The 1067083-nt window shown below is 39.5% G+C and overlaps 3 protein-coding genes across 6 annotated transcripts; 2 read left to right on the top strand and 1 right to left on the bottom strand.

Annotated features, from left to right (window-relative positions):
- Positions 1-163673: 163673 nt before the first annotated feature.
- Positions 163674-173110, top strand: LOC145714576 (uncharacterized). 3 transcript variants are annotated; one of them, XM_081794175.1, is made up of 4 exons: positions 167499-170732; positions 170796-171376; positions 171962-172470; positions 172580-173110. In XM_081794175.1, the coding sequence occupies exons 1-2, from the start codon at positions 168826-168828 to the stop codon at positions 171364-171366; spliced, it is 2478 nt and encodes an 825-aa protein (XP_081650301.1). In that variant the 5' UTR covers positions 167499-168825; the 3' UTR covers positions 171367-171376; positions 171962-172470; positions 172580-173110. The 3 variants fall into 3 exon arrangements, 1 of the variants encoding a protein (XP_081650301.1); XR_014136904.1 differs by lacking the exons at positions 167499-170732; positions 170796-171376 and adding an exon at positions 163674-164082; XR_014136905.1 differs by lacking the exons at positions 167499-170732; positions 170796-171376 and adding an exon at positions 164092-167414.
- Positions 173111-183523: 10413 nt separating this feature from the next.
- Positions 183524-204944, top strand: SH2D1A (SH2 domain containing 1A). Of its 2 annotated transcripts, XM_081793550.1 has the most exons (5): positions 183524-183861; positions 185198-185272; positions 197535-197598; positions 202324-202468; positions 203739-204944. In XM_081793550.1, exons 1-5 carry the CDS (start codon positions 183725-183727, stop codon positions 203777-203779), a joined length of 462 nt encoding a protein of 153 aa, XP_081649676.1. In that variant the 5' UTR covers positions 183524-183724; the 3' UTR covers positions 203780-204944. The 2 variants fall into 2 exon arrangements, with proteins under 2 accessions (XP_081649676.1, XP_081649677.1); XM_081793551.1 differs by lacking the exon at positions 185198-185272 and having other exon boundaries at positions 183533-183861.
- Positions 204945-209653: 4709 nt separating this feature from the next.
- Positions 209654-1000521, bottom strand: TENM1 (teneurin transmembrane protein 1). Its single transcript, XM_081792970.1, has 34 exons — positions 999939-1000521; positions 982376-982442; positions 770573-770853; positions 702128-702388; positions 700389-700445; positions 558132-558372; positions 527933-528171; positions 495549-495701; positions 475428-475627; positions 473994-474204; positions 468807-468908; positions 467064-467258; positions 463760-463960; positions 396724-396909; positions 395139-395162; positions 393040-393186; positions 381955-382171; positions 363831-363950; positions 357301-357562; positions 354539-354806; positions 338226-338369; positions 329989-330238; positions 321728-321748; positions 316592-316824; positions 282589-282743; positions 254362-254728; positions 252420-252930; positions 239404-239576; positions 238074-238309; positions 225410-225706; positions 218486-218873; positions 216433-217653; positions 215483-215625; positions 209654-214058 (listed from the first exon to the last, which is right to left on the bottom strand). Exons 3-34 carry the CDS (start codon positions 770787-770789, stop codon positions 213300-213302), a joined length of 8199 nt encoding a protein of 2732 aa, XP_081649096.1. The 5' UTR covers positions 770790-770853; positions 982376-982442; positions 999939-1000521; the 3' UTR covers positions 209654-213299.
- Between the last annotated feature and the right edge of the window lie 66562 nt (positions 1000522-1067083).

Raw genomic sequence — 1067083 nt, 5'->3', positions numbered from 1 at the left:
TGGTCCATGGGTTTGAGCCCTGCATCAGGCTCTGTGCTAACAGTGTGGAGCCTGCTTGGGATTCTCTCTCTCCTTCTCTCTCTGCCCTATCCCCACTCACCCTTCTCCAAATAAATAAAAATAAACTAAAAAAAATCCCAAAGCCAAAACTATACAAAAATATATATTTAGAGAAGCCTCACTCCTACCTGATTCCTTCTTTTTGTTTAAAAAAATTTTTAATGTTTATTTATTTTTGAGAGAGAATAAGCAAGGGAGGGGCAGAGACAGGGGGACAGAGGATCTGAAGCAGGCTCTGTGCTGACCTCAGAGAGCCCGATGTGGTGCTCGAAGCCATGAACCGTGAGATCATGACCTGAGCTGAAGTTGGACACTCTACTGACTGAGCCATCCAGGCATCCCACCCCTGATGCCCTTTATCCTAATTTCCATCCACCATTCTTTCCATCTTTTTCCCACTCACCCCCTGTAGATAACCAGTTTCTTTGGTTTCGGGTTAATATTTCTTACGTTTCTTTTTACAAAATAAGCGGATACATGGATATTTTATTTTCCTTTATTACTCTTTTGCATTCTTTTTTTTTTTTTTTTTACTTAATACTTCCACTGTATGTTAATTAACAATACTGGAATTAAAAAAAATAGACCAAAAAAACCACAGTATTTCCTAGAAATCACTCCAAATCATTTATAGATTCTCATTCTTTCTTGTGGTTACATAATACTCCATTGTGTGGGTATACTATAGTTTAACCACTTTCCTATGTAGGAGCATTCAGGTTGTTTCCATTGTTTTGCAATCACAGAAATATGGTACAATAAATAACTGTATGTATGTATTTTTGTACTGTTGAAGGTTTATCTTCAGAATAAATTCCTAGCAGTGGAAATATTGGTTCAAATGGTGCGTGCCTGTGTATTTTTGTTAAATATTGCCAAATTCCCTCTCCACAAGGCTGTATCAATTTGCATTCCCACCAGCATACGGTACTGAATGTACAAGTGCCTGTTTCTCCACAACCTCACCAACTGACTGTCTTGTCTTACTTTTTAAGTTTTTCCCATCTGATCACTGAGGAATGGTATCACAGTGTGGTTTCAATGTACACTTCTATTATTTAAGTTAAGTTGAACAGTTTTATTGTTTAAAGGCCATTTTTACATCTTTTTTGTGAATTGTCTGTTCATGTCTTTTGCTTATGTTTTATCAGGTTTTTCTGGGTTTTTCACTTAATTAATTTTTTTTCAATGTTTATTTATTTTTGAGAGAGAGAGAATGTGAGCAAGGGAGGGGCAGAGAGAGGGACACACAAAATCCAAAGCAGGCTCCGGGCTCTGAGCTGTCATCACAGAGCCTGACGCAGGGCTTGAACTCACGAGCCGTGAGATCATGACCTGAGCTGAAGTCAGACCCTTAACAGACTGAGCTACCCAGGCACCCCTCCACTTAATTTTAAAGAAGTCTTTAGATATTAGAATTATTTGCCCTTTATCAGTGATATGTGTTACAAGTATTTTCTCTCAGTTTGTCATTTATCTTTTTTTTTTTTTTCATAAGCTCTATGCCCAGTGTGGGACTTGAACATACAACCGTGTGATCAAGAGTGGCATACTCTACTAGCTGAGCCAGCCAAGCACATTGTCGTTTGTCTTTGGCTTTTTGCTTATGCGTCGGATTGATTCTTTTTGCCATGCAAAAGTTTTTACAACTTGTATGTGGTCAAATGTATCAATCTTTTATTGCATCTGGATTTTGAGTCATAGTTAGAAAACCATTCCCTACACAGAGCATGTATAGGAATTCAGTAAAATTTTCTTCCAGGACTTATGTGATTCAATGTATTTATTCAGCTCTCTGATCCATTTGAGATTTATTCTTGTGTGTAGTGTGAGGTGTGACCCTAATTTTATGTTTCCCCAAATGGCTATCCTGCACTGTTTATTAAAAGTTCATCTTTGCTCTAGTGATTGTATTTTATTTTATTTTATTATTTTATTTTTCCCTAGTGATTTTAGATGCCACTTTTATCATACACCACATTTCTCTGTGTACTTGGTTTATATTTCTGGACTTCCTATTCTGTATCGCTGGTCTATTTATGTGAACAGAACCACACTGTTTTATTTATAAAGGCTTTATAGTATGCTTTAACATCCCATATGTGGTTTCCTTTTCAGTGTTTTCCTAACTATTGTTGCATGTTTATTTTTCCCTTTAGATAGCATCAACTTGTCTAGCTCCATAAAAAATCCTTTTAGTTTTTTATTGGGCTTCTGTTAAATTTAAAGACTAACTTGAGGACAGCTGATATCTTTATGATGCTAAGTTGTTCTATTCAAGAACAGGAAATACCTTCCCATTTGTTCATCTCTATTTTGTGTCTTTCAGGAGTATTTAAAATTTCCCTCACATAGGATTGGCACATTTTTTGTTAGGTCTGTTTCTAAGATCTTTATCTTCATTATTGTGATTTGAATGGAACTTTTCTCTACTATTATCTTCCCTGGTTATTTCTTGCATATATAAAGGCTATTGGTTTCTGTATCTTAATTTTATTTCATTTATTTTTTAAAATTGTTTGTTTATTTTGAGAGAGAGTGTGACTGAGTGGGGGGGGGGGGGCACGGGGCAGAGAGAGCATCCCAAGCAGACTCCACACTGTCTGCCCAGAGCCCGATGTGGGGCTCGATCTCCTGAATCGCAAGATCATGACCGGAGCCAAAATCAAGAGTCAGACGCTAAACAGACTGAGGCACTCAGGTGCCCTTGATTTCTGTGTCTTAATTTTATATTCTCTTCCCTACTGGATAAATATAGTGTTGGAACAACTGGACGACCATATGAAAAAAAATTAACCTCAACCCCTATCTCACACTATGTACAAAATCAATCTGAGATGGATTCTAGATCTAAAGCTTCTATAAGAAAACATTGGGGGAATATCTTCATGATTTGGCAGTAGGCAAAAGTTTCTTAAGCCACAGATAATATCTATCAAAGACAAAGTTGATAAAATAGACCATCAAAATGTAAAACTTCTGCTAATGAGATGACACCATTGAGGAGCTATGTAGGCAAGCCATAGATTGGGAGAAAGTATTCATAAAACGTGCATCTGAAAAAAGACTGGGACCCAGGATAAGTAAACTCCAGGGGCACCTGGCTGGCAGTTGGTGGAGCACGCAGCTCTTATTCTCGGGGTCATGAGTTTGAGCCCCATGTTGAGTGTAGAGATTATTTAAAAAAAAGAAAAGAAACCCAAACTCCTGACAACTCAATGAAATAAATACCTAATGAAAATGGGCAAAAGATTTGAACACACACTTTACAATGAAAGATAGGTGGACAGAAAAGAAAGCCATGAAAAGCGTTCTATAGTACTCATCAGAAGGGGAAAGCAAATTAAAATAACAGTAAGATACCACCACACACCTACCAGAATGGCTACAATCAAAAAAGCTGAAGACACGAAATATTGGCAAGGATGTGGAGGAAGTGAAACTCTTAATATTTCATTGTGGGTAAAGGTCTAGCAGTTTCTTAGGAAACTAAACATACACATACCTTATGATCCAGCAATTCCACTCATAGCTACTCACCCAAAAGTAGTGAAAGTAAATGTCTATAAAAAGACTTGACCAAGCATGTTCACAGTAGCTTTATGGGTGACGGCCCCAAACTGGAAAGAGCCCAAGTTCCATCAACAGGAGAATGGATAAGTAAACCAAGGTATATTTATACAATGGAATATGACTCAGCAATAAAAAGGAATAGTGGGAAAAATCCTAACGTGTTTGCCTTTGGTGTGTAGATTCCAGAATTGACTGGAAAGTGATACAAGCTTTGTCCTGGGTAACCCAAACCTTTAGATTTAAGATTTGTGCATTTCATATTATTTATATTTTACCTAATAACAAACACCATAAACAAATATTTAACTCTAATACTTATACTGAAGTATTTAGGTGTGAAATATACTGCTATCTTTTTTAAATTAAAAACGTTTTTAAATGTGTATTTATTTTTGAGAGAGACCGCACAGAATCTAAAGCAGGCTCCAGACTCCCAGCTGTTAGCAAAGAGCCCGACGCAGGGCTCGAATCCAGGAACTGTGAGATCATGACCTGAGCCAAAGTCGGACGCTTAACCGACTGAGCCACGCAGGCGCCCCTGTACTGCTATCTTAAACTTATTTCAAAATGTTATCAAAATAGGATCAATTTATGGATGAGATGGGTAGATGAATCGATACGTGTAGTTAAAATATTAGACTCCAGGTGGTGGGTATATGAGTGTTCACTCTGGAAAACTTTCTTCTGTGTTTGAAAATCTCCAGAACAAACTGTTGAAAAGGAAGGAATGAGGAGAGAGAAAAGAATCACTTATCCCTAGCTTCTAAGCAACAGGGATGTAGTCTTTGGAAACAGGGAATGCTAACAACGTGTTCCTAGTACCAGATAAACAGACTCTGAGACAGTTAACTGATCATACACAGACAGTACACGGTTTGGGAAGACAGCTTAATTTACCATTGTTTAAAAAGTATGTACAGTTGCAATTAAAGAGCTTGGCCAACAACAGCAAGAACACCACTGCTGGCTACTCACTTCCCCTACGGCAGAACTCCTCAAACTTAAATCGACGCAACCTGTTTAAATAAGATTTTGTCTTGTCAGATAATTGGTAGTGTGGCTGCATTCAAAAAGCTATTTAATTTTGGGGACTTATCGTAGAGTGGCAGAACTGGAAAGAACCTCAGGAATTTCTAATCGAACTCACTTCATTCTACACGGACGGAAGAACAAACAGGGACTAACAAAGCAGGTTAAAGGCAAACCCAAGTTTTTTGACTACCTGTCTCTAATTTTCCTCACTCCCAGGGGTTGTCCCACATTTTAGCAGATCTATTTTGTGAAGTGAAACAGTACACAGAACTGTTTTTTATATGCAAAATATAAAAATAGTAAATGAGTTCCACAGAACTCTTTGTTTCAAAGAATAGCAGTGGTGACTGTTGCACAACTCTGAATATACTCAAAAACACTGAACTGTACATTTTAAATAGGTGAATTTTATAGTATGCAAATTATGTCTCAAATTTAAAAAAGCAGTTATGTGGGGCCAAATCAATTCAGTCCAAGGATACAGTTTTCTTGTATTCAGGGATACACTTTTATCCAGGGATACGTTTTCTTTCTTTCTTTCTTTTTGTTCATAGGCTCTATGTACAGCGTGGGGCTTGAACTCACAACCCCGAGATCAAGAGTCGCATGCTCTACTGACTGAGCCACCTAGGTGCCCCCAGGGATAAATTGTCGACGAGAGAAATGGATAGACTTCGTAGTCTTCAGGCAATCCTCCATAAATTTGATTTCTCTCAGCTGAGCTTTTGATAAGTTCAACAACTGTGGGTTTGAGGGTATGCTGTCTGGCAAGTCCTTAGAGCACAACTAGTCTGTGTTTGCCAAAGTACAGAGCTATGTGTGTTAAAAGTCAACCCAAGTGAAAGATGAGTCAAACAAGAATCCATCCTGGAATAGAAAGCAACTGCCCTTCTGCGTGGAGACAGGCCAAGGGAATACTCACTGTCAGGGCCAATATAACTCTCGAGAAGGAAGTTGTGGTCTGCTTTAGCACATAGATGAACCAGACCCCCAAATTCTACACTAGACAGCATCACTGTAGTAATTTTAGGTTGGAAAAAACCTAAAGCCGTAACCAAATCTCAGTCATGAAAATGAATGTCAGGAAAGATTTAGCTCCGAACGATAATTCCTGATGAACCAGCCACCGGAGAAACTAGCTGTAAAATGTATGCCTAGGTAACCAAACGAATTGACTTGCTGAAAAGGATCATTAGCACTGCACTTGATAAATGTTGAGGAATGTCTACCAAGAATGGTGACTTTGATTTTCTAAGGGTATGTTTGAAACCTCTCTTTATTATTGTCATTCCTAGTTTGTGATAATAAAACCTGCATATGGGAATACAGAAAGCATCTTTCTTCTTAGTTCAAACTGACAATAAATTATGAGGGTACACCTAAAATTGAGGAAGAGCCAGAACATATGCCTGTTGGATGAATCAGAAAATTTACCGAAGGTTACATGAAATACTCCTCGTGGTTCTGATGTTCTTGTTTAATTGGTGACTGTCGGTGCACTGAATTACATTTGAGCATCCTGCTAAGTGACTAGGTGTTAAAATCAATATTTACCTGAAGCCAAGGCCAAAACGAAATAACACTACCATAGAAAAAAGTTCTGGAATATAAGAATAAATCCAAAATCCTATTGAAAAATTATCACGATTTTTGTGAAAAATGAGGTTTTCACATTGAAAAGATTTTTTTCACATTTAAAATATTGACATTACATTGCAGGGACACTCATTTCTCAGCACTGCCAGTTTTGTGTACTGCTTGAAGAAAATGCTTTGTGAATCTTTTAAAAATAGATTTTGTATTTTATTATTTATTTATTTATTTATTTATTTATTTTTAACGTTTATTTATTTTTCAGACAGAGAGAGACACAGCATGAACAGGGGAGGGGCAGAGAGAGAGGGAAACACAGAATCGGAAGCAGGCTCCAGGCTCTGAGCCATCAGCCCAGAGCCCGACGCGGGGCTCGAACCCGCGGACCGCGAGATTGTGACCTGAGCCGAAGTCGGACGCTTAACCGACTGAGCCACCCAGGCGCCCCTAGATTTTGTATTTTAGAGTAGTTTTAGCTTCATAGCAAAACCGAGCGGAAAGGGGCGTCTGGGTGGCTCAGTCAGTTAAGCGTTGGACTTTGGCTCAGGTCATGATCTTGTGGTTTGTGAGTTCAAGCCCTGCATCGGGCTCTGGGCTGACAGCTCAGAGACTGAAACCTGCTTCAGATTCTGTCTCTCCCTCTCTCTCTGCCCCTTCCCCGCTCGTACTCTGTCTCTCTCAAAAATAAACGTTAAAACAATTTTTTAAAAACTGAGTGGAAGGTACAGAGATTTTCCATATACCTCCTGTTCCCTCACATGCATAGTCTCCCCCATTATCCACACCCCGTACCACAGTGGAACATTTGTTACAATCAAAGAACCTATATCAGTGTATCATTGTCATCTGAAGTCTGTAGTTTACATTAGAGTTCACTCTTGGTGTTGTACATTCTATGGATTTGAACAAATATATGATGATGTGTTCATCAATATACTATCATAAAGAGTAGTTTCATTGCCCTAAAACTCCTCTGTGCCCTTCCTATTCATCCCTCCCCCTTGTCCCCAACCCATGGCAATCACTGAACTTTTTGCTGTCTCCATAGTTTTCTTTTTTCCAGAAATGTCATGTAGTTGGAAACATTGACTAGGTAGCATTTTCAGATTGGCTTCTTTCACTTAGTAACATGCACTTAAGATTCCTCCATATCTTTTCATGCCTGGATAGCTCAAGTTTTAAGTGCCTAATTGTCTAGATGTACCAGTTTGTTTATTCATTCATCTACTGAAGGGATATCTTGGTTCCTTCCAACTTTGGCAATTACGAATAAAGCTGCTATAAACACGTATGTGTAGGGGCACCTGTGTGACTCAGTGGGTTAAGCATCCAACTCTTGATTTCAGCTCAGGTCACGATCTCGCAGTTTGCGAGTTTAAGCCCCGCATCGGGCTCTGTGCTGACAGCACGGAGCCTGCTTGGGATTCTCTCTCCCTCTCTCTCTGTGTCCCTCCTCTGCTTTCTGTCTCTGTCTCTGAATAAATAAATAAATAAATAAATAAATAAATAAATAAATAAACAAACTAACTAACTAACTAAAAAAAAAAAAAACCACGTGTCTGTGGAGGTTTTTGTTTGGGCATAAGTTTTCCTCTCCTTTAGGTAAATACCAAGGAGCATGATTGCTGACTTGTATTATAAGAGTATATTTAATTTTGTAAGAAACCACCCAACCGTGTTCCAAAGTAGCTGTACCATTTTGCATCCCCATCCAGCAATGAATAAGATTTCCTGTTGCTCCCCATCTTCACCAGTATTTTGTGTTGTCAGTGCTCTGGATTTTGGCCATTCTAATAGGTGTGAAGTGGTATCTCGCTGTTATTTTAACTTGCGTTTCCCTGATGACATGTGATGGGGAGCGTCTTTTCATATGTTTATTTGCCATCCGTATATCTTTTTTGGTGAGGTGACTGTAAAGGTCTTTGGCCCATTTTTTTAATCGGGTTGTTTGTTTTCTTATTATCGAGTTTTAAGAGGTCTCTGTATAGTTTGCAAATATTTCTCCCAGTCTGTGGCTTGTGTTTTCATTCCTTTAAGAGTGTCTTTTGCAGACAAGAGAAAACTTAATTTTAATGAAGTCCAGTTTATTAATCCTTCCTTTCATGGATTGTGCCTTTAGTGTTGTATCTAAAAAGCCATCTTCAAATCCAAGGTTACCTAGATTTTCTCCTATGTGACATTATAGGAGTTTTCTAGTTTTACATTCTACATTTAGATCTGTGATCCATTTTGAGCTAATTTTTTGAAGTGTGTAAGGTCTATATCTAGATTTATTTATTTATTTTTCGCACATGGATGTCCATTTGTTTCTGCACCATTTGTTGAAAAGACTATTTTTTCTCCATTGTACTGCTTTTGCTCCCTTGTCAAAGACCAGCTGACTATGTTTATGTGGATCTATTTTGGGCTCTCTATTCTATTCTATTGATCTATTTGTCTATTCTTTCACCAATACCACGCTGTCTTGACTGCTGTAACTTTATAAGTCTGGAAGTCGGGTAAGGTCAGTCCTCCAATTTTGTTCTTCTCCTTCAATACCGTATTGGCAATTCTGGGTCTTTTCCCTCTCCATGTAAACTTTAGAACCAGTCTGTTGATGTCCACAAAATAACTTGCTAGAATTTTAATTGGGATTACATTGAATCTACAGATCAAGATGGGAAGAACTGACATCTTGATAATATCGAGTCTTCCTATCCGTGAACATGGCATATCTTTCCATTTATTTAGTTGATTCCTTTAACCAGAATTTTGTAGATTTCCTTCTACATATCTTGTTCATATGTTAAAATGTGGATGAGGGACAGTGTTCTCCGACTGAGAAGGCACTTTGAGACCAAAAAATGTTGCAAGTCACCCCATCTTGTTTATACAGAGTTCTGTTCGGGGTAACTTACTAGCGGGGGGGTTGGGCACACCAACAATCCAGACCCAGCCGTTCTCCGCCCAGTTCGAACATGAATCCATAACTTTTATAGAGGCACTGTGGTGAGGTCAAAGGGTAATTAACCAAAGTGGTGCCACCTGTACACCACTTTAGGGTAGATCAGAACAAGCCTTCTCACATTCCAGTCAGGACATACATTAACCTCCAGTAGTCCCGGAACATGCAGCCTCCTGGGAGGTAAGCACACAGGCAAAAATAAGATTGAGGGCCCAAAGATGGAGTCGGTCTGGTTAGAACTCCTACACATACTTACTGTTAGATTTATACCTTAGATTTTCATTTTTTGGTGTGCTAATATAAGTGACATTACATTTTTGATGTAAAATTTCATTTATTCATTGCTGGAATATAGGAACGCAGTTGACCTGTATCACTGTTTATGAGTTCCAATCTTTTTTTTGGTTTATTCCTTTGGATAGTCTACATAGACAAGCACATCATCTGCAAACAAAGACAGTTTTATTTCTTCCTTCCCACTGTATACCTATTTTTTTCCTTTTCTTGTCTTACTGTATTTTTAGGCCTTCCATTTTGATGTTAGCAGAGATGAGAAGGGACATCGTGCTTGTTGATGTTCTTAGTGGGAAAGCTTTGAGCCTCTCACCATTAAGTATGATATTAGCTATTGCTTATTGGTAGATATTTCTTTTTTAAAACGGTTTTATTTATTTTTGAGAGAGCGAGTGCGAGTGGGGGAGGAGCAGAGAGAGAGGGGGACAGAGGATCCGAAGTGGGCTCTGTGTTGACAGCAAGGAGCCTGATGAGGGGCTCAAACTCACAGACCGTGAGATCATAAACTGAGCTGAAGTCAAGATGCTCAACCGACTGAGCCACATAGGTGCCCCTGTAGATGTTATTTCTTAAGTTGAGAAAGTTCCCCTCTATTCTTAGTTTACTGAGAGTTTTTATCATACGTCAGTGTTGGATTTTGTCAAATGCTTTTTCTGCATCTGTTGATATGATCATGTTATTTTTCTTCTTTAGCCTATTGATGTGATGAATTAAATAATCAGTTTTCAAATGTTGAGCTAGCTTTACATACCTGGGATAAATCCCACTTGATTGTGGTGTATAATTCTTTTAATGCATTGTTAGATTCAATTTGCTAATATTTTGTTGAAGATTTTTGCATTTATGCTCATGAGAGATACTGGTCTGTAGTTTTCTTGTAATGTCTTTTGTTTGGTTTTGGTATTAGGGTATGCTGGCTTCATAGAATGAGTTACCTCTGCTTCTATCTTCCAAGAGATTGTGGAGAATTGCCATAATTTCTTCCTTAAATGTTTGGTAAAATTCATCTGGGCCTGTTGCTTTGTTTTAAAAGATTATTAATTATTGGTTCAATTTTATTGATGATATGGGCCTATTCAGATTGTCTATTGCTACTTGTGTGGGCTTTGGCAGATTGTATCTTTCAAGGAATTGGTCCATTTCATCTAGATTATCAAATTTGTGGGCATAGGGTTATCAATAGTATGCTTTATTAGCCTTTTAATGTCTATGGGATCTGTAGTGATGTCTTTTCTTTCATTCTAGAAACAAGCATATCTTAGAGATATTGAGGGTTTGGTTCCAGACCACTACAATATAGCAAATATCACAATAAAGTGAGTCAAATTAATTTTTTGGTTTCCCAGAGCATATAAAAGTTGTATTTACACTGTCCTGTAGTCTATTAAGTATGCAATAGCATTATGTCTGAGAAAACAATTTCTGTATCTTAATTTAAAAATACTTAATTGCTTGGGCACCTGGCTGGCTCAGTTGGTCAAACGTCTGACTCTTGATTTTGGCTTAGGTCATGATCCCAGCATCATGGGATCCAGCCCCATGTTGGGCTCTGCACTGAGCATGGAGCCTGCTTAAGATTCTCTCTCTCTCCCTCTGCCCCTCTCCCCTGCTCTCGCTCTAAAATAAAAAAAAAAAATTTTTTTAAACTTAACATAATTGCTAAAAAATGCTAACCATCATCTGAGCTTTCAGTAAGTCATAATCATTGATCATAGATCATCATGACAAATATAATAATAATGAAAAGGTTTGAAATGTTGTGAGAATTTCCCAAATGTGACACAGAGACACAAAGTGAGCAAATGCTGTTGCAAAAATGGCACCAATAGACCTGCTCAACACAGTGTTGCCACAAACCTTAAATGTGTAAAAAATGTAATATTTGTGAAGTGCAATAAAGAAAAGAATGAGCAAACAAGGTATGCCTGCATTAGTAAATTGTGTTTTCTCTCTTTTTTTCCTTAATTAGCCTGCCTATAGACTATCACTTTCATTGATATTTTCAGAGAATCAGCATTTGGTTTCAGTGATTTTGTCTATTGATTTCCTTTTTTCAACTTCATTGATTTCTGCTCTAATTCTTTTTTTTTTAAGTTTTTATTTTAATTCCAGTTAGTTAAAATACAGTGTTATATTAGTTTCAGATGTACAAGATAATGATTCAACACTTCCGTACTCCATCCTGTGCTCATCACAAATGCACTCCTTAATCCCCATCACCCATTTCACTCATCCTTCCACCCACCTCTCCCTGGTAACCGTAAGTTCTCTATAGTTTAGAGTCTCTTTCTTGCTTTGTCTCTCTCTCTCTGCTTCCCTTTGCTCATTTGTTTCTTAAATTCCACATATCAGCTCTAATTTTTATTATTTCTTGTCTTCTGCTTAGTTTGGACCTAATTTGCTTTTCTTTTTCGAGTTTCCTGAGGTGGACATTTAGATTATTCATTTGAGATCTTTCTCTTTTTTTAATATATGCATTCAATACTAGAATTTTCCCTCTAACCACTGCTTTCACTGCATTTCACTGGGTTTATTAAGTTGTGTTTTCATTTTAATTTAGTTCAAATATTTAAAAATTTCTCTTGAGGGGCGCCTGGGTGGCTCAGTCGGTTGAGCGTCCGACTTCAGCTCAGGTCACGATCTCGCGGTTTGTGGGTTTGAGCCCCGCATCGGGCTCTGTGCTGACAGCTCAGAGCCTGGAGCCTGCTTCGGATTCTGTGTCTCCCTCTTTCTCTGCCCCTCCCCTGCTCATGCTCTGTCTCTCTCTGTCTCAAAAATAAATAAAACACAAAACATTAAAAAAATTAAAAAAAAATCTCAAGAGAAATTAAAAAAAATTTTTTAATGTTTTTATTTATAAAAATAAATAAAATTTATAAAATTTTATTTATAAAATAAATAAAATATAAATTTATAAAATAAATTATAAAAAAATTTAATAAAAATTTAATAAAATTTTTATAAAATTTTTTAATAAAAAAATTTATAAAATTTATAAAATTTTATTTATAAAATAAATAAAAAACAAAACATTAAAAAATTAAAAAAAGAAATCTCAAGAGAAATTAAAAAATTAAAAAATTAAACATTTTTAATGTTTTTATTTATTTTTGAGACAGAGAGAGAGCATGAGCAGGGGAGGGGCAGAGAAAGAGGGAGGCACAGAATCCGAAGCAGGCTCCAGGCTCTGAGCTGTCAGCACAGAGCCCGACGCGGGGCTCAAACCCACGAACCCGCGAGATCATGACCTGAGCCGAAGTCAGACGCTTAACCGACTGAGCCACCCAGGCGCCCCTATCTCTTGAGATTTCTTATTTGGCCCATGTGTTATTTGGAAATGAGTTGTTTAATCTCAAAGTATTTGGGGATTTTCCAGCTCTCTTTTTGTTATTGTTTTCTAGTTTAATTTTATTGTGGTCTGAGAGCATACATTGTATGATTTCCGTTCTTTTAAATTTGTTAAGGTGTGGTTTTTGGCCCAGAATGCGGTCTATCTTGGTGAATGTTCCATGTGGGCTTGAGAAGAATGAGTATTCTGCTATTGCTGGATGAAATAGTCTATAGCTGTCCATTATGTCCAGTTGATTGATGCTGTTGTTGAGTTCAACTTTGTCTTTACTGATTTTCTGCCTACTGGATCTATCCATTCCTGATACAGGAGTATTGATGTCTCCAAGTATAATAGTGGATACATCTATATCTCCTTGCATTTCTATCAGTTTTTACCTCGTGTGGTTTGATGCTCTGTTAAGAACATGCCCATCAAGGATTGTTGTCTTCTTGGAGAATTGACCCCTTTATCATTATGTAATGCCCTTCTTTATCCCTGGTAACTTGTCCTTGTCTGAAGTCTGCTCTGTCTGAAATTAATATAGCTACTCCTGCTTCTTTTGATTCATTTTAGCATGGTATATCCTTCTCTATGCATTTGCTTTTAAACTATATGTATCTTTATATATAAAGTGGGTTTCTTGTAGATAACCTATAATTGGGCCTTGTTTTTTGATCCACTCTGACAATCTCTTTTAATTGGTGTATGTGGACCCTTGATGTTCAAAATGATTATAGATATAGTTGAACTACCATGTTTGTTACTGTTTTTTTATTTGTTGTCCTTGTTCTTTGTTCCTATTTTTGTTTTCCACTCCTTTTTCTGCCTTTTGTGGTTTTAACTGAGCATTTTATGTAATGCCATTTTCTTTCCTTTTTTTTTATTAACATATCAGTTATATATTTTTTTAACTTTTTTGTTTTTTGGGGTTTTTTTTGTTTTTTTTTTTTTTAATGTTTATTTATTTTTGACAGAGAGAGACAGAGCATGAACAGGGGAGGGGCAGAGAGAGAGGGAGACACAGAATCTGAAACAGGCTCCAGGCTCTGAGCTGTCAGCACAGAGCCCAATGCGGGGCTTGAACTCACGGACCGTGAGATCATGACCTGAGCCGAAGTCGGACGCTTAACTGACCGAGCCACCCAGGCGCCCCCTTTTTAACTTTTTTTTAGTGGTTGCCCTAAAGTTTGTAATAAACATTTACAACTAATCCAAGCCCACTTTAAAATAAGACTATACAGCTTCAAAGATAGTGCAACTATCTTATAATAACAAAACAATCATAACATATCCCTCCTGTCCTTTGTATCTTTTCTGTCTTTTATTTCACTTATACAATAAGCATACATGAGCACACACACATGGGCATACATGGTCGAATACAGCGTTGCTATTAATATTTTGAATAGACTTTTGTGAGATCAATTAAGAATAAAAGATTAAAAATTTAATGTTACCTTCAACTATTCCTTTTGCAGTGTTCTTCCTTTCTTTATGTAGGCTGAATTTCTTTTCTTTTTTAAAGTTTATTTATTTTGAGAGAGACAGAGACAGCACAAGTTGGGGAGGGGCAGAGAGGGAGGGAGAGAGAGAATCCCAAGCAAATTTTACACTCCCAGCTCAGAGCCCAACATGAGGCTCAAACCCACGAAACCATGAGGTCATGACCTGAGCCAAAACCAAGAGTCAGATGCTTAACCGACTGAGCCACCCAGGCGCCCCATGTTGACTGAATTTCTGACCTATATAATTTTTTCTTCTCTTTAAATAACTTTTAAAAACATTTCTTGCCAGGCAGGTGTATTGGCAACAAATTCCTTCAATTTTTGTTTGGGAAATTCTATTTCTATTTTGATTTTGAAGGATTCTTTTGTGGAGTATAGAATTTTAGATTGGTGGTGGTTTTTTTCCTCTCAACACTAAATATTTCACTCCGTTCTCTCTTTGCTTTATGAGAAGTTGGGTATAAACCTTATCCTTGCTCCTCTACGGGTAAGGTTGTTTTTTCCTTTAATTTCTTTCAAGAACTTTTCTCTAATTTTCTGTAATTTGAAAATCATATGCTTAGGTGTAGGTTTTTTGGGCATTTATTTTGGTTGGTGTCCTCTAAGCTTCCTGGGTCAGTTTGGTGTCTGACATTAATTTGGAGGAAATTCTCAGTAATTATTGTTTCAAATATTTCTTCCATTACTTTCTTTGTTCTCCTTCTGGTGTTCCCATTATGTATGTTACACCTTTTGAACTTGTCCCACAGCTCTTGGATATTGTGGAATTTTTTTCCAGTCTTTTTTTCTGTTTATTTCTCAGTTTTGGAGGTTCCTATTGAGATGTCCTCAAGCTCAGAGGTTCTTTTCTCAGCCATGTCCAGTCTACTAATAAACATTCTGCATTCTTGTTACAGTGTTTTTGATCTGCAGCATTTCTTTTTGGTTCTTTCTTAGAATTTCTATCTCATTGTTTACATTGCCTATCTCTTTTTGCATGCTGTCTACTTTGTCCATTTGAGCCCTTAGCATAGTAATCATGATTGTTTTAAATTTCTGGCCTGATAATTCCTATATCCCTGCCATATCAGAGTTTGATTCAGATTCTTTATTTCTTCAAACTGTTTTTTGCCCATGAGTATGTCTTGTAATTTTTTCTTCACAGGTAGGCATGATGTACTGGGTAAAAGGAACTGCTGTAAATAGGTCTTTAGTGATATAGTAATAAGGTGTGGGGGAAGGGGAAGCAGTCTATAGTCTTAAATTAGGTCTTAGATTTTAGTGAGCCTGTCCCTCTGGAATGTGAACTTCACATGCGCTTCTCAGGTTTTTTTCTCCCTCCTCAGGTGGTATTGGATGGCTTGACTGGGGTTGTGTTGGGTGTTTTCCTTCTCCCAAGTGGAAGGCTACAACTGGCTGGATTTGAGTACTTCCTTCCTCAGGCCAGTTAGGTTCTGATAAACCCCCAGCAGGCTGGGTTCTGGTTAAATAGTTTCTCCTGAGGGCAGACCTTGTTAAGGAGAACAGAATGCTCTGGCGTATTTCAACATAGTTCCTTTTCCCCTCTCCTTGCCAGAAGCAGGAGGGGATTGTTCTCTGATACTGTGAGAATCTGGTAGAAATCCAGGAGGTAAAACTCACAAAAGCGTGGGGAACCCCTGATGGCTGGGTCCCTTTAGAGTTTTTGACTCTCAGACTTGCCCACACTGAGCCTTCAGTGATTCATCAATTGCAGTTCAGGTTTCCCTAACCCAGCATTGGTTTCCTCAGAGGATTCTGCTTGGGTAAGTTGTGATTCTCTATATTCACCTGTCAGTCCCTTTTGTGAGCACTGGTTTGTTCTTTGACCTCACTTTATTTTTTTTAACCTCACATCTCTTACAGATCTAAAGAGAGTTGTTGATTTTTCAATGTGTTCAGCCTTTTACTCGTTGTTAGCCTGGAGAGGCGACTTCCAAGCTCTTTACGTGCTAGACTGGAAACTAGACCTATATTATTTAGTAATCTCTGAAAGCCTTGAGGTCAGAAACTGTGTCTTGAACTTTGTCATAAATTCAGCAACTTACATAATTCCTGGCGCATGATAGGTGCTCAGCTAATATTTGTTAAGTGCGAGAATAAGTTATTGAAAGAATGAGTGTTGGCAAACCAATTTACAGATGTTTTCAGCTAGGCCTCCAACAGCTTTCGAGACTCCCCCTGAACTCCCTAGGTTCTTTGCCCAAATGCATAGTATCCAATATGGGGAAATAACTATTTTCTCTCCTAGTGGTGCTTACAAGGTTCTTTCATGCTGGACTGGAAACTGGAAACCCCATTTTCTAAGTTTTTTCAGATGTGGTTTTAAGATTGTTGCCCCCATTCAACGCTTTTACCTCTGATACCTTGTGTGAACTTGGTGGGGTTTTTTTTCCCCTTTAGGTTTTTATTTTAGATTGTATTTATCTCATTTTTATTCTATTTCTCAGTTTAACATACAGTAAAATTGACCTTTTTTTTGGTGTACACTTCTATAAGGACCTCATGAACTATTTTATAGAGTCGTTTTCTGAGCTCTTCTCTCTCCGCCATCTCCCTGCTACTTTCTGATTCCTGGGGCTTCCCTAGTCAGTCCTCTGGCCAGAAAGCTGGGACTTCAGTACCCTGTTCCGCTGTGCACTTCTGGCGACTGTGCTCATGTCTGGGAGGAAAAAAGCAATGGTGATGTGCTCTACCCTTTGGTACTGCATTTTCCTGAAGAGGAAGGTTTCCCCGCCTCTGAGTTTTAGACCCTGTGGGTCCCTGCTCCTGATGCTGTCGGTGCCGCTGCCTGTGTTACCGTGGGTGCCGATTTGTTGCCACTTTGAATTCTTGTCTTCTTTTCCAAGATCTCTGCTACCACTTAGTTTGCAGAATCCTCAAATAGCCGCCCCATGCATTCCATCCAGGTTTTACAGCTGCATTCGGTGAGGAAGACAGAATGGAATGTGCTTCTCTATCTCAGCAGGGACAGAAACAAGCCCTTGCCGTTGTACAAACTCATTGGTGAAAAATGTGCCTTTCACTTGTGCATCTAGAAATGTGACAATGGAGCAATGTAACAGACTCCAGACTTTAAAATTAGCTATGATTTTTCACCTCTGTCTTGGTATTTATTGCACGTATACATCCAGTCAACACCCAGAAGCAGATTAACTGAGCTGACACACAGCTGCCCGCAGGCACATGAAGGCTGTACCCAGAGCTGGCCAGCTGAGCCCAGACTAAATTGCCAACCTGAAGAATCGTGAGCCGAATAACTGGTTGTTATATTAAGTCAAGGAGTTTTGGGGTAGCTGTTTTTATGTAGCAATAGCGAAGTGATACTGTAAGCAAGTAAAACAAAAGCATTAACCCATTGTGGTATTTGATTTAAAAAAAAAAAAAGATTTCTGGGTGTTTCTGCATGTCCAAGTGTACAAGGCACAAAATAAAAAAGTAGTACATCTCATAGTATCACTAATCATTTTGTGCCCGGAATATGATTCACAGAAAATGTTTTCCAGTAATTTCATTTCTAGAAGGAACTTTGTAGCTAGGAATTATCACTTGAGCAAATCTCAAAAATCCTTCAATTTCAACTACTGAGAGTGGTTGGCAGTCCATAAGCATCACTTCGACAAATTTCGTTTAGGTTTTTTAACGCCATAGACCTAGAACAGGAGGAAGTGCCTTAAAAATATTTCTTAAAGTCTGTTTTAAAGTTTGGTTGGTGAGAATCAAACTTTGGCTATTTCACTTGTCTCGAAGACTTTCTTCCCTTTATTCTCGTTACATTCATTATTATGTTTGGATGGAGCATGATTTATCGTAGATGTACATGATTTGGGAGTTTTTCCTTCTTACGAAATTTCAAGGTGGAAAAGTTGACATTTAGCTTTTATTTCATCCTCATAAGCTGTGGAAAGATTTTTAAATAAGATCTCTTAAAACATGCATGGTCTTTTTGTAATTAAAAACGAAAAATTAAGTGCAGTTCTTAAACGTGATTTTGTTTATTGTTTCGAATGCTAATACAAAAAACAATTCTACAAAGATTAGAATTCTATATTTTTTAAATTTTTACCTTATATTTAAATAAAAAATTATTGGCTCAAAAGAATGCTCTTAAGTTTATTTGTTCACTGCATGTTTTAAAGTAGGCTCTAAGCCCAATGTGGAGCCCAAACTCAGGATCCTGAGATCAAGAGTTGCATACTCTACTGACCGAGTCAACCAGTCACCCCACTGCATGTTTTCTTAATGTTTGTATTGACTTTATCCATTTCCCTATTTAACTGTAAGTTCCTAAAAATTATGTTCGTACATAAAGTTAAAAGCTTTCACAATCATCGTTAAGAACCAGGATTTTACTCCTGCCATAATAAATATGTATTTATATGTCAATGACCGGAAGATTTCAACAAAGAAAGAACACAGGGAGATTTCCAGTGTAATTGTCATCTACAGTGCTTACCTATATTTGAAAACAAATGTTCAGGTTGATGGGGGGTGGGAGGGAGGGCAGGGTGGGTGATGGGTATTGAGGAGGGCACCTTTTGGGGTGAGCCCTGGGTGTTGTATGGAAACCAATTTGACAGTAAATTTCATATATTAAAAAATAAAAAAAATAAAAAAAATAAAAAAAATAAAAAAAATAAAAAAAAAAAGAAAACAAATGTTCAGATGTTAAAAATAAGTCTGATGTTCTTTGTTCATATTACTGACATTTTCATGCTGATTATATATTATGGTAACATACATAATTACATTCTGCCCACGTTCTGCGATGGCAGAAATGATGTTGAGGTAGACATTCGCCCTTCTAAAGGGTGAGGCCATATGTGAGAGAAGATTTTTGGCCCAAAACTTCAGAGCATCCCTACGGTTGATGCTTATTTATTTCTCTGCTCCAGAACTTTTGTGGCTAATGTGACTTGGTAAAGTGCTGGGATGATTATAATCCATCGCAGCACACAGAGGCACATCACAAAATCCTGCTTCGTTCTGCTTCATTTGCACGTGGCATCTTGTGTTTTCACTCACAGCCCACACCTGCCCTACAAGACATAAATCTCTTCTATTTGCCCTTTTACAGTGAATAGCATGGGGGCGCCCGGGTGGCTCAGTCGGTTAAGTGTCCGTCTTTGACTCAGGTCATGATCTCACGGTTCCTGGGTTCGAGCCCCATGTCGGGCTCTGCTGACAGCTCAGAGCTTGGGGCCTGCTTCGGATTCTGTGTCTCCTTCCTTCTGCCCCTCCACCTCTCATTTTCTCTCTCTCTCAAATATAAATAAACATAAAAATTGTTTGAAAAAAAGATGAATAGCATGGACAAGTAAGTGGACAGTGCACCTGTAGTGGGGAAGAGATACCAGTGAAAAAAAAGACCGTGAGTAGGAGATGAGTTATGAAAGGAACGAAAGAGGACAGTGGTCTTCTTCAGAGAAGGCCATAGGAGTAGAAGTAGAGCATCATTTGAATGCTTGTTGGAAGTTACTCATTGTTTCTAATGGGTGTGAAGATTGTAAGTTTTAAGGAAAACGCTCTTTGATTGAATAAATCACATTGAATGTTGGACAAAGTTGCTGAGGCAGGATGTCAGGCATGAGGAGGAACAAGAAGCAATGGAATGATGATATTCTCTGAAACCAACAAACATACTCACTAGGTGGACTTTCCAGTTGGATGCCTTCATGGTTTTGTACAAAGTGAGACTCAAAGGGTGTCTTGACCAAGAGAAGGGTTGCCCTCAAGCTCCCGGTTGTCTATTGAGGATTAAAAGGAAGGACTGCTAAATGCAATGCAGTATCCTGGATTGGATCCTGGAACAGAAAAAAACAAAACAACAACAACAAAACAAACAACTACCATTGGAAAAACTGTTGAAATCTTAGCCTGGAGTTCTGAAGTGGAGTCAATAGTCACGTATCAATGTTGGTTTCTTGGTTTTGACAAATGTACCATAGTCATATAAGAGGTTGACACTGGGGAAAATGGGGGGGGGGAGATACATGGAAATTTTCTGTACTATCCTTGTAAGTTTTATGTAAATCTAAAATTACTTCAGGGGCGTCTGGGTGGATCAGTTGGTTAAGCATCTGACTTTGGCTCAGGTCATGATCTCGCGGTTCGTAAGTTTGAGCCTCATGTTGGGCTCTCTGCTGTCATTGCAGAGCCTGCTTCAGACCCTCTGTGCCCCTCCCTTTCTGCCCCTCTCCCGCGTGCTGTCTCTCAAAAGTAAAATAAACATTCAAAAAGAAATAAAAATAAAATTACTCCAAAAATATTTTAAAATAACTAAAGCTGGGGGGCAAAAAAGTGCTCTAATTTGAAAGTAGGATACTGATTTTGGTAGAGAGGTGTTGCCCTTGGTGCAAGGCACACCCAATAGAGAATGTCAGATTAGAAGGATGTAAGGACTGCTCCAGATAAGGAGTAAAAAGTAAGGTAATGGAACACAAGCAAGGAAAAGAAGTCTGCAGCTAGACTTGCATCAGAGTACTTAGTGTAAATCTTGAGGAAAATCTCTCAATAGTAATAATGCATATTGCAGTGAAATACTAATGGTTGGTTTAATACAAGCTCATTCTCTAACATAGGTTATCCTTTAGTCTTTAACCAGTGTTCAATTCACATGGAATTAATATTTGCCACCTTTGGTTAGAGTCGTGGGAAATCAGAGGTATTTCTTCCCTTCTTCCTTATAGACATGAGCTGCAGTTAAACCCTAGGTTTTGAGTGAGACGGCTCCAGTTTTGTTCTTCTTTGCATGTTGTTTCATTGTGTCAAATCCTGCATTTAAAAAAATGAAACAGCTTCAAAAATTATTATAAACCACATCCACCTTTGTTCCTTAAAATCTTTTTTTAATATTTATTTATTTTGAGAGAGAGAGTGCAAGCGTGCCACAGAGGAGGGTAGAGAGATGGGGAGACAGAGAATCCCAAGCAGGCTCCGCGATATCAGCACAGAGCCCTATATGGGGCTCGATCTCGTGAACTGTGAGGTCATGACCTGAGCCTAAATCGAGAGTCAGACCTTGAACCGACTGAGACCCCCAGGTGCCCCAGCCCTCTTTTTCTTTTTTGGCCATGTCATACAACAGGCATGCTTTGGTCATGCTACTAGGCATTCTTCATGTCCTCCGAGTCTGTATATGGTGGCTGGGCCTTAGATCACCACTTTTTGGATTTCTGAATTGTTACTACATGTGTAACAAGTCACAGGCCATCCCACCACCTAGCCTGCTCTACAATGCCACCTATGCAAGTTGTGTCAGCTAACCAGTCTGGTAGCTTCACTCCCCTTTGGTCGATTTTTGGATAATGGAGTGGATTCGGTAAGATTCTGGTTTTAAGTAGTAAACTGTATCTCAAGCCAGCTTAAGCAAAAAGATATAAATGGTCATTCACAAAAAGGAAATGGTGGAGGTCTCGTGGTATCTGCAGGCCGGAATGTAGCTGGACCTCTAGAGGAAACCAGAACTAGGAGCCAGAAAGTCAGCACAGGAGCCCAGAAAGCATATTCTCTTTTGGTCTCTCATCTTTGCTTTTCTCCCTTTGTAGAATGACTTTCTGGGCTTCTCTGTCAACACAGAGACTGACTGGCTGACTCTATGCCCTATGAAAAATTCCCAGGAGGAAGACTCTTATTCGTTAACTTCTTGGCAGGCACTACCCCTAATCTAATCAACTGCAATCGTGCGGGCAGAGTCACACATTGTAAACCTGACTTCCTGTCCATATAGGTAGAAAAGTAGTACTGAGAGAAGCAAGAAGTACTGTGAGCTATGTAGACACCTCAGAAGCTGTTTACTATAAGAAATGGGCATAACCATAATGGAGAGAAGAAAAAGGAGATCTGATAGTTGTATGAAACACATACAACTACACAAACTATGTGACATTGAACATTCTATTCTCTTAGGGTCAAGAATCAAGTGTTGCTTCAATTCCTCAAAAAATATTGAATATTTGTGCATGGGTTTGGCTAAGTACCATTGGCACAAATTATCAGGTATGGTCTCGTGTCCTCAGTTGAGTTAGGGAGAGGTGTCTATGAGAAAATAAACCCTTATTCTTCCTTCCCTTTCTCAAATTCCAAATATGAGTGAAGTCATGATATCTTTCTCTGACTTATTTCACTTAGCATAATATACTCTAGTTCCATCCATGTTGAGGGAGGCAAACCATAAGAGACTCTTAAATACAGACAACAAACTGAGGGGTGCTGGAGGGGAGGAGGGTGGGGGATAGGCTAGATGGGCGATGGGCATTAAGGAGGGCACTTTTTGAGATGAGCACTGGGCATCGTACGTAAGTGATGAATCACTGGGTTCTACTTCTGAAGCCAAGACTCCACTGTATGCTAACGAATGTGAATTTAAATTAAGAAAATAAAATAAGATTATTTTATATCTTTAAAACAAAAGAAAATAAACCCACAGTACAAGAAAGTATAACATTAAATAACAAGTAATACAGATGTTAAGTTCTATTTGGGTTTATGTCTATAATGAAAATGTATCGTTTATCTTTTTAAGGTCCAATTTACTAATGGTACAAATGCATACTCGTGTTCATTTTATTTTATATTTGTATGAAGACCGTAGGGACTGTGGAGAAGCCCAATGACTGTGTCTCAACAAGGAAGTTGCTTGAAGAAATTTGTGCAGGGGCACCTGGGTGGCTCAGTCAATTGAGCATCCGACTTTGGCTCAGGTCATGATCTCACAGTCTGTGAGTTCAAGCCCTGTGTCGGGCTCTGTGCTGACAGCTCAGAGCCTGGGGCCTGCTTCGGATTCTGTGTCTCCCTCTCTCTCTGCCCCTCCCCCCCTCACGCTCTGTCTCTGAAAAATGAATAAATCTTAAAAAAAATTAAAAAAAAAGAAATTTGTGCAACAGTGATCTAATTAAGCCCAACGCCTCCAGGGCCTGCCCCACCCATTGTGTATTGGGCCGAAATACACAATGTCGTCTCTCCTGGTCATTTTTGTGGACACTGCCCCACAAATTCCTTTTGTAAAACCATATGTCTTCTAGAGTACCCTGTTTGAGTGCAAACTGTGCTTTGCAATACTGTATGATCAAGCATTTGTAACTTAGCATGATTGGTTTAGAGACTGGTAAACTTAGATGAGAAATCCAAAAAGATCTTGAGTACAGAGCAGAGGCAATAGCCCCTTCGGGGACTTTGGAAGTGAACGATGAGATGTGGAACGAGATGGTGAGGGGCCACTGGAAATTGAGTCACTTAGTTCAGGTTACTGCCAAGAATTCCAAAGGCTGCCTTACAAATTTCCATTCCTGGTAAAGCTACCATAAAAATCTTAATGGCAAGGATTAGGTGTCCTGTTTTCTCTTTAACCTCCTATAAAGGTTTAGGGGCCCCTAGGTGGCTCAGTTGGTTAAGCATCTGACTTCAGCTCAGATCACGATCTCACGGTTCATGAGTTCGAGCCCCACGTCAGGCTCTCTGCTGTCAGCACAGAGCCTGCTTCAGATCCTCTGTCCTCCCCACCTCTCAAAAATAAATGAACATTAAAAAACTAAACTCTTACCAGGTTTATACTCCTACTGACTTTCCTTATTCTTATAGAATCCTGTGAATAAATCTTCAGTTGACTGAAGGATCAGAGTTAGGGAATATACTGAAGAAAATAGGAGCCTCAACACTCTGATTCCATCAGAGGAGCCAGTCTTCTGTGTAGCCTCCTGTTCCTGCCCCAAAATAGCTCTCTGGCTGAACTGATGCCAGGAAATTTCCTATTAGAGTCCTTGCTTATATATAGGTTCTTTGGATATTATTAACTAAGCCCGACACGTAGATGGTGTTCAATAGTATTTGTCCTAAGATATGGTGATGACATCAGGGATTAGCATGAATGTCTTTCAGTTTAATGAGATCAGCTTACCCATATAAAAGCTGTTGGGTAGAGGAAGGTTGGAAAGATATAAATCATGGTGCTATTTATGCTGTGACAGCACAACATAGCACGCTTAAGAAGACCAAGGTAGAAAATACAAACAGGCTATGAGCACCATGTCACAGAGAGGTTTACCCCTACCACATCACACCGCTTCCCCTCTCTTCCATGATATCCTAGCCACGTGCCGATTTACGTCTGCCGATAAGGCCATGTGGGCTGAACTGCTCTGCCAGGGTGAAGTATACAAAGCCACTGCTCATCCCTCCTCAACTGCTCCAAACAAATCGTCAGAGGGTGAAAATAACTCAGTGACTAGATTTCCTGGTTTGACTTTGTTCACAGCAATTTATCTAGATAAGCCTTCCTTTTTTCTCCATTATGCTGGGGAGATACAGTCAGAAAAGATCATGCAAAGTAAATATACTGGGTTTTAAGGAAAATGTATATATTCCGCTTCTAAGAAATATGTTTAAGGGGAACAAAAGGAATTATGGAGTTTTTGTTGCCGGTTTTGACACGAATCAGCTGCGTCTTCATCACCCGGTAACCACCTCACCCTTTTTGTTTCTATAAAATTAGACAGTGGCTGGAAATGGTGAAAAAGTATGCTGGTAAATCAAGAGGAAAAATTTTATAGTGAAAAACAGAGATTAAAAAAATCGCACCAAGAACTTGGGGAACAATTTGACAGATTTTGAGCCAACCTGTGTCATTTATAGTACAATTGAGTCCAAGGACTGTGTGTATAAAACAGATTAAAATGACTGGTCCCTGGAGAAAAGGGATTTGAATACATAAGTGCTTTTCTATGTCAGCTATGTTTTTAGTAAAATTTTGAGAACACTGCAAAGCTCACATTTGCTACTAACATTTTTACTTTTTAGAAATGTAGTTCATGTAGATAAAGGTTTCCTGGACCCAAATGAAAATTATTCTATGGGAGAAACTGTCTCCAGTTTAAAAACTATGCCATAGAGTGCCTATCGGGGTAAGAAAATAGTTCAATTATTTTTTAATATTTGTCCAATCAAAGCAGCACCATATCTGACTAATTCCATTATTATAATTTGAATACTCTATTACAGTATTGATATCCTGCTGCTTTTATGGTATGTCTTGCTTTACACAAACAATGAACTCAGGAAAATGCTTATGGAGATAGAATCCTATTACCCTCCACTGTGTCTAATATGGTTCTGCTGTTTTAAGGACACTCCTTTTCCTCTCCCCCCTTGTCCCTCTTCTGTCTCCATCCTCACCCCCGCCCAGTTCAGTGAAGTGCACTAGGCCAGCGGGATAGGGAGGCAAGGGGTGATATACTGGTCAGAGTAAACCTTTTTCTTGAAAAACCACTGACTGTCAGCCACCCCAGTATGGCGTAAGAACACTTAACAACGGAAACACCAGATTGATTTGAATTAAGCTTTTCATGCAACAAACGCAGCTGAACGTTGGTGTACTGGTTGTTTCCGGCATTGGAGACACAAATATGAATAAGATAGTTTCTGACTCTATTAAGTGAAGAACATCACTTGAAAGAGGAGGGAGGAGTGACAGTTTACAGTGTGGCTGGGTTTTAAAGGATTGGATAGGAATTTGCCAGGTGGGCAAGGAAGAGAAGGGCTCCTGGGCGAAAGGCATAGCAAGGGCATGGCAAGACGATATGAAATGACAAGACGTTTTGGGGGCTTCTAAGCAAATGGTGAGGGGAGGAGAGGATGGAAAGTGGCCAGGGATGGTGTTGCAAAGGGACAAGAGCTGGATGGCAAAGGGCTTTGTAGACCACGGATTGTTAGAGAGGCGTTCTCTCTTGTTGGGTGGGGGTAGTACCTATGGCCTGGATGAACTGGCCCCAAACCTTGTATTTCTTTTGATTCTCATTTCATGCTTACTAAGTTGTTTTCTGGCTGGATCTTAGAGATACCTTCGGATCAGGAAAGGAACACTGAGAGCACTAAGCAGAAATAAAATGGTAAGTGGAGAAATAGAACTCCATTTAAGATGAATCAAGTAGACAGAAAATTCAGAAACAGACCCAACTCTCTTTGGAGATTAATTATATGCTAAAACTAGCATTTCAAACCAATATAGAAATGGTGGGCTTTTCAGGAAATGATGTTGGGACAATTGGTTAGCCTCTTGGGGAAAAAAAATTAAGCTTGATTCTCCCCTCATCAAAAAGCAACTTGACCCCTACCTCGTTCCTCATACCAGATAAATTCCAAATGGAGCAACGATTTAAATATTAAAACAAAAATACTAGGAGAAAATATAGGCAAACATTTCAATAATCCTAAGGCGAGGAAGATATTTTAAAGTATGATCCGAAACTCAGGAATCACAGAAAGATTGAGAAATTTGACTACGTAAAAAGGTATAGCTTCCTAAATAGCAAATGAACATTGAAAATAAAAACAATGAACCGTGGAAATGATTTACATTTATGATAAATGGCAAATTTACTTAATATATAAAGAGATTTTTTGAATAAAAAAAAAAAACCCTCAACACCAGAATTAGGAAAATAGCCAATGGATGCTGATAACCTAATCAGTCTCTCCAAAATCAAAGTAACTTTAAATTATGTATTCTAAATGTTAAAAAATTCAACTAAAAATTCTTTAATGCCTTATTTCTTTCATCTTTGTTTCTTTGGACAAAGACTGACTCTCTTTCTTCTCAAATATGTATAACTGAAGAATATTTTGCCTTCTTTATTTTGACTGCCCTTGTTTTCAAAATGTGTACTTGAAAACTGCTTTTCAAATGTATATTAACCGTTTGAAATATGTCTATTTTTGAGCTTACCTTCCTGGTGAATCCCAAAACAATACCTGAAAAGATATGGGGGTAGATCTTTGTAACCACTTAAAAAGAAATGTAGAGGTGCCTGAGTGGCTCAGTCGGTTAAGTGTCCGACTTTGGCTCAGGTCACGGTCTCGCGGTTCCTGGGTTGAGCCCCATGTCGGGCTTTATGCTGACAGAGTGGAGCCTGCTTCAGATTCTGTGTCTCCCTCTCTCTCTGCCCCTCCCCCACTCGTTCTCTCTCTCTCTCTCTCTCTCTCTCTCTCTCTCTCTCTCAAAAATAAATAAACATTAAAAAAAGTTAAAAAAGAAACAAAAATAAACATGAAAAGGTAAGAACAAAAAGAAATGTAAAACTGGTATGCTGAAATCTGAGGATGTACTAGTTTCTGGATTCTGGCTGGGGCTCAGTCCGTCTCATTGCTTCATGCACACTGATGTTTTGTAGCTTTCAGTACACAATTCTTTGACCTCCTTGGTTTAATTTATTCTTAGGTATTTTCTTCTTTTGGATGCTGTGGTAAATGCAAATGTTTTCTTAATTTCCTTTTTGGATTGTTCGTTGCTCGTGTATAGAAATGCAATTGATTTTTGTATGTTGATCTTGTATTCTGTAAATTTACTGCATTCATTTATTAGCTTATGTAGATTTTTCTGGAGGCTTTATAATTTTCTGCTTATAAGATCATGTCATCTGTGAATAAATTTCAGCTCTTCCTCTCCAATTTGGATGTCTTTTCTTTCTTTTTCTTGCCTAATTGACCTGGCTAGAACATCCAGTACGTTGTTGAATAGCAGTGAAGAAAATGACATCCTTGTGTTGTTCCTGAACTTAGGAATGTGGGAGGAAAGCTTCCAGTCTTTCACTGTTGAATATGATGTCAGCTATAGGTTTTTCATAAATGCCTTTTATCAGGTTGAGAAAATTCCCTTCTTTTCCTAGTTTTCTGAATGTTTTTATCCTAAAATGGTGTTAGATTTTGTCTAATGCCTTTTCTTCATTAATCAAGATGATCGTGTGGATTTTTTCTGTCATTCTATTAATGTGGAGTATTATTACATTGACTGATTTTCTTATGTTGAACTACCCTTGCACTTGTGGGACAAATCCCACTTGATCCTGGTTTATAATCCTTTTAATATGCTGCAGAATTTGGTTTGGTAGTATTTTCTTGAGGATTTCTTTTTTAATTTTAGAAAGAGAGAGAACGTGTGCAAATGGAGGAGAGGGGCAGAGGGGGAGAGAGAGAGAGACAATCTGAAGCAGGCTCCATGCTAAGCTCGATCCCATGTCCCTGGGATCATGACCGGAGCTGAAATCAAGAGTCAGATGCTCAACCGACTGAGCCACCCAGGCACCCCAAGGATTTTTGTATCTATATTCATAAAGGATATTGGTCTGTAGTTTTTTTTTTTTTTTTTTTTGTTATATCTTTGTCTGGCTTTGGTGTCAGGGTAATGCTAGCCTCAAGAATGAGTTAGGAAGGAAGTATTTTCTCTACTAATGCTTTTTGGAAGAGTTTGAGAAGGGTTAGTGTTTATTATTATTAAGATTTTATTTTAAGTAGTCTCCACACCCAACATGGGGTTCGAACCCACAACACTGAGATCAAGAGTTGCATGCTCTACCAACTGACCCAGCCAGGTGCCCCTAGTGTTAATTATTTTTAAATGTTTGGTAGAATTCACCAGTATAGACATCTGGTCCTATGCTTTTCTGATTACTAACTCATCCTCTTGTTTTCGATCTGGTCAGATTTTTTATTTCTTCTTTGGTCAGTTTCAGTAATTTTTGTCATTTATTTTTTAAAAATGTTTTCAGCATATGCATGAAATCTGCTTTTTGTCTCTGATCCTATCTTGGTTATTTATGTCTTCTCTCTTTCTTTCATATTAAATAATCCCACCAAAAGTTTGCCAATTTTACTAATAAATCTTTTCAAAAAAATTGGATTTGTTGATTTTCTTTACTTTATATATGGTCTCTATGTAATTAGTCTCTTTGTTTTTTGTTTTCTTCTTCACTTTAGTTTTTGTTTTAACTCATTGATTTTCATACATTGATTATGTATATGTGAAATATTAGTTTGGGGTATATAAAATAGTCTTTTTTTATGGGAAACTAATGATCAATATGGGCAAGTTAATGCAGTTCATCCTAATATTTAAAGCTAAAAACATTTGCTGTAAGCAATATTTTTTACAAGGTAGAAAAATGATATTACAGAGATTTTATTGTTTATGAGTACATTTATTTCTTTTTTTTTAATTTTTAAAAATTTATTTATTTTTTGAGAAACATAGAACAAGTTGGGGAGGGGCAGAGAGAGAAGGAGACACAGAATCTGAAGCAGGCTCCAGGCTCCGAGCTGTCAGCACAGAGCCTGATGCAGGGCTCGAACTCACAAACCGTGAGATTATGACCTGAGCCGAAGTCGGACGCTCAATCGACTGAGCCACACAGGCGCCCCTGAGTGCATTTATCTCGAGTAAAAGTGCAAATCATACAAGGGAAAGATATACAACAATTTCGAGATAGTAGTTACCTTAGGGAAGGAAAGCAGGTGAAGGGATTTATGTGTAAAATTTAATTCTTACAAAGAAAATATTAAAAATATAAATAAAGATGTAGAGCAAATGAGGCAAAATACCAACAACTGTTTTATTTTGTTGGTGGGGAAATCCCACAAAACTTGATAATTAGAATTTTTGTTATCATCCTGTTTAGATGTTAACAGTTAGTGCATCCAGGTAAGTACTATATGAAACACTTATATAAACAAGAACAATAATACCGTTTTTATAAATTGTGTATTTCATTGATGATTTCTCTGTTTACAATGCGCTATTGACTTTGTTGGTTATTTCTACTGATTCTTGCTCCTGGAGTCTAGTTTCTTTCCATGCTTGCTCATCTTTGTGTGTTCCTTGTTGTATTTAAATTTTTTTTGTAAGAATAATTTGAGATCAGGGATAAAGGTATCTTCTTCCAAAAAGGATATGTATTTTTTTCTGTCAGGCACTTGGGGCACCAAGTGCTTTAAGTGTAGTTGAAAGCTTGAGGTTCTCTGAGGGGGGCCTGTGTGGCTCAATTAAATGTCCGGCTCTTGGTTTCGGCTCAGGTCACGGTCTCACGGTTTGTGGGTTTGAGCCCCACATCGGGCTCTGTGCTGACAGTGTGGAGCCTGCTTGGGATTCTCTCTCTGTCTCTCTCTCTCTCTCTTTCTCTCTCTCTGCCCCTCCCCTGCTCACTCTCTCTCTCAAAAGAAATAAAGTAAAAAATAAAATAAAAAACAAAGCTTGAGGTTCTCTGAATAACCCAGAGAATTGGACTTAGGCTGTGATCCCATGTAAAGACTGTCCCAATTCTGGGTGACGCACTCTCAGGACTTTGGGGCCCTGACTTCTGGGTCCTGCCTGTGGGAAGTTCTCCCGTTTGTGAGGCCTCTGGGTTTTACTTCTGTCCTGCTGCCACTCATTCTGTGAGTCTTCAGAATGAAAATTCACAAATTGGAGGGATTGTCAAGAACCCTCAGAGAAGAAAGTTGCTTTTGTTCTTATTCATCTCCCTGGTGAATATTTTCCTGTTAATTTTGGCCTCGTAATTCCCTACTGTCGTGTTGGGTCTTTTACGCTTTTAAGGTGGTAATTTTTCTATTTTATCTAGCTTTTTCACTTGTTTTCAGCAGGAGGGTTGTCCAAACAATCTAGCCCTCGATTATCAGAATCAGGAAGCTAGCATTTAATTCAGTTCCGTCTTATCTTCTCTCTCTCTTCTTAAGGTGAAAGTCGTCCCTGTAGGTTGTTTCAGGCGCGATTCCTCACCTCCCGCGTGTGATCATTCAAACAGGAGAAGACATATTTCCGCAAGAGTGAGCAGTGATCATAAGGCCGAGGACAGTCCCCCAGGGCAAAAGAAATCTGCACATGAGGTGACTCTAGTTCACCCAGCAATTTTTACAACCATTTATATTATCAAACAGAACTCGGTTTATCAGTCTAACAATATCTTCATTTGGGATGCGTCAGAGTTTCTTTCGAGAACGAAGCATCATGACTTACTCTGCACGTCTGGAACTGAAGGGCCCATCCAAGGGTTCTCCCCAGCTGCTCCCCCAAAAGCAGCAGCTTGAACTAAAGACGAATTCACATTTCTAGTCGTCAAGTTCTGTACTTGAATTTTTTTTTTTTTAATTTTGAAAGCGAGAGTGTGAGCAGGGGAAGGGCAGAGAGAGAGGGACAGAGAATCCAAAGTGGGCTCTGTGAGCCCGATGTGGGGTTCGAAGTCACGAACCTTGAGGTCGTGACCTGAGCCAGAGTCCGACGCTCAACCGACTGAGCCACCCAGGTGCCACATGTGCTCGTATTTTTTAAATAACGGCTACCTCGACCTTTACCCACCAATATGTTTTAAAAGTTCCTAGGGCCTCACAATTCATCATAACAGGCAGACTCCACCGGACTCCTTCCTCCATCTTCCCCCTTCTTATCTTTGGATAGTTTAAAGGGAACAAGGTTGGTGACCCACAATGCTGCCTTTCATAGAAGCCGCCTGCTGCTATAGGTCTTGTCAACACATTCGCTTATAAAAACAGGCGCCTCTGTGGCAATATTTCATTCCAGTGATGCTTTTTCCATTCCACCAGTACGTTCCAGAAACGCAATCGTTCTGGTCGATGGCCCTTAGTGCAGTGGAGCCAATGTGCAGCTTTACATTTTTTGGTCTTGTGTTTTGACTGGCTGAGAACCCCAAGCCGAGGTGTCTGAACACATCACAGTGATGCTGAATTTTATGAATAAGGAAGAAGCTGGTACACGAAGGGGACTCTCTATTGGTTTTTCAATTTGAAAATTAGTGCTCATTGTTCAGCAAGTTTTTATTTCTTATCTGATAGAAGTAGAGGCTGTTTCAAAGAGGCATCTTAAGATGCTGCATTTTAGAACAATTTGTTTGAACCCGAGGAAGTTTGTATTTTGGGTGTAGGTGGGAGATGGACTGAGCCGGGCTGCATATAATGGAAAGCACATCGGAAAGGAAGGATGAAGGGAGGGAGGGAGACCACGGCTTCTGAGGCAGAGGAGAAGAATGGATGATGTGGTCAAAGCTGGCCGCCTGCCTTCTCCGGTGCTTCCGTGTTTGTAGGGACAATCAGCGGAGGATATACCAGGTTATGATATAGTAGCAAATGGTCACAAGGTAGTGCTTTAAGGCAACAAAGGTTCATTTGTCCCTCATATCCAGTGTGGGTCTGAGGGGCTTTCTAGCACAACTGGACCTCTATATGGCAACTAGACCATCCAGGCTGATGGGGGCTTTACCATCTATTAATTGCCCCATCTTGAACATATGACTGTTTTACATTGACTGATGTAGCATGAGAAGAGAGGCTGAGGGTGTTGCACAAGCAGTTAAGTACTCTGTTCCAGAAATGCTATGTGCCACTCCAGCCTATGACCCGTGGGCCGAACTTGCCACGCGGCCCTAACCAACTTCATGACAGATGGAGAAGTGCACTTCCTTGTGTGTCTGGAGGAGAACCAGACGTTAACGGACAGAAGTCTCTGCCACAGAGGTGCGTGCCTGATGCCTTTCCACCTTGCAAGTTATGTGTCATAAAAAGAAGCAGAACTGTATGGTTCTTAGCCACAGAATACAAGCCTCAAATGTATGGCTGTGGCATACTGTGGAGAGAAAGGAGCCATTTGTCTTTAGAAAAAGTCCTTCCCACTCCTGAAGGGCGTACATGTAGAATAACACTCCATTCTTTTGGGTTTTCACAGACCACCACCACAACGTGGTGAAATGAAAAACAGTTTGATGGGGCGCCTGGGTGGCTCAGTCGGTTCAGCGGCCGACTTCGGCTCAGGTCACGATCTCGCGGTCCGTGAGTTCGAGCCCTGCGTCGGGCTCTGTGCTGACCGCTCAGAGCCTGGAGCCCGTTTCAGATTCTGTGTCTCCCTCTCTCTGACCCTCCCCCATTCATGCTCTGTCTCTCTCTGTCTCAAAAATAAATAAACATAAAAGAAAAAAAAAGAAAAACAGTTTGATGGTTGATTTTATGTGTGAACCCGGCTAGACGATGATACCTAGCTGTTTCATCAAACGCTAGTCTGGATGTTGCCATGAAGATATTTTTTAGATGTGAATAACATTTAGAATCAGTCGACCTTAAGTAAAGCAGATTGCTCTCTATAATATGTGCCATGGGTAGGCCTCATCCAATCATTTGAAGGCCTTAAGAGCTGAGACTGAAGTTTCCTGAAGAAGTGAATTCTGCCTCAAGACTATAACATAGGAATTCTGCCAGAGTTTCCAGCCTGCTGGCCTGCCCTGGAGATGTCAGACTCAAGACTGCAACATCAACTCTTACCTCAATTTCCAAACTGTTGGCTAGCCCTACAAATTTCAAATTTGTTGGCCCCCACAATCACGTAAACCAATTCCTTACAAGAAACCTTTCTCGCCCTCTACACACACATATACACCACCCCCGTATACACACCCTGTTGGTTCTGTCTCTTGGGAAGACCCTAATAAAAACAGAATCTATTACGTTTTCATCTACAGAAGGCCCCGGTAGAATCCTGTAATGAATAGCCATGCTTTGATGGAATTAAACAAATTGCTAAAATTCATTCTTAGCCGAACATCCTCTCCAGGTTCTCTGGAATAGCTTCAGCAGGACTCATGGGAAGAAACCCTTAAAATCTTGGTAGGGATTTCTTGGTAGGGAGACGGAGTGTAATGAAATATTATTGTTAAGACATTTCAAAAGGCTATTTGTAAGGGACGGTGATCACATGAATTTGAGTAGAGTCACAAAGTTTGTCTAGTGAAAGATTAAGGGCCTACCACTCTGCTGAGACTGTAACTTTCTTTCTTTCTCTAACAGATCATGTGACATGTAATTCTGTCTATCACGGGGGCTGTTTCTTCATCAAAATGTATCTCTGAAGGCGCCTGGCTGGCTCAGTCGGAAGAACATGCAATTCTTGGTCTCAGGGTCGTGAGTTTGAGCCCCATGTTGGGTGTGATTACCTGAATAAATAAAACTTAAACAAAAAAGGAATGTCTTCTTAGTAAGGCACACATATTTTGTGTGATTCCATGACCTCCGAGTCTCTTCTCTGTAACGCCTATCATAAGTTCATGTGTGAAAGTGATTTTGCCTTACACACACATTTTTGTTTATTGCAAGTAAACAACTTGATTTGAGGGGGGCGGGGAAGCGCCTCAAAGTCAGTGTTTACAGAGGGTCCCCTCTGAGAAATGTTTATGCCCCTAGACCAGTGCTTCTCAGACTTTAATGTGCACAGAGAGCGCTGGGGAGCTCGCCAAAGTGAGGGTTTGTGTTCAGTAGGTCTGGAGCGGGGTTGGAGATTCTGCATTTCGAACAAGCTCCCAAGTGATGCCTACACTGCTGGTCACTGCCCCGCACTCTGAGTAGTAAGGCTAGGCGGTTTCATCTATGAATACGGTTCCAGTCACCACTTTTGCTGGTAACCCCCGAATCTCTGTCTTCCACTGAGGTCTCCCTCATTTCTAACACCCCGCTCCCCCTGCCTGGTAAACGGCAGCACCCAGTGCTCAAGTCAGAGACCCGAAAATCCTGTGTGACCTTTCTTCCCCTCTCCTTATCTAATCAATGACCAATGTCAAGTCTACTTTGAAAACACCTCTCAAATTCAACTTCTCTTGTTCTTCACTGTGACATCTATTACCCTCTCCCAGGTCACCATCCCGTTTCTTGCTTGGGCCACCAAACATTGCCCTCTAACTGGGCTCCCTCCTTTCCCTCTTGCCCTCTGGCCATCCCTTCTCCTCTATGCAACCAGGCTTATCTCTCTGCTGCAAACCTGTTCGGGCCACTCTCCTGCTTAAAACTCCTACTGCCATTAGGATAAAGTCCAAATTTTGATCCCACGGTTTGCAAGGCTCTGCGGTACCTGTTCCTTGATGATCTCTCTAGCTTCACTTCCTGTCAGTCTCCCATTGCACTCTTGCACTCTGAGATGCCGCTATGCGGTCTTGGTCTAGCTCTCCAATCGAGTCTTTTACCTCCGTGCTTTTGCACAAACTGTTCACTTTGCCCGGGGCCACTCTTTCTCCACCTCTTCATCAGGCAAACGCCTATTCATCCTTCAGGCCTCAGCTTAGACATCACTGGAATCTCTCCCTGAGTCACCTAAGTCCTGCTGAGGGCCCTCCTCTGTGCCCCCTCTCTGTGTTCCCCTGTATTCCCCACCCTCATAGCATTATAATTAACAGCTTTCAGTTGACCTTTGAACAACACAGGTTTGAACTGTGCAAATCCACTTATGTGTGGATTTTTCTTTGATAACCACAGTAGAGTACTATAAATGTATTTTCTCTTCCTTATGATTTTCTTGGTAACATTTTCTCTTCTCCAGCTTACTTTATTGTAAGAATACAGTATATAGTGCATACAACATACAAAATATGTATTAATCGACCGTTAAGGTTATGTAAGGCTCTGGTCAATAGGCTATTAGTAGCTACGTTTCTGGGGAGTGAAAAGTTATTTGTAGATTTTTGACTGCATGGGGGGTCGGCGCCCCTAACCCCCAAATTGTTCAAGGTCAACTGTGCTAGTTTCCCTCACCAGGGTGTGAGCTCCACACGGGCAGGGACCACGTCCATCTTGTCCAATGCCTAGCACACAGCTTAGCAATTGGTGGGTGTTCATAAGCATTTGCAAATGAAGGACTAAGTAAGGGAATGAGTGAATGTCAGACATTCTGTATCTCCTGGTGTCAGGATTCTACTGGTGTCTCAGCCTTCAGTAAATTTCTGGTTTTCCTGGGAAGGAGCTCTCACCAATTTTCTTGTTTGATTTGCTCCAGGCATGCAGTGCAATCTTCCAGATACACTCAGGGCAAAGCAGCCAAGTGCAAGGGGTTGGAGGATGGGACAGTAGGGTAGGGGTGGTGCTCATGTACCTGGTGAGTTAGTGGTGTTGCTTGTGTCGCTGAAGGCTGTGTTTTCATGCTTGCAATTACAAATTTTGTTAATATCAGGTCTGTCTTTTTCAAGTGGAATGTCAAGTCTGTGAGGACTGGTGCCCAGTTTCTAATACTTTTGAAGGCCTTCAACTTTGCTGGCCCAGTGCTTACCCCTTGATGAGCAGGAGCCCCAGGAAAGTTTGTGTGCAGGGAGAGTGGATGTTTTGTTTTGGTTTGTTTAGCTCACCTTGCCAGAGGTGGCCAAGTTTGGCTGTGCATTGGTCGCTAATGAGTTTGAGAGTCATCGGCAAAGATAACCAGACTAGAAGTGTGCTCTTGCCCTTGTTGTACAGAGGTGTGGGGTATCCTCTTGAGTGAAGGCATTGCCATATGCTAATACCGAGTTATTGTCATAACAGCTTTGCTGTGGGAATAAAGTGTCTTCCCAGGTCTTTGTTATTCATTTTAATGTGTAAACATATCAACCGCTGAGTTTCCTTGGAGATCCCACCAACCACTTCTGAAAAGAAAAAGGGGCGCTTTACATGTGGGCGTAGAGATTGCTCTTGTCCTACCCTTGTGAATTTCTTATTCTGTATATATAACTGATGTCACAGTTTTTATTTCACTTCGCCTTTTAGTCTTCTCCCCGGGTTTGGTTAACAAGGGACCCTTTACAATTCACCCCAGAGAACCTGTGGATTAATTTATATGTTGTGTCAGAAACACCGAGGTAGGCAACACAACACACGGTAAAAATTCAAAAGTATGTGAAAAAAGTTAACCTAAGGTTCAACACAAGGGTTACAGAATTCTTTAGAAAATGATCTATAAATAAACATTTAGATGTGTTAGAGAAATTCTGAACTGAATCCTTTTGTTACCTATAATTCATGCACTGTGAATATATAACCCACATTTGAGCTGGTTTAATAATTTGCATTTTCATATTGTATTCTTCTGAGATCGGGTACAATAATACTGAGAGATCACCTACCTATGTCATTTTGTGTGTGTGTGAGCCTCAACCACCCATTCTCTGATATGTACAGTTATAAACCAATGTTGTAAACGTTAGTGCTATTAACCAAGTTTTTCTGGTTCTCTTTGGCATATGGTAGGATTTCACTTCCTGGTCTCTTTGAAGTTGGGTGGGGCCTGTGATTTGTGAGTAATTGCTGTACCCTGGATGTTTGCGTGCCCTCAAAGTTCATCTTAAAGCCCTAATCTCCAATGTGATAGCATTTGGAAGTGGGGTCTTTGGGAGGTAATTGGGTCATGAAGGTAGAGCCTTCAGGAATGGGATTAGTGCCCTTATGGGAAGAGACACACAAAAATAATAAAGAATAAAGTAAAGATAACCAGGAGGAGGAGGGGGAGGAGGAGGAGGAGGAGGAGGGGGAGGAGGAGGAAATAAGAGACACAAGAGAGATGCATCTTGGCTAGCACCTTAATCACAGACTTCCCAGTGAGAAATAAATTCCTGTTAAGACACACAGTCCATGGTATTTTGTTATAGCAGCCCAAGCTGATAAGACAGTGGCAGTGACATGTCACTTTTAAACCAGAGCACTTAGTTACCAATGGGAGACTCTCTGGAGCTTTCTCTTTCCTTCAGGCTGAGTCCATGCATGATCATAATGAACGGAGACCCTTGCCAACTCGTGACAGACACGAAGCATGAATGAGATATAAATATTTGTTATTTTAAGCCACTGAGATTTGAGGATTGTTACTCCAGCAAATCCTAGCCTATCCTGATTGATACACCCAGGCGTAGCATGGGCCTTGCTTCTATACAGAGGCGGCATCAGGGATGTTAATCTTAGAGGAGCCATCTGCCCAACTGTAGTACCCCTTTTAGGTTATTTTGTGGCTTCATCTAATCATCTAACTGGGAAGGACTTGTGCCCCCTCAGCCCTGTAACAATTGGAGTCCTGAAAGGTAACCTGTAAGTTGATACCATTCCTTTCCAGAAACCTTCCAATCTTGTCTCTTCCAGACCAAAGATACCCTGAACTACAATACAGAATTTGGGAAACAAAAATTTGAGGGCTATCGAGAGTCATGATTTCTTCAGTGACTATTCTGCTCCTAACAGATCCCGTACCTTTGGTCAAAGGGTGGCCACCTGACCCAAAGTGGGCTAATCAGAATTTTCCCCCAGAATTTTTATACTCATACAGGATACAAGCTATAAACATAGAAGCCCAGATCTGTTTAAAGCATTTTTCCCCGCCTCATGTAGAAAATCCAATGGGAGCAGGTAGAAAAGGAAACGTTCCAAGAGGAGCAGCAATGAGAAATAGAGAAGTGGAAATCTACAGATAGTGAGAGCAAGCTAATGGTATTTGCGTTCCTTTATCCAGTCATCACCGAAGCTACCTCCTTCTCTGCCATTGACACATTTTTGGTTCTTGAGTCAATGAATGTACTCGTCCACCCCCACTGCTTATTCACCTTCAACTAGTTGTAGTTGATCCACTTACAACTAAGTCTTGATTAAATAAAGTGGTTTAAGCAACTCTCTTCCTTTTTCTTCTTATATTAATGTGATTTCCCAACTCTTTTATATCATGACACACTTGTGATGACATTCGTATGACACCTGGGGGCAAACTATGGGGTGTGTTTATGAGACTCACTGACAACATCCATTACTTTTTCATGTCATATAATTATAAGAAAAATAAAAACAAAATGTTAAAGAAAATATTAAACATGTATGTCAAACTTATACATAACATATTTTCAAAAATGTTTAATGAAAAACATGAGCTTCCTTCCTTCAATATAACTTTTTAAATCAGGTGTTGTGCTTGAAGTGATTGTACACCATTCCCTATCAGGATTTTGGTGATGAGTCTTTGAATTCTTCGTGGTCCCCACTGACAAGAAACTTTGTTGCCAGAAGTAGATGATAAAGACAATTTAAACCTGAGGCGCCTGGCTGGCTCAGCCCATAGAGTATGTGATTCTAGATCCCGGGGTTGAGTCCCATGTCGGGCATAGAGATTACGTAAAAGATTAAAAAAAATGTTTTTTAATCTTTATTTACTTTTGAGAGAGAGAGAGCAAGCAGGGAGGGACACAGAGAGAGGGAGGCACAGAACCTGAATCAGGCTCCAGCTCTGAGCTGTCAGCACAGAGCCTGACGCGGGACTCGAACTCACAAGCTGTGAGATCATGACCTGAGCCGAAGTTGGACGCCCAACCGACTGAGCCACCTAGGCGCCCCTAAAAATTTTTTTTAAATAAAAATTTTAAAATGTATTTGAGAGAGAGAGAGAGAACACGCATGCATGCATGCGATGGGGAGGGGCAGAGGGAGAGAGAATCTCAAGCAGGCTCCGAGCTCAGCACGGAGCCTGATGTGAGGCTCGATCTCATGACCCTGGAATCATGACCTGAGCCAAAATCAAGAGTTGGATGCTCAACCAACTGAGCCACCCAGGCACCTCTAAAAAAAGACGATTTAAACCTCATTTGACAATAATTCCAAAATTTATAAGAGTTGAAGTATATTTGAAGAGTCATTTTCTGTTATTGACAAATACTATGATGAAATATCTTTTGATAACACAAATGGATTTCAAATCTAGTCAAACTTTCTCATGTCAAGCCTACTGATATTTTGAAATAGTGATGCTACAATCTGCAGAACGCACATGTAGTCACCATGTGGCTAACATGGGTGCAACTCAAAGGGCATAGGAAACGGATTCTAAGTATGGGACATGTGAAGATACAGACTTGAGTCTGGTACCCGGAGCTGCACCCCGTACCCAGCAGTTTCCCATCTCACTCTCTCCCCTGGTCTCCCTCAAAGCGATGTCCTGGTGGTGGAGAACCTCCTCGATACGCTCAGCATGAAGCAGTGGAACAGTGAGTGTGGGAAGCGCCCTTCGTGCTGGCTGCCTGTGAAGACTGCAGGGAAAATTCCAGATTCTGCTCTACAGGGTCTGTCTTCTGAAGAAAAAACAAAGCATCTCAGCTGCTAGCAGCTGGTGGCAACTGGCCTGGGGGCTCTGGTTCCCCTAAGCTCTGCCTGATTGTCCCAAACACTGAGAAGATCAATACTTTGCCCACTTCTAATCCACGGACAGCACTCCAGTGTGTCAGGGCCCATCATTTGGGGAGCTCTGCTTTATCTATTAACGCTTTCACTCGAATTCTATAAGGAGATGGCAGGAAGTCTCGCCGTTGTAGGCCCTCAGAAGGGGGATGCCTCACTGGCACTCTCACTCACTCTCTCTCAACCTCTCTCTCTCTCTCAAGTCTCCCCAGTATTTGTTCTACAGCCCGTCCAGCATTCCCACCCTCTTCCTTGGGAAACTATACTCGTCTCCTCAAGGGCAAGAGTTCCAGCGTGTTTTGATTTCTTCACGTGAGTGCAGATGGAGGCTTGCTGCTACCCAGGTCTGCCGGGCTCTGAGGCAGAGACCTATGTGTGAGGTGACCTGCCCACAGCTGAGTATAACATGCCTCCCGTTACTACCCCCGATATCTAGAGAAGCTTCTGTGCCAGTGCATGCCTCAACCACCATGCCACCCAGGATGGGGTTGGGCTGCTGGACTCCTAGCAATGCTGTGTTTTAGCAACAGTGGCAACAGCTGAAGAAAACATCTCCTAGGTGGACTGAGCGGGCTTCCAGCTTTCTTTTCTCAAGGCAACAGAAGCCAGTACTGCCCCTTTGAAATGAGTGCACACTCCTGAGATTTCACAGAACTCTTGTGAAGGGGGCACCCTGGAGAGTGAAGAAACATATTCCAGTAATAGGTAAGATGAGAGGCTAGGGATAACTTAATTAGAAAAGTAATAGAAATTTAATTATTTTACTTCAAGCTAGAGAAGCGGTATGTATATACATATATATGTATATATATATATATATATATATATATAAATATATATATATATATATTACACTTTAAATGTGTTCTTTTTCAAAACATAATTGCCTTAAGCTATTATTGGCTTCTAGCACAACTGGTCTTAAGAGGGATGTGATGACACATTAAAGGAGTGGAACAAGCGGGCTGCCCTCTCTGTTAATCATGCCTGTTGTGGACTTGAAGTCTCCCCACAAACCTCACTTTCTTCAGGGCAACTAATCCCTGTTCTGTCAGCTTCTTTAATCCTGGGTGTCCTTGGAAGAGTAGAGCTAAACTTGTGCATTTTCATATTTGTTAGTCATTCACATTTATAGGATTTAACCTACCAGTTGATCACTCAGCTTATTGAAGTGCTCCCTCCCCTGGTCTGGCCCCCCCCGGGGAGCATGAAGAAAAGAGCCAAGTAGAAAGGAATGTTGGAACCAGAGTCAAGGTCCAGGGAGTTGTCTTCTTTTCTTCTCCCTGGAATTATGAATACCATGCAGGTCACGAAATTGCTACCTGGGTTAACAGCCAAGTCTCTGCCCTCAGCTGGGCTGGTAGATCAGCTCGCCAATCTTGCTATTTGTTTCTTGTTACCTCTCCTCCTCTTCTTGTTACCTTTCTTGTTACCTCTTCCTCCTCTAGGCCCACCTAAGCAATTAGGGCGCTTCCCTCCACAGCACCACCACTCCATCTACTTCTGTGTCTTTGCCACTGTACTGAAAACCCAACGAGGTCGGATCCTACGTCAGCCTTGTTTTTCACTGTACTTCCATCACCTGGCACAGGGTCTGCCTGGCATAGAGTCAGCATTCAATAAATATGCGTTGCGTGAATTGAACCAAACTATTTGCTTTTGTAACCTGAGCAAATGTATTCCTTTCTCAAATCCTTGGTCTTCCTATGTGTAAAATGACGGCTATGGGCTATTCTCCAAGGTCCTTTTCAGTTCTTGACACGTCATGGTTTGCTTTCCTCAAACCTCAGTCTCACTCACTGATAACTTCACCTTCCATTTTGATAGTACCAATTGTCCAGAGGGAGCTCTTGCAGCATATTATTTCAAAATTATTTTGCATAAACACCCTTTCTCCCTTCTATCACCTCTTGTTTCAAGGAAGAGAACTTTCTCCTCTCATCCAAAGCCCACTCCTCCATAGTCTCCACCCCACCCTACCTTTCTTCTCTGGGATCTCACTTTCATCTGTTCGTTCAACAGACATTTGTTGAGCATCTACTATGTGCCAGACACCATACTAGTCACTGAGGATAGAACTGTAAGTGTCTGATCTGTACTTTCAAAGAGCTTAAAGTCTTCCCCTATCGTATCTCTGTAAGTTTTCTCAAATCTTTACCTTCAGCCTGGATACTTTCCCAAAGCTGCTAACTCTGATATTCCAAATTTCTTTTGGGACCCTCCATATGGACATCCTACCAGCCTCTCGTATCACAGGGAACATATCCCAAAATAAACTCTTCTCCCCCAAACTGTTTTCTCTTCTTGTGGATATTCTTACTTTGGTCAGTTTTTCTATCATGATCTGAGTCATGCAGACTTGAAGCCTGAATGATAGTTGCCTTCCTTCTTTTTGCTATCTGTGATAGGCAAATAATGGCTCCCCACAAGATATCCACATCCTAATCCCTGCAACCCATGCCCTTGTATGGCAAAGGGACTTTGCAGATGTGATTAAGATACTGAAATAAGATAACTCAACACCGAAACAAATCCCATTAAAATTGGGCAGAAGAGGGGCACCTATATGGCTCAGTCGGTTGAGCATCTGACTCTTGATTTTGGCTCAGGTCATGATCTCATAGTCTGTGCATGGAGCCTGCTTGGGCTTCTCTCTCTCTGCCCCTCCCCTACTCGCACACATGGTCATGTGCACTCTATCCCTCAAAATAAATAAATAAACATGAAAAAAACTGAGCAGAAGACATGAATAAATGTTTTCCCAAAGATGACATACACGTAGCCAACAGACACATGAAAAGACACTCAACATCACTCATCATCAGGGCAATGCAAATCAAAACCACAATGAGTTATCATCTCACACCTGTCAGAATGGCTAAAATCAAAAACACAAGAAAGAGCAAGTGTTGGTGAGGATGTGGAGAAAGGGGAACACCTGTGTGCTGCTGGTGGGAAGGCAAACTGGTGCAGCCACTGGAAAACAATATGGATGTTTCTCAAGAAATTCAAACTAGAATTACCATATGATCCAGTAATTCCACTACTGGGTACTTACCCAAAGAATACGATAACACTAATCCAAAAAGGTACATGCACCCCTATGTTTACTGCAGCATTATTTACAATAAGGCAAGCTATGGAAGGAACCCAAATGCCTATCCATGGATGAATAGATAAAGAAGAGGTAAAAGAAAAAAAAAAGAGAAGATGTGGTATAGATATACAATGGAATAATACTCAGCCATAAGAAAGGACAAAATCTTGTCACTTGCAGCAACATGGATGGAGCTAGAAGTATCATGCTAAGTGAAGTAAGTCAGACAGAGAAAGACAAATACCATATGATTTCACTCATATGTGGAATTTATGAAACAAAGCAAATGAACAAAGAAAAAAGAAACAAAAAACAGACTCTTCAGTACGGAGAACAAACTGGTAGTTGCCAGAGGGGAGGAGGGTGGGGGATGGGTGAAATAGTTGAAGGGGATTAAGAAGACATTTATTGTGATGAGCACTGAGTAATGAATAGAATTACTGAATCACTATATTGTACACCTGAAATTCATATAACACTGTATGTTAATTTTACTTGAACAAAAAGCATCTAAAAAGAAAAAAAAAATCCTTCCCCAATGCACAGCCTACTTTTTTGAGGTTTGATCATATATATATATATATATATATATATATATATATATATATATTTGATATTCAAATATAGGTAGCTAATGGGTTTTACAAATAGTTTTCAAAAGAACCTTATTCTTTTTTTTATAACTTTTAAAAAAGTTTATTTAAGTAACCTCTACACTCAACATGGGGCTCGAACTCATGATCCCGAGATCGTGAGTCGCATGCTCTTCCGACTGAGTCAGCCAGGTGCCCCAAAAGAACTTTATTCTTTAAAAATATTAATCAAGCCTGATATTTAATGAAAAAAAAGGGTTGCTATTCTTTTCTATTTCATGAAGGTATGGAGCCCTTGGATGACGGTGTCTGTAACACGAGTAAGTTGTTTATTAGTTGTCCTCACAAGAAAGTTGAGAAAATTAACAACTGAATGCTTATAAACTTTTTTTCTTGATTGAAAAAAACAAGAATCTTGAAATAGGAAGATTATCCTGGATTATGTGGTTGAGTCTGATATAATCGTAAGTGTCCTTAAGAGACAGGCTGAGGGAGATTTAACATGGAAGAGGAGAGGGCATTGTGACCACGGAGGCAGACTGGGGTGACACAGACACAAGGCAAGGAATGCCAGCAGCCACCAGAAGTGGAAAGAGACAAGGAACAGATTCTCCTCTGGAATCTCCAGAAAGAACCAGCCCTGCCCATGCCTTGATTTATGTAAGATTCGTTTTGGACGTCTGGCCTCCAGAACTGTAAGAGACTACATTTCCGTTGTTTCCACCCACTGAATTGGTGGCACTTTGTTACAGCCACCATAGGAAATGAATACACCCTCCTACCTCAAATCAGCTGCTAGTTTACCTCCACCTGTGTCCCAAATCCATCCCCCCCCCCATCTCCACCACCAGTGCCCTCATTCCCATTCTCATTATCTTTACCCCACGTGGCTAAAAAAGCTTTCTAGTGAGTCTCCATTTCTTCAGTCTCACCTCTTCCAATTCATCTACTGGAGTGACTGTCCTAAAAACAGTGTGGATCCTCCCTGGTATTTCAGACCTTCCACGGGCTGGCCATAAGCCTCTGCGCGAACACATCCAGAGCTGAAGAGCTTCCTGGTTTATGATGTATGACTCAGGATTGCAACTATTAGTTGACTCAGGTTGTTTGAGAATTATTCCTATAACTTCGATTAGGCCTATGTCTACCCATCATGCCGCTCCTGGTTCCCAGCCTCTACCTCTGTCCTCTCTGGGCAGTTAACTTGGCTAGGCTGAACTACATTCCCCAGAATTTCCTTTCCTGTTTCCCATGATGGTGAGCCACAGGAGAGATTCTTGGGCGAGGTCTGAAAGGCAGAAATGAGGCAGCAGCCATGTTGTAGCTCATACATGTTGCCGGTCCGTTAACTCACCTCGTTCGCGTGAGGCGATGGCTCCACCTGCTCCTGGATCTCCCTTCGGCTTCTCCAAGTCCTGCGACGGTTGTGTGTGGCTAGCAGCACACCATATTACCAAAGTCAGAGGCAACAAGAACTGACATGAGTTTTGGTCTACCCTTGTCGGCTCTAGCGTGTGCTTGCGGGTTTCAGCGTGTCTTTGTTCTTCTGCACCATACGCTCATCTTCCCTTGCCTGCCCTGTGGACTTCAAGCTGTAACATCAGACACAAAGACAATAGCCTTATGGGCATGCAGAGCCTACTTTACCAGCTCCCACGATTCTGCCAATTGCACGCTCAGTTCCAGACCACTGCAATAAAGTGAATTATCACAATAAAGAGTTGAATGGGTTTTTTGGTTTCCCAGTGTATACAAAAGTTATGTTTACGCTATATTGTAGTCTGTTAAGTGTGCAATAGCGTTAGGTCTAAGAAAACAATGTACATACCTTAGTTGAAAAATACTTGATGGCTAAAAAATGCTAACCTTTATCTGAGCTTTCATAATCACCGTAACAAATATAAGTTTTTTTAAAGTTTGTTTATTTTTGAGAGAGAGAAAGTGTGAGTCAGGGAGGGGCAGAGATAGGGAAGAGAGAGAGTCCCAAGCAGGCTCCAAGCTGTCAGCGTAGAGCCTGATGCGGGGCCCAAACCCACAAACCATGGGATCATGACTTGAGCCAAAGTCGGACGCTTAACCGACTGAGCCACCCGGGTGCCCCCAAAAAACTTTGAAATATTGCCAGAATTATCAAAACGGGACATGGAGACATGAAGTGAGCAAACTCTGTTGGAAGAATGGCGCCAATAGATTGCTCCATGCAGGGTTGCCACAAACCTTCAATTTATAAAAGAAAAGCAGTATCTGCAAAGCACAGTAAAGTGAAGCCCACTTCACTTTATTTTCAATAAAACGAGGTCTGCCTATAATGTCACATCTCTGTAACAAACCCATATAGCATATATAGACAGGCTCCGAGAAGTTAATGCAACTCCTAGTGGTCCTGCTTCTCCCCTGACTCATGCACTCCTCCGGTTGGGACCATTTACTGGAGAATCATCCAGTCGCTCAGCTACAACCTCAGCTCTGTCCCAGGCTCTAAGGATGTACCCTGACCACAGGCCAGAGGGAAGTCAGTGGTTGTAGCTGGTCTTCTGAGACTCTTCCTCAGTCAGGTCACTTCTGTTGCCAAGCCGACTCTGAGCTCAGGTTCTCGGGTCACCCACCCACCTTCGTGTTTAAGGAGGTGGGGGCGAGTGATTGGCAGTACAAGGGGATCATGAAAGGTGCGGGGGAAGCGGGTGCTGGGTGGACAAAGGGGAGATGTTCACCACAAGCCTGCCAGCTTAGCTTGTCCCCAGTACCTTCAGCTCCACCAAGAAGTTCACTTTTCCTCAATTATTTCCATCCCATCACAGGAGGCCTAGCAAATTCCCTACTGTATAGCCCTTCACAGTGGACCATGTGAAGGTCTTTGTGGACCATGTTTGCCACACTCTCAAGGTATGAATTATTCTGTCTTTTGGAATAGTGTAGAACAAGTCAATTTCTCTTCTATATAGCATTCCTTTCAAGCGTTTAAAACAAGCCTTAGACTCTACTTGGCCTCTTCCCTCCCCTCAACCTTGGAGTCATCTCTTTTTCAGGCTAAACATACTTCCCACTGCCTTCAGCCCTTCCATGTTCCACTTGAGTCACCTTTTTGAGAGTAGGAACTGTACCTTAAGGTCTGGCACGAAGTAGGTGCGTAGTAATTGACTCATTCACACGGTTTTACACTGATGACTCTCCCGGTCAGTCTTCTGGATGCAGTCAGATTGGCATTGGCTTCAATCGTGCACAGACTGGTGCAGAAGATTGGGGGGGGGGGTGATCACTTCTTTGGATGCACTGCTTATCTGAGTTCAGTGTGGTGAGCTCAGACCACATTTGGGAATGTGGTAGCGATTGTTCCATGATGGCCTTTGGGTTCACTTCTACCCCAAGCCTCACAGACACCACAAAGTCCAGAGGCTTGTTCAACTGAGTTTTCTTGAAGCTGCTTGGGGGAGGGGGTGGATGCATTGGCAACAAACAAGTTGTAGCTGTGGAGTAGAATTCAAAGCCCCCATGGGCACGTCTGCACTGCTATGCTACCCGGGAATGTTAATTATAGAGAAATAAGGACCGATGAGCAAAAAGAAGAGAAGAAAGACCCATGATTCCACTCTCCAGAGGCAACCACTGTTAACACCGCACACCAGAGTTTGTATCCTTCCAAGTCAACATTGTGACCCTTCCAGTGCTTTGGGGCTTTGGCCAAGTTTTCAACTTCTCCTGGCTTCAATTTCCTCATCTGAAAAACAGATGCTAATGCCAATCTAGCAGAGATGTTGTGAAAATCTGATGAGATAATTTATGTAAAGCACCTAATGCATAGTTACTCTTAACTTTGTGGCTATTAATTGTTTTATTAGTTCATTCCAATTCCAAATAACAGCCTTAACCACTGATCTGATGTTCCTTGTGATGCTTTTCTTCTTCAAAAAAAAAAAAAAAAAAAAGAATGGGACTATAGCTGGAACAAAATTGGCCACAAGTTGATGACTATTGAGAATGTGGGTTCATTGTGCTCTTCTCTCTACTTCTGTATATGTGTAAATTTTCCATACCGAGGATTTTTTAAAAGACAAAAAAAAGTAAGAAGTCCTGAATGCAGCCATCGCCTCACTCTTATTACCAAGTCATTTCGTATAGTTTAGGAGCCAGCAGGAAGAAACTTTGCAAGTTGGGGCTGGCAGGTGTGAACTGGGGCCCATAGCTAAGGGTATTTCTAAATGTAACAGTGTGGTCACAGGCACTAATTTTGGATTGCATGGTTTGTGCATATTGAGGTGAATGAGTGACCATTCCCCTAAGGGTCATAAAAGCCTATGACAAGTAGTTGAAGTGATAAAGAGGTCTGCATCGAGAGGCTAATGTGGTGGTGACATGACAATATCTTCGAGTAGTTCTTGCCATGGAGACCGGTATCGCCGAGTTGAAGGCCTGCTGCCTCCCTTCCATCCTGTGAATTTCTCCCTATCAGCTCTGAGGACCATCGTTAACTTTTCAGGAATTTTGTGAGCCAGACGATGTCCCACTGGTAGCTCGGAATAGGCAGGCCATGGTAGGAGTATTTATTTGATGGGAATAAGTAAACGCCACAACTCAGATTTTTTGTCGTCGTCGCTGTTCTGAAGAGCTGGTTGTTAAACGTGTACCAGGGCACCACTGACCATACCATGTCAGGAAATTCTTCTTTCACTCAGATTGGCCAGAGTTGGATTCTGCCACCCCTCTCCCTAGCTTTCTCCATGTAAAACCATTGGTCACAAAGGACACCTTGAAGAGAGAGAACAGCCTGTTACTGCTGCTGCTGCTGCTAAGCGCTGAACACGGCATGGGACTCTTTTAAAGTCAAGGACTCCACAGATACCGATAAAGTACTTAATTTCCTCTTCTGATTGTCACACAGCTTTTGGGGGAATTCTAAGTGACAGGCACCAGCACTGGAGACCTCACGGGAGGCAAAACTGCCACAGCCTCTTTCTGAACACCTCCGACTCAATACACTCCATGGTCTATAACATTCACTCAGATGGAGAACACCATGAGCTGCGACTGATCTCTGGCATGTTTCTCACCTTTAGTGGTTCATTGATTGCAATGTCATTTCAGGTTTTCTCTCTGGTTTGGGAATCCAATCTTCCTACCGCATTAAGGATACTTGGGTCGTATATGTGACTGTCACTAACTGGCTGTCAACGTGGGCAAATCTCCTCTCTTGAGGTTGCAATCTGTAAGTTTACTCGTGTCTCTGGCATCCTCTAACTATGCTTGTTGTTGCCAGAGAAATGGGACCACCACTGATTCCCCACGCCAGTCTGCTTTAGTGTTGTTTAAACACTTATCTTAAATAAGGTTTAAAATCAGATGATTCTTTTAGTGAGATGGATTCACTCCTGTTGTAAAGGTTCAAGTAACATAGAGTTACATATAGTAAAATGTGAGAGTTCTTTATTCCTTCCCCATTCCCCCTTTCTTCTTCTAGCAGTAGCTATGGTTATTAGTTTGTATGTTTCCATCTGGTTCTTTTAAAATGCACTCACAAGGGCGCCTGGGTGGCTCAGTCAGTTGAGCGTCTGACTCTCGGTTTTGGCTGGGGTCGTGATCTCACGATTCGTGGGACTGAGTCCCAGGCCAGGCTCTGCACTGACAGTGCTGAGCCTGCTTGAGATTCTCTTTCTCCTTCTCTCTCTGCCCCTTCCCTGTTTGTTTATCTCTCAAAATACATAAATACACTTAAAAAAAAAAAACAACCATACCCTGGTACCCTTCCCCATTCCCAAGCTTGGCAGAGGCCTTGAAGACAACAGGCCACACTCCTCATACAAGCACCCAGTAGGGAAGGAGTAGAACAGACTTTATTCTTAAAGGATTGTGGCTAATTTTTGGACCTGTCTGACATCCCCCAGGAGGATTAGCTCAAAGGACTTGCCTTTATTTTACCTAACTTGGAACTCCCTCAGAGCTGAGGTGGGGCTATTTGCTGAAAATACTGAAAGGTAAATGTTTTAACTGCTGCTTACCTGGGGCGATAGATAACAGTAGTGGCAAATAGAAAACTGAAAAGCTTGGGAGGAGAGGCTGGAAAATGAATTGCTTTGGGGGAAAAGGACTTCCAAAAAGCTCCTATAGATTCCAGGGAATCTATAAGGTGACTGCGTATAGCTGAGATGGTGTGCATGCCCGGGAAAGCCCTGAGAAGGCCATGAGCTCTTCCGTATGGCTCACGTGGAGTCCTTGTGTGAGCAGGTAGTGAAGGCCCAGGCAGAGCTGTTAACTACCTAAGTGTTGATGGCATACCACAACACAACCCCTCAGCAAAGACTCAGGGACTGGGGATTTGTTGTTGTCATTCCAGGCATCAAAGGGATTCTCTGTTAAATCACTGGCTGATCACTGAGTGTATGGAACGAGGAATTCAGTGGCAACAAGGAATATAGACCCTACAACATTAATTCAGAAAAGTCACGGAAGAAGGAAAGGAACAACCCTCCTCAAACTCTTCCAAAATATAAAACAGTAGGGAACACTTCTTAATTCCTTCAATGAGGCTGGTATTACTCTGATAGCAAAGCCAGACAAAGACCCTCAGAAAAGAAAAGTACAGACCAATATCTCTTAGGCATATAGATGCAAAAATCATCAACAAAATACTAACAAACTGAATCTTGCAGCATATTAAAAGGATTATATACCATGACCATGTGGAATCTATGCAAGGTATGCAAAGGTGGTTTTAACATATAAAAAATTATACGATGTAATACACCATATTGGAGAATATTCTTTAATTAATATTCTTATATTAATAGAATGAAGGGTAAAACCCCACAAATTCATCTCAGATGATACAGTAAAAGCATTTGACAAAATCCAATATCCTTTCATAAGAAAAACACTCAGAAAACAAAGGATAACAAGGAACTTTCTTAATATGATAAAATGTATAAGTATTCAATGAAAAACCCATAGCCAACATCATAGTTAATCGTGAAAGATTGAAAACTTGCTCCTAAAATCAGACAGAAGACAAGAATGTTTGCTTTCTCCATCGCTATTCAACATTGTACTGGAAGTTCTAGCCAAAACTATAGGCAAGAAAAAAGTCACCCAAATTGGAAAGGAATAAGTAAAAGTATTCTTATTTGTAGATGACATGATCTTATATGTGGTAACCTTGAAGAATCCACAAAGTAATTATTAGAGCTAATAAATTTCAGCAAATTTGCAGAGTACAAGAACAATGTACAAAACTCAACTTTACTTCTATATACTAGCAATGAATGATCTGAAAATAAAATTAAGAAAAAAATTCCACTTACAATAGGATCAAAAAAATACTTAGGAATAAATTTAACCAAGGAGGTTCAAGACGTACTGGAAACTAAAAAAGGTGGCTGAATTTAAAGAAGACCTCATAAAAAGACATCCGTTGTTTATGGACTATTAAATCTTTCGATTTAATATTGTTAGGATAGCAATGCTACCCAGAGTGATTTACAGGTTCAATGCAATCTCTATCAGAATCCCAATGGCATTTTTTTTTTTTTTTGCAGAAATAGAGAAATCAGTCCTAAAATTTGTATGGAATTACAAGGGACTCCAAATGGCCAAAACAATCTTGAAAAAGAAGACCAATATTGGAGGACTTACATGTTCTGATTTTAAAACTTAATACAAAGCTACTGTAATCATAGCAATGTGGTACTGGCATAAAAATACACATACAGACCAAAGAAATAGAATTGAAAATCCAGAAATAAACCCGTACATTATGGGCAATTGATTTTTGACAAGTGAACAAAGACCATTCAATGGGAAATAAATTGTCTTCAATAAATAGTGCTGGGACAACTGGACATCCACACACAAAAGGATGAAGTTGGACCTCTCTACCTTATATCATATACAAAAATTGACTTCAAATGGATCAAAGAACTGAATGTAAGAGCTATAAAACTTTTAGAAAGAAACATAGGTGTAGATCTTTGTGACCTTGAATTAGGCAATGATTATTTAAACATGGTACCAAAAGCACAAACAATGAAAGGAAAAAAATAGATAAATTGGACTTCATAAAAATTAAAAACTTTCATGCTTCAATGGATACAATCAAGGAAGTGAAAAGACAACCAGTAGAAGGAGAGAAAATATTTGGAAATCATGTATCTGTTAAGGGTCTACTATCCAGAATATATAAAAACTCTTGAGGGGCACCTGGGTGGCTCAGTTGGTTGTCTGACTGTTGGTTTTGGCTCAGGTCATGATCTCATAGTTCATGGGTTCAAGCCCCGCATCAGGCTCTGCACTGACAACATGGAGCCTGCTTGGGATTCTGTCTCCCTCTCTCTGCCTCTCCACTGCTCGTGCTCTGTCTCTCGCTCTCAAAAATAAACATTAAAAAAAAGCCTCTTGCAACTCAACAACAAAAAGAACAGTCCAATTAAAATGAGCAAAGGAATTGACGTTTTCCAAAGAATATATACAAATGGCCAATCAGCACATAAACAGATGCTAAACATCATTAGTTACTGGGAGAATGGAAATCAAAAGCACAATGAGATACTACTTCATATCCACTAGGATGGCTATAATAAACAACGACAATAGAAAACAACAAGATGTAGCAACGATGTGGAGAAATAGGAACCCTCAAACACTGTTGGTGGGAATGTAAAATGGTGCAGCTTCTCTTAAAAACAGTTTGTCAGTTCTTCAGTAAATTAAACATAGAATTGCCAGATGACCCAGCAATTCTATTTTTAGGTACATGTATATTTAGGAGAATTAGAAAAATATGTTCACATAAAAACTTTTATACAAATAGCAGCATTATTCATGGTACCTGAAAAGTGGAAACAACTCGAATGCCCATCAAGTTATGAATGGATAAAAAATGTGGTATATCCATACACTGAAATATTATTCAGGCATAAAAATTAAAGATGTACTGATACATGATACAGTGTGAATGAACCTTAAAAATATTATGCTAAGTGAAAGTAGCCAGACACATGAAGTCACATATGATTCCATTTACATGAAATGTCCAGAATAGGTAAATTCATAGATTTATGTAGATTTTAGATTTATGTAGAATGTAGACTAATGGGTACCAGGGGCTTAAGGGAGGAGGGAATGTGAATGACTGCTTAATATGTATAGCTTACTTTTGAGGATGATGAAATGTTCTGAAATTTATATAGTGGTGATGGTGGCAAAACATTGTGAATGTGTTGAAAACCCTTTAATAAAATGAATTGCCTGTTTATATCCTTTGTTTATATTTCTGTTGTATAATTGGTGTTTTATTAATTTGTGGAAACTCTTTATATTTGGTGCCTATTAATTCCTCGTTTTATATGCTGCAAATATTTTCTCCCAGTCTGTTACTCATCTATCAAATTTGTGTTATCTTTTGCTATACAGAATTTGAAAATTTTTACATAGTATGATTGTGAACCGTTTCCATTATGGCTTCTGAGTTTGAAACTTAAGATATTTTCCATTCCCAAACTGTAAAAATGTTTTCAACATTTCCTTCTAATGCCGTTGAGCTATTTTTTAAATGTAGGTTTCAAAAGAGTCTGGAATTTTTATGTTTGGCATAAAGTGGATTTTAACTTTATTTTTTCCAAATGGCTTCATACAATTCATTGAATAATTCATGCTTTCCTCACTAATTTGAAGTGTTCCCTGTACCTATTTTGATAATAACATTGAAAATGTAGTAGTCTTCCACACTTAGGTCTTTCAGATATTCCGATGTAACAATTGATGGTCAGTGTAGTTTATTTGAATTATAGACACACAAAAATAATATTTACACCTATGCAGTTAGTTTAACCATTTATCACCACAAGGCATTTTTGTATCTCTTAAATTATTTGCTTGTCTTAACAGTTTTTTATGGTGGATGTATTTGTCTGCTTGGACTGCCAAAACAAAATACCATAGACTTCATGGTTTAAACAACAGAAGTTTGTTTTATCACAGTTATGTAGACTGGAAATCCAAGATCAAGGTGCCAGTGAGGTTGCCGGCTGGTATGGACTCTTCCTTTGGGTTGCAGATGGCTACCTTCTCAATGTGTACTCACATGGCCTTTCCTTGATGTGTGTGCATGGAGAGAGAGAAAGAGAGGGGTGGGGAAGGAGAGACTCTGGTGTCTCTTCTTTTTTTTTTTTTTTTTTTTGTTGTTTATTTATTGTTGAGAGTGAGAGAGAAAGAGAGCAAGGGAGGGGCAAAGAGAAAGGGAGAGACAGAGAATCCAAAGCAGGCTCTGCACTGTCAGTGTGGAGCCCAATGTGGAGTTCAAACCCATGAACCATGAGATCATGACCTGAGCTGAAACCAAGAGTTGGAAGCTTAACCCACTGAGCCATCCATGTGCCCCTCTGGTGCCTCTTCTTATAAGGACACTAATCCTATCAGATCAAGGCCCCACTCTTATAACCTTATTTAACCTTAATTACTTCCTTAGAGACTCTATTTCCAAATACAGCCAATGTGGGTTAGACTTCAACAAATGAATTTGTAGGATGCAAACATTCCATCTATAATATTCCAGTCCTGGTCCCCCCCCCGCCAAATGCATGTCCTTTTCACATACAAAGCACATTCATTCCACCCCAACAGTGCCAAAGTCTGAGCTTATTCCAGCATCAACTCTAAAGTCAAAAGTCCAAAGTCTCATCCAAATTTCATCTAAATCAGATATGGGTAAGACTGGAGGTATGATTCATCCGGAAGCTAAGTCCTCTCCAGCTGTGAACCTGTGAAACCAGACAAGTTATGTGCTTCCAAAATACATCAGTGGGACAGGCATAGGATAGACATTCCCATTCCGAAAGGGAGAAATCAGAAGGAAACAAAGAGAGACATGTCTATTATGCTAAGAGAAATCAGTCAGTCAGAGAAAGACAAATACCATATGATTTCACTCATACGTGGAATCCAAGAAACAAAACAAACGAATGTGTGAGAAAAAAAGAGAGGCAAACCATAAAACAGACTCTTAACTATAGAGAACAAACTGAGGGTTGCTGGAGGGGAGGTGGGCAAGGGGATGGGTTAAATGGGTGATGGGCATTAAGGAAGGCACTTGTGGTGAGGACTGGGTGTTGTATGTAAGTGATGAATCAATAAATTCTACCCCTGAAACTAATATTGCACCATATGTTAACTAAATGGAATTTACTTATTCATTTATTTAATTTTTTGGAGAGAGAGAGGGTAAGAGGGGCAGAGGGGGTGGAGAGAAAGAGAGAGAGAGAAAATATCCCAAGTGGGCTCAACGCAGAGCAGGATCCCATGACCCTGGGATCATGACCTGAGCTGAAATCAGGAGTCAGGTGCTTAACCATCTGGGCCACCCAGGCGCCACCCCTCCCCCATTTTTTGCCTTATGGACAGGGTGTGAATTTTCCAAATCTTCAAGTTCTGCTTCCTTTTTGCTTAACAACTCCTTCAATTTAACTCTCTCCTCTTGCATTTTTCTATAAGCATCAGGAAGGCCCTCCAATATTTTGCTTAGAAATCTCATCAAATACCCAATTTCATTATTCATAAGTTCTGTCACAAAGCACCAGAGAACAATTCAGCCAAATTCCTTACCACTTTATAACAGGGATCACCTGTCTTCCAGTTTTCAATCACCCACTCCTCATTTCTGTCTGAGACCTCAACACAACGGATTTTGACATCCATATTTCTACCAACATTCTGTTCACTGTTATTTACGTATTCTTTAAGAAGGGAGAGGCTTTCTCTGCAGCTCTCCTCATTTTCTTTCTGAGCTCTCACCAGAATCACCTTTAGCATCCATATTTCTGCCATGAGTCCCTTTATGGCAATCTAGGGTTTTTCTAGCCTGTAACTCAAAACTCCTCAAAACCCATCGCCCAGTTGCAACACCATTTCCATATTTTTAGTTAGTTGTTACGGTAGCACTCCTCTTCTCAGTACCAAAATTTGTATTGGTCAGGGCTCTCTGGACAAACAGAAACAAATTGCCCTCCCGAATGTGGGTGGCCCTCACCCAATCAGTCGAAGGCTTGCATAGCACAAAAAGGTTGACTTTTCTGTAAAAGGTGGAACTGCTGCTTGACTGCCTTTGAACTGGGACATCTGTGTTTTTCCTGCCTTTGAACTCAAACTGAAACATTGGTTTTTCCTGGGTTTTGAGCATACTGACATTCAGACTGAAACTACACCTTTGACTCTCCTGGGTCTCTAGCTGGCCAACTGTAGATCTTGGGACTTCTTAGCCTCCCTAATTGTGTAAGCCAATTTCTTATAATAAAACTCTTTGCACACACACACACACCCTATTGGTTCTATTCTGTTTCTCTGGAGCACCAGAATATAGTGGGTGAAGCAAGTGTTATTAACCCCATTTTGTTGATGGGTAAGTTGAAGCCTGAGAGTGATTTGTGCTAAATAAAGATCATTAAGTAAGTTACAGACTATGACAGGGTTTTCCAGATTGTGCCCTCTTGTCTACTGTCCATCTCTCCTGAGAATGCACATGGTTAGGCTCATTGTTACCTGTCCGCTTTTTATACTTTGTCAACTCTTCTGAACAAACTAGACCTCCTCACAGGTCCTTGCATTATATTAATAGTGAATAGACAAGGCTCTCTCACTTTAATACCCCCTTGAAAGTAATGTCCATGTTCTAGAATCTATGATTTGTGTCCTGTGGGGCATCCCGAGCCCAACCTCTAAGGCAATACCTTAAAATATTAGTAATTTTTTTATACTAAGTACTTTCTTCCTAAGTACTTTCTTACGTAGCTTTTAGAAAAACACTCCATTCCTTTCTCCTTCCTTCCTTTCCTGCATCCGTTCTACCTCCTGTTGGCAATAGCACCCCAATTTCATTTTGGCAAATTCTCCGTATACATACTGGATAAAGATTGGTAGGAATTTTAATTAAGACTCCCTGTCCTCTCCTAGCTCAGGAGCAGTGATGTGGCCCCAATCTAGGTCAATTAGAAACTTCCTCTTGAATTTGATTCATGAGTGGAATGATAAAAAGACTGGATGAAGCGTCAAGCAGTTCTTGCTGGACACCTTCTGGAGTTGTCCAATTTCTGAAGATCTGGGATATCCAGGCTTTTCTTAAACCTTTTTGATCCCCTGTATCCTGCAAATAATTCCTCTTTGTCCCAAGTTAGTGAGAATTGAATTTTATTATTCATAACCAAAAAGCCCCCAGCTCATATAAAGGTTATTCATTCATTCAGCAAATATTTATTAAGTCTTTACTATTTGCCAAGCACTGTGCTAGTCACTGGGGAGGTTTCTAAGTGCTTAAATAGGCTGGTCTCTTTTTGTCAATAAGAAGGAAAACTGGAGGTTAACACTACAAGCCTTGATTATAAGTGCCAGGAGAAAAAATGAGACTCTATGAAGCTCTCAGTGCTTTGCAAGAGAATAATTAACTATCATTAAATAAAGTTTAATAGAAACAATAAAAACATGAATGTTGGAATTGTGATAATTTTCTCTAATTGAAATAATTAATTCAGAGCTGTAATAATTTTCAACTTTGTAACAAGTTTCTTTAGAGGTCTGGAGCACGTTTGAGTAGATCCCTGTCGCTAATCACTCAGGAACACGGTACATGGTGTTGCGCATATGAGAAGCAGCCCATCAGAGAGCAACGCTGATTATTTGAGGCATCTGTGCTTGTGATTTATTAATAGCCATGGGGGTGGTGAAGATACTCGGTATTCCGGGCACTTAAAAGATGAAGGGGTAGTTTGAGGGGAACAAGTGGTTTGGGGGAGTTACATACTGATTCCTCTCTACTGCACTCTGCTGAAATATACAGTTTAAGCTCTGATATCATCTTAAAGATCTTGGAATTCTGGACGCTGTTCCATTAATAATGATTTTAGCAACCTCGGAGGCTTAGTAATTGGCTCCAACATGACCTTTTCATTGGAACATTTAGGCTCTCCTTTCAGATTCCAGACAGAGAATTGGTGTAGATTCTTTGGCGTCATTGATTTGGAGCTCAAATTTAAAAGCACTATTTTCTCTTGCAGAAGCATCTGAATTCATAGCTCACATATCTTCTGACCCGCAGCCAAATGTCTCTTTGAACTGGACTTTGGTTTCAACTGCCTGTGAAAGAGCATCGGTCTCTTGATCTCGCACCAAACATTCTTCTCATCGCACGTTCATTTGCCCTTGGAACAGCCTGTCTTTCTGACTGGCCCTCACATGGGTGTGCCTTGCGAACTGTTCCCTCTCTCTCAAAATTCTCATTTAAAAATGTTCTTGGTGATGTGAAACTCCTATGTATTCAAAACCTTTGAGGTAAATGTAAACTGGGGGGCATTTCATCGCTTTGTGTTCCGAGACAAGGAACAATAAGAATTAACGATTTTGAAAAATAACCAGTTTATTCATAATTTTTGAAGGTCCTCTTCCTCCAGGACAGTTAAAAAATTTCATAAAGTGTAAATCTCTTAACTCATACACATCTTGAAAATGATGGGCCACACAACACATAATACGAAAGGAAAAAAAATAACCAAGGTGCCCGGTAGCGCGTCCGAAGTTAACCGTGTCGATGTAACGTATTCTAAGTCACACCACTCAGACATAGCCTCCAAATCTGATGAAAATCTGTGCGGCTATTTCCATACCATGGAGAAACTGACAAAACTGGATGTTAATCACATAAGTAATCTGTCCAGTCAGTAATGACCCTGGCCTTCTTCCTTGACTCCTGCTACTCATTAGAACCTCCACCAGAGGGCAGGCAGTAAAAGAGAAAGGAAAGGAGAGAAAAGGCTGGGAGGCCCTCAAAACACGAAGAATGAAGAACTCAGAAGCTACCCAAACTCATCTTAGAACCCATTCCCCCTAGTCCTGGTGGGTCTACCTTATTGGAATGAAGACATTTTCCCAGATAGGGGAACTGGATCCAAATCACTGTTCGGCAGGCAGTCAAGAACTATTTATTGAGTGTCTGCTATATGTGAGGGCCTGTTCTAGATGCCCTGTTCTAGACGCTGGGGATACAGCAGTATACGAGACAGACAAAACAGTAGCTTGGGGACCTAACATTCTAATATTGTATTTTCATAATCCCTGTGAGCCTCGGTTCCCTTATCTTTACCATGGGGGCAGTAATACTAGAGTTTTCGTGAGCAATCAGATGAGATACTTAAGCATCTAATGAAGTTTCTGGATTTATTATAATTTACAGTTCATACACAGTTTTTATATAAGGTCTACAAAATTGCATATTCTAGTTTGTTCAATTTCATAAACACTTTCCTATGAGTATTTTACTCAGTGGATTAGCAGTTATGTAACATTTCCTTTTGTCAATTTATCGTAAAACTTAAACATCACTCTGTTCTAGTATATATTTTGTTCATAGTAGGTTCTCGGGAAATATTTGTTGAAAGAATGTATGAATATCTCACATTTATATGATGTGCATCTTTTCAATTTTGCAAATAACACTCTTTATCTTTTGAATAAATTTCTGGGGAAAGTTCTAAAAGTAAGACAATTGTATCAAAGCGTAGGACACAAGGCATGAGTATTTTCATGATCGTTAAATAGATATTGCCATCATGCTGCCATAAAGACTGGCACTAATTTATTCTTTTTATTATTTTTTAATGTTTATTTTTGAGAGAGAGAGAGAGAGAGACAGAGTGTGAGCAGGGGAGGGGAGAGAGAGAGGGAGACACACACATACAGAATCCGAAGCAGGCTCCAGGCTCTGAGCTGTCAGCACAGAGCCCGACGTGGGGCTCGAACCCATGAACTGTGAGATCGTGACCTGAGCCGAAGTCGGACGCTTAACTGACTGAGCCACCCAGGTGCCCCAGACTGGCACTAATTGAAAATAAGCCTACCACATTGTGATTTAATTTGTATTCTTTAATTATTTGTATTGTTAAATTTCATTCATATAGTTACTTACTATTTGGCTATCCCTGTCATACATCTCACATGTTTGGAGGGAAGACAGGAAAGGCCCTCCACGTAGGATGCTAACTGAGGAGGGTAAGACTCAAAATCCACCCCCCACCCCCAGCCTTAGCCATCAGGGCATCAGGAGCAGGGAACGCGGTGACAGAAGGAAGAATGGGGCAGAAAATGAATTAGAAGGACAACGAAGGGAGATGTTCGAGTTTTGCCAAAGACTAACAGATGACAGATAAAGACTATCACCACAAAGGAGTACCTCTGTGTCGCATCACATCAGGGGCGGAGCTGTTTTGTGCAATGAACACCTGCAGCCCTGGAAGGGTAGCCTGCAACCCTGCCTTCTTGGTCGGACTTGAGAGAGCTGATGTAGCACTGGGCATGGAAATGTTGATGAATTAGTATGAATCAGGGCCTGGCTGGCAGTGTGATTTGCATACCTGTGGTTTGGGGTTAGGCATTCTGTATCTCTGCCTCTTTGCCTTGAAGAATCGACTTGGTTGAGTGGTTGAAATTAAGCAATGAGACTTTGATCTGAAATGATTTGGTAACATAAGCAATTGTGTGGTTTTGAAAAATAGTGTATTTTGAAATAATTTCAAACTTGCAGAAAAGCCAAGTGCAGCACAGAGAACTTCCATGTCCCTTTCACCCAGTTTCCTAACTGTTAACAGATCACTGCACGTGGGCTTGCCTGCCATTCTTTCCAGTCCCCAGAGCTCATTAAAAATGGTGCCGACTGCCCCAACAGTGTTTCTTTTCCCTGTCCGGTCCAGGATTCCATGCAGGAACATGGGTTCGCATGCAGTCGTTTAATCTCTTCAGGCTCTTCAACCTGAAATAATTCTGTAGTCTTTCTCGACCTTTCACGTCCTCGGCAGTTTTAGAAACTACTGGTTTTACATTTTGTAGGATGACCCACGTGCGTTTCCTCAGGACTAGACTCAGGCCACATTTTCTTGGCAGGAATACCCCAGAAATACTGCCATGCTCTTCTCAGCACCTCACATCCGAGGGCACAGGACACCAACCTCTCTTCTCACTGGAATGTCAACCTTGATCACGTGGTCATGTTGGTGGCTGCTGGTTTCTCCACCCTAAAGACACCATGTTTTTTCTCTACAAGTAGTATTTTATGGGGAGATATTGCCAACGTGCTGTTCCTCATCAATCCTCTAGCCACCACCCTTAGGCTCCTGAATCAACCACTACTGTCATGGTGCCCAGAGTGATTTTCTCTTTCCATCAATCAGTCTGCCGACATTTTATTAGCTGCCATTCTCCTATAAGGAAGAGAAGGGATTCTCCCATGCTCCAGCTCTCTATTGCTGTGTATCAAACCATTTTTATTAAACTTAGTGGGTTAAAACAACAACATTTCTCTAGCTCACGAATCTGCATCTGGGCAAGGTGATGTGTCAGCTGGGGCTGGGGGATACAGTTCCTATGTGGTTCACTCACATGGCTGACAAGTTGGTGCTGGCTTTTAGTTGGGACCCCGGCTTAGGGACGTCAACCAGACCCCCTCCATAAGGCCTGTCTATGTGGCTGCTTGATTTTATTCTAGGATTGTGGCTGAAGCTCAATAGCAGGCATCTCAAGAGAGTGAGGTGGAAACACACGGCCCTTTTCTGATGCTCTCTCAGAAGTCACGTAGCTTCACTTTCATTGTATTCTGTGGTTGAGGTGGTCACAAGTACGCACCCAGGTTCAAGGGAAGGGGACATAGTTCTCAACCCGCAGTGGGGGAAGGGGACATAACCCTCACCCCTCAGTGGGAAAATTACATTGTTAACATTTCTTTGTAAGAACAGTATGTAGCATAGAATACACTGTGGTGGGTATCTTCGTGAAATATAGTCTGCCCATCCCCCATTTGTTTATTCATTTATTTGTTTATGCCAACGTGGACTCATGGATTCCTATTTTATATAATTGGTTATAATCCACTGTTATCATTATATGGTCATGTTGGTGGCTGCTGGTTTCTCCACCCTAAAGACACCATGTTTTTTCTCTACAAGTAGTATTTTATGGGGAGATATTGCCAACGTGCTGTTCCTCATCAATCCTCTAGCCACCACCCTTAGGCTCCTGAATCAACCAGACAATGCTCAAATTGTCCCAGACTCGACAGTTGGGAATCCCTTTCCAGGTGGCATCTGTGTTCTTTTGGCATATTCCCATGATTCTTTGAGCACTTCCTTTAGTGGAGGGTAGTATAGAAAAACCATGACCTGGACACTTGGGTGCTCATTACCAATGGGCTGTCATTGCTTCTAGGCCCTCTTGTAAACAGAGCTAATCTGTAAGAGTGCCTGCAACACACACACACACACACACACACACACACACACACGCACCCCTATAACTATTTCTCCATTTCTCTAAGTATAAGTGTGTATGTTTAAAAAGCATGGGTTCATATAAAAACCTCCAATTTCAAGTTAGAATCTTGGGGTTCAGTCTGGTCTGGCTCCTTTCCATGTTTCTGCGATCTTCTCCAACGGTGAGAAGCATGGCACTTATAATCCTCCCTTGTTTGCTCAGTTAATGTGACCAATCTCCAAAGCACATTAGTTTTCTCCTCCACCTGCCTTGCACCTTGTCACCAGCACTCTGCATTCTCACAAAGCAGCAGACACATTGCCAATGACCTTCCATGTGACATCTTACACCGCTTCAGCACCCCATGTCTTTGGGCACCAACAGACACACTCCCAACGTGTCTCTATGCAGCCTTGGTGTCAATGGGCATGCGCCTCCTGTCCCCCTCCCTAGCAGTCTATGTCCTCAGGCAGGAATGCCACTGATGTGTCTCCGTGAGGCAGCCCCCTTCACTGCCACTGACTCCTCCAAGCTTGGAACGGGAGACGAAAGGGAAGGTAAGCAATTGTATTTCAGCATGATCAAAAGTGTCCGACACATGGTTCAGAGCCCTCTGTCTGTGAACATCCACACTAGTTCCTTTATAATCATCTTTTTCGTTTTGTTTTTAATTTTTTGAGAGAGACAGAGGGAGTAAGTGAACAAAGAGAAAGAGAGGGAAATAGAATCCCATGAAGGGCAGAGAGAGAGGGAGGGGGAGAGAGAGAGAGAGAGAGAGAGAGAGAGAGAGAAATGGGGCTCACCCAAAGCTGAGTTCGTGCTTACCTGCAGCGGGGCACAAGCTCACCCAATGCGGGACTGGAACTCACAAACCATGTGATCATGACCCGAGCTGAAGTCAGATGCTGAACCGACTGAGCCACCCAGGCACCCTATAATCATCTTTTTAGAAATGCAAACTTGATCTCGTTTTTCTCTTACTTAAAACCTTTGGATGACTCTCTGGCTCTTCCACTAAAATCGCCAAACCCTATAAGACCCTACATCTGACACTCTGCCTATTTTTCCAGTATCACCTCTGCTTTATTTCTCTGGGTTCAGTCAGTTTCGGATTCAGAGGAGAATCTTCCAATTTCTTGCTTGGAGTGTGTAAACCTGGCTGTCAGTATTTTGGGAACTGAGCCAAGGGAAGGGCTGGAGGTCTCAGTGTTCAGAATGCAGACTTCAGTTTAGTCTGTTTTCAGCATGGCATATCGGTGGGCCCTCAGCTGTGCTTGGCTGAAGTGTTCAGTCTTTTGCCAGGATCAAGGAAGGGGTCTGGGGATTAATTGTTCCTTGTAAAAATGTTCAATCAATCATCCCGATTCCAACTCCATGCCAAAACTCCCACTTTCAGAGATACCTGGTACCTTCAATTCCTGAGCCTTTTGGGGTTTGCAGTACAAACATCTTCCTTAGGTTTCAAGCCTTCTCTAGCCTGCTAAGGCAGTTACTGCTCATTTATCCATTGGCTAGTTTCCACATTTTGTAGGAGGTGGGCCGGGGTCTGTTGTCTTGCCTGTTGTAGGCTTTCCTCCTGTTTCCTTTGTCCTCATGGTGTTTGGCCTAATTCCTTAATGTCTTTTTTGTGGGGTCTCAGGAAAGAGCTATGTGCGTGTATTCAATTTGCCAGATTTAACTGGAAGTGGGATTCTTTTAAATAGCAGTCAGTTGGGCGGCCCACTCTTGATTTCGGCTCAGGTCATGATCTCATGGTTCGTGGGTTCGAGTCCTGCATCGAGCTTTGCACTGACAGCAGGGTGCACATGCTCTCTTTCTCAAAATAATAAACTGTATTTTTTATTAAAATTTTTTTTAGTTTATTTATTTTGAGAGAGAGAGAGAGAGAGAGAGAGAGAGAGAGAGAGAAAGCAGGGGAGGGACAGAGAGAGAGAGAGAATACCAAGCAGGCTCCGCACTGTCAATGCAGAGCCTGATGTGGGGCTCGAACACACAAACCATGAGATCATGACCTGAGCCAAAGTCAAGAGTCAGACGCTTTAACCAACAGAGCCACTCAGGTGCCCCAAAATACTAAACATTAAAAAAAAAATAGGAAACACCCTGGTTCCTTTTAAAGCAGCTCCTGTGAACAAAAATTGGATTTCATAGAATCATGAAATATTTTAACTAGAAATAGTCATCCAGTCCAGTGGTTCTTGTCTTTTTCTTTTAAAGACTTTGTTTAATGGAGCAGTTTCAGGTTTACAACACAACTGAGAGGAAGCTACAGAGATTTCCTACATACTCCCTGCTCCGACACACACGTATAACTCCTCCATTATCAACATCTCCTCCACCAGAGTGGCTCATTTGTTACAAAGGATGAATCTACATCGACGCATCATCACCCAGAGGCCATAGCTTACGTTAGGGCTCACTCTTGGTGTTGCACATATAATCATCGTTATTAGATCGTAGAGTGCGTTTTTGCTGCTCCAAGAATCCTCTGTTCTCTGCCTATTCATCTGTCTCCCCCACGCGTACACCTGTGAACCACTTATCTTTTTATTGTTTCCATAGTTTTGCCTTTTCCAGAATGTCATAGAGTTGGAATTATATAGCATGTAGCCTTTTCAGATTGGCTTCTTTCACTCAGTGACCTGCATTTAAAGTTCCTCCATGTATTTTCGTGGTTTCCTAAGCCCATTTTGGGGGGCACTGAATAATAATCCACTGTCTGAATGTATTATTGCCCCCGCTCCCCCAAATCCCCATATTTGAAAAGATTTAGACTTCAAAAACTCAGTTTGGGAAACTTTGGTCTAGTCGGTGCCTCATTTTACAGGTGAGGAGACTGAAGCTCAGAGAAGAGAGGTGGCTGCCAAAATCTCACAACTAATGAGGGTCCAAGTTGGGCTGTGAACCCAGGTATCCTGCCTTCTCCTCTAGTGCTCCTTTTAGATCTAGGATTTGGGATGTCTGCCCTAAAACTGACGGGCAGATGAGGGAAATCTGTCCTGATTTTCCTGCTGTGGTTTTACTCAGAAATATCATCAGTGGCATTGAAATATCACTTTTTTTGGTGCGTAGGAAGAAAATGCCTCCCTCCCATCTTGAGGGCCACAGAGGGCTGAACATACTGGGCCTCACTGGTGCTTTCTAGGGCTCCAGGGGAACTGTTTGTTTGAAATGTAATAAAGGTCCCTCTACATCAAACATGGAGAAAACGGCAATGCTGGGAACACTTCAGAGTCAGTGCGGGAGATCTTGTCTATCCTAGGCCACCAACCAATCAGCAAGGAGAGACTAGACTCCTACTGTGAGCTTTTGTGTTCCTGAAGTTACCAAGGATACACTGCCTTTGCCCTGAAGGGGTTTATGATCAAATTGCAGAGACAGAACATCTCATCAACCAGCTTGTAACCTCTCTAAAGGCATGGCCTTTGCCTTCCCATTTCTTGTGGGCCTCAGTGCATCTGGCCTCCTTCTGGAGATACGTTCCTTATCTATGGTTTGATTAAAGCTTCTTTGTTGCATTATTTCGTCTCACCAAAGGGGAAATAAGGAGCGCCGAGTTGATGCAACCGTGTAGCCCTGTTCCCGGAGGTAAAGTGACTACACACATTTCCTCTGGAAACTCACGGCTTTCTGCAGACCCCTTTCACACTGGTAAAGGTTAAATTTTGCTATTCTCCTGGATCTTTTGAAAATATCTCCTACAAATGAAGAGGCTAACAATAAAACCCCTACTGTTTGTATAGGCTTTGTGGTTTACCGTGATCTCATTTAATCTCCTTTCTTGTCTCTTTCCTCAGTGCTTTGTACACAAATGTTATTGATTCCCTCCAGAGGCAGCAGTGTGAGGTGGAATAAACGGCAGGAGGCTGGAATCTGATGCACCCACCTCCTCACTGAGCTGTCTGAGTGTTATCGAGCACGTTGCCTCCCTGCCTGGGCCTCGATTTACCCACCTGCGGGAGGAAGACAGGGTTTGCATTCCACAGAATCTGCGTCTCCTTCCACTTTCTGATTGGAGCGCGCTGCCATTGTGTGGTTTGTGCTGTGGGCGGGGCTGTTCCAAACCAAAGGGCAGGGACAGGATGCAGTCGGCTGATCGGGGACACAGGAGGAGTGGCTGAGCTGCTCTGCACACTGGGGGTGCCTCACGCCCCGTCCGCAGATTTCCCAGGCTGTTTAAGTTCACGATCCTAGGGCACGGCCCGTCCAACCCCCGGCCTCCCGTCACCCACCCGGTGCCATTCAGGGTTTCTTTCCCAGGGTCGGCTGCAAAGCCAGCGGAAGGTTTTCAGAGGTCTCGGATCTTCTTGTTTCTTGCCCTCTTGACATCTGAGGCCTGAAAAGAACTTGCGTTGCCAGCCTAGGCAGGCTTCCGGAGGCCGCTGCCTTCTGTCTTCCGGGGCTGGGGGCAGGAGGGTGCCCGAGCCAGCGCCGGCAGCCATTGTTTGGGTATTGACTCAAAGGAGCAGGAGCCACAATGCACAGGAAAAAGGATGAGCTCACGACGGCTAAATGAAAAGATTCTTATCTTGGAAACAGCGGTTTCTTATGCAAAACAGGGGGCGGCAATGTGATTGTGCCCCACGGAGTGCATTCAACAACAGGGATTTCAAATGAAGAAGCTATTTTGCATACCTATGGGAGCAGCAACGGGCCAGATTGTTCATTAATTAAAAAGGGGGGGGGGGGGCACCGAAAAACTCACGCTCACGCTCGCTGCTGAACCGAAATAATTCATTTGCCCTCCTCTCCGTCCCAGTCGATCAGCTGGGAGACAAATGTTTTTTCAACCAGAGCCCCCTCCGGAGAAGGGAGGGGAGGGGAGAAGAGGAGAGAGGACGAGACGGGAGGCGGGGAGGGCAGGGGTGGCACAGATAACCAGAACACAGATAACGGTGATCTCTCAACCATTTCTGTTTGGCGTTCAAATGTGTTGTACGGAGGTGGTGGGGTTTTGTTGCCCTTCCCCCCACCCCCACCCAGGAGCTTAACCTTCCAGTTCTGTTTGATTTCATATGAAAGAAGTCTGAGCAAATCCCCAATGATGAGGTGGGGAGGAAAGAGAAATCAAGACCGTGGGTGTGGGAGAGGCTTGGAATGTGTCCTCTAACTACAGTGCTCCTCCTATTTCCCCGGCTCTGACAAGTGGTGCCCTGAACGGATGGACTAGAACAGTGGCTGTCCTGGAAATTCCGGAATGTAGGTCACGTACCGAATGGGTAATGCCACAAGTGGAGAGTTGAATGTGGTTGCAGGTGGAGGCACCACCGATGCCTCCCACGCATCTTTCCTACCAGCCAGACTGCTCTCCTTCTACCCCACATAATCTTTTGATTTAGGAATAAGAATGGTTATCATTTATCAAGCACTTTCATACACATTACTTCCTACGCTCTCTCTCATCGCTGTGTTATACATGTGTCCCAGGCGCGTTCGCTTGTGTTAGTGTACGAGAGCTTCTCACGTAGGCTGGGCGATGACTGAGTCCTGTTGCCCCGGTCTCAGAAGTGAGGAAACTGAAGATCACAGACATTAAGCGGGTTACCCGAGGTCACACAACTTGGATAGAGCAAAGCTAGGATTTGAACTCACGTTAGTCTGATGTCAAAACCTGGGTCCTAAATCTAATGTAACACTGTATGTTAACTATACTGGAATTAAAATTAAAAACTTAATTAAAAAAAAAAAAAAAAAACACCCGAAACCTGTGCCCTAGACAACTGTGCAATGCTGACTCTCTTCCCTTCCCCCATTCTTCCCTAACTGTATTTGCCCAGCTGTTACCGAATTGCCAGGGTTAGGGGTGCCTGGGTGGCTCAGTATGCTAAGCTTCCAACTCTTGGTTTCGGCTCAGATCCTGATCTCATGGTTAGTGAGTTCAAGCCCCGCATGGGGTTTGTGCTCATAGCTCGGAGCCTGCTTGGGATTCTCTCTCTCTCTCCCTCTCTCTGCCCCTCTCCTGCTCACTTATCTCTCTCTCAAAATAAGTAAATAGACTTTAAAAAATTGCCAGGGCTGGCATTCTGGCAAGCAGGCCAATGAAGGAAGCCTTTTCTGAATGGGAGACACTTCCCCTAGCCATGCGTACCCTTCCGTATGGAAACAAGCAGGAGCCGGCATCCATTTTGCCAGTTCAGATGGAAGAAGGAACACGACAGGTCACGTCACCCCCAGGTATGGCTGGACTGCCCAAGGAACATGTAGGCCTAGGCTCAAGAGATAGGAATGCTTGCTTATCATTCAAACGAAACTGTAAGACAAGTAGTTAATCAACACTACCCTAGAGATATAATCACATGTACCTAATGAAATCTCTAATGTAAAAAATAAAGTTATTTTTTAGAGTCTAAGTCTCTTGAGAGGGAAAAGACCTCCAGAGGCCCAGACGAAGTAGGGCCAGAACACCTGCTTGCATAACCTCATGGGCCTCCAATCGACTGCATCCACCTTCTGAGAAGATTCCCGTCCCAAATTTTGCCCTTAAAACCCTCATTTGCAAGCCATTGGGGAGGTCAGGACTTCTGAGCATTAGCTACACCGATAAATCACCTATCTTTCTTCACCGCAAAAGCTCTGTGTCAGTTTTTATTGGTCTTCTGCGCACTGAGTGGACAAACTCTCATTTGGTTCAGTTAGAAAGCTAAGCAAGCAAGCCTGATAGATCCTTTCTCTACCACAGGCTCACTAGTATGATTCATGTTCTTTTCAAAAATGTTTATTTATTTTGCGAGAGAGAGAGCAAGAGCATGTGTGAGCAGGGGGAGGGGCAGAGAGAGAGAGAGAGAGAATCTGAAGCAAGCTCCCACTGTCAGTGAGGAGCCCCCCACGGGGCTCAACCTCACGAACCGTGAGATCATGACCTCAGTCGAAATCAAGAGTTGGACACAACCGACTGAGCCACCCAGGCACTCCTCATTTGTGTTTTTTAAAGTCAGGTTTATTGTGGCATAATTTTCATGCAGTAAAATTCTCCTTTTTCAAGTGTACAAGATCAATGAATTTCAACAAAGGTATATTGTTGTGTTACCACCAACACAATCAAGATATGGAATATTTTCATTACCCCAAAAAGTTCTCTTGTGCCCCTTTGCAGTCAGTCCTTTCTCCTTATATCCAACCTCTGGCAACCACTGATCTATTTTCTATTCCCATAGTTTTTACTTTTCCAGTAGGTTATATAAATGGAATCATACAATATGTAGGATTTTGGGTTTGATTTCTTTTGGTTAGCATAATACTTTTGAGATTCATCTATGTTTTAGTTCATCCCTTTTTAATTGCCACATAACAGTCCATCGTATGGACGTACTATAATTTGTTTGCACTTTCACCAGTTGATAGATATTTGAGTTTTTCCCAGCCTTGAGTGATAATTAATAAAGCTGCTGTGAATATTTATGTACAGTTTTGCATGAACATATATCTTTATTTCTCTTGCGTAAATACCTGGGAGTTGGATTGCTGGCTCATAGGGTAAGTGTATACCTAACTTTATAAAAAAAGACTCTGCCAAACTTTTTCCAAAATGGCTGTCTCTTTGTGAATTTCCACCAGCAATGCATAAAAGTCCTAGTTTCTCTGCATCCTTTCAAATACGTGCAAAAGGTCAATCTTTTCAATTTAAGGGTCCTAACAGAGGTGTATTTTTTCTCATTGTGGTTGACATTGCATTTTTCTAATGACTAATAATGTCAAGTGTCCTTTCATGTTGTTGGGGAGGAAACATTTTCCTACTCCCTTTCTAAGTTCTTTGGCTGATCTAATAATTAAATTGACAAAGGACAGATTAACAGGAGAAAAACAAATTTAATTTCATATGTACAGAAACCCCACAAAGACACAAGAGGTTCAAAGACAGGCAGTTGAGGCTTATACGCCGACTCGAGCTAAGAGATGGGATAAGCGCCTAGGGCTTCAAAGGGGAGGAGGGTGATTCACAGGACAATAATTAGAGCAGATGTATGGTGATTAAATGCTTGTCCCGCCATCCAGATAGGTCATCCAGATAGAAATTATCTCTGGAAATAGCTCTCTCTCTGAGCCTGTATCTAACTTTTTTTAGATAGTTAAAGGAGAAGGAAAAGGTTTTCTTGAATCTGCTAGGTCTTGATTGCCTTCTGATCAAAATAATCCACATGCCAAAGTGGCATATGTTGGGGTCATACAATTTGCTCCCCTTCAGTGTGCTTATTTGCCACCTATGTCTCTTCTTTGGTTAAGTGTCTATTTAAGTATTTTTACTTAATAGTTATTTATTTAATAATTTATTTAATTATTATTATAATTTATTTATTTAATAATTAGTTGGGTTGTTTGTTTTCTGGATTGAGTTTTGAGCTATCTAGTCTGGATACAAGTCCTTTATCAGATATGTGCTTTGCAAGTATTTTCTCCCAGTCTGTGGCTTACCTTTTTATTTTCTAACCCTGTCTTTCGAAGAGCAGAAGTTTGTAATTTGGATGAAGCTCAGTCTATTGGTTTTCTTCATACACTGTTCATTCTTTTTTTGGTCATATATAAGAAATCTTTGCCTGGGGCACCTGGGTGGCTCAGTTGGTTAAGTGTCCAACTTCAGCTCAGGTCATGATCTCACAGTCTGTGAGTTCAAGCCCCACGTCAGGCTCTGTGCTGACAGCTCAGAGCCTGGAGCCTGCTTTGGATTCTGTGCTTGCCTCTCTCTCTGCCCCTCCCCACCCCCCACACACTCACACTCTGTATCTCTCTCCCTCTCAAAAATAAATAAACATTAAAAAAAAAAAAAAAAAAGAAATCTTTGCCTAACCAGAGGTCACAAAGAGTTTTCTCTTGGGTTTTATTCTAGAAGTTTTATATTTCAGCTTTATGTCCATGATCCATTTTGAGTTAATTTTTATATATGATATGAGGTTCTTTTTTTTTTTTTTTTACATATAGATGTCACATTGTCCCACTACCATTTGTTGAAAACACTGTCCTCTCTTCACTGTATTGTCTTTGCCTTTTTGTCAAAAATCAACTGACTACACATGTGTAGGATTACTTATAGATTTTCTAATCTGTTCTATTGACTTATATATGCAGCCTTGTGCCAATGCCACACTGTTTTGTTTACTGTAGATTCATAGTCTTGAAATCAGGTAGTGTAGGTCCTCCAAATTTGTTCTTTTTAAAATATGGTTTTGGCTCTTTGATGTCCTTTGCTTTTCTTTCTTTCTGTCTTTTTTTTTCTCCTTTGCTTTTCTATACAAATTTTAGAATCAACTGGTCAGTTCCTACAAAGAAGCCTGCTGGGATTTTGACTGAGATTGTGTTGAATCTATAGACCGCTTTGGGGAGAATTGACATCTTAACTCTATTGAGTCTTCTGATCCATGAACACAGTATGCCTCTCCATTTATTTAGGTCTCCTTTAATTTATTTCATCAGTGTTTTCGTAGTTTTCAGCATAGAAATCTTGTACCTATTTTGTTAGATTTATCCCTGAGTACTTCATTTTTATTATGCTATTGTAAATTGTCCTGTTTGTTAAATTTCAATTTTCAATTGATATACAGTTGATTTTTGTTTATTGACCTTGTGTCCTATAATTTTGCTAAACTCTTGTGAGTTCTAGTAACTTTTTGGTACACTGTGTGGGATTCTCTAGGTAGATGACCATGATGTCTCTAAATAAATAGGGTCTTAATTTTTCTATTTTAAATGTTTTTATTTATTTTTGATAGAGAGCGTGTACACACGAATGGAGGAAGGGCAGAGAGAGAGGGAGACAGAGGATCTGAAGCAGGCTCTGTGCTGAAAGCAGACAGCCCAATGCAGGGCTCAAAGTCACGAACCGTGAGATCACGACCTGAGCCGAAGTCCGACACTTAATTGACTGAGTCAGCCAGGCGTCCCTTAATTTGTCCTTTTTAATCTTTGTGTCTTTTATTTCTTTTTTCTTGCTTAATTGCCCTGGCTAGACCCTCCAGTGCAATGTTGAATAGAAGTGGCAAGAGCAGACATCTTTGTTTTGCTTCTGCTCTTAGGGGGAAAACATTCAGTCTTTTACCATTAAGTGTGATGTCAGGTGTGGGTAAATTTTGTAGATGCCATTTGTCGGGTTGAGGATGTTCCCTTCTATACCTGGTTTCCTGAAAGTTTTTATCATGAATGGATCTGCATTTTGTCAAATGCCTTTCTGCATGAATTGATATGATCACAGGGTTTTTATTTTTCATCCTTCTGATATGATAAATTACATTGATTGATGTTCAAACGTTTACCGAACAAATGTTCGCTTCTCTTGCATTCCTGAGATAAACCTTACTTAGTCATAAGGTATTATCCTTTTTATGTGTTGCTGAATTCGATTTGCCGATATTCTGCTGAGGATTTTTTTGGTCTATTTTCATGAGGGATATTGGGCTGTAGTTTTCTGATAATGTCTTTGTCTGGTTTGGTATTTATTGGATTCTGAATTGAAGTTGTTTTTCAAGTAGAAAGGCTGAATTTAGAGTTGGTCTGAGGCAACAGTGTTAAAAGAAGGGCAGGTTTCTCTGAGGCACTCGCTTTGCCTTCCTGTACTCCGCGGAGCCACACTGCTGACCTTTCTTCCCGCAACTGCAGATGGCACTGGACTCAAATAGTCCCTCTGCTGCTCGGGCTCTGAGATTTTCTGTCTCCCTTCTCCGCTTCGCTTCCAAAACTAACAACACAATGCGCAAAACAACAGAGACCTGCTCCCTGTATGGAATAGGTACCTAATCAGACGCACTGAACGTCAGGGACCCAAGAGACCCGTATTCATACCTCTGTCTATGCTTAAGGTGACCCGAACGAACTCAAGGGGCACCTGCACACGTGGTCACCAGAGTACATGGGATGCCGACGGAAGAGTGCATCCAGCTTGTGAATGGGAGCACTTTCAAATTGTCACCTGCACTTAGCAAAGGTTTGAGAGTTCTCTGTAGTATCTTGAGTATTTAACAAGCATTCTGATGCTGAGTGATGATTACAGCTGTACATAAAATAGAAAGATTAGACTCTCAGTTGCCTGCTTAATATGTAGATGTATCCCGTTATGTGCGTGTGCTTCTAATGAAGTAACTTGTACTTCTGTTTCCTACATTGAGAGTGATTGATGAAAAATAAACACTATAACCCCATCAGAAATTAGCAGCCAGCAGGCCCTTTGAAGGGACTCTGTGGTGCTGCCTGGCCTGCGGCTAGGAGGCAGTAGGACTGGGTTTTAGTCGGGGCTTCATAATTGATTTCCACTTCTCTGGGCTATAGGAAGGCAAAAGAAAGTAGACTTCCTTATATCCAGCTGAGCTCAGAGAGTTGTTGATGATGGACTGTGAAATAACTTCACTTACCTGTTTACTTTGGATTGGTTCTCATTCAACATACAGGTATGGATAAAAACAGCCGCTTCCAGGCACTGTGCTCCTCAAACCTAGCAGATTTGTGTTTGGGCTAATCTAGTGCTTTGCTTACATTATTTTCTTCAATCATCACACCAGTCTTGGAAGATAGGAATGACTATACTCCCATTCTATAGATAGAGACACTGAGGCTCAGAGAAGGTAAGTTCTTGACCTAATCTCACCCTGTAAGTTAACGGCTAGGCTGAGATTCAAATTCAGATCTCCATGGCTACACCTCCCTGTCTCTCCCACTGCCGAGGACGGTAACGTGGGCCAGAATTGTCTCACATATCTGTAACTGGATGCGCCTGGAAAGAGGAGGAATATTCTGTGTGTCTTTGATGAGGTACTAGGTCCAGAGAGTGACTAGGGTTCAGCACTTTCTCTAGCACCTTAGCACATACACACTGTTCTCAGGCTTTCACGACGAGGGAAATGATTTGAATCGCATCTCTTCTAAAGTCTGCTGTAGGAAGAGCATAGAACTTCCACTCGCTATCTCTGCACCAGTAAAGGGGCTCTCTTCTGTTGCAGACCCCTCAGAGCAGCTGAGGGACTGTGTTCTATGGAGCGTCTCGAACTGGGGAAAAAAAAAATTATAGCCCTTATTATACATCAGACGCTTTCCATACATTAACTCGTATAATCCTCACAACAGTTCTGTGAGGACCCTTATTATTGCCATTTCACAGATGAATAAACTAAGCCACAGAGAGGTGAGGTGATTTTCCAAGGTCTCCCCGCCAACAAGAGGTAGAGCTGGGATTCGAACCCAGAGAGTGTGGTAACTCCAAGACCTGTGCTGGTCCATATGGTGGACACTAGCCACATGTGGCTATTTAAATTTAAATGAATTAAAATGAAATGAAATTAAAAATTAATTTTCTCAGTCATACCAGCCACACTTCAAGCGCTTAATAGCCACGTGTGGCTGGTGGCCACCCCGTGGGATGGTGCATTTATAGAACATTTCCATCATCACAGAGAGTTACGTTGTATACCGCTGGGTTAGAGTCTGTGTATTTAATAGGTTAAAAGGCATTTAGATGGTACCGCCGTCTCAGAGGACGATCTGAATGCAAGTCCCTGTGTTCCTGGGTGGGTCTCCATTTATCTTTGTCTCCAATTTCCTGTCCATTCCCCTTTTTAGCTTGATTGGTGAACAGGATAGCACTTTCAGCCCTTTTTAAATCTGGCTTTAAACTCTGACCTAAGCCTCTTCTGCTGACTACCACCCACGCCCACACTCCTCCAGCCCCACCTGACCTCAGGCTCCTACCGATGCTTTGATGTTTCAAGAGCTGCAGACTCTGCTCAGGACTTTGTGTTAGGCCTGCAGACCCCTTCCGGAAGCCCCGAGTCACGGCAGGGAGAGGAAAGATGCCAAGGCGGTATTTGGCTTGTAGCCCCTTGCTGCTTCTGTCTCCAGACCTTGGTCCTTACCAAATCAGTCTGATGTGTTGTTTACAGGGGAAGAAAAACATAAAGGAGCTTCCAAATAAGAGCCACAGAATAGGACTCCGCGGCAGCCCTCCTCTGTGATACTGATTAACAGGCATTCCCACAAAATCCCCCAGGGCTGGGGCCAGCTGCCAAGTGATTGACAGTGATTACCAAAGGAGATTGTTGCGGGTTTTCAGAGGCCTAACAAAGTAGGGTCCTCCTTACTGGCAGATGGCTGCTATAGGGAGATTGACAAGGCTCCGTGCCCTGCCACCCCTAAAATAAATTTCCCTCTGGAACTTGCAGCCAGCCTGTGATGCCTCCTCCCCTTCAGAGCGAGTGTGCTGTTCACTTGTTGGCCCATATGTCACATCAGCGGGGCAGGGTACCGAAAGGAGTGTGGGGTGGGGACATTTTGATGGGTGGGGAGTAATTTGCAGAAAAGTCGCAGACGTGCCAGACACACTTCGCTTAGTTGTCTGTTTAGCCCGTGGCCCTTTCTGTAGGTTCAAACTCAGGAAGGAAGAGAGGTTTGCTAAGACTATCGACACACTGCCTCCCATCAGTGGATGGTTCTCTGCGCATGCCAGGACCAGGATTTTGAGAATAATACTGACAAGCTTTTAAAAAGAAAGGGGAGGCCGCTGAGTGATTATGTGTGGTTAGGTCTTGGCATCGGTGGTCAATACAGCAGGTGCTTTGCTGCCATATTGATAGGGTCGGGCGAGGGTGGTGGCGAGGGTGGTGGCAGAGGCTTTTTATCCCACCAAGCACCCAGGCCCTGGGTGAGAGGGGACTTGGAGAACCCATGTCTGAGTCAGTATTGTCCCCTCTCTTTGCTCCTATGCCTGGAAGCAACCTATTGCCCTCATTTGTATTGCTCTAAAACCTCTTCGAGTGGCGCCTGGGTGGCTCAGTCGGTTGAGTGTCCGACTTCGGCTCAGGTCACGATCTCGCGGTCCGTGGGTTCGAGCCCCGCGTCGGGCTCTGGGCTGATGGCTCGGAGCCTGCTTCCGATTCTGTGTCTCCTTCTCTCTCTGCCCCTCCAACGTTCATGCTTTGTCTCTCTCTGTCTCAAAAATAAATAAACGTTAAAAAAAATTTTTTTTAAACCTCTTTGACATGCCCTGCAGGGCCCATCAGAATGGTAATAACAAACCTTCATACCGGAATGGCTGCCTACAGCTTATAGAGCATTCTCTTTGGTCTCTCTTCACTCTCACCTGTTGTCTCTGAAGAGAGAGGGGTGGCAGTATCCTCTCCATTTTGTGGTGAGGAGATGGAGGCCGAGAGAAGCCTCGAGGTTTCTCTGCAAGGTAGTGTTTGAGTGGCACCTGACTGAAATCCCACACACCTGGCCTTTAGGAGAGGGTAGAGAAGTTCGGTTTCTAGGAAGGGCAGGTATCACAGCTGCCAAGATGTGCCTCATGGGCTCTCTTCTGCCTCACATTTGTTCTTCCGCTCTTCCCTTTTGAGCTCAGTCTCTTTCATTTTTCTGGAGTCAGGAAGCCCCTCCGGCACTATTATGATTTTTTTGCCACTGTCCAAGGTCCAGTGATGACAGTGCAGACACAGGAATCGGAGGAATGTTCTGTCTTCTAACTTTACAAGATGATGTCCGGCATGCCTTGCTGACTGACAGTACTCCTGGGGATAAAGCCGTCCTTTGAGGACTACGGAGCACTTGAAATGGCAGGTTAACAAGTTTGGGCTTTGTCTTGTAGGCAGAGGTTAGCCATGGAAGGGTTGGTGTGCTGGGGGGCGGGCACAAGGCAACTCTTGGAAACAGGTTTACTCTGGGAGGTTGTCGGACAAGCGGCACAGGAGCGGCTCTGCAGGGGTAAAGGAGGTGAAGGGATCACTTCAGAAATGCGATCCCGGGAAGACTTCATGCCAATTAATTGCCAATTTCTGGCTCCTCACCTCCCAGCAAATGGTTACATTAAGCTGGTCACAGCCTTCAGGTGTCTTGTAATTGTCTGTTTACCTGTCTCCTTTCCCTGCTTTTCTATGAGCTTTGAGAGCAAAGGGATCTACTCTTATTCCCCAGTTCCCCTAGCACAGGGCAAGACCTGGAGTAAGTGCTCAGTAAATCCTTGTTTGAATGGTGGGAATTTCATACCTTTGTTCACAGATACTGGCAACAAATTCCCATCAAGAACTGCCAATCCTTAGCGGACTCTTTCCTGCTTATATATGAGGCACCAGGTTGGAGCCACTGGGGTCCTGTTTAATGGGCTGAAGCGGGTCTTGACTAACTAGAGAATAGTTGGCTAAATGGAGCCTTGGTGTCTGGTGGAGGCAGTTTTTTCCTTTAAGGACTTGTTAAAGAAAAATTATTCTGACACCTGTTAAAATGGTAAAGCAGACTTTCTTCAACACTATTGCAGTAGGGGAGAAAGACAGAGAGAGACAGAGAGACTGAACTCAACTCCTAATGTAACAACCACAAGTGGGGATTTATAGCCAATGAGCAGAGTGAGGGGGTCTGTGGATACAAAATTACTTCGAGGGATTTGAGTAGGCGTTATTTTGGAGTGAATGTTTGTGTCTGCTTCCTTATTCATATGTTGAAGCCTTAACCCTCTTATGATGGTATTTGGAGATGGGGCTTTTGGGAGGTGATTACTTAGATGAGGTCATAAGGGTGAGCCCCCCCCCCCCCCCATGAAGGGATGAGTTTCGCTATAAGGGGAAGAGACACCAGCATTCTCTCCCTCCCCTTCTCCCGCACTCTCCTATATGATGAGGCAGCGGGAAGGTGGCTTGCAGCCAGCCAGGATTCTCACCAGGGACTGAATCTGCCAACTTCCTGATCTTGGACATGCCAGTCTCCAGAACAGTAAGAAATGAATGCTATTTGAGCCATCCAATCTATGGTAGTTTGTTACAGCAGCCCAAGCTGACTAAGACAGACATCGAGGGTGAGGGAATTCTTGCTAAACTGGGATAACAGGATTTTTGCCAAAGGCAAGCCAAGGACTTAGAAGTCAAGGCGAGGGGACGGGGCACTTGACCAGATAGCAAGTGTGATCAGATATCTCTGGCGGTGGCAGGGGGGTTTGCTAAACTGACTTAGCAGGATTCTTTGCTAAAGACAGGCCAAAGTCAGGGCCTAGTTGAATGGGGGTCTGGGGGCTTAGAAGAGGCTGACTAAACTTCAGTGAAAGAGGGAGTCTTTTTCAGGCTTAATCAGCTGGAGCACAGTTTTGCTTCTGTTGGCCATTTGCTGCCCCACTGTAGCCTCCCTTTACCCGGGCAGCTACGCCTGGTGGGGAACCTGGCTGACCAGTGGCTGCCCACTGCAGCGATCCACTACAGTTTCCTGGGGAGTAGCTTTAAAAATACGGCTGCCCGGGGCACCTGTTTATAGCACAGTGAAAACTGGGGGCGCCTGGGTGGCTCAGTTGGTTAAGTGTCCGACTCTTGATTTCGGCTCGGGTCATGATCTCGTGGTTCATGGGATCGAGCCCTGTGTTGGGCTCTGCGCTCATGGTGTGGAGCCAGCTTGGGATTCTCTCTCTCCCTCTCCCTCTGTCTCATAAATAAATAAATAAAGATTAAAAGAAAAACCCTCTGCCTAGGCCCCATCCCCTACTTACTAAATCTGGATTGATGAGATTATACACCCGTATATTTAACAAGCTTTCCTGGGGATTCTCAGTATCAGCCACGTCGTGGACAGGAGTGAGAACTGGTTGTTGGAGAGGGGGGATCCGATATCTACTTTGCTCCCTTTTCCACAGACATGGGTCCCTTTCACCCCTGGAGAGTGCCAGGACTTGTGTACTCAGCAAAATGGCAGAATAAGCGAATATTGTTTGTAATATCTGCCACCTTTGCGTTTCAGGCCCTTTTTCTCAACATGGGGCTTGAACCTATGACCCCAAGATCAAAAGTAGCAAGCTCTGCTGACTGAGCCAGTCAGGAGCCGCCCCTCTCAGGATTTTCTTTCTTTTTTTTTTTAAACCCTTTCAGGGTCTCTATTGCCCTTCAAACATCTGGTCCCCTTCTCTCTACTTTCTTCGTTTTGAAAGAGGCTGGTTAGGTACTGCTCTCTTAGGTTTATATTTTTGATGTGGCAGACTGGCATTTTTAAAAAGTGGACAAATCCAGAAGTTAAAGGACTGGATGTTCCCAAAGTAGGAGATTCAGACATCTGAGGGGGGCAGCAAGGGTGCATGCCTGTGTGTGTGTCTGGAGGTGTTCTGGGTAAAGGCTCTCTCGTATGCCCACAAATTACACACAATTGCTTTCTTTGCCTGTGCCTAAAAGCGCCTCAGATACATTGTCTATGCCCCAGATTCCTAGGACTTTCTGGGAGATCTTAGGCAGAATCCTATCTTTTTCCTAAAAGGACAGGAAAATGAAAGGTTTAAAGCTAAACCCGGACCCTCAGGTAAGACGCAACCCTTACTGAAATAGCACTGTGTCAGCAGAACGTGGTCTCATTGCCTCATTATCAGGTGAGGTCAGGACTTTATTTCTGGCAGCTTCTGAAAGCCACAGCCTGTTAGAAAAAAGTCTTCCTGAAGGTTTAATACAGCTTGCTCTTTCTCAGGAGCACAGCACGCTTGTGCGTCCTCTCTCTCTCTCTCTCTCTTCTTGGGCTTCCTTTGAAAATGCTAATGAAATTTGCTTGATCCACTGCCCCGCCCCAGCTAATTTTAGAGATCAAGAAAGAGAGCTTGATATCTATAAAAGATGTGTCTGTCTTTCCACCTGAGCTACCTTTGTATTTCATTCTGTTTTATTACAGGAAATTGTGTCAGGGGCCCTAAACACTAACATACATAACATTGATTGTATCTGCATAACAAATTGGATTAGGATAATTACCACACAGATGTTAAAAAACCCAGAATGCAAATCAATGCAATTAGTCATGACTTAATATACTATAATTCACACATTGGAATGTCTTATTGTGATTATACTATTTTAGAACAAAACGCTTTCACAAAAAAAAAGGAGGAAAAGAATTCTTTTACTCTGTCGCTGCACGTGCTCTGAACAAGAAATTGTTTTATGCTAATTTGGAATTTGACTACTCAGAATTCTTATTAACTAATCAGATCCTTCAATTTCTCTTGCCCCCTTTTATATAGAGAAAGCTGCTTCTTTAGCAAGACAATTTCATGCGCAATTCAACTTGAATGCCACCATTATGAACAAAGGAATTTGCACACGGGTGCTTTTGACAAACATGGCTTTAGAAAAGCGAGCCTTGGGTAGTGGGGGGTAGGGGCCCCCTCATTGATGGCCAGGACCCTGAAACAAAGCAGACAAGTGTAAGCAATTGGAAGGGGCCCAAGTTAGCCAGCACATAGGCAGACAAAATGGCTCAGAGCTGCTACAAAGCATCGAATGGGGGCTCAACTCTAGCCTGGGGTCCGTGCTCCAAGTTCTGCAGTCAGGTGACCCACGGAAAGAGCACCTTTTTCTAATTCACACCAATGTGACTTGTGGCCACGAGGCAGGAGTTTGGTCAGAGAGTGAAGAAAACAAAACAAAACAACCAAGTCTCATCGCCAGAAACTACAGCAGCGCTAGGACCCCTGGAGTCTGAACTGTGAATTCAAATCCAATTCCCACATTCTTTTCAGGTTTATCCTACAGCTCTTCCCGCCCCACCCCGCCCCGCCCGACCCACAGTGCTCTGAGCTTGCTTAGAATTCCCCTGAGATCTAAGTTTCACACTCTCAAGTACACAGTTCTTTGTGATTGTTCTCTATTTATGTCAAAGCTTTGCACGCCCAAGTGATCTGGGGGTGGGGGAATCTTGAGGGTGTAGTGGAGGATAAATTGTTTTCCCTCTACCCTTTTAGATTCTTGGCCAAGACCCCCTGCAACAAAAAAGATTAACAGGAGAAAACAGACAGATTTAATAACACGTATACCTCGTGTATACATGGGAGAGACCCAGGAAAACTCCCAGCAATGGCTCAAGCCAACACCTTAATCTCAGGGAAAGCCAACACCTCATCTCCAGGGAAAGACGAGAGATGTTGGGGGAGAGGGGAGCCAGTTATGGGAAGCTATCTGGAAAAGCACAATAAACAAGGGTATGATTGTTATGCAGATTTATGTCCTGGCCTCCACTATTGATGAGTTTCTGGAGATTTAGAGTCCTTCTCTTCAGGGTACTGAGGGGGAAACACCCTTACAAATGGAGATTTCTCTTATACATGTAAATGTCTCTTACAAAAGGGTAACTTCTCAGTTTTCAGAGCTTTCCCTGTGTCTGTTCTTAAACATAATTGGCCTAAAGGAATCCCCCATGCCAAATAAAAATACGGGATGCCCAGTTAATTTGAACTCCAGATATGCCTTGACTTCCAGATACACGATTGCTTCTATACACGTATCACAGGCAATATTTTGCACATACTTCCATTAAAATTAGTGTTGTTTATCTGCAATTCAAATTTAACTTGGCATTCTGTGTTTTATCTGGCAGCCCCACCCCAGCACGAAGCACAGAGCTTGTTGATTAAAATAGATCTAGGCCATTGGTAATCACATTCGAGCCTGCATCAGGATCACCTGGAGGTGATTAAGACACAGATGGCTGGTCCCCACCCCCAGAGTTTCCGGTTCAGCAAGTCTGGGGAGGTGCCTGGAAATTTGCATTTCTAACAGGTTCCCAGGTGATGCTGCTGCTGGCCTGGGGACCACACACTGGCGCAACCTCAATAAATAGATCCGATGGGAGCGAAGTTCTTGTTGCCAACAAGCAGGCAGAAAGCCTCCCTGACCTCTTGCCCCAGGGTCTGTGGGCTCCCTTCTAGGGCCCCTTCAACGAGTGTGTGAACCTGTGTTGCTCTCAGCTTTCTAGGGAGAAATCCCTCGAAATAATAACCCCTCTTATTATTACTTACTGCCTTAGGTCGGTGATCCACGAGATTGTAGTGTGGATTTGTTGCTTCTAGTCTTGTTCTTGCATCAACTTTCACTACTCTGCTTCCTCCCTTCTTCTAGGTGCCCGTGTCTCTCCATCCCCTGACCAGGGACGGCAAATCTGTGTTGTGGGTCCCTTATTTCCTAAGCAGGGGGGCTACCATATACCATATGGAGGTCACCGGCAGTTTTTAGTGAACACGTTGATTCCCTTTGAGGCTTTCTTCCTTTCTTCTAGGCAGCTTGCAGAAATGGCCTTTGAGTTACAAAAATATAAAGCACGCTATGCCCGTCGACCTAGGACACCAACAGCTGTCAGGAGGGAACGAGGGGAATTTGCATAAGGGCACATTTCCAGGGGCTTGTATTTGAGACTGGGGTTAAAGTCCTGAATTTCTGACTGAGATCCTGACCCAAGGCCCCTATTCAAGGCCCAAAGTTAGTGTAACGTGTTGGGTTGGACTAGGGTGGTCCTGGCTCATTCTAGGGATTGGGAAAGGGCAGCGAAGCTCCTGAGATAAAAAGCACCATGAGTGTAGGAGACAGGACCAGGTGGCTGGCCTGGGCCCTTGGGGATCTGCGGTGAAGAGGTTAGGAGATGTTGCTGCCAAGTCTTTGAAGCCCCAGATACAGAATCTGCCTCAACACAGCCCCTCTTGGGGGCAAGTTTCAGCCACAAGCAAAGATCGTGGGACGTGCAAGAGTTGGAAGAGTCTGGGTCTCTTTCATCTTGGTTTTCTCTGGGGCAAGTAGGTTCCGTTGTCCCTGTGGCACATAATCCAGTCCAGCAGCCAAGCCTGTCCAGTGGTCTCAGGGAGTGTATTGGACACTGTGTATTCGAAGGGACCTCAAGATAAAGGCTGGATTTCCTGTCAACATGGGCGTATAAAACCTCAGCCAGAATTTAAACAGTGAAGGCAATTCAAATTTGTATTTTGAGTTGATGAAGGGGGATGTACTTCTTATACTTTATGTTTCTGCTCTCCCCCTTTTGCTCTCATGGTAGATACTTATTTGATCACAGCCTTCCTTCTCATTGAGCCCGGGGGTGCCTTTGGATCCCTCAGTTATGAATTAGGGCATTCTTGGTTGCAAGTGGCAGAAGGAAACTTTTAAATAAATCTTTCTGTAGCATTTACTATATACCAGGTAGCATTCTAAAGGCTTTATAAATTTACAAGTTTATAGACTCTTTTATTTTTATTCTTTAAAGTTATTTGTCTTGAGAGAGAGAGAGAGAGAGAGAGAGAGAGAGAGCAAAAGCAGGGGAGTGGCAGAGAGAGAGAGGGAGAGACAGAATCCCAAGCAGGCTCTGCACTGCCAGTGTGGAGCCCTACATGGGTCTTGAACTCACATGCTGTGACATCATGACCTGAGAGGAAATCAAGAGTCAGACACTCAACCAACTGAGCCACCCAGGTGCCCCCAGACTCTTTTAAATCAACCATAGAAGGCAGTGCTATTCTCCCAATTTTACAGATTAAACAAAAAGGAGATTTTTTTTTTTTTTGGTATGGATTCAGGGGTGTCTCACAAAACCCAAGTTTCTGAATGTAAGTGATCTTCAGAGATGAACTGGGACTATGGGAGAAGTCGTATGTAGATTCTCTACCACTTGCTTCTGTACGTCTTTGTATCTGTGTTTCATTCTTCTTCCTTTAGATCAGCTTTCTCTTTCTAGACCATATGGAGGAAAATATGGGGTCTAATACCACCCAAGTTTCCCATGTGATGAAACTAACCATCCAGAGCGAGAAGCTGATCTCTCTCTGAATTAAAAAAAAAATCCCACTGGAAGGAATTTATTAGCTCAGTTTGGGTTAGATGTCCAGTCCTGGACTCAGTCTCCTGGGGGTCAACTTTCGCTAACCAGATGTAATTCATAAAAGAGGGCTTTAACAAAACCACGGACAGAGGGCAGCAAGTCCCATTGCAGGAACATGGGGTCCCCACTGGTATCATGTGGCTAGAGGAAGGGGAGGGAAAAGTCCTAGAAATGAAGCATTGGGAAGACAAGAGCTGTCTGCAGAACCTTGACTCCACTCTGCACTTTGCTTGTACCAAGTGATAAGAACGGGCACGTGGTACTATTTGTTGTCTCTGCTCTGACCTGTTCCCTCCATCAGTATGGGGTAATGGATGTCGTAGCCTCATGGACACTCGTTGCAGCGGTCCGAAGGGAGGATCTTCACATCTGTCCCAATTGCCCCCTGTTCCCTGCCCCAGTAGCCCTCTCCTGCTCCTATTCAACACTGCTTCACCTCATCCTGCAGGTGAGCTCAGTCAACTGAACACACTGCCAGTGACCTTGTCCTAGGCATGGTGACAGAGCTGTTACAGACCAGGAAGTTAGCCCTGAGAGGATGTGGCAATTAGGGGAGTGAGGCAAGGTAGAGGAGTCATTAAGAACGTTTGTCTGAAAAAAACAGAAAAAAAGGAAGTTTGTCTGTCTAGCAATTTAGTCAGGTACTAACTAGTTAGGCCCAGAAACTTTGTCAGAGCTAGAGGTCAGTAATCTCATGGGGCCGGACTCCTGCTAACCAAATCTAAACCGCAAGGGATCGCGATACAAAGCCTGAATTCTATTTGGTTTGTTTTTCAGGGGGTACAGATAACTGGTAATCAGACTGGGGTTGGCATGTCAGCTGGTAAGGCCAGACTTGAAAGGGAAAGTTAATAATAGAAGAAGGTTGTTTGGGGAGCAAGGAATGAGAAGTAGGGGATTCCTTGGATCATCTTTACAAACTTTTCTTAGTTGACATACAATGTTACATTAGTGTCAGGTGTATAACATAGTGATTCGACAAGTCTCTATGTCACGCCATGCTCACCACAAGGGTAGCTACCACCTGTCCCCATACAATGTCATTACTATACCATTGTCTATGTTCCCCATGCCGTGCATTTTATTCCCATGATGTATTCATTCCATTCTGGGATTATCTGAATGGCATTGGCCATCCACCTATGATAGCCCCACCCTACAGATAGGCCAGAGAGCAGGTACTAACTACTTTGATTTGTATGTGAGAATGAGCTTTCCTGGGCCAGTTGAGCAACGTGTTGAGAGTTTCTTGTTCTTTGACTCAGTGCTGTCTAGATCTCAACGCTAAAGTCTCCTTTGGTTAACACGTTTATCTTCCGCTTCAGTCCAGTTACTGCGTGATTCCTGATCAACAGCATCACCTCAAACCAGTGTTCTGAGAAAGGAACGTTGTTCTGCAAGATGATAATTGATGGTTGCAACGCAACATTTTTTCAACACTGAGTTAGACTTAGATAGGTTTCTTTTTCAAAGGACTTCTTGGAATCTTTAGTGAACCAATGTGCCCCGTGAATTTCCGAAAGAAGGCTAGAGACCATAAATTGATCTGATGACTTACTTGTATTATTCAAAAGAAGTCATGATGGCAAGTGTATTAGTTTCCTATTGTTGCTGTAGCAAATTATCTGTTATCTTACAGTTTTGTAGTTCAGAAGTCCTAAGATCAAGGTGTCGGCTGGGCCATGTTCCTCCTCTAGGGGAGGATCTGTCCTCTTGCTTTTTTTAGCTTCTAGAGGCCATCTGTATATTCCTCCTCTGTCTTCAAAGTCAGCATCATCATAAGCATCTTATTATTTTTTTTTTTATTTTGAGAAAGAGAGAGACAGCACGCAGGGGAGGGGAAGAGAGAAGGAGAGCGAGAATCCCAAGCAGGCTCTGTGCTGTCAGCACAGAGCCCAATGCAGGGCTCCATCTCACGAACCGTGAGATCATGACGTGAGCAGAAATCAAGAGTCAGGTGCTTAGCTGACTGAGCCACCCAGGTGCCCTGCGTCTTTAACTCTCTCTCCGTTTCCTTCTCTCCACTATTGTCCTCACATCTTCTGACTCTGATGCTCCTGCCTCACTCTTATAAGGACTCTTGTGATTACACTGGACCTACCCAGATAATCCAGGGTAATCTTCTCAAGACATTTAACTTAATCACATCCGCAAAGTCCTTTTTGCTGTGTAATGTAACATGTTCCCTAGATTTGGGGGACTAGGATATGGACATCTTTGGGGGGTCATTATTTTACTTACCACAGGGAACAATGGGAAGCACTGGACTGTGGTATTAAGCATTCTCATACAATCCTACTATTCTGAGACTATGCTGAGGTCAAACTTCATTGGATTTGGGGAGTTCCTGACATTTCTCAGCTAAATTTTTAGAGGTTAGAATGGGCTCCTCTAGATCTCACAGAATTCTCAGAGGCCACTTATTACCTACAAGATCTATTGCTTTCTACTTGGGCAGTGGCAAAAGCTCCTGGATGGAGGAAGAGAAAGGGCTTGTGTGCTGAAGAAGGGGACTTTCCTCAAGACTCCTTCCCAGAAACATCTTATTCTCAGACACCAAAGTCATGCAGAAGAAGTCCGTGTCAATGGGTTAGTTACTTGTTTAATCAAAAGTAGAGATAACCTATTGTTTGAAATGGAAATTAGGGCTCCAGAATATCTTAAATGAGAGTGTTGCTACCCTGGGAAACCCCCTGTTGACTGGTGAGCAAGAAAGTAAGGCTTCAAGCAGTTGACCTTTTCATAGTACCCGATGTATTTGTGACAGGTGCTATGTTGTGTTTAAAGAAATTGACACCCCCAATTCTTCACTTTCCTGCAGAGAAAACTTGATACCTTCTTTCTCTAAGGATACTTTAACCTTGTTTCACGGATGATGGTAATAACTCTTGACTTTGAACTAGTTTCTGTTGGGTGTGGGGGTCCCCAAAGCTGATGATGTCACCAGAAACCAAACTGAAGACAGAGTTACTGAGATTCCATTAATGCTACATTAAGAATTGTAATTTCAGCTCGAGCACCCGATTGCACCAAAGATTCCATTGCAGAGGATGAGTAACTTAAATTGTTGAGAGGTAATTCCTCCTGAGGCTTTGGGGCTGCTTGGGAAAATATGTACCAGAGGTCCCCAGGTAGCTTTTTCTCACCAAACCTCAATAGCCTTTTCTTCCCTCCTATTTTTTTCTCTTCTCCCCATGGACACTGACTACCTTAGCTTATTAAATTTTTAAAAAATATTTTGGCTTCTATGATCCTTATGTGAGCCTTATGCTTCTTGTTCCTCTCTCCCATTGACCACATCTCTCTCGTATTTCCTGGTTTTCTCTTTTCTTCACCTTCACTATGGATTCTCTTGAAGACACAGTCATTGACCCTCTCCTCTTTTCTTTGTATACTCTTTCATCCATCCGTCACACATTTTTTTTTAACGTTTAAATATTTGTGTTTGGAGACCTATACTGTACTCTGGGGATACAGAAAGGTATTAGACACAGTCCTTGTCTTCTGGGAACTCAAAAGCTAGGGAAAGAGACAGACAGGAAATCAATGAATGAAATCAATGAATAATTCATATCTGAAGTGTAAATGAAATATTTTTATGGAAACCCATGGCAGAGATATCTACGTGTATTTCCAGTTGGGATGCTTTCAGCTGCAAGTAACCAAAAACTCAAGATGATTTAAACAGTGAGGACAAATACTATTTCTTAAAACAAGATATCTAAAGATAGGGGGATCCAGTGGTTCGAGAAGCTCATTAAGAACCTGGGTGTTTTCCGTCTTTTTACATGCCATCTTTAGCATATTCCTGCAAGACGGTTTCCGGCAGTGCATTTATGAGTAAGAGAAACCTACCTTCTATGCCCTCTCCCAACTTCTCTTCAGGACTCATGGGCTAAGATGACCTAAATCAATCACTGACAAGGGGAATGAAATTCCCATGATTGGCCTAGACCAGTGGATCTCAATTTTGGCTGGACATGAAAACCACCTGGAGGGGGCTTTTAAAAAGCCCATACCCAGGGGCATCCTAGAGCAATTAAATCAGAATCTCCGACTGTGGGACCCGGGCACCAGTATCTTTAAAGTTCCTCAGGTGATTCCTCTGTGCAACCAAGGCTGAGAACCAGTGGTCTAGACCAGTCCCTCCGATCTTCCCCTCTGGAGCATGAGAGCTCCCAGCCTCCCTTAAGAACAGGAGTGTCCGCTCTAGGAAAAGAATTGGGATTCTGTAAGCAAGGAAGAAGTGAGGAACAGCTTTCTGGTAGGCAAATCACAATGCCTGCCACAGTAACTAATCAATATGCATGCTTTCAACTAGCACTTGTGTGTGGAGACGGCCGCTTCTGGCCCTGACCTCATCTGAGCTCCTGACCTATTTCTTCAACTGTCTCCTGGCATTTCTACTTGGATTTTTTTTGGTCCACACCTCAATCTCAATTTGTTCCAAACCAAGTGTTCCAGCCTGCTTCCCTTCCTGATGACATTATTTCCATCACGTGGTACTAGCATTCTCCGGGTATTTCAGGCTCAAATTCTGGGAATCTTTTTTTATCCATCTCCTTTACCCCTATTTTTAAAGTCACCTCACCCTGTTTTTTTTTTTTTTTTTTTTCTTCCTGAGATATTTTAATTCTACTCCACTATATTCCCTTCTCTCCTGGGTTAGGCTGCCCTGCAGCCTTGCGTGCCCGCCTTCTGTAACCGCTCACAGCTGCTTTCCCGATTCTAGTCTTTCACTCTCTTAGATCCTCTTGCACATCACGCCAGACTCCTATTCCTAACACGCCGCCTTCATTATGTGACTCTGCACAGTACCTTTTGATGGCTACCACATTCTCATCTGTTTTTTTCAAGGTCCTTCAAGGTTCAAGCTCTTCTCATCTTTGAAGGCCCGGTTCAGGCCCTAGTGCCTCCAAGGAGGCGTTTCTGCTTACTCCAGTGCTCTTGGATTCCGACAGATCGTGGTTGAACTCCTGACTCTGCCACTTACCACCTATGTTTCCTTGGCAGTTTGCATAACCTTTGTGAGTTTCGGCTTCCTCATCTGTAAAGTGGGAATAATACTGGTTTCTAACTCCTAGGGTTATTTAGGGTTTTAAAAGTTCCTTTTCTCCCTGCCTCTTTTCTGACCTTTTATGTCACCTCTTTTACGGTATAGCTTAGCCTTTTATTATCTAATGCCCTCTACTCTGGCCTGATTGTTTCATGAATATAAGTACCTTTTCTCCCCAACTTGATAGTAAAGCTCTCTTTTTAATTTTTTTTTTTAATTTTGGAGAGAGCAAAAGCAGGGGAGGGGCAGAGAGGGGGTGGGGCACAGAGGATCTGAAACGGGCTCTGTGCTGACAGCAGAGAGCTCCACGTGGGGCTTGAACTCCCAAACCGTGAGATCACGACCCGAACTCCATCGACTGAGCCACCCGGGAGCCCCAATAGTAAAGGTCTTTTAAGTGCAGACACTGGACTTCCCATTTTCTTCTCTTGTGCCCTTCTGAATTTTTTTGTGCACTGAGCCAGTATAGAAGGCACTGCATGGATGCTTGCCAATTTTGTAAGTCTATAGCATGAGCTACAAGTACTACAGGAGCTGGGAGGAAGGAACTGTTTGCAGCTTAAAGAGCTGGAACGTCGATGAAGAGGAACTCCGTGGCAGTCAGCAGCTCCCATGCTTGGTTCCTGGAGCAGAGGTGCAGGTGATCTTATTTGGAGAGAAGTCTCTCCCCACCAATTTCTATTGCTTCGACTCTGGGGGCCGGCGGGGAGGCTTGACTTGCTGCAGCTCTGGGTTTGCATTCAGTGGCCTGTTCGTCACACTGGTAAAGGCCAAATGGCTTGGGCTTCCGGTATGGTGGGGTGCTTGTGTAGTGGTGGAGGTATGATTTTTCCACTTGAATCTCTATTTGGCTGTTCTCTCTGAATGCTACCAAAGTTGTTGCACGGAGATTTTGCAAATGGAGATGAAGAAAAGTGTGAAAAGTGGAGAAAAACGTATCGTGTATTTTTCTCTGTGGCTTCACACTATTTTGGTTTCTTTTGTTTAATCGTTTGGTTCTTTATCTCAGTTGTGATGTTGTCATTGGCTGGAACACATTTGAACCTGAATATATATAGCTAGGAATTCACTCGAAAAAAAGCCTTGGCCAGAGAATTAGAAGACCTCAGGCTGTGTGTGCCTTTAGCCAAGTTATTCCTTTTCACTGTGCCTCAGTTTTGCCATCTGTGAAATAGGAATAATGCCTGCCTTACCTACCTCACGTTAGTGTGGAAGGAATAAATGATTAGCCAGGTGAGCGTGCTGAGGAAAGTGAAAAGCCTTTGCAAATGTAAGGATGTATCCTTTTAAATGGAATTTAAACACAATCTGGCTTCAAGGAAACATTCTTTCACCAGTGGGAATTAGTAAATTTGCTTCTCTGATTAAGCGTTCACCTTCTATTATTGCCTAAAGGTATCCCGCTCCTGGCAGTGTTCGTGGCTTTGCAGGTGCGGTGGCGGGCTTCTGAAGCCCGTATTCCATATGATTTTCCTCTGCTGGGTGAAACCTATGTGATTTATTCGGAAATTCTCCTAATCACCCCCTCCCATTCCACTGTTCTTGTGTACGTTAGCGAGTCCTAATTAAATTCATTGTGAAATTTAATAACATTCTTTGAACACATACCGTGTATTATAAACTGGCCTTAATCAATTTGGTTGTATCCATGTGCTTACCCCTTTGGAGATAATGGTGGCTGGCAACGAAGTAGGAGTTGGAGATGGGTGCGGTTTATTTACCTTTTCACAATATCCCTATGGGGTTATAATGAAGCCAAGTCTTGGACTGAATTTTGTCATACACATTAACATTTATTAAATGAACGTTCATTAATGGCAGTGACAAAAGAGTTCACACGACCTGCTCTGTAAGCTTGATAATATCTCAGCAATCTGTCATTTAAAAGGTTTTGACCACAGGGTGCCCGGGTGGCTTAGTAGGCTAAGTGTCTGACTCTTGGTCTCAGCTCAGGTCATGATCTCCTGGTTTGTGAGTTCGAGCCCCACATTGGGTTCTGTGCTGACTGTGGAGCCTGCTTGGGATTTTCTCTCTCCCTCTTTCTCTGCCCCTCCCCCATTTTCACTCTGTCTCTCTCATGATAAGCAAATAAAACTTAAAAAAATCAATCTTTATTGTAAATAAATAAATAAGTAAACAAATAAAAGGTTTTGACCACAACATGCCTATAATAGGCTCACAGGAGGAAGGCACAACCACATTTCAGTAGCAGAATTTTTAAAAATTATTCTCTTTATTGAGGTAAAGTTCATATAAAATGGACCGTTAATCATTTTAAAGTGTACAATTTGGTGGCATTTAGGGCATTTACAATACCGTGTAAGCATCACTACTATCTAATTCCAGAACATTTCATCACCTTCAAAGAGAACCTTACACCCATTAAACAGTCATTCCCCACTCATTTTCTCCCTATCTGCTCTTTTGGCCCCTGGAATCCACTAATCTACTTCACTCTCTTTGGCTATACCTATTCTGGAAGATTCATATAAATGGAATAATAGAATATGTGACCTTTTGTGTCTGGCTTTTATTTTATTTTATTTTTTTAATGTTTATTTATTTTTGAGAGAGACAGAGTGCGAGTGGGTTAGGGGCAGAGAGTGAGAGAGACATAGAATCTGAAGCAGGCTCCAGGCTCTGAGCTGTCAGCACAGAGCCTGAGGTAGGGCTCGAAATCATGAACCGTGAGATCATGATGTGAGCTGAAGTTGGATGCTTAATGGACTGAGCCACCCTGGCGCCCCTTGTGTCTGGTGTTTAAAAAAATTTTTATTTTGAGAGTGAGCAAGCACAAGTGGGGGAGGGGCAGAGAGAGAGGGAGGGAGGGAGGGAGGAGAATCCCAGGCAGGCTCCGTGCTGTCAGCATAGATACCAGTGTGGGGCTCAAGCTCATGAACTGTGAGATTATGACCTGAGCCAAAATCAAGAGTTGGATGTTTAATGGACTGAGCCACCTAGGTGCCCTTGGCGTCTTTTCTTAGTATAATGTTTTAAAAGTTCATCCATGTTGTAGCAGGTATCAATATGTCATTCCTTTTTATGGCTGAATAATATTTTACCATATAGGTATGCCACATTTTTTATCCATTGATGGCCACTTAGGTTGTTTCTACATTTGGCTATTGTGAATAGTGCTCCTGTGAACATTCATGTGCAAGTGTTTGATCGAGTACCTGTTTTCAGTTCTTTGGGGTATATACCTAGGAGTGGAGTTTCTGGGTCACAGTGGTAATTCTGTTTAAGTTTTGAGGAACTGCTGAATTGTTTTCCACTGAACGGCAACATTTTACATGCCCACCAGCAATATACGAGGGTTTCCATTTCTCCACATTCTTACCAACACTTGCCATTTTCTTTCTTTCTTTTTTATTATAGCCATCCTAGTAGGAATGAAGCGGTATCTCATTGTGGTTTTAATCGTCTTTGCCTAACGTTGAATGACATTGAGCATCTCCTCGTGTGCTGGTTGGGCATTTGTGACTTCTCGTTTGCTTTTTGGCCATTTATGACTGAGCCACCCAGGCGCCCCTGCCAGCTTTTATACTTGGTGATGTAGCTACCTTGACTGTTGTTCATTTCTTCATATATCTTCAGGTTATTGTCTAGGGTGCTTTGATTGCATCCTGTGGGATTCTCTTTAACATGTCTTATGTGGCATGTGATGAACTCCCTCAATTTTTGATTCCCTGGGAATTCCTTAAGTTTTCCTTGATTTTTTGAGGACTGATTTTTGCTAGACAGAGAATTATCACTTTATGTTACTTTTTTTCAGAATTTTAAATATGTTCTTCTACCCCTTCTATGGCTCCCGAAGAGAAGTTGGCTGTTGAGCTTATTGAGGATCCCTCGTATCTTCTGGGGAGCTTCCCTCTTCTCTCAAGATTCTTTTGTCCTTTGACAATTTAGCTATTGTGTCTTGGTGTGGAGATTTTTGGATTTATCATGACTGGGTTTTGTTGTGCTTCTTGGATGTGAAGATTCTTATTTTCATCCAACTTGGGAGGTTTTTGGCCAACACTTCTTCCAATATTTTTTATACTTCTTTCTGTCTCTCCTCTTCCTCTAGGAATCTGTTTATATACATTGTCACGCATTGGATGGTGCCCCATAGGTCTTAGGCTCTGTTCATTTTTCTTCACTCTTTCCACTTTCTTCTCCTCTGACTGAATAATCTCAACTGACCTATCTTTATATTTGCTGATTCTTTCTTCTGCAGATTCTTTTGCTTCCTCAGTTGCTAAATCCCTCTAGTAATTTTTTCATTTTAGTTCCTATATTTTTAAATATTTTCTATCCCTTCATTGATATACTCTATTTGTTGAGGCATCGTTCTGTTTCCTTTAGTTCTCTGTCCATCGTTTCCTTTAGGTTTTGAGCATATTTGGCAGTTCACTTAAGGTCTTTGTCTACAAGTTGAACACTTGGCCTTCCTAAGGAATTGTTTCAATTAATTTTTTCCCTATAGATGGATCATACTTTCCTGTATCTTTGCATTCCTAGATTTTTTAACGTTTATGTTTGAGAGAGCGTGCAAGCGGGGGAGGGGCAGAGAGTGAGGGAGACACAGAATCTGAAGCAGGCTCCAGGCTCCGAGCTGTCAGCACAGAGCCCGACGTGGGGCTTAAACTCACAAACTGTGAGATCATGACTTGAGCTAAAGTCGGACGCTTGACCAACTGAGCCATTCAGGTGCCCCAACTTTCTTAGTAATTTTTTGTTGTTGAAAACTGGATGTTTTGAATATTGCCATGTGGCAATTCTGGAAATCAGATTCTCCACCCTACCCAGAATTGGTTGCTGTTGTCTGGTGTGGGCTTTTCTAAACTATTTTTGTAAAGTCTGTATTCTTTATCACATGTGGCTCCTAAAGTCTCTGTTCTACTAGCTTAGCGGTCAGCCGGTATTTTGACAGTTACCTTAAATGACTACAGCCAACAAAAGATAAAGAGAAGAGAAAAAAAGGAGAAAAAGAACTATTTTCCTTGTCTTTGCAGACTGGTTCTGTGCTGAGGGACTCCTTCAATGCTTAGCTATTTACAACTCTTAGTCTTTATTTCCTACTTGTGCAGAGCCTGAAGGCTAGCCAGAGGTTAAAGTTTAGGGTCTTCTCATTTTTTGAGTATGCATCCCACATAGGGCATGTGTCTGCATTCCTCCAGTCCCTGGTATGCACAGGAGCTTTTAAAAGCCCTTATTTCCACATGTAGCTCCTTTTCTACTCTCTTCTTTTCCGGGCTTCTTGGTCTATATCTTATCCCAAATGTTGCTCCTTTCCCCAGACTGCTACAGCCAGTACCTGTACCTTTTGGAGTGCTTTTGCCTAGGAAGCAGTCCTAGCACCGGGAACTCTGAGTTGGGCAAAACAAGGGGTAGCCTTTGCTCTGGTCCTTGAAGGAAGTGCCAGACAGGTTAAGACCCAACTTTTTGAGAATAAGGTCCATATTGCTTCCCCTGGCGCTGGAAATCTGCATCAAGGGCGCAGGCTGTGGTTCACATAGCCACTGCCAATCTGTGGGGTGGGGGTGGTGGGTGGGCAATTTAGAATAACAGAGTGTTCTGTTACTATAAAACAGCCTCTTCTTTCTTCAAGTCTTCCCCTGGTTACTGTCAGTTTTTGATTTTTTTGTGTTCAAAAGTTCTTCAGAAGTTGAATCGGGCAGTTTTTGCCAAATCATTAGTTACTTTCAGGGAGGAGCCCTCTAGTTTCTAGTGACATCCCTCCTACACGTAGGATTCTTGTGCCTTACAGTAGACGTTGGACAAGAGAAATTTTTAAGCTTGAAAATTAATACGTAGAGTCCTATTCCAGCAGCTGGGGGTGTCTGGGAGGATCTAGTGATGGCTTTAGGGCTTATGTGATCATGGGATGACCCAGGAATTAGACTTGAGCCTCCCTTTCTTTTTTCCTTCTACCCTGCCACTGGAGTATAGTGGTACCTGCTCCGAATTTCAGTTCCCCTTGCCTGTCAAGACCTGAGGAGCAAACACAAGATGAAATGCCCTTACATTTGATAGATGTGGATAAGGGCAGTCTTTTAGGACTGACTACTAGTGATTGATGACTGGAAATAGGAACATGAACTCAGTCTTGCCTTTAAAGTATGAGACAGGTATCTGCTCTCACCGTGGTTTTCTGGACAGACTTCACTGACTGTGGAGAGCATATTCAGTTTTCTAGCAACATCTTCAAGGTAATCCCAACAGAGTTAGCTTTAAGAAGTGGCAGAAGATGTGGTCATCTACAGAATGATGTTTGGGGGAGGAGCTGGAAGCACATTACTTACCCCTTCCCCACCACAGTGGGGTCACAGTGCCAGTCATTACCTCGTTTCTAAATTAATTTGTGCCTTCAGAAATCTCCTAGAAAAACACCGTATTTAGTAGAGATTCTGCTAACGTCCTTTCAGAGTAGAACTCCCTTCTGAAAAGTGACTTCCTTTTCATCAACTTTTGGAGGGCAGACAACAGCATGGGGACCATCAAACTTACACTGGGGGAAATGAGGATGTCAGGAATTTTCCAGATGGCTTGAAATGAATGCAGGTGTGCCTGGAACTCTGCCATTGCTCCTCATCCTGAAATGGTAGTCAGTAAATGCACTTTTGGTAAACAATTCCAATTTTAAACGTGCCAGTGGAATATGCTAGCTAAAGAAACCCAGCTCTGAATGTCTGTTCAGCAAATAAGTGTCCCTGTTTCTGAAGTTTGCATTTTTATTGGGGTTCCTCAGATTCTTAAAGTGATTCCAGAATCATTGTCACAAAAGATAGTTAAAGCAGGTAGAAAAGCTTATTTATATATATGCACACACACACACCAGTGAGTTGTGTGTGTGTATGTAGACAAAGGAGGAGAGAAGAGGAAAGATTTATATTGATAGGTTATGGGGTGTGTGTGTGTGTGTGTGTGTGTGTGTGTTTGGGCAGGGAGAGGTAACTAATATGTTTACTATGTGCCCAGCACTGAGCTAAGTGTCTTTCATGAGTTACTTTATTTCTCATGTCAGTTCTGAGGTAGGTACTATTATTCTCCTTTTATTGCTTTAGAGAGGTCACAGAGAGATTCGATTCTAGATAGCAGGAGACCCAGACCGAGATCTAGCTCTGTGACCTTAGGCAAGTCCTTCTTGCTGGGCTTGTGTTTCCTCACCTATATCATGAAAGATTATTTTTGAAGGACTTCTGGCTGTGACAGTCTATGATTTTGTGTCTGTGCTTCCTCCCATTGTCCTCTAAGTGTTGCTTCCTAAGGAGATAAAGGCCAGAAGTCCAGGATGACCGACTTACAAGCAGGGCTATTTACGAATGGAGCCATATCACAACACCGAGCTCATGTCAGAGACAGCAGGTTATCATGGACCATACATTTGTTTTGTCATTATTAGTGGTGGTTTTTCATTATGTTGATAAGTCCTTGACACTATTAGCACACTTTGTTCTCACCATTAACTTTTGTTTTCAGAACGACTGATATTCAGAACATTTATAATAATTTTTTCTTGATTAAATTTGGATTCTTTTAGTGTTTGTTACCCTGAAGTGCTGTCCCTGTTGGCTGGGATCCTACAGTTCCCTTCATTCTACCACACACATTTATTGAGGATCTGCCATGTGCAAAAGATTTTTCCAGGTACGGGAGATATATCAATGAACCAAAGAAATCTGCATTTCTGCCCTCATGGAGATCATATTTTGGTGGACTGGGCAGACAATGAACAAACTATAGTAGTTCAGGGGCACCTAGGTGGCTCAGTTGGTTGAGTGTCAGGCTCTCGGTTTTGGCTCAGGTCATGATCTCACAGTTCGTGGGATTGAGCCCCGCTGTGGTGCTCTGTGCTGATGGCGTGGAGCCTGCTTGGGATTCCCTCTCTCCCTCTCTCTCTGCTCCTCCCCTCTTTGTGCTTCCCCTCCCTCTCAAAATAAGTATAAAAAATAAAAAAAAATATCGTAGTTCAAAGCATATATAATATGTTAAATGATGATAAATTCAATGGCAGGAAATAAAGCAAGAAGGGGTTTTGGAGTTCTGAGTACAATTGCTTACTATCTCCCTGGGAAAATCAGTAGTAGTTCTCATCAGAGCTTAGGTAATGGCCAATTCCTTACCTAGGCAATTAAGCATGGACTTTGGAGTCAGTAAACCTATTTTAATTTACAGCTCTGCTCCCAGCTTTGTGACCTTGGGCACATAATCTTACTTCACTGAAACTTGAATCAGTCAGTATTGAATTAGAGAGGCAGAACCATTAGGAGTATATAAAACAAAGGATTTATTTTGGGGATTTGACCTTGCAATTGTGGGAGCTGATTAAACAGTTCACATCAGACTGTTGCTTCTGCGTCTGATGTTGGACTTGAAGTCGGCAGGACATACTGGGAAAGATGAACGTGAAGTAGGAGAGAGCTAGGTCGAGCTAGAACTTATGAGGACCAGCTGGAATGCAGGAGAACAAAGTCTCTACGCCTCTAGCTTCAAAGATGGGAGTGTCCTGCAGGGGAAGGTGGTGCCCTTCATTATGGAGCTAAACACACACGAGTCAGAGAAGCTGAAGAAGGAGATCTCATTGGAAGGGAGGAGTTGTGGCTTGTGCGTGTTGCCCATAAATTCAGAGCAGGTGAAGGAGGAAGCTTAGTGGTTGCTGGGGGCTCAGACACTGCCAAAACGCCAAAAACAAGAGCCAGGATGTTTTTTTTTTTAAGATAATATGACTAAGTTGGAATAGCACCTGTTGTCCTTCACCTATCATCTGGGTATAAAAAAAAAATGATGGCCACTACTTCACTTCTACCTCTCAAATTTCATGTAAAATCTCTCTCCTGGCCCATGCTAAATCTCAACTATTTGGAATAGAGGTGGGGATTCTAGAGACCCTAGTTCTAGCTTAGCTAAGTTGACAGAATACAGATCCACCACAAACCTGTTTCTTAATGGGGGTAATAATACCCAACTCCTAGGATTCTTGTAAATAATAAATGAGATAAAATCCATGTAAAGTATCTAGCACATAGTGGATAGTCAACAAATATTATCTTTCGACTACCCTTTGGCCAAGGAATAGCAGGCTTTCTGGCCTCAAGGCCTGCGGAGAAGATTTTATTGTTTTTGATTTTTTGAGGCGGGTGTCAGGAGGCTGTGAGGAGCCCTTTTGATCACAGATAACTATATCAGATTGCAAGCTGTTATGCCTACATTTGAGGTTGGCTTTGTTTGAGGACGCAGAATAGAAACTGCCTGCCCTAGACCACAGAAGACCTATCTAGCCTACATACATACACACAATAAAAACACATTGGAAAGGATCCCATAACGTGTGTGTGTGGGGGGGGGAACAAAATGTATTAAGTCACAGGGTAAAAGAATGTTGGTGCTGGTAGGGAATTAAGAGATCAACTAGTCCAACCCCTATTTTTCACAGATGGGGAAACTGAGTCTCAGAGTAAGGCAGTTAATTTGCTTAAATCACACTTGTTTGACCCAGGAACATTTTTATTTGCAGGATTTTTTTTTTTTTTTTTAGAACCCTGCAGAACTAATTAAACCTATTGTAAGGCTGTTGTTGAAGACTTCATTCATTTTATCGTTCAGTGTCCTCTCTATGACATCCCCATGTGAGAAATTTCAGAATTGAGTACTAGGAAACACTTTGTTTATCCTGAGGAGCGGGTATGCTTTTATTCCTCATGGACAATACAAATCTGGTAAACGGTCATGTGGAAACATGATCATTTTGCTTTGGCTGCCAGGATGTTCAGAGCCAAATTTGCAGCTCCAACTTTATTAACCGTGTAGGACTCTCTGGCTTGAATATATGTGTCTTCCTCTTCCCTCTGGCTTTGTTGATTTTTTTTTTTTTTTTTTCCCCTGGTCTTGATTTGTAGTTAATACTATTTCTATATGCAATTTATTGTATATATTATTGTAAGTTGTCTCAAATCCTTGGTGGTATGAGGAAGGCTATAAACCTATAAATAGAAGAATCCTATATTGTTTGACCTCTGTGGTACGGTGAAAAAGCGCTGGCTTTGGAATAGCTTCTAGTCCAAGCTCTGTCATTTTAATAGACTTCTTAGACCTTCAGTGTTCTCAGCTTGGATATTGTCACATCTGGCAGGGTTCAGAAGATAGCCTTGATTTCAGAGCAGAGGCCTCTGGAACGTATGTGATGATTGTCCCAGATTTCTAAACCGTGTTTTGGGTAACGTGACTCTAAGACATTCAGGGTGACTGGAAAGAAACATTTTACTCAGCTCTGGATAGGAAACAAGGATTAGAGTAAGTTTTAAGATTAGTGAAAAAGAACTGCATAAAGTAGTTTGTTCATGTATTTGCTTTGATATGTTCTTTTAAGTTTTAAAATTAGCTGCAGTAGAATCGTCTTTGGGGAAGTGTACAGTTCTCTGAATTTTAACACGTGTGGATTCGTGTAATCATCTCCCCAGAAAACTCCCGGATGCTATCACACTCTCCTCCTACCCACGTGCCTTGGTTTTATTTTGAAACGTCCTCCCCAATATTTAAAGAGAATAGATTAAGAAGATCAATTTGATTCATCCGCTCACTCTCGTGTTCCTACCGTATGCTCCCCACCGTGGCAGGTTCTATGGGCCGCCTAAGGAGGGGCTTCAAGGATGTTGCAATATGGTTGGCAAGATGGTCTTAATACATCAGAAGCAATCAGAGCACCAGAGAAGTCACGGTACAAGCAAGTGCTAAATTGGCACAGAGCAGGGGATGGGGAAACATCTGTCTGGGCTAGAGTGTAGGCTTCTGCAACCGAATGACAAATGACACACTACTTGTATGTGTATATACTTTTCTGTGTGAGGACAGATTGGAGTGTATTTAGAACTGTAAAGAGTTAAGTTTCACCTCTGGAAGTGATAGATTGGTCTAAACAGATGAAAGGGAGTCACATGCTGGTGAGAATATTTACAAAAGTCTTCGGAATCTACAGTGAAGGAAGTCTACCTAAGTACAAAAATTATTATTTTACTCTTTATAAGACCTGGGGAGACACACGACTGCCAAATGGCTTTGCGCTGTGTCCAGAGAAATGTAACGAAGTTGACATCCAGATATCTATTGCAGAAGTCTGACTGGATTTTTCCGTTGTGAATACAGTACATGTAAATTCTGAACATATGGCTCCCATCAGTGATCTATGAGGAGGTGATGGAATGTAGGTTGGGGAAGACAAGAGGAAGGCCAAGTCTCTGACTCTGAAGTGAGAGGCAGCTGGACACCATATGTGTGCGTTCAGACTTGGAGCCAGCTTTATGTCGAGGGAGTAGGCATTCACCCAAGCCTCGTGATTTGTAGGGTGTGGGGAAAGGATCTGCTTTTGCCAAATTCTTCCCCTACAGGCAGGCCCCAAGGCCTGAACCTTCCATTAGAAAAAGAAACAAAAAATGTGTGTTCTGGAGCCTATCTTTAAAGTATAGGGAGCTGGATGGGGAGCGACACTGACACATTAAGCTGGAACTGTTATCAGAGCCTTGCTGCAAAGCAGTTTATCTAATTGGCCTAGCAGAACTGGACGGCAGTGTAGGACCCACGGGATAGGGTAGGGATGTGTGTGTGTGTGTGTGTGTGTGTGTGTGTGTGTGTGTGTATCTGTCTGCCCATCTGTCCATCTGTGTGTGGGAGTTGTGTGTTTGCACAAAGCTGGCCCCATACAGATTAGCATGGCCGTATTTAGTGCACATGTGCTGTTTGGCTTCTCTCTCATATCCTCTAATTTACAGGTTGACCACAGAGGTTTGCTAAGAATCAATCAAGAAGATGATCCTCCGAGGCATCCTTGGCCTGAACATCTCAAATGGCTTCCTTAAACACCCCAGCTGGTCCCCACAGAAAGTGGGGGCAAAGTCAGGAGTGTGAAGCGTATGACGTGAATGGAGAGATTAGCCGTTAGAAAAGTTGTCACGTCTCTAGAAATAACCGAGATATGTAGGTTAGAAGCAGAATGGTCTAGTGTGCGATGAGAGCCGGAAGCACCATCCTTTGCAAGCGAATAAAGTGATCTGGAAAGCAAAGCTTCCTGATCGCGTTCTCTGTACTCTGTGTCCTAGGTGTGGTCCTGTCTTGCATCCTGAAAACGGACCTTACTTCTCAAAACAAAATTGCCTCTTGAGTCCTATTTCCAAGCTATCTTTCGCAATCTGCTAAACCCCTCACCAAGTATTTAGTTCTTTTTTCTTGTGAAACTGAGGGCAATCTACTCTAAGAAGCTGTGAAGATGGGTGGGATCTCAATAAATGTAGGGCTCCACTATTTGAAATGTAGAAGTAAAATCGGTCCAGAGGCTTAGCTAACCCTCAGAATATAGAAGGAGCATTGGACCTACAGAGTATCCCAGAACTCAAAATCTAGGGCCAAAACTAATGCTGTGTTGCTCATTGATACCTCTTTGACACAAAATAGTTAATTTTATGTCACAATCCCATCTCACTTTGATATTTCTGCAACTGGGCCTCTTGTATTCAGAAAGAAATGTACTTTTTAGATTGCTTTGGGGTAAAAAAAAAAAAATTAACAAAACCCCATGTGGGTGTGGGTGTTGGCTTTTCTGAGTTCAGTGTTGGATGGAAAATTCAGATTACTTCGCAGCTTGAGTCATCTGAAAAAAATTGGATTTGCTCATTTGCAGGTGGAAAATTTAATGTGCCCATTAATCTCTTCAGATGATGACATTTAAAGGTGAAAGTGGTAATGGTACTGGGAAGGTGTACCTGGGGATCATGATCTTCATGGTGCCGGGGCAGAGCGCTAGCATTGTGGTTGTGTGAATTAGCCTTGTCAAAGGCAGAAGCCAGAGTCCTGGTATGGTTTCCCTGTAGATTGATAAGGGAAATTTCCCATCACAGCTGGTGGGCATATGATGTAGTGGAGATTCATAAATAGAATACTTGGGACCTGAGATCTGCTTTGTGCTGGACAAATGGATATTTTCTAACTTTTGGCTGGTATCTAGGGATGGGGACCCCACCAGCTTTCTTAGTAACTCGTTCCGTTTCCCGGGAGGTCAAGAAACTTTATTTCCAACTATGTCTCTTTTGCTTGAATTTTGCCCATTTCTCCTTGGTCAGTGTTCCACTTACATTGAAGAGAACTTCTCAGCCTTGTCCTCCTCAAATCCATTCATGGACTATTGGACCATACTCTTCAAGTCTTCTCTAGATAAAATAGCTTTCTGCAGAGACAGTGTAGGCCTTTGTCAATTCACTCCAGAAGAAATGGGTTTTTTGGTTTCTTGCTTTTAGAATAACAATGATAATAATAATAGCTAATCATTTTTTTTTTAAAAGCTGACATTTACTGAGTGCCTAGTAATTGCCAGGCAGTGTGCTAAGGACTTTACATTAGTTATTTTATCTTCCTGATAATCCAGTGGGGATAGAAATTATTATTTCGCCATTTTAAAGATTAGGGAACTGATGCTGAGAGTTAATTTGCCCAGGTTTGCACTGTTAATTTAACCCATATTTTTCCGTGATGCTCTATAGCTTCTCTAATCATTACACTTGCTCTGGTATTCACATGTTATTTTTCAAAAATATTTATTTGTGTGTACGTATATGTATACATATATATACATCCACGCATATACATATATACACGCACACATAAACATATACATATATGTACACACATGTACATGATAATGATGCAGGTAAATATGCTAAATGTGTGCCATGTTCCTTTGTGCCACGCTGCGATATTAACACTTTTTTAAAGGAAAGACTAGCTGACCTTCATCTGTACTGAAATTATTCCCTTAGGAATATTCCATTTCTCTTTTCCATTAATAAGCTGCCTTGAAGAACAAATTAGTTCTATGAAGGATGCTACATTAAGTTTCAAAGTGCTAAAGCCAAAGGAATTTTAATATTTTCACCTTTATTCTATCCACATATGTCATAGATGATAAAATTTTGTAGTAGTTCCTACTCTGTGCATTGCCTCCCAGTCCTAGGGGCTGTTCGAGGGTAACTAAGAGGAACCATTGCATGCCCCCAATGCATGGACCATAGGCCACTTTGCAGCCCTTCATGGTCTGGTAGGAGGAATAAGCAGAAGCAAACGCCGTAGGTGAAAACCCATCACGTTGCACATGCTGTTGTGCACTAAGTACATTTCCAGAGTTGCTCCTGGTCCCACGAGGATTGAGGATTGCAGACGGTAAAGTATACATTTTCAGGGGATTTATTAGTGTCTGGGAAGTCAGGGCGCCAGGATAAGGCATTTGGTTTAAGATTTGAAGGCCAGGACCCAAAGAGGAGTGGAGGAGTTCCTGAAGGGGAAGTCAATAGTTCTGTGTTGGAATTGAGCTGCTGGTCCCAGGAGGGCACTTCTCTGTTCCCTGTGAGGCTGGAGGCTGAAGACACAGCAACGCTTGTATCCCAAGCCTGGCTTTGCCACTCTGTAGGTGTTCAACCTTGGGCAAGTGAAGTCTTCCCTCTGGGCCTCGGTTTCCTCACTTAGAAAGGAAGAGTATGAGATGAGGGGTGCCTGGGTGGCTCAGTGGATTAAGTATCTGACTTTGGCTCAGGTCACGATCTCGTGCTTCATAAGTTCAAGCTCCGCACTGGGCTCTGTGCTGACAGTGCGAAATGTGCTTGGGATTCTCTCTCTCCCTTTCTCTGCCCCTCCCCCTCCCTCCCTCCCCCCCCCCTCCTCCCTCTCTCAAAATAAATAAATAAGCTTAAAAAAAAAAAAAGAAAGTGGAGATGAGACTATACTTACCTCATAGGTAAACAGGTTAGGAAGCAGGAGACTGTTTTAAGTCTACAGAAAGCATTAGAAATGTTAGCAATTAGTAATATGTTTTAGATGTGTTGTAGTCTATATAAAATTTTTTGCTTATTAGCTTTTCTCAGAGATAAGTCTGTTACTTTTCCAAGTATGTCTCTTAGTATGGAATTGAAAATATTGTTTTAAAGGGCGCCTGGATGGCTCACTTGGTTAAGCGTCCGACGTCGGCTCAGGTCGTGATCTTGTGGTTCGTGCGTTCGAGTCCTGCGTCGGGCTCTGTGCTGACAGCTCGGACCCTGGAGCCTGCCTTGGAGTCTGTGTCTCCCTCTCTCTTTGCCCCTCGCCTGCTTGTACTCTGTTTCTCTCTCTCAAAAAGGAAACAAATGTTAAAAATTAAAAAAAAAAAAGAAAATATTGTTTTCAGCACTTGTAGCATCAAGTTTAGCCACTGACCCTATTTTGTCTTAGCCGCTCCGTCAGCCCACTTCTGAGCAGACCTAGGATGGCCTTCCCCTGGTCGAGACACTGTGGGAGCTTCTGAATTCTTAGTGAAATGTTCTCCCTACCACCCCCCTACTCAGTTGGCTTCAGAGTTCATGGCTTACACTTAATTAGTAACCGAGGCCAGTGGTCTCCAAAGTGGTAGATGTATAGACCCGTAGAGGGTGTGCAGGATGATCTATTTGGGTGTGGGGAAAACGTTACAATATACACTTATTTTTTACCTAAAAAACCAAAGAAATTAAGCCTTACTAATGTTTAACCTGTCGATTGACACTGCCTACTCATTTGGATCTCTGGGTTAGAGGTGTCACATATGTCCATCAACACCATGGAGGAAGAATGTTTCACAATTCAGAGTGATTCTCGGTAGTGGCCTCACTCGTTTTGCTTTCAGTATATCACAACATACTGTGGTTTACCTGTGCAGGGAGAAGGTGATGGCTTATATCTAAATCATAGAATTGTTTGAATTTTTTTGTAAGGAGAGTGACCATGGAAATCTTTTGTACCACCCAGAGGGTTCCCTAGTTATCTTGGCGAAAAGACTTTAAAAGTTGTTGAACTTAAAGATACCTCTTTGTTTAAACAAAGATTGAGTTCCAAATTTGCTGACTTTTACTTGCTGAGTAATTGGCAATTGTATGATACCCAGAAGATATTAGATAGAAGAAAAAAAAAAAGACTTAATCTATCCCTTCAAGGTGAATTTTAACGAGTGAAAAGTACTGTTTTCAAAAAAAATGTATTTTAAAAATGGATACTGTAAGTTAACTAACTGGAATTAAAAACTTTCAATGAGTTAAAAAGTAATACATGGAAACTGGAAAATGTTTCTACTTTTTATGTGATTTTATTGTTTTGTCACTTAAGAATTGCCAAACTTCCAATTTTAAAAATTGGGAAAGATCTTTCTAACCTCTTTAAAACTTTTTCAAGTGAAGAATTTTAGTAAAATTTGAACCCATTTCTTCAAACTATTGAGCTATCACACCTGCTGATTAGTTGGCAGGCATAACTGGCTGACACTGGGAAATACAGAGATTTACTAGACAAATTACAATAAAAACCTTTGAATGATTGGAGTATGAAATTCTTAAAAATGCACTCATGATGTATATATTAAGCATAGACAATGGTACACTTCTTCTGTTTGTTTCTATGTGTCTTTGTGACCCCTTTTTTCAACCAAGATATCCATTAGTACCTAGTATGGAAATAACCTGAATTTAGAACCAGTCCTTCAAATGGATGTATCATAAGATTTCAAAAATCAAAGAACCATGTTAAGTCATACTATTCTCATTTGATAAATTATGCTGAAGCATACTTTTAAGTGAGGACAAAATTATTTTTGTGCCATTAATACACAATAGTCTGTTTTAAATACTATTGATTTAATTTTTCTCATCTTTTAAAATTCATGTTTTTGTATGTTGATATCATAATGTATGCAACATATTGGTATAGTTGTATGTATATATAATTTTTAAATTTATATTTACTTTTATTTGGAGTATGTGCTTTTCTGTGCTTTAACTGATTGAGTTAAAAATTTGGTAGGCCCCTGAACTAGACCACCTACTTGCTTCAGATGCTTGATAGTGAACATAAGCTTGAATTATCTGCCCCAACTCTCATCAAGGGCCTGGCTTAGAGAACGGATGTTTTAGGTAAGGGACATGCTATCCCCCTTGCCCAACTTCTATGACTATTATATGTTACACCCTTGGCTCAAGGTAGACCACTGAAAGGCTACACATCTAGGAGGTCTTAAAGGTAGGTCAAGGTGAAGGAGTAGAGGTGGAAAGGCACTGGAGAATGAGTGTAGGTCAATAACTGGAGAGGGAGAAATGAATCCTGGTATGGAGGGATTGAAATTTTGTAGACTCTCTATCTCTGACTTGACCCACCTTTAGTTCTCAGAGAGATCATTTCAAGATAATACCCTATAGCACATTTCACTCCCCTCATGAACCTGCCTTCAGTCACACAAAGCACACAGGATCACAGAGAGGAATGAGAAGTGCTGAGTGGTTTGATCTGGTATTGTTCCTTAATTGTTTTATGCATGTAAGCCCTGGGTAATGGGGTAGTAGTTAAAAGCAAAGGTATCAGACAGACCTTCATTAGAATCTTAGTTCCACTGGTTGCTTGCTGACTCTGTAACCCAGGGCAAGTAATTTCAGCATCGTTCTGTTAATTTAATCTTTTTTGAATTTTAGTTCCTTCATCCACAAAATGAAGATGCTAATACCTACCTCTCAGGGTGGTTGAGAGCATTAAATTCGTGTAAATTCATGGAAAGCATTTAGCAAGGAATCTAGCATTTGGCAGGTACTCAATAATAATAGCATTATCTACCAGTCTGTTACCTCCTGCTAGGTAGGAGGGACCGAGCTAGGTGCCTGATGCTTCTTTCCTATGCCTGCAGTGCCTGACAGGTAAGTATATCCTAGATGCTCAGTTCATACTTGTTGAACTGAATATAAACAGTGAGAAAGACCTATCAGGACAAGGTTGATTTAGGAATCTAGTTGCAACCTGAGATTAGATACTTTAAATCGATTTATTTCCTTCTTCCCTGTTGCCATAGCTTATTTTGGAAAGGCATTCTGATTTTGTTCTAGCCTCAAATCTTGTTGCAATAGCTCTTTTCATATACTGAAACAAGTTTCACCTTCCCATCGGTGGTAGCTCCAGTCAGATGGGTCTTCCCATTGGGCCCTAAGCATGATGCACAACTCCAAATCTTGTCTTTTCCTTTTGCTATGTTAGGAACTCCTATTACCATTGCCCGGCTACTGAACGCCCTGTTGAATTCTTCTGCAATACTAACTATATTGGTCATTTGGAGTCTTAGCTGTCCTATGTATATATTTGACCCCCACAAATGAGATTTGAACCACTTGAAGGTGGGAAGAGTCCCCCACAGAGTCATGTATTCTACACTGCACATATTAAGTGATTAATTAAGGTGAAAGAACCATGAAAGTGCTTTGTAAACATAAATACGAGGGATTATCGTAATTCATTCACTCCTATTTACTGAATATGTGCTGTGCTGGATAACTAGGATGGGTCTAAGGAATGTGTAAGTATCCTTTAGGGACTCTCAAAAATTCTCAAGGAGAGGAATTTGGTAAAAGACTAGATTTTCTGTGGTTATGTGGGATGAATGCTCAGATTTGGTCACTAAAAAGTTGTGTGACGTCAAAGACCTGTGAAATCAGAGATATTTAGGTTGTAGCTGTACTGACGTAATTGAAGACAGACTGTACCCATCAGAAGGGATTTGTTAATATCTGTCTTGCTCACACCACATCTCAGTGCCTAGAACACAGTCTGGCACACAGAAGGTTCTTGATGCACGCTGTTAAATGAATACTGGGAAGACTTTGGAGATCGCATTTACTCTGGGTACGCCGACAAGGTAAGGCTCCTGAAATCCTGCAGCAGAAGGTCAGACGATCGTAAGTTCACTAAGTTGCTTGCTGTTACCCCAAAAGTGTTCTTGGAAAACACCCAGCCAGCCTTCTGAAGAGCCCCCAATGTGTCCTTTTCTATTCGAAAACTTACCTAAAAGCACCTTTTGGCAGTCGTGATACCTTTTCCCCTTCTCTGAAAGCTAAAGTAACTTTATGCATTTTTCATACATGATTAACATGCAGGATCTTCGTTTATCTTCTTTTCCATATCTGGCCTACATTCACTGTGTTACATTTTGTAAATACCACTCTGAAACAACCTACATTAGTCAGTCTGCCTCTCTTACTTGTGGTATTTGACACTCAAGTTTTCAGTTGGCCGCCGCCTTCACTTTTAGCAACTTCATAGTAAACCACACCAAACTATGAGAAAACAGTTGATCATTCTGTTACCTCAGAAAGCAGGTAATTGGGGGAGTCTTTTCAAAAATAAATGTAAAAGGCTCAAACTCAAGATGAGCTTAAGAGCAATTTGAGGACTGATCGCTGTCACTGTTTCTGCCGCCCAGTCTAGGGAGGGGAAAGTTCCCCGAATGATTGGAGAATCATTTTTATTCTACTCCTTGGAGCCAAATCATCTGGTTTGTGTGCTGAGGCCAAAAAACACTGCTGCATTTTTTCCCCAAGGAGCAAGCCAGGGAGAGGGAATCTGAAAGATCACAGTAGGTTTGAGGTGAGAACTTCCAGAACTTCCTTGAAAATAAAGGCTGTATGTGATAAAAGTGCTGTTCTCCAGCCATTGCCTCTGTGTTTTCTCTCTTGTATTAAATGGCAGTCGAGGTCAAATGCCATTTGCTTTTCTGTTCCTTCGGGACCTATTTTTGGAACCATTTCCATCGCTTCAGCCTTGGAGGCTGTTGTCCTCCAGTGGAAAGAGAGCAATGTGTGAGTTTGTACATCTTGGGGGTCATGGGACACTTGTGCCAGGCCGCGCGAGCGCTGATCCTGTTACTGACTCTAGGCCTCTTTGTGGCCTGTGTTCTGCCTGGATCCATCTTGGCATGTTGAACTGGTAGCTCTTCATTCTTCAGCTTATATAGTACTTCTTCAGAGGAGCCTACCTTGAGCATCCCATCTAATGCAGCCAGCATCGCCCCAGGCCATTCACTGTCTGTGTCCTAGTCCTGTGCCATCTTTCATAGTAACTCACTGCTCTCTGAAACAATCTAGGTTATTTACTTGTTTACTTTTTCCCCTCTTCTCTCCCCACTAGAATGTAACCTCTATGTAGGCGGCGACTGTATTGGCCTCGTGCAGCTTTAGTACATACCCAGTGCTGAGCACGGTGCCTGGTGCATTCTCGGTGGTCAGGATCTGTGTGTTGAATAATGAATGAGGAGGATAGAGGGCAATGTAGGACTGCCACAACATTCCTTCAGCCAGGATTGGCTGAGCTCACTGACCTCTATCCGTACCTGCTGATTCATGTGGGAATAAATGATATAGTCAAAAGAGACCGAATTGGCTCTTTAGTGATTCTAAAGTTGGACGTAAAACTTGAGAGGCTTGGAGCACAGGTAACATTTTATGATTTTATTTTTAAGTGATCTCTGCACCCAACGTGGGACTCAAACTCACAGCCCCGAGATCAAGAGTCTTGTGCTCTACTATTGGGCCAGCCAGGTGCTCCTGGAGTACATGTAGCATTTTAATTTCTTTCATGGGATAAACGGGATGACTTGGGCAGAGAAGATGGAAATTAACAGTTGACCACATTCATAATGCTGAGAAGGGCTTGGACTGTGGCTCATGGTAGTAGAACAATGGGTTGCTGGTTAGGAATGAAATGTATCTTGTGAAGACAGAAAAAAAGATATTTGTCAGGAGACTCACCAACCTCGCCAGGAGTGTAGCGTTGCCAGATTTAACAGAAATGAACAGACAAAAATCCCAGGATGTCTAGTTAAATTTGAATTTTGAATTTTTTATAAGCAATGAATAATTTTTTAATCTATGTGTGTTCCGTGCAATATTTGCTATCCTGGATTTTATCTGGCAGCCCTACAGGAATGTTTTTATCCACTTCTCAGTGCTCTGTATTATTCACAAGGGTATTATGGGAACTTTATCAGATGCCTTGCTGATTTCTGCATATATGTGCCTGTGGCAACATTTCCTAAACTGTGTTCCATGAAACCAATGGGTCCCACAGGAGAGGAATATACTTTGATAAATGGTCAGATAATGTTCGCCGAATAAACTATCTTCTTTCTTAGACAGTCACAGTGCATCTTAGGATGTTAAAGATGCTGAGAAGTCCTATAGTAAAGACATGCACCCACATACTCTCCCCCTAATGTGCTTCCATTTTGAGGCTCCATACTCTCGAGCTGAACGACCTCTCCTTTGGATGTCTGCCCTCACCTCACACGACCAGCCTTGCTGGTTTGGCTCTGTCACTGGACTCAGTTCTATAGTGGCTTATTTTTACCCTTCTCCCGAGGCAGGGGGCAGGGGAAGAACACAGAGACTTGAGATTTGGGCCCTGAAGAACAATTTCATAGCCTTGCTGAGGGCCTCACTGCTTTCCTCAGCTGTGTGAACAAGGAGCCCACTGAGGTTTTGTGGCCCTGCCTACATATATGCCCAGCTTAGAAGAAACCCCATAATGGGACTCATTCATTGTTTGTTTTTTTTTTAAAATTTTTTTTTTAACGTTTTTTTTTTTTTTTTTTTAATTAATTAATTTATTTTTGGGACAGAGAGAGACAGAGCATGAACGGGGGAGGGGCAGAGAGAGAGGGAGACACAGAATCGGAAACAGGCTCCAGGCTCCGAGCCATCAGCCCAGAGCCTGACGCGGGGCTCGAACTCACGGACCGCGAGATCGTGACCTGGCTGAAGTCGGACGCTTAACCGACTGCGCCACCCAGGCGCCCCACGTTTATTTATTTTTGAGACAGAGAGAGACAGAGCATGAACAGGGGAGGAGCAGAGAGAGAGGGAGACACAGAATCTGAAACAGGCTCCAGGCTCTGAGCTGTCAGCACAGAGCCTGACGCGGGGCTCGAACTCACGGACCGTGAGATCATGACCTGAGCCGAAGTCGGACGCTTAACCAACGAGCCACCCAGGCGCCCCTCATTCATTGTTTTAGATAGATTTTGTTGTGATGGTTTTTCAAGTAGACAATCTAGAATCTGTTAGTGGACACTAACAATCTTCACGCGGGAAGAAACAAGTTTATCATAGACATTAATTTGTGCATAATTTTCTAGGTAAAGTCAAGAATGCATCTTCTGCAAAGTAAACTTAATGACATTTGTTTCATAAATACCATCATTCTTCACTGTCAGTCCTCTGTGAATGCTCTGGCCTCTGACATTCAGTAGAGCAATAAAGAAATCAAACATGCCTATCTAACCTTTATGAAAATATTTAATATTATGATTTAATTTTTAATCTCCCATGGCAGCAATAAAATAAGATAGGAGTCTCAACGGAACGGACTACCTGCTTCACAATAACACTTAGGGTATGGCCCAATCAAGATTTCCTCTTAATCATGAAACAATGTGGTAAGGGCTTGGCAAAGTGGGGGGTGGTAGGTGTAGACACTTTGCATTTCCTACGGGCCTGCTTATGTAATTGTCTTGCACAGTGGGTGGAGAGGGGAGAGGCAGTTTTGACATGTCCTGTGTTAAGAGTTTAGGTTTTCTTTTTCTAAACATCTTATTTCTTAAGCAATTTCTATACCCAACGTGGGGCTCAAACTCACAACCCTGAGATCAAGAGTCACGTGCTCTGCTGACTGAGCCAGCCAGGCACCCCTATAGTTTAGGTTTTCATATAATGCCTTCTCCCTTGCCATTGAATTTTTTTCTTTTTACATTTTTATTTAAATTCTAGTTTGGAGTACCCGGGTGGCTCGGTTGGTTAAGCATCTGACTCTTGATTTCAGCTCAGGTAGTGATCTCATGGTTGAGATCCAGCCCTGGGTGGGGCTCCGTGCTGAGCATGGAGCCTGTTTAAAATTCTCTCCCTCTGCCCCTCCCCCCCACGTACCCTCCCTCCCTCTCTCCCTCTCTCTCTCTCTCTCTCTCTCAAAAAATAAAAAATAAAAAACAAATTCTAATTAGTTAACATACAGTGCAATATTGGTTCCGGGAGTAGAATACAGTGATTCATCACTTACCTATAACACCCAGTGCTCATCGTAACAAGTGCCCTCCTAATACTCATCACCCATCTAGCCCATCCCCCATGCCAACCTCCCCTCCAGCCAGCCTCAGTTTGTTCTCTATCGTTGAAAGTCTCTTATGGTTTCTCTCTTTCTCTTTTTTCCACTTCCCATATGTTCATCTATTTTATTCCTTAAATTCTACATATGAGGGAAATCATATGGTATTGGTCTTTCTTTGACTTATTTAGCTTAGCATAATATACTCTATGTCCATCTACATTGTTGCAAGTGGCAAGATTTTATTCTTTTTTATGGCTGAGTAATATTCCATTGTATATGTATACCAATTCTTCTTTCTCCATTCATCAGTTGATGGACACTTGGGCTCTTTCCACAGATTGGCTACTATTGATAATGCTGCTATTAACATTGGGGTGCACGTACCCTTTCATATCTATATTTTTGTATCCTTTGGGTAAATACCTAGTAGTGCAATTGCTGGGTCATAGGGTAGTTCGATTTTTAACTTTCTGAGGAACCTCTGTACTATTTTCTAGAGTGGCTGCACCACTCTGTATTCCCACCAACAAACAGTGCAAGAGGGTTTCCCTTTCTCCACAGCCTCACCAGCACCTGTGTTTTCTTGTGTTATAAATTTTAGCCATTCTGACAGATGTGAGGTGGTATCTCATTGTGGTTTTGATTTGTATTTCCCTGATGATTAGTGATATTGAGCATCTTTTCAGGTGTCTGTTAGCCATCTGGATGTCTTCTTTGGGAAAGTGTCTATTCATGTCTTCTGCCCATTTCTTCACTGGATTATTTGTTTTTTGGGTGTTGAGTTTGATAAGTTTTTTATAGATTTTGGGTACTAACCCTTTATCAGACATGTCATTTGCAAATATCTTTTCCCATTCTGTAGACTGCCTTTTAGTTTTGTTGATTGTTTCCTTTGCTGTGCAGAAGATTTTTATCTTGATGAGGTCCCAATAGTTCATTTTTGTTTTCGTTTCCCTTGCCTCTGGTGATGTGTCTAGTAAGAAATTGTTCCGGCTGTAGTCAAAGAGGCTGCTGCCTGTGTTCTCCTGGGATTTTGATGTTTCCCTGTCTTTCATCCATTTTGAATTTCTTTTTTGTGTATGGTTTAAGAAGGTAGCCCAGTTCCATTCTTCTGCATGTTGCTGTCCAGTTTTCCCAGCACCATTTGTTGAAGACTGTCTTTTTTCCATTGCATATTCTTTTTCCTGCTTTGTTGAAGATGAGTTGACCATGTAGTTGTGGGTCCATTTCTGGGTTTTCTATTGCCACTGAATTTCTCCCCTTTTCATTAAGTAAGCAAACAAACAAACACTCAAAACACAAGACAGCTACCACAACAAGATTAAGACAAGAAAGGGCATGGTTTTTCCAGTTTTTTAACAGAAATGAAAGAATCAGTCTAAAAAGATGAGATTTAAGGTTTATAAAGTCCATTGTGAACTCTTACACAAATAGCTGAGGCCTGGAGCACTAAGTCACAGAAACGTGAGTTCACAAATTTAGGGATGCCAAATTAAATAACATGGTTTATTGTGTTGAGATGGTAACTGACACAATATACTGCAGATGTAGTAACTAGTTTCTCAGTGTTTCCCCAATTTAAAAAGCTAGCATCAAAAACCTCACATCCCTAGGAAGTACATTTGTTAGCATTATAACATCTCATGTATAATATATATTATACAAATAAATGGCTTTATATGAAACTTGGGTTGTGAATACTTTGAGACAGGCCAGAGTCTATCCGATAAATAGGTGCTCAGTACACGTATGTCAAATGCCTGAATGTTTTATACAACTGCAGTTTCAAGAGAGTCAAAGTGATCCGACCTAGGAACATGTGTCTATCCTGTCAAATCTCTCTGGAACCTCTGGCAAGTCAGCTGATCTCAGATTAAACTGACAGAGTTTTTTAACCTTGTCATTATTAACATCTTGGGCTAGATAATTCCATTAAAAAAAATATTTTTCATTCTTTCTTTTCCCACTTGGACCAGACAATTCTTTACTGTGGGTTCTGTTCTTTGAACTGTAGAATGTTTAAGTGCATTTCTGGCCTCTACCCACTAGATGCTGGTAGTGCACCCCCAGTTGTAAAGATCAAAAATACTTCCAGACATTGCCAAATGTCCCCAGCGTGGCAGAGGGTGTGTGGTGAAATTGCCCCTACTTGAGAAATCACTGGTTTAAAAGGTGGTACAGGCTCAGGTCCAGAGTTCCTATAAGTTGACTCTAGTTCCTTACAGAGGACTCCACCCAAAAGTCCATTAATGGGTGAATGGATAAACAAAATGTGATACATCTATACAATGAAATGGTATTAATCCGTAAGAATGAAATAGTGATACATGCTAGAGAGTAGATAAATTTCAGAAACATTACACTATGTGAAAAAAGCCAGACACAAAAATCACATATAGGATATTCCATTTATACGAAATATCTAGAATAGATAAATCCATAGAGACAGAAAGTAGCTTGGTGGTTGCCAGGCCTGGGAAGATGGGGAACTGTTTAATGGGTATGGGGTTTCCTTTTGGAGTGTTGGAAAAGTTTTGGAACTAGATAGAGAAGATGGTTGTACAACATTGTGAATGTACTCAACGCCACTGAATTGTTCACTTTGAAATGTTTAATTTTATGTTACATAAATTTTAACTTAATAAATTAAAGAGAGGCCAAACAGACCCAACTGGGCTTAACCAAGGGAGAAGGGAGCAGGCTGGGTGAAGTGGGATTGTCCAGCTTCTAAAACTGTGTCTCATAGAGTGCTGAGGGTTCTGAGGAACTTCACTGGGGTCACAGGGCAAGGGATGGAAAGCAGATGGGGCCCTACTCTCCCATCCTCCCCTGCATTCATCAAAGATAGCTATAACTAGTGATCATTAGAGACTTTTGGAGCTGTTTGGGCTGGGCAGCAGGTCTGGGAGGAGTGCTCAAAGACTGAGAAAACATGGTTCTTGTCTCACTAACGTAGCTGTGTGTGACCTGAGTGAATAATTCAATGTTTTGGTTCCTCAGTCCCCCCATCTGTCAAATGGGCGGCTAAAAGCACAATTTCTTTCACAAAATTGTTCGAAAACTCAGATGAGATAATACATTCAAAGTCGCTAGCACATAGAAAGGGTTTAATAAATGGTGGCTGTTCTGGAGTTTCTGGTCTCCACAGGTAGGCATCTTCCTCTCTTATTGGATTCTCCCCCCTCCCCCATGTAAAGACAGGAGCTCATTTAGGCTCTGCCAGCGATGCCCCCTCTTCTTTCATTGGGTAAGTTAGAATATATTTTTAGTTCTTGGGTTTATATCAAAAGCTGTCATGCCTCAGACCGTGGTACGTAAAGCCTCACCTTCAAGGCCAGTGGAAGGTCAGACCTGAGCAATGACACCCACAATCGCGTGGAACTAACTGGACCGAGGAAGTGACCAGTCAAATGAGGAAGTGCTTCAGTGCCCTGGGCCTGGGAGGGGTGTTCAAAGAAGAGACTTGTTCCTCTTTTAGTGAGGATTTGGAAGGGACCTGGAAACAAGTGAAAAACACAAGTAGCTCAAGACTGAAACTTAGTACTCCCGTCTCCACTCCTTGGTAATACAATCTTGACAACTTTTCCCTTTCACGAGATGTTTCTTAGAGGGAATTATGCCAAAATACTGCATGTATTACTTACATGTGGAGTCTAAAAAAAAAAGCCAAATATATAGAAACAGAGTAGAAAAGTGGTTGCCAGGGACTGGGGAGCAGGGGAAATAGGGAGACGTTGGGCAAAGGGGACAAATTTTCAGCTGTAAGATGAATAAGGTCTGAAGATCTAGTGTTTAACATGGTGACCATAGCTGATAACCTTGTATTGTATAATTGAAATCTTCTGAGGGTAGAAATTAAATTTTTATATATAATGTGTGTGTGTATATATATATTATATATATATAAATAAATATTAGTGATATGTTAATTAACTAGATGGGAGAAATCCTTCACAATGTACCCCTATATCAAATCGTCACAATGTGCACTTTAACATTTTAAAATATTTTTTAATTTTATTTTTTAGAGGGGGGAGGGACAGAGGGATTGAGAGAGAGAGAGAGAGAGAGAGAGAGAGAGAGAGAGAATCTCAAGCAGGCTTGACCCTCAGTGTGGAGCCTGATGTGGGGCTTGATGCCACCACTGTGGGATCACAACCTGAGCCAAAATCAAGAGACCGAACCACCCAGGCACCCCCACAATGTACACTTTAAATATCTTATAATTTTATTTGTCAATTATACCTCAATAAAGCTGAAAAAATATGATCTTTAAAAAAAATGTTTTGTTTATTTTGAAAGAGAGAGAGAGACAGAGTGTGAGTGTGGGAGGTATAGAGAGAGAGGGAGACACAGAATCTGAAGAAGGCTCCAGGCTCCGAGCTGTCAGCACAGAGCCTGACGCGGGGCCTACGAACTGCGAGATCATGACCTGAGCCGAAGTCAGACACTCGATTTACTGAGCCATCCAGGCGCCCCGAAAAAAAAAATCTTGATAACCTTTCTCTCTCATGACACACTTCTTAGAGGGAACTGGGAGAATGTGTGGGTGTATAGAGGGACATGAAGAAATGTGCCTGTGAAGAGAAAAACGAGCTGAAGGGGCTTTGGAATGAAACGTGTTCTGTGTGGTCTCATATGCTGTGCCTGGAATTTAGGTGGCTTTTCAGCTCTTGAAGGGAACAAAGAAGGCTTTGGCATACAGGTAGCATTTCCATTAGTATTAGACCAAGTTATTTTATGTAAGTAAGAAATAGAAAGCAAATGGCTGCTTTCTGCTTTGGAGATGGAGTTATATTTTTCTCCTTCTAATGCCGTCTGTCTTCCCAGCAGATTGAGTAGTTAGAAGGAGAGGTCAGGTAGGATTTTAGATGTATAGAATCACACACAAATGCATACTTGACCCACTGCTGTCCCTCAGACTTCCTCTTTCTTTGTTTCTCCCAAGCGGTATTGAAAAGTATCGGCTTTGTATCAGATTCAGAAAGAGTGGGAGGGAGCTGAACACAGACTTTAAAAAATCACCTGATGAAAATATAATTCCGTCTGTTAGGAGATCTAAAATTGAATACAGATAAACATCTCTTATTGTTTCCAGTTGAACATCCCATCTCATCGGTAAATAGTGTGCGCTTTGTTATTCCAGTGATGGATGTCTGCTCAGAATAAACTCCCAGTGATTGGTTTTTCCTTTTTTCAGTTCTGAGGAGAAGGACTCCTAGAGTTTTTGGGCATATGTCTTTGCAGCAAAGCACTGGCTCCTTTTGAGAGGAGGGTTGGTTCTTTGGGCTGTTCAATCTGGGGTACTCTACCTTGCCGCTGGGCCTGTCCTGGTCTACTGGAGAGTTGAGCTGGTTACAAAACATGGCCACCAGTGACATATGCTCTTGTATCTCTAAATAGACCAGAGATCAGGAAATCAGGCCCCGTTCAAGCAAACGGCAGGCAGGCATTGTGAACACAACAGTGAGTCATAAGCAAAATTCCGATAGGGTTTCTTGTCCCTGAGAGAAGAGAAGCTCTCTCTGTTTCCAACACCTTTGTGGTGTCAGAGGCCATAACAGTTGAGAGGCAGAGCCCTGAAGGGAAAGGGTCAGAGCTTCTAACTCTTCTCTAGTTCCAGCAAAATCAGTAAGAATGATTTTTCAGGAAGGAACCATGTGTAAAAGAGGGCTCCTGGACCCCAGAAGGCGACAAGGGGAGAAGAGAGGAAACAGATGTTTGAATAATAGAAAAATGACCCAGAAGGCTGTTATGCTGTGTCAATGATGTAATACTCAATTGAAATGACTCCTAACTAGAGATGTGCGGGCTGTCCCTTGCTCTGGGAGTGAAGAGTGTTCCCATGCAGGTGCACATACCTGAGTCCCAGACAGCAACTCACAAATAAACTTGAGCTTGCTCCAATCTGCGTACGTCATTTTGGCCCCGTCTGGGCCTTAATGCTTGGCTGCTGATTACTCTGGGGCTAGAGACTGGAAAAAGCTTTGCAGTGTGACTCAGGAAGAGCCAATGAACCATGGCCAGAGAAGGGGGGGTGACAGAGTTGAGTAGCGTGTTTCTCCCTCTCCCAGGCTTGTGCTTTCCTAAACTGCTTTCCTTGGACTGAAGTCCTCCTTTGACAATACCCCGGAACTTTATCCTTGGTGGACTTCTTCTGGAAATCCCTGATTGCGTACAGAGCCTCTCTCTGGGCTGGACTACGCACGTTATTCAATCCCACCTGTATGGTGAGAACTGGCAGATTCCAGGGAGGTTTACAAAAAAAAAAAAAAAACTAGTGGAAAACCTATCACTTCCTTGCTTTAAACCTTCCGGTGGTACCCTCACTTGCTGTGCTCTTGTCTTCCTGGCTTTCTGTCAGTTTTTAGAGCATTCCAGAGTTTACCTCACCATGAGGATGTAGCAATAGCTCCTTTCTCTGCTTGGAAAGCTTTCCCCTAGGATCCCTGATGGCTGGCTCCTACCCATTCTTCAGTTGTCAGGGCACAGCCTGTCCCCAGTGCGTACTTGACACCAAGGAAACCCTGAATGGGAGCAGACTGTAGTGAGGCCACGGTCTTATTTTCAGCTTGCTGGAAGGAAGGGGCTCCTGAAGGTTGGTAGGGAGTCCAGGTTTGGGGGTGAGGATGAAAATAAAAGTAGGGGGACGTCAGGCTGGCTCATGTGGTGGAGGGTCAGACTCTTGATCTCGGCTCAGGTCATGATCTCATGGATCATGAGATCCGCTTTGGGCTCTGCACGGACAGTGCTGAGTCCGGGATTCTCTCTCCCCCCCCCCCCGCCCCTCCCCTGCTTGCTTGTTTATTGTTCTCTCTCTCAAAATAAGTAAATAAACATTAAAAAAATAAAAGTGGGGATGGGAGATCTTTTGGAGCTGGAGGGAGTGAATGTAGTGTAGAGCAAGTAGGATGTGGGAAGTGGGTGACCCTTGTGTTTCTTCTGTGAGCTAACAGGCAAAGCTGAGACACGTGGCTGGGCCCATGCTGGGAATTCACGAATAGGTGCTGCTGTAACTTGAACCCAGGAAAAAAACACGTGGTCAAACTCATGTATTGACATACTCTGAGAAAGCCAAAAGCAGCCCCTGGTATTGCTAGGGAGGATTTCATTGACACTTTAATTAAGGGGCTGATTATTAAACAATCATCTTTTCCTGGAGCCTGCTTCGGATTCTGTGTCTCCCTCTCCCTCTGCCCCGCTCACACTCTGTCTCTCCCCGTCTCTCAAAAATAAATGCTGGGAAAAAAATTAAATAATCATCTCTTCTTGGCTTATCTCCATGTTTGAGAGAGAGAATCTTCCAAACTCCTTCCCACTGCTTGCCCGAACACGTGTACCTCCTCCACATGTTCACACGACTCGGCTGCTCCCCGTCAAGACTCTTAGATCCGTGTACTGTGCTCGGCAGGTGGGAGTCTCTCTTCTCCAACTGGTTGTGACCTTGGCGAGGGCGGGGTCTATATCACTAGCAGGTGCCTGGCAAGCGCTAGGGGTTTGTCGTGGGATGGACACTTCAAACCGTTTCTGACCCTCAGTATAGCTGCCGCTGTCTTACTGCGCGCACTCCCTACACAGGCGGAAAAAACCCCTTCTCTTCTCACAGCGCATTCGCTGTCTAGTGGAGGACACGTATAAGCTAACAAGTTCTCGCCGGGCAGAGTGGTGAGTGCTAAGAGAGAGAACGTCAGAGGTGCTCTGGGCGGGGGGGGGGGGGGGGGCACACAGGGGGCTGCAGGGCGTTCCACGGCACGTGCGAGGGCCTAGAGAGAAGATAAGAAGGAGCAATTGGAGAAACCTTCAGTTTGGCTGGAGCAGATAGAAGTCTACCCTTTCTAGATCTTCTGCCAGCCAGAGCCTGGGGCCTCAGAAGCTGTCTTTTGAGGTAGCTATCACCCCGGGCGAGTGAAACATGTCCTCTGACCACCGCGCCCGCAGACTATATCCTGAAAAAGCCCGCAGAGGCTACATGTACTTGCTTCTCACCCAGTCCTACACCAAAAACCAAAACCTTACCGTAAACAAAGTGAAAAGACAAGTATTAGTATCCAGAGTATATTGAGAACTCCTATAAATCAAGAAGAAAAAGCAAGCAACCCATAAGAAAAATGAGCAAAGGAGAGGGGATTTATAAAGTAGGAAACATGAATGGCCGATAAATATGAGAAAAAAATGTGCAGCTGCGCTAGCAACCAGGGAAATGAAAATTAATCACAATGAGATGTCATTTTACACCCATCAGGCTGACGGAAATCAACAGGCTGACAGGGGCACCGGAGTGGCTCTGTCCGTTTAGCGTCCGCCTTCAGCTCAGGTCATGATCTCATGGTTCATGAGTTCGAACCTTGCACTGGGCTCTGTGCTGACAGGTCAGAGCCTGGAGCCTGCTTCGGATTCTGTGTCCCCCCTCTCTCTCTGCTCCTCCCCTGCTCGTGCTCTGTCTCTGTCTCTCAAAAATAAATGTTTAAAAAAATTAAAAACAAAATCTGACGGTACCAAATCTTGGCTAGAAAATGGAGCAAAGAGCATTCTCAATGACTCCTGTTAAGGAGAAGCAAAAATTGTTTTTGCACACTTGAGAGAGGAATTTGACAATCTCTACTAAACTGACAACATGCATATAACCCAGCAATTATATTTCCACATATAAACCCAGATAAACTTGTGTACATATAGACAAGGACCATTCATTCTAGCATTGTTTCCAATAGCAAAGCATTGGAAACAACCTAGGTATTCACCAATAGAAGCATGTATGGATAAAATAAGGTATGTTCATAGGATAGACTTCTAAATAGTAGATAAAAAGAACAATCTAAATCTATTTGCAACAAAATGTTGAGTGAAAAATGCAAGTTGCAGTATACGTGCATTTTAAAATACCAAGACTATCCTCTGCTGTTCATGGGTGCACGTGAATACATTTAAGGTATAGAGTATGTTCTGGAGTACTGCACACCAAATTAATGACGGCGATTGCTTCCGATGAGGGGGAAGGATTATGGGATTGAGAGTGTGGGTCCATGATGAGCTAAATTTACCTGTAAGCTTTTCTCTTTTATATATGAGCAGTAGTGTGCTGATAAATGTTTAACAACCAGCTCTCCTGGAATTTAAAAAAAAACACCCTGATTTACAGCATTTGTGGATTTCTGCAGTGCAACATTCTGTGTGTGTGCGTGTGCGTGCGTGTCTAAAAACCGGAAGCATTGATGACAGTATTAACAATCCTCAGTTCTGTATGATGAAAATATATGTATTTGTTATCTTCTAAAGTTTTATGTACATTTTGAATTTCTTGAAAAGAGACAATTCTATAAGAATCAGAATGGGTAAAAAATACCTGGCAGTTTAAATTATAATTGGAAGTGGAGTAAAGCAGGGCTTTATCTTAGGTGCCCTTCTCCATACCTCCCACTTAAATGACTTGATAATTGTTGACTATATTGAATAAATACACATTAAATCAAGCATTAAATCTGCTGCTGACATGGTTTGATGATCCAGGAGGAGCCTTCAGAAATAGCAATGGTTTACAGTCATATTAAAAGAAACAAAACAAAACTGGGCACCTGGGTGGCTCGGTCAGTTAAGTATCTGACTTCAGCTCAGGTCATGATCTCATGGTTCATGATTTCGAGCCCTGCTTCGGGTGAGCCCCGCTTGTCTCTCTGTCTCCCAGCCCTTCATGGGATTCTCTGTCTCTCTCTCTCTTTCTCCCTCTCTCTCTGCCCCCGCTCACTTGCACCACCCTCTCGCTCAAAAACAACAACAACAACAACAACAACAACAACAACAAAACCTTGTAAGAAAACCCCCCAGCCAACTGAACAGAATGGTGTAAATGATTCCCAAGTATCCCTCATGGGGTCTGACACTTTGTTGATATGCTATCAGAATATGTCTCACTCTGTGGATGCACCACAAAAACACAGTTGCTGGATCATTTGGACAACATATTTTTTAATGAGCTTCGAAATCTTAGAGAAGTGATGATATATTATCCTGCTGTATTTTGACTGTTACTGCTTTCGGTTAGCGCAAATGGAAAGAGGCTCAACTGTAAGTGTGGAGAGAAAGGAGCAGTTCAATGTAGTAGCGGGAGGCTCAGTTCCCCGTTCATCTGCTATTTATTGAGTCCCTACAATGAATTGAGTTCCTCTGCCTTTAAAACAGTTGTGAGCTTATCAGGCGTGCGCTTCTCGGAAGCACGCACAGCAAGGAAGCTCTTCTATGCTTAGGGATTGAATCTTTCCTTTGGTTTCTGGAGTTCAAAATGGGACACCAGGAATCCAGAAAGAAAGGCCTCAGAATGCCTCTTTTCTCCCTCTTCTAGTAACAATTTATAATTGATTTTAGAAGTTATATTCAGAAATCTATTCTATAAATAAGCTACAGGATATCTATATTGGGAACTGTATATTTACAAAATTAATATTTTATAAACAAATTCTGTTTATATTATAAATCATATTTATAAAAATTACAAATTTATAAATTAAGAATAAATGTAGATTTATAAAATATACATTTTATAAATGATTCGTAGTTCGATAATATATATATGAATTTTCTATGTTCTCTAAAAAAATTCTATTTTTACAAATAAACTCTGGGGTGAATTAGATATTAATAAAGAACAGTTGTGTTTTGGCGTTAGCTATAAAAAGAATTATTACTTGCTATGACAATTTAATATTAAACATTTGTGTGAAATCAAATGCCCTAGGGGGGGCGCCTGGGTGGCTCAGTCGGTTGAGTATCCGACTTCAGCTCAGGTCATGACCTTGCGGTTTGTGAGTTCAAGCCCCACACTGGGCTCTGTGCTGACAGCTCAGATCCTGGAGTCTGCTTCGCATTCTGTGTCTCCCTTTCTCTGCCCCTCCCCTGCTCACACTCTTTCTCTCTGTCTCAAAAATAAATAAACATTAAAAAAAAATCAAATACCCTAGGTAAAACTTTTCCACAAAGATGCCAATAAGTTGGATATTCTTGACCATTTCCAGCCTATATAGCATGCTTTTTAGGCAGATGATGCTTCACAGAACCAGGATCATTGTTTTATGCCTAAAAAAAAATCTGCAGTCTCAATACCCAGGAATTATCCTTCTAAACTTTGACATATTTTTCTTCCAACCTTTTATGTATATCTAACATATATATTGTACAATATATTCATAGTCTTTGACCTTCACTGCATATTAAAATCACTAGGGGAAGGTTTTTAAAAATACCAGTGCCAGGATCCCACACCCAGAACATTTGAATCAATCTCTGGGCGAGAGATCCAGGCATAGGTATTTTTAGAAGCTCCTTGGGTAAATTTAATGTGCAGTTCAGGTTGAATGCTAGTATAATGTATTTATATCATTTTGGATATTTTTGGTGGCAAGTAACAGAAACACCATTGAAAACTGACTTAAAAAATAAATTTTTTTGGGTGCCTGGGTGGCTCAGTTGATTGAGAGTCCAACTCTTGATTTCAGTTCAGGTCATGAACCCAGGGTCATGATCAAGCCCTGCATCTGGCTCTGCACTGAACGTGGAGCCTGCTTGAGATTCTCTCTCTCTCTCTCTCTCTCTCTCTCTCTGCCCCTCTTTCCTGCTCATGTGCAAACACTCTCTGAAGTGAAATATAATTTATAAATAAATAAACAAACAAACAAATAAATAAATATTTTGGTTCCTGTTAATTGAAAAGTCTAGACATAATGAAGGCTTCTAGCATTGTGTGATCAGACTCCACCTAAGTTTCTCTGAAAGCCTCTTGGCTGCTCTCATTAATGTGCCAGTTTCCCTCATGGTTCAAATCTTGAGGGAAAAGGACCATAGCTTCTGCGGACTCATAGCAAGCTTTGAATGAAAGTCCTAAGTTCTCCTCTGATTAAACTAATATGAATTAAGAACTGTGGCCTGACGACCACTGTGGGCTGTTGCCGTAGGCTTAGTAGTGCCCAGCGAGGAGCAGACATTGCCAAAGGGAGAACGGAAATGGGATGCTTTTTAGGAAGGGAACAAGGGGGTTAGGTGTTGAATGGGCAATCAACAAATGTTTGCATTCTACTCCATAAAGGTGTTGAGCCATTTGTTTTTTTCAAATTGTTCAGGATATATTTATGTTAATTTTCCTATTAACAGTGAAAGTAACAAGCAGCACTAATATATAGATTCATAACAAAAATAAGATATATGACATCATATTAACTGTTTCATTGAGATCTGAACATATGGAACATAAGGAAACAGTGCTCCATATAGTCACTTTTTTTTAATGTTTTATTTATTTAAGGAGTCTCTATACCCAACTTGGGGCTTGAACTCACAGTCTTGAGACAAAGAGTTGCATGCTCTGCTGACTGAGCCAGCCAGGAGTCCCTAGCCACTTTGCATCATATTAGGTATAGCTTATTATCCTAATTTAAAAATACACACAGTATTATATTTAAATGCATTTTGAAACATGAGTTTTAATTAGCTACATAATAGCCTATCATATGAACTATTATTTAACCTTTGCCCTTTCTTTGTACATTTTAAGCGTCATAACAAAAATAAGATTGCTCTAATGGAGCAATCACTGGCTTTAAACTATTTATGACCATATGGCCCAATTTGCCTGGGACTATCACTGTTAATGCCTATTGTCCTGGAACGATTGTTAACAATGCCCTATTTAACTCTCAAAAATATCCTAGTTTGGAGGAAAAATTATATCATCCGAATTTAAACATAAATATCTAGTATGTGTCCATTTATCTGATCATTTCCTTAAGACAGATTCTTGGAAAAGGAATTTCTGGGCCAAAGAACAGAAACATTTTTAAAGATTCTTGATACATATTGATAAGTTGTTTTTCAGAAATTACACCATATGGTACTCTAACCAGTAGTGAATGAGATAGACTGTCTCCTAAAACTCTTATCAGCACTGAATTTTACCTTTTTCTTCCCCTCCTTTTTTTTACATTTGCCAATTTGATAGGAGAAAAAAGAATAATAATAATCTGATTAGTTCTTTGATTATTGATAAGTCTGAATATTATTTCCACATGCTGAGTGTCCATTTGTATATCTTATTTTGTGGCTTGTTTATGTTCTTTGATCATTAAGAGTCTTTTGTATATGAATACTTTATCCACAATGTTTATTGAAATTTTTCCTGTTTGCACTTTGTTGATTGTCTCTTTTCTGACCTTACAGGCTTTAACTTGATGTTTAAATATCAATACTTTCCTTTTTTCCTCCATTGTTTTTTTATTTGAGGGGGGGGGAAGGGGCAGAGGGAGAGAGAGAGAATCGCAAGTAGGGATGTGATGTGGGGCTCGAGCCCATGACCCAAGGATCATGACTTGAGCCCAAATCCAGAGCTGGACACTCAACCGACTGAGTCACCCAGGTGCCCCTCCCCATTGCTTTTATTTTGGAAAAGTCCTTTATCATTCTGACAGCAGATATTTATATTTACAATCTACCTTAAATACCCTTATACTTTTTTTTTTTTAAGAAATTAACTCTTGAATACACTTGGAATTCATTTTGGTATAAACTTTGAAGAAATGTTCTTACCTTATTTTGCTTTTCCAATAAAACAATTTCTCCTCTATTTGATTGGAATTGTGTTAGAGATATAACTTAGGGAAGAACTGACATCTTTATGATTATCAGCCTTATGCTTATAATCCAGGTACATTATACATCTCTCCATGTATTCTAGCCTTTTTTATCTTTTGGTGTATTCATAGAGTTTTCTTCTAATAGGTCTTGTATACCTCTTAGTGAGATTATTTCTAATTATTTCACATAATATATTTTCTCATAGGTTATTACTGTTATCTGGGAAGGCTGTTTATATTGTATATTTATTATTTGTATGCAGCCACTTATTCTCTTAGATTTTCAGTTGATTGATATATTGACATTTCTAAGAAGATAAGCATATATTCAAAAAGAATTATAATTATGTGTCCTTTTTAAAATTTTTAAAAAATGTTTATTTATTTTTGACAGAGAGAGAGAGAGAGAGAGAGAGAGAGAGAGAGAGAGACAGAGCATGAATGGGGGAGGGGCAGAGAGAGAGGGAGACACAGAATCCGAAGCAGGCTCCAGGCTCTGAGCTGTCAGCTCAGAGCCCGACGTGGGGCTCAAACTCACAGACTGCGAGATCATGACCTGAGCTGAAGTCGGACGCTCAACCGACTGAGCCACCCAGGTGACCCAGTTATGTGTCCTTTTTAATAGTTACTTTCCTATTTAATTTTTCATGGTTTACTGATAGTATTTCTAGAAAATGTTCTTTTTTTCCCCGTATTTGAGTCTATTTATGCTTTTTTTCCTTTTTTTTATTAACTTGTTTTATTTTTTATTTTTTAAAAATTTACATCCAAATTAGTAAGCATATAGTGCAACAATGATTTCAGGAGTAGATTCCTTAATGCCCCTTACCCATTTAGCCCATCCCCTCTCCCATAACCCCTCCTGTAACCCTCATTTTGTTCTCCATATTTATGAGTCTCTTCTGTTTTGTCCCCCTCCCTGTTTCTATATTATTTTTGTTTCCCTTCCCTTATATTCATCTGTTTTGTCTCTTAAAGTCCTCATATGAGTGAAGTCATATGATTTTTGTCTTTCTCTGACTAATTTCACTTAGCATAATACCCTCCAGTTCCATCCACGCAGTTGCAAATGGCAAGATTTCATTCTTTTTGAGTGCCGAGTAATACTCCGTTGTATATATATACCACATCTTCTTTATCCATCCATCCATCCATCAATGGACATTTGGGCTCTTTCCATACTTTGGCTATTGTTGATAGTGCTGCTATAAACATGGGGGTGCATGTGTCCCTTCGAAATAGCACACCTGTATCCCTTGGATAAATGCCCAGTAGTGCAATTGCTGGGTCGTAGGGTAGTTCTGTTTTTAGTTTTTTGAGGAACCTCTTTACTGTTTTCCAGAGTGGCTGCACCAGCTTGCATTCCCATCTAGAAAGTGTTCTTAATGCTGATTTTAGAGGGAGTTCTTGTTTTGTCTCTGAATTTAAACGGTATATATATATATATATATATATATATATATATATATATACACACACACACACACACACACATATTCATTTTAATCACCTGGTGTTCATCATGACAAGAATACTCCTTATCCCCATCATCTATTTCACCCATCCTCCCCACACACTCTCCCCTCTGGTAACCATCTGTTTGTTCTCTACAGTTAAGAGTCTGTTTCTTGGTCTGTCTGTCTGTCTGTCTGTCTCTTTCTCTCTTTTTCCCCCTTTGCTCATTTGTTTTGTTTTTTAAATAATACATATGAGTGAAATCATGTATTAATTGTCTTTCTCTGACTGACTTATTTACTTAGCATTATAGGCTCTAGTTCCATCTATGTCATTGCAAATGGCAAGATTTCATTCTTTTCTATGGCTGAGTAATATTCCATTGTGTATCTGTGTATACACACACACACACACACACACACACACACTCCACATCTTCTTTATCCATCCATTAATCAATGGACACTTGGGCTGCTTCCATATCTTGGCTATTGTAAATAATGCTGCTATAAACATAGGGGTGCATATATCCTTTTGAATTAGTGTTTTTGTACCCTTTGGGTAAACACCCAAAACTGATTGCTGAAACATAGGGTAGTTCTATTTTTAACTTTCTGAGGCAACTCCATATTGTTTTCCAGAGTGGCTCCATCAGTTTGCCTTCCCACCAATAGTGTAATAGGATTCCTTTTTCTTCATATCCATGCCAACACCTGTTGTTTCTTGTGTTGTTGATTTTAGTCATTCTGACAAGTGTGAGGTGATATCTCGTTGTAGTTTTGATTTGCATTTCCCTGATGGTCAGTGATGTTGAGCAGCTTTGCATGTCTCTGTTGGCCATCTGTATGTTTTCTTTGGAGAAATGTCTGTTCATGTCTTCTGCCCTTTTTTAATTGCATTACTTGTTTTTTGGGGGGTTCAGTTGTATCAATTCTTTATATATTTTGGATACTAACCCTTTATCGGATATGTCATTTGCAAATCTTTTCTCCCATTCCATAGGTTGTCTTTTAGTTTTGTTGATTGTTTCCTTTGCTGTGCAGAAGCTTTTTATCTTGATGTAGTCCCAGTAGTTTATTTTTGCTTTTGATTCATTTGCCTCAGGGTAACTATCTAGAAAAAAGTTGCTATGGCCGATGTCAGGCAAATTATTACCTGTGCTCTCTTCATGGATTTTTATGGTTTCAGGTCTTACATTTATGTCTTTAATCCATTTTGAATTTCTTTTTGTGTATGGTGTAAGATAGTGGTCTAGTTTCATTCTGCAGGTTGCTGTCTAGTTTTCCCAGCACCATTTGTTGAAGAGAGTGTCTTTTTCCCATTGGATATTCTTTCTTGCTTTGTCAAAGATTAATTGACCATAAAATTGTGGGGTTATTTCTGAGTTTTCTATTTTGTTCTATTCATCTATGTGCCTATTTTGTGTCAGTACCGTACTGTTTTGATCTCTACAACTTTGTAATATAACTTGATGTCTGAAATTATGATGCCTCCAGCTTTGCTTTTCATGTTCAAGATTCCTATGGCTTTTTAGGGTCTTTTGTGGTTCCATACAATTTTTAGAATTGTTTTTTCTTGTTCTGTGAAAAATGCTGTTGGTATTTTGATAGGGATTGCATTAAATGTGTAGATTGTTTTGTGTAGAATAGACATTTTAACAATATTTGTTCTTCTAATCCATGAGTATGGAATGTCTTTCCATTTCTTTGTGTCATCTTTAATTTCTTTCATCAGGATTTTATAGTTTTCAGAGTACAGGTCTTTCACCTATTTGGTTAGGTTTATTTCTAGGTATTTTATTAGTTTTGGTGCAATTGTAAATGAGACTGTTTTCTTAATTTTGCTTTCTGCTGCTTCATTATTGGTGTGTAGAAATGTAACAGATTTCTATACATTAATTTTGTATCCTACAGCTTTACTGAATTCATTTATCAGTTCTAGTAGTTTTTTGGTGGAGTCTTTAGGGTTTATTATATACAGGATCATGTCATCTGCAAATAGTGATAGTTTTACTTATTTTTTGCTGATTGGATGCCTTTTATTTATTTATGTTGTCTGATTACTGTGGCTAGGACTTCCAGTGCTATGCTGAATAGAAGTGGACATCCTTGTCTTGTTCCTGACCTTAGAAGAAAGGTGCTAAGTTTTTCCCCATTCAGTAAGACGTTAGCTGTAGGTTTTTCATACATAGCTGTAGGTTTTTCAAACCTACTTTGTGGAGAGTTTTTATCATAAATGGATGTTGTACTTTGTGAAATGCTTTTTTCCATATATTAAAAATGATCATATGGTTCTTCCCTTTCTCTTCTTGGTGTGATGTATCACGTTGATTGATTTGTGAATATTTTTTAAAGTTTATTTATTTATTTTGGAAGAGACAGAGACAGTGCAAGTGGAGGAGGGACAGAGAGAGGGAGAGAGAGAATCCCAAGTGGGCTCTATGCTGCTAGCTCAGAGCCTGACATGGGGCTTGAACTCACAAAACTGTGAGATCGTGACCTGAGCAAAAACCAAGAGTCAAATGCTTAACCAACTGAGCCACCTAGGAGCCCTGATTTGTGACTATTGAACCACCCTTGCAACTCAGGAATAAATCCTACTTCATGGTGGTGAATTATTTTTTTAAAATATTGTTGGATTTGGTTTGCTAGTGTTCTGTTGAGGATTTTTGCATCCATGTTCATTACAGATATTGGCCCATGGTTATCTTTTTTTTGTGGTGTCTTTATCTGGTTTTGGTATCAGGGTAATGCTGGCCTGACAGAATGAATTTGGAAGTTTTCCTTCCATTTGTATATTTTGGAATAGCTTAAGAAGAATTAAGTGTTACCTCTTCTTTAAAAAATTTTTTAATGGTAATTCATTTTTGAGAGACAGAGACAGAGTGCAAGTGGGGGAGGGGCAGAGAGAAAGGGAGACACAGAATCTGAAGCAGGCTCCAGGCTCTGAGCTGTCAGCACAGGGCCCGACGCGGGGCTCGAACCCACGAACTGTGAAATCATGACCTGAGCCGGAGTCGGATGCTTAACTGACTGAGCCACCCAGGTGCCCCTTACCTCTTTCTTTAAATGTTTGGTAGAATTTGCCTGTGAAGCTATCTGGTCCTGGACCTAAGAAACATTTTTATCTTAATAAAGAAACATCCTTCTAGTTCAAGTTTATTAAGAGATTTTTAATTGTGTTTTTTAAAATTGAATTTAGCCAAAAGTCCCTCTGTTATTTGTGTTTATAAACACAATATTTTCTTCCTTTGCTGTATTGATGTGATCAATAATGTGGTTAGGTTTAATTATATTGAACTATCCTTCTATTCTTAAAATAAACCACATTTCATATAATTCATATTATTATTTTTATATGATGTTGGATTCACTTTGCTGGTAATTTATATGTAATTTTTGCACATATACTCACAAATAAAAGTGGTCTTATGTTTGTGTGTGTGTATGTGTGTGTGCACGTGCTACCTTTATCAGCTTGGAATAAGGATTATGGTTATTTAAAAAAAATAAATGGAAAGGTTTCTATTTGTGTCCTTGGTTTTAAATTTCATAGCTGTCCTTTTGATTTCTTCTTTTCTTCATTTTCCTTTCTTAACCTTTGCTTTGCATTTCTGTTTTATCCCACCTTCAAAGTAACTGTTACCTGGTACCTTTTCACTTGACCATGAGCTCTAAGAGGGTAGGGACAGGGTCTGTATTTTCTCTTCATTCTATCCCCAGATCCTCGGAGCAGAGATGTAAGAAGATGGATGTGGAAACGATCTATTCTGTAACCCAGAGAACTTTGGTGATGGGCTTTACATATTAGAATCATTTCTTCCTTTATGTTTCACCACCCTCTCTCACTTGCTTCTCCTATTTATTAACCTCCCCTTTACTCCTTAACCTCTTGTGGTCTTTCCACCATTCCCAGTGCTCTGTTGAAACCACTCAAGTCTGCTCTCACCAGTGACCTTTTAATTGCCCAAGTGACCTTTCCTTGTTTCTCATTTTCCTTGCTTTCTCTGTGATAATGGACACTGTCGATACCTTTAAATTCTCTCTTGTCTTGGCATCTGGTGCTGTGCACGACTTCTTCTTGCTCTTCCACCTCTAACCACTCCTGTCTGACGTTCACTCAATTCTCATCTTTTCTAAAACTCTTACAATGTGCACGTTCTTTCCACCAGATTCTGTCTTCAACTTTTGCTCTCGCCTGTATACACCCTCAGTCATTGAATTCACTTCTGTGTCATGAACTATGCAGGTGACATGTGTGAAAGTTCCTAGTACAGTAACTATCATATGGTAGATGGTCAAGAAATGTTACCTCAATTTGGACTTCAAATCTCTATGTCTAGGCTTGACCACTCCTAAACCCCAGTTTTTTTCTGAACCCCAATTCTGAGTTTCCAGCTGGTTATCAAATCTTTTCAGTGGGGCATCCTTTTAACCCTTCAAATTCACTATGTGTACAAATAAACTCACCAATTTCCCTACTCCCATTCTCTTCTCTTCAATTTTTGAATTTCTATGTCTTGTAATAATTTGGCCATAACTTAATAGTTCCGTTCCTGAGACAGCTCATGTTATAAAAAAAAGTCTCATTGCACAAAACAAGTTTTCCAATGAGAAAACGGAAGTAGGGTGGGCTAGAGCAGAGGTATCTAACTCAAATGTCTACAAGCAATAGAAAGATAATACAGATTGGATGAAATTAGTCCGGTGTAAGACAATGTGGGATCAGTGGAGAATGGAGAGTACATGCTTTGTATAATGTGGATGGTGCATGAACAAATTATGGTCATGCAAAAATGTTGGCCTAATATTGCAAAATGTCAAGGTTTTTCAGGAGAAGCTGGACATTTAAAAAAACGTTAACGTCAAATTCCAAATGTTGGCAACTAATTCAGTTAAAAAATATTTGAGTCCAAACAAAATACATCTGTGGGCTGCTGGTTTGTGATCTCTGCACTAGAGTGTTTTCAGACTCATAATTACAATGCTGTAGGGATTTTTAATAATCAGCTTTATTGAAGGATAATTTGCATATAGTAAAATGCATCTGGTTTAGATGTATAGGTCAGTGAGGTGGTTTTGTTGTTGTTCTTAAAGCTTTTTTTAAATGTTTTTATTTATTTTTGAGAGAGAGAGCGTGAGTGGGACAGAGGTCCGAAGCAGGCTCTGAGCTGATAGCAATGAGCCCATGTGGGGCTCGAACTCATGAACTGCGAGATCATGACCTGAGCCAAAGATGGACACTCAACTTTGCCACCAGGCACCCCTGTTGTTGTTTTTAACAAATGTATACACGGGTATAACCACTACCCAAGTCAGAATGAATAACATTTCCTTGCACCTGTCTAGTAAATCCTTCCCAACCCACAGCTGCTGTTCTGATTTATGCTACCATAGTTTAGTTTTGCCTGTTATAAAACTTCATTTATTTTTATTATTTAAAAATTTTTTAATGTTTATTTTTGAGAGAGAGAGAAAGACAAAGTGAGCATGAGTGGGGGAGGGGCAGAGAGAGAGAAGGAGATGCAGAATGTGAAGCAGGCTCCAGGCTCCGAGCTGTCAGGACAGAGTCTGACATGGCGATCGAACCCATAAACTGTGAGATCATGACTTGAGCCAAAGTCTGATGCTTAACCAACTGAGCCACCCAGGCGCCCCTAGAACTTCGTTTAAATGGCATCAAACAGTATGTACTCTTCTATGTCTGGATTCTTTCACTGGACATAATGTTTTGAGATCCATTCATGTTCTCTTGCATATCAATAGTTCATTCTTTTTATTGAGATGTGGTATTTCATTTTATAAATATACAACAATTTGTTTATCCATTTTCCTGTTGTCAATCTATTTTCCTGGATGTTTTTGGGTTGTTTCCTATAGGAATTTTAAGTAAAAGTAGAGTTTAAAAAAATAACATGGGGATCCTGGGTGGTTCAGTCAGTTGAGTGTCTGACTTCAGCACAGGTTATGATCTCACAGTTTGTGAGCTAGAGCCCTGCATCAGGCTAGCTGCTGTCAGCATGGAGCCTGCTTTGGATCCTTTGTCCCCCCCCCCCAATCCTGTTCACACATACGTACACTCTCTCTCTCAAAAATAAATAAACATTAAAAAAATAATAATGATAAATGTTTACCTACAAAACCTAGACATCACTGAGTCAATCCAGGGTTAAAAAAATTATTTTTTTTACTTGAGAGAGGGAGGGGGAGGGGCAGAGGGCGAGAGAATCCCAAGCAGGGCTGAGCATGGAGCCCAACGTCAAGCTAAATCCCATGACTCTGGGATCAGGACCTGAGCCAAAATCAAGAGTCGTTTGCTCAACCAACTGAGCCACCCAGGCGCCCCTCCAATTTTTTATTATAGTCAACATTTGTTTAAGAGTAAGTTGCCTTTCTGTCCCTCTCACTTCCATTGTCTTTAGCTTGGATTTCTTCCACATCCCTGTCACTTTTATCATGCAGCATCGATTGTCAACTATAAACAAACCACCAGCGTGCAATGCGTGCAGAGATGTGACCCTAGCAATAACTGCTTCCTCGCTTGAGATACTTGTTCCTGATGACAGTGCTCACTATTTAGTTATAGCTTTTATAGGTCTATATGATGCACATCATATATCCTAATTAATTAATTGTGTTTGGAAACCTTACTGGTAGGAGAAATGCCTGTTTGCCACTCCTGGATATTCAGCCTAGAAACTTTGATGTGTAAACAGAAGGACAGTGGCTGAATTTATTACTGCTCTTATGTTAGTTAGCCTTGAATAATTAGCCATTGAATCTTTGTGAATCTAAACCTTGAGATAAAACTGAAAAAATATCAAATATCAGAATATTTGATGTGTACACTTATGAATTCATTCCACAAATATTTAATTTTGTTTGTTCTGATTTTTTAGAAAATAAATACAGTTGAAGCATCTTCTATACCCTTCCAAGGTCTCAGTGCCCTCTCTCCTTCTCTCCCCAGTGATAACCACTATCCTGAACTTGATATTTAACATTTCCATGCATATGTGTATAGTTTTAATGGATATATATCCATAAATGATATTTAGTATTGCTTTCCCTTTTTAAAACTACACAAGCAGCAGCATCTCATATTTAGCACTTTGCAACTTGTAACTTTTTATTCAATGTTATGTTTGTGAGATTTTCCACGTTGATCCACAAAGCTCTAGTTCATTCCCAGTAACTTCTCTGTAGTGTTCAACCGAATGAATGTGTCACAGTGCATTCATTCCTCCATTCTCCTGCTGATGGTCATTTAGATGGCTCTTAAATTCTGTTACCATAAGTACAGCAATGAGCATTCCTACACTAGTCTCCTTATGTGCATATGTGGAAGAGATTCTCTAGGGCTTTAGAAATGGTATTGCTGGGTCCCTCTTCTCCCCATCAAATGCTTCAGTAGCTCCTTCACAATTACTAACTGTACTTTCTCTCGGAATTTCTCCGAGATTTTTCAACTTTATGATGGCACTACAGCCATATGCATTCAGTAGAAACTGCACTTCAAGATTTGAATTTTGATCTTTTCCTGGGCCGGTGATACGCAGTAAGATACTGTCCTGATGCTGGGCGGTGGCAGCGAGCTGCAGCTGCCAGGCAGCCACGTGATTGTGAGGGTCAACAACTGATACACTGACAACATTCCACGCCCATACAACCATTCTGTTTTTCACTTTCAGTACAGTGTTTGGCGAATTACATGAAATATTCAAAACTTCATTATCAAATAGGCTTTGTATTAGATGATTTTGCCCAAGTAAGTGTTCTGAACACATTGAAGGTAGGCGAGGCTAAGCTATGATGTTCGGTAGGTTAGATGTTATAACGTGCATTTCAACTTACAATATTTTCAACTTAGGATGAGTTTGTCAAGACCCAAACCCCATTGGAAATTGAGGAAGATACGTACTAGAACATTTACGCAGACTTAAGATTCATGCATGTTTTTTTTAGAAAAATTTGTAAGTTTATTTATTTATTTTGAAAGTGTGTGTGTGTGTGTGTGTGTGTGTGTGAGAGAGAGAGAGAGAGAGAGAGCGAGAGAGAGAGAGAGAGCGCAGGAACAGGGGAGGGGCAGAGAAACAGGGAGACCCAGAATCTGAAGCAGGCTCTAGGCTCTGAGCTGTCAGCACAGAGCCCGACATAGGGCTCGAACCCATGAACCGTGAGATCGTGACCTGAGCTGAAATCGGATGCTTAAGGGACTCAGCCACCCAGGTGCCCCAGATTCACCCATATTTGTATATTTCATTTACTGTATTTACTAGAATTGTTTAATTAACTTGTTTAACTTTTCAGTGCTTGCTAGGGACATTTAAAGTCTTTAAAAAGAAAATTAAATATATTTGAAAATGCAGTTTGAATAGTTAAGGGAATTTAATTAATTAAGTTATAAATTGGACTGGTTAATAAATAGAATAGCTTTGTAAATTGAAATGAAAAAAATCAAGAAAAACCTGTTTTAAATGTTCTAACTTTAATCAATTGAAATTAAACCCACTTAATAGTAGCCTTTTTTTTGCATAAAAGTCACATTCAATCATACCAAGAACCTAGCATTGCAACTTTCTTTTAATTCTATTTAACTTTGTAATAACTGAATTTTTTCCAAATTTTTCCTTATACCATTCATTAAATTGAGGCCACATTTTTTTCCTGCCATTCCCATTTTACTGCTCTGATCTAGACTGGTTGTTCTCAAGGCCTGTTGCACAGCCATTAGCACTGAACTTTCTTCTCCTTCCTTTCTTTCTCTATCCTTACCCCTCCATCCTGTTGCTTGGAACATGGATGCATGTGATGGTGCACCAGCTGGGACCATGCATGTGAGATAAGCACCCAGGGAAAGATGAAGCAACAAGATAAAAGAAGCCCAGATCTCTGACTAGGATTCTTGGTTGCTTTTCCATATTGTTTAATTTAAATATTTTAAAATTACTCTTTTTGAAATAATTTCTGACTTAAAAAAATGGAACAGTAGTGCAAAGAATTCTTATATTTATGTAAATGCCCTGCATACCAGTAGTATGATGATCAAAATCAGGAAATTAATTATGATAAAATAGGGGCACCTGGGTGGGTCGGTCGGTTGAGCGTCCGATTTCAGCCTAGGTCATGATCTCACGGTTCGTGGGTTCGAGCCCCACATCGGGTTCTCTGCTGTTAGCACAGAGCACGCTTTGAAACCTCTGTCCCTCTCTCTCTGCCCCTCCCCAACATGTGCTCTTTCTTAAAATAAACTTTAAAAAATAATGATAAAATAATCTCATTGACATAATTCATTCAAATTTCATCAGTTACTCACTAATGCCGTTTTTTTCCAGGTCCAGGATACAATCCAGGAGCACATGAAGTGTTAAGCCTCCTTAGTCCCCTTTAATCTGTGACAGTTCCTCAGTCTTTTTGTGCCTTCCATGATCTGACACTTTTTAAAAACTGAGATATAATTGACATTAGCATTTAGCATTATATTAGTTTCAGCTGTACAACAGAGTGACTCAGTATTTGTATATATTGTGAAATGATCACCACAGTAGGTCTAGTTAACACCTATCACACATAGTTACAAAAATTTTTTTCTTGTAATAAGAACTTTTAAGACTAATGCTCAACAACTTTCAAATATATAATACAATATTACTAACTATAGTTACCATGCTGTACGTTACATCCCATGACTTTTTAAAAAGTTTATTTATTTTGAGCGAGGAGAGGGAGAGACAGAGAGAGAAGGAGAGAGAGAGAATCCCAAACGGTCTGTACTGTCACCGGAGCCCAACTCAGGGCTGTATCTCACGACTTACAGGATCGTGACCTGAGTGGAAACCAAGAGTTGGATGCTTAACCGACTGAACCACCCAGGCGCCTTCCCGTGACTTTTTCTTAAACAGACATTTAAAAATTACACAAGTAAGCATATACTTGTAACCCGTGATCAGTGCTATGATGGAATAGTTGAGTCCTGTTATTTGCACTCTCTATACACTCTATAAAGTCACCGCTGACACTGAATTAGTGGATCCTGAACCATTGCTCCTGGGAAATACAGGGTTAATCCCTGTGAGCCTCTGGTCACAATATTTTCATCAATTGATCAATATATAACCTTGTTTTATTCGTGTCTCTGTTCAAAGACACTTTAATATACATTATTGATTCATTACATTGAACTCACGGCTGACAGTACTATAACTCATGCCTGAATGAAGCTTATCTAGCACACGTAGAACTTATTTATTTTAAAACTGGGAGTTTGTACCTATTGACTTCCTACACCCATTTTGCCTACCCCCTCACCTTGCCTCTGGCAACTCCCAATTTATTCTCTACATCTATGAGCTTGGGTTTTTTTTTTTTTCTTAGATTCCACATAGAAGAGAGATCATACAGTATTCATCTTTCTCTGTCTGAGTTATTGCATTTGGCATAATACCCTCAATGTCCATCTATGCCATCTCAAATGGCAAGATTTCCCTTTTTATGCCTGAGTAATATTCCAGTGTGTGTGTGTGTGTGTGTGTGTGTGTGTGTGTGTGTATACAAGATTTTTTAAAGTTTATTTATTTTGAGAGAGCGAGAGAGAGCATGAGCAGCGGAGGAGCAGAGAGAAAGGGAGGGAGTGAATCCCAAGCAGGCTCCACACTGTCAGCTCAGAAGCCTGGAGGGGCTTGAACCCACAAACCATGAGATCATGACCTGAGCCCAAATCAAGAGTTGGACACTTAACCGACTAAGCCACCCAGGTGCCACCACATACCACACCTTTATCCGTTCATTGATGGTCAAGGTCTTTCATATCTTGACTAGTGTAAATAATGTTGCAGTAAACATAGGGTACAAGTTAGTGTCTTAATTTCCTTTGGATAAATACCCAGAAGTGGAATTGATGGATCATATAATAGTTCTATTTTTAATTTTTTGAGGGTGACCCGATACTTTCTAAGAGGATCTGCCGGGTATTTTATAGATTTTCTCTCAATTTTCGTTTGTCTGATATTTCCTTATGATTAAATTCACGTTATGCATTTTTGGTGGAAATAGCACAGAAATGATGTTGCGTCCTCAGTGCATTGTATCAGGGGGCACATGATGTTCTGTCCCATTATTAGTAATGTTAGGGTTTTTTTTGTTTTAAAAACTTTTTATGAAAATGTAACACACAGAGAAAAAGCAAAATGATTATACATTCATCACAAAATTAACATACCCACAGAACTACCACCAGGCTAAAAAAATAAAACATTACTAACATTCCAAATGTTTCTATCGTATCTCTTCCCTATTTTTACTCCTCATCTTCCTCCAAAATAACCACTGTCCTGACTCCTAACATTGAAATTATTTTACTTATTCTTGAACTTCATAAATAAAATCATACAGATTGTATTCTTTTGTGTCTGGCTTCTTATACTCAAACATGTTTGTGCAGTCCATCGAATGGTTGTGAATGCCTATATATTTTCATTTCTATGTTGTATCCGTGGTAATATTAGTTTTGATCAGTTGGTTAAGTTGCCCATTTGTTGTTTCTCTTATTGTGGTAAGAATACACTTGACATAAAATTTACCATTTGCTTATATAACCTGTTGCTATTTAGTACCTTTACAATGTTGTGTCACTACCACTGCTATCTAGTCCTAGAATATTTTTGGTTTTTTGCCAAAAGGAAAACTCATACCGTTAACCAGTAACAAGGCATTCCCCCTACCCCCAACCTCAGGCGAATACTAATCTGTTTTCTGTCTCTGCGGATTTGCCTATTCTAGATATTTCGCATAAGTGGAATCCTATATATGGGACCTTATGTATCAGGCTTCTTTCTCTCAGCATTTGATTCTAAAATTCATCCATGTTGTAACATGTATTGGGGCTTCATTTCTATTGGTGGTTGAAGAATATTTCCTGGTATGGTATTGTTTATGCGGTCATCAGTTGATGGACATTTAAGTTGTTTCCACCTTTTGGCTGTCATGAATAATGCTGCTGTGAAGATTAGTTATAAGTTTTGGCGTGAACATGTGTTTTCAGTTCTTTTGGGTATATTCTTAGGAGGGCAATTGCTGGGTCATAGAGTAATTTAATGTTTAACATCAGTGAGGAATTATCAAACTGTTTTCCATACTGGCTGCACGATTTTCATTCCCATCAGAAATGTGTGAGGGTGCTAATCTCCGTATATATTTGCTACAACTTGCTATTTTCTCTGTTTTGATTATAGCCATCCTAGTGGGTGTGAAGCGATAGCTCATGGTTTTGATTTGCATTTCCCTAATGACTACTAACGTTGAGCATCTTTTCTGTATGGATGGTAGGTAGGAGTGTTCCTATTTTCATTTCTGATTTTAGTAATTTCCATCTTCTCTCTTTCTCCTTAGTTTAGCTAAAGGTTTATCCATTTTATTGATCTTTTCAAAGAACCACATTTTTAAATAAATATTTTATTTTTTGAAGTAATCTCTACACCCAGAGTGGCTCAAACTTATAACCCTGAGATCAAGAGTTGCATGCTCTTCTGACTGAGCCAGCCAGGCAACCCTCAAAGAACCAACTTTTGATTTCATTGATTTACTCCATTGTTTTTATATTCTGTATTTCGTTTATATCTGCTGTGAAACTTATTATTTTATTCCCTCTGCTAGCTTTGGGTTTAGTTCTCTTTTTTCCTTGTTCCTTAAGGTGGAAACTTGGTTATTAATTTGAGAACTTCCTTCTTTTTTTTTAAGTTTATTTATTTATTTTTGAGAGGGAGAGAGCGAGGGTGGGAGGAGCAGAGAGAGAAGGAAACAGAGAATCCTAAGCAGGCTCTGTGCCATTAGTGCAGAGCCCGACACAGGACTCAAACTCACAAACTGTGAGATCATGACCTGAGTCAAAATCAAGAGACAGACACTTAACTGACTGAGCCACCCAGGCGCCCTTTCCTTCTTTTTTTAATGCAGGTGTTTACATATTTCCCACTGAACACTCCTTTAACTGCATCTTATGGTATGTTTCTCCTTCATTTCCATTCATCTTAAAATATTTTCCAATTTTTTGTGTGATTCCTTCTCTGACCCATGGGTTATTTGAAGGTGTGTTGTTTCATTTCCACATCTGTGTACATTTCCCCATGTTCCTTCTGCTATTAATTTCTAGGTTCATTTTATTGTAGAGAAGATATTTTATACGATTTCGGTCTTTTCAAATTTATTAAGACTTATTTTGTGGCCTAACATATGGTTTATCTGGGAGAATATTCCATGTGTACTTGGGAAGAATAAATATTCTGCTCTTTTTGCATTGAATGTTCTGTATGCATCTGTTAGGTCTGGTTGGTTTATAATGTTGTCCTCTATTTCCTTATTGATCTTTTGTCTAGCTGTTCTAGTCATACTTGAAAAGGGGGTATTGAAGATTTCAACTATCATTGTAGCACTAGTCTTAATTCCTATCAAGTTTTGCTTCATATATTTTGGGGCTCTAATGTTAGATATGTCCAAGTGGTTTTTTTTAATGTTTATTTTATTTATTCTTGAGAAGGAGAGAGAGAGAGAGAACAGGGCGGGGGGGGGGGGAGGGACAAAGGGTCCAACGTGGGGTCCACGTTGACAGCAGAGAGCCCAATGTGGGGCTCGAACTCACGAACCCATGGGATCATGACCTGAGCTGAAATTGGATGCTTAACTGACTGAGCCACCCAGGTGCCCCAGATATGTCTTTGTTTTTAATTGTTGTATCTTCTTTAAAAAAAATTTTTTTTTAACATTTATTCGTTTTTAAGAGACGGAGAGACAGAGCGTGAGCGGGGGAGGGGCAGAGAGAGAGGGAGACACAGAATCTGAAGCAGGCTCCAGGCTCTGAGCTGTCAGCACAGAGCCCGACGCAGGGCTCGAACTCGCGGACTGTGAGAACATGACCTGAGCTGAAGTCGGGCGCTCAACCGACTGAGCCACCCAGACACCCCATTGTTGTATCTTCTTGATGGATTGACCCTTTTATCAATGTATAGAGTTCTTTGTCTCGTAAAAAATTTTGACTTAGACTCTTTTGTCTGATATTTGCATAGCCACCTCAGCTCTCTCTTGGTTACTATTTTCATGGAGTAACTTTTTTCAACCTTTTAATCTTAAATCAATTGTGTCTTGAGTTCTAAAGTCTTCCATAGACTACATTTAGTTGGGCCATCCATCTGCCAACCTGTTTTTTAATTGCTGAGTTTACTTCTTTTGTTTTAATGCAATTATTGAATGGGAGGAACTTCTGCCATGTTACTACTTGTTTTCTATAATTTACCTCTTCTTTTGCTCCTTGGTTCCTCCATTACTGCTTTCTTTTGTGCTTAATTGATTTTTTTAGTGTGCATTTTGATTCCTTTCTCATTTCTTTTTCAATATATATTTTTTGGTTATTTTCTTAGTGGTTACACGTTAAATGTGTAACAAACAAATGTAAATTAATACTAACTTGGCTTTGGGGCGCCTGGGTGGCTCAGTCAGTTAACCATCAAATTTCAGCTCAGGTCACGATCTCATGGTTTGCCAGTTTGAGCCCTGGATCAGCCTGTCTGCTGTTAGCATAAGCCCACTTCAGACCCTCTGTCTCCCTCTCTCTCTGCCCCTCCCCTGCTTGTGCCCTCCCTTTCCTTCTCTGAAAAATAAATATTTTTTAAAAGAACTTTAAAAAAAGAAAAAAATTACTAACTTGGCTTCAATTATATAAAGAAATTGTATATAAAACTCTGATCCTATACAGTTCTGTTCCCCCTTAATGTTGATATGGTAACAAATTAAATCTTATACATTGTGTGCACATTAACGTAGATTTATGCATTTTGCCTTTTATTATTTTTATTTTATTTTTTTCACCATGATAAGTGTACTCTTTAATTCCCATCACCTATTTCCCGAAACCTCCCGCCCCCCTCCCCTCTGGTAACCATTAGATTGTTCTCTACAGTTAAGAGTCTGTTTCTTGGTTTGTCTCTTTCTTTTCCCTTTGTTCATTTGTTTTGTTTCTTAAATTCCACATATGAGTGAGACCATGTGGTATTTGTCTTGGTCTTATTTTGCTTAGCATTATACTCTTTAGCTCCATCCATGTCTTTGCAAATGGCAAGATTTCCTTCTCTTCTATGGCTGAATAATATTCCATTGTATATATATCACATCTTCTTTATCCATTCATCTATCAATGGACACTTGGGCTGCTTCCATAGTTTGGCTATTGTAAATAATGCTCCTATAGACATAGGGTTGCATGTATCCCTTTGAATTAACGTTTTCATATATTTTGGGTAGATACCCAGTAGTGCAATTCATAGGGTAAGTTTTATTTTTAGTTTTTTGAGGAACCTCTGTACTGTTTTCCAAAATGGCTGCACCAATTTGCATTTCCAGCAACAGTGAAACAGGGTTTCTTTTTCTCCACATCCTTGCCAATACCTGCTGTTTCTTGTGTTACTGATTTTAGCCCTTCTGACACGTGTGAGGTGATATCTATCTCATTGTAGTTTTGGTTTGCATTTCCTTGATGGTCAGTGATGTTGAGCATCTTTGTATGTGTCTCTTAGCCAACTGTATGTCTCCTTTGGAGAAATGTCTGTTCATGTCTTCTGCCCATTTTTAATTGGATTATTTATTTTTGGGTGTTGAGTTGTATCAGTTATTTATATATTTTGGATACTAACCCTTTATTGGATATGTCATTTGCAAGTACCTTCTCCCATTCCATAGGTTGCCTTTTAGTTTTGTTGATTGTTTTCTTCACTGTGCAGAAACTTTTTATTTTCACGTAGTCCCAATAGTTTGTTTCATTTTCGCTTTTGTTTCCCTTGCCTCTGGAAACATATCTAGGAAAATGTTGCTACGCTGTTGTCAGACAGATTACTACCTGTGCTCTCTTCGAGGATTTTTATGGTTTCAGGTCTCACATTTATGTCTTTAATCCATTTTGAATTTATTTTTTGCATGGTGTAAGAAAGTGGTCCAGTTTCATTCGTTTGCATGTTGCTGTCCAGTTTTCCCAACACCATTTGTTGAAGAGACTGTCTTTTTCCCATTGGATGTTCTTTCCTGCTTTGTCAAAGATTAGTTGACCATATAATTGTGGGTTTATTTCTGGGTTTTCTGTTCGATTGCGTTGATCTATAGGCCTACTTTTGTGTCAGTACCATACCGTTTTGATTACTACAACTTTGTAATATAACTTGAAATCGGGAATTGTGATACTTCTGGTTTTGTTTTTTTCTTTCTCAGTTTCTCTGTCTGTTCTTTTTCTGGGACTCATGTTATGCCTATTTGGTATATTTGATGATATCCTACATGTTCCTTAGGCTGTGTTCATTTTTCTTCATTCCTTTTCTTTCTGCCCCTCAGACTGGATCATTTCAATTCACTTATCTTTTTTTTTTTTTTAATTTTATTTAATTTTATTTTTTTTCAATATATGAAATTTATTGTCAAAATGGTTTCCATACAACACCCAGTGCTCATCCCAAAAGGTGCCCTCCCCAATACCCATTACCCACCCTCCCCTCCCTCCCACCCCCCATCAACCCTCAGTTTGTTCTCAGTTTTTAAGAGTCTCTCATGCTTTGGCTCTCTCCCACTCTAACCTTTTTTTTTTTTTCCTTCCCCTCCCCCATGGGTTTCTGTCAAGTTTCTCAGGATCCACATAAGAGTGAAACCATACGGTATCTGTGTTTCTCTGTATGGCTTATTTCACTTAGCGTCACACTCTCCAGTTCCATCCACGTTGCTACAAAGGGCCATATTTCCTTCTTTCTCATTGCCCTGTAGTACTCCATTGTGTATATAAACCACAATTTCTTTATCCATTCATCAGTTGATGGACATTTAGGCTCTTTCCATAATTTGGCTATTGTTGAGAGTGCTGCTATAAACATTGGGGTACAAGTGCCCCTATGCATCAGTACTCCTGTATCCCTTGGGTAAATTCCTAGCAGTGCTATTGCTGGGTCATAGGGTAGGTCTATTTTTAATTTTCTGAGGAACCTCCACACTGTTTTCCAGAGTGGCTGCACCAATTTGCATTCCCACCAACAGTGCAAGAGGGTTCCTGTTTCTCCACATCCTCTCCAGCATCTATAGTCTCCTGATTTGTTCATTTTGGCCACTCTGACTGGCGTGAGGTGATATCTGAGTGTGGTTTTGATTTGTATTTCCCTGATGAGGAGCGACGTTGAGCATCTTTTCATGTGCCTGTTCGCCATCCGGATGTCTTCTTTAGAGAAGTGTCTATTCATGTTTTCTGCCCATTTCTTCACTGGGTTATTTGTTTTTCGGGTGTGGAGTTTGGTGAGCTCTTTATAGATTTTGGATACTAGCCCTTTGTCCGATATGTCATTTGCAAATATCTTTTCCCATTCCGTTGGTTGCCTTTTAGTTTTGTTGGTTGTTTCCTTTGCTGTGCAGAAGCTTTTTATCTTCATAAGGTCCCAGTAATTCACTTTTGCTTTTAATTCCCTTGCCTTTGGGGATGTGTCGAGTAAGAGATTGCTACGGCTGAGGTCAGAGAGGTCTTTTCCTGCTTTCTCCTCTAGGGTTTTGATGGTTTCCTGTCTCACATTCAGGTCCTTTATCCATTTTGAGTTTATTTTTGTGAATGGTGTGAGAAAGTGGTCTAGTTTCAACCTTCTGCATGTTGCTGTCCAGTTCTCCCAGCACCATTTGTTAAATAGACTGTCTTTTTTCCATTGGATGTTCTTTCCTGCTTTGTCAAAGATGAGTTGGCCATACGTTTGTGGGTCTAGTTCTGGGGTTTCTATTCTATTCCATTGGTCTATGTGTCTGTTTTTGTGCCATCAATTCACTTATCTTTAAGTTCTCTCATTTCTTCTTCTGCCTGCTGAAATCTACTGTTGAATTGCTCTAGCGAATTTTTTGTTTTACTTATTGTACCTTTAAGTTCCAGAATTTCTATTTTGTTTTGTTTCTTTTTTATAATTTTTTTTCTTTTTTGCCTTATTGGATATTGTCGATCTGATGACACTGGTTTCTTGGTCTCCTTTCATTCTCTTTCCATGGTTTTCTTTAGCTTTTTTTGAGCACATTTAAGCTACTTGATTGTAAGTCTTTGTTTAGTAAGTCCACATCTGGGCTCCCTCAGGGACAATTTCTATTGATTTTAACTTTTCCTGGGAATGGGCCACACGTTCTTATTTCTTTGCATGCCTTGAAATTTTTTGTTGAAAACTTTGAAAGCATTTTGAATATTAATGTGGTATATGTAGAGATCAGATTCTCCCCCTGCCCCCTGCCCAGGTTTTTGTTACTACTTAAGTTTTGAGTTATAGTTGTTTGTTAAGTGATTTTTCTAAACTATTTTTGTAAGGACTCTATTCTTTGTCGTGTATGGCCAATGAAGTCTATGGTATATGAGCTAGGAGGCCAGCTAGTGTTTTGACAGACTTTCCTTACGTGCCTGGGACCAGAGAAAGAGAAAAAATCCTTTGCCATTCTTGAAACATCGGCTTTGTCGTGGGCACCCCTTCAAAGTTTAGCCACATTGTTTATCATTCTGCCTCGGTTTTCACTTTCTGCTTATGCAGAACCTGAAGGTGAGGCAGAAGTGCAAGCTTACGGCCTTCAATAACATTTTCTGTGTATGCACCCAGCACTGAGTACGTGCGTGGTTTTGTCAATTCCCTGGAGTAGTTGGGAGCTTTAAAAAAATCCATTACACCCACACATAGCTCCTTTTATAACCCCTCCCTTCCCGTAAGTCTTGGCCTGTCTGTTACTTGTCCTGACTGTTGTCCCTTGCCCTAGTCTGCCGTGGCAATGCTTGGGCCTTTCATGTTTTTGGCTAATTCCACTTAAACAGTTGTTCCAGTGCTGGGAATGCACTGAGTCACGTGAAACAAAGGCAAATCCTCGCACCTATCTCCAGGGGGCCACCAGACAGATGGAAATGGACAACCACAGGTCTTTGAGAGTAAGTTCTGTTGTTGCCTCTGTTACTAATATTCTGTTCCAGGTGTGTGGACTGCCATCCTCAGACCCACTGCCAATCTGGAGATTGGGAGATGACAGGCAGGCAATTTGAAATGCCACGTCTATCTCTTACCACACAGTAGCTACCTCTTTCTTCGTCCGGGCCTTCCCTGGATGTTTTATATCTTTGAGTAGATTCCAGAGTTCTGCAGAAGTTGATTCTGTTTTTGCCAGCCCATCAGTTGCTTTTGTGGAGGGATGGAGCACTGTATTCCCTATTCTGCCATTTGTGGTGCTGTCACTATCCTGTCCATTTGTTTTTAAAGAAAAATTACCGGGGCGCCTGGGTGGCTCAGTCGGTTAAGCGGCCGACTTCGGCTCAGGTCACGATCTCGCGGTCCGTGAGTTCGAGCCCCGCGTCGGGCTCTGTGCTGACTGCTCAGAGCCTGGAGCCTGTTTCAGATTCTGTGTCTCCCTCTCTCTCTGACCCTCCCCCGTTCATGCTCTGTCTCTCTCTGTCTCAAAAATAAATAAACGTTAAAAAAAATTAAAAAAAAAAAAGAAAGAAAAATTACTGAGTAACTGATGTGAGTGTTCCCTTTGCCGTTTTGCAAAGCGGATCTGTTTTCTGGATAAAGAAGGTCCGTTTTCCAGGTACTTCTCTCCTCTACTGGCTGGCTGAGAATTCTGACAGGGAGGTCTTTATGAAGGCAGGGCAGGAGGGACAGGTTGCTTGGCAAGGTTTGTTTTAGGGTTGGGTAGGCCGGGAACTGGCTGTCTGGCTATGAGCCCGCTGAATGCCCAGTGAGAAGGGTATTTCTCTGAGAAGCCAATATCCAAACTAAAAGTCTTAACTTTCCCCAGGGCATTCCATGGTTTGTTTTTTTGGTGAAAAGCCCTCTAATTTTTTGTTTTCAAAATGTCTTTTGCTCACTGGCAAATGCCAGTAACTAGTACTCTGGGCAAAGGATTTGAGGACGAATATGGTGGTGGAGACTGATGCAGCTGTTCTGTCTTACGAATCTTCAATTGATTCCCCCGTTTAGATCCCCGCCTCTCATTTTTGCTCCCTTCTGCACTTGCTGACTCAGAGCCCAGAGTATCTCCAGGGTCCTGCCAGGCGGGCTGGCTTCCATCTCCTCTGTAGGTTCCTCATAACATATTCTAGACTGTGCTCTCATCCATCTGTTTCACCTGCCAGCTTGCTCACATCCACTTCCCCTGTCACAGAAATGTGTTGGAATCTCTTTTGTTGGCCATACCTTCCCCTTTACCTCATTCTTTTTCCTGTTAGAGGTTTATTCTGTTATATACTGCTGCACTTTTTACTTGACTGCACTCTAGGAGGGATTGTGAGGATGCGCCTGGTCCAACATCTTGAACTGGAGTCAACAGAGAGCTTCGGGCACCTTCTCGGTCCTGGGTACTATGCTAGGTGCTAATGGTGGACAAATGAGTGAAACTTATTTCCTGGTGCCAAGAAGCTCGTAGTCTCCTTATGGATACGGTTCTATGCAACAGATATTAAGATGAGGCTTTTCCCCTTTCAGTTTTGGGTGAGAATTCAGAGCTGAAAACAAAAGGGGCACATATTCTAGAGAGAAGTGACATACCTTCTGTATAGAATTTGCTAAAGGATGATTTCCAAAATATGATCTGTTGCCCCTGAGGCTATTATTTGCCCCAAAGGTATATAACGAGAAGTTCGGGGACTGATATTGAGAGGAAGGTGAGAACGCCTTGGAGTTTCTGCTCGCGGGAGAGTGAAGGAGACACTTTCCACTCACTTAAGTGGAAATGGGGCTACAAGAGAACACCTCCAAGGGCTTGATGTGTATTCCCTGGGGATTGACGTTTGCAGGGACTGGCAACTGAGTCACATCTGAAAACAGAGTCTTAAGGTGAGAGAGGCTCCGGCTATAGCAGCCTGTGACAACGGAGGGGAGAGAGAGGGCTGCATATATGGGGAGCTATACTTCTACCAACACACGGGCAAAGCTATCTGTCTGCCAGGGGCCAGAAGGAGTCGCCTTGGTGGGAAGTTAGAGTCGGGTCATCTTATAAGGGATATACTCTAGGAAGATTGCTCAGAGGTGTGAAGTGACCCTAAGAGAGGAAGAGACCGATAGAAACCAGGGACAGGCATTGAAAGAGGACAGCCGGCGTAGGTATTGCCCAAGTCAAGGAAACTGCAGGTGAGCGGTCCCCAGTGACGGGAGAGTCCCAAGTAACGCTCCAGCGACAGTGTCAGCTTCGGACATCTGTGGCACTTTCTGGTCCCGGGTGAAAAGAGGACCAGTAAAGGAAAGCTTCTTTTGAGTCTTCTTTCTGGTCTTTTCTGGGGCTTTGGCCCTAGAGGCAGGGTTTGAGGCAGCACGGTGATCGGCGAAGGAAAGAATAGAAGAGAAAATGGATGAGGGGGAAGCCAACCACTCTCCTTACCCTTCCCACACTGTGAGTCTCCTCGCCGAGCTGAGGGAGGGGAGAGGCTTGGAAATAGGTAATGGATTAAAGCTGTGATATATTAGACTGGACCCGGAATTTTTAATGCCTAAAAAACAAAACCGTTTTTTAATATCTGGGAGTGACTGAAAAAGGTATGAGTTCTGTCTGAAATTTCATGCAGGGGTGGGGAAAAACGATTCCGCAGAGCTTCTGGTGCGAAGCACTCGTGTGAAAGAATTATATTGCTTTCTGCTTACACCCTACTGTGTCTAGCTCATTCAACAAACTAGTTGATATAAGTGCCACACTGTACGTATAGGCAAGGTTCAGTGAGTAGCATCACATAGGAGAAAGTAATAAACTCTTCCCAGGGAGGCCGGGAAAGCCCGGACACCTTCTCTCAGAGGAGTTAGTGCTTGAGCTGGATTTTAAAAACCAAGAAGAAATTTGCCAGGTAAGGATGGGGGTGGGAGGACATTCCAGGAAAAGGGAACAGTGTGTGCAAAGGTAGGTGTTATATGAGCAAGTGAATGTACTTTGGTGATTTGGATAAGGGAGGGAGGTGGGATAACATTTAGGAAAGCAGGGATGGGCAGCTATGAGTCTTTTAGTACAAAACCATGTAAGGACTTATAGGGGCCAAGGCAGGCAGCCCCAGGATGGGCCACTTCGGCATATTGATTGTTTTAAATAAAAGTTACTTAACGTTAGAGGCAGTTAGTTAGGTTCTAACAGGATACCTGGAGGCCAGCAAAGAGGAAGTCAAGGCCAGCTATGGGGAAAGTAAGGGGGCTATCCTGGCAGCACCTCACAAGAAGCTGGATCCAACCAGACAGGCTCAAGACGGCAGGTGTCATGACAGGAAGCCCTTGACCAAATAAGGAGAAAAGGCCGAAACCCTGCTTCCAAGAAATCCCTGCCCCAAGTAATGCATATTCTACCCTCTAGTTAACCACAGGCAATAAAAGATGGAAACCCAAACCCCACTGCTAGCAGCTCTCTCTTGAGCTCACCTGCTCTCACATCTCAAGAGTGTACTTTTGCTTTAATAAACTCCCCCGCTTGTGTTGCTCATCTACTGTGTTGTGTCCATCCCTGAATTCTTCCTCATGACGAAACCAAGAACCTTCAGCGACATCTTTGGGATGGGCTGGGTCACGGCCCCAGGGACTGGGGTCTCCCCAGTTCACCTGGCAACATTAAGAGACAGCCTGTTGAAGAAGGACTCACAGACCCTCCTCTGTCCCCCTGAAAGCAGGAAATAAATCAATGTGAAAGGTCCCCTTTCTGAGCCAGAGATAAAGACATCCTTATTACCAGAGAGGGGAAATTTAGAGCCAAAAAGGCTGTAGAAAGAATCCTTGATATTTGTTTTACTAATTTACTAACCTAGCCCAAATTCTGCTTAGAATTCCTTACCAGTTGAAGCTCCCAGTTTTCTTTGTCCTGTCAATTCCTCACAATATATTATCTCTTTGTCTGGAAAGTATAAAAATTGTCTGCCTTGGTCATTTTTTTTAATTAAAAAAATTTTAATGTTTATTTATGAGAGAGCGAGCGAGCACACGAGTGAGCAGAGGAGGGGCCGAGAGAGAGGGAGACACGGAATCCGAAGCAGGCTCCAGGCTCTGAGCTGTCAACACAGAGCCCAACATGGGGCTCGAACTTGTGAACCGCGAGATCATGACCTGAGCTGAAGCTGGACACTTAACTGACTGAGCCACCCAGGTGCCCCTTGGTCATTTCTTTAGGTCTCAATTTCCTAATTGGGCTTCTGTGCACGTGTAATAAACCTTTGTGTGTTTTTTTTTCCTCCTGTTAACCTGTCTCCTGTTAATTGAATTCTTATTCCAGTTGGAAGACCTTGAGGGTAAAGAAGAATTTTTCCTTCCCTTCAGACTCCTTAAAGAGAACTTCTTCTAAGGCAATGATTTTTTTTTTTTTCGGTTAGTAAGTTCTATGCCCAGTGTGGGGCTTGAACTCACGACCCTGAGATCAAGAGTGGAATACTCTACCAACTGAGCCAGCGAGGAGCCTTACGGCAGTGATTCTTAACCTGGCATTCACAAACAAAATTCATGGGCGTCTGTGAACTTGGAAGGGCAAACAGCTATATCTCTGCAATTTCGCATTCCTCCCAATTATAAATATAGGAAACAAACCACAATGGTAGTAGCAATGTCTGTGACCCTGTCATGGATAGAAATCACGGATATTTTTGTATCACATTGCAATTTTATTCAGATGTCTCAAAATATTATTTACCTGTTCACTATTTGAATTATTGTGGCGTTAGACTTGCTGCCTGATCGTTTATTTAGTGTGTTAATAAAAAGCAGCCATATTACCATGTAAAATTTGTGTTAAAAGTCGTTTGATAACTTATTTCAATGTAATTGGTTTCCTTTGTAATCTGATGCATTTTATTTTATACATTTAAGAACATTATTCTGGGAAAGGGTTCATGGAGTTCAACAGACTGCCAAAGGCATACATGGCACACAAAAAGGTCAAGAGCTCCTGCTTAAGGAAAAGAGAATCACTCAAATTTGTGTCCTTGTCCATTTACATGTGAGACTGAGTAGCATAGGGGTGGAAAAATAACCCTTCTAGGTTCTTCGCTGAGGCTCCACTGTAGTAAAAGACAGGTTAACAGGAGAAAAACAAACATTAAGTTTAATAATATATGTATTATATCTATCTATCTATCTATCTATCTATCTATCTATCTATCTATCATCTATCTATCTAATCTTGCATACATGGGACATACCCAGGAATATCGACTAACTCCCTGAAACGGCCCAAGCCAACATTTTACTAATTTTTATTTTTATTTTTTTCAGGTGAACATTTTAAATGTTTAAAAAGCTAAAGACAAAAGTAGATGTTGGGGGTTGTTGGGGAGACCAGTTTTGGGAGGTTACCAGGAAGATCACAGTAAATGAGGGTCTGGTTGGTTTGCACATTTAAGTCTTTGCCTTCTCCACTGATCGGAGGAGTTTCTAGAATTGAGTAATCCTCCTCTTGCTGGTACAGAGAGGGAGACGGTTTTACAACGAAAGATTTCCTTTATAAATGTAAAGTTCCCTCACAAAATGGTAATTTCTACTCGGTTTTCAGAGTTTCTCCTGTGTCTATTTCTTAAAAATAACCAGGTGAAAATAATCCTTATGCCAAAGATGCATGTTTTGTTTTCTTTTCTTTTTTAAATATACATGTAGTTAGTTTATTTTGTTTGTTTTTTTTTAATTACAAGGGACATTCTATTTTATTTTTTTCTTCCAAGATTTTATTTAAATTCAAGTTAGTTAACATATCATGTAGCATTGGTTTCAGGAATAGAATTTAGTGATTCATCACTTACATAGAACACCCAGTGCTCATCCCAACAAGTGCCCTCCTTAATGCCTATCACCCATTTAGCCCATCCCCCCACCTCCTCTCCAGCAACCTTCAGTTTGTTCTCTATAGTTAAGACTTTCTTATGGTTTGCCTCCCTCTCTGTTTTTATCTTCTTTTATTTTTCCTTCCTTGCCCCTGTGTTCATCTGTTTTGTTTCTTAAGTTCCACATATGAGTGAAATAATATGGTATTTGTCTTTCTCCGACTGACTTATTTTGCCTAGCGTAATACACTCTGGTTCCATCCATGTCATTACAAATGGCAAGATTTTATTCTTTTTGATGGCTGAGTAACATTCCATTGTGTGTGTGTGTGTGTGTGTGTGTGTGTGTGTGTGTGTGTGTGTGTTACCACATTTTCTTTATCCATTCATCAGTCAATAGACATTTAGGGTCTTTCCATGGTTCGCCTATTGTTGATAGTGCTGCTTTAAACATTGGGGTGCATGTGCCCAGATTTGAATCAGTATTTTTGTAACCTTTGGATAAATACCTAGTAGTGCAATTGCTGGGCAATAGGATAGTTCTATTTTTAATTTTTTGAGGAAACTCTGTATTGTTTTCCAGAGTGGTTGTACCATTTTGCATTCCCACCAACAGTGTAAGAGGGTTCCCCTTTGTCTGCATCCTCGCCAACATGTTGTTTCCTGAGTTGTTAATTTTGGCCATTCTGACAGGGGTGAGGCGGTATCTCATTGTGGTTTTGATTTGTATTTCCCTGATGATGAATGATGTGGAGCATTTTTTCATTTGTCTGTTAGCCATTTGTATCCCTTCTTTGTAGAAATGTCTGTTCATGTCTTCTACCCATTTCTTTAAAAAAAAATTTTAATGTTTATTTGTTTTTGAGAGAGAGACAGAGTGCACGTGGGGGAGGGGCAGAGGGAGAGGGAGACCCAGAATCCGAAGCAGGCTCCAGGCTCTGAGCTGTCAGCACCAAGCCCGACGCAGGGCTCGAACCCACAAACCATGAGATCATGACCTGAGCTAAAGTTCGGCACTTAACCAACTGAGGCTCCCATGCACCCCTCTACCCGTTTCTTAACTGGATTATTTATTTTTGGTGTTCAGTAAGTTCTTTATAGATTTTGGCTACTAGCCCTTTATCTGATACGTCATTTGCAAATATCTTCTCCCATTCTACAGATTGCCTTTTAGTTTTGTTGATTGTTTCCTTCGCTGTGCAGAAACTTTTATCTTGAGGAAGTCCCAGTAGTTCATTTTTACTTTTGTTTCCCTTGCAAAAAGGCATATTTTGGAGTGGCAAATTCTGCTCTCTTCCAGTAGTCTATGATGAAAGTGATATCTGCATGCTCCCAATAAGAATGATGAGGCTTTAGGGGCGCCTGTGTGGCTCAGTCAGTTAAGCATCCAACTTTGGCTCAGGTCTTGGTCTTGTGGTTCGTGAGTTTGAGCTCTGCATCAGGCTTTGTGCTGACAGCTCAGAGCCTGGAGCCTGCTTCGGATTCTGGGTCTCCCTCTCTCTCTGCCCCTGTCCCGCTCGCACTCTGTCTCTCTGTCTCTCTCAAAATAATAAATAAATGTTAAAAAATTAAAAGAAAAGAATGAGACTTTAGTTCACTTATACTACCCATGCTTCCATGTTTCACTAAAAAAGATAATAGCAGCCTCCTTCCCCATTTGTCCTGAGAGCACCCTACAGAGCAGACACCTCGAGGTTTCAGTGCTTTAACTTCAGTGATACATTGAGGAGTCCGGTGGTGTAGCTGGGGCTCTGGGGTGCAAGAGCATCTGGCTCCAGGGGTCCTAAACAAACCAGACCTGACCACTCCAAAATCCAAAGGCCGAGAGACCAGTGGTGGGGAAACAAGAAAGGAATTTATTTCAGAGAGGCCAACACTGGGAAGACAGCAGACTAACATCTCAAAGACTGTCTCCAAAGTGCTGAAAATACTTCCAGGTTTATATAAGGAAAATATGGGACAGAGGTCGGTGGGTATGTGTAGGTGGGCAGGAAAGGTCAGGTCGATCATTGTCTTGGGGTCAGTCACTCGAGATCTTGCTGGCTCAGGGCAGCCCTCATTGCTTGAGGGGGTAGTTTTGGTTCCAATCAGGGGATGCTTTGCCTGCAGGGTTTTGTTGTTGTTGTTGTTGTTGTTGTTGTTTGCCTGAATTAAAAGATAAGCTGGAAAGAACTTAATCAGGACAAACTGAGGTCCAAATGGAGGTAGCTGAAGTCCTCTTTCAGTAGGTAATAGCAGAAGATGCCTGGTGGAGGACAGTGGTGCCTGGCTGATGCCATGATGCCCAGCAGAGAGAGTGGGCAGGGGAGGTGGAAATAGAAGTCATTTGTGCTCACAGGTCATATCCACTCCCCAGGAGCACCTAGAAACACTCTGGAGGGCCCTCAATCAAGGAAACTGGGGTTGGGGTGCACTGAATGGAAGAACCAGAAAAATGTGGTGTTTATCTTTAACAGGACCTCCAGTATCCACAGGCTAGAGAGACCTGAAGAAATTTGGGTTCCAAAGCAATTTGTTGTGGGAGAGAGAGCCATCATATTGGCTTTTTTTTATTAGTTGTTAATATAAAAGATAAGAAACCAAGTGAATTCTCCTTCTTGTGTTCAGTATCCCATCAGCTGAACATCCTCTACATGTGTTTACAGAAATATTTTATGACCTGCGAATAACTTCAAAGGCTGAGAGCATATTTCCCCCAGCATTTGCTTTAGAGCTCATCAGAGTAATCAGTTCCCAGCTTCTAGAACAAATCTTAGTTTTCTTGGACAGCAGTATCATCCGTCACTCACTGGTGTATTTTTGAATGGAAAAAGTGCCAGGTGTTTCGACTTCGTCCCCAACAGGTTTACAATCAAGTTTACAAATAGCCCACTGTTGGTTTAGAAGGTTTGTTTTTATTTATTTTGGTTTGTTTGTTTTATGCATATCAAAGGAATTCTATAACCCCTTGGGTGGAGATGTGCCACTGTAAATGTTGCTACCCTGTGACAAAAAATGCCGTTTACCATCAGCTGTGTCCACTGAGATTTATCAACCGTAAATTGAGGATCCTTGCATTAAAAATGCAGCGTATTCTTTAAAGTAGGCCATGGTATTAAGTGAAAAGATATGTGACAAGTGCTTAGAACGGTATTTAGTGATGCAGAGCAAGTGCTTGATAAATGTTAGCCATTGTCATCACCGCCACCACCACCATCATCGTCCCGCCCAATGAGTGTGGATTGAATAGTACTCCTTAGGCTGCTGTCCTGTATGGAGCATGTATGTGAGCAGAGGGGCAGAGGAAAGGAGGAATTAGGCAAAGAAAGTCTTCTCGCCTAGATGCATGCTTGCACATATGGTCACATTTCAATGGAAAAGGAGATACGCTGAGGGTTCCGTTAGGTATGGGCTTCATTGGTTTAGGAGGACATTTCCCAAAACTTTTTCTGTGGAAAATTAGTCCTGCAAGATCCCTTGGAGGGTTGCAATGTCCTTTAGCACATTTAAGTGAGTAAGAAGTCCCTCTGAAAAAAAAGCAATTTAATCTTTGAAACTCAGTTTGACAAAGGTCCTTGGCTACATAACTCCTCTTTCTTGTAACACTTATTAATATCCCCAGGCACTAGTGTTCTGTATGTAGTAGGGTGTTGTGAGATAATTGTACTTTTTCCTCTTTAGAGAAATGACCTGTCAGTCACTCTCCACGCGGGCCGTCGGAAGGGCTTCCTGGAGCAGGTCTTCAAGAGGCCGTGTCAGTCATGAAGATGTTCACCAGACAGAAAGTCTGGAGCAGAAGTCCAAGGAGGAAACAGACTTACATGTCCAACCCCTTTGTCCTGAGATTTGGAGTCAGGAGGATCTATCGAGGTAGAGAAGAGTGGCCCTCTTCAAGGCCTAATGCCAGGAAAGGATAATTGGACTCATAAAATAAAGTTACCAACAATTTAATTTTTTTAATGTTTATTTTTTTTTGAGAGACAGAGAGAGAGAGAGAGCAAGCGAGCGAGCGCATGAGCAGGGGAGGGGCAGAGAGAGAGGGAGACGCAGAATCCAAAGCAGTCTCCAGGCTTCCAGCTGCCAACACAGAGCCTGACGCAGGGCTCGAACTCTTGAACCGTGAGATCATGACCTGAGCTGAAGTCGGACACTCAACCGACTGAGCCACCCAGGCACCCCTAAAGTTACCAACAATTTTAAGAGAGGGTGGTCTGGTGGCCTGGTCCTGGCACTAAGAGGAACAAACAGGATGGTCAGCAACCAGTGTAAAATGAGCATGCAGGGCCCCTCGTTCAAAAATGATTAAGGGTTTAAAGACAACAACAGCACAGCGTGAAACCAAGGGTGGGGCCCGCCTAAGCATGGGCCCCTGTGCAACTGCTCAGCTCATACACCCGTGAAGCCAGCTCTGGACGGTGGTCTCGGTTTTCAGAGTCTGTGCACAAGAGAACTGTTCTTGCCCTGGCTCTTCTAGGGCTGTCTTACTCCCTGAGGAAGTCACTGGGTGTGAAATGAGATTGCTGGTCACTAAGAGCTGTAAAGAGATCCATCCAGATCAGTTTCTTTATTTTCTACGGCTGCTCTAACAAGTTATACGGACTCAGTGGCTGAAAACCACACCAATTTATTACCAGAAGTTTGAAAGTGGTCTCGCAGGGCTCACATCAAGGTATTGGCAGGGCCAGTTCTTCCTGAAGCCTGTAGGAGGGGATCCATGTCCTTGCCTTTCCCGGCTTCTAGAGGTTGCCTGTCTTCCTTAGCTTGTGGTTCCCTTCCTCCTCCATCTCGAATGCCAGAGATGGTGCATTTTTCTGATCATCGTTCTGTAGTCATCTGTCCCTCCGACTCTACTCTTCTGCCTCCTGTTTCCACTTTTAAGCACATGAGGCTCACCTGGATAATCCAGGATAATCGCCCTATCTGCTGATTAGCAACCTTAATTTCATCTGCAACATGAATTGCCCCTTTCCAGGTAATCTATCATATTCCCTATTAGGTTTCAAGGATTAGGACGTCTTTGGTGGATGGGATGAAGGCTGTCATATGCTCTTTCTCAATCAGTATCCACCCACCAGAGATAACCAGTAATCTGACGTCCAGCACTGTATCAGTTTTATCTATTACAAACCACTCTAAAACACAGTGGCTTCAAATAGCAACCATTTTATTTGCTCATAATTCTGTGGGTCAGGAATTTAGGCTGAGCTCAGCTGGGCAATTCTGCTCATCTCACCTGTGATCACTCGTGTGATTACAGTCATTTGGCAGCTTGACTGGGGCTGGATGGTCCAGGATAGTTTCATACATATGTCTGGGGGTTGGTGCTGGCTGTCAGCTGGGCCCCTCTCTCTCCATCTGGGTATTTAATCCTCTAAGAGGTAAGACTGGGCTCTTTACATGGACCTCTCAGGGCAGCAAGAAGGCCACAGCAAATTGTCCAGAAGTTGCACAATGTCACTTCCACTGCATTCTTTGGTCCAAGCGAGTCACAAGGCCATCCTAGATTCCAGAAGTGGAGAAATAAACTCTGCCTACTGATGGCAGGAGCTGCAAAACAAAACAAAACAAAACAAAACAAAACAAAACAAAACTTGTGGCCATTTTCCACCGCATTACCATCTGTTAATTTGGCCTGTTCTTGAACTTCATATAAATATGAAAGTACTCTTATTTCTGGCTTCTTTTGCTCAACATTTTGTATGAGAAATTCAACCATGCTTTTGTGGGTGGCAGTAGATTGTTCTTTTTTATTGCTGCTGTTGATATTCTATTGTATGAACATACCACAACTTATTTATTCATTCTACCATTGGTGCATATTTGACTTGTTTCTAGTTTCCGGCTGTTATAAATAATGCTGCTATTCTTGTGGATGTCTTTTATTTTTTAAATTTTTAAAAAAATTTATTTATTTTGAGAGAGAGAGAGAGAGAGAGACGGAGGATGAGTGGGGGAGGGGCAGAGAGAGAGGGAGACACAGAATCCGAAGCAGGCTCCAGGCTTTGAGCCATTGGCACAGAGCCAGACATGGGGCTTGAACCCATGAACCATGAGATCGTGACCTGAGCTGAAGTCGGAGGCTTAACTAACTGAGCCACTGGGGAGTCCATCTTGTGCATGTCTTTTAAAGAACATATGTACTCAATTATCTTGGGTATGTATCTAGGAATAGAATTGCTGGGTCAGAGGGTAGGCTGGTATTAAGCTTTAGAAGATACTGCCAAATGGTTTCCAGAAGTGATTGCACTGATTTACACACCCATAAGCATTGAAGATTCATAACATGGTAAGGAATTACCGTGTCAAAAATGAAGGGAAAATGGTAAAGAGCATGAAGCTCACTATTAACAGACAATATAGAATTTAAGGTAAAATCATTATTAGAGATGAAAAAGAAATCTTCATACAAATAAAATTTTCTTTTTTTTTATAAATAAATGTTTCAATTCACCAAGAGATATAACAATTAAAAATGTTTATGCTCCTAATAACATAGCCTCAAAATTTAAAAATTTTTAAGTGTTTATTTACTTTTGAAAGAGAGAGAGAGAGAGAGAGAGACAGAGCATGAGTGGGAGAGGGGAAGAAGGCGAGAAATCCAGACACAGGATCCGAAGCAGGCTTCAGGCTCTGAGCTGTCAGCACAGAGCCCGATGTGGTGCTTGAACTCATGAACTATGCGATCATGACTTGAGCTGAAGTCAGACTCTCAGCCAGCTGAGCCTCCAGGCGCCCCAAGCCTCAAAATTTAAAAGCAAACACTAAGAGTACTACAAGGAGAATCAAACCCACAATCATAGTGGTAGATTTCAACCTATTTCTCTCAATAATTGACAAAACAGGCAGAACAAAACCCCTTTCTCTCTTTATCTCTCTGTGCATGTATATATATATTTATAAATATGATTTGGACAGAGCAATGAATAAATGTGTCTTTAGTAAAATTTTAATTGTGGAATAAGTTTAAATATATTAAAAAGTTGCCAAGATAGGACAGAGAGTTCTCATATCCTCTTCATCAAGGTACCCCTAATATGAACGTCTTTTTTTTTTTTTTTTTTTTTGAGAGAGAGGGCACAAGTGAATGAGAGGCGGAGAGAGAGCGCGCAAATCCCACATGGGGCAGAGAGAGAGAGAGAGAGAGAAGCAGGGTTCACCTAAAGTGGGGCTCAAGCTCACCCATAGCGGAACTCGACCTCATTAACCATAAGATCATGATCTGAGCCGAAGTCAGACGCTTAACCGACTGAGCCACCCAGGTGCCCAATATGAACATTTTAACTAACCACAGTACATTTGTAAAGACTAAGAAATTAACATTGGTACATTACTGTTAACGTGCAGAATTTAAGATTTCACTAAGCTTTCCACTAATGTCCTTTTTCATTTGCAGTATCCAGTCTAGAATAACACATTACATTTAGCTGTCATATCTCCTTAGTCTCCTCCAATATGTCACAATTTGTCAGTCTTTGTATTTCATGACCTTGCTAATTTTGAACAATCAGGTATTTTGTAGAATGTCCCTCAATCTGAGTTTGTTTGATGTGATGTTTTCTCATGATTGAAAACTCGATTTCTCTGGGGTTATGAGTTTTTGGAAAGAATAGCATCGAAGTGAAGTACACATCTCATTGCATCATATCAGAGGGTGTGTGATTTCACTATGACTTATCTCTGGTGATGTTAATTCTGATTAGTTTGTTAAATTACTCTCTTCTGGGTCTTTTCACTGTGAAGTTACTATTTTCCCCTTTCCACACTCTATTCTTTGGAATTGAGCCATTAAGTCAAAGCCCACATTCAAGCAGTGGGGAATTATGCCCTCCCTCCTTTAGGGTAGAATTATCTACATAATGTATTTCAAAATCTTTTACGTGGGAGATTTGTCCCTTCTCCCCCATTTATATATTTATTCAATAATTTATTTATATCAGTATGGACTCATGCAAAGTGGAAAATGCAAGTTTGAAAAGAGGTGATACTATTTACTGCAGAGATAATACTATATTGTTTGTGAATAAATACATATTTATAAATGCATCCATAAGAACATATACACGAATCTCGGGTTACTTCTGGAAACAGAAAGAGGAAGCAAAACAGGGAGAAAATGTGATAGAGGAGAGCTTTAAAAATTTCTTAAATGTCTTCAAAGGATCTAAAGCAGGTATGCAAGGTGTTCACAAAAGTTTTAAATTGACCACTTCCTAGTTGTGTGAGCTTGGGCCAATTACTTAAATTTAGGAGCCCCAGTATCTTCATTTGTAAAAGGGGATAATAATTATAATTCATGGAGTTGTTTTGAGGATTAAATGAGGTAATACAGGGGCATCTGGGTGGCTCAGTTAGTCTGACTTTGGCTCGGGTCATGATCTCACGACTTGTGAGTTTGAGCCCCAAATCAGTCTCTGTGCTAACAGCTCAGAGCCTGGAGCCTGCTTCAGATTCTGTGTCTCCCTCTCTCTCTGCCCCACCCCCACTCACGCTGTGTGTGTGTGTGTGTCTGTCTCAAAAATAAATGAACATTAAATTTTTAAAAATTTAAATGAGGTAATACATATAATTTGTTTTTGCATAGTCACCATGTGAACATTCCTTAAAACACGTCTATTATTCTGACTGACCAGCAAGAAAGTATCAAAAGCATTGTTCAGCTGTGGGTGAGTAGGCACAAATGGAAACAGGTGCATTCCAGAGATAGGACATATGGCACTTCAAAGCAGTAGCACCCGTAGGGGCCCAGGGCAGACTGCCCCAAAATGTGCCACATGACATATTGACTATTTTGAATTAAGGCTACTTTTTAAATAACTTTTCGAATGTCTATTTTTGAGAGACAGAGCATGAGTAGGGGAGGGGCAGAGAGAGGGAGACACAGAATCTGAAACAGGCTCCGAATTCTGAACTGTCAGCACAGAGCCTGACACGGGGGCTTGAACTCACAAACCGTGAGATCATGACATGAGCTGAAGTTGGACGCTGAACCGACTGAGCCACCCAGGCGCCCCTGAATTAAGGCTACTTAAAAAATAGCCTACACAAGAACGACACTCAGAACCTCCTCTTTCTCCTTGAAAGCGGGACATAAATCTCTCAGGTAACAGGTCCCCTCCCGACACCAGGAAGTAGAGACTTTTTTTTTTTTTATGTAATTTATTGTCAAGTTAGCTAACGTACAGTGTATACAGTGTCCTCTTGGCTTCGGGAATAGATTGCCATGATTCATCGCTTACATGTAACACCCAGTGCGCATCCCAACAAGTGCCCTCTGCAATGCCCATCACCCATTTTCCCCTCCTCCCCCCACCCCGCACCCTCCATTAACCCTCAGTTTGTTCTCTGTATTTAAGAGTCTCTTAAGGTTTATCACCAGAGGGAGGGAATCTAGAGTGGAGAAGTCTATATAAACAAATCTTGTTACTTTTTACTAATTTGCTACTTTAGCCCACATTCCATTTAAAATTCATTACTCATTGAAGCTCCTGAACACACGTCTTCTCTGTCCTGTCAATTCGTCACAGATTTAATGTCTCTTTGTCTAAAATGGATAAAACCTTCCTGCCTTGGTCATTTCTTTGGGTCTCAATTCTTTGGGTGTCAATTTCATTGTTGGGTCTCCATGCACATGTAATGAAACTTTGCTTTTTTTTCTCCTGTTGATCTGTCTCATGTCAGTTTAATTCTTAGTCCAGCTAGAAGAAGCATAGACAGAGGAACATTCCTCCCCTTCACATCTCTGATGAGGGCACAGTCTGAGCACGCCCTTGGGCAGAGAGAACAGGGGAGCAATGTCTTCTCAGTGTGCTGCTCTGTTGGGTACAGGGTCTGTTTCCCCTGCAGGGTTTGTATGACTCTGTGCTTACGAGGGTGGTTTGCAATGAGCGGCCTCACCTAGCGCAAGGCACTGTACGATCTAGCTTCTTCTAAACTCTGGTCCCAAATTTTCAGAGAATGGGGTGACACCTCCGGAGGGCGGTCAGTTGTCTTCTTCTTCGCCACTGCCTTGTGAGAACAGGACAACAGTGGGGTGTGGAACCCAGGCGTTGGCAGGCTTTGTGAAGAAATCACCCTTCTCTCTTCTCAGCCTTGAGGCAAGTCTGGAAGGATAACTGATTTCTCTATCAGTGGCTTTACAGGACTGTCCTTTTCAAGTTAGGAAGACTTGCATAAAGTCCTACTCGCTTTCCCTGTTCCTTTCTAATAGCAAAATGTAGTCAACTGAGCAAGGCTAAAAAAGATTATGGAAAAATCACAGGGATGCCTTAAGTGACATTTCAAAAAGAGGCTGTGGGATGGTGTGGGCTTGGGCTCATCCATACCACCCTCGCTGGTGAAAAACAGAAGTTGACCTTACCTCTTCCTGTTTATTCAATCATCAGCTATCACCTGTTGGCCTTTAGGTATCCAGCGCCCTTGAAAGTCTCCTCCTTGCCATCAGATCAAAACCAGAACAGTAGTCATTTTACACTGTGGCCTACATGCACTTATATTAATGATATACACGTATTTTGGAGGTGGTGGTATCGGTAAGCTATTTCTAAGAACTGCTGGGGCAAAAGGACCTATCAATTTCCTCCAAGTGTAGTCCAGTGATTTTTCTCAAAGGCAGTGTCCCCATTCTCTCTGTACCAGTCAGTCTATGCCTGACCCGAGGGAGACAGCTGCTCACAGATCTGCCACCCTGTTGGTTCTTCCCCTTCTGCTTCAGCCCCTACCTTCTGCCCCACTTTCAGACTCTCAGGTCCTAGGGGATTAAGAGTCCATCGTCTTCATTTCACACCAAGCCACTTGGCTGATGACTCACCTGTCCTCGCCCTCCCTTCCAAGTGTGGTGATGCAAGCATGACTTGCCAGCCAGTTAGTCCCCTGGGGCTCAATGTCCCAGAGTCCCCATCCCTCCCTTGAGTTTTCCGGGGCACCCTGGAATGCGAGCAGATGTAAGAGCTCGTGTGTATGCGTGTGTTTGTAATGGAAGTGGGGGTGGAAGGACTTAAAGTTGCGAATGACTCCAGTGAAAATGTTCAGCGGTGATGTTACTTACAGGTACTTGAGAACGAACAAGAAGAAAGGAAATACAAAAATCCAGTTTGTCTGCATAGAATACATTTATGAGATCTGCTTACTCTTCATGGCTAATTTTACCATACGTACAGTAATAACTACGAAATGTCAATATGAGTTAGATAAAATTGTAAGTTAGAATTACTTGCAGTGTGACACTGTGTTCAGCTATGCTCACACTGTGTTGATTATCTCCTATGGTTTCCTACCCCTGTATTCTGCTCATGTGGGAAAAAAAAAATTCAGGAAATGTCTCTAGTATTTCTGAGGTTAACTGCCCAGGTGCCTCCTCTTTTCCCTTTTGGCATCTGCTGGGCAGCTATATTGCAGAGGTCACTGTGGGTACAAAGTGGCAGGAAAGAAAGCAAATGTAATAAAAGGTGTAAATTTTCCTAAAGCAGTATAAAACCGTTCCTCAGTACTCAGCACATATAGCTTATATTTACTGTATATGCTTTTTCTCTATTCTATTTACCACCTTTGATTCTTAGGAGATTAAATCTGCACAAGCGTAGATACATACTAATATGATGAATTTTAAATGTTATTTTCCTTCCTTTATCATCAATGATTATCATTTAGAGTTGTTATGAAGCCTTTGTGACAGAGGTTATACTAAAATTGAAAGTATATGAACTTACTGAAAATCATGTAAAAATTAGCTATGTTTTTAATGTGGTTTCTCAGATTGATTAATTTATGCAATTGAATTGTTCTACTCTCTTGTAAACATATATTCACACTTTGCAAACTTGCACACCTGCAAAGTAAAGTGTGGTGGCATTTGCGATATTATCATTGTTTCATCAAGGATGATAGGTTACTTTTTTTTTATTTTAGAGAGAGTGAGAGAGTGCTTGTGCGAGCAGGGGAGAGGCAGAGGGAGAAAGAGAGAGAAAAAGGATCTTAAGCAGGCTCCATGCTCAGTGTCGAGCGTGATGTGGGGCTCGATCCCACGATCCTGGGACTACGACTTGAGCCAAAACCGAGACTTGGATGCTCAACCAACTGAGCCACCCAGGTGCCCCTCACGTTAATTTTCAAATCTCACTTTATAAGCTATTATATATCATCTTCCCATTTTAATACAGTGGAAATTGATTCCACGAAGGTCTTGAAGATCCAAAGTATCTTAAATTTAATAATAATAATTTCAAAACAACTTGGCATGTATGAAGTGTTGTTGCGTTAATTTAAAAATAGTTCCAAGTTGTTATAAAGTTTAACATTGTATGAAAGCACTTCCTCAAAACATAGCTGTTTTGGAGATGGTGAATTTTTTTCCCTTAGGGATATGTGTGTCTCTTAAAAAAATTACTCTTCTTTGGATTGAAACCATGGCAAGGATCTCGCCTTATAGGTTTCAGTCTGCATTTTAATCAGGATTGTACGAATCATGGACTAGTTTCTGTTTCTCCCACTTTCTTTCCTTCTCCCCTATCTTTCAGGATTCCGTTGTCCCCTCCCTTTGGCATTTATAAGCACTAGTATGTACCTGGAACCATGTTAAGTGCTAGGAGTTCAGAAATGAAAGCATACAGTCTTTGTTCTCAAGGAACTGTCTAGTTGGTGAGAAAGAAGAATAAAAAAACTAATTACAGAATTGGTTCTGGAGTGGTCAGGTAAGTCTTCCTGGAGGAGGTAATGGTTGCATGATGATGAATGAGAGATGACAAGGAGATGAAACTAATCTTACTTGGAATATTCATGTTTTTTGGGCTATGATAGCATTCTTTATTAAAAAAAAAATGGGAGAGTAGAAAATTCCAAGGCTCCATCCCTCCATCAACGAGCTGGCAAAAACGGTCAGCATCAACTTTTATAGAACTCTGGAGTCTAGTTGAAAATTTCCAACAACCGGGGCAAAACCTAATGAAAGAAGCAGGTGCATTGCAGCAAGAGAGTTTGCTGATGTTTTAAATGATCTACTTCCCCTTCTCCGCATACCAGCCCGGAGGTGGCCATGAAGACAGCAGCCTGTACTTCTGGTGCAGGTTGCCAAGTGCCTGAGGGAGCAATACAGACCTTATTCCCACCGAACTGTGATTGTGGATTTCCATCTGTCTGGTGACTCCCTGAAGAACTGGCGCACGAGGGGATTGCCTTTGTTTGCCCGACACAGAGTGTTTCCAGCTCTGGGGCAGCTTCCCAGATGGCATTTGGCAAAAAGCACTTAAAGGCAAAAGAATTGGCCATAGCAGCCCGGGGAAAGGGATCGCAGTCAGGACAAGCAAGAGACAGATCAAAAAGGCTGGGAAGAGAGTGGGAAAGGGGGCATGCGGGGAAATGGGGGCTTTTTTTGAGAGAGAGAGAGAGAGGGAGAAAGAGAGAGTGAAAGAGCAAGCATGAGTGGGGGAGGAGCAGAGGGAGGGAGACAGAGAGGCCTAAGCAGGCTCCGCCCTCAGCCCAGAGCCCCATCTCACATCCTTGAGGTCATGACCTGAGCCGAAATCAAGAGTCAGACCCTTTACCGACTGAGCCAGCCATGTGACCAATACTGGATGCCTACTCAGAAAGGGCCTAATCCTCAGAGAAGATCCCAAACTTTCACCTCCAGCTGACCTTCAGGCTCTGTACAAGTGGAAAGTAAGGGTGAAGGCAGTGTTGTAAAGGGCCTGGCTAAGCATGGAAGGAGTGTTGCAACACAGAGGCAATCTGCAAAGAGTGGGGGAGCTTTTAAACTTCTGTAAAAAGATATTTTGGGGCTTCAGGTGTTTATAGATACTCTGTCAATACATTAGCTTACCGCTGAGCTAAAGGAACACAGACCTCAGTGGCCATGTAACAGAAAGAAAAAGAAACTTCTAGAAAAGTAACTAAAACAACTTCAAACAAGTAGCCACAACAAACAAAACAAAGAAAACTGGAGTCAATTTTTGTATATGGGCTGAGGTAATAGTCTACCTTCATTCTCTCACATGTGGACATCCAGTTATATCAGAGCAACTTGTTGGAGACTTATTGCCTCCTCATTGAATGGTTTTGGCACCTTGTCAAAAATCAGTTGACCCTAGATGCATGGGTTTATTTCTGAACTCTCAATTCTATCACAGTATGCCAGTACCACTCTGTTTTGATCCTCTAACCTTGTGTAGTAAGTTTTGAAATCAGGAAAAAAGGAATTCTCCAACTTTATGTATTTATGTATTTATTTAAAGTTTATTTATTTATTTTGAGAGAGAGACAGAGAGAGAGCTCAAGCCAGGGAGGGGCAGAGAGAAAGGGAGAGAGAGAATCCTATGTAGGTTCCATGCTGACAGCACGGAGCCTGACGCAGGGCTCGATCCCATGAACCGTGAGACCATGACATGAGCCGAGAACAAGAGTCAGACACTTAACCAGCTGAGTCACCCAGGTGCCCCTAATTTTCTTTTCAAAGATTATCTTGGCTGTTAGGGCCTCTTGCCCATGTTATTTTGGGGTCAGCTTTGACATTTCTGCAAAAGAAAAAGGCAGGGGTTTTAATGGGGATTTCATTGAATCTGTAGATCAGTTTGGAGAGTGTTGCTATCTTAATAGTATGACATCTTCCAATTTGTGAGCACAAGACATCTTTCTATGTATTTAGGTTTTCTTCAACTAATTAAAACTTTTTTAACGTTTATTTGTTTTCGAGAGCTAGAGACAAAGAGTGAGTGGGGGAGGGGCAGAATCCGAAGCAGGCTCCAGGCTCTGGGCTGTCAGCACAGAGCCCGATGCGGGGCTTGAACCCACCACACGTGAGATCATGACGTGAGCTGAAGTCAGATGCTTAACTGACTGAGCCACCCAGGGACCCCCTTTTAACTACTTTCAATGATGTTTTGCAGTTTTCAGGGTATATGTCTTGTACCTCTTTGGTTGAATGCATTCCTAAGTATTTTAGTGTTTTGATGCTATTGAAAATGGACTTATTTTCTTAATTTTTCTGGAGATGGAATTGCTAGTATACAGAAATACCGCTAATTGTTATATGTTGATCCAGTATGCTACTACTTTGCTGAATTTATTAGTTTTGGTAACTTTCTGGTGGATTATTGGGGAATTTTCATATAGAAGATCATGCCCTCTATAAAGAGAGAGAGTTTTACTCATTCCTTTCTAATTTGGATGTGTTTTAGTTCTTTTTCTTGACTAATTGCTCTGGCTAGAAGTTCCAGGACAATGTTGAACAGCAGTGGTGAAAGTGGCATTCTTGTCTGCTCCTGATCTTAGTGGGGAAGTTTGAGTCTTTCACCCTTAAGTGTAACGTTAGCTATTGATTTTTCATAAATGCCCTTTTTCAGGTTGAGGAACTTCCTATCTATTTTGCTTTTTGAGACATTTTTCTCGTGAAAATCTGTTGCATTTTTTTAAATGCTTTTTTGTGTATCTATTAGTTGATCACATGGGGTTTTTCCTTCATTCTAGTAATGTAGTGTATTACATTGATTGATTTTCACTTATTGAGCCACCTTTGTTTTCCAGAGATAAATCTCATTTGGGGGATTGACCATTTTGAAACATAGGATATATCCTTTTTTATGTTTTAACAGTTTTTGTCTTAAAGTCTTTGTCTGATGTTTGGAGAGCCACTCTAGCTCTCAGTTGGTTACTGTTTGCATGGAATAGCCTTTTCCATCTTTTTACTATCAAGCCAGTTTGTATCTTTGAGTCTAAAATGAATCTCTTGTATCCTGTTTAAAAAAATATTATCTCTTCTGTCAATCTCTGCCTGTTAATTACACACTATTTGCATTTATTATAATTACTGATAAGGAAGGACTTCTGGCATTTTGCCATTTGTTTTCTTTCTTTCTTTCTTTTGAAAGAAAGGGTGAGCAGGGGAGGGGTAGAGAGAGAGGGAAAGAGAGAGAATCTCAAGCAGGCTCAGCACTGTCAGCCCGGAGCCCAATGCAGGGCTCGAACTCATAAACCTCGAGATCGTGACCTGAGCCGCAATCAAGTCGGACACTGAACCAACTGAGCCACCCAGGTGCCCTTTGCCATTTTTTTCTAATATGTCTTATAGCTCCCTCTACCCCAATTCCTGCACTACTGCCTTCTTTTATGTTTCATTGATTCCTTTTTTTGTAAGAATTTTTATTTCCTTCTCATTTCCTTTTCTGCATATTGTTTATTTTCTTGGTGTCTGCTCTGGGATTGCAATTAAGATGTTAATTTATACCAGTATATTTTAGATTAAATACAAACTTAATTTCAAGTAGTATACAAAATCTTTCATTCTAGCTTATATTGTTATTGCCACAAATCACATCTTTGCAGATTTGTATTGTTTTATGCAGTCATCTCTTTCTGAACTTTTGTTTTGAGAGAGCGTGCCCACGCACACAGGCGCCCGAGTTGGGGAGGGGAAGAGGACGAGGGAGAGAGAGAATCCCAAGCAGGTTCCGTGCTGTCGGTGCAGAGCCCAACCCCGGGCTCGGGGCTGGATCTCATGACTGTGTATCATCATCTGAGCTGAAATCAAGAGTTCCGCGCTTGGCGGACTGAGCCGCCCAGACACCCTACGCGGTCATCTTTAAAATCCTGTATTTTAAAAAAGAGTTTCAAAATGCATGAATACTATTTTTGTACTTAGTTACTTTTAGCACGTGCTTTATTTCTGTGTGTGGGTTCCAGTTATCACTCGGTGCAGCTTAAGGCACTTCTTCGGCATTTCTTGTAGGGAAGACCCAGATTATGAGGGGAACATTTACTCTAAAAGTGGAAGACAGACACTCTCCGAGAACCGTCCATCAGGTGAACACGAGAGTGAATTTATAGGGCAAATTCAGAGCATTCATGGCTCAATCGCTGGATTTTCTTGAGGACAGGGACTCTAAGTTCATCGTTCAGAATGACGAGGGAAGTGTACAGTGTGACTGACCGTCGAAGGTTTGAAGGAGTACCGAAGAGTTATGGGCCAGAGAACCGAGGTAAGAATAGAACGGCGCCCATCGAGGCAACCCTGCCACCCGACTAGGAATTCATTCCACGATGCTGGGTATCGTCCCGAGGTTCTTAGAAACAAATTCTAACCCAGGCTCACGGCAGCGCCCCGTGCAGCCATCCAGCCTATTCGCCCTCTACGGGGCGCTCTTCAGAGGGAGGCGGCTCCCAGCAGGCCTTGCAGGGTGACTCAGGCGTCATCTCTGTGACGTGTAACACCCTCGCCGGGTGGGGCTGGCGCGGTGAGGGCGTCCGCTTTACTCTCTGTGAGGAAAGTGAGGCGGTGAGGGAGGAGAGGCTGAGGAGGAGGCCAGGACTGGAAAAGGACTGCGGTAGAACCGACTGGGGACGTGAGGGGTGGGCCTTTACGGGCGGCGGCAGGGGCAGCATTGCCTGCGAGACGGTTAGACGGTTATCTAGGCTCGCGGCCGTCAGTTAACTAGGCCGCAGCAGCCATGGCGGTCGACTTTGGGGACCACGCCAGCGGGTTCCGCCACACCGAGGTGATCAGGTTCATCAACGACGAAGTCCTCATGAACGGCGGTGGGCCGGATTTCTACGCGGCCTTGCGCTCGCGGCCCTGGGACGAGGTAGAGGAGCGGCTTCGGACGGTCCTGGCCGACCCGCAGGTGCCGCGTGCCACGAAGAGGGCCTGTGCGTGGAGCGCGCTCGCCCTGAGCGTGCGCGTGGGAGCCAGGCAGCGGGAGCAGCAGGAGCGCCAGGCCCGGCGGCTGCAGAGCCAAGTGGAGGAGCGCGAGACGGCTGCCTGGGCCCTGGCCTCCGAGCTGCAGCGGCTGCGCGGGGAGCGCGAGTGGGCGGTCGCACAGCTGCGCTCCACACAGGCTGCGCTGCGGCAGACTCTGGTCGAGTGTGACGCGCTTCGCGGGCGGCTGCTCCAGGTGGAGAGGGCCTCCCGGGTCGTGCCGCTGGCCCGCGAGAGAGTGCCTGGGCCTCCGGCCGAGCAACTTGAGGCCATAGCATGGCCCCGGAATGCAGATGTGGTGGCCAGGGGGCTGCGCAGCAGGCTGTATTTTGAGGCCCGGGTGCCGGCCCCGGTGGCTGTTCTCTACGTGCCGGGACCCCCGAGTCCCTGGGCTCAGGCCGTACAGCCCGCTCTGCCAGTGCCCGTGCGGTACTTGCTTCCGTTCCGTGCCCCGTTCCCCGTGGGATTCCCCGTCTCGCCACCTCTGCCGCCAGTAGTAGTCATGGATGCAGAAGCTGCAGTAGTTCCACATCAGATGCCTCCTCTGGGGATCGGGCCACCTGGTCCACGTGCTGCAGTGGGCTACCAAGAGGGGATGGTCCCACGGTGGGACCCGAGGAGCTGCAGCCAGGCGGAAGGTCCTGCGATCCTCCAGAGTGCAGTCCCCCTGAGGGACGTCAGAAGCCTTAGCCAAGAAGGTCCGCAGCGGCCTCAGGGGATGGTTCCTGTCAGAGATAGCTGGAGCCAGAGCCAGAGCCAGGAAGAAGATCCAGAGAACACTCAAAAAGTGGTCCCCCTTGGGGATAGCTGGAGCCACAGCCAGCAAGAAGATCCCGAGAGAGCCCAGGGGACGGTTCCTGTCGGGGAGAGCAGGAGCCACAACCAGGAGGAAGGTCCAGAGAGGGCCCAGGGGGTGGTTCCTGCTGGGGACAGCCGGAGCCGGAGCCAGGAAGAAGGTCCGGGGTGGGCCAAAGGAATGGCCACCCTTGGGGATGGCTGGCGCCAGAGCCAGGAAGACCGTGCAAAGAGGGCCTGGGGGATGGTTCCCGTCGGGGAGAGCTGGAGCCACAGCCAGCAAGAAGATCAAGAGGTGCTCCAGGGGGTGGTCCCCCTTGGGGAGAGCTGGACCCAGAGTCAGCGAGAAGGTCCAGAGAACCCCCAAGGAATGGTCACCCTTTGGGGTAGCTGGAGCCAGAGCCGGGAAGAAGGGCCAGGGTGGGCCCAAGGAATGGTTCCTGTTGGGGATAGCTGGAGCCACAGCCAAGAAGAAGATCGAGAGATGCCCCAGGGGGTGGTACTTCTTAGGGATAGTTGGAGCCTCAGCCAGGAGGATGATCTAGGGAGGCCTCAGGGGATGGTCTCCTTTGGGGATAGCTGGAGCCAGAGCTGGAAAGAGGGTTCGGAGAGGCCTCGGGGGATGGTACTCCTTAAAGATAACCAGGGCCAGAGCCAGGAAGAAGGTCCAGAGAATCCTCAGGAGATGGTTCCCTTTGGGGATAGTTGGAGTCTCAGCCAGGAAGAAGGGCCAGCAAAGGCCCAGGGGATGGTCCCCTTTGGGGGTAGCTGGGGCCTCAGCCAGGAAGAAGGTTCGGGGCGATCCCAGGAGATGGTTACCTTTGGTGCCAGCAAGATGAATAGCCGGGAAGAAGATCCAGAGAGGCCCTGGGAGATGGTACCTCTGGGGGCCAGTGGGAGACACAACCAGGAAGAAGATCCAAAGAGGCCTCAGGTGATGGTGCCCCTGGGGGCCAGTAGGGACCACAGCCAGGAAGAAGGTCCAAAAAGACCCCAAGGGATGGCCCCCCTTGTTGCCAGCAGAAGCAGTAGCCACGAAGAAGATCCAGAGAGGCCTCAGGAGATGCTCTCCTTGGGGGCCAGCGGGAACTACAGCCAAGTAGAAGGTCCAAGAAGACCCCAGGGGACGGGGGACAGAAGACGCCATAGCCAGGAAGAAAGTCCAAAGAGGTACCCCCCGGGGTTTAGGAGGAGCCACAGCCTGGAAGAAGGTCTACAGAGGCCCCAGGCGCCCCCCCAGGGGGACAGCCGGAGCTGTGGTGTGAGGGAAAGCCCAATGAAACAGCAGCCTCAGGGGCAGAAGGCCAAGCAACCAAAAGGGAAAAAAGCTCTGCGTCTCCTGCACCAGGAGAAGTCTGCCTCAGGCTGCGGCCCAGAGAGTTGGGAGTGCCCACGGTGTAAAGCCATGAATTTTTCATGGCGCAAGGCCTGCTATAAATGCAAGGAAGTCTGTGTGGACGTTGAGAGTAGAGGCCTGGACCCAGGACCAACTCACTGATTTAAGAAAGGTAAGTAAGAATGAAAACGAAAGAAAAGACCGATTTCATAAGCCCAAAGAAAAACCAATTTCATAAGACCCTCTTCTGACCAAAAAGTAACTTATGTACCTCACAGATTTGCAAACCAAAATTGGTGTAGAGAGAATTAAAACAATCCGTTATTCTATTACCCAAAGTAACAACTTTTTATCGTTGTGGGTACTACATACACACATAAATGCAAATGTATTTATATACTTTTTAAAATTTACTTGAACAAAGACTGCTTTTGAGGATCATATTCTTTAAAAAGGAACTTCTCTTAATTGCACTGACATTCACAGGTGGTGGATTCTGAATGGCTGATGCCGATTGGTGGACACCCCGGAGAAGCTGAAGTCTTGGAGCCTTCCCCCGCCCTCCCCTCCACTCTCTTCTGTTTTCTTATTCACGTCCTTTTTTCTGAAAGTGCTGTGTCTTTGGCTGGGAACAGCCATGTCTTTTTCGAGTTATAACTATACTGAGTTTCAGGAGCACTGCTTTTCCTGGGAAATGCTATTGTTCCTTTGTACATGGCTACAGTGTTCATGTTTGCTCCTGGTTTTTATTTTATAGGTGAGGGCCTGTTTTTGTGTCTCCGAGCCCCACAGAAATTGTTTGTTGCTGAAGAAGCTGAACCTGTCCCATTAGAAGATCTTCTAAGAGTTTACAGAAATCACACTTGATTCCTGCTGACCTGCACCTCATCGAGACCCCCGTTGGCTGGAGCGGAGAGGAGTGAGAGGAAGTCGGGGAAGAGGAGATGCTTTGGCGCTCGTTAAGGCGGAAAGGAGGGCAAAATGATTTCGTTAGAATTTAATTTCTCTGTTGGGACAAGGAATTAATTTGGAAGAGTTGGGTGTTGTGGTGTTAAATTCTGTGATAGCAAATTTGATAGATAACATTTAATTCATTACACAAATCGTTATTGTCTGGTATGTGTTAAGAGCTAGACTTATATGTTAATATCTGGTGCACACATTATAACTTGATTTGATGAGTTTGGTTAGATACCAGGAGAGAGCCTAACTTGGGATACAAATTACATGAGGACTTCTTTGCCTTGCATAGAGCGTGGCTTTCAGGTAAGCCCAACTGACATAATTTCCAGATATTTTTGTAGTTCTGGGGGTAACAGCAGAGACTTTCATGACAGGACTTGAGTCACCAAATTGCTCATCTCATTGTTCCCAGGTGAGACAAGTGAGCAGCGGCCAAGATCAGGAAAGTGGCTTCATGAAAGTATGGGCAGGACATTTCTGATAACTGTGCTGGTTTCTTCCTTTGAGAGGAACAGCTATCCTTCTGGTTGCCTGAAAGACGGCTGAGTCACTTAGAGAAAGACAGTGCCTGGGGGAGTGTCGGCTACACACTCAGGCCCTCAGCTTTGGGCCACCACCATCCCAAGCCCCTTTCCAGTCAAGAGTGGATGAAGAACAAAATGGATTCCGAGGGCAGACGTCGTGCCATGGACGGTGCTTCTCTCGGGAAGGCTAACTGGATTAAAAAAGAACTGCACCAACATTTTTGGGAACGCCCCCGGGCCCCTTCTCTTCCATTGGCTGTCCGCTCCCCTGAGGTGGGGGGAGCCCCGGGGGGTGGGAAGTTCCACCGTCTCCAGTCTGAACAAAAGGTGTTCTTGAGTTCCCCCGGGAAATCCCGGCCCACCAAGCTCAAACTCTTGTCAGAGGTTTCTGATCGTAACAATAAAGAGCGTGCACCGGCTTGCCGTGTCTCCTGGGTGCTGTGTCTCCTCGGGGCAGGCAGTTGAAACCTGCATCTTCCCACGGTCCCACCGAAGTGAGGGAAAGTTCGATCCCACAGACTATTAGGGGGCCTCTCCTCTTCCGGCCGGTCACCCAAGAATGGGAGGAGGAGGAACGTCCCTGAGGCCTTCAGTCCACTGTGATCGTCCCTGCGCCTCTCACTGTCCGCGTCCTCTCACAGTCCCCTGAAGGCGGGCCTCTCTGCTGCTCCTGGGCCCGTGGGGCACTAGAGGTGAGGTGGAGAGGGGGCTTCTGTCTAGGCCGGGAGCCCGAATGCCTGTGTCCAGGCTCCCCGTGTGCACCAAGAAGCCATTTCCCCGAGGCCCCGTCTCCTAGACGTCCAACGAGCAGAAATTTCCCTTCTGCGTTTCTGTCCCGCAAGGCACTGTCCCCTCCCTCCTATGCATAATCCCATCGAGGTGCTCAGATTCCGGAAAACAGCCAGGTTCTGGCAGAAATGTTCCCAGAGGCAAACGGAGTGGAGCCTGGCTGCCTGCTTGGTATAGGGACAGGGAAGGGGCAGAGAACTGATCCTACCCCACCAGCTTTTTCTCTCCCCTCAGTCCTGATAACCGGCAGGCCTTGCTTACTAGAAGGGGGCCCTAGGGAGGAAGAGAACCATCAAGGACGTCGACCCAGAGCTAGGTTTTCTGGGTTACGGGCTGGTTTTGTGATACTCTTGTGTGTGCTCATAGCTCCCTGGGATTTGGGGAGGATGGGACACAGGTGGGACTTGGGAGTTTTCCAGAATAATCCATTTTGATGTAATCGGTTATTCCAGATGTCACTACAGTTGCTTCGTTTACGGTTTCAAATGGACTCTGTTGGCATGCCTTTAGGTCTGCATGAAAGCAAACTCACCCTGTGCATAGCTTTTACATAGTTTAATATTATCACAGTCTTTCAGTGTTGACTTTTTCCAAAACAACCTGAATCATTAACGTTGTCAAATCACTACTTTTTTCTGGGCTGGGTACACACACAAAAAAGGTAGCAGGTTTCTGAGGCCAGAACCTGGGCTTTGGAGTTGGAGAGACCCGAGTTCAGATACTTGCTCTGCTATTCACTAGCTGTGTGATGTTAAACAAGTTACTGGACTTCTCTGAGCCCTCAACAAGTGGTTGTTCCTTTCCTTACCCTCAGGGTTCTGCTCTGGATGCTGTGGTAACGAGTACAAGAGATTATTAATGATGCCAAGAGCTACCACTGAGTACTTCCTATGTGCCAGACACTCTAAGCACATTACCCCTTTTAGTGACTGTAAGGTATGAATAGGTACCCATATTGATAGTTCTTCAAGGAGCACCTGGGTGGCTCAGTTGGCTAAGCGTCTGACTTCGGCTCAGGTCATGATCTCACAGTCTGTGGGCTGGAGCCCCACGTTGGGCTCTGTGCTGACAGCTCGGAGCCTGGACCCTGCTTCGGATTCTGTGTCTCCTTCTCTTTCTGCCCCTCCCCTGCTCACACTCTGTCTCTCTCTCAAAAATAAGTAAGCATTAAAAAAAAATAGTTCTTCAAAGTGAGTAGTATTACCCCCATTTTACAGATATGGCAACTCCATACCCAAATTTGGGATTTTGTGAAGCCTGGCTTCAAAATGAAATTTTACTTGTTCTAATGTCTGTGTTTTTCCCATTATTGTACCCTAACATTTTACTCTGATATATTTGCACGTTAGCCTGGATCGTCAATGCCTAAATCCAATGAAATGATGGTAATGGAGAGACTCGGAAGCATAGTGGCAGTCTGGTGGTCATGGCCAAGCTGTTCTTTTGGAATTTCTCAAGCTTTGTGATGTGACCGCCTAGGCTGCTGCCAGTGAGTAGGACCACTTATTATCTCATGACTGCAAGACAGAGAGGGGGTGGTGGTGGTAACTTAGGTAGTGGAAGCGATTTGTATTTGATTCAGCAGACCAGCCTCATGAAAAGTTTGTATAGAGCCGAGTTCAATACTGTTAAGATAGAGCCCATCTTGACTGCTTATCTGAAGTCTGTCTGAATTCCTTAGTTTTTGTTTTAAGTGGGTAAGGTGCCAGCCGTAACAGTCTAATATATATGCATGTATACTTTTCAGCGACGAAGTAGGGGGAAAGGAGACTTCAAAAGCTTCAGATTTGTGTTGCAAAACGGAGAATAGAATGGATGTGTTCTAGACCGTGGTACCAAATCTATGACAGAGTGGCAAAGAAATACATAATTTCCTTACCCCATGCTTTGTAAAGTCTCAACGCCGAATGGCAGTGGGTTCGTAGTCTGTGGTGCAGTGTGTTTCTCACTTCTAGCATGTGATAGAGTGAGTGCGTCCACTGGAACTAAGCCTCACATAAACTTAAGGATACCGAAACAATCCTGGCCTAGGACCGTGTGAGGTTGCTGTTGAACAGATTTTTCTCATGGACTGTGTTTGTTCTTTGGCACTTAAGGCTGGTGTCCAAGACCACAATGAAATAGGCAGAGGAAGTGCTGCCATACCGGGTACCCATACCCCCGAGGGACCTAGTACAATTCCTTGAGTACAACTTCCTATATGGTTCACACTAGATGCACTCAATGAACCGAAGAATCCCTCCAGTAAGGTCAGATCCTGGCCCATCTAGCCCAACTTCTCTGGGGCATAAAATGATTGTGAAAAAAAGCATCCTACCCTCCCTACTGTCAACTCTAGAGGCAAGAAATGCCAGTAGGAATCCCTAGCTGCTTTTTCTTACTTTATACATCAAGCAAACAGTGCGCATGCAGAGAACGCTTCCTGTGCACTGGGCACAGCGTTAGGCAACGTGGAAGTCCTTATTACTGCCCTCTACAATCTCCTGTTCTATTAGAAGAAATGAGACAAATCTACACCAAACAGTAGTTATCAGCCTTTTCATCAATTGTTACATCATATTTTCTGACCTGGAGATGTCAGTTTTTAAAAGGTTCTGTGTATCAAACAGCACTATTTAACAAATGATTATTTTCTCACTTAAAATTAAGAAAGCACGTATCTTGGGGCGCCTGGGTGGCTTGGTCGGTTAAGCGTCCGACTTTGGGACTTCGGCTCAGGTCATGATCTCACGGCCCGTGAGTTCGAGCCCCGCGTCGGGCTCTGTGCTGACCGCTCAGAGCCTGTAGCCTGTTTCAGATTCTGTGTCTCCCTCTGTCTCTGCCCCTCCCCTGTTCATGCTCTGTCTCTCTCTGTCTCAAAAATAAATAAACGTTGAAAAAAAAGTTAAAAAAAAAAAAGAAAGCACGTATCTCTCTAAGGTTCCCTCGCACAAACTTGATACAATTCCAAATAAGTGGTCATTTGTCACTTACGTTTAGGATTTTTGTGAGGATTCAGTGAATATTACTATTACCATTATTATTACATGCAGCCTGCTCATGGGTGAATGGACCATTTTACTAGGCTCTCTCTAATCCTGACAATACCTCAGAACCCATTCATTACTACCTTCTTAAGCTTCTGTGAACTCTATCACGTGCTTCTGTGAGCGCACATTAGGAACAATCTGTGTAGAAAGCTAGTAGTTTTAATACATGTTAAATACCGGTAAGTGTTAAAGGATTTTTAAAAAAAAATACAAGTTGAGTGTGTATCATTTTGGGTTACAGACCTTCCAGGGTAGCTGGATGGTTTCAAATTGTCCCCCCAGTCAACAGAAACAGTTGCTGAGAAAGTTAACTTTGTTTTACTTGGAAATAATATGCAGTGTTCCAGCTCTACTTGTGACATTTGCTAGCTCTTCATCTTTTACGTTTATACCTCCTATTTTAGGTTTGATTCTTCATTCTACACTACCTTACAAAAATTATTGCACACAGGGCAGAAACCTGTGATTACTTTTGTGGGGGGTAGCGTTTAACTTTACCCCAGTGTTTATAAGATGATGGCAAACAGATCTCTGAGGGTTTTGCCTGTAAGTAGAAGTTTTAGGATATTTAGTCCCATTTATTTTTTGCTTGATATATATTTACTTCGATAATTTCAGTGGCCATATTGGTTCCAGGAAAGAAAAGGACAGAGCAAGTATTGAAAATTTCATACCTTGGAGCGCCTGGCCGGCTCAGTCAGTGGAGCTTGTGACTCTTGATCTCAGGGTTGTGAGTTTAAGCCCCACATTGGGTGTAGAGATTACTTAAAAATAAAATCTTAAAAAAAAAGAAAATTTCATAACTTTACCACTACAATTCCTGATATTGTCCAGTTTTGAAACTTCAGAACATATATGACATGCTTTGGAAAAGACTCCTACTATTGAACTCCCCACTGATCGATGTTTCTAGCATTTTTTCATGAAATATTTATTCCTGGGAAGGAAAAGAAAAATGATGCCAGTGTTGCATCTGTAACTACAAAATGCATTCAGAAATCGACCATTAGCTGTTTGGCTTACTGGGTTATGATATTTCCTTCGCCAAATTTTGGTGTTCGTGGTGGATAGATCAAAGTGGTCGTCCATGTTTCAAAAACATCAGCGGTTTCTTTAAAAATGTTTAAAAAAATGTATAGGCAAAACAACAGTCTCTTGTACTTTAACCTTTAGGTTTAAGCTCCTGTGGCAGAACTTTATTTTTGAGCTTCCAAGAAAGAGAACAGATTTTTAGAAGAAAAGCTGGAGCCTCCTTTACAATGAAGTGATATTTTCTTGCATTGCTATCATACCCAGAGTGCTCCCACTCAGGATGAAGGGAGGTAGAAAGAAGATTCAGTCATGATCCAAACGCAACTGGGTTGATGAAACCAGAAGGGCTACATGATGATTTTTTTTTTTTTTTGGTCTGTCAAGTGCCAAGATGTGTGATGTGAAGTGGTGTTTCTATAAAGCAAAACGAGGCAGACCACAGGATAGATGTTGGTAAGCAATGGATGTGAAAGAAGGCAGTGTCAGAAATGATGTACTCCTTTGAGAAAGCAAGAAACCACACTCTCTGCAGAGGGTCCTCTCCACGAAGGGAAAGAGGAGAGGGGAAACGAAGGTGCTAAGTAGGTCAGGCACTCTGTCAGGATCTGGATGGACCAGGAGGAATATACCATTGTAGGTTCTAGTCACATCACATACGTTATTTCATTTTATCTTCATGGGGAAAGATAATTAATGCCTGGCAAAGAGTGGCCTTCATTTGGTTGAGTAAAAGGAGAAAAAGGCAAATTGGGCAATGAGACCTTACACGTGCATCCAGGCCCGCCCAGGATAGAAGACGCCCAGGCCACTCAGTGTTCTCTTGCTTTACTTTCATTTTTTAAAGTTCTTGTTTAAAAAATTTTTTTTAATGTTTAGTATTTATTTTTGAGAGTGAGAGAGACAGAGCATAAGCGGCAGAGGGGCAGAGAGAGAGGGAGACACAGAATCTGAAGCAGGTTCCAGGCTCTGAGCTGTGAGCACAGAGCCCGACGTGGGGCTTGAACCCACGAACCGTGAGATCATGATCCGAGCCAAAGTCAGACACTAACCGACTGAGCCACCCAGGCACCACTAAGTTTTTATTTCAATTCCAGTATAGTTAACACACAGTGCTATGTTAGTTTTGGGTGTGCAATATAGTGATTCAGTGTTCTGTTACTTTATATGAGTAAGCTGATGATCTAGACAGGCCCGGACGGATAGACCTTGACTCTGTAAGAGCCTTTCAAAACATACTAATCAATGAGGCCCAGGCTAAAACAGTGTACCTGATCTCATAAAGCATATAGATGGACAGAGACATGCTACAAGTCAGGGCATGAGAACAGTTGACACTTGAGAGGTATAAGAATATTCTAGGAGTCGGGGCACCTAGGTGGCTCAGTTGGTTAAGCGTCTGACTCTTGATTTCAGCTCAGGTCATGATCTCACGGTTTGTGAGATCCAGCCCCACAATGGGCTTTGTGCTGACAGTGTGGAGTCTGCTTGGGATTCTCTGTCTCTCTTCTCCCTCTGCCCCTCCCTCCCTCTCAAAATAAATAAATAAACATTTAAAAAAAAAAGAATATTCTAGAAGTCAAATACAGTTGCTAGATAGGAGAACAAAGCCCGACCAATTCAGTGCAATGACCTCAGAATTAAGGTTGGGAGGCAGAAGAGGATATCGGTGAAACACACAAGCTCAGAAGTCAGCAGCCTGTATTCAATTCTCAGGCCCGACAATGACCAGTTCTTTGTGCCACATTGAGCAAGCTACCTAGGCTCTTGAGTTTTGGCTTCTCCGTTGGTAAAATGGAGGTAATAATTAAGAATAATAATACTTAATTTGCTTCATAGGGCTGTTGATAGAAATAAATGAGATAATGCATGCAAAGTGCTTAGCAGGAATGCCTAGAATGTAGTATGCGGTTAGCAAATCTTAGCTATTAATCCAAGAATGAGACCTCAGAAGCAGGCAAGAATTTCAGCTTGAATTAGGAAGCATCCTCTAAGTCACGAAGGAGGTAAAAGTAGGACACGTACAAGGAAGCATACATAGCAGACAGAAAGATCAAGAACTTGCTGTCTCAAGTAGGTTGTGCAGGTTTAGCATATAAGTGGAGTTCGATGCCCCACTGTTGTTCCCCTAGAGCCCCCTCCTTTCCTCCTATTACAGCTCTTCTCTCTAACCTAAATACCTACCACGGTGTCTGTCACACAGTAAATGGCCATGATGCTGGTTGAAAGAATAAACATACTTAAAATAGGCTTAAACACACCCACCCCTGTCTCTGGCTTCTCACTTACAAAACAAAAGGGCATTTGAAAAATTAGCCTCGTAGATAAACTCAGATATTATCAAAAGGAGGTGCTCTTTGCAAGACATTTTTTTTTTCTCTTTCTCATTTTTGTAAAGGAAGTGAATTTTAGTAAGTGCAGAGAGAATGTGTAAACTCACCACAGGTGCCAAATCATAACACTGTCACAGGAGAATTCACACCTATAGATGAGCTAGTTGAAGAACAAAGTTAGTTTTGAAAGGTTAGAGAAGAAGATTTTGAAATGTCATATCCACTCTATAAAACTGACCACCCTTGGCATCATCCTTTTCATCTACCTGGGTTTGAGAAAAGCCCAGGACATTTGAAATGAAGACAATTAGCACCTCAGACAGGGCATCCACATGCAAAATCCTGTCACCTCTCAGAGACCTCAGGAGGTGACAAGTTTAGATACAAGACACTTTCAACCTTGGCTGACAGTTTGTCAATGCTCTTATGTTTGACTTAAATGGCATCTATATTTTAAAAGGTGGTAGTTTGCTTTAAACTGTGAAGCTCTCTTCCTCTACCTCATGATTTTTATTTCTTAGGTCGTTGCAAAAACAACAAGAACAAAAATCTTTCCTCTGTTGGGTGAGATCTGAGGAAATAGCTCTTGCTTCTTGCACACAAATGAGCTCAGTCCATTTCCCTTCGGTTTCTCTCTCAAAAGTACTCTTGGCTTTTGTTAAAAACACAGAATGTGAAAGCTGGAAGTGGCCCTAAGGGTCATCTGGTTCAAGTCCATTTGACAAATGGAGAAAGTGAGGTTCAGAAAGAGAAAAGTGATTTAGCGGTAAAACATGGAGTATAATTTGTCTTTCATAGCTGCTGGATTAATCCTCCTTGCAACTTATTTTGCCGTTCCAAAGGTGGGCCAGAGGCACGTACAACCAAGTGTGTGTGTGTGTGTGTGTGTGTGTATTTCTCTCTTATTTTCTTGAGAGCACTAATTTCATTCATTCACTCACTCAACAAATATATTTAAGTATCTAAAATGTTCTCGATGGCGGGAGGAGGGGTTCCTGGCTGGCTCAGTCGGTAGAACATGCAATTCCTCATCTCAGGGTTGTGAGATTGAGCCCCATATTGGGCATAGAGTTTAATTTAAAAATAAATAAATAAATAAATAAATAAATAAAACAGATTAAAAACATAAAAAATAAAGTGTTCCAGACAGAGGATACAGTGGTGGTGAATAAGGTACACAAAATCCTGCCATCACGGACCCTACATTCTAGCTCAGGAGATAGGCAACAAGAAATTAATCAGAAAATTCTGCTTCTAAGTGGATTAAGCTTGTATTTGGGGCCCATTCATCCTCACTCTTTCTCTGTTGGTGCCTCCACGATCTCCATTGCTCCCCTCTGTCATTCCCCCCTCCCCTTCCTCTCTCGTGGGTATGGTGAGAGAGAGAGAAAGAAGAGAGCCATTTAAGACCCTCCTTCTCTACACTTTCAAGCTCTCAGCGTGAAGTTCGGAATTTGCTAAAGTCAGGTTCAGTAATGGTGTAGCACTAGAGTGAAGATGTCAGTATTTTTCATCAACACTGCAATAGTGGGCTGGCCCAGCTGTCAGCTTGCCGGCGAGATGACAACGAGGTACTGGATGTGAGAGTTGTATTATTACCTTATAATTTATCTGTTCTTTTTTTATATGATTTTAGTTGTGCTGAACCCCATCGTACCTGGCTGCTTTGACAGGTGTGCTATTTTAGCAACACGGAACAAAACAGAGAACGAAAAGAAGGATGCATGGTATGCTTTTGCTGTCAGATCCAGGTTGCTCTGTTCCTAAGTTTGTGGATGATTTGTTCAGGGTTGTTCAGAGACAAAACAAAGCAAAACTTGGGTTTCATTTTTACCCGTGTGACACCACGTTAGCACAGTTCACCTCACAGGTGGGCTGCTGGCCATATGGACTCAATGAGGGCCTGGCTCCCCTTTCCTATGTCCTCCTTTCGTGTTCAAAATTCCACCATTGTGATGAACTCTGAACTAATCATTTGCCAGCTCAAAATACAAAGAGTTCAGGGTGGGTTAACTTCTCGAGGCCTTAACATTGGTGTATGCGTTCACTTATTAGATCGATTTCTTCCTTGACCCGAAGCATGAAGAAGGGTGAGAAGTGGACTTGACCATAAACAAGTGAGGCAGAAAGATGAGGAGCCAATCCTGGCTCAATACCCCAGAGCTATCCCCAAATATCATGTTGAATGCTGTTTTATTTTCTTTGTTTATTCTTGGTGTTGTAAGAGGCTTATGCTTACACTTCATCTACTAAGGTTGATGGATTCTAAGGTTGGGTATGCTCCAATCAAGGAGAGTCACGAGGTGCTTGGCTGGCTCAGTCGCTAGGACATGCGACTCTTGATCTCAGGTCGTGAGTTTGAGCCCCATGTCGGTGGGTAGAGCTTACTTAAAAAAAAAAAAAAAAGAAAAAGAAAAGAAAAAGCTGAGTCACTACTAGCTGCCACTGAAATCTCAGACGATTGTTCTCAAACCTAGCGGGCGGCAGACAAAAGTCTGGCTTTGGTACAAGGCAGCCCCATGCACCTGATCCATTAGTAGGGCATGTGAGGATTTAAAAATTGTTCTCTCAACCTTGAGCTCACGGCCTCGCCACGTTCACAAGGAACTAGGAGCTGAAGTTGTGGAAGAGATACAACAGACACATGACTTCAGTTATTTAAATTCCAACTTTACAAGTATTTTACATAATCAAAAGGAAGAATGGAGAAGGCCATCCAGTTTCAAGCATTAAACAAAGTCTTATCCCAGTGAAAGAGGAGGAAGTTTGGGGGAAATATTACTTAACAGCTTGTTTTAAAATAGAAGCGATGCCTTATTTCAGAGAAGGAAATTCTCTGAAAGGTTGAAAGGTTTTAAGAAATGAATGATAGTTTAGCATCAACTGAGGAAAAAACATACTCTGTTGACAACAGAGGATACAATAATAAACACTTGCAATACGATTTAAAACAAGCTCTATGCCCTGAATGCTGAAAGGTGGGCCCTGTATGTCAAAGGGCATATACGAGTCCACATAAAGACAAAGCACCAAATGAAATGATTCATTCTCACATCGAAGTCTCATCAGATCAAAAAATCTGGAACACCTTCGGACATAGGCTGATTTTTGTTTCTCCATCAGCACTCTGGGATCTCAGACAAGAAAGGAGGAAAAATCAGTATTTGCTCAAGATCAGTATCACTCGAGAGGAGTAGGAAGACTCGAAAAGGAGACTTGCCCCACGTTGGCTTTTCACCTACTACTTGTGACTGTGGAACAGCCTCCTGGCTGTGCTCGGTAGTGACTGCACACCGATAGCACTGCTAGTTTCTGTGCTTTGGTCTGAGAGCTTTTGGTTCTTTCATTCTCTGTCAGCATGTCTCCGCCTGGCATGAAGGCCATGTACAAGTTGCCTCTATCATCAATCTCTTTGAGGACTAGTTAAGCTAAGTCATCCCTGGTGGCCCCTGGGAAAAATGCAAGAACGGAAGCATTAGCAAGCATTCCTGCCTGTGTGCGAGGGTCCGCCTTGGTAGTCCACCCCCAAATCTTGCAAGGACCGTCTTCCAGCGGGCCTCCCCTGTCCTTCTGAACCCTGTGTTGGGGGGGGGGGGGTGGGGGCGGGGAGGGGGATCGAACATTGTGGCAATAACCAAGCTTCTAAATTGCTGAGCTGGTTTTCATTGAAGTGTGAGAAGGAGGTTTTAAGGCAGATAGACAACATCCTGTTGTTGGGGAGCTCCTCTCTCTTTTTCTGCACATCTGGCTGAACTGGGAGTCAGGTGGCTGACTCGCGCCCGGCTTGCAGCAGCGGTCGTGACATCTGCCTTGCACCGTCCGTCGCCTCAGCGGCCCGAGAGTCCCCCAGGCCATGGACGCGGTGGCCGTGTACCACGGCAAAATCAGCCGGGAGACGGGGGAGAAGCTCCTGCTGGCCACGGGTCTGGACGGCAGCTATCTGCTGAGGGACAGCGAGAGTGTCCCGGGCGTGTACTGCCTGTGTGTGCTGTGAGTAGGTCGCGGTGGCCTGGGTGGGGGGGGCGCCGGGCCCGAAGAGGGCACCTGCTTGGGGGCGCACGGGTGGTGTGGGCGGGAGGCGGTGGCAGGCGACATCCAGGCCTCCTCCACTGACCACATGATGGCCCCGAGGCCTTCCTCAGGTCCAGCCTAGGTCGGTGGCGGACCACACTTTGGCTTAGGCCCCTCACTGAGGATTTCACTCCCCCGGCCCTCACTCTCCAGAAGGGCCACCCCCTGGTCTTTTGTGGCAGCTGCTGAGAATGCCCTTTGGGGTGGGGAAACACAGCCTAGAATTTCCTTTGCTTCGAGAATGATCCAGGCTCCCGACTTCCCGTTTTGACCTCTAGTCGAGGCCTGCAAGGTGGAGCCCTGGGATGGTGGACTGGCCAGAATGGGGGCCACCAGCTCCTGGGAAAAGGAAAGGGCTCTCTCCAGACCTCCGTAAATGGAATTGGAGGCGTCCTCCCAAAGGAAGAGGACAGGGAGAGGAAGAAGACTAAGAAACAAAATCTTACTTTTAGAGTGCAATGCCTGTTGGGTCGCGGTGCTGAGAGGGGTGTGTTTGTAAGGAAAGCTCCCTCTCTGCATCTGCTTACTTAGCTTCCTTTAGAGGAGCTGTGTGTGGGGGCATGGGGTTCCAGAAGTAGGACCCTTCTTGAGAAAAAGCTAGGACTAACAGGAGTGGTAAAGGGCATGGAGGGAAAACACCCTTGTTATGATTCAGCTCTGCCCTTTACCTAGGCATGCCTTAGTCTAACACCCATTTTGAATCAAATGCACCTTCGTCTTGGCTCCAGGGCTCCGGGGTCAGGGTCAGGATCTAGCAATCCTGCGCTAGTCTGATGGTAGGCCTGTGACGGTGGCAAGTTAACCTCTCAGTGCCTCACTTTTCTTGTCCATAAAATGGGTATAATAATACTACCTACCTCCTAGCATAGGGAGGATCAAATGCGATAATGCCGGTGAAGAATTTAGCACTGGGCCTGACACATCATAAATGCTCGGGAAGTATAAGCTAGCGTTATTAGTTTTGTATTTGCTTTCAGTTGAGTTCTTTCAGTGCTCGTGGGGCATTTCTAAGGAAGGACCTAGCTCCATCACTTTTTTTGTCAGCAGAATAAAAACACCCATGAAAACACCTACGCTGCGTAGTAGGTTCTAGTCGGAAACAAAATGAAGGAACGGGCTTGGTAGTAATTTTGATACCTAATGAGACACTGCAAGATTGTGAAGTACTTTCTGGGTCAGTGAAGAGAGATCCTACTGAGGTGGTTATTAGACGATTTTCGCTGTTTATCGTTTTTTCTTTTTTCACGTGGTCAAGCCATGCATGTGGTAACTCTCGGGCCATGCTAAATACATTGATTCTACAGGCTTCAAGAGAAATACGTGGAAGCAGGTGAATCTCTTGGGCTCGGATATTTTTTTTTTTTTCCTTTTGAGATGCAGTTGACATACGATGTTCTATTAGTTTCGGGTGTAAAAGCATAGTGGTTTGACAATTCCGTGCATTACAAAATGCTCACCGCGATCCGTGTAGTCCCCATCCATCACCATACAAAGTTATTACGATATTGTTGGCTGTACTCCCTGTGCTGTGCTTTTTCATCTCCGTGACTTATTTATTTTATAACTGGAAATTTGTACCTCTTCATCCCCTTCACCTATTTTGCTCATCCCCCCCATCTCTCTCCCCTCTGGCAGCCACCAGCTTGTTCTTTGTGTTTAAGATTAGGTTTGTCTTGTCTTTTGGATTCCGCATATAAATGAAATCATACGGTATTTGTCTTTCTCTGCCTGACTTATTTCATTACCGTAATACCCTCTAGGTCCGTCCATGTTGTCACAAATGGCAAGATTTTATTCTGTATTTTATTCTGTTGATGGACACTTGGGTTGCTTCCATATCTTGGCGATTGTAAACACATTATTGTAAATAACGTAATAAACATAGGGGGCATATATATATTTTTTTTGAATGAGTGTTTTTGTTTTCTTTGGGTAAATACCCAGTAGTGGAATTACTGGATCGTGGTATTTCTATTCTGTTTTTGAGGAACCTCCATACTGTTTCCCATAGGAGCTGCACCGGTTTACATTCCTACCAACAGTGCAGGAGCGTTCCCTTCTCTCCACACCCTTGCCAACACTTGGTATTTATTGTCTTTTTGATACTAGTCTTGGGCTCAAATCTTTATGGTATGCTTACATTATTGTTTTTGCCCAGTGGAAACTGGGATAGGTAGGTCAGCGAAAGCCAACTAGTCTTCTTAGGCTCTTTTCTTATCAAAAGAATGTGGAGGAATGAGTGGGCAAACAAAAGGGGCTTCTTTAGAGAAGCTGACAAGGGAGGTAATGAACCCCTTAAACTAGAGGTTAAAAAAAAACTTAACTTGGCTCTGAGGAGCTCCACAGTGTGTTACTTTTTTTTTTAATTTTAGAGAGAGAGAGTGGGAATAGGGGCAGAGGGAGAGAACAAATCTTACGCCGGCTCCACACTCAGGATGGAGCCCCATGCAGGGCTTGATCCCACGACCCTGGGATCATGACCTTCCCCGAAATCAAAAGCCAAACGCTCAATCGACTGAACCACGCAGGTGCCCCTACAGCTTGTTACTTTTGCCTCTTGCCTCAGAGACCACTTCCTTGACCACCCTCTCTGTGCCTGTCATACCCTATCACTTTATTTTTCTCCAAGGAGCTTTAAACTATCTGCCATTTGCTTGTTTACTTCTGTATTGCTGTGTTCTTTCGCAAAAATGGAAACTGAGTGAAGGCAGGGACGTTGTCTCCCGCACCAGGAACACAACCTAGCACATAGTAGCCATTATGAGGCACATAATAGACACACGGTAGATATTTTTGAATCAACAAATGAATTGCCATGGCAAATAGTCTTCTTTACTGCAAAGAGCTTTGGGCTGATACTCAGGAGGCCAGGGTGTGGACTCTGGGGAAGTCACTCAACTTCTGTGGGTTTTGGTCTCCATAGCTGTTAAATAGGAATCGTAATGTGTGCCTACCTTCTGCATGAGAGCTGTTGGTAAAATTTGCAAAAGAGAGGACAACTTTAGCCCTTTGCCCATGTAGGCCAAGGCCGCGGAAGGAATTAATTTAGGCAGGGTGGGAAATTCTTAACCGTTTAAGTTTTTACCCAAAGTGAATCTTGCATAAATTCAGTTTTTACGACTCTTAGTTCTCCATGCAAACCTCCCTATGAAGTTGCAGAATAAAGTAGGCAAATTGGGAGTCCCCTAGCATGTCTTTTGATGGACACACTGGGGCCTCAAAGTCTTAGAGTGTGATTGCCAGACCGAGCTACAGAGGGAAGACACAAGGGTACATTGTCTTTTATGAAAGTTTCTCAATCTTTCTGAGCCAAGGGTCCCTTTTGATAAACATAAAAATTTCATGCCCCCATTTTAGTACTACGCCGTAGTAACAATCATCAAATTTTATCTTGAAATAAACCACGTACTCATTTCAAACCAAAACCTGTACGCTTATGATGTGCAGCAGAAATAACAATGTAAATGGTGTCATATACTCATGAACAACAAGATCTAGCTAACAAACATGAATTGATTGTGGAGTTCACTCAGAGTAGTTTTTCATTTTGTGTTTTGTTTTTTCCCATTATCCAAGAAGGTTTGGCTGAGTTTTAGTTTTTGTATTTCTATTGTAGAAATAACACATTACATGGGCCTTTCAAACTGTACTCTACACTTTCAAACAACGTTTGCTCCTTTCCCTGGTTCTGAGCCTTTTCCTAGGTTCAGTTTTGGAAAATTGAATCTTATAAAGTACTGAAGGTGTTTTCCATTGATAGAGTTGTTCACCTTCCTTTAAAGTGAGTTTTCCTTTTGGTTATTTTCAATAAATAAATCTAGTTTTTTGTATAATGAGTCTATTAAAAATAGATCCTAAAAAAAAAATTAAAAAAAAAAAAAAAAAAAAAAAAGGGGCGCCTGGGTGGCGCAGTCGGTTAAGCGTCCGACTTCAGCCAGGTCACGATCTCGCGGTCCGTGAGTTCGAGCCCCGCGTCGGGCTCTGGGCTGATGGCTCGGAGCCTGGAGCCTGTTTCCGATTCTGTGTCTCCCTCTCTCTCTGCCCCTCCCCTATTCATGCTCTGTCTCTCTCTGTCCCAAAAATAAATAAAAAACGTTGAAAAAAAAAAAAAATTAAAAAAAAAAAAAATAGATCCTAATACCTTTTCATATTATAGAAAATTTGAAAAATGTAGAGAATGGAAATGAGGGAAATCATCTGTAGTTTTATAAGCTACAGACAATTGTTGAAAATTAAGTGAATCTTCTTTCTTATTTTAATAAATTGCTCTGTAAACACACATGTGCTCTTACAGTATTGTATTCTACTGCATTTTCCATTTAACATGAAAAAAACCCCATTCATATGTAATGTTCTTACAAATGATTTTAAGACATTATTTTTAATGGTTGCATGATAGGTCAGCCAGTAAATGTACTATATTTTCCTTAACCAGTCATCTATTATTAGACATTTGGATCATTCCATTTTTATTTGCTGTTATGTCCTCATGATTCATGTTTCAGTCCATAAAGATTTCCTTGTATGTATGATTACTTCCTTATAGTGAATTTCAAGATACGTAATTTCTAGGTCAGGAAACATTAGCAGCTTAGGATTCTTGATATATGCATGATCACCAAATACTTTTTCCTAAATGGTTATGCAAGTTTATATATATGCTCACCAGTAATGCGTGAGAGTGTCCATTTCACCCTCCCCTCCCTAGAAATGGGTATTCTTGTTAACAGAAATTTTCCTTGAAACTTGGTGTCTTACTCTTTATTTCATATTTCTTTGTTTAGTGAGTGTCTTTTCTATGGTTGGTAAGCTGTTGTATTTCCTTGTTCATAAATTGGCTCTTTGTGTACCTTGCCATTTAACCATTTGGATCTTACTATTTTTCTTAACACATTATTAATTTTTATATACAAATCGTTGATGTGTTGCAAGTATCTTTCCTCAGTTTAGTGTTAGCCATCTCAAACAAGTTAACATTTAGTAGTTAAATCTGTTGCTCATTTTCTTTGTGTTTAGTGTCTTCCTTTGTTTCCCAGCCTAGAAAGTTCTTTCTCCTCCAGAGATGTCCTAAAACTTCACTTCAGTTTTTGTGTTCAATTTATGGTTTGGTTAGTTTACTCTTTGATTCCATGTGGAACTTCATTTTGATGTGGGGAAAGGATCTAATTTGAGTTTGTTTCAAAATAGCTAACAATTGTCACAATATAATTGTAAATAGAACTTCCATTCCCCATCAACTTCCTAGCCTACTTTACCATATATTAAACTCTGACATATAGCAGTTCTTGTTTCCCGACTATTTGGCTTAACTGATCTATTATTCTTGTATTGCTAACACTATAGTATGATAAAGTTTAATACATTTAAACAATTATTTGCTCTTATTTTTTTCCAAAGATTTTATTTTTAAGTAATTTCCACACCCAATGTGGGGCTCAAACTCACAACCCCGAGATCAAGAGTCACGAGCTCCACCGACTGAGCCAGCCAAGTGCCCCAATTATTTGCTGTTCTTACTTGTTGGTTCTTTGAGATGCAATCTAGAATAATTTTTTTTTAATTTAAAAAATCCCATTGGGATTACATTAAACTCATTTAATAAATTAAGGAGGAATTGTCATCTTTAAAGAATGTAGTCTTCCCATCAAGAAACCTGATACATCTCTCCACTTCTTAATTTAAAAAATTTGTATCTATCAATAAGGTTTTGTAGTTTTCTTTTTATAGGTCTTGCACATTTTTAAAAATGTATTTCTAATCATTGTGGGTATGAATGTGTGCGTCACGTTTTTTTTTTTTGTTTCTATCATAAATGGGATTTTCTTTTTCCACCATATTCTTCTGTTGCTTAAGAAAGTTACTGACTTGGCATATTTTTCTTATGTTCATCCGATATACTAAAAGTGCTCTTATTAATGTAAGTAGGTTTTATTTTATTTTAGGGTAGTTTTTTAAAGTTTATTTTTTTTATTTTGAGAGAGAGAGAAAGAACGAGCAGGGGAGGAGCCGAGGGAAGGAGAGACAGAATCCCAAGCAGGCTCTGTGCCATTGCAGAGCCTGATGTGGGGCTCAAACCCTGAACCGTGAGATTATGACCTGAGCCGAGATCAAGTGTTGGACGCTTAACCGACTGAATCACCCAGGTGCCCCTCTTTTAGTGTAGTTTAGTTTATTCTTTTTGGTTTTCCATGTATATTTTCTTTTCATTGAGGTATGTACACATGAACTCTCACAGTCCTTCTCTTCTTACCCTCAATGCAGACAGCCATGGGGAAAGTCCTAAATGCCCAGTGGGATAGTTTGATGGTGATAAGAGAAAAACCAGTTTAAGATATTTAAAATAATTAGTTTGCAGAAATGGTTTATTTCCATAAGTAGCATTCTTCTGTACATCCCTGACTTTGCTTGCTACCTATCTGATGGAAGATTTGGAAGCAGAAATGCTATTATATTCTTTACAAGGGCACATAATGAAGTCACTTGACATGTATGGCTTTGGATAAAAGGATAATTATCTTTTTGTCCTTTGAGATTAAAGGGATGATTGGGAATAAAGTGCCTATCAAACCACTGAACTGGAGAAACAGGGGAAGGAGCAGTGACGAAATCAAATTCCAGTTTACCAGTTGCAATAGAGGGGAACATTGTAGCAAAGAACTCAAAAGAATGAGAAATGATTACTTAATTTACAGTGAGTTTTTGAATACAGTTGGATATATGTGTTGGTGCCGCATTTATCTTCATGATAATTTAGGTCACCAGAGTTATTTTGGATGTTCTGAGTAAATCTATTAATGGCAGAGCAAGCCTGAAAGGCAGCCTAGGATTAAAGTTACATCCCCTACATCAATGGACATTTCATAGGCCAGCAAATCAAGTGCTGATTCTGGTTGACAATGCAAAATTGAAGTTGCAAGATTAATCTGAGGATGTCATTTGCCTAAGTGAAGGAGAAGTCTGGGTCAACCTTTTTTGGGCTCTCCTCAACTGGCCTTGTCCCTCCAGCCCCTTCTTTCGTTCTCCCCCTCAATGTTTGCCTCCGGCCCTGAGGCCAAGAAGGTTCCCTCCCTTTTTGAGACTTGTGCTTTTGGAATCATCTTAACACCAATGTATTAATTCATTCCCTCTGATATGAGAGGGGCAGCATAGATCTTTCAGCCAGACTCTGGGTATGCATCCCAACTTTGTAAAACTAGCTGTTTTACCTTGGGCAAGTTACTTAAACTTTCTGTATCTCAGGTTCCTTATCTGTGAAAAGGGAAATGGTAATAATAATAGTACTTACCTAATAGGGTTAATAATCCGCAGAGGATTATTACACAAGTTAATATTTATAAAGCTAACATGTAGTAGGTGTTTGTTACTATAAATAAAAGGTCTACAAATAATTGCAATACAAAGTTAGAACATCGTAGGAATACATAAATATGTATGTTATGTGGCAGTTAAGGGGAAGAAGACGTGATATTTATTGTCATGACTAATCGAAACTGGTTTTACATATTTTTCCCACCAGAGTTGAAGCTGAATGACTTGATGGTTCTGAAAATTCAAGTTCACTCTGAAAAAAATGAAGATTGAACCATAGGAAATTCAGAAATTTCTTGAATCAGAGTATAGTCTCAATAATGATGGCTTTCTATAGGATAACATTTTTCTGGGTATAAAAGTTCTGAAATATTTGTTAAAAAAATCAGTCACATTATAATTGTGCCTTGAATTTTGCACATAGCATTAAGCATTATTTTGTAAGCATGAAGGAGTCAGATGTAGCTAAACTTTTTCTTCTCTGTAGGCCTTGAAGTGGTATAAAGAAGGAATTGATGTGGTTTTGTTAGTTCTAAACCAAGGTCTGTCCCCAACGCTGACCCTTTGAGAAAATAAGTAATAAACCAGGTTGCTTTCTTCTCATTCATTTCTTTAAGTGATCTCTGCCCCCAACATAGGGCTTGAACTCATGACCCTGAGTTCAAGAGTCGGATACTCTACCGACTGAACCAACCAGGCACCCTCATTCATCTCTAACCAGGGCACTTTTTTAAGGGTTGGGACAACTTTTGACAAAATAAAGGCAAATTTTAATTTTGGCTGGGGCTGAATCAACACATGCTTTGTAGTCATTAAAATGCAAAGTATTTGTGAAGAAAATTAATGACAATAACAGCAACAAAAAAACCTCTGCTGTTGTCTACCAATTATTCGTTTTCTAGCTTTTTTTCTTCATGATAGATTTTGAATTCCAGGCTAATCAACAAGTCCGACAAAGATTTGGTGGAGCAAGGAGGTTAAAATTACACCACATTCTTAGTTTGTCTGTATCAATGGAAAGAGTCAGAAGAAAGATAATCCTAAAAGGGATATAACAGGGGCACCTGGGTGGCTCAGTAGGTTGGGCGTCCAACTTCGGCTCAGGTCATGATCTCACGGTTCGTGAGTTCGAGCCCTGCGTCGGGCTCTGTGCTGACAGCTCAGAGTCTGGAGCCTGCTTCAGATTCTGTGTCTCCCTCTCTCTCTGCTCCTCCCCCGCTCATGCTCTGTCTCTCTCTCTCTCCTTCAAAAATAAATAAAAACATTTAAAAAAATTGAAAAAAAGGGATGCAACAGTTTGAAAAAATAAATTATATTTTTCTGATTTGTAACTTGCTTAGACTAGGTTTCTAAAGCACGAAATCATAATTTTGCTAATTTTTCTTTAAACAATGTTATTAGTCATGGGTGCCTGGGTGGCTCAGTCGGTTAAGCGACTGACTTTGGCTCAGGTCATGATCTCGTGGTCTGTGAGTTCGAGCCCCAATGTCAGGCTCTGTGTTGATAGCTCAGAGCCCAGAGCCTGCTTCAGATTCTGTGTTTCCCTCTCTGCCCCCTCCTGCTCGTGTTCTGTCATTCTCTCTCTCAAGAATAAATAGACATTAAAAAATTTTTAAAAATGTTATTAGTCACATATAACTTTATAGGAAAAATTAATATGCAAGGATGCATTTATATGAGTTTAAATTTACTTCCAGTTTGTATACATACAGGAATGGGTCTGAATAGTTGTAATCGGAGTGGGGTCTCCATGGATCTCCATGGATCTTCTTTCACATACCATAATTTTATATTAACATAATCCATGTGCTTAACATTCTTTGAAAAATATAAGAGGGCTCTAATCCCTTTGAATTTTGGTATAATTTTGAATGGTTCTTTCTGTTACCATTTTCTTATTTTGAATAACATTCCTTATTTTGGGGTACTTAGGTTAATTCTATTTTTTTCACCATTAAAATAGAACTACTATGAAAATCTTTATGAAACTGCTTTGTCCCTTGATTCCTTGGAGTGTGTGAAGATAAGCAAGGTCGTTCAGTGGGTCGAAAATATGCACGGTTTTATAGCTCTTATTATAACTTTATTTCCTAGAACAGCAGTTTTTCAGTGGACAGGGAGAGAGTATGCATCGTTTGAAAAAAACATATTCAGTATTTTGGTTTAATTTTATGTTATAAAATGATCATTCCATAATTCAAGCTACAGAAAACAAAACCATGAAATTTTGTTGGAAAAGAAGAAGTCAGCGGTTCAGAAACACTGCTCTGTGGAGCCTTTTGAAACCATTGAAAAAGCTTCAGCTTATATTTATTTTTTTTCTTTTAAACAATTTATTTTGAAATTAAAAATTTTTCCTATTGAAGGTATAATTGACATGCAGTGTTATGTTAGTTTCAGGTGTACGATATAGTGATTCAACATTTCTGTACCTTACTCAGTGCTCATCACGGTAAGTGTCCTCTGAATTCTCTGCGCTCTTAAAGCGGAGACTGACTACGGAGGCGGTGGCACAGAAGTGCCCTCGGCGAGTGGAAAGAAGCCAGTTTGACTTTGCAGAAATTGCCATCAATAATCCCATAGGTGTGGGCATTCTCTTTGCATTTTAATCCGCCTGTAACTGGAACGTTCTTACAAATCACCTGGAGATCTTGTTAAAGTACAGATTCTGATTCGGCAGTTCTGGGGCAGGGCCTGAGGTCCTGCATCTCTAACAAGTTCCCAGGTGATGCTGATGTTATTACCCTGGGAATGTAATTTGGATGGCACTGTTTTAGAGCTCTTCCATCCACGACCTTAGGGTAACAAGAGTTGACACAGGGGATCTGGGTCAGTTCCCTCAGTGACATGAAAGTGGAAGAGATGAACTACTGGCTTATCTGAGAGGTGAACCGATTCTGCTCATTCAGAAATCTGAGCGGCGGGGGAGTAGGAAATTGTTAATATTAGGTGGGTTAATCACAAGAAGTCTTAGGTGCCACTGACATTAGGTTGTTCAGAGACTGAAGGAGGGAAGGGCTTTTGAAGTGGTACTCAGGTTCTTGCTGCTTAACTGAAAGTGAGATAAGATCAGATTCGTTAGGAAACAATTTTCAAAACAGACTCATTTATTTTGACTAAATGAAGATGAATGATAGTAGGGAGATAGATTCTTTGTATGTTTTAGAGGCTCACTGTTTTAGAAAGTGAAAACTGGTCACTTACAATTTTGCTTGCATTAGTGCTGAGATTTTAAATAATGCATTTCCATATCATCTTTAATGATACCGAATTACTGCCCTTAATCGTTTCCCATAGGAAAAATGGAACTAAGGACCTATGTTGTTTCTCTGCTTCTGTCTCCATTTTGCTCTGTGACTTTAAGAAAATCACTTAAAGCCCTATGTTTTGAGTTCCCATGGTGAAAAATGGAAATCAAAGCCCTCACCTTGTTCCCTGTAGAGTACTTACTGAAATTGGAGGGTTTCGAGGTGGATTTTATTGCTCAAAAAAACAAAAGACTTTAACAATGTAATATTTTATATTTACTTAGCATGTTTTTTATATATGCATATATCAAGCTATTTTATATGTGATCTAAAGATGCTGGCAAACCTTCATAATGAAAATGAAACATTTCCTGTAACCACACCAGCAATTAAATTGATTTTTTTGGTTTCACAAATCGGATGAAACGGGTTATAGTCTTTTAGAAGTATTTTTTTTTGTTCTTTAGGTAATCAGCACTGATGAATATTGATTAAAGATATAGTAATTTAATCCGCATATTTAAGGACTTTTAGTTCTAAAGGGAATTGATGGTAAGTGAGGTCAGTTATTCAAGGATGACCTTCTGTCTGGAATGCTTTAGAATCATCTGTTCTTTAAAGTTTAAATATATGTATGTATGTATGTAGAGTGTGAGCTGGGGAGAGGTGCCACGGGAGAGGGAGAGAGAGAATCTTAAGCAGGCTCCACACCCAGCATGGGGAGTAATGTGGGACTCGATCCTATAACCCTGGGATTGTGACCTGAGCCAAAATCAAGAGTCAGATGCTCAACCGACTGAGCCACCCAGGTGCCCCAAATACTATTTTTTCTTACCAGAGTGTAGCATGTATTCGAACCAATGATTTATATTGACCCAAACTTGTACCTAAGAGTAACAATCAGAAAACATATAAAATAAAATTCTGTTGACTCAGAGAATTGGATCCATATTAATATTCAAACTTTGAAATAATTCGGAACAAAGTTTACCCTACTTTTCTATGAAGTAAAGGTTTGTTAGGCAAATTAAACAGCATTATCATAGATACTAAAATATAATCAATAACCTACATCCATTATAGTATGGGGACCAAGAGCTGGGGCTCTAGAGTCAAACAGGCCTGATTCAAATCCCATCTTTGTTGCTTGGTCTCTAGTGTGGTTTTAGTTACTTAGCTTCTCAAAGTCTTGGTTCCCTCATCTATAAAATTAATTTCACAGTATAAAGGTCATAGGATTTTTGTGGTGTCCAAAAGAGATAATTCATGTTCTATGGACTGAATTGTATCCTTGTCAAATTCATATGTTAAAACCCTAACCCCCAATGTGGCTGCACTTGGAGATAAGCCTTTGGAATATAGTTAAGGTTAAATGAGGCCATACAGGTGGGGCTATAATCCAATAGCATTGGTAGCCTTATGAGAAGAAGAGGGGCGCTTGGGTGGCTCAGTCGGTTGGGTGTCTGACTCTTGATTTCAGCTCAGGTCATGATCCGGGGTGGTGGGATTAAGCCTCGCATCTGGCCCCACGCTGAATCTCTCCTTGAGATTCTCTTTCTCTCTCTGCCGCTCTTCCCTGCTTGCGTTCTCTCTCCAAAATAAAAATAAAATAAAATAAAACTCTTGGCATCAATTATACAGATATACAGTATGCTTACACACTCAGTGATGGGGGAGAATATTTACCCCATCTAAAGGACAAGCTGCTTTCAAGTACTTTAGCAGGACATTTTTTGAATTGAAATTACAATTCTTACTATGTTATATTGTAAAGTAGCCATAATAGTAATATTGTGGAAATACAGTATTATATTAATTATATTTATAATAATAATTATTATTACTATTAAGTGGACCTTGCACTACCTTATCCCAGTGAAATATTTTTCACCTTAAGGCTCCATATGTACTTAAAAATAATTTGATGACACCTTGTTAAATCTACTTAATAATTCATGATTTTTACCAATTACAACAGGTCTCTAGCTTCTTCTTGTCCAAAACGTCTCTCAACTAGACAAATCCTTAAGAGTATGAACTCCCACATTTTATTTTATTTTATTGCTTACAAAAAATTTTTTTAATGTTATTTATTTTTGAGAGAGGGAGAGACAGAGCATGAGCATGGAAGGGGCAGAGAGAGAGGGAGACACAGAATCCGAAGCAGGCTCCAGGCTCTGAGCTGTCAGCACAGAGCCTGACATGGGTCTTGAACTCACGAACTGTGAGATCATGACCTGAGCTGAAGTTACAGGCTTAACCAGCTGAGCCACCCGGGCACCCCTATTTTATGTTATGTTATGTTATGTTATGTTATGTTATGTTATGTTGTTATGTTATTAATAAAGAAGATTATTATGAGGCACCTGGGTGGCTCAGTCGGTTGAGCGTCCGACTTCGACTCAGGTCACGATCTCGAGGTCCGTGAGTTCGAGCCCCGCGTCGGGCTCTGGGCTGATGGCTCGGAGCCTGGAGCCTGCTTCCGATTCTGTGTCTCCCTCTCTCTCTGCCCCTCCCCCATTCATGCTCTGTCTCTCTCTGTCTCAAAAATAAATAAACGTTAAAAAATTTGATAAAGAAGATTATTTTATTTTATTTTATTTTATTTTATTTTATTTTTATTTGAGAGAGAGGGAGTATGTGAGCTGGGGATGGGCAGAGAGAGGAGAGATAATCTGAAGCAGGTTCCATGCTCAGCACAGAGCCCGATATGGAGCTCGAGCTCACAATCGTGAGATCATGACCTGAGCTGAAATCAAGAGTCAGACGCTTAACTAACTGAGCCACCCACGTGCCCTCTGAGCTCATGCATTTTAAAAAAAGGAAAAGATAAAGAAGGCTCTCTGGAAACTGTGATTAGCCAGATATAATATGCAAGCAAATCAGAGCCCCCAAGCTTTTCTTCCTACGAATGCAATGGTACCATATATGTGTGTCCCAATATATGTAACATTCATATGTAATCGTTAAGCTCAAATTTAGAGCATCTGTTGTTCTTTTGGAATTTTTCAGTAATGGAGGTTTATTCTTTCGCAGGTATCAAGGTTACATTTATACATACCGAGTGTCCCAGACAGAAACAGGTTCTTGGAGTGCTGAGGTATAGCTCTTTTATTTATTTTTTGCTTCTGGGGATATCAGGGAGGTGTTTGAAATTTAGGCTGGTTTTATAAAAGAGTTGTCAAATCCTACATTTCCCAAATATTCATGAAATTCAAATCACTAAAGCTCCAACCCAAAACTGTTCATGGATCATTAAGAAGGCTTTAGAGAATTTTTGTTCCAGTTCTGTTCAGCCACCATTGTATAGAATGGTCTCACTTTGCGGGAAAGATAAAAAAGTTGAAGGATTGTGTCAAAATTTTAGTGCCTAGGCAAAATTTTGGAAAGCATATACAAAATAAGCAATTATTTACCAAATGATACCAATATGTGTGTTGGTTCTATAGTGGATTAAACAAAGTGAACTCCTGTTTTCTAAGAGCCTATAATATGCTTAGGGAGATAGATACAACATGAATTAAATAACGATGTGAGAGCTCAGAGTTTGGTTTCAGCGATATCTGGGTTCCAGGTCTGGTCCCCCCCTCCTCCCTGACAGGTCTATGACCTTGGGCAGGTTACTTAACTTTTCTTTGAACAGATCTCTCCATCTGTGAAATGAGCCTAAAAATAGTTCCTTACTCATAGGGCTCATTTTGAAGATTAAATGAGATAATGCATATAAAGAAAGCTCTTAGCCACAGGACCTGCACAGTAAGCCCTAAAAAAACGTGACCTCACCCAAATTGCTGAACAACATAATTGTATATGTTTATTGCTATGTTATTTAGCATAGGGATTCAAAGAAGGGAGGATTTTTCAAGTATTAGTAATCAAGACTGCTGTATATGTGGAGGCCAGACTCCCAGCTGAGCCATGTGGGAAGGACATGGATAGGCAGAATGAAATTAGAGGGAACATTGCAATGGTTTTCAAGGTATGCTCCACAAAATTCTAAGGTTCTTCTACCTGGGTGCCTTGGGGTTGCCAGGGGGTGGGGGCCAGAGAGAGAGGAGGACATAAATGGGTATGCTTTTGGGTCGCTGATTCATCTTTGATCTGAGCAGGTCACTTTTGTTTTGCTTATCAACTGGGGCTCGAATACGATTTCCTGAGAAAAATGGGCTCTGATGGCTTTGAAAACATTTGAAAGTCACTATGCCATTACAAGTAATGCCTGCAGAATGAATCTATTTCCATGTACCAGGGTAGTATATCACATCTCACCGATGTAGAGGTCTCAGCAACTGAACCTTTTGACCTCAAATGCTTTCTCTGATTTCGGACTCCTTAGAAACAGTCTGTCCTTATAATGAAAGCACTTCATTGTGAGCGATTTGAAAACATTAATGGGAATATCTCCTGTTAATAATTCAATCTGCGTGTTTAAGAAATTCTAAAGTCTAGACTTAAATAGCTGCAACTTTACAAATTCATCAGTAAACTAGAAAGCCCAAGTTGCAGACGACAAATGTGTTGAACTACTGAGATGAAAATTGAGGGCAAGTTTTCAAACACATTGATGCTCTATATAGTAAAGAATTTATTGTTAATAATAATTACAATTAATACTTAATTTATTATTAATAATAATTACAATTAATACTTAAGTTATTATATCACAGATAATTAATACTATAATACTAATTAGAGGAAAAGCAGTACCATTTCTAATCAAAACTATACCTGTTTATATTTAAAAATTCTCTGTATCGCTGCAGAGATGATTGAATAAGAAATTAAATTTCATTTATTATGAAGCATAATTGTGTTGCTATGTACATATATATATATATATATATATATATATACAATCTGAGTAGAAAAAGCCCTTCTCCCTAGAGAAGTAGCCTTCAGCTGCTGAAGAATACTCTATGGAAAGGATCTTAAATTATTAGGGTTTAGCTAATCTTGTCTTTAAATTTGTTTTCTTCTATTTCGAGTATAACATCATATGCAGATTGTTACATGCTTATGATCATGTTAAGGGAGAAAGGGCTTATTGGACATAAATGTCCTTTCATCCTGTTGTCTGGTTTGACCCCGTTTATATAATAATATTGTAATTATCTGCACCAGGAGAGCAGAAGATTGGCATGTTTTCTCCAAAGGGGAAAACAGTTTTAAAAAATGCTTTAGACTTATTTTTGAAATGCATATTGCATTTTCTTCCCATCTACTAAATTTGCTTTCGTAGTTATGTTTTTGCTAAGGGAATATTAAACTAGTGTGTACTCTCAGAGCTCATATCACCTGACTGGAAGAAATTTCTCTAGAGCATATTGAAGACCAGCTGTGATCCAAAGCATGTTTCCATGGATAAGTAAAGAGATGACAGTATGGGAAAGGTGCAAATTTGAACAATAGCCAAGTTCAGTGGCAGAATGGGAGTTGTCAGTGGTACAATTCTTACGGCGAATGTGTTTTCAAAATTGGTTAAATGACAGATGTTTATACTGCTTTTTGGTGCAATGCTTTGGTTTGCCATACTGCAGGAAAAATCATGGCAGTAACACTCCATCCTCTGCGCAAAGATTGTGCTAGAAATCTAAGTAAGTCTGAGATTTGTTTCAAAGAGTGGAATGAAATTTGAACCCGGATCCACCGAATTATGAAAGCTACACATTGTGTAAATTCCTACTTTTAGAAAGACTTTTAGGTTTTATCATTGCTTAGTGTGTTAACTTATCTCTTGTGACTCAAGCTAAAATTTTGCTAAATGGTTAATATAGAGAATTCTACACACAATCAACTATCATTTATTGATATGTGCGTTGTCATCAGTACACTGTAAAAAAATGTACCAACCTCCCCCCGTGGACTTCAGTGCCTTTGGGCTTTTCTGGATATTTGATCATCAGTAGATGCTAAATAATTTTCCTTATTAACCTAAGCAAAACGCTATAAATTAGGGCAGTCATTTGCCAGCAAAACATTGCATCCCAAATTCAAATTACACATCCAGTGCTATTATTCCTTTCTGTTAGTGTGGGTAATCAAGTGTTAACTACATATAAGTCCCCATAAAAAAGATGCTTCTGTTGATAAATGGTTTTACAAGCCACAAGAACAGCTAAAATGATGTGTGGTTTGAAATATTTCCACACTGAGGGAGTGTATAGTTTCTCTTCTGGCTGGTGACTCAAACTTCTCTAGAAACTGTCTGGTCTCATCGTCTCTGTTGGTGAATTTGTTGTGGGTGTTGGCTTGAAAGACAAAAGACTAGGTTCTGGGATCCGGAGCCAATTCTACTTCTGGTTATGTGTGTGACCTTGGGCAAGCTGAATTATCCCTTTGTATTCGCATTTTCTTATCTGTCAGATGGGAATAACCAAATCAGCCAATCACTGCCAATGGGTGAGGAAATAGTGGAGGCAAATCACGGGAAAGTGCTTTGAAATGAAAAAGTGCTCTAAGGGGGATATAAGGAGGTATTTTGTGCCTGTGACCTGCCCGTGCAATTTAGAGATTCTGTCTAGGAGCCCACAAACTGTTTGGAGCCCTGGAAGAATGGCCGTGGTGATTTGGATGAGGTCTCAAGTCGAGTTCTGGGAAGGTGTTTTGACCCAAGGGGTGGAGCCGAGTGCGAGAGTGTTCTACATCTACTGAGGCTCCGAGCTGTGCGAGCCTGTGAGTGACACTAATTTAAGGCTGAAAAGAACTTTTTCGATGCTTTCAAAGAAAGATCCCTTACCCCAGTGGAGGAAATGAGGGAGTTACTATAGACGGCGTGCTGTCTTCAGCTTTTAGTGTAGTTGGGCTGAAGATTTCAGGCCAGCCTTCAGTTTTTTCTCATTAAATGCTAACAAACAAACAGCTCCCACCTCAAGAGCCTTGCAGATGGAATCGCTGGAAAACAGCTTTCTAAAAAAAACCTAGTCATTGTTCAATCGCTTATAGCAATACTGTTTTATTTTATGTAAAATGACAGTTTTGAGCTGATGCCTGAAGCTGGGCTCATCAGCTTTTACAGGAAATTGTTGTTGATTTCAGCCGTGCCTTTGCAAGTGAGTTGATGTCAGGAAAGGAACACATTTTAATAGTCACTTGCAAATAATGATCTCTTCAAAAGCAAACAAACAAATAAATAAAGGTGACCTTAGATAGTCTTTCATTTTCGTGTCAGAGAGAAAACCTTGTCACGGTGAAGTGTTGGCGGAGAGCAGTTTTGGGGAGGATAGGGAAGTTTCCCGAGGAGGAAAATATTTCCTGTGAAGGATGAAGCAGGACATATGGTGAGGGGAGAGAGAGAGAAGGACTAACTAGCTGTGCGTTGTGTGTATCCTTACAGTCAATTTTTAATTTCCTGTGTAGCATTTTATATTGTGGAATGATGACAGGGAGGATGGGTTGGTGGTGGTGGTGGTTGTTTGGTTTCTCAGGCTTTTTATTAATGACCTGTACGATCTGTGTTTTCTCTGTATTTAACTGCATCCTCTCTGTTGGTGCATTCATTGTGGGTAATGGCCTGTATAGCCTTAGAGGCTCGGGATGTATGATGGGTAGCAGGCAGGGAGGGCAGGGCGATGAGCAAGAGCTTGTACAAACTAATACCACCCCCGGGAGAACTGAAATGACAGCTCATTAGCTCCTCTTGCAGGGAAGTTCAGCCAACCAAAGTAAGCTCTTCTAGAAATGTTGTTGTTTCCTTTTTCCTGATGTTTTCAAATATTTGAACAGGTCACACAAATGTTACCTTTCTAAGCATCCCTCACGCATTTCGTAGGCCTACTGGTATCATTAGGAGGTACGTGAATAATTTGCTCGGCCTTTTATTTTCCAGACGGCCCCCGGGGTCCATAAAAGATTTTTCCGGAAAATAAAAAATCTCATTTCAGCATTTCAGAAGCCAGATCAAGGTATTGTAATACCTCTGCAGTATCCAGTTGAGAAGAAGTGCTCAGTTAGAAGCGCACAAGGTACTGCAGGTACGGTTTACTGTTAGTTTTCGACAGGGTTTGGAGGCTCGGGGTTAGAAGTTAACCTATTCACAAACACAGAGTTATGGGAAGTTCTGTAAGAAACATGCAGTGGGTATTGCCAGCCAATCAAGTGAGAGGGGGCTACTCACGTGCTATGGTTTCAATATGCTATACTGTACGCTCCTAATAAAACTCTGGGAAAGTATAACAAATTCTATGAGCCCACATGCAAACTCGTCCTTTCCTGTCTTATTCTCCGTAGTCCCTTTTGTCAAAACGGAAGTACCGTTTCCCTTCACTGATTCAGACACAAACAAATGTGAAAGATGGGACAGTTTGGAAAACACCCGGGCCGTCCTTTACCTTTGCTCAGTGAACTGTATTTTCCCTTCAGGGATGGAAAAGCTAATGTTAGCTTGGCCCACGCCATCCTAAGTTCTGAATTTGTGGTGCTTGAATTAATGAAATTTTATCATAGCAAAAGGAAATTGAATTAGTTCACTTTATGATGCCATAGGCACAAATTGTTACATCTCCTGAGCAAAGCTCTTTTAGTGTATATATCAAGCTACCGACAGAATACCGGACAATGTCTGCACTTAGCAGATATGTGATTGTTTACTCATCTGTTGAAAGGGGTTAATCACTTGTTTGGAGTAAGAGGATATGCCTTGATTGAAACAAGGCATATCTGTGATAAAAAAAATGAGTTGTTATGTCCTTTTTTGACAGGGACCAAGGCTTAGCCATAAACCGACAATTAGACTTAAGTGCTGAATTAAATTAATGAGTAGTTAGCCTTTGGAATAGAAATGTAAATAGAACTACAATTTACAAATTACAAACTACAGTTACAAACTATTCCTTTCTGCTCAGTATTCCATTCTTTATAAGTCAGTTTTTTTCTTTTCTTTTTTTTAATGTTTATTTATTTTGAGAGAGAGAGCGTGAGGGAGGGGCGGAGAGAGAGGGAGAGAGAATCCCAGGCAGGCTCTGCACAGTCAGCGTGGAGCTCAATGTGGCCGTTGATCCCATGAACTGTGAGATCATGACCTGAGCCAAAATCAAGGGCTGGACGCTTAACCGACTGAGCCACCCAAGCGCTCCTACAACTCAGTTTTAAGTACTGGTTGCTTGAGCTATACCACTGTGTTGTATCTTTGTGAGCTTTATGCCGTTGGAAATGTTATGATTGATTATAAGTTCAAGTTAACCCGCTCAAGTTTATAGCTTGTAAGTTTATCTTTTCTTGATTTTTGTTATTATTTTTCTTTAGGGAGAAGAGAAGATCCTGATGTCTTCCTGAAAGCACCATGAAGGAAAATAAAATACCTTTACTTTATTTTCTATAATTTAAATATATGCTAAGTCTTATATATTGTAGATAATACAGTTCAGTGAGTTACAAATGTATTTCTAAAACCATCATCGTCCTGTAATGGAAGTATCTAGCATGATGTAAAAGCTGAAATGGACTTTGCCGATAATGAGGAGCTTTGAAATGAGGACTGGGAAAAAAAAGAATTCCACAGGTTATTTTCAGTTGTTTTTACGAACGGGAAATGATTCAAAACACAGTGATACCTTATAAAAGATTAATGTCAATTCTTGCCAAATACAAATAAAAATAACCCTCAGTTTTTCTCAAAAGCACCATTTTTAGTGAAATATTATTCGACAACTACTGATTCTAAGATGTCTTGCTTGATTAGATGTCAGGAAGCTGGTTCGTGTCCCTTGTCTTTGTCGTGCGTGGTTCTAATTAGGTATTATGCTCTCCACTAGTTATGGTGGTGAAGACCCTTATGGGGAATTTCTGAAGTTGTGCACTGTGTGTTAAAACAAGTACTAGATAAAGAGTGAAGAATTTCTGTTTAATTCTGAAAGCAACCTTCTTGCCTAGTGTTCTGATATTGGATAGTAGAATCCACAGACCAATCTGGAGTTTAAAAATTCCATAATTTAAAATATGCCCTAAACGTTTGTTATAATTGAAATTACATTACAAATCCAATGAAATAGACTTTTTTTTTTTTTTTTTTTTTTTTTTACCATCTACCTCTGCCCCGGTTGTTGCTACTCCGTGTAAAACCTAATTTTGAGAGGAAGCTTCGGCATCTGGGCTCATGAGTAGCTGATTTACAAGTGCTCTCCCTATTAGCCCCACCAGAGCATTGGAAACCTTATGGTTATGTTATTTCTCAACAGTTCCAAGTGATGGCAACCTGAGAGCCAAGATTTTACACAGTGACAGATATTTATATTTTTTTGGCCACATTTATATTTTCATGACTTTTGTGATTTGATTATATATCAAGCTGTTTCAGGGCTCCTGGAATTCATTCACTCAACAAACAGAATAGGCACTGAGGTAGAGAAGTAAAAACCCCCAGTCCCTGTGCTTAGGCAGTGCACTGTCTAGTTGGACAAGAAAACAATAACGATTTTAAAAAGTAACACGAAAAGACAAAAAAAAAGACAATGAAAAGTGATAAGCACATGGTAAGTGAGGTTCCCAATGTGCAGGTAGATCTGTTGTTAGAGGCCAAATGAGTCAACATAAATACTCTGGTCCATGGTCTGTAGGAAAATGCTAAATTCTATTGTAAACTAATAAATCGGAATTCTGGCTTTTACATGAGTGGGGGTGAGCTTGATGAACTGCCGAGAGACAGAGCTACTCTCCGTGCATTGGCAAGATCTGGCTTCTGAGCATTTAGCATGGATGCAGTGGGAGTGCAAAGGTGGAGGTTGGCCGTGATCATGTATTGTGGGCAATTTACCATTTCTAGAAATAAAAGGATCACTTTAACTTGTAAAGGAATTCGGAAAGCTGACTTTCAAAACCAAATGTGTATGTTTAGATAATTTTTCCTTATTTGTGGCTTGGGTTTAAATTTTAATAGGCATAACTAATTTTTACTCTCTCTAACTTGTTCATTCTGGAATAATCCTAAATATATGAATTATGTTTGCATGTTTCTTTACCAGAGTCTTTTTTGAAAAAGCCTTTTTGAATCATGAATGGTCTTTCATATTTTAATAAAGTATTTGAAAGCTTTATTTACCTAATTTGTCTTAAAATATTTTTAAAAATATTGAGAGATAGATGCTATTAATATATGAAAGCGTTGATGAGGGCCATATTACTTATCTTATTGGACAGATTCCCTGAAAAAGGTAAGTGCTTTTCTGAGTTTGCTACTGTCAAATTTTCCAGTCCACTATCTTCTTGTGCTGGCCTTTTATTCATAATTTTTTTTCCACCTTTTCTCTCCCAGCATAAGCTTTCTTGCTATTTCCCAGTACATAATAGCTTGTGCCTTTACAGAAAGGTCATATCCTTGCCATATCTAAAATATTGCCATGCTAACATATACCTGTAAGATGCTGAGTCAAGATAGAAAAATGCACATATATTTCCAAGTGTACACCTTTCTTCAGAAAAAAAAAAACTGTGTCAGCAAGCCCACAAGAACATGACAGTTTATCAAATAGTCATTCATTTCCTCTGAAGTTTGTTCTTAAGAGATAAGGTCAGTAAGGGAGACAAGCTTAGGTAATTGTCAGTTTGGCTATTACAAGCAAGTAAGCTCTGTGGTAGTACATAGGTAGAATAAGTCTATAGAAGATGCTTCTGATTAAGACTTCTAGTGTAAATGAAGGGTTGGGTTTAAGATGTTATTTGCGGTAGAATGGATAGAGAATTAAAAATGTGAGAAAATAGCTTTAAAATCTGTTAAGGTTTAGACATCAGCTCACGTTTTATTTGATTCACTTTACTGAGTTCAGAATCCAGAGTCTATTAATAATAAAATCCTGATTTGCCCTTGAGCATCTCAAGGTTACAAGATGCCTAGTCTTCCTATGCGTGAGCTATAAATTCAACGTCGTCCCCTATGGTTGTCCTTGCAGTAAATGGGATCCCATTATTTGAGGGTTTGCAGCTAGGTGTGAAGTTAAACTACCTAGTTTGGACACTTATGTAATTTGGGGTCATTGGCCAAACTTGTAGTAAAACGCTGAATTTTCACCATTAGGCCATTTGCCTCTTAAATGAATATTCTTATGTAGAAAGATACAAGAAAACTGATTGGAGAGAGCCCATCAACATAAACTCGAGATCTGAATTTTTTTCAGCTCTGTCAGATTATTCGAGTGGTCTTAGGTAAGTCAGTCTGTTACCATTGTTGCGTTTGCCACATTGGAAAAATGAAGTCTCCCTCACCTCCCAGGATTACTCAGGTACTAGAATTATATAAATTTAAGGTAGTAATATTACTAAACATTTAAATAGCATTGATATTCGAAGATCTCTAAAAGTGAGGGTGAATAGGGAAGGAATATGGAGAAATCTATCTCCTTTAATAGTCTCAATGTAGGAGCTCTTGCCTCTTTTTTTTAAGTTTTTGTTCATTTATTTCGAGAGAGAGAGAGAAAGCACGAGAAAGGGAGGGGCAAACAGAGAGGAAAGAGCAAGAATCCCAAGCAGGCTCTGCACTGTCAGCGTGGAGCCTGATGTAGGGCTTGAAGCCATGAACCATGAGATCATGACCTGAGTGTAGATCGAGTCGGGTGCTTAACCGACTGAGCCACCCAGGCACCCCCTGCCTCTTTCTTTTTGTACTCTGAGGGTGGGTGGGATGGGTATTTAAAAAAAAATGACCAGGTGATACTAATATTCCCACCCCTCCACTGACACCATTGCGTTTTGCTGATTGGGTGTGTTGAAACAATAAGATTGTCTTCTGCTCCGTGACTCTTTTCACTGTATCTGTGTACAGTAGTCCCCAGATGCGGGGGGATGCATTCCAAGACCCCCATGGATGCCTGAAACCATGAATAGTACCAAATCTTATGTATACTATGTTTTTTCCTATATGTACATATATATCCGTGACAAAGTTTAATTCATAAATTAGGCACAGCGAGAGATTAGCAATAGCCAGTAACAAACGAGAACAATTATAACAATATACTGACATGAAAGTTACATGAATGTGGTCTCTCTCTCAAAATTTCTTACTGTACTCACTCTTCTTCTCGTGGTGATGTGAGATGATAAAACGCCTACGTGATGAGATGAAGCGAGGGGAATGACACAGGCTTGTGATAATAGCGTTAGGCTACTATTGACCTTCTGACAGTATGTCAGGAGGAGGATCTTCTGCTTCTGGACTGTAGGTTACCGCGGGTAGCTGAAAACTGTGGAAAGTGAAACCGCGACTAAGGGAAGACCGCTGTGTAAGGGGCGCCTGGGTACCTCAGTCAGTTAAGCATCTGACTTCGGCTCAGGTCATGACCTCCCATTTTGTGAGTTTGAGCTCCACATCGGGCTCTCTGTTGTCAGTGCACAGTCCCCTTCAGATCTTTTGTCTCTCTCTGTCCCTTCCTTGCTCGTGCTCGCTCTAGTTCAAAAAAAAAAAAAAAAAAAAAAAAGGCATTTAAAAAAAGGCAGCAGGGCATTTGTGACTGGTGTAAATTCCAGAATTCTAAGTTTTGGGAACAAGCAACTTGTTTGGACTATGGGTGTCCCATTACCATCAAGTTGAATTTTGCAAGATCTATCGGCCTTGCTTTCCCAGTGTCACTTGTAAATACCTTCTTGTGAAAAGTACCAAATGGCCATTGTAATGGCCCAGTATGTGAGAGCTGTTTTTTTTCGTTTTCTTTTTTTTTTCAGTCCCCCTCCGCCCCGCCCCCGACTGCCTTTCTTCCCCATTCACTTTTTTGCCAATGCATCTGGGTGCCCGGCTCTCCTAGCTCTCCCCAACCCGGCTTGCAATTCTTCATTTTCTTTCCATTGCTCAGAAAGGCATCAACAGGAGAAAGAAACCTTTTTCAAAGTAATAGCCTAGAGGCATTTAAACTTGCAACAGCTACTCTTCTTCTTCTTCTTTTTTTTTTTTTATTAAATGGGCATTTGTGACAGAGATCCTGTTTGTGTGAAAAATAAAAATGAAGAGACATCTGCTTAGGATTAGTGCCTTTCTGATTTCTGCACCTACATTTTCAAGATGATGCGGTTTTATTGTTCCCTGTTAGGGAGCTACTTTTCATATCTCAAGTGACCAGACATACTTGAGAATGCAGTTTGGCGCATGAATAACATGGGACACACCGTTCGTTTGCAATTTTATTTTTTAAAAATGAAATATTCAAAGTACTTTTTTTCTTTCAAATATCGACACATAATGTTTAACTTTAAATATTTACAGCATGTTGTTGTGATGCTCTTGTAGAAAAATGCATGCTTCTGGCCTGAAAGCCAGAGCAAAATGCAAAAGACCATTTAACTGCAGCCAGAGAACATGAACCTGTACAGTATCCAGTCACTTTTCAGCACAGGAGTGAGAGCAGGAATACAAAATTGGGACCTATTGTTTCCTAGCAACACGGCTCAGGCCATTATAACACAATTTTCAGTATGATTAGAACCTCTAACTGTTGTTATATAGAAACTGAAAATCTTGGCATACACTGTAAACATCTTTACTTTTCATGAGAAAGTAAGCAGCTAAAAAGAATATTTTTCTGACGGTAAAGGCTATACTTCTCTTTTTCACCTTCTTTCTTACCGATGCTTTTGCCAGAAGAATAGTAAAGATTTAGACATTGTCATGATTCATACAAGTAAAATATTTTTCAAGGACACAATCTGATATACTAACATTTATTTAAGAGGTTAAAGTCCACCACTAAATCTAAGGAAAGATTTTTAACTGCCAAACACATTTCCTTTGACAAATAATGTAAGATGACAACTGCCAAGACAAAATCCACAGCAAGTTTAACTAACTATTTTCAGTTACTGTTTAGGAAGTAATTTCTTCTTACACACAGTAGTAGGTTTGGTCCTTAATAGCTTTCACATGAAGGACACACTGAACTAACAGTCACTATTTTGTGTTTGAATTCTTTTTTGTTGTTTGTTGTTTTCTGTTTTTTTGTTTTTGTTTTTTTGTGTTTTTTTGTGTTTTTTATGTTTTTTTTGTGTTTTTTTTTGCTTTTTGTTTTGTTTTTTGTTTTTTTTCTTTCTTTTTTTTTTTTTTTTGTTTTTCCCTTTTGCAGAATAAAGAACCTTACAGAAGGCTGTGGAAGAGCAGTCTGAAATCTGAAGTACTAGTCAGGTCAGCTGTGTGTATGTGAGTTCCTCCAAGAAAACAAGAATGTTGTATCCAGTCTGTAGCCTTCTGTCCTTCCACAAGCTATAATACACTCCAGTCTTTCCAAAAGTTTCTTTCAATACTTGATTACTGTACTTTTGCTTCCATTGCAATTGCCCTTACAGGAACATATCTTTATAAATGCAAAAACTTTGTCCTGACTCTCTCAGGTGATATTACAGTGGGGCCTGGACTGGTGAAAACTATATTTTAAAAGGAGGAAAGAAAAGAAAAAAGAGTAGGAACAACATGATAGGATGCTTGACATGGTGTTGATCGCAATGAAAAAGAAAAATCGTAGAAAAAGTATCATTCAATTTTATACTTCTCTATGTGGTTAGCATGTGAATTCCAAATTATACATCGTCAAGTTTTTATACATTTGGCTATGTGGTATATATATTATATTCTATATATATAGTCTCTATATTATAGATCTTCTAGATAAATTGACAGTAAAGGACACGCTTATTTTACACAGCGTTTTGCTGGGTTAAAAATAAAACATATGCCTATTTATATGGAGAATGTTTTGCTAGAAATTAGTTTATGAATTGAGCTTTATTTCCCTTTCCTTCAGGAGTCATGCTTCTAATCAATAATGATTAGAATGGCAACTAAAAATAAATGTATTTAAATGTCTGCTAAACTGAACTTTGCAGTTCATTTGGATCTCTAGACTGTAGTGCAAGAGTAAAAACAGAACAGAATAGAACAAATAAAATGGGCCTAACTAGGAAAAAGAAACAACCACAGAGTATTCCCTGCCTCCGGCCCAGAATGTTCTTCATGAGAGCCCAACTAGAGTGCCCTCGTTCTAACTTGAATAGTGTGTGGCTGTCCAGTGTCAGCTGCCTGTGCCTGTGCTCTGGGTGTGAGAAATTCGTGTTTCTCTGTAAGATGCATTCACTTTCATCAGGGAATGCAAACAAAGTGTTCTTTCGCTAATTTAAACTTCAGAATTACAAATCAATGACGGCATTCTTTGTATTCAGCTGAACGATGTACCCCACGTCTCCACGTTCTTATTAAGAAATGCCAAAATGTTTCTCTTAGATTTACTGTGCATTAGCGCTAACCTTTTGGGTTTTTTTTTTTCCTCTTTCCTCCCACAAACTTCGGGAGAGGTAAAGAGAGCAATAATAGTTCAAGGCAGTATTAAAACCACAGCTATAAGTGATAAAAAGTGCATTTCCTGAATATAATACAAATGTAACTTTAAGAAACTAAAGGCACAAACTAAATAAATATGTATTACAAACTAGAAATGCACAGTTCAAGGTAATTACTATTAAGTAAAAGCCTCAAATATTTGTTTCTAATGGATATTTAAAGCAGTTTGAAAATGATACATCATCAGTGAATTGCAAAAAGTATAATAATCGCTTAAAATATAAGCAAAATAGACTCTAATATTGACATCTTGGATTAGTGATAAAATACATCATCACATTTATGAATGCACTCTCTATATACAGTTCACAAATTATTTTTCCATTGATTTAAAAGAACATCAGAGGTTCTAGGAACATAAGGTCCATTTTTAGGCTGGTGTGGAGGTATTCAAATTTTCAACAAGTTGGTTCAAAATTTTAGAATCCCATCCTGAATAAACAGTATACCACTAACACAGGCCTGATTCAGAAAAAAAAATAATGTGATTATAGTCTGGATTAGTAATCTCTTGAGCTGGTGTGCTTCCAATCAAAAAGAGAGAGGAGTTCATCATGAATTCTCTCTGGGTCTCTCTGTGTCTCTCAGAATACACACGTAAGAATGTGGTAACCCCAACCTGATGTTTTTGAAAATGAAATGTTTGGATACACCCTCCCCTACTGTCTGCGGGTCCTTGCCTTTTCCTCCCTCTACTTGGTGGAGTAAGGAGCCAGACTCTTTCCAAACCTTAACGTGAGCCCGGATTCTGACTTCGCATATTTTCAAAGGAAACCGTCATCACCAAGCGAGGCAATGACCCCACACTGCATTTAGGAAGCAGCTGGAAAGAATCCAAACTGTAACACTCCATCATAAATCCTCCTTCAGACATAGCAAATATCCAGACCCAGTGATGAAAGTGCTAAAGCTGGCTCAGGGGAATTTTCTGCGGGCCACATTGTGCTGTCATGTCTTTTCATTTGTGGTAACTTACAATTACGCAGCATTTTACAAACTGTCTCTTTGTCACTGGGCACAAATCTCCTAGCTCACCAAGGGGCTTCTTTTTGCTACAGGATTCATAAAGATTGAGGAACCGCAACTGATATTAACACTAATCCTGATTTTTTTCCAAAGTTTAAATGATCATGGAACAAAAATAACCCTTTCTGGAAAACAGTTATTTTCCTAGGCAGGACACATGATTAAATCAAAATAAACGGGTAAAGACAGAGAACTAAAATAACTCAAGTATCAATTGTTTTAGTAAAAAACAGTCTGCCTCTCTCTAATCAGTTGAAATGTTTTAGATTGGAAAGGGTTCACTTAATTAAATTTCCTGACTGTGGAGGGGAGATGTTCCATACAGAATTGTACATTTGAAAGATAAATCTAAGTGGTATGAATCAATGTGGCAGCAACTACTGTGATGTTCCCTTTGGTGCTTTCCTTTCGTCTTAGTACTAGGTCTATTTTTTTTTTTTTTTTTAAGGTTTTGGCTCTTCTGAATTTCTGCAGTAGTAGTGAATGTATTTATCAGCATCCCAGGCATGTATGCCTGATAAAACCTCTTGTTTTTTTTTTTTTTCTGTACCAGAATCATTTGTAGTAAATTACCTTTCATGTGCACAAAACCATTGGATTAGTGTATAAATATGGAATCACTAATGTGAAACTATGACCAAAACACACCCTATATATAGATGAGTAATTCCTACCCAGGTTAATAGAAGCTATGTTTACCTGACACCAATACAGCCAGACAATTTGGTGAAAAAATGGAGTCAAAACAGGTTGTGCAGGAGACGTTCCATTGGCCAGCTGCCTTGGTATCACGTACACATGAGCAAATAGTGGCATTTCAGTCTGTTACCACACCCACAGGGAAGCATGGTAGGCAGAATCCGGCCACCGCACGCCAAAACACAGCACAACAACATGGCATTTACTTTAACAAGCAAGGAGGAATAATCAGGGAGGAAGGGCAAATGGGTCGTGACTCTGGGAGATGGTGGCGGACGCCATTTTCCACTTGTTAAGTTTCCTATAACGGATCTGGAAAACGCGAAAGGGCCGGCAGTCTTTCGAAATGCAAGGTTCAGAATCCTATCGCACCACATTTTCAGATAGCTCGCAAGTTCTGCCAACAGTTAAACGTGAAACTTTCGCGTCACAGTAGAGATACGTAGAACCTTGGGTTCTTTATACTTGAACTCATGTGCATGGTTCGACAAATTTAAAGTGGTGCTTTCTGGAAACTTTTTTTTTTTTTTTTAGCTGTTTTACTTGTGTTATTTTGAATACTGCCACACAAGAACTAAAAATCTCTCATTTCTTAAAGAGTTTAGACAAACAATATTAAAATACCATCTTCCGTCACATTGAAAGGCAGTTGGATATGTTTTTCCTCCATATTTACATATACAGAGTTCTGATCTAGAAAACCAATACAACAAACCATTTTATGTTTTAAAAACAGGCAGTCTTTGGTGACGCAAAGGCAGAGATGTTTTTTGTTACCTCCTGCCTATTTCGCTCTGTCTCATAAAGTGAATATTGTTGGCGCTGTCAGAAAGTTCTAAATACTGCTCGACAGACAAAACAAAATACCCATCATAACCTTGTACCCTCCCAGTGCTCAAAAGCTGCTGCTTTTCCCCCTCTGTCCATGCCCGAATACCCTCCTCCCCTTCTTGCAGCCTTCTCTGTTCCTTAGTCCAGGCCTGGGCCACAGCGCGTTGTCTGGCAATCTCCAGCACGTGATTCTTCTCCTCTTCGACAGTTGTCCCATACCGGATGTTGAAGCACAGAGCCCCGTGCTGGAGCTGGATATCCGCAAACCGTCTAGTCCTCCCATTCAACACAGAGGTCATCTGGGACACAGTGACATTGACACCATTCTCTAGAATCCGCCTCCCCCCAGTGTTCCCGATGAGCACCAGGTCTTCCTCCAGAGACCCAAGCTTAATGAAGTAGTGAGTGTCCCTCCCCTCTATGGTAAAATGAAGGTTTTCCAGGTAATGAGCATTATTGAGAATGGCAGCAAGCCGCCTGCTATCTTCGTTGGCTACTCCTATAATATCGGCTGTTACTATGCCATCCTTGATGGCGAATTTTATACCTTTTCCAAAAACAGAAGGAACAGCAGCAAACCTCGGTTGCTTCCCTCCTTCAAGGCACCGTCCATCATTGTATCGGGGAGTCATAGGAAGTTGGTCCAGGGAAATGAAATTCCTGAGCTGTTTCTGGAGCTCACACTGAATACCTAGGATAGTCTAGGAGAGAAGAAAGGCACAGTGCAAAAATGCAGCACAGGGTCAGACACCTGTCATGCTTGGGGACTGTGGAGAGCACCTTCTTGCTTTACGGTGCTGGTGAGTGAGTTCAAAGCAAGATAAATTTGGACTCTCTTCATCAGAGATTTGGCAAAGACAAGACTAACGGGTTACTTGGCCACCTGGCTATGTTTCTTGATGTCTTGGTGAGTTAAACCTAAGGAAATGTACTAGAACCTTGGAGCCAAAAGTCGCTTCAAGGTACATGGGGCCAGCTCCCCCAAAACAAAGACCTTTCGTTTTCACCAATGTAACTAATACGATCTGTTACCGTACGTGGTGTAATACATTAGCCACAGTGAGGAGCAGAGATGGCTTAAGGCATTATTCTTGGCTTTAAACAGATTATGACCTTATAAATAACCACAGCAAAGCAGCAAGAAGATCTTATGAGGACTTAAAACCAAAACAAAACCAAAAACAACCCTTTCTATTGTGGACATTTTCAAACATACTAAGAAATAGAGAGAATGGTGAACCGCCAAGTATCCATAACAGGGCTTCAGCAATTTTCAACATTTTGATTAACTTTTTAAAAAAGGATTTTTAATTGCAAAAAGGACTTTTAATGACGTTTTAATTATAAAAAATTACTTTTACATATTATATGTATTTAGGGATAAGCCTATAGCACCCATTTAAAATTGCCTTTCCCTTATAATTTTTTACACTTAAATTTCAAGCCCTCCCACCCAAATATCAGTTTTATTCTGAAGTATTTTTTTTTCTTTTTGCAAACAGACACTCCTCTATTTCTTTCAATTGAAAGGAAAAGTTACTTCATGTTTCCATTTGTTCCTCATCCTCTTGATGAAATTACCTGTTAAACCGTGACTAGTCTGGCATTCCTTTTTCCCAGAGACTTTATCCCTATACTCTTTATTACTTTCACTTCACTGATCTTATGTACTTTTTCTTGGTCAGAATAATTTAATTCTGTTCTTCCCATGCTCTTAATGCACCACACCCTAAATTATTTTGCTGTTGGAAATCTGAAGATTTTACATCTGTCAGTGAACAGTTTTCTCTATACAGAGTCCATAATTGCCCTTGGTAGGCCGTTGCAGAATTTTAAAAGTTGACTTCGTCTTGTTTGTCTACTTCAGCAGGTCACCAAGTGCCATATTGGCCTTGTCTTTCCTAAAAGCTCTGATTCCCTGATCCTTTCCTCATGGAAGCTTTTTTCTGCCTCCTCATTAATCATGGACATTTTAGTGAATATTCAAGATGACTCAAAAATAAGGAAGGAAATACATGTTAATGCCATCTCGGGGTGTTGGATGCTCCTCTGGTTTTTTGTTTTGTTTTGTTTGTTTGTTTGTTCGTTTTTTCAGATACACAGAGACGGTAAAAGTTTTACTAACCTTTCCGGGATCCCACTCTGGAGTTTTTGTCTGAAGCTGGAGAAGCTCATAAGTTAACTCCAAATTTTCTAATTCTGGTTTGGGGAATCCAGGTAGAACATTGTGTAGCTGGAAACCAAATAGCTCCAGCCAACTTCCAATGTCTGTGAAGCACAGAATAGAAAAGGAAAACAAATGATGAAGCCCATAGTTTACAACCTTTGTGAAAAGCTTGAATGATGCCTCCCCTGCCTTCAGTATGTTCAGCCAGTGGGAAGTTAGGGATTGAACTCCCCCTTCTATCACCTGCTCCAAAGCCTATGATCCACTCTCTACTGGGAAACCTTTTGATTCGTGGAGAATCACAGAGATGGGTTCGGTTTACAGCATTGAAACTCTTAAAAAATTTTTTTTCTTAAATTTATTTTTTGAGAGAGAGCGAGCGAGCAAGCAGGGAGGAGCAGAGAGAGACAAAGGGAGGGAGAGAGAGAATCCCAAGCAGGTTCCACACTGTCAGCATGGAGCCCAACGTGGGGTTTGAACTCACGAACTGTGCGATCATGGCCTGAGCCAAAACCAAGAGTCGGATGGCCAACCGACTGAGCCACCCAGGCGCCCCACATTGAATCTCTTAATGTGGTGGTGGCACTGAGGCCACACAGATCGTAATATTAGGTTTATTTGATGGAACATAATTCTGAAGTTTTTAAATGAAACCATTCATATAAGCTTTGAAGAGTGAAAACTACAAACAGCAAGCTTAAAAGGAAAGAAACGATGCACTGGGATGAAAAAGCATCGTGTTCTGTGCCACCTGCACAGTTTTGCTTGCCCTAGAAAACTAAGGAAGAGAGTGACTGCATAATAACTTGTGGGCTAACTGGCAGGAAGAGGAAGCATATTTACAAAGGCACGGAGATTATGTGATAAACACCACCGAGTTATTTCAAGTTTAGTGTAAAGCTTTGTACCTGTGGTATACTTTGCAACATCTTCAATTTTGCCAACTGGGTAGTTATTTTCAAAGGAGTAGAGGTTGAATGGTTTAGGAAGGAGGTTCAACTGTTTCCATATGTGATGATTGGGCGTTGTCCACCTACCAGCAACAACATCATAATCCCTTTGCCCCAGGTGCACTAATTTAGTAAGCAAATCATAGAGTCCTCCATGAAAACCAATGATGACCTGAAAGTCAGGGTAAGTGTCATGGTAGATGTCTCCATAAGGCGTGTACAAGATCTCTTTTATCACCTGACCTCGGCTGCTGAACACAGCCAGTGGCGTGCCCGTATTATCACAGGCTACGTAATATTCTTCACCACTGCTTAGCTCCATGGCAATGAGGTGACCTTGGAGATCGTAATACAGGGATGTGATCTCTGAGCTCGTGTGGTTGTACAAATGAGTAATTCTTATGGGATTGGCAAGGTCTGCATAAAAGAACTGAAGGTGCTGCCCTAGGCTGGACTTACTGGCGACACGTCGCCCGAGCCCATCATAGTAATACTGCACAGTCCAGCCAGAAGCCTTATTGTAGGCTTTCTGCAGCAGACCATTAGAATTATATTCAAATATGTCATTTCCCCTCTGCCGCAGAAAGCCATCTTCATCCATTTTATACTGAATTTCTCCTAGTCTGGTGATGCGGTCTCGGAGGTCATATCGGAGGGGAGTAAGACGAGCACTATTCCCGTGGCTTAAGAGGTTGATGTTTCCATTCAGGTCATAACTGTAACGCCACTGGGTTTTGTCATTTACGGAAACAGTCTGCAGCTGCCCGTCAGCATCGTATTCGTAGAAGTATCTTGTTATGTTGGCATCCACTCCCACTCTTATATCGCATATCACCATACGCCCCATATTATCATACTGAATAGTCATCCAGTAGGCAATTGCCTTTAGGATTTCGTATTGGACTTCGATAACTTGTCCGCTGGCACTGAAGATCTTGGTATGCTTCATCACCGTAGTAGTTATGACCTGATTTAAATCGTAATTAATTACACTGAATTTTCCAAACTGCTCTGTTCTACCAGAAACATCAACATATCGGTACAGATCTATGGGCAAAGGGGTTTCATTGATCACAGCTTGCATGCTGGTGACGCGGAAGTTGTTGTAGCTGTAGTCAAACCGAGCATTCACCAGACCTTCTTCACTGAACCTGAAGATCTGGCGTCCAATAAGAGGTCCTGAGGAATCAAAATAAAAATAATGAGAACAGAGCTAGATGCGTAATGGTGAACAATCAGAAAGGTCTCGTGTTATTTTCCTTAGCAGCAATGCTTTTACGTTCAAAATAAGATATTAGAGGTTGACCTCTGATACCGAAAGCGTATCATCTCATAGATATGTACTCTCACAGTTGTGGTCATTAAATATGAAAAAATACTGTATGTTATAGAATAATTTAACTATAGGACCTACGTAAGTAATAACCCATCCGGTAGCCTGGGGTGAGGAAACTGATATTATAAACATGCTTTCTTGTTATAATCACTGACAAGAATGCTTTTAATTCATTTAACCCGTGCTACAAAATCAGCAGGTCAGATTTCCACGAAGCCCAGCATTAAAGTAACTGAATTTGGCATTTTCCAAGCTCAAGGGATGAAAGAGATTCAAAAGTTCTGACTTTTGAACATATTTTGCCATCAGCTGAGGCTTATAGAGGTCACATGGGGCTTGAGCTCGTTTCGGTGAGGCTCAAATCTTGCAGCTGCACCTTTGGGATGATTTGGTGGTGAGCTACAAATGAGCACACAGACTAGGTTCTCTGATCTCAACGTTTCTGAGAGCCAAGACAGGGACAAAGAGATGTATGGTGGTTTCCTAAGGAATCACCTTTCATGCAGTCTATAGCAGGTTTTTAATTTTCAAAGGAAGATAATTTAATAACTAAAGGGAACACGTGTTGGATTGAATGTCTACAGGATAATGATTCTATTTCACACTGTGGCCGGCAAAAATTTCATAGGAAAATACCGGTACGGTTGTACACATCCCCACCGTTTCACGACAAACCTGTTTGCCTATATCTGATTGTGCAAATGAAGCCGTCATGCATCAGGTGTATTGTCTTAATCACTCCAGAAGACTCTTCATAGGTTAATGTGACCTGAGTGGTATCATAGAGAATCTCAGACAGCCTTGCTTGCTTGGTGTATTTGTATAACACTCTGCGCCCGGTTCCCAGATGCAGGGTCTGTAGCAGTCGGCCATCTCGACTGTAGTCTTGGATAAAAGAGGTGCTACTGTCTGGTGGGGTGTAGATGTTCCGGTAGTAGCCCACTGAAAGCATGGTTTGTAAGCTGTGGCGCACCATACTAGGCATGGTGACCGAGAGCAGACAGTCTGATTGGTCATACTCAAAGATGTAACGCCTCTGGCTATGTAAGAGAAGCATCACAGACTGAAACGAGACAAAGGCGAAATAGCGTATTATGTACCACTGAAGTTGAGGAGAAGAAAGAAACGCATTCATCCATTCAACACAGATTTATCGAGCACTTACTATGTGCCAGGCACCGTGGTGGACCCTAGTGGATACAGTAGTGGGCAGTCACGGTGTCTAACCATATGGAGCTTACAGTTTAAGGGAGGAGGAAGACAAGCAACCAAGCAATTGCAATATAGTGTGAAACGTGTTATGACAGAGGAAGGACAGGGTGCCTAGCAGAGGAAGAATAGCTAACCCAGACTTAAGAGGTGAGGAAAGGCTTCCTGGAGGAAGTGACTTCTGAGTTGAGACCTAAAGAATGACCAAGGCTTGGCCGGGTGAAGGCAAGGAAACGGGGCGGGGGGCGCAGGGTAGGGAGAGAGTGCCCCTGACAAGAGCACAGCATTGTGAGGGGCTGGATAAGAGAGATGGCTTTTCAGAGGATGAGAGCAATTTCATGTGGCCAGAGCGTGGGTGTGTCAGAGGGGAGGGGATGGTGACTGGCAAGAGACAAGGCCAGTTAAGTAGGCTGGGTCCAGATTATGCTGGGCTTTCTAAGCCATGCTAGAGACCGGACTTAAACATGTTGGCCACAGGCAACCACTGAAAGCAAGTCAAAGGGCGGGGTGCTGGCAGAGCTGGGAGAAGCAATCGGTCAATGTTCCAGAAAGGTTACTGTTTGCGGAGAAGCATCCACGTGGCGATGGACTGGGGGGAGGTAAATGGAGGGTGAGGCGTGCCACATGTGGAGTTATGGTCACCAAAAAAGTATTCATTGACTTCACATAGTCGTAAATGTCTTCCTCAAAAGTTGTATGCAAAATGTTATTATTACTGCTTTGCAATTTGTGTTTTATTTGGTTTTTTATTTGAGTACCGTTGACATTTTTTCAAAATTTTATTTTTAAGTAATCTCTACGTCCAACGTGGGGCTCGAACTTACAACCCTGAGATCAAGAGTCGCATGTTCTACTGACTGAGCCCGCCGGGAGCCCCTATAGTTGACGTTTTAAAAATATTGGACTGTAGTTGACAAGCAATTCATATTTTAAACTATATTAGGGGAACATGCCATTAGAAGTGAAGAATTCTCTGGATATACAACCCCTTTCCTCCAAACTGATCCATATTTCAGAAAGTTATTTGTTGAGGTATAATGCCTCGCATGTAATTAGGTATTTCACTGATATTGGTTTTACCTTATTTTAACTTTAAATACAAACATAAAAGGAGCACTGTTTTACAGGGGACTCAATCCTATTTCTAACTGAAAAGCATTTAAATCTCATCTTTTAATAAAAATTTAAAAAACGCTCAGCCCCGGAGAGTCTCATGTAACACTCTAAGGACGCTTTTCCCTTCCCTTTTTGAAAATTACCTTATCAAGCGAAAGGATTTAGTTGAGCTTTATTTTCTGAAGTTTGTGTTATGTAAATGATAGGTATCTTTTCATTTTCTAAACATAAATTACATTAATATTTATGAATACCAATTGCATAAGCACACATAATGTACACTTAAACCTTCTAAACGTGAAACTAGATTCTAATATTAAATGTCTTTCTTGAAACTGCATATCCTCCCTGCCCTTCTGAGAATTATTGATTTGGAATCGCATGTCAGGACCGTGAAGTCAAAGTCAGCAGTTATTTTCTCCTTTGTTCATCCTGTTTTCCCCCACCAAGTACTCTGCCTCGCGGGTACAGAGCTGCGTGCGGAAACTCTGTCACCTTATCACCTGTGGACAACATGCAGCTCCAAAACAGAGGCACTCCCACTGAACAGAGAGGCAGGAGACTTGGCTTTTCCGTGTGGGCATGAGGACACGAAGGGAGAACCACGTCCTTGACCGAGGCAGAACCCACAGACCCGGGGGGCAGCTGGCGGAAGATGCCTTTGCATTACCCTATGCTCCCAGTCCGATTTCTTAGCTCCTTTCCACTCTGTTCTGTCAGTTTGCCACGAGCAAATGACATCTGTCACCTGCGATGCAGGCCAGGGACAATCACCATATGGCTCCCGCGCATTATCTCGTACCAGCCTGCCTGGGCCATGCCTTTCCCAGTCGCTGTATGCGCCCTGCCAAACATTTGTAGCACATCGCCACTGTCCCCCCCCCCCACCTCCCGCCTCATCCACTGCGCTGCAGTGAACCACTGCCTGACCCCGTTCCTAGGTGGTGCTGATGCCGTGCTCTCTCAAAAGCTCCCCGGTCTGTTTTAAAGCTTTCTGCCAGTGGCGAGAACGCGGATGATGCGATTAGAAATCTCGTGAATGTAACTGTGGTGTTGCCAGAATACCATTTAGCTCTCACTTGGCTGCCTTTTCACTTTGGGTGGGCATTATTATCAGTTTGTTCAGTAACAATGCCTATGAGTCCATCCAGTGCCCACAGTGCTGCTACGGCGGGATAAAAGGCCATTTCTTAGGAGTGCAAACAATAGAGTGGGAGACTTTGTATTTTTTTAATTGGTTGTGGGATCCTAAAAGAGAGCATTGTAAAGAAGAAAGAAAGAACAAGCACGGATATTCATTTGAACGAGACTAGCTAGAAATGAGAGATGGTAGAAATTTGAAAAGCTAAAGCATTTGAATAACCACCAGATGGCAGTGTGGGGCCACCTGGAAGCTCAAGCTACGTACAGTGTATTGTATCCCCCGAGGCAGCCTTTGGAAATTTCAGCCCCAAAGAGGCAATTTTGTGTAAATGTATCAGGCTAAAGCATCTTATTAAATGATTATAAAATATCTTTAAATGCATTTTAAAAATGAAGTCCTTAAGAACGATTTTAGGAAACCGAAAGATTTACATTTACTGTAATACAAAATTTTAGCCCCACAAGTCTTCAAAATATAATTAACTCAGAGAAGTCTCATAAATCAAGATAGAGAATTAATGACCACATAGAGAAAATTTAAGAAACAATAATTGATTTTTTTAATAGAGAAGAGATCCTTTAAGCAACCGCAGCTATTACCCAAATTATTTTTCTTCTAATGGCTTGGAGACCATTGTGCATGAAAATGATACATGTATCTTTCACCTGCTCTAGCGGAAGTCATGTAATTTGGACAAAATTTCTGCACGTTAAGGTGAACTATCTGCTGTTGTTTTGAATATAACATGGTATAGGGATGGCAAGCAAATTTACAGAGATAACACCAGATGGATTTTGAGATATAAAATGAGGTCTACGTTTTCAAGCTTGAGAATCCTTACTTTAAAAAAAAATTTTTTTTTAATGTTTTTATTTATTTTTGAGACACAGAGAGACAGAACATGAGCAGGGGAGCGGCAGAGAGAGAGGGAGACACAGAATCGGAAGCAGGTTCCGGGCTCTGAGCTGTCAGCACAGAACCCGACGCGGCGCTCCAATTCACGGACTGTGAGATCATGATCTGAGCCGAAGTCGGCCGCTTAACCGACTGAGCCACCCAGGCGCCCCGAGAATCCTTACTTTAAAATATACTATGAGAGCCAGTGTCTTTGTGTTTGCTCTGCCCCACACGTAGTGAAAGAACGTGCCAGCAAAGGCCATGTCACAGAGGACAGAAAAGAGCACAAGAAGACACAGAACCTCATCACCTCACTGGAAAAGCTACATGGAAGTTGGACTTCGGTACAATTCAGTATGCTTCCCCCCCTTTTCTTCTTTCTAGCATCACAATTTGAAAAATGCTTTAATTTTCTTTTTTTCTTCCTTCATTTTCCTTCCTCCTTTCTTTCCTTGTTTGAATTTACCTACCAGGAGCAGCAAGTAAGTGGCATTTGTTCTGGACTTAAAAAATAAATGCTATAATGCAAATGGAAATGGAAAGAAACTAACTTTTATTGAAAGATGTCCTGGGTGCTTTATATTAAGTTATTTCACTTAATCATCACATCTATTCATTGAATGCATTATTATTGCTGGTAATTATAATGTTAATAAACTCCATCTCATGATACATGATTTTTTGGAAAGTAAAGAGCCATTCCAAAATTGTGGGCTTTGCACGTTCTGAGTTTTGCATAATAGGATTGCTGAAGTCAGGAGCTACTTTTTAATTAGAGAACAAATTAAACGTGAACTCAAGAAAGGGACGAAAGTCAACTAAAAGGCACACGTGATTTGGGCTTGTCTCGCTGGTCAGTAAACTAGTCTCTGGAAGTCACTAGGGCTTCTCTTGATACGTGACACATCAGTCAGGTCTTATTTCTGTCCACTGCAGGATACAGTTGGGGTTTTTTGTTTGTTTTGCTTTTAAAGAGTTATTGCCAACTAAGTTTCTGTAGCGAAGAGAACTTATGTGAAGTTTACTTCACGTGATTCTTTGCTGAGGAAAGTTCGATGAAATAATCAGCTAATTCAGAAAAGAGAAACAATAAAATCGCTTCCGTGGTGTCAAAGAGGCTACACTCAGGGCTAAACATTAGGTTTTCAATAGGCTTTTTCGTTTGTGTACAGACAGCATAAAGGAAAAGTCTTAGAGACTCAGACGCAACTGTCCACAGGCAGTTGGAGCTCAGTGTGCAAACTACGCGCTAATGAAGCTGGGGTTAGGAGTTCAAACCCATGCGGCTCCTAGGGAGTGTTGGCCACTTCACTAGCCACATGTGCGACCTGCGGAGGGGTCAGTGCAAACGCGTCCTCATTCCTCGAAAAACAAATCAGCTTATAATCTAATAATCAGGGGCATCTTTTCAAAAAAAATTTACAATATGTTTATTTATTTTTGAGAGACAGAGAGAGAGACAGACAAAGCGAGAGAGAGACAAAGGAAGAACAAGCGGGCGTGGGGGGGCAGATAGAAGGAGAGACACAATCCCAAGCAGGCTCCACGCTGTCAGCGTAGAGCCCCATGTGGGGCTCAGACCCAAGAACCGAGAGATCAAGACCCGAGCCGAGATTAAGAGTTGAACGCTTAACCGACTGAGCCACCCAGGCAAGCCTGGCATCTTTTTTTCATATGAAGGTCGCTACATGCGTCTCCCATGTAATGGGATTCATTTAATTTTGTACCATGTTTAGCGCTTCGTAGGACATGAGCCATAGGATTTTGCAAATCATTCTTGTTACCAAAATTCAAGAGGAAAGACCTACTCTATAAGATTCAGATGTTCCCAGCATAGAGTACAGATTATAGATTTGATCTATTTCTTCAGCAGACGAGGGGTGGATATAGCAGAGGACTCCCTTCTTTACCCTGACTCCCAAGTAGAATTCTGTTTTATCTCCTAGGCATTTCCAATTTGGCAAATTCTCTAGCAACTGCTTCTGGGAAGTAGTTACAGTTTTATGGTGACATACAACCATTGGCACACTTTTTTTCCTTCAAAACTTTGGGGAGTGTATCAGAAAGGCTTGGCATTGGGGTGCCTGGGTGCTTCAGTCGGTTAAGTGTCCGACTTCGGCTCAGGTCATGATCTCACGGTTCATGGGTTCGAGCCCTGCGTCGGGCTCTGTGCTGACAGCTCAGAGCCTGGAGCCTGCTTCCGATTCTGTGTCTCCCTCTCTCTCTGCTCCTCCCCTGCTTGCACTCTGTCTCTCTTTCTCTCTCTCTCTCAAAAGTAAATAAACATTAAAAAACTAGAGAGAAAGGCTTGGCATTATTTGGTGCAAATAGTGAAAATCTGTCATGTGAGCTATGAGTTCCTATGACTTCTGTAAGAACTTTTAGGGGTTAACATGCTGTGATTACCCTTAAATCCTCAAGGGAAAGCATTTTTCAATTTTCCCAGAAATTAATTCAGGACTGATGAATCCAGTTGAACGGATAGATTTGGGAAACAAGAGACACCAACTTAGCACATCAGAAATTGAGATGGAGGGATAGAAATCAATTTCCCTTACTGTTCTCTGCTGCTGATGTGGCCAGAGACCATTTTGCAATGTGGTGGCTGTCTGATAAATGGTTCCGGTGGTGGGATTAAAATCATTGTCTATGTCTGCCAGACGGGAGGCCCCGGGCTCCCATTACAGGTGCTGCTGGAGACTCACTGTACACAAAGGACTGTCACCAATGAGGCCCCACTGCCACCATTTGCTCAGACTGATTACTTGTGAAAATTAGTCCTGAAATGTATACTACTAAAACTTCACCGATTATCCTAACAAAATCAGAATTCCTTATCCTCTGTGTAAGAGGTTCTTCTCCAGAGCTGAGACACATTAACACACAATTTTATAATTTTCCACTTATTTTACCTCAGTATGAGCTTTCATAATAATGAAGATACCTTTTCAAGAGCGGTAGCAAATACGCTCAAATAAGGAGAAAGCTAAGCCATTATCCTGACTTCAGTTTGAAAGAGTACCTGGCAGAGTGTGCGGTTGGGGAAAGTTTTCAGCTGAAAAACAGCTTCTCCGTATACATTCATTTTGTTGTTGTTGTTCCTTGAACAGAGCCGAACAGCGAGAACAGACTTTTTTCTCCTGTACGTCTCCTCGCCAAGATCGGTAACTAGGACCATTTGCAATATTCTCATTCAGAAACTCAGAAGTAGTTTCTTGTCCTTACATACTTACCTTTTCCAAGTAGGTATAGCTCCAAATTTTCCCATCAGCCCAAGTTCTTGAAATTATTTTTCCACTCTGGTCATATTCCATTTTTTCATTCCACGTCCCTCTTTGAATGAATGTCACCAATCCCGAAGGTGAATATGTGATGTTCACTTCATTGTATCTGCTTACGGGAGACCACAGAATAGGTCGTCCCGTCTGGTCGTAAAGAATTCGAAGGGTGAATTTCCGGTGGTCATCGTAGATCTTTCCCGTGCGAGTTATATGATCAAAATCTATGGACAGCAGGTTTCGGTTATGGGCCTACAAAACAGATATAAGATACCTTTTAAGCACTGCTTTGGTTCGTCTCATCAAGTGCGTTCACAATCGTGCAGCCAACACCTTAAATCCACCTGGAGCGAAAGACCAAAGAAGATGTTGGCGGTGGGGAGGAGGGAAGGCCAGATACGGGAGGTTTTCAGGCAAAGCACAGTAAACCAAGGTATGGTTTTTATGCAGATTTAAGTCCTCACCTTTCCCACTGTAAGAGTTTCTAAAGATTTAGGGCCATCCTCCTCTTCCTGGTACAGAGAGGGAGACGCCCTTACACATGGAGATTTCCCTTGTAAAAACAGCAAATGCCTCTTCCAAAAGGGTAACTTGTACTGGGTTTCAGAGCTTGTCCTGTATCTGCTGTTTCTTAAAATCAGTCCACAATAATCTTTATGCCAAAAAGGCATATTTTAGCGTGGCAAATTCTGCTGTCCTTCAAATGAAAAAGGAGAGACTTTGACAAGTGTCCGCAGCAGTGACCCAGGAGTCAGGAGCCATTTAATTAGCTGCTTGCCTGTACACCAAGTCATTTCTTCTATCAGGGGCTTAGTTTTCCTATCTGTGAAATGGGAGTGATATTACCACTGTATTATAAGACTACATATACAGATACCTGGAGAAATGTAAAAATATTATTAGCGATTGTTATTTTAAAAACATAATTACTTTTTTTCATTTAGGTTAGGCTTTTGAATGGGCCGTGTGTCAGATTCGAAGGTGACTGTAGTTTGGTGTACTAGATTTATATCTGTAGGAATTGCAGTGTGATCTGGAACAGCATGTTAAATATCTGGCTAATGAGGAAAGGAGAGAAACCGACAAGAGGGCTTGACTACATTAATCATAGTTGAACTAAGCTGATTCACTCACTACTCAGCTAAACTCTATGTTCATTTTTAACTTCTGTGGACAAGGATCCCTTTAAATACCTTAAAGCTATGTACCGCGCCCCCAGAAAAATGCACGTACACACAGGAATGTTTTACACGAAATCTCAAGAGGGGCTCTGAAACCCAGTCGTGAAACCTCTACCGGTCTCAAGAGTCCAATTTTCAAATCTCAGTTCAGAGTGAGATTTTTAAAAATTTTTTTACTTAAAAATTTTTATTTTCATTCTTTGAGATATAATTGACGTACAACATTAGTTTCAGGCGTACGGCACAACGACTCAGTATTTGCATATATTGTGAAGTGATCACCAGAATAAGTCTCATCAGCATTCATCTCCACACAGCTACACATTTTTTTTGTCTTGTGATGCGAACTTTTAAGATCTACTCTCTCAGCCGCTTTCAAATGTATGACACAGTCTTATTAACTGTAGTCACCATGTTGTGCGTTACATCCCCAGGAGTTATCTGTTTTATAACTGGAAGTTTATACTTTTGATCACCTTCACCCATTTCCCTTCCTGTCCCCCACCCCCTGTCCCACAACCACCAATTTATTCTCTGTATCTGAGTTCAGGTGTTTTTAGGATTCCACGTGGAAGTCGGATCCAAAGACAGTTTTTATCTTAGTGGCCAGATAACTGTGAAAGGGAGGAGAATATGCCACCCAAAACGTGCCACTTTGGCACGTGTATCATTTTGAGCTGAGGTCAGTGAAGACCCAGCAGGTTTAAGAAAAACTTTGATCCCTTCCTTAACTACCTTAAAGAATTCAGTTAGATAGGAGGCCTGGTTCAGGAAGAGAGCTATTACCCGAGATTATTTTTTATCGGAATGACCTATCTGTATGGCAGGACCAATGTGTAATTACTAAACGTCTGCTCTTATTCTCCTCCTCATCCTGTGAATTACCCTCCTCCCCGCCCTGGAGCCCCAGGCACCCTCTCTCATTTCTTAGTTCAGGATGGTCTAGAAGCCTCATATTGCTTGTCTTTGAGCCTCTTGTGTTTTTGTGGGGTTTCCCTAAGTGCAAAATTAAATTGGTTTTCCTCTTATTAATCTGTCTCACGTGAATTTTATTAGACCAACCAAAGAATCTAGAAAGGAAGAAGGGAACAATTTCCCGCCCCTACAACTGCAAAGCCAACATTCGCGTTTCTAAGTCCTGTGTTCCCTTGCTCACTTTGGTTGTCAAAATAATTTCCTCAAACCCCACGCTCCATCATAAAAGCGGTATTTTTTTTCATTGCAGAAACACTGGAAAATATAGAAATAGAAAAAGAAAGTAATTACCTGTCATCTCACCTTCTAATGCTAATCACTGCTAATACTTTGCTACATTCCATCCATCTCACTTTCTTGCATAATCTGTGTATATACTGAAAAATACAACTAAGGTTGTACTTGAAAGTTCTATGTCCTAATTTTTTAGCTAATGTTTTATTATGAGCATTCCTCATATTATTAAATATTCTTTTTTTTTTTTTTTTTTTTTTTTATTTTTTTTTTATTTTTTTATTTTTGGGACAGAGAGAGACAGAGCATGAACGGGGGAGGGACAGAGAGAGAGGGAGACACAGAATCGGAAACAGGCTCCAGGCTCCGAGCCATCAGCCCAGAGCCCGACGCGGGGCTCGAACTCACGGACCGTGAGATCGTGACCTGGCTGAAGTCGGACGCTTAACCGACTGCGCCACCCAGGCGCCCCTATTAAATATTCTTAAAATGTGAATTTTAACAGTTGCCTAGTATCTTCTTACATGATAATTATTTATTTATCCTTTTTCCTATTGTTAGAAATTAGAGTTTTTATTTTTTTGTTATTCTTTCATATTTAATATTTTGTTGAACTTTTTTGTAAATAAATATTTCCTTAGTACAGAATTCAATAGGTGTGAAATGAGAACATATCAAAGACTCGTAACGCGGGGTGCCTGGTTGGCTCAGTCAGTTAAGTGTCTGACTTCAGCTCAGGTCATGATCTCGCAGTTCACGAGTTCAAGTCCCGCATGGGGCCCTGTGCTGACAGCTCAGCCTGGAGCCTGCTTCGGGTTCTGTCTCCCTCTCTGCTTCTCTCCCACTCGCACTCTGTCTCTCTGTCGCTCTCAAAAATAAATAAACATTAAAAAAAGTTTAAAAAAATTTGCTAAGTAGTGAGGTTGAGTCTTTTTTTAATTTTTTTGGCCACATGTATGTCTTCTATGAATTGTCTATTCATGACGTTTGTCCTTTTACTACTGGGGTGTGGCATTTTGCTTTAAACCCTCTCTTTTGGTTCAGTTTCTTCATCAGTCAGCTGGGGCTAATGATATTTGCCTTTAATTTTGAGCTTCTGCAAACAAACAAACAAAAACAAACAAACAAAATTAGGACCTAGCAAATGTTCCACGCCATGAATTCTATCCAGAAGACTAGAGATGAGATCCCTAAATTATTTGAAAGGAAGTGCTGTTGGTCTCAGGGGTGGGTTTAATTCACGGAATAGAGCCACACACAGGTTGGGAATCAGGACTCTTTAAACCATCTGTAGCCAATGTGTGCAGCGCTGTAGTGCATAAATATACAGTAACCTGCTGTTATTCCTTAAAAGGTGATAGTGAAGCACATATTTTTTGTCTTTTGATACGCAGGGCTTGGAAACCTATACGTAACCAGGTGTTCTTTCTTCAACTACCTTTCCTGTGGTTTTATAGCCACATATCTCCAACTGTAATACCGCTCATTTACAATAGCTGTAAAATATCCGTGTAGTCCCAGAGACGGTTGTAACTGTTACAATTTATGTTATAATGATAGTTAAAGAGGCAAAGTAACAAGTGATTTCCAGTTCAACTAAATTTGTGGTTTTATTTGTCTGATAGAGTAAGTTCACTACTCAAGAACACATTTCTTAATAAAGTCGTTACCGTTACACAGGCAGGGATCACTGGTAAGTGGTACAAAGCGCAGGAAGACGGCCCAATGTTCCTTCTCTGCCTGTCAATACGTTGGCAACCATGCTTCTCTTTTTCCGGATAATGTACTCTGATATTCAGATGCTGCCAGAAAACTAGTTTCAAAGAGGTTTGGAAAGTGTGATATTGTGATTTGTAAGAAATATATATTTGGTGTTCCACCCAGTTCCCGGCACAAAGCTCCTAAAACCTTTGGAATCTCCTATGATAAGAGCGATAAAGCTGCCTTTTGTTATGTTAATGAAGTGACTTTTGGAGGGCCCTCTGGTAACCTACGAATGGGGACTGGTTGCCTGGGAAACCCACAGTGTGATTAGAGGGTTGGTACTTCTAGTACCTCCCTCCAAACCTCTGGAGAACGAGGGAGTGATTGGATGTTGAATCAGTTGCCAATAGCCAATGATTTAATCAATCTTTCCTAAGTAATGAAGTCTCCATAAAAACGCAAAGGAGGGGCGCCTGGGTGGCTCAGTCGGTAGAGCATCTGACTCTTGATTTCGGTTCAGGTCGTGATCCCAGGGTCATGGGATCGAGCCCCATGTCAGGCTCTGTGCTGAGTGTGGAGCCTGCTTAAGATTCTCTTTCCCTCTGCCCCTCTCCTGCTCATGCTCACTCTTTCTCCCCCCCCCCCCCCCAAACAAACAAACCCAAAGAATAGGTCGGCCAGCTCCTGGGCTGGTGAACAAGTGTAGAAGCTGGGAGAGTGGTGCACCTGGAGGGCACAGAAGCTCCACACCCTTCCCCATACCCTGCCCTCTGCATCAGTTCCATCCGGCTCTTCTTGAGTTCTAACCATTATAACAAACTGGTGATCTAGTAAGTAAAATATTTCTAAATCCTGTGAGCTGCTGTAGCAAATTAATCAAACCCAAGGAAAGGGTTGTGGGAACCTCTGGTTTATAGCCAGTCCGTCAGAAGCACTGGTAACAACTTAGACTTGGGACCGACTGGCGTCTAAGTAGTGGGCAGGGGGCAGTTTTGTAGGACTGAACCCTTAACCCGTGGAGTCTGATCCTATCTCTTGGTAGATAGTGTCAGAATTAAATTGACTTGTAGGACACTCAGCTGGTGTCCCAAGAATTGCTTGTTGGTGTGGGTTAATTCCACCTCCCACATTGGAATTGAGTCCAGGAACCCAAAAGAGAAGGTAGTGTAAAATTCAGCTAGAGGTGAAAGTGGATGAAGTTGAATAGAAGATGCCACAGAGTCCCCCCGAGTCTCCTGTGGAAACTAAGTGTGAGGAGGCTGGGAAGGAGAATGCTTTTCCGGGTGGGCTCTCCCACCCTCATCATGGAGAGCTTATATGCTCCGGCCATTTTGGCGGGAATCCAAACTTAAGCTGATTGCCAATGATTGTTGGGGTCTTGAGCAAAGTTGGGAAAGCTCCACGTTCATACAAACACTAGTTTGCCTGAAAGACAATAATCGCCTTTGACCTAGGTGCGGAGCATCCATCTTTATTTCCATGGGAAATAAATAATAAAATAATAGATAATAAATAATACATAAAATAATAAATAATACAAAAATTCTGCATGGGATAAGAATTTGCCACCACAAATTATGCCTCCTTGGCATATTTTAGGCTGATTATTTTTAAGAAGCAGACACAGGAGAAGCTCTTAAAAAAAACTGTGAAGTTGACCATTGGCATTTTTAAGGGGAATTTCCATTTGGAAGGGTGTCTCCCTGTATCAGAAAGTGGGGAATGACTAAATCTCTAGAAACTCTTAGCAATGGAGAAGGTGAGGATTTAAAATTACATAAACTACACCCTTGTTTATTGTTGTTTTCCTGGTAACCTCCCATAACTGACTCCTCACCTCCAATATCTTTTGTCTAGCTGGAGGTGTTACTTAAGGCATTGGCTTCAGCGAACTGGGGATCTACTCAGTTTTCCTGGGTCTCTCATGTACACAGGAGGTATACATGTTATTAAACTTAGGTCTGTGTTTTCTCATCTTCATCTGTTTTTATACCCATTTAAGTATTACACCAGCCAAAGAACTTAGAAGAGTGTAAGGAGATTGTTTTTCTCCCCAACATACTCTTCCTCTAGTCTACACCAATTCTTGGGTTGGAAAAGAGAGGGCAGAGAAAGGGTTGAAACTTGGTAATTGCCCCAAGTTAAAAGGGAGGTCTTTTTCGACGGGTTGCGCATTGAACGGGACCTCTGAGTTTGGCAACTGATGAGCTGAAAGCGGGACTTGGTAAACATTTTTCATAGGGGAAGAAGTATCTATGCTTTAGTTCATCCTCTGGTTGCCCTCAGATTTCTTTCCACTTTGCTAAGGAGAAATAAGGAGAAGGGCTTGCTTTTTGTTCCTAGTTGGACCAGAAAGGAAAGAGGGAAGCCAGTGGCCCAGGGAGCCATGGGTTGTGATTCCCGCAGAGATCAAAGTGCTTAAAAGGGTGGGTACAGGCCGAAGCTCCAAAGAAAGGTGTCCTTTGCCTGCACTCAGAGCCTTTCTTGCTCCTTCCTAGGAATTTATGTTTTAAGGGCTTAAGAGAAAGTCTTTTCAACCCTTCTGATTCAAGACTCATTCAATTAGCAGGATAAAGATATATGAAGTTGATGTATAGGTAGCTTGTTGATATTTGACTGTTTTGGGCCTACAAAAAGGGCAATTTGCTATGGTTCAGTTGAATATATTCTATATATATCCTATATATACAGAATACATGTATATAAAACACATACACAAAATGTGTTGAACTCAAGTAAGCTATGATTATGGCAATTGATTTCCTTTCTTCTACAGGGAAGAAAAGGCTGAATTTCCTGCTGTCTAGCATTTCAGCTCACAATGCGCCTGAATTAATCTGTTAATCTTTGCTGGAAAAGTCAGAAGGTGAATGAGGGACACAGGCGAAGCAATCACATCACAGTTTGGGAGATGCCCTGCATTTAATTTCTATGAATTTATGAGAATGGATAGAAAAGTCACAGATTTTAAATTAGTACATGCTACCCTGCACTCACTGGTTTGAAGGTAATTAGTACTTGATTTTTAGAAATCAATCAGGACAATGCTACAGATTTTATTTGTTATTGATAACTGCTAGGCTGACAATCAAAACCATACTTAGGCTTGCTTTTAATTCACAGATTTGTCTATAAATGAACAGGGCCTGTATTTCGTGTTAGCATCAGCTGCTACTATTCCATCTGGAGTTTCCTTTTATCTCTTTTCTTGTTTTTACTCACAAGATACTCTCCTTACCTCGCCAGCCCACAAAATCTTAGTGCTAGTAGCAATCTTGGGACATGGGCTATTGAGTTGATCCGCCTGGGTTCAAATCCTGGTATTGCCACTTACTAGTTATGTGTGACCTCTCTGTGCCTGTTTCTTAATCTGTAAAATGGGAATGATAATAATAGAAACCATCTGATAAAGTGTCATGCGTACTAAGTGAATTAATATATAGCAATACACATAGTAAGACCTCAGTGAATGTTAGCTGCTGTAATTATGACCAATTGTGATAATGCCGCTCTTGATGGAGATTGCACAGCCCATATCGCTCCTTTCATAGATGGGAAAAGGCGTGCAATATTATGGGCATACCACTTGTTCCTCAAAATCTTACTCATTCCGCTCACCTGACTTCTGCCATATCATTTAACTTAGATGCTTTTTGCATTATATTAATTTGCTCTCGTTTAAATGCTCTCCTGTTGGGGAATTCATTTGTGTAACCATACAACAGACAATGGAAATTTTTCATACCAAATCATTAATGCTTATATGCATGCGGAATAGTACGTGAAATACTTTCTTTCGAGTTCTCTTAGTGGGGTTGACTTAAGATTAACAAATGTAGTAGCTTCTGTGCTTGGAGGGCCCCAAGAATCCCCTGGCCCCAAAAAACCCAACTCGGCCCGGTTGCCTGGATGCCCGAAAGTTCCTGTCTCCAGGTGACTCCTTAGGGGTAGACGCACTGTTACCTGGGACTGAGAACGACAGATATATTTTGAAAATAGATTAACCTATCTGCAAGTAGGTTCCTTATCTAAATTTTCACAAAACGAATCCCTCCAGCAAACCCGGGGAGAAGGAAGTTAAAATAGCGTGAAGCAAATGTGAACTCCAACTCTGAGCAGCCTGTAGCCGAGTGCCCTGTCAGCAAAGGCATTTTCTGAGAAGGGAGGGAGATGCCGGAACCTTCTTGGCTGCCTCCCATATTCCCCATCATTTGTCAGCCTGGGACCCTGTGTTGCATCTGGGCTTGTTCCCCGTTTCAGAGCTCAGATCATGTATGAACGGTCACATGTTGCATTTAAAAACCAATCTACCTGGTGCTCAGTTATCTTTGAGTGGAGAGGGGACAAAAATCAATTGCGAGGGTTTTAGATAAGTCTTTGCTTCGTTTTGCTTGTAAACACATAATCATCTTACTTGATTTTATGACTTTGGTTTGAAGTGCTAAGCTTCCTGGACTTTTTTTTTTTTTTTTCCTTTTCATAAAGGAGGGTGTAGTGCTGGGGTTTTGCTGTAACCTCACATCTCAGTCTGCGAAATCTTGTAAAGAGCTCTGGGATCCAGTGCTGGGATAAGTCTCCTATGACGGGATTAGTATCCGTGCGTGTGGCGAGGTGCAATCTGGGTGAAGTTCCCAGACTGGTTCGCTGTGGGTGAATGTCCAATTCTTTTACCACTGCTTCCATTGTTATCTGCACTCTAATGTCTCCATTGTCCAGGGAAATGTATTTATGGGGACAGGCTGATGCAACAGATAAGATACATGGACTGGATGTAAAAGTACTTGGCAAGGAAGGTGATTCAAACACAATTCAGGTTGGGGTAGGGAATGGATTTTCGAAATAAAGGAAATTTCCGGATGTTAATGTGAGTTATTTCACTTAATGGAGTTGGCACAGGACATCCCAGAGGTTACAAATCCCTCGCCTGGCCAGGGTGAGCAGGATATCACGTTTCCCGAAAGCCTGCCTTGCTCGCCTTGAGGTGACTTTGTATGAAAAAAAAAATGCCATCAATCATTAGAGAAGATCAACTCTTGTTGCTTTATCTCTAAGAGATGTCTATCCTTGTCTGTTTTTCTTTGAGCTAGAAGGTCTAGGCTGGATGTGACAGGTAGCTTTTTGGAATGTCCATCATCTTCCCAAAGGGGTCTTTAAATGAACCTGTCATTTTGTGCCCAAACAAGTAGTGTTTTAGGACCTGCTGCCCAAGCACATTTAAAAATTACAACCACACCTTTGTGTGGTTTTTCAAAGAGGAGTCCTATTTCCCACAGTACAGCAGGAGTTTCTATGTTGTACGACTATCTGAACCTGGTATTCTGTCTCAAGAGCTCTGGTACCCCCAACTTGCCCTCGTTGTGGACTGGCTGCTCCATCCGGAGAAGTAAATGATTCAGTCTAGATGGATGGGTAAAGAAGACGAGGTATATTCCTACAATGGAATATTACTTGGTGATCAAAAAGAATGAAATCTTGCCATTCACAACAGCATGGATGGAACTGGAGGGTATTATGCTAAGTGAAATAAGTCAGTCCGAGAAAGACAGATATCATATGATTTCACTCATATATGGAACTTGAGAAACACAACAGATGAACACAGGGGAAGGGAAGGAAAATAAGATAAAAACAGAGAGAGGGAAGCAAATCACAAGGGACTCTAGTGACACAGAACAAACTGAGGGTTGCCGGTGGGGAGTGGGCAGGATGGAGGGCACTTGTTGGGATGAGCACTGGGTGTCATGTGTAGGTGATGAGTCACCGGGTCCTACTCCTGAAACCAATACTACACTGTATGTTAATTCACTTGAATTTCAATAAATAAATAAATAAATAAATACATAAATAAAATGATTCCGTCTAAGGCCTTGAGGTCCTCGAGGGCATCGGAAAAGCTTGTTCTGTACACGTATGCTTACAAATGGGACCCTGCATATCTGGCCCGGGAAGAGAGAACGTTCCATCTCGTGCCATCTGCTTGCTCCTTGAAAAGTGACCGGAAGTGAAGGGGTACCATCTCTGAAATAATAAACTCAGCAGGGGAAGAGAGCTTGCGTCGTCAAAATTGGATTCACACCTATGTTAAGGGAGCATATACATTCCGTTAAATCGGATTTGCCTCATCTGGGGAAACCGAGGCAGCGGTATAAACAAAAATGCGTAAGGATGGGGAGAGAAGGTAAGAATTAGCCAGTTAAGCAGCTTCCCTTCCCTTGCCTCTTCCACGCTCCTCCTGCCTGGAGGCCAGCCAGCTGTCCTGTACCACCCACACTCGCCAGTACATTAGAGTCGATTATTTGTCTCTTTTTGTCAGCATTGAAATGAGGAGTCAGGCCCTGCCAAGGTGGCTCCACTGAGTGGGGCAATGATTTATAGATTAATTATTTTAAGGAACAAGGCAGCACAGCATGATGAAGTGGAAAGAGTGGTGCGCTAGGCGAAGACCCACATTTTAGTGCTGGCTCTGATCCTTAATAGCTGTTTGACTTTGGGCAAATCACTTAACCTCTCTGGGCCTTAGTCTCCTTATCTGTAAGCTGGGAATAACAACAATTGACGGTGGTGGCGATCCAATAAAATCCTGGCTACGAAAGCATTTTGTTAACTCTAGGGCACGAAACGTATGTAAAGGATTGCTGTTAGGTTTCTAGGGACATGCACGGTGACACCACTCAGCTGCTGAGGGGCTCCACTGTGTCACAGGACCTCAGGAAGTACCCTAGAAGTCACATAGAAGAGAAAGTACTGAATCTGTTGCCCTTATAAGCAGTTCCACAAATCTGCTCAACTGTACGACAGGAAGGGAAATGGGTCAATTATAAATAGTGTTAACTAAATAATACTTCACTCCTTAACACTAAAGGGCCCCCAAATGCCCCAAATGTTTTATGAGCATTAACTTTTCAACATTAAGAACAATTTGGGATATGAGGTATAAGTTACAGTTTATAGTCTCTCCATTATCTGTGCATATGGAGGGGAGAAAATGGCGGGTTATCCTAGAAAGTGGAAAACCCCGAAGTCACATAGTATAGGATGGGGTTTCCTGACGAACGGGAAAACCCATAGTACCTGATATGGTTCATAATGTTTTCTTGAGGCTGTAAACCAGGGGAGGCACTAAGAGATCATTTATGTGATACAAGTATTCTGCGGGGAGTCCATGAGGTTGATAAGCCATATGTACAGAGTTCCTACTTGTCTTGAGCACGATACTTTCATTTCACAGGCGAAGAAAATAAAGGCATTTCTTAAGCCAGGTCATCTAACTTCCCCATCTACGGCTCTGCCCAGGAGATCTCATTTCTAGAATTCTGACTGCAACCCTCACTGCCTCCCACACAGAGAGGGGTGGACTCTTTGGACTGGTTTTACTTCTCAATTCAGGGGCGTATCAGCAGGAAATGTCCTGTTGGAGACCGGTGGTAGAATCAAAACAGACAATTGACTTGTGCCTGTAGACAGCTGTAGTGGCATTACAAAATCACTGAAGTCTGTGCCTGTGTGTCACCAACAGAACTGCCCGAAAAAGTGAGTGCTGGATTGTTTTGTCCACGTCACGCCTTTGGACTGGATCGACCGCTTCTTACTGGAATCCGGTGGTTGTTTGGCGTTGCATTTCCACAGCCTAAAGGTTACCACATTTTCACCGGGAGCGAATTTGTACCGGGAGTGAAGAAAGCGCGAGCATCCCGGGTATCCAGGCACTCAAGGCAGGCCCGGCCTCAATTGTGACTGATTGTTTCCCTCGGGCTGGCAGTTGCTCTGGGGCTGATATTGAATGTTACTATATTGGGAAAGTTGGTCACATCATCCTAACACGAAGAAGGGACAGGCAGACAGAGTGCCGTGGTGCTCGGAGGCTTTGCGTGTGGCAGGAAGGCAGGTTTGACAGAGATCTCTGGTTAACTGCGGGGAACTGTGCCTGGTAAGGACGTGAAAACCCTGCAACCTTTCATGTCCTCCGGACAGCTGTCTCTGAGCACCACCGGACACATCTGGGCGCTAGTCCTTTACCCCTCTAGCCCTTCATAGTGTATTCACGGCAATAGTATCACTCACCGATTCCTCCTTTGCACCTGCCTTTGCCCAGATGTTGCCTGTTGTCTCACGTCCTTGTGTGGGTGCCTGCCGGGTCCTTCCACGTAAAGTATAAACTACCCCCGGAGCAGGGAGCTGGGTCAAGTGTAGTGAGCCTGATGACCATCTCCCCAGCACGCTGGAAGGGATTCTGGAGGGCCTCCCTACTAAACCCATTTCTCCACCCAGACTTTCTTGGTGGCTGAAATTGCTACTATTAGAGCACTTCAGCTGGCTAATGACAAAGAATGCTCCTATTAGAGTGTTCATTTAAGGACACTGAACCATTATCAGCCGTTAGCACCCTCTCTCAAATTAGTGTATCCTATACGCTAGTCAGTCACCCAGAAAAGCTTTGTTGCGATGGGACTTCAGATCAGGGCGGCTGTGTGGTTTTCCAACCTAAACCGCCAGTTGCGGATCTTGCGCCGGGCCCCAAGCCTTACCCTCAGTCTCCTTTCAAACGCCGAAACGTTGCCTTTGTTTTGCTCCTTGCGCTGCCGCCACTCGATGAGGTTTGCATTGTGCTCTCCGGGCAGGGAGATGTTGCATTTGCCCAGGGTGGGGTTGACCGCCCCGGCCAAGATGTGCGGCTCCGAGCTGAGGCTGATCTCCATCCCGCTGGCGAAGGTGACGCGCAGAGAGCCGTCCGGACTCACACGATAGGTGCTCTGGGTATTTTCTGTAGACAGAGGAGCAAAGGAGGAAGAGGGGGAGAAAGGGAAGCACGGCAGGCAGAGAAGAGACCAGCGGAGCCTCAGGAGGCAAGTCTGGGGCGGGGTGAGCAGAGGGGCCGCTACGGGCCCAACTGCCTTCTGGGCTAGCCAACCCCTCTGACAGGCCGACGCGCTCTCTGTCCGTCTGGGTCTCGTTATTTTCATAGCTGGGGTACCTTGTTTCTTGGATCAAAGATTCCTAATACTGCAGGCTGTGTTTGGCTTTCTCTTTTTCAGTTTTAAAGAATTCCCTCACAGAATCCATCTGGGACCTGGCGGGTTGGCCTCCTCAGTTTGACACGCTGGGAGCTAGAAGGAGAAGACGAAGTTCAACTCTGCCTCCTTACTGCCTGGGGACACCGGCTGACCTAGCGACACGGTAACACTGACAGAGGTTGCTACCACCGATCCTTTCAGAGTGAACCTGAACTCTGGACACTTGGGCGTCTGGGCCCGTAACCTAACAACGGAATCAGTTCTTCATGGCTGGGCAGAGAGAAAACAAGACATTCCCTCCAAATGCAACCCTCCCTCCCTCCCTCCCTCCCTTCCGTTTTCTTCTGTTTTCTTCCCTCCCTCTCCCTCCTTCTCCCCTTCTGCCCCTTCTCCCCTCCCTCCCTCCAGGCTTCCTTTCCTTTTTCTTCCATTCTTACTTTTCTCTCTGACTAGAATGAGATTTTAATTCTCTCGTTTCACTTACATTCTTGCCTCACGTCAGCATTGATCTAGAATGCTAATCTCAGCTGGGGCACAGACTTCATTTCTTTAATATAACCCAATCAGAGCCCGAAAGAGCTTTACAAACAGCTGGGTGTTGGGAAATGACCTGAAGGAGGAGCGGATTTGGCAGGGATTTAACCTCACAGCTCCCACAGAGATGTGGCCCAATGTGGCAACGTGAACTTTGTGAAAGGTGTGGTTTCGTTTGGGTTTTAGCCTCTGTAGCTGGAAAATAGGGAGGAGAAGCCATCTCCTCAGCCAGGAGCGAATTCTATTTATTAATGGCGTGCAGAGGTTTGAAGGCAGAAGTTAAGATAGGCGAAGTGGGAAGTATCCTTACCTTGTTTTAAAATATATATGGTACTAGTTGCTGTCAGGTTGGTTGACATGAGGACATTTTCACGGTTGGAAGTATCTAGTTCCACTTTTGTCAGCTTCTCCAGGTCGCTGTGGAAGCTGCTGACCTCTCCAGTGGGAAACGTCGCATTGGTCAGATGTCCCTCGGGGTCATACCTGAGGAATGTAACCGATCCCGACTTTGAAGCCTCTTGGCAGTGATAACAGGCCTTTGCAAATAAAAATCACTTGGCAGCTAATACAGTTTAACTTTGAGTGATAACAAGTATTATTAACCTTGTTCAATAAGAAGAAAAAGGTCAGAGAGATGATTAATCAAACGAAGGTATTTCTTGCAGCTTCTGAATTCTTGATGACTTCCTTGAGCTGTGCTGTTTTACAGAAAAAATATATCTGGTAATGAATCACCAGGGTGGAAAACTGATTTATGAATCATGTCCTGCTGTGTGTAATGTTGCAGGGAGGCCTCCGTTTGCAATTTGGGTCGATCCCATTACATGTGATGGATAACAGACACCAGCAGAGGGTGCTGTTGGCAAAGGAAAAAAGGGCAAGAACCGCCCCAATGTCTGGAAGGGCAATAAACTGATTTTGCATTGTGATAGGAAAATTATATTTGCCGTTTAAGTTGCCAAATTTGAAATGAATGAATCATTCTTTCAACAAAATGAACAAGCACGGAGGGTAATGGAAACATGTTCATCAAAACGTTCTGGAGCCCCCTGATCCCAGTGTCACTTAATTTTTTTTTTTTTAATCTTTTTAGAGTATAGTACATAATGCGTTGTAATTTGCCTATATGAGTAAAAGACAAAAAAAATAATTACCTGGGATAATAGGCAATAACATATATCTGGAAATATAGTCTAGTGAGTTTACTTTTTTTTTTAAAAAATCGGAATGATTGGCAATCTCACTGTCCTCCAAATGGAAACCGCTTCCCTGAAGGCTTTTGATGTGGAGCTGTTCTTTTATTGCCAATAGAACCATGAAAAATAAACACTTCATTAAAAGTAAAGGCATGCACTTGGAAACCCATTACTGTTTTCTTTTCAAGTTGCAAATTACAAAATATTTAAGCACTTTTATTTGCTTTTAATATGTTAAACAATTATATTCTTTTTACCCAAAGTAAGCAGGGTACAGCCTGGACACGATGGCGAAGTCTGGCTTCACTATTTCCTCCCCCGACAATTATGCAAAATGGCACAGTGATTTAGTGTTAGTTCACTAGGTTTTAAAGAACTCAGCCTGGAGAGTCGCTCAAATGTTAAAACCTACACCAGCCTTTGGTAGGCTTGGGAGAGGGGGCTGGACCTTACCTTATCAGACGGAACTGAACTTGGGGCTATACACAGTGCCACCCCAAGCTCGGTGCCACGTGTATACGCGCACGCGCACACACACATGCTAATGGTTTAGACAGTCATGTATGCATATAAAAACAATCAGGTCATTTGATGTCACAGACATGCCAAGCCCAATCGTTTAATTGGGTGCATCCTTTGTTTAAGTGCATTTTAGTCCAAATGGTCATTGGTGTGTTGCTACTATGCAGCTAAGGCCTCATTAGCAAGCAAAGGCCGAAGGGTACTGTTTGTGCCTGGGGTTGATGGCAGAATCCTGGGCCCCGCTCAGCCTGTTTGCCCATGGTCTGCTCTGGGGCTCTGTGGCTGTAAATCCCAGGCCCCTGATGAGAAACAGGCACGGAAGGGCTTGAGTGCCCAGCACAGTCTCAAACCCGTCTGCCTGGTCTTCCTTCCAGGATAGGAAAACAACGTCTACCTTTAATCATCCCAGGGTGCCAAGCTGCTTTTCCCTGCGGCAAAGTGTTTCCAAGAAGCAGAGAGAAGGAAGCTGCCTTCCTCACAAGGGAGACTGGGGCCCCACAGCCGGGATTATGCAGACAGCTCCTCTCTGTTTCACATCCATTGACAGCAACTCTGCCTCATTGGATTACCCTTCCTGATTTCTAAGTGGTTTCCTCAAATCATGGCAAGGTCACTCATGGTCATTCCCCCAGGAAATCTGACTTAAGATGCTATGCATGCAAGTTCCCAACAGGCTTTCCAGCTTGGGGCAATTTCCTTCTTTCTCAGTCACACGGCCTCTTGTTTTAAAGCAAGATTTCATCTAAAGGGGAGGACAGTGGATGTGTCCACTCCTCAGGGCAAGACGACAACATCAGATGCCATCCGAGCCATCCATGAGCAGAGGTACAAGTGCCAGAAAGTCCAACGAGACTTAGCAGTGGCCAGTGGATAAGCCTGGTTTCCTAAACCCTTCTCCTCCAGACACCTTTTAAGCTCAGTCACTGGCGCTCTTTGTCTGAGATTATACATTTAAAAGCTTATTCCCAAGAGCACAGCCATGTTCCTACATATTCTGTTCCCATCCCCACTCTCCAAATTGACAGGAGGACATTTGGAGAGGAAAGATAAATAGTGCTGGATAAGACTGTAATTACCTGGAAAGATCTAGCTGGGAGGTGGCTGCCTGATCCTTTTCTGGTGAAAGAAACAATGGTGTTGGGGATCAGGTAGAATTTTCCATAGCCCTTCCCAGTTGCTGGGTAGTTCTAAAGTTATATTGCCTGATTTCCTTTCCATGGCTGGACATGCATCCTTCTTGAAAATGCATATTTGACTTTAAGTCTATCATAAACAAAGCACTGTACCTGGAGGGCGTAATGCTAAGTGAAATATGTCAGACAAAGCCAAATAGTGTATGATCTCACGTGTAGAATCTAAAACAAAAAAGAAACCGCACATACCAAACTCAGAAAATATCAGATTTGTGGTTACCAGAGGTGGGGTGGGTGGGGGAATCGAAGAAAGGTAGTCAAAAGGCACAAACTGCCAGTTAGAAGGTAAATAAATACTGGGGATGTAATGCACAACATGACGACTATAGCTCCCACTGATGTATGGTATATAGGAAAGCTGCTAAGAGAGCAGATTGTAAAAGTTCTCATCAGAAGGAGAAAACTGTTTCTCTCTCTCTCTTTATGAGATGATGGATGTTAACTAAACTCGTTTTGGTAATCATTTCTCAATATTAGAAGTCAAGTAATTAGGCTGTACACCTTAAGCTTCTACAGTGCTGTGTGTCAATTATATCTCAATAAAAATGAAGGAAAAATACCCCCAAAATAGCCCTGAAGCACTTTATCCAACACACTGACATACCCCAGTTCTGCCAGTCAGTCCTAGCAATCACATTTGGTGGTATCTTTCACGTGGTGTCTCTGTCATTTGTATGGTCCTAGGTCTAAACATATAGCCCACCTCTCTTCCGTGGGGTCACTTCCCAAGGAAGAGTGACAGCCGGAAGTACTCATCAGTGCATAATTCCCACAACTTTGGAAAGATTGCTCAAAAGTGGATAAGAAATAAAGGGAGCCTTTGATTTCCTATGGCTTACTTGAGGTTTTTCTCTCCGTCACAGGGGAATGCATGTTTCCAGACTGAATGTCAAAGATACAAGTTTAATCAAAACCTCTTATGTTGTGTGTTTCCCTTTGGTGCCTGCATCCTTTGGTGCGGGGTACAAGCCAATATGCTGCAACCCATCCCCTCAGGCCACAACATGGTAGCAAGCCCCTCCTTCTCGTGGCTCAGAGTAGCACTCGCTTAACGAGGCCTGCAAATGCTGGCTGGTGAATTGTGTGATCAGGTGATGACTGTAGTCTTCATAGTCATCAGAAGCGGGTCTAGTAAGAGGAGATTTGCCATCAGATCGTCCCTTCCTGTCGCGATTTTACAGAATTCCACTATTGAGGGTCTCGCGGGACACCAATCAGTGAAGAACTGAGTATAACTCCTGTTCTGCTCAGCACCTTGATAGACCATGTGCACCTGGATGTGTGTGCGTGTGTGTGTGCACGCGCATGCCCCCATTGGAGCAAAGAAGACATTTGTAAAGGAAGTTCAGAAGTCATTCTGGTCCTGGAGGCGCGTATAGTTTCGTTGGGGTAGGGTGATATTTACACATTATGAAAAATATATTTGGTCTGATATTTTCTCACAAGGGATAGCCTGCCCTGTTCCCTTGAGGACAATTTAAGCCAGAGCTAAACCATGCAGCGTAAAAACTAGAAGCTCCTCCACCTTGCTTTGAAGAAAATATTAAAGATTATAGAAGGAAATTCATTACTTATATTTTAAAGGAAAACAGGCCCTTTGCCCTTTTTTATGCCAGAAACCTAACCAACCTAATATAAGCATTCTGTGGAAAATGCTGGAGTCCCCTTCCTCACCAATAACTTCATTTGGCTTCCTTTGATTCGGCTCCAAGTCCATAATGCCCTTCTATCTCCACTTGTCCTTTATTCAATAAGTATCAGTCTCGTGTGAGGTACCAGAGGTACAGTGCTGAATGAAATTCAAAGCCTAGCGGGGCAGATAAGACATTCACACAAATCACTCTAATGCCAGAATATTGCCATGTGCTTCTGTAAACAAGCTATAGAAGCTCAGAGGAGGTAGAAGTCTTTCCAGCTGGGCTGAACAGAAAAGGAAGAGAAGGAGATGGTATTTAAATTCTAGAAGGTAGGTGAAGCTCAACTCTTGGTAGGTAGAGATGGGAGTGGAGAGGAAGGCATTCCAAAGAGAGGTGATGGTATGAAGAAAAGCATGCAGGTGGCTGGGATGTCCTTTAAGAGAACTGGGTTGGGGCACCTGTGTGGCTCAGTCAGTTAAGCGTCTGACTTCAGCTCAGGTCACGATCTTGTGGTTCGTGGGTTCGAGCCCCGCCTCGGGCTCTGTACTGACATTGTGAAGCTGGCTTGGGATTCTCTCCCTCTCTCTCTCTCTGCCCCATCCTGCTCTTTCGCTCAAAATAAACTTAAAAAAAAAAAAAAAAAGGAATGGCTTGCTGGGGCACAAGGTTCCTCTAGGAGGGTAGTGGGAGATAAGGTTGAGAGGCATGTTGGAGCCAGAGCAGAGGGGAACTGGGGTACCAGGCTCTGGAGGAAAGCAGGTAGTCAGTAGAGAGTGGAGAGACATACAAGCCTTTTAGGGAGAGAAGAGTGTGATGAAAGCAGTACTTTGGTGGCAGCAGATCTTAGAAGGGGATATGTGGAGCAGGAAGGCATGTTGAAAGGCTGCAGCCTTCGTCTGTGTAGGAAGATGGTGGCCTCTTGCCTTTATTCAGTGTACTGTGATGGCCCATCATTGGGATTTGTCTTCCTCACTAGTTTGTAAGCTCCTATCCATAGAGGGAGGGCACCCCTGTCTCATTCGTGCCTGTTTTCTCTGGCACAGAGTAGATTCTCACTACATCTACTTGTTGAGTGAGTGAAATAAAATGCTACCAGTGGAAACGGAAGGGATGGGTGGATACAAGAGCCAATGTGCTCACAGAAGAGACAGAGCCAGCTACGGTGGTACCGGGAGGCCAGGCTCTGCCTATGTAGATGTCCTATGCGCTGCAGCTAATCCTTCCTACCAGCCTCTGGAAGCTTTCCTACCGGCCTACTGGAGGCCGGTAGCCTCTCTTCCCTCTGTTCACTCCCTGTCGCTCTTGCAGTTCTCCCCAGCGTGACCCACGACAGTTCTGTCTGCTCATTCTTGATCCTTATCAAGGGCATAACGCACATACATGGAGAGGTGACTGAGCAAAGGTGTTGAGAGTCTCTGTCTCAGGAGACCTGAAGGGACGGTTGACAATTCTCTGTTCTTGTTTAACTGAAATCCTTCGCCTGCCTGGAGACAGGGGGCTGGACCACGTGGTGCTTTAGTTCCCTCTCTACTCTGAGACTCTAGAAAACACTGGAAACATTTTGATGTGTTTAGACTGATTATTCATTTACATAACCAGTTCTCCATGGGAATCACATCCTATGCCCAGGCAGGTGTATCCCCCAGAGGCATGGCTTGTTCGCTTTGCCCCTCCCCCCTACTTCTAATCTTACCAGGGAGGAGGGAGAATCCCTCATTAGCCACCTTCCATAAAATCGAGCATTTATAAAATAGCCTAGAAGGCACTCAGAGCTATTATGAGGGCCTTCCAATTTGTCAGTGGATGGCTTTTTTTGGGGGTGGCAGGGGGTTGTGCTAACAAGGGCCGGAAAGAGAGAGAATACAGTAGACCAGGGATCAAGAAATCATGTAAAGTCACAGTCTCGAGTGGACGGCTCTCACATGGTCAAGGGCCTGAGGAACTATCTGCTCAGCCTGGACCAGCAGCAGTGACACACTGAAGCTTTGGCCTCAGTCTGGGACCTTCCCAGTTTAGTATAGTAGAAGCCTCTGCCAGGGAAATGCTTGGGAAACAAGCAAGGGCATCCTGGCCGCTCTTGCAGGCTCCTGGGCAAAGAAGGCTTGCCTGCTGTGTGTTTGCTGGGCCCCTCCCGTGGGCCCCCGCTGTGGCAGGGTCATTGCAATTAGGAACCCGCCAGCCCCCTCGGGCCAGAATTGCCTCCTTTGGTCGGTATTCCTGCTTTGACAGTCACCTCTCCGTGAGCCATTTGTCTGTGGTCAGCTTTCCCCGTGACATTCAGGACGCGTAGGGGCAGTCAAGCATCAAGTACTAATACTTGGGGTGTGCAATTTTGAGCCTGGTCCAAGTCAAACGGAATTATGAAAATCAATGAACTATTTAAACAACATCACATTACCTAATACAAGCCCACATACTACCACTGCACAAGATGCATTTTAAAATCCCATTTGGATGACCCACTGTCCAGGGTCATCCGTGTCATTTCTTCTCCCCATCGCCACAGATAATCAGAAGCTGGATGGATTGCGGGCTTAGCTACCTGGACGCGGCAGTCCTCCGTCCTGCCAAATTTTGCTTCTGTTTCTGCTTCTCTGTCTCTCCTCTCAGAGCACAATTTCCATTTCCACCTTGGCAAACAGTCTGTCCCCTCTGGCCACAGAAGGCAGCCTCCTCACCTCGGAGAAACGCTCGAGTTCTGTCAGGAGGGCCTGGCAGCAGCGGCCCAGCCATACTCTAGCGACCTCGGCAGGGCTCTGACCCTGGACTAGAATAGTGGGTCCAATTCTGGGTTCCCCAGCTTCAGAAGGACAGAGAAAAACTCGAAGGAGTGTTCAGGACTGGCTTAACGCCTTGGAGGATAAAAGTGAAAGAAGTCAGACTCTGTACAGAGAAGACCGTAAGAAGAATCAGTTACGTCGTGCAGGGTGGGAAACTGCTCATGCGTTTCTGTGCGGGCAAGAAGGGACAGGGGCAGTGTCACATTGGGCACTGACGTTCGGTACCAGAATGGACTGCTTCAGGAGGAAGACGGGCTTTCTCTCCACAGATGCTTTTCAGTTAGGAGGGTTTCAGCATAATCCTGGCTGGAGTTAAGGTGGGAGGAGGAAGAAGTGGGTATTTAGCCCCCTTTCTCTCTCATGGTGCTATCACACTCCTCATTCCCTGCTCCTGGAGGGAAAGTCTAGCTCCTCAGACTTCCCATGGTCACTCTTAACAATCCCAGATCCTCCTCTTTTTTCTGGAAGGCAGTGAGGGTAGTAGTGGAAAGAACACTGAACTGGATGCTCAAAGACCTGACTCAAGGCTCAGCCAGTGAGCAACTGTGAAGAGGGGAGTGTGTCCCTATCTGGGCCTCAGTTTCCTCATTTGCAAAGTAACTTCTTTTAAAACATTTTTTTAAAGTTTTTATCTCTTTTGAGAGAGAGAGAGAGCGTGAGCAGGGGAGGGGCAGAGAGAGGGGGAGAGAGAATTAAAAGCAGGCTCCGTTCTGTCAGCGCAGAGCCCAACATGGGGCTCGGAGTCACCAACCGTGAGATCGTGACCTGAGCCGAAATCAAGAGTTGGACGCTTAACCGACTGAGCCATGCAAGGGCCCCTAAAATAACTTCTAATGTCACTTTGTGGCTGTAAAACTCCATAATTACCCCCATGTGAATGCCTGCATTTCTCACCTCTTAGAGGCTCAACATTGATTATTTGGCAACAGTGATGTTGATACCTTTCACTCACTGCCAGTCAAGTCCTGGTAACAGGCCTGGGCTCCACGCACCGTATCTTGCTTGCCACACGGTGCCTGCATCAACGTGTTGCCAGTGGAAACCAGGCGCACGACCTGATCTGACCACAATATTCTATTCTCTATCTGGCATTGTCAGCTTTTCCCCTCTCTATTGGATCATTTTCATCGGTATACAAATATACTGTTACGTTGCTCGTTAAGAACAAAACTCCTTCAGCCTACCCCATTCTCCCTACCCCTGCTCCAATTTCTCTGCTCCTCTTTACAGCAAAGCTTCTCAGAAGAGTTCTTTTCTTCTTACATGCATCACATAATTTATTGCAACCATATCAATGTCATCCTTTACCCTTGAAATCAAATCCAAAAAAAAAAAAAAAAAGTTACCACAGATCCATAAGTGGTGCCAATAGCTTTGATCCAAAGGTTAAATAACCTGGTGTTCCCTTCGAAGCTTCCCCCCCGAACACAGTTTGAAGAATATATCTTTTTTAGTTTTTAATAATTTTACTTTTTTTCATCATGGTAAGTATACTCTTTATATCCCCGTACTATATCCCCCCTCCTCTCTGGTAACTACCAGTTTGTTCTGTATAGTTAAGGGTCTGTTTCTTGATTTGTCTTTCTCTCTCTCTCTTTTTCCTTTGCTTTCCTTTGTTTCTTAAATTCCATCTATGAATGAGATCATATGGTAGTTGTCCTTCTCTGACTTATTTTGCTTACATTATACTCTCTAGCTCCACCCGTGTTGTTGTAAATGGCAAGATTTCATTCTTTTTTATGGCTGAGTAATATTCCATTGTATACACATACCGCATCTTTATCCTTTCATCCATCGATAGACACTTGGGCTGTTTCCATAGCTTGGGTATCGTAAACAATGCTGCTATAAACATAAGGATGCATATATCCTTTTGAGTTAGTGTTTCTGTATTCTTTGGGTAAATGTTCAGGAGTATTATTCCTGGATTATAGGGGTAGATCTATTTTTAATTTTTTTTTTGAGGAACCTCCGTACTGTTTCCCACAAGGGTTGCACCCCTAAGAAATCTTTACTCATTGTCTCCAATCTCCTTCCTCTCAGCCACTATCATCTTCTTCTTCTTGAGATATAATTCACATACCATAAAAGCCACCATTTTAAAGTTATACAATTTAAGGGCACCTGGGTGGGTCTGTAGGTTAAGCATCCGACTTTTGATTTCAGCTCAGGTCATGATCTCACATTGGTGAGATCGAGCCCCGCATCAGGCTCTGTGCTGACAGCCTGCTTGGGATTCTTTCTCTCCCTCTCTCTCTGCCCCTCTCCTGCTCGCACGTGCACTCTCTCTTTCTCAAGAAATAAACTTTAACGTATATAATTCAGTGGCTTCCAGTGCATTCACAATGTGTGCAATCATCACTACCACTTCTAGAACATTCCATCACCCCCGAAATAAACCCCATCCTCTTTATCAGCCAATTCCCATTCCCTTTCTCAGACCCAGGCAACCACCAATCACTTTCAGCCTGTATGAATTTGCCGTTTGTGGACACTTCATACAATATTTGTCCTTTGTGACTGGCTTCTTTCAGTTAGCATAATGTATTTGAGGTTTATCCATGTTGTAACATATGTCAGAACTTCATTCCTTTTTATGGATGAATAACATTCCATGGTATGGATGTACCCTATTTTGTTTGTGTGCTCGTGTCCTGATGGACAACGGTTCTTCACAATTCTTGGCTATTATGAGTAACACTGCTGTGAACATGTGTATATCCATTCTCTCTGAAACCAGCTCTGCTCAGGCTTCTGTCCCCCGTGGTGCCACGGCACCTGCCCTTCTCAAGGTGAACAATGACCTCTACGGTGCTAGATTGAACGGTCAATTCTCAGTCCTTATCTTACTTGACTTATCCAGAGTATCTAACACAGCTGAGCGCGCTTTCCTGTTTTACTTGGCTCCCAGGACATCCTCCTCTCCTGCTTTTCCTGCTACTTCACTGGGCTGTCCATCTGGTCGCTTGCCGGTTTCTCTTCATATCCTCTGCTCTAAACGTTGGTGTGCTCCAGGTCTAGTCATCATCTTTTCTTCTTATCCCATCTCATGGCTTGAATACACTCTAACCACTGGTGGGTACCAAATGTGGATCTCCCAATTTGAAATCTCCAGCCTTTCCCCTCAATTCTAGATGCATATAGCCAATTGTCTACTTGATATTTTCACTTGGATGTCTAAGGAAACTGATTATATCCCAAACTGAACTCCTGATCTCCTGCCCAGTATAATGTATTCCTTGCACACTCTTCCTCATGTTGATAAATAGTTCAACATCCCGTTGCTCAGGCCAAAACCTTTGGAGTTCTCTCTAACCCTCTTTCTCTTCACTCCACATCCAATCTATCAGTAAGTCCTGCTAAATCTACTGTTAAGATATACTTAGCATTTTACCACGTATTGCTGCCTTCAGTCCCTGGTCTAAGTTGTCATCTTTTGCCTGGAGTATTGCAGACCCCTCCTCTCTCCACCACCGGGCTCCCCTGTTTCCACCAGACGGTCTGATGTATTCAATACAGACTGATTCTTTACAAATTAAGTCACATTACATCATTCCTTTACTTCAACCTCTCCAGTGGTTCTACATCTCACTTCAGAATAAAAGTCAAAGTCTTTACAGAGTACTACATAAAGTAGGCCTGGCCACTTCACCGATTTTATCTCCCCACTATTCTTACTCCATTCCAGTCACACCGGCTGCCTTAGTATTCCTTGAACACATCAGGTTGGCTCCTGCTGCAGGGCCTTTGCACTTGCTATTCTCTCTGCCTGGAATGTTCTCTCTCTTCCCTCCTCCTAGATATCTATATGGCTTACTCCTTTATGTCCTACAGGGACTTACTGAAATGTCACCTTCTTAGTGAGGCCTTGTCTGACCACGCAGCCCAAAATAAAACCCCCTTCGGCCCCACTCTCTTGATCTCCCTTACCCCGCTTTAGTTTTCCACAGGACTTTATCACCATCTGAACTTCTGTACATTTTATTGTCTCCCTCCAGCGTAATGTAAGCTCTACAAAGGTAGAGATTTTTTAAAAAACATTTAAGTACGCTCCATGCCCAACGTGGGGTCAAACTCACAATCCTGAGATCAAGAGTTGCGTGCTCTATGGACTGAGCCAGCCAGGTGCCCCGAAGGTAGGAATTTTTATCTGTTTTGTTCACAGCTGTATCCCCAGCCCCAGGGGGATAGAGTACTTGATACTGACTGGCACTGATTAGGTGCTCCATAAATATTTGTTGAATAAACTGGTTACTTTTGTTTTTTCTCCCCTCTAGCTTTATGGAGGTATAATTGACAAAGAAATTGTATATACGTAAAGTGTACAATGTGATGAATCGATGACTCAGCGAATGAATGGTTGAGCTGCTATTTTGAAAAGTAGTTAATTCTTCAGCCATTTCTTGTTGCTTGACCGAAGTCAACCATTAGCTTTCGAAACAGTTGTTTAATTTCAGGTGCGGTGGGATGTTGCATGAACTTTTGAAAAAGACATTCTCATTAGAAACTTTATCTTTCTTCAGGGTAGTGTATTTACAAATTTGGGCTCTTGAGACAGACTGTTGGGAGTTTGAATCCTGGACATCTGTGTGAACCAGGACAAGTTAACCGTTCTGTGCCTCAGTTTCCTCATCCATAAAATAGGCATACCAGGAGCACCTATCCCATGTTGTTATTCTGGGGATCAAGTAAAATGATGCACGGAAATCACCTAGCCTACTACTTGGCACATAGTAAACGTTCAGTGAACAGGGGCTCTTATGACTCTTATTAAGATGTAAGAGAAATTTTTCAAAAAATAGAGTAAGACTTGCAACAGCAACAACTAAACACGTATTTCTCAGCGAAACTAAAACAGCTGTCCAGCTTTTTTGTATAAGTGGCATTTCTTTGGGAAACGATCCAAAATGTGAAGGCCAATTGTTTTGTCCCTTTCCTCTGGAGGCCTGCAGGAGATTGGACAAAGCGCCTTCACGATGCCTGCCTCCTCACAGAACAGTCACACCGGGAACCCCTCATACTTAACATTTCCACTTGTCACGCTTTTCGACTTTAATGCCATTGCGGACTCTGGGTTCAGATTCCATAGATTATCTTCACTCAGAGCACTGCTTAAAAATTCAGCAATTCCCCTTTGTGGAAAAGATGCTTGCCAAGGGCTGGCAGACTAGCCTTCTAAGTGAGTTGACCTGCAAACAAGGTTGTCCGTGCTTGAAAAGGCAAGGACAATGGTCTCTTTCCGTGTCGTGACACCTCCTAGAAGCTTGCTGTCAGACACACCCTGTGCTAATTCCCAGTTAAACAAAGCCATCCCAGGTCCAGTCTGTGAACGCTACAACATGCCAGATTCTCTGACTCGTGCAGGGAAACCGAGGAAGCCCAGACCTGTACAGGGGTGTCTGGCTCCACATTTCAAACAAGCAGGCAATGGAGTGCAGGCACTCCTGTTCAGCGTTTGCCCTACATATTTCACACTTGCTTTCCAGGGTCTAGTTCTTATATTCTGACTTCTATTACCTCCCACAGCAGCTTATACTGACTTGGGCTTGGCTGGGCTTGGCACACGTTCATTTATTCGTTCATGAAACCCCACAGGGATCAATAAACACTAGTGAAGCCACACTGCTTCTTTGTTGCTTTCGAACTATTTTCTTAGTTTTGTTATTTAAATGAAATTCTACCTTGTTTTCCCAGCTATGCTGTAAATTTCTTGAGTATATGGACTTCTATCTCATTCCTGTCTCCTGCCGTGCCACACCTGCTTCTTCATTCAATCTATGTTTTTACTATTATGCTCTGCAAAACTGCTCTGGAGAAATGGGTTTGAACCCTAGGAGTTAGGTAAAATTTTCTCCGTGACTTTTGATTTTTTTTTTTTTATTGTGGTTCTTACGAGAAAATAGCATGCAACCCCCGGCAATTACTAAGCCATTTCCCCACTATAATACCATTTCAAATAAAAGCTTAACAAAGCCTACGCTGAGAATGAGAAACTTACTCGTAAACGGTCGTCCATCCATTTTCATTACTTTTGGTGGCTAGAAGCCCCGTGTTTCCAGGATAGGTCATCACGGCCAGATTATAGCCTTGGGCTGACACTCTTTTCAGGACTCCATTGCTGCTTATGGTCAGCCAGTACACCTGCCCACCGGGCACCACAAGCCAAAGGGGGATCCCACCTGCGTCACGGCGAATGTGCACAGAATTGCCGTTGCTGCTGGTAACTGCACCTAAGTCACCTTCGGCATTGTAGGTGAAATTATATACATAGTCCCTTGTTATCAAGTTCAAGGTGTGCAGGTGGGTTCCATTGACAGTGAACTGGTAGAGCTCCTGGTCAGCAGGTGAAGCAATCTCATAAAGGTTCATGTCGTTCAGGTGGGCCTGGTTCCTGCTAATGGTACGAATTCGAACATTCCCAAGGTCTGCGACATAAAGGGTACCGTCGGGTGACACTGCTAAGGAGGAAGGGGCTTTCATCTTTGCATCTTTGGCATAGCCGCCATCACCTGTGAGAGAGAGACCGTGGTTTTAATAATCGTCATCGCAAGCATTTCTAAGAACACAGCCATAAAGAGAAATCTCTGTGCATCAGTAGTCATTTTAAAGGGAACAACCAGTGAACCAACACTCTCTGCACGCCCCTCCCTTGACAAATCTGAAACTTCCTCAGAATTCTTGAGTCAGTACCAGTGAAGACGAACAGTAAGATGCGATTATCTCAGTTAACACCGGTTTTGTGACATCCTCTACCCTGCCGTTCAGTGTCGTATCGCAAGATGCGAAAAAACAGCGGATGACGGGAGCCACGCGAAATCTGGCTGGAAGTCCAGGCGATTCATGCGTGTCAGTGCTTGTGGACCTGCCTCAGGACTTTGCAATTCTACTGTGCCTAGAGGACCCTTCTTTGGCTCATGCCCATGGTCACATTGTCAAAGTACACTAAGTCTGTAAGTGCAGCAATTATTCAGAACATCAAATTTGATAACTGGAATAAACATCAGATTTGCCCTGAATGAAAAATAGAAGTTAGCAAAATAACTATAAAACTAATTGTCCAGGAAAACATTGGAAATATTGATCCAAAGTCGTTACTGACCAAGTTGCTCACTCTTGATTCCTCTGGCCCAAGGAAAGGCAAAGGTTAAGAGAATGATTCGGGCCTGGGTGAGCAGTTTAACAGGACTGCAGGTAGCATGGAGGGATCGCCACATCCCAGCAATAAATGTATCGGTTGGCATTTAGAGGACTGTTTGCTCTCTGGAATATCTGCTCCATGTTTGGGGGAAAAGGCTCTTTTTGAAATATATTTCAGTTGGAAGTAAAGGGCACTACGGGTTAGGGAGAAAGGTTTGTTTTTTGGTTTGTTTGTTTTAAGCGATCAAAGTAGCAGAGTGATGTCCTGAGAAACATCCACTGTGGGAGTTTATTTTGCCCCTATGTCCTCCAAACAGCTTGTTCTAGTCTCTTTGGCTTTCAAATAGCAAACACGGTTAATTTGGAAACCAGTCACTTAGGGGAAATGAGTTTCGCCTTGGGTAAATCAGTAAATGCAGGTTTTACCTACTGTCCTTTTCTCCAAAGTACAAACAGTGTTATGATCTTACATTCATATAGTGATCTTAACTTAACCGTATCAAGATTTTGTTACACTAGTTTATCCTCAAGCCAGCAAGGTGATAAAACCGAGACAAGCGACCTCTTTAACAGATGAGGTAAGCGAGTCCCCAAGAGGTTTTGGGGCTTGCCCAGCATCACTCGGTCGGCTGGTTGCAGACCAACGACCAGACACTAGGCTTCGTAACCCCAACCCATCGCTTTCTCCACTCGCTTATCCCAGGGTCCACAGGCAACACTCTGTGTTTCCTTTTGACTCTTCTGATGCGCGTTTTTCTTTTGGAAACAGAGAGGGAGCTGGTGAATTGCTAAAAAGGTCATACCTGAGAAACAGTCACAGTTGGGGTCAATTTTGCAGTCACAGTCAGTGGGAGCACCGGCTATGATGGAGATCTCTCCATTGGTGGTGACCTGCTGAATGCGGTTCACTCTCCTCTCGTCCGTCTCGGCGATGAAAAGCAGCCCGCTGTGGGACACGCCGATGGCCCTAGCAGACTCCAGAGTGGAGTGAACTGCCACCTTGCTGACCAAGAAATGATCGATGCCTGGCACCTGGCAGTGAATGGGGCGCCCCGCGATGATCCGCACGCGCCTGTTCTCAGAGATTTGCAGCACAATGTTGTTATCCAAGACATACAATGAATTGTCCATGGGATTGACTGCAAGGTCTGTTGGCCACTCTAATCGCACCTGCGAAAAGAGCAGAACACACACCGTTAGGTTACAATTTCTTTCCAGGGGCAGTTTTACCTTAAAAGAAAAATTGGCTTATCGCTTCCCTATCTCGTGAATTTCAGCAACGTTGGTCTGGCAAAGCTGGGGGAGGATGGTTGATCACATTTTCTGGGGAAACCTATTTATCATTTTTACTATTTTCAGCATAATGTAAATTCATTTTCAATAATTCCGGAAGGATCCTCTAGAGTCGTGTTTTGCAGAATGTGGTCTCCGGACCAGCAGCAACGGCATCACCCGGGAACTTGTTAGAAATGTCAGTTCTCAGGCCCCAACCTAGACCTATCGAATGAGAAACTCTGGGGGTGGGAGCCCAGTCATCTGTGTTTTAGTAAGCCTTCCAGCATATTCTGCTGCACACTCAAGTTTGAGGACCAACGTTCTAGGGCTTCTGTGTCACTAGGATATACAGTTCTCTCTTACTATTCTGTAGATACACGGAAGAACAAAGTCATAGAGGCTTCTGGAAAACATGGTACTGGAGAAACTAGATTTTACTCTAACAGCAACCTTTGGGGACAGGACCTTCCGTCAGCACAGACATAGCATCCATCTTGTGGAACACTCAGGCACAACCTATCAGCTGGTGATATGGGATCCTAAGTTGTAATGTACTGCCATCTAGCTTGACCTGGTTCACTCCATCTGTCCCTTTTCTTGCAAACGGGTTGATCTGTTCTTTCATTGAGTACTACCTTCTTTGGGCTAAGTCTTGTGGTAGGCTTTGGGGATTCAGAAGAATACTATGACACATCCTCTGCCCTCAAATGACTCATGGTCTAGCAAAGCCCTTGGAAGGGTCATTAGGTATTGACTCTCCATGTTATGAGAAAGAAACAGCAGAGAGGGTATGAGAGCCCTTCACTCAGATTAGGAATCGGGAGGTGGGGAATTCCCAGAGAAAGTACTACCCGAAATGACCGGTAGGAGAGAAATGGGATGAAAATGGCGTGGGGTGGGGAGGGGGAAGTGTTGAAAGCCATCCAGGTAGAGGGAACAGCATGGACAAAGGTCCAGAATTTACAGACATGTGGCCCATCCAGGTGACTACAAATAATTTGGTAAGTCTAATATATGCTGAGCGTATGGGAGTAGTGAGCAATGAGAATCAGGCGGTAGACAGTGGCTAGGTACTATGGATTGAATTGTGTCCCCCTAAATTCATGTAACCCCTAATGTGACTGTATTGGGCAACAGGGCCTTTAAAGAGGTTATTACAGTTAAATTAGATCATAAGGGTGGGGCTTTAATATGGCAGGACCGGCGTCCCTATAAGAAGGGGAAGAGACACTAGGAGTGTGCAAGCGTAGAGAAAATGCCCATGTGAGGACACGTAGAAGGATGGTCATCTGCAAGCCAAGGAACGAGACCTCGGGAGAAACCAAAGCTGTCAACAACACCTCGATCTTGAACTTGTAGCCTCCAGAACTGTGAGAAAATAAATTTCTGTTATTAAAGCCATCCAGTGTGTGGTATTTTGTTATGGAAGCCCTAGCAGACTAATACACCAGGTAATGAAGGGATGTGCATGTGCAGCTTTATTCTCATGGCTGTGAGACATCACTAAAGGGCTTTAAACAAGAGTGTGACATAGCTGGGTCCTAGAGGAATCACACTGGCTGCTTTTGAGATCATATTGGAAGAGGAGGTGAGAGAAGAGGCAGGCCCATAATTAGGAGGCTCCTGCAGTGGTCTAGGTGGGGGGATGATAGTACCTGAAATAGAATGGTAACAGTGGGGGATGGACAGATGTCGATGGATTTAAGGCATGTTAATGGCAATGAGGGGCAAAAGGACTGGTGTGCGTGTGTGTGCGTGTGTGTGTGCACGCGCGTGTGCGTGCGTCCGTGTGTGTGCGTGTCGTGTGTCTTGTGTCTTGTGTCACGTGCTGTGTGCTAGGCTCTTGGGACACACAGGCCAACCAAACATGGCTCCACTCTAGTTCCTTCCTGGATACAGCAGTCAGCCCAATACTTGCTTTGACATCTCCTCGATAGCTCTTCGTCACTGGGCACTTCTCCAAGAACTGTGTTACAGCACTCTCTGCCCCACCACCCACTTACTCTATACTGTATGGCTCTTCTCTTGGGTTGGACAAAGGCAGACAAATCTGGCTCACTCCTGGCCAAAACAGTAACAGTAATGTGGCTACTCTTCTTACCTTGAGTGAAAGCCCAAGGAAGCTTTTGTTTTTCTCATTGAATCCAAAGGTCTGAAAAGAAGATATGGACTGCCACTGCACTGGGAGGCCCCCTCTCTCCCGGGCTGGAGGAGGCCTGACATTCAGTCAGAAATGAAGTGAACAAAGGTCAGTGTGAGATAAGGCCCTACCTCTAATCTTGTCTCTTAATGGAGGGCAACTGGTGATGTTGTAAAGACAAAGGTTGTCTTTGGCCTTCCCTCTCGTACCACTTGGGGCTCTCTGTCCCCGTTTCGGAGTGTCTCTCCCAGACACCCAGCAACCTCATTCTGCCGCATGTCTCTGCGTGCCCTCAACCTCCACATAGACTGGCCTTCCCTGGTCGGTACCATGTGCCTCTGGGCAGCTAGGAATTTGAATGCTAATGGAGTAGAAAGCTGAGTTGTGTTATGCATGTTCTACAGAGCCTTTCAGACTGAGGCCATTGGATAAACATTAAACACCGGCTTTAGCAGCTCCCGGAGCAGTTTGCTGTGATGTGTTCCTCAGCACGTCTGTCTGAGGCCCGTGCCTGTCAGCGCCCTGCCACTGAGAGGGAGAGTGAGAGCTTGCTGCTGTGGAGGGTGCCCACTCCTCTGCCGTGCGCCCCCTCTTTGGATCTCCATAAACACTATCGCTGTTGTACAGCAGCTGTCTGTGTGAGCTGGTCCTATGGAGCACGGTCCCCCAGGAAATAAGCTGGGGCTGGCTGAGGAAGAGGAAATGAATTCATTTCAGTATAGCACTCCTATTTTGATCAAGTCTGAAGTCAGTGACCCAGAAAAAACAAAGCTGGCAGAAATGACGTTCTAATTATCTCCGCTCTGAGAGCTGAGGCCAGGGCAGGGGCCGGGGATAGCACACACCTGGCAGGAGTCAGAGAAGGACATGTTTTGGACTCTGTTCTCTGCTGTCAAGGCTGCCTCTGAGATAAAGGCTGGTAGTTGGAAGATAAGCCGTTAAAGTCTCCAACTTGCCCAACCCGATTTGAGTCAATACTATCGGTGTCATGTTTATTAGATTTAATATCGCCTCAAAAATACACCAGCCATTGTGTCTGTTTGTTTTCCTTTCTGTCAAATAAGTCACCCTCTGGCAGTTTCCTGTGACTAAAGTGGCCTTTGTGCTTCTGAAATGGTTCTGAAACGCTTTCTGTACTAGCTACACAGAATCCCTTTAATTCCCATTTGATTTGGCTGCGCAGCTTGTCTATGAAATCTGCTCAAATGAAAGACGCGTGGCTACTTAGTAGTCCAAGGTCTGCCTGTTCACAAACTGGACCTTTTCACCTCTCTTAGGTTGTCAGTTCCTTTTATATCCTTCTCATGTCCAATACTCCCATTTCCAGGTAATTTTTCAAGGAGCTGGTGCTTTATACCCACACAACAGAAGCACTATGTTAACTACCGAGGCATTTCCATACCACACAACATATGGAACGGAGTCCTTGAGCAGGTTCTGGCAGTCAGAATCAGCATCTATCAGTTGCAGAGAGACCCTGGAATTCTGTGGTGCCAAGGTAGGGCTAAGGTTAATCCCTGAGGGTTGCTGACATTTGTCCAACTGGTTTCTGGGGAGAAGTAAACATTTCTTTTGGGAGGGGGGAGTAGAAAGGGATGTACGAGCAGCAGAGAAGCTCTGGAATCCCTGCCTAGTGACCCGGCCTGCAGGCAAACCATTTGGCCTAATTTGTGGTGGTTGCCCCACCTTGTAAAAATACATTAATTTGTCTGAAATGTCACAACATATTTATGCTAAACTAGCATTAAAGGTCATTGGCGTAGCCACCAGCTGGTGGAATGTGCCCATCTCCTGACCACGTTCCCTGAGAGGTATCCCTGAGCAGAAAGGAGCTCTTGGTCTGGATGTCAAGCCTTGACAGCACTGTGGCTTCCTCTGCTAATTGAAACTTTGCCTTGAAGGGACTTGACTCTCAGGTCAGCCAGTCCCGTGGTTGGTTTAAAGATCCAGCTAATTGTGAGCCCAGTTAACAGTATATAAAGCAGCAGAGTCCTAGAGGGGAAAAATCCGTATGTAAAATCAATATTTATTTATTTATTTTGAGAGAGAGAGAGACAGAGAGAGACAGAGAGAGAGAGACTGTGTGTGTGTGTGTGTGTGTGTGTGTGTGTGTGCACGCGCGCAAGCGGGAGAGGGGCAGAGAGAGAGAGGGAGAGAGACAGAGAATCCCAAGCAGGCTCTGCACTGACAGCACAGAGCCCGATGTGGGGCTTGAACCCACGAACCATGAGATCACGACCCGAGCTGAAATCAAGAGATGGACGCTTAACTGACTGAGCCACCCAGGCGCCTCTGTAAAAGCAGTATTAAATATGAGCCCTCAGTGAGACTAAAGTAGGAAATTCCTCAATTATAAGCTTAATCCGACGACGTTAGACACAGCGTTGTCTACTTGGGCTCACTGTACTGAAGATTGAAGGCCAGCTCCTTCCTGTACTCTGTGTAACCCTAGGCAAATGAGGTTCCCTCTAGGGGCCTCTGGTTTTGTTGTCTGCAACAAGGAAAAGAAGCTAACGACGGTGTCTCTGTGAGAGTTACTGCATGGATTAAATGAGATAGTGGTACTAGGTGCTCAGTGCAGTGCCTGGACAAAGTAAGGGATGGTAATTGGGATTAATATTAATACTGGTTTCAAAGTCATAGACCTTTAGAGCTAGAAGGAACCTAGTCCACGCGGCATTCAATGCAGTTCCCTTTCAGTTCTGTTTACCAGACTTCAGCTGCCCATATAACGTCTTTATGAATTTTGCCTCACCCATCCACCACTTGCACTATTATTGACTTAATACCTTTCTTTTTCTCCCCCAAATTTCTTTTTTTAATTTTTTTTAACGTTTATTTATTTTTGAGACAGAGAGAGAGCATGAACAGGGGACGGTCAGAGAAAGAGGGAGACACAGAATCTGAAGCAGGCTCCGGGCTCTGAGCTGTCAGCACAGAGCCCGACGCGGGGCTCGAACCCACGGACCGCGAGATCCTGAGCTGAGCCGAAGTCGGACGCTTAACCGACTGAGCCACCCAGGCGCCCCCCAAATTTCTTTATTTATTTTGAGAGAGACAGAGACAGCATGAGTGGGGGAGGGGCAGAGAGAGAGGGAGACAGAAAATCCCAAGTGGCTTTCGCGCCGATGGTGCAGGGCTCTAACCCACGAAACCATGAGGTCATGACCTGAGCCGAAACCAAGAGTCAGACGCTTAACTGATGAGCCACCCAACTGCCCCGACTTAATATTTTTCTTTAAATTGACTTATTTTTTAAGTATAAATAGGTGCTGCCCCTTCCTTTGAACTGATCCTAGTCGATAGCATCTACAAAATTACAGGCCCACTCATCTGAGCCTTTAATAAAAGTACTGTTTATCGAGTGCTTCCAATGTGTCAGGCTCTTTGTCCAGATAATTACTTTACATGCTTAGAGCAATCACTTGAGAAAGAAACTCGTGACATCCCCATTTTTAGATCTGTGTTCTTAGCCCCTATGTCATCTGATTCTTCACCTAGAAGAGTGGATGCACTTCTTCACGTTCTCCTCGCCAATTCTGGTTTCCCCTTTACCTCATTTGAATCAATCTAAGAGCTGTTCTCTTTGGCTGAGAAGGTCAAAGCTTATTAGAGGTTGAGTGATTGGTCTTTGTTTCTGTCATTTGTCATCTTTCGGTTCAATGCTTTGTGGGTGCCTACTCGGTGCCAGGTGCTATCAAAGAGGGAAAGAAAATAGGTCCCTGCTCCTCATTAGCTCACAGTCAAGTGAGGGAAGGCAGATCCAGAAACAGCTCATCTCAGTAAATGTGGTGAAGTGCCGTGCTACACACATGCCCAGAGTGACACGGGAACACTGAGGAGGGAGTCTGGGGCATTGACTCCCAGAAGAGAAAATCCGACGTCATCTAAGGTACGGAGGTGAAGCGACGTGGGAGGAGTGACTTCAGCAGAGGGAAAAGAGTGAACAAAAACAGGAGCAAGAAACCATACGGGAGTGGGAAAAATAACACGGGTCTGGGCTGCTAGAACATAAGGTAAGAGTACTGGTGGTAATGAAGTTTAAATGTTTGCCAGGGACTAGGTTTAAGTTTCTCCACTGAGGCACGATTGTCATTTGAGGCCAGATCATTCTTTGTGGGGATGTGGGGAGGCTGTCCTGTGCATCGCGGGTCTCTGGCCTTTATTCACTAGATGTCAGCAGCACCTTCCCTAGAACCGGGACAATCAAAAATATCTCCAGACATAGCCAAATGTGCCCTGAAGGGCAAAACTGTCCACTGTCGGGAGTCCCTGGACGAAGCCATGGAGGGCTGTCTACGCTGAGGACTGAGGACTTACACCGTTTGAGGAGTCTCTGAAGGTCCTGAAAGTTGGGGGGCTGACACAGTCAGGTCAGTCCTTTAGAAAGATCACTTAGGCTGCAGTTTGGAAGGCAGGCTGGAGGGAGACCAGACTAACGCAGGAGAGCCGATTTGGAGGCCAGCTAGTGAATTACATTCATGCGTTAATATAGCCATCCATCCAACCACCTGACAAACACCTGAGTGCCGACCTAGTCAGGCCTAGTCCCTGCCTTCGTGGTACTTAGAGTCTGGAACACTGCTTCTCGTTCTTTTTTTTTTTTTTAAACTTATAAAACTCTTTGAGAATCTGATGAAAGCTATGTACTCTCTTTGTAGGAAAAGGTTCAGATGCAGTGAAAGGAAGTGTTTCGGAGCTCAGGCTCTGGAGTTCAGACTTCCTGGGGTAAAATCCCGTCTGTTATTTGCTAGCTCTGTAATGCTGGAAAAACTCAGTTAACTTGCTTGAGCCTCAGTTTCCTCATCTAGAAATTGGGTAGAGTAATAATATCTTCTCAAACATTTATTATAGGCATTGAAAAAATCTCCATAGAGCACTTACTTAGCATAGTGCATGGCACACAGAAAGAGCTCTGTAAAGGCTAGCTATTTATTTATTCTTCTATGGAGATGCCTGTATTTCTTCTGGTCCCTAAGTGTCGCAGTGTTCTCTTGGTTATCTCATGAACTTTTGAGTGCAATCACATAGTAGTCACGGTCTTTCAAAGTTCCCCTGCTTCTATGTCACCAGCCATTTTCCCCCTGTTCATTTATTCCATTTCTTAAGAATCCTTCTAAGCTACGTGTCCTCCAAGAAATTTGGCTTATATCGGGGTATATTATTTCACATACACTTGTCAGCCAATTTCACAGCTAATATTTTAGCTTATTAGTTGGATTCCCCACTGTTATTTGTGACAGGATTCCTGGTACAATTCCAAGTGCGGAACATGCTACTTCAATTACTTCCCTCTCTTCTGCCAATGAATATCTATTTATCCCATTTTAGGCACTGTGCTAGGCACGAGGGAGCCAGTCTAACCAAGACGTGCTGGATCCTGCCCCCACGGAGTTTGCCAGCTCCGTTTCCTTTATTTTCTAGTGTCCGCAAGGGGTTGCAAGTGACATACAGTAGAAGACCATTTCTGTTCCATTCCATCCACTTCAAGAAATTAACTCTCATGGAAGAGCCTCAAAAAACATATGTCACGACTGTTACTCTACTTTACAGTTGGCAACGAATGCCAATAACTTCTTTTTCCGAAGTTTGCCCATGCTGCAGAAACCAGTTGTTTCCCAAAAGGCCCTGTCTCCCCACCCCACACACGACACCTCTACTCTCCGTCCTTTGCATGTTCAGCCTTATGGCTCATTTGAAAAACGACTCTGATTTTGATCTCTTAGGCCTCTTCAGGAGGAATTTCCGGGCAACGTATGATTATCTCTTCTGTAGTACACCAGCCCTGGGGAAGACACGGTGACGGGACTGACACCTCCAGATTGTTAGCATCACTTTTTGTCAGTTTTCAAATGGCCTTCTCGTTTCTTGACACTGATACTGTCTGAGCTTCTTCCAATTTATAAAAGAGTGAAAGAGCCGTCTGGACAAAGTTTGGTTTTCTGCAGTTGGAGAGCATGATGACACCTTTAAGAGTGACGGCTCTTATTGATCTGGCTTTTAAAAAGTGGAAATTATTAGAAGATGAAATACACCAGGATTACACGGACTTGTCAACTGGCAAATGATTTCCCATTTTCTCAGATCCGCACTCTTGTGTTTCTTTGAATAATAGCTGGGGAGTTGGAGGAACCTCTCAACCTTCGGTCAAATGCATTAGCATGGTCGGTCTTCATGGCTGCCCAATCTGAATAATGGACATTTAAGTCACATTATTCATTGCCCATGAATAGTCGGGATCCGTCTAATCAAGAGTTATGATTGGACTGAACTTGAGAATCATTCTGTCACAGAGCCTACAGATTAAATTACATCTACTCCAACGTTCTGAAAACATTCTGGTAGTGGAGGAACAAAGCAAAGAAAAACAAACAACAAAGAGCTTCAAAGTAGCCCTGGTGTATTTCATCTGCTAATAATTTCTACTTTTAAAAAGCAAGATCAATACGAGCCATCATTCTGAAAGATGTCATCTTGCTTTCCAACTCCAGAAAACCAAACTTTCTCTAGATGGCTTTGACAAATCTGAAGAAGTTCGGGCAGTATCAGGGTCGAAACAAAATGTTAAATTTATGGTTACTAAGATGCCTGTGGCAGACACTGCTGGTTCTAGGCCTACCCTGTCGCCCACTCTTTCCTCCTTAGTAGTAAGTCCCCATTCTTTAAACATCTGGGCACACTGCTGTCTACAACAGAAGGGATTCCGGCTCACTTGCAGTTCTGTGTAGCCGTGTGATAGAGTTCAAGGCAACAAGATGTAAGAGGAAGTGTGGAAGTATCCACATTTTTAAGGTGACGCTTTCGAAGGCTACTTAAGGAGAGCTGACCTGGTTGGAAGGAGGCTCTTTTTTGCCCTTCTTTGCATTCTGCAATATGAATATACGGGTTGCGAATTTTAGCAGATGTCTTAAGCCACGGGGTGGCCATGAAAACGGAAGCTATGTGCTAGGATGGCAGGGCGGAAGCAGAGGAGCCTGAGTCCCAAATGGCTCAGGGAGCTGCCATCCTAGTCGTGCACCAGACATCTAGTCTGGCTGCTTGTGTTGCTTAGGTCAGTGTTGTGTTGCAGGGGGTTTCTATTACTCTCAGCCTAATCTAATCACAATGAAGAAAACGTTCTCTTAGGTTTTGTTCTCGACTGGTGTTACGGACCACACCACTATGGTCAAACTGTTCTGACAGCTTTCGAGTTCTGTGTCTCTGGATAGATCACCGGTGTTCGCAAAATTAAATTGAATGGAAAGAAATTAATGTCTGAGAACGACTGACACATATGGCGAAGTCCACTAGGGCAGCTCTTTGTTAAGACGAGTAATTGCTTAAACTTAGTGATTAACCCGAGGCATTCTTGAATACCCAGTGCTCCATCTCTGGGTACTACAAGCTTCTTCCAGCTTCATGACTCATTCAGACCCAATGCTTCTTTAGTATACCATAAATACACGTTTGCCTTCCTATATCCTGCACTAGGTCTGTGAGTCCTCAAGGGCAAGGATGAGGTCTCATTCATTTTTGTATTCCCAGGATCTGGTATTACAGCTGGCAAATGTTTGTTGAATGAAAACATTACTGCCTCATCGACTGGACCATTTGAAGTTCACGAAAGCATTTAAAAAATTACAAAATTCAAGGGTGCCTGGGTGGCTCAGTCGGTTAAGCATCTGACTTCGGCCCGGGTCATGACCTCACCGTTTGTGAGTTCAAGCCCCGCGTCGGGCTCTGTGCTGACGGCTCAGAGCCTGGAGCCTGCTTCGGATTCTGTGTCTCCCTCTCTCTCAGCCCCTACCCCGCTTGCGCCCTGTCTCTATCTTTCTCTCGCTCTTAAAGATAAACATTAAAAAAAATTAAAAAGATTAAAAATAAATAAAAAATTATAAAATGCAAATCGGTTGTAAGAAAAACTATTTTTCATCAACACGTTTGAGTCAGTAACTCTGGGTTTCAAGAGACCCACTGAAGTTAGTGGGAATTGGCAAATTTCCTCAACCTTAAGAAGTGCATTTCCTACTTCCTCCATGTTTTAACTTTTCTGAAGTCAGAATGTGTCTTATTAATTAATGCATACATTTAATGGAACATTTCTCCCCTACCACCCAAAGTTGTCAAATTGATGCTATCTCTTACGATCCATGGTGTCTTAGAATTGAGGACATATGGTATTCCCGCTTTGGTCTGTGCACTTTGGGGATCTTTGGGACTCTTTCAAGGAGGTCTGTGAGGTCAAACTATTTTTTTTTAATAATACTATTTGCTTTTTATACTTTCTCATGAGTGTACAGTGGAGTTTTGCAGAGGGTGCCTGTGGCTAGCCTATCAAAACATTCATGATTTCAATTTTTTTTTTTTTTTAAGATTTAAGTAATTTCTACATCCAGGATGCGGGTTGAACTCAGAACCCAGAGATCGAGAGTCACGCGGTCCACAGACTGAGCCAGCCAGGTGCCACCACCGTTTTAATCTCTAATAAGGCAAATACGAATAGATAAAACCCACATACAGAAAAGTTCTTTGAGGTCCCCACCAATTTTTAGGAGTGCAAAGGGGTCCTGATGCCAACAATCTTGAGAGTGGTTATCCTACCGGCAAAGAAACAGCGAACGAAGCCATTCTGTTATATAAGAGTTTCATTCAAGCTCATTAAGGAAACAAGCATGCATCCCTTCCAAGATGGTTCCTGGGGCCATAAACTCTGTCCAAAAGCACACTGACAGAGTGGCTGAAAATCTGTACTTCCTCTAGAGACCCAAGGCCTGATGGGTGCTATAAAAGTTTGTTCTCACAGGCTCCCTCAGAGCAATCAGCACGTACACACTCTCTCTGAGTCTGCTGTGTAATTGCCACTACCTCATCTTAATAACAGGCATAATTGCTCTGAGTTTCCGTCGACCCTTTCTTGCATCTCCTCTCCGAAGCCTCAATTTTGGAAATGGCACTTGTGAATACACAGAATGTTTAACCACTTCCAGTTTTCAATTTACAGTCAAAGTCATCTATCAGCAGGAGATGAAGGCCCAGTGTGAAAACTACAGAATGTCCTTCAGACTCCACAGCTAATTTGTTTGTAAATTTGATTGTTATTGTAAGAAGAACATATTGTACATGATGCTACTTGCCGATTTACTGTTTGTGTCTCTCTGTATCTTGGGTTTTATCATTAGAGTCAAAGAACTTAACCCTTTTAGCACTTCTGTGGGGGGGGGGAGGAACATGAAAGCTTTACTGTCTTTTCCTTTTGAGGGTCTCTCTTGTTTTAATTTCACATGTATTTATGAAATACCTACTGTATATTCAGCACTGTGGGAGACATGCACCCAGAAGGCAAGACAACCAGAGGACGGTCCACGGTATCGCGAGATAAAATGTGGGGGCAGGTGATGAGACCCTACATTCTGAGTGAATTCAGTCAGGAGAGGGCCACCGTGGGTCTTCATGCAGTGGGAAGTGGGCATCTTGTTTTCCTAAGAGCCAAGGCTTTGCCTGAAAAGGAGCCAAGGACTTAGAAGAAGCTCCTGGAATCATTCTGCGGTTTCTTCCTGCTGAGAAGTTGCAGAAACTTGTCTTTTGCAGGTTGTTAATATCATAGTATTGGCTCGACAGAATAGACCGAGCTTCCAATTCCCTTTGGCATCTAAAGCAATTTACAGGCCAGAAGTATGACTGCACAGCTTTTATGAAATGGTCTGATTTCATTGATCAGCCACTCCAAGATTATGTTTTCATTTTCGTAGCTATGGCTAACCCTTCTTTCTAGTATAATATTCAGGAAAGAACTATTAAAAAATTTCACCACGGAGATGTTAAGATATAAGTGGGCTGGGTTCCGAAGGGGAAGAGAAATATCACAACTCACGATGGCTCTACTCAAAGTTCATTTCAAGTTAGACCAGAATTCCACAGATTGTCTCTCTTATCTTAACTCTGTAATGTTTCCAAATGATAAGGATACTAATAAGAGCAGATGGCCTAATGAACATTTAGAGGAAAGATTTAACTGGTCCTATTTTCATTAGGCCTCCAGTGTGCTTCTGGGTTTTGCCCACCACTTCCCTGTGTGTGATACAAAACAGCACGCACTCAACAGATGGCCCAGCTCAGGCTTCATGCTTCCAGAGCTCTGGAGACTGGCCACCTGACCACTTACCATGTGTACAGAATCATTTAAGGAAGCAGGCAGGCTACCGACTTGAGCCGGAACAAAAGCAAAAAATGGTGATGAATATTGAGTACCCAAGCTTCAACAAGAGGGGAGTCAGAATCACTCTCGCACACACGTCGAAGAGCTCTGGTTGAGGTTTTCCAATAACACCTCCTTATGGATTCAAGAATGACGAAATCCTCTGTGGCACCCGGTCCACTCCAATGAATGTTTCATCCAAACCGTAAGCACATCTGAGTGACTCCGCCAGCAACAATGACATGGAAGTCTAACACCTCATTGCACCGTGTGTTAGTTATTAAGCTATTGTCTCACAGCCCCAAACTCACCCCTTTGGAAGTTGCTTTGTGATGCTGGGGTTGGGACTCTGCTAACTCCATTTCTTTTTGGCCAGCTCGATTTCTGATAGGGCCTGACAATATGGGAAATAAAGCGATTCTGGAAAGCTAGAGGAGGGAGAAGGGACTTGCTCCTTCCTGCTTGCTTTCTGTTTCAGTCAGCACGGCTGCAACAGTAGCTCTTCATCTTGGCGGCAGGAGCCGCCTGCACGTTCCAGCTCCTATCTATACCCCGAGAATCAGTCTCGTCATGCCACCCCAGAGGCACCAAAAGCAGCTGGCTGGCCTCCTCTTCTCAGAGGAGAAGGTCCCACTTGGAGAGAGCAAATCCTTCTGGGTTGACAGCTCCAACCGCTTTCCTTTGCTTCCCCAGCCCCAGAGGTGGTGGCTGATACCTGCAGATATTATTTCAACCTTTTTTTTCAACTCTTGAAAACCCATGCAGCCCATTCCCTGTATTAAATTCTCTCTGTTCAAATAACTAATGTGATTTCTGGTTTTCTTTTTTTTTCTTTGAGAGAGAGAGTGAGAGAGAGAGAGCACAAAGGAGACGGGCAGAGGGAGAGAGAGAGTGAGAATCCCCAGCAGACTCCACGCATCAGTGTGGAGCCCAATGCAGGGATCGATCCCGTATCCTGGGATCATGACCTGAGCTGAAATCAAGAGTCGGATGCTCAACTGACCGAGTCACCCAGGCGTCCCTGACTTCTGTTTTTCTGACTGGATTTTGACTGATATTCACAGCATGAAGCCACTTTACAAGGACAGAGGAAGAACAGTACCCATTGTAAGCCAGTGGTTAACAGGAAACTAGTAAGGGTGAACAAGAACCGGCAAAGAACCAGAGAAGTCATTGGTCACTAGCATCCTCTGCCATATCTACTGGTCTGTGAAGCTGCCATGTCCAGAAAATACAAGTATAAGATAAATCCACCGTGCTTGGCCACTAGGGAGTTGGTTGTGATTGGCTTTAACCAGAGCTTCTCTGACTCTCTGGAACTGCCATATTGATGTCCTTATTCTCTAGAAACCTTTCACTCTTGTGATTTTTGAGGAAGATTTCATGACGGATCGTGCCACCTTCCCACATGCCTCTTTTGGAAACAGAGTGCTGTACTAAATGGTTTCGAAGGTCGGCCCATGACAACATTTCCTATGTGCTCGGAATTTACTTACAAATATTAATATTTACGTATAAGTAAAAATACATTTACTACTAAATATCCTTTCTATTCCTTCTTGCTGGTCTCCTTGTGAAACACTGGGATTGCTCCTGCAGAACCCTCTTCTCCTTGATTTGGAGTTGGAAGTGTATTCTGAGGTGGACCAAACATCTCCTCTTTTCATGTATCTCAAGATAAACACTTCTCAACAGATGTGGCCTCTTGGTAAATGTTTTATATATCCCCGTGTTCACTTTTCCAAATATACTAACTTCTGCATGGAAAGAGGACACTCCTGCTGACAGCCAGAAGAACTGTCTCTGAATTGTGTTTCCATTTAGTAAAGATGGGTTGGCACTGATTCATATACTTTCCCTTCTTGTAGTTAACGGAGACCGGGGCTCTGTTTAAAGGTATGGTCTGAAATATAGTTAGGCCAACTGGCTCACGTGAAGACTTAGCCTAGGATGTTGGCCACATAAGCCCTAACTGTTAACCACTGAATTTACCAACCAGATATTTTCCCATATCTGAGAGAGTTTCAGGTTTATTTCAGGTCATGGCGCCTGCCGAGCAAAATGTGTGGAAGACTGAGTGGTTCAGAAGTAGTTTGCAAGCTTTGCATCTTGTGACTGTCCCTGAACTTTGAAGATGCTTTTCCTCTGGTGCTTAATAGTTTTAATAAGAGCTAACGTGCCATTGTCCTTTGTGTGGAAAGAGGACACTGCTGAGGGAGTTTTATTTATGTGATAAATTATGTTTTCGATATAGCATTGAGCACGGTACTTGACTTTTATTTTAAGGCCCCTGACAACTCTGGCTATTTGCTTGTGTGCAGACATTTCAGCAGAATTTGGATGTGCTGGAGTTGAAGATGTTGGCCTGCTGTTCTCTACTTCTTATATAAACAACCCGAGCTGTCACTTTGGAGGGAGCAATGCAAATATCTCTGATAATAGGTTATTCCCTGATTGTGATTTTTCCTTAGAGGTGCAGGCCTGAAAAATGCAGTTAAAAAAAGAGTTTAAATGAATTTGGAGAAGGGAAATGATATTTAAAGGAACTCTGTGGATCATCTCATTGCAATGCTTTCCCCAGTGTATTATTCTGTTAAACTTGGGCTATTACATATCTGAATTTTTGAAAACTGATCGACATGCTTGGCACCTGAATATCTTAATAAAACAGAAGGGTCACTGGATACACAAAGCCACTCATACATTAAACTTGCTTCAAAAATCCTAGGATACTGCTTTCTTCTTATGAATATGTCAGCCTCATAACTTCTTTCTTTTTGATTTCCCACTTAGCTGGGAGCCTTTTGTTTTGTCTTGGGAGAGTCATAGTCTCCACATTGACCTAGATAAACTGTCTTCTTACTTACCTACTCCCATATTTATTTATTTATTTTCGTGAAATTGACCTACCTAGGATGGCTGCAGGCTACCTACAGAATGAGCTGTTCTTTTACCTTTTGATCTCAAAGTCATGGAAGATGACCTAAAATCTACACATATCAAACTCATACATGTATGGAACTCACGCGACATTCCAGCCTTAGCTCCACAGTCAGTATGACACTTCTTGAGAGTAGAAAGAGAATGAAGGATTTGGAGCACCATTCAACTGACTATAGTGAACATCCTGTAAGTGATCCAGACAGAGCTTCACATCAGCATTAGGCAGATGAAACCCTCTGTGAAGGTTACAGCAGGCTGAGACCAGTCTCTGGAGCACGTGATTGGTTGTAGCCCATCAAACTCATCTACGGGCATATGCATGCCTCTTTTGCAAAAGGTATACCGATATACCAAGGACAGAAGGGAAGATCCCACAATTCCTACAGCAGTCCCAAACTTCTTCTTGGTCCTTTTTATCTTGGTTTTGTAAATGATCGGTTCGATTTTCTGTTCTGTGGATGGAAGGTCAAATACCACTGCTGCTACTACTTGCTTATTGAGCACTTATGAGCCAGGCACTTTGCTAAGTGATTTATACATATTATCTTACTTAATCCTCACAACTTCCCCATAGCGGAACATGACATCATCATCCTCATTTACAGATAAAGAATTTTTCCCAGGGGCACACAGCTAGCAAGTAGTGGATCTGGGATTCAAACCTAGGTAGTCTCTGTTCCCAACCACCATGCTTTACTGACTTTTTATATTGGCTTCACGATGAAGGAGAGTCTACCCTAGAGGCCTGATTTTGTCTCTTGCACTCTCTGTTAGAGGATTAGAGAAGAGTCTGGCTCTCCTTTTCAATTCCAGAAAGTGTTCTCCTGCACTTGACTGAGCAAGGAGAGTAGGTTTGTACTGAATGAGCAACAAATAACATTATCCAGGAATGCATTTAAATTAGAGACTGACAACCACAGATAATACAAAATCAGAATAACCACCTTGTGGACTTATTTTGTTCTCGTGTCCTCCCGTTTTAGCAAGTGCATGATGAATTGACAGAAAATAGTTCCTGAAGATGCCAATTAACATCTTGCATCATCCCTTATATTTGTAAAGTGGCTCATACTTTTCCAAGTGCTTTCACATTAAAAAAAAGCGAGGACGCTTAATCAACAATTGGGTCATTTATTGAATTAGCCTTCATAAGGAGGAATAATTAACCAGCTCTAAAATTCTAGTGTTTGTTTTCCAAGTGTCGTGCTGAATCTGAAATTATAGAGAAATCTCTTTTGGGTCAACAAGTAGACAAAAATGATTTATTTTTTTCTATACTGCCATATTTCAGAGGAGGACAGAATAAATGATTCAAAAATAGATATTCTTTTTCTAGAATATAGAAATGGCAACAAAAAGTAGTGTTTATTTAGCATTATTATGTAATTTCAGGCATAAACGCTAACGGATCACTCATTCACAGGTGAGTAATGTGGACAGTCACTAGGGACTCTTAAAGAAAACTTTTATAAATGATTCTTGGTGCTGCTATCAAATCAGAGTCTGAACAACATTAACTGCCATCTTATGCTCTTGTGACGGCATAATTTGATTGCTACTTATATCGACATTTATGCCACCGTCTTTCCATATGCCACCCACCTAACTGGTGTGGCAGATGAACACATAAAAGCCAACGTTACATGTAATGCCATAGGACCTCTCTCCTCCGTTCTGATCAACACTAACAATGTACAGTTGCGAGTGTCTTTTGAAAACCAAAGTTCTTTCGTGTTTGTTTTCTTGTTTAGCTATCACAACAGCCTCAGGAGGCAATATGTGTTTTTATCCCACTTTATAGTGGTGAGGAAGCTCAGACCCAGAGACCTACAGTCGACGGAGGTCACACTGCTAATAAATGGCAGAATCTGGACTCACAGTCAGGATTCTCTTACGTTCTTTTTACTTGACTTGCTACATTGGTCAAAGGGAAATAGGTGATTAGGTCATTGGCCAGGGAACTTTAGGAAAATATGTCCCAGTAATCCTGAAGAAAAGAAAATATTCCAAGCTTATAAACGCATCTGGCAGGAAGTTTGCTCATTTTTAGTAGCCATCGCTTTCTATTTTAAACACTTTCACATTTAATGTTCCTGATAGATTGAGGTCTTTGAGAAGATGGCTACATTAGCAGTGCCACGGGTGATGCAGACTGAGCTCACTCTTTGCCTGGTAGAGACTGGCACCTGCCCCCACTCTCATTTCTGCATTTATAGGATGAGGCTTCAGATCAGCGGGAGGGACTGGCTGTGACCGATGGGGATTGACTGAGTGCATGTGGCTCAGATGAATAGAGCAGAACATCGCTGATTTAGGATGCTTACGTTGGGACTGCTGCAGCAACCAATCGCTGAGTAGGTAGACTGCTGTACAATTGATGTTGTCCAGGCATGAGAACAGTGAAAGGAAATGGGAATATCCATTGGAGGTTTGGTTTGTATGAATTTTTTATTGTTACTGTTGTGAAAAAACCACGTAAGATTACATCGATCATCTCAACCATTTTGAAGTGCACAGTTCGCTAGTGTTAAGTGCGTTCCTATTGTCTGCAGCAGATCTTTACGACTTTTTCATCTTGTGACACCGAAACTCTACCCATGAAACGTGAATTCCTTCTTCCCCCCATCCTTTGGTAATCACCTTTCTACTTCCTGTCTCTATGATTTTGACTAGATACTTCATATGAGTGCAATCATGCCATAGTTCTCTTTTTGTGGCTCATTTCACTTTGCATAATGTCCTCGAGGTTCATGTGTTGTAGTGCGTGACCAGATTTCCTTGTTTGAGGCCGTGTAATATTCCGTTGTACATTTATACCAGATTTTGTCTATCCTGGTACGAGTTTTAATGCCACCTGACCCGTTAGTTGGTGGTCACCATTGCAGTGGGTGCTTTAGTTGGTTAAACTAACCATGACCAAATAGGATAAAGTAAATGGCACAAGGGCTACCACTTAACTTTTTTGGTTTCATTTTCCTACTCCATGGGCCTTGTGAATCTGCTCTTTGAGCCATTCTGCACTCCTAATCTCTTATCCCTTTTGTCACCTTTCTTTTACCCCCACCTAGCTGTGTCCACTGGTATTGCTGGCCCCTGACAGAGGTGTTTCCAGGTATCTCAGATCAGTTGCTTTCATCTTCTCTGTCTTACTGTTAACCAGCAACTCCCTCCATCCTTCACGCCTTCCTTCAACCACATATCCCCCTCTATGGACGATCTGGAGTGTGGTCACAGACCTTTTCTTCGTGTTGACAGTGAGACAGGTTCCACAGTCACTGAAGCATTGGGAAGGGGTGGTGGGGGTGGAGGTGTGGAGATTGTCATCGCTGGTGGCAAGAACTTTAAAAATAAACTTTCTTTTTTTTTTCCCTGGGAGATCCCTTTATTCAAGCAAACTTATTATAATTCAGATTTTCTTGATTCCCTACAGAGCTTCACAAAATTTAGAAGTCTGTCCCTGCAGGGAATTTTACTTATAATGGCCTTCATTCGAAAGATCTAATTCTGTTCTCTTTCAGTGTGCACATGGGAGAGTGATGGAAGTGCACAAAGAAAATCAGGTAACCCCTGAAGAACTTGAGTTTCAATATCATCTGTATCGCTTGGGGTGATGGGCGGACATTCTGTAGACATGAAAGGGTTGGCAAGGGAGACAGGAGGAGACAATGAGAAACATCAGGCAAGAGTTTAAGAAGGGAAAAGAAGGTGCCTTTTTCTGTTCTAAAACTACTGTGTTTGGTTTATTTTCTTTTTTCCCCCTGATTGAGGTAGCTTTTCATGCCTGGATGTTATTATATATATATATTTCTGAAAACAACAGAAGATGCTAAATCCACTTGTATCAAGTTGAATTGACATGTAGAGTTTGAAAAGGGAGATTTGTATTTCTCCTTCTATTCAGTGGTGGTTAGTTTTATCTGAAACTTGCAAAAAATTTCAAGGACGCTAGAAAACGGCTTTTTCAGCTATGTGAAAAGCGGAAGACAAGCAAGCAAGGCAGAGGTGTGCTGCTTGGGGCAGGTGGCGTAATGCTGATGGATGAGAGAGGGGAAAGTCTGGTTTTCTCTGTTAAGAAGAATGACTGGAAGGAACACTGATTCAAAGTTACTAGAGTCCAGGATGAGTGAAGGGACTGTAACACACCACCTAACTTCTTCAAACTGAGTTCAAGTCTCCTGGCCAGGAAAAATGACCTCTTAGAGACAGCTTGCAAATGGGTTTTTAGAACAATTTTTTTCTTGTGATTGTTGAGAAACAGTGGGCAGTAGAGGATGCGCTGGAAGGTAAGAGGTGGGTAAACATAGTTCTGATCTCAAGAAGATTCAGAAGATGTGCCTCACAGATTTCATGGTGGAAACCTGATATCGATTTGGAAAAGATACTCAAATGCGTTAGTAAACCATTTTTTCTTAGTTCTTAGATGAGGAAATGGTGTTTATGGATACTATGACTGGAAATAAATTATGTTGAGGGATTCTTCTTCCCTATTTAAAAACAGTTTTTTAATGTTTACCTTTGAGAGAGACAGAGTGTGAGCAGGAGAGGGGCAGAGAGAGACACACACATACAGAATCCGAAGCAGGCTCCAGGCTCTGAACTGTCAGCACAGAGCCTGACGTGGGGCTTGAACTCACAACCCGTGAGATCATGACCTGAGCTGAAGTCGGATGCTTAACCAACTGACCACCCAGGAGCCCCTCTTACTTCCTTTTAAACAGAGTTACCAGCCTGGTAAGGTTTCTTTGTGGATAAGTTGAAGAAAATATAGGTGAGGCTAGTGACTTTCAAACTTGTTTTGACTGTGACCTTCAGTAAGATCTATATTTTACCCCATTATCTGAGATATACAATTGAAATAAAAGTTTCATGAAACATTACTTACTCATCCTTACTACACATGACACATTCTAAGGTTTTGTGTCCTATTTCTTTTTTTCTTAAAGCTGGTCATAGGTCAATATATTGGTTTCCGGATCCACTACAAATCGCAACCCATAGGTGATGGTTCAAACAGATGGGTTCAAAGTCTAACAGATGACTACTCTAATGGTGCCACAACTTCATCTTGGCCTATCTATCCATCAGTGTTATCATGGATGAGGACATGGAAGGCATTCATCAAATCCATAGGTGACACAAGGCTGGGAAGGACAGTGAAGATACTGGATAATGGCAGAAGAATGCCAAGATATGGATGGAATCTGATGAGATAGAATCGAATACAGACTAACGTAAGATCCTGCACTATGATGCAACCAACTGTTCAAGTACAAGATGAGGACACTGGGATGAGAGACATGTGCATTTTTAGCCCCCTGCAATCACATCATAGATCAAAAAATGTCCAAAAATCCAATTTAATTTTACCTGTGGTTTCTCAATCTGTGCTTTTTACTTCCTTGGCGTTTTCCAAAAAGGTCTTGGGGTCACCGTGTAAACTACCACTGGGTGGGACTGAGCCTGAATAGGGAAGGTTCTCGTATATCACTTCTTATTTGATCTGCTGTTTGCATCGGTTTTATAAACGGGGACTTACTTTATTTGAAAGAAATGTTCTTTGGCAAAAATCCTTTTGAAGACCGCCAGGCAAGATGAACCGAAACAGAGAATATAGAAAGAGGGTTGTGATAGTCTCCATTCTACCTTCGAGCTAGAGCATATGTGGATTGTTTCGTTCACGCCTGGAAACCTCACTCTCGAAGAGATATTAAATAAATGGGAACATGTTCAGAGAAGAGTGAGGAGAATGGCAAAGGAGCTCAAAACCATGGCAAGTGTGGGGCAGTTCAGTGGATCAGGGATGGGACTTAGAAGGCCTGACAGACTTGCTCACATACACCAAGCAGGCTGTCATGTGGAGGAGGCAGTTAGAAGAGCAGTTTGGTGAAAAGAATGTGGACTTTGCCCTCAAGTCGACCGGTTCAAGTTTCAACTCTGTCACTTATTGGTTGTGTGATCTTGACCAAGTTACTCAACTTCTTTGAACCTTGTTTTTCACGTTTGTTAAAAATAGGGAAACGATACACCGTACTCACCTTGAAGGGCGGTCATGAGGATAAATAAGATGCCACAGAGGAAGTACCCAGTATAGCTCATGGATCACTTAATACATTTATTTCATAGAAAACAGATTAAATTGATAACACAGGGCCTCAAGAGTCGCAATAAGACTAGATGGTGAAAGTTAAAAGACTATTAAAAAGTTAAAAAGTATCCCAGAAGAAGTTTCTATCAGGCGGAGGCATTCAAAGATGGAATGAGCTGCCTGGAGGAGGTAGTGAGTTTTCTGTTCATAAGAGGCATTTGAAGAGAGGCTGGTTATTATATGGTGAGAATATTCTGGAGCAAGGTCCAGCATCAACTGATTGGGAGGAGGACTGGGATTCATAGTAGACTCGCTGAACAGATTGAATGCGTGGGGCCAAAGTTTGCTCCTCCAAACAACCAGTTATGGCCTTCCTTCATGACCACAGATGATACTTCCCTCCACCTGTTAGGCCCATTTGACGAATGGGTGCTTTTGGGAACTACTCAGAGGCATACAGATGATCCAACGAGCATTTATAAAGGAGTGGTTATACGTCAGATCCTCTAGACAAACACCTCAAAGTGTGTGTCTTGTGGACAATGGGTCAACTGCATTGTCTATACACAGAAAAGGTCCATGTTTCTTGTGTATCTGCTATCAGGTTGATCTGGGGAGAGCATGAGGCTGGCTCTAAGGAGTAAGCCAGCTCTCAAATTTGCTATCACACCAAGAGACCTGGTCTAACTCCTAGTTCCATTCTAGTCAGGCACGAGATGGAAGTGAGTTACCAGAGCAGGATGGTTCAAAAGCAGCGACGGAAATAAAGAGCCCAATCTCTCCATAATCAACTCATCCCCTGAAGTGAAGGGCCTGGTTGTTTATAGCAGTGCTTACAAAGGGCAGTCATGCTTCAGAGTTTATACCGAGAATTCAGGTTCACATTTCAGTAAATCAAAAAAAGATATTGATTTGGAACAAATGGCTGATTTTATTGTCAAAGCAAATTTCATTTCTTGAGATGATTAGGTTTTATTAAACTATTTCCTAAGTGCCACTAAACACACATTCTGTGAATAAACAGCATATTCGTCAAATGGCATTTGTCATCCACTTAACTACAATGATACCTGGTCATCTCCAATTGTCATTGAAAATGTAGAAGTTGGAAAAATGCACACTGGGGGCCAGAAAACTTGTGCCTGAGTCACTTAATAACTCCACAGTCAAGGCACAATACATAATCCTTCTGACTACCAGTTTTCTCTGCTGTAGCTGGAGATAATTATAGGTACCTCTCAAGGGTGGTTGGGTTGTGGAGATAAAATGCAAGAGTGTGAATAAGACAGCATAGTTTCGGGCACATAGTACGCTCTCAATAAGTGGTAGCGGTTATTATTAGAATTACTATAGGGAGGCCATCATGATGTACTGAATATTAAGGCAGACTATCAAGGACGAATTCCTCCTGGGGTTCAGGTTTGCCTCAGAAAAGTGCAGAAGACGAAAACAAAGAAGAGAAAGAAGGATGTTCTCCACATCACTTCCCAGCTTCCAAAGGTACTCTGCTACCATGGATGGACCTTCCCTTGTTGGGACCTTTTGGTTTTGAAATGCAGGGAAAGTAACAAGGAACTTTAGGAACTGGGTTATATTTCTGAAGAGAAACCTTCAGAGTTGGAAGGGACCCTGAGAAAACAGTGGGTCGGTCTTCCTGAGTCCAGAGAGGCTTGTATTTCAAGCATTCATAGATTACTGTTATCCAACATTGCCTTTACAAGTTTCAGAACGCAGGGACTGTGTAAGGTCTTTTGATAATGCACGATGCTGCCACACAGTCTTAGAATCGGTAAGCTCTTCGTAGGTCTGATTCAAATCTTCGTGCCGCACAGGCCTCTATTTTCTCTCCTGTCTGTTTCTGTCAGCAGACTCTTTGTGCTCTCACTTAGACATGTGTCTCCACCCTCACCCATCAATGTATTTTGATTTACTGAAATAGGAAACCGAGCACTGTGTAAGCCCAGCTGGGTCACCGTAAGTACTACTACCAACACCGGGGGCTTTGCTCTTGGGAGGTGTTATGACGCTCCCTACTCAGCTTTCTTCCTTCCAGCGGAAGACAGCCCATGTTCTCCAGTACAGTCATGGAAAACACAGGTCCCCCATCTGCCACAGTTATCTAAACAGACAGCGGGAGCTCTGGCCACAGAGGCTGAGCGTCTGGGCAGCTGTGCCACACACTGGCTTCCTCCCGGGAGACACTATCCAGCCACCCAGCTGATTTCAGTGTTCCCCACCTGTCATGCACCTGTGCCCCACCTGGGTGCTGATCTGCACACACCTGGGAGCTGACTTGCTTTAATGCCAAAGCCTCCCCTTCCCAGCCAGGCATCTCAAAAAAGTGATCTATTTTCACTTTCTCCATTTCCTCACCTCCCACTCTACCACTGCAATCCTATTCCAATTAATTAGCACTCCACCAAAGGCATTCCTATCAGAGTCACGAATGCTGTCAAGCCAAATGGCTTCTTAAAAAAAAACAGCTTATTTTATGTGACCTCTAAAGCAGCAGCTGGCATTAACCATTCCCTTCCTTTTGAAAAGCTTGTTTCCCTTGGCTTTTTCACGGCACACGTTCCTGGTTTTCCTCCTACTTGTCAGGTGTTTCCCTCTCAGTCTCCTTTGTGGCCTCCTATCCATTCCTCAGCCTTCTCTTGAGTATTAATATCCTTGGAGTTTGGTCTTAAGCCTTCTCTTCTTTTGATGCCATGGGCGCCCCCTCCCCCCCCCCCCCCGGAAGACCCCATCCATTGTCCCATTTGTTGTTCCCATGTGTGGACTGATAATCCCAAGTCTAACCTCCTTTTCAGGCCTTGAGCTTTGGACCTATTTCCAGTTGCCTGCAAGACAACTGCAAGACTTGGCACCTCAAAGCCACCATGTCCTGAACTGAGCCCATCATTCAACCCTCACCCGCAACCCTGCTTCTCCTCTTCCTGGATTCCTTATCTCAGAGAATAGTGCCATCATACCTGTACTTCCTTAATCCTGCAATTAAGTCCAGTCAACGAGTTCTTTGCTTTTGGCACCAATGCTTCACTGACCTCTCCAGGTTCTTAACCCATACCGCTGATACTTTAGGCGTGGCCATTGTCATTGCTTGCCTGTGTAACCTGCATAAAGCTGAGCATCTTCACGTTCAGTGTCATCAGAGTTGTAACCCAAAGAAACGTCATCTATGCATCCCCAAAACATTGGAAAGCAATTTAATTTGTACAGAAGTCTTTTGACAAGGTGCTAGTCATTTATATATATCTTTTGTCTCCATCACACCTATATTACTTCAACAGCCTCTTAAGTGGTCTCCTTGCCTGTAACACTGTTTCCCTCCACTCAGTTCTCTATGCAATAGCTAGAGAGATCTTTAAAAAAATTTTTTCGTGTTTATTTTTGAGAGAGAGAAAGAGAGAGAGAGAGAGAGAGAGAGAGAGAGAGACAGAGTGCAAGTGGGGGAGGGGCAGAGAGAGAGGGAGACACAGAATCTGAAGCAAGCTCCGAGCTGTCAGCACAGAGACCCACGAGGGGCTCGAACTCACGAACCGCGAGATCATGACCTGAGCCAAAATCGGAAGCTTAAATGACTGAGCCAGCCAGGCGCCCCGCAGCCTTGCTAATTTCTAATAACCGCCTCCCACCCCACCTCACTCGACTCCCCATCTACTCCCCCAAATGACTGTTTTTCTAAAGCTGAAGCTGGATAAGGAAAAAGGAAGGGAGGGCATGAGGGAAACTGAGGCTTGGAATGAAATACCATAGGGGAAATGTGATTCTGCGTCCTGGTTACCAGGGCTCCTTCTCACTGGGCTGCGCTCTACATCCCCACCTGAAAGGGACGAGGTAGCTTTTATTGTGGCAATTATGGCTAGCAAATGGCATGTGAAAAAGAACCCTTCTCATGGTGATGAGGAGCATATGTTTGCTCTATTTAGACAAAGAATTCTCTTTTGAGCATAACTTTTCCACACAGAAACAGATAAGTTGTTTAGACTTGACTGATTGCAATACTAAGTGTCCTATTTTAAGTTAAAAATATCCCACAAGTGAATCATATACGTGCATCTTCTCTTTCGTCCCCCTCCTCCATGGAAACACATTCACACCCTTCCTTTCTGCCATAAATAATGCTCCTTTTCCTTGCCTTCCACAGGATTTTGCATCATGGAAAGTTAGGTTGCTCGACGACTCGACAGCCTGATCCACTCAAATCTCTCTTAAGAATGGTTCATTCATGGGGTCAGTTTTCCAGGCCTTTCCAGGGCCTTTTCAGGCCCATTTTATTTTTGTAGTGGACTATATCTGATTACTTTCTGCATTTCTGAGGCGAGGGAGGGGCACATAGAGAAGAAGAAATCCCCCAAATAGGCACATTTTTAGTGTTTTATAGAGATGTGTATGTTTGGAGGATGGAGACGGGAAGGGATAACAGAGCTAACGACTAAAGCAAGGTTTCCAGATGATGCTTTACTTGCCTTGTGGTGCTAGGTTCCAGGGGTACAAAGAACAAAGCGACATGAATGCCCTAACCCTGGCAGATATCGCTGGCTGCCTCCCCAGCAGCGATCCTTCATTCCTTGCCAAGAGAAGCCTGATTTTCATTTAAGAATTAGGTAGCAATATGCTTAGGGAAGGGAACCCAATTCCAGAGGGTTTGAATCCATTTTGGAGATCCCATTTCCCCTTTGCCAGTGTCCGGTGAAGGCAAGGGCACATGATTTGATTCTTGCCAGTGTGACTCAAGAAGGAAATCTACTGGCATCTTTCTTACCTCTGATCATCTCACTATGTGAATTCATGAGACCTTACAGTTTAAACTATTTTTATTTTTTTTTAGATTTTTTTAAAAAAATGTTTATTTTATTTTTGTTTTAGAGAGAGAGAGAGAGAGAGAGAATGAGAGAATGAGTGGGGAAGTCGGATGCTCAATCGACTGAGCCATCCAGGTGCCCCAAACTATTTTTATTTTTATTTTTTGAGAGAGAGAGAGAGAGAGAGAGAATGAGAGAGAATAACAGCGTGCACGCCCATGGGGGAGGAGCAGAGAGACAGGGAGAGAGAGAATCCCAAGCAGGCTCAGCACTATCAGGGTAGAGCCCAATGCGGGGCTCGAACCCACCAACCGTGAGATCATGACCTGAAGCGAGATCAAGAGTGGGATGCTTAACTGACAGAGCCACCCAGGTGCCCCTGAACTATTTTTAGATACATGTTTCATTATTTGCAGTCAAAATCACCCTCTCCGACACACTCACTAACCAATCCTAAAACTCTCAACATCTACTCTAATTCATTTGAAAAGATTAATAATCTACTTCATCGGAGTCTCGGGTTCTTGGACTGTTAGAGCTCAAAAGTCCCTTTGAGGACTGTCTAGTCTATTTCTCTCACACTGCAGACTGAGGAAGACACCCAGAGGATGCCGGAACTGTGCTGTATGCTCTATAATCTCTCTATATGTCCGATCCTGATTTTGTACAACTGTGGTAAAATCAGAATTTTTGACTCAGATGAAAGTTACACTGAATTTTCCCTTTTGTTCTGACAAAAAGCTTTCCTAAATAAATGTAAAATAGATCTCAGAGGGAATGTTGCCTCTACTTAAAACTTTCAAATGCCTTAAATACAGCTGTTTACATACACATGAATAACAAGTCATGCTTGTATATGCATTACAAAAGATTCCTTTTTAAACAATTTTTTAATGTATTTATTTTTGAAAGAGTGAGACGGTGTGGAGTGGGGGAGGGGCAGAGAGAGAGTGGGAGACACAGAATCCGAAGCAGACTCCAGGCTCATGAACCGCGAGACCATAATAGGGCACCTGGGTGGCTCAGTCGGTTGAGCCTCCGACTTCGGCTCAGGTCATGATCTCACAGTTCGTGAGTTCGAGCCCGGCATCAGGCTCTGTGCTGACAGCTCGGAGCCTGGAGCCTGCTTCGGATTCTGTGTCTCCCTCTCTCTCTCTGCCCCTCCCTCACTCACACTTTGTCTCTCACTGTCTCTGAAAAGTGAATAAACCTTAAAGAAAATTAAGAAAGATTTCTACAGACCTCAGTAGTCAGTGCTTTTCCAAATGTGCGTTACTGCATTATTTAAAAATAATAAAATTATGTAACTTGGAAAATACTCAATAAAAGACTGACCTTTACCCTCCAATTGATTCAAATTTGAGAGCCTTTATTCTTATTCTTTTCTTTTCTTTATTCTTATTCTTACGCCAACATTCCAGCGGGTAGTACTCCCAAGTGAGTTTATCTGAGGTGGAAAAAAGTAACTTGCAGAAAGAGAAACTTCTGCTACCTGATGTTATCACAGATACACCAGGCTTCCTTTCTACCTAATTTCTGTATGAGAAAATTGGTATCCATTTCCATGATGCCAAATGGCGGTAACGCTTGGAAACCAGCGGTGCCTACCTGAGTGATGTCCATTCCTGAGTCACAGCTCAGTGGCTGTGTGGAAGTCAGACCGTTTGAGCCGATTACAGTTGTGACCACAGCATTGTCATCAATTCTCCGAATCATGGTCCCATCCACAAAGTAAATGAATCCATGCCTATCAACTGTGATGCCTGGTGGGAAGAAGCAAATGAGCATTAGTAGTCTAGTGGGCCACATTTGCACCAAGATCAGTATTTTGAAAGAAGCCACAGAAACAGAAGAGCATTTTAAAGACATATGGATTCAATTTTGCTCAGCACAGCCAGGACAGTAATGGGAGAGGTTTGTTCAGACACACATTCGCTTCTTTGTGTATTGAGAAGAAATGATAAAACGTAACGGGGAAATAAAGCCAGGTCTAACCATTTTGTGTTGTGTAGTTTTACATTTCTGCCCCCTAATACTTGCTTACCCCCACAAACAGAAAAAAAAAAATCCCCTTTAAGATAAACGGGAAGAGACCGGGGAGGCAGCATATATTACACTTCTTTTAGCGTGCAGATGCGTAGGCCACCGCTTATTTTCATGGTTGCATTAGAAATAAGTGACTTGGAAGGTATTAAAGTTATTTTCATCAATTCACACTCAGCTCACAGAGAGCTTGTAATAATTCTGATAAACTGGACTGTGTTTTTTTCTCTATATTATCTGTTAAGAGGAGTTTGGAAAGCAAAATTATGGTGTCACAAAGGGAATGGTCAAACTGCTAGAAAAAATGAAAGCCGATAAAATTCTCACAGTAGTTTTTACACGTTGTGTTAATTACGGCCTGGTGTTTTGGAAAATATATAATAGTGGGTAGGAGGCTTGGGTTCTAATACTGATACATCACTTACAACTCCTACGTGACTTCGGTTGTCATTTGTCTCTCCAAATTTTAACCTCCTCTTTGGTAAAGTACGGAAAAGATAATCTGCTTGTGATATTGTGATTTATAATAGGAAATATGTATTTGGCCTTCTTCCCAGTTTGTAACACAGAGCTGCTAAAACTTCGCAAATTTCTAAAGTGGCGAGAGAGACAAAGGTGTCTTTTATTACGCTAACGAGGGGACGTTTGGACCGCATCTGAAGATGGGTTGGTTGCCAGGAGAACCATTCATGAATAGAGGGTTGGTACTTTGAGTCCCACCCCCAGACCTCTGGGGAGGGGAGAGGGGCTGGGGATTGAGGTCAGTCTCCAGTAGTCAATGATTTAATCAACCACACCTATGTAATAAAGCCTCTATTAAAAACCCCAAAGTTCAGGCTTTGCAGAGTTTCTAGGTTGGTGAACACACGGAGATTTGAGGAGAGTGGTGTGCCTGGAGAGGGCACAGAGGCTCCACACCCTTTCGCACACACCTTGCCCTATGCGTCTCTTCCATCTTGGCTGTTCCTGAGTTATATCCTTTTGTAATAAACCGGTGATCCCGTAAGTGAAATGTTTCTCTGAGTTCTGTGAGCCCCTCTGGCTCATTAATTGAACCCAAGGAGGGGATCAGTGGAACCTCTAATCTATAGCTGGTGACAACCTGGACTCTCGATTGGCATCCGAAGAGGGGGTGTACGTTGTGGGGGCAGTTTTGTGGGCCTGAGCCCCTCACCTGTGGGAATGGACTTTCTCTGGGTAGATAGCATCAGAATTGAGTGAAACTGTAGGATACTCAGCCGGTATCCGAGAACTGCTCTGCTGGTGCTGTGGGGGGACCCCCCCCCCAACACTGGAAATTGGTCTCAGAACGTTGATTACTGCCTTACCTAAGCAAAGGTGAGCAACTGTCTTAGTTTGGGATTGAGGCAGGGTTCAGTTTTAAAACTGGGACAGTCCTGGCCAAACTGGGATGAGTTGGTTACTCTTCGCCTAGGTTGTTATAAATATCATATGAAATAATACATTTAAAAAGTGTCAGACATATATAAAGAACATATGGTGTTCCTGCTTCCCTTGGTGCTTTTGACAGTGCTCTTGAAAATAACCACATGGCATTACTTTAACACTAGTCTACAATTTAGTCTTTTCTGATCTCTCCTTTATCCAGACCTTGTGAGACACAGAATGCATATTAAAGTTGGGAACATCTGTGACAACAAGCATGTCCTTTTAGTGTGTGTTCACGCACACACACACACACACACACACACACATTCACACACCCGATCATTTTCCGGGCCAAGAGTGAACTCACCTAAAGACAGTTTATAAACCCAACTTAATGAACTGCTTTTAGATGAACTAATTTGTTGGCAGGAGGTTAATGTTAGACTCGGCTTCATGGTGTACTTTGATTAATCCTGATGTTCCTCATGAAGTATTAATCCTTAGCATCTATAAAAGTTACAGATTCATTTTCACTTTCCCCGAATGCCTCTAAAGTCATGTATGTTTTTGGAGAGTTCTCCAAGGAAACCAGCATGTCCAAACAAGGGGAATTTCGTGTCAGTAAGTCCCCTTTTCAATTTTAGATGCATAAGGACCTTTCAGCAGGTTTCTAAAAGAGACTTTTAAGATTGAGCAGGTCAAAGGATGACACCACATGAACAGTTCTTCCATCTCCAGAACATGTGGACTAATGATGAACCAAGGCATACCTCTGCTTTTTATTTTTGTTTTTGTTCTGGCAAACTCAAAGCCTCCAATGCTTAGTGTTTGGTCTGCCCTGTGGCAGGCAGGCCTATGATTACCTTCTATGACCTCTGTATTAAATTATCAGTGAGTGTGAAATTTAAAATTTGGTTGTCAGAAGAAGATGGGCTGAAAGATCATGACTCAAGTCTGGAGAGAGAAAGGCTGAGAGCAGTTCAGCTTGAAGTGTCTGAAATCATGAATTATTTACCAAACACATACTGAATGTCACTCTGCCAAGTTCTGTGAAGGCCAAGGGACAAAGAATCCAGGTGCACAGAAACTAAGAGGAATACCGTGGAAGTGTTGCTCCAACGAGAAGGCAGTAAATTTGGAGATTCTAACCCTTTGAAAGTTGGAACAGATTCACAAAAGGTATAGAGAAAGAAATGAATTCCTACAGGGACTAGCGTATTTGGGGAGCTCTTTACATCTTGATGTGGACACCAGGGAGGATAGTTCTGTTCCTGTGACCACTACATTCCTCATCCTCATCAGAGGGTGAAGTTTGTGCCGATCCAGGGAGGATAATCCTGGACTTTACATGGTTTTCCACTTTTAGCTTTGGTTAACTTCTAAACACTGTGAACCGCTTTCTCTCTGTTCATGTCAGCTCAGTTCCACAGATGAGGCTTATTAAATACTCACTAGTGGCCTTCGGGGCTTATTTGGCTGACCGTTTGTAGGATATTTTTCCATATATTTGTGCAGCCGTTTCTTTTATCATGGTCCAAATTCCAAAAGACTCTGTTATCCTGGAGACTCTTTAATTACATTTGATTGGGTTATATTTACGTGTGGAGTTGAAAAAGAAGTAGTAGGAAGGTCTTCGAGGAGCTGTGTGATAGATGCTTTACTAGTGCATCAGGGTGCATTTTATATGTACATATTTTCCTTTCTTCTCACTTTCCTTCCCCAACCAACCAACACACACACACACAGACACACAGACACAGACACACACACGCAGAGATTCCCCAAACAACTAGTTTTAGAAACTCTTCACTGGTGAGGTTTAAGGGGCATTTAATTTGCACTGTGGTTAAAAACCAAACTGGAGATCCCAGGCAGGAAAAGGAATTATTTTTGCCATTACTTGGAAGGGGGTGGTCTCCCCTCCATAATGAGTATTGTTACAGCCCTGGGGTGTCAATGATGCAGTCAGCATGATCTATTACCATTTGTTAGGCTGAGTGGGAGAAGGTGGCACATGCCCAGTATATTTTAAGCTTTATTTTTTCAGAGACGGAGATGTGAATGATTTCGGAGCACATAAAGCCATCTGGGGCTAGCAAGATCTGCAGATTCAATTGACTTTCATATTTTGATATTGTTGTACCCAGATTTCCAAAATGTGGTACCTAATGTTGTGGGCAGAGTTCGTTCCAACGGCCACATCCATTGATGTGCTTACTGCCAGCATTTTCCTTACCACTGAAAACACAATGGAAGGCACAGTCTTTGTTTGGCTAAGAAAGGAATTAAACTGCATTGAGAGAACCACTTCCAGGGTTTAAAATTTTAACCACTATTCATTTCCACAGCAAGCAAAAAAAGATAGATCTTGGAGATCACCACAAGGTGAGGCAGTGGCTGGGAGTGGAGGCGGGAAGAGTACCACAGATAGCTTGAGTTCCCACCCCACCCTACCTCCAGCAAGGAAAACATCGGGCTCAGACACCCAGACAGCGTGTTTAGCTTGGAGCACATTTTTACATTTGTGAGAAAATAAATAAATCCTTGTAAATTAGTGCATATAATGAAAGCACTGACAGACCATAACCTGGAAGTGTGAATGGTGCTGTCTCCATTCATCAGCATTAAGCCCTAACAAGCTCTTTCTATGGAGGGACCTGCTCATAAATAAAGTGCATCTTGTAAAAAAATTATTCACAATGTCTTATGCAAAGTAGGGGACATTATATAATATCTGAACTGCAGGCTCTTTTCTCTGTGAAGCATAGCTCTGTATGAAACAGCTGCAAATTACAGGCGAAATTATTTGACTTCTTCCCTTGTCTTATTATCCTCCAATGAATAAATGCTATAATTCTTAAGAAGACAATTGCCTAAAGCTGGGGCAGCGTGGATAGTTACTAATAAATGTATCACCTGTTGGGGAAGAGGCACTGCTGATCAATACTGAAACAGCAGGGATTTCCTGATGTGAGGTCACTGGGAGCCCAGATGTGGAGGTTAATAGCCTGGAAATAGTAGCTAAAATCCCAAATTAGGTAACAGCAAAGATCAGAGTATTTGGCCGTGCAGAATGCCAATTTCAAACGTTGGCAGAAGGCATGTTTGTATTGAATTTATAAAAATTACAGCTGTTGAGGCCACCTACATTTGTATTATTTCTATCTTAAAAATGAACCTTCTCTCAAATATAAGCTATGGAAAGCAGTCATAAAATTCTCTCCATCTGCAGCCCTAGCAACCAGAAAACGGAAATACTAGTTTTTTCCCCCTTGACACAATGTGCTCTTTAATTTTATGATACAGAGATAAATGGTTAAAATAAACTTCCAGGAAATGTCCTAAATGTAGTATGGTGTCAGCTCAATCTCCATTACTGAGAGTGCTGAATTGTCTGACACTAGCTGTTGATCACAAAGTGCCCTTTAAATCAAAGAGAGATTAAAATATTTTGCTTGTTCATGTGCAATTCAATTCTCCGAAAATTGGTATCATGTGTTGGTCTATATGAAAATCCTCCACCAGGCAGAAAAGTCCATTCTCCAACTGATCTGTCTATTGTCCACTTAATTACCCGCTAGAATCAGAAAGGGTCAAGTTACTTCTGCACAGTGAGCCTGTTAAGTTCTCTTGCTAGGTAGCCCTTAAATGGAGCTTCTAGAACTCTACAAATATCTGTGTGTCACTAGGGTTGAAGGAGGCTGAGCTTAATGACCAGCTGAGATGACGTCACTGTGTGGTTAACAATGAGAACAGGATTTCTTCAGTAAGAGACTCTAATAAACCCACTGTAATATTCCATGACTAGTGAATGGTGTGACTTAATCCAATATTGTTGAATAAAAAAGTTACAGTATATTCTATACAGTAAAGGTCAATTTCCAAAGAATTTAAGTACAAATTAAAAATGATAAGCATTCAAATGAATATTCTACTGACTGGAATGTCCTTTCTTTCATGACTCAGAAGGTACTTTAAAGGGCTTCAGAGATATCATAAAGAACAATAGATGTTTAGGCCAGTTAACCAAGAAATTCCGGCTGAAAGAAATGGCCAGTTTTGAGCATGCGTCTTCTCGTTGGCTCCTTCTGATTCTCTCAGAGCGTTGACCAAGGCAGAGTGAATGAAAAGCTCTCCTACCTCCATCAGCCAGTATTTTTCTAAAAGTTTACTAGAGAAGCTCTTTCTCCTGATTTATTGATTCATTAGATTTATTTTGTGTCTATTACATGTCAGGTACAGTGCTAGGCACTAGGAGTACAGCAGAGTAGTATAAAACAGAGCTCAGCACTGGTTGGGGAGATGAACAAATAACCAGGCAATCACAATGCCTTGGGATAAGCATTAGTTTTGAGCAAGTCCAGGATGCCACGGGAACAACCCTGGGGAACGGGCTGGGGAAATGAAGGTCACAAGTGATCTCTCAGAGTGACAGGTAAGCCAAACCTGAATGACCATGTTGAATTCCTGATGAGCCCAGCGTGACATCCAGGGAAGCACCACTGAAAACCCATGAAGGCTGACTAGTATCACTAACTATAATAACCATTTTCATTTGCTGCGACTATGAGGCTATTTCAGGCATGGAGCTGGATCCTCTACAGACATTTTCTCATTTAATCCTCATAGCAGCTTTGTGGAGTAGGTATTACTATCATTTTCCAGATGAGGAAATAGAAGTTCAGAGGTTGAATGACTAATTCCAGGTTACCTACCTAGAAAATGCTAGACTTAGCTCATCTGAGTTCAATGTCCACAATCGCTCTCTTTTTAGTGTTTATTTTTGAGACAGAGAGAGTGTGAGCGGGGTAGGGGCAAAGAAAGGGAGATGCAGAATCCGAAGCAGGCTCCAGGCTCCCAGCTGTCAGCACAGAGCCTGACACGGGGCTCCAATCCCCGAAAGGCAAGATCGTGACCTGAGCCGAAGTTGGGCGCTTAACCGACTGAGCCACTCAGTCGCCCCTCAGTGTCCAGTCTCTTAATCTCCATCCCATGTAGCCTAAATGCGGCTACCAATCACTTTACCACAGGAGCGGTGTACAAACTGGTTTCAGGAACTTCATGAAATAATCTGCAAAGTGTTTTGTGTATGGGGAGATTTTGTCACGGGGAGATGGTCCATTGCTTTAGTTACATTGTCAAAGTGACTACCGAGCCCTCTCAAAAGATTAAGAATTCTTGTATTCCTGTAGATCACTTGGATTTCTTCAGGATTATCCTTCAAAGATATTCTGTGGCTTCATCCCCACAAAGGTGATGAGTTTTGGGGTGCCTGGGTGGCTCAGTTGGTTAAGTGGCCAACTTCGGCTCAGGTCATGATCTCACGGTTTGTGAGTTCAAGCCCCGCGCCAGGCTCTGTGCTGACAGCTCGGAGCCTGGAGCCTGCTTTGGATTTTGTGTCTCCCTCTCTATCTCTGCCCCTCCCCTGTTTGCACTCTGTGTCTCTCTCTCTCTCAAAAATAAACATGAAAAAAAATTTAAACAAAAAAGGTGGTGAGTTTTGAGAAAATACTCAGAGTTTCTATATGATGGGGATTTCGGTAACTGGACTATTGCCTTATGACCTACCACATAAAAAGGAGGCCCCGGGGCACCTGGGTGGCTCAGTCGGTTAAGCGTCTGACTTCGGCTCAGGTCATGATCTCGTTGTTCCTGAGTTCGAGCCCGGTTTCGGGCTCTGTGCTGACCGCTTAGAGCCTGGAGCCTGCTTTGGATTCTGTGTCTCCCTCTCTCTCTTCCCCTCCCCGCCTCTCAAAAATAAACATTAAAAATTTTTTTTTAAAAAAGAGGCCCCAGATACAGGGGTCACAAACTCCTATGTTGTTAAGGGCTGGGCAGGTGACATCAATCTGTAGGTTAGTGCCAGGTGAGGTTCTAGGGAAAGCTGAGGTTAACAAGAGAGAGCACATGCCACCTAAATGCATTCCATCTTTTTTTTTTTTTTAATAAATTGAGTGTGGCCAAATGAATTATATTTTTGAACTGGATTCATCCTCAAGTTGCCAATTTATGACGCTTGCTACAGGACAATCAGGAGGAATATATTGTCAGTGAAGACGCTGCTGTGAACAGAGAAGATCCATGAACTTGGAGTAAATCTAATAACCAGTGTAGCACTGCTGTTTAAAGTTGTGTCTTGCTACAGAGATTTCTCATATATTCCCAGCCCCCAGAGAAGCACAGCCTCCCCCACTATCAATATCCCCCACCAGGGAGGTACATTTGTTACAACTGATGAACCTACACTGACACGACATTATCACCCAAAGTCAACAGTTTACATTGGACCTCACTCTTGGTGTTGGACATTGTATTAGTCTGGACAAATGTATACCGACATGTATCTACCATTAGAGTAACATACAGGGTAGTTTCAACATATGAGGATTCTGCACAATTTTTCTGTGAACAAAACTACTCAAAAAATAAAGTCTATTAAAAAATTATGCTTTGGAGAAGCACTGTAAAACCAAAGATAATCAAATGTAATTGTAATTCTCATCACGGGAAAATGAAATAACCTGGATGGCGGATGATACAACACTGGCTATGAATGCAGCCTCTTTTGTTCTCACCAAGATCAAAGCTCAAAATCGGTGACAAATCTAGTTCATTCTGGTCTCTCTGTTTTCAACAAGTTTAGTCAAATCAAACCTGAAAAGTAGGTATCCAAGCTGAACTCAACTTTGCTTTTGCTCTGCCACCATTCTCTTCCTCATCCTTCCTTCAGAGAGCCCTCCCCCTTCAGTATGGCAGACACAATGCTATGTATTCAGGTCATCCTATCTATTTTTACTTCTGAGAAGAGAGCTAGGTTACATTTCCCAGCTTCCTCTGTACTTAGGTGTGGGCAGAAGTGATGTATGCTACTTCTAGGCTTGGCCCCTAACCTAACAAAACCTGTGTTGAGCTCCTCCATGGATCACCCTCATCCCCTGTAGGTTAGTCAGATACAGAGGCGTTGAGTAGTTACTAGATAGAAGGAGCCTGGTTCCCTGAGTCACCACCTGAAGCAGAGATTTTTCCCACCTCCCCAGGGGAACCCATTTGGACTCTGATGTGAACAAGAAAAAACTACTATTTTGTTGAGCGAGAGAGAGAGAGAGAGAGAGAGAGAGGGAGAGAGAGAGAGTTTTCATATAGTTGTTAGCTTGGCCTATTATATTTACCAACTCGAATCCTATTCATGTTTCCAGGCTTCTACAAGATGTTTGTCTTCCAGAAAGCCTTCCCTGCAAACTCTAGTTCATTCAGGTCTTTCTGTTTTCTAACCTACAGAAACCTGTTTTTTATTTTATTTTATTTTTTGTTTTAGAGAGAGAGAGAGAGAGACAGAGAGACAGAGAGAGAGAGAGAGAGAATCTTTAACAGGCTCCACACTCAGACAGAGCCCAACCCGGGCTTGAGCCCACCACCCTGGGATCACAACCTGAGCTGAAATCAAGAGTTGGACGTTCAACAAACTGAGCCACCCAGGCGCCCCTGTTTTGTTTCGTTTTGTTTTGTTTTTAATGTGAATTCTCTAATCATGCTTTGCCCAGGCAATAACTCCTTGAGGGCAAAAGTGGATTTTATTATGCTTTACTTTTATATCTTGACAAATCCAGTAGACCTGGGCACAGATGTTCAATAAAACTTGCTGAATTATAGACCTAATTGTCACACCCTTACAGATTTTTCTCAACTTGTGATGGGGTTATGTCCTGATGTACTCATTGTAAGTTGAAAATATCATTAAGTCAAAAATCATTTAATACACCTTACCTACTGAACATCATAGCTTAACTTAGAGCCTATCTTAAATGTGCTCAGAATACTTATGTTAGCCTATAGTTGGGCAAAATCATCTAACAAGAAGTGTTGAATATCTCATATAATTTATCAAATACTGTATGGAAAGAGAAAACTAGAGTGGTTGTGTCTGGTTCGTGATCATGGGGCTGGGAGGTGCAGTACAATACTCTCATGATACTGGGCGGTGGCATATTGATAGCCTGGAAAAATATCAAAATTCAAAATTCAGGGGGGTTCCGGAAGATGGCGGCGTAGGAGGACGCGGGGCTCACAGCGCGTCCTGCCGATCACTTAGATTCCACCTACACCTGCCTAAAGAACCCAGAAAACCGCCAGAGGATTAGCAGAAGGGAGTCTCCGGAGTCAAGCGCAGACGAGAGGCCCACGGAAGAGGGTAGGAAGGGCGGCGAGGCGGTGCGCGCTCCACGGACTGGCGGGAGGGAGCCGGGGCGGAGGGGCGGCTCGCCGGCCAAGCAGAGCCCCCGAGTCTGGCTGGCAAAAGCGGAGGGGCCGGACGGACTGTGTTCCGACAGCAAGCGCGACTTAGCGTCTGGGAGGTCATAAGTTAACAGCTCTGCTCGGAAAGCGGGAAGGCTGGAGGACAAAGGGAGGGAGAGCTGCTGAGCCCCCGGACGGCAGAGCTCAGCTTGGCGGGGAACAAAGGCGCCAGCGCCATCTCCCCCGCCCATCCCCCAGCCAAAATCCCAAAGGGAACCAGTTCCTGCCAGGGAACTTGCTCGCTCCGCGCAAACACCCAACTCTGTGCTTCTGCGGAGCCAAACCTCCAGCAGCGGATCTGACTCCCTCCCGCTGCCACAGGGCTCCTCCTGAAGTGGATCACCTAAGGAGAAGCGAGCTAAGCCTGCCCCTCCAGCCCCCCTGCACCTTGCCTACCCACCCCAGCTAATACGCCAGATCCCCAGCACCACAAGCCTGGCAGTGTGCAAGTAGCCCAGACGGGACACGCCACCCCACAGTGAATCCCGCCCCTAGGAGAGGGGAAGAGAAGGCACACACCAGTCTGACGGTGGCCCCAGCAGTGGGCTGGGGGCAGACATCGGGTCGGACTGCGGCCCCGCCCACTAACTCCAGTTATACACCACAGCACAGGGGAAGTGCCCTGCAGGTCCTCACCACGCCAGGGACTCTCCAAAATGACCAAACGGAAGAATTCCCCTCAGAAGAATCTCCAGGAAATAACAACAGCTAATGAACTGATCAAAAAGGATTTAAATAATATAACAGAAAGTGAATTTAGAATAATAGTCATAAAATTAATCGCTGGGCTTGAAAACAGTATACAGGACAGCAGAGAATCTCTTGCCACAAAGATCGAGGGACTAAGGAACAGTCACGAGGAGTTGAAAAACGCTTTAAACGAATTGCAAAACAAAATGGAATCCACGATGGCTCGGCTGGAAGAGGCAGAGGAGAGAATAGGTGAACTAGAAGATAAAGTTATGGAGAAAGAGGAAGCTGAAAGAAAGAGAGATAAAAAAATCCAGGAGTATGAGGGGAAAATTAGAGAACTAAGTGATACACTAAAAAAAAATAATATACGCATAATTGGTATCCCAGAGGAGGAAGAGAGAGGGAAAGGTGCTGAAGGGGTACTTGAACAAATTATAGTTGAGAACTTCCCTGAACTGGGGAAGGAAAAAGGCATTGAAATCCAAGAGGCATAGAGAACTCCCTTCAGACGTAACTTGAATCGATCTTCTGCACGACATATCATAGTGAAACTGGCAAAATACAAGGATAAAGAGAAAATTCTGAAAGCAGCAAGGGATAAACGTGCCCTCACATATAAAGGGAGACCTATAAGACTCGTGACTGATCTCTCCTTTGAAACTTGGCAGGCCAGAAAGGCTTGGCACGATATCTACAGTGTGCTAAACAGAAAAAATATGCAGCCGAGAATCCTTTATCCAGCAAGTCTGTCATTTAGAATAGAAGGAGAGATAAAGGTCTTCCCAAACAAACAAAAACTGAAGGAATTTGTCACCACGAAACCAGCCCTACAAGAGATCCTAAGGGGGATCCTGTGAGACAAAGTACCAGAGACATCACTACAAGCATAAAACATACAGACATCACAATGACTCTAAACCCATATCTTTCTATAATAACACTGAATGTAAATGGATTAAATGCGCCAACTAAAAGACATAGGGTATCAGAATGGATAAAAAAACAAGACCCATCTATTTGCTGTCTACAAGAGACTCATTTTAGATCTGAGGACACCTTTAGATTGAGAGTGAGGGGATGGAGAACTATTTATCATGCTCCTGGAAGCCAAAAGAAAGCTGGAGTAGCCATACTTATATCAGACAAACTAGACTTTAAATTAAAGGCTGTAACAAGAGATGAAGAAGGGCATTATATAATAATCACAGGGTCTATCCACCAGGAAGAGCTAACTATTATAAATGTCTATGCGCCAAATACCCGAGCCCCCAGATATATAAAACAATTACTCATAAACATAAGCAACCTTATTGATAAGAATGTGGTCATTGCAGGGGACTTTAACACCCCACTTACAGAAATGGATAGATCATCTAGACACATGGTCAATAAAGAAACAAGGGCCCTGAATGATACATTGGATCAGATGGACTTGACAGATATATTTAGAACTCTGCATCCCAAAGCAACAGAATATACTTTCTTCTCGAGTGCACATGGAACATTCTCCAAGATAGATCATATACTGGGTCACAAAACAGCCCTTCATAAGTTTACAAGAATTGAAATTATACCATGCATACTTTCAGACCACAATGCTATGAAGCTTGAAATCAACCACAGGAAAAAGTCTGGAAAACCTCCAAAAGCATGGAGGTTAAAGAACACCCTACTAACGAATGAGTGGGTCAACCAGGCAATTAGAGAAGAAATTAAAACATATATGGAAACAAACGAAAATGAAAATACAACAATCCAAATGCTTTGGGATGCAGCGAAGGCAGTCCTGAGAGGAAAATACATGGCAATCCAGGCCTATCTCAAGAAACAAGAAAAATCCCAAATACAAAATCTAACAGCACACCTAAAGGAAATCGAAGCAGAACAGCAAAGGCAGCCTAAACCCAGCAGAAGAAGAGAAATAATAAAGATCAGAGCAGAAATAAACAATATAGAATCTAAAAAAACTGTAGAGCAGATCAACGAAACCAAGAGTTGGTTTTTTGAAAAAATAAACAAAATTGACAAACCTCTAGCCAGGCTTCTCAAAAAGAAAAGGGAGATGACCCAAATAGATAAAATCATGAATGAAAATGGAATGATTACAACCAATCCCTCAGAGATACAAACAATTATCAGGGAATACTATGAAAAATTATATGCCAGCAAATTGGACAACCTGGAAGAAATGGACAAATTTCTAAACACCCACACTCTTCCAAAACTCAATCAGGAGGAAATAGAAAGCTTGAACAGACCCATAACCAGCGAAGAAATTGAATCGGTTATCAAAAATCTCCCAACAAATAAGAGTCCAGGACCAGATGGCTTCCCAGGGGAGTTCTACCAGACATTTAAAGCAGAGATAATACCTATCCTTCTCAAGCTATTCCAAGAAATAGAAAGGGAAGGAAAACTTCCAGACTCATTCTATGAAGCCAGTATTCCTTTGATTCCTAAACCAGACAGAGACCCAGTAAAAAAAGAGAACTACAGGCCAATATCCCTGATGAATATGGATGCAAAAACTCTTAATAAGATACTAGCAAATCGAATTCAACAGCATATAAAAAGAATTATTCACCATGATCAAGTGGGATTCATTCCTGGGATGCAGGGCTGGTTCAACATTCGCAAATCGATCAACGTGATACATCACATTAACAAAAAAAAAGAGAAGAACCATATGATCCTGTCAATCGATGCAGAAAAGGCCTTTGACAAAATCCAGCACCCTTTCTTAATAAAAACCCTTGAGAAAGTCGGGATAGAAGGAACATACTTAAAGATCATAAAGGCCATTTATGAAAAGCCCACAGCTAACATCATCCTCAACGGGGAAAAACTGAGAGCTTTTTCCCTGAGATCAGGAACACGACAGGGATGCCCACTGTCACCGCTGTTGTTTAATATAGTGCTGGAAGTTCTAGCATCAGCAATCAGACAACAAAAGGAAATCAAAGGCATCCAAATTGGCAAAGATGAAGTCAAGCTTTCGCTTTTTGCAGATGACATGCTATTATACATGGAAAATCCGATAGACTCCACCAAAAGTCTGCTAGAACTGATACATGAATTCAGCAAAGTTGCAGGATACAAAATCAATGTGCAGAAATCAGTTGCATTCTTATACACTAACAATGAAGCAACAGAAAGACAAATGAAGAAACTGATCCCATTCACAATTGCACCAAGAAGCATAAAATACCTAGGAATAAATCTAACCAAAGACGTAAAAGATCTGCATGCTGAAAACTATAGAAAGCTTATGCAGGTAATTGAAGAAGATAAAAAGAAATGGAAAGACATTCCCTGCTCATGGATTGGAAGAATAAATATTGTCAAAATGTCAATACTACCCAAAGCTATCTACACATTCAATGCAATCCCAATCAAAATTGCACCAGCATTCTTCTCGAAACTAGAACAAGCAATCCTAAAATTCATATGGAACCACAAAAGGCCCCGAATAGCCAAAGCAATTTTGAAGAAGACCAAAGCAGGAGGCATCACAATCCCAGACTTTAGCCTCTACTACAAAGCTGTCATCATCAAGACAGCATGGTATTGGCATAAAAACAGACACATAGACCAATGGAATAGAATAGAAATCCCAGAACTAGACCCACAAACGTATGGCCAACTCATCTTTGACAAAGCAGGAAAGAACATCCAATGAAAAAAAGACAGTCTCTTTAACAAATGGTGCTGGGAGAACTGGACAGCAACATGCAGAAGGTTGAAACTAGACCACTTTCTCACACCATTCACAAAAATAAACTCAAAATGGATAAAGGACCTGAATGTGAGACAGGAAACCATCAAAACCTTAGAGGAGAAAGCAGGAAAAGACCTCTCTGACCTCAGCCGTAGCAATCTCTTACTCGGCACATCCCCAAAGGCAAGGGAATTAAAAGCAAAAGTGAATTACTGGGACCTTATGAAGATAAAAAGCTTCTGCACAGCAAAGGAAACAACCAACAAAACTAAAAGGCAACCAACGGAATGGGAAAAGATATTTGCAAATGACACATCGGACAAAGGGCTAGTATCCAAAATCTATAAAGAGCTCATCAAACTCCACACCCGAAAAACAAAGAACCCAGTGAAGAAATGGGCAGAAAACATGAATAGACACTTCTCTAAAGAAGACATCCGGATGGCCAACAGGCACATGAAAAGATGTTCAACGTCGCTCCTTATCAGGGAAATACAAATCAAAACCACACTCAGATACCACCTCACGCCAGTCAGAGTGGCCAAAATGAAGAAATCAGGAGACTATAGATGCTGGAGAGGATGTGGAGAAACGGGAACCCTCTTGCACTGTTGGTGGGAATGCAAATTGGTGCAGCCGCTCTGGAAAGCAGTGTGGAGGTTCCTCAGAAAATTAAAAATAGACCTACCCTATGACCCAGCAATAGCACTGCTAGGAATTTATCCAAGGGATACAGGAGTACTGATGCATAGGGGCACCTGTACCCCAATGTTTATAGCGGCACTCTCAACAATAGCCAAATTATGGAAAGAGCCTAAATGTCCATCAACTGATGAATGGATAAAGAAATTGTGGTTTATATACACAATGGAATACTACGTGGCAATGAGAAAAAATGAAATATGGCCTTTTGTAGCAACATGGATGGAACTGGAGAGTGTGATGCTAAGTGAAATAAGCCATACAGAGAAAGACAGATACCATATGGTTTCACTCTTATGTGGATCCTGAGAAACATAACAGAAACCCATGGGGGAGGGGAAGGAAAAAAAAAAAAAAAAAAAAAAAGAGGTTAGAGTGGGAGAGAGCCAAAGCATAAGAGACTGTTAAAAACTGAGAACAAACTGAGGGTTGATGGGGGGTGGGAGGGAGGGCAGGGTGGGAGGGAGGGCAGGGTGGGTGATGGGTATTGAGGAGGGTACCTTTTGGGATGAGCACTGGGTGGTGTATGGAAACCAATTTGACAGTAAATTTCATATATTAAAAAATAAAAAAAAAAAAAAAAGAAAATAGGGACAGAAGGAACATAAAAAACAAAACAAAACAAAAAAAAAAAACAAAATTCAAAATTCAAAGTCCGTTTTCTACTGAATGCGTATTGCTTCTGTGCCATCGTGAAGTCAAAAAAAGTAGTAACTTGGGAACCGTTTGTACATTGAAATGCAAATAAAATCAAATAAAGCATGCCATGAGGTCAAGAGCTGCACATGAATTTCTCTAACAGTGAATTTAGAAAGGAGGTAATGGTAATTTTTCTCTCCAAAGATCTTTAAGGTGAGTACAGTCCCCTATCCATTAGTGATGATTACAATATGGGGGGAAGCGGGTTACCAACTAAGAACAAATAGAATAAGAACCATGGATCAAGTAGATCAAATTAACTGCACATAAATTTGATCCGTGTAGCTAGCTACAATGAATAGCTCAGACTCCCTCAAATCCACTTTGCTCTGTCAACAGCTTTGTGTTATGATCTTGTGATGTCTTCCAATCTTACCATCTCAGGAGTACTAAGGAAACAGAAATACCTCAAGATTTTGCCTTCACTATGGACCACGTAAGGAAAAGGAGAGGGAACAGTGGCTCCGGGGTCGTATCAGGGGATCTGGGTTTCAGGTTCGCCTCTGTTACAGTTTAGCTGTCGGCCGTTGAGTGAGGCACTTGACTACTCAGTGTCCTGATGGCCTAACCCATATCCTACCTACTATACAGGGTAAAATGGCATGAAGCTCACAAGAGCCAGTGAAATGAAAGCACTTCGAAAAGGATGAAGTGGTGCTAAGTGGTGTCCCAATTGCTCAGTCATTGCTATAATTCTCTCTGAAAGTGACTTTTTCTAAGCCTAGAATCATGGACAGACATTTCCACCTTGGCCCTGCTTCAACATTTTAGGCTTTTCCATGTTGGACAGACACAGTAGAAGACTTAAGTCCATAAAGCATTATGTAGCCCTTGTCAGTAGCTGAGCTGTCCTGTGCTAGATTCATCACAGACAAGGCAGTGGTTGAAACACTGTTGTCAGCTTTGGGGAAATGCCACACTATTGAGCTACTGGTATAAAAACTTTTGAGCTTGTAGCAGGTGGCTACAGTTTTCATGCCGAGAATCAAAAAAATGAAGCTCCACTCTATGCAATTGGCTCAGAGATCCTGGGTTAGGGGTGGTGGTGGTCTCTCAATATCTAACAGAAATACCAGACACTAATAATGGTAGGAATTATTTTTCCTCGTTTTCAAGATGTAGGTGTGTGTGTGTGTGTGAAGAGAGATTGGGATAAATAAGATGGTCCTAGTTCATGTTGAAATGCACAGCTCTTATTTTATTTTTGTGCTAGAGTTCTTGTTTAAAAGATGCCTGCAGGCTGAGATTTAAGGGGCCTCAGTACATATGGGCTCAGATAAATGAGGTTTACCAAGTGCAAGCTGAATATTTTATATTCCCTCCCCACCACCTTGAAAAATTCTTCAAACATCAAGCATCTATATCTGGGACACTACTCAGATACATTGTGAAGAGACGCCTCTGTCATCCTAAGGACACAAACCGCCTTACAAGAACATTATGTGAACAATTAGCCCGAGGAGGGGAAGTTCATTTATTGCCCATGGACCAGAAAAAACCTAACTGTAGTTGTTACACTCTAGGGAAAATGAGTCTCTCTCAAGGTATGTGAATGACCACGAGGTTCTCATAAAAAAGCAAACTAAGGAGAATACCTTGGCCTGAATACTCAACACAAGCAGGATATGAGGAATTAAGCCTGACAGTGCTTACTATTCACAGAAGTGGGCTAACTCAAGAAGAATTCAATTTTCTGTAGGACAATTATTTGCATGTGGTGCCCATTCAAAAACAACACGTTGTTGAAGGCCCGTTTAAAATTCCTCCAACATCTGGACATCTTTAGTAATGAAGCTAACGCTAGAGAAGAAGTTCACAAAGTCAAAAGTGGTCAACAGTCATGTGCAGGAGGTAAGGCAGGGTAACAAATACTGCATGAATATGATTTTTAAACCCCTTAAGTGGAACTTTAAGAGACATTTAGGGGACCGATTCGGGCTCAATCAATATACGATTACGCACGCACGCGCGCGCGCGACATCTGAGTAAAAGAAAAAATTAGTCAAAGCAGTTGCCTGATGAGACAAACAACTCTTTTGACTTTTTTCTCTTCCACAGCCTCACGTACAAGTTTGACAATCTGTATGCACAAGGTTTTGTTGAAAGGCATTGAAAAAAACGGGTGCCTTGTTCAAAGGGCCTGGTGACTTCTCTTGACCTGAGATAGGGGTTTCCAAGACCCTCCCCACACTTTTTTCTCTAAATTCAATCACCCAGACATCATCAAGACAGGTATGGGAGGAGGAGGACGAGTCTGGGGGTAGAGGCTGGGCCATCTGGTTAAGACGGACTGACTTTCCAGACCTTCCATAATCTCCCAGTGCTCAGGGTTTTTTGCCTTTGTCTACTAGTGAGAGTAAAAGCTGAGCTGCCCATGTCAGTGGATTATGGCAAAGATCAAATAAAATAACATCTATTCCGTCTGGGAAATCTTTCTGAAAGGTTAACACAAGTGATGCTCATATTTACGTTTTTGATTAACTGTTAGCTTTCCGGCATCATGCTGGGGTTTATCTGCTCCACGATTACCTGCTTCAGCACGGCTTGACTTAGAGGTCAGGAGCCTGATGTGTACTTCTGGCAGCATCTCTGGTACGCTGATGCTGATGATTAGTCTGTACGGGGTCCTGCGTTGCTTCTCCGGCCCAACTGGTCTCCGCACTGGGCTCTCAAACGTACCTTTCTTTTTGCCATCACGACCTATTTGCCCACGCTAGGTTCCCTGGGCCTGGAGAGGGCCCTTTCTTTCTCCTAGTATCCCAATCCTGCTCATCTTTCAAGACACAGTGCAAGTCTAGCCTCAATAGTTATAATATACCAACTGACTCCAAAGTCTTGCGAATATCTTGATGGAGGTATTTCCTTGTCAATTAAGTCAAATAACTTCATTGTTCTTTTGTGTTGGCAGAAGTCTTCTGAGCCTATTAGAGGACATGTATTTTACCAATTCAAGTGGGTAGGAATGAGGATCACAACAGATACAGTGCTGTTAGGTTGCAAATCTAACATCTGGCCTATAACCAAGAGCACACCGTGTTTGACTGGACTCCAGAATGCACTTTAGATACCAGTTCAGACCATTTTTAACAAATCCGTTTCGGGACCATCCTATCCTTCATAGGAAGGGCTGAGTTATTCACTTCCCATTTAGCATTGCCTTTTTGTTCTCCACTGCCCTACTTTCTCTTCTTTGCCTTGTTCTTTGATCTTACTCTTTTTTGAGTTCACTTAACCTTACCTATCAGGAATAGAGGTCAGAATCTAGTTTCCAGTTTTTCTTTCCCCGTGGGTCCGGCTCTTTCGTAGATTCTTTTCCTCCACACCTTTCCCCTTCTGCTCATTTTTCTCTGCCTTTTCCTCCAAATGTCATTCAGCTTCCCATTCTCTAAACCCTTAGAGTGCTTACAGTTTATATCACACAACCCAGTGTTAGGTTACAGGATTCCTGTCTTTTCTCCTCAGCCACATCACACTCCACTCACGGGCAGGGACTATGTGTCTTTTTAGTCCACTTATAATTTCCAAATTTTCAAATGCAGACCAGATTATTTGCTGCTTGAAAAGCTTAACAAAACAGTGGAGCTCAGTGAACGTGGTTCTTTTTCTAACAAGATCTACTGGGAGCATGATGTGGGTCTGACAGAGAGGCTAAAACCAGAGGGAGTCTTATAAGTAGTATAGTGGGTCACTGGCACTAATGTCTTATTGGTGACAACATTTAAGCCGTGTGCTCCTGCCACACACGAATGTTTTATATGTTCACAGAATAAATGACTAAGATCTATAGTAGAAAGAGAACAATTTGAGCAACTAGAAAAAAAAAAAAAACCAAATTAGTTAATAGTCAGGTGAGTCTTAAAAAGGAGGTAAAACACAAGGAAATGGAGGCATTTAAAAATATAGCCAGGGGCGCCTGAGTGGCTCAGTTGGTTAAGTGTCTGACTCTTAATCTCAGTTCAGGTCACCATCTCACGGTTCGTGAGATCGAGCCCCATGTTGGGCTTTGTGCTGACAGCATGGAGCCTGCTTGGGATTCTCTCTCTCTCCTCTCTCTCTGCCCCTCCCCCACTCATGTGCATGCTCTCTTTCTCTCTCTCTCTTTCAAAATAAATAAACTTAAAAATACATATGTATGCATATGTGTGTGTGTGTGTGTGTGTGTGTGTGTGTATCCAGATACCATTTTTGCAACATTGCAATGGTTCCTTAATTCAAAAATCTCAAGCATTTCCAGGAATTAGGAAGATATCAAATTTAGGGCCAATTCAGAAGGCAGTGGTTTTGTTTTTTGTTAATTGACAGTATTTTTTTAATGTTCAAGTAAAGTTGAATAAAGTCATGCTGTTAAAATTAGACCAGGCATACTTGGAAAATAAAATTGGGCCCAGCATTAGTTAAAACAAACAAAATAACAGAACAAGACAAAAATCACAACGAAGACTTTGAAGGTACTAAAGTGTTGATTTGTGGTTTCTCAAAAATTTCAAGCCTAACCGGCTAAAATCAGGAGATTTAAAAGTAGCCCTTCTTCAGTCCACTCTCCCCGGAAATGCCCCCAGTTTTACTCCTCTGGGAAAGGTGGGAAGGTGCCTTTTGAGAGACAAGTCCTAGAGAAGGGTTTGGGTAGCAGTAGTCTGCCTACAGTTCTGATTTTACTTTGCTTGAGAGAACACAGAGAAAAGATTATAGAAACCTAAGTAGGTAGTCTTGGCAGAAGCCATTTTGTGATGGGTTTGGCTCGGGGAGGGGCAAAGCAGACCTATCAATCCACCACTATGGCTTCAATTTCCTTGGGTTAGAGATCCTTCCAAAATGAGGAATGATTCCTGAGCTCTAAGGGAAACTACTGCTGTAATCAGCTTTCTTTCCTGAGTAAATACTGGTAAAATTGGGCACCTCCCCACCTTCCTTTTCCCAAAAACCTATTACACAGTCTAACAAGCTTTTTGAAAAACCAAAATGGAATAGCTAGTAAATGAAACTGGAAGAAAAATAGAGCAAATAACATTGGGGCTTCCTGGCCAGGCTTTGATATTTGGGGCTTGAAGATAACCTTACATTTGAGTTATTAAGCCTTTGATTCCTCAGGGAGAAACTTTAAATGGGCCAGGACTCACTCCCAAGGAAACAGCGACTTTCTTTGGGCAACAATAAAGCTGACTCATTCTATTGAGGCTCTTTAATATTGAGGAAGTTCACGGTCAGCTATTTAGGGAATTGCACGTGTGGACACATACTAGAGGTGTTGGTGAGGCTCTACAGCCTTGAATCCAATCAGAGCAGGAAATAATGGCTGAAAGCTGGCCTCAGTAGGACGGGGCCTTAAAGACTCTACTTCAGGGCCAAAGCTGCTGTGTGTTCTGTTACATAGGTACTTGGGACTCACAGGTTGTGAAATATTTTGAATATCACCTCTGTATGAGTGAAAGCCTTATTTAAAACAAACATATCACTTTTAAAACTGGAATTGTCAGGTATAAATTTGCAAGTTGTTTTCTACACCCTACTTCTGACTTAAACTTTTTTTAAGTTATGAAATATTTCAAATGGTAGACAGCTCAGAAAACAGTATTACATGCTGCCTTGCATCGACCACCCAAATTTCACAGACGTTGACATTTGCTTCACAGATCTCTTAAAAAAAAAAAAAAAAAAAAGGAAATGTTACGGCTACAGCCAAAACCCCATGTCCTTATCCCTATTCCCTTTTCCCTTCTCTCCCCAGAGGTAACCACTACCCTGCAGTTAGTGTGCATAATTCCCATACGTGTTTCCACACTTTCCATATATGTATGTGTCTACAAATTCTACAGTACGGTTTCTGTGCTTCAAAAATTGATGTAGGAGATGGAGGGTGGTGACGGCTGCACCACCAGGTGAGTATACTGAATGCTTCAGAATTGTTCCCTTAAAAATGGTCTCACGTATTTTACCACTATAATATGGTAATGATATCACACCCTCTATTCTCTGGCAACCTTCTCTATTATTCATGAAACCTTATGCGTTGTGGCCATTAATGTTTTACATGTAGATCCAGTTAATTTATTTTTGCTGTTATACAATATTCTATCATGTGACTAAGCCTCTACTGATGGATTGTTACGTTGTTTCCAATTTTTCTTACTGTAACGACATCCTATGTGCCTGTCTCCTTAGGCACATAGGTACTTGTGACTTTCCATAGCTGTTCCTTCCTTCAAGCTTCCACCAGTAACTCTCTCCAGATATTTTAAATACATGATTGCAATTTTTAAATTTTTAAAATTTAAAAATTTTTTAAATACATGATTGCAATTAAATTAGGGCCATGATATTCAATCGATGTAGTTTGACAGAAAAGAATTTGAATATAGTCAAACAATTTTGAAAGCAAAATGATTATTACTAGCCTTGAAGCCAATCCAGTTAATAACAGTTGTTAGTTTTAAAACTTATTTACTCATCCTCATTCTCATCTTCATACTTTATTCAGTACTTAATCCATGCCAGGAACTGGCTTAACCCAGAGCATGTCATTTCATCTTCTATAACCCTAGAAGGAAGGTAAGTGCATCATCTCCACTTTACTGATGAGAAAACAGTGACTCAAACACGTTAGTAATAGATTTGAACTCAGTTTTATCTGCCGGGCTCCAAAGTCTCTCGTTTTAAACTACTCTAAACACTTCCTGAGTTTTCCAAGTTTCATGGGGCCCAAAGGAGGAAGACACATAGTATGATTCAAGGGTTATTGAAAGCCCTGCCCATCTGCCTTAAAAATATGTTTAGTATAGGAAGGCACAAACGTCAGAGACCCTAAAGAAATATATTGCCAAATATGACCATATAGAATTATAAAACTTCTATATGGTTAAAAAAGGAGAAATTACAAACTTGGAAAATATTTGCTACACATATGAGGGACAAAGGATGCTTTTCTAATTGACAAAACATAAAAATCAACAGCTCGGTAGAAAAATTGGCAGAGTGAGTTTACTGAAAAAGAACTACAAATGGTCACAACAGATATGAAATGACACTCGACTTCATTTATAATCAAAGAAATACAAATTAAAGCTACATACAGGGTACAAGATACCGTTTCTTACTGATCAGATGGACATACATTAAAAGGTTTAATAAGAGGCGCCTGGGTGGCTCAGTCGGTTGAGTGTCCGACTCTTGATTTCAGCTCAGGTCATGATCTCATGGTTCGTGAGTTTGAGCCCCATACCGGGTTCGGGGGCTGTCAGCCTGTCAGTGCAGAGCCCAGTTCATATCCTCTATCTCCTTGTCTCTCTGTCCCTTCCCCGCTTAGGCGCTCTCTCTCAAAAAATAAATTAAATTGAAAAAAAACGTTGAGTGATACTCAGAGCAGCTAAAGGTATGGCAAAATGGGCACATTTATACACTGTTGATGTCAATGTGTTCAGTCTTTTGGGAGGACAATTTGGAAATATCTACTACTGCTAGAAATTAATCCTATGTATATATTTACAAAAGTGCTCCCATATATATGAACTATGTTGTTCAGCACAGCACTTTTGTGGTAAAAGATTTTTTAAAAAATGGCAACAACATATCCACCAAGAAGCAAATGGCTTAATCAATTATGGTATACCCATATGTTGTAATATTATATATCTCTTAAAAACAAAGAGGTAGGTATGCACATGCTTTTCTGGAAAGGTCTTCAAGATATTTTATTAAATGAAAGAAGCAGGGTGAAGAGTCATCTATATGGTGCAATTCCTTTCGTGTAAGGGAAAAAAATATAAAGGTCTCAAAGGAATCACAAACTGTTAACACTAGTTACTTTTAAAAGGAGGAACTGAGTTGTGTGCGTTTGTGGTGAAGAAGCCTGGCATTTGCTTTCTGTACCTTTGTATACAGTTCAAACTTTAAAACCATAGACATATATTACTTTTATATTTTTATGTTTAATATCAACAGGACTTAGCTAGATGGTAAGATTACAGGCCATTTTAATTTGTATTCTTTGTACATCTTTTTTTAAATGTTTATTTTTGAGAGAGAGAGACACAGCACGAGCAGGGGAGGGGCAGAGAGAGGGAGAGAGAGAATCCCAAGCTGGCCGCTCACTGTCAGTGCAGAGCCCGATGCAGGGCTTGAACCCACGTACCGTGAGATCATGACCTGAGCCAAAATCAAGAGTTGGATGCTTAACCGATTGAGCCTCCAGGCACCCCTATACTTCTTTTTCTTAAAAAATAATAAATGTAATTAAAATATCTTTTACTACTGGCCTGCCAGGATGCCTTCAAAGATTTCATTTAGGTTTCTTCCTTGACTTACGTTATTAACCCATCTGCAGGTCTCCAGTATCGTGCTCAGATCAGAGTACCCCACTGTCAACCATCAGTACTATGACACCCCTGCTGGAGAGCTGTCATCTATGAAAGCAAAGACACTTGAGTCCTCAGAGATTGGCCATAGGATAGGACCAGTGTGTGTGTGTGTGTTGTGTGTGTGTGTGTGTGTGCGCGCGCGCGCACGCGCACACACGCACGTGCACGTACATACATGTGTATGTATTTTAAAATAACATGTTTTGTCTCTTGTTGAACTATAAAAATAATACATGATCAGAAAACTAAGAAGAAAATAAAATCACTCAACATTCCTTATGCAGCAATTATTACTGCTAACATTTAGATAAACTTCCTTTTGCAGTTTTTCTCTGTATGTACACAGTACCCCTGTACCCTTACAGAAGTAGCAGCACACAGTTTATACAATTTGCATTCTGAACTTTCCAGTGAATACTACTTTGTGAGTATTTTCTTTATACCTGCCAGGGTGTGCCAAGGTTTGAGGGCTGTGGGAGTGGTCTGTCCCAGGTGCCGACAGTAAAGGGAGTGAATTTTCAGTAGAAACGGTAAAAACAGTAATGAAACTGATGAATAGCAGGTCTGTGTGTTTACTGTCACCATCCATAGGAAATTCTAAACAATGTCACGGATGAAATAAATATCCCTCCTGTTGTCCCATCCCCTTTTAGTATACCACTGTGGACTGCCTAGTTCTGATTAGAGGGTGGGAAGAGAACAGGGTGCATTTCTATGCAGGGGAGACAGGTTGAGGGTTGAAGCAAGGGCTCAGAGTTAGCCAGGGGAATCAGTGAACCAGGGAATACAGAGGAGACATTTCAAACATGTCCCACTTTATCAGTGTGCTGCTTAGGTTCATCTGGCTTGGATAACTAGAGAATCTGCTTGACTTAAACAACAACAAAAAAACAAACCTAGCAGCAGTCTTTCTTATGTGCATATAACTTAAGTCATTAGTGCCTTCAAAACACTGGTCTAAATGCCCTGTGTGGTGCCATCTATGATATTTGGGCTGGAGTGGCCAAAAAAAATGCAATCAACTCATCAATTATAAAAAGAAAAATGGGCTTCCTGGCTCCATTTCCAGCTGTGTTTTAGCTCTTGATGATGTTAAAATCGTGGGTTTCCAAAGACATCTGGGTTTGCTGCATGTTGTTGGGAGTTTCACACTCTATACGTGCATCCAGTATTGCTGGAGGACCAATGAAACTAAAAACGTCTTCTGATGACTCCTCTGTTGTGGAGTGAATGTTCTGGATTCCCTGGGAAGCCAACACATTGTAGATTTCAGATTCCTTCGAGAATCAGCAAAGCATGCTAGGCTCAGCAGGAAAGGACTTCCTCTTTTCTTTGATTTGATAGCTCCGTGCATTAGGTAAACTTGAAATTATTGAGCCATCTTGTATTGATGGTAGAGCAATATGGGGCCATGATCAAAGGTTTAGCTCTAATACAGTTTCATGTTTTAGAATCTCAAAAACAAACATTTTGCACTGAAAGAAATTTCCTAATTAACTTCTGAAGAATTTGTACATTAAAACATCTTACCCTGCTGGAGAAGACTGATAAAGCAAACGTACTACCTTCTGCTGAAGAGAAACTGTATTTAGAAGGAACTTGCAATTCTCATAAAACTTTTAATAGGAAGAAGTGAATCAAATTCCTTAATTACCATTTTATGGTTGGTAAAAGGGCAAATTACATGCCATCCATTTCTAAACTTCTAAATGTCTCTGGTGCTTTTAATTAAAGCTGCCATCTAGAAACTACTAAAGCAATTTTATGCAATTAGTTATTTATAGGTTACCATAATACACCACTCAAAATATGATTTAAGTGATTTGCAGTCTGTTAGTGTGTGATCTCTGCCGTTTTTGTTTGGTGGGAGGGGGTTCCTCTTTTTATCAGCTGAGGTGATTCTTAAGTGGACAGAAAAGAAAGATGTGGCACTGAGGGGCTGCGACAAGGAAGCAAAGTTATCTGGGCTAGTGATCTAAATAAAAAGAGGAAGAACCATAATTCCGTGCTATTTGGCTTGATATGTAGGGGTCTAGGTTTCATTTCAGACAATACCGAAGAGGAGAAGTCTATCATTGTTATTTCACCATCCCCCCCCCTCCTTTGCCACCATTCTGCTGGATACCTAGCATCACATTTCCCCATGCCGCCTAGACCAGCTCCCACCTTGGTTTGTCCCCCTTAGGTGATCTCACGTATTCAAACACATCCATCCTGTGCTCTATGCCCTTGAGGCCCCCATAAAGTGTTGTAATGAGGAATTAAGGTTTTGCTCTCCCAGGCAATACCCTGCACTAAGCATGGAAGTTCATATCTGAAGAAAACCCTTATGGAGTGAGTTTAATGGTGAAACGGTAGGCTCCTAAGGGAATTGCTTTGGTTAGGAGGGCCTCTGTGGGCTTCTCAAAATACAACATGTATAAGGAAGCAGCACTAGAATTACCGCATCTCAAGGTTGCGACAGATTAGTCAAATCACATACAATACCTGAATCCCACCCTACCTTGATTCTTGCTTCTTAGACATGATCAAGTCTCAGGCTGTCCTAGAAGGACATGGCAGCTGCCTCCTTCCAAAGTAACTTATTCCATGTTTGGGTGACTACTATAAGACATATTATTATTAGCAACAAAATAGCAAGCCTGATCATAACGGCAGGTGACATTTAATATGTACACACTACATTCTGGGCAGTGCACTTTATGATGCACTTCACATGTATTATTGAACACTGTTGTGTAGGCACTAGTATTCTCACTTCACTGATGAGGAATCCACAGCTCAGGGAATTTAGGTGACTTACTCAAGGTCACACACTTAATGAGCGGTGAATCTGGGATATGCATCTAGTTGTGTTGGACTCCAGAACTTGGGAACTCATTTCTCACAGTATTTGGCCTCTAAAATATTATTTCTGTGTTTGCTAGAATATTATGCATGCATGAAAATTAAAATAAATGCAGAAGAAAAAGTCATTTAATAATGCATTCGTAGCTTTATAAAACTTAAATGAACTTAATACAGGTTTCTCCGTATTAACCATTGATGTTTCCTGGACCCATTAGCCAAGGCTAAGCATTATGTGCCTTCCTTTTGCCTGACTTCTCCACACCAACAGCTGACGGCTTTAAGATTCTGACAGAATAGGCAGAAAGGTTCTCAAGTTCCAGCTGCTGACATAATATAAGGTCGAATCTTTTGACCAACATAAGCGGATGCATTAGAACAACTACTAGGAACACATTAAGCTCTCATTCTGGTTGCATATAGGCACTAAGTCCTCTGGCATAGCTACCGTAAACTCAGAGATCAAAAACATAGTTTAGGAAAGAAATCTCCAGAAGTGGACATAGCATGAAATCACCGAGCAGTAAGGAACAAATATTTTGCCTGAATTTTAAGGCTTTGTCAAACACATTTTTCTTAAGGCACCTCTGATTCTCAGACAAAGATGTGGGAAGAAAGTCCTCATGGAAAATGCCTTGAAGCTGAGCTGGGAATTCGGCCATGGGTGAGAGAATGCTGATCTTACCCGGAAAGGCTTCTTAACTAATTGTCCCTTCCAGATCTCTCCCATGTACCTTAAAGGCCTATCCTGACTTCTTCATTTTTAGTGGAATAGATCCAATTCTCAGAGGACACTGAGGCTATCAGAATGGAGTACCATCAACTTTCTAGCTCCTTCTACCTACAAACTTATCTTCGTCACCACACCCACCATTATTTTAGAATGGTCTCTCTAATCTCCCCTCCCTTTCAAGGCCTTCTCCCTCTCAGCTTCTCCAGACCTGGTTTCATCATTTATTCTCTACCCTTCTGTATCTTTCCATTTGCCTATAACCATTGCCATATCTCATAAAGATAAAGCCTCCTCTGAGTGCCCTGTCTTCTCACTACTTATCACTGTATCTCTCGCATCTGAATTTCTCGGAAGAGTGATCTTCACTAGAGGCATTTCCTTTCTCTCCTCTTGTTGGTTCATTAAATTACTGTGATTTGACTTCCATCCCTACTGCTACTCAAACCACTTATAGCAGGGTCACCAAGGAACCCCTCATTGCCTAATCCAATGGCTACAAATGTGTAACATTTCACACCTTCTTAAAACAAAGGATTCCTTTGGCTTCCTGGATACCAAGCTCTCTTTGTTCACTTATTCTGAAGGTTTCTTCTGTCTCCTTCATTAGATTCCCCTCCATTCTGTGTCCTATAGATATCAGTACGCTCTAGGATTTCTTTGCCCCAGCCCTACTCTGGTGCATGTACAACCCTGTCCCCAAAACAATGTATCAAAAATGCGTGCACTGGATGATTACGTCACTCTCTCACTTCAAATCCTTTGCCCACAGGATAAAATCAAAACTTCCTATTCATGCTCCCGCTCTTCCTATTACCCGTGGATATTTTTACTTCGACAATACTGATTTATTTGTAGTTTCTTACATATACCATTCATTATGCTCATGTTGTGGCTTGCCTGCCTGGAATTTTGGTGAGGGCTGGCCTTAGTGTCAATCCAGATGTTTATGCCACCATGATGGATCATGTACTAAAGGAATTTAGGAAAAATATTACTGCTCTCCATTGCATAGGAGAACCAAAGGAACATTCTTGTACCTGTTCATTCACTATATTCTGTCCCTCATAGACCCTGGTGACATCAGCAAGATGCTACCACTTAGAGTTTTAGCATTTTTCCCATTAGCCCCGAATTTAGAATATCATGTAGATGCTGGGGGAATCAGTAGAGCTTCAGGATGTACCTGCGATATGTCTGTGTAGGGACAAAATCAGATAATTTTATCTAGACTTTCTCATGCCCAGATTTCTTAATTGTTAATAAAGTTAAAGTGACTCCTGTATGATTAGTGTCATGAATACCCTGAAAGCACTTCTGGAAGCTGCTAAGATTTAAGGATCATTTCCCTCCTAGGGAATGTTCAGGAGCTGTTTGCACTCATCTGGATATTGCCGAAACCCCGCTGGGTTCTGAGGTCAGTTTGCTTAAAGATGCACATGGAAACAGAGATAGAATCCATGGTGAGGTCCAAGAGAACCAAATTAAGTCATCGATTAATGTCATCATGTCCAGCCACTCCTTCACCCTCTGTATCTACTTAAGAAAATAATTGTATTCAGCTTGTCACAAATTTTATTTTATATTTCCACCTAGTACCATTTCACATTCTGCTTAAGTACTTGGTCATCTATTACATGACTCATTAGTTTGAGTTCTCTGTAGAATTAAAGAAAGTTGCAGTAAAAATAATAAATGGAACCTAAGTTTCAACTACATCATCCAAGCATGTTTTAAAAGCATCTTTCAAAGTCAATTCAAACTTATATACAATGCCAGGGATTAGCATGCCATCAGCCTCTTTGCTAAACTTTTTCCCTTGCCCCATTACATTGAAGTATTGATGAGCAAAATGGCAAATGTTTCTCTTTGTTGGGATTCAACTCAAAGTGCATAAAACTGGATCAGATAAAGACTTATTCCCAGGAGAAGTACCCAGGGGCTATCTTATATGAAATTCTATTCAGGGAGACTTTCATTTTTCCTTTAAGTAAAATTTGTAGTTACCAGGTGCAATCAAGAAATTTAATAAAGTTAAGGTTTCCTGCCTCCATCCCTAAAGAACAAGTTGGTGAGGTTCTTAACTGCAGAATCTTCCAAAGAGATGTAACAAGGTTTCCTGAAGATTTACTTGAATAATTACTTTTATAGGGTATGTAAATGCTGTGTGGTGCACTGTGAGTGCAACACTAGGCCAGAAAAAAACCCCAGAGAAATAGTTTTAATAGGAAAAGGAAACTAGGCTGAAAGTCATTTATCTTGCAAATAAAAACATTTTATTCCTTTTGACTATGTATGTGTCATTAGGTTAAGAAGCACCTTCCAATATTTCCTACCCTCCCAGGGAAGCCAAAAGAGATCATGAATTTTAGCTGGAAGACAGGCAGTGAGATATAGTGGAGGCATCACAGGCTTCTTTTTTCTGTCATGGTTTTGAATTCCAGTGTTATCTGTAAACTGTGAACTCGGGCAAATTTCTTAACCTATCCGAGTCTCTGTTTCTTATCTATAACACTGGGGGTAATGTGATTTACCCTGTACATCATTGTGAAGACTAGAGATTGTAAAATATATGGCACAGTCTAAGTTATAGTTATGGCTATTTCAATGCATTAGAGATGGGAGGGAGATCATCCCACACCCTCAAGCTTACAGTTGAGGCATCTCAGCACCCAGTGTTTAAATGACTAGTCCAGTGTGACAGAACTAGTCAACGGCATCATCAGGTCTATTTTAGTGTTCAGGGAAATGAAACCACAGCGAGGCCCAGTGACTTACACAGGGTCATCCAGAGAAACACTGGCATTACATGCATTGAACAAGAAAGTGTAGCTTCCCTAACCTGGCATTCGTCACAGTTTGCTGCCATTTCTCGGAAAAAAAAAAAAAAAAAAATTCCCATGGCTTATGACCTTTTACCTTTTGCTGACTGGTTTTTAATCCCATTTCATAATTTATTCCGACGTTAGGACGAATGATCTCAAAAGCAAATTTCATTTCATCCTATTTTTAGAATAGATTCAGAAAATAAATGAGCTGTCTTGCAGATTAACATTTATTTGACTTACCTTGCATAATTAAGGACATGTTGGAGAGCCTGCCTATAATTGCAATATGTTGCTTGTTAAAGTCTTAGAGCAAGCTCTCTTTCCTAACCTAGAAATTGTACTCCCTAGATGTACATTTCCATTTTCTACTGATCTACAGCTTTTCTTTATTAGCTTCTAGGTAGAGAGAAAAATCAAACTTCTCCTTAAAGAAATCCATTAAACATTTGCTGTCTTCTATGGGGGAAGGAAGAAGGAGCTGGGGTGCATGGTAGTTATAAAGAAAAAAACAAACAAATTGGTCTTTCTTGAGAGATAAAGAACCTGCAGGAGAACCTCAAAGACATCATTAGCAATTAGCAATACTCTCCCCTCAATTTGCACACTGTGCTTTAATGACTTCTTGCATGATTTTTCCTTCTTCTACAGAAGTCTATGAAATTGCCCTGCAGCATTCCATATAATGAGAATCTCACTTCTGATTCACTGCCAATGGTGAGTGCTGTCTATATTCAGCAAGGAGATAGGTGCCCCAGCCAGGCATCTAAGTGTCCCGACCAGCAATTTCAAGAGCAACTGATGTCTGGGCACAGGTTCTGCCATCTGAGTGATTTTGAAGATCTCTAACAGGGTCTTCAGATACTGTTAACACGGCTGAAGAAGACATGGTGGATACTTAGTGTGAGCCACACAGTCCCCTCCTTTCAATATCCTCATTCACTCACTGGATCAGAGCAGAGGTTGTCAACATCAGCTTCAGCATGTTAGGCGAAAGCTGTCTCGGATGGATTAGACATTTAGCTCTCTGAAGCCTGAGCCAGATGTTCTTAGGGCCACTGCCCGCTTTGGGATGGATAAAGTGTACTGGATTATTATAAAGGCCACTCTTGGATAGAAAGACGAGTAAATCAAGCCACAGAAAAATGCACTACTAGCTACAAGAAGAAGAAAAACTTAGTTTAATATTATCTTTAATAGATATATAAATTTTGGCACTCTCATTACTGATGCTTTAAGAGTTCATGTAAATCTTGTTCATCAGGACTCTATTATTGCTGCTTTCCAAGCAAAGAAAAAAAAAACCCTGCAGTGAACCAATTATTTGTTCTATTTGAAAAAGCTGAGATATTCATCCTTTATGTGGCAGGTTGAATGTGGTAGGTGAGATGAGTGGTTTTTATTCAAGCAGCAACTCAGGAGGATGTCAATTTCAGGCACAATACAAGCTTGATTCCTCCCTGTTTCTTATGCAGAAATCCTTATAATATCTGCATGAGTTTTAAATCTGTGTAAAAGGTGGGACCCAGCCTGATATATTTCCTTGAAAGATGAGCTGATTATATGTTGCACCTGAGTTATGCATTCACTCATCAAGTATTTATTGTGGACCTACTATGTGTAAGGAATGAGAGCTGGCACAAGAGAAGAAAGAAATATTTTAAAAACACTTTACCATGATATTTGGGTGGGGGGCTTATATTCCCTTTGAGAAAAAGAGGCCATATTTTTAAAGCACAACTGAAATTCCTTTTGGGAATATTTGGTATAGATAAGAGCTACCTAACTGATCAATTACACGACGAGCACATATGTCGATCCCACACTGTAGAAGACATTGCTGAGGAAGTGGGGAAGATGCAAAAAAAAAAAAAAAAAATTAGATGTAGTTTCTCAGCTCTAGTAGTTTACCTCGGTAGTAAAAAACTTCCTATTCAAGAAAGAACTAGAAAGTAAAAGAAGGCAAAATATAATCAAGTGGTAATTGGGTAGTGTAGACACTGTTAGAAAAATTCAGATTTAATGGACTAGGGTTAGCCAGAGAGGCTTTATGAAAGACATCGGACTTGAATATGGCCTTGAAAAAAAGGGAAGGCTTTAAACTCTGATTATAGTTGGAATTTAATCCCCATATGGCAAATGTCAAATGGCTAAAGAGTAACCTCTTAAAATTTGAAATAATAAGCAACCATCTAACAAATGAAACACATTGACCTCACTATATTTTTTGGCATGGAAAGATGTTCATAATATATTAAGTGTGTGAAAAGAAGATTATAGAACAGCATTCTATACAATGAATCCATTACTACAAAATAAAATATGCATTTTCTATGATATGCCTAGAAAAAAGTCTAGAAGGATATATGCACGCGCGCACACACACACACACACACACACACCATTGTGGAGAAGGAACAGAGAATAATGATTAAATAATTAAGGAGATTGGGTGGATGATATAGGGTAACAGATTTAAAGGTGACTATCCTTCAGCTTAGTGGCCTAAGATGGAAATATGATCCAAGTGTATAAAATCATGATGCTGATTGAGAGAACGCAGATTTATTCACAAGTCTCAGGCAACAGAATTGAGGATTGGCTTTGGAAGACTGAGAAGTAAATTTAGGACAAATAAAAGTAAGGCCGAACTCCCACAGAAGGCAAAAAAAAAACAAAACAAAAACAACAACAACAAAAAAACAAAACGAAAGAAAGAAAGAAAGAAAGAAAGAAAGAAAGAAAGAAAAAAGAAAAGAGAAAAGAGAAATGAAAAAAACTGGAATTTGCTACCCTAGGGAGGACATAAAGTGAAAGTACAAATAGCTTTAAGAATGATTTAGATAAAGTAATGGAAGAAAGGTTCGTTAATTCTTAGTTAAGCAAGAGCCAGGAATGTCCAGACTCTGTGAAATACTCAACGTATTTCACAGGGGTAGAAAGAAGGTGAGCACAGACCTGATCCCAACCAGGACAGGCCAGGAGTTAACCCTTCAGTTTTTGGACTGCTGGGAATTTCCAGGAAGTAGTCTCTGGGGAGAGGGTGGGGCGTACAGGAGGCACTCAGAGGGCTCTGGGAAATAATTATTTATCAACCGGAAAAGAAGCATTTCAACATTTTAATAACACTAATGACAATACGAATGCTTATCAGCTAAAAATTAGTCCTGACCATGCCTGTCTTCTGGGATGGACTTCAGAGACCATGTGTGTCAGAGGCAATATTGAGATAGATGGACTATAGTATGGCAACAGTCTTAGGATTTTGTGAGATCAAATGAAATTGTTAGATGAACAAACGATTTTTTTTTTTTTTTTTTACCTCGAGGGCTGTTCAGTGAAGCTTCCGATGCTCTCCCGCCATCTCCACAGTGACTCTGGTCAAAGGGAAGGCACTGATCACCTGTCCCCGCCACCACTTCAAAATTCTTGGAAAGATCTTTTGTTTCCACAAGAGATTTTAACTTGTAGACTTTTCGAGTGTTGGTGTCCGATAGATAAAGTGATTCAGACACAGGGTCCATAGCCAGGTAGTATTTATGGGCAGGACTTGTGCTAAGGAAGAGAAAAGTAAAGTTATTCAAAGTAGTTTGTTCACTATACATCCCCTGGGGTCTGCCTTTTGTCACAGATGGAAAATTCTCTTAGGAGATGGCAAAAAAAAGACCCGAAACGGATCTTTCTCATGTACTGAGGGGATGGATGCTACTTTGTTTTTCTAGTAATGGGTCTGAGTATTTAACACCTCAGTGTGTACTGCCAACCTGTGATGAAGCTGGTATTTCAATACCATCTGTATGGGGGGCAGAGAAAGAAGCAGAAGAGAGAAAATCCCAGGAAATAATTTTTGTCATCAATGTCTTTCATACCCGGTTCTCCAATTACCTACTAGATGACTGCCCGGATGGCTCACAGTCACCTCAAACTCAACAAATCCCAAACAGAAGTTCTTGTCTTCCTGCCTTCCCCATCCTTCAGAATCTTACTTCTTCTCCAGGGTTCCTGCCTCACTGGGGGCCCCGCCGGCCTCCAGGCTCCTGTTGTAAACTGAAAGGCAGGTACAAAGATGGAGGAGTCTGGTGTGGGGAGGGCTGTGCTAGAGATAACATTCCCAAACTTTTCCATTCCGAGCTTCCATTTTTTAGCTGACCACCACACTTTTCTAATCCATTTTGTCTTATTTCAGGGCATAACAGAACTGATTATATATGACCTTTTTTTTTTTTCAGTTATAATCACAATCAGCCATACCTTTTAAAGGTGACACTAAAGTTACCTTGATCAGATTTTGGTATTCCTGAAACTCTTCAATTACATATTCGCATGGAATCTCTTGTGACATTTTTATCTGCATACATGGCTGAGCTCATTAATTAATTTTGATTCTTCCTAATCCCATTTTTTTAATGGCTGTAGCAACATTGGTTTGGGGGATATTTTCCTTGATCCTAACGTTTGTTGGGCCCCATCTTTAAGAACGTTAAAAGCTTTTTAACATTCCTTGGTGTGGTATGCAAGCCTTTCTTCACTTAGTAAATCCTCACGTGCCTTTTAAGGCTTTACTCAGGCATCATTTCCTGAAGAAAGCCTTCCCTAAATCTCCAGTCTGGGTTATCTGCATCGCACTTACCTCTGTTCTGGAGATTACGTATCGTATCAATTTTTGTATCTGTATCCCCCAACAAACCATGTGAGCTTGGAGGAAAGCAACCTGTCTTATCTCTGATGTGCTCACAGCCCAGAACTCTGCCCCACACCCAGCTGTCTAAGCCAGGTGTCATTCTTTACTCCTCCTGTCATTCTCCACATCCAGTAAAACATCCTGCGTTTAAAAATTCTACCTCCTAAACTCTTCTCCAATCCGCCCGCTTCTCTTTATCTCCATGGTCATTACTCTAAGCCTCTCGTATCTTCTCTGAACTCTTTGCTCAGTACCATTTCTGTATGATGTGGTCGTTCATTAATTAAGAAGTATTTATTAAGTACACTAATGTGCCTTGGAACTGTGCTATCGTCTGGAGACCTACTTGTGTGCATGACATAGTCCCTTTCATTGTGAAATTCATGGTCCAAGGGGGGAGTCAGATCGGTAAACCGGGAATGACTGTCAAGTGCGGCAACAGAAGTAAAGGCGGAAAGACGTGAGCAGAGAAAAGGTACGTGTGACCTAGCAGCACCTATCACATTCTATTAGCATTATTTTTATAGATAAACTGAAGTCCATACTTGATTCAGATTTCCTTAGTTTTTATCTAATGCCTTTTTGTGTGTTCCAGTATTCCATCTAGGATACCTAATCATATAGAGTCATCATGTCTCCTTAGGCTCCTCTGGGCTGTGACAGTTTCTCAGACTTTCCTTGTTTCTGATAACCTTAGCAGTTTTAAGGAGTATTGGCCAGGTATGTTGTAGGATGTCCTCTACTGGAACGTGTCTAATGTTTTTCTCCTGGTTAGACAGGGGTTATGGGTTTGGGGGACGAAGACCACAGGGGTAAAGTGCCATTCGCATGACTTGTGACTGTTGATGTTGACCTTGATCACCTGGCTGAGGTAGTGTAAAATTATTCTTTCTCTTCCACTTTCCATAGTGTGCTCTTTGGAAGGAAGTCACTCTGTGAAGGCAACACTTGAGGGGTAGGGAGTTACACTCCACCTCCTTGAAGGTGAAGTGTCTACATAAATGATTTGAAATTCTTCTGCACGAGAGCTTGATCTCTTCTCCTCTATTATGGATTCAACCGTTAATTTATATCAGTAGGGACACATGGATATTTGTTTTATACCGTGCATGAAAACTCCATGCTACTTTATTTTGTTGCTCAAATTGTTACGGCATTGGCCATTGTGAACTCTTCCTGTTGTCTCATGAGACCCTTTGACATATGTCCGTCAGTGTGGAGGAGTGTTTGTTTCTTGTGCTGTTTTAGCCTTTCTTTACCTTTTGGCACTACAAGATGCTCCAGGCTCATCTTTTATAGTCCCTTCCCCAGCACTGGAATCAATCATTTTGCTAAAGACCCTGGGTTCCTTCTATCGGAGAATGGTACTGGAAACCAAGATGTGAGTGCTGGGTGTAAGCACTATTTTTTTCACATCTCTTTTTCCAACTACACTGTAAGCTCTTTACGGGCGGGAACCATATTCATCCCTCTGTCTTCCGTGCCAACGGAGTGTCTGACGGGATTGATGTTCAGTTACTGCTGAACTAAAGTGTAGGACATGAAACTAACTAAAACATGCAAGTGTTCAGGTCTTGGCCACTTAGCCCAGCAAAACGGCAGGGAAAGGGCCATCAGAGTAATTAAGTTGCCCTTAAGGACTGGTACATTCCTGATTGTATTCGTAATTATACTTGCCCTCTAAGCATATTTATGTACGTTAATGATGGTAAAGGCTAGCAAATACTGATTTGAGACCCAGTTTATAGTTTTAATTGGAAAAAAATCAGATCCATTAGGAATACTTGATTTTTTTCTACTTACCTTCACTTCATCAAATAAGAGAATTCAGTAGATTCCAGGGACATCTTCCACCCTGGAACCACCATGACAGCTGCTGTAAATAAACTGTAAAGGGCCCCAACAGACTCCAGAATTGGTTTGGCAGTCATATCAGACAAGGCATCTCTGTAGCAAAGACTGCTTAGATAGGGGTTTGAGTAAAAGTTTTTACATATTTAGTTGAATGTTTGCCTTCAGAATAAAATTTCTCCAGTGCCCTTAGATCTTCCTAGGATAAAAAGGGGGTCGTAACCCTTCCTGAAACAGCCTTCAATATTTTGGTAGCCAGTTTGTGGAAGTTTCAACTGAGCCAGATTAATCATGTTTTGTTTAGGAAAAGTCCATAGGCTATTTTTCCAAGAGAAATGTTATTCGCATAAAAGCACTTTGGAATGCATTACATTCATTTATTATTGAATATCCCCAATGTGCCTGTGAGGGAAGTTAAAATTATCATTCTCCTCCAATCTCAGCTGGGGAAACCCAGACCCATAGAGGGCTTGCTCAGGGTCACTAACAAGCCCATGCTCTGACCAAGACTAGATTAGATCACATGTGACTGTGTGTACAAAGTGCCTTCAGAATACTTTAGTTCTGAAGGTGGTAAAAAAAAAAAAATATCTGTGCTCCTGTCTTCCTCTAACTGAGCAACATATCCTGTTTTGCTCAGCTAGGCTGTTCTAAAATTTTGTGCACTGGCCTTTAGAAAATGGAATAGCCCAACACACAAAATTCAAATCTGATTAATGTTATTTTCTTGACAGGCAACAGTCAGGGAGGTCTCCTATATAGATATGTAATTTCTTGCCATTTCATGCCATTTCCCAAGTGCACTTCAGCTCTTTTTAGATTGGTTTCTTTCCACTTTCTAAAAACATGCCATACCTGAGAAAGAAAACCACTGGACTACATTCCAATTTGTTCTAATCCCTTGTGTCTACGTGCATATTGCAATTTGAGATACGTGGAGATTTCTTTTATGACTTCAGCGTTAGACTTATTGTCACCTTCTGGTTAGTGTTACATTCGAGCAATGCCCTTCAACTTGGCAAAGATCACTTCATTCATGCTAGTTAAAATCGCAGATTGTTAAATGGGCAATTAATGCTTATAATTAATACTGTGCAACGCTTTACTAGTAAGCAATTTGACAACCAACTTAATTTGCTTAAAGAATCAGTTATGCCAAAGTAGCAAGGCTATCTTGTGCACTGGCATTTAGGAAGTGGCATCTCCCAAACGAAACCCAAATTAAAAACCCTATCAGTGCCATTTTGATGACAATTGGCATTCGGAAGTGAACAAATTCAATTTTCTCCTTTGCAATTTCAGGTAATTTAGAACAGTTTTGACAAGTGTAATGCATAAACAAATTGAAGAGAAATATTCATTATGATTAATTTCAGAGCTACGTGCCATTGTCGGTAAATGGTTGGTTTAAAGTTTTTCTATTATTTCCTTTTGGTGGGAAAAAACAGAAATCATGAGGTCACATAAAAGGAGAAAAGAAAAATCTTATTCAAGAAGGTCATCATGGTCACTGTCTCTTAATACACTTGTCAACTATATTTCTGGATCTGGGAAGATTGCTGTATTACCTCTCTTTCTACCTGCAACTTGAAAACATTGAATCCGTTTGAACTTACAGACTCATTTGTGATATCGCCTAAGGAAAACATAATGAGACTTAAGGCTTGCTTCCCCATGAAGTACTGAACTGCCAGTTCTCACTTATCTTGTTTTCTTTTCGATAGGGTCTGATCCTCCAGCAAATTCCCACTTAACGGAGCTCTCTTCTTTTGTAAGACTCTTACCCGAATCATAACTTCTAAATTCACTTTCACATCATTCCTTTAACCTCACTTGAAAAGTAAAATCTCCCTGTTACCACATTATTACGAGGTGGCCTCTTAGGCAAGAAGGGGCATTAGGTAGCTGCCCACGTGATTTACTCACCTATGTCTGGTATCTCTGTTTCTAGGGTGCACAAGGTTATCCGTGAGTGGCAAGTAAAAACAAATAGAGAGTCGTCAGTATCATTCAACAAGCCAAATCTAAGCAGACACACCTATTCCTAACCCAGTTTGTGGCTATTAGAGACTCCGTAGGGATCATTTCATCAGATGTGCATGGCAAAGCCTTCCTGGCTTCTCCTCTTAAGATGGTGTCAAGGCGAAGGAAGAGCCTGCTTGGTGGGTGGGCAAAGCTCTAAGGCAGTTTTTTCTCCCTGGACCATCTTCACCAGAATCACTTGGGTTCTTGCTACATGTGCAGTTTCCTGGGCTTCTCCCCACTTGTACTGAATCAGAACCTCGTGATGGACATGGGGCCTGGGCATTTCATTTTTAACAGACTCAGCTGGCGATTGTGATGCAGGGAAAGGTTTAAGAACCACTGGGCTAGCCTTTGAAGAAGCAGCCACTGCAAAGGGTCAGACCACTGCAGCCTCTGTTCTGAAAGCTACTTTGCCAAAATGGCAAATCAAGCCTTGTGTGCAATGGGCTTCCCAGATCTGGCCCAAAGCCACTTATATGATCTCAGAGATAAGACAGGGACATCTCTTGTGTACATTAGCACATTACTTAGCAGTATTAAAAGACCTGACAAATTAAAAGCGGAAAAGTTTTCTCTTAGACCGTGGCAGAATGTCCCTGGTAGCAAGACTGCTGCATCAAAATAGCATCACTAAAACATCATGTACATCAGCTACTAGGGCCTCGTGTCTTCCAATTATCTACACTCCAGCAGGGCAAGCGGGGTAGGCAAAACAGATCTGTCAGGTCAGAAGAAGCAAAACACTTTGGGAGACCCTTACTGGTAAGCCCCTTGGCACATGGTGCTGCCTAGGGTATTTCACTCTGGGACCTGGGATGAGCCTTCTCGCACAGGGGACGCGGTCTGAGTACAGGCCTGACTTTGGGTCACATCTGCCCAGAATTAAAAGGCTATAATCATCTGTGAAACACGGTCATTTTAATTTTAAAATCCTTTTAAACCTGGACCTTCATGTCATCTTAAAAAACATGAAGGTAACACATCTTTTTATCTAAACTAGAAAATGTTCTTCTTCTTTGCAATGTCAGGAAAGTGGGGAAGATACAAAATGATTTCATCTGAAGCTATCTGCTCCTACTGATTCAACTCTTTTCAAAGAAAATCTTTCTGGGAATTTCACTAGTTGGGCCACAGGTCAGGATGCACTGACTTTTCTGTTTCCCTGGCCCACCTCAAAAGGGTAGGTATCCTGTGGGTTGACACAAAAGGTCAACAGGTAAGGATGGAGCTCTGATTAGAAACCCAGCCTCGGGCATTTGGACCTCTTTGAGTTTCTTTGTCTCCAGACACTTGCTTGTTTCTGTGGCCTCTAAGCGAGCAGGTGAGTGTGCTCGAGGCTGGCTCTAATCACTTCCTGAAGGAAGTCAAGTTGTGAAAGTACTAGAAGGACCTCATTAAAACATGGCTTCATTGGCAACAGATTCTCATGGTACAGAACCACTCGTGTGGCTACAAAGCGTTTTGCAATGGTGATGGCAAGGGGTGGGGAGGAGAGTGGTTTGACTTTCTTGCAGCTGCTTCTGATCCTGCCAATAATGTCACTGGGAACGTGGAAAGATGTCGTGTGTTATGAAGAGCAGCGTCTCTCATTAACATCCCAGAAGGAGGAAGTGAAAATGATGGAATTTATTTCCAGTGTGTGACCCTGTTCTGTCTCGGCATTACTTTTAGTTAAGGATTTAGGATGGAGCTCCCACCAAAGTCAGTTCGCTGTGTAGCTAGCAACCGATGGCACGCTGAGGTGCCAGTGTGAGCTCTTCGCAAGTGCCCGGGCCCATCAGTGGGCACCGCCGCCTGGCAACTGACTGCCTTGAAGCTTGCCATGAGTTAGGAGGAGGAGAAAGGTGTAGAACTGCCATATCTTTTTGGACCAAGAAATGCTCCCGAGGGTAGGGTCTGTAACTTGATCTTGGATTTTCTCAGGACCGAGATGATTAAAAGGGCCATCTCTTCTTTTTTAATTAAAAAAAAGTTATTGAGATATAATTCACATACCATAAAATTCACCCTTCTAAAAAGTACAATTCAGCAGTTTCTAGTAAACTCAGAGAGTTGTGCCACCATTGCCGTCATCCATTCCCAGAACGTTTTCATCACCTCAGGGAGAAAGCCTGTACCCGTTAGCAGTCGATCCCTATTCCCGCCCTGCCCCAGGCCCAGGCTTTCTGTCTAATTTGCTTTCCATCTCTGTGGACTTGCCTATTCTGGGTGGTTCACAGAAATGGACCCAGAACATGTGCCTTTTTGTGTCTGGCTTCTTTCACTTAGCATAACGTTCGACCTCTTCTTTTTGTACATTAGCGAGGTGGGAGATGGAGAAAGAGAGACTATGCCAACTTGGGAGTTCCTGTCTACTGACCCGGCATCATGGGTTTGCCCGGCCTGCTTTGTGGTGGTTGTAGCACTTTCCTTGCTTTTCATGCTGTTCTCAGCTTCTTCCCTTACACTTAGCCAGAAATATTTGATGTCGAAAAGTGGACTTCCCTCCCTGCTCATGTTTCTGTGGTATCCTTCCTTTGAAGACTGAGTTCCCACTCCTGCCGTTTACTGACTTCTTAGAGCTTCCAACGCCAGCAACCCTCACCTCCCTCACGCTCTGGCTCTGTCCCTTGCCCTTATCACATCTTACCTGTTGTGTGTTTTAGGGCCCCGCTTTCAGCTAGCAGCTCCTTGGAAACCAATCCGACCAATGAATCCGTGCCCAAGGGCTAATGATGATTTTCGCTTGGTCATTCTAACAGAGGTTCTTGGGTCGGGGACTCTTAGAGATGCAGTGCCTCAACTCAAAGGACCACATTTCTTAGAGAGGGAATTTGGGCACCATGGAAGGGCAGCGAAGATGTTGCTGGGTGCAGTGGAGGGGGCCTACCGCTAATACACAAGCTCACCCTGGAGAGGTAACCACCTATTTCATCTACATGGAGTGTGTGTCTATTTGTTGCTCCAGTGCTTCTGCCAAAGGGATGGGTCTTGGTCATTTGTCAGATATTTTCAGAGCTCTCAAAGCCCAGGTTCCATTTGTTCCTTCAGCAGAGTGCTCTACAAGTTCTGCTGCCCCTCTGCACGCTACCCCCCCTAAATGGGTGCTATTCCAGTTCTACTCAATCCCTAGTCAGTGACAGGAGTCAAGTTCAGGACAATGGAGGAAATACTAACCAGTCACTGTAAAATAAACAGTAAAATCTCAAGAGAAATTTTCATGTCACAGTGACACTTGTTGAGTCCAAATTATCAAGGTACCGGGAAGCATTTGTCAGGCTCTTATTTTCTTCTTTCTTTCATCTTAAGGGAAGGACAAAATAAAGATCTGGAGAATATCAGCATCTTGAACAATAACAGCATGAGGTTTTTATAAAGAATAAATCATTCCCAGTCATGCTTAACAGGTTTTCTAATAGATTTGTGAAATGAGAAGATGAGAGGGGAGCAAGGGGGATATTCATATTTGAATTCTTGCAAAACACTTGATATGGTGCCTCCTAGTTTTACTCATGTAATTATCCGTTAGTTTTAGAAAACTGAAAAGTAGCCCTGAGGCCATAACCCAAGGAAAAAGAAAAGAAGTCACAATCGGTGAGAAACAGCTGAAGGACTCGAGGATGTTTAGACTGAAGAGAAAGCTCAGAAAGCTGGGATAGCTGTCTTCACACACGTGGAAGCATGTCAGGGAAGAGAGGGAAGAGCTTCCGTGCTGTCTCCAATGCTAGCATTTGCTGCTACTGACTGGATGTTTGATGAAGGTAGATTTCAGTTCGGTATAAGAAAGCATTCTCTAAAAGAGCTCTCCAAAGATGCAATGGGCTGTCTACGAGGGGTTGTTTAAGGTTCCTGTTACTGAAAGGGATCAAACAGAGTAGACACGATCAAATGTCATGCATGCATTGGGTGCCACGTTGCACCATATACTTCCATGGACTTTTCTGACACTAAGCTCACAGATCTGTGATGTCACTTTTGTGTTACCGAATGCAAGACGTGTACGTGTATGCAGTTTTAACCTGAGAAGCGAAGCCACAGAAATAACTAGACCTAAACTATTTCACATGGAAATGAATCTAACTTTAAAAAAATCTTCAGAGAATGTATTTTTGAGACTCTCTTAGATTTAATTACTTACATAATGATCTTATAATTTTCCCTTCTTTATCATCTTACCTCAATTTCCCACTGGAAGGGAACACTAAGATGTGTATGTATGGATGAAATCTGCAGGAAACAGGCAAAGGAGTATTACATACTTCAATAACAAGAAATAATATCGTTGCTCTTGCCATATTGCTAATGATAATGACACAACTGACTTTTCCTTACCCTCCCCGTTCAGCCAATGGGGGGGCCAGCTACAGAAAATAAATGATTGGCAACCAATGAAAATGAAATTATTTCTGAAGTCAGACGAAGGAAATTCGATTAGGGAGAGTTAGGATCAGCAGAGCTGAGGAAGGAAAAATCTATAGTCTCCCAATCTTTGCAACGTCAAGGGGCACCTGGAATTGTTCCAAGTGGCCCACTATGAGACAAGAGGATGGAAGAGAATGGAATCTAGAAGGGCATCCAGTAGGAGCAAGCAAAATGTCATCAAACTTTGGGCTGAGAACTGCACATCTGTAGATCTCAAAACAAGTTAAACTGTATAAGACATGTAAGAGGATGCTCAAATAATAACTTGGAAGTCAATTTTACAGGTAGAGAAGCAGAGAACAGAGTGGTTCAGTTATATAATGAATAACCTTGACAGATGGTGAAGATCTAAAATGTTCTCTATCCCTTTCTGTAATAACCTATTGACAACATTGCTCTTCCATTCACAGCTTTAAATGCAACCAATAACATAAAGACTATATTAGTCTGTGTTTCCAAGGAAACAGATGACTTAACCAAGTAAAATGACTAATATGCACTGGGGGGTGGTGGTGGTAGCAGCAATTAAATTAACTGATTTTAACAACAACAAAAAAACTGGTACAAAACGAACTTTCTATCTATGTACGATAGAATTCATTGACCATTATGGTTCTTAATGTAGCAAAGGCTTATTATATCAACTTATTTCTCCCCAGGAAGTTTAAATCTGGAAGTTATAAAGCAAATATATAAATTCACCAATTATACATCAAAGATGCAATGTACACAGTATAGGCTACTGATCATGACAGGTACTTTTTTATATTTTAATTTTATTTATTTACTTATTTATTTCTAACGTTACTTTAGAGAGAGAGACAGAGTGCAAGCAGGGGAGGAGCAGAGAGAGAGGGAGACCCAGAATCTGAAGCAGGCTCCAGGCCCCTAGCTGTCAGCACAGAGCCCGATGCGGGGCTCGAACTGTGAGATCGTGACCTGAGCCAAAGTCGGATGTTTAACTGACTGAGCCACCCAGGCGCCCCTTGGCAGATACTTTTTTTTTTTTTTTTAAAGGTGAATCTAATAAGAACTATATTCGTTTTTGAGTAAACATGATGGATAATGTTTGCTGACATAAACTGGTTTGATGGTTTTGACTCCAGTAAAATAAGGAGTTACCTGTCAATTAGGTCAAATGCTCATCTAAATTCAATCTGTTTATCTCTCTGACGGCCAATCACGGGAGTGTTAGAGAAGGGAAAACTATGTTTTTTTTCCCTTGAATCAAATGCAAGGGAGAACTACTTTCTTTTTGAACCTAAGCCTGGGAATCTTAACTGTGAGTCTATGAAGGGGGTAGGTTGCTGGCAGGTGGGGACATTCAGGGAGACAGGGAAAATATATGACCCCTGAAATCGCATGTACAATTTTGTGTGAATGTGTCTTTTTCTGGGGAGAAGGCCCACAGCCCTCAATAAATTCTGAAAGGGGCCTGAGAATTAAAAAAAAAAAAAGTAAGAAGAACTGCCGTAAAGGATGTGAGCTCGGAAGAGCTAGCTAGAGACTCAGGCTAAGTGAGAGAGCCTGGGTGTGTGAGCTCACGGTGTGTGCACGCCTATGTGTTTGAAGAGCTTTGACAATGTGAGAGAACAGTACTGTGGAGTCAGAATGAACAGAGGGATTGGACAATACTTCCCACTGCCAGAAACGAATTGTTCTTTATACTGAGAATATTGCTTTGCAGTTAGGGTCCAAGTTTTTCTATTTTATCCTTCAAATGACTTTGTGTTGAAGGTCATAAAGTACTTTGGACTAAAATGCAAATCTGTTAACTGTCAGGGATTCTTGAGCAAAGGAGAATCTCATCGATGAAAATTGCTGCACCTTAGGTACATTTGCATTGAAATCACAAAGGAAAATACTCAACTTAGCTGGGTGTTCTTAATAGTAGTATTATTAGTATTAGTATTTGTTTTTATAGCTAATCTTATGGTTTTTCCTTGGAGGAGTTACCTACATAGGGCTAGCCATGAGGCTTTATAAAGCCTAGAGGCTTTATAGGGTTAGCTATATAGATAGGTTCCCTAAGACAAAGTCTCTGTCTACCTGACAGCTAATATCTGCATGTCTAGAAACATTCAGATGGTGAATGAATTGTTCAGTGCTCCGTCAATGTTTGGCATCATGTAGACAGAACATCCCTAGGATTTTGAATATAATGTTGAATGTTATATAAATCGTTTCTAAATCCAGGAATATGAACATCTTGGCCTTCCTTGTTGACTTTCCAGTAAGTAGGTGCCCCAAGAGATATACTGCGGGACATGATAAGTCACCACGAAGTGTGACATCCTAAGGTACATAAACATTTGATTAGAGCAGGGTGCTGTGAACTAGTACCTCTCTAGTCTTTCTAGATGTGCTTTATCTTTACAAAAGTCTTAACTTTACAGTCTATTTTTTATCAGTCAAGGGATTTAACAGCTTTCTTATCCATGACAATGCTTGCAATGATAATTAAGAAATGTTTTAAAACTAGAATGAATTAATATGAAAAACGGATGGAGGCTTGGGACTGGAAGATGTCCACAGGTAGGTGTGAAGGACTAACTCAGTCTGAGAAAAAGCAGGTAGATTCCAGAGCAAGCATGAGAATCTGGAAAATTTCAAGGAATGTCTTCTTGCTTTCAATTTTCTATGCTTGTGTGAATATAGTGTTAAATGGAAATGACCCAAGACTTTTCATATGTTTTGACTGGCCTCGATGGTACTCTGTACATACAAGTTGCTCCGTTAATGTCTCTATTCTCCCAGGTCACTATTTTTGGTCACTATCTTTCAGGTCGATGAGGGGATGGCTGAAGCAACAACTGTTTTATGGACTAGTTTATAGGATGACAACAAAATCTTCTGGAACAGAGGGAAACTTTTGGCCTAAAGTTCCAAAGGCATGTGTCAGGGATAAAGCTGTCATAACCAATTGGAGGGAAGGCTCTATCAATTTACCCAGGAGGGAGGAAACAGGTCTATCCCCACTGGAATGGGAGGGGATGCTTTCCTTTTCTAGGACTCCATAGGGCATATATTTGTATCTTGTAGCCTCAGAAAGGGAGAAATAAGCTGATTAAGCCATAGTCTAGTTGTGATCCTTGCGTAACTTCAGAACATGGAATACCAGAAGGTATGAATTCCTTTCAAAAGGTGTCAAAATACTTTGTACTCTCCAGAAAATTCCTAGAACAGAGTGAGAAAGTCTAACGATGGACGCTTTAATCTTTTTTTGCCCCAAAGGAATAGAGCTTTCAAGCATTAAAAAAAAAAAAACAAAACTAGTTCTTCCTTCCTTATCAGGGCATACAAACACAGACTTCCATTTTCTTTTTTATCAAGTGACCACTTCAAAAAATTGAACCTGGAGAACTTAGAAAATTGAGCCTTTTGGATCTGGCATTACCTCTACCTGTGGAATAGATATTTTTGATCAGTCTTCGTTTTGACCAGCAGGGGCTGAGTGGCTTACCTGAGCGCTTGGAAGTACTGAGATCCATGTCGGTGATGGCAATGCCCACAGGGAAGGCCACACATACAGGGATGTCAACACTTCCTGGTTCTCCAAAGCAGTGCTCAAAAGTCCTTTAAGTAGGAGGTGTGGGCCTGTTGACCTATGTGTCCTTTGTCCCTATTCCTGCATCAGAGGTCAGGGCTACAATATGGGCTACTGCATTTTCTGCTCTTCCTTGCAATGCCTTTCTCTTCGTGTTATCGCATTCTTGCTTTTTCCTTATCCGCTAAACCAACAGAGATTAGAGGAGACTTACCTTAATTCCAAAATACTAACGGAGTTTCCTGAGGGAAATATTCGTCTTATGAAATTAAAGTCGCCAACATACACACTCCCATCAGGGCCAGAAGCTAAGGCAACAGGAGCAAAGAGCTTGTTGTTGTGAGCTGGGCCATTGCAGTTGGTGCAGGCTACGCTCCGCTGGTGTCCGTTACCCATGATGGTTGATATGACTGGGGGCTGCTGGGAAATGAACATATTTTCTCCATTCCCTTTATGTATGATTCCTAGATCCAAGAAAAAAAAAAAGAGAATAAAAAAATTACCTCACAGTATTCTCAGCAACATTTTAACTTCTCTCTTGTTGTTCAAAGCACCATGACGCTTTGGCCTGGCAGAAAAAATCTTGAGAGTGAAGCACACTGCATGGCCACAACAAACAGGAGCATGACACTTTGCCTCAGCTTGTCTATCTGTGATATGGGTTAATACACCCTTTAGTACTGATCCTAAATGCCTCAATGAAACCCATGATAAATAACTTTTAATGATCTCCTGTTCATTTTGGGCTCTGTGAATCATCTGTGGCTAATTTTTCATCTCTGGATGACTATCTCCTGATGCTTGGCACACACTTGTCTGACTTCAAATTACCCTCACTATGCAACTGACTGGTTCCTGAAAAGGAAATATCAGTCAATTTTAATATTAACCTTAGCAAAACACCATCAGGAAGGTAATTGACTTCTGTGAAAAAAAATCATGCTGTTAGAATGCACTTCAAAGATATAAGAAAGGGACTTGAATTTTCCACTCTTTTGGACCATATCTCACTATCATCAGTGCAGGAAATAGAGATACTGACTTATGAAAATGCTGGAAAATACTGTGCATTCTCTTTGGGCAATCTCTTCCAATCTCACGGCTTTAACTCGTATCTCTATACGCCAAAACTTTCTCCTGTCCAGAGTTGTCACCTGCCATGCAATTTCCTGCTCGATCTCCTCACCCAGATGCCCCAGAGGCACCTCAAACTCAACAAGTATAAAATGGAACTCACTGTCTTCCTCTCCCCCTGCCAAAGCCTGCTTTTCCTCCTGAGTTCCTTACTCATGAGTGGCATCACAGTGAGTGTATTTACCCAAGTTGGAAGTGTGGCCATGACCGGGCCTCTTATTTTCCTCATTCTCTAAACCTAACTCATTACGAAACCCACGTTGAGTCCATCTCCAAAATATGCCGAACCAGTTTTGTCATTTCTATTCCTACCACTAAGGCTTTAGTTCAGTTTTTCTTAACTTCTTGGTCTCCTGGCCTCCATGCATACCTATCTCCAAACCATCACCCCCACTCCTGCCATTGAGATCATTTCAGTATGTGGCTTAGAATCTTTCAACAGCTCTGTATCCTCTACAGGATAGGGGGTACATTCTCTATTAAGGTATACAAAGTCTTCATGACTTGACCCTTGCCTACTTCTTCAGTCTCCCCTGTCACCATCCTCTCATTTGGGACCTTGAGTTCCTGTGATAGTGAACTATTTATAATTACTTTCACATACTTCCATTCCTGTCTACACTGGTACATGCTATTCCCTCTCCATCTTGAAAGCCCTCCTCCTCTTGTCTGCTTGGGGAACTCTTATCTATCCTTCAAAGCTCAGCTCAATTCTCTCCGATGCTCTGTCCAGGCAGAATTAGTTACTCCCTCTTCCTTGTGCCCATGGTTTGTTTTCCATAGCTCCGTTATTATACCCACTAACTTGTATGATACGGTTTTCATCACTTCTCTATCTTTCCCACTAGAGCCTGGGCTCCATGAAGGCAGACCCTCTGTCTGACTCTTTTCTGCATTTTAGTGCCAATCCCCATGGCCAAATCATTAGAGGAGCTCAGCAAATGTTGAAAATAGGTTTTGAGTCTCTTGTAGTCTCCTTGTCCAAATCCCAATGATTTTGCAAACCTGCTGAGCCCGGGCAGAAAATCCAAGGAACAAGTACTGCTGTGCTCAAGTCTGCCCAGAATGAGCCTGGGCAGGTAAAACATCCATGTTGTGAGAAGGCATGCCAACGTGTCAGACTGAAGTAACTGACGGCAAATGAATGAATGCAGTAATCCTGTACAGTCTTATTTTTTCTCCCATGACCCCTGCTATCTATCTCCTTGGATTGCTTGTTACTCTCCCTAAACATTTCCTGAAATATCTTCCTCAGTTTTCTTCTGACTTTTGGTCCCACAGTCCTACAATAGAAGCCACTGATCACTCAGAAATAGGAACGTTGCTGGCAAAAATAAGTAAGAGGGTAACACATACACAATACCATAGTACCAAACATGTACTTGGAAGGGTCCTTCCAGGAAACAAATCCCATACATCATATAGCCTTCGGATTTCAAGTCTAGGTATTTTGGCTCTCCCTCCCAAGGTGATTTCTGGCTATTTTTTCAACATATGATCTGCAGGAACAGCTACGAGCTTATGCCCCAACAAATTGGTCTTTCATTGCAGAACTCGAGAGATGTCTCGAGGATCACTACTTTCTTATTAATTTTATTAATAACTTTATTCATCAGTAACAAAATTCTTAAGATTTAGAATAGTTAATTAAATAAGATTAATAGGACTGAATTTCATTTCCCAAAAACACTTAATTGCAGTGTGATCAACATTATAATTTAAATGAGTCAGGAGGAAGTGAATGAGAACTTGAATGACAGTCACACAACATCATCGAAAAGAAACCTCCTGATGATTGCTACCTGAATATCCTACCAATGAGACTATGATATGTTGTCTAACAAATGAGGAAACCAACTGTTTAGCATGTCTGTATTTCAGCAATGCATTACAAGGTATATCATTCAAAAATATGTCCAATTATTGGCTTGGAAATACCAGATTTGCTATTAACATCTATTTTCACAGGTAGATCTCCATTTTTTTTATATCAATATAACGGTGTAGTTAACAATTACCTTCAAAATGACATGTTATTACCAGGTTCCTGGCAATTTAAAAACTAAAGATGGCTATTCTAAACCATTCTTCTAAGCCTACAATTCTAAAACTCCCCTTTTCTATTAGAAAGCCCAGCACTCCATCAAAGAAGAAGAATGATTAAAGGAAATAAAACATAAGGCAATGTACTTTCTGATTACATCTCAACAATTGATGTCTTGCTTTCATGCGAGGTACTGAAGTGCCCGTGTACTGAAATTACCATTCCTGTTTAAAGCTGAAGCAATCAAAACAAAAATGGGCAAACCCCTTTTGTACTTCCCTGGAAAAATAGATCATTCTGAAGGGTGTTTTTGTTGTTTCAAGAATCTGTTTAACCTTCCATTACATAGAACCGGGGCATACCATCTAGCAACAATGATTTAACACCAATTCTTCTGCAAAACGTTTCTTTGAAAATATTTTGTTTATGTTCCTGGAAATCTTGATCAATTACTGCCGCCTCCCTTCCAGTTTATTCTGCCACACATGCTCATTTTGAAAACAGAATCAAATGATCCCAGGACAACGCGCATTATTTATATGAAGGCCAACTTCTCACCTAGGGTTGGGTGTCTTGTTTACAGTCAACAAAGAAACCCTACTGAATGGGGCTCACTGTGTGTGTTCTCCCCTAAGTTTCCCTTTTCTCCACCAAGATGCCAAAGTCGGTTGTGTAATAAGCTAAGCATGCTTTTAAACACACTGCTCATACCCTTCTGCTACCTTGCTCAGAACTTCCTTTGAAGCTTATAAATAAGTTTGAAATAAAAATTCCCCTTGGAAGCCAGTGGGTGGTGCTTTATGCTGATTTCAAAGAAGAAACCATTTTTCAGACTTATGAACAACGAGGGACACAATACATATTTCTCTTAGGACCTGACTGAGACGATATAAACACAAACTGGAAGATATGCCAGTGTGATCAATGGAAATTTACTTCCCCTCCCAGTAAAACCATTTGTCGACAAACTACTGGCCTATTTTGGAGCCTACGTTGAAAGAAATTCTTTATCCACTGCAGACAGATGACGATATCCAATTAGTACCCTGGATTGTTTTTTCTAATAATTTTTAACACTCAACTGGGAGGACACACAAGGGTATGTGTTTGATATAAAGATATACTACAACAAATAGCTTACCTCTGTAATAGACGACTCATGTACACATTTTTATTTCTTATAATTTTAAAGGGCCGATTTCTTTTAAAACATAAGACTATGTACTCTCTGTAATCACTAAGAAGATGTATTTTTGAAGGAATAATATCGAAAAACACAAGTACCTGGTGTTTTTTTGTTATCTTGGTGAAAGTAGAAACCATCTATATATATCAGGCATAATATTTGGAAGCAATTCTCCACAACCAATGGTTAATTGTCAGGTAAATATAATTGCTGCAACTAACATGACAAATGGTCTGAAAACACTGCCTTCTAGAAAGTACCCGCTGCATAATGATTTTTGGAACCAAAGAAAAACTAAAGAATTGAATGGCAGCAGGCATCCAATCTAATTACAGGTGTCTTTTTAACCAGTGAGAGGAAACTGGGGGAAGATAGATTCTTGTTTCTAATCTGCCATCTGTCTCAGATCAAAAAAGCAGGGTGCCTAAAGAGTTAGGCTTTTTCCAGAAAGAAGCGGAGTGGGGGAATTTGGAAAGACGGTCGCTCTTGCCTTAATCAGTCAGAAAAGACTGTCTGACCTGAGGGGGAAAGAGCATTGCTTTCTAAATTGGCCTTCTCAAGGCTGCTCCTTCACACTTATCATTTCTGCTTCTAAAAACTGCCTTTGTAGGTGGGATTTAGACTTCGAAAACATCCCACGAGAGGTGTTCGTGTCCAAGGTCAGGCTGAAAGGCAGTGGCAGAGCTGGCTTCAGATCTGTTTCCTGGCAAGTGTGACAAGTTCTTGGGTAGAAACACAATGTGCCTACAAATGAGATGATACAATGAACAAATGTTCCTTAAAAACAAAAAAAACCCCTATCTAACATAAGGTTTGTGTCTCAGAATAAAATTCTCAGAAAGAGGCCGAAAGCACGTTTAGTGGGGCTGGGGTGAGCACAAGAGATCCGTTGAGGGTGACAATATTCCAAAACTGTTGTGGTGCTCGGTGCACAACTCCACAATTTACTAACCATCACTGAAGTGTATGTTTAAGGTGGGTGAGTCGTATGGTATATCAATTGCAGTGCAAAAAAGGTGTTAAGAAGATTCTCAGAACCAACTTGGTACCTGTTATGGAAAACCTGACTACTGGTGAGGCAGGGGTGGAGAGAACACGTTGGTGGAAATCAGGGAGCCCCCAAAGCCAACTTTCTCAATGGCTCCCCTCTGCTCTGAATTTTTAAGGCTGTGTGAAGCAAATGGTAAGAGGACATGGGACTGGGAGCACACAGCCGGGGGCTGGTTCGATCGAGGTCATTTCCCACTTTGTGCTTAATGTCAATGACAGGCATTTGAAAGAGACAATCCATACAAGCCAATAAAAGTGAGTGGAAAAGAAATGGCTGCTTAAAATGTCAAACTCTTTCAAATCAAAACAAAAAACCTCATAACTTAATAAGTGGCATCTGCCCTTTCGTTTTTGTATTTTTAAAACTATGATTCCCCTTTTGACAACAGAAAAAAGTTGACATTTTATATCTGTGCCTGAATCTTTGCTCTTAAAAAAACCAACAATTTGAAACGGAGTTTAGAATATTCCTTGAAAGAGGGGGAGCAGGTATGATGAAGGCACACCACAATGGACTCATTTACCTTCGGCGTCCCACACTGGGACCATGGTGGGTGGTGTCATTCCACGGTTGAAGCAAACCTGCTTAGTTTTGCCAATCAAAATTTCCCAGCCTGTGTGGCTGCTTGGCTGGCCTGACCCAACTGTGGTGCAAACAAAGTAAGATCATAGGTGTGATTATAAAATGGATCTCTTAGCCTTGGTCAGTTCATGGCCTTACAAGATATCCTGACCGTAGCCAGCTGTTTCACGAAGGTAAGATGCATACAAGGATGCCTGGCTGGAAAAGCGTTAACTGTCTCAAGACATTCACATCCCCACTCCTGAAGAAATAACTCAAAGTACGTGTTCCACTGAAGGCTGCTCAAAATCTGCCTCTTTGGATGAAAAGGAATACGATTTCACAGGGCAAGCTTACCAGCAGATGTTCAAATGAAAGCTGGATGGGAGCACCAATGACCGACCTCCCAGTAGGATGCAAAACGAGGTGAAGGAACTTGGATGGAGCATTTTTAACCAGGGTAAGAGAGGTCAGTTTATCTGAGAGACACATGGGCTCCAGGGCCACCTGTGGTCCCTTCTCCTGATTTAGGTAACATTTAAATTACACACACTAGGAGAAAGTGACAGCAGGAAGAACAGTTCAAAGAAGCAAAGATGGAAGATGACCATGTCCTGGTTCTCTGCCTTTTCCCGAGTTCAGGATGTAGGAGACCTAAAACTAAGTGAAGTCAAGGACTGCTCTCTTTCCCCAGATTCTTTCACTTCTTCTGTCTTCCTCTACCTCTTCTCCTCTTTACCTATAACTGTCCCTTGACTCAATTCCTAGCTTCTTACTGGATCTACTGACATTTATGTGGATACGCGACTGTGGTGCAGAGAAGGAGCACACGGCACTCGCCATTTACTAATGGAGAAAGTCACATGATTCTCAGATTCTTGATCTTTTAAATGGGATTAATGCCACACTCCAGGGTTGTTGTACTTAAAGTGGGACAGAATTCAACAAAGCCCTTTGAAAACTGTATCATGTGGATGATTCATTGATCCTAAAGTGCACATTTTGCTTCACATTTTTAGCAGCTCTGAAAATAAGTATGTATCTTGCAATCAATGCATGTCATAGTTTAATTGGCAGCACTTGCCATAAAATAACAGTGTAATTGACGGAATCTTAGATTGTATAAAACACGGCAATTGTTATTCCACTTTTGAAAAGTTGGTTACAACGTCAGATACACTGGTTAATTACTTGCGATACAGCAATAATGATAGATGATTCTTAAAACCCAGTTTCATAGAAATTTGTGATGAAGAGGTCTCACTATGCTAGCACTAATTTGAAACCAGATTGTTGTGTCTGAAAAGAAATATACTAACATGGCCATCTCTAGGTGGTGGACTTACACCACCTTAATTTTACACTTAATTTTTTTCTTGCACTTTTCCAAGGTTTCTGCATCAAATAGGTGTTACATACATGTAATACATATACATAGCGTTGTGTGTGTGTGTATAGAGTATTAAAAAAAAGTATTAAAAACATTTTTAAAGAATTTTTTTAACGTTTTATTTATTTTTGAGACAGTGAGAGACAGAGCATGAACAGGGGAGGGTCAGAGAGAGGGAGACACAGAATCTGAAAACAGGCTCCAGGCTCTGAGCTGTCAGCACAGAGCCCGATGTGGGGCTCGAACTCACGGACCGAGAGATCATGACCTGAGCCGAAGTCGGCCGCTTAACCGACTGAGCCACCCAGGCGCCCCAGTATTAAAAAACATTTTAAAAGCCTCTTAAGTGCATAGAAATAGGCACTCTTGATCACGAAATGACAATTATTCTTGAGGGAAGCCTGGCAATGTGTATGAAAAGCCTTAAAAACATGTACGTCTCTCCCTTTGCATGAGATACCTAAACTAGGCAAATTCATAGAGACAGAAAGTATAATAGGGGGCTCAGGGAGGAGAAATAAGGAGTTGCTGTTTAATGGGTACAGATTTTCTCTTTGGGATGATGGAAACATTCTGGAAATGGACAATGGTGATGGTTGCACAACACTGTGAACGTACTTACTGCCACTGAATTGCACACTTACAGATGGTCAAAAGGTCAACTTCATTACGCATCTTTTACCACAATTAAAAAAAATTTTTTTAATGTTTATTTTTTTGGGGAGAGAGAGAGAGAGAGAGAGAGAGAGACAGAGTGCAAGCAGAGGAGGGGCAGAGAGAGAGAGGGAGACACAGAATCCGAAGCAGGCTACAGGCTCTGACCTGTTAGCACAGAGCCCAATGCAGGGCTCGAACCCACGGACCATGAGATCATGACCTGAGCCGAAGTCGGACACTTAACCGACTGAGCCACTCAGGCGCCCCTCTTTTACCACAATTTTCAAAAGTTCCATTGAATGACTGGAAACATCTATCAAACCATTCTCCTAGTATTGGACATTTAGGTCTTCCCCAAATTTGGAACAATTAAAAATAAGACTGTGATTTTAAAATTGTATATCCTTTGAAAATAAAAAAATGCTTACCACTTTGAGGATTCAAAATATGATGCTTATTCAATGACCAGCCTCCTAGGTTAGAAGCATCCATCTCAAAACCTTGTAAGATAACTGTCCTTTTCTCCCAGAGAATAAAGTCAGGACATGTTTCGTATTCGTATCCCACAGATACTGCAAACAAAAAGTTAATAACACGTTAGAAAATTTAAAAACATTTGCTTTGTTTTTACACAGGTTGATAATTCTGTGGATGTTGCATTTGCTATTGAATTCTGACTGGGGCTGAAATGCGCAAATGTCTTTAGCTAGCACAGTACAGCAGAACGTCTAGCATAGCACGGGGCGTCCAAGAGCGATCAGTCAGTGCCTACCGGATACATACATGGATGAGTGAGTGAATGAGTGCTGTCACTAGGTGTGTACCATATGTTTATGGACATTAAGCATTGGGCTTTTGGGTTGGCGGCCGTGTTGTAAAACTGAGGAAATAAGCTCTCTGAAGGCTTAAGCTCTGCTGATAACAATTTCTTTCTTTACCTTTCCAGGAGGGGTGCAGGGAGGGCTGCTTTCTTATCTCTCCAGAGTGCAAAATGCACTTAGGAAGCTGGTTTTGGAGTACTGGGTCACTTCTGCAACAACTGACGACACATGAGACTAATAAAATCGATTTGCCCCATTTATATTTTCTTTTGTGCTAACTGGCCTTTAGTTTGCCGAGAAGTCTTGAGTTTGCTTTGAGCGCTGCAAGTGTAAATTCCACCTTGTGCACATTATATTTTGGTTTCTGCATAGAGCTAACCAATGGGATATCACCCAACATTTGGCTTCAACTCTTAGGAAGCACAGATGTTGTGCATTAAACTTGGAACCCTGGAATGCCACTAAAATGGGAAGTGAGAAATGTGGTAGCAAGGATGCCTCTGCTCTGCTGCAATATGTCTAGCTCAAGTATACCAAATCCCAGCCATTTTCGCAGCTGGTAACCCTGCTTACCTGTTGCAACCCCAGATTTCTGATTCTTGAATTTAAAATGCTTTCTGTTCTTATAATGTTCTAAGCCTGAGAGTACTGGCTCATTACACTGCATACCCCGAAGCTGCTTCCCCCTTTCTGGCAGCTTAAAATATCCCTAGCTACTAGTCGACCATTGCTTTCCAGTTTCTGTCTCTACCTGACTCTTTAGATGCCCCTGGAGAACTCATTCCTTCTTTTGTCATTTAGTTATGAAAACTGGTAATGAAAGCATGTGCCAGAACCATAGGTCCTAAGATGAAAAACGAAAGCAAACTAGTTTTGGTTTTTGGAATTGGGTGAAGGGAAAAAATGGTAATTTTTGGTCAAACTGATTTATGTGTGTGTGTGTGTGTGTGTGTGTGTACGCGTGCATGTGCACGCGCGTGTATGTGAGCATAACACATAAGCCAAAAAGCCCTTATGATTATGAATATACAACTCTGTAACATTGTGGATCATCTGTGGCCAATTTTAAATCGTAGGCTGGTTTCTTTTTGTCCTTTTTGCCTTAATAGGGATCTTAAAGGGCCATCTTCAGAGGGTACGTGACCTATGCAGTCACACAGGGGCCCATGCTTTGAAGGGTCTCACACTTTGTTTAATGCTCTGCTGTCACTGTCTTGAAATCCTTAGTAATTTTTTAATACGAGACTCTGTATTTTCATTTAACAATGGGTCCTGTAAATTATGTAGCTGGTCCTGATAGGGATGCCCATCCACCAGCTGGTGAAGACTCACGGACTGCAAACTCATTTTATCGTTTGCCCTAACCAAGCATTATTAACAAGGGAGATCAATGGGGAGTGGGAAAGACTAATCATAAAACGGAAATAATTTCTAAATGGAAATTAGTTTGGGATCATCCTGTGTCAATGCTGCTCCCTATGAAGGTGGATGGAAACAGAATTTCAGTGATGAAAAGATCTCAAAGGCACTCTAGTTCAGGTTATAGTCATGGCACAAATCACTGCTCTCTACAATCTCCTCGATATCCTGTCATGGCCCCCAGAGCTTGCTAAAACAACTGTGGTAGAGTAGAAAGAGTTGGTTATGGAACTAGAGTCAGAAAAACTTTCAACTTTTGGGTCCGTCATTAACTAGCTGTTCGGTCTCAGGCAAGTTACTCTGCATCTCTGAGAGTCATTTTCTTCACTGGTCAAAGTCAGGGTGGAGGAGGATGGACTAGAACTGATGATTTTTTAGAACCTTTTGGGTCAGGGGGACTTTTATTATGAATTTGATAAAAGTTAAGAATCTTCTTCCTAGAAAAATTCAGATGCACACACAATTTTGTATATAATTCTAAGGCTTCACTGACCTCCTAAAATCCAAACAGAGATCTCACCTCAAAGACTTTTGCATCAGATAATTCTTATAGTGTCCCTGGAGCACTAACACTGTATGATTCCAAAGTGCATTCTTTCAAGATTGTGTTTGATCTGTTCAAGTTGGAGATTGCACCCAAAAGCCAAAGACAGCCCCGTATCTCATGATGGCAAAATCAGGTGGTGAGAAAGCACGCTTAGGGCCATGTTGGTGTGCGGAATAACACGGGTTCTGCTTCTCTTGCCAACATTTAAAAGTCTCGATTAATAAATAATCACAGCGACAATTACAAGTTCCCTGAAAGCCATCATCTCCTTCCCTACCATTGTCAGGATCTGCCTTTTGTACACTATAGGGTTGGTGAGCTCCCCTAGAATCCCTTCTCCAGAAGGTGACGATGCAGTTTGGCAAATAAGTAGCGTGCCCTGGTGACCTCCAATGGTGGTTTGCAGCCGGATTTTTCCCTCTCAGTGACAGTTAGAGATCCTCCTAACTCTGTGGCAGGAAATGCTTACATAAAGTATCAATTAAAGAGTTCTCAATGCAATGGTAATGAGACAGACTCTTTTTACCTCCTATCTGCTCTCCGAATTGCTCTCTAGTCCACAACAAAAAAGTGCATTGGCTGCCAACCCCGCAACGATATTACTTCCCCCCCCCCCCCCCAGTCATAGCAAATAGCAACAAGGCAGCTACTTAATAAGTTCTCTCTAATTTTTATTACATTTACTTTCTTGGGAGAAAGCTCTATGAGCTAATAAAGTTATAATTTATACTTAAGACTTGTCCAAAATTTCAACTAACTTTAATGAGATTGGCTGTGTGTCGGGGTATTTTTATACGTGGCTCCTTGCTCAGACTAACAAGGCAAGGTTTCCTTCTGACAGCAGCCCCCTTTAACATAATCCTGGAACTTGCAACCGGTTTATGAGAACACAGACATTCCACCCCACAGAGTCGAGTGACTCTCTAAACGCACGGGAAACTGGGAAATACAGTAGCAACCTGTCCTAGACTCGTCCCATCGAGGCAGACTGTGATACGCTAAATGCCTACTCTTTTTTATGGGATCAAATATAGGGGGAGAGAGGCTACTCAGGGACTGGCAATGGAAATGCTGAGCCCCGACATTACACTCTACCTGGTACTGTAACAGCTAGGTCTCAGCTCTAAGCAGAATGGACCACTGCCATTTCCCAGGGTAGCCTATTGCCTATCGCATCTGATCATCAACACAGCAGGGTACAGACCACCGATTTAGCATCTGGCACTCTGGAGCGGGGATTAGGAAGAACAGTGTAATAGAAAGGGCAAAATAATTATTCATCAATATTTCAGAGGAGCAGCAGAAGGCACACTGGTCTGCCAGTGAGCCAAGATAGGTGGAGAAGGGGGGCGCCTGGACCATACTTTCCAGGAGCTGCTAGAGTGGCCCCATGCTGGTATGTATGTATTGGGACGGCAGGTGAGGAAAGAGCCATTAATATAGCAGAATACTTTCTCTGAATGATGTGACCGCCTCCCTTGTGACACCCTTAATTCTGTCCGGATTTCTGTCTTTCTGTGTTCTGTCCCTCACCTCCACACAGAGATATTAATGGGATGTTTCTTAACCAAGAGTCATCGGTTGTCAAGATGGGACCGCTACTTTTGCAGCGGGCTCTGTCCTCTGGTCACAGGATTGCACCTTTGACTGCAATGTTTGTCATCTTGCAAATATTAAGACTGGCTGATAAAGAAAACTTTATTATACTGGTGTCTAAAGAGCGATTGCAGCTTGCCGCAAAGCCATTAGACATTGGAAAAAAGAACTGAAAGCTCATTCTACTTCTCCAAGCAGTAGCATATGTATGATGTGGGGACTGCAAGAGGGCTAAGGGCCCCTGTGCCCCTGACACCCAATTCAGTGACTGCGACATTCATCTATAAGGGCTGGGACGGGAGATTGACATTAAATAGGCAAGGCAAAAATGCTATGCAATGAAACTGATGTACAAAATATGACAAGATTAAGCAGATGATTTTCAACAGCTTCAGAAATCATAATGGCTGCATTTATAAAGGCGACACATAATTAAAAGTAGTCTGATAGTGGGAGAAACTCACATGTTCCCTCACAACCTCAGGGAACATCCTACAAAGAATTTCATGACATTTAAAAGGTAACTAATGGCAAGATAAAAACTTCCTTATCCAAAAGGAATCATTAACTACAACAATAAATATTTCCCATTCTTTTAAAATGGTAGATTAATGCAAGACAACAACAAAAACAACAAAGGACAAGAGACCTAAGGAACCAAATGAAAGCCACGGCAACAATAGACCAAGACTATACAGATACAGTGCTATCTATTGAGAACACATATGTGTTCTTAGAACTTCTACCTTTTCCTATCCTCTAGTGATTTATCATATGATAAGATGACCCCAGAAGCTCCTCAGTTTGACACATTGCCCAGTGGCCTGAAATGCTTTGTTGATCTATCTATTTTCCCTGGCTCACTAGGAGTGTCAGAATCAGGTGATGAATTTTTATCAACTGCTTTTTCAGCACTTATGGAAATATTCACATAGTTTTCTCTTGTAATCTATTAAGGTGGTGAATTATAGCAATAGACTTCCTACTGTTGAACCTTCTCTGTGGTCCTAAAAGAAACTCTATTTGGTTATAATGTATTATTTTTTAATGAATCACTGGATTTGCTTGGGTAATACTTAGGATCAGTATACCCTAGCAGTTTATAAAAAAATAGGGTTTAGACATGATAGTGTTAAAAGTGAGGTAGTTGAATACACAAAAATAAACTCAAAATGGATGAAAGACCCAGATGTGAGACAGGAAACCATCAAAATCCTAGAGGAGAAAATAGGCAACAACCTCTTCGACCTCAGTTGAGCAACTTCTTACTAGAGATGTCTCCGGAGGCAAGGGAAACAAAACCACAAATGAAGTATTGGGGCCTCATCAAGATAAAAATCTTCTGCACAGGGAAGGAAACAATCAGGAAAACTAAAAGGCAACTGACTGAATGGGAGAAGGTATTTGAAAATGACATATCAGATAAAGGGTTAGTATCCAAAATCTATAAAGAACCTATCAAACTCAACACCCAAAAACAAATAATGCAGTGAAGAAATGGGCAGAAGACAGGAATAGACACTGTTCCAAAGAAGACATCCAGATGGCTCATAGACACATGAAAAGATGCTCAACATCACTCATCATCAGGGAAATACAAATGAAAACTACAATGAGATACCACCTCACACCTGTCAGAATGGCTAAAATGAATAACTCAGAAACAACAGATGTTGGTGAGGATACAGAGAAAGGGGAACCCTTTTGCACTGCTGGTGGGAATGCAAACTGGTGCAGCCACTCTGGAAAATTATATGGAGGTTCCTCAAAAAAATAAAAATAGAACTACCCTACGACCCAGCAATTGCACTAACTAGATATTTATCCAAAGGATACAAAAATGCTGATTCGAAGAGGCACATGCACCCCGCTGTTTATAGCAGCACTTTCAACAATAGCCAAAGTATGGAAAGAACCCAAATGTCTATCAACCGATGAATGGATAAAGAAGATGTGGTATAATACAATGGAATACCACTCAGCGATCAAAACGAATGCAATCTGGCCATTTGCAACAATGTGGATGGAACTAGAGTGTATTGTGCTAAGTGAAATTAGTCAGGAAAAGACGAATACCACGTGATTTCACTCATATGTGGAATTTAAGAAACACGACAGATGAACGAAGGGGAAGGGAAGCAAAAGTAAGATAAAAACAGAGAAGGAGACAAACCATATGAAACTCAGATACACAGAACAAACTGAGGGCTGCTGACGGGGTGTTGGGTGGGGGGATGGAATCAATGGGTGATGGGCACTAGAGAGGACAGTTGTTGGGATGAGCACTGGGTGTTATATGTAAGTGATGAAGCACTAAATTCTACTACTGAAATCATTATTACACTACATGTTAACTAACTTGGATTTAAATTAAAAAAATAAAAATAAAAAAAATAAAAGTGAGGTATTTGGATGAATACAGGAGGAAAAGTAAAAAGCATCCAGCAGTGAGGCCGTCACACAACACTTTTGCCAAGAGGTCCTGTCCACTGAAATCTAATATTTGGAGATTTTTTTTTCCTGGCTGCTTTGTTCGAGCCTAGCTGTATACAAGTGAACCTGGAACCCGGATGACCTCAGTGCCTCCAAGGCAGGATGACATAGAGGCTCACACCCACATCTGCGAGTGCCTTTGTGCGCCCGGGCACTGCTCTCCTCTCCCTGGGCAGGCACGTCATCCCATTATACAGGCTAAGGGGTCTGCTTTAGTCTCTGTCCTTGTTCATTCGTTTGTTCAGTCATTCAACAAATATGCAATATTTAAAGGGTACCTCTCGTTGTCAGGAACTCAGGGTATGAGGATGAAGAAGACTGATTAAGACAGCACTTCCTCCTGCCCCTGGTCCCTCCCATGTGGAGCTCACATTCTAGTGGGAGGAAAAAATATAAAACAAGAATAACACACACAGACGCACACAGACACACACAGACACACAGACACACACACACACACACGGTGGTAAATGTTATGATGGGAAAATGAAGCGTATCAATAGTGAGCATAACAAGACAGTTTAAAGTAGAATGAAGAAGCAAGGAAAAGCCTCTTTATGCAGAAGGGGTTTCTCTTATGAAATACAGGGAAGAACATTCTAGAGAGACAGCAGTACGTGTGCAAGGCCTTGAGGCTTGGTATCTTTGGGGAGATTTAAAAAAGGCCAGGGTGGCTGGAGGGTTGGTTTCTCTGTAGCGCATCAAAAACAAATGAACAACCACCCCTTTCCCCCTCCCAGTGCAAAATAAAACAAAAGATTACTATCCTTTAGCAGTGCTTAGGCATTTTTCTTTGGAGAGGTTTTAGGAAATAGATTCACCTTGAAAATGGACTGGTTATCTTTTAAAACAACATGATTGATTAAAAGGGATACAATATTGTACTAGAAAGCAGGGGGCTGTTACTTAATGACTCAGCAAAGCTTCACTGAGCTGCTTGCTCTATGTGCCAGGCAGGTGATCTGCTAAGCACTGCAGACACAGTGGATATTATGCAGGGCAGGATAATCTGTCATGTGAGAGAGGCCAAACCCTGAAGGGCTCTGTACCTTTGGGAACTTTCATCCGTGGCCTCCTTAATAACCATCACAAAAATAATATCAACTTACATTTGCAGAGCACGCAACAGTTAAATACATTTTTGTGTAAATTACCTAATTTGACGACTCACAAAAACCTCTGAGGAAGATATATTTACTCCCATTTGATAGATGAGATGATAGAGTCAGAGAGGTAGAGTGACTAGTTCAAGGTCATCTGGCTAGTAAATGGCAGAACCAGAGCTAAACCCAGGGACTCATAAGCAAGTGCTCTTTCCTGCTATGCTAGATCACAGCTATTAAGGGAGAGACCCACAATTCAGAAGTGCTAAATAAATAACGTTTTATTTGCTCTGAATGAAAGAGATAAGGTTTTCAGGGAGGCCAGGGAGCAGCCTTGAAGGAGAAGTACCACGTATTCTGGTTGGCCAAAAACAGCACCCAGTTATGTTGTGGTCTTGATGTAATAATGAACAGCATTCCCTTTTACTCTCAGAAGTATCTTGGTTTCAATGATAAATTATACGGTCACACAATCTTGGAGAGATATCTCCGTAAATGCTCTGATATGGGTTGGTAGAGGGGGGTAGGAGGCAAGAATAATCATAAAGCCTGACTTGGAAAACAGGACAGATGGTTTGGAAAATCATTTAATTTTTCTGTCTCTTGACTATGTCCTCTTACCAATAGCTTTCAAATTCTTATGCCCGAAAGTCATTAAACTGTGACCCAGCATACACACGGGGAGATACACACACAGACATACACATACGTATAATCGAAACCAAGTCTTCCAAAATAATACTCTACTGAGAGCTTTACATTCTGATATTCTCTATTCTGCTCACTTTTGTTCTATTATAGTCCATTAAAAAATACTGGTTGACTCACCAAATGGATTTCACAATCTTACTAATGGGTGTGGCCAGCAGTTTGAAATGGGCACAGAGCACTTGGTTACCAGGGTATCTGGTCATTAAAAAACCCCGGTAGGCTCCGGGCACTCTTACTTTTGGAGGTCCTATCTCACATCTTATCAGCCATATTAAAATGGATACAACCGACAACGCATTCCCAGCATTAAAATATTTCATATGAAAGTGTGAAAACTGAGAAGCAGTTGACAAGCTGACACAATGTTTCATTTTGTAGACATTTATTTCAACATTTATTAATGCTGATTTTCTGGCTTTCTTTTCATATTTTGGTGCCAATATACTTATTTTTCAGGTTGCAAACATTTTTTGCAGGCCCTTGAAAAACTCATATCCTTGGTGCTACGCCTCTAAAGCTGAATGGATAAAACAGCCCTGCTCTCAGTTAACGATTATGAATTCATGAGTGGAGAGAGATGATGAAAGATTATTATCTCTGCTAGCTTCTTCGACAGAAAGCCACTGGGGCGTTGAATTGGGTACTCGGCAAGGTGGGTTGGTCAATTTAGTGAAGAGAGGCAGCAGTGAAAGGCATGCAGAACTCCGGACCGGGAGATCTGAGTTTGAGTCCCCACTCTGTGGAAGACTCTAGGCAAGTCACTTGCTCTTTTCCAACCTCAGTTTCCCCCTCTGTAAAACGAAGATCATATTCGTCGCGCCATGACGACCAGGCAGGAATGTTATAAGGATTAAAATGAGATAACGTATGTGAAAGTACTTCGCAAATTGTAAAGCACTACCCATTTATTATTAAAATATTCAGTGGATGCTATTTTTGTGGCTGTAGGTTTTACTGAAAGGAAATTTATGAACACTAAAGCATCGTTCTCAGGGATGTTTTGTGTGCACAAAGCAACCGTAGCTTAGCACCTATTACTATTAATGTTCCCTTGTTTGTCTCGAACACAATTTAGATGGACTCCTGTGCACCGTGAACCTTTAGGAAGTCTAGTTCTCCCTGAAACGCCACTCTTTCTTGGCAAACTACTGTACTAAATAATTATGCAATTGTTGTTGCCAATAGCCTTGAAAAAAAAATGGAATTGTTTATAGCAGTGCTACTAAAGGCGATGGCTGATTTCCTGAACTTCCAGGACTCCAAACCGCTACAATTTAATTTAATTAAAATGAAGACCACGCAGAATGCATTATTACATATTGATAATGTATGCGGACCCAGGCAGACATAGGGAATTATTTTGACAAAATTCATATAATGGATGCAGATCAGGGCCCCTGAACAAGCCAGTTTGTCAAATTAAATAAGCCATCTCTAGAATTTTAACAGCACTGTGAACTTAACAACAATGATTTTTTTTCATTGTTTTGCGAGCAGCAGAGTTGGGAAAGAAACTAAATAATATACGATGATTTCCAGACATCATACCTTATTTAGAGCTAGAGAATCAAGTACTAGGGCCAAATTATTTCAAATGCACAGATGGAGTTTTTTAGCAGGGGAGTCTTGTCTGTGGATCAGACAACAAAATCTTTAAGCCGGATGAACTAGTGATTCTGGTTTTTGTACTGCAACCCTGGGGGTGACTTTACTCTTCTTCGACTTGATCAATATTGTACTGGGATTAATCAATCTTATCAGTTGCCATTGATACTTCGCCAAGGAAATAGTTCACACAATCTCTGCTGGTAATTTATTCACTCTGGTATTATCCCCACTGCTTGCAAAATGGGTTTCATTGCAAAAAATGGTGGGATGCTCTAGGGTCTCAAGCACTCCTGTTCTCACTGTGGCTGTCCCTCAACCCTCTGTTCTTCTTTTGAGACACTCTGGCCCTGAGAGATGACACCGATTCCCTGCAGCTGAGCTATGTGGGAAACAAGAGTCCCACATTTCAAACTAGGCGGGCATTTCAATGTAGATACTGAGCATCCCTTCAAATTCGGCCTGTTTAAAGCTGATCTCCTCTTTCTCCATCACCCAGAAATGGGGGGAGGGAGGGAACAGAAGTTCATATTGAACTGGCATGAAGAGAAAGAAGGGTGGGAGAATCTTCTAGCCACAGTTTTAACCAAAATCCTTGCTAGAACTGGGACTGTATGAATATTGGTCAAGGTTTGTTTCCTATTACTAGTGTAACCAATTAGCATAAGCTTAAAGGCTTCAAACAAGACAAATTTCTTATCTCACAGTTAAGAAGGTAAGATGTCTGAAATGGTTCTCACTGAGCTAAAATCAGGGTGTCTGAAGTCTTCATTCATTCTGGAGGCTCTAAGGCAGAATCCATCACCCTGCCTCTTCTAGCTTCTAGAGGCCACCAATATTCTTTGTTTCTTGACTCCCTTTCCCCATCTTCAAAGCCAGCAATATTTCATCCTGCTGTGCCTTTCTTCTCTGGTTATACCTTCCCCTAACTCTGACCTCCCCTTCTGACTCCATCTTCCACTTTTGATTTTTTTTTTTATTTTTGAGAGACAGAGCAAGAGAGCAAGAGAGTGAGAGCGAGAGAGAGAGAGAACATTAGTGGGGGAGGGGTAGAGAGAGAGAGAGTCAGAGGATTTGAAGTAGGCTCTGTGCTGATAGCAGTGAGCCCGATGTGGGGCTTGAACTCACAAACCGCGAGATCATGACCTGAGCCAACGTCAGACGCTCAACTGACTGAGCCACCCAGGCGCCCCACGATCTTCCACTTTTAAGGACACTTGTGATGCCACTGGGCTCACCTGGATAATCCAGGATAATCATCTCATCTCAAGGTCAGCTGATAAGCAACCTTAATTCCATTTGTAACCTGAATTCTCTTTTGCCATGTAACAGAATATATTCACAGACTCCAGGGCTGAACGTCTTTGGGGGTGGTGGTCATTATTCTGCCTACCAAAAGACTGGACTAGGATCTCTAAATCCAAAGCAAATCCGAGAAGTGTCATATTAACCATATTAGCCATTGTTAGTATCCGGTGCAAAATTTAGTCCATTTCTTCTCACGTTAGTTAAGCGATTATAAAATTTGGGCAGGAGTACAACTAAACGTTTTCTTCGTTGTTTGTTTAGATTCAGTCATCTCTATTAAGGTATGAGCTCAGTGGTCACATACTTGATCACTTTGTCTCCATTCATATATGACCTGAACTGTTTATTGTCTGTTGTGTTCTTAAGGTGCTCACAATCTATCTGCAGAGAATCAAATTTCTCAAACTTCATTCTACCATCTGCTCTAATGTTTTTACCACTGTCAAGAAATTCTCTTAGTCTCCATGGACATGGAAATGGATACTAGGTAGGAAATAAAATCCCCTTAACCATTATCAGGGGCATTTCCTACAAGGTAAATAATCCATAGTCCATCTTACGCCCTACACTTGAAATTATTTTGACCATTTCTCTTGAGATCTTTGCCAGTTTTCTTTCTAAAAAATATGCTCTTTAAGTGCACATAAAATACCACGAGGAACACTTTTTTCCTCTCTCTTTGGATATTTCTGAGTCGATCAATTTTCTCTTGCTTTTATTACTTTTATTAGCCTTAAAAATGAACCAACAACATCTATTTGAGCATTTTAATTAAGGCCATTTTATAGCCACAATGCTTCAGGAAGCTTTGACCAGGAACAGGATTGCAGAAATAGAAAGTAAACCAACACCTGTCGGCAAACAGTAGGAATGGGATCTTCATCACTGCTGTGTATACTAGAAAGTCTCTGCTTTTCTTTGTGTTTTAGTTGTTTATTCAATAATCCATGGGCATACCAGAAGCTAAGTCATTAAGACTGCTTAACTCCAACAAGGAAGAAAATTGTAGAATCTTTAGCACTGGAGGTATTTAAAAGAACGAGAAGTAACACATTTTATGCATAAAGTAAGGTTGATAGAATGGTGCAGATACCGTAGAACACAGTTTGGTGGTTTCTCAACAAGTCAAACACGGAATTACCGTATGATTCAACAGTCTTACCCCTAGGTATATTCCCCAAAGAAATGAAAACAGATATTATATTTGAATGTGCATAGCAGCACAAGATGTGGTGTAGCCATGCAATGGAATATTACTCAGTCGTAGCAAAGAATGAAGTACTCACAGGCTTGGACGTGAATGAGCTTTGGAAACATTATGCCAAGAGAAAGAAGCCAGATGTGAAAGACTACATATCGTATGATTGCATTTGTTTGAAATGTTCAAAAGAGGTAGATACATAGACAGAAAGGAGATTGGTAGTTGCCAGGGCCTAGAAGGGAGAGTGACTGCTAGTTTGTGTGGGGTGCTACTTTGTGGGGCTGATGATGAAAATGTTCTGGAATTAGACATTGGTAATCGTTGTGCAACACTGCGAAAATACTAAAAGTCACTCAAATGTATACTTCACGTGGGTGAAGTTTGTGGTACGCGAATTACATCTTAATAAAACCGTTATTTAAAAGAGTAAGTTTAGGGGCGCCTGGATGGCGCAGTCAGTTAAGTGTCCAGCTCTTGATTTTGGCTCAGGTCATGATCTCACAGTTCCTGACTTCGAGCCCCGTATTGCTGACAGTGCAGAGACTGCTTGGGATTCTTTCTCTCTGCTCCTCCCCCACTCATGCGTGCATGTGCTCTCACTCTCTCAAAGTAAATAAATAAACTTTAAAAAAAAGAGAGAGAAAATTAAAAAGTAAGGTTGAACTGCATTTATGTGAACCCTGGCAAGAAATGACTGCTATATATTGTCCTGGTCAGCTCTTCATGAGTGAGTGTACTGGGTAAATTGCTAGGTATCACAACTTAAGAAGAAAGTAAAAACAAACAAAAAAGTCAATGACCTAGCAGGGGTTCTGTGGAAGGTAATAAGGAATGGGAAAACAAAGCCCTATGGAGAAAAGTTAGAGGAATTTTGGGTTATTCTAGAGAAGCAAAGGCTTTAGGATAGTATCCTCGAGAGAACATGAGGTTCAAGTATGCACTGGTCAAGGTCCCAGCAGGAATCACATATCACACTCAAGTGTTTGCGCAGAGAGTCAGATGAAGGCACTATTTACAGCTGCACAACGAGGAGCTGGGTTAAGGGAATCCATCAGGGATGCTGATCCACTCAGGGACTGACAACACTGAGAAGGCTTCTGGGTTTGCAGGGGCAAAGGGAGGGAATGGCGATACGGAAGACCAGAGGGCTTGGGGATGTGGAGGAGGGGCAACTGGATAGGAGCTGCCATCTTCTAGTTGCTGCCAGAATTGCAATGAGGCAGGGAGAAGGGTAAATACCCTGACCTCCTTCTTCCATTCTGCGGTCTCCAGATGGTACCACCTATTGACCAAATGGGAAGCCAGAGAGCAAAGGAGCCCAGGCAATGCGGTCCATAGAAGCCAGCTTCTCATAGCACAGAGAAGGGCAGGGAAGAGATTGTGTGCGTGCGTGTGTGTGTGTGTGTGTGTGTGTGTGTGTGTGGCAAGGAGGGAAACTGGAGAGTAACTGAGTGCTTGCCTGCTGTATACCCAGTTCCCTACTTAGAGAAGCCGAGACAGCAAGTACCTGCGTCGGCCCCATGCTTTATACCTTGCGATCCCAATACCCCGGCCACAGCAGAACTGAAAAGCCAATATCAGAGCAGAATATTTGTTGAGTGCTTACCATGTGTGAAGCATTTTACATTACTTATCTCATTTAATCCTCATATTATTATAACCTGTGAGTAGCAGTCACCTTATGATACTCATTTGATAGATGGAGAAACTCTGGCACCTGGAGATTAACTAATGGACCCAATGTTTCATAGCTAGTAAGTAGAGAACTGATGACTTGAACCCAGGGAAGGAGTCTGGCTCCAGACTTGTTCTCTTAATCACTACACTCACTGAAATAAGAATTAAGCAGGACTCCATAGCTGGCCAGCAATCGTGATGGTAGTTAGCCTAACGGTAGAGGTCTGCTTAGGGTGTTTGTTGTATGGTGACTGGCCGACACAATCTGATATTGTTTGTAAGAGGAGTCTGAATGCAAGATACAGAGCAAGTCAGTAGACTGTGGAGTTTGAAGAGCTGAAAGAAAGGGAGGGTAGTTAATATGGCAGGAGAAGTGATGAGCTCAGGCATCAGTATAGCTGAGTCACCAAGGAGGGAGGCAGTGGCCTCTTGCTACAGAGAGGGACAACTGGAGCTGTTTGACAAAACAGATGCTGGCTTTCTAGAACTACGATGTATCTTCAGCAAGGCTGCAGTTTGCTAGTGCTTTTTCTTGTTCTTTCTTACTTTCCCACGTCTTTACAGGAACTGCCCGCTGAGGAAATCTGAACCACTCTATGTTTCTTGCATTCTAATACGGTCCAACAGAGGGGAGTTAATTATTTAAGTATATGAGGTTCTCTTGGGCAAGGATTCCCCTCACCCCCGCTATTAGTTTTCCTCTGGAAAGAAAGGGAGGAAATTGATACACTATAGTCTAAAAGATGTATGGGAGTGGTTCTATGATAGACCCTTCCAAGGGAGGATATGAAAATATCTCCTCTGGAGAACTTTAAAAATAGTCTTCTCATCTGTCCAAGGGTGGTTTCCACGAGATATTGCCTGAAGACACAAGAATCAATGGCTCCCGACTGTGACTCCACAGACCTGTGTCAGGTTCCTTTAGGAAGTTTTCACTGTCTTCCTCAGAGTGAAAAATAAAGACATTGCTGTCTGTCTATCTCTCTCTCTCATCCCGAGCATCAGTATTAGACTGCTAACTGTCATTTTTAAAGATAGAATATTCCCTTTCTTGATGTTAAGATATCCCTCTCCTTTATGAAATTATGGTAGTGGTAGGTAGATTGTAGTGGCTTCTTTTCTTTCTTTTTAAAAATATTCTTGGGGCGCCTGGGTGGCTCAGTCGGTTGAGCGTCCGACTTCGGCTCAGGTCACGATCTCGCGGTCCGTGAGTTCGAGCCCCGCGTCGGGCTCTGAGCTGATGGCTCAGAGCCTGGAGCCTGCTTCCGATTCTGTGTCTCCCTCTCTCTCTGCCCCTCCCCCGTTCATGCTCTGTCTCTCTCTGTCTCAAAAATAAATAAATGTTAAAAAAAAATAAAAAAAAATACTCTTACTTGGCAAAATCAGAAGTTGGCAAATCTGTTTCAGTCTAATTTTTTCAAATGTTGTTCGTCCGACGGGTGCCTGGGTGGCTCAGTTGGTTAAGCGTCTGACTTCAGCTCAGGTCATGATCTCACAGTTCGTGAGTTTGAGCCCTGTGTCAGGCTCTGTGCTGACAGTTCAGAGCCTAGAGCCTGCTTCACGTTCTGTGTCTCCCTCTCTCTCTCTGCCCCTCCACTGCTCATGTTCTCTCTCTCTCTCTCTCTTTCTCATAAATAAATAAGCATTAAAAAAAAATGTCGTTTGTCCGAGAATTAAGTAGCTGAAAACCATAGGCTCAGAGGACCTCTTAAAGTCCCTACAAAATTCTAGGTTTTAAAGCCCTGAAATAGAAAATCAAAAGGACTAGGAAGGTAAGATGATTTTTTTTTAAATGTAACCTACTGAAGTAACAAGTTAATGGAGTCTAACTATCTTAGACATAAGAGACAATACGTGGAGATGCCTAGAAGTTAAAATTTTGTAGTTTCTAAGTGGAAATGACAGTCTAAATGTCAAATCCAAAAACATGGCCTAAAGAACGCCACACCAAAGGTCACAGTTAGAAGGCAATATTCAGCTCTGGAGACAGTTACAAGTCAGATAGTGTGTGATTCCACGGGTACATAAGCCATCAGGAAAGGAGAACTGAACTAGTTTTGAAGCAAAAATGTGTCAAAAGGGAACTCTAAATAGGCCCAAAGAGAGGGTTTGAGTGAAAAAAACGCTTTAGATCCTTTAAATAAAAGACAGTCGTCATTTGTCCATATATAATTATTCCACATGTAAATGAATACGCAACTAGTATTTACGGTGTTGTGCAACACAATGCTGCTATTCATACGGAATTAGTTCAACATACCCAAAGCCTCTGCCAGGCCCCAAACCTTCTGTCCGTAGATGTCGGTCTTGTTCCAGGCAAACGTGTAGATGAGATTAACTGCGGCAGGAAACCACTTCTGTGTGAGTCGCCCTTCCACGGCTACCGTGAGATGGACTTTTATCATTCCCACGGGAATGGTTGAATGTGTCAGAAGGATCCGAAGCAGGGTTTTATAGCCGGGGGTGCGGCTGCTCAGGTAACTCAGCCTCACAAAGCTGGAAGGAATGGGGATCTCCTCTTGCACCACCTGAGAGAAAAAAAGGCAGATTGGCTCCTGTCACTGGCCACAGGTAGACAAGGATGATTTCTTCTCTTGGAAACACACCAAAGGAGAGAGTTTAAAGGGATCTGTGGATGTCAAGGCAAGAATCTGTGAGGCCGTGTGACCACGGGTTTCGAATTTTGCACTGAGTCTGCGTGGGGACAAGACATCCAAGCAACCCTGACGACTGCTCTCCTTTTTTTCCCTGCCAGGAACGACTGTGATAAGAACAATTTTGGTTTTTCCACAGTGTTCCAAAAATTGCTTAGAAGGAGTTGGAAAAGATCACACTGCTGAATGTCAAGCATTTCAGTGCTGTGGGCTCCATTAAGGGGTCTTTTTCTTATATACACACACACACAAAATCTTGTTTGGTGTGTTAAGTCATATATCACAAAACCACTGCTGTAATCCTTATTCAGGCCAGGCTCTCTAGGAGGAAGGACTCCAGAAACAGGCTCAGCAAAGTGATATTTTATGACAGAGATTATGGTTTCCCCAGAATTAATCTTTACTGATGCCATCAAACTTGTCTTCTTTGGACCTTTGGAATGACCTTGAGGGCCAAATTTTTAATCAAATTTCGCTTACATATTTCTCTGTGCTTGGATATACCAAGAGCTGGGAACAAGTTTTTCAAAGTTGGCACCTATGACTGAGAAGCAAATAACTCCCATTACTCCTGTGCAAATTTTATACTAAACATTGGTCCCAGAATGAAAATAGCACTTGGCTTCTTTCATTAATTGCTATTACTTATTTGTTTATCAGCACAGATGGAGTTAAACAACCAAAAGTGGTCACTAAAACTCAATCTGGTGTTCTATGACTTTCAACTTTCAAAACCCAGTTGAAGAAAGAGCCTATTCGATACACTTAAGGTGACAAGAATTGTGTAGATATTTCTGTGCCCTCGTTCACGTTTAGCTCAGAACCTTGTCCCTTTTTCCTTTTCTAAACCAGTGCACATAGTAGACCTGGTTGTTAAACCCACGGTATCTCACATTGTCCAGGATTTCTGCTCATTCTTCCTCTGAGAACACAAACCCCTTTTGTCTATTCTTGGCCTGATTTTTCTTCCTCTACATTAGCTATTTGATACCAGAGCGGTCTAATGGCTCTGACTTCTTAGATGGTGGCAGAAGTACAATAGTGAAGGCTAGGGTGACGCTTACCACTTTAGCATTTCATTTCCCTATGGAAATGTGCAATCGTAGATCAATCTAAAAACTTTGGTGCTGAAAGAGACCCACGCTTCCTAATGACAAGTATACAGAAATTGGTGTACCAGTCCAATGCACTCATTGAATAGAGTCTTGTTGGGGCACCTGGGTGGTTCGGTCGGTCAAGTGTCTGAATTCACCTCAGGTCATGATCTCGTGGTTCGTGAGTTCAAGCCCCATGTCGTGCTCTCTGCTGTCAGCACAGAGCCTGCTTCGGATCCTCTGTCTCCCTCTTTCTCTGCCCCTCCCCTGCTTGTACTCTCTGTCTCTCTGAAAATAAATAAACTTAAAAAAATTAGAAAAAAAAAGAATATGGTGTTGTTTTTGCTTCCTTTCCAAGGGAAAAAAATGGAAAAGACAGGAGGGACAACTCACTGGACACCTTTTCCTGTACAGCAGTATTTTCTAGGAGCTTTTCACAAGTGGTATCCTCTGGGCACTGCTAATAGCTGCTGGGAATATTGTGATGGAAGAAAAACCAAGTCAACCTTGGAATGTCCATTTACTTCCTCTTGAGTATACTTCTTGAATTCTGGATCTGTATGACTTATGGGTCCATTTTGGGGGCTTCTGGATTTAACTATCATTATAATGTTTCTACAATGTGATGAGAAAACTATACTAGAGATGTTTGAATGGCTTACTATCGAGATGAAAACATGGAATACTCAATAAAGAAAAATTATCAGGTACTATAAAATATAAAGGTACAAGAATATGTCTCCCTCTGGGCTATAAAGCTTGAACACTCAAAAGCAAAGCTTTAAACAAAACCCACAAGCTTGAAAACTACCTTTACCAAACACAGCCAAACAAGAGGAGCTGTCATGACTATTAAGAACAATGGCAATGGATACAAACTGGACAATGGAAGAAAACTAGATTTCTTAAGGAGCTTTAATTTCAGAACCACAAACGGTCCTACCTCATTGATTATACCGTTGTCACTATTGAGCTATCCAGCTAGCTTTGTTCTTTAGAGCACAGTGTTCATTAGGTCAAGGTTTGGGGTTTAATTCTCACGACAGCTAGTTCACCTTGCTTTGTTCTATAGCCACAGATAGCACCCTGTAGTGCTGGCCAACCACCCTGCAAATGTGTGCCAGAGAGATTCCATTTGAAAGCTTCTCTTGACAAATGGAGGGCAGTTCATTACAGGGCTGGCCAGAGTACCAGGAAAAGGAATCTAGCCATTATATGTTGCTGACCACCCCACGATACTATGATTTTATACATTCGAAGGCCGATGTACCCACCTGCAGCTCAGGAACAATAGTTCCCCTCTCTGGACAGGACCCTCCAAATGATGTGAGTGGTGACGGAAGCACAATAGGGTTTGGGCTAATAAAGTTGGAGATGTCGCAGGATGGTGGGTCTGATACAACTCTCTGCATGATAACTTTCTCTACCACAATAAACTGATTCCAAGGCAGCCAGAGTGTCCTCTTCTCAGACAGGAAAGGTGAGCGGTCAAAGATTAAGATGACAGAAATACCTCCAACGGCTACGAGGTCAAAGCTGAGAAGGAAAAATATATGACAGTTTCAATCAAATGAACAACCAAAATAAAATTCAAGTTAAAATAATAAGTAATTTTAGTGCACTTTCCTTCCTTTGGGACTCAACTACATCCATTCGTATTTCTATTTTGTAAATTCCCTCTACCTAAATGTATGGATGGCTTCTTTTCACTATCTAGGAGATTTCTGAGAAAAAACTCCGTATCACCAGTTGATATTCACCCCAAATTTGTAAGCCAATTTTAATACTACCTGAGACAAAATCACTGCACGGATTTCTGCAAAGCCGTGTCTTACATCACTGCTCCCCCTTTGTGCTAGAGATAACAGAAAGATGACCATTTAACATCCAGCAGCATCTTTAATATGATGCATTATTCATCTTCAAGAAAAAAAATCCTATAATGTAACTCAGGAAAAGTAAAGAGCCAAAAGGTTAACGACCTTGTTCAGAGTCACAAACATAGTGTCAGAAATCTGGTGGTGTCTTTTGAGATGGCATTTACGAAACCTGTTCAGTAAAATTTGCTTGAACAATACCATGCCTGAACCCTCCACATCTGGCTACCCACTTCGGCTCCTGATTCTACTCGAACTCTACATTTAGGATTTCTGGTGCTGTCTAGAATGCCTCTTGGTTTCCTTTTGCAAGACAGCCTGTAATGGACCCTATCCATCTCCGCTGACAACACCTTCCATATCTCTGACAAAGCAAGACTACCTCTCCTGTAAGCCAATTCTGTCCATCACTTGATGTGGTATCTGACATTACTCTTGCATTGGAGCATAACAGACTCAGATTCCAGTTCATTCTGCACTAGATGATCCTACCTTACTTCTCTTGTAAGTATAATGATATCTTTGAGATAATGTACTTGGAAGCATTCGAAAAGCATAAAATACTCTGTAAAAGTAAGCTAATGATAAATTATTACCATTATCTCATAAAAATGGATAAAGGGCAATGAGTTGCTCCTTAATATTCAAAGCAACTTAAAACCACAGTAGAGAGATGTAAGCGATTCCCTGCATTAAAAAAGATCTTTCTGTAAAACATTTTTTCAATGATAGAATGCCCTGATAGGGACTCAGACTTAATTATGGATAGCTTACTACTCCCTTCATATGACATTTATTATATTTATTATAGCATTGCCAATCATGTCTTGTTGCAGAAATCTTCCAGATAAAGATAAATGGACAGTAACAAAGGATGGCTAATACTGTATTTTGTATTGTTACTATTTCAGTCGAGTAGCTGTAATACTGAGGCAGTTTCCAAAAAGAGGATTTGAAGAACTACAATAGCTATAGAAAATAATCTAGGTTTGAACTAAAAAAGGAAAACCAAAATGGCTTATGAGTTAAGACAGAGAGGCTGAATTCATAATACAGAAGCAGTTTAAGGCAAGTACAGTGGGGAAAATCCCACACTAGTGGTCAAGAGACCTTTCCTCTAGTTCACATTCTATGTTGATTTACCTCCATGTCCTTGGGCAACTTTGCTTTGCCCAAACCTTGGCTCTTGCATCTTTAAAACTAAAGTGGTTATTTATTTGAAAACAAAAACAAACGCAAACACACACACACACACACACACACACACACACACACACACAAATAAACATCCAAACAAAAACATGTGTACCTGAGAATTATTCTTTACTTCTAGAAAGATTAAGCAGACAGGGCAGGTTTCTTGTTTTGTAGAAATAATGAGGTTTTGGCTTCATACACACCTGGGTCTGAATCCCAGCTCTGCCATGTTAACTTTGTGTGTATGGACTAGTTATTTAACCTCCATGGATTTCTCTTTCTTCATTAGTAAAATGGGGCTGATATGATCTATCACCCAGCTACTACTGTAAACAAGTGAATAAGGTAAAGACTTAAGGGTCAAGCACACAGCAGAGACTCAACAAATGTTAACTTTCTTCTCAAATCAGATCCATTGCCTTATTACATTTACAGATGTTTTCTCTTTCAGTTCAAATGAACTCTAGGCCAGCTTTTGATTATTTCCATATGTGGATACTGATTTTTCTTAAAGTTTATTTATTTACTTTTGAGAGGGCGGGAAGGGACGGGGGGGGGGGGGGGGGTGGGGTGGGGTGGGGTGGGGTGTGGTCAGAGGATATGAAGTGGGCTCTGTGCTGACAGCAGAGAGCCAGATGCACGGCTCGATCTCACGAACCACGAGACCTTAGCCGAAGTCGGAAGCTTAACCAACTGAGCCACCCAGGTGCACTAGCAGATGCTGATTTTTAAGTTCTTCTGGGGACTTCCCCTAGGCTTCCTGTGATGGTTTAGTTTTATACGTCAAGTTGGGCAACAGCACCCACCTAATCAGACACTAATCTAGGTGTTGCTGTTGAGGTACTTTGTAGATGTGGTTAATATCTACACTTGGTTGACATTATGTAAAAGATATTACCCTTGATAATATGGGAGGGCCTCATCCAATTAGTTGAAAGACGTTTAGAGCAAAACTGAAGTTTCTCTGAGGAAGAAGGAGTTGTTTCAAGACTGCAGAGAAAGCGTCAACTCCTTCCCAAGAGATTTCAGCCTACCAGCCTACCCTACAGGTTCGAACTTGCCTATGCCCACAATCACATAAGCCAATTCCTTGAAATCTCTCTCTCTGATGTATATATTTATATGTATATATGTACACACACACACACACACACACACACACACACACACACAGGTTCTTTTTCTCTTGAGAACCCGGACTGGGTTTTCTTCTTACCACCTAGCTGGCACATACAGTAAACACTGTCTGATTGGCTCATTAACTGCCATGGAAGTGGAAGGTGGATCTGTGGCCAAAATTCCATCTAAATCATTCCAATGCCAAACAGCACGTTCCCTGAATAATTCTTTGAGATTTCCCCTATCACAAATGATCTCCACTGGCATGGGTCATTAAAAACAAGTCATCAAGGGGTGCCTGGGTGGCTCAGTTGGTTAAGCATCTGACCCTTGATTTTGGCTCAGGTCACGATCTCACGGTTCGTGAGATGGAGCCCCACGTCAGGCTCTGTGCTGACAGCATGGAACCTGCTTGGGATTCTCCCTCTCCCTCTCTCTCTGTGACCCTCCCCTTCAAGTGCTCTCTCAAAATATATAAACATTAAAAAAAAAGAACAGGTTATCAAGTCATATGACAGTATAAAAGACCCAAGGGAGAAAATGTATTTGTTTGGAGACTTCTCAATCTCTATAAGTCAGACCAGTCCTAAGCACAGATGGAAGACTTTGGAAGGCTATGTGAAATGCTTATCTCTGCCTTATGGTATCCATAAATCTACAAATTCTTGCCTTGAAGGGAATCAGAGGGAACTCTGTTCATTTTCCAAAGTTGTCCAAATAAAGTTCTTGAGACCTTTAATGTGTCTCAAGAATCTTCTAAGAAGTTCAGTGCTTACCTATTTTGCTTGTCAGTAGCTGAACTATAAATGAAACGTTCGTTCTCTTTCAAAACCTTACTGAGCACCTATTACATAATCTAGGTTGAAGGTGCCTAATCATAGAAGATAAGAGCCAGATTACTTGAGCTCAAAGTTTGGGCTTGACCCTTGTTAGCTGTGTTAATTTGGATAAGTTTTCTCATCTGCCAACTGGGGAGGATAATAATGCCTCCTCTCTCATAAAGTTGTTGTGAGGATGAAATAGATCAACATTTATGAAAATGCCTGGCACATAGTAGATACTCATTCATATTCATTTTTCCTTTAGAATTGCCTTTTTCTTCTATTCTGCTACTTTGGCCTCTCCCAATCTGCATGTCTAATCTCTTCTTACTTTGAGAGGGCTCTGTCTTCCACTCCCAACCTTCCTTCTGCTTTTTATACATCACTTTGGTCCCTTGACCTAGAGTTTTCCTGGTTCTCTAGGGAAAGTTGTCAATTAACTTGTGCCAGTGGATGATAATGGGGGTAATTAGTTCTACATCCCACATAACATATTTGCATTTAACAGGGACTTTTAGAGTCAACAGCTTAACCCAAAGCTCTGATACCATTGGTGGGAACTATAGGCAAAGTGGCAGGCAGGTTGGACTGAGATCTGGAGACAGAGGGCGCTTACAGCTTCTTACCTATCACACTCTGACTACTAGGTATTTAAATGCTAATCTCAGCCTTTCTATAATCCTTTTGCTCTCAGGTATAGTTTCCTTATGAGACTCTGCTTTTAAAATGTACTTACTCAGTCTGAGATAGCAACAAGCAGAGACATATAAATGGAAACGCCCATCACACTGTCACTTTATGTCTAAGAGATGACAGTGGGACAGTCTGCTTGGCATTTGGGGCACAGATTTTGAACAGTTACACCCTTTGCGGAGCCTGAGGGGAGAGTTATTGCCAGAGGGGACTCTGACTGTATCTGTCATCTACATAAACCTAGTTCTCACAGAGAGCTCAGCAGACCAGGGTCTTGGCATTTTACTTAAAACAAAATCCACAAAAATAACAACAAAAATTGTTCCTCTTTAATGTTTTCAGTAAACTGGAAACAGAAATTTTTAGATTTTTTAGACATTGTTTCTCTTAAGCTCTTTTGTAAATATCAAATAATTCACTGAAACCTTTATACACATGCTAAAAAAAACTAAGGGCCCACGAGTTCTCCAAGAGAACTCAAATGTCTCTGGGGACACATTCTATTTAAAGAAATAATCCATTTCTCAATTTCTGGCACATGGCTGAACATGTTGGCAAGGGAGAGGCCACTTTTGTGTACCAGTTGCTGGTGAATGAACTACCAAAATTTCATCATTTAATTCAATTGGGAGAAAGGTCCACTTGAATTAGTAGAGAGCTCCAATTATGGGTCATTTGAAAGAAAATGTACTTTTTATAGCTTATATGTATATAAGCAATGGGTGTGTGTGTGTGTGTGTGTGTGTGTGTGTGTATTCAGACTATCTGTACCCAGAGTAGTTTTGCTGAGCTTGTTCTAATAAATAGATGGCTAGTTAATAATTAGCAACTTAATTTACATGCGAATCATTTATATGATTTACTCAAGTCTTAAAAACAGTTTGTTTTCTTAAGTATGTTAAAACTCTTCCGTATCTTCTTTAACCAATCTTTATAAGCATTTTCTTGATAAGCAGTTGAAAAAATAAATCCAGCATATCCCAGGTTGAACAATTAACAATTCTGAAGTGGTCAGGACTAAGGTTTGATTGTTGGTTCTTGAAATCAGATTCTCACACTGTGATAAAGCTCCAGCCAACATCTCTTTATGTGACTACCAAAGCAGCTTGTTGTGAGCAGTTATTTTAAGGGTAGCCATCTGGAGACTAGGGCACCTCAAGGCCATTATTATGATGTTCCTGTGAGTCCTAAATAGGTACCTTTAAGCTGGACACATGGGCCTATTCTGAACAATATTGTCTGAACAAATGTCTATCTAAACGATAAACAAAAATGTTTTTGTGAGCAAATCCTTTTCTGGGATGAAAAAATTTTACTTAGTGGTCTTGCTTCCCAGGTCTCAGAGAACCTGAGAAGCCCTTAGAGTAGCTTGGTGGTTGATGTTGAAGTTAAATCACTATACTTATATAGACACCATTATATCTTAATGAGGATGAATTCTGTACTTTTGGAAGAAACCTTTTGGACATCTTCATTTCTTTTTTTTTTTAAACTCTTATTTTATTTTATTTTTGAGAGAGAGTGCAAGTGAGCAAGGGACAGAGAGAGAGAGAGAGAGAGAGAGAAAGAGCAAGAGAGAAAAGCGGGCTCACCCAATGTGGGGCTCAAGCTCACCTGAAGCGGGGCTTGAGCTCACCCGATGTAGGACTCGAACTCACAAACCATGAGATCATGACCTGAGCGAAAGTCAGATGCTTAACTGACTGAGCCACCCAGGTGCCCCTGGACATCTTCGTTTCTGAAATATTTTGAGGCTGCCATGGGAGAATAGCCTAAGTGTTCCACGGCTCCCTCTTTATCACCTGCATCATCTCACTGAATTTTGAAGCTGGATTGATTAATGGAATTGGATGAAGGGTAGAAAACTTTGCACATGGCCAAGGTTTCAAGAAGGCTTGAGTGATAGTGCATGGTTAGAAGGGAAATATGGTTTGATTTAGTTGGGGAATAGAGGAAATAAATATCACCAATGACTTTCCCAAATACAGCTCGAAGGAAGATGGGTTTATAAACACTGCATCAGCTGAGCCCTGGTTTGATTCACAGCTAGAAGTCAGTATTTGGCCCCCACAACGATTAGAAGCAATACTGACGTACCTTCCATCTTGCCGGCTGATGGTAAACCCATAATCACTGTGATGCAAGAAACTAACATTCACCCCTACTAGAGGGGTTCCATCTACAGCCACCACTTGGCCTCGAATCACACAAGCACGTCTGCAACACAAGATCAAAGGCAAATATAAAAGCATGTTACAACTAGATTCTAAAAGCCAAGATGGAGAAACTTTGGAAAACACAGTCAAGTAGAACAAAGAAAATAGTAATTTCACCAACCAGTAGTAACTACTAATAACATTTTGAGAATGGCATGTATATCTTTTTTACCCATCAAAATTGGGATTATACTCAGTATAGATTTGTATCCTGATATTTTTAAGTTAACAGTGTATTGTTAACATTGTCCAATATAATCAGAAATTCCTTAATATATCATTTGTTATTATACAATATAGCCTTAAAACAACATATTCTTTAACTTGTTTAATCCATCCTTTATTTTAGGACATTTAGTAGTTTCTTAACTTTTCCTGCATCGAATCTCTTATTATTTTCTTGGGAGATAGTCCCAGTTGTGGAAGAATATTTTTCTCTTATTAAAATTAAAATTGATTACATTAATTAATACATGAATCTATCGTACATATGACTCAAGTCTCTGCTCACCATCCCCCTCCCAGATCTTAGTCTTCTCCTCAGAGGTAATTAGCAATATCATTTTGTTGTGTGCATTTTTTATGCACTGACATATGTAGGTGTGAACATTTTTAAGGCTCTTGATACATATTGACAAATTGCCTTTTCAGGAAAAACAATTTTTTAATAAAGCAGACTTAGTTGAGTAAACTTTAAGAGTTAGTCTGTAAAAGAGACATGGTCCTTGGCTACAGCATTCCATTTCTCTTCCTGATTGAAATAAAATAGTTCAGGAGATTTTCCCTTTAAAGAAAGGAGTTTCACCCTTGCCAAAAAAAAAAAAAAAAAATAGAGTTTCATTAAATTAGCCCCTAAACAGGGCTAGCTCCCAGATATAATCCAGTAAAATGTGTAGGTTTTCTAGCCTGGTCAAGTTGTAACAAATTTCAGGAGCTTGACAGTTAAGAAGAGGGCCCAGGAGCGAATTCCAAGCAAAGAACTTTGCTAGTCTGCCATTATTGAGGGTGGCAGAGGGGGTGGGGGTGGGGGCGGGGGAAGGGGGATTCAAATCCTAGCTTTGGTAGCCCTGAGCTCTAGAATGTGCATTTTATAGCTGGAGTTGGTAGTGTTGAGGAACGTTGAGCAAGGTCAGTGATTTTATTCCTGGAGTTAACGTTATTTTTTCACCACGTGGGATTCAGTCAATCCAGGGAATCTCAAGTTTGGATTAAAGAGGGCCATGTTATTTGGGCAAACATGACTTTCAAAAGTAACCATACTAATTCCACCCTGGCATTATACCTTCTTTGAACAGAATTAGCAAGCTGAGGCATTGTATCTCAAGGCTCATGGCCACAAAGATCATTTGAGAGAGAGAAAAACATCTCTGAAAATCAAGACGGTTACCATCCAAAGTTTGTTTTATATATTATAGCCAATAAACTTCACTACTAAATTCTATCACAATCAGATGAATTGGATATAAGTTATGCTAATAGGATTTACCCTGCATTACCTAAGGTCTTCCCCCCAAACAAACTATAAGCCATTAAGTACTACACAAAAGTAAGCTCGCATTAACTGTTGCTATTGGTGTTTTTGTGTGTTGAGCTCCCAGATCAACATTCCTAGTTCTGACATAAGACAGTAGCTTTCTTTTTTCCAGTGAGCTGTGCATTTTATGAGTTCTGTAAATCATGGCTCTGAATGGTATGCAAATGGCATATTGTTACTTGCTTTGCCTTGTCTGATTCTCCCAGTCTTTTGGGGGGAGATTTTGACAGTTTGAGATTTTGAAATACCATTTGTTCTAATCGAGAAGACACTTATTTGAAAGTCATTGAATTCTGGATTTTGAACTAATCCTGATAGATCTGGTCCCAGGTTCTAAATCCAATGTAACAAAAACATGTAGCTTTATACAGTAACCTTTGGAAGGTCTTTATAGAACATTCGACAAGGAGGGTAGAGACTAAGTAGAAACAAGCTGAGAAAATCTCCTGCAAACTATATAGGGATTGGAGCTAGAGAGGCTGAGAAGAGACACTCAAAAATCAGTTAAACATGTCTTCCTGAGCCCTAAGTGCTGATGTCTTTTTGCGGGGGTAGGGGGTAATTCCAAACTTGCCAAGGCTCTACCAGTTAACAAAGTGGCCTTTGCAACAATAAAGCCTACCTAGGTGGTCGCTGATTCCCTTTTGGCAAGACAATTCTACGCGTACTCATTTTATTTGTTCATATTAATCCAGACATTGTGTCTTCCCACAGCTGTTCTAGGCTCAATTATTTTTGTTTTTATTTTGTCAAGCCTAGTTGGCATTATTTGCTCATATTTTATGACAGACACAGACGTGTCTCTTTTCTTTGCTGCTCTTTTATTTTCTATACAGTTTATATTTATGAAGGATCCAGGCTGGTGAGTGAAAGTCTCATAAAAGTCATCATTCTGTGCATTTCTCTTGGATCCCTCTCTTCCTCCATTCTGTGCCTCATTCTGAGTAGTCTTGTCTTTTGAGTCTTCTGCTCTTTAACATTCCTCCTATTTTATGAAGCACATGGATTTGTGTGATAACGACTCATCAAAGTCATCATTATTCAAGACACTGTCTACCTGTTCTTCTTCTCATTCATTTCACTCTTCATCATTCATAAATAACGTGCAAACTTGTCTTCCAACTACCCTATTTTTTTATTTCTCGTATTTTATGATGCACACCAACTTATAGCATATGATAAAGCCCCATAAAACTTATTATTCTACATTTATCAGCATTGAACTCTCTTTGTAATGTATTAGACATTAAATGTTCTAAGATTTCCTGCTGCATTTGCTCCCATTATTTACACACTCCATGTCATCCATTTTTTACAAGAATAACTCTTAGCTCCTTTCATTCCTGGATTACTAGTACTTACTTTAATCTTCGACCAACATCAGTCATTCTGCATCAGTGGAAGTTGTCTAAATTTCGGGACGGTATTAAAGTAGTTTTAATTTGCAGTAATATTGATTGGCACCACATGCAGAAATCTAGGGAAAACATCTTCCTAGGCAAATGCTCCATTTCAAAAGAAAGCTCTTGAGTCTGCTTGCTTCCCCAGGCTACTCCTGCTCCAGATGGCCCTTAGGGAGCCTTCAAACATACTCTTGCAAATAGGATGTATTGTGCCACTTTGTTTAGCTCAACTGCTGTTTTGTGCACTCCTAGCTTCTAAACTCAATTATTCATAATTGTAGATGGTATCCTTGTACCTACTTTATTTTTCCTGAGTCACACAGCCACTGAAATGTACTCTCCCCCCCATTTACGTCATCGGTTGGGATTATGCTTCTCCTATCCCAGGCGACCTGTAGAATTCATCTTTTTCCTAGGTTAGGCCCTTGTTGAAGCAGTGAGCTGGGTATGGCGGGGGGCTGGCTTTGGTGGGACCACAACTTTACTTTCTGTGCTCTTCATCATTCCGATTGTGGGGTCTCCCTGTTTCCTCTCCCAGAGAGTCTCTGGTGTCTTCAAATCACCACCTAAAGGAAGTATCTGTACTTGGCCTGTCCCTGGCCCGTCTTGGGGAAACATCTTGAATTCTTAAATTTTTGCCACATCAAAACTACTGTCAATGTGAATCCTAATCCTTCAAGGGCCTGTCCTTTTCTGAAACTTTTTAAATTAAATATATGGAACTGAGTCTTTCAAATCAGGTAACAGAGGCGACTGTCAAAAAGCTGGCTCTGCAAATGTGTACAGCAGGTACGCGCCCAGCGTGACGGTCTTTTGTGTGGATTGTGTGTGCGTTCGTGTACTTGGTGCTCACTCTCCTTCTTTGATTCACAGACGTGACTGGGATGCTTTCCTTCCTTGAATCTTTCAGAACAAGAACCTCTCCCTGCTGATCTGGATTAGAGCAAGATGAGCTTGAACTTAGATGGACATGACCAATGTGACTTTAGGAACACGTACGGGGAAGATCACCCCTCCCCAAGTGTTTGTTTTCTCTTTCTGTGGAGAATACAGGCTGCTGCCAAGCTGTCTAACTCACTGTCACTATGCTAAAGCGGCAAGCCCGAAGGAACCGAAGGAACCGCTTCTCCCTTTACCTAAATGCCGCATCCCCTAGGCGTCTGGAGCTCGGTCTGAAGAGCAGGCATCCTGGGAAATGCAAGTCAGAATACACTTTACCCGGAGCCTTATTTAACTAACAAGCTGCTTGTTAGACCATTCTGATGCAAAAGGTCTAATTCCTCCTGTATTTGCTATTTTCATGGCATAGTCAAATTATCCCTAGCCTTCAATAAACTTTTGGTTCCTTTCTCCTCTTTTCTTATTTGCTGTCTTTTGTCTTCAGTGTCAAATTTCCAATATTCATTCAACACCTCAGGCAAAAACATCAACCTCAAGCCCAAGAGCTGGTTTGAAAAACAACGCTGAAAACTAAACTGCTGAAAGAAGATGTAATTTACTGCATTGTATTTCTGATTAAAATGTTTCCTAAGGAAAATGAGGCGCCAGCCGGGGAAGTTGTAACTATTTGCTTTTGTTGCTAACCTGAGCACAAGCAACCTTTGAAGGGTAACATTCAAAATCAAGGTCCTGGCCAGCAGGGGATCTAGCGGCAGCTGGGCAGGTTAGGTTGTTTTCTCCGTAGGAACAGATGAAATCCTTTCCAGAGCTGACAGCTCTGGTCAAGAGAGAGTGTTGAGGACCGGGATGAGAGAGGCCGTGTGGGTCCTCGGCTCACCAGTGCTGGAATCCTGCCCTGTAAATTCTTGTAGGAGTCGTTATTTGGGACAGAAACCTGCGGCATAGGAGGTGTGGCTCAATGCTTCCCGACATCCCCGCAGGCTTATTATATTGTCAAGTTGCACGGTTGTAGATTGTGTCACTTGGGCTAAAACAGCTCATCCACTGCCATCATGTACTGGAGAAAGGCTCTTCTCTTTAGAGTGTAATTCAGGAACTGTGGTATTGGTGCTCGGTCCCTCCCGGTAATCTTTCTCATATACAGATCAGTGGTTCTCAAACTTTTTTTTCTTTAAAAATTGTTTAATGTTTTTTAAATTTATTTATTTATTTATTTATTTTTGAGACAGGGAGAGACAGAGCGTGAGTAGGGGAGGAGCAGAAAGAGAGGTAGACACAGAATCCAGAGCAGGCTCCAGGCTCTGAGCTGTCAGCACAGAGCCCGACGCTCGAACTCGTCAACCGTGAGATCATGACCTGAGCGATGTTGGACGCTCAACTGACTGATCCACCCAGGTGCCCTGAGGGGTTCTCAAACTTGATCACACAGCAGAATCACGCGGAGGGCTTGGTAAAACAGTCCCCTGGGCTCCAGACCCAGTTACTGAGTCATAGGTCTGGAATGCAGCCCGAGAATGTGCATTTGTAGCAAGTTCCCAAGTGACGCTGATGCTGCTAAAGACCAAAGTTTGAGAACAACTGTTTTAGTGAAAGCAAGACCAGAACACGGTCAGCCGATTAAAGTGTACGTACTCCTGAAGAGGGAGGCACAGGACATAAGCCATATAAAGGCAGGCAAGTCACTAACTGGTTCACGATCATACCGTGATGAAATAAATCTGTGAGGCATGAATTTTTAACTCATCTATATAAACGGTTTGCCAAATTGTATATTTTTTAACAAAATTTATTAATGTTTATTTATTTTTGAGAGAGAGAGTGAGAGAGCGGGGGAGGGGCAGAGAGAGAGAGGGAGACACAGAATTGGAAGCAGGCTCCAGGCTCTGAGCTGCCAGCACACGGGGCTCGAAGTCACGAACCGAGAGACCATGACCTGAGCCGAAGTCGGACGCTTCACTGACTGCGCCACCCAGGCACCCCTGCCAAATTATAGTTTGGGGAGTTGTGTTGAAGGTGTCATGACAAAGTGGAGGTTGGACTATGAGATGAACCGTAGGGTTCCTTCAAATCCAGAGATCATAAAATGAAAACATGTTTTAACCTGATTTGTCTGTGTTAAATAAGTGTCAATTTCCCCCATCCTTGTTATTCTCTTTAGACAGTGTTTGGATTCGTGTTATTGCACTAGTCATAGCCTGTCTTGGATAAGAGTTGTACATCTGTGTGTCTTTTCTATTAGATAGTCTACTCCAGGGCAAGGACTGTGATTTTCCTCTCTGTGTCCTTCCCAGTGCCTGGTGTACACAGCACATGCTCAAGAGAGCTTCGTAGACTTTCAAGGCAAATATTTTTACATGAAGATGTAAGATACTTAGAACCTACCCTCATGGCACTGCTTCAAAGGTTTCAGAGACTGCTTTGAGGTTCCTGTGCGACAGATGCCTTACAGTTCATTTATTAGAAGCCAGCATTCCGGATTGTGCATGAGGACTTTCTCCTCATGAGAGTTTTGTTTGATAATTGACTACTTCAGGGAATTAAATGGTGCCCTTGTGACTGGGAAGAATGAATGAACAGTCCCCCTCGCATGCTTAATTTATGAACACTAACCCCATCATTCCTTTATATATTGCCATACAATTACGATGTGGTATCTCATAATTTAAATACATTTGAGGGTTCTAATATTCAGATATTTGGGGGGTTTCCACACAGCACAGGCTGGGTTTTCGATACATGTTATCTAAGCGGGTACAGCACCATGAAAATACTTAATGGCATAGCACAAACCTGTTTTCATGTTCTGAAAATGTGAATGCAGTGAATGTTCATATGCAAACCCAATAAAATCTCATTAGTTTTTACTGAAATAGAGCGGGCAGATTTAATCCTACTCAGTTGGTCACTGGCCCAAATAAATAATACCTACTAAATGGGTAACGTTAAAAGCAGCTGGAAGCATTACCCATCAACATTCTAGGACATTCTGGGAAAGGTGGTGCCATTGAAAATGCAGATAGCTTTTTAAGCAGAATTATTTTCCTCATGGCTAGCGATGTTTCAAGTAAAACAAAATGGGGGCACTCACCCTGAGGACGGTGGCTATTTTCCCATCTGCCCTGGTAATTGCTTGTCAAAAGCAGGCTTGCTTTGGATGCCTGAGATCCCCAAAGTAATGGGAAAAAGATCAAGTGTTTTGAAGCAATAAGAAAACTGACGACACAGTCACATTTTCAGGACTGCGTAAGTGCCAGTTTGCTTCATTTAGACACATGATTATTTTTGTCCAGAATTTGAATCCTGAAATATTTGTCCTGTAAGCCCTTGCGACTCCCGAATAGCGTCAAGTTGGTTTTTAGTTGGTTTGGTTTCGTTTGGATTTTGCCTGTGTTACACATCACTCCAATGGTTCTTTGTAATCAGCCCTATGGGGTTTTATTAACCTCATTAACCTTTCCTGTCACTTCTCTGCGAATCTGCCCTTCAAATAACAGATAGGCCTTAAATATACGGGAAGGCTGTCTGATTGGCTATAGCCTGGCCACGGGTTACTCTTCCTTCCACTGAGGAAAACGAGGAAAACGTGAGGCCTAGCTCCACCCACACCAGTTCTAGCTTGGCCTTGCTGGTCATCACCGCTGTGACTTTTCCCTGCCCTGTCTTCAGCCACCTCATAAACATGTCATTAACAATAAAACAACCCAGTAAAATGATTGTCTTATGAACTGTACCTTTCTAATGGAACTCTATTGTGTCCCCTGGTACTTGTTAAATATATATAACATACACAAACTTACATAAATAAAACACTTATGAAGGACTTATTACTCTGAGCACTTTCTTTATCTTATTTCATTTAGTATCAATATAACCTTGGGTTGGTACACAATTACTAGCCTGTTTTAAAAAATGAGGAAACAGCCAGAGAGGTTAAAAAAAACCACAACTTGCTCAACTTAACACGGCTCGAAAGTGGCAGAGCGGTGGAGGCCTTTGGACCTGGATTCTAAGGGGCCTGAGCTATACTGCAGATCTTTCTTAAGATGGAAAAAATGTGGCTATAAATGAACATAAAGAGCTCACCTAGAAAGATGGTGCTATCGCTTTCCATAGGGCCTGGGCTCCTGGAGACATTCACGAACCGCTGCGTACTTTCTACGTGCTGTGTGTGGAGTGCAGATGAGCGGCCACGTGTCACTCATTCCCTCTCCCCAAGCCTGCATTTACTCTGCCCTCTCTAGACACACATTTAGATGACAGAACCGGCTACGGCCACTGCAAGCAAATAGTATGGCTAAGAAGTAAGTAATAAGGAGTTGAGCCTTTTGAATTTCTTAATGGGGCAGTAAGATGGATAAAATGTCAGAAAATCCCTACTCCTACTGAGATAAGCTATAGATAGATAGCTACTGGTATTACTAATCACAATTATTAAGCATCTCAGAACATCTGAGTGCCAAAATACCACAATCAATTGAACAGCCTTTTGAAGATTTGTGCTCTGATTTCTTTTTGTTCTTCTTTGCCCAAGAGCGTTTGCAAGGAAGTGAAAGTCACACGTTCTTTCTTTTTGGTACCTTTAGGTGTTGACTGCTGATTTCAGGAGCTAGTCAGCACTATATATCTTGGAACCTTCAGCACTTTGTAATTTTTATAATGTGTTTCCTAAACTTTAGCATTAGACAAAATAGTTGTCTGAAAAATCAGGAGATCCCGTCTTCACATACGTAACACCTTTCATATAAACGAGATCAAAGTGGTTTATTAGCAAGTAGCAATGATTTTAACTTCCCACTTAGGATGAAAACTGCAGAAGCGATAAGCGAAGGAGGTTGCTCAGGAAAAGCAACATGGTAAGACAAACAGAACTGCGAGGGACCATGGCCGGGCCAAACCACACTTGGAATTTCTTTTCCAAATGTGGGCAGGTCATATGCAGTTCTTCGCTTCAGAAAGCAAGGTGAACACGAGATAGATTTGCAGATGCTGATGCTCTAGGAAGAGCGTCTCCCAGTTCTTAGCTTATTCAATTTACTCAGTAATTGTTGTATTGTGTGTTTATCAACCCTTAGTTGTATACTCGGTATCATGTTTTTCACGTTCCTAGATTCTAACTACACAAAAACCTGCTATTAGCAAATAGACTTGGAGAACCTTAACTAGCAGATTGGTGAAAAAGTTAAAGAGAAAACATACGGATTCAAATTTGTATCTCAGCAAAATTACAAATGATCATGTTATAGACCTTCGGGGGGGTTACCTGTGTGTAGATGAAAGTGTGAGTGTTGCTTCCACGAATGCTTGAATACCATTGGATTTTAGATATTTGAAAATACAAGCTATTCTTACCTCTTCTTTTTCCTAATTCCAAATCAGCGAGTGCTTTCTATATGTTTAATCTCTTTTGAGTTCAACACTAATTGATGGATCTGCTATTTTTTTTTTTCTTTTCAGGACTAAAATAGTCTGGGCTATTGCTGATTTCTTGCTAGAGGTTATTCAGTTTGTCTGAGCTATTCAAATTTTCTCAATGCACTACTCCCAGAGAATAGGCACCCCATCCCTGTATAGTAAAACCTAGTACACAGTATTTAGTAATTGTTGAGAAAGGTTTGTTTTACACCTTTTCTTTTCATATAATGCCACAGAATCCTGATTTAGTGGGTCCCTAAAAGTCGCCGCCAGGCCCTGGCTTGTGTGACAGTCTATTGCATAAGGGTCCAAGATCATCTAAGATATAGATGAATGCTATGAGGTCTCTGCTCTAGTGTCACTTCCCCAGAGTGGCTTTCCTGGACCACTCTGTCTAAAATGGTCACTCTCTGGAGGTACCTGGTGGTTCAGTCAGTTGGGCACCTGACTCTTGATTTTGGCTCAGGTCATGATCCCAGGGTTGTGGGATCAAGCCCCACATTGGGTTCTGTGCTGAGCGGGGAGCCTGCTTGGGATTCTTTCTCTCTCTCCCTTTGCCCCTCTCACGTGCATGCTCTCTAATAAAAAATTTAAAAACATTTAAAAAAGTATTATTAAAATGGTCACTCTCTGTCCCTAACCTTTATTTCATTTGAAAGTACTTTACCTACCTGACATTTACCTTTTCCTTTTTATTTTAACGTTTATTTATTTTTTGAAAGAGAGAGTGAGAGACAGAGCACAAGCAGGGGAGGGGCAGAGACAGAGGGAGACACAGAATCTGAAGCAGGCTCCAGGCTCTGAGCTGCCAGCATAGAGCCCGAAGGGGCTCGAACCCATGAGCCGTGAGATCATGACCTGAGCCGAGGTCGGACGCTTAGCCGACTGAGCCACCTAGGTGCCCCCTACCTTTTTCATCATCATTCTTCCTCACTAGACCGTATGGGGAAGGTACTTTGTCTGCTGTGGCCCAGAGCCTAGGACAGTGCCCATCACCAAATGAATAAATGGACCAAATAAACATTGTAATGTTCATCGATCTTAAGAGTGAAATGATTAATCTTCCTCCAGGTGGATTATCTTTAAAGAAACTATAGGATCCATCGTTATAAATGATGCCAGAGTGTTGTTAATGGGAATTTTTTTCATTGTGGTAAATGAGAATGTTTTGCTGATTGATTTTTCCCATGGAATTCATCTGTTTAATACAAACATTTTAAATTGTAGGAAAAAATTACTTCCAGCCCCACACTTCAAAGAATGAAGCTTCTTGCAAATAGTTAAGCTGCTCACGGTCCAAATAAGCTTTGTGTTTTTCTTACAAGTTATCAATAGTCGCCCGTTTGCATCAATTTGAGCAGCTTTTCATGCTCACCTGAGTTAATTAGTCCCATCTCGGAGCTACTGCTGAAAACGTCCTGGTCAGTCTCACTTCTGTCATCATTTAATGACTTTGTCTTTGTTAGAATACCTCTTGTCTTACATCACTTAGGTTCAAGCAGTTGAATTTGAGACCCCTGTGTTGATAAACTCCAAGCTCCCTTAAAAACCTGATGTTTCAGAATCCACAGAACTTACTGCAATTTGTAATTAATTTAATTATGTATGCATTTACTTGATGTTTTGACTGCCTTTACCACTAGAACGTAAGGGGAGCTCTGAATAAAGGGACGTGGTTTCTTTTGTTTCCTCCCATTCATGTAGTTCCTGGCACACAGTGGGCACTCAAGAAATATCTGTTGAATAAATGAGTGAAGACATAGCCTCTTTAAAAAAAAAGAGCTGACATCAGGATATTCTATTGGGGATGGCAGAAGAATTTGATACCTCTTCTGGAAGAATTTAAAGTCCTTGGTTACTTTAGGGGTGCCTGGGTGGCTCAGTCAGTTAAGTGTCCGACTTTGGCTCAGGTCATGATCTTGTGGTCCGGTCCGTGAGTTCAAGCCCCACGTCAGGCTCTGTGCTGACAGCTCAGAGCCTAGAGCCTGCTTTGGATTCTGTGTCTCCCTCTGTTTCCACCCCTCCCCTCCTCACATTCTGTCTCTCTCTCTCAAAAACAAGTAAACATTAAAAAATTTACAAAAATAAAGTCCTTGGTTACTCTGGACATGCTAATACTTCAGTAAAATACAAATTTTAAAAAGCAGTAATTAGTATCTATAAAGTATGGTTACTCTTTTTTAAATATTTATTTATTTTGAGAGAGAGAGAGTGCCACCCAGGTGCTCAGGTATGCTTGTTTTTAAGCCCTAGTCCCTATTCAAGATCAGCAGGTTCTGCAGCAGTGACCCATCTCCCTGCAACCTTCCCCACCTTAACCTCACTCTTGATTCAATCATTCATTTTGCCATTCACAGGATTTCCAATGGTATAAATTTCCACCTCAACTAAGTGCAGAGAAGCATGTTTTATTAAACAAGTTATGTTAAGTAATTATGGCTGTTACCAGGTATCATGAATAATCAGGAGCATGAATCAAGGTTTTATTACCGAGCGGGGTGTAGTAAGGGAGGGGGAAGGCTTGCGTATGTCAAGAGTTTGCCAAGAATGCCATGCTCTAGGCGTTATAGTACTTCCATTTGCTCGGGGGCACTTGTCTTTGTTTTTCTCATGAGACAGTATGACGACGTGTACCAAAGGGAGCCAGTTCACGGCAGCCTTCATATTGCCTTCTTGATATTGCTCCTTATTTTCTGATTTTTTCTTGATTCTAAATTTTGATTATCTAGCCCATTGAAGGAAGAGAGAATTATTGACGCTTGTACAAAGTTATAAATGATGTCAATTATGGGCAGGCTCTGACAGTGGTGGAATGTCTCATAAGGTAAAAAAAAAAAAGAGTAATTACTTTGCTGCTGTTAGATAATCACTTCATCTTTTATGAATTTGTTCCTGTGCTATTTGGAGAACAGTAATCTTACCTTTAGGCTGGTTCTACATTTGGGAATTGACTTATTTGAGGTCCTAATATCATCTGTGTGTTCTAGGCAACAAAAATGAGTTTTTCATTGGCAAATACGAGAAGAACACTTCAATATTACTACAATGGAGTCACTCACTCCTTCTTTCCCGGCTTTTTGCTAAGTACTGTGTTAGACTCTGGGATACAGTGGTATGATAGATTAAAGATGGCCACGAATTCTTTGATACTTCTCTCATCATGAGGGGGGATCTATGTCTCCCCCACTTTGAATCTGGGCAAGCTCTGTGACTTCTGTAACTAACGGCATGTAACATAAGTGACACTGTCAAAATTTCTGGACACAGGCTTTAAGAGACCGGCATCTTCCATTTCTCGTCTCTTGGAATGCTCCCTCTCGGAGCCGTGAGCCACCATATACGAGCTCTGACAAACTCAAGGCTGGCGGCCGTGCCAATGGGAAGCCCAAGTAGAAAGGCTGTATGTAGAAGGAGGGATTCCTGGCTGTTATCCAGCTGTTCCAGGCCCCAGCTATTTGAGTTATCCAAGCTGAGAGCCCAAACGTCACCAAGAAAAGACAAGACATCCTGGCCATACCCTGTGTGAATTTCTGACCCACAGAATCATGATATATAATAATAAAATATATTTGAATCCATTATGTTTTGGAGTAGTTTTCTACACAGCAATAGATAATCAAAACAAGGAGAGAACAAATCAGACTCGGTCCTCGTCCTCAAAGAACTTATGATTTAGCAATTGGAACAATCCAGAGCTAATACTGTATAAATCCCAGTATGGAGCAAGAAACTGAAATATAGCAACTTCATAGAAACTAGAAGAAACCTATCATTTTGCTTAACCTCTTCGCTCTGCACCCTGCTAACAGTGCTGTTATGTACGTAATGCTGTACTAAGTTTGGTCCCAACTCTAGAACTTTTCAACTAAGGGTGGGCATTTACCAGGAGTGGGCAGAAGAGGCTGCCATAACTTCACCCAACAGTATTGCTGCAAATTTTTAAATCTTTAGATTGTTCTTAAAACCCTTCTAAGTGATACACACAATAGCCAAATGCCTCTCAATGTCCTTCTCATAGAAAGTGACCATTTTGCTCCTACTACAAGTGGGACCTGGACTATCTGAGTCGTGACTGGTGATACATGATGCCATCGGTTAAAATCCCCTGCCTCAAGGGAGTGACTGGCCTAAGGTGTGAGGCAGAGTGTATACGAACTATTCACAGGGTATACACAGGTGCCCTGGTGAACTAAGGGTGGAAATATCATTCCATTCATGTGATTTCTGGTTCATGTTCAGTCACCTTTTTTTCTTTTTAAACCAACATAGTAAAAGGCCCCGAATTAAGTAAAATGGTAAGATGAGATTTTTAAAGATCCTCAGGGAAACAGAGAAGAAAGACAAAACCAAACACCTGAGGTCGTTCCAAGGAAGGCTATAAAAGCTGTGTAGTCCAGAGGTTACCAACTCTAACTCCAGCCGGGCCAGGCGTGCCATCGAATGGGATGGAAGTGAGCCGGGTGTAAGGGGAGCAGGGAATGGTGACTGGAGAGACATGTCACATCCTATCCAGAGAGGCAGTCACCTATGTCACGGCCATGGGTGCAGAGATGCCGCACTTCGCAAATTTTCTAAGGAACGAAAACCTTCCAATTTTTATATCAGATCTTCTAATTTCTAAATGCTGGGCCAAACAAAACACATCTGCGGGCTGATGCTAAGCAACCTCTGGTGTAGATGCCTGACATGGATTGATGTGGGGTCAGCCTCTCATGGCTACAAAACGGACAAATGAGTTTGGCCAGACCTTGCTGTTGGCGGTTGCACTAACCCTGGTAGGATTTTGTTTTTTATTTTTTTATTTATTTTTTTTTTTTTTTATTTTTTTTTTCAACGTTTTTTATTTATTTTTGGGACAGAGAGAGACAGAGCATGAACGGGGGAGGGGCAGAGAGAGAGGGAGACACAGAATCGGAAACAGGCTCCAGGCTCCGAGCCATCAGCCCAGAGCCCGACGCGGGGCTCGAACTCACGGACCGCGAGATCGTGACCTGGCTGAAGTCGGACGCTTAACCGACTGCGCCACCCAGGCGCCCCGGATTTTGTTTTTTAAATGCACTTCTCCATTAGTGATGGCTAGTGAAATGTCTGGCTTTGCAAATTACTGCTGTCGTTTAGTTTAATGTACTCTTGTTTTTACATATTTATAAAAACCTTTTACATTATTAATAGTGATTAAATGCTTAGACACTGAAGATCAATAATGCTTCTGTTCACCTATTTACATTATTAAAAAGTAATAAGTCATACAGAGCACGTATAATAGGTGGTTTACTTTGTAGTCACGTTGGAGTAGATCGAAAAGATGAAACTCAGGCTACAGGGTAAAAGGTATTGAGGGAAAAAACGGTAACCGAATTGGGCTTGCTAGAGATGCGACTGTGGGCAGGTTACATGTTCACAGTGACATGATGCCATCACGGGGCACGGGAGGTACACATTTCGTGTGCTCTCACGTGCCAGTGGAGCAAACTTGAAACAACAAAAGCTAGTCTCACTTGGATGCACAAGGATGAACAGATGTTTAACCTTTACGTGTCCTTGCAACAATTAGTCACCTGCGCGCCACTGTCTTGAGCTCCGAAGGCTTCTGATGGTGGCAACATTCAGTGGTGAGTCAGCTGTGGGGTCACATTTTGCCAGGAGGCCAACGAGCCCCTTGACAAGGCTTTCTTCGTCAGCTTATCCAGCTATCTCTCAATTATGTGGCAGAAGCAAACAAGCAGAGTGGTTTGCCTGATTATGGCACATAAACATTCTAGATCTGTCTGAAGCATGCAACTCCACAGTCAGGGATATATAAGGACTGTAAGTCTTTTCAGGGTTAGCCATCCCAGCCTTCCAAAGAGCCAAAGTGGCTTGGCATAGTGGTTTCGAGGTCAAGCTCTCGGCACCAGTCTACTTGGGTTCAAATCCTGGCTCTGACACTCACTGATTGTGAACTTGGGCAAATGACTTACTTATTAACACCTCAGTTCTTGTTTCCTCACATGGAAAGTAGGCATAATAACAGTGTCCACCACATGGAGTTTGGGTAAGGATTAAATGAGATAGCACATGTAAAAGCTTAGTATGAAGCCTGACACATAATAATTGCCAAATAACGATTTGCATATAGGAAAGACCCATCTTAGCCGTCATTCAACCGTGTTCTTCTACCAACAGGAAGTTTGCAAATAACGTCATGGAAATGTATTAAATAGAACTGGATTTTTAACTTCACTTGTTTTTTTTTTCTTGTGGTGACCCCGACATAACTCATCCAGTATAAATTAGATCCAAGCCACCAGGTTTAGTTAAGGACAGGCTGAAATGGGGCAGCTATGGCATAACAGAAAGGTTGTAAGAGCTGCTACGATACAAACTCGGTGGCTGTGTGACACGGGGCCAGTTATTTAATCTCTCTGAACCTGTTTCCTCATGCATAAAATGCACTAGCACAAAGATGTATAGTTCACGGGGCTACTGTGAGGGTAAAATGAAATAATGCCTGCTCGAGGGCTTTGCAAATGAAAAAGGTACTGTTTCGATGTAACCATTATTATTTATATATGTGATCAGAGTCGGATTTACGTTACCCAGAGTGATATCGCATGGGCTTATCTCTTAGAGGCAATAGAGCTAGACTGCTTGCCCTCAACTCTATCCCTTGGAAAAGACCTGCGCCTTTTCTGACAGATTCGATAGGTCTGTAATAGCTGAGACCACTGGATGAAGGGGACCTGTCGTTCTGAATTCAAATGTGACTTGCAGCGCCAAATGATAACTTGCAGCATTTGACAAAAGGATGAAGACAACTCGGTCGAACCGGGAGAAGGAGGGGGCATTAGCTACCGCAAGGAATAGGTCTGTTCACTCTGCCAGCGCTGGCAAGTGGCTGGAGCCTGAAGCCAAACCACAAGGATGGAAGTCTCTCTTCACTTTGCAAAGCTTATCGCGCCAGTGTCCTGCTCTGGGTCATGACCACTCATCTCCTGCCTCTCTCAGGTCCTGACTGTCTCTCTTGACTTGAGTTCAGTGAGTCATTTAACATACCTCCGTGACATGGAGGTTGCTATTTCTTTTACTTTTTTTGTTTTGTTTTGTTTTGGACTCACTTTTCCCTAAGCACGGAGAAAGCTGCAGGGAGAGTGGGGGGAATGGCTGTGTTTTGTTCCTTTTGTTTCCCTGGTGGACAACAAATAAGCCTCCACTACCTAAATCATGACTTTGACTGCAGCCCATCACAAAGTTTCCCCGGAGTTGTTACTGAGCTGGCAGAAACACTTCAGAATGGGGAGGACTAAGTCTCTTGGGAGAAGACAAACTCGATCCCCTGGCAGAACAGGTTTGGGGTTCTGTCAGACACCTAAAAGGTCACTCCCGAACAATAATAAAAACAATGAGGACGCTTTTAAGTTTCAGTATCAGTTCTTACATACAATCTGTGGAAAGGATGCTGCTGAATGTTTTAAATTTCCATGCACATCTGGGCTTTTTTCGTTTACTACTTTGTGTAGCTCAAGATTGAGTGGTAATTTTCTTAGATTATCATTTGTATTAATATAAACTCTTGACTGAGTTTTCTTCTGGGGACTGATAGCACCCACCACGATGCAACTAAGTGGGCACGGTGTAGACAGGGGCTACTGGACAAATATTTTGCATGTTTCAAATTCCCATTTGTAACAATCTAGAAGGTAGTGAAATGAACACAGGAGGACATTTTTAAGAGACCAGAAATGTTGACTTCAGTGACTCATTTATGTCTAGTGCTAATTAGTAAAATATATCATTGCTGAAGATGAAGCAGAGAATATAGCAATGAGCAAATTCATGTGATTATACTTCAAACAAGTAAGTTAATCTTGAAAAAATTCTTTACCTACTGGGTTGGGCTTTGGTCTCATGTCTTAGTGACAATTCATGCATTTGAGCTTTCTTAGAAGATAGATTTTCACAAGTCTTGTATTTCACATTAAGACGTCAAATTCAGCCAAGTCTTTCATATAGAAATGTTTTACATCAAGGAATAAAACAACATTTGGCTTTTGAAATTCAGGAGTTTTCAAGGGATAAATCCAGAAGCTAAACAATAAATCTGCAAATTATACTTCCATCCTGTTTTTGTCATTAAAAGCCTCATCTGTGCTTTGCTACAAATAATACATACTGTACGTGTGTGTGTGTGCGTGTGTACCGTTGACCCTTGAACAACACAGGGGTTAGGGTTCCCCCATGAAGTTGGAAGATCCACATATAACTTTTGATACCTCAAAAACTTAACCACTAATAACTCACTGTTGACCAGAAGCCTTACTAAGAACATAAACAACTGATTAATGCATATTTTGTATGTTATATGTATTGTGTACTGTATTCTTACAATAAAGTAAGCTAGAGAAAAAATGGTATCAAGAAAATCATAAGGAAAATACATCTGCAGTGTTGTACTGTGAAAAAACCCACATATAAGTGGATCCGTGAAATTCAAACCTGTGTTGTTCAAGGGTCAACTGTATACACACACACACACACACACACACACACACACACACATTTATATGTGTATCTTTTACGATAAAGAATCTCAAGAAATGGCTTCTCACTCTTAACCAAACAGTAAGGTCTTGGGTATTCCAGAGATGCCTACAAAAGGAATTGATACATACTGTGTGGAATGGAAAGTAGCGTGACTTTTAGAAGACCTCTTCCTTTCACAGTTAAGGAAAACCATGACCACTGTTTATTAAGAAACAAAATAAATACATACATACCTGCTGTCAAATGAGATCTCTGGAGGAATGACATGAGTACTGTCCTTGCCCATGAGGAATTTGATTCGATCATAGAAGAGTCTCGAAGTGTGCTGAGAGAAGAGGGGTTGGCTTTGCTGAATGAGGTCAAGAGGATCTGGTGAGCCCTGACAGAGGGGACTTACATAACAGTTGCTTTGTTGACAACAATCAGGGTCCACACAGTCAGTCAAACCATCTGAAAAAAAAATATGCTTTTTGAAATTTAGCTTCAAGAGAAACAACACTGTTTAAAATATGCACAGATGGAGAAAAATCTAGAATACAGACAAAGGTAACTGTCCATGTTTTGAGTTTAGGATCTATTAAATTTGCATGTTTCTCATGAAAAATTACTCTGAGTTTAGATGGCACAAACTATTTTGCTCATAAATCTTTCTTCCCTGAATTCTCCAGCATTTATGGGCTGTACTGTACTGTGTACATTTGGATAGAGTCTTCCATTAGGTATCACTCTCTTTAGAAGTTTCCTTCTTCCTCAGCAAGGCCATTCCTCCAGGATAGCAACTATTCTTAGAGTTCTTTTGAATTTCTCACACCATGTGCATTCATGAGCACACAATTAACAAATGCTTGCCAACTTGAATTTGTTTGTGTTTTTTAAAACATCTCCTAATATTCTTGTCTAGTGGTAATTCTCAAAATAGAAGTGGGCATTCTCATAGTGATAATTTGTGTCTGGGGCAGGGCAGTGATTTTCAAATGTGTAGCCAATTATCTTGGGGAGCTTATTAAATATACACATTTTTGAGCCCCACCTATTAAATCAGAATTTCTTCAAGCCCAGGATTATGCATATTTACTGTGAGTGAATCTGAGGCACACTACTGTTTCAGAACCATTTTTTTTTTGAATTTGTAGAATCAACTAGTCCTTACTTGTTCCTAACCGCGGTTATTTGATGCAAGTACTAATAAATCTCAGGTATATGAATGTGATGAGTTGCTCTCTTTCATTTTGTAGGCCTTCACTATTTACTCAAGACTCTCGAATCTCTGGTTGTACTAATAAAAAAAATCACATAAAGATTGCATTCTTTGGTAGAGGAATTGATGAGGGGCAGAGGGTTACAGGAGGAGGGGAGACCATCTGAGAATCTAATAGGTGCAAAAACACTGTGTTAGATGATTGGGGAAGTAAATAGAGAAAAAGACTCTTTTCCTGTTTTCAGGAGCTCAGAGTTTAGTAGGAGAAACAGGTGTATAAACAGCTGACTCTTACACGAGTTAAAAGTGCAGTAAGTATTACAAGAGACTACGTGCAAAGAGAAGGGGCTGGAGTGATTAACTGAGCATATGGACACTTCATTCCACCCCCAACAAGCAAAAAAATTAAAGTCCTTCCAAGGTCCTTAAAGCAGACAAGTAGCTCTAATTTAGATGTTTAACAAGGGTAAATATAAAGATGCTAATCTTCCTGGCTGGCAGTGGAACAGGGAGGTTCAGATGGATCACCGGCTCCTTAAGGCTGATGATGAAAGTTGCCAGCGCTGGTTTCACGCAGCTCTTTGGCTTGTTCCCTTCCTGACGTGGGTGCCCCTGTGGAGGCGGACAGGGGTGGACCACAGCTGGGGGCAATGAAAGCCAGGAACACCAAGAGAGTAGACATTTGGAACAGTAGCCCTGGGGCACCCAGGGAATATTTTCCCCCACATGAGGTCGTTTAAAATTCCCTGTACCACAGACACTACTTTGATTTAAAATGCGGTTTGCTGCTTTCTTGCCTTCCCTGGTTGTTCAGTGCATTTTTTGCCCTGGTTTCTACTTCTCTGTAGACATCTTTCTTTTTCACTGATGACTAACTTTTAAGCGTGGATTTGTTGCAGTAAGAAGTCCCCTTCTGCTCTCCTTTCTCCCCTCATTCATCATATTAGCAGATTTTCTATAGATTTCAGAGGCCACCGCCACCTCCCTCTCCAATACGTTGTCGTCAGTCTCCTATTAGCACATTATCTCTTTACTCTGCTAATTAAACATCTGGATGCACTGAAAAGCTGGCAAAAACATCAGGCCGATTAAAGGAGTTCTCTGATGTCTGGAATTGGTGCATAATACACGGAACAATGGAAAACTGCTTTTCAAATGGGCAGTCACCTTTATCTTTCAGTCGGTGACGAACGTACTAGTAATAATCAGATTGGGCACTCACAGGTTTCAACCTGTCAGTCCCACGATCCAAACTGATTTTTGAAAACAAATAGATTTTAAATAAATAGAAATGTCCAAATGATATTCAAAAATCAATTCTAAAAACTAAACACAGATCCAATTCAAAACTGGGACTCACATTCTCATCTAGTTATGTGCTATAAATTCCAAGCTAATGCTTCATATTTAATAGTTGCTATTATATAGGGCTGACCCTGTAAGACCTCTGTTTTCTTAGAGAACAGTGAGACTTCTGTTGAACCTAGGAAGGCTGCAGGCAAGCAGACCAATAATGGTATGCAAGCCCCAAATTATAATTTATAGGTAAGCCCAATACGTGCACAAAGATCTAGTTACCAATTATCACATTTGGATAACACTCCATACAGTATGTCTAGACTGTTACAAAGAAGTGCAAATGACAGTCACACTGCATGTGTGGGTTTCTTTCTTGCTCTTTCTTTCTTTCTTTCTTTTTTTTCTTGGACTATTACCGGTTCTATTATTGTTCTGAATTGGAAGCTGTGGCACCCTCCTGACAGCCAGGCTCAGGGTATCAGATATGAACATATCAAATATTAACTGATTTTACTTTTAGGGCCTCTTCATTTTAAAGGACTAAAAAATAAAACCCAGTAAAAAAGAAGGAGGTTAAATTATCTTGAAGGACTAAACATGGCATTCATTGATCTTAGCTTGGCCAGCCAGTTAGGGACTATGCCAGGAGGCCCAACTGGGGCTGATAAAGACCAAGGACACTGGTTTCTTTTGTATATGATCTAGTAATTTACTATAAAGCTTTTACTTACCAGATGTATGCCCGTGGATGAAAGAAGGATTGGACAGGGGGATGTGAATGATATACGGAAAACCTATCCTTTTCTAATCCTTAAAATGAATTTGTAAATATCCTTTTACGGACAACATCCATATTATCACATTGATAAAAATGGACAGCTAGGTCATGACAGGGTACCCAAAAGGATTTGGAAGCATGTATAATTAGTTAATATACTAGGTATGGCACTAGGTTCTTCCACATAGATTATTTCAACTGATCCCTACAATAACCCCGTTAGGTAGACATCTCATCTTCATTTACATTTAAGGAGGAGAGGGTAAATGTGATTGCACAGTTGGAGGAAATAGGAGAGTCCTATCAACACGCAGTGTTCTCGCTACACATCACATGTTCAGCAGCAACATCTAAGCAGTATTACTAGCACTGGCCCAGGCTGTAAGGCTTCTAAGCACCTGACTAATGTAGGTATTTAGAACACACGAAGCGGTTAAGGTCAAAGAACCGGACTGTGATTCTAATCTTACTTCGCTGCTTACAATCTAAATGATCCTAGACAAATCAGTTCATCTCTTGGATTCTTAACTTCCTTACCTACAAGATGGGGATTATAAAAACGCCTACCCCACAGGGCTGTTGTAAGGATCACCTGCTATAATAATCATAAAGAATTTAGCACAGTGTTTGGTACGCAGCTAGCACTCTCGATCAATGTTAGCTCTTGCCATTAACCAAGTTCTACCCTGCACAGACTGCAAAGAGTCTAAGGATAGAGTCCCGGGGGTAGATGCCAATGGTGTGCAGTGGCAGCTAAAAACGTTCAGACCCACTTCTACTGAAGGTGCCTTATCACTGGCCAGAGGGCAATTAACTTCTGTGTCGCATATTCAGTTCGCTGGAATGTGTTCATTTTGTGCACTCTGCATGGTTAGGTTGTCAGATGGGTAGAATCCTGTGTGGCTCTAAATAGACACTAATGCTACAGTAAATCTTTATTCATTGAATTTCACAAATTCACAATTTGTTATCATTTGGACAGGGGCTGGATTGAAGCTTAACCTTTTCAGCATCTATAGAACAGAGGGTCTGCCAAGCAAATGAATAGTCAAAAAGAAATTGAAGGGCTGATCATTCCCATGACTCAGTTAAATAAAATCTTCTCAGGCATTTTAGAAACCCATAAAAATGGACTAATTATAAATCATTCATAAATTTTTACTCAAGCAGGCCCCCCTACCAGGCACTGCCATTAGCTTAGCTGTTGCTGTTATATGCATGGAAGGTAATAGGACTGTATTTCCTTTGGAAATAGACTATAATTCATTTGATCTTTCACTTATTCAGGCTGACTTTCACCTCCAGGCTTTTGCTGTATTAGTAAGAAGAAAATGGGAGAGGCTCAAGTGCACTCAGGATTTGACCTGATCCAATCACTGTTATTGCAATCACCTCATACAATTGACTTTTCCTGGGTCATGAAAGTAAATTGTTTATATGCCACTAATGTTCGTGTCCTCTGGTCCCCACCTGCCATCACTGGGGCTTCTCACATCACTCAGAGTAGAAGCCCATGTCCTGACAATGACTTAACTTCCCCCCCAGTCTGGCTCTTCACAGTCTCTCTCTTACCTCTCTGACCTTACCTCCTATTATCCCATAACCTTCCAAGAAGTTTGGAAAACATGTGACCTTCCCCATTATTCCTTTGCCTGGAATGTTCTTTACTCCAGTACCAACATGGCTCACCCCTCACTTCCTTTAAGTCCGAATGCCACCTTTTCAGGGAGGCTTTCATTTTCCACCTTATTTAAAATTCCACCCCTGTTCCACATCCTATCCTTTAATCTGCTTTTTAAAAAATGTCTCCGTCACACTTACCATCTTCTAGCATACTATTTCTTTTAAAATTTTGGTTTATTGTCTGCCTCTCACGACTAGAATCTAAGCTCCCTGGAAGCAACGATTTAGTCTTTTTTATTCACTATTTCTTCACTCGAACAGTGAATGCCGTTCAAAGTAAGCATTCAGTGAGTGTGTGTTGAATGAATACATGCGTGTCCTGAAAGTCCTATTTCTATGACATTTGTAAATCTACCTAAAGATTAATAAACATTCAACTAATGCATCAAAAAACACAATTTATAAATAGATTCTTCATTGATACCACACTTTTATTACCCACTTCAAATTAATGGATTTCGAACATCATCTCATTCATTGTCACAACTGCAAAGTAGGCAGATGTCAAGTACTACCAGCCTTAGTTGCCAGATAATGTAACAGAGGTGGTCACGGAGTGTTCAGGTGAGTTACAGAGTTTAGATTTTCCAATTTTGTATCTGGAAGAGTTTGTATCTGGAACCACTGGGCAGTTTAAGCACTCTTAAGTAAGTGAGGATCCTTTAATGAATGGGTTGTTTATTTATTTTTTTTTTTTTCAACGTTTTTTATTTATTTTTTTGGGGACAGAGAGAGACAGACAGAGCATGAACGGGGGAGGGGCAGAGAGAGGGAGACACAGAATCGGAAACAGGCTCCAGGCTCTGAGCCATCAGCCCAGAGCCTGACGCGGGGCTCGAACTCACGGACCACGAGATCGTGACCTGGCTGAAGTCGGACGCTTAACCGACTGCGCCACCCAGGCGCCCCTGAATGGGTTGTTTAGAAACGAGGGGGGCATGGTCAGAAGAGAATAATTAGGAATATGCTTTCTGACCTAGGTCTTCTGTCCCAAGCCAAATCTTAACAGTAAACGTGGAGAAGGTGTCTGGCCCTTAAACAGAGCAAATGTTACCAATTCATTGCTCCTTCTATTTCATTTTCCTATTTATTAAACACTGCAGCATGCTGGTGACATTCAAAACATGAGGCTTATTGATCCATGAGCTTATGTGTTCATAATTCACCCATGGTGCTGATTTCTAGATCTAGAAACACTATATCATAGAACAGGCTTGCAAATAGCTATTGTTCTTAATGAATGGTGACTTGTTATGAAGAATGATTCCTGGAAGATCATTCTCTTTTAGGCAATTAACTTATTGATTTTGCCAATGAATATGAATACAGACCGGTGGGAGAGTTTGTATAAGAGAAGCTTGGAAAACATGTGACAAATATTGAAAAGATCAGGGGGAAAAGAGCTGTTCTGATTAAACACTCTTATTCCTCATCTTTTTAACCTCCTTGACAGTCTTTCCACGGTATCAAAAACCACCTTCCTTCCTCTACAACTAGAGTGAATAAAATGAAATCTCTGCTTGATAACTGAAGGTTGTATGAAATTCACACTGTTCTCTATGATCTGGCTAATGCCTAGCTTCATATTCTCATCTCCTACCAGTCTCTCCTTGGCTCATATTCCAGCCACAATGACTTGCCTTTCACTTCCTAGAAGAGCCTAGTACATTTCCATTGCAGGGCATTTGTACATGCTGTTTCCTTGGCCTGGAGCGTTCTGCTCCAGACTCATGTGGGGCCTCCCTTACCATGCAGACTTGGTTAGCTCCCTACACGTCTCTAGTGCTCTAAAAATTTTATAGCACTGCTTACAGTTGCCAATATGTAGTTATTTGTGTCATTTCTTATTTAATATCTGTCTCCCTCCCTAGGCCATAAGCTCTATGAGGGCAGAAACTTGTCATTTTCTCCCTAATGCCAACCACAATACTTGGCACGAAGTAGTAATGAATGAATGGAAAACTGGGTACTCAGTATGAAATGTCTGTCTGAAAGATAAACATTGGAGTCAAACATTTAGATCAGCATTATCCAATAACAGTTTTTTAAGATGATGGGAATGCTCTAGATCTGTTCTAATAGTCACTAGTATCATGTGACGCCTGAGCCCTGGAGATGTGCCCAGTGCAGCTGAGAAATGGAATTTTTAATGTTATTTAAGTGAAAGTGAAATAGTCACATTGACTAGTAGCTACCATATCAGACAGTGCAGATTTTGAGATTGCCAAATGGTTAGATGTTGGATGGTGTATAAACTTAGCCAAACAACATAACAGAGTTTGACATTTTCATGAGGTCCTATTTATCATTTTTTTCTATTGTGGTGGTTTCTTTCCTTGCTTTTACGTTTAAGAAGTCCTTTCCTGTCTTGAGATTGGTCACCTATATTTTCTTCTAATTGTGTTTGGGTTTTTTTTTTTTTTTTACCTTTAACTCATTAATCAGCTGGAGTGTTTTGATTTCTCTTCGGCTTTTGGAATATGCTATAAATTGAAAATCTAAGGTTTTTTTTTCCTCAGGAGTGGTCTGAGCATTCCTTCACAATGCTTCTTTTCCCTACTGATTTTTGATGCCAGTTATATAATCTACTAAATGTTTATTTGTCCTGGGGTGTGTTGCAGGGCTTTCATTTGGTTGTACTGATCTGTCTACTCTTCCATCTGTACCCCTTTGGTTTTTTAAATATTTTATTATTTATTTTTGAGAGAGCACAAGCAGGGGAGGGGCAGAGAGAGAGGGAGACATAGAACCCGAAACGGGCTCCAGGCTCTGAGCTGTCAGCACAGAGCCCGACGACGAGGGGCTCGAACTCATGAGCCATGAGATCATGACCTGAGCCAGAGTCAGACGCTTAACTAACTGAGCCACCCAGATGCTCCAGTACCACTTTGTTTTAATGATCATAGCTTTAAAATATTCTTTAATGTCTGATAGTTCTAGCTTGTTCTCTTTGTTTAGGCTATTCTGATTCAGTTAGTGCAACGTCTAAACTTTTTTTCTCATGTCAATTTATATGTGCACATAATGCATGGTGATCACAATTTGTAAACTCCAAATCAGGACACATGATTAACACAGGAAAATGTGGTCACCATTCACATCAATATCAAGTCTCCTCCAAGCACAGGGTTGTGCACGTGGTAGGTGCTTTTTGACTAAAAGGATAAAAGAGGTAGAGACATTTGATTGGTCTGTAATTTCTATGGTAGTTAGTTCTTATATATACAATGCATAAGACAGCTTTCCTTGTTTTGCATGTTAAGAAGAAATCCAAAGGTGATTTGTTCTCTGTTCTGTTCTTACTGTTCAAGGAGCTCTTAGGTAGCTCCTAGACCAGCTGTGTCACCCACATATTCAATGCAGCCCAATTAGTTACTAAGAGTCACAATGCATTGAATCAGAGTGTGACTAAAGTCAAAGCTGCAGGAAACAGCAGCAATACTAATGAGTATTCAAAGCTGATTAGAATGCAAAAAAATCCTGCTATTCTTTAAGTATCAGCGATAATATGGGGCAATCAGGTAGCAGCTACTTGAAGCAATTGCTCGAAAGTGATTTTTTTTTGAGTGGGAAGATTTCTTAAGAATTACATTTTAAAAATGAGGACCATTTTTTCCCCAAAAGGTTCAACTGGCACTTTCTGATTTAATTGAAGCGCACACACACATACACACATGCACAAATAAGTATGCAGATATTAATCATTAGTCATATTCAACTAAATGAATCCAGTAATTCTGGATAGCTGGAAAGCTGAAATCACCAAATGAAGGGCATTTAATGTATTCTTATGGATAATATTTTAGCAGCATAAGAATGAAATTATTGTCCAAAATCTCAGTCATGGGGTTTTCAGAGGTTATTTAATCCATCTTTCCATCTCAAGGTAGAACCAAATCTATATTTATCATCAATATCATCTTAATCCTACTAAAGGAGAAAAAATGGTAATTGGAACGGCTACTCCCTAAAGAAACAATCACAAAAATACACTGAACTCATATCAGGGTTGTTGATTTTTGATTCCCACATTAGATACACAGTTTTAAAGGAATGTTCAGAGGTCAATAGATATTTAGCAAAATCTTCTATACTTTTTGTGTCTATATATACCACAGATACTAAGAATTGATAGTGCATTAATTCATTAATGTTTAATCGATTCATTCATTAAACATTTTTGGCTGCCTCAAGGTGACCTTGAGGCCCTAAAAATGCTTGACAATTAAATATTCAATTATTTTTATCAAACTGTACTTTATTAAGGCAGGAAACTTATTTTGGCTCAACCCGGAGTTAGAAATTATAATCATATAGGTTGTTAAAGTATTTTCTGAGCATAAACCTTTCAATCAATATATCAACTGAGAAATCTCTATTACGACCTCAAATCCTTTTGGAATGCCCACCATAGTTTATACCTGGCTCTGTCATTTCCTTGTTATATGATCTTGAGCAACTTATTTAACTTCTCTGTGCCTCGGTTTCCTAATTTGTAAAGCAGTATATTAAGAGTAGTTCCTGCCTCATGGGGATTAAATGAAACAGTTCACATAAAGGACTCAGCACTGTGCCTTGTACATAGGAAATCCTAAATACAAGTAAGCTAATATTATTAGTGATTATATTGGGCATATAACTATAGATTCTGGGTCATGCTTAACATGTAACAAGAAAACCATACAGACAATATAGTTAAGTGCTTGATGGTATGGTGCATCTGATAAACCCCATGAAAGACTGGGATGGTGGATGTCAGAGGTTCCATGGGAGACATGGCTTGAGCTGGGATTTAAATGATAGAGAATGACAGGTGTCAAGGAAAAGGCACACCAGGTAAAGGGGCATATGACGAAAACGAAGTAAAGGAAGGTGAAGATGAATCTTGGAGGACCATAAATGTCCAGTAAATAGTTGATCGGTACACCATTTAATTGAAAATCTCACTCTGGCTTCCCAAATAAAATTTTCAATTTAGATAGGTAGCAAGCAGTCTCTTCAGAAAATGGCTGTTACCCTAAGTGTAACGTATGTGTACATGTGTGTGCGTGTGAAGGGAAGAGTGGCATAGGCTATCACCTTTTAAGGAGTCCACGTGAATTGTCCATTTAATACTTATAATAACCCTATTTGAGGGTTAATATTATTATCAGCCCCATTTTGGAGATAAGGAGATTAAAGCTCAGAGATCTCAAGAAACTTTTCCCAAATCATACAGCCAGTAAGTACATAGCAGCCAGAAAGTCTAACTTCAAAGCTCTGTTCTCTTAAACACAAAGTTGCTTCCACTTAAAATTCATAAGGTCTTATAATTTTTTAAGGTAAATTGCTAGCCAGAACTAGTCAAGGGGGAAGCTCTTACACCCAGTGTGTGCTTAAACTATGATTGCTAGCTTATTGACTTAAGCCTCATGTTTGGGTTCAGATGACAAGGTTTATAATTGTCTAAGCAAATATAGAAACCTGAGGAGTCAAATTTAATGATCTACTTCATTTTAAGCTAATAGGTAGAAACTAGAAATAAAGCCTTTTTTTTTTTTTAGAAATAAAGCTTTTTATTAACTTCATGTTTCCTTGAGTAGACAGAAAGAGGAAAGTGAGGATTTGTTGTTTTAGCTTCATTCAGAGGTGATTTAGGCTGTTTTGAGGTCTGATTGAACAATGTATTGGATACTTTTGTTTGCTTGACTGAAAAAGGAGTGTTACCCGGAGACCTTGGAGCCAATATGGCTTTTGAAAATATCATGTGCAGCTCTTGAATTAAATATAATTATTCTACTGTGCATTGTCTTGGATGCTGTGTCCTTTGAAAGATACAAAGCATTACTAAGAGGCAGAGACATAAGAGGTTGTTCTCAACGACTAAGAACAAAGAAAATTATTTCACAGTGTGTAAAATGCAAGCTACACTAGCATCTGACAGTACGAACAGGGGTACAAAGATTTCATTTGCTATAATAGATGCCACAGAGATGGGAGGCAGCATGGCTACTGTAGTTAAGAAAACAGACTCTAAAGTCATAGAGACCTGAACTGGAACCTGGGTTCTGTGACTTTCTAGCTGTGTGACCTTGGAAAAGTCACATACTCTTCCACTCTAAGTATTAGTTTTCCCATCTATAAGTAGGGAAAGTAATGCCTATACCTCATGGCATTGCTGTGAGAATTAAATGAGATATAATGCAAGCAGAGTTTGCAATGTTGCCTGATCATAGTAAGTATTCAATACACCGAGATTTAAAAAAAAATAGCATGACCGTCTATAATCAATATTATTTATATGAAGGATTCCCAATTTTCACTCTTAGCCAGATTGGTTATCACATCGCTTCTAATATTTACATTTCATGAAGAACTCACCTCCATCATTGTCCAAGTTATCTCCACAAAGCATTTCCATGACAACATTGCAGCCTGTGCCACTCCAACCCACCTGACACACACAGTGCCAACCATTTTGATCCAGGGTACATCGTCCATTTCCAAAGCAGAGCCCTGGGCAGCCATCTGGAAAGACAGCAGAGAATAACAATCATGGAGGCACTGGCATGGGATTGGCCAACAATGATGTCTCTACCTATAGGAAAATATCTAATCATCTGGGCTCCATTCAGATAAGGTGTTGAATAAATGGAAGAGGAGCTCGCTGGCTTATAAAACCTTCCCAGGGAACTTGTTACCCCTCACTCTGCTGTGCTTTTCCTCAGAGAGCCAATTAAGCCTTATTAATGCTAACCCCAATTCCCACCCTCTGCTTTACATGGGATGAAAACTATGATGGGGACAAAAAATGTGGGTTTTTTTTTTTGTTGTTTTCTTTTCAAAAAAAGTATCTTCTCAGCTCAATCAAAACCAGATGGACGATACTGTACCTAGTTATGGCCAATAAGCTAGGGAAAGACAACAGTTTCTACGAAAAGAAGCTTCCCCTACCTACTTCTCGTCTGTACTGATTTTTCCTTTGTGATACGCTGCTTCAGGACTTAGGTGCATGGCTACACAGTTCAGACCACACCATTAAATATTTGCCTGTAGAATACCTTAGAAATGTGCTGCAGTTGCTTTGCATTTATTCAGCTGTTTTCTTTAAGATTGTTATTGATCTGAGGGCTAAGGATTAAATTTTTACTTATCTGGTATCTCGCTCAGAAGCTAGCATAATATTAAGCCTGCAGTAAGTGCTCAACAAACGTTTATCGAACTAATGAATGCCAAATTGAGACTTTCAGGATTCTAGAGAATAACTGGATAAATAGAGGAAATTGTTGAGCTCAAATGACTTCCATCCATTGATAAACCACAAACACTAACAACGGTCTCCATTTAGACTCTGAATTTCTCAGGGATGCCCTACTCTTTCTACCCACAGTTCCGAGTTCAGCTATTCCAAAGGGCAGCCGTGTATGCGCCAAGCGCTCAGTGGACAGATGAACGGAGATGGCCATAATGGCACATAGCTGCTGGACGTTTTCCCAGTAGCAGCACAAGACCAGATCTGAATTTTACTGGAGAGAGTCCAATCAATAGTCTTTTCATTTGCTGTCTTTGAGAGAAGAGTCCAGAAGTATGAAGAGCAAAATAAGTTTTGAAAAATCTGCAGATATAACCCAGTGTTCCTTCCAAATGGTTTTCTAAGTAACTATCAACAGACCAGATGAAGAAAAAACTTAAAAATAAAATGACAGATGGCTGTTAGAAAATATGAAAAGACTCTCTCTCATTATATACATACATATTAAATATATATATATATATATATATATATATATATATATGTTTCTCAAGGAGTGGTATATGGGATGAATATATACAGGTTTAAGAAAAGAATTCATCCAGTTCCACTGTCATGGATGTACAATGGATAAAGAGAAATCAGGGGTAATTTGGAAAATATTCAACCTTCTGAGGTGGAGGTAATGAAAGGCACCAGGGTATCTGACAGAAAGCCCCTTACTGTCTCTATCAAAGGCAGATCCTTGGGGGATGCACGAGGGGTTACTTATAACAGGATGACTCCTCTGTCCTTGAAAGGATACTGTATATGGACTTAGAGTCCCATTGTTATGTCAAAGAAAATGTTCGGCTGTCTATCCAAACCTAGTTCATTATAACGAATTACCTGTGTTGTACACAAAGACATATGCACAAACACACACACGCACCAAACTCCATAGAGAGCCAAGGAAAAATAGTTCTTAAAACTGCTTTTCAATCTATTATACCCACTGGCAAAAGACAGCTCTTTGACGTTAGAAAAACAAATTACTTTTCAGTCCGACTATTAGAGCAGGAACCTGACACTATCACACTTCAGGAAGCCTGCCAAAAGTAAACACACAAACCCAACCAACCAGCCAACCAACCAACCAACACAAAACCCCACCCACCCTGCCTTTACCACATGCATAGTTTCTGTTCATGGTATTTTTCTGTTATAAAACGAGTGAGAAAAATCTTACCTCGGACAGCATCTAAGTAGTGAGCTGAAAGGGGGAGGAAAAGAGCGATTGAATGAATTTCTGGGAGACCACAGCTATACAACATGTATTAATGGTTTGCCATCTGTTGCCTGGGAGTGGAACAGCAAACTGTGAACTGCCGAAATGCCTACAGCTCACAAGTTGGTACATGGGCCTGTGTAGTTTGTGAATAATATTTTCTGTGGGAAAGATATTAATGGCTTTTCTGCAACAAACTCTATGAGGTTTCCTAAAAAAAAGTGTCACATTTCATTAAAAGTATGAGAGCTGCATTTTTACATTTCAGTAATAACTTTCGTGAAAAAGCACTAGCTTGAACTTCTTATTAGTAATATCTTGAGAAGGGAGTTCTGAAGTAACCACCTTCGGTAATCATCACAATATTTAAATCCTCTTATGTGAAGGCAATAAACTTACTGTAGAGCAGGAATGTAATTACTTAAGCTGCATCAGAATCTCACCCCTCACCACCTTTTTAATGAATCTACAATATTTTCCACAGTCACAGAACAAGACTTACTGTACCTTCAGTAGAGTAGTAATGCAGTTTATTAAGATTATATGTTATATATATTATACATTACTCTGGCAGTTTCCAACCATTATAACAAAATACTTTCACCTAAAAATGAAAGCTGTGTTATAGTCTGGGGCGGGGCGGGGGGGGGGGGGCGGTGGGGTAGGAAAAGCCCACAAACAGTGAATTGGGTATCCAGGCCTTTGCTCTGCATGAATTTTCTGTGTGCTCGTGGAATGCCACCGGAACACTCAGTGACCCACTTTCCTTAGCTGAACAATGGGAGTCGTACCGGTCCGTCTGTACGTGCAGGAGGCCTTTGTGGCAGATACACATATGTGCCAAGGACTTTGATTTTTTCTTGAAAAAAAAAATAAAAGTGCTTTCAAACTGAAACTTTAGTTATTATTGCTATTTTTTATAATGTGAAGACCACGTGATAGATTTGTTACATAGGCTTTCTCACACCCACAGACTGTTCTCCCAGGCACCGTCCTGAACATCAGTGCAATTGGTGACAAGGGATGGGAGAGGGTGGATGCCTCGGCCCAAAGGTTCTACGCCACCCGATAAACAGTGCAACACAGATGTTCTGTTGATGGTAGGTCAGGAATGTCTTCCTCATATACATTAAAGACAGCTCCTAATGATATCGAATGGCCCCTGTTAAAGCAGTCCCATTTAATGAAATTGCCTCTAAGTGCTTTCAACCGAAACAACCTATACTCTTCAAAAGGAAAAATGGGCAGTGAATGTTACGTTCACAACAAAAGCACTTCTTTTATTAACTAATGACACTTTATTCCAATGTATCATCTTTCATTTGAGTAACTCAAAGCACTAGAAAACAGAAACTCTAAGGAATACCTAAGTAATGGGAAACCAGGAAAACTCCCAGTTAACCAACCTTGCAAACTTGTGGCTCCCCCTCCTCCCCTTTCTCACCTCCAACTTCAAGTTCTATGAAAAGCCTGGTGACTGATCCCTAAACTGCTTTTCCTTGTTCAGTTAATACAATTTACTTTTGCGCATTATGGCGGTACTTACCAATGGTGCAGTGGTCGCCCTCCCATCCAGGGCTACACTCACATTTTCCATCTTTGCACTGGCCATGCTCAGCACAGTGAGAATGACAGGAGCGTTCTTCACATGTGGGTCCTACCCAGCCTTCTTCACACTGGCAAATTCCCCTTGAGCAGACTCCGTGGCTACCACACTCCATGGTACAGAGCTCTGTGGGAGATTCAAGGAAGATACATTTACATATTGTATTAAAACCAGAGTCTACTCTTCCCAAAAGACATTAGAATTACCAAAAATCCCACTCTACATTTATATTTTAAATATATAAACTAAATGTCACGGGGCACCTGGGTGGCTCAGTCATTTGAGCGTCCGACCTCGGCTCAGGTCATGATCTCATGGTTTGTGAGTTCAAGCCCCGTGTCGGGCTCTGTGCTGACAGCTCGGAGCCTGGAGCCTGCTTCGGATTCTGTGTCTCCCTCTCTCTCTGCCCTTCCCCCACTCATACTCTGTGTGTGTGTGTGTCTCTCTCTCAAAGATAAACATTAAAAAATTCAAAAAAAAGTCACAAAGACCTCTAGCATTTGAGTGACTGTGCAAGGAACTCTATAAAAAAGATAGTTAAGTCTCTAAGTATAAAATAAACCTGAAGTCAAATTGATTTTGAAAAGTCCATAAAATGATAATGGCATTCAAGGCTTAGAAATGAAGTCAATGCCAAACAAATGTCAAGTGGGTTTCACTAAAAATTCATTAAGATCACAAATAATGTTACAAGGATTTTATGATGCTACAAGCAATCACTGAGGAAAACACACGCACACATGGTAAAATAGTGCTCTAATTTCATTCAGAAAGAGAGGTTCTACAATTGGAAAGAAAGAGCTTTTCTAATAAAATTTATAATAGACAAAAGGTAAAGCTGCCAGTGATGGTAATCAACTGGTTTCCCTGAACATACTAACAATAACTGCATTTATTATAAGCATTTAAAATGAATCCTGGTTGATTAAAATATAGTCTTATCTTGAAATGTCATTCATAATTTGGCCAATATAATCAAGTTGTATACGGCTCTGCTGAGGTTCTCTCCTCGTCCCCTTGACTTGTTTTTGAGAAATGCTGAATATTAATAAAGTCATGACAGTAGAGAAGCTAAAATAAAAGTTTGGCAAACCTTTTTCTTGACCGAATACCCTTGCTGGAGGAGGAAATCGGGGATAAAAGCCTATGGAAAGAATGCGATAGAAGTAACACAACAGGTTTTGGGTACAATTGGCCATATACCCTTGAAAGAAACAGAGAGTGTTCTGGAAGCCAAGTGATCTATCTTTCATAATCTCAAATTCTGAAACTGGTTTTATGTATTAAGAGGTAATGACAAGTGATGATATCAGTATTACCCTATATTACCTGTAACAAGGCTCTTTCTATGTAACAAAATTTTCGACTCTACAGATAGAGTTATTTTTCAGTAGGTGAGAATATTCTTCTGATAAACCCATGGCTATAGACTTTATTACTGTATAAATCAACTTGTTTACTAATTCATTCACAAGTATTCTCTGTAGGTCAAAGTATGATAGAAAGAATAGTGGACATGAGGTAAGGATTCCTCTGCTTAAAGGTTTATACCCTTAGGAAAATTGCTAACATGTTCTCTTAATCTCTGCTCATTTTACTACACAATGGAAGTAATAATTACAGCTCACATGGTTGTTGGACAGATTTGAGACATATTTTGGAGGTAGAACTCATAGAAGTTCCTCAAGACTAGATATGGGAATTGAAGGAAAGGGAAAAATGAAAGTTTTGGCTTAAACAAGTAGGTGGATACTGCTGCCATTACTGAAATGGGAAAGGTTAAGGGAAGAATAAGGATAGAAGATCAAACATTAACCTTGAGATAATGTATAGACAGCCAAGTGAATTTGACAGGCCAGGGCTGGAGATACGAAATTGGCAAATCATTAGCCCAAAGGTGGTATGTAAAGGCATGGGACCAGATGATATCCCCAAGGACGGAAGATGGACAACTCCTGAAATGAGCCCTAAGGTATCTCATGATTTAAAGATAAGGTTATAAAAAGAGGAGCTATCAAAAGGAGACCGGCAAGGAGAGGTAGGTAGTGAGCGATAGGAGGAAATCCAAGAGATTGTGGCCTAACTAAAGCCAAAAGAGGGACCTTTTTTCAAGAAGAGAGTAGCTAGCAGTATACTATTACTGAGAAGTCAAGTGAGATTTAGGCAGAGAAGTGCCACTGAATTTTTCAATATGGAAGTTGGTGGCTTTAGGAAGAGCTATACTGATTAAGTAGCAGCCGGTAAAGTCAGATTTGAATGGGTAGAAGAGTGGATGGAAAACTGTGTGTGGGATCACCAGATTGTAAGAAAAGTATAGAATCCAGAAAATACAAAAAGGGGAGGGTTGCCTAATAAATGGTAATTCAAGTAGGTTGATCTTGAAATAGCACCTACTCTCTATATTTTGGTTCTGAATCTCTAACTGATAACCTCGATTCATAATTTCAGTTCTTGTAGTGAATCTGAGATTGTAATTATGCTCCTTTAATGGCCTCCCCCAAGGCAGAACTGAAAGGGCCTTTCTAAGATTAGGGAGCTAAACTGGTCAAAGCCAATCAAGTCAGAGCTAACAGAAACAGTAAGAGGCAAATATTTTGTATACATTGTTTTATATAACTATAAATTTTAGGCATAGAAAAATATACCATTCTGGTGATTTCCTGAAAAGAGGACTAGATGAACAGTATCAGCAAAATGGCAGATTAGGCTATCCTTAAATCATCTCAATGTAAACCTTAGAAATGTTGACGATAATGTAGTAATTTAAAAAAATTACATGTCTTGGCTCACAATAAAACAGAATTATCAAATGTCAGAAGCAAAGAGGGTGCTAACAGCCAAAGAAGTCAGCGTATAAGTCAATCTTCTGGCAGCTTTGAGTGGTTATTATACCCAGTAACAACTAGGGGCTTGGGTATTTACTTCCACAGAGGAAAAAGGGATGAGGTTTTTGGCTCATTAAGATGGGGAGTTGGACTAAAACTCCTGCAGAAAGCAGGGACCCTTGAAGGGATGCAATCTCAGTGAGATGGCGACTAATAAACTCTATCCACTCACCCAGAGCGATGGCAAAAAAAGCATTAACTATACTCCTCCTCCTACTAAATTTTGGAGTTAGAAAGCAATATTGAAATAAAATACTACATAATAATAATAATAATAATAATAATATGTGCAATAGGGTTCCCTGAGTGAAATATTTCCAAAACTTTGTACTATTCAGGAATTAAGTAAGATACTCTGTCGAGTATATATATAAATATTTAAAGGTGGAATTGTTTCTAGTAACTGTGACCTAGGTAATTTTTACTATTCTTTCCTGATGGGAACCGGAAAATCTAGACAAAATATATTTAAAAATCTGTTACATGTTATTGGGGTTCACAAAAGAGTAAATTATTACTGGGCTACATTCCAGGAAAAAAAGAAAACCGAGAGAGGTGGGTCTGACATTTATGGATGCTTTTCCTCTAGAAGTAGCTGTCAATTCTGGTAGAGGCAGCTGGAAGACTCAGAAACTGAGTAGAGCTTTTGTCAGTCTCATGAGTGCAGAAAAAAATATTTGACTACATAATGGCTAAGAAATTTCTAATACTGAAGATAATATCCAGCCAAATATATGCACCATAACTGAATGAACAAAAAAGAGAAAAAAACAAATTTATAATCATAGTGAGGGACTCTAACGACCCCCTTTCTCATGAACTGATGATAGAACAAGCAGACAACAAATAAGAAAGGATATGAAATATCTGAGTAGCATGATTAACAAATCTGATCTAATTGCCACATATAGAGCACTGTCATAAATGGCTAAAAGACGCAAATAATTTTCAAGTGCTCACGGAACATTTACAAATATTGACCACATGCTGGGCTACAAAGCAAGTCTCAATGTATTTCAAAGTTCGGCAATTATTTATAGCATGTTTTTTGCCCACTGTGGAATAAGACTTGAAATCAAAATACAAACAAAAAAGATAACTATAAAATGCACATACATTTGGAAATTACAAAATATCCCTCTGAAAAAATGATGGAACAACAACAAAAAAGAGAAATCATCATGGAAAGTAGAAAATACTTTGAAATGAATGAAAATAGAATGGACATCCCAAGATTTGTATAACTCAATCCATGCATATAGGAAAACCCATAAGGTAGAAAGGAAAACAAGCAGAAAACAGTGACCCATGCATCCATTCTAAGAAGTTAGGAAAAAAAAAAGCAAAGTAAACTCAAGGAACGTAGAAGACAGAAAATGGTAATTATAAGAGCTGAAATTAATTAAATAGGAACCAAACAGAAAGCCAATACTTGAAAATTTGCATAGCCCAAAAAACCCTGATAAACTTCTGATAGGGACTGATCAAGAAGAAAATACAGAAGACCCAAATAACCAATATCATGAATGAAAAAGATGGGATTGCTACTGACTATATAAACATAAAACATTATAAAAGAATATGAAAAACAACTTTTCAATACATTTGAAAATTTCAATGAAATGGACAAATTCCTAGCAAACACAACTTACAATAAGAAACATACACACAAAAGGAAACTAAATAGCTTCTATAAAGAACCTGAATCCACAATGAAAAATATTCCCACAAAGAAAATCACAGGCTCAGATGACTTCACTTGTAAATATACCAAACTTTTTTAAGGAAGAAAAGGTGCCAGTCTTGAATAACCATTTCCAAAGAATAGAGGAAACACCACCATATGAGTTATGAGGCCAGCATAACCTTGATATAAAATTCTTACGAGGATATTATAGGAAAAAAATATAGGCCAATCTCACTTATATGAATGCAAAAATCTTTTTTTAAAACAATTTTTTAACCTTTATTTATTTTTGAGAGACCAAGAGAGACAGAGCATGAGCAGGGGAGTGGCAGAAAGAGAAGGAGACACAGAATCTGAAGCCGGCTCCAGGCTCTGAGCTGTTGGCACACAGCCCAACGTTCAACACAGGGCTCGAACCCATGAACCATGAGATCATGACCTGAGCCAAAGTTGGACGCTTAACCGACTGAGCCACCCAGGCCCCCCGAATGCAAAAATCTTAAACAAATACTAACACAACAAATCTAGCATTACATAACATGAAGTAACATAATGACCAATTTTTGCTTATTCTAAGAATACACGATTACGTTAACATCTGAAATCAATGTAATTCATCACATATATGGAATAAAAGAAAAAAATCATATGATCATCTAAATAGATATATAAGTATTTGGTAAAATACTAAACATCTATTCATGATAAAGACTTATAGCAAACTAAGACTAAGAGGAACTTTAATCTGATAAAGATTAGTTACAAAAAACCCACAGCAAACATCACATTTAATAGTGAGATGTTGAAAATTCTTCTATTACTGAGACTGAGAAAAGATGCCTATGATCATCACTTCTATACAACATAATTTTAGAGGCCCTAGCCAGTGTAATAATGTAAGAAAGAGAAAAAAATGATAAAAACTGAAGAGGAATAAATATAGCCATCATTATTCAAAGATAGGATGACTGTGTGCATACAAACTACAAAAATAATCTATATAGATAAATTATTAGAATTAATATGTGAGGGGCGCCTGGGTGGCTCAGTCGGTTGAACGACTGACTTCAGCTCAGGTCATGATCTCAAGGTTTGTAAGTTTGAGCCCCACGTCGGGCTCTGTGCTGACAGCTCAGAGCCTGGAGCCTGGTTCTGATTCTGTGTCTCCCTCTCTGCCCCTCCCCAACTCATGCTCTGTCTCTCTGTCTCAGAAATAAACATTAAAAAAAATAAAAAGAAAAAAAGAAAAAATGCTATAAGTGGTAGAATATATTCACAGCACGTATAACTGAAAAACAGCTTGTATCCAGGATATACAAAGAACTTCTTCAAATCAATAATAACAAGACACATAACTCAATACAAAAATGAGCAAGAGACCTGAAGAGGTATTTCATAAAAGAGGATATCCAAATCTACAAAAGTATATGAAAACATACTTGGCATCATCACTTATCAAAGAGATACAAAATCAAATAACAATGAAATATCACTGCACACCCACAAGAATGGCTCAAATCTAAAAGACTGTCAGTAATAAGTGTTGATGACAATGTGAAGTAAGAAAAAGTCTCATATACTAAATGGGATTGTGTAAATTGGTACAACCACTTTGGAAAACTCTTTGACATTATCTGCTAAGTTTGATATATGTATACCCTGTGGCTCAGTGATTCCGCTTCTCAGTATTTACTCCACAAAAGTGTAAGAAAGCAAATATTCACCGAAAGATAGGTATAAAAGTGTTCATAGAATTATATGTACTAGGCAAAAAATGGAAATGCTTTAAAGATCCATCAACAATAGAAGATATAACTGTAGTATCTTTGCAAAAAATAGTGTATCGATGTGAAAATGGATGATCTATAGCAATGTGCCATAATATAGATGAATCCCTCTAAAAATACTGTTGAGTGAAAGAAATGAAATGCAAAATCATATGTACTATAAGATTCCATTAATAAAATTTCTGGAAAGCAGGGAAGTATTAAAAGTCAGGACAGTTACCTTGGGGAGGAAAGTTAGGAGGAGGTAATAATTGGGGAGGGGCACAAAGGAAGCTTCTGGGGATAAGTATCCTATATTTTCACTTGGGTGGTAGTTAACAGGGATTTCATACTTAGATAATTCACTAGGCCGTACACTTATGACTTTTGTACTTTTCTGTATATGTGTTATATTTTAATAAAATGTAAAGAAATTAGTTGTAATGCCCAAAAGAACAGAAACAGTATATACAACTTCCTAACCAGAAGAGGTAGAAAAAGAATGAAGATAGCTCAATCAAAGAAAAAGTAGAAAAGAGGGAAAAGACATAGAAAAAATAAATATTATAAATAGAAGGCACAAAAGAAGATTTTGGGCTATAAATACAAACATGTCAGTAATCCCAGTAAATAAAAACAAAGTGAGCCTGAAATTGAAAAGAGAGAGACTCTGGAATTGAGTGGAAAAGAAATTATAGTTATGTTCTTTCTGTTAATAAGAGATATGCTGAAATATACTAATACAAATTTAGGAATAAAAGGAAAAAAGCATTCTAGGAAATTACTGTCCAGAGAAACTTGGTATAGCTATAACATTATCAGATGAAATAGATTTCAGGGTATAAAGCATTATTATGGATAAAGAGAGTCATTATGTAATGATAAAAGGAATAATTCACCAGGGAGATCTAACAATCCAGACCATAGAAGAAAATATGGCTTCTAGATAGATAAAACAAAAGCTTGACAGAATGATAATAAGATGAACTAAAAATTTCACAATCAGTAATAAGAAGATAAAAAATTAGTGAGGATGTAGAAAATCTGTACAGTACAATTAACAACTTTAGTATACTGGATATATATGGAACCTCAAAGCTATGATTATGTGATGCATATTCTTTTCAAGCACATACAGAATACCTACAAAACTGACAAATAGTAGTTCACAAGGCAAGGCTCAATAAATGGCAAAGATTTTACATCATACAGATCATGATGTCTCAGCAAAATGTACTAAAGTTAGAAATCAATAAACAAAAAGAAAAAAGAAAAACCCACAGAAAAGTGTTCTTTAAAAACACACTTTAAAATAATTCACGGATTACATAAAAAATTATATTGGAAATTAGGAACTCAATAACAATGAAAGTATACTATTTATAAAAACTTGTGGGATGCAGCTTAGACAGTTACTTAAAGGAAATTTACAGCCTTACATACATTTAATAGAAAGAACAATAGAAAATTAATGAACAAAGTGTTCAACTCAAAAAACTTAGAAAAAGGACTGCATATAAGTAGAAGGAAGGAAACAGTAAAGGTAAGAGCAGAAGTTAATGAAACCAGAAACAAAGAAACAATAGAAAATATCAACAAAACCAAAATCTATGTCTTTGGCATGAATAATAAAAAAGAGAGCCCTCTGGCAAGAGAAAGCAAGGAAAATAAGAAATTATACAAATAAACACTAAAGATTAAAAAATAAAAATAAAGAAGAGTGCTATGAAAACCTTTATGCCAGTAAGTTTGAAACCTAGATGAAGTACACATTTTTCAAGAAAACAAAATGGACTTAGAAAGCCTGAATATACATTAATGACACTGAAAATGGCCTACATGGTTTTGTAGGTGTATTTTGCCAAACTTCCAAGGAACAGATATTCTCTACTTTAAGCAATAACAGAGAACAGGAAAATAGAGAAGTCTTCCTGAATGATTTTGTAAGACTAGTATAATCTAGTTCCAAAATGGGGTAAGAAAAGAAGGGACTTTTTTTATAGGCCATTCTCACTTATAAACATGGCTGCAAACTCCAGTAAAAGATCTGGAAATCAAACCAGCATGCATGCATGCGCGAACGCGCGCGCGCGCACACACACACACACAAATACAAAAATTACAACCAAGTAGGCATGAATGCTAGGATGGTTTAACTTTTGAAAATGTATTCATGTTGGGGCACACCTGGGTGCCTCAGTTGGTTAAGCGTCCAACTTCGGCTCAGGTCATGATCTCACAGTTGGTGAGTTCGAGCCTGGTGTCGGGCTCTGTGCTGACAGCTCTGAGCCTGGAGCCTGCTTCTGATTCTGTGTGTGTGTATGTGTGTGTGTCTCTCTCTGCTCCTCCCCCACTCATGCTCTGTCTCTCTCTCTCTCCCTCAAAAATAAACATTAAAAAAATAAAAAAAGAAAATGTATTCATGTAATTCATCATTAAATTAATCCATTTCACTTTAAGTTCATTTCATAATGGATTAAAGAAATATTATTATATTATATACAGGAAGAACATTATATAAAACTTAGTTCCTATTTATGATAGAATCTCTTAGCAAAACAGGACTAGAAGGGAACTTACTTAATACGATAGAAGTTATTTACCAAAATCTTAAAGTAATTATCACACTTAGTAATAAAATAATAGAGATATTAGTCTTAAAGTCAGAAGTGCTACGATTAACTACTGCTTCTAATTCAATGTTGTACTAGAGACAGCTAGCGTGATAAGGCAACCAAAAATATAAAATGTGTAGCCTGAAAAGGAAGAGACAAAATAGAATGTATAGGTAAACTATGAAAATTAGAAGAGAGGATAGCAAGGTTGTTAGATAAAAAATCAACACAAAAAAAGATCAACATCATGTCTATATATCAAAGCCAAATAAGAACATGTACTTAAAAAAACTTTACTTACAATCATAAATCTAGCCAAAAAAGTTCAACATTCTTTCACATAAGATTTTAAAAACTTTTTGAGGAGCTTGGGAAGATGACAGAGTAGGAGGACCCTGAGCCCATCCGTACCACATTTACAACTAGATATCATCCACATCCAAGTCAATGAATCAGAGAGTGATCTGAAGACTGGCAGAACAAAAACCACAATTAAACATATGGAAGAAGCTGTATCTGAAAGGTTAGGAAGTTCAGAAAGGTAGAGGGAGGCTGCCCACAGGAGGGACTGAGCTGTGTGTGGAGAAAGGGCAGAGAAATGGGCCCTCACCCCAGAGGGGGTCGCATGGGGAAGACTAATTCCCATAAGGTTTGGCTTTGAAAACCAGAGGGGTTGAATTCGGTGAGTTTGTATAAACCGTGGGACTTGGGAACCTGGAGCTTTAAAAGTTAGCTGACTCAGCACTGGGCTAGCTGTGAGGGCTAGTGATAGCCGGCTCACCACCCTTAAAGAGACAGCAGCCTGTGCAGAGAGGCAAATTAAAACTGGCAGTTTACACAATGCCAGGGGCAAATGGGAGACAGATCTGTTCATACTGATTTCAGAGAGTGTTGAGGGACTTCTTTGAAAATGAGGGGGCTGGCAGGTGCCATTTCCCTCCCTTGCACTCCAGCATAAACACAGAGCCACCTGTGGGAAGCAGGGTTGCACAGACACTTGTAGCCTCAGCTCAGGACTCGGGGCAAATGTCAATAAAGCTGTGTGAACACTTGCATAGCTGCAGTGCAGTACACAGCCATGCATGCCTAGGCACCCATGCAAGCTGCAGCCAGATGCTGGGTGCACAACTGTTGCCTCATGCCATGCTAAGTCACTGCACTGTGCCCTGGCTGCCCCAGCACACAGCCTCCAGCCACTGCAGCGTTTTATGGGATCTGGCATATCCCAGATAGTACTAGTGGCCCAATGCAAATTTTGCTAGCATTGTCAGCCCACTCGCAAGTTTCCAGGTGGATGTGTCCCCTCAGAGGGGGCCTGAAAGCTCACAACAGGCAGAGAGTCAGGCAAGAGGACTGCACTGAAAGGAAAAGTGACTCAGACACAACAGCAGAGCATAAGCAACACACAGAGGATATTCTCCTGAAGTACCAGGTTCTGGTGAACAGGGCACACTGCACTGCAGGGACTCCAGACCACCTTTTCATAAAGTCACTACTTTCAAGAGCAGAAGACACAGCTGGCTTTCTTAACACACAGAAACAGACACAGAGAGGCACACAAAATGAGGAGAAAGACCAATCTATTCCAAGCGAAATAACAGGACAAGGCAATGCCCAGATATCTAAATGAAACAGATATAAGTAACATGCCTGATAGAGAATTTAAAGGAATGATCACAAGGACACTCACTCGACTCGAGAAAAGAGTGGAAGACATGAGTGAGACCCTTAATACATAGCAAAGACAAAGACTCAAACTGAGAAGCACACTTGATGATATAAACAGCAGGATTGGGGAAGAGAGGAATTAATTGGTGACTTACAAGACAGAATAATGGAAAGAAATTAAGCTGAACAAAAGAGAGAAAAAGGAATTACATAAAATGAGAATAAACTTAGGGAACTCAGTGACTCTATCAAACATAACAGCATTCTTATTATAGGAGTTGTAGAAAAAGAAGAGAGAGAAGTGGGCAGAAAATTTATGTGAAGAAATAATAGCTGAAACTTCCCAATCTGGGGAAAGAACCAGACATCCAGACCCAGGAAGCACAGAGAACTCCCATCAAAATCAACAAAATCAGACCCACACCGAGATATATTGTAATTGAATTTGCAAAATATAGTGATAAAGAAAAAGTATTAAAAGCTGCAAGACAAAGGAAGTCAGCAACTTACAAGGGAAAGCCCATAAGGCTAGCAGGAGATTTCTCAGTAGAAACTTGGCAAGCCAGAAGGTAGTGGCATGATATATTCAATGTACTGAATGGGAAAAATCTGCAGCCAAGAATAGTCTATGCAGCAAGGCTATCATTCAGAATAGAAGGAAAGATGGTTTCCTAGACAAACAAAAACTAAAGGAGTTCATGAACACTAAATCAGCCTTGCAAGAAATATTTAAGGGGACTCTCTGAGTGGAAAAGAGAGACCAAAAGTGACAGTATAAAGGCAGGCAACACAAACTCAGTAAAAATGAGTATATCTGTAAAAAAAAATCAGTCAATGAACTCACGACATAAAAGGATATAAAATATGACAACATATGCTGAAAATGTGAGGAGGAGAGTAGTAAACAATGGTTTGAATGAGAATGGCCATCAACTTAACATAGACTGCTATATGCAGAAGAGGTTATATTCAAACCTAATGGTAACCAAAAATCAAGAACCACTGAGGCACCTGGGTGGCTCAGTCAGTTAAGCATCTGACTCTTGATTTCAGCTCAGATCATATCACCACTCATGGAATTGAGCCCTGCATCAGATTCTGCACTGGCAGTGTGGAGCCTGCTTGAGATTCCCTCTTTCCCTCTCTCTCTGCCCCTTCCCCACTTGTGCTTTCTCCTCTCTCTCTCTCTCAAAATAAATAAATATTTTAAAACCACTAATAACTATGCAAAGAATAAAGAAAAAGAAATCCAAATATATCACTAAAGAAAATAAGCAAAACATGAAAGAGAGACGAGAGAGGATCATAGAAAACTTTCAGAAATAATCACAAAATAAGTAATAAAATGGCAATAAACACATATCTATCAGTAATTACTTTGAATGTAAATGGACTAAAGCCTCCAATCAAAATTCACAGGGTGACAGAATGGATAAAAAGAAATAAGACCCATATATATATACTGCCTACAAGAGACTCATGTCAGACATAAAGAAACCTGCGGATTGAAAGTGTGGAGATGGAGAAACATTTATCAAGCAAATGGATATGAAAAGAAATCTGGAGTAGCACTACTTATATTACAACAAATAGACTTTAAAACAAAGACTACAACAGGAGTCAAAGAAGGACACTATATAAAAATAAAGGGGAGAACACCAAAAAGAAGATACAACAATTGTACATGTAAATGCACCCAACATAGAAGAACCAAAATACATAAAACAGTTAATAACAAACATAAAGGAACTAACCAATACTAATACAATAATAGTAGGGGACTTTAACACCCCACCTACATCAATGGGCAGACCATCTAAACAGAAAATCAACAAGGAAACAATGGCTTTGAGTGACACACTGGACCAGATGTATTTAAGAGATATATTCAGAACATTCCATCCCAAAACAGCAGAATACACATTCTTTTCAAGTGCACATGGAACACTCTCCAGAATAGATCACCTATTAGCCTACAAAACCAGCCTCAACAAATTCAGTAAGATTGAAGTCATATCATGCATCTTTTCTGACCATAATGCTATGAAACTAGAAGTCAACCACAAGAAAAAATCTGGAAAGACCACAAATACATAGAGGTTAAATAGCATGCTACTAAACAATGAATGGGTCGACCAGGAAATAGAAGAAGAAATAAAAAAGTACATGTAAACTAATGAAAACAAAAACACAACCTTTGGGAAGCAACAAAAGTGGTTCTAAGAGGGAAGTTTACAGCAATACAGGTCTACTGCAAGAAGCAAGAAAAATCCCAAATAAACAGCTTAACCTTACACCTAAAGGAGCTAGAAAAAGAATAAACAAAACCTAAAACCAGCTGAAGGAAGGAAATAAATAAATATTAGAGCAGAAATAAGTGATATAGAAACTAGAAAAACCTCAATAGAACAGATCTATGCAACCAGGAGCTGGTTGTTTGAAAAAACTAATAAAACTGATAAACTTGTAGCCAGACTTACAAAGAAAAAAGAGAAAGGAGTCAAATAAATAAAATTACAAATGAGAGAGGAAAAATAACCAACACCACAGAAATACAAACGATTATGAGAATATTATGAAAAACTGTATGCCAACAAATTGGACAACCTAGAAGAAATGGATAAATTCCTAGAAACATATAAACTCCCAAAACTGAATCAGGAATAAATAGAAAATTTGAACAGACTGATAACCAGCAAAGAAATGGAATCAGTAATAAAAAAACTCGCAACAAACAAAAGTCCAGGGCCAAATGGCTTTACAGGTGAATTCTACCAAACATTTAAAGAAGAATTAACACTTATTCTTATCAAACTATTCCAAAACACACACACACACACACACACACACACACTCGGGAATATTATTTATCCGTGGAAAATAATGAACTCTTGCCATTTGCAATGACATGGATGGAGTTAGACAGTATAATGTTAAGTGAGATTTAAGAAACAAAACAAATGAACAAAGGGAAAAAAAGAGACAGAGCGAGACAAACTAAGAAACAGACTCTTAACTATAGGGAACAAGCTGATAGTTACCAGAGGGGAAGGAGGTGGGGGGTTGGGTTAAACAAACGATGGGGATTAAGGAGTGCACTTGTGATGAGCACTGGGTGTTGTATGGAAGTGTTGAATCACTATATTGTACACTTGAAGCTAATACAAGACTCTCTGTTAGCTGACTGGCATTAAAATAAAAACTTAAAAATAAAATAAAATACAAAGATTTTAAAAGTTTTTGAATTGAAGAAATATACAAAGACTCAATCAGTGGAGAGATATACTGTGTTCATGGCCCACAAACCTCAATATCATTAGGATGTCAATTTTCCTCTATCAGTTCTGTAAGTTCAGTGTAATTCCAGGCAATATCCCAACATTTTTCATAGAGTTTGAAAAACTGATCCTAAAATCTATATGGAACATAAAGGCCTAAGAATACCCGAGAACATTTTGAAGAAGCATATTCATTGATATGTGTGTGTCCTAACTTAAATGTACATCAATAGGAAAATGGACAAATTTTGCTGCATTCATACAGTGTATAAACCACAGAAATTAATTTGAATGAAGTAGAGGTACCTGCCTCAATGTGGATAAACCTTTTAAACATAATGACGAAGGAAGAAAACAAGTTATTTCTATGAAATTTAAACACATGGAGAAAAAATTTTTTTATAGGTATGTACTTATTTATAAAAGCCCCAAAATATGTACAAGGATGATTAAATTCAGGCTTGTCATTTCCACTTCAGGGAAGGGAGAGGAATGGGACCACAAAAGGATACACGGGGACTTCATTTGTATTTGTTAATTTCTACAGGTACGTTGTAGGTTTACAGTTGTTCATTATGTTATTTTTACACCCCTGAAATATTTAATAATAATTTATGAAAGAATATAAGGAACCAGTGAGAAAGAACTTTCTTTAGGGACTGCTCTATTGAATAAATTCGTGGAGATAGGACTTGCACTCCTCAACACAAAGCCCTCCATGGGTATGAGCCACAACCACTAATCTGATTTATCGTTTCAGCGCCGCAAGTATCCAGGTGGGAAGCAATATCCTCATGAGTACAGGAATCCTCTAAGAAATAAATTACTACAAATGGAGAAGCAGATCTTAAACAATAAGCATTCCTCACTTTGAACTGCATCAACATCCCTGCAACTGTATCCAGTTGTAAATGGAGTTTCTGGACCGATTCTAAGATGTTTTTCAATCCCAATTTTTTTTATAATCAGCAGTGGGGTAGGTGTGGGGCAAGAACTAACAGAAAACAGATGCTGGCAATTGTATAATTTATAAACATGATGGAAATAATATTTGCTCTAATATATTTGTGTCACGAGTAGTTCTATTCTATGTGTAATATTTCTTATCTAGTTGAAAATACATTAACATTACAGGCTACAAAATATGACAAAAGAATGCTGAAATATAAACATTCTTCTGTGCAAATGTATTGGAAAAGAACATGAAAAATACAGGCAGACACTTTAAAGTTCTATTGAGACATTTCATTTTTAATAAGTTTCTTTATGCATGTCAACAATGAACAACACTTGTATAAATTGAACTAAGATACAACTAGAACACTTCTTTGTTGCATGCTGACAAAGAACAATTTGATTAAATATTAAATCCCTCACAGCCTTCCTCAGAACTATTTCTCTGAGATTTACTTTTCAGACAAAAGTTCCCAATAAAGTAAATTCTGTTATTCTTGGCACTCTGGCTGTGCCAGATGATAATGACAATGATAATATTGAGCACCCCAAAATATTAAATCTGGATATCTATTCGTTCTAAAAAATATATTTGTATGATATTTTTCAATAACACAATGTGATATTTTAAACAAGGAAAGGACACCTTTGATGTAAAAATTCATAAAATTTAAGGAATTATTATGTGTCTACTTGTCCAGCATCTAGTAGAATCAGTTAAAGATCAAAGGAAATCAAGCTGGGAGCATAAGGAAAATCAAGAATTGGGAATTAATGATCCTAAAGAAATAGAAACCTTTCGTTTTGTTAGACTATAATATAACATTTTAGGGGGAAATTATGAAGATTTTCTCACTGTTTTTTGTGAATTGTGTGGGAAGGAAGAGTAAGGGGAAAAGTAAGCTGATTTGGTAAGTGTGAGCAGCGTGAACTCACACAGCTTAAAGGGTTGAAAAGTTTTTACAGGTTCTTCACAAAAATGAATCACAAAAGTGAATCAACCACAAATAAGAAATATTATCAAGAACAAAAGTCTGTGTACTTTGGTATTGTTTTTTCAAATATTTGAATCATTTTTATTTTACTACTTTCAGCTCCTTTCATTCTGCAGTGGTAGACATTCTACTTAAGAGTGGGACTACATATGTAACTATTGACTTCATAGAACACATGCTCATGAATGCAGGCACACACATAATGCGCACACACTTTTTTGGTCTCTATTTCTCTGAAAAGCAATTGGAAAAATATTAGTTGTTAATTCATTTATTTTACTGCATAGAGTTAACGTCAATACCACATATATGTGCTCTTTACAAGTACCTTGCTATGACAAAGATTTGGTTTTACCACGGGCTATATATTACATTGTGTGTGTGTGTGTGTGTGTGGGTGTGTGTGTGTGTGTGTGTATGTTTGAGGTGTTAATGGTGAATCTTTCTTCAGTTACAGAAAACCTATGACATAAGCATAAAACTTGTCCCTTGGCCCCAGCATTACAATGGGCTTCAATATATGTTAGTAATCTCTTAACACTATCTTACATTCGAACAACAATCTGATTGAAGAGATTACAAAATGTCAGCTTGCTCTTTCTGTACAAATAGCAACATATAAGCAGCAGTAACAACAACAATAACACACTCCAGCCTATAAAAAATCTTGAGATGATTCTCAAATGCTTGATGGATAAGAACAAAAATGTGAAAGAAGCTAGTATTCGAAGATCAAGAGTTGGATTGACTTTCAGCTTAATGTTTCATAGATTATGGTTATCACATGGCTTTAGATTTCCTTTATAAAATGGTGAACTGTTCTTTGGTAAATCTGAAAAACCCAGTAAGACAGAAAGAAATCATGCCTGAATTACAACTTTTAAAGTCAACAAAATAACTGGTCTTTTTTTCAACATCTAGACTCTTCCTCTGGAATAAATTTGGTTTCCTTGTTGGCCAAATAAAATATTCTCCCATAAGTCTAGAGTCATACTTTGCCTATCTCAGTGATCAGAAGCTGGAAGCATTGAGGCTGGGGTGAACCTCTACCCATTCATGGCTAGGGAATGCAAGACTGTGTCTCAATCCTTTGATTATGAACCGAACGCACTTGCCTATCCAATAGTATTTTCCATTGCCAAAGAATGTCGAAATCTAGATACTTGTTTCACAAATGCTTTTCACTTGACTCAGTGGGTACCAGATTTGTCAGAATAAAACATTACCTTAAGGAGAAAGTAAGAACCTTGGGAAATCCCAACCTACCATTAGTGGTAGGCCATGTGCTCTGGACTGAGTGTTCAGCAGTGGGAAAGTTTGTGTGATGTATCCACAGCTTTTTACTAAGACTTTTTCATCATCCTTGCTACCAATTCGCAGTCTGACCACCTACAAGGGCAGGCCTAACTGGTTCATCAGGGTACCAAACTCACATCATTTGCCTCAATAAAACAGTGTTCTCACTTATAAAACTATAGACAACTACTACTGGAACAATTATTTCTACGTCCTGGCTCAGAGTGGCTACTTAAGAAGTATTTATTGTAAAGTTAGAAAGCGATTCTTCATAAAGGTTTGCACTCTTTTTGGCATGATTTGACATAATGTTAAAATTGCACTGGGGAGAATTTTCTCTCCTTTCTCTGATGATATTAGACCTATTTCCCCTTTTTGAAAAAATGTTGACATTACCTCTTTTCTCCTCCAAACGAATTTTATTAACCCCCTGATGCACATCTAAAACTCTTGCATGGTGTTTTGCTAAGGCAATAAGACTCCCAATGTAGCATAGAAAGGTTCCTGTTCCTTGAAGCTCTACTATGGACTGAGAGATGTTCAGAGACACATTCAAGCCCCCAAACACATCTGAAAGCATACTTCAATGGTGAAGCCAAAGCTGTTTGGTGGCAGGACACTTCGTGTAGACTGATCGATTTATTCTGAATTTAAAAGGCCTTACAGAGCTGTTTTTCCCCCCATTCAACACTCTTGCAAAGGGATCCCAGGTTTTAAAACATGAAATCTAATTGCAGTGCACCAGACAGACAATGCCGGCTGTCATGAGGCAACCTGTGTAACTATGATAGGCTCCTGCATCCTTAATGCAGGAGTGTTCAAGGCATTACAGAGGCATGGAAAGCAGCTTTCTAAGACCTGGGGAAGGGCTGCATACGTATTTACAAAGCTGCCATCATTGCCCAGCAGACTGCATACCTACAGCTTATTTTTGCCCCTATAAATAAATAGGACGAGGAAAAAAGAAATGTAAAGAATCCAGAGTCAACAAAATCCTCAGCATGAGGAAGACAAAGGCATATAAATGTCCTTATACATCATTTGAATACACAACTTAGTGTCACTTAATACATTTAGGTTTTAAAATTTATAATTTTACTCTACGGCAAACATTAGAATGTTTAAAAGGCTCTATGGTTATTAGTGTCATGTGAACCTTAAGAGACATATTTTATATGTGTCCTAAAAGCTGTCTTCTAAGGATTAATAAGGAATAAAGAAGTTGACTTCACGTCTATCCTTGTCCCACAATACCAACACTCCAGTGAGGTTGCAGTGCAGTGCAGGAAAGCTAGGAGTAGGCAGGGCATTAATTTAGCTGTGTTCAGACAGAGTTACAGTCTTTGGATTACTCTCAATTTCACAAATATAATGCTACATAGTTCTACCTGGCTAGGCCCCCAGCACCCTGAATTCTGTATAACCTACCTTTAAATTTATAACCTAAATTTATATACCTATATAAATGTATATAACCTAAATTTATAACCTACCTTTAAATTTCTACTCACAATCCAGTTTCTTACCTTGACTTCATTATTTTTTGTTAAGACCATGATAACGTTCCTGGTTTCCAAAACTAGGAACCTTTACATTATGTTTTCATCTTCTTTTCCCCTGATGCTCTGGCCAGGCCTTCTGTTTTCAGTTGCACTTCTATTTCTCTCTCTCTAGAGAGCCAGTAGAGCATAGTAGTTTGGGAGTCTGGACTCTGAAGCCTGATTTCTTGGGCTAGAATACTTGCTGAGCCATGGATTCACTATGTGAACATGGGCAAGTAACTAAATTTTTTCATGCTTTGGCTTCCCATCTATACAATGGGGTTGTAAGGCTCAAACGATTCAATATGTGTCAAGTGTTTACAACACTGCTGGGTATAGATAAGTGCTCTGTGTTGGCGAGTATGACTACTTCTGTTTCCAATACACTTATCAGGTCCTTCATCATCTTTTGTCTTGAGTCTCACAGAAGCCTTGCTACTGGTTTCTCAAATGCTCTGTTCTCTCTTTAAACATCCCACAACTAACTATAAGCTAGAATAAAAGAACCTTAGGAATCGGGAGAACTGTAAAATTCGTTTGGTTCAACCCCTCACTTTGACATACAAGCCTCCTACTTTTCCGATATTTTCCCCAAAGTTTAGCTATTGCTTCACAAAATCAGTCAATTCCAATTCTGTTTTTATTTGGCCATATTAGAAAGTAATGTGTTGATTTGAATTGAAATCTGCTGGCTTCTTCTTTCACCAACTTGTTTTATTTCTGTCCAAAAGTTGATACACTCTCTCTTCCACTGGTCAGCCTCTTGGACAATTGAAAATAGCTCTTTGATCTCAAAGTTGTTCCTCTTCTAACCATCTCTGAGTCCTTCAAGTGTTCATCATATTACATATTACAAGCCATTCCATGGTTTGTTTACCCTTAACACATTGGTTTCTCTTCTCTGGACAAAGCACAGCTCGGGTCCCACATTGTGTGCAAAAATATTTCAGAGTTTTTCAAAGCTCATGAACATCCCAAATCCTTAGCGTAGAAATCTAAACTCTTCCTAACCAAACCACAATTGTTACATTTCTGACTTCGGCTTTCATTATTTTGCTATTTGCATCCTTTGCTACAGACACATCTGACTACTAGCCCTGTCCTGGAATCCCCTTCCTTTTCATGCATCTGGAGCTACATCATGTTTTCCTGTCCTTCAGTGCCTTTCCCACAGCCTACCTCTGACTGCCCAAATGATCCTTCAACTTGCAGCTTGAATGACACCATCTTTAGGTAACAGTCCATGGTCCCTGATGCTCCAAGGCAGGGGTGGTGTTACCTTCTTTTGTGCTCTTACAGAGCTCTGTTTACACATCTATTATGGCTGTTATTGCAGCTTTTTATTACATATGCATTATTATCTCTACCATATTATTAGGTGATGAAGGCAGGAGCTAGGTCTCAATCTTTTCTCTCTCTCTTACATTTCCCAATGCATGATAAGCACTCAATAAATACATGTGGAGTTATTTCATCAATTCATTTAGTAAACACTTACTGGGTACCCCATATACCTCCGGGTATAATAAGACCTTAATATATCTTTAATAAGTAAATTACTGATAAACATAAAGTGACTAAAATTCTTAGTCTGGGCGACTAGGAAAACGTTGGCACCATTGAGGGAAATCAGGAGGTCTGGAAAAGGCAGTGATTGATTGGGATGAGAGCTGTGTTTGGTTTTGGATGTGTTGAATTTAAAATGCTGGGAAAAGATGCAGAATGATAGATATTTACTGAGCTACATACTGAAAGCTCCATGCTAGGTGCTGCTGTGAATACAAAAAGAAGGCAGAAAAGGGGATAGCGTTAATTCTTAGGCACTTGGCTGAGAATAACACTAAACCAAGGCAACAAGATGAAATTAGTGGTCATGAGCAGGATTGCCTTTTCTCAGGTGTGCTTGGTAAACGCCTTTTCTAAATCTCTCTGGCGGATACTCAAAAGTAAACACCTGAATCTCTATTTGCCTTCTTATCTTCATTTAGCGAGGACTTCATTCTATACAATCATTGGTTTCAAAGGCCTAGATCGTGAGGATAGTTAACTCTTGCGGAGACTTCAAAAGTCGGTTCTCATCAGTCACTACCTCCCAGCCCCTTGCAGACTGAGAATAAACACACTAAAGAAATGTCCTTGCTCTTTTGGAGGAGGAAAGTGGTATATTCCTTTGACATTTGGTTTCCAACTTTTAAGAGCACCAAGAGCAACCCAAATTCAAAGGAGAGAGAGGCAGCTTCCTCCCACTCTATTGTCAGCCATTTCCTGGCGGAAAATAACGTTTTTATGCACCTCTGAGCCATTCACTCCCAGAATCCAAAGTGTCCTTTAAATTGAAACAATGTGAAATTGAAATGATCGGCTTTGTAATCAGAAATTACAATTGTGTGAAGTATTATAAAAGTAGAAAATACTGGCCAACTTGAAAATTACAGAATGTATTCTCAAATAAAAATTAAATATTTTGATCACTTACATTATAAGTGAAAATATCCCCTTAATCTTTTTCATTTTAGCATCTAAGTCCAAGCTGCGATTTATTTGGTTGGCTCTTATAAATAGCAATGGAAGTCAAAACTTTTATTTAGGTTTTAACATATTCCACCACATTTCAGATTTTCCTTAACAAGCCTAAATATTAAAACAGCCTTTAAAAATGAGCATATAAAATAAACAAATCATCTTTATCATGAAAGCACTCTGATTTTACTTTCCCTGCATATTTAAATGATGACCCTTTTAGAATTATCCAAGCCCTGTAACTGTCAAATTCTTAACTTTCCACTTTTTAATAAAAATGATTTCCATAAAGATTAGAAATTAATCTAACCTGACTCTCAAATCTAATATATTTTAGTGCTGGAAGCTGTAAAAATTCATCTATCTAGGTTTAATAAAGAAAGTTTTTTCAATTTAAATATACATTGCATTTAATAAGCTTGCATGATAATTTCAACAATGTTCATGGGTTCTTTAAATTACCTTCCTGCTGTGTCCAGGATACAATCCAATTTCATTTTCGAGCAACTGAGTTTTAAAAAGGTTTCCAAATCAAAATGATTTCTGAATGACACAAAGTGAGATGATCAGAAGCCAGCCAATCGGATTGGCTCTTATGCCTGACTTAAAAAGAGAAAAGTATTTGCTTGTATTTATGTAAACCCAAAGTGTGTGACCATTTGGATATATCAAAATGTTTGAAAGTTTACCTTTTGCCCAAATATTGTCATTGCGAGGATTACCATTCCTTCCTATTTTACTTCTTTTCCACTTTTCATCCATTCATCCATCTCATAAATATTAGTTGAGTATGCACCATGAGTTAAGCATCGTGCTAACTGGTAGAAATACCACAGAGGCAGATATGGCCTCTGCCTTCATGAGCATCAAGTCTAGTGCATAAACACTCAAAGAAATATGTAGCTACGAACTGTGGCAACTGCTATGGAGGGACAACACAAAGCGCAACAAGAGACTATGACAGGGTGACCTGATTTAATTTGAGGGTGCCAGGATCCTGATCTCATTCAGACATTGGCATCGAAGTTGAAACCTACGGGATACGTTGGGTACCTGTATGTGGCGACAAGGGAGATGAAATGGGTATGTGTCTGAAGCACAGAAAAAAGAGAGGGATAGTGTGGTAGGAGATGAGCTTGGAGAAAGAGACAGAGGTCAGAGAATTCAGGGCCCTTTAAACTTTGCTAAAACTTGTGGACTTTCTTGTAGTAGAAATGGAAAAATACTGAAAGGTAGTAAGGCAGTGAAGAAAATCAGATGTGTATTTAAAAGGTCTCCTTGGATGCAATATGGAGAATGGGGTAGAAAGAAGAAGAGATTCAAGATTATTTAGGTGACTATGACAGGATCCCAGATGAGACACAATGGTTGCTAGGGCTAGGGTGAATGCAATGGAAATAGAGAGAAATGGATATAATAAAAATATTTTTAGGAGGGGGGGGGTGGGCTAGATGGGTAAGGGGCATTAAGGAATCTACTGCTGAAATCATTGTTGCACTACATGCTAACTAATTTGGATGTAAATTTAAAAAAATAAAATGAAAAAAATATTTTTAGGAGGTAGAAGCAACAAGACTTGGTGACTGATTAGATAAGGGTAAAGGATATGGGGGTGCCATGAATGGCATCTAGGTTTGGCACAGACAACCGTGTGGGTAGTTATGCTATTTTTATCAATATGCAGAATAAGGATGGAAGCGCAGCTTTTAAGGGGAAGATCATGAGTTCAGCTTTAGACATGTTAACCTGAGGTGCCTGTGAGGAATCCAGCTAAAGATGTCAAGTAGGCAGATGGATGGATCTATGGGCCTGGAATGAAGAAGAGAGGTCAGGGCTAGAGACTAAATTTGTGAACCACTAAAAAAATTGGTAATTAAAGCCAAGGGAGTGCATGTAGACTAAGATAAGAAATGAATGGGGCCGAAGACTGGGGAACTTTAACATTTAAAGGTCAAGTAGAAGTGAAAGATCCAGAAAAAGAGAGTGAGAGGGATATGCCATAGATATAAGAAGAAAATCAGAAAAATGTAGTATCACAGAAATCGGTAGAAGAGCTTTCTATATATACAGAACAGTTGGCTATGCCAAGTGCCACTAAAAGTCAAGTGAGATGAAGATTTAAAAGTGTTAAATGTATTTAATAAAACAATGATCACTGGTAACTTGGTGACAGCTGTTCTGGTGGAGTGATGAGGGGCAGAAGCTAGAATGGAATTGATTGATGAGTGACTCGAGTACATATATTAAGGAAAAGGAAATTAAAGAGAAGGTCTGTCAGAGAAGAGAGTTACTAGTAGGAAAAAGGATAAAACTAGAATGAACACTGTGGTGTTGGATTGGAACTGGAGATATTAATAGAAATCCATGGTTTTCTATAGATAGATCAGTGAATATAGATACAAATGAGTATATTATGCATGTAAATGTATGTGTATACTCCCTAGGCCTGTTTACTGCCAGGGCTTGTGAATAGCAACATCCTAATAGCAACAAGCACACTTAATGCCCAGAACTTGACTTCTAAATACCATAACACCAAAGGGGATCAGGCTCCTTGGAGAAAGCCTGATTCCAGGGATAGAACAGGGAAAGTACAAAATGAGACTGGAACATCTCATTGTGCCAGAAGGTAAGGCAGTGCTCAAAGAATGATGATGACACATCAAAAGGACACAAAAGCCAGCTTGAAGGGGGCCATTACTGGCCAAATCAAAATAATCTGAGTACCAAAAGTAACAGGAATAGTAACAAATATAATCCATTGAGTTATTGGGAAAGCATGAGTTCACACAGATATAAATGAATGAATACACTGAAAGTTTGATGACTAATGGAATATTTACATAGCTTCAAGTACTTCTCCCCAAAACATTTGTTAATTACAAGTGGGGGGGGGGAGGGAGGGAGGGAGGGAGGGAGAGAGAGAGAGAGAGAGAGAGAGAGAACAAACAGTGGAGAAGTCTCACAGATACCATCTTAATTAAGCGTTAAAGTTAACTTTACCAGTAGTGAGACAAATCAATAATGAACACCATCTGATGAGATACAACCAGAAGAACACAGCTTTAATTCTGTGGTATTCTTGCCAAATATGCAGGACCTAAATTTGCTTAAGAGGAAATACCAGAAAACCTAAAACTGAGAATCATTCTCCAGCATAAGAGGTGTACAATCTTCACGAATGTCAGTCACAGAAGTCAAGGGAAGGCTAAGGCACTGTTTCAAGCTGAAGGAGAATAAAGGGTCATGACAACTAAAATGCAGTGCTTGATTTTGAACCAGCTCCTTCTGCTATAAGGGACATTACTGGGATAACTGGAAAAACATGAATGGCATTTGAACATTAGATGATAGTAATGTATGAATGTTAATTTCCTGATTTTAATAGGTGTATTGTAGTTGTGTAGAAAAATACCCTTGTTTTTAGGAAATATGCAATAAAGGATTTGCAGGAAATGGGTCAAAAATTTATTCTTCAGTGTTTCAGGGGAAAATTCTTTACATTGTACTTACACTTTTCTATAAGCTTGTGTTTGTTTCCAAATGAAAAGAAAAGAATGGAAGGTACAAAAGTGGAGAAGTGAAGCTGAATCATAAAAGGGGGGCAAGAAATGATAAGCTAGCTGAGATTGTGAGATTCAAAAATAAAATGTTTTTTTTTTTCCAGTGAGAGAGACAAGATTGTGTTTAAGAGCTCTTGAGAAAGATCTAGTGTATGCTTTGGAGTTAAACTTACATGTGAGAGAGAGTGGGAGAGGGATGGGATCTAGAGTTCAAGTGGAGGAACTGACCTTTGACAGGAGTCCTGCGTTGTAGCAGGAAGAGGAAAGAGGGTCATGGGCACAGACACAATCTGATTTCAGATTTGATGCTAGAAAATTGAGGAAGTTCTCATGTGATGGTTATTTTCTCTGTAAAGTGAGAGGCAAGGCCATCTATTGAGAATGGATGAAGAGTGGGGTAAGTTTGAGAAAAGTAGAGAAATTCTGAGAAAGTAATTGTGGGGGATGACAGAACGAGGTAACCTGGTGAATGCAGTAATATTGCCGGGCAGTGCTGAGGGCCCAGGTGAGGTTGGTGACCATGAATTTTTCTTGGTACCCCTATACCCAAACTATGATTTTTCTTCAAGAGAGTTTGGCTGGTGGATACAGACAAGGAAAAGGCTAACAGTTGCCATCATTTATTGTTTGGGCTTTGTCAGGGAGGCCCAATGGAGCTGGGTATTTTAAGGTATTTGCAAGAGATATTGGAATGATAGACCATTTGTATTGGAACTAGGGAGATATAAGTTTTCCTCTATTCTCTCTTAAATTAACTCCTATAGCAGGAGAGGATGTGGAGAATCGGGAACCCTCTTGCACTGTTGGTGGGAATGCAAATTGGTGCAGCCACTCTGGAAAACAGTGTGGAGGTTCCTCAGAAAATTAAAAATAGACCTACCTTATGACCCAGCAATAGCACTGCTAGGAATTTACCCAAGGGATACAGGAGTACCGATGCATAGGGGCACTTATACCCCAATGTTTATAGCAGCACTCTCAACAGTAGCCAATTTATGGAAAGAGCCTAAATGTCCATCAACTGATGAATGGATAAAGAAATTGTGGTCTATATACACAATGGAGTACTACATGGCAATGAGAAAGAACGAAATATGGCCCTTTGTAGCAACGTGTATGGAACTGGAGAGTGTGATGCTAAGTGAAATAAGCCATACAGAGAAAGACAGATACCATATGTTTTCACTCTTATGTGGATCCTCAGAAACTTAACAGAAACCCATGGGGGAGGGGAAGGAAAAAAAAAAAAAGAGGTTAGAGTGGGAGAGAGCCAAAGCATAAAAGACTCTTAAAAACTGAGAATGAACTGAGGGTTGATGGGGGGTGGAAGGGAGGGGAGGGTGGGTGATGGGTATTGAGGAGGGCACCTTTTGGGATGAGCACCGGGTGTTGTATGGAAACCAATTTGACAATAAATTTCATATATTGAAAAAAAATTAACTCCTATATATATAGAAATTCTGTAACCTTTTAGTGATGAGGAAAAAAATACCAAAACTCTAACTTAGTAAACTTCTGAGGTGTCAGAATAAATCCAAAGTTGAATACTCTCCAAGCTGAAAATCTTACTCTTCTCAATAAATTACAATAATGTTCTATAGTTTGCTTATCACTTGGAATCATTAATTAGAACTTTAAAGAGCTAGCACATAATTACAGATTTTAGGTTGAGAAGGTCCTATCTGTTCAGCATCATTAGAAATGGGTTAAATATATTGATTCTGGAGTCAAAGGACAGATGGCTCCCAGTGCCTGAAATCTCAACAACTAAGGTGTCACCCTGTTAGAATTCAGATACCTCCGTGTCCACACGAGCAGCTCTAATTTTATGTTTTATTTATTGGGGTTTTAACTGGAGAAGATTTAACTGGAAGTTTCTGTTGCCAAAAAAATGGAGTTCAAAAACCACTGACTGATCTAGTGAAGAGAACTCTTAGCCAGTGTGTCGGTTTTCTCACAAATTTTAATTCTAATGCCTGTATTATCTCTTGCCAGATTTTTGGGAGAATGTACTCACAAAGCACTGTTAAAATAAATGATAATAAAGGAGCACCTGGTTAGCTCAGTTGGTTAAACATCTGACTCTTGACTTCAGCTCAGGTCATGATCTCATGGTTTGTGAGTTCAAGCCCTGCGTCGGGCTCCACACTGATAGCTCAGGGCCTGCTTGGGATTCTCTCTCTCTCCCTGCCTCTCTCCCATGAACTCTCTTTCTCAAAAATAAATAAATTTAAAAAACTCTAAAAAATAAATGATAATAAAATTATTGGGAAGTTAGAAGGGAAAAAATAAGTCTATTGTCTGAGGTACTGCTCAGTAAAGAACACTTGGGTGGGGTGACAGGTGGGGGCCCTAGGCAGAATGAGGGTGCTACGTACAGAAGAGAGATCATGTCTTCAACATGGTAAAATCCGAGATAAAAGTATACAACTCAGCTATATAGATTGAATGTTTGTGTACCCCCTCAAATTCATACGTTTAAATCCTAATCCCCAATGTGATGGTATTTGGAGGTGGGGCCTTTGGGAGGTGATTATGTTATGAGGGTAGAACCCTCATGGATGGGCTTAGGGCCCATATTAAAGAGGCCCAGAGGGCTAGCCTGTCCCTTCTGCTATGTGAAGACACAGTGACAAGGCACTGTCTGTGAACCAGAAAGCAGGCCCCTCACCAGACACTGAGTCTGCCAGTGCCTTTTTTTTTTTGTTTTTTGGACTTCCAGAAACGTGAGAAATAAATTTCTGCTGTTTGTAAGCTACCCAGTCTGGGGTATTTTTTTACTGCAGCCCAAAAAGAATAAGACAAACCCTTTCCCTGGGTGTATCAATCTAAGAGGTGATAAAGAGACAGGAAATGAAACTAAAGATGTTTTACCAAGTGTGGTGGGTTGAATGATATGCCCTTGTCATAACCCCTGGAACCTATGAATGTGACCTTATTTTGAAAAAGGGCCTTTGCAGATGTAATTAAGGATCTGGAGATGAGATCATCCTGGATTAACCTGGTGGCTCTAAATCCAATGATAAATGTCCTTATAAGAGACAGAAAAGGAGAAGAGAAGAGGAAACGGCCATGTGGAGATAAAGGCTGAAAGCCACCAGAAACTGGAGGAGGCAAGGGCTATTTCCCTTTGGATAACTTTTATTTTAGACTTCTAACCTCCAGAACTATGATGGAATATATTTCTATTGTTATTTAAACAAATAATGATTCCACTGTAGTTATCAAGAACACATAATGTATTCTCAACCTGCAGACAGTTGGCACTAAGCAATACTACTGATGATAGTAATAGCCATTGTCAACATTTACTGGGAATTTTAGATGCTAGGCATTGTGCTAAGGGATTTAAATGAATTCTTTCCTTAGTCTTCACAACAATTCTATGATCGAAGTACTGTTATTAACCCTCCTCTGCAGATGCAGGGATTTGAGGCTTAGCAATTTGCCTAAGGTCATATAGCTTCGAGGCAGTACAGCAGGAATTTGAACCCATGGTCTGACTCTAGAGCCTATACTTTTAATCCCTACACTGGACTGCATTCAATAGTAGCTTGGATGACCTACATCAGTTGGTAGGAGTTTATATCCTAAGGAAGTCTGATTGGCTGAATAAAGGGAATTTTGTTACTTGTGTTGTTTTAAATGCTTATTTATTTTTGAGAGAAAGAGCCGGCGAGTAGGGTAGGGGCAGAGAGAGAGGGGAACAGAGGATCCAAAGTGGGCTCTGCACTGACAGCAGAGAGCCCGATGTAGGGCTTGAACTCATGAACTGTGAGATCATGACCCGAGCCACAGTCGGATGCTTAACCAACTGAGCCACGCAGGTGCCCCGGAAATTTTGTTTTTAGGTACAATCTAAATCCAGACAGTTCATTGCTATATAATAAGTACAAGTGTACATCACAATGAAATGGAAGCTTTATAAATACCATTACTTACTTTGAGAGACCAGAGGTGAGTAAAGCAGTAAAATGCTAACTTCTATAATACCATACTTGCTCCAGCCAGCACTAAATTGGGATGTTATTCTCATAAAAATGTCCAATTTTTCTTGTTTCCTTTTAAGCTATTTGCTCTATAATACATGCAAATGACACTTTAATAAAATCATTACATTATCACAATAACATTTCACCCTTTAATTTGACTATATTCCTCAGTTATTCTCACACCTTTGTGCTAACTTCTGTTGTAAATTTATTTAATCTACATAAATTATTCAGCATAATGGAAAAAAGACACAGTAATATGGTGCCATCTCAAAATCAGCAGCTCCTCCTCAAAAATGAAGGCACTTTGCTCTTCCTTGACATTTGGATTGCTTAGCTGTCATAGGAAATTCTTCTACTTAGACACCTTCCATTCCCTTGACATTATCTCTTAATTGTATTTTTATTTCAGAAGCTAACAATGATATAAAAGAGTACGAATAGGTAGTAGGTTCAATCCCATACTTTTAACATTTCTCTATGTAGGATTTGTCTTAAAGCATTGGCTTCCTCAAATAGAATCACATTGCTTTTTTCCAAAATTTCCAGCACTTCAAGGAATAGAGTTCTTTACTTTTTAAAATAATAATGCCTCAAATGATCAGTTTGAAGTTGTTGGGGCAGAAACTCATTCTTAAATACAAAGTCACTGTTGTATGAGGTAGAATCAAGAGACCCAACTGGGAGCCCCAGATAGGCTAATTATTAGCCATGTGAACCTGGATATGTGGTTTGGTCTGCTTCTATGTCTTCACTTGCAAAAAGGAATATGCAATCAGCCATCCTAACTTACAGGAACATTGAAAAGATGGTGTAAATATGAAAAAAAAAAACACGTTGACAACTTAATAAGCCAAAGGAATCTTTATATATAGGAATAGCATGAGGTTTCATGATTGGCAGACTTGGGTTTGAATCCTGGATCTGTCATCTACTAGCCATGTGGACTTGGGGAAGTAATTCAACCTTAGTTTCCAGATCTGTCAAATGAGATGAAAACATCTACTTAAAAGGGTCATTGGAAATAGATGATATTTATTAAAGTATTTAGTACACCAATTGGCACATGTTATTTCTGTTCCCTATCTCTTCCCTTCATGCTCTATTTCTAAAAATTACCTGTAGACTCAGGACAAATATGATAACCCTTTAGGACCAATTGTAGGTTTCCCCTACATGGAGCTCACAGAAAATACAAAAAGAAACAAACAAACAAACAAACAAAAAACAAAAGCCCTGCGGACAGAGCCCCAGGAACTCCTGTGAAGTCAAAGTGTCAGGCTCTGAATTTTCTTGAGAAAATCAATTTGAATTCAACCAAAAAGGAGGCCGCATTTTGGAAAATTGGCCTTTAAAATCTAGAGTATGAGTTTTCAAAGTGTTCTCTAAAGTTCAATACCACTTTCACCACACTAGATAGGTTTCTCTTTCAGTAAAGATAATAAAAGAGGTGGATTTTACTACTTTTGACCAGGTGGCTTTATGTGTATAACAACAGTTTTGTCCTTTCTTAGGTCCAACAGAAAGTTTTACCTTAAAAATCACACACAAAACAACTTTTTTTCCCCTCCATTGGTCTATTCCTCAAATAACTCCAGGTGTGATCTAGGGGACCTTCTGTTCCATATGGAGTCAAGGGCCAAGAGAATTGCTGGTGAACTTTGGGAGCGAATTCTATTTTCTAATCTCCACTATCTTTTTCCAATATTGAAAGCACAGCTAGATAACATTTACAAATACCCTTCTGGTTTTGGCTTTGCCAATTTCATATTCAGTAATGCTTGCTTTTCACAGTGTTGTCTGTATTTTCAGCCTCTGAGAACTGATGTCACTTGTCCAGTAACCTAACAATGATTTTAAACTCAATTTTCCCATAATGAAACATTATTAATCCTTGGGGTATTTACTGTAATACACCACATTGGATAATATGGAACATGATCTACTGTTCCACTGGAATGCCAATGTCATGCATCATTAATAAATGCACAGTTCCCATTAAGTGAGAGGCTTTTAATTAGCATACATATTTTTACCATCATATATCAAACCAAACAGACTTTTTTCTCATCTTGTGTTACTTTTGCTGACTTGAAAAGTTAAATTCTTATTGTAGCAATGTATATTAAAGCCTGAAATTTATAAGCCACTCCAAGTTATTTTCAGGATTGAAATGACAATTCGATTTCCTCCAAGTTTCTAAATGAAGCAATGCGATGTTTTTCTTCTGAAAAGTAATTTCTATGGCAGCGTTGCAACAAGACCGTACATTTGTCACCCTAAACCTCGTGTGTTTGGATTACATGGGTTTAGCAAAGTATGGCCCACAGATCAGCTGCTGGGGATCCAGTTAAACACAGAGATTCTTGGGCTTCCAGATCTATTGAGTCAAAATGTGGGGGTGGGATGGGGCCTGGGGATTTGCCTTTTAGCACTATTTTAGGTAATTTTCATGCATTCTAATTTATTAGAATCACTGGTTTGGTGTGGGTAGAGTAGGCACTCTTTCCACTCTTTTTTCTTTCCCTCTAAGAACTTTTATCATCCTTTTAATCTGAATCCCTTCTCAGCAACCTCATGCTGTCCTGTTGGCTATTAAAGGATGTGTAGGTATTCCACTGAGAATACAAGATTGGGAATAAGAAGGTTCTAGTCCTCATTTTGCCCCTTATTGTCCATTGGACCTTGGACAAGTCTTAATATTTCTGAGCTTTAATTTCACCAACTTCAAAATGGTGGAAAGTAGGAATGGAATGAGAGGAAGCAAGACTGTAGATAAGTTCATGTCTAAGATTTTAGGAATCTTAGGGAAAAAGAGGACTGGAAGATAAGCTGAAGAAGCCACTAGGTTTACAAGAGTGAAATGAGCATGAGTTTGGGAATCGGACAGACTAGGGTTTAGATCATAGCTCTGATACACTATTGAGTCATCTTGAGCAAACTGCGTTACTCATTGGGCTTTAATTTCTTTGTTTATTAACATGAGGATAATATATACCTTATAGAGTTCTTGTCGTGATGAAGAGAGATAGAACAATATCTGCAACAGCACCGAGCAACATGTTCTCAATAAGTAATAGACATGTTGAAGAGAAGGAAGGGGAAGAGGTAGAGGAGAAGGAAGAGGGAAACAACAGGGACTGAGACAAGATGGTAGGCGTTTTAGTACTTTGGTAGATTTATCTGACAATGAACAATTGGTTGGGAAGTTATGATATGCCAGGCAGTGTTCCAGGCACTGGAGATGCTGTTCCAGACAATGGAGATACAGCAGATAATTTCTACCTTGTGGAGCTTATATTCTGATGTGTATGTGTGTGGGAGGGGGTATGGGTGTGGCAGACAATAAACAAATCAATGAATATGGGATCTTTCAGGTAGTGATAACTGCTATAACGAAAATTAAGACAGGGTTAGAGGGATCCAGAGAGATGGAGGGTGGGGAGCTGCTAGTTTGCATAAGGTGATTTCTCTAATAATGTATCAATTATTAATATTGTTTCAATTGAACAGATACCTGAAGTGAACGAGAGAGCCTCACCCCTATTTGGGGGCAAGACAAAAGGAGTATCAAGTAGAAAGGTCCTGAAGTGAGACCATGCCCAGAGTGTTGAGGGAAAACAGGGAGGCCAGAGTCCAAAATATGTTGTTGGAGCAGAGTGAGTGCAAGGGAAAGAGGGCAGCAGTAGATGGTGTGAGAGAGGTCATGGGAGTGGGCGGGAGAAGATTGTGGGGAGCCTTGTAGAGAATCGGAGGGAAGCCACTTGTTACTCTGAGTGAAGTGGGAAGACAATGGAGGGATCTCGGCAGAGGAACGACTCGATCTGATCGGATTTACAAATGATCACTCTTTGCTGCTGTGTTAAGAATAGACATTAGGGGGTAAGGTGGAAAAAGGGAGACCAGTTAGGAGGCTATTGCAGTCATCTAGGCAAGAGAAGATGGTGGCCTGCGACCAGGACAGCAGCAGTGTAGGTGGTGAGAAGGAGTCAGATTCTGTAGGCATTTTGAGAATGGAACCAATAAGATTTGCTGACAGACCGGGTGTAGATGTGAGGGATAGTAAGGACTCCAAAGTTTTTGAGCTGAGCAACTGTAAAAATGGAGGTGCGCTTCCTGAGATGGTCAGACAATGGGCGGGGCAGGTGTGGGGAAGATGAAGTATATGTACCTCAATCAGTTGATACAGTGAGAAGAGTCAGTCAACCAACATTAGTGAGCACTTCCTGTGTGAGGAACCCAGGGACAGGTACTCTGGGTTTTTATTAGCCAAGTGGTCTTGTTAGTATTACAAAGGAACCGGGGAACACTGCCTTTAGTTTTAGCCGGGTGCTTATAAAATTATTTGGGGAATAAGCTATAGTCTTCCTCATGCATGGGAAGTCCACGTTCAGAGTTAATATACATCACTTTTCAGATTTCCAAAGCCATATTCATTATCTCTGAACTTCAACTTTAACCAAATCATATGAAAACTAGTACAAGTTGAGGGGTTGCAACTTTGCTATTTGCTTACTCACAGTGATGCCTTACCGTCGCTCCAGTAACTGCCTTAATTGCTTTCTGGAAATAATCCTACCCCATCTGGTGATATGTTTCTGAAGCGTTAAGTGCTCCAAGAAAAAGAGCTTCTGTGCTTTACAGTAAGCGCACGGCCATCAGGAGCCTCACTGGCTGTTTTGTACTTCAGTCCGAGCTGCTTCCCAAAGAGCTGAATGGACCGCTATTGTGTCATTTAAATCTAAAGAAGGCATTTGCACGCTGATGATGTTATCTCAAGTCCTAATTTGTGCAAACATTGATCTGCCCTGAGCAGAAAAGAAATCTCCGCTCAGACAGCAAGGACTGAGCTCAGATTAATAGTCAGGGGAAAGGACTAAAGCACCAGGAAGGGTAAACTTTTTTTTTTTTTCATTTTAGGATGCTTTATCAGATTTTCTTTCCAGATTTATTTCTGCTCCAACGAAGAATATTCTTTTTGACCTAAATCCAATTTGTATATAAAAAATACACACCCATATTGATTTCACTCTGGTTTAAAATGGTATTTTTGCAGTGCAAAAATCTAATCAATACAATCTTATGAGTTGGACTGGTAATGGTAAACATACTAACAGATATTTCATTTCATGGGGCCAAAGCTCTGGAAATTGATACTACTGAAAAGGATTACTCATTCACCATTGGGTATAACTTTGTTTACCCAACCATGATATAGGTGTAAAGCAAAAATACAATTATGCTGTGGCCAACACACAAGGGGTTTCTGAATAGTAGAACTTGCCTTCGCCATTTCCCCCTAAGGCCCATAGATCGTACAAGTTGGCAGATCAAATAAGGATATTGTGGGAAATCGTTTATGATAAATGAATAAGAGCTTAATCTGATAGGGTGGAAAATTAGACTGACATAGTTGTTGAAGAAATAAAAGTCTCCCAAGCCAAGATCAACTTTTTAAAAATTAAGCTTTTAGAGGAGATGGATTTGCAGATTCTTGAAGCAGTGTTGTTATTTTTTCTCTCGCATGTATCCAAAGCATTCGGTTTTGAGCAAGGCATTCTACAAGTGAAATTGTAAGACAGGTGTTGCCAGGGGTTCAAACTGCAGCCGACGAGACTTTTCACATGCTTAATCAAAACCGTGGCAATACCAAAGGAACTGTGTTTCATCATTTCTGGTGGATTTGGAGTAGGGAAATGACATTCATCAAAAGATATAACCCAGACTTGCCTCTGTCTCATCTCACGTAACCCTTGGTTGCCCTCACTGCAGTTAAATGTAGTGGAAACCTACAGTGCAGGAGCACACAAAGGGTTGAGACAGGGAGAAATAATTCAGCTAGAGTACAGGAAAGAGCAACATTATCCCTAAGGATTATGACCCTTGAATATAAGATTGATGCCTAAAGCCAAGGAAGCATGAAGGTAAGGAAAATGTATGGCTATGGCTGTAAATATACAGTCACCATACGAGGTGGATATTAAAAATTCACATATAGATTTTACCCTGGAATCCCCCAAGGGCAGTCTAGGGAATAAAGATAATGCCGGTAAGTACCATTTGTGTTTGCTGTGCGTGATCAGAAGATAATAACTGATATTTCCTACAATCAATTGATAAGAGGGGGTTTCTCACAACAGCTCACAATCCTTTCTAATTCACTAGCCCAAGTTAACAGGTGCATAATCACCCCACTAGAGAAGACATAGATAGAGATTTTTGTTTTGCTCCTTGTGAAGTAGAGGCCCGGAATAATTTGTCCAAAATCCTGTAGCAGTTTGATTATATTGCTCTAAACCCCTTCAGAAAGCTGACAGTACATAAGCTCAAAATATCACGATTGTGCTCATAGTGCAACAATAGGCACTAACAGTTCAGAAATGAAGGAAGATATCTTCCATGATACAAATGTATACAAACAGCTTAGACAATAGGTATTCACTCTTTACCTCTGAACATATGAAGTCACTATAAGAGGAATGTGCATTTCAAATGTTCAAATTTTGTTATCTTTGGGATCTATTTTATAGCAACTAAATGCTGTAATAGAGAAAAGCTCTGAATTCTACATAAGATTGTTGGGTCTTAACAAGCTTTGTGAAGTTTACTGACATCTACATTCTTTGATTATAATGTGTCTTGCATTTCTTCCTACTAAGTGTGTGCAGTCAAATCTCAACAAGAAGGATTATTTCTTGGTGGCTACTTAGTAAAATGATTCAGCCAGATTTTGGAATGCCAGTTGCTTATAAAAGGGACGCTACCTCTTTCATGTGAGATCTTTTCTACCAGGGAGGTACTTAGGCACTGGGAGAAGACATTTAGGAATTTGGTCTTTTGTCCTCCCCTTTTTAGAAATTTTCAGCATTATATTGCTTTTCAAACACACTGATTATAGCTTATAGTGTAATATGGTAATTAAATAAGTACTCTTTCATATCTCCTAAACATTCTATGAAGCACTCAGCTTACTTATTTCGGCCTTTTGAAACAAGAGAAAACCGAGGCTTAAGAAAGGAGTTAACCGAAGTCACACGGCTGGTCAGTGGCAGAGTTGGATTTGAGACTCCTGGATTTTGCTCTTTCTATTATAGCAGTGGCTTTGAGACGACATTTGCACTAGTCAGTATAGGTTAGATTAGGTAACAAATGAGCCCTCAGATCTCACTGGCTTGAAACAACAGAAGCTCACTTTTCATTCATGCTATGTACCAAGTGTAATTCAGAAGGCAATGCTCTGATCACCATTTAAAACCCTACCATCACCACATGAGGCTTTTATGGTCCTCCAAGGCAGGACAAAGGACATGAAGAATTGCGCAGTTGCTCTTGAACACTTCTACTTAGAAATGCTGTACATAACATCTCACATTTCATAGGCCAAAGCAAGTCATATGGTCACACGTAACTATAAAGGGGCCCTGTGCCCCACAGGAGAAAACAAGTAGGATCTTGGTGAACACTAGTATGTCTACCACAACACCCTTTATTCATTATTTTAGAACCTGTGCTTATGGAAAACAAATACAAAATGGTGAAGAGATCCAAACCAACTTCACTTCCCCTTGCTTCTCTGGAAGATACTGAGGCACCTTTAAGGAAATTCAGGGTTTAGTGAACACAATTCAAAATCACTGCCCTGATATACATAGAAAGCAGACATACAGAAGAAGTACCTTTGTATTAAACATAAGAAGACCAATAATCTCTTTCAGGGTCATGAGATAAAATAGAGGCTAGAATGGGAACAGATCACAGAATATCCATTCTTTGTCTCTTATTCTACTCACTAGACTTTGGTTCTCCCACTGTGATACAGAAAATCCTCGGGAATATTGTGACTTTTAATGTCACAATGTATTAGGTGCACACAATGTTACCCATAATGAATGCTAAGTCTCAAGTGCACAGCATGGTTTAGAAACTAATTTCTAAAGGAGGTACACATTTTTAGATTCATTTTGAACTCCACAGCTGCCTCTTACCACTAAGCAACTTGCCTCGCATGCAAGAGTAAATGTTTTAATATGATATGCCTGTAAGTTTTCATCCTTGTTGAATTTTAAAATATGATTTGTTCACAAAACAAAAAATCTTTTATTGGATTCTGGCTGGAAGGAAAATGACTGTTTTGAATATGAGAAAGGTCACTCAGTGTCACTAGATTTTATGAGGAACAGTTTTTAATCAAGACAGAAAAATCAGAGTGTTATATATGTTTCAGGGACACTTGTTTAGGCATAGAATAAAAATGGTTAGAACGGTGATGTCAAGGTGTGTGTGTGTGTGCACGCATATGGGTGTGCACATGCATGTGTGCTGGGGGGGGCATATCAAAACCACCTGGAGGGAGCTTTTTCAAACTTTACACACTGCACCGCACCCACTTCATAATTACTCCCAATTAAGAATCTATACTGGGGGGCAGCTGGGTGGCTCAGTGAGTTAAGCATCCAACTTGATTTTGGCTCAGGTCATGATCTCAGTGTCATGGGATCAAGCTCCGTGTTGGGCAGAGTCTGCTTGAGATATTCTCTCTCTCTCTCTCTCTCTCTCTCTCTCTGCCCCTTCCCTGCTCATGCATGCACACATGCTGTCTCTCTCTCTCCTTCTCAAAATAATGAATAAATAAACACTAAAAAAAAAAGAATCTATACTGTAAAAAGTTACCCCCACCAAGAGAAGGAGGCTGCCATAGCCCTCAGGTGGCTTAGGTAGAATAAAAAGGTTGAAACCTACTAGGTTGAAATAATACTCTGTACTGCAAACCTATGTGAAAATGTTCTTCCTAGGACTGAACCCCTGAAGTCTCTCCTTCCAGCAGTGTCATCTATCCCCAACTGTGGTGATACAAAGCATGCCAGTGTTTTTCACCCAACAGCAAATCCCCAAGAGAGAAGAGATTTCCTACTGTGCTATGCATTTGAAATGAAAACTGATTACATAACCATACACACAAGAAAGATATTTTTGTTCTAGGCCTATATTTCCCAAGTTGGGAAGGTAGAGGGAAGAGGAGGACCTATTAATCTGAGTGTTCTTGGTTCCTTCCCTCTCTCCCTTCCTGCCTCTCTTTCCCTCCTGTCCATCTATTCAGCTACTCATCTATATACTTTTCTATCTATTAGCTACCTACCTTCCTACCAAAGCACACTGCCACGTCAATTTTGTGTTCACATACAAATGCGCAGACTTTTCACATATAACGCATATGCCGCTGATCATACTGGAGATTAGTAAATCAACTTACTAGCCCTCCAATCCATTTTCTTTCCAAAGCAGGAAAGAAAAGAAAATCCACTCTCCATCCTATGGGCTGGATGCCACCTTCCTTTACCTTCTATGTTCCTTAAAGCTGAGTGAACACCCTAGCTGGAAGTTTCCTTTTGCTGTTGCGCTCAAGGTATTATTTGAAATAAGGTTGCTACAGAAAGATGCTGCCTGCTGAGATGATCAACAGCTGACATTTGTATAGAACTTTACCCTTTACAAAGCACTTTCTGATCCATTATCATAATGTCTCAAGTCATGTACATCACCTTAAAATTTCCCCACTTCTCAGGCCCGAGGTATTATGAGGAAAAAAACAGAAATTACCAGGGCAAGAAATGAGTTGAGAAACTCCAGGAAAGGGACACCTCCTGATCCAAGTGTATTTGACTTTTATGTCTATGTATGCCAAACTTATTCTGAGACTAAAACAAGGAAGGACAGAGTGGTACCTTAGTTTCAACAAACCATTTAAAAACAAAAAACAAAAAAACTAACAAGTGCCCTTGAAAATTCAGGTAGAATTTAGGCACAGAATGAAGAGAGAGTGGGAAATGGGAGATCCAATTATACTATAGGTCAGGTGGTCATAAAGTATTTCATTCTTCAAATTATCCTTGTAACCTTTAAATCTGCCCATCTCCTCCTCAATTTCATTTCTTTCACTGCCTGATAATATCTCACCTGAAAATATCACAAGAATCCTTTCCTCAGTGTATCTTCTGTAGCACTAGCTGGTTGGGCCTTAATACTAAGAACTCCAAAACACTATAGGATTTTGCCCTTCGATCTGTACAAATGGGGTCTCCTTTGAGCCCATTTTAAATAGCCCCATCTGGCCAACCTGCAGTCGCACTCCTTCCCCAGGGCAAGAAGTTCACTGGGTCGGTGGCTTAGGCCCACTTGGAGTTAGCATCTCCAACCTCCATTAGACTACTCCCTGGGCAGCTGGGAGCACAGAATCCCCTGTTTATATGGTCTGAGCCATGTGGGACCTATGTGAGCTATGTGGGACTCCGCCTGGTATGGAACGTGTCACCAATATATGCAGCTCCTAGGCAGAGAGATGGCCAAATGACAGTTGTTTTCTGGGGGTGGGAGGGCATGGTATGTGGATAGAGCTTGGCTGGTACGGCCAGGTACGTCTTTATGAAGCCACTCGTGGTGGAACGAAGTCAGGCCTGGGAAGAGAAGAGGGTCTGGACACAGGCAGGTGGTCTCCATTTGTATCCTGGCCCTAAGCTTCATAAATGCTAGCACAAATGTTAGGGGTGGTCTGTTTGCCCCTATGATACTTATGAAGAGCACAGTGCTCATATAAGATTCTCTCTTGATAGCCTTGGATGTGGAATCTCAAGGTAATCTAGGGAATTAGCCACGGTATAGATCATCGCACCTAAGAAGTTAATATATCTGCCTTCCAAGAAGTCCCACGCTATGCTTGCTGGCCCATGAAAATAATCTCCAATTCTTCTACTTCTAGGTCTTGCACATAAAACAAGACTGAACTGACATGGGGTGGTTGTGCATAGGATGACACACAGAAGGAAAGGATCCAGGGTGTATTTAAGCTAGAAGGGAGGTTACCCAGATAGCATCTTAGAAGTACTAAACAATAACTACAAGGCAGAACCAAAGATAGAGACCTGGGGGAATTGAAAACGCCCCAAACTGGAGGGGATTTGGTTGAAGGTATAAATGTAGAAGGGGTTCAAATATCATAATTAAAGAAGTTGAAAGTAAAAAAAAAATAAGGTGTGAGATGGTCAAAGCCAAATGGTCAGGAACTAAATCTATAAAATCTGGGCATGGCACAGGTACATGTCTTTTGTATGCATCCTGACTTGCTCAGTGCACTGGGCAAAACGCCCCTATCTGGGAAGCTATGATAAAGGCATTTCCAAGAGCAAAGCCGGGTCTCTTTACTAGGAATAGGCCCAAGATTGAATATCAGGCCGGTAACTATTTTCTCTACAGCATTCTGAATTCCTGCTTTTTCCACAAAAGGAAGACGAAAGCAATGTGTTTTGATGATAATACAAAGATTTATGCTTTTAAAAAGTGTGTAGGTTTGGGAATAGAAAGACAAGCGAAGTAATGAGTAAACGTTGGTTATAACATTTTATGCCCAGATCAGAGGTGTTTCTGCACGAAACCATCTTGGTTTCAAACTGTGAATTGAAAGGCTGTTGAAATTCAAGCACACTTTATTGACACTCAAGCATGATCTCAGTTATTAAATAGCTTGCAGAGGAAGAACTATACTCACTCCAGAAACAGTATTTACTCTAGGCACCTCACGAACTGTGTGGATGTGAGCAAATCACTTAGTTTCCTGGGCCTTGGTTTCCTCATCTAATAGTAATAATTTCATTTCTTTACATGGTTATTGCAAATATCAAGTGAAATAATGATGGCGGAATAGCTTCGAGAAGTGCAATGCCACGGAAGGGTAATGTAGCATTAATTTAAGCCCAAACCTCTTAGACAAAGCTAACAACTTTGGAGCACCTGGGTGGCTCAGTTGGTTAAGTGTCCGACTCTTGATTTCAGCTCAGGTCATGATCTCACGGTTCGTGGGATGGAGCCACACATGAGGCTCTGTGCTGATAGTGTGCAGCCTGCTTGGGATTCCCTCTCTCCCTCTCTCTCTACCCCTCCCCCACTCTTTTGCTTTCTCTCAAAGTAAATAAATAAACTTTATAAATTCTTACAAAAACAACAACAACAAACAACTTCTAGGAAATAAATTGAAAAAAGAATGATCATTCGTGAATTGCCTAAGTGTTTTAATCTCTCTTTTGGTTTGTAGTAGTGTCATATATACCTACTATCACAACCACTTAATGACTTTTTAATATAGATTAACTTCTATGAAGTCTGGACCATCCTGTAGGAAAAAGATATTTACTGAGCACCTACCAGAACCACGCAATAAGAATTATTACATGTTATATCATTTAATCCTCAAATAAGTTGGTATTATTATGTTCCTTTAAGGATGAGGACATAAATATTTCCTAGTCATTAGTTGCCAACATGCAGATCTGAACCAGGCATTGGTGGATCATGAAATTAAACTGTTTCAATGAAAATTACTTAGAGTATTTTTCTTTAAGCTTTGTCACTACAATTAGGGAAGAATTAAAAAAAGCTGTCTTTGCTGTGACTTGCCAGACTTTGGACATGTCTAAATTAGCATGGCGCCATCAGCTCAGTTATTTTGTTGGCCATCTTAATGGTTGAAATGACCACATATCTGTTCTGATCGATTGTTCAGCAAATGGCTATTAATATGGCCAAGAGCCCCAAATCAACCACGAAATGATCAATTCTGGGCTGTGTCTAGACTTCTTATATGAAGAAGATGCTGGGCCTCTGTTTCTGTGTCCAGAAAAGACTGAACCAAAATTAACTGCCTTAAATTGAAATATGTGAAATTCAAATTAGCTATAAGCAAGGGTGGAGGCAGTGTCCTCAACGTGTTGTCCTTTTACTCACCTGCATCACGATCATCTGGAAAACTTGTCAAATATGCTGACACCTGACTCTCATCCCAGACTTCCCCTATTAGAATCTTGGGAGGAGGGCAGAAACCTGTATGCTCCATGAGCACTCTGGGTTATTTCTGATGCATGCCCAAGTTTAAGAAACACTGCTGCAGATTCTATCCCCTTTTAGAGCTTTAAGAAATATGTATTTTTAATGTTTATTTATTTTTGAGAGATAGACAAAGCACAGCCAGGGGAGGGACAGAGAGAGAGAGGGAGACACAGACTCTGAAGCAGGCTACAGGCTCTGAGCTGTCAGCACAGAGCCGGACACAGGGCCCGAACTCACGGGCCATGAGATCATGACCTGAGCTGAAGTCAAATGCTTAACTGACTGAGTCACCCAGGCGCCCCAAGAAACATATTTAACAAGGGAATGGGTCCTTATACTTCATGAGGGTGCTATAATAGAAATAGAATACATGGTTTGTATGTACCAGATGGCCTCAAGTGTGAGTTCTATGAAGGGAGGGATTAAGCTTGGAATTTTTTCACCATTGTATCTGCATCATGTAAGCACAGTGCCTAGCAAAGAGTGAGTATCTGGTAAACATCCATAGAAAGAATCAATGGAAGATCTTACATGGGAATTCAAAAAAGAGAAAACCACAACAAAAAAACCTACTTGCCCAAGATGTTCTTATCTGAAGGAGGGAGACTCTACCATATTGAGAGTCCTCCCACCTTGTGGCTCTGGTACTAATTTAAAAAAGCATCTAGGGGAGCCTGGTTGGCTCAGTCAGAGGACCATGCAGCTCTTGATCTTGGGGTCATGGGTTTGAGCCTCACATTGGGTGTAGAGATGAAATAAATAAAACTTTAAAAAAAGAAAGGGAAAGAAAGAAGGAAAGAAAGAAAGAAAGAAAGAAAGAAAGAAAGAAAGAAAGAGAAAGAATCTGACAAGGGAAAGTGGTCTTTAAAAGAGTCCCCAGTATATGAAGTTTGGTTGTTAGTCTTAGGCTATTATAATTTTTAGACTTCTTTTCGATCGTGCCAAAGTTTTGAGTGTCACTACCACTGATGTTGTTAATTAGGTTTCTTTCTTTCAAGTAGAAATTAAGGTGCTTACTGTCTTGCCATATGCCCTAAGAGGTGTCACTGGATAGGTGTCACTAAATAGGAATGACAAGGGTGGCTTGAGAAGAAAGGATACTGAGGGGTTTCTAATAGTCCCTCCCTAATTTTCATACTGGACTAGATTGAACAGTGCCAAGTATGAGGACAATGATATATGTGTAATAAAGGTAGGCTTTCCGGAGAAGGTTTATTTTTGAGGTGATTGGAGCTGAAGCAGAGGGGAATTGAGAATTGACTAGATATAACATGAAGAGGAAAGGGGGCAGGGAAGAGGTAATATTTCTGACCCTCCTGCCAGTAATATCAAGCAGCAAATGATCAAGTAAAGGTTGGCAGGCTAGCCTCTGCCTTGTAGGTTGCCTCATTGTAACTCTAATACCTTTGACATATCCTATCTCTCAAATCAATGAATGACTGCATTAGGCCCTTCTGGTTCAGCTTGGACTGGTTCCAAAAACCTAGGGGTTTCCATCTTGCTGCCCTATGATTTTTACTTTAAATTCCTCAGGGACTTGAATTAAGCTTTTCTTCCTGTTATGATGATGATGTGTTTTTTTTTTTCCCAGAAAGGAAACTAGTTCACCAGTTAGTCCCTCCCTGCCTACCCCAGATCCCCTGAGTTCTTTTAGAGTCTATAAGAAATATTGAGATTCCTGGACAACAAGACCTCCTTTATAAGTTCACCACAGGTTGTTAAGGAAGCGAAAGCAAGGGGAAAGAATAGCTGGATTCTATTCACAAACATACCGGTCCTTCAGAACTTCTACCCCCAACATGGGGCTCGAACTCACAACTCTGAGATCAAGAGTCACACTGTCCACTGACTGAGCCAGCCAAATGCCCGAGGAAAGTAAAATCTTTAAGTAGAAATATAGAATCTAAAAACCATGAAAAATTAGTAAATTTAAACCAGTAAGCATTCAAACTCAGCCCTCCCCAGGAGAATTCTGTGACTTTCCCATTGCACCCATCATTTTCCTACTGATTCAGAAAGATGCGGCCAGACTTTCATGTCCTTTGGGCTGGGTTAAAACATTTTGGAATTTATTGGTCTATCCGTCTTATCTTTACTGATTTATCATACTCTCAATTCTTATGTGTACTGGTTGCTTTCTAGACTCTATCCTGTTCGGTGATGGGTCTATTCAGGCATCAGTACCAATCTGTTTTATTTACTTATATTTTATAACTTATTTTGAAACCCAGTGTGGCAAGTCCTCACTCACTACTCAGTAAAGTTTTATAGTTTTCTTCACAGTTTTTGCAGATTTTGTTATTCAACCTTATGATTTTTTTAATGTTTATTTTTGAGAGAGAGAGAGAGAGGGAGGTGGGGCAGAGAGAGGGGGAGACACAGAATCCAAAGCAGGCTCCAGGTTCCGAGCTGTCACCGCAGAGCCCGACGTGGGGCTCGAACCCACAAACTGTGAGATCATGACCTCAGCTCAAGTTGGATACTTAACTGACTGAGCCACCCAGGAGCCACCCCTGTCTCCACACCCCCTGCTTTTTTTTGCTTTTATAAGCATGATGGGTTTTTTTTCTTATGTTTTCTGTCTCCCCCTGCAACTCGTGTTGTCACCATCCTTTCTAGGTTTAGCCTAATTTTCCCAATTGTTTTCCTTGTCAAATGCCACAAACGTCTATGTTAAATACTTGCCTTTACTTCTATATTATATACCTGTTTCTTAATTTTTACTTATGCTTGTCTTTAATTACATGCTATTGCAAGTAATTAAGGAATACATTCTCACTGTAAAACTTCTGACCACAGATTAAATAGTAATCTATCTTGAGCAGCCAGTCAGCCTTCCTTCTCAAGAGGGTAGCCACCAATAACTCTTTGCTAAAAATTCTTTCTGGACATCTTTCTGTGTGTTAAATTAACAAAGGTACATGTAGATACAGGACTGTTCTGGAGGCATATTTTTAAGCCAAATGGTGTAATATTGCATATATTTTTCATGAACTGGGAAATAGTTCCAAGACCTGCTGTTAAGTCTATTTAGAACTAACTTGTTCTTTTGTTATATAGCATAGCACAGTCTGGATGTTCCATAGTTTTATCCTTTACAAATGGACATTTAGATAGTCTATCAACTTTTTTTCTATCATAAGCAATGTCTCTTTGTGCACATGTGAAATGAAATTACTGGGATGAAGGCTGTGTGTATTTTAAATTTTGAGAGGCACTGACAAAAGGGTTGTACCAATTACCACCCCAACAAGCAGCACAAGAGTATACTTGTTTCCTGACACTCTTGACAAATATGCCAATACAAGCGGTGAAAAAAGAAATCTCTCTTTGATTTGTATTGCTGGTTACTAGTGAAATGAGGATCTTTTCCATGTGCTTTCCTAAACACTATCCAGACGGGTCTGAACAGATCTCCGAATGGCGCCCAGGAAAGGGTGTAATGTTCAGAGACCAGAGTTGTACCATGTGCTTTGAGGGCAAAGGGCTTCAAGTGTAAAATCAGCTAACCCTTCCATCTTCAGGAGAATTCCTGCATTGTTCTTGAATCTTCACGGGCATGTGAAAAAATTGCTGTTCAAACTTTCTAAAAATAAAATGCCATGGTTTGCCATCATAAGCACTTCTGATTTTTAAAAAATTTTTAAATGTTTATTTATTTTTGAGACAGAGAGAGAGAGACAGAATATAAGTGGGGGAGGGGCAGACAGAGAGGGAGACAGAGAATCCAAAGCGGGCTCCAGGCTCTGAGCTTAGCTCAGAGCTCAATGTGGGGCTCGAACCCATGAACCACAAGATCATGACCTGAGCCAAAGTCGGATGCTTAACTGAGCCACCCAGGCGCCCCAAGCAATTCTGATTTTTAGACTATCTTCTTCCCCACTGAAATTCTCCCATATGGTCAAAACCTGACTTCTCTTGTGTTTTACTTATGTCTTTTTATTCTATCTTTTAAAATGGTGTTGGAGAAGATTTGGTCACCATGCTCTGTCTGAAAGCTTTTCAAGTACTTGACGCCTTTTAGGAAGTCTTCTCTAAATGAATAAGGTCCTTAACTTGTCTTCAAGGATCTTTTTGGCCAGGATTTTAAATTAGGTTGCTTTCTATATTCCTAAATCCCTGAGTCTCTAATACAGAGAGGGATAAGGAAGAGAAAAGCATCCAACAAGCTAGCAAAAAGCACTGTCAATATTTTGGCATCTTTCCTTCCATTATGTGCTTTCTGTACTTTGTTTAGATATAAGACACACATTTTTTTCTAGCTTGCTTTTGGACTTCCTGTATCTTTTTTTTTTTTAAATTTTTTTTTTCAACGTTTTTTATTTATTTTTGGGACAGAGAGAGACAGAGCATGAACAGGGGAGGGGCAGAGAGAGAGGGAGACACAGAATCGGAAAGAGGCTCCAGGCTCCGAGCCATCAGCCCAGAGCCCGACGCGGGGCTCGAACTCACGGACCGCGAGATCGTGACCTGGCTGAAGTCGGACGCTTAACCGACTGCGCCACCCAGGCGCCCCTGGACTTCCTGTATCTTAAGAACTCTCTAATATAAATGAAAAATTCTTTGTAAACATTTCAATGGCAATACGATATTCCAAAATGCACCCTAATTTACTTAACCATTCTGATACTACTGCACATTCACATTGTGGATGATTCCTTTTTACTTTGAATAATTACTGTGAATAGCATTGCGCACTTGCCAGACTCCTGCCTAGAAGTGCTGTTTGGATTACTATTCTGTCTATATGTCCTGGTCCCGTTGCACATAGGATCCAGCACAGAGTAGGTGCTTAACTATGCCTGTTGCCTTAACACAGAACCTGAGTAAAGTTCTTCCCAGGCCTGAAATTGTTCCTCTTGCCTTATGGAAACAATTATGAGAAATGATTAAGGTCACAATCAAACGAAGTACAAAATATCACCAGTATGTCCCTGAAGAACAAATAATATAAGGAGTTCTCTAGAAGGAGGGGGTAGATTGCATCTTGTCACTCCATTTGATAAGGAGTTGCCAGAAACCCAAGGAGACAGGAGCAGAAGAAAGGAATTGAACAGAACTACAGGCACCTGTATTAGCAGAGACTGGGTTCAGTTTATATAATAGAGAAATCTTGATAATGTTGAAAAAGATTTCTTAAATCCTCTCATGCAGGGGCAGCTGAAGATGAATACTTCCGGCATAGAGATATTTCAAGCTGATACGTAATTGGCCCTGATACTAAAAATGGACAAAGCCTTTATGCGAGCTAGCTGACACCTGAAAATAGTCTGAATAAATGAAAGATCCATACAGGTGAGGATGCACTTAAGTTTATTGGTGTCATAATCTGGACTATTTAAAAACATACCTGCTACTTAATTTTATCCTACTAACTTTTGATTTATGTATGGCAGGTCGTTTTATTCCCATTTTTTCAATGAATGAGTTAACAGCAATTAAATAACTAGGTATGTGCCTCAGAAATGATTTTTAGATCAGTTTTGTTGTCAGTATACTGCTGGGATCAGCATAAGAAGGCCATTTCCCAGATAATGACAACTTTTCCTCCCCAATCTAGTTAGATTGAAAATACTAGGTTGAGTCATATAAAAATGTCACGCTTATAGATCGAGTATCAGCAATTCATACAGTTCAGTTGAATCTTAGGGGTGGGAAAAGAGGACATGAAGAGCCTGACCCTTTCCCCCAGTCTCATGTCACCAACTTCCTTTGCAAAAGGCTCACAGAGTCAAGTATTCCACGGATACAAGGTCTGCGAGCCCTCTGCTGAACGAAGCTCTCACGCTGATATGTAATACAAGCAACAGCAAGCTCCACATGAGAAACCAAAAGAGAGGAGCAAACCCTGGGCACGGTTCAGTTCTCAAGAATATTTTCAGTAGGCATACGTTTTCTGTTCATTGACAATCCTTGCCCTTGCCAAATCAGGATGACTGACACCCTTAATTTGCAATTTCCTAAATTTCAAGAGGTTTTTTTTTTTCTTTTTGATTGCTATATAATGGTTTACCCTAATTATTTTTTTTCCCGTTGCAGTTTTTGATGTTTAATTTCAAAATCAATTTAAGATGTCTCGAGCTCCATTAATATACTGTGATATTGCTTCACTCATTTTCTTGTGAAGCACTTACTTTAAAAAATGCATCATTCTAATGATTTTAAATTACTTTACAGTGCACATACCAATTTACAACTATTACAAAATTTTACATTTTTTCCTCAAAGCACTTCAGTTTTAAAGATGTTCTGTATTTGGAGACAGAATGAGAGTTAACTTTTAAAAGGCCTGAATACAATGTATAGCCTTTAAAATTGTCTGCCCTCTCTGATGCAGAATGTAACCTAAGCAAATAAAATCTTAAGTGTTCAAAGGGCATATAAAACAAGCCTAAGGTAGGGTATTGTTATAAGATAATTTTATTCTTATTCAAGCTAATTACACTCTTTTTTATAAATGGACACAAACTCCTAGTGTGTAAGAACAGCAATGTGTGAGTATGTGAATGTGTGCAAGGGTGTGTTCGTGTATGGGTGTGCATGAGCGGGCAAGCATGTGGTTGAGTGCATGCGTGAATGTGCAATAGTGTGTGTATGTGTGATGATGTGAGTGTGCAAGAATCTGAGTATATGTATGTGCATGTGTGAGGATCGTTTACGTGCATGAGTGCACATGTGTGCACGACTGTGTAAGCGTATGCACATTTGTGTGACTATGCGTGTGATAATGTGTTTGATTGTATGAGTGTGCAACTAAGTGGCTTTCTGGTTTAAGTGCATGCTTGGAGATCAAATGCTACATGCACCTTTTTTTTTTTAATATGAAATTTATTGTCAAATTGGTTTCCATACAACACCCAGTGCTCATCCCAAAACATGCACCTTTTTTTTAAGCAGTCATCAGTGCATACCACTGGAATATTTTACTAACCTCTATAGAATGGGGGGAATGCCCTCCCCAACTGTATCTATAACACATCTACAAGATATTTGCATAAACATGCATACATTTTATACCTTTCTTGAAATTTTCGGGGAAAAAATAGCGATATTCAAATTTTGCCTGAGGATTTTGCACCTGGTTATATCAGTTTAATAGATGTAAATCAGCTGCCAAAGTTGGGAAATCTTCCTTCCCCAATGCCTTTAAAATTTTTTTTTGATTACTTTATTCTCTCAGGATTCCTCATTCACGGTGACACATGTCACTCTTGCAGCAATTAAGGACACTTTAGGATTAATATTTAAAAGACTGTAATTAACATCAGTTTCCAGCCCAGACCACCCTTAAAGTTGTAGAGGGCACCAGGCACATTTCTGGGACCAGGCCAATGCCCATTCATTGATACATTTCCCTTTTGTTGGTTGAAGCATGCTGATCTTGAAGGGAAAAGTCAAAGCCCTAGGGGCCAAAGCTACCATGTAATAAGTGCCAGGTTCAGTGCTAGAGTCTTTACATACATTATCTCATTTAATCTGCATTGCAACCTTGCCAGGTAGTGTTAATTCCCTCTTTTCAGATGGGTGTTGTGGCTCAGAAAGGTTAAATGAGTTGCTTAAGGTCATGCAGCTAATTAGGGGTGAAGGTGGCATCACATTCAGATCTGACTCTAAACTGTGTTCTTTGCTCTGCACTGTGCTGAACCTTTTGATTGAATCTGAAAGTGTGACCTTTACAGAATTTATATCTTCCCTCACTGGGCATGGGGTTTACTTGGCTGTCTGCTACTTTCTAGCCCTCAATTGCCTTCTCTAATGATGCCTAAAAACTTGACTATATCAATTTCATATCTACCTCAGAGGCAATGAATAAATTCATGAACCATACTTCCGATGTTAAGCCTTACTATGCATTTATTTGACAGCATACTGGCTTGATTAAACTTATTACTGACTGGGTAATACAAACAGTTTGCTGAAATAACTATGGTGTGCCACAGGTATTATGCCCATTTTACAGATATGGACATTGAAGCTTCAAGAAATTAGGTAATTTGCTTAAGACTATATAAACAGAACGAGCCAACTCTACATCCCTGCTGACAGTCCTGGATGAGCTTCTTTTTTGGCAAGGTCTGGGTAAGTCACTGGATCTAACTGAGCCTCAGGTTCTTCACTTATCAAATGGGGATAACAGTGCTTTTACTGCAAGATCATTACAAGGGTGAGAGACAATATACATAAAGCACCTTTAACATAATAGACTGGTAGTACCATGATAGTGATTATCTGAGTCATTAGAGTTCGTGATGAGTATGGGCTTTGGGAATAGATAGACCTGCTGAATTTCTCTAGGTTTTCATTTCCTTACCTATAAAATGGCAATAGCATTTTATAGTAACTTTGCCCAAAGTACGTTCCAAAGAACACTGTCAGTTCCATAGGATATGAAGAAATCTTAAGCAAAACCTGGGTTTCCTGATCAAAGTTTTGTGGGAAGCTCTCGTAGACAGCTTTCCTTATGCAGGGATGTTTTAGACTCTGTAATATGAGAATGTACTTTGTGAGTTTCCAAGTGGGAGCTGTTAATACATGCAGTATTTCTCCTTTTATTTTTTTTTTCATCAGACTCTTTTTTGTTTGTCTATAACATCTTGCAGAAAACAGCTGTACAGAAAATATTTTGGAAGTACTGACCTTTCATGAAGATTAAATAGATAATATTTGTAATGCATGTTTATAGTAAGAGCTCAATAAATGTAACATCATCATCATCATCATCAGTATTGCCATAGTCATCGTTATATTCATCAAGTAGCTCCACTATAGCACAAATTGTCTAGGCCAGAAAAGGTATGTCTAATACATTCCTAAAAATAGGGGTTTACAAACTGCAGCCAGAGGTTTTGTCTGCCAGATTAGGGTGAGCTAGTCCAATGGTGGTGGAAACTTCAGGAGCGATATACTACATTAATTACACTGGGCATAGTTATTTGCACACGACAGATTCTTTAGCATTACCAAAGGGTTCGTTGATGGCTAAAATTTTTCTGGAACATCCCAGGCTGGAATTCCATAGGTAGAGACCCTGTTGTTGCATTGCCTTTTTTGGTTGGTTTTAGCATTTCATGAGACCTGTTTTTAGCACAGGGGTCTTCCCACATATGAGAGTTTTGCCTCTTTTCCTCTCCACTTAGCTAAGAAACAATTAACTACAAGACCTGGCAGAGGCAAGGTGAACTGGTATTGAATATCTGACTTATGTAACTGGACTATCTTCTCTTTGATTCAGTTTGGCAACCTGGAAATAATTTGCCTTTACTCTTGTATATCTCCTGTCAAAGTGCACACAGTTCACTTTGATACATGGTCCTTTTAAAATCATCTTTAGGGGCGCCTGGGTGGCGCAGTCGGTTAAGCGTCCGACTTCAGCCAGGTCACGATCTCGCGGTCCGTGAGTTCGAGCCCCGCGTCAGGCTCTGGGCTGATGGCTCGGAGCCTGGAGCCTGTTTCCGATTCTGTGTCTCCCTCTCTCTCTGCCCCTCCCCCGTTCATGCTCTGTCTCTCTCTGTCCCAAAAATAAATAAAAAACGTTGAAAAAAAAAATTTAAAATCATCTTTAAACTTTTATCCATTCTCTGCTCCTTATGGTAGAGTTAAATCAGATGTTAGGAGCTGAATTCTAGGATGGTGGTGGATTCTACTGCTTTCTACCAGAAGTCTTCAGGGACTATGTGGGTTGCTTCTCCATGAACTAATCTTTTAGAGAGAGAGATATTTTTAGAGAGAGATGTATTAACCCAAAAGGAAATTTCCTCACACATAAAAAATGTATTTATGCACCAAACTTGCAGGTACTAAAGGGTAAGATATGGGATAAATCTACAAGAAACTCCGTATCTAGCCTGGAGGCCAACATTATAGATTTTATTTGCTGTATAGGATTCATGACTAAGATTAGCTTCTCTTTTCTCACAACGATGCTGAAGATGGATATTGTGAAAAAGTAAGAAATTAATCATTTCTTCACTATTTTAACCCTTGGTACGGCTATTCAGGAGCTTTTTTGCATTTTAGTTTTGGACTAACAATATAAGGAGGCTGGGAAGACTGATATGGACTGAGAGACTTTCACAATCTATTAGTCCATTGATTCCCGAGGGCCATTTCAACCTTCAACCTTCAACCTTCAACTCAAGTGAGGTACGGCTCCCATTATGAATGGATTTATGATAATTAAAATGGATATACTCTCTGTCTCTACTGTCCTAGTATCTGGTTTGACAAGAATGTTGGACAGAGACATTTGTGCTCTTTCCATAATTTGGCTATCGTTGATAGTGCTGCTATAAACAATGGGGTACATGTGCCCCTTCGAATCAGCATTTTTGTATCCTTTGGATAAATACATAGTAGTGCAATTGCTGGGTCAGGGTGTAGTTCTATTTTTATTTTTTTGAGGAACCTCCATACTGTTTTCCAGAGTGGCGATACCAGTTTGCATCCCACCAACAGTGTAACAGTGCATTCCCCTTTCTCCACATCCTCGCCAACATCTGTTGTCTCCTGACTTTTTAATTTTAGCCATTCTGACCGGTGTGAGGTGGTATCTCAGTGCGGTTTTGATTTGTATTTCCCTGATGATGAGTGATGTTGAGCATATTTTCATATGTTTGTTAGCTATCTGGATGTCTTCTTTGGAAAAGTGTCTCTTCCTGTCTTCTGCCCATGTTTTCACTGTATTATTTGTATTCTGGGTGTTGAGTTTGATAAGTTCATTATAGATATGATATATAAACACAGTGGAATATTACTCGGCAATCAAAAAGAATGAAATCTTTCCATTTGCAACAACGTGGATGGAACTAGAGTGCATTATGCTAAGTGAAATATGTCAATCAGAGAAAGACAAATATCATATGATTTCATTCACATGTGGAATTTAAGAAACAAAATAGATGAACACAGGGGGAGGGAAGAAAAAATAAAATAAAAACAGAGAGGGAGGAAACTGGAAGAGACTTTAAGGATAGAGAGCAAACTGGAGGGGAGGCGGGCAGGGGAAGAGGCTAGACAGGTGGGCACTTGTTGGGATGAGTACTGGGTGTTGTATGGAAACAATGAATCACAGAATTCTATTCCTAAGAGCAATATTGCATTGTATGTTAACTAACCAAAATCTAAATAAAAAAAGTTCATTGCTAAGTAAAAACTCCTATTTAAAATGACCTTGTGGAAAGATATGAGTTTGGTTGTTCCATCCCATAAAGAGGCCAGGCTCCGTGACAGTTACGCAAAGTACAAATATGGTCAATGAGGTCATGGCAGCTCAGATGCCAACTGATAACTTGGTGAGCCTGGGCAGCCTGGCTCCATCCTAGTAATTCTCCTTCATATAACACACATGATTTTGCAAACAAGCTAAATAAAATATCTGAGGAAGATTTCATGGCCTAAGAACCATCCAAGATCCACTCTGAATGACAAGCTCTAATCTTTTCCAGTTTATTATCTCTATAGGTTTTCTGGGTGGACCAAGAGTGCTCTGACTCATGATTACATAAAACCTCTTTACTCCATCCAAGTTATGAACCTATTTACATGATATTTTATCTATAAGATATGTTGGTATCCTTCTTAAGAAATTGAAAGCCTGGGCTTCTCAGGCTTATGTTCTACACAAGAAGTAGGTTATCATCAGGCATTTAATTATTTTACGATTGGCTCACATTTGTATTCTTTATTGTAATTTGTAGAACTTTATTAATTAGTTGATGCTTCTCCTGTTTTAGAAAATATAAATAAAAGCATACTTTTATGTTTCCTTACTATAGTTTTATTGTCATAAACTGGAGGTGGTTTTAATAATGGTCACCCTTGCTGTCTTATTACTGCCAAGAAAGATTCTTGGTCAATTATACTAAAACCAAAAATCATAATTTTTGGTAGACATTCTCCACATATAACTGACTTTGCCAACAATCCTATACTATAAGTTTCCTTGTTCAGGTACCTTAGTATTTGAGTATAATCAGTTTAGTTTGGAAGATACATTTGGTTCTGTTTTGCAGGCTAAACTTAATACTGCCATATGTCAGAGCAGTGCTGTCCAACAAAAATATAGTATGAGCCTGAAATGCAAGCCACATGAATAATTTTATTTTTCTATTTTTTAATGTTTATTTATTTATTTTGAGAAAGAGAGAGAAAGAGAGAGAGAGAGTGAGCATGAGTGGGGGCAGGGCAGAGAGAGAGGGAGACACAGAATCCTACCATGCTGTCAGCACAGAGCCTGAAGCAGGGCTCTAACTCTCAAACCGTGAGATCATGACCTGAGCCGAAATCAAGAGTCAGAGGCTTGACCTACTGAGCCACCCAGGTGCCCCCGCATGAATAGTTTTAAATTTTCTAGTAGCTTCACTAAAATTCTTAAGAATACAGGTGAAATTATTTTAAATACTAATATTGAGTTTTGTATTTATTTAACCCAATATATCCGAAATATTATCATTTCAACATGAAGTAAATAGAAAAAACTAATAAGGAAATACTTTAATTGATTCTCCATACCAAATCATGAAGAAGATCCATAGTTGAAGTATTTCACTGCTCGCAAGACAAAGAGAAGTTTTATTTCTGTGGAGCTATGGGCTTGCCTTTATGTTGGGGACACAGTGGTCACTACCACGGAACTGATCACATTATGCTGTTGTGTTGGTTGGGAGCTAGAAAACTACAGCAAAATTTGACGTTAATTACCTGTGCACATAACTTCCTTAAATAAAGATTACACTTCTCAGTTTCCTTTGTATCTAGGTGTGATCATGTGACTTAGTTATTGTTCAATGAGATATAAATGCATGTTTCCAGCAGTAGCTTCAAAGAGGTCTCCTTAAAAGAGAGGGGACAGGCTCTTTTCCTCCTCCCTAATCCTTCATTTTTCCTGGAACCAAGATGTGGTAACTTGGAACACTGGAGGCCATTGTATTCTAGGAGAATAAAGGTCCCATCCTAAGGGTAGTAGAGGTATAAGCAAGAAGCTTTCTGGAGTCATCACACAAGGTTTGGACTGCTTATTTCTAGATTTCTTTCGTGTAAGAGGAAGGTTATACTCATATCTTCCTTAAGCCAGTCTTTTTTTTTTCCTTGAGGGAGGTATTTCCTGTCACTGAACTCTAATCTTATCTGACATAACCAGGAATATAAATTTTCCTTGACTGTGATTTTATAATGAACAGCAGAACTTAAAGGAAAGGGAGTGAAAAGATAGACAACTACTTTTGGCCAACTTTTCCACAAAACATCTATCCCATAAACACAGGAAACACCACCATTTAGGTAGGAACAAAAGAATGCAATGACTTTGGAGTAGAAAGAATTTTCACACTCCTTTAAATTAATTCAGCTTTACAGTATCTGAAAATGAATTTCTTTGAGACAGCTACTAATTTATCTTCTACTTACAAAAGATCTGTCTTTGAAATGTGTCTTTACAATGAGAATTGAAATATAATGACAATAATAGCTACCATTTATTATTATAATTTAATGTCTATGATGAGAGAAGCACTCTGCTAGGTGTTTCACATATGTTATCTCATTTAACCCTTACAACTACCCTACAGAGTAAGAATTATTTCCCCATTTTCCAGGAGAAGCTCAGAAAAACCAAGTAACTTAGGGAAGGTCACACAGTAACTTAGAAGCAGAGCTGGGATCTGAGTTCACTTCTGTGTGATTTTTTTTCTTTTATTTAATTTCGTAATGATTTATTTATTTTTGAGAGAGAGAGAGTGTGTGTGCGAACGGGGGAGGGACACAGAGAGAGAGAATCCCAAGCAGGCTCCAGGCTGTCTACACAAAGCCAGATATAGGCTGAAACCCATGAACCGTGACATCACAATCTGAGCTCAAATTGTGGACGCTCAACTGACTGAACCACCTAGGCACCCCTGTCTGAATTTTTTCTATGCTGAATCTCTGAAAATCCTCATAACTTTCTGACAGTCAAAGAAGAGGTACCGGGACGCTGCCCTATATATGTTCATCGCCATTTTTCTAGATTCAGTGTTAGTGCTGACAATGGAAAGGTAATATCTGAATTTGAACAAACTTCTCTGAATAGTATATTGAACTAAAAGTCTAAACCAGAAATCCTGAGACCTGTCTCTCATATTAACTATGGGCTGAATTAGCTGCATGACCTAACACAAGTCATTCAACCTTTCTGGGCCTCAGTTTTCTCTTCTACAAAAGGGGGGGGGGCGCAAAACTAGGTGGTCTCTAAAATCTGATAGAGTAAAAACATTCCATGATTATGCCAATAAGTTTGTCAAAGAAGAAATGCACAAAGGGGAGCCTGTTGGAAAAGAGAGTAGGCAATGGCATTTACAGTGCTTTAAATTCACGTTGCTTGACATGCAGAATAAAATTTTAAAAATAAATGGACCGAGCAGATAAGTGTGGGAAGTTCTCTTTATTGCTGAAATTGTTTACTCTTGACTCCACTGGTAATTTTGACTGTTATGGTTTCAGGAGTATTTTTTGAACAATACTTCTCAGAATGTTCTTCTAATGCACATTAACTGAACCATTTTGCTAGCATGGAATGAACTCTTTTAAGTTTGTTGGACTCTAATGTGTTCACCCATACTTTAGTAGAAAGAATTCTTGATTTAACTGGAACTTAAAACTTGTTCTCAATTTAGAGTAAAAAAAATGTAAATTACTAAGAAGGAGATTTAAACATGAACTGAGATGAAAAACACATTTTGCAGATGTATAAATTGAGACCCACAGTGGCTGATTTGCCTAAGATTACACTGAAAGTCAAAGCTTTACCAGGACACTGGAGGTATCTCCTGTAAGTAGTTTTGGTAAGGGTCCAGAGTGGGGAACAGATTATTACCTAAACCTCGGGCCTATGCAGGAATGGGGATCCATATTCAAAACCAATACAGAAGAAAATCATCTGTCTCAGGCTTAGGTCTGAAGATATTAAATAACAAACTTCCTCTGAGATTTCATGGCCACTTGCCAAGTTTCATGTGTGCTTAGGGCCTGAATTTATACTATTTGTATGGTCAAAAAACTGCAACCTGAGATTTTAAATTTAAAGTTTACCCTGATCTGTAGGAGATGGGTTCCTAACAGAAACAAACGTAAATCCTCCCCAGAGGAATATTTTCTTCACACAGGACTCAGAGAGAATTTCAACATATTTGAACTCACAATAAAAAAGAGCAGAAACAAGAAAGGAAGCCATCCTATGCAAGAGTTGATAGAAACCATAGACCCAGACCCACAAACAGTTGACACGCTGCACTTATCAGCATACAAAATAACTATGTTTCATATGTTTAAAGAAAAGAGAGTAACCACAAACAGTATTAAAGAGGAAGGGATTACCAAAAACTAATGAGGAATATTTGGGAAAAAAAACTAAGTTAAAATTTTAGAAAAGTAATCACTGAAATTAAAAACTCAGTGGAAGGGTTAAACATCATAATAAACAGAGCTGAAGAGACATTTTGTGAGTCAGAAGACAAATTTGAAGAAATTACCTATAACAAGGAAATGGAAAATAGGAAAAAGAAGTAAATGGCAGGGTGGGACAGTCTAATGGAACTTCCAAAATTAGGTAATAGAGAATTGGCAAAATCAAGATTTAAAGAGATAATGACTAAACATTTTCTATGACTAATGAAAGAGAAGGGTCTTTACATTCAAGAAACTCAGCAACTCACAAACAAGATTAAAAACATTAATCCGCACTGATCTTTAGGATGGGACATTGGGCTGTGAATTCTATTGCGAGCCTCAACTCTGAAACATACAAAATAAAGTAAGTTGTCCTGTGTCTCCAAGCAAATTAGTGCCTTCAATTACAAAATGAGGAAACTATTACCTACTCGACTTATACCTTATGGACATTATGAGACTAATAGAAACCTTTTTGCTAGGTTCCTGGGAATTTGGAAGCCTGGGTACAAGTCAAGGTCTTTATAGCAGATCCAAGTACCCATTCAGAATTTCTGTGAGCTCCACCTTACGAGATTTCCAGGTGAAAATGTATTGTCCTTACTGTTTAATGAAAGACTAATTTCTGTCCTTCCTATCCCTCTTCTACTTCTCTCCAGTGACTCAGAATATATAGAACAGTCCTTCAGGTATTTTGTGGGTATTTTGTATAATCACAGATCAATGTGTAGTCCAAACTCTAATACTGACCCCATATCATGTCCATAATGATGAAATGAGGAAAATGAGCAGGCAAGTGTTTGAAGAAAAAAATCAAAACCGTCAGATAAACGTAGGATATTTTTATCGTAGGAATGAAAGTGTCATTCAATCTCTTGGGGTGGGGGGCAGGGAAATTATATGGAATGCTCTTCAATATTTCTAATCGTCTGATTTTGACATGCAGAATTGGGACTTATTTTGATCTGTTCCTCATGTCCTGGCCACCAGTTTTGCACAAGTGCATTCTAGCTTCTTTTAATCTTTCACAGCCATCTCCACTGTGAAATCTTTCCACCTCCTCCTGCCTGGTCAGGGGACTGCAGAGTGAAATACACCTTTTAGGTAGACCCTTTGCTGGCTCTGCTTTCACTTCATGGAGATAAACAACAATGAAGAAAAAGGCCAAAGAGCAAATGAATCTGGGATTCAGAATTCGCGTTTGAGTAAATGAGAGGAGTTCATTTAAAGCCCAACACAGAATTTGCCTGTTTTCTTTAGATGCTGCTCTCGATCTGTCCAACTGCCTTCCTTATTATTAACTATACTTTAACCACGTAAGTAAGCACATATCCTCACATTCACGCTTCCTTCCATTTTTTGCCTCACCGTTGCCACCTTATTTAAATATGTCTCTGGTTTGCAAAACAATTTTAGGGCTTTAATGTCCTGGAACAGTTGGTAGAGTTAGCTCAGATTTACACAGAGGCAGCTGCAAATTTACCTCTCAGTTCAAACTTGTCAAATTGTCAAAAGTTTCCCTGGATTTTTGCATTGCTGCCTGCTAATGATGATGGCATTACAGGTGTGGTTTTTATTGTCTCAGAACAAAATGGAAAAGATGTATTTGGAAAACATTTGATATTTGATGTGTTTTGAATCACATCACCTGACTACATATACAATCTAATGGCCATTAAATGAACTCTCTTTTATAAAGATAAGGAATTTTGAATAGGAGGATATTTTTTAGGCACAATTTCTATTTTCACTTGAGACAAAAAAAAAAAAGGCTTAGGGGGTGACAAATCATCTCTGAGTAGGATGTGTTGCTAGGAAATCATGATAATAGTGTGATTTTTTCCCCCTACTTCATACCTACCTCCCAAAGATAAATCTGTGGATTTAGTCTTACATGCTTAATTTGACTTGTAATTCTCTTAAGGATGCTTTTGGGTTGTATTTCTAGTGCCACCAATGAACTTCACTTACTGATTCAATAATCTAGAGTTAATGCTTTCACCTCACTGTAGCATTAATGGTGTAGCCACTGTATCAAGCAGGGTCTTTTGTTTAAATCAATCAAATCAGCATCACCTGAAGGTTTTATTCTTTATTATTTTACGGAGTAGAAAAAGATTTACTTTAAAATAAATTTGACCACAGACTGTCAAACTTTGAATAGCAAATTAATTAAGCCTATGTAAGGATTCGTCACAAGCTTTTTGTCCTTGTTGCTAAAAATCACTCTAAAACCTCCTATCATAATTCAGTGACTAGGTGTCTATATTTGAGCTTTTCTTTAAGTACAGGGAATTTGTAGCATTATGATATACTAACATTGTTTGTTCACTAACAGAAACATTTCTTCTGAGAGCTCAGCTACAGTTCCTAAGAAATTCAGTCCAAAACTGAATAGGGAAAAGTACCTGCAACACGAGGCACCTAATCTCGTTACATTAGTTATCTATCTTCTATTGAAGATGCTAAATTCTAGTTTTCTTCTACATGCGAAGATTTTTCTCTTCACTGGCATGATGGATGGCTACATAGCTGTGCCCATAGTATGTGCATTACATTTTGAACAAAGCTTCTTTATCAAATGGCATTTATGACCCTGCTGCTACTGTAATGTCTGTAGGAAAAATACAGTGTACACACTAATCATTTCAAATGGTCTGATCAATTCCTTGAAATTGCAGAAAAGTGGTATATTGTATGTGGTAGACATGTACAGTCAGATGAAAATCTTTTGATGACTGGCATTTTCAATAAAGGGGAAAACTAATAATGTTTTTTTTTTAAGCATATGGTACTTGTATAATCAAGGAAAGTTTCCCTAGCAAAAATAATTATATGAGCCTCTTACAACTTCCTCCACTAATTATCTGTTTTATTAGTAGATGCATATCACCATCCATTAGGGAACACTTAAAAACATAATGAGACATTGTTACAATGAAGATACACACATGCACACACACACACACATTTATGCATATATGTGTATGTGTGTGTGTGTGTGTGTGTGCCTCTGGAAGTAGAAGTAAATTCTACAACAACATGGTCTATATATCAAAGTGTGGATGTCTTTATAATAAAAACAAAACCATTTACAATTAATATTTTCTCATCATAAACAATATGGAGTTAAGAGAGTTTATGGACTGTATCCACGAACCATTCATAATCAGTGTCAAAAGCTCAATATACAGGATCAAGAATCATAGATTTCAGTGTTGGAAGGGGCCTCAAAGGCCATTTGGCTAACCTACCATTTCACAAATGAAGCAGGTGAGACTCAAAGAAGTTAAGTGAGTTACTCAAGGTCACTGTGCCACGAACACACACACACACACACACACACACACACACACACACACACATATACTGTCATCTCTCTGATGGACAAGGTGACATGTCATAAGCTAGGCTGAAAACAAATATCCTTATAATGAAGCCTTATGGGATCTTCAGGAACTAACCCTGCTTGGACGGGGTACAAAATGATAGTACCTCATACGGTTTCTGATATATAGCAAATAGAATGTTCAGGAATACCTCAGGGCCAAATGTTCCATGTCTCTCTAGATGATTAATCTACTTCTAAGGTACAGTATAATGAGAGAGGATCACAGCAGAGAAGAGCAAGAGTTGTCCTCTCTATGTGAATGCTTACCTTCTATGAATTTCGCTGTCAGTTATCTGTGAGTAACAATAGACAGGGTGGCTCAGAGGAAGTTTCATCAAGGATAGGTTTCATCAAAGCTCTAAACTCTGCTTTTATGTTCCCCCTCAAAGACTACGTGACCAGGAGATGCCAGATTTTATGAGAGGAATATAGTAGATGCATTTTAAAATGATGATAGTAGAGGTTAGGGCCAATATCCTTAGTGCAGGCTAAATGTGTTACTGAGATTTCATGACAAGGATTTACATTTTAAGGGAGTATGGTCTGACCTGTGGTATATCCAAATCTCAACCATGGTATGACAAGCTTTGATTGTATTCCTCTCGAGGTAGTTTTTAAAGACTAATGAGTTAACCTCTGTGAAGTACCATGAGACCCTCAGGTGAAAGATGCCTCTATCAAGCATCACTATGGTGCTGTGACAATACTCAATGTATCTGGAAGACAGACTGAAAGTAATCAGTAAACCATTCACTGTGGTCCTTTTGGTATCGGAGCAGCACAGTTAACATGCTAACAGCTAAGCTTCATGCGCTTAGAGGAAGAAAATGATCAATGGCAAAGAGCATATCCACCTTTGAAATGACATGATCCATTATAAGAATCAGATGTTAAATTGCTTCCTGTACTGAGCACACTCAATTAAAAGTCTGCACAGTGAGATCATCTTGATGGTTAAATATGCTCTGTGGGAACAACCTTTATGGAGCTTAAAAATCACAGAAGGACTATTCCTACCATGACACTAGAGATTTGCAAGGCATTTCCTGCCCCTATTTTTCAATTTGGTAGTTTTATTAGGAAGGCTTTTGCCTGTGAGCCTGCTGAGTTTGGGGTCATACCTATCCACCCTTTTGCTTCTTTGAGCAAGAGATGATTCTAGTGTTCTTTTTCTATTGGACCCAGAATGGATGAGTATGGCTTTAGTCCGGGATCTCTGGACAAAAATGTATCATTCATGCACTTGATAGTTGATGCCCTTCATCTCCTTGAACCTGCCCTTCTCCATAAGCTCATCTATTCACCTGAGTGCCAGCTCCTTGTCTAACTCTTCCTTCTTTCTCTGGTGGGGGTAAGGATGGAGGGCTGAAAAGAACTCCAGACACGAAATCGGCAGAACTGGCTCCTACTTGTAAGTTTGCCTGCAACTGGCCAGGTCTTTGGTCTTGGATGACTTCTTTCACCTCTCCGGCCCTCGGTTTACTCATGTTTCAAAAACTTGAAACATCCTTCACTGTTTACCACTTGTCTCACCCCTGCCAGACTGCAAGCGCCGCTGGTGCAGGAATCTTTATTTTCCTCACTGATCCTCAAGATCCTAGCATGTGGCACATAGTAGGTGCTCAATGAAAATTTGTTTAGTAGAGAAGTAACTCATTTGTCTGTTAGCAGTGTTCACCATTTATCCAGTCTCCCACCATGGACATCACAGAGTCCGTGAAAATTCTTGCCTCCCCTGGCACATATCCAGTAACCAAGTCCTGTTTCCTAGCTTCTCTCATACCCATCCTTTCATCTCCATCTGCGCTTAAATTCCCTCATATCAACTTTTCTTTACTTTTTACCTCACTTTTTTTATATTCAGAGTGATCATTCTAAAATGTAAATAGTCATGACACTAACCTCTTTAAACCCCCTCAGTGGCTTTCCCATTGTCCTCGGGATCAAGTCTAAACTCCTAGGTGCGGTATACAGTCCCCTTCAGGGCTGTGGTCTTTTGTGACTACTTCCTAGACCTTCGAGTGAGGCTAAATACACCTTGTGCGTTGCACCTCTCTCTTTTATAGCTTAGTGAGAGGCATTTTAAATCTTTGTTCACACTTGTCTCCCCAGCTATAGATACGTTTGATTACGAAGTATCTCATCGCCTCACATGAGGACAGGGACATAATAGAGGAAATGAACAATTCAATGAGGGGGTTAGACCAGTTCGGTGGCTTTCACCTCTGGGCAAACTGCTTCACCTGTCTGTGCTGCCGAGTATTAGAATCCCTACTGATGCTGAGGCAGGTGGCCCAGAGGCCACCACATCTATGAAACATTGAGGCAGACATCTGTACATTTTCTTCCAGACCTAATCTTCTATGGGGCTCTCACACTGGGGGGCTCTCACGCATGGTGAGGACCATGTGATTTATTTGGACGGGTAAGGGTGATTTGAGGTGAGGGAGGCGTAGCGTAGGGTTGGGGTACTTCGTCCGCAAGGGGGGCAAGTGTAGAGGCATGTTCATAATTAGCCTTTTATTCCCCTTCTGAGTCATTTCTGCTGACAGGCCTGGTGCATGTCTTTGTGTATTAGGTGGAAGGGGTGGGCTGTGGAAAGAGAAACTCTCAGCACACGGAATTTCACGTTGACTCATTGGAAATACAAATATTTGAAATTGTACAATTGGTAAGAGGTGTATTGCCAAAAATTTTACCCAATTCTGTGGCATCAGGAAGGACACATGAGGGATGTGAGTGGCCTGAGGGAGAAACTGTATGATACATATTCACTATTCAAACAATAAATGCTTATTAAGTCATATATAAAGAGGCCAGTTTTTGACTAAATGTTAGGAACCCTCTCATGGTAAAGATATTATATATTGGTGTTCTCTAGGGTCTTGACTTTCTTCATTCTTATTCTCTGCACTCTTCTTGGACAATAATGTGCATTCCTAAGGTCTGAACTATATCCCAAATATTTGTTTCCAGTTCAGAGTTCTCCCATAAATTCCATTCTTGAGTATCAATCTGTCATGGGACCTACCAACCCAGATCTTCTGCAGGCATCTCTAACTTAGCACGTCCAAAACTGACCTCACCAGGTCCTGTCTCTTTGCCCAAACCTGGCTTTTTGACTGTGCTTAAAAAAAAAGTTTATTTATTGGGGTGCCTGGGTGGCTCAGTAGGTTAAGCATCCAACTTCAGCTCAGGTCATGATCTCACAATTCATGGGTTCCAGCCCTGCGTCGGGCTCTGTGCTGACAGCTCAGAGCCTGAAGCCTGCTTCGGATTCTGGGTCTCCATCTCTCTCTACCCCTCCCCTGCTTGTGTTCTTTCTGTCTCTCAAAAATAAATAAAAACATTTCATAAAAAGGTAAAAAATAAAATAAAATGTTTATTTATTTATTTTGAGGGTCAGGGAGGGGCGGAGAGAGAGAGAGACAGGGAGAGACAGAATCCCAAGCAGGCTCCGAGCTGTCAGCACAGAGCCCGACGTGAGCTCAAACTCACGAACCACGAGATCATGCCCTGAGCAGAAATCAAGTCTATTTAACTGACTGAGCCACCCAGGCGCCCCTCTGCGTGTGCTTGTTTGGTATCAGCTGGTGGTGCCTCCTTTTACCTAGCGATTCAGGGTAGTTATCTTTGGCTCCTCTCTGTCCCTCATCTGCTGTGCTAACTCCTTTCTGGTATGTCCCCGCCTCGCTATTCTCGCAAGCGCCGTGTGTCAGCTCCAGCCCTCCCCAGCACTCCACTCCTGGGCAACTCTGATCATCACATCGCCCTTGTCCCTTAGGCCCCCAGGTCAGGCATCGCCTCCTCTCCGGTTCCTGAAAGAGTGGTCTATCTCCTGTGCAGTTTGTTGTAAACCACTCGGTGGCTTCTGACTGTGTCAAGGGGAAATGCAAATCCCTTAGCATGTGTAAACCCAACTCCCTGTGTTCTAGCCCTGCCCCGTCTCCTCTTGGATTTCTAGGCTGCAGCTATGCCCAAGGACTGGCAAACCCTCAGTCACGGCATTTGCATTCATAGCTCTATTTCTTTAAGTTACTCCATCTGCCTGGAATGTTCTTTCCCCTCTTGTCCACATGATGAACATGTGATCATCTTTCTAATGTGGATTCAAATGTTGACTCCTTCAAAGTCTTCCCTGACTATGGGGCCTCTTCTCACAGAAATACCCTACTGTCCCCTTTTTGTGTTCTGCAGCACAGTCCAATAATACTTTTTTTATACAGTGAATTAGGTCACAGGCCTCTAGAGGACAGGATAGGGCAGGACAGTGGTTAGATGTACAGAACGTGAAGCCAGAATAGCTTATTAGCCCAAGTTCCGGCTCTATTACTTGTTATACGGATGACTTTGGGCAAGTTATTTAACCTCTCTGTAGCTCAGCTTCCTTGTTCGTAAAATGGGCACACTTACAGTACTTATCTCACAGAGTTGTTATGAAGATTAAACGAATATATGTACAACACCTAGAATATTGCCCATTAGGGGTGCCTGGGTTGCTCAGTGGGTTAAGCGTCCCAACTCTAGATATTGGCTCATGTCGTGATCTCATGGTTCTGTGCTGTCAGTGCAGAGCCTGCTTGGGATTCTCTCTCTCCCTCTCTGCCCTACCCACCCCTCCCAAAATGAGTAAATAAGCTGTAAAACAAAACTTAAAGAAAGAATAGCGCCTATTACATAATAATTGTTATGTGAGTGTGTGTTTTAATAACAACACAAACGTTAATCTTATTTTAAATTTGAAGCTCCAGACATACTATATCTGACACATGAAGGAATGGAAGGTGGTCAATGACATGTAGCAAATAAATGAATAGTCAGCCTAGAGCCATACTATAAAGTCCCATAATACCCAGTTACTTCCTTTTTGTAACCATCTTCTAGCTTGCTCTAAGTGTCTTTTCCACTGGACTGGAAGCTCCTTTTGTCCAAGGACCACATCCATCTTGTTTGCCACCACATCCCCAGCACCAAGCACCATGACAAGCACATAGCAGGCACACATGCATTTGCTAAGTATATAAATGAATAATTTTAAGGTCTATAGTTTAGTTATTATTAGTTAAAATTTATCATTTTACCCATTTCTGAAAGTGTAAAATGCAATCCTCTCTCCCATATTACTTGTATGTGAGGCAACAAAATTTTGTACAGTAAAGTATCATGTTAGGCTTAATTCTCTTAACAAAGGGGCTTTCTCATTTCTTTACAGCACAGGTTTGGAGACTTTTTGGTTCATAAACTAATTCTGTGGTACAAAAAGTCCCACTGAGCTCCTAATCTTTCCCGTTTACCACATGTCATTTTACATCCTCAACAAAATTCACAGGCAGAGGTTCTGTAGGAGTTATTTGTTCATTCTACTCATTGAATGAGCACATGGTCCAAGGGTAAGAAAACAAAGTATAAAGAACTACCCATTATTTTTAGTTTAGGCGGAAAAACAAATCACGTACACAAATACCTACATCACGATGCCATTTTTACTGTCTAGCAATGAGTACGGTGGGATTTCAGAGGATCCTCTTGATGTGATCAGGAGAGGTTTTATAGAATAGCAAAAACTGTAGTTGGTCTTGGTGGGTGGGCTGGATTTTTTTTTTCTTTTTAAGTATATCCATTTATTCTGAGAGAGACTGAGAGAGCATGAGCAGGGGAGGGACAGAGAGAAGGAGAGAGGGAATCCCAAGCAGGATTCGCACTGACAGTGCCTAGCCCGACATGGAGCCTGAACGCATGAACCGTGAGAACTCGAGCCGAGATCAAGAGTCCGACGCTTAACCTACTGAGCTACCCAGGCACCCATGGGCTGGATTTTCCTAGGTTAGAAAGGTACCAGCATTCCCCACCGGGGAAAGGGCATGGAGAAAAGTGTGAACGTGGCATGCCCTGGGAGGGGGCAGAGCATACAGAGTACATTCACAGAAGGAGGGATTCATGCAAGAAGCAGAAGTAGAAGACAGGTTGGAGACAGAGGTTTGGGAGAATCTGTGGTGGGCTTTTAATAACAGGCTAGGATATCTGAAGTTTATTTCTAGACAGGGGAGACCTAGAGCTGATTTTAAGGTAAGGAATAGGAAAAGGAAAGCCAAGTCGTGGGAAGAGCAATTGGGCGGCAATATGGCAATGTATAAATAGAGTTCCTGAGCTAAGTTCTGTTTCTAAGTGATGGAACACCCAGTGGAAATACTCAGCAGATGACTAGAAGTGAAGGATTATTTGGGGGGAGATACAGCTTTGAAATAACCTGTATAGAACTGATGGTAGGAGGCTCAGGGAAAGACAAAACTGTGGGAGAATACAGAATGAGGACAGAGCTTCAAGTACAGACCTACAACGGAAAATACAAGGAGAAGCCCAGTAGCATGTTGCATATGAAAACCCAGTAAAATGCTAGCGTAGGAAATACTTGGAAGTCCTTTATGACCCGTGAAGTCATACAACCCAGACTTTAACAAGTTCTACCTTAAGGCAAAGGCCAGTGAGAGTTTGGGAGTGGAGGAAGGAAGAGAAGGAGGTAACTCCAGTGTACCTGTTGAACAGTCAGATCCAGTCCACTTGGGATCACAGCTACACACCCCAGTGTCCAGAAGGAAAGTCCCGTGTCCTGAGCACTGCTCTTGACATATAGGAAGTGGAGTTTCACAGTTGACTCCTCCCCAACCAGTAGAACAGTGACATTCTCCTTTTACACAGATGCCATGGCTGGAACACATAGGGTCCAAGCAGTCTTCTGAAAGCCCCAAAAAAGAAGGAAAAAGGTTGAAAGTGAACAGGTGTTGCCTATATACTTTAGGATGATGAAACTGAGATACTCACACTTGATTTCCTAATACGTCATTAATACGGTATTAAATTAGGTAATAAAATGTCTCATACAAAGGCTGTATTCAAACCAGGAGATGATTAATACTTAAAAATATGTAGGGTATCATAAAGGTTGCATCCTAAAATTAGAAGACGAAGGAAACCACACATACGTTGCTTAAAATTGTTACGCAAGGTGTAGTACTCCCACATAAATGGGTGGCTGCACCAGTGTGGGCTTTCAACAGGAATTCCTTGGCTTCGCAAGAAAGCCTAAGAATTTTGGGGAAGTCATTCCTTGTCTTTTCTGAAATTGGAATCCTAGCTCTGAGAATCGGCTTTCACTTGGTATGTCTAGAGTAGTGTGTGTGTGTGTGTGTGTGTATGCACATATTACATATAAATCAATATATAAAATATAGAAATATACTACACATATATGTCTACAAATATAAAATATATATAAAAATATTAAAACATAAAATATTAAAAATATTAAAACATATTTTTAGGCTTAGATTATTAGGTATTAGGTGAGCTGACTGCTGTTACATGAAATCATACAACATAATCAATTTATTATAATCTTTCATTAATTTCTCAGAAGCACTGAAAATGCAACATTCTCAACAAAATTTTAAAAATTATTAAAAAAATTGTTTGTGTGGCCTCTCCTTCCATCAGGATGCCGTGACATAGTCTTTGATGATTTAGAATATCACAGATGTAATTCTATTTGTCTCTAATTCTGGGAGTCTGGAAATTTTTGGACACATTCTAACAAATGTATAAACTCTTAGAAGTAGATCCCTATACTTGCCTTGGGGAAAATTGTTTTGTGTTTTTAATTGAGGGGCCATTCCATGGGAAATGACAAGGTTGTTTCCAAATTTCTACTCTCTCGATACAATAAGATGAAACTAAAATGATTCCACATAATGAGGGGAGTATGCTTTGAATAAGTAATTCAAAAAGTATTCCAGCAATGAAACAGACTGATAAAACCTGCCTTCATTCATAAGACTGGTCTGGTCTCGGGTGTGGCTTTTGGTAACGGAACAGAGCCTAAGCATTGTTACAATTAGTGCTATTGTATTATAATTAGCCCATAACCTTACGGTCATTAGCACAGTGCTTTAGTTCCTGAGCTAATGAGCAAATAAATACTAAAAGGTACATCTGATTTTATTTTGTTCATTATTTGGATCAAGAGGGAAAGTCTAAAAGTACAGAATATTTTTTAGAAGGAGGCTATTTTGTTACATTAAAACACAACAACTATAACAAACAAAATAATACTGAACTTTGTTTTATTAAAAGTCCACCTTCAAGGAATACGTAAGTCATACTTAAATCAGAGGCACAAAGCCATATGTCTGAATGAGCCAGCAAGCAGCATACATGAATGAGATGAACTGGACGTAAGAAGCCAGTGTGTTGGGAGGGAACTGAGAGAAGGGTCCAGTTTAAAGGAAACTGCGGCTGCTTGGTTCCAGCTGATTATCGCCATGTGGGAACACAGGCCCATGGTATCAGATTTTCCAGTTGCTCAAGAAAGACCAAAATGAGAGATTTTTATAGGACACTTCTCTATTTTTAAATTTTGGCAAATAGATCACATGGGGAAAAAAAAAACCAATAAAAACACTACCACCACCACTGTTGTGTGACCCAAACACAACCCATCCATAAGCCCAGTTCAGCCTGTGAGTTTCTGGTCTATGACCTTTAACTTAAAACATTTTTTTTCTGCTGTATTTGACAAGCTTATACTGTTAAATATGGTGGGTATTCCTCCTTGCTACCTTGGTTATTCTACACATTTTCTTAGAGATCCCTAGAAGGGAAATTTAAGCTAAGTCCTCTTTCAAGTGCCTCCCAAATTTTGATCAGAAGGGTCTAAATTAATGAGGTTAAACATTTTCATGGAGAACTGTAGATGCTGTGAGGGGTATCATTGTTTGGGTGCACATGCATATGCCCATGTAACGTCTGAGTTTACAACTTAAACATAATGACTGCAGTTGGATAACCATAAAAACGATTTCCAGACGTAACTCAGGAACTCTGGTGTCCTGTCCAGGCCCAATGCCATTCACTGGAACAGATATAATCTTCACGCCAAAATTCTACGATTGCTAACGGGAGGTGGAAAGCTAAACTCTTGGAGCGGAATGAGATTAAGCCCTTTAGAATGCTGTGTAATAGTCTTAATGAGCCATCTTTAAAAAGCAATTATAGTGCATTTTCAGCAGCCTCTTTCCTGAACAACAGTTGTGATGAGACCATCTCCCATGGTAATGGTTTAATATTATTTCTGAAATCAGTCTTATTTGAGGAATGTGGCATGAAAAAGGTCTGATTACTAGTAAACTTATTTTCCAATGTGTCTCTTTAAATGATGAAACTATTGCCATTTCAAAATATGTTTGTGCGTCGTGTGTGTAAAGGTTCCTTTGGAGTGAATTTTAATATAAAGGCACTGCCTTGAAACTCATTAGTGGTCCGCTGGCTTCCTTAGGCATGGAGGTCAAGTTCCAGCATGAGGTATGTAAAAATAAATACTATAAAGCAATAATAATAATGGTAATTACAAATCGCTCCCAAAGAAAACATTCAATGAAATCATTCCAAATGTGCACCCATGATTATTTTTAGCATGTGTTTTAAAGTAAGATACAGCCTAATGTAGTGTGGAACAACGAAAGCAGTTGAATTAACACCTAATGTCATCAATATGGAAATTCTCAAGTTATGAAGCAGTGTTAGAAATGGGGGGGGGGGGACACCATTTTTCATGACTGCTCTGCAAGTGTCCCAGATACAGCCCTGCGTTAATGTTAGAGACTGTCTGAAGAGACATGAGTTCCCCAGACTCCAGCCCCCTTCTCCATGTACTCAAGACATATTGAACATTTACGGTTTGCAGAGACTACCTGCATCTCTACTAGATGCATCTCTACAGAATGACAGTTGCACAATTCGGTGAGAGAAAAGCCTGAAGCAATAGATTAAAATGGGGCTCTGACCTTCCTCGCATATTTCTCCTTTGTATCCTGGCACACAGATGCAGACTCCCATGATGCAGGTGCCGTGACCAAAGCACGTTGGGTCAATGCATTGCTCTTCTGGAACGTCGCACTCTGGTCCCTTCCAGCCATTTCGGCAGACACAGTGTCCTTTCTCGTATTCTCCATTCCCACCACACAGCACAGGGCACGAATCTGAAGGTTGGCAAATGAACTTGTAGTGTTCTCAAAATGCTTTTAAAATCTCCAAAGAGCAATCTTCTATTGATTCTTGTGTAATATTTCAGGCAAAAATTTGTACTATTTCTAACTTAGCCTTTATTAAACAGGCACATCCTTGCGATTACAAATAGAATTTTCCTCTTATGAGAGAGGAAAAAGGATAACTTATGAAAATATCCTGCGTGAAGAAATTATTTCAAGTATGTGCTTTTGATTCCAACATACCGTTAAACAACTATTATTATTATTACTACTGTTATCATTATTTTATTTTTTTTTTATTTTTTTTTAAATTTTTTTTTAACGTTTATTTTTGAGACAGAGAGAGAGCATGAACGGGGGAGGGGCAGAGAGAGAGGGAGACACAGAATCGGAAGCAGGCTCCAGGCTCTGAGCCATCAGCCCAGAGCCCGACGCGGGGCTCGAACTCACGGACCGCGAGATCGTGACCTGAGTTGAAGTCGGACGCTTAACCGACTGAGCCACCCAGGCGCCCCTGTTATCATTATTTTAAACCAAGGTTTTATTTTTTTCTCTTATGGCTTTTCTTCCTCAAACAGATGTACGCCACTTTTAGAAAGAAAAACCTGAAAAGTTTAAAAACTGATAAACAGGGAGTATAAAATGTTTTCTTTAAAAAGTCGTATATTTAAATACATTTATGCTGGATAGATGTCTACTCCCGTGACACCTGGTGCAGACCTTTATTAGAATACTTAAACTCTGCTTTGTCATTGTTGCCTCCCTATTAAAACTATGGGCTCCTTGAGGGCAGGGCCTGTATCTTGTCTTAGTCAATTTTTAATACCAGCCATCTTCTTCCTAATCCCCACATCCTCCAGATCTGTCATGCTCCCAGGAAGCCAGCAAGTGCTATAGAATTCTCAGCAGAGCAGAATTTAATCTAAGGGAATCTGAGTGGCTGGGAAACCTGAGATTAAAGTATTAGCAAACTGAGAACTGTAAGAATACACTGAAAATGAGCAGAAAGCATCTCTACCATAGTAACTGTACGCATGGGGTGAAACGCAGTGTGATTTATCTAAAGCTTTTCGAGAATTAAACTACAGGCAAGTCGAGGAAACGGTAAAGTTTGCTGTTTCACTCGTGACTTGCCAGTCTTTACTTTCTAAGGCTCCTTATCGGTTTGCTGGTTGCCTATCCCTTCCCATTTACGCGGGTGTATATAAGCAGTTACAGACGACCCCGGTACAAATTCCACCCATTCGGTAACTGCCTATCGCCCCTCTCTGAGGTTGTTTCTTTGCACAATAAGCTGGGATAACAGTAGATCTACGTCACCGGTTTCCAAAGGATGTATGATTCAGAAGAGGTAACAGAGTGTTTATAACAAACAGTCTGTGGCAGAGTAAGTGCTCAGCTTTTGGTTGTGGTGGGGGGTGGTGGTGGTTTGCTGCTACTCCTACGGCCACTTCTCTTCCTCCTCTTATTGCTCCTGATTCCGAGTTCTCAAAAGGCGTGTATATCCCCAAACCAATTGGAATAACAGAGCAACATTACCTCTCGCGCAGTCAGGCCCCAAGAATCCTGGGAAACAATGACAATGGCCAGAGATACACTCTCCATTTCCATTGCAATTGGTTGAACAGTCATCCATTATTTCTGTTAATAGGGAAAAAGGAAAGAAATGAGCAAACTTCCAGGCTGTAGAGTCCTTAACTTTTTTTTTTTTTTTAAATTGCAAGAACTCTGGGCCTATAACAATCTTGCCCTCTCCTAGTCTTGGAGCACTTACTGTTTAAAATCAGATGCCAAAGATTTCTGTAAGATGTCACATGTAGTACCAAATTATTACAAGGGCCCTGGATTTGCTGAATTGGCTATTCAAGAGTGAAACTAAAAACCAACCTCATCTCTAAAGTGCATAAAGGGTCTAGATGAATTGTATTCTTATGAGATGTTCGTGACAAAGCTAAAAATGTACTAGAATTATAGGATATTTCTCAAAAGCAAAATGGGCTTAAAAATGCAACCCAAAAGACTAAGTCTACTGTTTATTTTTCAAGTTTAGGTTGTAGCAAATAAAAAATTTCTTCTCTAGCACCTTAAAATGTTTAATCTACTATCTTGACAGCTTAAATATGATAATCAGTATTTCATTTTCATTAATAAGTGACAATGGAAGGCTTTTAAAGTAAGTGTTCATATTAAATTCACCACCACTAAAAGCATTAGAACCTAAGTATTTTGTTGAGAAATGCTTTCTTGACTGTAAATGCTTATCAGTTCTCCGCCACTAATTTCCCTTCAATCCATTCTTAGAGAAGAATAGGTTTCAAGGGAATTGAGAAGGCTTTAAAGGCGCCCATAGGTAGTTCTGGTGACATAAAGATGTGCAGTGCGACAGAACTTTGATAAGTCTTGTGGTTAGTAATTTGGCTGAAAAGGTAGGAAGTTATACAAAAGTCAGGCTCTGACAATGACAAAAATTATTTCTAGTTTAAAATTGTATTTGAGTATAATAAAGTCAAATTCCAAGTCCATGAACTCTTATGGTATGTGTGCTTTCTTCTTTCAGTTTTTTTTTTTTTTTTAAATCATCTTCTCATTACTCTTTCTGGAAGTTTTCCATACTTAGCATTCTTGGATTCAGAGTTTTATGTTCTGGCCCATTAAACTCATACTTCTCGTATGTACCAGTTTTTCCTTTTCAATCCAAATTATCTACTTCATCTCGTTTCACTTGCATAAGCTATTTCCAATTAGAAGGAGATATTCTAGGAAGTGGTCTTGGCGTCTCCTACTCCGCTGTGAGAATTCATAATGAGGGCCGAGAAATAGCATTTCTTCAATTGTGGCCTTTTGACCACCTGGATCAGTAGATCACTCAAAACACTTACAATGTAGATGCCTAGGCTTCCCTCCAGACCTACTGAATCTGAAGGATGCAGCCCAGGAATCCACAGTCTAACAAAAACCTCAGGTGACCCCACAGGTGGCTCACCTCATTAAGGCACTGAGAACCAATGCTTCAAATAGGAAACTTCCACAGTTAGAGAACTTCTGATCTAGACTTGGGGTTCGGCCTTGGGTAGAATAAAAGCCAAGAGGAAGAAAGTGGTATCTAGTTTTGGGGGGAATTCTTAGAAAGCCGAGAATGAATCCAGGGGCTGTGTGCATAGCCCCCTATTATCACTCAGAAGAGGTTCTTCTTGTCACCCCTGTGTGAATACATCAGATAGCTTTTTGCAGGTTTATGATAACCTGTTCTCTGATCCCTGTGCTAGAAAACTGAACTGGATAAGAAATTTATACGTGGCATTTGCTGAGCGACAACTGGTCTGACGGGAACAGAACGTTTGACAAAGAGCTAACCATTTTTAACTTAAAACACTCGTTATTTTCATAAAATCATTAACTTCTTTAAAAGGTGCTGAAAAGGCACAGAGTTTTTTCCATTCAAAGACGGAACAATTACGTCTCCAGTTTCTATTTAATCTATGTTTCTTGTACCAAGCGATAGTGGCAGTTCTTAAATCTACATTTGGATTTCCTCCGCCCTGGATGGTTAATAGGAGGTCATGGAGGAAGCTTTCAAAGGTAAATATAGTTGAATGTAATTTCACACCAGCTCCTATTGACAACCTTATGCAAGCAGCCTTGTGGGAATGTAGCTATTGTAGAAAAAATGTTTAATAAAGTTTGCTATCAAAATAAATAAAAATCCCTACATCTTATTGACTTATCTAAGATCTGTCTCTGGGCCCACACTGCTGCACAGAACTTAACACCAGCAATGCAAATGAGAAGAGAAGGCAATATAGGGAGGATCTGGAAGCTGCCACCTCCACTGGGTATGAAAGAGACACTGGGACAGCCCAGGGAATCTAGGAGGAGGATGGCTACAGCAGGAACACATAAGTAACTAGTGATGAGAAACAATGTGTTTTTCTATTTATGTTGGCTTCCATGAAATTTTGCCTTCTATCCTTTTTAAAGTTTATTTTTATTTATTTATTTATTTATTTATTTATTTATTTATTTACTGAGAGAGAGAGAGAGAGAGAGAGAGACAGACAGACAGACAGAGGGGAGGGGGAGAGAGAGAGGGACACAGAATCCGAAGCAGGGTCTGCACCGTCAGCACAGAGCCTCATGTGAGGCTCGAACTCACGAACTGTGATATCATGACCTGAGCCGAAATCAAGAGTCAGATGCTTAACTGTTTGAGCCACCCAGGTGCCTCTTGCCTTCTATCTTTTTAATCTTCCTTCAGAATCACTTCCTCAACTGCAGTTCATTAGAGTTGAGAATGATTTTAAAGTTCTATGCATAAAACTCTACTTTTATTCTAGAGTCTAAAACCCCTCGATATCTGCATCTGCACTGATGATGGGTTTTGCTCCTGGCAGGTTTTCTTATGGGAGAAACTAAAGGTAATGGATAATCTGATGGAATGATTATGGCCTGAAGGGCATGGGCTTTGGAGTCAGACATACTTGGTTGTCTCAAATCTCAATTTTGCCACTTGTTGGCTGTGAGACTCTATCAGATTATTTACTCATTTCAAGCCTCCATTTCCTTATTTGTTATATAAATATCACTACACCTATGCTATCAGTGTTGTGAAGGGAATCAAACAAGATTATTGAATGTAAATCATTTGGTACAGTGTTTGGGGGCAGAATGGCACTCCATAAGTGGTATATATTATCATGTTATAGAGCAGGTTGGCTGAGATTAGGGGATATTGACAACTCTGTCTATACTACTGGAAAATAATATATATTAATATAGGCCTGTGGCTAGCCTATATTAGTCATTCAATAAATGCTTATTGCTAATATTGTCTTGATCCTTATTAGTAGTGGACCAAATAGAGTTAAGATCAATCAACCGATTCTAACATCATGAAATAGAGAACGAACAGCTAAGAACAGCATTTAGCGTAGTCAAATTGATACAAAGCTTAAATTGTTTAATCAAATATATTAGCCTCTCTTTACTGCAGTTAAATTATAAAAACATAAAAAAAATTAATGGGGAGCATTTAGAGCAAATAACTTAATACTTGTGATTTTTTTCAGAAATTTACTTGAATTCTCTTTAAGTGGAATTGCAGAAGTGTTTCTGTTACTTCTAACCGTAAAAACACAACGGATGGGTGGCTCAGTCGGTTGATTGTCCGATTTTGGCTCAGGTCATGATATCACGGTCCGTGAGTTCAAGCCCTGCGTCGTGCTCTGTGCTGACAGCTCAGAGCCCGGAGCCTGCTTCGGATTCTGTGTCTCCCTCTCTCTCGGACCCTCCCCCGTTCATGCTCTCTCTCTCTCTCAAAAATAAATAAACATTTAAAAAAAAATTAAAAACACAACAGAAAAGTAGAAAAAAAACGTGACTTGCATAAGGAAGAAGCAAATACTTTGTTGCATATGAAACTGACAGCGTGATATCTGGATAATAGGAATTCTATCTCAAAGATTAGCTTCTTTTTGGGAGGAAGTTAGGGACAGGAAAAAATTTCAAGCATGTTTCTGGGTCTATTGATTTTTGAAAGGTTAATAGTTGGGTTAGTGTTTTAACTTGAGCTTACTGGTAAGGATAACAGGAAGAGAGAAAATCTTCACAAATATTTTAGATCTTCTAACTGTTTGATTTCTTAGGAGGAACTCAACTTCCCATGACTCACTGGCATCTGCATTACCAAAATTGGGCCTTGATAGAAAAACAATGTCATGAAAGGTACATCTATTAAATCTGCTCCATTGAGTCTGTTAGCATTGCAAAAAAGTGTCAGGACTTCAATTTTTTTTTTCTAATTTAACAAATATGTTGTCTTTTGAAGATGTAAAATCAGTGGAGTTTTTCTCCAGGGGAAAAAAAAATAATCGGTGTATTTTTATAGTCTGATTACTTTAGAGGAAAGTTTTTGTTAATATAATGGCTGGAATACCATTTTCTACTGGGTCAAGGTCTTCAGCATCAAGTAAAAATAGAACATAATTGTTATAAAGAGCAGATGGTATGTCTATTAACAGTCAACACATCTTCCTAAACATATGGTTGAACAGGTTAACTAAAGGATAAAGTGGTGAGAGTTGGATAGAATACGGACAGCTGTAAAATATTTTCCCTTCTTTTAAAAGACATGTGTGTTAGGAAGATTCACACAATAAAATACTATGTCTATGAGATGTTTTCCCTCGGGGCTAAAAAATTCCAAAAGAAAGGGCTATGAGTGGTCCAAGTTATTACCCTTAAGACCCTTCTCTGAATACTCGTAGGTTTTTGAAGCCTTAATGGTTCTAGAATCGGTTGTTCTAAAGAAGGGCTGGACTGGTGCTAGTTTCTCCATTTTAAAAAAGGTATTTATTTGCTTTGTCTTTTCTAATGGATCTTGAATGAACAGAGATTCTCTTGCTTATTCCCTTTGTCACTGAAGTTGTTCATCTGTGCAGCCTTGGTAATAATATCATCCAGGTAACTATTCCTGTTGAAAATACATAAAAAGGTACGTGGCAAGTATCCTACAAAGCAGCAAATAATGGAGCATTTAGAAAATCTTAATCAGCATTTGAACAACATTAATGACAACAATAATATAAGCCTTTCTCGTAGTGACCTATCTTGAATAAGGACTTTAAGGCAGAATGAACGATGGGTTTAAATGACATCTGTATCACTTTAATCACTGCTGTCTTTCTAGAATTATACTGTCAATTCAAAATAATAGTCAAGGCAGCTTACCAATTGCTGTAGTTAACACAAATACTTGCTCCATCTTTTTTCCATCATTGTAGAATGCCAGATACCAAGGCCCTTGGTCCATATACTCTATGAAACCTGTCTCCTGCAGTGAGGTTAAGATCAGGTTCCGCGGGGAGTGTTGGGTATCATCAGAGCCCTTGGAGTCCTGCTTGACCAGCTGTTTTCCATCCATCAATTTTACAAAGTCGAACTGGAACAAATACACGCAAATCTGAGCTACTACTTCTACTTCTAGACTAACGAACATCTCTAGCTTCAACTGCTCTCTTCCACACTTCTTTGCTTTGAAAGAGGAAGTTACTCGTTCTTAATTATACTTAAACATAAAAGTATATGATTAATTCTGAAAAACCCACGATATTTATAAATGTTATAAAATACCTTTCAGTTTTGGAGTATTCAAAATAATTGTCTAAAAATAAATAAACCAAGAAATAGAAAAAAATTGTATTTGGCACTATGCGAGAGAATCTTGATATTTTACTAAAGTATCAGAAGATACTCAAAACCACACATTCCCCTCAAAAAAGTTATCATGATCTTCTCTACAAATTTAAGAGTTTTACAGTTTTTAAAACAAATAAACAGTCAAAAATTTGAGGACATTCGTAATTTACTACCTTTGTGGTAGCATATTTAAATATTCAAAGAACCCCCTCCTTTTTCCCCCTAATCAGTGGACAAGCACATGGCACACATTTCCTTGGGCATTTTAAGAGTCACATTTGAATGGCATTCTATTTCCCTGCCTATTCCCATCCAGAAGGTAAGATGTGGACTATGGTCGTATCTGTTGGAAAAAAAAAAAAGCAATCCCCTGATGGTTATGATTCCTTACGCTACTTCTTAGATGGAGCAAGGCCCCAAATGGGTTTGTGCAAGAAAGAGATAAGGGGGAAAAATGAGAGAAATGAGGTGGTTAGCGTTTATAGAAGGGCTTTCTAAACCACAGAAGATTTACGTATTTGAGTTATTATTAACAATCACAAGAAAAAATTTCTACCCATAAGATAAAACCTGCCTTTTAGACTCATTTCCCTTATTGATTTGCATTCTTCATCGGGACAAGGGGTCAAGACCATATGGGGCCAGCGAAGGAGGTGTGGTCCCAAAAGCTAAGTAAGATGAGGGGGCTGGGATGACTCATGATCATCTTATTCCAGGAAACAGAATTCAAATTTCAAGAATATTTTCTTAAACTTCCTTTTCTGAATCTGCTCTGCTAAATGCTATTGCATATTTCTCAGTCATTTTTGTTTTCATTCGTTTGAGTGTGATTATTCTGGATATTTGCTCATTACAAAAACTGTCTGCCTTCACCTTTGATTCCCACATACTTTGCAAGTCACAAACCCTGAACTGTTCATCCCACCACCCTCCAAAGGGTCAAGAAACACCTATAACATCAAATACCTGAGTGTGTGTAGGTGGAATGTTTCTTCTGCCATAAATTCCCAGCAGAGAGTCCTTGGCTAAAGAAATATTGAATTTCAGATATATAGGATGGTGGATAGTAATCTGGAAACGCCAGAATAAGCCGGGTGGAATGGTCTGCATGACTTGTGCACCAATGTCAACTTCTCCGGTGTCTATCGCCCGTCCCTTCTGAAACACTGGTTTTAAAGGTAAAGAAAATTACAGATAATATTAATTGTAATTTATAAAGCGATGGTTTTTAGTTTTTCAGGACAAAAATATCAAAATGACTTACTAAGGTCTTTTTTCCACCACCCTACCCATATTTCAGGGCTTTACACAAATGATCTTCCAAGAAGACTTCCCTAACCAACCACTATACCAGTATCTCCCTTCTCTTGCATTACTGTTACATTTATTTCCATAACTTGATTCATTTTAATCATTATTAAATGGTTAAATTTAAATGGTTAAATGCAGGCAATACAAAGATGAGCAAGATGAGCTTCTTGCTCTCAAGGAGCTCTGAATATAAGAGAAGAAAAAGGACAAACGCACAAATAACCATGTTGTAAAGGAAAATAAATGATTTGGGTATTCAAAGGAGTAAGGAGTATTTGATTGGAGGATACTCCTCATTCCTAGCAGTCTCTATGCCCTTTATCTTCCTTTATTTTTCTTCTTAGTACTTACATCCCTAACATACCACATGTTTTACTTGGTTATTGTTTATTGCCTATTTTCTCCCAAGAGAATAGAAGCTCCATGAGGCTGTGGCTGTTTTGTTCATTGCTTTATCCCCAGTAACTAGAAGAATGTATGCAAATAGTATGTGATCCATACATATTTATTCAATGAATGAATGAATGAATGAATGATTTAGAAAAGGGTATTTATGGGAAGTAGTATTGAAGATGGGCCTTAAAGGGAAGAGAAGATTTCAACAGAGCTGTTGACAAGAATTTTCCACATGAAAGGAATACTTTGTACCAAAAAAAAAAAAAAGAGGAGAGTCATTAAAGGTTTTTAAGAAGAAGGGAGATATTTGGATACGTTAGAAAAACTAATCTTGAAGCAGAAGGTAGAATGATTTAGAGGTGGAAACACAAGGATGATAGAGAATTATGGAACAATAATTCAGGTGAAATGACCTAAAGATCTAAATTTACAGTGGGCTCAACAGTTCACGTGGAATAAGTACAGTCCAGTCACCTGTAAAATAAACAAGTGGGGCTACACCAAACTAAAGAGCTCTGTACAGCAAAAGAAACAATTAAATAAATTTAAAAGGCCATCTACAGAATGGGAGAAAATTACTTGCAAACCATATATCTAATAAGGGATTACTATCCAAAACACATAAAGAATTCATACAACTCCAGAGTAAAAAAAAAAAAAAGCAAATCATCCAACTCAATAGCAAAATAACAAATAATCCAATGTAAAAATGGGCAAAGGACTTGAACACACATTTTTCCAAAAAAGGCCAATAGGTATATGAAAAGGTACTCAACATCACTAATCATTGGGGAAATGCAAGTCAAAACCACAATGAGATAGCACCTCATACCCGTTTGGTTGACTAGTATCAAAAGATAAGAAATAACAAATGTTGGTAAGGATATGGAGAAAAGGGAACCCTTATACGCCATTGGTGGGTATGCAATCATGGTACAGTCATTTTGGAAAGCAGTACAGTGGTTCCTCAAAAAAAAAAAGAACTACCATACGATACAGCAATCCAACTTCTGTGTATATATGGAAAGGAACTGAAATCAGGATCCTGAAGACGTATCTACACAGCCACATTCACTGCAGCATTATTCATAATAGCCAAGATATGGAAACAATCTAAATATCCTTTGATGGATGAATGGATAAAGAAAATGTGATACACACAAACATACACACACACACACACACACACTACTCCATTGTGTGTATATAAGTATGTGCATATACACACACAGGCAATGAAATATTATTCAGCCACAAAAAAGAAGGAAGTGCTCCCAATTGCAAAAATATGGATGAAGCTGGAGGGCGTTATGCTAAGTAAAATAAGCAAGACAGAGAAAGTCAAATTCTATATGATATTGCTTATGCGTGGAATCTAGAAAAGACTAAAAGCCAATCTCATAGAAGCAGAGACTAGAATGGTTGCCAGGGCTGGAGGGAGGGGGTACCAGGGTGATGTAGGTCAAAGGGTACAAATTTTCAGTTATAAGCAGGAGCTCTGACAATCTGACATAGAGCATGGCGACTGTAGTTAACAAGATGGTATTACATACTTGAAAGTTGCTGAGAGTAGATCTTAAGCATTCCTACACACCAAAAAAGTTAACTATGTGAGTGTGAGGTGACGGATGTGTTAATTATCCTGACCTGTTTGATCATTTCTACATTGTATGTGTATATGAAATCATCACATTGTCTACTTTAAATATATACAACTATATTTGTCAATTCTTCCTCAATAAAGTTAAAAAAATCACGTATTACTGAAGAAGTATAAAACTGGGTTATCCTAAAGAATGATACAAATATCAATGAACTTCAGATTATTATACATTTAAAAAATCTTATTGTACTTTCAAGCATAAATACTAAAAAAATACAAATTTATTTTTCACACTAGCATAGAGAAAATAATATGGAGATAAAAAATAACTTATCTAAACTAAGGCAAGACAGGGAAGGCACAGACTAGATGGATCACTTGGAAAACATAAAGAAGATGGAAGATAAATTATAAAAAAATAAAGAGCAATGAGCTAAATGCTTGTGTCACAAGGTAAGAGTCATCACTCTGAATTAAAAAGTAAAATCTAAAGACTTTTTTTTTACCAAAAGTCAAAAGTATATCTAAAATATAAAGAGACTTATTTATAATAATAAAAGTTATTTTCTCAGGAAGAAGAAAAAAAGGAAGAAGACAATATAAAGGAAGATTCTAGAGCAGCGCTTCTCAAACTTGAATGTGCTTAAGAAGGGCGTCTTTTTAAAATGCAGTTATGATAAAGTAGGTCTGAGGTCGGATGTTTCTCACAAGTTCCCGTAATGCCCGTGTTGCATGGTACACAGCATACACATTGAGAAGCAAGGTTGTTAGGACACTGGGACACTAGGTATGGGGGCTGAGGGAGGGTCAAAACTTACTCCATGGTTGTGAGTTTGGGTGACTCAGACAATGCCAGTAGCAAATACAAGAAACCTAAAAGGAGCTAGTTAGTGTGAGAGGGTGCTGAGTTTGGACGAGAAGGTCTTTATTATTTATTTCCAAATTTTCTAATTATTTCTGAGGTACTCCATTACTATATGCTTCTGTGGAATTCTCTGTTGAGTGGAGGGGGGAGGGAAGGGATAGAAGAGGAGGGGCAAGAATTAGTTTGCCTTGACTCTGAGCCACAGGATTGCACCTCAGGGGGGAATTCAATTTGGCCTCTTTCCACACGGCCTTTATATTTTTCAGCCATCAACTCTTTCTCCACACCAAACACAGTTTAAAAACACACATGGTCTCTGTCCTTTGTGTTCACTTGCTATAAAATTAACAGCCCATTAAGAAACACACCTGCAGTGGCTTTATTCAGAGGCCAATGCCTTGCAGCTTTTAACTCCCTAAAATACCTCCATTATTGCTTTTTGTGTTAAGGCCAAGAGTAATAACTATTTTAAGAATGTTCACTGTTAACTGTTAATAATAGATTTCAAATGCAATTTTGAACATAATTATGTATTACAGGACACATAATTTTGTGGAATTGACATTTATAATAAAATATGCCCTTTGAGATGATAAATCACCAACTGAGGACCTTATTTTTCATTGAAAGTTACTTTTTCCCATGTGAGACAGAACAGTCTTGTCCCCAAAGGGTTGATTATACATTTAACTCCTAAGGTCCCGGAGCTGACAAATGTCTTGAAAGAGCAGACAATTAATAGACCGTGTTTATGCGCATACTTCCACTTACAACTTAATGTTCAGTTGGTTCAACTGCCATCCTCATCAGGGGCTCTTCTCACTTCTTAAAATGCATCATTTGGTTGTGCAAACAATATTAAAAATATAAAATAATTTAAAATTAGGTTTGACAAACACTATTTTAACGGTGCTATGAATGACCTTTAATGAATGCAGACGCGGTCATTAAAAAAAAATCAGGGCAAAACTGGCTGATGGACATTAACCTTTATATACGAGCCTTACCAAATGCTACACCATGTTTCCTTTCTGCACTTTATATATAGCATCATATACTGCATAACGAGGCTACTTAAATGTTATTCACTAAATCAAAAGAAACTCATGAAGTGTGTTGTTGGAGTTTCCCAGTTCCTAGCACTAGTAAATATCTGAAGCATATATGCTAAGTCATTTATAAAAAATGATTTTAAAAGATGGTCTTACCCTTTGAGATCCTGCATCAGAGTTAAAACAAGATAGATGAAGAGACATGACAACATGAATGAACATGTGGACTATAATTTAAATACAAATAGCAAAGCAAGCGAGTTGCAGCAATCTGGTGTCGAAGAGAAATTCTCACAGCTTGCAAATGGAAAATTTCTCAACCTCTAACCTTTAGAGTTGAGTGCATCAGAAAGGAAGACATCTCCCTGTTAGCAATCCACATCACTGAACAACCTGCTCCATTTTATCTTCTCTCAAAATTTGTTATGGGTTATGATGTAGTGATTATTAGTCAATTTACTCTTTAATTTTTTTCTTAATGTAGCTCAAAGGGGGAAGCGAAAGAGAAGAAAATTACATGCAGGCAAACAATATGTGATGTGATTTCCTAAAAACACTCTGCACCGATATAAGTAAGTGGGGTAGGTGTGGTCAAACTTAACGTTGACCCTGATCCTTCAGTTGCGAAGTGTCAGCAGCAGAGTTAAAATGTGGCACTCAGGTATAGTTTTTGTAATGATTCATGTTTTAATTGTCGTTTAACCAGTCACACTCCTACAGCATATCGGAAGGTCTAGGAAGACCAAACTCTCCAGTAACAGAACACGCCCTTGCACAAATCCAAGAGCAAGTGCGGGCTGCCATGGATCATATCAAACTGTGCAGTACTGTACTTATCACAGTCTCACCAATATCCACCAATTTAGTTTGAGCTAAACACTCTCTTTATAGGTTACAACACAGGCATCAACTGCTGAGTGGTAAAAAACAATGGCAGATAGGCCGTGTTGAAGGATGGCAAGCTAACTGATGGTTGCTTAGTTCAAAACGAAAAGGTCAAGCTACCTGGAAGGTAAATACACAGGCCTGGTGACAGACACCGTGTGCAGTGGCTCTACCGACTAAACTAAGGCTTCATTATATCTAGACTCAGACATATGCCTGAATACTAATAACATAATTACTAACAAAATCATCCTTATAAGACAGGGGTAAGTGACTATATTCTGGACATACACAAGTATTTATTTTTTCTACTTAATGCAGCTAGACCGGGCTTAATGATTCTGCACAAAACTCAGTGAAACATTAGTAGAAGATACTGACACGTGGTCACTAAAAGGATTCCAATACCAGGTCCTTATGTAAAAATGACTACGTTAAAGGCTGTGGTATTGTCCGTAACGGCAATCTTAGTAGTCTTGTAAAGGCATCTGCAAATTCCATAAAAGCTATCTAAGCTAAGAAGATACTGCTTTATTAACTGAAGGGAATGCTGTCCAAAGGCACGTAAAAGAAATATGCCTTAAGATCATAGTTGCCTTTCACTTCAGCCAATAGCACATTCAAAGTCTTCAAAAGACATCAATAAATGCCTTTCGGGTGGTCTTTCACCTGAATTAGTCCTAGAATGTGGTTCACGGCTTAAGTGCCATCTTCTTTTTGCTCCATCAAACATAATAATTATTTCATAGTAACAAGTCTTTGTGAAATTTAGAGTATCCGTGCTTCGAACAAATTGGGGGTGTGAAATCAAGCCCTAATCCCTATGATCAAAAGCTGTGAAGAAATCTAAAGGGGACAGTGAAAACTTACCCTACCCTTTCCATCTAAGTAACTTTGTATGATTCTCCTTATATGAACCATTGAAGAAAAATACGTATTCAACTCTTAATTCTTCAGGGACAGATTTTCCAGGTTGCGTATTACACATGCTTTTTATATTGGTTCTATAACCCAAGAGTAGGTAGGAGAAAAAAAAAGGAAGAATGAACCTTGTATACATAGTAGGCACTTGGTAAATACTGTTTGGATGAATTAATAAAATAGTAATCTTAATAATTTATTTAGTAATGTTGATCACTTATTTTGACGTTTCGGTACAAGGGTTAGTGGAAGAACTGAAACTATCGCCACATGGAACCCTTTGGGAATTAACTGTGAATAAAATATGTTTAGAAATAAAATTCCCCCACCTTCCTGATACTGATAACAGATAGCTGATTGTGTGGAAAAGTCCATTAACGAATATTACACTTGAGAAATACATTAGTGTGTAAGTGTAAACAGTTATGTTCAGAAACTGAGACTTTACATTCCAGGACAGTAGCTCATCTAGTATTACATACACCTCAGACAGAAGTGAAATGGTATTGTTAAAAATCTCACCATTAATTAAAGGACTAATTTTGAATTGCATTCTGACTCTGTATATCTGTTTGTTGAACATATTATCACTTAAGAGACATAATTCCCTTTGTACAAGTATTTCTTTAAATTTTGTCACAAGATTTCCACTTTCCCTAAAAAATTTCACAGTTCTTCTGGTGTGTTATAATGACCACTAAGTGGTATTCACAAACATTGGTTTCCAATTTTCTGGCTCTCCTGACATGATATACAATCTCATATACTGAAACACAAATTATGTTTGTAGAACAGTATGTTGATTATTACCAATAGTACACGGAGTAGCCAATCTCTTTGAATTTCTTCGGTGAAAACTAGAATATGAAACTCAAATTTATCATCACATGTTACATATTCAAACATTTACTCAGAGTCATGGGTTAGCATGGCATAAAATACCTCCTTAAAAGAAAATAATATTCCCATTAGCAACAAAAAAACCCCATATTCAAAGCTTAATGAATAAATATGGAAACATGCACTGAAAAGTCAAAAAAGGAAATTAAAAGAAAGGGTTTCCACTTATATATAATATCAAAAAGAATAAAAACCAGGGATGAATTTAACAAAAAAACTTGTAAGACTTGTACCCTGAGAAATACAAAACAACACTGAAAGAAATTGAAGAAGATCTAAATAAATGGAAACACATCCATATTCATGGATTACAAGATTTACTATTGTTAAAATGGCAATACTTCCTAACTGATCTGCAGATTCAATGCAATCCCCATGAAGATTCTAAGTCCCATTCTGATGGCCAACCGACACATGAAAAAATGCTCCACATCACTCATCATCAGGGAAATACAAATCAAAACCACAATGAGATACCACCTTACACCTGACAGAATGGCTAACATGAACAACTCAGGCAACGACAGATGTTGGCGAGGATGCGGAGAAAGAGGATCTCTTTTGCATTGTTGGTGGCAATACAAGCTGGTGCAGCCACTCTGGAAAACAGTATGGAGGTTCCTCAAAAAACTAAAAATAGAACTACCCTACGACCCAGCAATTGCACTACTAGGCATTAATCCAAGGGATACAGGTGTGCTGTTACGAAGGGACACATGCACCCCCATGTTTATAGCAGCATTATCAACAATAGCCAAAGTATGGAAAGAGCCCAAATGTCCATTGATGGATGAAGGGATAAAGAAGATGTAGTATATATAGACAATGGAGCATTACTCAGCACTCAAAAAGAATGAAATCTTGTCATTTGCAACTACGTGGATGGAACTGGAGGGTGTTACGCTAAGTGAAATTAGTTATTCAGAGAAAGACATAAATCATATGATTTCACTCATATGAGGACTTTAAGAGACAAAACAGATGAACATAAGGGAAGGGAAACAAAAATCATATTAAAATAGGGAAGGGGACAAAACAGAAGAGACTCATAAATATGGAGAACAAACTGAGGGTTGCTGGAAGAGTTGTGGGAGGGGGAATGGGCTAAGTGGGTAAGGGGCATTAAGGAATCTACTCCTGAAATCATTGTTTCACTATGCTAACTAATTTGGATGTAAATTTTAAAAAATAAAAAAAAATAAAATTAAAAAAAAAGATTCTAAGTCCCATTTTCCAGAAGTACACAAGCTGAACTAAAATTCATGTGGAAATTCAAGGAACCCAGAATAACTAAAGCCATCTGTGAAAAAACTAGGAAAACATTAGAGGCCTCACACTTCCTGATTTCAAAATTTATTACAGGTACAGTAATGGTACTGGTATTACGGCAGACATATTGATCAATGGGACAGAATTGAGAGTCACGAAATAAAATATCACATTTATGGTCAACCTAATTGCATCAAGGGCACCAAGACAATTCAATGGGGGAAAGAATAGCCTTTTCAACAAGTGGTGAGGGACAAGTGGATATCCACAAGCAAAAGAGGGAAGTTAAATGGCTCCCTCACACCATATACAAAAATTAACTCAAAATGGATCAAATATCTACATTTAAGAACTAAACCTATAAAATTCTCAGATGAAAACACAGGGGTGAATCTCTCTGACCTTGGATTTGGCAATAGTTTCTTAGATATGATATCAAAAGCACATACAACAAAAAACAAAATAGATGCATTTGACTTCATCAAAATTAAAAACTTCTGTGCTTCAAAGGACACCATCAAGAAAGTGAATAAACTGCCTACAGAAAGTGAAAAAATACTTTCAAATCATATATTGGATAAGAGACTTGTACCTGGAATACGTTAAGAAACCTTACAAACTCATCAATAAAAAACAAATAAACCAATTGAAAAACAGGCCAAGGATCTGAATAGATCTTTCTCTAAAGAATGGCCAATGAGCACAGGAAAAGAGGCTCAACATCATTACGACACGCAAGTTAAAAGCACAATGAGATACCACTTCATACTCACTAAGACAGCTAAAATTAAAACGATAGACAAAACGTGGAGAAATTGGCATCCTTTTACTAGTGACTCCCTCAAAAAAACTGAAAACAGGTGTTCTAACAAAAACTTGTACATGAATGTTTATAGCAGCATTATTCATAATAGCCAAAAAAGTGAAAATCCACAAAAGGTCCATCACTTGTTGAGTTGATAAACAAAATATGGTATAGTCCTACAGTGGAATATTATTCAGCCATACAAAGGAATTAAGTATTGGTACATGCTACAACATGGACAAAGTCTGAAAACACTGTGTTAACTGAAAGAAGCCAGACACAGAAGACTACGCATTATATGATTCCATTTATATAAAATGTACACATAGGCAAATCTATAAAACCAGGATTAGTGGTTGCCAGGGGCTGGGGAGAAGTGCGGATATGGAGTAACTGCCAATGCCTACAAGGTTTCTTTTCGGTGTTCTAGGAATTAGAAAATGTTCTAGACTTAAACAGTGATGATGGTTACACAACTCTGAATATGCTAAGAATCACCGATCGCACACTTTGAATCGGTGAATTATACAGTATGTAGATTGTAGCTCAAAAAAGCTCTTTCAGAAAATATGGTTATAAGTCATAAATTGGCATGCATAGCCTACGCACACATACACACAAACTATCACAAAGTGTCATAAGAGTTTTGATGTGTTTCCAGGTGGTTTTGGATGGTCATCTGCTACAGAGAAGCTGAACTGTCTCCTGGCCAGTATTTTAGAACACGTAACTGGTAGTACACCACAGGGATGCCTAGTTCCTATATTTTTATATAATGTTAGATGTCAGTTATATGTAGGTTATTATGATCACATCCTTCTGAACTCGGGGATGGTGGCAGGAGGGCTGGTCACAGCTCAATTTATCCAGCACCCCCTTTTGTATCTTAGGATGTAAGTGCCCAGAGAACGGGGCAGTCACGTCTGTCTAAATTCCTGACATCTACCAACTGGGCATTTAATAAAGACAATTACATTATAAGCCACCTATCCCATAGTTGCGGGTAACAGTTGCATGTCTTCTTGCGCCAGGCCTCTGGAAAAAGAAACAGCCAGCATAGGTACCAGTTCTCATGGGCTGTCATATCAGTATAGCCTTTTTGATTTCTACCTTTAAGGAACCCAGAAACATCTTCAATAATATCAAATTAAAAATTCTTCCTGCAAGCAAAAGTCACTACAGAGCACTGCTAATAACAACAATAGTGATATTTATCATGATAGATAGTAGCATGTATTGAACACTTACTGTGTCTTCTTTTGGAACTCCTACCTCTCCCTTCTGCAATGTCAAAATGCCTTGCGCATACTCAGTGTGCCATAAAATTTGGTGCCCGAGTTTCTCTCTGAGGCTCCTTCTTCCCCTCTTCTCCTGTCAAGACTTTGGTCTTTCCTTACTGGCATCCTCAATGTCTCCCTCTCTACTGGTCTCTTGTTCTTTGTCTTCAAACAAGCACAAGTCTCTCTTTAAAAAAAAAATAAGATGACCCAACTGCCCCTTCATCTTGTTATCATACTATTTATCTCCTTCCTTTCCTTGCCAAGCTGTCTCCATCTGCTGCCTCTATTGCTTCATTATCCATTTACCACTTAGGCTATTACCATCTGCATTTCCCCCCACTACTCTATTATTCCATTCTCCTAAATACGCACTCTTTAAGGTCAACGTGGATTGATTTTTTTCTTGTTTCTCAAGGTCCAGCTCAAACTGTTTCTATAATAACAATCATCTATTCATCTTTTTTCTTTTAAGCCTCTTAATCACCTAACCATCTCATTTCTATTTCTGTACAATAGTTGGTTGCATGTGATTTTGCGCTGTGTGTGCATGTATGCATGTTTCATCCCGCTCTCCTATTGAATAGGATCTTTCGCAAGGGCAAAAGCTATGCCTTCTGCTTCATTTGTGAACTTTCCACAGTACTTAGTGCAGTGAAAATAGCATCTTGACTCATATAGCATTAAAAATCATGAGCTTCTATGTTTGTGAATACTAAGATCTCATTTTTTCTTCCCTTGATGTTATTTGAATGGAGAGTTTGGGGTGATCAAGAATCATTTCTCCTACAATCTAACTTTTATACGTTTATTCTTCCATCTCTCTGAACCACTGGTGATGGGGATACGGTGTCTGTGTACAGTTCTGGTCAAGATACCTTTGGTGGGATGTACAATGGACATAGGAAAAGGCAAGCAAAATGACTAAGGGAAAACAGAGCTACCAGAAGAGTTCAGAAGTAAAGCCAAAGGCTCAGAGTAGTAGAAAAGTGAAAGCTAAAAAGGCATATGTTACTATCATCTACGGGATTGCAAAAGTTATACAAAGGGAAATGCAGACTTGTGCGTCAAATCCTGCAACTCTAGGATTTTATTTTCAAAAGTAAATTTTACATAGTAGAACCACCTTTGACTTCATGCAAAAGCTAGTAAATGTTCAAACTTACTCCAAAAATAATATAGGCTGAATGATATAAACAGATACTCAAGAGAATTAGATCTACACATGGTTTGTAAATTTCTATAATGCACTGTTTCTCCCCCCCCCCCAAAACAAAGATGTTATAAAGATGTTATGGGAAGATCCCCTAGCTTTTGAAGGACTTTTCCAGGAGGACCAATCAGCCATTCCCTAGCACACCACTTAGTGCCCCTGTCAGATGTATACTATTAGGCTAGAGGGACCACACGGTAGACATATTCTGCACGGCATCACAGGAAAGGTGTGTATTAGTTAAACAAACAAACAAAAGTAAAATGAGGACTAAAATGAAACAAGAATGAAACATTAAACATATATGACCGAGAACATTTAACATGAATTTTTTATACCGTAAATAAGTTTGCCTTTTAGCATAGTGAACCCTTTCCATAAATCTGTTTCAGAAGTCAGGTCTCCAGTATGCTTTAGAAAAGCTTTTGTTAAAACTGAAGTATATTGATAAAGTGATTTAATATAGTTGAAAACAAGCTGCAGCACTCTAGCTGGGCCCCCTGAAACCTTGTATTAGAGAAACATCTATATAGCATTATAGGAAACATTTACTGTAATTTGCCATCAATCTTTAAAAATAATAATGTTACGCTCCCAACATTGTTGTCTTTGTTAGTGCATTACTATTTTATTCATGTGGTTTGTTGTGCTTATATGAATTATTCCCAATTCCACCACAATGTCCTGGGCTCTAATATCCTTTAAGTAAAAGATACTGAAACTATGGGTTGACTCAAAGGGCAGCTGAGTGCATTTTAATATCCACATGTCCTATGAACCAATATTGAAGAACCACAGAATTATACTGCAGGACTGTGTTCCGTCTGAACGCACAGTGATTACCTGGGTGGGGTTGGTGCAGTTCTTTACTTTTGGACCACAAAATGAATCTTTACCTACTGACTGGGTCTGTGAAATAAATATCAAGTAAAATGATAAGTAAATTTCAAATTCAGGCTTTTATTCAAGGTCCACAATTGTCATTGAATAAATTGCCTCCAATATAGATATGTAGCAGGTAAAACAAAACATTCTAACCACAACAAACCCCAAAAAACAAGCAACACACACACACCCCTCTCCAGCTAGGTCTACAATCAAAGGAGGTCATGAAACGTACATTTGTGCTGTTAACTTTCAATTCCCAAGGGGTATGTATATATGTGAGCCTGTGTGTGTGTGTGTGTGTGTGTGTGTGTGTGTGTGTGTGTGTGCTTGTGTGCACGCGTGTGCGCGCACGCACGCGCGCCCACTCTGCTTTAAGGAGGAGGGATAGTCTTGCTGAACCTAGATCTTTGGAGGGAAATGTAAGATTTGCAAAGTACTCTTATCGAAAAGATATACATTTGACCACATGCATTCATGCATTAATCAAGACAGCTGTTAAACAATTGGCCTTGAGAAAAGAATTTTTAAAAGAAGAAAGAAAAGGCTCAAAGAAGGGTATCGAGCTAACACTAAGGAAAGACTGGATCCTCGTTTCAGCTCTGCCTGTAGTTCTGTCCATTATGCAAGCCCAGTCTCTTAACCTTCTTGTTTTTTCCTTTTCAAGTGTAAAACAAGGGTAACAATAGCTGCTACAGCATAAAACTGTTATGTGGAAAAAAGGCATTAAAGTATTCTGAAATTGTAAATGCTCTCTAAGTGCAGACTGTTATTGTTATGTACATGTCAAAAATCCAAACTTATAAGGCAGAAAACTGGGAATTAATTATTTGAATTACGACAGATTTCTCGGCAAGTACTTTAAATGGCAAAGTGGTTACAAATTTTACAGACGTGCATTTCAACCACTTTCCAAGAGTATACACCCCTTTTGCAAAAATAGGTCCACTTTACTTGGAATGGCTATTTGCTCTTCCTTAACTGCAGAATTCGAATTCACTGACACATAATGTACACAGCTGGAGGGAACCTTAGAGATAAGCCAGTCGTATGGAGCATCACCCCTTGTTTGTCAAAGTTTTAGCAGCTCGGAGGAGAATGGAGGACAAGGAAAGGAAAAGGAAAGACTAGGGGAGGTGTGGCAGGAATCTGACACCCCTCCCCCATTGTATCTGGAGAGATGTGGCTTTTATCTGTTTTACGTTTGTGCCTTCTGGGTAAGATTTAATTTGTAAAATGTGTTTCACTGTCCGCTATCTGTCCTCCACTCCCCAGAGGGTTTAAAGCTGAAGGAGAGTTGAATTTGCCACCCCACAGTACGGATTCTTTGGCATAAGGATCATCTTGAAGAAACAGCAGACACAGAAAACCTGCATGGAAGTTACCCTTTTGTAAGGGACATTTACATTTATAAGGAAGTCTCCATCTGTAAGGGTGGCTCCCTCTCTGTACCAGAAAGATGTGCCTACATTTCTAGAAACTCTTACCAATTGGAGGAGGCGGGGCTTAGATCTGTGTACCAACCATACTTTAGCTCACTGTACTTTGCCTGACAGCCTCCCATACTTGGGCTCCCTATCCCCCAACATCTTTTGTCTTCAGCTGGAGATGGTATTTAAAGTGGTGGCCTGGGCCATTCCAGGAGTTCCTCAGTTCTCCTGGGTCTCTCTTGTGTACACAGGGAGCATACATGTTATTAAACTTCTCCTCCTGTTCATCTGGCTTTTTATTATAGCTGCAGGGGGGTGGTTGCTACAGCCAAGAGCTTAGAAGGTTAGAGGAAAAATTATTTTTCAACCTATACAAAGCCAACTCCCTTATTTTTCTTTTTTAATGTTTATTTATTTTTGAGACAGAGAGAGACAGAGCATGAACGGGGGAGGGTCAGAGAGAGAGGGAGACACAGAATCTGAAGCAGGCTCCAGGCTCTGAGCTGTCAGCACAGAGCCCGACGCAGGACTCGAACCCACAGACCGTGAGATCATGACCTGAGCTGAAGTCGGACGCTTAACAGACTGAGCCACCCAGGCACCCCTCCCTTATTTTTCAAATAAGAAACTGGAGCCCAGGGAGGTGAAGCTATAGTCATTGCATGGTCTGGGTTAAATCATCTTCATGACAGGCTTAAGTTGTGTAATATCAATCAGCTATATGTTGTTAGGTCTTTTTTAAGTTTATTTATTTTGAGAAAGACAAAGAGTGAGAATGAGCGGAGGAGGGACAGAGAGAGAGAGAGAGAGAGAGAGAGAGAGAGAGAGAATCCCAAGCAGGCTCGATGCAGTCAGTTCCAAGCCTGATGCAGGGCTCAATCTCACGAACTGTGAGATGATGACCTGAGCAGAAACCAAGAGTCAGATGCTCCACTGACTGAGCCACTCAGGCACCTCAGCTATATGTTGTTTGTATGGTCATATATTCAGCAGACACTGGACTAGAAAATACCTTTTTTTTCTTCACTTCAACTTTGTGGAGACAGATCTTGTAGAATGAATTTAAAAGAAATGCCACTTTCTCCCAAGGCCAGACTTTTGCAAAATCGTAAAGGAGATAAAGGCTGACGTGAGTATTCTTTAGTTCTGCCCACCCACCCTTTTTGTTCCTGTGCTCTATGTTGGCATCCGACCTGCAGGAATTCAGTACCCTCCACTACTGGATAAACTTCCTCATTCAGATGGCCGCTGACGATGTTGGACTTGACCTCAGCCCCATGCTCCTGGAAAACTGCTGGTTAAGAAATCCTCCCAATCATTTAGGTGCCTAGGTGGCTTAGTCGGTTAAGCATCCAAGTCTTGATCTTGGTTCAGGTCACGATCTCATGATTTGTGAGACTGAGCTCCACGTTGGGCTCTGTGCTGACAGTGTGGAGTCTACTTTGGATTTTCTCTCTTCCTTTCTCTGCCCCTACCCCACTTGCTCTCTTTCTCTTTCTCTCTCTCGTATTCTCAAAATAAATAAAGAAGTATTAAAAAAAAAAAAAAAAAACAGAAATCTTCCCAACTTTTTTTTTTTTCCAAAATCCTCTCACTCTTCTATGTTTTGGGAAATGGCTTACTGCAAAATAAACAAAAAACAAAAATAACTGCATTAGAAACCCTTTCCCATATGACTTGTAGATTCGGCTCTGTCCACCCTTTCTCATGGCTCCCATAAGAACTGCATAAAACTCCTTTGTTTACCTGTAACAAGACAAAACACAGACCTTCCCCCTTTTGCTGGAACCTGCCAAAAGACCAAATACAGACTTTAAAAATCGTCTGTTCTTTGTCTCATAAATAATTAGCTGAGGTGAGAACTATTTGTTCTCCTTCAACTAGCTAGACACAGACATAAACATTTCCTGTTCAGGTGACTGACTGAGACTTCCCCGGAGTACAAAACAATCCCAACCATAAACCATCCCGCATGTCCCTATCCACTCCTCCTATAGAAGTCTAAGGCAAAATCCACTTTGCTCACTCTGATCTTCCGATCTGGAATGCTTGCCCTATTGCAATAGCCTGAGTACAATCAATTTCCCTACTTGTTTAGTTTTTGCCTTTGATACTTCCTTAGAAAACCTCTTTAGCAATTTATATGTTTAGTTTGTGTTACGTTATTTCAATAAGAGATGAGAAAACAGAAGAGGTGGACTCAAATGCCGTCTGTGTGTTCTCTGTGAGTTCTTGATCCTTCTGGACCTCAGTTTCTTCATCTTTAAATAAAGACGTTGTATTTGATAATCTTTTAAGATTTTAACATTTCATACTAGTTGATAAATTACACTGTAATTATTTTTAGGTCAACTTATGGATGTCACATGACTCAGGTCTGGGACTAAGTCTTTTACTCTTTTCTATCCCCTGCTCTGTTTAAAGTAGTTGTTATGGGGTTCCTGGGCGGCTCAGCCAGTTAAGTGTCTGACGTCGGCTTAGATCCTAATCTCACGGTTCATGAGTTCAAGCCCCATGTCGGGCTCTGTGCTGACAGCTCATTAAAAAAAATAAAGTAGTTGTTACATAATGTTTATTAGTTAAAGAGAAAGAGTTATGACTACTTTGTAAGTTTCTAAGGTAGTAGGGGCTTTCAATTCTATTAATGTTTATTGAACAACCGACAGCTGGTCTTTCTGGTAGATTGCAATATGTGGTTGTGACTTAAGTCTTCTTTTGGAAATTCCATTCAAATTATTCAATTAAGTTTCAAAAAGAAAATGTTAGCATACTAAATGTCTATAATCAAATATTCTTTTTTCTTTCATTTGGAAATCTAAGTAGTGAGAAAAGTCTTTAATCTCCTAAGGAGAAGCAGATATATTTAACTACTGTTTATGGGGAACCAATTCCAGTAGAATTTGATTTTTTTTTTCCATGCCATTCTACTTGATTCATCACTTTGATGGTTAAGGTGATGATAATTACCAAATAATAGATGCTAAATTGTTAAGAGAGATCAAGCTTTAAAAAGAGAAAATATCTAAATCCCAAGAAGGCCATCATCCATGGAAAAGCTGATACCAGTTTGAAAGCAGGATCTATGGTACCCAATAGGATGCCAATAAACTCAAGGTAATTTTCCAATCATTTGGTCATAATAATTACTGCTCAACTAAACAATGTGCCTGGCACTGCGCTATTCTCACTTATTCTTCACAACCAACTTTTGAGGCAGGTACTATTATTGTCATCCTTATGTTGTAGATGAGGACACTAGTTCAGTAAGGTCGTGTCAATTCATTGCCTGACGTTGGAGAGCCAGTAAATGGCACGGTCAGTATTCAAAGCCAGGTCTGTCTGACTCCAGAGCCCAGGCTCTTAACCACAGTGCTACAAATGCCCAATCCTCTAGAGGAGTAAGGAAAACAATGCAAAAAGGATTATCTGGTTTTTAGTTTTATATTTTAATGTACAGAGCATCATTAAGACAAGCTTCTGTGACTGTATTTATGGGGTGTGTGATGTCTCGAAAATCATAAAAGGATACAGCTGACCAGTTGAAAATATCCTTATAGTATATTACATCTTCTGCAAGGTTTGGTTTAGTATACACATGGCATTATAAAACAGGGGCTATGTTTGTACTCAGTGAGTGATATGCAGTAAAGACCTAATATAGCTGAACTATGATGTGCAGTTACAGTTAGGGTTTTGTTCAGACTGCCATAAAAAGCCAGTTTAAGATAACAACTTGGTGTATATGGCATCAACCCTTAATGATTTTTCTTAATAAAGTATTAAATTGAAATTGGTTTGGCCTGTTTGTTGTTATAATTGAGCAGAAACTTAAAAGAATTTTTCATTTATGAAACTTGTCACAACACATTCAAATACAGGTGTATAGAATTTCTCTAAAATGCATCATGAATAGACTCTGGGGCTTTGCTTTCACTGGGTAAAGTGTCTTTTGTGGTTTTCACATACATTTTGCGTGTGGATTTCAGTACAGTGTAGGGACAAGGCTCTGAAATCAGACCGCCAGTTTCTAGCTCTGTAACCGTGGGCAAGTTACTTAACCTTTCTGTGTCTCTGTTTTTTTCTTTGGAAAATGAGGACCATACTGTTACCTTCATGATATAACACCTGTTAAGTGGCTGGAGCAATTCTTGACACACGGTTAATTATTTAATACATTTTAGTCACCATCATCAAACTATAGCTAACTCTTGAACAACGCTGCAGTTAGGGGCACCCATCCTCTCCCTCCCAAACTCCATGCGGTCAAAAATCCTTGTAGAACTTGTGACTCCTCCAACACGTAACTACTAATAGTCCACTGTTAGAAGGCTTACCAATAACATAACAGTTGATTAACACATATTTTGTATGTTACATGTAACATATACTGTATCCCTACGATAAAGTAAGCTAGAGAAAAAAACAAGTTGGCAAGAACGTCATAAGGAAGAGAAAATACATTTACAGTACTGTGCTGTATTTATTGAAAAAGTCTGTATAGAGGAGGATCTGCACGGTTCAAATCCATGTTGTTCCAGAGTCAACTGTACTTCGGGGAAGAGAATTACAGATATCTGAATTAGCATAAAAAACAAATATGCTCTGGTAACAACTATGTAATGACCTTCTGTCTTGCATGTTTCATTTCCCTCAAATAGATAATTCCTGATTTTCAAGTGTGAATGGCAAGAAATCCCAAAGGCACCAAATGGTGGCTCTTTCACTTGCAGGTATAAAGGAACGGTAGGAAAGAAAGTAAGAGAGAAAAAGTCCAAGTCCGAATGTACTCAGACCCTTTCCTCTGTCATCACTGACCCTTGTACTACCCTCAGCCCCTCTCAGCAGCAACAATGAAAATTGCTGTGAAAGGTCAGCCAAGGCTAGAGACAGTATTTCTAAACAAGAACGTAAAGCAAACTGCATCGTGAATTGAAAACTAGGACAAATCATAATGTTTTCCTGAAACCAAACCATGAATTTTTACTGAAGCATAGACCAAAGAAGAATTGCCCTTTAAAAAGCAAACAAAAACAAAACAGAGCAAACCCCACAAATAACCCCCCAAAAGAAACTAAAAACAGAAATCAAGATGAGTAACTCAAACAACTACAAAACAAAATATCTTGTTTGCAACTAATCAAGCAAAATAAGACTGTCTTACCACCCCTATAAAATCGCAAGCTTCTTTTAAAAAAATTTTTTAAATGTTTATTTTTGAGAGAGAGACAGAAAGACAAAGCAGGAGTGGGGGAGGGACAGAGAGAGAGGGAGGCACAGAATCTGAAGCAGGCTCCAGGCTCTGAGCTGTCAGCACAGAGCCCGACCCGGGGCTCGAACCCACAAACCGTGAGATCAAGACCCGTGCTGAAGTTGGATGCTCAACCGACTGAGCCACCCAGGCACCCCTCAAATTGTAAGCTTCTTGGGGGTAGACTTTGGATCATTCATTCATTCATCTGTTTATATGTGATCTCCTAAAGATATTTAGGATTCTGCTGGCTACATGTTTTGTTTGCAATTTATGCTTTTGAAGGCCATCCTGAAATTTGACAGTGTTTGAGTCCTTGTGTGCTGAATCCTACGTCAAAAGAAATCGTCATACAAACTTTCGGTTATTTTCAATACTTGTATATTAAGACTAAGATCATTCAATGTGAATAAGATGTTGGGAATGTTGGTCCTGTGACATTTATTGTAAATAAGTCTGGTAGCTCAAGCTCATGTTTGGTTAAATTTAACAATTCAGTACTCCAAGTGCTTTCTTCTTTTCTCCAACTATGAAGAATTTGTGTTCCCCAACAAGAAAAAAATTCATGTTCCCCCACTTTGACATAAACATTCACCCTTATATTAAGCATAAAAGGCTTTTTCTTATTATAAACAGAAGAAATTTCCATATACCCTTTGTAAAATGTTATATATAAATGCTGGGCTTGGACACAGAGAACTTAATCAAAATCCCATGTTGCTTCAGGGTAGTTATATGCGAAATGCAATTTCCATTGTATTGAAACCTCCATCCTGTAAATATTTATCTATTTTCAAAATTGCCTACATATTTGAAAAGTTTAATTGGTTTATACTCAAGGCACTAGAGAAAGGAAAATTTGCTTTCATAAGACATTTACATGTATTTATTCTGTCCACGTAGAATACTTCTTTCGAGTGATCATGAAATTTAATGTGAAGTGAAACCATCCCAGCTTTAGCTCTAATGACCAAATTAGAAGAAAAGTAATCAATAATCAATAAATCAATCATTTTGATCACTGTACCTTTTTTCTCTGATTTATCGGAAACTTTTCCTCCAATTGGAGAGTAAGTAGTATCCATGGATTCGGTCCCTCTGTTCCCTTTGCTAACTCCATTTTCATAGAGCTGTCCTTCAACTGGTTGCAGCTGCCAAGTCAGGCCGAACAAATGCACTGCTGCAAGAAAACAAGCCACACGTGAACTTATTCCAGACTTGCTGACACGGTCCCTATACCAGCTGTCCCTTTCCACCTAAAAATGCCATGACCAGTTTCCTTTTAGTTAGGCCAACCAGCTTGCACGTTATACCTACGTTATATGTTTAGCTACTTTCCTAAGTAGCTATTGTTAAAGTTTTGAAGCTGTAGCTCTCCCGGTGATAGACGTTGGAGTATTAGTTAAGCAACCACAATGGGATTGGACGCTGCTCCTCAGCGTTCTTAGCCCTTCCTCTCCCGTGTCCTTGAGTTGTGTAACTCTAGTTTGCATATGGAAACTGCAGAGTAATGGTGGACAGGCTATCGTGAGAACATGGGAGCCCTTAGCTATGGCTCCGATTCAATTCAATGCAGCAAACGTTTCCTGAGTGCCCAGAATGCATAAAGTCGTATGATAGCTGCTGCAGATGTTAAAATATAGATGCCTATTAGGGTAGGAGTTGGAAGTAACACAAGTATAAAATAAGTATAAGATATGCAGAATAACTGACATAATACAGGTTCAATTGCTATCACAGCATTAAAAAAATACCTGTGTTGATCAGAGTGCAGGAAAATGGGCACTCTACTCTTCACGAGAGTATTACAAAAACAACACCTTTGTGGAGAGTAATGTGGCACCATTTATCAAAAAACTTTAAAATTTGGCTTACCTTTTTAGCCCACAATTCCATTTCTATGAGTTAATTACGAATGTGTCCAAACTACAAGGCTATCCATTGTAACATTTAAAAGCTAGTAGAAAGTTATGATCAATCTAAATATTCATCAAATGAGATTAATGAAATAACTGATGATATTATAAATAATACAAGATTACATGGCTATTAAATCATGTTGGAGAGGACTATGAACTGGCATGGGAATAATTATGATGCATCAAATGAAAAACATCAGGCTACTAAACAGTACGAACAGTATGATCTATAATGCGTGTGTGCGTGTGTGTGTGTGTAGACATGTGGATGTCTGGATAGAGAGGGCTAGGAGAATACACAGCAACGTGTTCACAACATGGGGGCCTATGGTGGATTTTAATTTTCTTCTTTGGGATTTCTGTCTTGTTGATAATTATTACAATGAATATCAGTGATGTTTGCCATGCGGGAGAAAAGGAATTTCTGTTCTAAGAGAAAGGGTTTATTCTCTTGTTTCAAAGAAAACAATCCTTACAAAATATTGAAAAAAAAAATAAAAGAAGTGGCTTATTGTCTGACTGCTGAGGCTAGGACTTCCAGTGCTAAGTAACAGTGGTTAGGGTGGACATCCCTGTCTTGTTCCTGAGCTTAGGGGAAAAGCTCTCTGTTTTTCCCCCCGTTGAGGATGATATTAACTGTGGGTTTTCCATACATGGCCTTTATTATGTTAAGGAACGTTGTCTCTAAATCTACTCTGTTGAGGGTTTTTTATCATGAATCGATGCTGTCCTTTGTCAAATGCTTTTTCTGCATCTATTGAAATAATCATATGGTTCTTTTCTTTTATTGATGTGGTGTATCACGTTGATTGATTTGCGAATATTAAACCACCCTTGCAACCCAGGAATAAAATATCACCTCACAACTGTCAGAATGGCTAAAATCAACAACACAAGAAACAACAGGTGTTGTTGAGGATGTGGAGAAAAGGAAGCCCTCTTGCACTGTTGGTGGGAATGAAAACTGGGGCAGCCGCTCTGGAAAACAGTATGGAGGTTCCTCAAAGAGGTAAAAATAGAACTACCTTATGATCCAGCAATCGCACTACTGGGTATCTACCCAAAAAATACAAAAACACTAATCCAAAGGGACACATGCACCTCCATGTTTATAGCAGCAGTATCTACAATAGCCAAATTATGGAAACAGCCCAAGTGTCCATCGACTGATGAATGGATAAAGATGCGGTATACATATACAATGGAATGTTACTCAGCCATAAAAAAGAATGAATTTGGGGCGCCTGGGTGGCTCAGTCGAGCATCTGACTTCGGCTCAGGTCATGATCTCATGGTCTATGAGTTTGAGCCCCGCATCGGGCTCTGTGCTGACAGCACAGAGCCTGAAGCCTGCTTCAGATTGTTTCCCTCTCTCTCTTCCCCTCCCCCGTTCACGCTCTCTCTCTCTCTCTCTCTCAAAAATAAATAAACATTAAAAAAAAAAAGAATGAAATCTTGCCATTCACAGTGACAGGGATGGAGCTAGAGAGTATTATGCTAAGTGAAGTAAGTCAGAGAAAGACAAATCCCACATGATTTCTCTCCTATGTGGAATTCAAGAAACAAAAGAAACACACAAAGGAGAAAAAACAGAGGGAGGCAGACCAAGAAAGACTCTTAAATATAGAACACAAACTGATGGTTACCAGAGAGAAGGTGGGTCGGGGAATGGGTTAAACAGGTGATGGGGATTAAGAAGGGCACTTGTGATGAGTACCAGGTGTTGTACGTTAAGTGTTGAATCACTAAATTGTACACCTGAAACTAGTATTACACTGTATGTTAACTAACTGGAATTAAAAGAAAAACTCAAAAAAAGAAGTGGTTTAAAGGAACAACAGATTAAAATTGGCTGGGCTGATCAGGGATGCTTTAATGAAGGAAGCAGGATTAGAGATGAACCTTAAAGAATGTATAGAGCTTTGGGGCGCCTGGGTGGCTCAGTCGGTTGAGCGGCCGACTTCAGCTCGGGTCATGATCTCGCGGTCCGTGAGTTCGAGCCCCGCATCGGGCTCTGTGCTGACCACTCAGAGCCTGGAGCCTGTTTCGGATTCTGTGTCTCCCTCTCTCTGACCCTCCCCTGTTCATGCTCTGTCTCTCCCTGTCTCAAAATTAAATAAAAGGTTAAAAAAAAAAAAAGAATGTATAGAGCTTTGACAGCTGACAGTAATGGGTAGGGTGAGGGGGCAGGTTGAACAAAACATGACTTTGTAAAGCACAGGATGTATTTGAGGCAAAGAAAGTTGCTGGGGTTGGCTGGAGTATAGCTATGTATAGATGATAGTGGAAGTTAAGGCTGGAAGGGAGGATTAGGGCCATATTGTGAGGATGTTGAATGCCACACTTAGATATTTGGGTTCAATTTATTAGGCAACAAGGAGACATTGCTATTTTCTGAGCAAATGAGCGTTATGATCAGCTTTCTTCAGGAAGATTAATTTTATAGCAATGGGGAAAACTGATGGCTTCTAGGTAAACAAATGATATCATCGGAGCAACCCTTTGTGGGAAGATAAATCCAATACTAGTGTGGAGAACGATGACTTGGGAGGCCTAAAGATTTGGCAAGAACACAAATTGGGATGACCACTGCAATAATCTAGGTGAGAAATAATGAGCGTCTCAATTAGGGCAGTGGCAGTGGGAATGCAAAGAAGGCAATTCCTTAAGGGGAAATTGCATAAACGTCATCTCAGGGTTTGGTAACAAATTCTGTGTGTGCGTACATGTATGTTCACCGCACGCTCATGCACGCATGTAGGTGTGCTGGGGGCAAAAATAGAAGAAAATGAGGGAAAGGGAGGAATACAACATAGTTAAGGTTTGAAGCCTGAGTAACTGAAAGCATAATGCAATGATTAATAGAGTTAGGGGACTGTGCACTTAGCCCAGCACTAGCTACAAATAACTGGTGTTGGACATGTGTTTGTTGACTGATGACTAGTTGGTTTGGGGCAGGGTGGGGTGATGGGGGAAATATAATGAATGCATCTTTGGAGGTGCCGGCTTCCAGGGACCAATGGACTGTCCAGATAGAAATGTTCAACAAACGAGCTTTGGAGGTTTGAAGTTCTGGAGAAGTATTAAGGCTAGAACAAGACTGCGGAATCATATATGCACAGAGGCAATGGCTGACAATGTGAGAATGAATGAGGTCACTGAGGGCAGATAATGTTGGGAGAAAACAATAACTAGGACAGAAGCTGGGGAAATCTTTTTATCTGTTTTCTCATTGCAATTTTAAACAGCAACCAAATCTTACCAAAAGGAAAAAAAGTGAATCTGTTCATAATCCATCTAACATTTTTCTTTATGTTTCTAGGCAGAGTGAAAGGGGCTAATTTGTATGTCTAATACTCATATATAGTATGTGGATTAGCAACCAAGAACAGGAAATCTGGCCAGATAGCCTATTTAAGAATCATTTATCCACTTTTAGTTGGAGCTAGAGATTTCTAACACCTACCTTCTAATTTATCCTTAAAATTTTAAGCATTTAATTGGTTTCTACCCTTTTCTTTGGGTTAAGGCCAGTGCTGCCTGATGAATTTCTCTTGCAATTATTGGAAACAATTGGAACTCAAATGATAGCGGTTCTGAGTAAGGTACAGTATGGCATGCTAATAAAGCTATACTAGTGACATTCCCCAGACTTCCTTGCCAAAAGACTCAAAGTATGGTTGGTTTAACATACTTACTCCAATTAAAGGGGTTTATCAGTTTTTAAAGACAATTTGGTCTACTCTGTCCTCCAAATAATTGGAAAATTATGGATATTAAAAGCTATACTGAAAATGTGTTTGATTCCCTTGGTTCAGTTATGTCTGTGAAATTAGATTGGCTATAAGGAACAAAAGGCATAGTGGTTTTCATTTTGAAGATCAAGCGGGATATTTTATATACTTTAAGTTAAGCCAGTTTCCTAAGGGCACTCAAAAATGACAGAGAAAATGCATGTGCTGAAAAATCACTTCAAAATAATAAGGCAAGGATTAATTTTTCACCATCAAATGAAATGGACTGCTAACAGTCAATCGAGACAGGCAAAGAAGTGTGGGCACATTTAGCAGAATACTCTTTGAGAGTGGCAAAGCTTTGTCATTTTTTAAGTTTACTTTGTCTTTTCCAGGCAATAAGCTATTTGTAATGTATATTTGTATCAATACATAATGCAAGTGAACTTACTTGCTACAGATTAGGGGTACCATAGGGGTACTTTCCTCTCCTCCCAACGGGACTTCCATAAGCTGAGTTGTAGAAGGAAGTCAGAAAGTATGTACAGGGTAGACTAAGGTAACTAGGTAACTCTAGTCTTGGAGTTCTATTAGAAATAAATAATATTGTGTTCATACTAAGACCAATAAATAAAATCATGTTGATCTTTGCGACATACCAATACTCCACTAGAAAGATCCAGCACTACTTATTTTATGGGGATGTATTTATTAATTCATTCAACAAATACTTTCAAAGCATATGCTGGGCACATTGGGAATGTTGGAAATATAGGCAAAGGTAATAACAAAAATATTTAGCAGCCAGGACACCGTAGGTACTGGCTGACCAATATGGAACAGGATCTAAACAACCAATACAGCCTAATCAGGACACGCTGATTGCATATCAACCTTGGATGCAGGATGAGGATACAGAGCCCTTAGCTTCTCGTGGGTCCCCATCCAGATCTACGCTATGTATCTATAGCCACATTTTGGAGGCAAGTCTCCCAAGCCCTAGTATAAACATTATAAGCCAACTGGGTAGAATTAAGGGTATAAAAAGGTAATGAAAAACAGGCACTGTTTTTCTAAGTTTACAGCAGTGAATACAATCTTTAAAAAACCTCTACATTCCCAGAACTCATATGAGAGGGTGGTGGGTTATGACATGCAGACAATGAATAAATATATGATATAATTAATATATAATAATATGATATAGTAATATACCATAGCTGTGTAGAAACAAAGAAGCAAATAAATGGAATAATGTCAGGTAGTTATTGTAAAAGAAGTAAGACTAGTCAAGGAAGGCTTCTCGGAGAAGGTAATATTTGAACCAAGTTCTGAATGAAGTGAAGCCATATGAATATTCAGTTGAAGAACCTTCCAGGAGGAAAGAATGGCAATTACACAAAACTCCAAAGTTTTGTATGAAATGTTTGAGAAATGCTAAGGAGGCCAGTATGAGTGGAGCTCAGCCAGGAAGAAGAGTGGTAGAGGGGCACCTGGGCAGCTCAGTCAGCTGAGTGTCTGATTCTCGATTTTGGCTCATGTTCTCACAGTCCGTGAGTTCAAGCCCTGCATCGCGCTGTGCTGACCGTGCAGAGCCTGCTTGGGATTCTCTCTCTTACTCCCTCTCTCTGTCCCTCCCCCATGCATTCTCTGTCTCTCTCCCGCTCTCAAAATAAATAAACTTTTTTAAAAAAGGAAGAAGAGTGGGAGAAAAACTCTTAAACTGAAGGACTGCACCCATGATTATGCTAGATCTGTGCTCTAACCAACTTTACAAACTGGTCACTAATAAATCTTACAAGTGAATAGAAAGTGATAAAACTAAAATCATGCATACTGAAATATACATTTTAAAATGAGCAATTCTAGTTATAGTAGACCTAATAGAAGTACTCCTGACCCCAAACTCAAAGTTATTTTTCATAAAGACATCTATAAAAATATACATCCTCAATGGGTAGAGGCTGACACGACCCAGATCTTTCCAGGAGTACCAGTCCCATGTCGCACTTCGTTGAAATTCGGTGGCTGGACAGAATGTGCATGCCTATTCAGATATTCTGGGAATAATGTCATTTCAGCTGATTAAGAATGTGCTCCTAACAAATATTCCCTAGAGCCAAGCCCTGTACATTTTATAATCATTATCCTTCTTGGTTTATCCAGTTGCAAAGAGCTATGCTCTGAAATTATAAATTTATCACAAAGGTAACAAACGGAATATCTCACCCTCCCCAATTGCCAAACTCAATCTTGGATCTCAAGGCAGGCTAACTTTATGAGAAGAAGCTCTTGCACATTTCTCTAGGCTGAAAGCTCTGAGTCTCTCAGTAGTTACTTCTCTGCTCTTTCTGTTAGGATGTTGGTCTTTCTTTCTCTTAAGTAAGACTGATGGTCTCTAGTTAAATATTTATAACTGATACTGCTTCCTCGTTCCATTTCCCTTCAAAAGGAAAAATATTCATGTATAATAGACAGACCATAGGACAGCTTCAGAACTAGATGTAGGACATACGTGCTTAATGACCTCAGTCTGTATCATCCCACATGGCAACCACTGGCCACATGGTCTATCAAGCATTTGAAATGTGGCTAGTCAGAGGCGAAGTGTTAGTACAAAAGAAAAATCAGAATATATCCAATTAATAATTTTATATGGATTACATATTGAAATGATAATATATATATATATATATCTGAGTAAATAAAAATTTTAATTATTCCCATTGGTTTCTTTTCACATCTTTAATGTGGTTACTACCAAATTTTAAATTACATAGGTGGTTTGCTTTGTATTTATATGGACAGTGCTGATCTTGACTATCTAGAACATTTCACGAAGAGATGATGTTTCTCTTTTAGCACCCTTCGTAAGGCCCACCATGTTATATTGAAGGTATTTATTTATATGTCTGCCTCATCATTATTAAAGTATTCAAAGGGCAGGATCCATGTCTTCTTAATTTTTCTCTCTGGTACCTAACTCCTTGTCTGGTAGTCAGGAGGTACTCTGCTTACACACCGATCTGACTATAAAGTGGTAAAAGGAGCTTTAGAAAGCAATTTTGTGATACTGATCAAAATTGAAATTGGGAATACTTTTTGACCAATGCATTCAACTTCCAGGAATCTACCAAAGAAATAATCACATATGTGCATAAAGGGGGATGTACAAGAAAAGTCAACATAGCATTGTTAATATAGTAAAATAAACAGAACTGTCAATATATCCATCTTGGAGAGAGTGGTATACTCATACTATGAAATCTTATGTAAGAATTAAAAGGACTGATACCAAGAGACTGTCAGATTGGAGGAAGCTAAGGAGACATGACAATTAAATGCAACGTGAGACCCTAGATAGGATCCTGGAACAGAACAAAAAAGGAAAAACTGGAGAAATCAGTATTATACTCTGAGTTAATAGCATTATACCAATGTTAATCTCTTACTTTTCATAATTGTACTATGGTTATGCAAGACGTTAATATTGCCAGCGGAGTGACAGGTACACAGGAATTCGAGGAATTCGGCGCTACGTCTACAACTGTTCCGTAAGTCTAAATTTATTTCAAAAAAAAAAATCCTAAAAAGAAAAAGAATTGATTCAGTGGTGTGCAGGAGCCAGTTTACACTGGTTTATAAAAGCCCACTGTGCACGTCTTCCCAATTCCACCTTCAATGACTTCACGTTGGTAGTTGAAATCGCCCATGGTGGGTTTATTAACACTCCTGGAACCAGCAAATGTTGCAGACCATTTTTTTTTTTTTTTGCACAGAGAGCTGGCTGTTAAACATTTATCAGCACACTACTGGTTGAGCTCTATGTACCTACATGAAAAGAGCTCTAAGATTTGTATAAAAAACATTGGAGAACAATGCATGTCCAATGATCCTATTTAAGCAAAAAAAAATATGTATCTCTTTATATGTAAATGCATACAAAGAACTGGGAGGATTGATACCAAACCATTGATCTTTAGAATGGGGAGCTGGAACTTCAATATTTTCACGGTAATGTTAGAATGTTTTACAATGATAATGTATTCATGTATTGTTATATAATAAAAAACACTACGTGCTCAACAAACCTTTTTTTTAAAGCTGAATGAATAGATGCATTGTTTTATTCATTCTCTTTTATTACTATTTTCTATCTAAAGTAAAGCATTTCCAACCAATTCAAGGCAGCAGAACAATTCAGCAATAAAATCTGAATAACCCTCAAACACATAAAGCAGATAAAACAGAACTCTTGATTGAAAGGGATTGGGAGTCCAGGGACAGCTGGGTGGCTCAGTCAGTTAAGCTTCCCTCTTCGGCTCAGGTCATGATCTTGCTGTCTGTGGGTTTGGGCCCCACATCAGGCTCTGTGCTGACAGCTCAGATCCTGGAGCCTGCTTCGGATTCTGTGTCTCCTTCTCTCTCTGCCCCTCATCTGCTCTCTCTCTCTCTCTCTCTCTCTCTCTCTCAAAAATAAACATTTAAAAAATTTAAAAAGCAAAGAAAGGGATTGGGGGTCCAAAAGAGTTGCCCAAAAGCTCCAAAGACATAGTTTGAAATCGACTGGTCAAAAAAATTATCCTCAAAATATCTGAATAAGAAAAGTTTGGGTGCTTGGAAGAACTTTTTTGACAGTTAAATTTATTGGAGTATCTTTACAATGCTATTGCCAGGATATGAAACCTTTCATATTATTCTGTATCTTTTGGTATTTTCTGTCCACTCTCTCATAGATAATATTAAAACCCACTTAATAACAGATAAATTGGTCTCTGATACTAAATACACAAGTAAACCTTGAAATCGCAGTATGCGTGAGGAAAACACAACTTTGCTTTCAAGGAATTCATCTTGCATCTCAAAATGTACACATAGTCAGCTAAGGATGCTGTATTTATTAGTTGCAAGAAGCTTCTGGTGTTATTTTCTAAATCTACCAATAAACCTATTTAGAACATTTGAAACCTGTCTCACCAACAAAATCTTGTCCATCATAGATGATGTCATAAGTTGCAAATCGTGCCAAGATAAAAGCATGTAATATTTTTCAAGATAATTTGTTTTTCCTTTCTGTCAGAAAATATTTTCCCCGCCAGTTCCCTTACATATCTTGCTTCATGTTCCTTTAGGCTAAGGAATGCTACTGCTTTTGCACTTGACTTCCAAAGCTTGTCAGAGCTACAGATCTACTTGTATGTTGAACAGTTCTCTTCCTGAAAAATATGCCAAGTACATTACCCAGATGGTGACCCCTGATGACTTCAGCCTTTCAAGTTAACTCCTATGGGAAACAATCTCGCCAGACCCATACTTCAGTGGACATCGTGTGAAGCTAGATGCTTCTGCAATAAGATCACTGCAAAAATGCTGCTTGAATTAAATGCAGTGACTGCTAACATTACAGAAACCAGGTTATCTTTCTATCTTAAAATAAATCCCATTTTCATTACATTAAACATCAAATTGGTATATGAGTGAACTATAGCCCTTTGATAAATTACCTTCAGATCTTGGTTTTATCCAGGTGATAACCAGATTACATGCAAGATTGAAACCCATTAGTTTTCGGGGAAGCATTTTTCAAGAACTAAATAAAGCAGTGCATGTTTATTTATGGTACCTTACTTTTGCCTCAGCAGTTTCATTCACGTTTTCTCTCTTTTTTCCTATGGTTGCACATATACATTTTCTACTAAAAATACTATTTGTGCTTGCACTACATCATGAACATAAATAAAACATACTTAAATGTTCCTTTTCAAAGTAATTTGAATGGAGTCAATATGGCTTTGAGATCCCTTTCAAACATGTTTCAAAGCCTGAAAAGCTGTCGTGTTGGGGATGGGTAAAACTCCTTTTCAAAGAAACGACTTCACTAATTTAAACAAAAGAAGTAAAAAAAAAAAGAAAAAAAGTCATTTTCCCTTGAACCGGTTTACATAACACATTTTGCAAGTCTGCCATGGTAAAACAGTAAAATTAAACAACAAATAAAGAAAAGATTGCGATAGTATAATAGAGGCAACGAGGACACGTTTCTTGTTGATCCACATGTTTGAATCCCTACATTTCCTTTCCTAAATGAAATGCATTATTCTTTCTTGCAGCATACATTTTTTTTTCCTTTTTGGCCTTAGTACGGTCCTGGTTTTATCCAGTATCGAGGCTAGAGAAGATTCTATCAAGGTAATAAATCATTTTAATATCCCAGTCCTATATTATATTATCTTAAAACTTTCATTTACTATGTATTTTATATTTTCCATTCACAGGCTGCAGCAATATTTATAAATAACATGTCTATTTGGGTACCTTATCACAGGTGTAATATATGATCTGCATTTGCAGCTGCATAACGGGCCCATCTGTGTATTCCTTATCAGACAGACACAATTATTTAGTGTTTTCATCTCAAGTCACAACACCAATAAGTGCTCTTCATAACTCAAATCTTACTTTTGTATTATTATTTGCTTTGTAGAGTCAAGAGGAATAAGCGGCAGAATGACGGGATAAATTTTTTTTCAAAAAATTCATCTAATGAATACTTCAGCAAAAATATCAATTTAACTAGGAATCAGCACTTTTTCATTCTCCTTTAAAATTTTCTTTTTCTTTCCATTTCCCTTCATTTTCTGCTTAGCAAATTCTCCCTTTCACTCTGGTCCAAATTATGCCTATTGCTTCATCATTATTGATGGCTAGTTTGAGTGCATATTTGGAATTATATCCATATTCTTTTAAAAGGTCCAGATAAAACTGGTGAATATGGAGAACGAGAAATAGACTTACACGAAAGCCCTCTCCTCCTCTTACCCATTTGCCCTGTATGTATTTAAATTATAAAAATGGAAATACATTCACTGATTTATATCATCAACCCATGGTAGCTGATGCTTTAAAACTCACTTTTCTGGGGCACCCAGCTGGCTCAGTTGGTTGAGAGTCGACTCTTGGTTTCAGCTCAGGTCATGTTCTCACAGTTTGTGAGAGCGAGCCCCAGGTCAGGCTCTGAGCTGACAGCGAGGAGCCTCCTTGGGATTCTCCCTCTCCCTCTCTCTCTCTCTCCCCCTCCCCTGCTTGCTCACGTGCACTCTCTCTCCCTTTCTCTCTCTAAAATAAATAAATAAACATTTTTTAAAAACCCTCACTTCTGATCTAGCATCATGTCATCATAGCCATAGGTACATGGTTTATGTGTTCATCTGCAAACTTTTAAATGTTGAAATTTTAAGACTCTTTCCATTTACTGGATTATTCACAGTTAGCATTAAAGAGCAGGGCTTATATGAGGTTGGGGAGTCAGGAGACATAAATGAGAACATGGAAAACAGATGAGTGGTAGAAAACTATAACTGGGTATGTAATCAAGACTTCTTAGCTGCCTTACACGATTTGATCAGATGAAAAGAAAACAGAGAATAAAGTAGAGAAGATTAAAATAACTCAGTTTGTTCTGGGTTTTCTGAGGTGGCACCAGGACAGTGTACTTCTGGAAAAGTTACCAATGTTTGGGCTTGATTCATTACCAGGATCTTCACGCCTTCTCTTCCTTTCATGCAATAATTATTTGTTGGCTAATGACTATGTCATAGGTTCTGAAAATACAACAGTAACTGCTTGCTTACAAAACCCTTGCCCTCCTGGAGGTCACAGTCTATCTAAAGGGAGCCAGTTATCACGTGGTACTTAAGAGAAGGAGTCTGGAATGAAGGTGTCTGGCTTCAAATCCCAGCTCTGCTACAGTTATTATCAGAGCGACCTTGGGCAAATTATTTAATCCCTGTGTCTCAGTATTCTCACCATAAAATGTGCATGATAATAGTACCTTCCCCATACAGTTCTTGTGAGGACCTTGTAGGTCAGTACATGTAATGTACCTAGAAAAATGGCTGGCACATTATATAAATGCTCAATAAAAGTTAGTCATGAATATTACACCTGGTTAATTCTCCCCTCAAGCTAGCCTTTCCAAAACCACGTTGGAAGTGGAGAAAGGCAGAAGGTCATTTGCCCAATCGCACCCTCTGCCTTCTTGCCCAATTGCCCCCTCTGCTCTCCTGCCCTAGAAGAGGTCTGCATTTTTCTGGAGAGAGCAATCTAGAGGGACTCAGGTCTCTAAGAGAATTTCAGCAGCCATCTTCACATAGCTGCATAGCAGAATATAATGAAAACAACACACCTCACGTAATTTCCTCATTCCAAACCCTCCACTTAATGTAGGGCATTCATTTCCCTCCTTTCCCTGCCTACATCCCCGAAGCTGCTCATTTCCTTGTCTCCATCATCATGATCACTGAGGTTTGGAAGCTGTAGATGTTGGGTTCTCTTGGTAAAAGGTTTCCAGAAATCAGAGCATCCCTAAGATTTGTAAAGTCATCATTCCTTATAGAGTGTACTTTCTACAAAGGTTAGCAGAAAGTGGTTAGACTCTCATTTTATGAAACATGACTGACAGTTCTCACAGAGCCCTATTTTGTATGAAAAGGGTCCCAAGAAAATTTTCAGCTGGGTTACCCAGGGCAAGTATGCATTCCTGGGTGATGGATTCAACTCTAGCAAATTGATCTGTGCAGGCAGGGGAACCTGTCTGGAATATAATAAAACCATGGTATGTGAGAGCTCAAAAAGACCACAGACCAGTAGAGTTTAGAAAAAGAGGGAGTAACTATTTAGTGTGGAGAAGGCTGACAAACACTATCTCAGCCGAGTGACCAAGGTTAACATCATCAGTGACAGCACGTACATGATAGCATGTATCCTTGACATGATGTGATGATAATGGCACTTCTGTGGTCTTCCTCCATAACTCCAGTCTCAGCGCAAGAAAACGAGCAGAACTCAGATTGAGGGACAACCTGCAAAAAAAGCTGGCCAGTGCTACACAAAACTGTCAAGGTCATCTGGGACAGAAAACTGTCACATACTAGAGGAGGCTAGGGAAGCATGACTCTGAATGTAATTTCCTGTCCTGGATGGGATCCTGGAACAGAAAAAGGACATTGGGGAAGAACTGGTAAAGTCCAGACCAAGTGTCAAGTTCAGTTATAATAATAATTACCAACGTTGGTTTCTTAGTTGTGACAAATGTGCCATGATGATACAGGAAGTTAATAATAGGAGAAGCCAGATAAGGAATATATGGGAATTCTCTGTACTATCTTTGCATCTTTCTGTAAATCTAAAAGCGTCCTAAAATTAAAATCTTATTTTGGAGAAGGAGAAGACCACATATCAACCATTTGGTTCAGCCTCCTCATGTTACAGAGGAAGAAACTGAAAACTAAAGAGAGGGAGTACTTGCCCAGGACACACAGACACCAGCTTCTCTCTTATTCAGGACCAAGAGAAGATGTGATCCATTTCTCCTATCCAACGCCATTTAGTACTGGCATATTGGGCTAATGAGGCCAAAGTTACAGGTTCAATTTTCATGCCAACCAGTTATTTTTGCAGAGAGGAAAACTCTGCTCTTTTCCCACAAAGAGATTATTGAAACTACTTTTCTCTTTTCCATCCTAGGTAAGCGCATAGGAAAGAACTGGAAGCCCTGTAACAGCCCTCCATCAATTCAAAATACGTGAACATCAGCAGAGTCATCTTTTTATATGGACACTTTATTGGATTACTGGATCACATGTAACTGAAGCCATACATATGCTATATATTTTCTATTAGTTTTACAATCTCTTCCCTTTTTCATCCCAACCTTCTTAGCATTTGTGTTAAACCTGAAGACTTTGTTGTCCAAAGTCTTATTCTATCTTTGAAATAGAATCAAGTTTTGCTTTAAAGGAAAGGTAGACTATGGGAAACTTGCAGAATGTCATGTAACCCCTGAAAACAGGTCTACGATTTTTCTTAATATATCCTGAAATGTCTTTCCAGGATACCAGGAAATGTGGGAAAAGAATATGGCAGTCTCTCAGTTTTTAAATTTTTTCCTCATGGTTTAAAGTTGTAATTTTGTCTCTTTTTTATTCATTGTTGAGATAAGTAGTTTATGTTAAAATCTTTAATATATGAACATTTTTATAAATCAATCAATAAAGAGCAGCTGAACTTTCTAGTAGAAACATGGGCAAAAGACATCAATTGGCAATTCACAAAAGAGGAAATGCAAGTTAGCAGTGACATTTTAAAATGTTCACCCCTAGTGGTAATTTAAAAATGTAAGCTAAAATACTGAAATGTAACTTTGCCAATCAAAATGGCTTTTTTTCCTTTACTTTTTTTTATAAACAATTATCAGAAGTTTTCAAGGGTTCAGGGAAATGAGCACTCTTGCATACTGCTGCTCAGAGTATAAATTGTTACAAAATATTTGGGTAAATTAGTAATATGTATCTAAAGTGTTGGAAATGTTTTTAGACATTTTGATCCAGCAATTCCATGTTTAAAAATTTATACAAGACAAGGATCTGAATAGATTTGAAAGCAACCATGTTCAACATAATGTTGCATATATTAGCAAGATATTGAAAAGTATTTAAATGTCCAGCAAACATGGATTGATTAAATCAATAACTATTACATGTACAATAGAGGATGATGTTGCCATTAAAATAATGTTGTAGAAAAATATTAAGTAATAAATATATTCACAAAGTAGGTTATAAAACACTATTTATAATATGGGCTCATTATAGAGGCCATTTAGTGTAATAAGTGAGGGCACAGGCTCTTTTTGAAAAGTTAGACCTGAAGAGTGATGGCTTTTCCACCAACCCGCTGTGTGGTTTGGGGCAAACAGCTTGACCTCTTTGAGTGTCAGTTCCCTCATATATAAATTAAAAATAACAATACCTAATTTGAAAGATATTATGACTATGCCAAAGGGACCTATGTGACATCAAATACAAATCATGTCTATTTCTACAAATTAAGTGCCCACTTATTTTTTTAGTGTCACTACAGACTCACAGATTCTTTTTTTATTGTTCAATGCTTAATCCATGGCCATCACCGTTCTTTTTGAAGCTCAAATTCAGCCAGTGGGAGCCCCTTCAAATTGGTTTCTGTGTCATTCTGACATGTCTTTTTTCCAAGCACAGTATGTTTCAGGCTTACCTTGCACTTACTTTCTCTGCCACAGACCTAGAAACAGTCATTTCTTCAAAAAGCTTTTAATAGAAAATGTATTTAAGAAACCTAAGTTTGGGTAAGATATGCTCATTACCACTGAGGTGCCTTTGTTTTTTTTTTTTTTTTTTTAAGTTTATTTATTTATTTTGAGAGAGAGCAAGCATGAGCAGTGGAGGGGCAGAGAGACAGAGAGAGAGAGGACCCCAAGCAGGATCAGGGATGACAGCCCAGGGCTTGATCCCATGAAGTGAGAAGGGTGAGATCACGACCTGAGCTGAAATTGAGCCACCCAAGTGCCCTGAGATGTCACTGTTTTTAAGTCCTTTAAGGGCACAGAGTGAGGATATATACACATAGAACAAAACTTTTAGATTTTACTACCTGCTCTGTTAACATGTGTGTATGTGTGTGTATACACATACACGTATATATGTATATACACACGTTTATATACACACACACACATATGTCTATTTGTATACTTTTAGAAGAATGAGTTCATATTTATATCTCTAATACTAATTCAATATAGCAGGGTTCTTCTCATTCCATATTTTTATTTCCTTCTTCACACAGTGAACCCTGTTTTCAGTAACATCAGTTTACTCATTTGCTTATCGTACAAGATGCACAAAAGTATTAGAATTACTACACCAAGACCACTACCAGAACTAAACTCACTAAGGAAAATTCAAAGCCTGTGTTTTTTGTCCTTAAAATATGTCTTTCTGAGGGTATACAGTTATGTTTTCAAAATGGTGGGTCTTCCTAACACACAAAGAAGTCTTCAAATTTGAGACAAAGAAGATCAAAAAAGAAAAAATCCCAAATAGAAAGATGGACAAAGACATGAACTGTATACAGTTCACAAAAAAAGATCTTTAAACATATGAAAAGATATCCAGCTTCATTCATAACACAAAATAAAAGTACGCTGAGATACCCTTTCTAACCTATTTCACTGACAAAGATTCAAAAGCTTGCAACACAATGTGGTGGTGGGTCCGTAGGGACGCGGGCTCTTTCACACACCGCGGGTAGGTGTACAGAATAGCACACAACCCCTGCGAAGAACATTCATGCACAGTAACCACTTACTATTTTTTTAACATTTCATTTTAGTCTTTTAAATGTTTATTTATTTATTTTGAGAGAGAGAGAGAGAGAGAGAGAGATAGAGAGAGAGAGAGAGGATGAGCAGGGGAGGGCCAGAGAGAGAGGAAGAATCCCAAGCAGGCTCCTTGCTATCAGTGCAGAGCCCAATGTGGGGCTTGAACTCATGAACTGTGAGATCGTGACCTGAGCCGAAATCAAGAGTCGGATGCCACCCAGGTGCTCCTACTTTATTGTATTTTTAATTAGGCTCCATGCCCAACATGGGGCATGAACTCATGACCCTGAGATCAAGAACTGCATGCTCTACTTTCTGAGCCAGCCACGTTCCTCTCAGTTTTTTTTTAAAGCCCCTTACATATTTTTTTACTTTCCCCTGTTTCAATGATTAAGTCCTCTCACTTTCTTTTTTTGCATGTTTTCCCCTACTTCTCCTGAAAAAAGTTTTTTGAGTATAGTTGATACCACGTTACATTAGTTTCACGTGTTCAGCATAGTGATTTAACCTCTCTGTGCTACACTCACAAGTCTGGCTGCCATCTGTCACCAGACAATGCTATTCTAATATCACTGACTACATTCTCTATCTTGGTTTAAGTTCACTTGGGCTCTCCCTATTGATTTTTTAACAACACTTTATTCTTCTATTATTTTTCTGTTTTCTACCCCATTAATATGTGCTTTATCTTTATTATTTCCTTCCTTGTGCTTTCTTTATTTTTATCGCTTTTTAAGCTTTATTTTCATTTTTACTGGTATGAACTTTCCTCTTATAAATGGCTTAATTGTATCCCATAAATTTTGACATGTGGTGTGTTTATCATTATGTCTTAGAGATTTTATAATTTGAGATTTTATTTCCCCTTTTACACAAGAGTTTTTGAAAACTGCAAAAATTTCCAGGTGAGTAGGCTTTTCTGTTTTTAAAATTTTGTTATTAATTTCTAGTTTCATTTCACTGTGATCTGGGAATGTCTCTATTATTTTTACTTTATGAAGCTCGCGGAGATTCCTACCGTGACCTGACATAAGATCAAATTTTGTGAATGTTCCGTGAGTACTTGTGAGGAAGGTATACGCTCTATTAGAATGTTAAGTTCAATACATGGCCATAAGATCTTATTGATTTTGCTTTTTTAGGTCTTCTATATACTTACTAAATTTCTGTCCATGTGACCTAAGAGTGGTAGGTTATAATTTCCTATTACTAGTTCTTTTTGTCTACTTCTCCTTGCATCTCTTGTAGTTTCTGCTTTATAGAGGCACTTGTTGGGTATTTGTACACAGATAGTTATTTGTACATAGATAGAATATGTACATAGAATATTCTTTCTGTTGTGTTTTTCAGGTTTTGGCCTAAGTTCTACTTTGCCTGATATGAAGAGTATAAGCCTTGGTTTCTTTTTTTTTTTTAAATTATTTTAATGTTTTATTTATTTTTGAGAGAGACAGAAAGAGAGCACCAGTTGGGGAGGGGCAGAGAGAGAGAGAGACACAGGATTGGAAGCAGACTCCAGGCTCTGAGTTGTCAGCACAGAGCCCGAGGTGGGGCTCCAACCCACAAACCACTAAGATCATGACCTGAGCTGAAGTTGGGACACTTAACCGACCGTGCCACCCAGGTGCCCCTAAGCCTTGGTTTCTTACTGCTTCCATTTGCCTGGTAAATTATTTAATTTTTGTCCATTTCTGATTCCTTTGATTTCAGTTGTGTCTCTTGTAAACTGCATAGAATTAGGTTTTGCTTTGTGAACTATTTTGAAAATCTTTTCCTCATAATAGGTGAGTTAAACCCATTTACATTTATTGATATGACACAACTCTATTATTTATGTTATACAGCATTATGTTATCTTTATTGAATTTCTTTGTGTAGTTTGTTGTCTTTGGTTTTTAAAAATTTCTTTTAGTATTTAAGAAGGCTTATATTTTTTGTTCTGATTACCTTTATGCTATTACTTTTTTTTAAGTTTATTTATTTATTTTGAGACGGAGAGTGAGAGAGAGAGAGAGAGCTGAGGAGGGCAGAGAGAGAGGGAGGGAAAATCCCAAGCAGGTTCTATGCTGTCGCCACAGAGCCCGGTGTGGGACTCGAACCCACGAACCGTGAGATCATGACCTGAGCTGAAACCAGAAGTCAGAATCTTAACTGACTGAGCCACCCAGGCATCCCTATGCTATTATTACCTTTTATAATGCCCTTATTCCTCTTCTGCTCGCTTGATCTTCTACTATTTGGTTTGACAGCTTGAAATTATATTCTTTAACCCTCTATGTGACAATCAATGGCTTATTTTACTTTTCCCATTTTCTTTTCTCCTCTGTTCCAGCTGAATTATTATGACTTCATAAAAATATATAATATTTACCTGCTATTTTTACATCTTTGTCCCCACCTTTGTTATAATCTTAAATCTACAATGAAGTAGATGTAATTTTCACCAGCAGTGATTTTGCCAAAGACTCCCTCATCATCTCTTAGTTGGATAAAGCTTGTTCTCTAAATCATAAATCAACACACTATTACCCTTAGCCTCATCTGGTGTAATGCTTGTTTTGTATGGCCTGTGAGCTAAGGACACCTTTTACATTTTTAATAGTTGAAAAAAAATCAAAAGAAAAACAATATTTCAGGACATGTGAAAATTCTATCAAATTCAAAATTCAGTTGTTGATAAAATTTTATTGGATCATTGTAACACTCCTTCATTTACATCTTGCCTATGGCTGCTTTTGGTTATAAGTTGAGTATTTGTGACAGAAACTGTAATGGCCTGCAAAGCTTAAAACATTTACTATCTGATCCTTCGCAGAAAAAGTTTGCTGACTTCAAATCTGGTATGGCTTGTGGATGCAGTATTCCTTGAATCCTGGCATGTTTAAAACTGTTTTTCTATACCCAAACTAACTGTTTGCCTTTTTATGTTCATTCTGAAACATCTTCGTAGGTCAGCAGGAACAGCTGTATTACGAGTCGGGAATTTGGGTGACTTACCAGGTTACTTACTATGCTTCTTAGTTCTTATTAAAGTGCAATTTAAAAAATCCACGGATGACTTTTGGATAGGGGGTTTGGTATACCTCCTTAATTTTGTGATTCACTTTTATTTCTACAGGATCCTGAAATTCTAGCCTTTGTTTTCTTCTTTCCCTTCACCATCAAGCCTCCAAGGGACATTCTTTCCAAGTCAGCTCCCCTGCACCTTCAGGAGTTGTGCTTTCCAAGTTACCAACTCTAGTTCTATGCTTTAAAGCACATTTCTTTCAATTTTCAGTAGCCAGTGTTCTCAAATGCCAGGTCTGAGATCTGTTCTCATTAGCTCATTAGAATGTGGGACTTCTTGTTAATGGGAATTTTATTTTATTTTAATGTTTATTTTTGAGAGAGAGAGAGAGAGAGAGAGAGAGAGAGAGAGATTGCAAGTGGGGGAGGGGCAGAGAGAGAGGGAGACACAGAATCTGAAGCAGGCTCCAGGCTCCAAGCTGTCAACACACAGCTGGACGCAGGGCTCAAACCCACAAACTGTGAGATCATGACCTGAGCCGAAGTAGTATACTCAACCGACTGAGCCACCCAGCTGCTCCGGGAGTTTTATTAATTCTGTCAACACTAGGCCTCAGCACTCCTATCCTTGTTTCTATTTAGTCTTTGATTCTTGGCTCTGGTGTGGGCTACGAACCTAGTTCTGCTTCTTGTGGGTGTTTATTTTTCTACTTATATGTCATTTGAAGTGTGTAGAACTCTCTGTCTCCTACATATGCAATTGAATTGGTTTCTGCATGGTTTTATTTGCTCTACTTGTTGGTTTGTGTTTCTTTTTGGAGGATGAGGTGTATAGATTTAGATTTCAGGGACCAATATTATTCTGCAGAAACTCAGAACTCACTATTAGTATCTATAGATACTAATAGAAACACATGTAGAAACATGCACTTTGAAATGAATCTCTCATGGTGGGAACGTCTTATAATTTTACCTGCCTAGTGTCCTTTATGTTCAATCCTATGTACATATGAGAGAGTTGACCACATTAGGGCTATCATGTGTAATTGTGAATAGGGCCAGATTTACTAATAGGGTGATTGTGTTGAGTTTTCAAGTGTCTTTTCCTGCCCTACATAATTCTTCCTCTTACACCTCTAATGATAATACATTCATAATGAGGACCTCATTTCTTTAAGTCAAAGTCATGATGGCAAATATATTTCAACTTCTGAGTAAACTCCGACTACAGAATCTAGACTCAGCAGGAAAGAATGTTTGTTGCATTTGATGACTTTTATCTTGGATGGGTCTGGGACAGGGAAGTGATGACATTAATGTCAGAGATTTGCCATTCTTGGTTTCCAACCCTGTCGTCTCTATTAAAATGCACATAATGTTAGGGAGATATAATACATTTTCTTTGTCACAGCCATTTTTACTTCAGTGTGAATTATCTTATTATATGGGTTGCAAGTGTAAATCCCTACCCAAAAGGAAGGCAGGTGGTACAAAAGAGTGAAGAGGGCAGGATGGGTACTCTGATGTACTGGAGAGTTCATGGTCCTTTTAGGAGGATTCCCTACTTAGCTCTAGTCGATGGTTGCCATATTATTTTTGCCATGCAAAAGATTAGACAGAAAAGTGCCTGGTACTCAATAAATGTGTGGGCAAATGGGTGAACGGAGGCTTTGGTATGCCAGATTTTTCTATTTTTCAAGAAAGACTAGAAATTTGGTGTAAACCAAATATGTTATGTAAAATCTCCAGACATGTTTTTAAATTAGTTGATAGCATTTAATGAATTCTATGTGTTCAAGAAAAACCTGCCTAGGTCATCAGATTCATTTCTGAGTTCAGGTTTTATCAGGGAGTAAAAGGCAAAACTAGGTTCCTGTTTTGGGGGATGGAACAAAACAGGAGATTGAGAATGTACTTTGGTAATGAAACAGAACAGAGCTAAAAGATGGAAAAAGTAACTGAGCTCATGACCTTGGCCTCATTAGCCAGAAGGCTTCTGAGATAGTCATTGAGAAGTCTAACTGTTTTTGTTTCTTTTCCACCTACTGAAATCACAAAAGACACATGCAGTATAATTTCCTATAAAAATAGGACTATATGCACCAGTTGGCTATGTATACTAATCCTTCTGTTTTGTTTGGGCCAAAAGACATACCTATCACTGGACTCTATAAACTCATTTTATCATTTTTGGGGGAAGTGCATTTATGTATTTAATCTTGATTGTCCCTTGAATCTCCTGTTTTTAAAAATTAGCTTCCCTCCCTCCCATTAATGGGTTGCTATGTCTACATTTTATACTTCACTAATTTAAAAGACAAGACTGGTGCCTATCAGCAAGAAAAGTTATGCCAGTTAATACAAGGGCAGAATTTGGTCAGGGAACCTAAGCTAAAAATATGCAGCAGACAGGAACAGAAACCAAAGATACTAATGGTTTGTTTGGGTTTTATTCAGTCTTGAACAGGCTGTGTTTTAGGCATGACAAAGAAAGGTTCTATTTGTACCAGCTGGCTTTCAAATACTCCCACAGCCTTCTATGTTGGTAAATCTTAACTACCTCTGCAATAACCTATATGATAATCTTTGAGCATGTGCTATTATAGCCTGGAGTCGCACTGAGCATGTGCAGTGCTTTCCCACATTTTCCCACTGACATAAAAATTTTCACTTCCAAAAAAACAAATAGTTCATCTAGGTTCAAAATTCACCTGACCATTTAACTACATATGGATGGACTGAGGCTAGATTTACCACCAAGGTCAAAGATAGTAAGAACTTCTTGGGTCTCTGCTAGGTGGTGGGGAAACTGCTGAATAATTTGATAAACTTCAGAAATTTGGATTCATCTGGATTCTATGTCTGGAGATAGCACATGATCTTTAATAAAACCACTCCATTTCAAAAGTGTCCACTTTCTTTCACAGCACAGTATACTTGTGCCTATTTTGTGGGGTTTTTTAAATGTTTCATTTCTGAGAGACAGAGAGTATGAGTGGGGGAGGGGCAGAGAGACAAAGGGGTACAGAGCATCCAGAGGGGGCTCTGTGCTGACAGCTCAAACTCACAAACCGTGAGATCACGACCTGAGCCTAAATGAGACACGCAACTGACTGACCCACCCAGGTGCCCCACTTGTGCCTAATTTCTTGACAGCTGGTATCTCTTTCATGCACTGTACGACTAGTATTAGCTTGGTTTCGTGTTATAAGCAAAATCCAAAATCTTGTATCCACCATCTCTATTTAATATTATTTTCATTTAACTCCATAATTTTATTAGTTCTGCAAAGTATCTGGAGATATGGTAGACACAAAGGACACTATGTGGTATTATTATGTGCCATATTTAATATTTATGTTTAATTACAACAAAATTCAAGGCCAAAAGTTATCTAAATACTTCCTTCCGTGAACAAAGGGCAAAACTGAATGCAAGTTGAAACTAGGTTGTCTACAACATAAACAATGGGGCTCGTTGATTTGGTGAAACCTATGAATATCAGAAAGAGATGAATATCAGAAAGATATTCAGAATATCAGAAAGAAAACTCTGCCTCTTCCATACTACATGGTAGAACAGCACAGATTTTGGGGACGCCTGGGTAGCTCAGTCGGGTAAGTGTCTGACTTTGGCTGAGGTCATGATCTTGTCGTTCGTGGGTTCAAGCCCCACGTCCGGCTCTGTGCTGACAGCTCAGAGCCTGGACCCTGCTTTGGATTCTGTGTCTCCCTCCCTCTCTGCTTCTCCCCCACTTGCTCTCTCTCATTCTCTCTCTCTCTCTCTCAAAAAAAGAACAACACAGATTACTTGCTGTCAAAATCACATTTGCATTCAGTTTTAGCCACAGCCACAAGTAGTTAAGAGCTCAACGACCTCTTCCAATGTTCCATGCACATTACGATAGCCTTCGGTTTCCTAATCGTTTGATTAGGAGACAAAATTCATTTACTCTAAAAGAAGTGGAATCACGAGTTGCTTTTTGGTTTTTTACAAAGCACATATCCTATGTCTTTTCTTCCAGTTAAGGATCTCCTATTTCCAATTCAACCTGATAATCAGACATTTGTGAGGCCCTTCCTTAGAAATTCTCATGGTAAGCAATCGCTCTAGAAGTTAATTATAATGTGTTACACGAGGTCCACATTTAACTAGATTGGCAATACTATGATGAAGTTTTGATCAGCAGAAAATTACAGTGGGTCATCTTGGACCCTCTTAATTTGCTCATTTTTATCCCATAGAGAGCAATAAAAACCCCAAGAAGGGAGCTCTTGTGGAGCTATACTGTGATCTAGAAATCCACATGTGTCTTGCCTATCCTGGGGGATCTAATATAATGCAGTGCTTTTTTTTAACCTCTTATTTAAGCTGTAATACAGTGCTCTTATTTAAACACTATTCAGGTGGCTCCGTTGGTTAAGCGTGTGACTCTTGGTTTCTGCTCAGGTCATGATCTCACGGTTAGGGAGTTCGAGTCCCACACCAGGCTCTGTGATGACAGTGTGGAGCTTGCTTGAGATTCTTTCTCTCCCTCTCTTTCTGCTGCTTGCTTGCTTTCTCTCTCTCTCTGAAAATAAATAAATAAACTTATAAAAAATAAATAAACACTATTCATATTTTGGTGAGCATATGAGTCTACCCAGGGACCTTGTGAGATTACACCTAGCCAAGATTCCAGCCTTCCCTGAGCAAACTTCATCTGGAAGGAGTTCCTCATATATGTTTCTTTTTAAAAAAATTTTTTAATGTTTATTTTTGAGAGAGAAAGAGAAAGAGACAGAGGACGAGCATGGGAGGGACAGAGAGAGAGAGGGACTCACAGACCGCGAGATCGTGACCTGAGTCAAAGTTGGACACTTAACCAACTGAGCCACCCAGGTGCCCCTCTCATATATGTTTCTTAACTTGTCTAAAATATATAGGGGAAATTACATTTTGTGTTCTAAAACATTTGGGGGATCACAGTTTTCCACAATGTTGTGAGTCTGAAATCAAAATTTCTGAAGCACTACCCTGTGATCATCTCATCTTAGCTATTAAGCTTACTTACAGTCATAACTACCCCACAATATCATCAAGATGTGTAGACATCTGGACCCATCTCTTGTTTAGGGTGCCATTAGCTTCCATCTCCTAGTTTCCTTCCCTATTAAGTTTGATCCTTTGGTTGAGCACTTCAAAAACGTTATCACCAGCAACTATAATTTCCTTATCCCTTTGTCCTCATGCTATACTTTGCCTGCAAGCCTCTCCTACCTTGGTGCAAACAATAAATTGTCCTTATTTCACTTAATTGCTCTTCTTGAAACATTAGGTATTTAGTCCCCCTACCTCAGCCTTTTACAAATATTTTAGTCTTACAACCTCTTTATATGCTCTTAAAAATTACTCAGGACACCAAAGAGACTTGGTTGATGTAGGTTATATCTAATCAATACTTACTGTATTAGAAACTGACTGATAACTTTTTACAAGTATGTATTTTATTCATTTACTGAATGGTAACAATAAACCATTACGTTTTAACATAAATAACATTATCTTCTGATAAATAACTATATTTTACAAAAATGACTGAGAAGTGTGACATTGTTTTACATCTTTAAGAATCTAATGTCTGCCTTCATAGAAGAGAAATGGATTCTCCCGTCTGCTTCTACATGCAATCTCTTGTGATTTCACGTATCATGTGGCATCTGGAAAACGCCACTGTATCCTCATGAGAGAATTATAGTGAAAAAGATAAATACTATCTTTGTGCTGTTGGGTACACAGTTTTCCTCTGTGGACTTTCCAACGGGTCTTGGGGTCCCCAGTGGTCCCCAGACCACACACGGAGGACCACTGTTCTATCACCATCATTTAAGTTTTTCTCCAGCCTCTTTAGTTGCTCCTTCTCAGTCTGCCTACCAGATAGATCCTGTGTGCTTGGCCTTCTTGAATCTTAGTATTCCCCAGAGTTCTAGCCTTCACGTTTTTTTTCTTGCTCAGCCCCCATGATTTTGGCTTCCCCATGGCTAGGGACCTCTAAACATTCAGTACCAGATATCTAATCATATATGAGGTATCCTGACCTGTTATGTCTGTTTTCACCCTTAAACCTCTTTCTTTCCTCAAACACTCTATCATGGGTAACAGCGTCACCACCTACCCAGTCTGGAAGCCAAACAACTCTTCTCTCTCCTGCCTCAGCTAAACAGGCACTGAGTCAAGTAAGTGTGTATTATCCTTTAAATACTTCTCGACTCCATCTTCCCCTTCTCTGTTCCCAGAAGATTATGCCCTCACTCTCACTCACCTGGATTACTACAATAGTCTCCTAATTTGTCTTCATCACTTCGATTTCACAACCTCCATCGTCCTGCCTGTCAATTCCAACTTCCATATTGCCATTAGGGTGATTTTTCCAAATGGAAATCTGAGCAAATAATTTTCCTGCCTTAATGAAAAACCATAAAAACACCCCATTTGCTCTCAGAATAAATTACAAGTACCTTAATGTGGCTTAAAATGCCTCTCATGATCTGCTCCTGCTGACTACCTTCATTTCCTGCCACCCTCCCATATTCTCCATTTGTGCTTCCTCAGGTTTTCCAATCCACTTGTATTTAATCATACACATTGTGCTTCTTCACCGCTCTGTAACGGGAATATTGCTAAGCCCCATATGAATGTGTCTCCACCCTGTAAGAGGCCACCTCTTAGTTTGGACTGTGGTGAATTGGATGTTCTGTGGCTGAGACTTGGCCTTCCACACGCTGGCTCTTCTATATGAAAATTCAGCCACATTTCTGAAGTTTAAAATGGGTTAACCAGCCATCTGTTTCAAAGCCATTGCTCTAATTTAGCTTATTCTTATTCACTTCAGAGTAAGTATAGCTTAACGACTTATGCAATGTGGGTCTAAAAATATTCACATAACATAAAATATATATGTATTATATATATAATTTGGATGAGGAGAAACTAAGTTAAACAAGAGTGAAATTTCCTTTATGCAACAGAATTCACATTATTTACTTTGAAATCAGAGGTTTCTTGAGATGTTTTTTCAGAATTTGCAAGATTGATCCTTGCTATTCTCAAATTTCTTAAGCATGCAAAGATCCAAAATTACTGACACGCTTGTCCAGTCCTCTTTTATTATGCCTTCTAGTGGATCTTTATCTATTTCACATAGTCTCATTTTAATTTCTCTACCTAGGCTAAGAAAGGGCTATATCGGAAGTACTTAGTAGGGTGACTGCCTCTTCTTGAGGCAACAAAATAATATCTTTTTTTTTTTTTTTAAGATTTTACGTTTAAGTAATCTTTACACCTAGTGTGGGGCTCGCACTCACAACCCTGAGATCAAGAGTCACATGCTCCACCCGCTGAGCTAGCCAGGTACCCCTCTTTTTTTGTTTTAACATAATAATCCTTTGATGTAAGACATATATTTAACTCACTACTCATTCACCCAAGACATTATCTCTCTTACTCTATGTTTTAAATCCACAGGGTGCTAGAGTTCTAAGAAAAAAATAAGAGAAATATTTGCCTTTCATGAAAATGCCTTCATTTTGAGCAATCAGTGCTAACTGTAGTTCTGCAAATTAGTTATATGTGATGCAGGTTCTTCCTGTCATTTTAGTGCATTTGATTTGGATTGAATTTACACTTTTATTTATGACAGGTAAAAGTGCCACTTAACATAGGGGAGATAAAACTTATGGAAAATATTACACCAAAAGGTGATGTCAGATGAAAATATAAATCTCTTTTAAAGAAGAGTTCTGATAAATGCATGGATGGCAGATTTATAATTAGACTGAAGTTATACTACCATTTCCCAGACCCCTTCTTAGAGAGATTGCTAGAAAGTTAGCAGATTCATGGGTAGGAGGCAAAGTCGATGCTAATGCAGAAACTGCCATCATTATCTTGAACGGGTCCATGAGAGTGAACTGGATATAGTAATAAGTATTAAACAGGACACCAAAAGGATTGATAATGGCCATAAGGATAAAGTAAAATGCTTTTTAGCATTATATGCTGAGTCATTTCTTGAATGTTATAAGCTATAACGTATTTTAATGAAAATGTGTTTCAACCCAGATACGGCCTCCAGATGGAAATGCAAAACCATTTGAAGGGTCAAAACACCAAGGAAAAGGGAAATTGGTAAAATAAAGGCAAAGTTACAGATAGTTTAGACCAGGCGGAAGGAAACAACAAACCCATCAGAGGGTTCTTGTGAAACAGACATGTCAGTTCTTAAAAGAAAAAAAAAAGTTTCAGATGACTTTGGCAAGAAGGGAAATAAAAGTAGTTCATGTTAGGATAAATTACATGCTCATTATGCTTACCTTGGCTCAAATTAATAATCCTAATAATAATCTTGTTCCACTGATAATAACCATTAGTCTTGATTTAGATCTGTTAAGCAATGCCCTAGGTGTTTTCCACGCTTCATGTCTTTTAATTAAAAAGAAAATCCATGGACAAGGTATTATCAACATTCCCATTTTATAGATGAGGAAACTGAGGCACAGAGGCATTAATAAAGTTGCTAGAAAGTGACAGATTGATTTTTGCTAAGTGTATTTATCTACAGTTAGTAAACTTTGTGTGAAGGGGCTTTGTGTGTTTAGATTCAATGGGGGAAACTCTCCATTTTTAGTCTTTATATTAAAAGAAACTCTAAGTTCTTGAATTTTCTGAAATCAAAATTTGTCATATTCTGTTTCATTTCTTCACCGTATTGTGAGGCATTTACACTTTCTTTGTGAAGAAGGCAAAATGAACACATTCTACTCCTCTCATTCTATCACTTCCAGCACTTTCTTGCTCCCCTGTAATAACAGCCCCAGAAAGCAGGGCAATTTGGATCCATAAAAAGGAGGCCCAAGAAAGCACTGAAATCAATGTCACTCAATTTTGGTGCAGACAGCAAAGTGAAGTAGGCCCTTTGCCCTCTTGAATAGTTTCCTCCCTAAACTTTTGATCAGAGAACTGGGCTCAATATTCTCTCGCCCCTAATTCTATATTAATATCCATTCTGGTCAACTTTCTACATGTGGGCTATATATAGTATGCCATGCCAAGGAGAATTATGGACTGAAATTATTTCATCTATAGAGTTTGGACACTACCTACATACCCTGAAGGTGGTAGGAATCGTTTCCAATTTCATAGCAGAGGGAAAGGAACATCAATGTCATTAACTAACGGCACTGGTTTTGAGAGCCGGAAATCCCTACTCCCCTACTCATTTAATGCAGCAGCCCATTTGACCCCAGGCACAATGTATTCCTGTGAGTTTCTACTGCCTCTTCCAGAAAGTGCTGACTGTGGAGAAACTTGATCAAAACATCAAAGATTACCAGAGAAGCTGCATCTGTGCCCTTCGCAACCATTGATGAAGTACCTTAACCTCGCCTTCTCTCGAAGCCTTACATATGGTCATCTGTCTTCCTGACTACTACTTCATATGGCTTATTTGTAAATTCAAGCAAATGTGCTTCTGACTGGCACTGATACATCACTGATGCCAAAATATCAGAGAGGATGAAGCACAAGGACATATTTTTTGATTCACATGGAAAATATTACAGATTTATGGGGAAGTGATGACAATAGCCATTCCATGATATCTTCATATAATCAGTATCCTTCCATGCCTCCCTTCACCAGATTTTATGACCTCAAAACTTATTTAAAAGAATTACTCTCCTGCTGACCTGAAAGACATAGTGGGGAGGTGTGGGGATGGGGCTGGGTGCCTGAACCACCTAGCTCTGACTTTTCATGTGCTGAATTTCCACAGTGTTCCAATGACCACTTACAGAGCCATAATGCACAGAACGTCTACTGATGTCCCATTGATATCGATGTGATTTCCCCCAGTGGATTGAGGGCAGCACAGCATACAGCCATTAGTATCTAAAGGTTATGTATAATGGATAATAGAGGAAAATGAAATAGCAGAAAGGAATTTGCACGGGAAACAGAAGCAGTAAATAGTTTCAGTGTAAGATTTTACTTGGGTTATACAGCAACTGCAAAGGGGGGATTGAAAAAAAAATGATGACTCTGACAGACTCAGCAAGAGCTGAGAGTGAAATAGTTTCATATTTGGAAATGTAATACTTTTTTACTTTGACTACAGAATGCCCTTTAAAAATCATCTTGTATGTTACAGTTCTTAAGTGACATCATTCACCTGCATGCTTGCTGAGGAATCCTTACCCTATCCTCCTGAGGTGGCTTGCAATATGGCAAAGACGGGGTAAATCGAGGAAGAGACTTTAATTGACCTATCCAAAGTCACATAATGTCCAGTTCATGATAGAAAAAAAAAAGTTATGGTATTTGCCGTTAACATCTCATTTTGAACCAATTCAACCCACTGTGCTAGCACTTAGCCTGATAGTTCTACATCTAAAATAGCTCACAATAAATGATTTGAACAGGTATCTTTCGCCAATCAACAAAGCTTAGCTGCACACACCGTTGCAATGGATGACCAGGTAAATGTAGTTTAATTTGTAATTTAATAACAACAAAATTGGTGGATTTGTTTACTAGACCAAGAAGTCAGCGAGCTACAGAGTTTGCTGCAGTGCTGGAGGGGCAGCAAAGCCTAATGCCAAAGAGGACTATGTGCTCTGCAGTCAGTCCACTCTGGCTTAAAGCTCAGGATCCCCACTCTCTAGTGAGGTGACCTCTTAATCTCATTATGACCTCTACATGACCTCTTATCTTTGCTGTGCCTCAGTTTGCTCACTTCTAAACTACATATAATACCGATACGTGCCCTTAAGGATTGTTGTGAGAATTAAATGAGCTAATACAAGTAAAATGCTTAGCATCGATCATTTTTGTCGACAAATTTTATTGATAGGATTGCGTTGTGCCAGGCACTGATCTCGATGCTGGGATACAGCCACAAACATGGTTAACTCTGAGAGTCACTGAATTTTCATAGTGAATAACAGGGGTGCCTGGGTGGCTCAGTCGGTTAAGTGTCCAACTCTTGGTTTCAGCTCGGGTCATGATCTCGCAGTTCGTGAGATCAAGCCCTGCGTAAGGCTCTGTGCTGACTGTGCACAGCCTGCTTGGGATATTCTCTCTCTCTCTCTCTCTCAAAATAAATAAATAAACACTTTTTAAAAAATAGTGAATAACAGTTATAAAGAGAATGATGATAACAACAACAACAATAATAATATTTAACATTTATTGTATACTTACTATGTTTTGGGTACTATTCCAACTTCTTCTGTTACATTAACTCATTTAATTCTCATAACAACTCTATGTTATAGGCACTATTTTAGGCCCATTTATCAGATAAGGAAATGGAGGCCATCAAATGTTAAATAATTTGCCCAAGGTAACATGCCTAATAAGGGGCAGAGGTCTGCAAATCCATGTTCATAATGACTGCACTATATTGCCTTAATGTCATGTCGATATCATATGACATTGTTCACCCTATAAAAAAGGCAGACTTTGCAATGACTGAAATGTTCTATTTTCACTTATGAAATAAATAAATATGTAAGCTAATTAAACAAGTCTCAAAGTATGTAATAGAATTTTTTTTTTAATTTTTTTTTTTAGCGTTCATTTATTTTTGAGACAGAGAGAGACAGAGCATGAATGGGGGAGGGTCAGAGAGAGAGAGACACACAGAATCTGAAACGGGCTCCAGGCTCTGAGCTGTCAGCACAGAGCCTGATGCAGGGCTCGAACTCACGGACTGTGAGATCATGACCTGAGCTGACGTCGGACACTTAACCGACTGAGCCACCCAGGCGCCCAAAGTTAATTTACATTTGAGACTGCAGAACCACTCGAGCAAGGAAATTAATGTTCAGTCAAAATAAAATGCCATCCAGAAAAATCAATACAATTTACTATCAAGTGAGGGGGACTTTAATCAGGGTGACTCCAGAACAATATTTTTCTTAAACGTGGAAAGAGTGCCTCAAGACTGTTTTCTCCTTTACCGCCCCAAACACAGTATCCATACAATTCTGCAAGCCATTTACCTTGTGAAAAGAAGAATACATTTTTTAAATCTCGGTGTAAAACTGAATTCTTGGGAAGAAATTATGTGCTGGATTTTCTGATAGCTTCCAAATAACTACTACTTTAATGAAATTGCTACCTGAAAATCTGGTAGCAGTATTATTGTTTAACTATAATTTAAGAAGCTATTGTAGATTGGTACTTATGACTTCTAATGAGAAAACCATAACAACCTTTTAATTGAAGGGAAAATGGTTAACTACAGTAATTGCAATCAATAAGACTGCGTTAGTAGTATAAATATTTCTTCTCAAGGAGCATTCCTTACTCTCCTCAGCAGTATTTAAGGTTAGGAAGTGCAAAAAAAAAAAAAAAAACCAAACCACCTCATTAGAAATCCGTCTGTTATTTATAATACTAAGGCTTGGTTCAAATTTTGGGCCCCAGAGTTGAGAGAGAGTCTCCTCCCCCACCTCCACCACAAGCGAAACAAGACTTTGAGAAGAAAAGAGACATGGCAACAAAGGCTTACCAATCACATAGGCGAGTAACAAAGCCAAAGTCACTGTGATTGCAGTGGCGCTCAAGGCCGTGCACTTCCAGTTGCAGCACCTGTAAGGTTTGTTAAAGGTAAAGGCAGGTCTGGAAAAGGTGCTTCGAGGAAGTGGCCTGGGAGGGGGCGAGTACACGGTATTGGACGTCAGAGGGTAGTTTTGACTGGCTGCACTGAAGATAGCTGAGGAGCCAGATCCATGTTTAAACAGGAAATGCCTGCAAAAAGGAAACAAAAAGTTTGGGCTATAAAACCAAAGCCGGTTGTCACAAAGACACCAAGTACACGAATTTCAATCACGCTTTGACAAAGCTCAGGAGAACCTGCAGTGTCCCCATGAAATTGTCACATGCCAACAAGTTAACTCCGAACTGCCTTTGGTGGTCTCCTTTTGTTTTCTCCATTTACGCTTTTAGGAGGCAGAGAGAGGTCTTCTGTTCCCTGACTTGCTGGCTAGTGAATTTCTCAAACCCTTGAGTGTTAACGTTCCACGTTTGATGTTATTTGCTATACTGCTCCTTTTCATTAGCTGTGATACTCAAGAGTTGATTCAAAAACAGAAATATCATCTGGCATTTTTGAAATCTGTCTTAGAAACCAGTATTTTATTTAGAGATTAGCTTTCACAGACATATTTTCAAGCAATATTCTATTATAAAAGTTGTCAAACATACAGCCAAGTTGAAAAAATTTTATGGAAACACTCATATACTCACCAACTAGATTCTACAGTAGACATATGACTGTACTAACTTTACCACATATTTCCCCATCTCTCTGTTCCTGTCTTCATCCATCAGTCCATCTTAGTTTTTAAGCATTTCAAACTAAATTGCATACATCAGTATACTTCCCTTCATATATTTCAACTTGCATATTATCTGGAGTTCAATATTTTTTACAGATTTTGAAATATAACATTTATACACGATGAGTTGAACTCTTTTAGATTCCACATATAAGTGGTATCATACCATATTTGTCTTTCTCTGTCTGACTTATCTCACTTAGCATAATGCCCTCGAGGTCCATCCACGAACTCATAAAAACAGAGAACAGAATGGTGGTCACCAGGGCCTGAGAGGTCAGAGAACAGCAGGGATGTTTAAGGGCATAAACTTGCAACTAGTAGATAAATAATTCCTGAAGACATAATGTACAGTAGAGTCATTACAGACGACAATATTGTATTAGAATCATCAACCTTGCTAATAGAGATCTTAATTATCTCCACCACAAAAAAGAAATGATAATGATGTGACGTCACAAAGGTGTTAACTAATGCGACAATGGCAATCATACTGTAATATAAATGGATCAAATCAACAGGCTGTACACCTTAAACTTACACAATGTTGTATGTAAATAGATTTCAATAAAAAATGATACATGATGAAATGCACAAATTTTAAGTGTACATTTGCTGAGATTTGACAAATGTAATCTCCTTTGCAACATAAACCCTTATCGAGATACAGAACATTCCCATCACCCCAGGATGTTTCCTTCTGCCTCTCTAAGTAAATCCTTACCCCACTTCCCCCAGACAACCACTACTTAGCATTTTTTCTACATGCATTAGTTTTGCCTGTTCCAGAACTTCGTGCTGCTGTCATGTTTGAATTACTACAGGATGATTATTGACTGCTCATGACTATTGTAATATAGATATTTCATAAACAGTAATGATTTATTGCCATGGAAGGACTTGCCAAAAACAAATACATGGAAGTATGTTTTCGTGTACATATTTTACACGTACTGAGTGCTGTGTGCCATGCATTGTACTAAATGCTTCTCTCAGTCTTCACTCATAGGAAATAGGCTGCATTATGATCCTCATGGTGCATTTAAGGGCATGGAGGCCAAAAGGGGTTTAAGAAACTTGCCTAGCAGGGCCTGGGTGGCTCAGTCAATTAAGGGGCAGACTTGATTTCGGCTCAGGTCATGGTCTCATGGTCCATGAGTTTGAGCCCAGCATTGTCTCCGTGCTGACAGTGTGGAGCCTGCCTGGGACTCTCTAACTCCCTCTGTCTCTGCCCCACCCCTGCTCACTGTCTCTGTCTTTCTCTCAAAAATAAATAAATAAACTTAAAAAAAAAAAAAAACTTTCCTAAATTCACCTAGTAAGTGAATGACAGAACCAGAATAGGAGCCCAGGTCACTCTGGCTCCAAAGTCCTTAATCTTAACCTCTCTCCTGTGCCACCAGGGGCAGTAAAATGCACTGCTAAGCAAAAGACATTATGGTGCTACATTTTAATGTACTACTACAACACAAAACCCCTCCACAAAATAGAGAGCCAACATCACCTTGTCACATACGACCAAATGCACAAATCATTAAGCCTACATTAAGAATGCTTTCCAATTTCCAGTGTTAAAGAAGAAAAGCATATATGCTTAAAGGAGAAAAGCATATGTTTAAAAGAGAAAACAACTACATAACATGCCAGTTAATGAAAAATCTCCACACTAGAGGATTTTGCTTTAGTATCATGAGGGTAAAGGTTATTTAAAGGGCACGGTTGCTGAGAATAGAACACATTCACAAGCCTTTCTGGAGGGCGATTTGGGATTATGTGTCAGAAGACTTTAAATATGCCTATTCTTTGCTGAATAATTATGCCTAGAGGAATTTATCCCTAGGAAATTATGTGTCTGACAATTTCTATAACAAGTTGTTTGTTGCAGTTCTATTTGTAATAGCACAAAATAAACACCTAAGTGCTCAATAATTGGTATTTGCTTAAGTAAGCTATTTTACAAACACATAGTAGAATACTATACAACCACCACAAATTGTGCTGTAAAAGAATATTCACTAGGAAAAGTGTTTACAAATATCACCAAGTGAAGAAAGGCAGCTTCAGAACAGTATGGGCAACAAGATACAATTTTTAAAATAAAAAAAATATATGTTCATGGAAAAATAGTAACTTGGGTTACCTTTGGGATAGGAGTATTTTTTTTTTTTTTATATATTCTCTGCCTTGAGCTTACATTGCGTTTGTAACAAGTATCAAGAAGACGGGAGGTGGGGTGAACGGAAAAAATGCACTGCTTAACACCAACCACACCGTAGTCCGTTCTATTTACATAAACACGATTTGCTGAGCGCCTAGAAAGGCTAGACACCGAGGCACCTTATGTGCAATTTTTTGATTCTCATACGCGTATGAGGTTGATACTATTCTAATCTTACAGATGATGAAACAGACACCAGAAGAGGTTTAGTAGGAATAAAATGGTGGTGATAATAGTAGTTATCATAATAATGATAATAAGAGGTAACTTCATTAAGTGCTTACTTGTGCCAGGCATTGTTCTAAATAATTTATAAACTATTAGATCATTTATTCTTCCCCAAAACCCCATTAAAGGAAATATCTCCATCGACAGATGAGAAAACCAATGAACAGAGAGGTTCAGTTTTCCCTGGTCCCACAGTCAGTAAATGGTGAAGCTGAGTTTCAAACACAAGCAGGCCAGCCCCAAAGCCATGGCTCTTAACCACTACATGACAGTACACTATACTAGGGTTATGCAGTTAGTGGACGTGGTAAGATAAGAACCCACACCTGTTCGGACACAGAAGAAGCATGTGGATAATACTGAATCGAGTCACACTTTTACCGTTTCTCTTGGGACCAATGACAAGCGTGAAAATGCCAGCTACAGAATCACAGAGATGTAAGGAAACTCAGTAATGTTCTAATAGCCCAAAGCCCTGATTTTGCAGTTAGCAAAACTGAGGCCCAGAAAATGAAATGGATTACCTAAAAGTAACATAGGTAGTTAATGGCATAAATGAGCTTGGAATCGGGAACTTTCAAAAGAGAGTGCTATTTCCATCCCCCTATGCTACCTGCTAACCAGTCTTCACCGGGTTACTACCAGGTTCTAATCTCTTGGGTTAACTGATCCAGGCCAAATACAATGTGCTCCGACAGTACTATGTAATACATGTCTATTTTTCTTTATGTCACATGTTCTTAGAGTAAATTTTAAAGACCATCTTAACTATTCTGGATGAATAGGGAAGCATTACAAAGAAGCTACCCTTTAGTTGTTAAGAACATAAAGGAGTTATTGCTGCTTCTCAGGGCACCTAATGTATCCCCAGAATGAAGAAACAGTATATAATAGAAATAAGAATAAATATATTAAAAAAGTGACTCACAGCATTATGCTCCTTCCATTTAATTGTACTTCCTCTTTAATCCCTGAAATGGTCTCCTCCATTTACGAAGAGGTGAACTTCTTCTTTAATGCCTGCTTAGCTCTCCCAGGCTATGTTTTCCCCTTTGGCTATCTAATTTACTAGAGAGCAAGAAGTGTAGCACTTTAGAGACAGCAGAGTGGAGTAACCTCCCCATCTCCTCACCACGACCTGGTAGTTACTCTGGAGGTGACAAAATGTCACTTGGATAAAACCAATCCTGCACAGCAACATTCTGGTATGTTCCTATGGGGTAAAAGGGAAACCCAGCAGTATGGGGTGTTTTCTTCACAGTGATCGGAGATAAAATCTTCGATCCTTTGCATATTTATGAAGGAGAACAATTGGATTTTAGAGACAATGTAAGTGGCCCCATATGTTGGATATTGATTTGGTTTGGTATATCATTGAGGGGGAGAAGAAAGACAAAGAAAGACAGAGAATTGTTGGCTATTATGATGGCAATTACAAGCAATAATCAATATCCCTGAGCACTGTAATTTCATCATGACATACACCAAAGGATTTACAAATGCAGTTTCATAAGTAAAATATTACAGCATAATGAATAAATTCAGCAGTCACAGCAGAGCAACACTTACACTAATTCGTATTTGAGTGGAATCCAAATCACAGTCCTCAGTGAGAGTAGATAATAAAATGAGTTCATATACTAAGGTTCCTGTTTTCTTATTAACAAGCTGAGATTAAGATTTCATGCTCAAGGAATCTATACTTTGATGTGCATCATGAAAAACAGCACTGCAAATGCTACGCATTGTCCTAGGCCTTGCAATCCATTGTTGGAAAGTGAAACTACTGCCTAAATGTGTTTTCATAGTCCCCGAAAAAAGTAGGAGCATAAAGACAAATGCGCAGTGCTAGACTTCAGCTATGTGCTCATAAAATCAGATCATCTGTCTAAGCACATTGCTTTTCCCTGGGGACCTGAGGATATACTAAAATGTTGCTATCAATTTCATACAATTGGGTTTTTTGCACAGAGCAAATGATAAAAATGCGGTTCAAGAGTTTATGTGTAAGTAGTACTCTCCTTTGCATCTGTTTTAATATTCAAGTTCAAATTTAAAAAGGAAAAGCAAGATATTGCCAAAAGGAAATGGGCATATAAGGAAATTGAAAAAAAAAATATCTTCGAGACTGATGAGACCCAGTGGTGGTAAGTGGGAATATAATAAATGCTCCTGTAAGGATTTTAAAATCATCTATAAAAAAGGGGAAAATGTACTCTCTCTTTTTAAACCCCTCATGCTACATAATTCTGAGGGTATCTGTTAGCACTAAATAATGTGATTTAATGTGGCACTTAAAATTCTATAGGAAATAGACAGAAATCTACAGCTTTCTAACAACAGATGCATAAATAACCAATGAAATTTTTTCTTTTACATCTTGTAAACATGCTTATGAGACGAATAGCTAAACCTGTATTCCCTTAGCTATAAGCATTTGACTCATTTTTATACCCAGAAGAAGGAATTCAACTTATTTCCAGTTCGCAGCTGAGGCTGATTTTAAAAAATAAAATAAAAAAGAAGATTGCAATGAAAAAGCCTTGAGTCAAGTTATTATGGCCAAATTACATTCAGATAGAATGGTGGAATTTAGGCATTTCTTATTTTTTAAAAAAATTATTAAATGCATTTTTATTGTGATTAAAAAACCACAAAATATGAAATTTACCATCTTATTTAGTTTTAATTTTAAGTGGACTCCACACCCAACGTGGGGCTTGAACTCAGAACCCTGAGATGAAGAGTTGCATGCTCTACTGACTGAGCCAGTCAGGTGCCCCCATCCTAACTATTTTTAAGGGTATAGTTCAATAGCATTTATTGTTGTGAAACCGATATCTTGCAAATATGAAACTCCATACCCATTAAACAACCTCCTTTCTCCCTTTCCCTCAGCCCCTGGGAACCACCACTTGGCTCTCTCTTTCTATGAATTTGACTAGTTTAGATGCCTGATGTAAGTGGAATCATACACTATTTGTCTTTTTGTGACTGGTTTATTGCACTTAGCATAATGTCCTGAAGGTATCTCACATGTAGCATAGGACAGGGTTTCCTTCCTTTTCAAAAGGCAGGACTCTATTACATGTAAATACAGTACCACATTTTCTTTATCCATTCATCTGTCCACGGACATTTGGGCTGCTTCCACTTCTTGGCTATTGTGGATAATGCTGCTACGAATATGGGTGTGCAAATATCTCTTTGCGATCCTGTTTTCAATTCTTTTGAATATATACCCCCAAAGTGGGATTGCTGGATCATACAATACCTCTCTTTTTAATTTTTTGAGGGACCTCCATATCATTTTACATGGCAGTTGCACCATTTTACAACCCCGCCAATGGCACACAGGAGCTCCATTTTCTCTACATCTTTGATAATACTTGTCATTTTCTATTTTTTTTTTTTTTTTTGATGGTAGTCCCTAATGGGTGTGAGGTGATATCTCATCGTGGTTTTGATTTGCATTCCTCTGATGACTGGTGACGCTGAGTACCTTTTCATAGGCTTATTGACTATTTTTATATAACCTTTGGAGAAATCTCTATTCACACGTATTTATTCTTATGTCCCTAAAAACATTATACATTTTTTTAAAAAAATGTCATGCTGGGTCACAGCCCCATTTTCCTCTCTGACAAGAAAACCCAGTGTTATTTTGCAGAAAAGTGTGTTTACTAGTCAAGATTATCAACCTCAACATATCTAGCTTTTCTTTAGTAGCCCATTCCTCATACTCCTTTTTAGAATAAATACTCCTCCAAAGAGTATTTATCCAAACTCTTCTTGAATCTCAGTGGAATTACCAGCTTGGACAACCTCCTGTGGTAACAAATTGTATTTCCCTACTAACAGCTACATAAAGAAAGATTTCATTTTATTTGCTCAAGGGTTCTTTCTTCCAAACTTTAAGGCCATCCCTGCCCATACATCTGCTCCAAACATTACATACTGTTTATAAAAAAAATTTATCCTCTCTCCATGTTGTCCATAATTTTTAAGTGTTTTTTTTTCTTTTTAAAGAGTTTCAGGATACCTATCTAAGCCTTAATTTTTCTAGGCTTAAGCATTAGTCCTACAATTTATCCTTGAACGCAATACTCTATAGTCTAGATTGGTACTATAATTTTGCAAGTGGGGTAGTTAGTAGCTAATGGGAGAGCTCTTTTTAAACTCTTTTTGTGGCTATTATTCCCTCTCTTCTTTTAATTAGAATATCTGCCCTGCCTGTATTGTATATTCCTTGAGAGCAGGGACCAAGCCTTAATTTCTAGGTATGTTGTCTCATACTTCAGAGGTACTCAATGAGCATATATTGATTTGTATGATGCCTTCGCTTCTTCTAAAAGGCACTTGATTCACTGTGCGGAATGAATGAGGCTTGGGAACTCTAAAATAAGTTTCACTTGTGAGCACATATCTCTTGGTTTATTGAATGCAAAAGGACAACTATAAGCTTTCATTTTGTTTTCACATAATCTAAAAGAAACAAGTGAAAGAAATAGTTGATTCATATTTCACCTCTTTTTTGTAAGACATTTGGGTAATGAAAGAATGATTGTTAATAAAAAATATTAACAATTAAAAATAACTGTTTCTAATAATAATGGCAACAGCAACAACATCTATGTGCTAGGCACTCTGCTAAAGTACTTTGTGCTTCTTTCTCACTGAAGCCTCACAATAACCCTATAAAGGAAGATGGTACTATCCATATTTCATACTTCAGGCGGCTTAGAATCAGCTATTAAAGTTAAATAATTTCCCAAGGTCACCCAACTGGTAAGTGACAGAGCTGGGAATCTATTTCAGTTTTGTTGATTACTAGACATAAGCTACATGAGCTTAGGAATGTCTGACTTATTTACTGCTGTATCCTAAGCATCTAGAATGGTGCCTAGCAAACTCCATAGGTGCTCCATAAATATTTTTAAATTCATGCACGAACAATAAAACGCATTTACTTAACCACTGTGCACATAGTAACTCATGATATCACTGATAATGTTAATCATTAAGGTAATAAAATCTTAATTCACATGATCATCTGGCATTTTCCTTTCACAGTGAATATATGTAAGTTTGGCATTCCACTGAAGATGTTTTTATGGAAATATTTGCTTCAACTCTTAAAATTACAGAAATGACAAACTGATATCAGGAAGGTACACCGTGAATTGTCATGTCTCCCTTTTTAGAACATGGGAGACATCAGAACAGCTTTTATGTAATAGTGTATCGGACTTTCCTATATAAATTAAACATTTCTATAACAGGATATTCAGAGATAAGTTGGAACTAGGAGTGCTGGCATATATATATACATATATATATGTATATATATACGTATATATATGTATGTATGTATATATATATATGTATATACATACATACATATATATACACGTATGCTGGAGAAAGAAATTATCACATATTCTATATTTGATCAAGTTGCTTTAGTAGGCCCCAACATAGATTAGAATAAATAATTATCCTCTACTTTATAATAATGCCCTTTGAAGACACTCTCTCATTCTCATTTTCCAAGTTAGATCCATGCTCTATAGATGTAACTTCAATGTAAAAAACTGGTATTGGGGTGCCTGGGTGGCTCAGTCGGTTGAGTGCCCAGCTGTTGGTTTCAGGTCAGGTCACGATCTTGTGGTTTCCTGGGTTTGAGCCCCATGTCTGGCTCTAGGCTGGCAGTGGAAAGCCTGCTTGGGATTCCCTCTGTCCCTCTCCCTCTGCCCCTCCCCTGCTCGTGGCATCTCTCTCTCTCAAAATAAATAACTAAAACTTAAAAAACATTTCTTAGGGACCTCTGGATGGCTCAGTCGCTTAAGCGTCTGACTTCAGCCTAGGTCATGATCTCCCAGTTTGTGAATTCGGGCCATGCATCGACCCGGCTGTCTGCTGTCAGCACAGAGCCCGCTTTGAATCCTCTGTCTGCCTCTCTCTGTCCCTACCCTGCTCGTACATGCTTTCTCTCTCTCTCTCAAAAATAAACATTAAAATAAATTTCTTTAAAAAACAATATTAAAAAATCCTACACCAGTTGAGGTGCAAATATCAACTTACATATTTTCTATGAATGTAAATGTTCTTGTATTAAAAGGCTCAGACCAATACATAAAGATTATTTACCTAGATAAGTAACTGCCAATTTTTCATTTTCTTTATACTGAATAGTACTTTAGGCCCTAAAGTATGGTGTGAAAGCTGTGATCCCTTCAAACTCAAAAAAATTTAGAAAGCTATTGGTGGGTGAGATTTTCAATCCTCTTATGATTGTACATACATCATCTCCAAGAAGGAAATAGTGGAATGTCACTTCAGAGTTTTCAGGAGATCATCTCCTAACAGGGACCATTTTAAATGGGAATAAATAGGTGACCTATGCAAAATTTATGAGCACATGTTTAAAATTAAACCAGATCCCAAATTTTCTAGGAATTTAAAAATTTTCTTGATTTTGCAAAGAAATTAAATTATATTTCTCTTTACAAAACCTGAAAGTCCATTCCCAATTTTCCTTACCAGAGCAACCTGTTGGTTTCATAGACTTGGTTTCACTGGCTACTTGGCTTATTTACTTATTTATTTTTTTAGAGGAGTGGGTAGTGGGCAGAGTATTATATACCTTGACTATCTTTTTATTCATCCTCATTTTCTACAGATAGGTATTTTCTTCATTTATTTTATGAGCCAGTTGACATGGCATACATTTCTGTATGATTTGTTTTAATTGAATTGTAATCTATATTAGCAAGGACACCTTATTTTAAAGAAAGAGGGTTTCAAAATAATTACAAAGGAGTACAGTAAGGAGAGATCCTAAGCATTTCCCACTAAGCTCTTCAGGTTGAAAATATAGGTTATCATTCTAATGCACCTTCTGAAGGGTGTTGATCAACATTTGCCTTACATTAGCTTTCACTGATTTGTAAGTCTTACTCATATATGTACATTAAAGGCAAAAATGTGGGGTGCCTGGGTGGCTCAATCGGTTGAGCACCCAACTCTTGATTTCAGCTCAGGTCATGATCTCAAAGTTGTAGGTTTGAGCCCCTCCTCGGGCTCTGTGCTGATGGTGTAGTCTGCTTGGGATTCTCTCTCTCCTTCTCCTTCTGCCCCTAGCCCCTCCAAAAATAAATAAATAAATTCTAAAAAATTAAAAAAATAAAGGCAAACATGCTTTATAATGCCATAAAATAATATAAGAAATGCCACTCACTAAAATTAACAACTCAGGCAATGACAGATGTTGGTGAGGATGAAGAGAAAGAGGAACCCTTTTGCATTGCTGGTGGGAATGCAAATTGGTGCAGCCACTCTGGTAAACAGTATGGCAATTCCTGAAAAAATTAAAAATAGAACTACCCTAAAACCCAGCAATTGCACTGCTAGGCATTTATCCAAAAGATACAAGAGTGCTGTTTCAAAGGGGCACATGCACCCCAATGTTTTATAGCAGCACTATCGACAATAGCCAAAGTATGGAAAGAGCTCAAATGTCCATCAAGCGATGAATAGATAAAGAAGATGTGATATATATGTGTGTGTATATTTATATATATTTATATATATATATACACAATGAGATATTACTCAGTGATCAAATAGAATCAAATCTTGCCATCTGCAACAACATGGATGGAACTAGAGTGTATTCTGTTAAGCGGAATAAGTCAGTCAGAGAAAGACAAGTATTATATGATTTCACTCATATGTGGAATTTAAGATACAAAACAGATGAACATAAGGGAAGGGAAGCAAAAATAATATAAACACAGAGAGGGAGACAAACCATAAGAGACTCTTAAATACAGAGAACAGACTGAAGGTTGCTGGAGGGGATGTGGGTGGGGCAATGGGCTAAATGGGTGATGGGCATTAAGAAGGGCACTTGTTGGGGCGCCTGGGTGGCGCAGTCGGTTAAGCGTCCGACTTCAGCCAGGTCACGATCTCGCGGTCTGTGAGTTCGAGCCCCGCGTCAGGCTCTGGGCTGATGGCTCGGAGCCTGGAGCCTGTTTCCGATTCTGTGTCTCCCTCTCTCTCTGCCCCTCCCCCGTTCATGCTCTGTCTCTCTCTGTCCCAAAAATAAATAAAAAACGTTGAAAAAAAAATTTAAAAAAAAAAAAAGAAGGGCACTTGTTGGGATGAGCACTGGGTGTTATATGTAAGTGATGAATCACTAAATTCTACTCCTGAAATTATTACACTATATGTTAACTAATTTGGATTTAAATTAAAAAAAAAAAAAAAAAGAAATGTCACCAAAATCAGTCCTTTAACCTATCCAGTATAACATTTCTCTGAGGGACAAATTGACAAAAGGCATGGCTGTCCTGTGAAATATCAATCTCAAAATCAAAGAAGTAGCCTCAGGCAGAAACTGCTCCTCACCAACATCCATGTTCTCGTTTCCTGGGCACACAGACTACATTTCCCAGTCACCATTTCCATTAGGTATGGTCATATGACTGAGTTCTGACTAAATCGAAGTGTGAGCAAAAGTGCTGTCTGATACTTCCCGTCTTCTCCCCTAAAACCTTCTCACCCAAGGAACCTTCTCCCCAATCTCTTTACTCATCCATTGGCTAAAAGGGCAGACTCAAATATGGAAGGAGCATAATACATTCGTTCTATGGAATGTTGTGAGGTCAGATTAAGAATTTTTTTTTTTTTTTAATATATGAAATTTACTGTCAAATTGGTTTCCATACAACACCCAGTGCTCATCCCAAAAGGTGCCCTCCTCAATACCCATCACCCACCCTGCCCTCCCTCCCACCCCCCATCAACCCTCAATTTGTTCTCAGTTTTTAACAGTCTCTTATGCTTTGGCTCTCTCCCACTCTAACCTCTTTTTTTTTTTTTTTTTTTCCTTCCCCTCCCCCATGGGTTTCTGTTATGTTTGTCAGGATCCACATAAGAGTGAAACCATATGGTATCTGTCTTTCTCTGTATGGCTTATTTCACTTAGCATCACACTCTCCAGTTCCATCCATGTTGCTACAAAAGGCCATATTTCATTTTTTCTCATTGCCACGTAGTATTCCATTGTGTATATAAACCACAATTTCTTTATCCATTCATCAGTTGATGGACATTTAGGCTCTTTCCATAATTTGGCTATTGTTGAGAGTGCCGCTATAAACATTGGGGTACAGGTGCCCCTACAGATTAAGAATTTTAAACCACATAAGCATATTATGCTGATCACTGACTCTCAGCACAGAGCCTGGACAGAGCATCCTTACCTACGACTGTCCCAACCCCACTCCGCATTGCTTGCAGTCATAGTTAATTGGAGCAGAATTGGATAGCCAACCTCGGAGACAATCATATTCTCTTCCCCTCTCTCTCCCTCTCTCAGAAACCTAGACACTGAAACCTAGTCATCTAGGGAAGCCAAGATGCAAGGTCATGTTGAGCCAGAGCTGGAGTTACATAATAGTGGAACAGACAAACAAGTCCCATCTAAAATGAAGCCCGACAAGAGAGAATATGTGCAGAAAGAAACAGTGATGAGACATCACACGGCTCTAGAAAGCAAAAGAATAATGGAGACAGTTCCATCTTTCATTAGGCAAAGCTGTACTCAATGCCTTCTTCCTTCCCTGTGAAATTATCCTCTACCATTTTTTAAAAACATCCTTTTTACTTGATTTACTTTTAAGGCATTTCTGTTCCCGTTAACCAAATAATTTCTAAGGCAATAAACAATTTTCCATGTTGGGGGAAAAAAAACCCAGAATTCATATATACAGTACAACCACAACTATTTGCTGTCCCCTTCCACACAAAAACAAAGACAACTAACTCCCACTCTGTATCCCTATTCCACAGAGATCTGATCTAGAAGAAAACATGGAAATCTTAATAGTAACTATCTTTGGGTAGTGGAATTTGTAGTTATTTTTCTTTGTGATTTCCTGTGTTTTTCCTATTTTTGAAATGAAGGTGTACTATTTCATAAGGTCCTTCACGATATAGGTCTCTCCACCTCACTACTGCTATTGTCTCCAATGCCCTCTTAGCTCTGGCCACCCTGTCATGTGTGGTTTCCCTAATGTGCCATTTTCTTTCAGGCTCCTGTGTCCTTGTAAGCTTTTCAGCAAAGAACAATGTCGGGAGAGTTAAGGAATGTCCAAGAGTAGCGTAGATCTAAAGCAAATGTAGGAGAGAGAGAATAGAGTGAACATAGGGAGAATGAAGAGTGTAGAAGAAAAAGGAATATAATCAGAAAGGAAATTTGATTGATAGATCAATAGATAGATTGATAGACAGACAGACAGTACATAGATATGGCTATATATGCAAGGGTAAAGGATCATTTGCTAGTTGCTTGGAAGGTCACTCTGGGTTTCCTTGTCTACATCTGATCCAAATAGTCAGAAGTGATATACTGCTTTTTTCCATCTTTTTGCATTCCTGGGAAACAAACCAATTAAGTATATATACAAACTAGTATACATTCAATGTGTCAAAATATATTCCTCTTGCTTAAGACTCTTACAGAGAAATGCAGGATATGACAAGTTAATTGGGAATAAAATTATGAGGAGTGGCCACCATATGAAAAGGAGACTAACTGGCAGGGGTGGGGAGACCTTAGAGCTAAATGAATTGTTTAGTGGTTGTTTTAGTCTATTTGGGCTGCTATAACACAATCCCATAAGGTGGTTGGCTTATAAACAACAGAAACAGGTTTCTCACAGTCCTGGAAGCTGGAAGTCCAAGATCAGGATGCCAGCATGGAAGGGTTCTGCTGAAGGGTTTCTTCCGTGTTACAGACTGCTACCCAGTCTGCCATGGGCATCTAATGTGTCTTGCTGTATCTTCATGTGGTGGAAGGGGCTAGGGAGCAATCAGAGGTCTCTTTCATAAGGGCACTAATCCCATTCATGAGAGCTCCACCCTCAGGACCTAAGCACCTCCCAAAGGCCCCACCTAATACCATCATCGTGGGCATTAGGTTTTCAATATATGCATTTGGGGGAGATCCAAACATTCAATTCATAGCAGTGGTTTCCAACACAAATTATGCTTTAAACTGGAGAATTATCTAAACCTACCAACAAGTCTTCAGAAGAAGGGAATACGAAGAGGGAAGATGGGAAGGGAAAAAACAAACTGCTAGAATCTGAAGAGGGGTTGAGAAAAAGTGAACGGGCAAGGACACAAAAGATTTTGCATCATCATTATTCTCAAAGAGCCTTTCTCAGTTGGGGATGAACTGGCCCACAGGGGACATTTGGCATTGTCTGGAGATGTGTTTGGTAATCATAACCAGGGGGAGGCCACTACTGGCATCTAGTGGGTAGGAGGCTAGCGATGCTGCTAAACACCCTATTATGCATGGGACAGACCCCACAACAACGGATTATCCAGCCTGAAATGCCAATAGTGGTGAGGTTGAGAATCGTTGGCCTAAAACTATTCCTCTGATTGGAGCATGCATTTTTGAAGTATTCAGCCTCCCTCGGGTGGGGGGGGGGGAGGGGGGGGAGGGGAATCTGTCACTCTTTAAAGGCTTCCAGGAAAAGATTTTCTTGCCAGGCACTCACGATCTTATCTTCCTCCCAAGCTCACAGCTGTTCTTCCCTTGGGGCTATTTGCACTTGGGATTGGTCTATTATCCAAACAAATACCCTAACCCTAGGGCCACAGAACACAAACAACTCACCTATAATTACCTCAAACATTTACCCTTGCTAACTAAGCAAGGAAACCTTTGTAGGTATGGAGACTAGAAAACATCTTCTACTTTCAATTTTTTAAATTGCTGTTCAAAGTGTACCTACCTCTCACAAAGTGTCACAGGATATAAATCCAAAATCTGAAATACTGATTAAAACATGCAAAACATACAATCATGATAGCAATTAAAACAACATTAACTCCCTTCAGGTTAGGCTACCTAAGAAACAGTCAAATTCCACTTTGTGCCATGCTCTAAAGCTCAAAAACTATAATCCCACTTGAACACAGGAGAATTTGTAGAAACCAGGCCTTCCTTGCTGGGAAATGTTCTCTCCCTGGTTCCCTGCAGTGTGGATTCAAGAGAGCAAAGAGGAAACCCATTGGCTTGCTTTAATTATTTAGGGGCAGCACAAAGAGATAAACAAGGTCAGGTCAACTTCAAGAATACAATGATTTCATGCACTTCTCTGACTTCTAAATATACATCTCTATTTGGCAAATATAATATTAAGCCTAAACTTGCCTTTTCTCTGCATCATCGTCAATGCTCAGAAAAAGTTATCATCATGGATTTACAGGATGCAGTATAGAAATGGGTGGTTGGAACTTTAAACCCAATCCAGGTTGTATTTTTATCTTTGAATAACAAACAAAATAAAGTTATATTTATTTCTTAATGAGACAGAGAACGAAAAATTGAAAGAAAATACTGAACCATCTGCAGCTTTGCAATATGACCCAAGGCAAGGTAGGCTTCTTTATAAGGTGCTGCCTCTTGAATCTTGTCTCTACGGAGGGTTTTGTTCGAGGGTTTTGTTCTTAAATTCATTCACTCCACAAACTTTGCTTGAGCACCTGTATCGGGTAGAACATGTTCACAAACTAGTCTTGCACTGGCCTAAGATCAGTTTCTTAACTATGCTTGTGTGCCTTTATCAACACCCCCGGACAGACAGGGATGTGTAGATGGTCTTCCTCATTTCCCCTTGGCTACTGGAGATTTTGAAGGAATCATGGCTTAACTTATCACGGCTTCATTTATCTGACTTGTTAGGGGACCTCACCTAGAACCAGTAATCTTGCAATTAATTAGAATCCAACTAACTGGAAAGCTAAACTGAGCAGGATTCTTTCAGTGGAGGAGCAAATGACAAGAAGGCAAGCCACGGAATGATAGAGAAAGTAAAGGCAGAAAGGACATCAAATAAATCATTTAGCTTTATTCCTTTATCGGACTGTTGAGGAAAGTGAGGTTGGAAAGGAAGAAAGAGACACTATCAAGGTCACACGGCTATTTAGTGGCAGAATTGGACTTAGATGCAAGATTTCCCATTCTAATTCCAGTGCTTTTACAACTACTCACAAGAGGCCACCCCAAATTTTCAAAGAATATCCTGGGACCACTATACGTTTTGTTCATTTTATAATATTTTCTATACCTGACGGGTTGTACAATAAAAAATCCTGTTCAGAATGGCAACCCTGCCTTACCCTAAGATTTTCAATTATAACAGATTAAATTATGATCATTTGGATTAAAACGGAAAGTAGATTCATAGTTAAGAGTGATTTTCAACAAGAATGGCAATTTTTTAAAAGTTCTATTTAACCTTAAGCTATCCACCAAATCCAATTAAGCAGAACCCCCAGTTTTCTGGGCATTTAGGCTCATCAAGATTTTAATATAAATAGAATAAAACCTAGATTACATCTCCAGGCAGAGGAATTTAACTGAACTATAAATATTCACTGAAAGACAAAAAGGAATAACTTGGGGTTCTTTATATTCCAGAGAAATATTGTTATAGTGCAAAGAATACCAGATTGGTTGCACGGAGAATTTCCCACAACCTAGTGTCCTTATCTTTAAATTGGGCATAATTTCTGTTAATGTCTACCTTGCCAGGGTTGTGTAGAGTTTAAAAAGAAATAACCAGTAAGGACTTTGATCAAGAAGTTATACATACACACTTACATATGCACATACACCCACACGGGCACACAGACATACGTGCACATGTACACAAGACGTATCTAAAACCTGAGTCTTTTGAAGATGACAAAAAATATTTAGCTGCCAGTGTAGACACACTAACAGGCAAACAGCCATGTTACCATAAAATTATCTAAGTTAAAGATACTATTCAGTACAGTAAATGAAAAATGTGAACGAATAAGACTGCTATAGATTAAAAAAACAATTATTTTAGTCAAAAAGTAGGGGAAATAGCAGATTGTGAATGTTCTCTTCCAGGAGAAAGTCAATTTACTTAGGAGGCTAATATTATGCCACAAAAGGAAAGAATCAATGATATCTGTGTTTTTAGGTTATACTTGATATTTTGATAGTTGAATAGGAAATAATCATAAGTTATCTTTTATAATATCAATGAAAACCCTGTGTGTACATATGTCACTATTAAGTATCTTCATCAGTAAAAGGGGACTGCCTAGTGTTTTGTGTATGCCAGATGGAGACAGGAAGTCTAAATTACAATCTTGGCTGGGCCAATGATAGCTGCTTGCCCGTGGAAATACGACTTAGATTTGAGCCAACTTTAAGTAAGGGTGTGAGGGTATAATGCCACCCTCTAGCATAAGAATAGAAAAGGCAAACTTCTTGCACCTAAGGAATTCATGATTCCCCAAAGGTGGTGACATCATCAGCCCTTGTTGAATCCTGGCAACCTGGGAAGCCTGTACCACTGTGTGGGATCATGCTGTTTTCTTCAGCGTTATGTGACCATTCCTGCAAGTTGCCATATTCTTTACCATCAAGGAAACTTGATCTTTAACTTGGTTGGTTGGTTTCTTTCTGTCAACCACGTCACCAGCCTGGGAACTACTGTGTACCCCTATACCGAATATAGTTTCCCCACCCTCCATCCCACCCACCACTGTTTTTTCCTTCTTCCAATTTATATGGAAGTTTTGCCGTAATTCAGCTTCCTCTCGATCTGCTCTTCCATTTCAGATAGTAGCCTGCCTTCTGTTTCCATTTTCTTACCACTAACCAATTCCTCAAACCCACTGCAGTCTAGCTTCACTCTTACCACTCTGTTGAGATCGACTGCTTCAAAGTCAAAAAGTCTGTAGTTGACAAAATGAAAGGTCTCTCCTCATCCACACTCTAGTGGACTCCTCTGAAGCATTTGAAAATCACGATCACAATCTCGAAATTTTTTGTTGTTTCTTCTCTTCTATTATTATTAATCCTCAATCACCTATGCTGGTTTGTTTTCCTTCATGGACCTAAGATGTTAAGTGTTCTCATGGTTTGGTTTATGGTCTTCTTGCACTAAACTCTGTCTGGGTTTTTCAGTATTTCCTCCTTCATTCATGTAAATTCAATTATTATGTCTACCTATGAAATTCTCCATAATTCACGTGTATCATGTGCTCTGGAATCAGACAGACATGCAATGGAACTAACTCCATTAATTACTAACTAGTGGCCTTGTAGCAGATTGTTCAACTTCTCTAAGCCTCAGTTTAAAAAAATAAAACTTGGCATAAATGTGATAATGACTCGATGCAATGTTTGGCACATAGTAAGCATTTGGTAAGTGGTAGGAGGAAAACTTTTCCTCTCTTTCTTCTTCTCTTGGGACCCAGATTCTTATTTTCAACTATTTATTGAATATTGAGCTTTTCCAATATGGATGCCCCACATAAATGTTTCAATATTTCCCAAACAAAACTCACTGCCTGCTTCTACCAACTACTATTTCTGATTTCAGAAATCTGCTCCATCTGTAATTCCCCACTCAGTTACTCTGTCTGTCCATATACCTTACAAAAATTTTGTTAAACATTATGAGCTAAGCACTGAGGAATCAAAGTAGAAAAAGAAGACATAGTCCTTCACTCAAGTTGCAGCAGGGAATAAAGACAAGTAAATAAAATATTTGGAGTGCAAATACACAATGGAATAAGGTCTTCATAGACATACACACAGGATGCTATGAGCCCACAGATAAGGGAAAATTCCATGAAAGGTACTGTGGGGAAGAGAAGGCAGGTAAAAAAAAAAAAAAAAAAAAAAAGCTCCGAAGAGGTATCTTTGGCTTCTCTCCCCCTTCTCACATATTACATCTACTAGACCACAAGTCCTGCGATACTATTAGCCTCAATATAATTACATTTTAGGATAAAGGCAATCTCCCCCACTAGAACGTAAGCTCCATAAAGGCAGGGATTTTGTCTGCTTCGTTCTCTGCTGTAGCCCCAGCAACTCGAACACTGGCCGATCCATGGTGGGCACTCAACAAATATTTGCCAAAATTGGTTTAAACTTATTTACACTGGAATTAATTTATCATAGTATTTACATTGAACTGTTTTTCATTTAAACTATTCACATTATACACATGCTTATATCCTCAGATATCACACCAAAAAAGATTAACAGAATGGAGAAGCAGATGTTACTGTTTATTTGCTTATCTGTTCGCCAAAGGGGGCAATTCTTTTTGAGCTTTCCTGTTCTTTAAATGGAATAGTCGGTACCACACTTTCACAATTCTTGCAGAGGCATTTCAAAGACCTCAAGACTTAACCTGATCTTATCTTTTGCTTTTAAAGCTACAAACATTTTTGTGTTGTGGAATTAATAAAGAACCAGCTGGATTCTCCCAAAGGGAGATGTTTAGTAGAATGTCTTTGATACACATGCACGTGCGCGCGCGCGCGCACACACACACACACACACACACACACGCAAACACACACATCTCTGTAGAAATTAAGGAGAATAGTTGACAGGAAAATCATTCTTTGTTACTTCAAATACATTTCATACTTTTAGTAAAATATAACAGACAAGTGTCTATTAACTTGACACGGCAATGAAAATATTTATTATGATTAACTGGATAACTTTGTAGTCAATGAGGTTTTTAAGAACTAGTTTCTTTCTTAATCACAACCAGATATTTCTATTTTAAATATACAACCCATGATAGGTTAAGTATATATGGTGGACGGGACACAAAAAGGGTGGTACAGAGGTTCCTCTAAAATTTAATTTTGGTTTGCTACACTCACATATTTCATCAATCAACTCATTTTTTTAAATTCCCTAAAACATCTGTTTAGATTCACATTTGCATTGCTAAAAAAATCTCCTCCATATTAAGACCAGATTTCATCGCACCTATGGTGAAATTTCCCTTCTTTAAAAAATGAAACACATTACGTTTGCCTATGGTTTATACTTTGAAATGAAACTGAAAATAGTCAGATCAAAAGCATTTTTAAAAATAACATCACCACCAAAGTGACTAGAGACTGTATCACGATAATCTCCAAAATATTGCTCTTCACTGCCTAAGCACAATCGACTATTATAGATCTATTTTTACTCTGAATTTGTAAAATATATTTTTAAGACTACAGAATTCTCCTTCATGTAAATTTAACATATTCCACATCCATCATTTGGTGTAGGCTGAAAAGCTTGGTTGATTCCTGTTCATCTGTAGTAAACAGGATTTATAGGTCATAGATTAGTTCTACGAAGTCTTTTCCTGTCTTAAAAAGAATCTTTAAATCTGTGGCTGAAGATAGATTTTGCTAACCCCAGTGCTGTTAAAGGATTAAAGCATGAGATATTGTTGGATCTAAGCACTGAATATGTACATTCTGAGCCCTTTTTTTCCTCTAGTCATTATTGAAAGAAAAAACTATGTCTCTAAATCTATTTTTCCATTGCAAATGTACTAAAGGAAAAAAACCTACTTATGAAAGTTAGGTATATTTTAGCAGTACTATATAACAAAGAAATATAACTACCACTGGAGAACTTACATTTATAGGTTAATATTCACAGAGTATTATTCCATAGATATTTAAATCACTGTCATCACTACTAATGAACGTTGCTTCCTATTTCCCCAAGATAGACACTAGCTCTAGAAGTCTGGTAACAAGCATGGGTCATATAGACTTCATTTCTTGTTCTATTCTTTGCCAACACCTCCCCCACCAATGGCCGTGGCTCTTCCTTTGTAAAAATAACCCTGTTGACTCCACTTAAATGTCACATTGGCCTAAAGCCAGCAAGGGCAGTTAGCCTCATACCAAGCTACAGCCATCTGTCAGAATATGCTAAAAAAAAAAAAAAAAATCAATGAAAATAGTTGCTACCCCCTCTTCTGGTCAGCCATGACTCCTCCACACAGTTATGATCTGTCTTTGTGAGTTGAAGCGGTTATGTTAATATCAAATCCAAGTTCTCAAGAGTATTAAATATCACAGAAAAATCTTTAAGACTCATTTTGGTGACTAGATCATGGTTAATGTCCATCATCATCACTGAAGGTTTGTCAAAGTTAAGGTCTAGAGCCAACATTTGGCCAAAAATTCCCCACGGGTAAGAGTATCAAGGGGAGCCCGGGTGGCTTAGTCGGTTAAGCGTTCGACTTCGGCTCAGGTCATGGTGTCGCGGCTTGTGAGTTCAAGCCCCGCGTCGGGCTCTGTGCTGACAGCTCAGAGCCTGGAGCCTCTTCAGATTCTGTGTCTTGCTCTCTCTCTCTCTCTGCCCCTCCCCCGCTCACACTCTGTCTCTCTCTGTCTCTCAAAACTAAATAAACATTAAAAAAATTTTTGAAAAAAAGTATCAAGTGAACTTTGAGTTAGGAGTTTGAATTCAGGGACAGCAAAGAAAGCAAATAAGGCAAACTAAAAATGGCTGTAATTCAATTTCAAAGTAAATCCGGATGAAGAGGTCAAGAAAGCTAAGAGAACTGTCCCAGTTCTCTGCAGGGAATGGGGGATGTCTGAGTTTCTGATAGAAATGAGTACTACTCCAGTTAGCTGTGTGTTAAAGGCAGAGCAATCTACTCACATACAAAGTGTGTGGACAGAATAGAGAGACCAATATAGAAAGAAAAGTGGTAAGTCCAGTTTCTGAGAAGCTAGTAGCAAAAGCCAGGGCCAACAGAATGGAGAAAGGAGGAATGTGATGCAGAGGAAGAACAGAAATAGAGGAGGAAACTAAAATGAGTGTGCAAATCACATGTGAGATCTAAAATAACCCTTGTAATAACATTATGACAATGAGTGTTATTAACCCAGTTTCAAGGTCAGGGAGCTAAGGTTCAGAAAGGCTAAATAATTTTCCCAAGTACAGACAGCTAATAAGGAACAAATTCAAACCCAAACTCACATCTGTTGGTTTCTACAATTGAAAGTCTTAACCACTCTTCCAACTGTTATGAAGAAGGCACAACATTGTACCACTAAAGGTATATAATAGCTTTGGAAGGGAAAAAAAGACTTTCTGGAAAAGAATCAGAATAAAAGGATCTTCAAACTGAAGTATATCCAAGGACGAGTCTCTGGGTAAGGAAAGAGAATATGGCAATTTAACAGCAGGAATTTCAGAATGAAATTTTGATTTCTGGATCATAGCTTAAAAATTATGGACTTTTGGTTCGAGAATGATTATTTCTTCTTAGTATTAAAAGGAATATATTTGCTCATAACCAGACAACCTAGTAAAGAGGGTTTAAATGGCAATGGAGGGGTGCCTGGGAGGCTCAGTCAGTTAAGCGTCTGACTCTTGATCTCGGCTCAGGTCATGATCTCATGGTTCATGAGATTGAGCTCCACATCAGGCTCTGCACCGAAAGTGCAGAGCCTGCTTAGGATTCTCTCTCCCCCTCTTTCTCTGCCCCTTCCCCACTCTCCCCTCCCTTTTTCTCTCAAAATAAATAAGCATTTAGAAAAAACTAAACTGTTAAAGCAGTTTGGGGAAATAATACTATCCTTTAATAAGTAAATAAATAGGCAACAAATGGCAAATGGAGGAAGAGGGAGAGGAAGAATAGAAAGAATAACACTTAATATTACTGAATTGGTAACTGGTGACGATGCATGACTTTGAGTAGACTTTTCCTTCATTTTGCACCTAATGCTGTCCCATGGTTTTATTATTAATTACATGTATTAGTAGTAATAAATTACTTTCAGGTCATTTTCTCAGGAAAATCTCTACTTTCCCATTTCGCTCCCTCCACACTTCCTCTGGGTTAGATCTACCACCTCCAAGTGTTCTGACCTTGGAAGTACTTCAATTTAATAAAGCACTTATGATACTGTTATTTATTTCACTTTGCCTTCTTTTTTTTTCAATTTTTTTAAAGTTTGTTTATTTTTGAGAGAGAGAGACAGAGTGCATGGGGGGGGTGGGGGCAGAGAGAGAGGAAGACACAGAATCCGAAGCAGGCTCCAGGCTCCAAACTGTCAGCACAGAGCCCGACGCGGGGCTCGAACTCACAGACTGCGAGAGATGAAGTTGGACACTGAACCGACTGAGCCACCCAGGTGCTCCTCACTTTGCCTTCTTTACTACAGAAAGTGGTTGAACATAAAGACCCTGGCCCTGTATACAGCCAAGGTTCAAAGTCTGACCTGGATCTGCTCCTTCCTACCTGTGGGATTTTTCAAAGTTCTTTAACCTGTCCTTACCTCAGTTTCCTTACCACTCAGTTGAAGATGGGGACACTAATAGTATCTACCGCACGGAGTTATTTTAAGGATTAAAGCAACTGATTTATGAAGACCCAGAATGGTGTCCAGCAGGTAGCGATGCTATATATTTAGCTATCATTATTATTACAAGTACTATAAGCTTCTGGAGTATGTGGGCTCTTATTCCTCATAGTAGCTGTAGTGCATGACGAATAATCAGTAAATGTTTGCTGAATGCCTTGCTGTGCAGGGAATGCTTAATAATCCACAGACTGAGAGGTATACGTGAATATTAGATGTTTTTAGAGCAGATTAAAGCTAATGTGGCTCTCTGAACTCTGGTGATTCTGAATTCTCCTCTTTGCCAGCATGTCAGTACCAGATTCGTATATCAAAAATAATGTTTATTGTATACTTTATGTTAAAAATAATGTTTATTGTACACTTTCTATGTGCCCAGCTCTGAGGAGACAGTCTACGTGGATTATCTTATTTGGTTCTCAGAACAAGCACACAAGGGAGGATCTGTCATTTCCTACATCGGACAGATGGGGAATTGAGGCCCATGGAGGGTAAGTGACGCGTCCCAGTTCATGACCATATTAAGTCACTCGGTCCAGTGCTGTTTGAGCGCACACACTGACACACATCACCCAGACTCTCCATCTTCATCTTTGGCAATGTGCCCATCTTTCCAGGTTGTGAAAGATGCATCTCTGACTCCGCTGCAAAAAAGATCATCCAAGAAAAGGCTTAGAGGAGGAGCTGGAAAGGCTGATCTCTGAGTAAGGGAGGGCTCAGGGCAGGACATAATCCTGAACGTAGTGGGTAGTGGGGGAATTATTTCTATGAATGACAGAAGGCAGGGAAGAATCTAAAAGGCGTTCTGTAGATTTATCACAGGGCAGTCTTACAAAGCCTCATAGACATGTGCGGTCAAAACCTAGGGGAGGGAATGGTTCTAATGATTGGAATTTGGTGGTTGCTATAGATTGAATGTATCCTCCCAAAATTCCTATGTTGAAACCTAACTTCCAGCGTGTTGGTATTCTGAGGTGGAGCCTTTAGGAGGTGATGAGGTCGTGAGGGTGGAGCTCTCATGAATGGAAAACCCTAGAGAGCTCCCTTGTCTTTTCTGCCATGTGAGGAGACAGTGAGAAGATAGCAGTCTATGAAATAGGAAGTGGGCTCTCACCAGACACCAGATTTGCCAGTGCCTTAACCTTAGAGTTCCCAGCCGCCAGAACTGTGAGAAATAAATCCCTGCTGTTTAAAGAACCCAGTCTATGGCATCTTTGTTACAGCAGTCTAACTGGACTAACACCGTGGTGAAAGAGTATATTCTATTTGAAAGCATGCTAAGAGAAAAGTGAAGGGTTGTCGTGTTTACCTGGGGAGAGCATGAACATAAGGGTAGAAACATCTTTAATTAGATGAAGACAAAAATAGAAAGGGACAAAAGTAGAGCTGTTTCTTGTGTATAATAACTATCGGTATTATTATTCTAACATTTATCAAGTGTTTACTATATGCCTGCCTGCTTGAAAATACACTGCAGATATTAACTCCTTTAATCCTTACGACTTTACGAATAGGTGCTACTGTCATCCGTACTTTCCAGATGAGAAAACTGAGGCGTGGCAATGTTACATAATATGTCCAAGTTCATACAGTTAACAGGTGGTGGATCAGGGAGTCTACAATAAGCCACTTGCCCAGTTGGAGGAATACATACCACAAAAGTGCCCTAAGAGTAAAGTGAAATAAACATGAGTGATTTCAACTCCAAAGACATCTGCTAGATGCATCATTTAATCAAGGCAGGTATGTGACAGGTCCCCCACCTCCCTTGTTGAAAACTCTACCTCCTAGAAGGTAAAGAAATTAAGGATATTTGCTTCTCTCACTGAGTAGAAAAGAGAAACTGGTGAGTTAAGGTGATAGGAACATTTCAAGAAAGCAACCATTTTAGCTTAAGAGTCCCTAAGATACACTATGAAGCAAAACCCTAGACTTCAGGAAAGCAGTTCTTTAAAGTGAAGTCAGTATGATTCCACACCCTGAGATATTTCAAAAAAGGAGATGGATTAAGAGTTGGAAAGGTCTGGGCCTACTGGGCAGCTCAGTCAGTTAAGGGTCCGACTTCAGCTCAGGTCATGATCTCACAGGGTCTGTGAGTTCGAGCCCCAGAGTTGGAAAAGTTTCTTGCCTATTGAAACCAGTATGCCTGTACTGGGTGCTCTCCATTCAGTTTAGATTTCCAAAGAACACTTAACAAAAGAAAGAGATGAAAATCAAGGATAAATAAATGTAAGACAGTGTGATGAAAATAATGCTAAGAAAGTTCATACACCAAATGAGCGTGAAGCTTGAAAAAAAAAAAACTACTAAAGATGACAGAAAGTTGTTGGGTTGTTCTTAGATATATGTTTAGATTATGGATTGGATAGATGTGTAACTCATGCAATGCTATGGCATGACCGAGATCAGGGAGGCCTTCTCAATGACTAGTCTTCCCTGTGGAAAAGAATGATCATAGACTTAAAAGGGTAAAGTAAACATCAGTAAACCATAAACTGAAGTCTAAGATAGTCAAAGTGTTCCTAAGAAGGCACTCAACTGTTCTGAATGAATTAAAATTCTATCCCGGGAGTGGTGACAAGTCTTATAGATTTTATTGCCTAGTCTTAGTTGCTAAAGTTTCAGGACTGTGGTGTGGGTGATAGGTGTCAGAAGACCGGAGACAGCAAACATTGGCTTTGGTTTTTAAAAGGAACAGGAAGCGCATGAGATCTTTAGACTAGACCAACGGATATCATGTTGACTGAGTGCACAATTCTAGAACATGTTATTACAAGGAAGATTTGTAAGCACTTTTTAAAAAGATAGTAACCATGAGAAGGCAGCACAAATTCTCCAAGAACAAGTCATGTTAGACAAATCTCATTTCATTTCTATTTTTGACATGGTTTTTGGATTGGCAGATCAGTAAAAATGTAGGCATACTGTATCTGGATATCAGCAAAGCATCTGACGAGGTCCCTCATCAGATGCCTGTGAACAAGGTGGGAGAAATGTGGGTTGTGTGCTAGCAAAACAATGTTGCTTGATGGACAAGCGTCAACCCACAGGAAGGATTCCACTGGCATGCCACAGAGCGCTGACCTTGATCTTGTCCCAGTAATGACTCACCTAGAAATGAGGTAAGCATACCTCACAAAACTGCAGATGACACAATTATGGGAGCAATACAATGCAAATACCTCGTGTGGCAGAATTAGAATTCAATTACACCTCCACAAGCTAACAAGGTGAAAGCAAATGAAGCCCAGTCAAGGCTCTAAACGTATTCCCACCTGCCTCCCATCCCAAACACACAATTAAAAAAGCTCCAACTATGTAATTTTAGAATAAAAGTGGCTTAGCCTCAGAACTTGTGAAGAAGTTTTAAGAGTTTGGTTACTAAGCGTTCTCAACAATGTATCGGTAGTGTTACGTAGCCACAAAAAAAAGCTGACGCTGGCACGGACAGCATTAACAGAAGTATTTAGTTTAGAACAAAGGAGACAACTGATTGTTGGTAATAGCACAAATTTCTGAACGAGTCAATCGAGGTGATTGCTGAGAGTCCCATCTAAGGTACATCAGCTCTGCTACCCACCCTTGCTCAAGGGGCAGCCGTAGGTGGCCATGCTGTACGTTTAATTACATAGAAAAAGGTGGCCCTTTTTCTCCCTTGGCCTCACCTGACTGAGAGAATACTGTTGTCTCCCCTTATCCAAGGGGGATACATTCCAAAACCCTCAGTGGATGCCTGAAACCACAAATAGTACCAAACCCTATATATACTAGGTTTTTTCCTACACATACCTATGATAAAGTTTCATTTATATATCAGGCACATTAAGAGATCACCAACAACAATAATAAAATAGAACAATTATAACAATATATTATAAGAAGTTATGTGAACATGGTCTTTCTCTCAAAATGCCTTACTGTACCGTACTCACGCTTCTTGTGGTGATGGGACACGATAAAACGCCTACGTGATAAGATGAAGTGAGGGCAATGACCCAGTGTGTGAAGCTACTACTGACCTTCTGACGATAAGTCAGAAGGAAGAACATCTGCTTCCAGACCACGGTGGAGCGTGGGTAACTGAAAGTGCAGAAAGGGGCAACTACTTTATCTTGAAAAGATGTTCTCAATTATTTGAGGTGACCTGAACGAACTCTGCACCTTGCCACCAAGGAGTCTGATAACCACCCCCGCCCCCAACCTGCATTCAGCCCTGGCCATGACACTTCACGAGGAGTTTGGTCAGCAGTGTGGAACTGTGCTCTAACGAGACCAGGCTGGGGGATTTGAAAGCAGCCGATGTGAGGAAACGGTGAGGGAACTGGGGAGACATTTACGTCAGAGAAGTACGGAATCAGGAACGGTGAAGGGCCATCGGGTGTGTGAGGGGTTTTATTTATTCTGTGAGATCGCAGAACCAGATCTGGGAGAAATGTTAAGAGGTGGGAGATTTCGGTTCAGTAGGAATCCTCCCGGAGTTGCTGGAGGTGGAATGGAATGGCTCAGGAATGAATCAGTTACCTATTTTGGAGCCATTTAAGCCGAGGCAGGTGACCACTTAGTAAGGACAGCAGTACTACCTCTGAATTGTTTGATGCTTTGCAGCGTATGAAGCACTTTCTGCCACACCAGCTTGATCTTCCACACACATCGAGACAGGCATTTTTACATTCATTTTCACAGCTGAGGAAGCTGAGGCTCAGAGAGGTTATGTTACACAGCTCATGAGTAAGTGCCAGTGTGCCCACAGAGATACCCTTTACTGACTGCATGTGAAACAAACACTTGAAAGGATATATTTGGAAAACCCTAGCTCATCAGGCTGATGGGGTTTCTAGGTTTGTAGAAAATTTGTCTTTGTGATACTGAATATATTCCCAAATGTACTAAAAAGGTACTTTCTGCACAATCTCACATGAAAACTTATGTTCTTCTCTGCGTCTTAAGAAGCTGAGACCAATTAATACATTCCTTGCATAGATACAGAAGGTCCGTGGGTGCAGTTTGTGCAAACATGCCTAGATGTACATTTCAAATAAGAATAGTTTTCTCTCTCCATTTGCCTGAGCCCATTCCCCACCCTCCTTCCAGATTTCCTGTTATTTGGCTTCTTAGAGGGAAGGAAGTATGTTTTGCTTGTCATGATTGCTAGATAACCAGATTGCCCCCCCCCGCCCACTGCTTCCTTAGCTCTCTATCACTAAGCCATACAAAGGAATTAAAAGAATGAGTACATTTTTAAAGAAGATGAGTAAATCACCAACATTAGCAAAATCTCCTTGAAGACACCCATTGTTCTCTGCTGCTCTCACTTCATTCACCACCCTCTCTCAATTAAAAAAAAAAAAAAAAAGAAACGATACACAAACACTGTCACTAGTACAGTTCTCATTGGGTTATCTTCACCATCGGAGCTGACTGCTGTATTTTCTCTTGGGAGATAACAGAAATATCACTTTATGAATCTATTTAATCTAGTAGTGATGGATGATACAGAATTTCCTGGATTTGAGCCATAATGCTCTCAGTTTGTTGGTGATGACATACTCACTGATGCCATGGCTGGCATATAACTTAATAAGCTAAGAAAAAAATAAGCAGTCTTATAATGTCGGTTTATTAGTCCTCCCCTTTCCATTCCAATTCCCAAATATTGGGACAGAAATTGATCAGAGTTGACACCACACATTGCTTATCAAGTGATATGTTATACCCCTTGTTTACATACAAATGTGCTTAGAAAAAGCTTCAGTAGTAGGTCCAAATAAGGCGTATAGAAGGCAAGGGGCAGTCCTTGAATTTAAAAGATTAACAAAATAATATGTTTTATTAGGTAATGTTTTTCTATGTAATGTTTAATACGTAACATTTTTCTAGGTAATGTTTACTAGAAAGTTGGAATTGTTTTAGTTTAAGATGAATAATTTCTCATTTAATTGCATCTAGTGCTAACGTCTATTCTACAATGGGGGAGGAGTAGAACTTTAATCCCATGACAGAGATTTGAGGAATGACTCTGAAAACCCAAATACATGAAGTGCTGGAAAAACAGAGGCAAACTTTTTGGTCAAAAGACCAAACTTCACCCTAAAGGCAGGATCGAGTTTTTAAAAGGACACACGGACCTCCAGTTTATGAAGGTCCTTTTTTAAAAGGTTCTTTTTAAAAAGGTTGTTTTAAAATTCCTTTTTTAAAAACTCTGAAGTCAGCTTACTTTTCGAAAGAATCTTACAATAAAACCCGAAGTATCGCCGTTCCTCCAACTGTGTCTGGATTTTCCTGTAATGTTGCAATTTCTTGCAACAGGGTACAACTGCCTTTTACTTTGAGGATGCAGATGATAGTTTAGATAATTGCTTCGTTTCCTAGGTTTTTGTGGATGGCTGCCCGTGGGGGGTTTATGCATCTGTGTTTCATCTTTCCACGTGAACCTGATCTCGTCCATGTCTGTGAGCATGCCTGAATCCAGACGTGTGTGCCCGCGCGCACGTCTCTGCTTATAGGGGTCTGCCTTTTGCCCGAGCCTCTGGGGGTGTATCCCTGCGTGCATTTGTGTGTCGCTGCAGATGTCTACGGTGACATGAGTTTCTGCGCTCAGTGGCATCATCCTCTGCCAATCTTTAAGTTACTGGGATCGATAAGAGCTCAAGTACCTGGTCTCCAATGGTATGTTGCTATTCAAGACCCAGCTGTTATGCAGATGAACAGAATCCTGTGTACTGGTTGGGGGAGCTGGAGCAGCTGGGCTGGGCTGGCTTCGGGTAGTCATCGATCTCCTCTGAAGAGAGTCGGCTGCAGGGGGTGGTTTCCTGGCGCAGGTGCACGCATGCGGAGGCGGTGGTGGAGGCGGGAGGGGTCTGAAGGTGAACTGGTTGTGTGGGCTGCTCTGCATGTCTAAAGAAAAGAGAAGAACACAAAATAGAGACTTACTCTCCCACTTGGCAGTCAGGGAAACACAGCTTGTCAGACTCAGGATTTCAGAATAATATAACCTGTGGGATGGGGGCAGAGTTTTAAGTTCAGTCTATCTGTAAAAATGTCACTTAACTTACAAAAACACGTGCAGCACGCTTCTGAAATGTGAAACATTCACAGTTGCATTTGCATGTAAATTCTTCAGGGCTATAGCAGCTAAGAAGTAAATGAGGCTGCCTCACACAATTTGTCATAGTTTCTGCTACCGAACAAATAAATCATCAACAAGACACTAAGTTACAGAACAGAAGTGAGCCGATTTCCATCAGTTGCAAAAGTCTCACTTCGGAAAATACCAGTGAAAGGCACAAATTTGTTGCGAGAAAAAAAATCCTCCGACACTTCAAATAAAAGTATAAGGCCACCTTCTGGCTTACCTCGGGAAAGGATGCTAGCCTGCCTACACAGGAGCAAATCCGTGCTTCAGAGAAACAGCTCTCGAGTGTGTAACTCGACTGCGTGAAATGCATCTCTTTGCCAGCCCCCAACTAAGAAACAGTGCTGCTTGGAAAAGGCAGGCTAAAAGGAGTTTGCTCAGGTTATTATATAGATTTCCATGGCCACGAAAAGCTCAGTCCACCCCCTCCCCCCACCTGCCACACCTTTCTAGGAGCTCTGCCATATTAGCAGCAGCTTAGGCAGAAGGGAAACCATGTAGCAGGGGCAGCCTGGGACCACGGTCCTCAGACTTCTGTTGTTGCTGTTGTTTGGTATTTTTCCACTGTTTTCCTGGCAGGCACATGTATAGACAGCGAGTTAGGATTTGGCCCATGAGAAATGCCCCAATTAAACCCCTTTGAAAAGGAATCACTATCGTAGCTGATAGCCACCTCTCTTCCACAGGAGAAACATAATAGATGTCAAGTGATCTCTTGTAACACCAGCACGTTCTGGATAAACTTTGTAGACAGCATGGCTTTGTCCCACCTCCCAAATGACTGAGAGTTGAAAAGCAGAAAAATGCCAGAGGCTTTCCATGCCTAGCAAAGGGCTCAGCTGGTTTGTGCTGAGACTCGCTTTGCAGCGGCTGATCACAGGGAAAAAAATAACTTCTTTCCATCCTTCTACCTCAAACTTGAAGTTTGAAGACACTGGCATGGTTTTCATATTTCAAAATGATACTGGTTCCCCAAGAGCATGACAAATTCTTGGCTGTGTTTTCTACTATAGATGGCTCTCCCTTTAAATATCCTTGCTGTATGAAAAAGGGAATTGTACAAAAGATAGATAGGGAGGGGAGTAGTGATCATTCATTTTCTACAAAATATTCCACTAGATAGTCAGCTACCCTTGTATATTTAAAAGGAACTAAAATGCTTCATGAATTTTTGAAATCAACCCCATTATTCCAGGTCCGGCCCAAATCCCGTATCCACTAAAAATATCATCACAAGCACTTAACATCTCATTAATTTTTTTAAACCTCTGGGCTCATACTCACAACCATAACTAGAAGCGTGCTCTCCATCTTTGGGACTCAAAGAAGCATTGAATGCTAGAAGCCAAAAGACCTTTCACTTTGCAGATGAGAAAACTGATGTCTAGAGGACTGTTTGTCCAGGGACACTTGGCGTGGCCCAACCTAGAACCCATATCTCCAGACTCTCCGGCCAGTGCTCCACGCGCTACCCTGTGGATCTCTGTCACATGAGCTCTCTTTACCTCCTTAAGATTTAGAGACACAGAATCCTCCACATCTCCGGGATTTTTCACTTGCGACATACCACTTTACACCGTGACTATTTGTTCATATGTCTGCTTCCCTCCTTAGATCCTATCTCCTTCAGCGTCAGAAGGAAGGCGGTTGGGTGTAGTGGTATGCAGCCCTGCACACGCAAAGAGCACAGGATTTGGGAGGATGGCAATCCTGGGTTTGAATTCTGCCTCTGCCATTTAGAAACGTTAACTTCTCATTTGTGAAGGGGAGATAAGAATCCTTTCCCCTAGCCATTAAGCTTAATTCATGTCAAATGTGCTTGGACATAGTGCGTCTGTCAGTGACTACTTGTTTATTGAATGCAGTAGAAGGATGAAACTTCCAGGCTGGAAATGACCACAGGGATAACCCAGTGCAGCATTCCCTCCTCCCCTCTCCATTTTACAGACGAGGAACCCAAGGCTCAGAAAGGTGAAGTGACTTGTTCAAAGTCACTCAACTTGCATGAATTTGCCTGCCTCTGTCTGATGATTCCTGGCCAAGTACTCTTTCCACGTGCCATTTCAGGAAATAAGTATGATTCTCTTCTTGATTTTAACATTTATTATTCTTATCGTAGCTTGGGCCCCTGGGTTTGCAGTATTACAGTATCCCCTTGCTTTCCTGTGTTTTTGTCTTATCTACCAAAATAGACTGTGTATTTCTTAGAGCAAGACCACCTTCTACTTCTCTTGCATGTCACATGAGCACGGTGCTAGGTACAGAGTAAGATCCCTAAAAACTTTTATTTTGCTCCCCCACTGGGACCTAGAGAACCACCCTCAGTGTACCTTGGGCTCTTTCATTCTGATGTGGACACTGGGTAACTATTTGACAGTTCACTGAGCAGTAGGTCTCCCCCTTGTTGGTCTCAGTGAAATCTCTCCCACAGCCATGGGGAAGGACAAGGATACCCTTCCAAAGAGGGCACTTAAAATCATGCCCCTCCAAGGCATGAAACGGGCAGCAGAGACACGCCACAGATTTGCCATCTAAATCAATGAATTTAATGATGCAAGCAAGGGAAACAGGGTGGGAGTCCAGAGTCAGAAGAAGAAAAGGAATCAATTTTAGGTGTCGGGTCTGGAATACCGCCAAAGGACACGTGACATCTATTAGCTTAATCAGTAAGTGTTTGTGTCAGTACAGTTGTTCAAAAGATGGAAAGTCTCTATTCAGTACAATTGTTCAAAAGAAAGAATCACTCATTCTCATCTGGATTTATTACTTGCTGGATTTCCTCAAAATCTGGGCAAATTCCTTATTATGAAAAACGATAAAAATTCTACTTCGTTCAAAAGTACAGTTGTGGTATTATTAGAACATATACCATTTCTGCTGCAGGTAGAACTACCTTCTATAGTTATTTCAAATATATATGTGTGTGTGTGTTGATTTAGATGTATTTTATTGTGTATTTTTGTTTCTACATTTTAAACATGCAGAGGTTTCCCTGCTTGTTCATATTGTCTTTAAAAGCTTTCACAATATTGGATTACTGCATTGAGTGGAATACATCCAGACCTTAAGCCCTTATGAAACGCAAATGATGTCAGCTTCATTCTTTTTTTTCACCTCGGGAAAAAGATGGAGAATGAACTGGTTCCCTCCCAAATGAAGTAATTTAATCCTTGGGCTCCATGAAATGGGATTTCCCAACATTAAACACTAATGAAAACTACATTAGGGTACAGTGTCAGGAGCTCTAGAACACCAGTTCCAAGGGGTGAAGAGTCACATGAACTCACTTCCAGATGTATCTGGCAACCATACATTTCTGTGCCCAAGAGAGAGACGCAAAGGAGAAGGGGGGGGGGGGTGGGTGGGTAGTGATCATGTAAATGTGGATATCCAGACATACTTCTACAGCTTTCTGAAAGTAAATTAAGATTTCAGATGGAAAGGTCTAATTCACATAAAATACTTGGGCAGGATCCAGTTTCAGGTTGGAGGTTCTAAAATAACGTAGTAAGAAAATCTCTTGGGGGAGGGAAATTCCTCCAAAATGTATATGTAAGGCATTTTAGGCATGGCAGAACTGTTAACAGAAATATAAACCTTCAGAAATGACATTGCCCTTGTCTCCAAAAGGTATATGGTGGTCCAAAAGAAAGTGGTCATGCATAGCTTTTTCTTTTTTAGTTAGAGAAACTCCTCACCGGAAATTAGAGTATCTCTACCCAGAAACGCTGTGGGGGGACTGATCAAAGAGTTCATTAGGATGTTTTGCCCCTATGCTTCATCAACACAGCTATAAGGTGTGTATAGCTATCAATTCAGCTATGAGGTGATGTTTGCATTTCTAACATTCAAGGCACTACACGCAAGATCATGCATTGGAAAAGGGCTCATGGGGAAGAGGAGTTTGGGGCACAAGACCTGAAGTCTGCTTATGAAAGTGTATGTCCCATGGGTTGTAACTTAGGAGTTACTGCGGAGTGATGGAAGGAGGGTTGTCTGAGTCCCACAGAAAGATGTACCCCCAGAGGTGGATGGGCGAGGCTCCTAACAACGTGGTGAACGAAGATAGCTGGCGGATACGTGCATTTGTGTATTCCTATGTGGTTCGTTCTGCTGGGTGCAGTTTTCTGCCTTCCCCTAGTATTTCTAACAGATGAAATCGCACATATGCAGACATGAAATTTGTCTTATGTTCAAATTGTTCTCAAAGATACCAGTAGCCTGTGAACAAATTAATGTTTTCAAAACAAGAGCTGTAGCAGAACTGACTGTACATGGAAAATAATTTCCCATAAGTGTTAAAAAATAAATACTGTCATTAATACAGTAATGCCAAATGGATATTTTTTTTCCCTGAAAAATGTGACCAAAGTAGACACACGCTTAGTTTTCCCCAGATCTGTGTACTTAACTGATCAAACTTTTCTGTACCGATACTAGGACAATTTTTCCCCCAAAGTTACGATGCAGTGCTTCTGGCTAAAAGGAGCACATATATTCTCAGAGCTGTAGAAAAAGGTCGCAAGGAGTCAGAAAACATGTCTGCACTTCCTGGCCTTAAGTCTGTGTTTCATTACTTCACTGGCCAAACAGAAGACGGCTGGACGATACCTTGTCTGCGACTCTGGAATCGAAAAATTCCTGAAAACCCAGTTTTTTCCCCTAATTTACTTGGCAGCAAAGCCCGATGTAAACAGATATGAAGACGTTTATGGATTTTATTTCATTTGCAGAATTTTCATACTTTTAGCTGATAAAAGTATTGACAAATTTTATTAAAGGGTACTGGCCCACATCCCAGTCTGGGTGTTACATGATATCCAATGCATGCATGGCATCAGCTGTGTAAAATTGGAAAAATTCTAAATTTTGGAACAAAAGGACCCCAAAGATTTTTGATGAAGGATTATGGGAATGTATTAGTATTTAACCACCTCTCTGAACTCTTAGAAGGTAATATTAATTAATGCTTATGAAGGCCTTGGTAATCTACATGAGCACAGAACATCAAGGCACCAGGGGTTATTGCCATAACTACTTATGTCAAGTCTCTCGAGGCCAATTAGAAGCCTTTGGTTCCTTGGGTTGCTTTTCTGAGCTGTTCTCCCTCCTAGGCAGGAGAGAGGATAAAAAGAAAATGGTTTAAAAGAAAGAGATGAGGTTTATTATTAATATTAACTATTACTACTAATTCTAAATGTGTATTACCACTTTATAGTTCTTCACTTGCCACGAGGCACTTTCACAACCTGGGAGGAGGTGGTTTATAAATTCGCATGTTATGGCTAATATCCATTACCTTGATAGTGCTCAGTGATCACCAAATTAGTCTTAAGTGTATCTGGCTGTGGACATTTCTGTTCTCAACCGTATAATTATTATTAGAGGCTCAAAGAATATGGAGGTAAGAAAATTGGTTTTCAGAAGAAAATTGAGTCAACAAGTATACCTTACCACTTTTCTGGCTCAAATAATACTGCTTTAATATTAACGTACCGACAGCCTTTAATACAAGCAGATCCATTAGTTATATAAACCATTAGATTGAGAACAGAAATAAAGTCTATTAAACAGCCAATGTCTACTAGATACCTGTGCGTATGTATGGGTATGTGTACGGGCGAGCCACAGACAACAAGAGAAAGAGGTAGGAGAGAGAAACAGAGAAGACAATTGGCAATTAAAACACATGACTGAAGAAGAAGAGTCACAGAAGATCTGGGGGAAAGGCCAACAATAAGTAAGGTTTTCCAGTTTACATGGTTTCAATCTGGTTCTAGGTTACTGCACTGTTGTCCAGGGTATCAGTTGAGGACTTTGAATGGTTCTCTTCCTAAGAAAGCAAGTCAGAGAGTATGTTCTATTAATTTTTGTCAGTTAGGTGGATGTCTGTTACAACCACTGGAAAAAAAGGTCAACACTGAAGCACCTATAATCCTGTGACATGTTTGCGCTGAAACTCGTATTTATGCTTCAGTCTCTCCATAAACTGATGCTTATCTTCAAAGGATGAGCTGGTCTACCTCCAGAAAGTTTAAACTTCCCATTTTCTAGGTCTCATTAATCTCTTTTCCTGTTCTATGTGTTCTACAAGCATAATATTGGGCCGAATATCCATAAGGCAGCCCTCCCCCAACCTATTTGTCCCTATCTGTTATAGGGGGGATCCAACTGTGCTGTGCGCTGTTGGCTTTTCATAGTGCAATTAGTCAATCTTACGAATAATAGTCAATATTGTTGCCAATAAGTGGCTGGTTTGTTAACTCAGTCAACTCTCTGACATAGATTAAGACTAACAAACTAGGACTTTACAATCAAGAAAAAAAGGAAGATCTGTGGCTAAATGCTGTTTGGCTTAAATTATTGAAGTAAATGTTCAAACTACCTAAACTTCTTGGCTGTGAAAACACAGGATGGCTACATCTCTGCTCATATTTTCAGAGTCGTCTGGCAATGTTAGAAAAGAAAAGAAAAGTGAAGTCAACACATTTGTTACCTATTCGTTTTTCTAAGTAGAATGGTAAAAGAGCTCTACTTTATAGTAGGATTTGGAATTTCAAATGTCAAGTTCTAAATATTAATATATGGTATTAATTAACAATGAAAATTAGTGGTTGGCCAAAGCCTTTTTCACTGTGGTCTTGAAGGAAATTCTATTATCCATTATGTACCAGGAAACAAGAAATAGATAATTGCCCTGTTTTATCTTATGCTGACAATGATGCTGTGGCTTCCATTATTAGGCAGTGAAGTATATCAAAAAGAAAATATAAAAAAGTAATGATCCTTAAAAGTTCATATTTACTTTATCCGCAAACTAAAGTCATATGTAGGTATTTCAGTTATTTTCAATCCCCAAGTTCATTATTTATTTCCAAGTAGGTAATGGAGGGTTATGAATTAATTGACAGTGAATCATTTAATAAATTAGCTAATAACAGATGTTCTGGAATTTTACAAAGTTTTCATTTTCAGAGCTTTTTTTTTATTATTAGACTATTACAAATGGTCACCCTGTATTTGTTCAAAATGCAATGGATGAAAATCATTCTAATGTTATTTATGAAAATGAAACTCTGTTCGGAGCACAAATCAAGAAAACATTATGACTGTGTCTAAAGCTCGAAGAAAAATATTTTTCATGCTACCATATGTTAAATAATGAGGGCAAGCTATATTAAGAGTAATAAAAAGCAAAAAGTAAAAAACAAAAAAAAATCCTACAGGATAAAAACAAAGCATGGAGAACTAGGGAAGGCAGGGAAGGTTTTAGCCCCTCCACCGCGAACTTTATTTCCAATAAAGACTGAAGAAAAAGTACCAATTATTAACACCATCATCTAACCAATAATGTCTGGCGATTTGGTGAGAAAGTTGCCCCATACCCTATAGTTCCTCTCCCCCAGCACAACTTTAGGAACAAAGGGGACCCAGGGACACCCAGTGGAGTGGTGGAGAGGAGTTCCAGCTTCTGCACTTGGGAACTGAACAGGTACGTAGCCCCCACCTGGGGCAGTGGGGAGAGAGCACTCTTACAGCAGTATTCGTAAGACCAAACAATTCTCACATTTCACCCACGATTTGCTCGAGTTCAGCAGTTCTCAGCTACAGGATCCAAACATACCAATGTTTTGCAATCACTCATTACCACAGTAGAGGACTAAAATCCACAAATAATTTATTTTAAAAATGATAGATGAGGGTGGATTCAAGGTGATACCTCTAACAGTGCCACCCTCACCGACTTCATTTGGATGTACTTTCCTGGATGGGAGAGAAAGGGGTGGGGTTCAGCTGGTGCTAGCAACAGGTACAACTCTGATTCCATAAACCATTTTAATCACTATATCCACTTGCTTGTAAAATTATTATACGCATGCCAAAAAAGAAAGTGGGACGGTGGTGGGGGAAGATTGGGAACAAAACCCTTGGTATTCTCACAGGAGTGTTTTACACATGTACAGGTTATTCAAACATGTTGGGGCCCCAAAAATTGAGAACTGTGATTTTGATGTCTGATGGCAGAACACTACTGGCTGCCATCAACCTTTCTGCCTGATCTTTGGGTTACTGAGGGAGTCTCCTAAGAAGGCCAGAGTAAGTTTTATTTCCCGTCTGCAATCAAGCTATGCATCTCCTTGTCCTATGTCAGGATCTAGGTCTGAATCATCTTTATATCTCCCAGACACTTCACCCATAATTTTAGTCAATACAAGTTAAAAACTGTGTTTATTTGCAGATATAATTAATTTGAATAAATTCAAAATTTTTGTTTGAATTCAGTGAAGTTGATTTTTATTACAAAAGCAATTATAACAACTATGGTGTGAAAGAATGTTTTGTGACGCTAAATATCTTCCTTGATTGAATTCTTCCCATTCCTACTATCTGTTTTGGCATTGTGTGGGCACAGCTTGTAGCTGAAGTTTTCTGTCTGAAATGTTCATTGATTAATTCCCTCATTATTACAAATTTCCATTTTCCTGTTTTTCAACATGTTATTTTAGTGAGATGCTAAATAGAGGTATTTGTTGGAGAGGTGCCAGCATTAAGACATATTGCCAAGCCTTCCTTGTAAACTTTGCTTATGCTAAGCTATGCATATTTAACTCATTTTATTTTTCCTTCAAAATCTGATTCATTCCCTCAATTACATTACTGCTTATCTCCCTGGACTGCCTCCAATTTAACTAGGTCTTTATGGTTCCCCAAACAAAATGCAAGATTCTGGATGAACATCACCCAGAATACAAAAAAGTTATCTGACAAATTCTTTTGTAATGATGTCTTTTCACATGTAGCCTCAAATTACGTATAGATTGCACTTGAGACTTCATTAACTGGAAGATGGCTAATGAAGTCATGAGAAGGAAGCTCAATTAGGAAATATACTGATATATTGATATAGATGTGTCTGCCAGTGGATCAAGTGAAATGTCCATCAAAATGAGCAAATTAGTGGAATCTACTAATATAATGTTAGAATAAACTGAATACCTGGTGAATGCAGACAGGTTTCTCCCCACCCCCATCCCACTGAGATTTAAGGTATAGATAGATGCCTTAGGGGGGAAAAAAAAAAAAAAGCCTGTCTCAAGGAGAAGAAAGTCAGCCGGCACAAACAGAAGAAAAAATGAGAACGTATGTTGAAGAAACTATGAATACATGAGACTGTACTAATAAGTATAAATGGTAACCCTAGAAATTAAAGTATTGCATAGGAATACAGAAAGTTAACTCTTTAACAAAGTACTTTAACCAACATTGAGGTCATTTCAATAACTTTTTTCAAATGATTCTCAGGGGAAACATTTTATGTATGACAGAAGAGCTGCTGAGAGGGACAGAGGATTAAACACACATTGCTGATGTGAAGCTGTATGCAAAGAGACCTCTTGCAGTGCTTGAAATCAGTGAATGAGAGTGCATGGAAGCTCCTTCCTGTGTATTAATACTGGAGGTCGACACCACATCCGACTGAAGAGTGAGATCTGGGTTCACGGATGGGCGTGATGGAAACCTGGACTTGATTCAAGTTTGCTTTCCCTTTGGTTTACTCACCAACTGCAAGTAAGCACTGCAAGGAGATGAATAAAATTAGAATGCAGGCATGTGTACATGGCTCCACTTTGCGATCCTTGTACTTCACAAAGGCAAGCCTTGACTTGCTAGTCTTGGTAGCCTGCACAGAGTGAGATTTCTAACAGTGAAAGAACATAGTACTATGGGATTGTTGTCTTTGGTTAGCATTTGGAAACAGCTTACGTCAAGCATAGTTCTGTTACTCGGGAAGTGGTATCAGGCAGGCTTACTGTTCAGCTCCCCACTCTCCAAATTCTTGCTGTGGCAGCACTAGGGCAATTTTCCTCTATCTGTACACACAGTACAGGGCCTAGGTGTTTCCCATGCACTCTCACTCACAGGATTTCCATGGGCAAGTCAGGGCTTTCTAGTAGCGATCATCAAAAGTCAGCTGCAGGTCAAGGCATAGAGATATGTTATTACGGCTTATAACTTTCCAAAGAAATGATGGAGAAGCCGACGGAGAGAAGGAATTAAACCTAATTAGTTATGGAACACTTTGTATTCAGAAGTAGAAGACAGAGAGGAGAGTGTGTTGGTTTCATTTGTTTATGTTGAATGACACGACTCAAGCAGAGTATTTTCTCAACTACTAATCTACTTATGTAGAGGAACTCATCTCTATATGACTTGCTTAAATTAGCAAGTACTTCGTGACATTTCCAAATGACACAGTGGTTAAGTCACAGACATTACGATCAAATCATTCTGGGTTTAAATCATAGCTCCGCTCTTTGCCTTCAGTTTGATACTGAGCAATCAAACCTTTTCAAGCCTCTGCTTCTTCATCTGTAAAATCTCTCTTAGTGTTTTTGTGAGAATGAAATGAAGTCACGTGTCTAAAGCACTTACTAGAGTGCCTGGCACATAGTAACCACTAAGTTAATAGTATTAAGTGAACGATCAGTTACTGAAGCCAGAAAAATCTATAAAATGCACGTACCATCGGGTAAGTAACCTAAGAGAAAACCTATCTGACTCCAGCATATTTGATTATTTCAAACTTCTCCATTACAGTTAAAAAACATTTCACAATTTTCACACATTTCTTACTTTCTTCAAAACGGTTCTAAGAAGCTATTATTGAAGTCATGAGTCAATATAAGAACAGTTGACTCCTTTCCTGTTCCTCCAAGCCACACCAAACACTCTCTATTGATTAGCTTTCTCATTATGCTCTCAGTCCCTTTTACTTCAGATAACAGACTCTATTTCATGATTTTTATTTAAGTGCTCTGAGTGCATTCACTTGCCTTTCCCCCTATACTAAATGATTTGGGGGTATACATGCATTTCTAAAGTACTTACTGCAGTAACACCTTGGGACTTTAACATTAGAGCAAAGGATATGAAGAAAAACCAGTTTCATGAATACAACATTAGTGCTTTGTATTTAGGAAGCACCTTTCATCTGCATCTCTCAAAGACCTTCACAAATATTATCTGATGCTTTATTCACTGGGCGAAGCTGCAAGCAAAACCGCCTTTCAAAGAATTCCCTCAAAGTACATAAAACCCCACAAGGGAAGGGGCTGTAGATCGCTGGATAAAGTGTCAGGAATATTCAGAGACATTTTAAAATAGTATATACCAAAATACCCCCGAACAAACTCCGTCTGTTACTTAGAAGTACGGTGCTCCATGGGTAAAAGCTTTCATAGTAAATAAATACACAGCAACTCTGTCACACTGGCACCAGGATCAACATCTACATTATAAGCTAATGGTATTTGATCAATTATGTGACCATGTACCAACCTAATTTGGGGTAGATGTCTTGCCTTACACTATATCCAAATGTATTTATTAAAGCATTGCATATTGATACTCTACAGTAGTGTATGTAAAGAGCACGGACATCAGACCAGTGTTGTATGCTAAGAACTTAGCATATTGCCTGGTAGATGTTACAAACTCAGTTAATTAGTTATCGATATAATTCGTATTGCAACTGTTATCATGAATTTAGATTAGAAGACAGCTTTCTTGCAAAGAATTCAGTGTTGCTGCTGCTACTACGGTATCCGCCCCCCCCCCCAAGGTGAATACGTTTCAAGACCCCCAATGGATGCCTGAAACCAGGAATAGTGCTGGACCTTATATATACATATACATATATATATATATATGTATATATATATATATATATATATATATACACACACACATACACACACTATGTTTTTCTTATACATACATACCTACGATAAAGGTTAGTTTATAAATTAGACACAATAAGAGATTAACAATAACTAAGAATAAAATAGAACAATTATAACAATATATTGTAATAAAAATTATGTGAATGTGGTCTTTCTCTCTCAAAATACCTTATTGTAGTGTACTCACCCTTCACTGTTTGGTGATGTGAGATGATAAAATGCCTATGTGACGAGATGAAGTGACGTGAATGACAAAGGCTTGTGATGTAGTGTTAGACTACTATGGACCTCCTGACAATCCGTCAGAAAGAAGATCACCCGCTTCTGGACCATGACTGACAGGGGTGGCTGAAACTGCAGAAAGCAAAACTTCGGATAAGGGGGGAACTGCTATAGTTCTTTTTCTGTTGCTTGTTAAGATATGTACCTGTGAAGTAAGAAGAAAGGAAAAACATGTCCCTTTTCTCTTTAGGAAGAGCAGCTCAAGATGGCGAAAGGTATGGCTACTCAGATGTTATCAGCTCTTCCAGCCTTCTGACTGAAACATGTACACAATATCTTGTTGTCATAGAGACTGTGGCTAGGGATATGTCATTAAAACACACCATATCGGATTAGGGACTTTTTACAATCCAAAAGAAATAACTTCTCTAGAAGAGTTTTAATCAATTGCATTGGTGCCATGAAAACAAAACATTAATCTGCACACACTCATATTACCAGCTTCATTTACTGCTTCTTAGTGTTATTATTCTTGGCCCTCTATATGCTGTTACTGTATTTTCTTGCTCACATAATTAGTATGTTATAAAATTGGACTATTTTAAAAAATCGTTAAGGAAGAAGGATTTTGAAAATATTCTGAGGAGATGAATGCTTTCTTCGTTTTTGAAGAAAATGTGTTGCTTTAAGGTCATACATTGTGCCCATTTTAGAGATAGAGAAGTGAGGAGCCTAGTCCAAGGCCTTGGGTACTATGACATTGAACTGACTTCGTTTGCTGCCACTCAGCTAGTTGTCTCTCCCGGGATTCCAAGCAAACCACACCAATAGTGCTTCTCTCACATTTGCCATTCATATGTATTGCAAACAATGAAGATAAAACTCTGTGACTGAATTAGCTATGTAACAGCTTATAATGAAATCCATGTAATGGGTTACTTTATTTGTAAGCCCAATTCAGTATGCTCATGCACGCATCATTAAACGCTTCCTTTTAGTTCTCAGTAGCAAATACTCTCATTGAAGCAGTACTTATATAATTTATGTGATCCTTATTAACAGTCTTTAACTTAGTTGGTATTATCATTTTATCCCAAGTTGATCCTGAAAAATATCAGAAGAGATTGCTTAACAGGCTTTCTTTAAAAAGACAACTGAGCGATTTGTTTATACTGTTTTTTTATCTGCACACTAAGACCTAACCATGTTTACTAATGAAATAACTATGGCTGTACAATAAATTCTCATTCTATACAATTTGCATTCATGATGACCATCTATCTACTCACAGAGAATATCAAACTGGTTTCAAATAAATGCTATTAGCATAAAATGGATTTCCTGAAACTATGAGTCATGGATAAGGGTTTTCCTTTTCTAAATACATGTTAGAATTAAGACAATGGATAAAGATGAGGATGGCTACGGTTAGGGTGAATCAAGTAGCCACTAGAAATGTTACTCAGTGAAACAGTTCTATTTTTTTTTAACTTTTTTTTAATGTTTATTTATTTTTGACAGAGACACAGAGCATGAGCGGGGGAGGGGCAGAGAGAGACGGAGACACAGAATCTGAAGCAGGCTCCGGGCTCTGAGCTGTCAGCACAGAGCCCGACGCGGGGCTCGAACCCACGGACCGTGAGATCACGACCTGAGCTGAAGTTGGACACTTAACCGACTAAGCCACCCAGGTGCACCCTCAGTGAAACAGTTCTAATGGTGGGCCCTATTATACAAATCCATTGTGTAATACTTCATGGATATGCCAAAATCAAAAAAAACCCCAAAAACTCTAGGGGTATTAGATCTGTTTTTTTTTTAAGTGAATTAAATGTTATTTTATATTTTATGGATTTTTGTAACTTGTTTTGCACCGATTACTAGATCCTTTATAACACAAACGTTCTAATGTAATTTATACAGCACCTCCTTTTGAAAGACCTGAAAATGTAAAAACAGACAAACAAAAACAAACCTCTGTTGGTCTAAACATTGCAACAGAAGTTTGGGTTTTTTTTAATGTTTACTTATTTATTTTGAGGGGGGAGAGAGAGAGAGAGAGAGAGAGAGAGAGAGAGAGGATGAATGGGGGAGGGGTAAAGAGAGGGAGAGAGAGAATCCCAAGCAGGCTCCCCACTCCCACCACCCTGGGATCATGACTCACGTGTGGATATACATCCAAAATAAATGAAAACAGGATCTTGAAGATAGATGTTCATGGAAGCATTACTCACAGTAGCCAAAGGTGGAAGGAATGTCAATTTCCACTGACAGATAAATTGAAAAGGAAAATGTGGTATTTACAGACTATGGAACATTATTCAGCCTTAATAAATAAGAAAATTTTGTCATATGTTGTGACATGGATGAACCCTGAGAGTATTATATATGAAACGATACAGTCACAAAACTACTGTGTGGTTCTACTTATACGTGGTATATAATCAAACTCTTAGAAGGAGAATGGTGGCTTCCAGGGGCTCAGGGAGGGGAAACTGGGGAGCTGTTGTTCAACGGGAATAGAGTTTTGGTTTTGCAAGATGAAAATTTTCTAGAGATCTCTTGCACAACAACGTGCATATACTTAATAATCTTCCCCTGCACACTTAAAAATGGTTACAATGCCGAATTTTATATGTCCTTTTCCCACAATAGAGAAGTCAGGCCATTCTTTCACTAATTGAATGTTTATTTTACCTCAGTCATATGGTAATTAACAGTATGATAATGAGGGTTAGTGATATCACAGTGCGGCCAAATGCAAGCATTATGAAGACAGTGGGCAAATTATAATAGATGATGACATGATTATCACTGTGAATCTTGCTAGTAGCAAAAGAATTGTGATGTTCTTGGTCATTTATGCTCTAATGGGTAAAAATAGTTTCAACGCACTGAATTCTGTAAATATATACAGCTCATTCTTTAATATATTGAAAAGAGAAAAGTGATTGCATTTGGAAATCTTGGGCTTTATCAAACGATGATAAAACCAAAAAATGTATTTACTACTCACCAAAATCTGGAGGTAATAAAATGATAAATAGCCAGCTAACTTTGTCACATCAGGCTGCCATGACAAAATGCCACAGGCGGAGAGGTGTAAGCAACATAAAACCGGTTTTCTCACCTTCTGGAGGCTAGAAGCCTACTCGAAGGCACCAGTGTTGTCGGTTTCTGGGGAAGGCTTTCTTCCTCACTTGCACCTGTCCGCCCTCTCACTGTGTCCTCACAGGACGGGGAGAGAGTGCTGGAGCAAGCTCCCTGTGTCTCTTCTCATACGGGCATTAATTCCATCAGGACAGTTCTGTCCTCATGATCTCATCTAAACCTAATAGTCTCCCAAAGGCCCATCTCCAAATGCCATCACATTGGGGGTTAGGGCTTCAATGTATGAATTTGGCGGGAGACACGATTCAGTACGTGGCACCGACATATTCTACACCTGACCTGGATAATGTACTAACACTAAATAAACATTTTCTAAGACTCATGTTTTAAAAACTGGTTTATTTGCTACCATATCTTACATTTCACATTAGTAAGTATGTTCCAACACACAGGTGATTTTAAACTTTTTTCTCACGATACGTTACATACCACACTAAATGGCACAACTTATGAAGTAGCATTCCTTTACCAGTTATTTTGCTCATTTGGAATTAAAATGGCTAAACACTGATATAATTAATCTAGACCAGGATCCGGTCTTAGACATTCTGAGTAAGTGGTTTTCTACTGCGTTCAATTACTCTGCTCTGTGACAGAGAGGTGCAAATATCATTCCGCTTGTATACCGTTCCCATTATAAGACGTCATCAGTTACTGCGATTATGTAGCTGCCAGCACAATCCAAAAACACATTTAAATTTAAGACAGGGGAAATGAAGCATGGATTTCCCATGCTATCGGACCAAGATCACATGGTCAAGCAGGGGTAGCGCTCGCGATGAGGAAGCCTCACTTCATGTCATCGTCACTTCCCACCTTTATACCAAATGGTCAGCCTCACGTGTCTTTCAGAAAATACACTATAGTGTGGACTACGAAGAGCAAAAAATACATTTGTGTGTATTCTTTTCATTGACTAACCTCACTGCAAAGATTGCAGACATGAACCTTCCATTCAACCCTCTCTCCCCTTCCCCTAACCTGTTTAGCAACTTGAGAAATCACAAGAAACAGTGGTGGTCATCAGAGAAGGTCATACAAATGACACGGAAGTAGGGTAAGCACACACACGTAAACAAACTGACTGCATGAACAGGGAACAGTGAACAGTGGCAGAGTTTAAAAAAAAGAGAGAGAGGGGCGCCTGGGTGGCGCAGTCGGTTAAGCGTCTGACTTCAGCCAGGTCACGATCTCACGGTCCATGAGTTCGAGCCCCGCGTCAGGCTCTGGGCTGATGGCTCGGAGCCTGGAGCCTGTTTCCGATTCTGTGTCTCCCTCTCTCTCTGTCCCTCCCCCGTTCATGCTCTGTCTCTCTCTGTCCCAAAAATAAAAAAAAAAAAAAAAAAAAAAGAGAGAGAACATGGGGTGCCTGGGTGTCTCAGTCAGTTGAGCATCCAACTCTTGGTTTCGGCTCGGGTCATGATCTCACGGTTCTTGAGATCAAGCACTGCATCAGGCTCTGGGCTGATGGAGCCTGCTTGAGATTCTCTCTCTCCTCTCTCTGCCCCTTCCCCACTTATTCTCTCTTGCACATGCTCTCTCTCTCTCTCAAAATAAATAAATAAACATTAAAAAGAGAGAGAGAGAGAAAGAACAGACTAGTCTATAAGGTTTGATGGAAAAGTTGAATGATACACAGGTAAGGGAAATGGCGTGATTAAAAGAGATCAGTTTGTTGGTGGCTTAGTGAATGAGATGTGGAAATGGCAAGTGGTAGAAGCAAACAATTGGAACAGTAGATGGAACAGAAAACAATAGACATGTTAATGCTAATTTAATACCTTCCCAACCCCAAACTGGTCACGTTATTCTCTAAACAAGCATTTATATACTACTTATTTTTGGAGAGAGTGCAGAAGGTGGGGAGAGGAGGAGAGGGGGAGAGGGGGAAAGGAAGAGAGAGAGGGAGAACTTCAAGCAGGCTTCACGCTCAGTGCAGAGCCGGAGTCAGGGCTTGATTCCACGACCCTATGATCATGACCTGAGCAGAAATTAAGATTCAGACACTCAACTGAATGAGCCACGCAGGCATGCCTAGCCTATTTACTAAGTTTTAGGTATGTTTTGTACCCAAGAATAATGGTGAAAGTGAATGTCACTGCTCTCAAAGGCTCACATGGGGTAGATATGGGGCCAGGGCACCTGGGACAGACATGTATATAATTAAAATATATTACATGACCCTAGTTTTAGTCACATTTTTCAGGTGCCAAGTCCATTCATTTTTAGAAATACTTTCTTATTTTAGCAAATTATTTTCCACCATGAATCTATTACAATGTTTTATACTGAACTAGCAGTATCTTGTTTTCCCACCTTGTAAATATTCTTAATCCAAGATTCTGGAAAGAAGTTCAACAAAACAAAATTACATGCTAAATCTTCAGATTACATAAAAAAGCTTAACTTCATTATCATGCAAGCACACACACACATACACACATGCATACACACACAGACACACACACACACAGACACACACACACACACACACACACACACACACCTTCAAAAAGCTTGGGGTCAGTTGGAAAAAATAATGAGACATGGAGTTCTTTGTCTCTCTAGAAGGCTGCCTGCCATTCTTAGTAGAGGGGCCACTACTAACTGCCACATGATTAATCTACAAATAATCACTCCACAGATATTCCAGGTTTCATGTGAAGACATGTCTTTCTATAGCCATTTGTATGTGTGCTTTACAAGATGATCACTGCTATGGTAGTAGTTGAATTAGGTATCTCTAATGAAAGAGATATCTCTTGGGCTTGGAATTAGCTTGGAACATTGTTGGATGTGGCCTTCTCTTTCTGTAGGACATTCAAAAGAAGCAAGAAGATACCTTTTTATCCTGGATCAGACTGAGGTTTTGCTGAATCTTACTGTAATTATGTCACTTTGGATTAGTTAGCCTCTATTTCCTGGAGAATTAGTAGGAAAAAAAAAGACTTTTGTTGGCATATCTTGACTGTTTAACACATAACTGTTATTTGCAGAGTTTGGTTAAGCTTTGACCCAACATTTATCAAGGAATTTATGTTTTAAGCCCTTATTCATGTTACTTTATCAAAGGCAATCAAATTTTATCAGTGATTCTTTGTTTGCTCTTCTGCCTTCTATTAAGACTCTGAGATCCTCAAAAGACAGTATTTTCCAATGACAAGTCTGTCATCCTGGAGTGGAGAGCATAGCTAAGTAGAAATGGGAAATGAACATAGTCAGATGACTATGGGGGTGGCCTTTAAACCCAGGACTAGATATTTCGATTTGAGAACCATTTAGCTGTCTCGTTATGCTGCTGTAGGGCAGCCCAAGGAGTAAGGGACTTGAGAAAAGATAAGAGGGCAAGAAAGCTAATGAGGGGGTTGGGCTGTAGTACTTATGTACAGTGGTTAGGGATTATGCAGCCACTTGGTGACACTGGTACATGAGCACCTGCTTCTGATGCCTTTATGTCTGTGTTTGTGCTTCTTTGACTTCTCCCTGAACTAAATGGTAAATTTCTTATTCTCTCAATACACACAATGCCTAGTGCCATGTCTCACTAGAAAATCTTGTCAATGGGGTGACAAATGCATTCCAGTTTCTGTAAAGTAAACCAAAGCAAAGGCCACTGGAAGATATTTTTGAAGTATGCTTTGTTTGAACGGTTTCTTAAATTGGAAAATTAATTATAAACATATAATGTATATATAATATTAGTATCATAATTATTATGTAACATATTCTGTTATATATCATTATATAATATATATTAATATATTTAATAACTACATAATGTTGATTACATTAGAATTCAATTAAAAACTTTAAAATTAGAGGGGCGCTTGGGTGGCTCGGTCGGTTTAGCATCCGACTTCGGCTCAGGTCATGATCTCGCGGTCCGTGAGTTCTAGCCCCGCGTCGGGCTCTGAGCCTGGAGCCTGTTTCAGATTCTGTGTCTCCCTCTCTCTCTGCCCCTCCCCTGTTCATGCTACGTCTCTCTCTGTCTCAAAAATAAATAAACGTTAAAATTAAAAAAAAAAAACTTTAAAATTACATTTTTGGGAGGTTAAAAGGGCATGATTTTGCCCCCGTCTACCTTCTTTCTTTTTTTTAATGTTTATTTATTTTTTGGGGGGGGGGTGCAGGGCAGGGGAAGAGTGAAAGGGGGACAGAGGATCCCAAGTGGGCTCAGCACTGGCAACAGAGAACCCAATGTGGGGCTTGAACTCATGAACCATGAGATCATGACCTGAGCCAAACTACGACACTTAACCCACTGAGCCACCCAGGCACCCCTGCCCCCATCTACTTTCTATATTTCATTTTCTCCAGCAAAATTGCAATGGTTGCCATTCAAAAGACACAACTGGCGGTTTCCATCATTGAACCTTTATGTTCACACTTGACCTTCACTTTGAATGTCCTTTCATCCCATATTGTGTCTACTTCCCACTGCTCCTCTGAGGCCCAATACCAATACTATTCCTCTCATTGAGCATTCCTTGAAATCTAAACAAAGAAGCAGTTATTTTTCTCTTCTGACCTCCTACAGGACTGTATTCCTCTTATGCTTTCAGCACTTCCTAAGACACATGAAGCTAGTTGGTAGCAGGAAGAGAACCAGACAGTCACATAAAACAGCAGACACAAGGACAGTCACTGTGTCATACGAATAATGGAATCCTAGACTGAAGATTCACAGATTTGTACTGCTGAGGTTTCTAGAGCTGGATTCCCTTCCAATCTTTGGATATGCGCGTTTATAGTAACTCCTTATCACTGGAGCTACTCTGAGTAAGCCTGTTTCACACAACGCAAACAGCTTAACATTGTGCCTTGTATCTAAATACTGTTTTATCTTCCCTAACAGAACATGAATTCTTTGAAAGACAGTGCCCAGGGCTTCTTCTTTTTCACGATTCCCATAGCCCCTGAAGTGTGGCACACAGTCAGTGCTCAATAAATGCTTGCTTGCTGGAAGAATGGAATAAACTGGAGAACTGATCATCGAATCGTATTGAATTTCAGGTCATTTTTAGTGAGGCAAAAAGTGAACACAGGCGGTTCATAATAATATTTTACTAAACATTGCTTTTTCAAATGAATGGCTTGCCTGTCTCCCTCTTCACTGTTATAGATTTCTTCCTATTAGAGCTCTGCAAACGTGTTTATGACATATCTTTGCCAAAGGCTAACTTCAGCAGCAGCACCATGTATCATAAAAGATGTGTCATATAAGCAAATTACACAATATGAAGCCATGCGTTCCTCCCATTATTTTAACAAGCACCTTCTCAGTTTAAAGGGTGGTGATCTGTATCAGGTTCTCTTCCGAGAGGCCAAAAATGTAAACTGTACTTGAACTAGTGTCACTGTTGTCTCTTATTCAGAATGGAAAACACTTTGTCAACCTTATTTTCAGATATATCTGGCATGACTAGATACCCTCAAGGAAATTATTTTTCAGGAATGAATTTGAAGGATTAAAAGGTTCACCAAAGTCACATGGAATACATAACAATGATGTATAGTTTCATTTTATGGATATCACTTCCTTACGCTTACATGGTGTTTTATGGTTTGCAAACCACTTTGAAATATCTCATTTGCTCCTTACAACAGGAGTCTGTGAGATAGACACGGAAGGCATCACACTTGCTTGGTGTATCAAAAAGTGCAGAAGTAAACAGATTTTACCAAGGTCACAGAGTAGTAAGTGGTGAAGAGAAACTAGAAAAAGAACCCAGGTCTGTCAACTATTCCATTTATAACAATGGTTTTTCAAACTTCTGGCTATGATCAATTGATGGGTTGTAAAACTGATTTTGACTAGCATCAGCTCTATGATTTCACTTTTTAGTGAAGTTAAGAATTTATTTAGTAAGGTAAGAATTATTTCATGAAATTTTTATTTCAGTTTTGCCTATTATGATGTAAAATATATTTCTAACTGTGTGCAACGGTGAGAAAAATGAATGGGAAGTCATTGATCTATATATGCCACATCGCCTACTAAATTATTAAGTTGCTCAAAAGTAATTTCCAATGACAAGATCTCCATGTTATTGGTGTTAACATTAAAATAATTGTGGATAATAAATACATATTTTCGGGCAATCCTTGAATTAGTTATTCATTATGTAGGGTAATTTCATTGTTTGATCGCTCTTAATAGTTCTACCTGAATATTGTATTTAAAAATTTAGAGTTTCTATATAGACACAACACTGGTTTTATTCCTGCTTTTATGGGGAAAATGTTAATCATGCTTTATAAAGAAATCATCTTAGAAAATCTTTACCTGACTTAAATACATTCGGGGGAATATAGAAAACATGAACTATAGATAACACCTTGAAAGCCAAACACTTGATTTGTCTCACAAAAAGATTATCTGATATCTCTGGAATTTTTTTAACAACTTATTTAATTCATATATTATCAATAAACAATGAGAATGAATGAATCCACAACTGTTCTCTTAGTTACAATTAACGCTGTGGCTAGTTCATTGCCAATCAAATATAGTACGAAATTCTCAGTAGGGCATATAAAGGACGGCATCTTTATCTCCTGTCCCACTGCTTCACAGAAGCCACGCACTTCACGTCTCTGAGCTATTGTACATGCTTCCTTTGCTTAAATGCCATTGCCTCCCACCTTCCTCAGTAAAGCTGGGCCTTAAAGGATGAACTCGAGTCTTCTAGACAGTGTTACGTCCTCTGTGATGGCTTCATCCTTTCCCTTTTCTGTGTTCTCACATTTATTACCGTTATCTCTCAGAGATCTCACATCCTTATGATTAATTCTCTTTATGAGTTTCCTTAGGTAGGCAGTGAGGTGCTTCAGAGTGAAGTCAATAGCTTACCCATCTTTGAATCCATGGTGCCCAACACAATGCCTACGTAATAAGAGGCACCCAATTCTTTGCTAAATATGTGACATATATTTTTCAGTTTGAATGGACATTAACAAATGCAAAACATACATAAAGAAATTCAAATGAGGTCATAAGAATTTTATGTATGTATGTATGTATGTATGTATGTATCTACTCTCTTTCACACTGAAGGCCTCATTTTTTTATAAATGCCTGAAAATTAAAATATTAATTTAGGAGTAGAAAAGTATCTTTATATTTATTATCTGTGATCCATACATTAGCAAAAGAGCCGGCTGATTCGGTCTGTTCAAGCCAACACTTAATCAAATTGCTGACATCATTTTATCTGATTTTGTGCATGATACGGACCAAGGCATTTTTATTTTCCCACAGGCTGAGATGATGGTTTAGAGATGCCGCCTACATGTTAGAATTTTCCCTCCATATTTTAGTCATCACTGTATTAAGACAAAAAGTTAAAAGATAAGGAATTTCTATTGATAGTGGGTCATTTTAATATTTTGTGATACAGTGCCATACAAGTTTCATTTATATTCCTATAGGCTTTTCTCTGCACTGCTTCAGCTAATAGTTTGAAGTCCCAAAGTGTCTATCCCTCCTTTGAGAGGCTTTTTTTTAATTGTTGTTCTGAAAACACATCTCTAGCTTCCTCAACAGATAAGACAGAGGAACCACAGCTGGAGAAGTATGAGCATCAATTTACCCTTCATAGCACGTAAAATTATACTATGATTGTAGTGGAAGGCAATACTTAATTGACAGATAGTCTAATACATAAATGTATTAGGACACCATCTGTTTGAGTGCTCTGCGGTGTATGTCTATGCTACAGAATATTTTCAAAAAATATATGGTAGGCTAAGGAGTCCTAACTCACATGTGAATCTGGGAGACAAATATTTTGTATTTTCTTGATCTGAATCCTTCACACATTTCTCCCTTGTATTACAGTTGACTGTTTACATGTTTAACCTTCAGTTAAACGGTAAGCTAAGGGCGGTACCCAAATCTTAATCATCTCCAGATTTCCCAGAGTGGCCAACACCCTGTTGACACATAAGAAGTGTTCAGCAAATATTTATTGCGGAAAGCAATAAATCTATTATTAAAACCCTGATTTTTTGAACATTATCCCTGGAAACCATTTGATGTTTTCTCCTGTGTTGTAATTCCACAAAGATAAAAACCTCACAACTTCTTTCTTTGCTTACCGAAAAAACATGGCAGTAACGGCAGAGGGTGAAGTTGGATCATTTGTAACATAACAAGATAATCGTTCAGGGGCACTTGGGTGGCTCAGTCTGTTAAATATCTGACTCTTGATTTCAGGTCAGGTCATGATCTCATGGTTTGTGAGTTCAAGCCCCGCATTGGGTTCCATGCTGACAATGTGGACCCTGCTTGGGATTCTCTCTTCCTCTGTCTCTCTGGCCCCTCCCCCAATGTACATGCTTGCTCTCTCTCTCTCTCTCAAAATAAATAAATGAACTTTTTTAAAAAAAGAAATAATCTTTCACAGCACTCTAACACTTTGGCTTCTCCGTATGAAACATTTAAACCAAAGGTAAAAAAAATTTAGTAAAATGTCTGAATTTGTACCTTCAACTAAAAATCAAACTGCTGGATAGTAGGAAACATCCAGGTGATTAATCCATTCATGTGTTCAGTATTGTACACTTAGAGCCTCAAGAGTCTAAATGTTGGCTATTGCTTTCAGGTTACTTGTGGACATCACAATTGGCTTCTCTGCCTTTTCATTTAAACTTCAGGGTAACTGAGGATTCATTGTCGTTTTATATTTTGAGGTGTTAGTAGGTCATGTTGTAGATTTTTCTTTTTCTTTTTTTCAGAGCCTTGTCTTCTAGGTTATTAAAATGCCATTTAAATAACTTTTTTGATAATAATAGAAATTATTGCTACCTAATATTAAATAAAACCATGACTATAACAAATACAAGGAAGTATTCAGCAAAACATACTTTGTCATCTGATTCTAACCAACAAAATATTTTTAATGAGTGCACATCTATTAAAAGAATCCTCAAGATGCTGTAATTATTATTCATTTTCTAGAATTGTTTCACCATGAAGCTTTATGCTTCTATGGGGACTTTAATGTTTATGTTTTGTGACGGCTGCATTGACTATTAAAAAGCAATTTGGCTGACATTTTAGGTCTTTTGTTGCCAGTTTTAATTGGATTGTTCATCAAGCATCAACTCCCCCGTTAACTGCAAAAATTTCAGGCCAACGTCAGTTTACAGTAATGACTATTTAATGATTTTATCCTGTCAGTATGCAAGCTTCGTATAGATATATGCATGATTAGTTTCATATCAAGACCTGTAATTAAATAATTGAAGCTTAAACAGAATGGGTATCAAACATGAACGCATATTTAATAAAGACTCAGAAGCTTATCAAAATACTGATTAGCAATTAAAGTCAGTTTTAAGTTCATCTGTGTTAGTACACTTATGGTATCTTAAAAAATATTTGTATAAAGTTTTTGCCCAAAGTTAAAAGAAATTCTCTGTGGCAGAGCAATAAGTACAGGTTTTCAAGAGGTAATTTTATCCAATGCGTACTATCTGCCTGAGTAAGAAAACCCATTTTAACTATTATTTTATTTGGAGAAAAAAATTAGCCAAAAAGAAAACCTTAAAGTCGCAATACTCTTATCAATCAGATAATATTCTAGTCCTGAAGAAGCTGACTTAGTCGAATCACTATATTGTACACCTGAAACTATTATAACACTGTATGTTAACTATACTGGAATTTTTAAAATAAAAAGCTGACTTACATATGCCCATACTATGTGGTCACCCAGTTCAGGCCATGGAATGTTAGAACTCAAAAGGACCTTGATAAATGTCTATTTTAACATTCTTATTTTACAATATTGAAGTCCACATGAGTTGGGGGGATTTTCTTAAGGTCATAGAGCTAATTAATAGTAGACTCAAGAAAAAATCTAGGTCCACCATGTGAACTTATGTACTCCTGGGGAATCAGAGAATAAAAAAAGACTTTTATGTATTGGTAAATTCCTTTTCGCTGTATTCCATTAAATTCACATTTCAAAACTAAAAGCAAACAAACCCAAACCTGTAGATAGAGATCTACACTGAGAAGTTTCAGTTTCTCTTCTTTCCCCCTCTACCCCATTCCTCCTCCAACCCCTGTAGGTAACCATTTTTACTAGTTTCTTATTCACTTTCCAGTATTTCTCTTGCCGATATACAACATATGAATGTATACCATTATTTGCCCTCTTTCCATATGCAAAATATAGCATACCACACATACACATGTTTACATCTTGCTTTTTTTTTTTCAGTTAAAAATACATCATAAGAGGGGTGCCTGGGTGGCTCAGTCAGGTAAGCATCCGACGCTTGATTTCAGCTCAGGTCATGATCTCGTGGTTCTTGAGATCAAGCCCCTCATCAGGTTCTGTGCTGACAGCGCAGAGCCTGCTTGGGATTCTCTCTCTACCTCTCTCTCTCTCTGCCCTTCCCCCACTCATTCACTCTTTCTCAAAATAAATAAATAAACTTAAAAAAATATATCTTAAGATTGTTCCACATCAGGGGTGCCTGGGTGGCTCAGTCGGTTGGGCGTCTGACTTCTGCTCAGGTCATGATCTCGTGGTTTGTAAATTCGAGCCCCGTGTCGAGCTCTGTGTTGACAGCTTGGAGCCTGGAGCCTGCTTCGGATTCTGTGTCTACCCCTCTCTCTGCCCCTCCCATGCTCATGCTCTGTCTCTCAATAATAAATAAACGTTAAAAAAAAGTAAAAGATTGCTCCACATTAGTGCACAGAAATCTTCCTTGTCATTTTTTCTTTCAGCTGCATAGTATTCCCTTGCATGGAGAGTATAGTTTATTCAATGTGCTGGCAAATTATTAATAACTATTTGAAAATGTTTTAGATGCTAACAATTATTTCACTTTACCTGTAAGAAGTATTTATCTGTATAATGGAAATGTAGAAAATGTAGATATTAAAGGCTAAACTCCAGTGCAGCGTGGATAGAACTGAAGAGCTAGAAAAACATTACGTTCTCTTTGCTTTAAAGTCCTAGTCCTGGGGTGCCTGGGTGGCTCAGTCGATTGAGCGGCTGACTCTTGATTTCCACTCAGGTCGTGATCTCACTGTTCTTGAGTTTAAGCCCCATGAGCCTGCTAGGGATTCTCTCTCTCCTTCTCTCTCTGTCCCTCCCCCAGTTGTGCTCATGATCTCTCTCACTCTCTCAGAATAAATAAATAAGCTTAAAAAAATAAAGACCTAGTCCTAAAGCTCATGGCATAATTAAGATATTTTCCAGGGCTTACTGGTATGGATAAGTAAAAATATATGTTATAATGAAAATGTTTATAAGGCAGCACATAGAAATTTTTACTTTTACGCTATGTCCAGTAAGCATAACATTTCAAAATCCTTCCATCTTCAGTCTAAACAGATCTTGCATCCTGCTCATCGTAATCCACATATACCTTGCATTTTAAAATAGTTGCATTTCAATTGGAATGGAAGGCCTGCCTATGTTGCTACAGCACGGTGAAAGACAATAGGGAGACAGACCAATTAAGGTAGAAGCAGATTTCTTATTAAATGACAGGTCCTAGATTCTCATTTCATGAAACATGTACTCCTGCCACATGCCAAATTCCCATTAACTTCAAGAAGGAATTATGCACAGAAGAAATATGTAGGCTGAAGAGGGCAGGATAAATTAGTCCAGAGCAATCCTTAAATGTCAGTTTAAAATGCAGTGAATGCTTTAAATTATGTGTAGTCATGTTGTTTGGATTGAATATTATCCACTCACCCCCTGTCTCTGACCACATCTTCAAAATGAATGGGGCAAGGAATTGCTTGAAATAGAGAAGAGACATGAACAGCTTGATTTGGAATTGTAAGTTAAAACGGAGTCCAAAGGTGTGAGTCATGAAAATGTAATGATTCCTTAAAGGAAACAGCTTAAGAGAAAGAAACTGCCCTTTCCCTCAGCATATAAAATATTTACATTTAAGAAAATGGCTAGAAATATATTTTAAACCTTATTAATTCCACCTAATTCAGAAAGTCAAATTTTCTTAACTGGGAAGTCCAAATCAAAATATAAGCATATGATAATTACCTTCAAGTGCACCACCTCAGTGTGATGACTAATATCCTACAGAAGCCCTTATGGTCACCAGTTTCAACACAAACAATAAAAGTGCCCATTGTCTTCTTATTGTTGCTTTGAACATGTGTGAAACAGTTGATGCTCATAAGCAGGTGAGACAAACTGTCTACAGTCGTCATAGTACCCTTTTCACGAGATATTTCACGGTAAGTTTCAGCTCAGTCCTGTGAATATGACAATAAGCTTTAAAATTAGGAGACTTTGCCGTATTAAATTAACCCCACAATTGTCCCTTAAATGGGCATATACAAGATGTAAACACTTTCAAAACCAAATCTCTAATTTAGAATAGTTACTTGGTAGATACCCATTTGAAATCTCCTTTATAGAAGCTCTAAAAGAATATTACAACATCCTGTCAAGGACATTGTTGTTAAAAAATTGATGTTGAAAAGTTTGATATATGTCATTCTCTGTCAATTACATAAAAATGAGCCTATTTTTATTTTTGTGAGCTATATGGACAGGAGTTTGCACGAACATTTGCCACTAGATGGGACTTTGGATCGGTGGTAATAATCTAGCAGCCGACTTCCTTTCATCCAGTTTTACAGGATTCAGGAACACAAGCCTTCTTAAGAAAAGTAACTCTTTATTGACAAAATAAAACTTTATAACTTACACAACTGGCCAGCTGGGTCACAGCAGGTTGTTTTCCTCACTGTTTCTTAGTAGAGGATAGAAAACAGGTACCATTTAGAGCAATTTCCTTAAGACAATGGCTTACGCTAAAAAAAAAAAAAAAAAAAAAAAGGAGCAACGTGCCTTTCTAGCACTCTCTAAAAAAGACCTCTGCTTTTCAGGCACCTGGGTGGCTCAGTTGAGCGTCCAACTTCAGCTCCAGTCATGATCTCACAGCTCGTGGGTTCTAGCCCTGCGTCAGATTCTGTGCTGACAGCTCAGAGCCTGGAGCCTGCTTCAAATTTGGTGTCTCCCTCTCTCTCTGCCCCTAGCCCACTCACGCTCTGTCTCTCTCACTCTTTATACTAAATAAACATTAAAAAAAAAGACCTCTGCTTTTCTTTACTGACACATGGTAAGCTTGGTGGAAACATTTTCCAGCACCTCTATGCCCAGCATGTCTGTGACCCCTCGTAGCTGTCCTGGAAGCGCTACAGTTTTCTCTAAAGTCAGAGGCACCAAGATTTTTTCTAATATTGTGATTTCTTAAACTATGAAGAAAAGGTGTATTGATGGCAAGCAAAGTTTGATGCTTGGAAATTAAACTACAGGGAGATGGTATAGAGTAGGAACTAAGAAGCCAGCTTCTGGAAGTAACAGTAGACCAGAAAACCTAAAAACTTTTACACTACAAAGCACCTAAAAGGGCTACGTGAACATATCATTTATCGTTTTACTTATTTATCTTTTAAGCGTATTTGTTTATTTTGAGAGAGAGAGAGAGAGAGAGAGGGTGCAGGAGAGGGACAGAGAGAGAAGGAGAGGGGGAGAATTCCAAGCAGGCTCTGCACCGTCAGTGTGAGGAGCCAGACGTGGGGCTCAGACTCACAAACCATGAGATCATGACCTGAGCCAAAATCAAGAGTCGACACTCAACGGACTGAGCCACCCTGGCATCCTTCCCTTTATCCTTTTAAATGAAGAATGGCACTCAGAATTCAAAAACAAAAACAAAAACAAAAACAAAATAAAACAAAAACAAAAACAGAAGCCAAACCCAAGGTGGGAATTCTAAATAACAATGGCATGCCCAGGAGTGGGTACTGCAGTTCCTCTGCAAATGGGTGATATAAGAACATGGGTTTTTTGGGGTGTCTGGGTGGCTCAGTTGGTTAAACATCCGACTTCAGCCCAGGTCATGATCCCATGGTTCATGGGTTCGAGCCCCATGTTGGGCTCGCTGCTGACAGCTCAGAGCTTGGAGCCTGCTTCGTATTTTGTCTTCTTCTCCCACTGATGATCTGTCTCTCAAAAATACTGAAACATTAAAACAATTTTAAAAAATAAAAACTAAAAAGAACATGGGTTTTTAAGGCTGAGGCAAAAGAAGCAAGACACAAGGATCTGAGTCATAAGAATGCAGGAAGCTGCAACTGAGACCTTCCTATGTGGCCTATATATGGACCTTCAGAATACTATACTTTATAACAGGTAAGAGTACAGTAGAAAAAACAGTCTGCCCATTGGCACAAGGGGACGAAAAAGAATATTGTCTGTTGTGAACTGGGATCTAGTTAAAAACAATTTGAAAAATCACTCCTGAGAATTCATAAGCATGGATCTGGATCACACATTGAATTAGAGTTGAGTTTACACTTTCTGTGTGGTCTAGCAACTACCAATATGAGACATTCGTATGGAAGTATCTGGAGGCCTTGGTGGAGGCAGCTGCAAATGGGATCACAATCCAAAGTTAAAAATTATATGAGGAAACAGTCCGCTTTAAACAAAAGTCTCCATACGCTCAACAAACTATAAGATTAGATCCTTGAGGATGCCAGATATAATGTCATTGTTTAGAAACCATAAAAGAGCATGTTTAAAATGGCCAAAGGATGTAAAACGTAACAACAAAGCACTGTTTGTTAAAAAAAAAAACAGGGGCGCCTGGGTGGCGCAGTCGGTTAAGCGTCCGACTTCAGCCAGGTCACGATCTCACGGTCCGTGAGTTCGAGCCCCGCGTCAGGCTCTGGGCTGATGGCTCGGAGCCTGGAGCCTGTTTCCGATTCTGTGTCTCCCTCTCTCTCTGCCCCTCCCCCGTTCATGCTCTGTCTCTCTCTGTCCCAAAAATAAATTAAAAAAAAAAAAAAAAAAAGTTGAAAAAAAAAAAAACAGATCACGTAGACTTTAGAAAGAGTAAAAATTCTAAAACTGAAAAATATAAAATCAAAATGTGAAACTCAGTGGAAAATAAAACAAAAACAGCAAGTTAAATTGCAAGTAAGGCACAAATAAAGCAAGAACTAGTGAACTCGAGTGTGTAACAGAGGAAACAACACAGGATGCAGTGCAGACAGATGAAGAGATGAAAGAAATCTAAAAGATGGGGTAAGGATCAATGACATAACACAATAAAAAATGATGACTGAGAATTTCCCCAAGATTGACCAAAGATTCCAAAATGAAATTGTGAGAAAATTCTCAGATTCAGGGAGCACAACCCCCAAGTAGGATAAATAAAAGTAAATCCACACATTAAGAACCTCTGAGGCACCCATGAAAATATACCACTCACATCTACTACGGGTGCATAGTTGACTAACGGCCTCAGTTCCTGTCTTTCTGAATCCAGTAATAGGTCCACGACAGGCCAGTCTCCCTATGGTCTCTTCCCACCCGATGGCTGAACGTGGTTTGGGTACTAGTATAGTCCATTCCTGCAGGATGGGGAAGCGTTTTAAGGATAATTTTGGTTCTAGGACTCTCCAGCAGCCTGGCCAAAACTTTCTTGGATCCAAATGATAGTCTGAAACTCTTCTTACTCATTTTTTCCTCCCCCACAGATGTCAGAACCTGAAGATTCTCCCTGTCTTCTCCTGTTGCCTGTCTTTTATCCTTCAAAGAGTCTTCCAAAAACCTTGCCCATCTAATCACATATCACATCTTGGTGTCTGCCTCTTGAATGATGTGAATTTGCACAACATCAAAGGGAAAGAGAGACTTAAACCAGCTAAATAGAAAGAGATTACCTATAATGGAGCTATAATTAATTAGACTGACAGCAGATTTCTCAATTACACCATAGGAGCTATAGGATAATGTGTGGCAAGCACTGTTCATTGCCTATCCGATAGCCATTGACCTCTTTTGCATTGCTAACGGAACCCTTAGTTGTTCAGGTATGAAAGACGTGTCCCACTTTGAGCTCCATTACTCGTTTCAGCAACTAGAATATTTCATTGTCCTTTGTCAGTGACTATGAGGGTGGGCATGTCACCCAGTTCTGGATGAGAGGAAGTCTGAAAGAGGTTTCCAACAAGGATTATCCTATCTGATATAGAGAGAGAGAGATGTAAGGAAAAATCTGTTCTCTTTTCAAGCCTTTGGACACTGTCATTGTTAGGACATGACACTTGGAGCGGTTAGCCATTTAGCGACCATAACATAAAGGGCAAAAGAGTCACAGAGAAACTGATCTAGAGCTCTGATATACTGAGGTGTTCAACTGATCAACCCTGGTTCTGCCTAGGTCTGGATTGCATGTTATGAGAGAAAAATACATATCATTGTTTGAACTATTATTTTGAATATTCTTGGTATATTCCTTGTAGCAGGAAGGATCCTAACTGATAGTTCATGGGGCAGTATTTTCAAAATGCTTAGAGAAAAATGTCAACATTGGATTCCATATCTAGTGAATTTGTTAGTCAACATTGAAGGTAAAATGCAGACAATTTCCTACAAGGAAGGAGAATTTACCACCAACAGATCCTTGATGCAAGAACTATAAGAGGATGCACTTAAGGAGGCATAAAACTGCATCTAGAAGGAAACACTGAACTGTAAAAGGGAGTGGGGAGTAAAGTATTTGGCAAACACATGGGTAAATCTAAATGAACACTGAATGTGGAAAACATAATTTTGGTGTGTTAAGAAAAAATGGAACCAGAATAGTCAAAAACGATTACATATAAGTGAGGAGAGGATGATCCATATGAAAGCATCCTAAGCTCCATTTATGGTTTAGGAAAAGTGTAGAGAAACTGATTCATTTTAGACTTCAAGCCAAATAAAGACGATAAAAATTTAAGGTACCTCCTAACACAGTAGAACTAAAATGAGTCATTTCTAGTAGCGGGAGACAAAGAATCAAATGAAATCAATTCAGTAGAGGGCAGTAAAAGATCAAGACTTAAAAGCAGTGATTACGAGAGAATGAAAGAAAGAGGGTTACAGTCAGACGGGAGTTCAAAGTCCTAATCCCAGCTCTGCTACTCACTAGCTGGGTAACCTTGAGGAAGTTACTAACTACTCTGTGTTTTAGTTTCTCCAACTTAAAATGAGTATAATAATAGATTCTATGTCATAGGGATTTTGTAAAGATTAATGCATTAATCCACAGAAAGGACTGAGAATGGTGCCTGGCACATATTTAGTACTCAATAAGTTACATCTATTATAGTTGTTATTTACTGTTGCGATAGTACCGGTTTAACCAGTAAAACATAAATATATTGATATCATGAACAGAATGTAAAAATGCTGTTTCTTTCAAAGAAGTAATAAATGTTTCCATGATTACTGATTGAAAAGCACACCAAAAATATTTCTCTGTTTATGTGCAAATTTATGAGGTTAAAATTCTACAAAATATGACAAATAAATATTAAACTCCAGTTTTTTTCACTTGCCACAAATACTTCCTAACAGAAAAAAAAAAAAAAAAAAGACAAAATAAGTGGGAAATAGCAACAGAGCATAAGAAACGTATCAGGACCTGCTGGATCGGATGGACAAACAAATATTCCATTTCTTTCAGTAAGCTTTCTGATTCACTTCCAGTGATACGCTGTTAATTGGAAAATACGAAGCTCCTCTGCCCAGAGGAGAACAACAGAGAGAGAGGAGAGGGATCCAGTACAGCAGAACTTTAACGTTCATCCACCCCAGCTTCATCGTCACCTTCACTTTTTTTTTTCTTCCTATCTTGGGCTTCCTTCCTCTTGAAATTTTGTTTGAAGAGAGGGTTCTGCAAATAAAGTCTGAGAACCATCCCTCCCATCAGGGTTTTCCCCAGTCTTCTTGATACCGAACTACATTCCGGAACTTTCTGCATCTCTCTCAAATTATGACTGTCACAACAGCTCCCTCTATGGGATGGCTTGAGATCAGTGTTGCTGTTTGACGCCAGTCAGTCATCACAAGTCCGGGTGCACTACAGGCAGCTGAAAGGCTTCTGTTTAATATCCAGCCCCTTTCCCGATACCAATTAACATTTAAAGTAAAGTGTGGAATATTCCTTCTTATATTTATGAATTTGCTCATACAACCATATAATTAAATATTGAAATTCCATATAATTTAATATTGAAATACTTTTGTATTAAACTATAGTTCTATATAATTTAATATTTAAATATTTTAATATTAAATTATAATTTAATATTTAACTGAAACAATTTAATATTGCATGAGTCAGTAAAGTTTTTCTGTGAAGGATCAGATAATAAATATTTCAGGCTTTGCAGGTCATATGGTCTCTGCCTAATTATTCAACTCTACCGTGTAGCACCAAAGCAACCATAGACAATATGTAAATGAATACGTGGCTGTGTTCCAATAAAACTTCATTTACAAAAACAGGCGGTGGGCCAGATTTGGCCCAGGGGCCATAGTTTGCTGACCCCTGTTGTATTGGCTTGGTTTTCCTTGCCCAGTGGATTCATTTCACAAAACGGAGTTTTACTACCAGGTTTATTTCATCATTCTCTTAAACTGCAAAATGTTTTTGTTCCAGTAAGTGAAACTTTCTTTAAAAATTTGCTTTTGAGGACTGGAAGAAATGTTGCCTTGGTTTTTCAATATTCTGAAGGTACTTCAGCTTAAGAGGCAAGGGAATGCATTTATATTTCCAATATATTTTAAGCCATAAAAAAGTAAAAGAAGGAATTTCACCTGTCAATGCGAGTAAATTATTTTCAACTCAATCACCTCCAGGAAGATTATTACAAATTTTACATTTAAATTCATAGATAGCAACTAATCTGCTTATAATTTTGTTGACAGCTGAATTTCTGCTATTTTCTCTACCTACAGAGAGGTCCTTGAAATTTGAAAATCTATGTGGTTTTACTATTTTGCTCGAACTCAATTCCTAAAGAGTCTGTGAAAAAATTGAAGTGAAAATTATATTTTTAATTAGCTGCCATTTTTGATTATCCAAACAATTCATCTTCATTTAAAAATATGGATATCATCAGGGTCACGGTATAATGATGCGCTGATTGCACATTACGCAAGAGTGCTCCATTCCAGGGTGTGCCAGTCATACTGAGGACACAGTGGATCACTGAAGATACTGGAAATTTGCAGAATTACTGAAACAGTTTTCTGGGTGGCTTAGTTGGTTAAGCATCTGACTTCAGCTCAGATCGTGATCTCACAGTTTGTGAGTTCGAGCCTCATATCAGGCTCTCTGCTGTCAGGATAGAGCCTGCTTTGGATCCTCTATCTTCACCCCCCCTCCCACCCCCACCCCCCCGCAAAAATAAACGTTGAAAACCGTTTTCTGGAAGAGGGCTATACAGAGTCTTATTCTCTAACAACCAATATTTTATAGTAACTTTCAAATGGATTGTAACAAAGTGTCTTGAGGAAGGGTGCTTGTACCCTTTCACATTTTTAAAAAGTTACTTGGTCTAGTAGCAGTGACCTTGCATTTTCCGAGGGAATTAGTCCCTTCCCTCTAATAATTGTAAGTCCTCCAATAATTATTGTGGCTAACTTCGTCTGCAAAACTGCAACAAAGATAGGAAACCATGAAAAGTTTCTACTTCTCTATTGAAGAGACATCCATTTCTATTTGTTTCTTTTTAAAATGATAGGTCAGAAACACCAAAAAAAACCCAAATTAAAAAGTACAAACTGGGCAGAAGTCACAAACAGACATTTCTCCAAAGAAACACTGATGGCCAACAGACTCATCAAAAGATTGCTTAACATCACTCACCAGGGCAACGCAAATCAAAACCACAATGAGATATCACCTCACACCAGTCAGAACGATGAAAATCAAAAACACAAGAAACAAGTGTTGGCGAGGATGTGGAGAAAAAAGAAACCTTGTGCACTGTTGGTGGGAAGGCAAACTGGTGCGGCCACTGTGGAAAACAGTAAGGAAGTTCATTACTGGGTATTTACCCAAAGAATATGAAAACAGTAATTTGAAAAGATATGTGCACCCCTATGTTTGTTGCGGCATTATTTATAATAGCCAAATTAAGAAAGCAACGCAAGTGTTCACTGATGGATGAATGGATAAAGAAGATGTGGTATATATGTAATGGACTATTACTCAACCATAAAAAAGAACGAAATCTTGCCATTTGCAACACGTGGATGGATCTAGATATAGATAGATATGGATTAGATGTAACAAGTGAAATAAGTCAGTCAGAGAGAGACAAATGCCATATGATTTCACTCACATGTGGAATTTAAGAAACAAAACAAATGAACAAAGAAAAAACAGACAACCCAAAAAACGCACTCTAAACTACAGAGAACAAGCTGGCAGTTGTCAGAGGGGGGAGGGGGATGGCTGAAACAGGTGAAGGGCATTAAGAGTATACTTATCATGATGAGCACTGAGTAATGTACAGAGTTCCTGAATCACTACATTGTATACCTGAAACTAACAGAACACCTTAAGTATACTGGAATTTAAAAAGCTGATAGGTCAGTTGGCATAGTGCACACTTTTCTCCTATGTCTCTACTGCAGTGATTTTATCTTACTGACCACAGAATAAGTATTTAGATCATATAGGGATCTACAAGAAACTTAGAGAGTGTTTTCCTAGCCATCTTGTTATTGTTTGCAATATAATGTTTTAAGTTTCCCTGGCACTTTTAAACGTGTGCCACTGAGGGAATGGTTTACATTGTGTTTCAGGAACATGTCTTAGGGACTAAGATGGGAGTTGGAGCCTTGGTGCCCTCATTTTCACTTTTATTTGTTGTATTCATTGGAACTGCACATGATATTGGTACAAAGGGAAGAACTTTTAAAACTGTAATATGCAGAGAACAGTTCCAAACACAATTATCTGCCCCCAACCCAGGAAATACGACTTTACTTGAAAATGGCGACAACACCATTGGTGGCAGAAGAAGTTCCCAATCTTTAAAGACCTTATACTTTGTAATTCCCACAATATAATCTCTAATTCTCATAAAAACCCTGCAAGAAGGTCTTTGCTATGATTCGCATTTTACAGATTGCTATAAGACGGAATGTTTCTGTCCCTCTGAAATTCATAAAACCTAATCCCCAATGTGATGGTATTAGGGAGCTGATTAGGCCATAAGAATAGAGCCCTTATGAATGGAATTAGTGCCCTTAAAAAAAAAAAAAAAAAAAAAAAGAGGGGCGCCTGGGTGGCGCAGTTGGTTAAGCGTCCGACTTCAGCCAGGTCACGATCTCACGGTCCGTGAGTTCGAGCCCCGCGTCAGGCTCTGGGCTGATGGCTCAGAGCCTGGAGCCTGTTTCCGATTCTGTGTCTCCCTCTCTCTCTGCCCCTCCCCCGTTCATGCTCTGTCTCTCTCTGTCCCAAAAATAAATAAAAAACTTTGAAAAAAAAAATTAAAAAAAAAAAAAAAAAAAAAAAAAAAAAAAAAGACTCCAGGGGCACCTGGGTGGCTCAGTGGGTTAAGCTCAGGTCATGATCTCAGGGTTCGTGGGTTCTAGCCCCACATCAGGCTCTGCATTTATAGTGCAGAGCCTGCTTGGGATTCTCTCTCTCACCCTCTCTCTCTGCCCCTTTCTCACTCATGCCCTCTCTCTCTCTCCCTCAAAATAAATAAAGTAAAAAAAAAAAAAAAAGACTCCGGACACCTCTCTCATCCTGTCCACCATGAGAAAACACACTGGAAAGACAGCTAATATGAACCAAGGAAGTGGGTTCTCACCAAACACCGTATCTGCTGGCACTTTGATCTTGGCTTTCCAGCCTCAAAAGCTGTGAGAAAAAAAGTTTTGTTTGTAAGTCACCCAGTCTACAGTATGCTGTTATTGTAGCCCAGATGGATTAAGACACAGATGAAGAAACAGTCTCACAAAGGCCACCCTGTTAGTAAGTAGCAAACATGGAAACTAAACTTGAGTCTCTCTGCCCTTCAAACACTCACCCTACCCAAATTTTATTGTCATGTAAGGTATTTATTAGCAGGAAAACACCGAAGTGTAGATATCCCTAATTTTACAAGAATATCAGTGTGGATTAGGGAGTGAGTTCACAGAAAATTAAATTACAGAGTCTAAATTATAATAGGTACTTATTTATGCATAAACATACAGATGATGATAGATACAAAAATTCCAATGAAATAAAATCACATTTTACAACTGCCCAAGTGCTCATTTCTTAACTTATTATCTTATTCTGAAATATTTCAGGTTAAAATTATTACCCTTCAAGGACCAAAGTGTACTTACACATTTCAAACAGTAAATTTCACTAAGAAAATATGGTTGTTAGCTTTTAAGAAATACAGTTCTGCTACAGTAGGAAAAATTCAAACCACTGGCGATTCATATCACATAAAACTTTATTTGTTGCCTCAATCTGATTTGGAATTCAAGATGCTTTTTGGTGATACTATTATTTCAGTTAGGCATCTCACTTGAACAGAAAGTGGGACTCAGATGGCTTATATCAGGGATGGTTTGTAATTGTGATTTAAAGCAACCACATACACCTGCAAATGACTTTGTAGCCTTAGGGGAATGCAAAGTGAATTCACCAGCAGGGACAAGCCAGCCTTCAACAACTGATGGAAAAATCATTATTTTACCACCTCTGTTAATTAGTTAAATGTCTGAAGTTGGAGAGAAGTAAACTAGACACACTAGCAAGGGCTATGAGAATGGTCCTAGGAATCGAATCCAACATTTCTGAGCATCTGCGAAGGGCTAAGTACTGTGGTAGATGACAGGGTACAGATATTCACATAACCTAGTCCCTAACCTCAGGGAACACTATACTTCACATCTTGCCTACTCACTGGGCATTTCTTTCCCTTTGCCTCTGCATTGAAAAGACCTTCCTTCCCCTGTCTTTCATCTTTGATTTGAGTGGTCTCCTGAACTCTTATTCCAAGACAAGCTCAAGGGCTCCCTTCTTTACAACCATTTTCCTAAACCCTGATTCCTTTGTGCCCTAACTAGACCATTCTATCATAGCACTTGTTACGCTTTATCATAGGAGTCTGTTTACCTGTGAGTTAACCCTATGGATCCTATTACTTGTATCTAATGAGTCCCTCAAAAGCAAGGGTTGTGTTTTATTTGTCTAGTTAAACAGCTATTATTTCATTCAACAGATATTACTTGAGACCCTTAACAAGCCAGGGAACAATTATCAAGCACACCATACACTTAATACATACTTGTGAAATGAAGGATATAACCTGGACCCCAAACTTAGTCCAAATGATGCCATGCACTCCTGATCACAACTCCCCCCTGAGTATCTCTAGCACTCTGGGTTCAAGGCGTGGTGAATTGCAATTCTCAAGTTGTTCTTTGGGTGTATTAAAGATTACAAATGCCTTGCGGGTACCTGGGTGGCTCAGTAGGTTAAACGTCCAACTTCGGCTCAGGTCATGATCTCACTGCTCATGGGGTCGAGTCCTGTGTCGGGCTCTATGCTGACAGCTCAGAGCCTGGAGCCTGCTTTGGATTCTGTGTGTGTGTCTCTCTCTCTCTCTGCCCCTCCCCTCCTCATGTCCTGTCTCTCTCTGCCTCTTAAAAATGAATAAACGTTAAAAAAAAATTAACTCCCTGAGTGAAAGGGCTGTATTAAATATTTCTATTTTCCTATAGTTCTTAGTAAATGGCACTGATCCATTAGGTACTCAATAATTGTAATTATGAGTTTAAGAAAGCAACTCTTTACTTTTGGGTGAGCATTATTAGCATGGAATTGAGAATTTACTGTTCATTTAGTTGATCGAGTCAACAACCGCCCCATTCCCAAAACTTCAGTCACCAAATCCTACCTCTGCAATAGATCCCTGTTTGACTCCAGCTGCAAATGCCTTAGGCATTACCTTTGGGGCCTCATTATGTCTCCTGTGAACTATGACAACAGCCTCTTATTTGTTCCTCCTGCCTTTAGTACCCCTCCCCCCCCAATTCATCGTCAACACTGCCACCAAAATATGCTTCCTAAAAACTAAATCTGACTGTGCATGGCATAGACTACCTAGCTGTTCACTAAATCCTTTCCCTGGTCTAAGGAACACAGAATACATCTTCTGGCCTTTCTTGCAGATAGGTCTAGACATATGACTGAGTCTAGAAAATAGACATATTGAGTACCAGTCCCACACTTTCAGGTCTGGGCCATAAAACACTCCCAGTTTTGCCCTTCTCCCTTCCTCTAGGTTACTGTACACAAACATGGCGATTTTTCAAGCCATATGTAGAGGACAGTGGAGCCATAGGATGGAAAGAGCTTGGGACTTGGATGAAACTTTGGAGAACTGCCTACTAATCAAGAGTTCTCAGGTTGCATTTAGGTGAATAAGAAAGAAACTGCTATGTTTGAGCCACTGTACCCTTTTAGGCTAGTCTGTATCAGAAGGTGGCATCATCTGAACTAATATACCATGATATTCCTCTGGTCAAAATCCCTCATCCATTAAGTATCATACTCTATGATGACAGGTACAAGGTCTTTCAAAATGTAAATGTGCATCACCCTACTGGTCTCATTCTACTTTTATTTCTTACCTTCCACCATCCCATGGTCATATACCATACCCTCTGCTTCAACCACAGTTAATTACTTGGTATTCTCAGAAGAAAAAACTACTTTAATGCCTATACCTATGCTGTTCCTTCATCCTAGAATCCATTCTCTTTCTTCTGTCCCATACCTAAAATTCTTATCATTCATAGTCCAAATCACATTTTATCATCTCTAAGACATCTTCTCTGGTCTTTTTTGTTGGTCAATTGTCCTCCTGTTGCCACTCCCATGACACATTTAAAAAACTCTGTATCATAGCATCAACTGTATTTCTAAATTGATATATAGTTTAGCTGTCTTCATATGTCTATTTTCAAAACTGGATTGTATCACCTTGAGGACAAGGATTGCATCTCATTTTATTCTTTTTTTTTTTTTTTTTTTTTTTAAATTTTTTTTTTCAACGTTTTTTATTTATTTTTGGGACAGAGAGAGACAGAGCATGAACGGGGGAGGGGCAGAGAGAGAGGGAGACACAGAATCGGAAACAGGCTCCAGGCTCCGAGCCATCAGCCCAGAGCCTGACGCGGGGCTCGAACCCACAGACCGCGAGATCGTGACCTGGCTGAAGTCGGACGCTTAACCGACTGCGCCACCCAGGCGCCCCCATCTCATTTTATTCTTAAATCCCCTAGCGGTTAGCACAGACTTTTTAAAAAAATGTTTATCTTATTTTTGAGAGAGAGAGTGCAAGAGGAGCAGAGAGAGAGGGAGACAGAGAATCCCAAGTAGGGTCCATGCTGACAGCAGCGAGGCTGAATGGGCTCAAACTTACAAACTGTAAGATCATGACCTGAGCTAAAGTTGGACGCTCAACCAACTGAGCCACCCAGGTGCCCCAGCACAGACTCGTATGCAGTAGTTACTCAATAAATACAGGTTGAGGGGTGCCTGGGTGGCTCAGTTGTTTAAGTGTCTGACTTAGGCTCAGGTCATGATCTCACGGTTTGTGAATTCAAGCCCCGCATTAGGATCTGTGCTGACAGCTCAGAGCCTGGAACCTGCTTCAGATTCTGTGTCTCCTTCTCTCTCTCTGTCCCATTTGTGCATGCATGCGCGTTTTCTCTCTCTCTCTCTCTCTCTCTCTCTCTCTCTCAAAAATAAGAAAAATTTTTAAATGAAAGAAATACAAGTTGAATTGGTATTACTGGGATTCATATAGCAATTTAAGCTTTTCAAAGTATTTTTCATATATATGTTATTTCACTTTTACCCTCATCATGATTATGTGGACTAAAAGGACTTGATTAAAATAAGGACAGTTAATTAATTATAAAGTACAATTAACCATAGAGTACAGTCTAGGTCTCAGTATCCTGATGCTGGGCAAGAGCATAGTTTAACCACCTCAAGGAGGAGGAGAGCAAATTAGTTACGTAAAGCTACCTGAACCATAAAAATTCATTCATACAAATGACCATGCAACTTTCTTGATGAACGTACACAGCCTGTAAGTATGTGCATGTTTGTGTGTGTAGGCTGCAGTAGTAGTAGCTGTTGTTGTAGGAGCAAATTTATTTTAGATAATTCAAGATTTAAAGTGACTTGGAAAGATATCTAGGATATATTGTGAGCATGAAAAAAGCTTATCATAGAAAAATGGTATACAGTATAATCTCATTTCTGTAAAAAAAAAATCAGGAAGAACACTCATCTCTTGGAGTAGAATGATGGGAGAGGTAGAACTTTTAAATGTACTTTACAGAATTTTGTAGCACTTGATTTCATGAACTATCTATTATACATAAAATACTCAAAACAGGGCCTAGCGCATATTGTTATATACATGCTCTTTTTATTCTATTGTTTTTTTACAGTAAACTTGTGTCACTTTCATTTAAAAAAAAACAAAAAAATAGGGGCGCCTGGGTGGCTCAGTCGGTTAGACGTCCGACTTCGGCCCAGGTCACGATCTCACGGTCCGTGAGTTCGAGCCCCGCGTCGGGCTCTGGGCTGATGGCTCAGAGCCTGGAGCCTGCTTCTGATTCTGTGTCTCCCTCTCTCTCTGCCCCTCCCCCGTTCATGCTCTGTCTCACTCTGTCTCAAAAATAAATAAACGTTAAAAAAAAAAAAAAAAATTTAAAAAAAATAAAAAAAAAAAAAACAAAAAAATCAGCTTATCAAGAGCAGTGGGAGTTGTCTAGTAACTGAAAAGTAGAGGTGAGTAAACCACAAGACATATGCTACCCTCTTGCAGGTAACAACCACTGGGCAAAATCCAATAAAAAAAAAACAACACAAAAACAATGACCTGTAGGCACTGAAGTGTAAGCAAAAGCAAGTAGATTCTGGAGAGGAATCAACACTTGGAAGATGAGAAATCATGAGTGAGTTTTGAGTTTTTTAGGTGTTTTTTTTTTGGACCTAAAAGTAGAAAGTTATCTGAGCTACACAAGGTGACAAAAACCTTGACAGAAAATTCTCGGTATCTGTGGCTTAAAGAACCAGCGGATAGAGTTCAGGCAATTACAGCCACTGGAAAGTCAACTGGGAATCCCCAAAAGGAGGTGGGAAGGTTGCACCCCACACTCTGTGCATAAACTCTGCCCAAGTCTGCAGCTGACCCTGGACACATACATGAGCTGACTCCAACTGAGAATAACAGAACTGAATGGAGACTGCAGCTGTGACCCGAGAGGCAGAGTTTGCCATTTGGGTCAGAACAATCAAAGTGCTTGCTAAAAGAAAAAGAAAAAAATATATTGTTTAGAGGAATATAACATAATCTAGAGTCTCCACAATGTACCAATCACAACATGTAAGATACAAAACCAAAATCATTCAATATATGACAAAATACAAAACTGTGAGCCATTCTAAAGAGAAAAACCAATGTGATCGAGACGCACTCCAATATAACCTAGATGGTGGAATTAGTAGACAAGGGATTTCACTTGTTTAACCATGCTTATAGACATGAAGAAAGATATGGTCACAATAACTAGAAAGATACAAAATCTCATCAGAGAAAAAGAAAATACAAAAAGACAAATGAAAATCTAAAGTGAAAATTACAATATTTGAAATAAAACATGAAGAAATCCAAGTCAAGGACATACTTCATTTTCATTAGCATCTTCATATATAACAGTCAATCTGGGGGGGGGGTTTTGCTTAGTTCATCTTCTCCTTTTTTTAAAAACTGTCCAACACTCTCCGAGATAAGGTCCCCATGGCACTTCTGTAATTCTTCCTGTAATATTTTGAGAGTTAAATATTCTGGCATTGGGGCTCCAATCCAAGATTTATTGGATTATCTCTTCTAAGAGTTTAGAGTTGGAACAGGGCCTTAGTCTCAGTCAGGATTTTAAATCGAGAGGTCATGCCAATTCAAAATGATGGGTGTGGCCCTCTCCAGCCATGTACAGAAATAAGTAAACAGAGCTCATCCACAGAAAGAAGAAAACAAATGTGCACACAGAAATACATGGGGAGACTGAGACCATGGGATGCACCGACTTCTTTCTAATTCCTGGCACCAGTCTCTCATTAGGCCTTATAGGGATTTCTGTCCTTGAGTTCTCTGATATAATGTTATATTCTTATAATAAGTTCAGTTTCTTACTTTTTTTGTTTATGTTTCTGTTACTTGCAAGTAAGAGTCTCGCTTACATAGCTATGTATATTTCTATTCTTTGGCCATTCACTTATTGATGTGTTGCTGGATGTGGCAATGGTTCAAGGCTAAGAACAGGAAGCAATATGCATATGAAAATAAGGCACCTTTCCAAATTTCACAATAAGGGCTATACATTGAGAAGGGAATTAGGAAAAAATGTAATGAATAAGATCAGCTTTTTGTAGAAGAAATCCATCTTAAACAATAATCCATGACTGAGTGGTCAAGTATTCCAGGAATAGCCAGAGGAGATTCAACGGACATGCTAAGACCTATAGCAGTTTATCTGCTGAAAGAATGTGCTATCAGAAACGTGAGAGATAGAAAAACGGAATTATAAAATTTATTATTGTCACCCAGGTTGCCTAATTAAGAGGTCCTCTGATTCAAGAACCTAAAGTATTTGGTATTAGACTATCATATTTCCCATACTGGGATATTGAGAGTTTGATCTTCTAAATTTTTTTTTAACGTTTATTTATTTTTGAGACAGAGAGAGAGCATGAACAGGGGAGGGGCAGAGAGAGAGGGAGACACAGAATCTGAAACAGGCTCCAGGCTCTGAGCTGTCAGCACAGAGCCCGACCGCGGGGCTCGAGCCCACGGACCGTGAGATCATGACCTGAGCCGAAGTCGGACGTTTAACCGACCAAGCCACCCAGGCACCCTGAGAGTTTGATCTTCTAAACAAACTTTTTTTTTCCTTCTCATATCCATTGTTGTCTAGAAACCTGGTTATTTGACTTCTCATGTAGCTTCCCAACAGGAAATTAATGCTTGAACTACTGACAAAAATATTTTAAGCAGCTTGAAATCTATGTCTCACATTTTAAATTAATCAATTGACCTACTGGTTTTATACATCAGCCTCTTATAAGAGTTCAGTTAAAAGGTAAAGCAGACCTGTGATGGTCAAATAACTTTTAATGCTGCAAAAACCAGAATGGACTTGAAGTACCAAATAGCAGAATGCAATAGTATGTCCCCACGAGGCCCAGATTTGCAACCCAGTCTTTCTAGATAATAATTCCATCTTGTTATTCTCTGTAATTAATATCCAAATAGGTGGAATTTCAAATTATTCCCAAATATCATGCTTTGCTCAACAGTGTGAAACAAGAAACAACGGGCCAAAAAAAGGAGTCACCTGTGCTAAGCCCCTTGTCCCTAAAGTGAAACTTAATACCCAACCTCATTACGGTTTCTTCCCCAGCAATGTAATGTTAACTGGTCAGTCTGGAATTTCCTGGTCAGCAGTAGTGAGGTAATTTGCTCTTTTCTTGTCCCTGTTCCCTTCTGCCTAGCAAACTCTCCCATTTTTTTTATAGCCTCCGTTCTGGTTGCTAGATGGGATGCTGCTTAATTCATGAATCACTGAATAATTCCAATTAGATCTTCAAATTTGTTGTTTAGCAGATTTGGTGGCAGCAACCAAAGTGAACTCCAAACTGACATCCGAAGTGAACTTCTGATGACATTCGGGGGCAATGAGAAACAGAGTCATGGTACCCTACAAACTCTTTGAGTTTGCAGTCTTTCTCACCATTTCTCAGGGCTGTAAGTTCCTCTCGGTTCTGAGCTCTGTCTTTGTGTCTAGCTCCTGATCTAATGGGCTTTCCACAGTTCCCAAATTAACTGCAAACCCTAGCCCTTGATTATGTCACAAGATCAATATGGGAACTGTTAGTGGTGATTCACAGTTCCCCATTTATGTAGAGCCTACAGTCGACAGCCCTTATTTGTTGAGCTCTGCTGTTTCAATCCTTTTCCCAATTCCTAGATTCTATGATAGGAACTGTTGATGGTTACCAGCTGGGGTTGGACTGGATCTGACTTAGGAACTGAACTGTGCCCAGGACCAGACTGGGTCAGACAGAAGGTGAACTGGGTCTAGTATAAGGCTTTGAGTAAGCAAAAATTTAAGCTAAGGCAATTGCTAATGGAAATCTTGAAGCAAAAAAAAGAGCTGCGAAATTGGTGGGCATGGGTTGAGCACTTAAAAGCTGTTAGGCCTCCCACATAATTCAGACTCCAATATTAAGATAAATTGGTCATGGAATGGGTTGGACTGACAGGAGGTCACCTGCCAACCTCAAGAAAATTTTCCTGCAACCAGGTACACTATAAAACATCACACAACTCCTGGGGCACCCGGGTGGCTCAGTCGGTTAAGCATCCGACTTCAGCTCAGGTCACGATCTCGCGGTCCGTGAGTTCGAGCCTTGCATCGGGCTCTGGGCTCATGGCTCAGAGCCTGGAGCCTGCTTCCGATTCTGTGTCTCCCTCTCTCTCTGCCCCTCCCCCATTCATGCTCTGTCTCTCTCGGTCTCAAAAATAAATAAACATTAAAAAAAAAAAAACATCACACAACTTCTGACTTAGCAACATATCCTTTTTTGGTATTTCGTTTGGCTCTGAAAGACCCAAAGGCCTAGATAGATAGATAGATAGATAGACAGATAGAGATAGATTAGATAGCTAGACAGATTTTAAAATAGGATCTTTAAATTCCAAAGAGTTAAGCATGTCGCCTTCCAGCACACCTGCTTATTTTATGCCTAAGAACTATGGTCCTGGAAGCTATAAATATCTACAAAAATGGCAAAATCTTACTCAAAATAATGTAGAAATTCAATGGCCATTATTGGAATTGTTCCAGTTAGACAACATCATTCATTTCAGAAGTGCACTTGAGGAGCACCTGGGTGGCTCAGTCGGTTAAGAGTCCGACTCTTGGTTTTGGCTCAGGTCATGATCTCACGGTTCATGAGTCCGAGACAGACGTCAGGCTCTGCACTGACAGCACGTAGGCCTGCTTGGGATTCTCTCCTTTACTCTGTCCTTCTCCCACTTGCTCGTGTGCATGTGCGCACGAGTGTGTGCTCTCTCTCTCAAAATAAATAAAAAACATTTAAAAAAATCTTTAAAAAAAAAAAAAAAAAAAAGAAGTGCACTTGAAAGTTAGGGTTCCTGAATCCAACAAACAGAATGGGATACCTATTTGAATCAGTATGCAGAAGATTTCATTAGGCTTCAAGAATTCCAAAATAGCTTCATTAAAAGATGCAGTGCAAAAGACAAATAAAAATTAAGGACAAAACAAGTACCTAAAACAAATGGTTATAAGACTAACATAACTTCTACTGCTTCCCTCTATCCTCCTTTATTTGAGTACTTATTCTAGTAATCCTGTCTGAATTATCCTTCCACTCTGAAAAGACTACATAATCGTAATCAAAAGTTCACCAAATTAGTGGCCTTACAAGCACCATATCTACTTTTTTTGAACGATGGCTCCCATATGACCCCCTCCCAGAGTTGATGAGACTCTGAGAGATTTTCTGGTCAACTGCTACATTATTTCCTTAAAGAGCTAAGTGGAAAATAAAATGAAAATTATAAACAAAACCTCGTCAAATTCTGATAGTTACCGAAGATATACTGCCTGCTTTAAACCCCACTTTGGAAAAACTGGCAGAAGCCAGCTAACTAAGGGTGAGCATTCTTCTCAGAGTCAGCTCTCCCAAATCTCTGTCTGTAATACCTGATACAGAGAGGAAAGCAAAACATCTTTTGCAACATTTTTGGGAATGCCTCTTAAGAAGTCCAGGGGGTTATTTAATACTGCCAGAAGTATTTACTGTCTGCCCTGGCTGAAAACTGACAAGTTATTTTAAAGAATTTTTAAATATCTCTGTGGTCACAAATTGGTACCTGATATTCAGAGCCTGATAGGATATTTGTAGGCCTTCTTCCCTAAGTTGAAATAAAACTATGCACCCAGAGGGGGGAAAAAGCCTTCTGAAGCCTCTCTGGAAGGGTTTACTAAAACAAACAGCTCTAATCCAAGCCATAGAAATCTTCTGATTTCCATTTTAGTTGGAAATCTTCACCCTTAAGGGAAAGTAAATTTTGAATAGTGTAGTTGGATGGGTAGATCAACCTACGATGTCATTTAGGCTGCAACCCAATTCTTTAAGGAATTGTGAACAACTGCCTTTACCTTCAAAGATTTTTGCAAAACTAGCAATACAGCTCTCGATGCAGTTCAAAGACACCCCTTACTTTTTGCCAATCCTAAAACTTCCCCTTCTTATTCCAAAAGGCTTGTAAGTATTGTACAAATTCTGGCCTCAGGAAACAAAGTCCTTCTTGGAAGAACTTGCATTCTATCCCTGTGACTTGGGAGATATAAATCTAGGCCATCTTTTCAAAGTACTAACTTCAGGAAGGTAATTCTTATCAGAAGGAAAGGTTACTTGAAGCTTAGGAGAATGATAAATATGATAAATCATCATCACCAACATCATCACCTTAAATGTCTTATCCACAAAAAAGGTCTTTACACATCTCATGATCAAAATTTCACAAAGAAAGCTATGAGGTCTCTGCATCTGTGTGTTCATGTGTGTCTATATATTTGTATACTGTAGATGTGCAGCATTTCTCTACCTCCAGATGTTATTGCCAAAATTAATTATTTGTTAAAGAGCTCAATTTAACTGGCTTAAAGAAAATTAAGTGCTTATGTAAGTTAAATTACCAAAAATATAATAGAAACTAAATCAAATGAATTTCAGGTTCATGTGACCTGGGAAAATATCTGGTATGAAAGCAAATTTAAAATTTGTTAGTTTAATTAAAATAGGCAAGTCTTTACAGTTGTCAGCATTAAATATAAAACTTGTATTCTACTGTGGTTTACTAATCAAATAAGTTCATGTTATCAGTTACAAAACTTGCCAGCCAAAAAAATAACTTAGGATGATGACTGACATTTAATGTCTAAGAAAGGTTTTGTAGGTAATATGAACATAATTGTCAAAAACAGGTAAATTAAATAGGTGTAATTAAGTATGTTAAAAAAATTTTAAATAGTTTCTCAAAATCTTTGTAACCTAAAACCTTAAAGTTTTGCTAAGTTAAGTTAAATGATGAGTTAAAGTCATTGAACATACAGAACGTTTCCAAATAAGATAAAATACCAAGGGTGCCTGGGTAGGTCAGTTGGTTAAGCATCTGACTCTTGACTTTGGCTAAGGTCATGATCTCACAGTTCATGAGTTTGAGCCCTGCATCAGGCTGCGTGTTGACAGCGTGGAGCCTGGTTGGGATCCTCAATCTCTCTCTGTCTCTCTGTCTCTCTCTCTGCCCCTCCCCTGCTCTCTTACTCCCTCTCTCTCTCTCTCTCTCAAAATAAATAAACAAACTTTAAAAAAAGATGAAATACAAAAAAGTTAATTACTGAATAAAGGTTGAACCACTTTTTGCTTCCTTTTACAGAGGAATTAAAGATATTTGGGTCTACTTAGTAAACATGATTGCTGCCACGCCAAAAAATTTACTATGAGAAAATATACGCTTCTAGAAATAACTTAAAATATTTATAAATTTGCCAAGCCACAGAATGTTAACATGAAAGACAGTTTGCAATGGTTTATTTATTTTCACTAGAAATTAAGACTTTTAAGGGTTAATAATTCTAATATATGGAACTAAAATTACTAGAAATATGGGAAATATTCCCATATGTGATAAAAGTGGGATATGTGTTTTCAGTAAAAGAAGGTGTGAGGAATGGAAATGCATTTTTTCTTTAGGGGAAAGAAAGTAATTTTGGCCTAAAGAGCGGTTGGTTATTTCAGAATGTGAAAGTGAAAAACATGGGGCAAAACTGTAGAAAGTTTGTAAGAAAGAAGAAGAAGAAGAAGAAGAAGAAGAAGAAGAAGAAGAAGAAGAAGAAGAAAAAGAAAAAGAAGAAGAAGAAGAATCATCTTTAGGAAAGGAATTTAATACATGGTCAAGTTGGATAACATTGAATAAATCTGTTGTAACGGTTTTTAGTAATAAGCTTTAATATCAATAGTATAGTTAGGTAAAACTAAATCTTAATTTTCTTTCATGTGCTAAAAGGACAAGTCTTCTTAGATTATCCATCTGCTCTTAATACAAAATTATACAACTATATAACTTTCTGTATTTGCTTGCAAAGTCTTTGTTACCATGGTTAAAGGGATAAGTAAGTGTTGTTTCACAGTGAGCTATGATCCTATTTGACAAAGTGTTTTAAAACCTTTTAATATTTTTCACAAACTTCCCCAAATCAAATTCTAAGTGAAGTGTTTTTGACCTTGAACTACCTTTGGGATTTTTCAGAGGTATCCTAGAACATCTCAATTGATTTGTTCTCTCTTTTTGTAAAAAGGAAGATGTTAAAATAATTATGCATATCTGACATGTTAAATGACATGGGAAGCATTGTCAAATAAGTAATGCTAAGTCTTTATGTATATACTTGTATGCATATGTTATTAATATAAGTGTTCTAGAAATTGTATAAAATTCCTAAAAATCTCATATGTGATGTCAGTCATAATTCCAGTTATTATCTTGAAATGTTGTGTGTTATAGAAATAACCAAATTTCCTTGACAATTCCATTATAATAAACTCTCATCATATTTTTAACAATGAGCATTTTTTAAGTCTTTTGTCATTTACAGACAGTTATTGTTTTATTCTGATGCTTTGCAAAAGTGTTCCTACAAAAGTACTTCATCTTCAAAGAGATTCAAAAAAAGGACTTGTGACAAGTACAGGGTTCCGATAACTTTACAATCATAGAATTAACTGTGTAAGAATTTGCAGAACTAATGGAAGAACTGGATTCTTCCATTACTGGATTCAATTCCACAACTGGATTCAAGCAGAACCAGAATTAAACTGAGAGGGAGGATTATAATTTTTATGGCTTCTTGTTTGAAACAATACTGATTGCTTAATGTTTTGTTTTTCCAGATTTGAGGAAACTTTTCCTCTTCAGCTCTCTATTATTTACAGTAATTTGGTAAATGTTTCATCTTTGTAAAAAAGGATGAAACATTTAGGCTTTCTTTCTACCTGATCTTTCTGGAATTTGGGACCTCTTGAGTATTCCTTTCACAGATATATAATTATTTATGTAAGTCCAGTAAGAATCTGTTCTCCTTGTTAACAGGACACAAGTAGAAACACTGGTTATATTACCAAAGGTTTGACTAGAATGTCATATTTGAGAGATTTGCATAGACTCAGCTATGACTAGACAGCTTTAAGGAACTAAGGTTGACTTTACCGAGCCAATAAAAGTCCCTTGGAAAAACAGACCTGGTATCTTGCTTAAAAGGTTCCAATAAAGTAGTCTTAAAACAGAGCTTATATGGTCAATCACTATCTTTGCTGCACTTATATAAATAATGTGGCCAAGTCCAATGCAAACAAATGAGTTTTAATGTGATCATGCTTTGAAAAAAAGAAAAATTACATCTGCATCTTTATAAATACTAAAGTCTAATCATGTTGATTGTCTTTGAGGTTTTGTTGTACACCTGTAAATTGGACTGGATCCTGAATTCTTCTAGTTTCCTCAAATACCTGATTACAATTCTCCAAACTAATGTTTCCAATTTTTCTCCTACACTTCTTATTTGGAATCACTAAGAACAAAGACTGCCCTTGAATCTGCTTGGAAGGGACTATTCCAGGCCCTCCCCACCACCCAGATGGTAGCCAAACTTCAGGGACTTGAATCTTGGATGCACATCTTACAGCTGAATAAAGCTTCACTTGAAATCTGTTCCTGTGCAAATGTTGGAGACCTCTAAATCAAATTGACTAGGAAGAGAAGTAGCTGACATCAAGGTAGACTCTTTTTCCCTCAACACCAGATCAAGAGTTCATACTTCAATTAAACATGAATTAAACATGGCTCAGTTGGTTAAGTGTTCGACCTCAGCTCAGGTCATGTTCTCAAGGGCTCATGAGTTCGAGCCCTGCATTGGGCTCTGTGCTGACTGCTTGGGGGCCTGGAGCCTGCTTCTGATTCTCTCTCTCTCTCTCTCTCTCTCTCTCTCTCTCTCTCTCTCCCCCTCCCCTGCTTGTGCTCTGTGTCTCTCTCAAAAATAAATATTTAAAAAAATGGAAAAAAAACCCCAAAGATGAAACCCTTTCTTCTTCTCTTTGCTTTACTCAGGCATTGGTCTAGAACGATAATGCCATCAAATGTCTCCCAGGTGATTGTTAAGTGGGGTAACGTTTCAGACGGTTGGATTTGTCATCAAGAACTACAATCTGCCCGTGATGTTAGAGACCCCCTAGTCTGTTTCTCTGTTTCTGGTTAACAACCCCAAACCTGAGGACCCTTGTGTCTAGACTATATGCAAGAAAGAAACACAAGGCAAAGATAACAAGCATAAAAACTGCCAGTGTCCTCTACAGACCCTTGAAAGGTTACTGGCCTCTATGGTGGTCACCTTTCCAGTCTTGGGCCACAGATTTAAATGGCAGCTACCAGGAAGCATTTATGAATCAGAATCTGCTTCCTTGGCAGGATCCTACTTCCCTGGTTTGGAGTAAATGTAAATGCAAATATAATCAGGAACCTCTCCTTAACTCTTCAAAATATTGCAGAATCCAGTACTAAAACAATAGCTGCCCTCCCCCAAAAATCTTTAGACTCACTGGTCAAAATTATTCTTTTTTTTTAAGTTTATTTATTTATTTTGAGAGAGAGAGAGAGAGCACGTGCGCACACGAGTGCGGGAGGGGCAGAGAGAGACAGAGAGACAGAATTCCAAGCAGGCTCCACACTGTCAGCACAGAGCCCAATACGGGGCTTGGACTCATGAACTGTGAGATCATGACCTGAGCCATAATCAGGAGTCAGACACAATCGACTGGGCCATCCAGGCCCTATTATTCTTGATAATAGGATAGCTTTTGATTTTCTTTTAGGTGAGCAAGAAAGTGTCTGTGCTATGGCCAACACCACCTGCTGTACCTGTATCTGGGGAAGTTGAAACTCATTTATATAAGATCACTGAGCAAGCCACTTGATTTAAGAAGGTGAGTTCTTCAGCAGAGTTGTTGTTGTTGTTGTTGTTGTTGTTTTACTTATTCGATTTTGATTGGTTTGGATCTTAGGGACCATGACTCCAAAGGGCACTCCAAACATTGAGAATTATTCTACTTACAATAATCATAGTAATCTCCCTGGTGTGTTGTATGTTCTCAAAAGCTTTAAATGCATATTTGCAGTTGCCAACCACCAAGTAAATGAACTCCCTAAAACTGGAATGTCAGAAAAGTAATAAAAAGAATGATTGACTTAAAAATTGTGAGCTTGAAGTCGTGACCTATGACTACCACAGAGATTCAGCAAAAACCATTATGACTTGTGAATATCACACAGAAGATCGATAGAAGCTGTGAGAACTACAGAGTGGTACCTGATAGTGGCATTAATGTCTTACATTTTGATTATATCTCTCAGTTAAGCTGAGAGTCTGATCAAAAGGGGAGAATCGTTAAAAAAGAAACAACAGGCCCAAAATGGAGTTAACTGTGCTAAGCCCCATGTCACCAAACTGAAACTAAATACCTAACCTAAATGTAGTTTCAACCTCCTCTAGGAATGTAATCTTAACTGGTCAGTGTGGAATTTTCTGGTCAGCAGTAGAGTAGTAATCTGCTCTTTCCTGTCCCTGCCCCTTCTGCCTGTAAAAGTGTCCCATTCTTCTATAGCGCTTCAGAGGTCCTTCCTGCTTGCTAGATGAGATGCTGTTAGATTCATGAATCGTTGAATAAAACCAATTAAATCTTCAAATTTACTCAGTTGAATTTTGTTTTTTAATAGTGTTTATTCTAGTTTTGAATAGTCCTTGAATATTTGGAACATCTTATAATAGCTTCATACTGGAAATACATTTGTCTCAAGTAGGAACTATATATGGATCATATATTTTATTATCAGTGTAATAGAATAATATTACTCTTGAATATAAAAAATAATCTACATACATACAAATGTATTGGGGCATTTCCAGGTAAAGCTGGAAAATGTACATTGTAAGAATGTTAAATATAAAGCATAATACATATCCACTATGTTATCTTATTTGGAAGCAAGAAAAAAAGTTACACTGTATTCTCTGCCTTAACTCTGCATTTTCAAAGTGGGAAGCAGTTGATATTTGTACAGAAAGCCAAATTAATAAAGGGTATTTGCCTCTGCCATTGTGTTTTCAGATATATCTCTTCCATATCCAACATATATGCTCTGGCAAACATACATAAATAATTGGTTATCTGTTAAATTATACTTTAACCACATGATGTAAAATGAATTTGTAATAAGTCTTTCTACAAAATAAATAATTTTTGTCTATAGATTACCTCCTTTCATACCTACCCACACCAATTTAGGTTTATGGTATGTGGGAGAACTGTGTGGTCAACTTCAAAGGATTTAGTGGACCATCAGTCAACATTCAAATTATTTTCTCAAATACTCATGAAATTCTTAAGTGAACCCTACCCACAAATTGAAGATTTCTGGAAATCAACTTCATCCAAATGAAAGAGCTTAAAATACACACACACACACACACACACACACACACACACACACACACGACAAAGAAGACATGAAAAATCAATGGAAGCTGATGCTCTCATAGTTGAGTTTTAACATGGAATACAATATTATGGTTTGACACCTTCCTAGTTTTTCATTTGAGCCACTGTTTATACGGACAAAACAAATTATATCAGAATTCTTGCCCTTCCCCTTCCAGTTGTTGAAAAGAAAACCATAGGCCCCAAATGGAGTCACTTATGCTAGGCCAAGTCACCAAACTGGGGCTTAATATTTAACCTAACTTCAATCTCCCCCAGAAACGTGGTCTTAACCAGTCAGAAATTTTCAGTTCGGCAATGAGGTAATCTTTCACATGGGTCCTCTTCATCCCCCACCAAAGGAAAATGAGGTTATCTGCATGAGGAGACCCCCTGCTTTTCCCTTCTAAGAGAAAGTGACCTTTCCTGAAACAGTTCTTTCTTTCTTTTGCTAATAACTTCCTTGCCTCACCCTCCTTCCTGTAAAAATCTTCCATTTTGTACAACTCTTAGGAGCTCCTTTCTATTTACTAGACGGGATGCTGCCTGATGCATGAATTGCTTAATAAAGGCAATTAGATCTTCAAATTTATTCAGCTGAATTTTTCTTTAACACTATCCATGATAATGCAGAAAGCAAGTCAAAAAGACATAGCAAAGGAATGAACATGGCCTAACAACTCAATGCAAATTTGTGAAGGAAAGACTACTTTCTATACTTTTAAAAATAATGTGGGTGGGAGGGAGGGGAGGGTGGGTGATGGGTATTGAGGAGGGCACCTTTTGGGATGAGCACTGGGTGTTGTATGGAAACCAACTTGACAATAAACTTCATATACTGAAAAAAAAAAAAAAAACAAACAAACAAACAAAAAAACCCCAAAACAAACAAAAAAAATAATGTAACTCAGGGCTGCCCGGGTGGCTCAGTCAGTTGAGCGTCTGACTCTTGATTTCAGCTCAGGTCATGATCCCACAGTTGTGGGATCAAGCCCCTCATGGGGCTCTGTGTTGAGTGTGGAGTTTAAGATTCTGTCTCTCTCTTTCTCTTTCCCTCTCCCTCTCTCCCTTCCTCCCTCCCTCCCTCTACCCCTCTCTCCAGCTCCTGTTCTCTCTCTCTCTAAGAAATAAAAATAAAAATAAATAAAAATAATATAACTCAATATGACACCGGAGTCTCAATCCAAGAGAGGTTAAAAGTTATGTAATCACAGAAGTTATACACCTTCCCCTTAGTGTTCATGAAACATTTAGTAATTTCATTCAATACACTACTCTATCATTTAAATGAAAATGTTACTGATCACCCAACACAACTCTCAATTTCAAAGTACTATATTCATTTCATTACAGTACTAATTGTTAACACTTCTATACAAAAGCAGATGTGTATTAGCTGGAAATGAAATATCTGAGGTCATCAGCTATGGTATCGATCAGGCATCAAAGTTAATATTCTGTGAAAAAGTCTGGGAAGTATAATCTTACTGACAATTAATGTCTCTATACAAACATTTTGTGTGTACTTTCAGCACATGGAATTAATTCAGTTAAGGAATTTCACAAACTTTGGGAAAGGTTACCCTCTTAATAAATCTTGTCTTGATGTTATTGGCTATAGGCAGACTTCAGATCAGGTTTGCTTTTGGAGTCTTTCCAATTTAGTAATTTTCTTTTAATCCTTTGACTTCAGGCCCTGACTTTAGTGATAACTCCTAAAGTAGCCTGATATTTATTGTTTAGTACCAGGGTCAACCCCCATCAAAAAGGTATTGGAGGGTCATCAATTCCCAACAGGCTCCCTCTTGTCCCCAGAGATCATATTCAAACAACAGCATCAGGTTTCGGCAGTGTGAAGCAAAAGGAGTTCTGACTATGGTGGAAGCTTTTCTACAATTTTCTGAAATTGGGTGGAAAAAATAAGCTTGAAGGAGAGCAGAATTTGCCACCCCAAAATGTGCTTCTTTGGCATGTGGATTCTTTTGAGCTGATTATTTTTAGAAAAATGGTGGACACCAGAGACGATCTAAAAACCAGGGGCGCCTGGGTGGCTCAGTCGGTTAAGCAGCCGACTTCGGCTCAGGTCACGATCTCACGGTCCGTGAGTTCGAGCCCCACATCGGGCTCTGGGCTGACAGCTCAGAGCCTGGAGCCTGTTGCAGATTCTGTATCTCCCTCTCTCTGATCCTCCCCCGTTCATGCTCTGTCTCTCTCTGTCTCAAAAATAAATTAAAAAAAAAAAAACGTTAAAAAAATTGAAAAAAAAAAAAAAACCAAGTAGAAGTTACTCTTTTGTAAGAAACATTTACATTTATTGTAAGGGAAATTCCCATTTGTAAAGGTATCTCCTTTGCTATACCAGAAAGAGGGGGATGACTCAATCTCTAGAAACTCCTTTGGAAAAGGCAATGACTTAAATCTATATAACAATCATATCCTTATTTACTGTGCTGTTCCTCAGGGCCTCCCATAAATGGCTCCCCACCTACCCAAGCATCTTTTGTCTTTAGCTAAAGATGGTATTTAATTAGGTGTTGGCTTGGGCCATTATGGGAGTTCCTGAGTCTTCCTGGGTCTCTCCCCTGTATTCAGGAGGTATGCATGTTATTAAACTCATTTTCTTTTATAAATTTGTCTCATATCAATTTAATTATCAGATCAGCCGAAGAACCCAGGAGGGAAGAAAAAAAAAAACTTTTGCAGCCCCTACAATAAACAAAAATATAAGAATAGCATTCAGTTTTATAAGTTTACTATACAACTATGCATTATTTATATCATATTTATTTATACATATTGACAGCCAAAGACCAAACAGTAGGTAATGCCTGTAACAGAGATAAATAATAAGTAAATGACTGAATCAGCATTTTACTGAGACTTTACCGTGATGAATACTAATTTGTTAATGTGTAAAATTGTGCTTTAAAGTGCTAAATTAGCCTTGGCCCTTGTTGTGAAATTTAGGCAAGCAGAAAAGTTCAAGTATATTATCACATATTAATTGCCAATAATGACTTGCATCAAGGTAACCAAGTGTTATTTAAAATAAATTAATAGAGAAAAAAATCCTAATTAGTGAATTTACCAATTATCTGTCTTGCTATGAGTTTGTATTGTTTCTAGTCCTTCTCTATCCACATACGCCTATGCATTCTACTTATAATGGTTTCTGAAGATGCAAAGGTTGGCTAACGTAACCTGTCTAACTCTTTGTGACCATTGTTTCTTTAGCTGCTCCCTCAATGCTTTCTCATAGAACGAAAGCATCAAAGCAAGTAACAGTCTAGGTATATACAAAATATTTCAGTAGGGAAAAAATTCTTAACAAAAAAAAGTAACTTCATAAGGCACCGGAATAATACTCATATAAAAGAAAATAATTTAAGTGAGGCATCGTATGAAGAAACTTAATTTTCTTCCATTCTCTTAATATGCATAGAGAAAAAAAAGCTTCTTTTCCATTACCTCATCCTAAGTAGTTTTTCAAATCAAACCCATACTCACACTCATGCTGTCACTGATAATGGATCTCATGTCAAAGAAAAAGAGCATAAAGGACCCGATAATAAGTGCAATTATCAAACATCAAAAATGTAGATCAAAGTGGATTTCCCGACTCTTCTATATGCAGTCACTTCACAGCATTTCTCTATTCATTTCATGTGGTCTTGACAGGATGTATTAATTTCTGCATTATGAGAGCAATGGAATTGGCACATTTCAGTCAGAAGCTGGCAATAAGTAGAGTCATTTTTTTCTTATCTTAATGGTTTGTGTGTGTGTGTGTGTGTGTATGTGTGTGTGTGTGTTTGAGAGAAAGAGAGATTGTGTGCATGTGTGTTTGAAAAATACACTCCCCAGACACACCACGCTATGTCTCCAGAGGTGATAGAGAGCCTTCAGGGAGATGTTAACCTCCCTATGAAGGATGGATCCAGGCAAGGATTTTATTTCTTTGAGATAGTACAATAATTCCTCTCTCTTGGAAACACCGGAGCTATCTTTGAGAGGACTGAATTATCTCAGAGGGAAAGTGGGAGTTCGAGAAACTTGCCTCCCTGAATCATTTGAATAACTCAAATAATGTAATTTAACCCCCCCCCCCAATCCCATACTCCCTGCTTTCCCCACACTTTTCCTGATACATTTTTCCTTTGAAAGAATTTGCATTTTCTTTTCCTACTAAATGCTGAATAAAAATCGTAGCTAGGTATTCTGCAGGCAGACTTCCAGAGTCTTTATAGCCTGTAAGCTTCTAGTAACTGTAAGCCATTTGTTTTTAGATTGTCTCTATAGCTTGGTCAGTGCATTAGAAAAGCATGTCAGTGACACAGGAATTACCTCTGAACCCACCTTAACTGAAGTATTGTTGACAATAATCAAAAGAGAGAAGATTTTTGGTTCTTTTTGCAAGGATCCATCTATAGCTTTCTCAGTAATCAACTCTTTAGAGTAATAGCTTTTTCAGTAACCAACTCTTTAGTAAGTTTATGCCATTTCTCAGCCACAGAATAAGAGCAAACATTGTTTTATATTTTCTATGAAAATTTGAACATATTTGTTAAAAGAGAAATAGACCATTTGCAAAAGAAAAAGGGCAAACCCATATGCATAATGACAGATGGGACCTAGGCATCAGAAAAAAAAAGGTTTCTTTAGGATTTAAAAAAAATTGTTTTAAACAGGCAAAACACTTTTGGGGCACCTGGGTGGCTCAGCCAGTTAAGCGTCCGACTTCGGCTCAGGTCATGATCTCAGTTCGCGGGTTTAAGCCCCGTGTCGGGCTCTGGGCTGACAGCTCGGAGCCTGGAGCCTGCTTCGGATTCTGTGTGTCTCTGTCCCTCCTCCGCTCACACTGTCTCTCTCTCAAAATAAATAAATAAACATTTTAAAAACTAAATAAAAAAAATGAAAAGACAAAACACTTTCAAATTAGTAAATGGAAAATCAATTGATTATAACAAAGTTTCAATGAGTTGTAAGTATTTGGGGGTTAAAATGACAAGTCATTACTATTACTTGAAACTCAGTAAAAGGTAATTTTTGTTTTGTTTATAAATTTTAGTCAATCAAGCTTTTCTCTACACGTGGGCACTTCTTAAATATTAGTTTGAAAATAGGTTGGTTTCTAAACATGTGCTTTAACATATGGCGAAACTAACTTATAACTATCATTAAATAAATAAATATTATAATACATAGATTAGTCAATTAGCATACTTCATTTTTCTCTATGGGGTAAAATGCTTCTGAATCTAGAACAGCTGCTGAAGTTGTTCACCACAACAGTAGTTAGATAGCAGTTTCTGGAATTAACTGTGCCAGGCAAGAAGATAATTTTATAGTCTTCTCCCCATGGGAGGAAATATGGATGAAGAGTTCGAGATGGCAGACTTCCTCAATAAATCATGATCAATAGGACAGTGCTGCAGAACTGGGTAGTGGTTTCTATAATGACCAGTAAATATTGCTCTTGTCACTGTTTTTAAAAGGGCAAGAGTTAAGAAATATGAGAAGAAAACAAAAATGAAATAAAAATCACAAAATACGTAGACCAAGAGGCAGATACCTTAATTTTACAGAACCATCATCACAATTATTCTCCATGCCATAAAACACGTGGAGCTTACAGAATAAAGAATAATGAATATTAATATGTCAATGGCATTCAAAAGACCTACTCATTAGAAAGACAAAATGCCATTTAAATCACATTTTATATTACACGCAAACTTAAACGTATAGTGTAGTAGTGAGACCAGGGGTTCTGAAACCTGAGTTCCGAAGTTCAAATCCCAGTGCACCACTTAATACACATTAATTTAGGCATTAGTGAACATTTCTGCATCTGTTTCCTAATCTGTAAAAGTGGTAAAATAACAATGATCCCACAGCTTTTGGAGAGAATGAAATGAGTTAGTTCATACACTCAGAATGGTGCTGGGCATATACTAAGCGTTCACTAGATTTTGCAATTCTTGTTAATAAAAAGGAACCCAGGATAATTTATAGATAAATGTTTAGTAGCAGGCTTGGTTCCATATAAAGTTGTGAAATGACTCAAAAAGGAGGACTTTCTTCTCTCTTTCTTTAAACCCTATTTCCTTTCAGTTGCCTCTTTCCGTCCCAAGTGGTTCCTCCCCTTCGACTGTCAAATCACACCCAAATCTGCATTGTTAAATAAAACTGTACGATCCAGACTTTTTTGTTAACCCTCTGTGTCCTAACAAAACTCATTCATCCTGTGGCACATTCCCTCAAGTCGAGGTCACGAGATGGCATCAAGTATGATGAATTACCAAGGAGGTGGCGCTGATATTTTGCGTACAGTCCTCAATGCCTGAATCAAGGGAGTTAAGTGTTCAGGGACAATCAAGAACTATGATAACCGTAAAGGCTGCTGTTTGCTGGCTCCTCCCAGTTAGTTGACCGACTGGGAGTTAGACTAACTCCAGAGTTCCTGGAGTCTAGGTTTGTCCTAGGTATGTGCAACTGAAACTCACTATATAGTTTAAATATCTCATAGACATGCACTTCATATGACTAAAATGTAACTCTTGATTCCCTCACTCTCCCCACACTCTTTTCCTCATCTTACCTAGATGACACTGCAAGGTATTCAACTGCTCAAGCAAGAAAATGGAATCATCTCCAATTTCTCCTTCTTGCATACCTCATACATCCAATTCATCACTAAAGTCTACTGGCTTCCTTCAGAAATCTATCTTGCATCTATCTACTTCTCTTTGTTTCCTATTTCAGGCTACCATCATCTCTCACTTGAATAACTTCAATGGTCTCCTTCCTGGTTCCCCACTTCCAATCTTATCCCCTTTGATGTATTTCCTGTACGATAATCAGCCCTAGAGTAAACTTTAAAAAAGGCCGGGAGGGGGCGGGACGCCTGGGTGGCTTAGTCAATTAAGCGTCTGACTTCAGCTCAGTCATGATTTCATGGTTCCTGAGTTCAAGCCCTGCATTGGGCTCTCTGCTATCTGCACAGAGCCTGCTTCAGTTCCTCTGTCTCCTTCTCCCTCTGCCCTTCCTCCCCTCAAAAATAAATAAACATTAAAAAATTTTAAAAAGAACAAATCAGATACTCCCCTCCTTTGCTTAAATCCTTTCAATGGCTTTCTGCTACATTTCAGAAGACATTTAAGCTCATTATCGTGGCCTCCCAGGCCTTCTGTTACCTTGCTGATGCTTAGTATACAGTTTCCTGTTCAGCTGTGCTTCCCCCAGTCCACCCCACTTTTGGCACACTGGTCATCTTTTCCCACCACAAGTCCTCTGTATATGCTTGAAAGATTTCCCCCCCCCCCCCCATTGCCTCATCACTTCTTATATATTTCCTTCATAATACTTTATCATTAATTCAATATTTTTTCTTTATTTGATTTTCCTCTTTTCCCTATTAGAATATAAACTCCATAAGCATCATTGTTCAGTGTTATATCTCTAGCATGTGGCTGTAACAGGTGCTCAACAAATACATAGTACATTTCAATATTTGTTGAATGAATAATTGGGAAGGAATGTTTTTTTTTATCTCCTCCCAATCTAAAAGATGAAAATAGCTTCTAATTGTCATAACGCATAAGCCTAACCCATCACTTAAAAATAGTCACCTCAATACAACATCTACGTGGCATTTTGATCATACAAAAGCTAACCATCCTTCAAAAGGAACTAACATTTTAGAGTGAAATGTGACAGTAAGTGTAATATTGCTTTTTCTTCTTTGTCACACAATGGTTCCAGTTGGTACCTATTATACTTGCAAATGCCTTTGTTTTAAACCTCCCATTGAATTAGTAGGCTCAGTCATTTGTTTTACAGATAATAATAAAAAAAAAAACCCTAGGAAATGAAATGTCACTTTAACCTAAGGTGATAGTTTCTGAATACTCAATATGTAATGTCAGGCTAAAACCCTTCACAGGCCAAAAGGTGGGGGAAAATGAGTAAAAGGCATGAGATGGCTATGGACTCAAACTTCTTTTGAGGATTTGTTTCTAAAGACAGTCTTAAAAAGCAACAGGAAGGAATAGGAATTGTAACTTATTTATAGGATTTTTAAAGATTAATAAGGGTTACCTGGTTCTATTTTATTCTAATAATATTCTAATGATGTCAATTAAAAGTCACTCTCATCTACTCTCAAGGACTGAGATAGTCCCCTCAACCAAAGTCACCATATTAACTTTAGTGTTTTTTTAAAATTTTTAATTTTTTTTCAATTTATTTTTGAGAAAGAGAGAGAGAAAGAGAGAGCGTGAGCAGGCGGGGGAGGGGCAGAGAGAGGGAGACACAGAATCCTAATCAGGCTCCAGGCTCTGAGCTGTCAGCACAGAGCCTGACGTGGGGCTCGAACCCATGAACTCTGAGATCATGACCTGAGCTGAAGTTGGATGCTTAACTGACTGAGCCACCCAGGTGCCCCATTAGCTTTAGTTTTGATCCATGCCTTGACATTCAAAAATAATTCTTTTTCTTTTTTAGAAAATATTTAGAAAATTCAAAAAAGAGCCAACAAGATACTTTCATCTCCAGACTTACTATTTAAGCCTAAGGAGAATACTACAATCTTATTTGTGTTATCTTGTGGTTCCATAATTGCTCTCTGTGAGAAAGAAGTCATTTCTTACAAGGAACTCATATCCCTAACTCCTTTAAGTGCTTTTGGTATCAGATTAAATATTAATTTGAAGTACATCTGTGCTTATTCAGTTCAGCAGGTCCTGCTTATGAACGGTGGTAGAACACATTTCCATTTTGCAGCACATGGCAATAGGCGCTACGTTGCTTTTCCACCAGGGATCACTGTTTTGGAACAGATAAGAGACCCCTGTGACCTTTGCATTATATTTTATGCACTCTCCTATCCAAGTCAATTTACAAAATCAGGACTTCTCAACTTTAGAACACAGGATAATCTTTCTGTTTTCTTCTTTCTAAAACAAGTACCTTGAGTACCACCATCTTGGGACTGGCGTCAAACATTAATTTTCAAGAATATTGTGCTCTGCTAGGGCGAGCTGTTATACTAAATATAGAAGATACAGTTTATAAGACAAAATAGAATTTCTATCTAATGCACCAACCTCTATCTTCTGGAGTGCCAAATACAACCTTAGCTATATAAGCATCAACCATAAGATGTACACTTAAGGAAACTTGACGTTCATTGTTATAATTGGACCTTTTAAAGAAAAAAAAGGTTTCCTGGATTATGAAAGATAATTATACATAACTAATTTCCCTTTGGTATTTTAAACAGCCGTTTAATTACAATGACTATTTCGAAATATTGACTAGTTTTTCTTCTATGAGAATGTGTTAAGCATAAGGGCATCAGGCTAATTTGTATCATTTTATCTAGGAGTTGAAAGAAATATAGTCTTTCCCCATCCCTAGCCACCTTACTATGTCCCCCACTCCCATTCTTACTCCTACTTTGAAATAGATTAGAATTTATATTTCATCTCCACAAGCAGACTGCAAGCTGTTTGTGTATTCAGGTCATATCTTACTCAATTTTGTAGCCCATGAAGTGCCTTGTATGTGGTAATGACTCAAATATTTGTTGAACTAAAATGTAGTGCTAATGTGACAGAACTGGATGGGTCTGGCTCCCTGTCTTCAGAGAGGAGAACAGATAAACAAGGACAACCTCTTGTTGATGATGCTCTGAGTGGCTTTCCATATCACATAGCTTTTGGGGGCTGCCGAAGATAATTTATAGGATCCTTTTTCTTCCTGGCTTTTCACTCACCAGGTATTCCTAGAGATTTGTCAATCCAGGTATAAAATTACCTTGGATATGGCAGAGGCTTTAAAACACTGCAATTCAGAAACTTTCTTTCAAGGGCCCCCTATTTACTTGATTGCAGTTTTCAGAGAGGGTGGCGTGACCTATTTTCCTCTGGAAACATAATTAAAGTGGTTTTTTTTAAGTTTATTTATTCGTTTTGAGATAGAGAGTACAAGCGGGGGGCAGGGGGCAGAGAGAATCCCAAGCAGGCTCTCCACTGTCAGTGCAGAACCCGACAGGGGCTCCAATTCAGGAACCATGAGTTCATGACCTGAGCCAAACTCAAGAGTCAGACACTTAACTGACTGAGCCACCCAGGCCCCCCCGCCTAAGCCTAACGTGTTAACATTATAACTAAGCTTAGATCAGTGATAATAGCATTTGATGCAGAATGGGCTCATTTAGTTGTTCTTCATAAAGGGATTTGGTTACCAGGAAAAGTTAGCTTTGTGGGTATCTCTTTAAGTCCTACTGTTTTAGCCCCAAGTGGCCTTACTACTGTAAAAACAAATTATTGCAACTTAAAGTAGGGTGCAACGAAAGGATGCATCTGTTGTCATGTTACATCTATTGATATCATAGTATTTATGTCATCATCAAATAATAGGGTTTGATAATAAGTGTCAGGAGCAGCTAAGAATTTTAAATACCCTCAAGTAAAATAGAGTATTTTTCTAAAGACTAGATTTAGGCAATAACAGATTAGAAGTTTTAAGTCTATCTTACAACAAATTAAGCCCAGTTTATGCCACTGAAAAACATTTTCAACTCCATGTTCTCACTTCTCATTGGCTTTTTACTTTCAATGATCAAATATTTTAATCACATAGCAAAGTATACTGAGAGTAATATAACAAGCATCCATAAATCCGCCATGGGAAATTAACAGACATTAACCTTTTATCATATTTGCTTCCTATCTCTTAGTAAAGAATAGAAACATTGCAGTTAGCTCTTGAAATCCCATTCTTACCTCTCCTAAATTCTATTCTTCTCCCTTGCCACTCACTCCCCCACACAGGCAACCACTACCTTGAAGTGGGTCTGTATTCTTTCTGTTAATTTTTTGGTGATGGCAAGCTCTTTCCTGGTTTCAGGCACTGTTCTCCCTTGGAGGTACGCCTCCTCCCCCACTCCCTTCACCTGCTCTTCCTTTGGGTTTCAGTTGAAATGTTGCTTATTCACAGAGATTCCTATCTCTACCCAAATTGTGTCTGCCATACCCCATCATGTTTTCTGATGACACCCTCTCATTTTAAATGAGTGCTTATAACAATATTGATCTATTTGTGTGTTTATTTGCATGTCTGTTGTGTGTTTCTGTGTGGAGCCCAACTAGACTATAAGCTCCCTGAGGCAGAGACCACGTCTGCCTTGTTCATCACCGCATACTTTGCACCCCACACACGTTCTTACACACAGTAGGAACTCAGTATTTCTCAAGGACAAAAACACTATAACTGGACAATCAGTAATAACAATAACCCATAACAGAATCTCAATATTTGGCTATAATCATTAACCCAATCAATGTACTTTTACTTTCCATTCTAACCACATACGGTGACATTCCGCAAAGAAATAGCAACTTGCACCGTGTAATTAAGAGTACAAGTAATATTATATGCCTGGTAGGTACGTAAAGCACTAAGATGTATATATTTTTTAAAATTTTATAGGTGATATAACTGTGTTCCCATAGACTTTAATGTTTTAAAAAATCTTAATTGGCAGTAATTGCACTATTTACATGTTAATGAACAACACCTGGCCCCAGCTGGGTATAAAGAGGCTGACAATGTTTTTCTCTCACCTCCCTGGCAAAGAACTAAGCATATGCAATTTTAAAGAGACTTGCTTGCCAGAAATAACACATTCATAATTGGTAGGACAATATGAAATTAGTTCACATGTTTCACCATTCTCAAACAAATGCATAATATTTTTCATGTTTAAAAGCTTTATGATTCAAAGAGGACCTTATTTCCTACACTTGGTGATTATTCACTATCATCAAATTATTCCTGTCAATGAATGTGCCAGAAACTAGCTAAATGGAGGCCCAAGTGGCCTCCTGTAATAAGGGCCCAGTTCCTGGCTTAATCCCTTGAAAAACACTGAGTTTCCTTTGAAGTCATTCAAAATCTATAATTAAATATGTTTGATTTCCTGGTTCTTCTATCCTATGATATTTTAAATCACTACAGTTTTGATTCCATTTCCCCTTATAATAGTAATACCAATTAAGAGGTATTGAGAAGAGACTTCAAACAACAAAGACTTTGTGAGTCATGAAATGGTTCGTGTTAAATTTTTGTATCCGATCATCCATAAACGAGTTGATATTAGCAGGTGTTAGGACAATATGAAAAAAGAGGGGCACCTGGGTGGCTCAGTCAGTTAAGCGTCCGTCTTCGGCTCAGGTCATGATCTCACGGTCTGTGAGTTCAAGCCCCGAGTCAGGCTCTGTGCTGACAGCTCAGAGCCTGAAGCCTGTTTCAGATTCTGTGTCTCCCTCTCTCTCTGCCCCTCCCCTGTTCACGCTCTGTCTCTCTCTGTCTCAAAAATAAATAAACGTTAAAAAAAATTTTTTTTTAAAAAAAAGAAAAAAGAAGTACTAGGTCCTCAAACTATATGTGTCCCTAAGAATTCTATTTTATCAATAGAAGAAAGTTTGACATTGCTATCTTATTTCCAAATATAGACAAACCAACCACCAATTGTTTATTGAAGCCTGGTATCCTTAGCATTATAATGGGTACTTTGGGGAAGGGGGTAATGGATGCGCAAAGAGTAAAGTTTCACTTAAAGATACTTATAATCAGGGCGCCTGGGTGGCTCAGTTGGTTTTATGTCCAACTCGGTTCGTTGAGTTCGAGCCTCGTGTCGGGCTCTGCACTGACAATCCCTGCTTGGGATTCTCTCTCTCTCCTGATCTCTGTCCCTCCCATGTTCTCTCTCTCTCTCTCTCAAAATAAATATAAACTTAAACAAATGTGCTTATAATCTAGTTACAGAGAAAAAAATGACACCGCTACAAGCTAGTACTGGTTTGCATGACAAAGGGAGTATTTGCAGTTCAGAGGAGAGATTGTATATTTACGGAAGTCTTCATGGAAAACCATGTGGACTAAGGGAGAGAAAATGTACTATCTTCCTTGTGCCAGGAAATACGCTAGCTGCCTCATCTCATTTAACTTGCTCAAGGTCACACAGCTTTTAAGAGCCATGAAGATCGGGGACAGGAATCCAGATATGACACTGTATGCATTTCTCATGCGGCTACACGCTAGCCTTGAAGGATGGAGAAAACAGATAAGGTGAGAAGAACAACATGAGTAATGGGGAGAGTGATTTTGAAGTGAGCTGCGCAGAGGAGATTAGTACAAAAGCAAGGATGTGGGGATTCACGGAAAATAACATCAAACAGAGACCAAGGGAAGCAACAGATGATATTTCTAACCTTGAAAGCCTGAGAGAAGAGTTTGGATTTGATGAGGTAGAAATTCAAATGAAATGAGTTACGTGGTAAAATGGAACGTACCGGGTTTTCAGAGGCTGATGGAGTAAAAAGAGGTGTGAAAGACGAGTGGAGTCAGCACTACATAGTAGAGGTGAAGCGTGATGATGATAATGAAGGCAATTTCACTAAATGAACCAGAATACAAGCTCGCATCTCCAGCCCTTAACACAGTGCCTATATATTAAGTGCTCAATAAAATCATGTTGATTGACAAAATCAATGAATAAAGGAAGGAATGGTTATGGGAGATATTTGTGACATCATGGGCATAAACCAGGCTGAAATTTACCTTGGCACTAAGAAAAAGCCTTGTGGTGAAAAGGATATTATTTGTGCTAATAACTAATGAACATTTAAATCACTTGTTAACTTATCAAATAAGCTCAGGATATAATAATAAGGGCTCAAAATAATATTTCAAAAATTAAAAGCAGCTTAAATAAGATAGCACATAATCTATAATTATCAATAATTTTTAAAAAAATATTAATGTTTGGCAAGAATGAAAAGAAACAGGTGGTCTCAAGCATTGCTAGATATTAAGGTTGTATTTTACAGTCCTATGAAACACACATTGTAATGTCAACCTAACAAATGTCATGACTTTGTTAATAGAATTAGTGATAGCATCAGTATCATAACATTCCAAACTTTTTATAAATCATTTTAGGGAAAGGCTTCCAGTTTGTTTACACAAATCAGAAACAGGGATCACAACAAATAAAAAAGGCTGAAAGGTTTTCTTGTACCTCCTTATTCTATTTTTACTTTTATATGAGCACACTGTGGTAGCAGGAAAAAATGTTTCTATACATTTTATGTGACAGTTTCCCAAGCATGCAATGAAAGTTTATACATAATCACTTTTGAATTAAAAATCCAGGATAGAAATTTTGAAATAAAGCATATAATAGTTTTGATTAAAATAAAACAAATCACTAGAACTTTTCCAATTCCATCCAAAGTGAGCCAGCCAATTTTTTCAAAACTTATTTATTTCAGTAATCTCTACACCCAACATGAGGCTCGAACTCATGACCCCAAGATCAAGACTCGCATGCTCCTCTGACTGAGGCAGCCAGGCGCCCTGAGCCAGCCAATTTCAAAACTCTTAATAACATAACTTTTTTCCTTCAGATTTCTTGAATAGGAGGTATAGACTACTTTTGCCGGTAAGGGTATTTTTAAAGCATACAGAACATTATCCAAAACATTTATACACACACATGCTATTAAAACGATAACAGACGAACAACAAACTGAAAAAAGTTCGTAAATCAAATCCCAAATAAATAACTAATTTCCTTAATATATAAAAGTACCTACAAATCAATAAGACCAATAATACAATGTGGCAAACAATATGAATAGCTTATAGGAAATGAAATGTTAATGGTTCTTAAACACAAAAAATTCCCTCTCTCACTCATATTAAGAGAAATACACAATAAAAATACAGTTATTTTGGATTTGGGGTCTATCAGAAGGGCAGAGATCAAGATTTTTAATCAGACCCTGTGCTTTGCAAGAGTTTGAGGAAACAGGCACTCTCACACATTGCTGATGTAAATTCAAATTGGCCCAACTTATACTGATGGCAATTTGACAATATCTGACAAATATTGTCAATATTTATCAAAATTAAAAATGCACAGATAATTTGGGATAGAAACTCTACTTCTAGTACTTTACATGTGTAAAATAAAACTAGTGTGTTTTTGTAATAGCAAATAAATAAAACTACCTTAAACGAAACTAATTCAAAACAGTATTGGTAAATACATTACAGTACATTGGTGCAACCGGCAACTCAGCAACTGCTTCAAATAATGATCTTTAAGATACTCTGTTAAATGACAAAACACAAGGTTTGAAGCAGTGAGTATAGTGTGCTTCTATTTGGACTCAAAGAGGAAATATAACTGCATATGACTGTCTGTTTACATAATATTCCTGAAAAGATACCTAAGAAACTGGTAGGAGTGGTTGATTTCAGAGAAACGGGAGTGGCGGGTTGGGGGACGGAGATATTTATCTTTGCTGGATACACTCTCTGCATTAGTTTCTTAAACTGCCAATACTGAAACTATTTTTGACATAGAAAAACAGCAATTTCATACGGTTCAAAAGTATCACTGCACTTATACTACATGCATATGAAACCTGTTACTAAAAAGAACGTGTTTGGGGGTGTCTGAGTGGCTTAGTCGGTTAAGCATCCAACTCCTGATTTCAGCTCAGGTCATGATCTCACGGTTTGTGAGTGTGAGCCTCACATGGGGCTCCGTGCGCGCAGCGCTAAGTCGGCTTGGGATTCTCTGTGTCTCCCTCTCTCTCTCTGCCCCTCCCCCACTTGTTCACACTCTCTCTGTCTCTCTCTCTCAAAAATAAACATTTTAAAAAAGGAAGTGTTTTAATAAAATGTGCATCTCATGCAAAAAGTTTTGTTGTTATTATTATTATCATTTTTACCAGAGTTGGTATAGTGCCATCAAATTAACTTAGGACCTGGTCAATTGTGTAGATGGCTATGGAGAATGGAATGGCCAAGAGAGAAACAGCATAGTTTATCTTTGGACAGTAGCTGTAGGTCAGAGGTTAAGAGCCCCATTTCTGAAGCAGACTTCCTGGGTCTGACTCTCGGTTATGTGTCCTTGGACAGACTAAATAACCATTCTGTACCCCAGCTTCACCCATACAATGAAGACAATCACAGTGCCTAACTCATCAGAATATCGTTGGATAAAATAGACCGAATGTCTAATGTGCTTTGAGCAATGCCCAACACACAGTGCTCCACAGTGTTAGCTGCTATTGTCATTATCATCATCACCACTAATATCATTACTATTGTTGTTGTTGTTTGTTGTTGTTATTGATGCGGCTTATTCACTCCTCCAGGGCTTCAAAGTTACTCTCAAATTTTTGTTCTCTTCTCATTTTCCTCCTGAAAGCCCACCACAACTATGCTTGTTTTGGGTCTTTTTGCCGTCGGATCCACTATTCATGTTCCTCTGCCTCTGCTCCTTAGCCCTGCCTCCCATTGCTAGGTCTCCATGACAGCTGACTCTTCCCTTGTCGCCTCAGCCTGGAGGCAGTGGTGGCTTCCTGCTGTTGCTTATACTTGGGTGGCCTCAATGTCCCATAGTCAGCTTTTCAGTTCCTCCATGACCTGTGTAACCAGGTTCCAATATTAAATCTCTGTTTTAATTTTTATTTCTCTTCTTGGTTAGACCTTGACTGATACAGCAGGGCCAACACAAGGAGGTATGATAAAGAACGGACGGCAGGCAGTATGTGATTGGCACTGGTGCCAGAAATGACTCCAGTTCCTCACTAGTTTATTTAACTGAATCCTCTGGATGTGAGCGGACACTGCAAGTAACCTCCAGTGCTAACACTGCGGTAACCAAGTCTTACCAGGATTTAACATTTTCACTAAATCAAGCAGAAAAGGTATTTCTGCCTTGATGGCATATAGCTAATGTTTCCATCAGCAAGTGCTACAAACTATTAATTAAAACACCAGAGTTGACCTAACCAGTACTGAAAGGGAACGTAAGCATCAGTAGTAATGCATAATCAATTGAATGTATTTATGACCGTTTCCTCATTACTTCCTAATGAGGAGTTCAAGATGCTATGCGTGACTGTAGATGGCTGGCAGGCTACTACGTCAATACCTTGGGTCTATCAGAGTCAGCCCAGGGTTTTAGAAATGCTTATTTTCACACTCCGAGGAGCCCATGTGCATAAAATAAAAGGCTCACACTCTACTTATTCTCCATCAAATTATATGCTGTAGCTCAGTGGCAAATAAATAAATAAAACAAAATAATGTAACTTGTTGCGTTCTTCAACGTTCATAAAGACGATTTTCAACTTGGTGGCACGAACCAATCCATTAAAGGAACTCACCTAAAACCAAGACGCAACTGAGTTACTCTGCTAAAGCCAGGGATTTTTATTCCAACGGTGATTTCATTATACAGTAAATTATAATGTTCTAATTGGGACTGCAAAACACCAGACAATATTAAATTTTAAATGGCTATTATCTTCTGAAATAGTTGCCAGAGCAATGATGGTAAGAAGCTGAATAGATTCTATTTTTTCTTTAAAATACCATCAGTATGTGCATAGCATTTTATATTTTAGAGATAATTTTCAATAATAAAAGATTCTCTGTTAATTAAAAAAGTAGTTTAGGTGAATAAAGAAAATTTTATCTAAATACTGTACTTGGGGAAACAAAACCGATTTAAGACATTGTGAATCGTTCAGTGAAACAATTGTTCGATGCAACAGTCTGAAGAGACTTGGCAAATAGTCACTTGAGCATTAGAATGGAAACACTGGTATGGAACAAAAGGAAGTAAAACGGCTGAGAGAAGGATTCCTCTGTACAAAAAATGGTATGTGTCAAATTTTAAGCAATTTTAAAGACACTTAGTTTACTTAGGGGTTACCTATATTTGAAAATAAGTAAAAGTATTTAAAAAGATTGTAAAACTCTGTTAATGAAAAAGAGTTGAGTCTGATGTTTGAAAATGAACAGAACAGGCTTTTGTTTCTTCTTGAATATTTTGGAAATTATTATACTTGTGAATATGTCAAAAGAGAATTACAAAGATGAAAATCATACAACTGTCATAAAGACAAAATCAATCTTTGAGCCTAAGATGGTAATTATATCAGTATCCCCAAAAAGAAAGGACATGATAAAACAGGGGTTGATAAAATATAACAAAGTATGTAAACTTTCTTTCAGACCAATTTGCAAAAACGAAAACAAAAACAAAAAACCAACTCATAAGAATTACAGTGCATTAAAAAATAAATAATCCAGAATACATAAAGAACTTCTACAACTCAACACCAAAAAAATACCCAAACAATACAATTAAAACCTGGGCAGAGGACCTGAAGAAACATTTTTTTCTAAAGAAGACATCCAAATGGCTAACAGACATATGACAAGGTGCTCAACATCACTCCTCATCAGGGAAATGAAAGTCAAAACCACAGTGAGATATCACGTTCACACCAGTCAGAATGGCTAGTATCAAAAAGACAAGAAATAACAACTCTTGGTGAGGAGACGAAAAAAGGGGAACTCTCATGCACTGCTGGTGGGAATGTAAATTGGTGCAACCACGGTGACAAAATAATATGGAGGTTCTTCAAAAAATTAAACCTAGAAATACCATATGATACAGTAATTGCACTACTGGGTATTGACCCAGTAGGAGCCAAAGGCAAGCTGCCCCAGAGTGTGTCACTTTGGCATACTGATCATTTTAATGTTTTTTAAATCTATTTTTGAGAGAGAGAGCACGTGCTTGCACGAGCGGGGGAGGGGCAAAGAGAGAGAGGGGCAGAGGACCCAAAGTGGGTTCTGCATTGACAGCAGGGAGCCCAAGGCAGGGATTGAACTCACGAGCCGTGAGATCATGAGCTGAACAGAAGTCAAATGCGCAACTGACTGAACCACCCAGGTGACCCTGGCATACTGATTATTTAGAATAAAAGTTACTTAAGAATCAGTCAGTGCAAGCACATTCAGACCATCTTCTGTCGCCCTGAAAGCAGGAAACAAATCTCCCATATGAAAAATACTTTACCTATACTAAGAATTAAAAGGACAGAGTCATCCTTATTACCAGAGATAGGAACACTGAAGCTGAGAAAGCTGTAGAAACAAACCTTGTTAGCTTTTTACTAATCTACTGCCTCAGCCCAAATTCCACTTAGAACTCTTTGCTAATTAAAGCTCTTAAATATCTATTTTCTTTATCCTGTCGTTTCTTCACAAATTTATTGTCTCTTTGTCTAAAATGTATAAAAATTGTCTGCTTTAGTCATTTCCTTATGTCTCCATTTCATTTTGGGGACTGTGTAAGTAATAAAATGTTTTTTTTCTCCTATTAATCTGTCTCATGTAAATTAAAAAAAATTAATGTTTATCTCTGAGAGAGAGAGAGAGAGAGAGAGAGAGAGAGAGAGAGAGAATGAGCAGGGGAGGGGCAGAGAGAAAAGGAGACACAGAACGGAAGCAGGCTCCAGGCTCTGAGCTGTCAGCACAGAGCCAAAGTCAGGGCTTGACCTCACCAACTGTGAGATCATGACCTCAGCTGAAGTAGGACGCTTAACCAACTGAGCCACCCAGGTGCCCCCTGTCTCATGTAAATTTAAATCTTAGTCCCGCTGGAAGACCTTGAAGGGTAGAAGAAAACTTTTTTCCTTTTCAACAACCCAAAGAAAATAAAAACATTAATTCAAAAAGATATATGTACCCCGATGTTTATTTCAGCATTACTTACAGTAGCCAAGATGTGGCAACACCTAAGTGTCCATTGATAGGCAAATGGATAAAGAAGATGTGGTGTGTACACACACACACACACACACACCCCACACACTGGAATATTACATAGCCATAAAAAAAAGATGAGATCTTACCATTTGTGACAACATGGATGGGCCTAGAGGGTATTATGATGTCAGACAGAAAAAGACAAATACCATATGATTTCACTTATATGTGGAATATTAAAAGCAGAACAAATGAACAAAAATACAACAGGAGCGCCTGGGTGGCTCATTTGGTTAAGAGCCTGACCCTTGATTTCAGCTCAGGTCATAATCTCACTGTTTCTGAGATTGAGTCACGCATAGGGCTCTGCACTGACAGCATGGGGCCTCCTTGGGATTCTCTCTCTCTCCCTCTCCCCACCTCAAAATAAATAAACTTTAAAACAAAAAAAATACAAATAGATTCTTAAATGCAGAAGTTGTCAGAGGGTAGGAGACTGGGGGAAGGGGTGAAATACATGAAGTGGATTAAAAGGTACAGACTTCCAATTATAAAATAAATAACTTACAAAGATGAAAACTGTAGCATACGTATTATATAGTCAATAATATTGTAATAACACTGTATGGTGACACAGATTACACTTACCATGGTAAACACGGAGTAAGGTATAGAATTGTCCAATCACTATGTTGTATACCTGAAAGGAATACTATATGATGTCAGTTATGAATGCTTAATATACGCATGCATGTATATATGTGTGCCCGGGTACACACACCATATTTAAAGTACATACAATAAGCTAAAGAAATATCCCTAAGCACTTGCATTTGGAAATTCAGAAGAATGACTCACAATTTGCAGATCAGTTATTTATATGTAAATGAGTGCTTAAAAAGTGTTTGAAAACCCTTCAGTTTCTCTCAAGTATTTTCTGCTTTCTGCCACCTTGCTTCAAAAGTCTGAATTTGCTTCTCAATCCACAACTTAAACAAAGCAATGGAACGGAGCCTAGCCACTGCACTCATAATCATAAATAATTATAGTTTCAGAATTAATACATTTTACTGTACTGGATTTATGAAATGGGCCATTTGTGGTAGAACTTTAAATATTATCTTAGTTATTCTGGATTAGTATTTTATCACTGTTAATTAGTTCTAAACAGAACAAAGTCCTTTTCTAATTAATCATTTGTATACATTTCTTACAAGAGTTACCAATTTTCAAAGGATAGTCTCTTACCTGTGCTTTATTTTTCTAAAGCAAGTTGTTTTTGAGGTTGCCTTCCTACTGCAAGAGATTATCACAGAGGCGGCAGCAGCTATGTGAGAGGAACTTTACATACACTTCTTTGTCCAATCTTCACTACAAACCTATTCTCAGTGGGATGCTGCCCATTTTGTAGAAGAGGAAACAAGGCTCTGAGATGTTAAGAAACCTGCCTCAATTACACAGCAGTTAAATGACAGAGCTAGGGTTGTAACGAAGTCTTCTCATACTCCCAACACCTGTCCTTTCTCCACCATGCTCTACCCCCTCTCCAGGACATATATAAGAGCGAATGAGAACACTGGCAGAGAAAAACAGGATTATAGTAAAACTTTAGCCGCACAACTCCACCCACACCCCCAAGAAAGAAAAAAGAAAAAACAACTTCTAGACAACATTGTGAAATTATTTATGAATTTAAGCCAATGTATTACACCTTCTCCACTTATGATTCTGCATAAAACAACAGATGCTTGGGACTTCTCCTGGGTCCTGAGAAAATCTGTAGTCATCTCACCAAAAATTCAAGAATGTCCTCTAGATTTGATTTACTGAAGCAGGAAAGTCACTGATTTTTTTAATATTTTGCCATTAAAAGGGTTCAAATAAAAAGGAACTGAAGTGTCATGCTCTCTTAACCAGAAAATTCAATTGATTAATATACTTCATTTCCTGGACATTTATATTAGTAAAAGCTTTACTCTGTTTAATTTGCCTGTCTCATAGGTTTAGGCAGTGAGTAAATGTGATAGTGCATGTAAAGAGCTTAGAACAGTGCCTGGCCCATCAGTTACCCAAATTGTTTATTACTACTGTTGTTCATTGGTTCATGCAACAAAACCTTACTAAATACCTACTATGGTCCAGGCACAATCCGCAGTGCTAAAGATAGAGTGGTAAAACAAAAACAAAAACAAAAACAAAGTTCCTGCTCTTGTGAAATTTACCTTTTAGGATGGAAATATGATTCAGTAATGCGGTTGACACTTTTTTTTGATGTTTATTCATTTTTGAGAGAGAGAGCACCAGCAGGGAAGGGGCAGAGACAGAGGAAGAGGATCTGAAGCGGGCTCCGTGCTGACAGCAGCGAGCCTGACGTGGGCCTCGAACTCATGAACCACAAGATGATGACCTGAGCCCAAGTCCGACCCTCAACTGACTGAGCCACTCAGGTGCCCCAGTCGCTACTTTTATTGTTAATCTATCATCACTGTCATCGTCGTCACCACGGTCATTTCTCAACCAAGCAAGAAACAAGGATGCACCATCTCTGAATCTAATTCCACGGTTACACGCATCCTCTCACTTTTAGGAGCACCTATTAAATGACAGGATTAGCCCATAATCCTTTCAGATCTCTCTCAGGGAAGTTGTCTCTGACTCCCTAGAGCATTTGAACAGATAGTGAACTGGGATATCTTTGAGCTTACAGAACAGGTTGAAGTGTTTTATATGCTGAATTGCTAATAAATGTTTAAATAATAAATGTATGTATGGCAACATTTGATTTGAGAGTTGCTTTTATTATAATCTGATAGTGAGGTTTTGGAGAGTAACCCTCAATCATCTTGAGACTTCACCAGAGGCTACCGTTATTTATAAAAAAACTAAAACTAAAACTTCCACATGATCAAATTGGCTCAGGTCAGTTCACCGCAGAAAGCTGTCAGGTTGTGTGAGAATACTTTAAACATTAAAGAAGAACGAAGCAATTTACCTACCAGCAAGTACAGTAACCCCAGAGTAAGGTTATTGCAAGGGTATGCACTCCAAGCCAGTTTGGGACAAAATAAGGTAATGATGACATGATTCTGGGGAGACTATAAATTTAATATAATCCAACAAATTTTAAACAGTCCAACCACAAACTTCAGTGGCCGTCCTTAGATTAGCCAGACTATGGATTATTCTCATTATTAACAACAAAATCAAGAAGGTCTTGCATAAAGATAATCAGAGAAATTCATCTGAATTTTAAAACTTCCAGATGCTTCAACCAATCCTAAATTTCAAAACATTTTCATTGCACAGTCTTATGAACCAAGTCACTTAAAATAAAAAAAAATAATAATAATTGGGAGCGCCTGACTGGCTTAGTTGGTAGAGCATGTGACTCTTGATCTCAGGGTCATGAGTTCAAGCCCCATGTTGAGCGTAGAGCTTCCTTAAAACTAAAAATAGGACAGGGGCGCCTGGGTGGCTCATTCCGTTCAGCATCCAACTCTTGATTTTGGCTTAGGTCATAATCATACGGTCGTGGGATTAAGCTTCCGAGTTGGGTTCTGAGCTGAGCATGGTGGAGCCTGCTTAGGATTCTCTATCTCTCCCTCTGCCCCTCTCTCCAACTTGCACACACACACACACACACACACACACACACACACACTCAAATTAAAAAAGTAAAAAAAAGAAAAATAGGACAGCAAAGAAGGTACAGGAAATTGGTGAATTTTTATAGTACCTTAAAATCTCAAAGCGATCTACCCCCTATTTAGATCTTAGGATATCCAACTACAGGAGGTGGTAGTCCCTTTGGTTATATGAGAAAACCTTTACAGATAGGTTTAGTAATTTGGCTAAAGTCAATGACGTGTCATCGACATCACTGGCAATGTGGACTAGAATCTAGAATTGACACTACATCATGTGGTCTCAATGATTTGACACCTAGAGCTTGAAGCTGTAATTCTTCATTTATGATAGAGCAGTATGACTGAAACTTTATCAATACAGGCTCTTCTTCAGGCAACAGGCAAGAAAACATAATGCCTGAGAGAGTCGGGGGAAATGTTCCTGGCCTCTATAATTGTAAGAAACTTATCTTTCTTTAATTATTGCTAACCTTAGCCCTCTCTCATGCACAAGCCCCATAAAATTCTCAAGATCCAAGTTTTTAAAATTAATCTGAATGACACTGGGCCATCTGAATTCAAAATATTCCAGCCCACTCCTTTTTCATATTTCAGTCAATGGATTTTTGTCCTAGTGTTCTGTCCCGAGTGCACTTTTCTGACATAACAGCCCATCATTTTCATTCCAATTCTTCCCTATATCAGATAAATCATTTCTCTTTCTTGACTTGGCTTTTACTTACACTTTTCAGTGAGTTATACATTATTTTCATGTCTTCCCTTATACTGGTTATGTAAATTAAAGCTTTTTACCTTACCCAAAGTCAAAGAAACCCCCCCACCCCGACAAACACACATAGACCTTCATTTTGTATTCATTCCATTTAGATTCTCTCCAATTCATCTGACGAGTACAGATACAGATGTGAAAATAACACCCAATTAGATCTTCTAGGGGTTTTCAAGAGAATAAGAGAGATCTCACTTTTTGTGCACCAATAATCATGAAGTCCCAGCGTTAGAAGGGTCCTTGAAGGTCATTGAGAGTAATCACACAAAAATTTTAGATAATCTTTGTCCATTAAATATCATCATCACAGGGAATGTGAACTTCTTGCACTTGTATTGTTTTCCCTCAGTGCTCTCAACTTGCTCAATAAAAGTGGGTCATTTATATTATATAGCTACATAAGATAATCACAGAATCTCTTTGGGATCAGAGTCTATTTAACACAACCCCCTCATATTGCAGGTGGGGAAACCAAGGCCTAGACAGAAAGAGAAACCTGCTTAGGGTCACATATCCAGTTGGTGTATTTACCAAAAGCCACCTCCTGCCCTACAGGCCAGTTCTTGTCTTCTGATGTAGCCTATACTTGATAAATTGCCTTGTCAGTATCACTTCCCCTTTTGAAAGTATATATTAAAAAAAAAAGTATATGTTGTCTTCCATTCAGTAGAGGCAAAGATCAACCAAAGGCTGCATTCACTCTTCCTTATATAAGCCTCCACAACATCTACAACAATATCTGGGACACAGTAGTTACTTTATAAAATTTTGTAAATGTGCTCTTATTTCTTTCTCTTAATTTTCAAAGTTCTCAACACATCAAGATAAAACAGATTTAGCAGTGACTTACTGAATACTTCCCTTATTTGTCATTTATCACTATCCCGTACTTATCATTTAGTTGACTATCTCACTAACTCCAAGACTGAATTAGCATTGCAATTAAGATTCCGTGAGACAAGTGATCACTACAGACAGGTGGCTTGTCCTTCCATTTCTGAGTCACAAATAAATCACTATGTCAACAGGATACAGAATGAAAAGTTGATTAAAAATAGACATTTCTGCACAGCACTCAAAGTCCTCATTTGGTATAATTCCCAAGCTTAACGAAGATGATGTGCCATTTCTTATCCAAGATGACCATGAAAAATTAGAACAGTGAGAAAAGCACATATTATGAAAGCTATAAACTTCCCACGGCATTCATTATTACCCATTAAATTTGCTACAAAATATTTCACAAAAAGAGAACTATTACTTGAAATTTCAAAATGAACCTGAAGATTTTTTCCAGTAAATGGTTTTTAAAAGGCAAAAGAAAAGAATTTAGTATAGACTAAAACATTTCAACCAATTTTCCCCTGTCACTCTATTGTGAAAGGCATTAATCCAGCAAACAGGGCATTTGGTGTGGGTGAAATCGTTGGTTTTGTAATTCACTCCATAACCCATTTCTTCACGGCCTGGGATACTTAGGGGCAAAGATATGAGCTTTAAGCAGAGAGGGAAGTTTACTTAGTGAGAGCTTAAGCCAGGCTTTGGGAACGGTTTGGATTCTATTCCATAGTGATAGTGACAAGAATATCTTGGGGTTAAGCCACTTGTAGAGTAGAAAATTCACTGCTAAGGGAGATGGGCTAGCTATCTCAGATTACTAGGGTACATTTATGGTATGGTGATAAGAAGTACCATGCAACAGTAAGAATAGCTGTGGCAGAGACTAATAGCTAGCCACCAAAATCTGTTTTCCCTTTCTTCTTTAGTAACAGAATTATAGAAGTCACATGGCCAACCATCCAGAGACCACACTTCCCAGTCCCCGTTCAGCTAGGTGACTGGGTGATTGCGAGTGTTTCTTCAAGTCTTTCTCCTTCCTACCTGCTGGAATTAGGATGTGGTGGGCGCAGTTTCAGCCACCCATATGATAACAGGGGCGCTTAGGGGATGATGGAATAACACAAAGTGAGGAACCTGGGTTCCTGCATGAATGTGGGCAGCCAAGGTGTCTGCTCACCCACCCTGGACTATTCAGGCTGTTCCATGAAGAATAATACATTTTTTGGTTGGGTAATTTTCTTACAGCAACTAGGCCTTTTACCCTAACAAATGGAACCAACACTTACTATATACCAGAAGCTGCTTAAAAGGCTTATTACATGTGTCCATTGCATCCATCCACCTGTGCCAAAGCGCCCCCTATACTTTAGGTCATAACTGAAATGCAACTTCTCCCCAAATCCTTTTCCCAATTGACGTCTAAGCTTCCACCAGCTGAACATAACCTTGTCTGTCTCCTTCTCACAGGACTTCTCATTTTCTAAGCTCATAAAGTAAGTTCTGTTTGTGTAGGTCTTATCTCTTCCACCAGAATAAATTTCATGGGAGTGAGTTCATATCTTATTCTCCTGTGTAGCCTCTAAAGTGCCCGTAGTATGCCTTTCTCAAGAGGTGTTTATTGACTGAATGAAGGACTGAAACATTTGAGATTCGTGCTGTTTTTCTATAATCTTCTGTTGTAGCTGAATGAGCCTGGAGCAAGTACGCATGTATCATGGGCAACAAAAGCAGAAAAGAATCTACGTCTCAGAATACGTAACAAGTTGACCCTAAAACAACTTTTACCTATAGCCCTGCTATCTTAGGTCCTATGCTGCCTTCTTTTTCCAGCATTTCATTGCTGTAAAGTAATGCGTGGTAGTTACCATAAACAGTTTACGCTCATTACTGAGTCCTAACTGAATTGTGGGAAATGTCCCTTTGGTCCTCTTCCAAAGGCGTAGTAGAGTCAAGTACTGAATAAGACAGGAGCCATTTTGAGCCTAAAACCTACACTGTTACATTATGCTGCTTTTCTTTTACTTGTCTTTACATTTCACCATCATTTTTATAATATGGCAGAGACCTATAGGTTATATTTGGTACAGAAGGGCAATAGTTATTGGTGCAAGTGGAAATTTACCTGCAATTTTCAAAGAAGTGATTTAGCCACAAATAAATGTGCTTACCAATTTTTGCATGAAATCTTGGGTTGAAATTATTTATTTATTATTTTTCCCTACCACTGTAAATCAATGTAAAATAAGAAGGTTTGAGTGAAGCAAACTTTGCTCTAACAAACTTACTTTCTTCTTTGTACTTTGATATTTCAATACTTAACATTTCTTAATTCCTTGTGCCAGCAAAGGGGAAAATCAAAAGACAAAAGTGTGAAACACTAAAAATTAGGATGAGCCTCAAAAATCTGTGAGCCCAAAAGGCTAGTATGTGAATTTACTATCCTTATAGAGTTTATTTTTCCTCCTTTACCTAAAAATCATATTTTAAATTTACAAAAGTATATACACTCATCGCACAGAAAGAACCATCATAAATGATTTAGTGGACATCTTTCTAGTTGATTTAAAACATACCTAATCATGTTTTCCAAGAAATTATGATAATTACATAGACATACTTTTATAATCAGCTTTTTTCTACTTAACATATGAAAAATGTCTCATGTCATTAGTCTTCTAAAGCATTATGGTTAATGCTGCCTAATGGTTCTACTCTAGAGATATACCCTAATTTATTTAACCAGACCTCCATTAACAGGACTTCCCTCCTGTCTTTTTGTCTCTTCATTCCTTCACATTTATTTCATTTATACCTAATAGCACAAAATGTAGGAGTAAAAATAGTTATCAATATTTTAATAAGATATTTAGACGAATTTGCCTTTTAGTCAAAACTTTCATTTAACATTTTTTAAGAGAAAATGGATGCTTTTAGCTCAGTGGATTGAAGGGAAATGAGGCAAATGTCTTAGGCCTAAGGCTCTCTGTACCTGTCAGCATCTCTTTTTCCTAGCTGCTATATCCGCTGGACACATATTTTTCATGTACTTTATGGAGAGCCACCAAAGACATACAACATTAAGTGTGGTTAGGAGCCACTCAATGGAAGAAGAACCAAACAGGTGCGTATAAGAGGGAGTGCGACATACATGAATTTACATATGTACCCTGCAATGAAAGGAGTTTATACAAGTCTGTTTGGCTTCAAAGCCCATGCTGTAAACCACTGCCAGGTTGGTTTTATCAGGTCCGGAAATACCAAGCAGGATGTAACTTCGAAAATTAAAAATACAATCCATTTATTTTTATTTTTTTAACGTTTATTAATTTTTGAGAGACAGAGAGAGATAGAGCATGCGCAGGGGAGGGGCCAAGAGAGAGGGAGACAAAGAATCCAAAGCAGGCTCCAGGCTCTGAGCTGTCAGCACAGAGCCCAACGCGGGGCTTGAACTCACGGACCACGAGATCATGACCTGAGCTGAAGTTGGATGCTTAACTGACTAAGCCACCCAAGCGCCCCCAAAACACAATCCATTTACTGGGCAATACTACTAACATGAAATACTACTTCCTACCTTTCATACTTTAAGGTCAGAATAATGTTCATAAGGGCAGCATTTTTTTTTCCTACTTGAAGATTTCTAGAAATAAGCGAATCTAACATCCCAACAATTGCCTTACAGAAAATAAAATTTTTAAAAGAGGGCAGAAATTTCTTTTCCATTACATACGTTACTTCCCCTGAAATAAAAACGATGAAACAGGAAGGTGATGAGATACCAGAAAATAAGGAAAATAGCATTATCCTATAGATTGATTTTGGATTGAGTGATATTCTATAAGTGGAAAATGAAGAGTTTCTCTTTGATACATGAGTCAACTTTCCTTATCCCCTTTCAGGTAGAAAACTGGGGAGAAAATATTAACCCAAAAAGATGAAAACATATCAGATTTACTACTGCTGCACGTTTTTGCTTTTAAGTCTATGGTTTATAATATCTATGATTAAAAACTTTAAAAGGGGGAGCACTCCTAACCACTCCTCGTTTGGCCCTGCCCCATTTCAACAGAGTTTTGCTCAAATAAAGTCTTAAAATTAAAAACAAATAAATAAATGAAGAAAGAAAAAGAGAGAAAGAGAAAGAGAGAGAGAGAAAGAAAGAAAGAAAGAAAGAATCAAGCATTAATTATGGAAGTGTTTTTCCTTTTGAGCCTTTCTAATCTCCAATTAACCATTCTTTGCATTTAACTGATATAACATATGTGTGCATGATATACATTTTATATCACTCCAAATATGCATCAGTACTCAACTGATAATTCTTACTGTAAATAAAACATCTCATCTCCTGAGGAAGTGGTGCAGGATATGACCTTCAGGTCTGTCAACAAGTTTACATTAGTTTGAAAATTAATCAAAGGCAGAAATGGTAATTAACACAAAACGACCCTGTATCAGCAAAATTCGCAAAAATTAAAAAAATACTACAACTCAGTGCTGCGGAAATCAGTAATAAGACAGGTACTTTCATACATTGTTGGTTGTAACATAAATGAGCTAAGTTTTTCTGGAAATGAATTTGAAACCATAATAGAAACCTTAAAACTGTTAATTCTGTTTGACCTATTATTTTATTGCTGGAAGCTCTCCCAGGGAGATAATCTGAAATGCAGGCAAAGACGCAAGCAAAAAAGTAGTCGATGCAGAATTATTTAGAATGCTGAAAAATTAGAGGCACTCTAAATATCCAGCATCAGGGGAATATTTAAGTAAATTATGGAACACGGCAGAGCCATTAAAATGATTTCCAAAAAGTTGTTTACTGGTATTATAAGTTACATGTGACTTCTCTTTTAAACAAAAGAGAAGATATAAAATTACATAAATAACATGATTCACATTAAATTAAAAAATGAAAAACCTGCAAGAAAATAAGCTAAAATGTTGACAGTTGTTCCTTCTGGGTTGTAAGAGAATAAACAATTTTTCCCTTGCATTTTTATACTTTTCTGTATTTTCAAGATTTACTACTCTGTGCTTTCTAAATTTTCTACAAGGACTATCAATTTCCGCAACATCAGAAAAAAATAAAATGTAAAAAAGTCACTTGACATCAAAAGTTTGGAACTTTCAAGTTTTATTGGCAACATCAGTATTTGTCAAGGTCACATTTTTTTTGCCCACTGCCACATCCCTTGGTTGTTTCTTACATTAGTGGTGTTTCCAACAACAACAAATGTTTCCTATAGCAAAAATCTGTCACTTGTCTCCAAATCACAGATTCTGGACAAGAGTAAAGCAAAGCAGAAAAGGTGAATTCGCTAAAATTTTCAGGTGCGTTTTTCTGATTTTTATCAAGCCCACCTGCATGACTTTCACTTTCCTGGCTGAGTTTACAGGTACTCACTATTGAAGTGTAAATACTGCCCAAGCAGACCCATACAACATAGATAGGGGCCTCTGGCACTAACCTTGGGGATGGAGTGAAAATGCGTTTATTTTGCAATGAAGTGAATCTGATGAGTTCTTGTATGAAAATTTTGCTTGGGAGCCCCAAATAAAACAGATCTTTGGCTCAGATCCAAAGTCTGTGACCTTCCCAACAGCTAAGGTTCACGTTATTATTTTTTATATGAAGGAAGCCCCGACTATGGGATTTACAACCAAAGTCAATAAAACTCCCAGCTTCTAAAAGAAGTGTCAATCAGATAAGCAGCATGTGTGCCCTTATTATCCGAAGAAGAGCACGGTTGTAATGCCAAGTCAGAACTTCATATTACTGCACTGAAAGAAATTAACATGTAATTTAAAATATTTTTGCTCTGAGTTGACTATTCACAGATCTTCCCCTTTCAGGAAAAGTCAATATAGTCAACATAGACTTAAACAACAAGCAAACACAGCTAAATTATTATTCACATTGCAGGTCAATCCTTTTCCTTATATGTGTCTATTTCAAAAGAAGGTGTCCCTTAAAATAGAAAGGGCCCCAGTACTAGTATTGTCAGATGACATAGAGAAAGCAGGAAATTAAAACTTATGATAAAACATTAGGAGTCACGGCCAATTTAAGAGTAATCAGAGTGGAAGGGAACAGCTCTCAGAAGTTTGAATATAAATTAAATCAATTTAAAAACAGGCTTTGATTAACAACCATCTACACACATTTTTCCACCAATATTCTGATTTCAAACAATACGTTATCTTACCCTAGGGTTATTCTCCAGAATGCCACAGTCCCTCCACCCTTAGATATTAAAATCTAAGTATTTATAATGGCTAATGGATACATTAGAATATCATCTTTTTGAAACGTATTTTTCCTAATTCTCAGATCTGTTAGAAGCAAGCATGGGCTGGTAGCCGGGCCTGCTATATGCTATGCTCCCAGTATACTTGCCATTGTATTGTTTGAGCCATGACTAAATAAGACATAAATTTAATTTCTTGTGAGTATTTGCAATTTATGAGTCAAGAACTCTCTGAGAAGAGAATTTGATGTACTTTCCACCTGCCCTTTTATCAACGTTAGACAAACAGTATGTTTTACTACAACTCACTTCTGACATTTATCAGTTGCTTTTATTTGTTTCTCTGCCAACCTCAGCCTTGTCAGCAGGACTTTCAGCGTGACTGCAAGGCAGCTCATGCCAATTAGCTCCCTTTCAAACAAACTGTTTTTTAGAATGGCACGCATTTGAATAGACCAAAAAAAAAAAATGTAAAGAATGATTATCAAGGAAGCTGAGGCAAGGCACCAACCCATTCTATATGCACCCACTCCTCTCCTTTTTGAACCAACACAGATTCCCAACTAAAAATAAAAAAAGAAAAGAAATGAAGAGAGGAAAGGAAAGGAAAGGAAAGGAGGAAGGAAGGAAAGAAGGAAGGAAGGAAGGAAGGAAGGAAGGAAAAGAGAAAGAAAGAAAGAAAGAAGAAAAAGAGAAAAAGAAAGAAAGAAAGAAGAAAAGAAAGAGAAAAAGAAAGAAAGAAAGAAAGAAAGAAAGAAAGAAAGAAAGAAAGAAAGATAGAAAGGCACAGAATGCAGCACGAGTGTAAATTGTTTGGTGGTTTGAAACATAAACATGCCATGATATTTATATGTTGTTTGGAAACAATACTGATGATTAGAGTATATATCCTGGGCTTGAATTAATAACAAGTGATGGAACTGCATTTTTTTCATGAATTATTATGAAAGTAGTAGATGGGAAATTTTTGTCCTGAGAATTCTATCCACACTCTTCCCACATACATATGTACAAATCCTCTGAAAAAATGGCTTCAAGAAAGTCTCCCCTCTCTTTTATTTAACAAGGCACTATGCAGCTTGCCATCCTGGGCTACCGGCCAGAAGAAGATTATGGCAAAAATAATCACCTTTGCAACATTAAGGAAAACATGAAACTGGCACTATGATTCAGGGGCTTATTTCTTTCCCTCTAAATATGATACTACGTTTTTGTATTTTATTTGGGAAATGGTTTTCTGCAAGATGTATCTGAAAAAAAAAAAAGAGTTGTTTTCTTTTCAACAAATAGCTAGAGGTGCTGAGAGATTTCCTGTTAAAACTGTGTAAGGCATTCCACTACTTAAAAGGAAATTTAGTGTTGATGAAAGATGCCAGTTTGACAGCCATGGAAAATGAAGGAAGCATTCTTTATTCCCAGGGCACATCATCTCAAAACGAGGAATCATCTCTTATGGTTAAGAGGGTCACACCTTATTGTTTAATATTCATTGTGAGTACACGCATGCCAGATGATGGAAAGATACACAGGAGACACAGTCTGTGTCCTCTAAGACATTACGTTCTTCAAACCAGCATATTCCCAGTCTCAGGGGCGTAATATACAAGACTAGTGGCCTCTACTTTAAAAAGGTCCAAGGCAACAAAAGCTAGTGGCTGAGGGATTCAAAAGGAGGGGGAAAATCGTTCAGTTTGGACATCTTTACTGTTTCCTGTAAGTGTTCTCCCGCTGTAAACTGAAAACTTGGGTCTGTCTGGCCTCATAGTTGTATGGTAGTGGTTAGTTTATTATGTTATGCTCTGTGGGCCATATTCATCACAAACCGTATCTACCTCTGCCCCACCACCAAAGAAAACAAACAAACAAACCCCAAAAACCTCCTCTTAAACACTCATTCCTAGTGTTTCTTTGGATAGCGCCTAAAACCTGGGAGAGATCTTTTGGCCCCAGGACCTCAAACATAGTCAGTCTCCATGGCACTAGGAATCCCAAGTTAGGTGGTTGGGTGGTCCAGGCTCAGCATAAACTGAAAGTCAGCACTGGGGTGTATAACAACTCCCAGGGGAGTTTATTTGTGTTAGTTAATTCTATGGGTGGAGGGGGGGTGGGAGGGTGGACCTTTGAGTATACGTGTTCTGTGGAAATTGGTGGTACAGATATATCTGGGGTCTAGAGACGGAGAACGGAGGATGGCCTGACATAATATGTTTTCTTTGGCTCCGTGAGCCTGTATGTTGCTTAATAAGGGCTACTGACAAAATAAATAAACGTTAAAAAAAAAAAAAATTAAAAGCCTGGGTGGCTCAGCGGTTAAGCCTCGGACTTCAGCCCAGGTCATGATCTCACAGTTCGTGGGTTCCTGGGGTCAAGCCCCCCGTCGGGCTCTGGGCTGACGGCTCAGAGCCTGGAGCCTGCTTCGGATTCTGTGTCTCCCTCTCTGCCCCACCCCCATTCATTCTCTCTCTCTCCCCCTCTTTCTCTCTCTCTCTCTCTCTCTCAAAAATAAGTAAATGTGAAAAAAAATAAAAATAAAATAAAAATAAGGGCTACTGACAAACATGAAAGGAAGTGTGTTCGTGAGGGACTGAGTGTGCGTAGCATGGCTTCCGGGGCCAGGTGACAAAAATTGACAAAGAAGAGGGGACGGGGCAGTTTGCCATTTTCACATGGAACAGAGTATGGCCCTGGTGACTCAGTGAGGTACCCTGAAGGGGTGGGCAACACTGGGAACCCTGAAAGGGAAACAGTCCACGTAAAGAGTGTACCATTCGGAGCGACAACGGCAACAAACAGCAAGGCAAGAGCCGAAAACTGAACGGACCGGCTTTGAGCACGTGAGATACTGGGTGGGCGAGCCTGGAAATAATTGGACTCGGGTAATGAGAAGCTGTGTCTCTGCAAGCTGCAGGGGACACCTGTGAGTGTTTACTGGGATGCCAGGGAGAGGGCCGAGCACTGCCGGTCACCTGCTTCCAGGCTGCTAAAACAGGCTGTTGAGCCTCTACACGACCACTCCTCCTTCTACGCACAAGTCTTGCTACAAAGTCAGGATACTGAACTCCATAAGCCTTGTCAAAGGAACCAGAGAGCATCACACATGTGTCAAAAGGCACTGGAGGTCCATCCTGGTTTTGTTTGGTTCTGTTCCAAGCTTCTGGTGTTTGCTTTTGGAGCTCCTGAGGGTAACAGGCCGTGATGGTTTAGTGTGGGGCCAGCCCACAGTCGTCTTTGCCTTAGTGAAGGTCAATTTTTTAAAGATCTCTGTGTCCCTTGACTTTTTGCCTTGTTCCCACCATGATATTTACGCAACTTCATTCTCTGTCCTCTGTGTGCTCTATCTCTGGAGATGGGGCCTGTCTTCATAATCCACTGCAGCCTCCCTCCTTATCTCCCTTAAATTTCTTCTTAGAGGCTGAGAGGGAGAGCTACCCTAGACAGCCTCTCCTTCCTAATCTCCTACTCAAAAGTTCTGAACAAAAACTTAGAGCATCTGAAAGTTCCAGCTGATTTAAGGCAGTGCATTGTTACCAGTATCCCAAAGGCTATACTGAATATTGAAGTGTATATGTGTGTGATGAGAAATGGTACTCAATGACTCTTGCAAACTTGGAAGCTGCTTCTGTTTCATTATCATATTTTATTCATCAGCAACCAGAAGGCTGAGACTTTAATGAACTTTGTACCAACAAAAATGGGTTATGTAAGGAACTTCACTCACTGTTTATCCAATGGTGCGGAGAAAAGGCAAGTTTACAGTCTATTAAGGCATGATGAAAGAGAACTTTGGAATCTTCTTTAAAAGAGTAGTATATTGCAAGGATTCTAAACCTTGGAAGTACTTAAATATATGATCTGCTGCTGTTTGAAAACAATGAAACCCATGAGTTTGACCCTGCATGGGGCTCTGTGCTGACAGTGCAGAGCCTGCTTGGGATTCTCTCTCTCTCTCTCTCTCTCTCTCTCTCTCCCCCCTCTCTCTGTCCCTACCCCACTTGCACTCTCTCTCAAAATAAATAAATGAACTTAAAAAAAAATAAAAATAAAATAAAACAATGAAACCCAAGGTTGCCATTCTGAAAACTACCAATGCAACATGTTAATGTTAGCATCAAACTTCAAATGGATTCGTCACCTTTACTGCATTATGAAAATTGCGCCCTCTGTGAAGTCATCTAAGCATAGTGCGGGGGCAAAACTGAAAACATGAAAATAGGTCATGGTATGGTAGCAGTCAATGACTTTCCACCCTCTCCAAAATATATGTTTGTCTCAGAGAAATATTTCAGTGACGAGCACTTTGTCACACAGTTCGCTTCTCATTACCATTTCAAATGCACTTTCTCTGCTCTGAGGCACCTCTCTGCTGCCCCAGGGCTTTGCCAAGACACTAAAAAGTTTAGTTGCCATGCATAATATACAACGCAAGTTACTAGTATGAATTTTTAACAGTGTTTTGCTTTATCACATCCCAGAGCCCCTTGTGATGCAAGAAGTGTGTGTGTGGGGGGGAAGCTTGCCTTATTTATTTATTTATTTATTTATTTATTTATTTATTTATTTATTTATACATACCCCCTCCCTTTGTTTTTTGTGTAACCCTTGCTATTGCCCTGGGCACACATTCATAAGAAAGTACTTAAACAAAATTAGAACAAATGCAAACATATGCATCTTAAGGCAATTGTCAAAACAGAAATAAACGCCTGGATGAAGACTTTAGGAGAGGCAAAACGAGAGAAATAAATACTATGAAGGGAGTTGTAATTAATTATACCTGAAGAGACCAGTGTTGTATAATGTTCAATATAGCACCTGTTTCGTAAACACCAAAACATACTTACTGGTCAATATGACGAGGGGTTAACAACCTGGGTCCTGGAGTCATACTGCCACTACCTGTGTTTGAATACAGGCTCTGCAATTTACTAGCTGTGTGACTTTGGACAAACTACTTAAGCTCTCTGGCTTTGGTTTCCTCTTTTTGTAAAATGGGAATAATAAGGGTGTCCATCACTTATAAGAATACAGGAGTCCATTTGTGCAAAGCACTTAAAGCAGTGTCTGGAGGATATTAAGTATGTAATAAACACATTACTGTTGTTGTGAATTATTGTTATTATTATTCATCATTATCAGATGTAATAGGAAAAAAACCAAAACTAGGTTACATGCATTTTGGCCATCAAAGCATATCTTTATGGCAAATGGCAAAAAATAAAATAGCAGAAAGAAAGTTCAGTAGAAATTATATGTTCTGTACTGATAGTTGGAAATTATCAAGAGCCAACAGCCAAAAGGTAGGTACACATTATGAGTTAAATTGGTAGGTTTATAAGAGAGAAAGATGAACTTCTGGACATAAATCAGCTCAAGTGTTGTTTTGTTTTGTTTTGTTTTGTTTTGTTTTACCTACACTTTTCAAAGCTAGATCTCTGAGTGGTTATCAAATGATCCCTCTAGGTCTGGAGAAGCATTTTATGGAAAAATCACCATCATCCTTTCCAGGAGGGCTCTGCCCAGACGATACTGAATTGGATGAAGCACAGGTAGCTTTTGTGCAGAAATGCTCATGTGCTTAGCCGGTTCTTAGAGTCATAGGTTTGGCAACTGAACTGGATGGAGTCTATAGTCCATTTCCACTTGAGCATTCTATGACTGACAATATTTCTCATATTTTTATTACATTACCTGCATCCTTAAAACCATCCATTAGCTTTCAGTTAAACCCTATGACGAGTAACTTCTTACCTCTAGACATCTCATCTATCTTGCTTACCTTTTATTTTTATCCCCGGCTCTCTACACGCACGACCACCAGCCACTGTTACTTTTTTTTTTTTTTTAACATTTATTCATTTTTGAGAGTGAGAGAGACAGAGCATGAGTAGGGGAGGGGCAGAGAGAGAAGGAGACACAGAATCCAAAGCAGGCTTCAGGCTCCGAGCTGTCAGCACAGGGCCCGACGCGGGGCTCGAACTCACCAACTGCAAGATCATGACCTGAGCTGAAGTTGGACGCTTAACTGAATGAGCCACCCAGGCACCCCGCCACTGTTCCTATTTTTAAACCACATCCCCAAATATAAATGTACACCTAGGATTGCACGCCTTTTCTCTTGTTATTCAGAAATAACCATTTATACCACTCTTCAACTGAGTTCTCAGGGGCTTTGCCTGCCATTGGTAATTTTACCTGAAGGGAAAATTTGGGAGTCACTGTAGATTATGTCCTATCTCTCAACCCCTACATACAACTGGTCACCAAGCCCTGTAGATCTTAACATCCAAAGGGTAAAATAATATTAAGCATGTATTCAGCACTCACACCAAGCACTGGGCCACATAACTGTAAGCTCAAAGAAGTTAATAACTTTCAAAAAGCCACAGAGGTGGCAAATACTATCACAGGCATTAAAAGCTATTTCTGACAGATTCCAAAGCCCATGGTCACACCAAGTTGCTTCTTCAGTCACTTTGTTTCCTCTTCCACAACTTTAATCCCAACCATTCTTTCTCAGTTGCATCAATGAGATAACCTCTTAATTGGCTTCCATGTGTCCAGATTTAACCATCCCTCAGTCTTTATTTCAAGCTGTTGCTAGATCTAGCTTTGTGAAATGCAAATGTAGTCATGTCTCTTGCATGCTCTGTCCCCACTGCCTTTAGAATGAAGCCCAAACCCCACAGATGACACGGAAGGCCATTGGTAAAGTCGTCCCTGTCCACCTCTCTCACCTCACTTTCCTACTGGGACCTTTTGCTCTGGATAAACTAAGCTAGCCTTAGTTTCCCCAATAATGCCATGTTCTCATGTCTCTGGCTTTTTGCACATGTGATTCCCACTGCCTGAGGTCAACCCCATTTTGTGACCTAGCAAACTCCTGTGTGTCCTTGCAGACTACTCAGCACACAGAAGCGCTCAGTAAATATCTTCTGACTAAAAGAACAATAATACAGTCTACTTCATTTTCAAAATTAAGGGGCAGAGATGAACATGGGTAAATACAGTAATCTGATTTGCTAAAATGCTATAAAATGTACATTTGGGGCTTCTGCTTCTAAAAATTGTTTTCTCAGCCATGACCTCTCATCTGTGAAATGTTGCCCAGTGAGCAGATCATAATTATGAAATATAATGTTTGGATATTAGGCAGTAGAATCCTTGCTATGTTCATTAAATATACATTAGTTGATATTTATAAATGTTTTATATATATTACAAAATGTTAAAATACATTTCTGCTCTATAAATGAATTCATTACAACATTTGATTCAAGTTTTTATTAACCTCTTATCCTAAGTGTTAATATTTCCCATCCTATTGGGAGCAATAGGACACATTCACCACATTAGCTTCTAAGAGGTCACTGATTTGTTTCCAGTTGGTCTGGTCAGTACGAGTTGGCACAGAGTTACCTTCATAAATGATTCAAGGTAATGAGAATTATTAAAATTAAAGAAATAACAGCAAAAATGGGGCTCCACAAGTGAGAAATGGTCATTGGCATATCACTCCTCAGGGCAATCATCTCACTTATCCATTCATTACAAGTTACTTCAAGGACACAGGAAAGAGGCACAGCTGTTGCCTGCACAAAGATGTGTTTTGAGGGGGTGAAATTGGGTTTAAAATATATACTGTGGGGGCACCTGGATGGCTCAGCTGGTGAAGTGTCCGACTCTGGGTTTTGGCTCAGGTCATGATCTCATGGTTCATGAGTTTGAGCCCCGCGTCGGGCTCCACGATGGCAGCGTGTAGTCTGTTTGGGATTCTCTTGCTCTCCCTCTGCCCCCTCCCCCTCTTGTGCAAGCTCTCTCTCTCAAAATAAATAAATAAACTTTAAAAAATAACATATATAACGTGGACTCTGGAAAGGCACATGGTCTCCTTGCCAATAAAATAACTTTCCATGAACCACAGGTGACTTAATGATACTGGTTTAGGGGATGGGAAAATGAATATTTTAAAATTATAATTCCATGTCATACTATTAAAGTATGTTTAATAAAATGTGATATTAAGAACTGTCGAAAATAGGTCGTATCACTTCCTATGTCCACATCAGTAGTTTCTATAGAAGAGTACATATATGTATTAATGACAAATAGATTTGTGATTATGCAGGAAAATAAATAACCATCTGTCTTTAAAGTACCACTTATCTTTTGTCTTCAGGTCTATTCAACCCTCTTTCCATGTTAGTGTCTGAGCCTCTCTCCCAGCTTCCTTACAACTCTTACCTCAAAAATGTTCTATTTTCTTCCTCTTTATCCTGCCTCTCCCCTCCTTCTACTATCCTCTAGAATGCTCTTTACTAGTCTGACCACTACTATCCATCCTCATTATATAAGCATAATAAAGTCTTGATCCTTTTTTAGAAGGAAGATATTTTCTGTGTCCTTTTCTACCTCTTGTATATTCAAGCTCCAGAAAATTTATAAAGATTCAAAATGCAGTATGACCACCTACATATTCTATACCAACATCTTATTTGCCCAGCTGTGGATATGCCCCTCTCATGAACATAAACAGTTTCCTGGTATCTGGATTTAGCATGAATCCTCTGTGTTTTCTTACATCCTAGAACTGGAATTAAAACATGTTAAAGCTGGACCAGTCCTTGTGAATAGTCAAATCTTTATGTTTAAAGATGATGAAACTGAGGGGCGCCTGGGTGGTTCAGTAGGTTAAGCGCCTGAGTTCAGCTCAGGTCATGATCTTGTCGTTCGTGGGTTCAAGCCCTGCGTTGGGCTCTGTGCTGACAGCTCAGAGCCTGGAGCCTGCTTCAGATTCTGTATGTGTCTCTCTGCCCCTCGCCTGCTCGTGCTCTGTCACTCTCTCTCCCTCAAAAATAAATAAACATTTAAAAGATTAAAAAAATAAAGGTGATGAAATTGAGGTTCAGAGAAATAAAATGGCTTGCTTAAGAAAACAGAGTATGCACACTATCTCTTGGTTTGCTATTACATTATCCTTGCTTTACTCCTATGGCTTTGGTTTTCTGTGTTTGGTTCTTTGTCACTCTCACAGTATTTGTTTTGGACGCTTGCTCTCTATCTACATTTGTGCTCTTCCTCTACTGATTCCAGTTAGTTTATTTCATGACTTGTGATGTTAATCAGGTTATGTCCTTGGGCTGCTCACCTGCCTCAACCTGGTATAATCTTGATTCAGGTTTGAGGCTTAGGTTTTTTGCCATCAAACTATGACACACAGATCTTATTCTCTCATGCCTTGATCAGTCTGTTCAGTGACAGGCTTCTATAAAATAGAGTTGGAAAAAATGACTTCCTCCACTTGAAGGCAATTATGTCTAAAGAGGTGAACATGGCTCCATCAGCGTAGCGAACAAAGGCAGACATGTTCTGTGCTTGGTAAAACCCACTGAAGTGTAAAATGGGTTATGTTCAAGCCATATAAACACTGCCTCTAAACATATCATATTACATCCATCGAGGAACCTTAAACAATCACATCTGAGTGAATGTGACATGACCTCTTCCCTATCTAAATGTCTACTGAACCTATGGCATAACAAAAAGGAATTGCTAAGACTCACAAGTATGATGGCAACGGAAAAATATTTTAGACACAGCACTTTTCTAATTATAGGATAGACAGGAAAACGACAGGTACAAAGAGTTTTGCAACATTGCAGAGATGGGTGTTAACTGTTATCCAGGTTAAGTGTAAAAAAACCCAAGATGCATTACCAAACATTTTCAATCTTACAGATGTGTCTTGAAAAACATGTTCCCTAATCTTATGCACAAACAAAAGATACATTGCTCACACTTAAAGAAAATGAAATCAGACACGATAAAACATGAGCAGAGAGACTTGAGACATGTCCCACAGGCATACCAGCTTGTATAACTTGTGAAGAAGGGCAGTTCTCCACCTGGACAGATTCTTCCTTCAACTGGGCAGATGGGCCTGGTAAGTGCACAAGCAATTAGCTCTTGTGCTGAAGCAGAGAGACCAAGAGGAAAAGGCATAAATGTGCACCGCATGAGTACAATCCAAAATTAATCTTATTTTGTTTTGTAATCATAAGGATGGAGCGACCTTTCTATAGAATTTGTGCTAGAATTTTAATAAGTTTGGCAGTTATATGGAAGAAAGAAAGACCAAAACGACTTTATTTACAGAAGATATTCTGACTCTATTAATGGGATATGAATCTAAGTTTTCTATCATGTATTTGCTTTTCATTTGAAAACTGAAATAAAAGAAAAAGACTGGAAAAGGTTAGAAACCCTAAACAAAGTGAAAAGACAAGCTACAGACTGAGAGGAGATATTTTCTATGTATATAACTGAAAAAGGATCAGTATCCAGAATATATAAAGAATTCCTACAAGTTAACTAGAAAAACATTAGCTGCTCATAACAAAACTAGGAAAAGGACAAAATGAGGCAATTCACAGAGGAAGAAACCAATGGCCAATAACTATGAAAAGATACTCAACTCCACAAAAAATGAGATTTTATTTCATCCATTAGACTGAAATAAAGTAATAAGACTAATAATAGCAAGTGTTGGTGAGACTATGAGGGAACAGGAATAGCTATGTACCTGTGGTAGGAGTGAGAGCAGATGAAATTACTTTGGAAAGCAACCTAAACTCTCTAGTAAATTTGAAAATGAAAACCCAATTCTACTTCCAGGTCTCTATCCTAGAAAACTCTCATATGTATATTTTAGGAGATAAGCAGAAGGAAGTTCATTGAAGCCCTATTCATGGTGGTTAAAAAAAAAAAGAGTTGGGGCGCCTGGGTGGCTCAGTCGGTTAAGCGGCCGACTTCGGCTCAGGTCATGATCTCGCGGTCAGTGAGTTCAAGCCCCGCATCGGGCTCTGTGCTGACAGCTCGGAGCCTGGAGCCTGTTTCAGATTCTGTGTCTCCCTCTCTCTGACCCTCCCCCATTCATGCTCTGTCTCTCTCTGTCTCAAAAATAAATAAATGTTAAAAAAAAAAAAAGAGTTAATTTCAATGTCCATCAGCAGAGGAAATAGATAGTTTACCTGTGGTTTATTCACAAAATGGAATATTTCACAGCAGTTAATTATCTAGATCTATCCTTGTCAACATGGACAAATCTCAAAACAAAGCTGTTTGAAAAAATCATTTTGTAAAACATGTACAATATTTATTCATATTTTGGGGGCAAAAAAACTTTAAGTTTTAGTGATGGGTACTTACACATATACTAAAATTATGAAAACGTACATGAAATTATATGAAACCAATTAAATTTCGGGGGAATGGTTAACTATGAGAAGGAAAGGATGGGGTGGAACTTTACACAGATGTTTGACATTTTGTTTCTTTAACAAAAAAGCACTATGAAACAAATGTGGCAAGCTGTAAACACAGGTTTAATACTGGTTGTGGGCACATAAATGTTACATTTTCTGTACTTTTTTGGTATGTTTGAAAAGTTCAGGACAAAAAATAAAGTCTGTGTGTGTGTGTGTGTGTGTGTGTGTGTGTATACGTGTGTGTAGAAAAGACAAGGGACAGAAAGCAGAATGCTTCAGTACACAAAAGGGTGAAGTAAAGTTGCTGATCAGACCAAGGATAGCATAAGTTCTGTTCAGCCAATGAGAATGTTTATCAACTAGTCAAAAACGGGTACCATATTCAAAACAGGGAAATTAATGAATCATTATCTTTATAACATTTTTTCTAAGTAAAGTACTTCAATGGTCACTTTAGGCATGGACAAAAAAAAAAAAAAACCTCCTTTTTAAATCATCTGGCCCATGTCCTTCAGATGCAATCAGCCTCGATACATTCTGTCAAGTGATTGGACCTTATCTCTTTGGCACATCGCAAGTGAAGGAAGTCCTGCTGTTTTTAGTTCTGCTTATAGTAAATCCTTGATGGCTTCACAGCTGAGTGACAGGAATGGATAGAGTACAGGATTGGAGCCTTGAGAATTCAATCTCTGGCAATGACTTCTTATAAGTTGGACATGTAGCTTGACCTCTCTGGACCTCTGTTCTTCAATCTTTCAAATGAAGATAATAATATCGACCACCAGACACTACTTTTAAAATATACTTCTTTTCTTGGATGCCCATCATTAGATAAATGCAAGGTGCTACACAATAACCTTATGATGATGATGTCACTGGAATGTATGGCATGAGATTCCCTTAAAGGCAAAAGCCACCTTTGTAAGTTCTTTTGGTGCTCCCATCAAGTAAGCCGTTGTGGGAGAGTCTCAAGACTGATTTGTTTCATACTGAGTATTTTGAGAGCATAATATGACTATAAAATATTTATTAATTTCCAGACCAATCATTACCTAGCTCTGAGTCTTAGCTATTCATTTTGCAATGAGACTTAGTAATAAAGATGGCAGATACATGGAAAAACATTCAGACATCTACTGAACTCACAGAAGACCGCTCAGGTATTTTTAGGTATACACATTATGTTAGGTGATAAACTTTTGAAACAATTTAAGATTAACTCCTTGAGGGGCTCCTGAGTGGCTCAGTTGGTTGAGAGTCTGACTCTGATTTCAGCTCAGGCATGATCTCACAGTTAGTGAATTTCAGCCCTACATCGGGTTCTGCCTCTCTCTCTCCCCCTCCCACATGCTCTCTCTCTGTCTCTCTCTCAAAATAAATAAATAAACTTTAAAAAATTACAAAAAAAAGATTAATTTCTTGAGTGCATGTTTACAGATAAACATGCAAAAGAGAGAAGGGCTGTCTATACTTTTTAAAACCACGCAAATCTGCCAACACACATAGCACAACATCTCTGAAATGTCTTATGTTCCAAAAAGCTGCTGATCTGTTTTCTTTAGATTAATCAGATCATGCTTAAAATAGGTGCTAATCATAATCAGTACCCAACTGCCTATCTGACTACCTCAAAAGGGAAGGTCTAAGTGTTCAATACTAATGGAATTAGCCAAAAAAAAAAAAAAAAAAAAAAAGCTAAAAAGTACCTGAAGACCTCTCTCTCTCCAGGTATTCTCTCTCTGTCTCTCATACACACACATACACACACACACACACTAATGTTACTTAGGTATTAATATGTTATGGCAAAGTTAATACACCATTTTACTTCTATATTTCATTTCAATTTCTCCAGCAGAACAGGAATGAAGTCAGAATATGATTTGCTGTGCTTATTTCAAGGTGATTTACTCTTTTTTGTTGATCAAAATAGGGACACAGTCACCATGGATAAGATATTTCTGTGCCCTAAATTACTTCTAGAGAATTTGCACCTGAGGGCTAAGAGTGAAACCTTTCCATGTAACTAGGTACTTTTGGTAAAATGACAAGCAACAAAAATAGTCAGAAAATAGTTAGCTGTCTCTAAACATTACCCTCAGTTGGGTGGGAAAAGTATTTTCCCCATGCTTTTCTACCTCATTGGAAAATATACACTTAGATAAACACACCATCTTCTGTCCTTTTGGTTATGAAAGAAAAGGAAAACAGGGGAGCAAACAGACAAGCAATAGAGTTTAAACTGAAACTAAACCCAGCTATGGTATTTAGGGAGCTTGTATTCTGTAAATGAAAGCAAGAACTCCTGCAAAGGCAGGAACGACTTCCTTGGTACACAACATGTGTTCTCCATTAGTAGGAAAGAGCAGACAAAGCCCAGCCCAGAGGAGTACCAATCATGTACAATTGCTTCTGCATCAGTCCCGGTAACCTGTGGCTTCTCTAAAGCTCCACATGTAGAGCGCAGGTTGTGACCCATCTTGGCTAGCAGGTGAGTAATCTGGCTGCCTCTTTCTGAGAAGGATGAAAAAAAAGGGAATGAATTTATAGAGGATTCTATAGACATGGAATCAACGTGCCACCTACTGGTCCTGTTACCCGTGGTCAAGACCTACTATGTCTTTATCACCTCAGATGCTCTTAAACCATGGTCCACTTACTGAACTGGAAGACTCATCAACTGCCAGCATCATTTTGATGGAAACTGAGGCCCTGCTGGGGATTATATAAACTCCAGAAAATCTGTAAACAAAGCCTCCAGGACATATCAAGAACATGTTGAATAACTTGTCTTTCATGCATAATCACCCTAGGCTGGTTTATTTGTGGTCTGTTTTTCAATAGCGAGTTATATTTGCTGTTGAACAGTTGGCCTCTAGAAACTGAATTTGGTTCCCTAGAAATATTCCAAAGTTTGCAGCATTTATTCTCTTCCTTATAGTGTTATCAGAGCTGGGTGTAGATAAAATCATGACATAGGTGTTTAGCTTCTCTCTTTGTCAGTTTTCCATGTTTCTTCTGATATTTCTTTACCACCCTTTGAGATTTCCATGCTCAGAGTCTACTGCTTAGATCTCCATATTACTTTGACCCAATGCCTACTGTACCTTCTGATGCAGAGTATGTGCTTAATAAATATTTGTCATCAATAAATGAATGAATGAAAAATCCCCAAGGGCAGACATAATTCCTCAGGGTTCTGCTGAATGGCTGCAAAAAATGGAATAAACTCATGAGTTTTAAATTTTTTTAGGTTTATTTATTTTGAGAGAGAACGCGTGTGCATGCATGTAGGCAAGGGAGGGGCAGAGAGAGAGAGAGAGAGAGAGAGAGAGAGAGAGAATCCCAAGCAGGCTCCTCAGTGTTGAGTCCAATGTGGGGCTCAATCTCACGAACCGTGAGATTGTGACCTGAGTTGAAAGCAAGAGTCAGATGCTTAACTGACTGAGCCACCCAGGCACCCCATGGATTTGAAACAATTAAGGCTGATAGGCAAAACTTCACCCATTCTTTGCTCATAAACAGCATATTCCTTTGCTGATGCCTCCACGAAAAGGAAACCGAGTTGGTAGCTCAGGCTACCGTAACAAAATACCATACACTGGGTAGCTTAACAAGAGTTTATTTCTAACACTGCGGGAAATTGGAAATCTGAGATAAGAGAGTCAGCATGGTGAAGACTCTCTTCCTGGCTTGCAGATGGCCACTTTTCTGCTGTGTCCTCATGTGAGAGAGAGGGGGAGAGCACACTCTCTGTGCCTCTCTTATAAGGGAACTAATCCCATCAAGAGGGTCCCACCCTTATGACCTCACGTAAACCCAATTACCTCCCAAAGGTTTCATCTCCAAATGCCATCACATTGCTGGTTAGGGCTTCAACACACAAATTTGGGGGGACACAATTCAGCCCACAGGACGCTGGCTTTATTTTCAGACTAATTACCAAGGATTTCTAGTCTGAAGATCAGAATACACGGGGAGTACGTTCCTGAAAAAAACCAAATCGTTTTTTTTTCCCCTTGAGTCCATCAAACTGCACAGAATTCTTTGACACCATTACCGCCAATCATTCTATTCAGGTTCCCTTAGATCAAACAATGCCATTGCCTGCACAGTCTCACCCCTTCTTTCCAACCTCAGGTCTTTTCACCATGTATGAACATATGTGTAGTAGTGAAAGCCTCAAATCCTGTCACATAGAGTGTCATTTTTACCTTGTCCAAGCTCAAATGTCAGCATTAGCAAGAAGAGATCATATAGTAGGTCCCCTTATTGGCATACTAGCCACGGTAGGATCGCATAGCTAACAGTGTTTATATCACCTGTAAGAAACCAATGAAAGTCATTCCCATTAAGTATTGTTGCACTCTCAAAATGATAGTGTTTTTATTCAAGATGCATTATCTTCCACTTTTTTAGATCTATGCCAACTTCATTAACTTCCTGAGCAGTGTTGGCCGACATTCTATTCATCTGGAACCACTTGTTCTTCCGGCTATTTGCAATGCCTTTCCTTTAGCACTTGGCGGTATAATGAATGTGCTGTTTGCCACTTCATTCAGAGTCTAGGAGCCTATTCACTACAGCCAGTTCCTACTGCCTCTCCACTCCTCCTACCCCCATTATCACCTCCCCCCGTTTCTGAGACGTGCTTCTCACCTCACGACCCTCCTTAATGGTTTTTCAGCTAATTTGAACAATGCATGAAACTGAATGGAGAGTAATTGATTTATTTTGCACCTATCTCATAAAATACAGCAGCAGCCCGTTGTGAGGAAATTCAGATATCCTTTGCATTTTTCTTTCAGCAAACACTGCTTTTGTTTCAAGGGAGGGGTTCCAACTAGATTCTGTGTCTTCTGTATAAATCCACAGAGGTCATGATGCAGATCTCAGTGGGGCTTCCTCACCTCCAAGCAGCACCACTTGGGGCTTGAAGCACCATTCGCTGAGATACTCAGTTTCCTCAGTATGTTTTCTTCATTTTGTGTTGTTGTTTAACTTCCTCGAGGTTTTTATGTTTTACTTTCCTCTCCTCCCGGGATGCCATAGAAATGCAAAGAACAGATGCATTCAATGATTCATTACCATTAGGAGCCAGAATGGAATCAAGAACTTCATCAACTTTCCGGCTTCCTTGTTCTGTTCACAGGGGAGCCATATTATGCACGAGTGGCTTTCCTTACCTTGGTCTCTAGATGCGCAGTTTATGTAACAGGCTTATCTTTCTCTAGTTCAGTGCTCTGTGGAATCTTTACCGAGACACAGGCACAGCCTCTCCTTTATTGTTGCACCTAGAGTTTATGGCACTGGATCTTCCAGCCAAGTATAAAGCAGTTTTCAAGGGCATACCAATATAGAAATACTTTACTATTTATAGCACACCAACTTTTGTAAAGGTGCATTCCAGGTTATCATTTCCAATGTGTCCAATTACTCAATTCTAGAATCTGTTGCTTGGCAAACAGACACATCATAACCCAAGATTTCTCCAGTTCTTATAAATTCACGGGCTACAGTCTATAATCTATGTGGGATCATTAGGAGAAAGTTCTCCTGCTGCAACATTCCCTTTGGTGCTCTCAGCAGTAGTCTTTCCGATGTGATGGACTATGCGGTCGAATGGGGTGGTGGTGGTAGAGAAGGAGAGGTGATCATTTTGTACTGTGTTTTGAGTGCTTCCAGTAAAAGACTATATACGCTCTGGTAGCTAATGATAGCTAAGGCTCTTAACCACAGGCCCTGCCACAGAACTAATATTTCATGTTGAAAAATTATATGTCACTGACTGTGGAACTTTGGCAAACATGAATAAAAGTTGTGCTGGAGGTAAAATATGTTCTTCCCTTGGTCCCTTGAAAATAAACTGTTTGCCATTTGGTGTTGTATTTTTAGGGGAGTCTCTACAATTGGCTTGATGCAGATGGTGTTTATTTTAATAAATTTATATTGAATTCTCTCTCCTCCCTTCTGATCTCCCCCTGTTTTCCAAAATGAGGTCCGTGGACCACCTGCATCGGATCCACCTATGCAGCCTGTTAAAACTGCAGACTCATGGACCCACCATAGGCCACATGAGACAGAATTTCTGGGGCTGAGTCTTGAAATCTACATGTGTAATAAGCACTGCAGGGGACTAGTAGGCCCATTACAGCTGGGGAACCACTGAATCCTTGGAAGGGGGGGAGGATAAAAATAAAAGAAACACATTGGATTATTCTAAAAATTAAAAATTTCTTTTTGTCTTTTTACAACCCCGGTACTTACACTTTTATTTTTATTTAACAAGTTGGGGAAATTACAGGGTGTGGTCAGGTGTGTGTGGGAGCGGGTAGGGAAGTGTCCTGGAGAAAGTGGCATCTAAGTTTAAATCCAAAGGATGCACGGGAATCTTGTAGGATGGGAAGAAGATGGATGAGCGGATGTGGGGAGGAGAGAGGAGAGGAGAAAGTTCCCGGCACAGGGAACAGGTTACCCAAAGGCTTAGAAGTGATAAAAGGTTTGCACAAGTAAGTCACTCAGCCAAAATGTAGCCTTCACAGAAAATATAATTTATTCAGATCCAAAAGAGAGGATGATATAGAATTCCCAGCCTCATGACAATTGTATAAATACTTGTTTCTTCTTGTGCAGAGTGAGGTAGTTGGAGGGAGGTTAGGGCCCCAAACCATACTAGGTGTAAGCCTTGTCCATGATATAGTGCAGGGAAAAAAGTAACTTTTATTACTTTTGTCCTGCTAGGAAATTGCTGACCTGCTTCTTTTGATTGGGAAGAAAAACGACATCAGTGGGTGTCAAGCGGCAGGTGGTGACCACTGTTTCTTTAAAGACAACATATGAAACACTGAAAATTTATTTCCCAATAAACTTGACTTTCTGAGATGAACCACCAAAAAAAAAAAAAAAGTGCCATACGATAAAAGCATAAGGAACAAGGATATTTCCAATTGCCATTAAATATAATCCAAGTGAAGTGATTCACCGTGGCTCAGGTGCAGGCTCCCTGTCAATACAATTTATAAGGGTTCAGCTTCCAAAGCTACGCTTCCATTTGACAGTAATTTCCTTTTTTATTTTGTTTTGTTTTAAGTTGACTACAATTTTCAACTACAGTTATCAGTTCATCGCTTGGATGAAGGTGACCCAGCACTCCTTCTTTATCTAATTCCTGAGGTGCCCTTAGATTATCTTTCACAAGCAAAGTCTACAATGATAACAGGAAAAATAAATTAATTCAAAGATGAGGGCTTATCAAATACCATCTTCTGAGGGCTGCATTTTTTTATTAAACATGAATCAAAGAATCTTTTGAAATGAGGGGTGTGGTTACCCAGAATCAGCTTCTTCCCTGTTGCATGGATAGTTCAACAATCTTAATTAATCAGCCTTTTGTGATGAGTTTTAGAAACAAAGCTGCCATCAATTTTCCAGCCAAATATATTACCTTAATATTTTAAGATGTGTTTATATTTTTAAAGGGAATTAAAATTTTCACCAAATGAATCAAAAGGAAGGGCAGGAAACTTGCATGCCAAATGTTGAAATAAATATTTTACAGATAAATTATGCTAATACTAGTAATGATATCTCTTAAATCAGCATTTCCTAATGTATGAGAATGTTAGTGAGTGTCGTATGAGAAAATTAGTGAGTTCTCAATAAAAATAAACTTTGGGAACTTTGTGCTAAACACCTCTGTACAGGTTTCTCTAAGATTTCTCAGCGAGCTGGATATGATAAGCAGCATTTCCTAAACACATTGTCTGTTTCTCTTTCTCGGTACATAGTACAAAACTAGAGTTTCACCATAATCTATTTTGGGAAGTTAGAACATATTTGAAGTAATCATTGTGTAGAAATCAACACCTAAGAAATGGTATAAATCTTGCTTAATTATTTCTTTAAAAATCACTTGCATACAAAATATCTTCAAATCTTTCCAAACACTATTTGCCATTGCTGCCACTGTGCTGGACATGTAATTCAGGGTGATTAAACCAACTGGACTAAACCAAGATTACCACTTTACGTGACTGAGCCACAAATTGTAGACATTATTAACTCCAAGTGTGTGCATGCAGAACAGAAAGCATGGAGAAAGAAGGTTTATTTGCTTGTTGCATTCCTCCTATATACATTACCATTCGACACCGAAAAACTAAATGGGAGTAGTTATCAGAATGTAGCTGTCAGAAATTGGATAAAATCGAGTATTTCTGCAGCATTCATCATTACTTTCAGAAGTCTGAACAAGAAATGCAGGCCTCAACAAACCACAATGGTTTGGAATGAGCCTTGAGACTCTGAGTAGGCTTTGTAATCAGCAAATTGAAAAATCTCCATGTAGCCCCAGCAATGCCGTACAATGTATCTTTTGGCACTGTTATATATTATCAGAGCAATTGTATTTCTTTTTGGGGGGGAGGGTATGCACTGCGACACTTTTACATGATAGCTCTCAGCAGGCTCTTTAGTACTCTGATAGATAACCTAGTTTACAGAACTATTTTACTTGTTTTAAGAGGTCTCTAATCATGTAATCATAGGTGATTTGGAAATAGCTTTGAAGAAGGACTCTTAGAGCTGTTGAGTTAATAACATGCATTACCAACATTCCATGATATTTTTTATCCTCCCCAAATGTTCACTCTCTAAATGAGCCATTCTCGCTCTCTCTCCCTCCCCTTCCCTTTCCATACGTGTTTGGTATGTGCACATAATGTGGGCTGGATTAAAATGAGTACTCTAATTCTATATGCCATGAAAAACAGCATCTTTTGATCTAATAGAGCCTGGGAAGTCATTTTCAAAAGTACTAGTGTACCTAAATTTTCTGTGGCCAGCCAAATGGGCGCAGTTTCTGGTGTTTCTAGTGTTTTCCTATCCATCCCCATGCTCACCAACTTCTGCTCCCCTTATCAGGTTGCTAAAAGTAATGCATTACTGATTTTGGAAAGGACCATTCAGTGAAAAAGAATGGGCACTCTCACAGGCACACTGTTGGTAGAATTGTAAATGTATATAGCCTTTCTGGAGGACATTTCAGTGGTATGTAAATGTCAGATAGCTCTCCTTTATTTTCTATGCAAATATTAAATGTGCATATCTTTGACTCATCAATTCGACTTCTAGGGAATCTGTTCCTACAGGATAGTTCCACAGGTGCACAGCTATAAATGTACATGGAATTCACTGTGGTGTTACTCATAAAAGTAAAACATTGGAAATGACCTAATCGTCCATACATATAAAGGAATATCAAGTAGCAGAGGCAGATCTATCTATACTGACAGAGAAAGCTCTCCCATGCCCATTGGTAAGCCATAGAACACATTATAGCAAGATCCCATGTAGGTTTTAAGAAGGATACCTACCAAACTATTATCATTGAGTAGTCCTGGGTAGGGGAATGGGTTGGGACAGGGTGGAGGTGAAGGATAAAAGACTTTCCAGTTTTATACCTTTGTGTGGTTTATTTCAGTTTACAATAAACATATAATCATGTCTTATTTGTGTAACTGATGCATTTTAAAGGAAAACATTAGTTTTGAAAGTCATGTACTCAGAAAAAACACATGAGAAGCATTTGATATTATTTCTCATCAAGCAGATTAAAGCATTAAGGGACACACTCATTATTTCTCTTAGGTTTTGGGCCAGTGAATTATCTCTTATTTCTCTTGAGTACCATGGCCCATAGACCCTAGAGTGTCCCACATGTTCACGCCCTTATACAATCCCCTCTTTCTGAGTGTAGGCATGGCCTGTAACTTGCTTCGAACCAACAGAATATGACAGAAGTGATGAATTACCACTCTCCTAATTATACTATTGTCTATACATACAAAACTCATTTTACAAGCAATAAGTAGAGAGCATTTTACTCGCTCTCTCACTTGCTGTCTCTCTCGCTCGCTCTCTCTCTGCCTGATGCTGACTTTGAAGAAGCTGCCATTCTGTGAGTTGGACCTATGCAAGGGGTCACGTGGAAAGGACTACAAAGCAGCCTCTAGTAGCTGACAGTGGCCCCTGGCTGACAGCCGGCGAGAAAATGGGAAACTTGGTCCTAAACCACAAGAATTAAATTCTGCCGACAACCACATGAGCTCAGAAGAGGATCCTCAGATGAGCCCTCGGTCCTGGCTAACATCATGATCTCAGCCTGGTGAGACCCTGAACAGAGAATCCAGTAAGTGTGCCCAGGTTCCTGACTCAGAACAACTATGAGATAACAACTGTTTGTTGTTTTAGGTCCTTAAGTTTGTGCTCATTTGTTACACAGCAATGGAAGACTAATACAATTACTTTGTTCTACAATCTGATACCATACAAACTGGCGGAAGACAAGTGAATGTGCTTGATCAACTACTTGTCTACCAACTCCCTCCTGCTGAACCACTGACAAATGTATACACTTGAACTTTAAAAATCACTTTCTATTTGTTAGGCACCTTCCATGCACTGACATCCCTTATCTTACAAAATTCTCACATTACTTCTGTGAAGTGGCCATAGATAAGGATGTTGTAGCTTTAAGAGGTTACAAAATTTGCCCAAGGTGTCATAGCTAGTAGGTATCCAAGTCAAGATTCATACCTCAAACCTATGTTTAACAGGACATAAAAGAAAATCAAAAATAAACACATGATCCAATATTTAAAATCCCACTTCACTTCCAGAAAATCCTTTAAAAACCAGTGATTAAAAGAAGTTGATACTTCTCTTCCCCCAAATCAGGTACATTTTCCTGCACTCATTGACAGTGACTTCAAATAAAAACTCAAGAGTTACTACAATAGAACCTGGTTGCAGTGTGGCTCATTATCACACAGCTTTATATATTCTGCCATTCACATAATTTCCTCTTTGAGTTATGCCTAATACAGTCGTGGCTGATAACCCATGTCAGGCATAGTTCTGTTCCTTAGTATCAGGAGATTGGTGACTTTTTAAGTTCACATGGGCGTCTTTTTAAAAGAAGCAAACCCGTGGGGCGCCTGGGTGGCGCAGTCGGTTAAGCGTCCGACTTCAGCCAGGTCACGATCTCGTGGTCCGTGAGTTCGAGCCCCGCGTCAGGCTCTGGGCTGATGGCTCGGAGCCTGGAGCCTGTTTCCGATTCTGTGTCTCCCTCTCTCTCTGCCCCTCCCCTGTTCATGCTCTGTCTCTCTCTGTCCCAAAAATAAATAAAAAACGTTGAAAAAAAAAAATTTAAAAAAAAGAAGCAAACCCTACCAGACTAAAAAGCCAGAAGCACAGAGATGCATACTAGAATATGACACAATCAATGTAATCATCAATAGGCAAGTTGAGATAAACATCATACTGACAGGATATGTAGCTGAAGAAGGCCAGAGGAAGAATGACTCAATTTTATTTTTCCCATGGGCAAAGGCAGAAGAGTGTCATCATGAACAAATTAAAGTCCCACCACAAAACATTTTACAATGTGCCATGCCAGAAAGCAAAGGGCAAACCACTAATCTCAACAGATAATAATTAGAAAAAACAGTAGAGAAAAAAAAGCAGGAATGCTAGGACAGAAGGATGTTAGGAAATATCACTATCAATTGTGATGACTCTTCTAGAATGTGCATTTTGACTGATTTTATAGGTTGTGATTTTCTCACCTCAGGCATTTAGAATTGGCATTCAAACACTAGGAGAGCCAAGTTTAATTAACTTGGACTTCTGAATAAAGAGACAACTGGAGAGTAAGGGGGACATCCAATGCCATGGCCACAATTTGCTGTTCAAACTGCAGAATCATACGCATCACTGTTCTTTTTGCTTTTTCACCTGATCAGCTGAAAATTGTTGCCACATCAAACGATCTCTGTGATCCACATGTTGTCCCATTTATAACCTTCTCTCTTCTTTCTGCTTTCCTTCCTGAACTGGTATAATGTATAACTTGGCCCCTGAGATCAGAGACTGATCAAAATGAACAGAGTAGAACGCAGGAGGACAGCTTTAAATATAAGATAATACAAAAGGATAATCAGATAGATTCTCTGAGAACATCGCAACTTTTGGTTCAGACCTGGTCATTTTGGGATAAGAATGGGAAGAAAAATAACCAATGATAGACAAACCTATGTCTTGAACTAAGTGACACACATATGACTATGAACATACATACACAACACAATAATAAATTCATGACGTTCAGGCAACCCACAATTAAGTTCAAACCTCCCTGTCCCAGTATATATCTCATTACTCTTCTACTTGACCTTTTTATTCTAGTCCAATCTTCTCATATTGGCTCAGGGCATAATCCTTAAGTGATATACTGGGTCTCTGCCTCTTTGACTTATCCATAACCCATTCAACTTTCAAAACCCCCTTCCTCTGTACAGGCCTCCCAAACCAATCCTGATTGCTTCCACTTTTCTACCCTTACCCTGTTTCCCTCATATGAAGATCATCATATCATAACTTACACTATTTAATCTTTGAAGTCTATATTCTATCTCCACAGTTAGACTATCTTAATTACTTGGGAGCTGGAAGCTCACAATCCAGTTTTACATTTCTAATACACAATGTAAACATGTTTTTAATAGAGATGTATGATACAGAATGTGAGAAGATCAGAGAACAAGGGAACTTTGTTTGTGAGACCTGGATAAGGTTTGCAGAGGAACTGGCACCTGACCCGGCTTCTGAATAGTGCTTAGAAGTTTGCCAGGTTTAGGGGAAAGAAGCTAGCATTGCAGGTAAAAGAAACTACATGTGTAGAGGTTGTAAAAGTGCTTGGTGTACTTGAAAGAAAAGTGAATGATTACGCCTGTAGAGTTTTGCAGCTTGGAGAGGTAGGTTGAGGCTGGACTTTACGGAATGCAAGAGCTTCTCTCACAATGTAATGGATAGTTGTTGAATGCTTCAAGAGGAGACCAGCATCGGAAGATGTGCATTGACAAGGGTATTTCTGTAATAGCTGAATTGGAGAAAGGCAGATCTGAAGGTAAAAAAAAAATTAATTAGATGGATTGCTACATTGCACGTGAAAAATTATAAGGCTTGAACTAAGGCAGAGGTGTTGGCCATGGAAAAAAGGGGAGATGTCAGAAATGGAATTAGAAAGTAGAGCTGTTAGAACACGGAGCAGAGTTGGAAGTAGGGAGAAGAATGAGCGTAGAACAAATTAAAAATGTGCACACTTTAGCAGACTGGATAGATGTTGATGGCATTAATTAAAACAAGTCATTCAGGAAGAAGGGAAGATGATGAATTGATATTGCTTGTATTGAGTCTAAAGAACATGTGGACCATCCTATAGATGCTTAATTGGAGTCAGAAATAGCTTTGGAGGAAAGTGGGTATTAGAGATGTAGACTGGGAAGCCACTGGTGGTGTTTAACAACATGGATGTAAAAGGTATTTCTCAGAAAAAAAGAGCATAAAATACAAAAGGTCCAAGGACAGATCTCTGGGGAACAGTGACAATTTTAAAGGGCAGAATGATAAAGAGGTAACAGGGAAGGAGTCTAAAAATTTTGGAGAACTTGGGGAAATCATTTTTCTCAAGGGAATAATTGGACAATAGTACTAGCTCCTACTGAAAGTTCAAGTAGGATGAGAACTAAAATGAAGATCTGGCAAAAATGTCAGTGATGATGTCCTGGACTATAATAGACTAGTGGAAACAGAGGTCAAATTAGGGTTTGTGTATTCATTTTATTTAATAATTACTTATTCTGCTCCTCTGTGCCAAACACTATTATGGCTAATAAGGATTCAGACAAAAATCCCTGCCCTGTGGAGTTTATATTCCAGTGGGGAAAGCAGAGAAATAAGATAAATAACTTAAAGTATGTTCAATGGTGTCAACAGCTAAAGGGAAAACTAAAACAGAGAAGAGGATAGGGAGCAGTGTGGGTAAGGTCTCTGAAGTTGTTAACTGTAAATGTTAGGTAAGGACTCACAGAGTAGGTTGTATTTAAGTGAAGACCTGAAAAAATTAAGGACCAAACCAGGAAGACTGAGGACTGAATGGTAAAGGAGGAAGTATTTACAAGACAGTGGAGAAATTAATAATGCAAGCGAGTGAGGGGTGCCTGGGTGGCTCAGTAGGTTAAGCGTCAACTCTTCATATTGGCTCAGGTCATGATCTCGCGGGTGTATGATCCAAGCCCTGTGACAGGCTCTGTGCTGAAGGTGGAGCCTGCTTGGGATTTTCTCTCTCTGCCCCTCCCACACTTGCACTCTCACTCTCGCGCTCTCCCTCAAAACTAAATAAATAAACTTAAAAAAAAAGAAATAATGCAAGTGAAAGAGAACTAGCACAGAAATGCTATGGGATTGAAAACAGAATGAGAGTTGACACTGAAAAGGGGGATGGCTACTTCTGACTGTGAAACTGTGAATCAGACTAAGCATAAATACAGGTATGTTACAGGTAGGGTGGTAGGAAGTTGAGGGAACATGAATGATGGCTTCTATTTTCTCTATGAGGTACAAAGCAACATCTTCTGCTGCCTGACAGGGTGTAGGAAAACTAAGTAGTTGAGAGAAAATGACATTAGAACAGTAAGAATGGCAATCTTAGAAAGGGAGCTGACTTAGGCACAAAAATAAAGACGGGGTAGTCTTTTTTTTTTTTTAATGTTTATTTGTTGAGAGAGAGAGTGCACTAGCGAGTGAGGGAGGGGTAGAGAGAGAGGGGGACAGAGGATCAGAAGCAGCCTCTGCGCTGAGAGCAAAGAGCCCGATGCAGGGCTTGAACTCATGAACTGTGAGATCATGACCTGAGCCGAAGTCAGACACTTAACCAACTGAGCCACCCAAGCACCCCAAGATGGGGTAGTCTTAAAGGTCTGGCTAAGGTCGGACAGAATGAATCTGCAGTGGAGCCGTCAATCAGGTATGTGATTTTGTTTGGCAGTGAGAAGCATAATAGGAGAAAGCAAACATCAGGTGAAAACAATCCAAGGTTGAAGACTGGCAAGATGGTGCAACACAAGGATGTCAATGAGTTCATGGTTAAAAAGTGTTAGGATTAGTAAGAAAGAAAGAAAGAATGGAAAGCTCTGAAGAGTAGATAGGAAGACAGGGAGTTGAGAGGGATCTAGAGTTCTTGATACACCAGAGGTGATTTAGTGGGAGTGAAGAGGCAGAAGTGACTTGCTGAAGGAGAGTGGAGCAATGAACACTGGCTTGAAGAAGGTCAAGGACCTATGAAATCAGGGTTTCAGATGGGTTATCTGTCAAAAAATAGAGGCAGATTACTTCGGGTGGATATTTTTTTTTTCTATCAAAACAGTAGATTTATCAGTCGAAACCAAAAATAAGGAGGAGTATAAATCTAGCACATGTAGTATCATTCTCATGGTCCAAAAAACATTAAAATGCCTATTATAAAAATAACTTCTTGCAATAGAACAACAGAAAATATGTTTTGTAAATACTATTTGGGGAATGAATCTCAAAATCTAAAGCCATACTTCAACGAAATAGATTCTCTAAACTGTTGTTAGGCAAAATAGCGGAAAACACATTTAAGTTTAAATAATGACTTTCAAAGTAGAAAAATGCATTATTAACTCTGGACAAGTAGGATAAACTTATTCAATAAGAAATAACATAAGTCCAACTCTACTGCACTGAACTCTGCCTGGTAGGATAATAGAAAAATGTAAAATTGAATTGGGTTAAAAATGATCTTTTTTGCAAATGGACATGTAAAGAATATTTTATACTTGAAGACTGGATAATAGCTAACATCCCTAAGGAAAAATGAAACCATCAATTCAAGTCTACTTTATAGTCTTCTAGCCTGTGTAATTTTCATTATTGTTATTTTGAGATGTTGTGGCTTAATTAAAGTCATTAGTGCCCGCAAATAAATGAAAGTTTATTTGCTATTTCACATGTCTGTGAGACTTTCATATATTTTACATTTGATAACTGGTATCCAGACTTCTCGTATTTACCTTTATAAGTCATAGCTCTCAACTGAACTCAGGATAAGCTTTAAGTATAGAAACATACACTAACCTTTCATCTATGACTTTCCTGTCTTTTCTTGCCTGATTGGGGCATTATGTGCCATTTGGAAACTATATATACAAAACCATCTTTCCTAGCCATTAGTGGGCATGACTTAAATGTATTGCTTGGTGTGTAATTCTCCACCCACAGAAATAACTCCATAAAAAAGAGGACTAAAATTGAATGCTTGATGGAGCTGTTATGGTGAACCATGCTGGAAATACAGATTTAAAAAAGGATAGAGTTTGAACAAGGAAAATGAGGAACATGTAACAAGCTGGAGGGTTCTAATATTTTTACTCTCTTCCTTTTTGGGATCCCTTGAGCCCTTCCCTGTGTGTGGTCACCTCTTGATTTTGATTTTGCAATCAAAAATTAAGTTCTCTGAGAGATCAGGGTGAGAAGTGAAGAGGAGAAAAAACAAGTTGAAATTATTACCCTTCCCTCTAATCCAGCTCACGTTTCCTGCTAATTTTACATTTTTGGTTCTTTGGGATATGGCAGTCACAAGTACAGGATGGAAAAGACTCTGGGAGCAGAAAAATAAAGTCAAGGGGAAAGGAGGATTTGTGAATAGGAGTTGGGAGGTACTTTGGAGGAGTTTTCCCAGTTTCTATGTTTGGGGGGAGGTTTGGGAGGGGAATGGAGTAAACTCAGCAATAAAGGCATTATAGGAAGACAGTAAGAGTGTCCTTCCATTTAGGAAGCATGAAGGGGCATTATGCAAGGTGGGGGGACTTGTAATTTTTTAAAAAATAGGTCGTGATTATATATTATCATCTAGTGTCCTAGAGACACGTTTTACTCACTGCCATTTCAATTCTGACTGGCAATTACCCTTCCTTCTAGAAGCTAAACTGTTGAAGCCAAATTTAGTAAAGCAGGTCTTATGAGAAATGAGCCTGAACAGTCTTTCAGGTTATTCCAGTTTCCACAGGGAACATTTTGCCTTTGCTTCTGTGGACTTGCCACTCCAGAGAAACTTTGTTATCTTAAGGCATCCTTTTAAAGTACAGGCAGGAAGGCCCATAAAGGGTTTGTCATGGTAAAACATTTAAATGGTAAATATCAGATTCTTGGTATAAAAAAAATATTATGGGTCATAACAGGGTAGTTAATTCCTAAGAGAAGGCGATAATATACACAGCATAGTTACTTTAGTTGTTCCCAGCATAATAAATGATGCCAATAATTACTCTTTTGCTTCTCAAGGTCAGTAGGCTGACAACAGGTCAACATAGGGGCTTTCTATTATCCATCAACATTTGATGGGCATCAGACAATAAAAGATCATTCTTTAAACACCCTCAGAAAGATGAGAAAGGATCTTTCTGGCTAGTGGTTTGGAAACCTCAGGTAGTAAACCATTAGTGGGTCGTGGAATTAATGTATGGGCTCATGAAAGTTACGTCTAAAATAACAGAAAAGAATAGGATAGGGTAGGGTAAGGTAGGGAAGAATAGAATAGGATAGGATACACTAGAACAGAAGAGAATAAGATGTCATAATGCATTGTATGTAGTGTTCTGTAAGCTGTATTGTGAAACTTTCCTTTAACATATACAGACATATTATATGTTTACTGCGTTGCAATGAAAAATGAAATTTCTTATTTGGTGAATGCCAAAAAAAAAAGTTTAAAAGATAGTGTTTTGGGAGGTACCTCTGCATCTCACATAGGGTAGAGAAAAGCTTTACTCAAGACCACAGATAGGACCAGAAGATTATTGTCATCTGAGGGATAACCACATTTATCTGATTCTTAGGAGAACAGGTAATTCTCAACTAGGAAAAATGATATATAGATGCATATGAATCCCTAAGATGATTTTAAAAATTAGTAATAGAAACAGAAAAGAAAAAAGAGAAAACTCTGTGAAAACAGAAGGGCAAAGGTGAAAACAACCCAAATGTCCATCAACTGGTGAATGGATAAACAAAATATATTGTATCCATACAATGGGCCATTATTTGGCAATTAAAAGGAATGAAATGTTGATGTATGCTATGCTGTGGATGAACTCTGAAAACCTACCAAGTGAAAGAAGCCAGACACAAAATGCCAAATAGTGTAGGATTCCCTTTGTACGAAATGTCCAGAACAGCGAATCTATAGACAGCAAGAAGATCAGTGGTTTTGTAGAGCTGGGAGATATCGAGGTGGGGGCGGGGGGGATGAGAGCTAAAGGGTAAGGGGGTTTCTTTTTGAGGTGATGAAACTGTTCTAATATTGACTGTGGTTATATTTGCACAAGGCTGTTAATGTACAGAAAAGCACTAAATTGTATGGCATGTGAACTGTATCTCAATAAAGCTGTTTTAAAAAAGTAGAACAGTATTTTTTCAAAAACAAGAGGTTTGGAAGCAAGGTGAGTAGTAAACACAGGTCAGAAAAAACAACCACTAGGCCAAACTGCGGTGGTGAGCTATTGCTTTTGCTAGTCGGTAGTCAGTATCTTTCAACATTTTTTAAAAATAAAATTGTACCTTAAGTTTTTTTTTTAATAAAGTACCCTTCTCCAACTCTTATGTTTTGAGGAGTGAGGTTGACTACATTCTCAGCTCCACAGGTGGGCCTCCAATGAGCCTAAAAAATCAGCAAATCTCATTCCTTTGGCCAAGGTGATTGGTTCAGTGCAGGGCAAATGACAAAACCAAAGGGAAGGAGAAGCACTGAGACATTTCCTAGAGTTTCTGGGGAAAAGGAAGGCTTTCTTCTTCCACTAAAAGAGTTTCTGCCACCACTACACAGCCTGACAATGTAGCTAAAACCTAGAAAGCAGACCTCAGCCAAGAGACAGAGATAAATTGGATTTGGTGACATAAATTGAGCCCTGATCAAGCCATACCTGAAGACAAATATACACTTGTAGTCAAACATTCACCCTGTCCTTAGATCAGATTGAATTGGGTCATGTCACTCTAAAAGTGGACTAAGTGATATACATACGTGTGTGTGTGTGTGTGTGTGCACGTGTGTGTGTGTGCACTCATTTGAAAACACAATAAAGAAAAATACAAGATGCATATGTTGTAAGGAGAATGAAGCTTGCTAAAAACCATAAGGAAAAGCATAATTCACTTGAAAAGTATATCCGTCCTGTGACAATAGCATACAATACCTGCCTATCACTTTACCAATTTAGTTCAAGTGCAAAACCACCACCACCTAGTAATCATAGCATATAGAATTATTGCAGAAATGTATTGAAATTAATTCAGCAAAATTGGAGGTGCCACTCTCAGTTTCCAACGGAAGCAAGTGGGGAATAGAGAAAAAAAAAACAAAGCAGGGACCTAAGAGTATGGCTTATATAAACATATTCAGGTTAGTAACAGTTCACTCAAGATATGTATTTACAGAACAGGCAGAGAAGGCAGTTATTGTCTGATTCAAAGAGGCATCAATAAGGGTCCTTTTGACAAACAAATTCATTACCAACTAGCTTCACTGCCTGAAATCAGTGAATAACTATTTATACTGTATGTTTACATTAGACAAAACATTCTGCTAAGTACTGTGGGACTGAAAAAGAAGTACAAGGCATTCTCTTGTTCTCAAGAAGCTTATAGACTAGACAGGGAGATAGGAAAATACATGCACACGTGGACATAAAAAGAGCAATGAAAGTACAGATATCACAGAATTAAAACAACTAGAGATAGTACAAAATGTGAGTACTGAAAGAGTTAAGAAAAGGATGTCAGGGTGGGCTGGAGCACATAGCAAGAGACTCCTGATGACCTCATATAGAAGATTCATTTTGAAAAAAGGATAACGTATGGCTAAGTAGAGAAAAGATTCTATCCTATTCTCATCAGAACAACCTAAGTGAAGTCAAGAAGAGACAGAAGTGAGGTTGTCGGGGTGGGGCTCAGTTCGTCTTGATTTCAGCTCAGGTCATGGTCTCATGGTTTGTGGGTTCGAGCCCCGCATCAGGCTCCATGCTGACAGTGCAGAGCCTACTTGGAATTCTCTTGTTGTCCCTCTCTCTACCCCTACCCCGCTCATGCTAATGCTCTCTCTCTCTTTCTCTCTCAAAAAAAAAAAAAAAAAACAAAAAAACAAAAAAAACTTAAAAAAAAAAGAAGAGACAGAACTGACCATAATACAATTTTCATATTGGAGAGGTTAAGGGGGAGAGATTAAGAGGAGTCAGATCATGAATTATTTTATTTTATTTAAAGCTTATTTATTTTGAGAGAGAGAGAGAGAGAGAGAGCTTGCATGAGTGGGGGAGGGACAGAGAGCTTGAATCCCAAACAGGCTCTGTGCTGTCAGCACAGAGGCCCAGGCAGGGCTGGATCCCATGAACCTTGAGATCGTGACTTGAGCCTAAATCAAGAAGTCTGATGCTTAACTGACTGAGCTACCCAAGTGCCCCAGATTATGAATTATATTAAATGCCAGAAAGGAAAATTTAAACTTACTGTAAGAGAAATGAGGAACTAAAAGGTTTTAGAATAAAGAAATGTGATTTAAAAAAAAAAAGAGTTAAACAGAATAATTTTAACACGGAATAGTCCATGGGATAGGAAAGGGAGAGAATGTGTGTTAGGGAAGTTCCCTATGATGTTGTTAGAGTCACTCAGTCACTCAGTGATAAAGGCCTGGACTAGATTGGTGGTCATGGAAAAAAGACTGGGAACGGATATGGCTGGAATTTCAACGAAAGGTACATTGCACAAAACACAAGCAATGAAGCTTTAGAGTCCAGAGCCTGAAGAGAGAGAGAGAGAGAGAGAGAGAGAGAGAGAGAATGAGAAAAGGCAAAATGGCTTTACAGTTGAAGGTCTGGAAAATGGAGACAATAGCAGGAAAGCGCAGGGCTGAATGCTGTAGGCATTCTCTCCTGGGGCTTAGGGTCCTCATTCGGGCTCATTTCTGTTGTTGGAAAAATTCAATTTCTTGTGGTTGTAGGACTGAGGTCCCCCATTTTATTGCTCTCTGACACCAGGCAACACTCTCAGCTCCCAGAGTTCAGTCTCAGGAGTTCTTGCCTCCATGACAGCAAGAGGCACCCTTCTTCACATTGAATTCCTCTCACTCTGTAAATCTAACTTGCCCTTCTGCCACCAGCTCCTCTATCTTTTTAAGGAACTCACACACTTAGGTTGGACCCACCCAAGCAATCTCCTAATCTTAAATTCAGCTGATTACCAACCTTAATTACATCCACAAAATTGCTTTTGCCATTTAACCAACCTAATCACAGGAGTGACATCAGAATGGAGATCATAGAGGCCATCTCTGAATTCAGCCTACCAGATATTAGGTATGCTTTGTGATACATTCTGAGAATTTCCTTCTTGTGGTAGATGAGTGTATTAATTAGGATTCAGTTCAGCTCTAAGTAAAAGAAAGCTTTTTCCTAAACAAGACAGAAGTTTATTTCTCTCTCATGTAAATATACAAATTGATAGTTTAGGGTTGATATGGCAACTTCATAGTCGTTGAATCATTATGACTAAGGTTCTTTCCATTTTATTACGCTGCGATCTTTAATAGAGAGTTTCCTGCTGTGGCCCCTAATGACTGAGATACCACCTTTCATAAACATATGTATTCCAGCCAGTGGAAAGGAAAATAAAAAAAGGAGGAGAGGCAGATTATCTTTAAAATATTTATCTTTAAAAATATTTAATAATATTTTCTAGAGGTTGCACACATCCTTTCTCCTGATACTCTGTTGGCTTGAACTTAGTCACATTACCAAATCTAGATGTAAGAGCCCTTGGAAATGACACTGTCTATTCTGGTGGCCAGAAATCCAGCTGACATTTGTGGTTTCATTATTAAGTAAGAAAGGTAAAACAGATATTAAGGAAAAATGGTCTCTGCTTAGTAACAATTATGTATATGGCTGCTTTTTGTGCTTTGTTTTGTCATATTTTACTTTTTCTATATATCTCTTTGATTTTCTTTTAATTCATATGACATATATTTTCTCCATTGTGTATACTATGTATGCACATTTCTTCTGATAACGTGGAAGTTTTGTATTCTGCTTTTAGTTTTACTGATCCTACTCATGGTTATCCTTAAAGGTATACATTTATAAAATGTTCTTTATCTATATTTATTTATATTTATAAAATATCCTACATTTCTGTAGCCAGTATCCAGGGCTGGTAATAGGGAGAGGCAAGCGAGGCTCCTGAAGGGCACAGAACTTAAAAAGGCACTCACTCTTTTGTGGAAGAGACTGAGCGCTACCTTAAATTCTGTGCCCTAGGCACCTTGCTTGCCTTACATTTATTTAATGAGTTCTGTTTTTTACCTTGAGGACTTCATGGTACTGATTCATGGTCTTCTAGTGCTGAAAGTTATTGTAAAGCAGTCTCAGGACAGACTTATATATACTTAATTGTTCTACCTGGATGCGCACAAAATTCTTGAAGTCCAGTCATTTTACCAGGGTGTGGCTCAATGTTGATAAACCTTTCAAACACTTTTCCTAGGAGATGTTATGCTTCTCAACCTATAAACTCAAGTTTTATTTAATTTCTAGAATGTTTCTTGAATTATATCTTGGCATATTTTTTGTTTCTTTTGTTTGGTTCTCTTTTTCAAGAATAACCTTTGCACTTAGATTCTTAGATTGGATCTCCTACGCCCATCTTATATAGGTTTCATTTTCTTCCTATTTCTTTAAAGCTGTTTGTTTATCCCATTAATTTTCCTTGCTTTCCTTTGTTCTGTTCTTCATGTGTCTTACTGTATCTTGGGCAGTATCTGTTCTTTCTGCTGCTTCCAACATTTGCTTCATTTTCATGATTAATTTTGTTCTCTTTTGTTAGTTTCCTTAGCTCTGTTTCATATTTTATTCCTTTATGTTGTTTCATTATAACTTTATCACTCTCCTTTGAGCTCTTTGATTTATATACTATGTCTTTTGTTGGCAATATGTTTTGTTCATACTTTTTCTGCTTGGGGGCAGCATTTCTCTGGTGAGTACTTATCTGCCATTTGTTTTTCCTATTTATCTCTTTATTTTTCTTGTAGTTCCTTTGTATAGAGTATGTTCTGGTTCCATTTGGATTACTACTCATCTTTGAGTGGGGTTAGTTCTTCCTAGACCAGCTATTAGATTTATGTAGTGGACAGCTGAATGCATTGTTCCTGACTAATAAGAGTTCTCCTTGGCTTAGAATGAAGCTCCTTTGGGTGTGTGTCTGTCTGTGTGTGTGTGTGTGTGTGTGTGTGTGTGTGTGAGAGAGAGAGAGAGAGAGAGAGAGAGAGAGAGAGAGAGAGAGAGTTGTTTTAGTTTTCATTTATCTCCAGTCAATGATTATTGAAAGCTGTAGGGCTCCTCAAAATTCAATCTCTCTCCTCTATCACTGCTCAAAATGATTACTGCAAAGATGATGTATGCATGTGTTTCTTGGTTAAGACCTGAACTCCCTTTGACCTATGGAAACTTCTACCAACAGTCTATAGATCCTAGTCCCCCTTTTCTAAATAAAGGATTGTTGGTTTATTTCACAATGTGAGCTGATTACTTTGGGGAAGTATGCTCTGCTTTGTCTGAAAACTAGTCATCCCTACACATCTTCCTACACTCCTTGATCACTACTGCACTTGGCAGCATTTATTCAGTTGTGTGGTTCAGACATAAAGTTATTCTTCTTTCCTTTATCTTTGTTGTATCTGAGTAATTTTAGAGAAGAGAAAGGGCATTTATTCTGCCATTTAAAAAAATGTAAGTTACCTCTAGATTTTCCTTATGCCAAATGTCTTTCTTGTCTGCCCATGTAACAAATGTCTACTTAGCACTTTAAGTCTTAACTCAATTGTCACACACTATGGAGCTTTAGCTGACTTCCTCAGGATAACTTAGGCACTCTTTCCTCTATGTTCTCATTGTATTTGGGGCATAGTATAATATAGGATATATTGTATTGAGTTTTCATTGTTTTTCATATATGTTTTTCTACCAGTCTGAGTTTTCTAGGCAGGGGCTGTGATTTATTGGTCGTTTTTATCTCCACCACTTGCTGAACAAATAGTAAGTGTTCAATAAATTGTTGAATTAGTGAATGAATTCCAATCCTTATTCTGTAATGACATAAGGGTTGTATTTCTAAAGTACCCATCTTATGACACTGACAATTAAGTTGGTGGCTCCACATTTTCACAAGAAAAATATCTAAACTCTTCAGCATCACTTATGAGGCTCTTGCAAACTGGCTCCAAATTATCTTGATGTATCACATTTTATCTGTCTCCGTTAGCATGCTATCACATAGCCAGATTCTATTTCTTGCAATTTCTAGAATATGCCAGGCCCTTTAATGCCTCTTTGTTTGTGGACATTCTGTTTGCTCTGCCTGAAATGTCCTTCCCTTTTATTTTCTGCCTGGTAAGTTTGTATTCATACTTCAAACATCACCTTCGATGTGAAGCACTCCCAGATTTCCCCAGTTTGTTATTTCATTCTTTTTGCTTTCACTGCATGTATTTTGCATATATATTTCTTATAAAACTTACCACATCGCAGCATAATTAGTTGTTTACTCCCCAACCCTCCCCAGTGATAGTGAACTTCCCAAGATCATGGAAAATGTCTTAATTATTCCTTTCTGGGTCTCCAGTCATTTATACATGGTGGGTGCTTGACAAATGCTTATTGAATAATTAAATCCTAGTGTTGAAATAGACTTTAATAAATGTTAACAAACGTTTTCAATTTAAATTTTAAAAAGCATTTTTTTCTTAGTTGTATCTTCCAGACCCTTCAAATGACTTTATTCATTGAATCAATTCTGGACAAAAATAATGACTTACAGAAATCATTTGATGAGCTCACTCTTATAGAACTGTTCCACTATTTGGCACTTGCCCACTAACTTGCATTAGAGTTTTTCCAAGTGTGGTTTATTTCAGTAATCCTAACTAATGAATTGGATCAACCACGCTGTGATCCAATCAAAACCAAGGTGATTGGCCGTCTTGACAATTGGAAAAAAGTATTGATCTTATTCTGGTCAATTGGCCTAGTAGTATAAAGCTAGGTTAATAATGCCACCAGAATTACTTTTATCAGCACCATTAGGTCTAAGTAAGCAAGCTGCTAAATAGAAGGCCTGTGACCACATTTATTTTCAATCATCTCTCTCCCCACATCTCCCAAATCTCTCCTGTAACAGGTGCCATGTTTGCAAAGGGAATTCTAAAATGTTTAATAACTTAAAAAGTCTCACAAAATGGTAATGTTTCATACAATGTCTGAAGTAGAGCCAATTCATTCATGGCAATTATGTTTAAGGCATCAAATTGATCCTCTTCTCTTTTTAACTCACTGGCATATGCAGCATGCTGCTAATTATGTAGGGAAATCTTGTCACAATGGCTTGGTCTGCAGATGATTAAGATTGCAACATTTATATTTAATAGTCCAATCATATATCCCTAACACATTTTTCTCTTTCAGAAAATGTTTTCCAGAAGAAATTTATTTCCCTTCTGAACCCACAAAACTAAATTTAACTGAGTTTCTTACTAAAATTCCTCCTTGTATAAGTTCACCATTTCTAACTTAATTGTTTAATCTTTTGGTGAGAGGCACCTGGGAATTTAAATATTTCTGGAGTCTAGATGAGTAATTAAGCATATGAAGGCTTCAATTTGGTATGGGGCACATTATGTAAGAAAACATCTATTACTATTTAAATATGTATACAATCCCCAAAATGTATAAAAAGTTTGAGGCACATTTCTTTATTATGCTCATAATAGCCATGGAGGTGTAACATTAATATAGTAAGACTTTCAGTTTTGCAAAATACGTGGGATAAATATAACCAGTAATTTAAATATTGTTCATAATGCAGTACTTGAGAAATGATCCTGTCTGGAGAAAGTACTTGGTTTTCTTATGTCCATATCCCTCTTGGGTTAATTAAAAATGTTATTTTATCATATCCATGTTGGAAAATGTGACATTTAACACGACTAATTTATTTAACAGAAAACGATGAGCAAATTGCTGACCTAATTTTTCTGCCACAGATTTTGCATATTTGTACTTTACACCTATCACATAGAACAAGAGTTATAGGATGAAACAAACACTGCAAGAAATCAGACAGAAACAACACTAAATATTTTTTCTTTCAAACCCGCAAATTTCCTCTTTCCTGTTAATGGGTGGCAAGTTTTAATTGCACTGGAAACAGGGCCCACCTTCAATAAATGCAAGAAGCAAAAATCCCCCGTTCTGCAGATCATAAACTGGGGGGAATGGTAGTTATTTGCATTATAATGTGACCAGATTTTCTAAGATGACTTTATCGCATCCAGCAGGTAAAACTAGGAAATGATTTGCATACAGTCCTTTAGGAACACGCTTCGTGAATGTAATAAAAGAAACCGGAGCTTCCAACAGAGCCATAAAAAAATCTACATTCTTAAACAAGCTAGCAAGTCCTCAGATGTACCAGGAGAAAGCAGCAGCTCTACACAGTCAAGTTATAAGACCTATAAACATATTATTGGAGAATGATTTTCTGGAGCAAAACAAACATTGAACCGGCATGGAGAAGGAAAGAGCCAGAACAGTGAAGAACAAGCAGCAGTCTTTTCTCATCCATATCAGGCCTGGGTAATAAATTACCCTCTTCTCTCTCATACTGTCAGGAGAAAACGATGTTTAGATTAAACCTCGCTAAGGCCTAAAAGGATAATTTGTCAGTATTTTCCAGTTTACTACCAATGCAGTATTGATTTGCTAGGGCTCTTCTTTCTATTTTATTTACACTAATTCAATCTGGAACAACTGAAACCTAACTTCTTAGAAAGCAAGATATTTCTTTATTTTAAGTCTCCCAGGCCCAAGGTATAAGGTACAAGAAAATATGTCCAAATTATTCTCTCTAGTTCTTGTGAGTAAAGACCAGCATCTATGTTGGAGGCAAACTATTATAAGAGAAAACCACTTTTCTGCTGAGATTTTCCTTGGGCTAATTTCTTTTTATAAAATTATGGTTCTTAGGAGAACATGATAACAAAAAAGTTCTACCTAGTCTAGGTAGCTGCTTAGAAACCAGAAGTAAAACAAAAACGTCTCGATAATCCTTCTTGTGGCTGAAGCTGAGAAAAATGACAGTATTAGTTTGATGGACAAATGACAGAGCTTATGGACAAAACTTTACTCGAGGGAAAAGATTACTTTCCAAATCCTTACTGCTCCCCATACAAGTTATACAAATCAACAGAAAGTATCTTATAGGTCTGGCACTAACACAAAAGCAGCCAAAGGTTAAAATAAATTCTGCACATACGTTCAAGGTGAATTAAAAGAATACATCAAGTACTTAATTCATGGAGCTACTATTGCCTGCTTCCTTTCCATTTTGCGGTTGTTTTATCTTTATGTATGTATGTATGTATGTATGTATGTATGTATGTATTTGTTAAGAGAGAGAGAGAGAGAGAGAGAGAGAGAACAAGGGTGCACATGAGTTGGGGGGGGGGGTACAGAGAGAAAGGGAGAGAATCCCAAGCAGGCTCCGCACTGTCAGCACAGAGCCTGCCGCAGGGCTCTATCCCACGAACCGTGAGATGATGACCTGAGCTGAAATCAAGAGTCGGGCGTTCAACCAACTGAGCCACCCAGGCACCCCTGTGGTTGTTTTGTGCTGCTCTGTCTTGTTTTGCCTTCCTGAGGTCTCTCAATATCAGCTGTGGCATTGTTGTGACATCAGTAAGTCTGGGAGGATTGGTCAAAATGTCATGAGCTGATGGTATTATGACTCGTTCAAAGCTAAAATGTTTGAACTTTTGTTTCCCACTCTTTTTTCAACTTTTGCAGACATTTCCTCAAAACTTTGACATAACGTGGGACACTTTAACATACTTTCTTATCCTAGTTTCACATTAGACTTGACTGTCCTATAGACTCACATTTCTTGACAATTTTGACTGGATTGATTGATCAATTCTAATTGCAATGCTTTTTAAAAAAAAATCAATTGTAGCAGTATTTGCTAAAATATGGTTGTGTCTTCATAAACAAAAGGTTCAATAGTTTCTACCGAAATTACTAGGCAATTCAGTCAGATAGCATATCAATTTAGGCAATGTCTTAAATGAATCAACTTATTTGACAATTTTGATTGATTTGCTTATTTTCATAAATCACTCAAGAAGATAATGTATGAACTTTATTTATTTATTTATTTATTTATTTATTTATTTATAGACAATCAATTGGTATTTCTTACTTCTTAGTCTGAAACCAACTATGCTGACTATAAAGTTTTCCTACAATACTCATTTGACTTGTAGTCTAATTGTGACTGGATATGGTTATGTCTACATGAATTGATTTGGCATATCAGTTGCAGCTGTTTTTCCATGCACAAGTTTGTCTGAATATTCTACCTATAAAAGCCAGTACAGCCATCACAAACTGAAACGGAATGAATCCAGGAAACCAGAAAATAGGTCTGACTGATTCAACTACTAATGCAGGAGTTTTAAAACTACTGACTTTATTGAGCTGATTGACCAACTCATTCAGAAACCAAATTGGTTCACACATATAAACAAAGCCTTAAAAAAATCAATTGTGCAAAAAAATAATGGTTACAATCAATTAAAAATGGTTATTCAGTTCTGTGTAAAGACACCGCCAAAATGTATATACCAAGAATCACATATCTATACTTATTTATTCACTCAAAACTACTTGTTGAATGCCTACTAAGTGTTGAAAACTATTATATGAGCTTTAAAGAGTTCAGTGCACAAAACAGACAAGGATCCCAGCCCTTGTGGAAATTAAAATTCTGATGGGGGCAACAGAGAATAAACAATAATCACCATACATGGGTAAATTATATAGAAGATGATATATGCTATGAAAAGAAAAAAGAGGTTGAGCAGGTAAAAAGGTACTGGGAGTTTGGGGTTGGGGGTGAAAGTTGCAGTATTATATGGGTCTGAATAGGCCTAAGTGAGGAGGAGATAGCTGAACAAAGGTTTGAGGAGGTGTGAGAGTTAAATATGTGACAGCTGAAAGAAGACAGTTCCAAGCACAGGCAGGAATCAGCTAGAACAAAGTCCCTAAGGCAGATGTGTATTGACAAGGGTTTTTTGCTTTTTTGATTTGTTTTGGTGGGTTTTGGGTTTTTTTGTTTTTTGGGGTTTTTTTGAAGATTGACGAAGACATCAGTGTGGCTAGAACGCAGCTAACAGGGGGAAATGCAGAAGGAGGGGAGGCCAGAGAGAAAGCTAGATCATGGAGGGCATTTTGACCATTGTAAATACTTTACTCTGTGAGATGAGAAGCCCTTGCAATATTTTTAGTACACTTGACTTACATTTTAAAATGATCATTCTGTGAAGCAGAGAAGTGTTGGAAGCTGCTGAATTAGCCCAGGTGACAGATGATGGTGGCTTGGACAAAGGCGGTAGCACTGGAGTTGGTAGTAAAGGAACAGTGTTTGCTGATAGAGCAGATATAAGGTATGAAAGCAAGAGAGCTTTCAGGACGACCCCAAGGTTTTTGGCCTAAGCAAGTGGCAGAATGGAGTTTCCATCAACTGAAATGGGCTAGTCTGCAAGTGGAGCAAGTCCGGGGTAGAGGGAAGATCAGGGGGGCAGTTTTGGACAAGTGAAATCCAGGATACTCATTAGATATCCAAGTGAAATTATCAAGTAGGTAGTTGAAGTTGGATGTTGGAAGACCAGTCTCGGCTGAGATATAAATTTGGAACTCTTTGGCGTATTAGATAGCATTTTAAGCCTCAAGATTGTATGTGATCCCTGAGGGAGTGAGTGTAAATGAAGGTTCTAGGACAAAGACAACACTGGGAATTCTCCAACATTAAAGGGTCAGAAAGAAGAGAAAGAATCAGCAAATCAGATAGAGAAGTGACCACTGAGATAAGAGTAAAACTAAGCATGGTAAGCCATGCTGAAGCCATGTGAAGGAAGCCGAGCGAACGCACAAATACAGCTCGGTATGGGATACTCCCTAGTTTTATATTTCTTTTGTTTTGGTCCTTGTTTAGCAGTGGCAACCCAGGTTATAAGACATGTGGTAGAAGATAACAGTTTGGATTATTTCGCAAGATGGCCAATTTTCTCACAGTAAAAGTTATTAAGCCTTTGCACACAAGACTTATGCAGGCCACACAATTGCTCTAGCTGCAGAATTATTTCAGCAAATATGAACTTGCCAAGGAACAATGAAAATACAGGATCAGGGCACTTGTTATGATGAGCACTGGGTATTGTATGTAAGTGATGAATCACTAGATTCTACTCCTGAAATCAAAATTGAACCATATGTTAACTAACTAGAATTGAAATAAAAATTTGAAAAAAAAAAGATCAGTAGGGGTGCCTGGGTGGCTTAGTCCGTTAAGCTTCCGACTTCAGGTCATGATCTTGCGGTCAGTGGGTTCTAGCCCCACCGCCACTTCAGGCTCTGTGCTGACAGCTCAGAATCTGGAGCCTGCTTCTGACTCTGTGTCTCCCACTCTCTCTGACCCTCCCCCACTCACACTCTGTCTCTCTCACTCTCAAAAATGAGATGTTTAAAAAAAATCAGCTTTCTTAAATAAACTCGTTTTGCACTTACAAACATCAAAATGAATGAAAATTCTTTAAGTACAAATTTTCAAATGATAGTGGCCATAAAATTGAAAACAAAAAGTCAAAAATATGGACTTTGGTGAATAAGGAAATGCTATTTAAAGTCAAGCACGTAGTGTAATATCCATTTGTTCATAGAAACACAATTATGTGTACACTACTGAAATTGTTAAATGGCAAATACATGTTTTTGATCTCAAAGGAAAATAGCATGGTTTATATCACATGAAAGGTGTGAAATCTGCAGCTGTCTTTTTGTTTTAGAAGTGCTAAGTGTGTCAGACAACTTTGAAACAAAACTGCTGGTCCACTGGATTAACAATACTTCCATGACTTGCTTCCCGTGTTTAAGACAGAAACTTGAACTACAAACATAACTTCTTCAAGTAAACAAGAGTGTGCCTCTTCCACATATACAACTTGAATTTCACGTTGACAATGAGAATGATCAGGTGATCTAATAGTAATATAAAAAACAAAATATTACCCTCAGTCTAATGTATTTGTTTCTTCCTTTGTTTCTACAAAGCACACCAAAAAAGCTGTGTTATAGACATAAATCAAAAGCTAAATCTGGGGATTGCCATAAAGGGAACATTTTATAATCTTGTGCTTATAGGGAAGGGTTTTTTTTTTTTTTTTTCATTTCTTTTAAAACGCTGGAAAGAGCTCGTAAACAGCAATTATTGGTTATCTTAAAAAGTGGTCTAGGGGTGCCTCGGTGGCTCAGTTGGTTGAGCGTCCAACTCTTGATTTCGGCTCAGGTTGTGATTTCATGGTTCGTGAGATTGGGCCCCACATTGGGCTCCATGCTAAGTGTGGAGCCTGCTTGGGATTTTCTCTCTCTCTCTCCCTCTGCCCCTCTCCCCTACTCACATGTTCTCTCTCTCTAAAATTTAAAAAAAAGTGATCTAGAAAGCAAGTGACTTGGATTCCTTTCTTTCTATCATTTTCATTTTATTTAGTTTTTCATTATGTTAAATTAAAAATTTTAATAACACATAGTACAAAGTTCTAAAGGTACAAAAGAGCACGTAGGAAAACAAATCTCTCCCACCCCCGCCCCATAGTCTTCTAGTTCCCTTCCATAAATGCAGTCAGAATGATCCATTTATTGTGAATACCCCCAGAGAAATTCTATGTATATACAAGCACACATATATGTAGCTCCGTTAAAAACTACAGGTCAAGTGTAACGCGGTGGACATCAGTTTTTTAACTGGAGGCTGTGACCTATTAGTGGGTTATGAAATAAATATACTGGATCACAATTAACATTACAAAGACATGGGAATAAGATGGAATACAAAATATCAGCGTATGTGATTCATAGTAAGGGTAGGCACTGTCTTGTGAAATTTTTGTTGCTAATTTTTATTTTTATTTATATATTCATTATGAACTGGGTCACAATGTAAAAAGTTATTTCTTACTCTGAGACACAAACAAAAAAGCCACTGCTATACACAATGATACAAACTCTGTGGCTTCTGTTTAATGATGTATGTTAAAGACTATTCTATGTAGTTACACACAGATTTCGCTCATTTTGTTCGTGTTAAATTTATTAAAATTATTTAAGACATCTATAAAAGGGTATAAAGAGCAACATTATACACAGTCATATACCCCCTCCACTTAGTTTAAGAAAAAAAAATGCTACAAATAAATAAATATATATACAAATAAATATGGTGTCAATAGAGTTGAAATGCCCCTACGTAATTCTTCCTAAACCATTCCACTTCTCCTCTGATCATGTTTACCTCCTTCTTTGGAAGGCTGTAGAGTATTCCATTGCATGAATGTACCATAAATTATTCAAGGAGCCTCCTGCTGATGAACATTTTCATTGATAGCCTCGATTTTTTGATATTTCGAACAACACTACTGTGAACATCCTCTTACAGATCACTGCATACTCACTCAGTATCTGCAGGATAAACTCTGCAAAGTGAAACTGCTGAGTCAAAGGAGATAGACTTTTGTTAGATTTTGCCAAATTTCCTTTCATGGAGACTATATCTATTTATACTCCTATAACCAACATTTCATACACATTTATCAACAAAGTATATTATCAAATTTTTATTATTACCAATGTGATAGAGGTGATAAATGATAACTTATAGCTCTATTCTGCATTCCCCTTAGGAGTGAGGTTAACATTTTTATATGTTCAAGAACCATTCTCATTTCCTATTCTATAGCCTCTATCAATTGTTTTCCATTTTATTGTTGGGGCTTTTTTTTCATTGATAAAAGACAAAATTAACCCTTTGCCTCTGGATGCCACAAATGTAGCATGGCAACACTTTTGTTTGTGGCTTCTGTTTTTGTGTGCCATATCTAGAAAAGCTTCTCCTATTCCAAGGTCAGGAAAAACATTCTCCCATATTTCCTTCTAGTAGTTATTTCCACCTTTAAATTTTAATTCATCTAGAATTTATTTTGGTGTAGGGAGTGAGGTAGAGAACCAATATTATTGTTTTGCAGATAGCTACCCAATTACTCTAACACATTTTTTTTTAAAGAACTCCCGTTTTCCCTACTGATCTGACATGCCATCATTATCATGTTCTATATTCCTATCCATATTTGGGTCCATTTCTGGGTTTCCTCTTCCATTCTAACACTTTGTTTGTTGTATACTAGCACCATCCTGGTACAGTTAAAATGAACTTAAATATATTTTACTAACTGGCAAACTTACTATCACAACATTATGGTTTTTTCCCCAAATATTTTCAGAGTGTTCTCACATGTTTGTTTTTTCTCCATTTGAACATTAGAGCCAGTAAGTCAGTGTTATTACAAGGTCAATTGATATTTTTTTTTAATTTTTTTTAACATTTATTTATTTTTGAGACAGAGAGAGACAGAGCATGAACGGGGGAGGGGCAGAGAGAGAGGGAGACACAGAATCGGAAGCAGGCTCCAGGCTCTGAGCCGTCAGCCCAGAGCCCGATGCGGGGCTCGAACTCACGGACTGCGAGATCGTGACCTGAGTTGAAGTCGGACGCTTAACCAACTGAGCCACCCAGGCGCCCTAAGGTCAATTGATATTTTTATTGGAGGCATGTTAGAATTACAGATTAATTTAGGGAGAATTTTATATGCTGAGACTTACCATCCAAGAACAGGGTAAAGCTTTCCATTTTTGTTTTCTTCTACATTCCTCAATAGCATTGTAGTGTGTGTGTGCATGTGCGTGTGTGTGCGTGTGTGTGTGTGTGTGAGTGTGTGTGTGTGTCTGGCTCTTTTTACTAGTTTGTTCCTAGGCATTTTGATTGTCATCATTGCATTGTAAAACTAACAATTTATTCAACTATATTTTCTAATTGTGGTTTGTATGGAGAAAAACTATTAGTCTGGTGTGCTAAAGCTGTACCAAATTAGTTGACTTAATTCTTATTATTTGTATTAATTTACTGTTTCCTTTTCTTAGATTTTTGTAGGCATACGATTATATAACCTGCAAATAATAATTTACTTCTTTGCTTCTAATTGTACTCCTCATTTCTCTCTCTTTTCTGATGGTGACAGTTGCGATCTTCATAATAGGTTTAAAGTAGTTGGTGAAAGTGGACATCCTTGTTTTGTAGGGCTTCCTCACTTAGAATAAAATGGGGTTTTGTGATTTTACATGACATCATGCTACAGAATTATATATATATATGTTTCAAATTATAATTATATAATTATGTTTGTTGGTATATTTAATTATATATAATTATTGTATAACTATATTATATATTATAATTGTTTATAATTATACTATAGTACATAATTATAGATATATCATATATAATTACAATGTAGTAATTATAATATTAAATGCCACAGAATTGTATCTAAGAAATTAGTTTTAGGGGTCCCTGGGTGGCTCAGTCTTTTAAGCGTCCAGCTCTTGATATTGGCTCAGGTTGTGAATTTGCTACTGCGGGATCAGGCAACACATTGGGCTGTGTGCTGAGCAGAGCCCGCTTGGGATTCTCTCTCTCTCTCTGCCCCTCCTGCAGTCTCTGTCTCTCTCAAAATAAATAAATAAACTTAAAAAAAGAAATAAACTTAAGAAAAAGGACATGAGTTTTACATAAATATGTACATATATTTAAATAAGAATATCAAAAATTGATGATCAGCAGTATAGTATAGTGGTTAAATTCCAGGGTTTGGAATCAGATTGCCTGGGTTTGAAGTTTGGCTTTACCACTTACTAGCTAAATGACTTTATTTATCTTCATTGTGCCTTGGTTTCTATGTATGTAAATGGGGATATTATTAGTACCTAAGTCATGGATTGGTTGTGAGAAATAAATCCATTAATATCTGTAAAATAGTTAGAACACTGTCTGCAGCGAGTAACTACTATGTGTTTGTTAAATACAACTCTGGATTTTATCAAATGCCTTTTTAGCATCTAAGCAATTTTTCATATGGTTTATCTATTCATATAGTAAATTAGAGTAACAGATTTCCTATTATTAAACCATCCTTGCATTCCTAGTGTGAACTGCACTCATAGTGTATTATTCTTTTACTCTATTGCTGGACCTTGTTTGCCAGTATTTTATTTAAGAAGTTTGCATCAAGGGGCACCTGGGTGGCTCAGTCGAGTAAGCAACCGACTTTGGGTCAGGCCATGATCTCATGGTTCGTGAGTTCGAGCCCCGCATCGGGGTCTGTGCTCAGAACCTGGAGCCTGCTTCAGATTCTGTGTCTCCCCCTCTCTCTGCCCCTCCCCTGCTTGCTCTCCTCTCTCTCAAAAATAAATAAACATTAAAAAATTTTTTAAAAAGAAGTTTACCTCAAATATTCATAACTACAATTGGTTTGTAGATTTATTTTGTGATTTCTTTCTCTGCTTTAGATCTCAAATCTTTTCTTGTTTCCAAAAAAATTTTAAAGATTTGGAAGCTTTCACTTTTGTTACGCTCTGAAAATACTTAAGGAGCACTGAAATGATATGTTTCTTAAAAGATTGGCAGATTTTGCCTATGAAACTATTTCTGCTACTTTTTTTGGTTTGAGCAGTTCTTTGGTAATTTTATTTCTATATAAATTAGAAAGTTTAGATTTTCTTTATCATCCAAGGCCAGTTTTGGGCATTTGTATTTTTCCTATAAAATTATCCACTCCACCCAGGTTTTCAAGTGTATCTTCAAAGAGGTGCACAAAGTAGTTTCTTAAGAGTCTTTCAACTTCCTCTTTATCTATAGTTATTATGACATGCTTATGTTTATCTTCTCCTCTATTCTGGATTATCTATTTTATTGCCCCCCATGAAATGACTTAGATTTATATGTATTTAGTTCTAGATTTCTAATGACATATAATTTGAAAAATCAGTTCAACTAACAAATGAGGAATGTCATTAGAAAAAAAAAAAGGAGATGATAAAAGGTTCAATTCCAGCATCAGTAAGTGACATGTAATATAAAATACATAATTTCATTTTTTTTAACTTTCAATGAATAATTAGCAAAAAATCTTTTAAAGTAAATCATCTAGTATAAGTGAGGGAAAAATGAAATTGCCACTTTCATGCTTTGTTAATGGGGGTATGAATTCAGAAATAATTTCATACATATCTTGGGCCTTAATGTAAACATTATTGAACCCAGTTATTTTCTTTGTAGACATCTATTGTAAGGAAGGAATCGGCACCAGACCAAAGGTTTGATCACAAAGATGTCTATTGTAACATTTTTATGGTAGAGAAATACTAGAAATGTTAGTATCCAAAAACAAGGTATAGTTAACAATGAACATTGGCTTCAACTTAAATTTCCCAGCTGCGTTCACACCTAACAAGAGAGTCAGCTTGTCCTCTGAAGCTTTGAAGCCAGGCAATGACTTCTCCTCTGGAGCTATGAAAAAGTCCTAGATGCTGTCTTCTTCTGACAGAAGGCTGTTTTGTCTACATTGCTAATCTGCTATTTGGTGCAGCAGCCTTCACTGACGATCTAAGCTAGATGTTCTGGACAACCTGCTGCAGCTTCTACATCAACACTTGCTACTACTTCACCTTACACTTTTATGCTATAAAGATGGCTTCTTTCCTTACCTCGTGACCCAACTTCTGCTAGCTCCAGACTTTCCTTCTTCAGCTTCCTCACCTCTCTCAGCCTTCACAGAACTGAAGAGAGTTAGGGTCTTGCTCTGCATCAGATTTTGGCTTAAGGGAATGTTGTCTGATCTTTTCTCCAGACCATTAAAACTTTCTCCCTATCAGCAATAAGGTTGTTTTGCTTTCTTATCATTTATATGTTCACTGGAGTAGCACTTTTAATTTCTTCCCAGAACTTTTCCTTTACATTCACAACTTGGCCAACTGGTGCAAGAGGCCTAGCTTTCAGCTTTCAGTGTTCAACATGCCTTCCTCACGAAGCTTAGTTATTTCTTGCTTTTTGACTTAAATGAGAGATGTGATACTCTTCCTATCACTTGAACACTTAGATGCCATTGTAGATTATTAATTGTGCTAATTTCAATACTGTTGCATCCTGAGGAATTGGGCAGCTGGAAGAGAGGGAGAAAGATGGCATAATGGCCATTCAGTGGAGCAGTCAGAAGACACAACATCTGATTAAGTTCACCGTGGCTTGTGGTGCCCCCAAATAATTACAACAGTAATATCAAATGTCACTGATTACAGATCACCATTGCAAATATAATAATAATGAAAAAGGTTGAAATATTGCACCAAAATGTGACACAGATATACAAAGTGAGCAATGCTGTTGAAAAAAATGGTGCTGATAGACTTGCTCGAAGCAGGGTTGCCACAAACCTCCAATTTGTACCAAACGTGGTATCTATGAAGCACAACAAAACAAGGTATGCCTGTACTGTCATTTATTTCTAGTGAGGATATGCTCAACCATATTTTTTCTTACACTGTCTAACCTCTTAAAAAATCTATTCATAAGCTAATTCTATAAGCACAGTAACTCATTTTGGCTTCTTACTCATTATTTAATGTACTAAAGAAGTTAATGATTAAACAATATATCAATTACAGGGCCGCCAGGGTGGCTCAGTCGGTTGAGCATCTGCCTCTTGATTTAGGCTCAGGTCATGATCCCAGGGCTGTGGGATCCAGCCCCACATCAGGCTCCACGCTGAGAATGGAGCCTGCTTAAGATTCTCTCTCCCTCTGCCCCTCTCCCCTACTCATGCTCTCTCTCTAAAAATAATAATAAAAATAAGATCAATTACAAAGACTAAGTAAATAACTCTAATTTATTTTCATGTCTATATTATTCGTACTATATTTAACTTCTTTTACATTCAAGTTTGATTTCATGTAAATATATCTATGATGCATACTATATGTATATATACTGTACATTTAGATTTATTATTTGTATGTGGATACTTAGATTTGAATTCAAAATTAAAATAACTTTTCAAGCAGCTTATTTTTAGAATTGGGGACATTATAACGTTGTTGATAACTAACTATATCTCTATCTACCTACCATCTATCTATCTATATATACTTCCATAAGTCATAAAGTATAGATGATTGAATTTGACCACTTAAAAATATAAAGCTCTATACCACACACACAGACACAGGCACGTCTTATGGACCTATTTCAAAAGGCAAATGAAAAAACTAAGAAGCATGCATAGTATGTGACACCAAGGATTTTTAACCTTAATATATGAAGTTTCTTGAAAAATAGTAAGAAATACAAAAATTCAAATACAAAAATGGAAGAAGGATGTCAAGAGACAATTCAGAACAAAAGAAATGCAAATGGTCCATTAACATATAAAAAGATGCCCAAGCTCACTCATAAATAAAATGCAAAATAATAGCTCCAAAAGATACCATATTTCTTCTAGCAGATTGGATATTAGAAATCTTTTGTCAAGGGTGCTCAGTCGGTTAAGCATACGACTTTGGCTCAGGTCATGATCTCACAGTTCCTGAGCCCTGTGTCAGGCTCTGTGTTGACAACTCAGAGCCTGGAGTCTGCTTCAGATTCTGTGTCTCCCTCTCTCCCTGCCCCTCCTCCGCTGGCACTCTGTCTCTCTCTCCCTCTCTCTCCAGAATAAATAAACATTAAACAAAAAGAAAGAAATCTTTTGTCATTGTCAGTATTGACAAAGATAGGGGAAAACAGGTGCATTAGTAGGAAGATAATTGGTTGTTTAAGGGGGAAATTTAGCAATATCTATAAAAAATGCTAAATGTACATGTCCTTGACCCATCATTTCCACTTCTAAGAAATTATTCAACAGGTGTGCAAAAAGACGTGTACATAGATTTTAGTGCAGCACTGGTTTTAATAACAAAGCATTGGAAATCTACGTGTCCACAAATAAGGGAATGGATTAAATAAAAAATGATACAGAAACAGAATACTATGCAACCATTAAAAAGAGCAAGACAGATCTATACTACAAATATGGGAGAATATCCAAGGTAGAATATTAACTAGAAGAAGTTATTAGACTTTCTATAGGATGTTATCCCTTTTGTACATGTACAGAACATTTGGGGAATGATACATAATACAATGTTAACACTGGCCGTCTCTTAAGAGTGGCACCTAAAGTGTAAGAGGGAGAGGGACTTTTCACTTTAAACCTGTTTTTATGATTTTAATTTTTATACCATCTGCTGATATTACTTTAATACTAAAAAAAATACTAGTTAAAATAACCTACAAAAAAAAAAAAGAAAACATGAGCTTGGTAGATCTAACTTTATAATGGCTTGAATTTCAATAACATCAAAATTGTTTTCAATTGTAAGAGTATCACAGTCACCACAGAAGTGTCTCACCCACATATAAAGTAATCTCAATGACTTACACACTTCCTCTGATCATGTAACATCTCCAAAGGAGCCATTACAAAGTCAACTGCACTGTCTTATACATGCCTAATGGGTCCAACAGAGCCATTAGGATGTCAGTTATATGGCAGGGCTCCTGCCAAAGCTATTACCAAGCCATTGCATTGTTTCACACACTTCCTTTGACATTCAGATGGTTCCCGAGGAACTGTTATCATTGCTATGGAAGTGTCCTGTATAACTTACATTACCAGGGGAAAACACAAAAGCAAAGGAAAGAAATGTAAAACAAACAAACAAATTCCCTCCATTAAGTGCACATGAATGGCCCCACGTGGTCAAATATCAGAAGGAATGGCTCCTAATTTGGGTGTAACTATTACATGTCATTCAAGAAACCCAGGTGTTAGGCTAGCTCTTTTTTTTCACAACCCCTGCTGTTCCAAAGAAGCAATTTCAGGTGTAAGAACAACATATACATGGCTATGATGCTATGGTGTTTATTAGTAGCACGTGGTATATTACCAGGTTTCTGTGATATGCAGTGCAGGAACAATAGGGAGTAGTACTGATGGATTTTTTTTTTTTTTACTATTATGGGATTATATCAGATAATCCTTTACCTGTAAAGTTCCTGAGCAGCATATAGGGAGCTCAGCTGCCCAACACTCATGGAAATCAACAGGGCTTCTGGGTGGCTGAAACCCCAGCTCTACCTTAAGGGGCTACTACCACGACACAGAAAACCAATGGTACAAGTTAACCCTCAGCCAGGTCTGAAGTACTTCATTGAATTTCTCCTCACAGTCTTCTATACTTAGCAGAACAAGATTGTTGGCTACGAGAAGGATGTGTTATTTAAGGTAAAACGAGTGCATAGCATTTTACCCAGTTCAAAATGAAGAGAAAGTAGGCTGGACTCTGCTAGGCTAGAGTTTCCTGGGGTACAAGATGTTTCAGAAGTCAGGTGTATAACTGGCTAATCCTTGCTAAGAGAGCCTTCGCCTGATCGCATCTACCCCACCATACCTGCATAATATCACTTTCTGAGTGATAGATATCAACAGCAACTAACTTTGCTGGCATTTAATATATGACAGGTACACTGTCAAGAGCTATATATTCATTTTCTCATTTAATCCTCCTCACACACCAAACAACTTCACAGGTAATGTTTCCACTTGACAGAGAAGGAAATGAAGGCTTGGAGAGCTTTAGCTACCTGTTCAAGGACACACAGCAGGTAAATGGCAGAACCAGGGCACAAACCTAAGTCTATCTTATATCACAGACCATGTTCTTAACCACACACTCTATAGAGAACATCATTTATTTAGACTGCATTAATATAACCAATTTTACTGTAATAATTGGTTTCAGATCACTTGTGCTCTCGTAGCAAGCTGCACATACATCTTTATCACAGTACTAACTAGACTGTATTAAAATTGGCTCCTTCTTCTTCTCCTAACAGACCTCTTTGGGTATATATGCCCACTTGACTTGGACTGCCCTGCATTGAGAACTGCTCCAAGGATCCAATGGGTGGGTTACCACAAAGCAACATTTGTATTACTGACCTCACTCCCTGGTTGTAACTGATGGGACCAGTGGTAGAGAGCTGACTCAAGCTGGGAAAATTATTCTGTCTCCTTGGAATTTAGAAATGGCACTAAAAAATATCTGGTTAATTGCAACTGCTTTCCCGAACAGAAAAAATATAAACTGAGGAATTATAGGAAGCTTTATGCCTGCCTTACAAATGGAGATTTAGAGAAAGTCAACTTTCAGAGGTAGGACTGAAGGAACTGGATTCAGAAGCAAGAGGCAAAGTCCAGGCAATTCTTCTGATCTGATTCCTGCTGTCGAGCCACTCACTTGCACTGGTCCCATGAAGCATTCTCGTGCCCTTTCAAATAAATGTGATTTTTTGTTTAAGCCGCCTCAAGTTGGTTTCTGTTACCTGTTACCTGCAATAACAGTAGTAAATAATAATGAACAACCCTAACTAATAGGGCACCAATCTCTCCCACTATACTGTAAATTCTCAGAGGTTGGGGAATGTACACTGGTCATCTTTCATATATGCCCAGTCTCCAATACAGAGCCCAGCAGAGAGCAGGCGCTCAATAAATATTGATTGCATAGAAATATCATTTATGAACAGCTATATAATTTTATATATAAATAGCTATACTATTCTTATTTATTTAAATAAATTTATTTCAACTCCTTTAAATAATTTCTTCACAATTTGCAGATCTTCCTCGACTTACAATGGGGTTATGTCCTGATACATCCACCATAAGTTGAAAATACCGTAGATCGAAACTGCATGTCACAATACGGCCTAACCTACCGAACACCAGAGCTTACCCTAGCCTACCTTAAACATGCTCAGAACACTCACGTTAGCCAACTGTTGGGCAAAATCATGTCAAACAAAGCCTATTTTATAATAAAGCGTTGAACGTCTCATGTAACTTACTGACTACTGTACTGAAAGTGCAAAATAGAATGGTCGTGCGGGGACAGAATGGGTGTAAGTGTCTCGGGGGTTTACCTTCGCGATCGCGTGGCCAACCGCGAGCTCCAGTTCCCAGTGCCCAGCATCGCGAGAGAATTGTACTGCGTACCGCCGCCCCAGGAAAAGATCAAAATCCAAACTCAAAATACAGTTTCTACTGAATGAGTACTGCCTTCTCACACCATGAAGTCGAAAACATGTAAATCGAACCATCGTAAGTCAGGGACCATCTGTATACTCTATGAGTTACAGGTTAAAAATGCTTTTTCTCTGTTTCTCTCCATGTAGCTTCTTGAGATGCAATTTAATCTTCACTTTTTATAATCCAACTGCTTCGTTTAGGCCATCTGTGAAACACACATTCTTGGAAATTGATTGTCCAAATTTAGCTGTCCATATAGCATATTCCTCCAGTCTCAGGTAGAGGCAGATGTAATTAGGAGCGATACCTTAATCACTGAGGTTCATGCTCAAATAGGATTGCCAAATCCTTGTAGGAAATGCCCACCGGATCACGGGTCAGAGGCAGGGTTGTGTGTTAGATGATCAGAGGTCTGACCCACTGCAGCATTTCTATGCTTGTAAGATCAGAGAAGATCTACAAAAATATATTGTCTCTCAGTTTTAACTTTTTTCCTCAGAGCAACGAACAGAGATGTAGGTAGTAGGTGAAATGGGAGTGGCGAAAGGGTAAAATGAATAAAGCAGTCTGACTGATATCAAAGTGTCCTGCTCCCAGGCCTCACGATGAAGCTAACTTGAGTAAATGTGCATTTTTCCTAAACAGGCCAGGAAGCACCAACAGACAACAAAGGATTTACTAAGGACAAAGTTGAGGGATTGGGAACAAACTCCAACAGTGTTCCGATTGGCCTGAGAAAGCTGAGAAATCCGGATCCCCCCCGCCCCCCGTTACCTGATGTTCTCCCTCCCCTGCACTTCAGGCAGCCCAGTCCAAGTGTTTCCGTGCTGAAAGGTATGGTGATTTATTTTAATTCTTCATAGGTTATAGCATGTCGGAGACTTAAATTCAATGAAGGGTAGCCACATAGGATTTATGAAAATGAGAAAAAATAAATATTTTGAAAGGCTTCACCAATTAATGAAATGAAAGAACCAAGCCCTTATAGATATGATTTTGAAACCAGAAGGAGAAAATCCAAGTCATAATCTAGGATGGAGAGAATTGAAAGCATCCTTGAAATCGTGTCTCAGAATCTTTCTCAGTTGAGTAACTCAGCCAAATTAACAATTTCCTCTATCTTCCTTTTCTCCCACATGTACAGGAGTGAAGCTTAAATCATCTTAAACTGGTCCATATTATGCCCACTGCCTCATTATTAATCTAAAAATCAGAATGTATAGAAAGACAGAAACAAAACAAAGCGTCACCAACACTAACTGAGGCACAGGGATGGGGTGGCATGGAGTGTGAGACAGTAACATATATAAATCCTAAAAATTTTACACCATTTCACTCATTTCAAATATGGTATATCTAACGTCATGGGGCGCCTGGGTGGCTCAGCCGGTTAAGCGTCCGACTTCGGCTCAGGTCATGATCTCACAGTTGGTGGGTTCGAGCCCTGCGTCGGGCTCTGTGCTGACAGCTCAGAGCCTGGAGCCTACTTCAGATTCTGGGTCTCCCTCTCTCTGCCCCTCCCGCACTTGCACTCTGTCTCTGTATGTCTCAAAAACAAATAAACATTAAATAAATAAATAAATAAATAAATAAATAAATAAATAAAGTCAGATTAATGAAATAGATGCCCTGATAGGTTTCATTCCATGAATGGAGATCAATGGGAAATAAATAGCAACATCTGCACACAAACATCAAGTTCAATTCACTGAAAACAACTATTTCTCCAAATTAATATGCTTTTAGAAAAGCCATTTATACTCTCATCTTAACTCAAACCTTCTCTGTGAGAACCTTTGTAAATGCTCAAGACCGATCAGTCCTGGTTGTCACTGATTGAAAATTTATAGAATCCAAATTGGTGAAATCATACTGGAGGTCATAAATAAGATTCTAAATTGTATACTCTTTATTGAAAAGTAGGAGTCAGATTAAGACTTACAGAACTCACACTGAGCAGGAGAAAGTTGTTGAGCCAAGGAAGGAAAGGAATATATAGAAAATAATCAGTTGAATTTAGCTAGCTGGTTTCTGAACTGCTATTTTAACTCTTCTTCCTATGTAAAATGTGGATAACAACAGAATCTACTTTGCAGAGTGATCATGAGGATGGTGTGAGATAAAGATATTAAAAGTGTTATTTGGAAATAGTGAGATGCTGAACATTCATATTGTACTTCATGTTACAAATACTATTCTAAATCATTACCTACATTAATTTATTCAATAGTCACAAAATCCTTGTGGTCAACGTTAATATTATCCTTCTTTTATAGATGATGAAATTCGGGCACAGAAACTTTATATATAACTTTCCCAAGGTCACACAGCTGGGATTTAAACCTAGGCTCTCTGGCTCCACAGTCCAAACTTTTAATCACTATGCTCTACTGCCTCTCAAAAGTTGAAATCATTCTTGGAGGTCCATATTGGGCCAACAGAGACTTGCAATAAGGACTAGTTTTTAGCAGACTGGATCATCGGTTTTCCTTGGCAACCCAGCCCGATTCTGTGATACCCCATCCAGTTCCTAAAATAAGATGTAAGGAAAATAAACCTATAAAAGAAAACAAAAAGGATGCATGTCCTTCACTCCTGAGTCTTCCAACTCTGTCTCAGTAGACAGTATTACACGATCAAGGTAGATAGATGGTTGATTAGACTGAGGGCCAAATGAAACTGAACAGTTTCATTTCTGAAAGTCCCTAACACATCCATGGGATAAGGCACAGTAATACAGTCTGGTGGCTCACCTCGGTAAGCAGTTCTTGTGATGGGGCTAGGAGAGGATAATGTGCATTTTGGTAAAGCTCATGCTGATGTATCTTTCCTCTGATCGTTTGCCCCCACCACCTCCCCATTTTGAGTCATTGCCCAGTGGTCAGACCCCGTGCCCTCCAAAAGTCTGATTTTCATCAAAATCATTTATAAATATTGCTTTCAGTATCCCTTGGGAAAAGAGGCAAAGCCTAATGAGCACAATGAAGACAAAGGTAAAAGGACACCAATGTCCCCTCACTGAAAAATGACACAGTGTAAACACAGGTTTACAGAGAAGAATGAACACCAGTTCTTTCACTGAAGGCGTTATTTATAATTGATGACATGGCTATAGCAGGCTTCTAAACCCAAGCCAGAGCATCTGAAGGCAAGGACCAAAGCCATTTGCTAGGAGGCACTGTAAAGTCATGACAATATCTCAAATTAATGACTAGAGCCATGCAAAAAATCAGAGATAACGTAGGAAGTCATGAGGCCAAACCCAATCCAACTTGATTTAAATCTACACCCCCATGCTAAATCAACGCTTCCCTACCCCACTTTAAATACTGCATGGTCCTTTTCCCCAGCTCCTGACTCACCTCTTCTTCACCACCAACATACATACATGAAGTTTTCCAGAGGAAAGCAAACCAATAAGCAGCCAATGAACTTGTCTTTGACAGGTCAGTTAATCACCTCTGTGTGTTGTTTGTCAGAGGGGCAGGGTTCCACTCTGTGGGGTGGGTGTCAGGCAAAATAATCTGCGGTCAAATATTGGCAAACACTTACCTTGAGTAGACCCAGCTTGAGCCTCCAGGTCACAACAAACAGGAGAGAACTTAAAACCTGTAATATTAAACATTTTATGAATTAATCCTTATCCAAGTCACCTGGGAATCCTCAATCTTTAACCCCTACCCTTCATCCAATAGTATATTTTAAGTAACAGATTCAATGAACTATGATTCACATACCATAATGTTCACCCTCTTATAAAGTGTACAACTCAGTGGATTTTGGTATTTTCACAGAGCTCTACAACCATCACCAATATATAATTCCAGAATCATTTAATCACTCCGAAAGAAACCCCATACTTAGGATCTTGTAGGAGTGGAAAACTGGTTGAAACCCATGGCGAAACTTCTTTTATTTTAATGTTTCAATCCAGTGAACTAGCTATAACTTCATATGTCAGGAGTGAGATGAGGGAGGACGGGAAGTCTCAGCAATGCAGGAGACCATCTAGCACCCTTTTTACATATATTTGGTCATTATTTTTTCTGTTTCACAGCTGTAGCCCAGAAAACTTTAGAGAGCAGTCCAAGGTCACATCATTTCCATCCTAGTGCTCTTTCACTTGCATATGACTGCGCACACATCGATCATCTACGCTCTCCTCTCATTTCCAAAATTCACCTCCTACACTCTTGGCCAAAGCCAGCAATATATACATATGTACCTGACACTAGACTAAAAAACAAAAACAAAAAACAAAAACCAAGAAACACAAAAAAACCAAGACCCAAAGGATACTTGGTGATATTACAAAACATTATGGCCTATCATTAAGGAAATGATAATCTAACTAGTAGGCAAACGGCCATTCCTGATTATATCATTGTGGGCAGGGTCCCCTGTGGGCTGAACCAGGAAGAAGAAGGCAGAATAGAAGAAAGCTGTAGGTATAGGGCTGGCGGCTGCCTCTCTGCCACCTGAGAAATTACTAATTAGCCACTGCTAACGGAGCAGGCCTGTGGTCATGGGGATGGGACCTATGAAATTTAGACAAACAGAATGATGAAGAGCCTAGATTAGTGTGTTTAATAAGCATTAATGTGCTTTCTTATGAAAGGGTTCTGTTCTTCAGTAGAGACAGGGAGCAGAAATAAATTAACCTCTATGCAACAAATCAAAATGATAAAACTTTTCTGCTTCTAAAAGTTGTAAGAAAACAATATGTAATTGAGACTTAATGATATTGCTACTATTACTTGCCATCTGGCAAATGGCTAAAAATTAATTTACCTTCTGGGTTTTTTTTTTTTTTATCATTTCGGTCTAACTTGGTTAATTTGGATCTGTCTATACACTTGACAGTTTAATCTGAATTAAAATAGAAAGCCCATACAGAATATGCTTGCTATACAGTTGTTCATCTCATTGTTCATATATTGATATAAAGCCCAAATGCATGAAATGTACTTTCCATAATAAATACCACTAGTATTACACTGGAAAATAAAGACGGAAATAAAAGGTGAGTAATAAATAAGACATGCACAATACTGCTGACCGCATGAGATTATTTCCCTCGGGGGAATCACCAGGAATAAAAAGCATTTTATCTATCATTATAAATAAATGTGTCTATTTGCCAGATACTTAGGTACATGCCTTGTCCACGGGAACCCACTATCCCGCATACGAAATGAAAGATAGGAAGACACAGGGAAGGAAAACAAATCAAAGGCTAAAAACTGCATTCACTCTGGGTTTTACTTAAACAGTATAGATCGTTCTATTACCATTCTCCCCATCCGACTTCCTCTCGTGGTCCGTGTCGGTCAAGGACAACGCGGAGTTGGCCCGGCTGGACAGACAGGAGCTGTGTTCTGATTTCATCCCCCTTATCCACATTCTCAGAGCGTGGTCAGGTGAGACAGCACCTTCGGTCTCCGTGTCCACATCAGACCCCATCTCTAGCTGGTAGCCGTGCCGAGAAACGCCGTGCATGTCTGTCTGGTAGCCAGAGCACAGAGTGTGAGGAGTTTCACAGAATTCCATCTCTGAGAAGAAACAAAGTTCAGAGAAAAAAGTTGAGAAACAGTAAGAAATACCCACGAAAATTCTACTTTCTGTCCTCACACCCACCCCCCCCCCCTTGCTAGTAATTATGTGGTTTTGCAAAGTTAGAATTCTGGCCTTTTTATTTATGGTAGCTAGGATTCTATGCTTATTTTGCACTTCTGTGGCTTAAAATTATGCTCCTGTTGATTCTTACAAGGCTCTGGAAAAAGCATGCCCAAAATAGCTTTATAGCTACAATTTTAGGTTGCACAAAATGTAATGAAATAAGTGAGTGTAGAGGAGTATAACGCGTAGAAAGCTGTCCTTTAAGAGATATTTCGCTTCCAGGAAGAATATATATGATCTGTAGAGCACACCTATGCTTAAAATAGTAAAATTATCAGCTTTTCTAAGTATTTCATACACATTAGACTTAAGAGTAAATAATTCAATGTGAAAAATCTGGGCGAAAACATTACATTTAAATATACTTCTCTAAAGTACGTTTCTCAAAATGCATTAGTCTGCCACCGAAATTCTGGGTACTTAATATCATTATTTCCCATCGTCTCCAAAGGAGTCTGAGGCCCACTTGATGCTAATGATTCTGACTCAGTCGTTCTTTGAACCAATTCATTAAAAATATTCAATTGTGTATCATGCATCAGCGGTGCTCAGGGTTTGGATTTTCCCTCTCCCTGCCCCTACCTCGAGCCTTAGATCCAAAAAGTGTTTAGGATGGTAGAGATGGTGTAATGAATCCTCTCTTTTTACAGTTGAGGAAAATAAGGTCCAGAGGATAGGCATCATTTGTCTATCGCCCATGTCAGAGAGCAACAGATCCCTTTTTCCTGAAACACCCTTCTGCGTGTGGTTTCTGCTAGACACCAATAAAGCCCCATCCACTCACTGCATGAATATCAGGCATTCAGTCTTACAGTCAATTTTGCATTCAATTATGGCAAGGTGTCAAAAAGGGGAAAGGATGCTTTAACGGTCCCTAATAAGTTAATGAAAAATGACCACATGCCAAGATACATCATCGGAAATGTCTATGTAATACTTAGATAAGGTAATCCAGGGATGTTGTACACTATATGGGATTTTCTCCGACTGACATCAGAGACAGGGTATGTCATCTGGCCAGGAAGAAGCTTAACTGAGTGCATCTAATCCTTAGCACATATCAATAAAATGCAAACCCTGAAATGAATTTCACTCTTTGAATGGAGAAAGTGCTAGAATTTAGACAGGCGGACCATACCCTGGAAGGAAAATGCAGAATATGAATAAATGTTTTAAAAATAGTGATTTTTATGACATATAATTGCCAAAAAAGGGTTTAACAAATCAAATCTTAATGGTTATTTAATAGCCATCGGGTGCTCAGTACTGTGCTCTATGAAACAGATATTGTGGACATACATAATGTATTAGGATAATTCAATTATATTATAAGTCACTCCTAAGCACGTTACTTATGATTTCTGTGATGCAGGTAAGAGTAATTCTGTTTTTCCACAAAAATTTGTCTAAATTCCGAAGGAGTGATGTTTTAAAAATAGGCATGGCTTCCAGCTATCAAGCATAAAACCTCAGGAAACCATGCCTCTCCTTGACATAAGGCTAAAAGTAAAAATCTATTTTGCCAAATATAAATCCCAGTGATCTAGAATATTGTCATCAGTTAATATTCATGCCTCTTAATTTCACAATGTTTCATTATCCAATCCTACTGTGCAATTGTTGCTGCAGCAACCTGATAATGAACTTGTCAGCTTGAAGCTGCAGGAAAGGAATTTTATATTGGCCTGCCTTCACAACTTCATTCCCCTAGACCAATGCTTCCCAAACATCAACATGCTTCAGAATCACCTGGAAGGCTTGTTAAAATGCTGATTGTGCTTGCCCTCCAGTTTCAGTTTCAGATAGCAGGTCTGGAGTAAGGCTGGAGAACCTGCATTTCTAACAAGTTCCCAGGTAACACCTATGCTATTGGCCCAGGGGCCACACCTTGAAAACTCCATTCCTCGAGATTACTGTGAAGTCAGTGCGAGCCAGGAAAAGGGGAGAAGTGACAGAACAACCTTCCTGTGGCATTACCAAAGATTTTGCAATGAGAAAAGAAAGAGCTTGAATTGAATTGCTATGAAGTGTCCCCATTCATTTTCCATGGATTCGGGGCACTAATTAGGAAATTTACTTTCAAAAGCACAGACGTGCATTTATTTTCACTCCTACAATGGCACTGAGATGTGATTTTCCAAAGATTTGAATATGAGCATCTGAGTCATGGTAAAGACATTCATTGGAAAAGGATGAGCAAATAAAAATAAATACACAGCCAATTTGCCACTCTGTATAATAAAATACTACAGAAAGTTAAAAAATAAAAATCACTGGTAAATGTAGGAAAAATGCCTTTTCATTAGAGATTTTTTCCCATTCAAAAAGAAATTTAAACATGCAAAATATGTGTAATGAAATGTATATAAAATGATCAAAAATTGCAAAATTTCTGTTGGAACCATAGTCTGATTTGAATGCAAAGCTTAAATCACAAATTCTCTAATTAAATACAACCAGATAGGGGAACCTGGGCGGCTCGGTTGGTTAAGCATCCGACTTCGGCTCAGGTCATGATCTCATGGTTTATGAGTTTGAACCCTGCATCGGGCTCTGTGCTGACAGCTCAGAGCCTGGAGCCTGCTTCGAATTCTGTATCTCCCTCTCTCTCTGCCCCTCCCCTGCTCGTTCTCTCTCTCTTTCTCTCTCTCTCTCTCTCTCTCTCTCTCTCTCAAAAATAAACATTCAAAAAATTTTTTTAAGTACAACCAGATAAAAGTACACTTCCTTATCAATACATAATTAGAAAAAGTAACAATCTAAGTAAGCAATCAGTTGTTTTTTTAATGTTTAAACAAAAAAAGAGAGAGAGAAAGAAGTTTCCCTTACAGTAAGTGATGTGAACATTTCTCTTTCTTGAAATCAACATTACCATTGCAAATTGTTTCCTTAAATACACAAAGGTCCTGGTCGTGTTCAAAATTCCCATAGGATGCATTTTCTGTAAAGCACTTACAATGCACCTTAAGTGGTTGTTTTTAGCCTTCTGCATATAACCTTGTTACCTAAAATACTACGTGTTCCCTAGAGAAGATGAAGTTCAATTGGATTTATTATAGGTCTATTCTTACCAAAAAGCTAGCCATAAGAGAAATGAAAGTGTACCTTCAGATACCTACAATTTAAATGGATAGCGGTACCATGACAAATTGCAATTCAGGAGTAAACAGATACAGATGTTGCCAAATGAATGGTGTATTTGGAGCTTTATGAACATGTATTTAAATTTTACTATAAGGAAAACCTATTTTGCAGCCTCATAAGAAACAAAATCTGAGCAAATTAGTACAGTTGAAATCCAATTTTTAAAGGGGGCAGAAGATTTGAAGAAATACTTCATTAAAAAAGGTATACCAATAACCAATAAGCAATAGAAAAGATGCTCAACACCATTAGTTACCAGGAAAACATAAACTCAAACTGCAATGAGATGCCACTACAGACCTACCAGAATGGCTAAGAAAACTTCTGACCGCCCCAAGTGTCGACAAGGATGTGGAGCAACTATATAGACGGCTAGTGAGAAAGTAAAATGGTACATTTGCCAGTTTCCTCAAAAGGTAAAGCAATACCTCACAGGAGGGCAATACACTCCTGGATATTTATCCTAAGGAAATGAAAACTTCTGTCCAAACAAAATTACACAAGGGGTTGTTCCTAAGCTTTATTCATAATAGCTAAAAAGAAGACACAACCCAACTGTCCATAAATAGGTAAAAGGCTAAACTACTTGTGGTAGATATATACACACACTGGATGTGTGGAATACAACTCAGTCCTAAAAAATGAATGAGCTATTGATACATAACAAGATGCATGGACCTCAAAATAGTTATCCTGAGAGAAAGAAGACCAATGGGATGTCTATATTCTGTATGCTTCCCTTTAAATAAAATTCTAGAAAATGCAAACCCATCTATAGTGACAAAAAATAGATCAGTGGTGGCTTCAGGGAGAAAGGGAGGGAGAACTGTAGAAGAAAGGGGCACGAGGAAACAATGGCGATGATCTACATCTTTGTTCTCCTGCTCCTGACAATAGTTTTGTATGTGCGGTACTTGCTGAAGTTTATCAATTGTACACGTTAAGTATGCGTGGTTTATTGTATTTGAATTATACCTCCATATAATTTTTTAGTGGATTATACACCACCAGAAAATAGGACAGTGAGGAGACAGGAGAGCCAGTCAATTTTCATAGATGGAGCCAAGGGTCTCGGGTTAGAAGCAGACCCTACTCTCTTCCTCCTAGTGGAAGAAAGTACATGTCACATGAATGAAAAGGTAGTCAAGACGCAAAATTGCTTTTATCTAAGCCAAGAAGCAATCAAGGCTAACTGATGCATGATTTCTCAGTGATTCTCTAGGGAGCCCTGTTTTCCTAGGAACATAACAGTTGAAACCCAATTTTAGGGGGGTGGAACTAAGAATGATACTGATCACTGAGGAGCTTTCAGCTTCTAAGGGAGCATTCTGTAATTGGGGATCATGAGAATAAGTTGAGTGAATCTGGCACAAAGGATCGCTTTAAGCCACTATTAATGTTAATAAATTAGTAATTTTTTAAATGCTATGAAGTGCCAAGTAAAATGAACTACTGAATTTTCTCTCTGAATCTAGGGATTGATCTTCAGGTGTTCAGCCTGGAGAAGCCATTTATCAAAACTTGAAAGGGAAAGTCATAGTTATCTATGTCAGCATTTTTCTAGAAATGACATTTTTGAGTTTGAAAAGCTCAAGCCTTTATTTTCCTTAAAATTCTACCCATCCAAACTTCCTCTAAAAAGGGAGCTTTAAGGCATCATACTCCAAATAAATAATTGGAGGTCAAAAAGCATGATTAATCTTAGCCATGACCTGAGTGATTTGTGATATAACTTCTATAGAGTGTAGTCCATTTCCAAAGTAAGGAAAAGGGAGGGGGGATAAAATTATTCACTTTAATTACTGTGACTCCTAACATGCCTTATGTACCATGTGCAAAAGCAGGTGTTTTTAATTAGCCATGTTGTTTTTGGATAAGTCAATTAACATCCTAGTTTTCCTCATTGGTAAAATGTTCAGGTCCACCAGAAATAAATATCTGGGTAACTCCCCTGTTCTAAAACTCTGTAATTATAACTTGACCTGTTACTGCAAAATGTGAAATGGTAAATATTTTCAAATGGGGAAAGAATTAGTGGCTTTATAAATCAAGGTACTATTCATGCTTCTATTGTGAAGGATAATCACCATGTTAGCTAAATAAGATCTTGTGTCATGATTACCAGTCTTAAAATATTAAAATATTGATATAGCTTAGGTATCCACTGTGAACTGCAAAATTATCAATAGAGTATGTAAAATACATGATGTAAAAAAAAAATCAACTGATATGGCGCCTGAGTGGTGCAGTTGGTTAAGCATCTGACTCTTGATCTTGGCTCGGGTCATGATCTCACGGTTTGTGAGTTTGAGCTTCACATAGGGCTCTGCACTGTTGGTATGAAGTCTGCTTAGGATTCTGTCTCTCCTTTTCTCTCTGCCCTTCCCCAACTTGTGCGCGTGTGCGCGCACTCTCTCTCTCTCTCTCTCTTTCTCTCAAAATAAATAAACTTAAGAAACTTTTTAAAAAATCATCTGACTAAATAGTTACTCATCAAACATAAAACTGTCAGTTTATAAACATGGCTATTGCAAATAATACTTTATAGCATAATGAATAAAAATTCACACAATTAAGAAGTATTACTGACCACTAAAAATTCATTACTGGCTCTAGGGAAAATATGTGTTATTACAATCTTAAGTGAAAGAAAGAAAAAGAAAGGAAGAAAGAAAGAAAGAAAGAAAGAAAGAAAGGGAAGGAGGAGGGAGAGAAGTAAGCAAAAGCAGAAAGAACACAAATAATTTTCCTTACTGGGTACCATTTTGTCTTTCTCAGTTTAGGGGCTCTGAAGATAAAATGATATCAAATTGTCAAACAAATCAGTTCATGTTAGTTTACTTAAAACACAGCTCCACTGAATACCCACTCAATTTCAAGTCAAGAAAACAAAACAAAATAGACTTCTCTGATTTCTCTGAGTCTTAGAAAATTAACCCAATTTCATTGCCTCTCGTCTCACTTTATGAAAAAGCTTTACCAAGTGCACAATAGTACCATACTAGGCACCGAGCAGAGTGAGTTAACAGGACCATGTCATGTTCTTTGGCAAGTTCCACAGAGAGCTTTTTTAAAGGCCCAAATGACAACAAAGTAATAAAGGCACACCACCCAGACATGACCTTTATTTTTCTGCTGAGGGCTTATCAGTGTTTTCTGGGGCACAGCCGTGAGAAATGGAGTGTTCCCACAGGTACGTCTGGAGCTTGTGGTTATCAGAGGACTTCAAGAAAATAGCAAAGCTTCCTAAGCCTAATCTCCCTCCTCACAGTTTCAAATGTACCCATTATCTCAGTACTCAGGACCTACCAATTATGCCTTATTTAATTTTCAAGATTTCTCCATCTGTCAGTATAGTGAAAAGCACAGCAAAAAAATCTGGGCAGAGTTAAAAGCCTGAAGTATAAACGTTCATGCTTTGTGACCAATATTGGCTAACTGGAGCCATCCCAGAAAATAGTTAACAGACCACGTTAATGTCAAAAAGGATGCTCTCAGAAGTACAGTAAGTTGTAAATCTGTAAAAATGGCTCAAACCAGACAAGGACGCAGAACTGTAAAGAGCGTCAAAAGGAAGGGAGATGATGAAGGAACCTAGAAGAGATCAAAAGGGACTCCAATCTTATTTAGAGAGACAGGAGAATATCCTTCAGCAATCTAAGGAAGGACATTTGATACGGAAATAAGCAACTTCCTGTCTATTTTCTTGAACTAACATTGGCCTCAGTGTAGGGCCCATGTAGACTGTACTCACGTAAGATGGGCGAACTTGCTCTGAGGCTAACACACAGCCGTTACCATCACAATGAAAAATGTGATGCTTGCTCTCCAGCCTTCATAACAAGAGCCTGGAAAAATAATCAGGGACTAGAAAAGATGGTGGGAGGTCCTGGACTTCAACAGAAATTTAGATCAATGAGAACCTGTGCATGTTCCCTTTATTTCAACATTTCGAATAAGACAGAAACTTCCTGGCCTAAATGAGAAATTTTCAGGGCTACTGAACACTGAAAATGCATGGTGCTCAATGGCCCTAAAAATTTCTCATTTCTTACCTTTGTTGGTCCAATCTTCTGGCTGTTCATAACTCTTAGGAGGCTGAATTCTTATTGACCACTGTGGTCTTCCAGGTATACTTGTGCATTTTCATTATGTTCACAAAGCATGTGAAGCTGTTTGGTGTGTGTGTGTGTGTGTGTGTGTGTGTGTGTGTGTGTGTGTGTGTGTGTATTTTAAACCGCATTAATCTGTGGCACAATTCCACCTGCAGAAGTGAGACGAGTGAGCTAAAGAGTTAAATAACCACCGAAAAAAAACCACTTGTGAGTGCTTCAAACCATACTCACAAAAGCAAACAGTGTGACTTCCATAATATTCTACACTAATCTGTAGGCATTTATTTTGTGATGAATGAGTAAAGATACCAAGATAGAACTGTGCACCAGAGTCACTGTTTACAAAAAAAACTACTCAATAAACTACATTCTGCTCTGTAAGGGGATTCTTCTTACCACATTTCAAAGATGCCCCACTTACCTTTGCCACTGTATCTCTGGACGTATTGTGCCAACCACCTGGAAACCTCCCTCTGATTTTTCACCAGTCTAATTCCTGTATCCAGCCTGTGTCGTTACCTTCACAAAGTATTCTCCAACTATCATCTCCCCTCTCCCAATAATCTTATCCTCATCCACAGCATTTCTAAGCTTTACTATATATTTTTTATACGTGACTGTATATTTCTTTTTTCTCTATAAGCATATCATCTGCATTACCTACTAAATTACACTTCCAGATCCTACAGTGTTTTCTAAACTTTTGGTATCTCTCAAAACCAAATGAGATAATTTCCACAAAGCATTGGGTGATTTATTAAGGCCCAGATAAATATAAGGTAGTTTTGTCATCCCCTCAGGCCCTAGAATAATTCTAGTCAAGGACTGATCATTAAATCCCAAAGTTTTAAAGTCCATAGTTAATAGGGAACCGCTCTTGAAAGGATTAAATTCATGAATACAATTCTGATGCATATGAGATAGTTTTGCTTACCATAAAACAATGCCTACTAATGCAAATTGAAAAATTGCTATTTTGGTAAATTAGCTATGCATTTCAAATGATAGATGCTCCACAAATTTGCCAAGAGGAGAAAGACAGCAGCCCACTGGCTGTGGATTCAGGAAAAACAATTTATAGCAATATTAGACTAATGGAGAACACGTTCTCTGTATTGTCTTCTGACTGAAATAGCATCACAAAGGAAGCTGCCCTCACTATATTGTTTGGCTTAATGAATTGGGAAATGGCTCCCTATTAAAATTCTTCAAAATATACCCCAGGGTATAGAACTGGGAGGCTTCTTAAAACCAGTCTGAAAGCCTTGGTAAAGACGACCTTTCAGCTAGCTTGAGCAGAAACATCTTTCCTCCTTGCATCCATCAGTTTCGTCCCATTTACCAGATAGAAATTCCCATCTTGGCAAATCTGTAGAGTGTCCTGGAGGGAGGAGGTAGCTCCTCTCAGACTGTTCTCATGAAATGTTTTTTTTGTTTTTTCAGAAATATAAAAGAAGAAACTCTCCAAATGCGCAAAGGTTGTGGCAAGAACTCTTAGGACGCTCATAGGGACTTCTGAATGTGAATTCTATTTACAGGAAAACGTTAAATTCTAGAGAATTTAAAACATTAAAACATTAAAGTCGTGACTTCCAGTCAAGGGTAGAATGATGGGGGCCAAATTTATTCTCCTATCTGAAACAGTAACGACAACAAAACCCAGGTATAATATACCAGGGGCGCCTAGGTGGCTCAGTCGGTTAAGCATCTGACTCTTAATTTCGGCTCAGGTCATGATGTCACGGTTGAGTTCAAGCCCCACATCGGGCTCTGTGCTGGCAATGCAGAGCCTGCTTGGGATTCTCTCTCTCCCGTCTCTCTCACTCTCTCCCTCTACCCCACTTGCTCTCTCTTTCAAAACAAATAAATAAGCTTTAAAAACTTAAAAAAATATATATACCCAACAATGGCGTTTTAGACAATGGGCAACAAAGGCCAGTGATTCCTGAGATATGAGAAACGAGTCAGTTTCATAGGCCTGCAAAGGGTTCTCAGACGTCAGCACAGGGAGGGAGAACAAAGGTGGATCCTAGCAGTCTCTCTGAGTTCAGGAGATGGAGCTGGTAGTCTGGGAAAGCCAATAGAGCTAGCATTTGCAGTACAGAGCACCAAACAGGAGAGAGCTGCATGGAAAGAGACTTTCAGGGATCTGCAGAGCCCCCCAAACCGCCCCCGACCATCACCGGAGTCCTGAATGGCACAGGCATGGTAGAAAACCACCTGAGACTAGACAAAGAACCGCCTGGAAGGATTAAAAGAAACAACTTGGAATCTGAAGCGGGCTGGAAATAGTCCCTGTTCTCAATAGCCAGAGTGAAAAATCTCATAATTCATAGGCATTAGGTACATTCTGACAAACACATCATGAGTTGAAAATACTGTAGGTCAAAAATGCATTTAGCACGCCTAACCTACTGACCATCATAGTTTAGCCTAGCCCACCTTAAGTGTGCTCAGAACACTTACATGAGCCTACAGTTGGGCAAAATCATCCAACACAAAGTCCATTTTATTATAAAATGTTGACTATCTTGTGTAGTTTATTTAATACTGTGCCGAAAGTGAAAACCAGAATGGCTATACGGGTGCAGAATGCCTGTCAGTATACCAGTTGCTGACCCTTGTGATTGCATGGCTGACCGGGAGCTCTGGCTCAGCATCATGAGAGAGCATCGGAGCACGTATCAGTAGCCCGAGAAAAGGTCAAAATTCAAAATTTGAAGTATGGTTTCTACTGAATGTGTATTACATTTGTGCCATCATAAGGGGAAAAATTCTAAGTTGAGTCATCATATGTAAAGCATTTATGTAAAATGCAGACTAATCTATAGTGACAGAAAGCAGATCAGTAGCTGCCTGGGAATGGAGTGGATGGGGGATGGTAGAGAGAAAAGCATTACAAAGGGGCAAGAGAAAACTTTTGGGAGGTGATAGATATGTTCACTATGATGACTGTCGTGATATTTTCATGGGTCTATACATTTGTCACCATTTGCCGAATTGCACACTACAAATATGTACAGTTTATTGTATATTATACCTTGATAAGCAAGTTTTTAGAAAATGATGTAGGAAACAAGAATGCTTCTTGTTGGCCTAATTTATTTTTTAATGTTTATTTATTTACTTGAGAGAGAGGGAAAAAGCACCAGCATGGGGAAAGGCAGAGAGGGAAGAGGGAGGGAGGGAGGGAGGGAGAGGGAGGGGGAGAGAGAGAGAGAGAGAGAGAGAAAGAGAGAGAGAGAGAGAATCCCAAACAGGCTCCACACTGTCAGCAAAGGGTCTGATGTGGGGTTTGATATCACGAACCCTGACATCATGACCTGAGCCAAAATCAAGAGTCAGAGGCTTAACCGACTGAAGTATCCAGGCACCCCATTTGCCTAATTTAAATGTTCCCATTGAACACTGAGAACAATGAAAAAAGTAACATGATCAATAATACTGAAAAACCAATATGTGTTCAGAAACTGCCATGAATGAGGGAAATGACAGATGAATTTCTCTTGACTTGTCTGCTATTTTGCCTTCACTCCAGTGGAAATCACAAGGCTTCAATTCTGGACACTGAAATTCCTGAATGCTTAGATCACTCTAAACTGATGTAAATATGATCAACAGATTAGGTTTGATCCTAATGTGGCAGGAAGGATTCATGGGCCAATCTGGGCTGACTGATAAAGTACCATAACTGATCAGGTGGTCTCCATACCAGTAACATACATCTGCCATTCCCACCTAACAAGCTACTTGCCTTTGTTTTATTCTATAGCTACAGATTTCTCTCATGATCCTGGCTAATCATTCTGACCAAATGCATGTTTTTTGTTTCAAAGAACACTAGATGAAAGGATATGGTTAACTCAGTGCAAATACAGCCCTACCCTTTAAATAGCCCTCAAAATCTAACTCTCAACTACAAGAGGTTAGTAATGTTCCCTTGGTTTACCACTAATTTCTGCAAAAGCTCTTTAGTAGCATAGTATATATATATATATATATATATATATATATAGGCGATGGCTGCATGGGTTATTATACAGAGACAGTAGCATAGTAGTCAAACACACTAGTAATCAGGCCCACTGTTGACCTCATTCTGAAGTATACCTGATGTAAAATGAGAGAATTCTTTTTGAGAATATGATTATGTTACAGTCCTACCAGTACAAGAACTTCTATTTAGAAAGAAAGGTCATTCTCTATTTACTGTGGAAACTGGGAAATTAATCTACCTCAGTTACCAGGAAATTCACTCATAACCAACAAAGTACAAGGTTTTAGACTAAACCACTTGGACTATTAATTCCAATTTCAAAGCACATTTTCTCCAGTCCTAGAGCACAAGTGGATGCAGGTCAAGCTACCAAGAAACATGCAGTTTTACATCCTTAAAACAAAAAGGAAAGTAGATTCAAATGTGAATTTAGCATTTTCTGTGTACCAGGCCCTGAAACATACATTATTTGAGTTAATCCTCTCAGTATGCTCTGAGAGAAAGGTTATTATTATCCCTAGTTTTCGAATAAAACAACTGAGGCTCAAAGAGAGATTAAGTAAACTGTCCGAGGCCACACAGATACCAACTGGCAAAGTTAACTTGGAACAATTTTAACAGAATCCTAATCACCTTATACAGCATATGGAGTTGGAAGTAGCACATTCCAATTCGTAGCCTAGTTCTCATTTGTGCAACGTGTGTGTGGCTGGTGCTACAACTTCCTGCTCCCCACCTCCCAGGTTTCATTCAGCTAGCTGCTGTTTCCATCTGGATTTTCACAGCCAGCCGCCGAAATACTTTGAGGGATATGGCAGCTGGGAGACCAGGGGCATTTCCTTTGTCACTGACAGGGTAAAAAAAAAAAGAGACCCTTAACCTGTGCATATATTAGCTCATTGTTCTTGTAGGAGTTTAATGTATTTTTACACCTCCTTTTGAACTATTATTCTACTTTGTACTAATTCTTATGGATTCACTTCACCAGCTTCATGTCACTTTGACTCACTGAAAATAACAGTGACATTTTAGAGCATATTCTGTGCTCCCAGACAACACAAACAACATCTGTGTCTACAGGCGGACAAATAAAAGAAAACGTTGGCCTCTCCTGTGTTTAGCTCCCTAGCTCAAAGCAGCTGCCTTGAGGAGAGTTTTGAAATTATTTAACAACATTAATGAAGATGAGATGAATATTATTCATTGGGAATTGTGTGTTGGAGTATTACTTCAGCACATTATCACCCAGCCAGAGGAGACAATCAGATCAAAATTGGGGGCATTTCCTGTTTGCGAGGTAGCATTTATCATCTCAGGCTAAATAGATTGAGCCTAAATCTGTGATCTACATTATGAATTTTACGTGTATCACAGCACTCAGAAAAAGTCTTTGTGTTGAAAATATTCTACAGTTTCTGATTAAATGTTGAGGAAGAGTTTTCTTTATTTTAAATTTACCAAGGACGCATGAAGTTAGATAAAAGCATGCTTCTCTTTAGCTCTCATTCAGTACCAACATTGCAGGCAAGCTCTACAAAACGCATTTTTTCAGAACCTCTTAAAGCTAGAAAGCAAATACAAACAGCAACAATAACATTAGTGCTTTTGAATTGGAAATTTATATGGCCCAATTCCTTATTAACATTGCTCGAAACATTTAACCCAAACAAGCAAATGAACATCCCAGGCACTTAAGAAACAATGGACAATCTATATACATGAATGCAATCATGTTTATTTTACAGATTTTGGAAAGATGTGCAGGTCATACAATCTATGGGGACTGCTCAAGGGCATTAATGATGTACAGGGCCGATGTAATACAAGTCTACACAATGCCTGGGCAGCTGTCTCTACCCAGCCCCCAAATCATCATCTTGGGGGACAAAACACTCCAAACAGAGATCCGATGTTACACCGACAAAACGTCTGTTTGACTGGACTCTCACTTTCGACACAGGTAACTGGCTTTCACTAGTTCTAAGGTTTATCCTTGACATGATTCTAAGGGAAGCCATTTCCTTTTGTCCATTCACTTGCCCTTTTGTAGCCTCTCCCACTCCATACCCAGGATCCAGTATTTTAATTCCCATTATTTCACTTCCTTATCAAGAACCCTACCTCCATTTATTTATTCTCCCTTTCTTGTTCAAATATTCCTTTTTTCAGCTAATTGCCTCAAAGCACAGCATTGTGCTAGCAAATCTGATAAATCTAATCTAGGCTTAGTATACGTGCTCTTCCCAAACCCATGCAAAATGATATAGTAACATTTTTAAGCTTATTTATTTATTTTGAGGGGGGTGGCACAGAGAGAGAGAGAGAGAGAGAGAGAGAGAGAGAGAGAGAGAGAGAGAGAAAATCCCAACCAGGCTCAGTGCGGTCAACACAAAGCCCAATGCCAGGCTTCAGCTCATGAACCTGAGAGCTCATGACCTGAGCTGAAATCAAGACTCAGATGCTTAATTGACTGAGCCACACAGATGCCCCAATAGTATAATTTTTAATAGAGCACTTCCACCTTTATTTTTCACACACTCGGTCTGTAAGTTATTCAACTGCTACTTCAGCACCTTCTGTGTGATAGGCACTATGGTAGGATCTGAGTAGATGAGAACAAGGGAAAAAAAAAAAAAAGACCTAGTCTCTGCCCCTGAAGGACTGACAATCCTGTGCACGGGAGATGATGACAAGACAAGGAGGGAAGCGCCAAGACGAATTTCTACATAGAGGGCTATGGATTCCAAGGGAAATGAGGGACTCATCCAGCCTGGAAGAGGGGATGGCTTCAGAGAACAGATGAGACTTTGCCCTGCATCTGAAAGAACAAATATGCCTCTAGTGGTAAATGTCTTTTACCATCTTAAAAAGGCAGTAAGAACATTTCTTGCAGAGAGAGGCCCCGTGTTAAAAGGCAAAGATACATGCAAGGGAATGGTGAATTCAAAGAATAGCAAATAATGCCCTCTGTTTCTACTATAAGCGTATGGGTAGAGGAGCCAGTCTTCAAAGAGCCTTAGATGCCATGCTAAGGAGCTGGGCCTTACTTGTCTCAAATTATATTCCATGTTGCTTACTGTTCCTCTCTGCAAGGACTCCAGAATCATTCATCTATACACAACCAAATTGTAAGAATTTTTCAGAAATCTAACAAGTAGCTTGGAAATTCTAGAGCTCCAAGTTTTAATCCAGAATAGAAAGAAATTCGTTTTTAAGCAAACATTTATGGCCCATATAATGTGGCAGGCACTGTTCAAAGTATTGGAGAAAAGGCAATGAACAAAACAAAGATCCCTGACTTCATGGAGCTCATATTCTAGCTGGAATAAATTTGTATTAACGGTGTTCAGACCAAACTCGGCATCAATCACACAGACTTTCAACTGTATATTAATCTGTTTGTTATTATCTGTGTATTTCATCTGGGACCATTAACTCAGGGTCCCGCCAGAGACTTCCTTAAACCTTGAATATATGAAAGCAGTGACACACAGGAATTCAGTTTCTTGTAACAACTGAAATATACCATGTGAAAATGATGTCTCCCATGCATCCACAACTAGGGATGTTGTAGTCCCTGGGAAGGTATGCTAAAATACGCTGCATTTGGCCCAGCTATGTGCATTCACTTTGCTTCCCAGAAGATTTCTTGTTAAATACCCGGTAGCTCAAAATAATCTTGAGGCTGGGGGAGGGAGAGGGAGGGCAGCCTTCAGTGATTGGGTCTTGCTAGTGGGGAAGAAGAGAAAAACTGAATACTCCACAGTTTATCTATAACATTATAAGCATACCACTGTTCTACTTCATGATACATAATCAATAAATAAAAGTCCATTTTGAATAGTGTATCCTATATAAATGCCAAATAATATTTGCTCTAAGAATTTTAAGTCTGGGCAGGGTTATTTAAAACAGTCCATTCGTGAACAGTTTTAATTTTACCATTAGGCTAAAATTATAGAAAGATAACTTTCATTCATCTAGGAAATCCGTTTTATTTTGCAACCTACATAAAATTCAAATGGGCCTTAGGAGAGGTATGAAAAGAAAACTAAGTGGAAAGGCCATTTTGAATTCTAATTATTCACATATAAAATTGAAATACATATTATCTACTAGTATATTAAAAATGCCAGTAGATTGCAAGGCTACACTTCAATAAAAAAGCCCTTAACAATACGAATTAGTAGAATAATTTCAGCATAAAATTGGACTCATTGGTACATAAAAGTTGGAAACACATTTATCATAACTTTTTTGTTTACTGCTACTAGTCATTTAAAAGATAATGCTGGAATTTTATAAGTAGAAGTAGCAACTTACATCTACTATACACTTTCCAACCTGATCCCATAAATAAATATTTCATTAGTACAAATAAAGAAAAAAATTCCATGCTCCCTCCCAAGGCTTTTCATGTTAAAAAAGAAATATCCTAGTTCTCTTAGTGAGGTGACAGAAAGCTACTTAGTGCTCTGATGCATTCGTGTAGAGTGACTAGGGCACAATTAAAGCAACTGGAAGAAGTAGTTTACTAAAAGTACCCCCTACTAGTTTGAAGAGTTAATATGCTTCTCTCCTCTAAAATGGGTGACTTCTTCTTACTTGTCAGCAACATAATGACCAATCCATGGCACACACCACGAGCAACGGGTTTTCTTAATAAAAATGAGTAATAGGTACCCATGTATGTAATATATCCACATGTGCACACAACTCATACGTTGTGATTTTCAGTCATACCTTAATTTATGCTTTGTAAAACACAAGAAACAACTGGCTCCACTAGAATGTCTCTAAACCCAGGGGCCAAAGTCCGGCCGGAGAGAAAGGAGACAAATCGAGGACTGATCTCTGAACTAGAGAATGACAAGAAATCCTCCTATGGAAAAAAGCATGGAAAAGCAGACATATGCTTTTACCAAATTTTGTATTCACTAATTTGTCACCTTTCCCTAGCCACCGGATGTCAGATTAAATTATGGTACCTTATGATCCCTATATTATTATTATTAATAATAAAATTAATAATTACTATATTATAATATAATTAAAATTAATATAAATAGTTAATATAAATAATGATATAAATTATATTAATCAGATTAAGTTATGGTACCTTCTGATCCCTACAATAATAATATTATTATTATTAATACTTACAATATATTATATCATAACATTTAATTAATATAAATTATGATTATTAGTTATTCTAATGCTTACCATGTGCCATAAACTGTGCTCTGTACTTCTCATACATTATGCATTTAATACTCACAATAACTCTTGTAGGCAGGTATTAGCATTATTCTGAATCAACTACTGAGGAAACTGACTCTGCCTCAGTGAAGCCACTTGACTATAGCCACCATTGCTAGTAATAGGTGAAATCGAAATTCAAATCCCAGTCATCTGTGTTTAACATCTTTTGCTTCTAACTACTACTTAGGAGCAGGAAGGATATGCATTTGCTTTGTTACAGCTAAAATGAATTATTACTCTCTGTAGAACTGGCGGTGGTAGTGAGGGATAGCCCAGTCTAACCTGGTCTCTAATTTCAAAAACTTCATTTCTAATTAAGGAACCAAGACATATTTACATACACCTGGTACAATGTATAGCTGGAGCCTAAGGAGCAGTCCAGGCAAAAGGCACTAGGAGAGGAAGCTCAGAATGGGAAACTAGCTCAGTGCCATCTCATGGTGATGGGAGATTAAGCTGGGATTTAAGGAATGGGTAGGGTTTGAATGAGAAGAGGAAGAAGTTTACACGCTGATGCTGTGATCCAGACTTTTAGGTCCAACTCTTCATCTGCCATCTAACTTACAGGTTTGAAAGACACCTCAAATCAAAAGAAAATATCCTGCACTAATATGATTATCATTGTCTTCAAATCGGTTCCTCCTCTTGGCGTCAGCTTTCAGTGAATGCAATCACCATCCACTCACTTGCACAAGCCAGAAACCGAGGAGTCACCTGCCCATATTCAACACAACATCAAATCCTGCCATTTTTATCTCATAATTATACCTTGAACCTATCTGTTTCTTTCCTTTTCCATTTGTAATAATCTCTGGCCTAGACATCTGCAATTAACCTAGCTGGGTGTCCTTGCTTCCAATCCTGTCCCCCTCTAATTCGTTCTCTGCAAAGCCACCAAAGGTGTGATGAAACTAATCACATCACTCCCTTTCAATATTTCCCAGCTATATTTAGGAAAAATACCAAAATCCTTAATATGATGAACAAAGCCCTCAATGATCTGGCTCCCTATTTCCTTCTATTCTGGCCTCTTACTCTCTTGCTCCAGCAACACTTCACATCTTCTAGTATCTCAAATGTGGCATCCTCCTTTACACCTTTACATTTGTACGTGTACACCCTTTCCTTTCCTCCCTGCCCCCTCCCATATCTTTACTTGGTTAATTTCTTCTTACCTTGCAGATTTTTGCTCAATCGCTGGCCTTCCAGACCAGATTAGGTCTTTTTTTTTCTCCATAGCACTTACCATAATTTGAATTTGAGGATTATTTATATAGTCATGTAATGATTGTCTAACACTACCAGAATGTAAATCCCTTGAAGGCAGGGACCATGTCTCTCTTGAGCATCATAACCAGTATCCAGAATAATTTTTCAAAGACTAGAAGCATCAATATATATTTGGTGAATAAAGGAATGCATTAGGAAATGCACTCAGATGTCTCAGCAAAGACAGCAGCATAAGCACACAGAAAGAAATGAGGATGCCAAATCTAGAGACTGAGGGTAGCTACAGCACAGGGTTCTTTGCTCGCTAGATACACCACTCTGGCTGGATTAGAGAATTCACACACAAGGTGAAAAGGAAGATAATATTGGGAAGGAAGACTGGAAAGGACCTTAACTAATAAAATAAATATTTTAGAATTCATTCTATAGGCAACAGAGAATAACTGAAGGTATTCGCCTGGTTCAGAACTACCTCTCTGTACCTGCTATCACAACTGTTCGTGTATTTTCCATTTCGGCCTAGTGTTTCCAAATACCTGTCCCTGCCTCAATATCTTTAGACCATCTGTGTTCCTGCCCAGTGGAAGTGACTCATGTCTGAATGGCTGGCTCACGGTGATTCACTCAGTAGCCATGTCTATACTGCAATCTTATTGATTTGAGGAGCTCATTCTTTTTATTCCCATTCTAGACCTTTTTTAATGTTTTTTTTTTTTTAATTTTTATTTGAGAAACAGAGAGAGGAAGAGGGGGAGAGGGAGAAGGGGAGAGAATCTTAAGGCTCCATACTCAGCATGGAGCCTGATGCAGGGCTAGATCCCACGACCCTGGGATCATGACCTGAGCCAAAATCAAGAGTTGGACACTTAACTGACAGACCCACCCAGGCGTCCCTCCCATTCTAGACTTTTGCTCTCAAAAGAAGCTCCTACCTTTGTATTGCAGTATTAGCCACAGTGATTTTCAAAGGATGGACATCTTATCAGTCTAGGCCAATACCCCACACCCTTCCTGTCCACAGAGATTGGTCCTACAGGACATAGGCCAGGCCAATCCAGATATATCCTCAGGTTTTTTTCATGTTTTAAGTGTTTCCTGCAAGTAGACAGAAGAGGATCCTTTTCTTTTAATCAGCTATGTAGGCTACAAGGTTGACAGCACAGAGCAGGCAACAGCAGCCAGATTTCCAACTGTACATAATGAAGCTGGCATAGAGAGAGTGCTAGGTTTAAGAAGGAGTGTTGGGGAGCCTGGGTGGTTCAGTCGGATTAAGTGTCCGACGTCGGTTCAGGTCATGACCTCATGGTTCCTGAGTTGGAGCCCCACGTTGGGCTCTGTGCTGACAACTCAGAGCATGGAGCCTGCTTCAGACTGTGTGTCTCCCTCTCTCTCTGCCCCTCCTGCACTCACACTCTGTCTCTCTCTCCTTCAAAAATAAACATTAAAAAAAAAAATATTAAGAAGGAATCTTGAAAGTATTCAAGTCCATGGGTCTAGCCAGTGTTCCATCTTTCCTAAGACCACGTCCATCTTGTTGATTGGTTATATAAACTGCAAATTTTTTCTCTTAAGCTAGTTGGAGTTGGGTTTCCATTATTGTCATCAGAGTCCTGACCACTAAACAAATCAGAAGAAATAGCCTAGAGTTAGATTTGGAAAGTATATTCATGATCAAGTCTTGGCCAATGGATGTTTGTGCCTCATTCCTTAATCCCATACAGTCTTCTTGGTCCTTGTTTCTTAATCTGGATTTTAAACTGTCCTTGGGTATATCACCTGTACATCCCCAGGACCAAGAGAAAAGCCTGGTCTATGATCAGTGCTTGATAACTACCTATTTCATTGAATTGTGATATATTCTTCTTATAGATTTTTAATCTTCAACTCCAACATGCCCTGTTTATGTGCTTGCTCTTGCTGACTGGTCAGTCTTTATTTTGCTGATATGATTCAATTCTGGACACTCCTGTTCAATTCATTCACTTTCTGCTTCTTCCTAGTATATTCACCAGCTCATCTGGCTTTCTCACCCTCATCAAGTAAAATAAAGTCACTTGGCCATGACTTGCTCAATACTCTTCCATGTTAGCCAGGTAATGTATAGGCTCAGAGAGCTCTACACTCTGACATCAGCTCTGCCCCCAGAAATAAAATAGAAAGGGAACAACTAGCTCCTAAGATTTGGACTCAATCTCAAAACCTATTCTCAATGCTGGTTTTTCAGCTCAGGTTGACCAAACAGAAACCTTGTCAACATTCTTCCCTCTTTCTATCCAGACTGTTTAGCCTGAGGTTCACATCCTAGTTTGGGCTGTCTTTGAAAGTATGGGAATTGATATTTCCATATTAAAATCTGAAAGAGAACAACACAGTGAAGATGCTGAAAATGTGAGTCAGAGAACAGCCAGTTTTCCAACAGAAGCAAAGTGTCATGATCGGGCTCTGAGACTAAAGAGAGATTCCAAGAAAAATTTACTGTCCATTGCCTATCCAATCAATCCTTAAGAAATAAGTGTAAGAGGCCTTACTCAAGTCAATGTTAAGGAAGAGAAGGGAACAGACATTCAGTAAGTGCCTACTTTGTGCCAGATACTGTGCTAAGAGCTTTGTATATACTTCCCATTTAGAGATATAATCATCACAATGACTCAGAGAAGTAGGCATTCTTAATTTTATTTTACAGTTAAAAGAACAGGGTCAAGTCACTTGTCAAGTTAACACTGCCAATTTCAAAAATGGAGCTAGAATTTGATCACAGATCTGTCTGACTCTAAAGTATGTTCCTGCCAGGCAAGGGAAACAAAAGCAAAAATGAACCATTGGGACCTCATCAAAATAAAAAGCTTCTGCACAGCAAAGGAAACAATCAGCAAAACTAAAAGGCAACCAACGGAATGGGAGAAGAGATTTGCAAATGACATTATCAGATAAAGGGTTAGTATCCAAAATCTATAAAGAACTTATCAAACTCAACACCAGAAAACAAATAATCCAGTGAAGAAATGGGCAAAACACATGAATAGACACTTCACCAAGGAAGACATCTAGGTGGCCAAACGACACATGAAAAAAATGCTCAACATCACTCATCATCAGGGAAATACAAATCAAAACCCACACTGAGATACCACCTCACACCTATTCGAATGGCTAACTAACCTTAACAACTCAGACAACAAGAGATGTTGGCGAGGATGCAAAGAAAAAGGATCTCTTTTGCACTGCTGGTGGGAATGCAAAGTGGTGCAGCCACTCTGGAAAACAGTATGAAAGTTCCTCAAAAAATTAAAAATAGAACTACCCTATGACCCAGTAATTGCACTACTAGGTATTTATCCAAGGGATACAGGTGTGCTGTTTCAAAGGGGCAATGCACCCCAATGTTTACTATCAACAACAGCCAAAGTATGGAAAGAGCCCAAATGTCCATCGATGGATGAATGGATAAAGAAGATGTGGTGTATATATACAATGGAGTATACTCAACAATCAAAAAGAATGAAATCTTGCCATTTGCAACTATGTAGATGGAACTAGAGGGTATTATGCTAAGTGAAATTAGTCAGTCAGAGAAAGACAAATATCATATGACTTTACTCATATGAGGACTTTAAGATACAAAACATGAACATAAAGGAAGGGAAGCAAAAATAATATAAAAACAGGGAGGGGGACAAAACATGAGACTCTTAAATATGGAGAACAAGCAGAGGGTTACTGAAGGGGGTGTGGGAGGGGGGGATGGGCTAAATGGGTAAGAGGCATTAAGGAATTTACTCCTGAAATCACTGTTGCACGATATGCTAACTAACTTGGATATAAATTTTAAAAGTAACTTAAATTAAAAAAATAATAAAATAAAATAAAGTATGTTCCTGCCTAACCTGAGTGAGTCAGACCTTCAAAAACCTACACTCCAACCACACTTCTACTATTCATTACTTGAATATTGCCCTTACATTCCCACTTTTGTGCTTAAGTGCTTCTTTTGTGTAGAAAATTCAACCTCTTACCTGTCGAAAGTTCTAATCATTTTCTTCAAGGCTCAGTTTAAACATTTTTTAAGTTTATTTATTTTGAGAGAGAGAAAGAGAGAGAGAGAACATGCAAGTCAGGGAGGGTCTGAGAGAGATTGGGACAGAGAATCCCAAGCAGGCTTCGTGCCGTCAGTGCAGAGCCCGCCAGGAGGCTCAAACCCACAAACCGTGAGATCATGACCCCAGGCGATGCTGGACGCCCCACGCACTGGGCCACCCAGGCTTATAACTTATTTAAAGCTGTACTGTGAAATTCTTGAATGGAAGATTCCATGATAAATAAATTGTGGTACAGTCGGTCATACAAAGAAATAATATATAACCTTAAAAATAAATGAAGTAGATGTATACATATTAACATGGATGAATCTCATTCATGTAATACTGAGTACAAAAAACCAAGTCCCAGGAAAAGACATATGACTACATTCATAAAAGTTTTATAATATGTAAAACTAAGTAATATCTTACATAGGGATGTATATATACATGGTAAAACTATAAAGAAAAGCAAGTGTATCACAAACACATTTCAGAATGATTGCCTAGTATGGGAGAAGGGGTGAAAGTTGAGATCTGGAAGGGTCACAGGGGGGAGCCAAAAAGGTAGTGGTGATGATTTATTTCTTACATGGGTTGGGGGTGGGGTAAATACATATAACATTAACCGCTGGATTTCAGCAGACCAAAATTTCCAACCAAATGACATTTTCCGGGTAGCCTTCCAGTACGAGGAAAGGAAGTGAATGAAAAATGAACACTTTCATCTTAGGGATTTAAACACTAAGGGCGGCTATCAGGGGTTTTTCTGTAGTGAAAAGATTTAGTGTCAGAGAGACCTAGGTTTGAATCATGGCTGTACAAATGTAATTACGGTTAATTCCGAAATCAACCAAAAATATGCATTAACTCGAATTCCTCATTCTCTAAGCATTATGGTGACGGGAATTTTATTATATTTTTGTTGTTTCTATGTATTATTTGAAAAATGTTGAAAACACACACAAGCACACATGTATGAACTGAATTTTTATATATATATTTTTTTGTTATTACAAGAATGGGATATATTGTCATATATATTGTCCTGCTACTTGGCTCTTTTATCTGTCAATACTATTTCCTGGATATTTTTCCATGTCAGAATATATATATCAACTTCATTCTTTATAATACTGCAAGAAATTCTATTGTCTGAGGATATCATAACAATTCAAACAACACAGATGTGTATAAAGACAATTATGAGTCAATAACTCCCTCGGCCTCCTCCAATCCCATCATAAGGCAACTGATGTTCATTGTAGAGTATCTTTCCTTACTTTTTTATATGCTAATATATAGACACACATAAAGAGACATTCCTCTTTTTTTTTTAAGAAAATGGGAAATTTTATGCATTATAGTACACTTGTTAATTTTACTTGAAGATATGACATGGATATTCTTTGAGGATAGGATATGCCTCTAACTCATTCATTCATTATTCGGGAATACTTGATGTTATGAATGTGCCATTAATTATTTAATTGATGTCCTATTGTTAGACATCCAAGTTCTCATTGTTACTGTAAACCTTACAAAGAATACTGCATTCAGTATCCTTCTCCCTTATCTTCCTGACCTCATGATATCTTCTGAATGCTGTTACTTCCCCTCTTCTCACCCCCAAGTACCATGTTTTTGCTGAGTTATAGGTTTGCATTGTCCAATATAGTAGTCACTAGCCACATATGACTACCGAGCACTTGAAATGTGGCTAGTCCCAACTGGGATACCCTAAAAATAGAAAACGTATGTGAGATTTCTAAGACTTAAGATGAAAAAAAGAAAAATGTCTCATTAATAATTTTTATGCTGATTACACACTGAAATATTTTAGATATACTGAGATAAATAAAATGCATTATTAAATTAATTTCACCTATTTCTTTTTTACTTTTTAAAATGTAGATACTTGACAATTTAAAATTAAATACAGTATATAGATTGCATTATATTTCTTTTGGGTACTCTGTTTTGGAATGTTACATTTCCCTTATAAAATATCCTTTCTGTTTAAAGAATTCTAGTTTGGAACTTTGTGCTAAGCATCTGAATTTTCATTTAGATTTAATTATTTGTCCCAGGACCCAGGTTCATTTTTCATTATTATTTCCCCTCTTATTTATCTTCTGTTATCTTGAGGTCGCTGTTCTGATTCATTTAGTGTTTGGTTTGAGTTTTTTCTCATTTTTTTCAATGGTCTATGACAGTCTTGCACGTCCTCAAACATCTTTCTCTGACTCAAACAGGCAAATGGTATCCTGATTGGGTAGTAAGATGCTTGGATTGTAGTCCTTTTCTCTTGGAAATTTCTAGTTGCTATTCCATTGTTTTCTTTGTAGATAACATGGTCTTTCTGTCAGGGATCCTGCAAGATTTTCTTTATCCTTGGAGTTCAGGACCTTTATTAGTGTATGTTTAAGTGTTGAACCAGGAACTCCCTCTTCTGTACATCTGCTTGTGGAACCAGCTTTTGTTTTAAGTCCACATTTAAATTCTGTCATTAATTTTGACTAATATCTTTATTAGCTTTATCCAACTACTTTCATGTGACACATGTATTTGTTCTTTTTCTGTTTCCCTAAGTTGGATGATTTTTTTCAATATTTCTTCAAATTCATTTAATGCTATAAATTTTCCTTTGTGCTGCTCTTGGCCACATCTCTGGCTTTTTATGAAGTTATCTCATTTTTGTTTATTTTAAAAGAATTTTAAATTCTGTTGGCTTTCCTCTTTGAGCCAAAAAATTACTTATCAAATGTATTTTATGATTCCAACATTTTTGGTTTATTGTCCTGTTACTTTTCTGCTTACTTATTTTTCAAATTCTGAGAGTTCTATTCTACAACTGTCATTGTAGTCTTAGCAATGCTTCATGTATCATTCCAAATAGTTACACACAATAAGTTTTATCTGTTGAATGAATGAATGAATACAGGTAGGTTCTACTTTAACACTTGGGACTTAAACGTCATTTTATCTGATATTGGCGTTCTCCCTCTACTCTCTATTTCTTGAGAATTTCTTGCATATCTTTGTCCATTCTTTTGTTCTAAAACATTTTCATCATTTTGTTTAATGTCATATCTTTTTTAATTTTAAAAATCTTTTTTTAATGTTTATTTTTGAGAGAGCACAAGCGGGGAAGGGGCAGAGAGAGAGAGAGAGAGGGCGCAAGAGAGAGACAGACAGACTCTGAAGCAGGCTCCAGGGTCTGGGCTGTCAGCACAGAGACCCATGCGGGGCACGAACCCACGAACTGTGAGATCATGACCTGAGCCGAAGTTGGACGCTCAACCGACTGAGCCACCCAGGCACCCCTCCCTCTTATAGCTTAACTAAAATCTGTGTGTTTGTCTGGGAATAATGTCAACCCATTAATATTGCTGTGGCAAATATAATGTCTTAATCATAGTGTAATAGTTTGTGTTTATTATACTTGTAGTAGGCAGAATATATGATGGCATCCCAAAGATGTCCATGTCCTAATCCCCAGAACCTGCTAATATGTTAGGTTCCATGGCAAAAGGGAATTAAGATTGCAGATGCAATTAAGGTTGCTAATCAACTGACCTTCAGATATGGAGACTATCCAGGATTATCTGAGTGCATCCAATATAATCACCAGGGGCACTGAAAGCAGAAGAGGAGTTAGGAGGGAGATATGATGTTGGAACAAGAGTCACAGATATGTAACATTATTGGCTTTGAAGATGGAGGAAAATGCCATAGGCCAACGAATGTGGACAGCCTCTAGAAGCTGGAAATGTCAAGAAGGCAGATTCTCCCCAAAAAACTTCAGACAGTAAAAAGACCTTGCCAACAACTTGATTTTAGCTCAGTGAGACTCATTTCAAACTTCTCCCAGAACTGTAAGATAAGAAATTTGTGTTGTTTTAAGCCACTAAGTTTGTGGTTAATTTATTACAGCAATAGAAAACTAACACAATATTGTAAAATGTAGATAACAATATGTTTCCAAATTACTGGGGGTGGAGGGGTGGATGGATAATGTGAAAAAGTCAATTAAAAAATTAAATAAGGACATTAATATTCTTCTTTGTTATTTATTCTTCTTTCCATTTTCTTATTTAATTTTTAAATTGGCTTCTTCTCTCTTATCTGCCCCTTCACAGTAATTTGCAACTTCCCTGGTATCTTTATTTTACAGTATATTTCAATCTAAATTAACAAAAGCTTTCGGTTATAGTGCCCCATTCCTCAAGCACTCATGCTAATTAAAGGCTTACTATCTTTTTAATTTATAACCAACAGATAACATGAGGTCGGGACTCAGGGAGGGAGTGGCAGAAAGTAGGTGAAATTTAACCTTATTTCACTTTTACCTCCCCATTGCTACTGTCCCTTTTTTTTTTATCCCCAGCCTTCTGCCCCAGACAAGTATGTACTGTTCAAGGCTCTCCACCAAAAAGCTTCATCCCAGGCATGACTTTCCTGGTCCATACCTTCTATTTAGACCCAACTATTTCAACCCCCTCTCATAAAGAGTTTCTTGTTCTACGTCCTGTTCCCCGAGAGACATGACTCTATGGTCCATGACATTTTGGCATGCAAACCAGTGAACCATTTCATGCTGTTAGTGAAGCTGTGGGCACTTATATCTGGGACAATGGCTTAACCTTTTCCAAGTGGTTCTGCTTTCCAGAAGGGGTGACTAACTCTACCCAAAGAAAGGACTCTTCAAGGATGGGAATTCCAGGCATTGTGTGAGGCTATATAGGGGGCCATTTGCGGCTGGGACGAAGGGAGGGGACTCCATGTCACCCTTCACCTAGCACTATAGAAGTGGGCTCCCACTCCACCTGTGTGAAATCAAACAAGTAACTACAGAGTATGAACCACCGAACAAGCAGGATACGCTGGCCGTGGAGGCTAACGTGCCTCGGGGCAGCTCTAGGACAACCACACAGACAGATAATTGGGCCTGTGAGTTGACAAAACAACTTGTCCCCACAGCATTAAACAACTGTAATTCACCCTAAGCCTAGCAGAGATTCCACTGTTTACCACTATAAAAGAAATGCTATAAAACTTATAAATACAGAGAAAGAGCTTCACATAATGCTGCAATAGTGCACCTTATATCACTGAATACTAATAAAAACTTTGATATTATAGAAATACATTTTAATAATGCTGTGCTTAAGAATAATTATACTTTGAATGATATTCATGAAAGAGATCTTTTCCTACACCCCCTTCAGTATTATCAGTGGATTTTCACTTCTAACCAATATTAGCTTAATAAATTCTTTGGATTTTAAAGGCTATAGTGAATTATAGACATAACTAAAACATGGACTCCCAAACTGGCTTGCATGCTTCCACATTGGCAGAACTTAACTACCATTATGAATTACTTGTTAATTATGCTGTTTATATTTTATATGCATACTTGAGACTTTTGACATGTTTTGCATGTTTCACATTTCCCTGCATAAAGATGCACTGGATCCTATTTTAAAATGGAAAAATAAAGGAGTTCGTGTGAAGTTTTGATTATCATTTACATGGTTGCTAAACCATAAAAAATAAGCAGAGCAAAGAACAAGAGAAGGAAGAAAACTCAGTGAAATATAACTAAGGCTATCAAATGAATAGTTAAAAGCTAAAAGGAAAATATAAAGCTTAAGATGGAATTTTCAGCATTGGATTCTAACTTTGGAATTGGAGGAGACTTTTCGGACCATGTGGTCTAGTGAGTCACAAATTTAAATACCTTCATGGCCAAGGTGGGTAATATAAATGAGTGGAGTGGGGCAGGTATGGTCACATGGATTGGTAAGGACCAGAGAGTGAGTACCTGTTCTGTCTAAAAGGGGTGCTATTGTTCAGCTTCAGCTGGTACTGACATCTGGGAATGCAGGTCCAGGGTGCCAGATTTCCAAGACTTTAAAACAATTTGGGAATCAATAATTGCATATGAAATCTCTTACTTTTAAATACTGGTAAGTAATTCAATTTTAAAAATGTTACCATCTTAAAACACCTCATATATAGGGTGCAAGGCAGGCCAGATTTGAATTTCTGATGAAGTCTAGTGTTCCTTCTTTGCAGAAAAGAAGATGGGAACATAGATTAAATTGAATCACATAAGGGCTTGGCCACAGGTAGTGGAAAGAACATGGGATTTAAACTCAGAATTTGAGTTCCAAGTCTAACTTTGTTTACCTTGGGCAAGTTTCTTAAGCTCTCCGAGCCTTAGTTTCCTTCTCCTCAAAATGAGGATAATAAGGCTTTTTGCATAGGATACTTGCGAAGATTAAATAAAAATAACATATGGGAAGTACCTACAGTGGATCTTGACACATAGAAAACATTGACTTTTTTGGCCTTAATTATTACTCTGTGTCCTTACCCTGCTTTGTTTTTTTTTTCAGTTACAATTCTTGGTAGTTGGAAGTATATTATGCTCAACTCCAAAATAGGTTTCATGAGAGTAGGGAGTGTGTGTGTGTGTGTGTGTGTGTGTGTGTGTGTGTGTGTATTTTACTGCTCTATCCCCAGCTCTAAAAATCTTTTCTGACACATAATAGGTGTTATATATATATATATATATATATATATATATATATATATGTATGACTTCAACAAATGATAATGCTTTGACTCCTTCCCTTTAACAAATGAAAAAAATACAAGTACATGCATGTGTATGTTTCCCAAGTTTATAAAGACAGTTAATACAGTACCTGGAACTTGAATTTCTATCAAGTTTCTTCCCTAGGATTATTTCCATTGTATACTGAAGTCAGCCAAAATTATGCAATGGCCAACATGAATATAATCTTTCAGGTTTATAGAGAATGCAACCTTTGATGGAAGAAGCCTTTCAAAGGCAATCTATTCCTCACACTTCTACTGAATTTGATGTTTAAAGGCCCTTATAGCGCTCTCTACTGATTCTCCTAGGCTTTTCATCATGACAAAAAGTCTATTCACTGGCTTTATGAATCATAATAACAATTTTACATGTACCTAGCATATTGTATGTAAAATACTGTCAGAGGGGGGTGCCTGGGTGGCTCAATCGGTTAAGCATCCGATTTCGGCTCAGGTCATGACTTCGAGGTTCCTGAGTTTGAGCCCTGTGTTGGGCTCTGTGCTGACAGCTCAGAGCCTGGAGCCTGCTTCAGATTCTGTGCCTCCCTCTCTCTCTGCCCCTCCCCCACTCATGCTCTGTTTCTCTCTCTCAAAAATAAATAAACGTTAAAAAATATTTATAAAAATACCGTCAAATGAATGCTCAAAACTACAAATTTCAACTGAATCTCACATCAGCCCTGTGAAGTAGATGGGGCTGGAACTATTTTCCTCATTTTACAAAGATCGGAGACATCCAGTAATAAGCAACTTACCTAAAGTCACATTATAAATAACTAAAAGATCTAGCAACAGACTACAGTTCTAAAGTTGTTTTTTATATCCACGGGGCCTATCCAAGACTTTCCTGCTATAGCCACCACTACTGTATCCTACAGTCTGGAATTTCCCTTCCCCTCACCTTTTACATGGAATAGAAACTCATCTGTCCTAGGGTCCTGCTTCCAATCCTGCTTACTAGTTACCTCTTAATTTTAAGTTACCCAATCTTAATTTTAACAAACTTCACTGATCAAAGCCCAGTGAGTGATACAAAAATGAACGAACCAAGGATCTGCCCTCAAGAGTTTTCAGTCATAAGTGTAACATTAGTTTTTAGTTTCGTTAACATATATGTCTCTTGCAAAAAGTATTATGCCTTAAGGGACTATATGAGAAGGCAAGAGGGAAAGTTGCTGGTGCTAATCTAATATAGTGCTTCTCCACTCTGGCTACCAATAAGAATCCCCTTGGAAAGCTTTGGATTGATCCCAAAGCTTGAATTAATCTAGAGTAAAGCCTGAGCTGCAGACTTTTGGAAAGTTCCCATAGAGATCCTCATGTACAGCCAGGGTTGAGAACCATTGGTCTAAAAGAAAGAGATTGTGCTCTAGGGAAAAAGCTGAGGAAGGCAAAAGACAAATAAGTAAAGATATACTTGACTTTCTTTTTCCTTACAACGTCATTTAATTAGCCCACTCTTAATAGCAATGATCTTTAAAAGGTTTTCATTGCTGAAGTAGCTACTCTGTGTCCTTGCCTCTCTTTTTTTTTTTTTAAAGAAAAATATTTCCTTCTCTCAAATCTAGCAATCAGTTTTCCTTTGACAGGGAAATACCCAAGTGTATGAATCAAAACTGAAATAAGGAACTGTTTCAATGTGTATAATTCCGGTAAAATCTGGTGCATGTCCTGAGTTCTCTGCATCGCTCGTCTTATTCCAGCTTGTCTTTATTTGTGATGACACTTGTTTGCCTTTCTATTTTCAACTACATCCTGGGTTTTAGGTCACCCACCTAAATTATTCTGGTTTGCTTATATTTTCCTCTTAAAATGCATTGTTTCTCCTAAAAGAGACTAAAAGAAAACTCCATCTTTTTTATATGCTCCACTTTTCCTACAATGGAGGTTGACAAACTGTTCCATCAGCTTCAGATGGAGAAAATCTGAGAGGTTGCTCTAATAAAAAGTAATGGTTAATTCCTGAAAGAACATTTGTAGAACCTGAGTCAAAATTGAGAGCTAGAGATTTCCTCCACTGAGGCAAATGCATGGTCCCTCTAACAATGGAATCCAGGACTTTGTTAGGAATGGCTTGCACGACTTCTTTGAAAAGTGAGATTCAAGTCAAATATGTTCTTCTTCTATAGCTATGGTAGCATTTGAATACCATTCCCTACCCTTTCTAATCTGTCCTGTGTATCAGTATCATATTCACCTTCTTGAAATGCCCCCTTAATGATCATTCTATATTCCTACCTCACAACTATCTATGATCCTCATTTCTCAATATACTGTGATCAAAATATTTGACCTGGTTGTCAAGGTCCTTTGATAATCTGGCCCCACCTTGTTTTTCTACTGATCTCAAACATGTCTTTCAGGACAATCATGTTTGCCTCCTTGTTGTACTATAAAAATACCTGGTTTCTTATCTTCCTTCTTGTGACTCATTCTCAAGGTAAACAGATTTCTTGTATTTTTTTTTTTATTTTCACTCTGCCTCTTTAAATTCTACCTATCTTTTGAGTTATGGGACAATTTGCAATTCTTTCATGAAAACTTCCCCAATATACTGCTCTAATTGACCTCTCCCTTTTCTAACATCCTAAAATACTCACCACCCCTCAACATGGCATTTGATTAAATATAGCCTTGTCACTATTTTAGTTTCTTTAAGTATGTCAGCCCTGTTGCTCAAACTAGACTGTTAAGTATTTGAGGAGATTGAGTATGCCTCTTTTTTATATCCCCTTTGTTTCTAGCTTGGTGCTAGGCACATGGGCAAGACATAATTAATACTTGTTTACTACCAGCTGATTGCTGGTATTATCTAGTAGCCTGGGCCTATATACATGGTCAGTTCTGTCAACAGAGGCTGTGAAATTTCTGCCAGAGATTATGTCTGCATAAAAATAAGCCTCTGGCATAAATTGTGATAACTGCCACTAGAGAATTCACCTGCAGGAAAGGGACCTCAGGCATATTACTTGGTGCTCTAGGAGACTCTTATGCCAGGTTTTCCACTGTCATAATACAGCTAAGCCATGTGCTAATGTGATGATGTGAGTCTCTTAAATAATTCACTGTAAATCTTTACCTAGTTTTCTGACGTGGCCTCCGCATTCTAATTTCCAATAGGCTATGCCCTAAAATTACCATGGATTAAAAATATGTGGAAAAATTGGCCTTACTCTCTAAGTCAAGAATTTAGCATATTAAAGAAACACTTTAGTTTCTGTGAAAACCCTACTTTCAAATTTAAATGTTCTATTTTATTATGCATGAGCAACATAAGTCTAAGGTTTCACTGAAAACTCCATTCCGAAGGTAAAGAATTTAATTCCAGATCTAGAACTATGAATTCTTCTTCTCTTTGAACACAGGCTCTCTTTTATTATACTCCTTCCCTCACTTAATTTACTATTCACCGACAGTGTTCTCCCCTTATCCATGGGGGGTGTGTTCCAAGACCCCCAGTGGGTGTCTAAAGACACAGATGTTACCGAACCTTTATAACTGTTTTCTCCTATACATACACACCTGTGATAAAGTTTAGTTTATAAATTGGGCACAGTAAGAGATTAACAACAATAACTAATAATAAGAGAACAATTACAATTAAATATACTTTAATAAAAGTTATATGAATGTGCTCTCTCAAAATAATCATACTGGGGGCGCCTGGGTGGCTCAGTCGGTTAAGCATCCGACTCTTGATTTTCGCTCAGGTCATGATCTCATGGTTCGTGGGTTCAAGCCCCATGTTGAGCTCTGTGCTGACAGTGCGGATCCTGCTTGGGATTCTCTCTCTCCTTCTCTCTGCCCCTCCCCTGCTCACTCTCTCTCTCTTTCTGTCTCAAAATAAATAAATAAACATTTGAAAAAATAATCATACTGTATTCACCCTTCTTCTTGTGATGATGGGAGATGATAAAAAGCCTACATGATGAAATGAAATGAGGTGAATGAGGTAGGCGCTGTGACAGAGGCTTAGGCTACCTATGTCAGGAGGAGGGCATTGCTTCTGGGCTGTGTTAAGCGAAAGAACAGAAAGTGAAACCATGGATAAGAGGGGACTACTGTAATCTCTAATTCCCAGACCCAGCCCTATTCTCCAAGTTTCTCTCTGTTTTTCTATCTCTCTGTTTCTGTCTTTCTCTCTCCCTCCCCATCTCTCTCTCTGCCCGTTTCCTGGTCTCTGTCTCTCTCAACACACAAATTTGCACACACACATTTGCACATACACAAACTTTCACACACACACACACACACACACACTTTACCCACCTCCCCAGCTAGACTGCAATTCATGGTCACACACCTGACATTTCAAGAATGCAGTTCTTTAAAACTTGTGTCTTCTTGTTCTCTTATTCTTCCACTCATTTTACATTGCCAGAGAGTACAATTCGACAAATAACCACAGTTATTATTGTTGCCATGTAACTCCGCCGGAAGACAAACTTGCTTTCTGCATTGTTCATTCTCGAAGTCCGTGAGAACGCTCATGATAAAAGCTCTCACACCCACACCATTCATCCCTCTGAAGCTCTCACTGAAGATGCCTCCTTCCTTCCAGTTGTGACCACACATTCATTTTACGCCCTGCCCCAGTACCCAATTGGTACTCATGTCTCACTTACTCACCTGATCCCTTCAAAAAGCACCTAAGTCTTTTATCTGTGTGCGTTTTGCTTCTGTCAGTCCATCTAAAGTTCCAGAGCACTTGTTTCCTCAAATGTTAGAATGGTACACTTACTTCTTTTGTATCTCACCCTGGAACCACCATAAGGGTCCTGCACACTATGAGGGCTCGGTAAATGTTGTTATACTGAGAGCCAAACACATGCCTGAAAGTATCCTTTCTTTTAAAGCTAACCCTCAAATACCTACAAAGTGCCCAAGGGATCCCAACAGAGGAGCAGGTCAACCTGAGCAGCAGAGCTTAATAAAAATGACCTGGGCCTCCAATGCAGTTTTTCCTGGACTGAATTTTTTCTTAGGCTTAGGACATGTGCTAATTCTCTCAGCTGCTTTAATCATGTAGATGTTAACCAATGTGGGGTCATCAAATAGTCCTTTAGAGTTACGAGAAGTACATGTTATGAACAGAAACAAGGGAGGGTGAACGCCAAGCATGTGGTGACTGACAGTCCCAGCAGCAGGTGCCTTGACTGAGGACAGACCCCAAGATCTACCAGAAAATGCAAAAATGGAGAAGCCCAAAGCGGTCACAGAAGAAGGCTTCAAAACTCAATCTGAATCAAAAAGGGCTACAGACTTTACGGAGGCTTTTCAGAGGAAAATGTTAAGTCTGTCTGAATTGAAAGTGGAACCCATCTGAAGACATATTTTCCCTTTAAAAAAATCAACACCAAACACAAAAGCAAAACAAACAAACAAAAATCAACAATGACAATAGCATTTCAACAGAATCTAAAGTCCAACGAGGGAGGGTTGACAGCCAAACCTTTTTTTTAAAGTAATGGTAGCCAGGAAAGAAGATGATGGGCTGTAAGAAATCACCACCTGGAAAAGGGAGTCACCTGGGGAGTGACAGCTGCCATAGGAAAAGTAGAACAAACACACCTGCTGTCAGGCACACCTGTTCTTTTCAGGGAAAGGAACCACGAGGCTGAAACAGCAGAAAACGCCTAAGAGCAGGCTAAGGATGCCTCTCGCGAGCCTTAAATATCGTCCCTGATTCCTCTGGAGTTCTTTCCTTGGCAGGAATGGCTGCAGAGTCGCCACCTAAGATTCCGTGGAAGTCTCTCAAATTTCATAGTCTCTCAAGTTCATTTTCTGGCAGAGAGAAGGAAACTCCTTCAAGACCTGAGCAGGGGAGGGAGGCCAACATTTTCTGTGGCCTATGTCAGAGAAAGAGGAGAAATTATCAAGTGTTGTATTATAATAGGACTTAAAGGTGTTGGAACTCGGGTAGCATGAGGCCTACCAGGACTGGTAGGGTAGATAAAGGCAAGGGGGGGAGCAGACACATCACCATGCCCCTCCTCCTCCCACATACACTCACCAAAAGGCCCTTCATCACCACAGGAAGTGCCTGGCCTTTAAGCGTAGATGGTCACTTGTGAACGTGCCGTAATTTCTGGTTCCACAAAGTTACTACCTGGTCACTGATGCTTGCAAAAGTCGAATTCTGAGCTTCCACAGTCGTCCAGAGAATATTGCAGCCCCATGAAAATAAATCAGACCAAAAGGGCAAGATAGCTCTGTAACAGATTAGCTATACTAGCTTTGTAAACGCTCACAATGCCCTACAGGAAAGCCTGCTGCCAGCAGATAAGCCAAGCTAGAGTTCAATATCAGTGGCAATATTTTATCCTGCCTTATAAAAAAAAATGATATAGTAAGGGATGGAACTAATTGAGGCAGTGGCAATAGAGAGATAGAAGGAATTTTAAATGTAACTTGTGTACGGCCCCAAAATGGACTCAAAAAATCCACTATTTCTGGGCACCTACTCGGTAGCCTATGTTAGGTATTGTAAGAAATTCAGGAGACCTCTACATCAATACAATTAAAAGTATTTGCAATCTCGACCCTTGGGAATTTACCATTTCACTGGGGAGACAAGCTTTACAACCAATGCTTAAGCCAGTAAATAGTCGACTGGAAGACTGTGAATGTCAGACAGTAAAAAGCGTAAGGGTTCACAGAAGGCAGTGAGTAATATATGCTGAAGTCAGGAAGGAAGACTTTATCAAAAAAAAAAAAGACTTGAGTTAGGCCTTGTGGGATGGATGGGATTTGTAAATGCAAGAAAGAATCCCAGGAAGAATGTTTGTAACTAAAACTCGAGGGAAATATGAGATTCCAAATACGACCTTCAGCGTGAGTCACAGTTACTCTGTTGACTCTTGAGTATAAGAATCAGTGCAGGTATTCTTATTAATATGGAAATTAAAGTCCCTAGAGATTAAAGTGACATAAATCACCACCATTCATGTGGGTTTTTTCCTAAACTTGCCTATAATCCACACAGAAAAATAAATTTTAAAATTTTTACTTTAATTAAATTTCAGGCATCTCTGCATATTGAGGTTTAAGATCACAATCGGTGCTGGAGCAAAAAGATCCCAAGAGATGCCTCTGAATGGGCTCCATAATAAAGTCACTTACACTCGCTGAATTCGCGTTCGAATCAATCATGAATTCTATTTAAAAATTATCCCAAGAGTAACCTTAAAACCAAATCCTCCAACTCCATAGTTCCAACTCTTGATTATCCGTGTGGTAGCAGGACAGAAAATTAAGCTCTGGTTTTCATGCGGTCCTCCTCTGAGACTTTCACCCTGGGGGGGCAGCAGAATTAACCAGCCTGTACTTCACCTCACTTTGCAGTCACCCACACTTTTGGGAAGGTGTCAGTATGCAGTGAAAAGGTCAAAGCCAGCAGCCAAAGACAGAAAAGCACACACAATCCGCCAACTATGAAAACCCTTTTTCAACAACTCAAGGTTGTGAGTATTTGGTTCATCCAGCGGAACACGCCCGTGACTTCCAAAAGGATAAATAAATCTAAAGATTCCTAAAGGTGATTAGAACAATTTTGAGTGGTTTCTCAACTTAGAGACAATATTTAATTCAGTATTTCAAAGAGTACTTTGAGAGGGACGAGATATTACCCACTATTAATTTTGAAAAGATGTTTAAAATCCTCATTAATGTTCTACAAATCCAGAATTTGTTAAAATTCTAAAAGGCTCTGTTAGAAATTTGCTATTAGTGAAAAATGCATGTAAAACAAATTAATTGCAAAATTGAAATTTGGAGAGGAAAAGCTTAAGCTATTTAAAATAAGATTTTACAAAGAATTCCAAAGACCTGCATTTACATTCCAATAATTGGTAATCACTCTTATCTGTTCATTAAAACAGACGCCAAAGAATCTCTAATTGGCCACACTTTATTTACCCAATTTAAGTTCATCTGTACTTTGAAATCACTGCAGCATATTTTACTCCATAATTTTCATACGGCTTCATAGCACTATGTATATACTAATTTGCACACTATATTTTCCACAGTAGTATTTTCACGTGTTATCTCCTACTTGATTATAAAAAAGAATACTTGCACATGGTCAGCATTTCCAAAAGTATAAAAAATATCTCGCATGAAAAAGGATACTTCCTTCTATCCTCGTTCCTAAGTGCTACTCCTCAGGTGTGACAATTAAGAATGTTTGTGTATCTTTTATGCACACACACACACACACACATGCATGTGTTTGTGTATGTGTATGCCTTTGTATATGTGGATCAGAGTGTAACGTGTGTGTATTTGCATAAATGTGTGTATGTATTATATATTTTAAATGAAATAAAGTTTTTGACATAGACAATTCTCTATTTTCTTTAACAATATAGTATCTTGGAGATATTATCTATCTACATCCTTTTTAATGGCTGCATTGTACTACATTACACGGAAGAATGGATTTTTCATCCTATCCTTACTGCTGGAGATTTAAGAGGATTCCCTTTTGTTTTCATTAGATATTACCAAAATCATCCCCTGAAGAGATTGCATGGACTCACATTACACCATAGTGCATGACTGTCTGTATTTTAGAGTAATAAACTTGCAATTCTTACTAGTATATTCAAACATTCAGATGAGCTTCCTTTTAACTGGTCTAAATAAGTGAGGATCTACTATACAATTCTTTCCTTGGATTTTGAAGACTGCTGTTATTGTGGCACAATTGGTTCTCTTTGCTAAAGGTTTCAGCTCATTTACTGTAGCTGGCATTCTAGGGAGGGGAAATGGTGTTGTTCCCTGCTTTCGTATTTTGTTTGCTCACTGTCTGCAGTAGACCCCCCCCCCCTTACCCACGGAGGATACATCCCAAGTCCCCAGTGGATGCTTGAAGCTGCAGACAGTACGGAACCCTATATATACTGTTTTCCCTATACATACACACCTGGGATAGAGTTTAATTTGTAAATTAAGCACAGTAAGAGACCAATAACAATAATAGAATAGTTGCACTATAATAAAAGTTATGTGTAGTCTCCCTCCCTCTCTCTCTAAATATCTTATTGTACTCTACTCACCCTTCTTGCGATGGTGTGAGATCATAAATGCCTAGCTGATGGGATGGAGTGAGGAGAATGACAGAGGCATTGTGATGTACCATTAGGCTACCACTGACCTTCTAATGGTTTGTCAGGAGGGTCATCTGCTTCCTGACCACAGTTGATGGCAGGTAACGGAAACCGCAGAAAATGAAACCGCTGATAATGAAAGTGGGAATAAGTGGGGACTACTGTATATGGTTTGTGAGGAGCTGCTTTTTCTTTTGTTTAAATTTTTTTTTAACGTTTATTTATTTTTGAGACAGAGAGAGACAGAGCATGAACGGGGGAGGGGCAGAGAGAGAGGGAGACACAGAATCGGAAGCAAGCTCCAGGCTCTGAGCCATCAGCCCAGAGCCCGACGCGGGGCTCGAACTCGCGGACCGCAAGATCGTGACCTGAGCTGAAGTCGGACGCTTAACCGACTGCGCCACCCAGGCGCCCCGGAGCTGCTTTTTCTAGCGGGCACAATACTAGAACGACAGTGGCAGACCAGGTAGGAAATCAGTGGTGTAGCTGAAGAGAGAGTCAGTCTGGCAAAGATAGGAGCAGTAGAAACAAGGGCTAGGAGACAATCAAATAGAAGTGAACTTTGAATAGTCAGCTCTTTCATCTTTTCCCTATACTATTGGTATGTCCAGTGAAAGAAAATGGAGACTTATAAACGGTTTAGAAGATCAAGAAAACGTGACCACAACTATTCTTTTGATGGATTATGTATTAATTGTTGCCTTACAATGTCAAACAGTCTGTTTAATCTCAGATACCACCTATTGAAGGACTGCCTCACATTATCACATTGTGAATTAAGGGAGAAATAATAACTGAGCAGAATCAGGATGTGATTCAATCTCTCCGAGAATAAAATATTCTCTTATAATAAGTGGGCAATTCAGAGAATTAAATTAATGCACAGGGGTACCATTTAGGCCACGCATTCACAATTTACTTACAGTATTTGAAAACAAAAAAGTAACCGTGAAATTGATTATTTGGACAGGTCCCTTCTCTCTGAGACTAACTCCCCATGTGTAAAACTGGGTGGCTAGGTCTTCCTTGACTTGCAGTGGGGTCACATACCAATAAAATCATCTTAAATCAAAAATATCAGAAGTCATGAAAAAATCCATTTAATACACCTAACCTACCAAACATCAAACCTTAGCGTAGCTTACCTTAAATGTGCTCACAACTCTTACATTAGCCTACAGTTGGAAAAAATCATCCAACACAAAGCCTATGAGATACTGAAGTGTTGAACGTATCGTGTAATTCACCAAACTTTCACTGTAGTGAAAGGGAAAAACAGAATGGCGTATGGGTGCAGAATGGTTGTGAGTGTATCGGTTGTTGACCCTCATGATCTTGTGGCTGTCATGGGCCAGCATCACGAGAGTGTATCGTACTGTGTATCACTAACCTGGGAAAGGATCAAAATTACAAATTCCAAGCATGGTTTCTACTGAATGCATATCACATCCGTGTTATCTTAAAGCCAAAAAATCGTAAGTCGAGCCATCATAAGTCATGGGTCACCTGTACTAGATCATCTATCTGTAGTAGCTCTTTCACTTCTATAATTCTGACATTACGGACATATTCAATTATCATACTGTACAGCAATAAATATATTCTGTGGTCAGAAAAACATGAACATGTTCTTTTTCAGATTTGTCTCAAGTCCATTATTGATACAATTTTTTTTTCCTAATAAAGATAGTCTGGAACACCTTTTGCTTCTCTGCGCCTGGCTAGGTATTACTTTTGAACTTAACTTCGATGTTACATCTTCCAGGAATCCTTCCCCGACCCTTCCTACCCCCTATTTGAGTTAGATGTTCCTCCTATTGCTCTTATCACACTGGATTTTAAGTTATCCAGGCTTTTTTCTGTCTCCTCAGTAAATTATAATAAACTCCTTATCAGCAGAGACTATGATTTTGTATTCCCAGCACTTAGCACAATACTGGCCATATAGCAGAGATTCAACAAATGTTTGCTGAATTAATTAAACCATGACCGTCAACCCACTCATCAATTATTTTTATGGTAGAAACTTGTGAACTTGATACATCATTGACTGGTAAATGAAACTACTTACTTATATTCTTAGATATATAATGGGCATCTCAAAATGAAAATGTTTGAAACAGAATTCTTGATTTATAGCCTAAAACCCATTTGTTTCTTAGTCTTCCCCACATCAGTCACTCCAGCCAGAAACTAGATTCATTCTTGATCCTTCCCTCTCCATCTCCACTCAAATATAACCCAGAACAGAAAGTCCTATAGGTTGTAGCTCCAAAATATTTCTCAATTTAGTCCGCCTCCCTCTAGCTGCTCCTCTTGCATGGATCTCGGCAATAACTTTGTAATTGATTTCTCCTGTTCTTTTTTTATAGCCCCCATTCATTATCCAAACAACAGCCAAAGTTATCTTTTAAATATGTAAACCCCACTCTTAACTCCTGATTAAAACTCCTCGATATCTTCCCATTCATTACCCTTGGGGAACACTAAAAAGTCTTTAGCATGGTCTACAGAGCCTGAGGTTTACGTGTCTTCCTATCACCCCAGCCTCATCAAACACCACCCTTCCTCTCTCTCTCAGGCACCACAGCCACACTGGTCTCCTGAAAGTTATTGAAGCACACCAAACTCTTTCACACTTTAAAGACTTTGCATATGCTGTTCCCCCCGCTCGGAATGCTCTGTTCCTGGTTCTTCATGAGCTTGGCTTTTTCTTATCCTTCTTACCTCAGTTTAAAGATGGGTTCTTTAGCTGGGCCTTCCCTGAACACATGAGGTAGACCCCTAGCCTTACCCTGTCATTTTCTAACAATACACTCTGTTGGTTATCTTCGCCAGCACTGTTTACCATCTCTCTCCCCTAGTAGAACATAAGCTCTATGAAGGCAGGGTCTGTATTTGTTTCTTTTGCCACAATACTCATAGTATTTGCCACAATACTCATTGCCACAATACTCACAATACACACAGTACAGGGCAGCAGCCACCGCAAACACTCACCCAATGACTCATTCATTCAACAAATAATAGAGTAGCATGGAATCAATAAAACAATGATTATCTATCTATAGAAATACTGTTACCATAAATGGATGGATCCAGTTAAAAATAAAATGGAACTTTTATGATTTATTTTTATATTTTGATAAATTATATTTACATGCCTTTAAACTCCTCCACAGGTATATTTTTATTCTTCCTGTCTAGACTCTATACATAGAAAATAGCATCCATACATTTTGTTTTATTTTTAGTGCTTTAAGAGTGCCTACGCCAATGCCCAACAAATAAATGATGTTCATGTCAGGACTTCTCTCTGAATTAACAGACACAGACCATGAGCTGTTCCATTATGAAACTCACCCCAAGATACAAATGGAGAAAATCCCTGATAAAGGACAGAGGAAATGCAGAGTAAAAATAAATCCTGATGACGACTGGAAAGTTAGTAATGAGGGGCACAATCACATTAGGAGAAGCACTGTGATGCAGCATCAAATTCCCACTCATATTTAATTTGTGGGAGGTGCCAGGCTCAGCGCCATACGTCCCAAGTGAGTTTATCCCTTCTGGTGGCTTACCATCCAAGATGCTGATTATGCTGTAAGGTACATAAGTAATTTGAAGGGCTATTACTCAAACTGCTTCATATAGCAACTCGATGGGCTATGTCACCACAGTATATTATTTGTTATTGAACTTCCTTATTTTCATTTGCCGAGCTGATTTTTATCAATACTATTACAGCTTCTTTTTATTTATAGCTTCTATTAATCTTGACTGTGTATTGTTTGCATTAAAGAGCTGTCTGAAGTGTTTCCATTAAAATGATTAACATTTTTTCACTGAAATCTAGCCAAAATATTAAAGAAAATACATTGTGATATAACTCCATATAAGTTGGTTCAAAGAAAATCATAATTTAATTCCAGTTATAAACAACCCATTCTCCATAATATTATACAACACAAATACAATATAAGCCCACAAATGTTTGGACAAGGGGGCCATCCCAAAACAGCAGCGCAGTGAGGTCATATCTGACCAGAAGGGAAACACAAAATTTAGAAATTATCCCTCCTAAAGGTAATAATATCTTTACAATTTCAACTGAGGTTCAAATTATAAGGACAAACTGGTAATTCAAACCGTTTTCAATAAGAAAAAGGGATTTAGGAAGGCCCTCATTGTTTTTTCTGCCTGTGAGATGTCAAGTATCCAGTTTACTTAAATCGTTCAACTTTCAATTGGTTGTTTCAGTATCACATAAACACTGCCTAAAACCGATCTTTCCAATGAGCAAGCCTGTGATATGTGCAATTTTGGGTTTCACAATAGCCAGCAGTAAATGATTTGCCTCTAGCAACTCCACCTACTTACATGTCAGGAGGGGAACATGGTTTAATAAATTTGAATTGGTTCTGAAATGGGAATTGCATGGGGATGGCAGTAGTGAGAAATATGGTAAAACGGGAGGACTATGTTTGAAATCTCTTTTCTTCATGCAGAAGACTACTGAGAGTTTGTAGAATTACTGAAAAGGGTGGAAACTACATTTGTGGATTTCTTAGTGAACATAATCTCTCCACAGATTCCTGGCTAAATTGTAAAACTGCAGCATTCTGGTAAGTAATTGTATATACATCAATGCTCAAATGAAGGCATTCTGTAGAAGTTGTATGCACAATAAATCACCATCTGTACTTGGCCCTTGGAGTCTATTTGAATGCCCATTCAGTCCAAGGCGGCTGGCTAGATATGTCATTGATTTTCTTCTTCAGTGCCATCCCTGGGAAAAAAGCCAATGTTTAATAATGGAAAAGATCACAGTTTAAAAAAGGGAGGGGGGAGGGTATTTTGAACCCCCATCAGCAAGTTCCTGGAAACTAGGTATTCACGGACTTGGGTTGAATATAATTAAATATATAAAAACAAATATTCATCTGAATGAGAAAGGGCACTGTAACACCTTTGACTAGGAAATCTCACTCTGATAATGATATCTTACCCTTCCACCTATTGGACTTTTCCAGACCATAAAATCTTCTCTTTAGCCAAGAGGCTGATGAGCTTTTACAATTCTCCCAGTCTGTCAGCCCCCTCCTAGCTTTAGCTCTTTCCTTTGGGGTCATGAATCCAGGATCAGTCATTTCAACCAGTCTCTCAACACTACCTTTCCCTTCTCCTTCATCTTTCCAGTTGACTTGCCTTGTCAATTCTGGAAGAGGTCTTACCTTGTTTTCCACTGTTCCTGCACATGGGCTGTTGACAAAACTCATACTACTGTGCTTAGTATAACTTTCCTAGGAATTGTGCCCCCCATCCAAATGGTTACCACAAGAACTGCCATTTGGTTTAACTGGACCAACCCCACAGGCCATTACTGATTGTGGCCTATGAGGTCCTACAGTGATCTGGCTCTTGCCCACCTCTCTGACTTCATCTCACACTACTTTCCCCTTTACTCACTAAGATCTGGCCATGATAGCCTTCTTTCTATTAATTAAATATGTCAAGCTCATTCCTTACTCAGGGCTTTCGCACTTGTTCTTCCCTCTGCCCGAATGCTTGTCACCAAACTCTTCAACGAGCTGGCTTCTTCTTGTGATCTAGGTGTCAGTGATACAGATTTCCCTGCAGTAGACTCCACTGCCAGTTACTCTCTATTATAAACCTGTTTTACTTTCTTCAGAGACTACATAGACAGCCAAAAATATTCTGTTTATTTCTTATCAATCTCCATTTAGTATAAACTCCCCAAAGTAAGAACCACATCTGTGTTTTCACCACCATGTCACCAAGACCTAGAACAAGACCTGGCACATTGTAAGCACTCAGTAAATGTGTGCTGAATGATGCAATGAATTGCCACAGTTAATCAGTTCATGTGTGAAAACCTGACTGGAGTTTTATTAATCAAGGTACATTTTGTAGATTCCACTGCTGGACATGACTCGTGGATCCAGAAGTGGGCAAGTGAAACAAACAGAGATAATCAGAGTCTTTGCTTAGTATTTTAGGACTGCAGCCTACAGAATAGAATTCTTCTCCATCAGGGTGGCTAGAATTGTAAGAGAAGCTCCTGAGGCTTTACTGGCTATATTTCTCACTGGGTGCATAAAAGAAAATGAAGCTTAAATATAAAGACCACTAAAAAGATTTAGAGACTATGCTGATAATACTTGATTCACTAGATCTATGTTATGAGACATCATGAACTCCTTCAATTATCCCTCCTTGTCTCATGTTTCAGAGACTAAACCTTCCATCTGTATTCTGATCTCATCCCTTTAGGCCTTTTCCAGGACCTTGCCCATCAGACATTACCTCTTTCCTTTTCTTTCTTCATTAGGCCACTTCCCTTGTTCGATAAGCATTCATTCATTCATACTTCAAATATTTATTCATTGCCACTATGGGAAGTAAAGGGCTAAACCAGGTTACATGTGCAAGTTTTTTTTTTTTTTCATCCATAAAACAAACAAGACAACAAAAATTCTTTCCCAGAACCTACTGCCACTTTCTTTGGCCATCCCATCCCTTCTCGGCCACACATATTCAAAGTCTATACTTAATGTCTTCTCTTCTTTCCATTCCATTCATTCTTCAACTCACTGGAATCTGTCTTCTGCCTCCATTATCACATTAAAAACTCTCTTGGTATCATCAGCAAAGATGTCTAATTGCCAAATCTGGTAAAGATTTCATAGTCATTACTAGATGTTTCTTCATATATGATATTGTTATACCCTCTTTCTAGAGTCTTTCCTTCTTTCTTGACTTCTATAATACCACTTTGTCACAATTCTCCATCTAGTTCTATTAACTATTCAGCATTTTTTCTGGGCTCCTCCTCCTGCCAATGTTAAATGTTGGTGTGCACCATGATCTTGCCCCTTACATTCTTATTACTGTGTTCTACTCACCATACATGCTCTTCTTACGTGAACATATCCAATATCATGTATCAGTTTTGTATCAACTCCCAAATCCATTTTCTAGCACCATTATCCAAGTTTATATATCTAACTTCATACTAGGTATTTCTACATTGACAAGCTAAGCTCGTGCAAAGTCATGTCCAAAAGAGAGTATTTTTTTCTCTAAAATTCCACATTTCTAGCTTCCCTACCTTGATTGCTAACACCCCTCTTCACTGACTTACCAAAGATGGAAACCTTCACTCCTTTCTCTCTTTCATCACCCACATCAAGTCAGCCACTAAATCCTGTTCTAATTTCTCTCATGTAGGTCTCCTTTTCCTTATGCAAACATTCAATGCCCCGGTTAAGCCCCTCATCGTCTCTTTTTCTTGATTACCGCAATGACTTCCTAACTGGTAACTTTTGATGTGTCTTTTACTCTTCCAATGTATCCACCACACTGCCAACAGAAATCACAAAAATTACGAAATCCTCCCCAATGTAAAGGGATGTACTTAAAAATCACCAGAGTCCATCTTGAAGATAGTATCACCCCCCCCCCCCCACACACACACACACACTGGGCTTGCTATGAACAGTTCAAAATGTCCCTTATTTTGATAAGGTACATTAACTAAGTAAATTATAAGTCTATTAATATCAACAGGAAGTCTCTAAATATTGGAAATAGCATTGAACAGAGAGGTGTAAAAACAGTGGGGAAAAAGATGGCAATGTAATTTAGAGGAGAATTAAATTCTTACCTGACTTCTTGTTACAACTTAGATATTGCTGGAGTTCAGGCACTTCTTTTGAGCCATATCTACATGCAGATCAAGTCCTACATTATATGATTAGCATATATTGGAAGTCATTTCTGTAGTCTTGTACCTCAACACAGGCATCATAAAGAAATATCACCAGTTTTATTATTTTTATTTCAAATAGATGTCAGTCTTGTCATTTTCTAAGGTCTGTTCTTCAAATGAAGAATTATAAAGAAGAATTTCAGAAATGAGTATTTCAGTTTTAGGAGACTAAGAAGGATCAGACAGGCCAGTGCCAAAAAAGAAATCATCACACAGAGATATTGTTGATTATCTTAGCAAATCTCTCTTTCCATTTTACTTTTCTTCTTTGGTTCAAAGAGTCTCTCCAGAGGCAGAAGGGAGGGCTGCACATTTCAAATTATTTTTAGGACTTTGATTAACTGTGCCACAAGACCCCAGGTGACTATTAATATACTAGTAAAGGCAGTTAAAAGAAGACCTAAGGTCATTCAGTGAGTGAATGAAGCAAAATTGAAAGCCTAAGTCTTGACCCAGTGATGTGATCTTTCTAGTAGACAATATAGTAGAGGCAATCCAAAAGAGGGCAAATGGGAATAAGGGACACTATCTGCACAAAAGGTTGGAAGACAAGGCTTCTCAGCATGGAATTCAGTATTAAAATAAAAGAACTTACCAAGTGAACTTTCAATGCATCCATTCTATCTCAATAAAGCGCCATCCTGTTCTAACACAGCCCATGATTATAAGGCTATAGATGTACTGTACAGAAAATCCTGTGCCTTGAAATATAAAGGCTCAGTAAGACAAAAGCCAAAATAAAAAAAGCTCCCAGTTATGCTTCCAAACATCAGCCTTACAAAGGGATGCTGCGGTATTTAATTTGTGTCTGTGACCAAAAGGAAATTCTTTGAATAGTAAACGCTCCATAAATACTTGTCCAATTGAATTATCTAATTGGCTACTGTCAATTTTTAAATGTTTAAGGAGCATTTGGGATTACACATTGATTAGCTACAAGTACTTCTCATCCAAAGAAAACCAAAAGCTCCTACCATAGCTTACCAGGATTTTTGCAAGAGGAGACAAACATTCATAAGACTGCTGTTAATTATGTTTCCACTTCTCATGAATTGTTTACTTTTATTATTTACCTATGTCTTGAATGGTATTGAAGCAAGCCATGTAAGTCCCTTTGTCAACTGCCAGAAGTATAATTCTCCACAATTAATCAGTAAAAAGAGAATTAAGCGTTGCTTCTTTAGAATTAGGAAAAACCTGCTGCTGATAAATTGAATGCATTAAGAAATTAACATACCAGTAAATGATTGATCATTACAATTATCTAAATTTGCATTTCTAGAATTCTACTGAAAGAACTCAAAATCACTCTTCTAAGATATTTTTAGCCATACTCTCCAACTAAATAAAGTATACAAGAGATGTGCTACTTGTTATTACAATTAAAAGTTTAAGCGTTTTTAAAAATGCTCACAACTGGACTTTAAAATAAGTTAATACAGTGTATTAAAGCACAAGCTTCATACAAGGTTTTACCAGCTAATTTTTTTATCTGCCCTGATGTCCAAAAGAACAATTCACCAGTATGTCATAAATCACAAACTATTCTAAGTCACCCAACTACTAGGCATCTCGAGTCAAAAATCTGGAGGAGAGAAGACAATTTAAAAAAAATCACTTGGCAGCTGCAAGCATCTCTATACAAGTAGCCCACGAAAATATTCCTGAGGAACAAATAAAATAGAGTAATGCCACCCAAGAAATGCCATTCTTGGAGCTGAAAGCAATCACTTCTGTTTGATGATAATAGTAAGTATTGATAACAATAACTAATATGCATTGAGAACTAATATGCACCAGGCACTATTCTAGTGGGTTTGCATTAATTCGACAAACATTTATCAGATGCCTCATATGTTCCAGGCACTGTTCTCAGTACGGACATTCAGCAGAGAACAAAATGGACAAAACTCCCTGCTCTCATAGAATCTCATTTTCAGGGGGAAGACAGGAAATAAATGAGTAAAATAAAAAAAAATAGTAATACGTATAAATGAATGTACACTATAGCATAGTAACTATATATAATACATATAGTAAGTATACATAAATACATAAAGTATAAATAAAAATAAGCAAGATAGTATGTTAGATGGTGATATGTAGGATGACCACAATGTCTCTGTTGTCTCAGACAATCCTGGTTTATATCTGTGGTCCTAGTATGATTATTCCCAGTGTACCCTTTCATGCTCAAAAATGTCTCCGTTTGCACAATAAATCTTATAGCCACTTAAGTGATAAGTACTATGGAGAAAAAAAAGCAAAAAAAAAAAAAGTGTGTGGGGAGGAGGATTGTAATTTTCAGTAGCTCACTGAGAAGGTGACATTTGAGTAAGGGCCTGCATCAGGTGAGAGAGAAGGACATTCCAGGCAGAGACAATAGCAACTGCAAAGGCCCTGGGATAGAAATATGTCTTACTGAGAAACATAGAGGCCAAAATGGTTTTAGCAAGACAAATGAAGGAGTCTCAAGTAGGAGATAAGCTCACAAATATAAACGAAGACAACATTGTGTAGACTTCTATATTCTGAGTGAGATGGGGAGCCACTGTAGGTTCTGACTGGGGGGTGCACATGATCTGCTTTCGGTTTGAAAAGTATCGTTCTAGGGGCATCTGGGTGACTCAGTTGGTTAGGTGTCTGACTCTTGGCTCAGGTCTCGATCCTAGGGTCATGAATTTGAGCCCTGCATTGGGCTCCACACTGGGTATGGAGCTTCCTTTAAAAAAAAAGTATCATTCTAGCTACTGTACTGAGAATAAACAGTAGAGGTGCAAGGGCAGAAGAAGGGGGATAGGTTAGAAGACTACTGCAACGATCAATATGAGAAATGATCATGGCCTGGACCAGGGTGGTAGCAGAGGAAGTAGGAAGAATTAGTGAGATTCTGAATATATTTTGAAGGTAGAGAATGACAAGCTTTGTTGATTAAATGGATGAGGTGAGGGATCACACCAAGGTTTTTGATAAGAAGACATGGAAAGAAGAGTTGCCATCATTTGAAATGGAGAAGATAAAAGGAGGAGCAAGTTTTGGAGGGGGGAATTACGAGTTTGGTTTTGAGAATTTTCTCAATCATGTTTCCTAAAAAGCAGAACCTGAAACAAGGGACTGTGTACAGAGAGGGAATTTTGGGAAGTGACTAGGAAAAGTGAAATAGAGAAGTAAGGGAAGTCAATCCAAGGGTGAGTTTTGGAGCTGGTCACAGCTATGGGCAACTGAAGCTCAATCTTTTTCTTTTTTTAATGTTTTTATTTATTTTTGAGGGGCAGAGACAGAGCACAAGTGGAGGAGGGGCGGAGAGAGAGGGAGACACAGAATCCGAAGCAGGCTCCAGGCTCAGAGCTGTCAGCACAGAGCCCGATGCGGGGCTCGAACCTGTGAACCACAAGATCATGACCTGCACCGAAGTTGGATGCTTAACCGACTGAGCCACCCAGCCTCCCCTGCTTTTTTTTTTTTTTTCAATATATGAAGTTTATTGTCAAATTGGTTTCCATACAACACCCAGTGCTCATCCCAAAAGTCCCCTGCTTTTTTAAATGTTTTTATTTAACTGAAGCTCAATCTTACCAGGGACCCTCTGAGGAACTTGTAAAATGCCTGGAAGATTGCTTGAACTCAGAAGTGGGAAGCATTCATGATTGGCTTTCTCTTATAGGTCAGGGGTTGTCCAGGGTGTATTAACCCTCTCACACTTCCAGGTTTGTACCTGCTTCAGAATGGTTGAGTGGGCCGCTACAGACATTCCACACAAAAGTGACAGGAAAAGAAGGAAATGAGAGCTATCTAGTACAGCTGAGAAGAGGTAGTGGATACGTGCACCCAGCTGGTGTGCACACAGCTGGTAGCTGCAGCAGCAGCTGGAATAAAAAGGTGGGATGAGAGAATGCGAGGTGGAGAGCAAGAGGTGTTTGGTACAGACGTGTGAAATTTGAGACACTTATAAGCCATCCAAATGGAGATGGAAATTAGCTGGATATATGAATCTGAGTTTTAGGGGAGAGGTCTAAACTGGAGTTGAGTTTTTTTGGCATCTAAATGGTGTTAACAACAGAAGACAAGATGATATGACCAAGCCAGGAAGTGTGTCAAAGAGAAGAGAAGAGGTTCTTGGGATCTCCAATGTTTCATGGTTGGGAAAGTGAGGAGGATCATAGGATGACTAGGAAGGAATGGTCCAGGGCACAGGAGGAGACTGAGAAGAGTATGATATCCCTCACAATGAAGTGAAGAAGAAGGAGTGATCAATGATGTCCAATGCCGCTGAAAAGTCAAGATGAGAACTAAGAACTGACCGCTGAATTTTGCAACATGGAGCCCTTGATGATCTTGACAAGGGAATTTGCTGAGAATGTCAAGGAATCTAAGGCTTAGACATGAGAAAAACTGTTAGTTTCAATGTTGGATTTCCTGTAGATATTAGCAGATAATGAAATGAAGAAGACCATGATGCGATAGTCACACACTGGAAAATGCCCGTCAGTAAACCGACAGAGGTTTGATAGTCCGTTTTAATTAAGTAGAAGGAAAGAGAAAACAAAAGTCAGATGGTATGAATTTCAGAACAAGAAAAGCTGTTACACTGAAGGCCTTGGAATAAACTGGTTATCAAGGAGTAAATCACCTCTGGTTCAGTTAATGCAGGTAGTTAGTGCATAATGTCAGAAAGAATAAGGTCAAGATTTTGATCTTCATCCTAGATAGCTATCCTGATCAAAAAAACAAAAACACAAACAAAAACAAAAAAAAAACATGCTGTCCCATGTCCAAGGCATGCACTTTAGATTTGCACAGTCATCTCGCAAATGTTATTGGCTTGATGCCTGATGCTAATCACAGTGGATTCCTGACATTAAAGTGCAGAAAGCTCAGGGTATTTCCCTATATCTAGGAAAACCATACAGACATTTCTATGGTAGGTAAGGAGCATCATCTTCCATTACAGACACATTTGAACATCAACTATTATACCTGACGAATGACATTTTATATATACGGTGTATCGATCAAGAGCAATACCTTTAGTGTCTAGCACACATATGTTCAAGTCTCAACTGGGCCGCTTACTAGACGTGTCATCTTGGAAAAGTTAAACCTTTTTCTGTAAGTCTCAATTTTATCACCTGTAAACTGGGGATTATAAATGTATCTAAATGTCATAGGTTGTTTTAAAGGTTAGATGAGATCATGCTTAGCACAGTGTCTGACACCTAATAAATATTAGCTCTTATTATTCTTGCAAATGGGAAAGCGTGAGGATTTTTTTTTTTTTTTTTGCTGAAATATAATTGTTTACAAGGTCCCACCCTGCTGTCCTTGTTAGTCTAGAAGCATTTTTCTACAACAGCTTTCTACTTTATTTTAAACTTAGGAACTCACCAGAGACTGATTTTTGTTTTGTTTCAGCTGTTCAGGAGTCACCTATGAAGTTAAGCCTCTTATGTGGATTAAGTTAATGGCAATATTGATTTGGGCTCTTTATGAGCTACCAGTTCTAGTTATCATAACCTTTCAAGGAAGAAAAAAAAAATCCCTACAAGATTAGAAACTCTCCCATTCTCACTCAGAGTAGACTAAATTGCAAAATAATCCTGTGGATGCTTAGTTAGGAAGGCCATCAGGATAATAAAACTAAAGAGCAATGTTTCCATTTATTCAAACTACAACATCAGTCACATGGATCTCCTCTAGTCTACCAATGAAGGAAAGTGAACAGATGAATTTGTTCAATTTTTTTAACAGTTCTTAAGCATTCGCAACATAACAGATGCATTGGCACGTACAGAATTTTGAATAAAAATGGGTATGCATGACAGTAAGTGAAATGAGATTGGATCATAAGACTTATCAAATGGGTTTGTCAATAGAAGGTGATGAAGAATTCGACAGCATAAGACTCATTTGCTGTTGAAGGGTCACTAAAACCCCATCCTCAAGGTCAATGCCATCAGCAAGTACTAGAGGGAGCACATGTTCTAATGCTAACCTACTTTGGGTAGAGTCTTCAAAGAACTACATTGTAACAAAAGCCACTCTGCTTTTGGCAGGTTAGGGCAGATTAAGATTCTTCTAATCCAATTGGTTAATGTGCATGACAACATTACTGAAAAAAATGGATGTCAGGAATTTGATTTTCAAGATTTAAAATTTTTATTATCTGGCATTAATCATATCATTTTTAGCAGAGACATTCTGGAGAAGAATTAAACTGAAAACCATTCTTTGGTGCTTCACACCAGTTTAACTGAAGGTCTTACAACTACAGGCACTATGGCGGGGTAAAAAGTTTGTTAACAAGCCTGTTTCCACTATTGCTCCTCTACAAAGTTGCTACAGAGCAGGTACACGGGAACTCAGAATCTTCAATGAAATCAGACTAGCTAGTGTGGACATAGCATGCTCCCTTATTCCCATGCACAAAATTTCACTTCATTCATTTTCATGTTATTTCCAGTGACACAATTTCCTAGATCCTAAGAATGGGCAAGAAATCACTCTCTGAAAATAGCTGTAAATGGCATTCTGTGAGTTGAAGGCACTATGAAAGGATGTGACAATTGGGAATAATATTTGTGTCCTGGCAGTTTTCAGAATGATTTATGTCTACAATCTTGGTTGATCCTCTGTACCATGGTAAGGCAAAATTAGCTTCACTTTACATAAGAGGAAACAAAACCTGGTAAAAGTTATCTTATTAAAAGAAAAAAAATAGGGGCGCCTGGGTGGCGCAGTCGGTTGGGCGTCCAACTTCAGCCAGGTCACGATCTCGCGGTCCGTGAGTTCGAGCCCCGCGTCAGGCTCTGGGCTGATGGCTCAGAGCCTGGAGCCTGTTTCCGATTCTGTGTCTCCCTCTCTCTCTGCCCCTCCCCCGTTCATGCTCTGTCTCTCTCTGTCCCAAAAAATAAATAAATGTTGAAAAAAAAAAAATTAAAAAAAAAAAAAAAAAAAAAAAAAGAAAAAAAATATTGTGCTAGCACTTACTATGTGGCAGAACTTGTAAGAGCAAAAAAGACAGTCCCTGCCCTAAAGAAATTTACAGTTTAGAGGCACCTGTGTGGCTCAGTAGGTTAAACATCCGACTCTTGATTTTGGCTCAGGTCATGATCTCATGGTTCGGGAGTTTGAGCCCCGCATCGGGCTCCACGCTGAAGGTGCGGAGCCTGCTTGGGATTCTCTCTCACTCCTCTCTCTCTGTCCCTCCCCCCCCACTCGTGTGCTGTCTCTCTCTCTATATCTCTCTCAAAATAAATTAATAAACTTAAAAGAAAGAAATTTACAGTTTAGTTGGAGAAACAAACAAGGAAACAACTGACTGTTGTCAATTACAATAAGGGCGATTGGTGCTATGGTAGGAGTATGTGCAGACTGCTGGAGGGGCATATAGGATGGGCATCTAGTCAAGCAAGATTGCACAGAATCACGTTAGGCTCTCTAGAGCAGGCAGTGTGTAGATGGAAGCTGAAAGGCTGAGAAGGATCTAGCGAGCTGAAGAGAAGGGAAAAGCAGGTTTGTCACAATGCTTTGGCTGCAAATGAAAGCTGGTACAAAGGAACCCACGGTTATACCAACATTTGGAATCAACCGGTAGAAGTTTATCAGGTCCAAAAACATGAAATAGAAATGAAGGACCATACCTTGTAAGATTAGTAAAGTCACATGGCTGGATGGCATACACCATAAAGGAGGCTTTTTGTTTTATTGAGGTTTGTTAGGATTTAACATAAGGGTAAGGAGTTTTTAGTGCTGCAATGGGGACTGAGGTCTGTGGTGGGTGGGAGAGCCAAGAGTAGCTCCAAGAGAGTGGCTGACAGAAACAGTGGCCTCAGCGGAGAGTCATGTTTGAGGCAGGATTGAAGGTGTGAGGAACCAGCTGAGAGGGCTGCTGGGGAAGGGGTGCCCAAGAGTTCATTCATGCAATTCATTCTTTCTTCCAGAAGATATTTACTAAGCACTTACTGTGTGACAACACTGCTGCGCTATTAAGTAAAAGAGCAAATTGAACTCCAATTGCTGTTAGAGTAGTATTCCTTCTATTATAACACCTTGAATAATTCATCAACAAATACAAAGATACTCAACATTTTTTCTGAGAGAGAGAAAGAGAAAGTGAGTGTGAGTGAGCAGGTGCGCATGTGCATGGGAGGGGCACAGAGACAGACAGAGAGAGAATCTTAAGCAGACCACGCCCAGTGCAGAGCCAGACTCTGGACTCAATCTCACAACAGTGAGATCATGACCTGAGATGAAATCAGAAGTCAGATGCTTAACGAACTGAGCTACCCAAGCAGGCGCCCCAAAGATACTCAACTTTTTTTTAAAGGTTTATTTATTTTTGAGAGAGAGAAAGAGAGAGAGAGAGAGAGAGAGAGAGCACATGGGCAGGGGAGGGGCAGAGAGAGACACAGAATCTGAAGGAGGCTCCTAGCTCTGAACTGTCAGCACAGAGCCCAATGTGGGGCTCGAACTCACAAGCCATGAGGTCATGACCTGAGCCGAAGTCAAATGCTTAATGGACTGAGCCATCCAAGTGCCTCACTCAACTTTTTAATTCAATATAAATATTTGTTAAGTGTGTGGCCCACTATGTGCAAAATACTGCACTATGTGAATGTGCCCAGTTATTGGCTAATGGTGTCTGGTTATACCCATGATCTCCAAAGACAGGACAAGGGGAAAGGGGCTTAAAGTGCTACCTATGGAATTCTGGTAAAATACACTTAGCAGTAAACACTGTCAAACATCAGAAAAGGGTAGACATTTCTTGATGCCTTCAAATTCAGTGATTCATAAATACTTATTGGATGCTTCCTCTGGAAAACATTGATTATGGAGTTGAACTCTGGTAAGATTTACAAGTATATAGAAGGAAAAATTAGCATAGCTGCTAATGTAGCGAGGGAAAAACCAACACACCATACTCTCACCCAAGTTTGGTGACAGGTCTGGAATAGAGTCAGATTTAATGTAATAATTTGTAGAGGGGTAGGTTTAGTGTGGTCCGGCCTAGAGGCATGTTCTCTGAAGGTCCTTGGCAGCCTTGTGATTCAATTTTAAGTGCTTTGAACTTTGGTTTCAAACCTTAGTAATAAACACTGCTTAATTGTGTTCCTTTACAGCTTGTATTTTTTTAAGCATTATTTTAGTAGAAGTTCAAGTGTTTTATGAAGAGAATGATTTATGAGAGTCGGTTTAGTTTGTTGAAAAGGTAACTTTCTGATGGCACTCCTTGCTGAATCTGGACATCACGTAAGATTACAAATCCCAGGAGGACAGCTCTTCGTAACGTTCTTATGAAGGCAGAATTCTAATGACATAGACTCCAAACTTTATATTAAAATGTAAATTTCAATCCCATGATACATAGATACATGCCAGTAAGAGTTGCAAATATACCTTTTTTGCAAATATACATTTTAGATCATCTTGTTACTGCAATATAACCACAATTAACAAAAATCTAAATAATAGGGAACCTCATTTAATTAAAGTATCTTCCTTTCCACTCACCACTGGCAGTTGGCACTGATAAGAATGAGACAAATATCAATGATACAAAACCATCCCCAAGCTTTCGGCCTCTCTATTTCTACATTGAGGCCCCTACTCAATGGCCGCTACATCGATAGTGGAATTAAAGCGGAAGTACCTGAAGAATAATACCCTCCTGCATACATAGGAAGTTTTAAACCAATTCCGCAAACAAAGGCGTGGAAAAAAAGGGGGACTCACACACTTTAGAAAGCTTTTCATCAATGAATTTTGGGCTAACTGTTGTTAGCTGCAGAAGGTTTGGAACTTACACTTCAATTTCAGAACCATTTTATCTAAGCTTGTTTCTTATGATATGGCAAGGGCTACAAACAGTTCAGGCAAAACCTCATACACTAAAACTCTCAAATACTTTTCCCTGAAAAGTAAACAAGCTATACACCAATCAAGGCAGCCAATATTCAAAGTTGGGCCTCTTATAAACTTAACTTACCAGAAGAGAATGTCAAGTGCTATACATTTAATAAACTCATTTGTTGGGGCGCCTGGGTGGCTCAGTCCGTTAAGCATCTGACTTCAGCTCAGGTCATGATCTCACGGTTTGTGAGTTCGAGCCCCACATTGGGCTCTGTGCTGTCCGTGCAGAGCCTGCTTCACATCCTCTGTCCCCTCCCCTGCTCGCTCTCTCTCTCTCTCTCTCAAAAATAAATAAACACTAAAAAAATAAAATAAATCCATTTGTTTAAAAAATATTCATTGAGCACCTATTATGTGCTAAATACTGTTCCAGGCTCCGAAGTTAATTCCAAAAGCATGGTGGCAGAAAGAAGGCACAGCCAGACCAACCATATTTTTAAGTCAGGTTGATTAGATAAGTTCCATGGTCCATAGACCAGACACACTGGCCCTGCCAATCATCGTGCAGACTGGAAAGAACATGCTGACCAATGGCCCTGGCCGTGTGTTACAGTTAGGATGCTTCAGAAATCAGCTTGATTGCTATCTATGCAAGAGGTAGTCTGAGGGAAACAACTGAGAGACACGTAGCTTGCCAGCCACTAACACTTGCTGAGCATACATGGGGCTTCGAGCGTTTGGGGTGAGAAGCTACAGGAGGAGCAGGAGGCGTAAGTGTCCGCGTATGAATTTCAGATGCTGCTCCATATACACAAGTATGTCTTGCTTAAGAAAATGCAGTTAACACAAAAAACAGAGCAGTTCCAGTAAATACTGATCCACCTCTTTGTTTCTTTAAATTATATGTAATTACTTATGTACGTTATATATGTAAATATAAAATGATAAAATATAAGTTATATATTATATACAAAGGATGGTGATCACAAAGTATATGACATAAATATGTATATGTATTAGACATATGATAAAATTCTGCATTTCTTGTGATTCTCTCTCATTTTTCAAAACCACAGATTACTTTTTTTTTCAATTAGTGAAGGTGATTTCTGGACCATATTTATTGATGAATTTAAGACCCATTAGCATTTAGCCAGGTTGTATGTCAATGTGATAATTTCTTTAAAAGTGTTCTCGAAACTCTGGACTTGAACCATTAATGAGGAGACATAATTGGACTTTACTAGTAAAGCCTTGTAAATGTCTCGGCTGAAGCTAGAGAAATGAATCTGAACTCAAACCTTTAAATTCTATGAAAGGTTTGGGCGTGTCCTTATTAATTTTTTCTTGCCTTTGAGCTCATTCCTAACTGCTTTCTTACATGACATAAAAGACACAAAGGGTCATTTGCTCAAACAGTTAAAGACTCAAGAGTCATAAAATTAACTACTTCATGCGTTCCAGGAATGACTGGCACCAAAATAGCACTGCATATGGTTCGGTTTATACTGACAGGACAGCAGAATCCTCAGCTTTTCACATAAAGGCTCCAAATGAGAATATTTCCAAGGTTTCAGGGGATTCGAGATTTATCTTCTGTCACCTCTAGACCCTTTCGGAATTATAATGAGAAAGAAAAGTGCTGAAAATAAATAGAACTTATTTGTATATGGAGCTAGTTCTGCATCACAGATGACCAAAAAACCAGAATAACAGTTTTCTGACAGGACGATTTCCTGACAGGACATGCTGGCATACCTCGGCCTCATGCCTTTGCAGATATTTAAAACTGCTTTTGACTGTTCACATGAATAAAAAGCTACATCTTGAAATGCCAATTCTGAATCTTGCTCAAATCTCTGGAATAAAGGAGAATCAGCATGTAACACGAACACAGTCTCAGTCAACTCAATGAACTGAAACCCTTCGAGATGCCTCAGTTTCCCTGTTATCTACTGAACTAAACCCACGCCCCATCACTTCACTTTTTAGGTTTAGCAACTGCCGCCTTCTGTTCTTCACCAACCTCCCCTTTTCCTCAGTCTTCAATAGGCTCTAGGCTTCAGCCACCTCACCTCTTGTGTCTGTCATTCAAATTATCTGACTAACCCTTGTCTGGCCTTTGTGTTAACCACATAATAAATGGGCCAGCAAGAGTTTAAAGGAAAAGAACAAAGCTACCCCCACCGCCCCAGTGGCCACAATCCCAGGGCTATACATCCCCTTTGATCCCGCCCCTTAGCCAAAGCAATTCACACAGAGGAACCAAATTATGTACCTGAAAGAGGACAGTTGCTTTGTGTCCCAGGGCATAATCATCTCTGTGACACCTCTCCAGGGAGCCAGTCCTTTGCTTCTGAAATTATGTAGATCCCAAAGGAAAGTACACAATTCCACAGAGTAAAGCGTTGTTTAAGAAGAGAACACCAGAATCATTCTCCATACTGGAGTGTAGGTTTTAATATAGATGTAAGAAAAAGCACTGGAGGGTTAAACATAGTATTAACCAAACTGGGCTCAGGGACAGACAGCAGAAATGGAATGAATGTGCAGAGGCAACAGATATTTTCAGACTGAGAGCAAAAGGCCACGTCGTCTCAGAAGCAGCAAGGCAAAAGAATTGAGAACCTGACCTGCCTATTCCCAGATAAAGAATGTTCATCAGCAAGAGAGAGATGGTCAAAGGTAAAACCGCACTTGTGTAATATATGTGCTAAATACAATGTGCTAAATAATATGTGCTAGGAAATAGTAGTAACTGTGTACTATTTCATAAAATTAGTTTAAAAATCTATACATTCTTTCCATCAAATTTAGCCCTACTGGGTGAACACTACCATTTGATAATGAACTGGTACTTAGGAAGTGGCAAATTGTAATTAACTACGGCTACCTATACTCGGAGCTAACTGATACAGAGGAAAAGGAGAGTTTTACAGAAATGATGACGTTCAGAAGGGTCCTAGCAGGTGCAACCTCTACACTCAGCACTGTAAACATGCTTCCTCCGTTTTTCTACCTATGAGGCTCCCTTCTCCAAAATCGTGTTTCTAACTTACCTGTACAATATATATATTTTTGTGCACATCAGCATAATTTAAAAGTATCATTTGTGTGCAGGGGTGTGTTGTATAAATATCAATATAAGGAAAGATTGCCTCCCCTGTTAGAAACAAAAGCCAGACCATCTGTGGATTTAGCACTGGGTAGAAACCTTCCTAGTTAATGATGACAGTAGTAAATCAAGGTGACATGATGCCAAGGGAAGGTGAAATTCAGGGGCTGAGTTTACTACTTGGCTGGCTCGCACCCCCAACAGCTTCTCCTTGTAGCTTCTTTTAGTGCTAAATCTTGGAAGATTTAAGTTGCATTAACTAAGTGGAGATGAAATTCCCTTAGCAGAGAATCTTCACCAGTGATCTATGGATGCAGAAGGACTTCAAGGGCTTTCTGAGCCCCTTGAAATGTATGGCAGATATTGTATATATGTGCATTTTTTTCTGAACAGAAGATTCAGAGCTTTGATCAGATTCTTAAAGCATTTAGTAGTGTCTCCTCCTGTACTCCTTGCTGTGAAAATCCATTACTCTGAGCACTGGGAGACACTAAAGGATATTCAGAAGAATGGTATGATCTGATTTGTGTTTTAGAAAGATCACTGGTGGGGCGCCTGGGTGGCTCCGTTGGTTAAGCGTCCGACTTCCGCTCAGGTCATGATCTCACGGTCTGTGAGTTCGAGCCCCACATCGGGCTCTGTGCTGACAGCTCAGAGCCTGGAGCCTGCTTCGGATTCTGTGTCTCCCTCTCTCTCGGACCCTCCCCCATTCATGCTCTGTCTCTGTCTCAAAAATATATAAACGTTAACAAAAATTTTAAAAAGAAAGATCGCTGGTGGCAATATAGAGGATAGTCTGGCATTCCCTTTTCATTAGAAGAAGAAATTTTAATGCATCAAGTATATGTCCTATCTCCCTTAAATCTGTCACAGAGCGGCATCCCCAAAATATAGAATTTCCAACTTTAGTTTGGCACTCGGTACTGTTTGGAAACCATTTTTCTAAACAAGAATGAATATTCATAGCACAGGGTGGGCATCATCGACTAGAGCCACAGCTAACAGTGCAGGGGAAAGAACATAGGCTTTAGTCTGAAAATCATGGATTTGTGTCTTCGATCTATTTAACTCAAGCTGTGTAACTATAAATTAAGGGTCATGATGATTATCTCTACATCAAAGAGTTATGATAAGGACTGAATAAAAACTATATATGGGCCCACTCAGCAGTACTTGACACACAGTGGTCAATAATATTTATTGTCGTTAATATCCTCACGTTTCTACTCTCACCCCTACCTTCCCTGAGCTCCAGATATATATGTATGACTCCATATCCGTCAAAAACCTCTCATTACTCATCTGAAACTCCTGACTCGATCCACACTTTTAGCAGATAACCTTGTCTCCATCCAAGAAAATTGAGATCATTAAGACATGAACTTCAACTCTTGCCACTCCATTTCAGAACTTCTTCCTGTCTCAGAGGAGGCACTGAACCCTTTCAAAACCTTTCCCTCCACCTGAGATCCTAAAACATTCTCCAACAGAGCCTTATTCCAATTACTACATTCAATTGCATTCACTCCTCAAATCCTTATGATTTGGGATCTTTCTCCAAATTACTGAAATTGTTTACTCTAAGGAAGTAAATCCCTGGCTTGGATGCACATTGGAAGCTCCCGAGAAATTTTTGTAAATGTCTGGGTCTCATCTGTGGAAATTCTGGTTTAATTGGTCTAAGGAACAATCTTAGCACTGGGATTTGTAAAACTCCCCAGGTAATTTTTATGCCAGTCAAGGTGGAAAATCGCTGGTCTAAAGTCAGCAATGACCTTCTAAACTGCCTGTTTTACTGCCTTTTGTCAATTTTCATTCTACTTGTTGATTTTGAAGTGTTTGACAATATTTGTCACGTCTTCTGCTGGAAAGTCCCCTCCCTTGGCTTGTCTGATATCCCTTCCTTCTGATTCTTCTCTGACATCTCAAGACCATCTTTTTTTTGTGTCTGCCCACTATTTTAAACACAACTGTCTCTCAGGGTATCATATCTGGCTCTCTTTATTTCTAATTGTACGTATTCTCACTGGCTTCTCTTCTACTCCCACTGCTTCAGGAATCATCTATTTATATATGACTCCAAACACACCAACCCCCCCCCCCCGCCACACACACACACAGAGTGACATCATTTCCTCAAACTCCAGATCTGAATTTTGAGCTGTCTATCGCTGCATAGTAATTACGACAGTGGGCTCTAACATTAGACTGTCGGGGTTCCAAACCCATTCCTATTACTTACTACCTCTGCAATATTAGGCAAGTTACTTAGCATCTCTGTGCCTTGCTTTACTCATCTGAAAACAGGGATAATAATGATCCCAACCGCATAGCATTATTAGAACGACTGAGAAACGTAATCCATCTAAAGTTCCTTACTCAGTGCCTGGTACTTAATAAATGTTAGATTTTTCTCTTATGAACATTGTCACCATTCCCCAAGCTAAGTATGTGGTTCTAGCTTCTAGACTCCCATAGTACTTTACATATATCACTATTATAACATCAATCACATTGTATTTGTGTTCCCAATGTACTATGAATTCTTTGAGGGCAAAAACTGCTTCTTATTCATCTATATTATCTTCAGAGTTTAACACAAAACTTGGCACAGATAAGCAGGCCACAGACAGGAAGTAAGTTTCATCTCAATGTTTCATCTCAAATAGGCTCACCTCAATTGCAGTTAACGACTGATGGACAATGCTTGCATGGAATGTTCTGTTAATGGGAATGTGAGGTTGCAGCTGGGTTCAACAAGAAAGAATGCCATGACTTGATCAGGGATGTCCGCCATGGGGCAGGTTACAGGGAGTATGGTTAGAGGATATCATGGACATCCTACCAGTTTTAGATACTACAGAAATGAATGTTTATTGAATAACTTTTCATGAACCAAGGGTACTGACTAAAAGATATTAACCAATTGGAGTTACTGCAAAATAACTTAGCTTTCTCTTATAGTCTAAGCACTTTCTGGGCACCCATTATATATAGAAACTTGTGACCACGAGAAGCACAACATGCTCACAGCACTAAATTCATTACAGGTGATCAAATGCTGTTAAAATTTTCATTTTATAGGCCTTGCTACATTATATTATATCTGCCATCTGTGATCTTTACCAAGTAAATACAGATCCTGAGATTAAAAGTTCTTTTGAGATTTTCATAGGAACTGTTATCCCAAATTTTCAGATATTAAGCAAACAATAGTCTATATTACTGCTAAGTGTTTGAAATAAGAATTGAGAAATGCACTTCTCAAATATGGGCTTCTATCTACTCCTTGAATCCACAGGGGGCGATGGTGCTTGCACAGCTTCTGTGGGACGAAGTGGCATATTAGCTGAGGGTGGGCGGGGGCAAATAAGAGTTACTTGTGTCTATTTACTTCAAGATGAACTTCATCCATCTAACAAAGTACCTGGAACATAGCTGACACTGAATGAATGTTTGATGTATAAATGAGTAAATGAAAAAAGCGGATTGATGGACAGATAGAAGGATGGGTGGATGGATGGATGCATGGATGACATAAGCTTTGCTTCCCTGTAATCTCAGTAAATACAAATCAGCAGTTTAAAAATTTTTCCACCAGATGGCGATAATGTGAGATTTAAGCTTAGGTTGTAATACAGAAAGAAGAAAACAACCAACCAACCAAACAAAAAAACCACATTAGGAGAAAGAGAAGCCACAAAAGAGCAGGTTAAGGAGGGAGAAATAAAATGTTTGTGCAGGCTGTAGTATCTCAAGAGTCTGTGATCTTGTGGGATTTGTAATAGGTCCTCACCATACCTCCGTTTCGTGCATGGGTGACTTCATATTCAGAATTACTTAGCAGTAAAATGGCTATATTCAAAGCTAATCTTATCTATTATAAAAATTATAGGGAAATTCTCATAACTAAAATTATTATCCTATGTTTATACACTCATATATTTATATTTTCATTACTCTTATACTAATTTTTTAGTTAATTGATGCCTCCCTTGGAAGGGAGGCTACTTAGGAGAAACTGTTAGCCTCTAAGCCTCCAGGAAATCTACTCCTGCTATTAGACTTGCCAAAAATCATATAAAATAAGTTTGCCTAAGGCTTATTCATCCTGTTAGTAAAGAATTGTGAATAATATTAGATTAGTGTCCACCCCTTAATTTGAAAGCTTTTGGAAGATACGAAAATCAGTTTTAGAATCCCATTCTCTGTATGTACCTGGGGGAGAGGATGCTGCTTTCTTGTCAAATAAAAATAAGAATATGAAGATACTTTCAGATGGACTCAAGTATTTCCTTGGGGAATAGTAATATTTCCCCCAAACAAGCCCTGAATTGGGTGGCACAATAACTTCCCTAAAAAGTGAAACAACAAACAGACTCAGGAATGTTTCATTACAAATTACATAGCACATCATATGTCCTTTTCTAAAGATAATCAGAATGGAGAGGCTTTTTAAACCTCTTGGAAACCCTTGGTCACCGAAACAAAAAGAGGCTGGCAAGGTGGCTGGGGAAGGAAATGAAGGGAAATTAACATTTATTGAGCTCCTAAACATTTTCACACTTATGATCCCAGTTAATCCGTATCACCACACCTCATGAGGTAGGTATGGGAGAATGTAACATAGTGAGTGATGGGAACTTTACAGCCAAAGACATGTTTTCCAGTCCCAACTCTCACCACTTCTTAGCTACAGAAACTGACCAGTTATTTTTTCTCTAATCCTCAGTTACCTTCTCTGTAAAGTGGAAATAACATTTCATACTTCAAATGAGGAGCAAATGTAAAGCACCTAAAGAGTCCTGGAACAGAGTAGGTACTATTAAAGGTTTATTATTATTATTATTATTATTATTATTATTACTTTTATTTTAATCACTGTGATTACTGTGGTGTTGATGATGAAGATGAACTCAATTTTGCAGATGAGAAACAGGTTCAGAGAGCTGAAGTAACTTGCATAACGCTACACAGCTAGTAAACCTGAAAAGCATCTAGGAGAGTGTGTGCCACAGTAGCAGGTGCCCAATTGTATTTGCTTTCTTCCTTCTTGATTTAAAACTCAACACTTTTCGAGGGCACCTGGGTGGCTCAGTCAGGTAAGCATCTGAATTTGGCTTGGGTCATGATCTCAAGGCTTATGGGTTCGAGCCCTGCCTTGGACTCTCTGCTCTCAGCACCGAGCCCACTTTGGATCCTCTGTCTCCCTCCCTCTCTGCCCCTACCCCGCTTGCTCGCTCTCTCTCACTCTCTCTCTCAAAAATAAACATTTTTACAAAACTCAACACTTTTTTGAGAATTTTATTCCTTAAAAATAACGAGTCAGGCTCGACTCAGCTAGGTTAATGCAAAATGCTACTACCAGTCACATAAATTCATGAAAATTAACATTTTCTTTTACTCATCTACCAATGCAATACATGGAATAAGACAACAAAGTAGATACCAGAACTCACAAAAAAGATAACAACTGGGTCCACAGTTTTGCCTAATGTGGAGTAGTTCATTTCTCCCCCAAAGAGGTATGTATTTTCTTCCCTCCCAGGTGTCTCCATAGTGGGTCAGTGGCAGATAAGATCCCAAGTTTCCAGACCTTCACCTCCTGGAGCTTTATATTTGAGTTTATAGAAGTCAGCACACCAAAGGACAGTGCTAGCTAAAAATGTAAATCGGTTGACAATGTGTTTATGTAAGTTCACAGATGATAGATTCTGGTTTTCGTCCTTGGCCTTTCTCTAGTCTCACTCTACATGTTCTCCCTGGGTAATATCATCCATCCCCAGGCATCTCCTACTGTAAGATACCAATGGATGCAAGTATACTTCTATCAACAGTCCAGATCTTTCCTGAACTCTAGACATGCAGTTCCAACTGCCTGATAGGAAAATCCACCTGGATGCCACCCAAGCATCTTAAACTTAACATGTCTCAAAAGAAACTCATTCTCTTCCCTTCCAAACTCACCCCTCCTCCTGTTTTCCTTCTCTTGGTAAATGGATCATCATCCTCCCAGTTGCCCAAACTAGAAATCCAGGCATCCTTGACTCTTATCTCTTTCCACCTCAGCAAGTAATCACTTACCAACTCCTATCAATTCCTCCACACTGATATCTCTGGACTCTGTTTCTTTACCTCTTCCGATACAGCCAAAGTTTATACCTTCATTGCCATTCTTAGCCTGCCATTCAGTAGCTTTATAGATTGTCTGCCTGCATCCAATTTTTCCCAACTGCAATCAATCTCCTACACTGCTGCTTACACATCTACAATTCTCCTCTACACTTCCCATCCTAGAAATTATATTCCTCATGAAATTCTCCATCCCTTAAAAGCTGTGGTTTTTTATTCATGAGGGAAAAAAAAGGAACTCCAAAATCGGGCATGCAATACTTTTTGTGATCTGGCTCCAATGTACCTTACTCTTAGCCATACTGAAGTTTTCACCATCCCAGGCCTTTTCACAGCTTTATGCTTTTGCACCTGCTAATCTACCCCTTGGAATGCCCTTTTCCAAGTCAGAATTTGTTCAAATTTTAAGACCTAGATCAAATATCACCTTTCTATGGACCCTGATACCCTGTGTATTTCCATACCACTTTATCTGTAAAAGTACTTATTGCATTTAATTGCAATGATCCGTTTGATATCTCTCTTCCCTACCACATTATGCATTTTCTACAAGCAGAAACCATCGTGGTTGACTCCATCCCTAGCACTGTCTCAAGGCCTGACACGTAGCAAGTGCTAAGTACAAGCTTATTGAGTACAGGTTATTGAAAAAAGTTAGGATGGCATCATAGAAGACCAATTTCCATATTCTCCAAATTCATTTTGATCACAAAGCACAGAGACAAAATCTGAGGCTGGCTAGGCTCTTTATACTGACTCAGTACAACACTGCTCATATTTTTAGAACAAACTGTCACTGGAAGTGCATTCTTATTTCAACTCACAACATGTTAGTCAAGCACTCCACACTTCAATGCCACAGCCCACAACTCACAATTTTAAGTTCATATTCTATAAACACAACCTTAAAGAAAAAAAATTTAATGGGAACTACACGTTTCTTAAAGCATGAAAGACCCAAAAAACGTTAGGCAGAAAAGTAAAATTGTTTTATAACAAATTTACAGTCGTCATTAGCAGACCAAATAGGAAAGATTAAAATGAATTATTTGAAAAGACAGATACAAAAGTTTTACCAGTTATGGTAACAGCTAAAAAATGTGTAATATAGTTAATACCATAAACATTTAAGGCATGTTTAAATGCTAGTATGAATATATAAAATCTTTGGTTCAGTTTAAAATTTCTGTAATGTAAGATTCTAATACTAATTAGAATACAGTAATTTTCATTTCTACTGACTGCATTTTACATGGCCTGGGATGATGCCTGAGAATCTGCACTTCTAACATGTTCATGGGTGATGCCGCTGCTGCTTGTCTAGGCTCCACGCTTTGACAACCACTGATCTAGAGAACCAAAAATTTTTTTTGTCATCTCATCAATGACCTACTCTTTAAAAAAAAAAATAAGGAACCTGTGCCAATGTCAATGTTTAAAAAGCAGTTTTCAACGCATGATAAGTTACTTACGTTTTGGTTGATGGCAACTTATTCCTTAAATTAAAAATTACAAAGCACATAATATATGCAAAGCACCATAGAAAAATGGAGACCAATAAAAAACTCATGATCCTCATCTTCACTGACTATACAGTCTAGGAATGTACATACAAAAATAATAAAAGTCAGCAATCGGTACAAAGGGGATGACAGTGCAACAAGGCTCTGTGGCAAAGACGCTGGAAGGCTCGGCCTTGAAGATAGTTGAGTAATTAAGTTACAGGAGGTAGCGGAGAAGGGCATTGCAAGGGAAAGATAACAACAAGGCAAAAGGACTGAACAGGGATGAGGTGGGATCCAAGGAGATCATTTAGGAAACAAAAAAACAGTCTAGATAAGACAAAATGAGAGCAGTGATAATGATAATAGAAAGAGGAAGATGGACTTGAGACATGTAGAAGTTAAATCTGCTGGAAGAGGCAACAGATTAGGTAGGATTAGGTATGGAAAGTGTATGTGTATAGCTGGAGAGAATGAAAGCATCTTAACAAATGCTGTGATGGAAAGAAAAGGAGCGGGATTGAGAATGTTAAGATGGCTGTGTCAGTCGCTTTAGATACATTGATTTAGAGCTGCCAGTGGGAGTGTCCATTCATTTGAAAATGTTAAGCAGGTAACTGAAAATGTAGGGCTTGAGTTTGGGAAAAATGATAGAGCTGAAGATAAATATTTGGAAGACACCCAACTAGATGTGATCTGTGAGGCTCTCTGAGTAAAAGATTTCAAAGGGATGAAGCAGTGGTCCTCAAACTTGAGTCTGCATCAGAATCCCCAGGAGGGCTTCTTAAACCACAGATTGCTGGGTCCCACACTCAGGGTTTCTGAATCCTAAATCTAGGGTGGAACGTGAGAATTTGCATTGCTAACAAGTCCTGTGGGAGGTGCTGCTGTTGTTGCTTCAGGGTCCCTCGGTTTAGAGCCACGGATCTAGATAATCAAACCTATTTTTTTCATTTCAACATTGATGTATTCTTTTAAGAAAATACTAACCTGTGCTAACATCAGTGTCTTTTCTTCTGTGTAGTTAAAAGAGTATCTAATATTGTTTCGCTATCAATTTAAAAGAAATAAGGAAACTGTATTTCTATCTATCTGTTTTCTATTTATTAAAAAGTGTCTTGTTGGGGCACCTGGGTGGCTCAGTCAGTTGAGCATCTGACTTCAGCTCAGGTCATGATCTCCCGGAACGTGAGTTTGAGCCCCGCATCAGGCTCACTGCAGTCAGCACAGAAGCTGTCAGCACAGAGCTTGCCTGGATCCTCTGACCCACTCTCTCTCTCTGCTCCTCTCCCTGCTTGCGCGCGCGCTCTCTCTCTCTCTCTCTCTCTCAAATATAAACATTTTTTAAAAACCAGTCTTGTCAATCCGTAATTAAGAAACCAAGGCTGTCCAAAGGATCTGTTCCACATTATGGCAATGGTCAGAAGGGAAGTTCTTACTTTCCCTTAGGACCATGTTGCACAAAGTTTCGCATTCTGACGACAAATTTTCTGGACCTTTGTTTGGTGGTCTCCGATAAAGCTCTTTTAGAAGACAAATATTTATGGGGAGACTGGGTGGCTCAGTCGGTTAAGATAACAACTTCAGCTCAGGTCATGATGTCACAGTTTGTGAGTTCGAGCCCTGCGTTGAGCTCTGCGTGGGGCTCTGTGCGGACAGCTCAGATTAGGTGTCTCCCTCTCTCTCTGCTCCTCCCCTGCTCGCACTCTGTCTCCCTCTGTCTCCCAAAATGAATAAATGTTAAAAAAAAAAAAAAAAAAAAGAAGCGATGGCTTGAAAAGCACTTAGTTGTTTACTTTTCATCTTACTATAAATTATCCTTCAGTCTGTAAATGGCTATTTGTAGGATTAGACAAATTTTGAATGCCCTGATAAGAGGATTGTTGCATCTAAATTCATGCATAATCCGTAAAAAGCACATGTAACCTACAACCTCAGCCAGATTGGCATATGAACAAATTCACTAAGCATATGTAAGCAGTGCGCATTATTAACCAGTTAACATCAGCAAATTTGTTTTTGAAAACATAAGTTTACACACACAAGCATTCCCTAGTGAGAAATATTAGTTCTAAAAATCCAGTAAAAACATACCTTGAGTAGATTTCTCTACTTCCTTCCTCTTCCTACTCTGGCTATTGTAATTCATCCTCAGCTCTTGGTTATACTCATGCAGAGTCTCCCTGGAGTTGTAGGACTGCCTTGGTTTCCTTCCATCTTCACTTTCATCAGAAGAACTGGTATAAGCTAGATCCATTTCGTGCTTGACTTTTGAGAGAGGCTGGTAGGGTTTGCAGTCCGTTTGCTCCATGTCTGATTAAGCAAACTCAATTTCATGAAAAGAAGGAAGAACAACTTCTTTCAAGTAAGCAGTCCTGGAAAAGAAGGAAAAACACAAGCCTTCTTAGATTTGTCCTTTGGAGAGGAAATGCATCTGGCAGATTCACAATTGGTTCTGATAATACTATCAAAGGAGTGAAGCAAAAGACAAACTAGATGACAAGAAGCTAGCCTGAGGCAATAATAACACTCTGTGTTACATGCGCTCATTGGCAAGCACTTAGGATTAAACCGGAGGTTGCGGTATCAGAAAATACTCGAGGTGGAAGAGAGACAGCCTTCAAAAATATTTGTATTGGAATGCAGATAAAGTACAATGTCTTCTAAGGTGTGTGTGTGTTTTAAATGTTAATTCAGTGGTTAGATTAAAAAATATTCTGAGATCCAAAAGTGGCCAGGAGTACAAATACTAACCCAGCATATCCCACATTTGAAATGAAAACTGGTAAGGGAACTACATTCAGAAAACAAAACAAAACAAAACAAAAAAAAAAAAACAACAACCCACAATCTCACCTCTGGTTTAAAACTGCATTTAAGAAAGGGGTTTTGAAGAAGGGAAGAATTCCGAGTGAGAGAGGCTCATGAAATTAAGTGTCCTTGAGGGGGACTGAGCTCTCTGTGTCCATATTGTGGCTTTTGAGCCTCAGGCTTGCAGAGAATTTTTAATGAGTTAGGTGGCGGTAAATTTTTGTTCTTCATAGTACCGAGAGGATGTAAACAACACTTCTGGTGAGTATACTGGTATAGGAACAGCAAGCTCTAAATCGGGTTTAGAAATAGAAATTTTAAAACTTCATGATAAATCACTGAAAGAACCCCCCTTCCCCCACAGAATGCTGAGCTACAAGTCACTAAGGCTCTTAGGGCAAGTAGAGGCATTATCTGTCTTACTTAGTGCAGAGAGGTTTGAGAACATCAAATGCCATCTGAGATGTCAAAGTCCTCTGAAAATTTTAAAGCCCTGTAAAAATGTACTCATCTTCATCCCTTACATTATTTTATCATTATTTTCATCAAACGCTGCAACTTTGCAACTTGGTGGGGTTTTTTGGTGTGTGTGCAATGTTAAAAAACCTACTTCAAACACAAATAACTTTATGATTTCATTTGCAGTAAAATGGACTCCTTTATTTTTCTTAAGCTCTTCACCATATGCATTTTCAAGGAAATCTACAAACATCTAGATAGTGGTTCCTAAATCATGTGCGGTATCTCGCTTTTTGCAATTCCTATTATATGTATAGCAAACGCACATAATACAGAAATCGCTCAATAAAATGTATGGATTGACTATTACGCATTCAACGGTACCTAATGTTTTGTAGTATGAACAAAGTTTCATGAATCAAAGTGTTATTTCCCTAATTAAACGTTAAGGATCTTGAAGGCAGAATTGGAGTCTTATGCTTCCCTGCATCCCCTATACCACTTAGCACTACTCTAGGCACACACAAAATAGAGACTATTTAACTCCTAACCTACAAATTCCATAAATGGTCTACAGAGATGGCTATTTTGGTCTGAATTAATATCAGAAATGAAGATACTTGGAGAGAAAGCAAATCAAGTATTGTAAGTAAATATCTATTGATAATCAACAATAGTCTAATCTCATGCCATCTCATGAGACATACTGCCTATACACTCCCCAACTTAGAGCTCCAGCACAATCTCTCCCCTGAGCCACAGACTTGAATATCCAGCTGGCCACCCAATATCTCTACCTGGATATCTAAAAGGCATCTCGAACTTAGTATGTTCAAATCTGAGCTCGTGATTCCCACCACTTCCCAACCTTGCTCCTCTCACGGTCTTTCCCGTCTTGGTAAATGGTGAATTCCATTCCTCTGTTGGCTCAGGCCACAGACCTCGATCCCTGTCATTCACATCCCACGTGCAATTCACCAGTAAATTCTTCTGGTGCTACCTTTGAAATATACCCAGAATCCAATGACATCTCTCCACTTCCCCAATACCACCACATTGGTTCCAGCCATCATCCCCCACCTGGACCACTGCAATAGCCTAATTGATGTGCTGCTTTTAACATTGCTCTCTTTATAGCACATTCCCTACACTATAGCCAGAAGGAAGATTTTAAAATCTAAGTCATGTCAACGTCTCTCCTTTGCTCAGAAGCAGCAATAGCATCTTCTATCCTTCAAAATAAAAGCCAAAGTCCTTACAATGACCAACAAGGCCCCTACAAGGTTCACTTCTCCCTACCCTAACCTCTCTAAACTCATCCCCTGATATTTCCACCCACCTCATGCACTCTAGATGCACCAGCCTTCTTGAAGTGTGTGAAAATAACAGGCATGTTTCCACCTCAGGGCCTTTGCAGCCTCCCATAGTAAACCACCAAAAAAACACACAAATGTCACTTCTCATCTTCCTTCCTGTGTTTCATAGCACTTATCACCAAGTGACATGTGGAGATATATATATATATATATATATATATATATATATATATATATACACACATATATATATATATATATATATACACATATATATATATATATATATATTGCTTATTTGCTTACTGTCTGTCATCTGTGTCTCTCTACTAAAATATAAGCCCCATGAAGTATTTTTATCTGTTTTATTCATTGCTATATCCCCCAAATAAGCACGATGTCTGGCATACAGTAGACTCTTGATCAATACTTGTTGAATGAATTGAATACATCATTGCCCAGAATTCACAAGAAGGGCTAGAGAGAATGTGGAAATGAATAGGCCATAGTCTGTGCCCCCAAGGAATTCACAGTCTAATGCAAGTGATAAACAGCTCTACTACAGAGCAGATGAAAGGACTCCTAAAGAAAGACAAAGTAGTGTTTGAGCACCGAAGATAAAGATATTGGGAAAGACTGTACTTGATTTAGCTTATTTGTTCATCGCCAATACCCTCACCACAACCACCAAAATTCTACTGAGCATCTATGTGATAAGGCCAATTTGAATCTCTTTCTTCTTAGGTTCCCATAGCACGTGCTTCATAAACCCGGCTGGATTTTAGACCCTGACTTTGCTACAAACAGTGCAAAGTGAGAAACATATCAACAGTAGACTTCCAGAAATGCACCTTTGCAGCAGAGAATGGGACTTCCATCCAAAAAAGGAGCCATCAATAAAATTAATCTAATTTCATTTCAGCCAACACATATAGTTTTGCATTCATTAAAGGATGAAAGTTTACCCAATAGGGGTGGAGAGCTATTTTCCACATAAAGACATTGATAATGCAAAAAGATCCATCAAGAAGCTTATAATTAAAAATAACTTAATAAAATGCTTTCCATTATAATATAGAGATATACATTTTATTTTCTCTCCCATCTCCCACTTGCTTTCTCAGTCAGGTTTGGTTTATTCTGACTGGGATTAACATAGCAGAGGTATGGTCAAAATAGCACTCCTGCCTAAGTCTCAGCTGGTTATGAATTTACACTTATCTTAACACCGTTCAAACCTAACAAGTTAAATTTGAAAATGAAAAACATCTCACTTCTAATGTCTAATGTTGTGTTCTGGCAACTATTATTTATGATGTTAAAATCACCCTTATTTTTATGCATGGGAATCCAGACATTCTCTTTTCCCTCAGTATGTTGTTTATTTGCAACATGTGAACTCTTGAGTGAGTGAATGAGTGAGAGAGAAAGAGAGAAATATTCCTATAGCTATTTTGAACCATTCTTGAAGTTCTAATCACAGCTATGAATCAGCTAGGAATGTCACATCGATTCAAGGTTATTGAGGGTCCTCGGAAGCAATCTTCCTTTAAACCACAAATTGGTATAAACCAAGAGAAAATAATCCTTCTCTGCTCCCTGACCCCCAATCACAACTTCTTGTCTGTTTTTAGTGTTCATTTGTTTATTTTGAGAGAGAGAGACAGACAGAGAGAGAGAACGCACGTGTGCACGAGTGGGGGAGGGGCAGAGAAAGGGAGAGCAAGAATCCCAAGCAGGCTCCATGCTGTAAGCAAGGAGCCCAACTCAGAGGCTGGATACCTCGAACTGTAAGATCTTGACCTGAGCTGAAATCAAGAGTCACATACTTAACCGACTGAGATACAGGTGCCCCCACAACTTCTTATCTTAACATTTGGGTGTGTGGACCAGGTAGCAGAAGATACATTCAGCTCTCTTTAGGCACCTGATATGGAGACGCACAACTCTGTGTGCCTAGGGCCGTGAGAGTATGTAACCGTGACATTTACCAAAATCCTGTGAGGCAGAGCTTGACTTCACTCACAAACGGTTTCCTTTTTGAAAATAAAAAAAGTAGGAGAATATTAAGTAAGACAGTAACAGAAGTTTAAAACATTAAACCTAACAAAGTTTGAAAGCACAATAATTCTCAAAAGATGCTGTTTCCAATACTCCAAGGTAAAAGACACGTTGATTTTTGCTTAATTGACTTTTTCATTCAGTGCCCAACATGGCATCCTGGAGGTCCACTGACGAGCATGTGTTATTTATTTAGACATGATGAAGACAGTGTCAACTGACAGAAAAACCAAAAGTATACATAATGCTATTCGCAGCAAAGCAGTTTTTCTTATTTCTCTATTATTTTGATAATGATAAACTTTTTTAAAAAAGGAATTGTGGGGGCGCCTGGGTGGCTCAGTCAGTTAAGTGCCCGCCTTCAGCTTGGGTCATGATCTCCTGGTTCATGAGTTCGAGGCCCCCATCAGTCTCCCTGCTGTCAGAGCAGAGCCTGCTTCAAATCCTCTGTAAACCCCTCTCTGTGTCCCTCCCCAACTTGTGCTCTCTCTCTCCCAAAAATAAAATAAACATTGAAAAAAGAAAAAAATTGGGGCGCCTGGGTGGCTCAGTCGGTTAAGCGGCCGACTTCGGCTCAGGTCACAATCTCGCAGTCTGTGAGTTCGAGCCCCGCGTCGGGCTCTGGGCTGACCGCTCAGAGCCCGGAGCCTGTTTCAGATTCTGTGTCTCCCTCTCTCTCTGACCCTCCCCCGTTCATGTTCTGTCTCTCTCTGTCTCAAAAATAAATAAACGTTAAAAAAAAAAAGAAAAAATCAAAATCAAAAAGGAATTGTGTCAGTAAAACACATGCAGCTATTAAGAAACAGTAAAAAACAAGGGCCAATTATCTGCTCTACTGCAGAAGATACATTCAGATAGATCACACAGTATAAATTCACACGTCACTACCTGTGGTTTACCTTTGTGTTTTCCACTTTCTACTCGCTAACAAGATAAACTCCACGGTGACTTCAGAAAAGACCCATGGAGGTATATGTTTATTTCTTCAGTCACCGTAAGGTTATGAAGAGACAACCTGGCACGTGAAAATCGTTGGCCTTGAAATGGAAGAATAACAACAGCCGCACTACCAGGCACTGTTGTGTTTTTCACACATTAACTCCTTTAATTCTAATTACATCCTATGAAGTAGGTACATCTTATAAAGAAAATCAAGGAACAGAGCAGTTAACTGACTAGGCCAAGGTCACATAGCTAGTAAATAGCAGAGCTGAGATTTCAATTCATACAGTCTGCTCCAAAGGCCACACTCTTAATCACTAATCTACGTTGTCATTCAGAAGACACCTGGCAGAGTGGCCTAAGGCAGATCACCTCCTCTCTCTTAGGGCTTCTACTTTTTCCAAATGTAATAAGGAGATTAGATGATCTTAAAGAGCTCTTCTAGATCTAAAATCTCATGATTGTACATGAAATTGAAGGGAAGCTTAGACTGGCCAAAAAAAATGGTGGGTTTATGTGAAGCAAAATCAGTCAGAGAAAGACAAATACCATATCATTTCACTCATACGTGGAACTTAAGAAACAAAACAAATGAGCAAAGGAAAACAGAGAGAGAGAGAGAGAGAGAGAGAGAGAGAGAGAGAGAAACCAAGAAACAGATTCTTAACTATAGAGAATAAACTGATGATGACCAGAGGGGAGGCGAGTGGGGGGATGGGTTAAATAGGTGATGTGGATTAAGGATGACACTCGTAATGGAGCACTGAGTGATGTGTGGAGTTGTTGAATCACTATATTGAACACCTGAAACTAATATTACACTGTATGTTAACTAACTGGAGTTTAAATGAAAACTTTTTAAAAAACTACCAAAAATGGTGGGTTTCTTCCAAGCCAAGTTTACATTATTTATCACTCCCCCTCCCCTCCTCTCTCCTCTGTTCCTTTCCTGTCCCTCTTCGCAAACCTTCATATACATTCCCATCAATTATGGGGTAGTATAACTAAAATATTACTTTTGAATCCATTGATAAGTGTATATATTTATGTACTGGAAATAAACTCCCTACCTGTTCCTCTATTGTGTTATTTTCTTTTCATTTCTTATTATTAATCATATATACACCCTCTCAAAATGGAAAATAGGCCTGTCCTACACGTAGCAACTGTTTATAGGTTGGAGCCTTCACCAAAAAGACGTACTCCACTCTAGAAAAAAATTAAAGAGTACACTGGACATTGCTCAAAGAGAACTGGCCTTCTTCAGAGCGCAAGGCAGAGAAAATGAAGCCACCCAGTACCTGGAGAATACCTAGCAAGTGGGGCTAGTACTCCTTGGGATTATTATAATAATTTTTCTTCAGTAAGGACCTTTTACATTAATGGAGATGGACTCGTTCAGAAACCTCTGGACTAGTAAATGGTGGCAAGGATGTGGAGAAAGGGGAACACATGCATTGCTGGCGGACATGTAGATTGGTATAGCCATAATGGAAAACAGTATGGAGGTTCCTCAAAAAATTAGAAACAGAAATACAATATGATCCAGCAATTCTGATTCTGGGTATTTGCCCAAAGAAAATAAAAACATGAATTCAAAAAGATAAATGCACCTCTATGTTTATTGCAGCATTATCTACAATAGCTAAGATGTGGAAGTAACCTAAGTGTTCATTGATAAATGAATGGATAAAGATGTCTTACACACACCCCCACACACACAGGGACAGAGAGAGAGAGAAATATTACTCAGCCATAAAAAAGAATAAAATCTTGCCATTTGCAACAACACAGATGGACCTAGAGGACATTATACTAAGTGAAATAAGTCAGACAAAAACAAATACCATATGATTTCACTTACATATGGAATCTAAAAAACAAAGCAAAAGAACAGGCAAAACAAAACAGAAACAGACTCACAAATACAGAGAAAAAACTGGTGGTTGACAGAAGGGAGGGGAAGGGGGGATGGGTGAAATAGGTGAAGAGGATTAAGAGACACAAACTTCCAGTTATAAAATAAGTAAGTCATGGGATGTAAATTACACCATAGAGAATATGGGAGAATATGGTCAGTAATATTGTAATAATTTTGTGTGACAGATGGTAACTATACTTAATGCGGTAAACACTGCACAATGTATCTAAATGTGAAATCACTATATTGAACACCCGAACCTAATATAATACTGTATGTCAACTATACTTCAATTAAAAAAAAAAAAAAAGAAAAGAAAACACTGGACTTAAGAAGCCCTTAAATGGAAAGTGAACTTTTGGCTGATTCTTCTCTTACCTTTCTTTGTTTTTTTGTGTTTTGTTTTGTTCTGTTTAGAGAGAGAGCATGCAAGTGGGGAAAAGGAGCAGAGGGGGGAGAGAAAGAGAGACAGAGACAGAGAGACAGAAAGAATCTTAACGCAGGCTCCACACTCAGCATGGTGATCTACGTGTGGCTGGATCCCATGACCCTGGGATCATGACCTGAGCTGAAATCAAGAGTCTGTCGCTCAACCAACTGAGCCACTCAGGTGCCCCTCTTTAAGTAAACGATTAAACAGTGAACTGTTGTGAGGAACAAAAAAAAAGCTGTAAAAGCAAAATCTGCGTCCATTATCCTACCAGCTTCTAAGAGTGACTGCTGTTATTCTGGTCCATTTCCTTCCAGTCATAATACACAGATACATTTTTTCATGTTGCTTCCTTCACTCTAGATAGTTTTGCATTTTTCTACAGATTTTCTGTAACCATCACTTTTAATAGCAGTGTAGAGTGGATGTACCATAACTTACATAGCCATTCCCCTATTGTTGGGTATTTACATTTTCTGTCCCCATTTATAAGTATTCTAACTAGAGTCATTTGAAGATAACACGAACGTCTTGAATATTTTTTATTATTTCCTTAGGGTAAATTCCAAGAAGTTGAATTAATAAGCCAAAAGGTTTGAGCATATTTGTGGCTTTGGGGGATTATAATGATTTACACTGCCATTGGCAATGTGTGAGAACACTCTCCTCTCATTATACCCTTGCCAACCTTGACTATTATTTTTAATGTCACTTCGAAATAAGTAAATTAAAGGTATCTTCTTGTAGCTTGCATTTCCTATATTATTAGCGAGGCCAAGTATTTTTTTCTGCATGCATCTGCTAGGTTTATTTCCACTGTTGTGAATTACTTAAGGCTTTTGCGCATTTATCTCCTGGGGAGGATGTGAGTGTGTGTGTGTGTGTGTGTGTGTGTGTGTGTTAATTAAACCATATTCGTACAGTGTAACAAATAAATTAACCCTTTACCCATAATATTTGCTGAAACTATCTTTCATAGTCTCTTGTTTGTCCTTTTTTGGGTCCTTTTTAGATGAGTGAACTTTATACTAAAAGGAAAGCATCATCACTGGCTGGATATAAAGCAGATGTTTTAGAAAAATATGACAAACTTACTAAAACCAAGAGTTTTTCCGAAAACAACTTGTTAGTATCTAATTACTGGGTAGCTGTTTGATTGACTTCGTTTATTCACAAAACAAATTGTAGTTTGACTAAATTCTTATATATAAAAGAAACCATCAAGCTGTGTGTGATGAAAGCCCAGATAGGTACATAAAGCCTAAAGCAGTAGTTTCATTTTGTTGTGGAATTGGCTGGTTATTTTGGTGTCTGTCTCATGGACACAACTGTAATATTTTAGTAAATAAAGAGAGAAATAAATCATCATTTTTCAGGAGATAGGCTGAGAATTTTATGTGCTGCATATGGGGCTTCTTATCCAGGAAATGATGACTTTCAAAGTAGACTGCTTTGTGCTACATGCATATCCTATTATATCAAAGAGATAACACTCAAGAGTTGAAATGAAATTGTGTTCGCTGCACTGGTTCGCATGTGCTTGTTTAAGCTAACTGTTCTATTAGCATTTTTAAAATCTTACAAAGGAAGGATGAAAGGTCCCTCCTGGAAAAATACTCCTCCAAAAGGGATTTGACTCAGTTGTGAGAACAGCTGCAGTGGATGTCCTCATGGTGCCTCGGCTGGCTCTTTTAGGCCATTTTGAAAGAGGAAAATGAAGTCTCTTCATTCCACAACTAAAGAGTGATGATTAATTAATCTCACATCTCTCTCTCTGTAGATGCCGGGTTGTTGTTTTTTTGTTTTTTGTTTTTGTTTTTTTTTTTTGGCTGCCTGTATCTTTAGTTTTTTCTCATTATTTTTGGACATTTTTATGGACACTGATGCTAGATCACTTGAGACAAGTGGAGAGAATTATGAATGTAAAACTTGGTGCTGTCACCACCAGCTTCCACAAAGAAACAGTGACCTGGAAAATGTTTTTATTTTTTTTAAGGTCATTTATTTTCTGAGAGAAAGAGAGAGAGAGAGAGAGAGAGAAAGATCCAGCAGGAGAGGGGCAGAGAAAGGGAGAGAGAGACTCCCAAGCAGGCTCCATGCCATCAGCACAGGGCCTGACATCGGGCCCCATATGGGACTCAATCTCATGAACCGTGAGATTATGACCTGAGCCAAAATCAAGAGCCAGTCGCCTGACTACTGAGCCACTGAGGTGCCCCTGGAAAATGTTTTTAAAAGAAAAATCAACTTCCGGAACTCTAGACCAATTATTTAGGATATTTTCTCTCATTTAGTATTCTCCATTCTGCTCAGGGAATCTAGACTCCATAACTTGCCCATACAACACACACACACACACACACACACACACACACACACACACACACGCAAACACACGTGAGTCTGGACAAAGTTCTGAGGGACTAGAATCATACATATCATGATTCTGAAGATTTGTCAAGTATTTCAATAGATAAATACTTCAATAGATGAATGGAAACAGCATGCCAAAATGAGGGCCCAGAATCCCTAGTTCTTATTTTCAACCGAGGCAGAGATTTTTTTTAATTGTTATAACTACAAAGCACATCTCTACCTCTTAGTAATCCAAAAAGAATACAACATCTGAATCGCTGTGACATCTATCTCCATGACACCATCTCTTCTGGAAATCCAACAACTTCCTAAAGTAATCTCAAATTATCTTTCTCTTTGTAACTTTTCAATACCCGTTGTGGTAGATTATGTAAATCAACTAAACACTTAATATGGGAGCAATCTTCGAGAAAATTGAAGATAACTCAATGTATAAAAGCTTTTTTTACTCTTTGGAAAAGAACAATCGCTGCTTATTTCACCAAGTAAACAATCATAGTCAATTCATTTTTCTTACAATGAAATCCATTGGGATTTTGTAACTTTCGTGGTAATGTTAGCATTAACATACTTATCTAAAATGTAGCATCAAATTTAACATGGTATCTCGAGAAGTAATAGGCTTTAAATATGGTATTGAACAACCAGAGATACCACTTTGCTCCACAGCTTGCAAATAGCAATTTTTAATCATAGCTCTTTATTGCCATCCACATTCCACATTAGTTCAGTGAAATTTGTACATTTTCAGTCACTCTCTGAATTTCCATGTTTAACAATGGGGAGCAGAAGAATTTTCACTGCTGACTACTTGAACCTCATTTTCACTTACGTTAAATATTAGATGGAAGTGGAGCTCACCAAATTAATAGACATATGTTACAAAGATGTAGACCCTTTAGTGACTTAATTGTAGAGGTGGATTCAGGGGTTAATAATGATTGCGGGGGTTTGCACCAAATCTTTTGCTCCTGTAGGCAAATGCTAAATACATTAGGCCCTCGTTACCCACGGGGTATATGTTTCAAGATCTCCAGTGGATGCCTGAAACCAGGGATAGTACCAAACCCTATACGGACCGTGTGTTTTCCTACACATACATACCTACGATAGAACTTAATTTCTAAATTAGGCACAGTGAGAGATTAACAACAATAACTAATAATAAAGTAGAACAACTATAATAATATAATAAAAGTTATGAGAATGGGGTCTCTCTCTTTCTGTCTCTCTCAAAATATCTTATTGTACACACCCTTCTTGGGAAGGTGTGAGATGATAAGATGCCTACATGATGAGATGCAGTGCAGCGAATGGCATTGGCCTTGTGACATAGCATTAGGCTACTACTGACTTTGTGAGATACATCAGGAAGATAATCTGCTTCCAAACCTCACTCAGTCCACCATGGGTAACGGAAACCATGGAAAGTGAAACTGTAGATAAGGGGGAACTACGATATGCCAAAGGCAGCAGGCCATATTAGAAGGAGCCCTAAAATGTAGACTCTTCACCCAGCTTTCTGACAAAGTAGTGTGGTACCATTTTCTTACCATAAAGCGGGAAAATACCTATCTATCATTAATCCTATGAACCTCACAGGGCTATTCTGGTAGAGCCCATGAAAACAATAGGATTGAAAGTTTTAAAAAACAAGTACCAGAGGAAAGGCCCTCATGGAAATGTAAGTTGTCGGTTTGCTCAAATAATAATGCTGCTGTTTCTTATTATTATTACTATTACTATTATCAGAAGTAAGAGGACTAGAACAAAGATCCAGACACTTTTTAAAGCAATTTATATCCATGTTTGCTTTCAATCCTCACAAATTTCATGAGATTTGTTTTCCCTATTTTACAGAAAAAGACATAGAGGTAGAAAAAAATCTAAGTAATTTTACTCAGATCACACAGCTAGTGAAGCTAGAAGTCAAATCCAAAAGGTCCAGCTTAAGAGTCTATACTCTTAATCTCTTTGCTATATGAGGGTCACAGATTCTAGGCCTTTTACTTATAAGGTGTCAGCCTGCAACCCAATTCCCCTGCCTGCCACATTTTGCATTTACTAGACATTCCAGATGAACGATAGCCAGAACTGACTTAGTATTGCTGGTCATGTGTGATCAGTTTGACACAGGTCTCTGCACCATGGTGCAGGTCACAAGCCGGAATTTTACTAGATGTCCTCAGCCTCCTTTACCGACAAATAGTAAGAACACAGCACAGATTAAGCTGCAATTTTCACCTCTGTGATTCCCTCTTCTAATATCTAAATTTCCATATTCACCTACAGGGAGTAATGCAATGTAATTACAATTGGGTTGCCACCACAGAGAATAGCTTTGGCATAATGTAGTAGGAAGGGCGCTGAACCTGGAGTCAGGAAGTCGGAGTTTGGGCCCATCTTGTGTCATTTCCTGTAGGACACTGGATAAATGAGCTAACCTCTCTTCCTTTTGCACAATAAAGGCTAAATGCCCTTCCTCCCTAAGAGTGCCGGCAGAGGAGTCCAATAATACATATGAAAAAGCACCATGTCAACTGTAAAATAATTTATATAGTCGTAATTATTAATTTTTGTAACTGCAAATTATCAAGTCTAGGTTACCTATTGTTTGGGAAAAATGTTACTCAAGGAGTCGATGCTCCTGATCTTTTATTTTCATTTTTATTGTTGGTTTACGATTTCTTTTTGAAACAGCTTCACTGAAGTATAATTTAAATAACACACACACCAACCATTTTAAATGTAAAATCCAATGATGTGGGGTACATTTACAGAGTTTTGAAACTATTACTACCATCCAGTTTTAGAACATTTCCATCGCCCTAAAAATAATGCCCACATCCATTAAGCAGTCACTCCCAATTCAACCTCCTTCCAGCCCCTGGCAACTACTAATACACTTGCTGTCTCTATCCATTTGCCTATTCTGGACATTCTCTATAAATGAAATCCTACAAAATGTGGTCTTCTGCATCTGGCTTCTTTCACAACATTTTTATAATGCTCTTGTTCATTCATGCTGCAGCGTGTATTAGTATTTCACTCCATTTTATTTCTAGTATGAACCTTTTGACCTTTTGTGTTACATTTGTGAATTTTTTGTTGTTGTTAAGAATGTTCGGTCCCAGGGGCACCTGGGTGGCTCAGTCAGTTAAACGTCCAACTCTTGATTTCGGCTCAGTTCACGATCTCATGGTTCATGAGTCTGAGTCCTGCATTGGCTCCACAGTGACACTGCAGAGTCTGCTTGGGATTCTCTCTCTCCCTCTCTCTCTGCTCCTCCCCAGCTCATGCGCATGCACCCTTCTCTCTCTCTCTCTCTCTCTCTCTCTCAAAAATAAATAAATAAACTTAAAAAAAAAGAGAATGATCTGTCCCTTTCTTTTTCACCTCTCCTACTGGGATTCATATTATGCATATGTTGGTAATCTTGATGTTGCCTCACATATCCCTGTTCATTTTACTTTTATCTTTTTTCTGTCTGTTCTTCAGATTGAACAATTTGTATAGATCAATCTTCATGTTAACTGATTGTTTGTTTTGCCATCCTGAATCTGCTGTTGAGTCCCTCTAGTGAATTTTTCATTTCACTTATTGTACTTTTCAATCATAAAATTTCCATGTGGTTCTTTTTATAATTTCTACTTCCCTCTTGAAAATCACTAGTTTGTTCACTTTTGTCATACTTTCCATTAAGTCTTTATTCATGCTTTTCTCTACTTCTTTGAATATACTTGTAATAGCTGCCTTGAAGACTTGCTTGTTAATTGCAACATCTGGAGACACTCTGAGACAGTTTATATGACTGATTTTTTTTACACAGTATAGGTCATTCTCTCCTCTTTCTTTGTATATTTCATAACTTTTTCTTGAAAACTGGAAATTTTGGATGGATAATATATTGTAGCAACTCTGGATTCTGACTTTTCCCCTGAAGGTAATTGTTGCTGATTTTTTTCACTATTTAGTAATCTGGCTGGGGTGGATCTGTGAAACATGTTGCCCAATGATGTATGCATGCTGATTTATCTGGTCGTATTTTTGTCATATTCTCTTTTTTTTTAAGCCTGTTTTTCTAAGGATGAACTCTGTGTCCCTGTAGCTCTGTGGTCAACGATTTCACAGGGGCTATACTAAACCATCTCGAGACTGTGTTTTATCTTCTGCAGTGGATCTGTGTGTGGGAAAGGGAGCACACTTAAAGTTCATGCCATTTTCTTTTTTTTTTTTGTACGTTAATTTGTTTATTTTGAGACAGAGAGAGAGAGCACAAGTGGGGCAGGGGCAGAGAGAGGGGGACAGAGGATCCAAAGCAGGCTCCACACTGACAGCAGAGAGCCCAACATGGGGCTCGAACCCACAAACTTGTGAGATCATGACCTGAGCCAAAGTCAGATGCTTAACCAACTGAGCCACCCAGGTGCCCCAAATTCATGCCATCTTCCAGTTTGCCACAACTTTTATTTTCCACCGGGCCTTTTTGTATCTCTTCTGTACAAGTGTTGCTAGACTGAGCCCTCCCAAATCTTCACTGTCTGCTACACTTGTGCAGAGTCTCAGACAGGAATATACTTTCCACAACTCAGGTTAGGAGAACTGCTGGCCCTCTCCACAGGCCGAACTCCACGGAGATTGCCAATTCTACAAACACTGCCACTGGACATGGGCGTCTTGCACCTGTCCACATCAAGGGAACCATCTTCAACCACGGCAGTGCAGTTACAATTCTTACAGCCCACCCCACCCTGGGCACTGATCAATCTGTGTGTGTGTGTGTCAGGGAGAGGGGGTGGTGGAGCATGAGCAGCCCCAGGCCAAAACACCAGAGCTTTCCACTTTTGTTACCCAAAGTCCAACCGTTTATTCAAATATAAGTGTTTCTTGGATTGTTTGTAGGCCTTTGGTTGACTCCCAGAGTGCTTAAAAGGGTTGTTTTTGTCAACTTGTTAAGCTTTTTGGTTCATAGTTGTTTTTTAGGTAGATGTGGATTTGTAGATCCTCACTAGGCTACAGTCAGAAATCCTGCCCACCACTGACCTTGTAATGGCAGAACTTGATAGAAATGCTACACATTAAGGATAGGTGGGGTTTTGGCTTCATATTTCAAAGACTTAATACAAGAAAAACAATGTGAAATGTCTCATTAATAATTTTATATTGATATTATATGTTGATTGTATATGCTGGTATTATAATATTTGGGTATACTTGGTTAAGTTAAATCGATTAATAAAACTAATTTCACCTGTTCACTTTTTTCCTTTTTAATATGACTCCCCAGAATTTAAAAAAACATACATATATGTCCTGCATTATATTTCTTTTTGTTTTTTAATTTTTTTTTAACGTTTATTTATTTTTGAGACAGAGAGAGACAGAGCATGAACAGGGGAGGGTCAGAGAGAGGGAGACACAGAATCTGAAACAGGCTCCAGGCTCTGAGCAGTCGCGGGGCTCAAACTCACGGACCGCGAGATCATGACCTGAGCCGAAGTCGGCCGCTTAACCGACTGAGCCACCCAGGCGCCCCAATGTCCTGCATTATATTTCTATTCTAGATCTAATATCCAGTTTATAAAAAATGATTAGAGACAGAGAAACATATCAAATAATGCAACAGAGATACAGACAGTGAAATCAAGAGTATAAGAAATGGGAAAAAATGATCCAATATCTTCAACAAATAAATTGCAAGGGAAGAAATGAAAAGAGGAAAGGGAAATATAGGGATTAAAAGAGACTTAAGAGATCTAGCTATAAATTGAATGTGTACCTCTCATTAGGATTCTCATCTGAGGAAACCAATGAAAAAACTACACATACATTTATCAGATAGTCCGGGAAATATGAAAATATACATATCTAATGATATTAAAGGTTTATTGTTTATTTTTAAGGTGTGATAGGGTATTATAGTTAAACTACAGTCTTCGTATCTTATAACCATATACTGAAGTTTTATGGATGAAATCCTAGGATACCTTGGACTTACTTAAAAAAATCTAGGGACATAAGAGATGGAATTGGTTGCAGTGTAGATGGAGCAAGATTGCCCATAAGTTGAAAATGACTGAAATTATGTGATAGTGAAGTGTTGAGTTCATTCAACCATGCTCTCTACTGTATATGTTTAAATTTTTAGGTAATAAAAAGTTAAAATAAAATAGTTTTGGAGAGTTTAATGATTTGTGGAAACACTAGACTACAATGTTAAATGAAAAAAATAAGATACAAAATGGAAATAAATAATGAAATGTTAAAACTAATTTCATGGGTTGAGGGAGTGATTACATAGAACTTTAACTTTCTACTAAATTCTCTGTAATTAACTTCTACTGACTTTTAATCAGAAAAACAGTACTCATAGAGGTTTATTACCAATTATTTGAAAAAAAATTGAAAAACTGAAAGGAAATACATCAAAATAACTAATGGTAATTATCTCTGTGCTGTGTGATTACAAATAACTTTTATTTCCTTTATATTTTCCCTATTCTCTATACTGAGGATTTATTACTTTTCCATCAGAAAAGCAGGAATGACAAGTTTTACGTGGAAAACTTGAAATTTTTACTTTCCTTTCTGCTCTTCCTATCCATGCTCATATAGACGTGTGGCTACTTGGCCATTCATTAGATGGTACATATTAATAGCACCTCACACATTGCAAGGCATTTTAGACATTTTCACACTTCTAAATTTCAGCTACAAGATTACAATTTATATGCTTATGTCCCTCTGATAGAGCACATCAGGAAGACATTATTACTCTCATTTTCAGATGAGAAAGCAGAGCCTCAAATATTTGCAAAACATAGCGAGGAAGTAGCAAACCTTGGATGAGAACCCAGGTTTCATTACTCCTAGTCTGGTGCTCTTTTCACTGTAACATGTTGCCTCCCATAAAGAGTATCCAACTCAGAATACTATTAATTTAGCAAATAACTAACTTAGTCCAATTGAATTCAAGTTATTTACATCAATTAACTGTACTATCCATTTTACTGAACTGCAACTGAGAGCCATGTGCAGGAAAGAGGCGCTCAGATGAAATAACAGGGAGGAAGCAGTAGAATTGTGTGACATATGGCACGCTTGCTGATGAAATCAAAGGTATGTTTCATGCCAGCTTTTGGTCTGCAAAGTGTCTTTCATTTCACTAAGAGGTATACCCCATGCCAGGAAACGCACAACCTCCTAGCCCTTTCTTTTGAAATGTAAACCCAGGAGAGCATGGACTTGGCATGACTTGATGGAACATTGAATGCAATATGCTTGACCCATTTGTGGGTACAAACAATCCAGACTTTCTACTGCAGAGAAGGACTCTAGATTGTCATCTGGATTCTCCATCAGCTCAGGGAAAAATGGGGATACGATTGAGTCTTAGGTTTATCTCTGGCTAGGCATTAAGGATTTATAATTTCAGAGAATAAAAATAACCCCCAGAAAAGGAAATGAAAGTTAACCCAGGAAGCAACTAAGTATACTAAAAGTACAGGTGTACTTTCGAGATATTGAAGGTTCAGTTCCAGACCACCACAATAAAGCAAATATCACAGTAAAGTGAATCAAATGAATTTTTTGGTTCTGCAGTGCATGTAAAAGTTATGCTGGCACAATCCTGGAGCCTATGAAGTGTGCAATAACATTACATACATGTATTTTTATTAAAAATAATGCTAAAAAATGCTAACCATCATCTGAGCTTTTAGCAAGTCATAATCGCTGATCACAGATCATCATAAGAAATACAGTGACAATATAAAAGTTTGAAATATTGTGAGAATTACCAAAATGTGACACAGAGACACGAAATGAGCAAATGCTGTTGGAGAAACGGCACAGATAGACTTGCTTGACAAAGGGTTGCCACAAACCTTCAATTTATATGAAAAAAAAAAACCCACAAACTATCTACAAAGTTCAATAAAGCAAAGCACAATAAAACAAGGTATGCCTGTATAGGGAAAAATTAGCTAAGTGTCCTTATGTAGAATGTTATCTTTGTGCCGGAGGGGGGGATAGTAAAACCCCCAAGGAGGTCTTACTTCAGTGCAAAGGCTCTAATCCTGGTTGCAAGTGAGTCTATCTCTTCTCTAGGAGGGAAGGGAGGCCCTGGAGAGCAGAACAGGGCCCTGCAGGGTATGTGGAGAAGACGTCTATGTAGATTTCTTAGAACAAGAAATTTTTGCTTTATCTGCCACAGGAAAATTTGCTACTGCATCAACAGAAACTTTAGGGGAAAATACCAATCTAGAAAGAAGACCTTATGTTTAAAGTGGAGGCATCTGCGAGGTGAGACAGGGGTCTTTTCCAGAAATATTACTGTCATTTTGGAGGACTTGGTCCTCCAACTGGTATGGCCAATCTTTCTCATTTGGTAAACCTTGTCTTACATGCAGGTGACTGCTTACTGGGAAGCCGGTTTGCATTAGGGAAGAAATAAAATATTTTGGAGTTCTTTTTAAGTGCAGACGGTTAACTGGCCAAAGGGAGGAGTATGCATCCTTAAATACCTCTATTACAGCAGAATGACAAACTGCATATTGAAGCAAGCTTTGGAGACAGACAGACCTGGGTTCTACTACCAGCTTTCCCATTCACTTAATTTCATGTTTGCCCATCTATAAAATTAGAATAACAATATCTGCCTTGCAATGTTGATGTGATAATTAACAAAAACATATGCTGGATGTATTTTGTAGCAACAAGTTTGAAAATATATACATCAGCAAGGTATCAGTAATGGTTAGATGAGAGAATTCTTAGGTTGATTATTAGATGATAGCATTCAAGACAAACTTTTATTATTTTCTTTTTATGGTCTTAATGTTTTCTCACAATGAACATATTCTAATATAATGAGGAAAATAATATTGCATACTATTTTAAAATAATATATGTGAAGTTCCTATGCTTGTGTGGTACACACAATAAGCACTCACTTCCTCATTGTTGGCTGCCATCATTGTTGTCATTAGTATCCTCATCATCTAACCTTTCCTATCATAAGTGTGAAAACCAGAGGCTTAGAGAGGTTTAGTAGCTTACTTAATTCTGTATATCTCAGAAGCACATAAAATGCCTAACACACTGCCTGAAATACACACATACATGGACACATATCATTTCATGAATCATGAGTAAATAGATTTGGTTGAGAAAGTCACCAACCCAAACCTGAGCAACCATAATAGACCCTCAATGAATCAGATTACTTACAATGGAGGGAAATCTTGACAAGGGAACAGTATATGCAAGAATGATAATGAAGATTTGACAGAAACAAAATTATATCCAAAACGGAAAGGACTTCCAATAATAAAAATTAAAGAATAACAATGCTTTTCAGTAATTATTTACCAATTCTCATAGATTACAATCAGCTGGTAAAATTTTTCTCTGAAATCACTGCCTTCCCTCTTAATCACGAATATACGCATGTGAGCATGTGCACGTGTGCGTGAGCATGCGCGCGCGCGCGCGCGCGCGCACACACACACACACACACACACACACACAGGAAATCCCTTTCCCTCACTTCTTCAGAATCTCAGTGGCTTTTTGCTGCTCCTAGACCAAATAAGTGACCCTACTATGACACTTTCCCTTCACCTCTATTCCAAATCTATTCCTCTTGCATCTTCTATATCAAAGTTTACTTGATATGTCTATATATCCCTTTCTCTCGTGTCTTTTCCAGATGTCTCCCTGTCAACAACTTATTCAACATGATTAATGATGAATCAGAACTAATTTTGAAGAAGTTAAAATGTACAGAGGTCATTTGGAAATCCCACATCTTTGACTAAAGGTATTAATTTCTAGTTTTGATGTTTAGGCCCCTGAGTAAACCATTAAGGAAGAGATCTTGTGACTGGAGAGTGCTTTCCTTTGTGCTTGCTTCCCAAGTCAAAGTATCCCAGCAACAACTGATTTTATGGGGCTGAATTCTAGCAGGACCCGATTGAGCCTCAGGGCAGAGATAGGACTAGCCTAAATCCTCATGGAATGCCTTCCGTGGCTTTAATATTAAGTGAGAAGAATTGAGCTCATTCCTAGATAGAAACTAATAGTGATAAATGGCTTCCCCTTCACAGCCTCAAAGGGACTTGGTGTTATATCATTGGTTGCTTGAACATATGAATGAACACGGTTGAGTAAGTTAAGATTTCAGACTTCCTGTAAATTGTAGTATCCATGTGCTTATATAAAATTTTTCTAATAGGATTCAGTGATACAAACCTGGGCTTTTTCCCCCCTCTGCCAATGTTATACAAGTCCTGGAAAAAGCTACTGGCCTCAAGTCACCGAAAAAGAATTGGCATTTCTAGAATTTTTTTTCACTGAGTCTCATTTGGCGTTTATTTAAAAAATTTCAGGTTAAAAATGCCCACAGTAAACGACCCTAAGCCTTTTGTCTTCAACAAAGCCTGTGAATTACAGTCAACACTCTGTGTTCTGGCATTCTGTCAGCAAGAAACCACTATTGATCGGGGCTTTAGCCAGTACCATAAAAGATAGTTCTAACGACGACCCTGAAGAACAGCATAAACTGGAAATGCCTTCTGAATATTCAAAAACTGAGTATATTCCATTCATTATTGTTTTACATTTAACGCAGTTTACTAAATTCTCTTTCTTGGGAGTGGTACAGAGCATATTGTTTGATTAAGCAAGGCATTTGATTTTTCAATCATGCTGAATTTATAAAAATACTACCATCAAGGCACACACCTCTGAATGAGCCTCTAGGCCCACTATAACTTTCTTTGATGCACTGTCACCTGAAAGCATTTACTCATGAGCAAGTGTGACTAACACATGGATGACATCCACTGTGCTTAGAGATAAGTAGTCATTTATATCTCTAAGGTATCTTGACATCAGAACACACATAGGTTGACAAATGTGGCATGAGTTGTAATCATTTACAAACTACTTGTCAAAGAAAATGAACTGGGTGTGGGCTATCTTTTGGCAACGCCGCGAGCATTTCATATAAAACGTAGCCTTGACTTCTAATTGTGTTGAATTAAGAAAATATTATAAACACTAACTAGCTGCATTTAATTTTTAAAGCAATTTAAAGTTCATAGTTTAAAGGGGAAAAAACCCTAAAAACAATAGACATGGTCTCTGTGCAATGTAATTAATGTTTGGGAAGCAGTCACTGGAGCACAGCATAATGAGGTTGACAAGTCAGGAGCCCTGACATTTCTACACAACATCACAACTCAAACATCATTTTAAAAAGCATTGAAAATTAAATGTGGCACATCAACTGTACTGAGCTGTGGTGCCAGTGGGGGGAAATCTGGTAGTTAAAAGTTTACAGTTTCTAACCGACAGTCGGCACGTAAGTTAGGAAGAATGGTATACAAGCTGATGCACAGGGGAAATATAAGGACAGGTGATCGCTATTATTGTTTAATTAATACTACTGACAACAGCTCCACTCAAAATCAGATACATGTTAAAGAAGTTCTTTCATGTTCTATTTCTTATATTCCCTTTCCCCTGATCCCTGATTGCTTTCAGTCGGTGAAAATGAAATATTAAGGTGTGAGATTTCTTTGGGAATGGGTATCCATAGCATATACTTTTGATTTTTTTCATGAATCTTTCTGCTTACGTTAGTTAGGGGGGACCTTTCTCCTCTTAATTAAGAAATGAAATGGGGGTGGCTGGGTGGCTCAGCCGGTTAAGTGTCCGACTTCGGCCCAGGTCATGATCTCACGGTTCGTGAGTTTGGGCCCCATGTCAGGCTCTGTGCTGACGGCTCGGAGCCTGGAGCCTGCTTCGGATTCTCTGTCTCCCTCTCTCTCTGCCCCTCCCTAGCTCATGCTTGCACTCTCTCTCTCTCTCTGTCAGAAATAAAAATAAAACTTAAAAAAAAAAAAGAAATGAAATGAAGTTGTCACTTTCATATACTACTTAAACCTTATGCTGAGGAGGAATCTGAAAGCGTTCTTGACTTTTCCAAGCATGGAGTCTACTGTCCTAGGGTTTACTTGATCATACAAAACTCTCTTGCAGGGACTCTCATATGAAATACTTACATACTTCTCTCTGAATACAAGGCAATATAATGCCCCAAACCTTAGAAGCAATCATATTGTTTGCAACTTTGAATTCTTACAGAGAATATTTAAATGGCTTTTCTATGAAACAAGGGCCTTCCAGTTGAATGTGTCTCAGATCTCTCAGTGGCAGGACTTTTTAAGCTGCTACATGTCTTCTGACTCTTCAGTGGAACCAAATGCACACCTCTCCCTACCATTCCTTTACCACAGCCTTCTCGTAGACCTGGGTTCCCAATAACTCCATGATCTTGAAAGGCTTAACGTGCTTCTATGTTTCTGCTACACTATGCCTTATATTTTGCACAGAAGAATTTTTTTTTAGTATACCAAGTTGAGATCCCATGATAATAACATTAATCATCATCGTCAACATGTAAAAAAAAAATCCAGTACAAAGTTCATGACCACAAGTCTCTATGGTTGACAAATTAAAAAAAAAAACAAAACTCTTGTGGCTTTCTTATTTAACACATGATAATAATCTCACCTCTGTGCAACTATACTAATTAAAAAATGAAAAATACTGGGAAAAGTTATATATGTGAAGATACTCATTTTAGTATTGTTTAGAGAATCAAAATACTGGGGGAAAAAATCCAACAGGCCAAAGGAGGAAAATAGTTATATTTTTGTATAGCCACTTGATTTACTATTATGCCATCATTAAAAGTGAAGGCAGGGGCACCTGGGTGACTCAGTTGGACTGACTCTGGATTTCGGCTCAGGTCATGACCTTGCGGTTCATGGGATCAAGGCCCATGTCGGGCTCTGCACTGGTAGTGTGGAGCCTGTTTGGGATTCTCTCTCTTCCTCTCTCTCTGCCTCTCCCCTGCTTATGCTCTCTCTCTCAAATGAAATAGTAAAAAATTTTTAAAAAGTGAAGGCTGAGTGCTTGGGTGGCTCAGTTGGTTGAGCCTCTGACTCTTGATTTCAGCTCAGGTCATGGTCCCAGGGTCATAGGATTGAGCCTTACATTGGGCTCTGCAGTGAGCATGGAGCCTGCTCTGTATTCTCTCTCTCCCTCTGCCCCTCTCCCCCACTCGCTCTCTCTCTTTCTCTCTCTCTAAAATAAAATTTAAGGAGTGCCTGGGTGGCTCAGTCAGTTAAGCCTCCAACTCTTGGTTTTGGCTCAGGTCATGATCTCACAGCTGGTGAGTTGTGAATGCAGCCAGTGCAGAGCCTGCTTGGGATTCTCTCTCTCCCTTGCTTTCTGCCCCTCCCCTGCTTGCTCATGCTCTCTCTCTCTCTCTCTCTCTCTCAAAATAAATACATAAACTTAAAAAATTTTTAAATAAAATAAAATTTTAAAAAACTGAAGGCAAAAAATTTATGTAGACACTTGAAAACAGGCTTATGACATAATGTTAAGTGAAGGAAAAATAAATATACTCTATTGTTTATAACTAAGTTAAAACAAATCAGTACATAAAAAGGACCAAATAGAAACACCTAAAAAGGGCCAAATGAAAATGCATACAAGTGACAGCAGTTAAGATGTTGGAACTATGAATGATATAGATTGTCCACATGCTTTGCATTATGGGTGCATGTATCATTTTTTTTATTATTATTGAAGTATAGTTGACATACAATGTGATATCAGCTTTTATTATTTTTAATTTTTTTAATGTTTATTTTTGAGAGAAAGAGAGACAGAGCATGAGCAGAGGAAGAGCAAAGAGAGGAAGAGAGAGAGGGAGACACAGAATCCAAAGCAGCTCCAGGCTCTGAGCTGTCAGCACAGAGCCAGACGCGGGGCTCGAACTCACAAACCCCGAGATCATGACTTGAGACAAAGTCGGACGTTTAACCAATTGAGCCATCCAGGTGCCCCTATATTAGCTTTTATTGAAGTATAGTTGATATACAATGTTATATTAGCTTTAGGTGTATAACACAGTAATTTGACAATTATATACATTACTCAATGCTCACCACAATAAGTGTAGTCACCATCTGTCACCATACAGCACTATTATAATATTATTGACTATATTCCCTATGCTACACTCGCCACCTCTGTGACTTATTTATTTTATAACTGGAAGTTTGTACCTCTTCATCCCCTTCACCTATTTTTCAATTTTAAAAGATGGTATGAGTCTGCCTTCAAAGACACTTATCTAATTTTCAGCTAAGATTTTATACTTCTTAACTCTGTTTTGTTTTGTTTCAAGTTTTTGTTTAAATTCTAGTTAGTTAACATAGGGTATAATATTAGTTTCAGGAGTAGAGTTTAGTGATTCATCACTTATATACAACACTCAGTGCTCATCACCAGTGCCCTCCTAAATACCCATCACCCATTTAGCCCATCCCCTCACCCACCTCCCCTCCAGCAACCCTCTCAGTTTGTTCTCTGTAGTTAAAGAGTCTGGTTTACGGTTTGCCTCTCTCTTTTGTTTTTCCCCTATGTTCATTTGTTTCATTTGTTAACTACTTTTATGTTTCACCCCCGAGGATTTTAGAAGAACACCTCTAGAACCATGACCTCTGGATGATTAATCCAAGCATTTACACTAATATCAGATTTTTATTATTTCTCAAAGAGTCTGAAAACTATAGCTTATCAAAGTTCAAAGGTAGTAGCTATTTTTGGAATAAGGTTTGATTGGCTCAAGATAATCTATTGTTTCTTATTGATTAAAAATTCTCTGGAAAAAAATAGCAGTGGTTTGTTTATACAGAAAAATAAAATCACTTTTCTGGGTAATTATAGTAGTTTGGGAAGGGTAGGTGGTAGATTATGGAAAAGAGAAACAAGTGCTTGGAGATTAAGAAACACTGGCTAAAGAGGGATATTCATAATTATACATTGTTCGGGATTGAACTATTTTGAACCAGCACCAAATACGGTGGAAGACATATCAAGAATGAAAGGTGGGGACAGCACTACAGATCCTACAGACATTAAAGAAAATAAGGGAATATTAGGGACAACTTTATAGCAACAAATTCAATATCACAGATGACATGGGCAAATTCCTTTAAAAACTGGCAAAACTTATGCAAAAAGCAATTAAAAAAACCTAATTATCCCCATATCTATTGAGGACACTGAACTTGTAGTTTTTAAACCAGTTCCAAAGACAGAACTTTTGACTCAGATAGTTTTACTGGTGAATTCTGTCGAACATTTTAAAAATAAATAATAGTCATCTTAAACAAGCTATTTAAGAAAACAGAAGAGAAAATATTCCCAACTCATTTTACTAGGCCAGCGTAACTCCAATCCACAAATATGTCAAATACGTTACAAAAAAAAGTATACATTATTATGTGTTATAAACATAAACACAAAATCACGAACACAAAATTACCAAATGAAATCAAGTAATATATAAAGGAAAATAAATCATAACCACATAGGGTTTATCCCAGGGATGCAAGATTGGTACAATATTCAAGTATCAACCAACGTTACTCACACTATTGAAAGAATAAAAGATAAAATTCATATGATCATCTCAATGAGTGGAGAAAAATATTCAACAAAATTTAACACCCACTAATGATTTTAAAAATTTTTCAACAAACTATGAATAAGAAAGAATTTCTTGAACCTGTAAAGGGCATCTATAAAAAAACTTATAGTTAACATCATACTTAATAGTGAAAGATTAGAAATGTTTCTTCTAAGATCAGGAACAAGGGAAAGATGTCTAGCTTCACCACTTCTAGTCAATATTGTACTAGAAAACCTAGGCCACATAATAAGGCAAGCAAAAGAAATAAAAAGGATTCAGATTTTAAAGAAGGAAATAAAACTACTTTTTTTTTTTTTGCAAATGGCATGACTGTCTACACAGAGAATCCTAAGGTGATTACAAATTAGCTACTAGAAACTAAGTGAATTAATGAAGGTCACAGGATTCATGATCACTCTATGAAAATCTTTTGTATTAAAAAAAGAAAATCTTGTTGTATTTCTACATACTAGCAACAAACAACTAGAAAAATTACAATGCCAATTACTATGGCATCAAAAATACAAAATATTTAAGAAAAATTTTAACAAAAATGTGCAAGACCTCTGTGCTTAAAACAGTGAAACATTACTGAGTGAAACTAAACTAGATCTAGGTAAATGAAGAAACACATTATGTTTGTGGATATGTATCATTAAGATGTTGATTCTCCCCAAACTGCCTTCCCAATCAAAGTAACAGAAGGCTTTTTTTTTTTTTTTGGTAGAAATTGACAAGCTGATTCTAAAATTCAAGTAGAAAGTCACAGGATTCAGAATAGCCAAAACAGTCTTGAAAAAGAAGAACAATGTTGAAGGAATTGTGCTACCTGATTTTAAAACGTTACAAAATGGCTGTAATCAAGAAAGTGTAGTGTTGGTGTAAGAAAAGGTAAATATATCAATGGAACCAAATGGAAGCAGTTTCTAAAAGAGGTCTTCTACAGGAAAAAAGTTTGAAACCCAAGATCTGGCTTGAAAATATATTAAGTATATTTATTAATAATCTTTACATTTCCATTGTGCCTTTTAGTTTCTGGTAAATAGTTGGTGTTCGTCACACACTTGTTGAATAAATGGCCATCTCAAGCATTCACACTAGGTCAGAAAGCCATTTGGAAGAGATTTAATTAATCCTCTATGGTAAATGACATCATCTTGTTACTTGAAAATAATCCAGCTCCATCAACGTGAAAATGAATCATTTATGTATTAAAGCTGACTATGTGCATATGTTTTAGGAGAATTACTAAAACTTAAAAAAATCTGTGGTAATATACTTCTTATAGACCTCTTAGGGATATAATTGACCAAAATGGAATATACATGGTGAGTTAAGCAAGTCTTTGGGATGAGAGAAAGGTATAACTTCAGGATGAGAGAAGGGTATAGAGTGAGATATTTTTCTCCTCTTCTGCACTGGCTGACTACATGCTCTCCTTCCCATTATCAAAAGAAGAATTACATTCAATGTGGTGCACTGTAGGCACTGCAAACGAACATTTCACAAGAATACATTTTGGACAAATTTTGTCTTGAAAACAACTTCAACTCAAATCCTACTTAATTAATCTAATTTCACAGCACCATGCATCTTATTAGGCTTAGCCATTCGTCTTTGCCCAAAAGGGCTTTGAGGTTTTGCTCTAGAGAATCAACAAATCTCATATAAAATTAAGGAAGAACAGCAATAGATCATAATTCTGTCTTTTAAAAATTATTCATCAAAGCTGACACAGCACATAGGTGAAGTAGGCAGCTGTCTATATGGTGTCACTTCTGAAACCTGTACATCACCACCTTTCTCCCCACCTCCACAACTGCAGCTTGGCACCGAATCTGGCTTTCTCAACCCTCAAGATTCATTCCTTTGCCTTAAGGGATTATCTCCAGAATTGCCCCATTAAAATGCAAATAAGCTATGTAGGAGGGGTGACACATTAACATACTCACCGTAATTATCTGCTGCTCTCATCCTATCAGGATTAATTTATCAACTGTCCAGCGGAAATAAAAACCTTGAGGGTATCGAAGGTATGAAAGATACAAGGTAATGTGGGCAGAGCTAGGAATGAGCTCAGGTGTTCAAGCCTAGGTAACACACCATGGTTGGAGGCTTTGAGCAGCAAGAAAACCACATTCACTCACTTAACCAACAATCTTCCATCGAGTACCTATAACATCACAGCCACAGTGCTAGTCACTAAGGCTAGAAAGAAGAATAGATGCATTTTTAACTTTCCCCATAGACATGGAGAATTTGGTGCCTGGAGAAAGAGGAAACGTGCCTCCCCCACAGAACTGGGGTAGGGACTGAATGTGGTAACGCATGTGAAGTGCTTAATATAGTGCCTGGCATGAAGTAAGAGCTCTAAAAAAATGGTTGCTATCATTATTAAATTGATTCTGGTATCAATTCCAATGTAGCAGGGAGAATTCCCCACACCAGAAAGCAATTCTCAGGACACTAACTTAATTCTATCTATCCAGGGGTGGCATCAGATTCCACAGGTTAAAGGTTCAGTTCTATGAAAGTGCCACTCCTGTTCCCACTTTAGACACCAGTTGAAGTCCAGGTTATTACCTGACTGGCAAGGTTCCAACGACCCCCTCCTCACGTTCAACTAATCTGCTAGAGCAGCTCGCAGAACTCAGAGAAACATTTTACTTACTAGATCGCCAGATTATTATAAAGGGTAGAACTCAGGAAGAGTTGCATATAGAAGAGATGCATCTTACAAAGTATGTGGGAAGGGGACCAGGGCTCCCGTGCCTCCTCCAGGTGCACCACTCTCCCCAAACCTCCACGTGTTCACCAAACTGAAAGTTCTCTGAACCCTGTCCTTCTCACGTTTTTATAGAAGTTTCCTTATGAAGGCATGGCTGGTTAAATCATTGGCCTTTTGCATTTAAACTCAATCTCTAGGCGCTTCTTCTCCCTGGAGGTCAGGGGGTGGAACTGAAAGTTCCAACCCTTTGGTCACATGGTTGCCTCTGTGGCAATCAGCCCCATCCTTAGGGAAGTAAGGTCCAAAAGTCACTCCGTTAACATAACAAGAGTCAATTGCATTGCTCTCACCAATTAGGAAATTCCAAGAGTGTTCACTGTGCCAGGAACAGTGGACAACGACCAAATATATATTTCTTTTATAAATCACAATATCACGATTATCTATTGCCAGTGTAATAGTAGTGATAATGAACTATGAAAGAATTTCTGGAAATGAAAAAGAATGCTGAAACAGGTCCAAAGCACATAAAAAAATCAATCAGGGATTTCATGAAAGAGGTAGGGTATTTAAGATACAATCATAAACCAGAGGGGGTGGGAGGAGAGTGCAAGCATGAGCAAGTGAACAAGTGAGCATGTGAGCGAGCATCTACGTATCAGGCACTGTACTATGTGCCTTTTATTCATTATCTCATTCAATTCTCACAACCTAACCCCCCTACAAGGAAGGGACTATTCCTTTCATCTTAAACGTGTGGAAACCAAGGTTTAGAGAAAGTGAAACAACTTGTTCAGAGTCACACAGTAAGTGGAGGAACTGAGATGTAGATACCTAGGATGTAGGTGGTTGCAAGAGGCAAACATAGAATCCCACAGAAAGGTTTGTAGGCAGAGGGAAGAGTATGAGCCCATGCATGGTGGTGGGAATTTGCTGATGTCGTTCACAGAATACTGAGCAGGTCTGTCTGTCTGAAGTAGAGGGACAGTATAGGAGAGTAGAGAGTGTGATAAGTCTAGAAAGGTAGATTGAAGCTATATGATTGGGAGTTTTGGTTTTGGGCAGAAGAGGTTGAACATAATTTGACAGACTTGACATACTGGGGAAAAGGGTATGAAAGGTGAGGTGGGAGAGATGCAGAGATCGATTCCACGCCTACTTAAGGATTTTGTTACAAGATGATCCCTGGACAAAGCACCACTTCCTATCTCCCTTCTGTGTTTTCCCTGAAATATCTGGAATATATTCCCTTCAAAGCAACCATGCAGCAACCATCTCTTTTTCTTCCCAAAGTAGTGACCAGTAGAGGGATTTCAAGGCAGTCAAGGCAGGAGATGGCCATGGTTGGGGGAGGGCACGTCTCATCACAGGGATGGCTATGTACACTGAAAGCCAGCTCCATTCTCTTCTTATGCATCCACATATTTATGACAGCATGAGTGAATAAGTGTGTGTGTGTGTGTGTGTGTGTGTGTGTGTATAAGAGAGAGAGAATTCAAATTCATGTAGCAAAGTCATTCTCAGAATATTTCTACCATAATTTTCAGTCACTTGGTTGACAGAAAAAAAGGGAATTTATACCACTTATCATCCTACTCTGACAATGATAGTATATACTTAGATGTCTTGACTCCATATTCTTCTAATATAAGGAGCCAGTGTCACTAAGACCCCACATTTATGACCAATGCTCCCCATCCCAGAATCTGGGACCAATTGTGATTTAAACAAGTGGAATCTTAATTTTTAAAAAAAAAAAAATCTCTATGTGACTCTAATATCTGGCATCAAACCAGCTTTGCTGCTGGACTTGCTCTAACCTTGTGAACTCTTACTATTTCGGTATTGCTCCTTCACAATGAAGCCCCATCTTTGATGATAGTTCTGGAAACCAAGTGTTTTGTCTTGCCTCCTTGTAATTCCCTTCCCAAAAACTACAGTGCCCCTAGGTGTGGGAAGTGTCTTCACCCCAGTAGTTCTGCAAATCTGGCTTCAAATCTCAGGTCCCTTCATCTCCCAGTAGGGCTAGTCCTGACATTCAGTGACTCACAGAATACAAAACATCTGCCTTTGGCCTTCTCTGATGCACACACAACCTTATTAGGTTTTGTATTTTACAGCTCAGCTTCCCTGAGGACAATTACCTACATGTCTAGACTTCCTTCTGTTTATTCCCTATCACCAAACCTTCCTGGATCTTTGCAGTGCTCTGTCCAGCCCCTCTCCATCTGCCTGGCTTCCAGACTTTGGCTACTTTAGTTTGGGCTACCTTACTGCCGGTCATGTTCCAGACATGATAGGGAGAGCTAGTGGCTTTGACTCAGTGCTACAGCAAAACTTTTGCTCATTACTGATGTAAACTAAGACTTGACAAACACCCTTCTTTTCCCCCTCCAACCATCTCAGTCTAGAGTGTTCAATAAATATTAAATAACAATAATATAGCATGAAAGAGAAAGTATCTCATTAAATAAATCATGGAAATGTCAACCTACCTGTCTCAAATTGAAAGAATTTTATGAAAAATATCTTTGGCTTTAGGCTTAGCTTTCTTATATTCATTCATAACAAGCTGTAAAGAATGGAAATGAACTAGCATTCCATAAGGATGAATTATGGGTATGATTCGATTAAAATTTTCACTTTTTCCTGAGATAGTCAATTATTCACCCAATTGCCATAGCCCGTATACTCAGAAGCCTCATTTTGCATACCTAGTGTGTAAGTCATGTTCGAACATGGTTAACCCTTGATCATCCTTGTTAATGGTGAGAAGCAGAAAAACATTTCGTCCACACTAGTGTATTATTCAAAACCTAAAATTACTGAGCTTTAGGAATACATTATATGATGTTTCTATCCCCTCCAACACAAAGGTTTACACAAACATTGAGAATGAGAAGAAACTATTTCCGAAAAATATTAGGCGGCAAGGACAAAGTCAAACGAGAATTAAATACAGACAGTCCACAAAGTTAAGAATAGGCATATTTGGAACAAAAAGTGAGTTAAAATTAACAAATGTCCAAAACATTAAGTTAAAAAGCAGATTGAAATATAATATTCATCATATAATTTTATTTTCCTAAATGTGCATGTCTACACAACACACACACACACCATCCCTGATACTGGGTTGTCCCCACTAGCTACACTGAGGCTCCAGCACAGAGGCAGTGGTGACATCCATGAGTGGAACAGGAAGCAGCATCAGCAAAAACATAACTTCTACTGCCTAGTTTATCCCTAATTTCATGATGATTGTTCCGATTTGCTTTGCTTCGTTTTTGTATCGGTGGGTAATCCACACTCTCCTGATTGTCACCCCTTAGGCTGGCAGCAGAGTCTGTTATATTTATAATACATTCGTACTGGCAGGTCTATTCAAGTCTACTACATCACCCAGTTGTACTGATTTGACTCATTTAATCATGATGCAAACAGCTCGTCATCGAACTGACTGATTATTTCCAGCAGCTGATCAAATCAGTTGGCACGTTTGTGTGGACATAGCCTAAGGACTGTTCTACCTGGTAACTGGGCTACAGTCCTTTAAATCCAGCTACCACAGCCGAGCAGAGTAGTTGCAACAGAGACCGCATGTGCCATAAAGCCAAAAATACGATCTGGCCCTTTAAAGAAAAAAATTTGCCGACCTCTGCTCTAGAGGAGACCTCAATGATTCATTGCCCTTATCTCAGAGATTAGGAAATTGAGGCCCAAACAAGTTAAGTGACTCAAACTCAAGACATCTGATTTAAAAGTGCATGGTTTTCATTGCCCTGCTGGTTGCCCAACACCAATCACAGTTCCCCTATGGTGTTCCTGATTTCAAAGAATCACCCACCATCTACCAAGTTATGCAAGCCTGCAAGCTCCAAGTCGTCCGTGACAGCCCCCTCTTCATTATCCCTAGATCCAGTCTAAGCTCTTCCAATTTTACAGACTCCCTGTTGAATTTTTCTACTTCTCTCCACTGCCACCATCCTAGTCCAAGCTGCCATCATCATTGCTCTGGACCACTGCAACGGTCCCCAGGTGGTCTCCCTGCTTCTCCTCTGGCCCCATTCTGATTTGCACTTCACGCTCTAGTCATTGATCTTTTCAAATTGCAAATCTGAGCACATCCTATCTCTGCCTAAAACTCTTTCGAAAGGCCTCCCATTGATCTCAGGATAAACAACAAACTCTTTCATGTACTACCTGGCTCCTGATGACCTCTGCAGCCTCATCTTGTACGACCTGCACCCTCACTCCCCCTGCTCTACCTTGCTTTCAGTCCCTTAAATTTGCCAAATCTCCTCACACCCCTGGGCCTTTGCACATGCTTTTCCTATATCTGGAATGACCTTCCCTCCCCACCTTTGCCCAGTTTGTAACTTCAGGCATGAATCATTACTTCCTCAGGGAAGTCTGTTTTGACCTTCCTGACTTGTTTAAATTCCCCTATTATACAGCACTCTATCTTTCCTCCCATATACTTATCACAGGGACGGGTTAACAGGTACAGTTATATGTGTGATTATTTTAGTAATGTCTGTCTTTCAGACTGTAAGTTTCATCAGGGCAGGGATCTTGCCTATTTTACTCTACCACAGCCCCCACACCTAGCCCAAGGCCTTGTCCTTAGCTCAGCAAATATTAAGTTAATAAATTAATGCACGGGGGTGCCCAGGTGGCTCAGTTGGTTAAGCTTCCGACTCTTGATTTCGGCTCAGGTCATGATCTCACAGTTCATGAGTTCGAGCCCCGCATTGGGCTCTGTGCTGACAGTGTGGAGACTGCTTGGGATTCTCTCTCTCCCCACTGTCTCTACCCCTCCCCTGCTCGAACTCTCTCTCTCTCTCTCTCTCTCTCTCAATAAATAAACTTTTAAAATTTAAAAAAAATAAAAACTAAACTAATGCATGAACTTCCAGAAATTCATAGAATTAGCATCCATGTCTCCTAAGCCCAAGCTCGGAACTCTTCATGGCACAGTGCTGCTTCTATTTAGGCCAACAACACAGGACTGGGACATTTAGCGTTTTTCTATTTCTTGGCAACAAACTAAACGCCCGACTTCTGCCAGCTGCTAAACATATGCATGGCATTTTTCACCAAGGGGAGTGTATGAATGCATCAGCAGCTCAGTCCCACTGCTAGAACAATAAATCACATGCTTTAAAGAAGGGGAGTAGAGAGTGTTGTTATTATCAGCTAAGTAGTATATGTGTGAATTTTAAAGGGAAGCATTTGAGCATTAACCATAAAAGGAAAACATGGAGTGCTGGTACAAGTATTTAAATTCCTTTTTGAAAAATTTCTTCCCTAATACTTTCAATTTGCCGACCTGGGTTTCTGAATTTCATTCTTCTTTAAAATGCCTAGTGTTTTTATAGAAACATCACAAACAACCTTCCAGTGAGTTGTTACTTATTTGAAAGAAAAAAAAAAAAACAGAACACTGTTCTTCCTTAAAAAGAAAACACATATGCTGAGATATCTGTATTTTTATGCTTTTAAAAGCAAAGTGAAATGATAAAGAAAATGTATGAAATACTTTTCTGGAGAAACTACGTATTGAAGGTTTTTATTTTAGACTAGTAAGTGGACTTTTAATGGTGAAATCTGAGAATCGTGCATATTCTTTAGCAAATCCAAATTATAATCCTGAAGTACTATAATCATCTAATAGGTGTCTGATCTTTCAAATTCTTTAATCCGTCTCCATATTAACTTTTGACCTAGCTTTTTGCAAACACTCTTAAGTCCCTGAAAATATTTTAGTGACACAAAAACCTAATTTATTCAGGCTGCCCTATGTTAGCAACTATCGTACAGATGTGGTCGGGTTCTGAGTAGTCCATATGAAAACATATGTCTAATACAGAGCTCCTAAAAATAGATATTGCAGTTGAAAGTCCAATTTTATTTTCTGCATTTCAGGATTAGAAACCTAACAGCTGCTTACCAACAGATTCCACGTTAAATCAGGAGGGGATTTACTGATTCCATTACAGCTAAAAGGCAAGTAATGACAACAACAACAAACAAACAAACAAAACCACTTTTATCTTTCCAGAATAATATGATTGCACTTTCAAATGAGAAGTAGAGACTATACTATAAAGAAAACTTTCAAGAAAGGGTGGGACTTCAGTGGACGTTAAAGGACGGGTAGTTTGAAAAGCAGAGAACCATGAAGACACCAGTTTGATTCAAGTATAACAAAGAAAGCTGGGGAGAAGGAAGAACACAACGGATTTATTAAGCAACTACCTTGTGCAGGGAATGTGCAAGAGGTTTTCTGAAAGGACAAGGCAAATTGGGGCCAGATTATGCAAGGCCTCAAATGCTAGATTAAGGAGTTTGAATTCGAGCCAATAGCAATTACAGCTGTATTCCAAAACCTCTCCAAAGCACAGTTTTAGCTGAGAGCGCCATTTGTCTACGGCCCTGAGATAGGGTTAATTCCAATTCTTCCAGGTGAATGAGCTGAATCATGGTGCAGAATATGGTAAGTATAATTAATTAAAGGAAGAAGGCCTTTTAATTTTATGTTGGGGCAACTGGATGCTCAACATAGACATGAAATCCAAATGGCAGCAAATAAATTGGATCACAGGAGAGTCCAACCAGACTAAATGAGGGTCCTCTTAAATCTCACTTTAAAACCAAATGTCAAGTATCAACAAACACAGATGTACATAGTGATTTGGCTGTTTCATTACTTTGCGTCATGAGAAATCTCAAAACAGAACATTCTTCTGTAGAGACAAAAGGTCTGAGTTTAATGTGCTTTAACATTACCGGTGTGCTCTCGTCATGAATGCTTCCATTAATTTAGGTCAAGGAAACGATAAGAACTTTGACAACGTGCTCTGTCAAATGCCAAAGTCGCGCATTCCCTGATACATTTAGTGCAGGGTGTGAGGCAGTGGCTCTGGACACCAAAAGGAGACACAGAGGAGACCTGAACACAAATTGGGCTGTAATTTTCTACTTTAGATCTGATTGCTCCCTTGTCCCATTTTCAACATGGATGGTAAGGTCGTTCAAGTAGAACCACCTCCGACCATTTTTTAAACTACCGTGGGAAGCCTCCATATCCTAAACCACTCTGTTTTCATCTATGTACAAGGTCAAGGCAGTGATCCCTGAGTTTGTTTATTAACAGCATCAGTTGTCCATGTTCGTTTCAGAAGGGGTGAAGCCGATCACCGTGTAGCCTCCAACTGGAGAGTTTCATTTTAGAAAAACAAAAATAGATTTCCCACAAGTATTTCCCTGAGTGCCTTTCAGGTTTCTAGTTCTTCAGTGTGGCTCATTATGGTATTATTGTTATTTATTAATGTAATTTACATGAACTAGATACCATAAAGAAGTATAGTCTCTGATTTCAATGAGGTTAATAGGATGTAAGCGTTGAAACTGGCTTCAAGGGGTTTGAAGTTGGAACAGAGGTAAATAGGAAGCCAGTAAGAGGTTTCAAGAAAAGGAGTGAGCTCAGAAACAGATAAAGATATTTTAGCACGAGTGCTGCGCATGGTCACTTAATAAAACATGACTGGGGTGCAAAATATGAAATCTGACCACAGGATTTGAAAAAAGAGGGCATATGTAAACGAAGATTTCCATAGAACCAGTAATAGCAGCTGACATATAGCGAGTATTTACTGCATGGCAGGCCCGATGTATCACTGCTCTCTATGTGTTCGCATTTGGTCTTCAGGCCTGATTCTAACCATGTGACTTACAGGAAAAGTGAGACAGAGAACTTCAGGAACTTTCCTGAGGATAAATGCTTGGTAGAAGCATGAGGTGGCCTTCTGGTCGAGGCAGTAAGCGTTGGATATACACTTTAACATATGCCTCCGGAGAACAAAGCAATCATGGATTTTTTTTTTTAACAACAGAGCACAATTTATACAAACAAATGAGGATTGTCTTGTTCAAAATACTCACCTTAGGGAGCCACACACTTATTTATACTGCCGCAAACCTTTCTGGAACTCGTCTTTACTGACTGTGTTCAAAACCTGAAACGCTCATCCTGTTCCCTAGTGGAAATATTCTACCTTTGAGGTTATTTCTATTTCTAAAATTTTAGAAATATCTAAAATAATAAGTTGGAATGAAGTCTGTCAAATGAAATGGGTTATCAAGCAAGATCATTTCATTTGGGGTCAAGAACACAACGTGACATGGAGAAATGAGATGGAATTTTATTCGGAAAGCACCCCCCGGCCAAAATTCAGGAGCAGTGGCAGCATCTATAAACTCAGTAAAAACTTCCTTAGAAGAAAATTTAACTGTATAAAGTCTGTGTTTAGTCTGTGTGCTCATATTAAAATGTAAATCTTGTTTGTGTTAAGGGGTTATACATTTTATATCACACATTTTATATAAGATCATTAGAGAACAATATTGTTCCATAGGAGATACCCAAGTACAGATACATTACATGTACTACAGGTATTCAAATTATGTGGAGATCATCATTAACTAGATTAGTTGACAAGGACTTCATGGAAAGCAGTTGGGAAAACTTGGGCTTGAACAGTGAGTTAAATTTCAACAAGCAAGGGACATGATCTTTATTGTAGGACAAAGGGATCTAATTTGATTAGCTAATAAAAGTGGACTTGAACAACACTCAAATCCATATGAAATAGCAGCCTTCTAAAACCCATTTTTATTTTATTTTTTAAGCCAATCAAATGATGCATTGATTTATTTAAAAGTTCTGTCAAGCTAAGACAGTTATATTATATTTATCTGGAATACAGGACAGGGATATTTTGCACGAAGTAAGATTTACCATAAACTTGAGGAATATCGAAATAGTGGACCCAATCCTTCACTACTCCCTGTGTGTATGCTCATTGTCATGCAACTTTTCAGTTTTACAAGAGGTAGATATATCTGGACAACCGTTGACTTTGTAGTCAGCTCTGTGGTTTGCACTGGCTGATAGAATGTTAACAGACACGATACAAATGGGAACTTGAAGCTTCTTTTGTTATAGCACATTCTCTTTTGTGACTCAGCCATGAACACTGCAAGAAAATACTCTAAGCAGCCCAATGGTTCATACACATGAGCCCAAAGGGGATCATACATACACAGAGCACAGCTACCCAATCACCATGCAGATCTATGAACTGGAGGTAAGGTTGCCATAAAACCCATTTTTAAACAAAACATCAACAGAAGCAGACATTAATGTTAGAGAGCAGAAAGAGACACAAAATGATGGGCACAATTTACAGCGGGGAGAGGGGCCGCCAAACCAATGCTAGTCGAGAAGTTTGAACATGATCTAAAGTTAGCCTATTATCCCTCCACCTGTGATTTTGTAAGTCTCAAGAATCTGTCAAGGCTCACTAATAAATGTCTTGCTCCACAAAGGTAATTTAAGAAAAGAAAAGAAAAGTAACATGGATACTTCAAATTCTCTCTCCCTAGAGTAAAGGCCCTCCCCACTGACCTTGCTTTAAAGACAGGGTGAGCCGGCAAAAACTGAAAGGAGCCATCAGGAACGTGTAGATAAGCTTTTAGACATGCCTTATTGTCTTTCAAAAGGATGAACAGATTTTCTAGTAGAATTCAGTAAATGCAGAGAATTCTTTTGACCAAGTAGGAGCTTTCTGGTTCTTGGGTAATTACTTCCTACATAGAATACAGCCCCCCAAAATACTTTCTATGTCCTTAATTAAAGTAAATACTTGTTTACACTACTCTACTGCAAATCTACAAATGCAAGATAATAATGAATCTCATTTTGCACCGCATTGTAAATCATATTAGTAACTTCTGGTGCTCTCCAGGTTTAATAGGTGATAGTTTATTATTCATGTTCAGCATAAACTAAGTCATTAAAATTACAAATTTACAAGTAAGCTACAAAAATTATGCCTGTCTTCAAGATTACGGTTTTAATAATTGAAAATACTGTCTGACCTAGAGCAAGGAAAATGTTGAAACTTGGAAGTTCATCTGAAATTCATGGTTGAAAATAACAGAAATCTCTGAACACTGGGGCCATCTTCTTACTTATGTCAGGATTACAAAAACTAGTGAGTGAACAAAAGTAAAGTTACATTGTTTTGTGGGATTTATATTTCCAGAATTCTTTTAAAAACATCATATTCCCAAAGTGCAAATGTTACAAATATGAGAGGAGGTATGTTAATATACACTGGGTGACATCTTGGCATGTGCAGAAGTTGTTTGCCTTAATATCAAAATAATAACCCCTTTTTTTGAACCGAGTAATAAACTTGTATGAAAAATTCTAAACCCTATTTGAGTCTGCTTCTTCACATAAAATGAGAGACGACCATGTACATGTTGTATTTGTTGCAATCAAATGGTTTTTTTTGCTGGCCAGCAAGCCTAGCCCTTTGAGAGATACAGGCATACTTTGGAGACATTGCCAAACAATTCATTGTCAAATGTCACAATAAAGCAAGTCAAATGAATTGTTTGGCTTCCCAGTGCATATAAAAGCTACAGTTACACAATACTGTAGTCTATTAGGTATGCAATAGCATTATGTCTAAAAAGACAATGTATACACCTTAATAAAAAATACTTTATTGCTAAAAATTGCCAACCATCTGAGCTTTCAGTGAGTCATAATCTTTTTGCTGGCAGAGGGTCTTGCCTTGAGGTTGATGACTGCTGACTGATCAAGGTGGTGGTTGCTGAAAATTGGGGTGGCTGTGGCAATTTCTTAAAATGAGACAATGAAGTTTGCTTCATCTAATTGACTCTTCCTTTCACAAACGAGTTCTCTGTAGCATGTAATGCCATTTGGTTGCATTTTTCCCACAGAACTTTCAGAATTGGAGCCAATGCTCTCAAACCCTGCTCCTGCTTTATCAACTAAGTTGATGCAATATTCTAAATCCTTTGCTGTCATTTCAACAATCTTCAATGGCATCTTCACCTGGAATAGATTCCATCTCAAGAAACCACTTTCTTTGCTCATCTATAAGAAGCATCTGTGCAAGTTTTATCACGAGACTGCAGCAACTCAGTCACATCTTCAGGCTCACTTCTAATTCTAGCTCTCCTGCTATTTTCTACCTCATCTACAGTTACTTCCTCCAATGAAGTCTTGAACACTTCAAAGTTATCCATGAGGGTTGGAATCAAATCTTCCAAACTCCTGTTAATGTTGATATTTTAACTGCTTCCCATGAATCATGAATGTTCTTAATGGCATCTAGAATGGTGCATCCTTTACAGCAGCAGGTTTTAACTTTACTTTGCCCTGATCCATCAGACGAATCACTATCTATGGCAGCTGGAGCCTTATAAAATGTATTTTTTAAGTTTATTTATTTATTTTTGAGAGAGAGAGAGAGAAAGAGAGAGAGCGCGCGTGCGCACATGAATGGGGAAGGGGCAGAGAGAGGGAGAGAGAGAATTCCAAGCAGGCTCTATGTCTGTTGTCAGCGTGGAGCCCAATGCAGTGCTCGATCCCACGAACCATGACATCATGACCTGAGGCGAAATCAAGAGTCAGAAGCATAACCTACTGAGCCACCCCAGTGCCCCTGAAATGTATTTCTTAAATTAGACTTGAAAGTTGAAATTCCTGTTTTATCCATGAGCTACAAAACAGATGTTGTGTTAGCAGGCAGGAAAACAACATGAACCTCATCGTACATCTCCATCAGAGCTCTTGGGTGACCAGGTGCTTTGTCAATGAGTAGTTATAATTTGAAAGAATTCTTTTTTTTCTGAGCAGGTCTTACAATATTCAATTAACCATGCTGTAAACAGCTGCGCTGTCATCCAGGCTTTGTTGTCCCATTTCTAGAGCACTGAGTAGAGGTAGCATAATTCATAAGGGCACTAGAATTTTCAGAACGGTCAAAGAGTACTGGCTTCAGTGTAAAGTCACCAGCTGCATTTGCTTCTAACAAGTGTCAGCCTGTCCTTTGAAGCTTTGAAGCCAGGCACTGACTTCTCGTCTCTAGCTATCTAAGTCCTTCATGGCATCTTCTTCCAATAGAAGGCTGTTTGGTCTATATTGAACATCTGCTGTTTAGTGTAGTCATGTTCATTATCTTAGCTGGATCTTCTGGATACCTTGCTGCAGCTTCTTACATCAGCATTTGCTGCTTCACCTTGCACTGTTATGGAGATGGCTTCTTTCCATAAACTTCAAGAACCAACCACTACTACCTTCAAACTTTTCTTTTGCAGCTTCCTCACCTCTCTCAGCCTTCACAGAACTCAAGGGAGTTAAGGCCTTGCTCTGGATTAGGCACTGGCTTAAGGGAATGTGGTGGCTGGTCAGATCTTGTACCCAGACTGCTAAAACTTTCTCCCTATCAGCAATAAGGCTGTTTTGCTTTCTTATCATTTGTGTGTTCACTGAAGTAGCACTTTTAATTTCCCTCAAGAACTTTCCTGAATTCACAACTTAGCTGTTTGGCACAAGAGGCCTAGCTTTCAGCCTATCTCGGCTCTCAACACACCTTCCTCACTAAGCTTAATGACTTAGCTTTTGTTTTAAAGTGAGAGACCTGGGACTCTTCCTTTCACTTAAACACTTAGAGGTCACTGTAGCGTTGTTAATTGGCCTAGTTTCAATATTGTTGTGCCTCAGGGAACAGGAAGGCCCCAGGAGAGGGAGAGAGATGGGGATACAGCCGGTAAGTGTAGCAGTCAGGACACAGAGCATTGATGCTTTTAAGTTCACTGTGTTACATAGCAAGTTCACGCACCCCAAAACAATAGGATAGTAACATCAAAGATCACTGATCAAGGAGCACTGAAACAAATATAATACTAATGAAAAAGTTTGAAATATTCCAAGAATTACCAAAATGTGACACAGAGCCACAGAATGGGCAAATGGTGTGGGAAAAATGGCGTCCACAGATTTGCTTACTGTAAGGTTGCCACAAACCTTCAGTATCTGTGGGGCACAATAAAGGGAGGCACAATAAAGTGAGGCATGCCTGTATATCCTGAACCAAACCCCTTCCCAAACTCATCTTGAGCAGCTGACTCTATGAGGTTGAGATCCCTGTTCCTAGTTTTTGAAGCTTCCAAAGACTTCTAATCACCACTACAGACTGACTTCTCCGGAATTACATTTATTATAGTTGAGTCAACCCACTTCCCCTGCCCTCAACTTGTTTCAATTCAAATTAGTTGTCTTAATTAAATTCCAGAGGAATTTTGCCTGCAAGGAGCCTGCCAAGGGCAAGCCCAGTATCCTAAGAGTGTACTTCAGACATCTTGTAAGTGCATATATAACCTTGTTTTTATTATTTTTTGGTCCTAACTTCAGTTCTTTTCAAATTCTGCTATGTATTTAAAAAAATCCTTGTACATATAAATTTATGGGATGACAGATGGAGTCCAAGCACTAGAAAGTGTGTGTTAACTAAAGCACCCATCTAGCCTACCTTGCAAAGTAATGGGAAGCAGGGTACACCATAATTAATTACCTTTTATCACCTCCTCTGGTTCCATAATACCCTTTGCATGTAAGCTAGGGCTTCCACTTGGCTGGCTATGTCAGGTGAGATGGAGAGAAATGAGTCTTAGGACTATTTTCTAGACCTCAGTTTCCTGATCTGTAAAATGAGGTAGTTGGGACTAAATGATCTCCAAGTTCTTTTCCCTGGTTCTTTTCACCATCTATGATTCAACTCCTTTTGAATCCACTCTATTATTTAATTTAATAATCTACACATATCTAGAAAATTATCTTCAACAAGCATATGATAGACACTGGGATAACAAAGAGGCAAAATTCTAAAGGAGGCTGAAACCTAGCTAGGGTGATAAGATATGTCCATACAAGGATATACTGCAGGGTAGGAAGAGGCCATGTACCAAAATGAGAGGCATGCATGCATGCACAGGGTGAAATCCCTAAACTCCTACCCCACTAATGCACACTGGACTATGAAGGAAGACAAAAAAGTTAACTTTTGCTGTGTTTAAACACTGTAATTTGAGGGTTGTTTGTTATAGTAATACATATTACTAGGTAATACTTCATGTGTGTGTATGTATGTATATATATATATTTCTACCCCTACCTCTACCTTTACTTCTACCTCTATCTGTATAGAGAGATTTTAAACACACACACACACACACACACACACACACACACACACGAGGCTCCACTGCCAATCATGAAGTTATCTACGATTCTGGAAGGGCTAAACTGTCACAACACCTGTGCAATATAGCTGTTTAATTTTCTTCCCTCTTACACTATATGCCCCAGGAAGGCAGGAGCCAAGTCTGTCGTACTCACAACTGCATTCTCAGCACCTAGAACCTGGAACATAGTAGGTATCCAGTAAATATTTGTTTAATGAATGAGCAAGGGTTTAAATTACATAGTGCTGGGGGCGCCTGGGTGGCGCAGTCGGTTAAGCCTCCGACTTCAGCCAGGTCACGATCTCGCGGTCCGTGAGTTCGAGCCCCGCATCAGGCTCTGGGCCGATGGCTCGGAGCCTGGAGCCTGTTTCCGATTCTGTGTCTCCCTCTCTCTCTGCCCCTCCCCCGTTCATGCTCTGTCTCTCTCTGTCCCAAAAATAAATAAAAAAACGTTGAAAAAAAAAAATTAAAAAAAAAAAAAATTACATAGTGCTGCTCACCTGAGCTCCTACAGCACCTTGTCCTTGCACTACCATTAAACCCACTATTCCAGGGGCTCCTGGGTGGCTCAGCTGGTTAAGCATCCAACTCTTGATCTCAGCTCAGGTCAGGATGTCATGGTTCGGGAGCTCAAGCCCCACCTTTGGCTCCTTGCTGACAGCATAGAGCCTGCTTGGGATTTTGTCTCACCCTCCCCTGCTCTCTCACTCTCTCAAAATAAATTTAAAAACTTTTAAAAACCCTATTACTTTATATTATAATTGCTGTATGTTGTCTGCCTGCTTCTTCAGAGAGCAAGGTGCTCAATTTTTTTATTTAAAATTTTTTTCAATGTTTATTTGTTTTTGAGAGAGAGAGAGAGAGAGAGAGAGAGAGAGAGAGATGGAGTATGAGCAGGGGAAAGGCAGAGAGACAGGGAGACACAGAATCTGAAACTTCAAATTTGCTAAGAGAGTAATCTTAAGTAAATCTTAAGTAAATCTTAAGTGTTCTCACCATACACATACAAGTAACTATGTGAGGTGATGGATGTGTTAATTAGCTTGATTATGGTCATCAATTTTTAATGTACATATATATCAAATCACATGCTGTACACCTTAAACACATATTAATTGTTATTTGTCGATTGTATCTCAATAAAGCCGAAAAATAGCTTCAACAAATATGGCTGTACATCTGACTCACAAAATTAAGCCCTTTCCAAATAGGATTCAATTACAACATTTCATATGGGGGGTGGTACTTGAGTGGCTCAGTTGGTTAAGCATCTGACTCTTGGTTTTTGGCTCAGGTCATGATCTCACGGTTGGTGGGATCAAGCCCCACATCAGGCTCCATGCTGACAGTGTGGAGCCTGCTTGGGATTCTCTCTCTCCCTCTCTCTCTCTCTACCTCTCTCCCACTTGCTCTCTCTCTCTCTCAAAAATGCAAATAAAAACTTTAAAAAAATTAAAAAAAATTTCATATAGGGGTGCATGGGTGGCTCAGTTAAGTGTCTGACTTCGGCTCTATGATCTTGCAGTTCATGAGTTCAAGCCCCTCATCGGGCTGTCTGCTGTCAGCATGAGCCTGCTTAGGATTCTCTCTCTCTCCCTCTCTCTCTCTGCCCCTTTGCTGCTTGTTCTGTCTCTCTCTCAAAAATAAAAATAAACATTAAAATAAATAAGTAAAACACTTCATATAGATTTAGATGAAAATCAAGCAAAAGAAGAAAATGGACCACTTCCATAAGAGTTACTCCCTCATTTTTTCCTGCTCACTAGACTCTATTGTAGTAACTGCAAGATAAAGACCCAAAAAGTGGTTCTTCCTTTAAAAACCCAAGTAATTCTGTTGACTAAACGACACTTTGGTTTCCACAACTCACTTCTTCATAAATTGACTTAACTCCTGACTGACCCAAGAGATTTGTTAAATGGGGATTTGTTAAATGGGAATTTTTCACAGTCCTCATTGCTCTAGAAGTGAATAAATTAAAAGTAGGCAGGGAAGGAAACACTGTAAATGGTAAAACCTATTGCAATACTAATTCAATGTACAAAGTGAGAACATGCTCTCAATTTGCCAGCAAGAAAGTGCCAGTAAATCTCACACTACAGCTGTCATGATTAGAAATGGTCCTGGTCTCTATGAAGCCAAAAGCATCTGCCATTTTTTGATGGGGCAACAAAAATAGGGAGACAGCTTCAGGAAATCTCCTGTGATGCTATGCCTGATCCTGGGTTTCCATGAACATTAGGGAAGAAGTTTGGCCAAGTGTTATTATAAAAAATGAAGTATGACCAACAAAATGGCCTTTCTTATTAAAAAATGTAAGAGAACTATACTGCTTTGCATTTAAAATACATATATAATGCCAACTATGCAATTAGAGAAAAGTCCCCAAATTTCCATTTCCTCATCAATTTCCCCCTGTATAGAAGTAATTACGCTCCTCTCAAATTCAACAAGAGTGGATGCAAATTCCTCTGAAGAAGTTTGATTTAGAATTCGATTTTCAAGATATAAAACGTTAGCCACCTCTACCAGAGAGCCTCAAGGGGAACAGTTCGGACCACGTTAGAACAGCTTCAGTGTGATGACTGTGGGTCGCTTTTGCTTTTTACCAAATCTGAGAGGGATGTTTCCACTTCAGTGACCCATTCACAGTTAAGTAGCTACCGAACCCAGACTTGAGGATCAAGTAACTTGTGTGCTTTTATGTACATTGCAGGGATGGAGATGGGCTGCTATCTACTATCTACAGATAAGCAGACCCTGCTAGATAATATGCTCATCACAAATCCAAGATAACAAGCCATCAACAACTTGAATGATGTGTCTAACTGTATCTGTGGAATGAAAGGTTCTCATCCCGAAAGCAAGCCTTGTGTGAATGGGACCACTGTGGCATGCGGCAAGGCTCTCGGGTCATTAAAATGGTAGACACATTCTCAGCTCCTCACTCAATCTACTCAACCTGTGTAAATAGTGCCCTAAAGACAGAGAAGAAGCATGTTAAGTCAACCCATGATACAATCCCTGTTACCTTTTTCCTATTTAAAGAGAGAATTCACACAATGCAATGATAGAAATGGAGTTTTCATATTTCACTTCAGTCTATATAGATCAACACAGTAGGTTACAGCAGTGATTTTAAAATCTGAGCATGCATCAGGGGAGCCTGGGTGGCTCAGTCGGTTAAGCGGCCAGCTTCGGCTCAGGTTATGATCTCACGGTTCCTGGGTTCCAGCCCCACGTTGGGCTCTGTGCCGACAGCTCAGAGCCTGGAGCCTGCTTCAGATTCTGTGTCTTCCTCTCTCTCTGCCCCTCTCCCGCTCATGATCTGACTGTCTCTCAAACATAAAGTTAATAAAAAAAATTCTAACCTGAGCATGCATCAAAATCATCTTGGGGGCTTGTTACAACACAGGTTTCTAGACTCCACCTCCAGAGCTTCTGATTCACTAAGTCTGGGATAGGACCTGTGGATTTGCATCTCCAGCAAGTTCCCAGGTGATGGCCATGTTGCTGGTTCAAGGAACTCAGTTTGAGAATTACTGTGCTACAGCATGGTCATAATGAGTGTATGGTTTGAAGGTCAAATATCATTTCAGTCAATTGGTTTTACACAGAGGAAAATTCTGATGTGATCACCCTAACCACACTTGACAGTTCAAAAAGCGACTGCCCTTGGTTACAGGGAGGACAAGATGACACAATAGGCATGCTTCTCTGCAATCCTATACCTTGTTCTATAAAATCATGCAAACATGTCTGATTTAGTAATCGCAGCTTTATATACAAAGGGCATACCACTTTGAATTTTTAAGACTTTTTATTCTGAAAATTTTGAAACATAAAAATAGAGAACAGTGTAATAAACACCCATATAGCTATCACCTAGATTGAATAATTACTAATATTTTGCTAAATTTGCTTCATTTATTTTTTAGCCGAAGTATTTAAATTACAGACATCATATTTTCTCCCCCGAATATTTCTGCATAAAAAGAACATAACCTTTTATATTGTACTTTGACCTTCAAATTATTTTAATTTCTATTATCTTCTCAACATCTATTAAGTATATAGGGCAAGTGATCTTTCTTTTCATAAGACAAAAAATATTTAAGAATCAAATATTCAAAAGACTAGTCCCAGATATCAGAATAAGTCTGTAACAGAGCAGAAATGACATGTCCCTTTTTCTGTGTCAGATATTGTGCTAGGCACTAGGAATATGGTAATGAAAGATATTGTGCTAGGCACTAGGAATATGGTAATGAAAACTTTCCTGCCCCTTGGCTCTATGCTTTTTCTAGGAAACTAAGCTGCTGTTCAAAATTACGTTAAAAGAATAACGAAAGAAGTTAGACGAGGTCATCATTAGCCCAAGTGTGTTCTCCATAATATCCATCCTTCAGGATGCTAATAATTATTATATCCATCCACAAAAAGAGTCCTATGGTCAAAGAGTTTGGGAGACATTGGGTGAAATAAACAAGTTTCTTTATTGCAGAACTTTTTAGAGTTTCTAGTAACTTAATATACATTGCAAATCTCCAAAATGAAAGCACAGTAAGTTATGTGGTATCTCTCCATTGTATTAAATGATTAACTTTTTGTTGTTGCCGTTGTTGTGTGTGTGTTTGTGTGTGTGTATGCATGCGCACATGCGTACGTGTGTTGTTTAAGGAGTATCTCTAGAAAACATATTTTGATAAATGCTCCACTAGTATAATCTAAGGTTTGCTTTACTTTCCGTGTTCAAGAAAACTTTGGAGGAAAAATGATCTAACATTCCCATGACAGAAAGTAAGAACAGATTGCTGTCTACTTTCAAATGAGACTACCTATGTAGAAATGAATTGGCTCCTTACCATTTTTAAGTGTTAAACTAAATGTTGAAATTAAATATATGTATAACTATATTTTAAAATAAACACATCCTACAATGTAATAATTTAATCGTATCATCATATCCAGAGCCAGTGTTTTAGATTGTAATAATTTAATTAAAGTATTCTCTTTGATATATACATATATCTTTATAATCTCATTATAGTCAATTGGAAGTGACTTAGATATTCATGGAATAGTGCATTAATTATATTCGTAAAACAACAGTCTAAATCAAGTGAGAACTATATTTAATGTGAATTATACTTTGTTATCTCTAAAACCAACTTAAATAGAGGCTAAAGAAAGAGAACATGAAAACACTGATAAAGCACAAGACCAAAGATGGCTGTGCATGAGATCAAAACAATCACGGATATTAGTTGAGGTCATTTGGTGTCTGGCTGGTTGCCATGGTATTTTAGCTTTTATGTAAGTACATAGAAGATGGCTAGGTCAACACAGTAGTCAAGCATCTGATTTACCAGTGAAAACAATCAACCAGATATTTTCAAAGTGCCCAAAAGTTGGGCCTTATGTAGACTGGCGAGTTAGTTAACAAGCCGCATTTCATTTTTTCTATGAATGGTTTTACATCGGGAAGACAGAGCCCCAAAATGTTCAATATCTACAATTCTATCTAGTGCTGGTTGAGGAAGAAGCTTCAGAAAAGTCCTTTCTGAAGTTACTTAATCTTCCTACACCTCATTGTCCTCCTCTCCAAAGCAGCTGATAACTTTCTATGTTCTGTGATGATAAACGGAAAAGATGAAACTGATAGTCTCAAAAATCAAGATGTTTAGGCAAATGGGGATGGGCAATCATAAATGAAGACTAATGTAAAATGATTGCTTTAGGTTAGGATTTTAGATATTGTATCTAAATTTTAAAGCCGTAGAAATTTTGTTATAAGACAGACTATGCATTTTAAAGCGAGCTGATAAATAGCTTAGTATTTAATTTTAATAGTAATCAGTGCTTAATACTTTAATCTGCAATAACCTTAAAATACATAATTCATACTACAGAAACCACTACAGATCCTGATTATTCATTTCTGACTTTTATTAACATGAAGAACATGTTATTAGATGTCTAATTAACAAAATGGTGTTTTCATACCTTTCCACCAAAGAAGTGCACTAGGTAATCTGTGTTTTCCTTTAATGTAGCAGGTCGGGATATGCCACAATGATAAATGATGGTCCGCGCTTGAGTGATATCATGTGATAAACTCAGAAATCAGTTTAAGTTTGGTATTTATTTTAGGTTGATTAAATCAGAGGGTAAAGATTTCTGAGTCACAGTGCTCTCCAACTTGAAAAAAAATCAATAAACCCTAGTTAATCGGCAGGCAACAGTCTAACCAGATTAAGTGTGTGAACCCTAGGCCTCCTAGAGTAGCTCAGCAAACTTAATCCACAAGTGGATGATACAATACAAAACACTGCTCTTACATACTGCTTTGCATGATGCTAAACCTATCATTTGGGTGAAAATAAAACAAACATCTATAAGGAGAATTAATACATAGCTCTAAGCCTCTTTCCTAGGGCTATAATTGCCTAGATATTAATCTTCTCATAAAAACTCCCTCCTTTAAATCTAATAGTTCATATATCAATAGACACTTCAAGCACAGAAATGTGCAGGACTGTAATTTTTAAAACTAATTCAACAGAAATAAAAACAAGCTATGGTTTATAATAAAGATTATGATCTGATCCTCAATAGTTTAAGCAGGCATCTCTTGGGTCTGAGTGTTAGTTTTTTCATCTGCAAAATGGGAATAACATCATTGTATTCCTGTGTTGAAAAGATAATTGAGAACAAATGCAAGGTATTATAATTATGTTACCGGTGTTAACAATAAAAGGCTTTTCAAGTAGGTGTGGCCTGCCATCTTTACAGGCAACAATATTCTCCTTATTTAAAAGGCCCAAATAGCTGGTCAATTTAGGAGGAAAAGTTAGGAGGAAATAGAATTTTTTAAAAGATAAACTATATTTTTGCTTTTATATGGACCAGTGGTTTCCAAACTGAAGCTTTCTATCTTCACAACAGAATGGAAACCATTATTTTCTAATACACACTAGAGTAATTATGTAATTATTATTTAACCTTTGTTGAAGTTACCCTTTGAGAAACACTGACTTAGCAAAAAGGAAATAGAAAATTTTAAATGAGTAGCCTGATAGAATATTGACTTTTCGCTGATTGGTTTTACCATCTCATAGAGTACCGATTCTCAACTGGGGGCCTTGTTCTCTAGGGGTGGATTTCAAAATCTCTAGAGCAATGTTAGATGGAGTGTAACTTGAAAAAGCACACTATCATAATATAATTTTATATTTGTAAAATAGAAAAGGTGAAGTATTTTCTAAAAGAATCTATAGAAAATAACATTCTCAGTGGAGTTCAGGGAGGTAAGTTTTCATATTTCCTAAAAGGAGACATGTGTTTGCATAGGTTAAAAAATAGTTTCAGGGGTTTGGCCCCAGCTCCCAAAAGACTCTGGGGAAAGGTTTCCATCATGCGTGGATCGCTAATCCGTGAGCAGGTCATGTAAATCGCCAGCACTGGCAACTGGCCCACAGTAATGCTCTGAAGATTCACTAAACACACGGTAAAAAGGATGGGGGCGGGGGTGGGGGGTGGGGGGGGGGGTGCAAAGCAATCACTACAACCATTAAAACCAAGCAATGAAGAGCAGGCTGTCAAAAAGCAAACAGAGACATCCTTGGGTGTTTTTGCATGATAGATAATCTTGGATTGCCAGATTTAGCAAATAAATCCCATTTGGGACACATTTATACGAAAAAGAAATATTAATTGTTTATCTGAAGTTGAAATTCAACCGAGCATCCTGTGTTTTATCTGGCAGTGCTTAGTGAAACCTCCCCTCCAGCGCATCAAGTAGATAACACTTCCCAAAGGATTATGCAATATATCATAGGAGCATATATGTAATATATCAGAGCAAGCAATTCAACTTGATCATTTATTCAGAAAATGTTCTTGCTCCCAATGTTGCCCAACAGCTCTTTAATGAGAAAAAGCTATGCTGCACATTAGTTTCAGCTGTCACTGTTGAGATTCAACCCGTGGTAGGCACAGCAAATAAAAACTGACCCCTTTATGGAGGAATCATTATTAACCTTAAAGGCTCGATATGTATGCTTTGATATAGTATCTAAGCTTTCTTTGTTTTGAGAGTGCAGCCTTATATTGGGACTTAGCCTAAATAGCCATTCTCCTACTCAATCCAAGTCACCGGAAATTAGGATTGAGGAAGCAAAGTAAATAACCGGAAGAAACATGGTATCGTGGAGGAAAAGGTGGTGAGCAGACACAGATTCATGACACCAGAGTTCTCTTTCCTCTTCTACCATTAACTTGCTGTGTGACCATGTGAAAGTCATTTCACCTCTTTGGGCCTCAGATTCAAAAACAGTAAAATTAAAAAGTGAGACTGGTGATTTACTCATCAGTTGTTTACTAAGCATCTCTATACACTAGACCCAGAGCTAAGCAGTTGAGAGATTTCTCTCAAGGGGCTCACAGTCCACTGTGCTTCTAATCCAAGGATTCCACACTGTAGATTTTGAAACAATTTTTTGGGTCTTATCTTGGGAGAAAAACCTCTACAACTCACTATGTTACTTATCTAAACTCCTGCAAAATCTTTTTAAAAGTTTGAGTCATTTAAAAATTAAAAGCATCATATTTTCAATGGTAAATTTCCTAATTCTTTCCTGAAAGTTAAGAGTAGCCAATCTCAAATTAACTAAACTCGAAAGCTTAGAGATGAAGTTTATGTCCTATTCTTTAGAGTGGGCCACAAATGTAATGCTAAAGGGTAGATAACCTTTTGAATGTTGTTTTATTAAGAATTACTTGAGTTATAGGTCACATGTAAAGCAGTTTAAAGGCCTTATTGACAAGCACATCCCTACAGACTAATATGAGTGGACAGATCTTAGCTTGTCAGTTCAGCTTGGATGAAAACATACAATTAACAGATTGAACAAGCAATATAGATGTTTCCCATCAACCTTTGACAAATGAAAGGTAAGCAGAGCGGTGTGCCTCTCATAAATTGCTGACTTTGTTATGCTGAGGTTTGTGTTATATTGAAAACGCTTTACATCTGTGAATGGAAAATGAAAATCCTGTCAACCATGGCCAAATGTGTTTTGCACATAAGACGACGTGCACTACTTTACTGTAGACATTAAGCCAATGAATACCCCACAAACCCAGTGTTAGTGTCAGGGCAGCTCAAAAACAAAAGCAAAACAGAAAACAAAACAAACCAACCCCCCACCAGACTGCAAATTTACACTATGACTGACTTGATGTTCAAAGAACAATTCTCCTCCGAAAACTAAACCAATGACAATGTTGATATTTACACATGTTGAGTTATTTTGAAAAAAGGCAGCAAAAAAACTAGGTAGGGATAATCGTGCATGATAGTATAAAAAATCAATCGTATCCTTTATTATGATTGTAAACCATCGTGAAGTTTCAGATGGCAAAGTTTGTTCTGGTCACTTTTCTCAAAGTGGCACATGGTAGCAATTTTTATCAGACAGGAATATGTTGTCTGCTGTGGATATTAATCAGTACTCAGACTCTCATAATTACAAGTGTGGCTTAAAGTAGAATGGTGTACTGAAATGAGCAATTTGGGAATCTGGAACAAAAAGTCTGGCTTCAAGGGCCTACCTCCACAATTAAGAAGCTCTTCTCTGAGTGGCTCTGGTAAGCTACTTGATCTTCCTGTACCCCAAGTCTTCTATGAAATAGGGCGATTGTTAGTACTCACACCACATGAGACTCAAGTGGAAGGATATGTGTGAAAACATCTAACTTCTGACTAACAAAATGTTCATCATAATATAACAAAACGAATGATAGTAGTAAGTCCATGTCAAAATTGTCCTTCGAAGGTGTCTCATTAGTATTCATTAAAAAAGACAGGTTGGGTTTCACTGTGGGATGAAACCAAATAGTCTCTGAAAACAAATCTGCCTCCATACTTAAGTTCACATCTTTGGGTGGACCTTCTCTAACTATTCCCCATGACTGGCTCCTTCTCGTCATTCAGGTTTCAGCTCAGAAACTTCCTTCTAGGGGAGGACTTCCCTGACCACAGGGCCTACTGTACTGCCTCCTATCTCAGTCTCTAGCAAATGACCTTGTTTTATTACATGGCATGTGTTGCCAACTGAAATTATCTTTTTAAACATAGTTATTTTTCTCCCCTGACAGAACTTGAGCTCCAAGAAGGCAGAGAACTTATTTGTCTCATCTACATGTTTACTTCTGTATTCCCAGTGGTTACACGAGTACTTGGCACACAGAAGGATTTCATAAATATTTACTAAATAAACAAGTGAATGGATCTCCTAACTCCATGAAGCAATATAATTGATTTTTTTTTTTTTTTTTTTATCAAGAATGTAGGCTTTGGGCCTGTCGTTCCCTGGCCCAGAATTTTCCAAAGTTGTTCCATGGAGGGTTTTTCTAAATGGAAGGCCCAGGTTTATTTTTTACCAAGTTAAATGATTGAAAATGCAAGTTAATTCTCCAGGTGAGTAATTAGGATAAAACTTAATTCTTCAGATGAATTCTAAAGAATTGATTATTTCTCTAGAGGCCATTGGGCTGCATTCAAATCACCATTTCACTGTGGACTCCGAATGATCCAATTTACAAATCCCCATGAATCAAATTAACTAGATAACTGCCAAAACGTAATCCCATTCAGGGAGTGAAATATCTGGTTTTATTGTCTACATTAGTTAAATGAACTCCATTAGTTAAACTTCACTTCCATTTGTGCTGTTTTCAGATAGCCTGTTGTAAGCTTTTAGCCCTGAAATATGGCTATAGTCCTAAAATTTGCTCAATTTTCCTTATATTATTCAAAATTTGATACCTCATTCTTTTCTCCCCTCTGCCATTGAATTAAAACCCTATACATTACCCCATAGGGATATAAACATCTCATCAAGTCTTTATATTATAATTGTAAATAAATTGCCAAAATTTTCTAAATGACTCATCTGTTAATAAAATCAAATATAACTTCTACTTGAACTGGTTAATGCTATGAAAATCTCAAAGAAATTAAGGTTTTCTTTAGAAGAGAAAGCCATTTTCTGGCCTTACAAAATTTCTTGAGCTTTTTGTTACGCTATTAAAAATCCATCCCAGGGATTATACACAGGAATTAAAGACAAATAATTCTTTTGCCTGTGCTTCTTAGCAGGTCTTAGGTACAATTCCTATAACATTTATCCTTTTTTTTCCAGTAAAGACTTTTACATTTTCATTTCAGTTCCCATTCTTTAAACATCTGGCTGCAGCTATACCTGCAGTTTTCTATGAATGTGGACAATTATGGTAGGAGTTATTGTTCTATTCTTGTGCATTAGCACCTGTTACCATTATAAGGACTGCTAGCAAATAGCTCAGAAATAATAGCAACAGATTTAGAAATGAAATAGTCATAACACTTTTGTGCTTATATAGCACTGTTTTTCCCCTAGTAGATTTCTTTATGAAAACCATTTCATCAGTCCTCTAAGTCAGGGGTTGGCAAACAATTTTTTTTTCCTTTAAAGAGCCAGACAGTAATTTTTTTAGGCTTTGCAGTTTATATAAAATCTGTCTTAACTACACAGCTCTTCCCTTATAGTGCAAAAGTGATATGTAAATAAATGAATGTAGCTATGTTTCAATGAAGCTTTGTTTATGGGCGCGGAAACTGGAATTTCATATGATTTTCACATGTCACAAAATATTACCCTTCTTTTGATTTTGTGTTTGAACCACTCAAAAATGTAAAAATAATTTTTAGTTTGCAAATCATGCAAAAACAGGAGGCAGGCTATGTTTGACTGAGGGTCGTAATTTGCCAACCCCTGCTGAGGTGTCCCTTGTACATGGCAGAAAAATTATTATCACCTTTTTACCTCTGCTAATGACAGATACGGCACTAAAAAGTTGAAGAAGTTGCAGCAAGGGCCCCACAACATTCACATATTATCAATATGTGCCTCCCCCAACAGGTCAAATAACTTTCTGCACAAGAAAAAAGGGCCTTGCTTTAGGGCTTAGTAACTCTACACCCAGTGGCTGAAAGACCCACATAGATTGTTCAAACAAACTAAAACTATAAGAGAAATAAGACACAAGAAGAAATGGTAGTCAGGGCTCAATAAAATTAGGCTGAAAACTTCCAGGTCAAAATGTATAAGATATATGATCTAGTTTCAGGCTAACTCCTCCAAGATTCAGATGACATTATCATAGGACGACCAAGTAGCAAAATTATTACTGTAAACGGGGTTTGTTCCCTGCTTTTAGGAACTTCACTAATAGCCCAATGCTCTAAAAGCACCAGCCTCAAACATGGTATGTAATGAAACTTGTAGTCATTTCCATGACTACAAAATTACTTAAAAAAATTTCTGTTTAGCATGCCTAACATCAGGAGGCCTAATTAATTTAGAGAAAGGCAGCTCCTACTAAAACAGACCATTTATCCCTCGGAGGTATGAGTTAAAGTACAATTGATTTTTATGTTTGAGAAACTTAGGTCTACGTTAAATGTGCATATATTCTCTGTGGAATCCCCAAGCAATACAACTTAATTTTATAACCTTCCTTTCTTTCTTGCGTGTGTTCAGTTAGCATCCATTTTAATGTAGATTTATTATAAATCACTTATTCTGCATACTGAGTGAACAGAAATAATTTGGAGGATTCAAAGAACAAGGTGGTCCACTAAGCTTTGGTCCATATAAGTGCTGAGAGCCACAAGTATCAGGTTGTGGAATGCACTCTTTGGCTGTTTTAGACATGAACACGTACTGACATTATGTTTAGAAGACTAACCAGAGTCTCAGGGCTCTTCATTATCCTGGAGAGGACAATGCTCCAGAAGAGTAACGTTGGATGATGACAGATGATGACATACATACAATTTTACTGAGTAGCTTGTGTCTCATGAATACGGACAAAAGAATCTAAAAAAAAAATCAGTGGGTCACATTATAAATAATGCTCCTGGCTGGTTCTGTATAAAGCATGTAGCCACTTAGGGCACCTGGCTGGCTCAGTCAGTACAGCATGCAACTCTTGATCTTGGGGTGGTGAGTTCAAGCCCCATGTTGGGCATAGAACTTATTTAAAAAAAATTTTCTTAAAGCATGTAGCCACTCCTCTCAGTCATGAACGCTGCCGGTAGAGAAGATACATTCTTCGATACCTCCCTGAAACTAAGACCTATATTGTTACTATCCACTAAAATAAGCTTAGAATAATGCAATTAATTAGGTTTATTACTATCAGCTAAGTACTATCCATATGCTTTACCAAGTGCAAGAGAAAGCTTTACATTTTTAGCTATTTTTGTAGTAAAGTGATTAGCTTTCACTAAATTTCCTGATAAGACCTGGAAATGCAGAGTCCTGCCAATTCCCAATCAATTCTGTTTGGCCTTATGATTCACTGTTACTCAAGTGAGCTAGCTCTCAACAGGCAACATCACCTTCAGTTTTATATGAAAAGTTAAAATTGTTAAAAAGGTATATTAAGAATATTCAACACAATGCAAGGTGTTATTTTATTTAGGAATAATCACTTCTGAAGGGTCAAAAAAAATAAACAGCAATGTTCTTTTAAAAAGTATCGTTCTGTATGACCATAAAGTAAAGAGGAATTTTCAATATTGTATGAAGAGGTATCTTTAGTCAAAATACAAGATTAACTTAGACCATAAGTACCTATAGTGTTATTTGGGGGTAAGAAATGGGAAGTGAGGATGTTATGTCATTCCTCATCTTCACAGAGGAGTAAATGCTTTAACACTACAGAACATACTGAAAGTCTAAATATATAGAAATGAGAGCTTATTCATAAAAAGAGAAAAGCAAAGGGGTGCCTGGGTGGCTTAGTCTGTTAAGCTTCTCAGTTCTGCTCAGGGTTCGTGGGTCCAAGCCCCACATTGGGCTCTATGCTGACAACTCAGAGCCTGGAGCCTGCTTCAGATTCTGTGTCTCCCTCTCTCTCTGCCCCTCCCTCGCTCACGCTCTGACTCTTAATAAACACTTAAAAAAAAGAGAGAGAGAAAAGCAACAAAAAAAAAAAAGAGAGAGAGACAGAGACAGAGAAATGAAAAGAAAAAAAACAACAACAACCCATAGCTGTGTTCAAAGACAAGATTAACATCTCCTTGGACCGGGAACAGAACAGAAACTGCAAAGCAGTGTAAAACAAATGATGTGGTGGGTTCTGAGCCCAGAAGTGTGCAGTGCTACCCAAGACTTCAGTTCCAGGGGGCGTCAGCGATACGTCCTCTGAGGCAGGCAAGGTGAATCGCAAAGACCTCCTGAATAGGGTTACAGATTTATGAGAAACTGCTGACCTACAGACAAAAGAACAAGGCACAGGTTCATACTCCAACCTTGAGCTGCATACCCAATGCCTCAAGGACAGAATTAGTGACAGCTCTAAAACACAAATTAGGAGCACCAAGAAATCAACAGTAAAATGACAGTCCTCAAGCCCTAGATGTACGGAAACTTTAAAAGCACCGTCAAATACAAAATGAGCTAAAGATGAAATCACAAGAGAAATTAAAAATATACATATTTCAGAATTAGAGATAGCAAAAATACTACATATCGACATTAGTGGGATATGACTAAAGGTATACAATGAGGTAAACAGACAGCATTAAGTGCCTTTATTAAGTAACCAGAAAGGTGGAAAAATAAGTGAGTGAAATATTTCAAGAAGTTAGAAAAATAACCTCAGGCTAGACTCAGATAAAGTAAAAGGGAAGGAAAATAAAAATAAGCATTGAGATTACTATAATAGAAAGTAGAAAGCACAGAAGGGAACAAAGAAAGCTAAAAGCTGGCTCATTTTAAAAACAACTTATAAAATAAACAATCCTTTGACAAAACTGATAAATAGAAAGGAGAAAAGGCAAAAAAAAAAAAAAACAAACTAAGACTGTACAGAGAAAATACAGACACAATAAAAACTACAAAACTATAACTATAAAGCTCTTTATGCAAATACATTTGAAATATCAGATAAAAGGAATATTTTTTAGGAAAATACAAGTTACCAAAACATTCTAAGGAAGACATAAAAAATTAAACATGAAAAATAAACAAAAACCATTAAACATGTGTAATGTGTAATCAAAAGTCTCCCACTTTAAGATACAACAGGCTCACACAATTTCAAATGCAAAATCTATCAGACATTTAAGGAATATATAACTTCTGTATATAAACTGTTTTAGAGACTAAAAAAAAGAGCAAAAGCTATCCAACTCATTCACTGAGGCTTGTATAACCACGATACAAAAACCTGACAAGGGCAATTTGAGAAAGGAGAATTCCAGACTTATCTTACTCATGCAAAAATTCTTTTAAAAAACAGCAAATCAAATCCAGGAATGTGTAAACAGGTAGTATATCATAGCCAAACTGAGTTTATCCGAGAAATGAAGGGCTGGTTCAACACTGGAAAAGTTAATCGGTGTAATTAACCAAATTAACAAAATAAACCAACAAAAACATACGTGACCTGAATAGATGAAAAACAGCATTTAGCAAAAATCAGCATTTTTCATGTTTAAAAACCTATTTTTATATAGCAAATTAGAAATACAGCAGTAGTTCCTTGACTTCTTGAAGATTATTTCTTAAAAACTTAAAAATAATAATCAGTGCTGTAATTTTAGAACTGTTCCCAGAAAAGTCAGAACAAAGGCACCCATTCTCATCACTTCTATTTAACATTTTAATGGCAGTCCTAAACAATGCAATAAAAGAAGGAAAATAAAGCAAGTATAAAAATGGAAAGGATGAGGTAAAACCGTTATTACTTGTAAATGATGTAACTGTCCACACAGAAAAATCCAAGAGTCGGTACAAACTATCAGAACTAACAAAGTTTAGCAAGGTTTCTGGAAACAAAATCGATACATTAAAATCAATAGTGAACCCCTACAGAAATAATAACCAATTAGATAATTCAATAGAAAAAGAACTAAGATTCTATTTAGAGTATTAACAAAAGCTAAAAAGAACCGGAGAATAAAACTAGCGGAAGCTGAGGAAAACCTTTATAGAGTAAGCTGCAAAAATTACTGAAGGACATAAAAGATTATAACGAATGGAGAAATAAAATATGTTCATGAATTGGAAGACTCAATGAAATAAAAATATGAATTGTACTCAAATTAATCTATAAATTTGATGCAATGCAAATCAATCAAAGACACAAGAAGCAAACTGGAAACATAAGTCACAAACCTGGAGAAAACAACAGTACAGATCAGAACTACAAAGATTACTATCTAGGATTTATTTTTTTTCATAAAAATACAAGTAAACAAAAAGTGGTAAGGTAAACAAATGATATCAGCAGGCAATTCTCAGACAAGTAAACCTGAATAGACATGAAAAGGCCCTGTGCATCACAAGCATGTAAATTTTATCAGTGAGGACTCATTACATGTATGCACACCGACAAAAATGTAACAAGAACGAATGCTGATAAATATAGAGAGAATTAGCAATTTCATGTACTGATGGCCAGAGTCTCATCTTGTGCACTTCGGAGAGCAATTTGGCAACATCTAGTTCATGCTCTTTGAGTCAGAAATTCCACTTCTAAGTGTATATACCCTGATATACTCTCTCCCACATACACACAAAAAGTACTCACGAGAATGTTTACTGCAGCACAGTCTGTAAAGTTAAATTTGGGGAACAGTCTAACTGTCCATTTCCATGGGAGAATTAGTATATTCATTAGTATATTCATCTAATAGACCACACATACAAATTAACAAAATGAAACAGCGCCTCACATACCAGCATAGCTAAATCACAGAAACAAGAGACAAAAGAACACTGAAGAAGGATATGTATTTAATGTAAACTTATATGAAGGTTGTAAAAAAAAAAAGTATATATGGGAATGATAAATATCAAGTTCAGGATACTGGTTACATCTAAGAGTTACATTTGAGAGGAAGGGAAATGAGATACAGAGTAAATAAGTTTTAATTTTGTACGTAATATTTTAATTCCTGAAAATAAAAGTAAAGAAAACATGGTAACATATTAGATTTAAGCAGAGTCAAAGAGGAATAGGCATAGGAGTATCTGCTATATGAAATCTTTGTACATTTGACATATTCCATCATTAATAAAAACATATTTAAAGGAAAATAAAAACTATTTCATCCAGTGTTCCTGAAAACTTCTCTCCAGTTTAGGAACCAGCCATCAGCCTGGCACTGAAAACCCAAGATAAACTCAACCAGAATTAAAAGTTTGTGTTGAAGAATTAAAGTTAGCATTTAGCAGCTATATGTTGACTTCACATGCCACTGAAGATTTCCAAATATTAACTCCAAAGATATTAAATTCTATAAAACATCAAATGATTTCACGGTCAGAGAAGTTGATTTAAATATATATTAATGCAACTTAATGCTAACCGCCGCCCCCCAACAAAATTGCAGTAGTTAAAAAAGAAAGCAAAGAAGCAAAGAAATTCTAAAGAGCTGGAACCCATTTCCAAGATTTATAAGGGTTTCTTCCCTAAGTCCTTACCCTTAAAGACAGACGTGACTTCTCTATACACATCCCCAGGTCCAAAAGGGTCAAGAGATAGCTGTTTACAAGATGTGGCTGGAGTTTATATATTGGCTGGGATGTCAACTGTGTGTATATTAGGACATTTAGAGGTGTCCAAGTGTTCTAAATTTGAACCTGGCCCGGTAGGTCACTATGAAGGTATCTTTGTCAAATATATTTTATTTAAAAGTATGTCAGTTTAAAATATAGCTTTTCAATTTTTTTAGTAATATGGTAAGTCAACCTCCATATGTATGACACCTCCTCATACCCTGAGGTCTAGCAAATGTTAGGGGTTGGCCTGGCTTGATCTTTTTATCCTTTTCTTTTCCTGTTTCTTTGAAACCTGTTTCTATACTAGCCTCTTAAAAAGAAGATCTAAAAAGAGAGAGAAAAATAACTGTCATGCCTATCTCATAGAGTTGTGGTGAGAATTAACTGACTTAATGGATGCAAAAGGGCTTTGTAGTCTATCGGCATTAGATGAAAAACGTCACACATCTTGTTTTCCTGGCATAGTTCTCCATTTTATATATGTTGGCCATGAAATAGTCTGAATTTCTGCTCTGTGGATATCTTGGGCACTGCTGACTCTGCGTTGATGCACACCGAGTAATGACGGCACTTGGCTTTGGGTGGGTCTTCATACTGCCCAACCCTGAGCTTATAGGTACTTCTTTTATTCTTCTTCTGGAAAGCTCTCTGTCTCCAGTCCCTTGAAGTCTTACTTTTGTCCTGATCTATGTCCTATTTGGTTTTTATTAAATTTATTCATAAGCCAGATGTTAAGAATAGTTATTTATCCTCAGGCTAACCCTCAACAATAGGGATTAATCACTCTTGCTTGTAACTAGTTTATATTACACCAACTCTTTCCAATATCCAGAAGATACCCCATCTCTTCTCATGTCTTACCTCACTTTAAGGTCAAAACATCCTAGCAGGTAGTAGGCATGCCTTTGACGATTTTACAGACAAGGAACCCAGACTCAGTGATACGGCAACTTGCCTGTGGTCACATGACAAAGCACCTATTTGTCAAAGCTAGGAATGAAATTTAGGGTGGTGTGATCACAAAGTCCATGTGCTCCTCTTATGCTTCAGAGAACTTAGTAAACCTTGAAGTTAGATATTACACTGTTCTCCTCTTTTTACTTTTGTTTTGGAATGCATGCAGCTAGTATAGTAACAGGGAGTCCTCTCTTCGGGAAGACAGGCCCAAGTTCACCACAGGCCTCTTTTCGAAAGCCAAGAGGAAACCAGTAGTGCCCTGTATCCCTATAGCCTGCCCCTGACTAAGGCAAAAAGGGTCCTTGCAGTTGATACATGCTCAAACCCAGTTCATCAGGGTAAGGCACAGATTAGAATTTAGGACCAAGGTTACCAAGCAGGAAGACTTTGGCCATGGCAGATATTTAGAATATGACTAGAGATCATGATTCTGGCCTACTTACTGGCACAACTAAAAGAGAGATTAGTCTGAGAATTAAACCTGTGTTATTTGTATTTTCTAAGTGATTGAAGTTGATCAGTGACTATCTACAGTGTATCTGCTACTTTTTAACTAATATGTATTTCAAGACATTTTAAATATATTTATGTCTCACATCATTTGGTTGATCAAATTAATGTTTGAAAGAGTTCACCATCAGCGTGAGGCTATTTTTTCCTCTTCAAATCACAGAATCATAATTGGCTAAGTATCAGACTTAAATCCTGAAAAACTCAAAGAAGGTTAGCATTTCAGAACCAGGAAGCTCATTTGGACTCTTAGTTATGGGAAAAATACATTTCTCACTCTTAACTGCATTGTTTTCTTTGTTCCATAAATATATTTACTTTAGCTGTATTTTGTTGGCCTACCAAAAAACTTCAGTTCAAAAAGATGTCAAAGGAAATTTAATTATTAAGGTAAAAAACCATGCCTCTATTTTCTCTAGTTTTGAACCACCAGAATGGCTTCCTTTATCATCTTTTAGATTCCATATTTTCTTAACTATTTGTTCATGAAAAATGTTCAGTCTTATCTGTTCTTTTCCCCAGAATTCTTTCAAACTATATATGACAGATGCCCAAAGTTCATTTATCTCTACCTAACAGTCTAACAGTTGTTTTGCTTAATGTTATATGTTAACACATATATTACAGAGAATAAAATTTTAGTGGTGTGAGAAAATTGTGAATTTTCTTAGATCTAAACTCTAGAATATTTTCATTAATGCAATACTTTCATTACTTTAATTTGCAAACAATGATTCTTGCTAACTCTTAAATGCTACTAGTAGTGGTCCTTTAGGACATTTAATGAGTATATAAAAATAATTTGAAACTAGTATACTGACTGTTTTATATAAATGGGTGCCTGAGTAAAAATATGTTTTGGAAATGTATTCCTTTAAAAGTTTAAATAACCAACCTAGGAATCTTGTAGTGGTATATTAATTCGAATCATTTAATGAATTAATATAAATTAATGATTGTTGCCAAATTATATTGCTATATTAAGTATATTGCCGTTTTTCTGGTTATCTTGAGTGAATAACAGTTGATTTGAGAAGTGAGGACATAACATCATTCCCCTCTTCTTATCCCAGTTCCAACTGAAATTTTAAACTACTGACAAATGAATAAAAGAATCTGCAAAGAAAAATATGAATTAATATAACCGAATTCATCATTTCTCTCTTCAGAAACTGCAAGGTATTGCTACTTGCGAACTTCATCCATTCATATTTAAGAACCTCCAGATGTAGAGTTAGATGTTTACTCTTATTCTCCCATTTCTCCTAGGAGCACAGCAGATTGATCACTGAGTTGATTCTTGTTTCTATCTTCCAGTACTTTAAGTTGCAGGTTTTTAAATTGTGAAATAATGGCTAGAAAGCAAAACTAAGCAGTTTTTTTTTTTTTTTTAATTACAATAGGGGCTCAGTCAGTTAAGTGTCCGACATCGGCTCAGGTCACGATCTCACAGTTTGCGAGTTTGAGCCCCGGATCAGCTCTGTGCTGACAGCTCAGAGCCTGAAGCCTGCTTCGGATTCTGTGTCTCCCTCTCTCTCTGCCCCTCCCCTCCTCTCTCTCTCTCTCTCTTTCTCTCTCTCTCTCTCCAACATAAATAAACATTAAAAAAATAAAATTACAAAAGTGTAGAATAGGTTCCACTGGTACTAGAAGGGTAAGGAGAAGTGAAAGAAAACGATAATGCGTTTTGGTATCAAAATAACATTCCACTACCTAAAAGAGATGAAGAAACAATAAAAGAAAATGTGGATGGGAAAACAAACTAAAAAAAAAAAAAAAAAAAAAAAAAAAAAAAAAAAGAAGGGGAAATTACATATTCTCCAGTTAGATTATAGCAATAACTTCCTAACTTGTCACCAGTCTCCAGTGTGTGCAGTCTTAAATCCAACTCACATCCAAATAACCAAATTCACCTTTATAAAATAAGACTTCCATCTTATAGCCTTGTACAAAAGCCTTTGAGAACAAACTGCTGGTTATAGGATCAAGTCCAGACTCCAGCTGTCTACAGTCTGGTCCACTCCTACACATCCAAACGTTCCTTATATTATCCCCCCAAACAATCTTCCAACCCAGTCAGCATGAATACTTCCAACAACTGTGTTATTTAATTTTGTTACTCTTACTTACAGGACCCGCTGCTCTCCCAGTTTTGAAAGCTTACCTATGCTTTCAGGAACAGCCCAAGACAATTCATACAGCCCAATATAACACAGTCTTACTTCCCAGAGCCCTAATGTATTAGGAGTCTGTTCCAAAGATTCTTGCACGCGATTTTATGTTCTGCTGTATTATTCTCCAATTGTTAGGTTTCATGAATTCATCCCTTCAGAAAATATTAACAGAGCTCTTATCTTGTACGAGGTAATAGCTATGAAACTTTAAAAAGTGACTCTCAGCTGGAGGGACAGACGCCCCCAACTTGAAAATGTGCATGCACGGTTGCTTTTAGTGACAGAGAGACGCTACCGGCATTTAGCTGGAGAAACCAGGGATAATATTTATCATGTAATAGTGTGGGGAAGTCCCATAACATGAAGAATTTTCTCTCCTTTTAAAAAAGTGACTATGGAAAGCCACAAAATGGACCAGACATGGCTCATGGCTTGTTGGTTTTTGTGTCCTGCACAAAAACGTTATATCTCAGCACATAAACTATTTGGTGTCAGAACTACATTGGTTATTTTCCATCAGTCCCTCAGAGTATCTAATACTAGTCTGCATACATGGTAGGTACTAGGTAAAGACTTACTGACTTGAAACATATTTTTTAAAAAACCCTAAAACTCGACGTATAGTATGTCATCCAGGGGAGGGCTAGTTCTGCAGATAATCACACCATTCTCACTGCATTTTGAAATCAATAAATATGACAAAGCTGTGACAATAGACCCTGCTAAACCTCCTCAGGGCCAGCTAAGAAGTTTTTGGAGTGGAAAAAGTAGCCTCTGGCAAGAAGTAGTAGGAGACAGGGAACAACAAAGGGTTGGTAAAACATCGGAAGCCTCAATCCCTTCTCTTGAGCCATGGGTTTGCTATAGGACATTTGTCCTTATACAGATTGGTGCTGAATAACTGCAGATTTGCTTTCTTTTTTCATATCCTCTTCCTGACTATAACAATCATAAACTGCATACACTGCAGAAGAAAAATTTACTGAGCTCATCTACACGATATTCTTCCTTTGTTTATAACCAAATTTTATTCATCTGTACCTCTTGTTGGGCTGCAACAGTTAAATAAAATGACAAATCGTTTTCATTATACATGTCAACAATGAAAAAACACATATGTGCATATTTCAGAACACTACTTTGAATGTACACTGTGCCTTTCTTCTGAAAGGAAGACTTGTTTTGCATTTGCCCTTACAACAGCACTAGGAGATGATCATCCCATTTTATAGCTGTAGAGACTACTGTGGTCCCCAGAAATAAAGTAACTTGTTAGAAGTCACATAGTCTGTGTCAAGGCCTGAACTAGAAGCCAGAGCTCTTGACTCCCTAGACAATAGATTACTCAGGAGACTTTATTTATCTGCCTTTATTGCTTCACAGATAAGAAGAACCCTCCAGGAAAAGCAACAAATCTACATACCATCCGAGATGCTAGACTTCTGCAATCTGTTTGGTTTTGCAGGATTTTCTGTGTTACACTGTTCGTAGTTAACTCTACACCAAAAGCAGGCAGGAGACCAAAACTTGTCATTTGCAAAAGTTGGCATCAATTTGCACTGATCAACAAATTCTAACTCAGTAAGTTGAGCTTGCTCTAAAGGAACAATGTTGGAACTGTCTCATGTCTTTTCTTTTTCACGAAAAGTGATGATGTTTTGATCGAAGATCACAGATAGAATTAGAGTACACTCACAAACTACCACAAGTCCTACAGGCTGTAGACTCTACTTCAATAGGAAATAAAGATACTGTTATATGCAATGGAAAGTTTTGGAATAAGAAGCACAAAAGCAGATTGGTTCAATGAAGACTAAGTATTCACTATAATGTCTTACTATTAATATTCTTGATAAATTCTTAAAAATTAGATATACAAAGGTATATATACTTCAGAGATACCTACTTCAATTAACAGAAATTCTAAATTAGTTGGTTTGTGGGGGGGTGGGGGGAAGCAGTTGACTTGGAAAACTAGATGTTGGACTTCTACTATATTTTGAGGGGTAAAACCCCTTATGCCTACCAGGCCATCCTAAGGAACCAATCAAATGTAACACTTATGACTGATCACTTCAAATAGATTGCAGACTGCTGGGGCGCCTGGATAGCTCAGTTGGTTACGCAGCCAACTTCAGCGTGGGTCATGCTCTCATGGTTCGTGGGTTTGAGCCTCGCGTGGAGCTCTGTGCTGACAGGTCGGAGCCTGGAGCCTACTTCCGATTCTGTGTCTCCCTCTGTCTCTGCTCCTCCCCCACTCATGCTCTGTCTCTCTGTCTCTCAAAAAATGAATAAACGTTAAAAAAAATTTTTAACAAGATTATAGACTGCTTAAGGGTACAGAGAATACCTCATAGGCTCATTCTTAGGAATAATGAGATAATAAGTTAAAGGGATTACCCAATGTCTGACATAAGATGAGTTACCAACAAATGAAAGCTTCTATATTAATGTTTTTATATTCACTATAATGCTAAGCACAGCGTTTGGATATTGTGGGTAGTAAGTGCTTATACATACTGCTATTTAGCATCTAGTTCTCAGATAAATAGAATGCTCTCTACAGTCTTAATAGTAAAATAAATGAAACTTACTAGTAATGCTATACTACATTTGGGAGTATCAAAAACTAAACATGGATAGCAACATAAAGGCTAGTGTTGGTGTCAAACACCTATCACAAGAAATATTTTTCCAGATTTCTTTGTAGAGTTGATCGTAGCACCATTAAGACTCAGATGCTTTTGATACTCTGCTATAACCAGTGAAAAGCAACCTGCAAGCTCGTTAAGCTGGTAAATATAGTAGATTCTTGGAATTTATGGATTTAACATTTGCAATTTCAACTATTCATGAAGTGACTCCAGGGTCCATGACCTGTAGTTAACTCGTAAAGTTGCTGACACATGATTTTGGATCTTTGGTGCTGAGAGAGGCTGGCATACTAAATTTGGTATAACTAGTGAGTCAGCTGGCCAGCTGCCCAGCATCCAAAACTCTATGCCCTTCTACACATATTGGGGTATACGCAACTCTACTAACATGATAGAAGGTAACTTTATTTCTGTGTGAAAAGTGGCCCTGAAAAGAAAAACAACAGATAGTGCTAATACTGACAGTGAAGAGAAAGTGCTAGTTCTTACTCAGAGAATGGCTTTGTAAATGACTTTCATCTTGTATTTATAGAATCATAATGGTCTGAAAAGGGTCTGTTAAATTTTTCAGTTATACTTTACTGCATTTTATGAGGGAAATTATATGCTAGAGTGATATTTGAGGATATGGGGAGTCAAGAAGTTCTCGGGGCCTGTCTCTTGTGAATGGAGAAGGTGTGCCGTCCTCCCATTACGGTGCTCCATTAGAAACAATAGCATGTCACTCTCAATGGATAAGCTTATAAAAAAAAATTCTGCAGAAACTATTTTATGGATTATCTCTCAGGCTACTCTAGAGACTGAGGGCTAGTAATCAGGTTACAAGGACAATTGAATCATTATTAAAATTCCACCAAAACAATTAAAATGTATGCTCACTCTAAAACTGCAGGTTCTTATTAATTGACATTTCGCAAACACAGATGCCTTTAATCTTCACTAAATAAATGTAAATGTATTCTTTAAGTCTTAGCAACATTATGTACCAGTTGGCACTTAGTCAAAATTTTCTATCTCCACCTGATTTATATTTGAATGTTATTTATGCCTGGTATTGCTTTTGTTATATTCATTTTAAGGATGCATTTGTTGAAAGCTCAACCACTGTATCTTTAAAAAGAATGATTTTCACCCTAAATAAAGCATCATGGTTTTGCAACATACTTGTGTTGATTTTAAACATCTGAGAATTAAAAACACATTTAAGTTTGAAATGCTTGTGAGTTAAGGTGTCAAAATGTACAAAGAATTGTAAAAGAGAAACATAAAGACAAAGACTACATAGATTGCAGCTATAATACAGGGTGTTGGGAGAGGTTAGGACACAATACATCTGCACTGACATGTATAGGCTTTCCTCGTTATCAGAAAGGAGAGTGTTCCTATGAAACCTTTCATAAGCCAAATGGTGTAAAGAAGCAATTACCATTAATTTATATGGAAATGTTTTTGAGCATTTCCAGACCCCAAAAATAACCTCTCTTACACTTTTCTGATACCTTAGGATACATCTTGCTGAAGGATGCACAAAATAAATCCAGATAAAGCACAGATGTTCACAGACACAGTTCAAAGCCATGGCAGCTTGAGGCTGAGATGCTCAGTGTAGTTCCTGGGGAAGGAGCTTGGCGGGGCCACTCTCACTGTCAAGGTGCAGGCTGCTTTTATAACAGCTAGCTGCAAAACCAATGCCGAATGCTATTTTTGCTCTTTGCCTTTCTCCGTAAAAGCAAAATGCCTCTCTGGATTTTTCAGTTAGCAAAAACAGGTACACATGCAGGGCCTTCATAAAAGCGAAGTGGTGTAACGTGAACTTTCAAAAAGGGAGGGATGCCAGGATTGCATTGCTCACCAAAACTCAACGTTTCTGAGCATATTCCAATGGCCAACCGGGACTTTCAGCTTATTTAACATGGGTGACTTCTAGTGACAAAGAGTCAAAAGGATAGGAAAACACTAGCGCAACCTATGGTATAAAATAATCTTAATTTCTTCTATCAGAACAATGGATGTGAAACACAGTAATTTAGTTTTCTTTTCACTGGCACCATCAGGCTTCCACTCTGAGTGGAATGACTTAATTTGAATCCAAAAGCGAATGCTTCAATAGTGGCTCGTTTTGTAGTCCTGACTTCCTCCAAGTAGTTTCAGTATTATGACCCCTGTCAACACTGTCCTGATGAGGTAGGCATAATCAGGGGTGCAAGGGCAGGGAACAGTCAAAGGAAGAGCTTAGATATCATTCTATACCAGTTCACTGAGCAGCAGACAATAATAGCCACCATTTAACAGAATATACGGAATATATACTGTTCGTCAGGCTTCACACGCATTAATATTTTTAATTTAGCTAATGGGTACGTACTTTTTGCTAACTATCTTAAATAGATAAGAACACTCTGATTCAGTGAGGTTTTGTTCGCTCGTCCATTTATTCATTCCATAAATAACAAGTGAAGACCTACTATGTTAAATAAAATGCCCAATTTGTAATGTCTAATCTCTCGGGCTCCAGCATCGGGTCTCTGCTTGAAACATTTCCTCCCTCAGGAGAACAGGTTTTGGTTCTCACTGGGGTCCTCTCTCTTCCTATGGCAACACCTGTCCCGAGAACCAGGCACAAAAACTACTGGACACGCCACTGGGCAAACTGAGTAAAACATTGCAACCTTAACTTGCACTGTAACATTGTTGTGAGCAGGGCAGTGACCTTCCCAACTCTAAGGGATATCATACTGTAAAACCGGAGTATTTAACCTGGACTCTACTTCTTAATATATATCACTGCACCTTCCTGAAAACCCTGCTGATATTCTTAAAGGTCAGACTGGGCCCTTTTTTTTTTTATATCCTGCATCTATTTTACAGATTAGTAGATATCACCTGCCAAGAAGTTTTATATACTCTTGTGCCAAAACGATCCTTTCTACAATTTCAACCAATGTTTCTGGTTTCATCTATTTGTGCCTAACTAAGTAAATCCCTTCTCTCCTTGATATATTTGTTCTTCAGATATGTATAGACAGCTCTCGTGTTTCTCATTAGTCATTACTTAGTCAAGATGTATATAATTAATCCTTTTAATCTTTCCTCATAAATTAGTCTCTCTAGGCTCTTAGAATGTTCTCAGCAGTGTGCACTTCATTTTCCCAGACTTTTGTTATAAGGTGCCCTGCATCCCACACACCATACCAGCAGAATCAAGTGGGAAATAACTTTATCTGTTTCAAATTGGCATGTGGAATGTCACATTCATGGGTGTACTTCTGCAAAGGGCAAAACCATTATATCAGGGCAGCAAGACAGAGTCGGTAAAACAGCAGAGCCTCATGGTGTTCTTTTTCACATTTGTCCAGCCATTTTCCTCTTTGTCTCATGCTAGCCACTGTTTGTTTGTTTTTTTAATTTTTATTTTGGGAGACAGAGAGCAAGCAAGTAGGGGAAGGGAAGAGAGAGAGAGAGAGAGAGAGAGAGAGAGAGAGAGAGAGAATCTCAAGCAGGTTCCATGCTGTCAGCGCAGAGCCCGATGCAGGTCTCAAACTCACAAACCGTGAGATCATGACCTAAGCTGAAGTCAAGAGTCAGACGCTTTAACTCACTGAGTCACCCAAGCGCCCCTCATGCTAGCCACTCTTAAAAACTATTGCTGTAGGTGGCTCTTAATAACTATATGTACTTTAGAATATATTTTTCTAGGTGTGAAATAGTTCACTTGGCTATGTACTGACATGTTTCTATGCCCTTTGACATTTTAGCCTTCCTCTGTTTTCCTCACTTTGCTTACTTTACTCAGTATGACTCTGGCGTCAGACGGTTCAATCCTCCCATCTGCCACTTTGAGCTCTGCGAGCTTTGGCAGGTTAACTTAGCAACTCTGTGTCTCAATGTGATTATCTGTAAAATGTAGATCATAATAGTGTGAAGATTAAATCAGGCAATATTAAAGTGCTCAAAACAGTGCCAGACTTCTAAGCAATGCCACATAAATGCATTTGCTTTATAAAATCACCTTATTGTTTATAAAAACTATTATAGGCAAATGGCACACTTGGCTATTGAAACTGATACTCTGTTCTAAGAGGGCCACATCTAGCTACATGCAACAGATATCATGGCCACATGGACACTGATGTCTGTTTTGAATTAGGACATACATGTCTACAGTAGGCCATTTTCTAGTTTATTAAAATCAGCCTAGAAAATTGTCACTTTTCAATTTATTTTTTCATCTCAAAAAACCATCATAATCGACCAGGGCCTCTACACCAAAAGTAAGTAGTAAGAAAGGGAAAATGAACGTGAATTTAATAGTACCTCCGCAAATGATAACTGCTAGGATCATCAGTGGCAAGTGGCTTATTGACCTCAGTTTAAAGAACTCCAGATTAATATTCCAGTACACCTAGCTAAGAAAAAGTTGATTCTCAACATGTATTTAAATAAAACAAGCTTTTGTCACTGGAGGGGACCAATTACATGTTACAGCAAGGGACAACTTACAGAATTAAAATAACTCCTGAAGTCATACCTAATACCCGAGTCAGGAAGGAATAGAGCTAAGATCTCTTTAGGGGTACCTGGATGGCTCAGTCGGTTAAGCGTCTGACTTCGGCTCAGGTCACGATCGGGATTCATGAGTTAGAACGCCACGTCAGACTCTGTGCTGACAGCTCAGAGCCTGGAGCCTGCTCTGGATTCTGTGTCTCCCTCTCTCTCTGCCCCTCCCTCGCTTGCACTCTCTCTCTCTCTTTCAAAAATAAATATTCTTAAAAAAAGAACTAAGGTCTCTTTAGCAATGAGCCAATTTATCATACCTATACTATCCCTAAACTCATGTTGTGCACCTATGAATACATTCCAATAACACTCATTATCTTCCTCTCGATCATACACCATTTACTATATTTACAGCCTAGTTCTCATCAGTTTTTTATTTATTTTTTTTAATGTTTATTTCTTTTTGAAGGAAAGAGAGAGAGAGCATGAGCAGGGGAGGGGCAGAGAGAGAGGGAGACACAGAATCTGAAACGTGCTCCAGGCTCTGAGCTGTCAGCGCAGAAACAGAAGCGGGGCTCTAACTCACAAAACCGCGGGATCATGACCTGAGCCGAAGTCGGTCGTTTAACCGACTGAGCCACGCAGGCGCCCCATCTTATCAGTTTTATATTTGGCATGGACAGATACCAGGTGAGTTTTTTCCTAGCAAGTTTAATTTTTCTGATGATTTGTGTTTTCAGGCCAGTATTTTAATCCCAAATCATAACCAAACTGGTGAGAATTTCAGGTATCAGTGCCAGATACAGAGACATTCTTGCAAGTAGACCCTGTGGTACCCTCTCAAATGGTACCACTCAGGGAGCCAGACGCTTCCCCAACCTTTATGGCTGGTCCCCAAAGCAGGAATCAATTGCTCATCCACCACTAGTAACCATAAGTGTACATTCTAATGTTCCTGCTAGTAATTATACATAAACCTTAAATTAAGCCTCCAGTGAATTAAAAAACATAGTTAAACCTAAAACTGACAGATAAAAAGTATGTGCACAAAGGTTCTTAGAGAGGCTGGAGATAACTAGATGCTATTATTTAGTGAACAACCCATACAATAGAATCAGATGCCTAAAAGTATAGTGACTCTAGATTAAATTGCAGTTTATATCACAAATTAAAAAATGAATCATGACTTCAATCCTAGATTTCATTTCACATGTTACACAAAACCATCTGTTTAAGAGGGCATTTATGAAAATGTTGAGCCTTTTCTTATTAACCTTGATCAAATTGAATGTATTTCTTGGTAATTCCCATCTCATCGGTATAAAATGTACTATCAGTGATTTAAAATAATTGTAACTAAATTCCTCAAGATGCACTGCACAAAGACATACCAGATTGTCTCCGCACTATCAATTAGATCTCATCTTATCAGACTGTGTATTATAATTCTGTCTTCTTTGACCAAATGATTGCAATCTTGTCACTTGTATTTATACATGTCATTAACATATCAAAAACCCTTCCAATATCAAAGGGCTGTGGCTTTTGAAAAATTTCCCTCTCCTTCACTGATCAACTACTAAATTATTTAGTGGTATGTTCTGCGTGCACAAGTGAATTTACCTTGAAGCTTAAGCCTCAGGGCACCTCACTTGCACAGGCCTTCTAAATATTCACTTGCATACCAAATTTGGCATTTGTGATCTTGTATTCTTTTTTTAAAAAGGGGACCCCATATTGTAATAGACCTCAGGCCCCAACAAAACATGGATCGTCAGCCGCCTGCATGTCTTCCAGAAAGAAAAGTGTTTCTGAAGGAAAAGCAGTGGAAACTTAGGACAAAAAATAAACAATTGGAACTCTCTGGAAGTTAGGACCATAAAATGTCATGATGTGATATTTATTTCTCTGTCTCGTGGTCAGCACCTCTCTAACACTTGGATTGCAGCTCCCACAAACTGGGAAACTGTAAAGGTCCATCCACTGCAAAAAAAACTTTCATATGCTTAATACAGGCAACTCTCATCAGTTATAATATGTTAAGACATCATGAGATGTATGTGATAATATCAATTATCAACCCCATTAGGACAGCATTTTCTGATTAAGAAGATTCCATTTCGATCTAGTGTTTCACTGCCCAATAACTGTTCTACTTGGATCCACTGATTACACCTATTTTGGCATATATAAAATTCCTTTCTCTGACATTAAAAATCTGACCTGAAGGAAAAAAAAATTGACACTATTCATCATTTGGAGCATTGCAATAAAATTTAGGCTCATGACCTCAGTAAACTGGTTTTCACCAGATATTGCTATCTGTTTTCAGAAAGTAATCTTCTGGGGTTGGGAGAATCTGACCTATAATTCATTCCTCTTTCTATTAAAGACCACTTTACTTGGATATTGCTTTAATGTCAATTGGGGAGTCATTAAAACATTAAAATTACCAATACTACAACACCCTTACCCAATCTTCATTGTCATCTACATAGTTCAGAGAGTTTCTTAGACATTATAGACTCTGCCAGTAAGATTTCTGTTTCAGAATCTCCCTTCTTCCTTCCCCTTTGGATTATTTTCCCTATGGCTGTCATTTCACTCTTTAGTACAACTGCAATGTTATTATGTAGCATGTTAATTCAGAATGTTTCCACCAAGTAGAAGAAATTAGGGTGATTTAAAGGATGAAGTAATCACTGGGACTAGTTCAATGGATGGAAAGAGCTCTGGATTAGCGATCAGAAGGTTTGGCTTCTAGTAACACTATCTCCACAAAATGTCTCTGGGACTGGGAGTTCATTTTAAACTCCATGGAACCACTAAGCTTACACAAAACTGATAATGAGCAGAGAAGGTGAGCCCTAGTGTTCTCCCATTCATCTATTTTACTTAATGAACTTTTCAAATCTCAATTCATGAAAAGATTCTAAAACAAAACATAAAGGAAACCAAAAAAACCCAACTTTAATTAAAAACTAGAGATGATCTCTAAGATCCTTCCTGACTCTAACACGCCAGGTTCCATTAAGTAAATGGAAGATTTTATCTTCTCTCTGCCTTCTAAGGAATAAATGTGAATGTACTTTCCTTGAATGTATGCACTATCCTTATGGAGTTTGGTGGTGTTTTTTTATTTGTTTGTTTGTTTGTTTAGTGCCTTAGCCACAAACCATAACCAAAATGTTGGGAATTTCAGGCACCAGAACAGGACAGAGCAGAAGACACTCTTTAGCAAGTAGATCTTGTGACATTCCTTAAGTGGTACCACTCAATGGTACCATTTAGGGGATTGTCCAGAAATGCTGAAGGAAGCTTATATGAATAGTAAGGAAGATAAAAGGATGGAATAGTAAAAGAAAAAAACTGGAGAGGATATAACCACATGGGTAAATGCTGGTAAAGCCTATGTAAACACAGCAGGTCAAGTAGAATGTGCGTGCTTTAATGACTTCTAAAGATTGTATTATTCATTGCACTTTTCAAAAGATAAAACCTCTCATTTCTGGACATATCCCATACTTCAATTAATGGGCACTTTCTGTTCAACAGCTTTAAGTAGGACTTCAGTGCTCTTGGAAAAAAAAATACTTGAAAGTTGAGGTTGTTCATTAATTTCTCTTCATCACAGAATTAGACACAGTTTAAAACCAGCAATACACCTTGAAGTGAATGCCAGTAATGAGCTGATTTACCTCTAGATTTTTGAATCAGGCTTGAGTAAAGAAGGTAATGTTGGTTTCTGTAAATCTGCTTTTCCTTCTAAGTCCTCTTTCCCTATTTCTGTATCTCTCTCCTTGTTTATCTTGGTAACACCAGTAATTTTACGCAGTCTTTTGACTCAATAGCATAATGGACAATAATATGATCTTCAGACTTGTTCCTCTCACACGTGAGCCAAGTTACAACTTAACCATCCCTCTAGGACTCTGCTCTCAAATGAGAAACCTGAAAATGACCCAAATAAACTAATTAGTCAAAATATGTCACTACAGGTAAATTGCAAGTTAGTACGGGGCTCCCAGAGCAATGATGCCTTAACTCTAAAGAAGGAATTTCAGGCACCATAGTGGGGCAGGTGGGAGCTCTTTGGGGAGAAAAGAAAACAAAAATATAGAGATACCTTGGGAGAGGGGACTACTGGGAAATCCTTCTTTTATACTGTATATCAAATGGGCCTGTTAAAAGAAATATGACTGACCAATTACGAGAGGCTATCACTAAGTAATAAAATTCGAAACCCTGACTAGATGCTGACATTTAAAACATATCTGGAGGGATGACAGATGTTGGAAGTCAGATTCAGACTTAGAGTTAAACAACAGGTTGGTCAGCACACTATACAAATTAGGGTATTACAGGTAAGAAAATCACATTTGGGTAGAGAGTTTAGAAACAGGTTAATTTGATCTTCATCTTTAGAGATGAGTAGACACCTATCGAATTAGACTTAAAAAATTAAAAAAACATACCATATGGAATCTTCCTTAATAAACCCAAATTAAAATTGAAATACATCTCTTTAGCCTAAGTATTCATCACTATCCACAACAGACACTATATAAATTCTAGGTTGTGTTGTATTATCAGCCTAGAACACATTCACATCTTTCCATTAAATCCAAGTCCTTATACATGGATATTCTCTATTAAGTGAAAAAAAACAAAAACCATCTGGGGAATGGAGAGCTTAAACACACTACCAAATCTTGGAACTTGCTGAATAACTTCAAATTTGTTAAAAGATATGACGATTTTTTTATTATATTAACATTGGTGTTAGTATTCTATTGGTTCATTTCTTAATGATTAGATTTTTTTTATTTCTTTCTGAAATATACCTAAAAGTTATGATATTCAATTTAATCCCAAAGGTATGGAGTACTCTTTGTTTTGTTGCTGTTTGTAAATACACTAGATTCTAGATTAAGACATTTCATTCCTATGTACATATCTATGGAGAAAGTTGGAACCATGTTCGTTTTTCCTTTTTCATTTTCTTCTGAATGCCTTACTACTTGTTGCTTTAGCTGATCAATATTAAATGCCAGGAAAATTATGAAATCTACATTCAGGATTCAGAAAACCCACATTTCTTAATCATTATGCCAGTCAGTAATCATGAAAAAGACCTGGATAAACTAATCAAACAAAATATGGGACAGAAAACCCGTTTACTGAGGTCCTGAGCATAAACCTGTGAATAGAAATTCTGAGCATCATTGTGAATTCAGTGCAAGTAGAAAATAGTCACTTCCCAACAGACAAGATAGTAAATTCTCATCACCAGTGAGTTCCAGATATTCTACCATCAAATTATAGGGGACATGGGCAAGCTGCCTCAAGATGGGCCACTTAGGTATGAAAGCTATTTTGAGTTAAAAGCAATCAAGACCCAGCAGATTCAGGAAAATCTTTGTTTCCTCTTCAAGTGCCCAAATATACATTGGAAAGAAGAGCCTGTACCATGAAGAGAGATATTAACAGATTCCCCTTTACCTAAAAAACTTATGTGCATAAGAGGGTAACCTTTTGTTTTCCAAACTCCTCCTCCCACCCTACTAATAATGGTCTTCCTCCTCTTTGTATCCCCAGACCCCTGCCCTGCTCCTTAGCTCAAGATGTCACATAAGCTTCATGTTGCTTTACTGGCACTGGAATTTCATATCTATATGGATTCCCTTACATACAAAACTAAATCTGATTTTCTCCTCTTACTCTATCTCATTTCAGTTTGATTCTTAGTCCAGCTAGAAGGATTCTGAAGGGCAGAGGAAATTTCTTTCTTCCCAACAAAATTCTTTGTTTATTGGAAGAGTTTAAAGCACATCAATGGCTCCTTCAGCTGAAGCCAAAAACAGTTGCACCTATCAGTTGCAATTTAATTTTAACTAAAAGACTCCCTCCATATGCATGAATATACCATTTTCATTTACAAACACTAGAAAATTTTTTTTCTCTTGAAGAAACATTTTCTTGTCTCTTTAAGAAGCAAAGCAACCAATTCCTATGTTGCGCTCCTGATTTGGAGATAGTTTGGAAAAAAAACCCAAAATATTGAAAGAGTAGTACTAAAAACAAACAAACAAGGAAAACAAATTCTAACTACTGCCAATTCATTTCTGGTGATATAAACTAAATTGAGAAGAGGTCTGCTAAGTAACCAAATCTGTTCACTTTTTACAGATGTTTTGAAGGATAAAGAAGTAAGTACAAAAGCACTACCCTTTTTAAGTGTTATTTTTATCTGTATGCATGTATTTTAAAGAGTCAAGCTTGCTCATGCACTCACACCAGCTAAAAACCTTTCTTTGACCTCAGGCAAGAAACCCATACTCTGTTTGAATCCAGTAGTAACCTTACACATGAGAGATCTTAAATGGCTCTCCAAAGAACTCAAGTGTCTGAGCCTTCAGAGGCATTCCTAATGAAGAAAATGTCCTAGATACCTACACTATCCCTCTGTCGGATAGCCATAAAATCCTAGTTGCCCTTTGCTACTCGTTCTCTTCTTTATAATTCCATGTCCGTTGGTTAATGCCCGGCACTAATGAGATGAAGGTGGGGGTTTGATCTTCAAATGGGCCCCTTATCTTTTCTCTGTACCATGGATATAGAGGAAAGCCTAACCCCAACCAGCTGCTGCAGAAATGTATGTCACAGGATACAAAGAAACTGGCAAGGTCATCTGCATTTCTAAACTCAAGGGACATGTCCTGCTGACTTTGGGTCAGGAGGGTCATCTTCATTTCACCTCTAAATCTTTCCATGTCCCCAAATGAACTTCCCTAAAAGCCAAGCAACTTCAGAAGGTTAAGACAATGGAACCCACAGCACATTTGTTCATTCAAGTGTGTGGGTGTGTTAGGGGATGGGGTAAGAGGAATACGTTTAAATAAGTAAAGGGGGCTTATTACTACTGAAGCACCATTTAATAGAAACATGTTGAAGAAAGGGCATGCACATCAGTGGAAACAATTCAGTTTTGAATATTCCAAAAAAGCAGTGGTGTTTTTGAGTCCTTCCCCAATGTTTTCAATTCAGTATATGATTACAATATTTATACACTTCTGCTTCTAGATAGAGATCATAAACTGACTTCCATAAAATGGGATTCTAAATGCTATTTTAGAAGAACCTTATTGCTTTTAGAACCAATTTTTAGAGTTATTTAAAAATAAACAATGGCATATCTGAATTATTAAGTATTTTAAACATTCACCATGCTCTGAGTATATCAAGCACAAAATGGGTGCTTAAGGTTTACACAGTAAGAACCATAATATTGCTTGCCATTTTTAGCTTAGAGTTAACAAGATATAGGCATCCATTATGAATAATACATATTAGTTAGAATTTATTACTAAGCTATAAGAATTCACTATAAGTCATTTTCAGAGACCCCAGCTGTTTTTATTATGCTACCTTTCAAAGTAAATCAACAAAATTTCTCAGTCAAACATGATGTTGCCAAATGTCTGACCAGGTTAAATGAGAAAACACTAATTTTTAATTCAAATAATATAACACACACATGTTTCAGAAATTAGTGGCAATTAAAACTGAAGGGCATTAGCATTTACACTCTGAGTGAGTGGGATCATAGCAAAAAGGTACCCAGAAAGATTTTTTTCTACTCATTTTGCCTAAACCACTTATCACCACTAAACTATACTATATAGCCTTTCTCAAATATATATCCTCTTTCAAATACCTAGCCTGGTACATGGCCAAGTACAGTCAGTTTCATTAATTCAAGGGTGACTTTCTAAATCCAACTCCAATTTGGAAACTCCCTTTTATGTTTTTGTTATACTTAATGAGGATTTTAAACTCCACCTTTTAATTTTTAGGTTAATTGTAACCCAGGGGACACTAGTTACCTTTTGACACTCCCCCAAATTACTTGTTAACTGGAAGACATCTACTCAAACTGAAGTCAAGAGGGTCAGGAAGAAAAGCAATAGCTTTAGGACAAGCAGAGTAGGAAAGGTTTCTAGCAAAGCCACTTAGCAAAACCATTTAGCTAAAGGGCATTGTGCCAATTTCAAAGGCAAAGAAAGCTCCTGACAATTTCTGCATTCTTTCTCAGAAGCAAAATATACTTTTATCAAATTTTTTTTTGTTTTGAAAAAAATTTTGTTTTAATTTTTGAGCAAGGCCAGCTCCTCTGTAAAACAATGCATGAGATTCCAGAAAGAGGCAAATCAACACCTGAAAGGTCTCTCCTTTGCCTTTAGGAATATCACATTCAGTTTTTCTCTTTCCTAACAATGGAGGTTTCCAAGCCATTTTTTAAAATGTTTTTAACGTTTATTTTTATTTTTGAGAGACCAAGAGTAAAGAGCATGAGTAGGGGAGGGGCAGAGAGAGAGGGAGACACAGAATCTGAAGCAGGCTCTAGGCTCTGAGCTGTCAGCACACAGACCGATGCGGGGCTCGAACCCACGAACCGTGAGACCATGACCTGAGCCAAAGATGGATGCTGAACTGACTGAGCCACCCAGGCATCCCTCCAGGCCATTTTTAAAAGTTAACCCACCATCTCATAATTTCTGATAATCGACTAACACAATAATAGATACTACAATGATGGAAATGGCAACTGGGGTCATTATCAATCTACCCCACAGTGCCAGATTAGTGGTTGCTTATAGGACTAGGAGAGGAGGGTTGTTTATAATAAGAAAGTCCTAAAATTGACTATTGTGATGGTTGCGTATATCTGCAAATATATTTAAAAAACTGTGAATGGGTGGTTCATTTAAACTGGCAAAATATATGGTATGTTAATAATTTCTTAAAACTAATATAAAAAATGTAGGCAGAAAGAACATGTAGTAGTCTAGAGTACAGGATGGCTATCTAGATTTTCAATTCCAGTTTTCTGTTTTTAGGCTCTGGGACGTTGGGCAAATTATGAAGTAACTTGAGTAATGTTACTAAGCTTCAATTTTCACATCTGTAAAATGGAGGAAATAATATAGTACCTATACATATACAGCTGTTGTGAATATTAAATATGACCAGGGGTGGAAAAGTGCTTAGCCTAATGCCTAGAATCCAACAAGTGCCCAGTATTGGCTATTACTCTCCTCCTTAAAAAAAAAAAAAAAAAAAAAACAGCTTTATTGGATCTAACTCACATATTATAGAATTCACCCTTTTAAAGTGTATGTAATTCAGTGGCTTTTAGTATTACCATATAATTGTGCAACCATCAACACTATCCAAGTCCAAAATATTTCCATCACTGCTATATATATATATATATATATATACACACACACACACACACACACACACTCATTAACAGTCACTCCCAATTCCCCTCTTCTTTCTGAAATATACCTAAAAGTTATGATATTCAACTTAATCCCAAAACTATGGAGTACTCTTTGTCTTGTTGCTGTTTGTAAATACACTAGATTCTAGATTAAGGCATTCCATTCCTATGTACATATCTATGGAGAAAGTTTCTTTTTTAGTTGTCAATCCGTGTTCTCTTGTACCTCACGGTTTGCTTAGGAAAAATTACCTGAATTCTTTGTCAGCCAATTCACAGATCTCCATTTCTTTGGGATTGGTCACTGAATCTTTATTAAATTTTGGCATCATGTTTGCTTGGTATATTGCATTGGTGTTGGTGCATCTGAAAGAGCAAATACCTCTTCTAGTCTTTAAAGAATGGTTATGACTGGTAGTATCTGTTTCCTATAGAGCCCCTAGTCTAATGGTATTGTCTCTGGGATTGGAGGCAAACTATTAAGAGTTAGACTGTGTGGCTGCTATTGGGTCTGCAGTGGATTACGTGGTTGGCAGGCCTGTCACCATGGTCTCGGGTGGGTGTGGATTCTGTCTGATGCCTGGGTGCATGGGACTGCCTCCAGGACCCTGGCCAGTAGGGATGGTAATGTGACAAGGGTTCTCTTCAGTGTCTGCAGATGGCAGGCCTGTTACCAGGTAGGCAGACAGTTGTGGCTCTCTCTAGGTCCTTCCGCTTGGGACCAAGGATTGTAGGCCCCCCTCCAGGGGCATGGACTGGAATGCTTTCTGCCCTCAGAATGTCGCTGAGTCTGGAGAAGTTGCATCACAAGGTTGCCTAAGGATTTGCAGTTGTACTGATGTCAGCAGTCCTGCCTCAGGGGACATAGACAGGCCAAGCTCCCTCCAGGTCCCTGGGAGAGAGAACCATTCCTGGACCACAATCAGAAAAGGTTAGAGCCAAGTTATAATTGCTTCAAGGTCCACAGTTGAACCAAGTTTGGTGGGCCTACCTCCAGAGGCACAGACAGGCAAATTTCCCAGCGTGTTCCTGGATGGGCAGAGGTATTCCTGGCCCATGGCTGAGAGGGGCCTGAGCTGAGTTACAGTGCTAGGTCAGGATCTGCAGTTGGACTGATGTTGCTTCAGGGACATGGACAGGTTTGTGTCCCACCTGGTCCCATGGGCGGGCAGGAGTGCTGTCCACCCATGGCCAAGAGGGGCTGGGACTGAGCTACAGGGCCATTTCAGGATCTGCAGTAGGACCAAGCTTGGAAGGACTGTCTCAGGGACACAGGCAGGCATTTGTCCTGCCCAAATCCTGAGCAAGAAGGACTGGAGGCTAAGAGGGAATGGAGCCTGGTCACAGCCACTTCACGGTCCACAGCCAGGATTGGGTTCAACGGGCCTGTTATCTGGGGCATGGACAGGTAGGACTCCTTCCAGGTTCTTTGTCAGATGGTACTTGTGGCAGGACTGAATCCAAATAAGGCTATAGCTTAATTCTATAAGGGGACAGTGCTGTCTCTGGGGACCATGCTTGGGAAATCTGCCACCTGGACAGAGGCCTGACTTCTCAAAATGGCCCTCCACAGACTTGGGCACCACTGGGGTTTCAAAATCTCCTACCTGGAGCTCAAAGCTCTAAGAAAGGTATTTTTGCCCATGGATAGCTATCAAATTTTTATTGCTGAGGGGAGAAGCCCATGAGCATTGATACCATGCCTCCTATTCCACCATCTTGCTGATGCCTACCCATTTTTTAATTGTATTAATTATTTTTATATTATGGACTTATAAGAGTCCTTATATATTCTGGACACAAGTCTCTTATCAGATATATGGTTTGAAAATATTTTCTCCCATTTCACTTTCTTGATGGTGTCTTCCTCTTCCCCCTCCTCTGCCTTCCTCTTCCTTTTTATGATTATGATTATGATTATTATTAACTATAGGAATAAAAAAGTGCTCATTAGAAATAATGATGCAATCATATCCTCATTCATGTTTCCTTGTAATTTCTAAGTGATTCTGATGTAAGCAACACAGGCAGATTATTCCAGAACTCAACAGCTGGAGAAGTACAGAATCTTAAAAGTGACAGGAGAAACAATATCAAATGTCAGCCAGAAAGCAGGAGGGCCCAGGGGACAATTAATGTGCTGTTCAAAACAACCAGTGAAGCTAACAAACCATGCTTAGGGAGACAGACCAAAATCACAGAAAATCTGGAAATCTCAAACGGACAGGGTCAAAGAGGAACAGTACCAAATGGCTCTTCAAATGGTTGTCTTTTTCGCATTGCTTTACTTTTTATAGTTCCATAAATTCAAAGAAACACAGAAATGAGAGCACATAATTAAACTGGAATGCTGTCCTTTTCCATTATCGAAGTAATTGGACGCAGCAGACAAATTTAATGCATTCGATTTCAACTGAAGACGCTTTATACTGGAGAGAGCCCAACCCAAGTCACCAAAACCCTGCTTGCCTTCCTGCAGGAGTAAACTCAACTCCTACACCACAGTGGCCCACACAACCAATATACAACAACCTCTAATAAAAGGAAGCAACCAGATGTCTCATCTCCTTCAAAGACACAATAATAACAATAATGATGTGAAAGGAACATTTACTCCATTTTGTACATGAAGAGTAATGTTGTTCAAATGTAAAAAAACTGCAATCCAATGGATAGATCCCTCAAACAAAACAGGATAATAGGACTCTCCCACCCCTACCCGCCAGCAACAGCCATGTACTTTTTATGAGCAGAAGATAAATGTTTCAGGCTTTGCCAACAAAAAACAGAAGCAGAGATCATGGTTGTTCCCTCAAATGCATTTTCCAAAAGTGGCACAACTTTAATTAAGAAAATTTTAAGGTAGTATGTTGACATAATAATTGCTAAGACTATTATTTAAAAAAAATAGTAGAGAGGCGCCTGGGTGGCTCAGTCAGTTGAGCGTCCGGCCTCGGCTCAGGTCATGATCTCATGGTTTGTGAGTTCGAGCCCTGCGTCGGGCTCTGTGCTGACAGCTCAGAGCCTGGAGCATGCTTCGGATTCTGTGTCTCCTCCTCTCTCTCTGCCCCTCCCCTGCTCATGCTCTGTCTCTATCTCTCAAGAATAAATAAAACTTAAAAAAATTAAAAAAAATAGTAGAAAGTGACTGTGAAAATCTTAGGGAAGAAAAAATAGCTAATATTAATTGAAAATTTACTATATGCTAACGTATTATGCTGTGACTTAACTGAGATTAAACAAAGTTAAGAGACGACTCTAGAGTCAAGTATCTAACCTCTGGCTGACCAAAGTCCACTTTGGGGAAGGGGCCCATGGTCTTTGCAGTTGGTGAGAGCCAACATGTAAAAATATCCATATTCTTTGACCAGCTTTTCTGTGTGGCTTCAAATTCCACCTCTGCAGTTTATTAGCAGCCTGACCTTGAGCAAGTTACTAAACACAAAAAAATGGAAACTTGTTAAATGAGTTAACACACGTAAAGCAATTTTCTCAATTGCAAAAAGAGGTGATTGGCTTAGATGAGTGGTTTACAAAGTGTGCGTCCAGTGGAGGAAAAAGGAATGGATTCACATTGGTAGTGGCCACAGGGTGGGGTGTGGCTGGCCACAATGTCACTTCTGCCACTCTTTTCCCATCAACCAGAGTAGCTCTTCCTTTGCCTGCTGTATAAGTTTGGATTTTATAAAATTATTACTTCTTTGGAAAATTATTAAGTATTTAAATGATATGTTCTTTGTGCCAAGCAGCATTCTAAGTGCTTTTTATGAACTACTGATTTAATCTTCACATGATCCTCATTTTTCAGAAGAGAATCAAGCAAAGAGAAGGTAAGTAACTTGCCCATGTTCTCACAGTTAGTAAATAAAAGATGCAGAATTTGAACCTCCACCATCCATCCTCTTAACCGCTATACAATGCTTTCTCAAAAACCAAAGTTTCTGATGCTTAAAAAAATAAAGCATAAAGGGGCATCTGGGTGGTTCAGTTGGTTGAGCCTCTGACTCTTGATTTCAGCTCAGGTCATGATCCCAGGGTCGTGGGACTGAACCACGAATCAGGTTCTGTGCTAAGCATGCCGCCTGCTTGAGATTCATTCTCATTCTCTCTCTTGCTCTCTCTCTCGCTCTCTCCCTCTGCCCTGCTCCCCTTATCGCTCTTGCACACCCGCTCTCTCTCTCTCTCTCTCTCTCTCTTTCTCTATCTCAAATAAAAACATTAAGGGGCGCCTGGGTGGCTCAGTTGCTTAAGCGTCCAATTTCGGCTCAGGTCATGATCTCACAGTTCATGAGTTCAAGCCCCACGTCGGGCTCTGTGCTGAGTGCTCAGAGCCTGCAGCCTGTTTCAGATTCTGTCTGTCTGTCTGTCTCTCTCTGCCCCTCCCCAGCTTGCACTCTGTCTTTCTCTCTCTCTCTCAAAAAATACATTAAAAAAATAAAATAGAATAAAAACATTAAAAAAATAAAACATAAAATTTTGAAGCCCATCAGACTATATGAATTCTAATGACCTCTTTTGCTTTGAAAATGTCACAGTTCCACAATGAGTTAATTACACTAATACCAGAATTTAGTTACAGCATAAGCCCAAGGGTCAAGATACAATCAACCAAATCTCTAGCTACAATTCTGTACAGCAAAAAAGAAAATTTCAAAAGGATGAACATTAGATACCCAAAATTTTGAATTAACTTGAAGAAATATCCACTTATCTGCTTAATACTTCTACATTGGTTCCCTCACTAGCAGGAGACATACACAAGCTTCTGGGTAAGACAGGTGTTTCTGAGGTTGGAGTCTCAGGAACAAAATATCTCTGCTAGGAGTGTCTCATGTTCACTATCTTGGAGCTATCCTAAATCCAGAGTGTATCTACTACCTAAAACTAATCTTGTGTTTAAAAAAAAGAAAACTAATCTTGTGTTTTCTGCACCCTGACTTTTAACTACTCATTGGACTCCAAGCCTCTAGCTCCATTTCCTTGGTTGGGCTACTGGCATTCTGCCCTAGACACGTTAGAAGACCCTGATTTATCTCTTACCTAGACGTCCTTGCTCACAGAAAGGGAATTTGGCAGAGCCAGGGAGCCATGCCCACACTCAGCCTGCCATTCTCCTCCATCCCTACCATGTCGCCCCCTACAATTCCTTGCCCAAATCGGGCCATGCAGAGATGGGCATGACAAGGAAGGGGTTCAGGCTGCAGATCTGAGTCTCCATTTGTACTTTTGTTTCAACACCCGCTGCCATGAGCCTGCTTGCTAGTTTCTGGAATGTCATACCTTTGTGTTGTGTTCCCAAGTCTTAATTTCCTTAGTCTATTTCTAACTCTCTTCTATCAGTGATTGTAGAAGTTTCAGAAAGATTAATTCCTACTCACAATTTAAAATCTATGCAAGTGTCCTATCCACAGGGAAGCTTTTCCTGACCTCTTCCGAATGACTGACATCTCTTCTCAATGCTTCCTTAGCACAGTATGATTATTATATCCCTTGTATTATTTCTAGACTTTACCTATGTTTTCCCTACTAGAGTAAGCTCATTAAGGATGGGAATTACATCTCCCGCCCGCACACCTAGTACACAGTAAATACTCAGTGAAGTTTGGTGAACTAAACTCCAGTTTCTTTTATATTATTTCTGTACTTTTCCCAAGTAAACTAACCTCATTCTCTTCTTTTAGGATCTAATTCAGCATTTCTGAACCTCAGCACTTTTGACATTTCGGGCTGGATAGGTGTTTATTGGAGGTGGATGCCTGTGTTTAGCGGCATCCCTGGCCTCTGTCCACTAGATGCTAAGAGCACCTCCCCACAAGTTGTGACAATCAAATATGTCTCTGGGAATATCCAAATGTCTCCTGGGTGGGGGCAAAATCACCCCCAGTTGAGAAATACTGTTCTAATGCAACAAATTCTTGTCCTATTTTCTTTGCATTGGTTACTACTACCCTTCCTTCACTTTTCAACTTAAATGTCACTTAAGGAAGCCTCCCCTCCCCAACAGACTGGAATTGAGGTCCTGATATATTTTCTTTTTTTTTTTTTTTTAAAGTAGGTTTCATGCCCAATGCAGGGCTTGACCTCATGACCCTGAGATCAAGAGGTGAAGGCGCCACTGACTGAGCCACCCAGGCACCCCATGGCCCCTGATATATTTTCTTGTAGCATTTGGTAATTATCCTTCAGCATACTAATCACAATTTTAATTTTAGAGTCATTTCTTATCTGTCTCAACTTTAGATTCCATAAAGGCAGAGACTGGGTCTATTTCATTGCTAAATATCTAATGCTTTGCAAAGTAACTGATGTATAATAGGTGCTGAAGAAATATTTCTTAAGTGAATGAATGGTAGTTAATGGCTTTATCATCTCTGTTCATATATCACAGAACACATCAAATTTCTATAGTAAGTTTCTGTTTATACTGTGACCCTTCCTCAAGATGGAGGAGGGAGCTAACATCTTATCAGCTTCCTCAGGATGTACCACAATAGCTGGCACATGGTAGACACGTATTTCTTAATTTACACATATGCAATGTGCTATTCATGCCTAACTGAATTTACTAAGGAAGTAAAATTACTTACTGGGCTTTTAACTAGGAATAAACTAAAAATGAATTTAAGCTTAATAGTCAGTTAACCAAAAAAAACAAATGCAATTAACTTGACACTCTTGCTCCAAAGCAAATATTATCTCTCATTTGAAGGATACATTTAAGTCTGCAACAACATATCATAAAGTCACAAAGCTTCAGAAGTGCAGTCAGTTAAAAAAAAATCTGTCTATACATGGCCAACTAACTTGGCTGAATTTTTCCCAATGACTGAATATTTCGACATTAAGTACAGAAAGCTTGAATCCAGCAACATAAAGGACAGAAAGAGGAAAACAGCACATGTTAAGTTTCTGCCATAAGTCATGTTGAAGTATTTTTGTTTCTTTATTCAGTGCTGGATTTTCACGTCCTAAAGTGAGTCCAATTTTAAGGCTTTAATTTGACAGGAAAGATATCAGAGAATAGAAAGGAGACATGTGGGGGAAGGGAGGCTAACATTCTTCTGTGCACAGCCTTTCTTGGCATGACCCCTACAAGGGAAATCTGAAAAAAAAAAAAAAAAACGTGGGAGACAGAAATTAAGTGGCAAATGAAATTATTGTGTTTAAGGCAAGCATAATACGCATGCCATGCTGGACAGACACAAAATGTGTAACCACAAAAGCATGTTTGGTGTGATCTACAGGTACTTGTAAGGCATTGAGGAAATACAGACATTTTCTTTTCTAACAGTCTGTCACTTTTTAAATTGGAAAAATCTTGTTTCTGAGAAGGGGAAAAAAAACCCTTCAGTCACACAACATGCAATCCATATAAGCAAATTATATATTAATGCTCATGACCCTAGCTGCCACTTATTCACTGTTCACAAAAGACCAGTCTTACTCTATATATATAAATTATAAAGCTCCCCCAAATTCTGTAAGGCAATGATTATTATTATCTCCATTAGACAAAGAGAAAACACAGGCTCATGGGGTTTGGAGAGGTTGCACCAGGCTTTGCAGCTAGTTAAGTGGCAGGGCTGAAATTTAAACGCAAGCTTGCCTTTTATTTACTTTTGTAATGAAAAGAAAATGGAGAAAGCCGTTAGTAGAGTCAGTCAATGCCATGAAAATACTTCTTTTCTGGCACCTGTTACATTTGATTGCCCCAATTCTCAGATCTATTCCTTACTCCAAGCTCTCTCTACAGCCTACAGGGTCTTCAAGGGAAGGTGCCATCTTCTTCATTTCCATGTCCCCAGTAAACCATCACAGTGACTGGCACATTGTGGGAAATTAACACAGGCTCTTGACATAAAAGAATGACATTTTGTCAACATAAATTCAATAAAACCTTTTGAAGACACCTTCACCCACATTTTTACCCATTCAGTTGCAGTGACAGGCCACATTCCAAATAGGGGCAAACCAATGAAGAGGAATATGGCTGTCCTGATTTAACAAGAACTGGGGCTCCCTAACAAAGGGCTTCATTGTAGACTTGAACAGTTATATATTCAACATAGTTGATCAACTTGGGCTGCCCTTTCACATTTAATCTGAAAAATAATGTTGAAGGAAATATGCAGTTCATTAAGAGCACTGTTGTTCATTCTGAAAGTCACGGCTCATAAGAGTCCAAATCATTGGTCTCCTCCTGTCTACCCTATCATACTTAGAAACCAAGGCTCACTTCTCATGAATGGCTTTTATAATTACTTTCTTTCATGCCCCACATCTAGTCCCACAAATCCTCTTTATAACCACCGTGCAATGCTTTTTCTAGTTCTGTTGCATCTAGCATTTGCACATGTTACAGAATGAAAAAAAAGTCATTCGTCTAATCACTGTGTTGTACACCTGAAACTAATATAACATCGCCTCAACGATACTTCAATGAAAAAAGTCATTTGTGCCACAATTCTTACCCACACTAGGCAAGATTACCATAGATCATTAGTTTAAACTTCATTAGTTCAAGTTCTAAGCTTCCATACTGGCTATCAAAGCCAATGAAAACACAAGCTGTCCTTAAGCAAGGAATTCTTGAACATTAGAACATAATGATGACTTCATTAAATGACAGCTTTTACAAAGTTTTTTTCAAAAGTATCTCAATATAAAAGATGAAAGAGAATGCCATTAGATGTATGTCTTGCTTCTCTGAAGAGCTAAGAAGTCCATTTAAGCTGAACTGAAACAATATATCTGCTCCTGAAACAGACTGGAATCAAATCGTTTTTTAAATATTTTTTTAAAAAACAAAGAGCCATGGGGCATCTGGGTGGCTCAGTAGATTAACAATCCAACTTCAGCTCAGGTCATGATCTCATAGCTCGTGAGTTCAAGCCCGGTGTCAGGCTCTGTTCTGACAGCTCAGAGCCTGGAGCCTGCTTCAGATTCTATGTCTCCCTCTCTCTCTCTGCCCCTCCCCGGCTCATGCTCTGTCTCTCTCTCTCTCTCTCTCTCTCTCTCTCTCTCTCTGTCAAAAATAAATAAACATTAAAAAATTTTTTTAAAAAAGAAAGAGCCATTGTACAATGGGTTAGGAAAGACCACCAGAAATATCCAGGGAGCACTCTCCTCATCTCTCAGATTGTCATTATACCCCTCAGGGCTACTGTCAGAAGCACAAGTCTGTTCTTGATGTACCACACCGCTGACTTGGAATGAGGCTCTTGAGGCTCTTAAGGAGGGGAATGAAGGCAAATTTTGTAAGCAAAACTCCGACATCCAAAGACCAGAACAGCAGAATTCATACACCCAAATGAGCCTTGGCTCCTTCATGGGTTCTGTCACCTTGTGATGCCATAAACATACAAACAATGTTGTCATTGCTCAGAACATTTTTAGAACTCCTCATTGGAGATTATCTTTAGTGTTTGTTTACAAGCTGCTTTTTAAAAAATCAGCTTTACTACTCTAGAGTTTTTGATCAAAGGTCATACTATATAATTTGAACACCTACACTGAAAAGACTTGACTCCAAATAGCATTTGGTTGTTCCCAAAAATCAAATCCACCTTCAAAGGAAACAAATTCCACAAGTGAGAACATTTTATTTTAATTCCCAAGGTCTAAAAGCAATAACCAGAAAGAAACCCTAAGGAAATTTTTAGCAATGATAGCCATGGAATCAATGTATAGCCTGAGATGATTATTTCTATGGGAATCACACTCATTTGTATGCATATATTCTTGCAAGATAATGTATTAAATTGCACACACACACACACTCATTTGTATTCCCATAGAAAATTTCAAGAACGATACATTTAAAAACTTGTACTTTCTGGGGCATGTGAATGGAGGGTTGAGGGGGTGGGGGATAGGGGAGGTTTTACTGTATACACCCTGTTTATAATGATATGTGCATGTCTATGTCTATCTATACACATACATATTTTACTGTGGGTATGTATTGCTTTTATAACATGGGAGGGAGAAAGTAAGTAGGAAGGGAAGGAAGGGAAGGGAGGGAAGGGAGGGAGGGAAGGAAGGAAGGAAGGAAGGAAGGAAGGAAGGAAACAAAAAATGTAGAAAAAACCTTTAGGGGGCCTGAGTAGCTCAGTTGGTTAAGCATCCAACTTGATTTTGGCTCAGGTCATGATCTCACACAGTTCATGAGATGGAGCCCCATGTCAGGCTCTGCACTGACAACACAGAGACTGCTTGGGATTCTCTCTCTCCCTCGTTCTCTCTCTGCCCCTCCCCTGCTCTCTCTCTCTCAGAGTAAATAAACATTTTTAAAATTAAAAAAAAAGAAAGAAAAAACTAAAATAGAAATGAGGGAGAAAAAAAGCAGAGAGGAAGGGAAGAGAAAAGTAGCTAATACCCTATTGTCAGGTCTTTTTGTATTTTTAATTGCATTTTTACGTTAAACCATTTTATGTGTCTTTTTGTCTCCATGTTAAAATCATATGTCGTAAAGACTCTGATGTGGTATATGCGAAAGGAGCAATAGAGTTAAATTAGCAAATAATGTAAGCACTGTGGCAGCTGTTCTAGTGAGTGAAGTGAGAATGCCCTGGCAAAGGAAAAAAGATCTGAAATCTGTTCAATGTTATCATGTTTTTATTGATCAAGCTGTGACCAATCAAAAAATAAACAACCAAAAAATACCCTTATCTACAAGCAGACTTCAGGATGTGAAATAGGGAGTATGTGATATCCATGAGGATACAGGTCTGCAGAGCGGAGCACTAACACCACCGGTAACCTCAGGGTTTCCTCCAGAGGGGACTTACTTCATGGCCTGATTAAAAAAAGTAAGTCACATAAAAGTGTGATTTCAGTTTGTACTATATTTTCCCTTGCACATTCCAATCTATTTGAAAGCAACAAAAAGAACACTTTAAAAAAGTATCCATCCAAAAAATGCCATAAACACAAGATAAAGACAGATGAAAAAGTGTGGAATCTTGGCAGCATTTATGACAGACAAGGGACTAATTTTCTTAATGTTTGAGGGCTCTTTCAAATCAATAATAAAAAAAAAAAAACAATAACCCAATAGAAATGTGCACAAAACACACAGAAAAATCAAAGGAAAAAATACATATGACAAAACAGAAGATGTTAGACTTTGTTCACAATTAAAAACTGGCATGAGAAAAGTTTTTTTACCCATCCTATTGAAAAAGATCAACGAGTTTGATAATATCTAGTGTTAATCTGGAGGAACAAGCACTCTCAAGCACTGTCAATGGAAATCTAAATTGGTCCAGCTATTGTATAGGGCAATGAAACAATCAGTAGCTATCAAAATCTAAAATGCACATTCCTTTGACTAGACAATTTCATGTGTAAGAATTTATCCTACAGATGTAGTTTTGCACTGTCTTATGAACAGATACGGAAGAATGCTTATGCAGTATTGTCACAAGCACTGGAAAGAACTACAAATTCCTCAAAAGGGAAATGTTTAAATAGATTCTGTTGTATCCATATAAAGGAGTATTAGACAGCCATTCAAAAGATATCAAAGATATACATATGATGACACAGAAAGAGTGTTAAAGCATCACTGAGTAAAAACATCAAGGGATAGAACAGTGTTTGGAACACACGTTAGCAGGGGTTACTAATAAGGAGTGTGGGTGGGGGGGTGAATACAGATTGGGGTAGAAGTGAGAGGAACATGTCAACTTTCCAACAAATAAATTTCTACATTTGAATCTTCTCCTATGTGTATATTACTTTTTAACAGCTTAACTCATATACATCACATACCATACAATTCACCTATTTAATGTGTACAATTCAATGGTTTATAGTATAGTCAAAATTGTACAATCATCACAACTATTTTTGAAACATTTTCTCACCTCAGAAAGAAAGCCTACACTCATCCAGTCACTCCCCATTTCCCACTCTCCCCCTGAGTCCCTGATAGTTGCCAATCTACTTTCTGTTCTATGGATTTACCAATTCATGACACTTCTTATAAATGGAATCATACAGTATGAGGCCTTCTGTGATTATCTTATGGCACTTAGTATAATGTTTCCAATGTTCATCATTATTGCATCATGAATCAGAAATTCATGTGGCTGAATAATATTCCACTGTATGTGTATACCACATTTTGTATATTCATAGACAAGTTGATGGACATCTGGGTTTTTTCTCCTTTTTAGCTATTATGGATAGTGCTGCTATGAGCATTCACATACATGATACATTCATGTGTTTGCATTACTTTTAAATAAAAACTAGTTCAAATTTTAAAAATTAATACAGCCACAACTATTAGTTGCTTAGAGGAAACCTCCAGAAGATGGTAAGATGGTGGAAAAGTGGAATGTTCCATCAGTTATTTATAGAATGGAAATTCTGAGAAAGTTTTCAATCGCAAATAGATTTAAACATGTCATTTTCTTTTCCTGAAAGCATATTTCTTAGAACCAGTTTGTTACAAATAAAAACATCTGCTCTATATATTGTACTCATGACAATGTTGAACTATACCAAAGCTTCAAAGCTGAAGTTTCATCTTCCAAATTTACATTTATGTCCCCCAAAGACAATCCACAACCTAGAGAAGCAAATCCAGAATAGTACAAACTTCTCTTGTTATATAGACTTGTGATGGTTAATTTTATGTGTAAACTTGGCTAGGCCATGGTAGTCACGTATTGGTAAAACATCAGTCTAGATGTCGCTGTCCAAGTAAGTTTTTTGGATGTGATCAACATTTAAATCAGCAGACTTTGAATAAAGCAGGTTACCTTCTATAACGTGAGTAGGCCTCATCCAGTCAGTTGAAAACCTTAAGAAAAAACATTGAGCTTCCCTGAGGGACAAGATAGTTTCCTTCCAGACTGCCTCCAGACTCAAGCTGCAACATTACCTCCTCCCCGGGTCTCCAGGCTGCCAGTCTGCCCTACAGATTTTGGGTTTGCCAGACCCCCCCAAATTGCATGAGACAACTCCTTAAAATAAATCTCTCTCTCTCTCTCTCTCTCTCTCTCTCTCTCTGCATATAGATAGATAGATAGATATAGATATATGGATATAGATATAGATACAGATATATATAAACATACACACATATATACACACACATATAGATAGATAGATAGATCCTCTTGGTTTTGCTTCTCTGAATAATCCAGACTAATACAAGACTCAGCAAGTGTTAGTGTTAGAAAGTACTTTACAGATCATCCAAATGAAATCATATCAATTTATAGCTGAAATAATTGAGGACCAAAGAGTTTAAGTGATGCATATGTATGTACAGAATCTTATAATCAAAGGAGAATAAATGAAGGACTTTCTAGGATGATAATTTATTCTGAAAGTTGTGAAAAGTACATGGGAATAAAGTCACGAAAAGTGTCCCCATACCTGTGTGTTTAGGAAAGGTGAAAGGTAAAGAAAAAATATCATATTATCATTTAAACATATATAATGTGTTGAAAAACATTCAGTTTTCCAGTTAGCCCAAACTACTTTATAATATAATTATATGGTTCCTGGATGCTAGTTATAATTGAATTATAGGGTGTCTTGTTCACATTCTAGCTGGTGAAAAAAAATTGCTCAGCTCTGCTTCGCGGTTCTCTAAACACCAGCTAGAATACTCATGAGGCAGCTTATAATTCAATTATAACTCCCCTCTGGGAACCATATAATTATATATAAAAGACCTAAGCCATCATATGTTCTCCATTTATTTTTTGTTATGAAAGGATTTGTCTAAAGTCTGATATTAAATTTGAATAGGTCTGAGTCAATTTGCACCTCAAGATTTACCCAGATACTAAGATAATAAACTGTATTCACCTAGCTGAAAGACACTAGGAGTTGATCTGTTTACCCGAACAAAAAGCCATCATATCCTTATCTCTCTTTGGAGATTATACACACACACACAGACACACACACACACACATACACACACACACACGCACACACACACACACACACACATACACATTTCCCATACATACCCACACTCATGTTTTTAATTGAACTTGTAATGAAATAGTATTGTAAACCGCGGGCATAATTACTGTGACTCACATCTGAATAAAAGCTTTAGCACACTGCACCAATTAGTTAATAGTTCAAAAGAGCATATATTTTGTAGAAATAAGGCACAGGGACAATTGATATTGATCTTCATCCAGGAAACTCTGCCTCATTCATTTATTCATCTAGTAGACAGTCACTGAGCATTGCTATATACCAAGTATCGCATTTTCCCTCACTACTAACAGTTTATTTGAGAATGCATTTGAGCTCCTGAAAGTGCTCTCTAGGAGAACACAACTCATTTTTCAGCAATGAATTCCAAAGTTTGCCACTTATTTAATTCCACAAAGATTTCACATACACCCCATATTTAACAATGTGCTTGGCTACAGTATGTGGGTAACAAAGGAGTAACTATAACATAAACCGTATTCTCTAGGAACTTTACAGTTTAGCTGAAGAGCTGAGGATAGCTTACAGGTAGAGGAAACGCAGAGGTCGGCAATAAGAAACAGTAAAGATAGGTAAATGTGCAGAAGAAGAGACAGGGCATGCCAAAAATGAATACATAATTAGTACACAAAATAACCCACAATTTTGCCTGTAAGATGTTCTGAGACCGCATCATGATTCCCCTTGAGAACTGAGCCTTTCAGTGTCTGACCTGTGTTCTCGAGCAATAGAGCAAAGGTGTAGATCAAATGCTATGAAATCAGAATGCAGGGTTTTCAGCTCTGAGACTTACCATGGGATTTGGAGTGAACTAGTTTAACCTCTCCATGCCTTCATATGCTTATATGTGAAATGGAGATAAGAAGAATCTACTTTTTCCAAGCGTTGTTGTAAAAATTAAGAGTTAACATCAGAAAAGCAGTCTGAGTATGTTATGGACTGAACGTTTATGTTGTCCCAAAAGTCTTATGTTGAAGTCCGAACCTCCAATGTGACAATGTTAAGAGGCAGGGCCTTTGAAAGGTGATCAGGTCATGAGGTTGGACCCTTCATGAATAGGATTAGTGTCCTTATAAAAGAGACCCCAGAGAGCTGTCTTGCCACTTCTTCCACATGATGCAGGCCCTCACCAGAACCCAAATCTGCTGGCAGCTCAGTTTTGGACTTCTTGGCTTCCAGAACTGTGAGAGATATACTTCTGTTATTTTAAGCCACCCAGTCTTTGGTAATTTGTTAGAGCAGCCTGAATTGACTAAGACAGAACAGTGCCTGCCACACAGTAAGTGCACAATAGCTGTTTGCTCTTATACCATTGTTGTTGTCACTGTCGTCCTTGTAACCTTCATCATTATTATCCCAGTAACGTTGGCTGGAGACAAAGGGGAAATTTATATAAGATTAAGATGTGGCCACAGTTGGGAACTTTTTGACAGTCAGATTTTTTTTTAATGTGATGCTAAAAGATGGAAATAATAATATACAACCAAGAATAGGGTCTGATTAAGCTAAACCTAGCACAACTTGTGAAAGATACAGAGACCAAGAAACTCAGGAGTGGAGGCTTTTTTAGGTCTATCTGGGGCGAGATTAAAAATGAGTGAATGTGAACATTCTACTGTCAGTGGTGTAATGATGATACCTGTCAAATCCTAAAATCAGTAATTAGATAACCCCTATTTTCCATCTGTCTTTTCGGTCAAAGAGATTTATTTTGGGACTAAAAGAATAACAGAGTCATAGCAAGAATAAATTGAAACCCAGGATTCATGAGGAGTTAATGTTAAAAACACTTATATTTCCAGGCCCTCATGAAAGATTTCTGAGAGTACTGACTTAGCTCGGAGAATAGAAAGCAGCCAGTACCAGAGTCAACATAGGCATACTCTGAATATGTCTTGACAGACTAACTTCACTTTCCTTTTAAGCAATATGACTAAATTGACAGGACAAGGAAATGGGTACATTTTACTGTTTTATATTCAAAAAAGTACTTCGCAAAGCATTTCATGATACACTATTGGAAGAGTGTAAACGATATTACAATGGTGCCATTAAGTTGACACATAAATGAATGAACAACCATACCAAAGTTTCACTTGGTTAATTTCAGTCTAGTTATCTCCTCTCCCTCATCTTATTCAACATTTTTATCCATTCCATGGGTGAAGAGGTCATTTTCAGAGGACACAGAACTAGTTCGAACAGCTAACCTGTTGAATGATATAACCAGGATGCCCCAAATTCATGCCAGGATGTAACTATGAGCCAAATATAACATATTAGAATTTCATAGACAGATATATAAAGTCCTTTATTTTCATTAAAAATATCTCTACTACATTAAGTACATCGTGGTTGATTTGGCTTTAAAACAGCATATGTATAGGGGCGCCTGGGTGGCTCAGTCAGTTAAGCGTCCGACTTCAGCTCAGGTCGTGATCTCCCGGTCCGTGAGTTCAAGCCCCGCGTCGGGCTCTGTGCTGACAGCTCAGAGCCTGGAGCCTGTTTCAGATTCTGTGTCTCCCTCTCTCTGACCCTCTCCCATTCATGCTCTGTCTCTCTCTGTCTCAAAAATAAATAAACGTTAAAAAAAAAATTTTAAATAGCATATGTATAGATACTAAAAGATATTAGTTGACTGTAAGCATAAGGAGTTAGAAGGATGATGTGGTTGATATGAGCATAGGCTGTGTAAATAGAAATATAGACCCTAGAAAGAAATGTGTTCTTGGTATATACTATTCTTGATGTGATTTGGGACTACACCTGGAGTACTGTATTCACCTATGGGCCCCTCATCTTGAAAAGGCCACAGACCAAATAGGGTGTGTTGAGAAGAGAACAAGGAGATAGTTGGATGGCATGAAGAGATGTCATTCCTACATGTGTTAAATGGCCACTTGTCAAGAACATTGTGCAAAGGACTCCAAACAACAGGAATAGATGACTTATATATAAAGGTTCTTCTAAGCCTGAGTCTGTGCCTTAAAGAGAGAAAACTGGAAAGAAGCTGGAAGCTGAGAGTGAGAGCTGATGGGAAGCTAGGAACTAAGGAACACAGGGGTTGCTACTGGATTATGGGTATTCATGAATAAATTTTGGGGGGGTGTCAACTTTTCTCTGAAACTCAGATGGTCTGGGACTAACTTCCTCAGTTACGTCTCCTACTGGCTTCTAGCCCAGAGTCCCTCACTGCAGTAAGCCTGATTCAGAGCCTTGCTACTTATGCTAACAAAGGGAAACAGAAAATTAGTGGCAATTTTTATCATCCTTCATTATTGTTCTCTTCAAGTTGTAATTCCCAATGAGCTGACTGCATGGGGAACATTTGGCACTATTGGAATAATCACTGAACTGAGAGAATACCAAGGTTATATAAAACTTGCATTAGTCCATTTTCTCAGATTTTTTCCTCAGTTTTGTAATCTGAGAAAGAAGGAAGTCAGATTAAATGGTTCCTAAAATCACTTTCACACTGAAAATGTACTATAATTCTATCCCAACTGTATTAATTTTTAAAGAATACTTCATGGGTTTTTTTTTCAAAGTCACTCAAAAAACATGAAAATAAGCCACCATTTCACTTAGTGAATTAAATTGAATGAAATATTGCCATGCTACATATTCAGTCCCGACAACGCAAAGAACGTTAATAAGTTCAGTGATTCAGGCAAATATAGTTTTCTTTCTAGTTCTAATTGCTTTAAATGTTCTCTTGTTTGGTGCATGATTGGTCTGTTTAAACTTGGGTCCAATTTTATTTTTTTTTTATGTTTATTTATTTATTTTGAGGGGGGAGGGGCAGAGGGAAAGGGGAGAGAGAATCCCAAGCAGGCTCCACACTCAGGGTGGAGCCTGATGTGGGGCTGATCTCATGACTGTAAGATCATAACCTGAGCTGAAATCAAGAGTTGGCCACTTAACTGACTGAGCCAGGCAGACGCCCCAAACTTGGATCCAATTTTAAAACATTAGCTCAATCTGGTAGAATCTCACACAATCCTTCTTTAAAGAGCTGACTCCTACCATACCAAATGCCAGATCAAGCAAAAAAGGGACCTGTTGCCAAAACTCCATGCTTGGGAGAGAAGGTCAGAGGCCCAATAAGACCACCGAAGAGGAGTGAACCTGGGACACTACTATGAATTTCCTCGAGCAGGATTTCTCCAAATTAGAATGGCTCTTTCTAGTTTTTGATTCAACTTTCATATTTGAGTCTAAATATGTCATTTATGTAAAAGGCAGAAATACCTAGCATAGGAAAAAGTAAAAGGCCCAAACATACAGTATTTTTAGATGTAGGGCTTAAGGCATAAATACTTCATTTTCAGTGACTTTCAAATGTAATTTTTCTCTGAAATAGAAATGACAGGTCAGAGAATCATTGTTCACTTCCCACCATAACAGTACATTGGTTTGCAGAGATACACAGCAAATGTTAAGGGCTCATTCTCGCCTCCACACTCCCAAAGCAAGGGTTAATTTTCCTCAGACTCCAAGTCAAGGGGTCTGGGGAAAAATCCAATCTCATCAAAAATCCTGTGACATGAGTAGCTTCCCAAGCATTATAGACCACTTATTCCCAAAATAACGTTGGTGTTCAAATAGATTTCAGTTTATTATGTTGGAGCCTTCCAGGTAAGGGACATTTTGCCAGAGACTCTAGGAGAAAGAATCTGAAAGGCTATTTGTTGATAGGGAGAGGGACATCTATAGTTTATCTAATGAAAGCCTTCCCTATTGCTCCCCTCTATTTTAGAAAGCATTCATCTCTGCTCCTCACTTCTTGGGTCCCACTTGATCTATTGTATAACCTATCTAGGCTCTCAGTAACTGAAGTTCAGGCAGCCATCAAAAGGGAATGCTTATTCAAAGACTACTGGCGAGACAGGCAAACTTCGATCATGTCTGAGCTACGTAGCAGGCCACAGCTTCCTTCATACTGCTAACATTTGAAATGGCTTCTCTACGTGGTTACTTCTCGTTTTGTGTGTGGTTTTGTTTCAGAAAGGGGTTGTTTTTGTTTTCAAACATGCCCCTAAAGAAACTAATTTGCAAGCTCCCATTCAACACTTTATGCTTTTCCTCCTCACCCTTCCTCTCGTTTTTAGAGAATTAAAGTTGGTTTTGAAGTATCCTGTACTTTTCTGTAAATCCCAGTGAAAAGTTGATTCAGAATTGACTTGCAGTGCTTTGGAAGATGTGCAAAGGAAGAGTAAGAATGAACATTCTAGTACCATACACTGAAAATGCACATCATTTCAAATGAAACACTCTCTGATTTGAGTTATTAAGCAAAGAAAGACTAATAATACGCCGTTGACTTGGAAATAATCACAACAGCTTTGTGATTCAGTGAGAATTAGGAGATGTCCTGGGGGATGCAAGCTAGAATGAAAAGAAGTGATAATGGTAGTCTGACAATATTCAGGATTTTCATCTAGGATGATTGTGCTATCAATTGCCACAACTGATGCCTCCCCCCCAACTCCAATTAGACCTGCTCAGTGTTCTGCTCCATGCTAGATATGAAAAACACCCAGAAAACAATGAATGGAATAGGGAACAGTCAAAAAGTATTATTAAGCATCTGAGACCTGGAAAGACAAAGGCTAAGACAGGTATATGATGGAAATCCAAAAATTAAGTATGGATTGAATGAATCACATTTCAGAAAGGTAAAATTGGGTAACATCCCACAAAATTGATGAATGAAATTTATTTATCACTTACACATTAATTTTTTTCAGATATGTTAACCTAGGGGAATGAAATATGAACAAGACATAACCTCAGAAGTTCACATTCTAGCTGGACAAATGATAAAATGATAGAAAAGATTTAAAAGAGACATGGGCTAGGAGTATAAGAACATATAAGGGATCCGTTTTGTGAGAGATGGAAGTGGGTCTTAAGAAGAGTGTATGAAGATGTGACAAAGGAGAGGACATTTGACCTGGGCCTTGAGCATGTTCTTGAAAGTTCATTGGTCGCAGAAGGGAAATAAGGCTATTCCAGAAGAGAGGCAAAAGCATGAATGGAGACAAAATAACTTGTTCAAGAAACAGAGAAAGACCCAAGGAGGTTGGAGTAGAGCCTGCAATTGGGAGAAATAATAAGAATGAAGCCAAAGGTAGGCAGAGTCTTAAATGCCATGACAAGAAACTTGTACAGTATCGTGTAGGCAACAGAGAGCCAACAGCAGGTTTTAAATGAGAGAGTGTTCTTGGTGCTGGCTCCAGCTTCTAGAGACTAAGTCTACTTGTTAAGATTCAAGGGAGTGAAAATGAGACCCAATGGGAGGACATGCTTGACATTTCTCAAATATCCAAGGGGTCATGTACGGTATGGGAAGAAATCAGATGTACTCTGTATGGCTCAAACCAGTGGTTGGACGTATTTGAGCTCAGTATGAAAAAGAGCTAACAGGGTCAGTCATGGGTGGAATGGACTGCTTCAGAAGTTCTCCAGATGTTCTCAGTCACCTAATGGAATGCCATAGAAGGGATTAAAATTTTATATTACCCATATAATATTATACACACACACACACACACACACACACACACACGGGGTGGCGGGGGGAGAAGAGGTATTCAACTAGACAACCTTTCAGATTCCTTCCAAAAGGGATTCCACTCACTTGTCCACAAGAAAAATCTTCATATAGACAGAAGATACATATTGTCTCCCGCTCCTTTTTCTTCACTCCAAACACTTTCTCTTCCTTTATCCATTCTGAATACATCTTAAACTTACACAATGTTACAAATCAATTATATCTTAATAGAGGTGGGGAAAAAAACAATGACGACAAGCTTTACCTTTACCCTTCTGGTTGATTTCTTCTGGATACCGTCATGCAGTCAGCCCGTTCCTAACCAAATATGGCACCGAAAACTGAGCATACTACTTCCCCAAAAAAGCAACCAGATCCCTATGTTACTAATTAGGATTTTATGTACAGTAAAACCTTAATTAACTCAAGCCCAACTAATGAAACATTTTATTTCATGTTCTATACTCCACTTTATGGGAAAAAGAAACATGGTGACTAGGCAAGCATTATCTTAAATTTACAAAAAGAAAAACAAATTTGGCTCCCAAGGAATGGTCTGGCCCAATATAAATCAATCACAATCTCCTACTTTTCTCATAAAATAAGAACTGATTTCAGAATGATGAACTTGAGGCCCTGAAAAAATATTCCAAATACCAAAGTAAAATTCAATTATGTTCACTAAACTGTACTTATTAAGGGAGTAAAATGGACTATAGTTTTATAAAATGTTTGAACCACAAAGACTAAAATAAAAAATAGTTGTGCTATTTAATTTTTTAAAAGCTTCAACTAGTATCCCCTTCCCTAAGCATCTCATTAATCAAGGCTTTTTTTATATATATATTATAGAACCACGTCCTTCATTTCTTGCGAAAGGAAAGGGAATATTTCATTTTTACCTCTACACCTACCGCTGTCATGGCACCTAGGTTTTTAATGAATTCACTGAATTAATAACACAGATGTTTTAGTTATTATTATTAGCCTGCCTCAGTAGTCATATTCTTATTTCATCTTCAAAATGTTCCTGGCTCTGTAGTCACATATTGCTGTCAGGTCATACAAATAAGGGACATAATTATAAATAGAGTACATATAGTATTATGTGCATTCATCATAGTAGAATATAGGATATTAAAAAACCAAAAGGAATCTTGAAGATCATCTAATTTAACCATATAATTTTACAGAGGTGGGAACTAAGATGCAGACAATTTAAGTAACTTGTTAAAGGTCATACAGCTTGTTAGTGATAGAGGCAGGACTAAACACTGGTTTTTCTCTCTCTTGGTCCTGTGATTTTTCTTCTACAACAAACTGCCTCTGCATTTTTTAGAGTCAAGTAGGAAACAGATATACATTTTTTTTGTGCTGAAACAAGAAGTTGCTCAGAAATGTCATTCCATTTTGACACTAGAATTCTCAGACACAAAGAAGGCTGGTTTTCTTCTCTTTTATTGGAAAGGTATCTTGTGTATTTATTTTATATCCTTGCTACTCTAAAATCAATCTGATGATGTTTTAAGAGACAATAAAAGCAGGAATAATATGGCATAGATTTATCTATCACTGGCAGCAATGCAGGAATTGCCAGTTACTGTTATTTGTCAGTAATTTATAAGAGTACCTGTTGGACACCAAGACATGATGAGCTACTTTGTGTTACCAAACTAAGAACTTCTGATTTCATTTTTAAGAAATCATAATTCTTGGGGTGCCTGGGTGGCTCATTCAGTTAAGCGACCAACTCTTTTTGATCTCGGCTCGGGTCATTATCTCACAGTTTGTGACACGGAGCCCCATGTAGGGCTCCACGCTGATGGTGAGGAGCCTACTTGGGACTCTCTCTCTCCCTCTCTCTCTCTGCCCCTCCCCTGCTTGCATGCATTCTCTCTCTCTCTCTCTCTCTCTCTCTCTGTCTCTCTCTCAAAATAAATAAACATTTAAAAAAAACCTTTTAAGAAATCATAATTCTTGGAAATGAATTGCACACACAGGAAATGTCATGAAGCAAGATTTGGGGCTGTGGTATTCAAAGTTTTGAGGGGCTATATAATGAACAGAAGACCTTTAGAAGTCTGGGAAAGAAATTGGAAGTCAACACCGGTAAGCCTTCCAGAACTGATGGAATCTTCCATGCCACCTTGGTTTTGTATCTCACTTGGTTTTGAACATGGTGAGTGTCACGTTATGTTCAAAGTGCTATGTAAGCTCTTTTTATGATAAAGGAGGAGGTTTTTGGTCATTTGCCTTGTGATCACATTGATGGAGACCTCTAGAAAGAAGCTACAAAGACTACATTCTGGAATGACAAACTAAAATCTAACCTGGACAATAAAAAAAAAAGTTATTCATGGGGGCACCTGGGTGGCTCATTCGGTTAAGCGTCCGACTTCAGCACAGGTCACAGTCTCATGCTTGTGAGTTCGAACCCTGCATAGAGCTCTCTGCTGTTGCACGCAGCCTGCTTTGGATTCTCTGACTCCCTCTCTCTCTGTTCCTCCCCCATTAGCGCGCATGTGCATGCTCTCTCTCTCTCAAAAATAAAACATTGTTTTGAGAGTTATTCATAGTAAACAAGCCTCAATAGGGATTCATGGCTGCTAGTTTACAAAAGTATCAAATATTTCAGATCAAACATTGTGCATCACACTGAGGCACAAGGCAGAGGGCAGGAAAATTAGCTTGTTGTATGCTGCCAATTCTCTAAAGCACTCAATAATCTATGTGGACATGGAGGGAAATTCTAACGGAAAGAAAGCTGATGGCTGATGAAAATATTAAGAAAAGCAACAAAGGCAAAAATAATCCCATTTCTTCAGTTTGTGAACTATAGTGTCTATGGTCTCTGGGAAAATGGGATACATTGATGAAGAAGAGATTAAAAGCATTCTAAAACTTAATAAATGATCAACTAAAAAATATCACATAATTACTTTGCTGTTATGGCCGATCATAAAGTATACCTGAAAAAATAAAAATGCAATTTCAATTTCCTTGCTCTTTTATGTTTATATTATCGGAAATGATAGTGTAGTTTTTTAATTTATACATCAGAAAGGCCATTTGAGGAAAAAATGGGCTTTCACAACTCTAATCCTTCACTGGTACATTTTTTCCCACTTTTATAATGATGATTAAAACTCCAAATGAGTTACCTGTAATACTTTTCATTTCTGTATCTGTTGATTGTCAACACTGGTTTTTCTGAGTCATGGTAGGTGGGTGGGTAAGAAAATGAGTAGTCTTCATTTTCAAAATAAATCACAATATGGATAGTGGGCGGGAGGGACTAATGGCTGCCAAAGTTCCTGCTCAGTGTATCACTTCAAGGTCTACCTAGTGCATTTTTACTTCATTAATCAATGGCCAAACACTTAATAAGTTCCTTCCAAGTCAAAGAACATCACTCACCAGGCCCCATCATTGCACACCTGAGTTGCAGCAGATTATTGCCACAACAGATTACTGAAATGCCTGACAAACTGGCTTATAATGTTTCATTCTTACAGTGTCAGGTAAAATTTAGCAGAATTAGGATTGACATCAAAGGCATTTCTGAAAAGGTCATGATCTTATCACATCACTTAGATTAAGCACTGTAAGAATTTGCTTCAAGTTGGTTGGGAAATCTTTAAAATTCTAGACAACTTCAAGAAGACATTCAGAGTTCTCCCCCAGCGACCTCACTGAATTTGTTGGAAAGCTGGAGGGCATAATGTTGACAGCGCTGCTTACTTGAATAACTCATAAGACTAGAAGGCAGCTTAGTCGGTGCTTACAGGATTCCACGAGCAGTCAGAGAAAAGATAGCCAGCTGGATCACCAGTTAGTTTTTTCTTTACCTACATGTCTCCACAACACTGGTTTTACCTTCCGTGCTGCCACGCAAGTCCCTCTGGGCCTGGCTCATCAGGCTGGCCCTTCTCCCTACTGGTCCAGACACAAAACTGATCTTAGAGAAGTTACTGCTTAGGCACCTGTCACACCACACCACACCACACCGTATCACATTCTATCGCCTAAGATCTTCCTAACTCAGCCTCTAAAGGTTGTGGATAAGCAACTTCCAGCTGATAAAACCATCTCTGTCACCTGGGGCCTCTACCGCTGGAACTGCTCCATTTCTACTCCTCATCGATGGCATGTGTCAGCCACGCACCCGCCACCGGTAGTCCAATTCCAGCAGTTCCGTATCTACCAACAGCCCCTCCTCATCCGAACTCTGTACTCTAGTCAGCTCTAGAGCAACACTAATTACACTAGGCCTATTTCTCACTCAGACTACTGCTTATACTATTTCCCTATCCTTCCTTCTTCCCTTCCCCATCCTCTAGCCGAACTCTATCTATCACCCGTTATTAAAGGTCCTCTTCTGGGGTTCCTGGGTGGCCCAGAAAGTTGAGCGTCGGACTCTTGGTTTCAGCTCTGGTCACGGTCCCAGGGTCGTGGGATCAAGGCCCACATGGGGATATTCTCTCTCTCTCTCCTTTTGCCCTTCTCTCCTGCCTGTACCTTCTCTCTCTCTCTAAAATAAAATTTAAGGGGGTGCCTAAGTGGCTCAGTCAGTTAAGCCTCCGACTTCAGCTCAGGTCGCGTTTTGTGATTTCGAGCCCAACACTGGGCTCTGTGCTGACAGCGTGGAGCCTACTTGGGGGTTCTCTCTCTCCCCCCTCTCCACCCCTCTCCCACTCACTCGTGCTCTCTCTCTCAAAATAAACATTTTTTTAAGTCTACAAGTAAATAAAATTCTTTTTAAACATAAAAAAATAAAGGTCCCCTTCCTTCAGAAGGCCTTTCCTGAGTGCTTCAACAATGATAAAAGCTACCATCTCTTAAGCATATATTACTTGACACTTTGAATCCATTACGGTTTTGTTGAGATCTAATCTACACACCATAAAACACACCTATTTAGAATGTACAATTCAATGAGTTTTAGTTTACTGGGTTATGCAATCATCACCACAAACCAATTTTGGAATATTTACATCACCCCCAAAAAAGCATCCCCCTGTGGCCATCTGCAGTCCCTCCCTGCTCCCACTACTAGTCCCTGGCAACCACTAATTTACTATCTGTCTCTATAGAGTTGCCTTTTCAGAAAATTATGTACAAATGGGATCATACAATATGCAGTCTTTTACCTCTGGATTCTTTCACTTAGCATAATGTTTTTGACAATTTCATCCATGCTGTAGCATGTTATCAGAGCTTCATTCCTGTTTAGGGCTGAACAGTATATCCATTGTATGCATGTATTACATTTTCCTCATCCACTACCAGTTGACGGACATTTGGGTTGTGTCTGCTTTTCAGCTACCAGGAATAATACTGTTAAGAACATTCAAATAGAAATTTTTGTGTGTACCTATTTGTTTTTTATTCTTGTGTATATACCTAGGAGTAGAATTGTTTGATCATATAGTAAATTTATGTTGAACTTTTTTGATAACATATATATGATATGTATATCTGACAATTATAATTATATATACATATATATATATATAATCAGTCACCTATTTAAAGTATACAATTCAATGGATTTTAGTATATTCAGAGTTGTGCGACCATCACCACAATCAAATTTTGAACATTTTCACTACCCCAAAAAGAAATCCCATACCATTGCATCCGTTATTGATGACCTTAACAGCATCCTTAAAAGTTAGGTATTACATCCTTAGTTTTACAGATACAATAAACAGAGGATCAGCAAAGTCAGATACCTGATAAACATCAAAGCCTGCATTTGAACCCAATCTATATGACTCCATGGCTTACAGTATTTCCACATCACCATGTTGTCACTAATCCTCAGTCTCCCTTCACTGAGATCATTCTAAACTGCTCACCTGACTGACTGTTTATGTCTCTCCTTGCGTACGTAGTCATCAATTTCCGTATTTATGTCTTACACCTCAAAGATACCTTGTATCTAACACTAAACCATAAAGTAAGGAAGGGCAAGAAGTGTATACTTTAACTCATTTGACTTCTTCTCAATCCCAAAAAGTATTATAAAAAGCTCTTAATATTTTTTCTAATTAATGAAAATTATTCTTTATTATTAACCTAAATATCTACTCTTATTAAGGTCAATCTTCCATCTTTCCCTTTAGTGTCAGTACAGCACGAGCAGCTGAAGCCCCATCATGTTTTAGAGTCACCTCACCCTGGAAATATCTACATGTGCTTGGAATTTACTGCCCCGGCCAACATGTATATAGTTTGCACCATGTAGTTTTTTAGATCCCTATGTCTCACCTGAATGTGGACTTGTCCTCTATGATGTTAATGTAAATATAGATCGTGTTTTCCCAAATTGATAAAAAGCATCTCATGGGCAAATACCATGTCATTTTGGTTTGGATCCCCTGTGTTAAACAACAGAGTGATGAATAAATATACATATATATATATATATATATATATATATATGTACACATACATGTTTTATATTTGAAACAAAGTGCTTCAATACCATCATCATGAAGGATTCTCTCATAGCGATATGTTTTTTCTCTGGAGGGTGGAGCCTAGCACTTTCCTGTGTGCTGAGGCTGCTACTATTATGCCTTGTGCCAGTGGGAAAATTGCTTCCTGGCCCTGGCCCCTGTTTTGCCATCTGTAGCATGGGCATTGTTTGAATGAGAAAAATCTCAGCAGAGCTTCCCACTCCTGAATCTTTTCAATACGCTTACTAAAAGTTCTCAGTCATACATTCAGCAGTTTCAACATTCAATCATGTTTGCCTTGATATCAATGATATGCTTATTCTAAAAACTCTTACCACCTTCCTCCACTCATTTTTATTAACCTAAGCCAGTTTTCACCTTCTGGTAGCAAATAAGTATGGAAAATCTTTTACTCAACTTGAGATGCCTCTGTCATCCCTATCATGCTTCAACATTTCACAAATATTTTCTCATGTCTAGAACTCTTTCTTTCAAAGGACAATCTGCTCTCCTAGATTCCCTTCTCAGGACACATCCTATAGCAGCTTTCCTACTTCATTAAGTTTGTGTTTGCATTTTCCTTTTCTGCTGGTTTTTTTCTTTAGAAAAAAGTGAGACAGAAATATGACTCATGGACATTAAATACTGTCATATTTCAAAAGAAATGGAGCATTTTCTCATTAACTGATAGAGAAACAAGCATAAAATTTGATAAGGAATAAAATAATTGGAAGGAACGGGAAGTCTTCCATAATTTTCATCCAGAGAAACTATTTAAACAGACTATTTTATTTTTAAATAGCACCTTACCTTATATATAGTCCTTCAAGTCCCTCAACTAGCCTGTTAATTTCAAAATGTTATTAGATAACATTGATACAGTTAATAATAGATCTTGTTGCCATGGAACCTAAACTGAATTTTCTAGCTCTGAGAGTTGATTTTTCAGCAATTAAACCCTTAGCTCTAATGTTTCATTAACAGATTTTTTATATGAGTGTAATTATTTGGATGAGGATATTGAAAACATTCCCTAGTTTGCAAATGATACTCAAATTGGAAGAAAAGAAAATGATGAAGGATCTCTAATCAAAACTTCAAAGATACATATTATTCAGGTGACAGAATCAATATAAAGCAAAATGTATTCTCATATTAAGGATAAGGACTCTTGGGAATAAGAAAGTACATTCACAGATCTTTTTACTCTCTGATCTACCACCATCTCTACTCCTACCCTTAATCAACCTCTCCATCCATCGCGCACTCCCACAAGAATAGTTGAAGGAAGAAAAGTGATCAGGAGAGAAGGGAAAATCCCTTGAAATTATTGGCCCCAGACGCAGTAGAACTAGGAGATTATCAGGTTTAATAATCTGCTAATGTCAAGACTATGAATCAACTGAAGTAATCCTGTTTATGTCCAAGATGCTCATTATAGTACAACTAGCCTTGAACCACCAATACTGATCATTCCCTTTCTGTTCTGCACCACTGCTTCAGAGTAGTACTTACTAATTAAAATGCAATAGCTAGCCAGAGTGTCACAACAGAGAGATACAATGTTTTCGTATTTGGATTATTTTCACCGAATGGAAAATCAGAAATGCATTATGATAACTTATACCTATGAAGAAAGGGAGGACAAAACCTGGGGCTGCCACCAACCATAGGGACTCTGGAGGAAATTATCAACTCATGTGGTTTTAGAGACAGGAGAAGCAGCCTGGCAAGGCAATGGCAAAGGCTGAAGTCTTTTACCAAGAAGCTTTAGATTTAGATTTAGAGAGTCTTTCTGTACAAGCATGGGTACTGAATTCCAAGTTGTCACATGGTTAGTGAGAAGTAGAACTCAATTCAGCTGTTTTAGCCAAGAATCACATTTCAGATTAAAAAAAATTTTTTTTAATGTTTATTTATTCTTGAGAGAGACAGAGACACAGAGGCAGAGAGAGACAGAGTGTGAGAGGGGGAGGGGGAGAGAGAGAGGGAGACACAGAATCCTAAAGAGGCTCCAGGCTCCAAGCTGTCAGCACAGAACCCGATAGAGGGCTCGAACCCACGAGCCCATGGTATCATGACCTGAGCCGAAGTCGGACGTTTAACTGACTGAGCACCCCAGTCTCCCCACATTTCAGATTTTAAAAACAGAGATGAGGCAATGAAGACTTTGCAATTAGTGAGTGATCAGTTTGAATCCTAACTTGCTACTAAACCTCTGAGTTTCCATTTTCCAATTCATAGAATAATTATGAAGCACAAAAGAGATGACATAAAGTGTCTAAACACAGTAAAATGGGTGCTTGATAAACAGTTTTCTTATAATTAGTATTAATTATTAGTGAGAAAATATGTGCTTTCCATTTGCCCCACCTCATTACCCACTGCTTATTGATGGCAGTGTTTCCTAATTGCACTTTCCAATTTTTAATTTATAATGCACTTCTTCGTAGCTGCATCTGCAAACCAAATCTACAGTGATGACGGCAAACATACAGAAATAATGTATTGAAGGAAATAAACAGAAAATAAAAGATATTGTCCCCATACTTAAAAATGTGTTTGTAGTCTGACTGGGAAGATAAAACATGAGCACTGACACAAAATGGTTTATCACATAACATCATTACTAAGACTCTCCAAGATATTCTGAATGCTTGGTAAGGGTTAACAAACATGCTGGTCATTAGTTTTGGTTGTTTTACATATATTAACTCATGTATTACCCACAACAATCCTATAAATCAGGTACTATTATTCCCATTTCACAGTTGAGAAAACTCATAGCAGGAGCTTACGTTAGTTCTCCAAAGTCACACTAGGTAATAAATCCCAGTGGCAGGATTCAAACATTTCCTAAAGCCCACGTTCTTCAACACCTCACTATACTGCCTCTCATACCAATCAGTCAGGTACAGAAAAAATACAGGATTGTGGATTAAAAATAAAAAACTCAATGATCTTTAACAGCAAGGAAAGACTGGACAATATACAAAGATCATAAATGCCTCTTAACAGAATAAAACTCAATGTTTCATTCATTAAAAGGGTGGATCACACTGAAAAGGCCAACAAACCAGGAACACTGTCACCATCAATTTCTGCTTTACTTGCTGAAAAGCAAGATATCTGAGGATATTCAGTAGCATCTGAGTATACTGTCTATTTCAATCTCTATTTATCAGACAACTTTCTTGAGGAAGGACCATTTTTACAATAAAATATGCTGGTCATATTGGAACAATGTATTTGATAGCCACATTTTAATCTTAATAATCATAATGAAAATCTTTCTGTATATTACAAGTATTTCTGATAAACAATATGCAATTTATATTGAATGATTTTTCATCTTGCCCAAATTTCATTTTTAATGGTTGCTTATGTTCCACCACAAACATTTCTCAGATAAACTCTTAGTTGTGGGAACACTTTCTTGACATTATTTCTCCATTGTCCTATTCATTCAAACAGGCTACAATAAAATCCCATTATATGATCTTTCATGGGATTGAGAAAAGAAAACATCATAAAGAGGAGAAAGATAAAAGTAAGATATATTGCTCCATAGAGACTTTCTTCAGAAGCTCTCTTTGTACTAGACAGCTGTGCACTCACATCTGTTTCAGGGCAACATGGAGGCTGTAAGGGATCATGTGCAGCATTCATGTTTTTATAACTCCATTTGCCACCCCCAAATCCTCTCTTTACACTGGGTGTGCCAAAACAGAACCACTTGAGGTGGGAGATGAGAAGCAGGTTTAATCATGGCTGGCATGCCTCACTTATTTGAGACTCAGATCACTGATTGCCCCACCTCTACTACGTTTTCTAGAGCTCAGATAAGTTTTCTAGCTCAATACTACTCAAAGTTTGGTTCACTGAAAGCAGCACCAACATCAGCATCCCCTGGAAGCTTGTTAAGAAATGCGGAATCTCAAGTCCCAACGCCAGACCTACTGAATGGGGATCTGAATTGTCAGCAAGGTCTCCGGGTGATTCCTGTGCACATTCAAGTTTGAGAAGCATTGCTGTAGAGAGGATAAGATGTAAAACTGAGAACAAAAATCACAAAAGTGCAAAAACAGGCATATTTACCAAGCATCAACACAGTTTACCTATGGGCCTCATTAACCCCATTTCTTTACTCAGTTTGCTGGGAGGAAATATCAGCCTGATGGAGAGCAATACTAGTTCAGCTGTAGAAGATTTTCAAACTTTATAATCATCAGAATCAATATCACTATAACCCAACATTTATTCAGTGTTTATTATATACAAGGCATCTTGTTAGATATTTTCCATACCTTACCACTTTAATCCTTACATCTACCGTATGAGTTCAGAACTTTTCTTTCCTGTCCTATAGACAGGAAAACTGGGACTCAGAAAGAGTATGTTGCCTATATCATATAGCTGAAGGTAGCAAATACAAAGCCATGTCGGTCTGACTTTGGAACCTGAGCTCATAACCCCTGTCTTTCTGGTATTTTCTCTACTTGTGCCTCCAGGCTATCTGTTCCGGCGCAACGTGAATGTACTTCCATTCCATATCTACTCTGCATGAAAGACATTTTCCCAATAGGCTCAAAAATGTCTATTCAAGGCTTTAGCTCTACCTGTATGTTCTCCAGAGATATTTAACCTCACTCTTGAGGGTATCCCTGACTCGGAGTCTCTGCTTCCCCCCCATCTCATACATATCCTGAATACTCATTTTCTCAGTTTTCTGGTACTTTGACTTAACAGTTGTTAGGTTTATTTTATTCTCTCACAAAGAATACAACATTCTTTTACAAAGCTCAACATTTTAATCTATCTTTCTGGGCAACCCTTTGGTTCTGATCCTCTTATTAGCCATGTAGCTTTTCATTCTAAGCTCTATAAGGACAATAGCTTTATCTAACTGATTGTACACTATATCCCCAGAGCTTAGAACAGTGCCTAGCATATAATAAGCACTCAGAAATACTTGTTGACTGAATAAATCTTGGCAAGGATAATTTCTATGGAATGCATATTTGTTGTACCTCTTCTCTTCTCTATGTACACTCATTCCCTAGATTATCTCATCTAGTCCCATAGTTTAAATTGTATGTATCCACTCCTCAGATTACAACTTCAATCCTGACCACACCCTGAACCCAACTACATACTCCTAATAACCACTTGGTTACAGTATAGGCATCTCAAATTTAACATGTTCAAAATCTGTCCCTTGATTTCCCTCCCCAACTTGCCCCACCCTTATAATCACATCTCTATAAATGGCATTATTACTTACCCAGTTACTCAGACCAAAAACCTTGATGCCCTTGCTTGTTCCTCTTTCCAAACTGGCTAAGGGCCAAGGGCAGGCCACCCCAAGATGGGCCACTTTGGCATGATGATGATTGTGCAATAAGCAATCAAACCCCAGCAGATTCAGGAAAACCTCTTACGTCCTCCTCAACTGCCCAAACTTACATTGGAAAAGGAGAGCCTGTACCAGGAAGAGAGCTATTGCGAGAGATTCCTCTTTATCTAAGAAATTTATCTGCCTAACAGGGAAACCTTTGTTTTCCCAACATCTCCTCTCACCTGCCTACCAATGGTCTTCCTCCTCTTTGTATCCCCAGACCCCTACCCCTCTATTTAGCTCGGAATGTCATATAAGCTTCATGTTGCCTGTCTTGAAATGCCACGTCTGTGTGGATTCCCCTTATGTACAAAACTAAATTTGATGTTCTCCTGTTGATCTGTCTCATGTTAATTTAATTCTTAGTCCAGCTAGAAGAAGCTTTGACCAAAGAAAATTTCCTCCTCCTACCCCACAGCCAGTCAATTATCAAGTTACACCAGGTCTACCTTCAAAATATCTTTTTAGGCGGGGCATCTGGGTGGCTCAGTTGGTTAAGTGTCCCATTTCAGCTTGATTTCGGCTCAGGTCATGATCTTGCAGTTTGTGAGTTCCAGCCCCACATGGAGCTCTGTGCTGACAGCACAGAGCCTGCTTGAGATTCTCTCTCTCTTTCTGCCCCTCCCATGATTGTGTGCCTGCACTCACTCTCTCACTCTCTCTCTCTCTCTCTCTCTCTCTCTCTCTCTCTCTCAAAATAAACTTAAAAAAATATCTTCGGAGCCTAGTCATGCCTCACCACCTTTACCACTCCCACTCTTGGCTACACCACCCTCAGCCTGCACTCAGACTCTGACAAAACCTTTCAACTAGCCTCATTGTTTCAATTCTCACCTCCCTAAAATTTCTTTCTACCCAGCAACCAGTGTAATCTTTCTAAAACATAAATTGGCTCACCTAACTCCTCTGCTTAAAAGCCTCCAGTGGTTTACCATCAAACTCAAAATGAATTCTCCACCATGGCCTACAGGGCCCCATACAAACTGTCCCTGCCTCCATCATATCACTAAACTCTAGCCTTACTGGCTTACTTTCTGTTCTTCTAATGCTCTAATACTACATTAGGGCATATTCACTTGTTAATCAAACTGTTTCCAATGCTGCTCCCCTCCCGGCTGTTATTGTATGGCTGGCTCAGACACTTTCATCATGTCTCTGTACAAGTGTCACTTTCTCAGAGCAAAGACCCTTAGCCATCAGTTACAATAACACTGCAGTTCTACCACACCATTCTTTAGTCCCTTGTCTTGGCTTACATTCTTTATAAATTTATCCCCACTGGGACACCAGGGTGGCTCGGTCAATTCAGCATCTGACACTTGATTTCGACTCAGGTCATGATCTCATGGCTCATGGGATGGAACTCCACATCAGGCTCTGTGCTTACAGCATTGAGCCTGCTTGGGATTCTCTCTCCCTCTCTCTCTCTCTCTGCCCCTCCCCCACTGGTGCTTACTCTCTCTTTCTCTCTCTCTCTCTCTTTCCTTTTCTCTCCCTCTCTCTTAAAATAATAGATAAACATTTAAAAATAAATAAATAAATAGGGGTGCCTGGGTGGCTCAGTCAGTTAAGGATCTGACTTCGGCTTAGGTCATGATCTCACTGTTTGTGAGTTTGAGCCCTGCATTGGGTGAGCATGAGTCCCACATCTGGTGAGCTTGAGTCCGGCTTTGGGCTCCACACTCTCTCTCCCTCTCTCTGCCCCTTGCGGGATTCTCTCTCCTTCCTTCTCTCTCTGCCCCTCGATCACTTGTGTTTGCTCTCTCTCTCTCTCTAAAAAAAAAAAAAAAGCCCAACATCTCTTGGGGTCTTTTCACAAAGATTCGGTTTCCCATTGAACAAATGCATCTACTCTTTGGTTTACTTACAACGCATAAATAATTATCATATTCCAATCCCAATGAATGTTTAATACTCCCTTGTAGTCACATTTTTATTACTGAATTCCTAGGGTCTGGAATCTATTTTGTTACCCTCCCCAGTCAAGTCTGATTAACACCACATCTATGGGTCCTGACTCCTCTACCACCTCTGGGCTTCCCTACTCTGGTCATGACTATGGAAAAATATACCCATCTGAAATCCTGATAGGACTTCCTACAATAAATAAGTGTGTGTGTGTGTGTGTGTGTGTGTGTGTGTGTGTGTGTGTGTAATCCATGACAGTACCAACCTGACAGCCCCCCCCCAAATCCTTGTATTTTAGAAGATACCAAAAGGCACTGAGAGGTATCTTTTCACACCCTTCCATCTCCCTTTGTCTGAGCCTTCCCTTCTCTTCCTCCATACCTCTCTTCTCCAAATACACATGCACTAGGTTCTTTGACATTACTCCCTGGCTACTTCAGGCTTTGATTTGTCACACCTCAGCCAGCCAGCCAGTCGGTCATCCTTCCATCCATCTATTCAACAAGCCTTTATTGAGTACTACTATGTACTTGGAACTGTGGTAGGTGCTAGGGATGGAGAGGTGGATGAAACATGATCTCTAAGTGCAACTTGCTTAGAACATTTCCTGAGAGCCAATTCTTTCCTTTGTAACTTAAGTAACTTAGAATGGCAGTTCAGCTGATACTGAGTCCTTCTGGTAGCATTAGCTGCTAATGATAACGCTAAAGTACCTTTTCCTAAAAACATCAGTATTTTCTTTAGAAATTGGTCTCCTGCAGTCCCTAATACAAAATAGTAATAATAGCTACCAATTTATTTGTGTACTGTATCTCAGGCAATGAACCAATGCATTTTATCTCTTAATCCATTACAACTAAGGCTCGGAGAGGCTGAATCACCTGCCCAAAGTCCACTAGCTGGTAGCAGAGCTGGGGTCTGCTACCCAAATCGCATGCCCATCATTCTGTTTCATGATGGAGTAAGTGTCTTAATCCAAAGTACAGTCATTTTGAATGGCAGAGGGTTGTTTGAGGAACCTACATGGCACATCCCCCATCATACTAGGCAGACAGCAGAGGGACAATTAGAAAAACGGGTGAACAACAAGGAGAGAGTAATGACCAAGCAGTAAAGACAAGAGAGTTTTAGGAAAGTGAATGGTCAACCTTTTGATGTGCCTACCAGGAAGGACAAGCTGAGTCTTAGACTTCAGAGAAGTCTTTTCAGGGTTATGTTATGTAAAAAAGTAAGTCACAAGTATAATTTGACACCCAGAAAAAAGCAAAGAGCTTCATCCTGACCCAGGCAAAAAGATCCAACATGTAAACCAGTGAATAGTGACTAGAGTTTTGGAAACTCTGTAAAGTGTCCTTGATTCAAATACCAGTCTTTTAATTTGATCGGGCTCAGGGATGAAATCTTCAGGATAAAAAAAGTTACCTACTCATATGACAACTGAAATCATGTACACAAGAAGGTTGCAAATGCCTATACATTATCCTATTACAATAAATGTACCATAACTTTTTAAATGTTTCTTTCCATCTTGTTGGCATTTAAATTTGTTTTAGTCTTTCATCACTAGTAATAATGATAAAATGATTGTCCTTGCATCGATTTGTCCACATCCAGAGATTTTTTTCTCCACTGTTTTCTAGATACAAGATTCCTGGGTTAAAGCCTAACAGTTTTTTAAGGCTCTTTGTACATGTTGACATTTGTTTTCTGGTAAGATTATACTGATTAACACTCCTCTAGATGTCTAGAAGAGAGCACCTTCACAAGAACTTAATATTATTTCTAATCTCTGTGAATATGATCAGCAGAGAAAGAATCTGCTTTTAATTTCTACTTGTATTTTCCAAATGTTTATTTTCTAGCTCTTTTCATTTCCTATTCACATTTTTGCCATTTTCCTATGTAAGTGTTCATCTTTTTATTGATTTTTTAAAGATTTATTTATTTTTGAGAGAGACACAGAGAGAGAGAGAGAGAGAGAGAGAAAATGCATGCAAACAGGCTGGGGAGGGGCAGAGAGAGAGAGACAGAGGATCTGAAGCAGGGTCCATGCACACAGCAGCAAGCCTGATGCTGGGCTCAAACTCAGGAACTGTAAGATCATGACCTGAGCTGAAATCAGACACTCAACCAACTGAGCCACCCAGGCATCCCTTTCTTATTGATTTATAAGAGAAATTACATATTACAGGAATTAGGCCATTGCTATATACATTGCGTATATTATTTTCTAGGACTATGATTTGCCTTTTCATTCTGTTAATGTTTTTTAAGAAAAAATATTGTTTGCAGCGCCTGGGTGACTCAGTCAGTTAAAGCATCTGACTTCAGCTCAGGTCATGATCTCAGGGTTCATGAGTTTGAGCTCCATATCAGGCTCTGTGCTGACAGCTCAGAGCCTGGAGCCTGCTTCAGATTCTAGTCTCCATCTCTCTCTGCCCCTCCCCTGCTTGCACTCTGTCTCTCTCTGTCTCTCTTTCTCTCAAAAATAAACATTAAAAAAAAATTTTTTAAGAAAAAATATTGTTATAGATTTAAATCATCCTCTTTCTGTGATTTCTTCTCATCATAAAATCAATTTAATAGTCAACTTTATTTGCTATTTTGAACCTTTTAAAACATTTAACTCTTAAATGTTTCAAAAATGTATTTAGGCATATAGTGTGAAGTGAAACTCTAACCTGAGATTTTATGGCAAATCCCTCACCTCCCCAATTTTTCCCAAATTTTCCTCCCACCTCCCAAATTTTCCAAGAACTATTTATTAAGTGATTCTTTTCCCATTGTTTATAATGCTCTTTTATCATAAAATATTATTTTTTCAAGGCTATCTAGTTCGTTTTATTCACCTTTCCATTCTTACAACCTTACCACATTAGTAATTATTGCTAACTGGCGTATTTTAATATCCCTTATTGATGTTTTTAGAACACATTTTAACAATTAAAATGTGATTATTCTTCAAAAATGAACTTCAGAGTCATTGTTTAAAGAGTGAACAGAAATTTCTGTTGAATTTATATGAAATTTATAAATTAATTTTGACTTTCCTGTACCTGTAAACCTATAAATCAACTAAATTGAGAAAACATAGATTTTAAATATTCAGACATCCTCGCCAAGAACATGGTATATCTCTCCATTTATTCAAATTTTAATTTGTTTCTCCAGAAAATTTGGTGGTTTTGAAGAAAATATAAGCCTCATATTTTTCTTGTTAAAATTGTTCTTAGAATTTGAAGATATTTATTTTTAAGGAGAAAGCCAATAGACTCCTTTCTCATAAGGATAATTTCGAACTGGTTATTGCTGATCCATCAACAGAGAAGTACAGCACAACACACAGGGACCATGTTAATAGGCCATTAAAAAAAAGAAGAAACACTTATTGCCATTTAGAAAACATATTCTCTGCTGGAAGTTGCCTGCTGTAGAATCAAAGAGTTATGATGTTATATACCAACCATCAAACTCAGAGAATTTAAGGCAGTGTTCTCATTCAACAGTCATCATTCTCAAATGAGAAAGAAACCGTTTATCAAGACACAAGAAGAAAGAAAGTAGCTATCACAAAAGTCAAAGCACTGGGGCAAAAACAATGATTCTGATTAAATTTTCAAAAAAAAGATTCATAGTCTGAAATTGTGTTTGGCAAGTTTAAATCCTAAACAAAAATTTAAAGAAGATGTTATATGCCCTTGAAAAGTAGATTTATTATGAAAATGCTGACAGACAGACGTTACAAAAGAAGACTAGTATCACAAGCATCTGTAATGTCATGTATGTATAACTGACAATATCTGCATACATAGGCAATACATGTAAACTGACAAGGTTTTTTTTTCTTAAAATCATTGTCTTGTCATTCAATGTCCACTGTCTCCCTTTAAGTTACTATTAGGACATAATGTACATGGCTTTTCAATTATTTAAACAATATATCATATTTTCAATATTTTATATAGAAAAGCATTCTCTTCTAACTCATTAATTATAACTAATGCTTTTGATGGCTGGGCACAAACCTATCAACTACTTCTTTCTGAAGACTAAGTAAGGTTGACTCAGTGACTCTAAAATCCCCTCAATGTTTTATAAATCTGTTAAAGTCATCACCCACAATTCCAGTTTTCTGATATAGAAATCAGTTAAGTTTGGGGGGAAATTAATATAAAGCACAAGAAGAGTTCTTGTTAACTACGATATGAAGTCATAGGTGAAAGAGTAATAAAGGCATGAGGTCCTTCTACTTTTCTAAACCATTAATCAGCTGTTTCTGGTCATCTGTGGTCTTTTAACAACATCTACAATGATCACTGATATTAAAAGCAAAGAGGCCAATATGCAAAATGAAATTAAAATAAAAAATAGGAGCATCCCGTTGTTCCAAAAACTAAGTAAATGCTAAAAAAACCCACAAATATCCTAACATTGGTGGGGATATGTCCAAGGGGCACAATAACCAAGTGAAAGATCTCCTAATGGCCAAAAACAATTTGAGCAACAAACAATAGTATTGGATTATAACCCAAAGGAGAAAAGAAATATCCATGAATCCATATGGATATAAATGAATGACTGAATAAACAAATGAATGGGAGAGAAGAGACAAATATTCGGTGCAGTATTTCAAATAACTGATGTAGATATTCTGCCTTCAAGGAGGTGGAATCTAAGTGTGGACTGTGCACTATGATTTCCTTCCAAAGGGTATACTATAGAAAGGGAGAAAAAATAAATTTATAGTGGAGAAAGCTAATAAACACTGTCTCAGTCAGGTGATCCAAGGCCAACATCAACAGTAAGTCTTGTTGATAATATGCATCTTTGATATGTTGTGAAGAAAATGGCATTTTATTGGCTTCTGTGTCCTTCCTCCCAAAAACCCGTACCCTCAGTCTAATCATGAAAAAAAAAACATTAAGACACATTCCAAGAGAAGGTCATTCTACATTATACCTGACCTGTACTCCTCAAAACTGCCCGAATCACCCCTTCCCAAAAAAGTCTGAGAAACTGTCTCAGCTGAGAATAGCCTAGAGAGACATGACAACTCACTGTAATGGGGTAACCTGGATTGGATCCTGGAACAGAAACAAGACATCAGGTAAAAACTAAGGAAATCTAAATAAAGTATGGACTTTAGTTATTAATAATGAATCATTATTGGTTCATCAGTTGTAACAAATGTACCATAATAATACAAGATGTTAATAAGGGAAACTGTATTGGTGAGGGTGGGGGTGTAGTAATAACAAATCTCAGTACCATCTGCTTAATTCTTCTGTGAACTTAAAACTGTTCTAAAAATAGTTTATTAATTTTTTAACTATTATTTCAAAAAACAGGAAAGAGGTCAGAAAAAATACAGGATTATAATGAAGAAAGAGGGAAAACTGACCCTCTTGAAGGAAAATGGGTATAGAGAAAACACTAGTATAAGCTTTTCCTAATAGCAAATCCACTTAATCTAAATGTCAATGTCATAAGTCATTACAATAGGAAAGGATATACCACAAATCAAATCGTAAATTCAAAAATACCTATATATAGGAAAATCTTTTTCTTAAGTTATGTATTTTGAAAGAGAGAGAAAGCTGAGTGGGGGAGGGGCAGAGAGTGATGGAGAGAGAATCCCAAGCAGGCTCCCACACTAAGTGTGGAGCCTGATGCAGGGTTCAAACTCACAAACCATGAGATCATGACTAGAGCTGAAGTCAGACATTTAACCGACTGAGCCACCGAGGTGCTCCAAGAAAATCTTGATATAATACTTCTCTCCCCATTACCAGTGATGTTAACAGGACTCACTGTATTCCAAATTATCCCAAATACTGCTTTAGTTCAGTTTTCTAAATGGGATCTTAAAAAAGAGATCAGAGAACTGAATAGAGGTTTATATTAGAATCCGTGATATCAAGCATGGATTCTAACCACAGGATCTTAGAGATCAAATGACCTCAGAAAGATCAACAAATCCAAGTTTATGACTGTAACATTTTAGTGGGGTGTTGATCTCTTATAAAGATCTCTAGAGAAGGCTCCTAACTTTAGGGTCAGCCTCACAGTTAAAGATCCCCCTTTTAGAACAAACTGAGGGTTGTTGGAGAGGTGGTGGACAGGGGGAATGGGTTAAATGGGGAATGCACTTGTTGGGATGAGCCCTGGGTGTTGTATGTAAGTGATGAATCACTGGGCTTGACTCCTGAAACCAATACTATACTATATGTTAACTAACTTGAATTTAAATAAATAAATTTAAAACAAAAGATCCCTCTGTTATGGTTTTACCAAACTAAATGGTAAAACCAATTCTCTGTAAGACCCTGTTTGGTCAAGATTTTCCTGGAATCACCTGCAATCAGATTGTTTTAAGATAGTTGGGTCTAAGATTCATCCTTATACATGACTGGTAACTGAACTCCAAAAAACTATTTAAAAATTAAAAAGCAGGAGGAATGCATCATTTCAACTTGTATATGAGAATATACCATCTCTGGAAGTCATGATGAACATGTTTCTGAGTACTCTGTGATTTGGCACACAGTAGGCACTCATAATCGAGTTGGTGAATTAATGAATCAATGAACACATGGGGAAATCTTTCAACAAATTTAGTTTAGAAGCTCATAATTTAACTTATGTCATGACTCTTCATGGGCAGATAAATCTATTTAATGCCTTTTGAGACAGAACTATATAAAAATATTTGGCATGCTGTCTGAGATAAAGACAAATGGGAGGAGTGTAAAGATAGGAATAGTTTAAGAAGGGAGTAAGTTGGGGTGCCTGCGTGGCTCAGTCTGTTGGGCATGTGACTCTTGATTTTTGCGCAGGTCATGATCTCACAGATTCATGGGTTCGAGTCCAGCGTCAGGCTCTGCCCTGACAGTACGGAGCCTGCTTGGGATCCTCTCTCCCTCTCTCCCTGCTCCTCCTCTGCTCGCTCTCTCTCTCTCTCTCTCTCTCTCTCAAAATAAATAAGTAAACATTAAAAATTTAAAGAAAAAAAAGAAGAGAGTAAGTTGAATTATCCTCCCTTTGGTATTTCTGCCATGGAGAAGCATAGCCATGGAGGAGCGTAGGAAAGGACTTTGAGGAACATAGTGAAGGGCCCCTTGAGTAAGTACTTCTGGAGAAAAATGGAAAACATGGACTTCCTACATTTATGTAAGAGGACTACAGGAAGAGCCAGATATGATATCTAAAGGTGTATGTGTCAAGGTTATGGGATGGCGAAGGGACCTATCGTCGTCAGCCACTCAGTGTGCCTCCCTACTTCCCTGTCTATCCCTGCCCTGCCTAGTCCCCCCACCACCACACAAAAGCTTCAACAAGGGTATGGCCTTAGATCCAGGAATTACCTCTGCCACCACTACCCATGTCATCATCCACCCCCAAGTTTTCCAATTCTGTTGTAAAGCTGCCTGCTATCTCTTCAAGCATCTGGAGTTAGAGGCTTCAAGTTATGCCTAACTATCCAAAATAAAACCTGTGCTACTTACTTGGCATTCTTCCAGTCGTTCAACAATTTGTGGAGTGTCCATAGCATGTCAGGCACTATGTCACAAGCTTGAAAAACAAAGATGATTAAGACACATTGCTCACCAGGGAAGTAGGGAAACACATAAACAAATAGTTGCAAGGCAATGTGGAGACATTGTAATAAAGAGGGCAAAGAGGACCATGGATATATACAGGAATTAATGCTGCCTGGCAGGCCTACTGGGAAAAACTTCACATGGACAATCTAGGTAAAGGCAACGGAGACAGCTGCATGGCAAAGCATAAAGATAGAAAACTACATGGTATGTGCAAGAAAATAGTGACTATGACTACAGCAAAGGGAATGGTGGAAAGTGGGATTATACATAATGAGACAGATTAGGAGGGACTTTGGTCACTAAGTATTTTATTTTTTTAACATTCTTTTTTTTTCAGTTTATTTATTTATTTTGAGAGAAAGAGACATGAGAGAGCGAGTGAGCAAGTAGGGGAGGAGGAGAGGGAGAGGGGGAGAGAGAGAATCCCAAGCAGGCTCCACGCTGAACGTGCCCCAATGCAGGCCTCAATCTCAAAACCGTGAGATCACAACCTGAGCTTCTATCAAGAGTCAGATGCTTAACCAACTAAGCCACCCAGGCAGCCCCTGTTAAGTATTTTAGATGTTAACTTAAGGCAATAAAGAATTAGAAACAAGGGAGTGACATGATTAGAATAATAAATCACTTTAGCTATACTGTGGAGATTAGATTGGCAGGGTGGGGGACAAGATTGGAGACAATGATAGAAGATGACAGATGATGACAGCCTGAATTATAGGATTTGCAGCAAAAAAGTAGGAAGTGAAAGGACCTTTGCAAAAATATTGGCAAACCAGGCTTGTTACGCAAAAACAAGAGGGAAAGAGAAAAAAAAAAAAAAAAACTGCTTGACAATATTTTGAAGAGAGAGATGAGGAAAGTTGAGTGAGTTCATGCTTGATAACCTCCATTTTCTTGGAGAAATTAGGCCTAATCATCTACTGGGACGGAGGAAGACATGGCTAGAGACAGCTATTGAGTAGAATGGAAAAAGAAGCTTACTTTGGAGGGATAAAAAGATGGTCTTACAAAAGAAATGCTGAGGGCTCAGTGAAGTTTGGAAACTTAAACTGCAATACAGTCAACGAACAGGAGACCAGGTAGGTTGAGTGTGTCAAGCAAATGACACCAGGGTGTCAGGAGAATTGATCCATGGGGATTGTAATGACAGGTAGCCAGAAACCTGCCCTCAAGAAGGCCATTTAGGGATCAGGAGGGCTAGCCCAATGTTCATTCACAATATAGTTTCATAAGATCCAAATCTATCACTTAGGCAACCCAACATCTAAACCAAAATAATACAGAAGAGAAAGTGTTTCCTTTGTATACACTGTGGAGCTATAATTTAAACCATGAAGACTATTTTTAAGGGGAGAAATGAATGATTTCGTGGTAATTAGGACAATGGATGATTAAAACTTTCTTCTTTTTTTGCTTGGGAAAGATTTATGCCAGCATCTGCCAATGTGATATTTTGAATAGAGAGATGTCCACATGAAATTAGAAAAAAAAATTTCCCGGTAGTCCCTACCAACTGCTGAAATTATGCCCCACGCTTGTATATAAATTTCTTTTAATCAAAGCACACATCAAAGCAAAACTCTCTAGAATGTGACAACTCAAACAATCTACCAACCAAACACATTTCCTGCTTAACTAGCTTGTCAATCTAAGGATCCCAACAGAAGGAAGCTATTCAATCAAGAAAAGGAAAAAGAAAGGTCATCTTAAACTTGATTAAGTGTTTTATGCATTATAAGATGATTATTTTTCCCGATACTAGTCTGCAATTAAAGCTTTGTAGACTTTATAGCAGCTGAAAAGAATTGTAGAACTAATTTAACATTTCTCCCAAAAATGTAGTCAATGAAAGCAACAATAAAAAACCAAAGACACATTAAAAGGAGTCAAATGAAAGACAATATTGCTCAGGAAAGTGAAATCCAACAGCAGATGTGATTTCAAGGAATATAGATGCTAGAAAAGTCAATTTTTAGAGAAAACTTAATTCTATGGTCTAAAATGAAAGTAAAATGCTCTAGAGAAGTAGGAATTTGTGAACCAGAGAAACCACAAATTAACGTGGATTCTGACCCAAGTACTACCAGAAAATAACAAGGGATGGATATAGAGCAGGTTTAAATATGCGAACCACAGATCAAATTATAAAACGACCAGCAAACAATACACAGAACATTCTCAATGATTTAGTGTTACTTACTAAAAGTATTTTCATGAAAGGAAATCATTTTCTGGAGGACTTGTTTCCATACCCCTGGAACTACTAAGAGTTATAAGGCTACTACCGGAGTTTATAGTTACGTACTCAATTCCTGCTAAACAACTTCTGCCTGACTAGCAACTGCAGAATCTATATACACTGCATGTTCTATCAATGACATCTACCTCGAATCTCCGGCTGGTTTTTCCCACTGCTGGGTTAATAACAACCTTAGAATATTATTGCTCATAAGTGTATTCTGTATGAAATTAGCTCTTCCCCACAGAATTTTCTACTTGGGAAATTAAAAAAAAAAAAAAGCTTTGTTAACAGAATAGGATTCTTGTAAGCCACACAGCAATTTCTAAAATGCACTTGTAAGGCTGGCATAGTGGACAGTGCATGACTGATTTCAGTGATCCGGTTTGCTCCTCTCAAATTTCAAGCTATTCAAATTGTAGTGGTGTGGGACGCTTCCTCTCTGCAGCTCAAACCCCAGTGGGCCAGATTACAGCAAGAGGAGTCACTTCCTCTAAAGCCCAGAGGCGTTCATTATAGTCGAGATGGTTCTCTGATCTCCAGAACTCACACAATTATAAGAATCATAAATATTTTCTACCAGTCAACATGGACCAGAGATTTCTACCTAGGGTAAATATTGTGGGCAGGATGACTATTTTGCTTTAAAAGAGCAAAGAGTCATTTCTTGGTCTCAAAAGTCATTCATTTCTTTCTACTCATGGACCAAGTTACATTGAAATTTAAGAAAATTCACGGCATATATGACCATTTAAAATGTTATAGAGTCAATTCGATGATGTATATCCCACATTTTTCATTAACTTGACCAGGGTCACAAAGCCAAAAAGTGTTGAAATTAGGATTAAAATCCTGGGTTTACTACAAAGTCTCAGTTCTTTCCATCGTATCACTAAGGTGGATCCTTGTATTATTATTAGAGATATTGTGGAACTCTTCCAGTATTACACTCCATTCCCAATGTGGGGCACGAAAGGGGTGTCCCCACACCAACAAGCAATTCTAGGGGCACCGGCTCGGTGTCCTATAATTCAACTCCATTCTGACACTACCTATTCAGAGACAGCATCAGATTCTGACAGGCTGAGGACTCAGTCCCGTAGGACTGCCCCACTACCCTTCAGATGCTAGCCACAAGCCCACGGTGTTACCTGTACTTCGGACCAACTGGCTATAAATGAGTGGTTCCCAAGACGTCCTCCTCAGGTTCAGTTAATTTGCTACAGTGGCTTACAGAACTCCAGGGAAACATTTTACTTACTAGATCACAGTTTATCATAAAAGAATGGAACTCAGGAACAGCCAGATGGAAGAGATGCACAGGGCGGGGCACCGGAAAGGGTCAGGGCCTTCAAAGTCCTCCAGATGCTCCACTCTCGCGGAACCTCCACTTGTTCACCAGCCCCAACCCGGAAGCTCTCTGACCCCTGTCCTTTTGGGACTTTATGGAGGACTCATCGCGCAGTCATGATTGATTAAATCACTGGCCACAGGATCGATTCGACCCCTTTCCCCTCCCTGGAGGTTGGGGGTGTGGGTACTGAAAGTTCCACCACTCTCAACACCTGGTCGGTTCCCCTGGCAACCAGCCACCACCTTTAGGGCTTTCCAAAGGTCACATCATTAACATACAAAAGACACCATTATCACTCTCAACACTTCGGAAATTCCAAGGGTTTTGGTGGCTGTGAGCTAGGAAACCTTGGGTGAAGACCAAAAGCGTATTTGGTCATCTGAATAAGTTATAAGATTCAATTTAGTGGAAATACAGTTGGGGCTAAACTTTTGCAAATATACTCACATAAATATAAACAAACTACGTTACAAATAGGACCTTTGGGGCAAGTGTGTGAAATACACTGGATTTTTTTTTTTTTTTTTTTGCTTTGTGTGGAGATTAACAAGACACCACCCTAAACCTGCAGTTCTAAGAAAAACTAACGAATATGTATCTCTTTTTTAAAAAACTTTTTAGGGGCGCCTGGGTGGCGCAGTCGGTTAAGCGTCCGACTTCAGCCAGGTCACGATCTCACGGTCCGTGAGTTCGAGCCCCGCGTCAGGCTCTGGGCTGATGGCTCGGAGCCTGGAGCCTGTTTCCGATTCTGTGTCTCCCTCTCTCTCTGCCCCTCCCCCATTCATGCTCTGTCTCTCTCTGTCCCAAAAATAAATAAAAAAAAAAAAAAAAAAAAAAAAAACGTTGAAAAAAGAAAGAAAAAAAAAAACTTTTTAAAGTTTATTTATGTATTTTGAGAGAGACAGAGACAGCACAAGTAGGGGATGGGCAGAGAGAGGGAGAGAGAGAGAATCCCAAGCAGGCTTCGTGCCTCCAGTGCAGAGCCTGATGAGGGGCTTGAACTCATGAAACCATGAGATCATGATCTGAGCCAAAACCAAGAGTCAGAAGCATAACTGACTGAGCCACCCAGGCGCCCCTGAATAGATGTCTTTTAAGTGAAATGATGTTTAAGTAGCAATTATATTAAAATGCTGCATTTGAAAGCCTTGGTCATCTGAGTGACTATATATAATTTTATTAATAATCACAGTATGGCGGGAACCAAGAGTATCATTCTGAGAAGCACCAGGTGATGCCTTCTCAGCCCCTACCGCATGACAAATTTCTATGAAAGGGTTCTGTCCCTTCAAAGTACAGTCAGAAGGCACATGGGGGTAGAAAAAAGCCTGAGTGGAGACTGACAGGTCTACACTCTTTGTGAAGTACCTCTGTGCAAAACAGAACAAGACACCACCTGTGGCTGGAAGAATTCCAACACGGTGCCATCTCCTCGCAGAACAACTACAAAGGGCCAACTGCGAGTGGAGTGCAGGCTGTCTCCTTCAGCCCAAGGTCCTCTCCCCTCAGTAGGGCATCTTCATGCAGAAAACAAATTGCACAAGCATCCTTGAAGCCCTTGACTGCTTGATATCATCCCTCAGATTTGTTCTCTGGGGCTGTCTCTCCAGAGAACTTTGGCTGCCAGTTGGTCTCTTCTGGGTCCTTAAATGGGATTGGTGGTCATTAAATCTCATTGCCCTTTTAATATTACATAGCAGTGTACTCCACCCAAAGACATTTTACTCTGGGCCACAGGACCACCTACTATATTTTTGTAACCTTAGCCTGTTCCTAAGAAATGAAAAGTACTCAGACAAAATATTAGTTAAATTATCTGGCTTTGACAGAGAAACAAAATAGCCAGAACCTCATCCTAAACCTAAATGATCTTAAAGAGGCCTATTTACACGTTGACAAATTCAGAATAGTCAGATGCCCAATGGAAAGGGCCTGTTTTGTTTTGTTCTTCCTCCAGACTGCTTGGGCCATGTCTGGACCATGTCTGGGCCATGCAAGGGCAGTTGACCCTATTATCCTACGTACAATCTACATTTCAGGGCCCTCTGGTAAGTGCCATGACAGATATGTTTTGGGTACTACTGGATGGTGGCTATATAAAATAGATTGTCTGGAACAGTCTGAATTCCACATATAGTGCTGTGTTGTATGACTGTGAGTCAAGTGATGTAACCCATAGTCATCATGTGAATTGAAGATTTTTTCAAGTTTTATTCATTTATTTTGAAAGAGAGAGAGCATGAGCAGGGGAGGGGCAGAGAGAGGGAGAAAAAGAATCCCAAGCAGGCTCCACGCTGCCAGCGTGGAGTCCCATGCAGGGCGCGAATTCCTGAACCGCGACATCATGACCCGAGCTGAAATCAAGAGTCAGATGCCCAACCGACTCAGCCACCCAGGCGCTCCGAGAATTGAAGACTTTTGAGAAACGTAACCGTTTTGATCGCCAGAGTTCTGTGCAAATAAGTTTTACCTGTAACATGCCAACTTGTGGACATTTTGAGGGTTTTGCTCATAGATGAAACTTAAGAGACTGAAAACCACTTATCCATTTCTCAGTGTGTGTGAGCCAACGTGGTAAGTGTTTTATTTGACTGTTCCTCATGTAATCTTCAAAGCAATCCTGTGGGGTATGGAATCCATCATCACCCTCATCTCCACTTTACAAATGAAGAACTGAGGTTTAGACACACTAAGTAACTTACTGAAGGTAACTCAGCTAGAAAATGTCATGTTATCAATTATGAACTCACGTCTTTTCAGTCTCAGAACTCAAGCTTTCTACTATGACATACTCCTTTCTAAATTGACATTAACAATGAAAATCTAAAGATGCTCTGATATTAAAAAGTAGATTCAAAATCCTAGTAATACTACCCTAGTGATTTACAAATAAAGTAAAAATTTTTCACCAGGATTCTATTTAGTGGAAATAAACAGTTCGGGCTAAACCTTTGCAAATATACGCACATAAATATAAATAAACTACATTAAAAATAGGATGTTTGGGGAAAAAATAGGACTTTGGGGCAAGGTTTGGAAATGCATTGGATTTTTTTTTTTGCTTTGTGTGTAGATTAATTAACAATAGATCACCCAAACATGCAGTTATAAGAAAAATTAATGAATACATGTCTTTTAAGTGAAATGATGTTTAAACAGCAATTATATTAAAATGCTGCATTTGAAAGCCTTACCTCCCACACAGTGAAAAGTATCTATTATTTTACAAACTACACTAATTAGTGTATACAATTTCAAGAGACTGTTCCTCCAGATAGGAAATTACAATACAAATACACTAAAAACCACACAAACTAAATTATCCAGGCACAGAAAGACACCACGGGTGTTATAAGACATCCCAAAATTATTTTCTGCAAAATATAAAGCAGGATTTTGATCAAAATTACTTCTTCAAAAGAGGTTTTATCAGTTTTATGAAGAGCTGATGGGCCACTATATTTAGAAACAAAATTAGGGAGCTAAAAGTAGGAGAAAATAGGTTTACAAACCACAAAGACTAGAAGCAATTGGAAACTCTCTTCTGAAGGATTTGTTCCTAATTAGGGAGATTAATGACTGGAACCAAAGGGTGATGGTTTATGAGATGATATCAACCTTGCCCAGTCCTGTTTATCATTTCTAATCAACAAATTGAGTAAAGATGTAGATTCCATGCTCATGACATCAGTGAATGGCACAGATCTCAGACTGCTGATGAATGTACAGGGTGACACAGCCGGGATCCAAAAAGGCAAGCCTGAGTGGTGAGCTGAATCCACAAAGATGAAATGTAAGAAAAGAAGACCGGCACCTGAGTCCAAAGAGCAAGCATGGCAAAACATGAAGAAGATGTGGCTGAACAGCAAGTTGTACTAAAATATAAGACTCAAGGAGTCAAAGGTCAGCTTGATAGAGGAGTCCAAAAAGTCAATGCAATTGTAAGTTGCCTTAATAAACATGCATCATTTGAAACAACATATACTGGAAGCGCTTTCTGTGGAATGAGATATTAACACGTTATGAGGGGGAAAGAGGTTTCATGACAAAATCAGTTGAGGGAAACTGCAGGTTCATTTAAATAAGTCTGTTTTCTGTAGGAATACTCAGAGCTTAAATGAGAACTATTGCTTCTCAAACTTACCTGACCATGGAACACTTCTTTTTGTAAAGTACCTCTTGGGACTGGCATTAAAGAGAACGCCCCTGAGGAAACACTGAATAAGGGCTATCTGAGGAAGGAGAGTTACTTGTTAGGCTCTTCTTGAAAGCAAAGCAGCTCCAGGGGCACGTGGGTGGCTCATTCAGTTCAGCCTTCAACTTTAGCTCAGGTCATGATCTCCTGGTTCATAGGTTCGAGCTCCACACTGGGCTCCCTATGCTGAAGCTGCTATCAGCGCAGGGCCCACTTTGGATCATCTGTACCCCCTCTCTCTGCCCCCACCCCGCTTGAGCTCTCTCTCAGAAATAAACAATAATAATAATAATAATAATAATAATAATAATAAAAATGGAGCAAATCCAAACATCAGATGAACGCTGGCTTAAATGATCCTAAGATTTTTTCCTACCCTTGGGAGTACATGCTACTTGATTAACTAAAACTAATAAATAGCCCTAATTCTCTATGACACCTGGAACAGAGCATCGAGTGAGGGAAACTTCTCTAGAGAAACCCCACAATAGCAGAGTGATGGGAAAACCACCTCCTCCAATGAGCACATGCTCCAAAGCGGCTGTCTTCTCAACTATTTTAATGACAAAATATTGGCGGAAGGATTATTAAATCTTTGGTGAAAAGATGTTAGAGACAGAAATGCAGAAAAAAAAGAGCCTAGTAGGACACAGAGAAGCTGGTGAAAGAGTGGTACCCGTTTTGTTTTTTTTTTTTTTGTTTTTTTTTTTTTTAATTTTTTTTCAACGTTTTTTATTTATTTTTGGGACAGAGAGAGACAGAGCATGAACGGGGGAGGGGCAGAGAGAGAGGGAGACACAGAATCGGAATCAGGCTCCAGGCTCTGAGCCATCAGCCCAGAGCCTGACGCGGGGCTCGAACTCACGGACCGCGAGATCGTGACCTGGCTGAAGTCGGACGCTTAACCGACTGCGCCACCCAGGCGCCCCTGGTACCCGTTTTGTGTGCTCAGCCACCACAGAGTGCTGCAGCCCTCAACTCCAGGGCTGTCTAGCCTCCACACCCACCAACCAGCACCACCCTACCACTCACACATTAGAAAGCCGGTTGTCCATCTGGACCTACCTGCTGAAGACTGGGTGTGTGGTGCTGAGTGATAGTTGTGACCTGATGCCGAAGAACACCCTTAGGGGAGAAGCTGTTGTCTGCTCTTAATTTACCCTTTTCAGGATAATGTAAACTAGCCCCCACTCCGGAGTAGTTTGCTAGCCTATTGCCTAACCAATGACAAAGATATACTTTGAATGAGACAAATGGATTCTTTAACTATGTTGTGTCTACTAGTTTTGACTAGATCCAACTTTCTTTTCTTTTAAGGATTTTATTTCATTTATTATTTTTAAGGATTTTATTTTTAAGTAGTCTCTGCACCCGGCATGGAGCTCAAACTCACAACCTCGAGATCAAGAGTCACATGCTCCACCAACTGAGCCAGGGAGGTGTCCCTAGACCCAACCTTTTTTTTTTTTTTTTTGAACTGGGGTGTCAATTGGTGTGTGCATGTGTGTGTGCACATATATGTGTTTATAGAAACAATCACAAAACCTCATTTCTACAAATTCAAACAATGTTGTCAAGCAACGCTAAGCATTAAAAAAAAAGATCTCACCTAAGGTGTTACTGAAAATTCTAAACAAGCTTCTGCAACCCAAAAGCCCCACTGATTTTTAATTAGTCCAATTTAATTTATTAAATGTGTTAAAACTGAGGTTTGTAACACAAACATAGTACAGTATTTCTTATTTTGATCCTGAAGTAATGTGCCTTCCCAGGAAAAAAGCTTAGCGATGTGGAATCACATGATTGCACAGCCCATTACTGAAAAGTCTGTCAGTGTTTTCTTAAAGGGCTACTAGTCAAGCAATTTAAATTTCCAAAAAAGTCACTAATTCAGCAAATATGTTGCTCTTTACACAATTAGGTACTGAGTATTAGAGTTGTGAAAATGCACTATGCTTACTGGTAAATACTGTCACCAGTTTGGCCTCATTCTGCTAAAAATATGATATTTTAAAATTTTAATTTGGCTAACATCAAATTTTAAACTTATGAAATTGTCTTGTTATGTTTGCAAAAACACATCACAGGGTCTATTTAGCAGAATTCCTTGAATAGTGTAGTCATACATAAATATTTGTTGAGTGACAGAATAAATGAGTGAATGGATAAGCTTCAATGTTGAAATTTACTTTTCAGTAGCATTGGCAGACAAACAGATGAATTGATTGCACTTGTACTTGGCACTTATGTAGGAAGAATAAAATAAGTGAATACTGGCTTAAATTGCAGCAAAAAAAATAGCCTTATTTCTTTCAAGCTCATAAGGCAGGTATTGTCAAGCATAGAGACAACATCAAGGAAATGAAAATTATATTATCAAAACAAAAAGAAGCATCTTCACCCCTATATCTTTAAAACGGGGCATAAACAGCTTTTGCTTAGCAAGCTCAAGTCAAGGGTTTGCTCTGCAGCCTCGTGAATCAGAGACTCTCAGAGACTCTGATTAGACACTATCTTTTGCCCAGGAAAACAAGCTAATGAAATTTACCATCCAATTCATGTACAGAGTAACAGCAATTGCTGATTAGGGACTAAAAACTAGTTGCAACAACATTTTAATTACATTTCAATGCAAGACTATAAATTAATTTATCCAGATGAAATACTGTACTATATTGGTTTACAAAATGGCTAATTAGCCCATCCAGAACTTGAAGAAGACCAAAGGACTTCCTATTTAATATATAAAGAAAATAATGAATAAACAACCACCAGCAAATCATTTCAAGGACATAAACCTTTATTTCAGCCTCGAATCAATGTAAAAAAAGACCTAACTTCAGCCTCAGTCTTTCCTAAGTCACCACTTAGCAGCAGAAGGCTCACGATTTAATAAGTGCTAAGCAGTATTTCTGATGCTTCCTTCATCTTTTGAGCTGCATAAAGACGAAAGGGTTTAGAAAGAAGTGGAAGAGGTTTTTGTTTTTATGTCTGTTTTTTATTGTCCATCCCATTCAGTCCCATAAGCTCCATTGAGCAGATCCCAGACAGTAGCATTAATCTACCCATGGAGTCGCCTTTAGAGAAATGCTTTTGTTGGAATATAAGCTCGTTAAGGCTATGCACAGATTCCATGGTAATTACCCTTTTTTATATTTTGAAACCATTCTTTAAATAGTGGCATTATTTCGCTTTTATTCTTTACAGTAAAGATATGGATGCGCACCTTTCAAGAAATCATAGCTATCAGAGAATGAAGCTTGTAATTTGGGGCTCTAACAAAGGAACTGTAATGTCATCACATCAAAGGCAGTTCTGCCCTCTCCAGTACATTCAGCATACACCTCAGAGACCAAGTGGCCGAAGACAGCAGCTTCCAGTGAATCTGAATGCTATCAGTTCCACCCCCTCTTTTTAGAATGCATTCTGTGTGTCTAGAAACCAGAGGTGACAATAGTGCCTAACCATATCAGAAACTTTTTAAAGGTTAATGGATTCTGGCATAAAATAATGTCAGAGCCATAAACAACTCATAAATACAAAATGTAGGAAAACCACGGAAACACTCATCACACTTTTGAGAATGGTAGAACCCTGGATGATAAAACCACCATGGACTTCTAAATTATTCTTTTAATAAACTTGGTGGAGTATTATACTATATATCAATATTTATGATATCAGCTAATGATAGTTCAGGGATGCAGAATGCAAAATGAAGTCTGCCTCAGTTCAGTTGTGCGCTGCCTTGGTAATTACTTCTAGATTGAAAACGGGATTCAGTTCAACTTAGGTAACGAGGAAATCAGTTTCCAATTTGGCAAGGTAGATGTCTAATTAGCAGTCCTCTTCCTCTTTGTCATAAACCCATCACCACATTCAGGCTGGTATGGAGAATAGGTTTAGAGGGGAATGGTGCTATGTATTACATTAAATATTGTGTTGTTTATCTATTTGTAGAATTTACAGGTAGAACAATGTTAGAAAGACTCAAAAATCAAGGCGAAAAGGTATCGACATCAAAACCACTCAAAATTAAGCTTGCAAGGGGCCAAGTAAAAATGGGTTTACCTCATACGGTGAATTTGACAAGCTGCGACAATGGAGTCCTAAGCATCAGATACCATATGGTAGAACTGGTGAAGCGCAGAGGCTGAGCCACAAGTGGTTTATGTAATGCCTACTTAATGAATGACACAAAAATAAATTGAAGGAAGCTCAGCTTCTGGCTTACAGCCATAGGAGCAAGGAAACTTGCAGTTAAGGATCAAAGCTGCAATATCTAGTCATAATGTATTTCTAGTCTTAACATTTCCCAACAGGACTACTGGTCACCTTAATGCCATACTACCCAATTTGATCAACCCATGAGTCTGGGAGTCTGACTATACTCCAAATACACAGTACCTACAAATGAAAATGTACGTGTTCTGGTGAGCATTCAAGGCAGCTACAACTATTTTGTGGTTGTTCTTGCTCTTAAAAGTCTAGCACTTAGCATAGCGTGCCTGGGTGGCTCAGTCAGTTCAGTGTCCAACTCTTGGTTTCGAGTCAGGTCATGATCTCACAGTCATAGGATCAAGCCCAGCGCTGAGCCTGCTTGGGATTCTCTCTCTCCCTCTCTCTCTGTGCCTCTCCCTGACTCATGCTGTCTCTGTCTCTCTCAAAATAAATAAAAAACTTTAAAAAAGTCTAGCACTTAGCATTATACATTATGAGTGACAACGTTGCTTCCCGGGACTAATTGTTGCCCTCTTCCTCCTCCTATTTTTGTAAAGTACAAATGCCACCTGTGTGGTACTTTTTTTTTTTTTCAAAATATGGTAATATAAATTCAACTCCTTTCATCTTCAAACCAACATTATTATTTTAATGTGACTCACAGACAAGGACATTAAGGTCGACTTACTTGTTGAAAATATTCATACATGGCTAATTGTTGGCAGAGTCAACAAGAGAACTCACTATACAAGATTCTCTCACTGTATGACCCAGAACAAACCCTTTAACATAGCAGAACCTAAGTTCCCCCTCTTTAAATACAGATAATAATACCTAGTTTAGAGTCTTATTGTGCAAATTTGGTAGGCTGCTGTATACCTGGCAGAGGATACTCCCTAAATATTATTTCTATTCCTAAGGTCAAATATGTTTGTTAAACGCCAAGTCAAACAAATTAAACAAATCCCTTTGCTGTGGGACTCCTTGGGGCCTTTAATATGCTATGTGCTGCTCCGAGAGGCAAATAGAGTATGTAACATTTCTCCTAACAACCAAACAACCAATTTGTTTTCAAGAAGCATCTATTCATATCTCATGGAATACTAATATTCCACAGGACGCACTTTGAGAACTCTGCTGCACGCCGTGAAATATTTTGGAAAATACATGAAATGAGTCCTCTGAGTATATTTAATAAATTACTAGTTTAAATAGCCTGATGTGAATAGCCCAATGACCTTTTTTGAGGTCACACAAAACACCCAGTACATAAGAAGTACAAATCACTTGGAAATCGTGCCCCAAGCTTGCTAAGAAAGACACTTGAATGGGTCAATTTTATTGCAGGTCTATGTGAAGGTTGGATATATTATATGGTTATTTGTGCTTCCAAAGTAAAAATACAGGAAGCTTTCAAAAGAAGAAAGGTTCTTAGTGATTCTGCCTATTTTCCCCTAATGGGCTTCATCACCTTTTCTGTGGTTTGCTACTATATGGGTCAAATCTTCAGGACAGTAAAAAGAAAACGAAGAGTAGGGGACAATTTTCATTTTTTCTTTATCACTCTTAAGAAACTAGAATCCTTTGTGCCATAATGAATGAACTCTGCTCACTGACTGGGGTACTGACCATTAAAACCGTGTGCTCCAATGTGTGGGAGCTGTGACCCACACATGCATTATCAAGTCAACAACAATCGTTTAAATGCCCAATTCTGTCTTAAGTAGTTCAGGTTGTAAGAAAATAGATTTGAGCTTAGAATCTTGTAGGTGAGACAAGACTTATATCCGAACGGAGAGGTACAGGGAAAGTATCATACCTGAGAATACATAACGAAGAGCTGGATCTTGAGGTGCAAACCCTAACTGTCATATGAACTCAGAGAAAGAGGAAAGATCACTGAGCATCATGGGCTGAGGTTGGCACTTGAGCTGGACCTTGGAAGTCTGTAAGGGGTTGCCACAGGGCTTCTGTAAGCAAAGCCGTTCCATCACCCCCTAATGTGCACCAACTGTCAAGGAGTGTTGGGGCCATTCTTCTCTTTCAGGAACAATAGAGGGAGTGCAGAGATCTCTGCTTCCTTGCCTCGCCTCCTCTCTGCAGTGGATGGATATATCAGCTAAAGAGCATCAAATCAGTAGCCCTTCCCTCTGGGTCACAGTGAGGATTTGGCTGCTTGCTTGCCCAATAAAGAAATAGGGGGAAAAAACCACCAAGCATAACAACAATTTAAGGATTAGAGCTGCATAAGTACAATTCAGCAATAAGAGAATCTACATGGGCTCGTATGGAAAGACAAGTGCTATTTTCTGCTTGAGTCTGTGACTGGTAGAGAATCACTCAACCCTATGATTGTATTATTTATACAGAACTCACTAGGGCACCATCTGGTGCTAAGCTAACCGCAAAAACAGGAAAATCAAACCCAAAGCCAATTGTCTTCATTGGAGTTTTTGCTAATGACCTGCTCCTCGCCAATATTCCAACTGATCACATTCTAGTTTGAAACAGGAAAAGACATTTAATGCTTTAAAGGGAAGTCTTAAATGGAATTTAGTTAGACATATCCTTGAAAAGATTCTGTGCCTATCTAGAACTTCTCAGTTGAGAGGGCACTGCCCCTATTTCAGGTCTTATTACATCTTATTAAGTTGTCAGATCAAGTTCATAATGTCCTGTCTCAATATCCAGTCACCAAGAGATAAGGGTGAGAGGTGATCTTGCAAGATTATGTCCTGGAGATGGAAACTTAAGCCAAAATAGTAAGGAAAATTAGGCTGGAGTAAATTCTGCTGAAGCATAAGAAACAAATTAACAAATGTCTATGACGAAAATAATTCTAATGTGAAATTATTTTTAAATCCTATTATTTTGATTCTCAATAAATTATTCTCAGTGAGGTAGCAGACTTGACATTAAAAAAATGTATTTTCCTTTGTAATAAAAAATTTTACAACTATAATGCAAAAGGTAGCTGTTTGTGTTGAATTTATGTACTCTTAATTTAAAAAATCTAATTACAAAGATTTCCTTTTTCAGTTCTTATTGGCTTTTCCTACATTCTCCCAGCTCTAGTAATTTTCTTTTCGACACAGATACTATAAAATGGTACCCTGAGTTAATTTGGTTTCAATATTATAAATTTGTCATGAAAGTGGTGAACATTTCTAGTCCCATTTTTTTCTCCTTTGGAGTTAACACTGCAGGTCTCCATGGTACCTTGGTATATAATCAGGTACCTTGGTTCCCATGCTGGGTAGTGTTTGGAGATCTCTTTGACCCAAAGTGTGATTTTTCACATTTTTAGGGCTCTGTTTTCATTATAGCCCTTTAGATTTTGACAAAAAGAAGAAGATAATCCAATAGCCCCAAACCATGATATTAAGGGGGATTGCTCTCCTAAACCTGACAGCAAAATGAAGTACCATATGAAGTGGTTCCATTGAAGCATCTTCCTACAACCCAATCATCTGATTTCCAGAATTAGGGAGGTCAGTCTTGCTTGCTTAATGTAAAATTAAACTTTAACTATAATCAGAAGACTGGTGAAGATACACATTTAAAAATACAAATAAATTGACAATTTTAATTAAGGCAGTTCATTCACGTCACCCACCACAAGGGCGGTAGTGCAAACAGAAGGTAGGCTCTCAGGTCACATGAGTTTGAGTCTTGAATCTGCCACTTACCAGCTTTGTCCCTTGAGCAAGTTACTTAACCTCTTTAAGGTTCAGTGGTATCCTTTCATCTGGAAAAAGGGCTTAATACTTCTTCCCAGTGTTTTTGTGGGAAGCGGATGGGATAGCATTCAGAAAAATCTTGCCACAGTTCCTGGCACACTGTGGGAGGCCTGCAAACCTGAGTTTAATTCCTCTTTCCCAGTTATTTCCAAAACTTTTCCTCAAGATGAACTATTCTCTGAAAGGGAAGTGATTCACATGTAGCACACCACTGATTACAAAAGCCTAGGAAAAGTGAGATCTATCTCTAACTCCATCCTTCCACTTAATCTATTGTCAAATGTCCTGCACAAAGTTGCAGACCTCCTTAGATCCATCTGTCACAGTATGGCTGGAGTCTACTCTTCACTAGTAAGAGCATCTTCTCCCATTTCAAAGACCCAACTCCCTCCATCCCCAGCCATATCTCCTGACCCACTAAACAACCAACTTCCTCACATTAAAAAAAGTTTTACATTATTAAACCAAGTGCATAATATCAGCAAACAGAATATTCATAACTGAATGACTTAATCTATAGCTACCTCAAGGATAAAATAACTAGAAAGAAAAAAAGAAAGAAAAGGAAAAGCCATTCTAAAAGTTTTTATTTTACTTCCTGGTGGCCCAAACACAACAATGTGCTTGAAGAAGTAATAGCTGCTTTCAAGCAACAAGTATAGACTAACCTTAACTAATTCAATTTTTATGTCTATAGCAATGATAAAAAAGCTGTATTATTTTCCACACCAAATCCATACAAAAATCCTGTTGGCTCTATCTCCAAGATATTCACCACATGTGGTCATTTCCCTATATTTTACGTGAAGATTGAGATTTTCCTGGGGGCATTTTCAATGGGCCGTAGCTTCAGAATCTTTGGCACAGAATAAAACCTACCCTGTAGGGTTGGTTTGATGACTGAATTAGATTGTATATGTGGCCACATTTGTGAGCATAAGACAAACCGATGAAGTTATATTTGGCAATTAGAGGGCAGTATGGTGCACACAGAATCTAAGAAAGGGGAACTAGAGAGTTCTGTAGGCAGCTTTACTCTCACTCTAGTGGAATCCAAAACATTATCCACACTGCACTACAAAGACTGTCTTTCTAAGGACTCAAAGCCACCACACATACTCTCTGTCCCTTGGACCTGTAGAGAAATCGCAGATCTTTAACTCACTTATTTCAAAATTTCCTAGCAGACAGGAAATTCCACATCTCCTGAAGCACATGCTGAAATTAATGACACTGCAGGTATTAACCATGAATTCCCTTTGAGATGGATGCCTTCCTTTTTGACTTACCCTCACCTCAACAGCTGACCCTCCACACATCTGTCACAGGGCTGCTACAAGAAACTGCCCCTCTCTACTCCAGGAAGATTTGTGTTGCCTTTCATTTCAGGGGAAGTCCTTTTCTGACCTGATCCCCCAGTTCTGGAGAGGATCCTATGTTGAAAACAATGAGGAATTCCCACTCAGAGCCAGGGCATGGAGAGGTGAAATTGGCAAGGGGCAGTGACAACACAGAATGGATGGTTCTAAACCACTGGAGATTGGATCATTTCTGTGGGACAGTGAAAACCAGGCATCATTCACAATGGTGAGGCATAGAACATGAGGAAACAAGGGGACGCTAAGGCACATTTCAGAAGTCAGAGTGCTAAACCCAACAGGGACTTTCCACTGTCCTTGGAATCAAATTCAACTTGCATATCATGGCCCATGAGGCCCTGAGTGACCCAGACTCTGCCTGCTTCTCGAACTTTATTTCATATATTCACATCCTCCCCAGTCACTACACTCCATTCACACTGACCTTTATATTCTTTAGACCTGCCAACTCATTCCCGGCTTGGAGTCTTTGCACCTGTTGTTCCTTCTGGCTGAGACCCCCTTCTCTCATATCTTGGTCTGGCTGAGCCCTTCCCATCATTCAGCTTTCAGCTAAAATGTCACCTCCTCTAGGGGATCCTCTCTGATAACAACCTTAGTTAATGTGTCCCAGCTCTCGACCACCACTGCCACTAAATCACTCTATCCCATTATCCTATCTTATTTTTTCCATTATCCTACTTTAAACTTCTTTTTAAGTGGTTTTATTTATTTATTTTGAGAGAGAGAGAGAGAGTGTGAGCAGGGGAGAGGGAGAGACAGAGAATATCAAGCAGGCTCTGCACTGCCAGCACAAAGCCTGACATGGGGCTGGATCCCACAAACTGTGAGATCATGACCTGAGCCAAAACTGAGAGTTGACGTTTAACCGACTGAGTCACCCAAGCACTCCTAAACTTTTTTTTTAATGTTTCATTTATTTTCGAGGGGGGCGGGAGAGAAAATGAACGAGTGGGGGAGGGGCAGAGAGAGAAGGGCAGAGGATCCGAACTGGGCTCTCCATGCTGACAGCAGGGCCCAAACTCATGAACCGTAAGATCATGACCTGAGCCTAATTCAGACGCTCAACTGACTGAGCTACCCAGGGACCCCTCCATTACACATCTTAATACCTAGATGGCACTAATCACTATGTGAAGTTATCTAGTTTACTCATGTATTTGGACCTGTATTACCTGTCTCCCCTAGTAGAGAGTTGACAGTTTCCCTCACCACTACAGCTCCAGTGCTTAGTATGCTACTATACTAGCTGACACATGGCAAGTATACAACATGTAACTGTTACATTTTGAATGATTTAATGAATATTTAGAGATACGAGAAATGGCCATTTGTAAAACTATTTGCAATGGAGGAAACAACCTTTACTATACTACAGAGTGCCACTGGGGGCAGGCAGATCTCATTTATGAGCTGGGTTATAAAATGGGTAGTACATGGGGTGCCTGGTTGGCTCAGTCGGTTGAGCGGCCGACTTCGGCTCAGGTCATGATCTCGCAGTCTGTGAGTTTGAGCCCCGCGTCGGGCTCTGTGCTGACAGCACAGAGCCTGGAGCCTGTTTCAGATTCTGTGTCTCCCTCTCTCTGACCCTCCCCTGTTCATGCTCTGTCTCTCCCTGTCTCAAAAATAAATAAAAAACGTTAAAAAAAAAATTTAAAATGGGTAGTACAGATAGAAGAAGAAAGATCACAGAAATGCCAATTAGTTGAAATTCTGTTTGCTATAATTCTGCAACTACTTTAGACGGAATGATAATCAGAAAAGTAGCTTGGGCATCAGTGCAACTCCATGCTATACAAATAAACTCCAAATCAGTTAATTCTCTATTTCTAAATGTTACTGTTGTAGGTTGGGTCATGGTCCTACATTTAGTTAATCTTAGGTTAAAGATTTGCATGGCTGGATATACTAATTCAGAGTAATCAAGTATCGATTTTGTCTTTTAGCAACAATGAAATAACAATTGTCGGCTTTATTTGGTGCCCTGTGTCTTCTCAAACCCCAAACTAATCAGAAAATAGTTCATTTAAACAGTTGCATTGTGATGCATAGTTGAAATATTATTCCTAAGTTTGAAAACAAATAAAAACTCAGTTTGTCATTTACTACAAATCACGAAGTGTTCTTTAGAATGTGAAAGCTCCAGGGGCACCTGGGTGGCTCAGTCAGTTAAGCATCCGACCTCAGCTCAGGTCATGATCCCATGGTTTGTGGGTTTGAGCCTCGGGTCAGGCTCTGTGCTGACAGCTCAGAGCCTGGAGCCTGCTTCAGATTCTCTGTCTCCCTCTTTCTCTGCCCCTCCCCTGCTCATGTTCTGTCTCTTTCTGTCTCCCAGCAATAAATAAATGTAAAAAAAAAAAATTTAGAACGTGAAAGCTCCAGTTGAAGCACTTCTCTCTAACTCCACTAAGTTCTATCAGATGCCAAGCCTGAGAATACTTACTTAATAAAGCACAAAATTTATACCTTTGGACATGACTATACTTGCACCTTTAAGTGAGGGAAACAGCCCAAGCCATGGTAAGACAGGAGCAGTAGAAAGCTTCTCCTTGCCACTGTTGCTCAGGTACACGGCTCTCTCTCTGGCTCCTAGATGACAGTCCCAAAATTTAGCCCCTCTTTAAAATGGTTTTTCAGAGGCCCATCCCATGTTCCAGGACAATCCAATATAATGAATTGACACTATGCACAAGGCTCTCTGCTAAATGCTGGTTACCAGTTAGCTTGTAGAAATTAACCAGAGACGTCTCCATCCTCAGGTAGCTGATAATCCAAAAGACATCAGAGACATTAAAACAAAACAAAACAAAACAAAACAAAAACCCTACATAGCACTAGGAAGCTTATGCTACTTTAGCAAGGAAACTGTTAAAAAATATCAAAGGAAGGAGCACTCCATTCTTGGTGGTCTTCTTTTTTAACTTTTACACATTCCCCCGGAGCAATTTTATCCATGATTAAACCTCCTATTATTGCCATTATCCCGATGGTTCCAGATCCATTATGTTCAGTCCTGGCCTCTTGATCTGTATTTATAACTGTCTAGTGACTAACTTCAGTCCATTGGAAGATTTTAAAGTTTATGAAACATCCAAATGAAAATTCATAATGCCCCCCACCACTCCTCTCCCTCCTAAATTCCCCATCTCTGCTAGTGGGTTTACCATATCCCCAAAACCATATCTCCCAAGTTAGAAACCTTAGAGTCATTCTCCATGCCTCATTTTACTTCATCCCTCAACAACAAACCTATGACCAAGCCACATTAGCACTTTCTACCTAAGAGGATGCCTCAGGAGTCTATACCCTCTGCTCTATATCCACAAACTACCATTGCTACTTCATTCACTCCTGTTCATGGATTCTGTGGTCACACAGACCTAGGTTTGAGTCTCGGTTGTGCCATTTCCACTTGGAGACCTTGGGCAATTATTTAATCTCTGCCTCAGCTTCCTCATCTATAAAATGGGGATAATAATATTCCTTATACCTCATACAGTTGATAGAAATCTTTGAAAAAGGCAGTTAATATACAGGAGTTTACACAGTGCCTAGCATAGAGTAGGTGTTCAATAAATAATAAATTGCAGTTATTGTTGTAACATAATACAGTCCACAAACTGGCTCCAATCTACCTCCAGAGCCTCATTTCTCATTATTTTCCACTCCTCCTCACCCCAATCCTATTCTGAAGCCTCATTAGACTTTGTGTGATTCCCTAAATCCCTGAGTTCCCATGGAACTCTTTCACATCTCTACCCTTTTGCATCTTCTGTTCCCTATGTCTCAAATGTCCCCCTTGTCTTACCATTACTCAATGTTCTTGTTCACTTTGAAATTTTACATGCCTCAAGTTCATACTCAAATGTTACCTTCTTAATAAATGATGGCCAACATCAATTTGTCACTCTTCCGTCTGTGTGTCTACAGAATACACACACACACACACATGCATGCATGCACACATACACATACCCCTAGAGAGGCAGTATCACATATCCCAAGTTTTAAAATTATTCATTTTCATGTTTGCTTCTTCTATTTGCAATAAACTCACTGAGGAGAAGGTCACTATTTATTCCTAGGGTAATATCTTGCACAGAGTTGCTGGTCTTTTGAAACACTCCTGGCTAAGATAATCATGGAGGGCTATTTTAAGGGGAGGGGGAATAGAGGGAAACAGAAATGGGTTTTTTCCTCTGATCCTGCCCTCCTCTGTCTGAAATGCTGAGTACCTCCATCATCCCATCACCAGCCTTCCACACAATTACCAAACCTCCCTATCCTTAAACAACAAGCCCTCCAACCTATTGGAGAAACAACAGTGTCTACTAATGGAGCCTGAGTAAGACATTCCTGTAGAGTGATAGGGAACAGGGAGGAAATAGCTAGGCTCAGATTGTGGAGGGCCTTGAATATTGGGCTAAGAAGTTAAAACTTTACCCAGTAGATGACAGGGTGCCACTAGAGTCTGTTTGGCAGGGCGCAGAAAGATCCAAAAGGTGTTTTTAGGAGATTCCTATGATTGTAGTATATAGGAGAGTTTGGACTGGGGAAGGACAGGAGGTAAAAGTTTACTGAAGAATAAAGCTGATTCTTAGGGGGACCAAAGAGAAGAGCAGGACCAATGTTTGTGGGAACCTTCTCTGTGGCAGTCACTGTGGTGAAAAGCACTTTACACACATTATCTCATTCAATCCTAGCAATAATCATATCCATAGAGTACTCTCCTTAACTCTGAATTGAGGAAGCAATGATTTAGAGAGTTTAAATAATTTGCGCAAAGTAAAAGGACAGTCAACGGAAGAGCTGGGATTCAAACACAGGTCTGCTTAAAGACTAGATTAAATACTCTCAGTTTACTTATGTACCCTGGAGGCATATGAAGACTGAAAGTCAACAAAATGAAAAGGCAACCTACAGAATGGGAGAAAATATTTGCAAACCATGTATTTGATAGGGAATTAATATCCAAAATATATGAGGAACTCCTACAACTCAATAGCCAACACACACACACACACACACACACACACACACACACACACCCCACCCCACCCCCACCAACCATAACAACCTGACTAAAAAATGGAAAAAGGACATGAATTTCCTCAAAGAAGACATGCAGATGGCCAACAGGTGTAGGAAAAGGTGCTCAACGTTACTCATTATCAGGGAAATGTAAATCAAAACTATGAGACATCACCGTATACCTGTTAGGATGGCTATTATCAAAAAGACAACAGATAACAAATGTTGGCAAGGATGTGGAGAAAGGGGAACCCTTGTGTACTGTTGGGAATGTAAATTGATACAACCACTATGGAAAATAGTATGGAGGGTCGTCAAAATATTAAAAATAGAACTACCTTATGATCTAGTAATCCCACTTCTGGGTATAAATACAAAGTAAAGAAATCAGGATCACAGAGATGTCTGCACTCCTGTGTTCATTGCAGCATTATTCACACTATTTCAAGATATGGAAACAATCTAAGTGTCTGTTGATAGATGAATGGATAAAGAAAATGAATATATATGTATACACACATACACACACACACACAATGGAATAGCATTCTGCCAAAAAAAAAAAAAAAAAAAAAAAAAAAGAGGAAGAAACTCCTGCCATTTGCAACAAGATGGATGAATCTGGAGGAATTTCAGCTAGGTGAAATAAACCAGACACAGGTAGATAAATACTGCATAATCTCATTGATATGTGGAATCTAAAGTAGTCAAATGCATAGAAACAGAAAGTGCAATGGTGGTTGCCACAGATGGGGGAAAGAGGAAATGGGTAATGTTGGTCAAGGGGTACAAAGTTTCAGTTATGCAAGATGAATAAGTTCTGGAAGTCTAATGAACAGGAATATGAGTATAGTTAAAAATACTGTACTGTATACTTGAAATTTGCTTACAGGGTATATCTTAACTGCTCTCACCACAAAAAAATAAAATTAAAATAAAATAAAATAAAATAGTAACTATATGAGGTGATGGATATGATAAATAACTTCTGGAAATTATTTCACAATGTATCCATATATCAAAACATAAAGTTGCACACCTTAAATGTATATAATTTCTATATGTCAATTGTATATTAATAAAGATGGGGAAAAAAACAAAAAACAAACTCTGGTTCTAAGTGGAGAGAAGTCATACACAAAAGAGTAGTGTACGATTCCACTAATGTGAAATTCTAGAAAAGATAAATCTGATTCATAGTGACAGAAAGAAGATCAGTGATTCTGAGGCTGGGGACAGGGAGAACCAACTGGAAAGGGGCTAAAGACGATCAATCTTAAGGGGTGATAAAACATTCTAAGTCTTGAGTAGTAGTGGCGATTCTATGGGTATATACATTTGTCAAAACTCATCAATGGGGGCGCCTGGATGGCGCAGTCGGTTAAGCGTCCGACTTCAGCCAGGTCACGATCTCGCGGTCCGTGAGTTCGAGCCCCGCATCAGGCTCTGGGCTGATGGCTCGGAGCCTGGAGCCTGTTTCCGATTCTGTGTCTCCCTCTCTCTCTGCCCCTCCCCCGTTCATGCTCTGTCTCTCTCTGTCCCAAAAATAAATAAAAAAACGTTGAAAAAAAAAAAAAATCTTTAAAAAAAAAAACTCATCAATGTATGCACTAAAATTAGGGTTCATTTAATGTTATAGTAATTACACCTAAATAAAGTTGTTATTTAAACACAAACAAAAAACCGTTTTCTGGTTCCCTCAAAATTTATTGGTCAAATTTTCCAATTTAAATTTAGGAGTTAATCAGAAGGAACACCAGGAGAGTTGCTTTTAAGTGAAAAAGGATTATGCAAAAATATCACAAGACTTTACGATTATCACAATAATCACAAATATCATTCGTTTAGAAATATGTGGGTTTTTTATTTAGGATCTCACAATTAATAATTCTTGTTATTTGCTGCTTTTTTCCCCCTGGGACGGATCCAACACGTTCATTCATATTTTCTTCTGCACTACCCAAAGCAGAACATAAAGAGCATCTGACCCAAGACAGGTTTTCTCATCAAATTGTCCAATGTACTTGTTAGGGGTACTTTGACTTTAAGGTAAGAAACGCAGAATGCTTTCCAAGTTTGTTAATTAATAGCATCCCTAGACAAATATCTTCTTACTGCCGTGCCTGATTACTAAATCTCTCTGCTTCAAGGCAACAGATGGCTTAAGTTCTCCCAGAATTAAAAAGGAAATAATCTAGAATTCCTTGTGATTCAAGGGACTAAATTTAATCAGGTTATCCTATTTTATAAGCTACAAATATCCTAGAAAAAATGAAGATGATCAAAATGGAAATGAATGGCTGCTATCTTCTAATTGTGGGAGTGGTGTGTAATAGTCATTGTAGTACACCAGCTGATGACTTTCTGCGACCAGAAAATCAGCATGTACTAATAAACCCAAGCAAAGCCTCTGTCTCCTTTCATGAATTTTTTCTTATGGGAGGACGCTTCCTCTCTAGACTCAGAAAATGATGTAAACTGCAGGGTTTCTTGAGCAGTCTCAGTACCTCTGATTCAAAGATAAGACTGAGTAACAAAACCGTTTCCTAGAAATTTGATCTTAAGGCTCACTCGGTTCGGAGATCTTGCATGGATTAACCCAGACTATATCAGTTCTGTCCACTAACAATATTTAAATACCTGTCTAAGCAATATTTAAAAAAACTGTTCCTCTTTACAATCAGTTGTATGTCAGCATATCATATGGTCCTCTCCAGACTGAAAACCATCTACAGGCAGGAATTAAAATGTCTGCATCCATTATATTGTAAAAACACATTGCTCATAGATGCTCAACAGATGAATAATTATTGATGTCATGTGCCTGTTACATGGGATATAACATCATGTCCTTATAACCATGTCCTCATAAGGCAAATCACAAGCTTGTTCCACACTGGTGTTTTCTATCATCAGCCTACTCCCTCAAATCGTTGTCTATTACTATATAACTATAGTCAGGTAGGTTACTTACAAAAATAAGGCCTTTTTTTTACACAAACATCTCTTCAAATCTGTCACATCTTTCCCATAATGGCGTGAATAAATTGTATCTTTTGAAGATGTTCTGTTCTTCCCACTGCATCTCCCGAGGCATCATCTTTGAATTGGGATTAATTTTTAGTTTGAAAGCCCATTTTTAAATAGATATTCTTTATTATTTACAAATATCTTAAAATTCTTTTGTTACACAGTTGTAGAATTTTTGCTTGTCTCAAGACATAGAAGCCAGGAATCATAGTGAAAAATCAAGGAAAATAATGCCCAGCCTCTTACACCAACTGCATACATCATTCTCCATCCCATCCCCATCCACCAACCTGCACACATACAGAAAGACATAAAACCCTGTCCCATACCACAACCGTCTAGCACTTGGTATTTTGGTAGAGAGGGGAGACAAGTATACAGAAAAAAAAAAAGAAGAGGGTATCTAGTATTTGGGTCATGTGACAAAGTTTAAGCAGCAAAGTGTTTAAATATTCAGGTTGTTTTCAATCAAGCAGTACGTGAGGTGATCACCCTCATCCTATCTGGATAGGCCAGAAGAATATGAGATGACACCAAACTCAGAAATGGGAGTAAAGGACGGGAGTGAAGTTAGGCACTACCTGGCATACACAGTATAAACCCAGGAGCCCATGCTTATCACACACACTTTTCTCACAAAATCGTATCAGTCATAATTCGTTTGGTTTGCCGAATGGTCAAGTTATCTGATCTCTTGAGGTATGACAGTACTCATACTTTTGATCTCTAGTGAAATACAGATTTAGCACTGTAATTATGGAATTTGTCCTGTTTTGCTGTAGAAAATATTTTTTAAGTGGCTACTTGGTTTGGGAAGGTTTCTTGATTTTGCTAACCCCAGAAGACTAGAGATGAGCTATGAGAACAATTCCTTTAACAATTTCCACAATGGTACTCATAAATTATGAGGTAGCACTCTTCTATAGTAATGGTTTTGGGGGACAAAATCACCTCTCCCTTGGAAGTTAACTCAATTGTATGAATTTTTAAAATAGTTTTATGGTTTTTATGACCATAAAAGCAATACATTTAATAAAAAAAAATCAATTCAAATATGAGTAAAATAGGAAGAGAAAGTCTGGGTGGTAGAGACAGAACTATGTTCAGAAATGTCTCATAAGATAAACAATCCTTAGAAGAAGAAAAATAGTGATTTCATATTTGAGAGGATTATGCCTCTATCAAAATGGTCATGTCACACACAGCTATATCAAAATGCTGTCCTTTGAGAAAGAAATTAATGAAACACAAAAGGCAGGGTGTAAGGTAGGATGTGGCAAAGGAGGCATGCTCTTAAGAGGTCTATATAATTTTGATCAATATTGGGGAAGCTATCAAAGGGATCCGATAAGCAACTGCACTGTAATTGAGATTTCGTTCATTTTTTAAAATCAATTTTGCATCAGATTATAAGATGTTCCTAAATCGCATTTCGAAGTGCTGAATTATATGCACAACACATTAATTGATTCAATAACAATTTGATAGCTACTCATTGCCAGGTACTGGCAATTCATTACCCTTTTCATATATTATGTAATTATTGTAGCAACCCAGAGAAGTAGTTATTATCCCATTTTGTAGATAAGAAGGCAACATGCTCAGAGAGGTTACAGAGCTACAAGGTCATATGGACTTGAAGGGTTATCATAGGCACTGAACACTTGATTTGGTGAAGAAATAGGAACTTATTTTGTTGCACTGTCTGGAATAGTTACTATTTCTAATAAATAATACAGTCATTTTTAGGGTGAACCTATTCTTTCTGTAATTCTGCAAAAAAAAAGTCTCATTTAAATTGAAAGTGAAAAAATATTCATAATATTCATAAATATTCATAAACGATTAGTAGAAAAAATAACTGGAATGCAATTACACTGCAAGATTTCTACATGTGTAGAATCATACAATTGCTTTCCATAGTAATTGGGCTTTTTCTTCACAGAAATATGTCAATATTAAATCACAGTGAAATAATTGATTATATTATAACCTAAAGCCAAACGTGTATTATACAGCTAAACGTATTTAATTTAAGCTCTCTTTTTAAATAGTAATTTGCACCAGAGTATCTCTAACAGTTCTCACACCAAGCAATAGATAGTTCAAATCTGAAGTAATATCATTTTTCAATTTCAGTAATTGGCTTATTTTATATACGAGGGCTGTGGAAAATAGAAAATCCAGCTTTAAAAACCATAATTTTATGAATATGTGGGTGAAATAACTTTATTTTTTCCATTAAATATTGTGTAGACCATTCCTACATGTAAATCATTATAATTTATAAAACAGCATTAATCCAATAAACATAATTCTATAAATTCTGGTATCACTCATGCATTTAATTTATTCTAGTGTCTTGGATAAAGCAATTTAATAAACTAAACACATACTTTTACCTTGATGAACAGTATTACACAGATTTACTCCAATGTATTTCGATTTAGCCATTATTATCAAACATATTCTCCACATTTATTTAAAAGCTGTATAATGTAGTAGTTAGAACCAGGCAGATGTACATTTGAATATTGGCTCTGCCACTGAGTAGCTGGTATGTCACTGGAGAAGCTACATAACGTCTCTGAGGTTGGGTTTCTTCCTCCATAAAAATGGGGTTAAAAATAACTACGGCACAATGTTGTTGTGAAATTGCTGTTAAATAAGTTTACATATATGACAGTGTTTGGCCCAGAGCACACACTCAGTGCACGTAAATATATTTCCTATCTTAAAATATTACATGACTAATTTGGAATTGGGTGGTTCCAAGTATTCAGTTAAAAAGGCGTATCTATGTGCTTTAATTTAACTACCCCGTGTTAGCAACCAATTCTTAATGTTGTTTAAAATCACAGTTAGTGTAAAAAAAAAACCCAGTCTAGCTATTATTTGACAGTTGTCACAAGATGTGAGAATTTTGTGACATACTTTTTGGATAGGACTAAAAAAAAAAAATACAGGGTTTTCCTTAAAAATGACTATGAGTGTGCGTGTAGTTGAATGATGGCAAAAATAAAAAATGAATGCTGGGTCATTAGGTTCATCTTCTGGGTTTTCCATTGTTTAAAAAGATAGATAAAATAATAATTACACAAATCACTTGGGTGCTGTGATGAGAGAATGAGATTAGGAAGGAGCTTTATTACCAGTCTATAAATGTGTCATAAAAGTAAAAAGTAATTTTATTGCTTTTTCTATGTCAAGCAGCTGTCATATTAGTCATATGTGTTTTCTACCATCAATGATACATAAGTATGTACTTTCAGTATGTCCAGCCAATTAAGAAGCCAGGCAAGCAAAAGGCAGAATTTCTCAAGTCCAACCTCAAAGTTTTTAAGAGGTTAATGCAATCTTTAAAGCCCACTTAAAAAAAAAAAAAACTCACTTGATTCATGTATGTGTCTCTTTGTCTAGTGAATTGCAGACATCTTAGGGTGGAAATAACTTCTCAGCCTCTTTTGACAGTTGGTGAATGTTTCTGTTTGTGGTCTACATATTAACCAGTGTCCTGGCAGAAAAGCTTACCTGTTTTTAAGAATTAGGTCAAAATAGTCCTTAATTTGTATTTCAAATTTGTATTTGAAGTAAAAGTGTATTTGTTGTATTTCAACACTTTCAGGGTAAGTAATTGTGTTAATAATGGCCTGTACAATTAGCAACAAATTTCTGAATCATTCGATCCTGTTATTGAAAACGGTGGCCAAGATATTGTAAAAAGACAAATGTCAAACTGATATTAAAGTGCAATGAATTGTTGTTGAATTGCATTGACTCATATCTAGATAATTCTGGGTCAAATTGACACATATTCTACCTTAAAGAAATGTGGTCCTTTGATCGGCTAAGAAATCAACAAATGACCTCACCAGGTTTAGCTAATAATAGATTAGTGAAGAAATAACTTTAAACGAATATCCAATACAGCTCAGATCATTTTACACCTAACTCAAACAACATTATTTTTTAAAATTACTATTTAAAATTTATTCTTAAAACTCTCTAGAAATCCAATCTTATGATTAAGTAACCTTTCAATTGGGAATCCCTGTAAAAATAACCTCTCTCTTGCTACATCGAAGCCAATACTTCTCCTACCTGTCCTTTGTTCTTATTTCAAGAAAACAAGACAGTAGCACTTACAGACCCAAAATGACAGTTTGAGGTGTACCTTTTGTGAGACTTTAGATGCCAGAGTGCTTTAACACTGCCCAGCTGTTCTAGTTACTTTCATGCCCTAAATTTCCCCTTCACGGCGACCTTGATGTGCCCATCTAAAGTACAGCGGCACTCTCTTGAGTAGGCAGGTTCCTCCCACAGCATAGTTAGTAACTTAGTGGTATAGGATCAATACATCATGAGAATCATTTGACTCACTTTGGAGGAAGGCAGTTAAACTTGACATCTGTAGTCACGATTCTTTACTTTCCAACCAACAGGAAACTTGAAAGCATATCAAAAGATGTCATTCAAATACTATGGTCACAAATAAATAAATCCCATCATAAGGCATAGATGCCAGTCCCAAAGCATTGCTCTTTGCCCCATCTTAAACATATATATATAATATAAACATATATAAATATATATATATTTTTTTTAATGGTTCAAACTGGCTGCTTCTAAACTTTTACTTCAGTGCACACTAAGCCTTCAGAAATAATTATTCATAGCAAACTAATTTATGTGTAATGTGAGTCTAGGAGATTATCACACTTATCTTACCATTTATTTGAAAATACTTTATTCCAGGAAGACTCCTTCTGTGTCACATTTAATTGCCTTTGAAGCTCCTGCCATTTGAATCTGTCTTCTGGAACATGCATTTCATCATTATTTTTTAGCCTTGTTACATCAATCACCACAACTGCTATAGAAGATTTCTGGGCTGTGAAGTGATAATTTGTTCCAGTGGTATTAATGAGGCAAGCAGTGGTCTTGAGGGAGGTGACAGCCCATTGCCTTACAGACAGCACCAGATTAAGGTGCTGGACTATATACAAGGCTTTAAGCATATACTCTAGAGCCTTTGAAGCATTTTATAACTTCCCTTATCAAACTTAACATAGAAGAGATACCTCCAACACCTTATCTACAATGAGTTAGGCATATCTAATCACCAAGGGGGGAGCATTAATAGCATTGCTCAACTTACCTTGAGTTACAGGCACATAAGAGAAACTTTGTACTGCTCCAACTTGAAGGCTCCCTGATGCCTTATAAGCTCTGAATTGGTCTATTTCCGTTACCATGGTTGTAATGGCATGTCCCTAGCCACAGAGGAGTCTAATTCCCTGAAGTGCAGCCAGTGAAAACTTGTATTTCTGGGAATTAAGTCCCAGGACTAGGAATGCCAATTTGTTGTTGCTATAATACCATGCCCATGAATATCGCCTCTAGGAAGCAGTACATCTGGAAACAACAGATGGTACATGTGGCAATGGGTTGGATGGAGTATTTTAATACTCATACATCTCTGATTCAGTTCTATAAGTCTGATTTCAATGTTTTCTCAGACTATAGAGAGTTTCAGAATTGGTAAGATAGGCCCAATCTGTATTATTGTTACTATCAACAGCACCGGATGAAAGCTTAATGTTGTAATATCATTGTATATGAACTCTCATTTGACCACATATACATGCACAGGCAACATTCTTGACTTGGCTTTTAATAATGGAACAGGTCAGTCCAGTGTGCTTCCCCATCCCTTTACCAACAACCACAGAACACAAATTTATTTTAAGATGAAACCATCCCAGAGTGCTACTCTCCTTAATGTAGGAAGGAAACATTTAAGCTTTTTCACACTCTGTCTAAACAGTTTATCTCCCTCCACCTTCAAAAGCTACCAGAACTATTATAGTATTGAAGAAATTTCACTTAATATGGTAGGGGAACAGCTTTGCTGGAGGAATACTTCCTTCTTGTGCTTCAAGAACGCTGAATTAAATTGTCTTTGAGATATGTTGGCATTTTAGGAAACACACCATCTGAATGGTAGGAAAATAACTTTCAGAAGCTTAGAATTTCATATTCTATAGTTTGTTAGTGCAACTTAGCTAGAATTAGGATAGTATTGTACTCCTCATCAAAAGAAAATGAACTCTCAACTATAATATAACAGTGGGAAAAATAGATGTTTGTTGAATATTGCAAACCAACCAATGCACAACAATGTGGTACAGTGGAAAGAAAGCCCAATCCAGGTGGCTATAAGGTCAACCCAGGCCCAAAACACAAGTGTCAGCCAACTGTAATTTATGTTCAGCATTATATACACTAAGATAAAAGGGAGGGGGGAATCTCCTATCCCTCCTGCCCTGTATCACTTCAGAAACCCCCTAGAGCTCAGTGGGAAGCAGCATCCTAGTCCTTGATCTTTCATCTTGTGCTCAACATGGACAAATGGATTCAAATTCTAAGATGGGTCTACATGATCTCTCTGGACAGTACAACCTCCTTTGTGAAAGAGGTAGTTATGTGGGGACAATGACCCCATGTAGTTTGATATCACAATCATGCCCTAAACACATTCAGAGTATCTTCTCTAGTTTATGCTAATGAGGGAAAAGACCCTAATGGTGAATACACTAGTATTAACAAATACACATAGGATTAAATATAAACAAACAGCATCCAACACTTCCACAAAAAACTTACTCTTGTTTGTTCTCCCCCCTTCCTTCATTTCCTCTCTTCTTTCCTTTAGCAACAAAACAAATTAAAATTAAACAAAGTGTTTGATATACTACTTACCCAAACATAAGTATTTTGCTAAAACATCTTTGAGGGATGGTTCAAACGTTTCGAACATTCGCTATAGTTACGAAATAATATTCTTATCCCGAGTTCAGAAAGGACAGCATAGTGCCTAAAAGCAAACCTCTGAAGCCAGACTAAGTTCAACTCCAAACTACTAGTTGCGTTACTTTGAGCAAATGATATACCCTCTCTTCATTGTTAAAATCGGGACAATGATGGTACCTGTCTCGGTGGTTTACTGTGAAGATTAAATGAGTGTGCTAGACACTGCTACAGCTCACCAATATCTCTACTCCTTGCTCACCTCTTCCTCAACACACAGGAGGATGGTATTTCTTAGGTGTTAGGTTTAGCTAAGATTAAATTGTTGCTAATGCTTAATTGGTCTTGTGCCACTTTCAGGCATGGACCATAACAACCTTCCTTATGCAATACTAACTCTCTTTAATTATCCACTGGTTAAACAAAAGGACTCCTAGGACTGAGAGGACTGACAGAGCCACAAGACAGAAAGAGCCTGGATCTTAAATAATTACATGGAAAAGAGCTCCACTCACAGACCCTCATGGGATTGTAATAAGAAGGCCAAGTAAGTGGTAAATCACCAAAATATTTGATGACTACAATGAGATTATTCATTTAAAGTACCTATCACAGTACCTGGCATACCCAAGAAAGTGTTCAATGAAAATCAGTTATTATAAACATTACTGTAGGATGCTGTCGGGGTTTGTTATCGACTGAATGTTTGTGTGCCCCCACCAAATTTTTATGTGGAAGCCCTAACCTTCCAGGGTGGCTGTATTTGGAGATGAGGCCACTATGGAAGTAATTAAGGTTAAACGAGGTCATAAGGGTAGGGCCTGATCATATAGGACTGGTGTCCTTATAAGAAGAGACCCCAGAGAGCTAGCCTTCTCCACATGCACAGGAAGAAGACGTCAAGTGAGGACACAGTGACTAGGAAGCCCTCTGCAAAGCACGAAGAGAGTTCTCACCAGAAAATGAGTTGGCCAGTTGAAGAAGTTGACCTTGATCTTCAACTTCTAGCCTCCAGGACTATGAGAAAATAAATTTCTATTGTAGAAGTCACCTGGTCTATGGTATTTTGTTGTGGCACCCTGAGCATATCCAAGTCCTACATGAGGGTATTAGAAACAAAGTACTTGAGAGATTCTGTACTACTGAAGAGAAATTTAAGTAAAGCCCATCAATGCTGAATATCCAACAGGAAACTTGAGATACTTTTCAAAGGTTATTGCTATCTTCAGTCTTATGTGGATCCTGAGAAACTTAACAGAAACCCATGGGGGAGGGGAAGGAAAAAAAAAAAAAGAGGTTAGAGTGGGAGAGAGCCAAAGCATAAGAGACTGTTAAAAACTGAGAACAAACTGAGGGTTGATGGGGGGTGGGAGGGAGGGGAGGGTGGATGATGGGTACTGAGGAGGGCACCTTTTGGGATGAGCACTGGGTGTTGTATGGAAACCAATTTGACAATAAATTTCATATATTGAAAAAAAACAAAAAAAAATAAAGGTTATTGCTATCATGTATACTAGCCCTTTGCCATTAGAAAAAAAATACCATGATCAAGACTGGACAAAACTGAAACTTCTCTTCCTCCCTGCTGCCCATCTATCCAAATTGCTGGTTCAGCAATTTGAAAAGAAATGCCCATACACATGCAAAGCACACTAGATTCACACAAAAGCAACAGCAAGATCCACATGCTGGGGATCCTGAAACTTTATGATGCCACCAGCTATACTCCAAGAGTCCCCCTCAGTTTTCTTATCTTCTTGACTACTTCCCTTGTTGCTTTCTGTTTTGACCACAGACCCAGGTTCCCAGGCTTCGACTTTGGCTCCTCTCTGGGTTTACATTCTCCTTCCTCACCCAGCCTTAGAGAGGTGCAACATCACACACGAGGCATTTTAGATAATAGTGACTTGACCTTTCACCCCAGACTACCCTTCTGCGTGCTGGCTGAGAAGCACCTTCCCCCATCTCAATCATCCAGTGTCAAGGGTGTTCCAGGCTCATCAGCAAGCCCCAGATTTTTTATACCATCAAACCACTTAACAGAGTGTTTTACATTCGCTCCTCCATTTCCACTTTTTCTTTGACTCTCTGAAATTTAGTTTCCAGTGGTGTCATAATACTGAAACCACTGACCTCCCAAAAGACAAGTCTAATGGCTTTTCAGCTTTCACTATTCTTTATCTCTCTCTGAAGAAGCAGGCACTGATGACCACTTCGAAAGCAAAGCATGCCTGGTCTGCAAACACCTTCTTTGTTCCTGCATTTCTTCTAACACTAACATATTCCTCAACTCAATTTTATTTCATTCTAAAGAATCACATGAGAATATTGCACATTTTGCAAAAAAAACAAAACAAAACAAAACAAAACACAGTCTCTAATTCTAAACACAAAATCGTAAGACAAATGAAATTATTTACTACCATCACATAACTCCTTATAGTTGAATAGAAGTTTCTATTTCACAGAGAATTTCTGATATATCGCAATAATCCTATGAAAAGGCAGGGGGAAAATTATTACATCAAGTTTATATATAAGGGATTTTAGGCTTAGAAATACTCAGTACTTTGCCAAAGTCATCTCGCTGATAAGTAGCAAAGTCAAGAAACCTCAACCCAAGTCTTCAAACATGCAGTCTAAGAGTCTTTTTTCCATATCACAAGTAAAATTTTAAAGGTATACTTGAAGATGGGGCGCCTGGGTGGCTCAATTGGTTAAGTGTCCGATTCTTGGTTTCGGCTCAGGTCATGATCTCACAGTTCACAAGTTTGAGCCCTGCATCAGGCTCCGTGTTGACAGTGCTGAGCCTGCTTAGGATCCTCTCTCTCTCCCTCTCTCTCTGAAACCTCCCCTGCTTGCACTTTCTCCGTCTCAAAATAAATAAACTTTAAGAAAAATATGAATGTTTCCTTCAGAGGCAGTTTGAATGTTTAAAAAGTAATATTTTTTAACACACTACAAATTCAGTTGTTTAACGTTATCACCACTTTATCCTTTTTTCCTAAAATACTACACAACTGCTTAAAACACAAATAAAAACAGAAAGCAAAGAGTAATATACTAGTAAACTGTAATATTACCAATGAAAAGGTTCATTATTTTGACTAACGATATGAGAACAGCTAGCAGATTTGGCATAATTACTTAAAAATGAATTACCTTAGATAACATCAAATGTTAGCATGGAGACTAGTCTCCTTAGGCGCCAGTATTTTATATTTTTATGATTACAGAAAAATAAAATTAGAACATGTATACTATAAAATGTTTACTATAAAACTACATACCTTAGTTGAATTTATTTTTCCAAAAAGATAGTTTTAAATTCAACTTTGAAGTCATTGTGACTTTACTTTCATTTGTTTATGGTCACTCATCCATTCATTCAATAAACATGCACTGAATGCCCATTATTTACCAGCCACTGATCTGGTTACTGAGGATGCAATAGTGAATAAAACAAACTCCTTGCCCCCATAAAGCTTTCATTCTGGGGCAGGGGGAAGGTAGGGCAGACACAAAGTAAATAAGCAAGTAAAATATGCAGTATGTCAGAACACAATAGGTGCTGTGAAGAAAACAAAGCGACATCCGGGGGTTAGGGAATGTAGTGGAATTAAGGCCCCATTAATAAAATGGCATTCTAACAGAGATCTGCAGGAAATAAACTTTCAAACAGCAAAACACATAGGAATAAATTATTTTATTAATTCACTCCATTTTGTTTAATTTACTGTTGGAATTTCTTCAAAATGGCATTATGTAAAGGGACGGTAATCTTGTTTTACTATTATTAAGTGTTGGACTGCTGTGCTTAACACAAAGGATTTCTTTCTTCATAGGCTCTGTTTTAATATTGCATGGGTTCACATTTTCATGTATTTTCCTTTCTATAAAATGACAGCCTTAGTGATGCACTGGTCTAAACATGCATTTATAGAAATCCTTCTCATTTATATTAAGGAGCTCCTGCCACTTAATGTATAAACAGAACACTGTTTTGGTTAATGTATCAGCTGCCCCACAAGGTCAAAAGTCCAAATCTCAGAATGTGGGAAATTTCTACCCAGAACTTTAAAGTCCCACCTGGACAAAAGGGGTTAAATCTTCATCAGCTATTGTCCAATAGTTTTGTATGTTGAACTTCAATACTCATGAAAGAGTAACTCAAGCTTAGAACCAGGGATTTCTCAGGTGGAAGGCATCTGGCTGGTTCCCCCTTAGAAAATGGGGTACAGACTGAGAATGAATTCGTACAAATGGCGATCGATTACTAGAGGAACAAGTAAAAATGATCTTATTTATTTGCACTTTTATAATAAAACAAAGGTCAAAGCAACAATCACAGGGAAGATGAATTCATCAGGCTAATTTAGCTACATCTGGCTTACAAGAAGTTAGCTTTCCTGTACATCTAGACACAGTAGAGTCATTCCTCTTCCAAGGGCTGCACATAGTCAGCTACTTTGTTGAGTGTGGCTGCAAAGAGCATCCATAAGAAGCAGCATCAAAGTTAATGCAATGATTTATAATTGAGTGAAAGTGGTCCATAATAGTTTCACACAGCTTTTGCACAACTTAAGTAATTTTTGGCACACAGAAAATCCATGGCTTTGGGAGTTCGATCTATTTAATTAATTAATTAATAATCATTTCCGGTATTGCACAGGTCATGGAACTGACTCAATTCAGTCATTAAAGACAGACAAACACACTGTGCTGGCCATTATTTTTCACTGCAGGTGCATGGCCTTAGAACTAGTTTTTAACCTCCTTTGAGTTAGGGTAAAGACCACATCTATTAGATGCATTTTACATAGTGGCTTTCTCAAACAGAGCTTCATGAAGGCCTGTCAATCAATCTCATTGATTGATCACATGAGGTGTTTTTTTTTTTTTCTCTACAATCTAGCGACCTTAGGGGTTCAGAAGGGAAGAGTTGTTCCAGTGGAGACCACACTGTGTGTAGCATCTGAGACAATTGCTAGCCAGTGGCCTTCTAGCGACTATACCTCTTGCTATAAAGTTCCCTTTATCTCACTTTTCACATTTTGCCCTTCCTTTCTTTTTTTTCCCCTCACTGCCTTATATTTTCATCTTCTGCTTGTATATATTGACTTTCCTTGGCCCTTCTTACCACCACTGTGACTAGCACTGGGAGGCACTTATATAATGCTCCGGAAACAGAATGAGCTTTGGGGCCTGATGGGGCCTGACATGTTTGGGTGGTGGTGGTGGTAATGATCAGGAGGAGGACGATTATAAATAGATATCCTTTTTTTTTTTTTTTTTAATTTTTTTTTTCAACGTTTATTTATTTTTGGGACAGAGAGAGACAGAGCATGAACGGGGGAGGGACAGAGAAAGAGGGAGACACAGAATCGGAAACAGGCTCCAGGCTCTGAGCCATCAGCCCAGAGCCCGACGCGGGGCTCGAACTCACGGACCGTGAGATCGTGACCTGGCTGAAGTCGGACGCTCAACCGACTACGCCACCCAGGCGCCCCTAGATATCCTTTTTTAATGTTTATTTATTTTTGAGAGAGAGAATGAGAGACAGAGTGTGAGCGGGGAGGAGCGGAGAGATTGGGAGACACAGAATCCAAAGCAGGCTCCAGGCTCTGAGCTGTCAGCAGAGAGCCCGACGCGGGGCTCAAATTCACAAGCCGTGAGATCATGACCTGAGTTGAATTTGGACACCTAACCAACTGAGCCACCCAGGCGCCCCTAAATAAATATCCTTTTTGAGCACTTGTTAGGAATATGGGACAGTGCTAAGCGATTTCTACACATTTTGCCATTAAATATCCACAAACTCTTTGATTATAGGTACTGTCATTATGTCTCTTTTATCTGTCCCAAGTTCTTACCGCTACAAATTAGGGGAAGCCAAAATTTAAACTCAGCTTCCTCTGCCTCCAGAGCCCCAATTCTTAACCACAATGCTTAAGCAAGTTACTTACCCTCTCTGAGCTTCAGTTTATTCAATTGTAAAACAATGATGATAATAAATACCTACTGATGATGTTATTATGAAGACCAAATGCACAAATGGTGGGTGCCTTTCTCTCCCATTGCTCCCTCTTTCTTAAGAATCCAGAAGACTGTTTAATTCTTCAGGTATCACTGAGAACTTATTGTCAAAGTGGAGCCCTCCCTAACTTTCTTGAACTGATTGCCCCCAGAGTTCTTTAGAACAGTCTCCCACACCACCTCACCCCTTCTTCCCTAGGGGTTCCAAGTGATACTCTCTGGCTCACTGCTCCAGGGATCAAGATTGTTCTTAATACAGGCACAGTGGCATAATGCCATCAAGAGTAATTAGCAGCTTGTTAAGCATGCCTTAAAGTCCTTGCCTCCTCCCCTCTCACTCATCCAAGGGCTTATGTTTGCCTTTATTCCAGAAAGGGCACTAGTATCTGTTTATCAAATCACAGTGACACTATGTAAAAATAGTATGATTGTCCAAGCTGAAACCAGTGTAGTGGCCAATGTGGATCCAACTAAATGAGGACTAGAGGTCCAAGGTGAAATCCTGCAGCTAACGGGATGGCTACTTTTCCTCAGGCAAAATTAAAAATAAGTAAAAATTGAATTAAAAAAACAGGGACTAATTTGGTACTTACCACTGAACCGACTGACTAATAACTTGGAGTTTACCACAGTCTAGGATCCCTTTCTGGGAAGTCTATTGCCCTTAGGGACTAAGAGCTGAAGGGGGGGGGGGGGGGCGGGGGACGGGGAGTTCTATTCAGATGCCAATTGGTTTCCTGGGTTCTAAATGTAAATGTTAAAAGCTGCTTTGATGGGAGTCAGCCTATATGGTACATTTCACTGCCAAGAAATAATCTTAAGAAGTCCAGATACACTGCAACCCTGAGACACTAGATATCATTTGACCTTCACAATGAATGTTTATTCATATTAATGTAGTCTCAAAGGTAAAATTACAAGAGCCCACTCCAGGATCCCAGTCTGTACTGCAACACCCAGCATCTGCAGCAGACTGCCTCAGCTGGGGAAGCAGCCCAAACTAGTATTCATAAAGCAAACATATCAGAAATGTTTAAAATCTGAGCAAGGGAAGGAAAACAGATTCCGACCATGGCTGCTGCGTTACTAAGCAAACATGCCTACCTGTTTTGAATCTGGGCTAAAACTGTTTCTTCTTGCTTGAATCCTGACCAACTTGTTTGTATGCTTGGACTCCACCTCTGCCTGCACCCTCTCGCCGTGCTTGATCCTCTGGATACACTTCTCCAATCAACACAAACTAACCAGGCTTCTGTTTGTGTCCCTATCATGGCTGGACTTCCATCACTCCCAGCTCCCCTGAAATTCCCAGCTGTGACACAGGCCTGACAACCAGAGCCCAAGTTTGCTCACCAAGATCATGTATCATCTTGTCCTTCTGCGTAGCGATCCACAAAACCTGGCACTTACTCTTAAACTTGAACACTCAGAGGGCAGAAAATGTGTCACTATAATTCTCTTGGCATAGCACACATGCACTTAAGTGCTTTTTGATTATGATAACTGAATGTACTCAAAAGTTCTCATAATGGAAACAAATTAAGTCCCTTCACAATGAAATTTATGAAGGCCTAGCAGATTAATACTACCTCAAAGTGGTGGATGAAAATGCCTTTCACCACTGGTAGAAATGAATCACCCTCAACTAACAGGGCAATCTCTTTAAGAGGTGGAAGAGGAAAGTGGAAAGGAGAAAAGCAGAAAGGGCCCTGAACAGCATAAGCTACACAGAGACCTGCAGAATCCAACAAGAATCTTCCATCTGCTGCCTTCAACACTCTTTTCTTTCAAAAGATCAGGAAAAAAAAAAAAATGGCCTTGAGTGGGTATTCTATGAACATGGTTGCGCGGTGTTTTTTATCACTAAAAGTTGCTGGGTTTCCTCCTTTGTACAACTTTTTTCAAAGCCTAAATTATATAATGCTCAGAGAAAAAAAAAAAGATCATTCTACATGGGCGAACTGTATTTTAGCTCTCCGGGGATCTGACCATTTCTAACACCGGCCTTTAAAGCTACTTCTGCATTGTTGGCTTTCAAATGTTTTGCAGCAATGATTGAAAGAAATTGGATAGGAAGTTTAAAAATTAAAGTTCTCATTACAATGGTAATTGGTTATATGCAGGATTTTAGATTAACTGGACGACTACTAAATGATGTCTATCAAACCCTGGGGCTAATTAACCGTTTTTTCCCCCTCTGAATATGCATCACTTTTCCCAACACCAAAAATTAGATAAAGCATGGGGTGCCTGGGTGGCTCAGTCAGTTAAGCATCTGACTTCGGCTCCGGTCATGATCTCATGATTTGTGGGTTTGAGCCCCGTGTCGGGCTCTGTGCTGACAGCTTGGAGCCTGGAGGCTGCTTCCGATTCTGTGTCTCCCTCTCTCCCTCTGCACCCCCCATCTCAAAAATAAATAAAAACATTTTTAAAAAATAAGATAAAACATGTGCTTCTGTAACTTTATCATTGCATTAATAAAAGCTCTACAAGTTGAAGCTATACAACAGAAACCAATGGAAATTCTGGAATGAAGTTATTAATATTGCAATAGATGTTAATTACCTTCTACTTGGGTGCCTTTCAAGGATATTAAAAAACACTGTTGATAGGCTTTTACTGTAAAGAAGGATGTGGAGTAGCACAGGTCCCTGATCTTTGGGAGAGTTCAACTCTGGAATTCCTGTATTCTTCTCCATTAAAGTGATTCAAAAAATGTATAAGTAAATTCATTTAATTTTTATGCTTTCATAGATATTATCCTATAAATCAGATTACAAAGCTGAAAAAAAAACTTCTCTGTCAGACCATGTGACTCAATCTTTGGTTTGGCCTGTAGGACAGCCACAGGGCTAGATAAATAGGCATGAACTCTGCTATTACAATATTTTCAAGATCTGAGATTCTAGGACACATATGATTCAATTTGACTGAAGTTCATTTATATTTTTGTGGTTATTGTTTGGATCTTAAAGATGGGAAGTCAGGCTGCTAAAAAATCTAAGTTTGAGAACCATGATTCTTTTGTTGACAGCCTCCATTGAATTGGTAAACCTAACTCTGGATGGTAGGAAACATTTTCTAGCCCTGATGGAACAGGAAAGGCTTCTGAAGGGAGGCAACCAAGTTAAATATTGAACAGGGGAAGAGAGACTATCAAGGTCCTGTAAGTTCAAAAACCATTCTTAGCATCATTGTTACTAATAATATTCCTTGAACATTTACTATGTGCTCTTTATTATTCTGATATACACTTTCACTTGCATCATCTCCTTTAATCCTTAAAACAGCCTTATGAGGTTGATTCTATTATTTGATTTACTTCACAGAAGAGGAACCTAAAGGGTCACATGCTACAGGTCACATGAGTAACGAGTGGAAAGGGCAGGGTTAAACCTAGGACTATCTGATTCTAAAACTCAAACACACCAATATGTCAAAAATGACTAGAGGGTTCCTGGCTGACTCAGTTGGAAGAGCATGTGACTCTTGATCTCATGGTCATGAGTTTGAGCCCCACGTTAGGTGCAGAGATCACCTAAATAAACAATACTTTAAAAAATGACTAGGAAACAAATCAGCTGAACCTGGAAATATATCCAAATCAGTACTCGTGTTTGTTACAGTCTTATTTTAAATAGATCAGCATTCTCAGGGCATCTGGGTGGCTCAGTCAGTTAAGCATCCAACTCTTGATTTCAGCTCAAGTCATGATCTCATGGTTCATGGGTTCAAGCTCCACATCGAGGTTGAGGCTGATGATGTAGAGCCTGCTTGGGATTCTCTCTCTCTCCCTCCCTCTCTTTTGGAATAAATATACTTAAAAAATAAGTAAATAAATAGGACAGGGTTCCCAAAGTATTAGGAAAGCATAATATAGAAAAGAAATGTGGGCCTTGCAGTCAGACACATCTAAGTGCGTAATTCAGTGCTTGAAAAAAAACTAGCTATGTGACTAAGGGCTGGTTCTCTGACTTGGCCAAGAAATACTTCCCTCATTTATAAGTGGAGTGATAATGATACCTACCCTTGCCGGATCATTGAGAAAATTAAATGAGATAATATATGTAAAGTGCCAACCAGTTCCTGGCACCTTGTACGTACCCCAAAAGGAGTCTAAGTGGTATTGATTAGTATTGTGTATGGAGCCGTACTGGCCTGCAAAGATCTTTCAAGTGGTGTCTGGTCTGGTTCAATATGCAGGTCACACAAAATTGTGGGTTTTAAAAGTGTCATTTTGACCACTTTAAAAAGCAATAATAACATTTTTAAATGATGCCCTGTAAATAATAGCTCTTTACCCAAACAATACTTTTTTTCTTTTTTAACGTGCGGTACAAAAAGTGGACAGAGTAAAATAAATGGTGTTTTTTGCCTCCAAGTAGTCTCTGGCACAAAGTCCGAAAATGCTTGAGAGAGACAGACACACAGCATGAACCAAAGGAAGGTTTTCTTTCATTCCTCAAGTTTTAAGGGATGTTCTTAGGCTTGAAGAACCCTGATAATTATCAAATGAAAAACAAAAAGGTCTTTTCCTTCTAAGATCATGTCAACCACCGCCCTGGCTCCAGGCACACTTGCATAAGAACCATGCTGAACAGATGGCCATCGATTCCCCAGCCTTCCTTAGTAATTTGTGCAAGTGCTTGGCAACCTTCTCTGTCAGAGAGTGCCTCCTCATTATATAGGTAGCACTTTAGAAGAGTTACTCCACACTTTCCATAGATTACTTGATGTCACATTTATTTTTAAAAAGAGATTTTCTAAGGGAAGGTTATTAAGGTATGTTTAATTAAAGATTCGACCTTTCACTGTCACAAAAACATATAACTCACGATTAAGAACTTGAGGAGATTTCCACATACTGAAGGCCTGTCTTTGCCAATTTTAAATCACACATAGTATCCTATTTTTATCTGTCTGTGTAAAGTCCAGAAACTTAATCAGGTTTTCCATCGCCCCTCCCTCTGTAGGTCTTCTCATAACCTCCTGCACGGAGATGGAAAGAACAATATCCCTAAACTCAGTTTAATAAACACCTTCAGAACATATGCATTAAGGATCAATAATTAAATGCACCCCCTCGTATAAAGAAATGATACTACTGACACACCTCAGAGAGAGAGAGCATGAGCTCAATATATTTTTTACTTTTTTATTTTTTGCAGTAGCAGAGATGGATTTTCAGTGGATCAGTAAGTATTTTTCCCAAGGGCAGATATTTGTAAGCTACATGTTTAAGCTTTGGGAAGCAAGGCTAGAGGAAGCAAAGAAGGTAAAATGACTTTAAAAGAACATGGCTCATGTCAGCACATAAATCTCTAATCTTCATTCTATATGACTAACTTCCTTCTCCCATTACCTTGGCCTCTCATTGTGTCTTGGGATTCATTTCCACTTGTTTAAAAACATTAAGTGTGGACATGCAACAGTGTGGCTGATGGATGAGCCTCACAAACATAATATTGAAAGAGTCCCAACTATGATTCCATTTATATAAAATAACAATGGGCAAAACTAACGTATACTGTTAGCAGGCAAGATTGTAGTTAACACTGATGGAATAGTGACTGGAAGCAGGCATGAAGGGAGCTTCCAGGAAATCAAGGATATAGAGTTTCTTGATCTGCGTGTTGGCTACATGGGTATGTTCAGTGTTATGAGAAAATCATCAGCCTGCACACTTATAACAAGGGCACTTTTATGTATGTATATTAAACTTTGATAAATATAATCTTTGGAAGGTATGTCTGGAGACTTTCCATATATATGATTTGCTCAAATCCCTCATCCTTTTCTCTAGCATCACTAATGCTAACCAAGTGAACATAAGAGACACAGCCAGTGTGCAAATAGGGTTCTTACATGTTTTCTAACGTGAAACAATGGCTTATGTGGATCCTTTGTAAACGTGGATGATAGTGTTCTAATGCCTTCTTCATCCATCTGTCTCTCAATCACTTATTGAGCACCTTTTATGTGCTAGGCACTGTACAAAGCAGTGGTGTTACCAACGGTGACTCACATAGATATGGCCCTCACCCTCTCAGAGCTTACAGTCTGGTGGGAAAGACATTCAATAAAGCCTAAAACAATTTAAATAAAATAAATTCAGATTGTGATAAGTAAAATGTAGAAAATAAACAGTATAAATTGAGAGAAGATGAGGGATGAGGAGGTCTGTTCTAAGATAGTTGGGGAGGCTTCCCTGAAGTGAGAAGTCATCATCGATAAAGTTTAGGAGAATCGTCACATCATATAGGAAGGTCCTAAGGTACAAAAGCTTGAGCAACCACAGAGTGACTAGCCCTCTGTAAACACCACTAACCCCGTTGATACTTTGGGCAAGAGAGAGTGTCTAGAAGCAAAGCATTTTAAGGAAAAACCCTCAAACCTGAAAGTGATATGCTTTCAGGTTTGAGAGCTTATCAATTACAACCATTTTCTTTACATCTGTTAAAAGAGAGACAACAGGCTCAAAGGGGAGTCACTTATGCTAAGCCCCACATCACCAAACTGAGACTTAATACCTAACTTAATTACAGTTTCAGCCCCTCTAGGAATGGAATCTTAAACCAGTCAATTTGGACTTACCTGGTCAGCACTAGTCAGGTAATCTGCCTGACAGACCCTTTTCACAACCAATCCACTTTTTGCTGGTATAACTTCCTTGTCCTGCTCCCTTCTGCCTATGTTAGATATTGTCTTTCATTTTGTTCAGGCCCCGAGCTCCTTTCTATCTGTTAGAAGGGATGCTGCCCAATCCATGAATCACTGAATAAAGCCAATAATATCTTTAAAATTTACGCAGTTTAATTTTGCATTTTAACACCTCCTTAGTTAACTATTCATAATGAAAGATGCCTAAGGAGTATAAGAAAAACCTTTTTAGGCTTCTTGGAAAATTAGAGTTGCAACCTCCCAACATGACACCCTAGAACTCTTTTAACCAAGTCTTTATGTATCAGGACTCTTACCAGCTACTCAAATCATAACTCTTAGAGCCAAGGTTTGCTAAAACCTCATCAGCCTATAACACAAGCGTTACTCCCACCTCACATTGCAATTCTCCATCCTTTACACACACACACACACACACACACACACACACACACACTCACACACACTATAAAAGAGCTGCACTGTAATTTGAGAATGTTCTTTGAGTGATTTTGTGATGTACTACCAGCCTTAAACGGCAGCAGCATCACAGGTACTTTTCCAAGTATGGACAAACCCATCAGAAACAAAACAGCCAGTACATCTGATTCATAGAGAAATGATTCCTACTATTTACACAAGAAGGAAAACTTTAGGCTAGGTGGATTACACTCCTCTCTCTCACCCACGTCTAAAGCAACTGTGCTACATGGTAAAGGCTTCTCATGTTGTGCATTCTAGTTTGAAAAGCAGTTTTGTAAGGATTGACTGCATGCAAAAACAAACACCTAAGAAAAATGTTTTCCATTTATTTTCCTACAAAGGTTTCTGAGCCTTCTGTTACACTATGGGATGCCCAGGCTTGACTGAGCTGAACATGTCTCCCACTCTAAGTCCTGAATTGAACAATCTGACCTCCTTTGTAGGAGAAAGTCCTGCTAGTCACAAGGGTCCTTCCTCTCCTCGTCTAAATAGTTCGAGTACAGGGAGAAGAGTATACTTGGAAGCAAAGTCCAGTGTAAAGGAAAGGATACGTGACATGTCTTGGGGTTCAGGCCCTACCTACAGCCTCTACTGAAGGAACCATATCTGAACCTGTGACCAGCCAAACCAATACAGGTGATGGGACCAGAGCAGAACACCTAATATAAGAAGGCTTGTATCCTGAACTGAGTCGAGCCAATCATAGGTCAGCAGAAACTTGGGCTTAGAGATGTAGGGGAATGATCCAGGCACTATATCTGAAAGCTCATGCTGAGTTAGGACCTGGACATTCATACTGAGCAATGCTCAAGAAGATTAAAAAGAGGAAGTCAATTAAGGGAAGCTAGAGGTGTGAGGTGAGAAAGAGTAGATGTTCGCCGGGAAGCCATGAGAAAAAAGCACACAGAAGAAAAAGTATACACTTGCAGAGAGGTAGAAAGAGTCACTTAAGTTGTAATACAGTAGGCACATCTTGCCATTGCATCCTATGACAGACATCTCTACATTCTTTCAATAATCTTCCCACTTTATCTTAAGTGAGTTTCCATCTTTTGCAACCAAAAGAACCTTAACTAGAAAAGAGGAGGACCCAACCCCCTTAAAGACTGTGCAACTGTAGGGGCACCTGGTGGCTCAGTTGGTTGAGTGTCCGACTCTTGATTTCGGCTCAGGTCATGATCTCATAGTTTGTGAGTTCGAGCCCCACATCAGGCTCCACACTGATAGCGCAGAGCCTGCTTGGGATTCCCTCTTTCTCTCTCTCAAAATAAATGAATTAATTAAAAAAAAAAAGACTGTGCAACTGTGAAGGTGGCAATAAAGAGAGAAGGAAAAGGAGAAAGGAGGAAAGAGGCATGGGAGAAGATGGGTATAGAAGGAATATACTAATTATATTGCAAATAAACAGAAGAGGCACAAACATACTAGTACATAGTTAGTACATGAAAAAGACTACATTTGTGGCCAAAGGCATCTCTATGCAGATTTTCAGAACTCTCTTGTATTTATTTTTCATGCTATCCCTGCCTCCTCTCATTATATTATTGGGAGGATACCTAATATTGGGGAAAGGGTATGAACATTTACGCCAACCAGATTAGGGTTCAGGATCCAGATTATCCACTTCATCTCTATGAGCCAAATTTTGATTACTCATAAAAGAAGAATAATTTCTATCTGCCTCCCAGGGTCGCTGTGAGAATTAGAGAATATAATGCACAGGGCTCGTGGCATAGGAGATGTTCAACAAATATTAGCTCCCCCCACCCCCGCCAGTCAGGGCAGTGGATATGAGGGTGGAGTGCAGAAACCAGCTTTCAAATTACCTGAAACTTCATTAATTTTATGTTTAATCTTTCAAATAAGATGGTAAAGATGGAAAGGTTTTTAATTCTTCCTGATTCTAATTGGACAGTAAGACTCATTATTTTTATGTTAAACTGATAGGACTTTACTAAATAGCTGTAACTCCAGTTTTGGAATGTAAAAAATTAAAAAGGAACATTCCAAAGTCAACGATTAATGATTTAAGAAAAACATTTTTTTATTACCCTAGTGGTTTTCAATCTCATTCCTCTGAGCTTTAGGTCTCCAAAGAGATTCTTTAAGGGTCATGGTATGGGAGGCACATGGGTGGCTCAGCGGTTAAGGTTCTGACTTCGGTTCAGGTCATGATCTCACAGTTCATGAGCCCAAACCCCGCATCAGGGTCTCCGCTGTCAGTGCAGAGCCTGCTTCAGATCCTCTGTCATCTCCCTCTCTCTCTGTCCCTCCCCCAGTCATGCTCTCCCTCTCTCTCTCAAAAATAAACATTTAAAAAAACAGGGTCATGGTATGGGGTGACAAGGAGGCCAAGCACAAGGCAGAGATGAGAGACTGGGCCTCAGTCTTCTCTCTAATCTGGACAGCTCCATTTTCTTAATTATTATAGGATAATAATTCTATTATTCCACATAAGATTTTACTTTAAAAGATGGTTGTACTTTCTGTAAGAAAAAAAAAACTGTAAAACCCCACTGCTGAACATAGCTTCTTTTCCTGGGCCTGGACAGTCAAATCTGGACTGCAATTCTACTTGAGTCTGACGTCCACATTAGTAGTCTCCTCACTCTAGTACGGTTATATATCTAGTACCATACAGCTTCAGGTCATTCTAACATGGATCTGAAGTGTCATCTGAAAATATAAGTGATCCTAAGTATATTAGTGTAGGTGTATGCTGCTCATACAGGCATGAACAAACTCATCCAAAGGAAACAGCAGCGGGGGTTGGATTCATCAGATCAGTGGTACACAAGAGCCTTTGGAAATAAGATGTAGGCCCTCGAACTGGCTCACCAAAAGAACATCTGTTGATCACTAATACCTGACAGATTCTACCAAGGGGCAAAAGGAGATAAAATAATATGAACAATAAAGACAGTCTGAGTATGAAGCATCTTCATGGAGTAGATACATATGCAAAAGCAAAAAATGTAGAGAAATACTTAATCTCATAAAGAGATGGAGTCAAACTGAGGGTTTTTCAGGCAAGAGAAGATATCTCAGAGAGTCCTTCTGGAACTGAACAAACTGATTGTTTTTCAAGTTGCCCAGAGTGTGTATGACTATTAATAATATGATTAGTCTCAGAGTCAGAGATAAATGGGTTCCCAACAGAGCAAGAGTATATATCTCCACTATACACACTTCTCCAATATATTTTTTATTCAGCCCCGAATTGAATCCCTTTGATTTTATTTAAAGGAACAGTTGTTATTCTTGAATCTGTAATGATATCAGAGAATAAAAGATTTCCTGATATAGACTCAGCTGGGATTTTACTCTAATATTATTAACCCAAATGAAAAGTTTCTTGAGCAAAGCTGATCTTATTTCTATACTGTCAAGACTGACAATAGCTTACATGTCTTCAGCCATGGAAACTAATGTTAGCTGCTAAGTAAAAGTAGTGCAACCCTTTGTAACTTTCCTTTAAAGTACCTATCATCAAAATACCTACATACTAACACCGGGGTATTAAAAAATTAGAAAATCCATCAAAGAGAAATTAACTATTCTCTACACAAAACATAGGTACGTAAGTTTAGATTGTGAAACAAGAATTTTTTCCAATACTGTGATGATCCCATAAGAAAAATAGAAGAAAGCCACAATTCTTTTTAAGGTTTTTTTTAAATGTTTTATTATTTATTTTTGAGAGAGACATAGAGACAGAGTGTGAGTGGGAGAGGGGCAGAGAGACAGGGACACACAGAATCCAAAGCAGGCTCCAGGCTCTGAGCTATCTGGATGAGGGGCTTGAACTCACGGACTGAGCGATCATGACCTGAGCCAAAGTCAGATGCTCAACCGACTGAGACATCCAGATGCCCCGAAAGCCACAATTCTTCTTGGGAAAGAGACTAACATGGTATTTACTTTTTCTCCCTTTACATTATTTAAAATATTATTTCTGGATGTTGGGAGAAATAGTCAATCTAGAGGTTAATTTTCCTAGACCATAAAATTAAACAGCTGGATGTTATAAAAAATTTTTCATGTTTATTTATTTTTGAGAGAGAGAGAGAGAGTGTGTGTGAACAGGAGAGGGACAGAGAGAGAGGGAGACACGGAATCTGAAACGGGCTCCAGGTTCCAAGCCGTCAGCACAGAGCCCAACGCGGGGCCCGAACCCACGAACCGTGAGATCGTGACCTGAGCTGAAGTCGGACGCTCAACCGACTGAGCCACCCAGGTACCCGAAACAGCTGGATGTTTTAAAAACACCTGGATAGGGGCGCCTGGGTGGCGCAGTCGGTTAAGCGTCCGACTTCAGCCAGGTCACGATCTCGCGGTCCGTGAGTTCGAGCCCCGCGTCGGGCTCTGGGCTGATGGCTCGGAGCCTGGAGCCTGTTTCCGATTCTGTGTCTCCCTCTCTCTCTGCCCCTCCCCCGTTCATGCTCTGTCTCTCTCTGTCCCAAAAATAAATAAAAAACGTTGGAAAAAAAAAAAATTTTAAAAACACCTGGATAATTTCTGGCTTTTTATTTTTCATAGATATTTCTGATGTCTCACTGACACAGAGTAACTGTGAGTCATAAAGCCAATCATTTTATTTAAGAAAGCAAGACGTAACTGAATTCCTCAAAAACAGATTGGTTCTGAAATGTTTTTGTTCCCTATGAAGTACAGAATGGTGTATTACTAAATCCAAATGTACACAAGGTCTGAGGATCATTCGGATGATAACTTTTGGCCAAATTCATTAGCCACGTCTGTGATCCTGAGTCTTTTATAAGTATACGTCAGGAGAACTAACCTTCCGGTAAATCTAAAGATGTGACTCAATTCTTACATTGTGTTCCTCTCATAACACTTTAATGCTTATTGTGACATTATGAAATTTAAATACTGAGTAATACAGTTACACTTGTAATCACAGCTTAGATCATAGGACTAAAAAGAGGGGGGGAAAAAAGGTCCAGAATAAATGTCACCCCTGCCTCCTGGGCTGCCAACGCTGGCCTTCTAATTCCTGTCACTTTCCAAAATGATCATGAAAACTTCAAAATGGAGTCATGTACTGCCTATAGAACACATCCCATTTGCTAATCCATTGGTAAAGTGCAACAGGCAGTCAAGAGGGAAAGAGGTAAGGAGGGGACAACTAAACTCTCCACATTGTTTCTGTTCAGTTACAATTCCCCTGCCTTCTCTCTACCTCAACATCTTAATCATTTTTGTGAAGTAGGACTTTGCCCTGAAAGACTTAGCCAAATTCTACAAACAACTTACAACACCACAGGAGCACATGAGCACCACATCTGAGAAGTAAAATGATGAATATCCATGAGAGCAAAGACTTTATCTGTCATATTCACAGCACCTAGCGTAGGACCTGGTACATAATAGGTACTCATAAATATTTAATGAATGAATGAAAGAGTGAGTGAGTGAGTGAAATAAAGACATGTCTAAGGCCTTCTCCTTTCCCATTTTCCACACCACCCCCACTATGAATTTAATTCCCCTCTCCCATAGGAAAAGCGGGCCTGATTTCTTCTTTAAGACTACAAGTATTTCACTGCAACCAGACCATGCGGCCCCCTACAGAGTTCAGAGTGATGGGACTGACTTGTATTAGACCATGGAGGATTCTGCTTCTCAATTACCAGGTAACTTTATGCTTTGCATTAGTTCTCATTGTTATATGATGACTGAGCCATCACTGCAAATTCTGGAAATCATGAATCAAGTTGCCACCCAAATATTTCAAACAAATCTAAGTGATTCTCCAATTTTTAAAATTTACCAACAACCGAAATGCACTTGAAAATTGCATTGTGGTCTTAAGCTCTGCATTTACTATAGATTCTTAGTTTGCAAAATTTGCCAACTGTAACCCTATATTTATTTAGCAAAGCTACATTATGTGCAACATTAATATTAATAAAACAAGCCATCTCATTTATCTTTATTAACAAGACTGTCACTTCATAAATTTTCAACTAACACCCAATGACTTTTTATATTTGAATGCAAAAAGACAAATTAAAATTCTTCATCCATTTCACGTCAACCGAAGGAAATCAAGCAGAAAACACGGTAAGAACAAACGCCCTCTTGGAGCTGAGCGCTCAGGTTTGATCAAGGGTGGGTTCACTGGCACAGGACAAAGTTAAATCTTTAGAAGTTGCTTTCTAACTTTCCTGATCATGGGAAACACATTGATTTAGGACACTATGATAGCAGAACTAACTAGAACACTGTCCCTTTTCAGAAAGAGCCTCTATACCCTGTGTGTTATCTTTTAATTAGCATTAACGCTCAGCAAGATTTACTAGGGCAATCTATGTGAATTCTGTGCAAACACGAGGTTAATATGTCAACATAGAGGTAAAAAGATCAGCTCAAGAAGTTATTTCTGATGTAGAACCAACCATAATTGGGACCAACTGGTTAGGGGAATATAGACTTTATTTTATAGGGAAAGAGCCATTGAAAGTGTTTTTAAGCAAGATTCTGGCAAGAGCTGGTTCCCATTTTGTGGAGAGAATTTTGGTAGAGAGAGAGACAGATTTAGGACAGAGAATGAAGGGTAGAGTTAATCGGCAGTTTTTTCCTATTCACAAGTAAAACCTACTCACCTTTTAAGTTCATGCAACACATATTTAGTGGGGCATACAAAAACGTGAAAGGATTTATGAGTAACAAGCCAGGCTTTCCTCACCCGTTTTTTTTTTCCCTCTTCTTTTTTTTTTCTTGCTTCTCATGTTACTTCATAACACACCCCAATTGAATTGGGCTGATTTCAAATCATTTCTTTAATATATTACAGTGACTTTGAATTCTAAGCCCACCTACCGAGAATCTGACCACAGACCCTAATAGTTTCTGTTAGCTCCTCTCAGGTCCAATCCTTCCCTTTTCGCTTACACAGAGATTCGTCAAATTTTTTCAAGCTTTTCTTGCTTCAAATAGGATGAAAGAAAAATATATGTATATCTATAAAATATACACTATACATAGTAATATTAATATAGATGACAATGTGTATAAATGTGTGTGTTTATCTATTTTTCTAGTATTATATACTTTAACTTGTCCCAAGGCAACTTATGCTCCAGCCACACTGGAACATATGACACACATGTCAAACAAGTCATGTAACCTCATGCCTTAGCTCATGCACACACACACATGCACACACACACAAACGCACACACACACAGAGCCTTTCATTTCTACCTTCAGTTTTTCTGATCTTAGTCCTATGAGCCTTCACAACTCTAATCACAGGCGCATGCTTCATGGGAGTTTAAAGATTCTTTTCATGTTTTACTCAACATTACTTTTAGTTATAAAAATTAGTTGAGCCAGAATAGACTCTCTATTTAAATGTTCAAGACTCTAACCTTATAATTAGACTTAAAATGTACTTCTTCACTCCCACTAAATCTGTTCTTGAACATCAATGAAGCGTCCAATCATACTGTGTCTGAGTTCCCATTCCATCAGCCTCTTCTTAGCTACCCTCACGTGCCTCCCTGACCCTCACTGGTGATCACAGGTCCCCTATGCCCCACCTGCTACCACATCTGTCACACCAATTCACAACCCTGCATCCAGGCCCGATTCATTTTTTTCTCTCTTCCTGCTCACAGGCAGCTGACAGCAAGAGAAATGCAATCTTCTGGCTGATTTGTTCCCCTACAGATCCATGAAGTTGTTTTTACAACAGCTGGTCCTTAAAAATCTAGCACTGATGCTCCTACTCAGCCCTACTTCACTCAGGCCAACTCATTCTCTTGGTCATCGAGGGCATTTTCTCTAGTCTTTAGAGAAGTCAAAAGTTATCAGGTCCGACCTCTCAACTTTCCTCATCTATTCCTCCCAAATGTATTTTCATCAATTCTTACTCCTTTCTCAACTGCACCAACGGAGGAAATGTCCTCTTAATTTTCCAATAATCTTCACTCATTTGTGCTTTTCATCTCCATCTCCCTTGTACCATCTCTTCTGAAATTTTGCTCTATCAATCATTGCCCTCTCAAATTTATCTGTAGCTCTCTCTATATAAAAATTGACCTCTACTATCTCACTCACTCCTTCTCAATCTCTTTCTCTCTTGCTCATTCTCTTGCTCTCTCTTCAACATGAAATTACTTTCTCAATCTCTCTCGGTCTCTCAGTTTCTCTCTCAGTCTTTCCCTGTTTCTTAATTGTTCTCTTCTCATCCCTTCTGTTCCTTTTCACTCTCGTCTTGGAATTCCTCAACAGCACTATCTCCTAGTTCTCCTCCAGTCTAACTACTACATCTCTGGCCCAATAACTTGGTCCCTTTGCTTCTCTTTCTCTACCGGCTTCTTATAACCTGTCTTCCCCCTGAGTTACGTCCCCTTCCCTGTTTTCATTCTATATGCTTACACTGAGCGATTTCACAGATCATGGTTTTAACTACCCCATATATGGTAATAACTCTCAAATCTATGTCACTGGCTCCAAATTCTCTCTTGAACTCCAGTTTCACAATTCCGAATGCCTAGTGTTCTACAGTAATCTTATAACAGGTACATCCCACACCACTTTTCCCAGTCAAATCTCTCCCTCCACTTCCTCCGGTATTCCCCTAGGTGGTAGCTGAAGACTTGCGGTCATTCTTCTCTATTGTTCCTCATGCCCCGTATATAATTGGTTACTAAGTTCTGTCTATCTATCATACCTACAAAATATTTCTTCCTTTCCATTTACATTGCCCTGTCCTACTTCAAGCACTCATCATCTCTCACCTGGATAATTATAGCAAAGTCCTAACTTGTTCCTTCACATCCCATATCCTCTCCCCCTAATTCACCCTCAATACTGCTACGAAAATTCTCTCCACAAAATGCAAGATCATGCCAGAATCCTGCTTAAAACACTCTGTAGGCTGTCTCTGCCTACAGAATAAAGTCTAAGTTCATTAACTGGCATTCATCATTCTATCTTTCTGGTATTATGTATTTTAAGTTGTCCCAATGCAACTTATGCTCCAGCCACACTGGAACATATGATGAACATGTCAAACAAATCACAAATTGCCATGCCTTAGCTCATGCCCTTCCAGTGAAATGGATACCATTCTACCCTGCCCTCAGCATATATTCTTACTTCTTTAACTGGTAAACTCCTAACAATTTTTTAAAGTGTTTATTTATTTTGAGAGAGAGAGAGAGAGAGATAGAGAGAACATGAGTGGGGGAGGGGAATAGAGAGAAGGAGAAAGAATCCCAAGCAGACTCTATGCCCAGCACAGAGCCTGACGCAGGGCTCCATCCACGACCTTAAGATCACTACCTGAACTGATATCAGGAGTCAGACGCTCAACCGACTGAACCACCCAGGCTCCCCCTATCAATTTTTAAGACCCGCTCAATTGTTACCATCTCCCTCCATAGCCCACTCTATCTCCATGAATGAAATTAACCTCCTGTTTGCCATGGCACATTGTACATGTCTATATTATAGCCCCTGTTCTCCAAGACCATAGTTATTTGTGTCCTCTTCTCATCAACCAGACTGCTAGTTCCTGAGGACAGGTATGACATCTCATCCAAGTACTTACATCTTCAGAGCCCAGCAACAAGGTATGGTAAATATTTAGTTCTTGATGAATCTGTAGGCAGCAAATGAATTAACCAATATATTTAATTATTAAGAAAAATAACTTCCATGCAAAAAAGGATAAATTCTAATATTTTAAGTACCATGGAATGAGCATATTTAAGATATTGTACAGTAATGCTATATAAAAGCATTTTCTTTCCCCTTCTTGGAAAAGGAAATAACTGTGATCATCAAAGAAACTACAAGTAGAAGAAAACAAGATCAGTTTTTACTTCTAATATAAGGATACCTTGATCAAAGAAAAAAAAATCAAATTAAGTACCTTCCATATGTGAGGCACTAAATTAGGATGGAAGTATGCAATGAGGGAAAGTAAAATACAATCTATCCACAACATACATCTTTTAGGTGTCTTAGGACCCACCTCTTCTAAGGTCCAACATAGGCAACATTCTTATTATTTAGCCTAATAAGACTATTATTTCAGCACTGAACACATGTTTGTAGCATGAGTAATAAAGACCATAACCAGGTAAACATTTCTATTAAAAAAATGGCAGGAAGGAAAAGAAGGAGGGAGGGACACAGGCAGGAAGAAGGCAGGGAGAAAGTGCGGGAGATAAAGAAAAGTCCAAAATGGTGATTGGCTGTGGAAAGGGACTTTTCCTGCTTCACACACAAAGACTGTGTTTACACGAGGCCAGAATGGGTGATGTGACTTATTGCTTGGTGTTCATTTTTATTTCACCTTCTCAACTGGTCTAAATAGATCTATATGAGTAGTAAAAATTAAGGCCTGGTGAAAACTCACAGAGAACATGTTGTAGTTGCAAAATACCCAAATAAATAAACCTAGTAGTTTATATCTACTACTCATTTTTTATAGTGGTGACAACTCTGCCAAGTCCTCGGGCCTTTCGCACGGTCTCTGTTGTCAGACAGCTGGCCTAGGTTAGAGGGCAAAGACTGGCAAGAAGACAGAGTGAAAATAAGTATCTCATCTGGGGGGAATTCTAGCTTATTTGCTTCAAAGCAACCAGTCATATACTATTAAACATGCATGTGGCCATGATACCACATCTCCTCGTGAATGCCTAACCTAAAATAAAGTCATAATCTCATTCTGGCTCTAAATATATCCATAGATAAAAATGAGATAAGTTAAATGTCAGTAACATGTTAACAGCATGCTTTTTATTCATAGAAACACGGGTAAACAAGCCGCACAAAGCATCCCAATAGATTTTAACTGGACATAATTTCTGGCAAAATTTGAGCAAGGATAAAACTTCTGCGTGATGAAACTCTAAGAAAAATTGCTTCAGTAAGATCGTGATTCAAAGTTTGACATTCCCTATTGTTTTCTATTAAAAGGCTTTTAGCAGTTCTCAGCAGAAAGTCAAACCAGTTCATGCACCAATATTTATTACTTAAATGGCACAGCGAGGTTTATACAAAATCAAAGTTATCTTTAAATAGGAAATTCCTGGGAATTTGAGGAGAAACATGGAAATTCTAGTGAGCCAACAGGTCCTGAAAATGTATGATGCAGCTTAGGCTTATAGCAGCAGTTATGTTGAAAGGGTAAACTTAAAAAATAAATCATCAGAACATGGTATCTTAAAAAGCAGTGCAGGCTAAAAATCCGTAGTAAAGAAGAAATCCCCCCCCCCCCATCAAAAAAAATATTAAAATAAAGTGTCTTTAATCTTTCCAGCAAAGTTACAAAGCAATGAAAGTATTTATCCAAAATAGTTTTAGCATCACTGCTTTAAAAATAATGGCAAGTCAGCATAACACACAGATCAGAGACCAATGCAGAAACGACACAGATGAACTGTTTGTGGTGTATTATAGATTATTGCTTTGTAGGAGAAAACGCTTGAAAATGGAGCTTGGGCAAGGATATTATAAATTACTTGGATAATCATGTCACAATCACAGAAAACAGATGAAGCTATTTTTAACTCTTCAAATATAGGAAGCACACTGAAGGTCATGAGGGCGGTACAGACAGAGCATAGCTGGCACTAATTGAAAATTGTATATACAGCTTATATTGAAAAGTGATTGCACCTTTTTAATGAAGGGCCAGGCCCCAGATATTCTAACCCAGAGCTTTTCAGCCGGGGTAATTTTGTGTCCACTCCACCCCTCCCTGGAGATATTTGACAATATCTGGAGATAGCTTTGTCACTGTTGGTGGGGGGGTATGCTACTGGCATGCAGTGGGTAGAAGCCAGGGATGCTGCTAAACATCCCACAGTGCACAGGGCAGCTCCCTGATGGCCAAGAATTAACCAATCCCAAATGCCAGTAGTGCCTTTCTGGACAAACCCTGAACTAAGTGAGTACACAGAGACCTTACAACAACCTTGGCTGGGGGGGGGAGGAGGGGGGGCGGGGGGGCGGTGCCTAGGTGGCTCAGTCGGTTAAGCAGCCAACTTCGGCTCAGGTCATGATCTCACAGTTCGTGAGTTCAAGCCCTGCATCGAGCTCTGTGCTGACAGCTCAGAGCCTGAAGCCTGCTTTGGGTTCTGTGTCTCCCTCTCTCTGCCCCTCTCAAACTCGTGTTCTGTCTCTGTCTCTCAAAAAATAAATAAATGTTAACAACAACAACAACCTTAGCTAACACAGACTGAACTTTGTCATATAGAGAATCATCTTGGATCTCATGTCCAAGCACTGTACAAAACATATCAGAAGGTATTTTCACCTACAAGTTGATTTTACTTTTAATTTCTGGGTTTTGCTTGAAAGCATTATAATAAAGCTATTTTATATATTCACCTAGTAGGACAGTATATACTCCATGGAAGACAGCAAACAGTAAGAAGCAGTGTGAATGTGTGTGGGTTTAAGAAGGTAAAAATTGACTTGACCAATTGAAGGGAAGCAGAATATACCACCCCAAAACATGCCTCTTTGCCATAAGGATTATTTTAGGCTGATATTTTTAAGAAACAGCTGACACAGGAAAAGCTCCACAAACTGAGTAGAGTTTATACTTTTGTAAGAGACTTTTAGATTTATAAGGAAAATCTCCATTTGTTAGGGTGTCTCCCTCTCTGTACCAAGAGGAGAAAGATGATTCTAAATCTCTTGAAACTCTTATCAGCGAAGGCAATGACTTAAAACTGTGTTAACAAGCTTACCGTTGTTTACTGTGCTTTTCCTGATAGCCTTCCATAACTGACTCCTCACTCCCCACCCCCATCCGGAACACCTTCTCTTGTCTTTAGCTGGAGGTAATTTTTAAGGTGTTGGCTTGGGCCATTTCTGGGAGTTACTCAGTTTTCCTGGGTACCTCCCACGCATACAGGAGGTATACATGTTATTAACCTTCTGCTTGTTTTTCTCCTGTTAATCTGTCTTATAGCACAGAGGTGTCTCAGCCAAGAACCTGAAAGGGTACAGGAAAAGTTATTTTTCCTCCCCACACAGTGCAGATGTGGGTGGTTGAAGAGAAGAGTCACTCATATGGAATACCACTTAATTGCAATGAAAGAAGAGGCCATGAATTATAGGAAAATGATGGGTTTTGTTCATTTGGTCAAAAAAAACCACATGCATCAAGGTTCTGCATTCATGGTATTTAGAGAAAGCTTTCTAGTATAACATAGGAGCCATTGTTCCATAAGGAAACTTCTTAGAGCAATAGCCATATAGTTCTAAGAACATACAGAACCACAGTTTGTGCAAACTATGATATTGTGAAGAAGACCAACATTATTGCCACCTAAAAATACTTTCTGGATTCAAGATGTGTCGTGTGGTCAAGAGGCTGGTAAATGCTATTGAAGAGGACAATATGACAAGACTAAATCCAGATCACCTTGCTGAAAGAAAAGCAAGAAGGGAGAAGGAACAGAAAGCAATTAAATCAGTGAAAATGCAAAGAACGGAGGTGTGTCTTAAAACCCCAAGAAAACAATTTCTTCCTAAGCGAACGGAGTCTCAAATGAAAAAGCAATCATAAGGCTAGAGTCCCCCAACTGCTGTTTCCTCACTGGAGGAAATGTCTTAGTAATTCAGTTAGCACATAACGTTGAACAGAATCTGTCAGGAGCCCAAGAAAAGCTTGAGGGAAACTCTTTTGTTTCCCCCAAGAAAGAGCTAAATCAAGGAAATTTGGTGCTTAAGGAGGACAGCCACCAAGTGTCCTGTTTTCAGACACACAAGGTAAAAGGAGCAGAATTCGCTCCCTGAGTCTCACCAGTTAGAATGCCCTTGGGGGTGAATGGGTGGAGGAGGGTTCTATTCAAACGCGATTTCCAGAATATCACTTACTGCATTAATTATATAGGCCTTTCTACTCTAGTCAACCATTGAAGAAAAAGGTCTTTTCCTCTTTTGGATATAAACTGAATTAATCTCCTGAGTGTTTAAAAAAAAGAAAAAAGCCTAACATGTTCAATTCCTCAGGTGAGACTACTAAAAACAGAATTGAAAGTTTTCTTTTTTTTTTTCCTTTTTCTTGATGGGTAATTAGTGAAAGTCTACTAATCAGCAAAACAGATGGGGTTTCGGAGCCAAGCATACTTGAGTACAATAATCCCACCTAACATTTGTAGAGCTTTCATTTCCGCAGAGCGCGTTCTCACCGGAGTCCTCTTCTACCAACTGTATCTACACAAAGCTGGGATTTTCAGATTAAGCTCTTCTTTGACCCTTACTTTCTACCCTACTTTGCTCCCGTGATTCTGCGAAAAGTCAAATTGGGTGTTAAATGTAAGGCAAAAATTCACAGACAGCAATTCGGCATGAAAGTGCTTCAAAAGGGAACACGTGGAAAGGATTTGAATGTAGTGCCAGAGCGGAGATGAATAATGCACACGCACGTCTCCCAGTAATGACACAGAAATCCTTTACACAGACATCTGTCCCCACACTTAATAGATCAGCTGATTGTCATTTTCACTACATGTATGCTGTATCGACTACTGTGGAGAGCTATGTTGTTCGTAAAGTAAAGCTGCATTTTAATCCTCATGTCACCTCCTTAAACATTAGTATGCTTAAGACGCTGCGTGATAAAATATAACACCATTTTCAAAGAACAGCGGGGATGTTTTTACTGCTTCATACATAACTCAACTCAATTGCAAACATGGAATTAATAAAAAGAAAATACAATCAATTAGTTAAATGTTACCTGATTCACTACCCAACTAGATTTACTATAGGCCAAAGTAATTATCGAATCCCAGCTATGCCGGGGTTTGGAGCCAATCTACACTAAAAAGAAAGGGCACTGGCATTACATTTCTTAAATTTACATATTTAAATTGGAGTCATAACCCTGGCGTTTGGGATAAGACTCTGAAGTCATCGGAGCTATGACAAAGACTAAGAGATGGAAAGTAGCTTGAAATTTTTCTATTTGGAAAAGTTTCTGACATGCAATTAAGAGTAAGCTACGGCTCAAAGTAGGAAGTTACAGCATGAGTTTAACCCAGACTTGACTGCACTGACATAGAAACAATCTTGAAAATTCCACAGAGGTCTCTTACTGTTTATTCAACATATTTTCACCTTCCTCTTCTTCAAATTATAATGAAAAGCAAAAGCAGACCCACCTGACCCTAGTATTTGTCCACATTTCTTAAGTCAGTTAAGAGCAGGAAGGAGACCACATAAAAAGGAGAACAGGAGAAATCAGTAGAGTTTTTGTAGATTACCTTGAGGTCAGGGCCTTGAAGTCAGGACCTGTGCATTTTTGTTCTTGACCCTTGTATCTTAGGCCAGACACAAGCATAACAGCCGTTAGTTAAGAACCCCACCGCCCGCCACGCCCTCCAGCCTAACAAGGGCTTTTGTGAGATCACATTGTAAACATCCATGGCTCTCCTCTCAGATTACTCTAAGCATTCAGCAAATGTTGCTATTTAAATGCCTTAAAAAACTGAATGTAAATTTCAGCTTTCTACCAACTCTACTGCTGCATGAAACAAGTATTTATTGAACTGCTATGTTAGGCACTGTCCTAGCCTCACAAGGTAAATAGTCAAGTCCAGGAATTCTCAGCTTTGGTTGCACATTAGAATCACCTGGGGGACTTAAAAAACCGATACCTGGGCCCTACTCCAGGCCAATTAAGTCAGGATCTGTGCAAGTAGAGATTGGGTGTCGTTATTATTTTTTTTAATCTCCCTAGGTGATACTAATATGCAGCCAGAGTTGAGAACCGCTAGTCTAGCTGATCATTTTTTACTTAATCACTTAGAAACTGATTCCAGTCATACATGTAGACATAGGCTGTTTGCCTCGTATTGGAAGCTCTGGGACAATTTTCTGCTTCTGTTTAACTAGCTTGTTACAGCAATCACCCCAATATGCAATACAGCTTGCAAATATAAATGTGGTAACAGGTCCCAGTCCCAAGTGTTCAGCACAAGGCTGCATGCAGACAGACACTTGTATATTACATATGCTTTTGTATCCATTGACTGATACCATGTTTTTTTAGTGCTGTTACAGATTTTGAAGCACTTTACACCATGCACATGTAATAAAACTTGATGATGATTGGTTTCTCTGGGAGCAATTTCCAAGAACGGCTGACCTCCCAACAAGTCTATTTGGTGGGAACAAACTAACATGACACAATTTCCAAACAACTTTGCATTATGAATTCAATACCGATGGCCGTGTTTGGAATGCACATCTAAAGTGAAAGGAGTCCAAAACCCAGGTATAAAAATACAATCATGTTATTCCAAGCTAATTCGTGTATAATACATGGAAGAAAACCTAGAAATGCCTAAATATGTTCCCTGGAACACTTCACTTGAAGTGCAATAATCTCACTTAAATCAGGGAAGAAGTGTCATCATTTGAACAAACTCACTGGATGATAAAGAAGAAAAGAGCAGAATATTCAATGTGCTTCAGGATTCCTAAAAGGGCGGGCCTCTGCCGGCCGACTCCATCTTGTTCTGTGTCCTTCACCTAGACCACGCCTCCTCCCCTTGAGTAACCTCCCACTCACCCGTTCAAACTTCCTGATCAAAACACGCCCAGCGACCTGCGTAACAGGACTCCGACCCTTCCCCAGCCAATCGGCCGAGGCCACGACCCTTCCCCAGCCAATCGGCTGAGGCCACAGCCATTACCTCACCAACTGCCCCTAGTCCCCTATAAAACCTTTGTGCTTTTGAAACTCACTCTCTCTCCCTGGTATCTCACCGCTGCGTCGGTGCAGGTAGGGGATTGAGCTCGAGCTAGCTCGAATAAAGGCTCTTTTGCTTTTGCATCGGACTCGGCTCCCTAGTGGTCTTTGGGGATCACGAATTCTGGGCATAACATTCCTAAAACTCATCTTTCAAAGCAAATGTATACAGTATATATCACACCAATGTAAAGAAATTAAGCTTTTGAAGACACACACCCCTAATCCAAAAGTAAAGGCTTCAAATTTATGGAGGGAAGAAATATTTTTGGATGTGCTCTTACCTACAGCCTGACAAAGATAACAGATATATTTTTAAAAATCATGGAAAATACCAACCTAAATCAATTATGGTCCTTCCCAGTCAAGATGGCCTTTGTAGAGTATCAAGGAGCATTTCAGAACAGGGATGAAGGGTCATGGTTGTTTACATGATATCAACCAGAAAATTTAGGGTAGTACCAAAGTATAGCCCTTTATGGCATTAACATCCATATACTTCTCAAAGGAATTTTTTGAAAGTTACAATCGTCAGCAGCTCTCAGCACTAGATGCACATTTTAATCAATCTTGGGAACCTATAAAGTACCAGTTTTGGGTTGTACTCCTGAAGATTCTGATTTATTAGGTTCCCAAGAGAGAAAAAGGGCCCATTTGGTATTTGTAGGCAAAATCACCCACACTGATGCTCAGACCAATGTCAAGGAACCACTGTACGTTTGGAGACAGGAGTACTAATGGAGGTTAGTGGTTGGTGTGCCAGACCCAACTGGAGGGTATGGGCTTGAATTAGTTCCCAGGAGAAAATGAGGATTACATGACTTCTAAGTTCACTTTAATTTATAAAAATATCAAATATGATTATGACACTGGGATTCTAAGCTACGCCCCAAAAATTTGACATTAAGTTAACAATGAAGGAAGAAGAAATGGTTGTCAGATAGGCAAACAGCAGTATCTGATCATTAAAAAAGGAGAGTTAGGTTCAGCTTCCAGAGACCCAAGCTGTGTGGGAGAGCAAAGGTAGAAACAGTCCATGAGCACCTTAAGAGGTGAGATTTTGAAATCTAGTAAGAGCACAACTAACCAGTAGGAAACTGAGTTCAGTCAAAAAAGAAGTTGGGTACAATGACCTGGGAGGTCCACACCGAGCACAATGGTCACATGATTGCCAATCGTAAGAAGCTGTAGACTCTCTTTTGGTTTTAAGCCCTTTAACTTCTCTTGCTAGCTCCCTGAAACTCTCAGACTGAATTTGACTTTGGCCTACGGATTTATAGGACTCATACACCCATCTCCCAAAAATAAGTCTTCAAATGTGCATAATCATGTTTCCGGAAAAAAAAGAAAAAACACGTACTCTGCCATGTTTCACCAAACCCAACTCCCAGTCCTGGGACAAATCGGCCTGATAAATAGTATGGTCTTCTGAGAACTGATGTTATAACACTGATCATCTATTGTATCGTCCATATCATCTACTGGGGTAATTAATACATCAGCCCAAATGAATCTGAAGAGTTATATTTCTCATGGCATATTTTAATTATAGAACTGATGATTATACCCACATATATTGGCTTATTATAATAGGACTCTTTCTCGAGTCAGTAACTGAGAAATTCTGAGACAAAAACAAGTATCAAATGTAAAGTTGAAGTAAAATGAATAAGGCTATCGAATTAATTTAACTAAGAACCTTTTTTAATTTATTTGTGATCAGAATCTGTTGTTGGCCTGTTACAGCCAATTCTCTTTCCTTTATTATTAACATGAGCCCAGATTTGTTCAGGTATCCTTTCTCTTCCACTTGTCCATATGCTTCAAGAAAGACTATAAAACCACAGTGAAATGCTACTTCATGCCCACTAAGATGATTATAATAAGAAAGACAGATAATCACAAGCATTGTAGAGAACGTGGAGAAACTGAGACAAATCATTCGACCATTGTAGGAAAGAGTTTGGCAGTTCCTCAAAAAGTTAAACATAGAGTTACTACTACACGACCCAGAAATTCCACTACTAGGTATATATGTAAAAGAAGTAAAACCGTATGTTCACACAAATACTTGTATTACAATGTTCACAGCATCATGTTCACAATAGCCAAAAGGCAGAAACAACCCAAATGTCCATCAGTTCATATATGGATAAACAAAATGTGTTGTGGCCGTAAAAAAGAATATTATAAAGCCATAAAAAGGAAGGAAGTGCTGATACATGCTACAGCATGGATGAACTTTGAAAATCTTTTGCTAAGTGAAAAGAAGCCAGTTGTAATAAGCCACATACTGTATATGAAATATCCAGAATAGGCAAATCCAAAGAGACAGAAAGTATATTAGTGGTTGCTGGGGACTAGGGACATCAGGAATAGAGGGTAACTACTTAAATCGTATGAGATTTCTTTTACGGGTGATGAAAACGTTCTAAAATCGGCCGTGGTGATGATTTCGCAAATCTATGAATAGACCAAAAGCCACTGAACTGTACACATTAAATGTACAAATTATTTTGTATGTGAGTTGTATCTCAATAAAGCTGGCTTAAAAAGTCGATACCCGCAGCCCTAGCCCTACTTCCAGCTGACACTGCAGACTCCCACCCAAACCCAGAATCAGTCTTGACTCATAGAAGTAGTTAGTCAATCTTGACTCATGGAAGTAGATTATGATCATTCCATTCTTTTTGGCTAAGGAAGAGTCAGGTGACCCAATTTTGGCCAAGGAGGTGTGAGGGAAAGTTTTCTTGGGGCAAAAGAGCGAGAAAGATTTCTCAACACTAAACAGTTATAGAAACAAACGATTCTTTTTTCTGCCCCTTTCTGCATTGTGTGAGGATGTGATGACCGAAGCTGTTGCAGCCATACTGCTATTATGAGGAAGAAGCTACCTTACATACTGTGGACGGAGAGGCAAGAAATAAAATGATGTTTTTTAGCCACAGAAGTAACCAACATTTCCTTACGAGTTTTTGTTATATGAGATAATAAATCTCTATTGTTAAAGTCACTTTAAGTTATGGGTTGTTTTTTTTTTCAGTTTGTAGTCAAGAACATCCTAAGTAATAAAACTTATCTATTTATATTCTATCTTAATAAAAAATGACTTGAGATGACTAAATAATCATTTAAAGTTAAGAGTTTAAAAAGTCCTTATGAGGTCCTATTACCATGGCCATCAACTCTGACCATAAACCCCAACACTCCATTATTAAAGGGATACTTATTTCTTTTAACATGTATTTATTTTTGAGAGAGAGAGAAAGAGCAAGCAGGGGAGGGGTAGAAAAGGAGAGAGAGAGAATCCCAAGCAAACTCTGAGTTGACAGAGCAGAGCCTGACGCAGGGCTCGAACTCATGAACCATGAAATCATGACCTGAACCAAGATCAAGAGTCTGATGCTTGACCGACGAAGCCACCCAGCCACCCCCAAAACTAAATCATTCTTAGTTCCAGACAAAAAAAATCCTTCATTTCACAATAGACTTGAAGGCAATGTGTATATGTGCATGTGTGGTTAGGTGGGAGAGCTTCTGTTAAGATCACTTGCTAATATACATGAAGTCCCTAGTTATTAAAATCACTTTGAAAAACAAAGAAACTGGAGGCATTTCACCACAAGTCCAGTACCAAACACTGGCACTTAAGAATTAAAATGTCAACTTCTCCTTTCCCAAAAGACATGGTAGCATGTGTGGGACCTGGCCAGTGGAAAAGCTTTTATTTGGTTGTTTTTCCCTAAGGCAATCGGTGTGTTAAGACAGAGATTCTCAGGGGACTCTATTCAGTTCAACTAACAGCTGTCCTGTGCCTACTACGTGCCAGGTACTGTGAGACCCAGAGGAACTGAGAAAAGGACTCAGTAAAGGAACGGCTTCTTTGACTTTACCTGTTCCTCCCTATTTTGGCTGTGAAAACTATATCACCTACTGACAGAATTTCACAGTGCTACACTGGATTCATGCGGGTAAGCATATAAACTGGGGATCCCACCAAATGAAGCACTTGTGCATGGTCAGAATTAAAATCCATAAACTTGGGGCATCTGGGTGGCTCAGCTGGTTAAACGTCTGACTCTTGATTTCAGCTCAGGTCATCATCTCACAGTTCATGGGATCAAGTCACAAGTCAGGCTCTGTGCTGACAGCAGGCAGTCTGCTTAGGAGTCTCTCCCTTCACCCCTTCCTCCGAGTGTGTGCACATGATCTTTCTCTCTCTCTCTCTCTCAAAATAAATACTAAAAAAATAAATAAATTAAAATCCATAAACTTAGGGCAATTTTCATATTTCTTTGTACTTTATTAGTAACAATGTGTGACCTAGCATATATTTCCTTCTTCCACTTCCTTAGTAACTGGTTGCAATCTGGTATCTGCTCTTTGCACTATGCTGAAAGTACTCCTTTAAATAAAGGTCACCAAGGTGCCAAAGTGCCAAGTGCCTTTTTTCAGCCTCTTCAACTTTTCTGCAACATTTGATAATGCTGACAACCGTCTCCCTCTTTTCCTTTAGACTCCAAAACACTACATTATGCTGTGTTTTTATTTTATCTGACTGCCCCTTCACTAATAACTCTTTGGCTACTCTTCCTCTGCCTGCACCTCACATCTTTGCCTTAGTCCATTTTGTTTTCTTTTGTTTGCTCTCCATATGCTCTCCATGGACAATTGTATTCATTGCCCCACCTTCAATTAACATTTAAATTCTGAATAAGCTGATGATTCCCATATCTGCACCTCCAGCCCCCATCTCTTATCTAAACCCGAATCTCTCATCCCCTTGGGCACCTCAAAAACAACATATCCAAGATGGAATACCTTTCCCCCTCACAAACCTACTCTACCTCCTGAATGCCCAATTTCATTTAACAGTACCCACACTCCCAGTTGCTCAAAATTGTAACTTCAGAATCATTCTGACCACTTCTCTCACTCTTAACATTCTATCTTTACAGAATTACCAAAGTTTGAAAACGCAACATCTCTACCATATGTCGATCTCTTACCACCCCTACTGCCACTACTTTAATTTGGACTACCCCTTTCCTGGGCTGTGCCAATGGCCTCTTAAATGGTATCCCTGCTTCCAGTCTTTCTGGATGCTGTATTACTGATACAGCTATAAATTGGAAGCTGGAGAGAAATCAATAGTGGCAGGTTGTGGTTGTCGGGCAAGAACTGCCACAGATAAGTGCTTCTTTTCTTAAAGAAGCTTCATACTGCTCTACATTCCCTAGGGTGGGTGCCATTAGCCAGTGGGTAACTCTTGCCACAGGTTGTCACAACCAGGTAACTTACTAGGCATTGACAATGACATCATAATAGCTATCTAGAAAGCATCAGTAGCTACTTTTCTAGAGATATTGATACAACTATTACATTTTAGGTGGGCTATGAGAGGCAAAAAATAAAGATGCCCCAGGATATCATTAAGGATAGAGCAGTTAGTGTTCCTTCAGAAAAAGTTAAGTTTGAAATGACCTTCAGATATGAGAAAATAAGTGTTTAAAAAATATTTATGACCTTTGCTTAATGTTTAGTCTAGTACTAACCCTCTGAAATATGGTTTTGACAAATGAATTCCTTCTCTTCAGAAAAGCCTATTTTCCAACAACAACATATTCTTCATTATGGATTATTTTAATGTTTATTTATTTTTAGGAGAGAGAGACAGAGCACGATCAGGGGAGGGGCAGATTCTGAAGCAGGCTCCAGGCTCCAAGCTGTCAGCACAGAGCTCGATGTGGGGTTCAAACTCACGAACCGTGAGATCATGACCTGAGTGGAAGTCGTATGCTTAACTGACTGAGCCACCCAGGTGCCCCCATTATGGATTATTTTAAATATTATATATAAAATAAAGTGCGTTTTGGTCCCTTTTTTCTCCTCCATCCTGCATTCTGTAAATTTTAATTTACAATTTAGTAAATTCTAAACCACTGAAAATAATTTAATAAGCATACCATATGGGGTTCTGTCACTTCTTTGCTCAAGGATTTATTTTGCTATGGGTGATAACTTAAAGTCTGTTTCCTAACACCTAGTAATTCTAACATATCTTAGTACTGCCTGCCAATATCTATGCAACTCTTAAAAGACTGTATCGACACAACACTGAAACTTCCAGCTGAAAAGCCAAATTTTTAGGTAATCTACAAGCTGGTTTGCCTGTAAGCCATGAAACAACAAGCTTAAGTGATTTTTTTCTGGGTGTAATTAACACATAGTGCTTCTGTAATAATGAGCTGATTTGGAGAGAAACAACTGAATTCCATCAAACTGGTTGTTTTCACAACAGTTCCAAGTCAGTTAATTTCAAAAAACTAGTTCTTTGACTTATTTCAGTCATGTGTGCACACAAAGCCTGAAACTGGCCATTTGTTTAAGTAATGTATAGTTACAGCTTACTGTGATACCCTTCTGAATGATAAAATGCTACCTCTCAAGCCACTTTCTATCCCTCCCATAATACCATTTTACCATGTCGCATTCCTGCTTTAAATCCTCAAATAATGTTGTCTTGCCTATGAAATAAACACTGAGCTTTGATTATGTCATTCTGCCCAAATGGAATATTTTCACTCCTCTTCTCAATCTCTCCAGACTGTAGAGTTTCTTCGGCCCCTCTACAAAGGCATCCATAAGTACTACAGTCTGCACTGAGTTTCTCTTCTCTGAATTTGTATTGCACTTAAAATCTAAAGAACATAAAGTGAACACTTGAAGTGTCAAATTATTGCTTTGTACCTGGCAGAGTACCTAACAGAGTACCTAGCACATAGTAGCCACTCCACGAACACTTGTGAACTTGCCTCACTGACTTCTTCCATTGGGCTAAGAATGCACCTGAGGTGTGATAACAACCTTTCCAATTATACTTCACTAAGTAAATAACAGGGAAAAGCTTTTCTGTGTGCCTTTAATTCTCTACTAAATCAATGTTAATTTATAGAAGTATACCATAGTTTTTGGCACTGTTCTGTCACTGAAGACAGAGGAGTCAATGGAGTCAACCTGCATTGGGCCTAAGTATAAGAAGTTTCTGGAAAGAGAGTATGGCTTACGTCCAATACCAACCACCTTCTCCATTCAACTTCTACCAAAAAGCTATTGATGACTGAATATCATATTTATGACTAGAAAACAAACTTGATTCAGTAGGACAAGGGTTGCTAAAGCTAGCATAAAAAGCTGTCAGTGACACAAATGACATTGAGTGTCTGTCATTACAGATTAGTTTACAGTGAGAAAGTGATTCTCGTTCACATTATCTAGGCCATCAAAAGAAACCTTCTATATTAATTTGCATAACCTCTAGTTAATGAAATTATACCAATTCTTAACACCATTATGAGGATGGAAGAGACACAGGAGGAGAAGGCGGGAAAGAACAGGATGGAGAAGGATTGGTTTTGCATATTAAATAGAAATGTGGAGGAAGTTGGATTTTTGCCATATTCTCTGGCTCTATTAATAGCCAACATACCCAGGGCTCAAAACAAAGTCATTAGACACTAACATAGAGAAATGTGAATGCAGATCTGAGACATTATTTCATTTCAAGCTATCTTCTCCATAGGAAGCCTAAATTTGCTTTACTACATGGCATGAAACAAAAAGTGGAAAAAGGAAAATATGGGTACCTGCATCATAAAGGCACGCAATGACAGGGAACGTTCCTTGATGTGGTGACACTCCCATGGATACAGGTAGGGGAAGACAAGCAGATATGCTTTTAATGACAGCAAGAAGACAAAAGCTGCTTTTCTATTCAACTTTTGAGAGATTGGTGCCACTAGGCCTGCAATTCAGGAAGTGCACTGTACTTACTGCTTAACCTTGCTTCAACGGAGAACTCAGGTAGTGAAAATTACATGGACACTTCCTGTGGAAAACATTTTGTCTTCTCCTTGTGCGCCATACATTTTGTCACTGCCATAAACTAATAAAGAATTCACATTTTCTAAGCCATCATGGTTGGCCTGAGTTACTTTCTGGGTGCTTCAAGAGCCATAATTCTTACCATTAGAGGGAAAAATAATTTTAGTAAAGAATAACTCAAATGATTTGGTGCTGATGGCCCTCGAGTTTTGCACATATAATATATATTGAGATGGAACATGTTTCAAAAATGCAAATGGATGCATAATAGCATTGCCGGCAGAACAAATCAATATCTATTCCTCATTTTGTACACTACTTATTAGGGAATAGAATCTAATAACATATAATGCCTTATGTAAAAAAGATGTCATTAGGGATCTTTGAAAAACTTGGCCCCTTTCATTGACACCTGATAACTGTAAGACATTATAACCTCATTAGAAAACAACATTTAAGGGGCGCCTGGGTGGTTCAGTCTGTTAAGCATCCGACTGCGGCTCAGGTCATGATCTCGTGGTTCATGAGTTCCAGCCCTGGGTTGGGCTCTGTGCTGACAGCTCGGAGCCTGGAGCCTGCTTCGGATTCTGTGTCTCCCCCTCTCTTTTTTTGCCCCTCCCCTGCTTGCTCTCACTCTCACTCTCTCTCTCTCAAAAATAAACATTAAAAAAAAGAAAACAACGACATTTAAATTCAAGTGAAACAATGCTAATTTACAAATGCTCATATTCACACTAGGGAGTGAACATCATTTACAAAAGTTTTATATGATGAATGTAAATAGCAATGCCAATCAAGTTACCAACCTTTGTTATTATTATTAACTACTTTGTCTACTGCACTTCATTTTGATTGGAGTGTTTTTTGTGCACACTACCTTTATTTTTCATCACAAAAGCCTCAGGAAATAAACTACAAAACCAAGACCTAGAGAGGTTATGTGACTTTCTCAATGTCACACAGGTAGTTAGTAATAAAGTTAGCAATTAAAATTCAAAGACCCCAATTACTAGCCTAATGTACTTATAGTGTAAAAACAAAAGGCCCATTATGGGTATGTTATATCTTAAATATTGAAATACTAGAAAACTTTAATCTTCTATAGAGATTTTTGGAGAAACAGGCTACCAAAAATGGTTGGATGCGAGTGTTGGTATACCTTTAATGTGTCTATGAAACGAGATACAAATAACTGAGGGCAGATAAAATTGCATACCAGGTAGTATTCAAAAGACTATGGAATTCTGAATTCCATTTTGCTATAATCAAACCCCCGTAACTAGTCTGGTTTGAGGCTGCTAGCTTCAGTCAGATATGATGCTGTTGTTTAATCTTCAAGTTTCACCTGCAGAAAACAAACAAGCATTGCAATGGAATCCTGAAAGGCCCTCTGCAATTAGCTTGTGAGATACCTATATGAAGCAAATGCCCATTCCTCTCAGGATTTAGTGCCCAACACACTCTCCCATCGACAGGATGTGGCAGCTTTAGGTAACCAAGCAGTGTCCCTGGTATACTGTATAAAGCCTGAATGTAGACAGTAAGGATGCAAATCCTGTATCCTAAACTGACTAAACATTTGGCTTAAAGTAGCCTGAACAGTAATAAGAATACAAAATCTTGGGCCAAACTGGATGAACTGCAAACATCCCAACATCAGGATGCACACAGTAGCATCCTGAAATTTATTACTGTAACTATCTGTTGGGCAATAATAGCCCATATGAAATGATTGGGTGATTTCATTCTCACTCCCAATGGACCACTGTTCACAACATTACAGTCATTGTGAAAACAGTAAGCTTGTTTGAACTGTCAGTAGAACCTATTCCCAGGAAGTGGTCCCTCTAGGTGAGTCCAAGGGCATTTCTTTTTAGGGATAATGACTTTTACTTTCATAAACTCTTGAGTATGAACGCTCTGTCTCCACAAAGATCTCCAGGCTCACGATTTGGGGCTTAAAAATGAACAAGGCCCAAAAAAGCGTTCACCAAACACAGAATAAGAAGGGAAATCTTACATTATAAATTAGAACTTGGAGAAGCTGAATACTTTTGTTTTCTATTATTATTTTTTTTCTCCATTCTACTTCCTTTCTGTTAAGTGATAAGTATCATATAGAAAACCCTGGATCTGGAGTGGAAGAACTTATGTTTTAGCCTTTGTTTTCCACTACCATGCTTCTCTAATTCTGCACGAGGAATTTCTTGGTAAAGTGGGAGTGGGACTTTGCTCTGTGTATGTGAGAGGGCTGGTGTTCAGACCCAATAAGGTAATAAGTAGAAAAAGATTCAAATAAACTGTAAGTGATATATTAAATGCACTGACTGATATGAGAAGCTTCTTGGCTCATCACATGCATCACCTGAATTGACTCAATACTGAGATCTCCAAACCCTGGCCTTCATCATTACAATTCTCCACCCCAAGGCCCAAGGTGTGTGGTGTGCGTGTGTGTGTGTGCGTGTGTGTGTGCGTGTGTGTGTGCGTGTGTATACTGTACCTCCACAGCAAGATATAAAGAACTCATGGTTATGAAGTAGATATTTATTATCATCTATTTCTTTAGTATCTCTTTTTCAGATAAACACATCTAATAGGATTCTGGAATCTTCTGGAATTAAACATTATGTGTTCAAGAGTAACTTAAGGCACTTGCCATTCAGTATTTACTTCAGTCTCAGAAATTAACACAAGGCCTGGTACATGATAAGTGTATAGTAAACTTCTCCTGAATAAATGAACCACACCCAAACACAGATCACCCTTTTTCTCTGTGCCCTAGTCCCTGCACATATTTTCCACTTAGATTTGTTGTCTGTACCAATGTACTTTGTCAATGCTTGTATTTAGTATTTGTTGTATGTGGCCAACATATCCTAGGGTAATACCCAGTAAGTCATGCCCTTATGCAATTCCCTCTCCCCATCTATCATCTGCTTCTAGTCAATAGGATATGGAAGAGGTAAAGGGATTGTTCAGGTATAATTAGGGCCCCTAAATGAGTTGGCTTCAGCTTAATCAAAAGAGGGATTATCTTGAGTGGGCCTGATATCTTCAGGAGGGTCTCTTTTAAAAAGGATTGAGGTCACTTCTGAAGTCAGAGATTTGAAGCAGCAGAGAGATTCTCTCTCTTTCCATGGCTGGCTTTGGAGAACCCAACTGCCATGAATTCTACAGCTGCAAAGAAACTAATTCTGCCAAACACCTCAGGGACTTGAAAATGGATCTTTCCCCAGTCTAGCTTCCAGATGAGAACAGGCCCAGCCAACAACCGGACACCTTGACTGTAGCTCTGTGAGACTCTGAGCAGAGAATCTTCTAAGTCATGCCCAGATGTCTGACTTACAGAAATTGAGATAATAAATTGGTATTGCTTTAAGCCTCTCAGTTTGTGATCATTTGTGACAGAGCCATAGAAAATCAATATACCCTGCCTTTGTACAGATAATATTTCTCATCCTAGAAGATAAGCAACTTGAGGGAAGAAAACACATCTTTTGCTTTGCTTCTCTCTCAGTGCCTGGCTGAAACAGTTTCTACATGTGAGCACTAGGTATTATACTGTACCTCCTGCTGAAACTGTTTTCTACTGAGGAAGTAAAATGCAATACACTGACTTCTGTTTTGTCACATATTTTTTAGCAGAGTGGCAAAAATTAGACACACATGAAAAACAGTGCGAGTTGTGTACCTACTTATCAATGCATGAAGCTGAAAAATGACCACATTCCTTTTAAAGATGGCAATAATGTAGGATGAAAAAAAATAATTCAGAAATCCAATTACAATGAACTGACTAACAAACTGGTTATGGTGGCCACACATGGCTGGTATAAATCAGAATTATTTTCCCTCTTCTTAATTTGCTTCTCAGTCAGGCTATGGCTTCGCTTTTAAAAGAACTGAGAAACAATCTGACCCTCAGATAGTTTTTAATAGATTTAGTTTTATCTCAAAACTAAACACCCTGAGCCCATGCTAATTTGCTTATGTAAAATACAGTTCTTTTAATAGCTAAGTTTCTGTTCAAAACCTTAACACTCTCCTTGCCAATCAAAAACCAGTTTCTTAAACTCCGTAATATGTAAGAGAAGCCGGTCTTTTTATTTGTTTTCATTCTCACTCTTCTTTTTTTCCTCTAGCTAGAATATTGTTTCTTCATTATTGTAAAAGGAAACAGTAAAAGTGGGAAATAGCATGGAAAATCCAATCCTTCATTCTGTTTTTATTATCAAAATCTAGCTCTTTATTCTCATTTTACTTGCAAGAAATATCAGACTTCAAGTAGCTTACTGTTATTGGACAAGATAAAGGGGCATGAAGTGTTATCAGTGACTTGTTCTCAATGCTGAGGTAGTAGCTACCAGGAAATTCTAAAGCCTCTCGAGTTAAGCAAGGCTTAATTTCCCTTGCTCAAATGCAAACAGCACTGGCAGATCATACCAGGAAGCCTTAAGTCTCTCAGGGTTCCAAATGACTAAGTTTGTCAGATCCTTTTCTGAATAGGCTTTCTGTTTTCCAGGGAGTAGACGCAAAGGAAGAGGGTAAATGTACATTCCCTGGTTGCCTGAGGGAACAGGAGACATTCACCACTGAGACTTGAAAAAGTACACAAGAAAGCAAGGTCCACATTCCAACTTGCTAAAGAAGTTTCCTGTATCCAAGCCTGAATGCAATGTAGTGTCAGCTGTCTGTGTTGCTGCCTACTGCGAGGGGGCAGTTGTTAAGATTTCGGTTTCAGATGCTTACTCAGGGTTTTTTCTATTTTAATTAGTCATGAAATGAATTAAGACAATCTCATCATTCCTAATACCCATGCAAGAGAAAACAGAAGAAAGAAAGAAAGAAAGAAAGAAAGAAAGAAAGAAAGAAAAGAAAAGGAAAGAAAAGAAAACCTGTCGTGAATACACAGGGCAGTTGAAGAAGTTAATTCTGAAAAACTGCTGGCAAAAGGAATATATTTCCACAACAAGCTGTTCTTGTACATGGTCTCCCCCACCCCGTGGCCTTCATTACTTTTAGAAAATGCTCAAGGATATATATCCTCTAGTGAATTAAATGAACTTGGATGGTCAGTAATAAGCTAGGAAGCTGACCTGCTACTCCAGTCCATTCTTCTGAAATGTTTTCCCTAACCATCCTATAATTTAGCCAACCCAGATGGTCCCTCAGACATACCATAGATTGCATGCCTGTATGCTTTTAGTTCTTTTAATATATCCACCTCAGATTCACTTCCCTACCTTTCCTAACAGCCAAGTTCCTAGTCCTTCTCTAAAGCCTACATAAACGTCATCTTCCTGTAGTATATTCCTAGATCTAAAACATGAGATACAGCCAGAATCTTCCTTGTTTGTGATTCCATATCACTTCATACATGCCTCTATTACTGTGCTTATTACATTCTACTTTAGGGGGTTTTGCTTCTTTCTCTGTCAACTAGACCCCAACTTCTACACTGTGAACCCCTCAAGGGCACAAATCCTGTCCTATCAATCTTCACACAAACCAATCTTCCTGCAGCCCATCACAGTGAACATCACAGTACATGACGCACAGTGTGTGCTCAATTTATGTGGGCTGGATTGGAGTAGAAAATTGATTATTAGAAGCCCCGAAAAGAAAAATGACCAAAATAGCTCTTTTCTGCCAAAATAGGGACTTGCTTCTCGCAAATGGAGTCCTCAGATCTAAAGACCCAGAAAATATTCTTTTTGACTGGAATGTTACTTCAATATAAGGGTTTTACGGTAATAATTTCACAGGTGGCCTCTATACTCTTTTTTCGCTACCCAATGAATCAGCGTCTCATGAAAAGAGGCTCTCTTTGTTTGCATTCCAAATTCTTTCAATCCAGGTGAGGAGCGATTCGCATCTCATCCAAATCAAGTGATAATTCTATGTAATTCATAATGTAACAGATTTAATGAAGGAAATGGGAGAGGTTTAAGACATTGTTCCTAAAGTCAAGACCCTCAGTAGTTGCAGAAAAAATTTTAATGTGCAAAAAAGAATATGACTGTACCAACATGAAAAACTCTGCATTCTAACTATACAAATGCTATAGGAATTCAAAAAAGTCAACTTGGAGGCATGCAGCTCGGAATATTTCATGGGCCTTAAAGGATGGAAAGAATATAATAATGCAAAAAGTTGAAATAAAGGCTGCCTAAGACTTTAAAACATCTCAAAGAATTCTAGAGCATGCAAGGGCACTGAGAGATGATTCAGCCTTAACTCCTCATTTTCTGTAAGAAGAAATAAACCCAGATAGAGCAACTGACTTACCCAAAGCTCCACAGTGAATGTGGGCAGAGCTGGGAGACAGCCTTCCTTGCTCCTATCGCCTGGAGTCATCTCCTACAACCTCGTTTAAATTACACAAAGACTGTTTGTTTTCTATTTGTGTGAGGGGAAGACGAAGTCAGATGCTTACTTTCTTGCTAGGAAAAACACCCCGCTAAAACATTGTCTAGACCAATTTTTAAAGGAGAAACTGGAAATGTTGACAGTATAGCCATAAAAACTTGAGTACGCCGATTGCATTTCAACAACCTCAGAAAATGGCTTCTGGGGAGGGGGAGGCATGAAACTAGAATAACATTTCTATTATAGACTTTGTGTTATAAGAGAAGTGGGTTACATCATCATATGCACAGGGAACGGGATTTCCCCAGAAACATAATTGAGCTTGTTTTATGAATGAGGTACACTCTTTTCTTCTTTTTTTCAAAAGGAGCCAATGGTTTGAAAAAATGGCAATGCCCAACAGAGACTACACTGAGACTGGCTATCTGAAAGTTTCTTCCTTTTTTACATGCTAATCCCCGAAATGCAGACAATTTTAATTTATGTCTGGCAGCATCTGAGCTGCAAGAAAGTGAGGCTACCGACATCTGGCTTGATAAACCACATAGCTGTAAGCAAGCTTATAAATTAAATTATTTAAGTATTCCCATTTAATTTTCAACATCTCTAAGAACAGGATGACAGACTGAAATGTGTCAAACCCAAAGAAACCAGCCTAAACTCATCTCAAACATGACACTTAAAGTAATTCAATAATATTCCACATTTTACAAACAGACATGAAAACACATTTCACCCCATCAAAATAATTTGTGGTACCCAAGTAGAATCATGCCATGATATCCCACAAGAAGCATAATTTAGCACGGATGTAACTTTTTTTATGTTTTATTTTATATTTGAGAGACAGAGAGAGAGGGAGCATGAGCAGGGGAGGGGCATACAGAGGGAGACACAGAATCTGAAGCAGGCTCCAGGCTCTGAGCTGTCAGCACAGAGCCCAATGCGGGACTCAAACCCACGAGCTGTGAGATCATGACCTGAGCCCAAGTTCGAAGCTTAACCGACTGAGCCCTCCAGGCGCCCCTAACTTAAATATTCAATTATTGCCTTAAATATAGGAATGTGTGGAAAAATCTCAGTATGTTGGGTATAATCCCCTCAGTCTAATATATTAGAGGGAATGAGACAAGTCATCAGGAGACTTTTGTTCTCCTGTTTTGGGGACAACATAGTTATCACCATCATTGCATTTATACACTAATTCATCCAACATGCATTTGGAAATACCTGCTACATGCTAGGTACAGAGCTAGGTGCCGGGATCTGGCAGTAAACCAAGCCTATTTAGGCTCCATCATCATGGAACTTACTATCTCACCCTCACTGGATAAAAAGTACAGACTGTCCTTCTAAAGCACTAGAAGTCATTAATTCAGGACCCATTTCCTCCTACTAGCTCATGAAAGACAAATCTAGAATACTGACCCTAATAAGGTATATACACGTGGATACAAAAGGGATACTGCACACATGGAGGAAAAGACAGACCCCAAAAAATCTGGTTCCAAAAGTGATCTGCTCATTGCCACTGTAGGTAGGAGGGAACATGCTCCTCAATCAATCACAGACCAGAATACACCAAGTCCCTGCCATGGGCAAGAAAATACACTGTTAAGAGGGAATTAATGTGTGAGATATTTAACTGTCTAAACTAGAGGTAAAGCTCATAACAGTGGTACAGAAAAAGAAAGGAGGAAAGTGAAAGACATTACGAAGCACCGGTGGGACAGAATGACAGATTATACACAGAATGCAAAGTACAAGAAGTGGGCAAAGAAAACTCAAGGTTTTAAGCCTGCGGAGCTGGGAGAATTATGGCATCACTGACAGAAACTGAGAAGGTAGACAGGGGATCCAACCTTGGAAAGAAGTTGTGTTCACCTTTAGAAACATGATGAATTTCAGATTATCAGCAGAAAATCCAAGGGTACACATGTGGCAAGAAGTTGGAGATATAGGACTACAGTGAAAGAAATAGGTTTTCTTTTTTTTTTTAAGTTTATCTATCTATTTGAGAAAAAGAGAGAGAGAGAGCAGGGGAGGGGCAGAGAGAGAGGGAGAGAGAAGATCCCAAGCAGCCTCCATGCTGTCAGCACAGAGCCCGATGTGGGGCTCGAACCCAGGAACTGTGAGATCATGACCTGAGTCGAAATCAAGAGTTGGACACAACTGACTGAGTCACCCAGGTGTCCCTTAAAACTCCCTTTTGTAACAAATACCAGTTAGAGTCATAAATCTAAATGAAATCCTGAAGGAAGAAAAGGTAGAGGGAGAAAAACAAATAATGGATCTCGAGTATATCCACAGTTTGAGTACAGAAAACAGAAAATAATCCAGGAAGAAATAATCCATTTTCTTTTCTCAAGGAAGATTCATAGGAAATGAACAACACTGATATCAGACAAAGAGAAGACAAGTTCTTCTCAGAATGGTGATATGGATAGGCACAGGATTAGGGGATACCAGAAAATCAGCTTTCTCTGATTTACCTTATCTATCTATTTATTTATTTTTGGGTATTGCAAACATTTTTAGATTATATTTTAGACCATATCTACTGAATCATTCTTTAGAGGGGTGACCTTAGGATCCTTTAGTTGAGGTATTCCACAATAAGAACACTCTCTGTGCAGAAGTCTGAAATTCTACTGCCATATCCAAAGGTCCAGTACAAGATTCAGAAGACTTAACTTAGGAATTCCTAAATTTGGGCACCCAAACAATAAAGACAAGTCAGATTAAAAAAAAAAAAACAGAATTCTTCTCTTCATGGATTTAGTAACAAATAGAGGCATAAGAAAATAGTAGTCGGGACACCTGGGTGGCTCAGTCGGTTGAGCATCCGACTTGGCTCAGGTCATGATCTCGCAGTTTGTGAGTTCGAGCCCCACATCAGGCTCTGTGCTGACAGCTCAGAGCCTGAAGCCTGCTCCTGTGTCTCCCTCTTTCTTTGCCCCTCCCTTGTTCATACTCTGTCTCTCTCTCTCCCTCTCAAAAATAAATATACATTAAAAAATAATTTTTTTTAAGTAGCCAAAACAGTATTTGAATACTGGCCATGCAACTTACTTAGTAAGCTTAGCCAAATTACTTAACCTCTCTTGGCCTCAGTCCTCTAACCCTTAAAATTGGAGATAAAAGTACAGACTTCATAAAGTTATTGTGGGGATTAAGTGAGATAACCAGTTTAAAACGAATAGAACAGTTCTTGGCATAAAGCAATTGTTTATAACTTGCTAGATCTCGCTCTCACATATGTGCACACATCAATTGGCAACACAAAAGCATATAGAATTTTTTTAAAGTAAGCTAAAAACTAAATTGTCTACTATTATTTAAAATACAAGTATGTCACATAGGATTATCTACATCCTAGACAGAAAACTGAAAGAACAAGGTGAGAAGTCATTTACAAAGACCTTCAACATTTATAAAATAAAAACCACAAAGTCAAGAATGAGAAGAGAAAATATAAAATGAAGAAAGTATATTCATCTTCTTTTGCCAAATGTCGAGAATGAGGAAAAAAAAGAAACATAGATAATTCTCATGTGGTTTGGCAAACTGGAAATTTTGAATGGGAAATTATTATTTGAAGAATGGTCTATATGCAATCCCCATTCCAATTCTAGTCTTATCCAAAGTACTATCATTAAAGAAATGATCTTCAAACACCAGAAATGACTATCAATGCTATGCAGATATCAAATTTTTCTAGGCCAATTTTATTTCCATCCATGATAAAATGACAGGTCGCAGAGATGAAGGCAAAATGGCAAGATAATCTATTTTGATTTCTATGAGAAATTTGACTTAAATTCTATGACATTCTTAGAAGCAATGAGGAAAACAAGGGCTTACACTAGAGTTCAGTAGCCTCATTACACTGGAGGGCCAGCCAATAGCAAAACCAAGAAACAAGTAGTGGAAAAGGGGAACAGGAAAAGATACAGAGAGAAAAAATAAGGAGAAAAAAGAAATCAGCGCTGTGACAGATTTGCCCAGTTCGTGTTTATAAAGTACTTAGAACAGTACCTGACATGTAAACACTGTATGTATTTGCTAAATAAGGAATTCTACGCTCAGCACTGATGACATGACTCCCTGACCCTTTGTGTAGACATTCAGATGCTTGAAAGCAGAGGCTTAGAGCAAATGATTTCTCAAGGTCCTGGGCAGCTCAGTTATTCCATAGCTCTGTTTCTCATCATCCTTAAGAGATTTCACTAGAGAAAACAACCGAAGGTACTTGTGGACACACCAGAGTTCTATTTTCCACGTCATGGCTTTCCATTTTAGCTCAAGGTGTAATAGAACTGTTGTTTTTTTTTTTAATAGACAGCGCTCATTTGGTAAATCTCTTCGAATCTGTGGGCATTATTGTGAGCATGACTTCCTTTGATAGTAAACACATTAACAACTAGTATTCTTTAAAACGGCCCGTTCATTTATAAGGTAGCCCTGTCAGTAAGCTCTGCCGTAAATCATTTGGTACACCGAACTCTGTGTTCCCATCAGTAATGAAGTAGGCATTTTTATTCAAATGCAGCAGGATGTTCAGCTCCCAGGATAATGATTAAGTGAAGATCTCCTTTTTTATTCTGCAGACAAAGCAGATACCATACTTACAGTTTAGACTCTCAGGGACAAAAATCTTAATGGAGGCCAAGATTTCCTCAGACTTTATGGAAATAACCTTTTTAAAAGTTTGCATTCTGTAGTTCCTCTCTGTGGCAATTCTGATTTCTTTTTCCGGGGGTCAGAATATTCTTGACAGGTCTCCCACTCCCTTGCTATTCTTTAATAGTACTGTGATTTCCTTACTTCTCTTTCTAATGAATATTTCATCCGTCTGAAGGAATAAGCATCGTGTGTTTACCAAATGACAAAATGACTTCCAAAAATGTACTTAACTGGAAATCAGCCTTTATTAGAATTACCAGTCTTCTTTGAGCTCTTTCCTCTGCCTCCTCAAACTATTGTAAACAGTAAAATGAATAGTAACTTTGTGTGCTATGATTAGAACTATAAGCTTGGTGCAAATTAGTACTCACGAATGGCACTCTCACATCATACAGTATGTGAACATAAGCTTAGATCAGGGCATGCCCATAAGTGCATATTTCATTTTGTGTTCACACACAGTACACAAAATATCCAAGCATCAATCAAGGTGCTTTTGAACAAAGCACTGGGTAAAATTAAATAAAATTACAAAGGGCACTAGAAACTTGTATTATTTGTACTAATTTATCACTGAAGGTTTACATCATACATTACGAATTATACCCACCCCATTTAACCAGCTGAGAATTTTGCAAATAAGAAGAGAACAAAATCAGTCATCTATCACACACAGTGACAGTTAGCCACGTCAATCAAAATGTATCTTCTAAAATTGAAGTTTGCATGCAGTAGACACATAAGTGGGATAAAATAGGTAGCTGATGGGTTCTCAGAAACAGCCATTTAAAATCATGCAAGTCGAATAGTTTCATCTGACATTTGTCAGACATCTAGCAAAAATAGGACAATATTTGAAGGTCACCAATTCAATGTCTATCCTATAGAAAAGACCCTGGCTACTTCAGATAGCATGCCACATGGCATGGGATTACACTACCCCTTTGTACTTACTTCAGAATTTTTGCCATTGTTTTTCATTTTTCTTTAGCTGTTTTCAAAAAGAATATATAGTGATTCTGAATATACTTTGGAAGTGTGTTTGCTGAAGAAATAGTGATTTCAAATTTATTAAGGTGAAATGGAAGGGCTGGACTTTGCCTCACCCAAAAGAAACTTTGCTGCATTCAGCTGTCAGGGTAGCGATATCATGGGGCTGAAATAACACTCCTAAAGATCTTCTCAGAGAGATTTTCCAGAAACCACAAGAGCGATTTCAATGAACTCTGAACCCATTTCCTAAACGTCTAATGTTGGACTTCTTGTTGGCAAATATGGATGCATTTCAGATTATGGCTTATCTATAAATAGCAAAAGTCTAAGGCCTTGTTTTCAGTTTTATGGTTGTTTTTTCTGTGTTATTCCCCCCTAAAGTAGAGGCATAAATACCAACTGAGCAGTGCTTCCATTTTCCTTAGAATATCAGAGCGAAATGCTACAAGAAAATGAATGGAATCTACAAGTTAAGGTTCATTATGTGTCTTGCAGATAGAAGTGTATGAATGACTGTTCTATCCACAAAACACAAGTATGTAATCAGTCACTAAGATTAGGAGACTCCAAAAGAGAATGGTGGCACAGTTAAATGTATCTTTTCAAGGAAGTATATGGCAGTGATGGCTATAACTGACCATCTTACCATATTTCTGCCCACACATGAAGATGATTCTACAGTTTCATGGAAGTATAAGCTGACGAGTTAATTGAGAATCCATATCTATGGTTATCTATCCACCAATATATCAATCTACCAGTTATCAATATGTCAATCTACTGACCTACCAAACTATCTACCATCTCATCTGTAAGGAGATACCGTAAGACAGAAAAATTCAGCTTACCTGTACAACTGCCCTTCTTGCAACAAAATCAAGTCTATCAATTTAATTCTTCTTGCTTGGTATCCACTGCTACTGCTCCTCTAAAGTCTAACAGGCCCTGTTTTAGTCCTCATCGCAACACTGCACAGTAGGTACTTGATCCAGTTGTAAGATCTTTTCTTTGCCTACTCTCACACTTAGAGAGGTAGCTTGTGGTTTGGTGTAAAATCTGACCGTGACTGAAATAGACCACACACACACACACACACACACACCAAAAAAAAAAAAAAAAAAAAAAAGAAAGGAAGAAAGAAAGAAAGAAAAGAAAAGAAAAGAGGGCAACCTACATGATACTCTCTTACTCTCCCCTACTTAACAGCATGGATATTTTGCCATACTTTGATTTTTTTTTTTGGTGAAGCAGTAGAGAAAGTTAGGTCACTGGAATGTTCAAGGAGAATTTTAAAATGAACATGTTTTGGATTCACTGATCTATACTTTAAAAAGGATGATTGTCAGCTATGAGAAAATTTAACACTCAGAAATCCTTAGAGGACTAACTGTAAATATACTAAAGCTGAATATAACTACATCTGTACCTATATCTCGACTATTCTGATTTTGCATAAAGAGATGATGACCAAACTGAAATAGGAAGATACACTTTTCTTAAGAACAAACAAAAACTGAATCTTCAATTATTTTTTTTAGATTCTCTCATTTAAATGTTCCATAGGATCCTCAAATTCAACAGGTATAAAATGGAACTCATTATCCTCACCTATGCCCTCCATTTTCCCCCACCAAGGCCAAAGCCTGTGCTTTCACTCCTTGCAAGTGAATGGCACCAAAGCAGATGAATGGAAGTAGGGCTGGGGTAGGAGAAACCATTACAAAAGAACAGAGTCAAGATATCCAGAAAAGGGCCCAGGATCTGATTACAAATCATGTGTAAAGATTTTTAGCTGACCCTAGGGGTCATGAAAATTTTTTTTCAATTCACCTTAAACTTGAAATCAGTAACACTGAATGGTGTCATCATCTACCCAGTCTCCCAAGCCAGAAACCTTTCTCTTACTTCTTCTATCTAACGAATGACTCATGCCTATCAGCATATGTCAAATCTCAAGGTTCTCAAACTGTAGTCCCTGGACCAGAGGCATCAGCATCCCCTGAAACTTGCTAGAAATACAAATTCTTGGGCCCCACCCCAGACCAACCGAAAACAGAAACTGCTCCAGGGAAGTGAAGTGTCTAGCAATTTGCAACTTAACAAGCCCTCCAAGGGATTCTCATACACACTCAAGTTTGAGAACCATTGTTCAAATCCATCCCTTTATCATTATTCCCATTGTCAACTGCCACCTGGCCTTCATCCTCTGGTATCTGGCCTATAGCAATAGTCTCTTAATTGGTTTTCTGGCCTTCAATATTGCATCTTCCAATCCATTCTTTATACTATCACCAGAGTGAACCCTCTGTATCATAAATGTGATTATTAAAATCCTTCCCTTGTTCCTCCATGCCTATAGAAATGGTGTTTAAACGGTGCTCCTAGGTGAATATGGGCATCTTTGGGGGGCCATTCTGCCTACCATGACAGAGGCTCAGTGGGTAGTACACCACACTTCAAATTTCACAAGTAGCTTTATAAAACCGCTGGCCAACAAGAGAAAGGAGATGTTCCTTGGGACACAAAAGTCCCTCTTCATCTGTCTCGAGCCTACCTCTTCAGGCCTTATCTTTTCTCATGCTTCCCTTCCACGTCACTGTTCACCTATATAGAAAGACTGCAGCTCCCCTAAGAGACCAGGGCCATTTGGTGTTTCTGTGCCACTGCTTCTTCTGCTTAGAACATCTGCCCATTCTTGCCATTTGTTCGTGGGATAACTGCTGCTCCTTAGCCGCTACCAGTCCACACTTAAAGGATGACTCCCATAATACCGGCATTACCTTCTACACGAAGCCTTTTCAGATGCCTGCTTCTCATCCCTCTACTAGATGGAATTGATTAATGTCCCTCTGTGCTCTGACAGTGACAATAACAGTAGAGAGAGTGATAGCTGATCTTTACAAGCATGTACTATGTTCTATGCAAATCACTGTGCAAAGTGCCATCTTAAAACTCACAAGTTTATGAGGTATGAGGTTTAATGATTATCCATTTTATTTTATTTTATTTTATTTTATTTTATTTTATTTAAGTATAATTAGCACACAGTATTATATTAGTTTCAAGGGTACAATATAATGATTCGACAATTCCATACGTTGCTCAGTGCTCACCATGGTAAGTGAAAATGGGGTAAAATCCCCATTTTAAAGATGAAGAGACAAAAGTTTAGAAGGATTATATTTAATCTACTTGCCCAAGTTGTACAGCAAATTATGTGCCCAGAATTGGATCATTTTATCTACTTAAACCCGAAAGCATATGCACTTAACCTCTACAGAACAGGAATCAGACTCATAACACATGAGTCAGGTAAGCAAGGACTAAGACAAAGGGGGGTTGCAGACACTGTGGAACTGAACAGGGTATACTCAAGCTGTAAGCATTTAAATAAAAGGAAAGGGAGGGTGGGGAGGGAAAAGAGACAAAGAAGAGCCCTGGGTTGCAAACAAAACATATCTGAGGACTGATCCTGAGCAGTAGGCCACTAGCTTGACACTTCTGTTTCATACTACATTCAATTCTCAACTTTATGCTTGTCATAAAACCCACGTCAGGATAATTTATTGGGACAGTAGTGCCTATAAGTGTCCCATGAAAGAAAGAAAATTTTTCTACTTTTCACCTATCCATGAACTTTGCATTCTAGACATCAATGCAGAGAGATGGGGGGGGGGGGGCAAGGGGATGGTGTAAAGGGACAAAAGTGGTTCATACAAGGAGAGAGGAAGAGTGCTATATTCTCCCTGAGACTGTTGGTGGGATTTTAGGGATCTCATAAATGCTTGTACTTCTAATGGAGGGGCCTGGTAATGGATATCCAGGGGGAAAAAGGGTCACTAGACAAATATCCCTGTGCACCAAGATCAGAATAAACCATGCCTTTCAGCAATCATGACTGCTACCTAGAGACTTTGCTGCAAATTTTCTGTAATGGGTAAACCTTAGTGTACTAGTTCTCTATTGCCACTATAATAAACTACTACAGACTTGGTGGCATAAAACAACACAGATTTATCTTCCATTTCTGAGAGTCAGAAGTATGAAGTGGGTCTTGATGGACTATGGTAAAAGTGTTGGCAGGGCTACATCCCCTTCTGGAGACTGTAGGGGATAATCCTTTTCTTTACCCTTTCCAGCTTGGAAAGGCTACCTCCCAATTCTCAGCTCATAGCCACTGTCTTCAAAGCCAGCAATGTCCTCTCACGTTTTTAAGGACCCTTGTGATTACAACGGGTTCACCCAGTTAACCAGAATAGCCTTCCTATTTTAAGGTCAGCTGAATAAGCAACCTTAATTCCATCTTCAAGCTTAATTCCCCTTTGTCATGTGATGCAACATATTCACAGATTCCAGGGATTAGGACATGCATGTCTTTGGGGGACCATTCTGCCTACCATGACCAGTGATTCCCAAAGACTTTTTGAGTGGGGAGCTATTCAGGATTATATATCTCAACTGTCCTATTGGGTACATTCTGATATGTGAATGTTTTTAATTAAAAATATATATGAATGCCATGAGCAAATAAACTCATATGCATTCCACACCTACCAAAATTGATTATTTTATTTCTATGTGTGTAAGTCAGGTTTCACCTATCTACCATGAGCTTGTGATTGGGGACCATGCCCCTTATTGATTTTTGTTTCCCCAGCACCTAGCACCATACCTGGCATGTTGTAGAAATTTATTGTTTGTCACAGTAATAAATAAGTGAAAAATGCTTCTTCTGTGGGGGAGGGAAACATTTGTAGAGTTGTATTTGTTACTTAGGTCAGAGCTGTATATATCTCCAAAGCTGAATATAGTGCTAAAAAAGGACGGGAAGCTGAACATACACTATTTTAAAAATCTATTTAAAATAGATGTCAGAGGCATTTTTTTTTAATTATTTCTAATGGATCATTCATCAGTAGAATAAGGAGCAAAAAAGAAAAGGGAACTGCTCCCCTAAACCATATGAATTCTTACTTATATTTCATTTCAAATCAATAAAGGGAAAGTCACTTCTAAAGTATTATGATTCATGAACTTCATTTACCACTCCTTCTTTTGGATTTGATCAGAATAGCCATCTCTATATAGTACTAGAATTGTTGATATTTTATTGCATTACCACATCTCATTATTATGTATTAAACGCTAGTATTTATGGCCACTACTCACCCTGATGTGAGACAGAAAAATATTGAAGGCTTGGCATCAAGGAATAGGCCTGTATAGGGATGAAGGACTGACTAGAAAGAGTCAATGGTCCTTTGGCTACCCCTCAGATCATTAACTCCGAGTGGTTATTTGCTCCCATGCACTGTCCAGTGCCCTGGCTGTTATTGCTGTGATATGTTAGATGAAGAATATATTTTAAATGTTTTAATATGAACTCAGTGCTCATGAAGGGTGCCAGATTGAAAGCACTGGAGTCTGAATTCATCGGGTTATGCACTTGGCTGGTTCCAAGTTACAGAGAGATGCTTGACCTTGAATGGCCACCCTGCAAGAGGAAGAAAACATACAGTTTTGCTGAACTTCAAGAGACTTAGGAGCAGCACAGCAGCATCCTGAAGTTAAGCATTTTTATCAAGGAGGAAAATAAGACTATTAACTTTGCTTGTACTTGACTTGATTTACTATAATGCCAATACTGGTGTGTGTGTGTGTGTGTGTGTGTGTGTGTGTGTGTGGTGGGGAGGGCAGTGGGTTAGGATACACAATTACTTCAACATAAAACAAATAAATGCCCTATTATCAATGCACTAAACCACTTAAACATGCAGCAATCTTTTTAACAACTGGTATGTGTATTCCAACTGAATGGCCAATCTTGATTCCATTTTGCATACCTGAGAAGAGCCCTTAGCTTTCTAAAAATCATAGACTGAGGAGGAAAAAAGTTGGAGCTATCCAGAGTTTTTATTATAGATATGAGAAAACCAAGGCTCAGAGTGGAAAAGTGACCTGAGGAGGCCCATATCACTAGTATGAGACCGGGAGCAGAGCCCAGGTTTTCTGATTAACAGGCAAGGGCTTTTCTAGTATATCATGTTGTCTCTCTAAGGGAGAAAAAACTAGCTGCTCTCTGAACCTTTTAAATATTTAGTGCCAATTATTTTCATAAGTGTGCATTCTTTTGGCCTGTTAGGCATTTTTCCTCCATTCTGATCTATTCATTCACCTTAGGTTAAGAAGACTATCATTTTTCACACATTTAAGCTTCCTTAAGTATTAAAAAAATATCTTTTAGTTAATAATATGCAACTGGCAAACTCACAATTTCCAAATTAAGAACAGTATTTCCACAAATGATACAAAATGCAAACATCTCGACTTCCTTCCTAAGTTTCTCTTTTAATCTGTCATTTTATTTTCTGATACTTTTTTTCTCCTATAGTGATCTGAACTTTTTGGCAATAGTATTGTCTTAAAGGCAGTACCTCAAGAAGAATGGCAAATAGAGCTACATGCATAGTTAAAACTGACAAATCCATTTAAAATTCCCATTACAGACTAATCTCAATTCACTGAAACCTAATTTAAGGAAAAAAAGAAACCACTTACTATACCTGTACTGTATTTTTCGATTGGCAATACAAATTCCAAGATTTTAAGGATTTCATTTTTCATGTAATTTCCCTGTAATTTCATTGTTTTCATTGTTTTGTATTTTAAAGAAAGTATAAAGTGATTCCAAAGACTTATCACAAATTCAGATCGTCCTTTTCACTTTTTTACAAGTTAGGATGAGAATTCATATTTGAACAATAATGCATAGCGCTACCAATACACAGGTAGCAAAGAAAAAAAACAATATTCTCGATTTCTCACTTACTAAGTACTGAACATTGACCAATATTTTTAATAAGAATGATGGCCAATGAGGGCTGTCTTTCAGATAACTGAAGATTTTGATTAATCTCCAAGTCTCCCTCTTCTCGCCACATTTCCTCACATATTCCATGTACCAGAGGACTAAATATAGAAGCAAATGCTTTGTCAATACTCCAGGTGAATTCTCTCTACGTTGGCACATTTACCAAAAGAAAAGACACAATAACTTTTGCCCAGTAGTTGCTCAATAAATATTTATTGAGCATACAGACTGGTAGATGGATGGATGAAAGGAAGGACAGAATGGTAAATAAATGAATGCAATACCATGTTAATACAGATATTTTACTTGAGACTTTCCTAAAAAATTAAAACATTAATTTCAGGAGGCAAATATTTGTTTTGTCATTAAAATTCTCTGAATGAAAATATTTTTTCCACTGATATGGAGAAATACCATGCTTATTTGCAGTCAGTGAGAAGCACTAAATGGTTCTGCAAACATCCTCATTAGCCACTGCTGTTCCCGCATACTTTGCCTATATTCCCATCAGTCAAGCAGTCTCTTGGTTTTAGCAGCTGTATATAAAAAAGGTCATAGGATCATTCAAATACGTAAGAAAGCTTGCATATTTGATTTTGCAAAGGCTCTCAATTATGGAGTACAAAACACAAACTTACCTATACAATGGCCAAGTAAGTTTTTAGAAATTTAAAATAATGCGTTTCATGTACATGACACTCAATGAACATAACTGATTTTATCAGTGAAACATTCCCTTCTTTTCACATTGTGCAACAAAGTGTTCAATTCCCAAAGTAAATTTCAGTGTAGAATGCACATACCTTGGTAGATCCAGAAGTTACTGGAACCAAAAAGGAGACAGCTGAATAAAGGTCACCCTTGTAATTCCTGTAAACAAATTAGGCCAAATTATCCTTCAAACATATGTACAAGCAGGTCCAAAGCAGTCCTTCTATTAGGGAAAGGAAGAGACACATGTGGGGTTGGGGCAGGAGTAGGTGTGGGGGGTGTGATTATAAGACTTCATTTTGCAATTCACAAGGGATAATGGGGTCAGTTTCCTAAAAGGTCTGCTTAAAACCTCACACAATTATATTAACTATGTTGCCAATAAGGTGTTTTTTTTCTTTTTAGTTTTTCAAAGTTATCTTTCTTCAAATAAATAGTGAGTTAGTTTAAATATCTTAGCTGACAGGTATGTATGTCTCAGTGTGCTTAATTACATGGTAATAAATCATAATTTATACACATATCCCTTCTAAGATTGTGTATACATAAGTTTCAAAATAGATGAGAGTTGGTTAATGGAAAAGAATATTTTGCGGCAACCTTTTCAAGGATATAAAGTAAATAATAACTTTAGTTGAAGGGTTACACATTATTAGGCACAATAAGGAGTTTTTAAATTAACAATAAGTATACCTAGAGGGCTATGGAATTCACACCCAAAAAGACTGTCCCAACTTAATACCATGCAATTATTATTCAATATACCACTCATTTTGAGATGAAATGACCACAGTTTCAAGGAGTTTTCACCAATATAAACAATTTACAGTAATTTCAATTTCTTAAACTAAAATAGTCTTTTATGGTTTACCAAAAGCTTTCCTATACACATTTTATTTAATCCTCAAAACAATTCCAAGGAAACAGAGACTGAGAGGTTAAATGGCTGGAACAATGTCACGTGTGCAGCTAGGCAGAGCCAGGACTAGAATCCACGTCCCTTCACTTTTGGTTCAGTCATTTTTCCAATGTCCCACATGACTTCCTTCATTCAACAGTTATAAAATTTACTATATGTCTCCATAGGCCACACTTGCTACTGAGCAACAAGGCAGGAAATATACCTGATAATAATCCCTACTATTTCACTCAACTTGAGAGATACATTTCTTCCTTTGATTTGTACAGTACCCACTATGAAGTCATATAGATGTTTAACATATGAACTTTTAAAAGTCCTTCAGTGGTAGTGTAACTTGGTACAATATTTACGGCAGGCAACTTATCAGTAGGTACCAAAAGCCTTAAAAATATGCATTCCTTTTGGCCTACTCCGCATGTATACATTTCTAAGGCAATTATCAGAGATGTACACAAAGAGGTATGTGTAAGAATTTTTGTCATGATGCTTTTTATAACAAATACTGGAAATTGCCTAAATGCCCAATAATTGGAGTTCAGTTAAAAAAAATCATGGAATAACCATATGATAGATTACTAAACTGCTATTAAATAAGAGATTGTTAGGATTTGTCATTTCATATAATTTCTACCTATGACTTTGATTTGCTGCTTTTAAATTATACTCTGGAAGAGGTGGGAGAGGGGAAATATAAAATTTTCCTTTACATAGTTGGTTGTTTCTTCACGTCTCTGTGTCTCTGTGTCTTCCTCTGTCTGTATCTCTTTCTCTACACACACACACACACACACACACACACGTATATACATATATATATATACACACACAAACATATATATACATATATACATGTGTTTGTGGTATGTGTATGTGCGTATAGATACATATATTATTTATGCACAAATGTTACCAATATATTGATAAAGGAAAAAAAACACATTATAAAGTAGTTATATGAGTCCAGCTTAAAAAAGATATATATGTATGTAAAATATATATGATTTTGTGCTTTCTGTGTATCTGTATTTTCTAATTTTCTATAATGAACATATATCATTCATATATTAAAAAAACCATGTTTTAAATTCTTCAAAAATTCATTTTAGGTTGGTGGGGGGGACGGGTTCAATAGTTGATGGGTATAAAGGAGTCCATTTGTTGTGATGAGCACCAGGTGCCATATGGAAGTGTTGAATCACTATCCTGTATACCCGAAACTAATACTACACTGCATGTTAACTAACTGTAATTTAAATTGAAAAAATAAATAAAACAAAAAACAAGCTTCAAAAATCCATTTTAGAAAAAGCAGTGTGGTGAATTAAAACCAAAGAAAAAGGAAAACAAAAACTGTAAAGATTTTCTTAAGTTTATTTATTTTTGAGAGAGACAGGGTGAGAGCACACAAGCAGGAGAAGGACAGAGAGAAAGTGCAACACAGAATCCAAAGCTGACTCCAGGCTCTGAGCTGTCAGCACAGAGCCCTACACCGGGCTTCAACTCACTAACTGTGAGATCTTGACCTGAGCCAAAGTTGGATGTTTAACCTTAAGACTGAGCCACCCAGGCACCGCTGGAGAACAAAAACTTTAAACTGTCGTAGTCCAATATTTTATGATTGGCACTCAATTAACCTTATGGCCCCAATTTATCAATCAAGTAAACCCCAAACCCATTTTTTTTTTATTTTTTAAGTTTATTTAGTTTTGAGAGAGAGACTGAGAGAGCGGGGGAAGGGCAGAGAGAGAAGGAGAGAGACAGTCCCAAGCAGGCTCCACACTGTCAGCCCAGAGCCCCATGTGGGGCTTGAACCCACGAACCACGAGATCATGACCTGAGCCGAAACCAACAGTCAGACACTTAACTGACTGAGCCACCTAGGCATCCCAACTGTTATTTTTTTTATATTGAGGCAAAAATCTCATCAATAAGGACAAACAATTTAAAATTTCTACACAATAAATCAAGACAGAAGAAAATATATAAATGCAGTTTTTTAAAAAAATGTAGGTCAATAGCATTATTGTCATGTTTCACAAAGATCATCAATGTGACCTTGTAATGATAATAATAGAGTATTATATTATTACTAATGATCTCCATAGCCAATATACCATATATAAATCATTCATAATAGACTGAAGTGGTACTCTTAATTAGTTGCAATCTAATTGCCCAATGTGCATTTTTCATCACTGTTAATGTTGCTCAAAAAAGACATAGTTCTGCTCAAGTGTTCATGTGGTTCCATAACAGTGCTAAGTTAGAATCTTTCAAGGGAAGACATTTCAGAAAGTACTTAGATCTTGACTACAAAAAAGTATTTCTGGCTCTTCTGCCACATATACCAGAGCAAGTCTGTAGAAATTGGCTTCATACCCATCAGGCTGATTTTTCAAGGAGGTTAGCAAAAAATGCTTTAAAAAAATAAACTGCCCTATATGCAGCATTTTGCCTTGGTGAGATACACAGAGAACTGGGAAGCAAGAGGGCTTTGAAATTATTTAGCTCTTCTTTGCTCACTTCTCAACTGCCTTCAAACTGAAGCCTTTAGGAGGATATCTCCCCATTTATGATTAGAGAAGGCCAGTTCTTATGTCGATCTATACAAGATACCCCAGGTCACTTGCCATCATTTACCAGTTCAAACATGTACCACTTCCCTCACCTTCCACCGCTTTATTTCACTCAAGAATTTATCTCCAAAAAAGAAACTGTTGACTGTCTTAATAATGCATGGGGGTTAGCTACCCTTTAGAAAAAAAAAAAGTTAGAATGTTTGACAGGACCATCATTGAACACAACCTAATAATGCACACCAGAGGCAAAAACAGCAGGAGCCACAAATGTTAGAAATGCATCTCGGGGCGCCTGGGTGGCTCAGTCGGTTAAGCGTCCGACGTCAGCTCAGGTCACGATCTCGCCATCTGTGAGTTCGAGCCCCGCGTCGGGCTCTGGGCTGATGGCTCGGAGCCTGGGGCCTGCTTCCGATTCTGTGTCTCCCTCTCTCTCTGCCCCTCCCCCGTTCATGCTCTGTCTCTCTCTGTCTCAAAAATAAATAAAACGCTAAAAAAAATCTGTAAAATCTTTAAAAAAATAAAAATAATAATAATAAAAAAAAAGAAATGCATCTCAAGTACTATTGGTTTTGGAGATAGAGCCTGCAAAGCAGAGTCCTAAAGCCAAATCTGAACAGCTCATTAAGAGTTCATCTAACCCACACTTTAATTAGAGCCACCACCTCTTGTTTGGTCCTACATAGAGAATAATATTCTACATCTTTCAGTTGTCTGCCTCTTAAGATGAGAGAGCCAATCATCTGAGATTGGCATGGAGACGAAATGCATAAATTGAAGGTGAGCAGAAGAATGGCCTAAGAGTCTGGCTAAAAAAAAACCATATTTATATAAATACGCATGCATATAAGGATGCATATATGTGTGTGTGGATAGATATGTTCTGCAGATGAATTTTAAAGGTATAATTTCTATTTGTTTAGGAAATGGGCCATTTTTTACTTATTTTCAATAGTTACTCAATTATATACTAAGTATAACTATAACAACTTATTAGCACTTTCTATTTTCAAGGGACTTTGGGCTGCATATAGGTCACACTTTATTTTACTAATGAGTATATCTTTACATATTGCTACACATACTTTGAAAGCCCTAATGCTATTTTTCTTACTCAAAGACCTTGCAGAAAATAATTGTGTTAATAACAGAGACAGTTTCCCCATTACAATGATCAGTGCTCTCAGACAATTAATGCCACAACACTCTGTATTGTCACTTTCTTCCTCAGGGCCTAGAGAATTTCGAGGTTTACGTTATTGGCTGCAGCTTCTTTTTTTTCTGGCAATATGGCCCTTTCTAATGATGAGACCTGCCAAAACTTGTCAATGCTATTTTTCTTCTTTTCCATTAGAGGTGACTGTGGCTGAATAGCCAAGTAATCTATAGTCTAACTTCACTTAATTGTTTTTACTACATGACACGAAGAAATATAGTGAGTAATCACGCCTGTTTTACATGAAGCAAATTGCTAGTGCTTTCCACAGCAATGTGAAGAAGTCTTAACTTGCCTAATCTCCCTGAACATCCTGTTCAAATCCCGACAGGATAAACTCAGCCCTCCTTGGCTCTCCAATGACTAAAGACTAGATTGGATCAGTGGATCTCAATCATTTTCCCTGTCTGTAGATCTCTTCAAAACAAAGGAGCGAGACAATACTACCCCAGTCACATCTGTATATTCCTCTCCCTCTAGCACCATCTCTCAAGGATAACAGGCTTACCCTCTCTTATTTATTACTGAAACTTCACTTCTAAGGTGGCAGTATTTATTTTTGTGTTTGTTTCTTTGTTTTCTAAGTGTATTCTTCTGCAGTGAAAGTTATACAGACTTATTGTAGAAAATCTGGAAAATGCAGAAGGTATAAAAGAAAAAAAATCACTTAATACCTACCTCCTCCAAACAGAAATAATCACTTTTAGCACTTTAGTGCATCGTTTTCCAGTCTTTTTTTTTTTCTTTCTTATATACTGGGTAAATATAATTTTGTCTCCTGCTTTATTACTTGATAGCATAACATAAATGTTTTCTTTTTATCATAAAATATTTGTAAACATCATCTTTAATGGCCATAAAATGTTACATTGTCTGGATGTACCATAAATCACTTAGCAATTCCCTTGTTGAATATTTAGGTTCCTTCATTTTTTCCACTATTAAAATTTCTGGCGAAAATCCTTGCCAATACAGCTTTTCCTGCACTTTGCATTACTTCTTTAGGACAAATTCCCAGAAGTAGAATTACTGGGTCAAATGGGTATGAGCATGTTTAAGGCTTTTGCTGCAAACTGCCAAATCTATACCAATGAACATTTCATCATGTCCTTATATTCATTCATGTATTCACCCAATACTTATTAAACACCTACTATGTACCAGGCACTGTGCGAGGTGATATGGATGCATTAGTGAACAACACAGACACAAAGTCCATGCCCTCATAGAGCTAATATGCTAGTACATTTGACAAATTATAAATACATAAAAATACAGTGTGGTACCAGGTAGTGGTGAGTAATATGAGGAAAAATAGAAATGGAAAAAGGCACAGGAAATGAAGAATCATGACCGGACTCATTACACAGGATGGCCAAGGAAGGCCTCTATGATTAAGGAATATTTGATCAAAGATCTGAAAAAAGTGGGAAAGTAAGCTTATAGAAATCTTGGAGCAAATTCATTTCAGGCAGAGGAAATGGCAAGTGCAAAGACCCTGAGAGACAAAAAATGCATGGCACGTCTAAGAAACAAAATGGAGGACAGTGTGGCTAGAATGTTATGACCAAGGTTTGGTGGGGAAAACAGTAAGATGCAAGACCCAAAAACAGACCAAATCACACAGGGCCTTGTAGGCCATAGTAAAGATTTAAAATTATTTTTCAAATTTTTATTTTAAGTGTAAGAAGAAGGCAGCCATTGGAGGGCAAAGAGCAGGAAAATCACAAGATCTTATTTATGTTTTAAAAGGATCACGCTGGTTGCTGTGTAGAAAACTACAGAGGGGCAAAAATGTGTGTAGGGGCACACTTAGGAGTTATTTCAGTATTCTAGGTGAGAGATGATGGTGGTTTGGTCTAAGGTGTTAATGACGAAGATAAAATGTTTCAGACAAGATACAGTCTGAAGGTATAGTCAACAACATTTGTTAATTGGTTGGATGTTAGGTGTAAAAAAAGATGAATCAACAAGGACTCTAAAGTGTGGAGCTTGAACAAGTGCACTGAGCAGTATCTTACAAAACCAACCAAAAAAGTCCTTGTTTTTATTGTTTCTAACTTGCATTTATTTTGATCATTGAAGATGGAGCTTTTTTTTCACATTTATTGACCATTGTATGAAAAATCTGTTCATGCCTTTGTTCAGATAGCATTCATAAAATCCTTTCCTTCCTTAGCTTCCATTTCATTATTTTCTGGTTTGCCTCTTACCTCTCTGACCTTAATCTGACTTGCTTTCCATTGAAGGCTTCTCTTACTTCACCAACCTCTTAAAGTCCAGAGTTTCTCCAGAGTTTCTCAGGATTTCATCCTTGCTTCTCTTCTTACCCCATATACACTCCTTAGGTGAACTCCCCCACCTATTCCTATGATTTCAACTACTACATTGACCAATGACACACAAATATCTACCTCCAGACCTCATCTTCAGATCTGGATTTCCATCTGTTACAAACCATCTCCATCTGGATGTCTGGATGGCGTCTTACATTAAATAAATCCAAACTTGACCTCATTATCCCCACCAAAACAGACTTTTTCTTCTATTTTCCCTATACTGCTTAATAGCGTTACCTAATTTCCCAAGCCAAAGTCTCAGAGTCACTCCTCCCTCTCCGTCACCCTCTACATGTTTTCATTTTCCAAGTCCTCCTAAGGCTACCTTATGAGTGGTTCTCGAATTCCTTGCCCCACCTCCATCTGCCACTGTTTTTGGTGCATATCCTCATAATTGCTCAGTTGCAACACAGTCTCTCAATGTCTCACTATTACTACTCTTAATCGATTTCAATCCATTCTTCATACAGATGTCATCTTCCTAAAACCAAAGTTGGTGACTTGTCCCCACCATTTTAAAGCCCCTCATCTGAAGTTCATTTACTGAGACAGAGAGAGTGAGAGAGAGAGACAGAGACAGAGAGAGAGAGAGAGAGAGAGAGAGAAAACATGCATGAGTGGGAGGAGGGGCAGAGAGAAAGGAAGAGACAGAATCCCAAGCAGGCTCTGCATTGTCAGCACAGAGCCTAACTCAGGGCTCAATTTCACAATCTGTGAGATCATGACGTGAGCCGAAACAAAGAGTCATATGCCCAACCGACTGAGCCACCCATATGCCTGCCCCTAAGGTCCCTCATTAATTCAGTAGACTCTGCTACAACATACTACATTGCATCATTTTGGATAAACAGCAGAAAAACCACCATTCTCCAGTTTAACTCTCCAGACAGGGAAATCTTAATACATTCATTCACTCAACAAATATATACTAAGCATCTTCTGTGTGTCAGGCACAAGGAGAGATATAAAATATCTTTCCCCACCTGGATAGGAAATAAAATGAAACTCTATTATCCTGGGTTGGTATTCTCCATTGCTAATTTAGCCTCTAATTTAGCCTCGTGCACTCTTGCAATCCTTACCATGTAGAATGTGGTTCCCCTGTTCTCTGACTAAAACATTCCTAGCTGTTCTTTAAAAGCCAATTCAGGGGCGCCTGGGTGGCGCAGTCGGTTAAGCGTCCGACTTCAGCCAGGTCACGATCTCGCGGTCCGTGAGTTCGAGCCCCGCATCGGGCTCTGGGCTGATGGCTCGGAGCCTGGAGCCTGTTTCCGATTCTGTGTCTCCCTCTCTCTCTGCCCCTCCCCGTTCATGCTCTGTCTCTCTCTGTCCCAAAAATAAATAAAAAACGTTGAAAAAAAAAAAATTAAAAGCCAATTCATATGATACACCTTTGTAAAACTGTATATACCTTTGAGCTTCCAGAGCATTCTAATTATTCCTCTTCTAGAGGACTTGTTATATAACAATATGCTTATATGTCTGTCTCCTCCATTAGACAGTAAGTTTTTTTTAATTTTTTTAATGTTTATTTATTTTTGAGAAAGAGACAAAGCATGAGCAGGGAGGGGCAGAGAGAGGGAGACACAGAATTTGAAGCAGGCTTTAGGCTCTGAGCTGTCAGCACAGAGCCTGACGTGGGGCTCAAACCCACAAACTGTGAGATCATGACCTGAGCGGAAGTCGCAGCTTAACGGACTGAGCCCCCCAGGCACCCTTAGATGGTAAGTTTTTAAAGTATCTTCGTATCACTGGGTAAACACAAGCACTTTTAAAAAGTTTTGGCAAATGAATGAATGAGAAAATGAACATATGGTGTTTTTTTCTTCATGAAGATTATTTTATGATGTATAATCAGGGGCGCCTGGGTGGCTCAATCGCTTAAGCGTCTGACTCTTGATTTCGGCTCAGTTCATGATATCAGGGTCATGATATCTAGCCCTATGTAATGCTCCTTGCTGGGGGTGGAACCTACTTGAGTCTCTCTCTCCCCCTCCCTTTGTCCCTCCCCTGTTCTCTCGCTCACTAGCTCTCTTTTGCTCTCTTTCTCTCTAAAAAAAAAAAAAATATGATGTATAATCAAACTTGTGTAATACTGAAGTCTTCATGGAAAAGACTTGGGACTTCAACACACATTGTCCCAGAACTCTGTGTAAAGTTGATTCTTTTTCTGCCTTTTCAACAACAAAGAAGTCTCAAGTATTTTGCTAAATATCTGGGACCAGAGTTCTCTCACTACATCTATTGCTGTTTTAAACATTTCCTTAAACATGTTTTATCCCATGTTTTACAGAAATATATTGTTGAAATTTTCTCGATTCTGTGTTGAATTACCCTTAAAATATTTCCATTGCACTGAATTCTAATTGTTTACATTAAAATTGCCTCACTTTCACAAGTTGTCCAATGTTTCATCAAGGCAATATCTCAAATGCGAGAAAAGAACAAAACAATGGGAAAAAATGTAGCACCCTTGTGTTAACACTTCATGGGTTTGAAACCAAAAATAAATGGTGTCACACCTAAGGGTTGACATTTTATTACACTAAACATGAAAGACAAATCACAAATGCACCAACAATGTATGGATATGTGCACAGAGTAAATCTGTAATAAAAGATAACATCCCAGGAAATCAGTGTATTATTTTAGCTTCTACCCGAGATCATTGAAAGAATGTATGAGCCAAAACCAATATAAAGAATAATATTTCACATTACACTTATAATTCGCTAGGATATGCATAAAGGAATGGTCGGATTTAGAAAAGGAATAAAGAGGTTAAGCACTACCAACACTTTAGTGAATGTCCCAGCATATCCTTTCTCATAAACCTATACACTACCTCAATTCTTGGAAGGAAAGAAAGAAAGAAAAGAGAAAGAAAGGGAAGGGGGAAGAAATGAGAGTGATTTTATTGTTTTTTCAAGGTACAAAAGTCTTCTCAAATCTAAGCAATAGGTATCAATTGGCCAATCAACTGCACAGCGTTTTCCCTTAGAGGTCATTAAATCTCATTAGTGAAATTAATACTATCTTTCCAAAAGCAGTTTCTCATTTGACTTGCATAGCAATGATGTCAATGCTTCCCTACATTGCTTAAAGCTCTAAACATATAATGATTCACAATCACAAAAATACATTCATTTCAAGCATAGAGTAAGCAAATAAGTGATTTATGTTTCTGTAAATGATGTTTGTAAAATGCATGTCAAAAATGTACGTATACTTTTTAATAAATATTCCTTTAGAAAAAAATTCCTTCCCCACACACATAAGCACAAACATATTTTGGGGCTAGTTAATAAAGCAGGAGATCACACGACAATATCACTCAAATGCTTGCAATTAAGCAGAGCAGCTTTAAAAAAAGAAAATCACTAATGCTAAAGGGGGGTAATGCACAGAGTATAAATTCAAAATGTTGATCAGAAACATTTTGTTGATAGGAATCGAGTTAGCTAGGAACATTTCAGATTTAGAAGGCTTCCAGTCACCCTGTGGTTGTAGTGTATTTATACACCTCTATATTTAAACACAGGTGGTAATTACCAAGATTGAGACACCTTTAATAGGGCATCATCATAGGTGCAAAGGATGTGTAGCATAAGATGAGTTCATTATCAATAACTTTCCTGAATTAATCATCTCTTAGGACATTTACTTTTAAATGTACCTGAAAAAACCTGGATTATTGAGATAGGCCATCTGCAGTATCTTTTTCTAATTTCTCTGAACAACTGAAGAGTTTTCTTAAAATGTCCATATACAGCTGTGACACAGGGATTATAATATCTAATAAACCAATTGACCATCTAATCTGGCACCTTCTCTTTGACAGGTGTCTAAACCATATAGAGGCATGAGAAGTAATATAAACACTTACAATCCACCAATTATGCAAAATCATCCAACTGGGAAATTTTCTCCTTGACCTTAGCCAGCGATCAGATTTTCCCTGAAGTATGTAATGTACTTTTATTTTGGCTGCTTTAAAAATCCTCATTCATACAGGCAGCTAAAAACATTAAACTGTGATTCCAAACATTAAAATGAAAATGGATTTCCTTTGATATAACCATAAAGGGATTCTACTGAAAGTTTCATATATACAGCTGCATCAGCATCCTGAATATTCATAGTACCTTTCTACTAAATAGGAGAACAACTGAAAAGTAAATATACAGTAATTTTGAAAGGGAAACTGAGGTTATAACACAAGAACATCATTTGGATGAATAGCCAAAATTCATTGATCAGATATTTGGAACCATCCAGATGATTGTCTGTTATTTTGCATCGTACATCCAGATGTCATACATCTGCTGAAAGGCTAGACGAAATCAACGTGACACAGAAGATAGGGCACAGACAGATAGTAGGGAATCTCCATGTTCAACATTGATGATTGACTGAATTTTTCATGTTTTACTCAGATATTTTCATATCACACCAGTATGGCTCAAGTAACAGAAGTAAACCAACTAACAAATTCAATACCCAACAACTGGATACCAATATCATCAATATTCCCTAAAACGTAAAAATGTAAATATTGTTTTTCCTAAACTTTTAAATCACTACTTCATTCTGTCGTTAATAATTCTGTCTGAGATATTTATGTTTTGAAATTCTAGTCACTTTAAAACAAAAAACCTGTTGACACAGAAATATGTATCTTCATTCTTTTTTCATCATCAAAATCCTTTTTGGGAATCACTCTTTCTTAGCCATAATATAGAAATTTGTTTACAGCCATAAACTCACAAGAAAAAATATTAGTTTATCAGGACCCATTGCTGATAATATTGCAAAAGGCTTAACATGGATTGCAATTCAGCTCATATTAGAGTTTGTGATTCCAAAATTCAATTTTGTAAGTCATAATCAGCCACAAAAATGTTACAACAGAATATGAGAAACATTAAAAGGCAATTTCCTCATTGTTGACTACTTATCAACTGACAACTTAGTCAATTAAAATTAAAACAATCAGCATGCTTTATGGTGACGGGTAAAATGAGTGTTTTACAGATTTCAAATAAATGTTTTCAAATCCATTTTGTCGCTGTAATAAAAAAACAAGTGGGGCATAGATATTTTAATAAAATTGTTTTTATATTTGGAAAGGAAAAATAACCAATCCTACTGGAAAAGTCAAGCATCATTTATACTTTACTATGATCACTAACTAGGCTTCTTCAAAGTCTACAAAATCATAATTTGAATGAACATATTTTTTCAATATAATAGCTATTACGAAACTATTTTACGGCTGCGAATGTCCTCATAGAACAAAAATGCTCTGTAGCACACATAAATACCAACAGGAACGCACGAATCAAACCTCTATTTCTGTGATTATTTTTAAAGAACTGCGTGAGTAGGGGACAGAGAGGGTAAGCAGTAGATCTTCAGGAAAATGACAGAGATGGCACTGATTTTTTGTTCTGCTTAATCATTTATTGCTCACAAATTCAATTCCTCAGCCTTTTATGGTTACTTTCAGAGACCAACAGGCTGGCATGAAATTAAATTAACAAGCAGGTTCCCATCCTGAATTAGTGACTCCCAGCTGTCTGTCCGTCTAGTTTCCATGGCAGTAGAAGAATCGGTGGAAAATGAGGTGCAGAAAATTGTAAGAAGCCAACATATCAAACTCTTTAAGTTGATTTCTTTAAACCGATGAATCAGTAGCGGGGGTGGTGGGGGTAGGCAGAATCGAAGTTAAAGTTTTTAATATCCTGGCTTGTTGAAAAAGCCAGTGTGTTTCTGTTTTTGTAATTGCTAAGGGGTGCAAACATCTCCTTATGCATTTCATTGAAGGCTGTAGATTCAGGATGGCATACAGTTTATTATGTATTTTATAGTAATCCAAGAGTGTTTGATGTAGTTTACATTATGTTAAAGTGTTTTATTTTTTCTTTCTCTTTTTGGCAAAAATATTAAGATTCATCAGGCTGTTAAATGACTCCAAACTTCTAGAAACTAAGTAAGAAATTCTCTCAACAAACCTGATGTTTGTCTGTATTACCCCAAACAGCTGGATGGTTGATGAACTTTTCACTTACGTATTTGAGATAGAGCCATAGAGACCTTTCATAAGCACCCAGAAAAAAATACTAATCTTGGCCCATACCTCCCATAAACACAGATATGAAGGCTAAGAGTAAGAGCTTCACAGGGGGTGATCCACTAATATGAAAAAAGACCATTTAACACATTTTCCTATGTTCATTTTTCAATTAGCCTCTCCACTCATACAGTTAGAGTAGAGTGGGAACGGAGAACCCAATATTTCAGAATCATTACATCACACTGAAAACATCATCCAAGAGGTAGTGGTTAGTTGGCATATATGCATGTTTCACCATATGCTATTGTTTACCTAACGTGGAGGCTTGGACAGGAAGTAAAAGTCATATTTTTTAAAAAATTGTAAATTATCCAAGATTATACTTCCAGGTCTAGAAATGACTACTAAAGTTACATAAGAATTTAACAGGCTTTATTTATCAGACTCTAAATTATTATTTTTTAAATATTAGGAATCCAACTTCAACTGTAAAAATATTTACCATCTCCAATTAAAACTAGTTTGCTTGATTGTGTACAAAAATGTTAACAGTGCAACTGATATAAATATTGTTATACAATAATTTTCACTTTATGCCATCAAATTCCAATTTCCTCAGCCTTATTTTTCATGGGTTCCAAATGTAAGAATTTTGTTGGTCTTGCTAAATTGTACCAACTTGCACCTAGCAAACTACATTATAAAATTGTCATAACAGAGTACCACATACCGAAGACACCTATGGTTGGACCATCAAGGTTATTAGGAATAATCAAAAGCTGTGTGAAATCTTTTCTAGCATTCACCTGCTCAAACTAAGCACGGTTCTAGCTGGTTCTATTTAATATTCCCTTTCCTCAGTTTCAAAAAAATTAATGGAAAACAGAAAGAAATAGAAATAATAGATCAAGCCTGAATAACAGAAAGAAATAACATATTAAGCCAGGATTCAGAATGTTTTACCTTTTAGGGGAAGGAAAAATAATAGTAGTCTACATTCAAAATAGCGATTTAATCTAATACTCAGAACCTGCAGATGATTTAAAACACTTATTGTATATGGAAATAGTTTTGAAATTTGATTCTTCTCAATTTTTTATAATCAGAAGCAGCTACACTCCCAGCTATGGATATATGCTGTTGATCATAACTGCTAAATACTCTCTCCTACAATATTCTTCATGATTTAATCTGCCTGTAGTTGTGCTAGTAATCCAGTTCAAACCTTCATGCCAAATGGCAAATGATGGAAAGCTTCTTTTTTTTTTTTTAAGTATGCATGGATTCCTACATTTGAAGGTAAATTGACAGGAATTTAAATATATATATAGAATTTTCATAAAATTATTATACATGTTTTATATATGATGCATGGCATTCTTTAGATAGTGTGCATGTGTCTGTGTGTCTGTGGGTGTGTGAGAGAGAGAGAGAAAGAGAGAACAAATATGTGAGTACTCTTAAAAATTTTGTTTTCATTAAAAAAAATCATGAGTATGCAAAGTACTGGTCTTCTTTTGACCTCAGGTCGGTAAGTAAGTGAGTAAATAAATAAATAAATAGTTTGAGAAACCGTAGGGGATTTATTAACCATAATCTATACTAAGCACTTGATAAACTAAAAACTGAAAGTGATGGACTTCTGGGAAAAGCAAGCTTCAAGCAAAAATTACAAGGATTCTAACTGCTATCTCTAACATAGAATGGAAAAAAAGGTGTTATGTTAACTAACACTGAACCTTCTTACCATTTCCATGTTTTTTAAGGTCGTCATGGAAAATAAAGTTCAGAGGCAACATATCAAAAAAATATTTTGCAGTTTGACGATTTAAAGAAATACTGCACAAAATAAACTTAAATGCTGAGTTGTTCTGCTTCAGCAAGAATCTTTGTATTAAAGGCAAAAAGGTACAATGACTATAAGGGGAACTATGATTATGTCAGTGTTATTCACACATATGATAATTGAATTAAAACAATGAGACTTCTAGGGTGTTCGGACTTGGACTTCCAATTAGGCCTTTGAATGAGACGGTGATTACATATAATCTGATTTTATTTTTTAACACTCCTAAATATTTGAGTATCTGGAGTCTCTCTTAATCACCCTTACAGCACAATGATTCTGCAAAGCCTTCTTTCCTTCAGCCTCACTGTATATTGTGTTCATAATCTGGACCTAGAACTAATGGTAAATACTAATTCATGTATTAAAAAATACTCATTTTCTACTGTGTCTGACATTGTTCTAGGGACTAGACTCCATTAATTTTATTATGAGAATGTCAACATTTCTTTTGTAGAGTTGTTTTCCAGAAACACCTGTTTATCAAAAACATTCTGGGGGACAATCTGAAAACTTTCAAATAACATTTAAAGCATGGATTCATTTTAGAAATTACCTGAACCCCTCTTCACATGTACCTTGTGACTTTTATTATCATTAAAAAGTTCCAACATTACCTGGGCATACTTGAAAGCTTTTAACTACCTTAAAAAAAAAAAAAAAACTTCACAATAGTAAATTAGTTAACATATCACCCAAAAAAGTATTATAAACTTCGACCAAAATGGCAAAACTAGGATTCTGCTTTTCCATTTATTTACCGTAAGGGTCATACTGTGTCTTATAAAAATTCATTTTCTTCCACACTGCAGATAGAAAGAGCAATGAGGGGGGGTGAGCAAACGAACAAATGCTGGGTAATCATGGAGCATAAGGTAAAGCTATGGATCTCCTTTTAATAGAAAAAATCCTTTTCTTCTTAGACTCTACTCTTTCTTGGCAGCACTTAAGTACCCTATGCTCCAAATCGAATGTCTTCGGACTAGGAAGATGAATCAGGATATTCAGCCAGGATATTCAGCCAAAAGATAATAATAAAGCAGACATTTGCTATGTCTTCCCAAACAGGTTGAGAGTTGCGACTGACTCTCACAGTATAGTGTACCTGCTTTGTTAGTTATAATCATTGAGCAACCATCTAAAATTCAAGGAATCTGTCTGTGACCCTTACTTACCACAAACGCGATCAATTAAATGTTAATCAAACAGTACCTATTAGAGTCCACTGGGGTATTTCGTTTCCTTTTGGTTTCTGAAACCGAATGACTACTAATTTCCCTTCACTAGCACCAGAAACTTCTTTTTGTATTTCTTCCGGCCACTTCAAATACACCTCGGGATTAACATTCCAGGAAAATAAATAAATAAATAAACGGGAAAGTTCAGGCGGCTCCTGACCAACTAACTGCTTCCTACGGAAAATGTGGAGTTTTCCTACGCATATTAGCATATCGCCAGTAGCAGTGATGCAGATCTGCTAAACCCGAAGCTGCCGACGGCATGCACGAGCTGCAAACCAGCCCTCGCCCCCGCCCCTACTCTCCTGGTGGCGAAATAGATGTCGAGACATCTACTAGTGGAGTGAGATCGTTTGTCTCCGCAATTGTAAACAACTGGATGCACTGGGTTTGCTGAAATGTTTAAATGCACTCCTGACTGTAAACACATCCACTCACCAAGTCGCGCTAAGTCTCCCTTCTCCACCTCTAGGAAAAGCACCCTAAAACTGAATTCTTAATCCGCCCGTTGTGCAGTGGGAGAAAGTGAGGTTACGTTTCTCCAGCCATGCCCAGAGGGTACTTGGCGCTCCGCAGTTGTACTGGACACTGCTAGATTCCTGGGACCACGTCTCAGGATGAAATGCAAAAAAACACACAAACCCGCGCAGCTGAGCGCGTGGTTAAAGCCAACACCGACGGCTCCCAGAGCACCGACTACTGCGTAATGACTGTCTCTTTTGCCAAAGATTGGGGTGTAGGGAGGACGAATCGGGTGGGGCCCCAGACGGCGTAGGTAAGGTTCTAGAGTCCCCCCCCCCCACCTCCGAATCTGGGCTCCCCGAGTGGGGTTCAAAAGGAAATTCAGAAGCAAACAGGTACTAAAGTGCGTCCTAGACCCTAGGCATCTTCTCTCGAAAGGAAGGCAGTAGCGGGACCTAAGTGACTGAGCCCCAGGCGGACGCTCCAGGTGGGAGGGATGCCGGGGAGAGGCGACCCCTGTCTCTCCTCGGACCGAACCTCCCCTCTCCAGCGTCCAGGTCCACTTGTTAGAGCGCCCCGGCTCTGCGTGAAAGCCGAGGCGCCCCCCCCCCCCCCCCCCCGCCTTTCACAACCAGAGGAGTTGGTTGGCAAAAGTGTCGCCTGTAAAGCCCAACGAGCCCTCGAAGGCGGCGCCCCCAGGGCCCACTGGAAGCTTGAACTGCGAACAAGGCCGACCTCCCACCTCCCCCGGGTGGTCCAGACCCCCGGGCCCAGCAGAGACCAAAAGAAGAAGGAGCGAAGGTTCTGCTTCCTCGGGCAGGACTCCCAGAGCGGACGCAGCCCGCGGTTCACAGCCGGGAGCCGCCATCCGTCGCCAGCAGCCTCGGGGTGAAGTTCGCCCGAGTCCTTGGGGTGGGAGGTTGGGGGTGGAGGCCGCGAGCCAGGAGAAAGGAGATGGGGACCCCGAGAAACGCACCTACCTAGTCCAAGCGCAAGTTTCGGCGACGTCCCCAGGTGCGGTCCCCCGCCCCCTCGCCAGGTGCTCAGCCCCGCCGGGCGCCGCCGGTGCCCGGGACTTCAGGCGTCTCAGCCGGCTCCTGCGGGAAACGACTGTAAATCCACATTACTGTTCGAGCTGCCGCTTGGGCCCCCGCATCGCTCTCCTCTGGCGGCGGCGGTGCTCTCAGCCGGCCGCCGCCGGGGGCAGGAACCGAACCTGGCTACTGCCGCGCCAGCGGACGTTCCTTGCCAGGAGGGTGCTTGCGCCCGGGGTCGTGTGTGTGTGTGTGTGTGTGTGTGTGTGTGTGTGTGCGCGCGCGCGAGTGTGTATACGCGTGTGTGTCCGTGAAAGAGAGAGTGTGCGTGTGTGTGCAAGCAGAAGGGGTGAGCTCAGCCCCCGGGGCACTCGGAGGTGAACTCCGGGCTAAGCCGGAGCCCGCCGCGCTCCCGGGTGCGGGGCGTCTGCACGGCTGATGGCTGTGCTGATGTTGCCGTGGCCGCCGCCGCCGCGCTCTAAGGCTGGTAGCGGTGGTGCAAAAAATGTTTCTCCGCTACTCGAGACCAAAAAACCTGCCCTGTCTACTGAGCATGCCCGGTTTGACAGCTCTACAGCCGAGATTTTTTTTTTTCCCTTTTCCCCAAGACTCCAGGTTTTAGCCGCAGCTGAGATGGGGGGGGAGGGAGGAGGAGCAGGAGGAGGGCTGAGGGAGCAGGTAACGGGCAGAGGAAAGGAAGTCAAGATGAGAAAGATCAGGGTGTTAGAGGATGGAGACAGGGAAGGAGAAAGCTGGAGATGGGAGCAGAGGAAGGAAATATGGATCGACTAAATTTAGATTTCGTACCACCCTGAGTTCCTGGCCAGGGGACTCTCACGACTAGCTTTTATTATTTTTTCCCGAGGGTTAGGTGATATATGGGGTTCGGAGGAGTGTTTGTCACCCCCAAGACCAACCTGGGACAGTGTTTCATAGTCATGACATACACAAGCACGCGGGCACATCACGCACACACACACAAACACACACAAAGGAGCGTGAGCACTGCTGTGCTCTGTAAAGCCTCAGGACTGACTTAGAAAGAATGTGAAGTCTCTTGCCAGTGTAACTTTGGCTAAATAAATAAATAAATAAGAAGAAAGAAAAATCGAGCGAGAGAAATTGTTTGGGTCTCTCCTTCTCCCCTCTCCCCCGCCCTTCCAGAAAAGCCAAGCCCGTGAGTGCCATGTGTAAGTGACCCGCAAGCTCTCTCGCGTCCGTCTGTGAGAGCACCACTGACTGCCACCAGCTGACAGTGTGACCCCAGCGCGCCAAGGCCGGCCACCCGCAGCCTCCTGGTGGCGTGTCAGCTCAGCACTGACAAAGTCCCCCTGGAGGTGGGGGGGGGGGGGGCATCGTTCCAGCTCCTGCCCAGCCTAGCCGCCCTGGTCCCTGGGCTCCCTAAACAGCTCCGCCCCTCACCCCGCCGGGCACCGGGGCACGTACCCCAGCGAACCCAGCGCGCTGCCCGAAGCCCTGGATCCCTCCTTTCCCACCCTTTCCAGCTTCCTAGAAAAAGCGGAAAAGCGGAATCTGCATGTCCAGAAACTCGTTTCGGAAGCCTTAGGAGTCCTACTGGGCATGCTCAGGACTTGGGGTGCCTCGCGTGGAGGAACTCTCTGGCCGCCAACATCTGCACGCCTGGGCCAGATGTGAGACTGAAGAGGGAGGCGTTGGCGCCCTATTGGAGTTTGACTCCGGTTCCGGGAAGGGCGGCGGCGACGCCCACAGTCGCCTTCTCCTTCCCGGCTTCCCAGCGAGAGCAAGACCGTGGGAGATACCAAGTGCCGAGCCAGGGGAGCTGCACCAACTGGAGAAACAGGAGTCTTGGGTACTTCCAGACCCCCTTCCCCCCAGCGCCACCCCCGCGTAGGCAGGTAGGGGGCGCGCAGAGCAGCGAAGAGAGCCCCGCGTGTGTTAGCGGGTACCGCTAACCGCTAGGTAAAGAAAAAAGAGCGAGAAGAGTCGAACCTTCTTTGGGAGAAGGACGTTTACTGATGGTTTTCTTGAGTGAAGAAAGAAGGGCGTGTGTGAATGTGTTTGTGTGCACGCACGTTTGTAATTTTCCTCCGCAAGAGCAGGGACAGGAAAGCGAGAAGCTATTGCCGAGTTGAGAGCCCGCTAGGGGTTGCAATAAGGCACATTTGGAGCCTTGGCTGGCGCTAATTACCAAGAAGAGTTGCTCGCGGCGCGGTGGGCGCGCACCAAAGCTTCCAGCTGTTCTCCACCCTGGGTGGTGGCAGCTGCGCGAGGATGGCTTCCGGGCTGTACTGTCTCTGCGCGCCGGAGCAAGGGGACCAGATTCGGTTTTCGAAAGAGAGGTAGTATAGGGTGACGCCAGGGGGAGATCTCGGAACCGTGTGTTCCCGTCTTCCTAGGTTTTGATACAGGTATTTGCAAAGGGGGAATTGTAAGCCCAGCACACCACCGAGGGGAGGAAATGCACCGAGCTGAACACTCTCGGGGAAAGAATCTGGGAATCAAGAGCTGTTTTTTACCCCCTCCGTCCCTTTTCCAACACCGCCTTCAGCTTTGGGCAGGAATCATTTGGATCCCTGCCGTTCATCACCCCACCCCCACCCACACCCCACCGCTCTGCCAACAAAGAAACAAAAGATGACAACCCGACTCTGTAGGGGGATAGCAACTGCTTCCAGAACCATCTCTTTCTTGGGCTGTTGAAAAAGCGACGGGGGGGAGGGATGGCTGTAAAATCTGTGTCTTGCCACGAATATGTAAACGAACCTTCCCAAAACCTACTACCGTTCTCTGAAACAAAACAAAAACATGTATATGTATAAAGCATATATAAATAGCCTAAATAAAGGAAAGATTCCTCGTTAAGATCTACCATAACCCTGAACTGCGGAGGGAAAAGACTTTCAGGATACCTCCTCAATTCCCAACTAAGAGTTCTGGGAGGAAGAAAAAGGAACATCTGGCCAGGCGCTTGTCCAGTGGCTCGAAACGCTCTGTGTCTAAGGAAATTCTGTAACCAACGATTAAGGAAATAACTCATAAATGAAAAGGGAATTCTGGCACAATGAGAGGTGGGCAAACCATAACAGCCATGGAACTGGAATATAGGCTTTAAAACCAGGATCATCTCTCGCTCTCACTCTTGCTGTCTCTTTGTTACTCTTTTGGAAGACCCAGGAAGGAAGGGGCAGTTGATAACTAGGGATTTCATAAAAGGAAATTCAGCTTGTTTCTGTCCTGGCAATTTGACAGTCCTTTTAATCATTTTTTTGAAAATTCTCTCCTCTGCTGCCTACTGTTTGTATTTTCTCTGACATTCTTCTCTCTCATTTTCCTTACCAGTCTTCCACAGCTCCCTGGAGTCCTTAATTCATTTGGTCTGCAGCTGTCTCCCTTTAGTTCCTTCAAAAGCATGGTTTCCATTTCTAATTCCAAAGTACAGAGGGCTCTGTCACTTTTCTTCCTTTCAGAAGAACTGATTTACGGCTTCTGGAAGTCAACAGCCTGATACTGTGGGTAGATTTCCTAAAGCATTTATTCAACTTTAGGGATTCCCTAGACACATTTAAGTAACAGGAAGTCGCAGAATTTTAAAGTCGTTTTGCTCATGGGAGCAAGAATTTCCGTTTCAAATGTGGATACCAAGAAGGCGGCACACTAAATTGCCAGTTTGGGCCAATGTAGAGGAAAATATAACCAATTGTAATGGAGCATACAATCTGTATGGGACAGTTATTCAGTTGCCTAGATTATTCAAATAATTTGCTAGGAATTTTTAAAGAAATATGCTTTTCATTAACAGAGACCACACACATGTACATATACACCTTTATACACTTAATCCCAGAACTAATGTAATTGCATAAATTCAATTCAGCAAATGATTATGGTGCATCTACTATGTTCCAGGAACTCCGCCAGCACCGGGAATAGGTAAAGAAACTCAGGCTTAAGCTAAGGAGATGTTCAAAGATTTGTGAACCATTCACTAATGAATGTACAAGCATATACTGAGTGCCCGTTACCATGCACCTAGAACAATTTAGTATTAGAGAACAATATTTAGATGTTCTGGCCTTGATTTTTTTAAACGTATTTGTTTAATCCATAGGTTTCATTCTCTGCAAAGAATGCATAATGGAGAATATCGCTTATTTCAATCTTGTTTCTAAGTACCCTCATAAGTAAGAGAGTAAGTACAATAATATTAGAAGACTAAAGTCAATAACAATTACATAAAGAAAATCAATGGGAACTATCTGAAATGAACGAGTTTTGTTTGGTTGCTTGTCTGGTGGGAAGATGTTTTCAAAGGCACACTTTCAATGCATACTTGTGGTGCCCCATTATTTCCTATTGCAACTTATAATGATGTCATCCAGCGAGCAGCTACCAGAGATTATGAATGCTGCTGGCACCTTAACTTTTGGCTACAATCATTGGAAACAACAGAGGTAGCTTAATGATTTTCTACCCAAACAGTTTCCATAAACAGAGCTGTAAAATTGCAATCACCAGCTTGCTGTTAGGGAGTGCCCATTTCTGGGCAGCTGTGGGCCCCTCTGGGGAAAGCGGCCACATTGGAGGAAGTTCACTTGAGCCTGGATGTGAACAGTTGGTGGCCAGGATTCTGCATCCATCTGTTCAGAACAGAGTCGGGCACATTATTTTTTTCACACACCCAAGTAAGGCTCAGGAGAACAAGTGACAAGCCATTAAAGTCTTCTCTTTACCTATTTCTATTTAGTATCCAAATGAATCCTGTAGATCCATTTTTCTGGCTAGAGTTCCAAGAAGAAGCAAAATACTTTTTTGTTTGTTTGTTTGGGCTTTAGCAAGTCACTTTGTATTCCACATAGCAAGCCCTGCTCATGGAAGTGTACATTCGCACAGAATATCCCTCATTGGAAAGGCTCCATCAATGCTGCTGCACCTTACTTTCAAAATAGAATGTATCCCTAATACAGATTAATCATGACCTTCAGAAACCAAGGCTTTTCAATAGGGTGCAGTGGCAATTCGTTTGGATTATTGCTATAATGGATTCAAATAATTGCTAAGTTTAAAATTACAGGCAATGAAAAGAATGGCACCTTGGTCTTTAATTTATATGAAATTCACTTATATTTGATATGCATACACATATTTGATATGCATACACATAAAAATATGGCAATAAACAATAATTTCTACCCTCATAAAGATAACATCGTGCCTTCCATTGCAGATTTGAAAGCTAGCTTTATGCTAGTGTTTGTCTTTTTATTGGAAATACTTTTAAGACTATTACTTTTTGGCACTTTTTAACTATAAGAATATTACTTTTTGGCACTTTTTAACTATCACAGTTGTTGAAAAGGGGAAATATTGATTTCAAAATGTATCATGATTTCTGTTTGAGAGATGAAATTATACTCCAGAAAGAGAATTTGAAAAGAGTATAGAACAATTAGGATTGTTCTGTTGGCATTTAAATGCACTTGAACTTCTCTCTAACTTTGTGACCTCATCATAATAACCTTTTAAGTGAATTATTATCATGATTGACTTACAGGTAACTATTCATTTGTATTGAAATAACTAAAGCATTTAGTGCTTCTAAAACGCATGCTTAACAGCCATAAGAAGACTTTTATAGTCACATACATTAACAATTGCTATTAGATGCTAACAATTATTAGGATAGTCTATCATAAACAGATTTTAAATGCATTTTATATGAAAATTGGGAACTAGAATGTTATCATTTTCCATGCAACACAATAAACATGAATAATTTCTTCTCAGACTAGGGAAACAGGCTCCCATATGTATCTTCATTCTCATTCATACTTTGATTAAGCAAAGATTTATGGAATACCTAGTATGTGGGACGCCTGGGTGGCTCAGTCGGTTAAGCGGCCGACTCTTGATTTCAGCTCAGGTCATGATCTCATGGTTCCTGAATTGAGCATTGGGCTCCGCAGTGAGCACAGAGCCTGTTTGGGATTCTCTCTCCCTCTCCCTCTCCCTCTGCCCCTCACCCCTTGCACGTATGCGCAGTTCTCTCAAAGTAAGTAAACATTTTAAAAAATGTTTTAAAAAATAAAATTCCTAGTATGTGCGTATTCAGTCTACATACTGGGGAAGAGAGTGGTAAACAAAACATTCTTGTTCCTGCCTTTGTGTAGGTTAAGGTCCACTGGCGGGAGACTGACATAACCAGTCCCACAATGAAATACATCGTTCTAAACCAACGAATGCTCTGAAGGAAAAGAACACTATATTGGCAAGGGAACAACAGAGGAGACTCAATTCCGACTGAGGTTAGTGGTTAGGTAGGCTTCCCTGAGGAAGTGGCTACTAATCAGAGGCTTGGAGAATGTGTAGTAGTTAGCATTCCAGGGCACAGAGAAAAGAATGTACAGTATTTGATGTAAGAAATATCTTGGCAATGTCAAGGAATGCAAGGACAGCCTGTGCCTCTGAAGTGAAGTGAGCATAAGAAGCAGAAGGGAGGTGGGGCAGAGGAGTGACTGGCGATGAGGCAAGACGAGAAGAGCAAAATCATACAAGGGTTTAGGGGCCTTGATAAAGATTGTAGATTTTGCTCTAAGCACAATGGGAAGTCCAGGAAGGTGTGATATGATTTGACTTACAGTTCAATGGATCTCAATCAAGTCCTTGCACTTGCCGACTCTTAAATTATAAGCCCTTTTCCATCCTTATTCTTCTTAACTTCTTTATGATCCAGAGACTCCTGGGGTTTCCTTGGAGAATTTTAGGGTATCTGTGTAGCGAAAATTATTTTCATAATGCTAAAATATTATTTGCCTTTCACTCACATTCTCTTACAAACATACATCAATTAATTGAATGCAAAAGCAGATAGGAGGATTTAGCTGTGTTCTATTAAGCCAGGAACTAAAAATAGCAATAGAACTCTTCTCAATAATTTTGTGCTTGAGAAGATGTAGTACTTTTTCATAAAAATCTTATTTATGTTAACAGGTAATGAGCTTATTACTGTTATTTTACATGCATCAACACATAAATATTTAATTTCTGTCTGTTTTAACTTCTGCCACATAAATGTCAATAGAGATAACCCACAAGACAATAGCATTTTGGGGTCTTCAAAAATTTTGAAGAGTTTAATAAAGGGGTCCAGAGACAAATGCTAACCATTGATCTTCTTTTCTTTTTTTAAATTTTTTTTATTTATTTGTTTTTTTTAAATGTTTTAGTTATTTTGAAAAAGAGAGTGGGAAGAGGGGCACACACAGAGAGAGAAAGAGAGACAGAGAGAGAGAGAGAGAGAGAGAGCGAATCCCAAGCGGGCTCCAAGCTGTCAGCACAGAGCCTGATGTGGGGCTCAATCTCACGAATAGTGAGATCATGACCTGAGCTGATGCCTAACCAACTGAGCCACCCCGGCGCCCTCTTTTTCTATTTACAGTTTATTTATTTATTTGGGGGGGGGGAGGGGCAGAGAGAAGGAGAGAATCCAAAGCAGGTTCTGTGCTGTAAGCACGGCAGGGCAGGGCTTGATCCCATGAACTGTGAGATCATGACCTGAGCCGAAACCAAGAGTCAGAAACTTAACCTACTGAGTCATCCAGGCACCCCTGATCTTCTTTTCTTAAAACTGGGTGTGGTTTCCCTCTTATTCAGTGTCTTTTACTCTTTCTAAAGCCTCAATCCTTAGATTCACAATAAGGAATTGATTTTTATATTGCAATCCAGAATGATCACTTACAACTGCTGTGTGATGCATTTTGAAATTATCTATTCTATTCCAAGCAAATCAATTACTTTCTTAACCCAGTAACCCACACTTGGAAAAAGTGCGGATGATCTCATCCCATTTCCTGGTTTCAACAATTACTTCTAGCTAGGTATCTCCCAGATCATAGCTCTGTCCCCACATTCCTCCTGGGCTCCATCTCTAACAGCTGGCTGGATAGGTCTCTCTTAATATTTCACAATTACCCCAAACTCAACTTGTTTAAAACTGAACTGATCCCTAATATATTTTTAAATAGGAAAAATGTGAGATTACAAAAGCATATAATCTCGAGACGCCTGAGTGGCTCAGTCGGTTAAGTGTCTGACTTTGGCTCAGATCATGATCTCATGGTTCAGGAGTTTAAGCCCCACATTAGGCCCTGTGTTGACATCTCAGAGCCTGGAGCCTGCTTCAGATTCTGTGTCTCCCCCTCTCTCTGCCCCTCCCTTACTTGTGCGTTCTCTCTCTCTCTGTCTCAAAAATAAATAAACATTAAAAAATTAAAAAAATAAAACAAAAGCATATAATCTCATGTTTCTATAAATTGACTAAAACTAAAATATTTGCAAATGGATGCATGGCGAAAGGACCAGGAAAAACTAATCATAATAGTTGATAGTGATTCACAGGCTTGCAAGTGGTTTTAATTTTCCTTTTTATATTTTTATGCTTTATTTTCCATAATAAACACATATTAATTTGTGAACAGAAAGCTATTATTAAAAATACAACAATATAACTAATTTTCCTTATAATTCTTATTCCTACTCTTGCCTTTCATTTTAAAGGTATGATTGTATTTATCTCAAGATATGCTATAAAGCTACTTTCTCCGTAGTAATCATTTTAAAAATGCAGATTCCTCTAGGACCACTTTGTTTTACTACCAAAGGAATTCCAATCACAGGATGAGCATACACAAGACTCACCTATCACCACAAAGTAGTTTCATCAGTTTTCTAAGATACCTGACATCTTGGTTAAATTTCTAGATGCCACAGCCCTACTGCAACTCTCTCTGTCTTGAGACTGTGTAGAGTTTCTCCCATAGACCATCAGATGGACCCTCGGGTATAGTGGGGACAGTCTATCCTTTCATTCATATACTATTGTAAATAAAGCCTAAAGATTCTATAGTTGAAAACACTCCTGCATCTGCCCAGGATCCTTTCTTTCTCCATCTCTAGCTGTCAACTTGTATTTATCAGACTCCTGTTCAATTACTACCTTTTTCCAAGAAGTGCTCTCTGAAATGCTCTCTCCTCTGAATTGCTAAAGCACTCATCCTCCCTTGTCCCTTATCCCATTCTCCTTTGTGTTAGAGTTACCTATTTAGATGCTTATTTCTCTTGTTGTACTTTTATTTCTCTGAGGGCAGGGACATATCCTACTATGTATCTTGGTTATATACAATAGGTCTTTTAGAAATAATTGGGGGCAAGTTTTGAATTTAATAACTTTATAGCTAAAACAAAGGATTAAACTAATGAGAAGAATTAAGAGAAGTATGTAATATGTTCTATTTGATCAAGTTTAATTAGAATTCAAATTTCCTTCCTCATACTGGAAATTTTCTTTAAAATCTGGTGCCTTGGTTTAACATCACCCTTACTTGGCCCATGCCATAGGAATGTCTAAGAGGTCACACTGTGTTTAAAAGAGATTCTTTCTATGTATTTAGTAAATTAGGCTTCTTGGATGTGATGTCAATTATCTATGGCTGAGTAACAAATTGCCCCAAAAGTTCATAGCTTAAAACAACATTTACCATTTTTCACAATTTTGTGATTTAGGTGGGAATTTTTTTCTGCCAGTCTTCTCAGGGATCACTCAAGTAGCTGCATTCAGTTGACAAGGCTGGGTACATAGCGCATGGCCTTACTCACATGTCTAGTGACTCAGCTGGGGTGGCTGAAACCACTGAGGCATCGAGGTCTCTCTCTCCATGTAGCCTTTCTCCAGGAGATCTCATATCCTCAGTATGAGTTAACTATTGTTGTATGACAATGAAACTTAAGCCCTAAAAGGCTTTAAAACTTAGTGGCTTAAAACAACGACAGCTTATCATTTCTCAGGATTCTGTGAGTAAACTACGTATTTTCTCTGCTGGTTTTTCCTTGGCACATTCATGCGGCTTCATTCAGCTAGAAGTTTGGCTGGGCTGAAAGGTAAGAGGTGGCCTCACTCAATGCATCTGGCAATAGGCACTGGGTGTCATCTGGGTGCTTCGGTGTTAGTTCTTCTCCATGTGGTCTCTCATTGTCCAGTAGGCTGCACCAGCTGCCTTATATGCTGGTGTCAGGGCAGTGTTCCAAGGTGGCAAAGATAGAAGCTACAAGGCCTGGAAAAGCCTAGGTTCCAGAACACACACAATGTTACTTCTGTTGTGTTCTATTGTTCAAAGAAAATCAGGCCTGGAGAAATAAACTGTTTGCCTTTTAGGGAGCTGCAAAATATTGTGGCCATGCTTTTTTTTTTTTTTTTTTTTTTTGTACCATAGGCACAATTTAAGATATGACTCATTACAAATTCAGTGTTCTATTGGGTTGTGGTATAGTTAAAATTACAGTGTAAGTGATATATTTTTATTTTATTTTTTCTTCTTCATTTTTTAAAATAAATTTTTTTTTGAGAGAGAGAGAGCATACACGAACAGGGGAGAGGGGCCAAGGGAGAGGGGAGAGAGAATCTTAAGCAGGCTGCACACTCAGCATTGAGCCTGATGCAGGGCTCGATCTCACACCTGTGAGTTCATGACCTGAGCCTAAATCAAGAGTCGGATGTTTAACTGACAAAGCCACCCAGGCGCCCCTTCTTCATTTAGAAACATTTCTGTCCCATTCTCATTTTAGTTTCTCTTTCTTGTTTCTTTTTTGCTACATAGGAAATCCATGAATGCTTTCTCACTGCAAAATATTTAAGGAATATAATAATAGCAAACTCTTACACAGTAAGCTTATACTATGTGCCAGGCTTTATTTTGAGTGCTTTACATACATTGCCTCATTTAACCCTCACGAGTCTTTGAGCTAAGCAATAATAACACCACCATTTTGCAGATAAGGAAACTGAGGCACAGAGAGGTTAAGAAATTTGCCAAGGTCACATAGCTAGTAAGTAGCAGACTCACTAAGTTCTCTGACCTCAGAGTATATACTTTTAAGCACTCTGCTATAGCTCTCCTTAGTCTTCTTTTTTAGTTTATTTGTATTTTATTTTTTAAAACTTACATCCAAGTTAGTTAGGATATAGTCCAATAAGGATTTCAGGGGTAGAATCCAGTGAGTCATCACCTACATATAACAGCCAGTGCTCATCCCAACAAGTGTCCTCCTTAATGCAGCTTGCCCGTTTAGCCCATTCCCCCACCCAACACCCCTCTAGCAACCCTCAGTTTGTTCTTTGTATTTAAGAGTCTTTTATGTTTCTATATTATTTTTGTTTCCCTTCTCTTATGTTCACCTGTTTTGTACCTTAAATTCCACCTATGAGTGAAGTCACATGGTATTTGTCTTTCTCTGACTAATTTCGCTTAGCATAATACCCTCTAGTTCCATCCACGTAGTCGCAAATGGCAAAATTTGATTCTTTTTGACTGCTGTAGCTCTCCTTAGTCTTGCCCCTACTTTCACACTGTCAACAATTTGGTATGCATTTCTTTAGTTCTGGTTCTACACATGTGTGTATATAAATAAGTATGTTATATGCATTTCCCTTACCTAAATTGGATCCCATTTTATGCAGGATTCTGAAACTTGCTTTTTCTACTTAAAAATATAGCAGGTAATATATCAGTACTTATAGATCGTTCTCATTTTTTAATCAACTGCATAGTATTCCATTTTGCGGGTGTACTATATTTAACCATTTTTTAAAATTTTTTAATGTTTATTTTTGTGAGACAGAGACAGAGCATGAGTGGGGGAGGGGCAGAGAGAGAAGAAGACACAGATCCGAAGCAGGCTCCAGGCTCCAAGCTGTAAGCACAGAGCCCGAATCGGGGCTCAAACCCACAAGCCGTGAGATCGTGACCTGAGCAGAAATCGGACGCTCAACTGACTGAGCCACCCAGGTGCCCAGAAAATTTATTTTCTACTGATGGACACCCAGGTAGTTTCCAATTATTTCCTTTTACAAATAATGCTGCAATAAACATTCATAAATTCATTCTCCTTTTTTTTCATTATAAATCTTTGTGCACTTCTATGAGAAATTCCTTAGAAGTCATTCCTAGAGTAGACTTAATGGATTAAAGACTGATACTGCCAAATGTCCCTTCAAAAAGCCTGTAGCAGGAGTGTCTGAAAGTGTCCATTTCCTTTATACTCGACAGCATTGCACATCATCACCCATGTTAAATCTGACGGAGAAAAATATCTCACAGATGTATTAAGATAGAAATTTTTTAATATAGAATTTGTTTTTAAAATTTCTTTTGGCACTTTCTGATTTTCATAACAGATTATTTCCCTTTTTTTCCCATGGATTTGTTGCAATTCTGATATTACTCTTTTGCTGTATATATCGCCGTTATCTTCTCTCAGTCTATCACTTGATGTTGCCAATTCTGTCGGTTATTTCCTTTATGGAGTCTGTGTTTTGTATTTTGCTTAAAAAGACTACCATCTACCGTTTAAAAAGAATCCATTCTTGGGGCACCTGGGTGGCTCAGTCTGTTAAGTGTCTTACTTAGGCTCAGGTCATGAGCTAACGGCGTGTGGGTTCGAGCCCTACATCACGTTCTGTGAGACAGCTTAGAGCCTGGAGACTGCTTTGGATTCTGTGGCCCCCTCTCTCTCTGACCCTCCCCTGCTTGTGCTCTATCTCTCTGAAAAATGAATAAACACTAAAAAAATTTTAAAAAGTATCCATTCTTTTATTCTACTTTTTCAATACATTTTTTAAAAATCATAACTCTAAAGTTTATTTTTGTTAATGATTTCTATTAAGGGTACAGCTTATTTTTTCTTCTCAATTTGATTTGACACTTGTCCCAAAATCTTTTATAACAGCTCCGTCTTTTTCTAAATAATCTAAAGTTCACTATAAATCATATTGTAATAACATTGTGTGGTGAAAGATGGTAACTATATTCAACATGGTGAACATTGTATAATGTACAAAATTGTCAAATCACTATATTGCACACCTGAAACTAATATAACATATGTCAGCGATCCTTCAATCAATCAATTTTATTATCAATAAAATTAACATACATCTTTTTTTTAAATATTCAGTTCTACTCTAGTGATTTGACTGACTTTCCCTGAAATAATACCATGCTATATTTACATTGTTTTATAGTATGTTTTGACATCTCTCCAGTGAGGCATTCTCCTTCCTCTCTCACTCTTCTTGTTTTTATTTAGTTAGGTAAAAAAATATTTTTGTACATTTTTCACCTGTATGAACTTTGGAGAAGATCTTTCTCCTACTCACATGTTTAAAATAATGACCCTATCTCTCTATCAGAAATGCTATGGAATATTAATCATGGATTTGGATTTTTGTTCTATGAAAATTAAAATGTAAGAATGTATTTCCCAAAGGAAAATTATCTGATTATGTGTAGCACTAAGGAATAACCTTCTGTCAGAGAGTCCACATGGGAAATCCACAGAGAAATTAGGTAAGGAGGCTCTATGAGGCATATGAAGAGGGTCAGATCCTTACCTTGAGTGAAGGGCCTAAGAGCTAGGACATATAAGACAAGCTTCTTGCTCTCCTTGTCCTACTCAACCATACCTAATTGAATCAATACATGTTTCAAATAAACAACTTTTGAATGGAGTCACTCACAGTTCAACTTTCATTTTGCTCTCAGCAGGGATTGATCCTGGTATCCACTTGTCAGCCCAGGAGCTCCATACTACTTAGATTTGTCTTTCTACCTCTAGGAGACTCAGCCCTTTACCAAATGTCAAGTAAACCAAACACTAAACATCTAACAGTTTGTCACTCTTTCTCCTTTTCCTTTTGTTCATCAAATCTGAAGGGAAGGAGGAAGAAAGAAGGACAAGTAAAACTCTAGAAGAGACATACAACCCTCTGGTCATGGCAGGATCTTCTAGAGAAATGTGGAAGGGTTTACTAGTTATATCATTATGCACAATTGTTGTTTTAACTGCTTAAGTCATGCTTCCTTTCATTATACTTGGTAGTACTCACTGTGTACCATTAGCCAGTCATTGGTTGGTAAGTATAGTCAACTCATACACTGAAACCTTAGAATCTCCTTACACTCAGGAGTAGCCTATTTAAGTTTAGTCTCTACAACTGCCCCACAAGCAGAGCAAACATGGTCTGTCATCTGTTAGTTTTCAATATGCCTCTTTTCTGAGTAATGTAAAGATGTTGCACATTGTTCCTTCACAGGAAGGCTGCCAAAATTATTAATATAATTTCTTTGGAGGGAAGGAGGACAAATTGTTTCCCTGATGTCTGTGTAAAATTTAAATGAAAATGAATGTGATTTGAGTGTTAGTATTCATGGCTGCTAGTTCTTCTCTGTTAATTTACATTTATATTCTTAATGTCTAGGTTGAGCCTAGGGAAATTTAAAACTCAATTTCATTAATGCTATAACTTCCATAGGAATCTCAATATGCACAGAAGTTCCTAGATTGTGGAGTTATTGGATGAGACTCTAGCAGCTAAGCATAATTGCTGAGTGGTTTATGATAGTTAAATATGTATTGTCGGTTTTGATTTTCAAAATTCCTCCGGGCCTAAACCCAGTGTCCAAAAAATTTTAAAAGCACAAAGCTAATATAGTATTAAATTTTGACATCTTTAAAATAGAAACATTCCATTTCTGAACCAGTGCCCATATCTGATTAATTATGGTTTAAGCTAGATCATGTTTTACATTTGCAACTATTACATTGCCATACATGATGTTTGCGATTACCATGTAACTTTAGGTTTGCAGGTTTAGCTCACTAGAGCTAAGGTTTTTTCATTTAGTTGTTTTCATTGCAAATATGATCGCTACTCCCAGTCGGTAAAGGTACTATGGATAGGAATACCTGGCCCAAACAATAATGGTTTCCCTTGAGTTCAGATGGATATAGCTTTATTTTTCTTCTTTATAAGCTAAGTGTAGGGGAGCAAACATTCTCCCCCAGCAGGCAACATCACACAGTGGAACAGAAAGGGAGGAAAAGAAGAGGGCATATATGTCCGGTTTGAAAAAGTTTTCCAAATGATATAGAAAGTAAAAAGAAAATTTATGACTAATTTTTTTTTCATACCGAAAGAACTGTACTTTCTTCTTTTAGAAGACTGAAACAGTAGCTCTAATGGCTTTCTGCTCTTTGTTTCTGAAGTTGGAGCCAGGGAGAAATCTATTCAGACAAATATGTCCTTTAACAATTTCCAAGAAATAACAAGGACTCACAAATTTATTTGATTTAAAGCATTATGGTCTTCTCAGTGTTTCCATTCTGTAAGATATTTTAAGTACAATTGAAATGGATTACTTTGAAAGCAGACTTAAACTAACCACATGATAGCATAGTTTAATATCCCTCCTCCACTAATAATTTTGAAAATCTGATATTTTAACAAGAAATAAATGTGTGACATGCATTCAGCTGGGAATCCAAGAACATGACTTTTTAATTGTTATAAGTATTATAAGCAAAAAATGACATGTAAATATACATTAAAGATTCACTCATCCCACATTGTTAAGGGGGAATAAACTATCTTCCAGCTACACACATTCAGGATATGCTGAGGGTCTTGCCTGCCATCATTCCTCAGAGCTAGTGTGTGGTGTATGGCCTCAAATTAAGGGCCCACATTATGTGCTGCCTGGGTATCTGGTGAAACCGGGAGAGCCTAGAATGCACAAGTTTTCCTCCTCACCCTGCTCCCACAGATAAGGTCCCCTAGTTCAACCATCCTCATCAAGGAAACCAGGCCCAGTTCCTGCTTCTCCCTGAGGGGCAAGTTTCAGTTCTCTGTTAGCTCATGGAATTATTCAAACGCATCAATCATATCCTCTTGATGGCACCGGGAGTCACCCCCACCTTCCTGATACTACAAAGCATGTTTCCTACAGCTCCTGGTTCTTCACTGGGTTCCTGAGAAAAATCCCCACCCCATTTTGCTTAGCTCTGCATGGCATAGGGTGTCCTCCTCCTGCAGACTGTGAGTATATGTGGTTAATACGCTGCTGTTAGTCACATCTGTCCTGTGTTAGATGTCATGTGTTCAGCCATCCCTGTAAGGTTGGGAATACTTTCTTCACCAATGGGATGGAGAGGAGGAGATCCAAACATGGTGTGAAGCATTGGAAAATATGTGTTGTTACCAGAAGTAAACAATAATAAATCTCCAGTTATTTTTCAATGTGGGGTAGGAAGTGGAGGGGGTTGGGATGCCAGTGCAACTTTCATTTTTTTCCAGTTGAAGATCATGATTTTGGAAGCATTGAAAAAATACAGCGATTTATCAGGTGGTTCCATATAGCTGGTGTCAAGATAAACTGATTTTCTGGACCATGGTGTAAACCAGCATTTCCCCAATTTCTGGGATAAGATTTACCAGAACATATTATTGATAAAACAGATAATGAAGCCCCTCCTTCTAAAGATTCCCATTCAGTGGGTATGGGGCAGGGCTTGGGAATTTGTGTTTGTTTTTTTTATCCAGAACCCAGCTGGTTCTTAACACCAGCAAAATTTGGAAAACACTGTTAAACTGTAGTAGTGGCAGGCTCAGAACAGTAGAGAAAGTGAATTTCCTGGAGACTGAAATAAAACTCACTGACTCTCGGTAGAATTTAGTTCCTTTAGTTGTATGCCTAAGTCCCCATTTTCTTAATGGCTTTTTTTCTGGGAACTTCTCTTAGCTTCTCGAGGATGCCCACATCTCCGGTCATGTGGTCTCCACAGGCAACTCACAACATGGATGTTTGCTTTTTTGTAGGTCAGTGGAAGTGTCTCTCTGACACTTCTTTTAAAGAGCTCACCTGATTATACCAGGCCCACTTTCTTTTGATTAATTCAAAGTCAAAACTGATTAGTAGTCTACTCACAGGAGTGATATCTCAACATATTCATAGGTATAATCAGATTTGAAAGGCATACAAGTTCTGCATACCAGATTGGGGCCATCTTAGAATGCTGCCTCCTATAAATGATTCATAATCAGACTACAATTGATGGAAATAAAAAATAAGGATTGTGGAATGACACTTTTCATCAAAATGGACACCCACATGAAAATTGAAGACTCTCACTATAGAAATATGGTAAGAATATTCTATAAGATAAAAGTAGAAGAACAGAGAAATAATGTGATTTGTAAAGCATATATACACTACCCAAATCATCAGAGAATATGGTAGATATATGTTTTAAAATACCTCTGTTGTTACATAGGCAAGACATTGTAGGGATAAGAACTTTACCTATATACATATTTTTCATTTGTTTTTATTATTTTTTTAAACAGAGAATTGACATTTAATGAATTTTAAATTAGTAAAATAATGATAGCTTTAAAACATCATGAAGTTAAATTATAATATTATGCCTGCCCCAGTTGTCTAATGTCCTGCAAAAAATTATTCCAAACTTAGTGGCAACAAGCAATCATGTATTATGGTCATGGATTCTGCTGGTCAGGAAATTTTTTTTTGTTCTTTTTGTATATTAATTTATTTGTTTATGGTTTATTATTTTTATTATTTTTTATTACCTTGTTTTACCTATATACATATTTTTAAATTATTTTCTTTCTCAAAGTAGAAACACTTAGACATTCTTGTCTTAATGTTGCTGAAAATGTAGTACCTCACAAGGAAAGGAGAAAGCACCAAATGGGAAACCTTGCTTTGGACTTTATATTTACTAACAATGCAGAACTGATTGAGGAAATCTTGGTAATAGAAGCATTCAGAGGGGATGACCCCTTTTAAATCTATAATAAACAAGAAACAAACCATAGACAATATACCATAGGCCTTATGGAAAGTAGCATTCAAAAAGTTAAGACAAAATAAAGGGAAGATTTAATGAATACATATTCTAAAAGCAAAGAAGTGTGGCAGGTCCTAAGAGTTAAGAAGGAAATGAATCAAGAAAGACACCTCAGAAGAAAGAATTTCCAGGCCAAAACTTGAAGGACCAGACAGTAGACAGGTCCAGAATCAGGGTAATGTTGGTGAAGGGGCTGAATGAGAAGAAAGGGATTTTGTTTCCAAAAGAGAGGGTAAAAAATAAAAAACAGAAAAGATCCTACGACAGAATTCAGAAGAATATCAACATGTAAGGGATGGTCAGAGAGGTACAAGAGATAGAAGGAGAGTGTAAACAAAAAATAGTGTCATGGGAGCCAAGGCAAGAGATCATTTAAGAACAAGCTACAGTCTTTGAATGGTATGTCAAATAAATGTATCCACTGGATTTGTCAACCAGGAGACATGGAGAACTTTGGTGAGAACAGTTCACTTGCAGTAGTAGGGCAAAAGCCTTATTGCAATCTATGATAGTTTACCAAAAGGAGGCTAGGAAACAGAAATGAAGACATTGGGTGAATATACTCTAGATATCAGGAGAGGCAGAAGCTGGTGGCAATATACTCTGACCTTGGTCTTAGAAAATTTTGTTTTTTTCATCCTAGGTTTTAAATATACTTGTTTTCTATCCCAGAAAAAGCATCTATAACCTAATCGGGCTTCTAAGTACTAAATAGTGGAAAACTGACCAGGAATCTGTAGATTATAGTAATGGAGTGGGTTAGATAATGGTGAGGCCATGTTCAAAGACAAGATATTTTAACAGGAGGGTGGATAAGTAAAGTTTTGAAAGCAGTAAAGGAGTGCTAGCCAATACTTATTCCAGGAACACCCATTTCACTCCACTCACCCAAAGCATGGTGATGAGTAGGTTTCCCTCCAGGGAAATTCTTAGAGGAAGCTTCCTCATCTTTGTGAGGGAACAAAAGTTTTGCTTCATGAAATGAAGAAAGTGTAGGTTGCTTATCATGAAACAGATTGGCATAGTGGAAAGCACGGTAAAGGAGGAAGACTTTGGAAGGCTGGAGAGGGGAACACTATCCCCATTGGAAGAACGGGAGGAAGTTCAAGGCAAAAGAGGCTTGAGAGTTTGAGAAAGCATATGTGCTGAAAAAATTGAGGACAGGTTTCAATGGCTTTGGGTTTCTGAATAGAGTGTTGGTCTCAGGCTGTTTCAATGTTAATGTGTATATGAGAAAGGTGGAAGTGAATAAAATAGAGGCTATCCTTAACTTTTGAATTCTTGAGTTTCAACCCTTCTCCCCACCTTGAGTTGACTAAGATTCACACAAAGAAAACAAAAATACATTTTTATGACATCCTAGGGACTGTGACTGATGCCAGAGTGTGGATAGAACTGGTAGTGTAGGCACACGTCCAATATAATCAACAGTCGACAGAAAAGCGTGCTGCTGGCACAAAAACAGACACATAGACCAATGGAATAGAATAGAAACCCCAGAACTAGACCCACAAACGTATGGCCAACTCATCTTTGACAAAGCAGGAAAGAACATCCAATGGAAAAAAGACAGTCTCTTTAACAAATGGTGCTGGGAGAACTGGACAGCAACATGCAGAAGGTTGAAACTAGACCACTTTCTCACACCATTCACAAAAATAAACTCAAAATGGATAAAGGACCTGAATGTGAGACAGGAAACCACCAAAACCTTAGAGGAGAAAGCAGGAAAAGACCTCTCTGACCTCAGCCTTAGCAATCTCTTACTCGACACATCCCCAAAGGCAAGGGAATTAAAAGCAAAAGTGAATTACTGGGACCTTATGAAGATAAAAAGCTTCTGCACAGCAAAGGAAACAACCAACAAAACTAAAAGGCAACGAACGGAATGGGAAAAGATATTTGCAAATGACATATCGGACAAAGGGCTAGTATCCAAAATCTATAAAGAGCTCACCAAACTCCACACCTGAAAAACAAAGAACCCAGTGAAGAAATGGGCAGAAAACATGAATAGACACTTCTCTAAAGAAGACATCCGGATGGCCAACAGGCACATGAAAAGATGTTCAACGTCGCTCCTTATCAGGGAAATACAAATCAAAACCACACTCAGATATCACCTCACGCCAGTCAGAGTGGCCAAAATGAAGAAATCAGGAGACTATAGATGCTGGAGAGGATGTGGAGAAACGGGAACCCTCTTGCACTGTTGGTGGGAATGCAAATTGGTGCAGCCGCTCTGGAAAGCAGTGTGGAGGTTCCTCAGAAAATTAAAAATAGACCTACCCTATGACCCAGCAATAGCACTGCTAGGAATTTATCCAAGGGATACAGGAGTACTGATGCATAGGGGCACTTGTACCCCAATGTTTATAGCAGCACTCTCAACAATAGCCAGATTATGGAAAGAGCCTAAATGTCCATCAACTGATGAATGGATAAAGAAATTGTGGTTTATATACACAATGGAGTACTACGTGGCAATGAGAAAAAATGAAATATGGCCTTTTGTAGCAACGTGGATGGAACTGGAGAGTGTGATGCTAAGTGAAATAAGCCATACAGAGAAAGACAGATACCATATGGTTTCACTCTTATGTGGATCCTGAGAAACTTAACAGAAACCCATGGGGGAGGGGAAGGAAAAAAAAAAAAAAAAAGAGGTTAGAGTGGGAGAGGGCCAAAGCATAAGAGACTCTTAAAAACTGAGAACAAACTGAGGGTTGATGGGGGGTGGGAGGGAGGGGAGGGTGGGTGATGGGTATTGAGGAGGGCACCTTTTGGGATGAGCACTGGGTGTTGTATGGAAACCAATTTTACAATAAATTTCATGAGGGAATAAATAAATAAATAAATAAATAAATAAATTGAAAAAAAAAAGAAAAGAAAATCGTGCTGCACCGACACATGAGGTGGAAAGCCTTTTAACTGCATGGGTGCATGAACACATACAACAAATTCAAACGTGTCTGCATTGAGCAACAATTTTGGTAAAGATATTCTCTTTTTAGATTGCTTAAGAACAGGCATAGTCAAATATCAGAGGCAGGTGTTTTTCTCATGAGATTTGTTTCAAGAAAAGAATAGATAATAACTAAAGGACTGAGGGCAAGCTGCAGATTAGAAACAGGTAACTCTTTCTTGCTTATAACTTACAAGGTTCACCTTGTGATTTTTGGCCCACAAAAAGTTAGGTAGTAAATTAAGAGTTGTGTGTTCATTCTATGAAAATATTCCATATGAAGAATGGTTAACAGAATCTGCAGTGATTAGTCAAAGGAAGAGAAAGAACATAAAATAGAAAGAACATAAAATAGTGTCGTGTGGAGAACAGATTAAGTCTAATTCTGTCCTTTTCAAAAAGCCAACTAGGTCTAATAAGTGGAAATACAGACAGCCTGGTAAGACAACAAAATCTCAAAACCATTACGGTACAATAATGGACTACTTCTCATGCTGCTCATTATTGCTCATTACTGGCAGGGTTATACAGAGGCTGGATGTCTACCTACCCGCTGTAGCATAGATGGAAACTCTCCACTGCTCATAAACTGTGCTTGGGAACTCTTACAAGTAGAATGCTTTCCAATTCCTAGATTCTATGTTATCAAAATGATTTATGAATTTGGTCAGGGGGGACAGCAGTGAGGCAAGGAGTGCATTGCCATTTTGCAAATATTCATACCGGTATTATTATTGCTATTGTTATTTTACTTGTGGCATCATGTAGTAATGGAGATACATCCATCTTTAAAACAGCAATACAGAGCACATAGTGTTTTCAATGAAAGCCTATAGCTCCTTTATATTTTAATGTTGTCCTTTGAATATTGTCCCCTCCTCAGTGGGACATAGTGGTTGATTGTTTTCCTTTTCAATAGAAACAACAGATTTGTTATGAGTCATTAATTTTCTCTGCCCAAGTCTTCTTTGTGCCTTCTATATATTTATGAACCTGACTGTTCAAGTCTGCTACTTTGTAACAAAGTAAAACTAATAGATTTATACACAAGGGTATCAAAATGTTGATATTTTAATCCCATTCTCCAGTCCACTAAACTGGATATGCACTATCCAATGCAAACTCTAGTTAACGTTCTGAGTGTATTCTGCATTTGATTCATGGCATACATGTGTCTTATTAACACATTTGGTTGCTAATATGCAGTCATCAAAAACTTGTTATAGATCATTGGCATTTCCCACAGAAAAGTAGAATATTCAAATACATAAACATAGAAAGAGTCCATGTGGAGACAGTGAAATATGGTGGCTGAATCTGTAGGCTATGTAGCCAGACAGACTTGGCTTAAGTTTAAATCTCAGTTGGATTACTTACTACCTCTGTGATCTTGGACAAACTGTTTAAGTGCCCTGTGCTTAAGTGTCCTCACCTATAACATGGAATAATGAAAGAACCTGTCTCAAATTTTTGTTATGAGCAATAAATGAGATAATACACATAAAGACAAAGTTTTAACTATTGTTATTACTGCTGTGATTTCACAACGATATGAGACCAAAGATGTTGTATGCTACAAAATAGCACTAAAAAATGTTATTATTCAATTTGAAAATAAATGTAAGAATAGTCTTTAATAAGTATATCTAATTTTTTTTAATGTTTATTCATTTTTGAGAGACAAAGTGCAAGTGGTGGGGGGGCAGAGATAAAGGGAGACACAGAATCCGAAGCAGGCTCCAGGCTCTGAGCTGTCAGCACAGAGCCTGATGTGGGGCTCGAACCCACAAACTATGAGATCATGACCTGAGCTGAAGTCAGAGCTTAACCGACTGAACCACCTAGGCGCTCCAGTATATTTAAAAATATACTCATTTATTCTTTTCATATAAAATTACTCATTCTGTTCTCCCAAAGAAAGCAGTGAATAGTTAGAAGAATATCACATTTTACTTTAGGTGTAGCTAAAACTGTCCTGGAGACAATAAAATGTAATATAAAATGTCATCTATTACATCATGTAAATCAGAAGAGTTTATTAAAACTAATGAACTGAGTTTGTTGAAACCAAGGTTATATGTTAGAAAATGTATGGTTGTTGAATTACTAGTTGCAAAGCAGTACACAATAATAATAGTATTTTCCTACTAAAGGAGAAAAAACAAACTTTGATTTGCTGTTAGATACCCAAGCTGTGATTTCTTTGATTAACATAATCTTTCATAACACAGTGAAAATAAAAATTTGTATGATTTCTCACTCTTCTTATATTGCCAAAGGAAATGTAGTCCTACAAACCACAAATGAACTGTGTTTACAATTATGAACCATTTGATGCAGAGAACAGCATTATTGTTGAGAAACCTAATTTGGACAAGGCGTAAATTGGGTGACGTCCAACCAGGTCGCATTGAAGCTGTGTGACTTAGTCCAATGTTATTAGTGTTATTTCTCTCTTATATCCAACCTTTAAAAGTTAAAAAAAAAAAAACATGCACAATGGTCTGTGTATTATTATATGCAGAAGCTACAGGGAGATGACACAGAATAAAACTATTTTTATCACGTTTTAAAAGATCTTGCACATTATTTTCCCCTCAGTGAGGAATGGAAGAAAGAGACCTTCTTAACAATATTTTGTCTTTCCTTTGTTTAGATTACATGATAGAAAAATGATAGAACTTAGAAAATGGAACACTTATCTAAACTGGAGCAGAAATCCTGTGAATTTTGAAAGCCCAAGTGCAATTAAGAAATCTATGTATATACTAGAATTTGTTCCTGAGTTTGTGTACTTTTAACATTGTATCAGTTTCTGAGATCCAGAGACCTGATGCGTTGTCTATATGCAGTACTGACTTTTACGTTAGGTATAGTGTCTAGGGCCTATAACACTTTTAGGGGTCCACAACAATGTTTTCATTTTAACTTCTTTTAACATCACAAGAAAGTTAGGAATATAATAATAATTCATATATATTAACAATAATAACAATGAATAGACAAATATTTATCTTCATATCATGCACTCAAAATATAATTCTTAATTTCTCTTTGGAGGAAGAGACCACAAAGGCAAAAGTGTCTGTGGCCCATAGAAGTTATAATAGGGTCCTGAATGTACTTCAAGAGGATGTGGTTGGCTGAATGATGGCCCCGAAAAGATATCCATGTCTTCATCCCTGGTACCTGTGAATGTTACCTTATATGGTAGCACAAAATAACTTTGAAGATGTGCTTAAGAATCTTGAGATAAGGAGACAATCCTGGATTATCTGGGTACACCTGAAATGTAATAACACGTATCAGTATAAGAGGGAGGCAGAGGAAAATCTGACACACAGAAGAGGAGAAGGCAATATGACCATGGAAAGAGAGATTGGAGTGATGTGGCCATAAGCCAAAGAATGTGGAGACACCTGGTGGCTCAGTCGGTTAAGCATCCAACTTTGGCTCAGGTCATGATCTCATGGTTCATGAGTTCAAGCCCCATGTTGGGATCTTTCCTGACAGCTCTGAGCCTGGAACCTGCTTTTGATTCTGTGTCTCCCTCTCTCTCTGTCCCTCCCACACTTGCACTCTGTCTCTCAAAAATAAAATAAACCTTTAAAAAAGAAGCCAAGGAATGTATGCAAATATCAGAAACTGGAAAAAAACGATGAATAAATTGTCCCCTAGAACGTCTAGACCAGCATGGATCTGCCAACACCTTAATTTAGGCCCAGCAAAACTGTTTTCACAATTCTAGCCTCCCAAACCATAATAGAACAAATGTGTGTTGTTTTAGGTCACCAAGTTTGTAGTAATTTATTGCAGCAGCTGTAAGAAAATAATACAAAGGGTGCTCAGCTTTATTTTTATTTATTTTTTTTTTTGTTTTTTTTTTTTTTTTTTATTTTTTAATATATGAAATTTACTGTCAAATTGGTTTCCATACAACACCCAGTGCTCATCCCAAAAGGTGCCCTCCTCAATACCCATCACCCACCCTGCCCTCCCTCCCACCCTGCCCTCCCTCCCACCCCCCATCAACCCTCAGTTTGTTCTCAGTTTTTAACAGTCTCCTATGCTTTGGCTCTCTCCCACTCTAACCTCCTTTTTTTTTTTTTTTTTTCCCTTCCCCTCCCCCATGGGTTTCCGTTATGTTTCTCAGGATCCACATAAGAGTGAAACCATATGGTATCTTTCTCTGTATGGCTTATTTCACTTAGCATCACACTCTCCAGTTCCATCCATGTTGCTACAAAAGGCCATATTTCATTTTTTCTCATTGCCACGTAGTATTCCATTGTGTATATAAACCACAATTTCTTTATCCATTCATCAGTTGATGGACATTTAGGCTCTTTCCATAATTTGGCTATTGTTGAGAGTGCCGCTATAAACATTGGGGTACAGGTGCCCCCATGCATCAGTACTCCTGTATCCCTTGGATAAATTCCTAGCAGTGCTATTGCTGGGTCATAGGGTAGGTCTATTTTTAATTTTCTGAGGAACCTCCACACTGCTTTCCAGAGCGGCTGCACCAATTTGCATTCCCACCAACAGTGGGTGCTCAGCTTTAATTTGAATTTGTTCATTCCTTAAATACATTTTCAATTTGTACTGAAAAAGAAAAATAAATGGTATGAAAGACAATGAACATTGATAAAAGAATGATCCGTTTATAATTTTAGATAAAGCAAAAAATGTCAGTATGCTTGAAATTGCTATAAATTATGGTTAAATGAATAAATAGCACTCATATTTTGTTAATGTTAATTAACCAATGATAAAATTTTATCTATAATTAACACAAACTCAAAAATATGCTTTATATTATCATTATATCGTAACATATAGCCAAAAACACGTTTTAGAAACACTTAAGTTGAGAGCACCTGGGTGGCTCAGTCGGTTGAGCTCCCACTCTTGATTTCTGCTCAGGTCATGATCTTGCAGTTTGTGAGGTTGAGCCCTGAGTTGGGCTTTGTGCTGACAGTGTGGAGCTGGCTTGGGATTCTCTTTCTCTCTCTCTCTCTGCCCTTCTCTCTCTTTTCTCTCTGTCTCTCAAAAATAGACATTTATAAATAAATAAATGAATAAATAAATAAATAAATAAACTTAAGTTGATTAACTGCAGAAATCACTCATGATCATGAATACTAAATCTTTACTTAATTGCCCCTTTCTCTGCTGGAAAAAATAATATATTTCTTTTCATCACAAGTAGAATAGAAGGATACAAATTTTCTGATCTGCTGAAACTTGTGATTGAAATTAAGCCTTATGACACTGCTTACAGAAATAAGAAGGGCAAATGTCAATGCACTTTCAAAAGCAGAAGGCAAGGAATGGATTGTTAAATGGGCAGAGTTAAGTGGTCTTCTGTAAAGGGCATCTACTAAAAGAGATATGTCAAAGAAGTAGTCTTAATGTGTTGCTACAGATCTCTTACTGTAAGCTCTGTATTCAATAATACCCTTGCTTTAACATTTAATATCTTTGAATCTCAATGATTTTGAGTGAGATTGATCTGTTTCAATGCTGAATGACTTGAAAAATACTTGTCCCTTTGCTCATCTTCAAGTAAAGAGATATGTATTTTAGAGTTTATCAAGAAGTGGGGAAGTACTGCCCTCATTTTTCTAACATAATCTAGTCAATTTTCCTTTCCAAATTCACAGAACCCAATGAAACATATTGATGTGAACATTTTCCAAAGTTGCTCATTCAAAAAGTAATTCATTGCAGAAGATTGCTTTCTAATTCACAATACTTCCTCGTAGATATTTTTTCATTAATTTCTTCTTCTTCACAAGAAAACTAAGCATGTCTCCAGTGTGATTTAAATTATTTCACAACCAGGGGTGCCTGGGTGGCTCAGTCAGTTAAGCGTCTGACTTCGGCTCACGTCATGACCTCCCAGTTAGTGAGTTCAAGCCCTGCATCAGGCTCTGTGCTGACAGCTCAGAGCATGGAGCCTGCTTCAGATTCTCTGTCTCCCTCTCTGTCTGCCCCTCCCCTGCTCATACTTTGTCTCTCTTTCTCAAAAATAAGTAAACATTAAAAAATGTTTTAATTAAAACATAAATTATTTTACAACCAGACTATAAGAATACCTTTGCCTATAATATATATGCAGACAGAAATAGCTATTGTTGTATGTTCTAAGTAATATCTTAGACTAGGAAATTCATCATTCTAGATGGTGGAGTAGGAGGAGGACTCTATGCTTGCCCCATCCCTTGAACACAGCTAAATAAATATCAAAACTTTCTGAACCCCCAAGAAATTGATCTGAGGACTAAGAACTAGAACTAGAGGGAGACAGGAGGCCACACCATAGAATTTAGGAGGTGCAGACATGATTTGGGAGAGAAAAAGATTATGGGTGCTGCAGAAGGGAGGGAGCCCTAATCACAGAAGGAGGGGAGAGAGAGAGAGAGAGGAGCTTACAGGATCACACAAGAAACAACTTCCCCAAAATCAATGACTGGGATAAGGATAGGGGCTGATTATTTTGAGTTTTTACAATCAATGGAGCTCAAACACTGGAGATTTAGAAGTCTGGGTTGTGGTCAGTGTAGACCCTGGCAGGCTCAGTAATGCTCTAGTGGTGAAAAAGGGCAGAGACCTGGAAATGGATGGCACGATCTGAAGATCCCCTGGGATGCATTGGGAGAGACGTTTTCCCCTTCTTGGAGTGCATCTAGGAGAAGTGGCATTGCTTCTCAGGGGACAAAAGAGCTGGTGGGCACCATAGTGTTGCCTCATTCTTTAGCATAGGGGCAGAGACACCTGCTGAGGACAGCTATGCTGAATGCCGGCTTTTGCTGTGCTTTACTCTAAATTCCAAACCCCCTTGCATTGGTGAGACTACCCTTCTGGTGCAAATCTGCACCAGCTCCAGCATGACAAGGCCCTCCCCCAGAAGGCTAGTATGGATTCATGCCATGCCAGGTCCCTAAAATTTGGAGTTTTTAAAAATTATTTTTTTAATGTTTCTTATTTATTTTTGAGAGAGAGAGAGACAGAGAGAGCATGAGTTGGGGAGGAGCAGAGAGAGATGGAGACACAGAATTTGAAGCAGGCTCCAGGCTCTGAGCTGTCAGCACAGAGCCTGACACCGCTCTCAAACCCACAAATTGTAAGATCATGACTTGAGCTGAAGTAGGACACTTAACTGACTGAGCCATCTAGGCGTCCCTAAAATTTGGAGTTTTGAGACTCAACCAGTGTCCCTGAAATAAAACACAGGCACACTGTACTGCCAGGTAGGCAGATGGCCTGGAAGACAGGGTGAAGGCAAGGATCTCAGGGACACCTGGGACACACCTCTCCTCACCTGGGAGGAAAGACCATTTATTCTTCTGTGAGGGCTTCCCAGACAGCAGCAGGTGCAAACTCCCCTCTCTAGAGTTGAGGGAGAGGGTTGGCACCATTTTTCTCCCCCACCCATCAGCACAGAACAACTTCAGTGAGCAGAGCAGCCCTAACAGTGGAGCCTCAGCTCCTTACACAAAGCCCTGCCCCCTTGCACTGCTCTGCAGGTACTTCTTTATTAGGCCAAGTATACCTGAGAGCCAGAGCATTAGACTTACCCCCCAGGAGACCAGCACCCCCCCCCCCCCACACACACACCAAATCTACTGACTATAGAGTGCTGCAAAGTTTCAGCTCTAGAGGAAATAGTATCTGGCCTCTTTTAACAAACATACCAGAGCACACTTAGTTAAAACTCATCATAATCTGGACAAGGTCAAAACACTTCCCACTGCAGGCAAGGACAAACTCTTCAGAGAACTGACCTAAGGGAAAGAGCAGCCAAAAAACAACAGCAGAGTGCACATGGCATACACCAGAAACACTTCTGAAGTGCAAGGTTCTGGACAGTATATGAACTCTTCTTAACAAACCCATGTATGCTCAGGAGCAGGAAACATAAAAGGCTTTCTTAACACACAGAAGAAGACAGAAACTGAGACAAAATACTAAGATGGAGGAATTCATTCCAAAAGAAAGAACAAGAAAAAGTCATGGCCAAAGATCTTATTGAAACAGAAGTTTCAATAAGGGATAAGTAATATCCCTGATCCAGAATTGAAAACAACAATCATAAGAATCTTAGCTCAGCTAAAAAAGGCATAAAAGACACCAGGGAGTCCCTTACTGCAGAGAAAAAAAGGCTTTAAAACTATTTGGGCCACAATAAAAAATGTTCTAACCTAGATGTGAAGCCGACTGTATGTAATGGTCACAAGGAAAGAAGAAGCAGAGGAAGGAATAAGTGATATAGAAGGTAAAATTATGGAAAATAATGAAACTGAAAAGAAGAAGGAAAGAAAAATGTGAGATCACAAATGTAGACTTAGGGAACTCAGTGACTCCATAAAGTATAGTAATATTCCTATCATAGGAGTTCCAGAAGAAGAAGGAAAGGGGGATAGAAAGATTCTTTGAGCAAACTATAGCTGGAACCTTCCTTAGTTTGAAGAAGAAAACATACAGCAGGAGAGGCACAGAAAACTCTTATCAAAATGAACAAAAGCAGGCCAACACCAAGACATATTGTAGCTAAATTTACAAAACATACAGACAAGGAAAAAATCCTAAAAGGAGCAAGGTAAAAGAAATCCCAAACATACAAGGGAAGATAAATAAGGGCAGCAGCAGACCTATCCACAGAAACTTGACAGGCCAGAAGGGAGTGGCATGATATATTGAACATACTGAATGGGAAAAATATGCACCCAAGAATATTGTGTCCAGCAAGGCTGTCATTGAGAATAGAAGGAGAGATCAAGAGTTTCCCAGACAAACAAAAACTAAAGGAGTTCATGAACACAAAATTAGGCCTGCAAGAAATTTAAAGAGGACTCTTTGAGTGGGAAAGAAAGACCAAAAGTGACAAAGACTAGAAAGGAACAGAGAACATATCCAGAAACAATGACTTAACAAGTAATTGAAAGGCACTAAATTTGTTATCTACCAATAATCACTCTGAATGTAAATAAACTAAATGTGCTCCAATCAAAAGACATAGGGTATCAGAATGGATAAAAAAACACGAGACCCATTTATACGCTGCCTACAAAAGACTCATTTTACACCCAAAGCTACCTGCAGATTGAATGTGAGGGGATGGAGAAACATTTATCATGCTAAAGGACATCAAAAGAAACCCAGAGTAGCCATACTTATATCAGACAAACTATATTTTATAACAGACTGTAACAAGAGATGAAGGGCAATATATCATAATAAACAGGTCTATCCGACAAGAAGATCTAACAATTGTAAATATTTATACACCCAACTTGAACACCCAAACATATAAAACAGTTAATAACAAATATAAAGAAACACATTGATAATAATACAATAATAGTAGGGGACTTTAACACCTCACTAACAGCAATGGACAGATCATCTGAGCAGAAAATCAACAAGGAGACAGTGGCCTTGAATGACTTACTGGACCAGATGGACTTAACAAATAAATGTATTCAGAACATTTCATACTAAAGCAGCAGGATACACATTCTTTTTGAGTGCCCATGAGACAGTCTCCACAATAGATCATATACTGGGTCACAAATCAGGCTTTAACAAGTATAAAAAGTTTGAGATGAATACTATGCATATTTGAGATCATACTATGCATATTCAAACCACAACACTTTTAAACTTGAAGTCAACCACAAAAAAATATTTGGAAAGACTACAAATACATGGAAGTTAAAGAACATCATACTAAAGAATAAATGGGTCAACCAAGAAATTAAAAAAGAAATTAAAAAAATTCATAGAAACAAATGAAAATCAAAATACAACATTCCAAAACCTTTGGGATGCAGCAAAGGTGGTCATAAGAGGGAAGTATATAGCAATGCAGGAAGCAAGAAAGCAAGAAGCAAGAAGCAAGAAAAATCTCAAATACACAACCTAAGCTTACACCTAAAGAAGCTAGAAAAAGAGCAGCAAATGAAGCCTAAAGCCAGCAGAAGGGAAATAGTAAAGATTAGAACAGACATAAATAATATAGAAACACACAAAAAACACAACAGAACAGATCAACGAACTTAGGAGCTGGTTCTTCGAAAGAATTAATATCATTGATAAACCCGTAGCCAGATTTATTAAAAAGAAAAGAGGACAAAAGTCCAGAACCACATGGCTTCCAGTGGAATTCTACCAAACATTTAAAGAAGAGTTAATACCTATTTTTATCAAAGTGTTCCAAAAAATAAAAGTGGAAGGAAAACTTCCAAACTCATTCTATGAAGCCAGCATTACCTTGATTCTAAAACTCAAAGACCCCACTAAAAAGGAGAATTACAGGCCAATATGCCTGATGAACATGGATGCAAAAATTCTCAACAAAATCCCTGCAAATCAAATCCAACAGTACATTTTAAGAATCATTCACTACGTGGCTCCTGGGTGGCTTGGTCAGTTAAGCAACTGACTCTTGATTTAGGCTCTGGTCATGTTCTCATGGTTTGTGGGATCAAGCACCATGTGGGGATCCACACAGGGCCTGCTTGGGATTCTCTCCCTCTCTCTCTCTCTACCCCTTCCCTGCTCATGCATGCTTGCTCTTTCTGTCTCTCTCTCTCTCAAAAAAGACAAAAAATCATTCATTACGATCAAGTCGTATTTATTCCTGGGCTGCAAGTGTGCTTCCATATTCACAAATCAATCAATATGATACACCACATTAATGAAAGAAAGGATAAAAGCCATATGATCCTTTCAATAGATGCAGAAAATGCATTTGGCAAACTACATCCATTCTTGATAAAAACCTTCAACAAAGTACAGACAGAGGGAGCATACACATAATATCATAAAGGCCATATATGAAAAACTCACAGCTAACATAACTCTCAATGGGGAAAAACTGTAAGCTTTTTCTCCATGGTCAGGAAAAATACAGGATTTCCACTCTCACCATTGTTAGTTAATACAGTACTGGAAGTCCTAACCTCAGCAGTCAGACAACGAAAAGAAATAAAAGGCATCCAAATGGGTAAGGAAGTTAAACTTTCACTATTTGCACATGACATGATACTCTATGTAGAACTCCTGAAAGACTCCACCAAAAAGGGGCAGCTGGGTGGCTCAGTCGTTTAAGTGTCCAACTCTTGATCTTGGCTCAGGTCATGATCTCACGGACTGTGGGATTAACCCCTGCATTGGGCTTTGTGCTGGCAGTGTGGAGCCAGCTTGGCATTCTCTCCCTCCCTCCCTCTCTGCACCTCCTCCACTCAGGCTCTCTCTCTCAAAATAAATAAATAGAGCTTAAAAAAAGACTACACCAAAAAATTGCTAGAACTGATACATAAATTCAGTAAAGTCACAGGATACAAAATCAACATACAGAAATCTGTTGCATTTCTATACAGCAATAGTAAAGCAGCAGAAAGAGAAATCAAGGGATTGATCCCATTTATAATTGCACCAAAACCTATAAGAAACCTAGGAATAAATTTCACCAAAGAGGTGAAAGATCTGTACTCTGAAAACTATAGAACACTTATGAAAGAAATTGAAGATGACACAAAGAAATGGAAAAACATTCCATGCTCATGGATTGGAAGAACAAATATTGTTAAAATGTCTATATTACCCAAAGTGATCAACACATTTAATGCAATCCCTATCAAAATACCACCAACATTTTTCATGAAGCTAGAACAGACATCCTAAAATTTGTATGGAGCCACAGAAGACCCGAAATAGCCAAAGCAACCTTGAGGAAGAAAAGCAAATCTGGAGGCCAAATAATTCCGAACTTCAAGCTGTATTACAAAGCTGTAGTCATCAAGACGATATGATACTAGCACAAAAACAGACACATAAATAAATGGAACAGAATAGAGAACCTAGAAATGGACCCACAACTATACGGTCAACTAATCTTTGACAAAGCAGGAAAGATTATCCAATGGAAAAAAGACAAACTCTTTTTTTTTTCTGGACAGTGACATGCGAAATGAAATTGGACCACTTTCTTACACCACACACAAAAATAAATTTAAAATGGATGAAAGACCTGAATGTGAGACAGAAACTATCAAAATCCTAAAGGAGAACACAAGTAGCAACCTCTTTGACATCAGCCATAGCAACTTCTTCCTAGATATGTCTCCTGAGGGAAGGGAAACAAAAGCAAACATGAACTACTGGGACTTCATCAAGATAAAAACTTCTGCACAGCAAAGGAAATAGTGAAGAAAACCAAAAGGCAACCTTCAAAATGTGAGAAGATATTTGCAAATGACATATCTGATAAAGGGTTAGTATCCAAAATCTATAAAAACTTACCAAACTCAAAACCCAAAAAACAAAAAATTCAGTTAAAAGAAGACATGAATAGACATTTTTCCAAAGAAGATGTCCAGACACATGAAGAAATGATCAATATCACTCATCATCAGGGAAATACAAATCAAAACTGTAATGAGATACCACCTCACACCTGTCAGAATGGCTAAAATGAACAACTCAGGGGGCAAAAGATGTTGGTAAAGAGAAAGGGGAGCACTTTTATACTGTTGATGGGAAGGCAAACTGGTACAGCCATTCTGGAAAACAGTATGGAGCTTCCTCAACATGTTAAAAATAGAACTACCCTACAACCCAGCAATTGCACTACTAGGTATTTCACCAAAGGATACAAAAAGACTGATTCGTAGGGGCATATGCGCCCCAATGTTTACAGCAGCAATAGACAAATTATGGAAAGAGCCCAAATATCCATTGACTGATGAATGGATGAAGAAGATGTGGTATTTTTACACAACGGAATATTACTCAGCTATAAAAATGAATGATATCTTGCCATTTGCAATGATGTGACTGGAGCTAGAGTGTATTATGTTAAGGGAAATAAGTCAGTTAGAGACAGACAAATACCATATGATTTTCACTTATACATGGAATTTAAGAAACTAAACAGATGAATATAGGAGAAAGAAAAAAAGAGAGGGAGGCAAACCATAAGAGAAACTCTTAACTATAGAGAACAAACTAAGGGTTACTGGAGGGGAGATGGCTGGGGGGATGGGCTAAATGGATGATGGGTGTTAAGGAGGACACTTGTTATGGTGAGCACTGGGTGTTATATGTCAGTGATGAATCAGTAAATTCTACTCCTGAAACTAATATTACACCATATGTTAAAGAAAAACTTGAAAAAAAAAAAAGAAATTCATCATGTGTAACTATCTTATAACCCCAAGGGCAAACACAATATCAATTTTGCTTACTGTTGTATTTCCAGTATAGCATAATGTATGGTTCTTATTTCTCCAATGAATAAGTAAATGAAAGAAAGAAAGAAAGAAAGAAAGAAAGAAAGGAAGAAAGGAAGAAAGGAAGGAAGGAAGGAAGAAAGAAACTAAGAAACTAGAAACCACTATACAGTATTAGCCACCGTGTATATTGCTGTGAAAAGATGTCAGAGGTTAAAAAACTGGACATCAACCTCTACACAGGTGGAAAAAGTGCCTACTTATCCAATGTGATTTTACAAGTATGGTGAAAACTCCCATGTGTCTAACAATAGTACCTACCCATTCCTTTTTAGTGTGAGCAATCCCACCATTAGAGAATCATTCCTTTGAGATGAATGGTTTGCATTCTCCAATGTTGTTTTCCAAAATACAGACACCCTCGAGGCAAATAACAATTTCCTTTCCTCTTAATCATTAACACAATGACAAGAGTTTGTTTAAATACTAGGTACTTAATATACATTTGATAAATTGAAGTCAACATAAAAAGTAATGGGGCGCCTGGGTGGCGCAGTCGGTTAAGCATCCGACTTCAGCCAGGTCACGATCTCGCGGTCGGTGAGTTCGAGCCCCGCGTCAGGCTCTGGGCTGATGGCTCGCAGCCTGGAGCCTGTTTCCGATTCTGTGTCTCCCTCTCTCTCTGCCCCTCCCTCGTTCATGCTCTGTCTCTCTCTGTCCCAAAAATAAATAAAAAACGTTGAAAAAAAAATTAAAAAAAAAAAAAAGTAATGATATTCACCAAAACTATTAGAAACCATACAAACAGCTTAGGTTAGCTCTATCTACATGTTTCCTGATTTGAGGGTATAGAGGGTATTTGTTATTTCTGAGAGTATGAAAAGAATCCTTGTCTTCATCACCTCAGGCTGCTATAACAACTACCATAGACTGGGTGGGTTAAACCACAAACATTTGTTTCTCACGGTTCTGGAAGGTGGGAAGTCCACCATCAAAGTACTGGCAGTATGGGTATCTGGTGAGAACCTTCTTCCAGCTTGCCGATAGCACCTTCTTGCTGTGCCCTCACAAGATAGAGAGAAAAAGGTTTGGTGTTAAAATCACATCTTGGAGGCTCCATCCTCATGACAACATCTAGACCGAATAGCCTCCAGAGGCCCTGACTCCAAATATTGTCACATTGGGGATTAGGACTTTTAACATATGAATTTTGGGGGGAACACAATTCAGTCCATAGCAACCCCATTGTGAGACCATTTCTTCTCTTGTTGTTAATTTTGTAGAGAGAGAGAGCACACACGCATGCCAGCTGGGGAGGGGAGGAGAAGGTGGGGGAAAGAGAGAGAGAGAGAGAGAGAGAGAGAGAGAGAGAGAATCTTAAGCCGTCTCCATGCTCAGTGCGGAGCCAGAAGGGGCTTGATCCCACTATCCTGGGATCATGATTTGAGCCAAAATCAAGAGATGGATGCTCAATTGACTGAGCCCTGCAGGTGCCCCGAGACAATTTCATTTTATTTTTATTTTTATTTTTGAGGGAGAAAGAGAGCACAAGCCAGGGAGGGGCAGAGAGAGACACACACACAGGCGGAGACACACACAGACACACACAGACACACACACACACACACACACACACAGAATCCGAAGCAGACTTCAGGCTCTGAGCTGTCAGCACAGAGCCTGACACAGAGCTCAAACTCGTGAACCATGAGACCATGACCTGAACCGAAGTTTGACGCTTAACCGACTGAGCCGCCCAGGTGCCCCAACAATTTCATTTTAAATGTGGTCTCATGCAATGAACACCGAAGACGTTACAGTAAGGTATTGGCCTCTGCGTGGCCATGTGTGCCTGTTTGAATGTGTTCACTGCCTACATTTTCTGGCAGAACACAGTATTCAGTAGAGAGCTTCCTTACTGTGCTTGTTTATGAATCAAGCACTTTGTTCATTTAGTAGAATTTAATATTCTTAATGTGCACTTTGATTCTTTATGCCTTTATCTTTGTTCTGAATTTCTGGGGAGTTTCCTTCTTCGGGGAACATTAGTTTTCCAGTGGATACCATTTCTGTTCTGCCTGGGGTATTCTGTTTCATCTTGTTCAAGTGTTGCTTTTGTTCAAATAGTCTTTTTGACTTGGAGGTTGTTTTAAATCAAGCTTTTTGCTCATTTTTCAAAAATCCCTTGCAGGGGGTATGGATTAACTTTTTTCTTTCCTGTCTCCCTTCTAGTAATTTTGAGTTAATCTTGGTCACACATGCTAAGCTTCTGTTTCACTGGTGCTTCTTTGATTAGTCTATAGAGTGAAAGTCTTGATAACAAGCGGGAGGATGAACATTCAAGTAGCCTCGTATTTCTGAAAGAGTCATTGGTTTACTCTATAGCAAATTGAATATAATGGGAACAAAGCTATTAGTAAGACTAAATACTTCAGATAATTGAGATGAGTTCAAATAATGCATGGATATTATCGTTAGACCTTGGTATTTATCTTTATGATTTTTTCCATGCAAGTCTGCAGCCTTCTTCCAGGGGAGCACCAGAAACTGCAGCTGATTGGATGGCTATTCCCAATAACCCCTCTGATCTGAAAATCTGGACTCTTTGCACTCAGACATTGGGAAAAATATTTTTTATTAGTTATATTAGCCCTGTATTGCCTGAAAAGTGACATAAATTACATAAAAGACAGGTCAGAGGGAGAAACAAAATCCTGAATGAGTTTGTTTCATGGGCTTAATGCCACTTAAAAATTATTCAAAGAGGGGCGCCTGGGTGGCTCAGTCGGTTAAGTGCCCGACTTCAGCTCAGGTCATGATCTCACAGTTTGTGAGTTTGAGCCCCGCCTCAGGCTCTGTGCTGACAGCTCAGAGCCTGGACCCTGCTTCTGATTCTGTGTCTCCCTCTCTCTTGGCTCCTCCCCTGCTCTCTCTCTCTCTCTCTCTCTCAAAATAAATAAAGGTTAAAAATTTTTTAAAAAATAAATAAAAATTATTCAAAGAAATGAACAATTAAGCAACATATTTTCGAGGAAATTCCAAGGTGTGCCATGGAAACATAAGATATCAGAGCTGTTTTTACAGGTATGGAAATCAAGGCCCAGAGAAGTAAAGTGATGGGATTCAGATCAACCAGCAAGAAAGTTGCCAATGTAGCATATTTTCCAGGTCCTCAGACCTCAAGTCCAGGGTTCAAAGTCTTGCAGGGCATCTGACCTGTGCATTCACACAAGCCCCAGTGTGCAGAAGGAACCTATACTTGGTTTAATGCTCTGCTATCACTGTCTTGAAATTCTTAACACTTTTTGAAAAAGGACTCCCTACGTTTTCATTTTGCGCTGACTCCCTCAAGTTATATGACCCATCTGGAGTCTTAGTATTAAAATACCAGAACGCTTAATAAAGTGAGACATTATGTCTATTGTTCTGTTTTATTTGCTCAAATTACTTACTAGGTGTTTCTGTTTGTTTTTAAGGATATCCAGTTTGTTGCATCTTGGAGAGCTGGCGTAGGGTGTGCCCCATGGAAATTGATTAGATTCCTCTGAAATGAATGAGGAGTGTCCTCAAGGAGGGATATGGGAAAGAAAAGGAAAGTTTATTGAGAGTCTATTCTGTGCCCGGTTCTATGCTAATCACTTTCCCCACATAATGTCTTTTATTCCCACAAGAACACCAAACATAGTAGCTCTCCAACCTTCCCTATTTATGGGCTTTTGTCCTTGTACCAGAGCACTAGTTAAAGTCTGTTGCGTGATGCATGTTGGCTTCCAGGTTCCCAGTCTCTGCTCTTTTCTGAGGCCATCTGACAACTGTGCTTTCTCCAATCACAGAGATTTCCATATAAAAGCAGCTGCCCCTAGTTTTGATACCATGATAGATCTAATGAATCAGAATCTTCATGTGTCCCAGGGGTGTCAGATATTTTGTATAAATTCTGGTGTATCTTCCTGGTGAAGAACAACAGGTAGAGTTTAACTCTTTTCATTTTGTAAATGAGGAAAAAACCCTAAAATAAATTGAATGGTTTCTATAAGGTTCATCAGATTGTCAGTGGAAGAGTTGGAATTTAAATGTTGATTTTCTGACTCCCAGCGCCCCTTTCAAAACAGTGTGCTATCTTCCTGGATGTCCTATTTGTCACTACTCTGATAATAAGCACATCACATGAAAACACTCAACCCATCCATATATTAGGGTGGAGCTTCTCAAACTTCAGTGTCTATAAAGAACCACCTGGGAATCTTTTTACACTATAGATTCTGATTCTGTAAATTCGCAACAGGAATTGAGAGTCCACATTTCTAAACAGCTCCTAAATGAGGCTGATTCTGCTGGTCTATGGATTATATTTTGAATAACTATAATGCATTTTCTATAGCTTGGCTTAAGCAGGCTGAACTTCTTTTTTTTAATTAATAAATTAATTTTATTTAGATCCCAGTTAGTTAATATATGGTGTAATAATGATTTCAGGAGTAGAATTTAGTGATTCATCACTTATATATATAACACTCAGTGCTCATTCCAACAAGTGTCCTCCTTAATGCCCATCACCCATTTAGCCCATTCCCCCACCCAATATTCCTCCAGAAACCCTCAGTCTGTTCTCTGTATTTCAGAGTCTCTTATGGTTTACCCCCTCTCTGTTTTTATATTATTTTTGCTTCCCTACCCCTGTGTTCATCTGTTTTGTTTCCTAAATTCCACATATGAGTGAAACCATATGGTATTTGTATTTCTCTGACTGACTTATTTCACTTCGCATCATACACTCTAGTTCCATCCACATCATTGCAAATGGCAAGGTTTCATTCTTTTTGATCACCGAGTAATATTCCATTATATATATATGTATGTAGTATGTGTCATTATATATGTCTTCTTTTAAAAACAATTTTTTAAATGTTTATTTATTTCTGAGACAGAGAGCATGAGTGGGGGAGGGACAGAGAGAGAGGGAGACACAGAATCCGAAGCATGCTCCAAGCTCTGAGCTGTCAGCACAGAGCTCAACGTGGGGCTGGAACTCACAAACTGTGAGATCATGACCTGAGCTGAGGCTGGTCGCTCAACTGACTGAGCCACCCAGCCGCCCCGATATATATGTCTTCTTTATCCATTTGTCAGTGGATGAACATTTGGGCTCTTTCCATAATTTGGCTATTGTCGATAGTGCTGCTATAAACGTTGGGGTGCATGTTTCACTTCGAATCAGCATTTTGGTATCCTTTGGAGAAATACCTAGTGGTGCAATTGCTGTATTGTAGGGTAGTTCTATTTTTAAATTTTTTAGGAGCCTCCACACTGTTTTCCAGAGTGGCTGCACCAGTTTGCATTCCCACCAGTAGTGCAAAAAGGTTCCCCTTTCTCTGCATCCTCACCAACATCATTTGTTTCCTGGGTTGTTAATTTTAGCCATTCTGACAGGTCCGAGGTGGCATTTCACTGTGGTTTTGACTCGTATTTCCCTGATGATGAGTCATGTTGAGCATTTTTTCATGTGTCTGTTAGCCATATGGATGTCTTCTTTGGAAAAGTGTCTATTCATGTCTTTTGAGCAGGCCAAACTTCTGACATAAATCTGCAAACACAGTGCATTAATAATGACAATGATAATAATAGTGATTGCTAACACTTAAGAAGTCTGTTAAATATTCTATATACATCATAGAATTTAATCCCTCTAAAAATTCTATGAGGTAGTTACTATATTGGCCCTTATTTTATAGTTGAAGACATTGAAGCTCAGAGAGATTTAAGTAATTTCCACAAGATTACACACTATTGAGTGACAGCTAAGATACAAACTCTGTGTTTTCGGAATTCAATCTCATAACCGCAAAAGCTCTTTCTTTTCCTTGCAAAATGCTAATATTTAGGAAGGTGAAGGGAAGAAGGAAGAAGAGATAGAGAAAGGAATTAGTATTTATTAAGAATCTGGTATGTGCCATTGGCAGTGCTAGTTCATTTTCCATATTATCTCACTTACTTTTCAAAAGTGCCATGGAAGCCGGGTATTATCATCTTCCTTCTAAGGATGAGAAAATCAGGTATTAAAGATATTAAGTCATTTGTCCAAGAACACATGCTCACATGGTTAGGAAATGGTGGAGTTGAAAATTGAGCAGAAAATTCATGTTAAATCTGTTAAATAATTCTGCTTCTTACTGGAATAAGTTGAGTGAAAGTTGGATTTATAATTTTGATATGCAAATCAGGAGTCTTTAACTAGAGTCCAAAATATCCTTATAGTGTCTTTGGGTTTCTTCCTACTTCTTTGAAGAATATTATTAAGGTATTGCTTCATTCTAAGGTAGTCTAGAATGGCATAGTAGACATTATTAATACTCACCCATATCCAGTTCTGTTCTCCTCTAATTGTAAGACTATACTTCTTTTTTTAAATTTTTTTAATTTTTTTTTTTAACGTTTATTTTGAGACAGAGAGAGACAGAGCATGAACGGGGGAGGGCAGACAGAGAGGGAGACACAAAACCGGAAGCAGGCTCCAGGCTCTGAGCCATCAGCCGAGAGCCCGATGCGGGGCTCGAACTCACAGAACGTGAGATCGTGACCTGAGCTCAAGTCGGACGCTTAACCGACTGAGCCACCCAGGCGCCCCAAGACTATACTTCTTAGATTCCTCACATGTAGGTGGGGTCATGTTCCTATTTATCGTCAAGTGGCTGAGCAAAGGTATGTGCTACTTCTGGACTGAAACATTTACGACGTAGTGCAGGATTCTCCAGCTTTCACTTCTCTTCCTTGGCAATTGTGGAAATTTCTGTTAAAATGGCTGAATCAAATTATTGCAGGAGTCTAGTCAAATTATTGTAGGAATTACCATGACATGGAGGAAAACTGTCCTGGAGAGTTGCCCTGATCCAGACTGGATTCTGTGGGAAAGGGAACTACACATTTTCTGTGTCAGGCTATTAAGATATGGTTCGTTGTGGGTGCCTGGGTGGCTCAGTAAGTTAAGCAGCTGACTTCATTTTAGCTGAGGTCATGATCTCAGGAACTAATGATCTCACAGTTTGTGAGATCAAAGCCCACATCGGGCTCTGCATTGACAGCACAGAACCTGCTTGAGATTCCCTCTCTCCCTCTCCCTCTGCCCCTCCCTCACTCTCTCACTCTCTGTCTCCCAAAATAAGTAAACTTAAAAAAAAAAGATATGGTTGTTATTGCAACATCAACTCAGCCTATTCTGATTAATATAGGTGGCATGGCATGTTAAATGAGCACCATCAGTATACGATCCTTATTATTGTCACATTATGACATCTAGAATTATCTCCCTTGTTAGGAATAAGAAAATGTATCCAGCTATTATAATCATGGATGATTGCTTTTGTTTACAATGAACCTACCTTAAGTTAGAAAACTTCCAAAGTGATGGGGCACCTGGGTGGCTCAGTCGGTTAAGCGTCCGACTTCAGATGAGGTCATGACCTCACGGTTCCTGAGTTGAAACCCTGCATCAGGCTCCGTGCTGACAGCTCAGAGCTTAGAGGCTGCTTCAGATTCTGTGTCTCCCTCTCTCTCTGCCCCTCCCCAGCTTGCACTCTTTCTCTCTCTCTCAAAAAATAAAGTATTAAAAAATTTTAAAAAAAGAAGAAAACTTCCAAAGTGAGAAACCACAACAATGTCTAAGTATACATTGATTTCCTTTCACTGTTGGACATGATAGAATACAAAAACTGTGACATTTTTAATGTAATACAGTTCCATCCAATGAAAACTGAAGAAGCACATCTGTACATTTTGATAATCACTTTATTTTTGATGGAAATATTTATAGAAAGGATTACTCATCCTCTGAATTTATAGTCTACTGAATATAACTCCAATTTAAGTAATGAGACTAAGTCTTCATTAAGAGAACTCATTCTGTGATCTCTGTTATATAGCCATACTCATAGGAGCTATTAAGATATATAGCAGTTATTGTTAACTGTTAACAGGTAAAATTATGTGTGTGTGAAACACACACACATATACACACATGCATATATAAACATTTGTGTAAATATCTATATCTATATAACTTCAATGTTTTCCCCATTACTTTGGAAATCACGTGAAAAAAATGATTCAAATAGGAATACAGAGCCTGGCTGGCTCAGTCGGTAGAGTGTGCAACTCTTGAACTCAGGGTTGTGAGTTTGAGCCCCATGTTGGGTGTAAAGATCAGTTAAAAAAGTCTTTAGGGGCACCTGGGTGGCTTAGTCTGTTAAGCGTCTAACTGTTGATTTAGACTCAGGTCATGATTTCATGGTTCCTGAGATCAAGCCCTGCATCAGGCTTTGTACTGACAGCGCAGAGCCTGTTTGGGATTCTCTCTCTCCCACTCTCTTTCTGCTCCTCCTCTGCTCATCTCCCTCTCTCTTCCTCTCTCAAAATAAACATTAAAAAAAATCTTTAAAAAATTATATGCAAATAATCTTATTAAGAGTGATATAGTATAAAATATATATGTGTCTATAGATGTGTGTACTTACTTATATGTGTGGGTATATATTTTTTCCTTTCATTTTGAAAATTGTATTGAAATATTTTATACAAATTATGTTATTAACTGTGGGGTTGAATGAAATGTCATTATCAGGTAATATTACAATGCTCTGACTTTTCATATAATTTAATGTTGGTTCAAGTTAAAGAAAACTTAGTTCACAATAAAGCACATATTGTTTATATCCCTGAACCTAAGTTGGAAAATGCAAAAAAAAATTAAAATAATGTATTAAAGTACTTAAGGTATACTTTGATTTCACTTTCTTTACTGAATAGGATGTGACACAAAGCCATAATGCTTCCTATGTCAAAAATTTTGTCCATGGAAACTCGAAGCCAATGGTGTAGATTTTTTTAAAAAGATACCTCAATTTGAAAAGACAAGGAAATAACCAACACTTGAATTTGCCTCAACACAAAAGTTTTTCTAGTATTTTCTTTTTTTTTTTTTTTTTAATTTTTTTTTTCCAACGTTTTTTATTTATTTTTGGGACAGAGAGAGACAGAGCATGAACGGGGGAGGGGCAGAGAGAGAGAGGGAGACACAGAATCGGAAACAGGCTCCAGGCTCCGAGCCATCAGCCCAGCGCCTGACGCGGGGCTCAGAGCCTGACGCGGGGCTCGAACTCACGGACCGTGAGATCATGACCTGGCTGAAGTCGGACGCTTAACCGACTGCGCCACCCAGGCGCCCCTCTAGTATTTTCTTAAGGGAACACTTGTCACACTGCCCACCAAAGAAGTCACATATACATTGAAGGATTTGGTGCTCTGAAAAAGATTGAACTGGATTGTGACTTAGAGAAAACCAGGAAAATACAGACAGTATTTTTGTCAAATCCGTCAAGTCCATATTGATTTGTCTTCTAATATTTTGAAATGGAACATGAAGAAATAGAAAACTAAAACGTTTGCTGCCAGCAAGGACTGGAACTCACATCTCTTAGTGTAGACTGAGTCTGGTATTTATATGTTATAAACATTCTAATGACATAAAAGAATTCCTGTTTGGGGAGCCCCTTTTTAGTGACTCAAATGTTGATGTCTTTAAAATGGAAATTTAGGGGCACTTGGGTGGCTCAGTCAGTTGAGTGTCCAACTTTGGCTCAGGTCATGGTCTCGCAGTTCGTGAGTTCGAGCCCTGCATCAGGCTCTGTGCTGGCAGCTCAGAGCGTGGAGCCTGCTTTGGGTTCTGTGTCTCCCTCTTTCTCAGCTCCTCCCCTGCTCATGCTCTGTGTCTCCCTCCCTCTCTCTCTCAAAAATAAACATTAAAAAAAATTAAAAAAAATAAAATGGAAATTTATTTGTCAAGAAAAACTTCAATAGGGAAAAAAGGATCTTGGTAGTCTTTTATGCAACTCGAATATCTGCAAGTCTTGAGCGTACATCAGATTTTCCAAAGTACCATAGACTAGTGGCTTATAAAAACAATAGAAGCTTATTCCCCACAGTTCTAGAGACTGGGAATTCCCAGATCAAGGTGCCAGCAGATTCTGTGTCCGGTGACGTTTGGTGTCTGGTGACAACCTGCCACCCAGTTCATAGATGGACATCTCATTACTCCCTCATATGGCAAAGGGGCAAGGCAGATCTCTGGAGTGCCTTCTATAAGGGCACTAATCCTATTCATGAGGGCTCTGCTCTCACCACCTCATCACCTCCCAGTGGTCCCACCTCCAAATACACATTGGAGATTTAGAAATTTTGGAGGGGCACAAGCGTTCACTCAACAGTAAGCCCAATCTCTACATACACTGCCATACATAAACTAAATTGGCATCTTTGTGGTGCCCCATATACTAGCATCAGGAGACTTCTGTCCTTTTTTTTTTTTTTTGCTAAAGCTATAGTATTGTAGAATTTGTCAATTTCCTGAAAGTCTAAACCTTGAATCACCTTTTTTTCCCCCAAGAGGCTTTGTGGAGAAATGCAAAGAGGATTCGAATTTTTTACTATATTGGTTTTTGCTGGCTTCCTGAAAAGCAAGTCCAAAATGTTTGATTGAAATATATGACAAAATTAAACTTATTTATTTATTTATTTATTTATTTATTATAGAATGATAGTTCAGCTTATTTGATGATTTTTGGCCACAGGATTAAGAGAAATCTTTTCATTCAAGGTCCTGCAATTGCCATTATGATTTCCATGGAAAATAATTTACAAGTTTTATTGTTGCTGTTGTTTTTGCCAAGCTTGCTGTTCTGGAAGAAGGGATTACAAACAACAAGCTTACAAACTTGGTAAACTTGGGCAGACTCCTTCTGCTGGGTGGAGCCAAGATTGCAAAGCTTGATCAATTTTTCTATAGGCAGAAATTTGAGCATACCTAACACCATCACTGACTTCTTTTGAAGTTTCTGCTCAGAAGATGTTGAAGTTGAAGCATCGATTTATAAATGCTCCCGTAGTGAAATGGACCTCACCAACAAAGTACATTCTGACAAAAGATGGCTTTATTCGTTTGAGAACAAAGAACATACTGGGACATAATTTTAATTGGAAGAATCTTGGAGAATTCTGAGGTTCTTTTGACACATTCGCTTTCATCTGGCAAAGCTGAGTGATTTCATTTGTTATTCTACATAATTTTGTGAGTCAGAGTTTTCGGCACTTGTGGCCATCAAAAGTCATTTGGTGACTCAAACTGCATGTGTTGTCATCTAAATTTTAAACTCTTATTTGAAACAAAGACAATCTCAGTGAAATTTACTCTTGAGTAAAATCAAATTCTGCTTTCTTTATTTTCAGAATTGTAATGTGTTTTCATGAGTGAGAGAGATACTTTAAAAAACATTTTATATTGTGTTTATATGAAGGAAACAGTGTAATTATTAGCATTTTTTGGAAGAACGGCAACATTTATATCAGATTTTCAGAGGTATCTGCAAACCTGAAGAGATTAGAAACCTAACATTAAGTCATCTTGTTTTTAGAAATGATTTTTATTCAGGGGTGCCTGGGTGGCTCAGTCGGTTGAGTGTCCGACTTCGGCTCAGGTCATGATCTCACGGTTCGTGGGTTCAAGCCCCCGTCGGGCTCTGTGCTGACGGCTCGGAGCCAGTAGCCTGCTTCTGATTCTGTGTCTCCCTCTCTCTCTGCCTTTCCCCTGCTCACACTGTCTCTCAAAAATAAATACATGTTAAAAAAAAGATTTTTATTCGTCCAGTTGTTCCACTTGTAGAAATTTACCCTGAAGAAATAATGAGAAAACTGGACAGAAATTTGAGTATCAAGATGTTTATCATAGTACTAAGTATAACAATGAAAAATTAAAAGCAACCTAAATTTGCAACATGAGGGGATTATTTAAAAATTTATGGGATATCTATATGGTAGAATATGACATAGGCTTTTAATATTATATTAAAAACTTTTTAATAACATGAAAATACATATGGTATAATTTTAATTAAAATAATACAAAAATCATGTAGTATATTTCAACTATATAAAATTTATAGAAATATTCAGAAAGATGTTTGCTGGAATGTTAGCAGTGATCATCTCAAGATGGTAGGTTATGAAAAGACCATTTGCTTTTCTTTATACATTTTTACAAAATTTTCTAAATGAGTTTACATTATTTTTGTAATCAATGTGGAAAACATTAAAAAGAAAAGAAATCCGTACAAAAGGGTTTGGCATAGTAATCCTCTTGTAACATATACATTCTTTTGAAAATCTTTTCAGTTAAAGAAATAATGAGCTATAAAGAAACGATAATTCTGAAGATAAATTTATTCATCCTTCAACATTAGGCAGTTATTCAGACACTGAAGCATCAAGCACCGATGTTTTTTCTGGATTTTGTGACAGATATATATGAAATTTTGGTTTTTAAGAGCAGTACATTAGCAATGAATGCCCGGAACTCATAGATTTTTGTTTGTTTATTTTCAATGCAGGTTTAGGATATTTTGGAATTTGAACTCCTCAAATAATATGCAGTCAATTGCCACTGAAATATGGAAAGAAAAGTGTGGCATGTATCTATTTTTAAATCACTGCAATTCTTCCTGGAGCATTTCTACCAAAAGCACAAAGGATATAGAAATCTAAGTTAAGCACATTTGGGAATACAGAAGAATCGCAAGCAACATAGTCTCTCATCAGCTAGATATGTTCAGATAGGTAGGTAGAATTTTGCCTATGGCTATATGAGCTGTTTTGCCCCAGAGACATCGATTTCAATTCTCTCTTTGGGATTCACTGGTGTACAAAGTTCTTCAGAGGATTCTTTTTCTCACTAGAAATACTTTTTCTCCTTTACCTACCCCACCCTCTTATCCTTCAAGAATCTAAGCCATTTACTTGGAATTTCCATATAACTTGATAGTAAAAAGAGTCCAAAAACTATTATGGGAGAAACTGTATCACAAAACCGTGAAGACATTTTCTTTGTTATATAAGTTTAGAGTGTGGAGATGTATCATCTGACATATATATGGCTCAATTTAAAGAAAATATAGTTGATCGAAGGTGGGCATAATGATATATTAAAATTTAATTAAAAAACATGAAAAAAGACTTAATTTAAACAAATCTCATGATAGTGTTGTCAGTGATTAACTTCAGCTCTTCAGATTCAGTTTCAATGTTAAAAATAACTTTGTCCTTCCAAAAATCTGAACTTGTAATTTTTATGGGTCACCACTGAATGACCATGGTACTTTGGTTATTATCAAAAACAAACAGAACTGTAAGGAATGTGATTTGTTTGGTGTTTATGTGGCATTCCAAGAAGTCAGGCAGGATAGGCAGGGCCTACTGACTGGAGTTTAGTGTTAGAGCAATTGACTGTGGCCAGGACAAGGAGGAACAGGCCATGTGTCTGTGTGGGAGTGGGTTGGGTGTATAGGAGGTAGGTAGTGAGTGAGGTTCACTCATCTCTGAGGGAATTCAACTAGGACATTACCATCAAATGAAAATCATTCTATCATTTCTTAGAAGAGTCTCTCTACTGAGGAAATTGCTGGGGAGCCAAGTCATTTTATAGTCTAAACACACAGTCAGATGTACAGAAGTGGTACCTGAACCATGGAGGCAAAGGAACCAAGAACTAGGAATATAGAGACAAGAGGGTGAAAAGTCAAGTAAAGTTAAGGTCATTCAAAAGTCATGTCGTGGTAAGTTACACTATCGGGAGGGCGAAGGATGAGATTCAAGGATAGAGTAGAAAACTCCTCTTATGGATTGAAATTTATCTTGTCAAAATTCCTATGTTGAAGCCCTAAACCTCAATGTGACTGTATTTGGAGACAGGCCTTCAATGGGGTAATTAAGGTTAAATGAGGTCAGAAGGATGGGACCTTAATCCGACAGGACTGGTGGTCTTTTAAGAAGGGGAATAGTGGGGCGCCTGGGTGACTCAATTGGTTAAGTGTCCTACTTCGGCTCAGGTCATGATTTCATGGTTGGTGGGTTTGAGCCCTGTATTGGGCTGTCTGCTATCGGCAAGGACATAGGATTCTCTGCTGTCAGCATGGAGCCTGCTTTGGATCCTTTGTTCCCCCCTCTCTCTGCCCCTCTCCCGCTTGCTCTCTCTCTCTCTCTCTCTCTCTCAAAAATAAAACATTTTAGGGGCACCTGGGTGGCTCAGTCGATTAAGCGTCCAACTTCGGATCAGGTCATGATCTCACAGTTTGTGGGTTTGAGCCCTGCGTCGGGCTCTGTGTTGACAGCTCAGAGCCTGGAGCCTGCTTTGGATTCTGTGTCTCCTTCTCTCTGCCCCTCCCCCACTTGTGTTCTGTCTCTGTCTTTCAAAATGAAAAAAAGTAATTAAAAAAATAAAACATTTAAAAAAAGAAGGGGAATAGACACTAAAGAGCTTTCTCTCTGTGTGTAAAGGCCATGTGAGGATACAGTAAGAAGGTGGCCTTTGACAGACCAAGAAGACAGCTCTCAGCAGGAATCAACAGTGCTGGCACCTTCATCTTGGACTTCCAGTCTCTAGAGTATAAGAAAATATATTTCTGTTGTTTAAGGCACCCCGGTCTGTGGTATTGTGTTATGGCAGCCTGCGCAGACTGCTCCATGAACCTGAGCAGCTGGAGAGGAGCTAAAGAGATAATTGATGCTGATGGTGAACTCTTCGGAAATGCTGAGTTGGGGGCTCTTACTTCTGGCTTTACTGGTTTATTAGGGCTAAAGTGACTCAAGACCATGTTAGGTGGGTTCTCACAGCCACTTTCTCAGTATTAGTATTCTTCCAACTCTGAGAACTGAGCACTTTTAAAAAAATTGTTTATTTTTATTTTTGAGAGAGCAAGAGAGACAGAGCATGAGGGGGGGAGGGGCAGAGAGAGAGAAGGAGGTAGAATCCAAAGTAGGCTCCAGGCTCTGAGCCGTCAGCACAGTGCCTGACGTGGGGCTTGAACCTGCAAACTGCAAGATCATGACCCTAGCGGAAGTCAGACGCCTAACCAACTGAGCCCCCCAGGCGTGATTTAAAAAATCGTTATTTATATTTCGGGGGGGGGCAAAGAGAGAGGGAGAGACAGAGGATTCAAAGCAGGCTTTACGCTGACAGCAGAGAGCCTGACACTGGGTTCAAACCCACGAACTGTGAGATCTTGACCTGAGCTGAAGTCAGAGGCTTAACTGACTGAGCCACCCAGATACCTCAAGAACTGAGCACTTATAAAATAAGTTTTTATTTATTGGATTTAAAGTGATTTTATGATACACCTAAAGGTAACAACAAATAAAGGGATGGAGATTAAAGCAAAAGTAGATGTGCAAATAGAGAAGAGAAAACGTTGTTTGTATGTCACACGGATAGAAGGCAGCTCTGGAAAACCTGTATAATGAGCCCCATAAGAATTAGATATTATAAAGAATGACAGAAATCATTTTCTAAAGAATAGTTTTGAAATAGTTCCACTAAATGAAACTGGCACTCAAAGGAGAAGGAAAGACAATTAGTAAAGGGAAAATTTTTCCTTCCCTCTGTAGATACAAAGACACAAAGAGCTCTGTTAGAACAGCAATTACAGCAATTCTTCCCAGAACATCAGTTTTATGATTTACCAGAACCCATTCTGACCCTTAGAAGAAATATTAACACCTTCTGTGACATCAGGAATTGAGAATTCAGGGCTAAACGAATATATACTCTATGTAGAAGAGTGGCTGGGAAGAATAAAGATGGTAAGGGTTCTGGCAATCTCAAAAATCATGCAGATGATACAAAGACAATATATACTGTCTTTTATATATGAAGATGGCATTTGTGGCCCATTTAACAGGAGAAGTGTTGCTTCTCTCCTAGACAAGAGGACACTCCATTTTGAGCCCTCCACATTCCCCTGTGTACCTGCATTTGCTCAGTGGCTAAGAAGGGGGGTACACAGGGGCATACCTGTGACACAGGGAAAAGAAATTTTCTCTCTGGCTACCAAACAGCCTATAAGAGGAACAGATTGGCAATCTGTAGTTTACATGAGGCAGACTAACTAGTCAAGATTAAGAGATAGAAAGTGCACTAGTAAGAGTATTTAATAATATCATATTTATAAGTAAACATTATCATAATATTTTACCATATCACCATTTCCTTCTCAGGCGTGAATTTCTTTTAAGAACACAGAAACTACATATTGAATAATTAATATATTTGACTAAAATTTCTCTCATCTGCATGATTTAATATATCAGCATCCTAATTTTTTAGGCTTTTCTGGCCAATGCTTTTTTTTTTTTGGTATTATTCACGACTTAAATAAATGTGTACATTCTATTTTCTGTGCTCCTAATAATAAATTGCTACCTTCTTATTAATTAGAAAGAAAAAATGATATTGCTTTGTTTACCACTTCTACTAGGCACAGTGCCAGCAGAGCATAAAACCCAAACAGGAAGAGATAGACCACAATATACATGGTCTAAATTTGTACTGCTATGAAATAATGTATTATGCTAGGAATGAGGCAAGAAAAAAAATAAATCATCGTGACTTTTACTTCTAGGCTTTTGTGTTGAAGTAGACCACATGTTTCTACAATTAGTGGAAATGAGAAGTTCCATAGTAAAAAGTATTCAAATTTACTATACCAAGGCTGGTCTAGGATTTAGGGCCAGGCAAGTTTCAGACTTAATCCCTTAACATTATTTGAAAGTAGGAAGCAGCATGCAAGGCAGGGTATTTCTGAACACTGTCTTATATATGTGATAGTTTTAAGACTAGAGATTTTTTTTTTAAATAGACTCCACACCCAACATGGGGCTCCAACTCATGACTCTGACATCGAGTCAGATGCTCTACCAACTGAGCCACCCAGCCGTCCCCAAGACTAAGACTTTAAACGAAAGTTCTTTACTCTGCAGCTAGTAGGCATTTTGCTATTTACTTTGCATAAGAGTACATATTGCTTTGGAACCCTTCTCATGTTTTACTTTTGTTAATGTTTGTTAATGTTTATTTATTTTTGAGAGACAGAGAGACACAGAGCACAAGCAGGGGAGAGGCAGGGAGAGAGATGTAGACACAGGATCCGAAGCAGGTTCCAGGCTCTGAGCTGTCAGCACAGAGCCAGACGCGGGGCTCAAACCCACGAACCATGAGATCATGACCTGAGCTGAAGTCAGACGCTTAACCGACTGAGCCACTCAGATGCCCCTACATTTGTTAAATGCAGAGGTTAAGATGATCTCCTGAGGACCTTTGGCCAAAAAACTAAAGACAAGGGAAGAGTGCGTTAGTTATCTGGTGAGAAACAAGACAGGATATCCTCCAGAAGGCTAGTTGTTTGGGCCCAGGCAAGGTAACTAGAGAGAACCCACAGGTATTTTTTCCTTTCTTCTGAAAAGACACTGTGCCTAAGGTATGTGCAAACTTTGCCAAGTGTCCTACTCTTCCAAGGGTTTATTTGATGTGCTTTGTGGCAGTTGCCTCACCTTAAATGGGACTCTAGTTTCCATGTCCTTTGGCACTTAACACAAGCTTATAAATTGACTAAGTATATATGTAAAACTTGTTAGAGTCTGTAAGTACAAATATGACTTGAAAAGACTATTGAAAAAGAATATTGTCTTATTGCTATTGCTCACTTTTATCCTCAGCAATCTGTCAGTTCTGATCTGGCATATTTGCCCCCTCTGTGTGCATTCATCCCTACAGCTCTTTGGTAACTACTTTTTCTTTTAAAATTGCATTGTAAAGTCCAGTGCTTTCTTTATCTGCATGGCTGATGCAATATTTCTGATTCTAGAATGTTAAACGATGGAACATATTGTTTTTGTTAGAAAGAACAAAACTTCCTTAGTATGAAAATGTAGCTTCATATTTTAAAAGAAAATAACTGATTGCAAACTATCACTTTTCAGTTTCCGGTATTTAAAGATCTCAATGGATTACAGTACTAAAATAGACAAAGTACAACCAGAATTTAAATATTTAATAGAAATTATGAATTTCGTTCCATCAAATACCATAATCAAAACAAAGCCATGACATCCATTAATATAAATTAATAGCAACCCTTGAAATTTTTGTTGTTGTTGTTCTGTCACTCATTTCTCTCTACCATGTGTTAAGTTCTTGTCTTTAAAGGCTCTATGTGTTCAGATGAGAGATAATGCATGAGATAAGATCAAAGGACTTCTCTGAATTCTGGTTGAAGCTTATCTGTTATTGCCACTATTTTACCAGAAAGATTTGAGACAGAACTATGTGACTAACTGAAGGAAAACTGTGATTCTGCCCTAAAAATCATTTTTCTCAATGAATTATAAGTAGCTAATGTTTCTTTAGTGTTGCCCCATCTTTCTTTTCTCCTTCTATTAAGAATTTCTTCTATCTGTAGTACACTGAATTTTCTAGTTTTAAGAGTATACAGGGTGGAAGAAATTCTGTTCTGTGGAGAAGAAAGGAATCTAGCTATGGAAGGAAACTAAGTCTACTAAAAGAACAGAATTCATCCCCCTGTTAACTCTGCCAGTTTTGAAAGATCCAAAGGTAATATTTGTGAGTTGCCTATGTGTCAAGAATTTGGTGCTTGGATTAGAGGAAGAAAATGTAACCTTTGGAATCATGATGCAGAATATGTCAAAATAAAGAAGTTATGCCTTCATTTTAAATAAACCATGCCTTATCTTCTAAAGAAGTTTACAGAGGGATTTGGGAAGAAACAATCAATGTGGAAACATTTGATTCCTAGCTCTGACAGTAATTTGTGGTGTGGTTCTGGATATGAGACTCTCCATCCTATGCCTCTATAGAGGTATGGAGTTAAACAAGATGATAGTCAAGGTCATTAAAACTTAAAAATCCTTGATTTTAGGAACTAGAATTCCAACTGATTCAAGTACTAGAAACAAAGCTTGTGGAGATTTGTAACTTAAATTATTGTTGTATTGGTTTGGGCAAATTGTAGACCAAATTGTATTCATCAAAATATTACACCAATGGTATAATTTAGAATAGTTAAACTTGCATCTCTCATACAGAGTTTTGTGGGGACACTATCATTGCATAATATATATAAACTTTCTCAGGAGAACTTCTCAGCTGATCCAAGTCTCCGGTGAAATTGAACTTCTGAGCAAATGGTCCATTGTTATAAAATGAATACTATGATAGCTTGAATTATGGAACTTAACAGATTTCCCTCTTTGTGTTGCCTACTAGAAAGCTACAGCTCATCTGTAGTACATGTATTTATGGTATGCATTTTTGTATTAACCTCATTCTTAGGTTTCAATTTATGTTGCTATCCTTGATTAGCCTTTTTCCTTTTTTGTTCCTACAAAAATTTATACTGCCTTGTCTTATGGTATGCATTTTTCTGTGCTACCCAAGCCTTTTAGGAACAAAACAGATAATAAATAAACATAGTCTATAAATGGATTGTTAAGGGTATTGGTTCACAATTGCTGCTGTAACAGATGTTGTAACAAGTCTGTGTAATGGCTTAAACAATATAAATCTGTTCTCTTACATGGGTCACAAGTCCAACACAGATGTCACTGGGATAAGCTCAACGTATCAGCAGGACTACATTCCTTTCCAGAGACTCTATATGAGAATTCATTTCCTTGCCTTTCTAACTTCTACAGGTTGCCTGCGTTCTTTGGCTCATGGCTCCTTTTCCATCTTTAAAGTAAGCAATATCCCATCTAGCTGAAAATTCTTCTGTAGTCATATCTCCCTCTCACTACATCCTGCAAAGACCCTATACTTTTGAGGACACTTGTGATTATAGTGGGCCTACCCAGATAATCCAGGATAATGTCCCATCTCCAGTTTCTTACCCTTAATCAAATCTTCGGTCTCTCCTGCCATGTAAGGTAGCATATACACAGATTCCAGGTATTAGGATGTGGATATCTTTCGGAGGACCATTATTATGCCTACTGTAATAACCTTGACTAATCATTAAAAGAAGGAAAAAAGGTTAACAATAAATAGTTAAATTTGTCTTCATAGTAATACTAGTCTTCATAGTAATACCACGTAAGTACTAATACATAGTAAGACATAATACATAGTACATATACATAGTACATAGTAATACATAATACATAGTAAGACATAGCAATGTCTTCATAGTAATACTGGTTAAATACTGAAATCTCACATGGCATTTCCTATGCATTAAGAATATAGTGCTTGCTGGTGGTAGGAATGTAAATTAGTATAGCCACTATGGAACACATCATTTTAGTTTCCTCAAAAAACTAAAAATAGAACTACCAAATGATCTGCAATACCATATGATCTGGGTATATATCTGAAGGAAATGAAATCACTTTGTTTAAGAGATATGTGCCCTTTCATGTTCATTGCAGCATTATCATAATAACCAAGACATGGAAACAATCTAAGTGTTCACTGATGGATGAATGGATAAAGAAAATGTGATATATACATATATTTCATTCATATATATAAATGTGACATATATAGCATATATTTATATATAAGTTACAGTATATATTATAAATAAATTACATATATATTATATGTGTATATAGCATATATATTTACACATTTACACACATATGCTATATGCACATATAGCATATAAATATATAAATATATATGATTTATACACATAAAATTGAATATTATTCAGCCGTAAAAAATAAGGAAATCCTGCCATTTGCAACAGCATGGATGGACCTTGATGGCATTATGCTAAGTGAAATAAGCTAGACAGATGAAGACAAATACTGTATGATTTTACTTGCATATGGAACCTAAAAACATTGAACTCATGGAAAAAGAGAGTGAAATGGTGACTTCCAGGGGCTAATGGGTGGAGAAAATGGGGAGATGCTGGTCAAAAGGCACAAAATTCCAGGTATAAGATGAATAAATGTTAGGGATTTAATGTATAGCATGGTGACTATAGTTAATACTGTATTGTATACTTGAAAGGTGCTATGAAAGTAAAGTTTTAATATTCTTACCATAACAACAACAACAACAACAACAACAAAATGGTAACTGATTGAAGTGAAGGATATGTTAACTAGCTTTATTGTGGTAAATATTTCACCAAATGTAATGTATATTAAATCATCACATTGCACACCTTAAACTTATACCATATCATATGTCAGTTACATCTCAATAAAGCTGAAGGGGCAATAAAGAATGTAGTGCTTGGGTTAGAGGAAGATAATGTGCTCTTATAAATCATTAATACTGGAATAAGAAGGATATAGGAAAGGTTGGAAGAAATTAGTAAAAAATTATTTCATAAAATTAAAATATGTATATAAAATGTGTATCAGGAAATCTTAGGTTGAGAAATAAACTGATCATTGTAGGAGCTACACTTTGTGAACATATCTGAAGGGTTGGTAGAATTGATTTGCAAGGAAACTATTTTCATGAAGGATCAGGAAGCATCCTGAATTGGGAGCGGGGATGGGGCTCATTATTAGCAAAAAGAAAATTGTGGCAAATGAGCCTTGTCCAAAGGACCACAGTTTCATATGGGCAGAGTGCTTTTGTCACTTTTATTTGTCCCATTGTCTAGTCCTCGTGTTCTTCTACCAGAGTTGTAAGGAGAAGAGCTGCAATAAATTCTCAAACATCTGCTTCACTAAATCTCTGCAGGACTTAGAACAAGTAATGTGATAGACATGTTCTTCACTTGTGGTCACTATTAGAATACCTAATGTGCACAGCACCCTGAATAACAAACCACACCAGTCCTCAGAGGGCATAAAGAAGGCAAATTCCACATAGGAGTGAAATCACATGGTATCTGTCTTTTCTGACTGACTAATTTCACTCAGCATAATAGAGTAAGATTGCATTGTGTAAAAATATGTGTACAAACAAATGGAAAAATTACTTTAAAGTATGCTTTAAACTATTAACAGTTATTCTTCTCTGAAGTTAGTGGGAGTAGATGGGAGAGATTGTCAGTGGAGAGTATTATATTTAATTCTATTGACCAAAACATCATTTGAATTTTGTAACAGGATTATAGATGTTTCTTATGCCATTTTTAAAAAACATTTTAATGTGCTGATTTACTTCTAAAAAGGTGTGTTTTAAAACTGTATATAATCCTACATAGAGATAACTGTCATTCTGAAGGTTAAAATGACACAGAAAGAGAGAAATATGTATATTCAAGTAACAATGCCAACAAATAATTAATGTCAATATCTAAAAGAAGAATAAGGAGGAGGAGAAGAAGGAGAAGGTGGAGGAGGAGGAGGAGGAGGAGGAGGAGGAGGAGGAGGAGGCATAAGAGAAGGAGAAGGAGAAGGAGGAGGAGAAGATGGTAAAGAAGACATTATCCATTTGAGCACTTATAATGGCACTTAGCAGCCAGAGAAAGAAAACGGAAGAACATATTCAAGAAGATTACCTCCTACAGGATTGTTATCTGGAGGGCATCTGAAAGGAACATGGTTGACACCATGTGATAAGCAATGCACGTGTTCAAATTCATATGCTATATTCCTCAGGGACTCACTGAATTGGAGCAAGCTGAAGGGAGTAGGAGTTCCAGAAATTCTACAAGTGCTAGCAAAGCCAGGGAAATACTTTGTTAATGTTATTGTGCCCTGATTATGATGTAAGATTGGCATGGCCTGGGAGCCCATGGATTGTAAAAGCTTTGTTAATTTTAAGAAGTGACAAACACGAAAACCAGGCTCTAGTTCTGAGTATGATATGAACTGTGTGATCTTAGACAGGCTACTTACTCTCATTGGGCCTGTTTAGTCATTTGTAATATGAGGGATTTGAACTAGATAGTCTCTGAGTCCTCTCAGTTTTAACTAGAATATTTAAGATGTGAAGTTAATGCATTCAGTAATACAGACTAATTGTTACCAGAGCATTGCCAAATATAAATCTCTACAATAGGTTAGAATGGCTTATAACAACTTCTACATATGCACATAGCATTATCAAGGGGGCTTAAATAGGAGGAAAACACTTGAAGACATCTCAAAAACATAATGTTGAATGTAAAACACAAGGTATATATGATAAAATTATTTTATGTAAATATAAAAATCACACAAAACGATATCATTATCAGTACATATATAAACAGTAAAAGCCTGAAATAATAATGCAAGAATAATATATACATGACTTCAGGATAATGAAACCTCTAGAAGTTGGTTTCTGGGAAGGGAGTGAGACTTTACACGTATCTATGATATTGACTTCTTTATGAAGGAAGAATGAAAATAAATCATGACAAAGTTTAATACTGAAAATTGTAATGTAAAAGTATTAATATTTTAAATATTATTCTTGACTCTTTAAGATATTTTATATAGAAAATAATAATCTTTAAAAAAATAAATTACTGTTAGTGATATACACTAAACAGGAATTGGCAAATTTATAGCCCATGGGGCCAAGTCCAGTCCAGTATTTATTTTTGTGTGAACTTTGAACTAGGAATGGTTTTTACATTTTATTTTTTATTTTTTTAATTTTTAAATTTTTATTTTATTTTATTTTTTTAATATGAAATTTATTGTCAAATTGGTTTCCATACACCACCCAGTGCTCATCCCAACAGATGCCCTCCTCAATACCCATCACCCACCCTCCCCTCCCTCCCACCCCCCATCAACCCTCAGTTTGTTCTCAGTTTTTAAGAGTCTCTTATGCTTTGGCTCCCAATCTCTCTAACTTTTTTTTTCCTTCCCATCCCCCATGGTCTTCTGTTAAGTTTCTCAGGATCCACATAAGAGTAAAAACATATGGTATCTGTCTTTCTCTGTATGACTTATTTCACTTAGCATAACACTCTCCAGTTCCATCCACGTTGCTACCAAAGGCCATATTTCATTCTTTCTCATTGCCACGTAGTATTCCATTGTGTATATAAACCACACTTTCCTTATCCATTTATCACTTGGTGGACATTTAGGCTCTTTCCATCATTTGGCTATTGTTGAAAGTGTTGCTACAAAAATTGGGGTACAAGTGCCCCTATGCATCAGCACTCCTGTATCCCTTGGGTAAATTCCTAGCAGTGCTAATGCTGGGTCATAGGGTAGGTCTATTTTTAATTTTTTGAGGAACCTCCACACTGTTTTCCAGAGCAGCTGCACCAGTTTGCATTCCCACCAACAGTGCAAGAGGGTTCCCATTTCTCCACATCCTTGCCAGCATCTATAGTCTCCTGATTTGTTCATTTTAGCCACTCTCACTGGCATGAGGTGATAGTGTGGTTTTGATTTGTATTTCCCTGATGAGGAGCGACTTTGAGCATCTTTTCATGTGCCTGTTGGCCATCCGGATGTCTTCTTTAGAGAAGTGTCTATTTATGTTTTCTGCCCATTTCTTCACTGGGTTCTTTGTTTTTCAGGTGTGGAGTTTGGTGAGTTCTTTATAGATTTTGGATACTAGCCCTTTGTCTGATATGTCATTTGCAAATATCTTTTCCCATTCCGTTGGTTGCCTTTTAGTTTTGTTGATTGTTTGCCTTGCAGTGCAGAAGCTTTTTATCTTTATGAGGTCCCAATAGTTCATTTTTGCTTTTAATTCCCTTGCCTTTGGGGATGTGTCAAGTAAGAAATTGCTGCAGTGAGGTCAGAGAGGTTTTTTCCTGCTTTCTCCTCTAGGGTTTTGATGGTTTCCTGTCTCACATTCAGGTCCTTTATCCATTTTGAGTTTATTTTTGTGAATGCTGTAAGAAAGTGGTCTAGTTTCATTCTTCTGCATGTTGCTGTCCAGTTCTCCCAGCACAATTTGTTACAGAAACTGTCTTTTTTCCATTGGATGTTCTTTCCTGCTTTGTCAAAGATTAGTTGGCCGTACTTTTGTGGGTCTAATTCTGGGGTTTCTATTCTATTCCATTGGTCTATGTGTCTGTTTTTGTGCCAATACCACGCTGTCTTGATGATTACAGCGTTGTAGTGGAGGCTAAAGTCTGGGATTGTGATGTCTCCCGCTTTGGTCTTCTTCTTCAAAACTACTTTGGCTATTCAGGGTCTTTGGTGGTTCCACACAAATTTTAGGATTGCTGTTCCATACAAATTTTAGGATTTCTTGTTCTAGCTTCGAGAAGAATGCTGGTGCAAATTTGATTGGGATTGCGTTGAATGTGTAGATAGCTTTGGGTAGTATTGACATTTTAACAATATTTATTCTTCCAATCCATGAGCACAGAATGTTTTTCCATTTCTTTATATCTTCTTCAATTTCCTTCATAAGCTTTCTATAGTTTTCAGCATACAGATCTTTTACATCTTTGGTTAGGTTTCTTCCTAGGTATTTTATGATTCTTGGTGCAATTGTGAATGGGATCAGTTTCTTTGTCTTTCTGTTGCTTCATTATTAGTGTATAAGAATGCAGCTGATGTCTGTACATTGATTTCGTATCCTGCAACTTTGCTGAATTCATGTATCAGTTCTAGTAGACTTTTGGTGGAGTCTCTTGGGCTTTCCATGTATAATATCATGTCATCTGCAAAAAGCGAAAGCTTGACTTCATCTTTGCCAATTTTGATGCCTTTGATATCCTTTTGTTGTCTGATTGCTGATGCCGGAACTTCCAGCACTATGTTAAACAACAGCGGTGAGAGTGGACATCCCTGTCGTGTTCCTGATCTCAGGAGGAAAGCTCTCAGTTTTTCCCCATTGAGGATGATATTAGCTGTGGGCTTTTCGTAAATGGCTTTTATCATGTTTAGGTATGTTCCTTCTATCCCGACTTTCTTGAGGGCTTTTATTAAGAAAGGATGCTGAATTTTGTCAAATGCTGTTTCTGCATCGATTGACAAGATCATATGGTTCTTCTCTTTTCTTTTATTAATGTGATGTATCACATTGATTGATTTGCGAATGTTGAACCAGCCCTGCAGCCCAGGGACGAATCCCACTTGATCATGGTGAATAATTCTTTTTATATGCTGTTGAATTCGATTTGCTAGTATCTTATTGAGAATTTTTGCATCCGTATTCATCAGGGATATTGGCCTGTAGTTCTCTTTTTTATTTGCTGGTTTTTACATTTTAAAAGGGTTGTGAAAAACAAAACGAAACAAAATGGCAAAGTGACAGAGAACTTATGGGGCCCACAAAAACTAAAATATTTATTATTTGGACATTTATAGAAAAAGTTTACTAACACCTGCTATCTAAAATATCAGTTGTGGGTATCTCTGACTTACTGGATTATTGAAAATTTTGATTTTTTCTCTTTCTGCTTTTGTATTTTTTCCATTAGTGATGTTATGATGAGGGAAATAAAAACAGCTAAAGTGATTCTTATGTTTTTACTTTTTTAATGTTTATTTTTCAGAGACAAAGAGAGACAGAGCATGAGCAGGGGAGGGACAGAGAGAGAGGGACACACAGAATCTGAAGCAGGCTCCAGGCTCTGAGTTGTCAGCACAGAGCCTGACACAGGGCTCGAACTCACGAACCGTGAGATCATGACCTGAGCCAAAGTCAGATTCTTAACTGACTGAGCCACCCAGGCGCCCTGAAAAACAGTTAAAGTGATTTTTAAAGAGGACTTGGAAAGTGTGCTTTCTTATCAAATCGAACATTTGTTTTGCTGTCTGATTCAAACCCATAATTCCATAAAATCTTTCTTTTGCATTTATTACAAAGGCAAACTTTAGTTCCAAATCCATTTTGATCATCAGAAATTTTGAATTCGGTATTTCCAGGTGAATGAGGTGTTAATGCTTCTGATGAGAATGATAGTGCAAAATCTCTATCTGAGGCAAGTATATATATATATATTTTAGGAGCCTGAGGCTAGGCACCCTAGCTTCTTCAGATCTCCCTGATTCTGAATTGCTGAGTTTTATCTCCATTCGGAATTTCTAAGGATCTCTTATTTTGTGTTACTGACACATGGTGAAATAGTGTTAGAATTTGTGACTATTGATTTATCTTAATGTTTTCATTTGATCCCCTATGCAAAGAATCTAAAATAGAATTCAGATAAGTTCACCTGACTTTTTTTTATAAATTTTTTTATTAGCTGCATTGCCCCATATCCCTGAACACCTTGCAACTTGGAGCAACGTTTTGTATGCAACACAATTAACTTCCTATATATCATGCACACATATTTAATTAAAAGAAGATTTGAACAAATGTGTACTACCCTTTCCCAGAACTTTCCAAGGGTGTATGAATTTCCTGTAAACCAATGTCTGAAATATGAAGGCAGTGAAAAATTCTTTGCCAGGAAAAGATCTACAAAATTTTATGGGGAAGAGTGGTGGCCTATAGCTAAAGATGGTAGGGTGTAGTGCAAGTATTGCCTTAAAACAATATTTTCAATATGGGTATCTCAAACGGGATACTTTATAAGCATAATGCATTTTAAATATTCCCAGATCTCAAAAATAAGTATATCTAACCACACAAAGCCCTAGAATATAGCACTTTTCTGGAAAGTGCATGTTTTTGTAGGTTGTAATTTCGTAGATTCTGATTCTGAGGTTTGTGACATATTCATGTGGGAAATGGAATGAATGAATAAAGAGAACTGCAAAATGCTAAATGGCTTCCTCTTTCATTGATTCATTTAGAGTTCTTCCTTGTATAGTATCTTCTTGCCTCAGTGGAAGAACAGATTCCACAGAATTCATTTTTTACCAAGAAAATAAAAAATATTAATGTATGCATACTGGTGCAGCCTCAAAATTCTCTTTATAGGACACCAAGTTTTAAGTGTATTTTTTTCCACCAAGCACCAATACCTTAGTTACTTTTCTCCTCTTTAAAAAAAGTTTGTTTGTTTGTTTGTTTGTTTTATTTATAGAAAGAGAGATCGGGGAAGGCGCAGAGAGAGAATCCCAAGTAGTCTCTGCACTGTTGGCATAAGCCTGATGCAGGATTCCATACCACAAATCATGAGATCATGACCTGAGCTGAAATCAAGAGTCAGAAGCTTAACCAACTGAGCCACCCAGGCACTCTTGTTTTTCTACTCTTAACTAAAAATATTTAGTCATTTCCACTCAGGTGTACCTTTTTCAAATTTTAGTCAGATACCCCATTGCTTTGATGTGTCATGCCTAGTTTCCACAATCTTTTTATGTACTAAATCAGTCAGATTATATTTTGCCACACATATATTATTATTTAAATAAGGATTTCCTCATGTTAGTGGAAAATAAAAAATACTGCTTGCTCCTTCCTTCCTTCCTTTGATCTTTCCTTCCTTCCTTCCTTCCTTCCTTTTCCTTTGTAAAATAAAAGACTCAATTTTTAAAAGATAGATGATAAAATTCTAATTCAAAAGTCGATCCAGGGCGAACTCTGAATCCTAACTGTTTGAAAGACACTATGATAGGCACTATTGTATTTCAGATAAGATGGCTGTGTCATGGAAATCTTCCATTAATTGATAGAATTTTAGAAATCTTTGAAAGCCAGATTAAATACACATTCTAGATTTAAAAAATAGGACGATAAATATGTGAGTATTCACTTCAACATTTATATGGACAGATTTCCATATAAGTCAAAGAAGAGATATGATCTTTGTATGTGAGGTAGGGATAACATATAAAGCCATTTCATTTACCTAGGTAGAAGTAAATGATTCAATTATCAGTTACTCAGTATCAAGACTTGCATTTTTAACATAAAACATTTTTTTCTTAAGTTTATTTACTTTGAGAGAGAGAGAGAGAGAGAGAGGGAAAACAGGAGAGGCAGAGAGGGTGAGAGAGAGAATCCCAGGCAGGCTCCACACTGTCAGTGCAGAGCACAATATGGCCCCTAACATAAAATATCTCTATGCTGAAAAATGAATTAAAGGACACTAATGTTAATAGTGGTTGTATGTAGCGGCTCCTGGGTGGCTCAGTTAAGCGTCTGACTTCAGCCTGGGTTATGATCTCACTGTTTCCGAGTTCGAGTCCCGTGTCAGGCTCTGTGCTGACAGCTCGGAGCCTGGAGCCTGTTTCAGATTCTGTCTCTGCTTGCCCCCCTCCCCACCGCGCTCACGCTGTCTCTCTTTCAAAAAAATAAACATTAAAAAAAAGTGGTTGTATCTAAGTGGCATGATTTGGGGAGTTGTTATTTTCCTTTTTACCTGCTTGTTTTTCTAAATAGAAGACATTTCTCTATTTAAATAAGAAAAAAACACAAGAGAACAAGGGGTGCTTGGGTCACTCAGTCAGTTAAGCATCAGACTTTGGTTCAGGTCATGATCTCACAGTTTATGAGTTCGAGCCCCACATCAGGCTCTGCACTGAAAGTGTGAAACCTGCTTGGGATTCTCTCTCTTTCCCTCACTCTCTCTTTTCTTCCCCCACTTGCACTCTCTTGCTTTCAAAATAAATAAACTTAAAAAATATTTTAAAAAATAAAAAAAAGAGAACAACAAAAATCACTTAAAAATATACTTCCATTTAAAACAACTAGATGACAATGCCATAATATAAAAGAACATAAGAGAAAATCAAATACAACAAGGATACCAATTACTGGATACCAAATTCTGGTCTGGGAGGATACATGTACATGTGTATATATCTGTACTTGTCAATATATGGATATGATTAAGCGAGCCCTTCTCCCTTAAGCATAAACAAACACTCATGCACACACACACACACACACACACACACACACCTGCTCAGATCAGTATTTAGTATGCTTGCTATATTCGATTTTTCTGTATATAATCATATGACATAGTAATGGAGAACCATGCTTATCTGGTCTATTAAATAATTCTTCCTGTGTGAGAAAATAAGAACACTCACTTATTCCGGGTAGCTTAGTGTTAGTTTTTTCCTTTGGGAAATGTCCCACTGCAATTTCTGGAGCATTTTTTTTTCCCAGCTAGGTAAAAGTTATGTCATGCTGACTCTATCTCCTCCGAATTTAGAATAATACTTCCCTTGTACCTTTAGCACTCAATCAAGCTTTTTATGCAATTTGGAGGTTAATATTCCCAGGAAGTCTCTTTTTAGGAGTAAGTTAGAGGCTTAGGGAGCCCACTAAGGTACTAACCCCTTCTAGCAGTTATGCAGTAAGTAGCCTAAAAACATTAATGCACCTCCTTAACCACCTTGTTCACTTCCCGGGGAGAGACTTAGGCACAGGAGAGAATATGGCCAAATATATTTTATTTTATTCATTGGGTTTATAGTGCTTATTACCCTCCAGGCACACATAAATACTCTACAAAAATCTGGTTTGGATAAAGTCAGCTCTGATCAAGAAAACGTTTGCTGATAAGGTTCAAAAACCGCTTATACTTTTTTGTTAAGATATAGCTCCTCTATTTTCAAACCTCTACTGAGCTAAGAGATGACAGTTACAGAATGAGATAAAGGGCTTGTTCTTCAGCAACTAAAAATGATTTTTTAAGGTCCAGTATAAGTCCTTGATTTGAATTGAGCAAACTTCTCTAATTGCTACCAATGTGCCGCTTCACATGATATCAAGAGGTTTCCTGTGGGCTTGAAAGGTTGATCTGTATTTGAATATTTGGTGTCACTGAAAATTGTCATAAAGCAGGTAGTATAAAGGGTTATCTTCCAAAGTAAAAATAATTACTTTCATTCTACATCACTGTTCTGACATATGTTCTTTTTCAAAATACACCCCCCTTTTTGTTTTTTGTTTTTGTCATTAACCTAATAATATCTTGAGGAGACCAGTATGACCTACCTTTTCAATTCCTTATTTAATAACATCTTTATAATCTTTTTTTATCCTTAAAATTTCCATCCAATTGCTGATATTCTTCCGCCTTATGCTTGTGTGCAAATACAATCATGACAGCTTGGTTTATTTTTGTTAGCTGGAATTACCTGGGAATACCTGGAGTAGTTTTGCACAGCATTCTTTGTTTTCATGTTTTTATGAAGTAGTATATCAGTGGTTTGAAACTCTATTTATCGATAAAGATTATTGTCTTTTTAACACTACTCCATAAAAGAGAAACTATCTATCTGCTCAGTTTTTGCCTCCTAGAGTGGGTTTTAATAAAGGAGGTAGCATCATGCAGTGGGGGGGAAATACTAGGAGATAGAAGACTTGGTTTCTGGGCCAGGTTCTATGATTGTACTAGTTCTAGGTGACTTTACACACAAATTACTTAATATCTAGAACTTAACTTGGATATCTACAAAATGTAATAGCTAATATTAGACATTCCTATCTGATTCAATTTCTCTGATGGTCAAATAAAACAATGCCTATGAAAGATTTTTGAAAACCATAACGAATCGGACAGTGGTTAGGCATATCTTCTAAAAGTTTTCTTGTGTAATCATATTTGTGTTTCCCTAATTTGGAGGAATTGCCAGTTTTCATATAATTTCATTTATCAAGAAAAAGAATCACAGAACATTTTATTATAATTAAGGCTCATGAGATTCAATCCTACCTTGTAATTGGGTGGGAAATAAACTTAATCAAATTAGCTTTAAATTTTCAATCGTTTGGTCTTACTCACATATAAGCTACTCACAGTAGCTCACTCAAATTGGCTGTTAGTGTTTAGTCAAACCAATGGGCCACAGTATATTTGCACAAGGCAGTTAGCAGAAATCAGTGTCAGTAGAGTTAATGATACATTGCTGTATCCATGAACTAGATTCTACACGATGCCATAGTGACCAACGTTTTGATCAATTTCCAAAGAAACAAAATGAAACAAAATAATACCCAGTTTCATTCTATGGCAGACTCAGGGGCCTAGAAAGATGAGGTTATAGGTAGAGAGGACAACTAGTTCAAAATGAAAGAAACCCTTGGCCTACCTGTAGTCTACACCAATGGTTTTTAAACATAGTTGATCATCAAAATCTCCTGGAGTTTAAAAAATTATATTCCCAGATCCTGTCCTCAGAGATTCTGATTCAGTAGGTGTGGTGTGGAGCCTTAGAATCTGTGCTTTTAAAACCATGCTAGGACATTCTGAGAATCAACCAGATTCAAGATGCACTAGTCAAAGTGACCATAAGAGGCATAATGGGAGGTGTTCGCACTCAGTGCTGTGTTCTTCAGAGACAGTGGAGTCCTTAATTTTGGGCTTTGCAATACAACTGCATCCTCTATCATGCTTCTGTATTATGAAAATAAATAGTATCTCATTGTCAGAGATGAAATAGTACCTCTAGGATAGATATTATCAAAAGTCAGTGTGCATTAACATCTTTTAGGGAGCTTGTTGAAAATTCATATAATATGGTTCCCACTCCCAGAGATTTGGATTCAGTTAGTTTGGGAGAGGGATCCAGGATTCTTCATTTTAAACAAGTACGACAGATGAATCTGATAACACACGACCTAGGACATCACAGTTTTGGAAATCCTGGCATAGGCAGTTCTCTATATCAACTTAAATATGTTACCATTGCTATATATGATCATATTTTTAAAATAATATTTTTAGTGAATATATACATTCTCACAAAGATATAATTAACCCCTTTCACATTCATTACACTTCATTTAAATCCTTTAAAATATGGACTTCTTTGGATTTGTACAGGACAAAGTTGAAAAGTACTCTTGGATTCTATTTTTGTATCCTTAGCATTGGATACTTCAATGCAATTTTAGAAGACTAGCAAATGGATGAGTAAGGATTACCTATGTGATTATTTGGCTCATTAGAACAAAGGAAAATGCATGGGTTGTCTTCAGCACATTTTACTATGAACTAAATATAGCTCCTAGATTACCAGAATATCAGCTGAAACTAGATCAACAATTCCTATACTTTAGTCCTTCTTCCTTGGATTATTGATAACTAACATACAATACATTTTCCTGTCAGTCTAGTCCACATCCTTCATGTGATTTTTGTTAACATTCTATTGTCAGGTTGAATTTGTGGGTGCTGCCTGGGTTCAAATAGTGTATAAAGAAGAAAGTGAAAACCACCTGAAATTCCATTATTTGGTGGCAACACTTTGAATATTTGGTGGACTTCTCCTTATATATGCATGAATATGTATCTATGTAAAACAGAACCAATATAACACTGTGTATAGAGTTTAAGCATTAAATCATATGCACTTTTCATGTCATTAGCTATTGAATTTAAACATCATTTTCAGAGTTGCTTTTTTCATTGAAAAATAACTGTGATACAATGTATTAATTTCAAGTGTACAACATAGAGATTTGGTATTTATATACATTATGAAATGATTACCACAGTAAGTCTAGTTACCACCTG

This window comes from Panthera onca, chromosome X (genome assembly GCF_046562875.1).
Source record: "Panthera onca isolate mPanOnc1 chromosome X, mPanOnc1 haplotype 2, whole genome shotgun sequence".
Taxonomy (NCBI): domain Eukaryota; kingdom Metazoa; phylum Chordata; class Mammalia; order Carnivora; family Felidae; genus Panthera; species Panthera onca.
The sequence above is the reverse complement of the archived record's forward strand: the minus strand, read 5'-3'. Positions and strand labels throughout refer to the sequence as shown.

What these genes read in the sequence shown, in the direction of transcription:
- TENM1 (XM_081792970.1), bottom strand. Translation starts at nt 770,789, where the DNA reads ATGGAGCAAACGGACTGCAAACCCTACCAGCCTCTCTCAAAAGTCAAG. An exon ending in GAGATCTCATTTGACAGCAG is followed by an intron (nt 363,951 to 381,954) that starts GTATGTATGTAT and finishes CTTGTGTTGCAG; the next exon opens with ACGTGCTTGTGTGATTCGAG. An exon ending in CTATTGTTCCTGAGCTGCAG is followed by an intron (nt 354,807 to 357,300) that starts GTGGGTACATCG and finishes TTTTTCTCTCAG; the next exon opens with GTGGTGCAAGAGGAGATCCC.
- SH2D1A (XM_081793550.1), top strand. Translation starts at nt 183,725, where the DNA reads ATGGACGCGGTGGCCGTGTACCACGGCAAAATCAGCCGGGAGACGGGG. An exon ending in CAGGTTCTTGGAGTGCTGAG is followed by an intron (nt 197,599 to 202,323) that starts GTATAGCTCTTT and finishes TTTATTTTCCAG; the next exon opens with ACGGCCCCCGGGGTCCATAA. An exon ending in AAGCGCACAAGGTACTGCAG is followed by an intron (nt 202,469 to 203,738) that starts GTACGGTTTACT and finishes ATTTTTCTTTAG; the next exon opens with GGAGAAGAGAAGATCCTGAT.
- LOC145714576 (XM_081794175.1), top strand. Translation starts at nt 168,826, where the DNA reads ATGGCGGTCGACTTTGGGGACCACGCCAGCGGGTTCCGCCACACCGAG. An exon ending in CGGGAAGAAGATCCAGAGAG is followed by an intron (nt 170,733 to 170,795) that starts GCCCTGGGAGAT and finishes AGATCCAAAGAG; the next exon opens with GCCTCAGGTGATGGTGCCCC.